At 37.8% G+C, this 939,959-nt stretch overlaps 1 protein-coding gene and 4 pseudogenes across 16 annotated transcripts; 2 read left to right on the top strand and 3 right to left on the bottom strand.

Moving 5' to 3' along the window:
* The first annotated feature begins 57,599 nt into the window (after positions 1 to 57,599).
* On the top strand, positions 57,600 to 751,671 carry Rgk2 (Rad, Gem/Kir family member 2). Of its 16 annotated transcripts, none has more exons than XM_067772880.1 (12): positions 57,600 to 57,721; positions 134,639 to 134,829; positions 244,637 to 244,944; positions 316,584 to 317,436; positions 317,509 to 317,851; positions 317,915 to 318,098; positions 383,624 to 383,740; positions 482,976 to 483,076; positions 514,326 to 514,417; positions 710,973 to 711,165; positions 717,827 to 717,927; positions 750,012 to 751,671. In XM_067772880.1, exons 3-12 carry the CDS (start codon positions 244,727 to 244,729, stop codon positions 750,168 to 750,170), a joined length of 2,361 nt encoding a protein of 786 aa, XP_067628981.1. In that variant the 5' UTR covers positions 57,600 to 57,721; positions 134,639 to 134,829; positions 244,637 to 244,726; the 3' UTR covers positions 750,171 to 751,671. The 16 variants fall into 16 exon arrangements, with proteins under 16 accessions (XP_067628981.1, XP_067628974.1, XP_067628983.1 ...); XM_067772873.1 differs by having other exon boundaries at positions 514,320 to 514,417; XM_067772882.1 differs by lacking the exon at positions 750,012 to 751,671 and adding an exon at positions 744,057 to 744,283 and having other exon boundaries at positions 514,320 to 514,417.
* LOC137247291 (uncharacterized) lies at positions 357,006 to 357,938 on the bottom strand (annotated as a pseudogene).
* LOC137246990 (uncharacterized) lies at positions 379,820 to 380,323 on the bottom strand (annotated as a pseudogene).
* Positions 430,035 to 430,885, bottom strand: LOC137247290 (metaxin-2 pseudogene; annotated as a pseudogene).
* A 50,712-nt stretch (positions 751,672 to 802,383) lies between the features above and the next one.
* Positions 802,384 to 804,090, top strand: LOC137245949 (non-canonical poly(A) RNA polymerase protein Trf4-1-like; annotated as a pseudogene).
* The last annotated feature ends 135,869 nt before the right edge of the window (positions 804,091 to 939,959 follow it).

Genomic DNA, 939,959 nt, shown 5'->3' with positions numbered 1-939,959 from the left:
AATCGGAGAACGACCACGCCCACTTTTAAATTTTTTTTTTTTAAATTCAAATTTTAGAAGAGAAGTTAATATCTTTACAGTATATAAGTAAATTATGTCAACATTCAACTCCAGTAATGATATGTTGCAACAAAATACAAAAATAAAAAAAAATTTCAAAATGGGCGTGGCTCCACCCTTTTTCATTTAATTTGTCTAGGATACTTTTAATGCCATAAGTCGAACAAAAATTTACTAATCCTTGTGAAATTTGGTAGAGGCTTAGATACTAGGACGATAACTGTTTTCTGTGCAAAAGGACGAAATCGATTTGAAGCCACGCCCAGTTTTTATACACAGTCGACCGTCTGCTCTTCCGCTCGGCCGTTAACACGATAACTTGAGCAAAGGTCGATATATCTTTACTAAACTCAGTTCACGTACTTATCTGAACTCACTTTGTATTGGTGTAAAAAATGGCCGAAATCCGACTATGACCACGCCCACTTTTTCGATATCGAAAATCAAGAAAAATGAAAAAAATGCCATAATTATAGACCAAATACGAAAAAAGGGATGAAACATGGTAATTGTATTGGTTTATTGGCGCAAAATATAACTTTAGAAAAAAACTTGGTAAAATGGGTGTGACACCTACCATATTAAGTAGAAGAAAATGAAAAAGTTTTGCAGGGCGAAATCAAATGCCCTTGGAATCTTGGAAGGAATACTGTTCGTGGTATTACATATATAAATAAATTAGCGGTACCCGACAGATGATGTTCTGGATCACCCTGGTCCACATTTTGGTCGATATCTCGAAAACGCCTTCACATATACAACTAAGGGCCACTCCCTTTTAAAACCCTCATTAATACCTTTAATTTGATACCCATATCGTACAAACACATTCTAGAGTCACCCCTGGTCCACGTTTATGGCGATATCTCGAAAAGGCATCCACCTATAGAACTAAGGCCCACTCCCTTTTAAAATACTCATTAACACCTTTCATTTGATACCCATATCGTACAAACAAATTCTAGAGTCACCCCTGGCCCACCTTTATGGCGATATCTCGAAAAGGCATCCACCTATAGAACTAAGGCCCACTCCCTTTTAAAATACTCATTAACACCTTTCATTTGATACCCATATCGTACAAACAAATTCTAGAGTCACCCCTGGTCCACCTTTATGGCGATATCTTGAAAAGGCGTCCACCTATAGAACTAAGGCCCACGCCCTTTTAAAATACTCATTAACACCTTTCATTTGATACCCATATTGTACAAACAAATTCTAGAGTCACCCCTTGGCCACCTTTATGGCGATATCTCGAAAAGGCGTCCACCTATAGAACTAAGGCCCACGCCCTTTTAAAATACTCATTAACACCTTTCATTTGATACCCATATTGTACAAACGCATTCTAGAGTCACCCCTGGTCCACGTTTATGGCGATATCCCGAAAAGGCGTCCACCCATAGAACTAAGGCCCACTCCCTTTTAAAACACTTATTAACACCTTTCGTTTGATACCCATATTGTACAAACGCATTCTAGAGTCAAACCTGGTCCACTTTTATAACGATATACCGAAAAGGCGTCCACCTATAGAACTAAGGCCCACTCCCTTTTAAAATACTCATAATTTCTATTGTATTCTTGTAGCTTTTCTTCATTTGTGGCTGTTTTTTCTCGTATTTCTACATGATTTTTAGATTCTGAATCTGACCCATTTTCCGTTAATTTTTCTTTTAGGGCATCTTCGAAATAGGAACACAAACCTATAAAACTCTGTACTGAATGGGCCTTCGTGGGGATAGGAAAATTTTTTATTGCCTCGAGACCTCTCTCGTCTGCTCGGATACCATTTTCCGTGATGGTATACCCTAAGTATTTCACTTCCGATTGGAGAAACTCACATTTGTCTAACCTTAATTCCAGTTTATTATCTACTAGTCTACGGAAAACTTCTTTCAGAATATCAAAATGTTGATCTAAATCTTCGGTGGCTATCATTATGTCATCTAAGTATATTATAACCCTTTGTCCATGACCATGTCTGCAAAAATTTTATTAACAAAGCGCTGAAATGTGGACGGAGCATTTCTAAGTCCAAACGGCATACGAAGAAATTCAAATTGCCCTAATGGGGTGGCAAACGACGAAAATTTAATTGCATCTGGATGTATAAAGAAGTGAAAGAAGCCATTTTTCAGATCGAGTTTAGTAAAAAATTTCTTTTTAGCTAACCTATCTATTAAATCATCGATTAGGGGAATCGGATAATTATCCTTTGCCGTTACTTTATTAAGGGTCCTGTAATCTACACACATTCTTAATTCGCCTGTCTTCTTTCGTACCAAAACAACCGGAGATACGAATTCCGATTCACTGGGTTGTATATACTTTCTTCCCAAATATTCGTCTAACACCTTTTTCAGCTCGCCCTTTTCAGCATACGACTACCTTCGTGGTGGGCAGTTGAACGGTTTCATACTAAATTTAACTTCATTTCGCATTTCACATTGGGCTCAATGGGACGCTTTGGTTCTAAATAATAACCGTTAAATAATTTATTCAACTTTTGCTTATGAAAATTGCTAAAGCGCCAAATACACGACACGAACATTTCTGCGAACATTCCGCAATCTTGTTCGCAGCTTTGGCCATACACCATACGAACTTTTGGCCGAACATTATTTTATTATTTTATTGTCCATTTTACTTTTCCGCGCACGTCTGTTCCGTTCAGAAATTACTACGATTATGAGCTATTTCGCCATACACGCGCGAACTGGCAAACACCACCATACACGACAGAAAAGGTCGCAGAAACATTACATAACGGGAATGTTCGCGGAAATGTTCGTGTCGTGTATTTGGCGCTTAATATCTTTTCCAATTTTTATCGATAATCTGTCTTTCTCATCATATGGCTCAAGCGATAGCAATTTTTGAACAACTTAGCCATTGTCTATAGCTTGCTTATCATTCACTCTTATTCTATCTTCATTCTCTATGGTGTTTAACTTTTCGCCTATCTGTTGTCCATCACATACATTTATTACTTCAGGTTTTGAATCTACTATTTTATCATTGTACGATTGACCTCCGTATGAAGCTTATTGGGCTGCCGGAATCTATGAGGCATTCTAGGGAAAAATAAAATAAACTTTCGTTCTTAATAGTAAATATACAATACCTTACGTATTCTCCATCGTCAATCAGCTTGACCCGATTCTTACGTTCTGTACACTCTGCAACCCGGTGCGTCATTTTCCCACAAGCGTAGCACGCACCTTTTTCCCTTTTTGCCTTCTTACAATCAGAAGCGTAGTGGCCCAAACAATTGCAGTTGAAACATCTTTTCGTCTGTGTGGTATTTGCGGTAGAAACATTTACTGGGTTTTAAATTAATTTTCGAAAATGCTTGTAGAAGCTGTGCTTTTGACGCATAGCACTGAAAGAACGCCTGCGTCCGGAGCTGTTCATCGCTTATGCCTTCAATAAGGTAGTCCACCATCTCATCGTCTTCGAAGTGTAACAAATTTGACAGGGCGATTTTGTCACCGTAATATTGTAAAAAACTTTCGCCAGCTCTCCATTTCCTGGCTTCGAACTTTCTACGCAATACTAATTTGCTTTCCTTCGTGCTAAACGCTTCCCGCAGTTCAGCCAATAAATTTTGTAGCTCTTCTGTTGCAAAGTTTGGTTTAGAATGCATCCACGATAAAGCCTTTCATAATATAAATAATATAAAGAGGTCCACCGCCTTTTTGGTAGTGCTCTGGGGACATACGAATACAGCCCGTATCGGTTCTGAGAGCGGTGTTTTGACAGGCCTGAATTTCCTTCAGTGAGTAACCTTAGGGGCCAGACAATTGCTTTTTAAGTGGTAATGAGCATCTCCCTATCTTTACCCCAAGTGCTGCCAGCAAGAGGTTTGAGAATTTTGTTACGGCTCTGGATTCTAGATACAATCGCGGATGCATGCTCGCCAAAATATAGATACTGATCGAACGTCACACCCAGTATTTTGGTAGTCGTTAGTGTAATGCCATCGACGTGGACGTCCAATATGGTCAACCTTTGTTTTTTGTATATTGCAACGAATTTTAGGAAATTCCGCTTTATTTGAAGCCTTCTGCTAACGTTCGAATCGCAAAACTGTTGAATAAATCACTCCAATATTCTGTATTGCAAAATGGTCGTTATTAGACTACTTTGGGAATAGTACAATTATACTTCACTTCGCAACTGATAGCGTGTTTAAATCAAACTAATTAGTTATTACTCAGCTTTCGCTGCCTTTATACTCTCGGTTTCCTCGTACACCCATTTCTCCTAAGGTCTAGTAATTTCTCGAACAGTTGTAGCTCATGCTTGGTTAGTTACAAGCTATATTTATTTATTTAATAGTCTACAAATTGAGCAATTTAAACAGACTTAATAGCAAATAGCAGTACATTTAAAAATTGTATGTATTATATAAAACGATTGTGCAGTGTAAAACATTAAGTAAACGATCTTAAGTGTTATAGTTACATATTTGATATTAAGAGGTGACATGTATAATTATATGCGCGGTAATTTAAATAAATAACTTAACTTTAAAAGAGGGTATGAGTTTTGTATACGTATGCCCAGTAAGGGGCAGGCAAAGGCGTTCAGAAGGGAGCTGACGCGAATTGCTCAGAAAGGAGCTGATTGCCCAGTAGGGGGCTAACGAAAAATGCTCAGAAGGGAGCTGACGCGAACCGCACAGAAAGAGCTGCTATATTATGTATACATAGAATGAAGTAACAGTAAGTTATAATTAGTTATTTGAAATATGTATACATATATACTAATTTAACTCAAATAAAATACACCCCTTTATTTAGAAAAGCGAGTCCGACGTATCAAAATTACTATAATGCCTGTTAAAATCCAGGCACAAACAACGAATAGCTTCGTGCATTTCGAAAGTCGACCTACATGTGCTCAAAAAGAGCGGATGGAAATGCCTTGATAGCCTCATGGGAACATTAAATCTGATCTCGCTAAGTAAAAACGGGCTATTCACCGTTCCTCTCAATAATTTCACCATAAACAACACACCAAGCATTTCCCTGGGACTCTCGAGAGAAGGTAGGTTTATAAGCTTTAACCGACTGTTGTAAGAGGGAAGATTTCTTGTTGGATCCCACGCCAAATGACTTTAAGCAAAAAGTAAGAATTGTTTTTGAACCGATTCAAGCTTGTCACGATAGATTTGATACCGCGAGTTCCTAACGATTGATGCATACTCCAACATAGGTCTCACTAAAGCAGTAAAGAGAGATTTTGTAACGTAGGGGTCATTAAATTCCTTAGACCAGAAAAGCAAGAATGTTACACCCAGGTCAATAAATCTAGTGACTTGCTCCAGTCGGTAGTCACCAACCGTGTAATTTTTATTTATTTATTTATTTATTTATTATTTAAAGTCGACGACAAACTATGGTCGACTGCATAATATAAAAGATATATAAATATACAACTCAAAAGATAAAATTTAAGATATATCGAGCTTTCAACAATGTTATATTACAAACAAAGAAATATTAATGAACATTACTATTTAATTTCAGAATATAATAATAATAAGAAATATGAGCAGAAATAAGATCTTATGCCGAAATCTTATACTGGCGGAATGCATCAGATTCCGCTCAGCATGATTTCGGAATGCAGTGGATTCCAATCTCCCTGTTGGAATGCAACAAGATTCCAATCAGCATGTCATGGGAATCCGGCAGTGCTAAGAGTAGTGTAATGAGGATACGCCATCACAAGGCATAAAAAAGTAACATGACCTGTGTTGTTGGAATGCACCGGATTCCAATCAGCTCGATGCCTGACCCATAAGATTATACTGCCGGAATGCATACGATTCCGGTCAGTGACTCATGAAAAAGCATGTTTTTTACGTTGTTGGAATGCACCAGATTCCAATCAACACAGTACTGCCTTGTTCCTTCTTAATGATACATGTTGATAAATGTTCCTCCATCCTTAAGCGAGATAGTTCCTGTTTTTTATCGAAGGAATAAAATGCCGGCAAATTAAATTAGCTTGTATCTCTTAAATTAGACAGGCAAGTATTGCATTACGTATAGTGGCAAAAGTACGTTCAAGACTGATGCAGCTATACAAGTCATTGTAGTGCGCGCACCAGATAAGAAGAGGATTATTTTTAGCAAAGTACACTTGAAATGATTTTCTACCAAAACTCATGAAATTACATTTATTTATGTTGAGGCTCATATCATTAACATTGTAACACTTGATTAAACTATCGAGATCTTCGTGAAGGAGCAATCTGTCTTCGGGAGTGAGTATAGGTTTAAAAAGCTTTACATCATCAACATTCTAGAGTCACCCCTGGTCCACCTTTATGGCGATATCTTGAAAAGGCGTCCACCTATAGAACTAAGGCCCACGCCCTTTTAAAATACTCATTAACACCTTTCATTTGATACCCATATTGTACAAACGCATTCTAGAGTCACCCCTGGTCCACGTTTATGGCGATATCCCGAAAAGGCGTCCACCCATAGAACTAAGGCCCACTCCCTTTTAAAACACTTATTAACACCTTTCGTTTGATACCCATATTGTACAAACGCATTCTAGAGTCAAACCTGGTCCACTTTTATAACGATATACCGAAAAGGCGTCCACCTATAGAACTAAGGCCCACTCCCTTTTAAAATACTCATAATTTCTATTGTATTCTTGTAGCTTTTCTTCATTTGTGGCTGTTTTTTCTCGTATTTCTACATGATTTTTAGATTCTGAATCTGACCCATTTTCCGTTAATTTTTCTTTTAGGGCATCTTCGAAATAGGAACACAAACCTATAAAACTCTGTACTGAATGGGCCTTCGTGGGGATAGGAAAATTTTTTATTGCCTCGAGACCTCTCTCGTCTGCTCGGATACCATTTTCCGTGATGGTATACCCTAAGTATTTCACTTCCGATTGGAGAAACTCACATTTGTCTAACCTTAATTCCAGTTTATTATCTACTAGTCTACGGAAAACTTCTTTAAGAATATCAAAATGTTGATCTAAATCTTCGGTGGCTATCATTATGTCATCTAAGTATATTATAACCCTTTGTCCATGACCATGTCTGCAAAAATTTTATTAACAAAGCGCTGAAATGTGGACGGAGCATTTCTAAGTCCAAACGGCATACGAAGAAATTCAAATTGCCCTAATGGGGTGGCAAACGACGAAAATTTAATTGCATCCGGATGTATAAAGAAGTGAAAGAAGCCATTTTTCAGATCGAGTTTAGTAAAAAATTTCTTTTTAGCTAACCTATCTATTAAATCATCGATTAGGGGAATCGGATAATTATCCTTTGCCGTTACTTTATTAAGGGTCCTGTAATCTACACACATTCTTAATTCGCCTGTCTTCTTTCGTACCAAAACAACCGGAGATACGAATTCCGATTCACTGGGTTGTATATACTTTCTTCCCAAATATTCGTCTAACACCTTTTTCAGCTCGCCCTTTTCAGCATACGACTACCTTCGTGGTGGGCAGTTGAACGGTTTCATACTAAATTTAACTTCATTTCGCATTTCACATTCGGCTCAATGGGACGCTTTGGTTCTAAATAATAACCGTTAAATAATTTATTCAACTTTTGCTTATGAAAATTGCTAAAGCGCCAAATACACGACACGAACATTTCCGCGAACATTCCGCAATCTTGTTCGCAGCTTTGGCCATACACCATACGAACTTTTGGCCGAACATTATTTTATTATTTTATTGTCCATTTTACTTTTCCGCGCACGTATGTTCCGTTCAGAAATTACTACGATTATGAGCTATTTCGCCATACACGCGCGAACTGGCAAACACCACCATACACGACAGAAAAGGTCGCAGAAACATTACATAACGGGAATGTTCGCGGAAATGTTCGTGTCGTGTATTTGGCGCTTAATATCTTTTCCAATTTTTATCGATAATCTGTCTTTCTCATCATATGGCTCAAGCGATAGCAATTTTTGAACAACTTAGCCATTGTCTATAGCTTGCTTATCATTCACTCTTATTCTATCTTCATTCTCTATGGTGTTTAACTTTTCGCCTATCTGTTGTCCATCACATACATTTATTACTTCAGGTTTTGAATCTACTATTTTATCATTTTGCTGATTAACTACTTCGCATTCTTCCTCGCTTATTAATTTATACTTACATAACCGAAGGAAATCTCTTCCCAGAACTGCCTCATAGGTCATTGTTACGTCAGCAACAATAATAAAATTAATTTCAAAATGTTTATAATTTATTATGATTGAACATGGAAATTTTCCGTATATTTTTACTTTTGACTTATTTAAACCAAAATACATTTAATTTTCATTTCATAAGAACATTTTTAAGGAATTTAAAATTAAGTTTGGATTGTACGATTGACCTCCGTATGAAGCTTATTGGGCTGCCGGAATCTATGAGGCATTCTAGGGAAAAATAAAATAAACTTTCGTTCTTAATAGTAAATATAAAATACCTTACGTATTCTCCATCGTCAATCAGCTTGACCCGATTCTTACGTTCTGTACACTCTGCAACCCGGTGCGTCATTTTCCCACAAGCGTAGCACGCACCTTTTTCCCTTTTTGCCTTCTTACAATCAGAAGCGTAGTGGCCCAAACAATTGCAGTTGAAACATCTTTTCGTCTGTGTGGTATTTGCGGTAGAAACATTTACTGGGTTTTAAATTAATTTTCGAAAATGCTTGTAGAAGCTGTGCTTTTGACGCATAGCACTGAAAGAACGCCTGCGTCCGGAGCTGTTCATCGCTTATGCCTTCAATAAGGTAGTCCACCATCTCATCGTCTTCGAAGTGTAACAAATTTGACAGGGCGATTTTGTCACCGTAATATTGTAAAAAACTTTCGCCAGCTCTCCATTTCCTGGCTTCGAACTTTCTACGCAATACTAATTTGCTTTCCTTCGTGCTAAACGCTTCCCGCAGTTCAGCCAATAAATTTTGTAGCTCTTCTGTTGCAAAGTTTGGTTTAGAATGCATCCACGATAAAGCCTTTCATAATATAAATAATATAAAGAGGTCCACCGCCTTTTTGGTAGTGCTCTGGGGACATACGAATACAGCCCGTATCGGTTCTGAGAGCGGTGTTTTGACAGGCCTGAATTTCCTTCAGTGAGTAACCTTAGGGGCCAGACAATTGCTTTTTAAGTGGTAATGAGCGTCTCCCTATCTTTACCCCAAGTGCTGCCAGCAAGAGATTTGAGAATTTTGTTACGGCTCTGGATTCTAGATACAATCGCGGATGCATGCTCGCCAAAATATAGATACTGATCGAACGTCACACCCAGTATTTTGGTAGTCGTTAGTGTAATGCCATCGACGTGGACGTCCAATATGGTCAACCTTTGTTTTTTGTATATTGCAACGAATTTTAGGAAATTCCGCTTTATTTGAAGCCTTCTGCTAACGTTCGAATCGCAAAACTGTTGAAAAAATCACTCCAATATTCTGTATTGCAAAATGGTCGTTATTAGACTACTTTGGGAATAGTACAATTATACTTCACTTCGCAACTGATAGCGTGTTTAAATCAAACTAATTAGTTATTACTCAGCTTTCGCTGCCTTTATACTCTCGGTTTCCTCGTACACCCATTTCTCCTAAGGTCTAGTAATTTCTCGAACAGTTGTAGCTCATGCTTGGTTAGTTACAAGCTATATTTATTTATTTAATAGTCTACAAATTGAGCAATTTAAACAGACTTAATAGCAAATAGCAGTACATTTAAAAATTGTATGTATTATATAAAACGATTGTGCAGTGTAAAACATTAAGTAAACGATCTTAAGTGTTATAGTTACATATTTGATATTAAGAGGTGACATGTATAATTATATGCGCGGTAATTTAAATAAATAACTTAACTTTAAAAGAGGGTATGAGTTTTGTATACGTATGCCCAGTAAGGGGCAGGCAAAGGTGTTCAGAAGGGAGCTGACGCGAATTGCTCAGAAAGGAGCTGATTGCCCAGTAGGGGGCTAACGAAAAATGCTCAGAAGGGAGCTGACGCGAACCGCACAGAAAGAGCTGCTATATTATATATACATAGAATGAAGTAACAGTAAGTTATAATTAGTTATTTGAAATATGTATACATATATACTAATTTAACTCAAATAAAATACACCCCTTTATTTAGAAAAGCGAGTCCGACGTATCAAAATTACTATAATGCCTGTTAAAATCCAGGCACAAACAACGAATAGCTTCGTGCATTTCGAAAGTCGACCTACATGTGCTCAAAAAGAGCGGATGGAAATGCCTTGATAGCTTCATGGGAACATTAAATCTGATCTCGCTAAGTAAAAACGGGCTATTCACCGTTCCTCTCAATAATTTCACCATAAACAACACACCAAGCATTTCCCTGGGACTCTCGAGAGAAGGTAGGTTTATAAGCTTTAACCGACTGTTGTAAGAGGGAAGATTTCTTGTTGGATCCCACGCCAAATGACTTTAAGCAAAAAGTAAGAATTGTTTTTGAACCGATTCAAGCTTGTCACGATAGATTTGATACCGCGGGTTCCTAACGATTGATGCATACTCCAACATAGGTCTCACTAAAGCAGTAAAGAGAGATTTTGTAACGTAGGGGTCATTAAATTCCTTAGACCAGAAAAGCAAGAATGTTACACCCAGGTTAATAAATCTAGTGACTTGCTCCAGTCGGTAGTCACCAACCGTGTAATTTTTATTTATTTATTTATTTATTTATTATTTAAAGTCGACGACAAACTATGGTCGACTGCATAATATAAAAGATATATAAATATACAACTCAAAAGATAAAATTTAAGATATATCGAGCTTTCAACAATGTTATATTACAAACAAAGAAATATTAATGAACATTACTATTTAATTTCAGAATATAATAATAATAAGAAATATGAGCAGAAATAAGATCTTATGCCGAAATCTTATACTGGCGGAATGCATCAGATTCCGCTCAGCATGATTTCGGAATGCAGTGGATTCCAATCTCCCTGTTGGAATGCAACAAGATTCCAATCAGCATGTCATGGGAATCCGGCAGTGCTAAGAGTAGTGTAATGAGGATACGCCATCACAAGGCATAAAAAAGTAACATGACCTGTGTTGTTGGAATGCACCGGATTCCAATCAGCTCGATGGACCCATAAGATTATACTGCCGGAATGCATACGATTCCGGTCAGTGACTCATGAAAAAGCATGTTTTTTACGTTGTTGGAATGCACCAGATTCCAATCAACACAGTACTGCCTTGTTCCTTCTTAATGATACATGTTGATAAATGTTCCTCCATCCTTAAGCGAGATAGTTCCTGTTTTTTATCGAAGGAATAAAATGCCGGCAAATTAAATTAGCTTGTATCTCTTAAATTAGATAGGCAAGTATTGCATTACGTATAGTGGCAAAAGTACGTTCAAGACTGATGCAGCTATACAAGTCATTGTAGTGCGCGCACCAGATAAGAAGAGGATTATTTTTAGCAAAGTACACTTGAAATGATTTTCTACCAAAACTCATGAAATTACATTTATTTATGTTGAGGCTCATATCATTAACATTGTAACACTTGATTAAACTATCGAGATCTTCGTGAAGGAGCAATCTGTCTTCGGGAGTGAGTATAGGTTTAAAAAGCTTTACATCATCAACATACATCAAAATCTTGGAATGCGTTAACGCGCTTGGAAGATCATTAATAAATAGCAAAAATAGCAAAGGACCAAGGTGACTACCTTGCGGTACGCCAGAAGTAACCCTAATGAACTGCGATTCGCTGTTTTTAAATAACACCTTTTGTTTCCTTCCTTTTAAGTAAGAGGAAATCCAACTCAGAAGTTGAGGTGGAAACCCTAAACCATTAAGTTTAAAGGTGAGAATAGTGTGGGAAACCTTATAGAAAGCTTTGCTGATATCCCTGTAAATTACATCGATATGTAGGTTATTTCTAAAGTTTCTGGAGGCATGAGTGGTAAATTCCAACAGGTTCGGCTCAGTTGACTTGCCTTTGCAGAAGCCATGCTTAGCTGGGTTAATGATAGGAGAAACTGAATGAGCTAGTTGTTTAGTTATAATGGATTCGAAAAGTTTAGGTATTTCGCTAAGTTTTGCAATGCCTCTATAGTTTGCAACATATGATTTACTGCCACTTTTCTACAATGGGATAATAAAAGACTTTCCAGAAACAGGGAAATACACCTTGCTTTAGAGAAGCACTAAAAATATTCGTCCAATACAAATATTCTGCGCAACTTTTTAGAACAACAGAATGAATGCTGTCGGGACCACTACCATAAGAAGTTTTTAGGTTTTCTAGGTGTAAAAACACGTTTTTACAGGATATCGAAGGGGATCGTACACCGCAAAGCAGTGGCGAGATAAAAAGAATATTCGGTTGGACGGGCACGCAATTTTGTGCGTAGTTTGATTTAAAGAAATCAGCAAACATATCGACAACTGTGGCATCGTCACTTGAAACCAAGTCTTTAAATTTCATGACGGATGGGAATCCAGCAGTCTTGCGTTTAGTGCTAACAAAATTGAAGAACGACTTGAGACGAATTAGAGGAAAGTTGCAGCTTAATCTTATTAATGTAGTCTTTTTAACACTTTTTGTTCAAAGAATTATATTTATGACGTAGAATAGAATATCTGCTATAGTAATTTGGAAGTCCAGATTTTTTATATCTCTTAAACCAACGCGTTTTTTGATTTTTTAAGCAGTTTAGTTCCTTGGTGCACAAACCAGTATTTACTGAAACTCTAACGCTATTAGTATGGGCGATACAAGCACGGAATATGAGGTGTAAAGTACTAGTAAAATGATGAACGCTTTCGTCAACATCTCCACTATAATCGGACCAAACTATAACGGAAAGCTCATTTCTTAACTTCCTGAAGTCAGTTTTCCTAAATAAAAACCTAGCAGCGGACAAATTATTGTAGGTGTTACGTTGTTTTCGAAGGCTAAAGGTTTCAGCAATTAACTCCAATTCAGGGTGATATACATCTTCAGGCAGTACAAACGGGTCAGTTCGGACTAAAGAGAATCTAGAATTATCACTGACATATATTAGGTCCAAGCATTTATCAAACTTATTAAGAATGCCGTTGACCTGAAAAAGTCCGCTATCTGCAAGGTTAAGACACCACCACCAACTTTACTTTGACGATCTTTTCTAAAAATTTCGTATCTATTACATAGAATTTCAGAGTTGAGCATATGAGGTTTTAGCCAGGTTTCGGTAAATGCTATTACCATAAAAGTAAGGTCATGGCTGCCAAGAAAAAGATCTATTAGTTTAGTGTTCAAGCCACTCACATTCTGGTAATAGAAGTTGATGCCAAAGTCTACAACTAGTTTTTTGAGGCAGGAATAGGTCGTGGAGTGCGAGCGATACTTCGAGACCTAGACGTAAATTCGTGGACTAACGCTCCATCTGACCAGAAAGACTTATCCAAAAGCATCTCAAAACAATCTGCAGACACATCTATCTTGAAAGAAGAGATGCATCTATCATGGTCAAATGTAAATTTTCTTATATCGAGTTCATTCGGCTTTATTTTTGACGATATAAAATAATGATGTCTCTAAACATTTAAAAGATTTAAATGCCGCTTCGTAAGTCTGAAATTTGTGGTTGATTATCTCAAGCTCCTTACCGATTTCAAGAAAACCGTTTCTTGCTGTTTTAAAGAGCCTAAAAAGATCCACCTCAGTAGACCGACACTTTGGACAGGACCAGCGAACCCCTTTAGCCTCATTCAAAGCGTCAGCCACTCTTTTAGTCAAACCGGCACATTTCATATGCCCGAGACTATCACATAACCAACATGCTAGAACTGCAAAAGTATCGATACATCGAGTACAAGGCTCATGGTGCGATTATCGATGTTTTTTCTAAATATCGAGTACTATGTTCCCATTTCTTATTCCTTTTTCTAGCGGCAGAATTACAAGCGTTTAAACTTTTGTGAGACAAATAAAACATGAATAAATAAAATTACATACATTATGTCAGATTTGTGTTTGTTTTAGATAAATACCTAACAAGTTGGTGGCTCTGAATATTGAAAAGTTCAATGTGAAAGGTACGTTATTATTTTTCATATTATATACACATACATATATACATGTATTCGTATATGTAGATATGCACGCAACTGAAGACATCATTGAGTTGGAAAACGAAAATTGTGTTGCCAAAAAGCTACGAAGTACAAAGTCAAGCATTTTGACAAAATCAGTAATACTTTTGAAATATGCCACTATTGCAAAAAATGTTATAAAACTAGTGGTAATACGTCCAATTTGTTTCACCACCTAGAACGATCGCATCCAACTGCAAATTTAGATTCACATAGCTCGCCAAATAAGATTGATTTTTATATGAAAAAAACATATGAATATCCATCATCACGAAAAAGGCTTTTGACAGCATCCTACTAGGGTTTAGTCACCGCAGACGTTCGACCTTTTCACATAGTGGATGACAAAGAGTTATGTAACTTTGTATTCGTTTCGCTGTATAAGCTACCATCGCGGACAACGTTGCAGAATGAGTTTTATGATCGTTTCGAAGTTATGAAGACAATATTACATATATATATACATACATGTACATATTGTATTTACATAAATGTCTGATATATACCTGATATTGCTTTTAAATTGAGTAAGCGCTCTTAAATATCGAAAATATCGAGTAAGCCGAATATCGATACTTTTGCAGCTCTACAACATGCTACAAAACGCTCAGAATCGCTCTTCACATAACAATTTTCAAATACACAAGGAGTTGCCATTATAGTCGTCTTAAAAATTTTAGCAAATAAAATGTAAATATAAACTAGAATATGGTTACTTTTGAAAAGGGTTAAAACAAAAGTAAGAAGTTTGAGAGACACTGATATATCAAAGAAAACTAATATAAGCAATATAGGTAGAGGCACTGGATTATCAGCTTTAAGCAGCAATAGAACAATGACGGTTGAACGCACTGAATGCACGCAAACAGCTGTTCCTAGAACAAAAAATAAAGAAGAAAAGAAAATACACAAAAATTAATGCAGCAAATGAATGTAGATATATGAACGTATGTATGTGTATTCTTGTGGAATACAAATGCAAAAAACAAAAAATTTATAAATTTAAAAGCTCTAAATTAGCAAAATAAGGGAGGATTTTACTTCACCACAATGCACAGAATTATGTAATGAACTATACTTCACAAAATATTTGGTATCACGGCACTCATATGATTTAAAATAAGAATATGAACGTAGACAGCGAGAAAAGCGACCGCACACAGAAAAAGCAACTTAGCAATTATATACATTTATGAATGTAGTTTATGCGTTTCTCGTAGTCATATGCGTGTGTATGTGTTAGCAACCACTTCGGCTGATGACCACATGTGTGTGTGAGAGATCTCTTCGTTGCCTTGTACGTCAGTGTTGCTAGCTTTAATGTGTACATGTATATACGAGTGGCTGCATCATGTTTTTATTATTACGTGCTTATTTACTAACAGCCTAGTGATGTCAACATTCACCACACTGCCCTCCATCTAAGTCTGATCATCCCGATAATAAAAATCGCTCGATCCAACCGCTACTAGCCTCTTCAAATGAACCACACTTCTATTTCGTGGTTTCCCAATTGTTTGTATGCGGTAGATGACATCACTGATCCTCCTCACAACTTTGTGCGGGCCTTCCCAACTGCACCAAAATTTGTATGGAACACCTTTCCGCCGGTGAGGGTTGTATAACATTACCAAATCTCCCTCCAGGAACCCTTCCGAATTGTTGTTCTTGTCGTACCTATGTTTCATCTTACTACTCATTATACTGGTTCGTTCCCTCACACCATGTTGTTTGGTCAATGAACTACTTCGTATGGCTCGATCTTGACGGATTGGCTTAGCATAATTAGTATCGTTTTGACGTTTCACAATAGTGGTCCGCTCTTGCTTCAAACCACCCCTGTATTCTTTCTGGGAAATTCTTTCCTTCGTTCTAGTGCGTCCATTTGGGTTTGCCAACGACAGTGTTCCTCCCGCAGGTACATTCGGTGTTGATTTGTTTGGTCCATTCATTCCATCAACCTTTTCCCAATCTACTGCCTTTGACTTTGGTGGTCTTTATCGAATCTCCTCCACCAGCACTCGCTTACTGCTAAAGCCTTTCTTCAAACTGAAGTTAAGTGGCACATTCTAGTTCTTATAACGCATAATCCTTCTTTGCATGTCGATCCTGATGCCATGGTCGACTAAGAAGTCCACTCCCAATATGACTTCATCAACAATCTCTGCCACAACGAATTTGTGCAGAACCGAGATCTTCGCAATTAAGACTTCACATACCACTTCTCCCTGGACTTGGTTATACTCGCCAGCGACCGTACGCAACCTTGCTCCTGGTAATGGCATTACTCTCCTGTTGACCAAATCAGATCGGATTAAGGAATGAGATGCGCCCGTATCTACAGTTGTAAAAGGTTTGAAATAAAATAAACTGCGTTGTGAGTGATCAAAGCTCAATGCTTAATTGCTCTTTTATTCAAATGTTGTCAGCTTATTTATACAAAATTATTCTAACATATTCTTACATACATATTTACATTTAAGCATACATACTTACATACATATTTACCTTAAGCATACATACTTACATACCTACATACAACTTGATACAAAATATGTACCTACACACCTGTGTTGAGTTGTGACTTCTGTGGGAGATGCAACGTTCGCAAATTTGCTTCAATGCAAATTTGTTTGGTTGTGTGTTGTACACACACCTGTATTAAATCGTGTGAATGGCTATGTCAGCAAGAATTGAAAATGCTTTTTTATGTGTTGATGAACATTTAGACTATTTTTGTTACAGGGTAGCTGATTTAAAATGCTTATGCATTTGGAGAATGCATAAGCAATCTAATATAAATTAATTCTATATTTTGTATTTTATGTTTGTAGGTTGAAAATTTACTTATTATATTAATTTAAGTCTATTTTTGTGAATTATTATTTTCTTATTATTTATGATATTCTCTATGTTACTGGGAAATTTTTGCTTATCCTCATTTCCTATTCTAGATGGGATTAAAGTGTCATTATTTTTACTATTGATATTTTCTACTTTATATGGAATTAGAGTAAAATTATTGTTTCTGTCGATCTTTTCTACTATAAAGGGCCCTTAATATCTATTATCTAACTTATGTCCTGATTCATTTTTTACTAACACTACATCTCCTATATTTATTTCCTTATACTGAATATTTTTATCATAACTAATCTTTTGTTTTTCTTTAGCCTGTTTTACTAATTTATATGCTCTATATTGCCCAATTTGTAACCTATACTTAATTTCTTTGTGGTAAGCCTCATAATTGTATAATGGGCTTACTGTGTTTTCTCTAAAAAATTCGTAAGTCTGGGGTTTTTTGGCAAATACTAATTTGTATGGACAATAATTATGAACCGTAGATGGGGTAGTATTGTAACAATACGCAAAATGTTTAAGATATTCATCCCAATCATTTTTGTCAATGGATATGTAGGAACGTACATATTCATTGAATGTTCTATGACTACGTTCAACTGTGACTAAAGTTTGATGGTGGTAAGGTGTTGACGTTTTATGGTTTATTTTTAGAAGTTTGCATAATTCTTCAAATAAGATATTTTTATATTCGCTTCCCATATCCGTTATAATTGTCTTCATGCAACCATAAACTAGGATAAAATTTTCGAATATCGCTTCGGCTATTGTTTTTGCGTGTTTGCTGGGTATCGGTATTGCAACTAAATACTTAGTTAAGTCACATACTATAGTAACTGCATATTCATTTTCATTTTCCGACCAGGGAAGAGGGCCTATCGTATCTATTTGTACTGTGTCGAACGCTTTTGTGGGCGTTTCGGTTATAAACATAGGTTCTTTCAAGTTTTTTATTATTTTATTTTTATTGCAATGAGTGCATTTTTTGATATATTTTCTGATGTCGTTTTTCATTCCTTTCCAATAGTATTTTTGTTTTATTTTATTTGCCATGCGATTTATTCCTGGGTGGCCACCAAAAACAGGATCGTCATGAAATTTGTGAAGAATTTCTATAATTTTTTCATTATTTGTCACGTGCATAACTTCTGGAGGTAATGCTATAATTAGATTTTTGAGAACTTTGGTACCAATTTCTTTAAATGTGTCTACCCGGGCATAATTATCTTTAAACAATTTGTCTCCTAAGGACAACTGTATTTTTCTAATTTCTAAATTGCCGGCTTCTTTTATAAGACTACCAAAGAATTGACCTAAATCAATCTTCGTCTCAACAATTAGATTTTTTATATTAATTTCGCTACAAATTTTCTTTCCTTTTTTGAAACGTAATTTCGGAGGATCGAAAACGAGCTGGACTAGTCTCTTTACTTCACATTTATTTAGCCCTTCAAATATTATTGGGTTCTTTGTATGATTTTAATAATCGGGGATTGCCCATATTGCTTTTTTAAATGTATGAAAACATTTATTTGAAGCAATTTTTTTAATTTTATAATTTATTTAATCATTTGGGAAAAATTTAAACAACGTGACATCAGGACGGACAAGGCGACAGCTGTTTCGATTATACCTTGTAAATCTCTTCAAAGCCTTTTCTCCCGGGAGTGGGAGTCGAACTCGCACTCCTACAATAGTTGAAATGGTTATAAACGCATTCAGCTAAGTCATGCCTGTCCGTCCTGATGTCACGTTGTTTAAATTTTTCCCAAATGATTAAATAAATTATTGGGTTCTCTTTGTGAATTTTTATTTCTTCATTTTTACTACTGGAATCTTTATTGTTATAATTTTTCTTAGTTTCCGATCTAGTCGTATTTATAATATTTTACACGCTTCTACCGATATTTGTTTTAGGTTGTTGTTGTTGTTGTAGCAATGCTCGCCCCACCTAATAGCCGCGACCGATCGCAAATTGTCATCAATATCCTCTAACGGGAGTCCAAGGAAACCTTGCCGTTTCAACAGAGGTGGACCATAAGGAAAGGGGTGTTAGAGGCGTTGGCTCCACATTACAATTGAAGAGATAGTTGGTGTCATGTGGGGACACATTGCAAGAGGGGCATACATTTTGTATGTCGGGGTTGATTCTGGATAGGTAAGAGTTTAACCTGTTAAAGTATCCAGAACGAAGTTGAGCAAGAGTGACACGCGTTTCCCTGGGGAGTATGCGTTCCTCTTCCGCGAGTTTTGGATAATTTTCGTTAAGTACTGGATTCACCGGGCAATTCCCGGCATAAAGGTCCGACGCCTGTTTATGGAGTTCACCAAGGATCTGCTTGTGTTTTTTCACTTCATACGGCTGGGTTCTCAGGTGCCGTATTTCCTCAAAATGCTTACGGAGATGACTCCTTAAGCCCCTAGGCGGTGCTGGTTCATCAATCAGATGTCTGTTGGGATGCCCAGGTTTCTGGGTATTCAACAGGAACTGTTTGGTCAGCATTTCATTTCTCTCCCTGATGGGGAGTATTCTCGCCTCATTATGCAGATGGTGTTCTGGGGACATAAGAAGACAGCCGGTGGCGATTCTGAGAGCAGTATTTTGGCAGGCCTGTAGTTTCTTCCAGTGGGTGATTTTTAGGCTTGGCGACCATATGGGTGACGCGTAGCACGTAATCGGCTGGCTAATTGCTTTGTATGTAGTCATGAGCGTTTCTTTATCTTTTCCCCAAGTACTGCCAGCGAGGGATTTGAGGATTTTGTTACGGCTCTGAATTCTCGGAACAATTGCGGCTGCGTGCTCACCAAAATGTAGATCCTGATCAAACGTCACACCCAAGATTTTGGGGTGTAGGACAGTCGGTAGCGTAGTGCCATCGACGTGGATGTTCAAAATGGTCGACATTTGGGACGTCCATGTTGTAAATAAGGTCGCGGAAGATTTAGTCGGTGATAATGCCAGGTTTCGCGAGGCGAAAAAACTGGAGAGATCAGGGAGGTAGCCGTTTATTTTATTGCATAGCGCATCGATCTTTGGGCCTGGGCCTGTGGCCATTATTGTGCAGTCATCGGCGTAGGAAACGATTGTGACTTCTTCCGATGGTGAAGGTAGCTTAGATATGTAGAAATTAAACAAAAGTGGGGATAGGACACCACCCTGTGGCACCCCTTCTTTAATTATCCTTGGTTTTGATGTTTCGTTTCTAAATTGCACCGATGCCTGCCGACCACCCAGATAATTTGCGGTCCACCTTTTAAGACATGGGGGAAGGGTAGACCCTTCCAGGTCTTGCAGTAACGAGCCATGGTTGACCGTATAAAAAGCTTTTGATAGGTCTAGCGCTACGAGTACTGTTCTATGGTGGGGGTATTGATTTAAACCGCATTTTATCTGGGTGCTAATGGCATTTAGCGCAGTGGTACTGCTATGGAGTTTTCTGAAGCCATGCTGATGAGGGGCTAGCTAGAGATATCGGACTATACGACTCACCTATGTTAGCTGGTTTCCCAGGCTTTAGTAGCGGGACCACCTTGGCCATTTTCCATTTCTCAGGTATGAAAAAGGTGGAAAGAGACAGGTTGAAGACATGCGCTAAATATTTGAAACCTTCTTTCCCTAGGCTTTTAAGCATCGGCATGGCTATGCCGTCGGGGCCCACTGCTTTGGATGGTTTAGCACGACCAATGGCGTCCTCAACCTCTTTAGCGGTGATGGTGAGTGGTGACGCGCTGAATTAGTTTTTATGTGCGTGTCTATTGGCTCTCCGTATATCTTTGTCGACCGTAGGATGCATTATATATTGTCGGCAGAAAGCGCTCGCGCATTTTTTCGCGTCCGACAGCACTTTGTCGCCAAAGGCGATGGAAACTTTGTCTTTGTGCTTAGTCGGATTCGATAGGGACTTTACGGTGGAACAAAGTTTACCCACACCGATAGATAGGTTACAACCTCTTAGGTGATCCTCCCATTTCGCCCGCTTGTGTTCATCCACAAGCAGTCTGATGCGTTGGTTTATATCCCTTATTTGGGGGTCGCCTGGATGAAGCTGTCTTATAAGGTCACGTTCTCTCGCTAAGGTTGCGGCCTCCGCCGGGAAGTGGGGCCAGATTTCGGGAATTCTCCCGGCGGGAATGAAATGTGCCGAGGCGGATTTAATGACCTTACGGAAGGCACGCTCCCCTTGGCGGGCATCAGTCGGGATAGGGAGGGCAGCAAAGCGGTTGTCTCTCAAGGATTTATATTCTTCCCACTTTCCTTTTTTGAAATTTATGAAAGTGCGTTTTTCAGTGACGATGAAGTCGGCGGTACGCTCAAGCGAAATAAGTATGGGCAGGTGGTCGGATGCCAATGTTACCATCGGCTGCCAGTTGACGCAGTTTACGAGTTCTGCGCTCACGATTGAGATATCTGGCGAGCTGTGACGGCTTCCTACCATACGTGTGGGGGCGTCTCCGTTTATTGTGCAGAACGTCGTTTCTTCTATTTGATCCGCCAACATCTCACCCCTACTGTCCGCCCACAAGTTTGAATGCCATAGATCATGATAGGCATTGAAATCGCCTAAGATAATGCGATTGTTGCCAGTGAGTAAGGCCCTGATATTAGGGCGGTATCCACTGGGGCAACAGGTGGCAGGAGGGGTGTAGATGTTCATGATTTCTAGGTTTGCATCGCCTGACCGGACAGATAGGCCTTGGCGTTCTAAGACATTGTCCCTGCGGCCGATGCCAGGATCAAATATATAATATTGCACAGAGTGGTGTATGATAAACGCGAGACCGCCTCCATTTCCGCTCTCGCGGTCTTTCCTGTGGACATTATACCCAGAGCAGGTCTGCAATGCAGATCTTGCTGTGAGTTTAGTCTCTTGAATCGCAGCAATGCGGATGTTGTTCCGCTTTATTAAATCGACTATCTCCGTAATCTTCCCAGTTAGTCCATTACAGTTTAACTGCAGAATTCTGAAGTGCATAAGGAGAGACGTCGCCGCTCTGGGGGTAAGTGACGGGTGACTACGCCTGGGTTGTGGAAGGCCAGGACGCAATTGCTGTTGTGACCCTGGGACTGGGCGTCCTTGGGCAAGCATTGGGGTACCCGGATGATTTGGGTTTGCGACCTGGCAACATGGCGCGATGAAACCCGTCGGGGGTTGCCGTCGCGGAGACCAGAACATCTAGGAAAGTGACACCACCCAAGGCAGGAGCTGCATTGGGTGGATGTCGCAAACCTATATATTCTGTGCTGGCAGACGGTGCAAACGGAGGTAGGGACTAAGAGTCTGTTTCGCTGACCTGCACGATTGCTGCCGGAAAAGAGGGGGGGAGAAGACGGGGGCAGGGGCTGATGCTCAGCATTGCTACCAACTCTACTACGAAGGTAGTAGTTATGAGTGGTATCAGCTGTTTGAGTTGTTGGCGCTGTGGGGCGCGAGCAGCAGCGGGCACTTGTTGTGGCTTGCTGAGCATAGGGGCTGCTGGAAGGTAGTGGGGGGGGGGGGGGGGGGCGCTTAGGCGTAGACTACGGGACGCCCTTGGGCGTGAACAGCAAGGAGCCACAAAAGATTTATAAAAGTTACGTGGACGTCGGGTTTTGGGATCAAGCCCAGAACAACCTCTCCGATGCAACCATCCCTTGCACGAGACACACTGAACAGAGTATGACCGTCCTAAAAAGATTATTTTCCGGCAGACGCAGCAAAACCATTTCTCAGGACCGGGGTCAGGAGACGGACCCGGATTGGATTCGATGCCTTCCCGTAATAAGAGAATATGGAGCAGTCCTGCTGCAAGGAGCTGCTGGGAGGATGACAATTTGTGGAACAAATTAGATGGGGTCACACTGAAATAACAGTCCTTGGTCGGGAAAAATCTCGAGTTGCTCCGGTACATAGAACCGACTGCCTTGGGATTTGTTTTAGGTCTTTAATATCTATGCGTGATAATGCGTCGGCTACATAATTTTCTTTACCTGCGATATACTCCACCTCGAAATCATATTCTTCCAGATCTAATCTGATTCGAGTTAATTTTGATGACGGATTTTTCATCGAAAATAGGAATGTTAGGGGTCTGTGGTCTGTTTTGACCAAAAATTTTCTACCGTAAATGTATGGTCTAAAGTATGTTATGGCCCTATGAATGGCCGCTAATTCTTTCTCAATTGTTGCTTTATTAATTTCTCCTTTAGTAAATGATCTTGATGCATAGGCAATTGGCAATTGTTTTCCTTCATACTCTTGGCTTAATACTGCTCCGCAAGCCATACCCACTTGCGTCAGTTGTTATACAAAATTGTTTATTGAAATCGGGATACTGTAGGATATTAGGGCTTATTAACGCAGCTTTCAAATATTCAAAGGATTTTTTGCAATCCTCCGTCCAGTCGAAAACTACATTTTTCTTGCAAAGTCTTGTTATTATTCTAAAACATTCTGCAAAATTTGGAATAAATCTTCTGTAATAATTGCAAAATACGACGAATCTTTTCGCCTCATCCGCATTTTTAGGGGTTGGGAAATTTTTAACAATTTCGAATTTATTGTGGTCTGGCAAAATTCCTTTGCTTGTGCATTTATGACCAAGGTAAGTTACTTTTTGGTTGAAAATAAACATTTATCTGGATGTAATTTTAAATTATATTTTCTGCAAGTTGCGAAAACATCTCGTAAGTTTTTAATCATATGAGTTTCGGAGCATCCTAATACGACTAAATCGTCCATGTATAGGAATGCTTGTGAAGGTTTTAAGCCTGCAAATGCTAATGTCATCATTCTCTGGAATGAGCTCGGTGCTACTTTAAGGCCATACGGTAATCTTTTAAAACGATAAGTACCATTATCCGCTGTACAGGATTTGATATCTCTTGACTCTTCGCTGAGTCCAATCTGGTGAAATCCAGACATTAAATCTAAGCATGAAAAATATTTAGCTCTTCCTAATTGATCTAGTATGTCAGCAATTCTTGGTAAAGGGAATTTATCTGCGGTAAATTTTTTATTTACCTGTCTGTAATCTACAACCATTCTCCATCTTTTTCCTTGGTTATTCTGTAGTGATTTTTTCGGTACTAATAAAATTGGACTATTGAATTCTGAAATTGAAGGTTCTATTATGTAATCTTTAACTAATTTGTTTACTTGTTTATTAACTTCACTTTTATGAGCTTCTGGTATTCTATAATTTTTTACGTAGACTGGGTTTTTGTCTTTCATATGAAGTTTTTGTTTGTAGAAATTATTAGTAGTAATTGGTTCTGTTTCCAATGAAAAAGTGTCAATGAATTCTGCACATAATGCATTAAGTGATTTATTTGCAAATTTTGGAAAATTTTGATTTAATCTTTCCAATTTTTCCTTATTGTTAGCCTCATTTTCGAGTTTTTTATTTTCAATTATTGTATAATCATTCAAGTTTTCTCTACGTATATTAAAATCTTGCAGTGTTGTATTTTTATTTGTTGTATTTATAATTCTATCAAATGTTTTTTGTGAATTTGCTAGTGTGTTTGCAATAAAAATACCTTCAGACAATTCTTGTTGTGGGATTAATAAATCTGAATTTTTATTTTCTATGTGAATTTGTCGAACTACTTCTGATCGTGCGGGAATTGAAATACTATTGATTGTTGGTTTGTTAGTCATCTGAATTATTATGTTTTCTGGGTAGTCATATGGTCTCAGTAGTAGAGTGTCACCTTCTGTTTGATAATCCAAAATGCAATTATGTTTTTTAATGAAATCTAATCCTAATATTCCATCACATGGGATTGGGAAAGTGTCTTCTACTACGTGAAATTTATGTCTAATTAATAGGTAATCATCTTTTAAATCTGCTTTAACCGTGCCAATAGTGCTTGTTATTCCTTGACCAATTCCTTTTAGATCTGTTTTTTGAGAATTATTTATCGTGACATTACTGTCAATCTGCCCCTTTTTTATTATTGAAATATCCGCTCCCGTATCGATTAAGAGGGTTGATATGGAATCATTCAGAGTTGTTCTGGAAGATATGTAGCTATTAAGATGTAAATTGAAAATATATAATTTGTTATTTATTGAGGTGGAGTTTGTTGGTTTTCCTGTATTTCCTCGCGATCCGAAATTTCGACCAGGTCTTTGGTTATTTTGTCTGTTATTAGTATTATAATTATTATTATACGTATTGAAAGAACGTCTATAATTTCCTCTATAATTATTGTTTTGGTAACTCCTGCGGAAGTTTCCTCGGAAATTGGAATTTTGTTGGCGAATATGTAGTAGTGAATTTGTATTTCCAGTTACTTCTGTGCAACTGTTAGTAAATTTTCATATGGCTTCGTTCATTGTTGTGAACGATCCAGCTTGCATAATTGTTTTTACTTTATCGTTGGAGCAGTTTTTACTCATAGCTTTCACAGCTGATTGTGTAGCATACTTGGTTGCTAACTCTGGTGTCAGTCCGTCGGATATGTATGCTCCTTCCAACGGTTTTGTGAGCTTTTCAATTTCAGCAGTGTATTGATTTGCAGTTTTACTGCGCTGTTGGATATTCAGGAGTTTTGCTGTCAAAACTTCAACTGATTCACCTATAACGCTGTTTTTGATTTTTGTCTTATTGCTTCGATTGTGCTTTCAGTGTTTATTAGTGTTTTGGCTGTTCCTTTCAGCTTGGTTTTTATCATTGAAACCGATATAGCTTCATGGGTATCCTTAATTTGTTCTAAGATATCTAAAGCGTCCAAGAAGCTATTTAAGTTCTCAGCTTTACCATCGAATTCTGGCAAAACTGATGAAGCAGTCTTTAAAAATTCGACTATTATTTGTGACATTTTGTTGATTTCAGTTTGTGAGTTTGATATCTCTGTTAAAATTTCCTGTTTTTCTTCTTCCACTTTTTGTTCCATTCTGGTTCCTCTTCTAAATCGGAGGCTGACTCCAGAAGGAATGCGCTAAAGTCTATTTCTATTTCCTTCTTGAAACTTGTTGGTACTTTGAATTCTATATCATATCTTGCCAGTGAGGACACCAATTTGTCTCTAACGCTGGAAAAAATTTGATATGCTTGGTCCTTTCGATTGCCGTCTAGTTTACCATTCAACTGTTGAAGTGTTTTTCCTATTTTGTTAAATACCTCAACTATTATTTTCAGATGCTTTACTATTGTTTCTGCCTTTACTTTTGTATTTTTATTAATACATTTGTAAGATTTTTCTTCTATAAGTAGTTTAACGATATCTTCCCATTTGCCCATTGGGGATGGTAGTTAAAATTTAGTTAAACCTTATCTAAACCGTCTGCGCGGTTGGTGTATCGCTTTTTTAGGAATTTATTATGGGTTGAATAGAGTTTCAGAAACAAACTGATGCAACTGACTACGCAGATTATTAGAAGCATGATTTTGATAGTATCTAGTGCCTCAGTATGATCTACTACTTGGACTGAGTTTACGACGTTTGCAGTTGGTTTTTCTATTTTTGATTCTTGCCTTCCCATCGTAAAAAAATATGAAGGAAAAAAAATTTGTTTGTTTTGTTTTTTTTTTCTTTTATTAAAAAAATTTTTCTTTTTTTTTCAATATATTAATCTTTTCTTCCCATAAATTTGACTTCGTACCTATATAATTCTTCGGGTGTTGTTGCTGGTGGGTTTCTTACATTCCATTTTGTTGGTTCCCCAGGCATATCAATAAGTTTCCACCATTTTTTCAACCATACTAGAGTTTTTTCCTCATCTACAATTTTAATTTAATTTTTATGGTCCTCAAATGGGCCTTTTACATAACTTTTAATTTTTCTTGATCTTTCCATAATTTTAAAATCAATAGTTTTACAAAATTGTATTTTTTTTTTCAACACCTTAATATTTACATTGCTGGGTTTGGTTTTTATTTTGATAATTATTTTTCCTTAATTCCTTGATTTCTTGTTTTAGTTTAATTTTTTCTGCCTGATTTGTGCTTAAATTAATTTTTTCATAAATCTTGGCTATTGTTTTTCGAATGGCAAATTGCTTTCCTCCTCTTTTTCTTTTCAATTTTATCGGTTTTGGAACTTTAGGTTCCTCAATTTTTTGAATCTTATTTCTCTGTCTATATTCCTCGATTGTTATTGGCTTAGGGCCTTGCTTGGTTATTTCAGGTGTTTTGTTTTCACTTTCTTGGAACTTCAGATTTAGTTTAACCAATCTTTCAAAAATTTCATCAAAATGACTTTAACTTTGTATGTCCTCTTCTTGGAACATATCTCAAAATTTAGCAAAAAAAAAGGTTTTTACAGCAGAAATTTGAATTTTTGCTTGTCAATAGGCAGCCGTTAGGTTGCCCGAATATTTTTCTTGTTTAGAAATTATGTCTAAAATGTTAAAACTATTTCAAAATTAAGGTAATTAGATTTATTATATTTATACTTATTATGCTCCCAGTCTTGTTGTTTATTCCGAATGTGGTTCTTTTGTTCCTTCCAAGGTAATATCAATATTTTTACTGGCCATATCCACTGCTCCTGCATCATTTCTATTATAAAGCCCGTAAATTATCATAAAAATTGCTAAATGGCGTCATTTTTGAGTGCTCCAAATTGGTCATATCCACTGCTCCTGCATCAGTTCGATTATAAAGCCCGTAAATTATCATAAAAATTGCTAAATGTCGTCGTTTGATCAGCTCCTTTTTGCTTTTCTTCTTCCAGTATAAAATTTAGAGTAAAAAACTCCTTTTATAGCTTCACTCTTTGTTCCTTTTATAAAGCTTAGGCTGTAATCAGCCAGTAAAGTCCTTGCCAGCTATGAAATTAGGCTGAAAAATCAGCCAGAAGAATCATAGGCAGGATCGCCATGTAAAAGGTTTGAAATAAAATAGACTGCGTTGTGAGTGATCAAAGCTCAATACTTAATTGCTGTTTTATTCAAATGTTGTCAGCTTATTTATACAAAATTATTCTAACATACTCCTACATATATATTTACATTTAAGCATACATACTTACATACATATTTACCTTAAGCATACATACTTACATACCTACATACAACTTGATACAAAATATGTACCTACACTTCTGTGGGAAATGCAACGTTCGCAAGTTTGCTTGAATGCAAATATGTTTGGTTGTGTGTTGTACACACACCTGTATTAAATCGTGTGAATGGCTATGTCAGCAAGAATTGAAAATGCTTTTTTATGTGTTGATGAACATTTAGACTATTTTTGTTACAGGGTAGCTGATTTAAATATTTGGCCTTAAATTGTTGGCTGTTTACACTACACATTCAGTACACGCTCCTTGCCATCCACATATCATCCAATGGTAAGACTGCTCAGTTCTCTTCCGATTTGTGATACTGAGATAACTGGACATTCAACAGCTGGAGCTAGCTCTCGATCTTTACATCTGACTCGCTCTTGCCCATCTTCTCCAGCTTTGTGCTTGAGGCCACCCATGCTGTTGGAACCACTAGGATTAAGATCGCAATGACGTGCAATGTGACCTGGCTTCCCACATTTGAAGCATTTGATAAGTCTTTCACTCCGCTTTGGCGATCCTTTCAGTGCCTCCAATATTGTGTCCACCCAGACTGGCCGTTCTACTTCCACACGGCGTGCGTTGAAAGCTGGCTTGCACAGAAGCGATGCTGTTTCCTGAATCAGAGCATGTGATATCGTTTCAGTAAATGTTGGTTTTGGGTTTGCGTATGTCGCTCGCTTCGTTTCAACATCTCGTATTCCACTGATAAAGCACTGAATTTTTACCCTTTCGGTGTATTCCACGAGTGCGTTCGCATTTGCCAAACGAGCCAACCTTTCAACATATGAAGCAAACTCCAGCAGAGTCTCATTAGCTTTTTCGTAACGGTTGTGCAATTCTGTTTGGCGTATTTGCTTCCAGTAGTCGCTTCCGTATCGCCTTTATAGAGCGCCCATCAATGTTTCGTAGTTGTTTCATTCTCCCTCTGGAATGGTCTGTAAGATCTCAGCAGTTGGTCCTTTTAACGCCACGAACAATGCAGGAACTTTATCTTCAATATTCCAGTTGTTCACTGCTGACGTCTTCTCAAACAGAATCTTAAACACCTGGAAAGGAACAGAGCCGTCAATGGATGGTGTTTTTACCTTTGGATTACTCGCTGGAACAGCTGGGCGATTTAGTTGTAACTGCTCCATACGACCTTTCAAATCATCGACTTCTGCCTGAAATTCAGCGATTTTTGCATCCTGCGTTTCCAATTTTTATAATGCCTTGCCTCTTGTTCTGACAGTTGCGAGGATATGCGAGTTGTGCTTTCAACTGCTCAGCCATTTATGTCTTCTATTCTTCTAACCCTGTTTCCATTTCTGTTATGCGTGTTTCCTGGGTTTCCATTTTTGCCGATATCTGTGATAACAAAGTCAATATCGCATTAGTCTCGCCGCTTGCGACTGGACTCGGACTTCCATTATTTTCTTCCAGTTTTGTTAATGTCTCGTCCACATCAGGATGAAAGACATACTCGTCCACATTAATTCCTTCCGACTCCATTACCTCCCGTAGTCGTGCTTGAAGTTCTGTTTTATTACCGGTTGTAGTCGACCCACGGTTTTCCAACTCCTTTTTCAGTTGCTGAATCTTTAATTCACTTAACTTCGCCATGTCCAAGTTGTATTCGAAATCTTCGGAAACAATCCCACTTCTGACACCAATTGTAACAAATTTTGGGAAATTCCACTTATTTGAAACCTTCTAACGTTCGAATCGCTAAACTGTTGAATAAATCACTCCAATATTCTGTATGGAAAAATGGGCTTTATTAGACTATTTTGGGAGTAGTACAATCATACTTCACAATTATACTTCACTTCGCAACTGATAGCGTGTTTAAATCAAACTGATTAGTTATTACTCAGCTTGCGCTGCTTTTATACTCTCGTATGCTTGTAGCTCATGTTTGGTTAGTTACCAGCTATATACATGTAGAATTGTAGTTTATGCGCCATATGCGTGTGTATGTGTGAGCAACTACTTCGGCTGATGACCACGTGTGTGTGTGTGAGATTTCTTCGTTGCCTTGTACGTAAGTGTTGTTAGCTTTAATGTGTTCATGTATATATGAGTGGCTGCTTCATGTTTTTAATATTGTGTGATTATTTACTAACAGCCTAGTGATGTCAACATTCGCCACAATATTATAAATAAGGCCGCCTATTTTCCCTTGACAATGTCAGGTTTCGCGAGGCGAGGGAACTGGAGAAATCAAGGAGATAGTTTTTTATTGTATTACATAGGTCAACGATAGGTGTGCCGGGACCTGCAGCCATTATCGTGCAGTCAGCAGCGTAGGAAAAAGTCCTTAACCCTTTCCGGTGGTTAAGACAGCTTCGATATGTAGAAGTTAAAGAAAAGCAGCGATAGAACACCACCGTGTTTTGTTCTTCTGTGTTTAGATGTTACGTTCCTGAATTACCTCGTTGCCTGCCGACCAGACAGATAACTTGCGGCTTGCGGTCTACCTTTCGAGACTAGGAGGAAGGGAGGACGCTTACAAGTCTTGCACTAACGTGCCGTGGTTGACGGTATCAAAAGCTTTTGATAAGTCTATCTCTTCTGGTAGTATTGTTTCGTACCATATGTGTATTGTAACGAATTTTGGGAAATTCCGCTTATTTGAAACCTTCTGCTAACGTTCGAATCGCTAAACTGTTGAATAAATCACTCCAATATTCAGTATTGCAAACTCGTCTTTATTTAGATTACTTTGGGAGTAGTACTTCACAATTATACTTCACAACCGATAGCCTGTTTAAATCTAAACTGATTAGTCATTCCTCAGCTTGCGCTGCTTTATACTCCCTGTTGCCTCGTCCGCATATTTCTCCAAAGGTCTAGGCGTTTCACCTTCTAGAATTGTTGTATTTTCTGCTTGGTAATTTAGTTATATGCGTGTGTATGTGTGAGTAAGAACTTCGGCTGATGACTACATGTGTGTGTGTGAGATATATCTTCACTTCGAGCTGCTGGTTATGTGTGTGCATGTACTTCTCATCGCCTTCCATGTATGGATGTGTAAACGATGTTAAATTGATGTGTTCATGTCACAAGAGTGTAGAGCTGGATTCGATTTGATCGATTAAATCGAGCTGAAAATAATTGATTGCTGCTCAATTGTTTACCAAGGTTGTACCGCTAACAGAGCTCGCCATTTTCTTTCTCATTTCGTTGACTGAGGCTCTTTGGCAAAATCAAGGAGTACCACAGGGTTATTCAATCACGGAGAAAAATGTTTTACTTAAATCTAGTAAAATATTTTCTTATTCCAAAATTAGTAAAAAATTTAAGATATAATCAATATTGACTTGGTTTTTACTTGAATTAACAAAACGACTATTCCCGAAATAAAAAATTTTGTGTCCAAAAAAGCAAAAACAAAAAAATAAGGAAGGCAAAGTTCGGGTGTAACCGAATATCACATACTCAGCTGAGAGCTTAGCTGCGATGGTTTCGTAGATGGTTTATAAGTGGTTTTTAATTCCATATCACATACATTTGGGAAATATCGACCAAAATGTAGATCAAGGGTGACATTTTTTGGAACGATATTCCTTCATCCTTTGTCAAATAAGGGAAAATCACCATGAAGGAAAATGAACCTAGGGTAACCCTGGCATGTGTTTGTATGACATAGGTATCAAATGAAAGGTACTAAAAAGTATTTTAAAAGGGAGTGGGCCTTAGTTCTATAGGTGGACACCTTTTCGAGATAGCGCCATAAAGGTGAATCAGGGGTGACTCTAGAATGTGTTTGTACGATATGGGTATCAAATGAAAGGTGTTAGTGAGTATTTTAAAAGGGAGTGGGCTTTAGTTCTACAGGTAGACGCCTTTTCGTGATATCGCCATAAAGGTTCACCCCTTGTCCTCTAGAATGTGTTTGTACGATAGATTAGGTTTGGTTCAAGTGGCTTCCGTCCACATCGGAGCGCCACACTTAGGCCTTTATAGGCTCATTGTGAAACCCCACACGGTTCCTACTCTCCTAATCAAACCACTTCGTTGAGTTTGTGAAGATAACTAAGCGTCGTGTATTGACCTCAGCTATATCAGTCAGATCTACGAGAAACATCTTGCCCATAAACGTTGCCTTCTTCTACCGAGCGCTGGACATTCACAGAGTAGATGCCTACCAGTTTCAGGCTCTTCTTCGTTGCCCCAACTTCTACAATAATCATTATGGGGCGCCAATCCTTTCCGCATGCGGTCAAATACAAACATGACCAGTGAGAAGACCTACAACTAAGGAAAGATCCCTCTTACGGAGGGTGAGAAGCTCTCGCGATCTCTTCTCACTCCTTTCCGGCCATGTGATTTTTGCCGTGTGGCATCTATCATGATGCTCCCACCTGGCACCCGCTTCCATCAGTAGAGCCTCCTTTATCTTGAGCTTGCAGGTGGAGAGTGGCATCCCCAACCTCCTCCATGATGGCGAAATAGGAAGGGAGGTACCCTTTCTTGCAAGCTCATTATCTCACTACCTGGTATGCCCTTATGTCCCGGAACCCATACCAGATGCAGAGCAAACTGTTCAGCGATCACGTGAAGTGATCTACGACAGCCTACTACAGTTTCAGAATTACTTGTAGCAGTGTCAAGGGCTTTCAGTGCTGCTTGACTGTCTGAGAAAATATAAATGTGCTTCTGAGATACTGCCTTCTGCCTAAAACATTCCACAGCATCTTGTATGGCCGCAAGCTCGGCCTAAAATACGCTACAGTGATCCGGAAGGCGAAACGATCTTTGTATGTCCAATCATTCCTAATAGACACCCCTCCGACCCTGTTATCCAGTTTAGATCCATCTGTGTAGATCTGAATGCTATCAGTGGGCCAATATGGGTCATTCACCCACTGTTCCCTCTCAGGGATTAATATCTAGTATACCTTATTAAAGTTGGTATGTGGTTTGCAGAAATCTGTCCATTCTGGTATGCAGAATCTGTCAAGAATTTCAGTATGCTTGAAGTGAGACCATGTGGTCAATTTCCTCAGCCTAATAGCTGCACATGCTGCATATTGTATGCCTACTACATCTATGGGTAGTAGGTTCAGTATTACATTCATAGCCTCCGTTGGCGTTGTGCGGATGACTCCGCTTATGCATAGTAGTGCAGATCTTTGCACCTTTTGAAGAGCAAGAACCGTCGAGGATTTATTCAGGGCAGGCCACCATACCGCAACCCGTATAGCAATATTGGCCTAACTAACTATCATAGTGGACATACACCATTTCCGTCCAATTGCCCCTATACATGTGTAGAGGGCAACCGTGGCCTTACGGACACGTTCAGTGATATTTTGTGTCCAGTTCAATTTCTTATCAAGTAGCCCTAGAGAGTTGGCGGACTCACTTAAGTTAAGCACTGTGTTTGCCAGCACTGGAGTTGAGAGAGGAGGTATCTTATACCTCCTCGTAAGGAGCACCAGCTCCGTTTAATTTGGGTTCACGCCCAGACCATTATCAACGGCCCATTCTTCGACCCTCCTCAATTCCACCTGCATTATATAGCAGAGAGTTTGTGGAAATTTCCCACTTATCACCAAGCCAAGGTCATCAGCATATGCTAAAACTTGACAGCCCTTCTTCTTCTCCATCTCCCTTAGCAGTTGATTCACCGCCAAGATCCACAACAGATGGGATAAGACTCCACCTTGGGGAGTTCCCCTACTGACGAACCTGCTCACCGATACCCCTGCAAGTTCTGCCTGTACTACCCTGCATAGCAGCAATTGGTACACAAGACCCACCAGCTGAGATTCGATGCCCGGATCAGTCAGTACCTTAATGATTGAGTCGGGTTTGATGTTATTGAACGCTACTTCTATGTCTAGGAAGGCTGCCAGGCAGAATTCCTTGAAGGAGAGCGATCTCTCTATGCACGATGTAATTTCGTGCAATGCCGTTTCCGTTGATTTACCCTTCATATAGGCGTGTTGTGCCTCAGAGAGTTGGTCATTCACTGCCTCCCTGATATATGTTTACATCAGCCTCTCCATCACCTTTAGCTGAAACGAAGATAGACTGATGGGTCTGAAGTCTTTAGGCTTCGCGTGCCACGCTTTGCCTGCTTTGGGAATAAACACCACTTTAGATATTTTCCATATACGTGGGATGTGGTTTAGTGCCACGACACCTCCTATAATAGCGTATAGTCAGTTAGTGCTGGATTCCAGTGATTGTTGCAGTTGTATAAGAGTTTTGAATGGTTCAAAATATTGGATGGCTCAAGATATTGTAACGAATTTACTGCAATTCCGCTTATTTCAAATCTTGTACTAAGGTTCGAATCACTAAACGTTGAATAAATAACTCCACTATTCAATAATGCAAAATGGCCTTTATTAAAGTACTTCACAATAAATAACTCTACTATTGCTCGCCAGATAGCGTCTTAAATCCAACTGATTGTCGCGCCTCTACTGTTGCTTCTTTTATACTGTGTGATTTCCTCGTTGCATCTTCTAGGCGCTTCCAGAATTTACTTAGTTACTGGTATATAATTATAACTACAGATGCACGTGTGTAGCTCTCATATGCGCGTGTATTTGTGAGCGACACTTCCACAATTATAATTGCATACTTTTGGGAGCATCTCAGATACGATATCTGCATGTGTTTGTGCGTTGCTTCTCTGCTGCGTGTACGTACATATGTGTAGACATAATGATTGAATTATTGATGTGCATACAAGTCACTGCTTAGCATCGGCTTAGAGATGACAGTACCCCTTAGTGTTGCTAATTTTCGTAACACTGCCCTCCACCTAAGCCTGATCATCCCGGTCAGACAAATCTATCGATCTAACCGCTGCTAGCCTCTCCAAATGAACCACCCTTCCATTTCGTGGTTTCCCAATTGCTTGTATGCGGTAAATGACATCACTGATCCTCTTCACAATTATGTACGGGGCTTCCCAACTGCACCGATATTTGGATGGAACACCTTTCCGTCGGTGAGGGTTGTATAGCAGTACCAAATCTCCCTCCCGGAAACCTTCCGAATTATTTTCCTTGTCCTACCTGTGTTTCATCTTACTACTCAATACCCTGGGCCGTTCCTTCACACTCTGTTGTTTGGCCAATGAACTACTTCGTAGAGCTAGCGCTTGACGGATTGGCTTCGCATAATCAGTATCGTTCCCACGTTTCACAACAGCAGTGCGCCCCGGCTTGAAACTACCCTCGCATTCTTTCTGGAAAATTCTTTCCTTTGTTTTAGTGCGTCCGTTCGGGTTTGTCAATGCCAATGTTTCTCTCGCAGGTATCTTTGATTTTGTTTTGTTTGGCCCATCAACTTTTACCTTTGATTTTCGTGATATTTGTCGACTCTTCTCCACCAGTACTCGATTACTGCTGAACCCCTTTTTCAAACTGAAGCTAAGTGGCACATCCTGGTTCTTATAGCGCATAATATTTCTCCGCATATCGATCCTGATGTCATGGTCAACTAAGAAGTCCACTCCCAATATGACTTCATCAACAATCCCCGCCACAATGAATTTGTGTAGAACCATGATCTTTCCAATTAATACCTCACATACCACTTCTCCTTGGACTTCGTTATACTCGCCAGTGATCGTACGCAACCTTGCTCCAGGTAACGGTTTTACTCTCCTCTTGACCAAGTCAGATCGGATTAAGGAATGAGATGCGCCCGTATCTACAGTCAGTACATGCTCCTTGTCATCCACATTTCCTTTGACGGTAAGACTGCTCGAGTTTCTTCCAGTTTGCGACACAGATATCACAGGGCATGCAATACCTGGAGATAACTCTAGATATCCACATCATGTGAAAGGGCTTCCTGCATTTGACCGGGCTTCCCGCATTTGAAGCATTCGATAACTCTCTGACTCTGCTTTTGCGATCTTTTCAGCGTCTCGAATATTGCGTCTACGCACTCTGGTCTGTCTACTTCCACACGGCGTGCTTTGAAAACTGGTTTACACAGGAGCGACGCTGTTTCCTGAATCAGAGCTTGTGAAACCGTTTCTGCGAATATTGGCTTTGGGTTTGCGTATGTAGCTCGCTTTGTTTCGATGTCCCGTATGCCATTTATAAAGCTCTGAATCTTTACCCTTTCAGTGTACTCCACGGGTGTGCCCGCATTCGCTAAATGTGCCAGCCTTTCAACATCCGAAGCAAACTCTTGCGCTTCCAGTTTTGATGATACCTGTTCTACATTTTCTGCCGACATTTCAGATATACGTGCCTCTTGCGCTTCCATTTGAGATACCATATATGTCTTTTGGTTTTCCAGTTGAGATGATACTTGCGACGTCATTTCTGAAACACGTGCCTCCTGTGATTCCAGTTGGGATGCTATATGTTTGTTTTCTTCCAGTTGAATTTCCATCTTGGATGTTATACGTGTCTCCTGTGATTCCAATTGTGATGACATGTTGGTAGATATTTGTGATGACATTTCGGACATTTGTGCCGATATTGCAGCCAATATCATGTTCAGGTCTGCGTTCGCCATTGTCTGCGGTGTTTCATTTTTTTCCTCCAATTTTTTTGTCTCATCGCTATCAAGATGAAAGTCATACTCTTCCACGACAATTGCTTCTAATTCCATTGCCTCTCGTAGTCGTGCCTGAAGTTAAAGTTTAATGCCGGTTGTATTCAATCCACGGCTCTCCAACTCCTTCTTCAGTTGCGGGATCTTCAATTCACTTAACCTTGCCATGCCCAAGTTGTATTCGAAGTCTTCGGAATTTATTCAACAATTCCTCTTCTGATACCAATTGTGTAACGAATTTACTGCAATTCCATTTATTTCAAATCTTCTACTAAGGTTCGAATCACTACAATGTTGAATAAATAACTCCACTATTCAATAATGCAAAATGGCCTTTATTAAAGTACTTCACAATAAATAACTATACTATTGCTCGCCAGATAGCGTCTTAAATCCAACTGGTTGCCGCGCCTCTACTGTTGCTGCTTTTATACTGTGTGATTTCCTCGTTGCATCTTCAAGGCGCTTCCAGAATTTACTTAGTTACTGGTATATAATTAAAAATACAGATGCACGTGTGTAGCTCTCATATGCGCGTGTACTTGTGAGCGACACTTCCACAATTATAATTGCATACTTTTGGGAGCATCTCAGATAAGATATCTGCATGTGTTTGTGCGTTGCTGCGTGTAGGTACATATGTGTAGACATAATGATTGAATTATTGATGTGCATACAAGTCACTGATTAGCATCTGCTTAGAGATGACAGTACCCCTTAGTGTTGCTAATATTCGTAACAATATCATATCCCTTGGCTCATTCCATTTCAAGACACCCGGTCCGCGCAGGACATGATTTTTGATTTCGATGAAATTTTAATATGTTGTTCTATGAGGTGGGTTTTGTCTAAGGCTGGGGTAACGCTCAGTCAATCCAGAGTCGAGTAAAGGTCCCACAAACACCTACTGAATAAATACACGATATTTATGTGTTACGAACACACGCACACACGGCTGGAGATATTAGGCGGACAGCAGCTTGGCGAGGGGGCGGAGCGGCGGCTAACGGTCGTTGGAGTAGAGGAGGTTCGGTAGGGCGGTTGAACGGTCGGGTAACGGACGGACTCGTACGGATGTACGGAAGCAGCGGCGGGATAGAAGCAGCGGCTTAACGGCGGTAGGATGGCAGGCGGCCAGTGGCTAGTGTAGCAGCGGCGTGCCGGATGCAGCAGCTTAACGGCGGTAGGATGGCAGACGGGCAACGGTCGTCGGAGCAGCGGTGTGACGGATGCAGCGGCTTAACGGCGGTAGGATGGCGAACGACCAACGGTTAGTGGAGCAGCGGCGGCACCCGTAAGGCGGGATGGGCACGGCAGTAGTATGGCGGACGGCCAACGGTCGGCGTAGCACCGGCGGGATGGAAGCAGCGGCGGCACCAGAGGGGCGACGATACGACGGCAGCGGCGGTGGGCTACGGAGCGCGTACCAGGGCCGGGGAGAGAGGGGAAGTAGGCTGGCGATGGGGTTTACCTGGACAGCGGCGGTTCGTCCCGGGCGGGGTCGGTTGACGGTATCGGCGGGATCGAATTGATCGGCGGGATCGGATTGATCGGCAGTCTTCGGCAGAATCGATAGTAGACCGGTCGGTCACCTGGGGAAGAGACTGCGAGGACTCGGGTTAGTGCTGGTTTCACCGCTGGACACCCCCGCCTCCCTACTTGCACATATTAGAAGGTGCGTAAGAGGGGTGGGGTTGTACAAGCCGAGACGGCGTGGGTCGACCCGTGGCGGAGGGGAAGTGCACCTTAACGGCACAGCGGTAGCCCCTTGTGCGCACCCATTGGCTCACGGCCGAAACCAGAGCTGCGGAGCGGGATCGTGCGGTCGTTCGGGCGGCAATTCATTCCTTCCAAACTACAAATTATGTTTAATTCCTCTGCCACGCACCAGAATTCTGTTGAATTCCTCTGCCAAACACAAGAATTCTGTTATTCCTCTAGAAAACCATACAAGTTTGAATGGCACTGTTAAACCAGAAAAATCAATCTGCAAATTCTGTTAAATTCCTCTGCCACGCACCAGAATTCTGTTGAATTCCTCCGCCAAATTGAAATTATAAGAAGGTTACGAATTATACGAATATATACGAATTTTTTTGGCGAGTTGAGTCCAGAAGAACAAATTAGTGGAGTTCACCACATGACACACACTATTTTTCGTGTTTGCCAAATTCACCAAATGCCAGCCGCGGCGAGCATATTTTCGCCGCGTAAAATATGAGAAATGTCAAAATACAAATAAAAAGAATGAATAAAAATGATCTTGTCTAGGATCTTGTCTACTTTGTTACTCTTTGGGTAAAATGTATGCCGAAATTGGGGTGCTTTTGGCAAAAAAATATATTCCTTGTTCACTTCCACCAATTGATTTTAACCGCGGCGGCCTTTAAATGCTTATGTGTGAGGCAATTAACAAACTTTCATTCATAATTCACAATGTCCTCGCCCCGCTACGCCAACAACTTTTGATGATTCTTCATGGTTCGAATACCAACATTTTATTTATTTTTATATTTTTTCTTCTTTAAATCATCCAAAATCAAGCAATCAACAACCAAAAAAAATCATCAAAAGTTGTTTTCCAAGGCCACAGAGGAAGCCCGAAAATGTATAAAAGAGCCCAACACACCAGGCCATCAGAAAAATATGCAGTATGTTAGAAAAATATAAGTTAAAATACTCATCCATAAATGAATGCTTCAAAGGAAAAAGTAATATACAAACCGATAATAGAGCTATCTTCTTTGTACAACATATAAATGTGTAGAAGTCAGAAATTACCGTTACTTAGTATGTATGTACCACGCATTCACTCACAACTCACTACACTGAAACTCATGCACCATGCATATAAGTGGCTGTTAGGCTATTAAACTTTATTAGCTAATGTGGCGGAGCTGTATAGGCGGATGATTTTTTGTAGGTTTTTGTGGGTTCGAAGCCCGCTCAAGTTAATTCTTCTTTTTTTTTTAGCTGAAATTTAAAAAAATGCGCCAAAATAGCAAAATTTTGCCGATAAGGCGTTTTCTTACAATATCAAAGCAAATTTTTTGCAAGAATATAAATAAATGAGCTAAAACCATTTGAACAAATCAAAAGTTAGCCAAATTCAAACAATTGTTGAATTACTTTCAATTGTTACAAATTGTTCTCAAAGGAAACAAGTAAGGAAGGCTAAGTTCGGGTGCAACCGAACATTACATACTCAGTTGAGAGCTGTGGAGACAAAGTAAGGGAAAATCACCATGTTGTAAAAAGAACCTAGGGTAACCCTGGAATATGTTTGTATGACATGTGTATCAAATGGAAGGTATTAAAGAGTATTTTAAGAGGAAGTGGGCCATAGTTCTATAGATGGACGCCTTTTCGAGATATCGCCATAAAGGTGGACCAGGGGTGACTCTAGAATTTGTTTGTACGATATGGGTATCAAATTAAAGGTATTAATGAGAGTTTTAAAAGGGAGTGGTGCTAGTTGTATATGTGAAGTCGTTTTCCAGATATCGACCAAAATGTGGACCTGTTGGATACCGCTAATTTATTTATATATGTAATACCTGCCAAGTTTTCAAGGGTGTTTTATTTCGCCCTGCAGAACTTTTTCATTTTCTTCTACTTAATATGGTAGGTGTCACAACCATTTTACAAAGTTTTTTCTAAAGTTATATTTCGCGTCAATAAACCAATCCAACTACCATGTTTCATCCCTTTTTTCGTATTTGGTATAGAATTATGGCATTTTTTTTCATTTTTCGTAATTTTCGATATCGAAAAAGTGGGCGTGGTCATAGTCGGATTTCGGCCATTTTTTACACCAAGGCAAAGTTAGTTCAGATAAGTACGTGAACTGAGTTTAGTAAAGATATATCGATTTTTGCTCAAGTTATCGTGTTAACGGCCGATCGGAAGGACAGACTGTGTATAAAAACTGGGCGTGGCTTCAACCGATTTCGCCCTTTTTCACAGAAAACAGTTATCGTCCCAGAATCTAAGCCTCTACCAAATTTCACAAGGGTTGGTAATTTTTTGTTCGACTTATGGCATTAAAAGTATCCTAGACAAATTAAATGAAAAAGGGCGGAGCCACGCCCATTTTGAAATTTTATTTTATTTTTGTATTTTGTTGCAACATATCATTACTGGAGTTTAATGTTGACATAATTTACTTATATACTGTAAAGATATTAACTTTTCTTTTAAAATTTGAATAAAAAAAAATTCTTTTTAAAAAGTGGGCGTGGTCGTTCTCCGATTTTGCTAATTTTTATTAAGCAGACATATAGTAATAAGAGTAACGTTACTGCCAAATTTCATTATAATATCTTCAACGACTGCCAAATTACAGCTTGCAAAACTTCTAAATTACCTTCTTTTAAAAGTGGGCGGTGCCACGCCCATTGTCCAAATTTTACTAGTTTTCTATTCTGGGTCATAAGTTCAACTCACCTACCAAGTTTCATCGCTTAATCCGTATTTGGTAATGAATTATCGCACTTTTTCGATTTTTCGAAATTTTCGATATCGAAAAAGTGGGCGTGGTTATTGTCCGATATCGTTCATTTTAAATAGCGATCTGAGATGAGTGCCCAGGAACCTACATACCAAATTCCATCAAGATACCTCAAAATTTACTCAAGTTATCGTGTTAACGCACAGACGGACGGACGGAAAAAGGGCATTTCAAGACCATCGAAAGCTGGTATGGTAATAGGCGACCATATAAAATAGCAACATTTTTCCTAACTTCCATACCCGCCTTCTCCTCATTCACAAGCACAAAAATCAAAACCTAAATTTTTATTTTGTGTCGATTCTTATTACCAACACATTCAAACCTTTCCGTCCGGCCTCGTACATTTAGGCCAACTCCTACAACTTTAGATTTTGGCGAGGAAATCTGACATTCTCGCCTACGTCTGATCGGCAGCAATCGATGGCAGAGCAGTCAGAAAAAATTTAAAATTTGATTTTATTTCGATTCTTGTTACTAATACATACACACTTTTCGTCTGGCCACGTACGTATAGGCCAAAACTAACACAATCTTATAACTTAGGCTAGGAAGCCTTCCATTCCCTCCTACTTCTCATCTTAAGCAAATTTCTCTAATTTATTTTGCCAGAGATTTTGTAGAAAAAAAATCCGATCTTATCCATCATCACCCCACCCCATCCATCCATCTTTTAAAATTTTAAGGAAGAAGAATTATTTGTAGAGAAATGTTTACTTCACCAGGCGCTCATAAAAATTAGCACGTGTCCGTCAAAAATATGAAACGAATTTTTTGGTTTTCGTACGGACGCATGTATGCAACTCCTTTTACGCAAAGAATTTTACGCTTGAGGGTGAGTATAGCCATCTCATATTTCGCACTTTAGAAATAGTAGAAAAAATATTTCGTTCCCGCCTTCATCTGATCGACAAACTAATTACATAAATCCATTGATGCAACCAAAACATTTGCTTATTTATATATTTTTGCACAGCTTTCATATGCAACTAATGCAAACAAAGTATAATTCAACACTCGTTTTGGCAATTGTTATTAGTTTTCAAACACCAAAAGAGCTTGTCCTTGTTTTGGTATCTTTGTTTACTTTTTAATTTTCTCCACACTGCTTCACTATATATGTATGTACATACATATGTACACAGTTCATTAGCTTCACCTTTGTCTTGATTTGATGGAAACTCAAATCCCAAATATTTGCTTATTTATATATTGTTGCACAGTTTTCAAATACAACTTATGCAACATAAATATAATATAAACACTTATTTTGGCAACTTTTACCAACTTTAAAACACAAAACTCACACTTTTTCCATGTTTACATATCTTCTTCTTCCATATTTTTGCTTCTTCCAAGCACTTCACAATTTCTTTGTATCACTTTTAAACTACAATTTTAAGTTTTCTATCATTTCCCGCACATTAATTTATTGAAAAATGCTTTAACACGTTAAATTTCATTCAATTATTAAAATTTTTTAGCACTGAAACGAAAACAAAATTACGCGACCGACACTGCTTGACATCAAAACAAAACTTCACGAAAATCACGAAAATTCAATTAGAATTCGTTTTCGCCGCGCGGTGCGAAAGACGAGCCAAGTATGGTGAACTCCACTACCTGCTCTTTCAGAAAATTTTTGTTTTCTCGCTGAATTTTGAAGCAGCGAGTTCAACCTTCTTATAATTTCAATTTCTTTGGCCAAACACAAGAATTCTGTTATTCCTCTGGAAAACCATACAAGTTTGAATGGCACTGTAAAACCAGAAAAATCAAACTGCAAATTCTGTTAAATTCCTCTGCCACGCACCAGAATTCTGTTAAATTCCTCTGCCAAACACAAGAATTCTGTTTTTCCTCTGGAAAACCATACAAATTTGAATGGCACTGTAAAACAATTAATTTGTCGCGGTTTTATAACTACGCCTGAGCCCCCCTGTACTTCTTTTTTATCATAGCCAACAACTCAACTACAGATGGCGGGCGCGGCAACAATGGTGTGTTTCGTCAGCACAATGGTGTGTTTCGACAATGACAATAGTGGTGGTATTTATATATATGGTATAATGTACACATGTTTTTTGTTTTCCAATTGAAAAACTTCTGAATTTTTGATGTCGTTTTGGCCTGCACTTGAACTCAAGACCTTTGTGGATGCGCAGTACGCCCGCATCACACCACGGCGGCCGCTTTTTTTTTTATCAATACGTCGTTTGAGATTTTGTCAGGCACACGGTAAAAAGTTTGAGCCTAAATCTGAAATATTTTGGAATCAAACCAAATTTTACAAAGGCTTGGTCTATATGGGAACCTGCATTTACACATTAATAGCATAATGACGCTCCTTTTTCTTGGACGTTGGGGCAGCGCACTGCCCTTAAGTTGCCCAATGAAATCAAGCTAATCCTGTTCATGTACCTACGCGAAACGCGATTTAGTTGCCACTGCTTTGCATGAGCATTTCTCTGCGCTCCTTTTCGGCATGCATCAACGGCGTCATCACTAGAAACGCCATTTTACTCAAAGCAGTCCAACAATGTATGTATGTCTCTACACATTAGAGGAACTAAATTCCTAATGTTGTGTGTTCTGCGTTTTAAAATTCGGTGGGACAGTGTGAAAAGAAATGATCCTCCCTATCCTACACTTATGTATGTAGATACTCCTTGAAACTTCCGTGCTCACTCAATATCTTCGTGAGATGGTAATTTAGTTCGCCGTGCTTCCGCTCCTACCAATCCGCTATATCCCCAACTTACATGAAGAACCAGCGCCCTTTTCCTCGATTCTTCTCACCGTTCTTGACACCTAACTATTGTTCGTGACCTTGCGCTTTTCTTGGCATCTTCAGATAGGCGGCCGATTCCAAGCAATAAAGATCGGCCATTTCACTTGATAGTATATCTACTGGGATTTTCCGACATAAAACAAAGATCGCGTCGTCGGACACCGTACGATAAACACATGCTATTCTTATAGAAGTTATACGGTAGGCTGTTAATATATCTTTTGGACTTTAGAGCCATGTCATACTGGTGCTGCAAATAATATTACCGAGATAGTAAAATTGGATAACAGCTGATGGGCAGCTTCGCCTGGGCGCCAATGTTGCGAATTATTCGCGTTAGGGATCTACTAATTCTAGAAACATCCTCTCCCACCGACCTGAAGCTCTTCTTCAATGTTAGTTTTGAGTCAATGTTTGCTCTTAATTATTTCAAGAAATACTTTGAAGGACTAACTCATTCACAGTCCGCTGTGAGGTCACCAAAGCGGGTTAGGGTATTAGACCTATTTTTGGCGTTTCCATGAGCGCGGGCAGACGCCTTCTTGGATACAAGCGTTGAAGAGCCCCCAGCGGGTTAGGGGGTTAGAATATACCCGCGATAGGTATACCTGTCGTCAGAGGCGACTAAAATACCAGATTCAAGGGGTTATGTAGCGAAACCTTTTCATGTTGCCAGCGCAATATATAGCTTCTCTAAACCCACTTGCCAACCTCACCTTCGACCGGCGAAACCATTTCACTAACAGACGAGGCTCTGGCGACTCCAAGCTCCTCATGGAACTTAGGGGTAGGGAGGGAGGGATGGCCTGAAGGTTTAATGTGGCCATATAAATCGTTCCCGAGATGGTCGGGCTAGCACCTTAATGGAGATGTGTTACAGGAGCGTATCGGATCTGTATCTGGCAAAGGACCATAACATCGATAACAGTCCCCACTATCTACAGCCCCATGTTCGTCAGTCATTCCTTTATTCTTCCTGCGGCGTCATTACGTACTTGGATCAGATCCGGACTTGTGGCCACTGCTACTACGACAATATCATCTGCATACCCGACAATTTATGCAAGTTTTTGATTCTTGAAAGGACGCTGAAAGAACGTTCTGCCCTAGCTACAGTAACTGGTATAGTGCAAAAGATATGGGGAAAATTGTATACAGGGTTTGAACATAGACGGTATTTAGCAATTCCAATGGTGACAGACCTTTATCAAAATTTGCTTCGTAAATGGGTTTCAAGTGAATTATTTCGCATTCTTAGCTTTGAGAAACGTCCGACTTGTATTTTTCGACAAATTTTGCTGCACTCGCCCGAACCGTAGTTTCATCCATGTCTTCAAATTACCACAAAAAGGAAAAAGTCTCGTTCAAATTTCTCATAGCTGCAAATCGTTCAGTAATGCCAATGATTACCGAATCGACGATCACCAAGAATGTATTGTTTTTAAAATCAGACTCTGGATCATCCGTAATCATCTCATTTCCATTATCTTCAAAACGTCTTTTGGGTTTTCTCTTTCGAATTTCTTATGGCGAGATGTTCAATTGAATAGCAACTGTTTTGCATTCGTTTAAAATTGTTTCCCATTAGTTCCTGATTAACTTCAAATCAGCTAATAAGGCTAGATGTCGGACTTCAACATCTATGGTGGCGTCTCTAGCTTGGAGTACGACGTTCCTTTCATTAATGGTAGTCAGTATTTTGAACCAAATTGAGGGCAGCAAGATATATTCGAACTTGTTGATGTACTTGAGAATGCCCGTACTGAGATGTTACCGCTTGTGCAGTCAAATTTAGCTTAAATAATGCGTTTAGTGCTTATGTTAATCCTGGAACATGGTTTGCGAATGGTCTGATTGCCTCAATTCTAGCAGACCACCTAGTGTCTGAAAAACTGTGAAAAGAGCTCGGTGCATTTTTTTTTTTGAGGATGTCCCATCGTTGTGGACTGCTGCTGAAAATAGTAAAACATTTTTGTACGACTCCGAAGAAAGTAATTGCAGCCGTACAACATTCTGCAGCATCAACACCACACAAATTGAGCTGTGGGAATCAGCATTCGAGTTTTTGTCGAGAATGTGACGTTGTGCTCCGTTGTAAGCTCCTTTCCTATTTGCGCCGTTATCGTACCCTTGTGCATGACAATCTTTTATTGGGATTTCATGTTTACCTAGAATATGGCAAATTAAATCAGCGATTTCCTGATCAGTTTTTTGGTTACAATTCACGAATGCCAAAAACCGTTCTTGATTTGTAAAATTTGTTGCTTTCGAATTGAAATGGAGTTAGCGCAAAATGAACGTAGTCAATGTGACTAGCATCAGGCATAGTATCAACGATAATAGCAAAAATAACTGGGCTTTCATGCTTTGATCTAATATAGGCCGACTCCATGTGCATCTGATAAGGCGGATAACTTTTTGCTGAGAAACATTACATCGAAAAAACACAATGGAAGGGATTGCCAAGCCACCAAATCAATTTGATGTTGATTGTTCGCCCGCTTTCAAAAAGGAAGAAAAAATATACTCCGAGAATTTTATTTTTACTCCGCCGTAGTTGTTACTCAGGTAACAGTTTTAAATACTGCGAACAGTGATAGCGAAATATGAGAGAAATGTAATAAATCAAAAAACTTCAAAAGCGCTACGTCATCAAACTTTTTTTTTTAAATTCGATTACAAACAACATATCCGGAATGCGGGATCTTGGCTCATTTGTTTATGAGCAAACGATTTTCAAGATTGTAAGGCGTTGCCATTTTGAAAATAGGTAATGCACGGCAGCTTCGTGCATAAGGACGTGCTTTTAAAAGGAAATAAATCAAGAAATAATTTATTTTTAGAGGGATGATGCAACTTAAGTGTTAAGTGTTTTCGTTACAGTTCTTTGGTCAAAATAATGAAACACGAATTGAATTCCACAAAATGCAATCGGTATTTTATTCACCTATTTTTTCAACTGTCAATAACTTTGTCAAAACTTAACCGAATCTCATAATTTGTTCTTTGAAATGTTCGTTATTACTTTTAATTTTAGTTAAAAATCTATTATTTTTTTAGTATTTAGTGAACATTTAAGACTTTTTTTCAAAAAGTATTATTTCAAAAAAAAAACGGTTATTGTTTTTTGTTTAAACCTTTTCTATATTGAGAGAGCAGTTTATATTTCAACTTGGGTAAATATTCATTAGCCAAAGCTCGTTGTTTTCGAAATATGAATTTTTGAATATTAAACTTTTTTTTCGCCATATATTGATGCAATACATATCAGCATACAAGGCGATCAATGTCAAATGCTTAAAATTATTTAAAATATCACATGTATTATTGAAAACATTCATTTGTTATTATTTTTCAGATTATGGCAAAATATTTCACTAAACCTCCAATACCGTCACAAGAGTATTATGTAGCTGGCTTTCAGTGGTAAGACAGAGGTGGCGTGCGGCATGGTGGCAAGCCCCTGCTAGCTCGTCGGACGGGGTGGGGTTTTGCGCACCAGCCTTACCAACAACTACACTAACAAAAAAGTCGAGTTCATGCCTGAGTGCTAAAAAGAAAAGGGGAAAGCTGAAAGAGATACAATAAGCGTTAGGGGAACAGAGAGAGAAAGGAGGGGGAACTCATAAATAAAAGGGGAAAATAGGTGGAGGCCTGTCTAGTCAGGTGGAGTCTACCCACCCTCTTCGCGTATCATACGCGAAGCCATGGGCGCCGTGCGGACTCCTCTAATTTTACGACGCCCCCAGACCTGACTCAAGTCTATCTGTCTACAAGTCTATTAGGCCATCACCCCTACGTCCCCTCTTAAGCCCAGAGCAACACCCACACCAAAGATCCTACAATCAGCCCTCCATTGCAGTGATCAACAAAAAGCCCAACTCGTAAAATTCCAAATCGTTATAAGCATACCTTTATTTATAAATTTTAACGTTAAACCTATCTCCTACTAAGAGTGATCCCTCAGGTATTTTCACAAAAAAGAAAATCTATAAAAGCTTAAACTCTAACAATTCCTTAATATAAGGATTCCAAAAATATGAATTATCCAAAAAAAAAACCAAAATGAAAAAAATTAAAAAATTTGAAAATTAGTCGAAACAACAATATGCTAATCAAAAATCCAACGTTAGCTATCGCTTTAACAACCGATATACAAGCAAAACCCGTATATTATCTTAACTTAGTATTTGATACCCGAAAAGACAAGAAAAATATATTTGATCAAAAAGAAGTTAACGAGAACCATAATCTGATGTACGCGAATAGCACCTAATGGTTGCCGTATCTATCTATGTTTTTTAATATCTTTAAAATTGCAAGAAAGAAAAAAACAAGTTTATGTATGTGGCAAAAATTCAAAACGCTAAGCAAAAAGTAGAAGTATGTCCCTGACCCAGGCTAAGGCATTAGGTATATCGGTCATTGACATATATGTAAAGGAATGGAACACCAATAGTATTGTCAATTTTCTCACTCACCTGATCTCAGCACATCAGCATTGTAGGCGCCTTCAAGCTGCGGGGACCTGTGAGGAAGGGAAATTTACATATATATGTCTTTGCCTACTCATAAAAAAATACCTTTCACTGCCTGAGCAAAGGTTCAATGGAGTCTTTAAATGTCACCGCGATCACTCACTCGCAATAGCCAAAATCTAAAGTTGTAGTAGTTTTGGCCTATATGTACGAGGCCGGACGAAAGGTTTGAATGTGTTGGTAATAAGAATCGACACAAAATAAAAATTTAGGATTTGATTTTTGTGCTTGTGAATGAGGAGAAGGCGGGTATGGAAGTTAGGAAAAATGTTTGCATATTTTTAGCAACATTTGCTATTTTATATGGTCGCCTATTACCATACCAGCTTTCGATGGTCTTGAAATGCCCTTTTTATACACTCAGTTGAGCAGAGCAGAGAGTATATATGTTATTATATTATATTGGATAACGGTTGGTTGTACAGGTATAAAGGAATCGAGATAGATATAGACTTCCATATATCAAAATCATCAGTATCGATAAAAAATTCGATTAAGCCTTGTCCGTCCGTCCGTCTGTGCGTTAACACGATAACTTGAGTAAATTTTGAGGTATCTTGATGAAATTTGGTATGTAGGTTCCTGAGCACTCATCTCAGATCGCTGTTTAAAATGAACGATATCGGGCAATAACCACGCCCACTTTTTCGATATCGAAAATTTCGAAAAATCGAAAAAGTGCGATAATTCATTACCAAATACGGATTAAGCGATGAAACTTGGTAGGTGAGTTGAACTTATGACCCAGAATAGAAAACTAGTAAAATTTTGGACAATGGGCGTGGCACCGCCCACTTTTAAAAGAAGGTAATTTAGAAGTTTTGCAAGCTGTAATTTGGCAGTCGTTGAAGATATTATGATGAAATTTGGCAGGAAAGTTACTCTTATTACTATATGTCTGGTTAATAAAAATTAGCAAAATCGGAGAACGACCCCGCCCACTTTTTAAAAAAAAATTTTTTTTAATTCAAATTTTAAAAGAAAAGTTAATATCTTTACAGTATATAAGTAAATTATGTCAACATTAAACTCCAGTTAAATTTTTCCCAAATTATTAAATAAATTATAAAAATTAAAAAATTACTTCAAATAAATGTTTTCATATATTTAAAAAAGCAATATGGGCAATCCCCGATTATTAAAATCATACAAATTAAACTCCAGTAATGATATGTTGCAACAAAATACAAAAATAAAATAAAATTTCAAAATGGGCGTGGCTCCGCCCTTTTTCATTTAATTTGTCTAGGATACTTTTAATGCCATAAGTCGAACAAAAATTTACCAACCCTTGTGAAATTTGGTAGAGGCTTAGATTCTGGGACGATAACTGTTTTCTGTGAAAAAGGGCGAAATCGGTTGAAGCCACGCCCAGTTTTTATACACAGTCGACCGTCTGTCCTTCCGCTCGGCCGTTAACACGATAGCTTTAGCAAAAATCGATATATCTTTACTAAACTCAGTTCACGTATTTATCTGAACTAACTTTGCCTTGGTGTAAAAAATGGCCGAAATCCGACTATGACCACGCCCACTTTTTCGATATCGAAAATTACGAAAAATGAAAAAAATTCCATAATTCTATACCAAATACGAAAAAAGGGATGAAACATGGTAGTTGGATTGCTTTATTGACGCGAAATATAACTTTAGAAAAAACTTAGTAAAATGGTTGTGACACCTACCATATTAAGTAGAAGAAAATGAAAAAGTTCTGCAGGGCGAAATAAAACACCTTTGAAATCTTGGCAGGTATTACATATATAAATAAATTAGCGGTATCCAACAGGTCCACATTTTGGTCGATATCTGGAAAACGACTTCACATATACAACTACCACCACTCCCTTTTAAAACTCTCATGAATACCTTTAATTTGATACCCATATCGTACAAACAAATTCTAGAGTCACCCCTGGTCCACCTTTATGGCGATATCTCGAAAAAGCGTCCATCTATAGAACTATGGCCCACTTCCTCTTAAAATACTCTTTAATACCTTCCATTTGATACACATGTCATACAAACACATTCCAGGGTTACCTTAGGTTCTTTTTACAACATGGTGATTTTCCCTTACTTTGTCTCCACAGCTCTCAACTGAGTATGTAATGTTCGGTTACACCCGAGCTTAGCCTTCCTTACTTGTTTCCTTTGAGAAGAATTTCTAACAATTGAAAGTAATTCAAAAATTGTTTGAATTTGGCTAACTTTTTATTTTTTCTAATGGTTTAGCTCATTTATTTATATTCTTGCAAAAAATTTTGCTTTGATATTGTAAGAAAACGCCTTATCGGCAAAATTTTGTTATTTTGGCGCATTTTTTTAAATTTCAGCTAAAAAAAAAAAGAAGAATTAACTTGAGCGGGCTTCGAACCCACAAAAACCTACAAAAAATCGTCAGCCTATACAGCTGCGCCACATTAGCTAATAAAGTTTAATAGCCTAACAGGCACTTATATGCATGGTGCACGAGTTTCAGTGTAGTGAGTGGTGAGTGAATGCGTGGGACATACATACTAAGTAACGGTAATTTCTGACTTCTAAACACATTTATATGTTGTACAAAGAAGATAGCTCTATTATCGGTTTGTATATTACTTTTTCCTTTGAAGCATTCATTTATGGATGAGTATTTTAACTTATATTTTTCTAACATACTGCAGTAACCCTTCATATTTTTCTGATGGTGTGTTGGACTCTTTTATACATTTTCGGGCTTCCTCTGTGGCCTTGAAAAACAACTTTTGATGATTTTTTTTGGTTGTTGATTGCTTGATTTTGATGGTTTAAAGAAGAAAAAATATAAAAATAAATAAAATGTTGGTATTCGAACCATGAAGAATCATCAAAAGTTGTAGGCGTAGCGGGGCGAGGACATTATGAATTATGAACGAAAGTTTGTGTAATTGCATCACACATAAGCATTTAAAGGCCGCCGCGGTTAAAATCAATTGGTGGAAGTGAACAAGGAATATAATTTTTTGCCAAAAGCACCCCAATTTCGGCATACATTTTACCCAAAGATAAACAAAGTAGACAATATCCCTAGTCAGGCTCATTTTTAATCATTCCATTTATTTGTATTATGACATTTCTCACATTATCAAACATTACGAATGAAAGTTTGTTAATTGCCTCACACCTAAGGATGTAAAAGCCCCCGCGGTTAAAATCAATTGGTAGAAGTAAACAAGGAATATAATTTTTTGCCAAAAGCAATCCAATTTCGGCATACATTTTACCCAAAGAGTAACAAAGTAGACAAGATCCTAGACAAGATCATTTTTATTCATTCTTTTTATTTGTATTTTGACATTTCTGATATTTTACGCGGCGAAAATATGCTCGCCGCGGCTTGCATTTGGTGAATTTGGCAAACACGAAAAATAGTGTGTGGCATGTGGTGAACTCCACTAATTTGTTCTTATGGACTCAACTCGCCAAAAAAACTCGTATACTGGCGTGTTCAACCTTCTTATAATTTCAATTTCTTTGATCACATACAATGCGTCGCCAAGTAAACAAAAAGTGACGCAAAAAAGTTTCTGTGTAATGCTTAGCCAATTTAGAGCAGAGAGCATGTCTCTGATAGGTGCACTGCATTTTTTGAGAATGAATCTCATAGCTCGGTTCTGTTGCTTTTGTAGCTTGTATATCTGACTATCTCGCAATATGAATGTGGTTCGATTATTGATCTATAAATCATTACTTTGTATTTCTTATCTAAATATTTGCAGGTTATCTGTGTAAAATATATCTTTTTAGCTATTTTTCCCACTGTATAATCAACGTGCTCATTGAAATTGAGTTATCGTCTATGTTTATTCCCAAATATTTAATGGTGTTGACTTTTCCATTACTTCGTGGTTAATATTTAAATTTTGCAGGTCACAATTCCGGAAATATCGTCTGGAAATTACCATAAATTTGGTTTTGTTGACATTCAGTTTAAGTCTGGTCACACATAACCAATCATAAACACTATTCAGATCAAGAAGATTTTATTATATATTAGAAGACCCGGCAGACGTTGTCCTGCCCTAAATTTGGCCTATCTCCATACATTTTAATAAGCTTTTTTCGTCTGACTCTGCCCTCCCCCTTCTTCACTTTTTCTTAATTCTTTTATTCACTCTTCCCTCCGTCTTTTTCGCTTCATCTATCTCCATCTTCGTCTCATTCTATCTCTTTCTCAATCTCCTCTCTTTTTTGTTCTCTCAATTCCTTCTCATTCTTCTGCATCCCTTATTGCCTGTACCAGAGGGTGGTATGTATTTTATTCCAGTCTCAGTTCCAGTCCCACTCCGAGTCTCAGTCCCAGTCCTAGTCCTAATCCCAGTCCGTCTCTGACTAATATATTACTCTGTACCAAAGCACTCATCAACAGCTTTCATTTGATATCCATATTGTATAAACACTGTATAGGCATTCACTTGCCCACGTTTTGGCCGATATCTCGAGACCCTGTACCTGTAGTAACCACCGCGTGAGGTTTACGCAACTTGTGTGAAAGTTTGAACAAAATCGACCGACGCATCTCTTCAAACACCGGCGACCAACTAAAACACATTTTAGCCATCCTTTTTATATATATAGATTTTCTTTTCACACTTCGCTATAATATTAAAACGAAATGCAGATTTTCGTTGCTTTTGAAATTCGGCTTAAAAATTGCACATGGAACAACTAAAGACTCTCCTGTATTAAAAAAATGTCATAGTACCTTTAAATCGCGGACCCCCTCAGAACCTCAGAAAAAAGCATGGCCCTATTATCATGCCTCTATAGTGGATATTTCTCAAGGCATGTTGAGAAAAAGTGTACCTCTAAAGTGTGCAGTGAGTGGTAAGTGTACCCCCAGCGGGTTAGGGGGTGAGAATATACCCGCGGTAGGTATGCCTGTCGTAAGAGGCGACTAAAATACCAGATTCAATGGGCTGTGTAGCGCAACCTTTCACGTTGTTAGCGCAATATATAGCTTCTCCAAACCCAATTTTCAACCTCACCTATCCGCGGCGAATCCTGTTTCACTAACAGACGAGGCTCTGGCGACCCTAAGCCCCTCATGGAACAACAACAACAACAATAGTGGTAGGTGTTTAATTTGTTACGTTTGTGGGACGACACATCCATGTCAATGCTAAAAGGGCACAGAATGTGTATAGGCGGGGCTTGCCCCAAGGTGACCCCTGGTACAACGGACAAAATCTCATAACTAGTGGTAACCTGCAGAGCTACAGGGCATGTTTACTTGTAGCTAATTTATCACCATTCAATTTCATAAACATTGCGGTTAAGTATGCTAAACTCTTAAGAAATTGCGGTTCTGGTTTATAATGACCTCCTTTGGGCAATCAATTGACAAACGTGTATGTTTTGTCAACATGTTCTGAGCAAACGTACGGACACTTAAGAAGGCTGTATTCCCTTGCTTTGTATATTTGGACCAATGTTTCTTCAACCAAAGCAATTTTCGGAAGCCCGAAAAACTTGTTAAAAACCTTCTTTTCTAGGCTAATATTTCGTATTAAAATATTTCCAACGCATTCTGTTCATTTTTTCTTTTTTATTTAAAATAACTATGAAAGTAATTTAGTCGTATCCGTTAATATTAAATCCATCAACATTAGAAAAATTCGTAAAATTTTTCAATCTAGTAGCTTGTTTTTGGTGAAATTGTAATTGCCCCCGCAAAAGTCAAGTGCCTAACGTCACACTAAATGCAACTACCTCCATATTTTGTATCATGGTTAATATTATACAGTAAAAATAAGAAGTTTTGTAAAATGAAAATGGAAAATTGTTAAATTTTTTAGTTGAAAGAAAAATTGTATTCTAATTAGTTTGCTTTTGTTCAATAAATTTTAACAAATGAAATATAAAAAATATTTGTTGCATATGCGTGTGTATATATGAGTAACTACTTCGGGTGATGGCTACAACTTTGTGTGTGAGATATCTCTTCGTTGCCTTGTACATAAATGTTGCTAGCTTTAATGTGTACATGTACATAAGAGTGGCTGCTTCATGTTTTTTTGTTGTTGTGATTGTTTACTAACAGCTTAGTGATGCTAATATTCGCCACACTGCCCTCCACCTAAGCCGGTATCATCCCGATCAGACAAATTTTCTGATCTAAACGCTGCCCTCCTTTCCAAATGAACCACTTTCATTTTGGTTCGTGATTTGGTAGTGGCTTGTATGCGGTAAACTACATCATTGATCCGTTTTACACCTTTGTATGGGCCCTGCCAGCTACACTGAAACTTCGTGGACAGAAGCTTTCTTTCGTTGTGGGTTGTATAACAGCACTAAATCTCTTTCGAGAAAACCTTCCGAATTAATTGCTTTATCGTATCTGGCTTTCATCTTGTCCCTCATAATCTGGGTTCATTGTCTTACAAGATCGTGTATTTCCCTCAGCTCCTCCTCCAAGATACCAGTGGATTTCTTGGCATTTCTCTCCGCATCGGCATTTATCCCAAACTTCAAATCAGCTCGCAGTCGAAGGTCATTGCCAAAAATTACTATTGCCTGAGTCTGGCCCGTTGTCTCATGCAGGGCCGATCGGTAAGCCATGAAGAATAATGATATATGTCTATCCTTTATGGAACTTGTCTACTACTTTCCATAAGTGCTCCTCCAAGGTTCTATTTAATCGTTCCACCATACAATTGGACTGAGGATGCAATACAATTTCCCGCATTTTTCGAATACCTAATGTCTTACACATTTTTTTGGAACACAGTTGATTCAAAATTCCTGCCTTGGTCAGAATGTAACTCCATTGGCACACCATACCTTGCAACCCAATTGGTTGTAAACACTTCTGCTACTGCTTCCGCTTCTTCATTTGGGATTGGGTTTACCTCTGGCTACTTGCTGAAATAATCCATAACCACCCGCACATATTATTTTCCGCGGTTGCTAGTGGGAAATGGACCTGGGACATCCATAGCGATCCTTTCAAATGGCGCGCCTGTGTTATATTGCTTCATCTAGCCATGACTTCGGGTTTTAAGCCCTTTCGCTCTGCTGCAAACCTCGCAGTTGGCAATCCACTCAGTGACCGACCGACGGCAACCAACCCAATAGAATCTCTGCTTAATTTTCTCGAGCGTCTTGGTGATTCCCAGATGACCTCCACTTCGACCATTATGTAGCTCGCTGATAACGTCAGGAATCCTTTTCCTGGGAACAACTATCAGTTTCCTCATACATTGACCATCCTCACTCTCCCATACTCGATGCAAGAAACCGGATATCACTTCTAAACTGTTTAGCATCAGCTTTTGAACAGTGTTTCCATTCTAAACTACATTTTCTTCGTGATATTGCATCAGCATTTCCATGGGTACTACCTTTTCGATGCTCAATGGAAAAGTCACAGTCCACCGTGCCAATTTTCCTTCCGAATTACGGAACAGCAGAAGCCATTTCAACGCTGCGTGATCTGTCCTAACTTGTGAAAATTTTTAATGCACTCTACCAATGCCAACAGCTCTCTCCGTGTAAAGCAACAGATCCTCTGTGGTTTTCCAATTGATCGGTTGTAATATGCAACTACCTTCCCCTGTCCATCGACCAGTTGTGATAAAACGCCTCCCATAGCATATCCGCTCGCATCTGTATCTAGAAGAAACGTTGTTCCTGGAATCGGATATGCCAACATTGGGGCAGTGCACAACCGCTCTTTCAATGTTTGGAAAGCCACTTTTTGCTCCTTATTCCATTCAAAAGTTTTATTTTTTCTTGTAAGCTCGTGGAGGCTATGGGCTATGCTGGTAAAGATTGATACAAAGGAGGTAATATGTGCACAGCCCAAACAAACTTCTCAATTCGTGTAGGTTCTGTGCTCTTTGGCCAATCCAGTACAGTTTCTATCTTTTAATTCGCAGTGCAGATGCCCTCAGTCTTTACTTTGTGACCCAAATCACTTACTTCCTCTTTAAACAGAGAACATTTCTTTTTGGAACTAATTTTCAGACCAGCACCATCTATTCTTTGGAAAACCTCCTCCAAGTTCTTCAGATGTTCTTTCCCAATACGATGATGTCGTCTAGGTAAATTATGCATGTTTTCCAATGTAGTCCTTTCATTACCTGATCCATGCGTCTCTCAAAAGTAGCTGATGCATTACATAGTCCACAGGGCATTACTGTAAACTGCCAAAGACCTTCTCCGACACAGAAGGCAGTTTTCTCCTTGTCTTCCTCCTTCACGTCCACCTGCCAGTAGCCGCTTTTTAAGTCTAGTGTGGAAACCTGTTTCGTTCCAGATAGCGAGTCCAGGGTATCGTCATGGGCTATCCTTTTTCGTAACGTCGTTCAACTTGCAGTAGTCCACGCAAAACCTAATTTTTCCATCCTTCTTCTTCACAAGTACCACCGGTAAGCACCATGGACTAGCTGATGGTTCGCTGACGCCGCTGTCGGTCATTTCGCGTATGATTTGACTCACAACTTCTCGCTTGCCAGTGGAACACCACGAGGAGCTTAACGGATCGGCCTCGCATCTCCAGTGTCAATTTGATGTTTCACAACGTTGATGCGGCCTGGTTTGTAACCATCCTGTCAAATATGTTTGCGTACTTTAGGAGCAGTTGGTTTGCCTTACTCTGATAGTCTTACTCTAGTCCCTCCGTCCATGCCATGATGTGAACGACTACAGCGATACGACATACGGTACCAATGTCTCCCGCTTAAATCTTCCAACGTGTGTATCTTAAAGAAAAGTTGTGGAAAGCCCCGATTTAAAGCTGCAGACATTGGTGCTTTATCGGTAACCGTATCGTTAACTTTATAACAGCTGATTCGACCAACCTTCTTATGGGAATCAATGCAATCGATTATTGGAGCCGCTAAGGTCGTAACCGTATCGCAGCCAACCAATTGGTTTTTGGTTTACCGTCGTAACGATAAACAGATTACGTTAGGGATACGACTACAGCGATACCACATACGGCACCAATGACTCCCGCTTAAGCTTACGATACCTAAAAGTATTGAAAGTTTGTATTAAGGCAAAGCTTTCCGCTGTTATTGTCCTGTTAATAATAGAAAGTTACATAAAGCTCAACTATTGCAAGATAATTCCTATTCAATTAGAAGGGAAATCCAATTGAGAAACACAGTTTTACTTTGACAGGAGTAGAAAGCATTTGGTTGGGTGTATGAATTAAACGCGGGCTAATTGTGTGTGTTGTCCTTTAAAATGACAAAATTTATGTGAAATATACCGCATTTATGTATGAAAAAACATAAATGGTAGGTGCAAAAGCTGTAGTAGTAAATTAATTATACATTATTTAAAATGAAAAGTGATTATTTCCAAATACATATGCCCCACACATAACTGGCGTAAAATTTTTATAAAAGCATGAAAGTATGCGCAACAATGTGGACATATATACGTATCTACGTATTAATGCACATACAAACATCGTGTGGTATCTGCCACACGTAAATGTATCTACATGTAGATTCTACATACATAAATACAGCTGAATATTGATTTCAGCTACCGCGCGGTATTCATAAGGTCAGCAATAAACAGGGTTAGAAGTGCCCTAGAGCGAAAACGTAGTAAAACCGGTAGCAAAGATAAGAGTTCCGGTGTATTGACAAAATCAAAGCTAGCTTTTTTATGTAAAGTAAAAGTAAAAATAACTGACCAATTTAAATAATTTCTCTGTAAAATTGTTTCCTCTACATCAAAACTTTATATCCTGTGTGCCACTTTTCCCTCAAGAAATAAGGGAGAATAACACATTTTATAAAAAAGCAGTAGAGGATGCCCACCGAATTGCAAAGACCCGGCAAGACGATTTATAATTATCTCAAACTGGGTAATTTTAAGTTTTTGAATAGTTTTTCAAATTACTGTGCCATCGTTACGAGGTGAAATATACTAATCCAATCGAGAAAAGTTGAAGAAATGCTCGTATTAAATTTGTATAATAACAAGTAAGGAAGGCTAAGTTCGGGTTTAACCGAACATTACATACTCAGCTGAGAGCTTTGGAGACAAAATAAGGGAAAATCACCATGTAGGAAAATGAACCTAGGGTAACCCTGGAGTGTGCTTTTATGCCATGTGTATCAAATGGAAGAAAGAGTATTTTAAAAGGGAATAGACCATAGTTCTATAGGTGGACGCCTTTTCGAGAGAAAGGTGTACCAGGGGTGACTCTAGAATGCGTTTGTACGATATGGGAATCAAATGAAAGGTGGTAATGAGTATTTTAGAAGGGAGTGGGCCTTAGTTCCATAGGTGGACGCCTTTTCGAGATATCGCCATAAAGGTGAACCAGGGATGACTCTATAATGTGTTTGTACGGTATGGGTATCAAATGAAAGGTGTTAATGAGTATTTTAAAAGGGAGTGGGCCTTAGTTCTATAGGTGGACGCCTTTACGAGATATCGCCATAAAGGTGGACCAGGGGTGAATAGAATGTGCTTGTACGATATGGTTATCAAATGAAAGACGTTAATGAGTATTTTAAAAGAGAGCGGGCCTTAGTTCTATAGGTGGACGCCTTTTCGAGATATCGCCATAAAGGTGGACCAGGGGTGACTCTAGAATGCGTTTGTACGATATGGGTATCTAATTAAAGGTATTAATGAGGTTTTTAGAAGGGAGTGGCCACTAGTTGTATATGTGAAGGCGTTTTCGAGATATCGACCAAAATGCGAACCAGGGTGACCCAGAACATCATATGTCGGGTACCGCTAATTTATTTATATATGTAATACCACGAACAGTATTCCTGCCAAGATTCCAAGGGATTTTTGATTTCGCCCTGCAGAAATTTTTCATTTTCTTCTTCTTAGTATGGTAGGTGTCACACCCATTTTACCAAGTTCTTTCTAAAGTTATATTTTGCATCAGTAAACCAATCCAAATAACTATCCCAACTAATCCAAATACCATGTTTCATCCCTTTTTTCATATTTGGTATAGAATTATGGCATTTTTTTCATTTTTCGTAATTTTCGATATCGAAAAAGTGGGCGTGGTCATAGTCGGATTTCAGCCATTTTTTATACCAAGATAAAACTAGTTCAGGTAAGTACGTGAACTAAGTTTAGTAAAGATATATCGATGTTTGCTCAGGTTATCGTGTTAACGGCCGAGCGGAAGGACAGACGGTCGACTGTGTATAAAAACTGTGCGTAGCTTCCACCGATTTCGCCTATTCTCACAGAAAACAGTTATCGTCATAGAGCCTGTGCCCCTACCAAAATTCTCAAGGATTGGTAAATTTTTGTTCGACTTATGGTATTAAAATTATTGTAGACAAATTAAATGAAAAAGGGCGGAGCCACGCCCATTTTGAAATTTTCTTTTATTTTTGTGTTTTGTTGCACCATATCATTACTGGAGTTGAATGTTGACATAATTTACTTATATATTATAAATATATTAAGTATGTTTGTTTAATGGTGTGTTCAGTTTATACTTATATTTAAGAATTCATGAGCTTAACACCGGATTATAATAATTGAATTTCAATTATTATGTTTTCTAAGAGAAACTGAAAAGAAAGAAACATTTACTGGCATATTGCGATGGAACCATTTCGAAAACCGCCAACGTAATCATCATCAGGCAATTTTGTAATGTTATCAAAGGTTTCACCGGTATTCGAACCGTGAATCACATGGTGAAACTGCAGTTGCCTTAACCACTAGGCTATCCTGCTGGTATTTGTTTTCATGCTTAATTCAGTTTTTCTCATTTCTACACTAACAGCACTTCGTAGGTGAGTTGAACTTATGACGCAGAATAGAAAATTAGTAAAATTTTGGACAATGGGTGTGGCACCGCCCACTTTTAAAAGAAGGTAATTTAAAACTTTTGCAAGCTTTAATTTGGCAGTCGTTGAAGATATCATGATGAAATTTGGCAGGAACCTTACTCCTATTACTATATGTATGTTTAATAAAAATTAGGAAAATCGGAGAACGACCACGCCCACTTTTAAAAAAAAATTTTTTTAAGTCAAATTTTAACAACAAATTTAATATCTTTACAGTATATAAGTAAATTATGTCAACATTCAACTCCAGTAATGATATGGTGCAAAAAAATGCAATAATAAAAGAAAATTTCAAAATGGGCGTGGCTCCGCCCTTTTTCATTTAATTTGTCTAGGATAATTTTAATGCCATAAGTCGAACACAAATTTACCAATCCTTGTGAAATTTGGTAGGGGCTTAGATTCTGGAACGATAACTTATTTCTGTGAAAAAGGGCGAAATCGGTTGAAGCCACGCCCAGTTTTTATACACAGTCGACCGTCTGTCCTTCCGCTCGGCCGGTAACACGATAACTTGAGCAAACATCGATATATCTTTACTAAACTCAGTTCACGTACTTATCTGAACTCACTTTGTATTGGTTTAAAAATGGCCGAAATTGGACTATGACCACGCCCACTTTTTCGATATCGAAAATTACGAAAAACGAAAAAATGCCATAATTCTATATCAAATACGAAAAAAGGGATGAAACATGGTATTTGGATTAGTTTATTGACGCAAAATATAACTTTGGAAAAGACTTTGTAAAATGGGTGTGACACCTACCATATTAAGTAGAATGAAATAAAAAAGTTCTGCAGGGCGAAATAAAAAACCCTTGAAATCTTGGCAGGAATACTGTTCGTGGTATTATATATATAAATAAATTCGCGGTATCCAACAGTTGATGTTCTGGGTCACCCTGGTCCACATTTTGGTCGATATCTGGAAAACCGCTTCACATATACAACTACAACCACTCCCTTTTAAAAGCCTCATTAATACCTTTAATTTGATACCCATATCGTACAAACACATTCTAGAGTCACCCCTGGTCCACCTTTATGGCGATATCTCGAAAAGGTGTCCACCTATAGAACTAAGCACTACGCCCTTTTAAAATACTCATTAACACCTTTCATTTGATACCCATATCGTACAAACATATTCTAGAGTCACCCCTGGTCCACCTTTATGGCTATATCTCGAGAAGGCGTCCACCTATAGAACTAAGGTCCACTCCCTTTTAAAATACTCATTAATACCTTTCGTTTGATACCCATATTGTACAAACGCATTCTAGAGTCACCCCTGGTCCACCTTTATGCTGATATCTCGAAAAGCCGACCACCTATACAACTACCACCACTCCCTTTTAAAACCCTCATTAATACCTTTAATTTGATTCCGATATCGTACAAACACATTCTAGAGGCACCCCTGGTCCACCTTTTTGGCGATATCTCGAAAAGGCGTCCACCTATAGAACTAAGGCCCACTCTGTTTTAAAATGCTCATTAACCCTTTTCATTTGATACCCATATCGTACAAACAAATTCTAGGGTCACCCCTGGTCCACCGTTATGGCGATATCTCGAAACGGCGTCCACCTATGGAACTAAGGATCACTCCCTTTTAAAATACTCATTAACACCTTTCATTTGATACCCATATCGTACAAACAAATTCTATGGCGATATCCCTAAATGGCGTCCACCTATAGAACTATGGCCCACTCCCTTTTAAAATAATCTTTAATACCTTTCATTTGATACACATGTCATACAAACACATTCCAGGGTTACCCTCGGTTCATTTTCCTACATGGTTATTTTCCCTTATCTCCACACTATGTAAGCGAGCGCACTCCCTTACAGTGTAAGTCACATCATAGAGCTGCATCACGCTGGAACCCGCTTTGAAAAAATCCAATTTTTTTTTGTGATTTCTATAACTACAAACAATGCAATTGATTGTAGTGAAATTCATTTTTTGTAGTTCTTATAGTTACTCCGAAAATATAATACATTGTGCGGAAACCAAGCAATTTAAGTAAATTTGGTTTTTTTCTTTTTGAAATACGTTTTAAATCGTTTGTAGTTTTTCATACGAAAAAAAAATTTTTTTTGGTCCACAGGTTTCGGAGATATCGCTAACGCATCTCAAAAAAACCAAGAACGCAGCAATTTGGAAGCACTAAAAGTACTTTTCCTATAACTACAAACGATGAAATTGATTGTAGTGAAATTAATTTTTTTGTAGTTTTTATAGTTACTCCGAAAATATAATACATTTTGCGGAAACCAAGCAATTTAAGCAAATTTGGGTTTTTTCTTTTTGAAATACGTTTTAAATCGTTTGTAGTTTTTCATACGAAAAAAAAAATTTTTTTTTGGTCCACAGGTTTCGGAGATATCGCTAACGTATCTCAAAAAACCAAGAACGCAGCAATTTGGAAGCACTAAAAGTACTTTTCCTATAACTACAAACGATGAAATTGATTGTAGTGAAATTAATTTTTTTGTAGTTTTTATAGTTACTCCGAAAATATAATACATTTTGCGGAAACCAAGCAATTTAAGCAAATTTGGGTTTTTTCTTTTTGAAATATGTTTTAAATCGTTTGTAGTTTTTCATACGAAAAAAAAAATTTTTTTTTGGTCCACAGGTTTCGGAGATATCGCTAACGCATCTCAAAAAAACCAAGAACGCAGCAATTTGGAAGCACTAAAAGTACTTTTCCTATAACTACAGATGATGAAATTGATTGTAGTGAAATTCATTTTTTTGTAGTTTTTATAGTTACTCCGAAAATATAATACATTGTGCGGAAACCAAGCAATTTAAGCAAATTTGGGTTTTTTCTTTCTGAAATACGTTTTAAATCGTTTGTAGTTTTTCATAGGAAAAACATTTTTTTTTTTGGTCCACAGGTTTCGGAGATATCGCTAACGCATCTCAAAAAAACCAAGAACGCAGCAATTTGAAGCACTAAAAGTACTTTTCCTATAACTACAAACGATGAAATTGATTATAGTGAAATTAATTTTTTTGTAGTTTTTATAGTTACTCCGAAAATATAATACATTGTGCGGAAACCAAGCAATTTAAGCAAATTTGGGTTTTTTCTTTTTGAAATGCGTTTTAAATCGTTTGTAGTTTTTCATAGGAAAACAAATTTTTTTTTTGGTCCACAGGTTTCGGAGATATCGCTAACGCATCTCAAAAAAACCAAGAACGCAGCAATTTGGAAGCACTAAGAGTACATTTCCTATAACTACAAACTATGAAATTGATTGTAGTGAAATTCATTTTTTTGTAGTTCTTATAGTTACTCCGAAAATATAATACATTGTGCGGAAACCAAGCAATTTAAGTAAATTTGATTTTTTTGTTTTTGAAATACGTTTCAAATCGTTTGTAGTTTTTCATACGAAAAAAAATTTTTTTTTTGGTCCACAGGTTTCGGAGATATCGCTAACGCATCTCAAAAAAACCAAGAACGCAGCAATTTGGAAGCACTAAAACTACTTTTCCTATAACTACAAACGATGAAATTGACTATAGTGAAATTCATTTTTTTGTAGTTTTTATAGTTACTCCGAAAATATAATACATTGTGCGGAAACCAAGCAATTTAAGCAAATTTGGGGTTATTCTTTTTGAAATACGTTTTAAATCGTTTGTAGTTTTTCATAGGAAAACAAATTTTTTTTTTGTTCCACAGGTTTCGGAGATATCGCTAACGCATCTCAAAAAAACCAAGAACACAGCAATTTGGAAGCACTGACAGTACTTTTCCTATAACTACAAACGATGAAATTGATTGTAGTGAAATTAATTTTTTTGTAGTTCTTATAGTTACTCCGAAAATATAATACATTGTGCGGAAACCAAGCAATTTAATTAAATTTGGTTTTTTTCTTTTTGAAGTACGTCTTGAATCGTTTGTAGTTTTTCATACGAAAAAAAATTTTTTTTTTGGTCCACAGGTTTCGGAGATATCGCTAACGCATCTCAAAAAAACCAAGAACGCAGCAATTTGGAAGCACTAAAAGTACTTTTCCTATAACTACAAACGATGAAATTGATTGTAGTGAAATTCATTTTTTTGTAGTTCTTATAGTTACTCCGAAAATATAATACGTTGTGCGGAAACCAAGCAATTTAAGCAAATTTGGGTTTTTTCTTTTTGAAATACGTTTTAAATCGTTTGTAGTTTTTCATACGAAAAAAAAAATTTTTAAGTCCACAGGTTTCGGAGATATCACTAACACATCTCAAAAAAACCAAGAACGCAGCAATTTGGAAGCACTAAAAGTACTTTTCCTATAACTACAAACGATGAAATTGATTGTAGTGAAATTCATTTTTTTGTAGTTCTTATAGTTACTACGAAAATATAATACATTGAAAAATTGGGAAATTCGAATACACCCGGTTGGGTATTCCAAACAATGATTTTTGCACAGCAAATGGGTTCTTTGAATAATTCTCTCGATTTAAATTACAAGCATATTAAAGTTTTTTAATGTGCAAGTAAATATTGTTGCTTACAATTCATATGTTCAAAAATAAAACAACTTCTAACAAAAATTATTCTTACGCTCAAGCAAATGTATGTACATATGTGTATGTATGCTCATATGTAAGTTAAGAAATGTATGAACATGGTAATGTATCTGCTATGACGATCGTAGCGTATAAACAAACTTAGATATATATGCAAACACATACATATATTCTTAAACTAAAGATCAACCAACACCCCACTTCACTCCACTTCACACACTACATTGATACCAATATATCCAAGCATAAGCTAACATATGTATGTTTGTACATTCACATGTTCAAAAAAAAAACAAACTTCTATTCAACCAACCACTTCCAACAAAAATTATTCTTACGCACAAGCATGTGTACATACATACATATGTATGTTCAAATGTAAATCACAAAATCCTGAAAACTAGCTTTCTCTTTTTCATTCATAATGCTTCTTCTTAAGTTGTCCAAATTGGTGATGCAATTTGGCAATATGGCATTTGATAAAATCGTCAAAATGTTTGTGATTTTATAAATACCAACTTCGATGCATATTGAGGGCTTTCATTATAACGCTCATAACTACTTCCATAACTAGGCACTTTTCCTATGAAATAATACCAAACTATTTATATGCCCTAATCGAAGTAATAATATGGTAGTAAAAAATGCAAATAAAGATGCGAGTATATTGCCCAATAAATGCCCAGTAACGTATTAGCAATATAATCTCAAAATTTTCATGCATTGTTCATATACATTTTTGCAAATAATTTTCCAATATGCCGAATTGCCGAGTTGGCAGAGCTTATGGAAATTTTAATTTGCTATTTGAAAAACCTGATCTTATTCTGTCGAAAAATTGTTCGCGCAGTCGAACAACCAAGTTTTCAGCAGCTGTGTTGCAGTTAATACATAAAAGTCGATTTTTACCCGTTTCTGGCCCGAATTCGCACTGTGACGTCATATTGTATATGCTGACTTGTTTATCACATGTCAGTACAAAGTAAGAATTTTACACTATTTTCATAGATAAAAAGTAATAAATGGGAGGGGCGAAATTAATTAAAGTAATTTTGCCAGGTAGGTAGGTTGAACTGGCCGGTCCATGAGGACCTCACATAGACTGATTGAGTCCGTAGTGTTACCAGAAGTTTGTTTTAACGACCAAACTGAAAAACCCTATCAAAAACCAGGACCTATGTTATAAAATAACTCCGTCCTCTTGGCAAATACTAGAAGCTTCCTAGGACTTAAGCCACTTGCTGCTTCTAGATCTGACAGCTGTATCACTCCTAATAGCTGGAGTCTTAGCCTGGCAAGTGCAGGGCACGAGCACAGAACGTGCTCGATCGTTTCCTCCTCCAACCCGCACTTCCTACACCTGCTATCACTGACCAAGCCTAATTTAAAGGCATGCGACGCCAGAAGGCAGTGTCCAGTCAGAATACCCGTCATGAGTCTACAGTCCTCTCTTTTTAATGATAGAAGCAACTGTGTTAGTCTAAGGTTGTAAGACCTACACATAATCTTCGACACTTTACAGCCCCGCGCTTGAACCCACGCCTTTTCTGCTTGGTCGATCATGTGCACCTCTCGCATTCGCTTAATCTCGCCCAATCTAATTGGGACGTCTACGGAGCAAGCTTCAAGGGATGCGCCCTTTTTAGCTAATTCGTCCGCTTTTTCATTCCCATTTATTCCCATATGCCCTGGGACCCAATATAGATGTATGCTTCTCCCTGTCCCGATTCTCTCCAGAGACTGCTTACACTCTAACACGCATTTAGATGCTGTGCTATGCGAGATTATTGCCTTAATTGCTGCTTGACTGTCAATATAAAAGTTAACACGGTTGCAGCTTAAGCTATTCTCTTCCAGGGTTTCTACTGCTTTGGTTACGGCTAATATTTCCGCTTGGAAAACGCTACAGTAATCCGGCAGCCTGTAGGATCTGCTTAATTCCGGATCAGCGCAGTATACCGCAGACCCTACTCCTTCCACTATTTTGGAACCATCGGTGTACACATGTATCGCCTCGTCCGCCATTTGCGCACCCTTGCGCCAACCGTCCACCTCTATTGTGGCCTTAAGATCTCCCTCAAAGTGCAGGTAGGGAATCATGAAGTCTGTTCGTCTTGTGACTGAGGACGCTATACTACTATGGCCATATGGTCGGCGCTCAAGCTGCCCCGAAACATCGAGCCTGGTTGCGGTCGTTAACGCTTTGTTCTTTGCTACCAGGTCTACAGGTGGAATGTGCAGAATGGCATACAGTGCAGCCGTCGGGGTTGTTTTCAGGGCTCCCGTAATGCAAAGCATCGATAGTCTGCATACCCCCTCTAATTTTTTGAGGTATGTTGTTTTTTGTGTGGCTTTCCACCAAACAAGAACTCCATAGTATAGAATAGGGCTTACAATCGCTGTAAAAACCCAATGAGAAAGAGAGGGCGATAGGCCCCACGTACACCCCAGCATTCTTTTACATGCATAGAGTGCCGTTGAGGCCTTCTTGACCCTCTCCTCCAAGTTGAGCTTCCATGACAGCTTACTGTCTAGGATGGTTCCTAGATATTTTGTGCAAGGTTTCTCCTGTAAGGTCACCGCTCCTAACTTAGGCCTGGTCCAATTTGGGACCTTGTACCTCTTTGTAAACAAGACCATATCCGTCTTCTCCGCATTGACTTTCAGCCCGACATTAGATGCCCAGGTATGAATATCCCGAAGCGCCCGATCCATCAAAGAACTAATCGTTGGAAGGCATTTTCCACTTATGACAATTGCAACGTCATCTGCGTAAGCCGTAAGTTTTACGGGTCCCTCATCGAATTGCCTGAGCAGTTGGTTGATGACCAGTGTCCACAGCAGAGGTGATAGCACCCCTCCCTGCGGCGTGCCCCTGTCCACTGATTTCGTGGCCTCGTACAATCCCCATTGTGATGTAATCTTTCTGCAATTTAACATGCAGCCGATCCATCTGATTAAGGCAGGATGTACCTTAATGTAATTAAGACCATCCATAATCGCCCATTTTGCAACATTATTGAAAGCCCCGGCAATGTCCAAGAGGACTCCTAGAGCATACTCCTTATATTCCAGGGATTTCTCTATGCTTATTACCACCCTATGCAATGCGGTGTCTACCGACTTGCCTTTGGTGTACGCATGCTGTGTTGTGGAGAGCAGCTTTTCATCCACGTTGGATTTTATGTACACATCTATCAGCCTCTCAAAGGTTTTGAGCAGAAATGATGTTAAGCTAATGGGTCTATAGTCTTTGGGATACACGTGACCGATCTTCCCCGCCTTTGGTAGAAAAGCTACACGAGAAGTTCTCCAAGAGTGCGGTACATGATTCAGTCTTATGCACCCATCGAATATTATTTTAAGCCATTCCACGACCGCCCTACTTGAGACTTGTAGCATGGCCGGGAATATACCATCTGGGCCCGGCGATTTAAACTTAGAAAACGTCTTCACTGCCCACTCGATCTTGGTATTGGTCACCAAGCCCGGCACCACTAGCTCCGTGATCGAAGTGTGAGTGATGTCTGCTGGTTCTTCTAAACCGTCTCCCGATGGGAAATGTGTATCAAGAAGCACCTCAAGGGATTCCTCACTATCACGTGACCATTCCCCATTCTCTTTCTTTATTAGTCCCTGGACTATGTTTCCCTTTGCTAGGACTTTTTTCAACCGTGCTGTTTCACTGGAGCACTCTATGTCCGTACAGAAACTTTTCCATGAGTTTCTCTTCGCCCTGGTAATTTCACGCTTGTAGATCCTCAGTAGATCCCTGTACTCGTCCCGACACGCTTCGCTTTCCGCGGTCTTTGCGAGTTTAAACATTTCTTTTACCTGTCTTCTTAGAAGACTCAGCTCATTGCTCCACCATGGCGGCTTTGCTTTTCCTCTGAATCTTCTTATAGGGCAAGCTTTGTTATACGCAGTCATAAGCGTCCTTGTTAGGAATTCATTCGACTCCTCCAGTTCCTCTACATTAGCAACCTCTTTGGGTTGTCCCAGTTTCGTTTCTACATGTTTCTGGAATTTAGTCCAATTCGTTGCCCTAGGATTTCTAAAGGTTCCTCCCTTCTCTACCCTCTTTAGTGGGATGCTGAAGCTTATATACGCATGGTCGGAGAAGGATGGTCTATCGAGAACCATCCAATCATACCTTGATATATCACGCTCGGAGCTCAATGTAATATCCAGAACATTGCTGGTTGTTGGACCAATGTATGTAGGAACATTTCCCCTGTTGGCTATCTGCAAATTGGTTTGCAGGATGTAACAAAATAGAGATTCGCCTCTCTCGTTCGTATCTGCTCCTCCCCACGCATTGTGGTGCGCATTTGCATCTGCGCCTATGACCAACCGCCCTTTGCGCCCTTCCTCCTGTACTAGCCTTTTGCACTCCATCGGTGAAATATCCGCAGCATGGGCCATGTAGCAGGACGCCAGGATAAATGCCTGCTTATTCTTTTGCTCAACGGCCACCGCTACGAGATCCTCGGTGGTGTAATTAGGCAGCATATATGAATGCAGCTGTTTCCTTACCATTACTACAGCTCGCACCCGTCCTTCCGTTTGTGCGTAGTAAACGCCAAACCCGCGCGCGCTAAGTCCAGAAACCTTTCCTCCCGATGAGAGCCACGGCTCCTGGATCAGCGCCACGTCAAACGAACCCTCCTCAAGGGTTAGGAGGAGTTCGCTCGACGCCACTTTACTGTGTTGGAGGTTTATCTGTAGGACTCGCAGCACCATTGGGCTGTTTGTCCCCCTCCAGCACCTTCGTCTTGACGTCGTCGTCCTCCTCTTGCCCTTTTGGTTTAGAGTATTCGAGGCCCCCTTCAGCCCCTCGTGAATGTTGTGCCGTGTGTTCCTCTGTGCGAGTCACAGCACCATTTAGCGGTTGGTCCTCTTCTAGCACGTTCGTGGTGACGTCGGGGACCTCCACCTGTCTTTTTTCCCTTAGGCTTCTGAGGTCCTTTTCGACTTCGCCCACTTCCAGCGTGTTAGGATTTTTATCCTCGGGACTTCTTTTCCTGAGTCGCATGTAAATTTTGCCAGTGCCAAAGGACATTTTGCCAAGCTGCGTGTACAAAATATCCTCCGCCTGCTTGTTTATTTGGAAGATGTAGAACTGACCATCCTCGGTAGGCCGAGATACAGTAAGTACCTTCCAATCCTGTGTCGGTATGTTCGGATTCTGATTCTGCAGAAGTCGCAGTGTATCCTCCGACTTCATCACGCATGGTATCCATACCTTAACTTTTGGTACCGTGGGGATTTGCGCTTTATCCACCACCTCAAACCGCGCATTCGTGCCTTGCCTTTGGAGGTTTGGAACGACTTCCTCCAGCCACCGCAAGCTCGCGATGTTGTCGCACGCTATCATCTTCACACCATTATACCATCCCCCCGAATCAAAGGTTGGAAGGGGCTTACTTGGTTGTTCCCGCATCATCTTAATCATTAAGCTAATAAGCTCCCTTTCCACAGATCTCCACCTTTCAGTAGTCATTTGTCCCAACGCACTGCTACGATCAACCAGCGCCACAGTCAGTGACTGCTTTGCCACATCACTCATCTTCTCGGGAAAAGCAGGAGTCTTAGTGTTATCTCCCTTTGGAACCTCCGAGAACACCGGAGTCTTCGCGTTAACTCCCTTTAGCGCCTCCGAGAAAGCCGGAGTCTTAGCGTTATCTCCCTTTGGCTTATCTCCTACTTCCGTAGTTGGAACTTCCCTCTGACTGGCAGCTTTCGAGGTAGTTGCTACCTCGCTATTGGAACCCATCTGTCTTACAACTTTGGGCCTACTTGTCTTGTCTATGCGACTGCCCTGCCTCGCGGCTCTAGGACTGGGTCCTTTCTGCCTCTTGAAAGCAGGCTTGTCGCCTTCTGCCGAACGTTGCCTCTTCATTCTGCCATTCGACGCTTCTTCCTCCTCGTACCGGTTGCAGAACCGAGGGTTTCTCGCAGCAAACCTTTTGAACTGCCTTCGACCTACTTCTACCGCTTCATGGGCCCATTCCAAGCGCTCGATCTCCACTTCTGTTGGGTCGACCACTGCTCCCAAGCGTTGTACAATTCTTAGTGCTGCACGGTACTGCGAGAGAGCTCTTTTACTTCCTCTGCTCCGTACCCTTCTCCACTCTTCTACTCCGTTTTCATTTGTGTGCTTCTCCAACACGGAGTTCATTGAATCAGCACTACTCTCGCTCCCCGAGTCCGACGCATCGCTTAATTCGTATTTGTCGTCCTTGGATTGCGACTCAGTCCTCCTCTTTACATCCTCCTTATTACATTTAGGTAATGAGTTGTTCATCTTGGTCGTACGACCACCTGCCCGACAAGGCGGGCTCAGCGGTCCAGTATTATATACGGGGAAAGAACCGTCCGCCACAGCAGCGCCCCTTACTGCGGTAAGGCCATAACTACTTCCCGAGATGGCCCGGTATCGGGAAGGCTCCGTTCGAATACAGCCGAATTTATCCCCTGGCTGCAAATCGTCCAATAGGCACGGTCCGCATAACACCCTGGATTAGGGGGTTGGCAGTTCTTGGTCACCGACATCCCGCCGCCCTCCTATGAGGCGAAACGGCGTAGATGTCAGTCCTAAACAGCTACGCCTCATAGTCGGGCGCTATGGAGTTCGGCTAAGCCCTCACACCAACGACAAGGTGCCTACCCTAGTGAGGGTATATAATTTTGCCAAGAAAAATAACATTATGTCGCAAAAGAGCAATAAATTCCTTTATTTTAGTATTAATAATAAATTCCCCTTTTAGTTGTCAGTTGATTAAAGCTGCAAACGGCAACACTTTTAACCACCGACGACACATAATTTGACTCGTGCCTATTGTATTTCGTTGGCTAATTGCTACGAGCATTCATATGTATATATATATGTCTGTATACGCGGATTTACATAAAGTCTTTGGTCGCTTTAGAACGTAGCAAGCGGCAAGTTTTTTTCTTCTTATCTCAAGACGCTGCCACAGCATCAAAGCGACCAAAGTATTTATTTATATCTGCCTTTACTTTGGAGTATTATTGAATATGTATGTATGTACATTTCTAATTTGGTTCATATTTTCATATATATATATTCAATAGGGGGACTCATGATAGCATATAAACTTATAAGGTGTAAAATTATATCCATTTACACACGCTGTTATATGAACGCACCTAGTAATACTCTTGATAAACTTGATTGTTTATCAGCTGTATTATTGCCGAACAACATTTTTTGATTGTTTAACAAATTAAAAAATGCCAAGACTAAGTGAAAAATCAAAACTAAAACGCCTTTACTTGCTGATGTTGGAGATTTTTGATGAAAATGCCGTCTGTAATGTCTGCAAGGTTGCATTCCTTTGAGTTTACCGCGTTTACACAATGAAATGTGCGCGTAAATTTATACAAATTGTGTAAATGATTTTTCATACAAAATTTGACAGCTCGTGCGTAAACTAGATAAATTTATACGTTTACACACTTTATAAGGCATTTATAGGGTTACATGAGTCCCCCTAATGATACAATGCTCAAATGCTGATCGACAGGCACAGGCTTCTGTGTACATATGCACATACGTATTTAAGGGTGGAATTGATGCTAGTCAAGTGCTCTTTGACTTGGCTTATCAAACTACAAATGATGAAATTAATTGTAGTGAAATTAATTTTTTTGTAGTTTTTATAGTTACTCCGAAAATATAATACATTGTGCGGAAACCAAGCAATTTAAGCAAATTTGGTTTTTTTCCTTTTTTGAAATACGTTTTAAATCGTTTGTAGTTTTTCATACGAAAAAAAATTTTTTTTTGGTCCACAGGTTTCGGAGATATCGCTAACGCATCTCAAAAAAACCAAGAACGCAGTAATTTGGAAGCACTAAAAGTACATTTCCTATAACTACAAACGATGAAATTGATTGTAGTGAAATTCACTTTTTTGTAGTTTTTATAGTTACTCCCAAAATATAATACATTGTGCGGACACCAAGCAATTTAAGCAAATTTGGGTTTTTTCTTTCTGAAATACGTTTTAAATCGTTTGTAGTTTTTCATAGGAAACAAATTTTTTTTTTGGTCCACAGGTTTCGGAGATATCGCTAACGCATCTCAAAAAAACCAAGAACGCAGCAATTTGGAAGCACTAAAAGTACTTTTCCTATAACTACAAACGATGAAATTGATTGTAGTGAAGTTCTTTTAGTTACTCCGAAAATATAATACATTGTGCGGAAACCAAGCAATTTAAGCAAATTCGGTCTTTTCTTTTTGAAATACGTTTTAAAACGTTTGTAGTTTTTCATACGAAAAAAAAATTTTTTTTTGGTCCACAGGTTTCGGAGATATCGCTAACGCATCTCAAAAAAACCAAGAACGCAGCAATTTGGAAGCACTAAAAGTACTTTTCCTATAACTACAAACGATGAAATTGATTGTAGTGAAATTCATTTTTTTGTAGTTCTTATAGTTACTCCGAAAATATAATACGTTGTGCGGAAACCAAGCAATTTAAGCAAATTTGGGTTTTTTCTTTTTGAAATACGTTTTAAAACGTTTGTAGTTTTTCATACGAAAAAAAATTTTTTTTTTGGTCCACAGGTTTCGGAGATATCGCTAACGCATCTCAAAAAAACCAAGAACACAGCAATTTGGAAGCACTGACAGTACTTTTCCTATAACTACAAACGATGAAATTGATTGTAGTGAAATTAATTTTTTTGTAGTTCTTATAGTTACTCCGAAAATATAATACATTGTGCGGAAACCAAGCAATTTAATTAAATTTGGTTTTTTTCTTTTTGAAGTACGTCTTGAATCGTTTGTAGTTTTTCATACGAAAAAAAATTTTTTTTTTGGTCCACAGGTTTCGGAGATATCGCTAACGCATCTCAAAAAAACCAAGAACGCAGCAATTTGGAAGCACTAAAAGTACTTTTCCTATAACTACAAACGATGAAATTGATTGTAGTGAAATTCATTTTTTTGTAGTTCTTATAGTTACTCCGAAAATATAATACGTTGTGCGGAAACCAAGCAATTTAAGCAAATTTGGGTTTTTTCTTTTTGAAATACGTTTTAAATCGTTTGTAGTTTTTCATACGAAAAAAAAATTTTTTAAGTCCACAGGTTTCGGAGATATCGCTAACGCATCTCAAAAAAACCAAGAACGCAGCAATTTGGAAGCACTAAAAGTACTTTTCCTATAATTACAAACGATGAAATTGATTGTAGTGAAATTCATTTTTTTGTAGTTCTTATAGTTACTACGAAAATATAATACATTGAAAAATTGCAGGCATGCTTAACCAACGAAACGATATCATTTCGTTACGATAATCAACGTTAATAAACGAAACGAAGTCATTTCGTTTCGTTTATTAACGTTAAGATCGTCAAATTAACGAAATGATTTCGCTTCGTTTTCTGCCATATCAAAACGAAATCAAATCGTTTATGTTGATTATTAATTTCAAACTATGCTGGCAAAGCTGATTGATGGCGGAGTCATTAAAGGTGAAAGCATTATCCAAGCTGATTGCAACTTTTCTCATGAATTTTGACAGTACGAACATTTCTCAGAGTATTTTTGACATTACCACCAACGAATTACACAAACAAATTACATAGAGTTTGTGTGTGTATGTGCGCTCGTTGTTGCCACCTTACGGCTTCACCATGGCTATAGCATTGCCAGCACAATTCAAACATAAAGTATCACGTTTTCGTTAACGTTTTTAACGTTAACGAAAGCTTTTCGTTTCGGTTAAAAACGAGATACAATTTATCTTGATAATTTCTTTATCGATAATATTTCGAAGTGTTTCAACGGAAACGGTGGAAATTTTTTGATAAACGATTAGCTTAACGTTAAGGTGCATCCCTGAAAAATTGGGAAATTCGAATACACCCGGTTGGGTATTCCAAACAATGATTTTTGCACAGCAAATGGGTTCTTTGAATAATTCTCTCGATTTAAATTACAAGCATATTAAAGTTTTTGAATGTGCAAGTAAATATTGTTGCTTACAATTCATATGTTCAAAAATAAAACAACTTCTAACAAAAATTATTCTTACGCTCAAGCAAATGTATGTACATATGTGTATGTATGCTCATATGTAAGTTAAATGTATGAACATGGTAATGTATCTGCTATGACGATCGTAGCGTATAAACAAACTTAGATATATATGCAAACACATACATATATTCTTAAACTAAAGATCAACCAACACCCCACTTCACTCCACTTCACACCCACCTCATTGATACCAATATATCCAAGCATAAGCTAACATATGTATGTTTGTACATTCACATGTTCAAAAAAAAAACAAACTTCTATTCAACCAACCACTTCCAACAAAAATTATTCTTACGCACAAGCATGTGTACATACATACATATGTATGTTCAAATGTAAATCACAAAATCCTGAAAACTAGCTTTCTCTTTTTCATTCATAATGCTTCTTCTTAAGTTGTCCAAATTGGTGATGCAATTTGGCAATATGGCATTTGATAAAATCGTCAAAAGAAAAATGTTTGTGATTTTATAAATACCAACTTCGATGCATATTGAGGGCTTTCATTATAACGCGCATAACTACTTCCGTAACTAGGCACTTTTCCTATGAAATAATACCAAACTATTTATATGCCCTAATCGAAGTAATAATATGGTAGTAAAAAATGCAAATAAAGATGCGAGTATATTGCCCAATAAATGCCCAGTAACGTATTAGCAATATAATCTCAAAATTTTCATGCATTGTTCATATACATTTTTGCAAATAATTTTCCAATATGCCGAATTGCCGAGTTGGCAGAGCTTATGGAAATTTTAATTTGCTATTTGAAAAACCTGATCTTATTCTGTCGAAAAATTGTTCGCGCAGTCGAACAACCAAGTTTTCAGCAGCTGTGTTGCAGTTAATACATAAAAGTCGATTTTTACCCGTTTCTGGCCCGAATTCGCACTGTGACGTCATATTGTATATGCTGACTTGTTTATCACATGTCAGTACAAAGTAAGAATTTTACACTATTTTCATAGATAAAAAGTAATAAATGGGAGGGGCGAAATGAATTAAAGTAATTTTGCCAAGAAAAATAACATTATGTCGCAAAAGAGCAATAAATTCCTTTATTTTAGTATTAATAATAAATTCCCCTTTTAGTTGTCAGTTGATTAAAGCTGCAAACGGCAACACTTTTAACCACCGACGACACATAATTTGGCTCGTGCCTATTGTATTTCGTTGGCTAATTGCTACGAGCATTCATATGTATATATATATGTCTGTATACGCGGATTTACATAAAGTCTTTGGTCGCTTTAGAACGTAGCAAGCGGCAAGTTTTTTTCTTCTTATCTCAAGACGCTGCCACAGCATCAAAGCGACCAAAGTTTTTATTTATATCTGCCTTTACTTTGGAGTATTATTGAATATGTATTGTTGAAGACATGATCCAATTTTCGGACTAAGTCCGCCCCCCTCCGTCTGGCAACACCCGGCCAGTGCGGCCAAGCGCAGGCAGTGCAGCTCAGCTGTGGCTTGCCAGCCACCACGGCTCTCACTCTCATTGTTTTCAGTTTGTCATTAACTACCAGCCCGTTCGCTACGCATCGTCAAAAATATTCGTTTGCTATACTACCGCCCGCCCACCGTCGCGCATCTTTTAATATTTAATTAACTTCACATTTATTACTTTGTTTGTAATTGAAAGTTTTGAAGTGTGAATAAAATACATATTTTAGTTTAACTCCGCGCCTTCTTTCTAAATACCCATAGTGCTGTGTTAGTGCAAAAATAAACATGGTCCTTTGTTGTTGAAACGGCCAGCGACCAAAAAAGAGAAAAATAAATAAAAGAATTTAAAAAAAATATATAAAAAAAATATATAAAAAACTATTTTAAATACGGTTCGGCACGAAAATAGAAAACTAAAAAAGTGCTTAACAAAAAAATTTTTTTTTTCTTGCTTTGAAAAAAGTGAACAAAATACAAGTTAACAAATATTAACGAATTTAATCAAAAATACAAAAGAAGGAAATATTAGGGTGGTGAAAAAAAAAAAGCGCAAATTTATACAAAAAGTGCTAACAACAAAAAGTGTTACAAACAAAATTATTTCAAATAAATTGGACAAAACATACATACATACATATATGTGCACAAAAAACAAAAAATTAAGTTGTAAAGAGTAAAATAAATAAATTGAGAGATCAAAAAATTTATTAAGACAAAACAAATAAATAAATTAAAATTTGAAAAAAAAGATACATACAAACAAAACACAATTACAATTTTTAAAAAAAAAAAAAAAAAAAAAAAGAAAAAGGAAATAAAACCACAGAGAAAGTTTAATGCTATTGTGTTTAAATTAAAAAATTAAATAACGTTTTTTACAAAAAATTGAGAGGAAAAATTTATACATTTTAAAACAAAAAAAAAAATTCTTCGTTGAAAAACATAATTGAAAAATAAAAAACATATATACCAAAAAGAAGAAAAAAAAAACAAAGAAAAAAAACATTTTGAAAAATAAAAGACAAATAGTGAAAATTTTTGAAAAAAAAAAAACAAAACAAAAGATAAAAAGCGGAAAAAAGATTGTTATTCAATTTTTAAACGAAAACAACAATCTAAGAGAAAAAAACTGAAATATTTGAAATTTGTAAAACAAAAAATATATATACATATATAGAAATTTGGAAAAAATAAAAGTTGGAAAACATTACAACAAAAACACAAACTCAAAGAATATACAACAACAACATTAACTACACAACATAAAGGAGGTACAACATTACAACACAACATATCAACGAGGAGAACATTACAACAAAAGCTAAAGGACAACACAAAACAAACAAGTCACACACAGTTCACATAAAAATGTCTGAGTAAGTACCCTCGTTACCCAATATATTCCCATATACATATATTCCCTCCGTCTAAAGTACGGACCCCAAATTTAAAATCCCCAAATGTATATACCCCTCCGGTCTAAAGATCGGACCCTGGGTATATAACCCACATCAAAAGCCTAAACGGCAAAATATTTCATTTGCTTACTCACTGTTACCAACAGGTACAGTCCCTTCAAAAAACCCATATAAAGTTTTATACAAATAAATTTGCATTCCCGTATCAACGGAAAATCCTCTGCCCGGTTCTATATACCCAAAAAGTTCGTTGCGCTAAATATCGATTTGATTATAAAAATATATACGTATATATGTAATATATGTATATACCCACTTAGTTCGGTAATATCACCCGAGCTACATATTTTTCCAGCGTGAAATTCACCGCTGCCCAATTTACCCTTATATACATATATTACATAAAGTATATTTTATAAAAAACCCATAGCAACGAACTTTGCGAAATTTTTGTCACTTTTCTCAAAGTTTATTTTACCGGTGCACCCAATATTAATTTTGCATACAAACCTACAATTATATGCACCCATAATACCCACACGCACTGGTATATCTTTTTGCATAAGCCAAAAACCCACCCTCAACAAAGTAATTGCATGAGCATATGTAACAACATAATAGAAGGAATCAACAAAGAAGATCATCGGTTACATATTTTGCATACATTTACTTTGTCAATACAGATCAAGTGCATTGGCACGGCAAACAAAAGGTTGTTGGTACACCACAGTTTGTCGGCAAATATATTTCACCCATATATATAAATACATACATACGTACTATATACCCATATTACTTGTGCTCAGACGCGCTGAGACAAGTACATATAACAAATCAAAAAGCCGGTACACATTAGGCCGGTCTCAAAAAATAAAAAATAATATCCCAGTGAACACAAATATTATAATATTTATATTATTATATACCCACATTACTTGTACTCAGAAGCGCTGAGACAAGCCCGTATAAAGAACCAAGCGTACATTAGGCTGGTTTCAAAAAAAAAAAATTTTTTTTTTGCACTTTTGACAAAATTTTTTTTCGATTTTCACAGCTTAATAAAAGCTCCCATTTCTATTAAGAAACCAAACTAATTATAATGCCGAAATCGTCGGACGAAACCCAAAAATTGACCCCTGCAGATAAATGCCTGCAGAAATTCATATATGACGGTAACCAAGTAGAGGTTTACTGCTCAAGATGGTCACCCTCCCAAGCTACCGATTTATCAGAGTGTATGCTTAAGGTCAAATTAGAAGACCTTGATAAAATATGGGCAAAGGTGCTAGAGTCCCATCGAGAAGTAAGTTTCTCAGATAATTACACAGATGTTAGCGGCTCGGTTGAGCAAAAATTCGCTAAATGCTTGGAAACTTACCAAACATGCAAATCAGGAATTTTAGAAGCCTTACAGCTGTTTAATACTGCTAGCACCAACCAACAACAAATACCCGCCCACCCAATAAACAATTCAGACGCAAACGGTTTTTATTTAAAAGTACCACCATGCGACACCGAAGTATTTCATGGTGGATACGAAGACTGGCCATCCTTTAGAGATATGTTCACGGCAGTCTATAAAAACCACCCTAAATTATCACCCGCTCAAAAATTATACCATCTACGCCTGAAAACAAAAGGACAAGCTGGGCTTATTGTAAAACAATACCCACTGAGCGATAATAATTTCGAGCTTGCCTGGGAAGCGCTCAGATCTAGGTATGAGAACAAAAGGATACTCGTCGACAACCAACTGAAGACGCTGTTCAACCTACCCACAATATTCGCAGAAAGCGGGGAACAAATACAGAAGATGCAGACAACAATCAACAACTGCATGTCAACCCTTAACACCCAAGGAATCCCGACAACGGACTGGGACCCAATCCACGTTTACCTCTGCTCATCCAAGCTGCCAAGTGAAAGCCTTTCACTATGGGAACAATCCCTCAGCTCCCGAAAAGAACTCCCACTTTGGGAGGATATGAATAAATTTTTGACCAGCAGATACGAGGTAGTAGAGAGAATAAGTACCTATCGACCAGGCAAGGCGAAACCCCAATTTTCGAGTTTTGCGCCACGAACGGTGAATCAAAACTCGACCCAATCTAACAATAATAGAACCCATGCATATCACACGGAGTTCAATAAAACGGCTTCGTGTAGATTATGCAATCAATACCACGCAGTCAAATCTTGCGTTAGGTTTAGAAATTTATCGGTATCAGACCGAATCAAATTTGTGAGAGGAAATAGTTACTGCGAAAACTGTTTGTCTACGTCACACCCCAAAAACGAATGTAAAAGTAGTTTCACGTGCGTTTATTGCCAAAAGCGTCATCATTCGCTACTGTATTTGCAGCCCAAACCCCAACAATCACAACCAAACCACAGAGCTCAAAATGCCCAAGCCGGCACCCCTAGGAGAACGGACGACGAGCGAACCTCAACATCGAAAGCCGCCGCAAGAGCCACCTCCTCCCAACAGTCTCAAGACAAAAACCCGGTTTCTACACTCTTCTCGAGTAATCATGGAACCACCCTACTACCAACAGCAGTAGTATCAGTATACTTTGCTGGCGAATTTCATAAAATTCGTGCCCTAATAGACCAAGGTTCACAAAAAACCTTTGTATCATCCCGTATACAAAAGGTTCTTGGTCTGCCCACAAAAGAGTCTCTCCACCAGATATCTGGAATGGGTGGAACGGTTGTGAAAAATGCCAATAAAGTCTGCCAGATAACATTCTGTTCAGCAGACTTAACCCAAATGATAGACGCACAAGCAATAATTTTGCCAAAACTAACGAAGTTCTTGCCCACAGTCAGAGTTTCAAGCATCGACTTCGAAGAACTGTCCCATTTACCGTTAGCCGATCCACAGTATTCGATACCATCGAAAATCGATGTGGTAATCGGCAGCGATATCACCCCGCAAATACTCACCGAGGGGCTCCTACGAAATGTGAGTGGAACATTACTTGCCCAAAACACAATATTCGGATGGATATTAAGCGGCCCTGTAGCTGAAAAGGTATCAACCTTCAGCACTCATGTCACGGAATGCACCGATGACCCCATCAATCAACTTTTGAGACAATTTTGGGAACAGGAAGAAGTTCACCAAACCCAACAACGATCAGCAGATGATGAATACTGCGAAGCACTCTACCGGACAACCACAATTCGTGAGGAAGATGGACGCTACAGAGTAAAACTACCTTTCAAATCGGAATTTCCAGCCAATCTGGCACTCGGTCATTCACGACCCGCAGCACAACAGCAGTATATCAGCATCGAACGAACCCTTGAAAGAAAACCCGAATTAAGAGACAAATATTTTGAAGTCCTTAATGAATATTTAACCATGGATCACATGGAACCCGCCTCCCAACAAGAGATAATTAGAGATGGTAAATATCTATCATTTTATCTACCCCATCATGCTGTCATAAAACCCGACAGCAAAACCACAAAAGTGCGAGTCGTCTTCAATGCATCAAAAATGTCGCATTCTGGCAACTCGTTGAACGACGTGCTTCATACAGGCCCCATTCTACAAAATGACTTAATGCTCGTCATACTCAAATGGCGACTTTATAAGTTTGTTTTCAACGGCGATATTGAGAAAATGTATCGCCAAATACTCATCCACGAAGAAGATAAAGATTTTCACCGAATCGTTTTTCGAAAACACCCAACTCTGCCGATAGAAGATTTTCGACTAAAAACAGTTACCTTTGGTGTAAATTGCGCGCCGTATTTGGCGATTCGAACCCTACACCAACGCGCCCACGATTGTCAAGACGAATATCCGCTCGCTAAAAACATTTTATTAAACGAAACATATGTTGACGATATTTTGTCAGGCGGTCATAATATACAGTCCACTTTGAACTCTATGACTCAAGTTATCGAAGCCTTAAAATCGGCAGGGTTCCCTTTGAGGAAGATGTCGGCAAATCACCCTGAAATTTTAAAACCCGTTCCCGACCCTGATTTGCTAGACGTCGACTTCCTTAAATTCCATGATTCGAGTTCCACAAAAACCCTTGGAATTCAGTGGAACGCGCTAACCGACACCTTCACCTACACGTATGATCCACCATCAGCAGAAAACACGACTACAAAAAGGCAGATTCTATCAGCAGTCGCAAAACTGTTTGACCCCGCAGGATGGCTTTCACCAATAATGATTCTTGCCAAAATGTTGCTGCAACAACTCTGGATGGAAGGGACGGATTGGGACGAGGACGTGAAGCCCGGAGCTCTCGAAAAATGGACCTCAATTTATGAAAATTTACCTCATATCAGAGACATTAAAATCCCTAGGTGGGTACGGTATTCCCCCGATAAACTAATCCAGCTGCATGGATTCTCAGATGCTTCAGAAAAAGCATTTTGTGCCTGTATATATTTACGAGTACAAACCCATGAAAATAGTTTTTCATCCCATTTGCTAGCTGCTAAAAGCAAAGTAGCACCCCTCCAAACCGTGAGTCTTCCACGGTTGGAACTCTGTGGAGCAGTTTTACTCTCCAAGTTAGTGAAACAGCTGCGAAGTGAGCTGAATCTACCCCAACACGAACTCATTCTCTGGTGCGATTCTGCCATCGTACTGGCCTGGTTAGAAAAACCACCCCATACCTGGAAAACGTATGTCGCCAACAGAACCTCTGAAATTCTTCAGAACGTTGACAACGCCACTTGGAGGCATGTTTCCAGTAAGGATAACCCAGCGGATTTGGGCACTCGAGGTTGCAAGCCTCAAGATTTAGTCCAATGTCCGCTATGGTGGGAAGGACCTAATTGGCTAATCAATCCATCAACTTCGTGGCCAAAGGATACACCTCACCACCCAACTCCACCCGAACAACGACATGTGGACGTATTCCACACCCTGCAGGAAGAAAATATAGACATACTCGACCGGTTTTCGTCGTTTTCTCGAGCGCTTAGAGTCGTGGCCTATATGTTGCGGTTTATCAAGAAAGCAAGGAAACTGAAAGTGCCAGCCACGCTCAACCTCACCCACGCCGAAGTGAATGATGCCAAAATCAAAATCATCATTCAAACTCAACGGAATCATTACGGAGACACGATAGAGCTGCTTCAAACGTCAGGACCCTTACCCAAAAAGAACACCCTTCTGACATTAAACCCCATGCTAGATGACTCAGGAATCATGCGAGTTTCTGGAAGATTAGCATATGCCACCTATAGCACCCAATTATCATACCCGAAAACTCTCGATTTTGTTCTATTCTGTTGGACTTCCTCCATTCGAACCTGCTTCATGCCGACAAACAGCTGATGATCCGAATGGTACAGCAACAGTACTACATTCCACGTTTGAAGCAAAAGGTCAAAAAGCTCGTCTTCCACTGCAAAACCTGCACCATCTATAAACAGCAGATGAAAACGCAGATAATGGCAGCCTTGCCACCCGAGAGGTCAACGTATTCCCTACCCTTTCATACAACAGGAGTCGACTTTGCTGGACCATTTATGGTAAAAACGTCTCCCCTTCGCCGAGCTTCGTATGTCAAAGCTTACGTTTGTGTGTTCGTCTGTTTTTCCACAAAGGCTGTTCATTTAGAAGTGTGCTCGGATCTCACCACGAATGCCTTCAACGCAGCCTTTGCCCGATTTACTGGCCGCCGTGGCCTACCCCACCAGATATATTCTGACAACGGAAAGACGTTCGTCGGCGCACAACGCGGATTACAAAGAGAACTCACCACATTCCTCAAGGAAGTCGCTACAGACGTCGCCGAAAAGTATGCAACTCACGGATTCTCGTGGAAATTCATCCCACCATACGCTCCCCACATGGGTGGTCTATGGGAAGCGGCCGTGAAAAGTTTCAAGATACACTTCACGAAGGTAGCAGGAAACCAGAAGTTTTCCTTCGAAGATATCACCACCCTCTTAGTACGCATAGAGGCGGTCCTCAACTCCCGACCGCCCTCCCCTATGTCCGAAGATCCAATGGATCCCCTAGTCCTAACCCCAGGGCATTTCCTACGAGGCGCGCCACTCTTATCACTGCCGGAGCCAACTGCAGAGCATCTCACCCTGGTCAACAAATGGCAGAAACTAAAAACGCTTCACCACCAGTTCAGCACACGATGGAAGAACGAGTACCTCAAGGAGCTGCATAAGCGGTACAAATGGAAATGCCCTCAACGCAATATTCAAGTTGGAGATTTAGTCGTGGTAAAGGATGATTTACTACCCCCGAACGAATGGCGTTTGGGACGGGTAATCACTTTACACCCTGGATCGGATAACCATGTTCGAGTTGTGGAACTCAAAACACAAAACGGACTAATAACCCGAAATATTGCCAAACTGTGCGTGCTACCAACTGCCTAGCAGTTCCAACCCTACCTCTGGTACCCTCTGCTTCATGCCCCTAGCAATCTACATATAAGCTACCCTCCCCAACGTATTTTTCTAACCCATTTTTTGAGAAATACGTATTTTTTCTTTTCTTGTCTTTACAGGACCCACAAATATATGGGGACCCAGAAATGCCGGCTATGTGGGCAGCGACACGCGCTAAGGCAGTGCCGGGCGTTCCTCGCAAAGAAGCCTGAGGAGCGCTACGAGTGCGCGAGGAACCACCGGTACTGCATCAACTGCCTGGCAGTGTCACACTGCACCGGGGCATGTGACTCCCCGTCCAGCTGCCGAAAATGCTCCCTCGGCCATCACACGCTCCTACACAGAGCTCGACGCACGCCCACCAACCAGCGTTGCACTGACAGCGGCCCACAGCGCGCAACAACAGCCCAACATCGCCAACGGGCAACTCAAAGCCGGTCGGCTAGACAGCGCGACGGCAAACTTCGTAAATTAGTAGCCGAGGCACGAGCAGCCTTAGATAGGGTTGATGCCGCCCTGAACCCATCAACGCGTCGGGCGGGGGGGGGATCATGTTGAAGACATGATCCAATTTTCGGACTAAGTCCGCCCCCCTCCGTCTGGCAACACCCGGCCAGTGCGGCCAAGCGGAGGCAGTGCAGCTCAGCTGTGGCTTGCCAGCCACCACGGCTCTCACTCTCATTGTTTTCAGTTTGTCATTAACTACCAGCCCGTTCGCTACGCATCGTCAAAAATATTCGTTTGCTATACTACCGCCCGCCCACCGTCGCGCATCTTTTAATATTTAATTAACTTCACATTTATTACTTTGTTTGTAATTGAAAGTTTTGAAGTGTGAATAAAATACATATTTTAGTTTAACTCCGCGCCTTCTTTCTAAATACCCATAGTGCTGTGTTAGTGCAAAAATAAACATGTATATATGTACATTTCTAATTTGGTTCATATTTTCATATATATATATTCAATAGGGGGACTCATGATAGCATATAAACTTATAAGGTGTAAAATTATATCCATTTACACACGCTGTTATATGAACGCACCTAGTAATACTCTTGATAAACTTGATTGTTTATCAGCTGTATTATTGCCGAACAACATTTTTTGATTGTTATACAAATTTAAAAATGCCAAGACTAAGTGAAAAATCAAAACTAAAACGCCTTTACTTGCTGATGTTGGAGATTTTTGATGAAAATGCCGTCTGTAATGTCTGCAAGGTTGCATTCCTTTGAGTTTACCGCGTTTACACAATGAAATGTCCGCGTAAATTTATACAAATTGTGTAAATGATTTTTCATACAAAATTTGACAGCTCGTGCGTAAACTAGATAAATTTATACGTTTACACACTTTATAAGGCATTTATACGGTTACATGAGTCCCCCTAATGATACAATGCTCAAATGCTGATCGACAGGCACAGGCTTCTGTGTACATATGCACATACGTATTTAAGGGTGGAATTGATGCTAGTCAAGTGCTCTTTGACTTGGCTTATCAAACTACAAATGATGAAATTAATTGTAGTGAAATAAATTTTTTTGTAGTTTTTATAGTTCTCCGAAAATATAATACATTCTGCGGAAACCAAGCAATTTAAGTAAATTTGGTTTTTTTCTTTTTGAAATACGTTTTAAATCGTTTGTAGTTTTTCATACGAAAAAAAATTTTTTTTTTGGAACACAGGTTTCGGAGATATCGCTAACGCATCTCAAAAAAACCAAGAACGCAGCAGTTTGGAAGCACTAAAAGTACTTTTCCTATAACTACAAACAATGAAATTGATTGTAGTGAAATTCATTTTTTTGTAGTTCTTTTAGTTACTCCGAAAATATAATACATTGTGCGGAAACCAAGCAATTTAAGTAAATTTGGTTTTTTGTTTTTGAAATACGTTTTAAATCGTTTGTAGTTTTTCATACGAAAAAAAATTTTTTTTTTGGTCCGCAGGTTTCGCAGATATCGCTAACGCATCTCAAAAAAACCAAGAATGCAGCAATTTGGAAGCACTAAAAGTACTTTTCCTATAACTACAAACGATGAAATTGATTGTAGTGAAATTCACTTTTTTGTAGTTTTTATAGTTACTCCGAAAATATAATACATTGTGCGGAAACCAAGCAATTTAAGCAAATTTGGGTTTTTTCTTTCTGAAATACGTTTTAAATCGTTTATAGTTTTTCATAGGAAACAAATTTTTTTTTTTGGTCCACAGGTTTCGGAGATATCGCTAACGCATCTCAAAAAAACCAAGAACGCAGCAATTTGGAAGCACTAAAAGTACTTTTCCTATAACTACAAACGATGAAATTGATTGTAGTGAAATTCATTTTTTTGTAGTTCTTATAGTTACTTCGAAAATATAATACATTGTGCGGAAACCAAGCAATTTAAGTAAATTTGTTTTTTTTGTTTTTGAAATACGTTTTAAATCGTTTGTAGTTTTTCATACGAAAAAAATTTTTTTTTTGTCCACAGGTTTCGGTGATATCGCTAACGCATCTCAAAAAAACCAAGAACGCAGCAATTTGGAAGCACTAAAAGTACTTTTCCTATAACTACAAACGATGAAATTGATTGTAGTGAAATTCATTTTTTTGTAGTTCTTATAGTTACTCCGAAAATATAATACATTGTGCGGAAACCAAGCAATTTAAGCAAATTTGGGTTTTTTCTTTTTGAAATACGTTTTAAATCGTTTGTAGTTTTTCATACGAAAAAAAAAATTTTTTAAGTCCACAGGTTTCGGAGATATCGCTAACGCATCTCAAAAAAATCAAGAACGCAGCAATTTGGAAGCACTAAAAGTACTTTTCCTATAACTACAAACGATGAAATTGATTGTAGTGAAATTCATTTTTTTGTAGTTCTTATAGTTACTCCGAAAATATAATACATTGTGCGGAAACCAAGCAATTTAAGCAAATTTGGGTTTTTTCTTTTTGAAATACGTTTTAAATCGTTTGTAGTTTTTCATACGAAAAAAAAAATTTTTTAAGTCCACAGGTTTCGGAGATATCGCTAACGCATCTCAAAAAAATCAAGAACGCAGCAATTTGGAAGCACTAAAAGTACTTTTCCTATAACTACAAACGATGAAATTGATTGTAGTGAAATTCATTTTTTTGTAGTTCTTATAGTTACTCCGAAAATATAATACATTGTGCGGAAACCAAGCAATTTAAGCAAATTTGGTTTTTTTCTTTTTGAAATACGTTTTAAATCGTTTGTAGTTTTTCATACGAAAAAAAAAAATTTTTAAGTCCACAGGTTTCGGAAATATCGCTAACGCATCTCAAAAAAATCAAGAACGCAGCAATTTGGAAGCACTAAAAGTACTTTTCCTATAACTACAAACGATGAAATTGATCGTAGTGAAACTCATTTTTTTGTAGTTTTTATAGTTAGTCCGAAAATAAAATACATTGTGCGGAAACCAAGCAATTTAAGCAAATTTGGGTTTTTTCTTTTTGAAATGTGTTTTAAATCGTTTGTAGTTTTTCATACGAAAAAAAATTGTTTTTCTGGTCCACAGGTTTCGGAGATATCGCTAACACATCTCAAAAAAATCAAGAACGCAGCAATTTGGAAGCACTAAAAGTACTTTTCCTATAACTACAAACGATGAAATTGATTGTAGTGAAATTCATTTTTTTGTAGTTCTTATAGTTACTCCGAAAATATAATACATTGTGCGGAAACCAAGCAATTTAAGCAAATTTGGTTTTTTTCTTTTTGAAATACGTTTTAAATCGTTTGTAGTTTTTCATACGAAAAAAAAAATTTTTTTGGTCCACAGGTTTCGGAGATATAGCTAACGCATCTCAAAAAAACCAAGAACGCAGCAATTTGGAAGCACTAAAAGTACTTTTCCTATAACTACAAACGATGAAATTGATCGTAGTGAAACTCATTTTTTTGTAGTTTTTATAGTTACTCCGAAAATATAATACATTGTGCGGAAACCAAGCAATTTAAGCAAATTTGGTTTTTTTCTTTTTGAAATACGTTTTAAATCGTTTGTAGTTTTTCATACGAAAAATTTTTTTTTTCGTCCACAGGTTTCGCAGATATCGCTAACACATATCAAAAAAACCAAGAACGCAGCAATTTGGAAGCACTAAAAGTACTTTTCCTATAACTACAAACGATGTAATTGATTGTAGTGAAATTCATTTTTTTGTAGTTTTTATAGTTATTCCGAAAATATAATACATTTTGCGGAAACCAAGCAATTTAAGCAAATTTGGGTTTTTTCTTTTTGAAATACGTTTTAAATCGTTTGTAGTTTTTCATACGAAAAAAAATTTTTTTTTTGGTCCACAGGTTTCGGAGATATCGCTAACGCATCTCAAAAAAACCAAGAACGCAGCAATTTGGAAGCACTAAAAGTACTTTTCCTATAACTACAAAGGATGAAATTGATTGTAGTGAAATTAATTTTTTTGTAGTTCTTATAGTTACTTCGAAAATATAATACATTGTGCGGAAACCAAGCAATTTAAGCAAATTTGGGTTGATGTATATTGGAACGATTTTCCGTCATCCCTTGTCAAATTTGGTTTTGAGACAAACCGGTTTCGGCGTTGTGCCATCATCAGTGTCGATTTTCGTTCTGATCTGTTGTTGTCATTTGTCCTGTATTTATAGTTCGTAGGTATATGAGCAGGTATTGTCAAATTGATGCTTGTGTATATTTAGTTATGTGTATGTGCTGTGTGTTCGTTCAGAACCGAGGGTGGTTTACTAATCGATTTGTGTGGCTGACTGGGGTAGGTAGAAATCTGTGATTTTAGTCGTTTGACCTTCTTTGTCGGTTTTTTGTTTTGGTGTGTTAATTGTTTTGTATTTATTTGTTGTTGTGCGTTTGTCTGTTGTACCTGTGTGATTAAGTTGTTTCCTGTAAACAAGTTTTAAAGGCTCGAATATTGTGTCAGAAATGGTGTTTATCTGTTCGTTTATTATTCTACCGTCGAATGTTTTCTGTTTGTAGATTTCCATGTTTTCGAGTACGTTGAGACGTCGGCCCTTTTCTTGTATGTGAAGAACCCTAACTGTTTTATTGATGTTTGCTGGGGAACATTCATTCTTGACCATGTGATTCGCGAAGTTAGACTCGGGTATAATGTTTGGATTCCGTATTTTTTTGTTGTAATCTCTAATATGTTCTCTGAACCTCGTTCTTATTTGCCGTCCTGTTTGTCCTATGTAACTATGCTGGCATCCGCAGGTAAGCTTGTATACGCCGTGGCTGCTAAACGGATCCTCTGAGTTAATGTTAGTTCTTAGTTTTCGCCCTAGATTGTTCGATGTTTTGAATGCTGTGTTAATGTTGTATTTTTTAAAGAAATTTGCCAATTTATATGTTGCTTTTCCAGTATATGTCATAGTCGTCCAGCTTTATTTTCTTTTTCATTATTTCTTTTTGGTTCTCCATTTGTCCTTCTGAGCTTATCTACTAGTGCTTTTTTATATCCGTTGTTTGCAGCGATATTATATATGACCTCAAGTTCTCTCTTATATGCCTCTTGTGTAAGAGGTGTTCTTTCAAGTCTATGTACCAAGTGCCTTAATGCTGCATTTTTATGATGTTGAGGGTGATTTGAGGTATTGTGTATTATTGTGTCGGTGGCCGTTGACTTTCTATATATGTCATAGTTAAATCTTTTGGCTTCTTTATCAATATTTATCGTGAGGTCTAGATAGTTGATTCCTCCGTCTTTTTCGGTTTCCATTGTAAATTTTATATTGCCGTGCTGTTTGTTGAGGTACTCCAGTACGAGCTCTTCGTTATTAGTAGTTAAAACGCATATTATGTCATCCACGTATCTAGCATAAAATGACACGCCTAATTTGGACTTCAGCTCCTGTATGTACTTTTCTTCCAGATTTTGCATGAACACTTCCATAAGAATTGCTGATGTGGGGCTTCCCATTCCAAGACCATTTGTTTGTCTATATATTTTATTGTTGAATTTAAAATAGTTTTGACGTAAAGTGGTTCTTAGCGTATTTGTGATTTGCATACTTTTTACTTTGTTTTTTGTGTTATGAACTATTGTTGAGCTAACTATGTCCAAAGTCTCCGATAGTGGTATAGATGGGTATAGATCTTTTATGTCAAAAGATACCAATTTGCTGTTTCTTGTTAGCTCTACGGTCTCGAGTCTCTCTATTAGTTCTGTTGTGTTAGCCATTGCATATTCGTTCCTTAGCTCCAGAGTGTCTATCAATATCGTTTTTAAATATTTGGACAGTTTGTAACATGGTGCCGATTTAAAATTAATGATGGGCCTCATTGGCGTGTCCGGCTTGTGGATTTTTGGTAGCGCAACCAGTGGAGGAGCCGAAGGGTTCATTTGGACCAATTTATGTGCCATGTTAGAATCTACTATATTTGTTGCATTTTTTATAGCAACTTTGATTTGTTTTTGGTATTCATCTGTGGGATCCTCTCTCATTCTACGACATTTCATTTCCTCTATGAGATCCTCGGTTTTGGATATATATTTCTCTTTTTCGATTAGCACAGTGGTGTTTCCTTTGTCCGCTTTCGTTGTGACAATATTGTTTTTCCTTAGTTTATGCCGTAGATTCTTTATTGTTTTCTCCTCTGTATTCGGTTTTTGTCCTTCCTGTGCTTTCACCTCCTTTCTTATGATTTCTCTGCACATGTGTCTTGCGTGCTCCTGTTCTTCCTGTGGTATCAATGATATTGCGATCTCCGCATCTACAATCGCTTGCTCCGTTTTTCTTACTGTATTCTGGTCCATGATATTGTGCTTCAGGCCCTTTTCGAGAAGTTGTGCCTCTTCCTTGGTAATGGCCACTGTTGTGAGGTTAACGAACTTGTCATGAAACTGGTGAGTGTTTTGGTTTTGGTTACCCTCTCGTCGTCCTGCCAGCTTGTCCAATTTTCGGTTCAGCGACCTGTATTTTTGTTGTAGTTCCTGTTTCTTTTGAAATACGTTTTAAATCGTTTGTAGTTTTTCATACGAAAAAAAATTTTTTTTTGGTCCACAGGTTTCGGAGATATCGCTAACGCATCTCAAAAAAACTAGGAACGCAGCAATTTGGAAGCACTAAACGTACTTTTCCTATAACTAAAAACGATGAAATTGATTGTAGTGAAATTCATTTTTTTGTAGTTCTTATAGTTACTCCGAAAATATAATACATTGTGCGGAAACCAAGCAATTTAAGCAAATTTGGTTTTTTTCTTTTTGAAATACGTTTTAAATCGTTTGTAGTTTTTCATACGAAAAAAAAATTTTTTTTGGTCCACAGGTTTCGGAGATATCGCTAACGCGTCTCAAAAAAACCAAGAACGCAGCAATTTGGAAGCACTAAAAGTACTTTTCCTATAACTACAAACGATGTAATTGATTGTAGTGAAATTCATTTTTTTGTAGTTTTTATAGTTATCTTGAAAATATAATACATTGTGCGGAAACCAAGCAATTTATATTAATATTTTATTTTGGTCCACAGGTTTCGGAAATATCGCTAACGCATCTCAAAAAAAACCAAGAACGCAGCAATTTGGAAGCACTTAAAGTACATTTTCTATAACTACAAACGATGAAATTGATTGTAGTGAAATTCATTTTTTTGTAGTTCTTATAGTTACTCCGAAAATATAATACATTGTGCGGAAACCAAGCAATTTAAGCAAATTTAGGTTTTCTCTTTTTGAAATACGTTTTAAATCGTTTGTAGTTTTTCATACGAAAAAAAATTTTTTTTTGGTCCACAGGTTTCGGAGATATCGCTAACGCATCTCAAAAAAACCAAGAACGCAGCAATTTGGAAGCACTAAAAGTACTTTTCCTATAACTACAAACGATGAAATTGATCGTAGTGAAATTCATTTTTTTGTAGTTTTTATAGTTACTCCGAAAATATAATACATTGTGCGGAAACCAAGCAATTTAAGCAAATTTGGGTTTTTTATTTTTGAAATACGTTTTAAATCGTTTGTAGTTTTTCATAGGAAAAAAAATTTTTTTTTTGGTCCACAGGTTTCGGAGATATCGCTAACGCATCTCAAAAAAACCAAGAACGCAGCAATTTGGAAGCACTAAAAGTACATTCCCTATAACTACAAACGATGAAATTGATTGTAGTGAAATTCATTTTTTTGTAGTTCTTATAGTTACACCGAAAATATAATACATTGTGCGGAAACCAAGCAATTTAAGCAAATTTCGGTTTTTTCTTTTTGAAATACGTTTTAAATCGTGTGTAGTTTTTCATACGAAAAAAAAAATTTTTTAAGTCCATAGGTTTCGGAGATATCGCTAACGCATCTAAAAAAACCCAAGAACGCAGCAATTTGGAAGCACTAAAAGTACTTTTCTTATAACTACAAACGATGAAATTGATTGTAGTGAAATTCATTTTTTTGTAGTTCTTATAGTTACTACGAAAATATAATACATTGTGCGGAAACCAAGCAATTTAAGCAAATTTGGGGTTTTTCTTTTTGAAATACGTTTTAAATCGTTTGTAGTTTTTCATACGAAAAAATTTTTTTTTTGGTCCACAGGTTTCGGAGATATTGCTAACGCATCTCAAAAAAACCAAGAACGCAGCAATTTGGAAGCACTAAAAGTACTTTTCCTATAACTACAAACGATGAAATTGATTGTAGTGAAATTCATTTTTAATAGTTCTTATAGTTACTCCGAAAATATAATACATTGTGCGGAAATCAAGGAAGTTAAGCAAATTTGGGTTTTTTCTTTTTGAAATACGTTTTAAATCGTTTGTAGTTTTTCATACGAAAAAAAATTTTTTTTTTGGTCCACAGGTTTCGGAGATATCGCTAACGCATCTCAAAAAAACCAAGAACGCAGCAATTTGGAAGCACTAAAAGTACTTTTCCTATAACTACAAACGATGAAATTGATTGTAGTGAAATTAATTTTTTTGTAGTTCTTATAGTTACTTCGAAAATATAATACATTGTGCGGAAACCAAGCAATTTAAGTAAATTTGGTTTTTTTGCTTTTGAAATACGTTTTAAATCATTTGTAGTTTTTCATACGAAAAAAAAATTTTGTTTGGTCCACAGGTTTCGGAGATATCGCTAACGCATCTCAAAAAAACCAAGAACGCAGCAATTTGGAAGCACTAAAAGTACTTTTCCTATAACTACAAACGATGAAATTGATTGTAGTGAAATTCACTTTTTTGTAGTTTTTATAGTTACTCCGAAAATATAATACATTGTGCGGAAACCAAGCAATTTAAGCAAATTTGGGTTTTTTCTTTCTGAAATACGTTTTAAATCGTTTGTAGATTTTCATAGGAAACAAATTTTTTTTTTGGTCCAGAGGTTTCGGAGATATCGGTAACGCATCTCAAAAAAACCAAGAACGCAGCAATTTGGAAGCACTAAAAGTACTTTTCCTATAACTACAAACGATGAAATTGATTGTAGTGAAATTCATTTTTTTGTAGTTCTTATAGTTACTCCGAAAATATAATACATTGTGCGGAAACCAAGCAATTTAAGTAAATTTGTTTTTTTGTTTTTGAAATACGTTTTAAATCGTTTGTAGTTTTTCATACGAAAAAATTTTTTTTTTGCTCCAAAGGTTTCGGTGATATCGCTAACGCATCTCAAAAAAAACCAAGAACGCAGCAATTTGGAAGCACTAAAAGTACTTTTCCTATAACTACAAACGATGAAATGGATTGTAGTGAAATTCATTTTTTTGTAGCTTTTATAGTTATTCCGAAAATATAATACATTGTGCGGAAACCAAGCAATTTAAGCAAATTTGGGTTTTTTCTTTTTGAAATGTGTTTTTAATCGTTTATAGTTTTTCAGACGAAAAAAATTTTTTTTTTGGTCCACAGGTTTCGGAGATATCGCTAACGCATCTCAAAAAAACCAAGAACGCAGCAATTTGGAAGCACTAAAAGTACTTTTCCTATAACTACAAACGATGAAATTGATCGTAGTGAAATTCATTTTTTTGTAGTTTTTATAGTTACTCCGAAAATATAATACATTGCAATTTAAGTAAATTTGTTTTTTTTGTTTTTGAAACACGTTTTAAATCGTTTGTAGTTTTTCATACGAAAAAAAATTTTTTTTTGGTCCACAGGTTTCGGAGATATCGCTAACGCATCTCAAAAAAACCAAGAATGCAGCAATTTGGAAGCACTAAAAGTACTTTTCCTATAAAAACAAACGATGAAATTGATTGTGGTGAAATTCATTTTTTTGTAGTTCTTATAGTTACTCCGAAAATATAATACATTGTGCGTAAACCAAGCAATTTAAGCAAATTTGGTTTTTTTCTTTTTGAAATACGTTTTAAATCGTTTGTAGTTTTTCATAGGAAAACAATTTTTTTTTTGGTCCACAGGTTTCGGAGATATCGCTAACGCATCTCAAAAAAACCAAGAACGCAGCAATTTGGAAGCACTAAAAGTACATTTCCTATAACTACAAACGATGAAATTGATTGTAGTGAAATTCATTTTTTTGTAGTTCTAATAGTTACTCCGAAAATATAATACATTGTGCGGAAACCAAGCAATTTAAGCAAATTTGGGTTTTTTCTTTTTGAAATACGTTTTAAATCGTTTGTAGTTTTTCATACGAAAAAAAATTTTTATTTTGGTCCACAGGTTTCGTAGTATTTTCGTAGTAACTATAAGAACTACAAAAAAATGAATTTCACTACAATCAATTTCACCGTTTGTAGTTATAGGAAAAGTACTTTTAGTGCTTCCAAATTGCTGCGTTCTTGGTTTTTTTGAGATGCGTTAGCGATATCTCCGAAACCTGTGGACTTAAAAAATTTTTTTTCGTATGAAAAACTACAAACGATTTAAAACGTATTTCAAAAAGAAAAAACCCAAATTTGCTTAAATTGCTTGGTTTCCGCACAACGTATTATATTTTCGGAGTAACTATAAGAACTACAAAAAAATGAATTTCACTACAATCAATTTCATCGTTTGTAGTTATAGGAAAAGTACTTTTAGTGCTTCCAAATTGCTGCGTTCTTGGTTTTTTTGAGATGCGTTAGCGATATCTCCGAAACCTGTGGACCAAAAAAAAATTTTTTTTCGTATGAAAAATTACAAACGATTTAAGACGTACTTCAAAAAGAAAAAAAAAATTTAATTAAATTGCTTGGTTTCCGCACAATGTATTATATTTTCGGAGTAACTATAAGAACTACAAAAAAATTAATTTCACTACAATCAATTTCATCGTTTGTAGTTATAGGAAAAGTACTTTCAGTGCTTCCAAATTGCTGCGTTCTTGGTTTTTTTGAGATGCGTTAGCGATATCTCCGAAACCTGTGGAACAAAAAAAAAAATTTTTTTCCTATGAAAAACTACAAACGATTTAAAACGTATTTCAAAAAGAAAAAACCCAAATTTGCTTAAATTGCTTGGTTTCCGCACAATGTATTATATTTTCGGAGTAACTATAAAAACTACAAAAAAATGAATTTCACTATAGTCAATTTCATCGTTTGTAGTTATAGGAAAAGTAGTTTTAGTGCTTCCAAATTGCTGCGTTCTTGGTTTTTTTGAGATGCGTTAGCGATATCTCCGAAACCTGTGGACCAAAAAAAAAATTTTTTTTTCGTATGAAAAACTACAAACGATTTAAAACGTATTTCAAAAACAAAAAAACCAAATTTACTTAAATTGCTTGGTTTCCGCACAATGTATTATATTTTCGGAGTAACTATAAGAACTACAAAAAAATGAATTTCACTACAATCAATTTCATCGTTTGTAGTTATAGGAAAAGTACTTTTAGTGCTCCAAATTGCTGCATTCTTGGTTTTTTTGAGATGCGTTAGCGATATCTCCGAAACCTGTGGACCAAAAAAAAATTATTTTTCGTATGAAAAACTACAAGCGATTTAAAACGTATTTCAGAAAGAAAAAACCCAAATTTGCTTAAATTGCTTGGTTTCCGCACAATGTATTATATTTTCGGAGTAACTATAAAAACTACAAAAAAATGAATTTCACTACGATCAATTTCATCGTTTGTAGTTATAGGAAAGGTACTTTTAGTGCTTCCAAATTGCTGCGTCCTTGGTTTTTTTGAGATGCGTTAGCGATATCTCCAAAACCTGTGGACCAAAAAAAAAATTTTTTCGTATGAAAAACTACAAACGATTTAAAACGTATTTAAAAAAGAAAAAACCCAAATTTGCTTAAATTGCTTGGTTTCCGCACAATGTATTATATTTTCGGAGTAGCTATAAAAACTACAAAAAAATGAATTTCACTACGTTCAATTTCATCGTTTGTAGTTATAGGAAAAGTACTTTTAGTGCTTCCAAATTGCTGCGTTCTTGGTTTTTTTGAGATGCGTTAGCGATATCTCCGAAACCTGTGGACCAAAAAAAAATTTTTTTTTCGTATGAAAAACTACAAACGTTTTAAAACGTATTTCAAAAAGAAAAGACCGAATTTGCTTAAATTGCTTGGTTTCCGCACAATGTATTATATTTTCGGAGTAACTAAAAGAACTTCACTACAATCAATTTCATCGTTTGTAGTTATAGGAAAAGTACTTTTAGTGCTTCCAAATTGCTGCGTTCTTGGTTTTTTTGAGATGCGTTAGCGATATCTCCGAAACCTGTGGACCAAAAAAAAAATTTGTTTCCTATGAAAAACTACAAACGATTTAAAACGTATTTCAGAAAGAAAAAACCCAAATTTGCTTAAATTGCTTGGTGTCCGCACAATGTATTATATTTTGGGAGTAACTATAAAAACTACAAAAAAGTGAATTTCACTACAATCAATTTCATCGTTTGTAGTTTTAGGAAATGTACTTTTAGTGCTTCCAAATTACTGCGTTCTTGGTTTTTTTGAGATGCGTTAGCGATATCTCCGAAACCTGTGGACCAAAAAAAAATTTTTTTTCGTATGAAAAACTACAAACGATTTAAAACGTATTTCAAAAAAGGAAAAAAACCAAATTTGCTTAAATTGCTTGGTTTCCGCACAATGTATTATATTTTCGGAGTAACTATAAAAACTACAAAAAAATTAATTTCACTACAATTAATTTCATCATTTGTAGTTTGATAAGCCAAGTCAAAGAGCACTTGACTAGCATCAATTCCACCCTTAAATACGTATGTGCATATGTACACAGAAGCCTGTGCCTGTCGATCAGCTTTTGAGCATTGTATCATTGAATATATATGTATGAAAATATGAACCAAATTAGAAATGTACATACATACATATTCAATAATACTCCAAAGTAAAGGCAGATATAAATAAATATTTTGGTCGCTTTGATGCTGTGGCAGCGTCTTGAGATAAGAAGAAAAAAACTTGCCGCTTGCTACGTTCTAAAGCGACCATAGACTTTATGTAAATCCGCGTATACAGACATATATATATACATATGAATGCTCGTAGCAATTAGCCAACGAAATACAATAGGCACGAGCCAAATTATGTGTCGTCGGTGGTTAAAAGTGTTGCCGTTTGCAGCTTTAATCAACTGACAGCTAAAAGGGGAATTTATTATTAATACTAAAATAAAGGAATTTATTGCTCTTTTGCGACATAATGTTATTTTTCTTGGCAAAATTACTTTAATTCATTTCGCCCCTCCCATTTATTACTTTTTATCTATGAAAATGGTGTAAAATTCTTACTTTGTACTGACATGTGATAAACAAGTCAGCATATACAATATGACGTCACAGTGCGAATTCGGGCCAGAAACGGGTAAAACTCGACTTTTATGTATTAACTTCAACACAGCTGCTGAAAACTTGGTTGTTCGACTGCGCGAACAATTTCTCGACAGAATAAGATCAGGTTTTTCAAATAGCAAATTAAAATTTCCATAAGCTATGCCAACTCGGCAATTCGGCATATTGGAAAATTATTTGCAAAAATGTATATGAACAATGCATGAAAATTTTTAGATTATATTGCTAATACGTTACTGGGCATTTATTGGGCAATATACTCGCATCTTTATTTGCATTTTTTACTACCATATTATTACTTCGATTAGGGCATATAAATAGTTTGGTATTATTTCATAGGAAAAGTGCCTACTTATGGAAGTAGTTATGCGCGTTATAATGAAAGCCCTCAATATGCATCGAAGTTGGTATTTATAAAATCACAAACATTTTTCTTTTGACGATTTTATCAAATGACATATTGCCAAATTGCATCACCAATTGGGACAACTTAAGAAGAAGCATTATGAATGAAAAAGAGGAAGCTAGTTTTCAGGATTTTGTGATTTACATTAGAACATACATATGTATGTATGTACACATGCTTGTGCGTAAGAATAATTTTTGTTGGAAGTGGTTGGTTGAATAGAAGTTTGTTTTTTTTTTGAACATGTGAATGTACAAACATACATATGTTAGCTTATGCTTGGATATATTGGTATCAATGAGGTGGGTGTGAAGTGGAGTGAAGTGGGGTGTTGGTTGATCTTTAGTTTAAGAATATATGTATGTTTTGCATATATATCTAAGTTTGTTTATACGCTACGATCGTCATAGCAGATACATTACCATGTTCATACATTTCTTAGCTTACATATGAGCATACATACATATGTATGTACGTACATTTGCTTGAGCGTAAGAATAATTTTTGTTAGAAGGGGTATGCTGAAATGAAGTTTGTTTTATTTTTGAACATATGAATTGTAAGCAACAATATTTACTTGCACATTCAAAAACTTTAATATGCTTGTAATTTAAATCGAGAGAATTATTCAAAGAACCCATTTGCTGTGCAAAAATCATTGTTTGGGATACCCAACCGGGTGTATTCGAATTTCCCAATTTTGCAATGTATTATATTTTCGTAGTAAATATAAGAACTACAAAAAAATGAATTTCGCTACAATCAATTTCATCGTTTGTAGTTATAGGAAAAGTACTTTTAGTGCTTCCAAATTGCAGCGTTCTTGGTTTTTTTGAGATGCGTTAGCGATATCTCCGAAACCTGTGGACTTAAAAATTTTTTTTTTTCGTATGAAAAACTACAAACGATTTAAAACGTATTTCAAAAAGAAAAAACCCAAATTTGCTTAAATTGCTTCGTTTCCGCACAATGTATTATATTTTCGGAGTAACCATAAGAACTACAAAAAAATGAATTTCACTACAATCAATTTCATCGTTTGTAGTTGTAGGAAATATACTTTTAGTGCTTCCAAATTGCTGCGTTCTTGGTTTTTTGGAGATGCGTTAGCGATATCTCCGAAACCTGTGGACCAAGAAAAAAATTGTTTTCCTATGAAAAACTACAAACGATTTAGAACGTATTTCAAAAAGAAAAAACCCAAATTTGCTTAAATTGCTTGGTCTCCGCACAATGTATTATATTTTCGGAGTAACTGTAAGAACTACAAAAAAATTAATTTCACTACAATCAATTTCATCGTTTGTAGTTATAGGAAAAGTACTGTTAGTGCTTCCAAATTGCTGCGTTCTTGGTTTTTTTGAGATGCGTTAGCGATATCTCCGAAACATGTGGACCAAAAAAAAATTTTTTTTTCCTATGAAAAACTACAAACGATTTAAAACGTATTTCAAAAAGAAAAAACCCAAATTTGCTTAAATTGCTTGGTTTCCGCACAATGTATTATATTTTCGGAGTAACTATAAAAACTACAAAAAAATGTATTTCACTACAATCAATTTCATCGTTTGTAGTTATAGGAAATGTACTTTTAGTGCTTCCAAATTGCTGCGTTCTTGGTTTTTTTGAGATGCGTTAGCGATATCTCCGAAACCTGTGGACTTAAAAATTTTTTTTTTCGTATGAAAAACTACAAACGATTTAAAACGTATTTCAAAAAGAAAAAACCCAAATTTGCTTAAATTGCTTCGTTTCCGCACAATGTATTATATTTTCGGAGTAACCATAAGAACTACAAAAAAATGAATTTCACTACAATCAATTTCATCGTTTGTAGTTGTAGGAAATATACTTTTAGTGCTTCCAAATTGCTGCGTTCTTGGTTTTTTTGAGATGCGTTAGCGATATCTCCGAAACCTGTGGACCAAAAAAAAAAATTGTTTTCCTATGAAAAACTACAAACGATTTAGAACGTATTTCAAAAAGAAAAAACCCAAATTTGCTTAAATTGCTTGGTTTCCGCACATTGTATTATATTTTCGGAGTAACTGTAAGAACTACAAAAAAATTAATTTCACTACAATCAATTTCATCGTTTGTAGTTATAGGAAAAGTACTGTTAGTGCTTCCAAATTGCTGCGTTCTTGGTTTTTTTGAGATGCGTTAGCGATATCTCCGAAACATGTGGACCAAAAAAAAAATTTTTTTTCCTATGAAAAACTACAAACGATTTAAAACGTATTTCAAAAAGAAAAAACCCAAATTTGCTTAAATTGCTTGGTTTCCGCACAATGTATTATATTTTCGGAGTAACTATAAAAACTACAAAAAAATGAATTTCACTACAATCAATTTCATCGTTTGTAGTTATAGGAAATGTACTTATAGTGCTTCCAAATTGCTGCGTTCTTGGTTTTTTTGAGATGCGTTAGCGATATCTCCGAAACCTGTGGACCAAAAAAAAAAAATGTTTTTCCTATGAAAAACTACAAATAATTTAAAACGTATTTCAAAAAGAAAAAACCCAAATTTGCTTAAATTGCTTGGTTTCCGCACAATGTATTATATTTTCGGAGTAACTATAAAAACTACAAAAAATTTATTTCACTACAATAAATTTCATCGTTTGTAGTTATAGGAAAAGTACTTTCAGTGCTTCCAAATTGCTGCGTTCTTGGTTTTTTTGAGATGCGTTAGCGATATCTCCGAAACCTGTCGACCAAAAAAAAATTGTTTTTCGTATGAAAAACTGCAAACGATTTAAAACGTATTTCATAAAGAAAAAACCCAAATTTGCTTAAATTGCTTGGTTTCCGCACAATGTATTATATTTTCGGAGTAACTATAAGAACTACGAAAAAATGAATTTCACTACAATCAATTTCATCGTTTGTAGTTATAGGAAATGTACTTTTAGTGCTTCCAAATTGCTGCGTTCTTGGTTTTTTTGAGATGCGTTAGCGATATCTCCGAAACCTGTGGACCAAAAAAAAAAAATTGTTTTTCGTATGAAAAACTACAAACGATTTAAAACGCATTTCAAAAAGAAAAAACCCAAATTTGCTTAAATTGCTTGGTTTCCGCACAATGTATTATATTTTCGGAGTAACTATAAGAACTACGAAAAAATGAATTTCACTACAATTAATTTCATCGTTTGTAGTTATAGGAAATGTACTTTTAGTGCTTCCAAATTGCTGCGTTCTTGGTTTTTTTGAGATGCGTTAGCGATATCTCCGAAACCTGTGGACCAAAAAAAATTTTTTTCCTATGAAAAACTGCAAATGATTTCAAACGTATTTCAAAAAGAAAAAACCAAAATTTGCTTAAATTGCTTGGTTTCCGCACATTGTATTATATTTTCGGAGTAACTATAAAAACTACAAAAAAATGAGTTTCACTACGATCAATTTCATCGTTTCTAGTTATAGGAAAAGTACTTTTAGTGCTTCCAAATTGCTGCGTTCTTGGTTTTTTTGAGATGCGTTAGCGATATCTCCGAAACCTGTGGACCAAAAAAAAATTTTTTTTTCGTATGAAAAACTACAAACGATTTAAAACGTATTTCAAAAAGAAAAAAACCCAAATTTGCTTAAATTGCTTGGTTTCCGCACAATGTATTATATTTTCGGAGTAACTATAAAAACTACAAAAAAATGAGTTTCACTACAATCAATTTCATCGTTTGTAGTTATAGGAAAAGTACTTTTAGTGCTTCCAAATTGCTGCGTTCTTGGTTTTTTGAGATGCGTTAGCGATATCTCCGAAACCTGTGGACCAAAAAAAAAATTTTTTTTCGTATGAAAAACTACGAACGATTTAAAACGTATTTCAAAAAGAAAAAAAAAAAATTTGCTTAAATTGCTTGGTTTCCGCACAATGTATTATATTTTCGGAGTAACTATAAAAACTACAAAAAAATGAATTTCACTACGATCAATTTCATCGTTTGTAGTTATAGGAAAAGTACTTATAGTGCTTCCAAATTGCTGCGTTCTTGGTTTTTTTGAGATGCGTTAGCGATATCTCCGAAACCTGTGGACCAAAAAAAATTTTTTTTAGTATGAAAAACTACAAACGATTTAAAACTCATTTCAAAAAGAAAAAACCCAAATTTGCTTAAATTGCTTGGTTTCCGCACAATGTATTATATTTTCGGAGTAACTATAAAAACTACAAAAAAATGAATTTCACTACAATCAATCTCATCGTTTGTAGTTATAGGAAAAGTACTTTTAGTGCTTCCAAATTGCTGCGTTCTTGGTTTTTTTGAGATGCGTTAGCGATATCACCGAAACCTGTGGACCAAAAAAAAATTTTTTTCGTATGAAAAACTACAAACGATTTAAAACGTATTTCAAAAACAAAAAAACAAATTTACTTAAATTGCTTGGTTTCCGCACAATGTATTATATTTTCGGAGGAACTATAAGAACTACAAAAAAATGAATTTCACTACAATCAATTTCATCGTTTGTAGTTATAGGAAAAGTACTTTTAGTGCTTCCAAATTGCTGCGTTCTTGGTTTTTTTGAGATGTGTTAGCGATATCTCCGAAACCTGTGGACCAAAAAAAAAAAATTTGTTTCCTATGAAAAACTACAAACGATTTAAAACGTATTTTAGAAAGAAAAAACCCAAATTTGCTTAAATTGCTTGGTTTCCGCACAATGTATTATATTTTCGGAGTAACTATAAAAACTACAAAAAAGTGAATTTCACTACAATCAATTTCATCGTTTGTAGTTATAGGAAAAGTACTTTTAGTGATTCCAAATTGCTGCGTTCTTGGTTTTTTTGAGATGCGTTAGCGATATCTCCGAAACCTGTGGACCAAAAAAAAAAATTTTTTTCGTATGAAAAACTACAAACGATTTAAAACGTATTTCAAAAAGAAAAAAACCAAATTTACTTAAATTGCTTGGTTTCCGCAGAATGTATTATATTTTCGGAGTAACTATAAAAACTACAAAAAAATTAATTTCACTACAATTAATTTCATCATTTGTAGTTTGATAAGCCAAGTCAAAGAGCACTTGACTAGCATCAATTCCACCCTTAAATACGTATGTGCATATGTACACAGAAGCCTGTGCCTGTCGAACAGCTTTTGAGCATTGTATCATTGAATGTATATGTATGAAAATATGAACCAAATTAGAAATGAACATACATACATATTCAATAATACTCCAAAGTAAAGGCAGATATAAATAAATACTTTGGTCGCTTTGATGCTGTGGCAGCGTGTTGAGATAAGAAGAAAAAACTTGCCGCTTGCTACGTTCTAAAGCGACCAAAGACTTTATGTAAATCCGCGTATACAGACATATTTATATACATATGAATGCTCGTAGCAATTAGCTAACGAAATACAATAGGCACGAGCCAAATTATGTGTCGTCGGTGGTTAAAAGTGTTGCCGTTTGCAGCTTTAATCAACTGACAGCTAAAAGGGGAATTTATTATTAATACTAAAATAAAGGAATTTATTGCTCTTTTGCGACATAATGGTTTTTTTCTTGGCAAAATTACTTTAATTCATTTCGCCCCTCCCATTTATTACTTTTTATCTATGAAAATAATGTAAAATTCTTACTTTGTACTGACATGTGATAAAGAAGTCAGCATATACAATATGACGTCACAGTGTGAATTCGGGCCAGAAACAGGTAAAACTCGACTTTTATGTATTAACTGCAACACAGCTGCCGAAAACTTGGTTGTTCGACTGCGCGAACAGTTTTTCGACAGAATAAGATCAGGTTTTTCAAATAGCAAATTAAAATTTCCATAAGCTCTGCCAACTCGGCAATTCGGCATATTGGAAAATTATTTGCAAAAATGTATATGAACAATGCATGAAAATTTTTAGAATATATTGCTAATACGTTACTGGGCATTTATTGGGCAATAACTCGCATCTTTATTTGCATTTTTTACTACCATATTATTACTTCGATTAGGGCATATAAATAGTTTTGTATTATTTCATAGGAAAAGTGCCTAGTTATGGAAGTAGTTATGCGCGTTATAATGAAAGCCCTCAATATGCATCGAAGTTGGTATTTATAAAATCACAAACATTTTTCTTTTGTCGATTTTATCAAATGCCATATTGCCAAATTGCATCACCAATTTGGACAACTTAAGAAGAAGCATTATGAATGAAAAAGAGGAAGCTAGTTTTCAGGATTTTGTGATTTACATTAGAACATACATATGTATGTATGTACACATGCTTGTGCGTAAGAATAATTTTTGTTGGAAGTGGTTGGTTGAATAGAAGTTTGTTTTTTTTTTTGAACATGTGAATGTACAAACATACATACATATGTTAGCTTATGCTTGGATATATAGGTATCAATGAGGTGGTTGTGAAGTGGAGTGAAGTGGGGTGTTGGTTGATCTTTAGTTTAAGAATATATGTATGTGTTTGCATATATATCTAAGTTTGTTTATACGCTGCGATCGTCATAGCAGATACATTACCATGTTCATACATTTCTTAGCTTACATATAAGCATACATACATATGTATGTACGTACATTTGCTTGAGCGTAAGAATAATTTTTGTTAGAAGGGGTATGCTGAAATGAAGTTTGTTTTATTTTTGAACATATGAATTGTAAGCAACAATATTTACTTGCACATTCAAAAACTTTAATATGCTTGTAATTTAAATCGAGAGAATTATTCAAAGAACCCATTTGCTGTGCAAAAATCATTGTTTGGAATACCCAACCGGGTGTATTCGAATTTCCCAATTTTGCAATGTAATATATTTTCGTAGTAACTATAAGAACTACAAAAAAATGAATTTCACTACAATCAATTTCATCGTTTGTAGTTATAGGAAATGTACTTTTAGTGCTTCCAAATTGCTGCGTTCTTGGTTTTTTTGAGATGCGTTAGCGATATCTCCGAAACCTGTGGACTTAAAAAATTTTTTTTTTCGTATGAAAAACTACAAACGATGTAAAACGTATTTCAAAAAGAAAAAATCCAAATTTGCTTAAATTGCTTGGTTTCCGCACAATGTATTATATTTTCGGAGTAACTATAAGAACTACAAAAAAATTAATTTCACTACAATCAATTTCATCGTTTGTAGTTATAGGAAATGTACTTTTAGTCCTTCCAAATTGCAGCGTTCTTGGTTTTTTGAGATGCGTTAGCGATATCTCCGAAACCTGTGGACCAAAAAAAAAAAATGTTTTTCCTATGAAAAACTACAAACGATTTAAAACGTATTTCAAAAAGAAAAAACCCAAATTTGCTTAAATTGATTGGAAAACGTATTTCAAAAAGAAAAAACCCAAATTTGCTTAAATTGCTTGGTTTCCGCACAATGTATTATATTTTCGGAGTAACTATAAAAACTACAAAAAAATTAATTGCACTACGATCAATTTCATCGTTTGTAGTTATAGGAAAAGTACTTTTAGTGCTTCCAAATTGCTGCGTTCTTGGGTTTTTTGAGATGCGTTAGCGATATCTCCGAAACCTGTCGACCAAAAAGAAAATTTTTTTTCGTATGAAAAACTACAAACGATTTAAAACGTATTCCAAAAAGAAAAAACCCAAATTTGCTTAAATTTCTTGGTTTCCGCACAATGTATTATATTTTCGGAGTAACTATAAGAACTACGAAAAAATGAATTTCACTACAATTAATTTCATCGTTTGTAGTTATAGGAAATGTACTTTTAGTGCTTCCAAATTGCTGCGTTCTTGGTTTTTTTGAGATGCGTTAGCGATATCTCCGAAACCTGTGGACCAAAAAAAAATTTTTTTCCTATGAAAAACTGCAAATGATTTCAAACGTATTTCAAAAAGAAAAAACCAAAATTTGCTTAAATTGCTTGGTTTCCGCACATTGTATTATATTTTCGGAGTAACTATAAAAACTACAAAAAAATGAATTTCACTACAATCAATTTCATCGTTTTTAGTTATAGGAAAAGTACTTTTAGTGCTTCCAAATTGTTGCGTTCTTGGTTTTTTTGAGATGCGTTAGCGATATCTCCGAAACCTGTGGACCAAAAAAAAAATTTTTTCGTATGAAAAACTACAAACGATTTAAAACGTATTTCAAAAAGAAAAAACCCAAATTTGCTTAAATTGCTTGGTTTCCGCACAATGTATTATATTTTCGGAGTAACTATAAAAACTACAAAAAAATGAGTTTCACTACGATCAATTTCATCGTTTGTAGTTATAGGAAAAGCACTTTTAGTGCTTCCAAATTGCTGCGTTCTTGGTTTTTTTGAGATGCGTTAGCGATATCTCCGAAACCTGTGGACCAAAAAAAAATTTTTTTCCTATGAAAAACTGCAAATGATTTCAAACGTATTTCAAAAAGAAAAAACCCAAATTTGCTTAAATTGCTTGGTTTCCGCACAATGTATTATATTTTCGGAGTAACTATAAAAACTACAAAAAAATGAGTTTCACTACAATCAATTTCATCGTTTGTAGTTATAGGAAAAGTACTTTTAGTGCTTCCAAATTGCTGCGTTCTTGGTTTTTTGAGATGCGTTAGCGATATCTCCGAAACCTGTGGACCAAAAAAAAATTTTTTTTCGTATGAAAAACTACGAACGATTTAAAACGTATTTCAAAAAGAAAAAAACCAAATTTGCTTAAATTGCTTGGTTTCCGCACAATGTATTATATTTTCGGAGTAACTATAAAAACTACAAAAAAATGAATTTCACTACGATCAATTTCATCGTTTGTAGTTATAGGAAAAGTACTTATAGTGCTTCCAAATTGCTGCGTTCTTGGTTTTTTTGAGATGCGTTAGCGATATCTCCGAAACCTGTGGACCAAAAAAAATTTTTTTTAGTATGAAAAACTACAAACGATTTAAAACTCATTTCAAAAAGAAAAAACCCAAATTTGCTTAAATTGCTTGGTTTCCGCACAATGCATTATATTTTCGGAGTAACTATAAAAACTACAAAAAAATGAATTTCACTACAATCAATCTCATCGTTTGTAGTTATAGGAAAAGTACTTTTAGTGCTTCCAAATTGCTGCGTTCTTGGTTTTTTTGAGATGCGTTAGCGATATCACCGAAACCTGTGGACCAAAAAAAAATTTTTTTCGTATGAAAAACTACAAACGATTTAAAACATATTTCAAAAACAAAAAAAACAAATTTACTTAAATTGCTTGGTTTCCGCACAATGTATTATATTTTCGGAGGAACTATAAGAACTACAAAAAAATGAATTTCACTACAATCAATTTCATCGTTTGTAGTTATAGGAAAAGTACTTTTAGTGCTTCCAAATTGCTGCGTTCTTGGTTTTTTTGAGATGTGTTAGCGATATCTCCGAAACCTGTGGACCAAAAAAAAAAAATTTGTTTCCTATGAAAAACTACAAACGATTTAAAACGTATTTTAGAAAGAAAAAACCCAAATTTGCTTAAATTGCTTGGTTTCCGCACAATGTATTATATTTTCGGAGTAACTATAAAAACTACAAAAAAGTGAATTTCACTACAATCAATTTCATCGTTTGTAGTTATAGGAAAAGTACTTTTAGTGATTCCAAATTGCTGCGTTCTTGGTTTTTTTGAGATGCGTTAGCGATATCTCCGAAACCTGTGGACCAAAAAAAAAAATTTTTTTCGTATGAAAAACTACAAACGATTTAAAACGTATTTCAAAAACAAAAAAACCAAATTTACTTAAATTGCTTGGTTTCCGCACAATGTATTATATTTTCGGAGTAACTAAAAGAACTACAAAAAAATTAATTTCACTACAATCAATTTCATCGTTTGTAGTTATAGGAAAAGTACTTTCAGTGCTTCCAAATTGCTGCGTTCTTGGTTTTTTTGAGATGCGTTAGCGATATCTCCGAAACCTGTGGACCAAAAAAAAAATTTTTTTTCGTATGAAAAACTACAAACGATTTAAAACGTATTTCAAAAAGAAAAAAACCAAATTTACTTAAATTGCTTGGTTTCCGCAGAATGTATTATATTTTCGGAGTAACTATAAAAACTACAAAAAAATTAATTTCACTACAATTAATTTCATCATTTGTAGTTTGATAAGCCAAGTCAAAGAGCACTTGACTAGCATCAATTCCACCCTTAAATACGTATGTGCATATGTACACAGAAGCCTGTGCCTGTCGAACAGCTTTTGAGCATTGTATCATTGAATGTATATGTATGAAAATATGAACCAAATTAGAAATGTACATACATACATATTCAATAATACTCCAAAGTAAAGGCAGATATAAATAAATACTTTGGTCGCTTTGATGCTGTGGCAGCGTGTTGAGATAAGAAGAAAAAACTTGCCGCTTGCTACGTTCTAAAGCGACCAAAGACTTTATGTAAATCCGCGTATACAGACATATTTATATACATATGAATGCTCGTAGCAATTAGCTAACGAAATACAATAGGCACGAGCCAAATTATGTGTCGTCGGTGGTTAAAAGTGTTGCCGTTTGCAGCTTTAATCAACTGACAGCTAAAAGGGGAATTTATTATTAATACTAAAATAAAGGAATTTATTGCTCTTTTGCGACATAATGGTTTTTTTCTTGGCAAAATTACTTTAATTCATTTCGCCCCTCCCATTTATTACTTTTTATCTATGAAAATAATGTAAAATTCTTACTTTGTACTGACATGTGATAAAGAAGTCAGCATATACAATATGACGTCACAGTGTGAATTCGGGCCAGAAACAGGTAAAACTCGACTTTTATGTATTAACTGCAACACAGCTGCCGAAAACTTGGTTGTTCGACTGCGCGAACAGTTTTTCGACAGAATAAGATCAGGTTTTTCAAATAGCAAATTAAAATTTCCATAAGCTCTGCCAACTCGGCAATTCGGCATATTGGAAAATTATTTGCAAAAATGTATATGAACAATGCATGAAAATTTTTAGATTATATTGCTAATACGTTACTGGGCATTTATTGGGCAATAACTCGCATCTTTATTTGCATTTTTTACTACCATATTATTACTTCGATTAGGGCATATAAATAGTTTTGTATTATTTCATAGGAAAAGTGCCTAGTTATGGAAGTAGTTATGCGCGTTATAATGAAAGCCCTCAATATGCATCGAAGTTGGTATTTATAAAATCACAAACATTTTTCTTTTGTCGATTTTATCAAATGCCATATTGCCAAATTGCATCACCAATTTGGACAACTTAAGAAGAAGCATTATGAATGAAAAAGAGGAAGCTAGTTTTCAGGATTTTGTGATTTACATTAGAACATACATATGTATGTATGTACACATGCTTGTGCGTAAGAATAATTTTTGTTGGAAGTGGTTGGTTGAATAGAAGTTTGTTTTTTTTTTTGAACATGTGAATGTACAAACATACATACATATGTTAGCTTATGCTTGGATATATTGGTATCAATGAGGTGGTTGTGAAGTGGAGTGAAGTGGGGTGTTGGTTGATCTTTAGTTTAAGAATATATGTATGTGTTTGCATATATATCTAAGTTTGTTTATACGCTGCGATCGTCATAGCAGATACATTACCATGTTCATACATTTCTTAGCTTACATATAAGCATACATACATATGTATGTACGTACATTTGCTTGAGCGTAAGAATAATTTTTGTTAGAAGGGGTATGCTGAAATGAAGTTTGTTTTATTTTTGAACATATGAATTGTAAGCAACAATATTTACTTGCACATTCAAAAACTTTAATATGCTTGTAATTTAAATCGAGAGAATTATTCAAAGAACCCATTTGCTGTGCAAAAATCATTGTTTGGAATACCCAACCGGGTGTATTCGAATTTCCCAATTTTGCAATGTAATATATTTTCGTAGTAACTATAAGAACTACAAAAAAATGAATTTCACTACAATCAATTTCATCGTTTGTAGTTATAGGAAATGTACTTTTAGTGCTTCCAAATTGCTGCGTTCTTGGTTTTTTTGAGATGCGTTAGCGATATCTCCGAAACCTGTTGACTTAAAAATTTTTTTTTTTCGTATGAAAAACTACAAACGATGTAAAACGTACTTCAAAAAGAAAAAATCCAAATTTGCTTAAATTGCTTGGTTTCCGCACAATGTATTATATTTTCGGAGTAACTATAAGAACTACAAAAAAATTAATTTCACTACAATCAATTTCATCGTTTGTAGTTATAGGAAATGTACTTTTAGTCCTTCCAAATTGCAGCGTTCTTGGTTTTTTGAGATGCGTTAGCGATATCTCCGAAACCTGTGGACCAAAAAAAAAAAATGTTTTTCCTATGAAAAACTACAAACGATTTAAAACGTATTTCAAAAAGAAAAACCCAAATTTGCTTAAATTGATTGGAAAACGTATTTCAAAAAGAAAAAACCCAAATTTGCTTAAATTGCTTGGTTTCCGCACAATGTATTATATTTTCGGAGTAACTATAAAAACTACAAAAAAATTAATTGCACTACGATCAATTTCATCGTTTGTAGTTATAGGAAAAGTACTTTTAGTGCTTCCAAATTGCTGCGTTCTTGGGTTTTTTGAGATGCGTTAGCGATATCTCCGAAACCTGTCGACCAAAAAGAAAATTTTTTTTCGTATGAAAAACTACAAACGATTTAAAACGTATTCCAAAAAGAAAAAACCCAAATTTGCTTAAATTTCTTGGTTTCCGCACAATGTATTATATTTTCGGAGTAACTATAAGAACTACAAAAAAATGAATTTCACTACAATCAATTTCATCGTTTGTAGTTATAGGAAATGTACTTTTAGTGCTTCCAAATTGCTGCGTTCTTGGTTTTTTTGAGATGCGTTAGCGATATCTCCGAAACCTGTGGGCAAAAAAAAATTTTTTTCCTATGAAAAACTACAAACGATTTCAAACGTATTTCAAAAAGAAAAAACCCAAATTTGCTTAAATTGCTTGGTTTCCGCACAATGTATTATATTTTCGGAGTAACTATAAAAACTACAAAAAAATGAATTTCACTACAATCAATTTCATCGTTTGTAGTTATAGGAAATGTACTTTTAGTGCTTCCAAATTGCTGCGTTCTTGGTTTTTTTGAGATGCGTTAGCGATATCTCCGAAACCTGTGGACCAAAAAAAAATTGTTTTCCTATGAAAAACTACAAACGATTTAAAACGCATTTCAAAAAGAAAAAACCCAAATTTGCTTAAATTGCTTGGTTTCCGCACAATGTATTATATTTTCGGAGTAACTATAAAAACTACAAAAAAATGAATTTCACTACAATCAATTTCATCGTTTGTCGTTATAGGAAATGTACTTTTAGTGCTTCCATATTGCTGCGTTCTTGGTTTTTTGAGATGCGTTAGCGATATCTCCGAAACCTGTGGACCAAAAAAAAAAATTTTTTTTCGTATGAAAAACTACAAACGATTTAAAACGTATTTCAAAAAGAAAAAACCCAAATTTGCTTAAATTGCTTGGTTTCCGCACAATGTATTATATTTTCGGAGTAACTATAAAAACTACAAAAAAATGAATTGCACTACGATCAATTTCATCGTTTGTAGTTATAGGAAATGTACTTTTAGTGCTTCCAAATTGCTGCGTTCTTGGTTTTTTTGAGATGCGTTAGCGATATCTCCGAAACCTGTGGACCAAAAAAAAATTTTTTTCCTATGAAAAACTACAAACGATTTCAAACGTATTTCAAAAAGAAAAAACCCAAATTTGCTTAAATTGCTTGGTTTCCGCACAATGTATTTTATTTTCGGAGCTACTATAAAAACTACAAAAAAATGAATTTCACTACAATCAATTTCATCGTTTGTAGTTATAGGATAAGTACTTTTAGTGCTTCCAAATTGCTGCGTTCTTGGTTTTTTTGAGATGCGTTAGCGATATCTCCGAAACCTCTGGACCAAAAAAAAATTTTTTTTCGTATGAAAAACTACAAACGATTTAAAACGTATTCCAAAAAGAAAAAACCCAAATTTGCTTAAATTGCTTGGTTTCCGCACAATGTATTATATTTTCGGAGTAACTATAAAAACTACAAAAAAATGAATTTCACTACAATCAATTTCATCGTTTGTAGTTATAGGAAAAGTACTTTTAGTGCTTCCAAATTGCTGCGTTCTTGGTTTTTTTAGATGCGTTAGCGATATCTCCGAAACCTGTGGACCAAAAAAAAATGTTTTTCCTATGAAAAACTACAAACGATTTCAAACGTATTTCAAAAAGAAAAAACCCAAACTTGCTTAAATTGCTTGGTTTCCGCACAATGTATTATATTTTCGGAGTAACTATAAAAACTACAAAAAAATGAATTTCACTACAATCAATTTCATCGTTTGTAGTTATAGGAAAATTACTTTTAGTGCTTCCAAATTGCTGCGTTCTTGGTTTTTTTGAGATGCGTTAGCGATATCTCCGAAACCTGTGGACCAAAAAAAAAATTTTTTTTCGTATGAAAAGCTACAAACGATTTAAAACGTATTTCAAAAAGAAAAAACCCAAATTTGCTTAAATTGCTTGGTTTCCGCACAATGTATTATATTTTCGGAGTAACTATAAAAACTACAAAAAAATGAGTTTCACTACGATCAATTTCATCGTTTGTAGTTATAGGAAAAGTACTTTTAGTGCTTCCAAATTGCTGCGTTCTTGGTTTTTTTGAGATGCGTTAGCGACATCTCCGAAACCTGTGGACCAAAAAAAATTTTTTTTTCGTATGAAAAACTACAAACGATTTAAAACGTATTTCAAAAAGAAAAAAACCAAATTTGCTTAAATTGCTTGGTTTCCGCACAATGTATTATATTTTCGGAGTAACTATAAAAACTACAAAAAAATGAATTTCACTACAATCAATTTCATCGTTTGTAGTTATAGGAAATGTACTTTTAGTGCTTCCAAATTGCTGCGTTCTTGGTTTTTTGAGATGCGTTAGCGATATCTCCGAAACCTGAGGACCAAAAAAAAATTTGTTTTCCTATGAAAAACTACAAACGATTTAAAACGCATTTCAAAAAGAAAAAACCCAAATTTGCTTAAATTGCTTGGTTTCCGCACAATGTATTATATTTTCGGAGTAACTATAAAAACTACAAAAAAATGAATTTCACTACAATCAATTTCATCGTTTGTCGTTATAGGAAATGTACTTTTAGTGCTTCCAAATTGCTGCGTTCTTGGTTTTTTTGAGATGCGTTAGCGATATCTCCGAAACCTGTGGACCAAAAAAAAAATGTTTTTCCTATGAAAAACTACAAACGATTTAAAACGTATTTCAGAAAGAAAAAACCCAAATTTGCTTAAATTGCTTGGTTTCCGCACAATGTATTATATTTTCGGAGTAACTATAAAAACTACAAAAAAATGAATTTCACTACGATCAATTTCATCGTTTGTAGTTATAGGAAAAGTACTTTTAGTGCTTCCAAATTGCTGCGTTCTTGGTTTTTTTGAGATGCGTTAGCGATATCTCCGAAACCTGTGGACCAAAAAAAAATTTTTTTTTCGTATGAAAAACTAAAAACGATTTAAAACGTATTTCAAAAACAAAAAACCCAAATTTGCTTAAATTGCTTGGTTTTCGCACAATGTATTATATTTTCGGAGTAACTATAAAAACTACAAAAAAATGAATTGCACTACGATCAATTTCATCGTTTGTAGTTATAGGAAAAGTACTTTTAGTGCTTCCAAATTGCTGCGTTCTTGGTTTTTTTGAGATGCGTTAGTGATATCTCCGAAACCTGTCGACCAAAAAAAAATTTTTTTTTCGTATGAAAAACTACAAACGATTTAAAACGTATTCCAAAAATAAAAAAACCCAAATTTGCTTAAATTTCTTGGTTTCCGCACAATGTATTATATTTTCGGAGTAACTATAAGAACTACAAAAAAATGAATTTCACTACAATCAATTTCATCGTTTGTAGTTATAGGAAATGTACTTTTAGTGCTTCCAAATTGCTGCGTTCTTGGTTTTTTTGAGATGCGTTAGCGATATCTCCGAAACCTGTGGACCAAAAAAAATTTTTTTCCTATGAAAAACTACAAACGATTTAAACGTATTTCAAAAAGAAAAAACCCAAATTTGCTTAAATTGCTTGCTATTATATTTTCGGAGTAACTATAAGAACTACAAAAAAATGAATTTCACTACAATCAATATCATCGTTTGTAGTTATAGGAAATGTACTTTTAGTGCTTCCAAATTGCTGCGTTCTTCGTTTTTTTGAGATGCGTTAGCGATATCTCCGAAACCTGTGGACCAAAAAAAAATTGTTTTCCTATGAAAAACTACAAACGATTTCAAACGTATTTCAAAAAGAAAAAACCCAAATTTGCTTAAATTGCTTGGTTTCCGCACAATGTATTATATTTTCGGAGTAACTATAAAAACTACAAAAAAATGAATTTCACTACAATCAATTTCATCGTTTGTAGTTATAGGAAAAGTATTTTTAGTGCTTCCAAATTGCTGCGTTCTTGGTTTTTTTGAGATGCGTTAGCGATATCTCCGAAACCTGTGGACCAAAAAAAAAATTTTTTTTCGTATGAAAAGCTACAAACGATTTAAAACGTATTTCAAAAGAAAAAACCCAAATTTGCTTAAATTGCTTGGTTTCCGCACAATGTATTATATTTTCGGAGTAACTATAAAAACCACAAAAAAATGAGTTTCACTACGATCAATTTCATCGTTTGTAGTTATAGGAAAGTACTTTTAGTGCTTCCAAATTGCTGCGTTCTTGGTTTTTTTGAGATGCGTTATCGACATCTCCGAAACCTGTGGACCAAAAAAAAAATTTGTTTGCGTATGAAAAACTACAAACGATTTAAAACGTATTTCAAAAAGAAAAAACCCAAATTTGCTTAAATTGCTTGGTTTCCGCACAATGTATTATATTTTCGGAGTAACTATAAAAACCACAAAAAAATGAGTTTCACTACAATCAATTTCATCGTTTGTAGTTATATGAAATGTACTTTTAGTGCTTCCAAATTGCTGCGTTCTTGGTTTTTTTGAGATGCGTTAGCGATATCTCCGAAACCTGTGGACCAAAAAAAAATTTTTTTTCCTATGAAAAACTAAAAACGATTTAAAACGCATTTCAAAAAGAAAAAACCCAAATTTGCTTAAATTGCTTGGTTTCCGCACAATGTATTATATTTTCGGAGTAACTATAAAAACTACAAAAAAATGAATTTCCCTACAATCAATTTCATCGTTTGTCGTTATAGGAAATGTACTTTTAGTGCTTCCAAATTGCTGCGTTCTTGGTTTTTTTGAGATGCGTTAGCGATATCTCCGAAACCTGTGGACCAAAAAAAAAAATGTTTTTCCTATGAAAAACTACAAACGATTTAAAACGTATTTCAAAAAGAAAAAACCCAAATTTGCTTAAATTGCTTGGTTTCCGCACAATGTATTATATTTTCGGAGTAACTATAAGAACTACAAAAAAATGAATTTCACTACAATCAATTTCATCGTTTGTAGTTATAGGAATTGTACTTTTAGTGCTTCCAAATTGCTGCGTTATTGGTTTTTTTGAGATGCGTTAGCGATATCTCCGAAACCTGTGGACCAAAAAAAAAATGTTTTTTCCTATGAAAAACTACAAACGATTTAAAACGTATTTCAAAAAGAAAAAAACCCAAATTTGCTTAAATTGCTTGGTTTCCGCACAATGTATTAAATTTTCGGAGTAACTATAAAAACTACAAAAAAATGAATTTCACTACAATCAATTTCATCGTTTGTAGTTATAGGAAAAGTACTTTTAGTGCTTCCAAATTGCTGCGTTCTTGGTTTTTTTGAGATGCGTTAGCGATATCTCCGAAACCTGTGGACCAAAAAAAAAATGTTTTTTCCTATGAAAAACTAAAAACGATTTAAAACGTATTTCAAAAAGAAAAAAACCCAAATTTGCTTAAATTGCTTGGTTTTTCGCAAAATGTATTATATTGTCGGAGTAACTATAAAAACTACAAAAAAATTAATTTCACTACAATCAATTTCATCGTTTGTAGTTATAGGAAATGTACTTTTAGTGCTTCCAAATTGCTGCGTTATTGGTTTTTTTGAGATGCGTTAGCGATATCTCCGAAACCTGTGGACCAAAAAAAAAATGTTTTTTCCTATGAAAAACTAAAAACGATTTAAAACGCATTTCAAAAAGAAAAAACCCAAATTTGCTTAAATTGCTTGGTTTCCGCACAATGTATTATATTTTCGGAGTAACTATAAAAACTACAAAAAAATGAATTTCCCTACAATCAATTTCATCGTTTGTCGTTATAGGAAATGTACTTTTAGTGCTTCCAAATTGCTGCGTTCTTGGTTTTTTTGAGATGCGTTAGCGATATCTCCGAAACCTGTGGACCAAAAAAAAAATGTTTTTCCTATGAAAAACTACAAACGATTTAAAACGTATTTCAGAAACAAAAAACCCAAATTTGGTTAAATTGCTTGGTTTCCGCACAATGTATTAAATTTTCGGAGTAACTATAAAAACTACAAAAAAATGAATTTCACTACAATCAATTTCATCGTTTGTAGTTATAGGAAAAGTACTTTTAGTGCTTCCAAATTGCTGCGTTCTTGGTTTTTTTGAGATGCGTTAGCGATATCTCCGAAACCTGTCGACCAAAAAAAAAATTTTTTTCGTATGAAAAACTACAAACGATTTAAAACGTATTCCAAAAAGAAAAAACCCAAATTTGCTTAAATTTCTTGGTTTCCGCACAATGTATTATATTTTCGGAGTAACTATAAGAACTACAAAAAAATGAATTTCACTACAATCAATTTCATCGTTTGTAGTTATAGGAAATGTACTTTTAGTGCTTCCAAATTGCTGCGTTCTTGGTTTTTTTGAGATGCGTCAGCGATATCTCCGAAACCTGTGGACCAAAAAAAAATGTTTTTCCTATGAAAAACTACAAACGATTTCAAACGTATTTCAAAAAGAAATAACCCAAATTTGCTTAAATTGCTTGGTTTCCGCACAATGTATTATATTTTCGGAGTAACTATAAAAACTACAAAAAAATGAATTTCACTACAATCAATTTCATCGTTTGTAGTTATAGGAAAATTACTTTTAGTGCTTCCAAATTGCTGCGTTCTTGGTTTTTTTTTTGAGATGCGTTAGCGATATCTCCGAAACCTGTGGACCAAAAAAAAAATTTTTTTTCGTATGAAAAGCTACAAACGATTTAAAACGTATTTCAAAAAGAAAAAACCCAAATTTGCTTAAATTGCTTGGTTTCCGCACAATGTATTATATTTTCGGAGTAACTATAAAAACTACAAAAAAATGAGTTTCACTACGATCAATTTCATCGTTTGTAGTTATAGGAAAAGTACTTTTAGTGCTTCCAAATTGCTGCGTTCTTGGTTTTTTTGAGATGCGTTAGCGACATCTCCGAAACCTGTGGACCAAAAAAAATTTTTTTTTCGTATGAAAAACTACAAACGATTTAAAACGTATTTCAAAAAGAAAAAAACCAAATTTGCTTAAATTGCTTGGTTTCCGCACAATGTATTATATTTTCGGAGTAACTATAAAAACTACAAAAAAATGAATTTCACTACAATCAATTTCATCGTTTGTAGTTATAGGAAATGTACTTTTAGTGCTTCCAAATTGCTGCGTTCTTGGTTTTTTGAGATGCGTTAGCGATATCTCCGAAACCTGTGGACCAAAAAAAAATTTTTTTTCCTATGAAAAACTACAAACGATTTAAAACGCATTTCAAAAAGAAAAAACCCAAATTTGCTTAAATTGCTTGGTTTCCGCACAATGTATTATATTTTCGGAGTAACTATAAAAACTACAAAAAAATGAATTTCACTACAATCAATTTCATCGTTTGTCGTTATAGGAAATGTACTTTTAGTGCTTCCAAATTGCTGCGTTCTTGGTTTTTTTGAGATGCGTTAGCGATATCTCCGAAACCTGTGGACCAAAAAAAAAATGTTTTTCCTATGAAAAACTACAAACGATTTAAAACGTATTTCAGAAAGAAAAAACCCAAATTTGCTTAAATTGCTTGGTTTCCGCACAATGTATTATATTTTCGGAGTAACTATAAAAACTACAAAAAAATGAATTTCACTACAATCAATTTCATCGTTTGTCGTTATAGGAAATGTACTTTTAGTGCTTCCAAATTGCTGCGTTCTTGGTTTTTTTGAGATGCGTTAGCGATATCTCCGAAACCTGTGGACCAAAAAAAAAATGTTTTTCCTATGAAAAACTACGAACGATTTAAAACGTATTTCAGAAAGAAAAAACCCAAATTTGCTTAAATTGCTTGGTTTCCGCACAATGTATTATATTTTCGGAGTAACTATAAAAAAATTAATTTCACTACGATCAATTTCATCGTTTGTAGTTATAGGAAAAGTACTTTTAGTGCTTCCAAATTGCTGCGTTCTTGGTTTTTTTGAGATGCGTTAGCGATATCTCCGAAACCTGTGGACCAAAAAAAAAATTTTTTTTCGTATGAAAAACTACAAACGATTTAAAACGTATTTCAAAAAGAAAAAACCCAAATTTGCTTAAATTGCTTGGTTTCCGCAAAATGTATTATATTTTCGGAGTAACTATAAAAACTACAAAAAAATGAATTGCACTACGATCAATTTCATCGTTTGTAGTTATAGGAAAAGTACTTTTAGTGCTTCCAAATTGCTGCGTTCTTGGTTTTTTTGAGATGCGTTAGTGATATCTCCGAAACCTGTCGACCAAAAAAAAATTTTTTTTTCGTATGAAAAACTACAAACGGTATAAAACGTATTCCAAAAATAAAAAAACCCAAATTTGCTTAAATTTCTTGGTTTCCGCACAATGCATTATATTTTCGGAGTAACTATAAGAACTACAAAAAATGAATTTCACTACAATCAATTTCATCGTTTGTAGTTATAGGAAATGTACTTTTAGTGCTTCCAAATTGCTGCGTTCTTGGTTTTTTGAGATGCGTTAGCGATATCTCCGAAACCTGTGGACCAAAAAAAAATTTTTTGCCTATGAAAAACTACAAACGATTTAAACGTATTTCAAAAAGAAAAAACCCAAATTTGCTTAAATTGCTTGGTTTCCGCACAATGTATTATATTTTCGGAGTAACTATAAAAACTACAAAAAAATGAATTTCACTACAATCAATTTCATAGTTTGCAGTTATAGGAAAAGTACTTTTAGTGCTTCCAAATTGCTGCGTTCTTGGTTTTTTGAGATGCGTTAGCGATATCTCCGAAACCTGTGGACCAAAAAAAAATTTTTTTTCCTATGAAAAACTACAAACGATTTAAAACGTATTCCAAAAAGAAAAAACCCAAATTTGCTTAAATTTCTTGGTTTCCGCACAATGTATTATATTTTCGGAGTAACTATAAGAACTACAAAAAAATGAATTTCACTACAATCAATTTCATCGTTTGTGGTTATAGGAAATGTACTTTTAGTGCTTCCAAATTGCTGCGTTCTTGGTTTTTTTAAGATGCGTTAGCGATATCCGAAACCTGTGGACCAAAAAAAAATTTTTTTCCTATGAAAAACTATAAACGATTTCAAACGTATTTCAAAAAGAAAAAACCCAAATTTGCTTAAATTGCTTGGTTTCCGCACAATGTATTATATTTTCGGAGTAACTATAAAAACTACAAAAAAATGAATTTCACTACAATCAATTTCATCGTTTGTAGTTATAGGAAAAGTATTTTTAGTGCTTCCAAATTGCTGCGTTCTTGGTTTTTTTGAGATGCGTTAGCGATATCTCCGAAACCTGTGGACCAAAAAAAAAATTTTTTTTCGTATGAAAAGCTACAAACGATTTAAAACGTATTTCAAAAGAAAAAACCCAAATTTGCTTAAATTGCTTGGTTTCCGCACAATGTATTATATTTTCGGAGTAACTATAAAAACCACAAAAAAATGAGTTTCACTACGATCAATTTCATCGTTTGTAGTTATAGGAAAAGTACTTTTAGTGCTTCCAAATTGCTGCGTTCTTGGTTTTTTTGAGATGCGTTAGCGACATCTCCGAAACCTGTGGACCAAAAAAAAAATTTTTTTTGCGTATGAAAAACTACAAACGATTTAAAACGTATTTCAAAAAGAAAAAAACAAATTTGCTTAAATTGCTTGGTTTCCGCACAATGTATTATGTTTTCGGAGTAACCATAAAAACTACAAAAAATGGATTTCACTACAATCAATTTCATCGTTTTTAGTTATAGGAAATGTACTTTTAGTGCTTCCAAATTGCTGCGTTCTTGGTTTTTTTGAGATGCGTTAGCGATATCTCCGAAACCTGTGGACCAAAAAAATAATTTGTTTTCCTATGAAAAACTACAAACGATTTAAAACGCATTTCAAAAAGAAAAAACCCAAATTTGCTTAAATTGCTTGGTTTCCGCACAATGTATTATATTTTCGGAGTAACTATAAAAACGACAAAAAAATGAATTTCACTACAATCAATTTCATCGTTTGTCGTTATAGGAAATGTACTTTTAGTGCTTCCAAATTGCTGCGTTCTTGGTTTTTTTGAGATGCGTTAGCGATATCTCCGAAACCTGTGGACCAAAAAAAAACATGTTTTTCCTATGAAAAACTACAAACGATTTAAAACGTATTTCAGAAAGAAAAAACCCAAATTTGCTTAAATTGCTTGGTTTCCGCACAATGTATTATATTTTCGGAGTAACTATAAAAAAATTAATTTCACTACGATCAATTTCATCGTTTGTAGTTATAGGAAAAGTACTTTTAGTGCTTCCAAATTGCTGCGTTCTTGGTTTTTTTGAGATGCGTTAGCGATATCTCCGAAACCTGTGGACCAAAAAAAAAATTTTTTTTCGTATGAAAAACTACAAACGATTTAAAACGTATTTCAAAAAGAAAAAACCCAAATTTGCTTAAATTGCTTGGTTTCCGCAAAATGTATTATATTTTCGGAGTAACTATAAAAACTACAAAAAAATGAATTGCACTACGATCAATTTCATCGTCTGTTATAGGAAAAGTACTTCTAGTGCTTCCAAATTTCTGCGTTCTTGGTTTTTTTGAGATGCGTTAGCGATATCTCCGAAACCTGTCGACCAAAAAAAATTTTTTTTTCGTATGAAAAACTACAAACGATTTAAAACGTATTCCAAAAAGAAAAAACCCAAATTTGCTTAAATTTCTTGGTTTCCGCACAATGTATTATATTTTCGGAGTAACTATAAGAACTACAAAAAAATAAATTTCACTACAATCAATTTCATCGTTTGTAGTTATAGGAAATGTACATTTAGTGCTTCCAAATTGCTGCGTTCTTGGTTTTTTTGAGATGCGTTAGCGATATCTCCGAAACCTGTGGACCAAAAAAAAATTTTTTTCCTATGAAAAACTACAAACGATTTCAAACGTATTTCAAAAAGAAAAAACCCAAATTTGCTTAAATTGCTTGGTTTCCGCACAATGTATTATATTTTCGGAGTAACTATAAAAACTACAAAAAAACGAATTTCACTACAATCAATTTCATCGTTTGTAGTTATAGGAAAAGTACTTTTAGTGCTTCCAAATTGCTGCGTTCTTGGTTTTTTTGAGATCCGTTAGCGATATCTCCGAAACCTGTGGACCAAAAAAAATTTTTTGTTTCGTATGAAAAGCTACAAACGATTTAAAACGTATTTCAAAAAGAAAAAACCCAAATTTGCTTAAATTGCTTGGTTTCCGCACAATGTATTATATTTTCGGAGTAACTATAAAAACTACAAAAAATGAGTTTCACTACGATCAATTTCATAGTTTGTAGTTATAGGAAAAGTACTTTTAGTGCTTCCAAATTGCTGCGTTCATGGTTTTTTTGAGATGCGTTAGCGATATCTCCGAAACCTGTGGACCAAAAAAAAAATTTGTTTCCTATGAAAAACTACAAACATTTAAAACGTATTTCAGAAAGAAAAAACCCAAATTTGCTTAAATTGCTTGGTTTCCGCACAATGTATTATATTTTCGGAGTAACTATAAAAACTACAAAAAAGTGAATTTCACTACAATCAATTTCATCGTTTGTAGTTATAGGAAAAGTACTTTTACTGCTTCCAAATTGCTGCGTTCTTGGTTTTTTTGAGATGCGTTAGCGATATCACCGAAACCTGTGGACCAAAAAAAAAATTTTTTTTCGTATGAAAAACTACAAACGATTTAAACCGTATTTCAAAAACAAAAAAACAAATTTACTTAAAATGCTTGGTTTCCGCACAATGTATTATATTTTCGGAGTAACTATAAGAACTACAAAAAAATTAATTTCACTACAATCAATTTCATCGTTTGTAGTTATAGGAAATGTACTTTTAGTGCTTCCAAATTGCTGCGTTCTTGGTTTTTTTGAGATGCGTCAGCGATATCTCCGAAACTTGTGGACCAAAAAAAATGTTTTTCCTATGAAAAACTACAAACGATTTCAAACGTATTTCAAAAAGAAAAAACCCAAATTTGCTTAAATTGCTTGGTTTCCGCACAATGTATTATATTTTCGGAGTAACTATAAAAACTACAAAAAAATGAATTTCAGTACAATCAATTTCATCGTTTGTAGTTATAGGAAAATTACTTTTAGTGCTTCCAAATTGCTGCGTTCTTGGTTTTTTTGAGATGCGTTAGCGATATCTCCGAAACCTGTGGACCAAAAAAAAAATTTTTTTTCGTATGAAAAGCTACAAACGATTTAAAACGTATTTCAAAAAGAAAAAACCCAAATTTGCTTAAATTGCTTGGTTTCCGCACAATGTATTATATTTTCGGAGTAACTATAAAAACTACAAAAAAATGAATTTCACTACAATCAATTTCATCGTTTGTAGTTATAGGAAATGTACTTTTAGTGCTTCCAAATTGCTGCGTTCTTGGTTTTTTGAGATGCGTTAGCGATATCTCCCAAACCTGTGGACCAAAAAAAAATTTTTTTTCCTCTGAAAAACTACAAACGATTTAAAACGCATTTCAAAAAGAAAAAACCCAAATTTGCTTAAATTGCTTGGTTTCCGCACAATGCATTATATTTTCGGAGTAACTATAAAAACTACAAAAAAATGAATTTCACTACAATCAATTTCATCGTTTGTCGTTATAGGAAATGTACTTTTAGTGCTTCCAAATTGCTGCGTTCTTGGTTTTTTTGAGATGCGTTAGCGATATCTCCGAAACCTGTGGACCAAAAAAAAAATGTTTTTCCTATGAAAAACTACAAACGATTTAAAACGTATTTCAGAAAGAAAAAACCCAAATTTGCTTAAATTGCTTGGTTTCCGCACAATGTATTATATTTTCGGAGTAACTATAAAAACTACAAAAAAATGAATTTCACTACGATCAATTTCATCGTTTGTAGTTATAGGAAAAGTACTTTTAGTGCTTCCAAATTGCTGCGTTCTTGGTTTTTTTGAGATGCGTTAGCGATATCTCCGAAACCTGTGGACCAAAAAAAAAATTTTTTTTCGTATGAAAAACTACAAACGATTTAAAACGTATTTCAAAAAGAAAAAACCCAAATTTGCTTAAATTGCTTGGTTTCCGCAAAATGTATTATTTTTTCGGAGTAACTATAAAAACTACAAAAAAATTAATTGCACTACGATCAATTTCATCGTTTGTAGTTATAGGAAAAGTACTTTTAGTGCTTCCAAATTGCTGCGTTCTTGGTTTTTTTGAGATGCGTTAGTGATATCTCCGAAACCTGTCTACCAAAAAAAAATTTTTTTTTCGTATGAAAAACTACAAACGATTTAAAACGTATTCCAAAAATAAAAAAACCCAAATTTGCTTAAATTTCTTGGTTTCCGCACAATGTATTATATTTTCGGAGTAACTATAAGAACTACAAAAAAATGAATTTCACTACAATGAATTTCATCGTTTGTAGTTATAGGAAATGTACTTTTAGTGCTTCCAAATTGCTGCGTTCTTGGTTTTTTTGAGATGCGTTAGCGATATCTCCGAAACCTGTGGACCAAAAAAAAATTTTTTTCCTATGAAAAACTACAAACGATTTAAACGTATTTCAAAAAGAAAAAACCCAAATTTGCTTAAATTGCTTGGTTTCCGCACAATGTATTATATTTTCGGAGTAACTATAAAAACTACAAAAAAATGAATTTCACTACAATCAATTTCATCGTTTGCAGTTATAGGAAAAGTACTTTTAGTGCTTCCAAATTGCTGCGTTCTTGGTTTTTTTGAGATGCGTTAGCGATATCTCCGAAACCTGTGGACCAAAAAAAAAAAATTTTTTTCGTATGAAAAACTACAAACGATTTAAAACGTATTCCAAAAAGAAAAAACCCAAATTTGCTTAAATTTCTTGGTTTCCGCACAATGTATTATATTTTCGGAGTAACTATAAGAACTACAAAAAAATGAATTTCACTACAATCAATTTCATCGTTTGTAGTAATAGGAAATGTACTTTTAGTGCTTCCAAATTGCTGCGTTCTTGGTTTTTTTGAGATGCGTTACCGATATCTCCGAAACCTGTGGACCAAAAAAAAATTTTTTTCCTATGAAAAACTACAAACGATTTCAAACGTATTTCAAAAAGAAAAAACCCAAATTTGCTTAAATTGCTTGGTTTCCGCACAATGTATTATATTTTCGGAGTAACTATAAAAACTACAAAAAAATGAATTTCACTACAATCAATTTCATCGTTTGTAGTTATAGGAAAAGTATTTTTAGTGCTTCCAAATTGCTGCGTTCTTGGTTTTTTTGAGATGCGTTAGCGATATCTCCGAAACCTGTGGACCAAAAAAAAATTTTTTTTCGTATGAAAAGCTACAAACGATTTAAAACGTATTTCAAAAGAAAAAACCCAAATTTGCTTAAATTGCTTGGTTTCCGCACAATGTATTATATTTTCGGAGTAACTATAAAAACCACAAAAAAATGAGTTTCACTACGATCAATTTCATCGTTTGTAGTTATAGGAAAAGTACTTTTAGTGCTTCCAAATTGCTGCGTTCTTGGTTTTTTTGAGATGCGTTAGCGACATCTCCGAAACCTGTAGACCAAAAAAAAAATTTTTTTGCGTATGAAAAACTACAAACGTGCTTCCAAATTGTGCGTTCTTGGTTTTTTTGAGATGCGTTAGCGATATCTCCGAAACCTGTGGACCAAAAAAAAATTGTTTTTCCTATGAAAAACTACAAACGATTTAAAACGCATTTCAAAAAGAAAAAACCCAAATTTGCTTAAATTGCTTGGTTTCCGCCCAATGTATTATATTTTCGGAGTAACTATAAAAACGACAAAAAAATGAATTTCACTACAATCAATTTCATCGTTTGTCGTTATAGGAAATGTACTTTTAGTGCTTCCAAATTGCTGCGTTCTTGGTTTTTTTGAGATGCGTTAGCGATATCTCCGAAGCCTGTGGACAAAAAAAAAAAAAATGTTTTTCCTATGAAAAACTACAAACGATTTAAAACGTATTTCAGAAAGAAAAAACCCAAATTTGCTTAAATTGCTTGGTTTCCGCACAATGTATTATATTTTCGGAGTAACTATAAAAACTACAAAAAAATGAATTTCCCTACAATCAATTTCATCGTTTGTAGTTATAGGAAAAGTACTTTTAGTGCTTCCAAATTGCTGCGTTCTTGGTTTTTTGGAGATGCGTTAGCGATATCTCCGAAATCTGTGGACCAAAAAAAATTTTTTTTTCGTATGAAAAACTACAAACAATTTAAAACACATTTCAAAAAGATAAAACCCAAATTTGCTTAAATTGCTTGGTTTCCGCACAATGTATTATATTTTCGGAGTAACTATAAAAACTACAAAAAAATGAATTGCACTACGATCAATTTCATCGTCTGTAGTTATAGGAAAAGTACTTCTAGTGCTTCCAAATTTCTGCGTTCTTGGTTTTTTTGAGATGCGTTAGCGATATCTCCGAAACCTGTCGACCAAAAAAAAATTTTTTTTCGTATGAAAAACTACAAACGATTTAAAAACATTTCAAAAAGATAAAACCCAAATTTGCTTAAATTGCTTGGTTTCCGCACAATGTATTATATTTTCGGAGTAACTATAAGACTAACAAAAAAATGAATTTCACTACAATCAATTTCATCGTTTGTAGTTATAGGAAATGTACTTTTAGTGCTTCCAAATTGCTGCGTTCTTGGTTTTTTTGAGATCCGTTAGCGATATCTCCGAAACCTGTGGACCAAAAAAAAATTTTTTTCCTATGAAAAACTACAAACGATTTCAAACGTATTTCAAAAAGAAAAAACCCAAATTTGCTTAAATTGCTTGGTTTCCGCACAATGTATTATATTTTCGGAGTAACTATAAAAACTACAAAAAAATGAATTTCACTACAATCAATTTCATCGTTTGTAGTTATAGGAAAAGTACTTTTAGTGCTTCCAAATTGCTGCGTTCTTGGTTTTTTTGAGATCCGTTAGCGATATCTCCGAAACCTGGGGACCAAAAAAAAATTTTTTTTTCGTATGAAAAGCTACAAACGATTTAAAACGTATTTCAAAAAGAAAAAACCCAAATTTGCTTAAATTGCTTGGTTTCCGCACAATGTATTATATTTTCGGAGTAACTATAAAAACTACAAAAAAATGAGTTTCACTACGATCAATTTCATCGTGTGTAGTTATAGGAAAAGTACTTTTAGTGCTTCCAAATTGCTGCGTTCTTGGTTTTTTTGAGATGCGTTAGCGACATCTCCGAAACCTGTGGACCAAAAAAAAATTTTTTTTTCGTATGAAAAACTACAAACGATTTAAACCGTATTTCAAAAACAAAAAAACAAATTTACTTAAATTGCTTGGTTTCCGCACAATGTATTATATTTTCGGAGTAACTATAAGAACTACAAAAAAATGAATTTCACTACAATCAATTTCATCGTTTGTAGTTATAGGAAAAGTACTTTTAGTGCTTCCAAATTGCTGCGTTCATGGTTTTTTTGAGATGCGTTAGCGATATCTCCGAAACCTGTGGACCAAAAAAAAAATTTGTTTCCTATGAAAAACTACAAACGATTTAAAACGTATTTCAGAAAGAAAAAACCCAAATTTGCTTAAATTGCTTGGTTTCCGCACAATGTATTTTATTTTCGGAGTAACTATAAAAACTACAAAAAAGTGAATTTAACTACAATCAATTTCATCGTTTGTAGTTATAGGAAAAGTACTTTTAGTGCTTCCAAATTGCTGCGTTCTTGGTTTTTTTGAGATGCGTTAGCGATATCTCCGAAACCTTCCGAAATCTGTGGACCAAAAAAAAATTTTTTTTCGTATGAAAAACTACAAACGATTTAAAACGTATTTCAAAAAGAAAAAACCCAAATTTGCTTAAATTGCTTGGTTTCCGCACAATGTATTATATTTTCGGAGTAACTATAAAAACTACAAAAAAATGAATTGCACTACGATCAATTTCATCGTTTGTAGTTATAGGAAAAGTACTTTTAGTGCTTCCAAATTGCTGCGTTCTTGGTTTTTTTGAGATGCGTTAGTGATATCTCCGAAACCTGTCGACCAAAAAAAAATTTTTTTTTCGTATGAAAAACTACAAACGATTTAAAACCTATTCCAAAAATAAAAAAACCCAAATTTGCTTAAATTTCTTGGTTTCCGCACAATGTATTATATTTTCGGAGTAACTATAAGAACTACAAAAAAATGAATTTCACTACAATGAATTTCATCGTTTGTAGTTATAGGAAATGTACTTTTAGTGCTTCCAAATTGCTGCGTTCTTGGTTTTTTTGAGATGCGTTAGCGATATCTCCGAAACCTGTGGACCAAAAAAATTTTTTTTTCCTATGAAAAACTACAAACGATTTAAACGTATTTCAAAAAGAAAAAACCCAAATTTGCTTAAATTGCTTGGTTTCCGCACAATGTATTATATTTTCGGAGTAACTATAAAAACTACAAAAAAATGAATTTCACTACAATCAATTTCATCGTTTGCAGTTATAGGAAAAGTACTTTTAGTGCTTCCAAATTGCTGCGTTCTTGGTTTTTTTGAGATGCGTTAGCGATATCTCCGAAACCTGTGGACCAAAAAAAAAAATTTTTTTTCGTATGAAAAACTACAAACGATTTAAAACGTATTCCAAAAAGAAAAAACCCAAATTTGCTTAAATTTCTTGGTTTCCGCACAATGTATTATATTTTCGGAGTAACTATAAGAACTACAAAAAAATGAATTTCACTACAATCAATTTCATCGTTTGTAGTAATAGGAAATGTACTTTTAGTGCTTCCAAATTGCTGCGTTCTTGGTTTTTTTGAGATGCGTTACCGATATCTCCGAAACCTGTGGACCAAAAAAAAATTTTTTTCCTATGAAAAACTACAAACGATTTCAAACGTATTTCAAAAAGAAAAAACCCAAATTTGCTTAAATTGCTTGGTTTCCGCACAATGTATTATATTTTCGGAGTAACTATAAAAACTACAAAAAAATGAATTTCACTACAACCAATTCCATCGTTTGTAGTTATAGGAAAAGTATTTTTAGTGCTTCCAAATTGCTGCGTTCTTGGTTTTTTTGAGATGCGTTAGCGATATCTCCGAAACCTGTGGACCAAAAAAAAATTTTTTTTCGTATGAAAAGCTACAAACGATTTAAAACGTATTTCAAAAGAAAAAACCCAAATTTGCTTAAATTGCTTGGTTTCCGCACAATGTATTATATTTTCGGAGTAACTATAAAAACCACAAAAAAATGAGTTTCACTACGATCAATTTCATCGTTTGTAGTTATAGGAAAAGTACTTTTAGTGCTTCCAAATTGCTGCGTTCTTGGTTTTTTTGAGATGCGTTAGCGACATCTCCGAAACCTGTAGACCAAAAAAAAAATTTTTTTGCGTATGAAAAACTACAAACGATTTAAAACGTATTTCAAAAAGAAAAAAACAAATTTGCTTAAATTGCTTGGTTTCCGCACAATGTATTATATTTTCGGAGTAACCATAAAAACTACAAAAAATGGATTTCACTACAATCAATTTCATCGTTTGTAGTTATAGGAAATGTACTTTTAGTGCTTCCAAATTGCTGCGTTCTTGGTTTTTTTGAGATGCGTTAGCGATATCTCCGAAACCTGTGGACCAAAAAAAAATTGTTTTTCCTATGAAAAACTACAAACGATTTAAAACGCATTTCAAAAAGAAAAAACCCAAATTTGCTTAAATTGCTTGGTTTCCGCACAATGTATTATATTTTCGGAGTAACTATAAAAACGACAAAAAAATGAATTTCACTACAATCAATTTCATCGTTTGTCGTTATAGGAAATGTACTTTTAGTGCTTCCAAATTGCTGCGTTCTTGGTTTTTTTGAGATGCGTTAGCGATATCTCCGAAGCCTGTGGACAAAAAAAAAAACAATGTTTTTCCTATGAAAAACTACAAACGATTTAAAACGTATTTCAGAAAGAAAAAACCCAAATTTGCTTAAATTGCTTGGTTTCCGCACAATGTATTATATTTTCGGAGTAACTATAAAAACTACAAAAAAATGAATTTCCCTACAATCAATTTCATCGTTTGTAGTTATAGGAAAAGTACTTTTAGTGCTTCCAAATTGCTGCGTTCTTGGTTTTTTGGAGATGCGTTAGCGATATCTCCGAAATCTGTGGACCAAAAAAAATTTTTTTTTCGTATGAAAAACTACAAACAATTTAAAACACATTTCAAAAAGATAAAACCCAAATTTGCTTAAATTGCTTGGTTTCCGCACAATGTATTATATTTTCGGAGTAACTATAAAAACTACAAAAAAATGAATTGCACTACGATCAATTTCATCGTCTGTAGTTATAGGAAAAGTACTTCTAGTGCTTCCAAATTTCTGCGTTCTTGGTTTTTTTGAGATGCGTTAGCGATATCTCCGAAACCTGTCGACCAAAAAAAAATTTTTTTTCGTATGAAAAACTACAAACGATTTAAAACACATTTCAAAAAGATAAAACCCAAATTTGCTTAAATTGCTTGGTTTCCGCACAATGTATTATATTTTCGGAGTAACTATAAGACTAACAAAAAAATGAATTTCACTACAATCAATTTCATCGTTTGTAGTTATAGGAAATGTACTTTTAGTGCTTCCAAATTGCTGCGTTCTTGGTTTTTTTGAGATCCGTTAGCGATATCTCCGAAACCTGTGGACCAAAAAAAAATTTTTTTCCTATGAAAAACTACAAACGATTTCAAACGTATTTCAAAAAGAAAAAACCCAAATTTGCTTAAATTGCTTGGTTTCCGCACAATGTATTATATTTTCGGAGTAACTATAAAAACTACAAAAAAATGAATTTCACTACAATCAATTTCATCGTTTGTAGTTATAGGAAAAGTACTTTTAGTGCTTCCAAATTGCTGCGTTCTTGGTTTTTTTGAGATGCGTTAGCGATATCTCCGAAACCTGTGGACCAAAAAAAAAATTTTTTTTCGTATGAAAAACTACAAACGATTTAAAACGTATTTCAAAAAGAAAAAAAACAAATTTACTTAAATTGCTTGGTTTCCGCAGAATGTATTATATTTTCGGAGTAACTATGCAAACTATAAAAAAAATTAATTTCACTACAATTAATTTCATCATTTGTAGTTTGATAAGCCAAGTCAAAGAGCACTTGACTAGCATCAATTCCACCCTTAAATACGTATGTGCATATGTACACAGAAGCCTGTGCCTGTCGATCAGCTTTTGAGCATTGTATCATTGAATGTATATGTATGAAAATATGAACCAAATTAGAAATGTACATACATACATATTCAATAATACTCCAAAGTAAAGGCAGATATAAATAAATACTTTGGTCGCTTTGATGCTGTGGCAGCGTCTTGAGATAAGAAGAAAAAAACTTGCCGCTTGCTACGTTCTAAAGCGACCAAAGACTTTATGTAAATCCGCGTATACAGACATATATATATACATATGAATGCTCGTAGCAATTAGCCAACGAAATACAATAGGCACGAGCCAAATTATGTGTCGTCGGTGGTTAAAAGTGTTGCCGTTTGCAGCTTTAATCAAATGACAGCTAAAAGGGGAATTTATTATTAATACTAAAATAAAGGAATTTATTGCTCTTTTGCGACATAATGTTATTTTTCTTGGCAAAATTACTTTAATTCATTTCGCCCCTCCCATTTATTACTTTTTATCTATGAAAATAGTGTAAAATTCTTACTTTGTACTGACATGTGATAAACAAGTCAGCATATACAATATGACGTCACAGTGCGAATTCGGGCCAGAAACGGGTAAAACTCGACTTTTATATATTAACTGCAACACAGCTGCTGAAAACTTGGTTGTTCGACTGCGCGAACAATTTTTCGACAGAATAAGATCAGGTTTTTCAAATAGCAAATTAAAATTTCCATAAGCTCTGCCAGCTCGGCAATTCGGCATATTGGAAAATTATTTGCAAAAATGTATATGAACAATGCATGAAAATTTTTAGATTATATTGCTAATACGTTACTGGGCATTTATTGGGCAATATACTCGCATCTTTATTTGCATTTTTTACTACCATATTATTACTTCGATTAGGGCATATAAATAGTTTGGTATTATTTCATAGGAAAAGTGCCTAGTTACGGAAGTAGTTATGCGCGTTATAATGAAAGCCCTCAATATGCATCGAAGTTGGTATTTATAAAATCACAAACATTTTTCTTTTGACGATTTTATCAAATGCCATATTGCCAAATTGCATCACCAATTTGGACAACTTAAGAAGAAGCATTATGAATGAAAAAGAGGAAGCTAGTTTTCAGGATTTTGTGATTTACATTAGAACATACATATGTATGTATGTACACATGCTTGTGCGTAAGAATAATTTTTGTTGGAAGTGGTTGGTTGAATAGAAGTTTGTTTTTTTTTTTGAACATGTGAATGTACAAACATACATATGTTAGCTTATGCTTGGATATATTGGTATCAATGAGGTGGGTGTGAAGTGGGGTGTTGGTTGATCTTTAGTTTAAGAATATATGTATGTGTTTGCATATATATCTAAGTTTGTTTATACGCTACGATCGTCATAGCAGATACATTACCATGTTCATACATTTCTTAGCTTACATATGAGCATACATACATATGTATGTACGTACATTTGCTTGAGCGTAAGAATAATTTTTGTTAGAAGGGGTATGCTGAAATGAAGTTTGTTTTATTTTTGAACATATGAATTGTAAGCAACAATATTTACTTGCACATTCAAAAACTTTAATATGCTTGTAATTTAAATCGAGAGAATTATTCAAAGAACCCATTTGCTGTGCAAAAATCATTGTTTGGAATACCCAACCGGGTGTATTCGAATTTCCCAATTTTGCAATGTATTATATTTTCGTAGTAACTATAAGAACTACAAAAAAATTAATTTCACTACAATCAATTTCATCGTTTGTAGTTATAGGAAAAGTACTTTTAGTGCTTCCAAATTGCTGCGTTCTTGGTTTTTTTGAGATGCGTTAGCGATATCCCCGAAACCTGTGGACCAAAAAAAAAATTTTTTTTTCCTATGAAAAACCACAAACGATTTAAAATGTATTTCAAAAATAAAAAACCCAAATTTGCTTAAATTGCTTGGTTTCCGCACAATGTATTATATTTTCGGAGTAACTATAAGAACTACAAAAAAATGAATTTCACTACAATCAATTTCATCATTTGTAGTTATAGGAAATGTACTTTTAGTGCTTCCAAATTGCTGCGTTCTTGGTTTTTTTGAGATGCGTTAGCGATATCTCCGAAACCTGTGGACCAAAAAAAAAATTTTTTTTTCCTATGAAAAACTACAAACGATTTAAAACGCATTTCAAAAAGAATAAACCCAAATTTGCTTAAATTGCTTGGTTTCCGCACAATGTACTATATTTTCGGAGTAACTATAAGAACTACAAAAAAATGAATTTCACTACAATCAATTTCATCGTTTGTAGTTATAGGAAAAGTACTTTTAGTGCTTCCAAATTGCTGCGTTCTTGGTTTTTTTGAGATGCGTTAGCGATATCTCCGAAACCTGTGGACCAAAAAAAAAATTTTTTTTCGTATGAAAAACCACAAACGATTTAAAACGTATTTCAAAAAGAAAAAGACCAAATTTACTTAAATTGCTTGGTTTCCGCACAATGTATTATATTTTTGGAGTAACTGTAAGAACTACAAAAAAATTAATTTCACTACAATCAATTTCATCATTTGTAGTTATAGGAAATTTACTTTTAGTGCTTCCAAATTGCTGCGTTCTTGGTTTTTTTGAGATGCGTTAGCGATATCTCCGAAACCTGTGGACCAAAAAAAAAATTTTTTTTTCCTATGAAAAACCACAAACGATTTAAAACGTATTTCAAAAATAAAAAACCCAAATTTGCTTAAATTGCTTGGTTTCCGCACAATGTATTATATTTTCGGAGTAACTATAAGAACTACAAAAAAATGAATTTCACTACAATCAATTTCATCATTTGTAGTTATAGGAAATGTACTTTTAGTGCTTCCAAATTGCTGCGTTCTTGGTTTTTTTGAGATGCGTTAGCGATATCTCCGAAACCTGTGGACCAAAAAAAAATTTTTTTTCGTATGAAAAACCACAAACGATTTAAAACGTATTTCAAAAAGAAAAAGACCAAATTTACTTAAATTGCTTGGTTTCCGCACAATGTATTATATTTTTGGAGTAACTATAAGAACTACAAAAAAATTAATTTCACTACAATCAATTTCATCGTATGTAGTTATAGGAAATGTACTTTTAGTGCTTCCAAATTGCTGCGTTCTTGGTTTTTTTGAGATGCGTTAGCGATATCTCCGAAACCTGTGGACCAAAAAAAAAAATTTTTTTTCCTATGAAAAACTACAAACGATTTAAAACGTATTTCAAAAATAAAAAACCCAAATTTGCTTAAATTGCTTGGTTTCCGCACAATGTATTATATTTTCGGAGTAACTATAAAAACTACAAAAAAAATGAATTTCACTACAATCAATTTCATCGTTTGTAGTTATAGGAAAATTACTTTTAGTGCTTCCAAATTGCTGCGTTCTTGGTTTTTTTGAGATGCGTTAGCGATATCTGCGAAACCTGCGGACCAAAAAAAAAAATTTTTTTCGTATGAAAAACTAAAAACGATTTAAAACGTATTTCAAAAACAAAAAAACCAAATTTACTTAAATTGCTTGGTTTCCGCACAATGTATTATATTTTCGGAGTAACTATAAGAACTACAAAAAAATGAATTTCACTACAATCAATTGCATTGTTTGTAGTTATAGAAATCACAAAAAAAATTTGGATTTTTTCAAAGCGGGTTCCAGCGTGATGCAGCTACATCATAGCCCAAAAACAAAACCAAAGCAAGTAATTTGTCCAACAGATATTCCAACTGCATCAACACCGCTAAAAGGCCTTTCATCGCTGGATTGCATCACCCACATATATACCTATCACAATAAAACATGTAAGTAATATTGTACCAATATCTATGTTGCCTTTGTTATTGTTTAAATTTTTTGCTTTGATTTGCAACCAAGACAAATCGGCATACTAGTGGGCATAATTACCCACCTACTTTACAAACGTATGTACATACATCGGTACACCTGTTGTGCGTACTTATGTATGTAAATTCGTAAAAATCGTTTTGTAGCTAAAAAGGGTCTACATAGCCGAGATGGGCACATTAAGTTAAAAACATGTACGTTCAATCGCTTACATTCCTTTTTCTTTAAAATTTAATTATTTACCATAATTATTTGGTTGGGTTGCGTTAATACAAACCAAACAACCTACTTTATTATGTAAAATGTATAAAAAATCCTAAAAAAAAATCGTTCTTCCGAACCAATTAATTTTTGATTGTAGTATGTTTAGTTAAAGTTCGTAAATTTTGCTACCAAACCTAAAAAAGAAAAAAAAAAAACAAACAAAAAAAAAAGAAGATTTTTTTTAATAATGTAAAATCAACCAAATAATTGTGGCATGCCCCTCTGATGCAAATATACATACATTTCTACATAGCTATGAACCGGCATATAATTTTTCTTGTACAAGTTTAACTAAATAGGAAAACAAAAACTTCATGTAAATACCTAAAGCAAAGAGGGCAACAAAAATTCGTTGCAGAGTGTAGCTTGTTGTTGGCTTATGATGCCCTGGTATGTCCAGTAATTTCAATCGAGTAAATATATATAATTTTGCCATATGATGATTGAGTTACCTTTTGCTCATATTATCTTCCGTCCGTAAGTTTGTTTTATATTCTTTGTCTTTGCTCAAACCGGGTAAATTTAAATATACCTCGTAACAATAGATAATATTGATAAATAGTTATAGAGTACGTTTCTGTTCAACAATTTTCGATAAGTGTTGAAAGTATAAAAGTTTAACACATTTTTAAAACCCATTTTTCGTGGAACTCCCCCTTTCCTATTAGTTTACCTACCTACATACACACTTATGCACGTAAATATAAATTTATTTCCGAATGTAAGTTAAAGAAAAACAAAAAAAAAACTTTTACCCAAAAATATAAGAAAATAAAGTCAGTTAGTAATTTTTATGACGCCCGGGTATTTTCAGTAAACTACCTATCGTCAATAATGCTTTTGCCAATTGATCTGCTGTACTTTAATGATATGAATTTATTTGGATATTAATGTTCTAACGTACATGTTACGTCATTCATTTGGTTAATAGTTTTTGAAAATCATGTTAATTTATTTAAATCAATTTATTACGCTAGAGAATGGAAAGGTTTTCTATTCAATTATGGTTTCGGTCCAAAATTTTTAACCCACATGGAAGTTATAAGCCTTAAGAGAAAAAAAATTAAATTTATTATAAAACAAGTAAGGAAGGCTAAGTTCGGGTGTAACCGAACATTACATACTCAGTTGAGAGCTATGGAGACAAAATAAGGAAAATCACCATGTAGGAAAATGAACCTAGGGTAACCCTGGAATGTGGTTGTATGACATGTGTATCAAATGGAAGGTATTAAAGAGTATTTTAAGAGAGAGTAGGCCATAGTTCTATGGATGGACGCCATTTAGGGATATCGCCATAAAGGTGGACCAGGGCTGACTATAGAATGTGTTTGTACGATATGGGTATCAAATGAAAGGTGATAATGAGTATTTTAAAAGGGAATGGGCTTTAGTTCTATAGGTGAACGCCTTTTCGAGAAATCCCCATAAAGGTGGACCAGGGGTGACTCTAGAATATGTTTGTACGATATGGGTATCAAATGAAAGCTGTTAATGAGTATTTTGAAAAGGAGTGATCCTTAGTTCCCTAGGTGGACGCCGTTTCGAGATATCGCCATAAAGGTGCACCAGGGGTGTCTCTAGTTGTACGATATGGGAATCAAATGAAAGGTGTTACTGAGCGTTTTAAGAGGGAGTGGGCATTAGGTCTATGGTGGACGCCTTTTCGAAATGTCGCCATTAGGGTGGGCCAGGGGTGACTCTAGAATGTGTTTGTACGATATGGGTATCAAACGAAAGGTGTTACTGAGCATTTTAAGAGGGAGTGGGCATTAGGTCCATAGGTGGACGCCTTTTCGAGATATCGCCATTAGGGTGGGCCAGGGGTGACTCTGCAATGTGTTTGTACGATATGGGTATCAAATGAAAGGTGGTAATGAGTATTTTAAAAGGGAGTAATCCTTAGTTCTATAGGTGGACGCCTTTTCGAGATATCGCCATAATGGTGGACCAAGGGTGACTCTAGAATGTTTGTACGATATGGGTATCAAACGAAAGGTGTTACTGAGCATTTTAAGAGGGAGTGGGCACTAGGTCTATAGGTGGGCGCCTTTTCGAGATATCGCCATTAGGGTGGGCCAGGGTGACTCTAGAATGTGTTTGTACGATATGGGTATCAAACGAAAGGTGTTACTGAGCATTTTAAGAGGGAGTGGGCATTAGGTCTATAGGTGGACGCCTTTTCGATATATCGCCATTAGGGTGGGCCAGGGGTGACTCTAGAATGTTTGTACGATATGGGTATCAAACGAAAGGTGTTACTGAGCATTTTAAGAGGGAGTGGGCATTAGGTCTATAGGTGGACGCATTTTCGAGATATCGCCATTAGGGTGGGCCAGGGGTGACTCTAGAATGTTTGTACGATATGGGTATCAAAGGAAAGGTGTTACTGAGCATTTTAAGAGGGAGTGGACATTAGGTCTATAGGTGGACGCCTTTTCGAGATATCGCCATTAGGGTGGGCCAGGGGTGACTCTAGAATGTTTTTACGATATGGGTATCAAACGAAAGGTGTTACTGAGCATTTTAAGAGGGAGTGGGCATTAGGTCTATAGGTGCACGCCTTTTTGAGATATCGCCATTAGGGTGGGCCAGGGTTGACTCTAGAATGTGTTTGTACGATATGGATATCAAATTAAAGGTATTAATGAGGGTTTTAAAAGCGAGTGGCCCTTAGATGTATATGTGAAGGCGTTCTCGCGATATCGACCAAATGTGGATCAGGTGATCCAGAAAATCATCTGTCGGGTACTGCTAATTTATTTATATATTCAATAACACTAACAGTATTCCTGCCAAGATTCCAAGGCCTGTTGATTTCGCCTTGTAGAACTTTTTCATTTTCTTCTACTTAATATGGTAGGTGTCACACCCATTTTACAAAGTTTTTTCCAAAGTTATATTTTGCGTCAATAAACCAATCCAGTTACCATGTTTCATCCCTTTTTTCGTATTTGGTATAGAATTATGGCATTTTTTTAATTTTTCGTAATTTTCGATATCGATAAAGTGGGCGTGGTTATGGTCGGATTTCGGCCATTTTTTATACCAAGATAAAGTGAGTTCAGATAAGTACGTGGGCTAAGTTTAGTAAAGATATATCGGTTTTTGCTCAAGTTATTGTGTTAACGGCCGAGCGGAAGGACAGACGGTGGACTGTGTATAAAAACTGGGCGTGGCTTCCACCGATTTCGACCATTTTCACAGAGAACAGGTAACGTCATAGAACCTATGCTCCTACCAAATTTCAAAAGGATTGGTAAATTTTTGTTCGACTTAGGGCATTAAAAAAATTTTAGACACACTAAATGAAAATGGGCGGAGCCAAGCCCATTTTGAAATTTTCTTTTATTTTTGTATTTTGTTGCATCATATCATTACTGGAGTTGAATTTTGACTTAATTTACTTATATACAGTAAAGATATTAAATTTTTTGTTAAAATTTGAATTAAAAAAAATTTTTTTTTAAAAAGTGGGCGTGTTCTTCATCCAATTTTGCTAATTTTTATTTAGCACATATATAGTAATAGTAGTAACGTTCCTGCCAAATTTCATCATGATATCTTCAACGACTGCCAAATTACAGCTTGCAAAACTTTTAAATTACCTTCTTGTAAAAGTGGGCGGTGCCACGCCCATTGTCCAAAATCTTACTAATTTTATATTCTGCGTCATAACGTCAACCCATCTACCAAGTTTCATCGCTTTAACCGCATTTGGCAATGAATTATCGCATTTTTTCGGTTTTTCGAAATTTTCGATATCGAAAAAGTGGGCGTGGTTATAGTCCGATATCGTTCATTTTAAATAGCGATCTGAGATGAGTGCTCAGGAACCTACATACCAAATTTCATCAAGATACCTCAAAATTTACTCAAGTTATCGTGTTAACGGACGGACGGACGGACGGACGGACGGACGGACGGACGGACATGGCTCAATCAAATTTTTTTTGGATCCTGATTATTTTGATATATGGAAGTCTATATCTATCTCGATTCCTTTATATATGTACAACCAACCGTTATCCAATCAAACTTAATATGCTCTGTGAGCTCTGCTCAACTGAGTATAAAAAAAAAGGAAAAAAAAGAGAGACAATCATCATTATCATGTACAAAAGTACAGTCTATCGTTCTTCCGAACCAATTAATTTTTGACTGTAGTATGTTTAGTTAAAGTTCGTAAATTTTGCTACCAAACCTAAAAAAAGAAAAAAAAAAAACAAACAAAAAAAAAAGATTTTTTTTAATAATGTAAAATCAACCAAATAATTTTGGCATGCCCCTCTGATGCAAATATACATACATTTCTACATAGCTATGAACCGGCATATAATTTTTCTTGTACAAGTTTAACTAAATAGGAAAACAAAAACTTCATGTAAATACCTAAAGCAAAGAGGGCAACAAAAATTCGTTGCAGAGTGTAGCTTGTTGTTGGCTTATGATGCCCTGGTATGTCCAGTAATTTCAATCGAGTAAATATATATAATTTTGCCATATGATGACTGAGTTACCTTTTGCTCATATGAACTTCCGTCCGTAAGTTTGTTTTATATTCTTTGTCTTTGCTCAAACCGGGTAAATTTAAATATACCTCGTAACAATAGATAATATTGATAAATTGTTATAGAGTACGTTTCTGTTCAACAATTTTCTATAAGTGTTGAAAGTATAAAAGTTTAACACATTTTTAAAACCCATTTTTCGTGGAACTCCCCCCTCCTATTAGTTTACCTACCTACATACATACTTATGCACGTAAATATAAATTTATTTCCGAATATAAGTTAAAGAAAAACAAAAAAAAACTTTTACCCAAAAATATAAGAAAATAAAGTCAGTTAGTAATTTTTATGACGCCCAGGTATTTTCAGTAAACTACCTATCGTCAAGAATGCTTTTGCCAATTGATCTGCTGTACTTTAATGATATGAATTTATTTGGATATTAATGTTCTAACGTACATGTTACGTCATTCATTTGGTTAATAGTTTTTGAAAATCATGTTAATTTATTTAAATCAATTTATTACGCTAGAGAATGGAAAGGTTTTCTATTCAATTATGGTTTCGGTCCAAAATTTTTAACCCGCATGGAAGTTATAAGCCTTAAGAGAAAAAAAATTTAATTTATTATAATTGTTGAAAATACCATTTTGTTATGGAATGCCCCCAGCTGATCTTAGTCTATGCACATACACATTTATGTACTTACCTATAAACATATCCTAGTTGTAGTTGAAAAAAAAAAAAAAGAAGAAGGGAAAAATCGAAACAAAAAAAACAGTGGTACCTAAATATGACCCCTAAATATAAGTAAAAATACGTAAGCTAGTGTTTTTTATGATAGCCTGGTATGACTAGCCACCTAAAAGAGAGTTAAATTATAATCAGTATAACTAACAACTTTCTACATAAGCCGCTAATAAGCGTGTAATATTAGGGCTGTCCTAAAAAGTGTATATATTTTAGTGACGAATATTAAGAACTAAGGTTAATCCTAAATATCTTTCCATTAAGGATTGAATTTTTGATTGTAGTCGAGCAATTAAAATAAACGATGAATTGTTATCAACTTGAAAATATGGATCTGTAAGTTTTTGTATGTTCCTGGAGGCAAATGTGTTGATGACATAAAAGGTAGTATACGTTTTTTTTCGGGATCTTCGAATTCCATTCGCATCAAAGATCATGGTAGGGTAGGGTAAAGACAGCGAGTGTCGACTATCAGTTTAGACCTCGCCCCAATATTCACGTAAACAGATGTCCGCTTTCACCTCCTTAGCATTTAAAGTTCGTTGTTTGGTTCTTTTGAGTTGGTTAGTTACCGATCTCGTTTTTTTTGTTTCCTTTCGTACATATGTATCTAGTTTTTGAGTAAAGGGAGTGTAGCTCCTGTATTTAGATTCTGGTTTGGAGTCCTAAAATTAAACTTTATGTAATGTCGGTTGAGACATGGCAAAAACCCACCCCATCCCGAAAGAGCTACGGTCAAGAGGACTCCCCCGCCGTGACCTCTCAACTGCCTGTGTGGTTACCAGAATTCCACCCAAGGGTAACGTGCCTCTTCATATGTGTATGCGTACATGTATGGGGAATCACACACAAATACAAACATTATATAACCCTTCTCTTCGGGGCAGGTTACATAAATTTTTGGCGCCCAACGTGTGTGGCTAGCGAATGTAAGCTTTTGGGTCAGCTAATGCCAGCTGTTGCAAGCTAAGGCTCGCTAAGGCCAGCGATTGCCTTCCCAAATGTTGAGATGCAAACTCTGTTGATTTGAATATGATCGTGTGTAGACGTACACACACATATGTAGATCAATAATTAGCTTTTTATTAGCTGCCGCACACCTTTTGGTTGTGTTAATGTAAATTGTTATTGAATTATTCATATTAAACTAATATCGCATCACACCTGCCGATGTTGTTTAGATGGGTTTCGTCTAACTTCCGCAAGTGGAGATGTGGGAATGGATAGTCTAGTTTGATAAAACTACGATGCTGGTGATGCAGCCTGTATACCATGCCGAGAATTTTATTATTCTTTTCTAGCCTTTCATTAATTCAGTATACTAGTATAGCAAATAACACCCGCTATAAATATTACTGAAACTCACACCACAATTTTGCTCGCTTGTCTTCTTAGGCATTGGAAGCATTATCGGTCTGTTACGTTATTGCTTGGCAATACTGTTTAATACAATTACAAAATACTGAGTATTTGGAGAAAGCTGGATACCAGTACTGATTGGCCCTAAAATATATTTTTCCTTGCTTAGCGGATGGATTGATTCTAACTTTCAATTGTCATAATCTCGAATAGGTTTACATATGGCTTGGATCCTCATTTTGTAATGTTCTAATTGTTGTCTGGAACTTCCCCCTGTGGGTTAGGGGTTAGAATATGCCCACGGTAGGTATACCGGTCGTAAAAGGCGACCATAATACCATGGGTACCCAATCCATGAGTAAGGTGTTTTACTCGAAAGGTAGCAGGGTGGACGCGGTGTATCACCCTGTGAGACCCTAGGCAAGGTCTTTACAAAAACTGCTACCGCGGGAGCAGGAGAAGCTAGTGTGATCTGGTGCACTGCCTCGAACGATGCTTTGTACTCAGGTCTCACCTCCTGTCCTGGGATGGCCCCCTTGTGGGAGCATCGCGGTGGCTGTGGTTTCAAATAGAGTTCACTTATGACACACGCTCTGAGTAGACTTGTTTTCCCTTGGGGCGTGCAAACCCAAGGGAATTCGGTCTCATGCTTGCCACGGCAGTTCCAATTTCATTGAGAAACTGACCCTGAGGGGCAGATGATAGGTTGGTCACATCCCTTAATTTGTGACAAAATGCTGCAAATAAGTTGACGAAAGATGGTGAAAGAACGCATGTCTATCGTCAGCCGAAAAACAATCGATAATTGTACGAGTGGGCCGGTGCTCATCTCGTCTTTTGAGATGTTTGAGGTTGCTTTAGACTGCGTAAGCGAATAAGAGGCGTTCGCTGTGTGGATGGCCACATCCTATATGTGGCAAGATTTGACGTTGTCAAATCACTGCAGTGTGGCGGACTGCAATGCAAAGATGTTGCTGGGGCAGGTACTCGGTACTTACAGGTCTGTGAGCGGAAAAGGTTGGGCACATCCCTTAATTGTGGTAGGAGTTTATTTGGAGGCAAATCGGTGCATAATTGTTGCGTAATTGAGTGGAAATTGGAGCGAAATTAGTAGCAAAAATGGAAGCCAATAGTAGACAATATGGCACACAATGTTTGTCAACGTAGTGTGGCCTCAAGCGATGTCGAGGGGCATTGTTGAGGCGGGCTCTCGGCACTCACAGGTCTGTGTGCGGAAAAGGTTGGTCACATCCCTTGATTTAAATTGTGATGGTGTTTTAAGACGGAGCATAATTGGATGCCAAGCTCACTTTGTTTGTCAACGTAGTGCGGCCCTTTAAGCAATATCTAAGCAAAACCAAGCTCCGTCGTTAACAATGTATTTATAAATTGTTGTAACACTGCAGGACAGAAAAGGTTGGTCACACCCCTAAATTGCGACAAAAACACAATATCTCAATCTGGTTAACTTGTTAATCAGATATCGAGATATCAAAATCAATGAAAGAGGGACTCTGAGGCAAGCACGGAACTCGCGGTGGAGTTGCCGTGCAACCGGGTGCCATTACCCGAAAATGGAAGAGGAGGATGGATAGTCCTCCTCGGCCAAACCAAGGCTGGTTGACTTGAACACCCCAGCTCACCGATTTGGTACCAACTTGTTGGGCCGAAGATCAACGGACATTGATCTGTGTTTTACACCGGAGGTAAGTCTTCACGACAGGGACTCCCGTAATACACGTTCTTTCTGTGTCTGGAACTTGTGAGCATGCAGCCTTGCGTCCACTTGCCGAACAATAATTTAGTATCCTTTCGTTCTTAGATTCAATAACCCAATTAAAATTTCCACGGTCATCCATTTAGTGTGTATTATTGGTCAATAATACTACCTTTTTGTTTTTGTTATCAACACATGTCGTACCCAGGAACAGTATAGTTTTGTTATTTTGAAATAATGCCCTTACACAGAAGTCCACAACAACCCCCGCGGTCAGGACTTGCCCCAGAAAACCAATGTGCTATTTGTAGCCAGGAAATAAACAATACTCACCCTTGTTTTTTGCTACCCTGCAAAAATCTTTTTCATAAACTGTGTTTTGAAAGTTGGTTCGATGAGAATAATGTTTGCTACATTTGCAATAAAGAAATAACTCAGCGACACTTGAAAGTAGTAGTAGGAAACTGCTCACCAGGAGCAATTCCAAAGATATCTTCTGCTTCAGCCGCAGATAGAACAATCATAACCCGAAGTTTGACGAGTGCGTTTAATCAAACTGAGACTTCACAACCTCAAGATGTACAAGAGCAACGTAACGACGAGACTGGCGCAATGCAATCGTCTGCATTAGATAATAGTCATAGCCTGGATAATACTCACGTTCCTCCACCCAGACAATCAAATAGAAGACGGGGTAGACCCAATCGTTCTGGAAATACCCGTCGAAATAATGAGGTAGACTACACCGTAGTTCAAGGAATGATTGAACAATCCATCACCCGTATCATGTCAACGTTAAATGTTAACAATAACCCTAACTCCCAGCCAAGTTCTAGCCCTAGCAATACCCAAGGATTATTACCTGCGATTCGCGAGATTCAGTCGCCAGCGGTAGTTCCTCGAAAGGTTGCAAACACCATGCAAAAGTGGTATCTCCAATTCGATAGATCTTCTGAGGGGTTAGGAGTCGAAGAATTTATTTATCGCGTGAAGTCCCTCACGGATGAAACTTTAGATAGTGATTTTACTTCTATGTGCAAGAACATACATATACTTTTTGTTGGAAAAGCACGAGAGTGGTATTGGCGATACCACAAACAAGTCAATGATTTGGTCGAACATTTGTGTATCCCTTCGCCAACATTACAAATATTATCGTTCTGACTTTATGAGTCGAGAAATGGTTAGGTCCAGGAAGCAAAAGCCTGGTGAATAATTTTCGGCGTATTATGATGCCGTTGCTTCCCTAATTGACAAATATTCGGTCAGAATAAAGGAAGAAGAATTATTAGAGATACTTAAACATAACTTACGCCTAGAAACCCGACAAAACCTGTTGTACCAGCCGGTACACACTATTGGTCATTTGCGGCGTTTGGTCAAAATGGGTGAAAACTTGACACAAGAGCTTAGTGGACCAAACCAAATTTCAATAGACGCCAAGTATGTAGTCTGGATGAAGCAGAGCCAGTTCATTCCGACAATGAAACAACGGAAGTTGAGTTAGCAGCCATTGACAGTAGCCAAGCTAAGTTAAAGTGTTGGAACTGTGATGAGGTTGGCCATATCTGGGAAAACTGTCTAGCTGATCGTCGTATTTTTTGTTATGGGTGTGGTGCTCTTAATGTGTACAAACCCCAATGTCCAACATGCGTTCGGAAGTTTTCGGAAAACCGACGCACGGGTGCATCCAATCCCAGCCGGATGCCCCCGCAAGCATAAATAGTTTACTTTTGCCTTTATTACAAAGGGAGCCTTTAACAAAATTCTCATCCACACATGGGGAAAATATTCCCGAAAATGTAGCAATTCGATTTCGTGCTTGCGAGGAGCGTTTACAAAATTATTTGCAAGTGAGAAATCGAATCTTTAGTGATGTTAAACCCAAGATTTGTAAACGACATTTAAGACTGAAATCATTTTACGAAAATGTAAAAAGAAACCAACAGCTGTTAGTGTCAACAGTCTTTAGCAACCAAAGTGATTTGCGTAGCTACACCGAGGTTTCCTTCCTTACATTTACCGAGCTAGGTTTGTTAGATACTGGTGAAAATATTAGTTGTATTGGCTCATCGCTTGCGTCCGAAGATTTTACGAGGTTTCCTGAATTCAGACGGTTAAAGTCACATGCCACAACCGCTGATGGGGGAAAATAGCATATCATAGGTGTACTGGACGTTATTATGACCTATAAGTCTCTACAGAAGCCAATTAAACTATATGTTATACCATCTATCAAACAAAAACTCATTTTAGGCTATGACTTTTGGAAAGCCTTCGAGCTTGCTCCAAATGTCATATGTTCCCTCGAACAATTCCCTGATTCCATTACATCTGACGAAGTCAACTTTTACCCATTGAGTCAATCACAAAAGCAGCAGCTAGAAGAGTTCAGCATCTGTTTCCCAGTGCTTCGGAAGGTTTAGGTCGCACTACATGGATACAGCATGATATCGATGTAGGAAGTACGAAGCCTATTAAACAGCCTTTTTCCCCAGTAAGTCCAGCGGTGGAAAAGCTTCTTTATCAACAAATTGACCGTATGCTGGAACTTGATGTGATTGAATCTTCTGAAAGCGCGTGGAGTTCTCCAATGAGACTTGTTATTAAAGTTCGACTTTGCTTAGATGCTCGTAAACTTAACGATGCTACAAAAAAGGATGCGTATCCATTACCTAGCATCGATGGTATTTTTTCTATACTGCCTAAGGCAAACATAATTACCAAATTAGATTTAAAGGATGCGTATTGGCAAATAGAGCTCAGTCCCGAGTCTAAACATTTGACAGCCTTTACGGTTCCGGGTCGTCCGCTATACCAATTTAAGGTAATGCCGTTCGGCCTTTGTAACGCGCCGTCGACCATGTGTAGATTGATGGACACAATCATACCGCCAGACCTCCGACATTGTGTGTTTGGATTTTTAGACGATTTATGTATTGTGTCCGAAGACTTTTCATCACATCTGGCTGTTTTAGTTCGCCTCGCTGAGCAGTTTCGTATAGCCAATTTAACGCTCAACGTAGCTAAGAGTCACTTTTGCGTAACAAGTATTAACTATCTAGGATATATCATCGGCAGTGGAGGTATACGTACAGACCCTGAAAAGATAGCTTGCATCTTGAATTGGCCTGCGCCAAGAAATCTGAAACAGGTGCGAGGATTTCTCGGTGTCTGCGGATGGTATCGTCGATTCATCCACAACTTCGCCAAACTTACTTATCCCATAACGGAAGTACTTTCGACAAAGAAGAAGTTTGAATGGACATCCGAGGCGCAGCGAGCCATGGATCAGTTGAAACAAATATTGACCTCTGCCCCGGTCTTAACAAATCCCGATTTCGAGAAAAAGTTTTATTTACACTGTGATGCCAGCGATGTGGGTATCGGAGCTGTCCTAGTACAGTTGTCTGACGACAATGAAGAAAAACCCATCGCTTTCATGTCAAAAAAATTGAGCCGTGCCCAACGCAATTATAGCGTAACGGAGCGCGAATGTCTGGCAGTAATACTTCCCATTGAGAAATTTAGGTGCTACTTAGAACTTCAGGAATTTGAGGTGGTGACGGACCACTCGAGTCTTTTATGGCTGATGCGCCAACAAAACATATCTGGTAGACTCGCACGGTGGATATTCAGGTTGCAACAATTTAAGTTTTCGATTTCCCATAGGAAAGGTAAAGAACATGTTGTTCCGGATGCTTTGTCCCGGCTGGAAGAAGACGAAATAGCCGAATTGGATATGGGACTTGTAATAGACCTCGAATCAAATGCTTTTGACGACGATGCCTATGCAAAGCTTAAAGTTAAATACCAAGAAAACAAAGAGAAGTTTACTGATATCAAAATCGTAGACAAGTCCTTGTATATGCGTACAGAACATGCAATTGGTAATGAAGTTGAGGATAAGTATTCTTGGAAATTATGGGTTCCCGAAAGGCTAAGGAGCGATGTGCTCAAGCAGGCCCATGACAGTTGCACTTCATCTCATGCAGGTGTACAGAAGACCATTGAGAAGTTGCGGCGTTATCTTTTTTGGCCTGGTTTAGCAAAAGATGTACGCGCTTATATAGCTCAGTGCGACAAGTGCAAGGAGAACAAATCCACAAATGTAACTCTTCGTCCACCCATGGGTTCCCATAGTCAGACGTATAGACCGTTTCAACGGTTATATTGACTTGCTTGGCACGTATCCGCGCAGCAAAACCGGCCATATAGGGATTCTAATCGTCTTAGACCATTTCAGCAAGTATCATTGGATACAACCCCTTAAAAAGTTTACGTCTGCGGCCATCCAAGACTTTTTGTTAAAGAATATATTTCATAGTTTGGGTGTGCCCGAAACTATAGTCAGTGATAATGGCACACAGTTTAAGTCTAACGACTTTAACGCCTTCCTGACAGAGCTTGGTATTCATCATTTGTATACTGCGTTGTACTCCCCTCAAAGTAATGCTGCAGAGCGGGTGAATCGTTCACTATTATCCGCTATTAGGTCATACCTGAAGCATGATCAGACTGAGTGGGACATACACCTGACTAGTATTTCATGTTCCTTACGATCATCATTGCATCAATCCCTAGGGTGTTCTCCATATAGAGCTTTATTCGGATTGGACATGATAACGCATGGATCAGATTATAAGTTATTGAAGGAGTTATCGCTGTTAGAAGAGCCAGTAGTGCCGACTGCGCGATCAGATAATTTGGCCTTGCTTAGAAAAGATATTCAAGCAAACATACGAAAAGCTTATGAACGCAATGAAAAACAGTATAACTTGCGCTCAAAGCCGGTATCGTTCAGGGAAGGTCAAGAAGTCTATCGTCGAAATTTTGTCCAAAGTAAATTTACTCAAAATTTTAATGCCAAACTAGGTCCACTGTTTGTCAAATGCAGAGTTCGTAAAAAACTCGGTAACTGCTACTAAAAACTTGAAGATTTTCAAGGTAGAGAGATAGGTACTTATCATGTTAAGGACATTCGTAGTTAGTTCCCCCTAATACTCCGTCTTACGGTGTCGTATTATAGGATTTTATAATGGTCGCTTGGGCTGCAATATGTCTTTTTGCGTGTACCTATCCCCTTTTGAAATAAAATGTCTCGCATGCGAGAAATTGACTTAAGAACTTTATTGCCGCTCTAGGGCATTTAATTGATTACCTCTAGTAAAAAGGACAAATTGTCACCTATTGGCTGAAACGGGAACAATAATCGCTTGGATTTTTCCAAGGTAAATCTGTCCGAAACTTTCAAATGCTGAAATACGCCAGAGTTAGTTAAATATGTCTCGTAGGCTAGAAAAATTGCAAACAGTAGCAAAATCAAATCCTTCACGTCATTCTGTCTTAGTTTTATTACAATGATTGAAAAGACGCATTTAAGTGACATTAAACATTTTCTCAAACGAAGTTTGGAAAGTGTCAAAAACAGAAGCCAAAAGATAGGAAGTCCGAGGGTATAAAAGAGCCTGAACGGCTACAGTTAGCTCTCCTTCCTGTTTTTCATCATACCAGACGGACAGCTCCAGTAAAGATATTCAGACAGTTCCCGTAAACCACATGGGTTTTGTGTTCGCGTAATAAGGTAAGACATTTCCATTTAAATCTCCTTAGATAGGAAATTATTGTAGGGCATTTTTCTTCAATAGGCGTGACTACCATATAGGCAGAAATTCCTACCCACACTCATCGCCTCCTGACAAGTTGGAAGTCACTTTCCCATTGCACATAGGTGAGGGTGTGGAAACTTTTTGGTTACGAACCATTTGTATATATTGGAGCTGAGGAGCATCAAGAATGAGCCTCCACTAATTCCCACGCGACCAACGAAGATTAGGAATCTAGAAGGATCCTGGGTCTTGGTTTTGCCACCCCACCTCATTCAAGCACCATCAGGCGCACATGAAATAGGCAGCATTTTAGTCGCTGTTTGCCATCCACCACCCACTTGCAGAACAAATTAGTGCACAGTGTGACAAAAATTAAAATTGGTCATAGTGAAAAGAAAAAAAAAACATTAATAAAATAACATAAAATAATAAGTTTAGAGCAGTGAATTAAATGGAAAAAGCTAGGAAAAGTATTAAAAATTAGTGTTAAAGAGAAGATTTTGTAGAAAAAAAGAGATAAAGTTAGCTAGAGAAGGTTAAACGAAATTTATAGTAGTTAAAAGTAACTGAAAAGAACGATAGAAAGAAAGGAAAATTAGAAGAAAAAAATAAAAGAGTAAATGTGTTACATCAAAAAAAAAAAAAGTTAATTAAGAATAAGAATAATGATTAATTGAAAGCTACGTAAAAATGATATGTGAAAATATTTGAGTGAATAAGTGTGGCAAGCATACCTAATCCCGTCTTTCCCCGCAAAACAAAAGAAAAAAAATCAATAAAATTATTTAAAAAATTAAAAAGAAAAAAAAATTATAATAATATTTTGGTTAACAAAAATATTCAAATTAAATTTTGCGGCTACCGAACGGTTTTATGTGTCACTGTAAGCGAGCGCACTCCCTTACAGTGTAAGTCACATCATAGCCCAAAAACAAAACCAAAGCAAGAAATTTGTCAAACAGATATTCCAACTGCATCAACACCGCTGAAAGGCCTTTCATCGCTGGATTGCATCACCCACATACATACCTATCACAATAAAACATGTAAGTAATATTGTACCAATATCTTTGTTGCCTTTGTTATTGTTTAAATTTTTTGCTTTGATTTGCAACCAAGAAAAATCGGCATACTAGTGGGCATAATTACCCACATACTTTACAAACGTATGTACATACATCGGTACACCTGTTGTGCGTACTTATGTATGTAAATTCGTAAAAATCGTTTTGTAGCTAAAAAGGGTCTACATACCCGAGATGGGCACATTAAGTTAAAAACATGTACGTTCAATCGCTTACATTCCTTTTTCTTTAAAATTTAATTATTTACCATAATTATTTGGTTGGGTTGCGTTAATACAAACCAAACAACCTACTTTATTATGTAAAATGTATAAAAAATCCTAAAAAAAAAGGGGAAAAAAGAGAGACAATCATCATTATCATGTACAAAAGTACAGTCTATCGTTCTTCCGAACCAATTAATTTTTGATTGTAGTATGTTTAGTTAAAGTTCGTAAATTTTGCTACCAAACCTAAACAAAGAAAAAAAAAAACAAACAAAAAAAAAAAAGATTTTTTTTAATAATGTAAAATCAACCAAATAATTGTGGCATGCCCCTCTGATGCAAATATACATACATTTCTACATAGCTATGAACCGGCATATAATTTTTCTTGTACAAGTTTAACTAAATAGGAAAACAAAAACTTCATGTAAATACCTAAAGCAAAGAGGGCAACAAAAATTCGTTGCAGAGTGTAGCTTGTTGTTGGCTTATGATGCCCTGGTATATCCAGTAATTTCAATCGAGTAAATATATATAATTTTGCCATATGATGATTGAGTTACCTTTTGCTCATATGATCTTCCGCCCGTAAGTTTGTTTTATATTCTTTGTCTTTGCTCAAACCGGGTAAATTTAAATATACCTCGTAACAATAGATAATATTGATAAATTGTTATAGAGTACGTTTCTGTTCAACAATTTTCGATAAGTGTTGAAACTATAAAAGTTTAACACATTTTTAAAACGCATTTTTCGTGGAACTCCCCCCTTCCTATTAGTTTACCTACCTACATACACACTTATGCACGTAAATATGAATTTATTTCCGAATGTAAGTTAAAGAAAAACAAAAAAAAAACTTTTACCCAAAAATATAAGAAAATAAAGTCAGTTAGTAATTTTTATGACGCCCGGGTATTTTCAGTAAACTACCTATCGTCAATAATGCTTTTGCCAATTGATCTGCTGTACTTTAATGATATGAATTTATTTGGATATTAATGTTCTAACGTACATGTTACGTCATTCATTTGGTTAATAGTTTTTGAAAATCATGTTAATTTATTTAAATCAATTTTTTACGCTAGAGAATGGAAAGTTTTTCTATTCAATTATGGTTTCGGTCCAAAATTTTCAACCCGCATGGAAGTTATAAGCCTTAAGAGAAAAAAAAATAAATTTATTATAATTGTTGAAAATACCATTTTGTTATGGAATGCACCCAGCTGATCTTAGTCCATGCACATACACATTTATGTACTTACCTATAAACATATCCTAGTTGTAGTTGAAAAAAAAAAAGAAGAAGGGAAAAATCGAAACAAAAAAAACAGTGTTACCTAAATATGACCCCAAATATAAGTAAAAAAGCGTAAGCTAGTGTTTTTTATGATAGCCTGGTATGACTAGCCACCTAAAAGAGAGTTAAATTATAATCAGTATAACTAACAACTTTCTACATAAGCCGCTAATAAGCGTGTAATATTAGGGCTGTCCTAAAAAGTGTATATATTTTAGTGACGAATATTAAGAACTAAGGTTAATCCTAAATATCTTTCCATTAAGGATTGAATTTTTGATTGTAGTCGAGCAATTAAAATAAACGATGAATTGTTATCAACTTGAAAATATGGATCTGTAAGTTTTTGTATGTTCCTGGAGGCAAATGTGTTGATGACATAAAAGGTAGTATACGTTTTTTTTTCGGGATCTTCGAATTCCATTCGCATCAAAGATCATGGTAGGGTAGGGTAAAGACAGCGAGTGTCGACTATCAGCTTAGACCTCGGCCCAATATTCACGTAAACAGATGTCCGCTTTCACCTCCTTAGCATTTAAAGTTCGTTGTTTGGTTCTTTTGAGTTGGTTAGTTACCGATCTCGTTTTTTTTGTTTCCTTTCGTACATATGTATCTAGTTTTTGAGTAAAGGGAGTGTAGCTCCTGTATTTAGATTCTGGTTTGGAGTCCTAAAATTAAACTTTATGTAATGTCGGTTGAGACATGGCAAAAACCCACCCCATCCCGAAAGAGCTACTGTCAAGAGGACTCCCCCGCCGTGACCTCTCAACTGCCTGTGTGGTTACCAGAATTCCACCCAAGGGTAACGTGCCTCTTCATATGTGTATGCGTACATGTATGGGGAATCACACACACATACAAACATTATATACCCCTTCTCTTCGGGGCAGGTTACAAACTGCTGGTTAAAGCGATAACTTTTCCCATTATTCAATTGGTATAAATGTAAAGGGTAACTTGTAAAATAAACTATGTCAAAGATGTACGTTTTTGGATTTCTTTTACCGATTTTATATGCCTGCATGTGGTTATAGAAACGTTCAACATTTATATTATTACATACAATGTATACAATTCCCTTATGACAAAATAAAAATTGTATCATATACAACTTAAAAACTTCGCCTTTGTGTGCTATATAATAGTCCTTTTTATATAAAACTCCCTTACATTCTATTTTATCAGAAACTAGTAAGTTATCATATTCTATATTATATGATGAATTTGTGTTTTTTAATACTTCCATATCTTGTATTTTTAAATTCGCTTTTTTGAAACGGCGTTGGGATACCTCCTTCGTATATAACTAAAAAGATACAATATTTTAGGGACAATTTAATAGATAAAGAGCGAGATGGATTTACTCTTGACCTAATTGTACTTAAATACTATTTTTCTTCCTTATGTTTTGCTTCAAAACGCATCACCCAAGTATATTTCAAAGGTCCGCATTTTGAAATTGCTGTAGGATAATGAACCATAAAGTGATGCTTAGGTTTTAATGACGGCCCATATAATTTTACGTACAATTTGTGGTGCAATTCTATTTTCTTTTCTAAAGATTTCAAATCTTGTACAGTAAATTTATTTTGAAATAATAAATCTATAATTTCCAAAAGTTTTGTTGGTAAAATCCAGTGTTCATTGCTTTCTGGCACCAAATCAAATATCATTAGTGGCAGAAAGTTAGCAAAACAAAGCATTTCACTAGCGGTCATTTTTAGTTTAAAACTTTTTAGTCTGTGCATATCCAATGGTACCGAGAAATTCCCTACCTCTATTTCATCATATGGACAAAGTTGCTTTCTACTATTAATTGTGACTAAGCTCAAAATTTTACTGTCGATCAAGGCCAAGAGAACTTTGGGAATATCATAGACACAAACGCCTTCCAAAATATCGTGCATCAAGTCAAAATAAAAGTTTTGTGCTACATGAAAATTTGTTAGTTTGTTTAATATACAATTGGTTTTGATGCCGGTTTCTAAAAAGTTTTCGGATTTTAAATCATTTTCATATGTAAATTTATTTCTCAAAAATTTTTTTATTTCAATAAAGTCTGTTTTCATTTCATTATTACTCCGTCGGCAAGATCGGCAAAACCGTTTAGATCTGAATGAACTTACAAAGCCAAGAAATGAATTTAACCCCGAATTGTCTCCTAAAACTAGTCCTGTTACGAAATAAACTTTTTTATTCCGTTAGGCGTATCAATTTCAATGCCGTTTTCCAACTGCTTATGCTCACGCAATATATGGTAAAATACCGTTTCATGATCATGAGATTTTAACAAATTTGATGAAATAAATGCAAATGGAAAAATAAAATCTAGCTTAGACAGCAGGTATTGAGGTATCATTGGAAACAAATAATAAAATGCGCAAATAGACTGCAGATGAATTCCTAGAGTATTGTTCATTTGAAATTCATCTAAATACAGAAAAAATGGTATTACAATGTCATCAGATAGAAACTTTTTTGATTTGTTCGCGAATGTATCAGAATTTATAAAATTTGAGAAAGATTCGTTCTCCAAAAGCGTTTTTTGATTGTCAATTGTCGCGTTAAGTATGTTCGGTAGTTCAAAGAAAGACTGAAACTGGACGTTACTGATGTAAATATCAATCTTTTTTGGAAATAAAGACGAATTACCTCTTACAATTCTTTGTGAAATTTTGCTTGACAAAACATACGATTTCGGATCTTGATATAATTTCATTTCTCTTAAATCTTTTAAAAACCGATACTCAGAATCAATATCCTTGAATGGCTCAGTACAGAAATTAGAAATGCATTTCAAATCTTCATCTATGTCAGGAGCGTCGGGAAGTGAGATAAGTTTAAGTATATTTGAAACTGATGAAAGCAAATTCAAGACCATTCTTTGGATAGCAACGACTTGATTTCTAGGCAAAAACGAATGTGCATGTAGTCGAAGTGTAAAAGTTATAGCTTCTTTTTTAAGATTTTCTATATGTTCTTGTATTTTAACGGTTTAAAATTATCAGCTGAATTTTTTCCATATAATGGCGTTGTACATAAATTTAGATTTGAGTTTTCATAAATAGGGGCTTGTGCGATACTTATAGGATAAATGCCCTTTACGCATGAATGCACTTTACATAAATGTGCTTTGAATGTGTTATATATATTAAATAATTGGTTACAATTATTTACTTTGCATTGTAATGGGCTATTTCGCGATAAAAAATGGTCATATTTTAGATGTCTTATTAATAAATCTACAGTAATCATAGTTTTGTTACATTTGAAGCAGGGATACATCTTGATAAGCAGTTTTTACTTTGTTTCCTAATAGTTTCTATGTATTTATTTTAAACTACGTTTCAGTTTTCATAAAATTCAACAGTGCCGTCAAATTTGAGGATTTTGTATCATATCTAGTGTCGATTTCAAAAAAGAATTTCTGAATAAATAACCATGACAATTCAGATGCGATTGGATACTTTAAATTTAATGTATGGAATATTTTGAAACATGTTACCAAGGATTCAATGAAGGAGTTTAACTTGTATAAATTTTTATCGAAATAAACAAAAAACGACTTCAGATTGTATGAACTAAATCCTTCTACAATTATAAACAGCTGAACTGTTGAATTTTTTGAAACATTTTTTTCAACAATTTCGGCTATTTTCTGTTCGTAGTTGCTGACTGAAGACAAATGTAGAACCAGGCTTTCTTGTGCGTCCAGTATTGTTATTTTCTTTCTTTTCTCCTTCGGGCCACCCTTATACCAGGAAGTGGGGGGTAAAACAAATGGGAACAAGGTTGTTATAAAGAAGTCCGATGAATCTGTTACGTAAAATTTAATTGGAAATGGTTTATTTAAAAACAAATCACTTTATCTGTACTTACCGTGGTTTTCAGCAAGCTGCAATTCAATTAGTAGCTTTTTGCAACTTTCATTGTGCAAATTTTGTCGGTAATAAAGCTCGATTTTTGTTTTAAAAACAACCCACTTGCTAAATAGGATCAGCTCTTTCCCCGGGTATATGATGTTGAAATCGACCTTGAACTTAAATATTCCAATATAAAAAACAAAAATTAACTAGAAACGCAAATATATCTTACCAATTCGATAGCTCTGCTATCGCTTTATTTGGGCCATTCGCTAAGGAACTCCACCGAACCAAGCGAAGTCAAATCTTTCCGGCGCAAATGAAAAGTTTTATGCCATTTGCCAATAACAGCTTCCCAGTCAGAAACGTCTCGTTTAAGCTCTGCCTTTAAAGCACTTTAAATTTTCACATGGAACTCTGGCTCCAGCTCTATATTGGCATCAGGTGTGTTGGGAATCTTTAATCGCTTTGCTCGGCTGTTTGTATATTTCGCGTACAATTTTCCACGTGCATTTTTTTTCCAGTCCGGGGAATAAAGTAAAATTCCTGTTAAGTATAGGAAATAAGGAATTTATAAGGGGTATTCCATACCAAATCGACCACTTTTGAGCCCGACCCCTTTAGATTTGGCTGAAAGTTTTTCTGCTTTTTCTACGTTACGAAAGACGTTTTTCAGAATTTTTTAAAATTGTTTCATCCAACTCAAAAAAAGTTATAAATTTTTGAAGAAATTCGCTCTTTTTTTTTAAATGCTACAACCTTTTCAAAAAATAAAGAAAAATAAAAATTACAAACTTCGAAAAATCAGCGAACTTCGAAAAATTGGTGAGTTTTCTCGAAAAACTGCAAAATTTCATATAAGATGAACTTTGAAAATTGTTTTTGTTATTATTTCCGAAAAGTACATTTAAACACAAAAATTTTGGAAAAAAAGATCCCAAACGGTAAATTTTTGAAAAAGCTCTAGTATTTTGAAAAAAAGATCGCTTTTTTTCAAAAATTCATAACTTTTTTTGAGTTGGATGAAAAAATTTAAAAAAATTCTGAAAAACGTCTTTCGTAACGTAGAAAAGGAACAAACACTTTCAGCCAAATCTAAAGGGGTCGATTTGGTATGGAATACCCCATAAGTATAAAGAAATATTTTGACGCCATACAAAGTCATTTACCTTAGCTTCACGTTCTCCAGGAAATATTGAAATTATTTGGTCCACGATTGCAGGATAGTCGGAAGTTCTAATGGTTATATCTTGCAATTTGCTTCTTCCACTACTATCGTGATTAGTTGCTCCCTTTGAGTATTAGTTAAACCAGAGTGATTCTCGTAGTAACTTAGAATGCTCCTGCCTTTCGAACAGCTTTTTAAAATGGTGCTGATGTCCTGAAATTATAGGAAATTTTAAAAATAAATACGGGTAACAGAAAATAGTGATTTACCAGCAATGAACTTTTGTGTATTTGCGTGCTGGATTCCGATGAATATGAGCTCTGCGATTTTTCCAACCAAGATACGACTCTGGACTCTACCGAAATTGTTTCGTCACCAATATTGAACTAGTAAGGACGAACGTTTTAATGTTATGACAAGATTATTTAGCTACGTGTGTCACCTCGGATTTACGACAAGTACAAAGTTTTTCCCTGAACTCAGCTCTCAATCCAATATTGGAGATAGCATCCTTAATGTCAGACTTTTAAACGTATTTCAAACAGCGCTAAATCACTCCGTTCGCTGGAATAACTTTAATTCAATCAAAGAAATTGAATTCAAAGAATTGAACTTTAGATTTTGGCGAGGAAATCTGACATTCCCGCCTACGTCTGATCGGCAGCCATAAACGGAAGAACAAGAAATCGATGGCAGAGCAGTCAGACAAAATTTAAAATTTGATTTTATTTCGATTCTTGTTACTAATACATACACACTTTTCGTCTGGCCACGTACGTATAGGCCAAAACTAACACAATCTTATAACTTAGGCGAGGAAACCTTCCATTCCCTCCTACTTCTCATCTTAAGCAAATTTCTCTAATTTATTTTGCCAGAGATTTTGTAGAAAAGAAATCCTATCTTATCCATCATCACCCCACCCCATCCATCCATCTTTTAAAGTTTTAAGGAAGAAGAATTATTTGTAGAGAAATGTTTACTTCACCAGGCGCTCATAAAAATTAGCGCGTGTCCGTCAAAAATATGAAACGAATTTTTTGGTGTTCGTACGGACGCATGTATGCAACTCCTTTTACGCAAAGAATTTTACGCTTGAGGGTGAGTATAGCCATCTCATATTTCGCACTTTAGAAATAGTAGAAAAAATCTTTCGTTCCCGCCTTCATCTGATCGACAAACTAATTACAAAAACCCATTGATGCAACCAAAACATTTGCTTATTTATATATTTTTGCACAGCCTTCATATGCAACTAATGCAAACAAAGTATAATTCAACACTTGTTTTGGCAATTGTTATTAGTTTTCAAACACCAAAAGCTTGTCCTTGTTTTGGTATCTTTGTTTACTTTTTAATTTTATCACACACTGCTTCACTATATATGTACATACATATGTACACAGTTCATTAGCTTCACCTTTGTTTTGATTTGATGGAAACCAAAATATTTGCTTATTTATATATTGTTGCACAGCTTTCAAATACAACTTATGCAACATAAATATACTATAAACACTTATTTTGGCAACTTTTAACAACATTAAAACACAAAACTCACACTTTTTCCATGTTTACATATCTTCTTCTTCCATATTTTTGCTTCTTCCAAGCACTTCACAATTTCTTTGTATCACTTTTAAACTACAATTTTAAGTTTTCTATCATTTCCCGCACATTAATTTATTGAAAAATACTTTAACACGTTAAATTTCATTCAATTATTAAACATTTTTTGCACTGAAACGAAAACAAAATTACGAGACCGACACTGCTTGACATCAAAACAAAACTTCACGAAAATCTCGAAAATTCAATTAGAATTCGTTTTCGACGCGCGGTGCGAAAGGCGAGCCAAGGAGTATGGTGAACTCCACTACCCTGCTCTTTCAGAAAATTTTTGTTTTCTCGCTGAATTTTGAAGCAACGAGTTCAACCTTCTTATAATTTCAATTTCTTTGATTCAATAAAGTTGCATTGACAGTTTTCCAGTAATGTTTTACTTACATCTTAAGCATTCAAATAAGCAGTCTAACTGGAATAAATTTAATAGTTCTTGTAATTTTTCGTCATCAGTTCGTTCGCTTTGCACATTAAACATTTTATTTCTGAATGGAATAGAAAGAACTAATAAATATTTCAACGTATAAATCATAAAATGTTCGCGTGAAAAACATCTATCTACCGGCATTCATAAACATTGACATGCAAATTAGGGTAGCATATGGACGTCTGTCCATACATGTTTTTCATGCAAACAAACACTTTTTTAAGAAGATTGATTTCTGATTGAGTATTATTTTCACACTTACCAATATCATTAGGTAATATAATTTGCAATTTAGTTCACAACTCCTATTCACTCCAAGTACACAAAACCTGACCAAAGGTAATCAGAAAGAAAAGCAACATTATTTGAATGTAAATGAATATCTTCTGAAGAAAATATTCGTGTATAAACATGTACATATTGTACCGGCATCCATACACAGTATGCACATACATACTTACATACGTACGTAGAAGAATCAACGAATGTTAAGAAACGCACATAGTTTTAGTTCTCGGCTCGTTTAATTACATCTAATTTATGTATGTGCATATTAAAGTGTATGAATGTCTGCCCATACACGTTTTACACGCAATTTAAGATTATTGTTTTCACATCTTACCAATAATGTACTTTAATTTTTGATATTCGGTCGCACGCCTTATTCACTCAAAGTATACAAAACTTCTCATAATTGACAATTTTGCAGTTATCCACGCCAATGACATCCTATGGTTGCCAATGTTGAAAAACTAAAATCTTTGAGAACCTGGTTCATTTTTGATAACAGCACTACCTTCAAATATAATTTCATAATGCGTGAATATTATACATTCTATGCATATTTTAGGCATTTTTTATTGTAATTACATATCTTAGAAAAATAAAACGATGTTAGAATGCTCACTTTTTAAATATTTCAATATAAAATGAACTAGTGAAATCCCATTTTGAGACTATATGGTATTCACTTACCATTATCACGTCACTAGTCTCTAAAAATAAGTCGCTAATTTGGGATCGGGTTCTGAGCAGACTGAAGAACCGGCTATGGCTGGTGGCTTTGGCTTCGACTTGCACTGTTGTTGCACTGCTATTTGCTTGTTTTGTGGTTGCGTTAATTGGGTTTCGCCGTGCATTAGAGCACTGATTACAGCGGTATTTAACACTTTTGCCTTTCATATACTCAATTTCAGCGGCCGTCATTTGTACACACACCGTAGAAAATGCAATTGCACTCAATGCATACAATTTTGTTTTGGTCAGAGCAGTCGATTTTACCTTTGCACAATACGCAATTCATGTTTATATTTAGTTATTTATAGATTTAGCAGGAAAACTTTATGTATATAGCAATGCTTATGAGAAATTGGCGTTCTTATAAATTGTTTATTTTATACTTTTAACACTGTTGCTGTGTATACTAAGCGCGCACCCCATAGCACAAAGCAAACACGTACGTACTCGGTGACGATCAATTGAACTACTTAATGGAGAACATTGTGAAGAGAACGCAGGAGCGCCTGCAATTCATATATGAGCACTGCCCACGACATTATACATATGTATGTATAAGATGAAATTAAAGACTTCAACGCCAGACTTTTCAGCCTCTATGAATAGGTCTCTTGTATGTATTGAGCCTAATTATCTCTATCGGTGCCCTAGACATGATCTCATCCAGAACCATATTTAAACATAACAAGTAAGGCAGGCTGAGTTCGGGTGGTACAGAACATTACATACTAACTGAGAGCTTTGGAGACAAAATAAGGGAAAATCACCATTTAGGAAAATAAACCTAGGGTAACCCTGGAGTGTGTTTGTATGACATGGATATCAAATGGAAGGTATCAAAGACTATATTAGAAGGAAATGGGCCATAGTTCTATAGGTAGACGCCTTTTCGAGATATAGCCATACAGGTGGACCAGGGGTGACTCTATAATGTGTTTGTACGATATGGGTATCAAATTAAAGGTATTAATGGGGGTTTTAAAAGGGAGAGCCCCCTGGGTTGTATATGTGAAGGCGTGTAATACCACGAACAGTAATCGCTCTCTCACAAGACAGAATGTGTAGAATGGGTTTGTACGATATAGGTATTGTAACGATTTTTAGTGGTATTCCTCTTATTTGCAACATTCTAACGTTCGAATCACTAAACTGTTGAATAAATAACTCCACTATTCAATAATGCAAAATGGACTTAATGGACCTTTTATACTGTTTGGTTTCCTCGTTGACATATTTCTAGGCACTTCTATTTCTAGAATTTACTAGTTAGTTATCAACTATAAATTTCTCAGCTACAGCTACAGATGCACTATTTTATAGCTTCTCAGTATCTCAGATTTATGTATGTGTTTGTGCGTTATTCTCCGCTGCTCGTTCGTACATATGTGTAGACATAATGATTGATTCGTTTATGTAGGTACAAGTGACAACTTGCTTTATTGTTGTTGTGGCTTCATTTGCTTAGCATCAAACTAGTGATGTATCGCTTAGTGTCACTAATATTCGTCACACTGCCCTCCACCTATGTCTGATCGTCCCGATCAGACAAATCTCTCAATCTAACCGCTGCTAGCCTCTCCAAATTAACCACCCTTCTATTCCATGGTTTCCCAATTGTTTGTATGCGGTAGATGACATCACTGATCCTCTTCACAAATCTGTACGGGCCTTCCCAACTGCACCGATATTTGGATGGAACACCTTTCGGTCGGTGAGGGTTGTATAGCAGTACCAAATCTCCCTCGAAGAATCCTTCCGAATTAAAGTTCTTGTCGTACCTGTGTTTCATCTTACTACTCATAACCCTGGGCCGTTCCCTCACACTATGTTCTTTGGCCAATGAAGAACTATTTCGCAGAGCTTAATCTTGAAGTATTGATTTTTCATCATCAGTATCGTCTTGACGTTTCACAATAGTAGTGCGCGCTGGCTTGAATCCAACCTTGCATTCTTTCTGGGAAATTTTTTCAGTCATTTTAGTGCGTCCATTAGGATTTGTCAATGCCAGTATTTTTCCATTCGTTCCATCAACCCTTGCCCGATCTGCTGCCTTTGACTTTTGTGGTTTTTGTCGAATCTCTTTCACCAGCACTCGATTACTGCTGAACCCTTTTTCCAAACTGAAGCTAAGTAGCACATCCTGGTTCTCAAAGCGAATAATTCTTCTCCGCATATCGATACTGATGTCATGGTCAACTAAGAAGTCCACTCCCAATATGACTTCATCAACAATCTCCGCCACAATGAATTTGTGTAGAACCATGACCTTTTAAGACTTCACATATCACTTCTCCCTGGGCTTGGTTATACTCGCCTGTGACCGTACGCAACCTTGCTCCAGGTAACGGTTTTACTCTCCTCTGGACCAAGTCAGATCGGATTAAGGAATGAGATGCGACCGTATCTACAGTCAGTACATGCTGCTTGCCATCCACATTTCCTTTGACGGTAAGACTGCTCGAGTTTCTTCCAATTTGCGAGATAGATATCACAAGACATTCAATATCTGGGGAAAGTTTTCGTTCTTTACATCTGACACGCTCTTGCTCATTTCCTCCAGATTTGCGTTTACGGCCACCCTAATGCTCCTTGTCATCCACATTCCCTTTGACGGTAAGACTGCTAGAGTTTCTTCCAATTTGCGAGATAGATAGCACAAGACATTCAATATCTGGGGAAAGTTTTCATTCTTTACATCTTACACGCTCTTGCTCATTTCCTCCAGATTTGCGTTTACATCCACCCAAGTTGGAAGTACCAGGACCAAGATCGCAATGACGTGCAATGTGACCGGGCTTCCGGCATTTGAAGCATTTGATAACTCTTGCACTCCGCTTTTGCGATCCTTTCAGCGCCTCCAATATTGCGCTTACCCACTCTGGCCTTTCTATTTCCTCACGCCGTGCTTTGAAAACTGGCTTACACAGAAGCGAAGCTGTTTCCTGAATCAGAGCATGTGATACCGTTTCTGTGAATGTAGGTTTTGGGTTTGCGTATGTTGCTCGCTTCCTTTCCACGTATCGTATGCCATTTATAAAGCTCTGGATTTTTACCCTTTCGGTGTATTCTATAGGTGCGGCCGCATTCGCTAAATGTGCCAGCCTTTCAACATCTGACGCAAACTCATGAAATGTTTCACCAGGCCTCTGGATTCGTTTATGTAGATACAAGTGACAACTTGCTTTATTGTTGTTGTGGCTTCATTTGCTTAGCATCAAACTAGTGATGTGAGTATCACTTAGTGTCACTAATATTCGTCACAGTATCAAATGAAAGGTGTTAATGAGTATTTTGAAAGGGAGTTGGCCTTAGTTCTAAAGGTGGAGGGCTTTTCGAGATATCGCCATAAAGGTGAACCAGGGGTGACTCTATAATGTGTTTGTACGATATGGGAATCAAATGAAAGGTGTTAATGAGCATTTTAAAAGGGAGTGGGCTTTAGTTCTATAGGTGGACGCATTTTCGAGATATCGCTATAAAGGTGGACCAGGGGTGACTCTATAATGTGTTTGTACGATATGGGTATCAAATTGAAGGTACTAATAAGGGGTTTAAAAGGGAGCGAACCTTAGTTGTATACGTGAAGGCGTTTTCGAGATATCGGACCAGGGTAACCCAGAACATCATCTGTCGGGTACCGCTAATTTATTTATATATGTAATACCACGAACAGTATTCCTGTCATGATTCCAAGGGCTTTGGATTTGGCCCTGCTTAACTTTTTCATTTTCTTCTACTTAATATGGTAGATGTCACACCCATTTTACAAAGTTTTTTCTAAAGTTATATTTTGCGTCAAAAAAGCAAACCAATCACCATGTTTCATCCCTTTTTCGTATTTGGTATGTAATTATGGCATTTTTTTAATTTTTCGAAATTTTCGATATCGAAAAAGTAGACATGGTCATAGTCGGATTTCACCCATTTCTAATACCAAGATAAAGTGATTTCAGATAAGTACGTGAACTAAGTTTAGTAAAGATATATCGATTTTTGGTCAAGTTATCGTGTTAACGGCCGAGCGGAAGGACAGACGGTCGACTGTGTATAAAAACTGGGCGTGGCTTCAACCGATTTCGCCGATTTTCACAGAAAACAGTTATCATCATAGAAGCTATGCCCTTACCAAATTTCACACGGATTGGTAAATTTTTGTTCGACTTATGGCATTAAAATTATCCTAGACAAATTAAATGAAAAAGGGCGGAGCCACGCCCATTTTGAAATTTTCTTTTATTATTGCATTTTTTTGCACCATATCATTACTGGAGTTGAATGTTGACATAATTTACTTATATACTGTAAAGATATTCAATTTTTTGTTAAAATTTGACTTTTAGAATAATTTTTTTTTTTAAGTGGGCGTGTTCATTATCCAATTTTGCAAATTTTTATTTAGCACGCATATAGTAATAGGAGTAAAGTTCCTACCAGATTTCATCATGATATCTTCAACGACTTCCAAATTACAGCTTGCAAACTTTCGAATTACCTTCTCTTAAAAATTGGGCGTTGCCACCCCCATTGTCCAAGATTTTACTAATTTTCTATTCCGCCTCATAAAGTCAACCCACCTACCAAGTTTCATCGCTTTATCCGTCCTTGGTAATGAATTAACCTCAAAATTTACTCAAGTTATCGTGTTTACGGATGGACGGACATGGCTAAAAGAATTTCTTTTTTCGCCCTGATGATTTTGATATATAGAAGTCTATATCTATCTCGATCAGTTTATGCCGTTACAGGGTACCGTTATGCGAACAAAATTAATATACTCTGTGAGTTCTGCTCAGCTGAGTATAAAAACGTGTCAGCTGACACGACCTATCTTATGAATGTGCAATGTAAACGAAAACTCACCGACGTTCAACGCACGTACGTACGTAGCCCGGAACGTAGAAATCAAAACAATTTTCATTTTTTCCATAATAACGTGTCAGCTTATCGCTCTCTTACTAGACAGAGTTGCCTAGTAAACTTTTTTTACCGTTTGCAGTTTTTATGCAAAATCACCTAATTAAAATTTGAACTATTCTGGAAATGATTCGAAATAATTATGTAAAAGTGTAGATTATAAACATGTAATTTATTTATACTTATTTAATATTAATTCCAGCCTTTTACAACATCAACAATTAAAATAGAAAAAGTCGATGTTCCCATAAGCAATTGAGCGAAATTTATGCCCGTAGTGGCAACGAAGAAATGTGGCGATTGACCTGTTTGAAAGCGTGCTTATGGATACATCAACTTTTTCTATTTTAATTTTTGATGTTGTAAAAGGCTGGAATTAATATTAAATAGGTATAAATAAATTACATGTTTATAATCTACATTTTTAAATAATTATTTCGAATTATGTCCACAATATATCAAACTTTAATTAAGTGTTTTTGCATAAAACTGCAAACGGTCAAAACTTAGCGCGCAAAAGTTTACCAAGCAACTCTGTCCAGTAAGAGAGCGATCAGCTGACACGTTCTTACGGAAAAACTCAAAATTGTTTTGATTTCTATGTTTCGGGCTACGTACGTACGTGCGTTGAACGTCGGTGAGTTTTCGTTTACATTGCACATTCATAAGATAGGTCGTGTCAGCTGATACGTTTTTTGTACGTACGTTCGTGGGTAACTGCAGCTTAAGAATATGTGTCAAGCAAGTCTGGCTAAATTGAGCTATGGCGCGCCGATCACTGCAATACATGTTCACAATAGTATGTGCACTGGATTTTTTTTTTTTGTAAAAATACAAATTAAAATTTTAAATATCTAAAAAGTGTTTCTTTCAAGATAAAAAATGTCGTTTGACATTCGCCCACTAAACTTACTTCTCAAACATTAACCTTTAGCACAATATATTATATTTTCGGAGTAACTATAAAAACTACAAAAAATGAATTTCACGACGATCAATTTCATCGCTTGTAGTTATAGGAAAGGTATTTTCAGTGCTTCCAAATTGCTGCGTTCTTCGTTTTTTTTGAGATGCGTTAGCGATATCTCCGAAACCCGTGGACCAAAAAAAAATTTTTTTTTGTATGAAAAACTACAAACGATTTAAAACGTATTTCAAAAAGAAAAAACCCAAATTTGCTTAATTGCTTGGTTTCCGCAAAATGTATTATATTTTCGGAGTAACTATAAAAACTACAAAAAAATTAATTTCACTACAATCAATTTTATCGTTTGGAGTTATAGGAAAAGTACTTTTAGTGCTTCCGAATCGCCGCGTTCTTGGTTTTTTTGAGATGCGTTAGCGATATCTCCGAAGCCTGTGGACCAAAAAAAAAATTTTTTTTCGTATGAAAAACTAAAAACAATTTAAAACGTATTTCGAAAAGAAAAAAACCAAATTTACTTAAATTGCTTGGTTTGCGTAATGTATTATATTTTCGGAGTAACTATAAAAACTACAAAAAAATTAATTTCACTACAATCAATTTCATCGTTTACAGTTATAGGAAAAGTACTTTTAGTGCATCCGAATCGCCGCGTTCTTGGTTTTTTTAAATGCGTTAGCGACATCTCCGAAGCCTGTAGACCAAAAAAAAAATTTTTTTTTCGTATGAAAAACTAAAAACGATTTAAAACGTATTTCGAAAAGAAAAAACCCTAATTTGCTTAAATTGCTTGGTTTCTGCACAATGTATTATATTTTCGGAGTAACTATAAAAACTACAAAAAAATAAATTTTACTACAATCAATTTCATCGTTTTTAGTTATAGGAAAAGTACTTTTAGTGCATCCGAATCGCCGCGTTCTTGGTTTTTTTGAGAGGCGTTAGCGATATCTCCGAAGCCTGTTGACCAAAAAAAAAAAATTTTTTTTCGTATGAAAAACTAAAAACGATTTAAAACGTATTTCGAAAAGAAAAAAACCCAAATTTGCTTAAATTGCTTGGTTTCTGCATAATGTGTTATATTTTCGGAGTAACTATAAAAACTACAAAAAAATTAATTTCACTACAATCAATTTCATCGTTTGCAGTTATAGGAAAAATACTTATAGTGCTTCCAAATTGCTGCGTTCTTGGTTTTTTTTGAGATGCGTTAGCGATATCGCCGAAACCTGTGGACCAAAAAGAAATTGTTTTTCGTATGAAAAACTACAAACGACAAAAAAATTAATTTCACTACAATCAATTTCATCGTTTACAGTTATAGGAAAAGTACTTTTAGTGCATCCGAATCGCCGCGTTCTTGGTTTTTTTTAAATGCGTTAGCGATATCTCCGAAGCCTGTGGACCAAAAAAAATTTTTTTTTTCGTATGAAAAACTAAAAACGATTTAAAACGTATTTCAAAAAGAAAAAATCCAAATTTGCTTAAATTGCTTGGTTTCCGTAAAATGTATTATATTTTCGGAGTAACTATAAAAACCACAAAAAATGAATTTCACTACAATCAATTTCAACGTTTGTAGTTATAGGAAAAGTACTTTTAGTGCTTCCAAATCGCTGCGTTCTTGGTTTTTTGAGATACGTTAGCGATATCTCCGAAACCTGTGGACCAAAAAAAATGTTTTTTTCGTATGAAAAACTACAAACGATTTAAAACGTAATTCAAAAAGAAAAAACCCAAATTTGCTTAAATTGCTTGGTTTCCGTAGAACGTATTATGTTTTCGGAGTAACTATAAAAACTAAAAAAAACAATGAATTTCACTACAATCAATTTAATCGTTTGTAGTTATAAGAAAAGTACTTTTAGTGCTTCCAAATTGCTGCGTTCTTGGTTTTTTTGAGATGCGTTAGCGATTACATTTTTAATCGTTTGTAGAAAAAACCCAAATTTGCTTGAATTGCTTGGTATCTGCACAATGTATTATATTTTCGGAGTAACTATAAAAAGTACAAAAAAATGAATTTCACTACAATCAATTTCATCGTTTGTAGTTATAGGAAAAGTACTTTTAGTGCTTCTAAATTGATGGGTTCTTGGTTTTTTGAGATGAGTTAGCGATTACGTTTTAAATCGTTTGTAGAAAAAACCCAAATTTGCTTAAATTGCTGTATTATATTTTCGGAGTAACTATAAAAACTACAAAAAAATAAATTTCACTATAATCAATCTCATCGTTTTTAGTTATAGGAAAAGTACTTTTAGTGCTTCTAAATCGCTGCGTTCTTGGTTTTTATACTCAGTTGAGCAGAGCTCACAGAGTATATTAAGTTTGATTGGATAACGGTTGGTTGTACATATATAAAGGAATCGAGATAGATATAGACTTCCATACATCAAAATAATCAGGATCGAAAAAAAATTGATTGACCCATGTCCGTCCGTCCGTCCGTCCGTTAACACGATAACTTGAGTAAATTTTGAGGTATCTTGATGAAATTTGGTGTGTAGGTTCCTGAGCACTCATCTCAGATCGATGTTTAAAATGAACGATATCGGACTATAACCACGCCAAATTTTTCGATATCGAAAATTTCGAAAAACCGAAAAAGTGCGATAATTCATTACCAAAGACGGATAAAGCGATGAAACTTGGTAGGTGAGTTGTATTTATGACGCAGAATAGAAAATTATTAAAATTTTGGACAATGGGTGTGGCACCGCCCACTAATAAAGAAGGTAATTTAAAATTTTGCAAGCTGTAATTTGGCAGTCGTTGAAGATATCATGATGAAGTTTGGCAGGAACGTTACTCCTATTACTATATGTATCCTTAATAAAAATTAGCAAAATCGGATAACGACCACGTCCACTTTAAAAAAAAATTTTTTTAAGTAAAATTTTAGCAAAAAAATGTATATCTTTACAGTATATAAGTAAATTATGTCAACGTTCAACCCCAGTAATAATATGGTGCAACAAAATACAAAAATAAAAGAAAATTTCAAATTGGGCGTGGCTCCGCCCATTTTCATTTAGTTTGTCTAGGACACTTTTAATGCCATAAGTCTAACACAAATTTACCAAACCTTGTGAAATTTGCTAGGGGCTTAGATTCTTAGGACGATAACTTATTTCTGTGAAAAAGGGCGAAATCGGTTGAAGCCACGCCCAGTTTTTATACACAGTCGACCGTCTGTCCTTCCTCTCGGCCATTAACACGATAACTTGAGCAAAAATCGATATATCTTTACTAAACTCAGTTCAGGTACTTATCCGAACTCACTTTGAATTGGTATAAAAAAGGACCGAAATCCGACTATGGCCACGCATACTTTTCGATATAGAAAATTACGAAAAATTAAAAAAATGCCATAATTCTATACCAAATACGAAAAAAGGGATGAAACATGGTAATTGGATTGGTTTATTGACGCAAAATATAACTTCATATAAAAAATTTGTAAGATGGGTGTGACACCTATTATATTAAGTAGAAGAAAATGAAAAAGTTCTGCAGGGCGAAATAAAAAACCCTTGAAATCTTGGCAGGAATACTGTTCGTGGTATTACATATATAAATAGATTAGCGGTATAAAACAGATGATATTCTGGGTCACCCTGGTCCACATTTTGGTCGATATCTGGAAAACGCCTTCACATATACAACTACCACTACTCCCTTTTAAAACCCTCATTAATACCTTTAATTTGATACCCATATCGTACAAACACAATCCAGAGTCGCCCCTGGTCCACCTTTATGGCGATATCTCGAAAAGGCGACCTCCTATAGAACGAAGGCCCACTCCCTTTTAAAAAGACTCATTAACACCTTTCATTTGATACCCATATCGTACAAATAAAGTCTAGAGTCACCCCTGGTCCACCTTTATGACGATATCTCGAAAAGGCGTCCACCTATAGAACGAAGGGCCACTCCCTTTTAAAATACTCATTAGCACCTTTCATTTGATACCCATATCGTACAAACAAAGTCTAGAGTCACCCCTGGTCCACCTTTATTGCGATACCTCGAAAAGGCGTCCACCAATAGAACTAAGGCCCACTCCCTTTTAAAATACGCATTAACTCCTTTCGTTTGATACCCATATTGCACAAACGAATTCTAGAGTCATCCCTGGCCCACCTTTATGGAGATATCTCGAAACGGCGTCCACCTATGGAACTAAGGATTACTCCCTTTTAAAATACTCATTAACACCTTTCTTTTGATACCCATATTGTACAAACTAATTCTGGGGTCACCCCTGGTCCACCTTTATGGCGATATCTCGAAACGGCGTCCACCTATGGAACTAATGATTACTCCCTTTTAGAATACTCATTAACACCTATCATTTGATACCCATATCGTACAAACGCATTCTAGAGTCACCCCTGGTCCACCTTTAAGGCTATATCTCGAAAAGGCGACCACCTATACAACAAATACCACTCCTTTTTAAAACCCTCATTAATACCTTTAATTTGATACCCATATCGTACAAACACATTCTAGAGTCACCCCTGGTCCACCTTTATGGCGATACTTCGAAACGGCATCCACCTATAGAACTAAGGCCCACTCCCTTTTAAAATAATCATTAACACCATTCGTTTGATGTCCATATTGTACAAACAAATTCTAGGGTCACCCCTGGTCCTCCTTTGTGGCAATATCTCGAAACGGCGTCCACCTATGGAACTAAGGATTACTCCCTTTTAAAATACTCATTAACACCTTTCATTTGATACCCATATCGTACAAACGCATTCTAGAGTTAACCCTGATCCACCTTTATGGCTATATCCCTAAATAGCGTCCACCTATAGAACTATGGCCCACTCCCTCATAAAATACTCATTAGTGCCTTTCATTTGATACACTCATATAAACACATTCGAGGGTTTTCCTCGGTTCATTTTGCTACATGGTTTTTTTCCCTTATGTTGTCACCATAGCTCTCAACTGATTATGTAATGTTCGGTTACACCCGAACTTAACCTTCCTTACTTGTTTAAAATACGTTAGCGATATCTTCGAAACCTGTGGAGCCAAAATTTTTTTTTTCGTATTAAAAACTACAAACAATTTAAAACGTATTTCAAAAAAAAAACCCCCCAAATTTGCTTAAATGGCTTGGTTCCGCACAATGTATTATATTTTCAGAGTAACTATAAAAACTACAAAAAAATGAATTTCACGACAATCAATTTCATCGTTTGTAGTTATAGGAAAAGTACTGTTAGTGCTTCCAAATCGCTGCGTTCTTGGTTTTTTTGGGATGCGTTAGCGATATTTCGGAAACCTGTGGAGCACAAAAGACAACTTTTTTCGTATGAAAAACTACAAACGATTTAAAACGTGTTTCAAAAAGAAAAAACCCAAATTTGCTTAAATTGCTTGGTTTCCGCACAATGTATTATATTTTCGGAGTAACTATAAAAACTACAAAAAAATGAATTTCACCACAATCAATTTCATCGTTTATAGTTATAGGAAAAGTAATTTTAGTGCTTCCAAATTGCTGCGTTCTTGGTTTTTTTGAGATGCGTTCGCGATTACGTTTTAAACCGTTTGTAGAACAAACCAAAATTTGCTTAAAGTGCTTGGTTTCCGCACAATGTATTATATTTTCGGAGTAACTATAAAAACTACAAAAAAATTAATTTCACTAAAATCAATTTCATCGTTTGTAGTTATAGGAAAAGTACTTATAGTGCTTCCAAATTGCTGCGTTCTTGGTTTTTTTTGAGATGCGTTAGCGATATCGCCGAAACCTGTAGACCAAAAAACATTTTTTTTCGTATGAAAAACTACAACCGATTTAAAATGTATTTCAAAAAGAAAAAAAATTAGCTTAAATTGCTAGGTTTCCGCACAATGTATTATATTTTCGGAGTAACTATAAAAACTACAAAAAAATGAATTTCAATACAATCAATTTCATCGTTTGTAGTTATAGGAAAAGTTCTTTTAGTGCTTCCAAATTGCTGCGTTCTTGGCTTTTTTGAGATACGTTAGCGGTATCACCGAAAGCTGTGGACCAAAAAACATTTTTTTTTTTCGTGTGAAAAACTAGAAACGATTTAAAACATATTTCAAAGAGAAAACAACTAAATTTGCTTAAATTGCTTGGTTTCCGCACAATGTATAATATTTTCGGAGTAACTATAAAAACTACAAAAAATTAATTTCACTACAATCAATTTCATCATTTCTAGTGTAAGACGATGAGTTGCAACCGTGCCATACTTTGCCATAATCAACCATAGCAACCCTCATAATTGTGGTCGACAACACGAATCAGTTAACGAAGTACATCGGCCTGTTGAATATCGTGGCGAGCGTGAAATCAAATATAATTAAAATGTCATATTTCTAATTAACTTTGTAACTCAATATTACTTTCTATTTTATTAATTAAATATTTAAACTTTAATAACGTGAATAATTCCTGACAACCTAAACAAATTAAACCAGTGAGGAGGGTGAAGTAATGCCCCTTCTTACAGCTCAGAAGTGAGATTGCATAGCACATAGCAATCAGCGCGAGTGTTAAACGTTTCCAAAACGTACAAATGTTTAATTTATATACAATTTAAGTGTATAAAATGTATATGCAAAAACATGGATCAAAAGTATCTTTTTGTGCGAAATAGCAAAAATTATAGTACATGCTCAAGTCGTGTTTCTTCAGGCATATTAGAAGCTTGAATTTGCATCGTGTTGAATCGTGCAAAAGAAAATTCAAATTGTAACGAGCGTCGTAGGTGTAGGTGAAGAATTTCATCTTTACCGAGAAGAAGAGAGAGTCAAAGAGTGTGATTAACCAAAAGAGTTATATGACGAATGGCATATTTCTGTTAGATTCGTTTGTGTTAGAATAACGAATGATAGTTTTGTTGGTGGCTGCATCCACAACTAAAATCAAAATTACTTGCACACAAAAACGAAGTGAATATACATGTAGGTATGTATGTGTATACGTTGACAGTAAGTACGAAAAAAAAACAAAAGTGATAAATGACGTGCAACGACGGCGAGTTACAATTTAATTCTTCTTATAAGAAAATATTAGCAAATTAAAATGCTGAAAATTCATGATCTACGTGTTGATCAATTGAAAACAATTTTACGCGAAAAAGAGCTTGCCACGACCGGTTCACGGGCAGAATTAATACAAAGGTTAATAGAAGCAAACGGTGGTGAAGAAATTGAATGTATAATGGCCGAAACATCGAGTTTACAAGAGCAAATAAATGATTTGCGCGAAATGCTGCAAAATGCAATTACAGTCATGCAAAACGCGGTCCCAGTAGCAAACTCTAACGTGAATAGTCAAAGAGAAATTTTGTCAACGCCAGTTTCTGTTAGCTCGACAGTGCGAAGTAGTTCAGTTAAAGAAATTGCCGAAACTATTCCTGTGTTTGATCCGTCAAATGTAAATCTATTACAGTAGAGCAATTTGTTGACCGGGTAAATGCAGTACGTGTAGCTTATCAGTTTGATGAGAAATGCTTGTTGTTAGCCGTATATAGCCAGTTGAAAGGTGCAGCGCGTATGTGGTTTGACGCGTTGTCAGTTGTACATTCAAATTGGAGCGATTTTGCTAGTGATTTGAAATCAGAATTTGAGTACCATATGGACGAAGCGCGAGTGCATTACATGATGGCAAATTCGTCGAGAAAAAGCAACGACTTAGTAAATGACTATTGTTTTCGAATGAATGCATTAGGCAAAAAGCTAAAACTAAGTGAATCTGCGATAATAAAATATATTCGAGAAGGGCTTAGGCATCGAGAAGTGCAATCAGCTATTGCTGCAATTAGGTCTGAATCTGTCAAACAAATGCGTGAAACATTAAAAGAATATTTTGCAAATTGTGGAAAGAATAGTGACGCAAGAGACAAATTTGATAGTAAACAAACCGCGGAAGAGAAAAAAGTTAAAATCGGCGAGAATTCTAATAAGATTAGTGGTTATAATTGTAGAGAGCGCGGACATATTGCAAACAAATGCTCGAAGCCACAAAAGAGAGAGAAAAACCGATACTAATTCAAAAAGTGAGACTCGAAATAGTGTAAAGCAAAATGCTGATGTGCGACAAAACAATGTATTAGATAACGATCAATTTTTTGTAAAAATTATATCGATAAATGGTACGAAATTTGAAGCCTTCATTGACACTGGCAGCAATGTTCAATGATTAGAGAATCAAATGCACAGTGTATCGATTATAAGCATGAAAGATGTTTATTGCAAATGAAAGGTATTTGCGGTGGTGTAAAAATACTGAACGATAGAATGAAGGTTAAAATGTGTATCAATGACAATATTTTTGAGATATATCTGTATGTTGTTGATGATGATGTTCTAAAAACAGACTTGTTATTGGGACAGGATATATTAACTTACCCGAATGTGAGTGTTGAGATGAAAATTGGTAAACTGCATTTTCAAAGCACTTCTTATGAAAATTTATCTAAGTCAAACGAAAATACTATTGTAGAGTGTAACAGAGAAATAAATGTTAAACCGAATGAATTAATAAGCGAATTAATGCAAGGTATTAGAAATACTGTGGCACAAAAGAAAATTGGTGACATACTAACGAATTTAGTGATTTGTTTTCAAAAGGCTTAATAAACTTAGGTAAAACCAATTCTGTTGAAATGACTATAGAGTTGAACTCGGACAAAGTTGTTGCTCAAGCACCTTATAGAGTGCCAGAGCCCAAAAAGAAAGTCGTCGCCCACATTATTGAAGATTTGTTAAGTGCCAATATAATTGTTAAATCAAAATCAGAGTTTGCTAGTCCCGTGTTGCTAGTAAAAAAGAAAAATGGTGAAGATAGGCTTTGTATTGACTGCAGACGTTTAAATGAACTGACCAAAAAAAAATGTTTTCCTGTACCAAATATTGAAGAGCGGCTTCATGAAGCCAAACAATTTAAATATTTTTGTGTGTTAGAGTTGAACAGTGGGTATTACCAGATGCCAATTGCCGAGAAAAGTCGAAAATAAACTGCTTTTATTACGACTTGTGGACACTATGAGTTCACAAGAATGCCATTTGGTTTGCGTAATGCACCAATCGTATTTCAGCGACTTATGGCCAAAGTTCAAGAAAAGACAAATGGTGACATGATCCACTATATGGACGATATATTAGTGGGTGATAATTCAATTGATGAGTTGGTACCAAAACTCAAACGTGAATTTAGTGTTCTGCGTAGTCTTGGACTTACATTAAACGCTAATAAGTGCGAATTCTTTAAAGAGACTATTAACTTTTTGGGTCACGAGTTGACAGCCGAACTTATTAGTCCAGCTATGATAAAGACAAATGCTATACAAAAGTTTGAAAAACCTAAAACTGTGAGGACATTCGAAAATTTCTTGGTTTGAGTGGCTATTTCCGGAAGTTTATTCACGGGTACGCTCTCATATCAGAACCATTACGGAAGCTGTTGCGAAAAGGTGTGCCATTTGAGTGGACATCTCGTCAAGATCAATCATTTAGTGATTTAAAGTCAAAATTAGCATCGAAACCTTTACTGGCAGCATATCGACCAGACGCTGATCACGAATTGCATACTGATGCAAGTTCAGTAGGGTTAGCTAGTGTACTTTTGCAACGTGATAAGGACAATTTACTACCAATAGCTTATTATAGTCGATCTACGAGTGCATGTGAAAGTAAATTTCATAGTTATGAATTAGAAACGCTTGCAGTAGTTGAATCACTTGAACGCTTTAAGTATTATATATTGGATAAACGCTTAAAAGTGGTAACAGATTGCAATGCAATAAAATCAACGATGAAGGAACGTGAAATGATTCCAAGGGTAGCTAGAAGGTGGCTACGAATACAAGAATTTGACATTGAAGTATTACATCGGTCCGGAACGAGAATGGAGCACGTTTACTGCCTTAGTCGTGCCCCAGTTGAGTTAGCTAAATAAATACAAGAAGCAGATAAGAAAGTTTATAAATCAGCAATCGATGAAGCAGATTGGATACATGCAATGCAAATACAAGATCCGTACATTCAGAGAATTTTACAAGACTTCCGTGATAATCGAAATAATATTCAAAGCGAATACGTCATTGAAAATCACAGGCTATATCGCAGAGTCAACGATAAGCTTTTGTGCCGAAATCATTGCGGTATAGGGTGGTCGATGACCACCATAGCAGAACAGGACACCTAGGTTTAGAGAAAACATTGCAACGCATCCAGACTAAACACGTAAAATGATTTTTCTCCAATTTCCTTTATTGACTACAAAATAAGTTTCTCAAATAAAAAACACACTGATACACTAACAACATATATGTTTTATTTGGCACAACAAATGCATTTCGGACAGACCTGCTGTCCATCATCAGCGACGCGCTACTAAAACAAAGGAGTCAAGGATATAAACAAAATAGAAAATATTAGCAATATTATAGCAATTATAAAACAGCGTACATATGTATGTATTAAACTAAAGAAAAAAGAGGGGAATTTATGTTCCCGTTGTCAGCATTCATGGCAATCTTGGTTTTTGTGATGTAGAGAGATTCGTAAGCGTCTAACTTTCTGTTGTTGTGCACCGCTTTTATTAAATGAAGACTCTCTTCTACAGTGCCGATGCTGTGCTTTGTTGAGCTGTCGTCATTTGTCGTGTGAATATGCGCTGCTACTGCAGACCAATGAATTTGTTTATTGTTGGCGTGCTTTTCGTGTTCTTTGAAACGAACAGAGATTTGCCTTCTAGTTTGTCCAACATATTTTGCATCGCAACCCAGGCAGCCAATTTGGTAAATGCCGCTACGCTCAAGCATTGGGACAGTATCTTTTGTGGATCCCAAAATATTTTTCAATTTGTTGTTGTTTGTATATACGATTTTCATTTCATTCTTTTCAAATATGTTCGTTAAATTATTGGTGATAGCAGGAAAATAACTAAATGGTATGCGTGCTAATTTGTTTGTTTTAATTTCTTTATTTTGAGCGAAGATAGTAGTTAAATTGTTTTTGTAGTGTAAGTTGGAATGTTTTTTTATTAGTTTATCGATGAGTTTCTTGTCAAAGCCATTGGTAGTTGCGAGATCAATAATTTTGTATACTCGTTTTTATAATTAATTACGGAGAGTGGTAAATTCACAAGGCGATAAACCAATGAATGAAATGCAGCTATTTTGGTTTGATAGGGGCAGAAAGACTAAGTTTTGGTTTCCTAGAATGAGATGCTATGTTACCAGCTTCTTTAAGGCGTGCGTAGAATGCGCCTACAACAAGAGACCGGGTGGTAAAAACGAAGGTGAGTACCACTATGACGATATTGATCCTATTCCATACAAAACGCTTCACATAGACCACTTGGGTCCGTTTCCGAGAAGCGCCAAAAGAAATGAATACATTCTGGTAATAGTGGACTCTTTCACTAAGTTCACTAGTATACGAGCTGTGAAAGACACCTCGACGAGGGATATGATCTCAGTGCTGAATGAGATAAGTAGTTATTTCGGTATGCCTCAGCGAATTGTAACTGACCGAGGAAGTGCATTCACTTCTAAAGATTTCCAACGATATTGTAAAGAAAACAACGTGAAAAGTGTTTTGAATGCGGTGCGAACTCCGCGAGCGAATTCGCATGCCGAAAGAACAAATCGTACAATTTTAGCAATGTTGCTACCGATGACATCAAATGATAAACACTGGGATGACCATATCCGAAATATTCAGTGGTCAATTAATACAATGAAAAATAAAACAACGAGTTGTACTCCTTTCCAGTTAGTATATATGGGTTTCAACCGCGCGATATTTTAAGAACCGATTAACTCAGTTATTGCACAATGACGAAACTACAACGACTGAGGAGTTAAATGAACTAAGAGCTGATGCAGCTAAAAACATTGATGCCGAACGAGCCAAAGCGAAGGTCCGATATGACTCCAAGCATGTTAAACCAACACATTACATCGAAGGTGATCTAGTGCTAACTGAAAATGAACCTGCGAGGACTGGTACGTCTAGAAAGTTAGAACCCCGTTATAAATGTCCTTTTATTGTAACGAAACGGTTGAACAACGACAGATACGTAATTGAAGATTTACCTAAATCTCAACGAACAGCCAGACATTATACGTCAGTATTTGCATCCGATAAGTTGAAACGGTGGTCCGCCTGATGATCACGACGAAATCGAATATTCCGACGACAACGAAGATGAACGAGGGCGCCCATCAAGGTCAGAATAGCCGAATGTAAGACGATGAGTTGCAACCGTGCCATACTTTGCCATAATCAACCATAGCAACCCTCATAAGTGTGGTCGACAACACGAATCAGTTAACGAAGTACATCGGCCTGTTGAATATCGTGCCGAACGTGAAATCAAATATAATTAAAATGCAATATTTCTCATTAACTATGTAACTCAATATTACTTTCTATTTTATTAATTAAATATTTAAACGTTAATAACGTGAATAATTCCTGACAACCTAAAAAAACTAAACCAGGGAGAAGGGTGAACGAATGCCCTTTCTTACACTAGTTATAGAAAAATTACTTCTAGTGCTTCCAAATTAATGCGTTCCTGGTTTTTTTGAGATGCGTTAGCGATTACGTGTTAAATCGTTTGTAGAATAAACCCAAATTTGCTCAAATTGCTTGGTTTCCGCACAATGTATTATATTTTCGGAGTAACTATAAAAACTACAAAAAAATGAATTTCACTACAATCAATTTCATCGTTTGTAGTTATAGGAAAAGTAATTTTAGTGCTTCCAAATTGCTGCGATCTTGGTTTTTTTGAGATGCGTTAGCGATTACGTTTTAAACCGTTTGTAGAACAAACCAAAATTTGCTTAAAGTGCTTGGTTTCCGCACAATGTATTATATTTTCGGAGTAACTATAAAAACTACAAAAAAATTAATTTCACTATAATCAATTTCATCGTTTGTAGTTATAGGAAAAGTACTTTTAGTGCTTCTAATTTGCTGCGTTCTTAGTTTTTTGAGATGAGTTAGCGATTACGTTTTAAATCGTTTGTAGAAAAAACCCAAAAATGCTTAAATTGCTGTATTATATTTTCGGCGTAACTATAAAAACTACAAAAAAATTAATTTCACTAAAATCAATTTCATCGTTTGCAGTTATAGGAAAAATACTTATAGTGCTTCCAAATTGCTGCGTTCTTGGTTTTTTTTGAGATGCGTTAGCGATATCGCCGAAACCTGTAGACCAAAAAACATTTTTTTTCGTATGAAAAACTACAACCGATTTAAAATGTATTTCAAAAAGAAAAAAAATTTGCTTAAATTCCTAGGTTTCCACACAATGTATTATATTTGCGGAGCAACTATAAAAACTACAAAAAAACGAATTTCACTACAATCAATTTCATCGTTTGTAGTTATAGGAAAAGTACTTTTAGTGCTTCCAAATTGCTGCGTTCTTGGCTTTTTTGAGATACGTTAGCGGTATCTCCGAAATCTGTGGACAAAAAACATTTTTTTTTTTCGTGTGAAAAACTACAAACGATTTAAAACATATTTCAAAGAGAAAACAACTAAATGTGCTTAAATTTCTTGGTTTCCGCACAATGTATTATATTTTCGGAGTAACTATAAAAACTACAAAAAATTAATTTCACTACAATCACTTTCATCATTTCTAGTGTAAGACGATGAGTTGCAACCGTGCCATACTTTGCCATAATCAACCATAGCAACCCTCATAATTGTGGTCGACTACACGAATCAGTTAACGAAGTACATCGGCCTGTTGAATATCGTGGCGAGCGTGAAATCAAATATAATTAAAATGTCATATTTCTCATTAACTTTGTAACTCAATATTACTTTCTATTTTATTAATTAAATATTTAAACTTTAATAACGTGAATAATTCCTGACAACCTAAAAAAATTAAACCAGTGAGAAGGGTGAAGTAATGCCCCTTCTTACAGCTCAGAAGTGAGATTGCATAGCACATAGCAATCAGCACGAGTGTTAAACGTTTCCAAAACGTACAAATGTTTAATTTATATACAATTTAAGTGTATAAATGTATATGCAAAAACATGGATCAAAAGTATCTTTTTGCGCGAAATAGCAAAAATTATAGTACATGCTCAAGTCGTGTTTCTTCAGGCATATTAGAAGCTTGAATTTGCATCGTATTGAATCGTGCAAAAGAAAATTCAAATTGTAACGAGCGTCGTAGGTGTAGGTGAAGAATTTCATCTTTACCGAGAAGAATAGAGAGTCAAAGAGTGTGATTAAACAAATGAGTTATATGACGAATGGCATATTTCTCTTAGATTTGTTTGTGTTAGAATAACGAATGATAGTTTTGTTGGTGGCTGCATCCAAAACTAAAATCAAAATAACTTGCGCACAAAAACGAAGTGAATATACATGTATGTATGTGTATACGTTGACAGTAAGTACGAAAACAAAACAAAAGTGATAAACGACGTGCAACGACGGCGAGTTACAATTTAATTCTTCTTATAAGAAAATATTAGCAAATTAAAATGCTGAAAATTCATGATATACGTGTTGATCAATTGAAAACAATTTTACGCGAAAAAGAGCTAGCCACGACCGGTTCACGGGCAGAATTAATACAAATGTTAATAGAAGCAAACGGTGGTGAAGAAATTGAATGTATATTTACAAGAGCAAATAAATGATTTGCGCGAAATGCTGCAAAATGCAATTACAGTCATGCAAAACGCGGTCCCAGTAGCAAACTCAAACGTGAATAGTCAAAGAGAAATTGTGTCAACGCCAGTTTCTGTTAGCTCGACAGTGCGAAGTAGTTCAGTTAAAGAAATTGCCGAAACTATTCCTGTGTTTGATCCGTCAAATGTAAATTCTATTACAGTAGAGCAATTTGTTGACCGGGTAAATGCAGTACGTGTAGCTTATCAGTTTGATGAGAAATGCTTGTTGTTAGCCGTATATAGCCAGTTGAAAGGTGCAGCGCGTATGTGGTTTGACGCGTTGTCAGTTGTACATTCAAATTGGAACGATTTTGCTAGTGATTTGAAATCAGAATTTGAGTACCATATGGACGAAGCGCGAGTGCATTACATGATGGCAAATTCGTCGAGAAAAAGCAACGACTTAGTAAATGACTATTGTTTTCGAATGAATGCATTAGGCAAAAAGCTAAAACTAAGTGAATCTGCGATAATAAAATATATTCGAGAAGGGCTTAGGCATCGAGAAGTGCAATCAGCTATTGCTGCAATTAGGTCTGAATCTGTCAAACAAATGCGTGAAACATTAAAAGAATATTTTGCAAATTGTGGAAAGAATAGTGACGCAAGAGACAAATTTGATAGTAAACAAACCGCGGAAGAGAAAAAAGTTAAAATCGGCGAGAATTCTAATAAGATTAGTGGTTATAATTGTAGAGAGCGCGGACATATTGCAAACAAATGCTCGAAGCCACAAAAGAGAGAGAAAAACCGATACTAATTCAAAAAGTGAGACTCGAAATAGTGTAAAGCAAAATGCTGATGTGCGACAAAACAATTTATTAGATAACGATCAATTTTTTGTAAAAATTATATCGATAAATGGTACGAAATTTGAAGCCTTCATTGACACTGGCAGCAATGTTCAATGATTAGAGAATCAAATGCACAGTGTATCGATTATAAGCATGAAAGATGTTTATTGCAAATGAAAGGTATTTGCGGTGGTGTAAAAATACTGAACGATAGAATGAAGGTTAAAATGTGTATCAATGACAATATTTTTGAGATATATCTGTATGTTGTTGATGATGATGTTCTAAAAACAGACTTGTTATTGGGACAGGACTGCATTTCCAAAGCACTTCTTATGAAAATGTATCTAAGTCAAACGAAAATACTATTGTAGAGTGTAACAGAGAAATAAATGTTAAACCGAATGAATTAATAAGCGAATTAATGCAAGGTATTAGAAATACTGTGGCACAAAAGAAAATTGGTGACATACTAAACGAATTTAGTGATTTGTTTTCAAAAGGCTTAATAAACTTAGGTAAAACAAATTCTGTTGAAATGACTATAGAGTTGAACTCGGACAAAGTTGTTGCTCAAGCACCTTATAGAGTGCCAGAGCCCAAAAAGGAAATCATCGCCCACATGATTGAAGATTTGTTAAGTTCCAATATAATTGTTAAATCAAAATCAGAGTTTGCTAGTCCCGTGTTGCTAGTAAAAATGAAAAATGGTGAAGATAGGCTTTGTATTGACTGCAGACATTTAAATGAACTGACCAAAAAAAATTGTTTTCCCGTACCAAATATTGAAGAGCGGCTGCAGTGTTTTGAATGCGGTGCGAACTCCGCGAGCGAATTCGCATGCCGAAAGAACAAATCGTACAATTTTAGCAATGTTGCTACCGATGAATTCAAATGATAAACACTGGGATGACCATATCCGAAATATTCAGTGGTCAATTAATACAATGAAAAATAAAACAACGGGTTGTACTCCTTTCCAGTTAGTATATGGGTTTCAACCGCGCGATATTTTAAAGAACCGATTAACTCAGTTATTGCACAATGACGAAACTACAACGACTGAGGAGTTAAATGATCTAAGAGCTGTTGCAGCTAAAAACATTGATGCCGAACGAGCCAAAGCGAAGGTCCGATATGACTCCAAGCATGTTAAACCAACACATTACTTCGAAGGTGATCTAGTGCTAACCGAAAATGAACCTGCAAGGACTGGTACGTCTAGAAAGTTAGAACCCCGTTATAAATATACTTTTATTGTAACGAAACGGTTGAACAGCGACAGATACGTAATTGAAGATTTACCTAAATCTCAACGAACAGCCATACATTATATGTCAGTATTTACATCCGATAAGTTGAAACGGTGGTGCAAGTTCCCGCCTGATGATCACGACGAAATCGAATATTCCGACGACAACGAACATGGACGAGGGCGCCCATCAAGGTCACAATAGCCGACTGTAAGACGATGAGTTGCAACCGTGCCATACTTTGCCATAATCAACCATAGCAACCTTCATAAGTGTGGTCGACAACACGAATCAGTTAACGAAGTACATCGGCCTGTTGAATATCGTGGCGAGCGTGAAATCAAATATAATTAAAATGTCATATTTCTCATTGACTTTGTAACTCAATATTACTTTCTATTTTATTAGTTAAATATTTAAACTTTAATAAAGTGAATAATTCCTGACAAACTAAAAAAACTAAACCAGTGAGAAGGGTGAACGAATGCCCCTTCTTACACTAGTTATAGAAAAATTACTTCTAGTGCTTCCAAATTAATGCGTTCTTGGTTTTTTTGAAATGCGTTAGCGATTACGTTTTAAATCGTTTGTAGAATAAACCCAAATTTGCTCAAATTGCTTGGTTTCCGCACAATGTATTATATTTTCGGAGTAAATATAGAAAACTACTAAAAAATGAATTTCACTACGATCAATTTCATCGTTTGTTGTTATAGGAAAAGTACTTTCAGTGCTTCCAAATTGCTGCGTTCTTGGTTTTTTTGAGATGCGTTAGCGATATCTCCGAAACTTGTGGACCAAAAAAAAAATTGTTTTCGTATGAAAATTACAAACGATTTAAAACGTATTTCAAAAAGAAAGAACCCAAATTTGTTTAAATTGCTTGGTTTCCGCACAATGTATTATATTTTCGGAGTAACTATAAAAACTACAAAAAAATGAATTTCACTACAATCAATTTCATCGTTTGTAGTTATAGGAAAAGTTCTTCTAATGCTTCCAAATTGCTGCGTTCTTGGTTTTCTTGAGATGCGTTAGCGATTACGTTTTAAAATGTTTGTAGAATAAACCCAATTTGCTTAAATTGCTTGGTTTCCGCACAATGTATTATATTTTCGGAGTAACTATAAAAAATACAAAAAAATGAATTTCACTACGATCAATTTCATCGTTTGTTGTTATAGGAAATGTACTTTCATTGCTTCCAAATCGCTGCGTTCTTGGTTTTTTTGAGATGCGTTAGCGATATCTCCGAAACTTGTGGACCAAAAAAAAAAATTGTTTTCGTATGAAAAATTACAAACGATTTTAAACGTATTTCAAAAAGAAAGAATCCACATTTGTTTAAATTGCTTGGTTTCCGCACAATGTATTATATTTTCGGAGTAACTATAAAAACTACAAAAAAATGAATTTCACTTCAATCAATTTCATCGTTTGTAGTTATAGGAAAAGTTCTTCTAATGCTTCCAAATTGCTGCGTTCTTGGTTTTTTTGAGATGCGTTAGCGATTACGTTTTAAAACGTTTGTAGAATAAACCCAATTTGCTTAAATTGCTTGGTTTCCGCACAATGTATTATATTTTCGGAGTAACTATAAAAACTACAAAAAAATGAATTTCACTACGATCAATTTCATCGTTTGTTGTTATAGGAAAAGTACTTTCAGTGCTTCCAAATTGCTGCGTTCTTGGTTTTTTTGAGATGCGTTAGCGATATCTCCGAAACTTGTGGACCAAAAAAAAAAAAATTGTTTTCGTATGAAAAATTACAAACGATTTAAAACGTATTTCAAAAAGAAAGAACCCAAATTTGTTTAAATTGCTTGGTTTCCGCACAATGTATTATATTTTCGGAGTAACTATAAAAACTACAAAAAAATGAATTTCACTACAATCAATTTCATCGTTTGTAGTTATAGGAAAAGTTCTTCTAATGCTTCCAAATTGCTGCGTTCTTGGTTTTTTTGAGATGCGTTAGCGATTACGTTTTAAAACGTTTGTAGAATAAACCCAATTTGCTTAAATTGCTAGGTTTCCGCACAATGTATTTTATTTTCGGAGTAACTATAAAAACTGCAAAAAATTTTATTTCACTACAATCAATTTCATCATTTTTAGTTTTAGGAAAAGTACTTTTAGTGCTTCCAAATCGCTGCGTTCTTGGTTTTTTGAGATGCGTTAGCGATTACTTTTTAAATCGTTTGTAGGAAAAACCCAAATTTGCTTAAATAGCTTGGTTTCCGCACAATGTATTATATTTTCGGAGCAACTATAAAAACAATAAAAAAAAACTATTTCACTACAATCAATTTCATCGTTTGTAGTTAGAGGAAAAGTACTTTTAGTGCTTCTATATTGCTGCGTTCTTGGTTTTTTTGAGATGCGTTAGCGATTACGTTTTAAATCGTTTGTAGAAAAAACCCAAATTTGCTTAAATTCCTTGGTTTCCGCACAATGTATTATATTTTCGGAGTAACTACAAAAACTACAAAAAATGTAATTTCACTACAATCAATTTCATCGTTTGCAGTTATAGGAAAATTACCTTTAGTGCTTCCGAATCGCCGCGTTCTTGTTTTTTGAGATGCGTTAGCGATTACGTTTTAAATCGTTTGTAGAATAAACCCAAATTTGCTCAAATTGCTTGGTTTCCGCACAATGTATTATATTTTCGGAGTAAATATAGAAAACTACTAAAAAATGAATTTCACTAGGATCAATTTCATCGTTTGTTGTTATAGGAAAAGTACTTTCAGTGCTTCCAAATTGCTGCGTTCTTGGTTTTTTTGAGATGCGTTAGCGATAACTCGGAAACCTGTAGAGCAAAAAAAAATAAATTTTTTCGTATGAAAAACTACAAACGATTTAAAACGTATTTCAAAAAAAAAACCCGAATTTGCTTAAATTGCTTGGTTTCCGCACAATGTATTATATTTTCGGAGCAACTATAAAAACAATAAAAAAAAACTATTTCACTACAATCAATTTCATCGTTTGTAGTTAGAGGAAAAGTACTTTTAGTGCTTCTATATTGCTGCGTTCTTGGTTTTTTTGAGATGCGTTAGCGATTACGTTTTAAATCGTTTGTAGAAAAAACCCAAATTTGCTTAAATTCCTTGGTTTCCGCACAATGTATTATATTTTCGGAGTAACTATAAAAACTACAAAAAAATTAATTTAACTACAATCAATTTCATCGTTTTTAGTTATAGGAAAAGTATTCTTAGTGCTTCTAAATCGCTGCGTTCTTGGTATTTTTAAGATTCGTTAGCGATATCTCCGAAACCTATGGAGCCAAAATTTTCTTTTTCGTATGAAAAACTACAAACGATTTAAAACGTATTTCAAAAAAAAAACCCCAATTTGCTTAAATTGCTAGGTTTTCGCACAATGTATTATATTTTCGGAGTAACTACAAAAACTACAAAAAATGTAATTTCACTACAATCAATTTCATAGTTTGCAGTTATAGGAAAATTACTTTTAGTGCTTCCGAATCGCCGCGTTCTTGTTTTTTGAGATGCGTTAGCGATATCTCCGAAACCTGTGGACCAAAACAAAAATTTTTTTTGGTATGAAAAACTACAAACGATTTAAAACGTATTTCAAAAAGAAAAAAAAAGTTGCTTAATTTTGCATCATTTCTTGCGTTCGTGCCGAACAGACGTGTTTTATCTCGCTCTCTGTTTTTTATTCTTTTTGTCCAGTTTTTATTTATTTATTTTACCTATTACGATATCTGGTGTATTGGATAAGTATTGTGCCAAGTGCGACAAGCATTTTTCGCGTTCGCATACCCTCATTGTGCCTTGTGGTGGCTTTTGCAAGAATGTCTACCATCGTTCTTGCTGTAAAGGCAACTTTTCAGAGTACGACGTGAATTTGCTTACGAAGAACCTAAGTTATATGTGCGCGGATTGCCTAAATGCCTACGGCAAGCTTTGTAACGCCTATGAAGCTGTGTTGGCATCCCATAAAGCTACATTGGAGTCCACAATGCTTGCCTTGGACCTTAAATTTAAGGATTTGTTTGCGGAGATGGCTGATATAAAAAATGTCATCAAAAAACATTTTAAAGATAATGAAGACGACTCTAACAAAAACAATGAAAGGTTTGTGGAGGTGATGGCTGATGGCATAAATAAAATAAAAAATGTTGTCAGCTCTATGAGTAATCCGAACTCGTAGAGTAGTGGTAATATTAGTTGCGCGCTCAAACCTCATACTCTATCGATTTCACCTACACTAATGCAGCCATGTATACATTGCCATTTGCTCGCCCGATCACCTGTTTATGCAAGTCCAATTTCTGCTGATAACAATAGTAAGCCTTTTTGTGTACACTCAGCCACCCTCGCGTGATTTCAATACAGAAATGTCTTATGCGGCAGTTACTCACGAACGTACGTACCAAAAACGTGTCAGATGACACAACCTATCTTATGAGTGTGCAATGTAAACGAAAACTCACCGACGTGCAACGCACGTACGTACGTAGCCCGGAACGTAGAAATCAAAACAATTTTGATTTTTTCGGTAAGAACGTGTCAGCTGATTGCTCTCTCACTAGACAGAGTTGCCTAGTAAACTTTTGTGCGCTAATTTTTGACCGTTTGCAGTTTTATGCAAAAACACCTAATTAAAGTTTGAAAAATTGTGAAAATATTTCGAAATAATTATGTAAAAGTCCAGATTATAAATATGTAATCTATTTATATTTATTTAATATCAATTCCAGCCTTTTACAACATCAAAAATTAAATTGGAAAAAGTTGATGTTTCCATAAGCATGCATGCAAAATGGTCAATGACAACAGTGATTATCTGTAAACAATACACACACAAATATGTTACGTACATGTACACAGACGCACACATTGATTCCTACGGGCTTGAGGGTTCGGTCAAACGTGTTTCGTACGACAAACGTCCGCACGTACGGCACACGTCGGTGGGTAATTGCCGCTTTATGCTAAACGATTGACAGTACCTGTTAATATTGATGATATTACCAATACAACTGTTAACCCCAGTACTGCTGCTAACTTTGCAATGTCTAGTAAGAACAAACTCCAGCTTCGAAAAACAAAGCGAATGCTGTTGGGAACAGCGCTAATTCTGTTAATGCTGATGATTCTGATGCTGTTAATGTTCCTGCTATTCAACCCAATTCTGGTAATGATTCGACTGCTGTAACAACAACCGCACTCGCAGCCCTAATCACAGCCCCTGTTTCTGAATCGGTTGCTTTAGAACCTGGTGCTCCTAGGGAGGTGACTGCTGTTCCCCCCCGTAGGTCGATTTTTGTATCACTGCTCCACACATCGCTGACGGAAGCTGATATATCTAACTACGTATGCTCCAAGCTTGATGTTGAACTTAATTTTAAGTCTGGGAGAGAGATCTCTTCTTTCAGAATCTTAGTTCCTGACAAATTTTTTGATAGGGTACTCGATTCTACTTTCTGGCCGAAACACTCTGTGGTGCATTTGTTTACTAGAAAGTCGAACCGTGACCGCGCTACTTCAAATGCATCAAAAAACTTGCCAGGCAACACTCCAGAAGTGGTACAAACTTAAATTATGTCTTACCAAACGTAAATAATATCTCACTTAGTATATTTTATCAGAACGTTAGGGGGTTGAATACCAAATTAACGGACATTTTTCTACTGAGTCATGAGAGTTCTTATGATGTACTCCTTTTTACTGAGACTTGGCTAAAACCAACAGTTTTTAATGCTGAAGTTTTATCGAGTTCGTTTCAAGTGTTTAGAAAAGACCGACTGGCCAGAGCTGGTGGAGGTTTGTTAATTGCCGTTCACACTAGGTTTTCCGCGGAGGAACTATATTTTCCTGACATTGAGGATGCTGAGCTTCTTTGTGTGAGAGTAAAACTTTCCTCAACCTACAAATATTTTATAGGCAACTACATTCCCCCACAATCTGACATTTCCTTATATTGGAATCATTCCTCAATAGCGAAATCTGTGTGCAGTACCGCCAGGGCCTGTGATTCTTTCACTGTACTTGGCGATTTTAATCTGCCATGTGTGTCATGGAGTCTTATCGACGGCAAGCTGGGTCCCTACTTCTTCTCGCGCTTGCCCTGCCTGAAGATGTGTATCATCCTGCTCTCGCGATGTTTATGGAATCTCATAATTTATCTGAGCGTTCCTCCAACGTAGTGCGAAAGACCCCTCACCGATTTCTGTTTAGAAAAGCCAATTGGTCTAAAGTAATACTCGAAGTATCGAAAATAAATTGGCCTGAGTACGATGGGGATATTGATGACAGTATATCCCATTTTAATAATGTATTTAACGGAATATTTAAAAAATGCATACATACGTCCGAAACCAGTGTTACACTATAAAAATTTTAGTTTACTTTTAATACCAAATTGGCATTTATATATAACAATGCCAGAAAGTATAATATTAAAACCGTGCTGGCTTTACCAAAGAGAGGGAAATTTATTCAAAGATTCACTCTGAAAAACAAACCATGGGACTAATTTCTATATATTTCATGGTTTTAAAATAAAACTAAAATGGGTTTGGATCTATCCGTGTACCCAAATAGATTTAATAATAACTAGAATTAGGGTTAAGCCAATGGAATTGGATATAGTACATTATTGGTACTAAAATAAACCCATAACTGATACTTTAATGCCAGAGAGGCATTGAATCCAAGGCAAAATTGTACAGGATTTAATACTTTTTTGGTATTTAAATAAGCCCATAAATGTTATTTTAATGCTAAAAAGGCATTGAATTTAGTAATTGAATGTAATTGAATTTAGTAAATTGTTGGTATTAAAACCAACCGGGAGTTTTTTAAACGTACAGTGGTCAACAAAATTATAAGCGCATGCATAGTCCTCTTCAAGTAAAATTTAGGCAAAATTCTACTGAAATCTTTGAAATTTGATATTTATTAAAATGAATATTATCTTGAAGAGTGCTGAAAAAAAAACCCAATTTAATTATTTAAATAGAAATGCATGTTTTATTTATATAAATTATATAAGTAATACTAAATTTATATATAAGTATAATTAATTTTATTATATTATTTCACAGTGCATTAACAAAAACATTTTCGAATGTTTATTGTGGACTTCAAATGGTCTTACATTTTTTAGGCTATATAAATCAACTACTTCTAAATATTCTGTTGAAGAAATTTCATAGCACTCTAAGATGGAATTAAATTTCTTACTGACAAAAATTTCTAAACTTAAGTAAATTTCATTGTCGATAAGATATATTTTTTTTATTTGTCCGAATGTAAGAATTCCGTTTTCTTGCCTTAAATTTAACATAAATTCTGGCCTATAAAAATATCCATATTTACATTTAAACTTTTTTATTATTAATACCTGAGGCATTTTATTTTTATCAAATGTCTACGATAAAAACTTCTGGGCACTTTAATCTAATTCTTCAAAACTTAAAATGGATCACAAATAATTTCATTCTCAAATGTCATACTTTCCCATTTAATACTAATTTTTGTTTGATATCTATTAGCAAGGGATTTACATATATTTTTGTAATTATTGATAACTGAAACAACCCTGATAAATTCGCGATGCTTAGCTTCGTATCTCATTGCCCATGTATGAATCAGAGGATCCATTTTTTCTAAAACTGAAGAATAGTGGGTCAAAAAGTGATATTTTGGGAGCAGGGGTTCTTAATAAACTTCTACTATACATTTCAAATGTAACTCTATATCTTCTCTAAGAGATTGTGTATGGTGTTGTTTTAAGATGGGAGACAATGTAAGTTTTATTATTCAAATAAGCGAAGTAACCCCATTCCAGAAATGTGGCATAATATCATAAAAGTTAAAAAGGATGAAAGGCTTGTGCAAAATAAGACATAAGTTTTGAAAGGTTGACAATCCAATGGATGTTCGGCATTTTTTATCAAGAGTGATTTTTGATGGGAGGCATGTACTTTGTAAATATCCAAAATTTAAACTTTTCATTTTATCCTTAATATCTGTTATTGAAAGGTATTTGCTTTCCGCAAGCTTCTGAAAAAAGAGTTTTAAAATGAAAGGTAGAGCGCCTTCCAAAATATGGTGCATTACATTAACATTAAGACTTTCAAAAATTTTGTAGTGAGATAATTTGTAATTATCCCCCCATTGAGTATTTACCCTCTCTGTTTTTGACATTGGTTCAATTTTCTTCGCTGGAATTTCGCTGTTCGTATTTATAGGAATGCAAAGCTTGGAATGACTACTTAACGACCTAAATGTATTAAATACTCTTTTACATGTTTTAGGGGAAGCGCACCTCAACTGTAATCCATGAGACTCGGATAAGAAATGTTCATTTTTTAAATGAAATACAACATTTGCAACAGTTTCAAATTCTTTGTTACATGAAAAGCAAAACTTTGCCATTGTTAGTTAATGCAAAACTTAATTAAATAATTCCTTAAACTTATTCTCGAACTGTGATTTTACTTCTAGTAACCTAGAACTTGGCTTTTTTTTTTTTTGTCGTCTATTTTGTAAATAAATATTGCAACAAATGCCAAAAAGTTCACCAAAGTAGCATCAAATTGTATATTAAATACGTAAAATGCTTTAAAATAAAGATCGAATACTTGTCTATACTTATAAGAGGGGGGAACCTATCGTCTTACCATCAATGGTAATAAAATATTGGTAAATTGTGGCTTTATCTTGTCCAACTGCAATGATGGTGGGCTGACTAGACGGCACTATAAATTCTGTTATTGGGGTGTTGAGCTGCAAAAAAATAAACTTGTTATTTGTGTTGATTAAGAATAAAAACATTGATTGCAAATCTCGTTTTCAAAAGACTCGAAACTATCGACAGATTTTTGGAAGTTTGTTTCTTTTTGGCCACGTCCATTTACAGTAGATGGCAGCAGTTTAAAAAAATTAAATAAGGTAGCACTTCAGAGGACCAATGAGTATGGTTTCCCAAATTAGATCCGCCACTCGCATCAATGAAAATGTTTTCCACACAGGTTTCATACTTTTCACATTTTTCTTAAAAAACCTTTCGAAATCGCTCCAAACTTGCTGTTACTAACCTTATAAACTGGAAAAAGACGTATCACTGATTCAGCTAGTGCAATTTTTTCCTCAAGCTTAGTGTAATTTCCACAATGCTTTCGTAAAAAGTTGGTACACTCGCGCACTAAGGAACGTCGGCAGCTGTCACTTAAATATCTTCGTTTTTTTTGTATTCCTCAAGAATGCACGAGAAATCCCCACATCGGAGGTGGTTTTGCAACTCCTGGTGAATACTCTACCATTAAAATAAACTTTGGCATTTATTCTGTTACTTACCTCGTGATTTAAACTCTTAGCAACTGGAGATCCCTTCTTTGGCAAATTTTCATTTATTTCCAATAAAAACCAGCTACAGTTTTTATATTAGCAAATTATTTCTTGGAAATCGTCCACAAAAATTTCAGCTCCATCGCGATCTCACAATGTTATTGCACAATCGATATTAATGTTTAATTGTTCCACAACTGGCAAGAAATACAATTTACTTTTGCAAAATTCCATTAATTATTTCCATTACTTACTTGATACAATTGCTTCGTTCGTCGAGAACTCAAGACTTTCAGGATTTGTGATTTTAATGAAACGCAATTGTCCCTCGTGTTTAATTTTCAGAAACATCGTGCACATGACGCTTTCCCAATAGTCGGACAAGTGATACTGGTTTTACTTTTAAGCCAATATTACTAATGTGCAGAGTGCAATGAATATAACTCGGAGTAAGAGAATTTCTTAATACTTTTTTGGTTTCGTTTTAAAACCAAAAATACTTAAAATATCGGAGAGAGCATCTTAATGCCTTTCTGATTAAAGTTTTGGAGTGAGAGCACGTCTTAGTATTTTCCTGGTTTTACTTTTAAGCCAGTCGTACTAAGGAGCCGAGTAACATTAATATAATTGAGAGTGAGAGAATTTCTTAATACTGTAACGAACTTACTTGCAATCCTCTTATTTGCCCTTTTTCTAAGTTCGAATCACTAAACTGTTGAATAAATAACTCCAATATGTAGTAATGCAAAATGGCCTTTATTAAAGTACTTCACAATAACACTCAAACTGTGCAATGAATAGCTAGCTACTATTCAAAATAATACTGCTCTACGTCTTAGTCGAAACTGCTTCACCACTCAAATCAAACTGAATTCAAGCGCCTCTACAATTGCCGCCTTTTATACTCTTTGATTTCAACCTTCGCATCTTCTAGGCGCTTCCAGAATCTACTAGTCCAGCAGCTCTCAAACTTCTCAGCTGTAACTACAATTGCACAATTTTATAGTTTTTCTCATTGCATACTTATAGGAGTATCTCAGATATATGCATGTGTTTGTGCATTGACTCTCCGCTGCTCGTATACGTACATGGTACATATGTGTTGACGCAATTATTGTTTCGTTTATGTAGATACATAGTGATTGATCTATGGATGTGGATTCACGTCACTGCTTAGCATCGGCTTAGAGACGATAGCATCGCTCAGTGCTGCTAACATTCGTTACAATACTTTTTTGGTTTTGTTTTTAAACCAATGATACTTAAAATATTAGAGAGCGAAATTTAATATTTTTTTGTTTTAGATTAAAACTGCAAAGTATTAATATTTTTAAAACGCGGCAATCAGCATTGTTTAAAGTTTTGTTTCAAAACCATTTTGAATTAAAATTTATTTCAATAATATTTCATAGTCTTAAAATAAAACTTTTTAGAATTAAAACCCAAATTTAATACCAAAAATGTTTAAGTTCAATAGCAACTGGTATTAAAAGTAAGACTCCACTTTTTACTGTATATATCATCATCGGCTTGGAGCACTAAAGAATTGAAACGCCTGAAAAATCAGAACACGCGTTCATTCAAACGTTACAAACTTTCTGGATCAATGACTGAATATGCCGCCTACAATTTTACGTCACATATATAACGCATTGAACAGAATTTGTTACAAGAACTATATCAGTAGGATTAAAAGCCAAATTTTTGTCAATCCTAAGTCGTTTTACAGCTTCGTTAATTCAAAAAGGAAGATAAAAGGGTTTCCTTCTACAATGAAGCTAAATGATCAGATTTCCAACGATAGCTTCGAAATTGCTAACATGTTTGCAGATTTCTTCGAAAATAATGATTCAAACACCTATGATTACCCGCCATCGAATTATCCGTTCAGATTGTCTCCTCTGGATTCCCAGGCAGTCCCATATATATGTACTGATGATGTTTTAACTCATCTGGAAAATCTAAAAATTTCTTACTCTAGTGGTCCCGATCAAATTCCGTCGGTAGTGCTGAAATCTTGTGCTCGATACTTATATCGACCTCTAGCCTGTTTGTTTAATGCGTCCCTGAAGCAAGGGGTATTCCCCAAGAAGTGGAAAGAATCATTCATTATACCACTGCATAAAAATGGAAGTAGAACGTGTGTTATGAATTATAGAGGAATAGCCAAACTCAACACTATTCCTAAACTATTTGAATTGATTATCACAAAACAGATTGCTTTTAGAGTATCTTCATTAATTGACTTTTCACAACATGGCTTTTGCAAGGGTAAATCAACGGTGTCCAACTTGCTCGAGTTTACAAACTTTGTATCCAACAGTTTTAAGACTAATTGTGAAGTTGATGTTATTTATACTGATTTTAGTAAGGCATTTGATAAAGTTTCTAATTCTATACTTTTATTCAAACTTGATCGGTTAAGATCGGTTAGGAAAGAAAACAAAAAGTTATTTTTAATAATTGTTGGTCTAGGTTCATAAACGTAACTTCTGGTGTTCCTCAAGGCAGCCATCTTGGTCCGGTTTCGTTCCTGTTGTTCATTAATGACCTTCCTAGTGTTTTGAAGAGCTTCAAGCCGTTGATGTACGCTGATGATGTCAAACTTGTAATGCCTATCCGCTCACCCGTGGATAGGGCATGTCTTCAGGCTGATCTGAATAGTCTAGGTGACTGGTGTAATGTAAACGCCATGTCACTAAACCTACCTAAATGTAAATTCATGTGTTTTACAAGGAAGTCCTTCCAATCCCATGATTATGTTATTGGCGACCATGTAATCAAGCAAGTCACTAATTTTATTGATTTTGGCGTTACAATGGACCCAAAAGTCGATTTTAAACTTCATATTGGATCCTGCGTGAATAGCGCTAAAGATACTTTGGCTTTCGTTAAACGTCGGTCTAAAGAATTTAATGACCCATACGTTACAAAAAATTCTTTTTATATCATTGGTCAGACCTAATTTGGAATATGCTTCAATAATTTGGAATCCGTGTTATCAGGTTTATTCTGACAAGCTGGAATCGGTCCAGAAACAATTTTTGCTTTTTGCTTTAAAACACTTACCATGGGCTCCTTCTAAAAATCTCCACCCCCCCCCCCCCCCCCCCCCCCCCTATTGCAGCCGGTTAAAACTAATACAGCTGCCCACATTGCAGAGCCGCCGGGAGATGCTTGGTGTCTTATTTATTGTTAAATTAATAAGAGGGTCAATAAATAGTCCATTTTTGCTTGGTGAAATTAAGTTTAACGTTTCTATTAGGCCATCTAGACATTTTCAATCAATTTTTGTAGCTACATGTAGGTCGAATTATGAAATGAACGAACCAATTCGCTGTTTATGTCGTGATTTTAATAAACACTGTAAAAATTTAGACGTCTGCGACTCGTTTCTTGGTATTAAAAAATACCTTTAAACTACATTAAATTTGTAATTCGAAATGAAGCAAAGAACGATCAACCGTGATATACTGTTCAACCCTCTGTTTCAAATATGAAGTACCAGTTACTTGAAGCTTGTTTGCAAAATTGCGTTGTGATCATTATTTTTATAAATATGCAATCAAATTTACTCTGTATAAATTCTAATCTGTATATATTTTATCTACTATTAATTTGCTTTATTGTCAATTTCATAAATTTTTATTTAATAGCTCCTTCATGAGTACATTTTAACACATTTACAACATTTTAACTTTTGCTTACTTCTAAGTTTTTAATTGAAATTGTCAAGCGTTTAATTAAATTACTTACTTACTTAATTGGCGCTTAACCGTCTAAACGGTTATGGCCATCCAACAAGGCGCGCCAGTCGCTCCTTCGCTCCGCCAACCGGCGCCAATTGGTCACACCAAGGGAGTTTAAATCGTTTTCCACCTGGTCCTTCCAACGGAGTGGGGGCCGCCCTCTACCTTTGCTTCCATAGGCGGGTTCCGATAGAAACACTTTCTTGGCCGCAGCATCATCTTTCATTCGCATAATTTTATACTGTTAAAATATTACTTTAAAATTGATGACTGCTTATGTTGTTTATATCGTGTATTACATCTGAGAATTAAGTGTCGGTATATTTGCTCTGTATAATTGTTTAATTTGTAGACTGATAAATAAATAAATAAAAATAAATAAATAAATTGCTAGGTTTCCGCACAATGTATTATATTTTCGGAGTAACTATAAAAACTCCAAAAAAATGAATATCACTACAATCAATTTCATCGTTTGTAGTTATAGGAAAAGTACTTTTAGTGCTTCCAAATCGCTGCGTTCTTGGTTTTTTTGAGATGCGTTAGCGATATCTCGGAAACCTGTGGAGCAAACAAAAAAAATATTTTTTTCGTATGAAAAACTACAAACGACTTAAAACGTATTTCACAAAGAAAAAACCCAAATTTGCTTAAATTGCTTGGTTTCCGCACAATGTATTATATTTTCGGAGTAACTATAAAAATTACAAAAAAATGAATTTCACTGCAATCAATTTCATCGTTTGTAGTTATAGGAAAAGTACTTTTAGTGCTTCTAAATTGCTGCGTTCTTGGTTTTTTTGAGATGCGTTAGCAATTACTTTTTAAATCGTTTGTAGAAAAACCCCAAATTTGCTTAAATTGCTTGGTTTCCGTACAATGTATTATATTTTCGGAGTAACTATAAAAACTACAAAAAAACGAATTTCACTACAATCAATTTCATCGTTTTTAGTTATAGGAAAAGTACTTTTAGTGCTCCAAATTGCTGCGTTCTTGGTTTTTTTGAGATGCGTTAGCGATATCTCCGAAACTTGTGGACCAACAAAAATTTTTTTTCATCGTTTGTAGTTATAGGAAAAGTACTTTTAGTGCTTCCAAATTGCTGCGTTCTTGTTTTTTTTGAGATACGTTAGCGATTACGTTTTAAATCGTTGTAGAAAAAACCCAAATTTGCTTAAAGTGCTTGGTTTCCGCACAATGTATTATATTTTCGGAGTAACTATAAAAACTACAAAAAAATTAATTTCACTACGATCAATTTCATCCTTTGTAGTTATAGGAAAAGTACTTTTAGTGCATCCAAATCGCTGCGTTCTTGGTTTTTTGAGATGCGCTAACGGGATCTCGGAAACCTGTCTAGCAAAAAAACAATTTTTGAAAAACTACAAACGATTTAAAACGTATTTCAAAAAGAAAAAACCCAAATTTGCTTAAATTGCTTAATTTCCGCACACGTATTATATATTCGGAGTAACTATAAGAACTAAAAAAAAAAAATGAATTTCACTACAATCAATTTCATCGTTTGTAGTTATAGGAAAAGTACTTTTAGTGCTTCCAAATTGCTGCGTTCTTGGTTTTTTTGAGACGCGTTAGCGGTATCTCCGAAACCTGTGTACCAAAAAAATTTTTTTTTTCGTATGAAAAACTACAAACGATTTAAAACGTTTTTCAAAAAGAAAAAAACCAAATTTACTTAAATTGCTTGGTTTCCGCACAATGTATTATATTTTCGGAGAAACTATAAAAACTACAAAAAAATTAATTTCACTACATCAATTTCATCGTTTGGAGGTATAAGAAAAGTACTTTTAGTGTTCCAAATTGCTGCGTTCTTGGTTTTCTTGAGATGCGTTAGCGATATCTCAGAAAACTGTGGACCAAAAAAAAATTTTTTTCCTATGAACATTACAAACGATTTAAAACATATTTCAAAAAGAAAAAACCCAAATTTACTTAAATTGCTTGGTTTCCGCACAATGTATTATATTTTCGGAGTAACTATAAAAACTAAAAAAAAAGGAATTACACTACAGTCAATTTCATCGTTTGTAGTTATAGGAAAAGTACTATTAGTACTTCCAAATTGCTCCGTTCTTGGTTTTTGTGAGATGCGTTAGCGATATCTCGGAAACCTGTCTAGCAAAAAAACAATTTTTTTCCTATGAAAACTACAAACGATTTAAAACGTTTTTCCAAAAAGAAAAAAACCAAATTTACTTAAATTGCTTCGTTTCCGCACAATGTATTATATTTTCGGAGTAACTATAAAAACTACGAAAAAACGAATTTCACTACAATCAATTTCATCGTTTGTAGTTATAGGAAAAGTACTTTTAGTGCTTCCAAATCGCTGTGTTCTTGTTTTTTTGAGATGCGTTAGCGATTACGTTTTAAATCGTTTGTAAAAAAAAACCAAATTTGCTTAAATTGCTTGGTTTCCGCACAATGTATTATATTTTCGGAGTAACTATAAACACTACAAAAAAATGAAATACACTAAAATCAATTTCATCGTTTTTTGTTATAGGAAAAGTACTTTTAGTGCTTCCAAATCGCTGCGTTCTTCGTTTTTTTGAGATGCGTTAGCGATATCTCGGAAACCTGTCTAGCACAAAAAAGCATTTTTTCTTATGAAAACTACAAACGATTTAAAACGTATTTCAAACAATTTCATCGTTTGTAGTTATAGGAAAAGTTCTTTTAATACTTCCACATTGCTGCGTTCTTGGTTTTTTTGAGATGCGTTAGCGATTATGTTTTAAATCGTTTGTAGAAAAACCCCAAATTTGCTTAAATTGCTTGGTTTCTGCACAATGTATTATATTTTCGGAGTAACTATAAAAACTACAAAAAAGTTTATTTCACTACAATCAATTTCATCGTTTGTACTTTTTTGGTACTTGGTTTTTTTGAGATACGTTAGCGATTACGTTTTAAATCGTTCGTAGAAAAAACCCAAATTTGCTTAAAGTGCTTGGTTTCCGCAAAGTGTATTATATTTTCAGAGTAACTATAAAAACTACAAAAAAATGAATTTCACTACGATCAATTTCATCGTTTGTAGTTATAGGAAAAGTACTTTCATTGCTTCCAAATTGCTGCGTTCTTGGTTTTTTTGAGATGCGTTAGCGATATCTCCGAAACCTGTAGACCAAAAAACATTTTTTTTTTCGTATAAAAAACTACAAACGTTTTAAAACGTATTTCAAAAAGAAAAAAATTTGCTTAATTGCTAGGTTTCCGGACAATGTATTATATTTTTGGAGTAACTATAAAAACTACAAAAAAATGAATTTCACTACAATCAATTTCATCGTTTGTAGTTATAGGAAAAGTAATTTTAGTGCTTCAAAATTGCTGCGTTCTTGGTTTTTTTGGTACGCGTTAGCGATATCTCGGAAACCTGTCTAGCACAAAAAAGCACTTTTTTCGTATGAAAAACTACAAACGATTTAAAACGTATTTCAGAAAAAAACTAAATTTGCTTAAAGTGCTTGGTCTCCGCACAATGTATTATATGATGTATATTGGAACGATTTTCCGTCATCCCTTGTCAAATTTGGTTTTGAGACAAACCGGTTTCGGCGTTGTGCCACCATCAGTGTCGATTTTCGTTCTGATCTGTTGTTGTCGTTTGTCCTGTATTTATAGTTCAAACAAAAAACCGACAAAGAAGGTCAAACGACTAAAATCACAGATTTCTACCTTCAGCCACACAAATCGATTAGTAAACCACCCTCGGTTCTGAATGAACACACAGCACATACACATAACTAAATATACACAAAGCATCAATTTGACAATACCTGCTCATATACCTACGAAATATAAATACAGGACAAACGACAACAACAGATCAGAACGAAAATCGACACTGATGATGGCACAACGCCGAAACCGGTTTGTCTCAAAACCAAATTTGACAAGGGATGACGAAAAATCGGTGCAATATACATCATTTATCCACCCTGTCGGAAAATCAACCAAACAGGATACGTCAATGTATTATATCTTCGGAGTAACTATAAAAACTACAAAAAATTAATTTCACTACAATCAATTTCACCATTTCTAGTTATAGAAAAATTATTTCTAGTGTTTCCAAATTAATGCGTTCTTGGTTTTTATACTCAGTTAGGCAGAGCTCACAGAGTATATTAAGTTTGATTGGATAACGGTTGGTTGTACATATATAAAGGAATCGAGATAGATATAGACTTCCATATATCAAAATAATCAGGATCGAAAACAAATTTGATTGAGCCATGTCCGTCCGTCCGTCCGTCCGTCCGTTAACACGATAACTTGAGTAAATTTTGAGGTATCTTGATGAAATTTGGTATGTAGGTTCCTGAGCACTCATCTCAGATCGGTATTTAAAATGAAAGATATCGGACTATAACCACGCCCACTTTTTCGATATAGAAAATTTCGAAAAACCGAAAAAGTGCGATAATTCATTACAAAAGACATATAAAGCGACGAAACTTGGGTTGAACTTATGACGCAGAATAGAAAATTAGCAAAATTTTGGACAATGGGCGGGGCACCGCCCACTTTTAAAAGAAGGTAATTTAAAACTTTTGCAAGCTGTAATTTGGCAGTCGTTGAAGATATCATGATGAAATTTGGCAGGAACGTTACTCCTGTTACTATATGTACGCTTACTAAAAATTTGAAAAATCGGAGAAGGACCACGCCCACTTTTAAAAAAAAATTTTTTTTAAGTAAAATTTTAACAAATAATTTAATATCTTTACAGTATATAAGTAAATTATGTCAACATTCAACTCCAGTAATGATATGGAACAAAAATTAACCAATCCTTTTGAAATTTGGTGGGGGCATAGACTTTATGACGTTATGCCACGCCCAGTTTTTATACACAGTCGTTCGTATGTCCTTCCGCATGGCCGTTAACACGATAATTTGAGCAAAAATCGACATATCTTTAATGAACTTAGTTCACGTGCTTACTTGAACTCACTTTATCTTGGTATGAAAAATGAACGAAATCCGACTATGACCACGCCCACTTTTTCGATATCGAAAATTACGAGAAATGAAAAAATGCCATAATTCTATACCAAATACGAAAAAAGGGGTGAAACATGGTAAGGTAATTGGATTGTTTTATTGACGCGAAATATAACTTTAGAAAAAACTTTATAAAATGGTTGTAACACCTACCATATTAAGTAGAAGAAAATGAAAATTTCTGCAGGGCGAAATAAAAAACCCTTAAAATCTTGGCAGATATTACATATATAAATAAATTAGCGGTATCCAACAGATGATGTTCTGGGTCACCCTGGTCCACATTTTGGTCGATATCTGGAAAACGCCTTCACATATACAACTACCACCACTCCCTTTTAAAACTCTCATTAATACCTTTAATTTGATACCCATATCGTACAAACTCATTTTAGAGTCACCCCTGGTCCACCTTTATGGCGATAACTCGATAAGGCGTCCACCTATAGAACTAAGCCCCACGCCCTTTTAAAATACTCATTAATACCTTTAATTTGATACCCATATCGTACAAACACATTCTAGAGTCACCCCTGGTCCACCTTTATGGCGATATCTCGAAAAGGCGAACACCTATAGAACGAAGGCCCACTCCCTTTTAAAAATACTCATTAGCACCTTTCATTTGATACCCATATCGTACAAACAAAGTCTAGAGTCACCCCTGGTCCACCTTTATTGCGATACCTCGAAAAGGCGTCCACCAATAGATCTAAGGCCCACTCCCTTTTAAAATACTCATTAACTCCTTTCGTTTGATACCCATATTGCACAAACGAATTCTGGAGTCACCCCTGGCGCACCTTTATGGCGATATCTCGAAACGGCGTCCACCTATGGAACTAAGGATTACTCCCTTTTAAAATACTCATTACCACCTTTCTTTTGATACCCATACTGTACAAACAAATTCTAGGGTCACCCCTGGTCCACCTTTATGGCGATATCTCGAAACGGCGTCCACCTATGGAACTAATGATTACTCCCTTTTAGAATACTCATTAACACCTTTCATTTGATACCCATATCGTACAAACGCATTCTAGAGTCACCCCTGGTCCACCTTTATGGCGATATCTCGAAAAGGCGACCACCTATACAACAACCACCACTCCCTTTTAAAACCCTCATTAATACCTTTAATTTGATACCCATATCGTACAAACACATTCTAGAGTCACCCCTGGTCCACCTTTATGGCGATATTTCGAAACGGCATCCACCTATAGAACTAAGGCCCACTCCCTTTTAAAATACTCATTAACACCATTCGTTTGATGCCCATATTGTACAAACAAATTCTAGGGTCACCCCTGGCCCACCTTTGTGGCTATATCCCTAAATGGCATCCACCTATAGAACTATGGCCCTCTCTCTCATAAAATACTCCTTAGTGCCTTTGATTTGATACACATGTCATATAAACACATTCCAGGGTTTCCCTCGGTTCATTTTCCTACATGGTTATTTTCCCTTATGTTGTCACCATAGCTCTCAACTGAGTATGTAATGTTCGGTTACACCCAAACTTAACCTTCCTTACTTGTTTTGAGATGCGTTAGCGATATCTCCGAAACCTGTGGAGCCAAAAAAATGTTTTTTTCGTATGAAAAACTACAAACGATTTAAAACGTTTTTCAAAAAGAAAAAAAACCAAATTTACTTAAATTGCTTGGTTTCCGCAAAATGTATTATATTTTCGGAGAAACTATAAAAACTACAAAAAAATTAATTTCACTACAATCATTTTCATCGTTTGTAGTTATAGCAAAAGTACTTCTAGTACTTCCAAATTGCTGCGTTCTTGGTTTTTTTGAGATGCGTTAGCGGTATCTCCGAAACCTGTGGACCAAAAAAAAATTTTTTTTTCGTATGAAAAAATACAAGCGATTTAAAACGTATTTCAAAGAGAAAAAAACTAAATTTGCTTAAATTGCTTGGTTTCCGCACAATGTATTATATTTTCGGAGTAACTATAAAAACTACAAAAAAATTAATTTCACTACAATCAATTTCATCGTTTGTAGTTATAGGAAAAGTACTTTTAGTGCTTCCAAAATGCTGCGTTCTTGGTTTTTTTTGAGATGAGTTAGCGATATCTCCGAAACTTGTGGAGCACAAAAAATTTTTTTTCGTATGAAAAACTACAAACGATTTAAAACGTATTTCAAAAAGAAAAGCCCCAAGTTTACTTAAATTGCTTGGTTTCCGTAAAATGTATTATATTTTCGGAGTAACTATAAAAACGACAAAAAAATGAATTTCATTACAATCAACTCCATCGTTTGTAGATATAGGAAAAGTACTTTTAGTGCTTCCAAATTGCTGCGTTATTGTTTTTTTTGAGATGCGTTAGCGATATCTCCGAAGCCTGTGGATCAAAAAAAGTCTTTTTTCGTATGAAAAACTACAAACGATTTAAAACGTATTGCAAAAAGAAAAAACACAAATTTACTTAAACTGCTTGTTTTCCGCACAATGTATTATACTTTCGGAGTAATTATAAAAAGTACAAAAAATTAATTTCACTACAATCAATTTCACCGTTTGAGTTATAGGAAAAGTACTTTTAGTGCATCCAAATTGCTGCGTTCTTGGTTTTTGAGATGCGTTAGCGATATCTCCGAAACCTGTGGACCAAAAAAAAATTTTTTTTCGTATGAAAAACTAAAAATGATTTAAAACGTATTTCAAAGAGAAAAAAACTAAATTTGCTTAAATTGCTTGGTTTCCGCGCAATGTATTATATTTTCGGAGTAACTATAAAAACTACAAAAAACTAATTTCACTACAATCAATTTTATCGTTTGTTGTTATAGGAAAAGTACTTTTAGTGCTTCCAAAATGCTGCGTTCTTGGTTTTTTTTGAGATGAGTTAGCGATATCTCCGAAACTTGTGGAGCACAAAAAATTTTTTTTCGTATGAAAAACTACAAACGATTTAAAACGTTTTTCAAAAAGAAAAAAACCAAATTTACTTAAATTGCTTGGTTTCCGCACAATGTATTATATTTTCGGAGAAACTATAAAAACTACAAAAAAATTAATTTCACTACATCAATTTCATCGTTTGTAGTTATAAGAAAAGTACTTCTAGTGTTCCAAATTGCTACGTTCTTGGTTTTCTGGAGATGCGTAAGCGATATCTCCGAAACCTGTGGACCAAAAAAAAATTTTTTTCCTATGAAAACTACAAACGATTTAAAACGTATTTCGAAAAGAAAAAACCCAAATTTACTTAAATTGCTTTGTTTCCGCACAATGTATTATATTTTCGGAGTAACTATAAAAACTACAAAAAAAGGAATTACACTACAATCAATTTCATCGTTTGTAGTTATAGGAAAAGTACTTTTAGTACTTCCAAAGCGGTATCTCGGAAATTTGTCTAGCAAAAAAAAACAATTTTTTTCGTATGAAAAACTACAAACGATTTAAAACGTATTTCAAAAAAAAAAAAACCCAAATTTGCTTAAATTGCTTGGTTTCCGCACACGTATTATATATTCGGAGTAACTATAAGAACTACAAAAAAATGAATTTCACTACAATCAATTTCTTCGTTTGTAGTTATAAGAAAAGTACTTTTAGTGCTTCCAAATTGCTGCGTTCTTGGTTTTTTGAGATGCGTTTGCGATTACGTTATAAATCGTTTGTAGAAAAAACCCAAATTTGCTTAAATTGCTTGGTTTCCGCACAATGTATTATATTTTCGGAGTAACTATAAAAACTACAAAAAAATGTATTTCACTACAATCAATTTCATCGTTTGTAGTTATAGGAAAAGTACTTTTAGTGCTTCCAAATCGCTGTGTTCTTGGTTTTTTTGAGATGCGTTAGCGATATCTCGGAATCCTGTGGAGCACAAATAACATTTTTTTCGTATGAGAAACTACAAACGATTTAAAACGTATTTCAAAAAGAAAAAACCCAAATTTGCTTAAATTGCTTGGTTTCCGCACAATGTATTATATTTTCGGAGTAACTATAAAAACTACAAAAAAATGAATTTCACTACGATCAATTTCATCGTTTGTAGTTATAGGAAAAGTACTTTTAGTGCTTCCAAATTGCTGCGTTCTTGGTTTTTTTGAGACGCGTTAGCGGTATCTCCGAAACCTGTGAACCAAAAAAAATTTTTTTTTTCGTATGAAAAACTACAAACGATTTAAAACGTTTTTCAAAAAGAAAAAAACCAAATTTACTTAAAGTGCTTCGTTTCCGCACAATGTATTATATTTTCGGAGTAACTATAGAAACTACGAAAAAACGAATTTCACTACAATCAATTTCATCGTTTGTAGTTATAGGAAAAGTACTTTTAGTGCTTCCAAATCGCTGTGTTCTTGGTTTTTTTGAGATGCGTTAGCGATGTCTCGGAAACCTGTGGAGCAAAAAAAAATGTTTTTTCGTATGAGAAACTAAAAACGATTTAAAACGTATTTCAAAAAGAAAAAACCCAAATTTGCTTAAATTGCTTGGTTTCCGCACAATGTATTATATTTTCGGAGTAACTATAAAAACTACAAAAAAAAAAAATTAATTTCACTACAATCAACTTCATCGTTTGTAGTTATATCAAAAGTACTTTTAGTACTTCCAAATTGCTGCGTTCTTGGTTTTTTTGGGATGCGTTAGCGATTACGTTTTAAATCGTTTGTAGAAAAAACCCAAATTTGCTTAAATTGCTTGGTTTCCGCACAATGTATTATATTTTCGGAGTAACTATAAAAACTACAAAAAAATGTATTTCACTACAATGAATTTCATCGTTTGTAGTTATAGGAAAAGTACTTTTAGTGCTTCCAAATCGCTGTGTTCTTGGTTTTTTTGAGATGCGTTAGCGATATCTCGGAATCCTGTGGAGCAAAAAAAACATTTTTTTCGTATGAGAAACTACAAACGATTTAAAACGTATTTCAAAAATAAAAAACCCAAATTTGCTTAAATTGCTTGGTTTCCGCACAATGTATTATATTTTCGGAGTAACTATAAAAACTACAAAACAAAAATTAATTTCACTACAATCAATTTCATCGTTTGTAGTTATAGGAAAAGTACTTTTAGTCTTCCAAATTGCTGCGTTCTTGGTTTTTTTGAGATACGTTAACGATTACGTTTTAAATTGTTCGTAGAAAAAACCCAAATTTGCTTAAAGTGCTTGGTTTCCGCACAGTGTATTATATTTTCAGAGTAACTATAAAACCTACAAAAAAATGAATTTCACTACGATCAATTTCATCGTTTGTAGTTATAGGAAAAGTACTTTCATTTCTTCCAAATTGCTGCGTTCTTGGTTTTTTTGAGATGCGTTAGCAATATCTCCGAAACCTGTAGACCAAAAAACATTTTTTTTTTGTATGAAAAATTACAAACGTTTTAAAAAGTATTTCAAAAAGAAAAAAATTTGTTTAAATTGCTAGGTTTCCACACAATGTATTATATGTTTGGAGTAACTATTAAAACTACACAAAAATGAATTTCACTACAATCAATTTCATCGTTTGTAGTTATAGGAAAAGTAATTTTAGTGCTTCCAAATTGCTGCGTTCTTGGTTTTTTTGGGACGGGTTAGCGGTATCTCCGAAACCTGCGAACCAAAAAAATTTTTTTTTCGTATGAAAAACTACAAACGATTTAAAACGTATTTCAAAGAGAAAGAACTAAATTTGCTTAAATTGCTTGGTCTCCGCACAATGTATTATATCTTCGGAGTAACTATAAAAACTATAAAAAAATTAATTTCACTACAATCAATTTCACCATTTCTAGTTATAGAAAAATTACTTCTAGTGCTTCCAAATTAATGCGTTCTTGGTTTTTTTGAGATGCGTTAGCGATATCTCCGAAACCTGTGGAGCCAAAAATTTTTTTTTTTCGTATGAAAAACTACAAACGATTTAAAACGTTTTTCAAAAAGAAAAAAACCAAATTTACTTAAATTGCTTGGTTTCCACACAATGTATTATATTTTGGAGAAACTATAAAAACTACAAAAAAATTAATTTCACTACAATCATTTTCATCGTTTGTAGTTATAGCAAAAGTATTTTTAGTACTTCCAAATTGCTGCGTTCTTGGTTTTTTTGAGATGAGTTAGCGGTATCTCCGAAACCTGTGGACCAAAAAAAAAATTTGTTTTTCGTATGAAAAAATACAAGCGATTTAAAACGTATTTCAAAGAGAAAAAACTAAATTTGCTTAAATTGCTTGGTTTCCGCACAATGTATTATATTTTCGGAGTAACTATAAAAACTACAAAAAAATTAATTTCACTACAATCAATTTCATCGTTTGTAGTTATAGGAAAAGTACTTTTAGTGCTTCCAAAATGCTGCGTTCTTGGTTTTTTTTGAGATGCGTTAGCGATATCTCCGAAACCTGGGGAGCACAAAAAAATTTTTTTCGTATGAAAAACTAAAAACGATTTAAAACGTATTTCAAAAGGAAAACCCCAAGTTTACTTAAATTGCTTGGTTTCCGCACAATGTATTATATTTTCGGAGTAACTATAAAAACTACAAAAAATTAATTTCATTACAATCAATTTCATCGTTTGTAGTTATAGGAAAAGTAATTTTAGTGCTTCCAAATTGCTTCGTTCTTGGTTTTTTTGAGATGCGTTAGCGATATGTCCGAAGCCTGTGGATCAAAAAAAATTTTTTTTCGTATGAAAAACTACAAACGATTTAAAACGTATTGCAAAAATAAAAAACACAAATTTACTTAAATTGCTTGTTTTCCGCACAATGTATTATACTTTCGGAGTAATTATAAAAACTACAAAAAATGAATTTCACTACAATCAATTTCACCGTTTGAGTTATAGGAAAAGTACTTTTAGTGCACCCAAATTGCTGCGTTCTTGGTTTTTTTGAGATGCGTTAGCGATATCTCCGAAGCCTGTGGATCAAAAAAAATTTTTTTTTCGTATGAAAAACTACAAACTATTTAAAACGTATTGCAAAAAGAAAAAACACAAATTTACTTAAATTGCTTGTTTTCCGCACAATGTATTATACTTTCGGAGTAATTATAAAAACTACAAAAAATGAATTTCACTACAATCAATTTCACCGTTTGAGTTATAGGAAAAGTGATTTTAGTGCATCCAAATTGCTGCGTTCTTGTTTTTTTGAGATGCGTTAGCGATTATGTTTTAAATCGTTTGTAGAAAAAACCCAAATTTGCTTAAATTGCTTGGTCTCCGCGCAATGTATTATATTTTCGGAGTAACTATAAAAACTACAAAAAACTAATTTCACTACAATCAATTTTATCGTTTGTAGTTATAAGAAAAGTACTTTCAGTGCTTACAAATTGCTGCGTTCTTGGTTTTTTAAAATACGTTAGCGATATCTCCGAAACCTGTGGAGCAAAAAAAAATTTTTTTTTCCTATGAAAAACTACAAACGATTTAAACGTATATCAAAAAGAAAAACCCAAATTTGCTTAAATTGCTTGGTTTCCGCATAATGTATTATATTTTCGAAGTAACTATAAAAACTACAAACAAATTTTTTTCACTACAATCAATTTCATCCTTTTTCGTTATAGGAAAAGTACTTTTAGTGCTTCCAAATTGCTGCGTTCTTGGTTTTTTTGAGATGAGTTAGCGATATCTGCGAAGACTGTGGACCAAAAAAAATTTTTTTTGTATGAAAAACTATAAACGATTTAAAACGTTTTTCAAAAATAAAAAACCAAATTTACTTAAATTGCTTGGTTTCCGCACAATGTATTATGTTTTCGGAGTAACTATAAAAACTACAAAAAAATGAATTTCACTACAATCAATTTCATCGTTTGTAGTTATAGGAAAAGCACTTTTAGTGCTTCCAAAATGCTGCGTTCTTGGTTTTTTTGAGATGGGTTAGAGATATCTCCGAAACCTGTGGAGCAAAAAAAAATTTTTTTTGTACGAAAAACTACAAACGATTTAAAACGTATTTCAAAAAGAAAAAACCCAAATTTACCTAAAGTGCTTGGTTTTCGCACAATGTATTATATTTTCGGAGTAACTATAAAAACTAAAAAAAAAACGAATTTCACTACAATCAATTTCATCGTTTGTAGTTATAGAAAAAGTACTTCTAGTGCTTCCAAATTGCTGCGTTCTTAGTTTTTTTCAGATGCGTTAGCGGTATCTCCGAAACCTGTGGACCAAAAAAACAAATATTTTTTTCGTATCAAAAACTACAAACGATTTAAAACGTATTTCAAAGAGAAAAAAAACAAATTTGTTTAAATTGCTTGGTTTCCGCACAATGTATTATATTTTCGGTTCTGCTATATGGGGCAGAAGCATGGACCATGACAACAGCAGATGAAGCGGCTTTGGGAGTGTTCGAGAGAAAAGTTCTTCGAAAGATTTATGGACCTCTACGCGTTGGCGATGGCGAGTACCGAAGAAGATTTAATGATGAGCTGTACGAGCTATACGCAGACATCAACATAGTCCAGCGAATTAAAACGCAGCGGCTGCGCTGGCTAGGTCATGTTATGCGAATGAAAGATGATGCTCCGGCCAAGAAAGTGTTTCTATCGGAACCCGCCTATGGAAGCAGAGGTAGAGGGCGGCCCCCACTCCGTTGGAAGGACCAGGTGGAAAACGATTTAAACTCCCTTGGTGTGACCAATTGGCGCCGGTTGGCGGAGCGAAGGAGCGACTGGCGCGCCTTGTTGGACGGCCATAACCGTTAAGACGGTTAAGCGCCAATTAAGTAAGTAAGTAATTTAATTAAACGCTTTACAATTTCAATTAAAAACTTAGAAGTAAGCAAAAGTTAAAATGTTGTAAATGTGTTAAAATGTACTCATGAAGGAGCTATTAAATAAAAATTTATGAAATTGACAATAAAGCAAATTAATAGTAGATAAAATATATACAGATTAGAATTTATACAGAGTAAATTTGATTGCATATTTATAAAAATAATGATCGCAACGCAATTTTGCAAACAAGTTTCAAGTAACTGGTACTTCATATTTGAAACAGAGGGTTGAACAGTATATCACGGTTGATCGTTCTTTGCTTCATTTCGAATTACAAATTTAATGTAGTTAAAAGGTATTTTTTAATACCAAGAAACGAGTCGCAGACGTCTAAATTTTTACAGTGTTTATTAAAATCACGACATAAACAGCGAATTGGTTCGTGCATTTCATAATTCGACCTACATGTAGCTACAAAAATTGATTGAAAATGTCTAGATGGCCTAATAGAAATGTTAAACTTAATTTCACCAAGCAAAAATGGACTATTTATTGACCATCTTATTAATTTTACAATAAATAAGACACCAAGCATCTCCCGGCGGCTCTGCAATATGGGCAGCTGTATTAGTTTTAACCGGCTGCAATAGGGGGGAAGATTTTTAGAAGGAAAAATTTTAAAGCGAAAAGCAAAAATTGTTTCTGGACCGATTCCAGCTTGTCAGAATAAACCTGATAACGCGGATTCAAAATTATTGAAGCATATTCCAAAGTAGGTCTGACCAATGATATAAAAAGAATTTTTTGTAACGTATGGGTCATTAAATTCTTTAGACCGACGTTTAACGAAAGCCAAAGTATCTTTAGCGCTATTCACGCAGGATCCAATATGAAGTTTAAAATCGACTTTTGGGTCCATTGTAACGCCAAAATCAATAAAATTAGTAACTTGCTTGATTACATGGTCGCCAATAACATAATCATGGGATTGGAAGGACTTCCTTGTAAAACACATGAACTTACATTTAGGTAGGTTTAGTGACATGGCGTTTACATTACACCAGTCACCTAGACTATTCATATCAGCCTGAAGACATGCCGTATCCGCGGGTGAGTGGATAGGCATTACAAGTTTGACATCATCAGCGTACATCAACGGCTTGAAGCTCTTCAAAACACTAGGAAGGTCATTAATGAACAACAGGAATGAAACTGGACCAAGATGGCTGCCTTGAGGAACACCAGAAGTTAAGTTTATGAACCTAGACCAACAATTATTAAAAATAACTTTTTGTTTTCTTTCCTTCACATAAGAAGAAACCCAAGATAGAAGCAAAGGAGGAAATCCTAACCGATCAAGTTTGAATAAAAGTATAGAATTAGAAACTTTATCAAATGCCTTACTAAAATCAGTATAAATAACATCAACTTCACAATTAGTCTTAAAACTGTTGGATACAAAGTTTGTAAACTCGAGCAAGTTGGACACCGTTGATTTACCCTTGCAAAAGCCATGTTGTGAAAAGTCAATTAATGAAGATACTCTAAAAGCAATCTGTTTTGTGATAATCAATTCAAATAGTTTAGGAATAGTGTTGAGTTCGGCTATTCCTCTATAATTTATAACACACGTTCTACTTCCATTTTTATGCAGTGGTATAATGAATGATTCTTTCCACTTCTTGGGGAATACCCCTTGTTTCAGGGACGCATTATACAAACAGGCTAGAGGTCGATATAAGTATCGAGCACAAGATTTCAGCACTACCGACGGAATTTGATCGGGACCACTAGAGTAAGAAATTTTTAGATTTTCCAGATGAGTTAAATCATCATCAGTACATATATATGGGACTGCCTGGGAATCCAGAGGAGACAATCTGAACGGATAATTCGATGGCGGGTAATCATAGGTGTTTGAATCATTATTTTCGAAGAAATCTGCAAACATGTTAGCAATTTCGAAGCTATCGTTGGAAATCTGATCATTTAGCTTCATTGTAGAAGGAAACCCTTTTATCTTCCTTTTTGAATTAACGAAGCTGTAAAACGACTTAGGATTGACAAAAATTTGACTTTTAATCCTACTGATATAGTTCTTGTAACAAATTCTGTTCAATGTGTTATATTTGTGACGTAAAATTGTAGGCGGCATAGTCAGTCATTGATCCAGAAAGTTTGTAACGTTTGAATGAACGCGTCTTCTGATTTTTCAGGCGTTTCAATTCTTTAGTGCTCCAAGCCGATGATGATATATACAGTAAAAAGTGGAGTCTTACTTTTAATACTAGTTGCTATTGAACTTAAACATTTTTGGTATTAAATTTGGGTTTTAATTCTAAAAAGTTTTATTTTAAGACTATGAAATATTATTGAAATAAATTTTAATCCAAAATGGTTTTGAAGCAAAACTTTAAACAATGCTGATTGCCGCGTTTTAAAAATATTAATAATTTGCAGTTTTAATCTAAAACAAAAAAATATTAAATTTCGCTCTCTAATATTTTAAGTATCATTGGTTTAAAAACAAAACCAAAAAAGTATTGTAACGAATGTTAGCAGCACTGAGCGATGCTATCGTCTCTAAGCCAATGCTAAGCAGTGACGTGAATCCACATCCATAGATCAATCACTATTTATCTACATAAACGAAACAATAATTGCGTCTACACATATGTACCATGTACGTATACGAGCAGCGGAGAGTCAATGCACAAACACATGCATATATCTGAGATACTCCTATAAGTATGCAATGAGAAAAACTATAAAATTGTGCAATTGTAGTTACAGCTGAGAAGTTTGAGAGCTGCTGGACTAGTAGATTCTGGAAGCGCCTAGAAGATGCGAAGGTTGAAATCAAAGAGTATAAAAGGCCGCAATTGTAGAGGCGCTTGAATTCAGTTTGATTTGAGTTTTCAAGCAGTTTCGACTAAGACGTAGAGCAGTATTATTTTGAATAGTAGAGTTCCATTTGAGCTATCAATCAGTTCGGTTATTAAGCAAGCTATTCGTTGCACAGTTTGAGTGTTATTGTGAAGTACTTTAATAAAGGCCATTTTGCATTATTACATATTGGAGTTATTTATTCAACAGTTTAGTGATTCGAACTTAGAAAAAGGGCAAATAAGAGGATTGCAAGTAAATTCGTTACACTTGGTGTCAGAAGATAAATTGTTGAATAAATTCCAGAGGACAACAAGGACATGGCAAAGTTTAGTGAATTGAAGATCCAGCAACTAAAGAAGGAGTTGGAGAGCCGTGGATTGAATACAAGCGGCGTTAAACTCGAACTTCAGGCACGGCTACGAGAGGCAATGGAAGCAGAAGGAATTGATGTGGACGAGTATGTCTTTCATCTTGATGGCGAGGAGACAACAAAAATTGAAGAGAAAAACGAAACATCGCAGACGGTTACCAGCACAGATTTGAACATTATATTGGCTGCAATATCTGCACAAACATCGACAGTATCATCAATGTCGTCGCAAATGGCATCACAATTGGAATCGCAGGTGACACGCATAACATCGAAGATTGAAGCACAAGAAACACATATTTCAGAAATGTCGACACAGATTACATCCAAGATGGAAACTCAACTGGAAGAACAGAAAACGTATATGTCATCACAGGTGGAATCCCAAGAGACACGAATTACATCAAAGATGGAAACACAACTGAAAGAACAAGAGGCACGCATAACAGTACAATTCGAAGCGCAGGAGGCGCGTATATCATCAAAACTCGAAGCGCGTATGGACGAGAAAATAACGCAGTTTGAGGAAAATATCGAAGCCCAGGTGGATGCTTTGAGAGGTCGTATACAGTTGCAATTACATCGCCCAGCTGTTTCAGCAAGCAATCCAAAGGTAAAAACACCATCCTTTGACGGTTCTGTTCCTTTCCAGGTCTTTAAGCTTCAGTTTGAGAAGACCGCAGCAGTGAACAACTGGAGTGCTGAAGATAAAGTTGCTGCACTATTCGTAGCATTGAAAGGACCAGCTGCCGAAATCTTACAGACTATTCAAGAGTATGAACGGAACAGTTATGACGCATTGATGGCTGCTGTAGAGCGACGACATGGAAGCGAACACAGGAAGCAGATAGACCAAATAGGGTTGCAAAACCGCTACCAAAAAGCTAATGAGACTTTGCAGGAGTTTGCGTCAGATGTCGAAAGGCTTGCACATTTGGTGAATGCCGACGCACCCGTGGAATACACCGAAAGGGTAAAAATTCAGAGCTTTATAAATGGCATACGGGACGTCGAAACGAAGCGAGCCACATACGCAAACCCGAAGCCAACATTTGCAGAAATGGTATCCCATGCGCTGACTCAGGAAACAGCGTCACTTTTGAGTAAGCCCACATAAAAACCTCATCGCGTGGAAGTGGAAAGGCCAGAGTGAGTAGACACAATTTTGGAAGCACTGAAGGGATCTCAACAGAAGAATGCCGGAGTTATTAAATGTTTCAAGTGCGGCAACCCAGGTCACATTGCACGCCATTGCGATCTTGGTCCTAATAGTTCCAACAATGTGGGTGGCCGTAAACGCAAAGCTGGCGGAAATGAGCAAGAGCGTGTCGGATGTAAAGAACGAAAACTTGCCCCGGCTATTGAATGTCCTGTGATATCTGTGTTGCAAATTGGTAGAAAATCGAGCAGTCTTACCGTCAGAGGGAATGTGGATGGTAAAGAACGTGTACTGACTGTAGATACGGGCGCATCTCATTCCTTGATCCGATCTGACTTGGTCAACAGGAGAATAAAACCGTTACCTGGAGCAAGGTTGCGTACGGTCACAGGCGAGTATAACCAAGTTCAGGAAGAAGTGATATGTGAAGTCTTGATTGGAAAGGTCATGGTTCTACACAAATTCGTTGTGGCGGAGATTGCTGATGAAGTTATATTGGGAGTGGATTTCTTGGTTGACCATGAAATCAAGATCGATATGTAGAGAAGGGTGATGCGTTATGAGAACCAGGATTTACCACTTAACTTCAGTTTGCGGAAAGGATTCAGTAGTAATCGAGTACTGGTGGAGAAGACTCGACAAAAACCACGGAAGTCAAAGGCATAGGCTAATAGGTCGAATGAGCCAAATAAAGCAAAACCAAAAGTACCTGCGAGAGAAACACTGGCATTGACAAAACCTAGAAGACGCAGGAAAACGAAGCAACGAATTTCCGAGAAAGAATGCGAGGGTAGTTTCAAGCCGGAGCGCACTACTGTTGTGAAATTTGGGAACGATACTGATTATGCGAAGCCAATCCGTCAAGCGCAAGCTCTACGAAGTAGTTCATTGGCCAAACAACAGAGTGGGAAGGAACGACCCAGGGTAATGAGTAGTAAGATGAAACACTGGCATGACAAGAACTTTAATTCGGAAGGTTTCTTGGCGGGAGATTTGGTACTGTTAAACAACCCTCACCGGCGGAAAGGTGTTCCAGCCAAATTTCGGTGCAGTTGGGAAGGCCCGTACAAGGTTGTGAAGAAGATCAGTGATACCATCTACCGCATACAAAGCATTGAGAAACCACGGAGTAGAAGAGTGGTACATTTGGAGATGCAAGCAACGTTTAGATCGGGAGATTGTCCCGATCAGACTTAGGTGGAGGGCAGTGTAACGAATGTTAGCAGCACTGAGCGATGCTGTCGTCTCTAAGCCGATGCTAACCAGTGACGTGAATCCACATCCATAGATCAATCACTATGTATCTACATAAACGAAACAATAATTGCGTCTACACATATGTACCATGTACGTATACGAGCAGCGGAGAGTCAATGCACAAACACATGCATATATCTGAGATACTCCTATAAGTATGCAATGAGAAAAACTATAAAATTGTGCAATTGTAGTTACAGCTGAGAAGTTTGAGAGCTGCTGGACTAGTAGATTCTGGAAGCGCCTAGAAGATGCGAAGGTTGAAATCAAAGAGTATAAAAGGCGGCAATTGTAGAGACGCTGGAATTCAGTTTGATTTGAGTTGTCAAGCAGTTTCTACTAAGACGCTATCTAGCGAGTAAGAGCAGTATTATTTTGAATAGTAGAGTTCCATTTGAGGTATCAATCAGTTCGGTTATTAAACAAGCTATTCGTTGCACAGTTTGAGTGTTATTGTGAAGTACTTTAATAAAGGCCATTTTGCATTACTACATATTGGAGTTATTTATTCAACAGTTTAGTGATTCGAACTTAGAAAAAGGGCAAATAAGAGGATTGCAAGTAAATTCGTTACAGTATTAAGAAATTCTCTCACTCTCAATTATATTAATGTTACTCGGCTCCTTAGTACGACTGGCTTAAAAGTAAAACCAGGAAAGTACTAAGACGTGCTCTCACTCCAAAACTTTAATACTTTTTAGTTTTAATTTGAGATCAGAAAGGCACTAAGATGCTCTCTCCGATATTTTAAGTATTTTTGGTTTTAAAACGAAACCAAAAAAGTATTAAGAAATTCTCTTACTCCGAGTTATATTCATTGAACTCTGCACATTAGTAATATTGGCTTAAAAGTAAAACCAGTATCACTTGTCCGACTATTGGGAAAGCGTCATGTGCACGATGTTTCTGAAAATTATACATGAGGGACAATTGCGTTTCATTAAAATCACAAATCCTGAAAGTCTTGAGTTCTCGACGAACGAAGCAATTGTATCAAGTAATGTAAATAATTAATAGAATTTTGCAAAAGTAAATTGTATTTCTTGCCAGTTGTAGAACAATTAAACATTAATATCGATTGTGCAATAACATTGAGAGTTCGCGATGGAGCTGAAATTTTTGTGGACGATTTCCAAGAAATTATTTGCTAATATAAAAACTGTAGCTGGTTTTTATTGGAAATAAATGAAAATTTGCCAAAGAAGGGATCTCCAGTTGCTAAGAGTTTAAATCACGAAGTAAGTAACAGAATAAATGCCAAAGTTTATTTTAATGGTAGAGTATTCATCAGGAGTTGCAAAACCACCTCCGATGTGGAGATTTCTCGTGCATTCTTGAGGAATACAAAAAAAAACGAAGAATTTAAGTGACAGCTACCGACGTTCCTTAGTGCGCGAGTGTACCAACTTTTTACGAAAGCATCGGAAATTACCCTAAGCGTGAGGAAAAAATTGCACTAGCTGAATCAGTGATACGTCTTTTTCCAGTTTATAAGGTTAGTAACAGCAAGTTTGGAGCGATTTGATTGCATATTTATAAAAATAATGATCGCAACGCAATTTTGCAAACAAGTTTCAAGTAACTGGTACTTCATATTTGAAACAGAGGGTTGAACAGTATATCACGGTTGATCGTTCTTTGCTTCATTTCGAATTACAAATTTAATGTAGTTAAAAGGTATTTTTTAATACCAAGAAACGAGTCGCAGACGTCTAAATTTTTACAGTGTTTATTAAAATCACGACATAAACAGCGAATTGGTTCGTGCATTTCATAATTCGACCTACATGTAGCTACAAAAATTGATTGAAAATGTCTAGATGGCCTAATAGAAATGTTAAACTTAATTTCACCAAGCAAAAATGGACTATTTATTGACCATCTTATTAATTTAACAATAAATAAGACACCAAGCATCTCCCGGCGGCTCTGCAATATGGGCAGCTGTATTAGTTTTAACCGGCTGCAATAGGGGGGAAGATTTTTAGAAGGAAAAATTTTAAAGCGAAAAGCAAAAATTGTTTCTGGACCGATTCCAGCTTGTCAGAATAAACCTGATAACGCGTATTCCAAGCATATTCCAAAGTAGGTCTGACCAATGATATAAAAAGAATTTTTTGTAACGTATGGGTCATTAAATTCTTTAGACCGACGTTTAACGAAAGCCAAAGTATCTTTAGCGCTATTCACGCAGGATCCAATATGAAGTTTAAAATCGACTTTTGGGTCCATTGTAACGCCAAAATCAATAAAATTAGTAACTTGCTTGATTACATGGTCGCCAATAACATAATCATGGGATTGGAAGGACTTCCTTGTAAAACACATGAACTTACATTTAGGTAGGTTTAGTGACATGGCGTTTACATTACACCAGTCACCTAGACTATTCATATCAGCCTGAAGACATGCCGTATCCGCGGGTGAGTGGATAGGCATTACAAGTTTGACATCATCAGCGTACATCAACGGCTTGAAGCTCTTCAAAACACTAGGAAGGTCATTAATGAACAACAGGAACGAAACTGGACCAAGATGGCTGCCTTGAGGAACACCAGAAGTTAAGTTTATGAACCTAGACCAACAATTATTAAAAATAACTTTTTGTTTTCTTTCCTTCACATAAGAAGAAACCCAAGATAGAAGCAAAGGAGGAAATCCTAACCGATCAAGTTTGAATAAAAGTATAGAATTAGAAACTTTATCAAATGCCTTACTAAAATCAGTATAAATAACATCAACTTCACAATTAGTCTTAAAACTGTTGGATACAAAGTTTGTAAACTCGAGCAAGTTGGACACCGTTGATTTACCCTTGCAAAAGCCATGTTGTGAAAAGTCAATTAATGAAGATACTCTAAAAGCAATCTGTTTTGTGATAATCAATTCAAATAGTTTAGGAATAGTGTTGAGTTCGGCTATTCCTCTATAATTTATAACACACGTTCTACTTCCATTTTTATGCAGTGGTATAATGAATGATTCTTTCCACTTCTTGGGGAATACCCCTTGTTTCAGGGACGCATTATACAAACAGGCTAGAGGTCGATATAAGTATCGAGCACAAGATTTCAGCACTACCGACGGAATTTGATCGGGACCACTAGAGTAAGAAATTTTTAGATTTTCCAGATGAGTTAAATCATCATCAGTACATATATATGGGACTGCCTGGGAATCCAGAGGAGACAATCTGAACGGATAATTCGGGTAATCATAGGTGTTTGAATCATTATTTTCGAAGAAATCTGCAAACATGTTAGCAATTTCGAAGCTATCGTTGGAAATCTGATCATTTAGCTTCATTGTAGAAGGAAACCCTTTTATCTTCCTTTTTGAATTAACGAAGCTGTAAAACGACTTAGGATTGACAAAAATTTGACTTTTAATCCTACTGATATAGTTCTTGTAACAAATTCTGTTCAATGTGTTATATTTGTGACGTAAAATTGTAGGCGGCATAGTCAGTCATTGATCCAGAAAGTTTGTAACGTTTGAATGAACGCGTCTTCTGATTTTTCAGGCGTTTCAATTCTTTAGTGCTCCAAGCCGATGATGATATATACAGTAAAAAGTGGAGTCTTACTTTTAATACTAGTTGCTATTGAACTTAAACATTTTTGGTATTAAATTTGGGTTTTAATTCTAAAAAGTTTTATTTTAAGACTATGAAATATTATTGAAATAAATTTTAATCCAAAATGGTTTTGAAGCAAAACTTTAAACAATGCTGATTGCCGCGTTTTAAAAATATTAATAATTTGCAGTTTTAATCTAAAACAAAAAAATATTAAATTTCGCTCTCTAATATTTTAAGTATCATTGGTTTAAAAACAAAACCAAAAAAGTATTGTAACGAATGTTAGCAGCACTGAGCGATGCTATCGTCTCTAAGCCAATGCTAAGCAGTGACGTGAATCCACATCCATAGATCAATCACTATGTATCTACATAAACGAAACAATAATTGCGTCTACACATATGTACCATGTACGTATACGAGCAGCGGAGAGTCAATGCACAAACACATGCATATATCTGAGATACTCCTATAAGTATGCAATGAGAAAAACTATAAAATTGTGCAATTGTAGTTACAGCTGAGAAGTTTGAGAGCTGCTGGACTAGTAGATTCTGGAAGCGCCTAGAAGATGCGAAGGTTGAAATCAAAGAGTATAAAAGGCCGCAATTGTAGAGGCGCTTGAATTCAGTTTGATTTGAGTTGTCAAGCAGTTTCGACTAAGACGTAGAGCAGTATTATTTTGAATAGTAGAGTTCCATTTGAGCTATCAATCAGTTCGGTTATTAAGCAAGCTATTCGTTGCACAGTTTGAGTGTTATTGTGAAGTACTTTAATAAAGGCCATTTTGCATTATTACATATTGGAGTTATTTATTCAACAGTTTAGTGATTCGAACTTAGAAAAAGGGCAAATAAGAGGATTGCAAGTAAATTCGTTACACTTGGTGTCAGAAGATAAATTGTTGAATAAATTCCAGAGGACAACAAGGACATGGCAAAGTTTAGTGAATTGAAGATCCAGCAACTAAAGAAGGAGTTGGAGAGCCGTGGATTGAATACAAGCGGCGTTAAACTCGAACTTCAGGCACGGCTACGAGAGGCAATGGAAGCAGAAGGAATTGATGTGGACGAGTATGTCTTTCATCTTGATGGCGAGGAGACAACAAAAATTGAAGAGAAAAACGAAACATCGCAGACGGTTACCAGCACAGATTTGAACATTATATTGGCTGCAATATCTGCACAAACATCGACAGTAGCATCAATGTCGTCGCAAATGGCATCACAATTGGAATCGCAGGTGACACGCATAACATCGAAGATTGAAGCACAAGAAACACATATTTCAGAAATGTCGACACAGATTACATCCAAGATGGAAACTCAACTGGAAGAACAGAAAACGTATATGTCATCACAGGTGGAATCCCAAGAGACACGAATTACATCAAAGATGGAAACACAACTGAAAGAACAAGAGGCACGCATAACAGTACAATTCGAAGCGCAGGAGGCGCGTATATCATCAAAACTCGAAGCGCGTATGGACGAGAAAATAACGCAGTTTGAGGAAAATATCGAAGCCCAGGTGGATGCTTTGAGAGGTCGTATACAGTTGCAATTACATCGCCCAGCTGTTTCAGCAAGCAATCCAAAGGTAAAAACACCATCCTTTGACGGTTCTGTTCCTTTCCAGGTCTTTAAGCTTCAGTTTGAGAAGACCGCAGCAGTGAACAACTGGAGTGCTGAAGATAAAGTTGCTGCACTATTCGTAGCATTGAAAGGACCAGCTGCCGAAATCTTACAGACTATTCAAGAGTATGAACGGAACAGTTATGACGCATTGATGGCTGCTGTAGAGCGACGACATGGAAGCGAACACAGGAAGCAGATAGACCAAATAGGGTTGCAAAACCGCTACCAAAAAGCTAATGAGACTTTGCAGGAGTTTGCGTCAGATGTCGAAAGGCTTGCACATTTGGTGAATGCCGACGCACCCGTGGAATACACCGAAAGGGTAAAAATTCAGAGCTTTATAAATGGCATACGGGACGTCGAAACGAAGCGAGCCACATACGCAAACCCGAAGCCAACATTTGCAGAAATGGTATCCCATGCGCTGACTCAGGAAACAGCGTCACTTTTGAGTAAGCCCACATAAAAACCTCATCGCGTGGAAGTGGAAAGGCCAGAGTGAGTAGACACAATTTTGGAAGCACTGAAGGGATCTCAACAGAAGAATGCCGGAGTTATTAAATGTTTCAAGTGCGGCAACCCAGGTCACATTGCACGCCATTGCGATCTTGGTCCTAATAGTTCCAACAATGTGGGTGGCCGTAAACGCAAAGCTGGCGGAAATGAGCAAGAGCGTGTCGGATGTAAAGAACGAAAACTTGCCCCGGCTATTGAATGTCCTGTGATATCTGTGTTGCAAATTGGTAGAAAATCGAGCAGTCTTACCGTCAGAGGGAATGTGGATGGTAAAGAACGTGTACTGACTGTAGATACGGGCGCATCTCATTCCTTGATCCGATCTGACTTGGTCAACAGGAGAATAAAACCGTTACCTGGAGCAAGGTTGCGTACGGTCACAGGCGAGTATAACCAAGTTCAGGAAGAAGTGATATGTGAAGTCTTGATTGGAAAGGTCATGGTTCTACACAAATTCGTTGTGGCGGAGATTGCTGATGAAGTTATATTGGGAGTGGATTTCTTGGTTGACCATGAAATCAAGATCGATATGTAGAGAAGGGTGATGCGTTATGAGAACCAGGATTTACCACTTAACTTCAGTTTGCGGAAAGGATTCAGTAGTAATCGAGTACTGGTGGAGAAGACTCGACAAAAACCACGGAAGTCAAAGGCATAGGCTAATAGGTCGAATGAGCCAAATAAAGCAAAACCAAAAGTACCTGCGAGAGAAACACTGGCATTGACAAAACCTAGAAGACGCAGGAAAACGAAGCAACGAATTTCCGAGAAAGAATGCGAGGGTAGTTTCAAGCCGGAGCGCACTACTGTTGTGAAATTTGGGAACGATACTGATTATGCGAAGCCAATCCGTTAAGCGCAAGCTCTACGAAGTAGTTCATTGGCCAAACAACAGAGTGGGAAGGAACGACCCAGGGTAATGAGTAGTAAGATGAAACACTGGCATGACAAGAACTTTAATTCGGAAGGTTTCTTGGCGGGAGATTTGGTACTGTTAAACAACCCTCACCGGCGGAAAGGTGTTCCAGCCAAATTTCGGTGCAGTTGGGAAGGCCCGTACAAGGTTGTGAAGAAGATCAGTGATACCATCTACCGCATACAAAGCATTGAGAAACCACGGAGTAGAAGAGTGGTACATTTGGAGATGCAAGCAACGTTTAGATCGGGAGATTGTCCCGATCAGACTTAGGTGGAGGGCAGTGTAACGAATGTTAGCAGCACTGAGCGATGCTGTCGTCTCTAAGCCGATGCTAACCAGTGACGTGAATCCACATCCATAGATCAATCACTATGTATCTACATAAACGAAACAATAATTGCGTCTACACATATGTACCATGTACGTATACGAGCAGCGGAGAGTCAATGCACAAACACATGCATATATCTGAGATACTCCTATAAGTATGCAATGAGAAAAACTATAAAATTGTGCAATTGTAGTTACAGCTGAGAAGTTTGAGAGCTGCTGGACTAGTAGATTCTGGAAGCGCCTAGAAGATGCGAAGGTTGAAATCAAAGAGTATAAAAGGCGGCAATTGTAGAGACGCTGGAATTCAGTTTGATTTGAGTTGTCAAGCAGTTTCTACTAAGACGCTATCTAGCGAGTAAGAGCAGTATTATTTTGAATAGTAGAGTTCCATTTGAGGTATCAATCAGTTCGGTTATTAAACAAGCTATTCGTTGCACAGTTTGAGTGTTATTGTGAAGTACTTTAATAAAGGCCATTTTGCATTACTACATATTGGAGTTATTTATTCAACAGTTTAGTGATTCGAACTTAGAAAAAGGGCAAATAAGAGGATTGCAAGTAAATTCGTTACAGTATTAAGAAATTCTCTCACTCTCAATTATATTAATGTTACTCGGCTCCTTAGTACGACTGGCTTAAAAGTAAAACCAGGAAAGTACTAAGACGTGCTCTCACTCCAAAACTTTAATACTTTTTAGTTTTAATTTGAGATCAGAAAGGCACTAAGATGCTCTCTCCGATATTTTAAGTATTTTTGGTTTTAAAACGAAACCAAAAAAGTATTAAGAAATTCTCTTACTCCGAGTTATATTCATTGAACTCTGCACATTAGTAATATTGGCTTAAAAGTAAAACCAGTATCACTTGTCCGACTATTGGGAAAGCGTCATGTGCACGATGTTTCTGAAAATTATACATGAGGGACAATTGCGTTTCATTAAAATCACAAATCCTGAAAGTCTTGAGTTCTCGACGAACGAAGCAATTGTATCAAGTAATGTAAATAATTAATAGAATTTTGCAAAAGTAAATTGTATTTCTTGCCAGTTGTAGAACAATTAAACATTAATATCGATTGTGCAATAACATTGAGAGTTCGCGATGGAGCTGAAATTTTTGTGGACGATTTCCAAGAAATTATTTGCTAATATAAAAACTGTAGCTGGTTTTTATTGGAAATAAATGAAAATTTGCCAAAGAAGGGATCTCCAGTTGCTAAGAGTTTAAATCACGAGGTAAGTAACAGAATAAATGCCAAAGTTTATTTTAATGGTAGAGTATTCATCAGGAGTTGCAAAACCACCTCCGATGTGGAGATTTCTCGTGCATTCTTGAGGAATACAAAAAAAAACGAAGAATTTAAGTGACAGCTACCGACGTTCCTTAGTGCGCGAGTGTACCAACTTTTTACGAAAGCATCGGAAATTACCCTAAGCGTGAGGAAAAAATTGCACTAGCTGAATCAGTGATACGTCTTTTTCCAGTTTATAAGGTTAGTAACAGCAAGTTTGGAGCGATTTCGAAAGGTTTTTTAAGAAAACTGTGAAAAGTATGAAACCTGTGTGGAAAACATTTTCATTGATGCGAGTGGCGGATCTAATTTGGGAAACCATACTCATTGGTCCTCTGAAGTGCTACCTTATTTGATTTTTTTAAACTGCTGCCATCTACTGTAAATGGACGTGGCCAAAAAGAAACAAACTTCCAAAAATCTGTCGATTGTTTCGAGTCTTTTGAAAACTTGATTTGCAATCAATGTTTTTATTCTTAATCAACACAAATAACAAGTTTATTTTTTTGCAGCTCAACACCCCAATAACAGAATTTATAGTGCCGTCTATTCAGCCCACCATCATTGCAGTTGGACAAGATAAAGCCACAATTTACCAATATTTTATTACCATTGATGGTAAGACGATAGGTTCCCCCCTCTTATAAGTATAGACAAGTATTCGATCTTTATTTTAAAGCATTTTACGTATTTAATATACAATTTGATGCTACTTTGGTGAACTTTTTGGCATTTGTTGCAATATTTATTTACAAAATAGACGACAAAAAAAAAAAAAAGCCAAGTTCTAGGTTACTAGAAGTAAAATCACAGTTCGAGAATAAGTTTAAGGAATTATTTAAGTAAGTTTTGCATTAACTAACAATGGCAAAGTTTTGCTTTTCATGTATCAAAGAATTTGAAACTGTTGAAAATGTTGTATTTCATTTAAAAAATGAACATTTCTTATCCGAGTCTCATGGATTAAAGTTGAGGTGCGCTTCCCCTAAAACATGTAAAAGAGTATTTAATACATTTAGCTCGTTAAGTAGTCATTCCAAGCTTTGCATTCCTATAAATATGAACAGCGAAATTCCAGCGAAGAAAATTGAACCAATGTCAAAAACAGAGAGGGTAAATACTCAATGGGGGGATAATTACAAATTACACTGGTCGACGGCCAAAATTTACCAGAGACGCCGTTATGAAATTCGTATGTAAAACCACCCCCTGATTTCGAAAATCGAGTTCATTTTTGATTCTATGGTACCGTTTTTGAGATATTTGCAATTTACCGTTATTCGAAAAAACCAAAAAGATGGCTCCATTTAATTACCTATATCTCACGAACGGGTCAAGCAATTGCAAATAAATTTACAGAATCGGAAAGACGATAAAATTTGCTATAAACGCATCATACATTGTTTTTTGCACAATCAATAGCTTTCGAGATATTAGCTTATCATTTCAGATTTTTGTTTTTTTTTATGAAAAAATATGAAAAAAATTACTCTTTGCGAGGGCAGCATTCCAAAACCACAACTTTTTTTCAGATATTTTTTATTTACATAAAGCTCCGTTTAATTAGAAAAAAGATAAGCTATCACTGAAGAAAATCGATGTAAAACTACGTAAGTTATAAGCGATCAAATAAAAACACCCAGGTTGCGCAACTTCAATGTATGTATACATACATATATAAAAGGTATAAAGTGCAAATGGGATATTATCCGGATAAACGAATAACACCATAGCAATGATAATACTTTTTCTTTAAATAAATCAAATAGTACTTTTAATACTCGAATTGTTTTATAGTAGGTAGAGTGGTTGCATCGAAAGGAAGAGTGGTTGGGTTCGAAACCTGCTGTAGGCATGTAGTTATAAACATGTATTTCCGTCATTTATGGGTAAGTATGCAGGTAGCTTTTCAAAATTATTAGACACAGAAAATTTTTAAAGCCTACATCTAAAGCAGGTAGTATTTTCTTTTCCCGACTTCGTATAAAAAGGAACTTTTCTGTCTAGGTAAGATTTAATTTTTTCAATTTTATTCTTGTTCCGAGTATAAATATGAGTTAATGCGCCTTTAAACTTCATAACATCTGCAAGGCTTGCCGGAGATAGTTCAGTTCATAAGTCAAATTACAAAACCGTGATTTATTAAAAAAAAATAAAATAAAATGAGTAAACGGACGCGAGAATTTGAGTGTAATAACGATCCAGATATTTTCTGTTTCATGTCTGGCCAATATACTATCATAAGGCGACGACGAGTGTTCTCAGATCATATCAAAACTTTATACTCCAAGTATTTTGGCATTGAGCCTAAAAATGCTGAAAAACCATGGACACCGAACACTTTGTGTACATTGTGTCGAGTAGAATTGATTCAGTCGGAATCAGGACAACAAATAAAATTTGATACACCAATGACATGGAGAGAACCTACTTGCCATTCAATAGAGTGTTATATTTGTCAAACAAAAGTACTTGGCGTTGGAAGATCAAGAAGAGTAACCTATGCCAGCGTACCTACAGTGATATTACCAGTACTACATTCAACGGCAGTTGCGGATCCAGTTCCATTGTCAACAGTAATATCTGAGTGCGGGGAATCAAGTTGTACTGAATTTTGCATGGAAAACGAGAGAAACGTTCTGTCACAAGCACAACTTAATGATTGGATAAGAGATTTGGAACTATCCAAGGAAAAGGCCGAGATCCACACTTCTCGTATGCAACAATTTAAATTTGTGTCATCCGATGTTAAGGTGATATATTTTAGAACTCGTCACGAACCATTTTCCAAACACTATACCAAAAAAGACAGTATATGCTACTGCAACGACATTCCTGGTTTATTCAAAGAGTTTGGTCAAATATATGATTCAAAAGAGTGGCGATTGTTCATAGACAGCAATAAACTGAGTTTGAAGGCTGTATTATTGCATATTGGTAACAAAAAGCCTTCTATCCCGATCGCACATGCAGTAAATACAAAGGAATCCTACGAGGAAATGCAAAAACTACTCAAATTTATCAAATATGAAGAGCATGATTGGAAAATATGTTCTGATCTCAAAGTCGTTGCAATGCTATGCGGTCTACAAAGCACTGCTGCTTCCTCTGCAAGTGGGATAGCCGAGCTCGTAAGGACCACTACGTCAGAAAGGATTGGCCGGAAAGAGTCGAGTTTACCGTTGTTGTGGATAACATCAAATACACCCCTCTTGTCAAGAAAGAGAAAATCATACTTCCACCCTTACACATCAAGCTCGGTCTCATTAAAAACTTTGTTAAGGCTTTGGACAAAGAAGGCGAAGCATTCGACTATTTGAAAACAATTTTCCAGATATTTCTCAAGCCAAGATGAAGGAAGGTATTTTTGCGGACCACAAATAAAAAAGTTGATCAACAATAATCAATTCAAAGGACTACTCTCATCAGTTGAGGCAGCAGCGTGGGAATCCTTTGAAAAGGTCGTTGCTTCTTTTCTCGGTAGACACAAAAGCCCCAACTACGAGCAGATAGTGAATGACTTAATCAATAATTATGCGAAAATGGGTAAATATTAAAGGCCTATTAAAATTAATTTCCCAAAATTCTAAACTTGTTTACCTAACTAATATTTTCTTTCCAGGCGTAAATATTTCGATAAAAATTCACTTTCTGCACTCACATTTGAGCTTTTTTCCGGCAAATCTTGGGGACTAAAGTGACGAACATGGCGAAAGGTTTCATCGGCAAATGAAATTAATTGAAAATCGATATCAAGGATTCTGGGACGTCGCAATGATGGGTGATTACTGCTGGTTTCTCATAAGAGAAACTGATCCTAAACTGAATAAGCGTCAAAGTAGAACACATAATTATTTCGACTACATAGTAATATCAAATTAAGATAAAGATTGTTAGAATATAGTATAAACATAAATAAATTTAAAAAAAGTTAAAAATATGGGTAATTTCATCCATAAATTGAACTTTTAACTAAATAGAAACAGAGCATAGCTAGATATTTCACTCTTCTTTATACCATACATACGTTTTGAGGTATACGTTGAAATTGCGCAACCTGGGTATTTTTATTTGATCGCTTATAACTTACGTAGTTTTGCATCGATTTTCTTCGATGATAGCTTATCTTTTTTCTACTTAAACAGAGCTTTACGTAAATAAAAAATATTTGAAAAAAAAGTCGTGGTTTTGGAATGCTGCCCTCGCAAAAAGTAATTTTTTTCATATTTTTTCATAAAAAAAAAACAAATATATGAAATGATAAGCTAATATCTCGAAAACTGTCTGGTTGAGCAAAAACCAATGTATGATGTATTTATAGCAAATTTTATCGTCTTTCCAATTCTTTGTTCCATTTTGCAATTGCTTAACACCTTCGTGAGATATACGTAACTAAAGGGAGCCATCTTTTTGGTTTCTTCGAATAACGGTAAATTGCAAATATCTCAAAAACGGTACCATAGAATCCAAAATGAACTCGATTTTCGAAATCAGGGGGTGGTTTTACAAACGAATTTCATAACGGCGTTTCTGGTAAAGAGAAAAAGTTGAAATTCGTGGTCCAGTGTTATCTCACTACAAAATTTTTTAAAGTCTTAATGTTAATGTAATGCACCATATTTTGGAAGGCGCTCTACCTTTCATTTTAAAACTCTTTTTTCAGAAGCTTGCGGAAAGCAAATACCTTTCAATAACAGATATTAAGGATAAAATGAAAAGTTTAAATTTTGGATATTTACAAAGTACATGCCTCCCATCAAAAATCACTCTTGATAAAAAATGCCGAACATCCATTGGATTGTCAACCTCTCAAAACTTATGTCTTATTTTGCACATGCCTTTCATCCTTTTTAACTTTTATGATATTATGCCACATTTCTGCAATGGGGTTACTTCGCTTATTTGAATAATAAAACTTACATTGTCTCCCATCTTAAAACAACACCATACACAATCTCTTAGAGAAGATATAGAGTTACATTTGAAATGTATAGTAGAAGTTTATGAAGAACCCCTGCTCCCAAAATATCACTTTTTGACCCACTATCCTTCAGTTTTAGAAAAAATGGATCCTCTGATTCATACATGGGCAATGAGATACGAGGCTAAGCATAGCGAATTTATCAGGGATGTTTCAGTTATCAATAATTACAAAAATATATGTAAATCCCTTGCTAATAGATATCAAACAAAAATGAGTATTAAATGGGAAAGTATGACATTTGAGAATGAAATTATTTGTGATCCATTTTAAGTTTTGAAGATTTAGCTTTAAGTGCCCAGAAGTTTTTATCGTAGACATTTGATAAAAATAAAATGCCTCAGGTATTAATAATAAAAAAGTTTAAATGTAAATATGGATATTTTTATAGGCCAGAATTTATGTTAAATTTAAGGCAAGAAAACGGAATTCTTACATTCGGACAAATAAAAAAAATATATCTTATCGACAATGAAATTTACTTAATTGATATTAGAGAAAAATTGTAAGTTTACAAACGGCGATGGTTACTAGGACATGTTTCTGAATTTCACTTCTTCATCAGCTAGCTTTTCGGGAGCTGAGCGTTGAACTCGAATCTCCAACATTCATATCAGTGCAAGCCTTTAGCTGCTACGCCATATGAATGTTCCGTTGTTCGCTGTACAATTGGTCTCCAAGAGTTGCCTTTTTTTATATTCCTTTTGATCACCATGTATGCACATACACTCTGTATGTAGTTTATTCCTAATGGTGTGGATATGATTTTTAGGCGCGCTTTTGAAAGCTTAGTAACAATTGTTCGGATTTTTACAGTATTTGTTTTTAATACTTCCGCTGTTACTATTATATCAACATGATCATATGTATTTAATTAGCGAGCTTTGCTCATATTGCTTTATACAATGGTTTTTGTAATTGATATTAGAGAAAAATTGTAAGTTTACAAACGGCGATGGTTACTAGGACATGTTTCTGAATTTCACTTCTTCATCAGCTAGCTTTTCGGGAGCTGAGCGTTGAACTCGAATCTCCAACATTCATATCAGTGCAAGCCTTTAGCTGCTACGCCATATGAATGTTCCGTTGTTCGCTGTACAATTGGTCTCCAAGAGTTGCCTTTTTTTATATTCCTTTTGATCACCATGTAGGCACATACACTCTGTATGTAGTTTATTCCTAGAAATTTTTGTCAGTAAGAAATTTAATTCCATCTTAGAGTGCTATGAAATTTCTTCAACAGAATATTTAGAAGTAGTTGGTTTATATAGCCTAAAAAATGTAAGACCATTTGAAGTCCACAATAAACATTCGAAAATGTTTTTGTTAATGCACTGTGAAATAATATAATAAAATTAATTATACTTATATATAAATTTAGTATTACTTATATAATTTATATAAATAAAACATGCATTTCAATTCACAATAATTAAATTGGGTTTTTATTTTCAGCACTCTTCAAGATAATATTCATTTTAATAAATATCAAATTTCAAAGATTTCAGTAGAATTTTTTCTAAATTTTACTTGAAGAGGACTATGCATGCGCTTATAATTTTGTTGACCACTGTACGTTTAAAAAAACTCCCGGTTGGTTTTAATACCAAAAATTTACTAAATTCAATTACATTCAATTACTAAATTCAATGCCTTTTTAGCATTAAAATAACATTTATGGGCTTATTTCAATACCAAAAAAGTATTAAATCCTGTACAATTTTGCCTTGGATTCAATGCCTCTCTGGCATTAAAGTATCAGTTATGGGTTTATTTTAGTACCAATAATGTACTACATCCAATTCTATTTTGGCTTAACCCTAATTTTAGTTATTATTAAATCTATTTGGGTACACGGATAGATCCAAACCCATTTTAGTTTTATTTTAAAACCATGAAATATATAGAAATTAGTCCCATGGTTTGTTTTTCAGAGAGAATCTTTGAATAAATTTCCCTCTCTTTGATAAAATCAGCACGGTTTTAATATTATACTTTCTGGCATTGTTATATATAAATGCCAAATTGGTATTAAAAGTTAACTAAAATTTTTATAGTGTAGCAGTGGTTTCGGACGTAGGTATGCATTTTTTAAATATTCCGTTAAATACATTATTAAAATGGGATATACTCTCATCAATATCCCCATCGTACTCAGGCCAATTTATTCTCGATACTTCGAGTATTACTTTAGACCAATTGGCTTTTCTAAACAGAAATCGGTGAGGGGTCTTTCGCACTACGTTGGAGGAACGCTCAGATAAATTATGAGATTCCATAAACATCGCGAGAGCAGGATGATACACATCTTCAGGCAGGGCAAGGGTCGCATCGAATTACAAAACAATTTGAATCGTCTGAGAAAATTAAATCCAAGCATTTACCGAATTTATTCTGAATGTTGTTAACTTGAAAAAGTCCAACATCTGCAAACTCGTTTAGGAAATCATAGTGGATAGCGCGAGAAGAAGTAGGGACCCAACTTGCCGTCGATAAGACTCCATGACACACATGGCAGATTAAAATCGCCAAGTACAGTGAAAGAATCACAGGCCCTGGCGGTACTGCACACAGATTTCGCTATTGAGGAATGATTCAAATATAAGGAAATGTCAGATTGTGGGGGAATGTAGTTGGCTATAAAATATTTGTAGGTTGAGGAAAGTTTTACTCTCACACAAAGAAGCTCAGCATCCTCAATGTCAGGAAAATATAGTTCCTCCGCGGAAAACCTAGTGTGAACGGCAATTAACAAACCTCCACCAGCTCTGGCCAGTCGGTCTTTTCTAAACACTTGAAACGAACTCGATAAAACTTCAGCATTAAAAACTGTTGGCTTTAGCCAAGTCTCAGTAAAAAGGAGTACATCATAAGAACTCTCATGACTCAGTAGAAAAATGTCCGTTAATTTGGTATTCAACCCCCTAACGTTCTGATAAAATATACTAAGTGAGATATTATTTACGTTTGGTAAGACATAATTTAAGTTTGTACCACTTCTGGGGTGTTGCCTGGCAAGTTTTTTGATGCATTTGAAGTAGCGCGGTCACGGTTTGACTTTCTAGTAAACAAATGCACCACAGAGTGTTTCGGCCAGAAAGTAGAATCGAGTACCCTATCAAAAAATTTGTCAGGACTAAGATTCTGAAAGAAGAGATCTCTCTCCCAGACTTAAAATTAAGTTCAACACCAAGCTTGGAGCATACGTAGTTAGATATATCAGCTTCCGTCAGCGATGTGTGGAGCAGTGATACAAAAATCGACCTACGGGGGGGAACAGCAGTCACCTCCCTAGGAGCACCAGGTTCTAAAGCAACCGATTCAGAAACAGGGGCTGTGATTAGGGCTGCGAGTGCGGTTGTTGTTACAGCAGTCGAATCATTACCAGAATTGGGTTGAATAGCAGGAACATTAACAGCATCAGAATCATCAGCATTAACAGAATTAGCGCTGTTCCCAACAGCATTCGCTTTGTTTTTCGAAGTTGGAGTCTTGTTCTTACTAGACATTGCAAAGTTAGCAGCAGTACTGGGGTTAACAGTTGTATTGGGAATATCATCAATATTAACAGGTACTGTCAATCGTTTAGCATAAAGCGGCAATTACCCACCGACGTGTGCCGTACGTGCGGACTTTTGTCGTACGAAACACGTTTGACCGAACCCTCAAGCCCGTAGGAATCAATGTGTGCGTCTGTGTACATGTACGTAACATATTTGTGTGTGTATTGTTTACAGATAATCACTGTTGTCATTGACCATTTTGCATGCATGCTTATGGAAACATCAACTTTTTCCAATTTAATTTTTGATGTTGTAAAAGGCTGGAATTGATATTAAATATATATAAATAGATTACATATTTATAATCTGCACTTTTACATAATTATTTCGAAATATTTTCACAATTTTTCAAACTTTAATTAGGTGTTTTTGCATAAAACTGCAAACGGTCAAAAATTAGCGCACAAAAGTTTACTAGGCAACTCTGTCTAGTGAGAGAGCAATCAGCTGACACGTTCTTACCGAAAAAATCAAAATTGTTTTGATTTCTACGTTCCGGGCTACGTACGTACGTGCGTTGCACGTCGGTGAGTTTTCGTTTACATTGCACACTCATAAGATAGGTTGTGTCATCTGACACGTTTTTGGTACGTACGTTCGTGAGTAACTGCCGCATAAGACATTTCTGTATTGAAATCACGCGAGGGTGGCTGAGTGTACACAAAAAGGCTTACTATTGTTATCAGCAGAAATTGGACTTGCATAAACAGGTGATCGGGCGAGCAAATGGCAATGTATACATGGCTGCATTAGTGTAGGTGAAATCGATAGAGTATGAGGTTTGAGCGCGCAACTAATATTACCACTACTCTACGAGTTCGGATTACTCATAGAGCTGACAACATTTTTTATTTTATTTATGCCATCAGCCATCACCTCCACAAACCTTTCATTGTTTTTGTTAGAGTCGTCTTCATTATCTTTAAAATGTTTTTTGATGACATTTTTTATATCAGCCATCTCCGCAAACAAATCCTTAAATTTAAGGTCCAAGGCAAGCATTGTGGACTCCAATGTAGCTTTATGGGATGCCAACACAGCGTCATAGGCGTTACAAAGCTTGCCGTAGGCATTTAGGCAATCCGCGCACATATAACTTAGGTGGCGGTTCTTCGTAAGCAAATTCACGTCGTACTCTGAAAAGTTGCCTTTACAGCAAGAACGATGGTAGACATTCTTGCAAAAGCCACCACAAGGCACAATGAGGGTATCCGAACGCGAAAAATGCTTGTCGCACTTGGCACAATACGTATCCATTACACCAGATATCGTAATAGGTAAAATAAATAAATAAAAACTGGACAAAAAGAATAAAAAACAGAGAGCGAGATAAAACACGTCTGTTCGGCACGAACGCAAGAAATGATGCAAAATTAAGCAACTTTTTTTTTTCTTTTTGAAATACGTTTTAAATCGTTTGTAGTGTTTCATACGAAACAAAAAATTTTTTTTTGGTCCACAGGTTTCGGAGATATTGCTAACGCATCGCAAAAAAACCAAGAACGCATTAATTTGGAAGCACTAGAAGTAATTTTTCTATAACTAGAAATGATGAAATTGATTGTAGTGAAATTAGTTTTTTTTGTAGTTTTTATAGTTACTCCGCAAATATAATACATAGTGCGGAAACCAAGCAATTTAAGCAAATTTAGTTTTTTTCTCTTTGAAATACGTTTTAAATCATTTGTAGTTTTTCATACGAAAAAAAATTTTTTTTGGTCCACAGGTTTCGGAGATGCAGCGATTTGGAAGCACTATAAGTACTTTTCCTATAACTACAAACGATGAAATTGATTGTAGTGAAATAAATTTTTTTGTAGTTTTTATAGTTACTCGGAAAATATAATACATTGTGCGGAAACCAAGCAATTTAAGCAAATTTGGGGTTTTTTCTTTTTGAAATACGTTTTGAATCGTTTGTAGTTTTTCATACGAAAAAAATGTTTTTTTTGCTCCACAGGATTCCGAGATATCGCTAACGCATCTCAAAAAAACCAAGAACACAGCGATTTGGAAGCACTAAAAGTACTTTTCCTATAACTACAAACGATGAAATTGATTGTAGTGAAATTAATTTTTGTTTTGTAGTTTTTATAGTTACTCCGAAAATATAATACATTGTGCGGAAACCAAGCAATTTAAGCAAATTTGGGTTTTTTCTACAAACGATTTAAAACATAATCGCTAACGCATCTCAAAAAAAACCAAGAACGCAGCAATTTGGAAGCACTAAAAGTACTTTTCCTATAACTACAAACGATGAAATTGTTTGAAATACGTTTTAAATCGTTTGTAGTTTTCATGCGAAAAAAGTGCTTTTTGGTGCTAGACACGTTTCCGAGATATCGCTAACGCATCTCAAAAAATGGGATGCAGAAGAATGAGAAGATATTGAGTGAAGAGAAAAGAGAGAAGAAGGAGATTGAGAAAGAGATAGAATGAGACGAAGATGGAGATAGATGAAGCGAAAAAGACGGAGGGAAGATTGAATAAAAGAATTAAGAAAAAGTGAAGAAGGGGGAGGGCAGAGTCAGACGAAAAAAGCTTATTAAAATGTATGGAGATAGGCCAAATTTAGGGCAGGACAACGTCTGCCGGGTCTTCTAATATATAATAAAATCTTCTTGATCTGAATAGTGTTTATGATTGGTTATGTGTGACCAGACTTAAACTGAATGTCAACAAAACCAAATTTATGGTAATTTCCAGACGATATTTGCGGAATTGTGACCTGCAAAATTTAAATATTAACCACGAAGTAATGGAAAAGTCAACACCATTAAATATTTGGGAATAAACATAGACGATAACTCAATTTCAATGAGCACGTTGATTATACAGTGGGAAAAATAGCTAAAAAGATATATTTTACACAGATAACCTGCAAATATTTAGATAAGAAATACAAAGTAATGATTTATAGATCAAAAATCGAACCACATTCATATTGCGAGATAGTCAGATATACAAGCTACTAAAGCAACAGAACCGAGCTATGAGATTCATTCTCAAAAAATGCAGTGCACCTATCAGAGACATGCTCTCTGCTCTAAATTGGCTAAGCATTACACAGCAACTTTTTTATTTTACTATGAAATTTATTAAGAACATAATAGACGGTAATTTGCCTGCGTACTTAAAGAGTAACATCAAATATGTAAAAGATATGCATTCTGTAAATACTCGAAGCAAAAATAACTTCAACCTACCTGCTTATAAAACTGAAGCAGACAAATGTAACTTGTATTATAATGGATTAAAATGCTATAACGAGCTACCTAATGATATCAAATCATGTAATGCCAATAGGTTAGGTTGAACTGGTCGGCCCATGAGGACCTCACATTAGGCCGGGTCGATTTGTGGGGAGGCAAAAAAATCGCCCATTGCTCTGCGAAAATCATATTCTAGGGATCAAAATAAGAAACTTTGCCGAAGGAACCATACCTCTAAAACGAATTCTGATGTCCCCCCCCTTTGGGTCGTAGGGGCAAATTTTGAAAAATCCCACTTTGAAATGCCTATGTTTTTTCTTTTTGGAGTTTATTTTTCTCTTTAGAAATTTATTTAGTCAGAACATATGTAAATTAAAAAATTAATTTAACTTAGTAATAGAAAATAAATTTAAAAAAATATTAGAAATTAGCATTTTTACAACCCCTTTTAAAACCAAGGCATCACTGTGATGCATTTGCATGTCGTAAACATAGTTGTGCGGATTTTTTATTCAACCGTTTTAAAAAATGAAGGTATCACTGTGACACAATTGCATATCGTAAAATTGCTTGTGTTGTTTTTTTTTAAGCCACCACAAGACACAGCAGGTAGAATTGAAATTGCCCCTACCCAAAAGTTCGACCCAAAGGGGGGGACATCAGAATTCGTTTTAGAGGTATGGTTCCTTCGGCAAAGTTTCTTATTTTGATCCCTAAAATACGATTTTCACAGAGCAATGAGCGATTTTTAAATCGACCCGCCCTTCCTCACATAGAATGAATAAGTCCGTAGTGTTACCAGAAGTTTGTTGCAACGACCAAACTGAAAAACCCTATCAAAAAACAGGACCTATGTTATAAAATAACTCCGTCCTCTTGGCAAATACTAGAAGCTTCCTAGAATTTAAGCCGCTTGCTGCTTTTAGATCTAACAGCTGTATCACTCTAAATAGCTGTAGTCTTAGCATGGCAAGCGCAGGGCAAGAGCACAGAACGGGCTCGATCGTTTCCTCCTCCAGCCCGCACTTCCTACATCTGCTATCACTGACCAAGCCTAATTTAAAAGCATGTGACGCCAGAAAGCGGTGTCCATCAGAATACCCGTCATTACTCTACAGTCCTCTCTTTTTAATGATAGAAGCAACTTTGTTAGTCTATGGTTGTAAGATCTGCACATAATCTTCGACACTTTACAGCCCCGCGCTTGAACCCACGCCTTTCCTGCTTGGTCGATCATGTGCACCTCTTGCCTTCGCTTAATTTCGCCCAGTCTAATTGGGATGTCTACGGAGCAAGCTTCAAGGATGCGCCCATTTTAGCTAATTCATCCGCTTTTTTATTCTCATCTATTCCCATATGCCCTGGGGAAAGCCGGAGTCTTAGTGTTAACTCCCTTTGGCACCTCCGAGAAAGCCGAAGTCTTAGCTTTAACTCCCTTTAGCACCTCCAAGAAAGCCGGAGTCTTAGCGTTATCCCCCTTTGGCTTATCTCCTACTTCCGTAGTTGGAGCTTCCCTCTGACTCGCAGCTTTCGAGGTAGTTGATACCTCGCTATTGGGGCCCATATGTCTTACAGGTTTGGCCTTACTTGTCTTGCCTATGCGACTGCCCTGCCTCGCAGCTCTGGGACTGGGTCCTTTCTGACTCTTGGAAGCAGGCTTGCCGCTTTCCGCCGAACGTTGCCTCTTCGATGCTTCTTCCTCCTTGTATCGGTTGCAGAACCGAGGGTTTCTAGCAGCAACCCTTTTGAACTGCCTTCGACCTATTTCCACCGCCTCATGGGCCCATTCCAAGCACTCGATCTCCACTTCTGTTGCGTCGACCACTGCTCCCAGGCGTTGGAAAATTGTTAGTGCTGCACGGTACTGCGAGAGAGCTCTTTTATTTCCTCTGCTCCGTACTCTTCTCCACTCTTTTACCCGTTTTCATTTGTATGCTTTTCCAACACGGAGTTCAATGAATCAGCACTACTCTCGCTCCCCGAGTCCGACGCGAATACGTCGCCCTTGGGTTGCGACTCAGTTCTCTTCTTATCATCCTCCTTATTACAATTTGACAATGAGTCGCTCATCTTGGTCGTACGACCACCTGCCCGACAAGGCGGGCTCAGCGGTCCAGTATTATATACGGGGAAAGAACCGTCAGCCACAGCAGCGCCCCTTACTTTGGTAAGGCCATCAATACTTCCCGAGGTGGCCCGGTATCGGGACGGCTCCGTTCGAATTCAGCCGAATTTATCCCCTGGCTGCAAATCGTCCAATAGGCACGGTTCGCATAACACCCTGGATTAGGTTGGTTGGCAGTTCTTGGTCACCGACATCCTGCCGCCCTCCTATGAGGCGAAACGGCGTAGATGCCAATCCTAAACAGCTCCGCCTCATATTCGGGCGCTATGGAGATCGGCTAAGCCCTCACACCAACGACAAGGTGCCTACCCTAGTGAGGGACAATAATGCCAATAGATTCCAAAAAAAAATTGTATATTCATTGCAAAATACTACCAATTTGGTACTGTATAGGCAGGCTTCCATAGAATCAATAAAAATGTATGTCTGCTAAGTATCCTGATATGAAGCATTTTACAACCATTTACCTTCCAAGTTCTCGTGCGCATACAATAAAAGTCGCCGAAGCACATATTGCAACGCATCACTCGATCATATCAGTGCATCGCCGTTCGGATGTTAGCTTCGCTCTTTACGAACATGCGTAAAAGTCGCCAACGCACATACTGCAACGCATCTCTCGATCATATCAGTGCTTCGCCGTTCGGATATCGCCTTCGTGCTTATTCGTAAACGGCCTTTATACCAGAGATAATTGGCATCAAAATAATGTTGGCATGATTCGGAGGTCTGACACAGTTCAGCTCCATATGGTAGTTCATAGATATAACTAGGTTAGAATTATATGTTAATCTAGTTAAGATTATTATATACATATATATACATTGTAAATAGATATAAGCTAGGCTTAATTAAGCTGTAATAAATAAATAAATAAATAAAACAATCCATTCAGTAACCAACGAGAGACGTGTTTTACAATCAAAGCGGGTATCCTGACATCAAAGAGCGTCTTCAACAAAACCAAGCGAGAGTTTTGCGAGACCGAAACCGCAATCGCAAACAGCTGAACTACAAAGAAGGAGACGTTGTATATTCAAAGACGCATAGAAGGAACAAAAACGTAAAAAAAGACAACGGTTACACAATAACGACCAATAAAAGAGTAATTATAGGACAATATCAGAGATATGTGTAATAATATTTACCTTAATTTTCTCTATCGTACTTTGCGATAATACAATTGATTTAACCAATACGGAAATACGTACTAGTAGACATACCAAATATTTATAGACCCAAAAGATCACTTAACTTTCTTGGCACCATGTTAAAATTCATCACTGGCACACCGGACCACGATGACCTTGTAGAAATTAAAACTACATTTAATATGCTAATAGAAAGTAATAATAAGCAAAGAACAATTAACAGTTTGAAGGAATACTCGAAGAACTTGTTTCCAAAGCAATAACCGAAAACATTGTTATAGCAGAAGTTTATAATGAGCTTCAATCAATAAGGAACACTACAAATTTTGCAAAAACTAATAATTTTTATTCTGGCAGATTAAATTTCAATGATGTGAACGATTTAATAAAGCACGAAAAGTTGGATCTTCCAATAATTAATATATTCAGAGGGGGCCCGCGATTTAGAGGTACTATGACATTTTTTTTAATTCAGGAGAGTCTTCAGTTGTTCCATGTGCAATTTTTAAGCCGAATTTCAAAAGCAACGAACATCTGCATTACGTTTTAATTTTATAGTGAAGTGTAAAAAATAAATAATATAATGGCATATGCTGATGACATTGATATCATCGGCCTAAACACCCGCGCTGTTAGTTCTGCTAACTCCAAACTAGAAAATGAAGCGGTAAAGATGGGTTTGATGGTGAATGAGGAAAAAACGAAGTACCTGCTGTCATCCAACAAAGAGTCAGCGCATACGCGCCTTGGCAACCACGCTACTGTTGGCAGCCATAATTTCGAAATAGTAAAAGACTTCCTTTATTTGGGAACCAGCATCAACACTAGCAACAACATCAGTACTGAAATCCAGCGAAGAATCAATCTTGCCAATAAATGCTACTTTGGACTAGGTAGGCAATTGAAAAGTAAAGTCCTCTCTCGGCGAACGAAAATCATACTCTACAAGTCACTTATCGTACCCGGCCTGCTATATGGGGCAGAAGCATGGACCATGCCAACAGCAGACGAAGCGGCTTTGAGAGTGTTCGAGAGAAAAGTTCTTCGAAGATTTATGGACCTCTACGCGTTGGCGATGGCGAGTACCGAAGAAGATTTAATGATGAGCTGTACGAGCTATACGCTATACATAATCCAGTGAATTAAAACGCAGCGGCTGCGCTGGCTAGGCCATGTTATGCGAATGAAAGATGATGCTCCGGCCAAGAAAGTGTTTCTATCGGAACCCGCCTATGGAAGCAGAGGCAGAGGGCGGCCCCCACTCCGTTGGAAGGACCAGGTGGAAAACGATTTACACTTCCTTGGTGTGACCAATTGGCGCCGGTTGGCGGAGCGAAGAAGCGACTGGCACGCCTTGTTGGACGGCCATAACCGTCTAGACGGTTCAGCGCCAATTAAGTAAGTAAGTAAGTAAGTACAAAATAAAAATCTATATATATAACAAGTAAGAAAGGCTAAGTTCGGGTGTCACCGAACATTACATACTCAGCTGAGAGCTTTGGAGACAAAATAAGGGAAAATCACCATGCAGGAAAATGAACCTAGGGTAACCATGGAATGTGTTTGTCTGACATGGGTATCAAATGGAAGGTATTGAGGAGTATTTTAAAAGGGAGTGGGCCATAGTTCTATAGGTGGACGCCATTTCGGGATATCGCCATAAAGGTGGACCAAGGGTGACTCTAGGATGTGCTTGTACGATATGGGAATCAAATGAAAGGCGTTATTGAGTATTCTAAAAGGTAGTGGGCCTTAATCCTATAGGTGGACGCCATTTCGGGATATCGCCCTAAAAGTGGACCAGGGGTGACTCTAGGATGTGCTTGTACGATATGGGAATCAAATGAAAGGCGTTAGTATTCTAAAAGGTAGTGGGCCTTAATCCTATAGGTCTACGCCTTTTCGAGATATCGCCATAAAGGTGGACCAGGGGTGACTATAGAATTTGTTTGTACGATATGGGTATCAAATGAAAGGTGTTAATGAGTATTTTTAAAGGGAGTGGGCCTTAGTTCTATAGGTGGACGCACTTTCGAGATATCGCCTTAAACGATGACTCTAGAATTTGTACAATATGGGTATCAAACGAAAGGTGTTAATGAGTATTTTAAATGGGAGTGGGCCTTAGTTCTATAGGTGGACGCCTTTTCGAGATATCGCCATAAAGGTGGACCAGGGGTGACTCTAGAATGTGTTTGTACGATATGGGTATCGAATTAAAGGTATTAATGAGGGTTTTAAAAGGGAGTGGTGGTAGTTGTATATGTGAAGGCGTTTTCGAGATATCGACCAAAATGTGGACCAGGGTGACCCAGAGCATTATCTGTCGGGTACCGCTAATTTATTTATATATTTAAAACCACGAACAGTATTCCTGCCATGATTCCAAGGGCTTTTTATTTCGCCCTGCAGAACTTTTTCATTTTCTTCTACTTAATATGGTAAGTGTCACACCCATTTTACAAAGTTTTTTCTAAAGTTATATTTTGCGTCAATAAACCAATCCAATTACCATGTTTCATCCCTTTTTTCCTATTTGGTATAGAATTATGGCATTTTCTTAATTTTTCGTAATTTTCGAAATCGAAGAAGTGGGCGTGGTCATAGTCGGATATCGGCCTTTTTTTACACCAATACAAAGTGAGTTCAGATAAGTACGTGAACGGCCGAGCGGAATAACAGACGGTCGATTGTGTATAAAAATTGAGCGTGGCTTCAACCGATTTCGCCCTTTTTCACAGAAAACAGTTATCGTCCTAGAATCTAAGCCCCTACCAAATTTCACACTATCAAATTTCGACTTATGGCATTAAAAGTATCCTAGACAAATTAAATGAAAATGGGCGGAGCCACGTCCATTTTGAAATTTTCTTTTATTTTTGTATTTTCTTGCACCATATCGTTACTGGAGTTGAATGTTGACATAATTTACTTATATACTGAAAAGATAATAAACTTTTTGTTAAAATTTGAATTTAAAAAATTTTTTTTTAAAGTGGGCGTGGTCGTTCTCCGATTTTACTAATTTTTATTAAGCATACATATAGTAATAGGAGTAACGTTCCTGCCAAATTTCATCATGATATCTTCAACGACTGCCAAATTACAGCTTGCAAAACTTTTAAATTGCCTTCTTTTAAAAGTGGGCGGTGCCACGCCCATTGTCCAAAATTTTACTACTTTTCTATTCTGCGTCATAAGTTCAACTCACCTACCAAGTTTCATCGCTTTAGCCGTCTTTGGTAATGCATTATCGCACTTTTTGTTTTTTTCGAAATTTTCGATAGATGAGTGCCCAGGAACCTACATACCAAATTTCATCAAGATACCTCAAAATTTACTCAAGTTATCGTGTTAACGGACGGACCGACATGGCTCAATCAAATTTTTTTTCGATACTGATGATTTTGGTATATGGAAGTCTATATCTATCTCGATTCCTTTATACTTGTAAAACCAACCGTTATCCAATCAAAGTTATTATACTATGTGAGCTCTGCTCAACTAAGTATAAAAATCATGACAGCTTACTTTTACGAAGTACTGAAAACGTGGAATAATTCAGTCTCATTCAGGAAAAATTGTAGTAGAAAACTACTTTTAGGAGTACTGATACTAATTTTGTAAATGCCAAAGGTTTTGTGGAAATTATTCATTTTTTACTAAATATTTTGAGAAAATTTGAAAAAATTATCACACTGATCATTTGTTTGAAGAACACCGAACTTCAGAATTGTATTCACAAAAATACACTATCTCAAAATTCGTTTAAATAACTCCCTACCTGAGCATAAATTCAATACATTTCGATATGAGATAGGGAGTTTATGAAAAGCATGGTGTTCTTCAACCTAATTATGATATAGGAAGCTTTTGATAAAAATTCTGGAATGAAGAATTTTTGAAAAACCTTTTGAGATAAGGCGATTTCGAACCGTCAGCAGACATAGGATGCGTCACTCAGCAAAAGCAACGAACTCACAAAATAAAATTGGCTGATTGTCTTAAAATTTATATTTCGCCTTGACAGAAGAATTAACTTATATTTGTTCTGAGAGTTCAAAAAGCTCATTTCATTTAAGTATTCATATAATCGTTCCGGATAAACCGTTAATATGTAATACTAAGAACACGTTCGTTTGATACTATGTCACGAGGTCCGAATGTTCCAAATAAGTATATAAATAATATCTAAATATAAAAAATATTCCATAAATACTTAAATACCGCACTTGCGGATTGAATAACTTTAAACACTCAAAAAGTAAAACATTTCATTATGGCATTTCTAATGTTATTTTTAAATAAAGATATTTTCTTGTCCAGTTTTTGAGGTTCAACCATGAATTTAGGGCTTCATTCTGTGTGGCGAACGATAGACGAATGATTCGCCTCAAAACGATTTTGTCTAGCAATCGCTGTTGGTATTCGACAACGATTTTTAGGCGTTTAGGCCGACTATTTCTCATACGTCTACCTTCTATGATCTAAATGAAATTATAAAGGATCCAGTAGGGCAATAAAGAGCTTTATAGCCATAAAGCTTCAGCAACCCAATTGTCAACCTCACCTACTCAAGGGGAGTTCTGGCTCTGGCGATCCCATGTTCTTTATGTAACTAGGGAGTGGGTAGCGGGATTACCTAGAAGGTTTAATGCGGTAATATCAAATCATTCCGTGATGGTCGGGCTTGTACCTTAATGATGCTTGTTACCGGAACGTACTTGATCTATGTTCGGAAAAGGACCGTAAGCATTGATAACACTCCCGAAAACCACCGGGGAGTGTCTTTATCGCTACAACAACAACAACATGCGCTTGTAAGCTGCGAAATATTATAAGTGTACATGTGCCCTACGGTTCTTGACGTGTTCTTATCGCAATTGATGGTGTTTTATTTTCAAATAAAAGGTATCTTTAACAAATTTAGAATTTAAAAATTTTGAAAAATTTTCTGAGACGGTTAAGGTTTTTTTTCTTTTTGACATTGTAGTCGGTTCTTTATGAGAGAACTGTTATTTTAAATTAAACTGTTATTTTAAGTTAAATTTAATCACATTTTGTTAAATACACTTTGAATATAACTTGCTCCAATTTTCAGTTTACCCCCTTTACCTAGCGCAGCAAGCACGAAGTCTCGCACGCTGTCCGCGCAGTGTAAATGTATACGGATAATGACGCAAAAGGGGAAAAAACCAAGAAAAAGAGGATAAAAACATTTCAAATGTGTGCTTAATATTGACGTTTCAGAACGCAGCGGAAAATGTGTCCTTAACAACAGATATGATGTTTTTTAATTTTGGTTTTGATATTTTAAAAATAGCAATAGCTATGGAAAGCAAAATATAAGGTTCGAGTTCCTTTGTAGTTTAATATCTTCTTTACTGCGAAGATGGATAGACTTCAGGTTAGGATAGTCTTAACTGGCCAGCCGGTTAGGGCCGGATGGATTTTAAGAAATTGTTCACTTGGGATTGGTAATTGCGCTCTACCTTTTAGTTTTATTTCTTATAAACTATTTACAATAGCTATTGTTAAAATATTAAAATTAAAATTCATCAATAATTTTCCCGTGTTTATGCACATATCCCGTGTTTAAAATTGCTTTATCTCCGTTTTATTTGTTTTAAGCTCAGCCAAACCAGTAGTGTAGTTCACGAACATTTTTAACAACATTTGACAGCGGTAAATTAGCTTAGCATTAGTTTTAATAAAATAATAAATCCCGCCGTTATCGTTCTCGATTTTCAAAATTGGCAATTCATCGTGGCCATTGTTTATGTGGTTAAGCTCTCGAGAAAGTTTGTAAAATTTATTTACTGTCTAAAATACCCAAATAAGTATTATTTTGAAAATTAAATTGCAACTTTATTTAAAAAAATGCCATTTAAGCTTTAGGCGTATAATTTGTTTCGGAACGCAACTCTAAATACTGTAGTAATGTTAGACATTGCTGCTGCCCTGCTGGTGACGCCATTATATAAAATATATACAAAATGGCTATAAATTATCATTTAACATTAAAAATACTTCGCTGAATTCTGAACAAAATTTGATTAGTGTTTTTTCTCAATTTCTCTGACCTTTGACCAATATGTGTTGTTAAAACAAATTTCACAAATTACTCTATCGACAATGCAACCAGTAATTGACTACGTAAAAATCTCGATTCCAAAAGCGGGAAAAGTTAGTGATTCGGCATACAGGTATGAATATTATACTCTTTTTAAGCTTAGGGTGGATACACATAACCACTTTAACGGAAGGACTACAACGGTATCTGTGCTATATATTACAATAAGTGTTGCAAAATCAAAATCATTTTAAGCTATCAAAACTCTCATAATGTAAATAATTATTGTTTTGGACAAGTAAATACTTATTGTTCCATTTTACTTCTATAAATTGCAGGTCCACAGCCAGAGAGAAATGTAACTCCTTTTAAAGGATAAGAATAAAAGTGCCAAAATTTTGCAGAACTGAGACCACCGTTCATATACAATGGAACATCAAAACGGTTATCAATATGCACAGCATCACAACAAATATGATAAATCTACCCGCTTATCACATACTCATCAAGCACCACAACACGGAATGGATACGAATAATGATGCAGGTCTATTTTCAAGATCGAAAAAATCGATGGTATTACAAAAATCTCCTATACTGGCTTCTAACTCATGGCTGCCATCACATAACAGTAATAGATCCCCAAGGTGCACTATAAGCATGTTTCGTTTCATATGTATATTAATCCATTTATTATGCATGTTTGTTTTTTAAGCCGGCACCGATCAAAATTGCCCACGTAAAGAGATGACATTTTGTCAGACATTGAATGCACAATATATTAGTCAACCAAATTTAGAGTTTAAACCAAAAAAGATTCCCATATAACTACAATAAGATTAATAATGCGTATTCAATCTTCGATATTTTAAAAATTGACCAAGACTTGCTGTAAGTTTCTGTTTCAGTCTGGTCTAGAGTTCGACCGAATGCTCGATCCGGAATCGTCAAAAAAAAATTTTCCGTATATCAGAACATTTTTAAAACTTACACTACTTAGAGCTTTAAACTTGTTTGCTGTTCGACTCTGAGTCAATCTTCGATAATCTTAACGGCGAAGTTAGGTCTCTTGAAAAAAGTTTTCAGGTGGCGTACAAAGTTGCCTGTAAGTTGTACTGATTGTTCAGGGCTGAAAAGGCAAACGTACTGAATTTAAGTTAACATAATCTGGCAGCCCTAAACATCGGTAAGTGTTCTGGTATGAGACTCACGAGGTAAACACTATATACCAGGCATTTCAGAGAATAAATGAGTCCCATTATAGACTGAGTCTGTCCAGAGTTTTACCAGAATTTGTTTGACGTCCAAACAGAAATCCGCCAATTAGGCACCTGGACGTATGTTCAGATAAAAGACTAGATGGACAACAAATAAAAGCTAAATAAAAATTATTAAGGCTAAAAATTGAAGGCAACTTTTCAAGCGTTTTATTCATTTTTTTCATAAAAAACATATTTGAATAAACATTCCATACATCTGGTAAGAAATTAAAAGTTTTGTTTACTTCAATCTAATAAAAAGTAAATAAAATAGTTTCCAAATGCATTCTGTGCTTTATAAAAATTGTTTAAAGTGACCACTCTTCTACTACTACTACTTCTAATACAACTACAACTATTTCAGTGCTTGCACCACTTTATCTACATAGCTTAGGTTAGCTTAATTCACAAACGCCCTAACCAACATATTTTTCGAAACTGCATTTTTTGCACTACTTGGTATGATATCTTATATACTTTTGCTTCTCCTGTAAAATATTACATTTTTTACGATATGTATATAGGCAAATACCAAATACCGCGAACGGAAAATTAATATGGTCAGACTTTATTTCTATCATATCGTATAAAAAGTTAAATATGTGTAGGATGAAATAAGATGGCTTATTGTTTCTCCTTATCCAGGTCAGAGAAACATGATTTCAAAAATTGCTTTATGGGCTTTGCTCATTTAACTGTTTACTAACAAAATATAACGCCTTTTCTTATATAGTTGCGTTGCTCAACACAGATATATACATATTGTGACGAATACTAGCAACACTAAGGGGTACTATCATCTCTAAGCCGATACTGAGCAGTGACTTGTATGCACATAACCAAATTAATCATTATGTCTACGCATATGTCCATGCAAGCAGCGGAGAGCAACGCAGAAACACATGCATATATCTAAGATACTCCCAAAAGTAGGCCATAATTTGTGCAAGTATCACTCACATATACACGCGCATATGAGAAGCTATACACGTGCATCTGTAGTTAAGGCGGTGACACAATGACATTTTTCGTATAGATGCATTTAACACAAACTTATGCATTCCAATAACATCGCCACAATTAACCAAGATGTTGCGTGTATAAATATGAAGGAACTTCAGACTTGGCAGTTGAAGTTTATTACGCCTTGCCCATTCACATACAAAATTTCGCGAAGCACTGTTGTAAACATTCTCCCTATACAACAAAAATACTTGCTAACATATTTTGTGTCGTATTCGATTGTTACAAAACAACTAGGCAATGCTATACGGAGCCAAAAACGACGAACTCGAACCATTACAAATTGCATCTAATGGGATAACACAGGTCGTGCAGTTAAACTTTTGAGAGAGGAAAACGCGTTTGGGGAAGATCCATTTACCAGTCTTTCCACGTTTGTTTTCAAATTTTTAGTTTTGCTAGAAGAAGAGGGAATTTTTAGTACTATGAATAACGTGATACTGCGCAGCGAAATAACATTCCACTACTGAAAGGGCAAAAGTGTCTTCTTTCTAACGACGTGTAAGTTTTTAATTTGGAAAAATGTTAGAAAATTTACCAACCAGTGGGAAAAATAATTTCACTTGCAAAGTGTGCCAACACCCTTATCCAACGCAAACTCAAACTCTTCTTCTTATGATTTGATTGGAACAAAATTGGGGAGTTGGCTACTTTTCAATATCATATGGCGCTAGTGTCGCTCATTCTACCATTCTCCATAAAAATACATGCAATCTACTCATAATGCATAAGTACGTGTTAAACTCATCTATATGAAAAACTGCTTATGTGTCGGAGCTATTATAATTTTATAGCTGATAACTAAGTAAATTCTGGAAACGCCTAGAAGTATGGAATGAGGAAATCGAAGAGTATAAAAGAGCGCAATCTGAGCAATCAGTTTAATTTAAGCACGCTATCTGTCGAGAAGTAGTAGTGTTATTTTGAAAGTAGTCTAATAAAGACCAATTTGCATTATCGAATATTGGAGTTATTTATTCAACAGTTTAGTGATTGGAACGTTAGCAGAAGGTTGCAAATAAGAGGAATTTCACTAAATCCGTTACAATATATTTGCTCTTATATAAAATTTTATATACTTTTATCTAACATTGAATAAAAAGTAAGAGAAACTTTGGAAAAAGGAGTTTTTATAAATTGCCTTTACCAAGAAACCTGTAACTTTATTTCTGCTTAGTCCACCAACAAAACTTACACGTCGTTAGAAAGAAGACACTTTTGCCCTTTCAGCAGTGGAATTTTATTTCGCTGCGCAGTATCACGTTATTCACAGTACTAAAAATTCCCTATTCTCCTAGCAAAACTAAAAATTTGAAAACAAACGTGGAAAGACTGGTAAATGGATCTTCCCCAAACGCGTTTTCCTCTCTCAAAAGTTTAACTGCACGACCTGTCTTATCCCATTAGATGCAATTTGTAATGGTTCGAGTTCGTCGGTTTTGGCACCATATAGCATTGCCTAGTTGTTTTGTCTGCATGCGATCTTATATAAAATTTTATATACTTGTATCTAACATTGAATAAAAAGTAAGAGAAACTTTGGAAAAGGGAGTTTTTATAAATTGCCTTTACCAAGAAACCTGTAACTTTATTTCTGCTTAGTCCACCAACAAAACTTACACGTCGTTAGAAAGAAGACACTTTTGCCCTTTCAGCAGTGGAATTTTATTTCGCTGCGCAGTATCACGTTATTCATAGTACTAAAAATTCCCTCTTCTCCTAGCAAAACTAAAAATTTGAAAACAAACGTGGAAAGACTGGTAAATGGATATTCCCCAAACGCGTTTTCCTCTCTCAAAAGTTTAACTGCACGACCTGTGTTATCCCATTAGATGCAATTTGTAATGGTTCGAGTTCGTCGTTTTTGGCACCATATAGCATTGCCTAGTTGTTTTGTCTGCATGCGATCTTAGAAAACGAGTTATTAGTTTCTGAAATCAAAAATTCAATTTCGCTCGGAAATAGTTTCGAAGCCGATGAAACAGCCAATTTAACCGAATGGCAAACACCCGGAATAATATTAGCGATACTAACACTGCTTATGTTATACATAGAACAACTTCGTTCTCTTGGCAAATACTAGAATTTTCCTAGGACCTAGCTTAATTGCTGCCTTGAGACAGGACACGAAGACAGAACGTGCTCTACCGTTTCTTCCTGCAGCTCGCATTTCCTACATCTGCTGTTACTGACGAGGCTTTCCTTTTAAGCATGAGACGTCAGACGGCAGTGTCCAGTTAGTATGCCCATCACGTCGCATTATGTTACTCTTCTTAAAATTTTACAGCCCCGCGCTTCTGTCCCTGCCTTTTCCGATTGATGGATCATATACAACTCCTGTCTCCTTGCTGCTATCTTATCGGTATTTTCGTTACCTGCTATCCTTTTATGGCCGGGGACCAAAAATAGATGTATGGTCCGACCTGAGCGAAGTCTCTTCTTGGGTAAGCAAAATCCAGCTGTTATCGTATCTACAAATTATCAAGATAATAAAAAGCCCAACTAAATACCAAAAAAACAATGTTGCCGTACAAAAAAGCCTATCCCAAATGCGGCCTTAAACTGTGACTGAAAAACTGCTCAGTAGTTTAACTGGAGTTTAAAGTTGACTAGAGTTTAAGCAAACTAAGTTTAAGCCTAGCTTAACCAACCACCGACACACCGGGCCTTAAATTGCATCTTTGTATATTTAACATTTTATTTTTCCATTGTTTTTACTTAATATAAGTATTTTTATTTCATAAATCGCCCTTAGCCGATCCAACACCGGCTTCGCGAACCACAGTATTTTTGGACAGAACACTTTTCCTCTAAAAGGTCTAAAACCAGAGGAATTTTTGCAGTGTATTCGAACCAATTGCACCATAGAATAATAATGGGGGCATGGCGCCCAAAACCTTATTACTACTACTGTTAATTTGTGGAAATGAGTATGGTCGGACCGCGCTTTTTCTACTTGGTATTTTTTTAAATGTAGCAGCACAGATTTGTAATGTCATAAATAAAAGATATATATACATATTGTGACGAATACTAGCAACACTAAGGGGTACTATCATCTCTAAGCCGATACTAAGCAGTGACCCGTATGCTCATCAACAAATCAATCATTATGTCTACCCATATGTCCATACGAGCAGCGGAGAAGAGACGCACAACCCCATATATCTTATCTGAGATACTCACAAAAGAAGACAATAATTTGTGCAAATATCACTCACATATACACGCGCATATGTGAAGCTAAAAACGTAGTTATAGCTGGTAATTTTATAGCTGATAACTAACTAGTAAATTCTAGAATAGAAAAGCCTTGAAATATGCAACGAGAAAACCAGACAGTATAAAAGGCAGCAACAGTAGAGGCACGACACTCAGTTTGATTTGAAACGCTATCTGGCGAGCAATAGAAGTGTTATTGTGAAGTACTTTAATAAAGGCCATTTTGCATTATTGAATAGTGGAGTTATTCATTCAACAGTTTAGTGATTCGAACGTTAGCAGAAGGTTGCAAATAAGAGGAATTGCAGTAAATTCGTTACAATATATATTTATATATATATATATATATATATATGTGGGTTCTACTCCATTTGGTAAATAAAACAACACCGGTTAACATGTAATATAATAGTTTTAATTAGCAATAAATTATTTAGTCGCGGTCAAAATTGGTCAAACGTCCGATTCTTAGCTTAGCGGCCGAATTATATTGTCCGTTCCACTTAGTCTTTTTCGTTGTCATTCGTCAGGGTTGTATTGGCAAGTATGTTAGGTGCGATCCTGTACAGTACGTCTGTCCACTACGGGTTGTGCGGTTATCGATTCCCACATTCGGCCATCCTGCGCGTTCATTCGACCCGAATGAAGGGTCCCATTTCTTCATGAATTCCGCGACTGTAGTAGTTCGTCCAGGCCCCTCGTGATCTCCGACTTTCGCAACCTCATATCTGCCATGTTCAAGTTTTTCCAATATTTTATAAGGTCCGAGGTACTTCGGCTTCAATTTTAGACCAGAACCATACTGTGTACGTTTAATCGCTACCAGCTCGTTTACGTTGTACTCTACTTCAGCTTTGCGACGGGCGTTATATGTTCTTCGGTTTTCGTCCTGGATCGTAGCAATATTTTCTCTCGCTTGATGGCGGCTTTGCTCGCGATCCGAATTGATTTCTTCTATGGCAACATCTTCTAAGAGTTCTTGAAGTTCTGGAATACCGTTTACGCGCATATCTAACCCAGTAAGAATTTTGAATGGTGATATTTTTGTACTGCGGGGTGGAGTGTTGTTAATCGTTTGTTGTACTCGATCTAACTGCTTATACCAACTACCAGGACTCTCACTACAGAGTTTAGATACCATAGGAACTACGATTTTGTGCATGCGCTCCACCTGGCCATTCCCTCTCGGTACGCCTGTAGCAATCATTAGATGCTGGATACTTTCGCCTTCACAATATTCTTTGAAGAGATTCGATGTGAAAGCTGCGCCTCTGTCGGTGATGATACGCTTAGGGTTCCCAAATACTGCTGATTGTTTTCTAAGCCTGTCGACGACCGCATCTGTGCCTGTATTTTTAGTCGCGTAGAGCCAAACGAATTTAGAAAAAGCGTCCACGACTACCAATATGTAGTTGTACGCTTTGTTTGTCAGCTCCATGGGCCCGACGTGGTCTATGTGGTATGTACTTAAAGGGCGGTCTTCCTTTTTAATAGGTTTAAGAAACCCTTCCTTTTTCCCCATCTTACTATCCGTTACGATGCACTCAATACAACTTTCGACAACGCGTGCTGCTTTTGACTTTAGCTGTGGAATAAAAAACGATTTCTCAACTAATTCTTGAGTCCTTTTACTGGAAAAATGACCTTGCTTGTGTGCTGTTCGGATTATCTCCTGTTCCATGAGCGATGGGACAACAATCAACTCCTTGACGGGATCCTTGTGTACCACGCCATGCTTCATATAAAAATCTTCGTACTCGTCCTTTTCAAGGATCTTACGCACAGCTCTTACCCAATCGTCTTTTTCTTGGGCTTGCTTTAACCGATGGTGCAATGCGTCTTCCATAAGCAAACAGGAAACTCTGCTCAAGGCGTCTACATGCCTCATCTTGGTGCCACTTCTGTGTTCGATTTCGTAGTCGAAATCTTGTAAGTACATTGCCCAACGAGAAACTCTCATTGGTACGTCTCGTTTTCTCATCGTCATTGCAAAGGCATTGCAGTCCGTAATGATTTTGAACTTGATGCCCATCAAGTACACTCGCCATTTCTTTAGGGCTTCTACGATGGCTAGCGCTTCTAGCTCGTAAGAGTGATAAGTTTCCTCGCTCGGTTTCGTCTTCCTGCTCATAAATTGGACAGGGTGAAACTGTTGATCGTCCGGGTTTCTCTGCAAAAGCACGGCACCATATCCATGCTTGGAAGCGTCTGTGTGCACCTCAGTCACAGCTTTCGGGTCGTACAATGTTAGTACTGGTGCGTTAACTAGAGCGGCTTTGAGCTGCTGGAATGCAGCTAGCTGTTCGTCGCCCAACGCGAACCTTACATCTTGCTTCAGCGTATCTGAAAGTGGCCTTGCTATGTTTGCGTAACCTTCGATGAATCTTCTGAAATAGGACGTCAGGCCGAGAAAACGTTGCATAGACTTGCGATCTCGAGGCAGAGGGAAATGCTTAATGGCGTTCGTTTTTACCTCGGATGGTTTAATCGTATTGTTCTCGATGACGTATCCCAGAAATTCAACTCTACGTAAAAGAAATTGACAATTGTTCCACTGAATTTTCAACCCATTTGCTGCAGCCGTCTTCAACACCAACTCCAACTTTTGAATACCTTCAGTTTCATCCTTGGAGGGAATTACTAAGTCATCCATGTAGGCTATGACTACTCCATCTGTAATTAAATCTCTCAGGACGGCAAATATAAATCTTGAAAATGCAGCCGGCGAATTACAGATGCCGAACGGCGCGTATAAAAACTCAAATTGACCACCCCAAGAGACGAATGCGGTGTATTTGCGGGACTCTGTATTTAAAGGGACATGGAAGAAACCGTTTTTCAGGTCAAGCGTCGTGAAAACCTTGGCTCCCTGCAAGCGTTCGAGGACGTCATCCATAACTGGCATCGGAAAATTATCTCGCACGATTTTGGCATTCAATCTTCTGTAATCGCAACAGAGTCTTTTTTCGCCATTTTTCTTGGGTACGAGGACAATTGGTGAGGCATATTCTGAGGTACTGGGTTTAATGACCCCCTCCTTTAACCACTGAGTTACCTTCTCCTGCACCAAACACTGATCCGCATAAGACATTCGCCTTGGTCGCTCATACACCGGCTCATCGTCCTTCATGATTATTTTCATCTCAACTGGCGCCTTAGCGCCGCGCATTGGCTTGTATGCATCTATTAGTTGTCTGACCTTGCTTGCTTGGTTGCTACTAAGGTGAGATAATTCTGCTACGGATAATTTGCTCGCATCTACCGTCAGGCACATGTCGCCAAACTCCCTTATCAGCTCAGGAATCCTGTTTTTATCTTCTCCCTGATCGCGTGTATTACCATTTTCCTCCGCAACTGCTTCGCCTGCCCCGATATCTTTGTTTGATGACGATGATATCGGTTCGGCCTTCCCGTCGCTAGGACGCTCTGTCACTGTTGACTTAATAAACCTGCGCTCCGCGGCGCTCACGCCGCCCTTCTTCAAATCATATGCTGATACCTGCTTCTGCCCAAGCAGTTCACCAACTTCATTCATACGCGCCATAGCGCTTACGCTGCCCTTCTCTGCAGCAGCTACTGACACACGACTGTGCCCACGCAGTTCACTAACTGTATTCGCGCGCACCCTAGCGCCCACGTTGCCTTTCTTCGCAACACATGCCGGCATCTGGTTGTGTCCACGCAGTTCACCAACTGCATTCGCGAGCTTCAATGTGGTCGGCTGCTGCCCTCCTACTGCCCCTTCGGTCTGCTCTTCGCGTGAGTCGCCCGATGTATGTGCGCATACCTGTGGCTGCGCAACCAATTCCGTCGTTAACTTCTCCTGCTTAGACCCCTTCCTGTGAAACTCAACGCCTTCTTCTGTAACGGTCAAGTCAACTTGTTTAAGAACATCGTTGCCAACCACAATAGCATAACTCAGATCTCGCTCAGTGGCTACGTGGAATGTTATGTGCAAGGGAATATCGTCAATGATCATATGTTGCGTGAAACTACCTATGGTTACTAGCTCGCTGTTGCCTATGCCTACTAATCGCCGCTTTTCTTTAGTTAGATCGACGTCCAACCGTAGCATCACCAACGTATCATGTCGCATTAGACACAAATCCGAACCAGTATCTATTAACGCTGACATAGTTTGGGGCATCATATTCGGCGCCGTGAAAACCAAATCTTTAAAAATCAGACCACCCCTGATACCTGTCATCGTGTTAACACTATCCTTGTCTGACTTCACTTTTACATCTGGTTTGCATTCCGCTGCACGGTGGCCCTCTTCACCGCATTTAAAACATTTTACTTTGCTACGCTTACAATTTCTGGCGATATGCGAATTGTCGCCGCATCGGAAACATTTCCTCTCACCGGAGCTGTAACTCGGTACTGCCTTGTTTGATGACGATGGCTGCACCGAGCTGGGAGCAAAGGGTTGAGGTTTTCCTTGCTGAACTTTTTCGCAAACTTTAATTTGATACTTGAGATCATCTATGGACTTCGCTTGATACAAGTTGATTTTGTTTGATTTCGCATCCGGTATGCCGTCGATAAAATACTGTATTAGGCTGTGGTCATCCAAGCTTATACATTTCCCGATTTCCATCAAGCTATACAAATATTCGCGTAGGTCTTCTCCATGACGCTTACGACGATTTCTCAGGGCCCGGTGTACCTCTATAGATGACACTGCAGTTCCGAACTCTTCTTTCAGCGCTGCCTTGAGTGAGCCCCAATTGCTAACACCTGTCTGGCTTCGTACGAACATTTTCGCAGCCCCCTTTAGTAACTGCTTGGCATAGATGTATTTTTGCAGCTCACTCCATTGTACGGCTATTGCGTTCTCTTCAAAATCCTGGACCCACTGCTCAAAACTAGGGTGCCCTGATCCGCTGAATTGCGTCATAGAGTCTTCAACGTCGCGTAGAGTAAATATTGAACGCTCGGCAATAGGAAAAGGGGCACTGCGTCTACTACCTGCGTCATCGGATTCGACATCATAATCTTCGTTAGCATTCAGGCCGAAGTGTTCCAACAACCTATCCTGTAGTGTAGCCTTCCGTCCAGTAGTCGCCAACCCAAGTTCTTCTAATGTTTCTTTTAGTCCGTCTACGGTCAAGCCTAGTATCTGTTCGCGGTTCATGGTCTTACGATTTGATACAAAAGGTTATTTAAAATATTATGGTATATGAAATATGAATTAATATTATTATATACGCTTATATCTAAACTCAGTGGCGGACACTATTTGATTATCAAACGAAATTAAATAATAATTCAAAATTTTATTATTGTACTTTGACAATGTCTAGCAATATATATTCAAGCAAATTTTTGATTAGCTATTAGTGTATGAAATTGGTTTTTTTTTTTTTTTTTTTAAGTGTCCTTTTTTCGCCGCCACTACTGTGTGCAATTATCAAACTGTTTTAATATTGCAAAAAAAAAAAGCTGAACAAAATGAATACATACAAGACATAAAAACTTAGCTGTGATGTCTTCAACTTCGCTGCTTGCTACTGCTCAGCCGTTTCCGAACTTCGCTGCTGTCACGATAAATAAAATAAAATAATATACTGAAAGCTTGCTTTTCATGCGTGTCGTTGTCGCCTGCGTCGGTTGTGCTGTGTCCTCTGCTCGCGCCACTTGCTTGGCTGTAATGTCGTGCTGGTACGATATGCGTTCGTTTGATGCTGCTCTGTTTCTAAAATGTTGGCGCTCCTATGACTTGCGCTGTTTGATCGCCCAAATGTCGTACTTCTGCCAATGAACTGTTGATACCTCGGCCTCAAAATACCGTTTTTTTCGATTACGGTTTTTTTGTAGATTTATGGCGAAATGCACCTTTTTTAATTTCTACGCCAATTATGCACTTTGTTATTTCGATAACTTATTTCTGCTATTTAATGTTCGAGCAGTTCAAATTTTTTACTTTGATGTTTTTTCGTTTGGCCGATTGCCTTTTAAATTTTTTCAAATGCACGTCTTCGCATGTGTATGGATATGCACGCACTTTTCTTTTGCAAAGTGTTCTTTTTAATGAAATAACTACTGCAAAAATAAATCACTGCGAAGTCACACCGCTTCTGACACCAATTTGTATATATGTATATGTTAGTACAAAAGCGCGATTCATTATAATAATACTTATGTATATTAAGTAAAAACAATGGCAAAATAAATTGTTAAATATATGGATATGTATGTGGATAAAAGTATTAAAAGATGTGCAAATTGTAAGTGCAGGTGGTACAGAAGTTTGCAAAATTTGCAAATTTTAACAATAAATAACTTTTAAACTGTAAGTTTGCGCACTTTAAAATATATATATTTGTTATCGGCAGAACTCCCTCTTTGGCCATACGGACTGCACTCAAGCTGCCCCGATGCTCTGTTAAGCATTGTTGTAGTTGCTAACGCTATATTTTAGGCCATTAGGAAAGGCTGCTGTCGGTGTAGTTTTCAGGGCTCCCGTTAAGGTAGGCGCGATTGCAGCAGCACTTCTAGGGGGCGAACATTTTTTTAAATATATATAGTGATAACGTTAAAAAGAAAGAAAAATTAAAAAGTAGTAAAAATCCGTTTTGTGATAAGAAACTACTATGTAGATTAGTATTACTTATTTCATTACAGTCAATACAAAATACAGTTCCCATCTGTCCATCATCAAACTGGAACCCCATGGCAGTTGCCGTAAATACCCCATGTGAGGGTTTGGGAGATATACCCCACGTGCAACCTAGCTTTCTCTTGCATGCATACAGTGCCCTGGAGGCTTTCTTCGCTCTCCACCACATGGAGTTTCCACGACAGCTTACTATTAGTATAATTCCTAGATATTTTTTGCTGTATTTTCTTGTAGGGTAACTCCTATGTCCTAGTTAATAATACTAGATCGGTTTTCCCGCGTTGGCCGTTAACCCCACTATAGATCCACATGTATGTACATCCCAAAACGATGATGACTAAAACGTCGACTTTCGAGCCGCCTAAGTAATCGATTGATGATCAGCTTCCATAGCATTGGTGACAATACCCCTCGCATAGACCCTATTACGCCGTGATCATTCTGAAGCTTACATGGAGCCAAGCCAATTTGTTAAGGCCGGAAGTACTACCATCGAGCTGAGACTATTGATGATTGCTCATATCGAGACAGTGTTGGAAGCCCCGGCAATGCAGGGAATATCCTATCTGGACTGAGATTTCAACTTGACAAAAGATTTTACTGCCTATTTAGTTTTGGTATTTGTCACCATTCCTGGCACTTCTCGCTCCATATTTGGAGTGTAGACAATTCTTCAGCACAATCTTCTGATGGGAAGTGTGTGCTAGTAGCATAGGACTTTCCTGACTCTAGCCGTTTCGCTAGAGCATATACATTCAGAAATGTTTCCATTAAACCCCCTTTGACCTGCTGATTTCATGTTTATATACCCTCAACAGATCTCTACTTTCATCCTAGCACTCCTCGCTTTCAGCAACTTTTGTCTCTACCTGTCGACGCATCTTTTCTGTATTTCAGGTTTATCTGAAAGACCCGTAGCGCCATTGAGCTGTTCGTCTCTCTCCAAACTTTTCGCAACTGCGCTCACGCAATAAATTTTTACCGCTGGCTTAAGGCTCTGGAGGTCCGTTTCCACCTCCTCTGCTCGTAGCGTCTTATGGTTATTTTAGGTCTCGTAGCATTGTTCAGCTGTGTTTCCAGCATTAGCACCATCGGCTATACCCTCGCCATTTGATGCTACTTACAGGTCCTTCCCAGCTCTCCTTCTTTTGGCATATTTTGCTTATTTTCAAGACAGACAGCACCGTCGATCTGGTTGTTCTCGTCTAACTCCTCCACCCCGGCGCCTATGCCCTAGTCATTCGCCGTTACTTTCAGGTTTTGGCGGTCCTCTTCTTTCTCCCCTGCTTTTAGCGTTTTGGAGTTATTGTCCTCAGGTCGCCTGTTTCTAAGGCGCAAATATCTAGATACTGCCAGCGCCCCAGGATATCAGCCTCATTTTCTTATTAGAAAAAAACGATACCTTTCGCCACTACTGGGAGATTACACCTTCACTCAAGTTATTATACTCACGCCCACTTTAAAAAAAAAAAATTGTTTAAAGTCAAATTTTAACACAAAAATTAATATTTTTACAGTATATAAGTAAATTATCTCAACATTCAACTCCAGTGATGTTATGGTGCAACAAAATGGGTACAAAAATAAAAGAAAATTTCAAAATGGGCGTGGCTCCGCCCTTTTTCTTTTAATTTGTCTAGAATACTTTCAATGCCATAAGTCGGACAAAAATTTATCAATACCTGTGAAATTTGGTAAGGGTATAGCTTCTATGACGATAACTGTTTTCTGTTAAAATGGGCGAAATTGGTTGAAGCTTACTTACAACTTGCAAACAGCTTAATAGAGGACACCATAGTGTCAATAAACAATAAACATATAAAACAAACCACAACAAACACAGACACAGATAACAATAAATTCTTCAGTGTTACATATATACCAAAATTAACAGAGAAATTCAATAGCGACTTAGACAACAAAAAACACAAAATAACTCTCGCATATAAACCAAATTGTACTTTGTCTTCGGTTTTCCCAAAAAAAATGGCCGGTAGAGCTGCAAGAGCAAAACAAAGTAGTATATGAAATAAGATGTAATGGTAGAGAGAACTAACAATGCAACAAAGTTTATATTGGAACAACAAAACGAGCCCTTGGAACAAGTGTCGGCAAAAATGTTGTGTGGATGGATTAGTGAGAGCGCTTTGATCGCACGATCATTCGCTTGTTAGACTGCAACGGCTAAGCACGCAATAAATAATAAATTATTGATGCGCAAAATGGCAAGCGAATATTTTATGTTGAACAACGCCTTTGGGCAAATTCAATGCGTTTTATGCTACAAAACATTTTCAGCGACGTATGTACATAACATCAAACGACATTTTGAAAGTTCGCATAAAAACTTAAATAAGTTGCATGAAACAAAAAAAATTAAACTTTTTGAGGAGAAAAAGCATTTATTTTTAGAAAAAATAAAAGGGTGGTTGCCCAATATGCAATTCTCTGGCAGAGAAAAAAAGGCAAAACGAAATCAAAGACTGAATTATCTTCTTTAATAAGTTTTAAACTGGCGAAGAAGGGTAGACCGTTCACTGACGGTAAATTTATTAAAGACTTATGCCCTGATTCTAGTGTGGTAACAACATTCTTCACCACGGTAACGAAATCATGTGGAAACTTTTACACCCTTTTGGTATTCTATCCGCGAAAGTAGCCGGATAATTTTTTACCCACAAAAGTAGGTGGTTACATCGAAATAACCAAAAAACAGCTGTTGTTTAGAAAAAGGCAAAACTGAAAAATAAAGAATTATAAGCGCAAATAAGTAAAGATAATATTAAAAAAGTGTTGCCCTTGCTATATAATATATATTTGTTTACATTATGTACTTTCACAGAATAAATTACAATATAACTATGTAAAATCTTATGCATGTAAGTACATATATACACATCGTCTCGTTTATTTGTCAACCTCGTATCTACGAGTGACACAATTTCGGTAAAGCCATGGCGGAACCATACAAGGTGGCAGCATTGTGACATACCTACAAACATAAATAAAAATTCCATGTACTTTGTTTTTGTAAATTCGATTGACGAATGTCAAAATCGTACTGCGCCGGAAGTTGATGTATCAAATCAAATAAAATAGTTTATATTCAGCTGTCGCATGCTGGCACTTTGTATCGGTCCGCCATGGATAAAGCGAAGAAAACCAACTTTTAAATTTCACCACAGACATTGGTGAGTTTTTCGGTGATGACAGCGTTGCCACTTTGGCCAGAATCGCGATTAAAAGAACTAGTAACGGTTTTCGGTTACATAATGTTCTGGGTACTATTTTACCGGTAACGCTCAGAATCGGTCCGTTAATGATAAACTAAGTATAAACATAGACTTTGTCAAAGATATTCCTTTGTCTCCAAGAACTTTAGTACGTCGTACTGATGAGCTGGGGATAGCTATTAAATATCAAATTACAAAGCTTTTGGAAGATGCAAATTTTTTTCTATCTGCTTAGATGAAAGTACTGACATTAATGACACTTGCCAACTTGCCATTTGTGTTGGAATGGTAATGGCCGATTTTAAGATTTGCGAAACATTATTTTCCATTGAGAGCTTTTATGGGCACGTAAATGGAAAGTATTTATTTGATGTGTTCAATGAAAACCTCTTCTCTTTGGTAGATATGGGAAATTTGTCTAGAGTTTGTACGGATGGGGCTGGTACTATGAGTGGAAGGAACGAAGGCTTCGTAGGTCAGTTAAGCAAGCATGGTATTAAAGCATCAGCCTTCCACTGCATTATACACCAGGCGGCACTTTCTTCGAAGTTTTTAACAGATCACCCAGTCATGAAAACAGCAGAGGAAATTATAAATAAAATACGTTGTACCAATCACTTTCCAATAGGAAATTCGTTAGCTTTTTGAAAAGCAAAGTAGCCGTCCACAATGACCTAAAAATGTTTACGGAGGTAAGATGGTTAAGCCGTGACGATTGCCTTAATAGGTTGTTTGACCTAAGAGCAGAAGTTCTACAATTTCTGGAAATAGACAAAAAAGAAGTTCGTTTTATATCGTTGCTCAAAGATAAAAATTTTATTTTGAACTTGGCGTTTTTGTCAGACACAACGAAGTTTTTGAACGAATTCAACCTACAACTTCAAGGAAAAGGGTTAAGTTTACTGGATGCCCAGAAAATCTTAAATATATTTAGGACAAAGTTATTTTTACTTCTAAGCGATTTGTAAAGCGGTGATTATTCCAGTTTTTCGAAAACTGCAATGATTCTCTCTGACTTTAGCACGAGTAATACAAATTCGGAGCATACCTTTATTTTTCAAACGCTTTTGGAGAATTTTCATGATAGGTTTAGGGATTTCGAAAATATGAGTCCACTAATAGAACTTTATGAAGATCCTTTTCGGTGCGGTGTAACTAAATATCATGTTTACAAAACAAAAAATACAAACAAGAAAGGACGTGACTGTCTTCGGCTGTGCCGATGACTTCATACCTTTCATGAATGGGGCTGAACAATAATCTTATTCCGTTCGTAATCTCCAAATAATCGGTTGTATAAGATAAGAAATATATAGTGAGCAGATGTACATACCTAACGATTTTTAAGATAAACATAAAATAAACAAGTAAGGAAGGCTAAGTTCGGGTGTAACCGAACATTACATACTCAGGAGAGAGCTATGGAGACAAAATAAGGGAAAATCACCATGTAGGACAATGAACCTAGGGTAACCCTGGAATATTTTTGTATGACATGTGTATCAAATGGAAGTTATTAAAGAGTATTTTAAGAGGGAGTAGGCCATAGTTCTATGGGTGGATGTCATTTAGGGATATCGCCATAAAGGTGTGCCAGGGCTGACTCTAGAATTTGTTTGTACGATGTGGGTATCAAAGGAAGGGTGTTAATGAGTATTTTAAAAGGGCGTGGGCTTAGTTCTATAGGTGGACGCCTTTTCGAGATATCGTCATAAAGGTGGACCAGGGCTGGAATTTGTTTGTACGATATGGGTATCAAATTAAAGGTGTTAATGAATATTTTAAAAGGGCGTGGGCTTAGTTCTATAGGTGGACGCCTTTTCGAGCTATTGCCATAAAAGTGGACCAGGGCTGATTCTAGAATTTGTGTGTACGATATGGGTATCAAATGAAAAGTGTTAATGAGTATTTTAAAAGGGAGTGGGCCTTAGTTCTATAGGTGGACGCCTTTTCGAGATATCGCCATAAAGGTGGACCAGGGCTGACTCTAGAATTTGTTTGTACGATGTGGGTATCAAAGGAAGGGTGTTAATGAGTATTTTAAAAGGGCGTGGGCTTAGTTCTATAGGTGGACGCCTTTTCGAGATATCGCCATAGAGGTGGACCAGGGCTGATTCTAGAATTTGTGTGTACGATATGGGTATCAAATGAAAAGTGTTAATGAGTATTTTAAAAGCGAGTGGGCCTTAGTTCTATAGGTGGACGCCTTTTCGAGATATCGCCATAGAGGTGGACCAGGGCTGATTCTAGAATTTGTGTGTACGATATGGGTATCAAATGAAAAGTGTTAATGAGTATTTTAAAAGCGAGTGGGCCTTAGTTCTATAGGTGGACGCCTTTTCGAGATATCGCCATAAAGGTGGACCAGGGGTGACTCTAGAATTTGTGTGTACGATATGGGTATCAAATGAAAGATGTTAATGAGTATTTTAAAACGGGAGTGGCCTTAGTTCTATAAGTGGACACCTTTTCGAGATATAGCCACAAAGGTGGACCAGGGGTGACTCTAGAATGTGTTTGTACGATATTGGTAGCAAATTAAAGGTATTAATGAGAGTTTTGGGAGTGGTGGTAGTTGTATATGTGAAGGCGTTTTTGAGATATTGACCAAAATGTGGACCAGGGTGACCCAGAACATCATCTTTCGGGTACCGCTAATTTATTTATATATGTAATACCACGAACAGTATTCCTGCCAAGATTCCAAGAGCTTTTGATTTCGCCCTGCAGAACTTTTTCATTTTCTTCTACTTAATATGGTAGGTGTCACACCCATTTTGCAATTTTTCATTTTTCGTAACTTTCGATATCGAAAAAGTGTGATTTCGCCCTTTTTAACAGAAAACAGTTATCGTCCTATAATCTAAGCCTCTACCAAATTTCACAAGGATTGGTAAATTTTTGTTCGATTTATGGCATTAAAAGTATTCTAGACAAATTAAAAGAAAAAGGGCGGAACCACGCCCATTTTGAAATTTTCTTTTATTTTTGCAGTTTTTTGCACCATATCATTACTGTAGTCGAATGTTGACATAATTTACTTATATATTGTAAAGATATTAATTTTTTTGTTAAAATTTGACTTAAACAATTTTTTTTTAAGTGGGCGTGGTCGTTCTTCGATTTTTCTAATTTTTATTAAGCATCTTATAGTGATAGTGGTAACGTTCCTGCCAAATTTCATCATGATATCTTCAACGACTGCCAAATTAAAGCTTGCAAAACTTTTAAATTACCTTCTTTTAAAAGTGGGCGGTGCCACGCCGATTGTCCGAAATTTTACTAATTTTCTAATCTGCGTCATAAGTTCAACCAACAAAATTTTCGATATCGAAAAAGTGGGCGTGCTTATTGTCCGATATCGTTCATTTTGAATAGCGATCTGAGATGAGTGCCCAGGAACCTTCATACCAAATTTCATCAAGATACCTCAAAATTTACTCAAGTTATCGTGTTAACGGACAGACGGACGGACGGACAATCAATCAAATTTTTTTTCGATACTGATGATTTTGATATATGGAAGTCTATATCTGTCTCGATTCCTTTATATCTGTACAACCAACCGTTATCCAATCAAAGTTAATATACTCTCTGAGCTCTGCTCAACTGTGTATACAAATGGCAAAAAACCCCCTTATCTGAACGATCGCTTGTATGGGATATATATTATATATAGCTCCGATCGAAGTGATTTTTACAGGAAATCTTCTATGATATATTAGAATATATATCACCAAGTTTCACGTTTTTATATTCGAAACTAAGGGAGAAATGGCCAAAAATATTTCTATCTGAACGATCGGTTGTATGGGATATAACTATATATAGCTCCGGTCAAAGTGATTTTTTCAGGATATCTTCTATGATATATTAGAATATATATCACCGAGTTTCACGTTTATACTTTCTAAATTGCGGCAGGAATGACCAAACTCGTCTTATCTGAATGGTCGATTGTATGGGAGATATATGTTATAGTGGCCCGATCCTACCGGATCCGACAAATGTCTAATATAATACAAAAATACATCCTCGTTACAAATTTCATTGAGATATCTCAAAATTTGAGGGACTAATTTGCGTTCAAACAGGCAGACGGGCGGACATGGCTATATCAACTCAGTTCGTCGCCCTGATCAATTCGGTATACTTAATGGTGAGTTTATCTTCTATATTTCTCAACGTTACGAACATAGGACCAAAGTTAATATACCATTTCATGTTCATGAAAGGTATAATTAGTATGACAAGTGTACCGAAACCTGCTGGTACTGATACAGACACATATATATGGGATATTCCATCCCATTTCGACCAATTTTGAACCCGACCCCTTTAGAATAGGCTGGATGTTTTTCTTCTTTTTCTAGCTTACGAAAGACGTTTTTCAGAATTTTTTAAAATTTTTTCATCCAACTTAAAAAAAGTTATGAATTTTTAAAAAAACACCGTTTTTGTTTTCAAAATGCTATAACTTTTTCAAAAATTGACCTTTGGGATCTTTTTTTTTAAAGATTTGTTTTTAAATGTACTTTTCGGAAATAATACAAACAAAATTTTTCAAGTCTTTTTTTTTGTAATTTTTCAGTTTTTCGAGATTTTTCAAATTTCGCCATTTTTTTTTTCTCATAAAAAACTTCAATCAACTCTAAAATCATCCCCACTAATCCCGGAGTGGGCCGATATATATTTTTTTTATTTAATTGAAAAAAAAAACTTTAAATTTTTTTTGTATTTTTCCGAAAAGTACATTTAAAAACAATTGAAAAAAAAAAAGATCCCAAACGGTCAATTTTTGAAAAAGTTATAGCATTTTGAAAAAACACCGTTTTTTTCTTAAATTCATAACTTAAATTGAGTTGGACACCGTTTTTGCTTTCAAAATGCTATATCTTTTTCTAAAATTGTCCGTTTGGGATCTTTTTTTTAAATTTGTTTTTAATTGTACTTTTCGGAAAAAATACAAAAAAATTTTTAAAGTTTTTTTTCAATTAGATAAACAAAAATATCGGCCCACTCCAGGATTAGTGGGGATGATTGCAGAATTGATTGAAGTTTTTTATGAGAAAAAAAATGGCGAAGTTCGAAAAATCTCGAAAAACTGAAAAATTACAAAAAAAAAACTTTAAAAATTTTTTTGTATTTTTTCCGAAAAGTACATTTAAAAACAAATTAAAAAAAAAAAAAAGATCCCAAACGGTAAATTTTTGAAAAAGTTATAGCATTTTGAAAACAAAAACGGTGTTTTTTTTAAATTCATAACTTTTTTTGAGTTGGATGAAAAAATTTGAACAAAAACGCCTTTCGTAAGCTAGAAAAAGAAGAAAAACTTTCAGCCAATTCTAAAGGGGTCGGGTTCAAAATTGGTTGAAATGGGATGGAATACCCCATATATACATATGTATATTTAATTTTTATAGAAATTTGTTGCGTTAATTTATGTGAGTGTTTTTTACATTTTTGAATTTGCCTGTGTACAGGGTTGTTAATTTTATACAAAAAAATTTCAGTTTCTTTGGATAAATTCTAATATATAAAATTCTTCTGTCACGGTGTTAGAGGCTTAACTCCTCCGAAACGGCTGTAGCGATTCTCATGACTTTTGTGAGCATATTGGGTAGGTCTGAGAATCGGCCAACGTCTACCTTTTTTTCGCTACGTGCCTAGGATCTTGAGATCAAAACGTGGATCTGAGTACCCCTAGAATGTGTTTATACAATATGGATATCAAATTAAAGCTGTTGATGAGTGCTATAGTACAGGATAATTTTCATACAACTAGGAGGCTAGGGTCTCGAGATATAGCCCAAAACGTGGACCCGGGCACCCTTGGAATGTGTTTATACAATACGGATATAAAATTAAAACTGTTGATGAGTGCTATAGTACAGGATAATTTTCATACAACTGGGAGCTAGGGTCTCGAGATATAGCCCAAAACGTGGACCCGGGTACCCCTAGAATGTGTTTATATAATATGGATACCAAATGAAAACTGTTGATGAGTGCTATAGTACAGGATAATTTTCATACAACTGGGAGGCTAGGGTCTCGAGATATAGCCCAGAACGTGGAACCGGGTACCCCTAGAATGTGTTTATACAATATGGATATCAAATTAAAGCTGTTGGTGAGTGCTATAGTACAGGATAATTTTCATACAATTGGGAGGCTAGGGTCTCGAGATATAGCCCAAAACGTGGACCCGGGTACCCCTAGGATGTGTTTATACAATATGGATATCAAATTAAAGCTGTTGATGAGTGCTATAGTACAGGATAACTTTCATACAACTGGGAGGCTAGGGTCTCGATATATAGCCAAAACGTGGACCCGAGTACCCCTAGAATGTGTTTATACAATATGGATATCAAATTAAAGCTGTTGATGAGTGCTATAGTACAGGATAATTTTCATACAACTAGGAGGCTAGGGTCTCGAGATATAGCCCAAAACGTGGACCCGGGTACCCTTAGGATGTGTTTATACAATACGGATATAAAATTAAAACCGTTGATGAGTGCTATAGTACAGGATAATTTTCATTCAATTGGGAGGCTAGGGTCTCGAGATATAGCCCAAAACGTGGACCCGGGTACCCCTAGAATGTGTTTATACAATATGGATATCAAATGAAAGCTGTTGATGAGTGCTATAGTACAGGATAATTTTCATACCCCTGGGTGACTAGGGTTTCGAGATATAGGCCAAAACGTGGACCCGGGTACCCCTAGAATGTGTTTATACAATATGGATAACAAATGAAAGCTGTTGATGAATGATTTAGTAGAGGATAATTTTCATAGCCCTGGGTGACTAGGGTCTGGAGATATAGGCCAAACGTGGGCCCGTGAACGCCTAGACAATGTTTTTACATTGTGGGTATCAAATTGAAGCTGTTGATGAGTGCTTTAGTGCGGGGTAGTTTTCATACCTATTGGTGGCTAGGGTCTCGAGATATAGGCCAAAACGTGGATCAGGATAACACTAGGATGTGTTTTTACATTATGTGTATCAAATTGAAGCTGTTGATGTGTGCTTTAGTACAGAGTAAGTTTTATGCCGATGGGTGACTAGGGTCTCGAGATGTAGGCCCAAAGGTGGACCCGGATACACCTAGAATGTGTTTTTACATTATGGTTATCAAATTATAGCTGTTGATGTGTGCTTTAGTACAGAGTAAGCCTTACACCGCTGGGTGACTACGGTCTCGAGATATAGGCCAAAACATGGACCCGGATACACCTAGAATGTGTTTTTATATTATGGGTATCAAATTGAAGCTGTTGATGTGTGCTTTAATACAGGGTAAGTTTTACACCGCTGAGTGACTTGGGTCTCGAGATATAGGCCAAAACATGGACCCGGATACCCCTAGAATGTGTGTATTATGGATATCAAATTAGAGCTGTTGCTGAGAGGTCTAAAGTTCATTGTGATATTCGATTTAGTCGCATCAACCTGGCAAAACTGATAAATATGCATGCGAAGCCGAAATAAAGACAAGAATTAATAATACCCATATACCTATTTACATACGTCCTATTCGATTTGCCTGAAATTTCGCTTAAAAATTTGCCTATATTAATATTCACGATGCTTTTTTCCGGGAAGTATACCAGAGATGGACTGGGACTGGGATTAGGACTAGGACTGGGACTGAGAATGAGACTCGGATTGGGACTGGGACTGAGACTCGGATAAGGACTGTAACAAAATACATACCACCCTCTGGGACTGGCAATAACAGATGAAGAAGAAGGAGCAAAACTTGAGAGAAGATAAAAGAGAGAAGGAGACTGAGAAAGAGATAGAATGAGACGAAGATGGAGATGAAGCGAAAAAGACGGAGGAAGGAGTGAATAAAAAGATTAGGAAAAAGTGTAGAGGGGTAGGGCAGAGTTAGACGGAAAAAGCTTATTAAAATGTATGCAGATAGGCCAAATTTAGACCAGCTGGATATAATGCGCTCGGCTCTGACACCCTATCTATGTACGGCTTGTAAAAAATATAAGCCCCAGAAGAAGCTAAGAATCGCTAGCAAAACGTCGGGCATATAGTGAAAAAATTTTCAAAAACCTAGTTTTTTAATTTCACCACATGGATCCATGATAGCCTACATACAAAAAAGTCGGCATTTCTATTTTTAATCTAAATATGGAATAATATGGAATTCTTAGTGAAGAAACTGGCTCGTTTGATGCTTCCCAAGGCAGACGGTAATGTACCGGAGCGACTCGGGATTTCTCCCGACCAAGGGCTGTCATTTCAGTGTAACCACATTTAATTTGTTGTGCGTCTCCCACAAATTGTAATCCTCCAAGCAGATCCTTGCAGCGGGACTTCGCCATACTCTCCTGCTACGGGAAGGTATGATGCGTTTGCCGGAAAAGAATATTTTTAGGACGGTCACACTTTTGTCAGTGTGTCATGTGCAAGGGATGATTGCATCGGACAGGATGTTCTGGGCTAGACCTCAAAACCCGACGTCCTCGTAACTTTTATAAATCTTTTGTGGCTCCTTGCTGTTGATGCCCAAGGTCGTCCCGTATTCTGCGCCTTAGCGCACTCCCCCCCCCCCCCCCCCCCCCACTACCTTCTAGAAGCCCCACTGTTCAGCAAACCACAAAAAGTACCCGCTGCTACTCGCGCCCCAAGGCGCAGCGATCCAAGATGCTCTACAGACCTGCTCTGGACAAAACGTCCACAGAAAAGGTCGCGAGAGCGGAAATGGAGGCGGTCTCGCGTTTATCACCTACTACTCAGTGCAATATAATATATTTAATCCTGACATCGGCATCACGCTATCGACTGTCTTACACACTAAAATCTTGGGTGTGACGTTGATCAGGATCTATATACATTTTGGAGAGCATGCAACCGCAATTGTACCGAAAATCCAGAGCCGTAATAAAATCCTCAAATCTCTTGCCGGCAGCACTTGAGTTAAAGATAAAGAAACGCTCATTACTACTTACAAAGCAATTGACCGGCCGATTGCATGCTACGCGTCCCCGATATGATCGCCAAGACTAAAGGTTACTCACTGGAATAAAATACAGGCCTGCCAAAATACTGCCTTCAGAACCCCTTCTTATGTCCCCAGATTACCACCTACCCCTGAGGCGAGAGTACTCCCCATTAGGGAGAGAAATGAAATGCTAAACAAACAGTTTCTGTTGAATACCCAGAAACCTGGGCATCCCAACAGACATCTGATTGATGAAGCTACCCCTCCCAGGGGCTTAAGGGGTCATCTCCGAAAGCATTATGAGGAAATACGGCAAAAATTGCAAACATTTCCCTACAGCAAAAAGCAAATTTGAAACAGGTTTGAAAGCAGCTATGTGCTATAAAACGGCGAAAATATTTACCACGTCGTAATGTGTTAAAACAGCGATTTTTTCCTTCACATATCGATAACATACTTTCCATAAAATATTTCAAAAATACGATATTTGCAAAGTTTTGCAAATGGACACCAGAAATAAGTTTTTTTTGATCTCCTGAAAAGTTATTCAAAACACATAACTGTTTTTGTGAGCGCAGCGACGATATTTTCTTTGGTTGATTGATGCAGCCATTGACCTAATGTAAATGTCCGCAGAACTTGGAAACAAAGGGTGAATCCACTGGAAATAAGAAAGGTTTGTCAGTAGGCGCAATTAATCAAAATATTTCTATCGAATCACACATAATTGTTTTTTTTTTTTTGAAATTTGATTTCAATGGTAGGGATTCTGAGATCCACATATACCAGGTTATATCCCAAAAGTATTCGTTAAATCGTATTTATAATATTTCAATATATGGCTTGCCGCCATCTTTTTCCCAATTTCTCGACCAACACACAGGTAATACACTAAGGCTAGAATGTGCGTAGGTTTCTGCGTAATTGAGGTTATTATATATTTAGATATATTCTGATTTCATGGTTTACTCCAAGTACGATAATTTTTTTAGTTTTTTAAATGATTTTAATTTAAGTTATTGTCATTTCGATTGCCGCACTATCCGCCATTTTATTCTCTGCCGCATGAATAGCGTCATTTTATAGCACACGGTTGAGTTGTGGGGAAAAACAAACTTGACGCGACGACGTTAAAATGGCACACACGAATAAAATAAATAGTAAAATTGTAAATAGTAAACACGAGAAATGCCAATTTCCAGGAAGCGTTCGGAAAACACCAATGAGAAGTCCGAAAAGCTATGCTTAAAGGTTGCCAGATGGTAGTTAAGGGGGTACTGATAATAAGGAAAGGGAGAATATAGGGCAATAATTGTTGCGATTGAATGTATAGCAGAACTGGTGATAATGCAAAAACGACAAAAGAAAACGGTATCGGTGATCGATTTTGACGATATAAAAGGGGTAACTGTAGGGCAAGGGAATTAAATGTATTAAAGAAGGCTGTGAAGATGGCAGTGCGCGGTCTCTTTAAATTAAAAAAAAAAAATACAAATTTGTGGGTTAGTCGTGAAAAAAAGGTTTCCCTGTGCGCGAAGCCGTCCGTATATATTTGTGGTAATAATGGTATTAAAGGCGAGAGAAGGTAACCAGGAATAGAGTTTGGTGGGACGAGCAGCGGAGGCATCCATCTAATCAGGAACTGTGGGTTTTCCCTTTAATTTAAATATTATTCTGGAGTTTCGAGCGTCTGGCATTTCTATAACGGAACGAGTTTTAAAGGGGCGCATACCGTCTCCAAACAAGCCAAAAGCTTTGGTAGGCGCCAGGGAGGCTTTTTTACAACATTACCAATTTCATCACCAACGTGGATTCCAGAAACAAAGACGGTAACCAATGATACAAATTTTATTGTAGTGCACCCGAAAAGTGCAAAACCGGCAGGGCCTGAACCAAAGCCTCGATTAATCCAGTAGGCGGTTATATTTTTACTAAATATTTGTTGTTGTTTGTTTTGTGTGCTTAATAGCATTACAAGGCTGCGCAATAATACATATACGTATGGTTCCGTTTTTAACTAATTTTTCTTCGAGTTATGGCTCCCGAAACATAGAAAATTGCTTATAGCGTTTTCTTTTCTGCAATAAATTGTTGCCTAAGTAAATGGTAAAGCCTTAATAGAGTTACTCCTACCCCAGAAAATTTTCAACATTTATAATGCATGTAAAGAACATAAATGGCTACCCCGTGTATTAGCTGATTTTCACAAACGCGCTGTCAATGATAATAAAAATTCATTAGCAATTATTTCCTTCATTTAAAATTTCTTCGCTAAATATTTGTTAAGTTACGAAAATAAATTTCCACGATCAGCTGGTTTAGCAGTGTTGCACTGCCACACCGCCATTTTATGTATGGTAAAAGTGTAACGCGTTTACGTTGCGAGCAGGCAACAATTTTCATAAAAGAACGAAATACCCCGTAAAGGCGTTACCTGCTTTTTAGAATAGAACAAAATATATTTACATCCCTTGCGCAGCGTACAAAAAGCTTAACACTTCTGCCAGAAAAGAAAACAATATTAGTCATAAAATGGGCGGTGCCACGCCAATTTTTTAAAATTTGAAAATTTTAATTTTTATTGTTATAAATCCACTTGGGAAATGAAAAACCATTGATATAAAGCTCTTTTTTGCAAATATATAGCTTATTTTATTCGTCCACGACCCTTTTAAAAATCTTTTATATACAAGTGGGCGTGGTCCTTTACCGATTTCGTTAGTTTTTCTTCAAAGCATTCCTTATAGTAAAGGCAACCTCTCTGCCGAATTTTGTTACGATAGGTTTAACGATTTTTATTTATGATTAATAATATTTGTAAAATTGATTTTATCAGAAGTGGGGGGGGGGGGGGGGGGGGTGCCACGCCAATTTTAAAAAATGTTATAAAATTTTTATCAAGAGTCTCAATATCAGTCCACACGTCAAATTTCAACATTCTAGGTTTATTATTTACTAAATAATCAGGTTTTTTGTGTGGTCCAAAATGTAATATATGTTACGTAGTTGATTTTTGGGGTAAGGCGAAGGTGGCGTGTGGAATGTTGCTGGCCCCTGCTAGCTCGTCGAATGGGGTGGGCTTCTGCTCACCAGCCTTACCAACAACTACGACAACAAAATTATGAGAGTCATGCCTGATAAAATTTATTAAGGAGAGACAGGTTCAAGAGGTAGAAGAAGAGGAAGAAGCAGAAGAAGAAGCGTTAAAGAAAGGAAGGCCCGTCCAAAGTCAGGGGGAGCCTACCCACCCTCTTCAGCGTATTGTACGCGAAGCCATGGGCGCTGTGCTGACTCCTCTTATTTTACAGCGCCCCCAAAACCTGACCCAAGTCCGTCCGTCTGAAGGTCCCTCAAGTCATGTCGACAATTTCCCGGTCGTCACCCCTACGTCCCCCCATTACCCAGGTGCAACACCCTCACCAAAGGCCTACGAAAACTTAGCCTTCCATCTTTTCAAATGCAAAAATTTTCAGACACGGAATTCCATCTTTCTAATACGTACAATTTTTATTTATTTATTCAAATTATTAGTATTACCGCTACCCTATTTTTACAAAAATTCAACTGTGATTCTAATCTAACATTTAAATAATCCAATTCCAAATTTGATTCTAACCTAGCATTTAATTCAATTTTCTTAAACTTAAACGTACAACTAACTATTTCCTATCTTTATTAAATTCAATTTCTTAAAAAAAAAAAATAAATGTAAGGCGCGATAACCTCCGAAGAGATCTAAGGCCGAGCTTCTCTTCCAATTTGCGTCGTGCTCCTCTTGATTTTTCCCTACAAATTGGCCGGACGGGACCTACATGTTTTATGCCGACTCCGAACGGCATCTGCAAAGCAGATGAGTTTTCACTGAGAGCTTTTCATGGCAGAAATACAATCGGAGCGCTTGCCAAACACTGCCGAGGGGCGACCCCGCTTAGAAAAATTTTCTTCTAATTGAAAAATCTTATTTCTAAAATTTTGATGTTGCTTTGCCCGGGAGTTGAACCCAGGGCATACGGTGTGATAGGCGGAGCACGCTACCATCACACCACGGTGGCCGCCAATTTCTTAAACAAAATAAAAAGGAAAGGTAATTCAAACGCAAAAAAAAACGTACAGGCAAAAAAAAAAATCATGAACCGAAAGAATGAAAAGAAAAAAAACGTGGCCAGCCAAAATCTGAACACCCTAATATGTGCGATCCTTTTTCCTTCCTTGTTTCCCCCTTTTTTTTAGGCTCTTACCCAAGATACGTCGTTTTAAGATAAATCGCCCACATTCGCATGTATCTTATCGGACAAATAAGAATTCATTTGAAATTCTTCACACCTCTAATCCCTGACCTAGGTTCGTATGTTCTTAATGTGTATATAAATGACAGTGTGCATAGTTACATAAAAAAATGGAACACACAATATCACTCACCTCATCACTTCAGCGTTGTTGGTACCAGCAAGCCGCAGATAATCTGTGGTGGAGAACCAAAAAAATTCGTTCACATACCTACATACTTTGCCCAAGCAGGGTTCAATGGGATTCAGAGTTGAATGCCGGTCTCATTCACTCGTGATAGCGGGCAACGAGTGAATCATCCACGGCAATTAGCAATAAATACAAAAAAAAAATTGCAAAAATAAAAAAAAAAGCGGGAAACTACTTCTGACGGCCGTAGATCAGATAAGCGAGCAAATTATTATTTTTTTTATTTTTCTTATCGCACGCTGCCGCTAGCAGCTAAAGAAATTACTAATTAACCGATGTAAATGAATCAAAAGTAAACGCGAAGGAAAATTAATGAAACAATAAAATTTGGAGACCAAAAGTAGTGCACCAGGTGCTTAACCAGAAAAACGTAAGCAAACAAAAAAAATATATAAAAAAGATAAATAAGACTCTAAATGTGGTTTTTCATGTGAGTGGTCAACCAAAAAACCAAGCTAATGTGGAAATGAATTTCGAAACTCAAAAATTGTGCAATTCGAACCAAAAAAAAGGAAAAGTCAAAGTTTTATTATTTTTTTTTGTGACTCTGGTGGCGGTTAGCGTTGGCCCGCCGCTGAATTGCTGGTTGCGCTGTCAGCGATCCGTCGCTGCTCTGCCGGTGATGTTGACGTTGGCGTAAGCAGCTTTTGTTCAATACGACGTTGCCGTCGTCGCCGCCGCTCCTGCTGCTCTGCCTCTTTTTCTGCGTCCTGCCACTAATAATCTGTAAAGATATACAAAAGAAAAGATACACTTGGTAAATTTTGGGAAATATTCATGTATATGGTGTTCGAAATTAGGTACACACATATATGCTGGTATGCTTTCTTGGCCACGATTATCAACTTTTTTTCTGTTGGGCGTGTATACATTGGCCAATGGATTTGCACACCGGCATGTAAGTGCGTATATATATATGTATATACCTCTGCAATTTATTTTATCGAATTTTTCCTCTAGTTTAACTTGATTTGGATTTTATTGAACTTTATTTTCTCTATACTTTACTTCTTATTTAGCTTAATTTTCATTTAACTAAATTTTTTATTTAATTTTCCTTTCGACCAATTTTACATTTATGCTATTTTATTTTATCTTAGGTTTTTTCTCATTTTTATCTAATTTTATCTGCATTTTACTAGGCGTTTATTTTATTTTCTTTAATTTAATCTGGTTTTCATTTCATTTGGCTTCTATTTAATTTGATTTTGCTTTAATTTAATTTTTATTCAATCTAGTTTTTGTTTTATTTACTTTAATTTTAATTTTAATTTAGTTTTAATTTAATCCACTTTTTATTCAATTTAATTTTTATTTGTCTAAATTTTTATCTAGTTTAAGTTTTATTTAATTTAATTTAATTTTAATTTATCTTAGTTTTTGGTTTAATTTAATTTAATTTAATTTTCATTTATCTTAGTTGTTGGTTTTATTTAATTTAATTTAATTTTCATTTAAGTTAGTTCTTATCCATTTCAATTTTTACTCACTTGAACTTTTAAATAAATTTTATGGGCTTCACCTTTTTTTCACTAATTTCACTTCATCACACATATATATATGTATATGCACTTACCTGTAGCAGGACTTACAGCGGCTTCCTTCCAGTTGTCTGGGCTTTTCAGTACATAAACTGCCCACAACAGTTAAAGAAACTTTTATTAAATTTTTTTCTTTTGTTTCAAAAATAGCGCGCACTTTTTTAATTTAAATTTAGGCGAGACTTAGGTTCACGACCGCACACTTCCACTACTATTACTGCTGTGAATTTTGGATTCTAGTAATATAATGATCGAACCCTGAGTTCGTATCCAAACGGCATTTCCCTACAACTGTCTTACGAATTTACACGTACACAGATGCCTGGCCTCGATTGCGTCCACACCCACAGTCACACCGTGAGTACATGTAGATACCCTTTCACTAATGTTGCGCAACACGAGCGCATACCCGGTTGCGACACATTTTCCCTTGCAGCATAAAGGCTGGCGTAACAGGCTCGCACCCGTCGATAGTGCCTGCACCATGGAACGTGTGCGTAGAAGAAATTCAGACGCTGCCTTTGGCGTATTCTTTGCCCTTTTTGCCCAATGTGTGGCCTCGACCCACGACTCCATGCCGGGCTAATGATCTAGGTCCGGTTAAGTAACGCATGGCTAAGGGATTTGCGTAACTATATCTCCTACGTACGCATTCATCTACGGACTCTGTCACAATGTCTACTTCTACTTTCAAATCCTTCTATTTCATTAAATATCACAGGGTAATTAGAGTAAATAGTCAATGGGTGGAAAAGCCAAATATCATAGGGTTTAGGGTAGCAAAATTTAACAAGGTATAAAAAAAAATGAAAAATATCACAGCAAAATAAGGTATAAGTAAGGAAATAAATTAGTAAAATAAACAAATAAATAATTACATACACAAGTATATGGGATTGTCAAGTGATTGTATTCCTGGTCAAGTGGGTGTATACATATTGAGATTCACTGGGTATTAAACTGTAGAAATAGGTCAATATGTGTATACATAAATAATTAAATCGGTAAATTACAAAATATAAAAAAAATATAACTAAATAAATGAATAAGTGCATAAATAAATTCACTAACACTTAAAAAAAAATAGTCAGAGTTTGCTACAAGCACTAGGTATACATGCCACATTTAGCACAGAACAGATATTTTATTTCGCAAAAATGTCTTTAGTATGGTATACCCCGATCCTTTTTCCCTTTGAGTCCCCAAGTTCGTACATGGCGTTCCCAATCGCTTTCAAGACTATACATTTGACTTGTTTGGGGGCCAACTTGGCATTGTAATTTTCAATCTGCGAACTCTGTTTAAAGTTTCGGCGCTATACCACTTGTCCGATTTGAAACCTTACATCTCTTCTCCTCGTATCATACACTTTTCTACTGCGCTCGTGGGATAACTTCAGCTCCTTTTTAATCTTGGCTCTAAGCAATTGTAACCTGTCACTGCTTGCCTCCACTTCGCAATCAACATCCTTCAGTGAGCCCAACTTCCGGCATAGCTCGTATGATGCTGCATGCAGTATCATAGGCATACCGAAAGTTGCCTGATATGGTGACATGTTGATTGCGGAGTGGACCGCACTTCGAAGAGCGAACGCCGCGTCGCTAATATACCGATCCCAATTCTTTTGATTCTCATTAATAAAATATCTTATAATTTGCAACACCGATCGGTTTACTCTCTCTGCGGCGTTGCCTTGCGGGGAATAGAAAGCTGTTTTGATATGGGTGGTACCATACTTTTCTAAGAACGTGTTGAAAGTTCCTGAAATGAATTGCCTTCCATTGTCCGAGTGGATGTATTCGGGTACCCCGAATATATGGAAGACTTCCCGTTCAAGGAAATTTACTACCTCGGCTGCTGTCGCTTTGCGCATAGGCTTCAAGAACACAAATTTCGTAAAATGATCTAAACATACAAACACATACACATTACCATCACACGTACGAGGATAAGGACCCATAAAATCTACAAACAGACGCTGAAAAGGTCGCTCGGTTATATGCTGTTTCCCCATAAGGGGTCTGTGAAAAACATGTTGTGTCTTGTTAGCCGAACATACTTCACATTCTTTTATAAAAGCATAAACTTCTGACACCATTCCTGGCCAATAATATTTTTCGCGCAACCGAGACAAGGTCTTATGGACACCGCCGTGACCTGCTGATGGAGAGCTGTGAACAGATTGAACAAGTCCCGGTCGTAGTTCCGACGAAACCCAAAGCTTCCAGGCATGGTCCGCTTGAAGTACATCCCCCCGGTCAAACTGCGTCCCTTTGTATACGTATCCGTCTGACACGCATACGTCAGGTAATTTTTCGTTATTATCTATCACTGTTTTTACTAATTCTCTGTATTCTTCAGATTTGAAATATGGCGATTCTAAACATACATCAACCATTCTCTCACTTGGTATCAACTCTTCCATATCCATCCTGGATAAGGTATCGGGTACAACGTTTTGTGACCCTTTCCTGTGTTCGATATTAAAATTGAAGCTTTGTAGTTTGAGGCTCCATCTCGCGAGTCGCCCAGAAAGGTTCTTTTGATTCATGAGCCACTTCAGGCTCCCGTGGTCCGTTATAATGGTGAAGGGCAAACCCTCCACATAAGGTCGAAATCGTTTAACGCTTAGGACTGCCGCGTAACATTCCAGCTCCGTAATGCTATAATTTTTCTGGGCTTTATTGAGTTTTGCTGACATGTATGCTATGTTTCGTTCGTTATTGTCCTCGTCTAGTTGGAAAAGCACCCCGCCCACGCCGTCTGTTGATGATTCACATTGAATGTAAAAGTGTCTGTTAAAGTCCGGGTGTATCAGTACGGGTGCCGATATCAAGCTTTGCTTAAGTTCGTCGAATGACCTTTTGGCATCGTCAGTCATCGAAAATTTCTTTATCTTTTCCTTAGTAAGACAGTCGTGCAGCGGGGCTGCAACAGTCGCGTAATCTTGTATGAAACGTCGGTACCAGCCTGACATGCCTAAGAACCGCCGCAACTGTTTAGGGGTTTAGGGCTCAGGGAAGTCCCTCACTGCCGCTACCTTGTTTGCATCTTTTTGGATACAGCCGTCTCCCACAACATACCCGAGATATCGGACCTCTTTGTAGCAAAATTTACTTTTTTCAACATTTATCGTTAAGTTTGCTTCGCGTAGACACCGAGCGACCTTTTCTAACAAACATATATGGGACGAAAAATCTTCAGAACACACTAGCAAATCATCAAGGTACACAAACACACATTCACGTAACGAAGCGGGTATAACCTTGTCCATTAGCCTACACATTTTCTGTGCCGCGTTGCACAGTCCAAAGGGCATAACTGTAAATTGATAGAGGGGTCTTCCTGGCACAGTGAACGCTGTCTTCTCCCTAGACTTCTTTTCTAACGGAATCTGCCAGAAGGCATCCTTCAAGTCTATGGCTGATATATAGTGTGTGTTTTGCAGCCGGCTGAGTATTCCGTCAATATGAGGAAGTGGGTAGGCGTCTTTGGCAGTTCTCTCGTCTACCTTACGCGCGTCAAGGCAAAGTCGGTTTTTCGTGCCTTTGACTACCAGTGATACTGGTGAATTCCAACTACTGTTAGATTCCTCTATCACACCCATACTCAACATCCTATCTAGCTCAGCATATATGAGTTTTTGTATGGCGGGTGAAATAGGGTAGTGTCGCTGTTTAACAGGGAGATTCTCATCGCTCACTTCTATGATATGTTTTTCTAACCCTGTTATCTCTAATCCCAAGACAGCGAACGACGGAAACTGTGCTTTTACTTGCTCTAATGCCACGGTCTGGTCGGGAGTCAACGTATGTTGTACTGCGTCGAATGACAGATAACCCTCTGCGGGTACGAGCTCTGCTACGGTCGTGTGGGAGGGACGTGTCATGGGACCTCTGCTCACTACGTTCAAGTTGAACACCTTCCAGAAATCTATCCCGAGGTACACCTCCTGCTGCAACCCTGGCACTATTAAAAATTTTAGCTCCCTACACATATCATCCCATTCCACTGGTAATTTTATCACGCCTGTTACTGCCATTTCCCCTCCGTTTGCCGTTCTTATACACTGCTTTTCTATGGGGAGAATCCTTTCTTCCTGCCCTTTCAGGAAATTTTCGCTATTCTTCCCCAGGCAACTCGCTCCTGCGCCTGAGTCCAACAACGCCAAAGCCTCCTTACCTCCTATCCTAGCCTATGCGAAAAACCTATTATCACCCTTTAAAGTGACTATGGTTGATACAATTTTGTTGTGTATTCTTTTATAGTTTTTTCTCCTTTCCCTCATCTTTTAAATTTTTCTAAAATTCCTGCTTCTTCTCCTTTCTGATATTGCCTCGCAAAATAGTCTCCTCCGGGCTTCTTCATATTCTAATTTTCTCATATGCAAGCTCTTTAATTCTCGTTTCTTTCTTAAATCTAAATTAATTTTAGCTAAATCATTATTGTTTTCCCTCTTCAAGATCCTTTTGCACCGTTGCCCGGGTGATCCTTCCCCTGGCTGAGTCCCCCGGTCATCTCTGCCAGATTCCCGTTTCCCTTGGGTGGCTTTAAAACGCAGAAGGAACTATCCCCATCACACGAAAAGCAAACCATGTTGTGGAAACTCGATTTGCATTTTGTTTCCTTATTGGCTTCAGCCGGGTTTTTAATGAAATAATCGACCGGCATCCCACACGAGAAGCACAACATCAAGTGAAAGGGAGAGGGACAGAAAGAGTTGATGGTCAGGGTAAGCCAGCTCACTTATCCCCCCTTTGGACCTACTCCGGGTTTCCTTAATTACTTTCTCTGCCCGCCGACATTCTGTCTTTAGCTCGGCTAGTGTGTCCATTTTCGACAAGAAAGTCAGATTTGCCAAGTATGGTTTCAGGTTACCCTTTATGATTCCCACCAATTCTTTCTCGGGTATTCTTTGTCGAAGCCTAAACGTTAAATTATGCACTTCCCCATAGAAATCATCAAATCCCTCCGTCGCCAACTGTTTCCGTTCCATTATTTGGCGAATCACCTCATAATCGGACTCTCCGGTCTTGAAGTGGGCTAGCAGTTCCGCCTTCAACTCCGGATATCCGAAGTTGGAGTCTTCGGCATTGTCCTCCAGCACCTGCCAGTACCACTTCAAAGCCGCACCCGTCACGAGGCAATGAAAATCCGTAAACAGCTGGTGATGGGAGATTTGATGCTGTACCCTCATCTTCTCGATCCGGAACAAAAAACTTTCTACAGATATTCCCTTATCTGTACCGTCGAATTTGATATGCCACTATTCGAGGGACCATCTTCTTCCAACGTGGTGGCTCTTGGGTGGCATTACCTCTTCCATCTGTATGTGGTTCATCGCCATTGGCACCGATCCTTGTTCCGGTTCCGCTAACTTGACCCCTGTAATTCGGCGTGGATGCCTGTGCGGAGCGATGATCCAGGGGCTGGGCGCGGGATGTTTCAACCTCCGTTAATCGACCACTCAGGCCGTCCACTGTCGTCTTCATTTTATTAAACTCAGTTGTAAACAGGGCCATCATATCGTTTTGCTGAGCTACCATTGCCATTAGGCGGCTCAGCGGTTCAACATTCGAATCAGTGATGGCTATTCCGCTTCCGCAGTTGATCTCGGCCCCGCTGCAGGATCACCGCCCCCACAAGCACCATCTTCATTGTTTTCTGACATGTCCGATATTGCGTCGATTTTATGGCTAAAACTCAAACTGGCTTCGGACTGGTTTACCACAACCTGTGTTCTGAAGGACACACTAGCGTCGCACGCAGTTCCCTCCCCTAATGAACTGAAAATGCGGGCAGCACAGCGATTGAAGTAGTCCGTAGGGACGAAGTCTACCCGGTGCTCAATACCCGTGACAATCTGGTTGAATAGTGAGCCAACCACCTGATTTTTAAGTGCCCGCGCAAAGCCGCGAGTAAGTATCCTATCTCTGGTAAACAAACCCAGACCACCAGCCACTCTTTCTTCCCTATCGTCTTCCTCCGACATGTACCCAGGCTCCTACGACCCAGTCACACCTCTCACTCACACGATGGCAGATTCAAAGTCGGAAAGATCTCAGGTGCTTAGACCGTCAGGGATCCCCAACCAAAATTCCGTTCCAAGACGATTTAAAAAATTAAATATAATAGAAAAAAAATTACAAATAAATGAACAAAGTTTCACGTACTTAAGCCTGAATTCAAATTTCAAAAACTTCCGAAAAATAATTGCAAAATTGAAATTAAAAGAAACGGTTATATAAAAAAATTTCACTAACTCGAATTTCAAACTAGCATTCAGTCAAAAAAATCCAAAAAAGTTATGTTGAATCGAATGATGCAAACCAGTATTGATATTACTGATTTGCGAAACTGAATTTGATTCAATTTGCCAACGCAAAATTTGGATAGATGAAAAAAAAATTAAAAATAATAAAATAATGAAAAGGAGCAATTCAATAAAGTTTTTATTTTTTTGTTTTAGATGGCTAAAAAAAGAAGAGGAAAGAAATACCAAAACTAGAAATTCATGAAATTAAGTTCAACTTCCGATTTCGAAGGGAAAGATGAACATCGATATCAAAAAAAATTTTAATTTACGTGGCTTAAACCTAAACTCAAAACTCGAGTAAACAACTTTTCAACCGCTTTTATAGGATAAAAAAAGAGTAATAATAAAACAATAAGAAAATAATAAAAATGGCATTCGCCAAATCCAATTTCAATCCAAATTTCCACAATAGGATTTACGAAATTTACCTCTATTTCAACTTTCCAATAAAGAACGAAAATTTTCTATATTCGAATTAAATTAATTACTAGTATTAAATATTGAGGAAAAATTCCACTAAATTAACTTTTAATTCAGTTTAAAAACAAGCAATAAAAATTTAATGAAAGGACGCTCCAAAAAAAAATTATGATGTAATGATAATGAGAAAAAATTAATAATTAATTATATTTGTTTTAATTCAAATATGATCAAGACCGAGACAAATTCTCCCGTTTAACCCAACCGAAAATATGCAGATATTTAGTTATATATGTATATTTTTGTGTATAAGTATATATATTTAATGTAAGAGCATGTATATATAGATATGTAGATACAATAAATAGTGGTTTCAAATCTGCTAAATTTATGAAGATAAAAAACCTAAACCTCAGTAAACTATTCTTTCCTCAAACTAACAAAATTATTACTTTATATATGTGTGTATATTGGTTTGCTTTGGTGTATATAGGGTGTTGTACTTGTAGAGGTCATTGTAGGGGTTTTCAGTCCGTGCGTCCTCTGTCCGCCGTTGTGTCATCTAGCTAATTCCCTGATTTATTAATTTTAAAGTGTACACTTCAGGATTCAGTATCCGATACCGAGACCTGGATGTACCACCTTAATCCCCACCCTTTGGAAAATTGCCCCCGTGCAAACGCGTGTTGCAAGCCTCACACACGGCTGTTGCTGGAACGACCATGTGGCAGCTTCAGCATCCGTATTCGCTAATCAGAAAGAAACAAAGTTTGTATTGAACAGTATACGAATTTATCATTGTACCCCTAAGTGCCGCTTATGCAAACTTTGAAGACTGCACAAGGGACCCTAAAGGTGCAGGGATACGACCCCCTCAATTTATCATGGTAGCACATATCACTCGCGACTGGTCGCCCGCGATGTTGCAACCATGAAACCTACTTACCCTAACCTGTCTGACTAGAAGTAATAGCTAAGATGTAACAGTGAATTAAGAGGACTGAAAAGACATAGGTAGAAGTAGAGGTAAATGAGAAAAAAAAACTATTCGGGCCCCACGTTGGGCGCCATTGTTATGTAGTTGATTTTTGGGATAAGGCGAAGGTGGCGTGTGGCATGGTTGCTGGCCCCTGCTAGCTCGTCGAATGGGGTGGGCTTCTGCTCACCAGCCTTACCAACAACTATGACAAAAAAATTATGAGAGTCATGCCTGATAAAATTTATAAAGGAGAGACAAGTTCAAGAGGTAGAAGAAGAGGAAGAAGCAGAAGAAGAAGCGTTAAAGAAAGGAAGGCCCGTCCAAAGTCAGGGGGAGCCTACCCACCCTCTTCAGCGTATTGTACGCGAAGCCATGGGCGCTGTGCTGACTCCTCTTATTTTACAGCGCCCCCAAAACCTGACCCAAGTCCGTCCGTCTGAAGGTCCCTCAAGTCATGTCGACAATTGCCCGGTCGTCACCCCTACGTCCCCTCCATTACCCAGGTGCAACACCCTCACCAAAGGCCTACGAAAACTTAGCCTTCCATCTTTTCAAATGCAAAAATTTTCAGACACGGAATTCCATCTTTCTAATACGTACAATTTTTATTTATTTATTCAAATTATTAGTATTACCGCTACCCTATTTTTACAAAAATTCAACTGTGATTCTAATCTAACATTTAAATAATCCAATTCCAAATTGGATTCTAACATTAATTTAATTCAATTTTCTTAAACTTAAACGTACAACTAACTATTTCCTATCTTTATTAAATTCAATTTCTTAAACAAAATAAAAAGGAAAGGTAATTCAAACGCAAAAAAAAACTTACAGACAAAAATAAAATCATGAACCGAAAGAATGAAAAGAAAAAAAACGTGTCCAGCCATAATCTGAACACCCTAATCCTAATCCTTTTTCCTTCCTTGTTTCCCCCTTTTTTTTAGGCTCTTACCCAAGATACGTCTTTTTAAGATAAATCGCCCACATTCGCATGTATCTTATCGGACAAATAAGAATTCATTTGAAATTCTTCACACCTCTAATCCCTGACCTAGGTTCGTATGTTCTTAATGTGTATATAAATGCCAGTGTGCATAGGTACATAAAAAAATGGAACACACAATATCACTCACCTGATCACTTCAGCGTTGTTGGTACCAGCAAGCCGCAGATAATCTGTGAAAGAGAACCAAAAAAATTCGTTCACATACCTACATACTTTGCCCAAGCAGGGTTCAGTGGGATTCAGAGTTGAATGCCGGTCTCATTCACTCGTGATAGCGGGCAACGAGTGAATCATCCACGGCAATTAGCAATAAATACAAAAAAAAAATAGCAAAAATAAAAAAAAGCGGGAAACTACTTCTGACGGCCGTATATCAGATAAGCGAGCAAATTATTATTTTTTTTTTATTTTTCTTGTCGCACGCTGCCGCTAACAGCTAAAGAAATTACTAATTAACCGATGTAAATGAATCAAAAGTAAACGCGAAGGAAAATTAATGAAACAATAAAATTTGGAGACCAAAAGTAGTGCACCAGGTGCTTAACCAGAAAAACGTAAGCAAACCAAAAAAATATATAAAGAAGGTAAATAAGACTCTAAATGTGGTTTTTCATGTGAGTGGTCAACCAAAAAACCAAGCTAATGTGGAAAGGAATTTCGAAACTCAAAAATTGTGCAATTCGAACCAAAAAAAAAAGGAAAAGTCAAAGTTTTATTATTTTTTTTTGTGACTCCGGTGGCGGTTAGCGTTGGCCCGCCGCTGAATTGCTGAAGTTTATGCTGCTATGTATAGCCACATTTGGAGTTCTTTAAGGTTTAGGCCTTTTTCTGCGTCCTGCCACTAATAATCTGTAAAGATATACAAAAGAAAAGATACACTTGGTAAATTTTGGGAAATATTCATGTATCGGGTGTTCGAAATTAGGTACACACATATATGCTGGTATGCTTTCTTGGCCACGATTATCAACTTTTTTTCTGTTGGGCGTGTATACATTGGCCAATGGATTTGCACACCGGCATGTGAGTGCGTATATACATATATATACCTCTGCAATTTATTTTATCGAATTTTTCCTCTAGTTTAACTTGATTTGGATTTTATTGAACTTTATTTTCTCTATACTTTACTTCTTATTTAGCTTAATTTTCATTTAACTTAATTTTTTATTTAATTTTCCTTTCTACCAATTTTATATTTATGCTATTTAATTTTATCTTAGGTTTTTTTCTCATTTTTATTTAATTTTATCTGCATTTTACTAGGCATTTATTTTATTTTCTTTAATTTAATCTGGTTTTCATTTCATTTGGCTTCTATTTAATTTGATTTTGCTTTAATTTAATTTTTATTCAATCTAGTTTTTGTTTTATTTACTTTAATTTTAATTTTAATTTAATTTTAATTTAATCCACTTTTTATTCAATTTAATTTTTATTTGTCTAAATTTTTATCTAGTTTAAGTTTTATTTAATTTAATTTAATTTAATTTTAATTTATCTTAGTTTTTGGTTTTATTTAATTTAATTTAATTTTCATTTATCTTAGTTTTTGGTTTTATTTAATTTAATTTAATTTTCATTTAAGTTAGTTTTTATTCATTTCAATTTTTACTCACTTGAAGTTTTAAATAAATTTTATGGGCTTCACCTTTTTTTCGCTAATTTCACTTCATCACACATAGGTATATGTATATGCACTCACCTGTATATGCAGGACTTACAGCGGCTTCCTTCCAGTTGTCTGGGCTTTTCAGTACATAAACTGCCCACAACAGTTAAAGAAACTTTTATTAAATTTTTTTTCTTTTGTTTCAAAAATAGCGCGCACTTCTTTAATTTAAATTTAGGCGAGACTTAGGTTCACGACCGCACACTTCCCCTACTATTTCTGCTGTGAATTTCGGATTCTAGTTATATAAAGATCGAACCCTGAGTTCGTATCCAAACGGCATTTCCCTACAACTGTCTTACGAATTTACACGCACACAGATGCCTCTGGCCTCGTTTGCGTCCACACCCACAGTCACACCGTGAGTACATGTAGATACCCTTTCACTAATGTTGCGCAACACGAGCGCATACCCGGTTGCGTCACATTTTCACTTGCAGCATAAAGGCTGGCGTAACATATATATAAAAAGTGGGCGTGGTTATCATCCGATTTCGCTCATTTTCAATACCAACCTATTCTGGGTCCAGATAAGCTCGTGTACCAAATTTGGTGAAGATATCTCAATATTTACTCAAGTTATCGTGTTAACGGACAGACGGACGGACATGGCTCAATCAAATTTTTTTTCGATACTGATGGTTATCATATATGGAAGTCTATATCTATTTCGATTCCTTTATACCTGTACAAGCAATCGTTATCCAATCAAAGTTATAATACCCTGTGTACAAGTACAGCTGGGTCGTTTGGTTTACTTTTGGCGACGTGAGAAAGAAGTTATAAAATTTGGTAATAAGAGTTTCCGTATATAAATATGTATAGAATTCATTTGTTTGTATTATTGACTTTTTGTATAAATTATATAATGTAATATAATGTAAACCACAACAACTTTAAAGAAACGTCAAGAGCTGAAATATGAGAAAATTAGACCGAAACGAAATGAAGTATTCAACAACAACACCAAGCATTAAGAGTGGTTTGTAAACAAAACCAAATTGGAATTCCCGCCAGATATTCAAGCATTGCTAGCAAAGGGGCCGAAGTTCGGACTACCTGTAGATAACAAGAATTTCCCTCTATTTAAATATATAGCAGACGGCGAAGATTTGGTACAAAGCATAAAAAACAAAGATCAACAAGAGGAAGCTCGCATAAAACTCTCTTTGTTAATATCAAATCATGCAACAACAAACATAGTACAATAGACAATGCAATTTTAGATACAGTGGAGCAAACATGAATGAATGAAAATAAAAACATTAGAATTTTAACATCCGACGAAGGGAATAAAACGGTGGCAATGGAAATTGATGAGTATAATAAGAAAATGGAGGATATATTAATGGATCTAAAAACATATAGAGTTCAGAGACAGAATCCAACATCACGGTTACAAAACAAGAATAATGCACTAGTAGACAAACTTTTTAAAATGGAATTAATCACAAAGATGGAGAGAAAGAGAATGATAACAACAACCGCACAGCCACCCAGAATCTACGGCCTCCCGAAGATTCATTAGGAAGGAACTCCATTAAGACCAATATGCTCAGCAATTGGGTCACCTTCTTACACACTGTCCAAATATATGGCAGACATTTTAAAAAACGTAACGGCGAGTTCTACGTACAATATTAAAAACACAATTGAGTTTAAAGAAAGCGTAAACAATACATATTTATACGAAGATGAAAAGCTTATTTTCTTTGATGTAGTTTCGCTTTTCCCTAGCATCCCGATACAATTGGCACTTGAAATAATACAAGAGAAATGGAATACAATTAAAGAATACACAAAGATACCAAAAACGCTGTTCGTGGAAATAATTAAATTCTGCATTCAAGAGAGCAGATATTTCAAATTCAATGATACTATCAATACGCAACTAAAAGGAATGCCGATGGGTGCACCCACATCCCCAATAATAGCGGATATAGTTATGGAAAAATTATTGGATGATACTATGCTGAAGTTTGTATTGTATTGTATTGTATTGTATTGTATTTATCGCGATAATAAAAGAAAATGAAATACAAAACACACTTGACACACTAAACACTTTTGACAAAAATATAAAATCTAGTATAGAACTAGAGAACGACGAGGAATTACCATACCTCGACTCCATAATAAACAGACGAGGAAATCAATTAAAACTAAAGTGGTATCAAAAGCCTACAGCATCAGGACGAATTATAAATTTTAATTCAAAATTTCCGAAAAAAATGATTATGAATACAGCAAAGGGCTGTATACGGAAAATGTTGCAGACCTCAGATGAAGTATACCACAAAGAAGTTAAAAAAGAAATTTTCACATTACTAAGAAATAATGATTTTCCGAAAAAAACCATAAAAACTTTATTAAGAAAAACCAAAAATTCAAATAGACCAAAAACTCCCGATAAACCAATTATTTTCAAGTCGGTGGCTTATGTACCGCAGCTATCAGAACGTTTAGCAAAATCTGACTGCTATGATAAAGAAACTACAAAAATTGCGCATAAACCTACGAATACTTTAAAAAACATATTTAACAAAACAAAATCGAAAATACCAATAATGGAGAAAAATAACGTAGTTTACAAAATACCATGTAAAGGCAATAGCGATGAAACGTGCAATAATATATATATAGGTACTACAAAGTCCAAACTCAAAACGAGAATTTCACAGCATAAGTCTGATTTTAAATTTTGCCATCAAGTTAATAATCAAAAAACAGCACTCATGGCCCACTGTGCAGACAGCGGCCACACACCAAACTTTTATGAGACTAAAATACTGCAACAAGAACAACACTATAACGAACGCTTCACACTAGAAATGTTACACATTATTAATATTCCGACTAACACACGACTGAACTATAAGAGCGACGTAGATCACAGCGCACATATCTACAAACACCTGCTCACTAAAAAACAGTATCATACTCCACGTCAGACAAAGCAGACGTGTTAATAAAAGTATGTATTTATGTGATATGTAAAATGCAAAATTTGTTTATTGTTAATGTTTATTATTTTTGTTAGTTGCTACAATCCTGAAGATGATTGCCATTGAGCAATCGAAATATATCGATTTAAAAGAAAGAATCAAAGGGTGTTTTTAATTTTTCAATTATAAAACACGGACCTAAAGCCAGATATAAATACATATCTAAAGATAAAAGGTCGCCAAAAAATTTATAATTTAATGTAATTTTCGTCCACAGTGAAAAAATTTGCGAACAAAAATGTTCCTTATAACGGTGAATTTATTTTGTAACGCCAAAGAGTTTTATTTTTAAGAGGCGTCACTCGATACTTTGGCAATAACAAAGAACGAATTCATGCCGAATGTTTTCTCAAGGAAGTTTTGGATAGTTTTCTTTAACTGCATCCTATATATTTATGCGGTGAAGTGCCTTTGCATAATTGCGATTTTTGTAAAGAGAATTAATTAATTAATTTAATGCAATCACTAAAATAAACACAAATACGCCACAAGAATGTATAGAAGGCATTTTTGTAAATACATCTGACAAGAAAAAGTTAGCGACTACTTGAGAAAACATCGAGTAATTTGCGAAAATATCGAGTGACGCCTCTTAATAAAAAAAGCTCTTTGGTAATGCGACATTTTGTTTAATCTTCCATAAATGGATTTTTGTTGTACACACTTTTAAATTTTGTTTTATATACATATATGCAAAAATTTTTGGTAAGTGTGTGATGCGATTTGATATTTGCGATATTTGATCCAAGAAAAAGAAAACTTACATTCTGTTTCTTTTTATCTGTAAGACATATGCCCTTTTTTACCCGCGTGCTTTGCACACAGAGTATATTAACTTTCATTGGATAACGGTTGGTTGTAAGGTATAAAGGAGTCGAGATAGATATAGACTTCCATATATCAAAATCATCAGTATCGGAAAAATTTGATTGAGCCATGTTCGTCCGTCCGTCTGCCCTTTAACACGATAACTTGAGTAAATATTGAGATATCTTCACCAAATTTGGTACGCGAGCTTATCTGGACCCAGAATAGGTTGGTATTGAGCGAAATCTGATGATAACCACGCCCAATTTTTATATAAATTACACTAGAAGACCCGGCAGACATTGTTCTGCCCTAAATTTGGCCAATCTGCATACATTTTAATAAGCTTTTACCGTCGGACCCTGCCCTCTCCCCCCTCTTCAATCTTTCCTAATCCTTTTATTCACTCCTCCCTCCGCCTTTTTCACTTCATCTATCTCCATCTTCGCCTCATTCTATCTCTTCCTCAATCTCCTTCTCTCTTTTCTCTTCTTATTCTGTACTAAAGCACTCATCAACAGCGTTAATTTGATATTCATATTGTATAAACACTGTCTGGGCATTCACTGGCCCACGTTTTGGCCTATATCTCGAGACCCTAGTCACCCAGGGGTATGAAAATTACCCTCTGCTAAAGCACTCAACCACAGTTTTCATTTGATATCCATATTCTATAACCACATTCTAGGGGTACCCGGGTCCACGTTTTGGCCTATATCTCGAGACCCTAGTCACCCAGGGGTATGAAAATTACCCTGTTGTTGTTGTTGTTGTTGTAGCAATGCTCGCCCCACCTAATAGACGCGACCGATCACAAATTGTCATCAATATCCTCTAACGGGAGTCCAAGGAAACTTGCCATTTCAACAGGGGTGGACCATAAGGAAAGGGGTGTTAAAGGCGTTGGTTCCACATTACAATTAAAGAGATGGTTGGTGTCATGTGGGGACACATTGCAAGCGGGGCATACATTTTGTATGTCGGGGTTGATTCTGGATAGGTAAGAGTTTAACCTGTTACAGTATCCAGAACGAAGTTGAGCAAGAGTGACACGCGTTTCCCTGGGGAGTATGCGTTCCTCTTCCGCGAGTTCTGGATATTTTTTTTCAAGTACTGGATTCACCGGGCAATTCCCGACATAAAGGTCCGACGCCTGTCTATGGAGTTCACCAAGGACCTGCTTGTGTTTTTTCGCTTCATACGGCTGGGTTCTCAGGTGCCGTATTTCCTCAAAATGCTTACGGAGATGACTCCTTAGACCCCTAGGCGGTGCTGGTTCGTCAATCAGATGTCTGTTGGGATGCCCAGGTTTCTGGGTATTCAACAGAAACTGTTTGGTCAGCATCTCATTTCTCTCCCTGATGGGGAGTATTCTCGCCTCATTATGCAGATGGTGTTCTGGGGACATAAGAAGACAGCCCGTGGCGATTCTGAGAGCAGTATTTTGGTAGGCCTGTAGTTTCGTCCAGTGGGTAGTTTTTAGGCTTGGCGACCATATGGGTGACGCGTAGCACGTAATCGGCTGGCTAATTGCTTTGTATGTGACCATGAGCGTTTCTTTATCTTTTCCCCAGGTACTGCCAGCAAGGGATTTGAGGATTTTATTACGGCTCTGAATTCTCGGAACAATTGCGGTTGCGTGCGCACCAAAATGTAGATCCTGATCAAACGTCACACCCAAGATTTTGGGGTGTAGGACAGTCGGTAGCGTAGTGCCATCGACGTGGATGTTCAATATGGTCGACATTTGGGGCGTCCATGTTGTAAATAAGGTGGCAAAAGATTTAGTCCGTGACAATGCCAGGTTTCGCGAGGCGAAAAAACTGGAGAGATCAGGGAGATAGCCGTTTATTTTATTGCATAGCTCATCGATCTCTGGGCCTGGGCCTGTGGCCATTATTGTGCAGTCATCGGCGTAGGAAACGATTGTGACTCCTTCCGGTGGTGAAGGTAGCTTAGATATGTAGAAATTAAACAAAAGTGGGGATAGGACACCACCCTGTGGCACCCCTTGTTTAATTCTTCTTGGTTTTGATGTTTCGTTTCTGAATTGCACCGATGCCTGCCGATCACCCAGATAATTTGCGGTCCACCTTTTAAGATATGGGGGAAGGGTAGACCCTTCCAGGTCTTGCAGTAATGAGCCATGGTTGACCGTATCAAAGGCTTTTGATAGGTCTAGCGCTACGAGTACTGTTCTATGGTGGGGGTATTGATTCAAACCGCAAATTTATCTGGGTGCTAATGACATTTAGCGCGTAGGTAGTGCTATGGAGTTTTCTGAAGCCATGCTGATGAGGGGCTAGCTGCAAATGTGCTTGGAAATAAGGGAGCAAAATGGCTTCAAGCGTTTTTGCCACTGGCGATAGGAGAGATATCGGACGATATGACTCACCTACGTTAGCTGGTTTCCCAGGCTTTAGTAGCGGGACCACCTTGGCCATTTTCCATTTCTCGGGTATGGCAAAGGTGGAGAGAGACAGGTTGAAGATATGCGCTAAATATTTGAAACCCTCTTTCCCTAGGTTTTTAAGCATCGGCATGGCTATGCCGTCTGGGCCCACTGCTTTGGATGGTTTAGCGCGACCAATGGCGTCCTCAACCTCTCTAGCGGTGATGGTGATTGGTGACGCGCTGAATTTGTATTTATGTGCGTGTCTATTGGCTCTCCGTTTATCTTTGTACAAAATTACCCTCTACTAAAGCACTTATCAACAGCTTTCATTTAAAATCCATATTCTATAAACACACTCTAGGGGTACCCGGGTCCACGTTTTGGCCCCTATCTCGAGACCCTAGTCACCCAGGGGTATGAAAATTACCCTTTACTAAAGCACTCATCAACAGCTTTCATTTGATTCCCATATTCTATAAACATACTCTAGGGGTACCTGGGTCCACGTTTTGGCCTATATCTCGAGACCCTAGTCACCCAGTCACCTATCCTATATTTCAAGTTAGACCAAACTACACACTGAGTGCAAAACAAATTCAAAATCGGTTCAGTAGTTTAGGAGTCCATTGGCCTCAATTGTGTGACACGTGTTTTGTATATATTAAGATTATGGAAAACATAAATAACCTGATTATTTAGTAAATAATACAACTAGAATGTTGAAATTTGACATGTGGACTGATATTGAGACTCCTGATAAAAATTTGAAAACATTTTTTAAAATGGGCGTGGCACCGCCCACTTGTGATAAAATCAATTTTACAAATATTATTAATCATAAATCAAAAATCGTTAAACCTATCGTAACAAAATTCAGCAGAGAGATTGCCTTTACTATAAGGAAGAAAAATTAACGAAATCAAAACGAAAGATTCTTAAAAGGGTCGTAGGCAAAAATAATAAGCTATATCGTAGCGAAAAATAGTTTTGTGCCAATCGTATTTTTATTGTTCTGTTATATCTTTATTTAAAAATAAACAGTAGGGAAATCCCCAGATCTGAAGGAAAACTGCATTATTACCCGCTCAAGGTCATTGGTGTTAGCCTCTGTATCCTTTTTGCTTCTTTTAAATGAAAATTAGTTCAGAATAGAACCATATGTATATGTATTATTGTGCAGCCTTGTAACACTATTAAGCACACAAAACAAACAACAGCAGCATTTCAAGTGTACAGCTGGGTATGTAATGTTCGGTTTCACCCGTGCTTTGACTTCCTTACTTGTTTTGTATAATTTGTTTTTTTTTTTTTTTGAATCTGAGATAATTTTACTTTACCGCTTGGAAATATATACATAAACCTATACATAATTATTAATGATGATATTATATATAATGATGTAATGTATGTGGTGTAGAAATATAAAATTGTTGATAAGCACACTTATGGTAATCCTTGTGTATGCAACGTTCTCTTTGAGAAATTTTTGTAAAATTTAACCTGAATTTTATGAAACCTTTGATTAAATTTTGTTTGTATAGACAGTAAGTTTTTTTATTAAATTCTCATTTTGAACGAAAGAAGAAAGTAAATATGGCGTGCTAATTTAATTGGTTGGGGAGGGGGAGGATGACAACAGGGTAGGTAAAAGGGAGTCACATGGAGCAGAACAAAAGGGGAGCCGCCGAAAGGCGAAATGATCGAGTGTTTCAAGATTGGGTGGGCTTCCTGCGAGGTGTATGCATGTCTACAGGGAATATAGATGATTGTAACATCCGCCCGCATCAAGGTGGACAAGGGTTAAGGGCTCCGACTCCTCACACTGATCTAGCTGGGGGACATTCCACCTTGATAGCGCAAAGGATATCTCAAATGCTTAACAATAAACTTGAAATTGTATTACGGTCTTTAGTTGTCGCACTTTGGATTTTAAGTAGAACTTGGCTCGGGGCCCTCTTGTGCTTATCAAAAATATCAAAGTATTCTTTAATGACGCAGGCCACAGTTGACTGTCCCATTGATGAAATGTTTTCATTACCCACATATTTCTGGTGGCTTCCTGTGGGTGAAAACCTCAAAAAAGTTGCCAGCTTAAGATAAGGTGGCGGGTGGGTGCTCCGAATGATGGAGATATGTGCACTTTTACCTCGTTTATTCTAAAATTCGGCACAAATCTGGAAAAGAGTACTTATTATCATACATATTAATATCTTTATTACTAAATTATAGAGAACTTACTCAGTATCAGGTAGTTCTATTATATTGGTGTGGTCGCGCAATCTTCATATTTCCATTTCTTTAAATTTCTCAGGCAGTATCGCAATAGCAGCATATATTACTTTGCAATATATCTTCATTTCACTGGTGTACAAAAGCGTGGTGGCAGCGGCGTGCACCCACGTAATTGTAAAATTATAGGTTTAGGCAAAAAAGAAGAGAATAAGAACACAAGAAAAGTTTCGTGAATAAATGGAATTACAAATGGCTTTTTTATTAACTGTATAGAAATACAACAAGTGTTAAGAAATGGTTTAACAAATGGTGTGGAAAATGGTATATGATAATAATTTTAAAAATTTACACTTACGTGAACGTGAGATTACGTGTACCTTTGCTGGCTGCTGGATTCAAAGAGGGCGAGCCTCTTTGCGACGTGAGCCAATGAACCCACCATACAGCTCCTTCGTTGGGTTTCCCGGCAACAAAGTTGCCGTACCGCGGGCTCACAGCGGTAAAAATCTAAGATACATACGTACTACCACTCACAGATGCCTGTGTGTATTAGTGATCACAAGCATATGTGGGTGGTAGTAAACGAAGGAAAATAATCTAAAGAAAATTATGATACGAGGGGGGTGGGGATATATTTAGGCCTGTGGCCTAAACATACCGGCCCCCTTGCCGTAAGCAACAAAGAAAAAAATTAACAAAAAGGAATGCCACGTCATCTCACGTCCAGTAAAGCGCTGTATCGAAATAAGGCAGTGCAGATGCGGAATGCAAGCATTGCACCCCAGATGGTTGACCTCACGTTTCGCTCTCCTGTGGAAAAAGAAAAGAAGTTATTAAGTATAAGTACGTGGTTTTGAATTCCGTGCATATTTACTTAAATAAATATTGGATTGCGCACGTGTGAGGCGTGAAGGTCAGATTTTTATTTTTGGCAGGGTCCCGAGACCACCAACCCGAACACGGTCGGTTGTGTTAGGAGACCGCCAACTGTAGAGGCCGGTGTACCGCTCACAATCATTTCGGCGTATATATCAGCGCCGAGTGTAAGCCGAATCGGCGATGAACGGTAGAACTGAGGATCCGCAAAGGCGCGGAAATCTCCGGGTCCACATTACACGGCGGACTCAAGCGATAGTGGCCTTTGACCACTGCGGCTTGAGTGGTGACATGAGTTGATGACCCGAACTTGCCGCGCAGAATAAGGGTGCATTGCCCTGGTCCTTGGCGCTCCAATTGGAGATCGCGTACCATCTCTGCATCGACGATTGTGCTGGTGGCGCAGGGATCAATAATGGCACGAACCAGGTGTAAATGCCCCACGATTCGATGCGCACTATGGCCGTCGGCGCAATGGGCACGAAAGGCCGCATGATCGGCGCTGGAGTAGCTTGGAGGAGTCGACCTGTACGAAAACCTGGTGCGTCGCGCGATAGTGCTCTTATATTTTGGGCGTCCGTACGATATGGCGTTGATTTATTTAGTCGTTGCTGCCTTTCATGAAGGGTGTATGATTTCGTCGGGCCGCGTTGGAGTCCGACGTCACGGTGCCGACGATTGTTTGGTTGATTTCGCATTTGCTTTAGCTTATCAGCGTTTCTCTCATGCTGCAACAGCGGCCGGAAGCTGCGCATCCCATACTTGCTTGTCGACGGTCCCGTCTCCACTTCCGCCTGCTCTTGTTCCGCTCTCGCTCTCTCTTCCTCCATCTCTTCTTCCTCCACCTCCTGAGCCCAGGAATTTGTCGGTCCCGCTAGATTGATGGACAACGTGTCGTCGGACGGGTTGTCGTCGCTAATTATGGGTGTGTCGTCGTGTTTCGACTGCCGCTCATCAAAATGGTGCCCAAAGTGAGTTTGGCGGAATGTTGTATGGGTGGCGTAAACAAAAAATTATATCTAATATAAATTTTAAAATTTTTTTGAAATAAAATTTAATTGAAATAAAGGACTAAAGGCCATAAATCATATTTGTAATACATATGTGCGCAAAGAGACGAAGAAAAACGGATTTAGCACTCATACATGCAATGTGGCTGGTGCTTTAGTGCATCTAGTACATTTTATAATTCGATTTATGTCGATAGATGTCGCCGAATTAGTCCTAAAATTTATTTTAGATTTGTGGAGAACTTTATTTTCACAACAAGTGGCCTGCCACCACACGGAACGGTTCGAAATCTGGCAAAAAAAGGTACGCCAGAATTGCATTTCCACCATTCAACATTATTTTAGACGTGTATTGTCGATAATGTTGAGATTCGTGGAATTAAATATTTTAAATCTCGACCAAATGAATGATTGATAGAGATATGTAATACGCGACATGTGTGGCGTGTAGCAGCGCATAAGGCATAATGTCGCTAACGCAGTGCATTTACAGTCAGAAGTAAAGTGTAGACATTTGACAGTTGGTACGCTTTTTCACTTCCTGAATGAAAAAACAATGTCATTGATTTAACACGCCGTGGTGAGTATAGGCATAGTGAGTGGCGGCTCGTAAATTGTAATAGTTTTTATTAATTAATTTCTCTTCCTATTTTCAGGTATTATTAGTACAATCAACATTCATATCAGAATATTTTAAACAAGCGAATGCACATTCATGAAAATTTGCTGTTCATGCAGAGTTTGCTCGTAATATACCCGGATTTCAGCCAATGACTGAACGCGATATAGCACTATTCTTACCAAAGCCATAGGAACTTCCACAAGTTTCCTTTGGCCTGGACGAATTGGGGTTAATGTATGCCGATTTGGAAAGAAAAATGGAAGCATTCCTAAATATTAGTCAAAGCTATAAGTTTTTAATGGAAGAAAATAAACCTATCGTCTACCGGCATGTCTACAGTGTCAGCGCAAGCCGTAGGAGATGCGCCGACAAGCCTAGCAGTCACTGTGACTGCCGCTGTCGGCGGTGGTAGTGTCTGTGCTGCCGATACCGGTAGTGTTTTCCGACCAAACCAACATTCGCTTTTAAAGACTATTAATAATATTAGTGGCAATAACCATAGCAACAATACAAATAGCAGCATAACTACGACGACGAGCAGCTCCGCCACTGATGTAGAAGCAATTGAATGTGTAACATTGATAAGCGATGATTCGGCCCTGGAGGAAATATCACCAAAGCGTAAACCGCCCACAGTGCTGGTGGCGGCCGTGGAACTCCAAGCAAATTAAAGTTTGACGATGATTGAAATGATGCACAAGGTGGACTGGAGGTTACGTCTGCTCGTCCGCCGTTTGGCACAATCATTTAGGATATCAACCAATATAGGAATAACGCTGCATTTTTTGTTTTTCATTTTAGAAGCCAAAAGTGTATTGAAAGTGAGCACCCACCAACAGGGCACCAATTGGTATTGCACCTGGAAATTAACACGCGATGAAAGAATGCTGATCAATGTACTATTACCGGGGCCGGTATGTTTAGGCCAAAATTAATACTTACGCCGCGGACGTAAACGAGGTTCCCCCAGGATATCATATTTGGTGTAAGTGTAGACTGCTCGCAATGAAAAAATAAGTAATTATGGTATTTTCGACCGTCATCAGGGACTAAAAGGCAGTGATGTTGTAGCAGACGAGGCCCTGGCACTCAGTAAGGCAGAACCTTCAATTGGCGATGTCGAAAACGACCCGGGGCACTTTTTATCAACTACTAACACCTTTACTGGGTAAGTGAGACAAATGAGAACCCCTATTTTCGAGGCGAAAAACGCCAATAGCTTACATGTGTACATATATGAAATTTCATGTATAGTTCTATGAAAGCGTCAAATTCAAAGCTAAAAGGTAACATTTTACATGGTTGTTACACATAATGCTATGGATATAACGCTTTCGTCACAATACATTTATCTCAACTAAGGTAACATGTCCTTGGATCACTCATATTTCTTTAATACTGGAATGTTTTGTGTAATTTTGAATTAAAGAAAGCAATGAAATTTCGTTTATGCACCGCAACGATTTTTTTTGCTTCTCTCATAGAATGATTAGGTGGTAGCAGTGAAATTTGACGGCAATTCGATATAATTTAGTTTTTAATTAAAATTTGTTAAGTTGTTGCAATGTGAATCGAAATAAAAATGTGTGTACAATAAATAACTATTAAAAAACAAATGCGCAACCGTGAAACGACAATTACACTTCCTCAATTCTGGTGCATTTGAGAACTTTTGATGTTGTGACCAAATGGTTGCGAATCTAGTATCTATAGGGAGAGACTGCATAGACCAATATAGACTGTTTTCCAGTCATCTGTGGTGATCCTTCCATGGATATGGAATATATCAACCAAATAGCGAGCAAAAACATAATACGCATGTATATCAATAATTTTTAAGGTAGTTTAAATTGTAGCTGGTAGCGCCAGCTAATGAGACACGTGAGTTAAGATTAGTAACATATCGTCCCGTTTATTTTTTATCTACACTTCAGAAATTGTCGCCTATCGCCTAATCCTTTCCATATTGTAACGATTTGACTTGCAAATCCTCTTATTTGCAATCTTCTTCTAACGTTTGAATCACTAAACTGTTGAATAAATAACTCCAATATTGAATAATGGAAAAATGGCCTTTATTAAAGTACTTCACAATAACACTTATACTTTGCAACTAGCTTGCTTAACAACCAAACTGGTAGATAGCTCAAATGAAACTCTACTTTCAAAATAATACTGCTATGGCTCGCTAGATAGCGTCTTAATCGAAACTGCATGATAGCTCAACTCAAACTGAATTCCAGCGCCTCTACATTTGCTGCCTTTTATACTCTCTGATTTCAACGTTCGCATCTTCTAGGCGCTTCCAGAATCTACTAGTTGCCATCAGTTCTCAAAATTCTCAGCTGTAACTACAATTGCACGATTTTATAGCTTCTCTCATTGCATACTTTCAGGAGTATCTCAGATATATGCATGTGTTTCTGCATTGACTCTCCGCTGCTCGTATACGTACATGGTACATATGTGTAGACGCATTTATTGTTTCGTTTATGTAGATACATAATGATTGATCTATGGATGCGAATTCACGTCACTGCTTAGCATCGGCTTAGAGACAATAGCATCGCTCAGTGCTGCTAACATTCGTTACACTGTCCTCCACCTAAGTCTGATCGTCCAGATCAGACAAATCTCTTGATCTATACGCTGCCAGCCTTTCCAAATGAACCACTCCTCTAATCCGTGGTTTCCCAGTGGTTTGTATGCGACAGATGGTATCACTGATCTTCTTCACAACTTTGTACGGGCCTTCCCAACTGCACCGAATCTTGAAGGGAACACCTTTCCGCCTGTGAGGGTTGTATAACAGTACCAAATCTCCCTTCAAGAAACCTTCCGAATTTTTGTTCTCATTGTACCTGCGTTTCATCTTACTACTCATTAGTTTTGATCGTTCCCTCGCACTCTGTTGTTTGGCCAATGAACTTCTTCGCAGAGCTTGCACTTGACGGATTCACTTTGCATCATCATTATCGTCTGGACGTTTCACAACAGTTGTGCGCGCTGGCTTGAAACCACCCTTGCATTCCATCTGACAAATTCTTTCAGTCATTTTAGTGCGTCCATTAGGTTTTGTCGATGCCGGTATTTTTCTCGCAGGTACTTTTAATTTCGGTTTATTTGGCACATTCGATCCATCAACCTTTTCTTTTGACTTTCGTGGCCTTTGTCGAGTCTTCTCCACCATTACTCGATTACTACTGAACCCTTTCTCCAACTTGAAGTTACGTGGCATATCCTGGTTCTCATAACGCATCACCCTTCTCGGCATATCGATCTTGCTGTCGTGGTCAACCATGAAGTCCACTCCCAATATGACTTCGTCAACGATCTTCGCCACAACGAATTTGTGTAGAACCGTAACCTTTCCAATCAAGACTTCACATATCACTTCTCCCTGAACTTGGTTATACTCGCCAGTGACCGTACGCAACCTTGCTCCAGGTAACGGTTTTATTCACCTGTTGACCAAGTCAGATCGGATCAAGGAATGAGATGCGCCCGTATCTACAGTCAGTAAACGTTCTTTACCATCCACATTCCCTCTGACGGTAAGACTTCTCGATTTTCTACCAATTTGCAACACAGATATCACAGGGCATTCAATAGCTGGATCTAGCTGTCGATCTCTACCTCTTACTCGCTCTTGCTCATCTCCTCCAGCTTTGCGTTTACGGCCACCCACATTGTTGGAACTATTAGGACCAAGATCGCAATGACGTGCAATGTGACCGGACTTCCCGTATTTGAAGCATTTGATAACTTTTTCACCCTGCGTTTGCGATCCTTTCAGCGCCTCCAATATTGCGTCTACCCAATCTGGCCTTTCTACTTCCACACGACGTGCTTTGAAAACTGGCTTACACAGAAGCGACGCTGTTTCCTGAATCAGAGCTTGTGACACCGTTTCTGCGAATGTTGGCTTTGGGTTTGCGTATGTAGCTCGCTTTGTTTCGACGTCCCGTGTGCCATTTATAAAGCTCTGAATCTTTACCCTTTCAGTGTATTCCACGGGCGCGTCCGCATTCGCTAAATGTGCTAGCCTTTCAATATCCGACGCAAACTCTTGCAATGTTTCACCAGGCCTCTGGAAGCGGTTCAGCAACTCCATTTGGTATATCTGTCTCCTGTGTTCGCTTCCGCATCGCCTCTCTAGAGTGCTCATTAATGTTTCGTAGTTGTTCCGCTCTCCCTCGGGAATAGTCTGTAGGATTTCAGCAGCAGATCCTTTCAATGCCACGAATAGTGCAGCAACTTTATCTTCAGCACTCCAGTTGTTCACTGCTGCGGTCTTCTCAAACTGAATCTTAAACACCTGGAAATGAACAGAACCGTCAAAGGATGGTGTTTTTACCTTTGGATTACTCGCTGAAACAGCTGGGCGATGTAATTGCAACTCCTGTATGCGACCTCCCAAAGCATCCACCTCGGCTTCGATTTTTTCCTCAAACTGCGTTATTTTCTCGTCCATACGCGCTTCGAGTTTTGATGATATACGCGCCTTCTGCTCTCCGAGTTGTACTGTTATGCGTGCCTCTTGTTCTTTCAGTTTTGTTTCCATCTTTGATGTTATTCGTGTCTCTTGGGATTCCATCTGTGATGACATATACGTTTTCTGTTCTTCTAGTTGAGATGACATATACGTTTTCTGTTCTTCTAGTTAAGATGCCAGTTGAGATGTTATATCTGTATTTTGCGATTCCAGTTGAGAAGTCACTGTCGATGTTTGAGCGGATATTGCAGCCAAAATCATGTTCAAGTCTGTGCTCGTAACTGTCTGCCTAACTGTCTCTTCCATTTTTGTTGTTTCCTCGCCTTCAAGACGGAAGTAATACTCTTCCACGTCAATTCCTTCTAATTCCATTGCCTCTCGTAGTCGTGCCTGAAGTTCGAGTTTAATGCCGGTTGTATTCAATCCACGGCAGTCCAACTCATTCTTAAGTTGCTGGATCTTCAAATCACTGAACTTTGCCATGTCCTTGTTGTCCTCTGGAATTTATTCAACAATTCCTTTTCTGATACCAATTGTAACGATTTTTCTTGCAAATCCTCTTATTTGCAATCTTCTTCTAACGTTCGAATCACTAAACTGTTGAACAAATTACTCCAATTTTGAATAATGGAAAAATGGCCTTTATTAAAGTACTTCACAATAACAGTTATACTTTGCAACTAGCTTGCTTAACAACCAAACTGATTGATAGCTCAAATGAAACTACTTTCAAAATAATACTGCTATGGTTCGCTATATAGCGTATTAATTGAAACTGCTTGATAGCTCAACTCAAACTGAATTCCAGCGTCTCTACATTTGTTCCCTTTTATACTCTCTGATTTCAGCGTTCGCATCCTCTAGGCGCTTCCAGAATCTACTAGTTGCCATCAGCTCTCAAACTTCTCAGCTGTAACTACAATTGCACGATTTTATAGCTTCTCTCTTTGCATACTTTCAGGAGTATCTCAGATATATGCATGTGTTTGTACATTGACTCTCCGCTGCTCGTATACGTACATGGTACATATGTGTAGACGCAATTATTGTTTCGTTTATGTAGATAAATAATGATTGAATTATTGATGTGAATTCACGTCACTGCTTAGCATCGGCCCAGAGATAGCAGCACCCCTTAGTTTTGCTAATATTCGTAACAATATGTTATGAATGTTATCACATACTCGTAAAAAACCGATTTATTCAAAAAGCGTAGTTATGTGGTTAACGAATATACGGTATGATATATTCTTCACTCCAGCAAAGAAAAATATTAATTTATTAACGAGGGGTTCGGCTTGCTAAATGACTACATAATAATTCGTGTTAGACTATGTGAATGATGGTTCATTTATTTCTATTTGCTGAAAAATTTTTTTAAGTAACATTAATAAAACCACGACTTGAAGTGAAAAATCAGTGATAGCGCAAGAGATACTGAATCGATAAGTTAAAACAACAATATAGATAATATCGGGGCGCAAACAAAGTGAATCAACTGCATGTCCAGTTTACTTCCTATGCTTTCAATGAAAATTGCTAAGTGATTTGCATCTTCCTTGTAGCGCTGTGTAATCACTTATAATAATTTAACAAATTTTACTTTATATAAACATATTTTACGGAAATAGAGTATTTTTAGTATCAAAAAAATGTTATCTTCTTTCTTCTTTAAGAAATTGTTCTATTCACAAGGAAGCGTTTAGTAGTACATAAAGAAAAATCGTGTACAATATTAAACTAAAGTCATTCCATATATTTAAAATAGTTGTGTGAAAGTTTGTAACATAAACTTTTCTCACAAAACTCCCACACACACCTGCTCATAGATATTTTCCATACGTAAATACATATTTAAAAAATTTTAATTCCCAAAAGCCAAAATAAACGTAAAGAAAGTTTTTAAAAGGTTACAGAAATAGACATTAATACTATATCCCCACTTAGAGCTTTAACTTATTTATTTATTTTCCTTCGTTTACTACGCAAGAGCGGTACATTGGTCTTCTACTAAGTCGATGTGAGATATAATCTCTTATGTTTTGTGATTCTGCCTCGTAGCTAAACCCCTATTCACTTCTACAGACACTGCCTCAAGTGGACTAGTTGGACAACGGCTCGTGGTCTTGTTGGTACTGAAGAGAGGATAAAATTAGTGGATTTTAGTTCGCCTCGGGATCAATTGAAAGTTATGTTATCATCCTTTACTTGCACGGAGGGACTCGAACTATTTTACCTGGTCTGCTAGTCATATATGTCTTTACCTCCCGCCGGTTCAGCGGTATTCTTATTCATCGCGTTTACTTGATTCAAGATCCTAAAACATAGTGGAACAGACTAAGTAGCTAAATTTTGTGTTTATGTATGACAATTCATTATTTAAAAGTGCATACGCCTACTTCGCACTTGGTTATGCATGAGACAAAAAATTTATTCGAGGACGCCACTTACTCTAAAGATATGTGTAGCCCTGCGAAAAAGATATATGTGGACTATTTGTGAAAAACATCTTTTGTACGAAAGTAATTATTACATTTATTAAACTTGAAACGTTCATGTTTACAATTTGTGTCTGTTTTCTTTCAACTCCGTGGATCTTCCGACCTTTGTAACTTTTGACGTTAATTATACATATATATATTAACTTATTTATTCATAACGCATTTAAATATACCTACACAAAGCATTACTACATACACTCCCCCATCTATACTTGTTGACACCGAAACGTAAATCTGATATACTTGTATGCCAACGTGGTCTTTATTTAATTATGTTCTGAACGATTGCGTGGTGGCAACGGCGCACACACGTAATTGTTGAAAGAAGTATTCTGTCGCAGATAGTGGATATGCGTTAGGGTGTGTTGGCCTCGTTCGGGATGAACGAGAGCTGGGTTATTTGGGAAACGGGATTTTGGGATATTAAATTTCATCTTCCTTGTCCAAAGTTAGCACCATTGTCGGAGTAAACGTTCTTCGGACAGCCCCGTCTGGATACAAATCTGGCGAAGGCAGCTAGGAAGGACCCGGTACTAAGGTCGTTTGTCGCTTCTAGATGGATGGCTTTCGTCGAAAAGCAGACGAACAGACAAACATATCCTTTTGAAATTCGGCATCTCCTCCCTCGGTAGGATTTTATATCGAATGGTCCCGCGAAAGTTGAATCTGTCCAAAGGGTTACTTTCATGTTCGAAAGTTTCATATCTTCGACCGCAGATTCGATTATTTCTGCTAGTAGAACTACAACGCAGAGTTCGAGTCGAGCCAAGGATATGGTTTTGCCCGGGGCTACTCTCGTTTTGGCCATCAACAAGTTGGTGAAGACTTGATCCTTTGTTTGTACCCTCAGGAAAACAGTGGCGGCATATGTTTTTTCCGAAGCATCGCTGAATCCATGTATTTCGATATTGTCCTTCAATGTGTAGTGAACCCATCGCGGTATGCGTATATCGTTGATCTTTTCGTAGTAAGTCATGAATGATTGCCACCGATGTAGAGTAGTTTCCGACACATCTTCATCCCAGCTTGTCCCTTCCAACCAAATATGTTGCATCATTATCTTGGCTACAATTACGACTGGTTCCAGCCAGCCAAGAGGGTCGAAAAGTTTTGCGATCGCGGACAGTATTGACCTTTTTGTCACAGTAGGGTTATTATCAAAGGGTTTCGCTGTAAAGTAGAAGTAGTCGAAATGGGCGTTGCATCTGATACCGGGTGCTTTTACCGTGCTGGTGTCTTCAAACTCAAGAAAATCGTCGCTTAATAAGTGTTGCTTCGGTATACCCTGTAGACTTTTCTTGCAGTTGCACGTCCATTTTCGCAATGGGAACCCTGCCGATTGTAACGCCGATAATATTTGATCCCTTGCCCTTATCGCAGTTTCGATGCTGTGCCCACCGGCGAGTACGTCATCAACGTACATACAATTTTGCAAGATATCTGCTGCCATAGGATGCGAGGTCACCACGTCATCAGCGAGTTGGTGCAGTGTCCGAATCGCAAGGTATGGAGCACAATTCACTCCAAATTTTACTGTTTTTAATTCATAAAGCTTGATTGTATCCTTGGGCAGTTTTGAAATACGATTCGCTGGTATTTTGTTTGATCTTCATTGACCCATATTTGGCGATAGATCTTCTTGATGTCGCTGTTGAAGACGTATTTGAACAGTATCCAACGAAGTATTAAGATTGTTAGGTCGGATTGAAGTATTGGGCCTGGGTATAGGGCATCATTTAAACTTTTTCCGTTTGTGGTAGGACATGATACGTTAAATACGACTCCGACTTTGGTCGTTGTACTTCTCTCCTTTATAACAGCATGGTGAGGTAGGAAGTAACATTCATTTGAGTCCGGCGAAATATTGTCTATTTGTTTCATGTGCCCTAAGGTTTCATATTCGGATACAACTCTATTGTATTCCGTTTGAAGAACTGGGTTTTTCGCAAGTCATGTCTCGTTGCGATAGAATTGAGAACACGCACTTCTTAATGAGGGGCCTAAGTTAAACTCTTTCCTTAAGGGTAAGAGACCACGTATTTGCCATCGTTGTTCCGAACTGTTGTGGATTTTTATAGCTTCTCGCAGTAAGTGTCATCGTTACTGATGCTCCTCTTCTTTGGAATTTCCTCTATCTCTCAAAATGCCGACAGCTGTTTGTCCAACGTGACCTCGTTGAAATATGATACTAAGGTTTTATTTGTATCAACCGCATCTGTCTGGCCTGTCAGAATCCAGCCGAACACCGTTTCCTGTGCTATTAATGTGTTTAGAACATCTTTCCTAATGCCGCCTAACATAATTTGGGGGTATATGTCTCCGCCCAGAATTAGATCGACTGGCTCATTGACAAAGAATCTTTTCCCAGCCAGTACTAAGTCAGGGAATGCTTGCCTAGTCATTGCGTTTATTTGGCAAGTTGGAAAATTCCCTGTTAATTGTGGTAAAAACAGCATGATCGTATTGATCTCTATTAATGGGTCTGTTGGTGACCGCAGTTGTATGTTGCACGCTTCTTTTACTTGTGCAGAAATTGTGTTATTGAACATTCAGATCCCGAGTCTATTAGGGCTGTCGCCGAATAGTCAACACCATTAAAATGAATATTAACCTGAGCTGTCCCTAGTAATACACCTTTATTTGTATTAGCAAAACATGAGTTCACATTATTAATCGGAGCATTTCAGCATTGCGTCGTATTGGGGCTTCTCGTGACGTAGATGCTCCGATAGTGTCTGAAGTATTTGTTGGTTTTGGCTGATTCGAAATATGAAGCAGCGTATGATGTCTTAAATGACATGTGGCATAGTTCATTTGACTGGTGAACTTTGTTACCGAAAGGCCAGCAGAAAGGCAGTTTATACACCCACGGCTGCTCTTAATTTGTTCAAACCGTTTAGTAGGCGTTAAACGTAAGGACTTTTGCACATCTTACACGTAGGTTTAGCTACACTTGCACTTGCCTGATAGGACCCTAATTTTTTAGCAGATGTATCTGTTGTCGAATGAGATACTTGTGTCTTTGAGGGTTTGTAAACTGTATCCCCTCTAAAATCACTCACGGGGTCTAGGGTTTGGAAACGATTGGATAAGAATTTATCCATATCAGCCCATTTTGAAATTTCTGTTTTGTTTTCGATTGTTTGCTCCCAGAGTGCCAGCGGGTTTTTTTGGCAATTTTTTTGAACAGAGATACGTTATAATTGCATCCCAGTTTGATATGTCTATATGATGACATTGGAGCGCCAAGATGTAATTATTTATTTCACGCTGCAATTTCTTGATAGAGCTACCGCATTCACTCCCAACTGCTTTCAAATTAAACAGAATTTTTAATTGGGCATTTCTTAAAATACGTTTATTTTCGTATCAGTCACATAGATTTTTCCATGCTGTTTCGAAACCGTCTTTTGTTAAAGGACATCGCCCGACTATTTCTTTGGCCTCACCTTGAGTCTTTTGATTTAAATAATATAATTTTTCTACTGCTTCGAGGTTTTTGTTACGTATATATATAGCAGTGAACATGTCTCTAAATGACGGCCAGGAAAGGTAATCTCCTTTGAACACGTCCGTATCACATGTTGGCAGGCGCACCCTATATTCTCTATCTCCTGAGCTTTCTTCTTTCTTTTCAGCTTTCTCAAGTTTTTCCGAAAGTTCAGCCATTGCTCCCTGGCACTTCAGAAAGCTGAAGTATGTAACTTTGTGCTTCTTTTTAATGGCCGACTGCTCTTTTGCCTCGAGTTCTGAGGAGCTCAAGAGTTCTTCATATGTCTACTTCGCCTTCTCCCATAGCGATTTCAACTCCTCCTTTTGGACTAAAAGGGTTTGATTTGTATGGTCTGAAGGGGACATATCATTATAGTCATTATCAAACTCTGTCACTGCCTCTGCTTGGCATATATAGGTATCCATTATGAAAATTTATTGAAATATTAATTAATTAATTGCCTTTGCAGAGAGTATTGAGTGAAAGTGAACTTGAATGAAGGACTGTATTCGAGAGAGATTTCTCGGTGAAGTGGCCTTGAAGCTTGCAAGAAAGCTAGTAGTTTGAAGGAATGTACAAATGCGTTGTGGCAACGATGTGCTATTGAATTGTGTAAGCCAATAAGTAATGGCTAGTGAAAGTGGTGTTAGTGAAGAAAAAAAAATTGCGAAACACTCGCTGTGGACTTTTTGGTAATTTAACCAAGGACTGTGAACTTTTGTATCACAAAAATTGGATCAGTCAAAACTGATTTGTGTGTTGCCGCAAGTGAAAAAAAATAAAAATATTGCAATTTTTTTAAAAATTTGGAAAAGAAATGAGCCTATTGGCCACCCAAACAACAACAGCAATATGTGTGGTTGAACTAAGTGCACTTTGTATTACAGCAACAAAATAAATTGCGATCGTAAATAAGCGCAAGTGATTTTTATGCGGAAAAATTTGTTTAATTGAATGTGCGCGCAAATTAAATAAAAATTTTTTATTTAATAATTTGGGAAAAATTTAAACAACGTGATATCAGGACGGACAAGGCGACAGCTGTTTCGATTATACCTTGTAAATCTCTTCAAAGCCTTTTCTCTCGGGAGTGGTAGTCGAACCCGCACTCCTACGATAGTTGAAATGGTTACAAACGCATTCAGCTACGTCATGCCTTAGTTGTTGTAAAGTTTTTCCCAATTGCCTTCTTTTTGCATATTTTAATCTTTTACACATTGCATACTTCGCATGCAATTATGTGTTGAAGTTATGCTTGGTACGGCGGTTTTCAAAGAAACTTTGATATTTGTTGCTGTTTTTGTTCTATTTATAGAACCACAACGAATTAACCAATTTTGTCTGTTTGTATGATTTAATCGTATTGCTTTTTTAAATGTATGAAAACATTTATTTGAAGCAATTTTTTAATTTTATAATTTATTTAATAATTTGGGAAAAATTTAAACAACGTGACATCATGCAAAGTGTCCGGGATCCGTCGGGGCTCTCGACGGGGTAATTTCGAGACTATTTCGGGATCATTTGGGGTACCTACCGGGATCACATCTAGATGGTTTTTGGTATCCGTCCGGGATCCCGTCGCGATCATTTCGGGGCTTTTTCGGGATCATTTGGGGTCCCTTCCGGCATCATTTCTGGATGGTTTTCGGGATCCGTTGGGGATCCCGCCGGGGTCATTTCGGGACTTTTTCTCGACTAATACGGGATCATTTGGGGACCCTTTCGGCATCATTTCTGGATGGTTTTCGGGATCCTTCCGTGATCCCGTCAGGGTAATTTTGGGACTATTAGGGGATCATTTGAGAACCTTTCCGGCATCCTATATGGATGGTTTTCGGTATCCGTCCGGGATCCCGTCGGGGTCATTTCGGAAATTTTTCGGGATAATTTGGGGTACCTAGCGGCATCATTTCTGGATGGTTTTCGGTATCCGTCCGGGATCCCGTCGGGGTCATTTCGGGACTTTTTCGGGATTTTGGGGCCCCTTCCGGCATCATTTCTGGATGGTTTTCGGGGATTCGTCCGGGATCCCGTCGGGTTCATTTCGGGACTTTTTATAGACTAATACGGGATCATTTGGGGACCCCTTCGGCATTATTTCTGGGTGGTTTACGGTATCCGTCCGGGATCCCGTCGGGGTCATTTCGGGACTTTTTCGGGATTTTTTGGGGTCCCTTACGGCATCATTTCTGGATGGTTTTCGGAGATTCGTCCGGGATCCCATCGGGGTCATTTCGGGACCATTTCGGCATCATTTCTGGATGATTTTAGGGATCCGTTCGGGATCCCGTCGGGGTTATTTCGGGACTTTTCCGGGATTTTTTGGGGTCCTAACGGCATCATTTCTGGATGGTTTTCGGGATCCGTCCGGGATCCCGTCAGGGCCATTTCGGGAATATTAGGGGACCATTTGAGGACATTGCCGGCATCATATCTGGATAGTTTTCGGGATCCGTCCGGGATCCCATCAGGGTTATTTCGCGAAGTTTCGGGACTATTTCGGAATCATTTTGGGACCCCTCCTTGTAAATTGCTGGATGCTTTTCGGGATCTGTCCGGGACTTTTAGAATCATCTTGGGACCCTTCCGGGATCATTTTAGGTCTCTTGGCAACCGGTAGTTCCGCACACATGTCTTTTTAAATTATGAGCTTTTATGGCGTGGATTTGCTGCTAATTATTCGTAATTAAAATTCGGTATGTTTTATCCTCAATCTAACACAGCTTTTTCGTTCTATTTTTGAGTTTTTTAAATGAATCGTGTAACGAACTGTTATAACTATAATTACACTTTTTGTAATATTTTAGCCAACTAAATACCCGAAAAAGCAACACTATTTTCATCTAAAAAATTCTCTTTGGTTTTAGCTAATTGTAGTTTCACTCCTTTGTTCTATGAGTAGTAATTCTTTCACCCCTCTCATATCTGTTAATTTAATTTAAAAAAAAAAATATATATTTTTTTTTTAATTCGAAAAAACTGTGTTGTACTATTCATGAAAGCGTGCATTTCAGCTTATCTTCTCATTTAGTTCTTTTTTTTACTAAATTACAAAAATAAAATACATTAGAAAAAAATTATTTTTAAAACATATAGCTTGATAAGCAGGCTAACGTGAATAGCACATATATTTTATTTCCTCCTTGCGGACGGGCCGCGGGTAAATGCTAGTATATACTATATACGTAAGCAATCGGTAAAATTCGAAGCTTATAGCTGTTAAAATGGGGTAGAAATTGCGAAAAGTTTCTTATCTGAACAACCGGTTGTATGAGATATATACTATATATACAACCGATCTCTATTATTTTTTCAGACAACAATATATGCTATACACGTAAGCATTTGGTGAAATTTGAAGCTTCGATCTGTTAAAATGGGGCTGAAATTGCAAAAAATTATATATATATACTATATATACCATCATATATATATTATATATATCACCGATCTCTCTGATTTTTTTACACAACAATAAGCATTCGGTGAAATTTGAAGCTTCTAGCTGTTAAAATGGGGCTGAAATTGCGAAAATATATATATATATACTATATATACCACCATATATATACTATATATACCACAGATCTTTATGATTTTTTCAGACAACTATATATGCTATATACGTAAGCATTCGTTGAAATTTGAAGCCTCTAGCTCTTAAAATAGGGCAGTAATTACGAAAAGTTTCTTATCTGAACAATCGGTTGTAGGGGATATACATATACTATATATACGACCGATCTCATCAATTTTTTCAGACAACAATATGTGCAATATACGAAAGTATATGGTGAAGTTTGAAGCTTAATCTGTTAAATTTAGGAAGATATGACAAAGTCATCTTTTTCTGAAAAATCGGTCGTATGGAGGATATATGCTATAGTGGTCCGATCCGGCCGGTTCCGACAAATGTCTAATCGGACACCCAAATACACCCGCTCACCAAATTGTATCAAGATACCTCAAAAATTGAGGGACTAATTTGCAAACAAACAGACAGACGGACATATGGACAGACGGTTAAATCAACTCAGCTCTTGATCCTGATTATTTCGGTATACTTAATGGTGGGTCTATCTATTTTCCTTTAAGGACTTACAATTTTGGGTTTTGTGACGAAATTAATATACCATTTCATTTTCATGAAAGGTATAAAAAGTGGCGCTAAGCGGTGTTTAGGTTATGTTAACCTTTTAGAGCAGTGTTGTGCTACCTTGAGCTGTGTCCGGAAAATCTTACCGCGGGTGGGGGATTATTCCGGAAGGCGTGATGTACAAACTTTAAGTAACTGCGTTAAGCGCTTTTTTTCTCTATTTTTGCACGAAATATAAATTTTTCCACTTAACATTCACTTTCACTTTTTGATGGGAAAGAACCAATTTATAATTTTATTTTGAAATATATATTAACAACAAAAAACACTACCTCGCACGGAATAAACCACGTACCTTTTAATTAATTCGTTGATCCGGAGTAATAGAATTTGATTTTTTTTGTGGATGTCGGTGTTGTTGATGTTTGGTGTTGATGTTTAATATTATCTTCCTTGTAATATCGGTATGTATTGCGTTGAACAAATACGTGTTTGGTGTATCTGCTTCCTTGATTATCACGAAATTTTTGAATGCTGCTTCTGACTAATTGCCTAGGGAGTGGAATGGACTTTAGTTATAGGTGAACGGTTCTTTCTACCGGCGTGGTAAGGACCATGTACAAAATCGTGATGGTAGCGGCCTGCACCCACGTAATTGTAAAAAAGTATAGGTTTAGGCAAAAAGGAAGAGTGAATAAATGGAATTACAAATGGCTTTTTTATTAACTGTATAGAAATACAACAAGTGTTAAGAAATGATTTAACAAATGTTGTGGAAAATGGATATGATAATAATTTTGAAAATTTACACTTACATGAACGTGAGATTACGTGTACATTTGCTGGCTGCTGGATTCAAAGAGGGCGAGCCTCTTTGCGACATGAGCCGATGAACCCATGATACAGCTCCTTCGTTGGGTTTCCCAGCAACAAAGTTGCCGTACCGCGGGCTTACAGCGGTAAAAATCTAAGATACATACGTACTACCACTCACAGATGCCTGTGTGTATTAGTGATCACAAGCATATGTGGGTGGTAGTAAACAAAGGAAAATAAACTAAAGAAAATTATGTAACGAGAGGGGGGGAGATATCTTTAGGCCTGTGGCCTAAACAACTGGTTATTATAATGAAATTATCAAGGCACTATCAACCACAACACTTTCAAGTAAATGGGAAATGTAAACAATTCGCAAGGTTCATAATAAAAATCAAAAAATCAAACATATATTTATTTTATGACAACGTAATAAAGCACGAAGTTTCGTTCAAAGTTTAAGGGCTCTGGGTATCGGCAAGTTCCCTAAAACTCGAAAGCAAAACATGGAAGTTCGACGATTTTTTTTAAATTTCAAGATCCCTCGCCCACCGAGCGAAGTATTTATTTCCCGGTGCTGTATTGTTATGGGGTTCTGTAGTTTGTTATAGTTTCAAGAACTTAGCTGTACGTGAAGTTACTGAAATAGCGGTCGCAAGATTCCACATGCTAAAATTGGACATTCTAAATGTTTCTAAGTTTCGTTTAAAGTTTCAGGTAACTAGGTTATACGAAAAATCCTTGAAACTCGAAACTAAAATTTCCAAGCTCGGACAATGTTTTTGAATTTTAACGGCCCTTGGACTAGAGATATACTTCAACGATAATATATTTATATTTTGTACTCATTTGGACAGTCTAAACCGTTTATTGTTCATGTCGAAATTGGTCCGACATGGTCGAAAAGGGTATCAACTGATGCACATCACTGCCAGTTATAAGAATCCAATTGGGAAAATTTACTATTTCTAACCGTTCTAAAGTTATTTAAAAAAAACAGTTATTTAAAAAATGCCAGCTCCACACAGAGCTCAATTTGCATAATTTTTTCGTAAATTAAAAAAGAACAGGGAATTCAAATAAAACGACCCAAGTCAAACATGTTTTCAAATGGTCCTAAAGTTATTGAAAAAGCAAGTTATTCAAAAAAGGTGCAGACTTTTTCAAAAATTCTATATATATGGCGAATGAATAAGGGAAATCGGTGATGCAAAATCCTTCAGTAGGTTTCAGGGATTTAAATACAAGCTTGAAATGATTCTCACTTCATACTTAAGTTGAAGATATATGTACGTATGAGAAGGGTTTGACAAATCACTTGGCCTTATATTCAAACCTCTGTTGTTTATTTGCGAAACTATAAAATAGTGCCTGAAATATCAATTTTGATTTTCACACTTCATCATTCAACACTCAAGCCTTCCGGGTTGACATTTCTTAAAGTTCGCGGCTCTATCCCCAACTACTTCCTTGGATTGAATCACATTGATTATAGCCTACCAACCAAGTTTAAATATCACCTACACGTTACGGCTCCTGTTACAAATGTATATACGTAGACACATATATTTACCAGGTGAGGTTTTGTCCTTCCCAAGAAGACTCAAAGTGGTAAAGCAAAAGCTTTCCCAATACAGTCGAACAAACGGCAGGATGTGCTACTACCCTAACGTAGTGAACAGTCGAAATAGTAATGAACTCTTATATCACAAAGCCGGAAAACAACAGTTTGGGCTGAGCATATAATCTTAAGATATTTCTACTTAAAACCTGTCGAATTTCATTTTAAAATATGGTTTTGGTTAACCGAAGACTATTGAAAACAAATATCTGCAAATTTTGGCCTATATTTCAAAAATGTTATCCAATGAGCCGAGGATTATACGATTTTCACCTATTAGTTACGCAATGATATCCACTTAGACTGCTTATGAGACTGCTTGAGGGCGGCATCCTTGACCGAATAGTTGCTCTCTAACGTTTCAAGGTGCTTCTCTGGTGTAGCTCAGCAGCATAGCGCGACAAAAACGTCCGTCAGAAAGTCTTCAGAGCTAGATTTGGACCTTCTAGTAAAGAGACCTCGCGGAGTCATGAGTCGGAGTCTTATAGCTTCTATGCTGGCATATGGTGTGAGGGCCAGGAGGCGTGGTAGCGACTGGTGGTCGGGATTACTACTGCTCGAACTTCTGAAATTGTGGCGCTTAAAACAGCCGAAAAAACTGGAGGCGCCCTTTGGCGCGATCAGAAATAGGCCAGGATTGATGCTAATCATTACAAACTGTGCCACGAGTCATGACCATTAATAGCGGCCGTAAGTCGCCTTTGTGCGTGACTAGCGAGGAGCCACAAATTATTAAAAGAAATCGTCTCTACGACGAATATTAGCAAAGAACATCTTCTTCGGTGAAGCTATGCTTTGCATAAGACATACAGACAAAAGTGTGACCATTTTGAGTATTTCTATTTTTTTCGGCAGACGCAGCAGTATAAATCCCAAAGACCGGGGTTAGGTTCGAAACCGGCCTGGAGTAAGTGAATGAGGGGCAGCCACTCCGCAAGCAGGTTCTCCTAAAATTTTTTGAACGATCCGCGACAGTTTGAGTTAAAATCGCCGGATCTTTCTCAAATGGCCAAAACGTTGATTTCCTTAAATACATACAAATAAAACCTTTCCTAAATATTCCTTTTTTAATTAGAAAAATCAAAATCGCCGCCACTGCCGAAAAAATTTTCACTCATGCTGCATTGTTATGTGATTCTGAAGTATGTTCTTAGCTTCATTCATGATAAAAACATCTAGCTATAACAATTTCTCACATTATTGACCTTTTTCCGCACTGAAAAATATTTCAAATTTCTCAACTGCACACTTACATAAGTATATTTTCCCTCAAACAGAAACCAATTTGAATATATTACTTTGTTTATTTATTGATTTCCTTTTGTTCTGAGACTGAGTTTCAAATATTATATTACGAAAAAGCTTTAAAAAAATTATAGCCCACCAGAGGACAGAACGGTTATACCTTGCATGCATTTTTATAATGGTTTCCAGAATCTAGCTCTACGGGAAGTTACTCAAATAGCGTTCGCAAGATTCCACATTTTGTAAATGGAGTTTCTAAATATCTTGATCCCTGTCCCATCTACAAAACTCTATTATCCTAAATATTATAACATATAGAGCCCAAATCGTTGTTCAAAGTTTCAGATCCCTGAGTTAACGGGAAGTTCCTTAAAACTCGAAAGCAAAAGCAAAGCTTTTTTTCCACTCAAGTGGAATTGTCATTAGGTTCCTATGTTTGGTCCAAATTTCAAGACTTTAGCTCTCCAGAAAGTTAATCAGAAATGAGCTGCATGATTCGTCAATAATAATAAAAAAAAGTAAAAAGGCATGCGACCAGTTCTTTCTTAGACGTTTGCAAGAGTAAAACGAAACCATATGCGTTCGGCCACCGACAAGTTTGTAAAAATCATTGTAAATCTTAACAAGTAGCGCAGCTGATCGCTCAAAGTTAGCATACTCACAGAAACACAGACACACACACAATATAAGTAAAATATTTAAACAGACATTAACTTTGCTAATTTTAGAATATATAACATTTAGGTCACCTTATTTGCAGTAATTAAAAAAAATGTACAACAACCACAAGCAGTAGAGATATGGCAGTGCAAAGTAAATAAGTTCTATTTGGTGAATCTCTCCGAGGAGATTTAGACCCAGCTTCTCTTCCAATTTACGTCGTGCCACATATTTTATGGTGATTCCAAACGGCATTTGCAAGGCAGATGAATTTTCACTGGGAAGCTTTTCATGGGAGAAATATATTCGGAGTGCTTGCCAAGCCATTGCCGAGAGGCGACCCCGTATACAAAAACTCTTTTCTGACGGACAATTTTTATTGAATGCCATAAGTCGATCAAAACTCTTTTAAATCATTTAATGTTTGCGACGTTCCCCTTTAAATGTATTTTTAAAATATATGTAAGAGCTCATAAATGGGTATATAATGTTCGGTTTCATTCAAACTTCCTTACTGGTTTTCTATTAAATTCAAAACATATGATCTCATTTAAAAAAAGTTCCTTCACTTTTTTTAAAACTTCCGAAGTATTCACTTGGATCGAGTATACTCGATACCTTTTACTGAGTATGAGTACTAGCATCGATACTTTGATCCGAGTATATTATATGCGAACCGCTATCGATACTTTTTCTAAAAGTTCTATCACTAAAATGTACATATTTGCCCCATATAATTTGAGCCATAGTATCTGCTCCCGCCTCATACAGTTTTATTATAAACTCATCTGCCTTGGCAGACGAGCACGACGTATATTGGAAGACAAGCTCGACCCCTTCGGAGGTAATCGCGCTTTGAATTCAATATAAAAATGATATTCAAAGACAGCGGTATAATAAAATCTTGAAATACGAAAATTTTTATTTGCATCTGTTTACAATAAAACGCACGATATGTATGGTATAGTTAACTTTGGCCATGCGTGTTTTCAAAGGCACGCGTTGGTTGTTTACGATTAAAGAGTTGTGCTTGAAAAAAGTTAAAATCTTCCAATTTTTATTGTTATATCGGCCTACTGATTTGTAAGATCGCGGGTTCGAATCGAGCTCAACAATAAACAAGTCCAATTTTCACATCGATTCTGCAACAGATGTCGCAGCGCTGTGTACAGTCAGTGAATTGTATTTTTAAACTACGAAAATAAGGTGAAGTATGCCACTATGAAAACCATTTTAGAGGTCAAGCTCAATATTTTATTGAATGGAAGAATTACTTTCTCACTTCACATTTCGAAATCATCAAAATCCCGTTACTCTAATTCCTTTGTTTCTTTTGGTTTGCTAGATATTAGCAAATTATTAAACGTATTTCAAATGCAGGTTAAAAACTTTGAGACCCCAGTTGAATGGGTTAACATCTTCCAATTGTGCTCAAACTTCGGCAATCTTAAAATCTAACAATATGAAACATTTTAGGGAGGTGTCCCCAAAAATCCGACATCGATTTTTTAAAAACACTCTACTGAACATATTAACACGTTTACTTATTTTCAAAAAACCATTTTATCAATTCATATTTTTAATGCTATCTATTAATGTGCACTTTTTCATCATTCATCACGCTTATTTTATACCTAATCCTGTATTTTATTATCGGCAGATGCTTACCTGTGAAAATAGTTAATTCATCACCACAAAGTCCGTCTATGCGGAGCTCATACAACGGAAGGAGCGGAAATGTTAGTGGCCTTAATGAAAACCCACCACGTAGTCCAAAAATCACAACTACTTACGCTAATGACAGTTTCGACGACACTTCTTCGACGCCGTCGTCTGGTTCTCGCAGCCTAAAAGGCATATCTTCACAAGAAAACTCAATGGATTCGCCTTCTTCTGGAGCTTTTCTAAGCGGCCCAACAACTGCATTTCCACGTCTTAATCCTAATTCACCGAGGAAATTCGTTTTCGAAGCAATAAGCCCTGTTACTGACCCATTTTACCAAAAATTTGAGTATTACGAGCCTATTTCTCCCGATGAGGACATCGCTGGTAAAGGTTATATAGAAAAAAGCAGTAAGCCATATGGAGCTCTTACACAAGAACCTGCATCTCCAAAATCGTGTGAGGCCAAAATAAGGGATTCCAAAAAGCGTTTGCCTTCCACTCCTTTCAATAAAGTATCGTGTTTGTATAGCAATAGTCACGACAGCGATAGAGTAAAACCAATCGAATGGGAAATGTCCCATATTGATGAAAACTGTTTGAACAATGCAAAATATTTCATCAAACGTGATTCGTGCGTCACGGAGAGTACACAACTATCACTCGAATCGAATGATACAACCAATAGCACTGTTGCAACGGAAACTACTTCTTTCAGTTATTCTGAAAACTCAAACACGGATCGGATATTAGGAAATGCTATTGCAAGTAAAACGAATTCAATAGAGCAATACGAAAGAAGCAAGAATCGTCGTGATGCCATTAATATAACTTCCAATCCTTGTTACCAGGTAAGACACCATCATGTGAAATTTAAATAAAAAATATATACATATATTTCAAATTAAACCTTTACAATTAAGGTGATCCACAGTTCACATTCCACGTTAGACCGTACTTATTCAGATAGTACTACATTTTTACGATATCGCAAATCAACCAGCGACTTGTCTAAAGAGTCGGAAGGTGCTCTAAATAAGCCAAACTCTGTGGAAGACTCCTGTTTTGCGAGCTATAAACCAAAGCGGCGAGGTAGTTCCAAAGGAGGGTTGGCTTATTTAGCTAGCCGTCGCAGCTCGCGAGACTCTATGAAAAGCGTATGTTCAAATGCATCAGTTTTCTCAAATGATGATATTAGTCCATTAACTTTCCAATCATCAAATCGTGGTCGACAACGACGAACTTCAAATTTCCTTGAACTGCCAGGTTGTATGGACATTTCTTTCTTCAGTCTCATTGATTAAAAATCTCGTGCGTGTTTATTTACAGTTCCGGATCATGTTAGACCACGGGTTTGCTCCTTACCCGACCGCCCTTATAATCCACGCGCCAGTGATGATCTTTATCGTCTAAGACATTTTTCGATAAGTAAAGGGAATGTTTTAAATTGTGGAGATTCAATTATATCAAGACGTTCACGCAGTAATACTAGTATCAACTCCACGAACAGCAGGTACATCGATATTACTAAACAACAAGGCAACCCAAAATATGCAAAAAAAAAAAAAAACTGATTTTAAGCCCGGTTTTTTAACAAAAGTCAACTAAAGTTTAGCCTGTGTTCAATAACGTAAACATTTGCTGCACATCTCAGCTAAAGCGGCCGAAGTGGCTGGGTTAAACTTTAGTCAACTTTAACTGGAGTTTTAACTCGCAGGTCATTTTGTTTGTGTTATTTTTTTTTTTATGAAAGTATTTTTAAACCTTTAAAAATGAATATACAATATGTTTGACGATAACTTAGTACATCTGATATAAAGCAGCATCTACATTAAATTTGATGTGTTTCGTGACAACTTTATCGTGATCATTCCTTATTATTCGAGTGTGTTGTTAGTTAACAAATATTTTTGACTGAAATATGTTTGTTGGAAAACAGAGAAATTATTGAAAAAATATTAAGATAACCCAAAAAGTACCAACTTCAAATATTCAAAGAGAAATATGGTATACGAAGGTTGCATAATGTGGTATATACAATATCTAGACCTAGGCTCGGTTTTTCAGTACAAGTTCAAGTTTGTCAGTTAAACTAAGCTTAAAATTTTTCAATCTACTATAACTGAAGTTTAAGCTGAGCTTAAGCGTCCGATCTGGCAGGGTTAAACTCTAGTTAAGCTATCAGTTATTTGCATTCGTTCGAATTTTTTATAAAGCAAAAAATGCTATTAACTTGAAAAAATGTAATTCCCAACTTGTGGTTCTCCATACTACAGTATATGTCGGGGCAGGACTTGAAATTCCATTAAAACTTACGTCAGCCGGCATTCCTTGACCCGATTCACCATCTTTGGTTTGAAATAAAAACTACAAATTTTCAATCAATTTGATTGAAAATAACCTTTTTGTTAAAAGAGAACTAAGCGCAGCGAAGAAATGTGCGTTTGTCTGATTTCAAAGCCTTTTTTTTTATTTTAATGAATCACAAGCACTCTTCTATTCAAGTCATTGTGAATTCATATTTTCTTCAGACAAGTTTTATTCACATACTTGTTTCTTTCATACCTTTTCGGCAGTTATAGCTTACATCGTGGCGCACAGTAGCCCGCTCGTTAAAGCATAATGCTTTTACCTCGCTCTTACATTAAAAGAAAGAATGCGATAACAGTTTACTTCGATCACATACAAATTTATTCAACAAGTATTTTATGTGCACAGTAGATCCTGTAACACAATACGCATATACTTTTACAGGGTCATTGATAATTTCGAATGACATTTAAATCATGTATAATAAAATTGTGTGTTTCACCGGCACGGCCTTCCTGACATACACTCGTCTTCGTGTGTTATACTAAAATAACAAAACAGTATATTGTAACGAATGTTAGCAGCACTGAGCGATGCTATCGTCTCTAAGCCGAGGCTAAGCAGTGACGTAAATTCACATCCATAGATCAAACATTATGTATCTACATAAACGAAACAATAATTGCGTCTACACTTATGTACCATGTACGTATACAAGCAGCGGAGAGTCAATGCACAAACACATGCATATATCTGAGATACTCCTAAAAGTATGCAATGAGAAAAACTATAAAATTGTGCAATTGTAGTTACAGCTGAGAAGTTTGAGAGCTGCTGGACTAGTAGATACTGGAAGCGCCTTGAAGATGCGAAGGTTGAAATCAAAGAGTATAAAAGGCGGCAATTGTAGAGGCGCTGGAATTCAGTTTGATTTGAGTTGTCAAGCAGTTTCGACTAAGACGCTATCTAGCGAGCAATATTATTTTGAATAGTAGAGTTTCATTTGAGCTATCAATCAGTTTGGTTACTAAGCAAGCTATTCGTTGCACAGTTTGAGTGTTATTGTGAAGTACTTTAATAAAGGCCATTTTGCATTATTACAAATTGGAGTTATTTATTCAACAGTTTAGTGATTCGAACTTAGCAGAGGATTGCAAATAACAGGATTTGCAAGTAAATTCGTTACAATATTGTTAAAAACTAAACTTAAAGCTAATTTCCTTAAGGTAGCTTTTAGCTTTTATAAGAAAATTTTTATGAGGATTTTGTTTTAGTGACAGAGTTTTTTTAAATAGGAATTAAATTGATTATATCGATTATACCGGAATGAAATCGGTAACGCCGTTCTCGACGTGCTGATGGAGTCTCCGGGTAGTCCGCCGCGAGGTTCTGATGCAGGATGGTACCAGGGCCAAATCAAGGTACTCGCTTGCGAGGACGCAAGGTCTGTTGCGCTGTACAAGGCAGCAGCCGCAAAGCTGGGACAAGTCTATCCCGGGGCGATTATCGAGGTCGTTGACTGGAAGGACATTCCGGCTCGGCCAAGGGCCAGGGCATGGGTTTCAGCTGTTCCACTTGAGAGAATTCTCAGGATGCTGCAACTGATGAACCCGGCTCTCCCAACGCAGGACTGGAGTGTCATCCAAGTCGAGGACGCTGTAGGACCTAGGATACAGGTCGTGTTAGCCCTGAATAAGGAAGCTCTCGAGCCCCTTAGACGAAGCAAAGGAAGAGTGTTTTACGGCCTCGGGGAGGTCGTAATTCACGTATACCGTGGGGACGCACAGCGCGCATCCCTTTCGAGTGCCTCTTTGGACACGGACATTGAGGCACCCGAAGTGGAAGCGGAAATCTCCGACGCCGGAAACCTGGTTTCCGCCACGTCAAATTGCGCAGGGGCTCTGGGCAATTTGTCGATGGAGGATGCTCTGCTGGATAGCGACGGAGAGGATCCCAACATCACGGTGATGGAGGCAGGGGAGTCTGAGCAAGCTCATGCTGAGGTTGCTCCAGATAAACCTGCACAAAAGTAAGACAGCCTCGGCTGCTCTCATCAGTCGCCTTTCTAAAGGCGACGTCGAAGTGGTCCTTATCCAAGAACCCTGGGTGAACAACTCAAGGATTTGCGGATTGGGGGCCATTGGGTTTAAGGTCATCCGAGCTGCAGATGAAGGTTAAGTGAGAACATGCATTTTAGTAAAGTCTGAGCTAAATATCTTTCTCTTGCCTAATTATAGCAATGGTGACGTCACAGCGGCCAGCTTGGCAAGCGGAGGCACCCAATTAACGCTAGCCTCCGTTTATATGCCGTACGACGCAGAGGAACCTCCTCCGCAAAAGACGGTAAAGGATCTGGTGGCCGACTCAAGCAAAGGCCATCTGCTAATTGGGACAGACGCAAACGCCCACCACGTACAGTGGGGTAGTTCCGACATAAACACTCGGGGTGAGTCACTTTTTGAGTACCTTTTAACAACTAACCTTGTAGTTTGCAATGTAGGTAATGAATCAACTTTTATTACTAAAAACCGTAGAGAGGTTATTGACCTCACTATTTGTAGCGAAAGCGTTTATGGGTGGGTAAAAAAATGGCGTGTTCTTGAGGAACATTCCTTCGAAGAGAACTTCATGGAGAAACTTCTGCACTGGAGTCGAAAGTGTCGTGGACACATCCAGGCTACGGTGCGTGCTTTCTAAGACGCAAACAGCTATTAGCTTTCTGCGGAGACCGAATGGTACCTGGACCAGCACAGAAGGGGAAACTCTAGAGCTGCTCCTGGACATACATTTCCCGGGAAATATGACCAACGCACCGGAAGTACCTGCAGCAAACCAAGCTGTGAATATACCCATCACTGAGGAGAGAGTGAGGTGGGCAGTCAAAAGTTTTAAACCTTTTAAGGCTGCTGGACCAGACGGGATTGTACCCGCTCAACTTATCTACTCTTTGTTGGTATCAGCCAACTGGCTGCGGCACATATATACCGCTTGTTTGGCTATGAACTATATTCCGTGTGCATGGAGCAGCGCCACGGTCATATTCATTCCTAAGGCAGGCAAAGCCTCTCATTACGAGCCGAAGGACTATAGACCTATCAGTCTTTCATCCTTCGTACTCAAGACCCTAGAGAGAATAGTTAGCGATTTTCTCACTACAAGCATTGATAGGAATCTCATTTCGGACTATTAACACGCGTACACCAAAGGTAAATCTACGGAGACTGCGCTACACAGCCTAGTCTCTACTATAGAAACATCCTTGTTCGAAAAGGATTATTGTCTTGTTGCCTTCCTAGACATTGAAGGAGCATTCAACAACATAAGTCCAGACGCCGTTAACATTGCTTTAACTGATCTGGATGTAAATAGACCCCTAGTGGGACTAATTGATCAACTGCTCAGGGGAAGGAAAGTGCTTTCCTCACTGGGGAAGGTTGAGATAACACGATTTGTCGCAAGGGGCACGCCCCAGGGTGGTGTCCTTTCCCCCTTACTATGGAACCTAACGGTAAACTCGCTATTAAGAGATACTAGTAGGGGGAGCGGGAAGGTCGTGGCATATGCTGATGACCTAGCGATTATCTACAGAGGCAAGTTCCCTCAAACTTTGTGCGACTTGATGCAGGTAGCATTGCGAGAGGTTTCCTTGTGTGCTTCCCGATGTGGACTCAGCGTCAACTCCGATAAAGTAGAGCTTGTCTTATATACCAAACGATACAAAATACCATCGTTGAACCTACCAGAACTAAATGGGGTGCGCCTAAGCCTGGCAGATAAAGCCAAATTTTTAGGCGTAGTTTTAGACAAAAAGCTGAACTGGAAGGACAACGTTATCCAGCGACAAAAGAAAGCGTACATTGCATTATATACGTGTAAAAGAGCCATTGGCAAAAAATGGGGACTCACCCCCAACATATGCAGATGGATATATACCGCGATTATCAGACCCATACTGCTGTATGGGGTAGTCGAATGGTGGCCAGCCTTGAGCAAGGCGTCAAACCTAAACTTGTTGGGTAAAGTCCACAGATCCAGCATGATAAGCATAAGCGGGGCTCTAAGAACAACGCCTAGCGAAGCTCTTCAGGTCATTCCTGACATCTTTCCACTGGATCTGGATGGTCATCGAGCAGCGGCAACGCCAGCCCTGCGTCTAAGGGAGTTGTCGTGCTGGAACAACAGGACCACAGGACACTCAAGTATACTAAACAAATACAGTTTTTTCCCTCCTAGCACGGATCGCTGTGCGACCACAACAGTTGCGGAAACCAACTTTAAGATAAACATACCCAGCAGGGATGACTGGACGGAGCCGGATAAGTGCCTTGCTATGGGCAACAGCATTTCCATATACACGGACGGCTCCAAGCTAAACGAGAGAGTTGGGGGTGGAGTATACTCAAGGGACCTTGACCTCCAGCTCTCATTCAGACTATCCGACCACTGCAGTGTATTCCAGGCAGAAGTTGCAGCCATAATGGAAGCCGCAGCTAGGATAGGGACATACATTGTCGGCAAAGAAATTTTTATCTTTAGCGACAGCCAAGCTGCCATAAAATCTCTGGGCTCCCACTCGTTCAATTATGAACTAGCACTAAACTGTCGCCGATCTCTTCAAGAGATGGCTCAACAGAACCGTGTACACCTCACATGGGTCCCTGGACATAGGGATATCGAGGGAAACTGCATTGCAGATGAACTCGCTAGGCAGGGTACAACCAAGCAGGTTCTTCCTGGACAAGAACGCTTAGGTATGCCCCTGTCCACATGCAAGCTAATGCTAAAAGAGCACATATACCGTCAAGCCGACGAAAGATGGCTACAAACACCGGGATGTCGAACGTCGAAAGAAACCTGGCCGAAATGGGATCCTAAAAGGTCCCGTCACGTGTACAACCTAAGAAGGGATACAATTTCCACACTTGTGGGGGCACTAACGGGTCATTGCCTCATAGGTAGGCATGCAGAAAGGCTAGGAGCGCCTTATCGTCGTTGCTGTAGGAGTTGTAAAGAAGATGAGGAGGAGGAAACGGTGGTTCACCTCATTTGCAACTGCCCAGCGCTAAGCGGAGCACGGCAGCGCTTTCTGGGAGCTCCATTTCTTGATACTATGAGTCAGGTTGTGAAGCATGACGTCAAGGACCTGGTAGCTTTCATCAGGTCCTCAAAATGGTTCGAAGAGAAGAGGTAACGGTGTTTTTCGTGGTATCACAACGGGCCTATTACTACTGGCCTAAGTGTGCCCTCAGGCAGCCACCCCAACCTAACCTAACCTAACCTATCGATTATAATTACCTCACAATCAGTTAAAAACAGTCTTTTAGTGATTTTACCAACAACAACGCCCTTTTCAATATTTTAATCTTTTACAACATCTATTTCAACATCTTCTTCATCAACATCTATACCGTCATTAACGTCACTTTTAACGTTTTCATTATCATTAACGCCTCTTTCAACGTTTTCATTATAACTAACGTCTCTTTCAACGTTTCTTATTATTAACGTCTCTTTCAACGTTTTCATTATCACTCATGTTCAACTCATTTGCAATTTCTTCTTCAGGAAGTTTTCGCAAGTGTTCATGTGAGTATTTGTACGATATTTTACTGTTTAGTGATTTCAATATGTACCTGTCTCTTTCCAAAACCTCTGCCACCAAAAACGGACCACGGAACTTAGGTTCTAACTTGGTCTGATGCCTTTCTTCATTTTTAAGAAGTACATAATCACCTACTTTATATCTAAAAATTTTTGCTTTACCTTTATCAAACCTTTTCTTATCATAACAAGTATTTTTCTGTATATTTTTAGCTGCTTCAGCTCTTAATAAATCAACATGAACTTTATTTTCTTCTGTAATAATGGGAATCAATCCATATGGCCGTGCCTCCTTTCCTATTAGTAACTCTAATGGACTAGCCTTAGTAACTCAATTGACCGTGGAATTCAGTGCTAATTGAATTTCACCCAGAGCATCTTGCCAGGAGCGTTGGTTTGTTTTAATCGCGGTTAACATATTCTTCAAGGTGCTCATTACTCGTTCTACCTGACCATTCACACGACTCGCACCAGTTGCAATCAGATGTAAATTAATATTTTGAGAAGAAAAAAAATCCCGAAACCCCTTGCTAGCGCAACACCTACCCTGATCAGCAATTATTCGAGTAGGCACGCCAAAAAGTGAAATTGTTGCTTTGAGAGACTGTTGGATCTTAAAGTTGTCTTGAATCTCTTCGTAATGTTAATGGGGTAACTAGGTGCCGATATGGTAGTGTATCATATACGTCGATAAGGTGGGGTTTTTTTCCTCACTACTTTGCATTTTGACGTTTGCTTACTTACTTTTTTTTTGCTATTGTAAAATATATACATATCTTGCTGCTGACACGACCGCCCGTGATTTACTTTACTTGACTTTATTTAATAGTACATTGCATTAAAACTTGTATTTATGTACAACCCACTAAAGTTAACTTAACTAAAGTAAAGTGAACAAAAGCTATTGAGTTTCCTTTGGCTACCTGCAATTTGTGAGTAACAAAACCACCGCATAAAGTCCACTCCCGCTAAGCCGGAGAAGTCCACCCGCACCGCACAAGCGAAGTAATCCGCCACAACAGAGACCTAATGCAGTTTTCTGTGTCAATATTTAAAATGTGGTATAGATGGACAAATTTAGTGAATGCATCAATTTGAAAAATGATATATTCCTTAAGACCATTTTTACCACTTAACTTGCCAGTGATGTCAATATGCACGGTATGCCATGGTACACTAACTTTAGGAATAGGGTGCAATTCTGCCTGTATTTTGTCTGAATTTGACTTGGATAGCTTACATGTTATGCAGTTTTCAACAAATTTTCTAATGTATTTAGACATATTATTGAACCAATAGTATTCGTATACCTTGTCAAGGGTCTTATCTGGACCCAAGTGCATGATGGATTCATGCACATGGTTAATCACAGACCACATAAAAAGTCTTGGTACGACTGGTAAACATTTTGTTTTACCATTTCTTTGTTTTTTCCCATATAGTGTTCCTGCGCGTAGCTCATACGAATTTGCCTCATCTCTGTTGAGTTCATTATTTTTTAACTTACAAACAATGGAACCCACCTCTCTATCTCGTTGTTGCTCGGCAAGAAGCCAGTCTTTTGAAATTTCTGATAAGTTAACATGCTTTTCTGGAATTTTCACAATAGGAGGGTTGTCAGAGGGCAGCGGATTACGAGAAAAGAAGCCTGCATGTGCTACCCGTTTGCCTTCTGCATACTCTATTGCAAAGTCAAAGGATTAAAGATAAGCCCACCAACGATGGACTCTCAGTGTTAAGACGTTTTTGGTACGAGATGCTTTAAGAGAATTACAATCGGTGACTACAACAAATTGGTTTTCTTGCAAATAGTGTCGCAAATGTTTAATCGAATTAACGACGGCTAAGGTTTCTAACTCGTATGAGTGATACCTAGATTCTGCAGGAGAAGTTCGTTTACTAAAATATTCGATAACATGAGGTTTATTGTTAATTTTATGCAGTATAATAGCACCATATCCATCAGCGCTAGCATCTGTATGCAATTCTATTGGATATTACGGATCAAAAATTGTTAAAACTGGTTTATTTGTCAACAATGAAATTATTTTTTGTCGTACATGCTCTGTCTTTCAGATAAAATTGTTTTTGTTAGAGACAAGGAAGTATTACGGCTTCATTATTTGTGAAAATTTAGCTACAAACTGCCGAAAATACGAAGCTAACCCTAAAAACTGTCTTAATTGGTGAACCGACTGCGGTGGTGGTAGAGCTGTAAAAGCTTCAATTTTACGAGGGTTCGGTTGAATTATTCCGGCTTTTATTTCATATCCCAAATATTCAATACTCGATTTTAGAAACAAACATTTGGTGACGTTAAACGAAAACCCAGCTTCTGTCAAGATATCCAACACCATCCCTAGCCTTTCAAAAGCTTCTTCTTTTGTTGATGAGACTATCAAAATGTCATCCATATACCCTATGACATACGAGTGTGCAAGTTCTTCCAATGCTTTCATTACGGCTCTTTGAAATACTGATGGAGCATTTTTGAGTCCAAAAGGCATTGTCAAATACTCATACTGCCCCTCTGGCGTGACAAAAGCGGTGAGTTCAATGGAGTTTGTATGAGCGGGTAATTGGTGAAATCCGCTTGCCATATCCAAACTAGTAAGATAATTTGGTCCACGTAACCTAGCAATTTGGTCAGATATAAGTGGTAATGGATACCTATCAGAAACTGTATTCAAGTACAATTCGCGGTAGTCGACACAAAGCGATCTGACCCGTTTTTCTTCTTTACAAGTATCATCGCACTAGCAAATGGAGAACTACTAGGGCGAATAATTTTGCGTTCTAACAACTCTGATATTCTATTTCTAACAATTTCTTTTTCTTCGCAACTTAACCTATAAGGTCGTCTCTGCACTGTTTTATTTTGATCAGTTAACCTTATCTCTAATTGACCAGTGGTAACTCGAGTTCGCGGAATACCTTCTATGAAAAATTCTGAATATTTACTCAACAATTACATTAACTTAGTTTTTTTATTATCTGCCAGATCGGTATTTAGAGAAAATGAGCTGTTAGAGCACATATTTGCCATCTTTTCTTTAAAAATCTCAAACTTGTTTGTCGTAATAATAACGCTGAAATTCTGAGACAGAATTTCATGGCCAATCATAACATCGTGCTTTAAATATTTATCTAATACAACATGAAACAAAACTTCAAGAGAATAACTGCATATCTTAACATTTGATAAAATTTGTAAATTACTACAAATAGAAGTATTTCCGATACCTCTTAAAAATACAGTATTATTTAAAAGTTTACCTGAAAATGTCTCTGACCATGATCCTTTAAGTAGCGAACATTCAGCCCCAAAATCAAAATAGAATTGATATAACTCACCAGATTGACGAAGTACTCCCTTTGGTTCAATCACTTCATATATCCACTCTCTTCTCAACACCGAATTTGCTGTTGTTTGTGGGCTGATTGTTGCTTCTGGTATACTTTGCTGCGTAATGTCCAGCTTCTCCACACTTGAAAGAAATGAGTGATTTACCAGCTGTGTTACCGGATTGATTTGCTTTGATTGATACTTTGTGGTCTTTCTTTAGTCGACAGTCAGCGATTTTGTGGCCCACTTTTCCACAAAAATGACATTTTAAGTATGGTGATTTTGTGCTTCTTCAGTTCAGGCTGATTTTCAAAAGCAAAATTTCTTTTGCCAAACGAGAATGCTCTAAGCTCTTGTTGAAGTTCATTACGTGTTTTAATGTCTGTTTTAAATAACAAACATTGTAAACTGTTGTCAAAGCGAGCTGAATGTGCAAGAACCACGGCGATAGCTATTTATTCTATAGTCTGAGATTTACATTTATGCATTAGTGAGGTTACTAGCTGAGTTGCATACACCGAAATGCACTCATTGTCATTTGGCCTCCCATTGAGAATATTCATGAGCGTAGCTGCTGAAGTCTCTACACCTTCAAAGCGTTGTACAAATAAATCCCTAAACTGCTGCCAAGTAATAACCGCAAAGCTTCCTTGAGACAACCATTGCGAAGCGCAACCCTCGAACGATTTACTGAGGGCAGTAATAAGCGCACTGCCTTCCAACGGATTGTCTGTCATTATTACGTCCACAGTCGAGCACCAAAATATAGCATCTACACCCATAACATCAGGGTTAAATTTCGGCAAAGCAACATGCTCCCGTTTTGAAGATTTTGGATTCCTTGTTTTAAAAAGTTCAATGAATTGCGATTCTGCATTTCTAGAATCTGGCGCAGCTGCTCATTATTTGCGTTCATTGAGGATAGGGGAGCCCATCCCACTTCTGATGTCGGGACAGGACTTGAAATTCCATTAAAACTTCCGTCAGCCGGTATTCCTTGGCCCGATTCACCATCTTTGGTAGTGCCTTCCATAGTTTTGTAAGGATTGAAATAAAAACTACAAATTTTCAATGAATTTGATTGAAAATAACCTTTTTGGTAAAAAAAAAGCTAAGCGCAGCGAACAAATGTGCGATTTCAAAACCTTTTTTACCTTCATTAATAAATCACAAGCACTCTTCTATTCGAGCCATTGTGAATTCATATTTTCTTCAGACAAGTTTTATTCACATACTTGTCTCGTTTTTACCTTTTCGGCACTTATAGCTTACATCGTGGCGCACAGTAGCCCGCTCGGTAAAGCATTATGCTTTTACCTCGCTCTTACATGAAAAGAAAGAATGTGATAACAGTTTCCTTCGATCACGTACAAATTTATTCAACAAGTATTTTATGTGCACAGTAGATCCTGTAACACAATTTGCATATACTTTTACAGGGTCATTGATCATTTCGAATGACATTTAAATCATTTATAATAAAATCGTGTGTTTCACCGACATATATATAATTTATTTTTGATTACTTACGCTTCATTACTGCTATAAACCAGGTGTTTATTTCTCACAATAAACGGCTGCTGGTTTTGGTGGTACCACCTTCGAGATTTTTTTCATCTCCACCTCAACTCGATATCTAATGTAGGATATCAACTGGAGAACTGTGTTGAATATTCATTTAAGTACTACACATTTCCCAAAATCTCCCAAGGTTGGATAATAATTTGATAATGATAATAACGTTGGAGATCAACTCGAGAACTCCAAATTTTATAAAATTTCCCAAAGGTTGGATAGTGATTGGAGAATGACGTTGGATATCAACTCTAGAACTATCTGGTTCAAGTAGAATTAAATAATGATGTTGGATATCACCTCCGGAACTAGATATACATTTCGCTGGAGAAATATCTTTTCCATTTTTTTGGCTTAACAAAATTAGCTGTTGCCATATCTACAAATTAGGGTGTATGTACCAGTAACCGGACATTTAATTTTTTTTGCTTTTGAACTCTTCTTGGTTACATTTTATAAGTGATATTAAAAAACTTTGTATTTTCGAATGACTATTGCTTAATTCTAAATCTAATAAAATCAGGCACTTAGATAGAAAACTCTCTATTTTTTTGTAAAAATTATTGTTTTGATACAAGTCAGAATTTGCCAGTAACCGGACAGTTTTTTCAGAAACTGGACAGTAAAATTCCAATTACCGGACGCTTATGTTCTAAAATAAAAATAATTGTTTTTTAACGTTATACAACGTTTTATAACGTTATTTTTATTTTCATTTAATATTTAAACCAAATAAATAAAAAAAATACAACAACAAAAAATAAACTTTTGCACATTGTTCATTAATTTCATTGATCTTGCATAGGTACTTAGTATTTAAACATTAAGAAAAACGAAAACATTCTTTCATTTTCAGTTAAAATAACTATAATTAGATAAAAAAGAAACACACTAAACTCCAATAAACAAAAAACTAAATATAAATATTTCATTAATTTCAATACATTTTAGCTGAAAACATACCTACGTAGTAATTAAACAGTATACAAATGCCACAGTCAGAGACTGCTTCGCAACTTTGCTCATCTTCTTCTCGGTGCAAACTGGAGTCTCAGCGTTTGCTCCCTAGTATCATCGATTAAACTGGAGTTTGATTGTTATCTCTCTTTAGCTTATTAAAACACTTCTGCCTTTGCTTCTCAATCCATTAATGTCTTCCTCTTCCTGTATTACAGCTTTTGAGGTACATGGCTTTCCAGTACTTATATTTCCCTCTTCGATCCGATTTGCAGATATTGAGGTTTGGTTCCTGTTATTCTGGCTAATTCGCCTCCTGGTTTTTGGACTGGAGCGTTCTCTCCCCCTTCTGCCTTTTAAAAACAGGCTTGTCAGGTTAGCCGATCGTTTCCTCTTGCCTCTAGGGGCTTCGTCCTCTTCGATGCGGTTGAAAAATGGAGGAAGCTTTTGTCTGTGAATTGTCTTCGACATTCTTCCACTGTCTCACGGGCCTATGCCAAGCGATCGCTGCCATCGTTGGTTGGGTCAACCACTGGGCCCAAGCGCTGCATAATGCAATCCGTTATTTTGAGAGGGTTCTCCTAAGCTCCCTATCTCGTTGTTCCCGTTCTAACCTTAATTCTTTGTTCGGGCTAGTATGCCGCTCCTTTATCGAGCGCACTGACTACACACTATCATTGCTATATGCGTCCGAGTCAACGCTGATAGCGATTTCCTCTTCACCGGCTTGCGACGCCATCGCCTTTTTTCGCATCCTTACTTTCTCTTAAAGTTTTTGAGTTCATATTGGTCGTACGACCACCTGCCCACAAGGCGGACACAGCGGTCTAATGTTAAAAATTGGGATAAAAACCGTCCGCCACAACAGCGCCCCTTGCTGTGCAAAGGCCATCATTACTTCACGGGGCGGCCTGGTATCGGGAACGCTCCGTTCAAATACAGCCGAATATATCCCATGGCTGCAAATCCTCTAATAGGCACGGTCCGCATAACACCCTGGATTACGGATTATCACACATAGGTTAGGTTAGGTTGATCTGGCCGGTCTATGAGGACCTCACATAGACTGAATGAGTCCGTAGTGTTACCAGAAGTTTGTTTTAACGACCAAACTGAAAACCCCTATCTAAAACCAGGACATATGTTATGAAATAGCTCCGTCCTCTTGGCAAATACTAGAAGCTTCCTAGCACTTAAGTCAATTGCTGCTTCTAGATCTGACAGCTGTATCATACCTAATAGCTGGAGTATTAGCCTGGCAAGCGCAGGGCATGAGCACGAGCAAGGGTCGCTTAGCAAAACGAAAGTACGATAATAAAATTTAACATCTTAAAAATAAGGAAAATATTGGAAAAGCTGGGAATACAGACAATAAAAAAACGAATGATGGGAAAAAGTCACCAAATTAGTAAAGATATACTCATAAGAAAAATATGTCCATAATATGGACTTCGTGTTTTAGTTTGTTCTTTTATCCTTTTGACGTTTTTTTCTCAAACGATATTTCATTTTTTTTATTAATTATAAGAAAGAGTATGTACATATCTAGGTTAGGTTTGTGGATGCCACCCTATATGTATGTGTATGCATAATATCTAGTATGAAATTGTAGTTGCTACTTTAGTTTTTTGAAGTTTTTTGATGAAATATTTCACATTTGGTTAATTTCTAAAATAACTAATAAATAATAACTAAAATAAAATGTACTTTGTTGTTACCCTGCCTTTGAATTGTACACTAAGTTGTACAGTGATTCTGTTCCAAGAGCACTTAGCACTTCAGAATTGTGTATAATTCTGTGGGTGCTCTACCTACACTGCCGATTACAATTGCATAAATTTGCACTGCAATGTGTTGACTATACTTTACCACTTCGATTACAAGTACACGAATTGGTATAGTGGCTGTATTATAAGGTTCCTTACCCTTTAGAAAGCGTGCATCGTTATGTGGGTGACCTCTACAATGCCGATAACAATTTCAGTAAGGTGTGCCTTAGAGTAATAAACTTCCGAAGATTGTTCGGAGATCGTTTACTTACTCCATTACCAGTAATGATGTAAGTAATCAGTTCTTTCCACAAAGCGGCCATGCTTATGGAAAAGTAACATTGATTGTAATTGATTCTGGAAGGTAAGCTGCATTCGAAGTATTTGAGAAGTATTGGATTTCGTAATGCACAATTTTGCCGCTGGAAATTGTTACAATTAAATCGATGATGAAGCATTGGAATTTATAAGGTTGCGCGTGCAGAGTTATTGACCGTTGGTAACTTGGTTTTACTTTAGTAAGCTGTTGCATTAACTTATATATCGATTTGGGAAAAATTAAATGGAAAAATATAACTTAAACGGTTTGTTAACATACATGTTTTATTTGTAGCAAAATGTCCTTTTAATAATTAATGTCATATAGACATATGTAACTTGCGTGTTTGATTTTATTGAAATAAGTATGGTCGTCTTTTGAAGTTCCCACATTCTTTTCTCTGTAGTCATAAATAATGATGTCACACAAGGTAAAATGCAAAAAAAAAACAGAAGTTATAAAATGCTACATGCAGCTAATGAGGTTAATTCGTTTGTTCACATTCAACTATCAATCAACTATCAATATTTAAAGGATAAATATTTACAGAGCTGTCAAATGTTGTGACTTGATTTAAATACAAATAAATTGCTGCACCCAAAAAGTCGAGTAAAATATGTTTTCTCCTTTAAGGAGGGGAAGGCTTTGTTCAAATACAGCGCTATTTACGTTTGCAAGCGCCTAAGCCATTCAGCTAAATGGTAGGGCAACTCCCTAATATCAAAAGAAATTGATGTATTTTTGCGGTAAGTTGGAAGCTAACCAGCAGATGCAGTTCTTGGGCAGTAGTTGCGTTCAATACCCGCCTGGAACAGCTCGTTGAACGTAAAAAATAGACCAAAACATTTAAAAGGAATTCCAAACGCTTGCTTTTATCTTCGTTTTGAAGCGAACAAAGCGTTTATGTAAATCAGCCCTTACGCATTTGATTAAACGAAAAATCGTTCAGAAAATTTACCATGTAAAACACCACTAATGCCCCGATTCTAGTGTGGTAACAACATTCTGTTGTTTAGAAAAAGGCAAAACTGAAAAATAAAGAATTGTAAGCTCACCAGGAAGCCACCGTGGTGTAATGGTAGCGTGCTCCGCCTATCACACCGTATGCCCTGGGTTCAACTCCCGGGCAAAGCAACATCAAAATTTTAGAAATAAGGTTTTTCAATTAGAAGACAATTTTTCTAAGCGGGATCGCCCCTCGGCAGTGTTTGGCAAGCGCTCCGGATGTATTTCTGCCATGAAAAGCTCTCAGTGAAAATTCATCTGCCTTGCAGATGCCGTTCGGAGTCGGCATAAAACATGTAGGTCCCGTCTGGCCAATTTTTATGGAAAATCAAGAGGAGCACGACGCAAATTGGAAGAGAAGCTCGGCCTTAGATCTCTTCGGAGGTTATCGCGCCTTACATTTATTTTTTTAATAAGCTCAAGTAAGTAAAGATAATAGTAAAAAACTGTTGCCTCTTGCTATACATATGTATTTGTTTACATTATGTACTTTCACAGAATAAATTACAATATACCTATGTAGAAACTTATCATGCATAAATGCATATACATACACATCGTCCCGTTTATTCGTTAACCTCTACAAGTGAGACATTTTCGGTGAGCGAACACGTTTGCCACACCATTGTTTTCATTTGGGACCAAAATTCATCGAAAAAAAGGACCAAATTTTTGTTTTATTTTATTAGTATAAAATACAAAATTTTAGGATGTTTCTATATAAAATTTTACTAAACATAGTGAAGACTTTCCTTTAATTCAAGCTGAACAAACGAATATATATGCAACCAAAAATGGTACTATATTTTGACATAGGATAAGTCTATGTCTTTCACCAACCAAATGTTGTGAACCTAGTTTTGGTCACAAAGCTCTTGGTTCTAGAATTATGTTGTTGATTGCAATGAAATAAAATATATACGGTTCAGAATTTGCGTTCTGGTCTTGCCGAACTATGTATATGGAAAACTCAGTAAATCATAAATGAAACTAGGCAATTTTGTTAGTGCTTTTTTATAGATGCTTACTTTTTCCCTTAACGTTTAAACTTCATATATGAGCCTAGATTCAGTAAGTGTGAGTTTTGATCCCAGGCCTCAGGGATTCTGCTAGCACCTATGGGAATAATTTTATACAAAACATTTGTTCCGAAATCAAATCTTGTCGGTTATTTCATCAACAATTAACGACAATGTGTTTGCCAACACTTTTATTTTTATAGCCTGGCATAAATTATATCCTAGGTGAAATGTTATTGTTCTGGTACATTTATTGACTGAGCAGGTGAATTTTTGGGCAATATTGTGAAATTTTACCAGAGTGAAAAAGAAAGTAAAGTACCAATCGTGTCTACTGCCTAAAAAGGACCAAATTGAAGAAGAGGGACCAGCGGAACAAATGTGGTTGGAAGGGACCATTTTTGGTCCAAATGGACCAAAGTCGCAACCGTGAAGCGAAGAAAACTACCTTTCCAGTTTCACCACAGACACTGGTGATTTTTGCGTTTTGCGGTGATGACAGCGTTATCACTTGGACCAGAATCGCGGATAAAAGAACTGGTAACGATATTCGGTTACATAATGTTCTGGGTACTATTTTACCGGTAACGCTGAGAATCGGGGCGTAAAAGTCAAATTTATCATGGTGAAAACAAGTTACACGTGCGGTCTATATTTTGTTAAGTTTCTCCTGACGTGTTTGACTCTAATTTAAATCAATGTTTTCGCACTGTTTGAGGACACATATCTATAGTGTACCATACTAAGTGTGAAAACTAAGCGTTAACCCTCCGATGAGTGACAGTTTTGAACTTCACGGCCGTGCGAAAAAGTCCCTACGGATGTTTTTTTTTAATCATGTTTTTTTTTTTCATAAAAGATTTTTTTTTTTTTTTTTTGATTTTTTTGTTTTTATTGTTTATAACTAAATTCTACATACAAAAATAATTTTTTCAATTTTTATGAGGTTATATGGTTGTTCAGGGCACGTTCTTCGATATTTGGTGTGGCCAATTGTTTCGTTAGCAGTAAAAGGAACGACCGCCGTCTGTCACTCCTTTTTATAGGCTTCATTTCGTTGTAAATCGTAAAAGCAGCCAATGCAGCGACGTCCAACATATTATAAAACATGACCAACGGCCATCGTTGTGTTGCTCTTTTGCAGCTGTAAGTGCTTAGCATTTGATTCATGGTATCAACGCCGCATTCGTTGGCGTTGTAATCTAATATGGCATAGGGCTTCCGATTCTCGGTTTGCTCGTCAACGCGGCAGGTGTAGTGCATTGTGGAGAGCACTTTCCCCACTTTATTTTTTTTTTCGGCACGTATGAGCATAACGCTATATCCCCTTCGTTGAACCCAAATAATGTACTATTGATTGTGCGCTTCGGGTTCTTCTTGAACTCCTGTGGAATAAATGTTTTGTTGTAGCGAACTGTACCAACATATGCGGTCTTCCTCCTCATCAAAATACGCGCCAAGTCAAGAGTGGTAAAGGAATTATCCGCGTATATAGTACGGTCAGCATCTAAATATTTTTCCACAAGATCCTGCACTACGTTCTGCCCTTGGTTTATCTTCCGCTGTTGGTTTGGCAGTTTTTTAGAATATATTATTCCCTTCACAGGCTAATAACTCTGTGAGTCGCATAACCACCATACTTTCAAACCACACTTAGCTGGCTTTGACCGAATATATTGTGTGAAGCGGGTGTGGCCTCTGCTCATCAACTGTTAGTGTTTCATGAGGAGTGTAAGCTGCTGCCAAGTTATGTTGCAAAATTTGCCAAATATCGTCAATAGCCGCAGTTTTGCTGTTGAAGACTCGCTGTTGTCGAGTATTTCCATTGTCGAGTCGAATAAATTGCTTTATACACATGAAGCGATCGTACGACAACGCAGCTTTGTATATTGGGCAACGCGTCGCGCCCCATAATTCCATAGCTGGTTCATGGTTTGATCTTGCTACAAAGGCGTCAAACTCTTTCACTGTCACTGGCTTCCACTCCTTTTTCTTCGTGGTATTCGCCAAATTCCATGCAGCTGTAACATCCCTGCCTTTACGATTTGCTTCACGTAGCACTAAGTGTATTATTTCCTGTGTCATGATTGAACGCATTATTGTATAGGGGTCGTGTATATTTTCTGTTGGTCCTGGTTTCTTTCTTGTGAAGTCGACCACGTTATGATTACGAGTGCGTGATGTTGGTGGTGCTTTTTTACCAATATAGTAACTTTCATTCGTTTCCTGTCCATCCTTTTCTTCCTCTTCATCATCGTCGTCATCAGTATCTTCATTTAGCTCGACGTATCCTTCAGTTTCGGCATCTGACTCTTCAGCAGGTTGGTATGTGCGATCTTCATCATCCTCAACTTCATAATTATCAATTGCAGCAATATCAATTTCTTCATTCACGTCTTCGCCCATAAAATCAGCAAATCTACTATCAACTGCTCGCCTTTCATCCGCAGTCATTTGCTGGTAACGTCTACTACGGCGTACAACCATTTCAGCAACGTCCAAATTACTTGCATCTGCGAGTTTTATATTTTTGTTTCTATCACACACGATTTTACTCTTCGCTGTCTAAACTTTGACTGATTTGGTTTACGAAACTACAACTTCTTTTATACTCTTTCGTACGTCTACCTGAACTCAAAGACATTAGGGATGACGATAAAAACAAAAAATTCTAAGAACTGGTTTATTGCTAGTAGTATAAAATTAGAATATTATGCCTTTCCTTGAAAGCAAAAAAGTTCATGTCTTCGAATTTTTCTTAGTATTTTTTGTTTTTATCATCATCCTTAATGTCTTTGAGTTTAGGTCTTTGTGTTCAGAACAAGTAAATTATATGTTGAAACAATAAAAAAATTATAATGATGCCCAAGTAGGAGTAATTTCAGTTTGAAAAGGCAAAAAGGTCCCTAGGGACCTTCTCATTCATCGGAGGGTTAAACGTCAAAATTTCAAGCAACCTCGGTCACCTGATGCAAATCTCAGGTCTAGAGTTGCATTTTTGGCAAGTAAGACTACTTTACGGTGAATTGCATTTGATGGTTAAAAAAAAATTTAGTAGTATTTAAAAACCTACATGTGTAAAAATGTATGTGTTTTATTCGAAAATGTAATTATTTTTTTGTAGCTGAAAACAGTTAAAGCTCTAGATGGAGATATGCTTAAAATTTCCAAACACACAGAACGTGCTTAGCCGTTTCTTCATGCAGCTGATACTTCTTACATCTTCTCTCTTTAGAGGTATGAGCTACTTTGTGAGTCTAACGTTGTAGGATTTGCACATAATATTAGGAATGTTGCAGCCCCGCCGTTCTGTTCACGCCTTTCCTACTTGATGGGTCATATTTAACTCCTGTCTCTTTTGGCTTAGCCTAAACGGATTGGGACGATTACTGTCGATTCATCTACGCATTAAACAGCAGCACCGACCCCTTCCGTTAACGTGGAACCATCGATATACACGTGTATACCGCTCTATTGTCGCTCCAAGATGTTTTTCGAAGCTCAGGCACTGGCCTATGTAGTCCGTTCGCCCTATAATAGATGGCGCTATACTGCTATGGCCATATGGCCTGCACTCAAGCTGCTCCGAGGCATTAAGTCTGGCTGGACTCGCAAACAGCATATTTTTGGTCACTAGGTATGCAATGCTGCTATTCGGAAAGTTTCTAGGGCTAACGTCATGCTAATCATTCAACCACCTCTAGTTTTATGGTACACATTCTTCATTGTGTGACTGCCCACCAAACAAGGACCCCATAGCAAAGTATGGGCTTGACAATTGCAGTAATTACCCAATAAGAGAGATAGGGCGATGGGCCCTATGTGCTTCCCAGCATCCTGAATGCATACTGTCCAACTGAGGCTTTCTTTGCTCTGTCTGCCATATTTACTTTCCACTAAAATTTGCCATCTAGAATAATTCCAAGATATTTTGTGGTGCATTTTTCTTATAGGGTTACCCTATTAAATATTACCTCGTTGGGGGTTAATCCCACTACAGATGCTCAGGCATATACATCGCGAAGCGCCTGATCCATCAGAGAGAGCTCAATGTTGGTAGAAATCTGCTGCCTATGATGACTGAAACGTCATCTGTATACACCGTGAATTTTTGTTTATGAAATTTTCAAGTTTAATTCATTGTGAATTCCTACAGGTCAAAAATCTTCCGATTCCTCCATTGCCATACCTACCTGTCAAATAATATCTCACAGGGAGAGGGAGAACAGCTGTCCCCAATGGCCAGAGAATGGAAGAAAGGTGTGTTTTTTTTCTCTAATAAATTGAAGTGCCATTAATTGCTCATTTCTTTTTAAAACCAAATTTTCTTTTAAATGTGTATATAGAAAATCAAGCTATGTACGTATACATGCTCATTTTTAAAATCTAGTTAATAGAGAAAATATGAGCAGCCAGTTAAGAAAACATTTTAAAATATGTAAATATTGCAATGTACCAGGCGTCTACAAAAATGGTTGGGAAACACTATTGAAAAAATGTTTCAAGTAATCGAACAGCGATTGAACAGGTGATCCATGCTTTACTATTGTGGACGTTTTTTTTCTCTACATGTATGAATTAACAATGGATTTATTATTGTGGCGATTTTTTTTTAAATTGAGAAATAAAATATAAAAATGCGCTGTGTTTCATTTCCTATGGTATTGAATAAAATGAGTAATGAATTAGTGCCATAGCAACACCAACAAAGGAGCAAAACAAGAAGGCTTCGTGATTATACAAATCCGCTGGGATTGGCTTCTTCCAGTCAACAAATCACTTTTTTGGCAGCCGTGTTGTTGTTCTTGTTGTAGCAGTGCTTCGCCCCATCCAATAGGTGTGACCGATCACAAATTGTCATCAATATCCTCTAACGGGAGTCCAAGGACACTTGATGTTTCAACAGGGGTGGACCATAATGAGAGTGGTGTTAGAGGTGTTGGTTCCACATTACAATTAAAGGGCATACATTTTGTATGTCGGGGTTGATGCTGGATAGGTAAGAGTTTAACCTGCTCCTCTTCCGCAAGTTTCGGGTATTGTTCCTTGAGTACTGAATTCACCGGGAAATTCCTGGCATAAAGGTCCGAAGCCTGTTTGTAGAGTTCACTGAGGACCTGCTTGTGTTTTTTGGCTTCATATGGCATTTAGCGAGGTAATGGTGCTATGAAGCTTTCTAAAGCCATGCTGATGACAAGCTAACTGCAAATTTGCTTGAATTAGGGGAGCAAAATGGCTTCAAGCGTCTTGGCTACTGGCAATAGAGATATATCGGGCGATATGACTCTCCTATGTTAGCTGGTTTCCTAGGCTTTCGTAGCGGGACCACCTTGGCCATTTTCCATTTTTCGAGAATGACAAAGGTGGAAAGAGGCAGGTTGAAGACATGTGCTAAATATTTGAAACCCTCTTTCCCTAGGCTTTTAAGCATCGGAATGGCTATGCCGTCTGGGCCCACTGCTTTGGATAGTTTAACATGACCGATGGCATCCTCAACCTCTTTGGCGGTGATGGTAATTGAGGCCGAATTTCGGGAATTCTTCCGGCGGGAATAAAGCGAGCCGAGGCGGATTCAATGACCTTGCGGAATAAGTATAGGCAGGTGGTCGGATGCCAATGTTTCCATCGGCTGCCAGTTGCGCAGTTTACGAGTCCTGCGCTCACGATTGATATATCCGGCGAGTTGTGACAGCTTCCTACCTAGGGTTGCCAGATTTCTTTTTGGGAAATTCAGTACATTCGCCTATTTCAGCTCTAAAAAATCAGGACAATTCAGTACACTTTTGTTAAAAACAAAATATCTATAATTCATAGCGAGTTTTATTGAGCATACATTAAAAAAGAAAATATACATAAATTTTTACATATTTAGATACATACTATTCATGTACGGCGTCCTTGTACGCTCATACTTATTTAGAGATCAATAAGTTCCATTATATTCACGTATGAATATCCACATACTGATTAATTCATACATTGTAACATTTACAACATATATTTATGTATAATAAAATTAAATTATTTTCTACATATTCATACGGATATGCTTTTTCCCTAATACTTGTTTGATTTTTGTGCCATTTTGATTAGTTGTTGGCCGTCATTGTTTTTTAAAAATTTATTAAACTCCTCGCAATTCATTTTAAAATTTACTTTTATTTGAAGTACACTTTCAATTGAATTAACTAAAAGGCGATTTCTTTCTTTACTCTACGCTGCAAACATTAAACTAAAAATTCGCTCAACAGTTGCGTTGGAATGTGGAATTGAGAAAATAACGTTACAAATTTTTTCAAACTGGGGAAAAGAGCGACTATTGAAAAATGGTATCCATTTATTTTCAAAACTTGAACTATTTGTTTCGTTTGTAAGAAAATTTTTAAGGCAATAAATTCATCAAACAGCATATTTAAATCGATGACTCTAATATAAAAATCATTAATTATTTCAGTGAACTGAGAGAAATTCATTTCGTTCCCTAAACGAAATACTTTCAATTTTTCAAATTTATTATCATTGTACTGGAATTTTTTTTCAGATAACTTTTTTTTCCAATGTACTTGCTTTTTGCAAAGCACTTCGCGTATTTCAAAGCGTTTGCAACTCTGTTTACTTTATTTAGTATTTATGTGTATGATCATGATGCAATTACAAGGTGACTGACGTTGGCAGCTTCTCTTTCTAATCCGCCATCTTGAACTTCCACTCTGAAATTCAATTTGCCTCTTTGCAAAACTACTTTTTCGTTCAGAGGAAAAATCGTAGTAAAAATCACACAAATAAATTTTCCTGGAAAAATATACAACTGCATCACCTTTTTTCTCTAATTCTATTTTGTGTTGACTTTTATATGATTCAAAGTTGTGACAATTTTCATAAAATAATTTTGTTTATCTAACAAAATTATAGAAATTTGAACATTTTTTGATAAAAAATTAAGGTATTTTGTTTGAAATAATAATTATAATACACATTAAAATGATTCTCCTAATTTGGGTCAATTGCTTTTTCTTTCCAGGTATTTTTTTCCTGTTTTTGCCGTTCTAAGCCGTCTTCCGAAAGTACTTCTTCAGCCTATAGCAAAATGGTCGGAAGACGAAACAATCGCCTTGCCAATATCTCAGAGGTTGCAAAATTGAATTGCCAATTGGGTGGGATATCATTTTATAGGCTTTATTTTTATTGGGCCAGGTACACCTTTGTGAACCCTCGCGTTAAAGTCGCCAAGTGTGTGGTTTTATATACAAGTAGAAGTGGTGTTATGTACCTAGTGGCAGAGGTAGTGCTTGTATGTGCATTGCAAGCGCTTGTACAATGCAATATTCTTCGTCGGCAGTGCGTAGATTAATGTCATAAAGAACTACCCCGGATCCCACACCATATTGAAGCTTATCTACCTCGGCCTGCGAGCAATAGTGTTAGATTACATATTGTAATGCGGTCCATAAGAAAACCTTCAAATAGCTTATGACTGAATGACCTTGCCTGGTTTTAGCCTTAAACACATTTTATAATGATGGCCAGTTTACCCGTAGGTTATTCGATGGTGAATGACGTTTAGAAAGTTTCATACTTGTGTGCATTTTTTATTAAGGTTCAACATTCTTTAATTTTTATCAGTGAGGCAGTGAGACGTTCGCCGTATGATGTTGCAGTCATACGATTCGATGCTCCGCCCGACATGGCAAACTGCAATGATCGTATTGGAGCCGGCTGCCTGAGTAATTTTGGTAATGCCCTGGTTACCGGGTAATTGGATAGCCGGATATTATCCCAACTTCAAATCAAATACATACCGTTATCTTTATTCAGAAAGCCCAAACAAATTGTCGAAACTACACTGATCACAGATTTTGCGTAATGCTCGGATGTCTGAGTTTTTTGGTACACGATTAATACCCGGGCAGTTGGATCCCGACACCTAAGTACTCGGGTACCTCATTACTCAGGTAAAATTATCAGCCTACACACTGGTATTTTCATCGTCAGCGCCTCGGTATGGAACCTTCTTCCCCCACTTCATCTACAATCATACGTCATCTTGAAAAGGAGCTCTCGCTGCTCTTTCAAACGTCCGAGATAGCGAAAGTTATTTCGGCAAAGTAGCTGCTAATATTTAAATTAACCGGCAGCATTAGGGCAGGACTGTAGTCTTCATTAAGTTGCTCCATACAGTGCGATGTTTATTCTTATAATTGACTAGCAGACCCGGCAGACATTGTTCTGCCTTAAATTTGGTTTATCTGCATACATTTTAATAAGCTTTTTCCGTCTAACTCTGCCCTCCACCCTCTTCACTTTTTCCTAATCCTTTTATTCACTCCTTTCTCCGTCTTTTCGCTTCATCTATCTCTATATTCGTCTCATTTTATCACCTTCTCAGTCTCCTTCTTCTTCTCTAGTTTCTCCCCTCTCTTCTTCCCATTCTTCTTCATCCCTTAATGCCCAGTCCCAGAGGGTGGTATGCATTTTGTCCAGTCCCATTCCGAGTCCCAGTCCCACTCCGAGTCTCAGTGCCAGTCCTGGTCTTAATCCCAGTCCCAGTCTGTCTCTGGTCTACTTCCCGGAAAAAAGGATCGTAAATACTAATATAGGCAAATTTATATACCAAATTTCAAGCAAATCGGATAGGAAGTATGTAAACAGGTATGTTGGTATTATTAATTCATGTCTTTATTTCGGCTTCGCATGCATATTTATCAGTTTTGCCAGGTTGATGCGACTAAATCGAATATCACAATGAAAATTACTTTGAAGCTCTCAGCAACAGCTTTCGTTTGATATCCATATTACACACACATTCTAGGGGTATCCGGGTCCACGTTTTGCCCTACATCTCGAGACCCTTGTCACCCAGCTGTACAAAACTTACTCTGTACTAAAGCACACATCAACAGCTTCAATTCGATACCCGTAAGGTAAAAACACATCCTAGTGTTACCCTCATCTACGTTTTGGCATATATCTCGAGACCCTAGTCACCCAGGAGTATGAAAATTACCCTCTACTAAAGCACTCATCAACAGCTTTCATTTGTTATCCATATTCTATAAACACATTCTAGGGGTACCCGGGTCCTTTTTTTGGCCTATATCTCGAGACCCTAGTCACCAAGGGGTACGAAAAATACACAGTATCAAAATACTCATAAACAGCTTCCATTTGATAACCGTAGTGTACAAACTCATCCCAGGATTACCCAGGTCCACGTTTTGATCTCAAGACCCTAACATTTGTACGTAGATCGCAACTAAACCTATGTAATAACCACCGGGTGAGGTATACGCAACTTATGTGATTGGAGAGGATTTTCATTAATATACCGGCTAGAGCTCTTCGTGCTTCTGAGTTTTTTCATATTGGTGTTCTCAGGGCTCTTTATGCGCGGAATGTTCCAATTACTAGAGCCTTAATTGAGTTCATTGGAATTTCTAAATTTTGTGAGATAGATTTTTCTTGTTCGAAAGATGGCTTTCTGAGTATTTTAAATACTTTTTATAAGTAAGGTAATTTATATTATTATACATTATTAACTACTTTACACTTTTATAATTAGCCTATAAGATTTTTTTTTAATTGGCTTAAATAAATAAATAAATAAATCGACCGACGCATCTCTTCAAATACCGGCGACCAACTAACACACATTTTAGCCTTTCTTTTTATATATATAGATTTTGCCCCTCGGAACACAAACCAAGCGACGCATCTCTGGTTTTGCTATAAAAAGTTGCTGAGCGAGAACTTAGAAGTCCTAGCAGTTACCGATATCCGTTGACACGGATAAAATCCGGACGGCATGGATATCCGGTTAATTTCCGTTTGTGAAACTATACGGATATCCGAATTATGAAGATCCGGTTAAGCACCGTATTTTTTTGGATATATTTTTTCATGGTTTTGCCACCAATTGCTGGCATGAGATTGTAGTTTATTTGTTCTTCGAATAAGTAGCGCTGAAACTCGTCTTCCTCCCTTGTGTCACTGTCTTTATCATTTAGGAGTATATCCATGGCCGTGAGATCACTGTTTTCCGGAGCTTCTTCTTGGGCATTCATATCAGCAGTACCGTTTTATTGCAAATTTTTTCCACATGATTTTTTATTTTGTTACGAAAAGCATCGGTCTTAATGTGCTTCAACTGTTTGAACCTCGGATCAAGACAACTCGCCATATGTGCAATACTGACATTTTCTGGAGATGGATCTTTAATGTCAAAAGAAACCCGTCTTCTCAAGTCTGCAGCTACTTTTCCTTTGAACGTTTTTGCTATCCTCGTATCAGTGTTTTTATACTCAGTTGAGCAGAGCTCACAGAGTATATTAACTTTGATTGGATAACGGTTGGTTGTTCAGGTATTAAGGAATCGAGATAGATATAGACTTCCATATATCAAAATCATCAGTATCGAAAAAAAATTTGATTGAGCCATGACCGTCCGTCCGCCCGTCCGTCTGTCCGTTAACACGATAAGTTGAGTAAATTTTGAGGTATCTTGATGAAATTTGGTATGTAGGTTCCCGGGCACTCATCTCAGATCGCTATTTAAAATGAACGATATCGGACTATAACCACGCCTACTTTTTCGATATCGAAAATTTCGAAAAACCGAAAAATTGCGATAATTCATTGCCAAAGACGGATAAAGCGAAAAAACTTGGTGGATGGGTTGACCTTATGACGCAGAATAGAAAATTAGTCAGATTTTGGACAATGGGCGTGGCACCGCCCACTTTTAAGAGAAGGTAATTTAAAAGTTTTGCAAGCTGTAATTTGGCAGTCGTTGAAGATATGATGATGAAATTTGGCAGAAACGTTACTACTATTACTATATATGCGCTAAATAAAAATTAGCAAAATCGGATGAAGAACACGCCCACTTTTTAAAAAAAAATTGTATATCTTTACTGTGTATAAGTAAATTATGTCAACAGTCAACTCCAGTAATGATATGGTGCAACAAAATACAAAAATAAAAGAAAATTTCAAAATGGGCGTGGCTACGCCCATTTTCATTTAGTTTGTCTAGAATACTTTTAATGCCATAAGTCGAACAAAAATTTACCAATCCTTAAACTTGGTAGAGGCATAGATTCTATGACGATAACTGTTTTCTGTGAAAATGGGCGAAATCGGTTGAAGCCACGCCCAGTTTTTATACACAGTCCACCGTCTGTCCTTCCGCTCGGCCGTTAACACGATAACTTGAGCAAAAACCCATATATATTTACTAAACTTATTCCACGTACTTATCTGAAGTCACTTTATCCTGGTATAAAAAATGGCCGAAATCCGACTATAACCACGCCCACTTTTTCGATATCGAAATTTACGAAAAATGAAAAAAATGCAATAATTCTATACCAAATACGAAAAAAGGGATGAAACATGGTAATTTGATTGGTTTATTGACGCAAAATATAACTTTAGAAAAAACTTTGTAAAATGGGTGTGACACGTACCATATTAAGTAGAAAAAAATGAAAAAGTTTTGCAGGGCGAAATCAACAGCCCTTGGAATCTTGGCAGGAATACTGTTCGTGTTATTGCATATATAAATAAATTAGCAGTACCCGACAGATGATTTTCTGGATCACCCTGGTCCACATTTTGGTCGATATCGCGAAAACGCCTTCACATATACATCTAAGGGCCACTCGCTTTTAAAACTCTCATTTATACCTTTAATTTGATACTCATAGCGTACAAACACATTCTAGAGTCACCCCTGGCCCACCTTAATGGCGAAAAGGCGTCCACCTATAGACCTAAGGTCCACTCCCCCTTAAAATGCTCAGTAAAACCTTTCGTTTGATACCCATATCGTACAAACATTCTAGAGTCACCCTTGGTCCACCTTTATGGCGATATCTCGAAAAGGCCTCCACCTATACCCCGAAGGCCCACTCGCTTTTAAAATACTCATTAACACCTTTCATTTGATTCCCAAATCGTACAAACACATTCTAGAGTCACCCCTGGTCCACCTTTATGGCGATATCTCGAAACGGCGTCCACCTATGTAGGATCACTCCCTTTTAAAATACTCGTTAATATCTTTCATTTGATACCCATATCGTACAAACAGATTCTAAAGTCACCCCTGGTCCACCTTTATGGAGATATCTCGAAAAGCCGTTCACCTATAGAACTAAGGCCCATTCCCTTTTAAAATACTCATTAACACCTTTCATTTGATACCGATATCGTACAAGCACATTGTAGAGTCACCCCTGGCCCACCTTTTTTTGGCGATATCTCGAAAAGGCGTCCACCTATAGAACTAAGGATCACTCCCTTTTAAGATACTCATTACCACCTTTCATTTGATAACCATATCTTACAAACCCATTCTAGGGTCACCCCTGGCCCACCTTAATGGCGATATCTCGAAAAGGCGTCCACTTATAAACCTAAGGCCCACTCCCTCTTAAAATGCTAAGTAACACCTTTCATTTGATACCCATATCGTACAAACACATTTTAGAGTCACCCGTGGTCTACCTTTATGGCGATATCTCGAAAACGCCTTCACATATACAACTAAGGCACACTCCCTTTTAAAATACTCATTAACACCTTTAATTTGATACCCATATCGTACAAACACATTCTAGAGTCAGCCCTGGTCCACCTTTATGGCGATATCCCTAAATGGCATCCATCCATAGAACTATGGCCTACTCTCTCTTAAAATACTCTTTAATACCTTCCATTTGATACACATGTCATACAACCACATTCCAGGGTTACCCTACGTGCATTTTCCTACAAGGCGATTTTCCCTTATTTTGTCTCCATAGCTCTCAACTGAGTATGTAATATTCGGTTACACCCGAACTTAACCTTCCTTAGTTGTTTTTTTTTTTAATTTTAATGAAATCGTTTATTTAATAATATAAAAATTCATTTACAATTGTTCTAAAGGCCGTTTTATCATAAAATTTTAAGAATACATCTGTTAAAAGGACTTTTTACATTAAATTTGTCTTCATCGCACATAAATTTTAAGATAAAACGGTCTTAAAGTTATTAAATAGAAGAAATAATAATTATTTCTAACCACCATTTTTTTTAAGTATTTACTGAACTATAATATTTTTTATATAAGTTAAAAAAGAAATACACATAATATTGAAATAAAATAATTTTGAATAACAGCGTAATATTTGGATTTTTGACATTAAAATGATATTTGTTTATTTATCGAAGTAATTAATACGATAATTGATAAAATATCAAAGCTGATTAGGTCGAGCTTCTAAAAGTGCAATTCCATTAAAAACCAATTAATCGATAAGCTAAATTTTTCAAATCAATTAAAATTAAGGAATATTGTGATAAGTATCTTTTTAATTCTATTATTTAATAAAGGAACTATTAGCTTTTTGATCACTCGATTTAATAAACTTTGATATTTATCAGAGAGCCAGTCAGTTATTTTTAACAAAATGCCACAATGAATGAAAAATACGTGTATAACTTTGCAAACAAATTTTTTACTACAGAGGAGTTTTCCTAAAATATACAAAATTTTGAAGACTTTTTGATTCGATTGACAGTACTATCAAAAGTACAATAATTTAGTTATATTTCTCTTGGTATATACTAATACTATTTTCACACACACAGCTTATTGAATAATAAAGGCAGTTTTCTACATTAAGGCGCTTATTGAGCTCAATCTTCCCTACAAAATTCGAATCTATAATTATTTCATTTGTGACTAATCGAATGCCTAATGAAATCAAAAGCCCAATGCACTCTGTGGGCAGCGTTCAGTTTCTTAGTTTTTGGTGTGTTCAGTGCTTAAAAATGTCATTTGTCAAAGTAAATGTCACATAGCATTGTCATCTTATTCGCTTGACATTTCATCCTTCATACTAATCGCGCAGCTATTTCTGTGTGAAAGCACAAAATTTACGATTTCATTAGAAGGTGAAATGAGATCATTAAGTTTCTGTGTAATAACAGTATTAAACTTGCAAGGAGTAAAAACATACACTTTTCTTACAACTTTACAAAATTTTACCAAGTTTTCCCTAGCTATAATATACATGTATCTCTTATTTTCCAAAAATTTTAAAAAATCGTATATAGATTTAAACGATAGTTGTACCGAATGAAAAGTTATCAAATTACCTTTCTTTTGATATATACTAGCATTTATTATTCGTTTACAATGAGTGAAAAATATTCACTTTCGTTACAACTTTATAAAATGTCTCACCATTTTTACTAGTTACATATATGTGTATCTAAATTGAAAAAAAATTTCAGAAATCGTTCATCAATTTTAACGATAGTAGCATCGAAAGAAAGGTAATCAAATTACCTTTCTTTCGATATATACTAGCATTTATTACTCGTTTACAATGAGTGAAAAATATTAACTTTCGTTACAACTTTATAAAATTTCCTAACATTATTTCTATCTATATAAGTTAAACTAATATGCAAAAAAAATATTTTCTCCGTTCCCAGCAAATCCATATCAGCGTAAGTGGTGGTCATGCTGTTCCTTATGCTCCCAAAGATATATTTGCTACTGAAAAAATAGAAAAAATAAAAGTCAAAATTAGATATAGATTCAATATCACTTCCAGAGACAGGCTTTATTTACCTTTTCTAAAATTCTGCTTACTAAAGCTATGGTTGCATTGTGTGACGAAAGGTTAAAATATTTCATTGCTAACAAAAGAACAAGTAAGGAAGGCTAAGTTTGGGTGTAATCGAACATTACATACTCAGCTGAGAACTTTGGAAACAAAATAAGGGAAAATCACCATTTAGGGAAATGAATCTAGGGTAACCCTGGAATGTGTTTGTATGACATGGGTATCAAATGGAAGGTATTAAAGAGCATTTTAAAAGGGAGTGGGCCATAGTTCTATAGGTGGACGCCATTTCGGGATATCGCCATAAAGGTGGGCCAGGGGTGACTCTAGAATGTGTATGTACGATATGGGTATCAAATGAAAGGTGGTAATGAGTATTTTAAAAGGGAGTTATCCTCAGTTCTATATGTGGACGCCTTTTCGAGATATCGCCATAAAGGTGGACCAGGGCTGACTTTAGAATCTCTTTATACGATATGGGTATCAAATGAAAGGTGTTAATGAGTATTTTAAAAGGGAGTGGGCCTTAGTTCTATAGGTGGACGCCTTTTCGAGATATCGCCATAAAGGTAGACCAGAGGTGACTCTAGAATGTGTTTGTACGTTACTGGTTTCAAATGAAAGGTGTTAATGAGTATTTTGAAAGGGAATGGGCCTTATATCTATAGGTCGACGCCTTTTCGAGATATCGCCATAAAGGTGGAGCAGAGGTGACCCTAGAATGTGTTTGTACGATATGGGTATCAAAGAAAGGTGTTAATCAGTATTTTAAAAGGGAGTAGGCCTTGGTTCTATAGGTGGACGCCTTTGCGAGAAATTGTCATAAAGGTGGACCAGGGGTGACTAGAATGCGTTTGTACGATATGGGTACCAAATGAAAGGTGTTATTGATTATTTAAAACGTAGTGGGCCTTAGTTCTATACGTGGATGCCTTTTCGAGATATCACCATAAAGGTGGACCAGGGGTGACTCTAGAATGTGTTTGTACGTTATGGATATCAAATTAAAGGTATTAATGAGGGTTCTAAAAGGGAGTGGCTCTTAGTTGTATATGTGAATGCGTTTTCGAGATATCGACCAAAATGTGGACCAGGTCTGGGTCACATCATCTGTTGGGTACCGCTAATTTATTTATATATGTAATACTATGAACAGTATTCCTGCCAAGATTCCAAGGGCTTTTGATTTCGCCCTGCATAACTTTTTCATTATCTTCTACTTAATATGGTAGATGTCACACCCATTTTACAAAGTTTTTTCTAAAGTTATAGTTTGCGTCAATAAACCAATCCAATTACCATGTTTCATCCCTTTTTTCATATTTGATATAGAATTATGGCATTTTTTTTATTTTTCGTAATTTTCGATATCGAAAAAGTGGGCGTGGTTATAATCTGATTTCGGCCATTTTTTATACCAACATTAAGTGAGTTCAGATAAGTACGTGAAATAGTTTTAGTAAAGATATATCGATTTTCGCTCAAGTTATCATGTTAACGGCCAAGCGGAAGGACAGGCGGTCGACTGTGTATAAAAAGTGGGCGTGAATTCACCCGATTTCGCCCATTTTCACAGAAAACAGTTATCGTCATAGAATCTATGCCCCTACCAAATTTGACAAGGATTTATAAATTTGTGTTCGACTTATGGCATTAAAAGATTCTAGACGAATTAAATGAAAAAGGGCGGAGCCACGCCCATTTTTTAATTTTCTTTTATTTTTGTATTTTGTTGCACCATATCATTACTGGAGTTGGATGTAAGCATAATTTACTTATATTCTTCATCAAGATACCTCAAATTTTACTCAAGTTATCGTGTTTAGGGACGGACGGACGGACATGGCTAAATGAATTTCTTTTTTCGCCCAGATCATTTTGATATATAGAAGTCTATATTTATCTCCATTAGTTTATGCCGTTACGGATTGCCGTTATGCGAACAAAGTTAATATACTCTGTAAGCTCTTCTCAGCTGAGTATAAAAATAAAATAAAAGACAAAATTAGTTATAGATTCAATATACTTTCAGAGACAGGCTTTATTTAGCTTTTATAAAACTCTGCGTACTAAATTTATGGTTGCATCATGTGAAGAAAGTTTGAGGTATTTCATTGCTAACAAAAGAAAAATAAAATAAAAGTCAAAATTAGTTATAGATTCAATACACTTTCAGAGACAGGATTTATTTACCTTTTATAAAACTCTGCGTACTAAATTTTTGGTTCCATCCTGTGAAGACAGATTGAAGTATTTCATTGCTAACAAAAGAAAAATAAAATAAAAGTCAAAATTAGAAATCAATTCGACAAGATTGTCTAAGTCTGAATCTTCCCTTTTTAGAGCTCGGGTTAACGAAAGACACTAATGCTGAGGGAATATTTGCAATGCTGAAATAAAATTAAAAGCCAAGATTAGGTTTTGATTCAACACAATTTTTTAAAACTTGATATTCTCTTTTTTAGAGCTAGGGTTAAATAATAGCTTCTTAAATTTTGCCAGTCAATTGCTGAGAAAAAAGAAAAAGAAAATTCAAAGTATGTAAAAAAATGCAACACAGTTTTGCAAGACTTCATCTTCCCTTTCTTACAGGTTGATTTCAATCAAAATAGCCAAGTGTTAGTTTGCTTATTCTAAACACTAGAAGCGTAAACCCAGTTTAAAAGTTATAAAAATTAAATATTAAAATATATATAACGTTTTTTTCCTAAAGCTCCAAAACTTTTTCTGCTCGCTTAGAAAAAATTTCGATTGAAAAGCAAAAATAAATTAATCAATTTAGAAAATGTTATTTCCACATTAGAATATACATATTAATAATTTTTCAAATAAATTAGAACTTTTTTAAATAATTATTATATTTTTTTAATTCATATAATATTTTATTAAAAATATATTAAAACTAATTATATATGTGCAATAAATAAATAAATTATAAAAGCAACGTTAATTATGTGAAAAGGTTAATTATGTGAAAAATTAAAAAGGAAACGGAAAGTCTTAAATAAAAAAAAAAAATAAATGTAAGGCGCAATAACCTCCGAAGAGATCTAAGGCCGAGCTTCTCTTCCAATTTGCGTCGTGCTCCTCTTGATTTTCCCTACAAATTGGCCGGACGGGACCTACATGATTTTATGCCGACTCCGAACGGCATCTGCACTGAGAGCTTTTCATGGCAGAAATACACCCGGAGCGCTTGCCAAACGCTGCCGAGGGGCGACCCCGCTTAGAAAAATTGTCTTCTAATTGAAAGACCTTATTTCTCAAATTTTTGATGTTGCTTTGCCCGGGGTTTGAACCCAGGGCATCCGGTGTGGTAGGCGGAGCACGCTACCATAACACCACGGTGGCCGTCACTTAAAGTCTTAAATAGTAATAGAAAATCGTGAAACAACAAACTACTATTTACAACGGAAATCTTAACTATATATACATATTGTAACGAATTTACTGAAATTCCTCCTATTTGCAACCTTCTACTAACGTTCGAATCACTAAATAACTCCACCATTCAATAATGCAAAATGGCCTTTATTCACAATAACACTACTACTTCTCGACAAATAGCGTGATTAATTTTCACACTGATTGGTCGTGCCTCAACTGTTGCTGCTTTTATACTCTTTGTTTTCCTCGTTGGCATATTTCTAGGCGTTTTTATTTCTAGAATTTACTAGATAGTTACCAGCTATAAAATTACCAGCTATAACTATGTTTATAGGTTCTCATATGCGCGTGTATATGTGAGTGATACTTGCACAAATTATTGCCTAATTTTGTGAGCATCTTAGATAGAATATATGCATGTGTTTGTGCGTTTTCTCTCCGCTGCTTGTATCGACATATGCATAGATATAATGATTGATTTATTGATGTGCATACAAGTCAAGTGAGCGGCCACCGTGGTGTGATGGTAGTGTGCTCCGCCTACCACACCGTATGCCCTGGGTTAACACCCCGGGCAAAGCAACATCAAAAAAATTTTAGAAATAAGGTTTTCAATTAGAAGAAAATTTTTCTAAGCGGGTCGCCCCTTGGCAGTTTCTGGCAAGCGCTCCGAGTGTATTTCTGCCATTAAAAGCTCTCAGTGAAAACTCATCTGCCTTGCAGATGCCGTTCGGAGTCGGCATAAAACATGTAGGTCCCGTCCGGCCAATTTGTAGGAAAAATCAAGAGGAGCACGACGCAAATTGGAAGAGAAGCTCGGCCTTAGTTCTCTTCAGAGGTTATCGCGCCTTACATTTTTTTTTATTTATACAAGTCACTGCTTAGTAGGGCTTAGAGATGATAGTATCCCTTAGTGTTTGCTAATATTCGTCACACTACCCTCTACCCAAGTCTGATCGGCACGATCAGACAAATCTCTCGATCTAAACGCTGCCAGCAGCTCCAAATGAACCACTCTTCTATTTCGTGGTTTCCCAATTGTTTGTATGCGGTAGATGATATCACTCATCCTCTTCAAGGCTCTGCACGGACCTTCCCAATTGAACCAAAATTTGGATGGAACACCTTACCGCCAGTGAGGGTTGTATAACTGTTCCAAATCTCCCTCCAAGAAACCTCCCGAATTATTGTTCTCATCGTACCTGCGTTTCATCATACTACTCATTATCCTGGATCGTTCCCTCGCACTCTGTTGTTTGGCCAATGAACTACTTTGTAGAGCTTGCTCTTAACGGATTGGCTTCACATAATCAGTATCGTTCCGACTTTTCCCAACAGTAATGCGCCCTGGTTTGAAACCACCCTTGCATTCTTTCTGGGAAATTCTTTCGTTTGTTTTAGTCCGTCCATTAGGGTTTTTCAATGACAGTCTTTCTCTCGCAGGTACCTTCGGTTTGCATTTGTTTGTCCCATTTGTTCATCAATCTTTGCCCGATCTACTTTCCTTGACTTTTGTGGTCTCTGTCGAATCTGCTCCACCAGCACTCGCTTACTGCTGTACCCTTTCTCCAAACTGAAGTTAAGTGGCACATCCTTGTTTTTATAGCGCATAATCTTTCTCCGCATATCGATCCTGATGTCATGATCATCAACGATCTCCGCCACAACGAATTTGTGTAGAACCATGACCTTCCCAATTAAGACTTCACAGACCGTACGCAACCTTGCTCCAGGTACCGTTTTTACTCTCCTGTTGACCAAGTCAGATCGAATTAAGGAATGAGATGCGCCCGTATCTACAGTCAGTACACGTTCTTTGCCATCCACATTCCCTCTGACGGTAAGACTGCTTGATTTCCTTCCAATTTGCGACAAAGATATCACAGGACATTCAATAGCTGGATATAGCTCTCGATCTCTGCATCTTACTCGCTCTTGCTCATCCCCTCCAGCTTTGCTATTAAGACCACCCATGCTGTTGCAACCACTAGGATCAAGGTCGCAAAAACGTGCAATCTGACCGGGCTTCCCGTATTTGAAGCAATTGATAACTCTTTCACTCCGCTTTTGCGATTCTTTCAGCGCCTCCAATATTGTGTTCACCTAGTCTGGCCTTTCTACCTCCACACGACGTGCTTTGAACGCTGGCTTACACAGAAGCGATGCTGTTTCCTGAATCAGAGCATGTGATACCGTTTCTGTGGATGTAGGTTTTGGGTTTGCGTATCTCGCTCGCTTCGTTTCGATATCCCGTATTCCATTAATAAAGCTCAGGATTTTTACCCTTTCGGTATATTCCACGCGTGCGTCCGCATTCGCTAAATGTGCCAGCCTTTCAACATCCGACGCAAACTCTTGCAATGTTTCACCATTCCTCTGGTTCAGTAACTCAATTTGGTATATCTGTCTCCTATGCTCGCTTCCATGACGTCTCCCGACAGCGGCCATCAATGCTTCATAACTGTTCCGGTTGTACTCTGGAATCGTCTATAAGATTTCCGCTGCAGGCCCTTTCAATGTCACGAACAGTGTAGCAACTTTATCTTCCGCATTCCAGTTGTTCACTGCTGCGGTCTTCCCAAACTGTAGCTTAAAGGCCTGAAAAGGAACAGAACCGTCATAAGATGGAGTTTTTACTTTCGTATTACTCGCTGAAGTAGCCGAGCGATTAAGTTGCAATTCTTGTATACGACCTCTCAAAGCATCCATCTCTGCCCCGAATTTTTCTTCAAACTGCATTAATTTTTCGTCCATGCGCGCTTCGAGTTTTGATGACATACGCGCCTCTTGTGCTTCTAGTTGTACTGTTATCCGTGTCTCTTGTTCTTTGGGTTGAGTTGCGATATATGTCTTTTGTTCTTCCAGATGTGATGGAATTTGTGTTTCCTGTGCTTCAATCTTGGCTGTTATCTGTGTTGACATTTCTGAAATACGCGTTTCTTGTGCTTCACTCTTGGACGTTATGCGTGTCTCCTGCGATTCCAGTTGGGATGACATTTTTCTTTCCTGGGCTTCAATCTTGGATGTTATACGGCTCTCCTGGTATTACAATTGTGATGAAATTTGTGACGACATTTGGTTCAACACTGCTAGTATCGCGTTAGTGTCAACACTTGCCAATGGATTGGGAGTCTCCATCTTCTCCTCCATTTTAGTCGCTGGCTCTTCCACATCAGGATAAAAGACATACTCGTCCACATCAATTCCTTCCAACTCCATTACCTCTCGTAGCCGTGCTTGGAGTTCGATCTTACTGCCGATTGTATTCAATCCACGGCTCTCCAACTCCTTCTTCAGTTGCTGAATCCTCAATTCACTCAACTTTTCCATGCCCAAGTTGTATTCGCAATCTTCGGAATTTATTCAACAATTCCTCTTCTGACACCAATTGTAATGAATTTACTGAAATTCCTCTTATTTGCAACCTTTTTCTAACGTTCGAATCACTAAACTGTTGAATAAATAGATCCACTATTCAATAATGCAAAATGGGGTTTATTCACAATAACACTACTACTTCTCGACAGATAGCGTGCTTAAATCAAACTTATTGGTCGTGACTCAGCTGTTGCTGATTTTATACTGTTTGGTTTCCTTGTTGGCATATTTATAGGCGTTTCTATTTCTAGAATTTACTATTTAGTTACCAGCTATACAATTACCAGCTATAACTACGTTTATAGCTTCCCATATGCACGTGTATATGTGAGTGATACCTGCACAAATTATTGCCTACTTTTGTGAACATCTGAGATAAGATATATGCATGTGTTTGTGCGTTTCTCTCCGCTGCTTGTATGAACATATGTATAGACATAATGATTGATTTATTGATGTGCATACAAGTCACTGCTTAGTATTGGCTTACAAATGATAGTATCCCTTAGTGTTGCTAATATTCGTCACAATATTAAATAAAATGTTATTATAACTAGAAGCCTTAAAGAGATATTTATTTATGTTTTTAGTAATGGTTAATTTAATAGGTACAAAATTTAAAATTATTTACTTTTAATAAGTGCTATTATTTGTTTTTGAAGTATAGTGTAACGTATAAGCAAAACTTCAAAACTTGCAAAAAATTGAAAACTGTTTATTCACATTTATGAAATCAGTTTAACAAAATTTAAGTTTTTGGTTAAAATTTTGTTATATATTACACTATATGTCAAACGCAAATTACTAAAAACAAATAACAAAACTTAACTAAAAAAAGACTTTTCATTTTTATACCTATTAAATTAACCATTATTATATACAAAATGTACTATATACAGGGGCGTTATTGAATCCAATAATCGCCGGAGCCGACATTAAGAAACCGATTCCGATGACCATTGGCTTCCATAACACCTTGATCGACTTAAACCCTACTCCTTACTTTCGCTACGCCTAACATGCTTATATCTATTATGGCTTAAACTAACAAAATGCTTAATAGTTTGTGGGCATGCACACTTACAAATGCAGCTATGATAAATTAATAAAATGTTAGTATATAAATATTAATGTTACATAGTTAAGAAAGATCCATATTTACCTATAACAAGCTCCACTACCTTAAGCGGCGCTAGGGCTTTTTTGGAATACTTGCCCAAGTAGTTGTACTGCCACACCAACTTATCTGCAAATAGGTGTTGCAGAACCTTTTCTATTGGCCCTTTGGTTGCCTTCAGTTTATAAATAATACTTGTCTACAAAATGATAACAATATATGAACGTTTATTAAATGAAGAAAATTAAGTCCTCATCATAGTAACCGCGTACGCCTTGTTTGTAAGGAGCTCCTCCACCTTACGCAGAGTTTCTTCCGACGACATGGGGAGCAAACTTTGCAGCAAATTTTGCTCGTCATCGGGCACGTCGCCTGTTAGCCTCCCCACGCTGCGTTGCGTATTTGCGGAGAGCACCTTACACTCTGTCAGCAATACGCTTTGCGCCTGTACCTCGGTGCGTTCGCGCATCTGAAATTAAAGTAGAGTTTTATTAACTAAAGCTTAAACTGTACGTAGAACTAATACGGACCTTCTCAGCAAGAGATTTCTCAATTGCGATAATTCTACTAAGAATTTCGCCTTGCTGAGCCTCTATCCGGAAAACTGCGGAACTAAGGTTCTGCAACAATTCGGCCAATTCTGTGCCAGAGTTTGCGGCTGGTTATTGGGTGGCAGTACGCTGAGCGAAAGACTGCGTCATCTCGAAACGTCGGGATCATAAAATTGACAAAAGTAAAAATCCTCGATGTAATGTCTACGTAATTCTACAGCGATGTTGATTTTAACATAAGACTATCTATGAATATATAATACGTCTATATTCAGTCAATACGGAAGTACTACATATACGCGTTATCGCCCAAAATAATATATATGTACTTAAAATAAGAAATTACCGTTAGTTTGGCTAGGTCCTGGCTCGTCATCCATTTGAAATGTAAATTCCATGTTTATTTAACCTATGAAAATGTATAAAATAAATTATGTAGTAACGGAATTAAAATAAATCTAGGACCTACAAGTATAGAATAATAGTAAAATCTTCTTTGTTTTTAATGTGTATGTCCTCATCTATAAGTCCAGCTACTAAAATACCTAATCCAGATGAGGACACAAGGGGCTCTATAAAAGCGTTTCCAACTTTTGTTAAAACTTGAACTTTATAGAATTTTATAGAGCCAAATGTACTACTTAAGAAGAAACTATCCTTATCATTCTTAAAATTTATAATAAATTTATCATTTTTAAAATTTTTACTACAATCTGTAAAATTACGTCTTTCTTCTTTTCTTAAAAACAATTGCTGCAGTATAATAGACGGATTGTGAATAAGTTTTTTAATGTATTGCATATAATTCTCAAATTTATATACTGAAAAAGAATATAACGGACCAAATTGTTTTACGCAATCGCTTAAATGCAAAAGGCCGTGGACATTGAAACTAATTAAATTCGCGCCAAAATTATTACTAAATAATTTAAAAAACTCCTTTAACATTTCATTCGCAACATTAGATTCTACTTTACAAGACTTCTCACAGGAGAGAAGTCGAATAGCGCAATGCAACAAAAGAAAGTGATAATAAAGGTTATCCGGTATGCAGTCTTTCAAAACGAAAATGCCAGAATACAATAAAAACTGCCGGTATTTTGTCGATTTCCAGTTGCTTAATTGGTCTAGATCACGGCTTCGTCTAGAAAACTCAGAGAGAACGTAATTATTCAGAAACATCACTTTTTCGTTCATTCTCGTTACGTTCCCTCTTTTAATAAGCAACTGGAGTAGTTTTTTAGTTACTCCTAAGTCCACTTAATGCATGGGTTCTAAGGGAAACTGAGAAACCATTGCAATATTTAGAGATTCTAGCAAAATCTCCCTCTGCTTATGGAATGACAAATCTAGCCTATTTTTAAATGAATCATCTGTTCTTAGCTCGCCCACTTCTTGGGATAGGCACACCCGATCTAAGTATTACCCCATTTGCAAACATTTCGGGCAGCTATTTTTGCTGTATGACCCTTTACCCCAGTTATAAATGCCCGAGTTGGTGAATTACAAGTAAATATCCTAACTCTAAATTCTTTAACAATTGTCTAGATCTCACTCTCACCCCATTCTGAGTTAAAGTGCATATCTCTTCGCAAAATTCTTTTAAAATTATTTACATCTATGGGCTTACTCATCCCTGAATAACAAGCTATCATCAATGGTTCCGAATTGGGGAAATCTACAACGTGGCCCAAAATTGGCCATAATACCCTGTTAGAACTTTTGAAAACTTTAAGCCCATCTATCCCCACATCTATTGAAATTCGTTCTAAACTTTCGAGAAAATCAAATTCTTTAAAGTAAAAATTATATTCAAACCCAAAATACAAAAACTCTCCCTCTGAAAAGGACCTAATATTTACTGGTTCCCTGCTTGTACTCAGAATTGTTCTAGCGTCTACTGGCAATCCCTTAAATCCTGCTCCATCCAAAGAGTGCAAAAGACCAGAAAGACTACTCTCGGATATTTTATTTCTAAATGCTCAACCTTTCAACGCTAAACTTACCCTTGCCGTCATGTCCTTGGTCCGACCTCGTCTACACTCTCATCTAGTTCACCGTCTTCAAATAAATACCTCTCATATTCACTATCGCTATCATATTCACTATCGCTGTCATGACAGAAAGGAGGTTCCCCACCAGCGCACGGTGCATCATTGGCAGATGAAATATGAGACACCACCCCTCTACTTGTTGATGGTACATCATTACTATCTAAAGAAATCACTCCCCCATTCGTTGATGGTACTTCACTTCTATCTAAAGAAATTGCCCCCTGCTAGTTTATGGTAAATTATCGGTATCTTGCCCAGATGATTCAATTAATTTCCTAAATTTTTCTTTTAATCCCTCAAAATATGCCTTTTCCCTGCTCATTAAATTTGACGTTGTTTTCTTATTGATCGTTATAATTAATAGTAATAATAATAATAATAGTAATAGTAGTGATATTAATAGTATTGATAGTAACAGTAGTGATATTAATAATAATAATACAAATTAAATGATTTTTTGTCGGTGTTATCCTGTTTTGTTGCTGCGCTGTTGTGGTGTTCTGCAGTGTGTTCCTCAAAAGCACTGGAAATAAAAAGTTAAATTGTTCTTGCAATTTTTTAGTAAATGGGGATTTCATTGGTTAAACAAATATATATAAATTTAAAGGTATTTTTATAAGCTAATTCGGAGTTGTAATCATGTTAAAATCCGTTAACAAGTTTTGAAAATATTTCAATTTTAAAAAACGATGGTTTGAACTTTTGACGTGAAATTACCCCTAAAGCTTTTATTTGCACCAAAAAAAAAATACCGTTGGAATTACTGGTAAATTCTCCTGAAAGCCCAATTTTGCTCTTTTCTTTATGACAAATGTAACGAATTTATTTGCAAATCCTCTTATTTGCAACCTTCTGCTAAGTTCGAATCAGTAAACTCTATAATAAATAACTCCAATATTTAATAATGCAAAATGGCCTTTATTAAAGTACTTCACAATAAATAACTCTACTATTGCCCGACAGATTGCGTGCTTAATCAAAACTGACTGATAGCTTCAATGAAACTAAACTCTCGCGCCTCTACTGTCGCCTTTTTATACTGTCTGATTTCCTCGTTGCATACTTCTAGGCTTTTCCGTTCCAGAGCTTACTAGTTAGTTATCAACTACAAAATCACCAGCCACAACTATGTTTATTGCTTCTCATATGCGCGCGAGTAATACTTGCACAAATTATTGCCCTCCCTTGTGAGCACCTCAGATAAGACATATGCATGTGTTTGTGCGTTGCTTCTCCCTGCGTGTACTTACATATGTGTAGACATAATTATTGATTCGTTTATGTAGATACATAATGATTGATTTATGGATGTGCATGCAAGTCACTGCTTAGCATCGCTTAGAGATGACAGTACCTCTTAGTGTTGCTAATATTCGTTACACTGCCCTCTACCTAAGTCTGATCGTCCCGATCAGACAAATCTCTCGATCTAACTGCTGCTGGCATCTCCAAATGTACCACTCTTCTATTTCGTGGTTTCCCAATTGCTTGTATGCGGTAAATGATGTCACTGATCCTCTTCGCAACTCTGTACGGACCTTCCCAACTGCACCGAGATTTGGATGGAACACCTTTCCGCCGGTGAGGGTTGTATAGCAGTACCAAATCTCCCTCCAAGAAATCTTCCGAATTAAAGTTCTTGTCATGCCAGTGTTTGATCTTACTACTCATTACCCTAGGCCGTTCCTCCACACTCTGTTGTTTGGCCAATGAACTACTTCGTAGAGCTTGCACTTGACGGATTGGTTTCGCATAATCAGTATCGTTCGCACGTTTCACAAGAGTAGTGCGCTCCGGCTTGAAACTACCCTCGTATTCTTTCTGAGAAATTCGTTGCTTCGTTTTTGTGCGTCCATTAGGTTTAGTCAATGCCAGTGTTTCTCCCGCAGGTACTTTTGATTTTGATTTATTTGGCCCATTCGATCTACCAATCTTTGCCTTTGACTTTCGTGGTCTGTGTCGAGTCTTCTCCACCAGTACTCGATTACTACTGAACCCTTTCTGCAAACTGAAGTTAAGTGATATATCCTGGTTCTTAAAACGCATCACCCTTCTCTGCGTATCGATCTTGATGTCATGGTCAACCAAGAAGTCCACTCCCAATATGACTTCATCAACGATCTCCGCCACAACGAATTTGTGTAGAACTGTGACCTTTCCAATCAAGACTTCATATACCATTTCTCCCTGGACTTGGTTATACTCGCCAGTGACCGTACGCAAACTTGCTCCATGTAACGGTTTTAATCTCCTGTTGACCAAGTCAGATCGAATTAAGGAATGAGATGCGCCCGTATCTACAGTCAGTACACGTTCTTTGCCATCCACATTCCCTCTGACGGTAAGACTGCTTGATTTCCTTCCAATTTGCTACAAAGATATCACAGGACATTCAATAGCTGGAGCTAGCTCTCGATCTCTACATCTTACTCGCTCTTGCTCATCCCCTCCAGCTTTGTTATTAAGACCACCCATGCTGTTGAAACCACCAGGATCAATATCGCAATGACGTGCAATGTGACCAGGCTTCCCGCATTTGAAGCATTTTATAACTTTTTCACTCCGCTTTTGCGATCCTTTCAGCGCCTCAAATATTGCGTCTACCCACTCTGGCCTTTCTACTTCCACACGGCGTGCTTTGAAAACTGGCTTACACAGAAGCGACGCTGTTTCCTGAATCAGAGCATGTTATACCGTTTCTGCGAATGTGGGTTTTGGGTTAGCATATGTCGCTCGCTTCGTTTCTATGTCCCGTATGCCATTTATAAAACTCTGGATTTTTACCCTCTCGGTGTACTCCACGGATGCGTCCGCATTTTCCAAATGAGCCAACCTTTCAACATCCGAAGCAAACTCTTGCAAAGTCTCATTAGCTTTTTGGTAACGGTTTTGCAATTGTATTTGATACATCTGTTTCCTGTGTTCGCTTCCGTACCTTCGTTCTACACCAGCCATCAATGCGTCATAACTGTTCCGTACGTACTCTGGAATAGTCTGTAAGATTTCCGCGGCAGGCCGTTTCAGTGCCACGAACAGAACTGCAACTTTATCTTCAGCATTCCATTTGTTCGCTGCTGCAGTCTTCTCAACCTGAATCTTAAACACCTGGAAAGGAACAGAGCCGTCAAAAGATGGTGTTTTTACCTTTGGATTACTCGTTGAAACTGCTGGGCGATTTAGCTGCAACTGCTCGATACGTAATCTCAAAGCATCCACCTCGGCCTTGATTTTTTCCTCAAACTGTAAAATTTTGGTATCCTGGACCTCTAGCTTCGACGTTACCCTTATCTCCTGTGCCTCTAACTGCGAGGATATGCGGGCCTCCTGTGCTTTCAACTGCTCAGCCAACTGAGATGTCATATATGTCTTTTGCTTTTCCAGTTGGGATGCCATATATGTTTTCTGTTCTTCCAGTTGAGTTTCCATCTTGGATGTAATCTGTGTCGACTGCGATTCCAGCTGACTTGCCACTGTTGATTTTTGACCAGTTATTGCATCCAATATCATGTTCATGTCTGTGCTGGTAACTGTCTGCAATGTTTCCTTTTTCTCTTCAATTTTTGTTGTTGTATCGTCGCCATCAAGATGAAATACTCTTCCACGTTAATTGCTTCTGCTTCCATTGCCTCTCGTAGTCTTGCCTGAAGTTCGAGTTTATTGCCGGTTGTATTCAATCCACGGCTCTCCAACTCCTTCAATTGCTGGATCTTCAATTCACTGAACTTTGCCATGTCCTTGTTGTCCTCTGGAATTTATTCAACAATTCCTCTTCTGACACCAATTGTAACGAATTTACTTGCAACTCCTCTTATTTGCAACCTTTTGCTAAGTTCGAGTCACTAAACTGTTGAAAAAATAACTCCAATATTTAATAATGCAAAATGGCCTTTATTAAAGTACTTCACAATAAATAACTCTACTATTGCCCGACAGATTGCGTGCTTAATCAAAACTGACTGATAGCTTCAATGAAACTAAACTCTCGCGCCTCTACTGTCGCCTTTTCATACTGTCTTAATTTATATATTTGCTAAATAATTATCATTTTTCTTGGGTTCTTTGCAAATTCATCTAAAATTAAATCTTTTATCTCCGCATCGTTTTCCTTAACCAATTTTCTGTACGCACTTAGCATGCATAAACCTTAAAAAAAAAACTTGAATTTACAGTAAATATATTTTTGGAAAAGAAGTTTATTCCCCATTAAGTCTAGATGCCGTCATTGTTGTTCTCAACCACGTTTTAACCCTCTTCAGAGTGCTGAAGGAGCGCTCCATCGTAGCGGTCATTCCAGCAGTATTCCAAAAGCTTTTCTTATTTTTTGATAAAATCCTGTATTCTCGAAGGCACACACGAGTTCTATTGTTTGTTGATTTTGAGGCCATATACCACAATTCCACTTCATTGTCGATGCCATCTAATTCATAAAAAACTTTGGCATCCACAGGTTTGCTGCTAATGTCTTCAATACTCATATTTTTTAAAATATTTGGATGCAACGCAGTCAATGAAAAGGCAGGATTATTTTGCTCCGAGAACCTCTCATTAAGGGAACATACTAGAGAGTCTAGATAAGGTACAAAAACTGCTCGCCGGTAATACTCTAAAATAGATGTAAAAGGAACGTTCGATCTATTTGTTTGGCTTTCCACCACTCTCGGCATGTTCATTTCAACAGAAACACTTTCAGCCAGCTCAGAAGCATCTTTGAATATGTTATATCAGTGGTCGATCTATGCGCTTGCACTACTTCCAAAATTTTAATTATGTGTTCGGCGCATTTTATAATGTCATTTTCCTTCGATTGCATTTTATTCGCTACGGGCTCAATAATAACAAAATATTTGGAAATTATGCAAAGGCATAAAATAAAGACAGATTTACATGACGCGCTGTGCAACTGATACGCGTGCTTTCTAGTGGCCGCATTTCCCTCTATACTTAGTTTTTCAAGAGCCATAACTATTGGAGCAAAGTGCTTTTTAAAACCGCTTATACTGGCATATTTTTCCGACCATCGGGTTTCACAAAGCGAATGGATATTGGGCACGTACTGTCTGCGTATAGGTGATTCTTTAAAGAAAACGATTATGTCTTTAATTGTGCAAATTGTGTTCCTTATTTCGGCAACCTTGTTCAAGTCATTGATTACTAAATTAAGTCTATGGTTTGCACAATGAAAATAAAGGCTTTTCGGAAACGACTTCTTTAAAATTTGTTGGACACCATTGATTTTACCAGCCATAGTAGCACATCCGTCAAAGCCAAGTCCAACGCATTTTAGAGGGTCAAGGTCTAATGCAAAAACAAATTTCCTGATATTATCAGCTATTACTCCTGCCTTCATGGACTTGAGTTCTACAAAGCCCATAAATTCTTCCCGAATAACCATTTGCCTCTGATCAAAAAAACGAATCCCTATAGAAAGTTGCTCTTTTCCTGCCATGCCCGCTGTTTCGTCCGCCCATATACTGTATGCCGTTGCTTCTTTTATATCTTTGCAAATATATGATTTTAACACATTTGCGCAAATTTCTAACAGCTCATTTTGGATTCTTGGAGACGTATATGGTGCATTTTTGTTACCTTCAATCTTTGATTTTAGGCATTCATCTCCAGATTCTATTCTCAGCATCAGTAAACCGTGTAATATGCCTGGAAAAAGGACATCCAGTCTTTCAGTTTTAGATTCACACTTATTTACAAGAACCTGTATCGAGAAATTACCCAGAAACTTCATGAAATACATATCGTTACCTTAATTCACAAAGGCCCTAACTGACACATTTTTCGAAAATGCGTTTTTCACATATTTTAGTATGATATATTTATATACACCCTCACTACAAATTTTAAAGTGTTGCTAGCAAAAATAACGGAGATATATCAAATTTACAAAGCTTTATTTGCATGCGTTCAATGTAAAAAAAATTTGTTTTTTGTTTCTCCCGTAAAATTTTTTTAATGTCAGTTAGGGCCTTTGTGAACTAAGGTAACGATATGTACATATATAAAATTGCCTTCATTGTTTAACTTTCCCCGTAGTGGAAGATCATGTGTACCACAAAAAATTATTGCAGACAAAATAGATTTTAAAAAGGTTCTATTTTCCGCCACAATTTTATCGTGTCCACTTTGCATTTGTACATCAACTGGCTGTTGATTTAGAAATAAGTGTGCTGACTGTGCTGCTTTCTTATGTACATTTGACGCGGCGTGGTTCTTGCTGTATTCATGTATATTCTTATACTTCACGAAAGGTCGAATAACAAAGGAAATTACAATCCCACGTATTTTTTGTAGTTTAAATAAGACACAATACAAACAGAAAGTTCCTTTTAGCTTGCTTGAATATGCCATCCATGGTTTATACATTTCGAGCCAATTATAATTAAACTTTCGTTGTAAATGCTCAGCATCAGCTGAAAAATCATAGTGCGCCGGTAGTACCCAACAGTTTAGAAGGAGCTCCCTTTTTTGGGGAAAGTTATTGAGCTTCGGGCATTGACCCATTCCCCAATATAATTGTGATGATAATTTACAACTCCAATATTGCTTGCCACAGGTGATTCCGCTGGATATTCCACACTCTGATCAGAATTAGTTGGGCTATGTCTTAATTTTGAAGCTGTATTAACAAATAAGGGTTATGGTCTAATAATTAAACCTTAACTAATAAAAAGATACTTACACCCATAGGTGCAAAAAACTCTTATATCCATAGCTTATATTTTATGTTGCACTTGCCAAAAAATTAAAAAGAGTGATCGCAATTGTCAGCTGTTTTAGCTATTTACGTGTAATCGATGGTTATCGATATTGTCAGAGATGTACAGCAATAGGTGCGTTTGTGCACTTTGCTAGTACAATTGAAGGGTCAAATGCATTTGTCATTCGAAGTTATCAAACCAAATCACGATTAATTGAATTTGGCTGATCAACTTATGCAGCTGCATGAAAACATACCAATTATTAATTGGACTTTTAAAAACTAATAAAAACTTCGAGATCTCTGGTATTCTAGGAATTCGGTGTTAAGCTCATGAATTCTTAAATATAAGTATAAACTGAACACACCATTAAACAAACATACGTAACGATTTTCATTTGAGACTGGAAGAGGTCCAACCATATCAATATGAATATGTTCAAAACGACCTGATGATATTTAAACTTTTTGAATAGAAGATTTAGTATGTCTTGAAATTTTTGACTTTTGACAACTAATGCAAGATGAGGTCCAATCATTAATTTATTTACGCATGTCAATGTTTAGTTTGAATTAATCGTCTAGTTGTTATAATAATTGGATGTGAAAGAGAGTGAGTCTATTATAATTCTTCTCATAGAATGTGGAACATATGGTTGTAAAGAAACAATGCACCAGATTTTAAATTAATAACTATAAAAATAATAAGAATATGATTTTCTTTTAAATTATTTTTAGAATTTTGATCAGAAATAATTTCTTGCAAAATCTGTTTTTTATCTGTTTTTTGTTCTTAAACAAGGTTTCTAAATTAAAGTCTTGAGTTGAAATTGTAGTTACTACTGGAATACGGGAAAGTGTATCGGCAACTAAGTTCTCTTTTCCATATATATATTGAATATCATTTTTAAATTGAGCAATATATTAAGATGTCGTCATTGACGAGGAGATCTATCGACTTTAAAATTTAGAACATGAGTTAAAGTTTTGTGATCAGTGTAAATTTTAAATATTATACCTTCAAAAAAATGTTTGAAATGTTTAATTGAATTATAAATTGTCAAAAGTTCGCGATCAAATGTTGAATAATTAGTTTCTGTTGGAGATAACTTTCTCGATAAATATGCTAATGGTTCTAGTATATTATTGCTAGTTTGTTGTAAAACTGCTCCAATAGCAACATCTGATGCGTCACTGCTAACGATAATGTACCACTTTTGTCGAAATGAGTCAGTGGAGTATATTTAGCAATAAGTTTTTTAACATTTTCGAAAGCTAATATGGTTTTGTTTGTCTAATTTAATTGTTTGATTTTGTTTTTAACAGCATGTGTAAGCATTTTATGTAGAGGACTAAGTTCAGTTGTTAAAATTTTAATATATTTATGATAGTAATTTACCATACCTAAAAACTTTTGCAATTTATTAATAGAAATTGGGTTTTCAAAATTTGTTGTGATTTCAATTCGATCTCAGAGAATTTAATGCCTTCAGCTGAAATTTCGTGACTTAAGAAGTCTAAGTTATTTACACTGAAAATATATTTCGAAAGTTTGATCCTTGAGATATATTCTTCAAGTTGTTTGAGAACTGCTTTTAAATGATTAATATGTTGATCTTCATCATAACTGGCAATGAGAACGTCATCAATGTATGTAAATACAAAATCAAAATCAGAAAATACTTTATTAGTAAAGCGTTGGAAAGTTTGAGCGCTGTTTTTTAAACCAAAAGGCATTCTTATGAATTCAAACATTCCAAAAGGAGTGGTTATTGCCGTTTTATATATGTCTTCTTCGGACATTGGATTTGATGATACGCGCACACAAGATCGATTTTGGAAAAAATTTGTTTATTATTCAAATCAATTGTCAGATCATCAATCATGATCTGGTGTAGTAATAAAATTTAATCTTCGGTAATCTCCACAAGGTTTCCAATCATTTGGTATTTCTTTAGGAACGAGATGAAGAGGAGATGCAATGGGAAAATTTGAGAGTTTGCATATACCCGTTCTAACTAAGAATTCAAATTCAGCTTTAGCAGTTTGGCTGGATCAAGGCGTCTGTGTTTTGAAAAAGGTAAAACTCCTCTTGATTCTATCCTGTGAACCTTATGGTGTTTCAATTCATTAGTGTAATCTGGCTCACAGGTAATAGACGGAAATTCATTTAGTAATTTTTAAAACTTATTTTCGACAATAGGAATTTTGAGTGAAAAAATGTCAGAAAATTCAGAAGATCCAGAAACCTTAATTTTTGTTGTAAAATCCATTATTCCTTTATTTTTCATATTAACCATAATTCCAAATTTCTCTAAAAAGTTTGCTCCTAAAATAGGTGTATCAATATTCGCAATAATAAAGGGAAATTCAAAATCTCTTCGTAAACCTAAATCAATTTTAAGAAGTTTTGTAACGAAAGTTTCGATTGAAGAACCGTTAGCTGCAGTTAATAAAAGATCCGAATCTCTTTTGTTAATTTTGAATTTTGAAAAAGAATGACTGATACAACTGCACCGGTATCGTTTGAAAATTAAGTTTATTGTAAAAAATCAATAGGCGGCGAGTTGGTTTAGAAATTGTTCCATTATCCACCACCGTTATAATGGATTGTTTTAGTTTAGATTAAAATTGCGACTTTTTGAAAAATTTCTGGATCTTGAAGAATTTCGTGATTCAGATATGTTTCTTTTATTTTAATGCATTGTTCTTAAATGTTTTTATTTATACTTGAAACTACAGGGGATTTAGAAAATTGAGGTTTGTTAGTTAAATCAAATAGTTTATCTGCTAAAATAATAATTTCATCTTTATTCTGATTATTATTTGTATTTCTTGTGGCAATTTACGAATCCATAATTTAAAAAGTAATTTCTGACTAACAATGGAGTCGGTACCTATAAGTGATTTCATGAATCTAAATAATTCAGATGGTGAACGATCACCAAGTTCTGTTTTTGAAAATAATTGTTCTAACCGCTTCTCTTCACTAAGATAAAATCGTTCACATAAAATCTTTTTAATTGTCTCATATTTGTTAAAAAGGTGAAAAGGGCTAATAACGTCAATAATTTTAGATATAATATCTGGTTGAAGAGTAATTAATACATTTTGAAATTATCATCGTTGATATTGTTAATTTCAAATTGTCCTTCAACAAGTAAAAACCTGGCATCAGGACATTCATGCCATAATTGTGGTAGTTTAATAGATTTAGTAGAAGGAACATATCTAAAGTAATTCTTTATTATAGTATTCGAAAGATTATCGTGTGTGGGACTAGAAATATTATGTTGTGTTGTATTAATGTTTGCATTTTGTGTTGTGTTCTGATTAATTGTGTAATTTGTATTATTATTTTAATTTTCAGAATTTGTAAAATTACCAGCTCGTATTGGTAAAAGTAGAACCATACGAAAATATTTATTTAAGATAATAGAAAAGAAAAAAATATTTTAAAATTTTATGGAAAGGGAGTGAACAAATAAAATAAAATGCCTAGATCATTGTGAATAAAACTAAGTGTGATATCTTCTGCATAGACGTCAAAATTCCAAAGTGATTGGATTACCTGATTTGTAATTGACTATCGCTGTCTGGTTTTGATTTCGAATTCAAAACACATTGCGAGCATTTTTTTATTAGCAATATAGGAGTATTACATACATATATGCTTCTCACAAAATTTAATTATAAATTGTTTTGTTAAAATTACTGTTTGTTCATCTTTTAAATTTTGATTGAAGAAATTATTTTAAATAAGTATGTGTGTCTTTCTTCTTATTGATTCGAAATGGCTTTAAAATATCCAATTATCCTCTTATTTATTCAATTCTCAATAGCTTTAAAATACCCAACAAAGTTGCCAACAAAGTTAGCTGCAGTTAATGAAAGATCCGAATCTCTTTTGTTAATTTTGAATTTTGAAAAAGAATGACTGATACAACTGCACCGGTATCGATTTGAAAATTAAGTTTATTGTCAAAAATCAATAGGCGGCGAGTTGGTTTAGAAATTGTTCCATTATCCACCACCGTTATAATGGATTGTTTTAGTTTAGATTAAAATTGCGACTATTTGAAAAATTTCTGGATCTTGAAGAATTTCGTGATTCAGATATGTTTCTTTTATTTTAATGCATTGTTCTTAAATGTTATTATTTATACTTGAAACTACAGGGGATTTAGAAAATTGAGGTTTGTTAGTTAAATCAAATAGTTTATCTGCTAAAATAATAATTTCATCTTTATTCTGATTATTATTTGTATTTCTTGTGGCAATTTACGAATCCATAATTTAAAAAGTAATTTCTAACTAACAATGGAGTCGGTACCTCTAAGTGATTTCATGAATCTAAATAATTCAGATGGTGAACGATCACCAAGTTCTGTTTTTGAAAATAATTGTTCTAATCGCTTCTCTTCACTAAGAGAAAATCGTTCACATAAAATCTTTTTAATTGTCTCATATTTGTTAAAAAGATGAAAAGGGCTAATAACGTCAAAAATGTTAGATATAATATCTGGTTGAAGAGTAATTAATACATTTTGAAATTATCATCGTTGATATTGTTAATTTCAAATTGTCCTTCAACAAGTAAAAACCTGGCATCAGGACATTCATGCCATAATTGTGGTAGTTTAATAGATTTAGTAGAAGGAACATATCTAAATTAATTCTTTATTGTAGTATTCGAAAGATTATCGTGTGTGGGACTAGAAATATTATGTTGTGTTGTATTAATGTTTGCATTTTGTGTTGTGTTCTGATTAATTGTGTAATTTGTATTATTATTTTAATTTTCAGAATTTGTAAAATTACCAGCTCGTATTGGTGAACGTAGAACCATAAGAAAATATTTATTTAAGATAATAGAAAAGAAAAAAATATTTTAAAATTTTATGGAAAGGGAGTGAACAAATAAAATAAAATGTCTAGATCATTGTGAATAAAACTAAGTGTGATATCTTCTGCATAGACGTCAAAATTCCAAAGTGATTGGATCACCTGATTTGTAATTGACTATCGCTGTCTCATTCTGTATCTCTTTCTATCACCCGCTGAAGATATGCGCCGCCATGTTGAACACCCTGTCAAAACGCTAAAAAGTAGCCATATTGAACATCCTGTCAGGCAGTTGACTGATAAGATATCACACTTAGTTTCATTCACAATGGTCTATATTTGTATAAAAAATGTGTAAATTTAAATAGAAAAATTATAAAATGTTATTGACAAGTTTTGCATCAGGCTTCTATTTGCTGATATACCTTCATTGTAAGTATTCGAAAAAACTACTTGAAATTTTTTGTTCAAAATTGAATGATTCATAAATTTGTTTGTAGATACGTTTAAAATTTTGTTGAAATTGGTTACAATAATATTCAAGGGAAGCACAACGATGCAATTTCTTCTTTTAATTAATATTTCTATATTTTATATTTAGTCTTATTTGGTAATCTATATAGAGATTTTTTTGTACTATCGTATATATTTTAAATTGTAGGAGAAATAAATTGTCTTTTGGTTGATAAATTTTATAACTATAATTGATATTGCTATTGGTTGAATATTGGATTTTGTAATAAGCCATAAAGTATGAAGTCCCTTTAAGAGTTTATACGTTCAAATAAGTATAATTTCATTAAAAATTTTTTTCTGTTTTAATGATAGTTGCCTTTAAAAAGTTTACTAATCACGTACATTATATAACGTTCTAAATTTAATTGATTAATTCAATTCGGTAAAATATTGTATTTTTAAATAGCCTTCTCACCATATATGTAATACTCCTATATTGCTACAAAAGGCTAGGTACATTCCCAAACATCAGACTGCCGATATATTGCTGTTTAAACGTATTTGTTTTTGTATTCAATAATCGAATGTACCTAAATTTGAATTTTTTCTTGTCACTTATGCTGCTACAATCACAAAAAATTTATAGGCTGTCTGGTTTTGATTTCGAATTCAAAACATATTGCGAGCATTTTTTATTAGCAATATAGGAGTATTACATACATATATGCTTCTCACAAAATTTAATTATAAATTGTTTTGTTAAAATTACTGTTTGTTCATCTTTTAAATTTTGATTGAAGAAATTATTTTAAATAAGTATGTGTATCTTTTTCTTCTTATTGATTCGAAATGGCTTTAAAATATCCAATTATCCTCTTATTTATTCAATTCTCAATAGCTTTAAAATACCCAACAAAGTTGCCAACAAAGTTAACTCACAATATTTAAATTTTCTTGAATAAATATTTATTAATAAATTCAAAGTTAGAAATTTATAAATCCAAAATTTTCATTTTGTAAGCTAAAAAAATTTCATTAACTAAAGTTAAGAAGATAAAAATTATTTTAAAAATTTAAAGTATGAAATACAAAGTATATTTTATTACAAATAATAAACACCATAATCCCGTATGTTTAAGGAAAAGGACTGTTTAAATTAGTGATGGAAAGTATCGAATGAATTCAACTACGATAGTTAGTTACTGAATGATTTAAACTATCGAATGAATTTTTTCATTCAATCATTTGATCTGCTCTTTAGCTAGCCCGAGGCCAGTTCATTTACTATACAAAAGAACACTTTCTGGATTGTTTACCCTCCGGGGATCTAAAGAACAAACCTATATAAGGCAAAATGTTGAATGTGACTAAAATGTGGTAAATTTTGCTTCAAGTAAACAATGCAAATATTCAATTTAAATGCATTTGTTACATATTATACAAAGCGCATGCATGATATGCAAAAGGTTTTGGTTCGCAACCCACTGAGTTTTTTGGTCTTACCAATTCATATGGCCAATATGTCAGTACTCCCCCAAACCTTAGTGGAGATTTGATGCCGCCACGACAACAACAACAACAGGCAGAAGATAAGTGAAATTGAATTTGTATCTGTATGCTCAACAACATAATTTGGTTTGAACAGTCCTTCTCAAACATCCACTATTGGAAATGTCTTCGGCAGATGGTCCTTTAAATTTGATGTGTTTCCAGAAGATTAAAATTATTTTTGCATATATGACATTTAATTTCATTGCCATTTTTGGTGAAAAACTCCCAAATGGATGATATCTTCAATCCAGACCGCATTATAAATAGCTCTACACAATTTAAATAGTTAAAGGCACTTCCTCAGTTAAAAAATTGAAATAATTACCACGCTTAAAAGGTTTGTCGATTAGGTTGAAGTATGCTAAGCGTTAAAACTGCGTAGTAGAAATTTAAATAAACGAACGATTCGAAAAAATAGTAATGAACAATCATTCATACCAAAAACTTGTAATTCGGAAAAATTGTAATGAACGAACCATTCATACTAAAAGCTAGTAATTCAAATAACTATCGAATGAATGAAAATTAGTGAACTATCGAATAACTCCATAGTTTTCATTCGATAGTTCCCAACACTAGCTTAAATTATTGTTCACACTTCTCTATAATGTTAAGAAGAAAAATTGTATTCATAACACTTTAAAATATCAAAGTACCGTTAGATGGCTGAATAAACTCGTTGCGAATGTAGGGAAAATGTATTCTTAGTAATTTGACGTAAAATCCCAACCGTTGAATGGATCATATATGCTGCATGGTGCGTTCAGAAAATTATCATTCCACGATTGAACAACACTTGTGTTCGCTGAAAGCGCCCAATGTCTCTAAACAGTCGATCATGGATGGTCTTAACTTCTGGCTTTATGAGGCCACACAATGAGTAAATAGGGAGAAGTCGCAGGGCGGGGTATTAGCACCCAATTTGGTCAGGTGGCTCGAAGATGGATCAGTCAAGCTAACGGCGTACGCATATGACGTTGCAGTGATCATAAGTAAAAAGTGCCTTCCAGCAGATAGCTCTTTGATGGATCGGGAGCTTCTGGATATAGATACGCGTAAAAGACGGATATGGTCTTCTTTACCAAGAAGTATAAGATGCCCAATTGGACCAGGCCTAAGTTAGGAGAGGTGCCCCTGCTACAAAAACTTTGTACAAAATATCTAGGACTCATTATAGGCAGTAAGTTGGAGTGGAAGCTCATAGTCGAGGAGAAAGTGTTGAAGCCCTCGACGCCACTAACTGCATGTTAAATAATGCTGCGGTGTACATTGGGCTTATCACCTTTTCCCTCTCATTGGATATTATTAGTGATTGTGGTGGAAGGCCCCACAAAAAAGAACTTAATTCAAAAAATTAGGGGGAAATGCAGGCTATCTATGCTTAGCATAACGGAGTCCTGAAAGCAACCCCACGGCTGCACTGTATGTCATTTTGCACATTCCACCTGTAGATCTGGTGGCGAAGAACATATCGTTCACAACTGCAATGAAACTTAATGCCTCGCGGCTGCTTGAGCTATGACTATTAGGAGTGGCACAGCTTTCAGATCTAGAAGCAGCAACTAGAACTGGTCTAGAAAGCTCCTAGTATTTGCTTATAGTTATTTTATAATATACCTACTTTATTTAATTGGCGCTTAGCCGTATAACATGGCGCGTCAGTCGCTTCTTCGTGGGGTTAACTGGCGCCAATTGTTCACACGAAAGATATTTAAATCGTTTTACCACCTGTTCGTTCCAGCGGAGGGTGGGCTGCCCTCTTCCCTTGATCCATAGGCGAGCTCTGATTTATAACACGGGTCCTGGAAAAACTAGCAGCGTTTTGGGTTTTAGCAAAGTGTAGCAAACCTTTTTCATGACCAGATGGGTTGAATGACATTTTTGGGGCTATGGCCATTTCTTCCTGAAATATTGCAAAAGTGATCAAGATCAAGGAAACTATAGCCGTGTTCAACCTACATTTACATTACTCCAATCTATAATATCGTCGGAACTTCTCATAAGCTTGGTATTCCTCTTGGATACTTTAGATTTTGCAAAGACGCCAATGTGCCTTATAAACATTACCTCTTACTGGTTGTAGCCAATTACAATCACTTCCGCGTTTAAAGTTGTATTGGGTAAGCCTTTTTTGTAAAACGAAATATTGTCATGTTTCGTAGCAGATTATAATTGATTAATTTTGATTTTGTAAAAAAGCCGGGTCGAATCATTTCCCGATGGGGCATTTTAAAATTAATGAAAAATACGGGATATCACGGCCAATACGAGTGATTTGGTAATGCTAATAAATATATTTAGTTCGAATCTTCTTCGGTACTCGCCATCGCCAACGCGTAGATGTCCATACATTTTTCGAAAAATTTTTCCCTCGAACACTCCCAGAGCCGCTTCATCTGATGCTGTCATGGTCCATGCTTCTGCACCATATAGCAGGACGTGTACGATAAGTGACTTGTAGAGTATGAATTTCGTTTGCCGAGAAAGGACTTTACTTTTCAATTCCCTATCTAGTCCAAAGTAGCATTTATTGGCTAGAATGATCCTTTGCTGGATTTCGGAGCTGATGTTGTTGATAGTGTTGATGCTGGTTCCCAAATAAACGAAGTATTTTACTATTTCGAAATTATGACTGCCAACAGTAGCGTGGTTGCCAAGGCGCATATGCGCTGACTCTTCGCTCGATGACAGCAGGTACTTCGTTTTATGACTGCCAAAAGTAGCGTTGTTGCCAAGGCGGATATGCGCTGACTCTTTGCTCGATGACAGCAGGTACTTCGTTTTGTCCTCATTCACCATCAAACCCATCTTTACCGCTTCTTTTTCCAGTTTTTAGTAAGCAGAACTAACGGCGCCGGTGTTTAGGCCGATGATATCAATGTCATCAGCATATGCCAGTAATTGCACGCTTTTATAGAATATTGTTCCAGAGCGGTGGAGTTCTGCAGCTAGTATAAATTTCTACTGCATCAAATTAACGAAATCGCACGCAAGGGGTTCCCCTGTCTGAAACCTCGTTTAGCTTCAAACGGCTCGGAGAGGTCCTTCCCAATTCTGACTGAGCTGATGGTGTTGCTCAACGTCATTTTGCACAGCCGTATAAGTTTTGCGGGGAACCAACTTCAGACATAGCGGCATATAGGCAGCTCCTTTTCGTGCTGGCGAAGGCGGCTTTAAAATCGACGCAGAGGTGATGTGTGTCGATTCTTTTTTCGCTGCTTTTTTCAAGATTTGGCGCATTGTGAAAATTTGGTCGATGGTAGATTTACCAGGTCTGAAGCCGCGCTGATAAGGTCCAATCAGCCGATTCACGGTGGGCTTCAATCTTTCACACAATACACTTCATAGGACCTTATATGCGATATTAAGAAGGCTGATTCCGCAATAGTAAGCGCAGTTTCAATGTTTGGTTTATTAAATTAATAAAAAAGTAAATTTTTCTTTTACTTGTTTATCTTTAACTTCAACGAGTCATATTATTGAAAAATTAGTGTAAAGATATTTATATTTAGTTTTACAAATTTTTCTTTGGAGTGGTAGTGATCCAGATAACATTTGATCCATATGGATACCATTGTTGTTGCATTTGCATATTAAATTTCTATCCGTATCTGAATGACGCTTCATTGGAACGCAACAAAAGTCGCAAACAAAGTTAATTTAACAATGTGTGATTGAGACAGTTGAATATAATTCTCTTGTAAGGGACTAGTACCTGAGCGACCGAGCTTTTCTCGACAATCTTCGAGTATGCCGCATAACATACTAACATACTTTGTTCTACATGTAATCAGTAGAGTACTATTTCGTCTAACTACCCCAACCCTAATTGGCAACCCTACTCAAAAATGCCCCTATTGTAATGCGATGTGAAATTCCTTTCGTTTGATACCCATATCGGCATATCTCATGCAATTTTTTTTTAATTTCGAACAGGTGGCAACCTTGTGAAACATTCTGAGTGGCAACACCTAGGTGGAAAGTCTCAGAAGGTGATACATTATCTCTGTGCCAAATTTAATTTAAATCGGGTGAGCCGTTCCCGAGATCGTTCGGCTATACAAACATACAAGTATACACATATAAAAAAATTGCTCGTTTAAAGTTATAAGATTATGAATTAAGCCTATGTGATACATGTAGCATTTTATCACTTCTGCTTTTTTCCGACCGTTCAATAAAACCAAATACACAAGTTACATTTGCCTATCTGGCATTATATTAAAAGGGTATTTTGCTAAAAATAAAAATTATCTGTTTACAAACCGTTTAAACCATTTTTTTGTAAGTACACAAGTAAAGGTGTCTAAGTTCAGGTGTAACCGAACATTATATACTCAGCGTGAGCTTCAATTGCACATTTCATTTCAGATCATGATGTAATAAAGCCAGATGTTCTATGTAGTGACAGCTCATTCTGAAGACTCCCACATAATACGAATTATGAGAGGAATGGGAAGAACAGAAGAGGCCGTTTTCTAAAATAGTATTAAATTTGATACTTTTCTGAATAAAAGCACTAAATCCTTGATGGTAACGAAAATTAATTTTTTTTAGTTTTTAAATTAAAATATAACTTACATTAATCTTAAAACTTAAAATTTTTCCTTTTTGTATATTTATATATTCAGTATTACTCTGAATCGCTTCAACCGATTTGGATGAAATTCGGTATATGGATAATGTAATATTTATGTATGTAATACTCCTATATTTCTAGTAAAATATGCTCACGATGAGCTTGAAGGAGACTGATAATTAAATGCTTCATATCCGTAACAAGATTTCAAATATAAAATGGGATATGTTCGAGCGGTTTTCTACATGTATGCCATATCTTCCTATTTACTTTCAAAATCGACATAAGTAACTTGCACGACAATTTTGAATTTTAAAATTAAGACTATGTTCAACTGTGAAGGAGTCATTTCATTCACACTGCACAACAACGCCTAGCGCTTTCAATTTTTTTTTTTCATTGAACTCCCTTGTAAAAAAAATATGGAAAATGCTGGATTTTGTATGCCACGTCGATTTATAGAAAAAATCGAAAAATATCCCTTGTTATTAGCAGGGACGGAAAATAGTTATTATTTTTTTTCGGAGTCGAAAAGTCCGGGTCAAAAAATTGTCCTAGGTGAAAATGTTTGAGTTCTCAGGTATCCCTATAGCAATATCATGTTTATTTTTCGAACTTTTTCCATAAAAGTCCACATATAGAAGTAAAATCTGTATTTTTATTTTTTGAGGCCGATAGAAGTAGTTAAACTCGGCCTTTAAAAATAAAAGTCCGGAAATAAAAGTTAAATCCGAACTTTTATTTTTTAAGGCCAAAATAAAAGTCCGGCTTGATAACAAAGAAACGGCTTATCGGAATTCAAATTTTTTTTTATTTCGGTTAAGCCGTTTCTTTATTATCATGCCGGACTTTTATTTTGACCTTAAAAAATAAAAGTCAGGATTTAACTTTTACTTCCGGACTTTTATTTTGAAAAGTCCAATTTTAGCTAGTTTTATCGGACTCAGGTAATAAAAATCGTTATCTTGATCCAAATATATTAAAGGCCAAAATTAATAGTTTTGCAAGGAATTAGGTATATTATAAAAGGAATAACAGTTTGCGCCCCTGGTTATTAGAGTTTAAACTCTGTCGCCCGGTTTTTCAGTGCGACTTTGAGTTAAATAGGGTTTAGCATTGTCACTTTGGCCCTTTAACTGAAAGGAACAGTAAAATTCTAATTCCTAGGGCCAAAACAGTAAAGTTAGATTGAAAGTAGTTCTCTGCCGAAGCTGCCCAGCCCTGCCTCGACTGTTTTAATAGGAGTTTGTGTGTTATCTACAAAATAGTCTAAGAAGTTCAGTGACTTTTAATTTTTCAACTATTTTAGTTAAAAATTTTCGATTTATATATTTAAGTTGTCCTTTAAAATAACATTTACAATAATAATAAAAACAGATACACAAATACACATTAAGTGATTACATTTCGGTATATGATTTTGTTAGGGTAACATGTCTGTTGTAAACACAGTAAAAGATCCATACGAAGTCATTAGTTGGTCATATACTAAAATTGATTAATTTCCTTTCCTCTCACCACTATAATTTTGCATTCAATTTACGGTAATGGTTTACTTTAGGGTGCAACTGCTAAAACTCTTCCGAAAATATCGGAAGAGGTGTCAAAGGACGCGAATTTATCCCAGGACCACGAATCCGAAAGCGGAAATTAGAAATTTTATTTCTCTTCGGAGATATTTGCAAACAAAATCGAAAATTTTCATGTGGTTGTTGTAATTTTGATGATTTTGTCGTACCCACAAGAAAAACTGTGGGTAAAAGTGTTTTGCGCGGATATAGTTTTGGTCTCCAAACCGGTGTTGGACCCACACAGGGTAATTTTTTATAAGCGCGGCCGAAGGCCACCAATGCAGAAAGGTGTTCTGCGCAAAAATACTATGGATCCCACTTCCGGTTTCGGAGCGCTCCGGAGCCATTTTTCGGTTTTTTAGAAATATCTTTTCATAGAAATAAAATTCTTAATTTCCGCTTTCGGATTTGTGGTCCTGGTATCAAGATGCGTCTTTTGACACCTCTCCTAATATTTTCGGAAGAGTTTTTGTAGTTGTACCCTAAGGTAAACAATTACCCAATTTACGTACGACTAAGCTTCGTCATTTGCTTCGTCGTTAAATTCTGCTGTGATAGTTTCTGGTACCAATATATACTTCATATTCAGATCTGTTCACCTCTGTGGCATTGTTTGGTATATATTTACATTACTCTATGTGAAGGATGTACTTTGCCTAGTAAAATTTTGTCTTTATATGTAGCACGTGAAACGTATGTTTCACCTAATTCCGAATAACCACCAACCACAGCTCCACAGGTACATGTCCATTTAAATCGGCCACCCATTTATCTTTGAAATTATTTAGTAACTCGACGTTTTGACTAAAACATTACTGCTATGTGAAGCGTATGCGACACCTTTTGCCGGTGCATAGGCGGCAGACAATAGACCTTGAAAATAGACACGTGCTGCATATGTTGGATTACCATCTGAATCTGTTCCAGTTTGTATAGCATCAGATGGTTCAGGTGGGGCCATTGGTACATTTCTAGATACATTTAATTCTAATTCGAAAAGTGGTGTCCACATCGGCATATTGGTATACATATCATATATGTAAAGTCTTATCCAACTCTGACCGTTCTCCATAGGGTGCACTCGTTGCGCGTGCATAATCGTCTACATTCTGGACAATATTTTCGATGATTTAATGCCGCGAACAAGCAACGATTGGGAAATAAATGACCACGGGTTATTGAATATATTCGATCGACTTTCTCATAGAACTAAAAAAATGGCAAATTTAAATGTTTTTGTTGAAAAAATAATGATTTTTTGAGAATTGTCACTAGTTTGAGCTATAGAAAAGTCAACACAAAATAGAATTGGAGAAAAAAAGTGATGCTGTTGAATACTTTTCCAGGAAAGTTGATTTGTATGGGTTTTACTACAATTTTTCCTCTGAATGAAAAAGTAGTTTCGCAAAGAGGTTTGAGAGGGGGAGTTCAAGATGGCGGATTAGAAAGAGAAGCTGCCAACGTCAGTCACCTTGTAATTACATCATGATTTCAGATAAATTACTTTTCTACATAACTCGTGGTACCGCCCATTCAAAAAAAATGTCTACCCATTTCCTCTTACAATAAAACGTGATAAGTGAAATATCATTGATTCAAAACTATTTTTTGCTAAGATATAGCTTATTATTCTAATTTAAATTTGTTTTATATCTAAGTTGCTGTGGTCTTTAACCGATCCCGCCCATTTTTACTAGAAATATTTTCTGCTATAAGGAAAATATGTGTACACAATTTCATTACGATATGTTAATTTTTCTTCGAGTTATGGCTCCCGAAACATAGAAAATTGCTTAGTCATAAAAGGGGCGATGCCACGCCCATTTTTTTAAATTTGAAATTTTTCCTATTTATTGTTATAAATCCACTTGGGAAATGAAAAACCATTGATATAAAGCTCTTTTTTGCAAAGATATAGCTTATTTTATTCGTCCACGACCCTGTTTTATTTATTTATATAAAAGTGGGCGTGGTCCTTAACTGATTTCGTTAATTTTTCTTCAAAGCATTCCTTATAGTACGCTGAGCGGGTTGTGCGCTGGGCTTGGGACCCGATACGTAAAACCATACTCCAATGAAATATACCAACAAGCCGCGGATAAATACACTCTCTATTGATGAAGAACATGGCAAACGTTTGAAGGACAATGAACCTGGAACGTCCACTCCCTGAATGGGATTGGTGCCGATGGCCGGCTGGTTGGTGTCCTCGTCAAAGCAAAATCTGGCATCACCGCCATTCAAGAAATGCGTTGAACGAAGCAAGGAGAAATAAGATCAAAAATTGTGACATCTATTGGAGTGGCCATACGAATAAGCGCAGTTCGGCGTCGGATTCGTGGTGGGAGAGAGACTTTGTCGCCAAGTTCTGGCGTTCACGCCTGTGGACGAGCGTCTCGCCGCTATCCGAATAAAAGAAACATTTTTTAATATATCATTCATCTGCGCCCATGCGCAGACAAAGGAGAAAAGCCGATGAGGTGGAAGACACTTTTTATGAACAATTAGAACGCACATCCGAGCGCTGCCCCCGTCATGATATAAAAGTCCTGCTGGGCGACTTTAACGCCAGGGTGGGCAAAGAAGGTGTTTTTGGCCCTACAGTCGGAAAGTTCAGCCTACACAATGAAACTTCTCCTAACGGACTGAGGCTGAGTGACTTTGCCGGTGCTCGAAACATGGTCATATCCAGCACGAGGTTCATGCTAAAAATATACATCAAGCTACATGGCTGTGTCCTGATCGAAATACTCGCAATCAGATCGACCACGTTGTAATAGACGGACGGCATGCCTCCAGTTTTTTAGATGTGCGCACGATCCGAGGACCTAACATCGACTCGGACCATTATCTCGTTGCAGCCAAAATACGCACCCGCCTCAGCGCGGCTAAAACCAAGGAACAAAAAACACAAGGAAAGCTAGACGTCGAAAAGCTTCAATCACAACTGCCTGCCAATGATTTCGCAACTCGAATCTCACACCTGCTCTCTGAGAGCACAACTCAGCCTGAAGGAATACAGGAGCAGTGGGAGCATATCTCCAAAGCACTCCGTACTGCCGCCGAGGAAAAAATTGGTTACCGGCGGCCACGAAAAAACAACTGGTACGATGAAGAATGCCACGTTGCAACCGAAAGAAAAGACGCTGCCTACAGCCCTACGTTAAAAGCGAGCGCAACAAGAGGAGTGTGTGAACGTTGTCGTGAGTTGAAAAGGGAAGCGAGACGCCTTTTCAGGAAGAAAAAAGCAGAAGCAGAAAGCCGTGAGTGCGAGGAGCTTGAGCTGCTAGCCATCAGGAATAACGCCCGAAAATTTTACCAAAAAATATGGCGACAGACGGAAGATTTTAAAACCGGGGTAAACTCCTGTAAGAACGAAACCGGCGACCTTGTAACTGATGTCCAGAGAGTGCTTAGATTATGGAGGGAACACTTCTCCGCTCTCCTAAGTGGAGGCAGCGATTCACCGCGCAGAGATGAAGAACCCGATCCCGCAATCGATGATGATGGAATATATGTCCCCCGCCCGATTATGACGAAGTTAGAATAGCAGTAACCAGATTGAAAAACAACAAGGCCGTGTGCACTGATGGATTGCCTGCGGAGCTATTCAAGTACGGCGGCGAGGAGTTGGTAAGGCGCATGCAGCAGCATCTTCGCAAAATATGGGCGGACGAGTGCATGCCCGACGATTGGAATCTAAGTGTTATTTTCCCAGTCCGCAAGAAGGGGGATATTGCAAAATGCACCAACTATCGTGGAATCAGCCTTTTTAATATCGCATATAAGGTCCTTTCGACTGATTGGACCTTATCAGTGCAGATTAAATTTGAGCAGCCAGCTATGCAAACAGTTTAAAATATCTATGTAAATAGTGCAATATACCAGTCGTCTAGAAAAATGTTTGAAAAACGCTATTGAGCAAATGATTTAAGTAATCGAACAGCGATTGAACATGTGATCGAGGCTGTTCACTATTCACGATACAAGGTGGCAGCACGGTACAACTGATAATAAATTTTTTTTTATTTGATTTGATGCATCAACTTCCGGCGCGATTTTGACATTTGTCCATCGAATTTACAAAAACAAAATACATGGAACTTTTATATATGTTTGTAGGTATGTCACCATGCTGCCATCTTGTGTCGTTCGCCATGGTTTTACCTTCTAATATGAGTGAGCCCTCATTAATTTTGCTCAATATCAATGTTATTAAATGCATGTATAGATTTTAACATCTACGGTATATGGAAGCTCATTTAAAACTAAGTCTAACATATTTTTCGAATTCAATTTTTTATTTTCATACTTGCAGAGCTAATGAACGATCACCTTTCGAAGGATCATGCTGTGGCGGTGGATATGCCAATGTGGATTCCATACCTACTTCACCAAATGACTCGGATAACTCCGACCCTCCACCAGCTCCACGGTGAGTATTAACTACCTTTGCTAACTGATAGCATCTACATATTTACACTCTCTTGTGCTCATACAATTACGCCATCAATTAGAAAAAGGGCATTAAGCAAAATAAAATAACAAGCCTGAACATAATGGCACATAATTATACTAAATTTAGTTCCAGCTTTTTTTTAAAGATAGCTGATTGGAAATTATGTGAAAAAACTACATACACCTATTTCCATTGTGGATAAAACAATTGTGATATCTTATCCGTCAAATGCCTGACAAGATGTTCAATATGGCTGCTGTTAAGCGTTTTGACAGTGTGTTCAATATGGCGGCGCCATGGTTCAATTATGTACAGGTTGGCTCATCAGCTGATTTTATTTATGTCATTGCATGGTCGAAGGGATTGTCAAAAGGAGATGGCAAACTCAAAATGAAACCAACCCATTGGCAACATTTTACTTACACATACAAAAACTGCTAAGTTTTATGTTTCCATTCCATACCATTCGCACCAACACCAATACACAGATTTTGACAATTTGAACAGACATATTTTGTTGCTTTACAGATGAGCCAACCTGTATATAGTTGAACCATGGGCGGCGCATAGGGCCGGCTATCTTCAGCGGGTGATAGAAAGATATACAGAATGAAGCAGCGATGGTCAATAAAAAATCAGGTGATCGATTCTATTTGTAATTTTGACGTTTATGCAAATGTTATCACACTTGTCTTATCCGCAATGCCTATATCCTTTTATGATAAAAATGCTTAGTTTTGCAGAGATGCTTATTGACACGGCTCACATAATTATGTCATCATACTTTGACGCAAGCACATGGGCCTATGCATCTATGACTGCTTTATTTTCAGATTCCTATTTACTCTCAGCAACTGATTCACAATGGGCAAGAAAGAAAGATCACATTGGAATAATCCCCAAAAATTTAAGAAGAAACTGAAAGACGGTAGCGTATATAACAGAAGTATTAGTCTTTTTTTGAAGCATATGTTGTTAGTGTTAAAGGCTGAAGTCAGAAAATTATAAAAAAAAAGTATTTTAATGTAAGAATAATTAAATAGGGAAGTACTTTATATTTTTTCTGTCAAAAGAAAGTACAAAACAATATGTTGTCACTTTCCAGTAGGTACTGGCATGGATCTAAGAGGCAATGCTGTCACCCCCTGTTCAATTTTCTGTCATTACCATAGCGGCTTTGAGTATATCTTACTACTAACATTCCTTTTGCGAGTCTTTCTGTCTAGGTTCTCCCATCGATGCTCGGTGGGTGACCTATTTGCATGGGGAGTGATAGAGGATCCGGTCTTTACAATTTTCGCTGTGTGTTCGGGATCATTGTCCTGCCAATACCCCCATGATTGATCCAAACCCAATTTTTTGGCACTCAAATTTTTCTTTCACATATTCATATAGTCGTGAAAATTCGTGGAACGCCTAAGGCCAAACACTTCCAGAACATCACCTAACCGCTCCATGTTTCACTGTGAATATAACATTGCATTTCGACATGTATATTATTTATTGTTCTCCATATTTTTCTAGCTTTTCCTTCCCTAACACCCCAAGTTTACTTTCGTTGCCAAAAGTACATTGCTAAAAGCATATTCTAAAAAAATATATGTTTTATACTATTTTTTTTAGAAAAGTTTAAATATTTTATTTGGTTGGGTTTAGATATAAGGAGGCTTTTCAGTAGAACTTGGCCATGTTGACCGTTTGCATATATCGCCCAACGCATTGACTGGCACTTACTGCCTTTTTCCGAAGGATTTTTCAAAATACTTTGCGCAACTGACCATATTTAAGCACAATTTAGTCGGTGTGGTCTTGTGATATTTCGAATAATAAAATAGAGGCGCTGAGGTTTAGCGTCAGAATGATATTCATTTTTATTGAAGAAATTCTTTCCTATTTATACAAAAGTTATTAACCTACACATACGTACTTACATTAGTGCTTACATACTACAATGTACATAGATTCATAATAAACTAGTATCGCCTGTGGTCGAAATTCGACCAACGTGTATTTTTTTTTAACTCAGTCTATGCATCAAGTGTTGGAAATATAGCAAACTGGTCTAACTTACTTAACTTTTTCTTTAAAATTTTTAATTTGATCTAAGACTTTGTACTTTTTGATTGTATTTTCTTAAATTTTGTACAAACTTTTCACATGTAATTATAATGTTTTGGTATGGAGCTCCTTGAACAAAAATATAAAAATTGTGTAAAAGCAAATGAAATTGACATAGAATTATGGTGAAATTACTTGAAATTGAATTGAAAAGTATGTTTTTCCACACCACCCGGAAGGTCCCCGTTGGCGCGCTACCGTAGTTAGTTTTGGGAGCTCGGTTCCCCAGTAGGCCTATATCACCCATACACAGGGGCGGATTTACCTCTAGAAGCCCCTGGGCAAACAAATCAAGCCGCGCCCCAATATTTCCAAAAAAAAAAAACCGTACTTGCCTTCGTGTGGTGACATTTCATTACTGATATATTTTACGGATTGAAAAAATTTGATTCGAGTTTTCTTAGAAAGAATATTTATTTCATTTTTATTTATATAATGAAGCGTATCACAAAATATTTTTAGTTTCAAGAAACTTATAGATTGTCAGAAAACTAATAACACAGACATATGGAAAAGATTATTCAAAAACACTTGCGTCTTACTTTTTTGGAGGCAAAATCTGTAATCAAATGTTCAAAATTCAAAGAGAGAAGAATATTAGATTCAATACAAGGCAGTGCTAAACTGTTGAGTCGATCTTCAGTCATTTTGGAGCGAAGGTAATTTTTTATCCTTTTCAAACAAGAAAAAGACCTTTCGGCGCTGCAATTAGTCACTGCCATGGTAGCAAACATGCGATATGCGATGTCAACGTTCGGAAAAATTGTGTTGAAATCATCGGACCGAATAAACTTCATAAAATTCAGCGGATATTTCGTCTTAATATTATTTTCTTTGCAATAAGCAAAAAAATGGACGAATTCGTCATCAGTTGTCGGTTCCAAATCAGACAAGACGCTGATATCAGAGCCTTCGATTCCATTCTGATTTCTTCGTTAGAAGACAATTCGCTAGCCTTGAGGATAATCATAAATTTTTTGTTGATTTTATCGTATGACTTGCGCCTCTCTTCTAATGCCACAGTCAAATTATCTAGAATAACATTGAAGATATTTACTCTGAAATTTTCTCTTCCGCACAGTGTCACTTCTCCACGAACCGATTCATCTTTTCTCAATTTACGTTTCCGTTTTCGTGTCTTACTGGAATGGTACTCTGGATCTTCTGATAACTCGAGGTCTCGTTTCTCGTATTTATCAAATTCATCCCGACAGTCAGAGACAATCTTTTGCAGTCCCTTGTAATGTTCAATGATTTCGGCAATACTGCATTCAACAGCTTGTCATTTTTGACTCACTGCATTGAATCTTGCAAGCAGGAAGTACCACAAAATAGTCAGAAATGAAGTTTCAAGCTTCTCCAATTGAATTCGAATGCCCTTCGCTTCTTGCCGACAAATTGCTTTTTCTGTAAAATCTTCTTCAATCGCTATCAAAACTTCAATAATTTTGACATAATTATCGTTCAGAATTTTAACTGCGTCGTATCGAGCTGACCATCTAGTTGTAGATAATGATTTCAAAGTGATGTGTTTTGAGGCAGCTGATTGCAGATGCTCCCAACGTTTCGTTGATGCAGTCATTGTACAGGTCTACAAGTAGGATATGTAGCAGCATGCACATACACAGCCACGCTCACCTGATAAAATGCTTGTTCTTGTTCGTTTTTTTTTGTGGATGCTATTTGGCACTGTTGTACTTCTTAGGACCAAACAAAGTTTAGTAGCTGCTATCGAAAACTGCTTAAAATTTTTTTTTCTTATATTACAAAGAAATATACTTATTTACTTTCAAACGAGCACTTAATTACATCTCTCTTTAATAACCATATATTTTGGACAATTTTAATTAACAAATTGTGATACTTTTTTACGGGGACGATTGCTAAAACACGACCAAAACCGTCGGCGGAGGTATTAATAGGCGCGTTTCTGCCTCGCTTCCAATAATTCGAATACTTTTTCTCTTCGGACTATTGACAACAGGACAAAACGCGTCTATTCATTTTTCTTTCCGCTTTTTTGGACGGGTTATTGCAGTCGACCTCGGTTTCAAACTGTTTTTCGCGGAGAACTTTTGAACGGGTAGAAAAACTTAACTCCCGTGTTTGTATTCTTAATACTGAAATAACTACGCGTCCTCAGATACCCCAATTGAAGACTTTTTTATAATTTTCTGAAGGACCCACATGGGTGCACTTAAAATTTCCTACTAAATTCGTTAAAAGAAATTTACCATCACAGCAACCCATATCTGATATTCCGATCCCTTTTTTGCTTCCCTGTGTCGCTTTCGACGAAACAACCCCGGTAATTTTGACACTTCGTTCAGTGTTAAAACTCATGTTCCACGCAGGTTCCACTGGGTTCCACGCTAGTTTGACACTGACCGAAGTGTCAAACTGCCGTGTGTTAGAAAGGGAAAGAAATTGTTTCCCTCTCACACATATCATACTTGTAAACCTGTACAATGGATGCAGTAAAAAAGTTGTACAAGCTTTGAATTGTAAAAAAAAAAATGCCGCTGCTTCCGGACAATTCTCCACTGCATGTACACCCACTAAATTCAGCGAATGAGCAGCGCAAGGTACGTGTTCTGCTGCAGGATTTGATGCTTTTATCCGAGCTTGAAGACCATTATAAACTCCAGACATGTTTTTCGCGTTATCGTATGATTGAACGCGACAGTCAGCAATGTCTAGTCCGAGGTCAGTCAGAGTTTTTAAAATAGCATCAGCTAATTCTATCGCTTTGTGCCCCGTGTTCTCCATGAATTTTAGAAATCGTTCAACTGGGACACCATTTTGCTGGATATATCTAAAAACGAACGATAGCCGGTCAACGTGGGATATATAAGGGGTCGAATCTACCACGATAGAAAAATATTTTGCTGCTTTTATCTCCTCTGAAATGGTAGATATCACTTTTTTTGCCATCAAACTTATGAACTCCTCACAAATCGTTTTGGATAAATAACTTGTGCTGCCACTTCCTTTGTTACCAAATTTTGTATGTGTTCAGCCAAGAAGGGGTCATATTCTGCAACAAATTCCAGAAACATCAAATAATTCCCATTATTTAGAGATCCCAGTTTTTCGTCACTGCCCCTGAATGGAATTCTACGGGATGCTAAAGCTTTCGTTACAGAAACAACTCGGTTTAAAACTTTCCTCCATTAATCTATTTCTTCATTCAATTGAATAACGAGCGTTTTATCATTCCTTGATTCCTGATGACTCCTTTGTTTCAGTTTCAATACGTTGTTTTTGTGGCTTGGATAATTTTCATGCTCTTTTACCCTTTGAGTCGAATGTTTCCAATCATTGAATCCTATTTTTCAGTTGAAATAAGAAGCAGGATCGAACAAAAGACATGGTACACAAAACACACTTCCTTTGCTAGCAGAATAAATAAGCCAAGTGCGAAGACTTGTCTCTCCATTTTGAAGATTTCTATGAAAGAGATTTTTTGATAGGGATCTTACGCTTCCATCAAGATAAATTCGTTTGGATAGACTGAAATCAGCTTCAGAATTCTGCTAATATTGCTATATGATCACGAATTGCATCATTAATTGTCCATTTGGCGGGATCATCGCTCAAAATCAATTGATCCAGTCCACTAGGGTCTTGTGGGGAATTCAAATCTTTATTTTCCTGAATAGGTATGTCACAAGTAGAAGGATTTGATGTGACTTCGCCACTTTCGAGACTTTGACCTATAATGTATAAAACATATAATTAAAACTCTTATATAGGTACCACATTTTTTTCCATATTCTAACCTTCAAAATGATCTGATCTTAAACCCTCAATATCATTAAATTGCAGTTCATCATTCGAATCTGAAAAACAATTTTATAGTGAAAATGTTTCGTACTGAAACTAAACTCACAATTTTTGACAGTAGAGTGCCTCCCAGGTAGCGAAATCTGGCTTTCTGACCCAGAATCTACCTGGGCTAACCTAGCTGTCGATCAATTGACTTATACATGTTTACCTTTTTGGTTATGATCAACAACGGAGTCATTTTCTTTTCGAGGAGTTTGAAAAAAACAATCAAGTTTAGGGATTTTCGACAGTAAATCTTTGACTTTCTGCACTTTCTCGGCTGCACGTTTTTTGTTTGCTGCGCCGCTTAACTTTTCATATTTACACTCATTCTTCTATTTTTCACAAAAACATTAATTCACTGACACTTTTTTGATGTTTTTAACTCGGAACGACTTTTAAGATTACATAAAATGTACGCAGCGCATTGTATAGAGGCGCGAACTATTCAAATTAACCAGAAACAGAAAATATTCACATCTTAGTTTCCTTTGAAAAAGTGAGCTCGCGCATTTCCCCGAAAAAATACTTCAATGCCTACTTGATTTTTAAATTTGAAATTTCAATTAAATTTGAACCTTTTAGGGAAAACAGATTCAAGACGACAACGACGGTGCTGCATCTGTCAAGTTATTTTTACACGTGTTCTTATGGGGAGGAATTTTTTGGGCACGACACGACAAAGCCGCAATCAATCATGAATGCCGCTGTTGCTAGATTATATCTATTTCTATTTTGACAGGCGATGGTCGTGGCGTCCTTTTTTCTTTTTGTGAATAAAAATCAAAATAAATGCAAATAGCTATAAACATGTGTTGAAATTTATTAGTTATACATTTTTTTAAGACATGCAATACTTTTTTCTAAATTTTTTGTTGTTGTTTGAGCTAATGCAGAACTGTCGTTGTCGCTTTCAATATAATCAGTCGTCGGTGCTTGGCGGCAAATACCGTCAAGCTTCAGTTTTTCGCCGTTGTCGCTGGCAGTCGTCGTTTTGAATGTGGGCCGGGCTTTTCACGTCATTTACTGCACACAAGCTGATAAAACTTAGTGTTTACATATCGCTCATTTGCTGCAAGACCGGCATAAATCAAAAAACGTGATTGTTGAGTTAATGCTGCAGAATAGTTAGTTACATCACACTTCATGTTGAGTAAAAAATTCTTTATGATTTGTTGAAAACTAAGCGCTTCAGATACAAACCAAATGTTGCATTTACCTGCGCACTATATGGCGGTTAAATCTCAAAATTGCCCTTCCTGAAAAATTGTGTATTTTGAAAAGTGCAAATGCAGCAAATGAGCGAAGGTTAAGAACTGTACCAATGTTCTGAAATGTACTTTGATTAATTTTTTCTCTGTAAAAAATTTAAAAAATCGTTCATTCTTGTTGTAATATTCAAAAAAAATTTTTTTTGATAAATAAAAAAAAAAATTTTCCTTGTCTTAGTTTTGGCGCCCCCATTGAAACGGCGCCCTGGGCAGCTGCCCATGTTGCCCCTATGTAAATCCGCTCCTGCCCATATACATATATCGCCCATTTACTTCAATAGTGTCATAATTCAATAGTTAAAAACGAAGAAATTGGCTAAAGCAATTTAGCCTATTTCACGCCACCCGTTTAATTTTGTATAAATACATATCTAATATGTAAGTGTGTCACAAAACAAAAATTTCGAGTAGAATAGAGGATACCTTCATAAAAAATAAAATAAAAATATAAAAAAATTATGTAATGAGAAAGAAGGCAGAGTTTACTAAAAAAATTAAGTGAAGTGAACAAACAGTTCCATATAAAAACGCTATAAGGGCACTTAGACCTTTTCCGGGTTTTAATGTGATCATTGTGGAAATATGAAGATTCTAATGCTCGGATATTTAATGTTGGGATCCCCATTGAGATCTATGTACGTAATTAATTTGTATTAAATTTGTAAACACTCCATTTCATTAATATATATGACCATATCTGCCATAAAATATCGTCTGTGAACAATATAATACTAAGATATAACAAAGCAGAATAAATTAGAAAAAAAAAAAGAAAAACAAACAAAAACATTGAAATTATTAACGCAAACATATTTACTAAAATAAATTTGAGTTCATAATTTTAAGCTACATAAACAAATTAGGGTTATGGGATCTAAGCATCCGATTAATGGATATATAATCCAACAAAGTTAGCCTAATAATAAATATAGTGGGTAAAGCCTCCATTACTGATACTTAGCATAGACTTGACTTGACTTGAGAACTGTCACTTACAGTTCTGTTAAATGAACATTGCATGTTACTGATTACTCAAAAGTTGGCAACACTTAACTTGACTTAGAAGTCTGTTAATTTTGATTTTCTATGTAAGTTCTAAGTGACGTTTACATTTTGAGATGCCATTTATTTGTTTCCATTTCATTTTGACATTTTGTCATACAAATTGACATTTATTTAAAAATAAATTTCAACGCTGATTATGATGCCAGATTTTATGCGCCAAGTGGAGTATAATCATGGCTAAGTTGCCAAGTCAAGTCAAGTCTATGCTAAGTATCAGTAATGGGGGCTTAATATACTGCCCATGCAATACGGCCGCTATGATGCCGGTTACTACTTTGACCTAAAATCAAAACGTTTTTGGGACGTTTTTTTGTTTCGTAATTAGCACAAAAGGCAATATAAAAAATGCAATGTTATATTTCTGTAACTGTTTTTTTTTGTTCAGTATAATAGTACTTTATCTAAAATGAGGATTAAATCTGCAAATGCAAAAACATTTTCGGGCAAATTGCCATTAATTGTTATAAATAAATTAGATAGTTTCAACAAAAGTTATCTCATTATTAGTGATTTCATGTTTTTTTGAAAACAACTAAAATAAAAAACAAAGAATCTGTTAAATAAAGACTTATGTATTTACATGTAAGTGAAATTTGCCACAAAAAATGGGTAGGTCAAAAATTAATTCTATTTAAGAATTTTTTGTACGCTACAAATTATTTTGGAACAATTTTTTGGGATTTTGGTAGAGGCTATTATAGGTAAGTGGGAACAATGGAAAATTTGTAGGTAGATGAAACATTTGTGCTTTCGAATTTAGCGGAGATACATAAAATTTGAAATTCACATTAGAACATTTAGATAATTGTTCCCAAAGATGGCGCACTTGTGCATAACGGTTTAGGTCTTTGAAATTCGCATTAGAACACTTAGATAATTGTTTCCAAAGATGGCGCGCTTGTGCACGAAAATAAATTTCGATATTTGTATGAATTGTTCGAATTTACAAAAAACTTTTTCTATTAATTATACACAAATAGAGTAATATTTGTTAACAAAAATAGGACTATGCACTGCGGCTTGATTCGATTCGTATGGATCAATCGAATCAATAAAGTTTTATATGATTTTACGTATGCTAAGTATGCGAAACAGCCTGTCAATTGATTGTATGTAAATTTTGTTAGCGTATTAATATATAGATATTAGAGACAAATTGTAAGTTTACAAACGGCGATGGTTACTAGGACATGTTTCTGAATTTCACTTCTTCATCAGCTAGCTTTTCGGGAGCTGAGCGTTGAACTCGAGTCTCCAACATTCATATCAGTGCAAGCCTTTTAGCTGCTACGCCATATGAATGTTCCGTTGTTCGCTGTACAATTGGTCTCTAAGAGTTGCCTTTTTTGTTTATATTCCTTTTGATCACCATGTAGGCACATACACTCTGTATGTAGTTTATTCCTAATGGTGTGGATATGATTTTTAGGCGTGCTTTTGAAAGCTTTGTAACATTTGTTCGGATATTTACAGTATTTGTTTTTAATACTTCCGCTGTTACTATTATATCAATATGATCATATGTATTTAATTAGCGAGCTTTGCTCATATTGCTTTATACAATGGTTTTTGTAATTGATATTAGAGACAAATTGTAAGTTTACAAACGGCGATGGTTACTAGGACATGTTTCTGAATTTCACTTCTTCATCAGCTAGCTTTTCGGGAGCTGAGCGTTGAACTCGAGTCTCCAACATTCATATCAGTGCAAGCCTTTTAGCTGCTACGCCATATGAATGTTCCGTTGTTCGCTGTACAATTGGTCTCTAAGAGTTGCCTTTTTTGTTTATATTCCTTTTGATCACCATGTAGGCACATACACTCTGTATGTAGTTTATTCCTAATGGTGTGGATATGATTTTTAGGCGTGCTTTTGAAAGCTTTGTAACATTTGTTCGGATATTTACAGTATTTGTTTTTAATACTTCCGCTGTTACTATTATATCAATATGATCATATGTATTTAATTAGCGAGCTTTGCTCATATTGCTTTATACAATGGTTTTTGTAATTGATATTAGAGACAAATTGTAAGTTTACAAACGGCGATGGTTACTAGGACATGTTTCTGAATTTCACTTCTTCATCAGCTAGCTTTTCGGGAGCTGAGCGTTGAACTCGAGTCTCCAACATTCATATCAGTGCAAGCCTTTTAGCTGCTACGCCATATGAATGTTCCGTTGTTCGCTGTACAATTGGTCTCTAAGAGTTGCCTTTTTTGTTTATATTCCTTTTGATCACCATGTAGGCACATACACTCTGTATGTAGTTTATTCCTAATGGTGTGGATATGATTTTTAGGCGTGCTTTTGAAAGCTTTGTAACATTTGTTCGGATATTTACAGTATTTGTTTTTAATACTTCCGCTGTTACTATTATATCAATATGATCATATGTATTTAATTAGCGAGCTTTGCTCATATTGCTTTATACAATGGTTTTTGTAATTGATATTAGAGACAAATTGTAAGTTTACAAACGGCGATGGTTACTAGGACATGTTTCTGAATTTCACTTCTTCATCAGCTAGCTTTTCGGGAGCTGAGCGTTGAACTCGAGTCTCCAACATTCATATCAGTGCAAGCCTTTTAGCTGCTACGCCATATGAATGTTCCGTTGTTCGCTGTACAATTGGTCTCTAAGAGTTGCCTTTTTTGTTTATATTCCTTTTGATCACCATGTAGGCACATACACTCTGTATGTAGTTTATTCCTAATGGTGTGGATATGATTTTTAGGCGTGCTTTTGAAAGCTTTGTAACATTTGTTCGGATATTTACAGTATTTGTTTTTAATACTTCCGCTGTTACTATTATATCAATATGATCATATGTATTTAATTAGCGAGCTTTGCTCATATTGCTTTATACAATGGTTTTTGTAATTGATATTAGAGACAAATTGTAAGTTTACAAACGGCGATGGTTACTAGGACATGTTTCTGAATTTCACTTCTTCATCAGCTAGCTTTTCGGGAGCTGAGCGTTGAACTCGAGTCTCCAACATTCATATCAGTGCAAGCCTTTTAGCTGCTACGCCATATGAATGTTCCGTTGTTCGCTGTACAATTGGTCTCTAAGAGTTGCCTTTTTTGTTTATATTCCTTTTGATCACCATGTAGGCACATACACTCTGTATGTAGTTTATTCCTAATGGTGTGGATATGATTTTTAGGCGTGCTTTTGAAAGCTTTGTAACATTTGTTCGGATATTTACAGTATTTGTTTTTAATACTTCCGCTGTTACTATTATATCAATATGATCATATGTATTTAATTAGCGAGCTTTGCTCATATTGCTTTATACAATGGTTTTTGTAATTGATATTAGAGACAAATTGTAAGTTTACAAACGGCGATGGTTACTAGGACATGTTTCTGAATTTCACTTCTTCATCAGCTAGCTTTTCGGGAGCTGAGCGTTGAACTCGAGTCTCCAACATTCATATCAGTGCAAGCCTTTTAGCTGCTACGCCATATGAATGTTCCGTTGTTCGCTGTACAATTGGTCTCTAAGAGTTGCCTTTTTTGTTTATATTCCTTTTGATCACCATGTAGGCACATACACTCTGTATGTAGTTTATTCCTAATGGTGTGGATATGATTTTTAGGCGTGCTTTTGAAAGCTTTGTAACATTTGTTCGGATATTTACAGTATTTGTTTTTAATACTTCCGCTGTTACTATTATATCAATATGATCATATGTATTTAATTAGCGAGCTTTGCTCATATTGCTTTATACAATGGTTTTTGTAATTGATATTAGAGACAAATTGTAAGTTTACAAACGGCGATGGTTACTAGGACATGTTTCTGAATTTCACTTCTTCATCAGCTAGCTTTTCGGGAGCTGAGCGTTGAAAAAAAGCTAGCTGATGAAGAAGTGAAATTCAGAAACATGTCCTAGTAACCATCGCCGTTTGTAAACTTACAATTTGTCTCTAATATCAATTACAAAAACCATTGTATAAAGCAATATGAGCAAAGCTCGCTAATTAAATACATATGATCATATTGATATAATAGTAACAGCGGAAGTATTAAAAACAAATACTGTAAATATCCGAACAAATGTTACAAAGCTTTCAAAAGCACGCCTAAAAATCATATCCACACCATTAGGAATAAACTACATACAGAGTGTATGTGCCTACATGGTGATCAAAAGGAATATAAACAAAAAAGGCAACTCTTAGAGACCAATTGTACAGCGAACAACGGAACATTCATATGGCGTAGCAGCTAAAAGGCTTGCACTGATATGAATGTTGGAGACTCGAGTTCAACGCTCAGCTCCCGAAAAGCTAGCTGATGAAGAAGTGAAATTCAGAAACATGTCCTAGTAACCATCGCCGTTTGTAAACTTACAATTTGTCTCTAATATCAATTACAAAAACCATTGTATAAAGCAATATGAGCAAAGCTCGCTAATTAAATACATATGATCATATTGATATAATAGTAACAGCGGAAGTATTAAAAACAAATACTGTAAATATCCGAACAAATGTTACAAAGCTTTCAAAAGCACGCCTAAAAATCATATCCACACCATTAGGAATAAACTACATACAGAGTGTATGTGCCTACATGGTGATCAAAAGGAATATAAACAAAAAAGGCAACTCTTAGAGACCAATTGTACAGCGAACAACGGAACATTCATATGGCGTAGCAGCTAAAAGGCTTGCACTGATATGAATGTTGGAGACTCGAGTTCAACGCTCAGCTCCCGAAAAGCTAGCTGATGAAGAAGTGAAATTCAGAAACATGTCCTAGTAACCATCGCCGTTTGTAAACTTACAATTTGTCTCTAATATCAATTACAAAAACCATTGTATAAAGCAATATGAGCAAAGCTCGCTAATTAAATACATATGATCATATTGATATAATAGTAACAGCGGAAGTATTAAAAACAAATACTGTAAATATCCGAACAAATGTTACAAAGCTTTCAAAAGCACGCCTAAAAATCATATCCACACCATTAGGAATAAACTACATACAGAGTGTATGTGCCTACATGGTGATCAAAAGGAATATAAACAAAAAAGGCAACTCTTAGAGACCAATTGTACAGCGAACAACGGAACATTCATATGGCGTAGCAGCTAAAAGGCTTGCACTGATATGAATGTTGGAGACTCGAGTTCAACGCTCAGCTCCCGAAAAGCTAGCTGATGAAGAAGTGAAATTCAGAAACATGTCCTAGTAACCATCGCCGTTTGTAAACTTACAATTTGTCTCTAATATCAATTACAAAAACCATTGTATAAAGCAATATGAGCAAAGCTCGCTAATTAAATACATATGATCGTATTAATATATAGATAATGGTTAGTCAGCATAATTTGTAGTGACATACATATCGTTAATGTGATTCATACATAAGTTGGTTGATCGATATATTGAATGGTTTGGTAAATGCAAATGAACTCAAGTGGTTATTTGAGTCAGTAAAAATGCATTGGCGTAGAAGGGCATACTGCATCATGCTACACCATCCACCTTAGGAAAAGAGTCGTATATAATTGAAAGCAATTTTATATTACTCTTGAAGAGACCACTTGAGGTTTGTTTGAGTTTATAAAATTTTAATTGCTTTTTTTCTATTGTAATTTATTGCGATTGAAGAGTTTGTTTACCTAGTCTTATATCTGTTTGCATTTGCTTTACATGTGTGATTTTCTGCTGATATTTTTCAATATAATATGTTGTTGTATTTTTTTTTCTTTTGCTCATGTGCACACTTTTTATATGCTTTCAAGTGAGAAACGTATATAATTTGAGCCCTTAACTACATACGGTCATCCTGTTGTCATAAAAGTGTGCCATGCTACTTCCTTTTACTTTTAATGATTTATAGCGTTTTCTCTTCTGAAATAAATTGTTGCCTATGTAAGTAAATAAATAAATAAAAAAATAAATGTAAGGCGCGATAACCTCCGAAGAGATCTAAGGCCGAGCTTTTCTTCCAATTTGCGTCGTGCTCCTCTTGATTTTTCCCTACAAATTGGCCGGACGGGACCTACATGTTTTATGCCGACTCCGAACGGCATCTGCAAGGCAGATGAGTTTTCACTGAGAGCTTTTCATGGCAGAAATACAATCGGAGCGCTTGCCAGACAATGCCGTGGTGTGATGGTAGCGTGCTCCGCCTATCACACCTTATGCCCTGGGTTCAACTCCCGGGCAAAGCAACATCAAAATTTTAGAAATAAGATTTTTCAATTAGAAGAAAATTTTTCTAAGCGGGGTCGCCCCTCGGCATTGCCTAAGTAAATGGTAAAGCCTTAATAGAGTTACTCCTACCCCAGAAAATATTCAACATTTATAGTGCATACAAAGAACATTTCAATTCACAATATTCACTCATAACATGATGGAATTATAGAAGGTTGCGCATTGCGCATGTAAACATTAGTTCAGCTGTTTTTATGAGCAATTACTACGTCATTTTCCTTTAGCTCTTGTTTTTTTCTCTGTTTCTTTCATTCGCTTAAGTAAGCAACTCTGACGTAGATGCACAGAACGAAGCAATTTGAACTCGTGAATGCGTAATCTATAACAGAGTATGAATATGTGGAACTTAGGAGCGAATTGAGAGTTTCACAGAGTTGCACTGCCACACCGCCATTTTATACAGGGTAAAAGTATAACGCTTGTGCGTTGCGAGCAGGCAACAATTTTCACAAACGAACGAAATATCACGTGAAGGCGTTGCCTGTTTTTTAGAATAGAACAACAACCCTTGCGCGGCGTACAAAAAGTGTAACACTTTAGCCAGAAAAGAAAACGCTATTAGCCAACTTGCTTGGTGTTACCAAATATTACATTCTGTTTTCTTTTTTTTCACATTCAATTGTAATTTATGTCATAGTGATAACTTGATGCTATAAGTAAGGAATTGTTTGCTTATGTGTTATTTGCTTTTATTTGTTCACATTTGCTTTGCGAAGTACACATTTTGCTGATTCTCGTTTTTTTTTGTATGTTTACATATTGAGTTAACATTTCTTTATTGTTTTTTTTTTTGTGTTTGGTGCTTATTGTGAGTAACGTGCAAAGTTTATTGTTTTTATATTTAGAATATTTTTGATTAACGTATTTTGGTTATTATTGAAGGTTTAAATTAGTTCCTTATCTTTATTAGAACCAATAGTTCATTTAGTAAATTGCGCAAAGCTATTTCTATTTCTATGTATATAAGTTAAGATAGAAAATTTCTTTGAAATAGTATTTCTAACAAAGAATATAGGTAAAAAATCGTTTATATTTCCTTTCCTTTTCATTATTATTCTTACTAAACAAATTTTTAATATTTTTTTTGTTTTTCGACGTGCTGAATATGAAATTTGTAACTAACTGCATAGACAATTGAAGAGCTGTAATTGATGGAAGAGCCGTTATTGTTGTAGCAATGTTTCGCCCCACTTAATAGCTGCGACCGATCACAAATTGTCATCAATATCCTCTAACAGGAGTCCAAGGAAACTTGCTGTTTCGACAGGGATGGACCATAATGAAAGGGGTTTTAGAGGCGTTGGTTCCACATTATAATTAAAGAGATGGTTGGTGTCATGTGGAGACACATTGCAAGCCGGGCATACATTTTGTATGTTTGGGTTGATTCTGGATATGTAAGAGTTTAACCTGTTACAGTATCCAGAACGAAGTTGAGCCAGAGTGACTCGCGTTTCCCTGGGGAGTATGCGTTCCTCTTTCGCAAGTTTTGGGTACTGGATTCACCGGGCAATTCCTGGCATAAAAGTCCGACGCCTGTTTGTGGAGTTCACCAAGGACCTGCATGTGTTTTTTTGCTTCATACGGCTGAGTTCTCAGGTGCCGTATTTCCTCAAAATGCTTACGGAGGTGACTCCTTAAGTCCCTAGGCGGTGCTGGCTCATCAATCAGATGTCTGTTGGGATGCCCAGGTTTCTGGGTATTCAACAGGAACTGTTTGGTTAGCATCTCATTTTTCTCCCTGATGGGGAGTATTCTCGCCTCATTGTGTAGATGGTGTTCTGGGGACATAAGAAGATAGCCCGTGGCGGTTATGAGCGCAGTATTTTGGCAGGCCTGTAGCTTCTTCCAGTGGGTAGTTTTTAGGCTAGGCGACCATATAGGGGACGCGTAGCACGCAAACGGCTGGCCAATTGCTTTGCATGTGGTAATGAGCGTTTCTTTGTCTTTTCTCCAAGTACTGTCAGCAAGGGATTTGAGGATTTTATTTCGGCTCTGGATTTTCGGAACAACTGCGGCTGCATGCTCACCAAAATGTAGATCCTGATCAAACGTCACACCCAAGATTTTGTGGTGTAGGACAGTCGGTAGCGTAGTGCCATCGACGTGGATGTTCAAAATGGTCGGAATTTGGGACGTCCAAGTTGTAAATAGGGCCGCGGATGATTTAGTCGGCGATAATGCCAGGTTTCGCGAGGCGAAAAAACTGGAAAGATCAGGGAGGTAGCCGTTAATTCTGTTGCAAAACTCATCGATCTTTGGGCCCGGGCCTGTGGCTAGTGCAGTCATCGGCGTAAGAAACGATAGTAACTCCTTCTGGTGGCGAAGGTAGTTTTGATATGTAAAAATTAAACAAAAGTGGGGATAGGACTCCACCCTGAGGCACCCTTTGTTTAATTCTTCTTGGCTTTGATATTTCGTTTCTGAATTGCACCGATGCCTGCCGACCACCCAGATAATTTTCGGTTCACCTTTGACATGGGGAAAGGGTAGACCCTTCCAAGTCTTGCAGTAACGTGCCATGGTTGACCGTATCAAAAGCTTTTGATAGGTCTAGCGCTACGAGTACTGTTCTATGGTGGGGCTTCTGATTTAAACCACAATTTATCTGGGTGCTAATGGCGTTTAGCGCGGTGGTGGTGCTATGGAGTTTTCTAAAGCCATGCTGATGACAGGCTAGCTGCAAATTTGCTTTGAAGTGGGGAAGCAAAATGGCTTCAAGCGTCTTGGCTACTGGCGATAGGAGAGATATCGGGCGATATGACTCTCCTATGTTAGCTGGTTTCCCAGGCTTTAGTAGCGGGACCACCTTGGCCATTTTCCATTTTTCGGGTATGACAAAGGTGGAAAAAGACAGGTTGAAGACATGTGCTAAATATTTGAAACCCTCTTTCCCTAGGCTTTTTAGCATCGGCATGGCTATTCCGTCTGGGCCCACTGCTTTGAATGGTTTAGCATGACCGATGGCATCCTCAACCTCTTTGGCGGTGATGGTAATTGGTGACGTGCTGAATTTATGTTTACGTGCGTGTCTGTTGGCCCTCCGTCTATTTTTGTCGACCGTAGAATGCATTATGTATTGTCGGCAGTAAGCGCTCGCGCATTTTTTCGCATCCGACAGCACTTTGTCGCCAAAGGCGATGGAAACTTTGTCATTGTGCCTAGACGGATTAGATAGGGACTTTATAGTGGACCAAAGTTTACCTACACCGGCAGAGAGGTTACAACGGCTTAGGTGCTCCTCCCATTTCGCCCGCTTGTGTTCATCCACAAGCAATCTGATAAAAAAAAAAAAATTTAAAAAAAAAATAAATGTAAGGCGCGATAACCTCCGAAGAGATCTAAGGCCGAGCTTCTCTTCCAATTTGCGTCGTGCTCCTCTTGATTTTCCCTACAAATTGGCCGGACGGGACCTACACGTTTTATGCCGACTCCGAACGGCATCTGCAAGGCAGATCAGTTTTCACTAAAGCTTTTCATGGCAGAAATACACCCGGAGCGCTTGCCAAACACTGCCGAGGGGCGACCCCGCTTAGAAAAATTTTCTTCTAATTGAAAAACCTTATTTCTAAAATTTTGATGTTGCTTTGCCCGGGAGTTGAACCCAGGGCATACGGTGTGATAGGCGGAGCACGCTACCATCACACCACGGTGGCCGCCATCTGCAAGCAATCTGATGCATTGGTTTATATCGCTTATTTGGGCGTCGCCGGGATCGAGCTGTCTTATAAGGTCACGTTCTCTCGCTAAACTTGCGGCCTCTGCCGGGAAGTGTGGTCGAATTTCGGGAATTCTACCGGCGAGAATAAAACGAGCCGAGGCGGATTCAATGACCTTGCGGAAAGCACGCTCCCCTTGGCGGGCATCAGTTGGGATAGGGAGGGCAGCAAAGCGGTTGTCTGTATAGGATTTGTATTCGTCCCACTTTCCTCTTTTTAAAGTTAATGAAAGTGCGTTTTTCTGCGACGATGAAGTCGGCAGGACGCTTGAACGAAATAAGTATAGGCAGGTGGTCGGATGCCAATGTTACCATCGGCTGCCAGTTGACGCAGTTTACGAGTTCTGCGCTCACGATTGAAATATCCGGCGAACTGTGACAGCTTCCTATCATACGTGTGGGGGCGTCTCCGTTTATAGTGCAGAACGTAGTTTATTCTATTTTATCCGCTAACATCTCACCCCTACTGTCCACCCGCAAGTTTGAATGCCATAGATCGTGATGGGCATTGAAATAGTCTAAGATAATGCGATTGTTTCCAGTGAGTATGCCGCTGATATCAGGGCGGTATCCACTGGGGCAACAAGTAACAGGAGGGATGTAGATGTTGATGATTTCTAGATTTGCATCGCCCGACCGGACAGATAATCCTTGACGTTCTAAGACACTGTCCCTGCGGTCGATGTCGGAATCAAATATATGATATTGCACAGTGTGGTGTATGATAAACGCGAGGCCGCCTCCATTTCCGCTCTCGCGATCTTTTCTGTGGACATTATACCCAGAACAGGTCTGCAATGCTAAGGCGCAGACTACGGAACGTCCTAGGACGTGAACAGCAAGGCGCCACAAAAGATTTATAGAAGTTACGTGGATGTCTGGTTTTGGGGTCTAGCCCAGAACAACCTGACCGATGCAACCACCCCTTACACGAGACACACTGACAAGAGGATGACCGTCCTAAAAAATTCTTTTCCGGCAGATGCAGCAAAACCATTTCTCAGCCATTTCTCAGGACCGGGGTCAGGAGACCGACCCGGATTGGGTTCGATACCTTCCCGGAGCAAGAGAATATGGAGCAGTCCCGCTGCAAGGAGCTGCTGGGAGGATGACAATTTGTCGGAGGGACGCAACAAATTAAATGGGGTTACATTGAAATAGCAGTCCTTGGTCGGGAAAAATCCCGAGTCACTCCTGTACATAGAACCGACGGCCTTGGGAAGCGATGGAACAGCCGTGTGGTTAAGTATTATTTCAGCTAGTGAGCAGAAGGGAGGTACAGTGGATGCAAACAATTTTCATATCTTTATATTTTTTTGTTTTCTTCGTATTTTCCGGCAATATATTTTTGGTCTTTTTCGTCGTGCGATTTCTGCGGCGGCCACCAAGACAGAATCGTCATGACTTTTAGGATTGCCGGCATTTCTTGTATGCCTGGTCGAATATTGTCCTAAGTCAATAACTTCCTCAACAATCTGGTTGCTTGAAAATTTTTCTATGCTACCATTTTTCTACCCTAAGATGAAAATGAGCGCGACTAGTCTTTTGTTGCAAATTTATATAGCGCTTTAATATATATATATATAGGTTCTCGTTGTGACTTTTTCTTAATTTTTGCTGTTGTTGGTAATATTATTATTTTATTGTTTAATTTTGCATATTTCGACCGACACGGAGTTTCTTTTCAAATATACTTTGAAACAATTTTCATTTTTGGTATAAATTTTCCATCGTGATAGTCTTTGTGGTTGGTATTTCCATGTGAACTACTGTGTATTTTTGCTATTTCTTCCTGATTATTTTTGTCTTTAAATATATCAGAAGCATTCAAAGAAATTATGCAAATTCTTTATTTGCTATTGAATTTAGGCAGGGCTCACGAAGCTGCCTTTGTTGTTGATTACGGCATTTTGAAATTTACTTGAAGTATTTATTGCTCTTCCTCAGCTTTGAGTTTGGAAATTTGAGTAGAAAAAAAAATTTTTAGACGCGCTGTTGCACGTTACTCCATTGCCTATATTTAAATTTCATATAGATTTTAAGTATAGCGGCTATCGCTATGATTAATAGCCCTATCGTGCATATTAAAGCACCTAGCCAAATGTCTGTGGTTTTTGTGTCCACTTGGGCTTGTGGCTCATATTTTATTAATTTTTTGTCAACTTTTACCTCTTCAGAGGTTTCTTTGCCGAATTCATAGCCAGCTCTCGCTATTATTATGCCTTGGGCTATTTTTGTCCACCAAGACATTTCGATTGCAAGAGGAGATTCAAGAGAAAATAAAAATTTATTACTGATTTCTTGGGGAAAAAAATTTTTAATTTAAGCTTTAATTTTGATCTTTATTCAAACATTCCATTTTACTCTTGACCTTCATTAGTTTTAATAAGTTTACCTTATTTATTTAATAGGTATTTTAACAATTTATTTCTAAAATTGTAATTTTTGTTGTAATTTTTCATTTCTAATTAGGATATTTAAAATTTTACCTTAAAAAATTTTCTAATTTTATTTTTTCAAATTAATAGTTAAGTACACTTTTATTTTTTTTTTGTTTAATTAATTTTACAAAATAATTAAAATTTAATTCCTATGCTATTTCCGCTTTTTTTTCTATGCCATTTTGTGCTTAAAAAAATGTTCTGTTTTGGAAAAGCATCAGTTAACGTATCAAAAAAAAAATTTCAAATTTAAAGAGTTCAATGTGGACTACCTACACATTCCGATTTACTAACTTAAAGTTTGAATTTTAATTCTTTACATTTTAGAAACGTAGTTTTTTTTCAATTAACCTAGTCTTTTTTGAAAAAAAAAAAATTCCTAAGCAAAAACTTTCGTTTTTGCTAATGGTTTAGCGTCCATAAAGGTCGCTCAACTGATTCTATACTTAAATATATACTTATGTTATGCCGCTTTCCGCCAATCATGATGCCAGTCTAAATCGTAGTACAAAGTTGTATACCGGCAGTCGAGTTAAAACATTATACCACTTCTTCTATGCGCATCCAACTGCACCCAAATTGGTATGTCGCCAGTTTGGTTGAAATGTTATTCCACTTCTTCTATGCGCAATCAGCTGCGTCCAGTTGATATGTTTTAAAAAATTTAATATCCGTTTATGCTCCTCGTCCAAGTAAAATATTCGCAAGTGTTCCTCATCCAGTTAGTCCTCTTTGGCACTAATGTATGTCCCTTAACTTTTGACTAATATATTTAATTTAATATTTTAATATTTGACTAAAAACTTTGCAGGACCTCTGTTCAGCAAGATCTAACAAATTTTTCTTATGAGCAAATTTTCAGCTAAATGAAGATCAGGCTCGCAGGATCTTCCTCCAGCTAGATCTTTAGCAGTTTTGCCAATTTTGATCTAGACTGGCAGGATCGCCATGTAATATTTCGAATAATAAAATAGAAGCGCTGAGGTTTAGCGTCAGAATGATATTCATTTTTATTGAAGAAATTCTTTCCTATTTATACAAAAGTTATTAACCTACACATACGTACTTACATTAATGCTTACATACTACAATATACATAGTTTTCTAATAAATAATGGTTAGTCAGCATAATGTGTAGTGACCTACATATCGTTAATGTGATTCATACATAAGTTGGTTGATCGATATATTGAATGGTTTGGTAAGAGGGCAACTGCATCATGCTACAGTCTGCCTAATTTGGGAAAATTTCCCAATTTGCCTTGTTTTTCTTTGTCAATAATATTTTTTACTCCTTGCGACTTAAATAAATAAAAAAATAAATGTAAGGCGCGATAACCTCCGAAGAGATCTAAGGCCGAGCTTCTCTTCCAATTTGCGTCGTGCTCCTCTTGATTTTCCCTACAAATTGGCCGGACGGGACCTACATGTTTTATGCCGACTCCGAACGGCATCTGCAAGGCAAATGAGTTTTCACTGAGAGCTTTTCATGGCAGAAATACACTCGGAGCGCATGCCAGTCACTGCCGAGGGGCGACCACGCATAGAAAAATTTTCTTCTAATTGAAAAACCTTATTTCTAAAATATTGATGTTGCTTTGCCCGGGAGTTGAACCCAGCAAGCAATCTGATGCATTGGGTTATATCGCTTATTTGGGCGTCGCCGGGATCGAGCTGTCTTATAAGGTCACGTTCTCTCGCTAAACTTGCGGCCTCTGCCGGGAAGTGGGGTCGAATTTCGGGAATTCTACCGGCGAGAATGAAACGAGCCGAGGCGGATTCAATGACCTTGCGTAAAGCACGCTCCCCTTGGCGGGCATCAGTTGGGATAGGGAGGGTAGCAAAGCGGTTGTCTGTATAGGATTTGTATTCGTCCCACTTTCCTTTTTTTAAAGTTAATGAAAGTGCGTTTTTCTGCGACGACGAAGTCGGCAGGACGCTTGAACGAAATAAGTATAGGCAGGTGGTCGGATGCCAATGTTACCATCGGCTGCCAGTTGACGCAGTTTACGAGTTCTGCGCTCACGATTGAAATATCCGGCGAACTGTGACAGCTTCCTATCATACGTGTGGGGGCGTCTCCGTTTATAGTGCAGAACGTAGTTTATTCTATTTTATCCGCTAACATCTCACCCCTACTGTCCACCCGCAAGTTTGAATGCCATAGATCGTGATGGACATTGAAATAGTCTAAGATAATGCGATTGTTTCCAGTGAGTATGCCGCTGATATCAGGGCGGTATCCACTGGGGCAACAAGTGACAGGAGGGATGTAGATGTTGATGATTTCTAGATTTGCATCGCCCGACCGGACAGATAATCCTTGACGTTCTAAGACACTGTCCCTGCGGTCGATGTCGGAATCAAAAAGACACTGTCCCTGCGGTCGATGTCGGAATCAAATATATGATATTGCACAGTGTGGTGTATAATAAACGCGAGGCCAACTCCATTTCCGCTCTCGCGATCTTTTCTGTGGACTTTATACCCAGAACAGGTCTGCAATGCTAAGGCGCAGACTACGGAACGTCCTAGGACGTGAACAGCAAGGCGCCACAAAAGATTTATAGAAGTTACGTGGATGTCTGGTTTTGGGGTCTAGCCCAGAACAACCTGACCGATGCAACCACCCCTTACACGAGACACACTGACAAGAGGATGACCGTCCTAAAAAATTCTTTTCCGGCAGATGCAGCAAAACCATTTCTCAGGACCGGGGTCAGGAGACCGACCCGGATTGGGTTCGATACCTTCCCGGAGCAAGAGAATATGGAGCAGTCCCGCTGCAAGGAGCTGCTGGGAGGATGACAATTTGTCGGAGGGACGCAACAAATTAAATGGGGTTACATTGAAATAGCAGTCCTTGGTCGGGAAAAATCCCGAGTCACTCCTGTACATAGAACCGACGGCCTTGGGAAGCGATGGAAGAGCCGTGTGGTTAAGTATTATTTCAGCTAGTGAGCAGAAGGGAGGTACAGTGGATGCAAAAAATTTTTATATCTTTATATTTTTTGTTTTCTTCGTATTTTCCAGCAATATATTTTTGGTCTTTTTCGTCGTGCGATTTCTGCGGCGGCCACCAAGACAGAATCGTCATGACTTTTAGGATTGCCGGCATTTCTTGTATGCCTGGTCGAATATTGTCCTAAGTCAATAACTTCCTCAACAATCTGGTTGCTTGAAAATTTTTCTATGCTACCATTTTTCTACCCTAAGATGAAAATGAGCGCGACTAGTCTTTTGTTGCAAATTTATATAGCGCTTTAATATATATATATATAGGTTCTCGTTGTGACTTTTTCTTAATTTTTGCTGTTGTTGGTAATATTATTATTTTATTGTTTAATTTTGCATATTTCGACCGACACGGAGTTTCTTTTCAAATATACTTTGAAACAATTTTCATTTTTGGTATAAATTTTCCATCGTGATAGTCTTTGTGGTTGGTATTTCCATGTGAACTACTGTGTATTTTTGCTATTTCTTCCTGATTATTTTTGTCTTTAAATATATCAGAAGCATTCAAAGAAATTATGCAAATTCTTTATTTGCTATTGAATTTAGGCAGGGCTCACGAAGCTGCCTTTGTTGTTGATTACGGCATTTTGAAATTTACTTGAAGTATTTATTGCTCTTCCTCAGCTTTGAGTTTGGAAATTTGAGTAGAAAAAAAAATTTTTAGACGCGCTGTTGCACGTTACTCCATTGCCTATATTTAAATTTCATATAGATTTTAAGTATAGCGGCTATCGCTATGATTAATAGCCCTATCGTGCATATTAAAGCACCTAGCCAAATGTCTGTGGTTTTTGTGTCCACTTGGGCTTGTGGCTCATATTTTATTAATTTTTTGTCAACTTTTACCTCTTCAGAGGTTTCTTTGCCGAATTCATAGCCAGCTCTCGCTATTATTATGCCTTGGGCTATTTTTGTCCACCAAGACATTTCGATTGCAAGAGGAGATTCAAGAGAAAATAAAAATTTATTACTGATTTCTTGGGGAAAAAAATTTTTAATTTAAGCTTTAATTTTGATCTTTATTCAAACATTCCATTTTACTCTTGACCTTCATTAGTTTTAATAAGTTTACCTTATTTATTTAATAGGTATTTTAACAATTTATTTCTAAAATTGTAATTTTTGTTGTAATTTTTCATTTCTAATTAGGATATTTAAAATTTTACCTTAAAAAATTTTCTAATTTTATTTTTTCAAATTAATAGTTAAGTACACTTTTATTTTTTTTTGTTTAATTAATTTTACAAAATAATTAAAATTTAATTCCTATGCTATTTCCGCTTTTTTTCTATGCCATTTTGTGCTTAAAAAAATGTTCTGTTTTGGAAAAGCATCAGTTAACGTATCAAAAAAAAAATTTCAAATTTAAAGAGTTCAATGTGGACTACCTACACATTCCGATTTACTAACTTAAAGTTTGAATTTTAATTCTTTACATTTTAGAAACGTAGTTTTTTTCAATTAACCTAGTCCTCCTTTTTTGAAAAAAAAAAATTCCTAAGCAAAAACTTTCGTTTTTGCTAATGGTTTAGCGTCCATAAAGGTCGCTCAATTGATTCTATACTTAAATATATACTTATGTTATGCCGCTTTCCGCCAATCATGATGCCAGTCTAAATCGTAGTACAAAGTTGTATATCGGCAGTCGAGTAAAAATATTATACCACTTCTTCTATGCGCATCCAACTGCACCCAAATTGGTATGTCGCCAGTTTGGTTGAAATGTTATTCCACTTCTTCTATGCGCAATCAGCTGCGTCCAGTTGATGTTTTAAAAAATTTAATATCGGTTTATGCTCCTCGTCCAAGTAAAATATTCGCAAGTGTTCCTCATCCAGTATTCGCTAATGCTCTTCAGTAGTCTTAAAAAATATTTTGCTAGGACTTTTTTGTTAGTCCTCTTTGGCACTAATGTATGTCCCTTAACTTTTGACTAATATATTTAATTTAATATTTTTATATTTGACTAAAAACTTGGCAGGACCTCTGTTCAGCAAGATCTAACAAATTTTTCTTATGAGCAAATTTTCAGCTAATTGAAGATCAGGCTCGCAGGATCTTCCTCCAGCTAGATCTTTAGCAGTTTTGCCAATTTTGATCTAGACTGGCAGGAGCGCCATGTAATATTTCGAATAATAAAATAGAAGCGCTGAGGTTTAGCGTCAGAATGATATTCATTTTTATTGAAGAAATTCTTTCCTATTTATACAAAAGTTATTAACCTACACATACGTACTTACATTAATGCTTACATACTACAATGGACATAGTTTTCTAATAAATAATGGTTAGTCAGCATAATGTGTAGTGACCTACATATCGTTAATGTGATTCATACATAAGTTGGTTGATCGATATATTGAATGGTTTGGTAAGAGGGCAACTGCATCATGCTACAGTCTGCCTAATTTGGGAAAATTTCCCAATTTGCCTTGTTTTTCTTTGTCAATAATATTGTTTACTCCTTGCGACTTAAATAAATAAAAAAATAAATGTAAGGCGCGATAACCTCCGAAGAGATCTAAGGCCGAGCTTCTCTTCCAATTTGCGTCGTGCTCCTCTTGATTTTCCCTACAAATTGGCCGGACGGGACCTACACGTTTTATGCCGACTCCGAACGGCATCTGCAAGGCAGATCAGTTTTCACTAAAGCTTTTCATGGCAGAAATACACCCGGAGCGCTTGCCAAACACTGCCGAGGGGCGACCCCGCTTAGAAAAATTTTCTTCTAATTGAAAAACCTTATTTCTAAAATATTGATGTTGCTTTGCCCGGGAGTTGAACCCAGGGCATACGGTGTGATAGGCGGAGCACGCTACCATCACACCACGGTGGCCGCCGTGCGACTTCCATAATGTTAATATCTCCAATTCTGTGCATGTTCCGCGGACTTTGCGAGCTTAAACATTTCTTTTACCTGTCTTCTTAGAAGACTCAGCTCGTTGCTCCACCATGGCGGCTTTGCTTTTCCTCTGAATCTTCTTAGAGGGCAAGCTTTATTATACGCAGTCATAAGCGTCCTTGTTAAGAATTCATTCGACTCCTCCAGTTCCTCCAGATTGGCAACCTCTTTGGGTTGTCCCAGTTTTTTTTCTACCTGCTTATGGAATTTAGTCAAGTTGGTTGACCTAGGGTTTCTAAAGGTTCCTCCCTTCTCTACCCCCTTTAGGGGGATGCTGAAGCTGATCATACCTTGATATATCACGCTCGGAGCTCAATGTAATATCCAAAATATTGCTGGATGTTGGACCAATGTATGTAGGGACATTTCCCCTGTTGGCTATCTGCAAATTGGTTTGCAGGATGTAACAAAATAGAGATTCGCCCCTCTCGTTCGTATCTGCTCCTCCCCACGCATTGTGGTGCGCATTTACATCCGCGCCTATGACCAACCGCCTTGTGCGCCTTCCTCCTGTACTAGCTTTATGCACTCCTTACTTACTTAATGTCTGCTTTTTTGCTCAACGGCCACCACTACGAGGTCCTCAGTAGTGTAATTATGCAGCATATATGAATGCAACTGTTCCCTTACCATTACAATAGCTCGCGCCCGTCCTTCCGTTTGAGCGTAGTAAACGCCAAACCCGCGCGCGCTAAGTCCAGAAAACTTTCCTCTCGATGAGAGCCACGGCTCTTGGATCAGCCCCACGTCAAACCAACCCTCCTCCAGGGTAAGGAGGAGATCGCTCGACGCCACTTTACTGTGTTGGAGGTTTATCTGTAGGACTCGCAGCACCATTGGGCTGTTTTTCCCCCTCTAGCACCTTCGTCATGACGTCGTCGTCCTCCCCTTGCCCTTTTGGTTTAAAGTATTCGAGGTCCCCTTCAGCCTCTCGTAACTGCTGTGCGGGGTGTTCCTCTGTGAGAGTCACAGCACCATTTGGTGGTTGGTCCTCTTCTAACACCTTCGTGGTGACGTCGGGGACCTACCTGTCTTTTTTCCGTTAGGCTTTTGAGGTCCTTTTCGACTTCGCCTACCTCTAGCGTGTTAGGATTTTTATTCTCGGGAGTTCTCTTCCTCAGTCGCATATGTGCCAAAGGACATTTTGCCAAGCTGCGTGTACAAAATATCCTCCGCCTGCTTGTTTATTAGGAATATGTAGAACTAACCTTCCTCGGTGGGCCGAGATAAAGTACCTTCCAATCCTGTGTCGGTATGTTCGCATTCTGTGTCTGACCATAACTTTTGGTACCGTGGGGATTTGCGCTTTATCCACCACCTCAAGCCGCGCGTTCGTTCCTTGCCTTTGGTGGTTTGGAACCACTTACTTCCGAATCAAAGGTTGGAAGGGGCTTACTTGGTTGTTCCCGCATCATCTTAAGCATTAAGCTAATAAGCTCCCTTTCCACAGATCTCCACCTTTCAGTAGTCATTTGTCCGAAAGGGTTGCTACGATCAACCAACGCCACAGTCAGTGACTGCTTTGCCACATCACTCATCTTCTCGGGAAAAGCCGGAGTATTAGTGTTATCTCCCTTTGGTACCTCCGAGAAAGCCGGAGTTGTAGCGTTAACTCCCTTTAGCACCTCCGCGAAAGCCGGATTCTTACCGTTATCCCCCTTTGGCTTTTCTCTTACTTCCGTAGTTGGAACTTCCCTCTGACTCGCAGCTTTCGAGGTAGTTGCTACCTCGCTATTGGGAACCATCTGTCTTACAGCTTTGCTACTTGTCTTGTCTATGCGACTGCCCCGCCTCGCGGCTCTAGGACTGGGTCCTTTCTGCCTCTTGAAAGCAGGCTTATCGCCTTCCGCCGAACGTTGCCTCTTCGTCCTGCCATTCGACGCTTCTTCCTCCTCGTACCAGTTGCAGAACCGAGGGTTTCTCGCAGCAAACCTTTTGAACTGCCTTCGACCTACTTCTACCGCCTCATGGGCCCATTCAAAGCGCTCGATCTCCACTTCTGTTGGGTCGACCACTGCTCCCATGCGATGGACAATTCTTAGTGCTGCACGGAACTGCGATAGAGCTATTTTACTTCCTCTGATCCGTACCCTTCTCCACTCTTCTACTCCGTTTTCATTTGTGTGCTTCTCCAACACGGAGTTCATTGAATCAGCACTACACTCGCTCCCCGAGTCCGACGCATAACTTAATGCGTATTTGTCGTCCTTAGCTTGCGACTCAGTCCTCCTCTTATCATCGTCCTTATTACAATCAGGTAATGAGTCGTTCGGTCAGCGGTCCAGTATTATATACGGGGGAAAAACAGCAGCGCCCTTTACTGTGGTAAGGCCATCAATACTTCCCGAGGTGGCCCGGTATCGGGAAGGCTTCGTTCGAATACCTCCGAATTTATCCCCTGGCTGCAAATCGTCCAATAGGCACGGTCCGCATAACACCCTGGATTAGGGGCTTGTCAGTTCTTGGTCACCGACATCCCGCCGCCCTCGTATGAGGAAAACGGCGTAGATGTCAGTCCTAAACAGCTCCGCCTCATAGTTGGGCGTTATGGAGTTCGGCTAAGCCCTCACACCAACGATAAGGTGCCTACCCTAGTGAGGGCTTTCGATACATTATTGTTGCGCCAATCTCTTTTGAGCGAAAGACGACCCAAACATTTTAACAGAAACTTGCAAAACATATAAAAGCTCTAGCAGCTTCCAAGGTGTGGAGTGCTGAGTGCAGCTGAAAGTCATTAACTGTAGTGAAATCATTGAAATTGTGATATTAAACTGGGACATTACAATAACAACAGCAGCGAGTTGTACAAAAGTAACAAACATCACAATAAACAAAAAGTCAATTGCCAAACGTCACTCAACTGCATTGCCGACAATTTAGCAAACAGTGCTGCCACATATACAAAAATTATTGTGGCGTTTTTATCAAATCCGAACGCTAATTATAATCTCTCGTTTCGTTTCCAACCATGCACGTACGCCAACGTCACAAGCAGCTAAACGCAAGGTGGGTGAGACTTCCCCTGAAATCTCACTACATGCCATTATGTCTGCGATAAAGGGCATTGAGAGCAACGTAAATAATAAAATTAAAGAAAAAATACTTTTTTAAAAATAAGCTTTTATTAAATTTTGATGGTATAATTAAGAACATTTAGGATCTCCTTTTCTTGTTATCACAATGTAACACGCTTTTATTAGAACAATTAGGACTGTGATATAAACTGTAAGATTTAAAAATTTAGGTGTAAAGTTTTAATGTTAAAAATATATAATTATGTACAATATAGAATTTTTTTGTCGCAGACGAAAAAGCCTAATTATAGTTAAGAGTTACAATGAACTTATAAAATGTTATATTTCTAAGAGTCAATTTATTGTTTACTTTTTAGTTAATTTTATTAACCAATAATAAAAGCTTATTTTTAAAAAAGTTTTTTTCTTTAGTTTTATTTTTTACTTTTTAGTTAATTTTATTAACCAGCAATAAAAGCTTAATTTTGAAAAAGTTTTTTTCTTTAATTTTATTGTTCATTTTGTTCCCGCGAGTATAGGGTATAGGACAAAAACGGTCCATCCCCCCAGAGGTTCATTGTAAAGGGATAAGGGCTTCAGTATAAAGCGTTCGCCCTGGTACCCTGAGGCGCAACGTTAGCGATTTGAAATTTTTATACATCCTCATATCATTCAGCCCTCGGCATGTGCTCACCTTGGCATTGGGTCATAAATCTAATATCTAATATCTAATCTAATCTAATAAAAATAAAAAAAAAAAAAATGTAAGGCGCGATAACCTCCGAAGAGATCTAAGGCCGAGCTTCTCTTCCAATTTGCGTCGTGCTCCTCTTGATTTTTCCCTACAAATTGGCCGGACGGGACCTACATGTTTTATGCCGACTCCGAACGGCATCTGCAAGGCAGATGAGTTTTCACTGAGAGCTTTTCATGGCAGAAATACAATCGGAGCGCTTGCCAGACACTGCCGAGGGGCGACCCCGCTTAGAAAAATTTTCTTCTAATTGAAAAATCTTATTTCTAAAATTTTGATGTTGCTTTGCCCGGGAGTTGAACCCAGGGCATACGGTGTGATAGGCGGAGCACGCTACCATCACACCACGGTGGCCGCCAATCTAATCTAATATATATTATAAATGGCAAAGTTTGGATGTGAAGATGTTTGGATGTTTGTCCAGACGTTTGTCTTTGTGACTCAATCACGAACGGCTGGACCGATTTGGATGAAATTTTGCACACATATAGCCAATAGTCTAGAAGGATCTACTAACTATATATTTTTGAAAAGGGGCGTGGTCCCCGCCCCCTAGGAACAGTTATAATTTAATTATTATATTTTTTCGTCTTTGCGACTGAATCACGCCAGAATGGCTACACGGATTTTGATGAAATTTGGGACACAGACAGTAGTATACTAGCGAAATTTTTTTCGAACATGGAAAGAGGGGTGGGGGTCCCACGACCCCTTCGAGAAATTATTTTTCAATAATTTTTACACATTATAACTTTACGTATACTGGCCTTCACCAATATCACAGACTCAAGGGGTCAAATAAGTCGAGGGCTTACAAAGTAAGCAGTGACACCCTCCGCCCGCCCGCCTTCCTTTATCACCCCCTCTGGTGTAAAATCTATAAATTGTTATAACTCAATATAAATTCTCTCCTAAATCAATAGTTTTTGGTATCTGGTACATACAGAACGAGATCTAGACAATTTTGGAGGAACGATCAGTGTTCCTCTCCTCTACTCCCTCCAACCGCCCTCCATCAATTGTTTTTATTAGCACGCTTTTATTAGCTTTACCTGTATGTTTCTATGTAACTTTTTATTCGCTCCAATGCGCCTGCTGCCTTATTAACATGGTTTTATAATTAGCTTCACCTTATTTGTAATCCCGTAAGGGTCATATCGAGACCCTCCGGGATCATTTCTGGATGGTTTTCGGGATCGGTCCGGGATTACGCCGGGGTAATTTCGGGACTTTTTCGGGACTATTTCGGGATCATTTTGGGACCCTTCCGGGATCATTTCTGTATAGTTTTCGGGATCCGTCCGGGATCCCGTCGGGGTTATTTTGGGACATTTTCGGGACTATTCCGGAATCATTTCGGGACTATTTCGCGATCATTTGGGGACCCTTCCGGCATCATTTCTGGATGGTTTTCGGGATCCGTCCGGGATCCCGTCGGGGTACTTTCGGGATCATTTGCGTACCTTCAAGAGATAAATTCTTGATGGTTTCCGGGATCATTACGGGACTTTTTCGGGGTCAGTTTGGGTCCTTTCCGTAATCATTCCTGGATGGTTTTAGGGATCCGTCCGGGATCCCGTCGGGACCATTTCGGGGCTTTTTCGGGACAATTTCGGGATCATTTTGTGAACCTTCCGGTATAATTTCTGTATAGATTTCGGGATCCGTCCGGGATCCCATCGGGTTTATTTTTTTACTTTTTGTGGAAAATGTCATGGTAGTTTCGAGACTGTTCCGGGATAATTTCTGGATGGTTTTCGGGATCCCGTCGGGGTAATTTCGGGACTTTTTCACGACTATTTCGGGGTCAGTTGCCCTAAAAGATCATTTCTGGGTGGTTATCGGGATCCGTCCGGGATCCCGTCAGGGTTATTTCGCGCCTTTTCAGGACTATTTCGGGATCACTTTGGGAGCCTTCTCTATGATTTTCGGGATCCCTTCGTAGTTTTTTCGCGACTTTTTCTGGGATAATTTGCGGACCCTTTAGAGATCAATTCTGAATGGTTTTCGGTATCGGCCGGGATCCCGTCAGGGTCATTTCGGGACTTTTCGGGACTATTTCGGAATCATTATTGGACCCCTCCGGCATAATTTCTTGGTGATTTTCGGGATCTGTCCAGGATCCCGACGGAGTTTTTTCGGGACTTTTTCCGGACTATTTCTTGATTATTTGCGGGCCTTTCGGAGCTCAATTCTGGATGATTTTCGGGATCTGTACGGGATCCCGTCGGAGTTATTTCGGGGTAATTTTGGGACCTTTCCCGGATAATTTCTTCATGATTTTCGGGGTCTGTCTGAGTTTTTTCGTGACTTTTTCCGGGCTATTTCCGGATCATTTGCTAACCCTTCAGAAATCAATTCTGGATGGTTTTCAATATCCCGCCAGGGTCATTTCGGGCTTTTTTCGGGACTATTACGGAATCATTTTGGGACCCCTCCGGGATATTTTCTGGGTGATTTCGGGATCTGTCCGGGATCCCGTCGGAGTTTTTTCGGGTCTTTTTCCGGACTATTTCGGGATCATTTGCGGAACCTTCTGAGATCAATTCTGGACGGTTTGGGGACTTTTCCGGGATCATTTGGGGATCCCTCCAGAGTCATTTCTGGATGGTTTTCGGGATGCCGTCAGGGCCATTTCGGGACTTTTTCGTGACTATTTCGGAATCATTTTGGGGCCCCTCCGGGATAATTTCTGGGTGATTTTCGGGATTTGTCCGGGATCCCGTCGGACTTTTTTCGGGACTTTTTCCGGACTATTTCGGGATCATTTGCGGACCGTTCAGGAATCAATTCTGGATGGTTTTCGGGATCCGTCCGGGATCCCGTCAGGGTCATTTCGGGACTTTTCGTGACTACTTCGGGATTATTTTGGGACCCTTCCGGCATCATTTCTGGATAGTTTTCGGGATTTGTCCGGGATCCCGTCGGCATCATTTCGTGATTATTTTGGTGTCATTTAGGGACCCTTCCCGGATCATTTTAGGTCTCTTCGAAACCGGTAATTCAGCAACCATGGCCGTGGATTTACTGCAAATTATTCGTAATTAAAATTCGATATGTTTTATCTTTAATATCTAACCCAGCTTTTTATACTCAGTTGAGCAGAGCTCACAGAGTATATTAACTTTGATTGGATAACGGTTGGTTGTACAGGTATAAAGGAATCGAGATAGATATAGACTTCCATATATCAAAATCATCAGTATCGAAAAAAAATTCGATTGAGCCATGTCCGTCCGTCTGTCCGTTAACACGATAACTTGAGTAAATTTTGAGGTATCTTGATGAAATTTGGTATGTAGGTTCCTGGGCACTCATCTCAGATCGCTAACTAAAATGAGCGATATCGGACAATAACCACGCCCACTTTTTCGATATCGAAAATTTCGAAAAATCTAAAAAGTGCGATAATTCATTACCAAATATGGATTAAGCGATGAAACTTGGTAGGTGGGTTGATATTATGACGCAGAATAGAAAACTAGTAAAATTTTGGACAATGGGCGTGGCACAGCCCACTTTTAAAAGAAGGTAATTTAGAATTTTTGCAAGCTGTAATTTGGCAGTCGTTAAAGATATCATGATGAAATTTGGCAGGAACATTACTCTTATTACTATATGTCTGCTTAATAAAAATTAGCAAAATCGGAGAACGACCACGCCCACTTTTAAAAAAAAAAATTTTTTAATTCAAATTTTAAAAGAAAAGTTAATATCTTTACAGTAAATGAGTAAATTATGTCAACATTCAACTCCAGTAATGATATGGTGCAAAAAAATACAAAAATAAAAGAAAATTTCAAAATGGGCGTGGCTCCGCCCTTTTTCATTTAATTTGCTTAGGATACTTTTAATGTCGTAAGTCGAACAAAAATTTACCAATCCTTGTGAAATTTGGTAGAGGCTTAGACTCTAGGACGATAACTGTTTTCTGTGAAAAAGGGCGAAATCGGTTGAAGCCACGCCCAGTTTTTATACACAGTCGGCCGTCTGTCCTTCCGCTCGGCCGTTAACACGATAGGTAGGTAGGTTGAACTGGCTGGTCCATGAGGACCTCACATAGACTGATTGAGTCCGTAGTGTTACCAGAAGTTTGTTTTAACGACCAAACTGAAAAACCCTATCAAAAACCAGGACCTATGTTATAAAATAACTCCGTCCTCTTGGCAAATACTAGAAGCTTCCTAGGACTTAAGCCACTTGCTGCTTCTAGATCTGACAGCTGTATCACTCCTAATAGCTGGAGTCTTAGCCTGGCAAGTGCAGGGCACGAGCACAGAACGTGCTCGATCGTTTCCTCCTCCAACCCGCACTTCCTACACCTGCTATCACTGACCAAGCCTAACTTAAAGGCATGTGACGCCAGAAGGCAGTAACCAGTCAGAATACCCGTCATGAGTCTACAGTCCTCTCTTTTTAATGATAGAAGCAACTGTGTTAGTCTAAGGTTGTAAGACCTACACATAATCTTCGACACTTTACAGCCCCGCGCTTGAACCCACGCCTTTTCTGCTTGGTCGATCATGTGCACCTCTCGCATTCGCTTAATCTCGCCCAATCTAATTGGGACGTCTACGGAGCAAGCTTCAAGGGATGGGCCCTTTTTAGCTAATTCGTCCGCTTTTTCATTCCCATCTATTCCCATATGCCCTGGGACCCAATATAGATGTATGCTTCTCCCTGTCCCGATTCTCTCCAGAGACTGCTTACACTCTAACACGCATTTAGATGCTGTGCTATGCGAGATTATTGCCTTAATTGCTGCTTAACTGTCAATATAAAAGTTAACACGGCTGCAGCTTAAGCTATTCTCTTCCAGGGTTTCTACTGCTTTGGTTACGGCTAATATTTCCGCTTGGAAAACGCTACAGTAATCCGGCAGCCTGTAGGATCTGCTGAATTCCGGATCAGCGCAGTATACCGCAGACCCTACTCCTTCCACTATTTTGGAACCATCGGTGTACACATGTATCGCCTCGTCCGCCATTTGCGCACCCTTGCGCTAACCGTCCACCTCTATTGTGGCCTTAAGATCTCCCTCAAAGTGCAGGTAGGGAATCATGTAGTCTGTTCGTCTTGTGACTGAGGACGCTATACTACTATGGCCATATGGTCGGCGCTCAAGCTGCCCCGAAGCATCGAGCCTGGTTGCGGTCCTTAACGCTTTGTTCTTTGCTACAGGTCTACAGGTGGAATGTGCAGAATGGCATACAGTGCAGCCGTCGGGGTTGTTTTCAGGGCTCCCGTAATGCAAAGCATCGATAGTCTGCATACCCCCTCTAATTTTTTGAGGTATGTTGTTTTTTGTGTGGCTTTCCACCAAACAAGAACTCCATAGTATAGAATAGGGCTTACAATCGCTGTAAAAACCCAATGAGAAAGAGAGGGCGATAGGCCCACGTACACCCCAGCATTCTTTTACATGCATAGAGTGCCGTTGAGGCCTTCTTGACCCTCTCCTCCAAGTTGAGCTTCCATGACAGCTTACTGTCTAGGATGATTCCTAGATATTTTGTGCAAGGTTTCTCCTGTAAGGTCACCGCTCCTAACTTAGGCCTGGTCCAATTTGGGACCTTGTACCTCTTTGTAAACAAGACCATATCCGTCTTCTCCGCATTGACTTTCAGCCCGACATTAGATGCCCAGGTATGAATATCCCGAAGCGCCCGATCAAAGAACTAATCGTTGGAAGGCATTTTCCACTTATGACAATTGCAACGTCATCTGCGTTAGCCGTAAGTTTTACGGGTCCCTCATCGAATTGCCTGAGCAGTTGGTTGATGACCAGTGTCCACAGCAGAGGTGATAGCACCCCTCCCTGCGGCGTGCCCCTGTCCACTGATTTCGTGGCCTCGTACAATCCCCATTGTGATGTAATCTTTCTGCAATTTAGCATGCAGCCGATCCATCTGATTAAGGCAGGATGTACTTTAATGTAATTAAGACCATCCATAATCGCCCATTTTGCAACATTATTGAAAGCCCCGGCAATGTCCAAGAAGACTACTAGAGCATACTCCTTATATTCCAGGGATTTCTCTATGCTTATTACCACCCTATGCAATGCGGTGTCTACCGACTTGCCTTTGGTGTACGCATGCTGTGTTGTGGAGAGCAGCTTTTCATCCACGTTGGACTTTATGTACACATCTATCAGCCTCTCAAAGGTTTTGAGCAGAAATGATGTTAAGCTAATGGGTCTATAGTCTTTGGGATACACGTGACCGATCTTCCCCGCCTTTGGTAGAAAAGCTACACGAGCAGTTCTCCAAGAGTGCGGTACATGATTCAGTCTTATGCACCCATCGAGTATTATTTTAAGTCATTCCACGACCGCCCTACTTGAGACTTGTAGCATGGCCGGGAATATACCATCTGGGCCCGGCGATTTAAACTTAGAAAACGTCTTCACTGCCCACTCGATCTTGGTATCGGTCACCAAGCCCGGCACCACTAGCTCCGTGATCGAAGTGTGAGTGATGTCTGCTGGTTCTTCTAAACCGTCTCCCGATGGGAAATGTGTAACGAGAAGCACCTCAAGGGATTCCTCACTATCACGTGACCATTCCCCGTTCTCTTTCTTTATTAGTCCCTGGACTATGTTTCCCTTTGCTACGACTTTTTTCAACCGTGCTGTTTCACTGGAGCACTCTATGTTCGTACAGAAACTTTTCCATGAGTTTCTCTTCGCCCTGGTAATTTCACGCTTGTAGATCCTCAGTAGATCCCTGTACTCGTCCCGACACGCTTCGCTTTCCGCGGTCTTTGCGAGTTTAAACATTTCTTTTACCTGTCTTCTTAGAAGACTCAGCTCATTGCTCCACCATGGCGGCTTTGCTTTTCCTCTGAATCTTCTTATAGGGCAAGCTTTGTTATACGCAGTCATAAGCGTCCTTGTTAGGAATTCATTCGACTCCTCCAGTTCCTCTACATTAGCAACCTCTTTGGGTTGTCCCAGTTTCGTTTCTACATGTTTCTGGAATTTAGTCCAATTCGTTGCCCTAGGGTTTCTAAAGGTTCCTCCCTTCTCTACCCTCTTTAGTGGGATGCTGAAGCTTATATACGCATGGTCGGAGAAGGATGGTCTATCGAGAACCATCCAATCATACCTTGATATATCACGCTCGGAGCTCAATGTAATATCCAGAACATTGCTGGTTGTTGGACCAATGTATGTAGGAACATTTCCCCTGTTGGCTATCTGCAAATTGGTTTGCAGGATGTAACGTGGGGATTTGCGCTTTATCCACCACCTCAAACACGCGTTCGTGCCTTGCCTTTGGAGGTTTGGAACGACTTCCTCCAGCCACCGCAAGCTCGCGATGTTGTCGCACGCTATCATCTTCACACCATTATACCATCCCCCCGAATCAAAGGTTGGAGGGGGCTTACTTGGTTGTTCCCGCATCATCTTAAGCATTAAGCTAATAAGCTCCCTTTCCACAGATCTCCACCTTTCAGTAGTCATTTGTCCGAACGGACTGCTACGATCAACCAGCGCCACAGTCAGTGACTGCTTTGCCACATCACTCATCTTCTCGGGAAAAGCAGAAGTCTTAGTGTTATCTCCCTTTGGAACCTCCGAGAACACCGGAGTCTTCGCGTTAACTCCCTTTAGCGCCTCCGAGAAAGCCGGAGTCTTAGCGTTATCTCCCATTTGCTTATCTCCTACTTCCGTAGTTGGAACTTCCCTCTGACTGGCAGCTTTCGAGGTAGTTGCTACCTCGCTATTGGAACCCATCTGTCTTACAGCTTTGGGCCTACTTGTCTTGTCCATGCGACTGCCCTGCCTCGCGGCTCTAGGACTGGGTCCTTTCTGCCTCTTGAAAGCAGGCTTGTCGCCTTCTGCCGAACGTTGCCTCTTCATTCTGCCATTCGACGCTTCTTCCTCCTCGTACCGGTTGCAGAACCGAGGGTTTCTCGCAGCAAACCTTCTCTCCTCGATCTCCACTTCTGTTTGGTCGACCACTGCTCCCAAGCGTTGTACAATTCTTAGTGCTGCACGGTACTGCGAGAGAGCTCTTTTACTTCCTCTGCTCCGTACCCTTCTCCACTCTTCTACTCCGTTTTCATTTGTGTGCTTCTCCAACACGGAGTTCATTGAATCAGCACTATTCTCGCTCCCCGAGTCCGACGCATCGCTTAATTCGTATTTGTCGTCCTTGGATTGCGACTCAGTCCTCCTCTTTACATCCTCCTTATTACATTCAGGTAATGAGTTGTTCATCTTGGTCGTACGACCACCTGCCCGACAAGGCGGGCTCAGCGGTCCAGTATTATATACGGGGAAAGATCCGTCCGCCACAGCAGCGCCCCTTACTGCGGTAAGGCCATAAATACTTCCCGAGATGGCCCGGTATCGGGAAGGCTCCGTTCGAATACAGCCGAATTTATCCCCTGGCTGCAAATCGTCCAATAGGCACGGTCCGCATAACACCCTGGATTAGGGGGTTGGCAGTTCTTGGTCACCGACATCCCGCCGCCCTCCTATGAGGCGAAACGGCGTAGATGTCAGCCCTAAACAGCTCCGCCTCATAGTCGGGCGCTATGGAGTTCGGCTAAGCCCTCACACCAACGACAAGGTGCCTACCCTAGTGAGGGGTTAACACGATAACTTGTGCAAAAATCGATATATCTTTACTAAACTCAGTTCACGTACTTATCTGAAGTAACTTTGTATTGGTGTAAAAAATGGCCGAAATCCGACTATGACCACGCCCACTTTTTCGATATCGAAAATTACGAAAAATGAAAAAAATGCCATAATTATATACCAAATACGAAAAAAAGGGATGAAACATGGTAATTGTATTGGTCTATTGACGCAAAATATAACTTTAGAAAAAAACTTGGTAAAATGGGTGTGACACCTACCATAATAAGTAGAAGAAAATGAAAAAGTTTTGCAGGGCGAAATCAAAAGCCCTTGGAATCTTGGAAGGAATAATGTTCTTGGTATTACATATATAAATAAATTAGCGGTATCCGACAGATGATGTTCTGGATCACCCTGGTCCACATTTTGGTCGATATCTCGAAAACGCCTTCACATATACAACTAAGGGCAAATCCCTTTTAAAACCCTCATTAATACCTTTAAGTTGATACCCATATCGTACAAACACATTCTAGAGTCACCCTGGTCCACGTTTATGGCGATATCTCGAAAAGACATATAGAACTAAGGCCCACTCCTTTTTAAAATACTCATTAACACCTTCCATTTGATACCCATATCGTACAAAAAAGTTCTAGAGTCACCCCTGACCCACCTTTATGGCGATATTTCGAAAAGGCGTTCACATATAGAACTAAGGCCCACGCCCTGTTAAAATACTCATTAACACCTTTCATTTGATACCCATATAGTACAAACAAATTCTAGAGTCACCCCTGGTCCACGTTTATGGCGATATCTCGAAAAGACGTCCACATATAGAACTACGGCCCACTCCTTTTTAAAATACTCATTAAAACCTTTCATTTGATATCCATATCGTACAAACAAATTCTAGAGTCACCCGTGGTCCACGTTTATGGCGATATCTCGTAAAGGCATCCAACTATAGAACTAAGGCCCACTTCCTTTTAAAATACTCATTAACACCTTTCATTTGATATCCATATAGTACAAACAAATTCTAGAGTCACCCCTGGTCCACGTTTATGGCGATATCTCGAAAAGGCGTCCACACATAAAACTAAGGCCCACTCCTTTTTAAAATACTCATTAGCACCTTTCATTTGATACCCATATCGTACAAACAAATTCTAGAGACGCCCCTGGTCCACCTTTATGGCGATATTTCGAAAAGGCGTCCACCTATAGAACTAAGGCCCACGCCCTTTTAAAATACTCATTAACACCTTTCATTTGATACCCACATTGTACAAACGCATTCTAGAGTCACCCCTGGTCCACTTTTATAACGATATTCCGAAAAGGCATCCACCTATAGAACTAAGGCCCACGCCCTTTTAAAATACTCATTAACACCTTTCATTTGATACCCATATCGTACAAACAAATTCTAGAGTCGCCCCTGGTCCACCTTTATGGCGATATTTCGAAAAGGCGTCCACCTATAGAACTAAGGCCCACGCCCTTTTAAAATACTCATTAACACCTTTCATTTGATACCCATATAGTACAAACAAATTCTAGAGTCACCCCTGGTCCACGTTTATGGCGATATCTCGAAAAGGCGTCCACATATAGAACTACGGCCCACTCCTTTTTAAAATACTCATTAAAACCTTTCATTTGATATCCATATTGTTTAGGCCCGACGCCTAAATTCTCATTAATTTGCGCCACCCTAATAGCACCATATTATCGACGCCTAGTTTGCCCACCTGCATGTATATGTGTACATAGGTAGGGTTATGTTGTCCGTACACATACACATGCATGCCGGTACAACTATGTGGGGAAGCTTCCCCTTAAAACCGGAGACTTTTTCCGCGGTTCAACGGTTGTCCTCGACAAGGCAACCGTCTACTTTTCCAGCGATCGTTGAGCGAACTACAACCAGACGTCCGAGGAGCCCCGCCACATTTGATTACAAAAGGTAAATTATTGTACTAATTTTAATTTTCACTTCAAATAAAATCATCATTATAACGAGAAATATCTCTCGCCTCCTTTTCTTTTCTTTTTAAATTTAACCCAAACGCAATTGTGGTGCCTCCACTCCGTTGCCGAGTTTGCGACACACCACAATTGTTCATGTTTTTTCGAAAAATAATTCGTTGAAATTTGGTATGATTGTCGTTCATCCAAATCTGCCTATACATTTTCTCTATATCACTGTTGAAGACGTAGCGATAAAGTCTCCAACGAATGATAAGAGTCGGGATATCTGCTTGGAGTACCGGGCCTGGGAGCAAAACCTCGTTCAGACTTGTACCATTAGCAGTCGGACTTGAAGCGTTGAAAACGACCCGGACTTTAGTAGTTGTGCTTTCCGCCTTTACCACGGCGTGATGGGGCAGGAAATAATTATCAGGGTCATCTGCTGCGACTGTACCATTAATTTTGTGCATATGTCCGAGCGTCTGGTATTCTGAAAGTACCCTTATGTATTCATTCCCTAACTCCGGATTTTTCGTTAACCACGTTTCATTTCGATAGAATTGCGAGCATGCGCGTTTACGGGACCCTGCTAATTTTCGTTCTTTCGGGTATTCCTGTCTAAATGGGAGTGAAACGACATATCTTCCATCCTCATTTCCCTTTGTGGTTCCTCTACATAATTTTTCACAATATCTGTCATCGTCGCTAGGGCTTTTAATTTTCGGTACATTTTCCAACTCCCAAAAGGCTTTTAGTTGGTTGTCCAACGCGACCTCGTTGTAAAACGACACGATGCTCTTCGTTGGATTCGGTGCTTCAATACGACCGGTTAGTATCCAACCGAACACTGTCTCTTAGGCCAGAAGTGTATTAAGTTCATTCTTTTTTAGACCGCTTAATATAATTTGGGGATATATGTCTCCACCAAGTATGAGGTCTACATCTTCATTGACGTAGAACCTCTTGTCTCCCAAAACTAAGTCTGGGAATGCCTGCATAGTCATTGTTTCGATATGGCAGGATGGCAGATTCCCAGTTAGTTTGGCTAAAATTAGAACAGGAGTAGTCAAGCTAAAGCATGTGTCCACTGGTGAACGTAGCTCGATGGTGGATGCCTCTTTAACTTGAGCAGATACTGCATTGGCGATGCCTGAAACTTGGGCATGCATTTTCCTTGCTGGCAAATTGATTCTGCGATTGAGTCTTTCTGTCATGAAGGAACATTCAGACCCTGAATCAATTAATGCCCGCGCTGAGAAGTCGGTACTATTATGGTGAATGTGTACGCGAGCAGTTCCTAATAGCATGCCTGTGCTGGAAGTAGCATGACAGGAATTTACATTCTGATTCGCAGAAGAATTTAGTTGCCCCGATTCCTGTCTTCTTTGTGCTTGTGCTGAAGTCGACGGAATATTATCCGCGTCATTAAATGGATTGCACCTCGTAGTTCGCTGAACTGTATCCGCATGCAGGAGCGTGTGGTGACGAGAGTGGCATTTGGGGCAGTTTTACGAACTGGCGCACTTCGTCACTGTGTGTCCTGGGGATAAACAGTTCAGGCATCCCCCCGTGGATTTGATGAAGTTGATTCTCTCCACTGGGGTCAGATCACAGAATCGGGGACAATTCCGTAACCTGTGTTCAGCTTTGCACATTTTTCAAAAAACCCTTGATGTTGATTTTGAAGTAGGTTTTGATACCTTCGTTTGGAAGGCACCAAGTCTTTTTATCGGGGTTTCGGTTGTATACCGAGTATTTGATGGCTTTTGTCCCTTTTGGGCGTTAGTGCCAGTGAAGCTAGACACTGTTTCCAGTGTCTGAAACCTATTTGATAGAAATTTGTCCATATCTTCCCACTTAGATATGTCCATTTTATGGTCTATGCTTTGTTCCCTTTCCGGTAACTTTGTCGAACACAAATAGGTTAGTATTGCATCCCAATTGGATATGTCGATTTTGTGACACTTGAGGGACGATAGACAATTTTTTATATCGCTATGTAATTTCTTTAACGCGCTGCCACACTCGCTCTCTACCTTCTTTAAATTAAAAAGAATTTGTAATTGCGTGTTGACTAATATACGCTTGTTTTCATACCTTTCATAGAGGTTTTTCCAGGCCATATCGAACCCATCATTTGTTAGAGGGCATTTTTTGACAATATTTTTGGCCTCGCCCTGTGTCTTGTTGTTCAGATGGAACCCCCCCCCCCCCCCCCCCCCCTGTAGGTCGGAATTATTTACGTATGTGGCCGTAAACAGGTCACGAAAGGTTGGCCATGATAAATAGTCACCTCTGAAAATCTCCGTGTCGCAAGGAGGGAGGCGGATCTTATGCCCGCGAGGTGCGGCTGGGGGTGCTTGCTCCGAGATAGCACTATTTTCTACTTTTTTAAATTTCTCTGCCTCAGCAGATATTGTGGATAACCATCGCATATATATTGCGTAGGTAGACATGTGTTTTTTCCGGATGGCCAACACATCATTTGCGTCGACATCGTCTGCTCCCATCAGTGAGTCAAACACAGACTTAACCTTCTTCCATAAGGAGCGCAACTCTTCTTGCTGTATCGCAAGAGTGTGCTTATTATGACTTTCCTCTGAAATAAGGCTGTACTGCTGTTCAAACTCTGAGATTAACTCAGCTGATCGGATATAATTTTCCATTTTCTCAACAAATTATTCCTACCCAACTAAAAACAAATTAATCCTTTTAACAAAAAATGGAGACAATGTTTTAAAAGATCGCTTTTATTTATTTAGGTAGGTCAGACTTGGCAGACTCGTCTGATTTTTTAGGACAAACAAATTTTTGAAAGATCTACTCGCCACCCAAACGTATATGTATTTATGTGTATTTATACTGACTTTGTGTTAATTACGGTGTCCTAGTAGATTGTGCGCGATTTATGTGGTTTGGGTCAGACTTGGCCGAATCGTCTGAATTTTCCCAGGGAAGAATAAAACACCCGTGTGGCTTACTCTCCACCCGTACGCAAATTTATATATGTATGTATGTATGGTTGTGTGTGTTAATTTATTTTTAAGGGGTTGTGGCTCAGATAAGGAGCAAAGTGCAGAGTTCGCGATATAATAAAACGTCTCGACCTAGTGAAAATTACCAGTGCCAAAATTTGTGAAACTAGATTATTGTGTTCGTCAGTGGATATACGTGCAGAGTCACTGTAGTTGCTTTCAATAAATATTTGATGCTTTTCAAAAAGTGGGGTTATGGTACACTTGTGTATCAAGTTGCCGTGGTCGTGGGATACTCCGGATCGACGCACGGTAGGGGAAAAGCAATTGCACAAAACAAAAATTGAGGCACTATATCGCACAGACTGGTCACTGATAATTTTCACTTTCCACTGTTTAGTGGTTCGGAACACTCGCGGCACTTTTAAAATAAAAAAACTAACCACAAACTAACCAAAAAAAAAAAAAGTGGCAAGAAATATATACACTTACGTACGTAGCTGCGTGAAGTTAGTAGTGATTTGTATTGCACGAGTATACCAATTGTTGTGTATATGTGGAAATAAAAACTGGTATCACCTCTTTCCGCTTAATTTGGAAGGCGCGTATCTCCAAGATTATCCCAAAATATCACCAAAAAATGCGTATTAAGTGTAAAATTTAATGTATGTGGACTGTATCTTTGTATTGGCGTTGGTTCCTTTTTCGGGGAGAAGGACCACATGACAGCCCCACTGATATTTTCAATCCCACTAGCACAGTGCGTGAGTTAACAATTGAACGTATAATTGAAGCTCAGGAAAAAGTGCTCGTTTGCCTGCATGGCGTTCTATAAGCCTTAAGTGTTTTGGATCATCTGTGTTTCTTGTCGTATTATGGGTGACAAGCCCTGAGATCCATTGTTTATGAGGCACTAGATGCCCACTTGGGTTACGCAAGTGTTAATTAAATACCTAAATAGTTTACATACGCACAAATATATATGTCTACATATACACTTACCTGATTACGCCAAGCATTAGTCCGAATCTTATCTTCTAAATGGTGAATGTGATTATAGGGGCTGTTCTGCGCCCCACAGTAGCGACATCCAGTGCAGGTGCCGGTCCAATACAAGGAACTGTGTACCCCAACCCGCCACCGGCAACCATACCCAACGTTAACTTGCTTAACACACATATATAGTTTCATTTGCTACAATGCAATAAACTTAAATGTTCCTATGGATTGATTAAATGTTATACAGAGAGATGTTACATAATAAAAAGGTCAACTTACTTAATATAGTTATCCATGAATTTTTTATGAAATTCACTACGCAGTGAATCGTCAATGAAATTTGACCTCTTTTCACGTTCAGTGCGTGCGCAATTTTTAAAGCCAACATCCTCATCCCAAAGTCGTAAACGCGATGTAAAAACTTTCTACTATCAATTTGCATGCGAATGTGAAGATGAGGAGCTACGCGAGCTTTTGTTGGAGCATCTACAGAAAACGGATCCCAAAAATTATGACGAAGATATTGTGCAACTGCAATTTTACTGGGATTTGCTACAGCAGCTGCCAAATTCCGGTGAACTATTCGCGAAATGCAAGACACAATTGCGGCGTGTTAACATCGAAACCTTGGTGCACTGTGATGACGCATACATGAATCGCTTATTAGCGGATTTATATTTTGTAAATAGAAATCGATTACTGATACAATACTTAAACAAATCCAGTCTGTGGAATTATTTAGTTGAAAATGCAGAGCTGCAATATTTGGTACGTTGGTGCACCTTGGGCCTCCCAAAAAGCAGGCACAGCCGCAGGGGAATTATATTGAATATTTGAGTTATTTATTCCACAGTTTAGATGTTAGAACGTTACCAAAAGCTGCAAATAATCAGGAATTTCACAAAATTCGTTACAATATTTGACTATTGATTGACTTTGTATCTTTTGCGCATTTTCCCTTAGTGTTACCAGTTAATCCAGCGAAGGAGCGACTGTTATAACTTGTTGCAAGACAAAAACCGTGTAATTGGTTAAGCGTCAATTGAGTCAGACACTTCTGGCGTTTACTTTTCTGAAAATATCACTGTGTTGGTTCCTTTAAGCACTCTCGTGAGTTTATGTGTTCCCTTTACAAAAATTGTTTCCACTGAATAGGGGAAGAGGTCTCATAGCTAAAAGTAGATCAACTTCACATAGCGCGGGGTGACTTAGTTAGAATTTAGGCTTGATTGTAAAATTTATCTCAGAAAAGAAAACGTCATTTGTATGTCGCACGCTAATTGGTGTGCTAAGTTTAACACTAAAGAAAATGCAACTGCAATTAATTTACAATAAACACCAACATCTCACATCAGATACCTCGTTTTAAAATATGTTTCATCAATATATTGGCAAAATGCAACCAATTGTTTAAACTTCTGTACTGTATGTGCTAAAGCCATATTTGGTAAATTTGTTGTTAAGATCGCAAAAGGGTGTCCAAAAGCGATAGCATCCAATTAGCACGGCTGATCGTAATAAAAGAATGGTGTTTGTGGTGATTCTTCCAGTTTTAATGTTAATGTTTCACAACATTTCTCCACTTTTTCGATAACTTCATCAATTGTCATATCATTCCATTGATACACTTTCAGCATACGTAATGCATTGCGCCGTTTAGCATAGTTTTGCATTACATTTAATGGCCATGGAAATACGCAACCATTGCGTGGTGCTGTTACTTCCTCGTATACGCTTTTATTTACAAAACTGATATACAACTCAGCCATTGTGAGAATGTTTTCAGCTAATGAAACATATGTACGCATATCAGCTTTGATATCATCATATAGCCATTGTCCAATAGCTGAAATTTATGTTCAACAAATTTTACTATGGGTTCAAAATCAGTCACAGTAAAAGCGTTAGCACGTAGAAATGGTAATTTTGTCATACGTCCACCTGGTGACATAAACTCAGCATTTGCATACGAACGCACCTCAAATGGTAGTTCGCACATTTTTAAATATGCCTTAACTGCTAAGCAGCTCGCTTGTTCTGGCAGAAGTATTTGCTCTGCTTCATATGGCTGGTAGAGTATTAGAGTTACTGTTTTGCAGTTGGATGCTTGAACCTGAAATGAAATAAAAGAATACAAAATTAGAAAAATTTATAAAAGTATAAAAAGGGAACGTACTAGTATACTTACCCAGCACATTTTTCTTCATAAAGAAAATTCATTCAAAAATGTCGGTATACTTATTTCCATGAATGAATGACATTTTTGAATGAACGAATCAAGGTTGCCACTCGATGACATTTGCTTTTGTCTTTTCTTACGCCGTGAACACATTGCGCGCGACCCCATGGGATCACAAAGTGGATCCACGGGATCCAACAAACTAGAGTGTTAGGACCCAAACAACTACTTTTTTTCGACAAATGAGACTTTTGCTTTTTTACTCTAACAATGTGGTGCATAAAAACACAATCGGAATCAGCTTTCTTGTGGAAAAAAAAAGTGAACCACTCGAGACCGAAATGATTTTCGATTTTATTTGCATGGTTTTCTTTGTTGACGGGTTAGTGAAAAATCAAAATGTCAAACATAAACAAAATATGTCCCGCGACACGTTCAGGATAGAAACTGTTTTTGTGTTTTTTTTTTGAAGTTCTGACACAGTTTCGTCAGTCCTTTTAGCCTGGAACCCAAAACAAGTCCTACGCGAACCAGGGAGGTGCCCGACACACCCTATCAACCGCCATGGTTCGGGACACACAAAAATAAAACAAACAACCAGAGAAAAAAAAAGGAAAAAACTTTGTCCATTCACCGTCCAACAATTACCATATATTTGTTCAAAATTATATTCACACACCACCAAAGCCAGAAACCGACTTGATCCCGCTTACTGCGAGCTATGCTTTCGCTGGCGATGCAACCCCAGCGAGGAAGCCGAGGGGTATCGCCTCCCGCAGCTGCACTTATAGGGTGCGAAACCCATGTGGAGGTTGAGGTGGGCCTTCAATGTGGTAAAGCAGCTGAGCGTGGGCCCACACACCCGGCACACAAATTCCTGGCCGCCCGCGGAGTCTGCGCGCACCCAAAGGACCCCCGATAAAAGCGGGTATACCACGAGGGTCCCTCGTCATAATACCGCACCTTCAAGATTATACGGTTGTAGTTCCGTGGCACATTCAAGAATGTGACGCGAAGATTGGGACGAAGTTCGAACGATGCTCTGAAACGAAAAGAAAAGAGAGTTGTATCATTATATTATGGAAGATGATCCCATAACCAACAAAAAAGGGACTACAACCCACATACTCACATGCTTTTTCTCCTTGGGTGAAACTTGCCACTTCGCTTGTCACGCTATAAATGCCGGTTATGTGCACAGACTCAGCGAGTATAACAACACAAATATACGATGCTGCCAGACAAACAACAGCAAATGAGTAACACCAAAAGCGCTGATCACATGAACAGCGGTCGACGACAAGCCGAATTTCACAAAACAAAATACAAAAAAAAAAAAATGATTCAATCTACAAATTTTTCTCTTCGTCCAAAACGTATATTTATTTTTTTTCTTTACATAGCACACAATTTGCTGTTCAAACATTTTTGTGGCGGGCAGAAAAGTTGTCGGTTTTTTAGCACCAACAATACAAATAACAATGACTCGCAAGATCCCACATGATACACTCTCTACCCGGTTCGGTACCAAAATGTGAGTACCAAGCAACTTAAATGTCAATTTTTCTGCAGCACTAGTATGCCTGACTAGCTGAAGCGCTACCGGATGACACAAAATTAAACAGAATAAGGCACTAATGACCCAGGCACATAACGTGCGGGGAAAGAAGCAACGCACATAACGTACGCGAGATGAATATATTCTCGTAGGCTTTTAGACATGTTTTCACCCTACTCACGCGCGAAATTTCAAAAGCGCCGATAATAGAATTGGGGCTTACTCGCCACCGAAAGCGTGACACAGTCATAACAACTCAACGAGTTTCCTTTATTTTCTTCCATACTCTCAATAGAATGACTCGTTACGCTTCGCTAAGAAGGAGGACTGAGCGCCAGGCCGCTCGTTACCCAAAGCCGTGCCACTTATGCGACGCGAAACACCCAATCAGGTCATGCCCGATCTACCGCGCGAAGTCACCGCTGCAACGACTGCGCGAAATTATAAAGGCCAAGTACTGCATAAACTGCCTTTCAATGGTACATCGTGCCAAAGACTGCACTAGCAAAGGAAGGTGCCGAAGATGTGGTAGCAATCATCATACCACGCTGCACCTTTCCATGGAGGACTTGTCGTCCGAGCCAGAGCCGCCGAAGAGCTGATACCAGCTAGTCATGGAAGAAGAGGGAGAAGGTTATAAGCGGATGCCTACGATGGAAGAGGTGGACGACGGGATGATGGATGAGGCGCTGTCTCTCCACGCGTCCGAGTCGGCCTTTGCAGAAGAACCACAACTGCCATCCGGGAGTGGAGCGGGCTCCCATATAGTAAATTCCGACACTAGGGGATCGGACCCACGGCCGTTCCGACCCCTATTATCACACGAACGACGAGGAAAAAGTGGAGCGGAATCACGGCCGTTCCGCCCACCTACGCAACAACGCACGCAAGCACATCGACCAACGCGCGATCGTAGACTGGCCCCTCGGCCGCGCCAGCTACACGAGATACGACACGTGAAGGAAGACCATCGAGACGGTAAACTGGCCACTCGACCGCGCCAGCTACCCCAACACAGTTCCTTCCGGAACGGGGTCATTCCGGCCCGCGCCTCAGCCGGCCCAACTCTTCGGCCCATGGCTGCTCTGGCGCCAACTGCGATCGTGAAGGTGGAAGCCGGAGGGCGTCTGCACCTCATTCGTGCACTCATAGACGCATGTTCCCCCCGCACAACGATCGACCGCAGGCTGGCGCGAGAGTTAGCACTGCCGACAACCAACGCCGACGGCGAAACAGGTTGTTTTATTCGTTTTAGAGGCAAACATGGGCAGAGTAAGACGGTGACGACTCACGCAGTCTGCGTCCAGGAGTTCAGGCGCGTTAGTCCAACTTACAACGTCGACCCCAGCGTCGCGGCTCCTTACGAGCACATCCGTCTTGCGGACCCCCACTTTTATGCGTCCACCCCAATTCGCCTCGTTCTAGGCGGCGACGTCTACGCCGAAATCATGACGTCGGGCACATTGCCACCATCCTTCGGATCGCTGCTCGCGCAAAGCACGATCTTCGGGTGGGTACTCTCGGGGACCCACCCGATCTGATATACCTCAATGGCTATTTAAAGTTAGTTAGCTGATGATATGCTTATACATGTACATTGTACTTTTCTCGAAATAAATGAAGTTTATATAAATGGCAAGAAATATATGTTACGGTTTCCATTAATTTTTTTTCTATCGTCCTAGCTCTAGGTCACGGCGAAGGCAAGGAGGATGCCGTCGCGCCATCCGGCGCGCACCATTTAATTTTAGAATCTAGTTTTAAGACAAACCGTGGTCGGGGACGCTCGGGCGGAGTCTGGGCTGTTGCGTATCGCAAGGGGGCCGGCATGTTTAGGCCCGACGCCTAAATTCTCATTAATTTGCGCCACCCTAATAGCACCATATTATCGACGCCTAGTTTGCCCACCTGCATGTATATGTGTACATAGGTAGGGTTATGTTGTCCGTACACATACACATGCATGCCGGTACAACTATGTGGGGAAGCTTCCCCTTAAAACCGGAGACTTTTTCCGCGGTTCAACGGTTATCCTCGACAAGGCAACCGTCTACTTTTCCAGCGATCGTTGAGCGAACTACAACCAGACGTCCGAGGAGCCCCGCCACATTTGATTACAAAAGGTAAATTATTGTACTAATTTTAATTTTCACTTCAAATAAAATCATCATTATAACGAGAAATATCTCTCGCCTCCTTCCTTTTCTTTTCTTTTTAAATTTAACCCAAACGCAATTGTGGTGCCTCCACTCCGTTGCCGAGTTTGCGACACACCACATGTGCCATGTGGACTGTATCTATAGGTCGCTGGTTCGTATCCGGCTCGAAGGACCATGAACAATTGTGGTGTGTCGCAAACTCGGCAACGGAGTGGAGGCACCACAATTGCGTTTGGGTTAAATTTAAAAAGAAAAGAAAAGGAGGCGAGAGATATTTCTCGTTATAATGATGATTTTATTTGAAGTGAAAATTAAAATTAGTACAATAATTTACCTTTTGTAATCAAATGTGGCGGGGCTCCTCGGACGTCTGGTTGTAGTTCGCTCAACGATCGCTGGAAAAGTAGACGGTTGCCTTGTCGAGGACAACCGTTGAACCGCGGAAAAAGTCTCCGGTTTTAAGGGGAAGCTTCCCCACATAGTTGTACCGGCATGCATGTGTATGTGTACGAACAACATAACCCTACCTATGTACACATATACATGCAGGTGGGCAAACTAGGCGTCGATAATATGGTGCTATTAGGGTGGCGCAAATTAATGAGAATTTAGGCGTGGGGCCTAAACACATATCGTACAAACAAATTCTAGAGTCACGCCTGGTCCACGTTTATGGCGATATCTCGAAAAGGCGTCCACATATAGAACTAAGGCCCACGCCCTTTTAAAATCCTCATTAACACCACTCCTTTTTAAAATACTCATTCACACCTTTCATTTGATACCCATATCGTACAAACAAATTCTAGAGTCACCCCTGGTCTACCTTTATGGCGATATCTCTAAAAGGCGTCCACACATAGAACTAAGGCCCACGCCCTTTTAAAATCCTCATTAACACCTTTCATTTGATACCCATATCGTACAAACAAATTCTAGAGTCACCCCTGGTCCACCTTTATGGCGATATCTCGAAAAGGCGTCCACACATTTGATAACCATATCGTACAAACAAATTCTAGAGTCACCCCTGGTCCACCTTTATGGCGATATCTCGAAAAGGCGTCTACACATAGAACTAAGGCCCACGCCCTTTCAAAATACTCATTAACACCTTTCATTTGATATTCATATCGTACAAATTCTAGAGTCACCCCTGGTCCATCTTTATGGCGATATCTCGAAACGGCATCCATCTATAGAACTTAGGCCTACGCCATTTTAAAATACTCATCAATACCTTTCATTTGATACCCATATCGTACAAAATAAATTCTAGAGTCACCCCTGGTCCACCTTTATGGCGATATCTCGAAAAGGCGTCCACCTATAGAACTTAGGCCCACTCCCTTTTAAAATTATCATTAACACATTTCATTTGATACCCATATCGTACAAACAAATTCCAGAGTCAGGCCTGGTCTACCTTTATGGCGATATCCCTAAATGGCGTCCATCTATAGAACTATGGCCCACTTTCTCTTAAAATACTTTTTAATACCTTCCTTTTGATACACATGTCATACAAACACATTCCAGGGTTACCCTAGGTTCTTTTTACAACATGGTGATTTTCCCTTACTTTGTCTCCACAGCTCTCAACTGAGTATGTAATGTTCGGTTACACCCGAACTTAGCCTTCCTTACTTGTTCGTTCTATTTTTAAATGAATCCTGTAACGAACTGATACAACTATAATTACAATTTTTGTAATATTTTAACCGACTAAATACCCGAAAAAGCAACACTACTTTCATTTAAAAAATTCTTTTTGGTTTTAGCTAATTGTAGTTTCACTCCTTTGTTCTATGAGTAGTAATTCCTTCACCCTCTCATATCAATTAATTTAACTTAAAAACAAACTATTTTTTTTAATTCGAAAAAAGTGTATTGTACTATTCATGTAAGCGTGCCTATCAGCTCATTCCTTTTTTTTTACTGTATTAAAAAATAAAATACATTGACAGAAACAATTTTTAAACAGACAACTTGATAAGCAGGCTAACGTGAATAGCACACATATTTTATTTTCTCCTTGCGGACGGGGCCGCGGGAAAAGGCTAGTACTAATAATAAATCAGAAAAAATCCACATTCATAAACCACAAATTTTCTCTGTGGCAGAGATCGTCATCAGGTACCTTTTTTGATACTCTAACATGAGCCGTTTATTTTGAAAGTGGCATAAGTCATTTCCAACTCATGGTCTTAAATGCATTGTTATTTTTGAACGAATGCATATGTATATAGATGGTTCTACAATTATAAAATAATAATAAGAATTGCATCTTTTGGATATTGGACTCTAACAAACTGGAGGCGAGGAGAGATACAAACAAATTATCACTGAACCTAAACGACATGAAATGACTTATGCCACTTTCAAAATAAACGGCTCATATGTATATCCGCAGCAATTTGAGTATGAGTACGTATAAAACAACCAAGCGCCGCTAGCCTGATCTATTCGTTGATATACAAAAATTATTGTGTAAGTATAAGCTATGATGCATATGGATACAAGCTAAAACGGGCTCTCACGAACTATTCTCGTGTTTGGTTTGTTTTCGTATAAAATTTTTCAGTGAAATACGAAGCAAAAGTTTGCTTCGAAGGGTGAATTTCAAAGCGCAACTGCTAGCTCGGCTAATCAGTTATCAGATAAGTGAAAGAAATTGTGCTTTTGAAACGATACGTTGAACCAACTGTCAACAACCCATCGATAAAAACGTTGAGTGAATGGAGCGGAAAATTTTTATGCTCACTAATTTGCCGTAAAGTTGCAACTGTGCGTTCCAAAAAGTTATCACTAATCAACTTCGCCAGCAGTGTTGCTTTGGGAATGCGCCCTATGCTTTGTTAAACTCATTCAAATGAATTTGTATGTATATATGTGCATACACATGTTCACGTATTCTTGCAACAACAAAACGTTAAACACATACATACATATAAATATACAGATTTTCGAGAAAACATATCGTATGTGTTTGTCAAAAGTAGCTTCACTTCGGATATCAGCATCTTCGGTTGTCAGATCTTTCGTGTTCAACGCTAACGCGGTGTCAGGATGAAAAAAGACTCTCAACCAAATTACTGATACGAATCGCTACGTTTGAATAACCCTGACTGAGTATGAGTACACGATTTTTTATATCATGATCCGAATATATTGGGGCATATTCATAATCGAAATAAAATGTGACTAAGTTGAAGCATTTTTGACAGAGAGCATATATAAAATTGTGTCAAACAGTGTTAACTAACTTAAAATCATATTTTATTGTGACTTTGCCTATGTCGCATTCAGTTTACAATTACTGCTCTGTGGGTTAAATCTGTTTTAAAATAATAGCCGTGTTTTTTTTTTTACACGTAAACGTCTATACGCTTATACTTTATATGGACTGCTAAGCGTCAAACTTTAAATACACCTCTGAACTTGCTGCGCATAAAATGTGTACTACTAAATTTCAATACGCATTATACTCAGATGTAACTGAAATAAGTGTTTTTGTTTCACCCTCTACACTACTTCTATGTATTCTATGTGTGTCCAGAATTCATCGCAACTGATTTAACTATATGTTATACACAGGCATACAACAGAAGGTCGTGTCTCCGCTTTTCGGTACACCCTGTAGCTGTAGCTAGTTGTTTAACCACTGCCGCTAGATGGGTCTCTATCTAAGCGAGGATAGGCGTTTTTTTCCAGCGCAAACGTAAAAGTATACGCGTGTATAAAAAAACGGCTAATATTCCAACTTTCGCTTAGCTAAAATTCCATCGCCAAAAATCTGTAAAACAAAATCAAGTGCGCAGAAAAGTATGCAACACTTACCGATAACAGCCTAGCCGCGTTAGCGTTCGTTGTATTACAGAATTTTTACACTTTGAAATGAAGGTTGCATTCCTTTGAGTCTCCGCTTTCACCATCTGGATTAACAAAGTCATGAGCCTGGGCATTCGCGCAATTTAGTAATGTAAATTGCATGGCGCCAGCGCCAATGCGGTGCCAGCTCAATGGTAGCTCATTGACGAAATGACTCCAAGCGAATTTTTGACGCTACTTAGTAGTGAGTGCGTAGTACATTTCACTTGCGCTATTGAGTGAAAGACTTTTGTGTGTCAGGCACGAGTTTGGTGTTATTGGCGCTACTGGCAATGATGACACTGAGCTGATGACGGTAGCGCTGGTAATTCAGCTTTTTAATCAGGGAAAGAATTGATGACCCGTGTAAATTATTATGGCTTTGGCCTTCTAAATTATTATGGTGTATTTGTATGTATATTTTAGATTTAATGCACAATTAATATATGTGTGTTTGAACGGCCAAATAATAACAGTAGTATTGCTAAAGCTGCTTAGTTGATGGAATGTCGCTAATTTCCTAGCGATGATCAGCAGATTGTCTATATTTCGTTCAACGGATGCGCGAAATTGCCACATCTGCTCAGATTTTCCATTCTTGATTTAACTTAAGCTGTTATGCCAATATTTTTCAGCCAGCTTTTTTCAAATAGGTAATTTTTCCAAAAACAAAATAAATTACAGAAAAGATTATAGAGTTAAACAGCCTTAAAAATTCAGATACAACAGAGGGTTGTGTCTTCGCTTTTCGCAAGCGTGAGATTCACCACGCGTGATACGCGTGATTCACCACGTCTAAATATCACAATCCACGGATAGGTACCGGCGCGTTTGTATGGGACTTAGGCTGTTATGCCAAAGTAAACACAAATCTTTACCGATAACTGTGCTATCGATTAATTTATCGAATTCTAACAAAGTAATATTGCATGTGTGCAAAATTTCAGCTCAATAGGACACCGGGAAGTGTATCAAATTTAACTTGCAAGATTCCATTACATACACCAGCCAAGTGAAGGTAAATAAAAGCTTATAAAAAACTCGATGGTTTAGCTACTAAAGGCGACATCGATGAGCTGAAGCCAACGGTTGGTGTCCAAATTGAGCGCCTTAAAGCTGAAAATGAGGAACTAAGAGCTGAGTTGACTCTGCTTAAACGTGAAAGGGAGTTAGACAGGATGGATTTAAATCGCCTGGTGAACGAGTGTAAGAAGAAAAATGTTATTATAAGAGATGTGCCAGAAGATGCCTCTCCTAAACCAGCGGTACAAAAGCTATGCGGCGAGAAGCTAAATATGCAACATGTTCAAGTCCGAGAGGCGCGCAAATTGTATAGCAGAAGCCAGAAAATGGGCGTGATAGCAGAGTTTGTTTCAGCAAAGATGGCTAGTGATGTCCTCAAAAATGCTAAGAAATTATCTGGGACGTCAATCTTTATAGAAAAAGACCTAACTGAAGAGAAGCAGCAGCATAAAAGTACTGCTCCATTTGAAAAAGGATCTTCTGCGGCTGGACAGCTCGCACAACATTAGAATAAGAAACGATGCTATGTGCATCAATCAAAAACGGATGGCGTTTAACACAGATCGAGTTTTAATGTGCGATGGAAAGCCAGCTGAGGTTTTGCTTCGAAGCCTCTATGGCGGAAACCTTAGCAAAGTAGATATTACCTATGATAGCATCTTGAGTAAGATTACCACAAAAAACTAAGATTTTTATGTAGTAGCTATTTAAGTTTAAATCAGCCCTTGCCTACATGTGTTTTAAATGATGACACTGTATCGAGCCCTAGAGAAGCCCAAAAAAATCTCACCGTTTTATAGTACAATATAGCTAATTTGAATAGCAAATTTAAACTTGGTGATGCATTTACTTATATCCAAAGTTTTGATATATTCTTTTTATTTGAAACGCATGTTTTGGCTGAGGATAGATCGAAGTTCTTTCACCTTTTTAAAGAGTACCATTTGCACTGGATTGATGCAACGAAAGCACATAGGGCTGGTCGTGCTAGCGGTGGTTGCTTGTTTGGCTTTAAAAAATGCATCGAATCGCGATATAGTCTAAAATTTATTACAAAACATGGTTGCACATATTTGTCTGTATGTTTAAGTGACGTCGTCTTTTGTTTTTTACCGCAATATTTGAACTGTACGCGCTGGAATGATTTTGAAGCTCTCCAGCATTTCCTTGACAATTTTACACCGAGCTCATTTTGCATTGTTGGCGATCTCAATGCCCGTATGGGGTCATCTCAAGTAGTGCAAAAAGATACGATATCTACTTTTGCGAGTGTGCGTGACACACGCACATTAACAGATTCGGTAGTGGATTATAAAGGCAGACGAATACTTAGTTTGGATGAATACTTGGGTGGGGTTATTTTAGACGGAAGGGTTGATGGTGATCTGAGTGGTGAATTAACTTTTTGCGGTGGAGTTGGCTGCACAGTGATCGATTCTTTTGATTTGCTTGGTCTAATTGATGGATTTTATGTAAAATCAAAATGCTTCTCCGACCATATGCCGGTTGTTATTAATTTCAAAGACCGTCCATGTAGTGCCGACTCCCGCAACATGTACTTTCTCCCAGACTCTCATGGAAACCACATAACGCGAATAAATTTATGGAGCTCATTGCAAGGTCCTCCAGTAGCGAATATATATACTCTGAGGTCCTTATTGATGAAAAGGTGTCTATAACTACTGATATAATTAAAACGGCGACACACCACTGCAAAGGAAAGTCTCATTTCTCGCCGAAAAATGCGTCGTTTGATAGCCAGTGCTCATACTTGCGCAAGAAGTTAATGAACGCTTTTAATATGCTGAGAAGGAGGAATACAGATTGCGATAGGATTAAGTACATCACTCTTCGTAAAAAATATGTTAAGCTCTGTAATAGGAAGAAATTAGAGTGGCGATGTAAGGAAATTGAACAGCTTAATAGTGTTAGGAATTCAAGTGACTGGTGATGGCTAGCAAACTCACTTAAAAAGGTCCGTTGACTCCTATACCGTAATAATATTGATTCGCGCATGCACTGGGCAATGCCCCAGCTTTCTGACCCCTTTCTTGATGCTCCTTTTGATTGCAGGGAACTCCAATTGGTTATTTATGGTACCAAATGCAAAAAAGCCCCTGGGCAGGATGGCGTATGTTATGAATTTTACAAGTTTGCTCCCCAATGTTTCCTCAATGAACTGCTGGCACTTCTAAACTTTATTTATTTGAGAAAGCAGATTCCTTCCTCTTTCAGTTTCTCCATCTTGATTGCCGTCTTTAAGAAAGGTGACCCTAACGCTACTACAAATTACAGAGGTCTGTCTTTGCTAGACACTATTTATAAAATCTTTTCTGGGCTTATACTTGGTCGCATAAATGCTTGGATCGATTGTAACAATATTTTAAGTGAGCCTCAGTCCGGTTTTCGCAGAGGCTATTCGACGATAGACAATAATTGTGTGCTTTCAAGCATTGCCAAACTCAATTTTTCACGTAATAAAAGAACTTTTGCCTCTTTTGTAGATTTCTCGTGTGCTTTTGATACGATTCCCCGCAACATGCTCTTTTATAAACTAGCCTCCTATGGTCTTTCAACTCATATGATTGAAATTTTAAGATTAGTCTACGCAAATACGTCGTGCAAAAATCTGTTTGATGGCAATCTGTCAGAGCCTTTCCCTGTTAATCACGGTGTCCGCCAAGGCTGCCTCTTAAGCCCGGTTCTATTCTCTGTACTTAAATGACCTAAATTACTATTTGTGCGGGGGTGTCATGGAACTTGGGAGTGCGGAGGGAGGTAATGGCCTGAAGGTTTAATGTGGCCACATAAATCGTTTCCGAGATGGTCGGGCTAGCGCCTTAATGGTGCTATGGTACCGGAGCGTACGAGATCTATATCCGGCAAAGGACCATCACATCGATAACACTCCCCAAAGCCTTCGGGGAGCAACCTTATCGCTACAACAACAACAACAACATAAACCCCCTTTTCAACTATTGTAGTCAATGGGCACTAATTGTCAACTTGAACAAGTCAAAAATCATGGTATTTAGGAAAGGTGGTAGAGCCCCCGGCTCATGAAAATGGATCTACGGTAGCGAAGTTATTGAAGTAGTTAACGAATACAAATACTTAGGTGCACTTCTCACTTGTCAACTACTTTTAATAAACATTTGGACTCAAAGCTAGTGGATGCTAAAAAACGCTATTAACGCAACGTGACTGAGCTATATTAATAACCGTCGGATCTGTTTGTCGCAGAAAATAAAAACCTTCGAGGCTGCTTCCAAGTCCATTATGTTTTACGGCGCGCAGGAATGCGGGGCTAACGAATTTGGCCAAGTTGAGAAACTTCTTAGATTTTTCGTAAAGAAACTGATCCTCCTTCCCTCTAATACGCCAAACTACATGTTGCATCTGGAAACAGGCTTGCAGCCCCTATATTTACATACGCTTCGCTTGTACATGCTCTATATCGCCCGCTGCTTTAGCCTATCAAATGACAGACTCCCGCGTATTCTAGCAGAGGAGACTTCCATCGTGGGGATTTCTTGGATAAAAACTTGGAAAGAATTTGGTAACACCGTCAATCTACCTTTCATTACGCAACTGCCATCAGCTAATATACAGTCCTTTACTTCCTCGCTCCTAAAACGCTTAGCTGAGTATAATACAAATAGGTTCCTCGAAATGACTCGGAAGTCTACTACACACGACCTTGTGCCGTTGGGGAGTATGTATTTCACTGGTTTCCTTGGACACGCGTTAGAGGACATTGATAACAATTTGTGATTGGTCGCACCTATTGGATGGGGCAAAGCACTGCTACAACATAAACAACAACAACCCGAGTCAGCCTGTATCAACTTCGTTCTGGATACTGTAACAGGTTAAATTCTTACTTGTTCAGAATCAACCCCGACATACGCAATGTATGTCCTGCATGCGATGTGTCTCCACATGACACCAACCATCTCTTTAATTATAATGTAGAACCAACCTCTAACACCCCTCTCATTATGGTCCACCCCTGTTGAAACTGCAAGTTTCCTTGGGCTCCCGTTAGAGGACATTGATGACAATTTCTTTGCATTAGGAAGATAGTAAGGTATGGATATAGAAGTATTATATATATGATCACTACATAGTATAAACCAAAGTCGCTTTTTCTGTCCCTATGTCCCTTTGAATGCTTAAACCTTTAAAAATACGCAAGGGATTTTGCTGCGCTTTTTTTAATAGATAAAGACTGATTGAAGAGGAAGGAACGGACGAATATATTTGCCTGAAAATTGGTGGAGGGGTAGCTTAGAACCAGGAGACAGACATAGGATAATTTTTATCCCATTCTGGCTAGGGTCTTGAGATCAAAACGTGGACCTGGGTAATCCTGGTATATGTTTGTACAATATGGGAGCTGTTTCAAATGGAAGCTGTTTATGAGTACTTTGATACGGGGTATTTTTCATACCCGCGGGTAACTAGGGTCTCGAGATATAAGCGAAAACGTGGACGTGGGTACCCCTAGAATGTGTTTATACAATATGGATAACAAATGAAAGCTGGAGATGAGTACTTTAGTACAGGGTAGTTTTCATACCTATTTGTGAAGGGTCTCGAGATATAGGCCAAAACGTGGATCACGGTAACACTAGGATGTGTTTTTACATTATGGTTATCAAATTGAAGCTGTTTATGAGTGCTTTAGTACAGAGTAATTTGTATACCGCTGGGTGACTAGGGTCTCAAGATATAGGCCAAAACCTGGACCCGGATACCCCTAGAATGTGTGTGTAATAGGAATAATTGCTGAGAACTTTAAAGTAATTTTCATTGTGATATTCGATTTAGTCGCATCAACCTTTCAAAACCGATAAATATGCATGCGAAGCCGAAATAAAGACATGAATTAATAATACCCACATAACTATTTACATACGTCTTATTCGATTTGCCTGGCAACAAGGGATGAAGAAGAATGGGAAAAACTTGAGAGAAGAGAAAAGATGGAAGGAGAAGGAGACTGATAAAGAGATAGAGTGAGACGAAGATAGAGATAGATGAAGCGAAAAGACGGAGGGAGGAGTGAATAAAAGGATTAAGAAAAAGTGAAGGGGGGGGGGGGGGGGGGGGGGGCGGCAGAGTTAGACGGAAAAAGCTTATTAAAATTTATGTAGATAGACCAAATTTAGGGCAGAACAACGTCTGACGGGTCTGCTATTATGACATATTTTCATCATTTCAAAATTTGATCGGAGTACGTCACAACTTTAAGGATGGACAAAGCAAGGATGTATATCAAGTAAGAAGCATAAGGTATCTTTCATTTAGATAACGACCCAAATCGGAAAAAAAACTGTATTTGATTTCCCTAAAGAACCAAATAGCAAATAAAAAGTATTTTTTATTTGGACGCCGAGTAAATAAAAAATAAAAAGTATCTTTGGTTGGTCTGAAGAATCAAATAACAAATAAAAAGTATTTTTTATTTGAACGCCGAGTAAATAAAAAGTAAAAAGTATCTTTGATTCGTTTGAAGAATCAAATAACAAAAAAAATATTTTTTATTTGAACGCCGAGTAAATAAAAAATAAAAAGTATCTTTGATTCGCCTGAAGAATCAAATAACAAATAAAAAATATTTTTTATTTGAACGCCGAGTAAATAAAAAATAAAAAGTATCTTTGATTCGCCTGAAGAATCAAATAACAAATAAAAAATATTTTTTATTTGAACGCCGAGTAAATAAATAATAAAAGATAAAAAATAAAAGATTTCGCTTATTTCTTTTGCTTATTTTTTTTGACTTTTTTCCCTTTTTTTACTTTTTAGTTAATAAATAAATAATCTAAATTAAAAATGGGGATTTAAAATTTTGATTTGTAAACATATACAGAAAAAAAGTGTTAAATCCCCGACGATTCGAAGAAGAAGAATCTGAGCATAAATCCAAAAAGCTCCCTTTCTAGAGATACCTGCACCAAAGAGGATAAATATTTACTAGGAAGTATAAGGTCCATTGGACTAAGCCTAAGCGTACAATTTCGGAAGCTATTATATATATGGGGTATTCCATCCCATTTCGACCAATTTTGAACCCGACCCCTTTAGAATTGGCTGAAAGTTTTTCTTCTTTTTCTAGCTTACGAAAGACGTTTTTCAGAACTTTTTAAAATTTTTTCATCCAACTCAAAAAAAGTTATGAATTAAAAAAAAAAAACATCGTTTTTGTTTTCAAAAAGCTATAACTTTTTCAAAAATTGACCGTTTGGGATCTTTTTTTTTAAATATTTGTTTTTAAATGTACTTTTCGAAAAAAATACAAAAAAAAAATTTTAAAGTTTTTTTTTGTAATTTTTCAGTTTTTCGAGATTTTTCGAATTTCGCCATTTTTTTTTCTCGTAAAAAACTTCAATCAATTCTGCAATCATCCCCACTAATCCTGGAGTGGGCCGATATTTTTTTTTTTTTTATTTAATTGAAAAAAAAAACTAAATTTTTTTTTTGTATTTTTTCCGAAAAGTACATTTAAAAACAAATTTCTTATTTCAAAAAAAATAATTCGTAAATATGCCATATATGTAGATACTACTTTATTGCTTGAGTCTAAGGAAAAATTTAAACAAAACAAATTTTAACATTAAACCATGAAAACTTTCTCCGCATGAGCATTTGTTTGCAAAATATCTTTTCGCAAATGCGCAAATAAACAATAGCTTCACCTGATGTTGCTACTCTGCTTGTTAAACGACAACTAAAGCCGAATGAAGACGAAAGAGAACAATAATACTTGTGAAGTGGCGCCAATAATTATTCATTGCTTTAAAGTCACTGATCCTAAATTTGGCATTTTTCACCCTGTGTTTCCAGACAACTTAGCCCGATCTAACAAGCCAACCTAATATAAACGCACGCAGGTCATTTTCTGTCAAAAATGTCTCATGCACATACAACTTGTATGAGAGCAACTCAAATTGAATTTGCTGCGTGAAATCCTAACTCGATTTCCAATTTTTGGTTCTGCGTGACATTTAGATTTGACGTTTGCAGAAATGCTTTACATTGTCGCAACGCATGCTTATTTGGGTTACGGCAAAAAACGCCGGTTGTTTGCGTGCGCTAAAAACGCAGTGCGGTTTTATTATGTTGGCTTGTAACGAGCAATAATTTCTCTATTCACGTGTAGATGCGAAGCGAAATAATTAACCCTATGACCACTTAAGAAGCTATGAGTTAGGTAAGGTTTAACTGGCCGGTCAATAAAGAGCTCACATAGACTGAATGTGTCCATAGTGTTACCAGAATTTGTTTGACGTCCAAACGGAAAACCCCCAATTAGGTAACAACACTTATGTTATAAAATAATTCCGTGCTTTTGAAAAATACTAGAGGTTTTGCAAGACCTAGCTTATTAGCTGCCTCGAGATCTTGCAACTCTGCCGTCCCTAGTCGCTGGAGCCTTAACCTAGTGAGCGCAGTGCACGAACACAGCACGTGCTCAACAGTATCTTCCAGCAGCTCGCACTACCTACATCTGCTGTTACTGACGAGGCCTAACCCATAAGCATGTGATGCCAGAAGGCAGTGTCCTGTTAGTATGCCCATTGTGAGGCTTAAGTTTGCTCTCTTTAGAGATATAAGAAAATTTGTGAGTCTCACATCGTAGGATTTGGACATGATCTTAGTAGTTTTGCAGCCTCGCGCTTATGTCCATGCGTTTCCTGCTTGATGAATCATATGCAACTCCTGTTTTCTTTTGATATCTCCAAAACCGGTTTGGACGTCCTGAAACATTTAAACCAATAGAAAGAATAGTCGAGTTTGAGCGTCTGACAATAATTGAATTTATTGATGAAATTCTTTCTCTTTTTATACTCAGTTGAGCAGAGCTCACAGAGTATATTAACTTTGATTGGATAACGGTTGGTTGTACAGGTATAAAGGAATCGAGATAGATATAGACTTCCATATATCAAAATCATCAGTATCGAAAAAAAATTCGATTGAGCCATGTCCGTCCGTCCGTCCGTCTGTCCGTTAACACGATAACTTGAGTAAATTTTGAGATATCTTGATGAAATTTGGTATGTAGGTTCCTGGGCACTCATCTCAGATCGCTATTTAAAATGAACGATATCGGACTATAACCACGCCCACTTTTTGATATCGAAAATTTTAAAAAATCGAAAAAGTGCGAAAATTCATTACCAAATATGGATTAAGCGATGAAACGTGGTAGGTGAGTTGAACATATGACGCAGAATAGAAAATTAGTAAAATTTTGGACAATGGGCGTGGCACCGCCCACTTTTAAAAGAAGGTAATTTAGAAGTTTTGCAAGCTGTAATTTGGCACTCGTTGAAGATATCATGATGAAATTTGGCAGGAACGTTACTCTTATCACTATATGTATGCTTAATAAAAATTAGCAAAATCGGAGAACGACCACGCCCACTTAAAAAAAAAAAATTAAAGTCAAATTTTAAAAGAAAAGGTAATATCTTTACAGTAATTAAGTAAATTATGTCAACATTTAACTCCAGTAATGATATGGTGCAACAAAATACAAAAATAAAAGAAAATTTCAAAATGAGCGTGGCTCCGCCCTTTTTCATTTAATTTGTCTAGGATACTTTTAATGCCATAAGTCGAACAAAAATATACCAATCCTTGTGAAATTTGGTAGAGGCTTAGATTCTAGGACGATAACTGTTTTCTGTGAAAAAGGGCGAAATCGGTTGAAGCCACGCCCAGTTTTTATACGCAATCGACCGTCTGTCCTTCCGCTCGGCCGTTAACACGATAACTTGAGTTCACGTACTTATCTGAACTCACTTTGTATTGGTGTAAAAAATGGCCGAAATCCGACTATGACCACGCCCAATTTTACGATATCGAAAATTACGAAAAATGAAAAAAATTCCATAATTATATACCAAATACGAAAAAAGGGATGAAAAATGGTAATTGTATTGGTCTATTGACGCAAAATATAACTTTAGAAAAAAACTTTGTAAAATGGGGGTGACACCTACCATATTAAGTAGAAGAAAATGAAAGTTTTGCAAGGCGAAATCAAAAGCCCTTGGAATATTGGAAAGAATACTCTTCGTGGTATTAAATATGTAAATAAATTAGCGGTACCCGACATATGATGTTCTGGATCACCCTGGTCTACATTTTGGTCGATATCTCGAAAACGCCTTCACATATACAACTAGGCGCCACTCCCTTCTAAAACCCTCATTAATACCTTTAATTTGATACCCATATCGTACAAACACATTCTAGAGTCACCGCTGGTCCACGTTTATGGCGATATCTCGAAAAGGTGTCCACTTATAAAACTAAGGCCCACTCCCTTTTAAAATACTCATTAACACTTTTCAGTTGATACCCATATCGTACAAACAAATTCTAGAGTAATCCCTGGTGCACCTTTATGGCGATATCTCGAAAATACGTCCACCTATAGAACTAAGGCCCACGCCCTTTTAAAATACTCATTAACACCTTTCATTTGATACCCATATTGTACAAACGCAATCTAGATTCACCCCTGGTCCACGTTTATGTCGATATCCCAAAAAGGCGCCCACCCATAGAACTAAGGCCCACTCCCTTTTAAAATACTTATTAACACCTTTCATTTGATACCCATATAATACAAACAAATTCTAGAGTCACCCCTGGTCCACCTTTATGGCGATATCTCGAAAAGGCGTACACCTATAGAACTAAGGCCCACGTCCTTTTAAAATACTCATTAACACCTTTCATTTGATACCCATATCGTACAAACAAACCCTAGAGTCACCCCTGGTTCATCTTTATGGCGATATCTCGAAAAGGCGTCCACCTATAGAACTTAGGCCCACGCGCTTTTAAAATACTCATTAACACCTTTCATTTGATACCCATATCGTAAAAACAAATTCTAGAATCACCCCTGGTCCATCTTTATGGCGATATCTCGAAAAGGCGTCCACCTATGGAACATAGGCCCACTCCCTTTTAAAATACTCATTAACACCTTTCATCTGATACCCATATCGTACAAACAAATTCTAGAGTCAGCTCTGGTCCACCTTTATGGCGGAATCCCTAATTGGCGTCCATCTATATAACTATGGCCCACTCCCTCTTAAAATACTCTTTAATACCTTCCATTTGATACATATGTCATACAAATACATTCCAGGGTTACCCTAGGTTCTTTTTACTGCATGGTGATTTTCCCTTATTTTGTCTCCACAGCTCTCAACTGAGTATGTAATGTTCGGATACACCCGAACTTAGCCTTCCTTATTTGTTATACATAATTTCTTAACCTACACATACATAATTATGCTAACACTAACAAACTAAAAATATGTACATTTGTAATGCTGGTATGCAAAGTCAGCAGATTACTTCATTGACCTATTTATGGAAACAATGTAAATAGTTGTGTGTAAATATTTTGGTGGTTCACACTGAAAAACTCACACTGACGATTAGACATTCCGATCAGCACGTGCATTGATTAGTGTGACTAATTGAGCAAAACTATGAAAGTGTGAAATGATATGGGTTTCGTATTTGGCATTCAATTGATGTTGACTTCCCGCTGTGTCGGGTCAATATAATTTATGTGGATCAATATTTTAATATGACTGCACTATGACTGTGTGTGTGGCACGTTCATAAAAAATGCATTGGCATAGAAGTTCATAATGCATAATGCCGCAAATGTATTGCATAGGGGGGAATAATGCATAATGCTACACCATCCGCCTTAGAGAAAAGAGGCGTATATAATTGTGGACAATTGTATATGACTCTTTGTTTAAGTTTTAAATGCTTTTGGCATTCTACGGTGACTTGATATGAAAGTGAAAGAGTTTGTCTACTTTGTTTCTAATATGCTGACTTTGATATTTTTGTTATTTTTACATATTGTCTTTGCTTATTTTTTTATACTCAGTTGAGCAGAGCTCACAGAGTATATTAAGTTTGATTGGATAACGGTTGATTGTACAGGTATAAAGGAATCGAGATAGAAATAGACTTCCATATATCAAAATCATCAGGATCGAAAAAAAAATTGATGGAGCCATGTCCGTCCGTCCGTCCGTCCGTTAACACGATAACTTGAGTAAATTGTGAGGTATCTTGATGAAATTTGGTTTGTATGTTCCTGATCGCTCATCTCATATCGCTATTTAAAATGAACGATATCGGACTATAACCACGCCCACTTTTTCGATATCGAAAATTTCGAAAAACCGAAAAAGTGCGATAATTCATTACCAAAGACAGATAAAGCGATGAAACTTGGTAGGTGGGTTGAACATATGACGCAGAATAAAAAATTGGTAAAATTTTGGACAATGGGCGTGGTTTGCAAGCTGTAATTTGGCAGTCGTTGAAGATATCATGATGAAATTTGGCAGGAACGTTACTCCTATTACTATATGTATGCGTAATAAAAATTAGCAAAATCGGAGAAGAACCACGCCCACTTTTAAAAAAAAATTATTTTTAAAGTAAAATTTTAACAAAAAATTTAATATCTTTACAGTATATAAGTAAATTATGTCAACATTCAACTCCAGTAATGATATGGTGCAACAAAATACAAAAATAAAGGAAAATTTAAAAATGGGCGTGGCTCCGCCCTTTTTCATTTAATTTGTCTAGGATACTTTTAATGCCATAAGTCGAACAAAAATTTACCAATCCTTTTGAAATTTGGTAGGGGCTTAGATTTTATGACGATAACTTATTTCTGTGAAAAAGGGCGAAAACGGTTGAAGCCACGCCCAGTTTTTATACACAGTCGCCCGTCTGTCCTTCCGCATGGGCCTTAACACGATAACTTGAGCAAAAATAGACATATCTTTACTGAACTCAGTTCACGTACTTATCTGAACTCACTTTATCTTGGTATAAAAAATGAACGAAATCCGACTATGACCACGCCCACTTTTTCGATATCGAAAATTACGAAAAATGAAAAAAATGCCATAATAGATGAAACATAAGGGATGAAACATGGTAACTGGATTGGTTTATTTACGCGAAATATATGTAACTATAGAAAAAACTTTGTAAAATGGTTGTGACACCTGCCATATTAAGTAGAAGAAAATGAAAAAGTTCTGCAGTGCGAAATAAAAAACCCTTGAAATCTTGGCAGGTATTACATATATAAATAAATTAGCGGTATCCAACAGATGATGTTCTGGGTCACCCAACAGATGATGTTCTGGGTCACCCTGGTCCACATTTTGGTCGATATCTGGAAAACGCCTTCACATATACAACTACCACCACTCCCAAAACTCTCATTAATACCTTTAATTTGCTACCAATATCGTACAAACACATTCTAGAGTCACCCCTGGTCCACCTTTATGGCGATATTTTGAAAAGGCCTCCACCTATAGAACTAAGGCACACTCCCTTTTAAAATACTCATTAACACCTTTCTTTTGATACCCATATTGTACAAACGCATTCTAGAGTCACTCCTGGTTCACCTTTATGGTGATATTTCAAAAAGGCGACCACCTATACAACTACAACCACTCCCTTTTAAAACCCTCATTAATACCTTTAATTTTATACCCATATCGTACAAACATATTCTAGAGTCACCCCTGGTCCACCTTTATGGTGATATTTCGAAACGGCTTCCACCTATAGAACTAAGGCCAACTCCCTTTTAAAATACTCATTAACACCTTTCGTTTGATACCCATATTGTACAAACGCATTCTAGAGTCACCCCTGGTCCACCTTTATGGCGATATCTCTGAAAAGGCGACCACCTATACAACTAACACCACTCCCTTTTAAAACCCTCATTAATACCTTTAATTTGATACCCATATCGTACAAACAAATTCTAGGGTCACCCCTGGTCCACCTTTATGGCGATATCTCGAAACGGCGTCCACCTATAGAACTAAGGATCACTCCCTTTAAAATACTCATTAACACCTTTCTTTTGATACCCATATTGTACAAACAAATGCTAGGGTCACCCCTGGTCCACCTTTATGGCGATATCTAGAAAGGGCGTCCACCTATGGAACTAAGGATCACTCCCTTTTAAAATACTCATTAACACCGTTCATTTGATACCCATATCGTGCAAACAAATTCTAGAGTCAACCCTGATCCACTTTTATGGCGATATCCCTAAATGGCGTCCACCTATAGAACTATGGCCCACTCCCTCATGAAATACTCTTTAGTGCCTTTCATTTGATAGACATGTCATACAAACACATTCCAGGGTTTCCCTCGGTTCATTTTCCTACATGGTTATTTTCCCTTATGTTGTCACCATAGCTCTCAGCTGAGTATGTAATGTTCGGTTACACCCGAACTTAACCTTCCGTACTTGTTTTTTTTTTTTTTGTATTATTATTATACTTATGAATAATGTTTTGTATTAAGTTCTTATTTAACACTTATTTTACACAGCCGGATTTTAAATGTGTCGACCCACCTAAAATCCGCTTGCCTTTACAAATTATTCATTAACATTTATGTATTTATGATAATTCTTATACCAACATGAAGCTGAGAAAAAAAATTTGTCTTCTTTTTTTCGTTTTCCATTGCTTAAATATCTAATGTGTGATGAGTAAAGTGGAATGCTTATTTTAAGAAATTTGCTTTGTGTTAAATGATTAAAGTTATCAAAAGGTGTTTTAAATTTGTTTGAGCCTATTCTTATGTATTTTTATTTCCTTAATTTTATTGTTCTTATCATTATTTTCTACCCTGTGCGGTATCAAAGTGAAATTGTTATTTTTGTCTATTTTCTTTACCTTATACTGTCCCTTATATCTACTATCTAGCTTATGGCTAGCTTTTTCTCTAACTAAGACTAGATCACCTATACCTATTTCCCTACTGTAGTTACTTCTATCATAGTTGATTTTTTGTTTTTCTTTAGTCTCTTGAACTAGTTTCCTAGCTCGTTGCTGGGCTATTTGTAGTCTGTATTTTATTTCCTTATCATATGCCTCGTGATTATACACTGGGCTTATTTTTTTCCGCTAGAAATTCGTGGGTCGGGGGGTTTTTCGCAAATATCAGCTCAGAAGGGCAATATCTGTGTACGGTCGATGGTGTCGTATTGAAACAGTACGCGAAATACTTGAGGTATTCATCCCAATCATCTTTGTCACTGGATATGTATGAACGTACATATTCGTTAAACGTTCTATGACTACGCTCTACAGTGCCCAAAGTTCGATGATGGTATGGTGGTGAGACTTTATGCCTAATTTTTAGCAGTTTACATAGTTCTTCGAATAACCTATTTTTGTATTCGGCTCCCATGTCTGTTAGGATCGTTTTCATGGAACCATAAACAAAATGAAATGCTCGAATACAGCTTTAGCAACTGTTATCGCAAGTTTGCTGGGGACTGGGATTACTACCAAATATTTGGTGAGATCGCATTTAATGGTACCTAACTGCGTATTCGCTTCCATTTTTCGCTTTCGGTAATGGTCCCACCGTGTCGATCTGTACAATATCAAAAGCCTTCGGAGGTTTCTCCATTATTGTCATTGGTTCCTTTATATGCTTATTAACCTTATTCTTCTTGCAGTGGATGAAGTTATTTACGTATTTCTTCATGTCACCTCGCATATTTTTCCAGCTATAGCTTTGTTTGATTTTCTTTATCACGCGATTTATTCCTGGGTGGCCACCACTAATAGCATCGTCATGATATTTCTGCAGAATTTCTTTAATTTTTCCAGGATTAGTCACGTACATAACGTCTGGGGTTAGTGCAATTGTTAGTTTTTTGCGAACGCTGTTTCCTATTTCAATAAATTTGTAAATGGTAATATAATATAATAAATAAAAAAAATGGTAAATGGATTGGTTTATTGCCGCAAAATATAACTTTAGAAAAAACTTTGTAAAATGGGTGTGACACCTACCATATTAAGTAGAAGAAAATGAAAAAGTTCTCCAGGGCGAAATCAAAAGCCCTTGGAATCTTGGCAGGAATACTGTTCGTGTTATTACATATATAAATAAAATAGCGGTACCCGACAGATGATGTAACAGCCTCACTTTAGAGTAAGCCAGCGTAAAAAGCTCATCGCGTGGAAGTTGAAAGGCAAGACTGGGTCGACGCAATTTTGGAAGCATTGAAGGGTACGCAGCAGACGAATAATGATGCAGTCAAATGATTTAAGTGTGGAAAGCCAGGGCATATTGCGCGTTATTGCAACATCAAGCCTAACAGTTCCAATAATGTGGGTGGTCGTAAACGCCGAGCAGAAGGAGATGAGCAAATCTCCAAGACCACTCAATCGTTAAACTAAATCGAGTCAGCCGCAAGGGGCGACGGCTGGCTCCCGCAATTGAATGCCCCATAATCTCTATCACACAAATTGGAAGAAGATCAAGCAATCTTACTGTTGGAGGACACGTTTAGTGCCTGTAGATACGGGTGCATCCCATTCCATTATTTGAGCGGATTTAGTGAACAAGAAGATAAGACCATTGCATGGAGCAAGATTGCATACAGCCACTGGAGAAGACAGCACAGTTCTAGGAGAAGTATCATGTGAAGTCGCAATTGGGAACGTCACGGTAGTACACAATTTTATAGTGGCAGAGATTGTTGATGAAATCATAATTGGAGTGGACTTCTTAATCGACCAGGGCATCAAGATCGACATGCAAAGCAAGGCGATGCGATATAAGAACATGGATGTACCACTTAATTTCGGCTACGAAAGAGGCTGCAGCAGTAAACGAGTGCTGGTGGAAGAGAGTCAGCAAATACCACCAAAATCCGAAGCAGTCATCTGGAAAAGGTTGATGGAGATTGTGGGACAAACAAATTGTGGATTGTCGAGCAGCAAACAAATCAGCACCGAACATAATTGTAGGAATAACCCTGGCTATGACAAAACAAGATGGACGTATTCCGGTAAGAGTATTCAATGAGTTCAAGCCACCACTCAAACTAACCAAAGGAGCTATTTTGGGAAGATGTCAAGAGGCTGAAGTAATTATTAACTGTGAACCGCTCCATGAACACGTTTCATCTAGTAATACTGATCTTTCAAATGGCATCACGGCATGGACGAAGGGGCTATAGGAAGATTATCAGAGTAAGGCAAAGCAACTGTTCTTAAAGTACGCAAACATATTTGACCAGGATGGTTCCAAACCAGGCCGCACCAATGTTGTGAAACATCAAACCGACACTGGAGACGCGAGGCCGATACGTCAAGCTCCACGTAGTGTTCCACTGGCGAAGCGGGAAGTTGTGAGCCAAATTATAAAAGAAATGAGCGACAGCGGCGTCATCGAACCATCAGCTAGTCTCTGGAGCTCACCGGTAGTACTTGTAAAGAAGAAGGATGGAAAAATGAGGTTTTGCGTGGACTACCGGAAGTTGAATGACGTTACGAAAAAGGATAGCTACCCATTGCCAAGAATTGACGACACTCTGGACTCGCTCTCTGGTACGAAATGGTTTTCCACACTGGACTTGAAAAGCGGCTACTGGCAAGTGGAGGTGAAGGAGGAAGACAAAGAGAAAACAGCCTTCAGCATCGGAGATGGTCTTTGGCAATTTACAGTAATGCCCTTTGGACTATGTAATGCACCAGCTACTTTCGAGAGACTCATGAATCAGGTATTGAAAGGACTACATTGGAAAACATGCTTGGTGTACCTGGACGACATCATCGTGTTAGGCAAGAACTTTGATGAACATCTTAAAAACTTAGATGAAGTTTTCCAGAGAATAGCTGGCGCTGGTCTGAAGTTAAGTCCCAAAAAGGTGTGCGCTGTTTAAAAAGGAAGTATTTGGGTCACAAGGTAACGACAGGAGGTATCCGTACAGCGAATGAAAAGATAGAGGCAGTAAAGGATTGGCCAAGACCACAGAATCTGCATGAATTGAGAAGTTTCCTTGGGCTGTGCACATATTACCGCCGATTTGTACCAAATTTTGCCAGCGTAGCCCATAGTCTCCACGAGCTAACAAGAAAAAATAAAGCTTTTGAATGGAAGAAGGAGCAAGAAGTAGCTTTCCAAACATTGAAAGAGCGTTTGTGCACTGCCCCAATGTTGGCATATCCGATTCCAGGAGCAACGTTTATTCTAGATACAGATGCGAGCGGATATGCTATAGGAGGCATTTTATCACAACTGGTCGATGGACAGGAGAAGGTAGTTGCATGTTACAGCCGTTCGATTGGAAAACCAGAGAGGAACTACTGCGTTACGCGGAGAGAGCTGTTGGCATTGGTAGAGTGCATTAAACATTTTCACAAATACCTCTACGGCCAGCGATTCCGTGTCAGGACAGATTATGCAGCTTTAAAATAGCTTCTGTAGTTCCGTAATCCGGAAGGACAATTGGCACGGTGGATCGAGCGACTACAAAGCTATGACTTTTCCATTGAGCATCGAAAAGGTAGTACCCATGGAAATGCCGATGCAATGTCACGAAGACCATGTAGTTTGGAATGCAAACACTGTTCAAAAGCCGAGGCTAAAGAAGACATTATAGATGTCCGGCTAATGACTATAACATGTACAGATGAATGGGTTAAGGAACAGCTAAGAAAGTGTCAGCTAGAAGATACATATCTGTCACGTGTTATGCAAGGGCTCGAACGAAACAAAAGACCAAGCAGAGAAGAGATGTCAGCAGAGAGTCCCATTGCGAAGTCATATTGGGCACAGTGGAACAGTTTAGAATTGATATCCGGTTGCCTTCATCGAGTATGGGAGAGTGAGGATGGTAAATGCAAGAAGAAACTGATAGTTGTTCCCAGAAAGAGGATTCCTGACGTGCTCAGCGAGCTGCATAATGGTCCAAGCGGAGGTCATCTTGGAATCACGAAGACGCTCGAGAAGATTAAACAGAGATTCTATTGGGTTGGTTGCCGTCAGTCGGTCACTGAGTGGATTGCGAAATGGGAGGTTTGCAGCAGAGCGAAAGGGCCCAGAACCGAAGTCATGGCCATATGAAGCAATATAACTCAGGTGCGCCATTTGAAAGGATCGCTATGGATGTCGCCGGTCCATTTCCTACTAGCAACGGCGGAAACAAATATGTACTGGTAGTTATGGATTATTTCAGCAAATGGCCAGAGGTATACCCAATCCCAAATCAAGAAGCGGAAACGGTAGCAGAAGTGTTTATAAACAATTGGGTTGCAAGGTATGGTGTACCAGTGGAGTTACATTCTGACCAAGGCAGGAATTTTGAATCAGCTGTGTTCCAGGAAATGTGTAAATCATTGGGCATTCGAAAAACATGGACAACTGCATTGCATCCTCAATCCAATGGTATGGTAGAACGATTCAATAGAACATTGGAGGAGCACTTAAGGAAAATAGTAGACAAGTACCATAAAGAGTGGGATACCCACATACCATTATTCTTGATGGCTTACCGATCAGCAGTGCATGAGACAACGGGCCAAACCCCTGCAAAAGTAATTTTTGGCAATGGCCTTAGACTGCCAGCTGATTTGAAGTTTGGGATAGATGCCAATGCGGAGAGAAATGTCAAGAAATCCACTAGTGATTTGGAAGAAGAGCTAAGAGAAATACATGATCTGATAAGGCAACGAACAAAGATTATGAGTGACAAGATGAAAGCCAGATACGATGAAGCAATTAATTCGGAAGGTTTTCACGAAGGAGATTTGGTGCTGTTATACAACCCACAACGTAAAAAAGGTTTGTCCCCGAAATTGCAGTGTAATTGGGAGGCCCATACAAAGTTGTAAAACGGATCAACGATGTAGTGTACCGCATACAAACCATCGGTAAACCACGAACGAAAATGAAAGTGGTCCATTTGGAAAGGCTGGCAACGTTTAGATCGGCAGATTTATCTAAACGGGACGATCAGACTTAGGTGGAGGGCAGTGTTACGAATATTAGCAAAACTAAGGGGTGCTGCTATCTCTAAGCCGATGCTAAACAGTGATATCATGCACATCCATAGATCAATCATTATGTATCTACATAAACGAAACAATAATTGCGTCTACACATATGTACCATGTACGTATACGAGCAGCGGAGAATCAATGCACAAACACATGCATATATCTGAGATACTCCTGAAAGTATGCAATGAGAGAGGCTATAAAATCGTGCAATTGTAGTTACAGCTGAGAAGTTTAAGAGCTGATGGCATCTAGTATATTCTGGAAATGGACGCGCCTAGAAGATGCGAACGTTGAAATCAGAGAGTATAAAAGGCAGCAAATATTGAGGCGCTTGAATTCAGTTTGAGTTGAGCTATCAAGCAGTTATTGATTAAGCACGCAATCTGGCGGGCAATAGTAGAGTTTCATTTGAACTATCAATCAGTTTGGTTGTTAAGCGAGCTAGTATAAGTGTTATTGTGAAGTACTTTAATGAGGCCATTTTTCCATTATTCAATATTGGAGTTATTTATTCAACAGTTTAGTGATTCGAACTTAGCAGAAGAGCAAATAAGAGGATTTGCAAGTAAAATTCGTTACAGGATATTAAGTTTGTCACGAATCTCAAAATTCAATGGCGCATATTCATAGTCGAAATAAAATAGGTTTTAAATTTAGTTGCAGCTTTTTTGACAGATAGCTCATAGAAAATTATGTCAAAAAGCTGCAACTAAATTTAAAACCTATTTTATTTTGACTATGACTATGCGCCAATAAGTATACCAAATTGATCAGGTTGACAATCTGTTTTGATTACGCCATGTCCGTTTGTTTGAACGCAAACTTGAAACTATCTGGATCAAACCTCTATATTATGAGATGTAAGCTTCACAGCCGATTGTTCAGATCAATATCTTATAGAAATGTCTGCCTTATTTAAGCAGCTACAATAAGCATCCAATTTTACCGAATAATTACATACATGACATATATAGTTGGCTGGAAATATCTTTGATATCCGTCTTATATACAACCGATTTTTGAGGTAAGAAGCTTTTCATAATTTCTGCCCCATTTTAACAGCTAGAAGCTTAAAATTTCACCAAATGCCTATGCGTATGCGACATATATTTTTTTAAAAAAAACCATTGTGAAGATCGGTCGTATATATAGAACATATCCCTTAAATATGATTGTTCAGATAAGAAAGCTTTCGAAATTTGTGCCTCCTATTAGACGAGAATATTTGGCTCTGATAAGTATGTTCTCCCGTAAGTTGACAAAAGAGTCTACCGATTCTTTACGGATGAGGTTGAGGTTGAGGGTATGCTTTTGATGCAGATCCGTTCTTGTGATCAAACGACTGAGTGCTGCTGCCGAATATCATCATAGTGCTTCAAAAACTGTCCTCTTACGAGCATTTGTTTTGGGGGCGGTTCTGTATCAAACAGTACTCTGCTATCAGTGCTATGAATATGCTTATCATACAATATGTATGTGTGGTAAGGAGATTCTTATAAAAATTATTCGCTTCGATGCGGACCTTTACATATTACCCCATTTGAATTACACTTAGATATAAATATAACCAAACTTAGAGTTTGGACTAACTTGGGTTCTTCTTCGTATTGTGGTATGCATCACTAAATGTTTCCTACTGCCGAGGGGTGAGCTCCTAAGTACTCATTATCTCAAGTAAATATCACTACAAAATTTAAAAATTAGAGAAAAGGCAAACTTTCTTTTACTTTTTTAATAATTTCTAAATCTGAAAATTTTGTTTTCAAATGGGCTAAATTTATCTTTAAACTGATATTTTAGAACTGTTCGTAAGAAGAAAACTGTCAAATTTATTCATACTTTGTAGAATACACTTTGACAACAACAACAATTTACAAAGATTTGTATGTTTTAATTAGAAAAATAGTGTTCGAAGCACTCTGAGAGTATGTCTTCCATGAAAAGCTTCCAAGTTAAAATTCATTTGTCTTGCAGGCGCCATTTGGAGTCGGCGTAAAACATGAAGGTCCCGTCCCGACAATTTGTAGGCAAAATTAAGAGGAGCACGATGCAGATTGGAAAAGAAGCTCGACCTAAATCTCTTTGGAGGTATATCGCGCGTAGTGTTTATTTTTTATATTGTGGCGAATGTTAACATCACTAGACTGTAGTAAATAATCACGCAACGACAAAAACATGAAGTAGCCACTCTTATATACATGTCCACATTTAAGCTAGCAACAGTTATTCAGCAGCTCGAAGTGAAGAGATATCTCACACACACATCTAGTCATCAGCCGAAGTTCTTACTCACACATACACACGAAAGCAGAAGATACAACAATTATAGAAGGTGAAACGTCTAGACCTTTAGAGAAATATGCGGATGACGCAACAGAGAGTATAAAAGCATCGCAAGATGAGGAATGATCAATCAGTTTTGATTTAAACACGCTATCAGTTTCGAAGTAAAGTTTAATTGTGAAGTATAGTTGTACTACTCCCAAAGTAGCATAATAAAGACCATTTTGTAATACAGAATATTGGAGTGATTTATTCAATAGTTTAGCGTTTCGAACGTTAGCAGAAGGTTTCAAATAAGCAGAATTTCCCAAAATTCGTTACAATTGGTGTCAGAAAAAGAATTGTTGAATAAATTCCAAAGATTTCGAATACCTTTTGGACATGGCAAAGTTAAGTGAATTAAAGATCCAGCAACTGAAAAAGGAGTTGGAGAATCGTAGATTGGACACAATCGGCAATAAGATCGAACTTCAAGCACGGCTACGCGAGGTTATGGAGCCGGAAGGAATTAATGTGGACGAGTATGTCTTTCATCTGTGAAAAAGGGCGAAAACGGTTGAAGCCACGCCCAGTTTTTATACACAGTCGCCCGTCTGTCCTTCCGCATGGGCCTTAACACGATAACTTGAGCAAAAATAGACATATCTTTACTGAACTCAGTTCACGTACTTATCTGAACTCACTTTATCTTGGTATAAAAAATGAACGAAATCCGACTATGACCACGCCCACTTTTTCGATATCGAAAATTACGAAAAATGAAAAAAATGCCATAATAGATGAAACATAAGGGATGAAACATGGTAACTGGATTGGTTTATTTACGCGAAATATATGTAACTATAGAAAAAACTTTGTAAAATGGTTGTGACACCTGCCATATTAAGTAGAAGAAAATGAAAAAGTTCTGCAGTGCGAAATAAAAAACCCTTGAAATCTTGGCAGGTATTACATATATAAATAAATTAGCGGTATCCAACAGATGATGTTCTGGGTCACCCAACAGATGATGTTCTGGGTCACCCTGGTCCACATTTTGGTCGATATCTGGAAAACGCCTTCACATATACAACTACCACCACTCCCAAAACTCTCATTAATACCTTTAATTTGCTACCAATATCGTACAAACACATTCTAGAGTCACCCCTGGTCCACCTTTATGGCGATATTTTGAAAAGGCCTCCACCTATAGAACTAAGGCACACTCCCTTTTAAAATACTCATTAACACCTTTCTTTTGATACCCATATTGTACAAACGCGTTCTAGAGTCACTCCTGGTTCACCTTTATGGTGATATTTCAAAAAGGCGACCACCTATACAACTACAACCACTCCCTTTTAAAACCCTCATTAATACCTTTAATTTTATACCCATATCGTACAAACATATTCTAGAGTCACCCCTGGTCCACCTTTATGGTGATATTTCGAAACGGCTTCCACCTATAGAACTAAGGCCAACTCCCTTTTAAAATACTCATTAACACCTTTCGTTTGATACCCATATTGTACAAACGCATTCTAGAGTCACCCCTGGTCCACCTTTATGGCGATATCTCTGAAAAGGCGACCACCTATACAACTAACACCACTCCCTTTTAAAACCCTCATTAATACCTTTAATTTGATACCCATATCGTACAAACAAATTCTAGGGTCACCCCTGGTCCACCTTTATGGCGATATCTCGAAACGGCGTCCACCTATAGAACTAAGGATCACTCCCTTTAAAATACTCATTAACACCTTTCTTTTGATACCCATATTGTACAAACAAATGCTAGGGTCACCCCTGGTCCACCTTTATGGCGATATCTAGAAAGGGCGTCCACCTATGGAACTAAGGATCACTCCCTTTTAAAATACTCATTAACACCGTTCATTTGATACCCATATCGTGCAAACAAATTCTAGAGTCAACCCTGATCCACTTTTATGGCGATATCCCTAAATGGCGTCCACCTATAGAACTATGGCCCACTCCCTCATGAAATACTCTTTAGTGCCTTTCATTTGATAGACATGTCATACAAACACATTCCAGGGTTTCCCTCGGTTCATTTTCCTACATGGTTATTTTCCCTTATGTTGTCACCATAGCTCTCAGCTGAGTATGTAATGTTCGGTTACACCCGAACTTAACCTTCCGTACTTGTTTTTTTTTTTTTTTGTATTATTATTATACTTATGAATAATGTTTTGTATTAAGTTCTTATTTAACACTTATTTTACACAGCCGGATTTTAAATGTGTCGACCCACCTAAAATCCGCTTGCCTTTACAAATTATTCATTAACATTTATGTATTTATGATAATTCTTATACCAACATGAAGCTGAGAAAAAAAATTTTTCTTCTTTTTTTCGTTTTCCATTGCTTAAATATCTAATGTGTGATGAGTAAAGTGGAATGCTTATTTTAAGAAATTTGCTTTGTGTTAAATGATTAAAGTTATCAAAAGGTGTTTTAAATTTGTTTGAGCCTATTCTTATGTATTTTTATTTCCTTAATTTTATTGTTCTTATCATTATTTTCTACCCTGTGCGGTATCAAAGTGAAATTGTTATTTTTGTCTATTTTCTTTACCTTATACTGTCCCTTATATCTACTATCTAGCTTATGGCTAGCTTTTTCTCTAACTAAGACTAGATCACCTATACCTATTTCCCTACTGTAGTTACTTCTATCATAGTTGATTTTTTGTTTTTCTTTAGTCTCTTGAACTAGTTTCCTAGCTCGTTGCTGGGCTATTTGTAGTCTGTATTTTATTTCCTTATCATATGCCTCGTGATTATACACTGGGCTTATTTTTTTCCGCTAGAAATTCGTGGGTCGGGGGGTTTTTCGCAAATATCAGCTCAGAAGGGCAATATCTGTGTACGGTCGATGGTGTCGTATTGAAACAGTACGCGAAATACTTGAGGTATTCATCCCAATCATCTTTGTCACTGGATATGTATGAACGTACATATTCGTTAAACGTTCTATGACTACGCTCTACAGTGCCCAAAGTTCGATGATGGTATGGTGTTGAGACTTTATGCCTAATTTTTAGCAGTTTACATAGTTCTTCGAATAACCTATTTTTGTATTCGGCTCCCATGTCTGTTAGGATCGTTTTCATGGGACCATAAACAAAATGAAATGCTCGAATACAGCTTTAGCAACTGTTATCGCAAGTTTGCTGGGGACTGGGATTACTACAAAATATTTGGTGAGATCGCATTTAATGGTACCTAACTGCGTATTCGCTTCCATTTTTCGCTTTCGGTAATGGTCCCACCGTGTCGATCTGTACAATATCAAAAGCCTTCGGAGGTTTCTCCATTATTGTCATTGGTTCCTTTATATGCTTATTAACCTTATTCTTCTTGCAGTGGATGAAGTTATTTACGTATTTCTTCATGTCACCTCGCATATTTTTCCAGCTATAGCTTTGTTTGATTTTCTTTATCACGCGATTTATTCCTGGGTGGCCACCACTAATAGCATCGTCATGATATTTCTGCAGAATTTCTTTAATTTTTCCAGGATTAGTCACGTACATAACGTCTGGGGTTAGTGCAATTGTTAGTTTTTTGCGAACGCTGTTTCCTATTTCAATAAATTTGTAAATGGTAATATAATATAATAAATAAAAAAAATGGTAAATGGATTGGTTTATTGCCGCAAAATATAACTTTAGAAAAAACTTTGTAAAATGGGTGTGACACCTACCATATTAAGTAGAAGAAAATGAAAAAGTTCTCCAGGGCGAAATCAAAAGCCCTTGGAATCTTGGCAGGAATACTGTTCGTGTTATTACATATATAAATAAAATAGCGGTACCCGACAGATGATGTAACAGCCTCACTTTAGAGTAAGCCAGCGTAAAAAGCTCATCGCGTGGAAGTTGAAAGGCAAGACTGGGTCGACGCAATTTTGGAAGCATTGAAGGGTACGCAGCAGACGAATAATGATGCAGTCAAATGATTTAAGTGTGGAAAGCCAGGGCATATTGCGCGTTATTGCAACATCAAGCCTAACAGTTCCAATAATGTGGGTGGTCGTAAACGCCGAGCAGAAGGAGATGAGCAAATCTCCAAGACCACTCAATCGTTAAACTAAATCGAGTCAGCCGCAAGGGGCGACGGCTGGCTCCCGCAATTGAATGCCCCATAATCTCTATCACACAAATTGGAAGAAGATCAAGCAATCTTACTGTTGGAGGACACGTTTAGTGCCTGTAGATACGGGTGCATCCCATTCCATTATTTGAGCGGATTTAGTGAACAAGAAGATAAGACCATTGCATGGAGCAAGATTGCATACAGCCACTGGAGAAGACAGCACAGTTCTAGGAGAAGTATCATGTGAAGTCGCAATTGGGAACGTCACGGTAGTACACAATTTTATAGTGGCAGAGATTGTTGATGAAATCATAATTGGAGTGGACTTCTTAATCGACCAGGGCATCAAGATCGACATGCAAAGCAAGGCGATGCGATATAAGAACATGGATGTACCACTTAATTTCGGCTACGAAAGAGGCTGCAGCAGTAAACGAGTGCTGGTGGAAGAGAGTCAGCAAATACCACCAAAATCCGAAGCAGTCATCTGGAAAAGGTTGATGGAGATTGTGGGACAAACAAATTGTGGATTGTCGAGCAGCAAACAAATCAGCACCGAACATAATTGTAGGAATAACCCTGGCTATGACAAAACAAGATGGACGTATTCCGGTAAGAGTATTCAATGAGTTCAAGCCACCACTCAAACTAACCAAAGGAGCTATTTTGGGAAGATGTCAAGAGGCTGAAGTAATTATTAACTGTGAACCGCTCCATGAACACGTTTCATCTAGTAATACTGATCTTTCAAATGGCATCACGGCATGGACGAAGGGGCTATAGGAAGATTATCAGAGTAAGGCAAAGCAACTGTTCTTAAAGTACGCAAACATATTTGACCAGGATGGTTCCAAACCAGGCCGCACCAATGTTGTGAAACATCAAACCGACACTGGAGACGCGAGGCCGATACGTCAAGCTCCACGTAGTGTTCCACTGGCGAAGCGGGAAGTTGTGAGCCAAATTATAAAAGAAATGAGCGACAGCGGCGTCATCGAACCATCAGCTAGTCTCTGGAGCTCACCGGTAGTACTTGTAAAGAAGAAGGATGGAAAAATGAGGTTTTGCGTGGACTACCGGAAGTTGAATGACGTTACGAAAAAGGATAGCTACCCATTGCCAAGAATTGACGACACTCTGGACTCGCTCTCTGGTACGAAATGGTTTTCCACACTGGACTTGAAAAGCGGCTACTGGCAAGTGGAGGTGAAGGAGGAAGACAAAGAGAAAACAGCCTTCAGCATCGGAGATGGTCTTTGGCAATTTACAGTAATGCCCTTTGGACTATGTAATGCACCAGCTACTTTCGAGAGACTCATGAATCAGGTATTGAAAGGACTGCATTGGAAAACATGCTTGGTGTACCTGGACGACATCATCGTGTTAGGCAAGAACTTTGATGAACATCTTAAAAACTTAGATGAAGTTTTCCAGAGAATAGCTGGCGCTGGTCTGAAGTTAAGTCCCAAAAAGGTGTGCGCTGTTTAAAAAGGAAGTATTTGGGTCACAAGGTAACGACAGGAGGTATCCGTACAGCGAATGAAAAGATAGAGGCAGTAAAGGATTGGCCAAGACCACAGAATCTGCATGAATTGAGAAGTTTCCTTGGGCTGTGCACATATTACCGCCGATTTGTACCAAATTTTGCCAGCGTAGCCCATAGTCTCCACGAGCTAACAAGAAAAAATAAAGCTTTTGAATGGAAGAAGGAGCAAGAAGTAGCTTTCCAAACATTGAAAGAGCGTTTGTGCACTGCCCCAATGTTGGCATATCCGATTCCAGGAGCAACGTTTATTCTAGATACAGATGCGAGCGGATATGCTATAGGAGGCATTTTATCACAACTGGTCGATGGACAGGAGAAGGTAGTTGCATGTTACAGCCGTTCGATTGGAAAACCAGAGAGGAACTACTGCGTTACGCGGAGAGAGCTGTTGGCATTGGTAGAGTGCATTAAACATTTTCACAAATACCTCTACGGCCAGCGATTCCGTGTCAGGACAGATTATGCAGCTTTAAAATAGCTTCTGTAGTTCCGTAATCCGGAAGGACAATTGGCACGGTGGATCGAGCGACTACAAAGCTATGACTTTTCCATTGAGCATCGAAAAGGTAGTACCCATGGAAATGCCGATGCAATGTCACGAAGACCATGTAGTTTGGAATGCAAACACTGTTCAAAAGCCGAGGCTAAAGAAGACATTATAGATGTCCGGCTAATGACTATAACATGTACAGATGAATGGGTTAAGGAACAGCTAAGAAAGTGTCAGCTAGAAGATACATATTTGTCACGTGTTATGCAAGGGCTCGAACGAAACAAAAGACCAAGCAGAGAAGAGATGTCAGCAGAGAGTCCCATTGCGAAGTCATATTGGGCACAGTGGAACAGTTTAGAATTGATATCCGGTTGCCTTCATCGAGTATGGGAGAGTGAGGATGGTAAATGCAAGAAGAAACTGATAGTTGTTCCCAGAAAGAGGATTCCTGACGTGCTCAGCGAGCTGCATAATGGTCCAAGCGGAGGTCATCTTGGAATCACGAAGACGCTCGAGAAGATTAAACAGAGATTCTATTGGGTTGGTTGCCGTCAGTCGGTCACTGAGTGGATTGCGAAATGGGAGGTTTGCAGCAGAGCGAAAGGGCCCAGAACCGAAGTCATGGCCATATGAAGCAATATAACTCAGGTGCGCCATTTGAAAGGATCGCTATGGATGTCGCCGGTCCATTTCCTACTAGCAACGGCGGAAACAAATATGTACTGGTAGTTATGGATTATTTCAGCAAATGGCCAGAGGTATACCCAATCCCAAATCAAGAAGCGGAAACGGTAGCAGAAGTGTTTATAAACAATTGGGTTGCAAGGTATGGTGTACCAGTGGAGTTACATTCTGACCAAGGCAGGAATTTTGAATCAGCTGTGTTCCAGGAAATGTGTAAATCATTGGGCATTCGAAAAACATGGACAACTGCATTGCATCCTCAATCCAATGGTATGGTAGAACGATTCAATAGAACATTGGAGGAGCACTTAAGGAAAATAGTAGACAAGTACCATAAAGAGTGGGATACCCACATACCATTATTCTTGATGGCTTACCGATCAGCAGTGCATGAGACAACGGGCCAAACCCCTGCAAAAGTAATTTTTGGCAATGGCCTTAGACTGCCAGCTGATTTGAAGTTTGGGATAGATGCCAATGCGGAGAGAAATGTCAAGAAATCCACTAGTGATTTGGAAGAAGAGCTAAGAGAAATACATGATCTGATAAGGCAACGAACAAAGATTATGAGTGACAAGATGAAAGCCAGATACGATGAAGCAATTAATTCGGAAGGTTTTCACGAAGGAGATTTGGTGCTGTTATACAACCCACAACGTAAAAAAGGTTTGTCCCCGAAATTGCAGTGTAATTGGGAGGCCCATACAAAGTTGTAAAACGGATCAACGATGTAGTGTACCGCATACAAACCATCGGTAAACCACGAACGAAAATGAAAGTGGTCCATTTGGAAAGGCTGGCAACGTTTAGATCGGCAGATTTATCTAAACGGGACGATCAGACTTAGGTGGAGGGCAGTGTTACGAATATTAGCAAAACTAAGGGGTGCTGCTATCTCTAAGCCGATGCTAAACAGTGATATCATGCACATCCATAGATCAATCATTATGTATCTACATAAACGAAACAATAATTGCGTCTACACATATGTACCATGTACGTATACGAGCAGCGGAGAATCAATGCACAAACACATGCATATATCTGAGATACTCCTGAAAGTATGCAATGAGAGAGGCTATAAAATCGTGCAATTGTAGTTACAGCTGAGAAGTTTAAGAGCTGATGGCATCTAGTATATTCTGGAAATGGACGCGCCTAGAAGATGCGAACGTTGAAATCAGAGAGTATAAAAGGCAGCAAATATTGAGGCGCTTGAATTCAGTTTGAGTTGAGCTATCAAGCAGTTATTGATTAAGCACGCAATCTGGCGGGCAATAGTAGAGTTTCATTTGAACTATCAATCAGTTTGGTTGTTAAGCGAGCTAGTATAAGTGTTATTGTGAAGTACTTTAATGAGGCCATTTTTCCATTATTCAATATTGGAGTTATTTATTCAACAGTTTAGTGATTCGAACTTAGCAGAAGAGCAAATAAGAGGATTTGCAAGTAAAATTCGTTACAGGATATTAAGTTTGTCACGAATCTCAAAATTCAATGGCGCATATTCATAGTCGAAATAAAATAGGTTTTAAATTTAGTTGCAGCTTTTTTGACAGATAGCTCATAGAAAATTATGTCAAAAAGCTGCAACTAAATTTAAAACCTATTTTATTTTGACTATGACTATGCGCCAATAAGTATACCAAATTGATCAGGTTGACAATCTGTTTTGATTACGCCATGTCCGTTTGTTTGAACGCAAACTTGAAACTATCTGGATCAAACCTCTATATTATGAGATGTAAGCTTCACAGCCGATTGTTCAGATCAATATCTTATAGAAATGTCTGCCTTATTTAAGCAGCTACAATAAGCATCCAATTTTACCGAATAATTACATACATGACATATATAGTTGGCTGGAAATATCTTTGATATCCGTCTTATATACAACCGATTTTTGAGGTAAGAAGCTTTTCATAATTTCTGCCCCATTTTAACAGCTAGAAGCTTAAAATTTCACCAAATGCCTATGCGTATGCGACATATATTTTTTTAAAAAAAACCATTGTGAAGATCGGTCGTATATATAGAACATATCCCTTAAATATGATTGTTCAGATAAGAAAGCTTTCGAAATTTGTGCCTCCTATTAGACGAGAATATTTGGCTCTGATAAGTATGTTCTCCCGTAAGTTGACAAAAGAGTCTACCGATTCTTTACGGATGAGGTTGAGGTTGAGGGTATGCTTTTGATGCAGATCCGTTCTTGTGATCAAACGACTGAGTGCTGCTGCCGAATATCATCATAGTGCTTCAAAAACTGTCCTCTTACGAGCATTTGTTTTGGGGGCGGTTCTGTATCAAACAGTACTCTGCTATCAGTGCTATGAATATGCTTATCATACAATATGTATGTGTGGTAAGGAGATTCTTATAAAAATTATTCGCTTCGATGCGGACCTTTACATATTACCCCATTTGAATTACACTTAGATATAAATATAACCAAACTTAGAGTTTGGACTAACTTGGGTTCTTCTTCGTATTGTGGTATGCATCACTAAATGTTTCCTACTGCCGAGGGGTGAGCTCCTAAGTACTCATTATCTCAAGTAAATATCACTACAAAATTTAAAAATTAGAGAAAAGGCAAACTTTCTTTTACTTTTTTAATAATTTCTAAATCTGAAAATTTTGTTTTCAAATGGGCTAAATTTATCTTTAAACTGATATTTTAGAACTGTTCGTAAGAAGAAAACTGTCAAATTTATTCATACTTTGTAGAATACACTTTGACAACAACAACAATTTACAAAGATTTGTATGTTTTAATTAGAAAAATAGTGTTCGAAGCACTCTGAGAGTATGTCTTCCATGAAAAGCTTCCAAGTTAAAATTCATTTGTCTTGCAGGCGCCATTTGGAGTCGGCGTAAAACATGAAGGTCCCGTCCCGACAATTTGTAGGCAAAATTAAGAGGAGCACGATGCAGATTGGAAAAGAAGCTCGACCTAAATCTCTTTGGAGGTATATCGCGCGTAGTGTTTATTTTTTATATTGTGGCGAATGTTAACATCACTAGACTGTAGTAAATAATCACGCAACGACAAAAACATGAAGTAGCCACTCTTATATACATGTCCACATTTAAGCTAGCAACAGTTATTCAGCAGCTCGAAGTGAAGAGATATCTCACACACACATCTAGTCATCAGCCGAAGTTCTTACTCACACATACACACGAAAGCAGAAGATACAACAATTATAGAAGGTGAAACGTCTAGACCTTTAGAGAAATATGCGGATGACGCAACAGAGAGTATAAAAGCATCGCAAGATGAGGAATGATCAATCAGTTTTGATTTAAACACGCTATCAGTTTCGAAGTAAAGTTTAATTGTGAAGTATAGTTGTACTACTCCCAAAGTAGCATAATAAAGACCATTTTGTAATACAGAATATTGGAGTGATTTATTCAATAGTTTAGCGTTTCGAACGTTAGCAGAAGGTTTCAAATAAGCAGAATTTCCCAAAATTCGTTACAATTGGTGTCAGAAAAAGAATTGTTGAATAAATTCCAAAGATTTCGAATACCTTTTGGACATGGCAAAGTTAAGTGAATTAAAGATCCAGCAACTGAAAAAGGAGTTGGAGAATCGTAGATTGGACACAATCGGCAATAAGATCGAACTTCAAGCACGGCTACGCGAGGTTATGGAGCCGGAAGGAATTAATGTGGACGAGTATGTCTTTCATCCTGATGGGGACGAGACATTAAGAATGGAAACCCAGCTAGAATCCCAGGAGGCATGCATAACAGCGAAGATTGAAGTACAGGAAACACAAATTTCATCACAGATGGAAGAACAAAAGACATAGATTGATGAAACTAATGGGCCAAACAAATCAAAACCGAAGGTGCCTGCGAGAAAAACACTGACAAACCCTAATGGACGCACTAAAAGGAACGAAAGAATTTCCCAGAAAGGGTGCAAGGGTGGTTTCAAGCCAGGGCGCACTACTGTTGTGAAACGTCAAAATGATACTTATTATGCAAAGCCAATCCGTCAGGCGCAAGCTCTACGAAGTAGTTCATTGGCCAAACAACAGAGTGAGAGGGAACGAACCAGGATAACGAGTAGTAAGACGAAACAACAATTCGGAAGGTTTCTTGGAGGGAGATTTGGTACTGTTATATAACCCTCACCGGCGGAAAGGTGATCCATCCAAATTTTAGTGCGGTTGGGAAGGCCCATACCAAGTTGTGAAGCGAATCAATGATGTCATCTACCGCATACAAACAATTGGGAATCCACGAAATAGAAGGGTGGTTCATTTGGAGAGGCTAGCAACAGTTAGATCGAGATATTTGCTGGATCGGGCGATGAGACTTAGGTGGAGGGCAGTGTGGAAAATATTGACATCACTGGACTGTTAGTAAATAATCACGCAACAACCGAAATGAAGCAGCCACTCTTATATATATGCACACATTAAAGCTAGCAACACTTATGCAGCAGCTCCAAGTGAAGAGGTATCTCACACACACACACACATGTGGTCATCAGCCGAAGTTCTTACTCACACATACACACGCATATAACTAAAATTACCAAGCAGAAGATACAATAATTCCAGAAGGTGAAACGTCTCGACCTTTGGAGAAATATGCGGATAACGCAACAGAGAGTATAAAAGCATCGCAATATGAGGAAGGATTAATCAGTTTTGATTTAAACACGCTATCAGTTGCGAAGTGAAGTATAATTGTGAAGTATAGTTGTACCAATCCCAAGGTAGTCTAATAAAGACCATTTTGCAATACATATACAAGCATTGGAGTGATTTATTCAACAGTTTAGCGATTCAAACGTTAGCAGAAGTTTCAAATAAGCGGAATTTACCAAAATTCGTTACAATGTTTTACTTTTTTATTCTTCCCACTGATAGACTGAAAGCGACCTACCTGAAAAAAGATGCATTTGCGCTGAAAAGCATTTTATTGTTGACATAAAATTGGAGTGTTTGTACTACCCACTAACTTTGCGCTAACTTTTCATATCTGTCGTCGCTCAAAGATCCCCATCGAACAGCAGGTACGGGCATGTAGTGTTTTTAGTCGTTGCAATGGAAAAATATTTTACAAGCTCGTGAAAAAAGGATTTTCCAGGTGAACACTTCTCTCCCGATAACAGAACAACAGCACAATCTATAAAACCTACTGATTACCGTTTGCTATCTACATCTATATATATCTCCAATGTTGGCTTCCTGAACGAACAATTTTATGGGAGCTTTAGAGGACTATGGATGAATGCCAGCATTGTGAGGTTTTAAAGAGCCCATTACTAATACTTAGCATAGACTTCACTTGACTTGAGAACTGTCACTTACAGTTCTGTTAATTGAACATTGCAGGTTACTGATTACTCAAAACTTGGCAACACTTAACTTGACTTAGAAGTCTGTTGAATTTTGATTTTCTATGTAATGCTTGAAACACAAAGCCGAGCGACGACGATATACGCCGCGTCGGGCGGTAACATTTTCAAATTACGCCTAGACACTAGTAACTTCGCTACAGTGCACAGTGTTTCGTGTAGAACAAGCTAGCTGGACAAAAACAAAGTTCTTATTCCAAGAAAAGTGTAATGAGAAATGAAAGAAAACAAACAAAATAACGGGATTTTTGCTTTTTTGATATTTTTGCTCATATGTATTGAGTAATTGAAGTAAGAAGGCAGGAGTGGCCGTAAAACGCATTGATTAATTTGCAAAATTCTTGTTGAATATTAAGCTTCATATTTCTTTTATGTGTACACTTTTATACAATTTTTTTGATGGATTCTAAGCTTGCAATCTAGAAGTCCTAGTGAGTTACTTTATGCGGCAGAAGTATCAACAGAAATGTTGCTAATATTATAAAAAAAAATCACAGGAAACCCCTCAAATATCCGGCAAAAAGATGACATGTGAGCTAGATGCAAGATGCTTGAGCAATGTAGAAGCTTTAGCATACTACGTAGATAGCAAGTCGACGACTCATGGGTACAAAACGACTCGGAAATGGAGCATCAAGGCAGGCCATAAGGTTTATCTATCATTTTATAGTCTAAGAAAAGCTAAGGCAGAATGCTATGCAAATGAAATTGATGTGGGTGAAACACGTGCGGAAATTAAAGTCCAGTCCGTATTAGATAAAACTGTTGAGCGTTTAGTTTTAGCAAATCAAGAAGTCTTTGTTAGTTTATTTCCTACAAACTTGACATATACTTTAATCAGCAAGTGGGGTTGCGATGGAAGCTCTGGCCATAGCACATATAAGCAAAAGTTTACATGCAGTTCTGACACTGATGAGTTTTGGTTTATATTTTCTTTCGTTCCTCTTCAATCCTCAACATTCTTCTACCATGTATTGTCGTCCAATTAAATTTATTTTTTCTAAAGAAACAAAAGATTTTATTGTTTTTGAAACGAACAAAGTTTTAGAGGAAATAAATGCGTTGTTGCCAACAAAGAACATGCTCGAAGAATACGAAGTTTCCGTAAATCACAATATGCTTCTAACAATGATTGACGGAAAAGTTTGCAATGCTTTGACTGAAACTTCTTCCGCTAAAAAGTGTTATATTTGTGGTGCCACTCCAAAATATATGAATAATGAGTTACGGGACTTTACGCCTAACCGAGATAATGTTTTGGTTTGTCTACTCTCCATGCATGGATAAGATGTTTTGAATGCGTGCTTCACATAGGTTATCGCCTCGAAGTAAAAAAAATGGCAGCTTAGGAATGAGGCAGATAAAGAGAGTGTAAAGCTACGTTCCAACGAAATCCAGAATAAATTTAAAAGTGTACTTGGATTGATAGTAGATAAACCAAAACCAGGTTTCAGCAATACCAATAACGGCAACACTGCTCGTAGCTTTTTCGAAAATTCTGAGGCTAGTGCTGAGATTACGGGATTGGATGTAACGCTTATCAAAAAATTCGACACTCTTCGCGCATTAGCATCTGGGTACAATATAAATATCCAAAGATTTGAAAAATTTGCGGTCGAGACTAAAAAGCATTACATAGATCTCTATCCATGATTTAATATGCCTGTTACAGTTCATAAAATCTTAGTGCATAGTACTGTCATTACAAAATCAGCAATTTTACCTATTGGTCAACTTTCTGAGGAAGCACAGGAAGCCCGTAACAAAGATTTGAGACGATTCAGGGATGATAACACACAAAAGCAGTCACGTGTAGAGAGCCACGAATAGAGATCTTATGGATATGTTGCTTATAACATCGGATCCTTTAGTTAACAGTTTTAGGGAGATACCTACGAAAAAATTTAAAAGTCTGACTTCAGAAGTCTTAAATTTACTGTCCCCCGACAGTCAATGTTGAGGAGTCAATGAATACCCCAGTTGTTTCAAGCTTTCACAGTAGTGTTGCTGATGCTCATGACTTTTCCACAAGTGACTCATCGAATGAAAGTGATGATAGCAAATAATAACATAATTATAAAAGATAACCTACCCTATAAATTTTTGTTGGATCAGGTTTTATTTAATTTAAATCTATTGTCTTTTCTATTTTGTATGATACTTTACTTTTAAGTTTTTGTAATAAGTAATTTTCACATAATTATTTTAATTATTTACATTGTTGTTATTATTATTGTAATTCACTTTTACATTCCTGACTGGTACTATAAAATAATTTTGTAAAAATTGTAGTGCCAGGATAAATACTCAAATAAATACAAAATATGTATGTACATATGTACAGTCACTCACATAAATAAATAGACACCCCTTTTTGGACAATTCTTACAATTTTCGCTTTCTCAAATTTATTTTAACTAATTTCCCATACGAGAATTTGTCACGATCTATAACAAAAACTAAATTATATTTAAAAAATGTTTGAAAAATTCGACGAATTTTCATAAAAAATTTTAATTTTTTTCCGAATTTTTAGAATTTTTTTAAAGTATTGAGATTTGTAGTCCATTCAATTTGAGTACAATAAAGTAATATTCTTAAGTCCTTTACATTTTTTTGGATCTATGTCACTTATTCACATGAGTTACTGTATATGAAATAAGCAAATGTATGCATATGAAGTAAAATTTTGGAAAAAACTAAAAAAAAAAGAACGTATGGATGAAAAAATTACGTAGTTGTAATAAATGACTGCATATGAAACGGAAAATCTCATAAAATAATTTTGTCCAGCTAGCTTGTTCTACACGAAACACTGTGCAGTGGTGCTAAGAACAAAATGTTCGCGTCAGATGCTTAACCGACAGCAAGGAAGTAACAGCGTGATCGCTTCAGCGCTAGAAAAAATCTGCTCACAGTTTCACAACAATTTTTTTTTATTAAAATATCGCCTAAAAAATGTTTCCTTGCCTAACTAACTCTGCTTGACAGATTCTGTTTAACGCGGTTTCCGCATTTCTATAATTTATTGCTATTGCATAAAAAATATGAACAAATCAGGACCCACGTGTCTGTTCATAATCTACTCTCGCCATACCTGCCAGGCTTCAGAGCTGGTCACAGCGGCTCGACTGCTCTTATAAAAATCTTGGATGACATACGCGTACTCTTTGACAAAGGCCAACTAACAATCCTGTGTCTACTCGATTTTTCGAAAGCCTTTGACTCAGTCAATCACACACTACTGTGCTATAAGCTACAAAAGTATTTTAGATTCAGTAATAATGCTCGAAAGATGATGGAAAGCTATTTATCAGGCAGGATTCAAATTGTTGTGAATGGAACAATGTGTCAGAGCCGATGGAAATAGTTGCGGGGGTTCCCCAGGGATCTATACTTGGGCCTTTGCTTTTTAGTCTTTTTATTAATGATGTGTTCAATGTATGCAGATTTGTAAATATGCACGCTTATGCTGATGATATTCAGCTGTACTTGGCTGGTGACTTTAGTGAAACTCCTGATCTTTGCCTTAAAATCAATAGCGATTTATCGGCGATATTTGGTTGGGCTAATAACAATGGCTTGTGCCTCAATGCTGGAAAATCGTATTGCTTGCCCATTGCGAAAAAGGATGCTTCGAGGCTTGAAATACCTAAAAATAGGCACCGGGAACGCTGCCATAACAACCGTCAATAAAGCTAAAAACCTTGGAGTTGTGTTGAACTCGAGCTTCACTGCGATCGATCATGTTAACACAGTAGTGGGTAAGGTATATGGGACTCTTCGTAATTTGAGGCAAACTGCGCCATATACCCCTCTTCAAATCAGGAAAAAACTTGCCATCCAACTCATGGTCCCGATCAGTACGTATTCTGAGTTAGTTTACAACAAGCTAGACTCAAGGTCGGCTCATAAAATTGAGGTTGTGTTCAATCAAGTTACGCGTTATGTTTATGGACTGGGCAAGTTCGACAATATATCAGCATGGAGAAATCGAGTTTTAGGATGTAACATATTCGATTACCAGAAGGCTAGGAGCTGCATTTTTCTTTTCCGTCTTATTTCAACAAAGGCCCGCTGTAATTATACGATAAAATAGTCTTTAATAAATCGACAAGAACATGCACCTTAGCTGTCCCTATTTTTAACTACGTAGAGTCTACTAGGTTGTTTTTCGTCAACACTATACGTCTCTGGAATTCTATTCCTACTGCTGTAAGAAACTCTCTGAACCAAAACAACTATAAACAGATTCTTTATAGTTTTTTCTCTAGTGATAGCACTTGAGCTTTTTATCTATTGGCACTTTTGATATCTACATATTTCTCTATACTCATTAACCTTTCTGTTTCTACTTCACTCTCATCTATTTTCTATATTTTGAAACACACCTTAAGATATAGAGCTATATATATTGTAACGAATTTGCTTGCAAATCCTCTTATTTGCAATCCTCTGCTAAGTTCGAATCAGTAAACTGTTGAATAAATAACTCCAATTTGTAATAATGCAAAATGGCTTTTATTAAAGTACTTCACAATAACACTCAAACTGTGCAACGAATAGCTTGCTTAATAACCACGCTGATTGATAGCTCAATGAAACTCTACTATTCAAAATAATACTGCTATTGCTCGCTAGATATCGTCTTAATCGCAACTGCTTGACAACTCAAATCAAACTGAATTACTTCTTACTCGCTTGCGCCACTTTTATAGTTTACGCTGCATATATCTAGGCTCTTCTATTTCCAGAAGTTACTAGTTAGTTTCGGCTACAAAATCGCCAGCCACAACTACGTGCACAAATTATTGCCCTCTCTTGTGACAACTCAGATAAGATATATGCATGTGTTTGTGCATTGCCGCTCCGATGCTCGTATACGTACATATGTGTAGACGCAATTATTTATTCGTTTATGTAGATACATAATGATTGAATTATTGATGTGAATGTTTGTAGTTTACAGTCTCTCGAGTACACATAGGCGTATAAGTAAATGCATCTGTGTGTGACATCTCTTTCGGCTGCCTTATATATGTGTATACATGATTTGATTATTGACGTAAATACTGCTTGGCATGGCCTTAGCATCGCCTTAGTGATGGTATAGCTTAGTGATGCTAATATCCGTGACAATATGTAAGTTAATTAGTATTATTTTTCGCTTTGGTAATATACCTTTCACGCACTTTTATTAACTAAAGTAACATTTTTTAACTAATTACACAAATTTGCATACAAAAAAATGTAAACAAATATCTTGTTCTTCCTTTTTTTCAAGCGTACGTACGCTCAGCGACCAACATTGCTGTACGCTTAGCTACATGAAAATTTCATGCTTTGTCGCTTTCATGCAGCTGACTCCTCGCATGCAGCGGTCCATTCAAATACATATGTTCGGCATCAAAGCGTACAAATATCGCCTGCAGCGTCTATGACGCGTAGCCTCGTGTGCACTTTGCCTTAATGTACTAATAATTAAATTGCCTAAATAAATTGCCTAAATTGCCTAAAGCGACGATACGTGTCATTCCTTTGCTGTCTGCAACACGACCAATGATGACATGATACGAAACATTCATTCTCTCTCAATTCGTTTCCAGGAATGGGTCTTAAATTTCATTCAATTGTAAACATTGATTCATTCGATTGTAAACAAACTTCATTCGTTTCCAAGAATGGGTCTTTAAGATCAGAGTTGCGTAAACCGCGCAAAAAAAATTCCAAGAAAATCGGTGCGTTTTCATTATTTTTCATTTCAAGTGTATTCAACTACATAAGCGGATCAAAAATTTGTAAAAAAGGTACAAGAAATAACAAAATTAAATGAGCTGTTATATTAACGCACGAAAAGAGATAAGTACATTTTATCTTAGCTATCAAAAAATTAAATTTCACGTGTTGTCACGGAAAAATTTTTAACAGGTAAAATAAGCTTTTTTTTGTATTTGTGATCCTGAAAAAATTCGAGTTTTTTGATATCCCATTTGACAATCTTGAGTAAGTTTTCGGTGAAAATCATAAATTAAACCTTTACCATGTAAAATACGCCAAAGTTATTCCAAAATGCCCAAATTTGATTTTGAGGATGATGGCATCTATGGTCAATGTTATAAAAAATGAACATTTTCACGCGCTCTCAGAGAGCGAGAAGTTTCATATCATGTCATCAGTGGTCGTATTCAATGATGACATGATATGAAACTTCTCGCTCTCTGAGAGCGCGTGAAAATGTGCATTTTTTATAACATTGACCATAGATGCCATCATCCTCAAAATCAAATGATATGACATGATATGAAACTTCTCGCTCTCTGAGAGCGCGTGAAAATGTGCATTTTTTATAATATTGGCCATAGATATCATCATGCTCAAAAGCAAGTTTGGGCATTTCAGAATAACTTTGGGGTATTTTACATGGTAAAGGTTTAATTTATAATTTTCACCGAAAACTTACTCAAGATTGTCAAATGGGATATCAAAAAACACGAATTTTTGTCTGGATTACAAATCCGAAGAAAAAATAACTATTTTTCACCCGTGGAAAATTTATCAGTGACAACACCTTTCATTGAAGGGCTGCACACGAAACGGGTTTTGGTAGCAGCTTTCGATTGGTGAAAAAGTCAGCTTCTTATTCTTCGCATTGATGTAAATGGATGCATAAAGGTCAGGTTTTTGTGGAGCGTTGCAACATTCCACTTTTGACAGCTGAGATAAATTGTAAGTATACGTATAGGTTAACGCAACATGTATAATTAACAGCCTTTTGCGGGCGCCAACGCAGATACTTCACCAAGTGATCTAATTTCGTAATTTCTTATAAATTTTTTTTATTGTATGTGGATATACATATGTATGTACATAGCCATTTTGGTCGCATCAAAGTGAAAAAGGGGCTAGCCGTTCATTGTTATCTTATGGCGGTGCCAGCGCAACAAAGCAAAGCACCGCAATCGAAATATATTATTTCATATTTTTTCACTTATCTACCACAAAATATTTCTACAAAACTTTGCCTTTTTTATAAATTTTAATAAGTTTTTATCACCTTACTTGCTGATTTTTTTGAAAATAATGAAACCGAACGGATTTCTTGGAGTTTTTTTTTTGGGTAGTTTAGGCAACTCTATAGCCATCTGATGTTCTTGGAAAGGAATGAACTTTTGTTTACAATCGACTGAACTTCAAGACCCATTCCTGGAAACGAATTGAGAGAGAAAATAAGTTTCGTACCAGGTCATCAGTGAACACGACTGGCATGCAAATTCTCTTCTAACACCACTGTGGCGCAATTGATTTTTCGCTCTCAACAGCAACTGAAATGAAGAGCATAAGAATACGTGTGAAGAGCGTAATACCCAGATGGGGTACCTTTTTTACGCTGTTTATTCAGAGTGGCCATTATTTAGAAATAAAGATGAAAAAAATTAAAACTTTTTTAATTCTCTGCTTTAGCACTTGACTGCTAAAACACGCCCAAAATATTGAGAAATTATCAAAACAAAACAAAAATGTTAAGAAATTAAATTAAAAATTATACGTAAAGAAAAAAAAATTTGTTTTTGGATATTGATTTCTTTTTTTATACTTAAAAAATTGAACAGCAGCAACCCTTGGGAGGTTTTTCGTCATAGCCCGGCGGCGACGATAGAAATAAATCTATCGTCGCAAAATAACGTCGCGTAAATTTCGCTCTTGGCGTTCATTGTGTTCACCTTCATGTAATTATGGGGATTCTATTTTTGACAAGGCGATGTTCGTCGCGTTTATTTCGCGGCGTTGGGCATAGTGTTTCAAGCTTAAGTTCTAAGTGACGTTTACATTTTGAGATGCCATTTGTTTGTTCCATTTCCTATTGACATTTTGTCATACAAACTGACATTTATGTAAAAATAAATTTCAGAGCTGATTATGATCCCAGATTGTATGCTCTAAGTGGAGTATAATCGTGGCTAAGTTGCCAAGTTTACGCCAAGTCAAGTCAAGTCTATGCTAAGTATCAGTAATGGGCCCCTAACTGACCGCCCGGTTCAACGAAAGGACCATTGTGGATAAGACAAGTGCGATATCTTCGGCATAGACGTCAAAATTAGAAATATAATGGATCACCTGATTTTTAAAGTGACTATCGTTGTCTCATCCTGTATCTCTTTCTATCACCCACGGAAGATAGCCCTATGCGCCGCCATATTGGGCATCATTCAAAACGCTAAAAAGTAACCATCTTGAACATCCTGTCAGGCAGTTGACGGATATGGTATCATACTTGTTTTGTCCTCAATGGAAAGGACCTTACCAGTTGAATGTAGATATTTCAAATCGTTTATTCACGAAAATTAATTTTTGTTGTCATTGCAAAAAAACCGCTCAATTAACGTAAATATTTATAGTTTTTGACAGGGAGATTATCTGGCGTTTTTTTTTTTTGATATCTTGTTTAAGTCAACCGAAAAATCGGCCTGAACCAAACAAGAAAAGATTAAATTAGCATTGCTCATCTGGGTCATGATCACATGTTTTTTTGCAATAGCTTTCATTTAAAGAAATGCATTGTAAAGACATTCAGTATACTATGTACTTCTGACTGCGACTAATACTCCTGCTAAATATAGGCGTAATAAGTATGTTATCACGCCCAATTTATTTCAAAATAAAATATAATTCAATACTTAACGCCTACTAAGGCCGCTCAAATCTTTTGAAGCTCTTTCATCGACTTCAAGAACGTTTGAAGATGTTGTTATAAAATGTATTATTATTATTTATTATCCATCTTTCCTTTACAAAATAGAATTGCCCTAGAAAAGATTCACAAAATTGATTGATTACCACGCTCTCTTTCTATATAAAAATGAAAATACACATATAGGACACGCATACAAATTCGAGATCTGTAGCCTCTACCGTTTCTTCCAATGTACATAAGTATGTGGCGATGAACAAATTTATATTGTTCATAAAAATACATTTACACAGCAATTTCTGATATTGATTCATGGAGTGAGGACGGCCGAATTAGTCGTTTCCCGAACTGTCATATCCAGTTCAAAGTCTAAACATTAAAAGATCCATAAAGGTACATATTTTTCACCCATCGAAAAATACGGCACAGAATATAGGAAAAATATAAAATATTACCAAAACTTCGCCGAAAGACAGAAGGTTTCAAGCTCGGGTCAAATTTCTGTCAGAACGAAAAAGGCGTCCTGCTCAATGTTCAGAGAGTGCTTAGTTTCTAGACGGAAGTCTTTCATATACATATATTCCTGTAAAAAAATTCACTCGAAATACACCGCTTGTTTTTCTAAAAAACTAATGTGAAAAATCTTTTTACGGAAAAATTTATGGAACTGTTCTAGATGGCATTGAAATATCTCTTGTTATTTCGATAGCACAAGATGTTAGAAATTTTTTATTATTGAAATCGATGTGCAGATTTTTGCAAAAAATTAGCAATATTTAATTTTTGGCAATGGTTGAGGCCATGAACATTTGTTCTACAAATTTGCAGAAAAAAATACTAAGTACCATAAATGGTGGATCTACCAAAAATTTAAAAGCCTATGCTTCAAGTTGTGTGTTCTACGATTTGTATGAAATATCTTTATCCGTTCACACATTAAATAAGCAATTTTTTGAAAAGTAAGAATTGTTTTTAAAAACAAAGTAAAAGGAAAATGCCAATATTTGACCCTCCATCAAACAAGGTAATTATTTTAGTTATCCAAGTAAAATTGTTTCAGTGGCCCTCTTTAAAAATTTTGTCCCGGGTGCCAATGCGCAAAGAATTAAATAAACACTCAAGGGAACTTCCTAAGAAGATAAAAATAGGAGGGATATTTTGCAACAGGGAGAGAAATTTTTTTCTTAAATTTATTATATGAAATGTGAACCTAGTTTTATACATAACGCGATTTTTTATCACACATTGGAGAACTCCATATTATTGGCCCTTGAAAGAACAGCCGTCAACATTCGCTGATAGAGGCTAGCGAATATAAGCCTATGCCGTCGGCCTCTATACTTATGTATATTTTTTTCTTTCTAGTTATAGAATAGTTATGCTAGGAGACTCTGGAGTTGGAAAAACAGCTTTGGTTAATCAGTTCATGACTTCAGAATATATGCATACCTACGATGCAAGCCTAGGTAAGTTCAAAATCAATTTCGTAGTTTATACTGGTTCGTATTATTGGTTTTATTTTCAAGAAGTTTTAACTTTCGGAATATCGGACTTGTGTTTCATTTGTGTGTTAAACAAATAAGTTTTTGTATACTTATTCCAAAATACCAAACAAGGTTCTGGTAGAATTGCGCATTTCCAAAAGCTATGCTGCTCTGGAGCTTTTTTGCCGTTGCATAGGATTTCTCAGGCTCTGCTATGAGCTACGCCGCGTTTTAGAGCGGAGCAAATGGCATATTAAAAACTATGAACGAAATGATATTTGTAGCGGAGCAATAAAAAAAAAGATGTAATGCTATTTTCTGTGTTGGGAATTGTGATGCAGAACTTTGGCTTGTTTGCGCTCTTACTTATCTTCAACACTTTGCAATGCAACGTGGGAACAGAGTGTTCCGATGTAATAGCAATAACAACAGAAGGAAGAAGCTATAACAAAAACGTAAAGGCTGACAATTAAAACCACTAGAGAAAGGACAAAGTTCTGGATACCAATGCCCAAAAAAGGAAATTGCGATAAATTAATTTTTAAGCTATTGCATAGATTTTATCGCGGGCTTGGCGACTAAATCAAAAAAACCGTAACGGATATTTGTCAAAAAAGATCCGAAAAGGTTCGGTGTTAGCAACAGGCCAAATACATAAAATTGAATCTCTATCATAAACAGCGGTGGGCACCACTACATTTACACGGTTACCAAATTGAGAATGTGTTAGTAAACACGAACGCGTAGTGAGCACGAAAGCAAAATCAATTATTTATTTAGTTTGATTTCAATGCTTGAACGATTAACACGTGTCACACGCACACTTTGGTACTCTGTTTTAAGCGCGCGTGCACACTTCCTCACCGTACGACCATCGAAATCAAACTAAAAGAGCTGTCGTTGATTTTCACGAAGTAGCCATTGTGCTATCGCTTATCGTATACATATATGACCGCTTACAAGCCAACCTAATAAAACCGCACTGCATTTTTTTTAGCGCACGCAAAGAACTGGCGTTCCTTGCCCTAACCCAAATAAGCATGCGTTGCAACAATGTAAAGCATGTGTGCAAACGTCAAATCTAAATGTCACGCAGAACAAAAATTGGAAATCGAGTTAGGTTTTCACGCACAAAATTCAATTTGAGTTGCTCTCATACAAGTTGTATATGCATTAGACATTTTTGACAGAAAATGACTTGCGTGCGTTTATATTAGGTTGGCTTGTTAGCAGGTGCTAAGCTCACGCCCACCCCGGATCATAAAGTTAAGGTTAAGGTTATAGTTAAAATTAAAGTTAAAGTTAAAGTGATTGTTAAAGTTAAAGCGAAAGTTAAAGTTAAAAATAAAGTTAAAGTTAAAGTGAAAGTGAAAGTTAAAGTTAAAGTTAAAGTTAAAGTTAAAGTTAAAGTTAAGGTTAAAGTTAAAGTTGGAGTTAAAGTTAAAGTGAATGTTAAAGTTAAAGCGAAAGTTAAAGTTAAAGTTAAAAATAAAGTTAAAGTTAAAAGGAAAGTTAAAGTTAAAGTCAAAATTAAAGTTCAAGTTAAGGTTAAAGTTAAAGTTAAACTTAAAGTGAATGTTAAAGTTAAAGCGAAAGTTAAAGTTAAAGTTAAAAATAAAGTTAAAGTTAAAGTTAAAATGAAAGTTACAGTTAAAGTTAAAGTTAAGGTTAAAGTTAAGGTTAAAGTTAAAATTAAAGTTAAAGTTAAAGCGAAAGTTAAAGTTAAAAATAAAGTTAAAGTTAAAGTTTAAGTGAAAGTTAAAGTTAAAGTTAAGGTTAAAGTTAAAGCTAAAGTTAAAGTTAAATTTAAAGTTAAAGTTAAAGTTAAAGTGAATGTTAAAGTTAAAGTTAAAAATAAAGTTAAAGTTAAAGTTAAAATGAAAGTTACAGTTAAAGTTAAAGTTAAGGTTAAAGTTAAAATTAAAGTTAAAGTTAAAGGGAAAGTTAAAGTTAAAAATAAAGTTAAAGTTAAAGAGAAAGTTAAAGTTAAAGTTGGAGTTAAAGTTAAAGTTAAAGTGAATGTTAAAGTTAAAGCGAAAGTTAAAGTTAAAGTTAAAAATAAAGTTAAAGTTAAAACGAAAGTTAAAGTTAAAGTCAAAGTTAAAGTTCAAGTTAAGGTTAAAGTTAAAGTTAAAGTTAAAGTTAAAGTGAATGTTATAGTTAAAGCGAAAGTTAAAGTTAAAGTTAAAAATAAAGTTAAAGTTAAAGTTAAAATGAAAGTTACAGTTAAAGTTAAAGTTAAGGTTAAAGTTAAAATTAAAGTTAAAGTTAAAGCGAAAGTTAAAGTTAAAAATAAAGTTAAAGTTAAAGAGAAAGTTAAAGTTAAAGTTAAGGTTAAAGTTAAAACTAAAGTTAAAGTTAAATTTAAAGTTAAAGTTGGAGTTAAAGTTAAAGTAAAAGTTAAAGTTAAAGTGAATGTTAAAGTTAAAGCGAAAATTAAAGTTAAAGTTAAAAATAAAGTTAAAGTTAAAATGAAAGTTAAAGTTAAAGTCAAAGTTCAAGTTAAGGTTAAAGTTAAAGTTAAAGTGAATGTTAAAGTTAAAGCGAAATTTAAAGTTAAAAATAAAGTTAAAGTTAAAGTTAAAATCAAAGTTAAAGTTAAAGTTAAAGTTAAAGTCAAAGTCAAAGTTAAAGTTAAAGTTAAAGTTAAATTTAAAGTTAAAGTTACAGTTAAAGTTAAAGTTAAAGTTAAAATTAAAGTTAAAGTTAACGTTAAAGTTAAAGTTAAAGTGAATGTTAAAGTTAAAGCTAAAGTTAAAGTTAAAAATAAAGTTAAAGTGAAAGTGAAAGTTAAAGTTAAAGTTAAATTTAAAGTTAAGGATAAGTTAAAGTTAAAGTCAAAGTTAAAGTTAAGGTTAAAGTTAAAGTTAAAGTTAAAATTAAAGTTAAAGTTAAGCTTAAAGTTAAAGTTGATGTTAAGTTAAAGTTAAAGTTAAAGAAAAAGTTAAAGTTAAAGTTAAAGCGAAAGTTAAAGTTAAAAATAAAGTTAAAGTTGAAGTTAAAGTTAAAATGAAAGTTAAAGTTAAAGTTAAAGTTAAAGTTAAGGTTAAAGTTAAAGTTAAAGATTGTTTTTTGTTTTTATCGGCCTATTGATAAATCATTCAAGGTTCGAATCGAGCTCAAGGCCAGAACAATAATTTTTTTCTAATGATAATTATTGTTATTTTTTAATTTTTCTAAATTTGACAATAAACAAAAATCCAGCATTATCAGTGATTTGCACCAGATGGCGCAACACTGAATAAATATAGTTGGTATAAAGGAATAGAAGTAGCAAATTTGACAGTCAAACAAACCACCGCTGTATAGCTAAATGGTTAGCGCAGCATGCCTAAAGCGTACTGATGATGAAGGCTTAGTACCCTTCGAAATGGATCTATCTGCGCAGCTATGGCAGGTTGTCTGAAAAATTTTCTACTTACTATTCCAAAAACAAAATACAATTTTTCAAATTTAGAAAAATTAAAAAATAACAATAATTATCATTAGAAAAAAATTATTGTTCTGGCCTTGAGCTCGATTCGAACCTTGAATGGGTTAAAGTTAAAGTTAAAGTTAAAGTTAAAGTTAAAGTAAAAGTTAAAGTTAAAGTTAAGGTTAAAGTTAAAGTTAAAATTAAATTTAAAGTTAAAGTTGAAGTTTAAGTTAAAGTTAAAAAGTAAAAGTTAAAGTTAAAGTTAAAGTGAATGTTAAAGTTAAAGTTAAAAATAAAGTTAAAGTTAAAGTGAATGTTAAAGTTAAAGTGAAAGTTAAAGTTAAAGTTAAAAATAAAGTTAAAGTTAAAGTGAAAGTTAAATATTAACTTCTCATTTATTCAATAAAAGTAAAAAATTTGTTTTCTTATCGGTCACCACGCTTAAAAAGGTTAACTTGAATTAATATCAAAAACAAAACTTGAATTAATATCAAAGAAAACAAAATGTTGCATAAATATTATAATTGCATAAGTTGATAATATGCAATAGCTTCACCGCGGCAGTCACCGAGTGCCACACGTCCTTTTTTTTTGCTATCGCTTCACTACAAATAGCATTTCGTTCCTAGTTTCCATTCTGCTATTTGCTCCGCTCTAAAACACGAAGTTGTTTGTAGCCGAGCCTAACAAGCCAACCTAATAAAACCGCACTGCGTTTTTTAAGGGCACGCAAACAAGCGGCGTTTTTTGCCCAAACCCAAATAAGCATGCCTTGCGACAATGTAAAACATGTGTGCAAACGTCAAATCTAAATGTCACGCAGAACAAAAACTGGAAATCGAGTTGGGTTTTCACGCAGCAAATTCAATTTGGGTTGCTCTCATACAAGTTGTATGTGCGTGCGTTTACATGAGGTTGGCTTGTAAGAAATAATAACACTTTTTTATGCTATGCCTCTGCTCTGTTCATGTTCAAAGCCGGAGCAGTAGCAAAACAAATTTCTGTATGCGGCTACTACTCTGTAGCAGAGTCTACATTAGCACAATTCAACTGCAGAGTATTCGACCCTACGATGCACACTACCAAACATAAAATAATAAAATACTTGGCGAAGCTCTAATTGTTTTTATACTCAGCTGAGCAGGGCTCACAGTACCCCGTAACGGCATAAACTAATCGAGATAGATGTAGATTTCTATATATCAAAATGATTTGGGCGAAAAAAGAAATTCATTTAGCCATGTTCGTCCGTCCGTCTGTCCGTGAACACGATAACTTGAGTAAATTTTGAGGTATAAGTAAATTATGTCAACATTCAACTCCAGTAATAATATGGTGCAAAAAAGTACAAAAATAAAAGAAAATTTCAAAATGGGCGTGGCTCCGCTCTTTTTTATTTAATTTGTCTAGAATACTTTTAATGCCATAAGTCGAACAAAAATTTACCAGTCCTTGTAAAATTTAGTAAGGGCATGGCTTCTATGACGATAACTGTTTTGTGCGCAAATGGGCGAAATTGATTGAAGCCACGCCCAGTTTTTATACACAGTCGGCAGTCTGTCCTTCAGCTCGGCAGTTAACACGATAACTTGAGCAAAAATCGATATATCTTTACTAAACTTAGTTCACGTACTTATCTGTACTCACTTTATCTTGGTATTAAAAATGGGCGAAATCCGACTATGACCACGCCCACTTTTTCGCTATCGAAAATTTCAAGAATTTAAAAAAAAATGCCATAATTCTATACCAAATACGAAAGAAGGTATGAAACTTGGTGATTGGATTGGTTTTTTACGCAAATATATCTTTTCTATACTTAGTTCACGTACTTATCTGAACTCACTTTATCTTGGTATTAAAAATGGGCGAAATCCGACTATGACCACGCCCGCTTTTTCGATATCGAATATTTCGAAAAATTTAAAAAATGCCATAATTCTATACCAAATACGAAAGGAGGGATGAAATATGGTGATTGGATTGATTTTTTGACGTAAAGTATACATAACTTTAGAAAAAACTTTATAAAATGGGTGTGACACCTACCATATTAAGTAGAAGAAAATGAAAATGTTCTGCAGGGCGAAATCAAAAGCCCTTGGAATCATGGCAGGAATACTATTCGTGGTATTGCATATATAAATAAATTAGCGGTACCCGACAGATGATGTTCTGGGTCACCCTGGTCCACATTTTGGTCGATATCTCGAAAACGTCCTCATATATACGACTAGGTGTCACTCCCTTTAAAACCCTCATTAATACCTTGAATTTGATATCCATATCGTACAAACACATTCTAGAGTCACGCCTGGTCCACCTTTATGGCGATATTTCGAAAAGTCGTCCACCTTTAGAACTGAGGCCCACTCCCTTTTAAAATACTCATTAACACCTTTTATTTGATACCCATATGGAACAAACACATTCTAGAGTCACCCCTGGTCCACCTTTATGGCGATATCTCGAAAAGGCGTCCACCTATACAACTAAGGCTTACTTCCTTTTAAAATACTCATAAACACCTTTCATTTGATATCTATATCATACAAACACATTCTAGAGTCACCCCTGGTCCACCTTTATGGCGATATTTCGAAAAGGCGTCCACCTATAGAACTAAGGCCCACTCCCTTTTAAAATACTCTTTAATACCTTTTATTTGATACCCATACCATACGAACACATTCCAGGGTTACCCTAGGTTCATTTTCCTACATGGTGATTTTCCCTTATTTGACAAAAGAGTGGAAGTGGACCAGACACCGAGGTTTCCAAAAAAAACTTATTTATTGAGCGATTTTCTTGAAATATGGTTCATAGGTAGCTTATGGCTTGGGTTAATAATAAAGAAAGATTTTTCCGGGAAGTGGACCAGAGATCGACCTATCCCCAAAAAAGTTATTTATTGAGCGATTTCCTTGAAGTTTGGTACATAAGTAGCTTATGACTTGGGTTAATCACAAGGAAACTTTTTTCCGGGAAGTTGACCTAGACCGACCTATCCCAAAAAAAATTATTTATTGAGCGATTTGCTCAATCAACCAAATCATTGAACAAGTAAGTCTTCGCCATCTAAACTAAAATTCTTGCCCTGAATGCCTACGCAGTAAATCACAAAACTCCTTCGAACTGTGCGTGCATTTATGCTGGCACGCTAAGTTGCCTGTTTTGTGTATTTCAATGCACATTAAGAGTTTTGTGTAATATTGTGCCGCACAAATACAATACACAAAACCAATTCGAGTTTTGCTAATACCTAAATGACACTACTTTATTTTGTCGTGGATTCTAAGCTAAAAATACTGAGGAAAATTTATCGAAACTTCAAAATACAAAAGCAATTTTTACTATGAGAAAGCGAGACCACTATTCCCCCAAAATTGGCGAACTTGACATGTTTTTGTTTATGTTTTATATTTTATTTTTACATTTACATTTTTAATAATAAAAACAATGCAAATAACACGGGAAAATTATTTCGGTCTCTAATGGTTCACTTTTTTCACAACAAAGTTGATTTTAATTGTGCTTTTATGCAAAAAATTTTCAAACTAAAAACAAAATTTTCATTTTTCAGAAAAAATAAAGAAAAAAACGGCCGAATAACAAAAAAAACCTCTCGAAATACAAACTGGCTCGTTTGTTTTTAATGAACTAGGTTGTATTTTTCTTGTGTTTCGTTAGTTTTTTGAAATATAGTTTACGCACTTACACCTGTACTGAAACCGTATTAGGAGGGAGGGCGACAAAAAATATAAGAGAAAATACAAGAAAAATACAGAGAAAATAAAATAGTGTCATATAGTTATAAGTACTTTATTATTTAAAAAAAAAAAAATTAATTTTGTTTTAAAAATGTTTTGCATAAACACTTAATTTGTGACGGACTTATTCCTGCTGAGGTATGCCCAGTCCGTCCAGGGTTCCTATATTTGATGGGAGAACCTATTCCGATGAAAATAAATAGACAAAGAAGTTCTGAAAAACGCTATAAAGTTTATTTAAAAAATTCAATGCCCTTAAGAGCTACTCCTATTCTTTGTCCCTGTCTAAATAAGAGTAGCTGAGGTAGAACCCCTCTGCTAGCTCTCCGTCAGTTGAAGTAGAAACCTCCTACTGAATATAAAATAATTCACGAAATGAAGTAGAAACCTTCAGGTCGTGTTGGTCAGTGGTAGAAGCCCACTGACTCGTATGCCTATCTCCTAGCTTCTGATCTTACAAGCTAATTTGCCGCCCTTATATACGATTTTGTACGCCGGTGGACAGTTATTTCCTAAAAACAATTCATTGTAATAATTCCTCAGTTATAAAATTATATAGGACTGCACGCAGGCAGTCAGTAATTTTACAATAACAATTATAAAAGTTGGAAATGCAAAAATCGAATTCTAGTTTAACGCTACTTTCGCTGTATTGTATTGGTACATACATACGCTTACATGCTAACATGCGTTTTCCCTCTTTCCATTATCATACATATGGTGGTACATCGGTATATATACATATATGCATATTTTCGATCATGTATGACGATCCGCTATCCCGGCATTTCATATCCCAATTTTAGGGAGCCCTAATATACATAGCGAACAATGTGCCAAATTTCGTACGTACACTTGTTGTATGCCTGTCGTGTTTTCCAGTGTTTGCTTTACCTATCGAATTCGATCATTTGTGTTTATGCGTGTGTTCGCTGTCACTTGGTTTTGATGGTGCGTTGGCCTCGTTCGATACTTTCGGCTTCTGCTTAGGGCGTGCGTTGGTGTGTCGTATGCTTGTACGTAAGTATGTAGAGAAAAGTCCCAATTAGTAGCAGCGCTTAGTTTGGCGACTTCTACTGCTGATCTTTGTTTATCCAAATTATTATGTATGTTGTATTTGTGGTTGAGTGCATTGGATGCGCAAAGGGTTGGTTGACCGGCATAATTTTATGTTTTGTGTGTTTCCATTTTCCTTCCAAATGTTTTAGTGTATGTTAGGGTGGCCTATATTTGAACCTTATGTGGACGAAAAATGTAAATATTTTGCTTGCGTGCAAAAGTACGCAAGTCTGGTTTATCCTTCAATTTAGTAAATAATAATTCAATATGCAACCGCATGTATGTGTTTTGACGTGTAATTCATAAAGATATAATTCATGTTATATAAATGTACAAATGTTAAATTCGGATTTAAGTTCAATCATTGTATAACATGTAAAAAATGAGAAAATAGATATATGTTGTGAGAGTACAAAACCCTTGGTTTTGGGGTCCTCACACTCCCCCCTCACCTACCGCAGCGAAGCTTACGGTCACCATGCAGGATCGCGTGATCCGCACGCCGAATTGGTCGCCCATGCTGCCTTCGTCGTCACTGCCGTCGCTGGCCATCAGGCTCAATATATCGCTGTTGTTGTCGTTGAGGCTGCCGTTGACCTCGCTGTCCATACGGCTTAATATTTCGCTGTCGTCGTTCATTGTTGGCGTTTTGCTTCCTTTCCCATCGGTGGTGTGTGATTCCAGTCTATACTGTAAATGAAAAACTGGTGGATTTTCCTTAGGGTGGAAATTTTTTTTTTTTTTTGTAAAAACGTGGTATATCTTGAGCCTAGTTAAGGAGTACATTTATGTGATTATGTAATTGTGGTTAGAGTTTACCGGGCTTTAGTGGTTGATTCGAAGTCAGGGTACTTCTTGCAATGAAGTTTCTTCGTGTATGATTTGATACTGTTGCGGTTGGGCGTGTACGTTACTACCGATTTGATTCGAGTTGCAGTAGAATCTCACGTAATAGTCCGTTATTCCGAAGTTGTCTCTGGGTGTGTGTTCATATAGGGCTGCTATAGCAAACTGCCTTCCTAGGTGTAATCTTGCTCCAGGTATCGATCCTCTGACGACTACCTGGGTTCCTCGAGCGACCTGTACCTGATTTTCTGAAAATGTTCGTACCTGATTCTCCGTATTGTTTTGCACTTGAGCGTCTCTGTATGCTATCAGTTGTTGGCTTATACTTTGGTCCTCCTCATTTTGTCTCTCGGTCTCTTCGCTGACTCGTGTGAGCGTACCACAGTTGGCTACATCGCTGTTCTCTCTCTGTTGTTGTACCTCGGAGATATTGTTTGTTGTTCGATTGGACGATGTTGACGGGATTTGATCTTCACTGTTGACGGGATTTGATCTTCACTAGCGCTCTTCTGTTCATGCCTTTGCTTTCTGGATTCATTGTTGTCGGCGGCGTCGGTTGCGTGGTATGCTTTCAGCTCACTTAAGTGGGCTGTCCTCCTCCTTCCTCTGAAAACTTTGTCTAGCTCTACGATCACTGGTGATACAAAGTCCGTTACCCGGTGGGGTCCACTGTACCTGGGCGCTAGTTTGGCTGCAAAGTTATCCACCGCTTTTGACAGCTGATGCTCCTTTACCAGCACTAGGTCGCCTATAGCCGGTTGCCATTGCCTTCTTCTTAAATTATAATGCTTTGCTTGTCTGCTGATGCTCGCTCTTGCTTCCGTCGTACCATCTCGAATATCTCCCTCATCTTCATCGATTTCTCCGCTGGATTAGCTACTCTCTCACCTGAACCGAATGTGTGCTCGTCGTAAAGGCTATTGGGAATCCTTGGTTCTCTGCCTTGTACTACATATGCTGGACTGTACCCTGTCGATTCGCATACGCTTGTGTTTAATGCGAGTGTTATCTCTGGTATCAGCTCGTCCCATGTTCTCTGCTCATTCCCTGAAAACTGTGCTAGCATCCTCTTGATGTTGCGGTTCGCTCTTTCTGTCGGATTCTCCTGCGGTGTGTATGGTGCTGTCAGCTGGTGTTTTACGCCAAGCTCCTCCAAATACTTCTTAAAACATTTGCTCACGAACTGCGCTCCGTTGTCTGTGATTAATACCTTTGGAATGCCAAATCGTGCCAAAATTCTCTCTCTAAATCCTCGTATTGCGCTCTCTGTTGTTGCCTTTCTAATTGCCATTATCTCCACCCATTTTGAAAATCTGTCAACGAAAACTAATGCCATTGTATTACCATGTTTTGAGCGTGGCATTGGACCAACAAAGTCTGCACACACTGTTGCCCACGGTTCTTCTGGAATTTTAGTTAACATCTTACCCGCGGCCTGTTGTTGACTAGGTTTGTATACCTGACATCCATGACATTGCTGTACGTATTTCCTTACGTCTCTGAACATTCCGGGCCAGTAATATCGTGTCGTCGCTCGTGCAATAGATTTTCGAATGCCCATATGTCCTGCGCTTGGTGTGTCATGAATTTCCGCCAGCACTCTGCGTCGCTGTGAGGTCGGTACACATAGCTTCCACGGTACTGCGTCTTCACCATCAACTTGACTATCTATTCTCCTGTAGAGCTTTCCGTCCTCGATCACATAGTCTGGCAAGTTCTCCGGAGCCTTTGTTACCTCTGTAATCTTCGCTTTTAGCCACTTGCACTCGTCTTTGCCTTGCTCTACTGTCAACGTAGTTAGTTTTTCGTCCATCGGCTGTCTCGAAAGTGCATCTGCCACCACGTTTAGCTTTCCTTTCCGGTACTGTACGTCGAATGAGTATTGTTGTAGTTCTAGTGCCCATCTAGCAATCCGTCCCGTCGGACTGTCTATTGCGTTTAACCATTTTAGAGCTAGGTGGTCTGTGATTACCGTGAACGTGTATCCCTCTAGGTAGGGTCTCACCTTCCTTATCGCCCACACTATTGCCAAACATTCTTTCTCTGTCGGGGGATAATTTGTTTCTGCCTTGTTAAGTCGGCGACTCGCATAAGCAATCACTCGTTCTTCGCTGTCTGATCCTTGGGTGAGCACTGCTCCGAGGCCAAAATCGCTTGCATCCGTCTGTAGGCAAAACTTCTTCGAAAAATCTGGGCAAGCTAGTACAGGTGCTTGGGTGAGTGCGGCTTGTAATGCTTCGAATGCCGACTGCTGCTCTTCCGACCACTTCCACTTCCTTCCTTTCTTTAGCATTGACGTCAACGGGTGTGAAACTTGTGAAAAGTCTGAGACGAATCTCCTGTACCACGATACCACTCCTAGGAATCTCCGTAGTCCGCGTAAATTGTTTGGCGGTGTCAACTCTTTGATGGCTGCTATCTTGTCCGGGTCCGTGTGAATGCCTTCCTCGCTAACGACATGACCTAGATACTTTAAACTTTTCTTAAAAAACTCACATTTTTCCGGGTTTATCTTAAGGTTTGCTCTTCGCAGCCGTTGAAATACTTCCGCCAGGTGTGTTATGTGTTCTTCCAATGTTTTGCTCGTAATGATGATGTCATCTAGATATGCGAATGCGTAAGGTTCCAACTCTGGTCCTATAACGTGATCGAGTGCCCTCTGGAAAGTTGCTGGGGCTAAGTGCAGACCGAACGGCATTACTTTCCATTGATATAGCCCACGTCTGGGTACAGTGAATGCGGTGTATTGTTTGCTGTTTTCTTCCATGGGGATTTGCCAATATCCGTTTTTTAAATCGAGGCTGATGATAAACCGAGCACTTCTCAATCTGTTCAGGATGTGTTGGATACGGGGTAACGGGTATGCGTCTGGTACTGACCTTGCGTTTAGTTGGCGGTAATCTACGCATAATCTCCACTTACCATTTTTCTTCCTTGCCAAAACTATTGGTGCGCTGTGCGGACTTCTAGAAGGTTCGATGCAAGCTTTCTCGATAAGCTCATCGATTTCCTTATTAATAATCTCTTGCATCTTGGGATTCTTCGGGTAATACCTTTGTTTTATGGGGCGGTCGTCCCTCATCACTATCTTGTGCGTGGCCACGTTGGATACACCTGACATCTCTTGGAACATCTGTAATTCTTTGTTGAGAAATTTACTCACCGAATCGTCTGTGTTCGCAACTTTTAGGCTGTTATCTTTGTGACTACTTTCATTTCTACTTTCGACCATTGTTGTACAAGTGACCGCATCCCCCTCCTGATTGTTTGTGTTCAAGGTTAGCGTTTGTTCTCCGCATCTCATCTCCATTTTCACCTTCGCTAGGTAATCCGTTCCAAGCACCACTTCGTCGACTAGTCCTGGTAGGATTAGCATTTCATTTTGCAGCACTTGGTTACTCATTCCCACTTCAACATCTACCGCTTCTATGATCGTCTTCGGTTTGCCATCTCCCAGTATCACTTGTATTTCTATCGCCTTGAATATACCTGTCTTCAGCCTTCTTGCCATTGTTCCACTCACAAAGCTTCGCGTCGCCCCTGTGTCGATTGCTGCTACTACCTCTTCGCCATTCACCGTAATATTTGCCAAGATCCGGCCCTTTGTATGTCTTAACGTGTTTAGTTTTCCCGAGGTTGCGTTTGGGGAGACCCCACTCCTCGGTGCCAATGAGGTCTCTGGCCGTTTCCCTGCGTTCGTCTACAACAATTTCGTCTGAGTGTGCCTACTTTTCCGCATGTCCAGCAGAATTCGATGCGAGCGCTACGGCAACCGTATGCGACATGGCCGCCTCCTCCGCATCGTCTGCACGCCGTGTTTGTATCGATGTATCTTGGTGCCGGGTCTGATTTCTGGGATGGTTGTTTCTCTGTCTGCTGTTCCCGCTCCTCTGCCTGTATAAATTGGTAACGTTCTTCTGGGCGCCTTGGTACAAATGGTCTTGCCGTTGGTCGCATCGGATCTCTGTCAGGGGTAATATTTTCACAATCTTCTACAAAACTTACCAATTCTTCCAGGCTGCTGATCTCGCCTCTTTTAACATACAGCTGGATTTCTCTGTGGGAGTTCCTGTATATGCGGTTTAGCTTTTTGTCTTCGGTGTAGGCGGCATGTCGCATCAGCCCTTGTAGTGCTAGCACATAATCATTGAACTTCTCTCCTGGTCTTTGCATGCGTGCCCGTATCTCGTCGTGCAACTGTTCAAAATATCTGGAGCTGAGGAAAAATTTTAGGAAATCTTTCTTGAATGAGTCCCACTCTTTCCAACTCCGGTTGTTATTTCGGTACCAAACCAACGCTTTGCTTTGAGTAGCTCCGGCAATGCTCTTGGTATCGAGTTGACGTTTATTTCGTATCCTTCTGCCAGTTCTTCAACGCGTTCTATGAACACTAGAGGATCCTTGCCCCCGTCGTATTTCAAACCCCATTTTCTTACCCTGTCCATAGTGGTTGCGTATGTGCCTGGCTGTTGCATCGTATATCGTTGTTTAGACTTTATTTCCGTATGTCGCTGTTACCTTCCTTTGAATATCCTTTATGTAAAGCCTTGTTGATTTCCTTGATCTTTCTTAAGTCTGTTTGGGTGCCATATGTGTTTTTATTTCCAAGTCCCTGCTCGGGCGCCATATGTGACGGACTTATTCCTGCTGAGGTATTCCCAGTCCGTCCAGGGTTCCTATATTTGATGGGAGAACCTATTCCGTTGAAAATAAATAGACAAAGGAGTTCTGAAAAACGTTATAAAGTTTATTTAAAAAATTCAATGCCCTTAAGAGCTACTACTATTCTTTGTCCCTTTCTAAATAAGAGTAGCTGAGGTAGAACCCCTCTGCTAGCTCTCCGTCAGTTGGAGTAGAAACCTCCTACTGAATATAAAATAATTCACGAAATGAAGTAGAAACCTTCAGGTCGTGTTGGTCAGTGGTAGAAGCCCACTGACTCGTATGCCTATCTCCTAGCTTCTGATCTTACAAGCTAATTTGCCGCCCTTATATACGATTTTGTACGCCGGTGGACAGTTATTTCCTAAAAACAATTCATTGTAATAATTCCTCAGTTATAAAATTATGTAGGACTGCACGCAGGCAGTCAGTAATTTTACAATAACAATTATAAAAGTTGGAAATGCAAAAATCGAATTCTAGTTTAACGCTACTTTCGCTGTATTCTATTGGTACATACATACGCTTACATGCTAACACGCGTTTTCCCTCTTTCCATTATCATACATTTGGTGGTACATCGGTATATATACATATATGCATATTTTCGTCATGTATGACGATCCGCTATCCCGGCATTTCATATCCCAATTTTAGGGAGCCCTAATATACATAGCGAATAATATGCCAAATCTCGTACGTACACTTGTTGTATGCCTGCCGTGTTTTCCAGTGTTTGCTTTACCTATCGAATTCGATCATTTGTGTTTATGCGTGTGTTCGCTGTCACTTGGTTTTGATGGTGCGTTGGCCTCTTTTGGATGCTTTCGGCTTCTGCTTAGGGCGTGCGTTGGTGTGTCGTATGCTTGTACGTAAGTATGTAGAGAAAAGTCCCAATTAGTAGCAGCGCTTAGTTTGGCGACTTCTACTGCTGATCTTTGTTTATCCAAATTATTATGTATGTTGTATTTGTGGTTGAGTGCATTGGATGCGCAAAGGGTTGGTTGACCGGCATAATTTTATGTTTTGTGTGTTTCAATTTTCCTTCCAAATGTTTTAGTGTATGTTAGGGTGGCCTATATTTGAACCTTATGTGGGCGAAAAATGTAAATATTTTGCTTGCGTGCAAAAGTACGCAAGTCTGGTTTATCCTTCAATTTAGTAAGTAATAATTCAATATGCAACCGCATGTATGTGTTTTGACGTGTAATTCATAAAGATATAATTCATGTTATATAAATGTACAAATGTTAAATTTGGAGTTAAGTTCAATCATTGTATAACATGTAAAAAATGAGAAAATAGATATATGTTGTGAGAGTACAAAACCCTTGGTTTTGGGGTCCTCACAAATTAAGATCAACGCTTTTTGGAATAAACAAATCAAGAGTAGTTAGCCTACACTTTCCAACAGAGGGTTAATGGAACAGCTAGTTAAGTTTCCCACATTGTAAGGCCCACTTGCAGAGCATCAAAGATTAAATTTATAAAATCAGAGTTAGATAACACAGAGTTAAATTGTTATATTCTGTAGCGGCAGCCTGTGGGTTAATGCGATGGTAAGGATGTTCAAACATTTACGTATGTATCTGTGTGCGTATACCAGCATAGCTACGTTTACATGTGTTAGTAACTGGTAGAAAGCAAACACTTGGATAGCTGTTCGAACATGTATCTGTTAGTATGCGTGAAGTTAGTTCGTGAAAGTTTATGTCCCGCCAAAATAGGATTATATGTATTGGTGTCTTTCGTTCTTGAGTGAAAGTGGTGAGAAAGAAAGGCTTTCGATTTATGGGGTACGACCGCCAAACGATTGCAGAGAATGTCTCAAAAGAAAAGTTGACTTAAGTGAGTGCGGAAGCAAGTTTTAATTATATATTTTTTTTTTTGCGAAAAAAAAAGATTCGCGATTTTTCTTCATAAAACCGTGCTAACGGGTAATTTAGCGGAATCCCAAGGAAGAACCGGGATCCCATACCCTGCTTGACAACAGCCCCAGGTGAGTCCAGTGAAACCCCTTTACCCCAGTCCATGGTGCATGTGGACTAATAGTGAAAATAAATTTTAAAAAAATGTTAAAAGTGAAAATTAATTTGAATAAAATTACATATCTACAATCAATAAAATTGAGTGAAATAAATGAAATTATATACAAAGATAAAATTAAGTAAAAAAAAAAAAATTTCATAAAATAATGAAAGTTAAAAGTAAAATTAAATTAAAATTAATTAAATCAAATTATAAAATAAAATAAAATAAAATATAAAACTAATTAAAATAAAATAGCATACATAGATACATAAAGTCATACATTTGAGTTAAATCTAATACCTAGATAACCTTAAAAATAAAATTAAAAAAAATATAATTAAATAAAAGAAAAAAAAAGACAAATAAATAAATAAAATGACATAACTAGATGACATTCAATAAATATAGTAAGTCCACATGCACCCTAATGTGTCTTTCTCGTCCGCCATGACCCTAGTCCCTAATATTCTTCCCCCTGCACATTTAGATTGCTGCGTAAAAATATGAAGTCGCCACCTTCACGAGCCACAAACGCTAAAACAAGGCGGAGTAGTATTAAAATTAAAGAAACTTGCGACACCAGCCACCAACACAGTCCTAAATACACAAAGCGGGGTAGTATTTCATATAGAGGAAGGGGAAGCATACAGACGGTGCCAGGCTAGACGTCAAGGGAGTAAAGGGGCATCTGAGCGCTCCTGTCCTGGCACCGCAATCATTAAACTTGGGCATAGCCTGGAGGAACACTAATTGGAGGAGAGAGGCCAAGAAGGGAGCAGAGTTATCCGTGCGCCGCTGCTGGAATCTATATTGTTTTTTTTTTATATATTGCATTTGAATTTTGTTGAACTTAGTTGAGATTTTTTATAGTTAGTTTTAATCACGATTTCATTAGTCGAGTTGATTAGTTCGAATTTTAAAATTTAGCTTGTTAAGGTAATTTAACTGGATTCTAAATCTTTTCAATTTCCTTGTGAGTTTTTTTACTTTTATGAATTTATTTTGTTCTTGAAACCTGTGTAATTGTTAATATTTATCCTGTTGCGTTCCGTTTCCCTACTCCTGCGCACCGTCTTTGCTATCTTTTCAACAGTCCACCTGTTACTTATTTACCTATTACTCCTTACCTTACCTTTCTTGCCTATCGTTCCGCATTCAACCTTTTGTTGGTCTTTTTGTTCACCTCAATACCTAATTTCTTTTATTTTGCTTTCTGGCTTATGACTTTTTTTATTTTTTTGTTTCACTTTTTCCCATTATTTTTTTTGCAACGCTTTTTTTATTGCGTTGCATTTAAAGATTGCCATTTGTTTTTTTAACTTTCTAACATCTTTTGCCTTCTGGCCTTGTTGTCGTTTTTATCACGTTTTGTGGTTTTCTTTTTCTTTTTTTGCAACTAGTGCATTTTTCTCTGTTATTTTTTTTATATTTTTCTTCGTTTATTGCTTCCTCTTTCATTTGCGCATTTATTTGTTTTACATGAAACTATCAAAATTACCCATGGTATTAGTTGAGTTTCCAATCAAATTTTAAATTTTTGATATTAAAACTCCGTAATCATTCTGTTTTTATATAATTTTTATCTTTTTTTATATTATTGATTTTTGCGTCGCGCTAACCACTCGTAAAATCTTTGATCCGGGCCGCAACCGCATGCCCGAATAACTTTGTAATCTTCCCTTATCACCTCTTCCTCCGATCGACTTTCCAATATAGCATTTTTCCGTTGGGCATATGTATGTTTATGTATGTAGGTTACGCCTTCTCAACTTTGCAGCCACGCTCTCTCTTCGACGCAGGCGCCTCCGTCGCGGGATTGATCGGTAAGTGCAAGACGTTTAAGCTATTGATAGAACGTAGGTAGACATACTTATAAACATACACATATATCTGTATAAAAGAAAAAAAAAAAGGGCAAACTTGTTGGAAGCCAGCAGAGGGTGATAATCGATCGGGCTACAGTGGCAGCCCGATAATCAGGTACACGACAACATTTAGCAATTTTCAGTTAAACCTTTCATTGGTTTTTTTTGTTTCGCTTAATACTCAAGTTTGTTTACATAAAGTAAATTTCGAGTAAAATTTGATCAACTTTTTATTCTATTCCCATTGCTGTCGATTTCCCCCTCGATTTAAAGTTTTTGCGTTAAACCTTTTTTTTGTCAATAAATTAAAAACTCTCTATAACCTTCCTAAGTTTTTTTACCGTATCCTCTATACATCTGGCTCTGTATGAACGCAACGTAGGGTTCGACACATTAGCATTAGTTAAGTATCTTTTAGTTCTAGTCTCAAGGAAAAATCAATATCATTGAAGTTTTTTTGAATTTTGCTTTTACGCTAGGATAAGTAATTAATAAAACGCCTTTTATAACGTTTTTGTTGTTGAAACTCAAACTCGCATCTTTATTAGGTTTATGGGTTGAGTCTATCTCATAATGATCGGCTAAAGAACGTTAAATTGGTGTGGGTGTTGCACGAGTGCCATATAGGGGTCGTGGATGTGAGGCGACGGTAACAGACTAGACAGACTAGGGACATGGGACATTAACGTACAGACAAATGTCAGGCTAAGGGGGCGTTGCTAAAGTTCCGGAGTCAGTGCAACGCCCGAGGCTGCATCAAGGTTTTACGCAGAAGGGGAGGGATGACTCCACCTGACACGGACAGACCTTTTCTTCCAGCTTTCCTTTTCTTTACATAGATTTCAGGCATGAACCTCTCTCTTGTTTGTATACCTGTAGGTAAGGCAGGTGAGCAAAAACTCACCCCACCCGACGAGCTAGCAGGGGCTTGCCAGCATGCCAAGTGCCACCTCCGTCTTACCCCAACAGTCAGTTATACAACAATGGCGCCCAACGAAATAGCCCAGTTCGTTTTTTTGTTTCATTTCTCCCATTTTTAATCTTAGTTTCAGTTTTTAACGCTTTTGCAATTCCCGTTTCTTTACGTCTTTCATATGCTTTAATTCTCTATTCCATTTAGCGTTTTGGTAATTCTTCCTTATATCATTTCTTTCACACCCTTCTTTATTTCTATGACAGGACAGGCGACCGTTGTAGCAGCAGCATCGCTTGGACAAGCACGGTTTGCACGTGAGGTTTGCAGTGCGCCTGCGCCACGGACATTTCAAGAGATTATGGCAGCCAAGTTTAGGGCCAAGGCCTGTCAACTTGATGTGCCATACTCGACTGACTTGAATTGTAGGAGAGACGTAGTTGAATTGGACTTGGACAAAGTATGGACGGACAGCTCACATTCATTACGACCTTGCCGAGGTGCAACACCAACACACACCAAGCGTATTGATACATAAAAGAAAAAAATATATATAGCAACAACATCAAAAAACAAAAAAAAAAGGAGAATTACACATAAGCACAAAATATCAACACATTACTACTATACACATACATATATATACGTATATAACTTTTTTTTTGCAATTTCATTTTATTATTATTTTTTGATGTTTAACAAATTTCTGAATTCGGATTTACTTTCAAGATTCATATGTTTGTATTTCGGTAATATCAAACTTTGAAATTCTGAATTGTATTCTTTTTGGATCTTTCTACTTAGTTCTTAAGTTACCTTATTGAGAAAATCACCTTTGGCTTACTTCGAAATAGGATTCTAAAAAGGTTTTAATCATTAATTGTTCTTTGGTGTTATCTACTAAACAACTTTATTAGTGAATTTCTATTTTTTTTTTTTTATTATATTCCGAATTATTTTTGAAGTTTTGAAGTCGGAATTGAATTTTTATTATTTTATTTTATTGTATTTTTGAGTTCTATACCTTTTTGAGTTTTTGGAATTTTCGTACCTAAATACGGAGTTCGATCTCTACGTATTCCGTTGTATTTTTTTTATATTACCATAGATTGGGAATATCTTGGGTGTTGAATTTTTAGGTTAACCCACTGAGCTTATTTTCTTTGCTAAATATTTCTGTTTTATATTAAGAAACTTTTATTTTTATTTTTTTGGGTTTTTTTACTTTATTCCCTTTCTTTCTTTTTTGGATACATTTTTTTACTCTTGAGTTTATCAACCCTCAACTGCGTAGCAACAAATTTTTTTGAAATTTCCTTTTTTGAGTTTTGTTTGAATTTTAAATCTAAGGTCCTTTCTTCGGTTTTAACCCCCCGTGGGCTGGTGTAAAGTTTTAGTTTCTAAACCGTTTTCATTTTGGATTCCTTTTTTTAATTCCTTCGATTTTTCCTTTCTCAAGGAAGAACATTATTTTTTTTTTTTTTTTTTGCTAACCACCCTTATTTCCCCAACCTTAACTCGCACACTAGTGGTGACTGTTGGAGTCTTTTTATAGTTAGGCTCTACCAACTCTGTATTTGGGATTTAGTTCTGTTTGGCGAACACATCCCTGTAGGTCAAGAAAGTTTTCCTTTCCTGAGCGATTGTTGTCGTGTATGGAGGAGGAAGACGCACCGGAACGAGTTGCTGGTGGTTTGGGGTTGTTCAACAAGAACCAGAGGGTCACAAGGAGTGTGAGCAGAGCGCTGCAGAACCAGGTGGTCGGATCAATCTTTACGCAGATCGACACGGGCGTACCCCGTCCCGTAGATTTTTTGCCAACGGACTTTTTTAACAGGTGCACTTCGCGGGTTTTTAGGTCTACTAGCCGGGAGCAGGTGATACGTCCGGTTACGATTAGGAGATCAGACAGTTTCTATTTCAGCGAGGAGGAAAAGAGTTCGAGTTTTTCCAAGAAAATAGACCAACTATTTGAGATGACGGATACGGAGGAGCCAGGTGCTGTTGGGGGGGCAGTCCCTAGGAGAATTGAGCCACCAGCAAACGCGGGTGCTGGGGCAGCGGAACCCCGGAGAAGCGGACCTAGTTCCACAGCCGCCAGCATCGAACAATTAAGCCAGATGATGGCGATGATGGCACAGCAAAACCAGGTGATGGCACAATACATGAACGAGGTCCGTCATATGCGGGATAACGTGTCGAACCTCAGCAACCGCGTCGCTGATATGGAGAACTCGGCACAACCGTTAGGGCACCGGGCTGAGCGCGCGTCTACACCCGAGCCTAGGGATGCGAGAAATGACACAGCCAACCAGCGTGTCAGTCCAGGTGCAGCAGGGGGGGGTTTCAGGTAGCGATAGGAACACCCAGGACCCACCGAGATGGAAGAAGTTGGACCTGGATAAGTGGCATGTGAAGTTTGACGAGACGACTAAGGGAATTACGGTGGAGAGCTTCATTTTTAGGATTGAAAAGTTGAGGCAACAACACAACATATCCCACTTTCAGCTCTTCACCGATTTCCATTGCCTCGTAACGGGCTCTGCCTTGAAGTGGTACTGGCAAGTTCTTGAAGATCACGCCGACGAACCCGAGTTCGGGTATTTTGAGCTCAAAGCAGAACTGCTAGCCCATTTCAAGACTGCAGAGTCCGATTACGAGATTATAAGAGAAATTATGGAGCGCAAACAACAGCCACAAGAAGGGTTCGACGACTTCTACGGTGAGGTCCATAACCTGACATTCCGCCTGCGGAAAAAGATCCAGGAGAAGGAGCTAGTGGGGATGATTAGGGGCAACCTGAAACCCTACCTTGCGAACTTAACTTTCGCATCAAAGATTGACACGTTGGCGGAGCTGAAGGCTGAGTGTAGGAGGGCAGAGCGGCTCATAAAGGAGAACCGAACCCGTCCCAAACCGGTCAACGAATTAGAATATCCCGAAGTGACACCTGGGGATGAGGGGATCAATAGGCAACCCGTGGAGGCGATCACGAATCCGGCCAAACCGAGAGGGCCAAACCAACAACCATATCGCCCAGTACCGGGAGCTACGAACCAACACAAACCTTTGAGCAACTCCAAACCCACCACCAATTCGTTTTGTGCGTCCCCCTTTCACCTCATGTTATGTTTTTCGTGTGGAATGCCTGTAGATTTTTTTGTCAAGAATCCGTCCGAATTGAAGAGAGATAATCGTTGTAAATCGTCCATTCACGATATGGTATGTTTTGCGTGTGGGGGTGATATGTCTTTTTGTGTTTACAAAGCGGGTAAGGGAAACTCCCAACTGGCGGAGATTGCCGGGAAATCTCGCCAGGGAACAGACTACCCGGAGACCAACCCAGCTTCAGAATTTTAGAAAGGGCGGACGACAATGCGTGTAGAGTCAAGTTATGTGTAGGGAAAGCCGAGCCAAAAAGTCTACATCAAAGGAAGCTGGAGTACGAAGCAGCTAGACAAAGAATTTTTTGCGAAGAGTTTCTTGCTAAGAAAAGAAATAGAAATTTTAAAAAGATAATGAAGATGCGATCAAAGAAAAAAAATATGAGAAGACTTATTAATAAAATAGTAGCGACAATTGTCACCATGAAAGGCGACAACCGTTTCTTTGCGCAGACAAAGATCGGGGATAGGGATGTCGTAGCCTTGCTGGATTCAGGTGCTGGCGCGAGTTGTCTAGGTAAAAATTATGAGAAGCTGATAGAAGGCAGGGAGGATGGCATCATCCCACTGGCCAATCAAAACATACGCACAGCGAACGGTGGCGAAACGCCAGTGGTTGGTGCTATCACTCTGTCTGTCTTCTGGGATGGAATATATAAGGACCTAGAGTTTCTCATCGTGCCAGGCCTCCAGCAAGAGGTGTATTTAGGGGTAGACTTTTGGCAGGCTTTCGATCTGCAGGTTGTTAGTCGTGGGGTTCTACCCCATCCAACTCACACTGGCGTTGCAGATCTTGTACCCGCCGAGGGCGACTTATCATTTGAAGCGGTACAGCATGTTCTGACAAGAGAGCAAAGTGTGGCGTTGGAGAAGGTCAAGGCGCAGTTTCCCTCATTTGCGGTCCTAGGTTTAGGGAAAACGAATGTGGAGGAACACGTGATAGAAGTCACAAATGAAAACCTCCCAGTCAAGCAAAGGCATTACCCTATATCACCAGCGATCCAAAAGCTAGTTTTTGAAGAGCTCGATAGGATGCTTGGTTTAGGCGTGATATAGGAGAGCAATAGTAGCTGGAGCTCCCCTGTGTCGCTGGTGATAAAGGGAGAAAAGAAGCGTCTGTGCCTCGACGCACGAAAAATTAATGAACGCACCATCAAAGATGCATATCCACTGCCAAATATCGACGGGATCATTAGCCGACTGCAGAACACTAGGTTCATTTCGGCCATTGATTTGAAAGATGCCTTTTGGCAGATCCCGCTCGAAAAGAAATCTAGGGAAAAGACAGCATTTACAGTGCCAGGGCGTCCCCTATACCAATACACAGTCATGCCGTTTGGACTGTGTAACGCAGCGCAAAGAATGTGTAGACTTATGGACAAGGTTATACCCGTTTCTTTACGTGATTCCGTGTTTGTGTATTTAGATGATTTGTTGGTATGTTCCGTAGATTTTTCGTCTCATTTATGGTTGTTGGAAAAGGTCGCTAGATGTTTACGTGAGGCTAACCTTACCATTAACGTGGAAAAGAGTAAATTTTGTTTTAAAGAAGTTAGGTACTTAGGTTATGTAGTGGGCGATGGATGCATCCGTACCAATGCGAACAAAGTTGCTGCTGTGAGGGATTTCCCCGAGCCGAAAACACCAAAGCAGCTCCGACGGTTTCTAGGGATGTCAGGCTGGTACCGTCGTTTTATTCAAGACTACGCAACCATTGCAGCTCCGCTGCACGACTGTCTCACTAAAGACAAAATAAAAAGGTTTACGATGACTGATGAGGCTAGAGATTCGTTTGAGCGACTAAAACAAAGCCTAATTTCGGCTCCCGTACTGGTACACCCCGACTTTGACAGACGATTTTATATCCAGTGCGATGCTTCGACAGACGGTGTGGGCGGGGTACTCTTCCAGTTGGACGACGAGAACAACGAACGACCGATAGCTTACGTTTCCGCCAGACTAAATAAAGCACAGCGAAACTACAGCATAACCGAGCTGGAGTGCTACGCGGCAGTGATAAGCGTGAAGAGATTCAGGCCGTACGTCGAAGGGTTGCCGTTCACAATCATCACCGATCACGCGAGTCTCAAATGGTTGATGAACCAGGAAGATCTTTCTGGGAGACTCGCGCGATGGAGTTTGAAATTGCAGGTATACGATTTTGAAATAGAGCATCGGAAAGGAGCACTTAACGTCGTTCCAGATACACTGTCGCGAGCACACATGGACGAAATTAAGCTATCTGACAGACTAATGGACATCGACTTGGACTCACCATACTTTAAAACGGAAGAGTATGACGAACTTAAGAAAACTGTGACAGGGAATCAAGATAGACTACCAGAGTTGTGCGTATCAGACGGGTATGTCTATAGACGGACGCAGTTTAACCGGGGGGACGATCTTCAGCAGGACCAAGCCTGGAAACTCTGGGTGCCGTCGGAATTGCGTGCAGGATTGGTGGAAGCCTCCCACGGCTCACCTTCTGCTGGGTACGGAGGCATCCATAAAACGTTAGCCCGAATACGCGAAAAATACTACTGGCCTGGTATGGTAACAGAGGTTCAAAATTATGTTAGGGAATGCGAAGTCTGTAAGGGAAATAAAACCCAAAACTCTTTTCACAAACCACTCATGGGAAAGCGACACGTAACTGAGAGACCTTTCCAACGATTGTTTATAGACTTTATGGGCCCTTATCCACGTACGAGTGATGGTAATGTGTATGTGTTTGTTTGTCTTGACCATTTTTCCAAGTTTGTCTTTTTGAAACCTATGCGTAAAGCCACGTCTGTAGATGTTATTAAGTTTTTAGAGAAAGAGGTTTTTCACATCTTTGGAGTCCCAGAATACATCCACTCAGATAATGGCAAACAGTTTGTATCCGATGTTTTTGCAAAATTTTTAGAAAAGTATGGCACAAGACATATCCGGACTGCATTCTACTCTCCACAAGGGAATGCAGCGGAGAGGGTGAATCGCTCAGTACTACAGATAGTAAGATCCTTCATTAAAGAGAATCAAAAGAGTTGGGATAGGTGCATCAGTGATGCGACCTTTGCCCTTCGTAGCGCGATACACACATCAATAAACTGCTCGCCATATTATGCCACTTTTGGCTTACCGATGATGCAACATGGCACGACTTATGAAGTATGCCGCAAATTAGGCACCGTGAAAGATACTGATCTACAGATAGAGGCGCGAGCAGATAGGTTGCAAGGAATTAGGGACTCGATAATGAAGGAGCTGAAGTTAGCACATGAGCGAAGCCAAAAGATTTACAATACTCGGAGCAAAGATGTGAAATTCCAAATCGGACAAGTGGTATATCGCCGAAATTTCAAACAGAGTTCACAAATAAACAACTATAATGCTAAGCTTGCCCCAAAGCAAGTAAAGTGTGTCGTTCTTAAAGCAATCGACAACTCGATGTATGAACTCGGCGATACCAGTGGCAAGAAAGTCGGCGTATACCACGCTAAGGATATATTTGTTGCTTAATCATATGTTGAATGTTAGTCTTGGTGACCTATGTTAAATGTAGATGTGTGCAACGTTTTCTAGCTTTAGTTTTAGCTTGACCATTAGAGTAATTATTTATGCAATTATTTATTTCTTTGACCATGTTTATAGTTGACCTTATTTATTCATTTATTTATTGTTTTTTATTATTTATTTTTTTTATTTTTTATTATTATTTTTATAGATTCTGTGATATTTTATTACTAACATACTAAAAACTGTGACATAGATTTAGGTAGATAGATATCTGTGATATAGGCTCAAATACTTACCAGTGATATAACTTTAGATTTAACCCGCATGCCATTCTAGTCATTAATATAAGTATGATATTAGGTTAGTAGTAGAAACACTTTTTTTATTCCGCGTGCTGCCCTTATACGAGTTAACATAAACCCTACATAATCGGAAGAATAGGCAATACCCCGGCTTTAGGTCGTGGGTCGAGGCCAAACGTTAGGCGTTTGAAGGTAGCTTTAGGACAGACTGCGCATTGAATTTTTTTTTACGCCCACGCTCCATGTTGCATGCAACATCGGCGGTTGCGAGCTTTTAGCGGCAGCCTGTGGGTTAATGCGATGGTAAGGATGTTCAAACATTTACGTATGTATCTGTGTGCGTATACCAGCATAGCTACGTTTACATGTGTTAGTAACTGGTAGAAAGCAAACACTTGGATAGCTGTTCTGTTAGTATGCGTGAAGTTAGTTCGTGAAAGTTTATGTCCCGCCAAAATAGGATTATATGTATTGGTGTCTTTCGTTCTTGAGTGAAAGTGGTGAGAAAGAAAGGCTTTCGATTTATGGGGTACGACCGCCAAACGATTGCAGAGAATGTCTCAAAAGAAAAGGTGACTTAAGTGAGTGCGGAAGCAAGTTTAATTATATATATTTTTTTTTGCGAAAAAAAAGGTTCGCGATTTTTCTTCATAAAACCGTGCTAACGGGTAATTTAGCGGAATCCCAAGGAAGAACCGGGATCCCATACCCTGCTTGACAACAGCCCCAGGTGAGTCCAGTGAAACCCCTTTACCCCAGTCCATGGTGCATGTGAACTAATAGTGAAAATAAATTTTAAAAAAATGTTAAAAGTGAAAATTAATTTGAATAAAATTACATACCTACAATCAATAAAATTTAGTGAAATAAATGAAATTATATACAAAGATAAAATTAAGTAAAAAAAAAAAAAATTTCATAAAATAATGAAAGTTAAAAGTAAAATTAAATTAAAATAAATTAACTAAAATTATAAAATAAAATAAAATAAAATAAAATATAAAACTAATTAAAATAAAATAGCATACATAGATACATAAAGTCATACATTTGAGTTAAATCTAATACCTAGATAACCTTAAAAATAAAATAAAAAAAATAAAATTAAATAAAATAAAAGAAAAAAAAGACAAATAAATAAATAAAATGACATCACTAGATGACATTCAATAAATATAGTAAGTCCACATGCACCCTAAAGTGTCTTTCTCGTCCGCCATGACCCTAGTCCCTAATATTCTTCCCTCTGCACATTTAGATTGCTGCGTAAAAATTTGAAGTTGCCACCATCACGAGCCACAAACGCTAAAACAAGGCGGGGTAGTATTAAAATTAAAGAAACTTGCGACACCAGCCACCAACACAGTCCTAAATACACAAAGCGGGGTAGTATTTCATATAGAGGAAGGGGAAGCATACAGGCGGTGCCAGGCTAGACGTCAAGGGAGTAAAGGGGCATCTGAGCGCTCCTGTCCTGGCACCGCAATCATTAAACTTGGGCATAGCCTGGAGGAACACTAATTGGAGAAGAGAGGCCAAGAAGGGAGCAGAGTTATCCGTGCGCCGCTGCTGGAATCTATATTGTTTTTTTTTTATATATTGCATTTGAATTTTGTTGAACTTAGTTGAGATTTTTTTTAGTTAGTTTTAATCACGATTTCATTAGTCGAGTTGATTAGTTCGAATTTTAAAATTTAGCTTGTTAAGGTAATTTAACTGGATTCTAAATCTTTTCAATTTCCTTGTGAGTTTTTTTACTTTTATGAATTTATTTTGTTCTTGAAGCCTGTGTAATTGTTAATATTTCTCCTGTTGCGTTCCGTTTCCCTACTCCTGCGCACCGTCTTTGCTATCTTTTCAACAGTCCACCTGTTACTTATTTACCTATTACTCCTTACCTTACCTTTCTTGCCTATCGTTCCGCATTCAACCTTTTCTTGGTCTTTTTGTTCACCTCAATACCTAATTTATTTTATTTTGCTTTCTGGCTTATGACTTTTTTTATTTTTTTGTTTCACTTTTTCCCATTATTTTTTTTGCAACGCTTTTTTTATTGCGTTGCATTTAAAGATTGCCATTAGTTTTTTTAACTTTCTAACATCTTTTGCCTTCTGGTCTTGTTGTCGTTTTTATCACGTTTTGTGGTTTTCTTTTTCTTTTTTTGCAACTAGTGCATTTTTCTCTGTTATTTTTTTTTTATATTTTTCTTCGTTTGTTGCTTCCTTCTTTCATTTGCGCATTTATTTGTTTTACATGAAACTATCAAAATTACCCATGGTATTAGTTGAGTTTCCAATCAATTTTTAAATTTTTGTTATTAAAACTCCGTAATCATTCTTTTTTTTATATAATTTTTATATTTTTTTATATTATTGATTTTTGCGTCGCGCTAACCACTCGTAAAATCTTTGATCCGGGCCGCAACCGCATGCCCGAATAACTTTGTAATCTTTCCTTATCACCTCTTCCACCGATCGACTTTCCAATATAGCATTTTTCCCTTGGGCATATGTATGTTTATGTATGTAGGTTACGCCTTCTCAACTTTGCAGCCACGCTCTCTCTGCGACGCAGGGGCCTCCGTCACGGGATTGATCGGTAAGTGCTAGACGTTTAAGCTATTGATAGAACGTAGGTAGACACACTTATAAACATACACATATATCTGTATAAAAGAAAAAAAAAAAGGACAAACTTGTTGGAAGCCAGGAGAGGGTGATAATCGATCGGGCTACAGTGGCAGCCAGATAATCAGGTACACGACGACATTTAGCAATTTTCAGTTAAACCTTTCATTAGTTTTTTTTGTTTCGGTTAATACTCAAGTTTGTTTACATAAAGTAAATTTCGAGTAAAATTTGATCAACTTTTTATTCTATTCCCATTACTGTCGATTTCCCCCTCGATTTAAAGTTTTTGCGTTAAACCTTTTTTTTGTCAATAAATTAAAAGCTCTCTATAACCTTCCTAAGTTTTTTTACCGTATCCTCTATACATCTGGCTCTGTATGAACGCAACGTAGGGTTCGACACATTAGCATTAGTTAAGTATCTTTTAGTTCTAGTCTCAAGGAAAAATCAATATCATTGAAGTTTTTTTGAATTTTGCTTTTACGCTAGGATAAGTAATTAATAAAACGCCTTTTATAACGTTTTTGTTGTTGAAACACAAACTCGCATCTTTATTAGGTTTATGGGTTGAGTCTATCTCATAATGATCGGCTAAAGAACGTTCAATTGGTGTGGGTGTTGCACGAGTGCCATATAGGGGTCGTGGATGTGAGGCGACGGTAACAGACTAGACAGACTAGGGACATGGAACATTAACGTACAGACAAATGTCAGGCAAGGGGACGTTGCTAAAGTTCCGGAGTCAGTGCAACGCCCAAGGCTGCGTCAAGGTTTTACGCAGAAGGGGAGGGATGACTCCACCTGACACGGACAGACCTTTTCTTCCAGCTGTCCTTTTCTTTACATAGATTTCAGGCATGAACCTCTCTCTTGTTTGTATACCTGTAAGTAAGGCGGGTGAGCAAAAACTCACCCCACCCGACGAGCTAGCAGGGGCTTGCCAGCATGCCAAGTGCCACCTCCGCCTTACCCCAACAGTCAGTTATACAACAATTCTTAACCCAGGCAATGCTTGCAAAAAAGAAAATTTTCACTGGGTTAACTAACCTTGGCCTTTTTATATTTTGTATACAATACTCACTTGTTTTCTAATGCAAAATGCAATTATGGTATTTTAAAAAGAAGTTTTCGCCAAGAAGAGACTACTATTAAGCAAAAGTATTGAGGCGCTGGAATTCAATGGTTTGTTAAGTGTAATAGAAAGCGCTGATCCAACCCTATTATGAACACGGGTCCCGGGCTTGTATCGTGTTATACGATCCATGATCGAAATCCATTTTTTAGGCCACATTAGCTCCGAATTCATGGAGCGGATGAATTACATATGCTAACTTGTGACTATACGCTCTTACGAGATCTATAATTTATTATAATTTTTATAAACAGTTTTGAAATATTGCTATTTATCATTTGAACGAAATTAGTTTTTCATCCGAGATCCAATCATTCAAACGATAAATATTAATCTGTTAAGCTTTTCGTAAAAATTATAATAAATTATGAATCTAATAAGACCTTCTAGCCACTATAACACGTAATTCCTAAATCCCAAACACCATTTTGGCACTATTGCGATTTAAAAAATTTTATTCGGGCCTTGCTTTTTGCATGTTTGAACTATATGGTTGGCTCATCTGTACAACAACAAAATATGTCTGTTCAAATTGTCAAATTCTGTGTATTGGTGTTGGTGCGAATGGTACGGAATGGAAACATAAAACTTACAAGTTTTTGTATGTGTAAGAAAATGTTGCCAATGTGTTGGTTTCATTTTGAGTTTGCCATCTCCTTTTGGCAATCCCATCGACCATGCAATGAAATAAACAAAATCAGCTGATGAGATGAGCCTACCATATAATTGAACCAAGGCTTTTTGTTAGATCCATTGTGAATGCATACAAGTGCCGAATGTTTGACAAAAACGTTCACAATAGTAAACAACCTCGATCACCTTTTCAATCGCTGCTCGATTACTTAAATAATTTGCCAATACCGTTTTTCAATCATTTTTGTAAACGACGGGCGTGTTGAATCATTTTCAAATGTTTGCTTAACTGGCTGCTCATATTTTCTCTAATAACTAGATTTTAGAAATGGATATTAATATGTAGTCTGATTTTCTGTATACACACTTAAAAGAAATGCTGATTTGAAACACAAATGGGCGATTCTTGGCATTTCAATTTAATAACTGCTAGCAAAAAGCAAACCTTTCTTCCATTCTCTTGCCATTCGCGACAGCCCTTCTCCCTGTCAACTATTGTTTGACAGGTAGGTGTGGCAATGGATGAATAGAAAGATTTTTCACTTGTATGAATTCACAATGGTTAGATCAAAGAAAAAGTTGTAAGCTGTCAAAAAAAAAAATGTATTTCTTAACTCATAAAAAAAATGAAATCAAATATAAAATTTAAAAGTAAACAATTTATTGAAGGAAGTGTTTTCGTAATTAAGTGCATATTTTGGCCAAATCTAATTTCCAATTAGGCTCGAATTGGTTGTTTTAAAAACTTTTCCTGAATAGTGTTTCATAAGATGTTTGGTCTGGGTTACAGAAGCTTGCTCTATTTGCTTTTGGCAACTGCTCTACTCTGCGCTTATTTTGGGTTCGATAAACAGACCTAATATTTCAAACTTAATTGATTTGTGCATATTATTATTTTCGCTCTTGCAAATGGATTCGTTGATTTTATGACTGGCATGCTTAGCCAACGAAACGATATCATTTCGTTACGATAATCAACGTTAATAAACGAAACAAAGTCGTTTCGTTTATTAACGTTGATTATCGTAACGAAATTTGACGTTCTTAACGTTAATGAACGAAGCGAAATGACTTTGTTTCGTTTATTAACGTTGATTATCGTACCGAAATGATATCGTTTCGTTGGTTAAGCATGCCTGTTTTATGATTTGATTTTCCGATATTTTCGTCAGTATATTACATGGAATACAAGCAAAACTAAACTAGTATTATATAAGTACATATGTATATGTAAAAAACCACAAAGTTAACAAAAAATATAATATCGCCTTTATGCTTTAAATATTTTATTTTTCATTTGAGTTGTAGATGATGAGTTCGGAGAAAAGACCGTTAGCGTTCTGCTGGACGATGAAGAGTCTGAGTTAGTTTTCATCGACCATCCAAGCGTGGAAATGAGTGTAAGTATTATTTAAAAAATGTTTTGTTTTCAATTGTATTAAAAAATTTAAGTTCGACTAAAAAGGCGGCACCAGAAAAATTGTGCAATACGAAAACTAACACTTTCACAATTTCGTACCAAAAAATTTTCATTTTGTTTGTGACGAATAGTAGAAATTTCGGTTTGTGACTGACAACTAGCAATTTACTTAGTGGTTGACGAAAAGCAGCAATTTGGTTCGGCACTGACGAAAATTACCAAATATTTTATGTTTCCCTGCTTATTAAAAAGGCCTAGAGTTGTAACGGAACTCTGAGTAATGAAAATTTATCATTGTCATTTAAGGCCTCACTATTAATCATAATAATTTAGGTACTGACCGCCCAGATGATTTTAGCCTTAAGACACCAGTTTCGTGATAACTGGAGCCAACTGGGGACACCAAGGGAGATCAAGTCTTACACCACCTGGCCCACTCAAGGGGAGGGGGTTCCCCTTCTTCTTCAGCGAAATTCGGGTGACGACAAAACTTCTTTCTGGTACGGAGCGGCTTCATCCATTCGTAACCCATGACCAACGCAACTTTTGAGCTTTTATTCGTTGCGTAACGCCGTATTTGGGTAAACCTCATCATTAAACCTCCTTCTGTACATTTCATTTCATTTCATTTATTTATTGACGATATATTAGTACAATAAAATTTAAGATCTTTTATAGTACAACCAAGATGAATAACTCTTATAATAATAAAATAAGTCGAACTAATCTATGTCAAACTTAATAACAAACTCAAATTTTTAAATAAAAATACAATATTGACAATTTTTGTTGTTATATCGGCCTACAGATTTGTAAGATCGCGAGTTTGAATCGAGCTCAAGGCCTAACAATTGAAAATTAAGAAAAAATATATTATAACAATAATAATGATAAAATAATTATTGTTAGGCCTTGAGCTCGATTCAAACTCGCGATCTTAAAAATACAATAGAAAAATTTTATTTAAAACTAGCATCTATAGTTAATATATATATAAATAAATTATTACACTTTGAGAATAAAATAGTGGGAAGGCTCCTTTACATTGACTAGTAATTGTAGATAGCCAAAACTCAGATATACATATTTACGTTAACTGAAATAAGTATAAATAATATTTTTAAAGTTGCTTTTATTAAGATTACTTCGAATAGGTGCTGGAATAGAGTTCCATGTACGAATAGCATTGACAAAAAATAGCCGGGCTGAAGTTAAATAGTTCTAAGTTGGCACTATTAAATCGTTGATTCGGGCAGATCTGGGGAAAACTAACTTATCATATAAGTAGCTTGGCTCTTTATAACTAATAAGTCGATAGAGAAAAATACAGTTTCTGGCTTTCAGGTAATTAGAAATTTCACAGCCCAACAAATGCGATCTCCAACCAGATATATGGTCAAACTTACTTAATCCGAGCACATGACGGGTGAGATGGTTGAATGCTACATGCAATTTATACTAAACCATAAAACAGGTTTATAATTTTGCAACTGAATAAACAATTGAAAAACGGGTTAACCTCCGAAGAGATTTTAGGTTGAACTTCTCTTCGAACTTGGGGCGTGCTCTTTTTAATTTTTCCTACAAAGTGGCGGGACGAGACCTTTATGTTTTATGCCGACTCCTAACCGCGTTTGCAAGACAGATGAATTTTCACTGAGATGCTTTTCATAAACGAAATACACTCGGTGTGTTTGCCAACTCACTGCTGAGGGGCGACCCTGATTAGAAAAACATATTTTTAAATTGAAAAAACTTTTTTCTAAATGTTTGATGTTACTTCGCCAGGGAGTTGGACTCAGGTTCTTCGGTGGGGTAGGCGGAGTACGCTACCACCACACCACGGCGGCCGCCGAAATAAAAACACATCTATAAGCTTAACTCGCATTAGCAGCTCCCATTTGAAGCTCATGTTTGCGAGATGTATTTTGTGGCCCGGGGTGGGCGTGAGCTTAGCACCTGCTAAGCGACCATATATATATGTATATGATAAGCGAGAGCACAATGGCAACTTCGTCAAAATCAACGACAGCTCTTTTAGTTTGATTTCGATGGTCGTACAGTTAGGAAGTGTCGCACGCGCGATTAAAAAAGAGTACCAAAGAGTGCGTGTGACATGTGTTCGCCGTTCAAGCATTGAAATCAAACTAAATAAATATTTGATTTTGATTTCTTGCTCGCTACGCGTTCGTGTTTACTAACACATTCTCAATTTGGTAACTGTGTAAAGCTGCCGGGCAACGCACAAAATTTGCTTGATGGTTACCTAGCAACGTATAGTTGTGTGCGTTTCGGGTGATTGTCGCTTGTCCGGCCACCACACAACCAGAAAGCATCAAGTGCCATTTGTATAGAAAATTCGTAGCTTGCAGACGTAAACATGTCATCGGATGACGATTTTTTATTGCTTGTAAATTTTGCGAATTTTCATAAAAATTTTTCAACTTTCTTCTAAGAATTTTTTCGAGTATGCAGTTTTGTAGCTTATTCAATTTTTTTATTAAGATGCTAATCTTAAGCCACTAAGAAAATTACCTGATTTTTGGCAATTTTTCTTTCCATCCGACCTTTGCATTCGTAGGTTTCAATAAACCGCAACGTAAAATCTTTTTCTTCCGCGATCTTGCTCATTGCACGTTCTCACAAAACTAACACATTAATGCTTGTCAACCACGTCGGCACTATCAAATATACCAGCTGTCAAGCCAAAAAATTTTAAAATGTTGATTTTCATCAAGGCGAAGCCGACAACAAATACGCGTGAGCACGACATCGCCCGATACGCACACAACTACACGTTGTAAGGTAACCATCAAGCAAATTTTGTGCGTTGCCCGGCAGCTTAAATGTAGTGGTGCCCACCGCTGCTAATGTCTCTCAAACTGGTTGAGATATCGCTGTTACCGCCATAATTAACACTTAATGTTAACACGATATTAGTTGAATTCATTTGTAATATTAAACCTTGTACTTATTTAATGCAGGCTTGTAAACCCTAAAAATCTATCTTCTCTCAGGCAACTATGAACGAATATCATATTCGGGCAAGAGTTGGTAATTGTCATCGTCACTTGATAAAAAGAGAGAAGAGAGGGAAGATAGATTAAAATTTTTAAAGCCTTCTGCGCTATTAATTATATTGTAAATTAATAAATAATAACGTGAAATTTAGCTTGCTTGAAAACAATATTCTTTCTCTTAATCCGTAAACAATTCTTTAAAAATTTTAATTGCGATTGGAGATTATTACTTGGATTAGCTAGACTTCGGTAACGCACGTGTCGCCAAAACTTTGACAGAAAAATCGTCAACGACGAAGGCATTCGCAAGAATAAAATCCATTAAAAACAACAGCATCCGCATTTAAAAGCGTACATTTTTGTTTGCGAATCGATCCATTTGCGATTTAACGCTTTGTAAACGCGTGTTCGTATTTTAGGAGTCTCAACTTAATATATTTCATCATCAAGCATGTGCATTTGCAATTTCTGCGGAAAAAAGGCAGATGCTAGTGGTACTGAGGATTGGGTGCAGTGCGACGACTGCGAACTATGGTTCCATTTCGAATGTGCTAGAGTAGACGCTAGCGTGCAAGATCGCGACTGGAGTTGTGCTTCCTGTACTCGGGCACATAGTGTGGGCGCACCACACACTTCTGCAAACGCAATTCAGCCAGCAACTACAACAATAAAACACAACATCGGCTGCTACACCAGCACCAGCGACCACATCGATTAATGCCAACCTCGAAAATCAGAGCGATACTAGCTCACTAAAATTAGACGCAGTACCACGCAATGCTATGAACGAACCTGGTGATCAACAAAGGCTCATTCCGGTCATGCTCGAAGAGCGAAGAGCCGCCGAGGAACAAAAATATAACATACTTTCACAGATCAACAACGCTGGTTTCTCAATGTCGAATTTTTTATCATCGATGCAACATGCATCAAACAATGGGTCATCAAGTGCTCAAATAGCTGCAAGGCAAGCCATCCCCGAAGATTTACCAACGTTCAGTAGTGACCGGGAAGAGTGGCCGATGTTTATAAGTAAATTCGACCACAGCACATCCGTCGCTGGGTTTTCAGATGTCGAAAAAATGCTCCGGCTACAAAGGTGTCTAAAAGGGCGGCACGTGAGTTGGTGAAAGATAAACTTCTCTTGCCGGCGATTGTTCCGGATGTCATAAACACATTAAAAATGTTTTTTGGTAGGCCAGAACATATCTTGGAGAGGATGATCGACAAGGTACGATAGCTTCCTTATCCAAAAGATAAACTTGAGCCATTTATAGAATTTGCACTCGCGGTGCGTAACATTTGCGCGACAATGAAGACGTGCAAACTTGAAGCACATCTAAACAACCCAATGCTGGTAAAAGAACTTCTCGACAAATTGCCAAATCACCATAAGCTCAACTGGGCGATGTATCCTCGCGACAATGTTTCACCATCTATCAAGGTATTCAGCGATTGGTTGTATGGTATAGCCGAAGCGGCATCAACAGTTGTGTCGCCGGCGTTTATGTACAAAGCGGGCTCAATAAACACGCACAGTAGCAACGACAGCTGCGGATCAAAGTCTCAGTCTAAATAGGTTCAAAGCAACGTTATCGAGTCTCAACCAAAGCAGGCCATTAAATGTATTGCGTGTGGCGCATCGGACCATTCCACTGCGCACTGTACACAATTTCAAAACGCATCGGAAAAAGAAAGGTGGAACATGGTGAAGGCCAATAAGGCTTGTTATAGGTGTCTCAAAAGTCATCGCAAAAGTTATTTTTTCAAAAAAGAAAGGCGGCGTAAATGGTTGTATGTTAAAACATCACCAGTTGCTTCACAGCGATCGTACACAAAAATCCGAAAACAAGACGAATGATCAAGCAGTTGTAAGTACGCATCAGAGCGGCAAGCATAGTACACAATACTTTCGTATTATGCGAGTAAACCTACATTCAGCTGGAAAGACTGTCGAAGTGTTTGCATTTTTGGACGAAGGGTCTTCCGTAACGCATATAGACGAGTCGATGTTTCGAGAGCTCGGCTTTAAACAGGTTCCAGTACCGATATATCTGCAATGGACCAGCAATACTACGCGTAATAAAAATAATTCAGTGCGATCGTCGATTCAAATTTCCGCACTAAATAGTAGTAAGCTGTATTGGCTCAATGATGTGCATACGGTTGAAAGCATCGCTTTGTCCAAGCAATCCATGAACGCAGAAGAGCTTCAATCTAAGTATTCGCACCTAAGAGGTATTCCTCTGCCGTCATATTCGGACATTCGACCGATGTTGCTCATCGGCACCGATAACTGGAAAATTGCTGTTCCGCGTAAAATACGCGAAGGCAAGCGAAGCGAACATATCGCTCCAAAATGTTTGTTGGAATGGTGCGTTCAAAGCACTTCGAATGCAGCGAGCTACGTGACGATGCATCACTGTGATTGTGGGTGGCACGAGCTCAACGACGTCGTTAAAGATAGTTTTAATCTAAACGCAGTAAAACCATACAATCTGCAGTCTAATGATGATAAGAACGCTTTGGAAATTCTAGGTCGAACTTGCACAAAAACAGATGGACGTATTGAAATTGGCCTTTTGTGGCGCAACGAAAACGAGTCGCTGCCCGAAAGCTACACGAACGCAATAAACAGTCTTACATGTTTAAAAAACAAAATCAGTCGAGAGCCAGAAATGTATGATAAAATCAACGATCAAATAGACAATCTAATTCGAAAGGGATATGCGCTACAACTATCAGAAAACGAAATGGCAATTAAGCCTGATCGCACTTGGTATTTACCAATATTTATAGCTCTTAATCCCAATAAACCAAATAAGGTGCGACTTGTGTGGGACGCTGCCGCAAAGTCTCATGGCAAATCATTAAATGATTTTTTGCTAACCGGGCCGGATTTACTAAAACCACTTGTCGAGGTACTTCTAGCATTCAGAGTTGGTCAGGTGGCCGTGTGCGGTGACATCGCGGAGATGTTTCACAGAATCAACATCCGCGATGAAGACATGCACGCCCACCGTTTCATGTGGTACGATAAGTCCAACGACCAAACAAAGGTCTGCGTTATGCGCGCAATGACTTTCGGCATAAGTTGCGGGCCCTGAATCGCCCATTATGTCCGAAATAAAAATGCAGCGGAGTATCGCCACATATATCTACGAGCATATAAAGCCATCAACAATGCGCATTATTTCGACGATTACATTGACACGGCAGACAACGGCGAGGCAGCCTTCGATGTAGCGGACCAATTCCGTAAAGTCTATCTAGCCGGCGAGTTCGAAATACGTAATTGGGCATCAAATTCAGCAGTTGTTCTAGCTAAGCTACTTGGCGGCAACCCAGGTGTGAAAACATCAGTCCAGTTTGGAGATACCGAAAAAATACTAGGTATGTATTGAGAACCACACTCTGATGTTTTTAAATTTATTCTCAGGTTCACCCGACTGCGTCGAGATCTGTTCACGCAGGATGTAGTTCCGACTAAAAGGGAAGTACTCCAAGTACTGATGTCGGTTTTCGATCCCTTGCGGCTGCTATCATGCTATACAGTGGGGCTAAAAATATTGATCCAACGAGTCTGGCGAACAAATATTGGGTGGGATAAAGAACTTTCCGAGACACTATACGAAGACTGGTTAAAATGGAGGCAGCTTTTACCACTGATTGAAGCGGTGGAAGTTCCGAGATGCTACTCACGTAATCTGAAATTCGCTACCGACGTCGGCATTCATACGATTGTTGATGCAAGCGAACTTGCCTATGCTGCAGTTTGCTATGTGAGGGCACGCCAAGGAAACGACGTCGACGTGTCATTGATAGCGGCAAAAAGTAAAGCCGCTCTATTAAAACCAATCTCCATTCCTCGTTTGGAACTGCAAGCCGCCGTAGTGGACGTACGCTTGACGCAAAAGGTAATAAAAAAACGTGGGCTTGAACACCGAAACACCACGTGAAGCAGTTGCGACCTTCATCTTGTACATATTCAGGTTAAAATCCAGACGAGTAAGGCGCATCATGCCAAAAGTAGTTACACCAGATATGATTGAGATCGCCGAAGATATTCTCTTCAAACAAGCACAAGCTGAAATATACTCATCGGAAATAAATGCACTATATGCGGGTCACACGCTAAGCAAGCAAAGCAAATTATATCCGCTTAACGCTTATCTCGACGCTTCCCAAGGCAGTCGGTTCTATGTAACGGAGCGACTCGGGATTTTTCCCGACCAAGGACTGTCATTTCAGTGTGACCCCATCTAATTTGTTTCGTCCCTCCCACAAATTGTCATCCTCCCAGCAGCTCCTTGCAGCAGGACTGCTACATATTCTCTTACTCCGGGAAGGCATCGAATCCAATCCGGGTCCGTCTCCTGACCCCGGTCCTGAGAAATGATTTTGCTGCATCTGCCGGAAAAGAATCTTTTTAGGACGGTCATACTCTGTTCAGTGTGTCTCGTGCAAGGGATGGTTGCATCGGACAGGTTGTTCTGGGCTTGATCCCAAAACCCGACGTCCACGTAACTTTTATAAACTTTCGTGGCTCCTTGCTGTTCACGCCCAAGGGCGTCCCGTAGTCTACGCCTAAGCGCCCCCCCCCCCCCCCCTAACTTCCAGCAGCCCCGCTGCTCAGCAAGCCACAACAAGTACCCGCTGCTGCTCGCGCCCCACGGCGCCAACAACTCAAACAGCTGATAACACTCATAACTACTACCTTCGTAGTAGAGTTGGTAGCAATGCTGAGCATCAGCCCTTGCCCCCGTCTTCTCCCCCCTCTTTTCCGGCAGCAATCGTGCAGGTCAGGGAAACATACTCTTAGTCCCTACCTCCGTTTGCACCGTCTGCCAGCACAGAATATATAGGTTTGCGACATCCGCCAATGCAGCTCCTGCATTGGGTGGTGCCACTTTCCTAGATGTTCTGGTCTCCGCGACGGCAACCCCCCCGACGAGTTTCATCGCGCCATGTTGCCAGGTCGCAAACCCAAATCATCCGGGTACCCCAATGCTTGCCCAAGGACGCCCAGTCCCAGGGCCACAACAGCAATTGCGTCCTGGCCTTCCACAACCCAGGCGTAGTCACCCGTCACTTACCCCCAGAGTGGCGACGTCTCCCCTTATGCACTTCAGATTTCTGCAGTTAAACTGTAATGGACTAACTGGGAAGTTTACGGAGATAGTCGATTTCATGAAGCGGCACAACATCCGCATTGCTGCGATTCAAGAGACTAAACTCACAGCAAGATCTGCATTGCAGACCTGCTCTGGGTATAATGTCCACAGGAAAGACCGCGAGAGCGGAAATGGAGGCGGTCTCGCGTTTATCATACACCACTCTTTGCAATATTATATATTTGATCCTGGCATCGACCGCAGGGACAACGTCTTAGAACGTCAAGGCCTATCTGTCCGGTCAGGCGATGCAAACCTAGAAATCATGAACATCTGCATCCCTCCTGCCACCTGTTGCCCCAGTGGACACCGCCCTAATATCAGGGCCTTACTCACTGGCAACAATCGCATTATCTTAGGCGATTTCCATGCCCATCATGATCTATGGCATTCAAACTTGCGGGCGGACAGTAGGGGTAAGATGTTGGCGGATCAAATAGAAGAAACGACGTTCTGCACAATAAACGGAGACGCCCCCACACGTATGGTAGGATGGTGTCACAGCTCGCCAGGTATCTCAATCGTGAGCGCAGAACTCGTAAACTGCGTCAACTGGCAGCCGATGGTAACATTGGCATCCGACCACTTGCCCATACTTATTTCGCTTGAGCGTACCGCCGACTTCATCGTCACTGAAAAACGCACTTTCATAAACTTCAAAAAAGGAAAGTGGGAAGAATATAAATCCTTTACAGACAACCGCTTTGCTGCCCTCCCTTTCCCGACTGATGCCCGCCAAGGGGAGCGTGCCTTCCGTAAGGTCATTAAATCCGCCTCGGCACATTTCATTCCCGCCGGGAGAATTCCCGAAATCCGGCCCCACTTCCCGGCGGAGGCCGCAAACTTTGCGAGAGAACGTGACCTTATAAGACAGCTTGATCCAGGCGACCACAAAATAAGGGATATAAACCAACGCATCAGATTGCTTGTGGATGAACACAAGCGGGCGAAATGGGAGGAGCACCTAAGAGGTTGTAACCTCTCTACCGGTGTGGGTAAACTTTGGTCCACCGTAAAGTCCCTATCGAATCCGACTAAGCACAAAGACAAAGTTTCCATCGCCTTTGGCGACAAAGTGCTGTCGGACGCGAAGAAATGCGCGAGCGCTTTCTGCCGACAATATATAATGCATCCTACGGTCGACAAAGATAAACGTACAGCCAATAGACAAGCACATAAACACAAATTCAGCGCGTCACCAATCACTATCACCGCTAAAGAGGTCGAGGACGCCATTGGTCGTGCTAAACCATCCAAAGCAGTGGGCCCAGACGGCATAGCCATGCCGATGCTTAAAAGCCTAGGGAAAGAGGGTTTCAAATATTTAGCGCATGTCTTCAACCTGTCTCTTTCCACCTTTGTCATACCTGAGAAATGGAAAATGGCCAAGGTGGTCCCGCTACTAAAGCCTGGGAAACCAGCTAACATAGGTGAGTCGTATCGTCCGATATCTCTCCTATCGCCAATGGCAAAGACGCTTGAAGCCATTTTGCTCCCGTATTTCCAAGCAAATTTGCAGCTAGCCCCTCATCAGCATGGCTTCAGAAAACTCCATAGCACTACCACCGCGCTAAATGCCATTAGCACCCAGAAAAATTGCGGTTTAAATCAATACCCCCACCATAGAACAGTACTCGTAGCGCTAGACCTATCAAAAGCTTTTGATACGGTCAACCATGGCTCGTTACTGCAAGACCTGGAAGGGTCTACCCTTCCCCCATGTCTTAAAAGGTTGACCGCAAATTATCAGGGTGGTCGGCAGGCATCGGTGCAATTTAGAAACGAAACATCAAAACCAAGGAGAATTAAACAAGGGGTGCCACAGGGTGGTGTCCTATCTCCACTTTTGTTTAATTTGTACATATCTAAGCTACCTTCACCACCGGAAGGAGTCACAATCGTTTCCTACCGCAATTGTTCCGAGAATTCAGAGCCGTAACAAAATCCTCAAATCCCTCGCTGGCAGTACTTGGGGAAAAGATAAAGAAACGCTCATGACTACATACAAAGCAATTAGCCAGCCGAGAATCCAGCCGTATGAAGTGAAAAAACACAAGCAGGTCCTTGGTGAACTCCATAAACAGGCGTCGCCTGTATGAATACTAACGTTACTGTCTCTAAGAGATGTTGAAAATTTGGGATGAGGTTGTATATAAAATGCTGAGTTAATAGTATGTTCATGAAATAGTACTGATTTATTTTAAAATTTCATGTATTTTGTAAAGTAAAAATTAAGTGTAAATAAGTAAATTTAGTAACCTAATGAAGATACATATATACATAATAACGTTTAACTTTGGAAACTTGTCGTGCCGGTATTTGAGGTGCAGATTTCTTTGAAGGATATGTACTCCATGTCTTTAGATGTAATCTTTTTTAATTAAAAAAAAGCACGAGTGTGTTGAAAATAAGTCGCTATGCCACAGAACTTTCGGGTTCAGCGCCATTGCATGGTTGTTTTGATCCAATTTTTCTTTTGGCTCCTCTGTTCGGAACCGATTTTGCTTTCGGTTTAATTTTTGGATACTAGTTCGATTGTAGTACTGACTTCAATTACGGTTCCGGGTTTTCCTTCTGGCTCTAGCCAGGAGGCTTTTGTAGCAATTTCGGCTTTAGGTTGGATCTGGTATCGGTACCTGCTACGGTAAAAGTTCGGCTTGGAATATTTCCGTTTTCAACTCCAGTATCGGTTATACTCCAGTTTTTTTCTTGTCATCATATGGATGATATAAATAATCCAAAAGTAAATCTATAGCATGTAAAACATAATTGTCTAGCAATATTTTCCCTTCGCAAATTGTTTGTGGCCCTGATAAGGGTCGCTTTTCGTAGGTATAATTGTTTAGCATTTGTTTTTTCTCTTTGTTGACTAGTGGTGGCCCTGATAAGGGCCGTTTTGCGTATACTTTTATAGTATATTTTCGCTCTTTGTAAACTAATGGTGGCCCTGAAATTAGGGGAGGTTACAGCGTCTGGGTTTCACGACTTATTCGTGGTACATCATGCATATCCGTTTGTGTGCTGCAGCTGTTCTGTGAGAAGTATTGACACTTAAAAAAGTAGTGTCACTTAAAAAAAAGCGAACATCTAGAAGGGACTTTATTATTTATCATTCGTCCTTCCTCCACATTGTAGCGGCGAAAGTATTGTCCGCTATTTTGGTAAATAACTGTAGGAAATGACCGTTGGGGACGATGAGACAACTTCCGTTTTGTACAAACTCTTGATTAGCACTGCTAAGTCATACATAACATTATATTATATTTTTTATCTTACAACATTCGGGAAACAATATTTACATCAAAGACGGTAAATATAGCGATGGAGTGGAGTTGGGCATCAAATTTACTCTCTGAGCTCCCACAATAAGGTCACAGGCCTGAAAATGGAGCGAAAAAATTAAGCCATTTTAGGGAAGCTAACGCCACAGGCTTTTTCCCAATTTTTTCTCTTCCTTGATCTTGCGCGGTAATTCTTTACTTTAGCTAACAACTGCAAAAACTCGTGCAAAAATATCGGGAGAGGTGTCAAAAAAATGCGTTTTGGACTCAGGATGACGAATCCGAAAGCGAAAAATAAAAATTTTATTTCTGTCAAAAAATATTCCCAAAACTGAAAAATGGCGGGTACCTCCGACACGAGGGGGGGGGGGGGGGGTGAGATCCATGGTATTTTTGCGCAGAACACCTTTCTGCGTTGGCGGCCTTCGGCCGCGCTTATAAAAAATTACCATGGGAGACCAAATCTATATCCGCGCAAAACACTTTTACCCACAGTTTTTTTTTGTGGGTACTCGACACCATCAAAATTACAACAGCCACATGAAAATTTTCAACTTTGTAAATATATCGGGAAAGAAATAAAATTTTCAATTTCCGTGTTCGGATTCGTGGTCCTGGGTCCAAAGCGCGTCTTTTGACACCTCTCCCGATATTTTTGGACGAGTTTTAGTAGTTGTGAGCTAAAGTAAAGAATTACCTAATAAATTTTCACATCAAAAGTAAATAAACAAAAAATGTAAACATAAACAAAGTTTGACATTTTATGACCACCTTCGAATGAAAAAACATGTAAAATGCAACTCTGATGCTTTTACCTGGTTTTTGTACCACGGTTTTTGTTCTTAAAAATAGAAATAAAATTTGTAAATGTTCAAAAAGCTCAAAAGTTGTAATATACATACACATGAAGCAATTACAAGGTGACTGACGTTGGCAGCTTCTCTTTCTCATGATGAAATGATATTCAGGTGTTCTCATCGCGTTGACGTTTACCCTTATTCTGACAAGCTTGGCCTGCATAATTTAGAGGGTTGCCTGTCATATAGAACTGCTTTTGCATTATACTACGATCGTAGTAGATTTTACTATACGTTTAGAAATATTATAACTATATAAGACGTTAATTGTTCAGCCAAAAAGATTAACGTAACTTTGTATTCCCTAACAGAATATAGACAAAAATTTGAAGAATTCGTACGAAAAATTAAACAATTCAAATTTATTACTTTGAAATACAAGTAAATACTGGCATTTAGAGCTGCCGAAAAAGTGAGGTTATGTTGTTGACATCACCTTTATTATTACATCATGCTCTTTCTAATCCGCCATCTAGAACTTCCACTCTGAAACTCGATTGCCTCTTTGCGAAACTACTTTTTCATACAGAGGAAAAATTGTAGTAAAAACCATACAAATTTATTTTCCTGGAAAAGTATGAATCGGCATCACTTTTTTTCTCAAACTCTATTTTGTGTTGACTTTTCTATCGTTCAAACTAGTGACATTTCTAAATAAATGTATTGTTTATTCAACAAAGTTATTTAAATTTGCCAAATTGTTGGCGTTAAATGATGGTAAGATGTTTTATAATTTATATGTGACACGGTCTATAAAAGGTGGCTTATGACTCAAAAAAATTTTGTCCACTTTTTTTCTGGTGTCGATAGTTTTTGAGACGCTCTATCACGTGGTGAAAACTAGAAAGTTCTAACTTGCTTAGAAGTGTACTAAAAATGTAGAGAAAGAAGAGGAATCCTTTGGTTCCTTCGATGCCACTTTGGTGGCTGGTGAAGTATCCTCAGATTTTTTTGATAGCATTTTTTTCGATGGCAATGGAGCCAAAATATCGGTCAGAAACTGGTTTGTGCTTTGCCTTTTGGGCATGACTGTTGTGAGGACCCCAAAGCTGAGGGCTTTGTATCCTCACAACATACACATATCTATCTATTTTTGTAAACAACATACATTATGAAATAACTTGGAGTTTATATTTGAATTTACCACTTATACATTTTATATGAAATATACATATTATGTATACCTTTATGAATTATGCCCTAAATACATATATTCTGTTGTACATTGAATTTATAATTATTAAATTGAAGAGCAAATTACACTTGCGCACTTTTGCACGCAAGCCAAATATTTACATTTTCGCAAAAATAAACTTTGAATATAGGATCACCCTAACATGCATTAAATATTTGGAAAGTAGATACGCACAAAACATAAAAATGCAGCGGTCGATCAACCCTTTGCACACTCAAAATCCAATGTACCCAGTTACAAATACAACATGCATAATAACTTAAGTGAACGGAGATCAGCAGCAAGTCGTCAAAATAAGCGCCGCTACTAATTGAAATTTCGTTATACATATTTACGCACTAGCATACAACACACCAACGCACGCCATACAACAGAAGGCAGAAGCATTGGGCAAAGCAAAACACAACATTAGAATCAGGTGACCACAAGCAAATATACAAACACACAATATATAAACCAAAGCCTGGAAAGCACAGTATGAGCAAGTACAAAGGCATTGTATTCAATAAGGAGCATTATGGTGCATTGAAATTCATGGGAAGGAAATATCTTCCGGATTAACAGTTGTTTTATATTGTTAATACCATTAGTTCAAAGTTGTTATTATAAAATAACCGTTTGCCTGCGTGCAAAAATTAGTATATAAGGGCGACGAGTTCGCATTGAAATTCAGAGATTAGGAGACAGGCATACGAGTCGGTAGACTTTATCACTACCGACCAAGAGTACACCCGAAGGCCTTTTCACTTCATTTGTACTTAGAGTATACTCGTCTGGAGGCTTTATCACTCCATTCGACCGCAGAGGTTGGCCGTGGGCTTTATCACCTCCGTCACCTCTTATAGAGCAAGGAAATCAGCCTAGGAGTAGAAAAGTAGAATTTTATCAAATAAATAATTTTTTATAACGTTTTGTATCGAACAAAACAGAGTTATTCTTTCAGAAGGACCGTTAGGAATTTCTACTTCCAGGAACCCTGGACGGACTGAGACCAACCCCGGCAAAGTCAAGGAAAAGTCCGTCACATTTTGGCGCCCGAGCAGGTTAAATAGAGCAAATTTTACGATAAACTTTCAAAGAATCAGAAACGAAGAGGGAAACAAGGTTCACACACTTCTGAGTTAATACGACGAGGATATAAAGCATAACAATGGTAAAGGTATCGTGGGTATACTATCTCACTCAAGAGGATCTGGTAGCCTACAGCACGGAATTTGGGCTAGAGGATGGCGGAACGGTTGACGAACTAAGAAAACGATTGGCGACATTCATCCAAGAGGAGAAGGATAACGAGAACTTACGGGATCGATTCACAGAGTTGGCGATTCGGCATGCGCGGCTAACAAATCCACAAGCGTCAAAGACAAGCAACGAACTAAATTCACCAAGAAATGATAAACAGGCAAATGGTGCACCCAATCAATTGGAGGTCGGACAACCGCCGGTACATTTTATTCAGCAGCCTGGTATGTACGCAACGACAAATTATATCCAACATCCTGGCACATATGCAACGACCATGGACAGAGTAAGGAAGTGGGGATTAAAGTACGACGGAGGCAAAGATCCCCTAGGATTCATCGAAAGAGTGGAGGAGCTAGCAGATGGGTATGAAATCAACCGCAACACAATTCCGAAAGCGCTGCTGGAGTTGTTGAAGGACAAAGCGTTGGTATGGTATAGGAACAAGAACCGGCACTGGCAAGAGTGGGACGCCTTCAAGAAGGACTTTCTGAAGTTCCTCCTAAGCTCCCGATACTTAGAGCAATTGGAAGATGAAATTCGTATGCGCGTACAACGACAAGGTGAGATATTTAAAGATTATGTCTTGGCACTACAAGGAATCATGCGTCACGCGGGCTACACCGAGGAGCAGAAATCAACCCGCATCCACAGAAACTCGCGCAGAGAGTACCAACTATATATAAAGCGAAGCGAGGTCAGCAATCTTGAGGAGCTGGTAAGTTTAGCTCAAGACTATGAAAATATTATTCCTGACAGGGAACCAATGCGACCAACCACAAGCCCATTCATACCACGGCGGCAAGAAGGTCAGTACCAGTGTCTCCAGGCAGAACAAAGACAGGAAGAGCGAGTAGAAATCCAACAACAGCAGAGGTCAGAGCCACAACAAGAATATGTAGATACAAAAACGGCCTGCAGACGATGCGGAGGAGGTGGTCACTTCTCATACGGGTGCCGAGGCATAAGAAGAGAATTTTGCTCGATTTTTGTGGTAAGATAGGCGTGCTCACTCGTGATTGTTGTAGGAAGCCACAGGGAAACGACCAGAGACCATATTGGAACCGGGGGATGGGGTCTTCGGAAGTGCAGCCTCGGAGAAATTAAGCATGTTCAAATACACAAACGGCCGCATATTGGTAACAGCCTATGTGAACGGAGAAGAAGCAGTAGCAGCGATTGACACGGGAGCGACGAGGAGCTTTATAAGTGATGCTATGGCGAGAAGATTAAAAACTGGCAAATTCAAGGAAGTAAAGACGCGAGTAAGAATGGGCGATGGCAGAGCAATAATAGTCAAAGAAGCGGTAGATGCAGAATTAAGAATGGGTGATAAAGTACAGAGGAACGAGATGCTAATCTTACCGGGACTGGGCGATGAGGTGGTAATTGGCATGGACTATCTGGCGAAGGTGAACTTTGAGATGAGATGTGGTGGTCAAGAAATAACGTTGAGAGTAGACGAAGGGAAGCAAGAGGTAGTGACATGTACAACTATGGTCGAAACGAATAGCGAAGATTTCAGGGAACACGACCCAATGGCGGCGATAGCAACTAGCAAGACAGAGGATTCGGTGGGTAAATTTCTGAGCCAAGAATTACAGGTGTTCGCAAACATGTCAGGAGTATCCAACGTGGCCACACACAAAATAGTTATGAGGGACGACCGTCCAATTAAGCAAAGGTACTATCCGAAGAATCCGAAAATGCAAGAAATTATCAACAAGGAAGTCGACGAGCTGATCGAAAAAGGTTGCATCGAACCATCGAATAGCCCGCACAGCGCACCCATAGTTTTGGCAAAGAAGAAGAATGGCAAATGGAGACTCTGCGTAGACTACCGTCAACTAAACGCAAGATCAGTACCAGACGCATACCCTTTACCACGTATACAACATATCTTGGACAAATTAAGAAGCGCGAGATTTATTAGTAGCCTCGACTTGAAAAATGGATATTGGCAAATACCTATGGAAGCAAGCAGCAAGCAATACACCGCATTCACAGTAACTGGGCGTGGACTATACCAATGGAGGGTGATGCCATTTGGCTTGCACTCAGCCCCAGCAACTTTTCAGAGAGCACTTGATCGTGTCATAGGACCAGAACTGGAGCCATACGCGTTTGCATACCTCGACGATATTATCATTACAAGCAAAACATTGGAAGAGCACATTGCACATTTAACAGAAGTATTTCGAAGGCTGCATAGAGCGAACCTGAGGATAAACCCGGAAAAATGTGAGTTTTTTAAGAAAAGGTTAAAATATCTAGGTCATGTCGTTAGCGAGGAAGGCATCCATACCGACCCAGACAAGATAGCAGCCATCAAAGAACTGCAACCATCGAAGAATATACGAGAGTTACGACGTTTTCTAGGAGTTGTGTCATGGTATAGAAGATTCGTGCCGGATTTTTCACAAGTATCACACCCGTTAACATCTATGCTTAAGAAAGGTAGTAAGTGGAGGTGGTATGAAGAACAGCAATCAGCATTCGAAGCACTTAAGGCAGCAGTGACGCAGGCACCGGTACTCGCTTGTCCAGATTTCTCAAGGAAGTTTAGTTTACAGAGGGATGCAAGTGATTTTGGTCTTGGTGCAGTACTTACGCAAGGGTCAGGCGACGAAGAACGAGTAATAGCATACGCAAGCCGCAGGTTAAACAAGGCAGAGATGAACTACTCACCGACAGAAAAGGAGTGTTTGGCAATAGTCTGGGCAATACGAAAGATGAGGCCATACGTAGAAGGATACACGTTTACAGTAATAACAGATCACCTAGCGTTGAAATGGTTGAATGCGATAGAGAGTCCGACTGGTCGGATTGCGAGATGGGCGGTGGAACTACAGCAATACTCATTTGACGTACAGTATCGAAAAGGACAGTTGAAGTTGTGGCAGATGCATTATCAAGGCAACCGATGGACGAGCAGTTGGGTACGTTGGCGATGGATGACGGAAAAGCCGAGTGCAAGTGGCTTAAAGCAAAGATGGAAGATGTAAGAAAGACCCCGGAGAAATTCCCAGAGTACGTTATCGAGGATGGAAAATTGTACAGACGCATAGGAAGTCAGGTGGATGGCGAAGATGCAGTGCCATGGGAGCTATGTGTCCCGACTTCACAGCGACGCAGAGTGCTAGAGGAGATTCACGACACACCGAGCGCAGGGCATATGGGCATCCGAAAATCGATAGCAAGAGCAACAACACGTTACTATTGGCCAGGAATGTTCAGGGATGTAAGAAAGTACGTACAGCAGTGTCACACATGTCAAATTTACAAACCGAGTCAACAGCCAGCCGCAGGTAAGATGCTAACGAAGATTGCAGAGGAGCCTTGGGCAACAGTCTGTGCAGACTTTGTTGGTCCAATGCCACGATCGAAGCATGGAAACACAATGGCACTAGTATTCTTAGACAAATTTTCAAAATGGGTAGAAGTATTACCAATCAGAAAGGCAACGACAGAATGTTTAATAAGAGGATTTCGAGAGAGGATTTTGGCACGGTTCGGCGTCCCAAAAGTATTTATTACGGAAAACGGAGCACAGTTTATCAGCAGACGTTTTAAGAGATTTTTAGAGGAACTCGGCGTGAAACACAAATTAACGGCACCGTACACACCGCAGGAGAACCCGACAGAGAGGGCAAACAGGAACATCAAGAGGATGATAGCACAATTTACGGGAAAAGAGCAGAAGACATGGGATGAGTTGTTACCAGAGACAACGCTGGCATTGAATACAAGTGTATGTGAATCGACAGGTTAAAGTCCAGCATACATACTACAAGGGAGGGAACCGAGAATCCCCAACAGCCTTTACGATGAGCAGACATTTGGTACAGGTGAGAAATTAGCGAACCCAGAAGAGAAGTCAAGGATGAAAGAAATATTCGAGATGGTACGACGGAAGCAAGAGAGAGCATCCATGGAGCAAGCGAAATATTACAATTTAAGAAGAAGGCAGTGGCGACCGGCGATAGGCGACCTAGTGCTGGTAAAGGAACATCAGCTGTCAAAAGCGGCAGATAACTTTGCAGCCAAACTAGCGCCCAGGTACAGTGGACCTCACCGGGTAACGAACTTTGTGTCACCAGTGATCGTAGAGCTAGACAAAGTCTTCAGGGGAAGGAGGAGGACAGCCCACCTAAGTGAGCTGAAAGCATACCACGCAACCGACGCCGCCGACAACAACGAATCCAGTAAGCAAAGTCATAAAGAGAGATACAAAAAGGACGCTAGTGAAGATCAAACCGCGTCAACATCGTCCAATCGAACAGCAAACAACAAGCCCGAGGTACAACAACAGAAAAATAACGGCGAGGTAGCCATTTGCGGTACGCTCACACGAGTCAGCGAAGAGACCGGGAGACAACACGGAGAGAACCAAGGTACAAGTCAACAGCTGATAGCCTACAGAGACGGTCAAGTACAAAACATTGCGGAGAATCAGGTACGAATATTTCCAGAAAATAAATTACAGATCGCCAGAGAACCGGCGCATGGATCAAGATTGCACCTGGGAAGGCAGTTCGCTATGGCAGCCTTAAACGAACACACACCCCGAGACAACTGCGGAATTACAGACTATTTTGTAAGATTCTACTTCAATCCGGATGAAATCGGTAGTAACGGACATGCCCAACCGAGACAGTGTCAAATTATACACGAAGAAATTTCATATCAAGAAGTACCCGGAAGTCGGATCAACCAATAAAAACTCGGTAAACTCTAACCACAATTACATAAATATCCCGTAAACATACTCTTTAACTATGCGCATGATATACCACTTTTTTTTTTAAAATCCACCATACACGGTGGGAACACCCTAAGGAAAATCCACCAGTTTTTCATTTATTTTATAGACTGGCATAACACATACCGCCGACGGGAACGGCAGCCTCAACCAAAACGACGACAGCAGAATATTAAGCCGTAAGGCCAGCGGGGTCAACGGCAGCCTCAACGACAAAAACAGCGACATATTGAGCCTGATGGCCAGCGACGGCAGCGACGACGAAGCAGCATGGGCGAACACCACTTCCGCGTACGGATCACGCGCACCGACCTGGTGACGGTGGGTCTCATTGCGGCAGGTGAGGGGGGAGTGTGAGGACCCCAAAGCTGGGGGCTTTGTATCCTCACAACATACACATATCTATCTATTTTTGTAAACAACATACATTATGAAATAACTTGGAGTTTATATTTGAATTTACCACTTATACATTTTATATGAAATATACATATTATGTATACCTTTATGAATTATGCCCTAAATACATATATTCTGTTGTACATTGAATTTATAATTATTAAATTGAAGAGCAAATTACACTTGCGCACTTTTGCACGCAAGCCAAATATTTACATTTTCGCAAACATAAACTTTGAATATAGGATCACCCTAACATGCATTAAATATTTGGAAAGTAGATACGCACAAAACATAAAAATGCAGCGGTCGATCAGCCCTTTGCACACTCAAAATCCAATGTACCCAGTTACAAATACAACATGCATAATAACTTAAGTGAACGGAGATCAGCAGCAAGTCGTCAAAATAAGCGCCGCTACTAATTGAAATTTCGTTATACATATTTACGCACTAGCATACAACACACCAACGCACGCCATACAACAGAAGGCAGAAGCATTGGGCAAAGCAAAACACAACATTAGAATCAGGTGACCACAAGCAAATATACAAACACACAATATATAAACCAAAGCCTGGAAAGCACAGTATGAGCAAGTACAAAGCAGGCATGCTTAACGAACGAAACGATATCATTTCGTTACGATAATCAACGCTAATAAACGAAACGAAGTCACTTTCGTTTATTAGCGTTGATTATCGTAACGAAATGATATCGTTTCGTTCGTTAAGCATGCCTGGTACAAAGGCAGGCATGCTTAACGAACGAAACGATATCATTTCGTTACGATAATCAACGCTAATAAACGAAACGAAGTCACTTCGTTTCGTTTATTAACGTTAAGATCGTCAAATTAACGTTAATTTGACGTTCTTAACGTTAATAAACGAAACGAAATGACTTCGTTTCGTTTATTAACGTTGATTATCGTAACGAAATGATATCGTTTCGTTCGTTAAGCATGCCTGTACAAAGGCATTGTATTCAATAAGGAGCATTATGGTGCATGGAAATTCATGGGAAGGAAATATCTACCGGATTAGTAGTTGTTTTATATTGTTAATACCATTAGTTCAAAGTTGTTATTATAAAATAACCGTTTGCCTGCGTGCAAAAATTAGTATATAAGGGCGACGAGTTCGCATTGAAATTCAGAGATTAGGAGACAGGCATACGAGTCGGCAGGCTTTATCACTACCGACCAAGAGTACACCCGAAGGCTTTTTCACTTCATTTGTACTTAGAGTATACTCGTCTGGAGGCTTTATCACTCCATTCGACCGCAGAGGTTGGCCGAGGGCTTTATCACCTCCGTCACCTCTTATAGAGCAGGGAAATCAGCCTAGGAGTAGAAAAGTAGAATTTTATCAAATAAATAATTTTTTATAACGTTTTGTATCGAACAAAACAGAGTTATTCTTTCAGAAGGACCGTTAGGAATTTCTACTTCCAGGAACCCTGGACGGACTGAGACCAACCCCGGCAAAGTCAAGGAAAAGTCCGTCACACTGTTCATAATGCAAAAGAAAACCTACTTGGAAACTGAAGAAATGCATTTAACAGCTGTTTCTCGCAATTTCTTTTTTGAGTCATAAGCCACCTTTTCATAGACCGGGTCACATATAATACTGATAGATATTATTTTAAATAAGTTCTTATAACTTTATTTATAGGTTTTGTTGGCGGCGATGCAAGAAACCAGACGCAAAGCTGAATGCAGCTGATTTGATTGCCGCCGATCCAAAAGAGGCTTTCCAAAGAGGTAAAGAGCTGTGGGATTACATAAGTAAGGATGAGCCAGAAAAGCAAGCACGCCCTGTGAGTTTGGAACAACTTATAGTCATCTTAATGGTCGAATCGAAGCGAAAATAGTTACAGTCTCTAGCACCCCGTCCATTACTTCATCGTCAACGACACAACGACGAAGACGTGAATCGCAGGACAGTAATGTTCCTGCTCCACATATAAATGGTGTCTAATGAGAAATATAATTCCTATGTAATAACTATCGAGTTTTATTTTTGCGTTATGCAATGCATATGCACGTTCTTTATATATTTGGAAAGGTTGCTAACCACTTGCAAAGGAGCTATGTTTTTTTTGTCCCAAAGTTAAGTAAAATTAATTATACTATTTGTAAACCGACGGGCACATAAATGCAAACATGACGTGCGGCCCATTACCAGACGGTATAGCCATGCCAATTCTGATGCACCTTGGAGATGAGGGGGTAAGCTATCCGACGCACATTTTCAATTTATCTTTGAAGTCCATCCTCATTCCCGAAAAATGGAAAACGGCAAGGATACTTCCACTTTTAAAGCCTGGGAAACCAGGTAACGAAGGTGAGTTGTATCGACCGAAATCACTCCTTTCGCTAGTAGGGGAACATAAATTAGGGACTGAGCCAGGAAAACCCCAATAATAGGACGGTGCTCGTGGCTCTCGACCTGCCGAAAATTTGGCACGCTACTCCAAGACATAGAAGGTGCACCCCTTCCTCCTTGTCTACAAAGATGGACCTCAAATTATCTGAATGGTCGGCAAGCATCGGTTCAATTTAGGAACGAAACTTCAAAGTCTAGTATAATTAAACAGGGGGTGCCACTGGGTGGTTTCCATCCACGATTCTGTTTTACTGATTTCTACATATCAAAGCTCCATTCGACACCAAAAGGAGTTACCATTATTTCCTACGCCGGCGACTGCGCGATAATGACAACAGGACCTGGCCCTCCAAAAAACGAGTTAGTTTATAGAATAAATCGCTATCTCCCCTGAATTTCTGGTTTCTTCGCCTCGGGCGACCTGGCACTTTCACCGACCATATCCAGGGCCACTCTGTCTAGGACGTGGAAGGAACAGATGACGCAAATATTGGACTTCACGTCGATGGTGTTACGTTATCGAATGTCAGTCACATAAAGATCTTAGGGGTAAGTTCGATAACAAAATCACCTCCAAGTCACATGTAACCCGAAATTGTATCCAAAGTACAATGCCGCAACGTTGCTAGACACTTGCAAAGCAATTGGCCGGCCGCTCATCTGCTATGCGGCATCAGTTTGGTTGCCTAGTCTTAAAAGCACACACTGGAAAAGGCTGCAGGCCTGCTAAAATTCTGCACTCAGAACTGTCACGGGATGTCTTCTTATGACCCCTGACAGAATTATATAGAAAGGCAAAAGATCTCAAAATTAAAGAGCATAACGAAATGCTGAAGGGACAGTTTTTGCTTAGTCACAAACCAGGAAACTCCAGCAAACAACTGCTTCATCTCCTCCAAGAGGGTTAAGGAAACATCTCCATAAGATGAGATCAGGCACCTACATACCAAGGAGCCCTAAGTAAAATCCATACAGAATTAGTAAATGCTTTTGTTAAGTCGCGGCCGCTGGACCATGTTATCAATATACACTATCTTATCCTTACAGAAGAAGTAAGCATACCACCAAGGGAGACCCGAAGCTCTCTTTGGCTTTGGACCTCTGCCCACAGTTGGGCTATAAGCATATTGGTTGGAGGATAAGCATTTTGATACCCCTTCTCGAAACAAAATTTGGCATAATCAAAAGTTGGCGGGACCTATATTTTATTATTATTATTTTTTTTTTTTGGGAATATTTTTTTGACAGAAATACACTCGAATCGCTTATCAAACCATTGTCGAGGGACTACGCCGTTAAGTAAAAATACTAAACATTTGTTTCTAAAGTACTTTGAACTGGATACCAAAAATTACCTATTTACCGCGGCAGTCGCAAATTACAAAATATTAGTTTTGTGCTTTGCTATAAAAAGTACTAGATTTAATACTATTTCACAAAAGGGTCCATTCTTTTCTTCCCCTTTCTCTCATCCTTCGTTTAATATGGAAGTTTTCAAAATGGGCTGTCACTACATATACCACCTTGTCGTTATTACATCATGATACATACATATCTATTCCATTTTGTCAATCGCTATATCATCACAATACTCCAGAGCAATTAAACGTAATCCAAAAATCGAGCACAACTTCATACACATCGGTTAGTGATATTTATTTCAATTGTTATTGTCATTAAAAAGGCATTCGGATCAAAAACACCAATTTTTTTTAAAAATGTGAACTATTACCAGAGTAACAGCCTTGGAATTGTGGTGTAAGACTGAGTATAACAAGTAAGGAAGGCTAAGTTCGGGTGTAACCGAACATTACATACTCAGTTGAGAGCTGTGGAGACAAAGTAAGGGAAAATCACCATGTTGTAAAAAGAACCTACGGTAACCCTGGAATGTGTTTGTATGACGTGTGTATCAAATGGAAGGTATTAAAGAGTATTTTAAGATGAAGTGGGCCATAGTTCTATAGATGGACGCCATTTAGGGATATCGCCATAAAGGTGGACCAGGCCTGACTCTAGAATTTGTTTGTACGATATGGGTATCAAATGAAATGTGTTAATGATAATTTTAAAAGGGAGTGGGCTTAAGTTCTATAGGTGGACGCCTTTTCGAGATATCGCCATAAAGGTGGACCAGGGGTGACTCTAGAATTTATTTTGTACGATATGGGTATCAAATGAAAGGTATTAATGAGTATTTTAAAAGGGCATGGGCCTAAGTTCTATAGATGGACGCCTTTTAGAGATATCGCCATAAAGATGGACCAGGGGTGACTCTAGAATTTGTTTGTACGATATGAGTATCAAATGAAATGTGCTAATAAGTGTTTTAAAAGAGAGTGGGCCTTAGTTCTATAGGTGGACGTCTTTTCGGAATATCGTTATAAAAGTGGACCAGGGTTGACTCTAGAATGCGTTTGTACAATATGGGTATCAAACGAAAGGTGTTTATAAGTGTTTTAAAAGGGTGTCGGCTTTAGTTGTATGGGTGAACCCCTTTTCGGGATATCGCCATAAACGTGGACCAGGGGTGACTCTAGAATGCGTTTGTACAATATGGGTATCAAATGAAAGGTGTTAATGAGTATTTTAAAAGGGTGTGGGCCTTAGTTCTATAGGTGGACGCCTTTTCGAGATATTGCCATAAAGGTGGACCAGGGGTGACTCTAGAATTTGATTGTACGCTATGGGTATCAAATGAAAGGTGTTAATGAGTATTTTAAAAGGGCGTGGGCCTTAGTTCTATAGATGGACGCCTTTTCAAGATATCGCCATAAAGGTGGACCAGGGGTGACTCTAGAATTTGTTTGTACGATATCGGTATCAAATGAAAGGTGTTAATGAGTATTTTAAAAGGGAGTGGGCCTTAGTTCTATAGGTGGATGCCTTTTCGAGATATCGCAATAAAGGTGGGCCAGGGGTGACTCTAGAATTTTTTTGTACGATATGGGTATCAAATTAGAGGTATTAATGAGGGTTTTAAAAGGGAGTGGCCCTTAGTTGTATATGTGAAGGCGTTTTCGAGATATCGACCAAAATGTGGTCCAGGGTGATTCAGAACATCATCTGTCGGGTACCGCTAATTTATTTATATATGTAATACCACGAACAGTATTCCTTCCAAGATTCCAAGGGCTTTTGATTTCGCCCTGCAAAACTTTTTCATTTTCTTCTACTTAATATGGTAGGTGTCACACCCATTTTACCAAGTTTTTTTCTAAAGTTATATTTTGCGTCAATAAACCAATCAAATTACCATGTTTCATCCCTTTTTTTGTATTTGGTATATAATTATGGCATTTTTTTCATTTTTCGTAATTTTTGATATCGAAAAAGTGGGCGTGGTCATAGTCGGATTTCGGTCATTTTTTACACCAATACAAAGTGAGTTCAGATAAGTACGTGAACTGAGTTTAGTAAAGATATATCGATTTTTGCTCAAGTTATTGTGTTAACGGCCGAGCGGAAGGACAGACGGTCGACTGTGTATAAAAACTGGGCGTAGCTTCGACCGATTTCGCCCTTTTTCACAGAAAACAGTTATCGTCCTAGAATCCAAGCCTCTACCAAATTTCACAAGGATTGGTAAATGTTTGTTCGACTTATGGCATTAAAAGTATCCTAGACAAATTAAATGAAAAAGGGCGGAGCCACGCCCATTTTGAAATTTTCTTTAATTTTTGTATTTTGTTGCAACATATCATTACTGGAGTTGAATGTTGACATAATTTACTTATATACTGTAAAGATATTAACTTTTCTTTTAAAATTTGAATTAAAAAAAATTTTTTTTTAAAAAGTGGGCGTGGTCGTTCTCCGATTTTGCTAATTTTTATTAAGCAGACATATAGTAATAAGAGTAACGTTCCTGCCAAATTTCATCACGATATCTTCAACGACTGCCAAATTACAGCTTGCAAAACTTTGAAATTACCTTCTTTTAAAAGTGGGCGGTGCCACGCCAATTGTCCAAAATTTTACTAATTTTCTATTCTGCGTCATAAATTCAACCCACCTACCAAGTTTCGTCGCTTTGGCCGTCTTTGGTAATGAATTATCGAACTTTTTCGGTTTTTCTAAATTTTCGATATCGAAAAAGTGGGCGTGGTTATGGTCCGATTTCGTTCGTTTTAAATAGCGATCTGAGATGAGTGCCCAGGAACCTACATACCAAATTTCATCAAGATACCTGAAAATTTACTCAAGTTATCGTGTTAACGGACAGAGGGACGGACGGACATGGCTCAATCGAATTTTTTTTCGATACTGATGATTTTGATATATGGAAGTCTATATCTATCTCGCTTCCTTTATACCTGTACAACCAACCGTTATCCAATCAAAGTTAATATACTCTGTGAGCTCTGCTCAACTGAGTATAAAAAGGGCGGAGCTACGCCCATTTCTTAAAATTTTGAATCAATGTTGCTAGCGACCAAAATGTTAGTCCAAATACAATATTTGAACAAGCTCGCTTCTTTAATATCTAATCTAGGTCGATGCAAAGTTTCAGCAACTGCTCGAGTCTTAACTTGAAAACGGTTGTGACCACGAAAACAGTACTTCAGGCTGAACCAGAATGTTCAACTTCGAAATGGGCGCTAAGCTTGAGCAAGACATATGGAGTGAGATGTTTACGAAGTACTAAATCAAGCGGACCCGGCTGTCGAACATCTCAAGATGCGCACATGCGACTTATCATGACCATTAACATAATTTCAAAATAAAGCCGTATGCAAGTTTCCAAGTCTTTTTTCAAATTCCTAGGTCATAGTAAAGGTTTACAAGTATGATATGTATGAGAAGGAAACAATTCCTTTCTCTTTCCAAGTCTTTTTTCAAATTCCTAGGTCATAGTAAAGGTTTACAAGTATGATATGTATGAGAAGGAAACAATTCCTTTCTCTTTCTAACACACTGCCGTTTGACACTTCGGTCAGTGTCAAACTATTGTGGAACTCAGTGGAACCTGCGTGGAACATGCGGTTGACACTGAACGAAGTGTCAAAATTACCGTGGTTGCTGTCGTGGAAGGCGACGCAGGGGAAAAAAGGGAGCGAAATATCAGATATGGATTGCTGTGATGGTAAATTTTTTTGAACGAATTTAGTATGAAAATATAGTGCACCTATATGGGTCCTACAGAAAATTATACAAAAGTCTTGAATTCGGGTATTTGAGGACGTGTAGTTATTCCAGTAATAAGAATACAAACACGGGTGCTAAGTTTTTCTAACCGTTCAAAAGTTCTCCGCGAAAAATAGTTTGAAAACGAGATCGACTGCAATAACCCGTCCAAAATATGGAAAGAGAAATGAAAAGACGCGTTTTGTCCTGTTATCAATAGTCCAAAGGCGGAAAAGTATTCGAATTATTGGAAGCGAGGCAAAACGCGTCTATATTAATACCTCTCCCGACGGTTTTGGTAGTGTTTTAGCAATCGTCCCCGGTAATAAAGTATCACAATTTGTTAATTAAAATTGTCCAAGACATATGGATTTTACAGAAAGATGTAAGTAAGTGCTCGTTTGAAAGTAAATAAGGATATTTCTTTGTAATTTTACAATAAAAATTTTACGCAGTTTTCGTTAGCAGCTGCTACACTTTTCTTGGACCTAAGAAGTACAACAGTGCCAAATAACATCCACAAAAAAAAACGAACAGCACAAGCATTTTATCAGGTGAGCGAAGATGTGCATGTGAGTGCTGCTACATATCCTATTTGTAGATCTTTACAATGTCCAAGGTCAAACGCTTAAATGGCTGCAGTAATTTTATTTTTTTTAATGAATCAATTTGAATACAAATTTTTTTCAGTGCCATAATATTTTTGAATAATTTTAAGTTGTTAATTTGTTAGTGTAAATCTGTTTTTTATACTTTACCTAAGAGTTTTTATTTGTTAAGAGCCGTCACTTGATACTTTGGCAATTTACTCGATGTTTTCTCAAGGTTGTCGCTGGTTTTTTTTATACTCAGCTGAACAGAGCTCACAGAGTAAATAAATTTTGTTCGCATAATGGTATCCCGTAACGGCATAAACTAATCGAGATAGATATAAACTTCTATATATCAAAATGATCCGGGCGAAAAAAGAAATCCATTTAGCCATGTCCGTCTGTCCGTCCATCCGTCCGTCTGTCTGCCCGTGAACACGATAACTTGAGTAAATTTTGAGGTATCTTGATGAAATTTGGTTTGTAGGTTCCTGGGCACTCATCTCAGATCGCTATTTTGAATGAACGAAATTGGATTATAAACACGCCCACTTTTTCGATATCGAAAATTTCGAAAAACCGAAAAAGTGCGACAATTCATTACCAAAGACGGATAGAGCGATGAAACTTGGTAGGTGAGTTGATCTTATGACGCAGAATGGAAAATTAGTAAAATTTTGGACAATGGGCGTGGCACCGCCACTTTTAAAAAAAGGTAATTTAAAAGTTTTGCAAGCTGTAATTTAGCAGTCGTTAAAGATATCATAATGAAATTTAGCAGGAACGTTACCCCTATTACACTTAAAAAAAATTTTGTTTAAGTCAAATTTTAACCAAAAATTTAATATCTTTACAGTATATAAGCAAATTATGTCAAAATTCAACTCCAGTAAAGATATGGTGTAACAAAATACAAAAATAAAAGAAAATTTCAAAATGGGCGTGGCTCCGCCCTTTTTCATTTAATTTGTCTAGGATACTTTTAATACCACAACTCGAACAAAAATTAACCAATCCATGTGAAATTTGGTAATGGCATTGCTTCTATAATGATAACTGTTTTCTGTGAAAACGGCCGAAATCGGTTGAAGCCACGCCCAGTTTTTATACACAGTCGACCGTCTGTCCTTTCGCTCGGCCGTTAACACGATAACTTGAGCAAACATCGATATATCTTTACTAAACTTAGTTCACGTACTTATCTGTACTCACTTTATCTTGGTATTAAAAATGGGCGAAATCCGACTATGACCACGCTCACTTTTTCGCTATCGAAAATTTCAAGAACTTAAAAAAAATGCCATAATTCTATACCAAATACGAAAGAAGGGATGAAACTTGGTGATTGGATTGGTTTTTTACGCAAATATATCTTTTCTATACTTAGTTCACGTACTTATCTGAACTCACTTTATCTTGGTATTAAAAATGGGCGAAATCCGGCTATGACCACGCCCGCTTTTTCGACATCGAATATTTCGAAAAATTAAAAAAATGCCATAATTCTATACCAAATATGAAAGGAGGGATGAAATATGGTGATTGGATTGATTTTTTGACGTAAAGTATACATAACACTAGAAAAAACTTTATAAAACTTCTACCATATTAAGTAGAAGAAAATGAAAATGTTCTGCAGGGCGAAATCAAAAGCCCTTGGAATCATGGCAGGAATACTATTCGTGGTATTGCATATATAAATAAATTAGCGGTACCCGACAGATGATGTTCTGGGTCACCCTGGTCCACATTTTGGTCGATATCTCGAAAACGTCCTCATATATACGACTAGGTGTCACTCCCTTTAAAACCCTCATTAATACCTTGAATTTGATATCCATATCGTACAAACACATTCTAGAGTCACGCCTGGTCCACCTTTATGGCGATATTTCGAAAAGTCGTCCACCTTTAGAACTGAGGCCCACTCCCTTTTAAAATACTCATTAACACCTTTTATTTGATACCCATATGGAACAAACACATTCTAGAGTCACCCCTGGTCCACCTTTATGGCGATATCTCGAAAAGGCGTTCACCTATACAACTAAGGCTTACTTCCTTTTAAAATACTCATAAACACCTTTCATTTGATATCTATATCATACAAACACATTCTAGAGTCACCCCTGGTCCACCTTTATGGCGATATTTCGAAAAGGCGTCCACCTGTAGAAATAAAGCCCACTCCCTTTTAAAATACTCATTAACACCTTTCAGTTTATTCCCATATCGTACAAACACATTCTAGAGTCACCCCTGGTCCACCTTTATGACGATATCTCGAAAAGGCGTCCACCTATAGAACTAAGGCCCACTCCCTTTTAAAATACTCATTAAGACCTTTCAATTGATACCCATATCGTACAAACACATTCTAGAGTAACCCCAGGTACATTTTCCTACATGGCGATTTTCCCTTATTTTGTCTCCAAAGCTCTCGGCTGAGTATGCTCTCGGCTGAGTGTTCGGTTACACCCGAACTTAGCCTTCCTTACTTGTTTTCAGATATGTTTATAAAATACCTTCTCTACATTTTCGTGGCGTATTTATGTTTATTTTATTGATTGTATTAAATTAACTAATTAATTCTCTTTCTAAAAATCGTTATTAATTCTGAGTGGAACACCTTTTCATAATATTGTGGCAAATGTTGACATCACTAGGCTGTTAGTAAATAATCACGCAACAACAAAAACATGAAGCAGCCACTGTTATATACATGTAGTCAGCCGAAGTAGTTACTCGCACATACACACGCATATGGCTATAAACTACAAATATAGGCGTATATAGCTCGTAACCAAGCATGAGCTATAAGAGTTCTAGACGGTGAAACGTCTAGACCTTTGGAGAAATATGCAAATGAGGCAAGAGAGAGTATAAAAGCAGCGCAATTTGAGTAATAACTAATCAGTTTGATTTAAACACGCTATCAGTTGCGAAATGAAGTATAATTGTGAAGTATTATTGTACTACTCCCAAATTAGTCTAATAAAGACCATTTTGCAATACAGAATATTGGTGTGATTTATTCAACAGTTTAGCGATTCGATCGTTAGCAGAAGGTTTCAAATAAGCGGGATTTCCCTAAACTCGTTACAATATGGAAGTGCTTTTGCCTTGCACTTAGACCAAAGAGGATAAATATAATAAGAGACGTCACTCGTTACTTTGTAGCCATTTGCTCGATATTTTCTATGAGGTAGTCACTGGTTTTTTTGGTCGAGATGTTCATAAATGTCCTCTATACATTTTCGTGGGGTATTTGTGTTTATTTTTCCGACTGTATTCAATTAACTAATTAATTCTCTTTCCAAAAATCACATTTGCATAAGGTGCCTACACCGCAGGCATAAATGGGAGACAATTCAAAAAGTGTCCTCATAGAAAACATTCGGCAAAAATTTTTTGATTTCTAGGCTCTTAAAGTATATTTATCCTCTTTGCTTATGCATATATGTATGAAAATCAAAAACTTCCATATGAATGTTATTTATATGTGAGGGCCATGGTGGAATAATTGCCTCGCTATCTAACAATTTTTCACCAATGTTGTTCGCGGAAAAGTGTTGTTTTTTGGCATTTTTCAAGATCAAAATATGCAACTTTTGAGACTTTTTTTACATCAACAATTATTATCTTCGTTGGTTCCATAAGTAAGGTCGTGCTAAACTATTTCGTCCATATTGTTGATGTTTCCATTGTATTTCATTTCCGAAAAAAATTTAATTTGTTAAAACAATCTATTTGTATTCAAGTCATATCCAACCAAGGATATTCTCCTGTGCAGCGCTAATGAAGACTTTAGAGGAATGCATTTGTCATTCCTACAACAAGAACGCCAAAATTGTTGTATTATACCTTATTTCTGTAAAAACGCTACTAAAATAAGAGTATTCTAAATAAAGTTCCAAAAAATGTTAGCTCACTGTTGTTGTTTTACCCTAAAAATAAGACCACTAAGATTAGAGGAATGTTACAGTTATGGATTGTAATTTAGAATATCTGAATCCGGCTCCTTTGGATCAGCATCTTCTGGCTCTAGACCGACTGCCGCGGGGCTTGTCTATCCTCTGACATGTTTAAGTAAATAATAACTTGGTAACATTAGTAACACATCATGAATTCAACTGTGAAGAGTTTTTGGGGGATCTTCTGATCAAGTTTGTATTATAAATTAGAAGGGCAAATGTTTTACTTCCGACTCTCACCGACAAATCAACAGAGCAGATGGAAATCACAATGAATTTTTAGTGTGACTGTAAAACTTTTCATCGAGGCCGAAACCCATTTAATTGCCGCGAAAGGCAGTAAAGTTCAACTAAATAATGGATAACACCTCCCCCTTCCATGCCCGGTTTTTCAATGAAAGTTTAAACTGCAGTTGAAGTTGATGTCAGTTTACTTTGGCCGCACCAATTGAATTTTACTGTTCATCACAGTTTAATTGGCCAAATGAATTTTTTTTTTTTTTTTTTTTTTTAAAGTAATGGAAACTCGCACTGTTCCTGTGTATCCTCTTTTACATTAGCGTTAGGTGGCACTGATATGCTGAAAAACAGTTCCTTTAATGGCTTTCGTAGCAAGGTATTTATTTTTCTACTCCTATTTTGTCAAAGTGGATAAACATTTTACCATCTCCTGACCGTTGAATAAACATCCCTATCCATATGGATAGCGTACATCTTCTGCCTTTTTTAAACGGTTTTTATTTACTTCACCTGGTGATTCCACAATTTTTTTATATTTGAAGTGTACATTTGTATCTGTGTCTATGATGCAGGGCAAAACAAAAGCAAACGTGCTATAAGTGTACAGGGCATTGTGTGATATCTTATCCGTCAACTGCTTGACAGGATGTTCAAGAAGGCTACTTTTTAGCGTATTGGCATCCTTTTGACAGGATGTTCAATATGCCGGCGTATAGGCCCGGCTATCTTCAGCGGGTGATATAAAAAATATACAAAATGAGACCACGATATTCAATTAAAAGTCAGGTGATCGTTTCTATTTGTAATTTTGACGTCTATGCAGAAGTTTTCACACTTGCTTTATCCACAATCGCATAGGGGTTGAGCAGCTCTGCACATGATCTACGTATATCTACACCGAGAAAAAAAAACTGTAGATCCAACAATTTATACGTATTTTCAACAACTTTTATTGGTTAAAATGTGCCCAACAACTACCAACTACACGCATTTTATGCAAGAACGAAAATACTCTTGATTTTTTAACAAAATTTGTTCTTAACACAATAACTTTCGCATTTAGATTAAAAGTGTATACCCTGTTGCTTCAAATACTTTTCATTTGAGCTAACAGTGGACGTCGTTGCTACAAAAATGTGAAACTGTTGAATTAAATACTTAGTTTTCGTGGTCTCAATAACGAACACCTTTGACGGAAAGAAGTTACGTATTTGATTCAAATACTTAATTTGTTGCGAGAAAAGTGAAAATTGTTAGAAATAAGGCGCAACATTTCTGGTCTACAGTGAGAAAAATTTTAATGTAAACTCAATTGTTTATTTTTCGGTTAAAATGGCTTTTTATTAAAACGTTTTGAATGTGAATATAAATATGCATACAATGTTGCAAATTAAATAATAGACGCTTATTTTTTAATAGGAAACTTAAAAATAATTATTACAAAAATTCATTAATTTCGTGTTTTGTTTTGATACATTCAATAGTTACTACGAATGGTTTCATAGAAAATGAAAACAGTTCAATGTTTTCCAAATAATAGCATTGGCAAGTATCGGAAATTATATATGACTGAAACTCTTCTGAAAATATCGCATTCATTTCTTGCCCAATTTCGTCAACTGATCGGTAAATTTTAAGGATTATTATTATTATGTTATTTAATTTCACGTAACAATTTTTCTTATACAAAAAGCCTCTGTAAAATAAACTCATCACTTCATATTTCCAAATATGTAGATAGACTTAAATTTATTCCAAAGATGTACATATGTAGACTTAAATTTATACAAATTTTGGAAGTATTTGTTACATTTCTTATATTTACATAAGTACTGATAAGTTATTGGAGTTTTATGTTCCTCATTGAGATGAAAAATTAAATTTTTTTGACCACGTGAAAGAATTATTACAAATGGAGCATTCATGAGCGTTGGTGAATTTTTCTATTAAGAATTTATAACTGGACATTATTTAGTTTAGAAAAAATATTTTGCAATATCGAAATGTTCTCTTTAGAAGGAATTTCAAATATAAATTCTTGTAAAAAACCCACATATATTTGCTCTTTGCTGGATATTTTAAATTAAAAATGAAACGTATTGTAACGAATATTAGCAGCACTAAGGCGATACTATCAACTCTAAAGGCTCCATTACTGATACTTAGCATAGACTTGACTTGGCTTGCGAACTGTCACTTACAGTTCTGTTAAATGAACATTGCATGTTACTGATTACTCAAAACTTAACTTGACTTAGAAGTCTGATGAATTTTGATTTTCTGTGTAAGTTCTAAGTGACGTTTACATTTTGAGATGCCATTTGTTTGTTTCCATTTCATTTTGACATTTTGTCAAACAAATTGACATTTATTTAAAAAAAAATTTCAACGCTGATTATGATGCCAGATTTTATGCGCCAAGTGGAGTATAATCGTGGCTAAGTTGCCAAGTTTACGCCAAGTCAAGTCAAGTCTATGCTAAGTATCAGTAATGGGGGCTTAAGCCGATGCTAAGTAGTGACTTGATGCACATCAATAATTCAATCATTATGTCTACACATATGTACATACACGCAGCAGAGAAGCAACGCACAAACACATGCATATATCTTATCTGAGTTGCTCACAAGAGAGGGCATTAATTTGTGCAAGTATTACTCACGTAGTTGTGGCTGGTGATTTTGTAGCTGATAACTAGTAAGTTCTGGAGTGGAAAAGCCTAGAAGTATGCAACGAGAAATCAAAAAGTATAAAAGGCGCGACAATAGAGGCGCAAAAAGTCAGTTTCATTTAAGCTATCAATCACTTTGATTTAAGCAATCTATTAGCTGCGGAGTATAAGTGTTACTGTGAAGTACTTTAATAAAGGCCATTTTGCATTATTAAATAGTGGAGTTATTTATTCAACAGTTTAGTGATTCGAACGTTAGCAGAGGGGCAAATAAGAGGATTTGCAGTAAATTCGTTACAATTGGTGTCAGAACAGGAATTGTTGAATAAATTCCGAATATTTCGAATACAACAAGGATATGGCAAAGTTGAGTGAGTTGAGGATCCAGCAACTGAAGAAGGAGTTGGAGAGCCGTGGATTGAATCCAACCGGCAATAAGATCGAACTTCAAGCACGGCTACGAGAGGTAATGGAGTCGCAAGGAATTGATGTGGACGAGTATGTCTTTTATCCTGATGGGGAAGAGACAACAAAAAAAATTGAAGAGAAGAACGGAAGTCCGAGTCCAGTCGCAAGCGGCGAGAATAATGCGATATTGGCTTTTTTATCACAGATATCGGCAAAAATGGAAACCCAGGAAACACGCATAACAGAAATATCATCACAAATATCCACAAATATGGCATCTCAACTGGCAGAACAGAAGACATATATGGTATCACAGATGGAATCCCAAGAGACACGAATAACATCAAAGATGGAAACACAACTGAAGAACAAGAGGCACGCATAACAGTACAACTGGATGCGCAAGAGGCGCGTATATCATCAAAACTCGAAGCGCGTATGGACGAGAAAATAACGCAGTTTGAGGAAAAAATCGAAGGAGGTGGATGCTTTGAGAGATCGTATACAAAAGTTGCAATTAAATCGCCCAGATGTTTCAGCAAGCAATCCAAAGGTAAAAACACCATCCTTTGACGGTTCGGTTCCTGTCAAAGTCTTTAAGCTACAGTTTGAGAAGACCGCAGCAGTGAACAATTGGAATGCTGCAGATAAAGTTGCAGCTCTATTCGTAGGGTTGAAGGGGCCAGCAGCCGAAATCCTACAGACGATTCCCGAAGGAGAGCGGAACAACTATGAAACATTGATGGCCGCTGTCGAGAGACGTTATGGAAACGAGCGTAGAAAACAGATATCCAAATTGAGTTGCAAAACCGTCACCAAAGAGCGAATGAGACTTTGCAGGAGTTTGCCTCGGATGTTGAAAGATTGGCTCATCTCGCAAATGCGGGCGCACCCGTGGAATACACCGAGAGGGTAAAAATCCAGAGTTTTATAAATGGCATACGGGACGTGGAAACGAAGCGAGCTACATACGCAAACCCAAAGCTGACATTTGCTGAAACGGTATCACATGCGTTGACTCAGGAAACTGCCTCCCTATTGAGTAAACCAGCATATAAGGCTCATCGTGTTGAAGTAGAAAAACCAGATTGCGTAGACACAATTTTGGAAGCATTGAAGGGTACGCAGCCAAGCCCGGCAGAACGCTTTCACCCCGAGTGGGCAGTTGTCATTAGATGACGAACCAATGTTACTTCTACAAAAAACAAAAAAAAAAAAGGTCGTCAGAAAAAAGGTCAACAGTTTGTCACCCTGGCAATTGCAACTCGTCGGGAAAGAGCCAGAGTATCAACAATAGTTGTTTTTTCAACTTAATGTGGAAAATATGGAAAAGGTATATTGAAACAATTATTTTGGCGTTGAGTGCTTTTCACCAGCTTACTATGACTACACTCATTTATATGAATTTGTTTACATAGACAAAATTGAGCAACGCGAAAATGAAAGCAAAGTAGAAATATGTGCATCTCTCATCTTTTTGAGTGCGTTGTTAATCAGCTGATGTGAATAAGCGTATCTAATTGAAAATACTTACGTATTATAATTTTAATAACTCCGTCAGACAACATAATAATATAAAAAAAAAAAAATTCTCAACAAAAACAAATGATTTCCACGCTCATTGTAGCAAGCACACTTTTCATTTGCGATTTGTCGAAACTCACTTAACGACAAAGCAAACGCGAAATACTCCGGAATAAGCCTTTTAGTCCATTCGAATTTTTTCGAGAAATTTACAACTTCTCTCAAATTATTCGCCTATTCCTTTTGCCTTTTCAGAAGTTGTGAAAACTAGTCTCTGTCGCTCAGTAAACTTCCTTTGTCAAAATCGTCTTTATAAAATTTTACAATACTATCAATATCTGCAGACTGACCCACTGCGAATTGTTCCAGCAATTTGAAAAATCGCGCTGAATCATTTTCGAATCTAATTTTCAGTGACGCAATCAATTGATCGAAAACTTCAAAGAATGATTTTCTAAAAACATCTTCTGGTGTTTTGACTTGCGAGACTTCAGCTGTACCTTGCTCAAAACGATTTGAAATTTTTCGTTGCCGTGGATCTTGAAGTTCGTTCAGTTCTAGGTCAGCAATTATTTCAACGCTTTTTTTTTCAAATATCTTCAAATCTAGAATCACGAGAATCGTCAAGAACATCTGACACTGCTTCAATCTTTTCGTATGATTCAATGACGCAGGGACTCGACTTTTGCAATTCCTTTTTCAAAATTACCACGCGATCGAAAATTTCAATCATCATAATTAAATAAAATGCACGCTCTAATGAATCAATGTAGTTGTAAAACCCTGACGCTTTCGCTGATACGGCGCTGTCGATTTCCTTATCTACATATCGGTCGTAGAAAAATTGCATCAACTCTGCATAGTTTGCCTTTACGACCTTCAGACTTTTTTTCTTACCACCCATCTGTAAAGTTAAAAAAAATATATATATATATATACCTCAATCATGATAAGATAAAATTTTTAATTTATTTTCTAAACCTAGTCGGACAATAGTCTGCAAGCGGGGGTAAATCTTTGTGGCTCCTTTCCTCCGCGCCATTCTGCAACTCCATGAACTGTGCAACGCGTTTTGGCGAGTCTCTGAAACAATTTATCAGTTCTTTCATTGTCCCTATACATTTTCGAGTAGAATTTTCTCGATTGTGTATTGAACAACTAGATTCAAGTTATGTACATTGCAATGCACGAATAAGGCTCGTGGTTCTGCTTAAAGAATCTGTTTTTGCAATCCTGAAATCCTGCTTGAAACATTCGATGCCCCATCGTAACACTGACCCTGACTTTGGAAAGCAGTAGTTGGTTTTTTTTCGAGGTTGAATGAAGCTGTTGCCTTAGTGTCAGGAGTTGAAAAAAATCAAATACAATTTTCACTTGCTGTTAGATTTTCTGAAACGGTTGTAAGGCAAACGGAGACTTGTTCAATTCGAGATACATCGGAAATTGCATCTAAAGAAATCGAAAAATATTCGGTGTGTTTCGTTTCGTCCATGATTTCCGCTAATACAGTAGTGGCCATAAGTTGGAGAATTTTATTTTGACTTTCATGATGAAGCCATTTGTGACCATCCCGCTTCAGCCAGGATTTCAATTCCACCACGTCTTCTGCCCGTCATGAAATTAGAGTTTTCGTCATTATTATCTCCTCTCATAAGCAAGCCCTGTTTCGCTTATGATTTTAATGTGCTGAATACTTTTAATAATGCTGTCCGGTTTTCCGTCCTTTGTTTTGAGTGCGTTGTTGATATTTGTTGCACCACGTTAACTTTTGCAACGTTTCTTAATGCATCAGCGCAATTAAGATGTAGGGTACTAGTCGAATGAACTTTCAGCCGCTTTGATCCGTGCTTCCAATTTAAAAATCCCTCGTCGACCCAAGCTTACTTCGATTACATGGAACGAGTGTCAAAACTGATTTGCGAGTTGGGTTCGCATGCTTCTGTGCAGATAGTGCAGATTCTTTTAATTATTGTGTTGAGTTGAAGCCATGGGTACAGCTCCTGCCAACGTTTGAAGATTGCAGAAACCGACGAAATTCCCACATTCAGCTCTGATAAAAAGAAAACCATTCAAAACTGCTGCTGAATTTCTATATATTTTATCATAAATGTTTGATTTTATAATATTTTTCCTATATTTGTTATTCCTTTATTTTGTCGTTATATCATACTTATTTATCACAATTATTGTTATTATAAGCTTTTATTTACTTTCACTTGGCTGTCGTTTGTAATCAAATCTTGCAAGTTAAATTTGATACACTTCCCGGTGTCCGATTCAGCTGAAATTTTGCACACATGTATAACTCCGATGACAATTCAATATTGCTTTGCGAGAATTCGATAAATTAATCGATAACAGAGTTATCGGTAAAGATTTGTGTTCACAAGGGAATAAAAGCCGTTGTTTAGAGGGATGGTGAATAACCTACAGCGGCTCAAGAACGAGGTAACTTCGCTTTGTTTGTGTATACAACGAACGTAGAAGTTAGGCTGTTATCGCTCAATGTTGCATACTGTTGAAGACATGATCCAGTTTTATTTATTTATTTATTTATTTATTTATTTATTTAAGCCAATTAAAAAAGAATCTTATAGGCTAATTATAAAAGTGTAAAGTAGTTAATAATGTATAATAATATAAATTACCTTACTTATAAAAAGTATTTAAAATACTCAGAAAGCCATCTTTCGAACAAGAAAAATCTATCTCACAAAATTTAGAAATTCTATTGAACTCAATTAAGGCTCTAGTAATTGGAGCATTCCGCGCATAAAGAGCCCTGAGAACACCAATATGAAAAAACTCAGAAGCACGAAGAGCTCTAGCCGGTATATTAATGAAAATCCTCTCCAAGAGCACAGGGCAATCAACAACCCCACGTAACAAATCGAAAACGAACGACAACGATAAAATTGTCCTCCTGTCCTGCAATGATTTTAAGTTGATCAATAAGCAACGAGCTTTATAAGTCGGGACAGGATCCGAGAAGCGCAGACTGCGTAATGCAAAGCGTACGAATACTTTTTGGATTCGTTCAATTCTTGCAACATGGCAGGAATAATACGGAGACCAGATGAAACAAGCGTATTCAAGTTTGGATCGCACAAACGCAGAATATAAAAGCTTTAGCGTATACGGGTCACTGAAATCCAAGCTATGACGCCTAACAAAAGCTAGCATGGCATACGACTTAGCAATGCACACATTAATATGACTTGAAAACGAAAACTTCGTGTCAAATATTACACCCAAGTCCTTAATTTCACTAACCCGCAACAGGGGCGAGTTTGATATTTGATACACGGTATCAATCAAGTTGACACGCTTCGAAAAAGTTATTTGAAAGCACTTTTTTAGGTTAAGTGATAACCGATTATTATTACACCAGTTACTAAGTTTATCCAAAGCTTCTTGCAACAATACCGCATCATGAAGGCTATGAATAGGCAAGTATATCTTCAGGTCATCTGCATACAGCAAGAATCTTACTTTAGAGAAGCAAGAGCGAATATCATTAATAAACATGACAAAAAACAGTGGACCCAGGATACTACCTTGTGGAACACCAGAGGAAGCAACGAATGGACGAGACCTAACACCATCAACTACAACCATGCAGCGACGCTTAAATAAGTAGGATTCAATCCAACTCAAAAATACTGAGTGAAAGCCCAAACAGGCTAACTTTTTTATCAAAATAACATGGGAAACCCGATCGAATGCCTTGGAAAAGTCAGTATACACAGCGTCAACCTGATATCCTGCCTGAAAAGCTGCAAGGCAGTCATCCGAGAAAATAGTCAGATTAGACACAGTTGAACGTCCTGGAAAAAATCCATGCTGCTCAGGACACACAAAATTCTTTACACAGAAACGTAATTTATCTTGGATGATACATTCAAAGAGCTTCGCAATGGTGGACAGTTTTGAAATAGGCCTATAATTAGTAATATCATTTTTATTGCCGCTCTTGAAAATAGGTGTAATGAATGCTACTTTCCACGCATCAATAAAAGTACCTGTAGATAACGAATTATTAAAAATTAACAACAGTGGATAGACTAGGGAATCACATTGTTTAAACAGAATTGCAGAGAACCCATCGATATCGGTAATAATCGACGTCTTAAGCCGAATAAGCCCATTAAGAACATCTTCCTTAGACAATACTACATTACCGAAGTCAATCGAAGCCTGAATATTAAAAGTAATGTTATCATTATTGACAGAGTCAGAAGTGAAATTGTTCATAAAGTATTCAGCAAAAAGATTTGCAGCATCCTCCGGAGTATCGACAGCTTCTTCAGCAAGAAAAAGAGAGGACGGAATATTCGAAACTGATTTCTTCGAGTTGACAAAGTTCCAAAATGATTTTGGGTTAGATTTAAGATTTTCCTCAAAATTTAAAATATAATTTCTGTGTAAGAATTTATCCAGACACGCGAATTTCTTATCATACTCTTTATACAAGTTGAAAAACGTTGGATTTTGAGTTCTTTTAAATTTACGGAAAAATTTATTTTTCAAATTCCGGAGTTTCATCAAGGCTCTATTATGCCAGGGCACCTTGTACTTCTTTTTGGAAGCCAAGGGAATGACATTTCTACAAATTTGCAGAACAGTAGACTTAAATATCTCAAACCTTTTAGTGGTATCAAGACTGCAAAACAAATTATCCCAATTTATTTCCAGCAAAAGATTGTTCAAGTTCGAAAAATCACATCTCTTAAAATTAAAAGAAAAATTAGAGCTGGTAGTACTCGCTTCGGCAAATTTATAAAACTCAAGATCAAGAACTAATGGAACATGATGCAAATCGGATTTTTTAATAGGAGAAATACATTCAAAAAGTGAAAAGTTTAGATTATTAGATAAAAATATCAAATCCAAAGTACGACCTAGTCTGTTTGAAAAACGATTAATTTGTTTAATATCAATACTTAAAAAACTATCTATTAAATATATTTCACTGGAGCCAATAATGACCTCACATGCTATTAAAGCCGAGTTTGATAGAGTCTGTGACCATTTAACATTACCCAGATTAAAATCACCCAGCACGCAGAGATGATCACCACCAACTTTGTTCAATGCCAGTGACGTAATATTATCGACATGTGCAGTGTATAAGTCGTAGCTACTATTAGGCGGTATATACGAAGTACAAACAAAAACAGTGTCTGATGAGCCTCGAATGCATACACATAGCTGGTCAAGTAGCGCACTGTTATTTTCCAGTATGATTTCAGAAGCATGATGTTTGGAATGTACCGCAATGAGAACTCCACCACCTCGTGCACAACCAGTAAAGTTTGAATTTCTGTCTTTGCGAAAAACATTGTATAACATAGGATCAAAATATTCCTCGCTGAAAAAGTTTTCATTTAGCCACGTCTCAATGAAGACAAAAACATCATATTCTTCATGGCAGCTAAATAGCCGCACCAGCTGGGATTTTGTTCTAACACCAGCCATATTCTGCATATATAATCTTAGGTGATTATTTCTTCCATCTAACCCAACCGATTGCCGTCGGACATCGGTTGGTTTTCGTCGTTTTTTGGCTTGAATTTAAATGGGCGCACAACAATATTTGCAGGCCATAGTTCAGGCTGCAACAGCATCGCATATGAGTTGGCATTAACGCCTAACTTGAAATTAAGGTGTCTCAAAGAGCTCGGATCCACACCTTTCTTGCTAAGACTACTGCAAATAATGGAGTTTTCTTCCATACCAGTATGTCTAGCAATATATTTTTTTACCTGGTCAGCTGTTGCTGAAGTAGAAAAGGGAGATATATGGAGCCATTTTCTTCTGACAACAGCTCGTAACTCATTACTGGAGCTCGACCCAATAAATAAGGGTTTAATTAATTTCCGAGCGTTTGCATTTTTTGGGTGGCTAGCGTTGATATTTGCCCTGGAATCAGCATTGTTACCAGAACCTTGCAACTGATTTGAATTTAAATCGCTTTGGGAAGAATTCGCTGTACTAGAACCAGAGGACTTATTTTTGCTTTTATTAGACCTCTTTTTTTTACGCACAGTGTTCCAATCACTTAGGTTATCAGCACCTGCAGATGGTTCATCTAAATTAGTTGCACTCATATTGGCTGGAAACACTGGCGCCGCAGTCGGAGTACCAGTAGCGGGAGTAGCAACATGAGGGGACGGCAGCATTTTCTCTTGGCCAGTAGAAGCAGAAGAAGAGGTATAAGAAGAGGAAGTATTAGTAACTACACTAGTTGACAAAGCAGCAACGAAGGCGTATGGCATATTTGTTGTTGGAACAGAAGTATTGACTGCACTGAGTACACCATTATCATCAGACACAATTATTTCCTTTCCACTAACCTTCTCTTTGGCCAAAGGGCCACTAACAATACCACGCACTTCACTGAATTCAGATAGCAAGTGCGACACAATCGATTTATTTTCAGCAAGCATAGAGCGCAATTCAATGATTTCAGTTTGAAGAGTCTCAACTTTATTGCGAAGGCATTCATTATCTTCTCTCACAGCATTAACCACACACAGAATATTAGAATTAAGAGCTTTAACTTCAGCGAGCTCATCGATCAACAACGCAAGAGATTGATTGTCAATGTTTTGGTTGCATTGGCGCTCATTACTTGCTGTATTATTTTTAAGCGGAGACCGAAGAGAACAACGGCGCACAGCTTTACACTCATCGCACAGAAATTGGGTATTTGAACTCAAAAGGTACTCTAAGTCAGTCTGTTGCATACCAACGCAATGTAGGTGGAAAAGCTTATTACAATTAGAGCACTGCACTTTGGCCTGAGCACGTTCCACTTTCGTCCCACAACGGCAAGTCATATTTAATTAAATAAATAGACAAATCCATGCACAACTGAATAGATATAATTACAAAATTGTTTGTTTTTATTTTTTTCTATACACTCTGCGATCACAACGAACTATTCACATTATAAGAGTCAATATCTCAAACAGTATATTATGCACCATGCATAAAAACATTGCAAAATTATTAGTTATTAAGACATAATTAGGGCGCGATTAAAAAACACGTCCTCTCCGAACAGACGACAGATCAACAGCGAACTAAAGCCCCCATTACTGATACTTAGCATAGACTTGACTTGACTTGGCGTAAACATGGTAACTTAGCCGCGATTATACTCCACTTGGCGCATAAAATCTGGCATCATAATCAGCGTTGAAATTTATTTTTAAATAAATGTCAATTTGTATGACAAAATGTCAAAATGAAATGGAAACAAACAAATGGTATCTCAAAATGTAAACGTCACTTAGAAAACCAAAATTCAACAGACTTCTAATCGAAGTTAAGTGTTGTTAAGTTTTGAGTAATCAGTAACATGCAATGTTCATTTAATAGAACTGTAAGTGACAGTTCTCACGCCAAGTCAAGTCTAAGCTAAGTATCAGTAATGGGCCCTTAAGTCCTCCCCCTCCGTCTGGTAACACCCGGCCAGTGCGGCCCAGCACAAGTGCAGCTCAGCTGTGCTTGCCGACCACCACCGCGCTCACGCTCAGTTTAGTTCATAGTGTACCTAGACAAGTGTGCCAACTAAGCGATAAACTTCAAAACTACAAACAGCCTCGCTCACCTGATGCAAATCTCAGGTCTAGAGTTGCATTTTTGGTACGTAAGAGTACTTCAAGCTGAGTTGCATTTGATAGTTTAATAAAACTTTGTAGTATTTACAGATGAAATAGTTGCATATATTTCCGCGGATATAAGAATACTGGAAGATTTGTAGCCTGCAATAATGCGGAAACACACGGAAAGCAATATTTATTTAAATTAGAGTCAAAATATAAAGCGCCACACGTGTAACATGGAAAAATTTCCCTTCTAAGGCTGTTTACACAAATGCATAACATGCTAACCTAATATAGACACACGCAAGTCATTTTCTGTCAAAAATTTCTCATGCACATAAAACTTGTATGAGAGCAACCCAAATTGAATTTGCTGCGTGAAAACCTAACTCGATTTCCAATTTTTGTTCTGCGTGACATTTAGATTTGACTTTTACACACATGCTTTACATTGTCGCAACGCATGCTTATTTGAAATTTTTCTGGTAACCTTGCCGTGCGCGGACGTGTTTTTGATCGCTCTTCTAATTGTTATTCTTTTTACTTTGTAAACAAGTTTTATCTTTTATAAATATTTATTCATATAATAGAAAACAGTTTATAAGTTTAATTTCGTATTAAATCTTTACACAGTGCAATATAAATAGTGGCTTTTTGTGCAATTTAAACATTCAGTCTGTGTGTTTATATATCATAGATTTTCACAAAAATTTGTGATAACTGCATACCTTTTTGTTGGTAGCTGCTATTAGCAAGTCATTGTGTGCCTTTTTTGCTTTGTGTTGTGTTCGCTGCTAGCTATACGCTGTCTTGCGATTTGCATCCAGTGCTCCAAAATAACTCTCGCCCATAATTTTTGAACAGCTGTTCAATTTATCCTATACTTATAGTTTCTTTTGCCTATTTTTCTTTGGGTTTGTTTAACTTTGCAATTATGTTGAATTGCTGTGTCAAGAAGTGCACCAATCAAAAGAAGATTTCCCGTGGTGATACTTATGTTTGTTGTTGGCTCTGTGATAATATGGCTCATGTTATCTGTGCCGGTTTCTCTCACATAGGTGGTCGGGTGGTAGACCTAATATCCAGCAAAATTGGACTCAACTGGACATGTCATGATTGTCGTTCCGTAAAAAATGACATGCGAGCTTTTATGAGGCAAACTCAAAAAGAGTTCAACAACATTTTTATTGGGTTTCGTGACCTTAACGAAAGATTCAAAACGATGGAGGCTCACTTTAAAAAATTGAAAGTGATGTCTAAATCCCCAAAACGTAAGAAATGTATGCCCAACAATGTCTCCAACTTGTCTTCGAGTCAGGGGCAAATCTGTCCTCCTACGAATGTCCCTTCAACCGCGTTGACTGATACGAACAGGCTAACCAAAGACGTTATGAACAATGCAGCTCAGGAATCTCCACAAGGTTGTGTCGAGACTTCCAGTGAGACGATCTCTGGAAAATTAAACGATGCACGAACTAATAGTGGTACCTTTGCGGCTATTTGTTCTACGTCACCAATGTTGATTTCGCTGGACTCTCCAATTCATCCTACACCTCCACCGGTATCTTTAGCTCCAACAATAACAGTTACCGATACTTGCTAGCGATACAAGTGTACCTGAAAAAATAGTACGGGCTCGATAACCAACGCTATAACGGCCGCACCTTCCCAGCTCTCTGGTGCGCTATCCGCTACTCCTTTGCAGGTGACTGCCGTGTCACCTCGTAGGGCTGTATTTGTGTCACGATTACACGCCTCGCTTACCGAAAATGACATTGCTCATTACGTTTGCTCTAAACTTGGTGTTGCACCCACTAGTAACATCAATGTGTATAAATTTAACTTTAAATATGAGAGAGACATCTCCTCATTTAAAATATCCCTTTCAGATGAATATTTCGATAAGGTACTTGATTCCTCTTTTTGGCCCAAGCATACTGTGGTTCACTTGTTCACGAGAAAGGCGAGGGCCAAACCTGTTTTATTACAGCCAAAAAACGGTATGACGAACACAGTAATATCAAATGTTCGTGGTTTACGATCAAAACTTGTTCCATTCTTCCTTAATTCTTTCAACTTTTCTGCACAAGTTGTAGCTTTTACGGAGACCTGGCTAAAGCCTGATAATTACAATTCTGAGGTTTTTTCAAATAAATATGCTGTTTATCGGCGTGATCGCATCTCTAGAGCGGGAGGTGTCCTTATTGCTGTTGAATCTAACCTATCGTCTGAGTTGATTTCGCTGGACAATATCTCTCATATCGAATTCATAGCAGTTAGGCTTTCATTCGGTAGCTATAGCGTAATTGTTTGCTGTTCGTATATACCACCTCGTTCGGATATGGATGTTTATGCTAGTCATAGCTCGGCCATCTGTGATTTGCATTGGCAGTGATTCAAACTTTTTAACTCCCACTGCTCAACATGAGTTTCTCAATTGCTTGTTAGACTCATCTCTTTTACAGATTAACAATGTTCCAAATAGTGGAAATAAAATGCTGGATTTAGTATTTGTGGATGGCTCGGTGGGTACTGCCCTTACGCAAATACCACCTTTATCCCTTCCAGAAGACCCTCTTCACCCTACGCTAGAGATATCACTTGATATCAGCCTACCCCGTAGGATTCAAGCACAGTCTCGTCCCCGATCTAGATGCTTCTACAAAGCGAATTTCATTATGCTCATTGATCTGTTGGCTTCCCATGATTGGTCGGATCTCTATGCTTGCACTGATGTCGATTCGGCTATCTCTATATTTTACAGTACGCTTGATAGCTTCTTTGATACCTGCATTCCTACTCGCTATACCCTATGTTCGAATAAGCCCCCTTGGTTTTCAAGGCAACTTATCAGACTTAATAACATTAAATCTAGGCTTTATAAGAGGTTCAAGAAATCTGGAGCATCTGCAGACCTCTCTAAATATCTAATAGCTCGTTCTAAATTTCACCGTCTTAATCAGCTTTGTTATAAAAATTACTTGAGTTGTTGTAAAGCCCAATTTTTTAGATATCCAAAAAAGTTTTACAGTTTCGTAAATTCAAAGCGGAAAACTTCTGGGTATCCTTCCTCATTAACCTTTGGAGGTAAAAAAGCTTGCACTGATGACGACGTTGCTGAACTATTTTCTGAGTTCTTTAAGTCCACGTATTCAACCAGTGGTTTTCATTTGGGTCAATATCCCTATCGCTAAAATAACTCGAATTCCATTAGGAATCCTGCTATTGATGGTAATATTGTTCTTCAGAGTCTTCAATCTTTGAAGGCCCCCTTTTTTCCGGGACCGGACGGTGTTCCTAGTTGCGTGCTTAGGTACTGCGCCGAAAACATGTATGAGCCTATTTTAAAATTATTTGAACTATCTCTGGGATCTGCGTCATTCCCGGCACTTTGGAAACAGTCTTTTCTTATACCCCTGCATAAAAAAAGGTAGCAGGTCAAAAGTTGAAAACTGCAGGGGTATTGCTAAACTTTCCAACATTCCTAAAGTCTGTGAACAGATTGTTACCAGTCAACTCCAATATCAGTGTTCTAGTCTTTTATCTCCATGCCAACACGGTTTCATTCGTCAAAGGTCAACCACTACAAATTTGCTTGTATTCACCTCTATAGTTATGGAAGGATTTTTAGCGAACAAGCAAACGGATGTCATCTACACGGACTTCAGCAAAGCATTTGATACCGTCAACCATGAGTTACTTATTCATAAGCTTGATGTACTGGGCCCGTTTCACCTATTAAGGTGGCTGAAAAGCTATCTTTCTAACCGGACCCAAAAAGTCCTGTTCAAATGCAATCTGTCGGAATCGTTCGGAGTTTCCTCCGGCGTACCCCAGGGAAGTCATCTAGGCCCTTTGCTCTTTGTCCTTTTCATTAATGACTTGCCACAGACAATATTATATTCCCATACTATAATGTATGCGGATGATGTAAAACTTTGCTACCCTTACTGTCCTACCGATTTGAGTTCCTTAGATCTTCTTCAAGCCGACTTGGACTCGTTCCAATGTTGGTGCACAACAAATTTACTGGCTTTAAATTACTCTAAACGTAAGCATATGACATTTCACCGAGTGAAGCCAGCATTGAAACCTTATGTTATAGATGGTACGCCTTTGTAGCGTATATCTATTGCAAATGATCTAGGTGTCCTTTTTGATCCGAAATTGAATTTTAACATGCATATTTCATCAATTGCCAACAAAGCGTTGGGTTTACTTGGATTTGTTAAAAGATGGGCTAAAGAGTTCGATGATCCGCACCTCACTAAGGTTCTATACACATCGCTGGTTCGTCCAATACTCGATTACTATTGCTCATGCTTTTGGTCCCCTGTTTCTCAAAAGCATATAAAGCGTCTTGAGTCAGTTCAAAAGCAATTTTTGATACTTGCATTGCGCAGCCTTAATTGGGACTCAAGTCTCCACCTTCCTCCATACAGAAGTATACTTCTTCTTATTAAATTACCGTCTCTGGAAAATCAGAGAATATTACTGGGGGTATTGTTCATCCATAAGCTCATTATTGGAGAAATTGATTCTGCGTACCTTCTCAGGCGCTTGTTTTTTGCGGTTCCCCCTAGAGTATCCAGACACTACGTTCCTTTCTATTTACCCCTTTGTCGACGAAACTTTGCTAAAAATAATCCTCTTCTGATCTGGTGCGCGCACTACAATGACTTGAATAGCTGTATCAGTCTTGAATGTACTTTTGCCACTATACGTAATGCAATAGTTGCCTATCTAATTTAAGAGATACAAGCAAATTTAATTTGCCGGCATTTTATTTCTTCCATAAAAAACAGGAACTATCTCGTTTAAGGATGGAGGAACATTTATCAACATGTATCATTAAGAAGGAACAAGACAGTACTGTGTTGATTGAAATCTGGTGCATTCCAACAACGTAAAAACATGCTTTTTCACGAGTCACTGACCGGAATCGTATGCATTCCGGCAGTATAATCTTATGGGTTATGCATCGAGCTGATTGGAATCCGGTGCATTCCAACAACACAGGTCATGTTACTTTTTTGTGCCTTGTGATGGCGTATCCTCATTACACTACTCTTAGCATTGCCGGATTCCCATGACATGCTGATTGGAATCATGTTGCATTCCAGCAGGAAGATTGGAATCCACTGCATTCCGAAATCATGCTGAGCGGAATCTGATGCATTCCGCCAGTATAAGATTTCGGTATAAGATCTTATTTCTGCTCATATTTCTTATTATTATTATATTTTGAAATTAAAGAGTAATGTTCATTAATATATCTTTGTTTGTAATAGAACATTGTTGAAATCTCGATATATCTTAAATTTTATCTTTTGAGTTGTATATTTATATATCTTTTATATTATGCAGTCGACCATAGTTTGTCTTCGACTATAAATAATAAATAAATAAATAAATAAATATCGTACAGACGCATTCTAGAGTCACCCCTGGTCCACGTTTATGGTGATATCTCGAAAAGGCGTCCACCTCTATAACTAAGGCCCACTCCCTTTTAAAATACTCATTAACATTTCATTTGATATCCATATCGTACAAACAAATTCTAGAGTCACCCCTGGTCCACCTTTATGGCGATATCTCGAAAAGGCGTCCACCGATAGAACTAAGGCAAACGGCCTTTTAAAATACTCATTAACACCTTTCATTTGATACCCATATCGTACAAACAAATTCTAGAGTCGCCCCTGGTTACCCTTTATGGCGATATCTCGAAAAGGCGTCCACCTAAAGAACTAAGACCCACTCCCTTTTAAAATACTCATTAACTCCTTTCATTTGATACCCATATCGTACAAACAAATTCTAGATTCATCACTGATCCACCTTTATGGCGATATCTCGAAAAGGCATCCACCTATAGAACTAAGGCCCACTCCCTTTTAAGATACTCATTAACACCTTTCATTTGATACCCATATCGTACAAACAAATTCTAGAGTCACCCCTGGTCCACCTTTATGGCGATATCTCGAAAAGGCGTCCACCTGGAGAACTAAGCCCACGCCCTTTTAAAATACTCACTAACACCCTTCATTTGATACCCATATCATACAAACAAATTCTAGAGTCGCCCCTAGTCCACCTAATCCACCTGACGCGTGCATCTGAGCTTAGGCGACAAAAAAAGTTATCGGCGGCGTTTTCCAATCGAGGCATAGTATTTGTTCGGCTCAAGAGCCCAAATAGGTTGGCAGCATCGCCGAGGTGGATGCTGTTGTTGGTACTTGAGCGCACTTACAATATGAAACAAATAATTTTTAGAATGTTTATGTATATGTATATGTTAAACTTAAGCTCTGCCTTTCAATGTAATCTATGTTGTGAACTTTTCTCTTTATGCTCAATTCTTTTAACTTATCTATTTTTGCGTTCTTATTTTATTTCTAGCTTTAATTTCAGTCATACTAATTTTTTTTCTGCTCATTTTCTCTTTGTGCTTTTTATTTTTTGCAGTCACATATCTTTGCATCACTGCTGTAGTTTTTATGTGTATCATACTTTTTGTAGTCGTTCGTTCACCTTCTAATGGACTTAGACCCCTATAGGAAAACTGCCTTCAGCATTAGTGATAGCAACAAGGCATTAATAGATAGATATCTTGTGTCAGCAATCTGATGGACTTAATATAGTGCACTTCAACGCCCCCAGTTTAAATAATGATAAGCTGGACTTTGTTAGGGATGTATTTTCTGATTCTAATGTTAATCTTATTTGTTAATTTAAATGTTAATTTTATAATTATTAATCTTTATATCAGATTTAAAACCTGGTTCACTAGTGATATTCCTGACGTTTATTACAGCATCCCTAACTATAATCTGACACGTGTCGACAGAAAAGGAAAGAGGTGGGGGGGGGGGGGGGGGGGGAGTTGCTATCTACTGGACGGTGTTCCTAGTTGCGTCCTTAGATACTGCGCCGAAAACATGTATGTTTAGGCAGAATGCCTAACTTTTCCGCATCTGATTGCTATACAACCGGTCTCTTTGATTTCAACAGCCACCGAGTTAATATCTGCCGCCAAGGATCTCCGCCGTGTTCCAACATATTCAGGTAATCTTATACCCACGCTATTTTACTTGTACCTAATAAAGTTCACCCATTATAACGAATCCTCCCGTGTTCTTCTTTATTTCCTTTTGAGTGAATCATCCCTTGAGCGAGATCGACCCTTGTGCGCCTACCCACTGCCGGTTTACGACGCACTCAGGCCGAATATTTGGTCCTTCTCACCAGGAATTAGAACAGAGCGCCTATATACAGTCCACATCCACACAAAATCTTCTATATACACTCTTGGTGGTATACTTTGGTGGTAAAATTCTGTTGAGAAGCTGAAATACACGCTTGGTGGTACACTTTGGTGGTAAAATTCTTTTGGTGATATTAAACAGGAGCTGATAAACACGCTTGGTGATTACCTACAATTGGCTAACAACATCTGGGTAAAACACTGCCAGCTAAAGCAATTTTAACATCGCAAGCCAACTTGCCACATCATCACCAGAACAGCAAATCACAAAAAAGGTCACAGTAAGTGCAATATTTCTTGCCACAATTTTTTTTTGGTTATAAAAAAAAAAAATAAATAAAACCGAGTAAAAAAGAAAATAAAGATTCTCAGTGCCACACGCATAGTGATTTGTTATTAACCGCGAAAAGTGTAAAAAACTTAGTGCCGAACAGAAAAATAAGTGCAAACGCGTTGCATTAACTTCGTTTAAGATTCCTTGTGACTATCTGGTCTGTCCCCCCACCAGCGGTAAGGCTCTCCGGACACAGCACAAGGAAGAGGTGCACATAACCTCACATTCATATTAAAATCTAACGCCACACGGCTGTGGCAATTTTCATTTTCTTTTCAAGCACTTTAATTCTCACTAGTTCAATCGACACAGTTTTTTACAACAGTTTTCATTGAGTTTTTACACTTTTCGTCGAGTTTATATCAACGCGCGCACTTATTTCTTATAATAAAATTGAAGGTTGAAGTGGCGAGTGGCCCCCCTTTGCTTCACACAGTACACATTGGTGTTGCTCCCCTCTGCTCTCTGTCTTACGCCACAAAAATAATCTGCAAATTTATTTACACACACACCTATACATACATACATATATATACGTGCGGGTGGCGAGTAGGTTACACCATTACCTATCTTCACTTTTGAAAAAATATCAGACGAGTCGGCCAAATCTGAAATAAACAAATAAGTAAAAGCGACCGTTCAAGCATTGTTTCCATTTTTTTGTTCAAAGAATTAATTTGTTTTTAGTTGGGTAGGAATAATCTGTTGAGAAAATGGAAACATATATCCGATCAGCTGAGTTAATCTCAGAGTTTGAACAGCAGTACAGCCTTATTCCAGAGGAAAGTCATAATAAGCACACTTTTGCGATACAGCAAGAAGAGTTGCGCTCCTTATGGAAGAAGGTTAAGTCTGTGTTTGACTCACTGATGGGATCAGAAGATGTCGACGCAAATGATGTGTTGGCCATCCGGAAAAAACAGATCTCTACCTACGCAATATATATGCGATGCTTATCCACAATATCTGCCGAGGCAGAGAAATTTAAAAAAGTAGAGAATAGTGCTATCTCTGAGCAAGCACCTCCAGCTGCACCTCGGGGGCATAAGATCCGCCTCCCTCCTTGCGACACGGAGATTTTCAAAGGTGACTATTTATCATGGCCAACCTTTCGTGACCTGTTTACTGCTATATACATAAATAATTCCGACCTACAGGGGGTGGAAAAACTATTCCATCTGAACAATAAGACACAGGGCGAGGCCAAAGATATTGTAAAAAAATGCCCTCTAACAAATGATGGGTTCGACATGGCCTGGAAAAACCTGTGCGAAAGGTATGAAAACAAGCGTATATTAGTCAACACGCAATTGCAAATTCTTTTTAATTTAAAGAAGGTAGAGAGTGAGTGTGGGAGCGCGTTAAAGAAATTACATAGCGATATAAACAATTGTCTATCGTCCCTCAAGTGTCACAAGATCGACACATCCAATTGGGATGCCATACTAACTTATTTGTGTTCGACAAAGTTACCGGAAAGTACCCTGGCTCTATGGGAACAAAGCATAGACCATAAAATGGACATATCTAAATGGGAAGATATGGACAAATTTCTATCAAATAGGTTTCAGACACTGGAAACAGTGTCTAGCTTCACTGGCACTAACGCCCAAAAGGGCCTAAAGCCATCAAATACTCGGCATCCAACCGAAACCCCCATAAAAAGACTTGGTGCCTTCCAAACGAAGGTAGCAAAAGCTACCTCAAAATCAACATCAAGGGTTTTTTGCAAAATGTGCAAAGCTGAACACAGGTTACGGAATTGTCCCCGATTCTGTGATCTGACCCCAGTGGAGAGAATCAACTTCATCAAATCCACGGGGGGATGCCTGAACTGTTTATCCCCAGGACACACAGTGACGAGGTGCACCAGTTCGTACAACTGCGCCAAATGCCACTCTCGTCACCACACGCTCCTGCATGCGGATACAGTTCAGCAAACTACGAGACGCAATCCATTTAAAGACGCGGATAATATCCCGTCAACTTCAGCACAAGCACAAAGGAGACAGGAATCGGGGCAACCAAATACTTCTGCGAACCAGAATATAAATTCCTGTCATGCTCATTCCAGCACAGGCGTGCTATTAGGAACTGCTCGCGTACACATTCATCATAATGGTACCGACTTCTCCGCGCGGGCACTAATTGATTCAGGGTCTGAATGCTCTTTCATGACAGAAAGACTAAAACGCAGAATCAATTTGCCGGCAAGGAAAATGCATGCCCAAGTTTCAGGCATCACCAACGCAGTATCAGCTCAAGTTAAAGAGGCATCCACCATCGAGCTACGTTCACCAGTGGACCCATGCTTTAGCTTGACTACTCCTGTTCTAATTTTTGCCAAACTAACTGGGAATCTGCCATCCTGCCATATCGAAACAATGACTATGCAGGCATTCCCAGACTTAGTTTTGGCAGACAAGAGGTTCTACGTCAATGAAGATGTAGACCTCATACTTGGTGGAGACATATATCCCCAAATTATACTAAGCGGTCTAAAAAAGAATGTACTAAATACACTTCTGGCCCAAGAGACAGATACTAACCGGTCGTATTGAAGCACCGAATCCAACAAAGAACATAGTGTCGTTTTACAACGAAGTCGCGCTGGACAACCAACTAAAAGCATTCTGGGAGTTAGAAAATTTGCCAAAAGGCAAAAGCATTAATGCAGATGACGCATATTGCGAACAGCTGTATAAAGAAACAACAAGAAGAAACGAAGATGGGAGGTATATAGTATCCCTCCCATTCAAGCAAGGCTACTCAGAAGAGCTGAGTTTAGGAGGATCCCTTAAGCGCGCATTCTCACAATATTACCGAAACGAGTCCCGGTTAATAAAAAATCCGGACTTAGGGAAAGAATATATTAGGGTACTCTCAGAATACGAGACTCTTGGACATATGGAAAAAATCAGCAGTGTCGTCGCAGCAGATGAAACAAATAATTACTTTCTGCCACACCACGCCGTTGTCAAAGCAGAAAGTATAACGACGAAAGTCCGAGTCGTTTTCAATGCCTCAAGCCCGACGGCTAATGGCAGCAGTCTAAACGACATTCTCCTACCTGGTCCAATACTACAAGCAGATCTCCCAATTCTTATTCTGCGTTGGAGACTCTATCGATATGTCTTCAATAGCGATATAGAAAAAATGTATAGGCAAATTTGGATGGATGCCAACCATACCAAATTTCAGAGGATTGTTTTCCGAAAAGACATTAGGGAACCAATAGGCCTCTACGAGTTAAAGACTGTGACGTTCGGAGTTAACTGCGCTCCATACCTGGCCATCAGAACGCTTCTACAGCTAGCGGACGATGTGGAAAATTCCCATCCAACAGCATCGAGCATCCTGCGAGAATGCATGTATGTAGACGACGTATTAGCGGGAGGACACACCATCGCATCGACCATTAAGGCAAGGGATGAAATACGACAGGCACTACAGTCAGCTGGTTTTCCACTTCGGAAATGGACATCAAACTCGGAGGCAGTTCTAAAAGACATCCCGAAAACTGATCGACTAAGCGAAGACTTTCTGGCGTTCGAAGACACCATCACCGTGAAGGCATTGGGCATAAGATGGAATGCGCACTCCGATCTCTTTTATTTTAAAGCAGGACCACTGGAGGATCCAGAAAAACTAACTAAGCGAGAAATATTGTCAGCCATCGCCAAGCTGTTCGACCCATTAGGGTGGCTCGCCCCAATGGTCATAGTGGCGAAAATATTAATGCAGAATATTTGGTTAGAAGGCACCGGATGGGATGAGCCTGTCTCACCAAATATATTAGAACGGTGGAAAACCGTCACCCAACACTATGGCGAAATAGATAACATACGGATACCGCGGTGGGTAAATTTTTCCCCGGAAGGCGAAATAGAAATCCACGGTTTCTGTGACGCTTCCGAGAAAGCATATGCTGCAGCGATATATATGCGCGTAAAAAGAGACGATCAGGTTTTCATACACTTACTCTTAGCAAAAACCAGTGTAGCTCCAATGAAAACCATCTCGCTACCACGTTTAGAACTCTGCGGCGCCGTGTTTCTCGCAGAAATGATGGAATCAATATTCCGAAATATTCATTTGGGACCAGTGAAAGTTCACCTCTGGACGGATTCAACCATCGTACTCGCATGGATACGCAAGCCGCCCTGTACTTGGTCAACCTTCGTCACACATCGAATCACCAAGATCTTCGATATGGTCGGTAACAAGGACTGGCTTCACGTTGACTCGGAATCTAACCCAGCGGATTTATGGAGCAGAGGACAACTAGCGTCAGATTTGGTCAACAATTCGTTGTGGTGGCAGGGTCCTTCTTGGCTACAAGAAGACAATTCTCACTGGCCAGCACAATATGCCGATTACAACACGTCCGTTGAGGAAAAGAGGGCACAATCGTATGCCACGACAAGGGTAGATCATACAGATATTCTTGAACGATTTTCAGATTTGCCACGAGCTTTGAGAGTCTTATCTTATGTTAGGAGATTCTATAAAAGAACGCATCCTAAAACCAAAGCAGTCTTCCAAGAAAAGTCGTGCATAATCTCAGCCGATGAGATTAAGGCAACGACTCAAGCATTAATACGAGTCTGCCAGAAACAATTTTACGGTACCGAATATTTAAAATTAAAGAATAGGGAACCTATTGATCGGAAGAGTGAAATCCTGTCACTCAACCCATACATCGACGAAGATGATATTATCAGAACAGGGGGGCGTCTAGGGGCCTCAAAAGACATGTCTTACCACGAGCGTCATCCGATCATCTTGCCTTACAATTGCAGGCTGTCTCGCCTTGCAGTCATGATGATTCATCATGATTCCCTTCATGGCGAGAACCGACTTATGCTCCGCCTTATTCGAACCCAATATTGGATTCCGAATGTCAAGACAATGATCAGAGCCATCATCCACAATTGCAAAACCTGCATTATTCACAGGAAGCAGGCGCAGTCCCAAATTATGGGTACCCTTCCCTGCGAACGTATTACTTTTACTCGCGCGTTCACCAATACCGGGGTAGATTTCGCGGGGCCTTTCGACATAAAAAGCTACCGCGGTAGGGGATGTCGACTGTCCAAAGACTACGTATGCCTATTTGTTTGTTTCTCCACTAAGGCCATCCACCTAGAAGCCACTAGTGACCTAACCACCCCTGCTTCCTCGCAGCATTCTCGCGTTTTATCGCGAGAAGAGGATGTCCGAAAAACATCTACTCCGACAATGGTACGAACTTTGTCGGAGCTTCCAGATCTCTAAGATCGGAATTCAAAGCCTTCCTGGCAGAAAGCCGAGACAAAACAGTCTCCAGGTATAGCCATCAAGCATTAACTTGGCATTTTATTCCCGCCGGCGCTCCACATATGGGCGGCCTGTGGGAAGCGGGAGTGAAGAGCTTCAAAAGCCACTTCAAAAAGGTCGCTTTTCTCCATAAATATACCATGGAGGAGTTCCAAACCCTGTTGTGCCGGATCGAGGCATGCCTAAATTCACGGCCTCTCAGCCCGGCGTCCAATGACCCAACGGATCTGGAGCCACTAACCCCAGGACATTTCCTAACTGGCAGCCATCTTCTGGCGCCACCAGAACCGGATGCGAACGAAAGTCCTGCCTCCATGATAAATAGATGGCAGAAGCTCAAGGCCCTCCATCAAACCTTCTGCCGGCGATGGAAAACCGAATATTTATCTGAACTTCAAAAGCGTGTGAAGTGGAAACACCCCAAACCAAATATACAAGTGGGAGATCTCGTTGTCCTTAAAGAGGACAACTTATCTCCCAACGAATGGAGGTTAGGTAGAGTCGTCAACGTATACCCCGGCGAAGATAACCGAGTACGTGTTGTCGACCTCAGAACCGAGAAGGGTCAAGTCAGACGTCCTTTGGTCAAACTGATCCTTCTTCCCACGGAGACAGACTGTGAGAGGAACACGAGCTCCTCTTAACAATCCCTCCGTTCCTCCACATACCTCCTTTCAAAAAAAAAAAAAAAAAAAAAAAAAAATCAAAACAAAAATCAAAAAATCAACTCCAGCCCTCGTTCACCCGGAACGAGGCCAACCAATAACCTAAAGCAGACCCGCTATCTGCCAAAGCACATAAAGGCCTTCGCCCTATTTTATTTACAATTTTCAAACCAACCCCCGGCCAAAATTATATTTCCCCCGCCCACCTACAATTAGAGGCCCACGGTTAGTGATAGCATCGAAAGCATATTAAGGAACCCACGTCTTCGGGTCTCTCTATCCCCAAGCTTGTGTTTCTCCCGAGCCATATATTATCATCAACCCCCCGGTCTCGTGAGGGTGCGAGTCTACCGGAGGGGAAACCTAAGGCGTACTACGCGATGGCAATGGGGAAAGGGAGCGCGGGACATAAAGACGCGTTCAACCACGCGCCGTAATGCCCCGCTATCCCTAAGCTTGCGTCGCTCCCGAGGCCCTAATTATAATCAACCACCCCGGTCTCGTACCGAGTCTGCAGGAGGGGGAATCCTACACCTAGCTACTTGTGGGCAATGTGGAAAGGGAGCTAGAGACACGAGGACGCATGGGAGCTTACCAAAAGCTCGCAAAACAAAAAGCAAAACTGAGGCTTCATAATAATACTAACCGGAGGCCCCTTGCAAAAAACCACCCCAAATTCACTCGCTCACTCAGAGCGAGGACACCAGAAAACACCCAATTTCACCCGCTCCCCAGAGCGAGGACACCAGAAAATCCCCGAATTCACTCTCTCGCCCCGAGCGAGGACACCAGAAACCATCCCATTCACTCGTTATCCCATAACGAGGACATCATAAAAATCTACAACAGAAGGGCGAACCGATCTGCCACGGAACCTAAAGGCGTTCAGCCCATTATCTTTCTTAACCCAGCTCTCGTTCACCCCGAACGAGGCCAACAACCCGCTTAACCCAGCTCTCGTTCACCCCGAGCGAGGCCAACAACCCGTATAACCCTGCATCGTTCCCCCGAACGAGGCCAACATAACCTAACGCAGATTCGTTATCTGCCACAGTATCTGCAATTAAGTTTGCATTTTACGCCCCCAAAGAAATTTATTCATATCGTCACCAGAATATCCAGCGATTCCAAAAATATTCAAATAGAAATAAAGTCGAAAATTAAGATACTGAAGATGTGCCATAACATCTCTTATTGGATTTCTAATAAATAATTTAAAAATGGCTCCAAACTTAATTTGGAAGTAGTTGGACAATATGTACTGCAATGCATATACACAAAATAGGCGTCCTCAACGTTGGTGATATTGCATAAGCCGATTCAAAAGTTTGCTAAAAGTTGTATGTGTGACTACGTCACTTTAAGTATCATAGGGAAATCCATTAAAATCACAAGAAGTTTGCTCGGCTGACACAGTTCTTACGACAAAATGCATTGCACTCATGCTCCTATTGGGAGGTTTGGCAACAAATTTGAGATAGTGCATTTTTGAATAAAATTCTGACGTGCGGCATTTTCTAAACAATGTCTGAAAGAGTGACCAACCCAACATGACCTTATCAATCACGAAATGTTCAGTAGAAACCGAATCATTTCCCCCACAACATATTGGCACTTGCAAAACCATTATCACTACTACTAGACTACTAGATTCTTCCCGCTTACTGGATTACGAATGGGAATTTCAAAAACCCCAATCAAGAAAGAATCGTTTCGTAATTTCACATAAGTCAAAAAAAAAAAAAAATTTTTTTTGGAAGTTGGAAAAAGTTCCCAAACCTTGAGCAGTATCCAGTACCCCTTACCACTGGTGGGGGGAAGTACCAGACTTACAAAAGGTCGTTGAAAGCGGGAGTGCATCCCACCGGGTGGATACTTCCCTTACCTCGAACAGTATCTGATACCCCTTACCACTGGTGGGGGGAAGTGCCAGACTTGAACGAGATTTTAACAAAAAAAAACAGACTAATGTCATTTTTACAACTTTACGCAGTATCTGCTGCCCCTTACCACTGGTGGGGGAAGTAGCGGACTGACGCAAAGCTTCCCAGTTATTTTTCGAGAAAATGGGATGCGTTGTTGATCACAAAAGAAAAAAGAGAATATACGCTTTTTACATTTGTACAAGTCTGATATCCCGGTGCTATTCCTAAATGGACAATTTCTTTGCTCATAAGCTCAATGTAAACTTGTTGGGACGCAAACTGAAAGAGCTGCGTTTCAAGAGTACAAATTACTCAAAAAACCAACATTCAAAATTAACTAGGTTTTAATATACCCTGGTTCCCATACCGGGAATCGAACCCGGGCCTTCTGGGTGAAAGCCAGATAAAAATAATTTTGCTGTCCTAATCAAATAATTAGATTTAACGAGAACAAATAATTGTAAAAACTTAATCAATCAGTTAACTCGATAAAAAAAAAAAAAAGGTATCGCAAATTATGTACATATTTTGAAAAATATAAATTGTAAAGTTGTATATTGGAACGATTTTCCGTCATCCCTTGTCAAATTTGGTTTTGAGACAAACCGGTTTCGGCGTTGTGCCATCATCAGTGTCGATTTTCGTTCTGATCTGTTGTTGTCATTTGTCCTGTATTTATAGTTCGTAGGTATATGAGCAGGTATTGTCAAATTGATGCTTGTGTATATTTAGTTATGTGTATGTGCTGTGTGTTCGTTCAGAACCGAGGGTGGTTTACTAATCGATTTGTGTGGCTGACTGGGGTAGGTAGAAATCTGTGATTTTAGTCGTTTGACCTTCTTTGTCAGTTTTTTGTTTTGGTGTGTTAATTGTTTTGTGTTTATTTGTTGTTGTGCGTTTGTCTGTTGTACCTGTGTGATTAAGTTGTTTCCTGTAAACAAGTTTTAAAGGCTCGAATATTGTGTCAGAAATGGTGTTTATCTGTTCGTTTATTATTCTACCGTCGAATGTTTTCTGTTTGTAGATTTCCATGTTTTCGAGTACGTTGAGACGTCGGCCTTTTTCTTGTATGTGAAGAACCCTAACTGTTTTATTGATGTTTGCTGGGGAACATTCATTCTCGACCATGTGATTCGCGAAGTTAGACTCGGGTATAATGTTTGGATTCCGTATTTTTTTGTTGTAATCTCTAATATGTTCTCTGAACCTCGTTCTTATTTGCCGTCCTGTTTGTCCTATGTAACTATGCTGGCATCCGCAGGTAAGCTTGTATACGCCGTGGCTGCTAAACGGATCCTCTGAGTTAATGTTAGTTCTTAGTTTTCGCCCTAGATTGTTCGATGTTTTGAATGCTGTGTTAATGTTGTATTTTTTAAAGAAATTTGCCAATTTATATGTTGCTTTTCCAGTATATGTCATAGTCGTCCAGCTATTATTTTCTTTTTCATTATTTCTTTTTGGTTCTCCATTTGTCCTTCTGAGCTTATCTACTAGTGCTTTTTTATATCCGTTGTTTGCAGCGATATTATATATGACCTCAAGTTCTCTCTTATATGCCTCTTGTGTAAGAGGTGTTCTTTCAAGTCTATGTACCAAGTGCCTTAATGCTGCATTTTTATGATGTTGAGGGTGATTTGAGGTATTGTGTATTATTGTGTCGGTGGCCGTTGACTTTCTATATATGTCATAGTTAAATCTTTTGGCTTCTTTATCAATATTTATCGTGAGGTCTAGATAGTTGATTCCTCCGTCTTTTTCGGTTTCCATTGTAAATTTTATATTGCCGTGCTGTTTGTTGAGGTACTCCAGTACGAGCTCTTCGTTATTAGTAGTTAAAACGCATATTATGTCATCCACGTATCTAGCATAAAATGACACGCCTAATTTGGACTTCAGCTCCTGTATGTACTTTTCTTCCAGATTTTGCATGAATACTTCCATAAGAATTGCTGATGTGGGGCTTCCCATTCCAAGACCGTTTGTTTGTCTATATATTTTATTGTTGAATTTAAAATAGTTTTGACGTAAAGTGGTTCTTAGCGTATTTGTGATTTGCACACTTTTTACTTTGTTTTTTGTGTTATGACCTATTGTTGAGCTAACTATGTCCAAAGTCTCCGATAGTGGTATAGATGGGTATAGATCTTTTATGTCAAAAGATACCAATTTGCTGTTTCTTGTTAGCTCTACGGTCTCGAGTCTCTCTATTAGTTCTGTTGTGTTAGCTATTGCATATTCGTTCCTTAGCTCCAGAGTGTCTATCAATATCGTTTTTAAATATTTGGACAGTTTGTAACATGGTGCCGATTTAAAATTAATGATGGGCCTCATTGGCGTGTCCGGCTTGTGGATTTTTGGTAGCGCAACCAGTGGAGGAGCCGAAGGGTTCATTTGGACCAATCTATGTGCCATGTTAGAATCTACTATATTTGTTGCATTTTTTATAGCAACTTTGATTTGTTTTTGGTATTCATCTGTGGGATCCTCTCTCATTCTACGACATTTCATTTCCTCTATGAGATCCTCGGTTTTGGATATATATTTCTCTTTTTCGATTAGCACAGTGGTGTTTCCTTTGTCCGCTTTCGTTGTGACAATTTTGTTTTTCCTTAGTTTATGCCGTAGATTCTTTATTGTTTTCTCCTCTGTATTCGGTTTTTGTCCTTCCTGTGATTTCACCTCCTTTCTTATGATTTCTCTGCACATGTGTCTTGCGTGCTCCTGTTCTTCCTGTGGTATCAATGATATTGCGATCTCCGCATCTACAATCGCTTGCTCCGTTTTTCTTACTGTATTCTGGTCCATGATATGGTGCTTCAGGCCCTTTTCGAGAAGTTGTGCCTCTTCCTTGGTAATGGCCACTGTTGTGAGGTTAACGAACTTGTCATGAAACTGGTGAGTGTTTTGGTTTTGGTTACCCTCTCGTCGTCCTGCCAGCTTGTCCAATTTTCGGTTCAGCGACCTGTATTTTTGTTGTAGTTCCTGATCGACCTCTGTCTTAATGCGGTCGAAGCATTCCATTAATACAGTCGTAGGTAGTTGTTCTGCCAATCTTAAATGGATAGATAATAACTCGGCATTTATCTCATCCTTCTTCGAGTATAAGCTTTCCAACTCATATTTTAAAAAATCCTTTTCCGCTTTTCTAACTGTTTTCCTGCTAGATTTGGTATTTGCCTTTATTGTTATTTTTGCGAATTTCGGAGTAACATTCAATTCCAGGCATTGTTTGTTGAACCAAATGCTCGCCTTTGTAAAGTTGTTGAAGTAAAAAAAAAAAAAAACTTACTGTGTTGAGTATCCAGATCACGAAATATATCCTCAGCATGCTTGGATAACCACGATAACCGCCGACTAATATTTGTTAACGCAGAATTTGTGACTGTTTCCAACTCAGCGAGCTGAAGGTCATACTGTTGGTAACTGATCTTTACACATTAAAAAGCTCGAGAGAGTGCCTCGGCAGAGCCATGTTTCATCTTCGGGATAAACTCTGAAGCAAAATAACGAAAATTCAATAGTGAAATCATCGGATAACAACAAAAACGAAATTTGTGTGGATGAAGGTGAAGAAGCTGATGAATCTGTACTTGTTATCGTTGAGGAAGATTTTGAAGGCAAACATAGAAAAAGAACCTCTTCCGAAACAAGTTTTGTATCCGATGGCCAGACTTCCAAATTTGTATCACCTGCTAAAAGTATCAAACATAAATTTAATAGTACTGAAGTATTTCCGCTTTATTGAATAACACGTTAGTCGATAATGATTTATTGGGCAGCACATATGCGCAACAACCAGATGAAGTTGATAAAGAAATAGATAGCAGTACACCTTCACGCAAGCGTGGTCGTAAACGAAAAGCCGAATTAACAAATGTTACATTTTCTAAGCTTTGCGCACACAGGCGTGGAAAACAAGTAAATGATTCGGATTACAGTAGCGATGAAAGTTTATCGCCACCATCAAAAAAAAATCTCAGTAAAGACAGCAATAACTTAGCTGTAGAAACCGTTAAGTCAACTTTCATCAACTGTGGTACAAATGATGATAAAAATAGTTTAGCAGCTTCACCTTTAAAAAATAATACGCATTTGAATACTTTACATGCTTCACAAACTAGCATGGAGCCCATAGAGCACATCCCTCCTAGTAATATATTGAATGCTGTCTTCGCGTTCAGAACTGAATGAACCAACTTCTAAAATTTGTGCCAGAGACTTTCAATCACCTGCCTTGCTGCCAAACACTACACAAAATTACCTTGAATCGCCTTCCTCGCCACCACCCCTTGAAACTGATATTTCCAATACATTTCAAAGGCAAATAATTCCATTGGAGTTAAAAGGGAGCTACTACTCCAAAAATTATCACTCACATATTAATCACAAGGACTATGAATCACGCTCTTCGCCGCCAAATATTGAACAAAACAACTGTGAGAACTCTACGTCGGACCATCATTCAACTAACATAGCTAATAACATTGACCACACTCTTCCATTAGAATTAAATATAGGATACTATCCCACAAAACGTAGAAGTATTTTACATCACATAATCAACAATTACTCTGCAGATATTTATGCCATAGTAACGGGTAAAACTAAGAAGCTGGCATTGAATTGTAAAATTGCACTAAAATTAGAAAACTTTCTCAAAACTACCAGAGATCGCGTGGATCTGACGGCTTCAACAGTCGCCTTTGCATTGCATGAAGAAATCGATGATACGGGAGTGATCGCAGACCTTATAGTTGACCAGTTGATGAATGCGCCACGTTCCGAAATAGAACTAAACTGTGACTTGGCATGCGTTCCACCCTAATACATTGGTACACACTTGCGTCTTATATCAATTATGTTGCGTCACCTGCAATATAAACGATCAGATGTTGCAGGCGTGCTTTTAGCTAAAATCGAGAATAAACTTTTCAATTATCAAAATAATGAAAATATTAAAATGGAAGCTGCTCTGAATCTAACACAACTTTATCTACTAGTAATACCAATGCACAAAGCAGCGCAGCATAATCCTGCACGTATTTTTATCGCTAAATCTCTATATTACTACAATGTTTTGGCGCATCCGATTATATATGAAGTGCTCCTTTGGTATCCCACGTCATTGCCGAGTCGTGAAGAAACGCATTATGATCGTTCAGATGCACTTATCACCGTAATTCAACATTTTTTAATGTGTACAACCTACAACATGGATGCAAAAGATTTGCGCCATAAGGAACTTCTATCACTATTACGTTTCGAATATCATTTTGAACCTTTCAAACCTAAAGCACTCGAAGTATTAACTAACTTGGTATCAAAACTAAAAGCAGGCAACTTGTCGAACCCAGTGAGCTCAATGGTCTTTGACTTGACCATAGGAGCTTGTGGATAAACTAAATCGTACATAAGCGTATCAATCCTATTCTTTTGATTATAACCGATTACACCTATCGCTTGTTTACCCATAGCACATTGATAAGTGTTACGTGGACTTTGATTGTGATGTAGATAAGGCACAAGCCCAGCGCATACGCCCAACAATGTAAATGGCTCTATTTCTAAATGTGTTGTGGTATCTGCTATGATATCAGCTTCATTCCAAGCAATAAATGAATCATTTTCTTCGTTCACGTCAAGATATTCTACTAAACCATCATGCAGAAAATCCTCAAATTTACGTATGCCAACGCTGAGTGTGAGAAGTGTGTATGGAAACAAATGGGCCAAGTCGGCCTTTGCGGCGCATCATGCGAAAAACTTGTACGAGTCGCTTACAACTTATTGTTAGTCCTAGTATGTTGCCATTTAAAGAAGTACTTATCTGAAATGAAACAGAAGGAAAAAAAATCCATTAATAAGTGCACAAATGGACATCGCAAAAGTGTGACAACTGCGGCGCGGCCGACGCCGCAGTTGGAGCACCCCTTTGCGGTGCCGGTAACCTAGAAAACGAAAGAAAAAAAAGGGAAAACGACACATCAAACCCATCTGCTCCATCTCCTGTATCCCCATCACCAGTCACCTGAAAATAAACAAAAAATGAATTAAAAATCTGAAATAACATAAGAAATATTTATTTCAGTAAAATTATTGCAAAATATTTTACCACTTACCTTTTTGTCCAGCAACGCGTAAATTTCATATGAATTGAAGCAAAAACGGTAAAAAAAATCTTTCGATTTTTTTGCTTCATTCTCTATACTGGAATGTTCAAACAAGTATGTATATATGTATGATACATACAAGAAAACGAGAAACGACAGAGTTGCCATGTTACCCAACTCGACCACCCAAAGGTGCGTTTCTTGTTTGCGTCTGTCTAAGAGTAGAGAAGACAACACAAGGTTAAATCACAAGAGCTTCCCCCCCAACCTAACTAATCAGGCCGAAATAATATGAAGGATAATATAAATCTATTTATTCTTTTTTTTTTCTTTCCAACAAATATTAAATTAAATTACTTCACAGCCGTAACTGAGTGGCACAGAAACCCACTTCAGTGGCGAAGACGGCGATGCACGGAGAGCGCTGCGGACTACGCATACCGCTTGGGGCAACTCCAACACCTATACGGGTAAAATTGCATATGCCCATTTAGATGGGCAATCAAGCCTCCAAACGACCGAAGATGACGTTGGCACACACGACATCGATACCCCCCCTGAGGCGTTGGACCCTGTGCTGGCTGCGGCTCCCACAACACGTTCTCGTGCGCCTTATGGAACTTGGCGTACCAGGCGGTGGTGCTCCCGCGTAGCTTAACCACCAGAGGCGTCTGCAGGGCCCGGAGCACACAGGGCCTAACTTGCTGCAACACCTCCTCCACCGCCTGCTGCACCAACTCGTCCGGCGCGTGGCAGATATAGGAGCCCCTGCGCCGCTCCGGGTATTGGACATCCGCCACCACCTGGATTGGCTCCTCTTCCCCAGTCTCCAAACACACTAGAAGCAGTTGCATCGGTTCCATCTGAAACGAAAAGAAAAAAATCCATTATAGAAAAAATTATCAAAAAATCCGTTAGGAATTTGTCATACTTACGTTTTACCAGCTTGAAAATCCTTTTCCAAATAACAATGTGGTGAGGGTAATTTATCCACCACAATCCTACATTAATGTATCCTGGAAAATTCCTGTTACGGGAAAACAACTGGATGGCAACCCGCAACATACCAACGGCAGCCTCATTAGTGCTGTCATATTAAGAAAGAAAAAAAACGGATACCGATAACTACACCAAAGCAGTACCGAAAACCGCAAAACATCAGAATCGGTACTGACGTGTTTTTGCCGAATATAGGCAAGCAGTCATACACAACAAAGGAACTCAAAAAAAAGGGAGGACAAAACAAAGAAAACAACCTTTCCTCGCAAAAAATTCACATTTTTTTTACAAAGAAATTTTTTTGTTGTTTTTTTTACCCTTTCAGTTTTTTTGGGCACTGTTTTCTGGCGGGGGGGCAGGACTTGTTGTTTTTCAACAACAAACATCACAAACAGTCATTATAAGGGCTCGGTACAAAACAATCCGAGTCCCGAAATAAAACAAACCCGACACGACAAAATCCCGAAATGGGAAAAGTCAACTGTTTCTACCGGCCTAGTGTGCTACTGCCCCAGTGACCTAGTTTTTTTTCAAGGGCAAGCAAATACATATATGTATATATATATACTCGCACACCACAAATTCACCATACCAGCTGTCAGCTAACCAAGAAATACACGACAGGGTTGCATGCAATCTCAGAATGGTACGTGCAGATAGAACGCGTCGCGGAGAACGCATCGCCAATCCGGATGCAAGCACCGGCAGTTGGTACACTTTCGAGTTTAATTACGATTTTCGCTATTCATCAGGAGCTGTCGCACAAAATTAAATCCATACCTTCGTGAGCCTCTCCGCTTCGATTTAAACTCGGTTTATTCACCTATTTTAACGTACGTTTGTTAATAAAACAACACGCGTATCACGAAAACAAGTAATTTTGCGCGGGTGGCTTGGAATCACGTCCGCTCCAACCTCCCACACACCGCAATCTGGCTGGTTTTGTTGAAATATATAAGCTGCTCGAAATCACAGCACTAACTACTTTGCAAAAACGCTCTCGTCACTCCACGTCATTTGACTAGTCATTTTACGGGGACAGGTTATATTCGTAGTCACATTTGCATGGGCGTGGGTAGGTTTTGTGACCAGGTGTTTTGTAGGGTAATAATATAATACACAACTGACGAAATACATGCGCTGCAGCGAAAACGCGCACCACCCAACCAACCTCACGGCCACGCGCCCTGGCACATCCATAAAAATGCCACAGTCGCCCCTAGAGCGACACGATACAATAGACGCTGGAACGGAGACCTCGGCCTCTTCGTCCAGCCCAGAATAAACCCAAACAAAAATAATGCGAGTCTGGAACGGAGACCTCGGCCTCTTCGTTAGGTTAGGTTAGGTTGGGTGGTAGCTTCCCTGATGAGAGGAAGCTCACTTGGACAACATGACGGTCCGTTGTGATACCACATATAATAAACCAAACTAACGGTGACGTAGATATAACTACTTAGAGAATCGTTGGGTAGCAACGATAAAGTTCCGAATGATCCCGATCTCAACCTTGGATAGCTCCTCGGGAGATCCAAGTGAGTCACGACCAAAATACTTTCGCCTAGTTCTGGCAAAAGCTGGGCAGTCAAGCATAAAGTGATTTGGTGATTCCACCTCATCATCCTCCATACAGCTGCAGCAGGATGGAGTTTCCAATATATTGAGACGTACCGCATGGATACCCATGGGACAGTGCCCTGTCAAAACCCCAATGACCATTGACAGGTGAGCCTTAGCGAACCCAATTATTTCAGCAGACCTCCTGCCATCCACTTTCGGCCAGAAAGATCTTGATATCCTACAAGACGTAGTGTCCGCCCAACGTTTGCTGAGCTGACTCGAGGCCCAGCTATGGAAGAGCAATCCACAGGTGGCTAGCGGAATCCCGAAATCCCTACAGCCATATTCATCCGGTTCAGTTGTACCAATTCGGGCTAAGAGATCCGCTTGACAGTTACCCGGAATATCACTATGGCCCGGGACCCAGATAATCTTAATTGTAAAATAATTCGATGCAATCGCAAGTGTGGTCAGGCACTCCCAGACCACCCTCGATCGCACTGTAGTTGAGCTCAAGGCCTTTATAGCCGCTTGGCTATCAGAGTAGATGTTAAATTCCCTAACCGTAGTAGCGCTGGATAGCATTTCATCCACCGCATCCTTAATCGCAGCAACTTCCGCTTGGAATACACTGCAGTGATCAGCCAACTTAAACTTGCGGCTTACATTTAGTTCTTGACAAAAGACCTCCCGCCAACCTTTTCGTCCAACTTCGACCCATCCGTGAACAAGTTAACCGGTCCCATGCCCCAGATAATTCCTCTTCTCCACTCCTCCCTCGGGGAAATGACTGGGGTGAAGGTTGTATAGGAAGCGGCCACCGGCATGCAATAGTCCGTCCTGTCCGGGATAAAGTCGAAACTAGTAAGAAGGCTAGAGTGTCCGAAATCAGAAAGCGTATAACCCATATCACGAAGCCTGACCAACGACCGGGCCGCGGCTGCCTTTCCCGCAATATCTACTGGATTTATATTCAGCATGACATTCAGTGCCAAGGTAGGTGTTGTTCTCATAGCGCCACTGATGCCGATAAGCGCCGTCCGTTGCACTGACATTAGCATTTTGGAGGTGCTCGCCGTGTCCAGTGCTTTCCACCAGACCAGCACCCCATATAGCCATATCCACCAGACCAGCACCCCACCATCTCATAAAGCCAGTGTACTACTCCTGGCGAGAGCCCCCATCTCTTTCCGATAGCCCCCCTGCAGCAGTACAAGGCAACCGCGGCCTTCCTGGCCCTATCTTCCACATTGGGCCTCCAGGACAGCTTCTTGTCCAGAACAATTCCCAAATATTTAACCCTGTCAGTAAGTACCAACGGTACCCCTCCAATCGAAGGAGTTCTGAAGTCGGGTATCTTATATCTCCTTGTAAAAAGAACCAATTCTGTTTTTCCCGGGTTGACCGCCGCTCCACATGATTCAGCCCACCTAGCCACAGTATCCAGGTATCCCTGCAGAACATCGCGCAGGGTGCCCAGAAATTTGCCCCTGACTAGGATAGCGAGGTCATCTGCATAGGCAACCACCCGACAGCCATTGGCTTCCAGCTCCACAAGAAGCTCGTTGACTACCACAACCCAGAGCAGAGGAGATAGGACACCTCCCTGTGGCGTGCCCCTGCACACCTTCCTCCTTATTATGGCTCCTCCCCACTCCGCTGCGACAATTCTGCCGCATAGAAGTTTGCTAATAAATTCAACCAGAGCCGCTTCGACTCCTAAACCCACCAGAGCTCTTTCGAATGCCCCCGGTAGAACATTGTTAAAAGCCCCCTCGATGTCTAGAAAGGCACCCAGAGCATACTCTTTATGTTCTAGAGACCCCTCTATTTGCTTTACAATCGAATGGAGAGCCGTTTCCGTCGATCTGCCTTTGCAGTACGCATGCTGTGAAGCCGACAGTAACCCCCCAGGTATCCTTTCTCGTAGGTACAGGTCAATCAGCCGCTCAAGCGTCTTAAGAAGAAACGACGAGAGACTGATTGGCCTGAAATCCTTAGGTGACACATGAGAGCCCCTGCCGGCCTTCGGAATGAAGATGACCCTAACCGTGTGCCACGACTTAGGGATATAGTTAAGCCTGAGGCAGTTAGTGTAGATGATGGCCAACCAGCGGCAGGAAATCCCTAAAGACCTTTGAAGTTGCGCAGGAATGATGCCATCCGGACCGGGTGACTTATAGGGCTTGAACGAATTTATAGCCCAGGATATTTGACTTTCCCGTAGTGGGATGGCAGGCATTTCTGCATGGCCAGCAACCGCCGACCACGCAAGCGAAGATCCCTGCGCAACTGGGACATCGGGAAAATGATTGTCCAATAAAAGTCTCAGGGACTCCTCGCTACTCATCGACCAGTCCCCACCATCATCTCTCAGATACCCCCGAGGGGCGGGATTCCTAGAGAGTATTTTTCTAAGCCTCGCGGATTCATTGCAGCCCTCTACGTTTTCGCAGAAGCTTCGCCATGAATCCCGCTTGGCTAACCTTATTTCATATTTATAAATCCCCAGACTCACCTTATAGAGCTCCCAGTCCGAGGGTAGTTTACTCCTCCTGGCTCTATTAAAGAGCCGGCTACTGGACGCTCTTAGGTCGTCAAAGGAATCAGACCACCAGGGCGGCTTTCCCTTCCCCCTGTAAGTTTTCAGTGGGCAGGACTGTTGAAAGGCGCTATTGCTTGCCAAGGTGAAGTTTTCCACCAGATCGTCTATTTCAGATTCGGACAGGTCCGAACCTACGATAGGCGCCTCAGGCAATAGCTCTCCCAACTTCCTACAATACAAGTCCCAGTTGGTACTTTTAGGGTTCCTAAAAGATATTTTACCGGGACGTTCTTCATTCACCGAGAACTGAATACATCGGTGATCAGAGAAAGAGTGCTCGTTGAGAACCCTCCATCCAGATATCCGATCTTCCAGTTCTCTGCTAACCAGGGTGAGGTCCAAGACCTCCTCCCTTACCGCAGTAATAAAAGTCGGGTCATTCCCCCTATTACATATACAAAGTCCCTCATCTACAATAAAAGTAAATAAAGACTCACCTCTGGTGTTCGTATCCGAGCTCCCCCATACGCTATGGTGTGCATTAGCATCGGCACCTATGATTACGCCAACATCTCTCCGCCTTGCTTCAGCGGTGATTTCGCCCAGTATCACAGGCGGTGGTCCCGTTACGTCCCCATGGGGCATATACGCTGAGACCACCCACAATTCGCTACTGCCTCGCTCGAGGCAGACCGTGGTTACGTCAGCATTGCTGAAATTAGAGAGAATAAAAGCTTTAAATTCCTTTTTAATAAGCACACAGGATCTAGGCCTACCTGCCTCCCCATGCACCAAGGTGTTGAATTTTCCCGTCCTTAATCCAGAAATTTTTCCGCCGTTACTACTCAGCCACGGCTCCTGGACAAGGACAATATCCACTCCGCCTTTCTCAAGACAGAGCAACAAGTTTGCGGAAGCCGCCTTAGAATGCTGAAGATTGATTTGACGGATTTCCATCAACACCACTCTTCTTCTTCTGCACCCCATCCTTGGCGGCTTCGCCCTCGGACACTAGGAGATCCTCCTCCTCCCCCAACAGACGACTTACACTGATGACGGATCCCGCCATCGATGATTCGCCCTCGGAGGCCAGGAGCTCCTCCTCGGCCCTATCAGCCAGACGACTAGCACTGATGACAGATCCCGCTATTGACGGGACGTCAACAGTGCTTTCGCTGTCCAAATTAGCGGAGTCAGCATCCACAACCATGGGTACTGGCTCCCCTGCGGACGCCTCCACCTCCCGAACAGTCTCTGTGGGAGAGGAACCATCCCCCCTGGAATCGGCGTGGTAGATTTTGAGAACCACACGCTCGAGGCCATAGGAGATAACCCCCCTCGTGTCAGAGAGAGGACCGGTGGACTCTGCGTTTAGCAGAATCAGTACTTGCCGACGTGGCCCAACAGCCTCCTCTACTCTGAGGACCCTCCAGTTATGCGTCGGAAGGTTCGGGTTGCAGTAACGCATTAATTCGAGTATTTTCTCCGGCTGAGATGGCCCGGCAGGCAACCACACCCGAGCCCTCGGTCGAAGGGGGAGATCACTCCGTTCCACGGCCTCGAGTCTGGCCCCCTCCAGACCTCCCCTACCAAAGAAATTATTTTCTTAAAGATACAGGCCGACCGCTCGTCAGCACAAGTAATCAGTCTAAAACCATGATACCACCCCAAGTATTCGAAGCATGGCCGCGTACCTGGGCTCTCCATAACAGCATATAGGCCGCTGATATGGCGCTGGCGACCCACGGCCACTCCTCTCGGGAGATGGCACCATCCTCCCTACTCCTATCCAGGACCCCGAGGGTGATGGAGCCTGCACGTTTAGCGATTTCGCTAAACGAAATTGCGTCCCCACCTCCTCGGGCCCTTTTTGTCGTTGAGGCATTCCGCTCATCCGACCTTTGCCGCTTCATAGCCCCCAAACCCTGCTGCTCACCCGCATCGTTCGACACCGGTGTGTGGTCGTCGCAAGCTACGACGCTCCTGGCCCACTCCAGCGTCCGGGAATGCTTCTCAGACATCTGAGCTGCATCCCTTCCGCCGTAGCGCTCCAAGATCTTCTCAGCTAGGCGCCGATCACCCAGAGCGTTCCTACGCGGCGTCGATCGCCTACCTTTCCCGGCAGGCTTCGACCCCAGGGCTCCCGTTGGGAAAGCTCCTCGCGACAGGGCTTCCTTACTAGTACTGGGCTGGTCCGTCGCATTCGCCGGACCTCTGCCTTTCCCTGTCACAGCCCCATATGGGCCTACATTGGGTGTCGGTTTCGACACCACTCCACTACCCGAACTACCCGTACCTACGGGGTTTGAAACCAAACCCCTGCGCTGATCCGTCTGATCAGCCCTTTTGACCCGCCGGGAGCTTTCCCGGCTGGCGGCGACCTGCTTTGGAGCACTCTCCGCACCTGTCGCGTCCCTCGCACCATGACGACTTGCGCCGTCACTCCTACCCTCCTTTTTATTCGTCTTCGTGTCCATTCTAAGAAGTCCCCCCTCAAGGCCGCTATCCGGAGCCGATTGTGTAGTCGCCCTTCAACGGTCCCGTGGTTATCTATGCTGCGCAGGGAGGCCACGCGAGGGTTGACGCATTACCTTATGAGTAATGCGTTCAGAGCCAGAACCGGACGCAAAGCGGGAAAATCTTCAACCGCACCTACACCACCAACTTAACGGCGACGGAGCCGGAACGTACCTTGAGGCCCGCCACTGTTTTAACGGGACGTGGGCAGGTGCAGCATACGCCTACCAGCCATTTCGATAGGGTTTCACCCCGACCTACTAAGGTGGCAGAATACTGCACCTACCAGCCCAAAGTCATCAATTCCTATCCATAGTCAAAATCAAGTCCCTAACAATCCGGTTCGTCACCGTTGAGTACCGATCTTGACCCTTAACCGGGTCCTCCCTCCCCTGAGCTCGGCACAATGACTCAGGGGTGCGGGTTTCCGCCATTATCAGTAGAAGCAGGGGCACCTCGTGCAGGACGTGACAACCAATCACGTGTGACAATTCGTCACTATGGCCGGTCTAAGACTGATACCAGTCCCTGATCCAGAGCCTGGAACCACGTATGATTTCCAAGCCAAGTATCTTAACCCCCCGGCCTCTTCGTCCGCCGAGGCCGAGGTCTCCATTCCAGATTTGCGGTTTTTTTTTTTTTTAACGAAGAGGCCGTCCAACCAACAAAAAAAGAAAAAACCGCAAATCTGGAATGGAGACCTCGGCCTCTCCATCCGAAACGACAAAAACCAAAGAATAACAAAAAATGGTGCCACTCTGGAACGGAGACCTCGGCCTCTTCGTTCAGACTTACTGGCCATCGACTATAGATATATTACGTTCTGAATTTCAATATTTAAGAATTATGTATAATTCAATGGCAAGAAATATTCACTTCACTGTTCATAACCGCTAATTCTTTCATCTTAGCTCAGGTGGCATGCTAAGCAAGTCGGAAAGGATTCCCGGCCATTTTGCGTCGCAAACGAACTCTTCATTTAGATTAATTTTAGTGTGTAAGTCTTATATTAATTTTTTCTCGTTTCAGCGGAGGTCATTGGCGGAAAACGATGTTGCGTATCGCAAAGGGGGGCCGGCATGTTTAGGCAGGATGCCTAACTTTTCCGCATCTGATTGCGACCCCCCCCCCCCCCCCCCCCCCCCCCCCCCCCCCCCCCCCCCCCCCCCCAATGCAACTCTGCCAATCGATACTCGATACTCGAATTCATTTATAACCACCCACACCATCGCCCCCATGCATGTGCATGCATGTACATGCACGTGTATGTGTGTTTTTTGTCAGCACTCATGCATATGCATGTCGGGGTTGATGTGTGGGTGCCTTTCCCCTCCAAAACGGAGGATTTTGCGGGTCAACGGTTGTAGCTTGCTATACAACCGGTCTCTTTGATTTCAACAGCCAACAAGTTAACATCTGCCGCCAAGGATCTCCGCCGTGTTCCAACATATTCAGGTAATCTTATACCCACGCTATTTTACTTGTACCTAATAAAGTTCACCCATTATAACGAGGAAAATCCTCCCGTGTTCTTCTTTATTTCCTTTTGAGTGAATCATCCCTTGAGCGAGATCGACCCTTGTGCGCCTACCCACTGCCGGTTTACGACGCACTCAGGCCGAATAATGTATGAGCCTATTTTAAAATTATTTGAGCTATCTCTGGGATCTGCGTCATTCCCGGGACTTTGGAAACAGTATTTTATTATACCCATGCATAAAAAAGGTAGTAGTTCAAAAGCTGAAAACTACAGGGGTATTGTTAACTTTCAGTCATTCCTAAAGTCTTTGAACAGATTGTACCAGTCAACTGCAATATCAGTGTTCTAGTCTTTTATCTCCATGCCAACACGGTTTTATTCGTCAAAGGTCAACCACTACAAATTTGCTTGTATTCACCTCTATAGTTATGGAAGGATTTTTAGCGAACAAGCAAACGGATGTCATCTACACGGACTTCAGCAAAGCATTTGATACCGTCAACCATGAGTTGCTTATTCATAAGCTTGATTTACTGGGCTTTCCGTTTCACCTATTAATGTGGCTGAAAAGCTATCTTTCTAACCGGACCCAAAAAGTCCTGTTCAAGTGCAATCTGTCGGAATCGTTCGGAGTTTCCTCCGGCGTACCCCAGGGAAGTCATCTAGGCCCTTTGCTCTTTGCCCTTTTCATTAATGACTTGCCACAGACAATATTATATTCCCATACTATAATGTATGCGGATGATGTAAAACTTTGCTACACTTACTGTCCTACCGATTTGAGTTCCTTGGATCTTCTTCAGGCCGACTTGGACTCGTTCCAATGTTAGTGCACAACAAATTTATTAGCTTTAAATTGCTCTAAATGTCAGCATATGACTATTCACCGAGTGAAGCCAGCATTGAAATCTTATGTAATAGCGTATATCTATTGCAAATGATCTAGGTGTCCTTTTTGATCCGAAATTGAATTTTAACATGCATATTTCATCTATAGCCAACAAAGCGTTGGGTTTACTTGGATTTGTTAAAAGATGGGCTAAAGAGTTCGATGATCCGTACCTCACTAAGGTTCTTTACACATCGCTGGTTCGTCCAATACTCGAGTATTGCTCATGCGTTTGGTCCCCTGTTTCTCAAAAGCATATAAAGCGTCTTGAGTCAGTTCAAAAGCAATTTTTGATATTTGCATTGCGCGGCCTTTATTGGGACTCAAGCCTCCACCTTCCTCCATACAGAAGTAGACTTCTTCTTATTAACTTACCCACTCTGGAAAATCGGAGAATATTACTGGGGGTATTGTTCATCCATAAGCTCACTATTGGAGAAATTGATTCCGCGGACCTCCTCAGCCGCTTGTTTTTTGCGGTTCCCCCTAGAGTATCCAGACACTACGTTCCTTTCTATTTACCCCTTTGTCGACGAAACTTTGCTAAAAATAATCCTCTTCTTATCTGGTGCGCGCACAACAATGACTTGTACAACTGCATCAGTCTTGAATGTACTTTTGCCACTATACGTAATGCAATACTTGCCTATCTAATTTAAGAGATACAATCTAATTTAATTTGCCGGCATTTTATTCCTTCGATAAAAAACAGGAACTATCTCGCTTAAGGATTGAGGAACAATTATCAACATGTATCATTAAGAAGGAACAAGACAGTACTGTGTTGATTGGAATCTGGTGCATTCCAACAACGTAAAAAACATGCTTTTTCATGAGACACTGACCGGAATCGTATGCATTCCGGCAGTATAATCTTATGGGTCAGGCCTCGAGCTGATTCGAATGCGGTGCATTCCAACAACACAGGTCATGTTACTTTTTTATGCCTTGTGATGGCGTATCCTCATTACACTACTCTTAGCACTGCCGGACTCCCATGACATGCTGATTGGAATCTTGTTGCATTCCAACAGGGAGATTGGAATCCACTGCATTCCGAAATCATGCTGAGCGGAATCTGATGCATTCCGTCAGTATAAGATCTCGGTATAAGATCTTATTTCTGCTCATATTTCTTATTATTATTATATTCTGAAATTAAATAGTAATGTTCATTAATATTTCTTTGCTTTTAATATAACATTGTTGTAATCTCGATATATCTTAAATTTTATCTTTTGAGTTGTATATTTATATATCTTTTATATTATGCAGTCGACCATAGTTTGTCGTCGACTTTAAATAATAAATAAATAAATAAATTTGGGTTAGTGCAAAAAACGCCGGTTGTATGCGTGCGCTAAAAAACGCAGTGCGGTTTTATTAGGTTGGCATGTGAGGGTAAAACTATATAAACGCTTTGGTCGCTTTAAAGCAAAGATAACGTACAGCGTTTCATTGTTTTTCGTATGGCGTTGTCAAAACGTAAGTACGCAACCAAAGCATTTATGTAAATTTTTCGATACTTCGCCCGACAGATGAATTAATGAATGCAACACAACCAAAGCGTCTGTGTATATCCGCCTTAATTTTTATAGCTGTGAAAGTCCCCTGCAAATAAAATGGTGCTGCAAGTGCAAACAAATCAAACTCGTATATGACACTACTTTATTTTCTATGTGTTTTTCCTGTATTTTCTCTTATATTTTCTGTCGAGGGAGCCAATAAGGTTTCAGTACCGGTGTAAGTGTGTGAACTATATTTAAAAAAACTAACGAAATACAAGAAAAATACAAATTAGTTCATTAAAAACAAACAAGCCAGTTTGTATTTCGATAGGGTTTTTTGACAATAGGCCGTTTTTTCGTTATTTTTTCTGACAAATGAAAATTTTGTTTTCAGTTTCAAAATTTTGTGCATAAAAACACAACTAAATTCAAAGTGTAAATTGTGTGTGCAAATGAGTTTTCAATAAGTGTAGATTTTTCAGTTTTTCATAGTTAAGGAATTGACCTTCAGATTCTTGTGTTACACAAATATAGTGAACTTGGGTACAGAAATTCAAATTAAAAAGTTTTTCACAATAATTTGAAAAACTCTAAGTTTTCTCTGCTTTTTGTAGTTAAAGGAGTAACCCTCCGTAATAAATTAAACTTTTAATAAAAATCAATAACTCTGAACTGAACACTTTTCGCCATGATATAAAATTAAAACGCTGTGGAACAGGAGCAACACTTTTGTGACTACATAAACCCTGTTTCAATCTTTTACGTCTCTGCATAGAACCCTAATTGACCGTTTTCAACCGAAATAACAATGGCAACCCAGATTTCCCCGTTATGCTCTCTTAAGCGAGTGTCTGTCAGAAAGAAGTCAACACACTTGTACTTGTACACTATGGTTTAGTTTTATCTTAACTACCAACCCGCAAACATAGTACATGTCTACAAGTAGGATATGTAGCATCGCGCACATACACCTGATAAAATGCTTGTTCTTGTTCGTTTTTTGTGTGGATACTATTTGGCACTGTTGTACTTCTTAGGTCCAAGAAAAGTGTAGTAGCTGCTAAAGAAAACTGTGTAACATTTTTATTGCAAAATTACAAAGAAATATCCTTATTTACTTTCGAATGAGCACTTAATTACATCTCTCTTTAAAATCCATATGTTTTGGACAATTTTAATTAACAAATTGTGATACTTTATTACCGGGCACGATTGCTAAGACACGACCAAAACCGTCGAGGGGGTATTAATAGACGCGTTTTTGCCTCGCTTCCAATAATTCGAATACTTTTTCGCCTTTGAACTATAGATAACAGGACAACAGGCGTCTTTTTATTTCTGTCTCCACACTTTTGGACGGGTTATTGCAGTCGACCTCGGTTTCAAAATGTTTTTCGCGGAGAACGTTTGAACGGGTAGAAAAACTTAGCACTCGCGTTTCTATTCTTAATGCTGCTATAACTACGCGTCCTCAGATACCCCAATTCAAGACTTCTGTATAATTTTCTGTAGGACGCATATTGGTGAAATACATTTTCAAACTAAATTCGTAAAAAAAAATTTACCATCACGGCAACCCATATCTGATATTCCGCTCCTTTTTTTTGTTTCCCTCCGTCGCTTTCCACGACAGCAACCCCGGTAATTTTGACACTTCGCTCAGTGTCAAACGCATGTTCCACGCAGGTTCTACTGAGTTCCACACTAGTTTGACACTGACCGAAGTGTCAAACGGCAGTGTGTTAGAAAGAGAAAGGAATTGTTTCCTTCTCATACATATCATACTTGTAAACCTGTACTATGCCCGCAAACACGCATCGATCGAGCCCGCTCGCTCGCTAATCCATTTTTGAATACCGCCCGCCCGCCGTCGCGCAATTATTATTAGTTCTTTTCAATTTAAATTAAATTAAAATAATAATTGGATTGATTTAAATATTTGTAAGTGCTTTTTTCTTACGTGAACTAAAGTAATAAAAATAATAGTTAAAACTTAAAACTAACGCCTTTTTACTTTGAGAGTAATTAGTGACCCAAAAATAAACACATACTTTTCTGCGCACTTGATTTTATTTTACAGATTTTAAGGCCGCGGTACAATGAAATTTTTCATATAGATGCGTTTAACCTCAAACCAGCAAACTTTAAATAATGATCGGAAACGGTTGGGAATTTTTTTCTATCTTAATTAGGACATAACAAACTTAATTCCGTCAACAAAAAGTCAATATGTCGTTTAGTTTGTCTGCCAGGTGAGAAATAAGGAACAGTGCCTCCAGGCACTCTTTTCGGTTAGAGCAAACAAATTAGCACTTACAATTTTTAGTAGGGAACAATGTTTTTACTGAAATAAATTTTAATAAACAATGAATAATAACACAAATAGATTATTTCTTTGTATGATATTCCCCGAAACAATTTTTCGTGACGGAGCAGCATAAATGTAAATTACATACTTCGCAGACACATTGAGTTTGGGAGTTTTTACAAAGTTTACACCATTTTTACCACCTTTTTCCTCAAGCCATTTCGGAAGATGGGTATTACCGTTGAAGCGAACATCACCAACAGGATATGCAGCTTTTCTGCCTACACTCAGAGAATCAGGTAAAGTAGTTGGTTGGCTTGTTGAAGATGGACGACCCGCCGAACGCTTTTGATTGCACCTCACAAGAGCAGCAGCGATTTGTTCTTGTTCTGAATTCAGGCAGCTGTAAAATCTTTTCTCCTTCGTCAGAAATATTACTGGAGTCATTTATCTTCTCTATATTTATTGACTTATAAAGAAGGTAAGCGTTCGTTGCAGCCATATCAATAAAATGATAAAAATGTCTCGTCATTACATCACGTGTCTTTACTCTCACGTGATAGCGTCCCATCAAACCATCCATTAAGTCGACGCCTCCCATATGGCTGTTGTATTCCCTAATTATTTGTGGGCAATCGACTTCAACGTTTTGTTTCTTCTTCCTGTCATATCGTTTGCTCATTCGGATTACTTCGATCGAATGGCTCAACTCCTACATAAGTCGAAGCCAGCCTGACCGCTTTATTGTCCTTCCACAGAACAGTACTAATGTCGATTCGATATGCAGAGCCCACGTACTCTGTTGAAACCCCACGCTCTTCCTTTGCTATATCACTGTCCGGTGGCAATTTGCAATTTGGGATGCGATTCACCCGAATTGTGCCAAGACCAAATATGCCACGAGTATGCAAATTAACCAACAGAGGTAACGACGTATAGAAATTGTCGAAGTAAATTATATGGTACATGAAGTCATTCACAGTTTGGGATAACCGAACTACAACATTTGCTGAGCTGCCTAGATCGGGACAATTTGGTAGAATAATATTGTCTCCTGTGCTATTGTAGATTTCAAACCGATATGCGTAACCATACGAATCGCATAATACGAACAATTTGACACCCCACTTGTGGGGCTTGTTTGGAATATATTGTCTTAGATGGTGTTTCATTTTCGTTGAGCACATTTGCTCATCGACATTAATCAAGAAAAGAAATAAAACCTGATAATTTCTGCGAGTTGACAAATAGCAGAAGCTTACCAAAGTCGACCATGTTTTGGGATTGAGTCGAAGCGTTCGTTGAGAAGATCCGAGAAATTACGTATCCGAAATAACGGGTCATAACTTGGTTGCCCTTTTTTACCCTTTCTTCCTCATCTAGGAAGGAAAAGAATATGTTTATAGCTTCAAATCAATTAAATGGCATTGTTTTGCGAATGGGTTCGAAAGGGTTTTTTCCCCAATTGCTTTCTAAATTCGGGTATCGATATATTGACATATATAAATGAATTCCGATGTATTGACATATTTCATCGGCATTCACATTGAATTTTGAGTTCATGTCCCCACTAAGAGCACACCGGTTAGTCTCCTGAACAATCATATCGATTATTTCTTTAGAAAAAAAAGAGAAATAATTGGCAGGGAGTTGAAAGCTCTTTTATGTTGTCAGGTAAACGTGTGCATCCACGGAATGCGACCTCATTTAGATGAAATTTAAGAGCTGTATTGCGCCACATCAACCTGCTAAACTCAGCGGAATCTTTGGAAATTGATTTAATGTCTGATAGAATAAATATAAAGCAAGATCGTCATGAGCAAAGATGGGGGAGATATACGTACTTCCAACAAAACCACCATTGGTTGGCACTACAGCTGGACCGGTGCCTTCGGGTCTTGGTAACGGCGAACGAGCTCTCTTTCTTTGAATTGGAGTTGACGTCAATGCCATGTAGGTTGCTGTAATCGCATCTGTTTATGGAATGTCACCTTCATCGGCAGTAGCAGTATCTCTGACTGTAGATGTAGTAAGTGAGTAATTGGCTGCCTTGTTGAAAAAATTTGCACTCGTATCCATACCTCGAAGGCATTGGATATCAAGTGTTCGTCTTCTGGACTTATTTCCTCTGGCTCGTGGTTCAGAGAACCAGAGTCTATTCCGCTGTTTGAATCTTCTTCATCACTTGTCACTACCGATTCCATGATTTCATGGATTTCTTCGTCCGATAACTTCGAAAATTTCACACGCGACATCGTACAGCGGTTTAAAAACAGTATATTTGTATTAACTTTATGAAAACAAGTTATGAAATAAAAGTAAAACCGACTATATAGAGTACTTTTTAATAAAATCAATGTGTAGAAAAGTTCGCGCTGAACGACAACAGTGCCCTGAGGCACTCCGCGTATTTCTCAAAAATAAAAAGTTTTGATATTGAAAACAATAAATTTCTTTATCCAAAAAAACGACCGTTTTCTCCACCTGTTCGCACAAAACTGAGTATAGAAGACAAACCGTCCACCCGATTTTATTTTAATTTTAGAAAGAAATTTCACTACAAATATGGGCGAGAGAGTTAAATTCATTTTCTTAAGAAAAAATATTTTTTTCACACGGAAATCTTGATATTTGTGAAGTATTCCCTGAGGCAATCTTACTGGTTAGAGGGTTAACACAAGCTTATGTATTACAATAACATCGCCACAATCAACCAAGATGTTGCGTTTGTAAATATGAAAGAACTTCAGATTTGGCAATTGAAGTTTATTACGCCTTGCCCATCCACATACAAAATTTCGCGAAGCACTGTTGTAAACATTCTCCCTATACACCAAAAATACTTGCTAACATATTTTGTGTCGCATACGATTCTTATATTGCAGTTTTTAATTGTGAAAAATGTTAGAAAATTTACCAACCAGTAGGAAAAATAATTTAACTTGGAAGGTGTGCCAACACCCTTACCCAAAGCAAATGTCAAATTCTTCTTCTTATGATTTCTTTGGAACAAAATTGGGGGGTTGGCTACTTTTCAATATCAGATGGCTCATTCTACCATTCTCCATAAAAACACGTGCAATCTACTCATAATGCATAAGCTTGTGTTAAAATCATCGATATGAAAAACTGCTTCTGTGTCGCAGCTATAACCCACAGGACAGAGGTCTATCTGCAACCAGTAGTTGTAAACTGAGCGCGACATAGGCAAAGTCACAATAAAATATAATTTTAAGTTAGTTAGCACTGTTTGGCACAATTTTATATGTGCTCTCTGTCAAAAATGCTTCAACTAACTTAGTCACATTTTATTTCGATTATGAATATGCCCCAATATATCCGCATCATGATATAAAAAATCGTGTACTCAGTCAGCGTTATTTAAACGTAGCGATTCGTATCAGTAATTTGGTTGAGAGTCTTTTTATTATTATAAGCTTTTATTTAGTTTCACTTTTGTTGTATGTAATGGAATCTTGCAAGTTAAATTTGATACACTTCCCGGTGTCCGATTGAGCTGAAATTTTGCACACATGTATAACTCCGATGACAATGCAATATTACTTTAGCGCCAAATACACGACACGAACATTTCCGGGAACATTCCCGTTATGTCATGTTTCTGCGACCTTTTCTGTCGTGTATGGTGGTGTTTGCCAGTTCGCGCAAATGTTCGCCAAAAATCAAAATATTATAATTTTTGGCGAACATTTGCGCGAACTGTTCGTGCGTGTATGGCGAAATGGCTCATAATCGTAGTAATTTTTGAACGGAACAGACGTGCGCGGAAAAGTAAAATGGACAATAAAAAATTTCTGAGTGAATTTATTGAAATCTATAAATCTTTGCCATCATAGTGGCAAGTAAAAAGCAAAGATTATTGTAATAGAATTAAAAAGAATAATGATTATGCGACTTTAATCGAAAAATTAAAATTATATATAATTATATAAAAATTATGAGTGGCAACATTTTTTGTAAAAGTTGGTCAAATGTTGCCTTGCTCATACGAACGTAATTTTTAAAATCATTTTGTGACGTGAATTCCAGTTCTTTAATAAGCTCACTTTGTCCAAGAACTGCTCGTTTTTTAAACCATTCTTTGCACCAGATTCTTTTTTTTCGATCTTCTCTCTTTTTTTTACGCTTAATTGCCACAGCGAGCAATATTGCTGCAGCACAATTGTTGTCCGTATTCATCGCTGTCTGAAAGAGAACTAATGTTCGGCCAAAAGTTCGTATGTTGTATGGCCAAAGCTGCGAACAAGATTGCGGAATGTTCGTGTCGTGTATTTGGCGCTTTTTTTGCGAAAATTCGATAAATTAATCGATAACACAGTTATCGGTAAAGATTTGTGTTTACTTTGGCATAACAGCCTAAGTCCCATACAAACCCGCCGGTACCTAAGTGCGGTTTTATTAGGTTGGCATGTGAGGGTAAAACTATATAAACGCTTTGGTCGCTTTAAAGCAAAGATAACGTACAGCGTTTCATTGTTTTTCGTATGGCGTTGTCAAAACGTAAGTACGCAACCAAAGCATTTATGTAAATTTTTCGATACTTCGCCCGACAGATGAATTAATGAATGCAACACAACCAAAGCGTCTGTGTATATCCGCCTTAATTTTTATAGCTGTGAAAGTCCCCTGCAAATAAAATGGTGCTGCAAGTGCAAACAAATCAAACTCGTATATGACACTACTTTATTTTCTATGTGTTTTTCCTGTATTTTCTCTTATATTTTCTGTCGAGGGAGCCAATAAGGTTTCAGTACCGGTGTAAGTGTGTGAACTATATTTAAAAAAACTAACGAAATACAAGAAAAATACAAATTAGTTCATTAAAAACAAACAAGCCAGTTTGTATTTCGATAGGGTTTTTTGACAATAGGCCGTTTTTTCGTTATTTTTTCTGACAAATGAAAATTTTGTTTTCAGTTTCAAAATTTTGTGCATAAAAACACAACTAAATTCAAAGTGTAAATTGTGTGTGCAAATGAGTTTTCAATAAGTGTAGATTTTTCAGTTTTTCATAGTTAAGGAATTGACCTTCAGATTCTTGTGTTACACAAATATAGTGAACTTGGGTACAGAAATTCAAATTAAAAAGTTTTTCACAATAATTTGAAAAACTCTAAGTTTTCTCTGCTTTTTGTAGTTAAAGGAGTAACCCTCCGTAATAAATTAAACTTTTAATAAAAATCAATAACTCTGAACTGAACACTTTTCGCCATGATATAAAATTAAAACGCTGTGGAACAGGAGCAACACTTTTGTGACTACATAAACCCTGTTTCAATCTTTTACGTCTCTGCATAGAACCCTAATTGACCGTTTTCAACCGAAATAACAATGGCAACCCAGATTTCCCCGTTATGCTCTCTTAAGCGAGTGTCTGTCAGAAAGAAGTCAACACACTTGTACTTGTACACTATGGTTTAGTTTTATCTTAACTACCAACCCGCAAACATAGTACATGTCTACAAGTAGGATATGTAGCATCGCGCACATACACCTGATAAAATGCTTGTTCTTGTTCGTTTTTTGTGTGGATACTATTTGGCACTGTTGTACTTCTTAGGTCCAAGAAAAGTGTAGTAGCTGCTAAAGAAAACTGTGTAACATTTTTATTGCAAAATTACAAAGAAATATCCTTATTTACTTTCGAATGAGCACTTAATTACATCTCTCTTTAAAATCCATATGTTTTGGACAATTTTAATTAACAAATTGTGATACTTTATTACCGGGCACGATTGCTAAGACACGACCAAAACCGTCGAGGGGTATTAATAGACGCGTTTTTGCCTCGCTTCCAATAATTCGAATACTTTTTCGCCTTTGAACTATAGATAACAGGACAACAGGCGTCTTTTTATTTCTGTCTCCACACTTTTGGACGGGTTATTGCAGTCGACCTCGGTTTCAAAATGTTTTTCGCGGAGAACGTTTGAACGGGTAGAAAAACTTAGCACTCGCGTTTCTATTCTTAATGCTGCTATAACTACGCGTCCTCAGATACCCCAATTCAAGACTTCTGTATAATTTTCTGTAGGACGCATATTGGTGAAATACATTTTCAAACTAAATTCGTAAAAAAAAATTTACCATCACGGCAACCCATATCTGATATTCCGCTCCTTTTTTTTGTTTCCCTCCGTCGCTTTCCACGACAGCAACCCCGGTAATTTTGACACTTCGCTCAGTGTCAAACGCATGTTCCACGCAGGTTCTACTGAGTTCCACACTAGTTTGACACTGACCGAAGTGTCAAACGGCAGTGTGTTAGAAAGAGAAAGGAATTGTTTCCTTCTCATACATATCATACTTGTAAACCTGTACTATGCCCGCAAACACGCATCGATCGAGCCCGCTCGCTCGCTAATCCATTTTTGAATACCGCCCGCCCGCCGTCGCGCAATTATTATTAGTTCTTTTCAATTTAAATTAAATTAAAATAATAATTGGATTGATTTAAATATTTGTAAGTGCTTTTTTCTTACGTGAACTAAAGTAATAAAAATAATAGTTAAAACTTAAAACTAACGCCTTTTTACTTTGAGAGTAATTAGTGACCCAAAAATAAACACATACTTTTCTGCGCACTTGATTTTATTTTACAGATTTTAAGGCCGCGGTACAATGAAATTTTTCATATAGATGCGTTTAACCTCAAACCAGCAAACTTTAAATAATGATCGGAAACGGTTGGGAATTTTTTTCTATCTTAATTAGGACATAACAAACTTAATTCCGTCAACAAAAAGTCAATATGTCGTTTAGTTTGTCTGCCAGGTGAGAAATAAGGAACAGTGCCTCCAGGCACTCTTTTCGGTTAGAGCAAACAAATTAGCACTTACAATTTTTAGTAGGGAACAATGTTTTTACTGAAATAAATTTTAATAAACAATGAATAATAACACAAATAGATTATTTCTTTGTATGATATTCCCCGAAACAATTTTTCGTGACGGAGCAGCATAAATGTAAATTACATACTTCGCAGACACATTGAGTTTGGGAGTTTTTACAAAGTTTACACCATTTTTACCACCTTTTTCCTCAAGCCATTTCGGAAGATGGGTATTACCGTTGAAGCGAACATCACCAACAGGATATGCAGCTTTTCTGCCTACACTCAGAGAATCAGGTAAAGTAGTTGGTTGGCTTGTTGAAGATGGACGACCCGCCGAACGCTTTTGATTGCACCTCACAAGAGCAGCAGCGATTTGTTCTTGTTCTGAATTCAGGCAGCTGTAAAATCTTTTCTCCTTCGTCAGAAATATTACTGGAGTCATTTATCTTCTCTATATTTATTGACTTATAAAGAAGGTAAGCGTTCGTTGCAGCCATATCAATAAAATGATAAAAATGTCTCGTCATTACATCACGTGTCTTTACTCTCACGTGATAGCGTCCCATCAAACCATCCATTAAGTCGACGCCTCCCATATGGCTGTTGTATTCCCTAATTATTTGTGGGCAATCGACTTCAACGTTTTGTTTCTTCTTCCTGTCATATCGTTTGCTCATTCGGATTACTTCGATCGAATGGCTCAACTCCTACATAAGTCGAAGCCAGCCTGACCGCTTTATTGTCCTTCCACAGAACAGTACTAATGTCGATTCGATATGCAGAGCCCACGTACTCTGTTGAAACCCCACGCTCTTCCTTTGCTATATCACTGTCCGGTGGCAATTTGCAATTTGGGATGCGATTCACCCGAATTGTGCCAAGACCAAATATGCCACGAGTATGCAAATTAACCAACAGAGGTAACGACGTATAGAAATTGTCGAAGTAAATTATATGGTACATGAAGTCATTCACAGTTTGGGATAACCGAACTACAACATTTGCTGAGCTGCCTAGATCGGGACAATTTGGTAGAATAATATTGTCTCCTGTGCTATTGTAGATTTCAAACCGATATGCGTAACCATACGAATCGCATAATACGAACAATTTGACACCCCACTTGTGGGGCTTGTTTGGAATATATTGTCTTAGATGGTGTTTCATTTTCGTTGAGCACATTTGCTCATCGACATTAATCAAGAAAAGAAATAAAACCTGATAATTTCTGCGAGTTGACAAATAGCAGAAGCTTACCAAAGTCGACCATGTTTTGGGATTGAGTCGAAGCGTTCGTTGAGAAGATCCGAGAAATTACGTATCCGAAATAACGGGTCATAACTTGGTTGCCCTTTTTTACCCTTTCTTCCTCATCTAGGAAGGAAAAGAATATGTTTATAGCTTCAAATCAATTAAATGGCATTGTTTTGCGAATGGGTTCGAAAGGGTTTTTTCCCCAATTGCTTTCTAAATTCGGGTATCGATATATTGACATATATAAATGAATTCCGATGTATTGACATATTTCATCGGCATTCACATTGAATTTTGAGTTCATGTCCCCACTAAGAGCACACCGGTTAGTCTCCTGAACAATCATATCGATTATTTCTTTAGAAAAAAAAGAGAAATAATTGGCAGGGAGTTGAAAGCTCTTTTATGTTGTCAGGTAAACGTGTGCATCCACGGAATGCGACCTCATTTAGATGAAATTTAAGAGCTGTATTGCGCCACATCAACCTGCTAAACTCAGCGGAATCTTTGGAAATTGATTTAATGTCTGATAGAATAAATATAAAGCAAGATCGTCATGAGCAAAGATGGGGGAGATATACGTACTTCCAACAAAACCACCATTGGTTGGCACTACAGCTGGACCGGTGCCTTCGGGTCTTGGTAACGGCGAACGAGCTCTCTTTCTTTGAATTGGAGTTGACGTCAATGCCATGTAGGTTGCTGTAATCGCATCTGTTTATGGAATGTCACCTTCATCGGCAGTAGCAGTATCTCTGACTGTAGATGTAGTAAGTGAGTAATTGGCTGCCTTGTTGAAAAAATTTGCACTCGTATCCATACCTCGAAGGCATTGGATATCAAGTGTTCGTCTTCTGGACTTATTTCCTCTGGCTCGTGGTTCAGAGAACCAGAGTCTATTCCGCTGTTTGAATCTTCTTCATCACTTGTCACTACCGATTCCATGATTTCATGGATTTCTTCGTCCGATAACTTCGAAAATTTCACACGCGACATCGTACAGCGGTTTAAAAACAGTATATTTGTATTAACTTTATGAAAACAAGTTATGAAATAAAAGTAAAACCGACTATATAGAGTACTTTTTAATAAAATCAATGTGTAGAAAAGTTCGCGCTGAACGACAACAGTGCCCTGAGGCACTCCGCGTATTTCTCAAAAATAAAAAGTTTTGATATTGAAAACAATAAATTTCTTTATCCAAAAAAACGACCGTTTTCTCCACCTGTTCGCACAAAACTGAGTATAGAAGACAAACCGTCCACCCGATTTTATTTTAATTTTAGAAAGAAATTTCACTACAAATATGGGCGAGAGAGTTAAATTCATTTTCTTAAGAAAAAATATTTTTTTCACACGGAAATCTTGATATTTGTGAAGTATTCCCTGAGGCAATCTTACTGGTTAGAGGGTTAACACAAGCTTATGTATTACAATAACATCGCCACAATCAACCAAGATGTTGCGTTTGTAAATATGAAAGAACTTCAGATTTGGCAATTGAAGTTTATTACGCCTTGCCCATCCACATACAAAATTTCGCGAAGCACTGTTGTAAACATTCTCCCTATACACCAAAAATACTTGCTAACATATTTTGTGTCGCATACGATTCTTATATTGCAGTTTTTAATTGTGAAAAATGTTAGAAAATTTACCAACCAGTAGGAAAAATAATTTAACTTGGAAGGTGTGCCAACACCCTTACCCAAAGCAAATGTCAAATTCTTCTTCTTATGATTTCTTTGGAACAAAATTGGGGGGTTGGCTACTTTTCAATATCAGATGGCTCATTCTACCATTCTCCATAAAAACACGTGCAATCTACTCATAATGCATAAGCTTGTGTTAAAATCATCGATATGAAAAACTGCTTCTGTGTCGCAGCTATAACCCACAGGACAGAGGTCTATCTGCAACCAGTAGTTGTAAACTGAGCGCGACATAGGCAAAGTCACAATAAAATATAATTTTAAGTTAGTTAGCACTGTTTGGCACAATTTTATATGTGCTCTCTGTCAAAAATGCTTCAACTAACTTAGTCACATTTTATTTCGATTATGAATATGCCCCAATATATCCGCATCATGATATAAAAAATCGTGTACTCAGTCAGCGTTATTTAAACGTAGCGATTCGTATCAGTAATTTGGTTGAGAGTCTTTTTATTATTATAAGCTTTTATTTAGTTTCACTTTTGTTGTATGTAATGGAATCTTGCAAGTTAAATTTGATACACTTCCCGGTGTCCGATTGAGCTGAAATTTTGCACACATGTATAACTCCGATGACAATGCAATATTACTTTAGCGCCAAATACACGACACGAACATTTCCGGGAACATTCCCGTTATGTCATGTTTCTGCGACCTTTTCTGTCGTGTATGGTGGTGTTTGCCAGTTCGCGCAAATGTTCGCCAAAAATCAAAATATTATAATTTTTGGCGAACATTTGCGCGAACTGTTCGTGCGTGTATGGCGAAATGGCTCATAATCGTAGTAATTTTTGAACGGAACAGACGTGCGCGGAAAAGTAAAATGGACAATAAAAAATTTCTGAGTGAATTTATTGAAATCTATAAATCTTTGCCATCATAGTGGCAAGTAAAAAGCAAAGATTATTGTAATAGAATTAAAAAGAATAATGATTATGCGACTTTAATCGAAAAATTAAAATTATATATAATTATATAAAAATTATGAGTGGCAACATTTTTTGTAAAAGTTGGTCAAATGTTGCCTTGCTCATACGAACGTAATTTTTAAAATCATTTTGTGACGTGAATTCCAGTTCTTTAATAAGCTCACTTTGTCCAAGAACTGCTCGTTTTTTAAACCATTCTTTGCACCAGATTCTTTTTTTTCGATCTTCTCTCTTTTTTTTACGCTTAATTGCCACAGCGAGCAATATTGCTGCAGCACAATTGTTGTCCGTATTCATCGCTGTCTGAAAGAGAACTAATGTTCGGCCAAAAGTTCGTATGTTGTATGGCCAAAGCTGCGAACAAGATTGCGGAATGTTCGTGTCGTGTATTTGGCGCTTTTTTTGCGAAAATTCGATAAATTAATCGATAACACAGTTATCGGTAAAGATTTGTGTTTACTTTGGCATAACAGCCTAAGTCCCATACAAACCCGCCGGTACCTAACCGTGGATTTTCAGACTTAGACGTTGTGAATCACGCGTCACGCGTGGTGAATCTCACGTTTGCGAAAAGCCGAGACACAACCCTCTGTTGTATTTCTTTGTATAACCAACATAGCTGAATTTTTAAGGCTGTTTAACTCTGTAATCTTAATTATTAATTAAATTTGAGCAGATGTGGCAATTTCGCTCGTCCGTTGAACGAAATATTGACAATATATTGATAGGAAATTAGCGACATTCCATAAACTTAGCAGCACTTTAGCAATACTACTGTTATTATTTGGCCGCTCAAACACACCCATATTAATTGTGCATTAAATCTAAAATATACAACTCAAAAATGACTCCGCAGCCATAATAATTTTCACGGGTCATCAATTCTTTCTCTGATTAAAAAGCTGAATTACCAGCGCTACCGTCATCAGCTCAGTGTCATCATTGCCAGTAGCGCCAATAACACCAAACTCGTGCCTGACACACAAAAGTCTTTCACTCAATAGCGCAAGTGAAATGTACTACGCACTCACTACTAAGTAGCGTCAAAAATTCGCTTGGAGTCATTTCGTCAATGAGCTACCATTGAGCTGGCACCGCATTGGCGCTGGCGCCATGAAATTTACATTACTAAATTGCGCGAATGCCCATGCTCATGACTTTGTTAATCCAGATGGTGAAAGCGAAGACTCAAAGGAATGCAACCTTGCAAACAGCAGCCGTCATTTTCAAGGTGTAAAAATTCTGTAATACAACGAACGCTAACGCGGTTAGGCTGTTATCGGTAAGTGTTGCATACTTTTCTGCGCACTTGATTTTGTTTTACAGATTTTTGGCGATGGAATTTTAGCTAAGCGAAAGTTGGAGTATTAGCCTTTTTTTATACACGCGTTTGCGCTGGAAAAAAACGCCTATCCTCGCTTAGATAGAGACCCATCTAGCGGCAGTGGTTAAACAACTAGCTACAGCTACAGGGTGTACCGAAAAGCGGAGACACGACCTTCTGTTGTATGCCTGTGTATAACATATAGTTCAATCAGTTGCGATGAATTCTGGACACACATAGAATACATAGAAGTAGCGTAGAGGGTGAAACAAAAACACTTATTTCAGTTACATCTGAGTATAATGCGTATTGAAATTTAGTAGTACACATTTTATGCGCAGCAACTTCAGAGGTGTATTTAAAGTTTGACGCTTAGCAGTCCATATAAAGTATAAGCGTATAGACGTTTATGTGTAAAAAAAAACACGGCTATTATTTTAAAACAGATTTAACCCACAGAGCAGAGATCTGCAATTAGTAGTTGTAAACTGAATGCGACATAGGCAAAGTCACAATAAAATATGATTTTAAGTTAGTTAACACTGTTTGACACAATTTTGCTCTCTGTCAAAAATGTTTCAACTAACTTAGTCACATTTTATTTCGATTATGAATATGCCCCAATATATTCGGTCATGATATAAAAAATCGTGTACTCATACTCAGTCAGGGTTATTCAAACGTAGCGATTCGTATCAGTAATTTGGTTGAGAGTCTTTTTTCATCCTGACACCGCGTTACCGTTGAACGCGAAAGATCTGACAAGCCAACCTAATAAAACCGCACTGCGTTTTTTTAGCGCACGCAAACAACCGGCGTTTTTTGCCCTAACACAAATAAGCATGCGTTGCGACAATTTAAAGCATGTGTGCAAACGTCAAATCTAAATGTCACGCAGAAAAAAAATTAGAAATCGAGTTAGGTTTTCACGCAGCAAATTCAATTTGGGTTGCTCTCACACAAGTTGTATGTGCATGAGACATTTTTGACAGAAAATGACTTGCGTACGTTTATATTAGGTTGGCTTGTGACAACCGAAGATGCTGATATCTGAAGTGAAGCTACTTTTGACAAACACATACGATATGTTTTCTCGAAAATCTGTATATTCATATGTATGTATGTATGTATTTAACGTTTTGTTGTTGCAAGAACACGTGAGCATGTGTATGCACATATATACAAATTCATTTGAATGAGTTTAAAGCGGAAATACACGACACGAACATTTCCGCGAACATTCCCGTTATGTCATGTTTCTGCGACCTTTTCTGTTGTTGTTGTTGTTGTAGTAATGCTCGCCCCACCTAATAGCCGCGACCGATCACAAATTGTCATCAATATCCTCTAACGGGAGTCCAAGGAAACTTGCCGTTTCAACAGGGGTGGACCATAAGGAAAGGGGTGTTAGAGGCGTTGGTTCCACATTACAATTAAAGAGATGGTTGGTGTCATGTGGGGACACATTGCAAGCAGGGCATACATTTTGTATGTCGGGGTTGATTCTGGATAGGTAAGAGTTTAACCTGTTACAGTATCCAGAACGAAGTTGAGCAAGAGTGACACGCGTTTCCCTGGGGAGTATGCGTTCCTCTTCTGCGAGTTCTGGATATTTTTCTTCAAGTACTGGATTCACCGGGCAATTCCCGACATAAAGGTCCGACGCCTGTCTATGGAGTTCACCAAGGACCTGCTTGTGTTTTTCCGCTTCATACGGCTGGGTTCTCAGGTGCCGTATTTCCTCAAAATGCTTACGGAGATGACTCCTTAGGCCCCTAGGCGGTGCTGGTTCGTCAATCAGATGTCTGTTGGGATGCCCAGGTTTCTGGGTATTCAACAGAAACTGTTTGGTCAGCATCTCATTTCTCTCCCTGATGGGGAGTATTCTCGCCTCATTATGCAGATGGTGTTCTGGGGACATAAGAAGACAGCCCGTGGCGATTCTGAGAGCAGTATTTTGGCAGGCCTGTAGTTTCTTCCAGTGGGTGGTTTTTAGGCTTGGCGACCATATGGGTGACGCGTAGCACGTAATCGGCTGGCTAATTGCTTTGTATGTGGTCAAGAGCGTTTCTTTATCTTTTCCCCAGGTACTGCCGGCAAGGGATTTGAGGATTTTATTACGGCTCTGAATTCTTGGAACAATTGCGGTTGCGTACGCACCAAAATGTAGATACTGATCAAACGTCACACCCAAGATTTTGGGGTGTAGGACAGTCGGTAGCGTAGTGCCATCGACATTTGGGGCGTCCATGTTGTAAATAAGGTCGCGGAAGATTTAGTCCGTGACAATGCCAGGTTTCGCGAGGCGAAAAAACTGGAGAGATCAGGGAGATAGCCGTTTATTTTATTGCATAGCTCATCGATCTTTGGGCCTGGGCCTGTGGCCATTATTGTGCAGTCATCGGCGTAGGAAACGATTGTGACTCCTTCCGGTGGTGAAGGTAGCTTAGATATGTAGAAATTAAACAAAAGCGGGGATAGGACACCACCCTGTGGCACCCCTTGTTTAATTCTCCTTTGTTTTGATGTTTCGTTTCTGAATTGCACCGATGCCTCCCGACCACCCAGATAATTTGCGGTCCACCTTTTAAGACATGGGGGATGTGTAGACCCTTCCAGGTCTTGCAGTAACGAGCCATGGTTGACCGTATCAAAAGCTTTTGATAGGTCTAGCGCTACGAGTACTGTTCTATGGTGGGGATATTGATTCAAACCGCAATTTATCTGGGTGCTAATGACATTTAGCGCGGAGGTAGTGCTATGGAGTTTTCTGAAGCCATGCTGATGAGGGGCTAGCTGCAAATGTGCTTGGAAATAAGGGAGCAAAATGGCTTCAAGCGTCTTTGCCACTGGCGATAGGAGAGATATCGGACGATATGACTCACCTACGTTAGCTGGTTTCCCAGGCTTTAGTAGCGGGACCACCTTGGCCATTTTCCATTTCTCGGGTATGACAAAGGTGGAAAGAGACAGGTTGAAGACATGCGCTAAATATTTGAAACCCTCTTTCCCTAGGTTTTTAAGCATCGGCATGGCTATGCCGTCTGGGCCCACTGCTTTGGATGGTTTAGCGCGACCAATGGCGTCCTCAACCTCTCTAGCGGTGATGGCAATTGGTGACGCGCTGAGTTTGTGTTTATGTGCGTGTCTATTGACTCTCTGTCTATCTTTGTTGACCGTAGGATGCATTATATATTGTCGGCGCTTCCCAAGGCAGTCGGTTCTATGTACCGGAGCGGCTCGGGATTTTTCCCGATCAAGGACTGTCATTTCAGTGTGACCCCATTTAATTTGTTTCGTACCTCCCACAAATTGTCATCCTCCCAGCAGCTCCTTGCAGCAGGACTGCTACATATTCTCTTACTCCGGGAAGGTATCGAACCCAATCCGGGTCCGTCTCCTGACCCCGGTCCTGAGAAATGGTTTTGCTGCATTTGCCAGAAAAGAATCTTTTTAGGACGGTCATACTCTGTTCAGTGTGTCTCGTGCAAGGGATGGTTGCATCGGACAGGTTGTTCTAGGCTTGATCCCAAAACCCGACGTCCACGTAACTTTTATAAATCTTTTGTGGCTCCTTGCTGCTCACGCCCAAGGACGTCCCGTAGTCTAAGCCTAAGCGTATCCCCACTACCTTCCAGCAGCTTCGCTGCTCAGCAAGCCACAACAAGTACCCGCTGCTGCTCGCGCCCCACGGCGCCAACAGCTCAAACAGCTGATACCACTCATAACTACTACCTTCGTAGTAGAGCTGGTAGCAATGCTGAGCATCAGCCCCTGCCCCCGTCTTCTTCTCCGCCCCTCTTTTCTGGCAGCAATCGTGCAGGTCAGGGAAACAGACTCTTAGTCCCTGCCTCCGTTTGCACCGTCTGCCAGCACAGAATATATAGGTTTGCGACATCCGCTCAATGCAGCTCCTGCCTTGGGTGGTGCCACTTTCCTAGATGTTCTGGTCTCCGCGACGGCAACCCCTCGACGGGTTTCATCGCGCCATGTTGCCAGGTCGCAAACCCAAATCATCCGGGTACCCCAATGCTTGCCCAAGGGCGCCCAGTCCCAAGGCCACAACAGCAATTGCGTCCTGGCCTTCCACAACCTAGGCGTAGTCACCCCTCACTTACCCCTAGAGTGGCGGCGTCACCCCTCATGCACTTCAGAATTCTGCAGTTCAACTGTAATGGACTAACTGGGAAGATTACGGAGATAGTCGATTTCATGAAGCGGCACAACATCCGCATTGCTGCGATTCAAGAGACTAAACTCACAGCAAGATCTGCATTGCAGACCTGCTCTGGTTATAATGTCCACAGGAAAGACCGCGAGAGCGGAAATGGAGGCGGCCTCGCGTTTATTATACACCACTCTGTGCAATATCATATATTTGATCCTGGCATCGACCGCAGTGACAATGTCTTAGAACGTCAAGGCCTATCTGTCCGGTCAGGCGATGCAAATCTAGAAATCATCAACATCTACATCCCTCCTGTCACTTGTTGCCCCTTACTCACTGGCAACAATCGCATTATCTTAAGCGATTTCAATGCCCATCACGACCTATGGCATTCAAACTTGCGGGCGGACAGTAGGGGTGAGATGTTGGCGGATCAAATAGACGAAACGACGTTCTGCACAATAAACGGAGACACCCCCACACGTATGGTAGGAAGCTGTCATAGCTCGCCAGATATCTCAATCGTGAGCGCAGAACTCGTAAACTGCGTCAACTGGCAGCCAATGGTAACATTGGCATCCGACCACCTGCCCATACTTATTTCGTTCGAGCGTACCGCCGACTTCATCGTCACCGAAAAACGCACTTTCATAAACTTCAAAAAAGGAAAGTGGGAAGAATATAAATCTGCAACAGACAGCAGCTTTGCTGCCCTCCCTATCCCGACTGATGCCCGCCAAGGGGAGCGTGCCTTCCGTAAGGTCATTGAATCCGCCTCGGCACATTTCATTCCCGCCGGGAGAATTCCCGAAATCCGGCCCACTTCCCGGCGGAGGCCGCGAGCTTAGCGAGGGAACGCGACCTTATAAGACAGCTTGATCCAGGCGACCTCCAAATAAGGGATATAAACCAACGCATCAGATTGCTTGTGGACGAACACAAGCGGGCGAAATGGGAAGAGCACCTAAGAGGTTGTAACCTCTCTACCGGTGTAGGTAAACTTTGGTCCACCGTAAAGTCCCTATCGAATCCGACTAAGCACAAAGACAAAGTTTCCATCGCCTTTGGCGATAAGGTGCTGTCGGATGCGAAAAAATGCAACCTTTTCTGTCGTGTATGGTGGTGTTTGCCAGTTCGTGCAAATGTTCGCCAAAAATCAAAATATTTTAATTTTTGGCGAACATTTGCGCGAACTGTTCGTGCGTGTATGGCGAAATAGCTCATAATCGTAGTAATTTCTGAACGGAACAGACGTGCGCGGAAAAGTAAAATGGACAATAGTGTGAATTTATTGAAATGTATAAATCTTTGCCATCATTGTGGCAAGTAAAAAGCAAAGATTATTGTATTAGAATTAAAAAGAATAATGATTATGGCAAAATTTTTTGTAAAAGTTGGTCAAATGTTGCCTTGCTCATACGAACATTAAACCATTCTTTGCACCAAATTCTTTTTTTGCGATCTTCTCTCTTTTTTTTACGCTTAATTGCCACAGCGAGCAATATTGCTGCAGCACAATTGTTGTCCGTATTCATCGCTGTCTGAAAGAGAACTAATGTTCGGCCAAAAGTTCGTATGGTGTATGGCCAAACTGCGAACAAGATTGCGGAATGTTCGCGGAAATGTTCGTGTCGTGTATTTGGCGCTTAACAAAGCATAGGGCGCATTCCAAAAGCAACACTGCTGGCGAAGTTGATTAGTGATAACTTCTTGGAACGCAGAGTTGCAACTTTACGGCAAATCAGTGAGCATACAAATTTTCCGCTCCATTCACTCAACGTTTTTAAGGATGGGTTGTTGACAGTTGGCTGAACGTATCGTTTCAAAAGCACAATTTCTTTCACTCAGCTGATAGCTGAGCTAGCAGTTGCGTTTTGAAATTCACCCTTCGAAGCAAACTTTTGCTTCGTATATCAATTAAAATTTCATACGAAAACAAACCAAACACGAGAACAGTTCGTGAGAGACCGTTGTAGCTTGTATCCATATGCATCATAGCTTATACTTACACAATAATTTTTGTATGTAAACGAATAGATCAGGCTAGCTGCGCTTGGTTGTTTTATACCTACTCATGCTCAAATTGCTGCGGATATATTAGAGCAGAGCCGGCCACACAAATACTAAAACAATTGCATCAGTGTGTGTAAAAATTGAGTGAAAATTCCCCACAGTGTGCTAAAAGAAAATGTGGACTGTGAAGTTCGAAATTAAACTGGTAATTTGATTTCAAGCTAATTCTAACAATATTTACTTATATTCATATAACTAAGAACGCGGAGGTCGAGCTAGCCAGATAAAACTTTTTTATAAAAGAAGGTATGGTGTTTCTTCAATGCGAAATTTACTAAAAAATCACATTTTCATTAAGAAAGAACTATCAAACAAAGTAAATGTAAAGATAGAAATATATATTTTCAAAACATAAAGTTATTCAATAAAAAAAAATGTATAAAAATTAATAAAACTAGGTAGAACGTATAAAAAATTACTTATATTAAATTGTCAATATTTATTAATAATTAATTAATTATTATTAATTATTAATATTTAAATTGTCAATATTAAAATGTATGTTCAAAGGAACTTAATAATACTAACTAAAACGTATTAAAAGTCACTTTAACCTTGCAGCATATTGTTTTTATTATGTGCCCAAAAAGTAGAATGGACTTTTCCTTTTGCATTCACTGTTGATTTTAGTGAGTGACAAGCGAAAGCAAACGATCGTCATCGCACATCGTTAGGGTCTGTGTGAAAATACGAACTCAAATTGCACAATGTGCAACTTTTGGCCGGCTCTGTATTAGAGTATCAAAAAAGTTACCTGATGCCGATCGCTGCCACAGAGAAAATTTGTTGGTTATGAATGTGGATTTTTCTGATTTATTATTAGTATTTATGACCCAATGCCAAGGTAAGCACGTGCCGAGGGCTGAATGATATGAAGGTGTATAAAAATTTCATATCGCTAACGTTGCGCCTCAGGGTACCAGGGCGAACCCTGTTGTACTGAAGCCCTTATCCCTTTACAATGGACCTCTGGGGGGGATGGACGGTTTTTGTCCTATACTCGTGGGAACAAAATGAACAATAAAATTAAAGAAAAAAAAAAACTTTTTTAAAATTAAGCTTTTATTATTTGTTAATAAAATCAACTAAAAAGTAAAAAATAAAATTAAAGAACAAAAAACTTTTTTAAAAATAAGCTTTTATTATTGGTTAATAAAATTAACTAAAAAGTAAACAATAAATTGACTCTAAGGAAATATAACACTTTATAAGTTCATTGTAACCTTTAACGATAATTAAGCTTTTTCTTCTGCGACAAAAAAATTCTATATTGTACATTTTTAACATTAAAACATTACACTTAAATTATTAAATCTTACAGTTTATATCACAGTCCTAATTGTTCTAATAAAAGCGTGTTACATTGCGATAGCAAGAAAAGGAGATCCTAAATGTTCTTAATTATACCATCAAAATTTAACACGTTTTTTATTAGAACAATTAGGACTGTGATATAAACTCTAATTTTTAATAATTTAGGTGTAAAGTTTTAATGTTAAAAATATATAATTATGTACAATATAGAATTTTTTTTCAATATTCTGGAAAAAGCCGATCCAGCACCGGCTGCGACATGCACAGTAATTCTGCGTAGAACACCTTTCTGCATAGGCGGCCTTCGGCCGCGCTTATAAAAGATAAACCTGGGCTATGCCATGCCAACTCCGGCTGTGTGGTATAACCGTGGCTACCGCCACGGTGATGTCCTGCTGCGTAGTACACCCTTCTGCGTAAGTGGCCTTCTTAAAAAAATAACCCTTAGCCGATCCAACACCGGCTACGCCATGCCATGATTCCCGAATTTTGTCGACCCAGAATTTTGATTCCATAATTTTGACTTCAGAATTTTAATTTTAGAATTTTGACCGTTTCCTGTTTTTATCGATTGGTTGTTGAGAGTTGCCTCAACGTATCGTTTCAAAAGCACAATTTCTTTCACTCAGCTGATAACTGATTATTAGCAAGATCAATTAATTGATGGAACAAACACCAATGATCAGATTGATGTTAATAATATAATACACTCAGACGTTAACCAAATAGGAGCTCTTCCAAAAGAACTAGAAATATTTGTTGGTGCTAAAGTTATGTTGAGATCTAACGTTGACGTTGCTAAGGGACTTGTAAATGGAGCAATAGGTCAAATCACTGAAATTATATGGCCATATTACAGATGTGCTCAACTATACCATAACGATATACCATCGGTTCGCATAGACTTTGGTAGCGATGGCGTTCACATAATACAGCCTAAACCAGTTCAATTTCCTTCTAAATTTTATCACGGCACAGCTGAAAGAAGAATGCTCCCGATTGTCTTGTCGTGGGCTTCAGCTGTGCACAAAATGCAGGGAACTACTGTAGATCATGCTGTTATTTATCTAGGCTGCAAATTATTTGCTGCTGGTCAAGCTTATGTGGTTTTAAGCCGAGTTAGGTCTTTAGCAGGTCTTCGAATCGAAGAACTTATCTGTTCAAAGTTGACTCCGAAGAAACCTTGTAATGTTGATGCATTAAAAGAAATTGATAGGATGAGAAACGTTACAAATAACTAAGTAAAGATTAAATAACTAATTTAAATAATATTTTACCCTACTAAAAATTTAAAAAAAATTATAATTTTTTATTAGAACAATTAGGACTGTGATATAAACTGTAAGATTTAATGTTTAAAAATATATAATTATGTACAATATGGAATTTTTTGTCGCAGACGAAGCAGCCTAATTATCGTTAAAGGTTACAATGAAATTATAAAGTGTTATATTTCTTTAAAGTCAATTTATTTTTTACTTTTTAGTTAATTTTATTAACCAATAATAAAAGCTTATTTTTAAAAAAGTTTTTTTTCTTTCATTTTATTTTTATTACATTTATATTTATTTCTCCCACGTAGTGTAAGGAAAAAATTGTTTATTCTTTGTTTTGTTTGAAAGAAGAAATCAAGGCGAATTAAGCCAGGTGGTTGCAAGTCGACATACGTACAAACTTCATATATTTTGTTATTGATTGGCGGCTCGAGTTTTCAAAATGAAAGCGAAATCATTTGTCATAGTAATTTAGGATGAATTTAGGGAACTAAGGAAATTCACAGAACTAAAAAAATTCACTGTTTCATGATAAAAATGAAATATTTTGCAAATAATAAAATGTGCTTTGTCGAACGTTATTACCCAAAGCCTCCACGAAACCTTTATTTTAAAAAGATGCTATATACCGTTGCAATTTTATTATTTTTCAAACATTTGACAATTATGGCATTCCCCAAACCTATGACATTGTGATGAAAAGTTACGGAGATTTATACCTTTGTCGCGAAACGGGGTTATAAAAACAAGTTAATGGAATAAATTTTAATTTTAATGAAAAGTCATAACAGAACAGTCCGGTTTCGGCGCATTTTATTATTGCATGAAAATAGTTTTATAGTCCTCTTCTGTTTTTTCTTTGCTGCCAAAATATTTTGTCGGCTCTCTTCGTATACAAATTTTTTGTCCAATCTTCCTGAAGAATTCAAACTTCATTTAAATAATGCTTTTTAAGTTTTGGTGGAGATTCCAATTCTGATTGAAAAACAGCAAGATATTTTATATACATTTAATAGTTGTGTCCATTAGCAAAAAATGTTAAAAGTTATTTCTCTTTATAATTTTATGTGAAAAAGATTTGAATTTGCAAAATTTTTTTTTGTTAATAAACAAAGCTAAGAAAAATCATAAAGCTTATACGAAATTTTTCATTTGTATTCTTTTCAAAACGGTAAAAAAAAAGTAATGGTTGCTCGATCAGATTTATTCAACAAGAAGATAAGACCATTGCTTGGAGCAAGATTACGTACAGCCACGGGAGAGGACACCCAGGTAATTGGAGAAGTAGCATGTGAAGTAGCAATTGGGAACGTCACGGTACTACACAATTTTATCGTGACAGAGATTGTTGATAAAATCAAAATTGGACTGGACTTCTTAATCGACCAAGGCATCAAGATTGATATGCAAAGCAAGACGATGCGATATAAGAACATGGATGTGCCACCTAATTTCGGCTACGAGAGAGGCTACAGCAGTAAGCGAGTGCTGGTGGAAGAGAGTCAGCAAATACCACCAAAATCTGAAGCAGTCATCTGGGCCAGGCATGCTTAACCAACGAACCGATCTCATTTTCGTTACGATAATTAACGTTAATAAACGAAACGAAATGACTTTGTCAAATTAACGAAATGATTTTGTTTCGTTTTCTGCCATATCAAAACGAAATCAAACCGTTTATGTTGATTATGATTTTATTTAAAAAAAAAAACTATGCTGGCAAAGCTGAGTGATGGCGGAGTCATTAAAGGTGAAAGCATTAGCCAAGCTTTTCTCATGAATTTTGACAGTACGAACATTTCTCAGAGTATTTTTGACATTACCACCAACGAATTACACAAACAAATTACATGGAGTTTGTGTGTGTGTTCGCTCGCTGTTAGCACCTTACGGCTTCACCATGGCTATAGCATTGCCAGCACAATTCAAACATAAAGTATCACGTTTTTGTTAACGTTTTTAACGTTAACGAAAGCTTTTCGTTTCGGTTAAAAACGAGATACAATTTATCTTGATAATTTCTTTATCGATAATATTTCGAAGTGTTTCAACGGAAACGGTGGAAATTTTTTGGTAAACGATTAGCTTAACGTTAAGGTGCATCCCTGATCTGGGCAAAGGTTGATGAATATTGTGGGACAAACAAATTGTGGGTTGTCGAAGCAGCAAAGAAATCAGCACTGAACATACTTGTAGGAAAAACCCTGGCTATGACAAAACAAGATGGACGTATTCTTATAAGAGTGCTCAATAAGTTCAAGTCACCACTCAAACTGACCAAAGGAGCTATTTTGGGAAGATGCCAAGAGGCTGAAGTGGTTATTAACTGTGAACAGCTCCAGGAACACGTTTCATCTAGTAATACTGACCTTTCAAATGACATCGCGGCATGGACGCAGCGGCTAGAGGAAGCCTATCAGAGTAAGGCAAAACAACTTCTCCTAAAATACGCGAACATATTTGACCAGGATGGTTCTAAACCAGGCCGCACCAACGTTGTGAAACATCAAATTGACACTGGAGACGCGAGGCCGATACGTCAAGCTCCTCGTAGTGTTCCACTGGCGAAACGGGAAGTAGTGAGTCAAATCGTAAAAGAAATGAGCGACAGCGGCGTCATCGAACCATCAGCTAGTCCATGGAGCTCGCCGGTGGTACTTGTGAAGAAGAAGGATGGGAAAATGAGGTTTTGTGTGGACTATCGCAAGTTGAACGACGCTACGAAAAAGGATAGCTACCCATTGCCGAGAATTGACGACACTCTGGACTCGCTCTCTGGTACGAAATGGTTTTCCACACTGGACTTGAAAAGCGGCTACTGGCAAGTTGAAGTGAAGGAGGAAGACAAATAGAAAACAGCCTTCAGTGTCGGCGATGGTCTTTGGCAATTTACAGTGATGCTTTTTGGACTTTGCAATGCACCAGCTACTTTTGAGAGACTCATGGACCAGGTTCTGAAAGGACTACATTGGAAAACATGCTTGGTGTACCTGGACGACATCATCGCATTGGGCAAGAACTTTGATGAACATCTTAAGAACTTGGACGAAGTTTTCCAGAGAATAGCTGGCGCTGGTCTGAAACTAAGTCCCAAAAAGTGTGCGCTGTTTAAAAAACAAGTAAATTATTTGGGTCACAAGGTAACGACAGAGGGCATCTGCACTGCGAATGAAAAGATAGAGGCTGTAAAGGATTGGCCAAGACCACATAACCTACATGAATTGAGTAGTTTCCTTGGACTGTGCACATATACCGCCGATTTGTACCAAATTTTTCCAGCGTAGCCCATAGCCTCCATGAGCTTACAAGAAAAAAAGCTTTTGAATGGAAGAAGGAGCAAGAAGTGGCTTTCCAAACATTGAAGGAGCGCTTGTGCACTGCCCCAATGTTAGCATATCCGATTCCAGGAACAACATTTATTCTAGATACAGATGCGAGTGGATATGCTATAGGAGGCGTTTTGTCACAACTGGTCGATGGACAGGAGTAGGTAGTTGCTTATTACAGCCGTTCAATTGGAAAACCAGAAAGGAACTACTGCGTTACACGGAGAGAGCTGTTGGCATTAAACATTTTCACAAATACCTCTACGGCCGCCGATTCCGCGTCAAGACAGATCACGCAGCGTATGGCTTCTGCAGTTCCGTAATCCAGAAGGGCACGGTGGATCGAGCGGCTAAAATTAAAATGCTATGACTTTTCCATTGAGCATCGGAAAGGTAGTACCCATGGGACTGCCGATGCAATGTCACGAAGACCATGTAGTTTGGAATGCAAGCACTGTTCAAAGGCCGAGGCTAAAGAAGACATTATAGATGTCCTGCTAATGACTATAACGTATGCGGATGAATGGGACAAGGAACAACTAAGGAAGTGTCAGCTAGAAGATACAGATCTGTCGCATGTTATGCAAGGGCTCGAAACGAAAGGCCAAATAGAGAGGAGATATCATCAGAGACTCCCATTTCGAAGTCATATTGGGCACAGTGGAACAGTTTAGAATTGATATCCGGTTGCTTGCATTGAGTATGGGAGAGTGAGGATGGTCAATGCAAGAAGAAACTGATAGTTGTTCCCAGAAAGAGGATTCCTGGCGTGCTCAGGGAGCTGCACAATGGTTCAAGTGGAGGTCATCTTGGAATCACGAAGACGTTCGAGAAAATTAAGCAGAGATTCTATTGGGTTGGTTGCCGTCAGTCGGTCACCAAGTGGATTGCCAACTGCGAGGTATGCAACAGAGCGAAAGGGCCCAAAACCCGAAGTCATGGCCAGATGAAGCAGTATATTTCAGGTGCACCATTTGAAAGGATCGCCATGGATGTCGCAGGTCCATTTCCTACTAGCAACCGCGGAAACAAATACGTACTGGTGGTTATGGATTATTTCAGTAAATGGCCAGAGGTATGCCCAATCCCAAATCAAGAAGCAGAAACAGTAGCAGAAGTGGTTAAAAACGAATGGGTTGCAAGGTATGGTGTACCAATGGAGTTACATTCTGACCAAGGCAGGAATTTTGAATCAGCTGTGTTCCAAGAAATGTGCAAGAAGTTGGGCATTCGAAAAACACGGACAACTGCATTGCATCCTTAGTCCGATGGTACGGTGGAACCTTTCAATAGAACATTGGAAGAGCATTTAAGGAAAGTAGTAGACAAGTACCATAAGGAGTGGGATACCCGCATACCATTATTCTTGATGGCTTACCGATCAGCAGTGCATGAAACAACGGGCCAAACCCCTGCAAAAGTAATTTTTGGCAATGACCTTGGCCAGCTGATTTGAGGTTTGGGATAGATGCCGATGCGGAGAGAAATGTCAAGAAACCCACTGGTGTCTTGGAAGAAGAGCTGAGAGAGATACATGATCTTGTAAGGCAACGAGCAAAGATTATGAGTGGCAAGATGAAAGCGAATAAAGCAATTAATTCAGAAGGGTTTCAGGAAGGAGATTTGGTGCTGTTATACAACCCACAACGGAAAAAAGGTTTGTTCCCGAAATTGCAGTGTAATTGGGAAGACCCATACAAAGTTGTAAAACGGATCAACGATGTAGTTTATCGCATACACACCATTGGCAAACCACGAACCAAATTGAAGGTGGTTCCTTTGGAAAGGCTGGCAGCGTTTAGGTCGAGAGATTTGTCTGATCGGGACGATCAGACTTAGGTGGAGTGCAGTGTAACGAATATTAGCAGCACTAAGGCGATACTATCATCTCTAAGACGATGCTAAGCAGTGACTTGATGCACATCAATAATTCAATCATTATGTCTACACATATATACATACACGCAGCAGAGAAGCAACGCACAAACACATGCATATATCTTATCTGAGTTGCTCACAAGAGAGGGCAATAATTTGTGCAAGTATTACTCACGTAGTTGTGGCTGGTGATTTTGTAGCTGATAACTAACTAGTAAGTTCTGGAATAGAAAAACCTAGAAGTATGCAACGAGAAATCAAAAAGTATAAAAGCCGCGACAATAGAAGCCCAAAAAGTCAGTTTCATTTAAGCTATCAATCAGTTTGATTTAAGCAATCTATTAGCTGCGGAGTATAAGTGTTACTGTGAAGTACTTTAATAAAGGCCATTTTGCATTATTAAATTTATTCAACAGTTTAGTGATTCGAACGTTAGCAGTTACTGCAAATAAGAGGATTTGCAGTAAATTCGTTACAATATTTTTATTACCAGGTCCAGGGCGCGAAGTAAGGACGGTACCTTGTAGCGTAATCCGTTCAAATAGACATAGAACTCTGACAGATTTTCGACTGAATCACCAATTACAAAAACTTTTGGCTGTATTTTTAACTTTTCTTGGATCGCACAGTCTTTCATTTCGTCTTCCTTTTATTTTAAATTATTTAAATTTACTAAATATACTATCATATCGTTTTGAGCATCAGATATTGATGTTTTGGATATCTTACTAATTCGCGGAGGTAGTATTATTGAGTGTAGTAAATTGAACAAATAAAAGTGCTTTGAATCTAGAAAATGATATGGTGTAAAATTTGTAAGGACAAGTAATATAAAGAACACTTACTTATATTGATATCTTTTGGCTGCATTTTTTGATAGTAGGTACATTAAATTAAGTTTATCTTTTATGAAGGATGGGAAAAACACTGCAGTTAATTTTTGTTCCATTTCTTCGACTTTTTCAAATAACAAATTGCTTTTCCAGGATGAAGTGTCTCAAAATCAATATCAATTAATTCGTACAATCTGCGTCTTTGTACTTGGGCCAAGCGTCTAGAGTTTCCTCAAGTGAGTTTTAATTTTCTTGCATTCGTAAAACTGAGTTCTCCCTCCACGGTGTTATTTTGTCGCTAGGTATGTTGTGCGCTAGCCATTTTCTTGTTGCAACAAATTCAGAATTATTTTGAGAAACATCGGCAATAGGGTTAATATTTTTCTCGCAAGGCTTAATTTTTTTTGATGAAGTGGCAGAATTTTTAAATCATTTTCGTTTGCAAAGTGTATTGAAATACCGATCATATATTTTTCCGGAAGGATTTCGTTTACTGTTTCTCGGTATATAGTATGTTGATGCACTTTCCGTTGGAAATAGCTCAAATATTGCTTCAGACAGTTTTGCCATAATTTTAGGATCCATTTTTATTTCATTAAACGAAAAGTGATCCACGACGATTCGCACTAAAGCCGTCTGATCGGATTCATCCAATATGTTCCTCAGTTTATACTTCGAGAGAATTTCTTTTCCAGCTACCGTTTTCGAAAGGACTGCTCCGATATTTAAATTTTCGTGTCCTGTTCTTTGCTGCAGCGGAGACGAAGATGACGAAAACAATCCGTTACAGTGTTTGACAATGTTCTGTCACCTCCACAGCACGATAAAAGTTCATACTAAAAATGCGTACTAATTTTTATTAGAGATTCATTAAATATTATGGAATATAACCTCCAAGAACACATTTCTCATGAAGATTTTGGGCACAATTCTCAAACAAAAATGTTTATTGTTATGTCAATGGAGGTTATGTTATACCGGTGATTGAAAATAGGAAAATGATATGTACTTACGCTATTTTTCTGGCGCCACTTTTGAAGCACGTATCTAAATCTAATTTTTTCCGGCGATGACGGCTCTGCCGTTAAAAACAGCACCAATATCATGAGTGTGCATCATTTTTAATATATCCATGGATTTGATTGAACACTCAGACAAAATCTGTATGGCGTTTCTAGATAATCCCCATTCCAAGTATAAATTTAACACATCACTTTCAAGTTTTACATAAGAAATGCCAGATATTGGAATTTGCTGATTTTGACATAAATTTTCACAAATTTTATCAGACGCATTTATAACATTGGATTCCATAATTTAAAGGAGCGTTCGTTTCATAAAACAATTGCTAAAGCACTGATGCGTATTTATTTTAATCAACATTTTCTGCAGTAATTTCAATTACGAATGCAGTTGTCTTAACAATTTTGCTTTCAAAAGTACCGTTACTTCTCGTTAAATACGTTGTTGGCACAAAGATTTACTTTTAAATGAACAGCGTGGCCTTTGAAACTAAAATTCAACAGTAAAAATGTTTCACCCAAAAACTTTACATTTGTTGCCAACAGTTTCACTTTTGTTTATTTTTAATTGCGTATCAACTGTTATGCGAAGATCGAAACTGTTAGCTCAATAACGAAAAAGTCGTTGAAATAAACGCGATATTCTTACTTTAAAGATTTTTTTTTGTGGCAAATACTTTTCCCTCACAATTTTACAAAAGCTGAAAGTATTTGGTTTAAATGCGTTTTTTTCTCCCAGTGTACAGGAAATGCGAAATCTAAATAAACCTAATTTTTTTTTTTTTTGTAAAAAACAAGAAACTCAGTTTAATTAAATGATCCGGGTAGAAAAATAAATCATTTAGCTATGTCCATCCGTCCGTCCGTCTGTGAACACGATAACTCAAGTTAATTTTGAAATAGGTTATTAAAATTTTGCAACTTAGTTCCTTGGCACTCATCTCCCATCGCTATTAAATATTAGCGAAACAGAATGCTCGATTCGAACCCATGGCCTACTGATAAAACAACAAAAAAATGTTAATACATTTCCATAGCACGGGGAAAAAGAGTCAATAAATATGACACTATGGTAACATTGCCATAAGCCAAATCCAATGTTCACATCGTTTCTGCAAAAGATGTCGCAGCGCTGTGGATATCAATTGGCAAGAAACAGGATAGAAGTGGTAATAATGAAGACAAACAAACAAGGGGCTGTGATAGCTGAATGTTTATAGCAACGGCGCCTAAACGTTGCCGATGAAGAAATTTAGCAGTTCCCGAAATGGATCTATGCATTGAGCTTTGGCAGTTGTCTAAAATTTTTTCTTAATTTTATGCTACTTTAAACATTTTTTCAATTAAGAAAAAATTCATCATTATAATAATAATGATACAAAAAATTATTTTTAGACCTTGTGCTCGATTCGCACCCGCGATGTTAGTTTGTTACTTGAAAGCAGCGCCACTCGGGGGCTTGAGCTAGTGGCATAGATTAACTTACCATCTGTACTATTTGGACCAGAAATGCCCAGTGACTATACATACGTGCTCAATCTGTTTTTGTAAAACTCGTGGGCGTTGAAATTGAGGGGTTGCGTGCAAAAAGGGGTCTTCTTTGAAAATTAAGTTTTGAAATTTTCGTGTTTAAACATTTCAGGTGATAAAGTATTTTCGTTCTTGCAGTTTTTGTAACCTTTTCTTAACATTTAGTATCAGGCAGGTTCTGAAATTCACTTCCGATTGAAAATCTATTAAATTCACTGTGAATCCGAATCACCCTGTTCTAAGTTTCACTTTCACACTTTCTTTTTCACATATTTTTTCTTAAATGAACTTCGAGTGAATATGAGTGTTCCAGAAAACGAATTCACTAGAAAATATTCGGTTAGCATTCACAAATATGTAAGTCAATTAAATTGCTGTAAGAATATACAAAATTAATTATTTTACCATAAAACCAAATGATACAAGTTATTTTCTAATATTTTTAGGGGTAAACATAAAAATGTACGCCAAGAGACAGTTCTCATTCAATTTATGGAAAATCATCCAGAAATTGCAGACGGCTTCATAAAAGGTGATAAGGTGAAAGTGGATGCATTGTGGGCGGAGGTTGTGGCAGAATTAAATAAACATGGTCCACCACATAAAGACATTTCTGGCTGGAAGAAGGTGCAAAATAAAATTTTCTGTTATGGTGTGTTATTTTTACATATATCTGTGTGTACAATTTTCCAGGTTTGGTTGGATTGGAGAGCTGTTGTTAGGAAAAAAGTTGCCCATAATAATAAAGAGGCTGGGGCAACAGGAGGCGGCCCTTTTAATAAGCATTTAATTGACTCCAACCGAAGATGCAATTGCTCGGCTATGCAAAATACACACTATCGTAAGAGGTGTTCCAAAATCAAAAGACTGTGGAGCAACAGATGATGAGACACCTTCAGAGACCTCCAGCGAAGATGCGATTATCATCTTCAACAAGTGGTGCTGCTGCGTCATCCCGCTCCCGAAGATCCGAGCCCCCTGTTACTGATTGCCTTAAATCGAACATCGCCGAGCAAACAATGCATATGAAAAAACCTTGTTAATGGCTTTAAGGGAAATATAGAGGCGACAATATATGTAAGCGGCGCGGTTGAAAGTCTCTGTGAAGCAGTGACAGCATTGGCAACTGCTACAAAGGAGGGCAACGCTGAGGATAAAAGACACCATCTTCACATGGAGAGGCTACGGCAGACAGAGAACGAGCTGAAGCTTAAAGAAAACGAATTGGCGGAGTTAAAAATGAACCTGAAATACAACTCGAAAAGAAATAAAAGCGATAAAAACTACAATTAAATTTTCTTGAATCCTAAACGCAACTGATGCTGATTTAGTTTTATGACATGTTATCAAATGTTTTTTTTTTTAACAGTGCATTAATAAAATATCAATATTTGAACTTTTTAGTAATACTTGTGTGTATTTAAATTACTTTTGTATTTCATTAAATTTTCAAGAATTTTTGTGAAGTCGGGAGGCAATATTTTCCCTGATTATTATAGCTTCGCGGTTAAGCGTAGTATCGTTGGATACTTCTTCAGCAATAGCTGATACATCTTCCACATTTTCTACGTTAATTACAACTGTATCCTGCACATTGTAGTGTTTGCAAACGTTGTGTAAGGCACAACAAACATTTTTTATTTGTATCACCTTTTGTGGTTGGTGTTGAAGAGTGCGGGCTAAGCATCGAAATCGACTTTTTAAAACATCAATAGTTCTCTCAATTATATTACGTCCGGAAGAATGTTTTTGTTTAAATGTATGCTCTGCTGTGCCAAGTTGTGGACTCCTAAATGGTGTTAGCAAAAATGGCTGAATAGGATATCCCGCGTCACCCAGAAGCCAAGAGCCGCGCTCTCCACTGTCGTAGCGGTCGTTGAAAATGGTCATTTTCTCTGCTCACACTCCATATCATTGCGTCATGACATGATACGGGGTGGCGAGCGTCAACAGCTCTAATAACCATTTTTTAATCACATATCTACAAGCAAAAATTTGTGTTATAATTATTTTTAAGGAATATTTTAATTTTTGATATTACTACTTACAATCAGTGCATTCATGCTAGAATATCCTTTGCGATTATAGAAGACGCTGTGGTCTATATGTGGTTTGGTTATTGGAATATGCGTTCCATCAATGCAGCCAATGGCTCCAGGAATCCCAAAGTTTTGCTGAAAATGTTGTTTGGATTGCGTCACCTCATTTTCCGTCATTCGTAATTTAATCCACCTGGGACACAAGTATTTTTCCAAAATTCGCAACACTTGCTTCAGTACTTTTGCTATAGTACTTCGGCCCATCGCGATGTAGCTATCCTTGCCCACAACTTTTTGGAAACCTCCTTCGGATAGAAATCGCAGTGTTGCAGTCATTTGCAATGCAGTTGGAATGGATGTGCCTTTTATATGAGGTTCAATAACAGCATTATAAATGCATATTTGTTAACACGATAGCTGGACACGAAACTGTAAAGAACATTGCTATATAAAGCAGAATATAACGCAAGCACTATAAACTTACACAGCTTCAGGCACTTCTAAAGGATTTGAGTGATCCTGCAAAATCTTTCTATTAAGAGCTTCTTCAACACGCGCACGCAATGAATGAAACATTCGTTTTTCAGAACACCAAATCTAAATTCACTCGTTTTAAGATTCATTTTCATATTCACTTTCACTCGAATTTCGGAACCTGCCTGTATATTTCATATTGTAGGGTTATCTACTTATAATAAATATACCTTGTTAAATTTAAAAGTTTATTATTTTAAGATTGTTTATGGTTAATTATCAAAAATTTAAAATATTTTCAATCATCAAAAATATCTTTTAAAAAATAAAGTTTAAATAAACTATTCAAAATTATATAGAAAATTATTATTTTCTATATCTGGGGATCCTACCAACAATCCTTCTGACCTATATATATATTTCTCGATTTACGCGATAACAAAATTACGAAAATCCCGGATGAAATTTCGCTGTTAAAAAATCTAATAAAACTTCATTTTACAAATAATTCAATAACTAATCTACCATTGTCAATGACACTTTAGTTAACTTGGCACACTTAGTTAATCGACGGCAATCCTATTAAATACATACTGCGCGTATTCTATGAACATTACGTGAACGTGCGTGTGCCTCTATCGAAAAACAAGAACATCTTTATTAAAGTGATACAAATTGTTTATCATCGACATTATCGGCAATTTCATTTATACCAAATAGTTCACATAACATGAATGCAGATGGTTTGAATAGCCCACGTCGTCCACTTGACGACTGTAATGAGAATGCAATATTTCCCGATAAATACAAAATGAGAAATACACAAACAGTTAATGGGACAATGCAATATCTTTCAACAATGCTTGATGAGGTATTCCAAACGGCATCAGAGTAGCATATTAGCTTCGTACGTTAATTTATCTAAAAATCTTCTCGAAACATTGCCTGAATCGCTTAAATTTTTCAAAAGCTATACTAAGCTTGGTATGCTGAGTACGTTACGGGAGTTGAACATATGCAATAATCGTTTTGATCACCTACAAAACTGTCTTTATAAAACAAAATTTTGAAATCCTATTAACCAGTGATAATGGTATCAATCATATATAGATACTTAAATCAAAAACTAAGTATATATATATATATACATATATATGTTTAACATTACGATTTATTTTATAATTGACACTAATAATCTACTTAACTAGTCATATAACGTAAAACAATTCATTTTTGAAAATTCAACTTTTTTAAAATTTAAAAATATTAAAATAAATGTAACTCATAAATTAGTAGTACCAGTGATCTTACCATTTAGTGAGCTATATTATTCAAAATTTTTGCATTTTTCGACAACTAATACTCATATTTTATTTTAAAAAGTTTGTTTCTTCAATCAAATTTAATCTAAACAAAATAATTTAATTTAGAATACTAATGTTACATTGTTTAAAAATTTATATTAATTGATTTAAAACAATAGTCAATTTATTATTTATATTAATTATACGCACTTCTTCTCCAGTTTATATTCAAGAATATATATCACCTACACATATAAAATATTTTACAACAACAGACATACAAACACCGCAATGAAAATTAATTCATATTCAAATCGAAAATAACACAATACACTACAAAAAAAGAAATAACTTTGATTTTTAAAAATCAAAAAAAATTTCTACAATTTTAAAAAATCTCTTAAAGATTTTTGAAAATAAATTTTAACGAAATATTTTCCTAAATATCAATATTTCACATTGAAATGTAAATCATATTTAAAACTCAATTTATACTCATTAACATAACATAAATCAATGACAATTTCACCCTCAAACAATTAAAAGAATCAACTTTTCATTCCTTATCAACAACTTGGACATACATTATGCAGAGTACAATGATATATTGAACATAAATTCTGCATAATACAAGTTTTTAATTTTTTAATGATTATGCACACAAAGTTGCAATTTACTATCATTCAACCTCATCCTAGGTTCTTCAATCGCATTATTATAAATAACAATATATATATATATATAAATTATTATTTTCTATACATATATAATCTTTCTAATGTATATGTTGACAAGCTCCATTTTTCACAATTTTCGCCAAAAATGGCAAAAGAAATTGGGGATAAATGTTACCTTTTTGCATATAACATAGGAGCAACAGTGGTACGTAAGTGAAATTTTCGTATGTCCCACTACCTGGGTAAAAAAGGTCAAATATGAAATTTCAGCGAAATCTGGAGACGTTTACAAAGCTTGTACTTGGAGGAACCCTGTATGGGAGTGTGCGTAACTTAAGTTTTTTTTATGAACAAAGCAAAAAACTAGCTTAACTTTTTGCGATGTCACGAAGGCAGTTTCAGAGATATATAAAATATGGTGTGGGTATAAAACTGGACTTATTCTTCCTATTGAGCTGTTTTACGGAAAAAGGGATCTTCAACCCTTGAACCCTTTCTGCGCTCAACTCGTCAATTTGAAATTTATCACTCAGTTGTTCATAAGAAACCATAACAAACTATTTGATATAGACGAGTATACGCGAGTAAAGGAAAATAAATTTGTATACCTACCTGAAACATCAATTGGAATACAAAAACAAATTTTCAGTGCTGCTAAGAAATATTTGTATAGAAGTGCAATAACTAACACAAATACAAGAAGTGCACTGAGAAAAACTTAAAAGTTTTTTAACAAGGACTTATTATTTTTAAATAATATCGTAATATAGTTCAGTATTTTTATATACATACATATAATAATACAACAAACATAAAATAGGTATTAAGTTAAATGGATTAAACGCCAGTAAGAAGTTCACAATATGTATAATTAATATTCTAACGAATTTTGGGAAATCTTGGTTATTATGCACCTTCTGCTAACGTTCGTATCGCTGAACTGTCGAATAAATAACTCCAATATTCAGTATTGCAATATGGTCCAGTAATTTCGCGAATAGTTGTATCTCATTCTTGGTTATCAGCTATATATGTACATATATATTTGTAGTTTGTGCTTGGCTATTAGCCATATGCGAGTTTATGTGTGAGTAACTACTTCGGCTGATGACTACATGTGTGTGTGTGAGATATCGCTTCATTGCCTTGTACATAAGTGTCGCTACTTGCTGTGTTTTGTTGTTGCGATTACTTACTAACAGCCTACTGATGTCAACATTCGCCACAATATAATAATGCCTGCCACTACTCATCTTCAGTGGCTATTGCTTCACTTTTTGTCGATAATTCTATAATGGCTTCGAATTGGTTTTGGGGAAAAAAGTTTCTTAGATTCGGTTTGATTAATTTATGGCTGGAAAATACTTTCTCACATATATACGTATTACTATACATAGTAGGGTTGCCAGTTTTTTATTTCGGGTTCCCGGGACAAACCACAAATTTGAGCCAAATTCCCGGGATTTTTAAAATTTCCCAGGACATTTGAAAAATAAGAAACACCTATATATTTGTATGGGTTGCTCATTCGGCGAAACAATTTTTAGATAGAATTAAACTTTTTATACGCATTTATGTATATCTAATATTTTTATGAAACAGGCTAACAATTAATACGTTTACTGTGTTTAATGCGAATTCAATATTCTATGGATTCATTTTGCAAACGTTATTTTAAGACACAGCACTTGACATGGAAAATGAATGTGCGAAATTTCAAACATTGACAATATTCAGAACCACAGTAGGGATGAATTTTTCTTCTTTACAGAGTTGCATGCAATATGCTAATGAATAACCTGAATACAATCTGTTTCGTAGCAGATTATAATTTATTAATTTTGAAATTGTGAAAATGCCGGGCCATAGCATTTCCCGGCGGGACACTTTAAAATTTGTGAAAAATACCGGATGTCCCGGCCAATACGAGGCATTTGGCAACGCTAAACATAGATAAATAATTTCTTTCTTAATATCAGATACTTCTCTTTGCTCGTACTTTTCCAAAACTCAATGCCTTGTAATCTTGTTTCCCAACGGTTTTACCCTCCAAAGCCCGCCAAACCTCTACCAGGGGCGCATCCACATGACGAATGGATTTTTTGCCGAGTTGTTTAAAAGCAGGTGTTTAAGCCGCCTCCTTCAGTATTTAGACGGCGGCGAAATTCTTATGCGCAGCCGTGAGCGGCGAGTTGAAAGGCGCCAACACGCATGCACTACCATCGTCATTAAAAATATATGGCAAACAATAGTCTAGCATCATTAGCCGGCAACCGCGCTCCTTTGCATTTATTTTGAATACTATTTAATTTTGAGTAATTTTAATTAAGTTTGTGAAGAGTGAATAATTAAAGAAGAAATTAAAAAGTGAAACAATTATAACGTTTTTGAAAAAAAACTAAACAAAAACCTTGTATATTTAAGAAAGAAGTAGTGTAGTGTAGCGAAGAGAGGCCAATGATTATTCAGCAGGGATTTGTTAAGCGTCGAGGTCTAAAACTGCTTAGCTTCAGAGAATTGTTAAACTCATCAGCTAAGTAAAACAATAGTAATTTAGGTTAACTACTACTGTCATATAAATAGAAAAGAATAATAATAATGTTAGTAGGATAAGTAAATTGCTAATTATTAAAAAAAGGAAAAAAAACAAGTAAGGAAGGTTAAGTTCGGGTGTAACCGAACATTACATACTCAGTTGAGAGCTATGGTGACAACATAAGGGAAAATAACCATGTAGGAAAATGAACCGAGGGAAACCCTGGAATGTGTTTGTATGACATGTGTATAAAATGAAAGGCATTAAAAAGTATTTTATGAGGGAGTGGGCCATATTTCTATAGGTGGACGCCATTTAGGGATATAGCCATAAAGGTGGATCAGGGTTGACTCTAGAATGCGTTTGTACGATATGGGTATCAAATGAAAGGTATTAATGAGTATTTTAAAAGGGCGTGGACCTAAGTTCTATAGATGGACACCTTTTCGAGATATCGCCGCAAAGATGGACCAGGGGTGACTCTAGAATGCGTTTGTACGATATGGGTATCAAATGAAAGGTGTTAATGAGCATTTTAAAAGGGAGTAATCCTTAGTTCCATAGGTGGATGCCGTTTCGAGATATCGCCATAAAGGTGGACCAGGGGTGACCCTAGAATTTGTTTGCACAATATGGGCATCAAACGAAAGGTGTTAATGAGTATTTTAAAAGGGAGTGGGCCTTAGTTCTATAGGTGGACGCCGTTTCGATATATCGCCATAAAGGTGGGCCAGGGGTGACTCTAGAATTCGTTTGTGCAATATGGGTATCAAACGAAAGGAGTTAATGAGTATTTTAAGAGGGAGTGGGCCTTAGTTCTATAGGTGGACGCATTTTCGAGGTATCGCAATAAAGGTGGACCAGGGGTGACTCTAGACTTTGTTTGTACGATATGGGTATCAAAGGAAAGGTGTTAATGAGTATTTTTAAAAGGGAGTGGGCCTTCGTTTTATAGGTGTTCGCCTTTTCGAGATATCGCCATAAAGGTGGACCAGTGGTGACTTTAGAATTTGTTTGTATGATATGGGTATCAAATGAATGGTGTTAATGATTATTTTAAAAGGGCGTGGGGCTTAGTTCTATAGGTGGACCCCTTTTCGAGATATCGCCATAAAGGTGGACCAGGGGTGACTCTAGAATTCGTTTGTGCAATATGGGTATCAAACGAAAGGAGTTAATGAGTATTTTATATCGATTTTTGCTCAAGTTATCGTGTTAACGGCCATGCGGAAGGACAGACGGACGATTCTGTATAAAAACTGGGCGTGGCATCAACCGATTTCGCCCATTTTCACAGAAAACAGTTAACGCCAAAAAATCTATGCCCCTGCCAAATTTCAAAAGGATTGGTTAATTTTTGTTCGACTTATGGCGTTAAAAGTATCCTAGACAAATTAAATGAAAAAGGGCGGAGCCACGCCCATTTTTAAATTTTCTTTTATTTTTGTATTTGGTTGCAACATATCATTACTGGAGTTGAATCTTGACATAATTTACTTATATACTGTAAAGATATTAAATTTTTTGTTAAAATTTTACTTTAAAAAAAATTTTTTTTTTAAAAGTGGGCGTGGTCCTTCTCCGATTTTGCTAATTTTTATTAAGCGAACATATAGTAATAAGAGTAACGTTCCTGCCAAATTGCATCATGATATCTTCAACGACTGCCAAATTACAGCTTGCAAAAAATTTTAAATTACCTTCTTTTAAAAGTGGGCGGTGCCACGCCCATTGTCCAAAATTTTAATAATTTTCTATTTTGCCTTATAAGTTCAACTCATCTACCAAGTTTCGTCGCTTTATCGGTCTTTTGTAATGAATTATCGCACTTTTTCGGTTTTTCGAAATTTTCGATATCGAAAAAGTGGGCGTGGTTATAGTCCGATATCGTTCATTTTAAATAGCGATCTGAGATGAGTACTCAGGAAACTACATACCAAATTTCATTAAGATACCTCAAAATTTACTCAAGTTATCGTGTTAACGGACGGACGGACTGACGGACGGACATGGCTCAATCAAATTTTTTTCGATCCTGATTATTTTGATATATGGAAGTCTATATCTATATCGATTCCTTTATATATGTACAACCAACCGTTATCCAATCAAACTTAATATACTCTATGAGCTCTGCTCAACTGAAATTGGGGATAAATGTTACCTTTTTGCATATAACATAGAAGCAACAGTGGTACGTAAGTGAAATTTTCGTATGTCCCACTACCTGGATAAAAAAGGTCAAATATGAAATTTCAGCGAAATCTGGAGACGTTTACATAGCTTTTACTTGGAGGAACCCTGTATGGGAGTGTGCGTAACTTAAGTTTTTTTATGAACAAAGCAAAAAACTAGCTTAACTTTTTGCGATGTCACGAAGGCAGTTTCAGAGATATATAAAATATGGTGTGGGTATAAAACTGGACTTATTCTTCCTATTGAGCTGTTTTACGGAAAAAGGGATCTTCAACCCTTGAACCCTTTCTGCGCTCAACTCGTCAATTTGAAATTTATCACTCAGTTGTTCATAAGAAACCATAACAAACTATTTGATATAGACGAGTATACGCGAGTAAAGGAAAATAAATTTGTATACCTACCTGAAACATCAATTGGAATACAAAAACAAATTTTCAGTGCTGCTAAGAAATATTTGTATAGAAGTGCAATAACTAACACAAATACAAGAAGTGCACTGAGAAAAACTTAAAAGTTTTTTAACAAGGACTTATTATTTTTAAATAATATCGTAATATAGTTCAGTATTTTTATATACATACATATAATAATACAACAAACATAAAATAGGTATTAAGTTAAATGGATTAAACGCCAGTAAGAAGTTCACAATATGTATAATTAATATTCTAACGAATTTTGGGAAATCTTGGTTATTATGCACCTTCTGCTAACGTTCGTATCGCTGAACTGTCGAACAAATAACTCCAATATTCAGTATTGCAATATGGTCCAGTAATTTCGCGAATAGTTGTATCTCATTCTTGGTTATCAGCTATATATGTACATATATATTTGTAGTTTGTGCTTGGCTATTAGCCATATGCGAGTTTATGTGTGAGTAACTACTTCGGCTGATGACTACATGTGTGTGTGTGAGATATCGCTTCATTGCCTTGTACATAAGTGTCGCTACTTGCTGTGTTTTGTTGTTGCGATTACTTACTAACAGCCTACTGATGTCAACATTCGCCACAATATAATAATGCCTGCCACTACTCATCTTCAGTGGCTATTGCTTCACTTTTTGTCGATAATTCTATAATGGCTTCGAATTGGTTTTGGGGAAAAAAGTTTCTTAGATTCGGTTTGATTAATTTATGGCTGGAAAATACTTTCTCACATATATACGTATTACTATACATAGTAGGGTTGCCAGTTTTTTATTTCGGGTTCCCGGGACAAACCACAAATTTGAGCCAAATTCCCGGGATTTTTAAAAATTTCCCAGGACATTTGAAAAATAAGAAACACCTATATATTTGTATGGGTTGCTCATTCGGCGAAACAATTTTTAGATAGAATTAAACTTTTTATACGCATTTATGTATATCTAATATTTTTATGAAACAGGCTAACAATTAATACGTTTACTGTGTTTAATGCGAATTCAATATTCTATGGATTCATTTTGCAAACGTTATTTTAAGACACAGCACTTGACATGGAAAATGAATGTGCGAAATTTCAAACATTGACAATATTCAGAACCACAGTAGGGATGAATTTTTCTTCTTTACAGAGTTGCATGCAATATGCTAATGAATAACCTGAATACAATCTGTTTCGTAGCAGATTATAATTTATTAATTTTGAAATTGTGAAAATGCCGGGCCATAGCATTTCCCGGCGGGACACTTTAAAATTTGTGAAAAATACCGGATGTCCCGGCCAATACGAGGCATTTGGCAACGCTAAACATAGATAAATAATTTCTTTCTTAATATCAGATACTTCTCTTTGCTCGTACTTTTCCAAAACTCAATGCCTTGTAATCTTGTTTCCCAACGGTTTTACCCTCCAAAGCCCGCCAAACCTCTACCAGGGGCGCATCCACATGACGAATGGATTTTTTGCCGAGTTGTTTAAAAGCAGGTGTTTAAGCCGCCTCCTTCAGTATTTAGACGGCGGCGAAATTCTTATGCGCAGCCGTGAGCGGCGAGTTGAAAGGCGCCAACACGCATGCACTACCATCGTCATTAAAAATATATGGCAAACAATAGTCTAGCATCATTAGCCGGCAACCGCGCTCCTTTGCATTTATTTTGAATACTATTTAATTTTGAGTAATTTTAATTAAGTTTGTGAAGAGTGAATAATTAAAGAAGAAATTAAAAAGTGAAACAATTATAACGTTTTTGAAAAAAAACTAAACAAAAACCTTGTATATTTAAGAAAGAAGTAGTGTAGTGTAGCGAAGAGAGGCCAATGATTATTCAGCAGGGATTTGTTAAGCGTCGAGGTCTAAAACTGCTTAGCTTCAGAGAATTGTTAAACTCATCAGCTAAGTAAAACAATAGTAATTTAGGTTAACTACTACTGTCATATAAATAGAAAAGAATAATAATAATGTTAGTAGGATAAGTAAATTGCTAATTATTAAAAAAAGGAAAAAAAAACAAGTAAGGAAGGTTAAGTTCGGGTGTAACCGAACATTACATACTCAGTTGAGAGCTATGGTGACAACATAAGGGAAAATAACCATGTAGGAAAATGAACCGAGGGAAACCCTGGAATGTGTTTGTATGACATGTGTATAAAATGAAAGGCATTAAAAAGTATTTTATGAGGGAGTGGGCCATATTTCTATAGGTGGACGCCATTTAGGGATATAGCCATAAAGGTGGATCAGGGTTGACTCTAGAATGCGTTTGTACGATATGGGTATCAAATGAAAGGTATTAATGAGTATTTTAAAAGGGCGTGGACCTAAGTTCTATAGATGGACACCTTTTCGAGATATCGCCGCAAAGATGGACCAGGGGTGACTCTAGAATGCGTTTGTACGATATGGGTATCAAATGAAAGGTGTTAATGAGCATTTTAAAAGGGAGTAATCCTTAGTTCCATAGGTGGATGCCGTTTCGAGATATCGCCATAAAGGTGGACCAGGGGTGACCCTAGAATTTGTTTGCACAATATGGGCATCAAACGAAAGGTGTTAATGAGTATTTTAAAAGGGAGTGGGCCTTAGTTCTATAGGTGGACGCCGTTTCGATATATCGCCATAAAGGTGGGCCAGGGGTGACTCTAGAATTCGTTTGTGCAATATGGGTATCAAACGAAAGGAGTTAATGAGTATTTTAAGAGGGAGTGGGCCTTAGTTCTATAGGTGGACGCATTTTCGAGGTATCGCAATAAAGGTGGACCAGGGGTGACTCTAGACTTTGTTTGTACGATATGGGTATCAAAGGAAAGGTGTTAATGAGTATTTTTAAAAGGGAGTGGGCCTTCGTTTTATAGGTGTTCGCCTTTTCGAGATATCGCCATAAAGGTGGACCAGTGGTGACTTTAGAATTTGTTTGTATGATATGGGTATCAAATGAATGGTGTTAATGATTATTTTAAAAGGGCGTGGGGCTTAGTTCTATAGGTGGACCCCTTTTCGAGATATCGCCATAAAGGTGGACCAGGGGTGACTCTAGAATTCGTTTGTGCAATATGGGTATCAAACGAAAGGAGTTAATGAGTATTTTATATCGATTTTTGCTCAAGTTATCGTGTTAACGGCCATGCGGAAGGACAGACGGACGATTCTGTATAAAAACTGGGCGTGGCATCAACCGATTTCGCCCATTTTCACAGAAAACAGTTAACGCCAAAAAATCTATGCCCCTGCCAAATTTCAAAAGGATTGGTTAATTTTTGTTCGACTTATGGCGTTAAAAGTATCCTAGACAAATTAAATGAAAAAGGGCGGAGCCACGCCCATTTTTAAATTTTCTTTTATTTTTGTATTTGGTTGCAACATATCATTACTGGAGTTGAATCTTGACATAATTTACTTATATACTGTAAAGATATTAAATTTTTTGTTAAAATTTTACTTTAAAAAAAAATTTTTTTTTTAAAAGTGGGCGTGGTCCTTCTCCGATTTTGCTAATTTTTATTAAGCGAACATATAGTAATAAGAGTAACGTTCCTGCCAAATTGCATCATGATATCTTCAACGACTGCCAAATTACAGCTTGCAAAAAATTTTAAATTACCTTCTTTTAAAAGTGGGCGGTGCCACGCCCATTGTCCAAAATTTTAATAATTTTCTATTTTGCCTTATAAGTTCAACTCATCTACCAAGTTTCGTCGCTTTATCGGTCTTTTGTAATGAATTATCGCACTTTTTCGGTTTTTCGAAATTTTCGATATCGAAAAAGTGGGCGTGGTTATAGTCCGATATCGTTCATTTTAAATAGCGATCTGAGATGAGTACTCAGGAAACTACATACCAAATTTCATTAAGATACCTCAAAATTTACTCAAGTTATCGTGTTAACGGACGGACGGACTGACGGACGGACATGGCTCAATCAAATTTTTTTTCGATCCTGATTATTTTGATATATGGAAGTCTATATCTATATCGATTCCTTTATATATGTACAACCAACCGTTATCCAATCAAACTTAATATACTCTATGAGCTCTGCTCAACTGAAATTGGGGATAAATGTTACCTTTTTGCATATAACATAGAAGCAACAGTGGTACGTAAGTGAAATTTTCGTATGTCCCACTACCTGGATAAAAAAGGTCAAATATGAAATTTCAGCGAAATCTGGAGACGTTTACATAGCTTTTACTTGGAGGAACCCTGTATGGGAGTGTGCGTAACTTAAGTTTTTTTATGAACAAAGCAAAAAACTAGCTTAACTTTTTGCGATGTCACGAAGGCAGTTTCAGAGATATATAAAATATGGTGTGGGTATAAAACTGGACTTATTCTTCCTATTGAGCTGTTTTACGGAAAAAGGGATCTTCAACCCTTGAACCCTTTCTGCGCTCAACTCGTCAATTTGAAATTTATCACTCAGTTGTTCATAAGAAACCATAACAAACTATTTGATATAGACGAGTATACGCGAGTAAAGGAAAATAAATTTGTATACCTACCTGAAACATCAATTGGAATACAAAAACAAATTTTCAGTGCTGCTAAGAAATATTTGTATAGAAGTGCAATAACTAACACAAATACAAGAAGTGCACTGAGAAAAACTTAAAAGTTTTTTTAACAAGGACTTATTATTTTTAAATAATATCGTAATATAGTTCAGTATTTTTATATACATACATATAATAATACAACAAAAATAAAATAGGTATTAAGTTAAATGGATTAAACGCCAGTAAGAAGTTCACAATATGTATAATTAATATTCTAACGAATTTTGGGAAATCTTGGTTATTATGCACCTTCTGCTAACGTTCGTATCGCTGAACTGTCGAATAAATAACTCCAATATTCAGTATTGCAATATGGTCCAGTAATTTCGCGAATAGTTGTATCTCATTCTTGGTTATCAGCTATATATGTACATATATATTTGTAGTTTGTGCTTGGCTATTAGCCATATGCGAGTGTATGTGTGAGTAACTACTTCGGCTGATGACTACATGTGTGTGTGTGAGATATCGCTTCATTGCCTTGTACAAATTATTGTATCCTTTGTTAAGGTTACTAAAAAAATAATTTGTTTGGGTCTCAAGTCCTTTATTATTATTTATTCACTAAATTAATTATTGGTCGTAAGACCTTACTTTCTTACTCACTAATTAAAACTAAACGTTTACAACTAACTGCTTACAACTGACTGACTTAAAAACGGTAAATTAGTTCTAAATATAACTTAATTCTACCTGTGCCAGCATTATTTCGTTCGGCGAATGGCGGATGTTGTTCCCAATTCAATTCCGGATGTCGTTCACAATATTTGTGTTTTTGCTGATCAGGCGTCTGGGCCTTTTCCTGTTTGCTTCAAAATTATTATTAAGTATGTTGAGCCATCAACTTGCGTATTGCTGACTAAGCTCTTTACATTAGCGTCATCTCGAATGTTGACTTAGTTGGTGCTAACTCCTCCACCCCAAAAAGGAACGTCCTCGTTTGTTAAGGTAGGTATTTCGGATGCTACAGTTTCCTTGTTATCGTTTACCTGGATGCTTACTTTGTAGCTTGATAGCTCTTCTGGTTCCTTTGTAAAATGTCTTCTTATTACTGGTGCGAATATGAGTCCTCCTAGGCAGATTATTATCATGATTGTTAGAGAAAAATTTGTGATTATGGCTGCTTTGTGTTTTGTGCGCAATGAATTTATACGATTTGTGTTATTTATATGGAGTTCCTTGATCATTTCCAAACTTAGGATTTCTTCTTCTTGCTTTGATGGGACATTTGACTGGAGAATTGCAGGTAGTGGTTTGCTGGTTAGTAGTTCGTTAAAAGAATATATCTGTTTATTGATACGAACTGTGGAATTATGGTACTGTATTGCGTATGACCCTGTCAGGTTTACTTTTTGGTTGTCGATATCTATGGTGCCGTTGTATTGATTTAGTAGTAGGATGCCAGGAGTGATGCTTTCTACGGTTGGGATGTGCTGGTTATTAACAAAAACGCATTCAGCTGGCTTGCTTCTCAGTAGAGGTGGGACACAGGTAGTGTTGCTAATGTCTACTATAGCCTTACGGTTACATATTCTTTTATTATTATTTTCTTTACATTTAGATTCAATTCCATATACTACGTTATTATTACATGTTACAATGTCCTCGTAAGGGACTTTATTAATACATTTTCCTATCTTTATAGGTTTTATCAAAATTGACTCACAAATGTCTTCATTTGTTATTGGTAATCCTATTATGTAAAATAACATTTTATCGTTTGCTGCAATTTTTACGCTTGCGATTTCTAGTGATTCTTCTATACTACTTATGGCCGTTTTCACACTGGCGAGTTAACTCAAGTTTTACTTTAACTCAGTTGCAAGAGTTAACCTACACTTAAATAAACTTCAATTTCACAGTAAAGAGTTAACTTTCCAATGAAGTCAAATAAAATCAGCTGATTTTAGTAATAAAGTATGGCAACATTATTTATTAGTGAGAAAGAAGAATAATAATCAAAACAAAATAGCAAAATGTCTGACCAGAAGCGCGCATCAAATTTTTTATCAGCAGAAATTGACAAATTATTATTAATTGTCGAAACAAAGAAAAGCATTATAGAATGCAAAAAATATCTTGAGAGTGCTATCACAAAGGGTTTGAACATTGAAAGAAAACCACCCTTTTCGATTCCGATAAAGTTCAGCCTCATCTCCTCCTGTAATAATACATTTCCAATAACTAATGAAGGAAACAATTTTCGAGTTAGTTTACCAGGTGAACTAATTTTTATATGAGTACAGTCCATAGCAGCTATAACCCGGTGGAATTTAGCTATCATATAAAACTGCTTTTGAATACTTCGAAGTTCTTCATCAGAGGGAAAACAGATGATTTCTTTGGCAAGTAGCGCTAAGTTGTGGGAGACAACTGTAACTACGCGCGAAGTTGTTGTTGTAGATACTCCACATAGATCGCCTACTGTTTGCAGAAAACTTCCAGTTGCATAAAAGCGAAGAGTAACTAGCAGCATTGTTTCAGCGGTTAAGGCACTATTCCTACGATTTAGAAAAATTACAGTGATTTCTGCAATGCTACCAAAGTAGCTGCTTACCATTTCGTTTTGTGTTCCAGTTTATCCTTAATTTTAACTAATACAGCCCAAGCTACTTCTTTAGTCAATCTAAACCGATCACGAAAATCCTTCTCATCATAGTTTGAGAACACAGTTCTAGCAACACTATGATCTTCTGCATCGTTCATATCCTGCAATTCCTGATAGTCAAAACGGTCCATTTTATTCCGGGCAACGTAAAATAAAATTTGCATTTAAAATTTCTATTTCAAAGTCGACGTCAAATTAATAAATAAATAAATATGTATTTCAAAGTCAATCAGCTGATTTCTAACTAGAGTTTAACTCGCCAACATTGGGCAGTAAAATTTTAGTTAACTCGCTACAGTGAAATTGAGAATCAATAGTTAACTGTAGAATGTAAGTTAACTCGCCACTGTGAAAATAACCCTTAGGGTAAAATTGTTTTTTTCATATATTGATTTAATTAACATAATTTCTTCATTTGAAAATATATAGGAGTTGACTATGCCGGCCTTAGCCCAATGTATCGCATAGTCTATATTAATTATTTCTTCTTTGATAATTTTTAACTTATATTTCATTTCAATAGCAAAATTATGTTGAGTGTGTTCATCCGTTTGTATGGATTTCGCGATTTTATTAGAAATTGCTGTAATTTCATTTATTTTATCAAAAATTATTTTATTAATTACCACTTGCTGGTTATTATTTTCAACTATATTATTTATTTCATTTTCTAAGATGACTTGGTCGTCGTGGTCGGGATTTCCTGCGATCCACTTCCAGATGGTTCCTAGTTCATTAATTGCTCTTTTAAATTTCCTTGGTTTAAGTCTATTCAAATAATCTTGTATTGATCTTAATTCATTATTGAGAATGGGCAAGAGGGGGTTTCCTTCATTGATTTGTGTCCTAATGGTATGGCTAAGTTCATTTAGTGTCTTTTGGCATACGTCCAGACCTATTTTATGTATAATTTTGTAAGTTCCTGTTTGAATTTTGGTTTGTCCCGTATTAAATGTTGTAAGTTGAGAGTTGGAGTAATATATTATTTTAAAGTCCGCGTACACTAGGTGCACGAGAAGTCTGTAAGAGAGAATTTGAAGGGGGAGTTTCTTATTTTACTAAAATCATATTAAGTCTTAATGTTACTCTTATGTACTATTCTTCCTTTTTCGGTAATTACTACACTAGATTTATCTTCTTTCACGATTTCCTTCCTATATCTAGCAGTGAGATTTGATCCCATTCTTTTATTAATCCTAACATAAATTATGTCACCAGGAGTGTATGTCTTAATGGGTTTCCGTGTTTTATTATGGATTTCTAAATCCTTTTCTTGTCTTTTCCGAAGGGTTTCTATGTTTTCTCGCCGTGAATTCTCGTATTGTTCTGGGTCTATCGATACTCGTCTACCGAAAAATGTTTCTATAGGTCGTTTTCCTGTTGCTGAGTGTATGGAGTAATTATATTCATATGTGCATCTATCTAATAGTTCTTGAAATGAACGATGGGTGCATTCTGTTTGGAGGCAGCGCATAATTTCCGATAAGGTGGAATGAAACCTTTCCACTTGACCATTAACTGTGCTTGCGTATGGGGGTGTTTTAAAGATTTTAATTCCAAGTTGATCTTCTACCATGAATTGTATGGATAGTGAGTTTAGGGACTTTTCATTGTCGATAACTATTGTCTTACGTACACCAAATGCGAAGAGTATTTGTCGCAAAGGTTCTCTGATATCTTCTGTTGCCTTTGACTGTATTATTCTTACCTGGGCATATTTAGAAAATTTATCTACTGCTGTTAGTACCAGGCGTTTCTCCGTATTATAGATATCTATGTGAACTATTTCACCAGGGTACTGTGGAATTGGAGTTTTAAGTAGATGTGGTTTATTAGGGTGACGGTCATATTTATTTTCTTTACAAACTTTGCACTGTTTAATTATATTTTCTATTCTTGCTGTCATTTTTGGGAAGTAATATTTTTGTATTAGTTGTTTGTTGTTTTCATCCCTGTTTCTATGTGCTCGTGTGTGTTCTTTTAATATTTCCTCATTTTGAACATCCTCGTTTACTAAATCTTGTACTTTTGTTTGGGTATAGCGAATTTTGTAATTGGAAAAATGAAGGGGATAGATTTCCTGAATTTTTCCAATTATTTCTTTAGAAGTAAATAAGCCGTTTATCACTGAAGGATTTAGATAACGTTTTAGTAGTGCAGTTAAATCGTCGGTTGAAAGGTGGGGTTTACAAATTAAGTGTCTATGATAGGTTGGGAATGGTATTTTAAACTGATAGCTGTCTTCATCTCCTAGCGAGATCCAAATTTGGTTTTTGAAGGCATTTATGGGTCCTTCTACTGCTGGGATTAGGTTGTGCGATGAACTGTCGTCTGAGTGCGTCGCGACTGATAAAGAATTAACCTCAAATGGCCTTGATAATGTATCTGCAACTACATTGGCCTTTCCTGGTTTATATTGTATTTCGTAGTTATATTCCTCTAGTATTGCTTTCCATCGTTTCAATTTAGAGTTAGTGTTCTTATTGCTTAAGGCATAGGTGAGTGGCTGATGGTCAGTGTGTATAATAACTTTCGCTGTGCCGTATAGGTAATTTCTGAAGGAATTTAAAGCCCAAATTATTGCAAGCATTTCCTTTTCATTTACTGCATAATTTTCTTCAGCTTTGTTTAATGTTCTTGAAATAAATGTGATCGGTTTGCCATTCTGTTCCAAAACTGCGCCTATGGCATATTGTGAGGCATCTGTAGTTAAGTCGAAACCTTTACTGTAATCGGGGTATTGTAGGATAACATCTTTGGATGTGAGGGTGGCTTTACTTTTATTGAATGCTTCTTTTGCTTTTTCATTCAAATTTATTAGAATTTTCCTTGAACTGCTTTTAGACATTCTTCCTTCCTCTCCTCGAAGTATGGGATGTCAGTGGTTTTGCTAGTTTCGCATAATCTTGGATGAATCTTCTATAATATCCGGATAAACCCAAGAATGAGCGTAAGTCTTTAATTGTTTTGGGGTAGGGGAAGTCTGTTATTGATTGTACTTTGGCTGGGTTTGTAGAGATTCCGTCAGAAGAGACGACAAATCCCAGGAATTCGACTTTCTTTTTGAAAAAGTCGCATTTGTTAATCTGGACTTTCATGTTTGCCTTATTCAGAGTTTCGAAAATTGTGTCGATATGTTCAGCGTGCGTTTTTTCGTCCTCGCTAAATATAATTATATCGTCTATGTACACATAGCAAATTCTACCTATGTGTTCCCTAAGTATGTCGTCCAGTGTCCGTTGAAAGATGGCAGGGGCGTTCTTTAAGCCAAAAGGAAGTCTCGTGAACTCGTATTTTCCGTTGTTCACTGAAAAAGCTGTTTTTTCCACGTCAGATTCCTTAAGAGGAATTTGATGGAAACCGCTTTTTAAGTCAATCACTGAGAAAATTCGATTCTTTCCTAATTGGGAAAGTACCTCGTTTATCTCGGGTATTGGGTACCTATCTGCGATTGTTACTTGATTAAGTTTCCTGTAATCAATGACCATTCGAAATTTTTTTTCCCCTGACGCATCGTCCTTTTTAGGCACGACCCAGACGGGTGAGTTGTATGGAGATCTTGATTTGCGTATTATTCCGTCCACTAGCAGTTTGTTTACCTGAGTTTCAACTTCCTGCTTAAGGCTCATGGGATATGGGTATGATTTTGAGTATATTGGTGTGTCAGAATTTGTGCGAATTTCGGCAACTACTTTTGTTGTATAAGTTAATTTTTCGTTTGGCTCTGAAAATAAATTACGGTGTTTCTGTGCTAATTGTCTAATTTCGTTTTTTTCTTCCGTGGTCATGTGTTGGTCCCGAATTTGTATTGTGTTAACATTTTGTACACTGTATTGTCTTAAAAAGATTTTTTTTAGCAATAAGAATTTAAGCTTGTAGTTTTCTAAGTTGAAGAGGTTGAGATATGTGTGGTGGGTAATTTTGATTTTTCCTCCGACAGAATTTGCAAAAAAGGGGTTGTCGTTTTCTATTGATTTTGTTACTAAGCTGGACTGGATATAATTTTTGTTAGATCCAGTGTCCACTAAAATGTTTAAAATTTCGCCGCTCTTCGTCCTGCATCTAAAGTAGGGTAACGAAGAGCTGTTCAATCTAAAAAATGTACATCACTCAGATCCTGCGGTTCTTCCTTTTCGTTGTTAAAGGTTGTGTTCTGATTGTGGTCGTTTGGATCTTCGTAGTATTGGTCTTGGTAGTATTGGGCATGGTAGTCTTGGTTATGGTAGTGTTGGCTATCCGTCGCTCCGTCGGTGTTTATGGGAAAGTTCCTTTGAACTTTGATAGGGGGATGGTTTATCATTGATGTATTAGGTGGCCGTTTGCCCATTTCTTGAGCTTTAGGGCGGTTCATATAATTTACCGCTCTTGTCCTGACGCTTTCGTCTACGTCCATGGGTTGAGGTGGTTTAGGTGGTCTTGGAGGAGCGTGGTGTTGTTGGTTAAACGGGTTTTGTGGTTGGTATCTATTTACCTGGTTTGGGTTTTGGTTGGCGTATAGCTGATAGTTGGGAGGATTCAAATTTTGTTGATGATAGTTTTGTGGAATGGGATTTGATATGGGTCGAGGTAGGTGTGCTAGTTCGGGATAAAACCTTGATTGTGGTTGGAGTTGTTGGTAAGATTGCGGCTGGGGGTATTTTACCGTTAAGGGCTGTTGTCGTGGATTCGGAGAATTAAAGCTTTGTTGACGGGAGTTAGACATCTGGTTGTTCGCGTGGTATGCCCTGAAGTTTTGGTTTTCGAGCTTCAGGCAAAGGTGTAAGGCTTCTGGCAAACTCTTTGGTTCCTTTATGCCAAGTAACCTGGGGAGATCACCCGAAAGTCCTCTGACGAAGGTGTCGAGGGCCTTAGCTCGGTAATTCTCAGTTAACAGGTCTATTGCTTCTTCACCTATCTCCATACAGCCTATTTTATTTAAAAGTAGTGATAGGTGTCCGTATACCTTCTGGTAGAACTCATTAATGGACATTCGTCCTTGTATGAGACATGTCATTTGGTACTCTAAAGTGCCTATGTTTCGTTTGTCGGCGTAGTGGGTAGTTAGACAGCGGGAAATTGCTGTCCAATCTAAAGGGGTGTTGTACGATTCTAAAGCTATGTCTGACTTTCCAATTATCTTATTCCTAATAACATTCTAAATGCCGAAATATCTAGGTGTGCCCTTTGAGGGTTCATAAATTCTCAAAATTCTTTCAACACTCTTTTTCCAGGAGCTAAACTCTGAGGCATTTCCTGAGAATTCTCTTAATGAACGTACAACATCTGGAATCTTATCCATTTCACTCATATTATTTTGGAATTGGGCGTCTATAGTTTAATCAGTTATGATAGGATTTGTTGTGTTGTTAAGGACACTCTGTACTATATTAGGCACGCTTGCCTCTATGGCTAGGGATATCATGCTTTTTATCATATTGGCCAAGTCTGGTGAAATTTGGTTATTAGCGCTTGGCGGTGCTGGTGGTGCAGCAGGAGGGTTAGCTCCAAGCATTGAGGGTCTAATCAAATTGTTTGGGTTTGACATTGTAAGGAATTTTTAATTTTTTTCTTTCGGTAAGGGATTTGATTTTCTGGACTTCTTAAATCACAAAAAAAAAAATTACGAATTACGATTGTCTTGAAAAGGATTTCCCTAAATTTTTTCTTTATTTCCGCACTTTCACTTTTAAAATGAAATATCTAAGTTATTAAATTCTAAATTATTTAAATTTTTGAGTGACTTCCACAATAAGTATTCGAATTTCGTAATTGTAATTTTTATGTAGTAATTTACTTCTCTTATTTTTTATAATTTTTAATTCCTATAAATCTTTTTGAAAGTTACTTATTTTTCAATATTTTTCTTTTTCCTTAAAAAAAAATTTTTTTCGCTCATTACTTTCTAAATTTTTCAAATATGCGTTTTTAAGATGAAATTTCAAAATTTAGTAGATTTGAATTTTTTTGTTTTAAATATTTTTCTTAAATATATAAATATTTTTCTTAAATATATAAATATTTTCTTACATTAATTTCAGCTCCATCTCGATAAGTGTGTATTCTTCCCTTTTCCTGGCGGTACTCGTGGTACACTGGCTTATACCTTGTTGCTGGGGGTGGCTCCTTGGCTGGTATCGTTGGGGCGTCCGGGAAGTTTGTAAGTTTTCACTACCCCTTTCACGCCTCTTCTTATAGGTATCGTTTAGTAATACAAATTGGAATAGTTTTTCTTTCGTAGCACTTTATTATTTGTGGTACTTATTGAAAGTTTTTTTCTACCGGTTTTCTTTCTATTGTGGCACTTTTTGTATTGTGGCACTTTTTTGAAAGTTAATGCTATACTGGTGGCACTTTTGGAATTTTTTGATAACAGTTTCCTTCGCGGCACTTTATTAAGCTTAATACCGATTTTCCAACACTATAAGTTTACCAAGCCAAGCCTTTTAGCTCGGGCGCCAATTATTGTATCCTTTGTTAAGGTTACTAAAAAAATAATTTTTTTGGGTCTCAAGACCTTTATTATTATTTATTCACTAAATTAATTATTGGTCGTAAGACCTTACTTTCTTACTCACTAATTAAAACTAAACGTTTACTACTAACTGCTTACAACTGACTGCTTACAACTGACTGACTTAAAAACGGTAAATTAGTTCTAAATATAACTTAATTCTACCTGTGCCAGCATTATTTCGTTCGGTGCATGGCGGATGTTGTTCCCAATTCAATTCCGGATGTCGTTCACAATATTTGTGTTTTTGCTGATCAGGCGTCTGGGCCTTTTCCTGTTTGCTTCAAAATTATTATTAAGTATGTTGAGCCATCAACTTGCGTATTGCTGACTAAGCTCTTTACATTAGCGTCAGCTCGAATGTTGACTTAGTTGGTGCTAACTTACATAAGTGTCGCTACTTGCTGTGTTTTGTTATTGCGATTACTTACTAACAGCCTACTGATGTCAACATTCGCCACAATATAATAATGCCTGCCACTACTCATCTTCAGTGGCTATTGCTTCACTTTTTGTCGATAATTCTAGAATGGCTTCGAATTGGTTTTGGGGAAAAAAGTTTCTTAGATTCGGTTTGATTAATTTATGGCTGGAAAATACTTTCTCACATATATACGTATTACTATACATAGTAGGGTTGCCAGTTTTTTATTTCGGGTTCCCGGGACAAACCACAAATTTGAGCCAAATTCCCGGGATTTTTAAAAATTTCCCAGGACATTTGAAAAATAAGAAACACCTATATATTTGTATGGGTTGCTCATTCGGCGAAACAATTTTTAGATAGATTTAAACTTTTTATACGCATTTATGTATAACAAATATTTTTATGAAACAGGCTAACAATTAATACGTTTACTGTGTTTAATGCGAATTCAATATTCTATGGATTCATTTTGCAAACTTTATTTTAAGACACAGCACTTGACATGGAAAATGAATGTGCGAAATTTCAAACATTGACAATATTCAGAACCACAGTAGGGATGAATTTTTCTTCTTTACAGAGTTGCATGCAATATGCTAATGAATAACCTGAATACAATCTGTTTCGTAGCAGATTATAATTTATTAATTTTGAAATTGTGAAAATGCCGGGCCATAGCATTTCTCGGCGGGACACTTTAAAATTTGTGAAAAATACCGGATGTCCCGGCCAATACGAGGCATTTGGCAACGCTAAACATAGATAAATAATTTCTTTCTTAAAATCAGATACTTCTCTTTGCTCGTACTTTTCCAAAACTCAATGCCTTGTAATCTTGTTTCCCAACGGTTTTACCCTCCAAAGCCCGCCAAACCGCTACCAGGGGCGCATCCACATGACGAATGGATTTTTTGCCGAGTTGTTTAAAAGCAGGTGTTTAAGCCGCCTCCTTCAGTATTTAGACGGCGGGGAAATTCTTATGCGCAGCCGTGAGCGGCGAGTTGAAAGGCGCCAACACGCATGCACTACCATCGTCATTAAAAATATATGGCAAACAATAGTCTAGCATCATTAGCCGGCAACCGCGCTCCTTTGCATTTATTTTGAATACTATTTAATTTTGAGTAATTTTAATTAAGTTTGTGAAGAGTGAATAATTAAAGAAGAAATTAAAAAGTGAAACAATTATAACGTTTTTGAAAAAAAACTAAACAAAAGCCTTGTATATTTAAGAAAGAAGTAGTGTAGTGTAGCGAAGAGAGGCCAATGATTATTCAGCAGGGATTTGTTAAGCGTCGAGGTCTAAAACTGCTTAGCTTCAGAGAATTGTTAAACTCATCAGCTAAGTAAAACAATAGTAATTTAGGTTAACTACTACTGTCATATAAATAGAAAAGAATAATAATAATGTTAGTAGGATAAGTAAATTGCTAATTATTAAAAAAGAAAAAAAACAAGTAAGGAAGGTTAAGTTCGGGTGTAACCGAACATTACATACTCAGTTGAGAGCTATGGTGACAACATAAGGGAAAATAACCATGTAGGAAAATGAACCGAGGGAAACCCTGGAATGTGTTTGTATGACATGTGTATCAAATGAAAGGCATTAAAGAGTATTTTATGAGGGAATGGGCCATAGTTCTATAGGTGGACGCCATTTAGGGATATAGCCATAAAGGTGGATCAGGGTTGACTCTAGAATTTGTTTGCACAATATGGGCATCAAACGAAAGGTGTTAATGAGTATTTTAAAAGGGAGTAATCCTTAGTTCCATAGGTGGATGCCATTTCGAGATATCGCCATAAAGGTGGACCAGGGGTGACCCTAGAATTTGTTTGCACAATATGGGCATCAAACGAAAGGTGTTAATGAGTATTTTAAAAGGGAGTGGGCCTTAGTTCTATAGGTGGACGCCGTTTCGATATATCGCCATAAAGGTGGGCCAGGGGTGACTCTAGAATTCGTTTGTGCAATATGGGTATCAAACGAAAGGAGTTAATGCGTATTTTAAGAGGGAGTGGGCCTTAGTTCTATAGGTGGACGCATTTTCGAGGTATCGCAATAAAGGTGGACCAGGGGTGACTCTAGACTTTGTTTGTACGATATGGGTATCAAATGAAAGGTGTTAATGAGTATTTTTAAAAGGGAGTGGGCCTTCGTTTTATAGGTGTTCGCCTTTTCGAGATATCGCCATAAAGGTGGACCAGGGGTGACTTTAGAATTTGTTTGTATGATATGGGTATCAAATGAATGGTGTTAATGATTATTTTAAAAGGGCGTGGGGCTTAGTTCTATAGGTGGACCCCTTTTCGAGATATCGCCATAAAGGTGGACCAGGGGTGACTCTAGAATTCGTTTGTGCAATATGGGTATCAAACGAAAGGAGTTAATGAGTATTTTATATCGATTTTTGCTCAAGTTATCGTGTTAACGGCCATGCGGAAGGACAGACGGACGACTGTGTATAAAAACTGGGCGTGGCATCAACCGATTTCGCCCATTTTCACAGAAAACAGTTAACGCCATAAAATCTATGCCCCTACCAAATTTCAAAAGGATTGGTTAATTTTTGTTCGACTTATGGCGTTAAAAGTATCCTAGACAAATTAAATGAAAAAGGGCGGAGCCACGCCCATTTTTAAATTTTCTTTTATTTTTGTATTTGGTTGCAACATATCATTACTGGAGTTGAATCTTGACATAATTTACTTATATACTGTAAAGATATTAAATTTTTTGTTAAAATTTTACTTAAAAAAAATTTTTTTTTTTAAAAGTGGGCGAGGTCCTTCTCCGATTTTGCTAATTTTTATTAAGCGAACATATAGTAATAAGAGTAACGTTCCTGCCAAATTGCATCATGATATCTTCAACGACTGCCAAATTACAGCTTACAAAAGTTTTAAATTACCTTCTTTTAAAAGTGGGCGGTGTCACGCCCATTGTCCAAAATTTTACTAATTTTCTATTTTGCCTTATAAGTTCAACTCATCTACCAAATTTCGTTGCTTTATCGGTCTTTTGTAATGAATTATCGCACTTTTTCGGTTTTTCGAAATTTTCGATATCGAAAAAGTGGCCGTGGTTATAGTCCGATATCGTTCATTTTAAATAGCGATCTGAGATGAGTGCTCAGGAACCTACATACCAAATTTCATTAAGATACCTCAAAATTTACTCAAGTTATCGTGTTAACGGACGGACGGACGGACGGACGGACATGGCTCAATAAATTTTTTTTTCGATCCTGATTATTTTGATATATGGAAGTCTATATCTATCTCGATTCCTTTATATATGTACAACCAACCGTTATCCAATCAAACTTAATATACTCTGTGAGCTCTGCTCAACTGAGTATAAAAACAGATTAAACTGCGACCGTGTTAACTTTTATATTGACAGTGAAACAGCAATTAAGGCAATAATCCCGCATAGCACAGCATCTAAATCCGTAGACGTCCCAATTAGATTGGGCGACATTAAGAGAAGGCGAGAGGTGCACATGATCGACCAATTAAGCTTGGTCAGTGATAGCAGATGTAGGCAGTGCGGTTTGGAGGAGGAAGCGATCGAGCACGTTCTGTGCTCGTGCCCTTTGCTTGTCAGGCTAAGAATCCAGCTATTAGGAGTGATACAGTTGTCAGATCTAGAAGCATCAAGTGACTTAAGTCCTAGAAAGCTTCTGGTGTTTGCCAAGGGGACGGATTTATTTTATAACATAGGACCTCGTTTTTGATAGGGTTTTCAGTTTGGTCGTTAAAATAAACTTCTGGTAACACTACTGTAAAGAGTAGTGTGCGTTGAGCATTCGTCAGGAGCAGACGTGCGAGCCCCATACATAGTATTCAGTAATTCAAACATCACTTTTCATATTAACCTCTTATTTCTTTAAATTCAAATAAATACATTAGTACATATGTGTATATGAATCATTTACTTGTAACTCACCCTTCAAAAAACGCGAGTACTCTATAAATAATGTAAGGAATACTCCTTTGGGAGTATAGGACTGCTCCAAATCTAATCTGTATTCATACAAAAAATGTACTCCAACTAACATTGCGATGTGCTAGGTGATGTGATAGGTGATCCCACTCTCGCTTTGTTTGTGAGTATTCCATAGAGTACATACGTGAGAGTACTTTCCAAAGTACTTTCACTGTAGTACTCCATGGAGCACCCACAGAGGATCATATGCCAAAGTACTAAAGAGGAATTGTGTCGGAAAGAATTATCGAAGTGAACTTAATTTAAAATGAAAGTAAATGAAGGGGGCAGTACAACTTTTATATTTTATACTACGAATATTCTTATGTTATTTAGCATTTGCGTGAATAAAGAAACTAATATAATACGCATACGCATACGTGAATAAAGAAACTAATATAATATGTATACATAAAACCAGTGCGCTGTTGCATTTTATCAGAGTTGCCAAAGTAAAATTTTATTATTAGTTATTTGCAAGCATAATTTTACTTTTGGCAACTCTGTTCGATATCGTCGTGTCGTGATCACCGTCGTTAAAAAACGAGCAATGATCGGCTGATGGTGGATTCGCAAACGCATTGCAAAGGAGTATTGTTAGAGTACTCCAACATGAAGAAAATGGAACATGTAATCCAACAATTTTTGCAGGGCAGTCGTCTTTGACAACATCAGAAGTAGGAATTTTGATCACGCAACGAAACTTTTTAAACGAAAGTATATACACAAAGCCAAATCATGTGGCATAGCGAAACCATCGGTAGCAAACATAGCAGAGTCAGTGGATACAGTACCACCACCAGTAACCAAAAATGTAAAAGTATTTGGGCAAGATATTTCAGCATTTATTGATACGGGCAGCGATGTGTCAATGGTCAAGGAGTATATGGTTCCTATCAGTTTACAACGTGAGGCCGCCAATAAGAAACTTGAAGGTTTTGGAGGCGGTATAGTCGAAACAGAGCACAAGGTAAATGTCGTCATGCAGCTGGATGGTAGAGAAATGCAAGTTTGGTTAATCATAGTGGCAGACGAGTTTATGCCATATGAGTTACTCATCGGCCCTGATGTGCTATATAGTGGAGACGCAAAATTTGTCATCGATTCAGGAGTGTTGAGGATAGAAGAGCCAGGGCCACAGATGAAGGTAAACATCGTGAATGGGGGTTAATCCAAGCAGTTGAGCACCTTGTTAGATCAGTACGAAGATTGCTTTTCAGAAGTGTTGTTAGCCTTAGGAAGATGCAACATGACTGAAATGGAGATTCAAGTCACCACTGATAAGCCAATTGTGGGAAAGTGCTATCAATTGCCATTTTCGCAACGTCCGGTGTTGTCAACGATTGTGGGAAATCTATTGGATCACAATATCATTCGTCCAAGTACGCCGCCACATGCAGCTCCAGTGGCCTTAGTTAAGAAGTCCAATGGTGAAGACAGAATGTGTGTCGACTTCCGCGCACTCAATGCTGTGATTGTTAAGGAACCATTTCCAATGCCTATAGTAGAGGAACAGCTAGCGATATACATACTTAAGCAGAATGCGCATGTTTACATTTATAGACTTACAAATCGCTAAATTTTTTCTTACATTCTCTGACCATGCGCTATTCAATTTGTTGACAGACAAGACGGATAAATAAAAATATTTAGTACTACTACGTTTTCTTAATCGCATTACATTAATTTCGCGTGTCAATTCAACTTCATAAACTTCGATAAGATTGCTTGCCTCTCAACAGCCAAGTCAGCCACTAATCACACAACTCGCAGTGTTCGCGGCAAATGACACACAGCTGATATCGTAATTTAAACAATTTAATATGATTGCAGATACCTACATACATATGTACATATTGTATTTATGCTTGTAAAACAACTTTGTTTTAAACTTTTTTTTTTACATTTCAAAATGTTTGCCATACATATATTTTATTCGATATTTGCATTTGTAGAAACAAGCGTTTGTGTTTCGTACATTTGTTATTCATACTTAATTAGTTTTGTACAAATTAATAAAACAAATAAATACAAATTCAGGTCGTATGCATTTTATGTAATGAAAACTGATTTAATAAAGTTACAAAAAATATAGTTAAGTATAATGTCATTCTCAAAATCCGTTAAATCAACTTCAACGCTAAATTCATAATATGTATTTACCCTATATATAATATAAGTATATACCCTAGTTCCGAACTAGTGCAGAACTACCTCTCTAAAAGACGGCATTACACCTTTTTTAAGTACACTTCAGAAACGCTAAGTTGGACTTCAGAATAGTCAAATAGTCGAAAACTGTACTTTAGAGTAGTCAACCATGGAATGTTGTTTAGAAACGGTAAAATGTAGTTTAGAATAATCATATCTAATTCAAAAACGATCAAGTGGACTTCAGAATAGTCAAATGTACTTTAGAAGTCAAAAATTGTACTTCAGGGAACAACCGATTCTATACCACATTGGATATGACCGCGGGATATTATCAAATCCCAATGAAGGAAGAGAGCAAACAATTCACTGCGTTTATTACCCCGGATGGGCTGTTTGAGCACAATGTTATGCCCTTCGGGTTGGTGAACGCACCTATGGTATTCCAGGAGATGGTGTTGAATATTATTCAGAAGCTCAAGCAAAGGGACAAGATTGTGAGTTATGTCGATGAAGTCATCATTGCTTCAGCAACAAAGGGCGAGGGTATTCACTTATTGGCAGAGTTTTTAGCAAAAGTACGCGAAGCAGGCTTGACACCCCGACCATCGAAATATGTTTTTTTGGCGGAGACAATTACTTTTCTGGGGCATATAATTGGTCAAAATGGTATTCAGGCAGGCCAAGGGAGAGTGCAAAGCGTCAAAGATTTCCCTCTACCAACTTCAGCGACACAGGTACGTCAGTTTTTGGGACTAACAGGTTTTTTCCGTAGGTTCATCCCACATTATGGTGTCATTACAAAGCCCCTCACTCAATTGCTCAGAAAGGGCGAACGTTTCGAATGGACGAAAGCACAAGATGAAGACTTCGATGCATTGAAGTTAGCACTTACATCTGAACCGGTTCTAGCACTGTTCGATCCTTCAAAGCCACATGAGGTGCACACAGATGCCAGCGCTCTAGGTATTTCAGGTATATTATTACAAAAGGAAGACGAAGGTCTGCAGCCAGTACAATACTACAGTCGACAGTGCAGTGCAGCTGAAAGTAGGTACGCAAGCCACGAACTAGAGGTGCTTGCAATCGTATAAACACTAGAAAGATTTAGAGTGTACATGTTGGGTACGCATTTTCTTGTGGTAACAGACTGCAACGCCATAGCAACTATAAAGGCAACAACGTTACTTCAACCTCGAGTGGCTAGATGGTGGCTTAAGCTTCAGGTTCGAATGGATACATCGACCTGTTGAACGAATGGCACATGCAGACAGTCTTAGTAGAGCTCCAGTCTAACCACCGAGCACGACAACGACAGCAGCCGAAAAGGTGATGAGAGTACGTGACCCGACAGCTATCAAAGATGATTGGATTTACGCTATGCAAATGCAAGATAACCATTTAAGGGGGATCGTTCACATTTTAAAAAACGATACTTCCACACCTGACCTAGACCAAAAGCAAATACGTATTGATTACCACATGCAGCAAGGTCGGTTATATCGTAACGTCGAAGGGCAACCAAAGCTGGTTATTCCGAAACCAGTACGATGGCGAATAACAAAAGCATGTCATGATGATATGGGTCACTTTGCCGTAGAGAAGACAGTGGAACGCATTGGGAAGCGCTTCTGGTTTCCAAGAATAAGGAGCTATGTAAAATCGTACATTAACTCATGCGAAGGGTGTTGTCTTTTCAAGGTGAAAGGAGGGAAATCTGAGAGTCAGCTTCATGTTATCGAAGTATTACCGATACCATTCCGAACGGTGAATATTGATCACCTGTGACCGTTTCAAGGAGCAAAAGGGGTAATGCATACATCTTGGCCATTGTATGTCGATTCAACAAGTATGTACTAATGAAGGCATTGCGGAATACAAAAACCCAACCTGTCACGAAAACATTGGAAGAGATGATGTCCATATTTGGCCAGCCAGTCCGTCTCATATCTGACCGCGGTACAGCCTTCACATCTAAAGCTTTCCAGGACTTTATGCAAAAGAATGGTATACAACACGTCAAAACAGCTGTCAGGACTCCTCGAGCTAACGGTCAGGTTGAGCGGGTCAATAAAACTATTCTCAGTTGCATTAAGTGCAGTACCAAAGAAGCGAAAAATTGGGATTGCTTCCTACCAAGCATTCAATGGGCGTTAAACTCATAACAAAACAGCGTTACGAAATTCACTCCAAATGAGCTGGTGTTTCATTTCATTCCAAGAGACGTACCTACTAATCGAATCATCCAAGCATTGCATGACCAATATGAAGATGGAGACATCGAAACAAAGCGTAAAGAAGCAGCCACAAATATCTTAACTGAACGCCAAAAGTGGAAGGAGAGGTATGATAAAAAGCATTTACAACCAGTATGAAGTCGGCGAATTTGTATTTGTCGATTACGCACCATTGGCTACGGGTGAATCACACAAGCTTGATCCAGCCTATAGGGGTCCATACTTTGTATCTAAGGTACTGAGTCATTACAGGTATCTAATCGAAGATTTTCCGGGATCACTCAACGACGATATAGTAATGTAGTTAATGTAGATCACATTAAACTTTGGGGCGCACTTAACCCAGAGTTGGATACAACCGATGATGACGATAGCGAATCGACCGGGTCGGTCGAAGAGTCAGGAGAGGCCGAATGTAAAGAGTAGTGTGCGTTGAGCATTCGTCAGGAGCAGACGTGCCAGTCCCATACATAGTATTCAGTAATTCAAACATCACTTTTCATATTAAACTCTTATTTCTTTAAATTCAAATAAATACATATGTACATATGTGTTTACGAATCATTTACTTATAACTCAGTCGTCTTTGACACTACGGACGCATTCAGTCTATGTGAGGTCCTCATGGACCGGCCATTTCAACCTAACCTAACCTATTGGTGAAAACGTTGCTATAGCAAATATAATCTACGGATCGTGAGCAACTTTTTTCATTTAATAATTTTCCTTTGCACTTTTTGCTTTATTTTGACAGTTAAAAATTTGCTATTCAATATTGGAAAAAATAAAGTACGAGTTTTGATGTTGCGTTTTTACACTGACGTAGCAAATGCATAACCGTGTATTTTGTTAACTTCGCTAAGTAAAAAAGGAATAGAAACAAATCCCATTCACTAATTTGATCATAGAAATTACTCCAAGCATTTCTCTACGACTTGCAACGGTAGGAAGATTAATAAAATTGAGCCAATTGGTATAAGGTGGTATATTATACAAGGAATCCCATTAAAAATCCCCTAAAGCAAAAAGTAAAAACCGTTTTTGAATTGATTCTAAACTATCTGCATGAACTGGGTAACGCGGATTCCAGACTATCGATCCATGTTCTATTATTGTTCTAACCAATATTTTGAAAAGGGTTTTCCTAACATAAAAATCACTAAATTCCTTTCACCAACGCTGTACGAATGATAACACACCTTTAGCCTTATTGACGGGTGCATTAGTATGAAGCTTGAACCTAATCTTGCTATCCATCGCAACCCCTAAGTCAACAAACTCATACACTTGCTCAAGGTTAATTGCTAATTGTATAGGAAGTTGGCTGCGACTTTAAATCAGACCAAGTAACTAGGAAGTTTAGATCTGATTGTAACAATTTAATATCTTCTTCCCTTCGTTATGAGTCAGTTTGAAATTTGCACAATTCCATCTTAATCTGTGAACTGTGCGATAATATCTAAGAAGTCATGGGACCGTAAAAAACGGGTAAAATTTGTTCAATTCCGTCGAAATCTTTGGACTAAAATCAAAGTCTATATTTTAAAATTATTTTTTATAGGTCGGCCAAAAATATGTCAATTTTATATACAAAGCCACTAATAAAATCAGCCATCTCGAATACAGTTTTATTTTTCCTTGTAACGATAAATTTGGAATATTTAAGTGGTTGGTAGTGTCAGCCAAAAATGCTTAATCAAACTTAAAATTTTCTGAAGATATTTGTATATTCTATTAAGTCCGGGTCTTTTAAATGTAATATAGCGAAATCTAGTATTTAATTTTTTATTTCAAAAAATCTTTTTAAACATTTTCCTCTGCTCAGCCACCTAACTTGTGTAAATGTTAACAAATCACCATTTTGCCATATGTCTAAAATTTCTTAAACTTTCTAAGAGTAAGATCGTTTTGGTCTCTCTTATATTATTTAAAATTTGCACTACTACATCCATAGTTCTAGTGGCATGCTTTGTATTATGCGCATAGGTTTTCTTTGTGGATTATGCAGTGATATGCGCTTCTATTATCCTTTTGGTTAACTGACGAACAATACCATTATTCATACCAACCATGGCTGGCGCAGTATATAAAGAAAATAGTTTAGTCAAAGCAACATTCTCATTGACCTTTTTATTATTTTCCAAAAGTGTCATGATAAATAAATAAAAAAGTGCTGTGTTTATATTATTTCGGTACTCGAGTTTTGTTCGAAGTTATAGTACTTTTGATTTTCCTGAGCAAGTTAAACTTTGTGCTCGAGTGCTTTTTATTTCAAAAGCTGAAATTCCATAGAAAACAGTTGGGCTTTATAAAAAAATGGAAGTAAATTTTGCCTGTGAAAAAGTTTTCATATATTTAATTTTGATAGTAACTCACTATTAAAGAGGTAAAAAACACAAAACTACCAAAATTGTATAGGGGCAAGGAGAAATAAGTCAAAAAGGAACAAAGTCGGCCACCGTCATAACAAGTTATGAAGAAAAGTTTAGATAACTTGTTCAAGAAAACCAAAAACTTCTATTACTTCGAAAAAAATATATTTTTGCAAAAATATTTACACAGTATTTTTTTATTCATACACACTTCAGAAATTTCACCAGGCTATGAAGAACTTTTAGTTTTTTTCCAGCTGATGACACATTTTAAGCAATTAAATAATCTCTTAAATAAAAAAATAATAAAAGAAAGAACTTGTTTGGCAAAACCTCTAATCGTAGATATTACGTTTTTTGACATGAACTTCAAACAGTCCAATTCCTACTTATCGTAACGAGTTTTTGGGAAATTCTTGATTTCTTTACAGCTAATATTATCGTTCGAGTCTCTGAACTGTCGAATAAATAACGCATATATTCAGTATAGCATAATGTTCTTTATTTACACTACTTTGGTAGTAGTACTTCACAATTGGATTATACGCGTACTTCAATTATAGTGTGTTAAAATCAAACTGATTGACCATCGCTTGGCCTGCGCTGCTTTTATAATCTCAGTTCGCTTCTTTCACCTATTTCCATGGCGGAACCATACAAGGTGGCAGCACGGTGGCATACCTGTACTTTGTTTTTGTAAATCGATGGACTAATGCCTAAATCGTCCTGATCCGGAAGTTGAAGTGTCAAATGATATTAAAAAAGTACCGATCAGCTGATTTACGGCGGTCACCTGTTACTGGTTCCTCCAGCAGTCTCGAATAGCTGTTTATATATATTCGTTTATATATCTCTTTTTAGCTTTGGATAAATACATGTATGTATATCTGATGTGTCTGTTTCTCTTTTTTCTTCTCCGTATATATTATCCATGTATATTAGGGTGGGCCGATTTGTATGGGCGAAAGTTAACCTATATCGCGAAATCGATTTTTCGATAGGATTTGGGCTCAGGAAAAAAGTTCCACTACGCATACCCAAAAAAATAATTTTCGAGCCTGCGAAATTTCATTTTTTTGACTTTTTTGACTTTGATTTTTAAGTTTTTTTTCATGACCTACTAAAAAATGTTCATATGTATACCCTGTCCGACCCAAAAACGTCCGCTAAAAACGTTGGCTCAAGGTTAGATTCGAGCTCAAGGCCAGAACAATATTTTTTTTCTAATGATAATTATTATTATTTTTTAACTTTTCTATAATTGAAAAATTGTATTTTGTTTTTGGAATAGTAAGTAGAAAAATTTGCAGACAACCTGACATAGCTGCGCAGATAGATCCATTTCGAAGGGTGCTAAGCCTTCATCATCAGTACGCTTTAGGGACGCTACGCTAACCATTTGGCTATACAGCGGTGGTTTGTTTGACTGATAAATTGCTACTTCTATTCCTTCTACCAGCTATATTTATTCAGCGTTGCGCCATCTATTGCAAATCACTGATAATGCTGGATTTGTTTATTGTCAATTACTTTGTTTGACATTACCAAGTGCTCCTGGTTATTAACTGATGATGATTACGTTGACGGTTTTCGAAATGGTACCAAATCAATATGCCAGTAAAATTTTCTTTCTTTCTTTTCAGCTTCTCTTAGAAAAACATAATAATTGAATATTCAATTATTATAAGCCGGTGTTATACTGTTTTCCCACAGACAGTTATTGAATAATAAAGGCAGTTTTCTACATTAAGACGCTTATTGAGCTCAATCTTCCCTACAAAATTCGAATCTATAATTATTTCATTAGTAGTTAATCGAATGCTTAATGAAGTCAAAAGCACAATGCAACTCTGTTGGCAGTGTTCCGCTTATTAGTTTTTGGTGTGTTCAGTGCTTAAAAATGTCATTTGTCAAAGTAAATGTCATTGTATGCATGGCGGAACGATACAAGGTGGCCGCATCGAGCAGCTGATTATAACCTTTTTTTATTTGATTTGATACATCAACTTCCGGCGCAGTACGATTTTGACATTTGTCCATCGAATTTACAAAAACAAAGTACATGGAATTCTTATTTATGTATGTAGGTATGTCACCATGCTGCCACCTTGTATCGTTCCGCCATGATTGTCTGTCATATAGCATTGTCATTTTATCCGCTTGACATTTCATCCTTCATACTAATCGAGCAGTTACTTCTGTGTGAAAGCACAAAATATACGATTTCATTGCAGCCACCGTGGTGTGATGGTAGCGTGCTCCCCCTATCACACCGTATGCCCTGGGTTCAACTCCCGGGCAAAGCAACATCAAAAAAAAAATTTTAGAAATAAGATTTTTCAATTAGAAGAAAATTTTTCTAAGCGGGGTCGCCCCTCGGCAGTGTCTGGCAAGCGCTCCGATTGTATTTCTGCCATGAAAAGCTCTCAGTGAAAACTCATCTGCCTTGCAGATGCCGTTCGGAGTCGGCATAAAACATGTAGGTCCCGTCCGGCCAATTTGTAGGGAAAAATCAAGAGGAGCACGACGCAAATTGGAAGAGAAGCTCGGCCTTAGATCTCTTCGGAGGTTATCGCGCCTTACATTTATTTTATTATTTTAGAAGGTGAAATGAGATCATTAAGTTTCTGTGTGAAAACAGTATTAAGCTCATGAATTCTTAATAATAAGTACAAATTGAACATACCAGTAAACATACAAACATAAATATGTAAAACTGAGCACGAGTTTACAAAGAAGAAACTTCACAAAAACAAATCTACATAACACACAAACTAATACAGCCAGAATGTCTCAATTGTGTTGTTAGTGCAGAAATGAGAAAAACTGAAATAAGAATGCAAACAAATAACAGCAGGATAGCCCAGTGGTTAAGGCAACTGCAGGTTCACTGTACGATTCGCGGTTCGAATCTTGGCAAAACCTTTGATAACATTACGAAATTGGCCGATGATGATTACGTTGGCGGTTTTCGAAATGGTACCATCGCAATATGCCAGTAAATGTTTCTTTCTTTCTTTTCAGTTTCTCTTAGAAAAATATAATAATTGAATATTCAATTATTATAAGCCGGTGTTAAGCTCATGAATTCTTAATAATAAGTACAAATTGAACACACCGTCCACACAAAACCTCATTTTTCCAGCCTTCGTTTCTACAAGTACTACCGGTGAACTCTAGCTGAACTAGCGGATGGTTCGATTACGCCGCTGTCGCCCATTTCTCGTATGATTTGAATAACAACTTCCCGATTTGTCAGCGCAACACTACGAGGAGCTTGTCGGATTGGCCTCGCATCTCCAGTGTCAATTTGATGTTTCAAATCGTTGGTGCGGCCAGGTGTGGAACCATCCCCGTCAAATATGTTTTCGTACTTTAGAAGAAGTGGTGACTACTCTTACCGTAATACGTCCATCTTGTTTAGTCATAGCCAATGTTTTCCTACAAGTAAGTCCGGTGTTGATTTGTTTGCTGCCTCGTCAACCCACAATTTGCTTGTCCCAAAATCTCCTTCAACCTTTGCCCAGATGACTGCCTCCGATTTTGGTGTTATTTGCTGATTCTCCACCGCATCGTCTTGCTTTGCATGTCGATCTTGATGCCTTGGTCGATCAAGAAGTCCACTCAAATTATGATTTCATCAAAAATCTCTGACACTATAAAATTGTGTAGTACCTTGACGTTCCCAATTGCGACATCACAATGCTATTTCTCCCATTACCTGGGTGTCCTCTCCAGTGGCTGTACGCAATCTTGCTCCAAGCAATGGTTTTATATTTTTGTTGAATAAATCCACTCTACAGTGAGTAAACGTTCCTTTCCATCCGCAAGTCCTCCGACAGTAAGATTGTTCGACCTTCTTTTAATTTGCCAGATATGAGATTATGGGGCATTCAATTGCGGGAGCCAGCTGTCGCCCCTTGCGGCTGACTCGCTTTAGTTTAGCGATTTAGTGGACTTGGAGATTTGCTCATCTCATTCAGCTCTACGTTTACGACCACCCACATTGTTGGAACTATTAGGGTTGGTGCTGCAATAACGTACAATGTGTCTGGCTTTCACACTTAAAGCATTTGACTGCATCATTATTCTTCGGCTGTGTTCCCTTAAATGCTTCCAAAATTGTGTCTATCCACACGATGGACTTTGTATGCTAGTTTACTCAAAAGTGAAGCAGTTTCCTAAGTCAGTGCATGGGATACTGTTTTAGCAAATGTTGGCTTTGTGTTTGTGTATGTAGCTCGCTTCGTTTCGACGTGCCGTATGCTATTCAAAAAACTCTGAATTTTTACTCTCTCGGTGTATTCTACGGGTGCGTCCGCATTTGACAAGTGGGCCAGGCTTTCGACATCCGACATAATTTCCTGTAAGATCTCATTCGCTATTTGTAGCAGTTTTGCAACACAATTTAGCACATCAGTTCCTATGGCCGTTCCTTAACGTCTCCTGACAGCGGCCATCAATGCTTCATAACTGTTCCGTTCGGCTCTTTTAATGCCACGAGCAGTGCAGCAATTTTATCTTCAGTATTACAGTTGTTCACTGTTGACATCTTCTCAAATTGAAGGTTAAATACCTGGAAAGGAACAGATCCGTCAAAAGATGGAGTTTTTAATTTCGGAATGCTCACTGGAATAGCTGGGCGATTCAGTGCCATCTCGTGAATTGGTCCTTTTAGTGGCATAAATTTGGCCTCGAGTTGTAAAATTTTTGTATCTTGTGCCTCGAGCTTTGATGATACCCTTGATTCCTGTGCTTCTAATTGTGAGGATATGCGAGCCTCTTGTGCTTTCAACTGAACGGTCAACTGAGATGCCATATATGTCTTCTGTTCTTCTAGTTGTGTTTCCATCTTGCTTTTATACGAGTCTCTTGGGATTCTAGTTGGGATGCTGTGATGACATGTACGTTTTCTGTCCTCCAATTTTTTTCGATATCTGTGTTAACAAAGCCAATATTGCATTAGTCTCCCACATGCGACTGGAATCGTTCTTTCCATTTTCGTTAATGTCTCGTCGCTATCAAGATGAAAGCCATACCCCTCCGCATTAATTCCTTCCGTCGTCTCGTAGGTTGAAGTTCGGACTTATTTCCGGTTGTATTCATTTATTTCAATAAGTCAATGGACTTCAATCTTTACAGACTATGATACAAACTGAAATTAAGAAATACCTATTTGAAAAACAATACAGGATACTTAGAAAGCAGAGTTTAAAATATTCACAGTTTGTACAGTTTCGCTTTTGGAGCAGAAAAGTCTAGAGTTACAACAGTACTGATAAAGTTAAACTCACGGAGAGAATGAGCGATCGGAATCACTGGAATAGTGGGTTTTAAAATTGTCACAATAAAATGGTTAAAAACTACGAAGACACCTCCGAGGAATATTAAATCGAATCCTACCCAATAAATATGGACAGTCAGCGGCCCATTAATAAAATTGTGGCGAATGTTCACATCACTATGCTGTTAGTAAATAATCACAACAACAAAAACAGCAAGCAGCCGCACATATGTATGTACAAGGCAACGAAGAATATTCCACATACATAACCAACAGCTTAACGTAAAGAAATTATCTGTCATACACATATGTAGTCACCAGTTAAGAGACGAAGTTATTACTCACATATACACACGCATATAGCTGAATAACTATTCCATCTACGTGAAAAGTCTAAACCTTAGGAGAAATATGCGAGCGAGGAAACAGAGAGTATAAAAGCAGCGCAAGCTGAGGAATAACTAATCATAGTGAAGTATAATTATAATACTCCTAAATTAGTCTCAATAAAGACCATTTTGCAATACTGAATATTGGAGTTATTTATTCGACAGTGCAGCGATTCGAACGAAGCATAATTATCAGAAATACCCAGAGTTCATTACAATTGGTGTCAGAAGAGGAATTGTTGAATAAATTCCATAGGACAACAAGGACATGGCCAAGTTGAGTGAATTGAAGATTAAGGAACTGAAAAAAGAGTTGGAAGCCCGTGGATTGAATACTACTGACAATAAATCCGAGTTACAATCACGACTAAGGCAAGCTATGGAATCGGAAGGAATCGACGTTGATGAACACACTTTTCATCCTGATGTGGAAGAGTGGGCGACTAAAATGGAGGAGAAGATAGAGACTCAGAATCCATTGGTAAGTGTAGATACTTAATGCAATACTAGCAGTGCTGAATCAAATGTCGTCCCAAATATCAGCCGATATGCCATCACAGCTGGAAGTACAGAAGACTCGTTTAACACCCAAGATGGAAGCACAGGAAGCACACATTTCATCACAGCTGGAAAGACATATATGGCATCTCAACTGAAAAACAAGAGACCCGCATAACATTACAACTTGAAAAACAAGAGGCGCGTATATTATCAAAACTCGAAGCGCGCATGGACGAAAAAATAATGCAGTTTGAGGAAAAAATCGAGGTGGAGGTGGATGCTTTGAGAGTCATATACAGGAGCTGCAACCAAATCGCCCAGCTGTTTCAGCAAGCAATACAAAGGTAAAACCCCATCTTTTGCGGCTCTGTTCCTTTCCAGGTATTTAAGCTTAATTTGAAAAGGCGTCAGCTGTGAATAACTGGAGTGCTAAAGATAAAGCTGCTGCACTGTTCGTGGATTTGAAAGGGCCAGCAGCTGAAGTCTTACAGACTATTCCAGAGTACGAGTGGAACAATTATGAAGTATTGATGGACGCTCTAGAGAGGCGATACGGAACTTAGCATAGGAGACAGATATACCAAATGGAGTTACTGAACCGCTTTGCGTCGGATGTGGAAAGGCTGGCACATTTAGCGAATGCGGACGCACCCGTGGAATACACCGAAAGGGTAAAAATTCTGAGCTTTATTAATGGAATACGGCATGTCGAAACGAAGCGAGCGACATACGCAAACACAAAACCTACATTCGCAGAAACGGTATGACATGCTCTGATTCAGGAGACAGCATCGCTTCTGTGTAAGCCAGCTTTCAAAGCACGCCGTGTGGAAGAGAGAGAAAGGCCAGACTGGGTGAACACAATATTGGAGGCACTGAAAGGATCGCAAAATTGGAGTGAAAGAGTTATCAAATCCAGGAAGCCAGGTCACATTGCGGGTCATTGCGGTCTTGATCTTAGTGGTTCCAACAGCATGGGTGGACTTAAGCTGAAGGAGATGAGCTAAAGCGAGCCAGATGCAAGGAGCAAGAACTTGGTTCATCTATTGAACGTCCTGTGATATCTGTATCACAAATCGGACGAAAATCGGGCAGTCTTACCATCAGAGGAAATGTGAATGACAAGGAGCATCTACTGACTGTAGAGACGGGTGCATCTCATTCCTTAATCCGATTTGATTTGGTCAACAGGAGAGTAAAGCCATTACTCGGAGCAAGATTGCGTACGGTCACTGGCGAGTTCAACCATGTACACGGAGAAGTGACATATGAGGTCGTAATTGGGAAGGCCCCGGTTCTGCACAAATTCGTTGTGGCAGAGATTGTTGATGAAGTCATATTGAGAATGGACTTCTTAGTTGACCATAGTATCAAAGGATTATGCGATATAAAAACAAAGATGTACCACTTAACTTCAACTTTGAGAAGGGGTTCAGCAGTAAGCGGGTGTTGGTGGAGAAGATTCGACAAGGACCACAAAAGTCGAAGGCAGCAGATCGGGCAACGATTGATGGAACGAATGGGAGAAAGAAATCAAAACCGAAGGTACCTGCGAGAAAAACACTGGCATTGAAAACCCAAATGGTCGCGCTAAAACGAAAGAAAGAACCACCCAGAAAGAATGCATGGGTGGTGTTTCGTGCATACTTACGTGTACACACGCATGCACTCACACACGCTAAATAACCAACGAGGAAAGACAACGCAATTAAGGAAAAAAGGCCAAAGGCCAGAAAAATCCCTTTTTATTGATTTAACAATATTCTAGCTCACTTACATTCACTTAGCACCATACAACAAATTTTATTACATTAATATTTAGCCCGCATGCACGCACTTCTGGCACCGTGTCTTATCCTCGACTGACTGACTGATTTGCTCAACTTAAATCTTTTCTTTATTCTAATTCGCAATAATTTCGATCATAGCAAGCCATGACATGTTGCACTCAAAAACCGTAAATTTATTCGGGCAGGCGCATTCTCCCCTGCGCGATATTTATGACGCACAGTGGGAAAATGCCCCTGTACGAAATACTTCATCTTTTACCGCAGCTCCACTGTGTCTGGCTCCACCGGTAGTATGCATATCTTTTGTACTGGTCTCGTTACATTGCTCGTTTGTCCTTACTAAGGATCAGTTCGGTCACTCGCCCCAATGCCCACTGGGCTGGTGGAAAATTCTCTTTTTAGATTATGACTATTTGTTCCACCTAAAGATTTTCTCACTCCTTGCGCCATTTCTTTCGTTCCTGCAAACTGTTTGAATAATCAACTTGCCATCGGTTCCAAAAATGTTGTATCATAACTTGTCTTTGCGCCCAAAGTCTCGTACCTACGTTACAAGCTGGTCTTGTGCCAGCGTTTTCTGGCCCACAATTCTTGTTAAATGGAATTTCATAGATTTCACTGCTGCCGCATAAATGCCTCCACTCAGTTCCGTTAATTGCGAGATATTCTAATGCCTCCTGCTACCTCCAGTGGTCGATTGCTCTCTTCATCATTTTACTAGCCCCAACAAATGTCGTCGCATTATCGCTAAATAGCCTTGCGCATCGACCACGTCTTCCTATGAATCTTTAATAACATGCAATGAAGGATTGCGTCCTTAGATTAGCACCATGTCGATATGTACTGCCCGAGTTTTCAAGCATACAAATACAACAACCCAATATTTCGCTCTATCTACGCACTCTTATACGAACGTTAAATGGTCCTGCATAATCTAGCCCACAATACAGGAATGGCTTGCCCACATACACGCTTTCAGTTAACAAATCTGCCATCAGTTGCTGCTCTAGCTTATAGTTATACCGCACACATACTACACATTTATGTAAAAATCTACTGAGCTCATTCCTTAACCGTGGAATCCAATATTCTTATCTGAAGTATCGAGTCATTACTGCACCGCTCCATGCTTAGTCTCTCTATCACAATTAGCTATCAGCTGAGCTAACCTGGAACCATTAGTGACAATCGCCTGGTGCCTTGCTTCGTACTCTAGCCCCGCTTTATCTAAACGTCCTCCAACTCTCAAAATACCATTCTTGTCAACTATTGGATGTAGTGATTCCATTTTAATATGCTCCGGTAGTCTGTTCTCATCCTTCAGCAGTGCTTTTGATATGAATCTTTTAAAAAGTATTCCATTGCCCACAATATTTCGTGCCTCGTTGGCAAGCCTGGTTTTCATTTCATGCCCCTTATTTGCTCTTCTGCTCCCATCACGAGCTGCCCACCTTTCTTTGATCATATCAATAAATCGCTTTATGTATCCTAATACGTTCAAAATGCCCTCCAACTTACTTTTGTATTGGGTAAGAGGAATGATCTCACCCCTCTCCCCAATTTTTGGCACAAAAATCTCTAACTTTCCATGATATGTATTTACGACATTCACTTTGACTTCTGCTTGTGTATATTTGCAATCTTTTATCTTGGCTTTTTCGAACTTATCTGTTGGCCATCGTGCTTGAGGCAGCGAGAACCACTCTGGATTGTTCAACCACAGCCCATTACCTACTAGATCACCAGGTCTTAGCCTTCTGCTTAATAAATCAACTGGATTGCCATTCGACTTCGATTGTCATTCCTCTCTATTCCCGCGCCAAAAGATTCTTTGCAGATCCCCTTGATTCCTTGCAATCTTAACTTGTCGGAACATCATTTTAATGTCTGCATTAAATGCAATCCTATGCCTTCTAAACAGCATTATTGTCTCGCTAAAATCTCTCTGTAACTTCCCCCCTAATAGTTGCACCTCATATAGGGAGACCCCTTTGTTGGTGCGACAACTTGCGTCAAAAACAACATGAAACTTTTTTGACCACACAATGATGTGGGATATAATACGTCAACTCGCTCTGCCCCGAATATTTATCTATGATTTTCATATGCCCCAGCTCCTCATATGCTCTCATAAATTCTATATATCTCGCTCTCATCCCTGGCTCCTTTTCTAACCGTTTCTCTAAGTATAGAAATCTTCACAGCGCAATTTCTCTTGAACTTCCTATGTCCCTGACGTCTTTCAGGGGTATAGTAACTTCAAACCGGCCCTCTTCATCTCTATAATGAGTATCCAGTAAAATCTTCTCTACTATCTCTCTTTCATCGGTTTGCATCAAGCACTCACGCATCTGCTCCAAAACTTTGTAATTAACTTGTCTAGCTCTCTATTATCGTTGTAGCTCACCATTAACACAAGCTCACCTGTCTGTTCGTTCAGACTTTGCGCACATTCACCAAAAATTACTATGCGCACTGTTGTCTCCATCAAAGCTATATCATCAAAGCTATTCCGTATTACTTTAATAACTAAGCCAGCCCCAAATACCATATGCACACTTTAAAAAAAAATAAATGTAAGGCGCGATAACCTCCGAAGAGATCTAAGGCCGAGCTTCTCTTCCAATTTGCGTCGTGCTCCTCTTGATTTTTCCCTACAAATTGGCCGGACGGGACCTACATGTTTTATGCCGACTCCGAACGGCATCTGCAAGGCAGATGAGTTTTCACTGAGAGCTTTTCATGGCAGAAATACAATCGGAGCGCTTGCCAGACACTGCCGAGGGGCGACCCCGCTTAGAAAAATTTTCTTCTAATTGAAAAAACTTATTTCTAAAATTTTGATGTTGCTTTGCCCGGGAGTTGAACCCAGGGCATACGGTGTGATAGGCGGAGCATGCTACCATCACACCACGGTGGCACACTTTATGGTACCCAATATTTCGGGTCAGCTAACTCACCTTCTATAGAATGATGTATCGGACCTACCATTGTACCTGGTGCAGGAAGCACCGGAGACCACTGGCTCTCTTTGTGCAGGATCCAACATTCTGCATTGATCTGCACACTCGATGAATACCAAGGCTTTAGCACCAACATAGTCCTCTTGCTCACTTGCAGTGGATTGCCCTCAATACCAACCATCTTCTCCTCGATCGGTTCTGTACTTATACCATATCTTTGCTGCAATGTAAAGGTTATCATATTAACCTATGCCCCCGTGTCTAGCAACGCTCTAACAGGCCCCAATTCACAGCCGTTCTCGCTCTCACCATTGCCCGCTTTGGTCCCTTATTAAAGTTCACTGAATACTTTTCCTTAGTACGATTAAATTTATTTTTTTTCATTATAGCTTCAGTTTTCATTATTTTGCTTTTTGGCTCTTCTATCTCTGAGGTGTCTAATATTTTATGATCATCTCGCCCCTTCTTGTCCTCTTCTTGCACCGCATTTGTTTATCTCCTGGCCCCCTTTAATTGTCAATCCAATTTTCTCGTTGGTCTCGAATTGTTGTGCTGGGTTTGCACCTGCACAGTATTTACCTGTTTCTTCGGTTCCCGATTCGGGCATAGCACACTATTATGCTTTGGCCTACCAGGACACTTCCAACATTCCGCCTGGTAGCAGTTTTCATAATTTTAAAATAATTTGGGTACCCTTTTTTCCCAATGAACTCTTTTCTGTCCCTCAAGCATAGTGCCATGAATTCTGGACAATTATATAGCATATGATTCTCGCCACATGCATCACAGACCATCGGCATGGCTCTTGCAGCTAATTATGATACCCTGTTCTTGCCCCTGATGATGACGGTTCTGCTCTAGCCCCAGTTTGCTGTTCTGCTCTAGCCTCTTGTTGCCTTGCTCCACTCTGTTGCCTTGGATTACGCTCCGGTATGGCAACTGCCGATTCTACGCGCCAACGGTTATCAGATATATTTGCTAGCGCCAATGTTTGCCTATCCAAAAAGGATAGCATGTCATCTACCTTCGGAGTATCGGTTTTCCTTGCTAGCTCCCACTGCTTGGCTGCTTCAGTGTCTATGCGCTCGTGCAGCATGTGCACCATGAAAAAATTCCAGTGTTCCACCGGGATCCCTTGCGCCTGTAGGTGACGTCGCACCTCATGCGTCACTTTTGACATGCGCTTCAAGTAATTTTCTCGCACCAGACCTTTCAATTCTGGCAGCCGAATAAAATTCCTCAAATGCTCTCGCCCAATCAAGTAGCTTTGATCATACATTTGATTTAGTCGTTGCCATGCTTGCATATAATTGTTAGCCGAGAATTTTGATTGCCCAAAAGTTAACTTTGCACGCCCCACAAGAGAATTTGTCAGATATAGAAATTTGAATGAATGATCTATTTTATCGTTATCATGTACGGCTGTGCGGAATTGATCACGAAAGCATGTCCATTAATAACCGTGCCATCGAACTCGCCCCATGTATTTTTTAGGTTATTCTGTTGGACCGGCATTTGCAGCTGTACATTAATCGGTTGCTTATTATTATCTGGCCCCTCGATCAGTTCCTCTTTTTCTAATCTACTCTGCATTTTCGCATGCGTCTCAAAAAAGACTGCCTCGACTGCAGCTATATTCTGCTCACAAAACTGGCCTAGCTCCTCTTCGCTCACATCTTCAATCACCGCTGCGTACTCTTCATTGTACGATAGCCAGGCTAACTTTATTGAGGTTAACCTTACTTTAATCTCGCCCCCTGATGCTTGTTCAAAACCATCGCTCCTACAAAAATCTACCTCCCGTTGAATCATGGCTGCATATTTTTTTTCTACGATGCCATTTCTGCAATGAAATAATCCACACAAACTAAGAATTTATATAAACGTTAGTTTCGCCTTCTAGCTCCTTCTTCTTTTCTCCAATCAAATTCTATAAACAAGCTCGCCACCAGTGTTGCCAGGTTAGCCTTTTCGAGGCTAGATTTAGCCTTTTTTTTTTGCTTTTAGCCTCGAAATTTTGTGTTTAGCTTCGTGACTTTTTTCTATCCTTTTTTACTCCGAATGTATTTTTAAAAATTTCTAAAATAAAATAATTTCAATAGTTCCTGTGAACACCTAATACCTAATAATATGAGTTCTCTACAAAAGATTAATTCTTTTTCTGCTGAAAGTTCGTTGAAAATTTCAAAGCCAGATGTATTTTCTTACTTTGAAAAAGAGAAGTATAGTTATTCTTCAAGTCAAATAGCATTAATAGAGTTGCAGTGGCGAAAACTTATAACTATACAATGGAAAAATGTACACTCTGCCATGGAATTTTGGTCGGAAGTCCGAGAACATAAAAATGCATTAAACGAACCTCCTTTTTTAGAACTTGTCGAATTCATATTTAGTTTTTTAGTATTACCACTCAGTAACGCTGAGGTTGAAAGAGTTTTTAGTGGCATGAAAATTCTGAAAACTAAATTAAGGAACAAACTAAAAATCAAAATGCTTAATGCGCTGCTTAATATTAGTTGCTCGTTAAAAGGCTTATCTAAATGTTGTAATGACTTTAAAATTACCTATGATCTCATATCTATGGTAAATATCGAAACTTTACCTATACTCAGACATAAGCTCTTCTGATTCTTCAGATGGGGAATATTTTATATAAATAATTAGTTTGTAATATTTTTTTATGTATGTACACATATGCAATCATTTAACGTAATTCCATGCGCTAGTCAAAGAAAATGTGCCTGATATGTTCTGAAACAGGAAGTTATGCTTACGTTATGTTTATAAGTTTTTATTTACAAATGTGTAAACTAAAATATAAAAAAAATTTAATGAATTAACCAAAAAATTTCTTTTTTTAGCTTCTTTTTTTCTAAATTTAGCCTTTTCTAACCTTTTTTTTTTGCCAATCTAGCATCTTTTTTTTGCATCACCTGGCAACATTGCTCGCCACAACTCAATATGGAAGCTTTAATTATATTTCTCGCATCAGCTTGTGTGTTTTTTTTTTTTTTTTAATATACTTTTAAATGTCTGGCCCACATAAACCGTGCGCCACATAACTAGCACCAATCAAATTTTTTGAATGTCTGGCCCACATAAACCGTGCACCACATAACTAGCACCAAATTCTGGCACCATTATGTATATTTTTTGCTCGCATGTGATTTTGATTTCTGGCCCACTTAATCGGTGCCCCTCACAAACTAGCACCCAATCAAACATGCGATGCCCACTATGTATATTTTTGGCTTGCATGTACGTTTGATCTCTGGCCCAGCTAGTCCGTGCCCCTCATAACTAGCCCACAATCAAACATGCAATTGCCAACATCTGCGCACCGTTGCATAAATTTACATGATGCGTAATATCTACTCAGACAAATCGTTTTCCCAGATGCCCCTCTATACATACATATATACGTTTTGTTCTACTCGCACCACATACGTATACTTCAATACATTAACCACTCGCCTCGTATATATGTATCCCAATGCACCAACTACTCGCGCACGCAAAACAACCACGACATGGCTGTACAAGCACCATGTTATCGCTATACATATATTTTAACCGATGCGCAATATATTATTCTCAATTCTCACAATATGCAAAGACCAATTCCTTTTTTTTATTTTACTCGCGCACTTAAAACAAATTGTAATCTTTTTATCCAAGCGCCCCGTCATAGCTTTGCATATATCTTTCGATGCGCACAATATATTTTTCTCAATGCTCACCATATATGTAAAAACCATTGCATTATTTACTCGCACACGTAAAACAAATCGCAATATCTTTTTCCAAGCGCCCCCTTATAGTTTTGCCTATACATTTTAGACCGATGCACACAACATATTTCTCTCAGTGCTCACAATATATATACAGCTCAATACATTATTTACTCGCTCACGTAAAACCATGGCGGAACGATACAAGGTGGCAGCATGAAACAGCTGATTATAAGCTTTTTTATTTGATTTGATACAACAACATCCGGCGCAGTACGATTTTGACATTTGTCCATCGAATTTACAAAAACAAAGCACATGGGATTTTTATTTATGTTTGTAGATATGTCACCATGCTGCCACCTTGTATCGTTCCGCCATGCGTAAAACAAATCGCAATATCGTTTTCCAAGCGCTCCCTTATAGTTTTGCTTATACATTTTAGACCGATGCACACAACATATTTCTCTCAGTGCTCACAATATATGTACAGCGCAATATATTACTTACTCGCTCACGTAAAACAAATCGCAATATCTTTTTCCAAGCACCCCTTATAGTTTTGCTTATACATTTTAGACCGAAGCACACAACATATTTCTCTCAGTGCTCACAATATATGCAAAAACCAATGCTCTCCTTTTTTTTTACTCGCGCACTTAAAACAAATCGCAATATCTTTTTCCAAGCGCCCCCCGTTATAGTTATACATATCTACATTCCAAACCGTCGCACACAATATGTATCATTCTCCAATGCTCAAATATATATATTTTTCTTGCACACTCGAACAAATCTCAACATGCTTTACGTATGCCCAATATTAGGGTTACCAGATGCCCGAGATATGAATCGGGGACACTTCCAACAAAAAAGCTAATCAAATTACAATAGTAACAAGTAAGGACGAGACTGTCTTCGGCTGTGCCGAAGGCTTCATACCTTTCATGAAATAATCGGATGTATAAGATAAGAAATATATAGTGAACAGATGTACATACCTAAGCGATTTTTAAGATAAATAAAAAATAGGTAGGTACTTTGTGTGAGGATGCAAAGTTTCAGGTTTTTTGTAGTCTGCGTGTAAAAACTATGACTACGAATCACGTATTTCAACAATATATGACGTAAACGTAATTAAAAAAAAAAGAAATAAATGTAAGGCGCGGTAACCTACAAATTGGCCGGACGGGACCTACATGTTTTATGCCGACTCCGAACGGCATCTGCAAGGCAGATGAGTTTTCACTGAGAGCTTTTCATGGCAGAAATACACCCGGAGCGCTTGCCAAACACTGCCGAGGGGCGACCCCGCTTGCAAAAATAATAAATTGAAGATCCAACAACTAAAGAAGGAGTTGGAGAGCCGTGGATTGAATACAAGCGGCGTTAAGCTCGAACTTCAGGCACGGCTACGAGAAGCAATGGAAGCAGAAGGAATTGATGTGGAAGAGTATGTCTTTCATCTTGATGGCGAGGAGACAATTAAAATTGAAGAGAAAAACGAAACATCGCAGACGGTTAGCAGCACAGACTTGAATATGATATTGGCTGCAATATCTGCACAAACATCGACAGTAGCATCAATGTCGTCGCAATTGGCATCCCAACTGGAATCGCAAAAGACAGAAATAACGTCTCAACTGGCATCTCAATTGGAATCTCAAGAGACACGTATAACATCAAAGATTGAAGCACAAGAAACGCGTATGTCAGAAATGTCGCACAGATTACATAGAAGATGGATGCACAAGAAACGCGTATATCCGAAATGTCGAATCGCAGGAGAACCGTATAACAGCGAAGATTGAAGCACAAGAGGCACGGATATCCGAAGTTTCGGCTCAAATTTCAGCACAGATATCATCGCAGATCTCTGCTCAACTGGAAGAGCAAGGAGGACGTATTTCCTCGAAGTTGGAGGCGCAAGATACAAAAATTTTACAGTTTGAAGAAAAAATCGAGGCCGATGTGGATGCTTTGAGAGGACGTATCGAGCAGTTGCAACTAAATCGCCCTGCAGTTTCAACGAGTAATCCAAAGGTAAAAACTCCATCTTTTGACGGTTCTGTTCATTTCCAGGTCTTCAAGCTACAGTTTGAGAAGACCGCAGCAGTGAACAACTGGAATGCGGAAGATAAAGTTGCTGCAGAGTACGAGCGGAACAACTACGAAACATTGATGAGCGCTTTAGAGAGACGTTACGGAACTGAGCATAGGAGACAGATATACCAAATGGAGTTGCTGAACCGCTTCCAGAGGCCTGGTGAAACATTGCAAGAGTTTGCGTCGGATATTGAAAGGCTAGCACATTTGGCGAATGCCGACGCACCCGTGGAATACACCGAAAGAGTAAAAATTCAGAGCTTTATAAATGGCATACGGGACATCGAAACGAAGCGAGCCACATACGCAAACCCAAAGCCAACATTTGCAGAAACGGTATCGCATGCACTGACTCAGGAAACAGCCTCACTTTTGTGTAAGCCAGTTTTCAAAGCACGCCGTGTGGAAGTAGAAAGGCCAGAGTGGGTAGACACAATTTTGGAAGCACTGAAGGGATCTCAACAAAAGAATGCCGGAGTTATTAAATGTTTTAAGTGCGGCAACCCAGGTCACATTGCACGTCATTGCGATCTTTGTCCTAATAGTTCCAACAATGTGGGTGGCCGTAAACGCAAAGCTGGCGGAAGTGAGCAAGAGCGAGTCGAATGTAAAGAACGAAAACTTGCCCCGGTTATTGAATGTCCTGTGATATCTGTGTCGCAAATTGGAAGGAAATCAAGCAGTCTTACCGTCAGAGGGAATGTGGATGGTAAATAACGTGTACTGACGTTAGATACGGGCGCATCTCATTCCTTGATCCGATCTGACTTGGTCAACAGGAGAATAAAACCGTTACCTGGTGCAAGGTTGCGTACGGTCACAGACGAGTATAACCAAGTCCAGGGAGAAGTGATATGTGAAGTCCTAATTGGGAAGGTCATGGTTTTACACAAATTCGTTGTGGCGGAGATCGTTGATGAAGTCATATTGGGAGTGGAGTTCTTGGTTGACCATGACATCAAGATCGATATGCAGAGTAGGGTGATGCGTTATAAGAACCAGGATATACCACTTAACTTCAGTTTGGAGAAAGGGTTCAGCAGTAATAGGGTAATGGTGGAAAAGACTCGACATAGACCACGAAAGTCAAAGGTAAAGGTTGATAGATCGAATGGGCCAAATAAAGCGAAATCAAAGGTACTTGCGAGAAAAACACTGGCATTGACAAAACCTAATAGACGCTTTAAAACGACTGAAAGAATTTTCCAGAAAGAATGCAAGGGTGGTTTCAAGCCAGCGCGCACTTCTGTTGGGAAACGTCGGAACGATACTGAGTATGTGGAGCCAATCCGTCAAGAACAAGCTCTACGAAGTATTTCTTCATTGGCCAAGCAACAGAGTGCGAGAGAACGATCCAGAATAATGAGTAGTAAGATGGAACACAGGTACGACAAGGAAAATAATTCGGAAGGTTTCCGGGAGGGAGATTTGGTACTGCTATACAACCCTCACCGGCGGGAAGGTGTTCCATCCAAATATCGGTGCAGTTGGGAAGGCCCGTAAAGAATTGTGAAGACGATCAGTGATGTCATCTACCGCATACAAGCAATTGGGAAATCACGAAATAGAAGAGTGGTACATTTGGCGATGCTAGCAGCGTTTAGATCGAGAGATTTGTCTGATCGAGACGATCAGACTTAGGTGGAGGGCAGTGTTACGAATATTAGCAAAACTAAGGAGTGCTGCCGATGCTAAGCAGTGACGTGAATGCACATCAATAATTCAATCATTATGTATCTACATAAACGAAACAATAACTGCGTCTACATATATGTACCATGTACGTATACGAGCAGCGGAGAGTCAATGCACTAACACATGCATATATTTGAGTTACTCCTATAAGTATGCAATGAGAAAAACTATAAAATTTTTTAATTTTAGTTATAGCTGAGAAGTTTGAGAGCTCATGGACAATGCTAGTAGATTCTAGAAAATGCGAACAAGGAAACCGAAGAGTATAAAAGGCGACAGACGTAGAGGCGCTGTAATTCAGTTTGATTTGAGTTGTCAAGCAGTTTCGATTAAGACGATATCTAGCGAGAAATGGCAGTATTATTTTGAATAGTACAGTTTCATTTGAGCTATCAATCAGTTTGGTTATTAAGCAAGCTATTCGTTGCAAAGTTTGTGTTATTGTGAAGTAATTTAATGAAGGCCATTTTGCATTATTAAATATTGGAGTTATTTATTCAACAGTTTAGTGATTCGAACTTAGCAGAGGGTTGCAAATAAGAGGATTTTCTAGTAAATTCGTTACAATATTATATATATATACCATATATACCACCGATCTTCATGATTTTTTCAGACAACAATATGTGCTATATACGTCAGCATTCGGTGAAATTTGAAGCCTCTAGCTCTTTAAATAGGACAGTAATTACGAAAAGTTTCTTATCTGAACTCATCAATTTTTTCAGACAACAATATGTGCAATATACGAAAGTATATGATGAAGTTTGAAGCTTCAATCTGTTAAATAAATATGCTATAGTAGTCTGATTTGGCCGGTTCCGACAAATGTCTAATCGGACACCCAAATACACCCGCCCACCAAATTTTATCAAGATATCTCAAAAATTGAGGGACTAGTTTGCATACAAACAGACAGACGGAAAGACGGGCGGCCGGACGATCGGACATGGCTAAATCAACTCAGCTCTTCATCCTGATTATTTCGGTATACTCAATGGGGGGGTCTATCTATTTTCCTTTAAGGACTTACAATTTTGGGTTTCGTGACGAAATTAATATAAAAATAAATAAATAAATAAATATAAGGTGCGATAACCTCCGAAGAGATCTAAGGCCGAGCTTCTCTTCCAATTTGCGTCGTGCTCCTCTTGATTTTCCCTAAAAATTGGCCGGACGGGACCTACATGTTTTATGCCGACTCCGAACGGCATCTGCAAGGCAGATGAGTTTTCACTGAGAGCTTTTCATGGCAGAAATATACCCGGAGCGCTTGCCAAACACTGCCGAGGGGCGACCCCGCTTAGAAAAATTGTCTTCTAATTGAAAAACCTTATTTCTAAAATTTTGATGTTGCTTTGCTCGGGGTGCGAACCCAGGGCATACGGTGTGATAGGCGGAGAACGCTACCATCACACCACGGTGGCCTTTTCATGAAAGGCATTTTCATGAAAGGTATACAAATTTGACCAAGTTTAACCTTCTAAACGCAGTCGAAGACGGCAATTGCACCCAGACAACTGCAAAAAAATTTATAAAGGGTATATTGTAAATAATTTAATATTTCGCACAAACATGTTGTTTATTACAGATAAATATTTATACATTCTTTTTTCTTACTTCTAATTTCAAGAATCTGGTGCTCTTTTTCTGTTAGTACTTCCCGACATATTTCTGGGAATTGCTGATTTTTTCAAAAGTTCTGCATTTTCAGGAAGGGTTAAAATTTTTTGGAATTCGAGACATGTAAAATCTGAAAAATTAAACTTCACTCGAAGGATTGTGCCCAACATTTTCAACAGTCAAACGATTTCTTTCTTTTGTCCATTGCGACCTTATTAAGGATAAAACTCTTTCGCAGTTCGCATTGTGACATGGTATCGAAAAGAAAAATTGAGCAATTTTGGGGACTTCCGAATATCCTTCGATATCTTTATTAGCTGAACAAAACGCAGCAATTTTGGCGCTTGCAGATTTTTGTGCAAAAAAATCCTGCTCATCGGCCTTGGATTCCAAAAATTTTCTCAAATTTACTATTTGATCATGTAACAAAGAATCATTGATGGTCACTTTTTTTCAAGCAAATAAAAGAGGCTTGGTTCTACTTCACTATATTGCAAGTTTTGATCTGTTTTGAAATCCAACCATTTGAAAACTCTTAATTCCGAAAATCCTGACGTCCAAAGTTTCAGATATTCTAATGTTTCACAATAAAAAATATCGATTTTTGCCAAAAATTCGTCGCATGCATGGTCCTTCCCATCTCTTCTTAATTGTGCCAAATTCGCCCTTACAGCTAATGAAATAAAATTCGAGTTTTGGCGTTCATCCACTGTTGATAGGAGATCATCGTTAACTGAAATTATATCTAAAATGCTATTGTTTTTTTATTTCAACAGAAGCGATTTTTGAATGGAACAAAGCCATAAATGAATGGACAAATAATAGATAACTTTCGCTGAGGTCATTATTAAAAAAACGATGTATATTGGAACGATTTTCCGTCATCCCTTGTCAAATTTGGTTTTGAGACAAAAAAATACGGAATCCAAACATTATACCCGAGTCTAACTTCGCGAATCACATGGTCGAGAATGAATGTTCCCCAGCAAACATCAATAAAACAGTTAGGGTTCTTCACATACAAGAAAGGGGCCGACGTCTCAACGTACTCGAAAACATGGAAATCTACAAACAGAAAACATTCGACGGTAGAATAATAAACGAACAGATAAACACCATTTCTGACACAATATTCGAGCCTTTAAAACTTGTTTACAGGAAACAACTTAATCACACAGGTACAACAGACAAACGCACAACAACAAATAAATACAAAACAATTAACACACCAAAACAAAAAACCGACAAAGAAGGTCAAACGACTAAAATCACAGATTTCTACCGACCCCAGTCAGCCACACAAATCGATTAGTAAACCACCCTCGGTTCTGAACGAACACACAGCACATACACATAACTAAATATACACAGGCATCAATTTGACAATACCTGCTCATATACCTACGAACTATAAATACAGGACAAATGACAACAACAGATCAGAACGAAAATCGACACTGATGATGGCACAACGCCGAAACCGGTTTGTCTCAAAACCAAATTTGACAAGGGATGACGGAAAATCGTTCCAATATACATCATTTATCCACCCTGTCGGAAAATCAACCAAACAAGATAAGTCAGTTAAAAAAACGCTCAATCATTGCAGGTGGTTTGTTTTGAGATAAAAAATAAGATTTCAAGGCCTCAAACATTTTCAAAATCCTCTCGACTGCAGGGAAAAGGCTTAACCAGCGCGTTTTACAATGATTGAGCAGATTTTTATAATCTGTCTCAACGAATTCGCAAAAGGATTTCAATTCCGTTGTTCGAACAGTGTAAATAGAGAAGTATTCGTACAATTTGTACACAATACAATTGATATCAAATAGAACAAACTGCTCCACTCCATGATGGGCCGAATTGTGTATAATATGTGCGGGACATCCGATCCCAATCAATTCACCATTTAGATTTTTTAGTCTGTGAAAAATGTTATTTTTTCCATTGCGATTGACTCCACGAAAATCTAACATTCGAACTTGTAATTCTTTCTGAGCATGGAAATGTTGTATAGTTATGGGGAAAAGTTTGATGTTGCCATAGTTACTTCCATCGGTCCACAAACCTATGTATGGAATTTCGCTGACCTCTTTACGAATCATTTCAATTGAATGAGGTGAAAATACATTATTGATAATTGCTGATGGTTTTGTGCACCCACATGAAATCATTGCAGCTGTTTCCGAGTCCTTGAAAATAGTACAGTCCATTTGGGAGTATGAAAAATGATGCATGGCTGTATGGAAAGAAAGCACTCCCTCTGCCACAGCAATCTTTCAACCGTAAGATCTTTTTTCGCAAAAAATGTATCAAGCGATTTTGACGATAACGCATCTTGGATATTCGATTTGTGTTTATCATAACCGAGATGATCAATGAATGCTTTTTGACCTTGAAAAATTTTAACTTATTTTAATATGAACGTAAGAAAATTTTTGATATTACTGAAAAACCGTATTTGGAAAAGTAGCATATAATTCGTGTAAGTATCATGCTGAGTGCATTTTCACGCCATGGAATAACCTCAAACACCAAGCTATCAAACACAATCCTGAATACACCACACTTTTGACAAATACAATTGTCCACAAAAAAAAAATTTTTATTTGACAATTACATATTTTTGTTTATAAGAAACTCACATACCATTATTTGCTACAGAAATCTTGGAAACGCATACTTTACAAATTGCATCTGTTTTTTTCTCACCCTGTTTAAAGCAGGTGTATTTTTTTTTGAAGAGCTTCTGTAAAAGTGCATTTGCGTTTGGTCGGTTTAGACATATTGGTTCCAGTCGAAAATACCTAGCATAGAATAGGATTTTTGAACACTACATAAAAAAAAACTCCTTTAAGCCACTATTTCTCACAATTGCAGTCAAAAAACTATTGATTGACCGGGAATGCACTTTATCTTATTTACTGTCACTTTCACTTTGATTGAAAAATAAGGCGAGTACCAAACATTTGAATTGCAACTGCTTATTACCTATTTACCAATATGCAAGAGCTTGACAAAAGCCGTCTTATCTTTACTTTGGGCGCATTTCAAAAGTAGATGTCGTTCATGTGCGATGGCTCAGACAGCTAAAGCCCCGTTTACATAGAATATCAGCAATTTCATATCATCATATCAATGCGCAAAGCCTTTAAAAAAGCTTGTCGAGTTGAGGTTTCTGTCAGAAGGCTCCGATATTGATGTCATATGTGTTTCAGAAACATGGTTTTCTTCGTTTCATAAAAATGATATGGTGAAGATAAATGGATGCCAACTTTTCAGAGTTGATAGAAGTGGTCATGGTGGTGGTGTTGCGATATATGTAAAAAGTAGTATGTCCTGTAAATTGTGTTGTTGTTCTAGTCCAGGTGATCCTGTGGAATATGTGTTTGTTCATATGTTTTCTGAGAATAATAGTAGGCTTCTTATCGGCTGTGCATACAGACCGAATCGACTAGTAGATTTTTCCGCGTTTATTGATTTTCTTCAATCGTTACTAATACACTATGACAATATTATCATCGCTGGAGATTTTAATAGTAACCTACAGGTGGATGCCACTTTAAAACAAAGCATGGAATCTTTGGGACCTTTTCCCACAAATGCTTTAAAACAGCTCGGCTTACTGCAAACAAAGACATAAGGCTGGCCAAGGCAAATTATTTTAAGTATAAGTTTAGTTCTGCTTTGAATACAAAAGAAAAATGGAACAAAATCAAACAAATAGGAATTGGTAAGCCCAAGAGTGACCTGTCTTATCCCCCTGATGTCGACATCAACGAAATAAATAATACTTTTGTAAGACTACCAAACTCAGCCGACAATGTGTGTATTGATAACTACTCCGTGCGTGTTAATGTTGACACTAGCCCTTTCGAGTTTGTTTGTGTCGATAATTGTGATGTTGTCCAAGCCATACTTTCTGTGAAGTCTAACGCAATGGGGCTTGATGGTATATGTTCAAAGTTTTTAAAAGTCATTCTTCCCAAAATCCTTCCCCACTTTACTTTCTTGGTCAAATCAAGTTTGACGACCGGTGTCTTCCCAATATACTGGAAAGCTGCAAAAGTTATTCCAATCCGTAAACAAAATAATGAGTATCGACCAATAGCCATACTCCCTTTCCTCTCTAAGGTCGTTGAACGTATTCTACATGGGCAAATCGTATCATATGTACATGAATACAAGCTCCTGTCAGACAGTCAGTGCGGTTTCAAAGCGGAGCTGTACAACGGCACTATTATCGGTGACAGAAGAAATTCGTGAGCGAGTGGATGAAAGTTACATTGCCTTCTTAACACTTCTGGACCACTCTAAAGCTTTTGATTCTGTAGACCACACTCTGCTCTGTAGGAAGCTGGTAAACTTATTTAACTTCTCTGGTCATGCAGTTGCCCTTATAAGATCATATCTTGGCGATAGGACTCAAGCAGTATGTATAGATGGTGAAAAGTCTGACTTCCTACATGTCTTAAGAGGTGTCCCTCAAGGCTCTATCCTGGGTCCTCTGTTATTTGTTCTGTATATCAATGACTTACCCGATGTCCTTAAGTATTGTAATGTTCATATCTACGCTGATGATGTGCAGTTGTTTACGTGTTGTCCTCGTGATCAAACTAGCTTGTGCATAAGTAACTTAAACCACGATTTGAATCAAATATTTTCATAGGCTACTATGAATGGCTTATGTATAAACCCGAATAAGTCAAAATGTATTGTTATTCATAGAAGGTCTTTGCCCGCTAATGATTTAGAGAATGTAGTGTTCGACAATTCCGTTATAGAATACGTAGATACGGCGAAAAACTTAGGTGTAATTTTTAACAAAACATTGACATGTAAAGACCATATTTTTAGAACGGTGGGAAAAGTGTATAGAATGCTTCGTACACTATGGTTAACACAGTATTTCACGCCTTTGCACATAAGACTACTTCTGGCTTAAGCGTACTTAATACCTACGCTACTCCATGGTTGTGTGATATACTCAAACTGTGACTATCTGTGCAAGAACAAACTAAATGTTGTTGACGACAACATTGCTAGATATGTTTATGGGTTGAAAAGACTTGACCACGTATCACAACATGCTGAAAGGTTGCTAAACATTTCTTTCGAAAATCTTTTAAAAGTCAAAACACTGTCCTTCCTCCATAAATTGATACACACGAAGGAACCTGACTATCTATATCGTAAGCTTATTTTTCTGCAATCATCAAGATCGGTGCTTCTTCTTAAGCACATTAGATACCGCACGCTAACCTCTGAGCGCCAATTCTTTGTTACTGCAATACGTCTTTGGAACTCCCTACTTACAAGTCTTGGACCCTTAAGTAATGCTCTGCATTTCAAAAAAGAGCTAACATTATTTTTTAACGACTCTTAAACTGGATCTCAAATTGTTGTTGTTAAAATGTTCTTTTCTAAGCCCTTTTCCTTTCTCTTTGTCTTCTTTCTTTATTTGTTAACTACTATTCGATCTATAACCAGCCAACGGTTATCATCAGTACTGCTGTCTTTTAATATTTATTAATTACTTTTCTTTAGTTTTAAGATTTACATACATAACTATTTCACTATTATCCGTTATATTTAATTTAATTTGATTAATCAAATTTATTATTATTATAAATGTTCAATTTTTATAGCTCATGCTATTCATGACTAGCACTGTTAAATAATTTGTCAAAATTGTTGTGCTAGGAACAAATTTTCAAATAAATACATACATACATACATCATTTGAATGCAGTGGTCGGTGTCATCAGGTGGAAACATATTTTATATACAAACTGAACTACAAAATTTATTTCTTCTTTCTTTATTTTTCTGGCAGTGTAATGTACGTTTTTTTAAAGAGATATATGCTCATAATTTATACGTGAACGATGCTTTATGAACGCGTAATCCGAACGCGAAGAGCGGCATCTGCCAGTGACAACTCACATAGCCAATTATACGAAAAAGCAGCGGAGACATCTGCTACTGAAATCCGATTATGAGCCAGAGCTTTCCCGTGAGAATTGAGTTCAAAAGAAATGTAGTATGTATATATGCAAAGCTACACATACGTACGTGTATATAAACATGTACCCTACAAGGCAGATGAGCATGACCTTAGTGCTGGTAAATCGCAAAAGCGTGACATTTAGAGTATAAGCGGGGACAACTCGTCGAAATCGGGGACAAATCCCCGAAAGTAGGGACGTCTGGCAACCCTATCCAATATATATATTTTTCTTGCGCACTCGAACAAATCTCAACATGTTTTTCCATACGCCCCGTTATAGCTTTACATATATATTGTTACGAATATTAGCAAAACTAAGGGGTGCTGCTATATCTAAGCCGATGCTAAGCAGTGACGTAAATTCACATCAAAAATTCAATCATTACGTATCTACCTAAACGAAACAATAATTGCGTCTACACATATGTACCATGTACGTATACGAGCAGCGGAGAGTCAATGCACAAACACATGCATATATCTGAGATACTCCTAAAAGTATGCAATGAGAAGCTATAAAATCGTGCAATTTTAGTTACACTGAGAAGTTTGAGAGCTGATGGACTAGAAGATTCTGGAAATGGAAGCGCCTAGAAGATGCAACGTTGAAATCAGAGAGTATAAAAGGCAGTAAATGTAGAGGCGCTGGGATTCAGTTTGAGTTGAGCTATCAAGCGGTTATTGATTAAACACGCAATCTGGCGGCCAATGGTAGAGTTTCATTTGAGCTATCAATCAGTTTGGTTATTAAGCAAGCTATTCGTTGCACAGTTTGAGTGTTATTGTGAAGTACTTTAATAAAGGCCTTTTTGCATTATTACATATTGGAGTTATTTATTCAACAGTTTAGTGATTTGAACTTAGCAAAAGGGCAAATAAGAGGATAGCAAGTAAATTCGTTACAATTGGTGTCAGAAGAGGAATTGTTGAATAAATTCCAGAGGACAACAAGGACATGGCAAAGTTCAGTGAATTGAAGATCCAACAACTAAAGAAGGAGTTGGAGAGCCGTGGATTGAATACAAGCGGCGTTAAACTTGAACTTCAGGCACGGCTACGAGAGGCAATGGAAGCAGAAGGAATTGATGTGGAAGAGTATGTCTTTCATCTTGATAGCGAGGAGACAACAAAAATTGAAGAGAAAAACGAAACATCGCAGACGGTTACCAGCACAGACTTGAACATGATTTTAGCTGCAATATCTGCTCAAACATCGACAGTGTCATCTCAACTGGAAGAGCAGAAGACATATATGGCATCACAACTAGAATCGCACAAGACAGATATAACATCCAAGATTGAAGCACAAGAAACGCGTATGGCAGAAATGTCGACACAGATTACATCAAAGATGGAGACACAACTGAAAGAACAAGGGGCACGCATAACAGTACAACTCGAAGCGCAAGAGGCGCGTATATCATCAAAACTCGAAGCACGTATGGACGAGAAAATAACGCAGTTTGAGGAAAAAATCGAAGCCGAGGTGGATGCTTTGAGAGGTCGTATACAAGAGTTGCAATTAAACCGCCCAGCTGTTTCAGCAAGCAATACAAAGGTAAAAACACCATCCTTTGACGGTTCTGTTCCTTTCCAGGTCTTTAAGCTACAGTTTGAGAAGACCGCAGCAGTGAACCAATGGAATGCTGAAGATAAAGTTGCAGCTCTGTTCGTGGCACTGAAAGGGCCTGCCGCGGAAATCTTACAGACCATCCCAGAGTATGAGCGGAACCACTACGAAACATTGATTAGCGCTTTAGAGAGACGTTACGGAAGCGAGCATAGGAAACAGATATTCCAAATTGAATTGCAAAACCGCTACCAAAAAGCAAATGAGACATTGCAGGAGTTTGCTTCAGATATTGAAAGATTGGCTCATCTTGCAAATGCAGACGCACCCGTGGAATACACTGAAAGGGTAAAGATTCAGAGCTTTATAAATGGCATACGAGATGTGGAAACGAAGCGGGCTACATATGCGAATCCAAAACTAACATTTGCTGAAACGGTATCGCATGCTCTGATTCAGGAAACAGCGTCGCTTCTGTGTAAGCCAGTTTTCGAAGCACGCCGTGTGGAAGTAGAAAGGCCAGATTGGGTAGACACAATTTTGGAAGCACTGAAGGGATCTCAACAGAAGAATGCCGGAGTTATTAAATGTTTCAAGTGCGGCAACCCAGGTTGCACGCATTTGCACGTCATTGCGATCTTGGTCCTAATAGTTCCAACAATGTGGGTGGCTGTAAACGCAAAGCTGGCGGAAATGAGCAAGAGCGTGTCAAATGTAAAGAACGGAAACTTGCCCCGGCTGGTGAATGTCCTGTGATATCTGTGTCGCAGATTGGAAGGAAATCAAGCAGTCTTACCATCAGAGGGAATGTGGATGGTAAAGAGCGTGTACTGACTGTAGATACGGGGGCATCTCATTCCTTGATTCGATCTGATTTGGTCTACAGGAGAGTAAAGTCATTACCTGGAGCAAGGTTGCGTACGGTAACAGGCGAGTATAACCAAGTTCAAGGCGAAGTGGTATGTGAGGTATTAATTGGAAAAGTCATGGTTCTACACAAATTCGTTGTGGCGGAGATCGTTGATGAAGTCATATTGGGAGTGGACTTCTTGGTTGACCATGACGTCAGGATCGATATGCGGAGAAAAATTATGCGCTATAAGAACCAGGACATACCACTTAACTTTAGTTTGGAAAAAGGGTTCAGCAGTAATCGGGTACTGGTGGAAAAGACTCGACAAAGACCACAAAAGTCAAAGGCAAAGGTTGATAGATCGAATGGGCCAAATAAATTAAAATCAAAAGTACCTGCGAGAGAAACACTGGCATTGACAAAATCTAAAAGACGCAGGAAAACAAAGCAACGAATTTCCGAGAAAGAATGCGAGGGTAGTTTCAAGCCGGAGCGCACTACTGTTGTGAAATGTGGGAACGATACCGATTATGCAAAGCAAATCCGTCCAGCGCAAGCTCTACGAAGTGGTTCATTGACCAAACAACAGAGTGTGAAGGAACGGCCCAGGGTAACGAGCAGTAAGATGAAACACTGGCATGACAAGAACTTTAATTCGGAAGGTTTCTTGGCGGGAGATTTGGTACTGTTAAACAACCCTCACCGGCGGAAAGGTGTTCCAGCCAAATTACGGTGCAGTTGGGAAGGCCCGTACAAAGTTGTGAAGAAGATCAGTGATACCATCTACCGCATACAAACCACTGGGAAACCACGGATTAGAAGGGTGGTACATTCGGAGATGCTAGCGGCGTTTAGATTGGGAGATTTGTCTGATCGGGACGATCAGACTTAGGTGGAGGGCAGTGTTACGAATATTAGCAAAACTGAGGAGTGCTGCCATCTCCAGGCCGATGCTAAGCAGTGACGTGAATTCACATCAATAATTCAATCATTATGTATCTACATAAACGAATCAATAATTGCGTCTACACATTCCGACGAGCAACATTTACATACAAGGTAGCGAGAGATGAGATGTCACACACCGATGAATTTACTTATACGCTTATGTGTGTGCGGGAGACTGTAAACTACAAAGACATGCATATATCTTATCTGAGTTGTCACAAGAGAGAGCAATAATTTGTGCACGTAGTTGTGGCTGGCGATTTTGTAGCCGAAACAACTAGTAAGTTCTGGAAATCGAAGAGCCTAGAAGTATGCAGCGTAAACTATAAAAGCGGGACAAGCGAGTAAGAAGTAATTCAGTTTGATTTGAATTGTCAAGCAGTTACGAGTAAGACGATATCTAGCGAGCAATAGCACTATTATTTTGAAAGTCAGTTTTGGTTATTAAGCTATTCGTTGCACAGTTTGAGTGTTATTGTGAAGTATTTTAATAAAGGCCATTTTTCCATTATTCAATATTGGAGTTATTTATTCAACAGTTTAGCGATACGATCCTAGCAAAAGGGCAAATAAGAGGATTTGCAGGAAATTCGTTACAATATGTTAGGGCATACGGGAGTGCTTTGAAAATTTGTTTAACTTAACGCCTAAGTTGCATTATATAGTACTCTACAAGCATCATACGGCTGCCGCTGTGGTATGGTGATAATGTGCCGCTAGCCACGCGATCATCGTTCTGTGTAAAGTGCATTATACCAATCCCGAGCCATAAAGAAGTGCAGCCGACCACGTGTGATATCTGGAGGAGGGGCACAAGCGCCATCACGAATTAACCACCCAGTCTACCGAATCAAACCACAACAATTGCAGCAAGGTAATCAAAGTAAATCCAGCGAGGCCTATAAGGTATAAGCAAGAAATTAATATCACTCGAATCCACGGGAGGACACGCAAATCGCATCACAACATACACCTGAGACCTGAGTAAGTTATTTGTTAAAACCAAATTGTGCACGCATATTTTTGCTGGTGGAATAGGATTCCCACCACGTTATAGCTGATGTGATATCGACAACCATTATGCAGCAAATTATGAACGAGTTAAGGCATTAACCATAATACAACAAGGCCGGCCCGATATTTGAGGGCGTAGTTTCATTATTAAATGTACCAATTGCATGAGTATATATTAAAAAAGCATAATTTAAATTTTGTGGTTACTGCACAGATGTAGGGTAGGGAAGAAACATATTTAAGAACACTGTAACGATTTATAGTTGATGATTAGCTAGGGGATTACGAAAAGATATCAAGATACTCAGAAGGAAAAGAATTTTGTTTTATTTGTATTTTTAATGTATAACCCGTTTGTAAGCTCATGGGCCTCTCCTTCCAACCCAACTAGCCGCGAGCCCATTAATTGATACAATCGGCAAGAAACACCGAGCGTAGGTTCCCAGACCAAACTTAAAGAGCTCTTTCAGGTAGGATACAGGTACCCTAGAAGTTTTGTTTTGTGAGGCAGATTGCCAAACGAAGGGCTTGGGGTTTCTATTTCTTTGGTGAGGGAGCTCCAGGAGCAACCAAAAAGAAAAAAAAACTATGAATGTATAGAAGTACACTAAATTGAGAAATTGTCTGTCTTTGTTTTAAACATGAACGAAATGTTGATATAAGTTGAATATTTCTTGAGGGAAAGGGAAGGATAAGTAAAACGTCCAGGATTGGAATGAAACCAAGGGGATCGAGCTTAGAACTACCATGTAACGTGCGCCCGGTCCCAGTATGTACTTTGGGTTAAAAACCCCGACCCGTAATGCGGAGCACACATATTTTACACATGCACATTACATAACAAAAAGAAGCTTGGCCTTAAATTTTTTGCGGAAGTTATTGCGCCTCGCATTGAGTTTTTTTTTGGTGTATGTGATTTACTCATCCATAAAAAATCTGTGGGCATCATTGGTTTAGACCTTTTACGGCACCATGTAGAATCAAAGGCTCTTGTATGAAGGCCATCCTTAGACTTTCTTCACTGAATGTCTTGCATAGGATGTCTGACGCTGCCTTGACGTGGTAAAGATTGGACTGGAGGCGTTTACGATGCCTTGATTTTTGTGCGTATATTGGGTGGCGAGACACTACTTACGGCCTTTGCGGCCACAAGCACCCGATTTCCTTGCATTGCTGTCGGTCAACATAACGGCTTCTGCAACTATCCGTCCCTGACTTTTTCCTTTCCCTTGGTGGGCTTTATAGCACCATCGTTACCTCCGAAGGCCACGCCGTAACTGGATAGTCAGGCGAGATTATGCCCAACTTAACCCCACTGAGGACATCCCTAAAAGAGTCCGACTGATCAGCTGTTTCATAGGGAGGCATTGGTACCGCGATTTTGCCAATATTATGCAAGGTGCACACAAAGCTACGCTTCATAGACGCGCATTAGACGCTGCAGGCGAAATCTGTACGCTTTGATGTCGAAAACATGTACTTGAATGGAGAGCTGCTTCGTCAGCTGCATGAAAGCGACAAAGCATGACAGTTTCATGTAGCTAGGCGTACAGCAATGTTGGTCGATAGGCGTAAATACGCCTTGAAAAGAGCAATAAAAAGATGTTTGTTTTCTTTTGCAAACTTGTGTGCTGTGCTTCTGTTGCTATAAATATATGTGACCCGATCTATGAAAAGGTGGCTTAACACTCAAAAAAGAAATTACCGGGTCACATATATTGAATTTATTTCATATAAAAAATATAAAATGGTCGACGCTACTAAATTCGTTCAATTGGTTGAGAATTATCCTTGCTTATACAGAAAAAATTTAGCAAAATATTCGAAGAAAGATGTTACAGCAAGAGCCTGGGCAGCAATTGGTGTAGAAAAGAATTGGTCAGGTGTGTGGATTTTGGATTTATTTTTGTAAATAAAAACAAAGAATATGTGTAAATAGATCTAAATTTATTACACATTTCCTTGCAGTGCCTTGCCTTGCAAAGACAAGTGGAAGAACTTACGAAATGGGTTTGTAAGAAGTCTCAAGCCATCTCCTAGTGAATCTTCTGCTAAAGCGAAGAGGCCTTACTATTTGCACTACATTATGAGATTCGTTCTTCCATATGGAAAATCATTCTCAGAATACCAGCAACATAATATCAGAAACAGAAGAACAATATTTGGAATAAATTGAAAATGGATCAATTGCGGACGACAACTACAGCGTTGGTGCCCCACGAAGACCGGGTCTTTGATCTAGAATCACAACCAGCCAAAGAAAGCAACATTTAGAACAAAGAAGAGAAGGAAAACAGCTCGAGACGAAGTCGATGTGGCGGTGATAAATTTGAATTTGAATAAGCTTACTTCCCGACTTAAGAAGTCTTTCTAACGAAAATTTGCCAAATTTAAAATAGTTTTTATAAAAAATAATTCCACTGCCAGGGAAAAGAAACATTTGGTAATAAAAAATAATTGCTTAAATAGTGTCGTAAGTTTTGTGGGGAAGAATTTTTTACATTATGTTTACATTATCAAACTCTGGCATAAAACTTGGGTTCCGCTGAACTCGCTCCTGGTTTCCGATATTGGGAAGGAAGGCTGTGTATGATATGCCATCTTTTTTCCTTATAAAATTATGTAGGACGCAAGTACTTTGTATAATTGAAATGATTGTTCCGTACTTTTGGTTTCGTATAGGTGTTGAGAAAACTCCAAATTTCTTTACCATCATCCCGAAAATGCACTCTATGTTCTTCCCACCGCGACTTAGTCTATAATTAATTATGCGCATCTTGTTGGCAATGTTTCTTTCCGGATAAGGCCGCATAACATTTTTCCTTACAGAAAGGCGCTATCTGCTACGAAATAACATGGAAACTTATTTCCACTCTCATCATGCGGCAGTTTCTTTGGTGGTGGTAAATTATTGTAGCTTTCTAACCAACGTGCAAACGTCGAATTCTAAAAACTCCCACGTCACTATTTCGTCCTGCAAATCCGCATTCTATTGATGTAAATATCCCGTCGGCATCGCAGCAGGCAACTAATATTACTGAATGGTAGCTTTTGTAACTGAAATTAGCTGAACCCGAATTTGGATATTTTTGAATTCGCACATGCTTTCCGTCGATAGCTCCTAAGCAATTTGGCAGCTGCCAACCGTCCCGTAATACTTTCCAACGCTCCTCATTTGACAACGTCATATAACAGTCTTTTAATGAATTCCATATAGCTTTTGTTGTTTCTTCAACAATTATTTCGATTGTACCTTCTCTTTGAAAATATAAAGCGAGCTCATTGAACGTGCATCCTGTAGCCAGATACCTAGACATAAAGTTCTAAAGAATTTAGACCACGCACTTAAACCAGGTTCGCCACCAACTTAGTACTGGCCTCAATTCAAAGATAATCAGTTGTAGAATATATCTTCTAATGAAAAGTTCCGACTCAGGAAGTATTCCTATAACTAATCGAGTTTTTCAGCAGAACAGGGTTGTTGTTGTTGCAGCAACACCTAATACTAGGAGTTTCAACAGAGTTGGACGACAAAGAAATTCCTGTTAGAGTTGTTGGTTCCACATTACAGTTGACTCGGTGGTGTATGTCATGCGGGCACATACCGCATGCAAAATATATATGATGCATGCCGGGTGATTCTGGATAAGTAAGAATTTACCCTGATCTAGACCGAGGCTGAACAAGTGACAAGGTGACTCACTGGGAAGTGTTTAATTACCCCAGGTCCCGGAAGGTTTTGGAGGGACTAAGCACTATTGAAAGTACTTTAACCTGATTATGAAAGGTGAGGTGTTCTCGGGCCATGGAAGTGTGCGTGCTTTACTGCAATGTATGGAAATTCGGTTTAAGCCAACTGTGTTTGGAAACCTTTGCGGGCCACCACGTATTTATCTGGATAAAACGGGTTTCGGTCGGGAAATCCCGGTTTAGAAAATTTCAGCAGCAGCATGTTTAGCATATCATTGCAATCTTCAACAAGGAGGAGTTCGTGTTATTTAGATGTCGTAACCAGACATTCCATAGCAGTTATGAGTGTAGAATTATGGTAGGCCTGCAACTTTATCCTGTGTTATGTAGATCGGAAGCCCATATTGGTGACTCACAAAAAAAAGACCGGTCGGTCAGTTGCGTCCTACATCATCAAAGGTGTTTCTTTATACTTTCCCCCCAGTGCTGCAAGCGATTTTGTGTCGCAACTCTACGCAGCATCTTAAATGACCTAGGCGATTATGTGCTATTTACTGATAGTAACGGCCCAGAGCTTTCACCGCGATCAAGTCCAATCGCTCGCTCAACAGTTGGATTCTGCATACCGTTACTGAACCTTTTCCGAAAATGAGGCCCTACACAACTGAATCCCGTACATTGAGGCCGGGTTTCCAGTACAAGTTTAAACTCCAGTTAAATTCTTTTAGAGTTTAACCCTACCACTTCGGCCGCTTAAGCTGAGATGAGCAGCAAAATTGCATGTTATCGAACAAAGTCCTCTTTCGGGGGACACTTTCACGCATATTGGTGTTTTGTTTCTGTATGGAAGCACCAACGAGCATAACCAAATCCTTTAATGTAGCTTTTGACATGCGATAAAATGCTCGGAACTTTGTATCATCCTGATACAACTCATTTGCGCATACAAACAATCTACAATTAAAATTTTTATGAATATATGGATGTGCCAAATATTTTCTCTTTGCTTTCTTTTCCTTTCTGCGACGAAGGAAATTTAACAATACTAATTCTTCGTCGCTGGACATGTTTATGTTCACCGGTACAATCACAAATTGTTGTTGAAAACCGTTTTGAATTGAAATTTCTTTTTTTCAGTTATGCGCGGTGGTGAAAACCACTGATGATCAGTGGTGAAAACTTTCCTCTTTAATTTTATGCACAACCAACTTTTGTTAGCAACAGGCCAAATACATAATATTGGATCTCTATCATAATCAGCGGTGGACAGGTTACCAAATAGAGAATGTGTTAGTAAACACGAACGCGTAGCGAGCACGAAAGCAAAATCAATTATTTATTTGGTTTGATTTCAATGCTTGAATGGTGAACATGTGTCACACGCACTCTTTGGTACTCTGTTTTAAGCGCGCGTGCGACACTTCTTCACCGTACGACCATCGAAATCAAACTAAAAGAGCTGTCGTTGATTTTCACGAAGTAGCCATTGTGCTATCGCTTATCGTATACATATATGGTCGCTTACAAGCCAACCTAATAAAACCGCACTGCGCTTTTTTAGCGCACGCAAACAACCGGCGTTTTTTTGCCCTAACCCAAATAAGCATGCGTTGCGACAATGTAAAGCATGTGTGCAAACGTCAAATCTAAATGTCACGCAGAACAAAAATTGGAAATCGAGTTAGGTTTTCACGCAGCAAATTCAATTTGAGTTGCTCTCATACAAGTTGTATGTGCATGAGTCATTTTTGACAGAAAATGACTTGCGTGCGTTTATATTAGGTTGGCTTGTTAGCAGGTGCTAAGCTCACGCCCACCCCGGATCATAAAGTTAAAGTTAAAGTGAATGTTTAATTTAAAGCGAAAGTTAAAGTTAAAAATAAAGTTAAAGTTAAATTTAAGGTTAAAGTTAAAGTTAAAGCTATATTTAAAGTTAAAGTTAAAGTGAATGTTAAAGTTAAAGCGAAAGTTAATGTTAAAGTTAAAAATAAAGTTAAAGTTAAAATGAAAGTTAAAGTTAAAGTTAAGGTTAAAGTTAAAGTTAAAGTTAAAAATAAAGTTAAAGTTAAAGTTAAAGTGGAAGTTAAAGTTAAAGTTGAAGTTAAAGTTAAAGTTAAAGTCAAAGTTAAAGTTAAAGTTAAGGTTAAAGTTGAAGTTGAAGTTGAAGTTAAAGTTAAAGTTAAAGTTTTTTTTTTTTTTTTTTGTGTTTTTTTTGTGTTTCGTGGAAGGAGGAAATGCTTTATGCACTGACCGGGATATTTAAGCCTTGCGAGACTCTCCGAGTGTAGGACTCCCTTCTTCCATGAAGGCCTACCCACTAAAACCTAACCTCCCACGGCCCGCGCAAATCCCCGTACCTGGGACCGCGTTTAGCATTACTTCGGGTACGGGTGCGCGCTACGTGAGCTCTATGGCTACTCTCACGCTAATGGGCTAGGCATCCGTCTTCTCGTTTACTGGTAAGTATATGCCTCACATATGTGCTGACCGTATCCCATCTGTCTCTTCGACAGGTCATGTTATTAATGACACTGCCCGGGGATAGGTCGCCAAGTTAAAGTTAAAGTTAAATTTAAAGTTAAAGTTAAAGTTAAAGTTAAAGTCAAAGTGAATGTTAAAGTTAAAGCGAAGGTTAAAGTTAAAGTAAAAGTTAAAGTTAAAGTTTAGGTTAAAGTTAAAGTTAAAGATAAAGTTAAAGTTAAAGTTAAAGTTAAAGATAAAGTTAAAGTTAAAGTTGAAGTTAAAGTTAAAGTTAAAGTTAAAGTTAAAGTTAAAGTTAAAGTAAAAGTTAAAGTTAAAGTTAAAGTTTAGGTTAAAGTTAAAGTTAAAGTTAAAGTTAAAGATAAAGTTAAAGTTAAAGTTAAAGTTAAAGTTAAAGTTAAAGTTAAAGTTAAAGTTAAAGTGAATGTTAAAGTTAAAGAGAAAGCTAAAGTTAAAGTTAAAGATAAAGTTAAAGTTAAAGTTAAAATGAAAGTTAAAGTTAAAGTCAAAGTTAAAGTTAAAGTTAAAGTTGAAGTTAAAGTTAAGGTTAAAGTTAAAGTTAAAGTCAAAGTCAAAGTTAAAGTTCAAGTTAAAGTTAAGGTTAAAGTTAAAGTTAAATTTAAAGTTAAAGTTACAGTTAATGTTAGAGTTAAAGTTAAAGTTATAGTTAAAGTTAAAGTTACAGTTAAAGTTAAAGTTAAAGTGAATGTTAAAGTTGAAGTTAAAGTTAAAGTTAAAGTTAAAAATAAAGTTAAAGTTAAAGTGAATGTTAAAGTTAAATTGAAAGTTAAAGTTAAAAATAAAGTTAAAGTTAAAGTGAAAGTTAAATATTAACTTCTCATTTATTCAATTAAAGTAAAAAAATTTGTTTTCTTATCGGTCACCACGCTTAAAAAGGTTAACTTGAATTATTATCAAAGACAAAGCTTGAATTAATATCAAAGAAAACAAAATGTTGCATAAATATTATAATTGCATAAGTTGATAATATGCAATAGCTTTACCGCGGCAGTCCCCGAGTGCCACACGTCCTTTTTTCTTTTTGTAGAGACGCTTGCATGGCGGAACGATACAAGGTGGCAGCACGGGACAGCTGATTATGAGCTTATGAGCAGAGCTCACAGAGTAAATTGATTTTGTTCGCATAACGGTACCCCGTAACGGCATAAACGAATCGAGATAGATATAAACTTCTATATATCAAAATGATCTAAGCGAAAAAAGAAATTTATTTAGCCATGTCCCTCCGTTCGTCCGTCTGTCTGTCCGTGAACACGATAACTTGAGTAAATGTTGAGGTATATTAATGAAATCGGCCACCGTGGTGTGATGGTAGCGTGCTCCGCCTATCACACAGTATGCCCTGGGTTCTCACCCCGGGCAAAGCAACATCAAAATTTTAGAAATAAGGTTTTTCAATTAGAAGAAAATTTTTCTAAGCGGGGTCGCCCCTCGGCAGTGTTTGGCAAGCGCTCCGGGTGTATTTCTGCCATGAAAAGCCCTCAGTTAAAACTCATCTGCCTTGCAGATGCGTTCGGAGTCGGCATAAAACATGTAGGTTCCGTCCGGCCAATTTGTAGGGAAAATCAAGAGGAGCACGACGCAAATTGGAAGAGTAGCTCGGCCTTAGATCTCTTCGGAGATTATCGCGCCTCACATTTATTTTTTTTTTTAATGAAATCTGGTGTGCAAGTTCCTGGAAACTTATCTCAGATCGCTTTTTAAAATGAACGAAATCGGACTATAACCACGCCCACTTTTTCGATATCGAAAATTTCGAAGAACCGAAAAAGTGCGATAACTCATTACCAAAGGCGGATAAAGCGATAAAACTTGGTAGGTGGGTTGGCTTTATGACGCAGAATAGAGAATTAGTAAAATTTTCGACAACAGCGTGGCACCGCCCACTTTTAAAAGAAGGTAATTTAAAAGTTTTGCAAGCTGAAATTTGGCAGTCGTTGAAGATATCATGATGAAATTTGGAGGGAAGGTTACTCCTATTACTATATGTGTTCTAAATAAAAATTAGCAAAATCGGATGACGGCGTGTTTTTTAAGTCAAATTTTAACAAAAAATTGAATATATTTACAGTATATTAGTAAATTATATTAACACTCAACTCCAGTAATGATATGGCGCAACAAAATAAAAAATTAAAGAAAATTTCAAAATGGGAGTGGCTCCGCCCTTTTTTCGTTTAATTTATCTAGAATACTTTCAAAGTATAAATCGAACAAAAATTTACCAATCCCTGTGTGTGGTAAGGGCATGGCTTCTATGGCGATAACGGTTTTCTGTGAAAATGGGCGAAATTGGTTTGAAGCCACGCCCAGTTTTTATACACAGTCGACCGTCTGTCCTTCCACTCGGCCGTTAACACGATAACTTGAGAAAACATCGATATATCTTAACTAAACTTAGTTCACGTACTTATCTGTACTCACTTTATCTTGGTATTAAAAATGGGCGAAATCCGACTATAACCACGCCCACTTTTTCGCTATCGAAAATTTTAAGAATTAAAAAAAAAAATGCCATAATTCTATACCAAATACGAAAGAAGGGATGAAACTTGGTGATTGGATTGGTTTTTTACGCAAAGTATTGGAAATTGAATTTGAAATTGAAAGTATAACTTTAGAAAAAACTTTGTAAAATGGGTGTGACCAGTACCATATTAAGTAGAAGAAAATGAAAACGTTCTGCAGGGCGAAATCGAAAGCCCTTGGAATCATGGCAGGAATACTGTTCGTGGTATTACATATATAAATAAAATAGCGGTACCCGACAGATGATGTTCTGGGTCACCATGGTCCACATTTTGGTCGATATCTCGAAAACGCCTTCACATATACAACTAAGGGCCACTCCCTTCTAAAACCCTCATTAATACCTTTAATTTGATACCCATATCGTACAAACGCATTCTAGAGTCACCCTTGGTCCACCTTTATGGTGATATCTCGAAAAGGCGTCCACCTATAGAACTAAGGCCCGCTCCCTTTAAAATACTCATTAACACCTTTCATTTGATAACCAGATCGAACAAGCACATTCTAGAGTCATCCCTGGTCCACCTTTATGGCGATATCTCGAAAAGGCGTCCACCAGGCCCACTCCTTTTAAAATACTCTTTAATACCTTTCTTTTCATACCTTTCATTTATTTTACAAAGGATGAAGGAAAATCGTTATAAAAAACGTCATCCCTGGTCTACAATTTCTGACTCTTATCGGACTCATAATTAAGAGCGCTTCGAAAATATTTCAATTGTGATTTAAAAAAAAAAAATATAAAGAAATGCGTTCAAATTTAGCCAAATTTTCATATTTAAAAAAAAAATATTCAAATAAAACGAATTGATAGCTGAAGAAAGATAGCAAAGGCAAGTTGCTCCACTTTTTAGTACTACCACACTCAGAGAAAAACGCCGTTCTAAAATCCAGCACCACCGGACTCAATTTAAACTTCTCATGTTCTTACTTTTTTTTCTTGAAAAACGAACGACCTGTTCTTAAAACAACAACCTTGTTCTTGAACTAACACCGTTTTCTTGAAAAGAGAACGGCTGGTCTTAAAATATGAATAAAAGTTCTATTAATGAGAACGATGTTCTTAAATTAAGCCCAAGAAAAAAGAAACGGTACAATTCGTGCGCGCTACAATGTTAAATACAACATTTGGCACAAGCCACCAAACATTCGTAGTGGCCCAGCGGTTTTGATGTTGCGTTTGCGATTGTGTGGCGCGTGTTCGAACACCGTCAAACTCTGAAGTTTTTTAAAGCGATTTTTTTATGTTATTTTTTTAACTCATATTTTTCGTTCAGTTCCATTCACATATGCACGGGTAATTCTTATGCGGCAGTTACTCACGAACGTACGTACCAAAAATGTGTCAGCTGACACGACCTATCTTATGAGTGTGCAATGTAAACGAAAACTCACCGACGTGCAACGCCCGTACGTACGTAGCCCGGAACGTATAAATCAAAACAATTTTGATTTTTTCCGTAAGAACGTGTCAGCTGATCGCCCTCTCACTAGACAGAGTTGCCTAGTAAACTTGTGTGCGCTAATTTTTGACCGTTTGCAATTTTATGCAAAAACACCTAATTAAAGTTTGAAAAATTGTGAAAATAGTTCGAAATAATTATGTAAAAGTGCTGATTATAAATATGTAATCTATTTATACTTATTTAATATGTATTCCGGCCGTTTACAATATCAAAAATTAAATTGGAAAAAGTTGATGTTTCCATAAGCATACATGCAAAATGGTCAATGGCAACAGTGCTTATCTGTAAATAATACACACACAAATATGTTATGTACATGTACACAGACTCAGACATTGATTCCTACGGGCTTGAGAGTTCGGTCAGACGTGCTTCGTACGACAAACGTTCGTACGTACGGCACACGTCAGTGGGCAACTGCCGCTTTAAACTTGTTATGACATGTTTTAAGTATATATTCAGATTACATCAATAAAAAGAAGAATTCCTCAATAAGAGAAAGCCATAAAAAATGCATATTATGCGTTTTTTATACTCAGTTGAGCAGAGCTCACAGAGTATATTAAGTTTGATTGGATAACGGTTGGTTGTACATATATAAAGGAATCGAGATAGATATAGACTTCCATATATCAAAATAATCAGGATCGAAAAAAAATTTGATTGAGCCATGTCCGTCCGTCCGTCCGTCCGTCCGTCCGTCCGTTAACACGATAACTTGAGTAAATTTTGAGGTATCTTGATGAAATTTGGTATGTAGGTTCCTGAGCACTCATCTCAGATCGATATTTAAAATGAACGATATCGGACTATAACCACGCCCACTTTTTCGATATCGAAAATTTCGAAAAACCGAAAAAGTGCGATAATTCATTACAAAAGACCGATAAAGCGACGAAACTTGGTAGATGAGTTGAACTTATGACGCAGAATAGAAAATTAGTAAAATTTTGGACAATGGGCGTGGCACCGCCCACTTTTAAAAGAAGGTAATTTAAAACTTCTGCAAGGTGTAATTTGGCAGTCGTTGAAGATATCATGATGAAATTTGTCAGGAACGTTACTACTATTACTATATGTACGCTTAATAAAAATTAGCAAAATCGGGGAAGGACCACGCCCACTTTTAAAAAAAATTTTTTTTTAAAGTAAAATTTTTACAAAAAATTTAATATCTTTACAGTATATAAGTAAATTCTGTCAACATTCAACTCCAGTAATGATATGGTGCAACAAAATACAAAAATAAAAGAAAATTTCAAAATGGGCGTGGCTCCGCCCTTTTTCATTTAATTTGTCTAGGATACTTTTAACGCCATAAGTCGAACAAAAATTAACCGATCCTTTTGAAATTTGGTAGGGGAGTAGATTTTACGACATTAACTGTTTTCTGTGAAAATAGGCGAAATCGGTTGATGACACGCCCAGTTTTTATACACAGTCGTCCGTCCGTCCGTCCGTCTGCCCGTTAACACGATAACTTGAGTAAATTTTGAGGTATCTTCATGAAATTTGGTATATATGTTCCTGGGCACTCATCTCAGATCGTTTTTTAAAATGAACATTATCGGACAATAACCACGCCCAATTTTTCGATATCGAAAATTTCGAAAAATCAAAAAAGTGCGATAATTCATTACCAAATACGCATTAAGCGATGAAACTTGGTAGGTGAGTTGAGCTTATGACGCAAAATAGAAAACTAGTAAAATTTTGGCCATTGGGCGTGGCACCGCCCACTTTTAAATGAAGGTAATTTAGAAGTTTTGCAAGCTGTAATCTGGCAGTCGTTAAAGATATCATGATGGAATTTGGCAGGAACATTACCCTTATTACTTTATGTCTGCTTAATAAAAATTAGCAAAATCGGAGAACGACCACGCCCACTTTTTAAACAAAAATTTTTTTAAATTAAAATTTTAAAAGAAGAGTTAATATCTTTACAGCATATAAGTAAATTATGCCAACATTCAACTCCAGTAATGATGTGGTGCAACAAATTACAAAAATAAAAGAAAATTTCAAAATGGGCGTGGCTCCACCCTTTTTCATTTAATTTGTCTAGGATGCTTTTAATGCCATAAGTCGAACAAAAATTAACCAATCCTTGTGAAATTTGGTAGAGGCTTGGCTCCTAGGACGATAACTGTTTTCTGTGAAAAAGGGCGAAATCGGTTGAAGCCACGCCCAGTTTTTATACACAGTCCACCGTCTGTCCTTCCGCTCGGCCGTTAACACAATAACTTGAGCAAAAATCGATATATCTTTACTAAACTTAGCACACGTACTTATCTGAACTCACTTTATCTCGATATAAAAAATGGCCGAAATCCGACCATAACCACGCCCACTTTATCGATATCGAAAATTACGAAAAATAAAAAAATGCCATAATTCTATACCAAATACGAAAAAAGGGATGAAACATTGTAACTGGATTGGTTTATTGACGCAAAATATAACTTTGGAAAAAACTTTGTAAAATGGGTGTGACACCTACCATATTAAGTAGAAGAAAATGAAAAAGTTCTACAAGGCGAAATCAACAGCCCTTGGAATCTTGGCAGGAATACTGTTAGTGGTATTCCATATATAAATAAATTAGCAGTACCCGACAGATGATTTTCTGGATCACCTGGTCCACATTTTGGTCGATATTCCGAGAACGCCTTCACATATACATCTAAGGGCCACTCGCTTTTAAACCCCTCATTAATACCTTTAATTGGATATCCATATCGTACAAACACATTCTAGAGTCACCCCTGGCCCACCCTAATGGCGATATCTCGAATAGGCGTCCACCTATAGACCTAATGCCCACTCCCTATTAAAATGCTCAGTAACACCTTTCGTTTGATACCCATATCGTACAAACATTCTAGAGTCACCCCTGGCCCACCCTAATAGCGATATCTCGAAAAGGCGTCCACCTATAGACCTAATGCCCACTCCCTATTAAAATGCTCAGTAACACCTTTCGTTTGATACCCATATCGTACAAACATTCTAGAGTCACCCCTGGCCCACCCTAATGGCGGTATCTCGAAAAGGCGTCCACCTATAGACCTAATGTTCACTCCCTCTTAAAATGCTCAGAAACACCTTTCGTTTGTTACCCATATCGTACAAACATTCTAGAGTCACCCCTGGCCCACCCTAATGGCGATATCTCGAAAAGGCGTCCACCTATAGACCTAATGTCCACTCCCTCTTAAAATGCTCAGTAACACCTTTCGTTTCATACCCATATCGTTCAAACATTCTAGAGTCACCCCTGGCCCACCCTAATGGCGATATCTCGAAAAGGCGTCCACCTATAGACCTAATGCCCACTCTCTCTTGAAATGCTCAGTAACACCTTTCGTTTGATACCCATATCGTACAAACATTCTAGAGTCACCCTTGGTCCACCTTTATGGCGATATCTCGAAAAGGCGTCCACCTATTGAACTAAGGATTACTCCCTTTTAAAATACTCATTACCACCTTTCATTTGATACCCATATCGTACAAACACATTCTAGAGTCACCTCTGGCCCACCCTAATGGCGATATCTCGAAAAGGCGTCCACCTATAGACCTAATGCCCACTCCCTCTTAAAATGCTCAGTAACACCTTTCGTTTGATACCCATATCGTACAAACATTCTAGAGTCACCCCTGGCCCACCCTAATGGCGATTTCTCGAAAAGGCGTCCACCTATAGACCTAATGCCCACTCCCTCTTAAAATGCTCAGTAACACCTTTCGTTTGATACCCATATCGTACAAACACATTCTAGAGTCACCCCTGCCCACCCTAATGACGATATCTCGAAAAGGCGTCCACCTATAGACCTCATGCCCACTCCCTCTTAAAATGCTCAGTAACACCTTTCGTTTGATATGGCGATATCTCGAAACGGCGTCGACCTATGGAACTAAGGATCACCCATTTTCAAAATACTCATTAACAGCTTTCATTCGATACCCATATCGTACAAACATATTCTAGAGTCACCCCTGGTCCACCTTTATGGCGATTTCTCGAAAAGGCGTTCACCTATAGAACTAAAGCCCATTCCCTTTTAAAATAATCATTACCACCTTTCATTTGATACCCATATCGTACAAACACATTCTAGAGTCACCCCTAGTCCACCTTAATGGCGATATCTCGAAAAGGCGTCCACCGATAGACCTAAGGCCCACTCCCTCTTAAAATGCTCAGTAACACCTTTCATTTGATACCCATATCGTACAAACAAATTCTAGAGTCAGCCCTGGTCCACCTTTATGGCGATATCCCTAAATGGCGTCCATCAATAGAACTATGGCCTACTCTCTCTTAAAATACTCTTTAATACCTTCCATTTGATACACATGTCATACAACCACATTCCAGGGTTACCCTAGGTCCATTTTCCTACATGGTGATTTCCCTTATTTTGTCTCCATAGCTCTCAACTGAGTATGTAATGTTCGGTTACACCCGAACTTAGCCTTCCTTACTTGTTAATTTTTGGACTTTAATAATAGGGGGACTCATGTAACCGTATAAATGCCTTATAAAGTGTGTAAACGTATAAATTTATCTAGTTTACGCACGAGCTGTCAAATTTTGTATGAAAAATCATTTACACAATTTGTATAAATTTACGCGCACATTTCATTGTGTAAACGCGGTAAACTCAAAGGAATGCAACCTTGCAGACATTACAGACGGCATTTTCATCAAAAATATCCAACATCAGCAAGTAAAGGCGTTTTAGTTTTGATTTTTCACTTAATCTTGGTATTTTTTAATGTGTATAACAATCAAAAAAATTTTTTTGGAAATAATACAGCTGAAAAACAATCAAGTTTATCAAGAGTATTACTAGGTGCGTTCATATAACCGCGTGTGTAAATGGATATAATTTTACACCTTATAAGTTTATATGCTATCATGAGTCCCCCTAATATTTTTTTGTTATTAACATTTTTATTAATGACAAAAAAATTATTATTAATAAAAAAAATAATTAAATGGGTACTAATTGGAAAAATTTGCCCTCCCCCTCGCCACCCACAAAGATAAAGCACAAACCGTTCTTGAATTGAGACCGAAAAATGTTAAACCAACCACAAATCGTTCTCAAAGCGTGAGAACGAAAGATCTTAAATCAAGCCCAAGTAGTGCTTGAAATGAGCACAGAAGGTTCACACAATAATACCAAACTGGTCATAAAATACGAACGGTGTGCTTGGAAAACCTTTCTAAAAACAAGCCCATCGGTCACGAGTTACGAAAAGACGTACTTAACAGACTTTTGTCAACGAATGTTCTTAATTTTGAACTTGTTTCGTTCGTTTTAGAACGATTTTTTCTCTGAGTGCATTTGTATGTGTCCATGAAAGGCAATTTTGTCGCCAAAGCTCTCAGCTGAGTATGTAATGTTCGGTTACCCTCGAACTTAGACTTCCTTACTTGTTTTATTTGATTTAATATATCAACTTCCGGCGCAGTACGATTTTGACATTTGTCCATCGAATTTACAAGAGCAAAGTACATGGAACTTTTATTCATGTTTGTAGGTATGTCCCCATGCTGCCACCTTGTATCGTTCCGGATGGACGCTTGGAAGTAGCTATGTACGTATGCAAATCTTGAAGCGTATAGGAATTGTATCTACATGAAATATCTTGTACGCGTCTATGACGCGTAGTCTCGTGTGCATCTTGCCTTAGTTTATTTCCAGCTGTGCACAGTGACATATTTTTGGGCTCTCTTTCTGGTGCCGTTGTTGTATCAGAGCGGCCTTCTTGATTTCGGCCATCTCTATGCGCTAATCTCCAAGGTTGCTTGGCAAGCTCTCTGGTTTCATCATACGAGAGGTGCCACTTAGCCGATCATGCTACACAGCTTGCCTACCATTATAAGGCCTCACTGGAGAGGCGAGAAGCCTCTGTTAATCCTCAAGCAAGATTTCTGAACGAGATTGCACCGAAAATTCATGTTGTTTGAAGAGGTCGCTATAATGTGGCAGATTAACTTAGTGCCAATAATCCCATGAGCACGGTTCTAATAGCACTCGGAGCTACGGGTTTTAGCTAGTTGTACTCCCTATGTCCGCCACATTCGATGAAAAGAAAGCTTAGGGCACCTTACGTAGGGTGTGACTTTTCGTCATGTACATATGCTCGGTTTTGGGCTTGGCTCTGAATTAAAAAGAAAGGACTACCGATGGAACTAAGAGAAGAAGGAAAATCAGGTCATAGGAGGAAAACATCGCCCCTCGAATTCGCCGCTGAAGGAAGCTTCACCCCAACATGAGGGGAAGCATCTACGAGTCGACGTTTTAAAAAGACGCCGGTGTATTCAAGGCTAAGCATCCCTATCAAAGACACACACAAAATAGCAAAATTAGCGGCAAACTAAACTGTTTCAGATAAGCTGAGCACTGACACAGGTCGAGGAAAGCTAAAGGGGGTCAGACTGCTGAGTAGCGGGATATCCGCGGACAGCACCTCCATAGGCCAAGACGAAGTATAGAAAATTGGAAAAAGTGTGTCTTGCTCTTTGTTTTCTCACTAAGTTGCGTTCTAGTAATAGAAAGTGTGTTTAGAGACTTTCTGCACATACTTTCAAATGCTAAACTGCAATTCAACGCTGATTGAAGGCTCCTTTACAAAAAATTTTACAATTTTCATGTCTCCCTTTGGACTATAAAGAGGCCGCGCATTTTCCACCAATTCACCTTCTGACAGTTCTCGTTTAATGTTATATTTCCTCGGCCTGTGCAAATGCTCAGCTTTTTGAAAATAAATTTTATGAGATCACTAAACTTGACAACTTAGCGTCATCTCAACGCGACTTGTCGCGGTACCGAGTCTATAAACACTTTTTATATTACATACTGGAATACAACCTATTACGAAAGAAAGAGATTTTAAAGAAACTGTTTCACATTTCCATATGGCCTCTTGGGCTATAAAGAGATGATGGCCGCAAGTGTCCAGCTATTCAGCATTCTGGCCGTGAAATTCTTCCTTTATATTTGGTGCATTTCCTACGATAACAATTGCCAACTTTAATTTCTGAACATGATACGATTTTCAGATATTTATTCGAATTAATTATCTAACAAAAAGCAGCACACTCCGCAAAATTTTTCAACTAATTTATTTCCTTAATTAAAACAAAGCGCATTAATTTCAAAAATAAAAAACGTCGCAGGTGAAACTGGAAACTAAAAATCGCACGATTTCTTATTCCAAATTTTCGCTTGCTGAGCTGCGAAAGATGTCGTCTTAGTGACCAAAGTAAGGACCCAGGTATTCAGTGCTTACAAAATTGGGCAAGCTCAAAATATACTTTATAGCCATGCTGCGTGGGATTTTTTTATGATTTTGTGTAGGATTCAAATTCTTAGGCCAGGATCAGCTACTTCAGTTCGGTATACTCCTTCAGAGTACTCCATGGAAGACCTACGGATGAAAACTTTCCGAAGAATCCCAAAAAATTACTTTATGAACCACTCACAAGCAAAACTGGAGATGGGCCTTGCACCTTATATAGAAGTACTAACATGTAAAAGATGGTACATATGACCCAACTATTTTTCCAGGGTATCTGAAATAATGGCACCAGACCTTTTACTCTATAAATAGCCTATACTCTGCACACCAAAGTGCTCAAAACTTCAAAACTTCCAAACCGAAACGCAATACAGTAGACGCTCACAAATTAGAACCACTTTGTTTTTAGGGTGATTCCAATTTCTGACCTGGACGTTTTTTTATTTCCATAAAACCTTAAAAATTAAGTCAATTTGCATTAAAAATCTAAAATGAAATTTTGTCTTATTCAATTTTATTCATAAAAACGAGAAAAAATAAGGTAACAATCCAGTACAATACATATCATATTTTTTTTTTTTTATTATACTCAGTTGAGCAGAGCTCACAGAGTATATTAAGTTTGATTGGATAACGGTTGGTTGTACATATATAAAGGAATCGAGATAGATATAGACTTCCATATATCAAAATAATCAGGATCGAAAAAAAATTTGATTGAGCCTTGTCCGTCCGTCCGTCCGTCCGTCCGTTAACACGATAACTTGAGTAAATTTTGAGGTATCTTGATGAAATTTGGTATGTAGGTTCCTGAGCACTCATCTCAGATCGCTATTTAAAATGAACGATATCGGACTATAACCACGCCCACTTTTTCGATATCGAAAATTTCGAAAAACCGAAAAAGTGCCATAATTCATTACCAAACACAGATAAAGCGACGAAACTTGGTAAATGAGTTGAACTTATGACGCAGAATAGAAAATTAGTAAAATTTTGGACAATGGGCGTGGCACCGCACACTTTTAAAAGAAGGTAATTTAAAACTTTTGCAAGCTGTAATTTGTCAGTCGTTGAAGATATCATGATGAAATTTGGCAGAAACGTTACTCCTATTACTATGTGTACGCCTAATACAAATTAGCAAAATCGGAGAAGGACCACGCCCACTTTAAAAAAAATTTTTTTTTAAGTAAAATTTTAACAAAAAATTTAATATCTTTACAGTATATAAGTAAATTATGTCAACATTCAACTCCAGTAATGATATGGTACAACATAATACAAAAATAAAAGAAAATTTCAAAATGGGCGTGGCTCCACCCTTTTTCATTTAATTTGTCTAGGATACTTTTAACGCCATAAGTCGAACAAAAATTAACCAATCCTTTTGAAATTTGGTAGGGGCATAGATTTTATGATGTTAACTATTTTCTGTGAAAACGGGCGAAATCGGTTGATGCCACGCCCAGTTTTTATACACAGTCGTTCGTCTGCCCTTCCGCATGGCCGTTAACACGATAACTTGAGCAAAAATCGACATATCTTTAATGAACTTAGTTCACGTACTTACTTGAACTCACTTTATCTTGGTACGAAAAATGAACGAAATCCGACAATGACGACGCCCACTTTTTCGATATCGAAAATTACGAAAAATGAAAAAAATGCCATAATTCTATACCAAATATGAAAAAAGGGATGAAACATGGTGAGGTAATTGGATTGGTTTATTGACGCGAAATATAACTTTAGAAAAAACTTTATAAAATGTGTGTGACACCTACCATATTAAGTAAAAGAAAATGAAAAAGTTCTGTAGGGCGAAATAAAAACCCCTTAAAATCTTGACAGGTATTAAATATATAAATAAATTAGCGGTATCCAACAGATGATGTTCTGGGTCACCCTGGTCCACATTTTGGTCGATATCTGGAAAACGCCTTTACATATACAACTACCACCACTCCCTTTTAAAACTCTCATTAAACTCTCATTCCAATATACATCTCATTAATAGCTTTAATTTGATACCCATATCGTACAAACACATTCTAGAGTCACCCCTGGTCCACCTTTATGGCGATATCTCGAAAAGGCGTCCACCTATAGAACTAAGCCCCACGCCCTTTTAAAATACTCATTAACACCTTTCATTTGATACCCATATCGTACAAACATATTCTAAAGTCACCCCTGGGCCACCTTTATGGCGATATCTCGAAAAGGCGAACACCTATAGAACGAACGCCCACTCCCTTTTAAAAATACTCATTAACACCTTTCATTTGATACCCATATCGTACAAACAAAGTCTAGAGTCACCCCTGGTCCACCTTTATTGCGATACCTCGAAAAAGCGTCCACCTATAGAACTAAGGCCCCCTTCCTTTTAAAATACTCATTAACACCTTTCGTTTGATACCCATATTGCACAAACGAATTCTAGAGTCACCCCTGGTCCACCTTTATGGCGGTATCTTGAAACGGCGTCCACCTATGGAACTAAGGATTACTCCCTTTTAAAATACTCATTAACACCTTTCTTTTGATACCCATATTGTACAAACAAATTCTAGGGTCACCCCTGCTCCACCTTTATAGCGATATCTCGAAACGGCGTCCACCTATGGAACTAAGGATTACTCCCTTTTAAAATACTCATTAACATTTTTCTTTTGATACTCATATTGTACAAACAAATTCTAGGGTCACCCCTGGTCCACCTTTATGGCGATATCTCGAAAATGCGACCACCTATACAACAACCACCACTCCCTTTTAAAACCCTAATTAATACCTTTAATTTGATACCCATATCATACAAACTCATTCTAGAGTCACCCCTGGTCCACCTTTATGGCGATATTTCGAAACGGCGGACACCTATAGAACTAAGGCCCACTCCCTTTTAAAATACTCATTAACACCTTTCGTTTGATGCCCATATTGTACAAACAAATTCTAGGGTCACCCTGGTCCACCTTTATGGCGATGTTTCGAAACGGCGTCCACATATGGAACTAAGGATTACTCCCTTTTAAAATACTCATTAACACCTTTCTTTTGATACCCATATTGTACAAACAAATTCTAGGGCCACCCCTGGTTCACCTTTATGCCGATATCTCGAAACGGCGTCCACCTATGGAACTAAGGATTACTCGCTTTTAAAATACTCATTAACACCTTTCATTTGATACCCATATCGTACAAACGCATTCTAGAGTCACCACTGGTCCACCTTTATGGCGATATATCAAAAAGGCGACCACCTATACAACAACCACCACTCCCTTTTAAAACCCTCATTAATACCTTTAATTTGATACCCATATCGTACAAACACATTCTAGAGTCACCCCTGGTCCACCTTTATGGCGATATTTCGAAACGGCGTCCACCTATAGAACTAAGGCCCACTCCCTTTTAAAATACTCATTAACACCATTCGTTTGATGCCCATATTGTACAGACAAATTCTAGGGTCACCCCTGGTCCACCTTTGTGGCGATATCTCGAAACGGCGTCCACCTATGGAACTAAGGATTACTCCCTTTTAAAATACTCATTAACACCTTTCATTTGATACCCATATCGTACAAACGCATTCTAGAGTCAACCCTGATCCACCTTTATGGCTATATCCCTAAATGGCGTCCACCTATAGAACTATGGCCCACTCCCTCATAAAATACTCTTTAATGACTTTCATTTGATACACATGTAATACAAACACATTCCACGGTTTTCCTCGGTTCATTTTCCTACATGGTTATTTTCCCTTATGTTGCCACCATAGCTCTCAACTGAGTATGTAATGTTCGGTTACACCCGAACTTAACCTTCCTTACTTCTTAAAGATACATATATGTATATATACGCTAAATCAAAAAAATCCAAAAAACAAAAACCACTACCCGCTTCCCTTGAACACCTTTGTCAAGCTTTTCCAAGATCTGAACCTTGGTTTCCAAGGACAAAGTATTTTTCTTACGTTTATTTGGCATTTCAGCGAATTACATTTACTTTTACACAACCAATGCCGAAACACGCGCACGCGTATCGAATTTCACACAAAAACTAACAAAGACTGTACAGACCCGCGACGAAAATCCAACGACTACCGAGCGTAACATGAATAAATAGGGGATTCCCTTATTTATATCTATTTTGCAACAAAAAAAAAAAAAACAAAAATGCTTAGAAATTAGAATTTTCGATTCTAATCTCAGAGCGTGTAATGAATATATTGAAAAAGTTGATTCTAATTTCTGGACATTCTAATTACTGAAGGTTTTAATTTGTGAGCGACTACTGTAACTTTAAAAGATTTGAAACCAAAACGCAATAAATAAATTTTTTTCAGAACAAAACGCAATGATAACAAACAACTATCTGTCTTTACTTCAAATCGTGTTGTCCTATGAATGCGATTTTTGGCCTGTATGTGTGTTCTCTCATAACTGCTATATTATCATTAAGTATCATTTGAAAATGTGGCTCCATTTAAGACTTGGCACATTTTCTCATTTATCTAGAAGTGTTATGAGTCATTTATTGCGATTTGGTTTGGAACTCCTCAACTATGTATATATAGGTTAATTTTGTTATTGTATATTATATTTCATGCTTTAACAATAAATATGTTTTTGAATTAGGTGGAAAATTGTTTGTCGACATATGATCCACACGGATGTGTTGTCGTCTTCTCTGTGGTAGAAAAAGCATCTTTCCGCGTTGCGGAGGAGATAATAAAATACTTGTGGCAGGAGAATTACATAAAAGATAAAGCAGTTATCCTGGTGGGGAACAAGGCGGATCTGGCCCGGGCACGTGTCGTAGCATCACACGGTAATATTTTACTTATTTACTATGTATTTAGTTATGTATATTATACTTGCATTTTGAAATCGAGTTCCTATTTAATTTAAAACTGAAATCGGACTGAAAGATATATTTCGGTATTTTGAAGTCGCAACATCAGTTAAATTTTAGCTTTAACTGCCAAAGTTGCAGGGTACAGTAGAGTATAACTTGCGCAAGTTGTTTAAACAAATTTTAATTGAAATTTTTTTCTAAGCGATCTGAAAGAATTTTGATGCTTTAGAAAAAAAAGGTCCATTTTATTGTTCAGGAAGAATTCTCAGCTAATTCTGGTTTGAATGAGGTATAAATCTCAAAGTTCCGTTTAGGTTTACATTTTTATTTTTTTCAAGGATTTCATACAAAACACACAATAAAAAAGTAGTGCAAATATCCACTTCGCCTTTTATACTTAGCTGAGCAGAGCTTGCAGAGTATATTAATTTTACTGGCATCAAGTTAATCCGTAATATAGACTTCCACAAAACAAGGTGATGAGGGTGAAAAAAGGAGTTCATTAAGTCATGTCCGTTCGTCCTTCCGTGAGCACGATAACTTGAGTAAGTTTTGAGCTATCTTATTGAAATTTGGTATGTAGGTTCTGTATCTCTCAAAACACAAAACCATTCCCCGAAGGTTTAGGAGAGAGTTGTGGATGTACGCTCCGTTACTAGTACCTTTTGGTACTAGCCTACACTCAGAGAAAAATCGCATTTTAAAATCAAATATTAAATTTTTATTCTTCCCATGCACGTTTTAAACGAGGCCATATCTTAAAAATGAAAATTTTCAAAACACAGCAAAACATCTTTAAATTAAAAGTGGAATTTTTAAAATAAAAATGCATTTTGCATTTAAAATATTTTATATTTGATTTAAAAATGCTGCATTTTCAATTTCAATATGCTCGTATTTATTTTAAAAATGTCTTGGGCTTACAACTTTTCATACTTAAATCAAAAATGAAAACTTTGCTTCAAATATAAACATTTTTATTTTAAACTTCCCATGCTTAAATCAAAAACGAAATTTTGCTTCAAATATAAACATTTTTATTTTAGACATGCTCGTAGTTAAATTAGTGGCAACGCTCATACATGTGCAAGAAGAAGAAGTTGGTTCATTATATTCACCCCTATTCTGCATTTCGATTACGTTCCCGTTCTCCGCTCCGCTTTAATCGAAGTTTGGTATTCTGCATTACGACGGAATCGTAAAGAGAAGAGGAAGAGCAAATGATGTTTCGAAATCATCTGTTGGTACGGAATGTGTGAACATTGGAACAAAATAAATTAAAGCAAATTTGTAAAAAACACTGAAAAACGTTTATATTTTATTATCCACGCCATTTTGTACCAAAAAAAGCAATAGAATATATTGCCGCAGTGTTATATTTTTTTGAGTGAAGTGCTTTCATAATTGTAAGTGTGTTTTTGTCGTTCTTTTGGCCAATTCCCTGCCGTGGCCACCAAGTTTTGTTAAAACGGATTCCTGCACGAATATAGTTGACATTTTCTGAATTTTAAGGATGCCAATTTCATTGCACTGGCCTAAAATACTTTATAAAGGTTTATTTATTCCTTCCGCAAGGATTGTTTACGTTTTCGCTTCACCTTCCTCTACGCCGGCAGCTTGCTTTGGCATATAACTGGACCCAACGAACAGACACAAATTATAGCTGTCTATTATAATGGAATCAATAGCCGCGGCATATTTGTGGAGTTGGAAAGCAACGCATACAAAAATGGCCAGACGAGAATGGAAAGGCAAATATTGCGACATTTGTGTAATCCATTTGAGATGAGTGACGAATTGTAAGAAATTGAACTTAAAAGTGGTAAAGTTTAAAGACTTATTCTCTTATTTAGGTTCAAAAAAAACTTTCGACTTAACAAGGATGCTTTCAAGTATGTGTTAGATACTTTTGCGGGGCAAATACGTCCAAGGACTTCGACATCGACATGTTATTTTTGACCTGGAAACATATAAAAAACAATCATCATCAAGCCTTCTACATTTCTTAACAAGTTTTACTTACATTTTTGTTAAAATTCTGTTATAAATTAATAAAAAAATAAAAAGAAAATATTTTTCCGCCAACTAATTTGCAACTTAGAAAAACGGAACTACGATCGAAATGCAGAATACAAAAAATCGAACGATTCGATGTTGGATCGAAAGAGATTGGAACACAGAATACCAAAATTGCCAAATCGAAAAAATTCCAATCCAGGTCGAAATGCAGAATAGGGCTGATTATTGTTGTTTGCTGTCAATTCTGATCAAAAAGTAAATTTCGCGTACTTTCTTTAATATTTTGTGAACAAAATGAATAATTCTTTGCAAATTGGCGATTGTCTTTTTAATTTCGATAATGTTGAATTTAGAAGGTGGGATTGTTAATACTACAGAAGTGGTTGAAAATGACGATGAGGAAAAGCTATTAGCGCTGCTAAAAGAGTTTGAGTTGGAGAATGTCTTGCCATTCCTAAAAGGTGAGAAACGATTTTATAAATAATATTTTAATCAAGTTAATTAATTTCTATCATTATATTCCACCACGAGATGCAGCTTCGCAGATAACATTTAGAAGCCTTGAATTTCTCAGAGCTGTTGACCTTCAGGAAGCTACTCCGCCGATGGGCCTACGTGTTGAGTTTAGAGAGCAATTATTCATTTGGAGGAAAAAAGAGGCATGTATATATATATATATATAGTATTTAAAACCCTGTTTTCGTTTTCATAGTTCATTTTGTTTATAGTATGAGAATAGATGATGAAACCATGTCGATGACAAGCAAAGTAACTGAATGGTTGCAAAGTTATAATTTAATGTCATCAAGTCAAGCATCTTCTTCGCCCATTTGTGTCAGTAAAGTAATTTAAAAGAATTTCTTTTTGATCTAAATTCTTTTATAATAATGACAATATTACTTGTACTAGGATCTAACGAGTTTACTTCAAGAAACTTGCAAGGGGAAACTAATCTTTCCTGATTAATAGGAACCGTGGCGACCTATAAGCATTGTTGTTGACGAAGTTATTGTAAATGAGATTATACTAAAACCCAATGACTTTCAGATTTTGATGGAGCAGATCATAAATCTCTTTGCAAACGAAAAGGACACCGGGTAATAAATATTTTTATTACGAAAATGGTAAAAATATATTTAAATGTACTACCGGTTTTTATTTATCTAGGAATACTATTATATTCCTCGCAAGGGTAAAAAATACCCTAGTGGAAAATTGTACGAAAAATACGTAAACCAACGCACTAAAAAAAAGGAAGACAATATACCTTGAGCAAAGCACACCATCTCCTGGTAGTGGTAATAATAATGATTCAACCAAAATTTACGAAGTTCCGGAAATTGATGTCACGATTTGTAGAGTATTAAAAGAACCTCTCAGCAGAAGCACTGCAGATTGGAATAAAGTCAAAGATAAATGGCAAAAAATAGGCAACTTGCGACAGAATTACCTAAAAGAAATGACCAACATTAATTTTCTCCAAGCGTAGCCCAAGTATTCTGACTCGCGGGCTCCTGAATTGGTAACAATGATATTACATATTTGGTGTACAGATTCTAAAAATACATTTACACATTACAGATACAACTTAATTTTAAGATCATGTACTCTGACAAAGAAGATTGTTTGTATTCGAAATGGGAAATGTTTACCAACAAAATTCAACGATTTTATGAAACTAATCTCCACAACGATTCCTGCCAAAGCTTCAACGAACAAAGGTAAATAAAAATGAAATGTAACAAACCAACAACAGAAAACTACTAAATCAATCTATTTTCATTAAATCTTTAAAGATACGCAAGACTACATTCTGACATTGCTGCTAAGTGGAGTTCTTCCTCCTTCGTCATGGTTTCAAAGTTCCTGCGGAAAGCTAAGGAAAAATGCTACAATAGCAGGCTCGCAAGAAAGCTTTGTTTTGAGATTAACTTCAATCAACGATTACATAAGAAATACAAGTAAGGACGGGACTGTCTTCGGCTATGCCGAAGACTTCATACATTTCATGAATGGGGCTGAACAATAATCTTATCCCGTTCATAATCTCCAGATAGTCGGATGTATACGATAAGAAATATATAGTGAACAGATGTACATACCTAAACGATTTTTAAGATAAATATAAAATAAAAAATAGGTAGGCACTTCGTGTGAGGATGCAAAGTTTCAGGTTTTTTGTGGTCTGCGTGTAAAAACTATCACTACGAATCACGTACTTCAAAAATATATGACGTAAACGTAACTATTTGATGAAATTTGATGAATTTTGAAGCTTCTAGCCGTAAAAAAGGGGCAAAAATGACAGCTTATATGGGGTATATAACATATATACCACCGATCTCTATGATTTTTTCAGACAACAATATATGCTATATACGTAAGAATTTGTTGAAATTTGAAGCTTCTAGCTGTTAAAACGGGACAGAAATTGCGCAAAGTTTCTTATCTGAACAATCGGTTGTATGAGATATATATTATGTATAACACCGATCGCAATGATTTTTTCAGACATCAATATATGCTATACACGCAAAGATTATCGAAAAGTAAAGATGTTGCAGGGACGAAAAATCATGTGAAACAAGCTTCACAAAACTTCTAGTAGGTCACATTCACCACTTACCACAGCAGAATTTGTTAACTACCACTGTCTGTATTTGTTATTTAATAATTATTTGTACACTTTTTATTCAGGTAATGTGTTCAGAATTTAACTTTTTCTCTCTAAAACTCCAATCAGTGTATTTCTGTTCTTAAATTATGTTAAAAATTGAGTTAAAGCTTTTGGTGTGGTGAAAGTGACCTACTAGAAATTTGTTACGCTCCGCTGCTTTCCACCGAAGTTTGCGCCTGCATCATCTTTACTTATCGATAACTTTGATAAACGTAAGCATTTGATGAAATTTGAAGCTTCTAGATGTTAAAATGGGGCTGAAAATATATATATATACTATATATACCACCATATATATACTATATATACCACCAGCTTTATGGTTTTTTCAGACAACAATACATGCTATATACGTAAGCATTCGTTGAAATTTGAAGCCTCTATCTCTTAAAATAGGGCAGTTATTACGAAAGTTATCTGAACAATCGGTTGTGGGGGATATATACTATATATACAACCGATCTCATAAATTTTTTTAGACAACAATATGTGCAATATACGAAAGTATATGGTGAAGTTTGTAGCTTCAAACTGTTAAATTGAGGATGATATGACAAAAATCCTCTTTTTCTGAAAAATCGGTTGATGGAGGATATATGCTATAGTGGTCCGATCCGATTTTTTATATACTTTGATTAAACATTGTATACATTTCAATCCTTTCTTGAGTGCTTAGATAGCTACTTCAGCATGTTTCAAACCCTTTTCTAAAATATCCCCAGGCATGCGAAAATTCTTGGGTTTTTTTGCAACACTTTTTTTATGGAATATACACAGAATATGTAATACTTTTAACCGTAAAGCTGTAATACTTTTACCCGAAATACATTATAAATGAACTTATAAAAGCAATTGTTATCTATGTTCTGCTAATAATCTTGAGTTGTTTAAAATTAAATAATTTTTGCATCAAAATAATAATATTTATATTATATGCTATCCTATATGTGTTAAAAGCTTTATTATTTCTAAGTTTAACTTTATTCATAATTTAGTTTCTTATTTCTAAGTTGTACTTTCTTCATAAATTAGTTAATTTTTATGCTATAACTTATATTATAACAAAAGCCCTAAAAATGTTTGTTTACACAGCTTAAAAAAGGCGAATATATGAATAATGGTGAATAAAAAAAATAAAATGTTTCATTATTAAAACAAAAAACGCATTTTTATTTCAACAATGTAGGTATTTAATTTCATATCAATCATATTTGAATTAAATATGAAAATTTTTATTTCAAACACGTTTGTTATTTAAATTAACTAAAAGTATGCTTGAATCAAAAATTAAAATTGTTAAATTAAAAATTAAAGCTTTTGAATGAAAAGTGTACAGTGTTTAAAATAACAATGGAAAATTTTTAAATCAAATATGTTTTTACTTGATTTTACAATGTTACAATGCACATTTTTAAAATAAAAATTTGCATGTTTACATCACTTTTAAATACATACGTTTTTGGTTGATTAAGCACATTTTCATTGATTTTGCAATGTTTTTTCCCTGAGTGTACTTCGGAAACGACTTTTTTACTCTTGGAACTTTTGGGTCTGTGGATTTTAGTCACCTCTTACGCTGGGGACTCAAATAAAATAGCGATACTGTCTGTTGTATGTCGATAATTTTGCAGCTTTCCCCAAGACAGACCCTCAAATTGTTTCACAGTGCAAAATTCCTCTTTTATTTGGCACATCACTTCTGTATAAAAATGAAAGCAGATACAATTACAAGAGTTTTGTTGCTTAACTTCTAAGTGACTTACGATTAAAAAGGGGCTTCCATTGTAAACCAAAATTTTTGCTATAAATGAACAACTTTATACTATTATTATGAAACAGTTTTAAAAATACATATATGTAAGTATACTTTCAATGTCGGTGCTATTGTTAACATTTAACTCTTCTTTCCGTTTCGTATTACTACGCATATATATGTAGATGGCAAAGCTCTGGCTGGTTCTCACGATGCTAAATTTATTGAAACGTCAAGTGGAATTCAACATAATGTTGACGAATTATTGGTGGGAATACTTAAACAGGTAAACACTCCAATAAGAGAAGATTGTTCTAAAACTTCTCGTAGGTACAGTCCTGATCAAAACTTTAATACAGGTCTTAGATTTTTTTTGTTCCGACGAAAATTACAAAGATTAAATTTTTGCGAAAGTACATAGAGAGAACAACAAAAATTACCACTAATGCTTAAAGCTGCCGGGCAACGCACAAAATTTGCTTGATGGTTACCATAGCAACGTGTAGTTGCGTGCGTTTGGGGTGATTGTCGCTTGCCCGGCCACCACACAAGCAGAAAGCATCAAGCGCCATTTTTATTGAAAATTCGTAGCGTGCAGGCGTAAACATGTCATCGGATGACGATTTTTTATTGCTTGTAAATTTTGCGAATTTTCATAAAAATTTTTCAACTTTCTTCTAAGAATTTTTTCGATATGCAGTTGTGAAGCTTATTCAATTTTAATATAATAAGATGCTAATCTTAAGCCACTAAGAAAATTACCTGATTTTTGGCAATTTTTTTTTCCATCCGACCTTTGCATTCGTAGGTTTCAATAAACTGCAACGTAAAAGATTTTTCTTCCGCGAAGTTGCTCATTGCACGTTCTCACAAAACTAGCACATTAATGCTTGTCAACGACGTCGGCCACGATCAAATAGACCAGCTGTCAAGCGAAAAAATCTAAAAATTTTGATTTTCATCAACGCGAAGCCGACAACAAATACGTGTGAGCACGACATTGCCCGGCAGTTTAACGTCGAAGAATGCCGTACGTTTTTTCTTTCTTGCTTAATAAATTACTTGGTTGCGCACATGGCTCAATTATATGGGTGGCTCATCTCATCAGCTGATTTAATTTTTTTCATTTCACTGGCTTAGGGATTGTCAAAAGGAGAAGGCAAACGCAAAATTTAAGCAACACATTAACAATTATTTACTGCCGTGTTGGTAAATTTTTTAAGTTATTTTTTAGTAAGTGCACTTAATTCAGCGCATTATTTTCCCACAACACACAAGAATTGCAAAGTTCTATGTTTTCTCTGCATTCCATTCGCCCAATACCAACACGCAAATTTTGACAATCTTAACAAAGGTATGTTTTTTGTTGTAGAGATGAGCCAACCATATAGTTGAGCCATGGTTGCGCTTTTATAAAAAGACAAATTTTGAAAAGTGCAGATTTGTTGTCCGTATATTTCAGTTTAATAAACTTATGCTCGGGTGTCATTAGGCAAAAATGACTGACATCAAAAATGGCGTCAAGCTAACCCGCTGGTCAGTTGGGATCAGAAGCGTTTCTATTATATCACTGACTCGAAGTTGATAAAGCAGTGCGTGGCCCAAGCCCTTGTTAAAATTTTGTATTCATTTATATCGCAACCCATTCCATTACTTCCCGCTGTTTCACACGCTTTGGCATTATTTATTAGTGGGACGTCTGTTGGAAAACGAAAGTAAATTGCCAACATTTAGCAAATAAAATTTGGGCAATATCCGTTTTCGCACGCATTTTACTGTGAAATTGATTATTCTGTTAATACTCTTAAATTTGATTATAGGAAATTTTATTTCGAGTAAATTATTTATGGAAATTATTTCACCTTCTACTAATGCAATATAAAATCTTTATTATTAAAAATTATTTTTTAATTTTTATTTCGGTTAGCTATAAAAGCGTGGGTTTTAATTTTTTTTAACTATTATTTAATTAAAATCTTTTAGTTTGATGTATTTCGTTTGTTTGCTTGTACGTGAAGGACTTTGACAAATTGAAGTTTTCGTCTAAAGAAAGTTTGGAATAAAAAAATTCACGCTAATTTTCTTATATTCTTATTTGAATCCAGAGGGAAATCGAGTAAAAAGGTATTGAAATTAACATAAAATTGATCCCGTTTGTTTGCTTCTGTGTTCGTCTCACTTCAGTAAAAGTATGGTAATGGTCATTTTCTCAAAATGAACATGGTCAAATGGAAGTGTCATAAATGGTCACTACATCAAATTTTGAAGGGCCCTTAAGACAATTAGCCATATGGCCAGTTTAAGTGGCCAATTGACTTTATGACCATTCAAATGGCCATAAGGTAAATTGGCCTTATCACCCCTTTGAAGTGGTCATCCGGTTAACTGACGTTATATCCGTTGATCTTATGTCAACTCACCAATAAATTATTTCATTGTCGTCAGTCCTTGAAACGTTAAACTCATGACCATTTGAAGTGCTCATAAGGTCAATTGACTTAATGCCCCTTCAGCTTATGCCACCCCACGATAAAATTATTGCATTGTCATCGGTCCCTTAATACGTGCGAAGTTTCAAATTAATCAAACTTCTGAAAGTTCGTGAAAATTATGCTCAAAGATTCCGTTACTTACATACATACGATTGAGGCATCACTGCTTCTCTCACAGAAAGAATCCTCTCACCTATCCTTCGGTAATGTAGATAATCCTTGAAACCGCCGTGCCCGCTAAATGTCTGCGTGAGGTGGTAGCCGGATCTCGTCATAGTGCTTATGGAGATGTTCTCTTAACCGCCGCACCTTCACGGGGCTAGATCAAGAAGTTGTTTGCTAGGATGTCCTGGTTTTTGACAGTTTAGCAAATACTGCCTCTTCAGCTTTTCGTCGTGCTTTTTAGTGTTGAGCTCCTTGGTCCAACTATGTAGGTAGTGTTCGGGGGTCATAAGGAGTCATCCCGTGGCAGTTTTGATTGCAGCATTTTGACAGGCTTGCAACTTTTTCCAGTATGAGTTTTCGTATAGTAGTAATACGGTAGGCTGCTAGTATCTCTTTTTGGTGGGTCATTTTAGGTCCGTGCCATACTGGGGCTGTATTTAATATTATCGAGCTAGTGATGGCGGGTAATAGCTGACGGGTAGCTTGTTGTTGTTTTTGTTGTTGTTGCAGCGATAAGGACACTCCCCGAAGGTCTTGGTGGTCCTTTGCCGAATGCAGATCCGGTACGTTCCGGTAACAAGCACCATAAAGGTAATAGCCCGACCATCTCGGGAGCGATTTGGTATGACCTCATGTAAACTTCTAGGCCATACCAACCCCCCCCCCCCCCCCCCACCCTCTAGATACATCAGGAGTTCGGGGTCGCCACAGCCTCGGCTGTTAATTAAACAGGATTCACCACGGGTAGGTGATGTTGACAATTGGGTTGAAGAAGCTATATATTGCGCTGGCAACCCTTTGAGAGGGTTGCGCCACACAACCACTTGAATACATTTGGTATTTAATCGCCTCTTACGACAGGCATACCTACCGCGGATATATTCTAAGCCCCGTAACCCGCAGGGGCACGGATAGCTTTGCCTGGGCCTCTGATGTTGGGTATCATTCGCGTAAGGGCTCCACTAACTATAAAGACTTTACCTCCCGCCGCGGTGAAATGCTCCCTAAAAGTATGTTTTGAATCAATGTTTACTTCTAAATATTTCAACAAACGCTTTGACTTTATTTAACAATCTCCTTTGGTTAGGACTAACTCATCCACAGTCCGCTTTGAGGTCACCAAAACCATTTCTGTGTTATTGTTAGCCACATCCAGTCCCATGCGCGTCAGTCATTCCTTTATTTTTCTCACGGCGTCATTACATAACGCTGGGAGCAGATATATTTTCTTAGCCAATATTACAACGAGAGTATCATCTGCATAGCTAACAATTTGTGTGTCTCCGTAAGGTCGATTTGTAGCACACCGTCATAAATCGCATTCCATAGCGTTGGCCCTAGAACAGATGCCTGGGGACACCGCCAGAGGAGTTCTGAGCTGGTCATTATCTTCGTCCAGTTAGCGGTGTTAAAAGTATTCCGAATATCCAAAGTAGTCCGTGCACACAGCTTCCTTTTATTTTGACCTCCGGTTACGGCTTCACGGGATACATTGTCAACTGTTTGTATTGCATTTATCGTGGATCTTCATTTTCGAAATCCAAACTGACTGTTTGACAATCCAACTGCTCAATTTCACAATTCATTCTGCTCTGTTATTCGTGGGATTTCACCACCTTCGAGGTCCTCGCTTTGGTAGGACCAGTAGTCTTGTCTCGGAAAAAGTGTTTCGAAGAGTCCTCTCACTAGTATTGGTTATTGGATTTCTGCCCTTTAATTTCAGCTATCACCGTTCTGTAAGCCAATCCCCAAGGAGCAACGCCGGCACTCTCCTTTAGTTCCTTGAAGTACGCTTTCTTGATCTTTTTTATAGCATTTTTTAGCGCTGTTCTTTGGGCTTTATAGATACAGTGTAGCTCATCTGTGCCTTTCGCAGTTCCCTTCGCCATACATACATAAAACCCAAGCTAATAAAAGCTAGGTAAAAATTACAAAGCGTGCAGGGGGCATTGTTGTTGTTGTTGTTGTACCAATGTTTCGCCCCACCTAATGGCTGCGACCGATCACAGATTGTCATCAATATCCTATAACGGGAGTCCAAGGAAACTTGCTGTTTCGACAGGGGTGGACCATATTGAAAGGGGTGTTAGAGGCGTTGGTTCCACATTACAATTAAAAGATGGTTTGTGTCATGTGGGGACACATTGCAAGCGGGGCATACATTTTGTATGTCGGGGTTGATTCTGGATATGTAAGAGCTTAACCTGTTACAGTATCCAGAACGAAGTTGAGCCAGAGTGACTCGCGTTTCCCTGGTGAGTATGCGTTCCTCTTCCGCAAGTTTTGGGCACTGTTCCCTGAGTACTGGATTCACCGGGCGATTCCCGGCATAAAGGTTCGACGCATGTTTGTGGAGTTCACCAAGGACCTGCTTGTGTTTTTTGCTTCAAACGGCTGAGTTCTCAGGTGCCGTATTTCCTCAAAATGCTTACGAAGATGACTCCTTAAGCCCCTAGGCGGTGTTGGCTCATCAATCAGATGTCTGTTGGGATGCCCAGGTTTCTGGATATTCAACAGGAACTGTTTGGTTAGCATCTCATTTCTCTCCCTGATGGGGAGTATTCTCGCCTCATTATGTAGATGGTGTTCTGGGGACATAAGACAGCCCGTGGCGGTTATGAGCGCAGTATTTTGGCAGGCCTGTAGCTTCTTTCAGTGGGTGGGTTTTTAGGCTTGGATACCATATAGGGGACGCGTAGCACGTAAACGGCTGGCCAATTGCTTTGTATGTGGTAATGAGCGTTTCTTTGTCTTTTCCCCAAGTACTGCCAGCAAGGGATTTGAGAATTTTATTATGGCTCTGGACTTTCGGAATAATTGCGGCTGCGTGCTCACCAAAATGTAGATCCTGATAAAACGTCACACCCAAGATTTTGGGGTGTAGGACAGTCGGTAGCGTAGTGCCATCGACGTGGATGTTCAAAATGGTCGACATTTGGGACGTCGAAGTTGTAAATAAGATCGCGGATGATTTAGTCGGTGATAATGCCTGGTTTCGCGAGGCGAAAAAAAGTGGAGAGATCAGGGAGGTAGCCGCTTATTTTGTTGCAAAGCTCATCGATCTGTGGGCCCGGGCCTATGGCCATTATTGTGCAGTCATCGGCGTAAGAAACGATAGTAACTCCTTCCGGTGGCGAAGGTAGTTTTGATATGAAAAAATTAAACAACAGTGGGGAAGGACACCACCCTGTTGCACCCCTTGTTTAATTCTTCTTGGCTTTGATGTTTCGTTTCTGAATTGCACCGATGCCTGCCACCACCCACATGGGGGCAGGGTAGACCCTTCAAGTCTTGCACTAACGTGCCATGGTTGACCGTATCAAAAGCTTTTGATAGGTCTAGCGCTACGAGTACTGTTCTATGGTGGGGCTTCTGATTTAAACCACAATTTATTTGGGTGCTAATGGCATTCAGCGCGGTGGTGGTGCTATGGAGTGTTCTAAAGCCATGCTGATGACAGGCTAGCTGCAAATTTGCTTTGAAGTAAGGGAGCAAAATGGCTTCAAGCGTTTTGGCTACTGGCGATAGGAGAGGTATCGGGCGATATGACTCTCCTATGTTAGCTGGTTTCCCAGGCTTTAGTAGCGGGACCCCCTTTTCCAATTTCCATTTTTCGGGTATGACAAAGGTGGAAAGAGATAGGTTGAAGACATGTGCTAAATATTTTAAACCCTCGTTCCCTAGGCTTTTAAGCATCGGCATGGCTATGCCGTCTGGGAAGGTTTAGCATGACCGATGGCATCCCCAACCTCTTTGGCGGTGATGGTAATTGGTGACGCGCTGAACTTATGTTTATGTGCGTGTCTGTTGGCCCTCCGTCTATTTTTGTCGACCGTAGGATGCATTATATATTGTCGGCAGAAAGCGCTCGCGCATTTTTTCGCATCCGACAGCACTTTGCCGCCAAAGGCGATGGAAACTTTGTCATTGTGCCTAGTCGCATTCGATAGGGACTTTACAGTGGACCAAAGTTTACCTACACCGGCAGAGAGGTTACAACCGCTTAGGTGCTCCTCTCATTTCGCCCTCTTGTGTTCATCCACAAGCAATCTGATACGTTGGTTTATATCCCTTATTTGGGGGTCGCCGGGATCGAGCTGTCTTATAAGGTCAGGTTCTCTCGCTAAACTTGCGGCCTCTGCCGGGAAGTGGGGCCGAATTTCGGGAATCCTACCGGCGGAAATGAAACGAGCCGAGGCGGATTCAATGGCCTTGCGGAAAGCACGCTCCCCTTGGCGGGCATCAGTTGGCATAGGGAGGGCATCAAAGCGGTCGTCTGTAAAGAATTTGTATTCGTCCCACTTTCCTTTTTTAAAGTTATTGAAAGTGTGTTTTTCTGCGACGATGAAGTCGGCGGAACGCTCGAGCGAAATAAGTATAGGCAGGTGGTCGGATGCCAATGTTACCATCGGTTGCCAGTTGACGCAGTTTACGAGTTCTGCGCTCACTATTGAAATATCCGGCGAACTGTGACAGCTTCCTACCATACGTGTGGGGGGGCGTCTCCGTTTATTGTTCAGAACGTCGTTTCTTCTATTTATTCCGCTAACATCTCACCCTTACTGTCCACCCGCAAGTTTGAATGCCATAGATTGTGATGGGCATTGAAATCCCCTAAGATAATGCGATTGTTTCCAGTGAGTACGCCGTTGATATCAGGGCGGTATCCACTGGGGCAACATGTGACAGGAGGGATGTAGATGTTGATGATTTCTAGGTTTGCATCGCCCTAACGGAAAGATAATCCTTGACGTTCTAAGACACTGTCCCTGCGGTAGATGTCGGGATCAAATATATGATATTGCACAATGTGGTGTATGATAAACGCGATCTTTTCTGTGGACATTATACCCAGAACAGGTCTGCAATACATATCTTGCTGTGATTTTAGTCTCTTAAATCGCAGCAATGCGGATGTTGTGCCGCTTCATGAAATCGACTATCTCCGTTATCTTTCCAGTTAATCCATAACAGTTTAACTGCAGAATTCTGAAGTGCATAGGGGGAGACGTCGTCACTCTGCGAGTAAGTAACGTTTGCGATATATTCTGTGCTGGGAAACGGTGCAAAGGGAGGTAGGGACTAAGAGGGCTAAGGCGCAAACTACGGGACGCCCTAGGGCGTGAACAGCAAAGAGCCACAAAAGATTTATAGAAGTTACGTGGACGTCTGGTTTTGGGGTCTAGCCCAGAACAACCTCTCCGATGCAACCATAACTTACACGAGACACACTGACAAGAGTATGACCGTCCTAAAAATATTCTTTTCCGGCAGATGCAGCAAAACAATTTCTCAGGACCGGGGTCAGGAGACGGGCCCGGATTGGGTTCGATACCTTTCCGGAACAAGGGAATATGGAGTAGTCCCGCTGCAAGGAGCTGCTGGAAGGATGACAATTTGTGGGAGGTACGCAACAAATTAAATGGGGTTACACCGTGCAGGGGGCATTCATATCGCTGAGTGGATAGAGGCCTTTACACCAGTACGAATGCAGGAAATTTCCAGTTCAAACCTAAGCTCCCAAAAAGATAGATAATGTAGAAATTCAGAAACATGTCCTAGTAACCATCATGGTGTGCAAGCTCTGTAATTTTTTTCTAATATCAATAACAGTTTCACGTTTATTTTTCCTCTCAGTGCATTCAAAAATCAAGGTGTGTTTTTGTGTAAAAGTGTGTTTTTATGGTTTTTTTTTTTTTTTTTTATTAATAATAATTTTTTTGCCATAAATAAAAAATATTTATAACAAAAAAATGTTTATTACAGTGCAAAAATTTAAGAAAAAATGCATAATATGCATTTTTCTTATGTTTCTCTTATTATTATTATTACCAACAAATTAATCATACGGAACAAGTTGGCAGTTAGTTCTCAAGAAAAACAATTAAACAAAAATAAAAATTCATAACTTGCTAATTTTTCAAGGCTTTGCTAGTCGGTAAAATCAACATACCAATTTAGGAGGTACTGTGAGCAGCCGTGAAAAGGTTTCAAGGTTTTTATTTAAGAATGACGTATTTATACTAAGGAAATGTACATATATATGCTCAGACACCGAGCTTAGATTTTGACTTAAGATCATATTTATGCATGAAACCCTTTGTTGAAAGCCAATATCCAGGAAAACACTTAGTGCATTTTCCTATTATCTCGGGTCTTCTCTATGTTATTGACCACCGCATGCAACGCAATATCGGGTAGCTTGCTTTTGATGTAAGCATCCCTGGCTGAAGAGAATAATGTTTCGATAACAATAAAATTGTGTTCAATGTAATCGATTTAACCCTACCACTGCACTGACAGTCGCTTGCGACAGCATCTTGCGCAGGAAAAACGCATGTTTGGCTATATTTCATAACCTGTGAGCGCGAGAAATATACGATAACACTTAAATAAAATAAATTTTGATTGCATTACACCTACATTAGCATTACACTATATTGGAAAATTTTTAGGTGCGCACAATTTTTTGATCACTATAGTGATAGCGCTGCCTTCTCCACTACATTTAAAAACATTTATTGCAGTAAAACATTCTTCAGCGCCACTACCTCTAGAGCTGAATGAAGCTGATATTTTTTACGTTACCACTAGTGTGAAGCTGGTGCATTAATGCACTAACCCCATCTCTGGCGTTGGGTCAAGGAGACGCCTACGTGAGAAGAAAAGAACATGATCTATTTCCAGAATCAATGTTTTCGGTAGTACTTAATCAATCAACACTGTCAATTTGGATTGTGAATGGGTTAGTAAAAAAATCAGCGTTTCTTGTTTAAAAGTTCAGCTAGTAGACGGTCACCGCGGTGTGATGGTAGCGTGCTCCGCATACCAAGCGGGTTTGCCCCTCGGCAGTGTTTGGTAAGCTTTCCGAGTGTATTTCTGCTATGAAAAGCGCTCTCAGTGAAAAGTCATCTGCCTTGCAAATGCCGTTTGAAGTCTGCATAAAACAAGTAGGTCCCGTCCCGCCAAATTGTAGGAGACATTAAAAAGGAGCACGACGCAAATTGGAAGAGAAGCTCAGCCTAAAATCTCTTCGGAGGTTATCGCGCCTTACATTTATTTATTTTTAGTAGAAAAATATTCTGTCGCTAACTTTGAGATGTTCTCCTAAATTTAATAGGGACGGAACTTACAGAAGTTAATTTTCACATGCCAACTACATAAAGGGACAAAAATAACAGTGATAGCATTTATGTATCGCAAAATTAAAATTTTTTTTTTTTGGAAAACTCATACGCGGTAGGCACATTGTCGTTGGTGTGAGGGCTTAGAACATCCATAGCGCCCGACTATGTACTGTCTATTGTACGATTTGCAGCCAGGGAATATATTCTGCTGTATTTCAAAGGAGCATTTCCGTTACCGGGCCACCTCGGAAGGTATTGATGGCCTTAGCACAGTAAGGGTGCTGCTGTTGCGGACGATTTTTTCCCTGTTTTTAATACTGGACCGCTGAGCCTGCCTTGTCGGGCAGGTCGTACAAACAAGATGAACTACTCAATACCTAATTTTAATACGGGCGATGATAAGGGTAGTTCTGAGTTGCAAGCCAAGGACGACAAAAACGCATTAAGCGTCGGACTCGGGTAGCGAGGGTAGTGGAGAGTCAATGAACTCCGTTTTGGGTAAGCATGGAAATGCATACTGAGTAGTAGAGTGGAAGGGTACGAAGCAGAGGAAGTAAGAGAGCTCTCTCGCAGTACCGTGCAGCACTAAGAATTGTCCAACGCCTGGGAGTAGTGGTCGACCCAACAGTAGGGGAGATCGAGCGCTTGGAATAGGCTCATGAGGCGGAAGAAGTAGGTCGAAGGCAGTTCAAAAGGTTTGCTTCGAGAAACCCCCGGAACTAAAACGGGTACGAGGAAGAAGAAGCGTCGAATGGCAGAATGAAGAGGCAAAGTTCGGCGGAAGGCGACAAGCCTGCTTTCAAGATGCAGAAAGAATACAGTCCCAGAGCGGCAAGACAAGGCAGTCGCATAGATAGGACGAGTAGGCCTAAAGCTGCAGGACAGATGGGCCCCAATAGCGAGGTAGCAGCTTCCTCGAAGGCAACCACTTCGAAAGCTGCAAGTCAGATAGAGGGCGTTAAAAGTGGCGATGTGACAACCATGGAAGTACTCCGGCTTTCTCGGAGGTGCCAAAAGAAGATAAGACTCTTCGCGGCTCTTCCCGCGAAGATGAGTGATGTGACAAAGTAGTCACTAACTGTGACGCTGGCTGATCATAGCAATCCTTTCGGACATATGACTCTGAAAGTTGGAGATCTGTAGAAGGAGACCCTATTAGATGTATATTGGAACGATTTTCCGTCATCGGTTTCGAGACAAGCCGGTTTTCTGCGTTGTGCCATTATCAGTGTCGATTTTCGTTCTGATCTGTTGTTTTAGTTTGTCCTGTATTTATATTTCGTAGGCTCATGAACAGGTATTGCCAAAATTGATGCTTGTGTATGTTTAGTAATGTGTATGTGCTGTGTGCTCATTCAGAGCCGAGGGTGGGTTTTACTGATCGATGTGTATGGCTGACTGAGGCAGGTAAAAGTCCGTAATTTAGGCGCTTGACCTTCTTTCATGAGTTTGTTGTTTTGGTGCGTTAATTGTCTTGTGTTTATTTGTTGTTGTGTGTTTGTCTGTTTTACCTGCGTGATTACTTTGTTTCTTGTAAACAAGTTTTAAAGGCTCGAATATTGTGTCAGTAATTGTATTTATATGTTCGGTTATTATTCTACCATCGAATGTTTTCTATTTGAAGATTTCCATGTTTTCGAGTACGTTGAGACGTCGGTTTTTTTTTTTTTTGGTGTAATCTCTAATATTCCCTCTGAACCTCGTTCTTATTTGCCGTCCTGTTTATCCTATGTAACTATGTTGATATCCGCAGGTAAGCTTGTATACGCCGTGGCAGCTAAACGGTTCCTCTGGATGTATCCGGTGTATTTTTTAAAGAAGTTTACCAATTTACATTTTGGCGAATGTTGACATCACTAGGCTGTTAGTAAATAATCACGCAACAACAAAACATGAAGCAAGCCACATGAATATATCAGTCATCGTTTACACACATACATACAAAGCAACGAAGGAGTATTTAACACACACACACATGTGGTCATCAACCGAAGTAATTACTCACACATACACACGCACATGATTACGTGAGAGGCATGGACGACAGATATACATGTATATAGCTGTTAACCAAGCAGAAGATACAATTGTCCTTGAACACATTTTCGCGAAATCACTAGAGCTAAGGTGAAATGGATGAACGAGAAAACCGAGAGTATAAAAGTAGCGCAAGCTGAGTAATAACGAATCAGTTTGATTTAAACACGCCATCAGTCGCGAAGTGAAGTATAATTGTACACCCCAAAGTAATCTAAAGAAAGACCAGTTTGCAATACTGAATATTGGAGTGATTTATTCAACTGTTTAGCGATTCGAACGTTAGCAGAAGGTTTCAAATAAGTGGAGTTTCCCTAATTCGTCACAATTGGTGTCAGAAGAGGAATTGTTGAATAAATTCCAGAGGACAACTTGGACTTGGGAAAGTTAAGTGAATTAAAAATCCAGCAACTGAAAAAGGTGTTGGAGAACCGTGGATTGAATACAACCGGCAATACGATCGAACTTCAAGTACGGCTACGAGAGGTTACGAAGTCGGAAGGAATTAATGTGGACGAGTATGTCTTTCATCCTGATGGGGACCACACATTAACAAAAATGGAGGAAAAAACGAAACAACGCAGACAATGGCGAACATAGACTTGAACATGATATTGGCGGCAATATCGGCACAAATGTCCGATATGTCATCAAAAATATCCACCAACATGTCATCGCAACTGGAATCACAGGAGACACATATACCATCCAAGATTGAAACACAACTAGAATTCCAGGAGACACGCATAACAGCCAAGATTGAAGCACAGGAAACACAAATTTCATCACAGCTGGAAGAAGAAAAGACATATATGGCAACTCAAATGAAAGAACAAGAGACACGTATAACAGTACAACAAGAAGCACAAGAGCTGCGTATATCATCAAAACTCGAAGCGCGCATGGACGAACAAATAATGCAGTTTGCAGAAAAATTCGAGGCAGAGGTGGATGCTTTGAGAGGTCGTGACAGGAATTGCAACTCAATCGCCCGGCTGCTTCAGCGAGTAATACGAAGGTAAAAACTCCATCTTTTGGCGGTTCTGTTCCTTTCCAGGTCTTTAAAATACAGCAGTGAACAACTAGAATGCTGAAGATAAAGCTGCAGCTCTATTCGTAGCATTGAAGGGGCCAGCAGCCGAAATCCTACAGACGATTCCCGAAGGAGAGCGGAACAATTATGAAGCATTGATGGCTGCTGTAGAACGACGTTACGGAAGCGAACACAGGAAACAAATCTACCAAATAGAATTGCAAAACCGCTACCAAAAATCTAACGAGACTTGGCAGGAGTTTGCTTCAGACATTGAAAGATTGGCTCATCTTGCAAATGCGTACGCACCCGTGGAATACACTGAAAGGGTAAAGATTAAGCGTTTTATAAATGGCATACGGGATGTCGAAACGAAGCGAGCTACATACGCAAACCCAAAGCAAAAATTTGCTGAAACAGTATCCCATGCACTCAGGAAACTGCCTCATTTTGAGTAAACCAGCATACAAAGCCCATCGTGTGGAAGTGGAAAGATCAGAGTGGGTATACGCAATTTTGGAAGCATTGAATGGAACGCAGCAGAAGGATAATGCTGCAGCCAATGCTTTAAGTGTGGATAGCCAGGGCACATTGCACGTTATTTCAGCACCAACCCTAATAGTTCCAACATGTGGCTAGTCGTAAACGCAGAGCTGAAGGAGATGAGCAAATCTCCAAGTCCACTCAATCGTTACACTAAAGCGAGTCAGCCTCAAGGGGCGACAACTGGCTCCCTCAATTGAATGCCAAATAATATCCATCTCGCAAATTGGAAGAAAGTCAAGCAATATTACTGTCGAAAGACATGTGGATGGAAAGAAACGTTTACTGACTGTAGATACTGGCGGTTAGTGCAGACGGGGTAGCGTTAGATACGTTGTTGGCCAAAGGCGCACTGGTTGCGCTATTACTTGCAGGGTTAGTATTGTGCAGCAATGTGTGATGGCGTTGACGGCACACCCTACATCGGACGTGCTTTTGCATTTCGCCTTGTAATGGCCGGAGCTGAGGAAATTTGTGCACAGGCGGGATTCTAATACGAATTTAGATTTGGCCTTTACATCCAGATCACGAAACCTGTCACAGCTATATATTTTATGCGTGCCATTACAATAGGAGCAAGTGGAACTGTTTTGATCTTGCACGGCGTGAAACACGTTCGTTGATTTGCTAACTGTATTGGCTTTACCTTTGTTTGATACGGACGTAGCTGTTGAGGGAAGCATCGACAGAGAGCGACATCTGACTTCCAAAAACGATACCAATTGCTCGAATGTTGGAGGCTCATCACTGACGAGTGACAACTCCCACTGTTTTCGCGTTTCGAAAGCTAGCTTATTACTACCTCGTATACAAGCCAATCATCCCAGAAGTCGACTGGGCGCCCTAAACCCTCAAGTTCGCGTATGTGTTGTTGAAATGTGTCAATCACCCCCTCTATTGATTCAGCGGAGTCACAAGCTACATTTTTTACGTTGGACATAGCTCTGAAATGGCCTTCCATTATTACACGCACTACCTTATAACGCGATTTAAGAGCTCCCAAGCTTCTTCATAATTTGCATCACATACTTGAAAGCCGTTTATTATTTTTAACGCTTCACCTTTCAAACAACTGCGGAGATAGTAAAGTTTTTGTCCAGCTGACAATGCGGTATTGCGATCAATCAACGAAGAAAATGCGTCGAAAAACCCAATCCATTAATTAGCGTTGCCGGAAAATATAGGAAGCTCCATCTTTGGTAGGCGTATTGCAGCAGACACTGGCGTTGCCGAAGGCGTTGATTTCAACTCCTCACAACATATCTTAATGCGATTAAGACGGGATAAGGCAGTTGTATACCATGCCTCAGCTTGTATTCTCGTGTTTCCTCTACCTCCATGTTTTCGGTTCCGCACGAGATTTCAACCGCATCCTGTGCAGTATTAAAACGGACCCACTGCTCACTTAGTAACTGAAGATAACTATTTACATTTTCGGCATCCATTACATGTGTTTCATCGGTAGTCTTGGTCATATACCGCTTGATGGCATTGAGTGTAGAATCGAGAGTTTTGACGGAATTGGACATTTTACTCTTAAATATCGTACGATACTTGCAAGGGCAAATGAAGGACGACGCGGTTGTCTCGAAATTTGAAAATATTATATAAATGTTATAATTTTTGTAAATTTTGTCTATATAAATGTACGAATGTTCGTATATGTAAAGGATATCTATGCTAATATTTGTTTTGTTGCTACTGCAGAGGGCAATTCAAAGTTAATATGTGTTACGAAAAAACATACGAGCCGACGTGTGTGAGGGATCGTAGATAGCAAATGAATGTTACGGATTTTTCCGGTGCGAAATATATTACGGCACTTTTTCTATGTCTTGAATTTATTGTAATATATTTGTATATACAAGTTGTAATTATAAAAATGTATGGATAATTTATTGTATCTTCAATTTTATACTTGCACTAGCGAATTTCGAATTTGCAAATTGAATCCGGCTCAAAGGACCAAATAATGGTGATGCGCGTTGCGTGTTGGTAACAGCTGCGGGTTGATTTAGTGGACTGTATGCGGATGCGGAGATACCTTTCCAATGCAAATCATAAAATGCCGTATTTCGATTAAATTCGCCTAAATTATAACAATACACTTTATTGTAATATAAGTGATAAAATATTCACAATTAGTTAATTGTGGCGGTATGTAGTGCACCGCAAAAAAAAATAAGTAGTTAAGTAGTAAGTTCAAAGGCGAATGGCAAAATATAAGAACATGAGAATAAGGCAAATCTCAAACATGACGGATGATGCTTGTGCATTAACCCTTTCAGTGCTATTATGAAAACTTTAAGATTATGTTAATTCGAACTCAACAGTTAGTTTTAAATGTATAAAGGTATCGATATAGATATAGACTTCCATATATCAAAACCCTCAGTATCGAAACAAAATTTGATTAGACCAGGTCCGTCCGTCAGACCGTCCGCTAACACGGTAACTTGGGCAAATATTGAAGTATCTTCACCAAATTCGGTATATGGGCTTATCGGGACCCAGAATATATTGGTATTGAATATGAGCGAAGTCGGATGATAAACCATGTCCATTTTTTCGATATCAAAAATTTAGAAAAATTAAAAAATGAGACAATTCAAAAACGAATACAGCCAAACTAATTTAGCAGAAGACAATTTGGAAGTTAAACAAGTGGTAAATAAAAAGCCGCTAAAGATGCTACATTGAAATTTTGCAGGGACACTATCCTTGCCAAATTATATAGACTGAGTGAATATAATCAAAATCGGGTAAAGACCACACCCACTTTCCCTAAGGTTCTAACCTTAGAAAAGTTTGCAATAACTCTATGGTAATTAACTACATTTGACTGATAATCTGTAGTGGTGTGGTTGAGCTAAGAACAAAACTTAAACAAATTTTGAAAACGGACGTAACCCGCCTCATCTTTTGTTTTCCAAAAAACTTTTAATGCCATAAGTCGAACAAAAAGCTCCCAATTCGAACGAAACTTGGCATAAACATTTTCTTCATAGCTACACCTGTTTGCTCCGAAAATGGGAAAAATCGCATGAAGCCACCCTACTTTTTTATAATAGCTCTAAAAATGTGTCTGTAAAATACGAAAAGCTATATTTCGCTAACAAAAAAGCTATATATATAAGAGTTTTCACGAATATTAAGCCATCAAAACAAAATTCACTTACACAAATAGATTAAATATATTTTTTTATTTTGCCGCCCAATTAGGGGTACACATATGTTGTCTCTAGAGGACAACTGCTTCCAAGTTCAACAATAGCTGTGTTTTTTTACATCTATATACGCTTGGGCTTAAACTTTATATGAACTGCTACGCATTAAACTTTATCTACTCTTCTGAAATTGCTGCTCAGAAAATTAGTACTGCTAAATTTCAATAAGAATTATACTCAGATGCAACTGAAATATGAGTATACTAGCCGGACCCGTGCGCTTCTTGCGCAACAAATATAGAAGTCTCATATCAAATATCAACAGAAATCAGCTGTTCTATCAATCAATTATCTATCAATAAAAACTTACTGCCGGTTATGCAGTGTTAGCTCTAACCAAATATTCTTAATAGTGACATAGTACAAACAGATTTCTTTGTGTGCTCACAATCGTTTATTTTTAACAAATTATTTTAATAAAATATATCTAAACAAAAGCACAACGACCAATAATGCCCAAAGCTCGCTAATAGCACGAATCTCCATCTTTACAACCAAAACTTTATTTATAATATAAGAGCGAAAAAGGGTCCTGCACATAAAAACAGCAATGAGAAATAATTTATAAGATGTTTCACCTCTATGTATTACCTCAACAAATGTTGTGTGCCCACTATTCAGCTATAGGTTATACAGTATGGCCAACGGAGGTTTGTGTCTCCGCTTTATTACAACATGTTCTGTAGCTGGTTGCCGCTAAATTTGTCTCCTAAGCATTATCTAAATGAGGGTAATAGTTTTTTTACGCGCAAACGTAGACGTATATACGTGTAAAAAAACATGACTAATATGGTTACCTACAATGTTTAAAGGCAGAAAGCCCAATTCCACAGTTAACAAAAGCCTAAATAATTTACTATCTGATACTATGTAATACACAGTATCATTTCAGCGATGTGTTTTTGGTTATTGCATAGCTAGGTAAAACAAGTAAGGAAGGCTAAGTTCGGGTGTAACCGAACATTACATACTCAGTTGAGAGCTATGGGGACAAAAAAGGGAAAATCACCATGTAGGAAAGTGAACCTAGGGTAACCCTGGAATATGTTTGTATGACATGGGTATCAAATGGAAGATATTAAAGTGTATTTTAAAAGTGAGTGGGCCATAATTCTATAGGTGGACGCCATTTCGGGATATCGCCACAAAGGTGGACCAGGCGTTACTCTAGAATGTGTTTATACGATATGGGTATCAAATGAAAGGTGGTAATGTGTATTTTAAAAGGGAGGGATCCTTAGTTTTATAGGTGGGCGCCTTTTCGAGGTATCGCCATAAAGGTGGACCAGGGATGACTGTAGAATGCGTTTGTACGATATGGGTATCAAATAAAATGGGTTAATAATTATTTAAAAGGGAGTGGGCCTTAGTTCTAAAGGTGGACGCCTTTTCGAGATATCGCCATAAAGGTGGACCAAGGGTGACTCTAGAATGCGTTTGTACGATATGGGTATCAAATGAAAGGTGTTAATGAGTATTTTAACAGGGAGTGGTCCTTCGTTCTATAGGTGGACGCCTTTTCTAGATATCGCCACAAAGGCGGACCAGGGGTGACTGCAGAATGTGTTTGTACGATATTGGTATCAAAAGAAAGGTGTTAATGAGTATTTTAAAAGGGAGTGGGTCTTAGTTCTATAGGTGGACGCCTTTTCGAGATATCGCCATAAAGGTGGACCAGGGGTGACTCTAGAATGTGTTTGTACGATATGGGTATCAAATGAAAGGTGTTAATGAGTATTTTAAATGGGAGTGGGTCTTAGTTCTATAGGTGGACGCCTTTTCGAGATATCGCCATAAAGGTGGACCAGGGGTGACTCTATAATATATTTGTACGATATGGGTAGCAAATGAAAGGTGTTAATGAGTATTTTAAAAAAGAGTGGGCCTTAGTTCTATAGGTGGACGCCTTTTCGAGATATCGCCATAGAGGTGGACCAGGGGTGACTCCAGAATGCTTTTGTACGATATGGGTATCAAATGAAAGGTATTAATGGGTCTTTTAAAAGGGAGTGGGCCATAGTTCTATAGGTGTACGCCTTTTCGAGATATCGCCATAGAGGTGGACCAGGGGTGACTCCAGAATGTGTTTTTACGATATGGGTATCAAGTAAAAGTTGTTAATGAGCATTTTAACAGGGAGGAGTCCTTATTTCTATAGGTGGACGTCTTTTCTAGATATTGCCATAAAGGTGGACCAGGGGTGACTCTAGAATGTGTTTGTACGATATGGGTATCAAATGAAAGGTGTTAATGAGTATTTTAAATGGGAGTGGGTCTTAGTTCTATAGGTGGACGCCTTTTCGAGTTATCGCCATAAAGGTGGACCAGGGGTGACTCTAGAATTTGTTTGTACGATATGGGTATCAAATGAAAGGTGTTAATGAGGGTTTTAAAAGGGAATGGCCCTTAAGTTTATATGTGAAGGCGTTTTCGAGAGTGACCCAGAACAGCATCTGTCGGGTACCGCTAATTTATTTATATATGTAATACCGCGAACAGTATTCCTACCAAGATTCCAAAGGCTTTTGAGTTCGCCCTGCAGAACTTTTTCATTTTCTTATACTTAATATGGTAGGTGTCACACCCATTTTACAAAGTTTTTCTAAAGTTATATTTTGCGTCAATAAACCAATCCAATTACCATGTTTCATCCCTTTTTTCATATTTGGTGGAGAATTATGGCATTTTTTTCATTTTTCGTAATTTTTCAATTCGAAAAATTGGGCGTGGTCATAGTCGGATTTCGGCCATTTTTTATACCAAGATAAAGCGAGTTCAGATAAGTACGTGTGCTAAGCTTAGTAAAGATATATCGATTTTTGCTCAAGTTATCGTGTCAATGGCCGAGCCTAAGGGCAGACGGTCGACTGTGTATAAAAACTGGGCGAGGCTTAAACCGATTTCGCCCATTTTCGCAGAAAACAGTTATCGTCATAGAACCTATGCCCCCACCAAATTTCAGAAGGATTGGTAAATTTTGTTCGACTTATGGCATTAAAAGTATTCTAGACAAATTAAATGAAAAAGGACGGAGCCACGCCCATTTTGAAATTTTCTTTTATATTTTTATTTTGTTGAACCATATCATTACTGGAGTTGAATGTTCACATAATTTACTTATATACTGTAAAGATATTAAATTTTTTGTTAAAATTTGACTTTTAAAAATTTTTTTTTTTAAAAGTGGGCGTGTTTGTACACCGATTTTGCTAATTTTTATTTAGTACACATACAGTAATAGGAGTAACGATCCTGCCAAATTTCTTCATGATATCTTCAACGACTGCCAAATTACAGCTAGCAAAACTTTGAAATTACCTTCTTTTAAAAGTGTGCGGTGCCACGCCCATTGTCCAAAATTTTACTAATTTTCTATTCTGCGTCATAAATTCAACCCACCTACCAAGTTTCGTCGCTTTGTCCGTCTTTGGTAATGAATTATCGCACTTTTTCGGTTTTTCGAAATTTTCGATATCGAAAAAGTGGGCGTGGTTATGGTCCGATTTCGTTCATTTTAAATGGCGATCTGAGATGAGTGCCCCGGAACCAACATACCAAATTTCATCAATATACCTCAAAATTTACTCAAGTTATCGTGTTAACGGGCAGACGGACGGACGGACGGACGGACATGGCTCAATCAAATTTTTTTTTCGATACTGATGATTTTGATATATGGAAGTCTATATCTATCTCGATTCCTTTATACCTGTACAACCAACCGTTATCCAATCAAAGTTAATATACTCTGTGAGCTCTGCTCAACTGAGTATAAAAAAATAACCCTTAACGGGCAATAACACTTTTTAGAACAATGAAACTTGTTTTAATGTTTGTTGCTCTGTTATATCTTTATTTTAAAATAAACAGTTTTTGTAGGGAAATCCCCATATCTGAAGGAAAACTGCATTGTTATCCGCTAAAGTTCATTATTAGGAATACGGCGCTTCCCAAGGCCGTCGGTTCTATGTACCGGAGCGACTCGGGATTTTTCCCGACCAAGGACTGCCATTTCAATGTAACCCCATTTAATTTGTTGTGTCCCTCCCACAAATTGTCATTTTCCCAGCAGCTCCTTGCAGCGGGACTGCTCCATATTCTCTTGCTCCGGGAATGTATCAAACCCAATCCGGGTCCGTCTCCTGACCCCGGTCCTGAGAAATGGTTTTGCTGCATCTGCCGGAAAAGAATCTTTTTAGGACGGTCATACTCTTGTCAGTGTGTCTCGTGTAAGGAATGGTTGCATCGGACAAGTTCTTCTGAGCTAGACCCCAAAACCAGACGTCCACGTAACTTCTATAAATCTTTTGTGGCTCTTTGCTGTTCACGCCCTAGGGCGTCCCGTAGTTTGCGCCTTAGCCCTCTTAGTCCCTACCTCCATTTGCACCGTTTCCCAGCACAGAATATATCGCAAACGTTACTTACTCGCAGAGTGACGACGTCTCCCCCTATGCACTTCAGAATTCTGCAGTTAAACTGTAATGGATTAACTGGGAAGATCACAGAGATAGTCGACTTCATGAAGCGGCACAACATCCGCATTGCTGCGATTCAAGAGACTAAACTCACAGCAAGATCTGCATTGCAGACCAGTTCTAGGTATAATGTCCACAGAAAAGATCGCGAGAGCGGAAATGGAGGCGGCCTTGCGTTTATCATACACCACACTGTGCAATATCATATATCTGATCCCGACATCGACCGCAGGGACAGTGTCTTAGAACGTAAAGGATTATCTGTCCGGTCGGGCGATGCAAACCTAGAAATCATCAACATCTACGTCCCTCTTCTCACCTGTTGCCCCAGTGGATACCGCCCTGATATCAGCGCCGTACTCACTGAAAACAATCGCACTATCTTAGGCGATTTCAATGCCCATCACGATCTATGGCATCCAAACTTGCGGGTGGACAGTAGGGGTGAAATGTTAGCGGATCAAATAGAAGAAACGACGTTCTGCACAATAAACGGAGACGCCCCCACACGTATGGTAGGAAGCTGTCACAGTTCGCCGATATTTCAATCGTGAGCGCAGAACTCTTAAACTGCGTCAACTGGCAGCCGATGGTAACATTGTCATCCGACCACCTGCCTATAGTTATTTCGCTCGAGATTTCCGCCGACTTCATCGTCGCAGAAAAACGCACTTTCGTTAACTTTAAAAAAGGAAAGTGGGACGAACACAAATCCTTTACAGAAAACCGTTTGCTGCCCTCCCTATCCCAACTGATGCCCGCCAAGGGGAGCGTGCTTTCCGCAAGGTCATTGAATCCGCCTCGGCTCGGTTCATTCCCGCCGGTAGAATTCCCGAAATTCGGCCCCACTTCTCGGCATAAGACAGCTCGATCCCGGTGACCCCCAAATAAGGGCTATAAACCAACGCATCAGATTGCTTGTGGATGAAACCAAGCGGGCGAAATGGGAGGAGCACCTAAGCGGTTGTAACATCTCTGCCGGTGTAGGTAAACCTTGGTCCACTGTAAAGTCCCTATCGAATCCGTCTAGGCAAAATGATAAAGATTCCATCGCCTTTGGCGACAAAGTGCTGTCGGATGCAAAAAAGTGCGCGAGCGTTTTCTGCCGATAATATATAATGCATTCTACGGTCGACAAAAATAGAGGGAGGGCCAACAGACACGCACATAAACATAAGTTCAGCGCGTCACCAACTACCATCACCGCCAAAGAGGTTGAGGATGCCATCGGTCATGCTAAACCATCCAAAGCAGTGGGCCCAGACGGCATAGCCATGCCGATGCTTCAAAGTCTAGGGAAAGAGGGTTTCAAATATTCAGCTCATGTTTTCAACCTGTCTCTTTCCACCTTTGTCATACCCGAAAAATGGAAAGTGGCCAAGGTGGTCCCGCTACTGAAGCCTGGGAAACCAGCTAACATAGGAGTCATATCGCCCGATATCTCTCCTATCGCCAGTAGCCAAGACGCTTGAAGCCATTTTGCTCCCCTACTTCAAAGCAAATTCGCAGCTAACCTGCCATCAGCATGGCTTCAGAAAACTCCATAGCACCACCACTGCGCTAAATGCCATCAGCGCCCAAATAAATTGCGGTTTAAATCAAAACCCCCACCATAGAACAGTACTCTTAGCGCTAGACCTAACAAAAGCTTTCGATATGGTCAACCATGGCACGTTACTGCAAGACCTGGGAGGGTCTACCCTTCCCACATGTCTTAAAAGGTGGACCGCAAATTATCTGGGTGGTACACAGGCAGCGGTGCAGTTTAGAAATGAAACATCAAAACCAAGAAGAGTTAAACAGGGGGTACCACAGGGTGGTGTCCTATCCCCACTTTTGTTTAATTTCTACATATTTAGGCTACCTTCGCCACCAGAAGGAGTTACTATCGTTTCCTACGCCGATGACTGCACAATAATGGCCACAGGCCCAGGCCCAGGGATGGATGAGGTTTGCAGCAGAATAAACGGCTACATCCCTGATCTCTCCAGTTTTTTCACCTCGCGAAACATGGCATCATCACCGACTAAATCCTCCGCGACCTTATTTACAACATGGACGTCCCAAATGTTGACCATTTTGAACATCCACGTCGATGGCACTACGCTACCGACTGTCCTACACCCCAAAATCTTGGGTGTGACGTTTGATTAGGATCTACGTTGGCAGCCGCAATTGTTCCGAACATCCAGAGCCGTAATAATATCCTCAAATCCCTTGCTGGCAGTACTTGGGGAAAATACACAGAAACGCTCATTACCACATACAAAGCAATTGGCCAGCCGTTTGCGTGCTAAGGCCCCCTATATGGTCGCCAAGCCTAAAAACTACCCACTGGAAGAAGCTACAGACCCGCCAGAATACTGCGCTCAGAACCGCCACGGGCTGCCTTCTTATGCCCCCAGAACACCATCTACATAATGAGGCGAGAATACTCCCCATCAGGGAGAGAAATCAGATGCTAACCAAAAAGTTCCTGTTGAATACCCAGAAACCTGGGCATCCCAACAGACATCTGATTGATGAGCCAACACCGCTTATGGACTTAAGGAGTCATCTCCGTAAGCATTTTGAGGAAATACGGCACCTGAGAACTCATCTGTATGAAGCAAAAATACACAAGCAGGTCCTTGGTGAACTCCACAAACAGGCATCGGACCTTTATGTCGGGAATTGCCCGGTGAATGCAGTACTCAGGGAACAGTACCCAAAACTTGCGAAAGAGGAACGCATACTCCCCAGGGAAATGCGAGTCACTCTGGCTCAACTTCGTTCTGGATAATGTAACAGGTTAAACTCTTACATATCCAGAATAAACCCCGACATGCAAAATGTATTCCCGGCTTGCAATGTGTCCCCAAATGACACCAACCATCTCTTTAATTGTAATGTGGAACCAACGCCTCTAACACCCCTTTCATTATGGTCCACCCCTGTCGAAACAGCAAGTTTCCTTGGACTCCCGTTAGAGGATATTGACGACAATTTGTGATCGGTCGCAGCTATTAGGTGGGGCGAAACATTGCTACAACAACAACAACAAGGAAATACGGCACCTGAGAACTCAGCCGTATGAAGCTACAAAATACAAGCAGGTCCTCAGTAAACTCCACAAACAGGCGTCGGACCGTTATGCCAGGAATTGTCCGGTGAATCCAGTACTCAAAGAACAATACCCAAAACTTGCGGAAGAGGAACGCATTCTCCAAAGGGAAACGCAAGTCACTCTAGCTCAACTTCGATCTGGATAATGTAACAGGTTAACCTCTTACCTGTACAACCCCGACATACAAAATGTATGCCCTGCTTGCAATGCGTCCCCACATGACACCAACCATCTCTTTAATAGTAATGTGGAACCAACGCTTCTAACACCTCTCTCATTATGGTCCACCCCCGTTGAAACACCAAGTTTCCTTGGACTCTCGTTAGAGGATACTGATGACAATTTGTGATCGGTCGCACCTATTGGATAAGGCGAAGCACTGCTACAACAACAACAACAACAGTGGAAGCCGCTATATCCTTTTTGGTTCTTTTGAACGAAAATGAGTTCATAATAGAAGCATATACCTACATATGTACTATGTATTATTGCTCAGCCTTATAACACTATTAACCACACAAAGCATATAAAAATAGCGTATCAAGTGCAGAGCTGGGTATGTAATGTTGGATTTTACCCGAACTTATACTTTTTTACTTGTTTCATATAGTTTCACTAGCTGTGTTATTTTATATCTATAGACGTTTACGCTTAAACTTTATATGGACTGCTAAGCGTCAAACTTTATCTACTATTGTGAAATTGCCGCGCATAAAATTAGTATGTACTACTAAATTTCAATACGTATTACACGTAGATTCAACTAAAATATGTGTCTATGTTTCACCTCTACAATAATTCTCTGTAGCACCTATTAAAATGGTGCGTGTCCACAATTCATCGCAACTGATTCAGCTTTATGTTATACACATCCATACAACAGAGGTTTGTGTCTCCGCTTTTCGGTAGAACATGTTGTGTAGCTACCCTACAAGAAACGCTGATAGTTTTCTAATACACTCACACTTGTAATTAACAATGCTGATCCTGCGATGACGTAAACATTGATACTCAAATTTATGTATGTTCCTTTGTTCGCTCACGCATGTCCGCATGTTCCCAACGACAGCCTATAATCATGAAAAAGGACTCAAACTGGGAAGGCTTCGGACACCTGGTACAGAACAAAAGAACATACAGCAGATACCATAATGCATGTGAGACAGATACATAATTCTCAACGGAATTTTATGTATGCGAGAACAGATTATCCGATTTAATCATGTTGTCACTACTGACTGTCATATGACAATCAAATGATTATCACGGTTATTTTGTTATTTTTTAAATTCCGCCATTTTCAAACGACGAAAACCATATAAAAAATAAGTTTAAAAATGAAAAAGAGAGCATTTCAAAGCTCCATGCTAAAAGAAAAAAAATCGAAAATAATATTAAAAAATACCAAAAGCTGTCGGAATGTATGGGGCGCACTCAAAAAATTGATACGCGTGGTTATTAGTGATTCATTTTTAAATGTGTTTCCGCATGAGGAAAGCGCTCTTCTGTTGTTTTGTTATTTTCTAAATTTAAATTGAACATTTTGAACTCGAATTCTTATAAAACTATTTATTTTAAACAAATAAGAAACACGTATGCTTTTATCACGTACAAAATTAATAACATAATGGAATAAAGTAAATAAAAAGCAAAAAGCATTGTTTCATTTTTGGCGGAATATAACAATGGTCATTTATGATAGTATAACAGTCAAAAGTGATATCTACAGTAAACTATTATTTATGATACTTTTTGATAGTTAGAGTGTCAGCACTGATCCAGGAAAAGGAATGAGAGTGAGCAGTACGGCTATATACTTAATCAGTAGGCCATGTTAGTGTATAAGAAGGAGACAAAAACTCACGCATACACAGTTGTTTACATCACATTTGCGCAAGTCCCCTTAAGTTTGTGATAGAAAGTTTGTATGAGGCGCTGATCGTTAGGTTGACATTGCTGACAATCAGATGATAGTCATATGATAGTCAGTGTTCTTGTAGGGTAGTTGGGTCTCCTAAGCATTATCTGTGGCAGCCCTGCCAGCCACCTATCAACGACTAGCACGGAGTGGTAAACGAACAACCACAAAAATACATTTTTGACATTTCATTGTATCTTGTTATGTTATTATTCTTCTTATACTTTCTTAGCGACTAGACGTGTCGAGTAGCTTTAAATTGAATTAAATTAATATTTGTAATTATTAATAGGTGCTATTGAATAAATTGAATGAAACAACAAAGTGGTGACCCCGACGTGATCTTCAACAAGAAGATATTTCAGTTTTCGACACGTTTACAAAGCGTTTTACCGTGGTGTAAAATCACGGAAAATTTCCAACACGAAATTCAACGAATTCGCGAGGAAGCATATAGCGTCACAGAATATTTTTAAAAGCAACAAATTAGCGAGAAGCGAATGAATACATTCAACGTAGGGAGAGCATTTTGAACATATATGTAATATTCCTATATTGCTACAAAAAGCTAATTACATTCCCAAACATCAGAGTGCCGATATATTTCTGTTTAAACGTTTTTGTTTTCTTACGACACTACACGACAGTGTGATGGCGGAATTGAGCGATGAAGTATAGCAGCAATTGCAACAGGTTCAAACTGGTTACTGCGAAACACTTACATGTCTTCGTCGACAAGAGTAAACTGGCAAAGTATGCACGTACTAATTTCAGTAAGTAGAATCCGCAGTTATGGTTCGCACAACTAGAGCGATCATTTCATTTGAGCGACATTACATCGGACGCCGATAAGTTTGACTGGGTAACTATACACTATAATTATAGTTTTGCTAGCAGTAGAAGATCTTGTTACTCAACCCTCAAATGAAAATAAATACACCACTCTAAAAGATGGGTTACTAGCGAAATTTTCTGAATCTTCAGAGAGTAAACTACGGCGATTGTTGCGAGGCGGTAGCACTGTGGGTATGAAGCCGTCTGAGATTTTATCGTAAATGAAGCGCCTCGCACCGGACCCGATCTCGGCAAATTAGCGCTTATTGCTGACAAGATGTTAGAAGCAGTCAGCTCTAACTCTCTTAATATGATAGCGGTACAGGGAAACGTATCAAGTGTTGCTACACCTTCGGTTAACGCGTTGTCGAGCGACGGCAAGTCCTTGGGGGAAATTGTCAATACACTTAAGTCACTATCTGAGTCGGTCAAGAAACTGCAGATCGACATCAATAAAAGTAAGAATAATCCGACAAAACGTTCAAATTCCCGGGCTCGCTCCTCCAGTAGGTAACTAGTAATGATGGAGGGAAACATCTGTGTTATTTTCATACCAAATTTGGCGATAAAGCACGCAAATGTCGTCCAAATTGCACGTACACTAATTCGTCAAACTAGAGCCGCTGCTGCCAGTCACGCTGGTGGGTAGCAGCGATAACAGAACCAGCAACAGAACTAACCCGATTGATGATTCACTTCATGAAACACGACTACATATATACGATCGTCACAATTGCTTCCAGTTGCTCGTAGACTCGCGTTCGATTATTTCCGTCATACCACGTAAATTCACTAATTTAAAAGTAAAACGAAATGAGCTTCAGCTGTATGCTGCTAACCAAACAGTCATCCAGACATACGGAAACCATATCCTCAAACTAGATTTAGGGTTAAGACGAGCGTTCAACTGAACAATTACCATTGCCGGTACTCATATAGCGATTATTCGGGCAGATTTTCTGACTCACTATAATTTATTAATTGACTTAAATCAACAACGTCTAATTGACAATACCACTGGTCTTACCACAAACGGAAAATTAGTCGACACTGCCGAGTTTGATATTTCTACAGTTAACAGCGCTAACGATTTTGCAGGACTTTTAATACGTTTTGTAGAGATTACAAAACCCTCACGTAAATTCAACAATAATAGTAGCAGTAACAACGTAAGACACCATATAGAAACAAAGGGAAATCCAATTCCGATCCGCGACGTTTAGCTGGGGATAAGCTTTCTAGTGCAAAGAATGAAATAAATTTTCTTATCGAAGTGGGTATTTGCCGACCCTCAAAAAGTCCATTGGCAAGCCCACTCCACATGGTCGAAAAAAAAAGTCGGGAGGTTGGCGAGCTTGTGGGGACTATCGTAAATTATATGCGATCACCATTCCAGATCGATACCCAATTTCCCACATCCATGACCTATCAGAGAAATTATACGGAAAACTAATTTTTTCTACAATTGACTTGGTGCGCGCATATTATCAAATATGGATATGGAAAAAACTGAGGTATGCACTCGCTTCGGGCTTTATGAATTTCTCTACATGCCGTTTGGGCTTAAGAACGCTACTCAAACCTTTCAAAGGTTTATGGATGGTATTTTTACAGACATCGATTTCACGTACGTATATATAAATGATATTCTGGTAATGTCCACGTCAGTACGAGAGCATGAAGATCACCTTCACACAATTTTTTCATTATTACAGCGGCATGGTTTGACAATTAATGTGAATAAGTGTCAACTTGAAAAACCTGAAGTAATTTTTTGGGGTATATCATCAACGGCGATGGCGTACGTCCACCCGACGAGCGAGTAGGAGTCATAAAGAATTACAAACCACCTGACACATTTTTCGAACTTAGCCGATTCCTCGGTATCATCAACTACTATCGGCGGTGTATTCCAAAGGCATCACAACTACAGTCGCAACTGAGTGAGTTCACACGCAACATGCGAAAGAACCACAAACGTAAAATCAACTGGACTAGCGAAACTTTCAAAGCTTTTGATGATTGCAAGCGTAGTTTAGCAGAAGCTACGATCTTGGCATACCCAGCTCCAGATGCAAAGCTTGCAGTGGTAAGTGATGCTTCAGAGATAGCGATCAGTGCGGCGTTAGAAAAACTTTGCGATGGCATTTGGCAGCCTCTAGGGTTTTTTTCAAGAAAACTTATTAGTACTGAAAGGAATTACAGTACTAACGATTGAGAGCTTCTGGCCGTCTGTGAAGCCATACGGTATTTTAAACATATGTTGGAAGCACGCGTGTTCGTCATCAAGACAGATTATAAGCCACTTATTCATGTCTTTAAGCAGAAACCGGAGAAAGCGTCGCCGCGACAGTTAAGACAGTTGGACTACATTTCGCAATTCTCTACGATGATTATGCACGTATCCGGTGACTCTAATATAATAGCTGACACCCTGCCATGTCTGAATGCTATTTCAATGCCAACCAGCGTAAATTATTCGGAGCTTGCGGGGGCACAGGCCAAAGATATTGAGCTACCTCTACTTCTACAGGGAAGCACTTCGCTAAAGTTACAAACCATGTATTTCGAGGGCAACAGCGTTTACTGCGACATTTCTAGTGGAAATATAAGGTTATACGTACCTAATGAGTTGCGAAACAAAGTATTTGCATCGGTACATGGACTTTCACACCCGGGTGGTAAGGCAACCCTAAAAAAACTACGAAAAAAGTATGTTTGGCCTTCGATGTGCAAATACGTGGTGCTATGGGCAAAGGCTTGTTTACCTTGTCAACGGGCAAAGATTCATAGACGCAACTCTATTTTACCGGATAAAACCGACATGTCGCACAACAGGTTTGATCACGTGCACATTGACATCGTTGTAATGCCCCAGGTAAACGATTATCGTTACTGTTTGACTATGATCGATCGATCTTCACGGTGGCCTGAAGCCGTTCCCCTGCAAGACATATCTCCGATGACTATAGTAAACGTTTTTTAGACTCATTGGATCGCTAGTTTGGCTGTACAAAGACCATCACGACTGACCAGAGCACACAATTTGAGTCAGCACTTTTTAGAGCTCTCACGAACATGATCGCATGTCAACGCATCCACACCACAGCCTATCATCGCCAATCTAATGAGATGATAGAGCGATGGCATCGATCCTTCAAAACAGCGCTCATGTGCGACCCAGCGACTCCATGGCCAGATCTACTACCGACCGTGTTACTCGAATTACGAACATATCATAAGGAGGATCTTCGAGCTTCCACTGCACAAATGTTATATGGTGGTCCAATCAGATTACCCAGTGAGTTTTTTGAAAACCTAGGCAAAACTATCGATCCACAAAATTTTCTGGACAAGCACCGCGAATATATGCGCAATACTCGGCCTATTCCAGCTGCTCATCATAGCTCGAAGACAAGGTTTTTTTGCTCAAAAACTTATATGACTGTTCGCACGTACTGGTGAGAACAGATGCAGTTCGAGAGCCCTTAGAAGCTCCTTACACCGGCCCCTACGAGGTTATAGACCGTCCCACTGATATAGTTATTAACGTGAAGATGCACAACAAGAAAGTTGCTTTATCGGTTGACAGATTAAAGCCAGCTTTCATTATACGTGAAGATACAGACACCAGTTCCGATGAGTCACCTACGAAACCGATCCCTCGAACATACAAGAAGTCAAGGCGCGTATGATTCCTGGGGGCCTACTCTGTATTGCGATGCGAAAGAAAAAATACGCGAAATCGCAAAATCGGTACTCTGTATCTTGACATTCGCATGTATATTTTGACTTTCGCATTCACATTTTGCCCATTCGCAATTTTTCTCCCTTTTCGCATTGCCGGCACTCTGTAAAGCGAAAGCGAATGTCAAACAGCATTCATTTTCGCATTTTTCTTGCTAAAAGTAATAGGCATTCGCATTGTTCAAATATGTAAGTATTAATTGATGATTTTATACATTGATATCTTTATATTCATTTAAAAATATATAGGACAACTCAAAAAACAAAACAAACACAAAAGCAACAATTTGTAATCCTAGTGGACTTAAAATACATAAATAAATAACACTTAAATCGAAACCACTTTTTTATAAAGCATTTCTATTGGAAATCATGTCATTTTTTATTTGTTCTCTGATACAACTAGCAATATTTCCCATTCTATGATTTTCCACGTTTTCTGTATTTATCACGTTCACTTCTTCCAGTTCAATTTCTGAACTGGGAGGATTTCTTCATTTAAATCAATCCTTTCTTCATTTAAATCGTTCCATAATGCTACAGAATCCTTTTTTTAATTTGTTCAACAAAAATTAATCGTTTGCCGAAATTGTACTCGCCTTGTTTATTTTGTTCTCTTTCTTTGAGTTTGGTCAGTGATGCATACTCAAGCAAAAAATTAGCGAAAAATAAAAAAGCGACATTGTTAGCGATGCGATAGCGCTACAGAGTTCCAATTACCTTTCGCATCGCAATTTATTTTCGCATCGCACTGCCTTTCGCATCGCAATACAGAGTAGGCCCCCAGAACCAACAGTGACTCCGTCATTAAAAGGGGATTACTGTGACAGCCCTGCCAGCCACCTATCAACGACTAGCGCGGGGTAGTAAACGAACAACCACGACAATACATTTTTGACATTTCATTCTATCTTGCTATGTTATTATTCTTCTTATACTTTCTTAGCGACCATACGTGTCGAGTAACTTTAAATTGAATTAAATTAATCTTTGTAATTATTAATAGGTGTTATTGAATAAATTGAATGAAACACCAAATATCTAAGCGCGGATAAGCGTTTTATTTACGCGCAAACGTCGTGTAAAAAAAAACACCGCTATTATTAAAAGAAGATTCGAAGACATTTGAGCCGTTTATTTTGAAAGTGGCACAAGTCATTTCATGTTGTTTAGGTTCAGTGGTAATTTGTTTATATCTCTCCTCGCCTCCAGTTTTTTAGAGTCCAATATCCAAAAGATGCAATTCTTATTATTATTTTGTAATTGTAGAACCATCTATATATGCATTCGTTCAAAAATTACAATGCATTTAAGACCATGAGTTGGAAATGACTTATGCCACTTTCAAAATAAACGGCTCATTTATCGGGGTTATTTTTGTCCCTTTAAGACCCGGTTTTTCAGTGCAAGTTTAAACTCCAGTTAAAGTAGACTAGAGTTTAACCCTGCCACTTCGGCCGCTTAAGCTGAGATGAGCAGCAAAATTTGTTGTTATCGAACAAAGTGGCAAGGTTAAAGTCTAGTAAACTTTAACTTAAGTCTAAACTCGCACTGAAAAATCCAGCCTAAAACTATTTGTTGCATCTGTTAACAATAAAACGTGCGATAAGTGTTTGTATTACCTATCAACTTACATACATACATATCCCTCCTATTTATTCTATAGATGCGTTTAAAGGAAATACGTGGGAAGAAAGCTATCTCATCGAAGCTGAAAACCTCTCGAACACACCTATCTCTTCATATGGCTAAGGAAATTCTACAAAAAATTTGCCTCAGCGATATTTCCAAATCTAAAAGCTGTGAGAATTTACATGTCTTATAAGGATAATATTACAGATGGTTAAGTAATAAATATACTTTTATAAAACACTTATATACATACGTATGTACAAAAACAAAACTCGTAGCATAATACAAGTGTATTGGGTATTTTGAGTAACATTTTATATTGTATTTAGCCATCCTTAGCAACAAGGCAGCAAACCCTATTAAATTCTGAGCTTTTTATTTAGTCATAAACTAAATAAATAATCATTAAAAACTCACATTTAAAGGCTAGCCAAGGTTTTAAATTTCACTTTAAAGTCAATTTCATATCGCCGCTGAAAATCAAGTTTTAAAGTCTATTGTTTCCGAAAAATAAATACATTTTTATACCTTTCATGAACATGAAATGGTATATTAACTTTGGTCCGATGTTTGTAACATTGAAAATTATAGAAGATAGACTCGCCATTATGTATACCGAATTGATCAGGGCGACGAACTGAGTTGATATAGCTATGTCCGTCTGTCTGTCCGTCAGTCTGTCTGTTTGAACGCAAACTAGTCCATCAAATTTTGAGATATCTCAATGAAATTTGGCACAAGGATGTATTTTTGCATTATATTAGACATTTGTCGGATCCGGTAGGATCGGACCACTATAACATATATCTCCCATACAACCGATCGTTCAGATAAGACGATTTTGGTCATAATGCCGTAATTTAGAAAGTATAAACGTGAAACTCGGTGATATATATTCTAATATATCATAGAAGATATCCTGAAAAAATCACTTTGATCGGAGCTATATATAGTTATATCCCATACAACCGATCGTTCAGATAGAAAGATTTTTGGCCATTTCTCCCTTAATTTAGAAAGTATAAACGGGAAACTTAGTGATTTATATTTTAATATATCATAGAAGATTTCCTGAAAAAAGTTACTTTGATCGGAGCTATATGTATATAGTATATACCTATCCCATACAACCGATCGTTCAGACAGAAAAATTTTTGGTCATTTCTCGCTTAGTTTCCAATATAAAAACTTGAAACTTGGTGATATATATTCTAATATATCATAGAAGATTTCCTGTAAAAATCATTTCGATCTAGATATCCCATACAACCGATCGTTCAGATAAGGGGTTTTTTTCCATTTTTTATTTTATATTTATCTTAAAAATCGTTTAGGTATGTACATCTGTTCACTATTTATTTCTTATCTTATACATCCGATTATTTGGAGATTACGAACGAAGGTATGAAGCCTTCGGCACAGCCGAGGACAGTCCCGTCCTTACTTGTTTCACATTGTTTTTGTATAGACTGTAAAAAGAGTGAGCTCTTGAGCTTAGTACTCGATATTTGCATATTACGTAGAGCAGAGCCGGCCAAAAGTTGCACATTGTGCAATTTGAGTTCGTATTTTCACACAGACACTAACGATGTGCGATCACGATCGTTTGTCGTTCGCTTGTCACTCACTAAAATCAACAGTGAATGCAAAAGGAAAAGTCCATGCTACTTTTTGGGCACATAATAAAAACAATATGCTGCAATGTTAAAGTGACTTTTAATACGTTTTAGTTAGTATTATTAAGCTACTTTGAACATATATATTAATATTGACAATATAAATATTAATAATTAATAATAATTAATTAATTATTAATAAATATTGACAATTTAATATATGTTACTTTTTATACGTTCTACTTAGTTTTATTAATTTTTATACATTTGTTTTATTGAATAACTTTATGTTTTAAAAATATATATTTCTATCTTTACATTTGCTTTGTTTTATGGTTCTTTTTTAATGAAAAAGTGATTTTTTTAAGTAAATTTTGCATTGAAGAAACACCATACCTTCTTTTATAAAAAATTTGTATCTGGCTAGCTCGACCTCCACGTTCTTAGTTATATGAATATAAGTAAATATTGTTAGGATTAGCTTGAAATCAAATAACCAGAGTCCTTTTTAATTTCGAACTTCACAGTCCACATTTTCTTTTAGCACACTGTGGGGAGTTGTCACTCAATTTTTACACACACTTATGCAATTGTTTTAGTATTTGTGTGGCCGGCTCTGACGTAGAGCAGAGCCGGCCAAAAGTTGCACATTGTGCAATTTGAGTTCTTATTTTCACACAGACACTAACGATGTGCGATCACGATCGTTTCCTTTCGCTTGTCACTCACTAAAATCAACAGTGAATGCAAAAGGAAAAGTCCATGCTACTTTTTGGGCACATAATAAAAACAATATGCTGCAATGTTAAAGTGACTTTTAATTTAATTTTTTTTTTTTAATTAAGTTCCTTTGAACATACATATTAACATTGACAATTTAAATATTAATTAATTTTTAATAATTATTAATAAATATTGACAATTTAATATAAGTAACTTTTTATACGTTCTACACAGTTTTATTTATTTTTATACATTTTTTTATATTGATTAACTTTATGTTTTGAAAATATATATTTCTATCTTTACATTTACTTTGTTTTATAGTTCTTTCTTAATGAAAAAGTGATTTTTTAAAGTAAATTTTGCATTAAAAAACACCATACCTTCTTTTATAAAAAAGTTTTATCTGACTAGCTCTACCTCCGCGTTCGTAGTTATATGAATATAACTAAATATTGTTAGGAGTAGCTTGAAATCAAATAACCAGAGTCCTTTTTAATTTCGAAATTCACAGTCCACATTTTCTTTTAGCACACTGTGGGGAGTTGTCACCTAATTTTTACACACACTTATGCAATTGTTTTAGTATTTGTGTGGCCGGCTCTGACGTAGAGCATTCAATTGTTAACTCAGTGAGCCCTTTTACTCAAAATCGAGAAAAATGCACATTCACTCGCCTGGCAAGATGACGCCGATATTATATCAAGAAAACTAAAAAAGGCAGCAATTTAAATTGGACTTTTTGAGAAATAAGTTCTTCAAAAGTGCTGTATGTGTTCATTTTTTGTCTACAGCAATAAAGTTATTAATTTCGTTGAAACAGTTCAAAACTCAATTTTCAGTTTTCTCAGATTTCACTTTTTAGCCTTTACTGCTTTTTTGCTAAGGACGCCCATGTCGTATACTTGTAGAACCAATATAGACTTTAAAATTTAATGAACTATTAAATATAAGTTTTAGCAAAATGTTGACTGCAATGCAAATCTGTTACCTGTGCTTTCAATTCTAAATTGGAATATTATATGTCTAAGATCTTCTATTTATAGTATATGTAAGAATTTGTAATCGTTTGCAATAAATCGAAAGGAAATCTACAAATTTCTAGCCGACTGGGCAGATGTTGCCCTGCCAACACCTTTCTATTTTAAAGGACTAAAAAGTTTCTATTGCTGTGTCTTCCTCTCCCATCTAATCCTTGTCTCCCTCTCCGGCTACTCGTTCCTCTTTCCTTTTTGCCACTTTCTCTTTTGCCCATACATATATCTCTCTTTCTCCACTTACCTTAAGAAACTCTCACCATTCATACGATTTTTTGAAGAATGATATTCTATGTATTAACCTGAGCAAAAGTTTACCTATGTATATATCACTCGTTTTATTGTAAAATGATGTAATTAATGCAAGTTTTTGATTTTTCGGGATATTATGATATATTTCAATAACTGACTGACGACATTATGTTCAGTCGATTTAAAACTCAATGAGATCAAAATAGCGGAAATATATGTATTTGCATCTTTATTTTATAAATTTTGGTCACTGAAAATGATTTGATTTTTGAATTTAAAGTGAACGAGTAAGACGAAATAAATCTGTATTCCACCATAAAAAGTTTATTTTTTTCGATTTTTTATACTACGATTCATATCAGAAATGCTCCGTTTGAATTTATCTTGAAAGTTGTGTTTGGCTGAATATTTTTTTTATAGTAAAGCAACAAGTTTTAAATGAAAAGCGCAAAATAAAAAAAAAGCGAGTTCTCCAAATTAATATCAATGTATTTTTTAACAATATATTAACCTAAAAATTTAAGTAAATTTTAAATATTTAATGAGCTCGAGGCCATATACATATATATTCAGATTAAAACCAGGATATATTTTATATATATGTATATATATTAAATTTTATTTAGTCGATATTTCGACCTCAATCTGAGGTCATTCTCAAGAACTCTTGGGTGAAGCTTGTCGACATTTATAAATCTAAGGCCGAAAATAATCAGAAGATAACTAAAAATTGAAGTTTATCCTAGAACCTTTCAAATTGGTGTAACTCTTCCAGTGCCCCAGAAATTAGCCGCAGAATTAAACTATCTAAAATGACAAAACTATAATTGCGTTTCCCCCAAATGTAAAATGTTGCGCTATATATCTTTACAAAAAAACGTGCGAGGTGTGCATGGGTGTATGCAGTTTGAAGTGCTATTCAGGGTTTGAATTACATCTACTAAAAAAATTAATGAAGTTTACTGTAGATGCTCGTATTCGTTAATTTCAAATCAAAACAATGCTTAATTCCCTTTTTTTTTTTGTAACACTCATAAAAGTAATTCAAATTAATCGAGAGAGTTAACCGATGTATTGATTGAGCTCAATTATGTTTTTGTATATACATACATATGTATATATCTAGTTATGTATTTATATGCTTATACCATGATTCAATTACACGAGGTTTCGCATGTATCTTTTTTAAAAATGTGACACTCCGCACTCATGGTTGTTTCTAAGAAGAAGTGGAGAAGGGGAAAATTAAATCCCCTTTTTCAAAAACGCACAAATTCAACAATTTTGAGACATGTCGATTGATAAAGCTTTAGCCAGGGGCTTTGCTAGAGAATGTGGCCGTAATAAACAACCTGTTAGTCACATTTGACACTAAGGGAAAATGATGGTGTGCATAACGCGTCATAGATAAACCCTAAGATGGATATATGGACTACGGTTTAGGAGCTGAAAGCTTCTCGGCTTGTATCTTCCAAGCAGAAGCACTGGGGTGTTATCCTGTAACAATGTATATTAGAAGAAAAATGCGTTTCAAAAGTTTTCAAAGCAAACAATTTTTTTTTTATCCGAAAAAAACTTCTTTCGAATAGAGTTGCATAATAACACTTACTCCTGCTGCGCTCATGATGCTTAAGTCCCCCATCACTTCGTCTAACATCGTCAGCAGCTGAAAGAGGTCGATTTAGGCTGCAGCTAACTACGCAACAGGCACCGATGGATGCAGCATAGGTGGTCGAGTTGCATCATATAAGAAAACGAATCTTTAGGATCATTGCCACAATCACTGACCACTGGCCTGCATGAAGAAAGAACGGATATCCCTTTTTACTGCATTGGTATGAGTTGCGTCGAGGAGAGCTGCAAAGAAACTGGCACGCACTGCCTTTAGCTATGCCCAGCTTGGGGACACGCTAGGTTTCAAGCTATTGGCAGTTACACACAGCCGGAACTTCCGGAAGTTGACTAATACTCCGTAAACGAGATCTGGGAGCTCAAACAGCCGAGCCAAATGTTTTGAAAAGAGCGCCGAACAACCTTCTGACCAGCAGCAAGAAAGTGCATCAAAACAGCACCTCGTTCTTTACTTGCGGGTGTTTAGCATACGGGCAGCACAGCAAGCAGGATTTGCGCTTATTGTGGCATCTGCAAAATAATTACAAAGTTCAAGTACTCAACATTGTTACAAAATTGTGTTTTTATTTGTAATTTACCCAAAATTTACAGCAAAATTATTAAATTTCTTTTAAAGTTTTGTTCATTATTAAGAAAGGAGTTTGAAAAGAAACAACACTTTTCATTTTTTGGAGCGACTTGGGTGTTTAGAATGTGAAAAGCACATGGTGGTTGAACAAAGTTCGATTACTCACTTGGTCTCTCTTCACTACACTCAAATCCGAAATTAAGAGAGTTATGATTTTTCTTTAAACGTTATAATTGTTTTAATTTAATAATTATTGAAATTAACTTTAAACTTTAAAGATAAACTATGTACATTCATATAAAAATATGTGTTGTATATGTAGATATATAAGATTATGACACGTTACAATAGAATCGCGTCCGCGGTTGCCGGTTGATAGTGCAAGACTAGCGAATGCAATCTTGTTCCTGTGCGATGGAAGTGGTGGGTGTTCGTTCGCCATTCCATTCGCCGCGCACGGCTGCGCATAGTAATTGCCGCCGTCTAATGGGATGGGGCGGCTTAAACATCCTGCTCGCCCTGCAGGGAGGTGCTAGTAAGCACCTTCTGTAGCTTTTGAAAGGCGCGGGGTATCTAAGGCGCAACTGGCCTTGTTGCGCCGTTTGCGGACTTGGTTGGGTGCGCGTGATCATGCGCTTGGCCGTTCGTTCGGGCTTAGGGATTGCCGCTGGTTTCTTCTCTTGTTCGATCCGCTGCGCGTGGTAGCAGTGGCAGAGCCGACACTGAACGCAGCTGTCGATCTCTGCCGTGGGAGCCAGATGGGTCTCGTCCTGGAAGTATAAGAGCAGACAGAGGAACGAGAAGTAGTTGGAAATAGCGGATGATAAACGGAAAGTTAATACTGAAAGTTAATTATACAAGGAAAATGTATATAAGTTAGAGCGCTGTGCTCGAAGAGTGCTTCATTGGAAGGAAGCAGAGTATAACTAAGGGGCGCATGACAAGCCCATTTTGGTTTCGAACCTCTACAACCCGAATATGATTGTCAGGGCTGGGGCGAACGTTCTCGATTCGTCCCAGACGCCACTCGGTGGGTGGGAGCGAATCTTCTTTAATTACGACGAGGTCGCCTGGTCGAGGATTTCGCTGTGGCGTTTGCCATTTATAGCGCTTCTGAAGGTCCTTCAGATAATCCTCTTTCCAGCATCGACTGAATTGGTGATGAAGCGCTTTGAGTTTTTCCCATCGATTTATCCAGGAGAGGTCTTCCGCGTTTGGCTCAGGAATGGCTAATAGCGGTGCACCTCGAAGGAACTGACCCGGAGTGAGCGCTGTGAAGTCAGCTGGATCCTGGGATAGTGAGGTTAGAGGCCTCGAATTGAGAACTGCTTCAATACGCACCAACAGCGTCGTGAATTCTTCGAATGTAAAATTGAGGGATGCAGCGGTCTTTTTGAACTGGGTTTTAAAACTTTTTACTGCGGATTCCCACAAGCCGTCTATATGAGGGGCATTGGGTGGAATATACTGCCAGTTTATTCCCTGGGGGCATATTTCTGGACAATGTCCGCAGAGCATTCGTTAAGAAATTTAACGAAGTCGTGTTCGAGTGCGCGCTGAGCGCCAATGAACGTTTTACCATTGTCGCTCATCTGTCTGCCAACGATTCGGGCGAATGCTGCTCGAATGGCTTCGGTGGTAAGGTCCGAGCATGCCTCGAGGTGTACTGCCTTTGTGGAAAAACAGACGAATACAGCCACGTACCCTTTTATGATAGTGGTCGACCTCAGAATCGATGCTTTTATTTGGAATGGACCTGCGAAGTCTACTCCGGTTGTGGAAAAGGGGCGAATGCTGCTCGAAAGGCTTCGGTGGTAAGGTCCGAGCATGCCTCGAGGTGTACTGCCTTTGTGGAAAAACATACGAATACAGCCACGTACACTTTTATGATAGTGGTCGACCTTGGAATCGATGCTTTTATTTGGAATGGACCTGCAAAGTCTACTCCGGTTGTGGAAAAGGGGAGTGAGAAATTGCAGCGCGCAGGTGGTGGCGCTGCCATTATTTGGGTGCGCGTTTTCTGTTTGAAAAGCGTGCACGATTTGCATTGGAAAATGCATTTTTAAGAAGAGGCTTTAGTTTTGGTACGTAGTACTCTTGCCTCACCATGTGGAGCATCAACCGTATTTCTGCACGAAGAAGCAGGCGGTGTAAAAACTCCAGATACAGCTAGCATAGCCTTGAATCCGGAGGAAGGATTACTGGATGCTTCTCGTTGTATGGTAATGAAAAATGTTCCAATCGGCCACCGATACGTAGGAGGTCGTCTCCATCGAGAAAGGGATTAAGAGCCAGAAGGGAACTCTTCTTGCTAATTGGCATTTTCTTTTGTAGGGCGCTCTTTTCCGCCCCGAAATGGCGAGATTATGCCATTCCCGCAAGCCGCGTTTTTGCATGTTGCAACTGTTTGTGGGTCAGATGGGGATTATGTGTTGTTGCCACCGATTTGAATTTGTTGCAGGCATTGCTCGCAAAGCGGAACACGTATGCAATCACACGGAGGGCTCGGGAATATGAGGAGAAACGTTGAAGAATATCGTCCTCTTCTTCGAGTGTGTGATATGCTTCGACCTTGCATTTCTCGGGTGGAGAAGCGCTACCTGTTTTCGGCTTTGGCTATGCCGAAATGTGGCAAGAAAGCCATTGTGGTCCGTGCCACTGAAACTGTTCTAATATGGCCGGGTGATTAGCCGTTAATTTCTTTAGTATAAAACCATCTGATTTTAGGGCTTTAATCACTTGAACGAGTGATTCAGTGGCGTTATCGATGGTGTGACTTCCTGATAGGATGTGGTCGACATACGCCTGCGTCTTGAGAATTGTTGAAGCCAACGGGAATGTCGCTTTCGTGTCATCGGATAGTTGATGCAACGTACGAATAGCGAGATATGGTGTACAATTGACGCGGAATATAACGGTTTTTAGATTGAAATCGCTAACATTGGAGTTGGCCGATTTCCGAAATAGGATTCGCTGAAAATCTTTGTCGTCCTCGTGTATGAGGATCTGACCGTACATTTTTTCAATGTCTCCATAGAACACATACTTATGCATACGCCACTGTATAATTAGTAGCATGAGATCTGGTTGGAGAGTTGGACCAGTGTATAGCACGTCATTCAGGGATTTGCCTGACCCAGATTTTTTTGAGGCGTTGAACACCACACGAGCATTGCTGGTGACCTTATATGGTTTGACTACCGCATGATGTGGCAAGTAAAATGAGAAGACCTTGCCATTCGAACTTATTTCGCATGGTTCGGTAGATTCCATGTGATCAAGGTCGAGATATTCTTGTAACACATTGTTGTACATTGTACCTAACTCCCCCTTTTTCTGAAGCGATCGCTCCATGCTTAAAAACTGCTGCAGAGCTACCGGGCGGGATTTGCCGAGGTAGAGTTTTTCAGGAAACTCTTCCTTGAATGGAAGTCGCACAATATATCGACCGTTTGGTGCACTTGTCGTGGTTGTTGCATATATCTTCTCACACGCTTGATTCTCGGGGGATATCTGTGGAGGTTGTGGAATTTCCTCCTCTTCGCCAAATTTTCTCAGTTGAGAACTGAGTGTCTCGTTTGACGCTTGGACTTGTGTCGAGAATGACACAACATTTTCAGTTATTGGACCACTGAGAATCCAACCAAAAATGGTTTGTTGCGCAAGTATGTTACCGCACACCTTTTATATACCTTCCAGCAGAATTTGTGGAAGTATGTCGCTGCCAATGACCATGTCAGTCTGACCTGGTATATGGCAACTGGGATCAGCGATCTCAAGGAGTTGGTAATGCTGCCAGATTTTGCGACTAATGGTGGATGTTGGCAGATTCTTTGTCAGTTGCGGCAACACAATGGCATGAGCCTTTATCCTTTTCATGGCCTTGGATGCAACCCGTTTCAAAGGACAAAGCTTGGAGGACCTTTGTACGACTTGTCCACCCATGCCAGAGATTTCGAACTTTGAATGTTTGAATGGAACTTTCAACCGTTTTTGAAATGAAAGTTCTTTCCGAGACCTGATCGATAAGGGCCTTAGTTGAAATAGTTTCCCTTCGTGTTCGACTGCGACCATAGCAGGAAGGAAGGAGACTTTGATTATCATTGGCTGCATGCAATGATTGAACCGGTGCGTGTTTTGAACAACACGGTAGCTCCCTAGAATCGGAGCTATTCTGCGTTTGTCGAACGGGAGATGTTGACTCAGCAGTTGTGTGCTGCACGTTTGGTGCATTCGTTCGCGGGGTGGAACATGGAGCTTGGGGGCTCGCATGCAACAGCGTGTGACGCCGTTGATGACATGTCGAAGATGACCACTTGCTCGTGTACTCATTGATGATATGAGTGCTGCTAAGGCGGTTTGTACATAGCTTAGCTTGTTTTACGAATTGTGTCCGGTTTTGCACAGACATTCGTTTGAATCGTGGACAGAATCTAATAAGGTGCGGGGAGTTGCAACATTGGCATGTTTCCTTTTTAGATTCTGCCACAAGGGTTTGCGTCCTGTTGAAGGACCTGTTTTGTGCAGAATTTTGATGAGCGACTGGTTTTTGTTTGCTTGGTTGAAGACTATTGACCCCTTCAACGACTTCATATCTCGAGGTGAGAAAGTCATTCATTTGTGACCATGAGGGTAGATCTCTTCGAGAAGAGAGGGATTGTTCGCAAAGTGACAGGGTTGTTTCGGGAATCTTCGATGAACAAATGTACACCAGAATCGGATCCCAAATGTCTGTCGTAACTCCTTGGGAGTGAAGGACGGATAGGCAGTTGTTTATTGTATTTTGCAATCTGTGAAGTTGCTCACTGTTTTCGGATTGAATAGAGGCAAGAGTCAGTAAGGATTTGATCTGGTTGTCAACCAAGATACGCTTGTTTTCATATCGTGACCGTAAAGCTTACCAGGCAAGGTCAAAGTTATCATTGCTCAACGCATATTGCTTGACGATGGAGCCGGCTTTGCCTTGCGTTTTGTACCGGAGATGGTACAATTTCTGAGCACGGGAGAGCCTTGGGTGGTTAATGTACACCGCTGTGAACATATCACGAAAAGCGGGCCATTCTTCATAGCCACCATAAAAGGTCTCCGTGTCGCATGCTGGGACTTTGAGGTAAATATTTGCCTCCGCCGAGGGTTGTTCCACGCGGAGTGGTGGACTCGGCGTTGCCATCGTTTTGATCAACGAGAGTTGATCGGCAATCTTTGCTTTTGTCACTTCATACGTATGAAGACAGGCGCATTGTTTGCCTTGTACTGAACTCTTGAAGTCTTCAGGGAAACTTTCGTCTGGTTTCGAAAATACTAGATCGCAAACCGATTGAAGCCGTGCCTAATAAGCATCTAGTGATTTGTCCTTTATCATGAGATACGATTCGGTGTGATCTAGAATCGGTGCTTCGTTAAATTTTGCACAGTTGATGTTGACCTTTCCTTGGCCGTTTCTTCCTTTGGGTCACCTTTTGGTTTTGTCCCGGTTTCGGATGTTTTTTAGGGACTGAGATGCATTTCACGCAAACTTTTTGGTTTTTACCAAAAAAAACCGAATAAATATTTGTTGGCTCAGAGAACGTTTGCAAAATTCGAAGAAAAATTGCTCTTCGTGCCACAGAAATTTAAAAAGGGAATTTAAATTGGTGTTGTTGGCGGTGTTTGTGTTTTTTTTTTTTTGAAAAAATATAGTCAAGCTGCAAGTATGCACCGACGCACAGTGGCGCCTTTTGAGTTTTTTCTTTGCAAAAATCATAACTTTTGAACCAATGAAGATATTTCAAAAATTTAAAATGCAACTGAAAGCTAGTTATTTGAAGTTTTAATGGGTGAAAGCTCAGAATGTCACAGCTACTTCAAAAAAATTCGTCAAAGTCGAAAATTTTTAGAAAAATGCAAAAACAAAATGTTTTTAGTAAAAAATAAAAAAAATAAAATGAGATTTGTGTTATAATGACGTATTTAAGCATTAAATTAAAATTATTCCCAATGTTTTCACAATATCTCTATCAACTCCTGTTATGCGAGCAGTCACTTCATCGTTTTCAAAAAATCTTCTTGAGGAGTTACCATCATTTGAGGAGTTACCATCATTGTACTTTGGACAGTCAACTCTAAGGCCAATCTCTTTATGGAATGCATCCTGAATTATTTTTTTTCTCCTGTTTTGTTTCTCCTTACATGTTGTATTGTCGTCGAAAACTTATCCTTGTTGTGGTAGTATATAAGCCTGCTTCAAAACAAATTCCATACATATTATCCTAGCATGCAAAGGAGATATTCAATTCTCATAATTTAGTTCGTCAGTTATTGCATCATCAAGTTTTTCAAAGTCCTTTTGGCTCTTGACATTTCATTGTAGATATCGTATTTGTTATTAAGTTCAAAAATTTTCCATCGACCATTGTCAGAAGAAAAGCATGCTCTATTGTAATGACATTCCCCTGTTCAATTTCAATTATTGTTGGTTCTAATTTGGCAATTTGATTTATTATATCACTCACTGTAGCTTTTATGAGTTCCGAAGACTCCTTCTCGTATTTAAATAATATCGGGCGGCACAATATAGTTGATGACGGACTTGGATTTTTCCAATATTCTGAAGCTTCATCTTTTAGTCGTAATGGAACAATAGAAGCCATAAACATATTACTATCTGTAATTGTTTCATCGTCTAGATTTATTCTTTGTTTACATGCGCTTTGTCCTTATGATCCATCACAGCCCCACTTAGTTATCAATGCTAGCTCCTTTGGCAGTGACTTCAACTTTTATTCAGTAAAACTTTGAAGGAGTCGTGTAGACGTATGATCCATTAGGTTTTGTAGCTCAATTTCAGCTGATACTTCGGTTATTTTGGGACTTAGAGGAACTGCTTCTTTCTTGGCTTGAGTAATTTTTTTGTATCCAGGTAAAATATCGGCACTGCGTTGCAATAATGACTTACGCAATATAATATATTTTTTCTTCGTTAAACCGAGATCTATAAAGAGCGCCAAAGCTTCGTCGGGAGTGTATTTCCTAGGTAGCGCATTTGGTGGTGTGGGAATGCTGTTTTTGATCCTCATCAGTCGCACTGGACTTACTACCGTAACTGCTTCTGTTATATGAGACTTCACGTTTTCTTCGTCTTTTTTATATTTAATAGCCAGGGCTTCTGAAGGATGAGTCATGGCCATAGCCTTTGTGGTATCAGACAGCTTCCTTTTCCTTGTATAGGAAGAACACTCTTCTATGGGTTTTGTTGGTCTCCCTCTAGTTGGATTGGTTGACGTGCTAGGCGTTTCTTCGTCCAAAAAAGTTTTGTCAGCTAGCCACTTTTCATACTTACTTAGAAATTTTGAATTGTTGCGATAGACGTCCTTCCATTTTCTTTCTATCATAATGTATTGTAAACCAATTTTTTCTTCCAGGCCTTCCTTTCCTTTCATGCTTGTTTCACTCGTTAATTCTCTCATAATAGCCTCAACGAAGTCCCGTCTTGACTTTGTAGATTTAAACACCGCAAATAGTTTCGAGTTTTCTAGATACATATTAGAATTGGCTTCGAGTGTATCTGACTAAATATTAAACTGTGAATTATATTTAAAAATACTATTCACTTTATTTAAGTAAACAGAATACTTAGTTCCTTAATTTCCAAAAGACGTATGATAATGTGCATTGTGTGATGAATAGCTTTATATACCTACTCAAATTATTAAGATGAATTTCAGGTATACAATACGTAACTAAAAAAATGTATGTTGTTAACAAGTTCCAATAACAAAGACGACCTTACGGCCGTACTGAATTATATATACCTGCTCAGGCGCGTATTTATGCCCAAGATTGTTTAACTTTATTTGATGTAAAAAGTGAAGTTGCAGCTGGACGCAGGTAGACTTTATGAATTTAGGTAACTGAATATTTCACAAATAACTACTGTTAATTTGACGGAGCACATATTTTAACATTTTTTTTCCATCAAAGTTTTAAAAAGGGCCTAAAAATAGGCATTTCGAAAAACAGGTATATCCGCCAACTTTTAACAAAAAAAAAATAATGTTTTTTTGTTTCAATCCTAAATTAAATTATCTTTAATTGCTTTACAAGAAAACGACAACCGGCCGCCTTATTTATTCACAAAACAATTTTAAATACAAAGAAAAAGAAGAAAAATTTCAAATTTTTCCCAATGTTGAAAATTGGTCAACTTTGAGCGGCCCTACCCGGTAAACTATAATTTTCTGTCAAAAAAAAGTTGTATTCTTGATCCCTGGAAAATTCTCTATTAGAAACATGTGTTAGATTAAGCGAACGCTTTCATGATTTTTTTGATTTTTGCCATGCTTTAACGGCAGAGGCGCCACTGTGCAACGTGTGTCGTACGTACGGACGTTTGTCGTAAGAAACACGTTTGACCGAACCCTCAAGCCCGTAGGAATGAATGTGTGCGCCTGTGTACATTTACATAACATATTTGAGTGTGTATTGTTTACAGATAAGCACTGTTGGTATTGACCATTTTGCATGCATACTTATGGAAACATCAACTTTTTCCAATTTAATTCTTATACTCAGTTGAGCAGAGCTCACAGAGTATATTAACTTTGATTGGATAACGGTTGGTTGTACAGGTATAAAGGAATCGAGGTAGATATAGACTTCCATATATCAAAATCATCAGTATCGAAAAAAAAAATTTGATTGAGCCATGTCCGTCCGTCCGTCTGCCCGTTAACACGATAACTTGAGTAAATTGTGAGATATCGTGATGAAATTTGGTATGTAGGTTCCTGGGCACTCATCTCAGATCGCTATTTAAAACGAACGAAATCGGACCATAACCACGCCCACTTTTTCGATATCGAAAATTTCGAAAAACCGAAAAAGTTCGATAATTCATTACCAAAGACGGCTAAAGCGACGAAACTTGGTAGGTGGGTTGAATTTATGACGCAGAATAGAAAATTAGTAAAATTTTGGACAATGGGCGTGGCACCGCCCGCTTTTAAAAGAAGGTAATTTCAAAGTTTTGCAAGCTGTAATTTGGCAGTCGTTGAAAATATCATGAAGAAATTTGGCAGGAACGTTACTCCTCTTACTGTATGTGTACTAAATAAAAATTATCAAAATCGGTTACGAACACGCCCACTTTTAAAAAAATTTGTTTAAAAGTCAAGTTTTAACAAAAAATTTAATATATTTACAGTATATAAGTTAATTATGTCAACATTCAACTCCAGTTATGATATGGTTCAACAAAATAAGAATATAAAAGAAAATTTCAAAATGGGCGTGGCTCCGTCCTTTTTCATTTAATTTGTCTAGAATACTTTTAATGCCATAAGTCGAACAAAAATTTACCAATCCTTCTGAAATTTGGTAGGGGCATAGATTCTATGACGATAACTGTTTTCTGCGAAAATGGGCGAAATCGGTTTAAGCCACGCCCAGTTTTTATACACAGTCGACCGTCTGTCCTTAGGCTCGGCCATTGACACGATAACTTGAGCAAAAATCGATATATCTTTACTAAGCTTAGTACACGCACTTATCTGAACTCGCTTTATCTTGGTATAAAAAATGGCCGAAATCCGACTGTGACCACGCCCAATTTTTCGATATGCAAAATTACGAAAAATGAAAAAAATGCCATAATTCTCTACCTAATATGATAAAAGGGATGAAACATGGTAATTGGATTGGTTTATTGACGCAAAATATAACTTTAGAAAAAACTTTGTAAAATGGGTGTGACACCTACCATATTAAATAGAAGAAAATGAAAAAGTTCTGCAGGGCGAAATCAAAAGCCCTTGGAATTTTGGTAGGAATGCTGTTCGCGGTATTACATATATAAATAAATTACCGGTACCCGACAGATGCTGTTCTGGGTCACTCTGGTCCACATTTCCGTCGATATCTCGAAAACGCCTTCACATATAAACTTAAGGGGCATTCCCTTTTAAAACCCTCATTAACACCTTTTATTTGATAGCCATATCGTACTAACACATTCTGGAGTCACCGCTGGTCCACCTCTATGGCGATACCTCGAAAAGGCGTCACCTATGGAACTAAGGCCCACTCCCTTTTAAAAGACTCATTAACACCTTTCATTTGATACCCATATCGTACAAACGCATTCTACAGTCATCCCTGGTCCACTTTTATGGCGATATCTTGAAAAGGCGTCCACCTATAGAACTTTGGATCCCTCCCTTTTAAAATACACATTACCACCTTTCATTTGATACCCATATCGTATAAACACATTCTAGAGTCACGCCTGGTCCACCTTTGTGGCGATATCCCGAAATGGCGTCCACATATAGAATTATGGCCCACTCACTTTTAAAATACTCTTTAATACCTTCCATTTGATACCCATGTCATACAAACATATTCAAGGGTTACCCTAGGTTCACTTTCCTACATGGTGATTTCCCCTTTTTTGTCTCCATAGCTCTCAACTGAGTATGTAATGTTCGGTGACATGCGAACTTAGCCTTCCTTGCTTGTTGATGTTGTAAAAGGCTGGAATTAATATTAAATAAATATAAATAGATTACATATTTATAATCTGCACTTTTACATAATTATTTCCAATTATTTTCACAATTTTTCAAACTTTAATTAGGTGTTTTTGCAAAAAACTGCACACGGTCAAAAATTAGCGCACACAAGTTTACTAGGCAACTCTGTCTAGTGAGAGAGCGATCAAATGACCCGTTCTTACGGAAAAATCAAATTTGTTTTGATTCGCTTCTTTGTCGCTTCAATATCGCATTTCTTTTGTGAAGCCGAGTGCGCTTGATTGCACTGTTGGGAGAGTGCAGCAAAGAAAGATGAAAAAACTGCTATGGTGAGAGTGGTTGAGAAATTTGATCAGCAGTAACAACTCTCGTTGCTAATGTAGCTATTTGTGCTGGGAGAATGTCGCTGGTAGAGCGACTTGCACGTGTGAGTAAGCACGTATGATATTCTCAGAGTGGAGAAATAAGAATGCTGGAAAAGCAACTTGAAATTATTTGTATGTATGCACGTATGAATATTATGATTTTTATATATGCTGCCAAGCAAGAAAAAATTATTTGGAATAAGTTGAACTGTATCGCCAAGTTCAACGATCTGTGCGAACAATGGGCTAAATTCAGCTGTTGAAGAAATTTTTGCTGATGTTGTTCTTGCTCAGTGGGTTTGAGTAGGCAAGTAAACTGCAATTTTTGTTGGTTACATACCACTAGAAATATCTACACATATATATGTACATATATAATTGGCGGATTTTGCCTATTGGTATAGCGGAATATTTTCTACCAATTTTTCGTTGCAAAAAGTTTGCAGGAAAATGAACGGTAAGAAAATTTCCGCAATATTCATAGATATGTATATGTGGATATATATATATATATAGATATATGTTTTGCAGTTTACAAAAATGATATAACTTTTGTCTTTTTTATGAAAAATAAAAAAACTGACTACTTACCGATTCCTGTATTATTATGCTCCTTAAGGTGTTGTTGTGTCCTGGTCGCTTGTTGTTGCTCTCTTGGTGATGATGCTGCTTAGCTGGTTGTTGGGTAGAGTTGATTTTTGATGATTTATAGATGATTTTTTGAATGATTTGTATTGTATTGTCTTCAATTTTCGCAAATCTTTTTTTGAATATATGTGAGTATTTGTATTAATATATGTACATATATCGGCACTTATGTATAATGCCCCCACAATTATCAAAAAAAAATTTTCCTAAATTTGTTTTTTTTTTTTTTATTAGGAAAAATTAAAAATGTTTTCGCAATTTCTTGAATTTATATTTTTTTGTCACTTGGTTGTTTTTTTTGGAAATCAACTCAACTTTGGTTTTGTATATTTCGGTTTTGTGAGCTCAGTTTTTTACTTATTTTCCAAGCACTTTCAAACTTTATCAGATTTTTTTATTTAAATATGTATATTTTTTTTTGTAGGCACTTCCTTCACTCCTCAGTTTTAATTTGTTTTACATTTATATGTTTTGTTTTAATATATGTATGCAAATATGTTTTTTTTTTTTTTGTTTAACACCAACTGACTGTTTTACACTTTTGTGTAGGTTTGTTTAAAATTTTTTTCTCTTTTATTTACTAACGAAGATTCGATTAATAAAAAATTGTTTGTAATAATTTTTAGGGCGGGCCAAAGATAGCTGCGACGGGCCGTGAACAAAGTTTGATTACTCACTTGGTCTCTCTGCGCTACACTCAAATCCGAAATTAAAAGAGTTATGATTTTTCTTTAAAGGTTATAATTGTTTTAATTTAATAATTATTGAAATAAACTTTAAACTTTAAAGATAAACTTTGTATATTCATATAAAAATATGTGTTGTATATGTAGATATATAAGATTATGACAGGTTACAATAGGATCGCGCCCGCGGTTGCCGGTTGATAGTGCAAGACTAGTGAATGGAATCTTGTTCATGCGCGATGGCAGTGGTGGGTGTTCTTTCGCCTTTCCATTCGCCGCGCACGGCTGCGAATAGGAATTGCCGCCGTCTAATGGGGATGGAGGCGGCTTAAACAGTGGTCTAAGGCTACATGGGTAAACTTTAATAATTAAATCATGACTAAATTTTTTAAATTTTGTACTTATGTAACTACACTCCCTTTTGCGATTCAGGATATTGGCCAAATTTTGAAAAAAAAACTCCATCATTCCTTCATTATACTTCATTCGACTGCCTTCTTTTACTACCTTCCAACTGACCGATCCATGAGGCCTCGCATATACTAAATGAGTACGTAGTGTTACCAGAAGTTTGTTTTAACGACCAAACTGAAAAACCCTACCAAAAACCAGGACCTATGTTATAAAAGTCCTCTTAGCAAATACTGGAAATTTCCTAGGATTTAAGCCACGTGCTGCTTCTAGATCTGACAGCTGTATCACTCCTAATAGCTGGAATCTTAGCCTGGCAAACGCAGGGCACGAGCACAGAACGTTGCTCGAACGTTTCCTCCTCCTGCCCGCACTTCCTACATGTGCTATCACTGGCCAAGCCTAATTTAAAGGCATTTGACGCCAGAAGGCAGTGTCCAGTCAGAATACTCGACATGAGTGTACAGTCCTCTCTTTTTAATCATAGAAGGAACTATTTTAGTTTAAGGTTGTAAGACCTACACATAGTCTTCGACACTTTACAGCCCCGCGCTTGAACCCACGCCTTTCCCGCTCTCCAGAGACTGCTTACACTCTAACATGCATTTAGATGCTGTGCTATGCGAGATTATTGCCTTAATTGCTGCTTCACTGTCAACATAAAAGTTAACACGATTGCAGCTTAAGCTATTCCCTTCCAGTGTTTCAACTGCTTTGGTTACGGCTAATATTACTGCTTGGAAAACGCTACAGTAATCTGGCAGCCTGTAGGATCTGTTTACTTCCTTATCAGCACAATATACCGCAGACCCTACTCCTTTCACTACTTTGGAACGATCAGTGTACACATGTATCGTCTCGTCCGCCATTTGAGCACCCTTGCGGCAGCCGTCCACCTCTATTGTGGCCTTAAGATATCCCTCGAAGCGCAGATAGGGAAACAGGTAGTCTGTTTGTCTTGTGATTGATGACGCTATACTACTATGGCCGTATGGTCGGCGCTCAGTTGTTCTTTGCTACCAGGTCTACAGGCGGAATGTGCAGAATGGCATACAGTGCAGCCCTCGGGGTTGTTTTCAGGGCTCCCGCAACGCTAAGCATTGATAGTCTGCATTCCCTCTCTTATTTTTTGAGGTAGGTTTTTTTTTGTGTGGCTTTCCGCCAAACAAGAACTCCATAGTATAGAAGAGGCTGTAGAAGCCACACATACACCCCAGCATTGTTTTACATGCATAAAGTGCCGTTGGGGTATTCTTTACCCTCTTCTTCACGTTGAGCTTCCGTGACAGCTTACTGTCTAGGATGATTCCTAGATATTATGTGCAAGGTTTCTCCTGTAGGGTCTTCCCTCCTAACTTCGGCCTGGTCCAATTTGGGACCTTGTACCTCCTTGTAAACAAGGCCACATCCGTCTTCTCCGCGTGAGCAATTCCACGTCGCTCTCCTTGAAACTTGTAGCATAGCATGGCCGGGAATATATCATCTGGGCCCGGCGATTTAAACTTAGAAAACGTTTTCACCGTCCATTCTATCATGGTATTGGTCACCACGCCCAGCCCTACCCGCTCCGTGATCGAAGTGTGAGTGCTGTCTGCTGGCTCTTCTAAACCATCTCCCAATGGGAAGTGTGTATCAAAAAGCACCTCAAGGGATTCCACACTATTACGTGACCATTCCCCGTTCTCTTTCTTTATTAGTCCCTGGACTATGTTGCCCCTTGCTAGGACTTTTTTCAACCGTACTGTTTCGCTGGAGCATTATAAGTCCGTACAGGAACTTTTACATGAGGTTCTCTTCGCCCTGGAAATTTCACGCTTTTAGATCCTCAGTAGATTACTGTACTCGTCCCGACACGCTTCGCTTTCAGCGATCTTTGCTAGCTTAAACATTTATTTTACCTGTCTTTTTAGAAGACTCAGCTCATTGCTCCACAATAGCGGCTTTGCTTTTAATCTGAATCTTCTTAGAGGGCAAGCTTTGTTATATGCAGTCATAAGCGTCCTTGTTAGGAATGTATTAGACTCCTCCAGTTCCTCCACAGTTCTGTTTCTACCTGTTTCTGTAATTTAGTTCAGTTCGTTGACCTAGGGTTTCTAAAGGTTCCTCCCTTCTCTACCCTCTTTCGGGGGATGCTGAAGCTGACATACGCATGGTCGGAGAAGGATGGTCTATCAAGAACCATCCAATCATACCTTGATATATCACGTTCGGAGCTCAATATAATATCAAGAACATTACTGGATGTTGGACCAATGTATGTAGGGACACTTCCCCTGTTGGCTATCTGCAAATTGGTTTGCAGGATGTAACAAAATAGAGATTCGCCTCTATCGTTCGTATCTCCTCCTCCCCACGCATTGTGCTGACCATTTGCATCCGCGCCTATGACCCACCGCCCTTTTCGCCCTTCATCCTCTACTAGCTTTTTGCACTCCATCGGTGGCACCTCCGCAGAATGGGCCATGTAACAGGATGCCAGAATAAATGCCTGCTTATTCTTTTGCTCAACGACCACCACTACGAGGTCCTCAGTAGTGTAATTAGGCAGCATATATGAATGCAGCTGTTTCCTTACCATGACTACAGCTCGCACCCGTCCTTCCGTTTGCGCTTAGTAAACGCCAAATCCGCGCGCGCTAAGCTCAGAAACCTTTTCTCCCGATGACAGCCACGTCTCCTGGGGCAGCGCCGCGTCAAACGAATCCTACTCAAGGGTTAGGATGAGTTCGCTCGACGGCACTTTGCTGTGTTAGAGATTTATCTGTAATCTGTACAACACCTTCGTCGTGACTTCGTCGTCCTCCCCTTGCGCTTTTGGTTTAGAGTATTCGCGGCCGCCTTCAGCCTCTCGTAAATGCTGTGGCGGGTGTTCCTTTGTGCGGCTCGCAGCACCATTTGGCTGTTGGCCCTCTTCTAACAATTTCGTGGTGACGTCGGCTACCTCCACCTGTCCTTTTTCTCTTAGGCTTTTGAGGTCCTTTCCGACTTCGCCCACCTTTAGCGTGTTAGGAGTTTTATCCTCGGGACTTCTTTTCCTAAGTAGCATGTTAATTTTGCCTATACCAAAGAACATTTTGTTAAGCTGTGTGTACAATATATCCCCCGCCTGCTTGTTTATTTGGAAGATGTAGAAATAACCTTCCTCTGTAGCTGAGATACAGTAAGTACCCTCCAGTCCTGGGTGGGTATGTTCGGATTCTGATTCTGCAGAAGTCGCAGTATATCCTCTGACTTCATCACGCATGGTATCCATACATTAACTTTTGGTACCGTGGAGATTTGCGCTTTATCCGCTACCTCAAACCGCGCGTTCGTGCCTTGCCTTTGGAGGTTTGGAACCACTTCCTCCAGTCACCGCAAGCTCGCGATGATGTCGCACGCTATCATCTTCACACCATTATGCTAGTCCTAAACAGCTCCGCCTCATAGTCGGGCGCTATGGAGTTCGGCTAAGCCCTGACACCAACGAAAAAGTGCCTACCCTAGTGAGGGGCACACCTATGTAGATCTCAAAAAAAAGACGATCTATGTATATATAACTGAAGGCGTCATCCAATAGTTAATTATTTATTTCCTCAAGGACTACCAAAACTTATTATAATCTGATACATATACATACATACATATGTATATCTGAGGCCTCCCGGCATAACCGAAAAAGTAAACTTTTTCTCAAAATTGATTTGGTGCGCGATTAGATATCTGTAAATGTTAGTCTTTCCAGAAAATATTAATTTACACAGTTATATCCAACATTCAGTTCATAATATCGACATATCTCTACCAAGCAACTGCAACGTTTGTTGGGTTTTGGAGCTTTTTGGCCGATAAATAACATAGTACCTAAGGCAAATTTTTTTACATTTTCCTTTATCCTCCTACGCGTTTCGACGCTACCGCGCCTTCCTCAGGGAGATCTGTTTTATTATTTTTAAGATTATAATAAATAAATATCAATAAACAATTGCACAATTACACATCAACTCACATTTATATAAACATCTTTTTTATAACTAATTTCATCTCAATCAAAATGGTTCACATTTTATCGGCCAAAAAGCTCCAAAACCCAACAAAATTACAAATTCATAAATTCGCCCAAATGAAAAACAAAAATCTACAAATCGGTGAGCAAAACAACCGGCCCTTTTCTGAAATTATAACACATATGTACATCTACATAACAAAAAACATGAAGCACTTTTATCGACATATAAAACTAAAATATGATGAGCGTACGCACTACATGATAAAGCAGGTCAATAAATCGTATAAAAAATTAGTCAAACAACAACAACGGCTGAAGTTTCTACTACAGTGCAAAGACTATGGCGTTGTACCACACACTTAAAAGGGAAGGTAAATAATTTGTCATACGGTTTTCAATTAGATAATACCCGCGAACAGCTGGAAAAAATAGTTAAAGAATTTATATTAAAAGTACACAATCTTGAAATAAAAGAGACCAACATAAACATTAATATATTGAAAAATAATCTAAAACATAATAAAGAAGCGTTAAGAAGAAGGTTACAAGAAGAAGTCTACGAAAATATTATTAAATACTAAAACACTTTTATACGATACATGACTACCACAACAGAAGAAAAACATCAAAGAAAACTTAAGAACCTTATAAAAGAGCAACGAATTAAATTTGAACTTACGTTTAACGAAGAGTGGTTCGTTAATGAAACGGACATCACGGTGCCAGAAGAGTGTTCCTGGTTACTGTCGCTGGGTAGAAAATTTTCCTTGCCCGTATCTAGGAAAACATTCCCCCCTATTCATATAATTGCCGACCTAGAACAAGGTATACAAGAAATCGAGGATGAGAGAGAGAAGAACATCACACGCAGACAGGTCACGGTGAAAATAAATAACTACCGTAACAAACTAAAAAACAACGAAAATGAAAAGTTCTTTATGAGAGCTTATGGAAATACCAAGACCTTTCTTAATCGGCATAAAGACCGAGTGATAATTACATATGCCGACAAAGGAAATAAGACGGTTATGATGTATAAGAGTGACTATGAGACCAAAATGAGGGGGTTGCTTAGCGACAAAACTGTCTATAAAGAAATGAGGAACGATCCGACACAACAGCTTATTCGGTATTGTAAACAATCTGTTAAAGCAAGGAAAGATTGAAAACAGACAGAAGTACCAGTTAATTTGTTCAGCAGCTAACACGCCCAGACTTTACGGCTTACCAAAGATCGACAAGCCAAATACTCCTCTGAGGCCTATTTCATCTTCAACTAATATACCTTGCTATAAGTTATCCAAATTTATTGGAAACATATTAAAGCATATAATATCGGAAGACTATAATATAAAAAATTCATTTAAAATAAAAGAAACGCTTAAACCTATACTTTGGAAGAAGACGAAATATTGGTATCTTTTGATGTTATCTCGCTATTTACTAATATTCCAATTCACTTAGCGATACAAACCAAATTGAAAAAATGGAAAGAACTGGAACCGCATACCAAGATCGGGAAAAAACAAATCCAATTAATTCTTGAATTCTGTTTAAGAGAAAATAATTACCTAAAATACGATGATAAAATTTACCAACAGGTTTACGGCATGCCAATGGGCAGCCCGTTGTCGCCCACAATAGCGGACATTGTATTGTATAAAATTATTGACGACAGCATAGCTGAATTAAAAACAAATGGCATATTTATAAAATACATAGCGAAATATGTAGACGATATATTTGCTATAGTGAAAACAAAGGACGTGGAAGACATACTTAAAGTTCTAAATGCGCAACATACAAAAATTCAATTTACGGTAGAAAAAGAAAGCAAAAGCAAAATAGCCTTCCTAGATTTGGAAACACATAAAGGCCGCTCTACCTGTCATTTGGGTGGTATGCCAAATAAGTGGCATCTGGCAGAATAATAAATTACCATTCGAACCACCCTTGGTATCAAAAAAATAACACCGCGACTAGTCCCATCAAGAAGATATTTTTGCTAAGTGACGAAATTTTTGAAGAAACTAATAAAACGAAAATAAAAACCATACTTATGAAAAACAGCTATCCAGTTCCAGTAATAAATAGATTAATTAATACAACGATACTTAAATTGCAGTCTACTGGACCTACACAACATCGAGACAGCACGGAGAAAAGATACATCGGTATAAGATATATTCCAGGCCTAACCAACAACCAGGCGCTCAGCAAAGTGATAAAAAATGAAAAAATAAAATACGCGCACAAACCACACTACACTTTAAATAAAGTGTTTACAAAAACAAAGGACACAATAGCCAAAGAACAACAAAGTAACGTGGTGTAAGAAATAAAGTGCAATGGAAATAAAAACAAAAATTGCAACCAACGCTATATAGGAACAACAAAGCGCGCATTGGAGATACGACTTAGCGAACATATGGCAGACGCGAAAAATAATAAGACAACAAGTAAGGAAGGTTAAGTTCGGCTGTAACCGAAGATTACATACTCAGTTGAGAGCTATGGTGACAACATAAGGGAAAATAACCATGTAGGAAAATGAACCGAGGGAAACCCTGGAATGTGTTTGTATGACATGTGTATCAAATGAAAGGCATTAAAGAGTATTTTATGAGGGAGTGGGCAATAGTTCTATCGGTGCACGCCATGAAAGGTGTTAATGAGTATTTTAAAAGGGAGTAATCCTTAGTTCCATAGGTGGACGCCGTTTCGAGATATCGCCATAAAGGTGGAAGAGGGGTGACCCTAGAATTTGTTTGTACAATATGGGTATCAAAAGAAAGGTATTAATGAGGGTTTTAAAAGGGAGTGGTGGTAGTTGTATAGGTGGTCGCCTTTTCGAGATATCGCCATAAAGGTGGACCAGGGGTAACTCTAGAATGCGTTTGTACAATATGGGTATCAAACGAAAGGTGTTAATGAGTATTTTAAAAGGGAGTGGGCCTTAGTTCTATAGGTGGAAGCCGTTTCGAAATATCGCCATAAAGGTGGACCAGGGGTGACTCTAGAATGTGTTTGTTTGATATGGGTATCAAATGAAAGGCATTAATGAGGGTTTTAAAAGAGAGTGGTGGTAGTTGTTTAGGTGGTGGCATTTTCTAGATATCGCCATAAAAGTGGACCAGGGGTGACTTTAGAATGCGTTTGTACAATGTGGGTATCAAACGAAAGGTGTTAATGAGTATTTTAAAAGGGAGTGGGCCTTAGTTCTATAGGTGGACGCCTTTTCGAGGTATCGCAGTAAAGGTGGACCAGGGGTGACTCTAGACTTAGTTTGTACGATATGGGTATCAAATGAAAGGTGTTAATGAGTATTTTTAAAAGGGAGTGGACCTTCGTTCTATAGGTGGTCGCTTTTTCGAGATATCGCCATAAAGGTGGACCAGGGATGACTCTAGAATATGTTTGTACGATATGGGTAGCAAATGAAAGTTTTTAATGAGTATTTTAAAAGGGCGTGGGGCTTAGTTCTATAGGTGGACGCCTTTTCGAGATATCGCCATAACGGTGGACCAGGGGTGACTCTAGAAGGTGTTTGTACAATATTGGTATCAAATTAAAGGTATTAATGAGAGTTTTTAAAGGGAGTGGTGGTAGTTGTATATGTGAAGGCGTTTTCCAGATATCGACCAAAATTGGACCAGGGTGACCCAGAACATCATCTGTTGGATACCGCTAATTTATTTATATATGTAATACCTTCCAAGATTTCAAGGGTTTTCGCCCTGCAGAACTTTTTCATTTTATTCTACTTAATATGGTAGGTGTCACAACCATTTCACAAAGATTTTTCTAAAGTTATATTTGACTATGCGCCTTTGTGTATAAACAGTGTCTAAAAGGCTTGAAAAGTTGCCCTAAATTTTTACCACCTTAGACCTAGTTTACGTGTAACGAGATTATATTTTTATACTTAATTCCTAATCCAAATGTTTTCTTCGATACTCGGTAGTTATGAAAACATCATGGATAAGCCGATTATTTTTCATAGACAAGGAACTACCTCTAGAGTATCATCTCCAAATGAAAATACAAAATAAAAAGAAACGTGAAAGTTTGAAAGCTACTTCCTAGGGCTGGAGTAGATTAAATGTTGTGGATTAATTGTAGATTAATTCATGTGTAAACGTGGTCTCATTCATAAAAAAAGAGTGAAGACCCCTGGATTGTGGGTAACTTTTGGAGAATGCTATGTTGTAGGGAACTTTAGGGAATTTAATTTTAAAAATTACATATAAACAATAGCAGTTTCATGCAGAGACCGAATTTGAATATTATTTAAAATTTTTAAATTGAAAACATTGCCCGAATCCAAAAATGTAACAAAAAATTTGCTTTTTAATAGTTTTCAAACGAAAATACAAATATTTTTTTCTTAAAATAGTTATAATCCGACGTTGATTTTTTACTTTGCCTAATACTTATTATGAACGAATATTTTTTTTCGTTGGCAATAGAAAAATAATTTGAACTTTTTTTTTGTTCATAATATCTAGTATTGCCAGATAAAAGTGTTATGGGCATCAATCTTTTGCAAGATCAACATTACTATTTATATTTTTTTATAGTTAGGCGGTACGTTCCATCCTATGGAATTGGGCAATCGATCTCATCATTCCCCTTGCTGCTAAGCAGTAAGATATGGTGTTAACTCTATAACTTAAGTACACTTTCGCGTCAATAAACCAATCCAATTACCATGTTTCATCCCTTTTTTCGTATTTGGTATAGAATTATGGCATTTTTTTCATTTTTAGTAATTTTCGATATCGAAAAAGTGGGCGTGGTCATAGTCGTATTTCGTTCATTTTTTATACCAAGATAAAGTGATTTCAGATAAGTACGTGAACTAAGTTCAGTAAAGATAAGTCGATTTTTGCAGTAGTTATCGTGTTAACGGCCATTCGGAAGGACAGACGGACGACTGTGTATAAAAACTGGGCGTGGCTTCAACCGATTTCGCTCATTTTCACAGAAAAGAGTTAGCGTCATAAAATCTATGCCCCTACCAAATTTCAAAAGGTTTGGGAAATTTTTCTTCGACTTATGGCATTAAAAGTATCCTAGACAAATTAAATGAAAAAGGGCGGAGCCACGCCCATTTTGATATTTTATTTTATTTTTGTATTTTGTTGCACCATATCATTACTGGAGTTGAATTTTGACATAATTTACTTATATACTGTAAAGATATTAAATTTTTGTTAAAATTTTACTCTAAAAAAAAATTTTTTTTAAGTGGGCATGGTCCTTCTCCGATTTTGCTAATTTTTATTAAGCGTACATATAGTAATAGGAGTAACGTTCCTGCCAAATTTCATCATGATATCTTCAACGACTGCTAAATTACAGCTTGAAAAATTTTTAAATTACCTTCTTTTAAAAGTGGGCGGTGCCACGCCCATTGTCCAAAATTTCACTAATTTTCTATTTTGCGTCATAAATTCAACTCACATACCAAGTTTCATCGCTTTTTCTGTCTTTGGTAATGAATTATCGCACTTTTTCGGGTTTTCGATATCGAAAAAGTGGGCGTGGTTATAGTCCGATATCGTTTATTTTAAATAGCGGTTTGAGATGAGTGCTCAGGAACCCACATACCAAATTTCATCAAGATACGTAAAAATTTACTCAAGTTATCGTTTTAACGGACGGACGGACGGACGGACATGGCTCAATCAAATTTTTTTTCGATCCTGATGATTTTGATATATGGAAGTCTATATTTATCTCGATTCCTTTATACCTGTACAACCAACCGTTATCCAATCAAACTTAATATACTCCGTGAGCTCTGCTCAACTGAGTATAACAACAGCGCTAGCACACCATCTAACCAACAAAAAAACACGAAGCAGATTTTTCAAACACCACAATATTAGACATCGAGAATAGAGGAAATGCGAGAATGACACTTGAAAGCCTACGAATACAACAACAACTACACAACGTTATGAACTTCAAGGAAGACTTGGACAAAATAAGCTGCGCTTATACAGCAGTATTACAGTAGGGAAGACGTAGATTAGGTATCTAAAATTGCCTGTGATTGTTCCAACCAAAAAAATTGTGAACCATTTTGATTGAGATGAAATTATTTATAAAAAAATTGTTTATCTAAATGTGAGTTGATGTGTAATTTTGCAATTGTTTATTGTTTTTTATTTATTATAATCTTGAAAATAATAAAACAGATCTCCCTGAGGAAGGCGCGGTAGCGTCGAAACGCGTAGGAGGATAAAGGAAAATGTAAAAAATTGTGCCTTAGATATTATGTTATTTATCGGCCAAAAAGCTCCAAAACCCAACAAAATTACAAATTCATAAATTGGCCGAAATGAAAAACAACTGCAACGTTTATTATACTCAGTTGAGCAAAGCTCACAGAGTATATTAAGTTTGATTGCATAACGGTTGGTTGTATAGGTATAAAGGAATCGAGATAGATATAGACTTCCATATATCAAAATCATCAGGATCGAAAAAAAATTTGATTGAGCCATGTCCGTCCGTCCGTCCGCCCGTCAACACGATAACTTGAGTAAATTTTGAGGTATCTTAATATAATTTGGTATGTAGGTTCCTGAGCACTCATCTCAGATCGCTATTTAAAATTAACGATATCGGACTATAACCACGCCCACTTTTTTGATATCGAAAATTTCGAAAAACCGAAAAAGTGCAATAATTCATTACCAAAGACAGATAAAGCGATGAAATTTGGTAGGTGAGTTGAACTTATGACACAGAATTGAAAATTAGTAAAATTTTGGACAATGGGCGTGGCACCGCCCACTTTTAAAAGAAGGTAATTTAAAAATTTTGCAAGCTGTAATTTGGCAGTCGTTGAAGATATCATGATGAAATTTGGCAGGAACGTTACTCCTATTACTATATGTACGCTTAATAAAAATTAGCAAAATCGGAGAAGGACCACGCCCACTTTTAAAAAAAATTTTTTAAAGTAAAATTTTAACAAAAAATTTAATATCTTTACAGTATATAAGTAAATTATGTCAACATTCAACTCCAGTAATGATATGGTGCAACAAAATACAAAAATAAAAGAAAATTTCAAAATGGGCGTGGCTCCGCCCTCTTTCATTTAATTTGTCTAGGATACTTTTAATGCCATAAGTCGAATAAAAATTTATCAATCCTTTTGAAATTTTGTAAGGGCATAGATTTTATGACGTTAACTGTTTTCTGTAAAAATGGGCGAAATCGGTTGAAGCCACGCCCAATTTTTATACACGGAGTCCGTCTGTCCTTCCGCATGGCCGCTAACACGATAACTACAGCAAAAATCGACATATCTTTACTGAACTTAGTTCACGTACTTATCTGAACGCACTTTATCTTGGTATAAAAAATGAACGAAATCCGACTATGACCACGCCTACTTTTTCGATATCGAAAATTACGAAAAATGAAAAAAATGCCATAATTCTATACCAAATACGAAAAAGGGATGAAACATAGTAATTGGATTGGTTTATTGACGCGAAATATAACTTTGGAAAAAACTTTGTAAAATGGTTGTGACACCTACTATATTAAGTAGAAGAAAATGAAAAAGTTCTGCAGGGCGAAATAAAAAACCCTTGAAATCTTTGCAAGTATTACATATATAAATAAATTAGCGGTATACAACAGATGATGTTCTGTGTCACCCTGGTCCACATTTTGGTCGATATCTGGGAAACGCCTTCACATATACAACTACCACCACTCCCTTTTAAAACTCTCATTAATACCTTTAATTTGATACCAATATCGTACAAACACATTCTAGGGTCACTCCTGGTCCACCTTTATGGCTATATCTCAAAACGGCGTCCACCTATGGAACTAAGGATCACTCCCTTTTAAAATATTCATTAGCACATTTTTTTTGATACCCATATCGTACAAACAAATTCTAGAGTCAACCCTGATCCACCTTTATGGCGATATCCCTAAATGGCGTCCACCTATAGAACTATGGTCCACTCCCTCATAAAATACTCTTTAATGCCTTTCATTTGTTGTTGTTAAATCTCATCTTGGCAACCATAATATCGAAATGTTAAAGGACCTTATCTGGGAACTGAGCTAAGTAAGCAATTTAAAAGAAATTTCCTTCTCCGCAAAATCAAGCTCTACAAGTAACTGATTAAAGTAAGATGAGAGACTCCTATGGTATTCGAGAGAATAGCTCCATGAAAGATGTCTGGTCCCCTACGCGTTGGCAGCGGTAAGTACCGACGAAGATTTAGTTATGAGCTTTATTCAGTATTATTATACAGTAAATGGGCGAGGTCATAAGACAGTTTTCGTGTTTTTTGTGGAGCGGTTCTCCTTTCAAGAGGAAAGATGCACACAAAATTTCATCACCAGAGCTTCAACCGTTCTCGTGATATCGCTACCGAAAGTCGCTTCTAAGCTTTTTTAAAACGTTTGAGCTGCCAAAATAAGCTTTGCAATGCCCATTTTTGAATTTGCTAAATACGTATTTAAAGTCGTCCTCACGACATAGTTCATCAAAAATTTTAAAAACTCGTTGTTAGAACAAGTCGTAACCATTTCATTACGACGCCCTTATTTAAATGAATATTATTGAAAACATACATGCGAGGATGACTCTTAGGACGGATAGTCTGATGGATCATCCTGAGGGTATCAGGTGGAAAATTCAGTTCCCACGATTTAGTACTTCCCAATTTGAAGAGGTTAACTGCCTTCATCGCGCCTAGAGGTTATCAGTATTATCAGGTAGCAGATCGGAAAAACACACCATACTACTCGGCTATCTCCTGATCAGAAAGTCCAGAACCAAATCCGCCTGGAAACTTATACCGACTAGGACCATCATCTTGAACTCAAAAACCATTTATCCACATAAGCATGATTTGGTGGCTGGCCGGAATAATGGACGAAAATTCACAAAATTCGCTGAATGCCGGAAGGTTCGAAGACCGACGTGCAAAGTGTACTTAAGTTATGGAATTAACACCATATCTTATTGCTTAGCAGCAAGGGGAATGATGTGATCGATTCTCCAATTCCATAGGATGGAACGTACCGCCTAACTATAAAAAAATATAAATAGTAATGTTGATCTTGCAAAAGATTGATGCCCATAACACTTTTATCTGGCAATACTAGATATTATGAACAAAAAAAATATTCAAATTATTTTTCTATTGCCAACGAAAAAAATATTCGTTCATAATAATTATTAGGCAAAGTAAAAAATCAACGTTTGATTATAATTATAAGAAAAAAATATTTGTATTTTCGTTTGAAAACTATTAAAAAGCAAATTTTTTTGATACATTTTTGGATTCGGGCAATGTTTTCAATTTAAAAATTTTAAATAATATTCAAATTCGGTCTCTGCACGAAACTGCTATTGTTTATATGTAATTTTTTAAATTAAATTCCCTAAAATTCCCTACAACATAGCATTCTCCAAAAGTTACCCACAAACCAGGGGTCTTCATTCTTTTTTTATGAATGAGACGACGTTTACACATGAATTAATCTACAATTAATCCACAATAGTTAATCTACTCCAGCCCTAGGAAGTAGCTTTCAAACTTTCACGTTTCTTTTTTATTTTGTGCTTTCATTGGAGATGATACTCTAGAGGTAGTTCCTTGTCTATGAAAAATAATCGGCTTATCCATGATGTTTTCATAACTACCGAGTATCGAAGAAAACATTTGGATTAGGAATTAAGTATAAAAATATAATCTCGTTACACGTAAACTGGTAAAAGTTTAGGGCAACTTTTCAAGCCTTTTAGACGCTGTTTATACACAAAGGCGCATAGTCATAGACAAAATAAAATAGGTTTTAAATTTAGTGACAGCTTTTTGACATAATTTTCTATTATTTATCTGTCAAAAAAGCTGCAACTAAATTTAAAACCTATTTTATTTTGACTATGACTATGCGCCAAATAATTTTGTTGCTTATTATCGAATATTTCTCTTTTGGAGTTGCGGATTCTTTCTACGCATAGCAACTCTATTCATGCAACTATCTGAAATTTCGTTTATATACATTTCTATAAAATTTTTTTATTCACTAAAAATTTCAGAACTAAACGTGGAACAGTCAATATTTCAAAATTCGAATTAAATTTATTCAAATACAAGAAAGGTGCGCCATTAAAAAGAAATATTGAAACTTCACGAAGTTTTGAAAAGAATAAAGACAGAGAAAGGCGAGTTGCCGATCACAAGCGACTCGGTACCTGTCCCCTTTCTTCGTCACCCCGCCTTCTTCAAGTAACGAGTTCTAGCAACAAAACTATTTGTGTGTAAACAGCGACATTTCTCAAGGTACTTTTTATGGGGTACATTTTTATACACTAACCCTGTGAACACTACAGTGAGTTGTATTGTATATTCAAATCATCCGTAAGAAGAGCTATAATAAAGAGCATAAACAAATTTAAATTTATGCAACCGCAAACCCCTTTTTTCATTTTTTTGTTTTTTGTTTTTATTTTTTAGTAAAAAAATTTTTTTTTTTAAATAACTTAGCACACCCAATATACATAGACAGCTAAATTGTATTATATTACAAAAATTTTATATGAGAAACAACAACAACTCACACATGACAGGTTTGTAAAATTAACTCAAATTTATTTAGCACATATATTTTGAACCCTTGGAACGCTTTATTCGCTAATAACAATTCATTATATGCTTTTAATTCGAACATGTCCCACCAGTGACAATTACATTTTACATTATAGCAATAAAACCATGGTAAAAATATACGACGTAAATTCGTCACTCATTGACGCAAGCAGCCATCTTCATTGACCTCACTAGAATGATGACATTTCATGCTACCAGAGTGAATATCAACATAATAATAATGGTAGGTAAATTGACGGTCGTGGTAGTACAAAATAATTATTATAAAACAAGTAAGGAAGGTTAAGTTCGGGTGTAACCGAACATTACATACTCAGTTGAGAGCTATGGTGACAACATAAGGGAAAATAACCATGTAGGAAAATGAACCGAGGGAAACCCTGGAATGTGTTTGTATGACATGTGTATCAAATGAAAGTCATTAAAGAGTATTTTATGAGGGAGTGGGCCATAGTTCTATAGGTGGACGCCATTTAGGAATATAGCCATAAAGGTGGATCAGGGTTGACTGTAGAATGCGTTTGTAAGATATGCGTATCAAATGAAAGGTGTTAATGAGTATTTTAAAAGGGAGTAATCCTTAGTTCCATAGGTGGACGCCGTTTTGAGATATCGCCATAAAGGTGGACCAGGGGTGACCCTAGAATTTGTTTGTACAATATGGGCATCAAAAGAAAGGTGTTAATGAGTTATTTAAAAGGGAGTAATCCTTAGTTCCATAGGTGGACGCCGTTTCGAGATATCACCACAAAGGTGGACCAGGGGTGACCCTAGAATTTGTCTGTGCAATATGGGCATCAAACGAATGGTGTTAATGAGTATTTTAAAAGGGAGTGGCCCTTAGTTCTATAGGTGGACGCCGTTTCGAAATATCGCCATAAAGGTGGACTAGGGGTGACTCTAGAATGTGTTTGTCCGATATGGGTATCAAATTAAAGGTATTAATGAGGGTTTTAAAAGGGAGTGGTGGTTGTTGTATAGGTGGTCGCCTTTTCAAGATATCGCCATAAAGGTGGACCAGGGGTGACTCTAGAATGCGTTTGTATGATATGGGTATCAAATTAAAGGTATTAATTGGGGTTTTAAAAGGGAGTGGTGGTTGTTGTATAGGTGGTCGCATTTTTGAGATATCGCCATAAACGTGGTCCAGGGGTGACCCTAGAATTTGTTTGTACAATATGGGCATCAAAAGAATGGTGTTAATGAGTATTTTAAAAGGGAGTGGGCCTTAGTTCTATAGGTGGACGCCGTTTCGAAATATCTCCATAAAGGTGGACCAGGGGTGACTCTAGAATGTGTTTGTATGATATGGGTATCAAATTAAAGGTATTAATTGGGGTTTTAAAAGGGAGTGGTGGTTGTTGTATAGGTGGTCGCATTTTTGAGATATCGCCATAAACGTGGTCCAGGGGTGACCCTAGAATTTGTTTATACAATATGGGCATCAAAAGAAAGGTGTTAATGAGTATTTTAAAAGGGAGTAATCCTTAGTTCCATAGGTGGACGCCGTTTCGAAATATCGCCATAAAGGTGAAGCAGGGGTGACTCTAGAATTCGTTTGTGCAATATGGGTATCAAACGAAAGGTGTTAATGTGTATTTTAAAAGGGAGTGGGCCTTAGTTCTATAGGTGGACTCCTTTTCGAGGTATCGCAATAAAGGTGGACCAGGGGTGACTGTAGACTTTGTACGATATTGGTATCAAATGAAAGGTGTTAATGAGTATTTTTAAAAGGGAGTGGGCCTTCGTTCTATAGGTGGACGCCTTTTCGAGATATCGCCATAAAGGTGGACCAGGGGTGACTTTAGAATATGTTTGTACGCTATGGGTATCAAATGAAAGGTGTTAATGAGTATTTTAAAAGGGCGTGGGGCTTAGTTCTATAGGTGGACGCCTTTTCGAGATATCGCCATAAAGGTGGACCAGGGGTGACTCTAGAATGTGTTTGTACGATATGGGTATCAAATTAAAGGTATTAATGAGAGTTTTAAAAGGGAGTGGTGGTAGTTGTGTATGTGAAGGCGTTTTCCAGATATCGACCAAAATGTGGACCAGGGTGACCCAGAACATCATCTGTTGGATACCGCTAATTTATTTATATATGTAATACCTGTCAAGATTTTAAGGGTTTTTTTATTTCGCCCTGCAGAACTTTTTCATTTTCTTCTACCATTTTATAAAGTTTTTTCTAAAGTTATATTTCGCGTCAATAAACCAATCCAATTACCTCACCATGTTTCATCCCTTTTTTCGTATTTGGTATAGAATTATGGCATTTTTTTAATTTTTCGTAATTTTCGATATCGAAAAAGTGGGCGTGGTCATTGTCGGATTTCGTTCATTTTTCATACCAAGATAAAGTGAGTTCAAGTAAGTACGTGAACTAAGTTCATTAAAGATATGTCCATTTTTGCTCAAGTTATCGTGTTAACGGCCATGCGGAAGGACAGACGAATTACTGTGTATAAAAACTGGGCGTGGCATCAAGCGATTTCGCCCGTTTTCACAGAAAACAGTTAGCATCATAAAATCTACGTCCCTACCAAATTTCAAAAGGATTGGTTAATTTTGGTTCGACTTATGGCGTTAAAAGTATCCTAGACAAATTAAATGAAAAAGGGCGGAGCCACGCCCATTTTGAAATTTTCTTTTATTTTTGTATTTTGTTGCATCATATCATTACTGGAGTTGAATGTTGACATAATTTACTTATATACTGTAAAGATATTAAATTTTTTGTTAAAATTTTACTTTAAAAAAAAATTTTTTATAAAAGTGGGCGTGGTCCTTCTCCGATTTTACTAATTTTTATTCGGCGTATATATAGTAATAGGAGTAACGTCCCTGCCAAATTTCATCATGATATCTTCAACGACTGACAAATTACAGCCTGCAAAAATTTTAAATTACCTTCTTTTAAAAGTGGGCGGTGCCACGCCCATTGTCCAAAATTTTACTAATTTTTTATTCTGCGTCATAAATTCAACTCACTTACCAAGTTTCGTCGCATTATCTGTATTTGGTAATGAATTATCGCACTTTTTCGGTTTTTCGAAATTTTCGATATCGAAAAAGTGGGCGTGGTTATAGTCAGATATCTTTCATTTTAAATAGCGATCTAAGATGAGTACTCAGGAACCTATATACCAAATTTCATCAAGATACCTCAAAATTTACTCAAGTTATCGTGTTAACGGGCGGACGGACGGACGGACGGACATGGCTCAATCAAATTTGTTTTCGATCCTGATTATTTTGATATATGGAAGTCTATATCTATCTCGATTCCTTTATATATGTACAACCAACCGTTATCCAATCAAAGTTAATATACTCTGTGAGCTCTGCTCAACTCATTCAAAAAAATTTGTATGATGACATATTATTAAGAAATGAGCTGCGTTTTCAACAGGTGCAAAGAATGTACTTTTCAAAAAGCTTTTCATGGTATGAACAAATATCTGCATATGCAGGAGATGATTTCTTTAGCTGCGCTATTCGCCAAGAGCATGGTTTGGCTTCATCCGGGTTTCCCGCCAAATACTTCTCAACTTTCGGTTCAGCTACGTTTTTAACCCTTTCATTTACTATATCGTTGGGTGTTAGAGGCTCCACATTGCAATTGAAAAGATTTTGGAGACTCACTACGTGCAGGACATATATTGCGTAGATTCTAAATAACTAAGAATTTAATCTATTACAGTATCTAGATCGAAGTTGTGCATAAATGGGAAGTATTCTTTCCTCTACTGTGTGTTTCGCATATAGGTGTTCGGGGAACATTTATCGGCATACGATTGTTCCGACTGAGGCTGAGGGCCTTTTTGTACTCTTCTAGTTTAAACGGCTGAATTCCTTTTTTTCCAGATCTCTACCTAGTGATTGTGGAGATGTTTTAGGATCCTAAACTTCCTTGAAATTTAAGAGAAATTGACTGTGCGACATTTATTTTCTCCTTCGCAATATTTTTCTTAAGCTTGACGACAGAATCGGGAACGCGTGGCACACACGCGGCTGGCCAATTGATTTCTAAGTAGCTATTAGCGTTTCTTCGTCTTTGTCCCAAGTCCTGCCTGCAAGGGACTTGAAGATTTTGTTACGGATTTAAACAATTGTTGCTGCATTTTCATTCAAATTCAGGTCATTGTCGAACGTCACACACAGTATTTTTTTTTTCCGGACAGTTGGCAGCGTAATGCCATCGACGTGGATGTCCAATATTTCTTACACTTGCAACAACCATGTCAAAAATAAGTTCGCCTAGGGCTTGTTCGCCTATGGAAGGGCCAGAACATGTGCTCGTTATCAGTCATCGGGGTAGGAAATAGTGGTGACTCATTCCGGTGGGGAAGAGAGCTCCGAGATGTAAAAATTAAACAAAAGTGAGGAAAGGACACCTCCCTGAGGTAACCCCTTGTTTAATTTTCCTTGGTTTGGATGTTGCGCTTCTAAACTGTAGCGATGATTTTCGATACTTCAACTATGGGGAAAGATAGCCCCCTTCTACTCTTGCAGCAAAGCGTAACTGGCCGTATCAAAAGCTTTGACAGGTCAAGCGCCGCAAGCAGCGTTCTATGGTAGACTTCTGGTACAATCCGAAATTTATTTCAGTATTAATGGCATATAGCGCGGTGACAGTGCTATTTAATTTTCGAAAGCCATGCTGTTGGTTAGCAAGCCGCATGTAGAAGAGCACGATAGCTTTGTTTTATTGCTTTTCTTCCAACGGAAAAGTATCACTAGCTTAAAAATATTTTTAAAATCCTGTTTTTCAATTGATTCCATATGGCAAGGTTAGTCGTAATTTATACAAACAATAAGACTTCAAATAATATCGGTTTACGTCAAGAATTTCGAAATGAATTTACCTTAAAACTCTTATATCATGAATGAAACCATTTAAGCAAAATTTATTATCTTTACGACATTTGATCTCTCAAATTTCCCATATCTAAAGTTAATTTAACAAAGTGTGATTGCTGTTGAATATAACTCTCTTTTAAGGGACTATTATGCCAAACAAATGAATTAACCCTATGTGGTGCACGTGGGATTTTATCACTTCGGTTTTTTTTTGTTTTTATTTTTGCTTTTTACCTTGTGCGACAGCATTATTTATGACTACAAAGAAAAGAATATGAGAACTTCTATAGCCGACTATTCTTATTTCTATTAAGCTAAACACACAAATAAAAAATATCTATCTACGAACCGTTTAAGCCATTTGTTTTTATTTAATTACCTAAGATTTATTCTTTTTCGCATTCATTATCTTCCCACTTCCAGAACTACTCGAGCCTTACTACCATTTTTCATATTTTCTCCTTTCGATTAATGGTTTTGAAAGGGCTCTCTGTTTGAGTTTCCAAGTCGGAAACATGTCTGGTATTTTGCTTAATAACGCCAAACCTAAAGGACTCGGTTCACTTGGAATGGGAACAGCTCCTGGATACAACCGAGTGCGTTTGCAAATACTCAATTCTGACGGACAGCTGATAAAATCAGTTTTCTTAAAATTATTTTCAGGAAGGCGAGATAAATTTGTTAATACAACCCCATAGATTTCTGCCCATCGCTTCCGGTTTTGTTCGCAAGCTGGCGTTTTGAAAAAAAAAAACACGGACTACTTTTCTGCCCTATTGTAAGACGATTCAAGGGGTGATAAGCACAATAAAAACCTTTATAGCATTACAGCTTCCGCAACCCAATTGTCTACCTCACGTACCTGAGGGGAATCCTGTTAAAAACGTCACATACACAAATATGAAAGTATCATACAATTATTTAGCTGGCGCGGCTCTGGCTACCCCAAGTTCCTCATGGAACTAGGGGTGGGTGGCGGGATTGCTCCGAAGGTTCAACGTGGTCTTGTTAAATCGTTCCAGGTTAGTCAGGATTGTACCTTAATGGTGCTTGTAACCGGACCGTACGGGATCTATGTTGGGAAAAGGACCATGAACATCGATAAGACTCCACAAAAGCTTCAGGGGGTATCTTTATCGCTACAACAAGAACAACGTAGGATTATAAGCTTCGAAATATTATAAGTGTACATGTATTCTACTGTTTTTGGCGTGTTCTTATCGCAAATGATGGCGCTTTATTTAAAAATAAAAGCTATTTTTCACAAATTTTAAATATAAAACTCTTTTTTTTCTGAAAAGGTTAGGCCTTTTTTCTTTTTTAGAGTATAGTCCGGTTCCTTGTGAGAAAATTGTCAAAATCAATCTCACTTTGTTAAATACACTTTGCGTATACCTAAAAGTACCTAAACAAATCAAACTTATTTCATACATTCGCACATATTTTATAATGTGTAACTGCACTAATGGATATCGTCTATTTTTTGTCCCACACGAACGAAAATTCACAAAATTCGCTGAATGCCGGAAGGTTCGAAGACCGACGTGCAAAGTGTACTTAAGTTATGGAATTAACACCATATCTTATTGCTTAGCAGCAAGGGGAATGATGTGATCGATTCTCCAATTCCATAGGATGGAACGTACCGCCTAACTATAAAAAAATATAAATAGTAATGTTGATCTTGCAAAAGATTGATGCCCATAACACTTTTATCTGGCAATACTAGATATTATGAACAAAAAAAATATTCAAATTATTTTTCTATTGCCAACGAAAAAAATATTCGTTCATAATAATTATTAGGCAAAGTAAAAAATCAACGTTTGATTATAATTATAAGAAAAAAATATTTGTATTTTCGTTTGAAAACTATTAAAAAGCAAATTTTTTGATACATTTTTGGATTCGGGCAATGTTTTCAATTTAAAAATTTTAAATAATATTCAAATTCGGTCTCTGCATGAAACTGCTATTGTTTATATGTAATTTTTTAAATTAAATTCCCTAAAATTCCCTACAACATAGCATTCTCCAAAAGTTACCCACAAACCAGGGGTCTTCATTCTTTTTTTATGAATGAGACGACGTTTACACATGAATTAATCTACAATTAATCCACAATAGTTAATCTACTCCAGCCCTAGGAAGTAGCTTTCAAACTTTCACGTTTCTTTTTTATTTTGTGCTTTCATTGGAGATGATACTCTAGAGGTAGTTCCTTGTCTATGAAAAATAATCGGCTTATCCATGATGTTTTCATAACTACCGAGTATCGAAGAAAACATTTGGATTAGGAATTAAGTATAAAAATATAATCTCGTTACACGTAAACTGGTAAAAGTTTAGGGCAACTTTTCAAGCCTTTTAGACGCTGTTTATACACAAAGGCGCATAGTCATAGACAAAATAAAATAGGTTTTAAATTTAGTGACAGCTTTTTGACATAATTTTCTATTATTTATCTGTCAAAAAAGCTGCAACTAAATTTAAAACCTATTTTATTTTGACTATGACTATGCGCCAAATAATTTTGTTGCTTATTATCGAATATTTCTCTTTTGGAGTTGCGGATTCTTTCTACGCATAGCAACTCTATTCATGCAACTATCTGAAATTTCGTTTATATACATTTCTATAAAATTTTTTTATTCACTAAAAATTTCAGAACTAAACGTGGAACAGTCAATATTTCAAAATTCGAATTAAATTTATTCAAATACAAGAAAGGTGCGCCATTAAAAAGAAATATTGAAACTTCACGAAGTTTTGAAAAGAATAAAGACAGAGAAAGGCGAGTTGCCGATCACAAGCGACTCGGTACCTGTCCCCTTTCTTCGTCACCCCGCCTTCTTCAAGTAACGAGTTCTAGCAACAAAACTATTTGTGTGTAAACAGCGACATTTCTCAAGGTACTTTTTATGGGGTACATTTTTATACACTAACCCTGTGAACACTACAGTGAGTTGTATTGTATATTCAAATCATCCGTAAGAAGAGCTATAATAAAGAGCATAAACAAATTTAAATTTATGCAACCGCAAACCCCTTTTTTCATTTTTTTGTTTTTTGTTTTTATTTTTTAGTAAAAAAATTTTTTTTTTTAAATAACTTAGCACACCCAATATACATAGACAGCTAAATTGTATTATTTTACAAAAATTTTATATGAGAAACAACAACAACTCACACATGACAGGTTTGTAAAATTAACTCAAATTTATTTAGCCCATATATTTTGAACCCTTGGAACGCTTTATTCGCTAATAACAATTCATTATATGCTTTTAATTCGAACATGTCCCACCAGTGACAATTACATTTTACATTATAGCAATAAAACCATGGTAAAAATATACGACGTAAATTCGTCACTCATTGACGCAAGCAGCCATCTTCATTGACCTCACTAGAATGATGACATTTCATGCTACCAGAGTGAATATCAACATAATAATAATGGTAGGTAAATTGACGGTCGTGGTAGTACAAAATAATTATTATAAAACAAGTAAGGAAGGTTAAGTTCGGGTGTAACCGAACATTACATACTCAGTTGAGAGCTATGGTGACAACATAAGGGAAAATAACCATGTAGGAAAATGAACCGAGGGAAACCCTGGAATGTGTTTGTATGACATGTGTATCAAATGAAAGTCATTAAAGAGTATTTTATGAGGGAGTGGGCCATAGTTCTATAGGTGGACGCCATTTAGGAATATAGCCATAAAGGTGGATCAGGGTTGACTGTAGAATGCGTTTGTAAGATATGCGTATCAAATGAAAGGTGTTAATGAGTATTTTAAAAGGGAGTAATCCTTAGTTCCATAGGTGGACGCCGTTTTGAGATATCGCCATAAAGGTGGACCAGGGGTGACCCTAGAATTTGTTTGTACAATATGGGCATCAAAAGAAAGGTGTTAATGAGTTATTTAAAAGGGAGTAATCCTTAGTTCCATAGGTGGACGCCGTTTCGAGATATCACCACAAAGGTGGACCAGGGGTGACCCTAGAATTTGTCTGTGCAATATGGGCATCAAACGAATGGTGTTAATGAGTATTTTAAAAGGGAGTGGCCCTTAGTTCTATAGGTGGACGCCGTTTCGAAATATCGCCATAAAGGTGGACTAGGGGTGACTCTAGAATGTGTTTGTCCGATATGGGTATCAAATTAAAGGTATTAATGAGGGTTTTAAAAGGGAGTGGTGGTTGTTGTATAGGTGGTCGCCTTTTCAAGATATCGCCATAAAGGTGGACCAGGGGTGACTCTAGAATGCGTTTGTATGATATGGGTATCAAATTAAAGGTATTAATTGGGGTTTTAAAAGGGAGTGGTGGTTGTTGTATAGGTGGTCGCATTTTTGAGATATCGCCATAAACGTGGTCCAGGGGTGACCCTAGAATTTGTTCGTACAATATGGGCATCAAAAGAATGGTGTTAATGAGTATTTTAAAAGGGAGTGGGCCTTAGTTCTACAGGTGGACGCCGTTTCGAAATATCTCCATAAAGGTGGACCAGGGGTGACTCTAGAATGTGTTTGTATGATATGGGTATCAAATTAAAGGTATTAATTGGGGTTTTAAAAGGGAGTGGTGGTTGTTGTATAGGTGGTCGCATTTTTGAGATATCGCCATAAACGTGGTCCAGGGGTGACCCTAGAATTTGTTTATACAATATGGGCATCAAAAGAAAGGTGTTAATGAGTATTTTAAAAGGGAGTAATCCTTAGTTCCATAGGTGGACGCCGTTTCGAAATATCGCCATAAAGGTGAAGCAGGGGTGACTCTAGAATTCGTTTGTGCAATATGGGTATCAAACGAAAGGTGTTAATGTGTATTTTAAAAGGGAGTGGGCCTTAGTTCTATAGGTGGACTCCTTTTCGAGGTATCGCAATAAAGGTGGACCAGGGGTGACTGTAGACTTTGTACGATATTGGTATCAAATGAAAGGTGTTAATGAGTATTTTTAAAAGGGAGTGGGCCTTCGTTCTATAGGTGGACGCCTTTTCGAGATATCGCCATAAAGGTGGACCAGGGGTGACTTTAGAATATGTTTGTACGCTATGGGTATCAAATGAAAGGTGTTAATGAGTATTTTAAAAGGGCGTGGGGCTTAGTTCTATAGGTGGACGCCTTTTCGAGATATCGCCATAAAGGTGGACCAGGGGTGACTCTAGAATGTGTTTGTACGATATGGGTATCAAATTAAAGGTATTAATGAGAGTTTTAAAAGGGAGTGGTGGTAGTTGTGTATGTGAAGGCGTTTTCCAGATATCGACCAAAATGTGGACCAGGGTGACCCAGAACATCATCTGTTGGATACCGCTAATTTATTTATATATGTAATACCTGTCAAGATTTTAAGGGTTTTTTTATTTCGCCCTGCAGAACTTTTTCATTTTCTTCTACCATTTTATAAAGTTTTTTCTAAAGTTATATTTCGCGTCAATAAACCAATCCAATTACCTCACCATGTTTCATCCCTTTTTTCGTATTTGGTATAGAATTATGGCATTTTTTTAATTTTTCGTAATTTTCGATATCGAAAAAGTGGGCGTGGTCATTGTCGGATTTCGTTCATTTTTCATACCAAGATAAAGTGAGTTCAAGTAAGTACGTGAACTAAGTTCATTAAAGATATGTCCATTTTTGCTCAAGTTATCGTGTTAACGGCCATGCGGAAGGACAGACGAATTACTGTGTATAAAAACTGGGCGTGGCATCAAGCGATTTCGCCCGTTTTCACAGAAAACAGTTAGCATCATAAAATCTACGTCCCTACCAAATTTCAAAAGGATTGGTTAATTTTGGTTCGACTTATGGCGTTAAAAGTATCCTAGACAAATTAAATGAAAAAGGGCGGAGCCACGCCCATTTTGAAATTTTCTTTTATTTTTGTATTTTGTTGCATCATATCATTACTGGAGTTGAATGTTGACATAATTTACTTATATACTGTAAAGATATTAAATTTTTTGTTAAAATTTTACTTTAAAAAAAAATTTTTTATAAAAGTGGGCGTGGTCCTTCTCCGATTTTACTAATTTTTATTCGGCGTATATATAGTAATAGGAGTAACGTCCCTGCCAAATTTCATCATGATATCTTCAACGACTGACAAATTACAGCCTGCAAAAATTTTAAATTACCTTCTTTTAAAAGTGGGCGGTGCCACGCCCATTGTCCAAAATTTTACTAATTTTTTATTCTGCGTCATAAATTCAACTCACTTACCAAGTTTCGTCGCATTATCTGTATTTGGTAATGAATTATCGCACTTTTTCGGTTTTTCGAAATTTTCGATATCGAAAAAGTGGGCGTGGTTATAGTCAGATATCTTTCATTTTAAATAGCGATCTAAGATGAGTACTCAGGAACCTATATACCAAATTTCATCAAGATACCTCAAAATTTACTCAAGTTATCGTGTTAACGGGCGGACGGACGGACGGACGGACATGGCTCAATCAAATTTGTTTTCGATCCTGATTATTTTGATATATGGAAGTCTATATCTATCTCGATTCCTTTATATATGTACAACCAACCGTTATCCAATCAAAGTTAATATACTCTGTGAGCTCTGCTCAACTCATTCAAAAAAATTTGTATGATGACATATTATTAAGAAATGAGCTGCGTTTTCAACAGGTGCAAAGAATGTACTTTTCAAAAAGCTTTTCATGGTATGAACAAATATCTGCATATGCAGGAGATGATTTCTTTAGCTGCGCTATTCGCCAAGAGCATGGTTTGGCTTCATCCGGGTTTCCCGCCAAATACTTCTCAACTTTCGGTTCAGCTACGTTTTTAACCCTTTCATTTACTATATCGTTGGGTGTTAGAGGCTCCACATTGCAATTGAAAAGATTTTGGAGACTCACTACGTGCAGGACATATATTGCGTAGATTCTAAATAACTAAGAATTTAATCTATTACAGTATCTAGATCGAAGTTGTGCATAAATGGGAAGTATTCTTTCCTCTACTGTGTGTTTCGCATATAGGTGTTCGGGGAACATTTATCGGCATACGATTGTTCCGACTGAGGCTGAGGGCCTTTTTGTACTCTTCTAGTTTAAACGGCTGAATTCCTTTTTTTCCAGATCTCTACCTAGTGATTGTGGAGATGTTTTAGGATCCTAAACTTCCTTGAAATTTAAGAGAAATTGACTGTGCGACATTTATTTTCTCCTTCGCAATATTTTTCTTAAGCTTGACGACAGAATCGGGAACGCGTGGCAAACACGCGGCTGGCCAATTGATTTCTAAGTAGCTATTAGCGTTTCTTCGTCTTTGTCCCAAGTCCTGCCTGCAAGGGACTTGAAGATTTTGTTACGGATTTAAACAATTGTTGCTGCATTTTCATTCAAATTCAGGTCATTGTGGAACGTCACACACAGTATTTTTTTTTTCCGGACAGTTGGCAGCGTAATGCCATCGACGTGGATGTCCAATATTTCTTACACTTGCAACAACCATGTCAAAAATAAGTTCGCCTAGGGCTTGTTCGCCTATGGAAGGGCCAGAACATGTGCTCGTTATCAGTCATCGGGGTAGGAAATAGTGGTGACTCATTCCGGTGGGGAAGAGAGCTCCGAGATGTAAAAATTAAACAAAAGTGAGGAAAGGACACCTCCCTGAGGTAACCCCTTGTTTAATTTTCCTTGGTTTGGATGTTGCGCTTCTAAACTGTAGCGATGATTTTCGATACTTCAACTATGGGGAAAGATATCCCCCTTCTACTCTTGCAGCAAAGCGTAACTGGCCGTATCAAAAGCTTTGACAGGTCAAGCGCCGCAAGCAGCGTTCTATGGTAGACTTCTGGTACAATCCGAAATTTATTTCAGTATTAATGGCATATAGCGCGGTGACAGTGCTATTTAATTTTCGAAAGCCATGCTGTTGGTTAGCAAGCCGCATGTAGAAGAGCACGATAGCTTTGTTTTATTGCTTTTCTTCCAACGGAAAAGTATCACTAGCTTAAAAATATTTTTAAAATCCTGTTTTTCAATTGATTCCATATGGCAAGGTTAGTCGTAATTTATACAAACAATAAGACTTCAAATAATATCGGTTTACGTCAAGAATTTCGAAATGAATTTACCTTAAAACTCTTATATCATGAATGAAACCATTTAAGCAAAATTTATTATCTTTACGACATTTGATCTCTCAAATTTCCCATATCTAAAGTTAATTTAACAAAGTGTGATTGCTGTTGAATATAACTCTCTTTTAAGGGACTATTATGCCAAACAAATGAATTAACCCTATGTGGTGCACGTGGGATTTTATCACTTCGGTTTTTTTTTGTTTTTATTTTTGCTTTTTACCTTGTGCGACAGCATTATTTATGACTACAAAGAAAAGAATATGAGAACTTCTGTAGCCGACTATTCTTATTTCTATTAAGCTAAACACACAAATAAAAAATATCTATCTACGAACCGTTTAAGCCATTTGTTTTTATTTAATTACCTAAGATTTATTCTTTTTCGCATTCATTATCTTCCCACTTCCAGAACTACTCGAGCCTTACTACCATTTTTCATATTTTCTCCTTTCGATTAATGGTTTTGAAAGGGCTCTCTGTTTGAGTTTCCAAGTCGGAAACATGTCTGGTATTTTGCTTAATAACGCCAAACCTAAAGGACTCGGTTCACTTGGAATGGGAACAGCTCCTGGATACAACCGAGTGCGTTTGCAAATACTCAATTCTGACGGACAGCTGATAAAATCAGTTTCCTTAAAATTATTTTCAGGAAGGCGAGATAAATTTGTTAATACAACCCCATAGATTTCTGCCCATCGCTTCCGGTTTTGTTCGCAAGCTGGCGTTTTGAAAAAAAAAAAAACACGGACTACTTTTCTGCCCTATTGTAAGACGATTCAAGGGGTGATAAGCACAATAAAAACCTTTATAGCATTACAGCTTCCGCAACCCAATTGTCTACCTCACGTACCTGAGGGGAATCCTGTTAAAAACGTCACATACACAAATATGAAAGTATCATACAATTATTTAGCTGGCGCGGCTCTGGCTACCCCAAGTTCCTCATGGAACTAGGGGTGGGTGGCGGGATTGCTCCGAAGGTTCAACGTGGTCTTGTTAAATCGTTCCAGGTTAGTCAGGATTGTACCTTAATGGTGCTTGTAACCGGACCGTACGGGATCTATGTTGGGAAAAGGACCATGAACATCGATAAGACTCCACAAAAGCTTCAGGGGGTATCTTTATCGCTACAACAAGAACAACGTAGGATTATAAGCTTCGAAATATTATAAGTGTACATGTATTCTACTGTTTTTGGCGTGTTCTTATCGCAAATGATGGCGCTTTATTTAAAAATAAAAGCTATTTTTCACAAATTTTAAATATAAAACTCTTTTTTTTCTGAAAAGGTTAGGCCTTTTTTCTTTTTTAGAGTATAGTCCGGTTCCTTGTGAGAAAATTGTCAAAATCAATCTCACTTTGTTAAATACACTTTGCGTATACCTAAAAGTACCTAAACAAATCAAACTTATTTCATACATTCGCACATATTTTATAATGTGTAACTGCACTAATGGATATCGTCTATTTTTTGTCCCACACTTGCACTTAACATTCTCTTATTACTGCAGTAGTAGCAGTTAAGTGCCCCAATTTATCATTAACACCAAAAACTCTTCTGGTTTTATCAGAATGTTTCAACAAAGAGGAAATATTGCGTGCAATTGTTAATAATCAATACCACAGTTTCTTCGTCACCTGAGGTGTTAGAATCTGAACAATTGTGGTGTGTCGCAAACTCGGCAACGGAGTGGAGGCACCACAATTGCGTTTGGGTTAAATTTAAAAAGAAAAGAAAAGGAGGCGAGAGAGATTTCTCGTTATAATAATGATTTTATTTGAAGTGAAAATTAAAATTAGTACAATAATTTACCTTTGTAATAAAATGTGGCGGGGCTCCTCGGACAGTGTTAGCTCTGGTTCGCTCAACGATCGCTGGAAAAGTAGACGGTTGCCTTGTCGAGGACAACCGTTGAACCGCGGAAAAAGTCTCCGGTTTTAAGGGGAAGCTTCCCCACATAGTTGTACCGGCATGCATGTATATGTGTACGGACAACATAACCCTACCTATGTACACATATACATGCAGGTGGGCGAACTAGGCGTCGATAATATGGTGCTATTAGGGTGGCGCAAATTAATGAGAATTTAGGCGTCGGGCCTAAACATGCCGGCCCCCTTGCGATACGCAACAGCCCAGACTCCGCCCGAGCGTCCCCGGCCACGATTTGTCTTAAAACTAGATTCTAAAATTAAATGGTGCGCGCCGGATGGCGCGACGGCATCCTCCTTGCCTTCGCCGTGACCTAGAGCTAGGACGATAGAACAAAAATTAATGGAAACCGTAACATATATTTCTTGCCATTTATATAAAACTTCATTTATTTCGGGAAAATACAATATACATGTATAAGCTTATCATCAGCTAACTAACTCTAAATAGCCATTGAGAAATATCAGATCGGGTGGGTCCCGGAGAGTACCCACCCGAAGATCGTGCTTTGCGCGAGCAGCGATCCGAAGGATGGTGGCAATGTGCCCGACGTCATGATTTCGGCGTAGACGTCGCCGCCTAGGACGAGGCGAATTGGGGTGGACGCATAAAAGTGGGGGTCCGCAAGACGGATGTGCTCGTAAGGAGCCGCGACGCTGGGGTCGACGTTGTACGTTGGACTGACGCGCCTGAACTCGTGGACGCAGACTGCGTGAGTCGTCACCGTCTTACTCTGCCCATGTTTACCTCTAAAACGAATAAAACAGCCGGTTTCGCCGTCGGCGTTGGTTGTCGGCAGTGCTAACTCTCGCGCCAGCCTGCGGTCGATCGTTGTGCGGGGGGAGCATGCGTCTATGAGTGCACGAATGAGGTGCAGACGCCCTCCGGATTCCACCTTCACGATCGCAGTCGGCGCCAGAGCAGCCATGGGCCGAAGAGTTCGGCCGGCTGAGGCGCGGGCTGGAATGACCCCGTTCCGGAAGGAACTGTGTTGGGGTAGCTGGCGCGGCCGAGTGGCCAGTCTACCGTCTCGATGGTCTTCCTTCACGTGTCGTATCTCGTGTAGCTGGCGCGGCCGAGGGGCCAGTCTACGATCGCGCGTTGGTCGATGTGCTTGCGTTCGTTGTTGCGTAGGTGGGCGGAACGGCCGTGATTCCGCTCCACTTTTTCCTCGTCGCTCGTGTGCTAATAGGGGTCGGAACGGCCGTGGGTCCGATCCCCTAGTGTCGGAATTTACTATATGGGAGCCCGCTCCACTCCCGGATGGCAGTTGTGGTTCTTCTGCAAAGGCCGACTCGGACGCGTGGAGAGACAGCGCCTCATCCATCATCCCGTCGTCCACCTCTTCCATCGTAGGCATCCGCTCATATCCTTCTCCCTCTTCTTCCATGACTAGCTGGTACCAGCTCTTCGGTGGCTCTGGCTCGGACGACAAGTCCTCCATGGAAAGGTGCAGCGTGGTATGATGATTGCTACCACATCTTCGGCACCTTCCTTTGCTAGTGCAGTCTTTGGCACGATGTACCATTGAAAGGCAGTTTTGGCAGTACTTGGCCTTTATAATTTCGCGCAGTCGTTGCAGCGGCGACTTCGCGCGGTAAATCGGGCATGACCTGATGGGGTGTTTCGCGTCGCATAAGTGGCACGGCTTTGGGTAACGAGCGGCCTGGCGCTCAGTCCTCCTTCTTAGCGAAGCGTAACGAGTCATTCTATTGAGAGTATGGAAGAAAATAAAGGAAACTCGTTGAGTTGTTATGACTGTGTCACGCTTTCGGTGGCGAGTAAGCCCCAATTCTATTATCGGCGCTTTTGAAATTTCGCGCGTGAGTAGGGTGAAAACATGTCTAAAGGCCTACGAGAATATATTCATCTCGCGTACGTTATGTGCGTTGCTTCTTTCCCCGCACGTTATGTGCCTGGGTCATTAGTGCCTTATTCTGTTTAATTTTGTGTCATCCGGTAGCGCTTCAGCTAGTCAGGCATACTAGTGCTGCAGAAAAATTGACATTTAAGTTGCTTGGTACTCACATTTTGGTACCGAACCGGGTAGAGAGTGTTTGATGTGGGATCTTTCGAGTCGTTGTTATTTGTGTTGTTGGTGCTAAAAAAACCGACAACTTTTCTGCCCGCCACAAAAAAAATGTTTAAACAGCAAATTGTGTGATATGTAAAGAAAAAATAAAGAAATAAATCTTCGTTTTGGACGAAGAGAAAAATTTGTAGAAGGAATCATTTTTTTTTTTTTGGTATTTTGTTTTGTGAAATTCGGCTTGTCGTCGACCGCTGTTCATGTGATCAGCGCTTTTGATGTTACTCATTTGCTGCTGTTTGTCTGGCAGCATCGTATATTTGTGTTGTTATACTCACTGAGTCTGTGCACATAACCGGCATTTATAGCGTGACAAGCGAAGTGGCAAGTTTCACCCAAGGAGAAAAAGCATGTGAGTATGTGGGTTGTAGTCCCTTTTTTTTTTGGTTATGGGATCGTCTTCCATAATATAATTATACCACTCTCTTTCCTTTTCGTTTCAGGGCATCGTTCGAAATTCGTCCCAATCTTCGCGTCACATTCTTGAATGTGCCACGAAACTACAACCGTATAATCTTGAAGGTGCGGTATTATGACGAGGGACCCTCGTGGTACACCCGCTTTTATCGGGGTTATGAGGGGGTCCTTTGGGTGCGCGCAGACTCCGCGGGCGGCCAGGAATTTGTGTGCCGGGTGTGTGGGCACACGCTCAGCTGCTTTACGACATTGAAGGCCCACCTCAACCTCCACATGGGTTTCGCACCCTATAAGTGCAGCTGCGGGAGGCGATACCCCTCGGCTTCCTCGCTGGGGTTGCATCGCCAGCGAAAGCATAGCTCGCAGTAAGCGGGATCAAGTCGGTTTCTGGCTTTGGTGGTGTGTGAATGTAATTTTGAACAAATAAATGGTAATTGTTGGACGGTGAATGGACAATGTTTTTTTTTTTCTTTTTTTTTTTTGTTTGGGTTTTGTTTTTTTTTGTGTGTCCCGAACCATGGCGGTTGGTACGGTGTGTCGGGCACCTCCCTGGTCCGCGTAGGACTTTTTGGGTTCCAGGCTAAAAGGACTGACGAAACTGTGTCAGAACTTCAAAAAAAAACACAAAAACAGTTTCTATCCTGAACATGTCTCGGGACATATTTTGTTTATGCTTGACATTTTTATTCTTCACTAACCCGTCAACAAAGAAAACCATGCAAATAAAGTCGAAAATCATTTCGGTCTCGAGTGGTTGTTCGGGTCCTAACACTCTAGTTGTTGGATCCCGCGGATCCGCTTTGTGATCCCATGGGGTCGCGCGCAATGTGTTCACGGCGTAAGGAAAGACACAAGCAAATGTCATCGAGTGGCAACCTTGATTCGTTCATTCAAAAATGTCATTCATTCATGGAAATGAGTATACCGACATTTTTAATGAATTTTCTTTATGAAGAAAAAATGTGCTGGGTAAGTATACTAGTATCGTTCCCTTTTTATATTTTTATAAATTTTCCTAATTTTGTATTCTTTTATTTCATTTCAGGTTCACAGCTACAACTCCCACTACAATGGAATTCATTACAGTTGGACAAAGCGTTAAAATTAAACGCACAGATGGTCGGGTGCACGCCGCTGTAGTCTCTAAAATTAATGAAACTGGCAAATCGATCACTGTCGAATGGTATGAACGTGGCGGAACTAACGGCAAAGAAGTTGAATTGGATGCCATACTCGCGTTAAATCCGGAGATACTGCAAGATCCTGAACCTGAACAAAATGCTGCACCCGAACCGAAAAAACAAGCGACAGCGCCAAACAATCTATCGCGTAATGCAACACAGGGTGCCATCGGGCATCGTACCAATCGTGCTACCATCAATGCCACAAGTTTACTTTCTTCATCCGCTGTATAAGAACATTCCGAGAATATGCCACCACCACCAACAACGGGTATAGTACGTTCACGTACTACTAACAATGCAACGCGTTTAGCATCAGCTGCTGGTAGTGGAGGTGGTAGCAGTGCTGTTGGCGGTGGCATTACCATGAGCACTAGCGCAGGCAATTCATCATCCATAGCGTCTAGTTCAGTGGCGGCAAATGTGGGTGCACGTCGTTCCTATGTTGTCAAAGAAGTTGAACGCTTGAAGGAGAATCGTGAAAAGCGCCGCGCACGTCAAGCGGAAATTAAGGATGGGTGGTTCACTGGCAAACTGCGATGATACGACAATTTCATTACGCAGAATGGTACTCACACATCTACTAATAAAATAATAGGTGTTTTTCACGCGCAATCTTTCGCAAGTGGACGACGACGCGAAATCTTTGGTTGGATTGCGGGCCAATACGATTTCTGTTCTGTGAGAAGGAAGACTGTTTTGAATGGATCCTTTTGTTGGCTGGTTTCAAGAGGAACAGGAGGGTCCAGCATTACGCACATGGTGTAAAATTTGGGAGACCACAGCGCATGATATGAGCCAATTGTTAGAACAACAAAGTCAACAATTACAACAATTACATAGTGGTGGTAATAGTAAATTAAACGGCGCATCTTTAAGTGCACGGGATCGGGATTCTCTACACTTACTTCTACAGCAGGTTGGTAACGTAGGATTGCGAAATTCAATATACAATAATAATAATAATAATAATAACTGTAGCAGTGGCACAAATAGTAGTGGTAATACACCCAGCAACAACTCAATTGATTCAACACCAAACAACGACTATATTACAACAGCTGCAACAACACCAGTTGGTGGTGGTGGTGTAGGTGATACAACAATCAATACAAAAATGCCATCTCACGATCGGCCAAGCTATTATAATCCATCACGTAGGAAAATTGGACGTATGGTAGATATTAAGGTAAGCACATTTAACCTCAGCAGATATATGGATAAATTAGTAGTAAAGTACAAAGGTTGCCCCTGGCGAGTGCCAAGTTTTGAATATGGACGCGGAATTGTTGGTTTACATCAGGAAATCGAACAATTTTATAATTATGTATTGCCCACGCCCACCGAGCATGCTATACGCAATGAAGTGGTACAGCACCTAGAAGCGGTGGTACACTCAATCTGGCCGAAAGCGGTTGTGGAAATATTTGGCTCATTTCGTACGGGCCTATTTCTGCCCACATCGGATATTGATTTAGTTGTGTTAGGACTATGGGAAAAGGCCCCACTGCGAACTCTCGAAACAGCACTGATTGCGCGCGGAATTGCCGAACCACATTCAGTGCGCGTACTTGACAAAGCGTCTGTGCCCATCATAAAGCTCACAGATCGTGAATCGCAAGTAAGAGTAGATATATCCTTTAATATGCAATCGGGTGTACACTCGGCCGAACTAGTTAAGAAATTTAAACAAGATTATCCAGTGTTAGCGAAACTGGTGCTCGTGCTGAAGCAATTTTTGTTACAGCGTGATCTCAATGAAGTTCCTACCGGTGGCATTTCCTCTTACTCATTAATATTAATGTGTATAAGTTTCCTACAATTACATCCGCATAAAATAGACCATGATAAGGCCAATTTAGGTGTACTGTTGTTGGAGTTTTTTTTTTTTTTTGAATTTTATGGGCGTAAGTTCAATTATATGAAAATTGGCATTTCGATAAAGAATGGCGGACGTTATTTACCAAAAGAAGACCTGCAACGTGAAATGATTGACGGACATCGTCCATCATTATTATGTATGGAAGATCCACTGACGCCGGGTAATGATATTGGACGTAGCTCCTATGGTGCATGACAGGTAAAACAAGCATTTGAATATGCATATATGTTGTTGGCGAATGCTGTGAGTCCACTCAACGAATACGGTAGTAATTGCGCTGAGCGTACCATCCTAGGACGAATAATACGGGTAACCGATGATGTAATTGACTACCGTGAGTGGATACGTGAACATTTTGAGCACCTTATTGTACCGAGTACGCCCAGAAATACCAGTGCCGTTAAGTTCATTCCGTCTATACTACCACCTGGCGTTATCACACCCCCATTGCAACAGCATCAGCATATGCATCCAGCATTACAACAGCAACAGCATCAACAGAAGAAATTGGTATTTTGTTCTGTGTGAGATTTAGTACGCGCGAATGTGCGTAGTGCTTTCACTTGCGATACATTGTTCCATTTATTGTGACAGCTGAATGCTCATCAACACATGAAGGCCGTCAATTAGAACGGACAATGCTTGCAATTAATGTCGATACGCTATTTCGCATGATTTTTTTTCAAAATCGATATTCTTTTTGGAATTTCATGCAGCGCGGAAAACTGAAAATATGTTTTTCAACGATTGGTTAACCAATAATGAAGGCAAGAAGACACGTACTATTTATTTAACTGTGCAATTATTGGCTTCCGTGGGACAGGTGACTGAAAACCAAGAGATGCGTGAAACGGGTGAATTGTATTCCATAGGTGTAACTAGTGTTAATGCTGGCATTCCATATGCCGATAGTTTCAATGTCTAAATGCACTATTGCCTTGTAAGAACTGTTGATGATCATACAATGCTGTCAGTGCATGATCAAGTCAAAGGTAAAAAGTCGATATGGGGTGTTGTTAAAGGTTTTATTGAAAGGAATACATGGGCTGGTTTAGAAGAATACTGAAGACTTTTTTTTGACGTTGAGATTACGTCAGGTAGGGAAAACGTTGCGTCAGTCTGCTACTTCCCCCCACCAGTGGTAAGGGGTGGCAGATACTGCGTGATGTGTTTGGTTTTGTTAGTTAAGGCCTCGCTCAAGTCTGACACTTCCCCCCACCAGAGGTAAGGGGTAGCAGATACTGCTCGAGGTAAGGGGAGCATCCACCCGGTGGGATGCCCTCCCGCTTTCAACGACCTTTTGTAAGTCCGGCACTTCCCCCCACCAGTGGTAAGGGGTGCCGGATACTGCTCAAGGTTAGGGAACCTTTTCCCACTTCCAAATTTTTTTTTTTTTTATGTGAAATTACGAAACGATTCCGTTTTTGATTGGGGTTTTGAAATTCCCATTCGTAATCCAGTAAGCGGGAAGAATCTAGTAGTCTAGTAGTAGTGATAATGGTTTTGCCAGTGCCAATATGTTGCGGGGAAATGATTCGGTTTCTACTGAACATTTCGTGATTGATAAGGTCATGTTGGGTTGGTCACTCTTTCAGAAATTGTTTAGAAAATGCCGCGCGTTGGACTTTTATTCAAAAAATGCAGTATGTTGCCAATTCGTCTTAGAACTTTAGATTCCAAGCTTTTGTGCTGTCCTGCTACACAGGGAGTATTCACCCTTTTAGTCTGAAATTTCGGAGAGTTCTTGTCCGTCAAGTATTCATGGAAGCGTTCGAGAGGTGAATGTTCCGGCTCGAGAATGTGCAAACCCACATGACTCTTTATCGATTCACAAAACATTGACCAGAAATTTAAGACTCTCTTCCTAAACCTGTTGGCATTTATAAGTTTATTATTGTTATCATTTTTTGTAAAGGGATATGAATACATATTTAAATATGGCTGTCCCTACCCCTTGGACAAAAACTTTTGTTGGCCTCATGCCTTTGGCTGAGTGCATCTGCTTTCTGGGGTAGACCGTGGGTCTGTATTAGGGTTCTGGTATCCTCGCTGGGGGAAGCGAGTGACTGTGGGAAATTTAAATCTACAAAAGGCCGAAAGCCCTTAGATTCTGTGGCAGATCGGTTCGCCCTTCTGCGGTAGGCTTTTATGATGTCCTCGTTATGGGATAACGAGTGAATGGGGTGGTTTTTTGCAAGGGGCCCCCGGTTAGTATTATTATGAAGCCTCAGTTTTGCTTTTTGTTTTGCGAGCTTTTGGTAAGCTCCCATGCGTCCTCGTGTCTCTAGCTCCCTTTCCCCATTGCCCACAAGTAGCTAGGCGTAGGATTCCCCCTCCGGCAGACTCGGTACGAGACCGGGGGTGGGAAAAAAAAGAAAAAATAAGATGTAGGATCGCCCTCCGGTAGACTCGCACCCTCACGAGACCGGGGTGGTTGATTATAATTAGGGCCTCGGGAGCGACGCAAGCTTAGGGATAGCGGGGCATCACGGCGCGTGGTTGAACGCGTCTTTATGTCCCGCGCTCCCTTTCCCCATTGCCATCGCGTAGTACGCTTTAGGTTTCCCCTCCGGTAGACTCGCACCCTCACGAGACCGGGGGTTGATGATAATATATGGCTCGGGAGAAACACAAGCTTAGGGATAGAGAGACACGAAGACGTGGGTTCCTTAATATACTTTCGATGCGATCACTAACCGTGGGCCTCTAATTGTAGGTAGTCGGGGGAAATAGTGTTGTGGTTTTCTGGGGTTTGCTTTGTAAGCTTAAGAATAGAATGGGCTGAGTCCCTTTAGGTTCTATGTGGCGGATATCGGATCTGCGTTAGGTTGTTGGTTGGCCTCGTTTCGGGAAAACGAGGGCTGGGGTTGATTTTTGGAAAATGTAAAGACGAGGTTGATTTTTATTGATTTTTTTTTTTTTTAAAGGAGGTATGTGGAAGAACGGAGGGATTGTTAAGAGGAGCTCGTAGCCCTCTCACAGTCTGTCTCCATGGGAAGAAGGATCAGTTTGACCAAAGGTCGTCTGACTTGACCCTTCTCGGTTATGAGGTCGACTACACGTACTCGGTTATCTTCGCCGGGGTGTACGTTGACGACTCTACCTAACCTCCATTCGTTGGGAGATAAATTGTCCTCTTTGAGGACAGCGAGATCTCCCACTTTTATATTTTCCTTGGGACGCTTCCACTTCACTCGTTTTTGGAGTTCGGATAAATATTCGGTTTTCCATCGCCGGCAGAAGGTTTGATGGAGGGCCTTGAGCTTCTGCCATCTATTTAGCATGGAGGCAGGGCTTTCGTTCGCATCCGGTTCTGGCGGCGCCAGAAGATGGTTGCCGGTGAGGAAATGTCCTGGGGTTAGTGGCTCCAGGTCCGTTGGGTCATTGGACGCCGGGCTGAGAGGCCGTGAATTTAGGCATGCCTCGATCCGGCACAGAAGGGTTTGGAACTCCTCCATGGTATATTTATGGAGAGAAGCGACCTTTTTGAAGTGGCTTTTGAAGCTCTTCACTCCCGCTTCCCACAGGCCGCCCATATGCGGAGCGCCGGCGGGAATAAAATGCCAAGTTAATGCTTGATGGCTATACTTGGAGACTGTTTTGTCTCGGCTTTCTGCCAGGAAGGCTTTGAATTCCGATCGTAGAGATCGGGAAGCTCCGACAAAGTTCGTACCATTGTCGGAGTAGATGTTTTTTGGACATCCTCTTCTCGCGATAAAACGCGAAAAGGCTGCGAGGAAGCATGGGGTGCTCAGGTCACTAGTGGCCTCTAGGTGGATGGCCTTAGTGGAGAAACAAACAAATAGGCATACGTAGCCTTTGGACAGTCGACATCCCCTACCGCGGTAGCTTTTTATGTCGAAAGGCCCCGCGAAATCTACCCCGGTATTGGTGAACGCGCGAGTAAAAGTAGTACGTTCGCAGGGAAGGGTACCCATAAGTTGGGACTGCGCCTGCTTCCTGTGAATAATGCAGGTTTTGCAATTGTGGATGATGGCTCTGATCATTGTCTTGACATTCGGAATCCAATACTGGGTTCGAATAAGGCGGAGCATGAGCTGGTTCTCGCCATGAAGGGAATCATGATGAATCATCATGACTGCAAGGTGAGACAGCCTGCAATTGTAAGGCAAGATGATCGGATGCCGCTCGTTGAATGACATGTCTTTTGAAGCCCCTAGACGCCCTCCTGTTCTGATAATGTCGTCTTTGTCGATGTATGGGTTGAGTGACAGGATTTCACTCTTCCGATCAATAGGTTCCCTATTCTTTAATTTTAAATATTCGGTACCGTAAACTTGTTTCTGGCAGACTCGTATTAATGCTTGAGTCGTTGCCTTAATCTCATCGGCTGAGATTATGCACGACTTTTCTTGGAACACTGCTTTGGTTTTAGGATGCGTTCTTTTATAGAACCTCCTAACATAAGATAAGAATTTCAAAGCTCGTGGAAAATCTGAAAATCGTTCAAGAATATCTGTATGATCTACCCTTGTCGTGGCATATGATTGTGCCCTCTTTTCCTCAACGGACGTGTTGTAATCGGCATCTTGTGCTGGCCAGTGAGAATTGTCTTCTTGTAGCCAAGAAGGACCCTGCCACCACAACGAATTGTTGACCAAATCTGACGCTAGTAGTCCTCTGCTCCCTAAGTCCGCTGGGTTAGATTCCGAGTCAACGTGAAGCCAGTCCTTATTACCGACCATATCGAGGATCTTGGTAATTCGATGTGCGACGAAGGTTGACCAAGTACAGGGCGGCTTGCGTATCCATGCGAGTACGATGGTTGAATCCGTCCAGAGGTGAACTTTTACTGGTCCCAAATGAATATTTCGGAATATTGATTCCATCATTTCTGCGAGAAGCACGGCGCCGCAGAGTTCTAAACGTGGTAGCGAGATGGTTTTCACTGGAGCTACTCTGGTTTTTGCTAAGAGTAAGTGTATGAAAACCTGATCGTCTCTTTTTACGCGCATATATATCGCTGCAGCATATGCTTTCTCGGAAGCGTCACAGAAACCGTGGATTTCTATTTCGCCTTCCGGGGAAAAATTTACCCACCGCGGTATCCGTATGTTATCGATTTCGCCATAGTGTTGGGTGAAGGTTTTCCACCGTTCTAATGTATTTGGTGAGACAGGCTCATCCCATCCGGTGCCTTCTAACCAAATATTCTGCATTAATATTTTCGCCACTATGACCATTGGGGCGAGCCACCCTAATGGGTCGAACAGCTTGGCGATGGCTGACAATATTTCTCGCTTAGTTAGTTTTTCTGGATCCTCCAGTGGTCCTGCTTTAAAATAAAAGAGATCGGAGTGGGCATTCCATCTTATGCCCAATGCCTTCACGGTGCTGGTGTCTTCGAACGCCAGAAAGTCTTCGCTTAGTCGATCAGTTTTCGGGATGTCTTTTAGAACTGCCTCCGAGTTTGATGTCCATTTCCTAAGTGGAAAACCAGCTGACTGTAGTGCCTGTCGTATTTCATCCCTTGCCTTAATGGTCGATGCGATGGTGTGTCCTCCCGCTAATACGTCGTCTACGTACATGCATTCTCGCAGGATGCTCGATGCTGTTGGATGGGAATTTTCCACATCGTCCGCTAGCTGTAGGAGCGTTCTGATGGCCAGGTATGGAGCGCAGTTAACTCCGAACGTCACAGTCTTTAACTCGTAGAGGCCTATTGGTTCACTAATGTCTTTTCGGAAAACAATCCTCTGAAATTTGGTATGGTTGGCATCCATCCAAATTTGCCTATACATTTTTTCTATATCGCTATTGAAGACATATCGATAGAGTCTCCAACGCAGAATAAGAATTGGGAGATCTGCTTGTAGTATTGGACCAGGTAGGAGAATGTCGTTTAGACTGGTGCCATTAGCCGTCGGGCTTGAGGCATTGAAAACGACTCGGACTTTCGTCGTTATACTTTCTGCTTTGACAACGGCGTGGTGTGGCAGAAAGTAATTATTTGTTTCATCTGCTGCGACGACACTGCTGATTTTTTCCATATGTCCAAGAGTCTCGTATTCTGAGAGTACCCTAATATATTCGTTCCCTAAGTCCGGATTTTTTATTAACCGGGACTCGTTTCGATAATATTGTGAGAATGCGCGCTTAAGGGATCCTCCTAAACTCAGCTCTTCTGAGTAGCCTTGCTTGAATGGGAGGGATACTATATACCTCCCATCTTCGTTTCTTCTTGTTGTTTCTTTATACAGCTGTTCGCAATATGCGTCATCTGCATTAATGCTTTTGCCTTTTGGCAAATTTTCTGACTCGCAGAAAGCTTTTAGTTGGTTGTCCAGCGCGACTTCGTTGTAAAACGACACTATGTTCTTTGTTGGATTCGGTGCTTCAATACGACCGGTTAGTATCCAACCGAACACTGTCTCTTGGGCCAGAAGTGTATTTAGTACATTCTTTTTTAGACCGCTTAGTATAATTTGGGGATATATGTCTCCACCAAGTATGAGGTCTACATCTTCATTGACGTAGAACCTCTTGTCTGCCAAAACTAAGTCTGGGAACGCCTGCATCGTCATTGTTTCGATATGGCAGGATGGCAGATTCCCAGTTAGTTTGGCTAAAATTAGAACAGGAGTAGTCAAGCTAAAGCATGGGTCCACTGGTGAACGTAGCTCTATGGTGGATGCCTCTTTCACTTGAGCAGATACTGCGTTGGTGATGCCTGAGACTTGGGCATGCATTTTCCTTGCCGGCAAATTGATTCTGCGTTTTAGTCGTTCTGTCATGAAAGAGCATTCAGACCCTGAATCAACTAGGGCCCGCGCGGAGAAGTCGGTACCATTATAATGAATGTGTACGCGAGCAGTTCCTAATAGCACGCCTGTGCTGGAATGAGCATGACAGGAATTTACATTCTGGTTCGCAGAAGTATTTGGTTGCCCCGATTCCTGTCTCCTTTGTACTTGTGCTGAAGTTGACGGGATATTATCCGCGTCTTTAAATGGATTGCGCCTCGTAGTTTGCTGAACTGTGTCCGCATGCAGGAGCGTGTGGTGACGAGAGTGGCATTTGGCGCAGTTGTACGAACTGGTGCACCTCGTCACTGTGTGTCCTGGGGATAAACAGTTCAGGCATCCCCCCATGGATTTGATGAAGTTGATTCTCTCCACTGGGGTCAGATCACAGAATCGGGGACAATTCCGTAACCTGTGTTCAGCTTTGCACATTTTGCAAAAAACCCTGGAAGTTGGTTTTGAGGTAGGTTTTGATACCTTCGTTTGGAAGGTACCAAGTCTTTTTATGGGGGTTTCGGTTGTATGCCGAGTATTTGATGGCTTTTGTCCCTTTTGGGCGTTAGTGCCAGTGAAGCTAGACACTGTTTCCAGTGTCTGAAACCTATTTGATAGAAATCTGTCCATATCTTCCCATTTAGATATGTCCATTTTGTGGTCTATGCTTTGTTCCCATAGAGCCAGTGTACTTTCCGGTAACTTTGTCGAACACAAATATGTTAGTATTGCATCCCAATTGGATGTGTCGATTTTGTGACACTTGAGGGACGATAGACAATTGTTTATATCGCTATGTAATTTCTTTAACGCGCTCCCACACTCACTCTCTACCTTCTTCAAATTAAAAAGAATTTGTAATTGCGTGTTGACTAATATACGCTTGTTTTCATATCTTTCGCAGAGGTTTTTCCAGGCCATATCGAACCCATCATTTGTTAGAGGGCATTTTTTTACAATATCTTTGGCCTCGCCCTGTGTCTTGTTGTTCAGATGGAACAATTTCTCCACCCCCTGTAGGTCGGAATTATTTATGTATATGGCCGTAAACAGGTCACGAAAGGTTGGCCATGATAAATAGTCACCTTTGAAAATCTCCGTGTCGCAGGGAGGGAGGCGGATCTTATGCCCACGAGGTGCGGCTGGGGGTGCTTGCTCAGAGATAGCGCTGTTTTCTACTTTTTTAAATTTCTCTGCCTCAGCAGATATTGTGGATAAGCATCGCATATATATTGCGTAGGTAGACATATGTTTTTTCCGGATGGCCAACACATCATTTGCGTCGACATCTTCTGATCCCATCAGTGAGTCAAACACAGACTTAACCTTCTTCCATAAGGCACGCAACTCTTCTTGCTGTATCGCAAGAGTGTGCTTATTATGACTTTCCTCTGGAATAAGGCTGTACTGCTGTTCAAACTCTGAGATTAACTCAGCTGATCGGATATAATTTTCCATTTTCTCAACAAATTATCCCTACCAAACTAAAAACAAATTAATCCTTTTAACAAAAAATGGAGACAATGTTTTAAAAGATCGCTTTTATTTAGTTATTTCAGACTTGGCCGACTCGTCTGATATTTTTTTTTTTTCAAGGGAAGAATAGGCAATGGTGTAACCTACTCGCCAACCGCACGCAAATTATATATATATGTATATATTGATCTGGCTATTAAATTATAACGGTCAGACTTGGCCGATTCGTCTGGTTTTCCCACGATAAAAGTAAAACACAACAATGTGGCTTACTCGCCACCCGCACGTAAAATTATATGTATGTATGTATCGGTGTGTGTATTAATTTATTTGCAGATTATTTTGTGCCGTAAGACAGGGAGCAGGGGGAGCAACTCCAATGCGTATTGTGCGAAGCAAAGGGGGGCCACTCGCCACTTGAGCGTTCAATTTTATTATAAAAATACGTGCGCGCGTTGATATAAAAACTCGACGAAAAGTGTAAAAAATTTTATAAAAACTCTTGTGCGAAAAGCGACTGTGTGACAAAAATTTATCGAATTAGTGCAAATTAAAGTGAAACAAAGGACGAATGTAAAATTGCCACAATCGAAATGGCGTGAGAATTTTTTATATGGAGGTGAGGTTATGTGTACCTCTTCCCTGTGCTGTGTCTGGAGAGCCTTACCGCTGGTGGGGGGACAGACCAGATAGTCACAAGGAATTTAAGACAACGTTAATGAGCCGCGTTTGCACTCAATTTTATTTTTCGACACTAATAAATTGTTCACACTTTTCGCGGTTAATCACAGTCACTACGCGTTTGGCACTTGGAATATATATTTTTTGATGGTTTTTAACCAAAAAAAATGTGGCAAGAAATATATAAACTTACGTTGCTGCTGCGTGAAGTAGTGTCTGTTGTGGTGTTGCTGCGGTAAATTGCCACCAAGCGTGTATATCACCAATAAAAATGTTGAGTATTACCACGAAAGAAAAAACTGGTATCACCTCTGCAGTGTATGAATGTTCGCTTAATTTGGCGTGTATTACCAAGATGATCCAAAAATATCACCAAGAAATGCGTATGAAGAGTTAAATTTATTGGACGTGGACTGTATCAGTGTATTGGCGTTGGTTCCTTTTTCGGGGAGAAGGACCATGAACAATTGTGGTGTGTCGCAAACTCGGCAACGGAGTGGAGGCACCACAATTGCGTTTGGGTTAAATTTAAAAAGAAAAGAAAAGGAGGCGAGAGAGATTTCTCGTTATAATAATGATTTTATTTGAAGTGAAAATTAAAATTAGTACAATAATTTACCTTTGTAATAAAATGTGGCGGGGCTCCTCGGACAGTGTTAGCTCTGGTTCGCTCAACGATCGCTGGAAAAGTAGACGGTTGCCTTGTCGAGGACAACCGTTGAACCGCGGAAAAAGTCTCCGGTTTTAAGGGGAAGCTTCCCCACATAGTTGTACCGGCATGCATGTATATGTGTACGGACAACATAACCCTACCTATGTACACATATACATGCAGGTGGGCGAACTAGGCGTCGATAATATGGTGCTATTAGGGTGGCGCAAATTAATGAGAATTTAGGCGTCGGGCCTAAACAGAATCAATATTTGAATGTTTTATTAGTTGAATAAAGTCCTGGCGGTACTTCATTTCTTTTCTCAGTCTGTGTCTTACATACGAAATGGAATTAAACATTTTTAAATGAACTATACTGCTTTGTTTTAACAATATTCATTGCATTATAAACTCGTTAGATTACTAAGGAGCAAAACTTAATATTTATAAACAAAACTGGAAATACTAGCAAAAGGATTTTCCCAAAACGCATTTTTATACTCTCGAACTTGTACCCAAAACTCAACTGTCAAGCCTACATTATCCATCTTATTTAGATGCAATTTATCCATTGCATATCTACATATATTATTAGCTTCATCATTATTTGGTTTTACAGCACCAAGTGCTTTTTCAATAGAAATAATAGGGGGACTCATTAAAGCATATACATTTATAAGGTGTAAAATTATATCAATTTACACACGCTGTTATATGAACGCACCAAGTAATATTTTTGATAAACTTAATTGTCGATCAGCTGTATTCTTGCCAAACAAAAATTTTGATTGTTATACAATATAAAAAATGCCAAGATTAAGTGGAAAATCAAAACTAAAACGTCTTTACTAAGATATTCTTGTAAATAACTTGTGGATGTTGGAGATTACTGCTGAAAATGACGGCTGTTGTTTGCAAGGTTGCATTCCTTTGAGTTTTCCGGGTTTACACCATGAAATGTGCTCGTAGATTTATACAAATTGTGTAAATGATTTTTCATATAAAATTTGACAGTTCGTTTACGCACTAGATAAATTTATACGTTTACACACTTTATAAAGGTATTTATAAGGTTAAATGAGTCACCCAAATAAGTTCTTTTATTATAAAAACCAACCAATTCAATTACACGCAGCATGTCTTTATCACCTGAGGATTACCGGTGCGTATACGTAACATTTTCATTTTACTATTTGTTATGATTTTTCTATACATAAAAAGATACAAGTGAAACTAATATAAGCTCTCTTGCAGAAAGTTATTTTTTTAGCTCAGTTATTTTAAAAAATTTGTCGAAAATGTATGATGCCAGGTTAGATTTGGGTTCAAAAGATAACTTGCCTTTCTGCAAATTGGCTTAAAGAGTACTTAAAAATGTATGGCCCTTAGTCATAGTCGAATTAAAATATAGTTTTATTGGTTTAAACTGGTTCTAAATTAAGCACAATTTTAAGTATGTTGTGGTCAGCTTACTCTATTTTATCTCTAAAAAAGTATTTTAAATTTAAAATGTCGTGAGCGCTAATTCAATTCTGTAAAATAGGTTTTACGTTGGCCGCCTGCTTTCAAAAACTGAGAGAAATTTGACAATTTGCTATTTAAGCGCGAAAAACTTTGATGGAAGTGAATAGGCATTCCCTACCAGCAAATATACATCAGGAACTAATTTATTATCCTTAGAACGCATATTATGTATTTGTGACGAAAGTTACAAGTTACGCAATGTAAAGTTTACAGCGTTCATAGTATACAACGCAACAGCAACGTCAAAGCAAATTTCAAAAAAAAATCTGATAATTTCTATTTTATTCAATTTGAAAAAAAATTTTTCCTTTCGAGCTATAAGTGTTTAGTTTTACATTAATGTAAAAGGTAACTAATTATTACGTTCATTTTAGCAACCACTCTTTGAATGTGCGTCTTGTTTACACGTCAATTTTAAGACACCGCAAAAATTGATGGCTTTGGCACAATGAAGTTTTTCATATATGTAGATGTGTTCAACGCAATCTTATGCATTCCAGTAACATCGCCACAATCAACCAAGATGTTGCGTTTGTAAAAATTGTGACGAATATTATGATCACTAAGCGATACTACCATCACTAAGCCGATACTAAGCAGCAACTCGTATGTACGTAAACAAATTGTAAAGGTTACCCTACTGGGTAGCTTAGAAAACTCGTCTGAAATTCATACACCTTCTCCGTGTTACCCCACCGTGTGCACCTTGCTCGATGTCCAGCCCGGAGTTTCAGCCATTGTCGTGGGAGAAGAAAAAAAAAATGGAGTAAAACTGGTAGTTCTATACCAGCAGGCCATACAAAAAAAATTATGTGCACACTAATCCACTCACTTACAAAGTCAATAAAGAAAAACAACTTGTAACCAGACTACCAAATATACAACAAATCACGTTCAGTAAAAGCAAAACTACTGATCCTTACCAATATAAATTCTGGCAGTTAAAGATGGTGAAACTGCCCCTTGCCCTCCCTATCCATGGCTTCCATTAAAGTTGGTGAGATTTCCAACATAGGTAAAAAAAATACAACCAAAGAAAAATGATAATTATTTCAAACCTTACAGATGTAATATTTTGGGCATATAACCACACTGATTTTACAATCGTTTTCCCTACCGGCACATATGTATGTGTATGTATTTTGTTGTTGCACTACCAATTTACAAATTTTTATATTAATATTTTTTTATTCTCAATATGGAAGAAGTGAAACTATATCGCAAAGCGAAAGCAAATGTGTAAACACAATTTTCGGAGTTAGAGAGATAGTAAACTCTCCCAGTAAAAAAATTTTCTTTCCTACCTTTTGACTAATCTACGGCACGCTCTAGCTCACGCTATACTCTATAGCGGTCAAAATATATTTAGCTACACGCGTAGGCACATATAGAAGTACATATGGTATTGTAGGGTAGACAAAAAAAATGTATGAACAACAAAAAAAAATTTGTCGATTTAATCTTAACGAAAAGAACAACTTGTTAATGTGCATCATTTGGGTATAATTACATAAATAGGCCGACTTGTGCCGCTATTGAATTTATGTATGCAGACCCATGTAAACCTATGTGCAGCGATATATATATATGTATATATATGGGGTATTCCATCCCATTTCGACCAATTTTGAACCCGACCCCTTTAGAATTGGCTGAAAGTTTTTCTTCTTTGTCTAGCTTACGAAAGACGTTTTTCAGAAGTTTTTCAAATTTTTTCATCCAACTCAAAAAAAGTTATGAATTTAAAAAAAAAACAGCGTTTTTGTTTTCAAAATGCTATAAATTTTTCAAAAATTGACCGTTTGGGATCTTTTTTTTTTCTAAAAAATTTGTTTTTAAATGTACTTTTCGGAAAAAATAAAAAAAATTTTTAAAGTTTTTTTTTGTAATTTTTCAGTTTTTCTAGATTTTTCGAATTTCGCCCTTGACGTGGACCTAGAATATGTTTATAGAATATGGATAACAAATGAAAGCTGTTGATGAGTGCTATAGTAGAGGGTAGTTTTCATACTCCTGGGTGACTAGGGTCTCGAGATATAGGCCAAAACGTGGGCCCGTGAATGCCTAGACAGTGTTTATACAATATGTATATCAAATGAAAGCTGTTGATGAGTGCTTTAGTACAGAGTAATATATTGTAACGAATTTACAGCAATTCCCCTTATTTGCAATCTTCTGCTAACGTTCGTATCGCCAAACTGTTGAATAAATAACTCCAATATTGAATAATGGAAAAATGGCCTTTATTAAAGTACTTCACAATAACACTTATACTATGCAACTAGCTTGCTTAACAACCAAACTGATTGATAGTTAAAATGAAACTCACTCCTCGCCTCTACTGTCCCGCCTTTTATACTTTTTGATTTCTCATTGCATACTTCCAGGCTTTTCTATTCCAGAACTTACTAGTTAGTTTCAGCTACAAAATCGCCAGCCACAACTACGTTTATAACTTCTCATTTGAGTAATACTTGCACAAATTATTGCCCTCTCTTGTGAGCAATTCAGATAAGATATATGCATGTGTTTGTGCATTGCTTCTCAGCTGCTCGTATACGTACATGGTAGATAAATGTAGACGCAATTATTGTTTCGTTTATGTAGATAGGATAATGATTGATCTATGGATGTGCATGATATCACTGTTTAGCATCGGCTTATAGATGGCAGCACCCCTTAGTTTTGCTAATATTCGCAACACTGACCTCCACCTAAGTCTAGTCGTCCCGATTAGACAAATCTCCCGATCTAAACCCCGCTAGCATCTCCAAATGTACCACTCTTCTAATCCGTGGTTTCCCAGTGGTTTGTATGCGGTGGATGGTATCACTGATCTTCTTCACAACTTTGTACGGGCCTTCCCAACTGCACCGAAATTGGGCTGGACACCTTTCCGCCGGTGAGGGTTGTTTAACAGTACCAAATCTCCCTCCAAGAAACCTTCCGAATTTTTGTTCTCATTGTACCTGCGTTTCATCTTACTACTCATTAATCTTGATCGTTCCCTCGCACTCTGTTGTTTGGCCAATGAACTTCTTCGCAGAGCTTGCACTTGACGGATTGAATTTGCATCATCATTATCGTCTGGACGTTTCACAACAGTAGTGCGCGCTGGCTTGAAACCACCCTTGCATTCTTTCTGAAAAATTCTTTCAGTCGTTTTAGTGCGTCCATTAGAGTTTGACGATGCCGGTCTTTTTCTCGCAGGTACTTTTAATTTCGCTTTATTTGGCCCATTCGATCCATCAACCTTTTCTTTTGACTTTCGTGGCCTTTGTCGAGTCTTCTTCACCATTACTCGATTACTACTACTGAATCCTTTCTCCAACTTGAAGTTAAGTGGTATATCCTGGTTCTCATAACGCATCACCCTTCTCTGCATATCGATCTTGATGTCATGGTCAACCAAGAAGTGCACTCCCAATATGACTTCCTCAACGATCTTCGCCACAACGAATTTGTGTAGAACCGTGACCTTTCCAATCAAGACTTCACATATTACTTCTCCCTGGGCTTGGTTATACTCGCCAGTGACCGTACGCAACCTTGTTCCAGGTAACGGTTTTACTCTCCTGTTGACCAAGTCAGATCGGATCAAGGAATGAGATGCGCCTGTATCTACAGTCAGTACACGCTCCACATTCCCTCTGACGGTAAGACTGCTTTATTTCCTTCCAATTTGCGACACAGATATCACAGGACATTCAATAGCTTGAGATAGCTCTCGATCTCTACATCTTACTCGCTCTTGCTCATCCCCTCCAGCTTTGTTATTAGAACCACTCATGCTGTTGCAACCACTAGGATCAAGATCGCAATGACGTTCAATGTGACCGGGCTTCCCACATTTGAAGCATTTAATAACTCCGGCATTCTTCTGTTGTGATCCCTTCAGTGCTTCCAAAATTGTGTCTACCCAATCTGGTCTTTCCACTTCCACACGATGAACTTTGTATGCTGGTTTACTCAATAGTGAGCCAGTTTCCTGAGTCAATGCATGTGATACCGTTTCTGCAAATGTTGGCTTTGGGTTTGCGTATGTGGCTCGCTTCGTTTCGACGTCCCGTATGCCATTTATAAAGCTCTGAATTTTTACCCTTTCGGTGTACTCCACGGGTGCGTCGGCATTCGCCAAATGTACAAGCCTTTCGACATCTGACGCAAACTCCTGCAAAGTCTCATTAGCTTTTTGGTAGCGGGTTTGCAACTCTATTTGGTGTATCTGCTTCCTGTGTTCGCTTCCGTATCGCCTCTCTAGAGCGCTCATCAATGTTTCGTAGTTGTTCCGCACTCCCTCGGGAATAGTCTGTAGGATTTCAGCAGCAGATCCTTTCAATGCCACGAATAGTGAACCAACTTTATGTTCAGCACTCCAGTTGTTCACTGCTGCGGTCTTCTCAAACTGAAGCTTAAACACCTGGAAAGAAACAGAACCGTCAAAAGATGGGGTTTTTACCTTTGGATTACTAGCTGAAACAGCCGGGCGATTAAGTTGCAATTCCTGTATACGACCTCTCAAAGCATCCACCTCTGCCTCGAATTTTTCTTAAAATTTCATTATTTTTGTATCTTGTGCCTCCAGCTTCGATGATACCCTTATCTCCTGCGCCTCCAGTTGCGAGGATATGCGAGCCTCTATTGCTTTCAACTGTTCAGCGAACTGAGATATCATATATGTCTTCTGTTCTTCCAGTTGAGTTTCCATCTTTGATGTTATGCGTGTCTCCTGCGACTCCAGTTGCGATGTTATATTTCTCTTTTGTACTTCGAGCTGTGCTGACATATTTGTGATCACATTTCTGACATTTGTGCCGATACTGCAGCCAATATCATGTTCAGGTCCGTGTTCGCCATTGTCTGCGGTGTTTCATTTTTCTCCTCCAATTTTGTTGTCTCATCGCCATCAAGAGGAAAGACATACTCTTCCACGTCAATTCCTTCTAATTCCATTGCCTCACGCAGTCGTGCCTGAAGTTCGAGCTTGTTGCCGATTGTATTCAATCCACGGCTCTCCAACTCCTTCTTCAGTTGCTGGATCTTCAGTTCACTCCACTTTTCCATGTCCTTGTTGTGCCCAAAATTTTACGGAATTTATTCAACAATATTATGGTCAGAAGAAGTAGTGTGTTGAGTTTCATTACAATACATTTCTTTAAGTGAAAGTTATTACAAAAAAAAGGTGTGATGATGACGCTTCGGACAAATAGGCTGACGGATAAAGATGGCAGCACCCCTTAGTTTTGCTACTATTCGTAACAATATTATACCGCTGGGTGACTAGGGTCTCGAGATATAGGCCAAAACGTGGACCCCGATACCCCTAGAATGTGTGGGTAATGTGGATATCAAATGAAAGCTGTTGATGAGTACTTTAGTTAAGAGTAATATATTATACCGCTGGGTGACTAGGGTCTCGAGATATAGGCCAAAACGTGGACCCCGATACCCCTAGGATGCGTGGGTAATATGGATATCTAATGAAAGCTGTTGATGAGCGCTTTAGTTAAGAGTAATATATTATACCGCTGGGTGACTAAGGTCTCGAGATATAGGCCAAAACGTGGACCCCGATACCCCTAGGATGTGTGGGTAATATGGATATCAAATGAAAGCTGTTGCTGAGAGCTCTAAAGTAATTTTCATTGTGATATTCTGTTTAGTCGCATCAACCTGGCAAAACTGATAGATATGCATGCGAAGCCGAAACAGAGACATGAATTAGTAATACCCACATACCTATTTACATACGTCCTATTCGATTTGCCTGAAATTTGGTATATACATTTGCCTATATTAGTGTTTATGATCCTTTTTTCCGACCAGAGACGGACTGGGACTGGGATTAGGACTAGGACTGGGACTGAGACTCGGAGTGGGGCTGGGACTGGGACTGGAACAAAAGAGATAGACTGAGAGGGAGGTAGAATGAGACGAAGATGGAGATAGATGAAACGAAAAGGACGGAGGGAGGACTGAATTAAAGGATTAAGAAAAAGTGAAGAGGGGGAGGGCAGAGTTAGACGGAAAAAGCTGTTTAAAATGTATGCAGGTAGGCTAAATTTAGGGCAGAACAACACCTGCCGGGTCTGCTAGTATTATATATATATTTATCTGTGTATATTTATATACACACCACACATTATGCCCGCACAAGAATACAACAAAAATTTACCGCGTGGTGGTATTCATATGCGCATCTTTCGCTTATTATGTATCATACCCATTTAGCAAATTATTTACAATTATTATTAACTTCCTTTTTTTTCTTAGTAGTCGCAAAATATTTCATTTCTTTCTCAAATTTCTGTTGATGAGTGCTTTAGTAGAGGGTAGTTTTCTTACTCCTGGGTGACTAGGGTCTCGAGATATAGGCCAAAACGTGGGCCCGTGAATGCCTAGACAGTGTTTATACAATATGTATATCAAATGAAAGCTGTTGATGAGTGCTTTAGTACAGAGTAATATATTGTAACGAATTTACAGCAATTCCCCTTATTTGCAATCTTCTGCTAACGTTCGTATCGCCAAACTGTTGAATAAATAACTCCAATATTGAATAATGGAAAAATGGCCTTTATTAAAGTACTTCACAATAACACTTATACTATGCAACTAGCTTGCTTAACAACCAAACTGATTGATAGTTAAAATGAAACTCACTCCTCGCCTCTACTGTCCCGCCTTTTATACTTTTTGATTTCTCATTGCATACTTCCAGGCTTTTCTATTCCAGAACTTACTAGTTAGTTTCAGCTACAAAATCGCCAGCCAAAACTACGTTTATAACTTCTCATTTGAGTAATACTTGCACAAATTATTGCCCTCTCTTGTGAGCAATTCAGATAAGATATATGCATGTGTTTGTGCATTGCTTCTCAGCTGCTCGTATACGTACATGGTAGATAAATGTAGACGCAATTATTGTTTCGTTTATGTAGATAGGATAATGATTGATCTATGGATGTGCATGATATCACTGTTTAGCATCGGCTTATAGATGGCAGCACCCCTTAGTTTTGCTAATATTCGCAACACTGACCTCCACCTAAGTCTAGTCGTCCCGATTAGACAAATCTCCCGATCTAAACCCCGCTAGCATCTCCAAATGTACCACTCTTCTAATCCGTGGTTTCCCAGTGGTTTGTATGCGGTGGATGGTATCACTGATCTTCTTCACAACTTTGTACGGGCCTTCCCAACTGCACCGAAATTGGGCTGGCCACCTTTCCGCCGGTGAGGGTTGTTTAACAGTACCAAATCTCCCTCCAAGAAACCTTCCGAATTTTTGCTCTCATTGTACCTGCGTTTCATCTTACTACTCATTAATCTTGATCGTTCCCTCGCACTCTGTTGTTTGGCCAATGAACTTCTTCGCAAAGCTTGCACTTGACGGATTGAATTTGCATCATCATTATCGTCTGGACGTTTCACAACAGTAGTGCGCGCTGGCTTGAAACCACCCTTGCATTCTTTCTGAAAAATTCTTTCAGTCGTTTTAGTGCGTCCATTAGAGTTTGACGATGCCGGTCTTTTTCTCGCAGGTACTTTTAATTTCGCTTTATTTGGCCCATTCGATCCATCAACCTTTTCTTTTGACTTTCGTGGCCTTTGTCGAGTCTTCTTCACCATTACTCGATTACTACTACTGAATCCTTTCTCCAACTTGAAGTTAAGTGGTATATCCTGGTTCTCATAACGCATCACCCTTCTCTGCATATCGATCTTGATGTCATGGTCAACCAAGAAGTGCACTCCCAATATGACTTCCTCAACGATCTTCGCCACAACGAATTTGTGTAGAACCGTGACCTTTCCAATCAAGACTTCACATATTACTTCTCCCTGGGCTTGGTTATACTCGCCAGTGACCGTACGCAACCTTGTTCCAGGTAACGGTTTTACTCTCCTGTTGACCAAGTCAGATCGGATCAAGGAATGAGATGCGCCTGTATCTACAGTCAGTACACGCTCCACATTCCCTCTGACGGTACGACTGCTTGATTTCCTTCCAATTTGCGACACAGACATCACAGGACATTCAATAGCTGGAGATAGCTCTCGATCTCTACATCTTACTCGCTCTTGCTTATCCCCTCCAGCTTTGTTATTAGAACCACTCATGCTGTTGCAACCACTAGGATCAAGATCGCAATGACGTTCAATGTGACCGGGCTTCCCACATTTGAAGCATTTTATAAATCCGGCATTCTTCTGTTGTGATCCCTTCAGTGCTTCCAAAATTGTGTCTACCCAATCTGGTCTTTCCACTTCCACACGATGAACTTTGTATGCTGGTTTACTCAATAGTGAGCCAGTTTCCTGAGTCAATGCATGTGATACCGTTTCTGCAAATGTTGGCTTTGGGTTTGCGTATGTGGCTCGCTTCGTTTCCACGTCCCGTATGCCATTTATAAAGCTCTGAATTTTTACCCTTTCGGTGTACTCCACGGGTGCGTCGGCATTCGCCAAATGTACAAGCCTTTCGACATCTGACGCAAACTCCTGCAAAGTCTCATTAGCTTTTTGGTAGCGGGTTTGCAACTCTATTTGGTGTATCTGCTTCCTGTGTTCGCTTCCGTATCGCCTCTCTAGAGCGCTCATCAATGTTTCGTAGTTGTTCCGCACTCCCTCGGGAATAGTCTGTAGGATTTCAGCAGCAGATCCTTTCAATGCCACGAATAGTGAACCAACTTTATGTTCAGCACTCCAGTTGTTCACTGCTGCGGTCTTCTCAAACTGAAGCTTAAACACCTGGAAAGAAACAGAACCGTCAAAAGATGGGGTTTTTACCTTTGGATTACTAGCTGAAACAGCCGGGCGATTAAGTTGCAATTCCTGTATACGACCTCTCAAAGCATCCACCTCTGCCTCGAATTTTTCTTAAAATTTCATTATTTTTGTATCTTGTGCCTCCAGCTTCGATGATACCCTTATCTCCTGCGCCTCCAGTTGCGAGGATATGCGAGCCTCTATTGCTTTCAACTGTTCAGCGAACTGAGATATCATATATGTCTTCTGTTCTTCCAGTTGAGTTTCCATCTTTGATGTTATGCGTGTCTCCTGCGACTCCAGTTGCGATGTTATATTTGTCTTTTGTACTTCGAGCTGTGCTGACATATTTGTGATCACATTTCTGACATTTGTGCCGATACTGCAGCCAATATCATGTTCAGGTCCGTGTTCGCCATTGTCTGCGGTGTTTCATTTTTCTCCTCCCATTTTGTTGTCTCATCGCCATCAAGAGGAAAGACATACTCTTCCACGTCAATTCCTTCTAATTCCATTGCCTCACGCAGTCGTGCCTGAAGTTCGAGCTTGTTGCCGATTGTATTCAATCCACGGCTCTCCAACTCCTTCTTCAGTTGCTGGATCTTCAGTTCACTCCACTTTTCCATGTCCTTGTTGTGCCCAAAATTTTACGGAATTTATTCAACAATATTATGGTCAGAAGAAGTAGTGTGTTGAGTTTCATTACAATACATTTCTTTAAGTGAAAGTTATTACAAAAAAAAGGTGTGGTGATGACGCTTCGGACAAATAGGCTGACGGATAAAGATGGCAGCACCCCTTAGTTTTGCTACTATTCGTAACAATATTATACCGCTGGGTGACTAGGGTCTCGAGATATAGGCCAAAACGTGGACCCCGATACCCCTAGAATGTGTGGGTAATGTGGATATCAAATGAAAGCTGTTGATGAGTACTTTAGTTAAGAGTAATATATTATACCGCTGGGTGACTAGGGTCTCGAGATATAGGCCAAAACGTGGACCCCGATACCCCTAGGATGCGTGGGTAATATGGATATCTAATGAAAGCTGTTGATGAGCGCTTTAGTTAAGAGTAATATATTATACCGCTGGGTGACTAAGGTCTCGAGATATAGGCCAAAACGTGGACCCCGATACCCCTAGGATGTGTGGGTAATATGGATATCAAATGAAAGCTGTTGCTGAGAGCTCTAAAGTAATTTTCATTGTGATATTCTATTTAGTCGCATCAACCTGGCAAAACTGATAGATATGCATGCGAAGCCGAAACAGAGACATGAATTAGTAATACCCACATACCTATTTACATACGTCCTATTCGATTTGCCTGAAATTTGGTATATACATTTGCCTATATTAGTGTTTATGATCCTTTTTTCCGACCAGAGACGGACTGGGACTGGGATTAGGACTAGGACTGGGACTGAGACTCGGAGTGGGGCTGGGACTGGGACTGGAACAAAAGAGATAGACTGAGAGGGAGGTAGAATGAGACGAAGATGGAGATAGATGAATGCAGGTAGGCTAAATTTAGGGCAGAACAACGCCTGCCGGGTCTGCTAGTATTATATATATATTTATCTGTGTATATTTATATACACACCACACATTATGCCCGCACAAGAATACAACAAAAATTTACCGCGTGGTGGTATTCATATGCGCATCTTTCGCTTATTATGTATCATACCCATTTAGCAAATTATTTACAATTATTATTAACTTCCTTTTTTTTCTTAGTAGTCGCAAAATATTTCATTTCTTTCTCAAATTTCTAGTATTTTAATTATTAACAATCTTTTTTTTCTGTTTTACAATAAGTGTCATCGTTACAGAATTATCACGTTGACTAATTTTAGCTACTGCTTCTAAGCTCGACTTAGTGTCTCACTTGGGCATAACTGTACCTTTTCTCTAATACAAGCACTTAACTCCGTGACAGCAAAGTTGAGGCCTTTTTGTTTCAAATAAAAAAATTTCTCGCAAAGCTATTCGTTTCTCTTGCATGTCTTTTTTTAGTTTTATATAAATTTATTTTACGATGTATGTACGTGCCTCCGAATACATATTACCTATGGTATAAAAATACCGTCTTAAAATGTTTCCTTCACCAAAACTTCACGCGGATTAACTTCCTGCTCCTCGATTTTGTTATTATTCATAATATGCTCCTTCCAGTGGCGGTCTTAATCCTTCTTGCGATGATAGATCCAAGGTTTGTAGTAATAAATGGTTACACAGCGCTACAAAAAAAAAAGTAAATACGCTCATCAAGTGACCTAGCTAAGATTATTTATCTAGTCAAGTGTAACACGAAACGGTATTTGAAAAATCCGCTATAACCTCAAATTTTTTTTTATTGTTAAAAAACCGTTATTCAATGCTTGTCGGCACATACAAGTTCCTAGAGGGGCTATTTTTAGACCGATTTCAATTTTTCCAACGGTTTCGGAAAGTTAAATAATGGTGTTCTTAATACACAAACAGCAGTTTGTTAGTTTATAAGGTATAAGAAGAAATTTTTCCACTTAAATCTGAAATTTTCGTAAATTTTTTTCGTTTTTTTCGAGTTTGAGGCCATTTTTTTTGGTATAATTCGAAAAACACGCTTTAATTACAACAAATATTATTGTTCTACTATTAATTCTGAGTAAAACTAGACCTTATATATTGACGAAGTTACAACACTTTTTCGAAAACAAGAATTTCAACCTTTTTACCACCCACTGCATAGCAACGTATGGATGACATGCTTGGTCGACCGGTCGACCGGCCAGCGGTAAAACTGCATGATATCACCTCATGATAGCAACCTTTTCAGCACAACAACAGCAACAAGTGATTCCATTGAAGCCAAAGGTATCATTGTCCTAAAAAGAACTTTAAAGGTTACTTCTTTTTCGGATGTTAAGCAGATACAAAGTCAATTCTTAAGTTTAAAGTTTAAATAAATTAAGTTTTTAAGTAAAACAAAGAGTAAGTACATAATAAGGTAAGATGTGTGATAAACGCAACAACTTTTGTTATGCTTGCGGTTTATTTGTCGATAGACAACATCGCGTAGAGCTGAGAAAAAATAAGGCAATGATTGAAGCGTTCAACCTTTTTTTCAAATGCTCCTACGTGGAAAGTGCTTGGTTTGAACCCGAGGTTGTATGTTTGACGTGCTCTATGCACCTCAAAAAATGGAAATCCGGTAAACATAATGACCTGGGTTTACCATTTGTGGCTCCTATGGCTTGGCATTATCAAACATATCACAAGCCCAATGATTGCTACTTCTGCCAAACAAATATCGATGGTTACCGCTATAAATCTCGTCACTGCATAAAATATGCTGATGTACTGTCTGTTTCAAAACCAATCCTGAGAGAAAAAGCGGATGAGGCGACTGTGGACAGAAAACCAGAAAGTGTTTCTGAATCCAGCCCTCAATTTTCTAACGAGCGAATTGACCAACCGTATATTCCAACTGGGACAAGAGGAACGGAACATCATTTTGTGACCTATCAGGACTTTTGTGATCTTGTGCGGGATTTGGAATTGTCTACAAGGCAAACAGAGAAGTTGGCCTCTCGATTGAAGCAGTGGAATTTGGTAGAAAATGACTTCAAAGTTACACTTGGCCGGGATAAATACCTAACATCGTTTGAACGAGTTTTCAATACTGATGATACCGACAATAATCTGGTGTATTGCGTTGCTGTGGATAAATTGTTCGCCGCACTCGATCACGAGCATTGTCCGCAAGATTGACGATTGTTTCTTTACGATTCTTGCAATAGTGAGAATCTATTATTTTGTGTATATGAGAGAACAAAAATCAAGTAAGTATTGTTCGAAAATTAATTCCCAATTCACTAATATCGTAGGCTTGAAAGCAGTATTGTTGCACAACAACAATCAGCTACCATCTGTTCCCGTAGCATACGTACCAACGTTCCACTAGTAAAGGCTGACGACATCATTTTACCGCCACTGCATTTGAAACTGGGCTATATGAAACAATTTGTCAAAAGACTTCACAAAGACAGTGAGGCCTTCCTACATCTGAAATTAGTTTTCCCTAAATTGAGCGATGCCAAGATTAAAGAAGGTACTTATAAAGATTCTCCTCCCTTTACTATTTCAAAAAAAGTATTATCCAAATATATTTATTACGATAATGAATTGCAGGCATTTTCGTTGGACCACAAATTCGTAAGCTTATGGTAGATGAAGTTTTCGTTGAAAAATTGAACCAAGTGGAGACAAGGGCATGGCTTAGTTTTATTTCTTTATGTAAAAACTTTCTTGGAAACGTAAGAAGTGCTAACTATGTTGAGGTGGTCCATGAATTTTTGGAAGCGTATGGAGAAATGGGATGCAACATGTCTATAAAAGTTCATTTTTTGCACTCCCATTTGGAATTTTTCCCAGAAAATCTCGGTCAATTTAGCGACGAACAAGGAGAACGTTTTCATCAAGAGATATTGACGATTGAAAAACGGTTTGCAGGAAAGAACCAAGGATGTTAGCTAATTACTGCTGGTCACATATACGTGAAACTGATGATTCGTCATTTAAACGAAAAAGATCAAGCAAACATTTCTAACTCGAATCTGTTTTGAAAAAGTAAAATTTTTCTTAATTTTTGATTTTTGATGGCCTTGTTTATTTAAAAAATGTAGGGTTTTGTGAGCTCGAGTCCTTGCTTTAAATAAAACACTGTGTTAGTATTCACACATTTATTTGGTCGATATTCGATTTCAATCTGAAGTCATTTTCAAGACTTTTTTAAAAACACAACATGAAAAGAAAATAACAAAAATATATAATTTATATCACATACATATATACATTTATAACACTAGATCGACTTACTGATCGACTAATCAGGTGTTCTAACAAAATAATAGGAAGAAGGTGGAAAAAGGAAAGTAAACAATTAGAGTACCACAAGTATAAACAAATCTTAGGGAACCGTATAAGTAAACAAAATTGCACAACAACAATCATACACAAAGAATTTTTAAGAAAAACAAGACAAAATGCAACAAAGCAAAATGTGCATAATATCCTTCCCCCAGCCCCCCCCCCCCCCCCCCCCCCCTTATTAGTTGTTGTCCCCAATCTCGTTCGCAGCGGGATATTTGCTGGGCTGTGGCGCTCTCGATGTACCTTTTGTGAAATTCCGATATGCGTAGGCACATTGGTCTACGTCCGACTTGTAATTCATTCTATTAGGGGTGTTCATAATATGGATCATCTCCAAAATATATCGTTTATTGTAGTGTTTTTCTTTATCGAGAATTCTAACATTTTCGAAATCGGGGTAATGTCCAGTGTCAGCACAATGAGATGACAAGGCAGTCTTGTTGTCCGACGAATTGTTTCTTAGCTTGATATTGGACCTGTGACCGGAAACCCTTGTCTTCAGTTTTTGTTTTGTTGTCCCCACATATACCTTTCCGCATACGTGGGACCCGTCGCCGTTACATGGAATTTCATATATTAAATTAGATTTCTCTAACTTTGGAATTGGGTCCTTCATATTGTTAAATACTTGTCGGAGTGAATTGTTGTATGTGAATGCTATTGTGTATTTTTCTCTGTTAAATAGGTTCGAACTTTTCATTCTTTCTGCCAATCCGGGAATATACGATACTGGCTTATATAATTTATTGCCTTTTTCACATAAGTATTAATGTTTGGCTCCTGCGTAAAAGTTGTGAATAAGTTTATTAATCAATTCTCTGGGGAATTCGTTCTGTTCTAACGTCTTCTTTATTATGGCAATATTCTCTTTGTGAAATATTTTCTCACTAATCGTGAGAACTCTACTTATAAAATTCTTCGCGGTGTTTCTAATAATTTTGGTTTCATGTTTAGAATTGTAGGTAATTAATCTACCCGATGAGGTTGGTTTCATATACCAATCAATCCACAATCTGTTGTTTTTATTTATTACCAAAGTGTCAAGATAGGGTAGCTCTCCATCTTTCTCTACCTCTACTTTAAATTTGATAGGGCTGTGGTATCCATTTAGCAATTTTAACATGCTTTCTACTTCTGTAGTTTTTACAACCGCAAAAATATCATCAACATATTTTGTCAACAATCGGGGTTTGTTCTTCGCGTCTGTTTCAAACTTCATAAGCAACTCTTCCATAACGATGTCAGCTAGTACTGGGGAAGCTGGAGAACCCATGGGCATTCCTGTACGTTGCTCGTAAATCTTGTTGTTGTATTTGAAGTAACGGTTATCCTTGATGCAGAATTTAACCATGTTAAGAAATATTTCCTTTGTCAGTGATGTGTGTTCTTTTATGTCATTCCATCTAGAAGATATGATTTCAATGGCCACATCCACAGGGATGCTAGGGAACAAGGAGACCACATCAAACGACACTACACTTTCATCATCATAAATATATGTGCCTTTAATCTTATCTTTGAATGCGGACGAATCTTTGACATTATATTTGGACGATGTATTTAAATTTTTGAGGATTTGGACTACATATTTGCATAAGTTGTAAGACGGAGCATCAATGGACGAACAAATGGGTCGGAGCGGTATGCCATCTTTATGTATTTTCGGCAGACCATATATTCTAGGAGGGTTTGCGTTTTTGCATGTAAGGAAATTCTTTTCTTTCAAATCGATAGAACCAATATTAAACATCTTTTGGACTATTTCGTTGTTCCTTTCTTGTAATTTATTCGTTGGATCTCGTTTCAGTACCCTGTAAGTTGAAATGTCGTTAACTAACATTTGCATCTTTTGGTCGTATTCTGGTTTGTCCATGACCACTGTGACATTTCCCTTATCGGCGTTAAGCACGAGCAGATGCTTATAGTTTTTAAGGAACCTTTTTGTTTTCAGTGCGGTCTCATGTATGAACCTGTCTGTCGCTGAGACTTTGTTTTTGCTAATATGGTCCTGTATTAAGGTCGTAAAATTATTTCTTTCTATTTCTTGATTTTCTTTATCTTTCAAAGTTTGTATGATATTCTCGCCGTCGCTATGATTTCAAAGAGGGGGAATTTCTTATTATCAGTTGGTAATGAGTATTTTGGACCTTGGGACAATAGCCACTTTATATCATGTGGAATTTCTGTATTTGTTAAATTTCGGAACCATTCCGGTACCACCCTAATGTTCATTTTGGCATTTTCTTTCCGTCTGAGATTGTCGTACTTTTTCGTTTGTGTCCTCTTAATGTTTTTGGTGGCTTTGTTCGCCAGCAACTCTTCGCTCTCGAAAAATGCAATTGAATGAGATGTGTCCAAGGCTAATGTAATTTGTGATCTCAATCTATTTGTCTCTCTTTTGTATTGTCTTAAGAGTTCATGTTTCATGCATATTATAATGTTCAACAGTTTCGTTTGCACTTTATCAATATAAGAGGAAATTATATTGGTGAACTTACGTGTTGATTTGCTTTTACTTATGTTGTTGTTTATGGTGTACCTGATGTTCTTTGTTGCGTTTATGATGAAGTTCGGTTTCAAGCCATCTTTTACATCTTTCTAAAAACTTGGTCGACTCAGCTAATCTTGTGATTTGTTGTGTCGTATGTTGATAGCGTTTGATAAATCTGTTGGTTTGTTTATCATACTTGTGCTTGATGGTTTGATACACTGTGTGAATACTAACACAGTGTTTTATTTAAAGCAAGGCCTCGAGCTCACAAAACCCTACATTTTGTAAAATTTTTCTGTATACAAAGAACAATGGAATCAATAACAAGTAAGGAAGGTTAAGCTCGGGTGTAACCGAACATTACATACTCAGTTGAGAGCTATGGTGACAACATAAGGGAAAATAACCATGTAGGAAAATGAACCGAGGGAAACCCTGGAATGAGTTTGTATGACATGTGTATCAAATGAAAGGCATTAAAGAGCATTTTATGAGCGAGTGGGCCATAGTTCTATAGGAGGACGCCATTTAGGGATATCGCCATAAAGGTGGATCAGGGTTGACTCTAGCATTAGTTTGCAGGATATGGGTATCAAATGAAAGGTGTTAATGAGTATTTTAAAATGAAGTAATCCTTAGTTCCATAGGTGGTCGCCTTTTCGAGATATCGCCATAAAGGTGGACCAGGGGTGACTCTAGAATGCGTTTGTACAATATGGGTCTCAAACGAAAGGTGTTAATGAGTATTTTAAAAGGGAGTGGGCCTTAGTTCTATAAGGGGAAGCCGTTTCAAAATATCGCCATAAAGGTGGACCAGGGGTGACTCTAGAATGCGTTTGTACAATATGGGTATCAGACGAAAGGTGTTAATGAGTATTTTAAAAGGGAGTAATCCTTAGTTCCATAGGTGGACGCCGTTTCGAGATATCGCCATAAAGGTGGGCCAGGGGTGACTCTAGAATTCATTTGTGCAATATGGGTATCAAACGAAAGGAGTTAATGAGTATTTTAAAAGGGAGTGGGCCTTAGTTCTATAGGTGGACGCCTTTTCGAGGTATCGCAATAAAGGTGGACCAGGGGTGACTCTAGAATGTGTTTGTACGATATGGGTAGCAAATGAAAGGTGTTAATGAGTACTTTAAAAGGGAGTAATCCTTAGTTCCATAGGAGGACGCCGTTCCGAGATATCGCCATAAAGGTGGACCAGGGGTGATCTTAGAATTTGTTTGTACAATATGGGTATCAAAAAGAAGGTATTAATGAGGGTTTTAAAAGAGAGTGGTGGTAGTTGTATAGGTGGTCGCCTTTTCGAGATATCGCCATAAAGGTGGACCAGGGGTGACTCTAGAATGCGTTTGTACAATATGGGTATCAAATTAAAGGTATTAATGAGGGGTTTAAAAGGGAGTGGTGGTAGTTGTATAGGTGGTCGACTTTTCGAGATATCGCCATTCCGAGATATCGCCACAAAGGTGGACCAGGGGTGACCCTAGAATTTGTTTGTACAATATGGGCATCAAACGAAAGGCGTTAATGAGTATTTTAAAAGGGAGTGGGCCTTAGTTCTATAGGTGGACCCCGTTTCGAAATATCGCCATAAAGGTGGACCAGGGGTGACTCTAAAATGTGTTTGTACGATATGGGTATAAAATTAAAGGTATTACTGAAGGTTTTAAAAGGAAGTGGTGGTTGTTGAATAGGTGGTCGCATTTTCGAGATATCGCCATAAAGGTGGACCAGGGGTGACACTAGAATTTGTTTGTACAATATGGGCATCAAAAGAAAGGTGTTAATGAGTATTTTAAAAGGGAGTAATCCTTAGTTCCATAGGTGGACGCCGTTTCGGGATATCGCCATAAAGGTGGGCCAGGGGTGACTTTAGAATTCGTTTGTGTAATATGGGTATCAAACGAAAGGAGTTAATGAGTATTTTAAGAGGGAGTGGGCCTTAGTTCTATAGGTGGACGCCTTTTCGAGGTATCGCAATAAAGGTGGACCAGGGGTGACTCTAGACTTTGTTTGTACGATATGGGTATCAAATGAAAGGTGTTAATGAGTATTTTTAAAAGGGAGTGGGCCTTCGTTCTATAGGTGTTCGCCTTTTCGAGATATCGCCATAAAGGTGGACCAGGGGTGCCTTTAGAATATGTTTGTACGATATGGGTATCAAATGAAAGGTGTTAATGAGTATTTTAAAAGGGCGTGGGGATTAGTTCTATCGGCGGACGCCTTTTCGAGATATCGCCATAAAGGTAGACAAGGGGTGACTCTAAAATGAGTTTGTACGATATGGGTATCAAATTAAAGGTATTAATGAGAGTTTTAAAAGGGAGTGGTGGTAGTTGTATATGTGAAGGCGTTTTCCAGATATCGACCAAAATGTGGACCAGGGTGACCCAGAACGTCATCTGTTGGATACCGCTAATTTATTTATATATGTAATACCTGCCAAGATTTTAAGGGTTTTTTATTTCGCCCTGCAGAACTTTTTCATTTTCTTCTACTTTATAGGGTAGGTGTCACAACCATTTTATAAAGTTTTTTCTAAAGTTATATTTCGCGTCAATAAAACAATTCAATTACTTTACCATGTTTCATCCCTTTTTTCGTGTTTGGTATAGAATTATGGCATTTTTTCATTTTTCGTAATTTTCGATATCGGAAAAGTGGGCGTGGTCATAGTCGGATTTCGTTCATTTTTCATACCAAAATAAAGTGAGTTCAAGTAAGCACGTGAACATTAAAGTTATGTAGATTTTTGCTCAAGTTATCGTGTTAACGGCCATGCGGAAGGACAGACGGACGACTGTGTATAAAAACTGGGCGTGGCATTAACCGATTTCGCCCATTTTCACAAAAAACAGTTAGCGTCATAGAATCTATGCCCCTACCAAATTTCAAAAGGATTGGTTAATTTTTGTTCGACTTATGGCGTTAAAAGTATCCCAGACAAATTGAATGAAAAAGGGTGGAGCCACGCCCATTTTGAAATTTTCTTTTTTTTTGTATTTTGTTGCACCATATCATTACTGGAGTTGAATATTGACATAATTTACTTATATACTGTAAAGACATTAAATTTTTTGTTAAAATTTTACTTTAAAAAAAAATTTGTTTTAAAGTGGGCGTGGTCCTTCTCCGATTTTGCTAATTTTTATTAAGCGTACATATAGTGATAGGAGTAACGTTCCTGCCAAATTTCATCATGATATCTTCAACGACTGCCAAATTACAGCTTGCAAAAATTTTAAATTACCTTCTTTTAAAAGTGGGCGGTGCCACGCCCATTGTCCAAAACTTTACTAATTTTCTATTCTGCGTCATAAGTTCAACTCATCTACCAAGTTTCGTCGCTTTACCTGTCTTTTGTAATGAATTATCGCACTTTTTCTGTTTTTCGAAATTTTCGATATCGAAAAAGTGGACGTGGTTATAGTCCGATATCGTTCATTTTAAATAGCGATCTGAGATGAGTGCTCAGGAACCTACATACCAAATTTCATCAAGATACCTCAAAATTTACTCAAGTTATCGTGTTAACGGACGGACGGACGGACATGGCTCAATCAAATTTTTTTTCGATCCTGATTATTTTGATATATGGAAGTCTATATCTATCTCGATTCCTTTATATATGTACAACCAACCGTTATCCAATCAAACTTAATATACTCTGTGAGCTCTGCTCAACCTAGTATAATAATATAATGAGGTGATATCATGCAGTTTTACCGCTGGCCGGTCGACCGGTCGACCAAGCACGTCAACCATACGTTGCTATGTTGCTTGTTTTCGAAAAAGCGTTGTAACTTCGTCAATTTTTAACATGTTTCAATAAGTAAGGTCTGGTTTTACTCAGAATTACTATTAGAACAATAATATTTGTTGTAATTAAAGCATGTTTATCGAATTGTACCAAAAAAATGGCGTCAAACTCGAAAAAACGAAAAAATTTTAGGAAAATTTCAGATTTAAGTGGAAAAATTTCTTCTTATACCTTATAAACTAACAGACTGCTGTTTATATATTAAGAATAAAATTATTTTACTTTCCGAAACCGTTGGAAAAATTGAAATCGGTTCAAAATAGCCCCTCTAGGAACTTTTATGTGCCGACAAGCATGGAATAACGGTTTTTTAACAATAAAAAAAATTTGAGGGTATAGCGGATTTTTCAAATACCGTTTCGTGTTACACTTGACCAAATAAACAATCTTAGCTAGGTCACTTGATGAGTGTATTTTCACTGAAGCATAGTGTTATCAGACGAATGTCACTTTTAGATGTTGAACGCAAATTGTTAACGCGCGTTGATATTACGAAAGTTTTTAACTTGCTTAATATGTTACGTACAAAAAGAACTTTAAGCACGAAAAAAAAACTCAACACGTTCTCACTTCTAGCTGCTATCCCAGGAAAAAGAGGAGGTTTTCAGCTGAAAATCCTGTATATATAGCCTTGATTTGGCCGGAAGCGACTATCTTATTTCCTTTCTATCTATTTTCTTTATTGCATTCTACTCATGTTTGACAATTCGTAAATTTCAGTAGTAGAATATTGACAATCAAACAATGATTGATACTATTCACAATGAAGTTATACGCATTTAACTTAGTGAATTAATTTATTTGCAAAAGGGTGTGGACATAAGTTAGGTTGGTGCATTGGTTTCTGTAAAATAAAGAATTGAGTTTTGGGAGAAAAAAATGATAGCTTCGCCGGTATGGAACCCAGTACAAAACAAACATTGCTGCACTGTTGCAATGTTTTGAAAAGGGTTAAAATTAGGAAACTCCTTTCATTATATCCTTCTTGTGGTAAAACTGTCTTCTTTTTGTGTCTAGATTTTCAATTTGGTAGATATTCTTTCCTTTCATACCTACAACTTTAATTTTAATAAATTTTGGTGCAAATTTTGAACAAAACTTTTCCAAGGAATCGCTGAGTACGCAATTCCTACGATAAACTTCATCTCCAATGCTAAAAGTAGTGGATGTACCGCGAGTTATACCTTTTTGCTGAATTTTCAAAAGCTTTTGTAATGATATGGGCGATAGAATCCCTAATGAGTTTTAATTTTTCATTTCTATTAATTAGTGCACCCTCAAATGTCATTAATTTCCTAATAAGAGAATAATCTTTTGTATTGGTGATCATTTGCTGTTCAAAAAGCGCTAAGTGAGCCGCTCAGTGCACACATCGATTAACTCCACTTTTTGAAAAATCTTAAATTTAAGTGTCAAAGCCCTTGTTATAGTCATAACTTTTTATATTTATAATAACTTTCCCGAATAATAAAGATTAGCACCGTTAAATGGCAAATTTTTTTGGCCATTGAATAATAAGTAAATTATTTCAGAAGCCATTTCGATTAACTCCATACTCTAATGTAAATCGGTTCAGTAACGCTGTATATGTTCTGGCCGTGCAAATTAACGCCACCATCCACCCATAACACTTACCCGCTAAGTAAACAAATATAGTTTCATTGAACCACTTAGGCATATGATTCAAATATGTCTTTGCTACACTGGCAATTAGTAACCACATATTTTAATTCTAAACAGGAAGAGCTAAAGTGGATAATATCTCAAATATCCTAAGCTCTGAATTTTTAATATAAACAGAAAAAGCTAAAGTAAATAATAACTCAAATATTCAGTTGGCTATTTTTATTGATTTTTCAAGGGCAAGCCATTTCAAGGCTATACCTATTTCATCGAATGATGAAATTGGTTTTAAGTAAACATTTAAGCTTCACATTGTTTAGAACTCAAGCACAAAGCAATTGTATGTAGTGGTAAGTAAATAAGTTATAAATAAGAGAAGATCAATAAAGATTTTTCAGATTTGATTTGAACCACCAAGCAAGACGGTTTATTTTTTAAAAACCTTTCGCGCTTCGTGTAAAAGTTAAGTGGCGATCCTGCCAGGAGCAATTTTTAAAAAAAAATTTCCTAAGGTAACAATAAAAAGAGACATAAATCTCTAGTTACCAAATCAAAATAAAAACAAGTATCATATAAAATATGAGAAAAGTAAAACAAAACCAGGAGCTGTTTTAAACCTCCTAAAACAACAATTAAAAGAGGCAAAAATCCCTAGTTACGAAAACAAAATACAAACAAGTATCGTATAAAATACGAGAAAAGTTAAACAAAATCAAGAGACTTGTTAACTCTATAAGTTTCGATTACGAAACAAAGTGAAACAAAACTATGAGACAAAGTGAAAACGAACATCTAATCGGCACTAACAAAATAAAATAAGAGAGTAATAAAACAAATATCAAACAAAAACCACGAAATTACATACGTAAAAGAGGGCATCAGTAGCAGCAACAAGAACACCAGTAGCAGCAACAAAGGATCAAACTGATAGCGTAGTAGAAGACAACTACAGTGAGTCGCTGTTTGTTTATAAGTTATGTATTTACATTAAAACTAGTAGGTAGGTTGAACTGGCCGGTCCATGAGGACCTCACATAGACTGATTGAGTCCGTAGTGTTACCAGAAGTTTGTTTTAACGACCAAACTGAAAAACCCTATCAAAAAACCAGGACCTATGTTATAAAATAACTCCGTCCTCTTGGCAAATACTAGAAGCTTCCTAGGACTTAAGCCACTTGCTGCTTCTAGATCTGACAGCTGTATCACTCCTAATAGCTGGAGTCTTAGCCTGGCAAGTGCAGGGCACGAGCACAGAACGTGCTCGATCGTTTCCTCCTCCAACCCGCACTTCCTACACCTGCTATCATTGACCAAGCCTAATTTAAAGGCATGTGACGCCAGAAGGCAGTGTCCAGTCAGAATACCCGTCATGAGTCTACAGTCCTCTCTTTTTAATGATAGAAGCAACTGTGTTAGTCTAAGGTTGTAAGACCTACACATAATCTTCGACACTTTACAGCCCCGCGCTTGAACCCACGCCTTTTCTGCTTGGTCGATCATGTGCACCTCTCGCCTTCGCTTAATCTCGCCCAATCTAATTGGGACGTCTACGGAGCAAGCTTCAAGGGATGCGCCCTTTTTAGCTAATTCGTCCGCTTTTTCATTCCCATCTATTCCCATATGCCCTGGGACACAATATAGATGTATGCTTCTCCCTGTCCCGATTCTCTACAGAGACTGCTTACACTCTAACACGCATTTAGATGCTGTGCTATGCGAGATTATTGCCTTAATTGCTGCTTGACTGTCAATATAAAAGTTAACACGGTTGCAGCTTAAGCTATTCTCTTCCAGGGTTTCTACTGCTTTGGTTACGGCTAATATTTCCGCTTGGAAAACGCTACAGTAATCCGGCAGCCTGTAGGATCTGCTTAATTCCGGATCAGCGCAGTATACCGCAGACCCTACTCCTTCCACTATTTTGGAACCATCGGTGTACACATGTATCGCCTCGTCCGCCATTTGCGCACCCTTGCGCCAACCGTCCACCTCTATTGTGGCCTTAAGATCTCCCTCAAAGTGCAGGTAGGGAATCATGTAGTGTGTTCGTCTTGTGACTGAGGACGCTATACTACTATGGCCATATGGTCGGCGCTCAAGCTGCCCCGAAGCATCGAGCCTGGTTGCGGTCGTTAACGCTTTGTTCTTTGCTACCAGGTCTACAGGTGGAATGTGCAGAATGGCATACAGTGCAGCCGTCGGGGTTGTTTTCAGGGCTCCCGTAATGCAAAGCATCGATAGTCTGCATACCCCCTCTAATTTTTTGAGGTATGTTGTTTTTTGTGTGGCTTTCCACCAAACAAGAACTCCATAGTATAGAATAGGGCTTACAATCGCTGTAAAAACCCAATGAGAAAGAGAGGGCGATAGGCCCCACGTACACCCCAGCATTCTTTTACATGCATAGAGTGCCGTTGAGGCCTTCTTGACCCTCTCCTCCACGTTGAGCTTCCATGACAGCTTACTGTCTAGGATGATTCCTAGATATTTTGTGCAAGGTTTCTCCTGTAAGGTCACCGCTCCTAACTTAGGCCTGGTCCAATTTGGGACCTTGTACCTCTTTGTAAACAAGACCATATCCGTCTTCTCCGCATTGACTTTCAGCCCGACATTAGATGCCCAGGTATGAATATCCCGAAGCGCCCGATCCATCAAAGAACTAGTCGTTGGAAGGCATTTTCCACTTATGACAATTGCAACGTCATCTGCGTAAGCCGTAAGTTTTACGGGTCCCTCATCGAATTGCCTGAGCAGTTGGTTGATGACCAGTGTCCACAGCAGAGGTGATAGCACCCCTCCCTGCGGCATGCCCCTGTCCACTGATTTCGTGGCCTCGTACAATCCCCATTGTGATGTAATCTTTCTGCAATTTAACATGCAGCCGATCCATCTGATTAAGGCAGGATGTAATTTAATGTAATTAAGACCATCCATAATCGCCCATTTTGCAACATTATTGAAAGCCCCGGCAATGTCCAAGAAGACTCCTAGAGCATACTCCTTATATTCCAGGGATTTCTCTATGCTTATTACCACCCTATGCAATGCGGTGTCTACCGACTTGCCTTTGGTGTACGCATGCTGTGTTGTGGAGAGCAGCTTTTCATCCACGTTGGACTTTATGTAAACATCTATCAGCCTCTCAAAAGTTTTGAGCAGAAATGATGTTAAGCTAATGGGTCTATAGTCTTTGGGATACACGTGACAGATCTTCCCCGCCTTTGGTAGAAAAGCTGCACGAGCAGTTCTCCAAGAGTGCGGTACATGATGCAGTCTTATGCACCCATCGAATATTATTTTAAGCCATTCCACGACCGCCCTACTTGAGACTTGTAGCATGGCCGGGAATATACCATCTGGGCCCGGCGATTTAAACTTAGAAAACGTCTTCACTGCCCACTCGATCTTGGTATCGGTCACCAAGCCCGGCACCACTAGCTCCGTGATCGAAGTGTGAGTGATGTCTGCTGGTTCTTCTAAACCGTCTCCCGATGGGAAATGTGTATCGAGAAGCACCTCAAGGGATTCCTCACTATCACGTGACCATTCCCCGTTCTCTTTCTTTATTAGTCCCTGGACTATGTTTCCCTTTGCTAGGACTTTTTTCAACCGTGCTGTTTCACTGGAGCACTCTATGTCCGTACAGAAACTTTTCCATGAGCTTCTCTTCGCCCTGGTAATTTCACGCTTGTGGGATCCTCAGTAGATCCCTGTACTCGTCCCGACACGCTTCGCTTTCCGCGGTCTTTGCGAGTTTAAACATTTCTTTTACCTGTCTTCTTAGAAAACTCAGCTCATTGCTCCACCATGGCGGCTTTGCTTTTCCTCTGAATCTTCTTAGAGGGCAAGCTTTGTTATACGCAGTCATAAGCGTCCTTGTTAGGAATTCATTCGACTCCTCCGTTCCTCTACATTAGCAACCTCTTTGGGTTGTCCCAGTTTCGTTTCTACATGTTTCTCGAATTTAGTCCAATTCGTTGCCCTAGGGTTTCTAAAGGTTCCTCCCTTCTCTACCCTCTTTAGTGGGATGCTGAAGCTTATATACGCATGGTCGGAGCAGGATGGTCTATCGAGAACCATCCAATCATACCTTGATATATCACGCTCGGAGCTCAATGTAATATCCAGAACATTGCTGGATGTTGGACCAATGTATGTAGGAACATTTTCCCTGTTGGCTATCTGCAAATTGGTTTGCAGGATGTAACAAAATAGAGATTCGCCTCTCTCGTTCATATCTGCTCCTCCCCACGCATTGTGGTGCGCATTTGCATCTACGCCTATGACCAACCGCCCTTTGCGCCCTTACTCCTGTACTAGCCTTTTGCACTCCATCGGTGGAACCTCCGCAGCATGGGCCATGTTGCAGGACGCCAGGATAAATGCCTGCTTATTCTTTTGCTCAACGGCCACCGCTACGAAATCCTCGGTGGTGTAATTAGGCAGCATATATGAATGCAGCTGTTTCCTTACCATTACTACAGCTCGCACCCGTCCTTCCGTTTGTGCGTAGTAAACGCCAAACCCGCGCGCGCTAAGTCCAGAAACCTTTCCTCCCGATGAGAGCCACGGCTCCTGGATCAGCGCCACGTCAAACGAACCCTCCTCAAGGGTTAGGAGGAGTTCGCTCGACGCCACTTTACTGTGTTGGAGGTTTATCTGTAGGACTCGCAGCACCATTGGGCTGTTTGTCCCCATCCAGCACCTTCGTCTTGACGTCGTCGTCCTCCTCTTGCCCTTTTGGTTTAGAGTATTCGAGGCCCCCTTCAGCCCCTCGTGAATGTTGTGCCGTGTGTTCCTCTGTGCGAGTCACAGCACCATTTAGCGGTTGGTCCTCTTCTAGCACGTTCGTGGTGACGTCGGGGACCTCCACCTGTCTTTTTTTCCTTGGGCTTCTGAGGTCCTTTTCGACTTCGCCCACTTCCAGCGTGTTAGGATTTTTATCCTCGGGACTTCTTTTCCTGAGTCGCATGTAAATTTTGCCAGGGCCAAAGGACATTTTGCCAAGCTGCGTGTACAAAATATCCTCCGCCTGCTTGTTTATTTGGAAGATGTAGAACTGACCATCCTCGGTAGGCCGAGATACAGTAAGTACCTTCCAATCCTGTGTCGGTATGTTCGGATTCTGATTCTGCAGAATTCGCAGTGTATCCTCCGACTTCATCACGCATGGTATCCATACCTTAACTTTTGGTACCGTGGGGATTTGGGCTTTATCCACCACCTCAAACCGCGCGTTCGTGCCTTGCCTTTGGAGGTTTGGAACGACTTCCTCCAGCCACCGCAAGCTCGCGATGTTGTCGCACGCTATCATCTTCACACCATTATACCATCCCCCCGAATCAAAGGTTGGAAGGGGCTTACTTGGTTGTTCCCGCATCATCTTAAGCATTAAGCTAATAAGCTCTCTTTCCACAGATCTCCACCTTTCAGTAGTCATTTGTCCGAACGGACTGCTACGATCAACCAGCGCCACAGTCAGTGACTGCTTTGCCACATCACTCATCTTCTCGGGAAAAGCAGGAGTCTTAGTGTTATCTCCCTTTGGAACCTCCGAGAACACCGGAGTCTTCGCGTTAACTCCCTTTAGCGCCTCCGAGAAAGCCGGAGTCTTAGCGTTATCTCCCTTTGGCTTATCTCCTACTTCCGTAGTTGGAACTTCCCTCTGACTGGCAGCTTTCGAGGTAGTTGCTACCTCGCTATTGGAACCCATCTGTCTTACAGCTTTGGGCCTACTTGTCTTGTCTATGCGACTGCCCTGCCTCGCGGCTCTAGGACTGGGTCCTTTCTGCCTCTTGAAAGCAGGCTTGTCGCCTTCTGCCGAACGTTGCCTCTTCATTCTGCCATTCGACGCTTCTTCCTCCTCGTACCGGTTGCAGAACCGAGGGTTTCTCGCAGCAAACCTTTTGAACTGCCTTCGACCTACTTCTACCGCTTCATGGGCCCATTCCAAGCGCTCGATCTCCACTTCTGTTGGGTCGACCACTGCTCCCAAGCGTTGTACAATTCTTAGTGCTGCACGGTACTGCGAGAGAGCTCTTTTATTTCCTCTGCTCCGTACCCTTCTCCACTCTTCTACTCCGTTTTCATTTGTGTGTTTCTCCAACACGGAGTTCATTGAATCAGCACTACTCTCGCTCCCCGAGTCCGACGCATCGCTTAATTCGTATTTGTCGTCCTTGGATTGCGACTCAGTCCTCCTCTTTACATCCTCCTTATTACATTCAGGTAATGAGTTGTTAATCTTGGTCGTACGACCACCTGCCCGACAAGGCGGGCTCAGCGGTCCAGTATTATATACGGGGAAAGAACCGTCCGCCACAGCAGCGCCCCTTACTGCGGTAAGGCCATAAATACTTCCCGAGATGGCCCGGTATCGGGAAGGCTCCGTTCGAATACAGCCGAATTTATCCCCTGGCTGCAAATCGTCCAATAGGCACGGTCCGCATAACACCCTGGATTAGGGGGTTGGCAGTTCTTGGTCACCGACATCCCGCCGCCCTCCTATGAGGCGAAACGGCGTAGATGTCAGTCCTAAACAGCTCCGCCTCATAGTCGGGCGCTATGGAGTTCGGCTAAGCCCTCACACCAACGACAAGGTGCCTACCCTAGTGAGGGATTAAAACTAGTAATTATAACTAAGAATATTTTCATAAAATTTTAAAACATATTAAACGTTTGTATGAGCAATAAACCAAGTCTGCCCCGTTACGAGAGACTTTACTATTGCAATTATTGTGGTAATAACCATGAAATAAAAAAGTGTCGTATTTAAAGATTAAACAAAGACTGAAGAGAAAGCTATTTTATTAATTTGAATTAAATTAAGGAGGAAATAATTTAATTGTTTTGTGCGACATTCTGGACAGTTTGATAGAGAGTTTTTCTAAGATGGCAGTAAATGGAGATAATGAGGCAATTATAGCCAGATTAATAACAGCTACCAATGCTTCTCGGATTTGAAAAGACAAATCGAGAACCTTACAAGGACAGCAACAGTGACGGATTATAGGACAGAAGAAATAGATCCCCAGATTCATTGCGATGAATCTTTGGATGTCATAAAATCTTTAACGGAATTTAGTGGTAAACCAACCAAGTATGTTAGCTGGAGGGAGTCAGCTAACAATACAATGAGCTTGTACATTAGGGGTAGCCGTAAGTATTTCGCTGCCTTGACAATATTGAGGAACAAGGTAACTAATGAAGCAAATGATATACTTTCAAATCACGGCACAGTATTGAAGTTTGACGCCATATTGACAAGAGACCTGCTCATATTATTGAGCAGGAGATGAGTATATTGCGTCAGGGCAATAACACTATCATTGAATATTATAATAAAGTGAATGAGAAGTTAACCTTACTTATAAATAAAACTATAATGAAGTACGGATCAGATAGTGCGGTGACCAAAGAATTAAATTCTAAGAATAGGCGCGATGCGTTACGAATATTTATTACGGGATTAAATGGCAATTTGTCCCAAGTATTGTTTTCATTTTCGCCAAGTGATTTGCCAAATGCTTTTGCGAAAGCTCAAGAGCTTGAATCAAATAATATGCGAGCGAATTTCGCATTACAGTTTGGAAAAACACCAACTTTTTCGGACATAGTTAAGGGTAGGCAACAAAATAATTTTAACAACAATTTTAATAATAATTTACGATTTGCACAAAGCCAACCTCGAAGAAATAACTTTGGCAATAACTTACGGTTGGGACAAAGCCAACCACAAATTGATTACAACCAAAGGACGGTTCAAGAGCATGATCAACCTCGACCGACACCTATGGATGTCGATCGGAGTATCCAGATTCAAAACCGACCACAACAAATGCCAAATAATATTCAAAGTAATTATCGAAATAATTACTTTACAAATAATCAGAGCAATGTGGCTGATAAAAGACCACATGCTAGTGCACAGTTAAGTGTTCAACCACCAAACAAAGCACAACGAGTTAATAATATTGATGAGGACCATTTTTTAGATCAAAGCTAAGCTTGCCATATATCCTGCAATATGACAAAGCTATATGTAAAAATTTTAAAATTTTAATTGATACTGGAGCAACAAGTTGCTACATAAAAGCAGGAATTTATAAAAATAAAAATGAGCTTGCCATATATAAAAGAGTAAAAACCATTAATGGTTATACCATAATAAAATATTACCATCTAATACATTTGTTTGGTATAAAACAGATGTTTTATGAGATTGATAATTTGGAATCGGATCTCTTAATTGGATTCAATTTTTTAAGGAAAATTAATGCGGTGGTGGATTTTGAAAGTAAAAAATTAATAATAAACAAGTAAGGAAGGTTAAGTTCGGGTGCAACCGAACATTACATACTCAGTTGAGAGCTATGGTGACAACATAAGGGAAAATAACCATATAGGAAAATGAACCGAGGGAAACCCTGGAATGTGTCTGTATGACATGTGTATCAAATAAAAGGCACTAAAGAGTATTTTATGAGGGAGTGGGCCATAGTTCTATAGGTGGACGCCATTTAGGGATATCGCCATAAAGGTGGATCAGGGTTGACTCTAGAATTTGTTTATACGATATGGGTATCAAATGAAAGGTGTTAATGAGTATTTTAAAAGGGAGTAATCCTAAGTTCCATAGGTGGACGCCGTTTCGAGATATCGCCATAAAGGTGGACCAGGGGTGACCCTAGAATTTGTTTGTACAATATAGGTATCAAAAGAAAGGTGTTAATGAGTATTTTAAAAGGGAGTAATCCTTAGTTCCATAGGTGGATGCCGTTTCCAGATATCGCCATAAAGGTGGACCAGGGGTGACCCTAGAATTTGTTTGTACAATATGGGTATCAAACGAAAGGGTTAATGAGTATTTTAAAAGGGAGTAATCCTAAGTTCCATAGGTGGACGCCGTTTCGAAATATCGCCATAAAGGTGGACCAGGGGTGACTCTAGACTGTGTACGATACGGGTATCAAATTAAAGGTATTAATGAGGGTTTTAAAAGGGAGTGGTGGTTGTTGTATAGGTGGTCGCATTTTCGAGATATCGCCATGAAGGTGGACCAAGGGTGACCCTAGAATTTGTTTGTACAATATGGGTATCAAAAGAAAGGTGTCAATGAGTATTTTAAAAGGGAGTAATCCTTAGTTCCATAGGTGGACGCCGTTTCGAGATATCGCTATAAGGGTGGGCCAGGGGTGACTCTAGAACTCGTTTGTGCAATATGGGTATCAAACGAAAGAAGCTAATGAGTATTTTAAAAGGGAGTGGGCCTTAGTTCTATAGGTGTTCGCCTTTTCGAGATATCGCAATAAAGGTGGACCAGGAGTGACTCTAGACTTTGTTTGTACTATATGGGTATCAAATGAAGGGTGTTAATGAGTATTTTTAAAAGAGAGTGGGCCTTCGTTCTATAGGCGTTCGCCTTTTCGAGATATCGCCATAAAGGTGGACCAGGGGTGACTTTAAAATATGTTTGTACGATATGGGTATTAAATGAAAGGTGTTGATGAGTATTTTAAAATGGCGTTGGCCTTAGTTCTATAGGTATTCGCCCTTTCGAGGTATCGCAATAAAGGTGGACCAGGGGTGACTCTAGACTTTGTTTGTACGATATGGGTATCAAATGAAAGGTTTTAATGAGTATTTTTAAAAAGGAGTGGGCCTTCGTTCTATAGGTGTTCGCCTTTTCGAGATATCGCCATAAAGGTGGACCAGGGGTGACTTTAGAATATGTTTGTACGATATGGGTATCAAATGAAAGATGTTGATGAGTATTTTAAAAGGGCGTGGGGCTTAGTTCTATAGGTGGACGCCTTTTCGAGATATCGCCATAAAGGTGGGCCAGGGGTGACTCTAGAATGAGTTTGTATGATATGGGTATCAAATTAAAGTTATTAATGAGAGTTTTAAAAGGGAGTGGTGGTAGTTGTATATGTGAAGGCGTTTTCCAGATATCGACCAAAATGTGGACCAGGGTGACCCAGAACATCATTTGTTGGATACCGCTAATTTATTTATATATGTAATACCTGCCAAGATTTTAAGGGTTTTTTATTTCGCCCTGCAGAACTTTTTCATTTTCTTCTACTTAATAATGGTAGGTGTCACAACCATTTTATAAAGTTTTTTCTAAAGTTATATTTCGCGTCAATAAAACAATCCAATTACCTTACCATGTTTCATCCCTTTTTTCGTATTTGGTATAGAATTATGGCATTTTTTTTTCATTTTTCGTAATTTTCGATATACAAAAAGTGGGCGTGGTCATAGTCGGATTTTGTTCATTTTTCATACCAAGGTAAAGTGAGTTCAAGTAAGCACGTGAACTAAGTTCATTAAAGATATGTCGATTTTTGCTCAAGTTATCGTGTTAACGGCCATGCGGAAGGACAGACTGACGACTGTGTATAAAAACTGGGCGTGGCATCAACCGATTTTGCCCATTTTCACAGAAAACAGTTAACGTGATAAAATCTATGCCCCTAATTTCAAAAGGATTGGTTAATTTTTGTTCGACTTATGGCGTTAAAAGTATCCTAGACAAATTAAATGAAAAAGGCCGGAGCCACGCCCATTTTGAAATTTTCTTTTATTTTTGTATTTGGTTGCACCATATCATTACTGGAGTTGAATGTTGACATAATTTACTTATATACTGTAAAGATATTAAATTTTTAGTTAAAATTTACCTTAAAAAAAAATTTTTTTAAAAGTGGGCGTGGTCCTTCTCCGATTTATCTAATTTTTATTAAGCGTACATATAGTAATAGGAGTAACGTTCCTGCCGAATTTCATCATGATATCTTCAACGACTGCCAAATTACAGCTTGCAAAATTTTAAATTACCTTCTTTTAAAAGTGGGCGGTGCCACGCCCATTGTCCAAAATTTTACAAATTTTCTATTCTGCGTCATTAGTTCAACTCATCTACCAAGTTTTGTCGCTTTATCTGTCTTTTGTAATGAATTATCGCACTTTTTCTGTTTTTCGAAATTTTCGATATCGAAAAAGTGGGCGTCGTTATGGTCCGATATCGTTCATTTTAAATAGCAGTCTGAAATGAGTGCTCAGGAACCTACATACCAAATTTCATCAAGATACCTCAAAATTTACTCAAGTTATCGTGTTAACGGACGGAAGGACGGACATGGCTCAATCAAATTTTTTTTCGATCCTGATTATTTTGATATATGGAAGTCTATATCTATCTCGATTCCTTTATATATGTACAACCAACCGTTATCCAATCAAACTTAATGTACTCTGTGAGCTCTGCTCAACTGAGTATAATAATAATAGAGAAGAAACCATAATTATTTCGGATATTGAATCTGAAATGGCAGACAGTGAAAATGCTGGCAACAATAATGCAATTTTAAACCCCTTGGGCACAGTAATCCTAAGGCTCCCGCCGAAGCTTTTACCGGCAAAATCGAAAAAATTAAAGCAAAAAAAGTTAAAGATACAAAGAAAACTGTTAAGAGTAAGCATTTAAACCCCTTGGGATATAAAAGTCCTAAGGCGCCCGCCGATGTAACTACCGGCAACAAAAGAGAAAATATGAAAAGAAAAGTAAAAAATTTGAGAATTTAAACCCCTTGGGATACAAAAATCCTAAGGCTCCCGCCGAAGATTTTACCGGCAATTTAGTATTAAAAAAATATTTTTCTTCCTTGAAACAGGAAGGTACTAAAGCGCCTGCCAAAGGTGATACTGGCAATATGGGAAACAAATATCCCACAAACACTATTTCAGAAGATATAATTTTGAAGGCACCAGCCGAAATAAATCCAAATAAATCCAAAATAAAGAGCGTTGAATTAAAAAACAAACATGGAAGAGTTGGAAAAATTTTTTTGAAATCCGGAAACATACTGAATAATCTGTGTTTAGAGGCTTCGGGGTTGTCTATCGAAGAAAATAGAGACGAGGTTGTTAGAGAAGAGGTAGCTTCAATAAAAAATTTGCAGGAAAAAATAAGAAAAGAAGTTAGCACAGCACATAGAGAGTATTTGCCAGAAAGCTCGTCTCAAATCTAGTGAAGATACTCGGCTTTCGGCAATCGACTTAATATTCCGTCGATATGCGGTAAAAGGTACGCATCTTTCACTGTTACGCTGTTTACTTTTCTAGCATCAAGACACAATCTAACTTTCATTGGATTGTGTACTAACATTATGGGACTTGCCCAAGGACTATTTGGTGCTTATTCAATTACCCCTAGCTTTAGCATCTCATCGATCCCTTTGCGTACCAGTTTTTCTATGGCTAGGGATATAGGAAAGTACCTTTGTTTCGTTCTTTTATCGTTTGCTTCAATTTCTATTGTGTGCTCGATTAGATAAGTTTTTCCTAGCCCTTCCTTTTCGTAAGAAGGAAAAGTATTTATAACATTTTTCAACTTCGTGGCTTGCTGTTCGGTGCAGTGTTTATTGGCACTTTCAGGCTCTTCTGTTTTATCATCTACGTCTATTTGCGCGACAAGGTGTGGTGATATACTAAATTCTTTCCAAAAATCTACGCTAAGTATTAAATCTTGAGCTATGCTTCGCACAACATAAAATTTAATGCTTTTTATTTGACCTTTGAACGTTACCGGAAGTAAAATCGTGCCATATACTATTTGATTTCGAGCATCTATCGTAGCAGCGTGAGTGGACAATTTGTGCTGATCACAGATTTCTTTAGCTAAGTTATTGCCTAAACAAGGCACATGCGCTCCACTGTCTAACATCACAGATATTTCCGATCTTCAAAAACTACTTCTGCATATGGCCTAAGGTCATTTTCTTTGTTAGTAATTGAATAGACTAGGTTACTAACAGAGTATATTAAGTTTGATTGGATAACGGTTGGTTGTACATATATAAAGGAATCGAGATAGATATAAACTTCCATATATCAAAATAATCAGGATCGAAAAAAAATTTGATTGAGCCATGTCCGTCCGTCCGTTAACACGATAACTTGAGTAAATTTTGAGGTATCTTGATGAAATTTGGTATGTAGGTTCCTGAGCACTCATCCCAGATTGCTATTTAAAATGAACGATATCGGACTATAACCACACCCACTTTTTCGATATCGAAAATTTCGAAAAACCGAAAAAGTGCGATAATTCATTACCAAATACAGATAAAGCGACGAAACTTGGTAAATGAGTTGAATTTATGACGCAGAATAGAAAATTAGTAAAATTTTGGACAATGGGCGTGGCACCGCCCACTTTTAAAAGAAGGTAATTTAAAACTTTGCAGGCTGTAATTTGTCAGTCGTTGAAGATATCATGATGAAATTTGGCAGGGACGTTACTCCTATTACTATATATACGCCTAATGAAAATTAGCAAAATCGGAAGAGGACCACGCCCACTTTTAAAAAATTTTTTTTTAAAGTAAAATTTTAACAAAAAATTTAATATCTTTACAGTATATAAGTAAATTATGTCAACATTCAACTCCAGTAATGATATGATGCAACAAAATACAAAAATAAAAGAAAATTTCAAAATGGGCGTGGCTCCGCCCTTTTTCATTTAATTTGTCTAGGATACTTTTAACGCCATAAGTCGAACAAAAATTAACCAATCCTTTTGAAATTTGGTAGGGGCATAGATTTTATGATGCTAACTGTTTTCTGTGAAAACGGGCGAAATCGGTTGATGCCATGCCCAGTTTTTATACACAGTCGTTCGTCTGTCCTTCCGCATGGCCGTTAAAACGATAAATTGAGCAAAAATAGACATATCTTTAATCAACTTAGTTCACGTGCTTACTTGAACTCACTTTATCTTGGTATGAAAAATTAACGAAATCCGACAATGACCACGCCCACTTTTTCGATATCGAAAATTACGAAAAATGAAAAAAATGCCATAATTCTATACCAAATACGAAAAAAGGGATGAAACATGGTGAGGTAATTGGATGGGTTTATTGACGCGAAATATAACTTTAGAAAAAACTTTATAAAATGGTAGAAGAAAACGAAAAAGTTCTGCAGGGCGAAATAAAAAACCCTTAAAATCTTGACAGGTATTACATATATAAATAAATTAGCGGTATCCAACAGATGATGTTCTGGGTCACCCTGGTTCACATTTTGGTCGATATCTGGAAAACGCCTTCTCATACACAACTACCACCACTCCCTTTTAAAACTCTCATTAATACCTTTAATTTGATACCCATATCGTACAAACACATTCTAGAGTCACCCCTGGTCCACCTTTATGGCGATATCACGAAAAGGCGTCCACCTATAGAACTAAGCCCCACGCCCTTTTAAAATACTCATTAACACCTTTCATTTGATACCCATATCGTACAAACATATTCTAAAGTCACCCCTGGTCCACCTTTATGGCGATATCTCGAAAAGGCGTCCACCTATAGAACGAAGGCCCACTCCCTTTTAAAAATACTCATTAACACCTTTCATTTGATACCAATATCGTACAAACAAAGTCTAGAGTCACCCCTGGTCCACCTTTATTGCGATACCTCGAAAAGGAGTCCACCTATAGAACTAAGGCCCCCTCCCTTTTAAAATACTCATTAACACCTTTCTTTTGATACCCATATTGCACAAACGAATTCTAGAGTCACCCCTGGTCCACCTTTATGGCGGTATCTCGAAACGGCGTCCACCTATGGAACTAAGGATTACTCCCTTTTAAAATACTCATTAACACCTTTCTTTTGATACCCATATTGTACAAACAAATTCTAGGGTCACCCCTGCTCCACCTTTATGGCGATATTTCGAAACGGCGTCCACCTATGGAACTAAGGATTACTCCCTTTTAAAATACTCATTAACACCTTTCTTTTGATACCCATATTGTACAAACAAATTCTAGGGTCACCCCTGGTCCACCTTTATGGAGATATTTCGAAACGGCGTCCACCTATAGAACTAAGGCCCACTCCCTTTTAAAATACTCATTAACACCTTTCGTTTGATGCCCATATTGTACAAACAAATTCTAGGGTCACCCCTGGTCCACCTTTATGGCGATGTCTCGAAACGGCGTCCACCTATGGAACTAAGGATTACTCCCTTTTAAAATACTCATTAACACCTTTCTTTTAATACCCATATTGTACAAACAAATTATAGGGTCACCCCTGGTCCACCTTTATGCCGATATCTCGAAACGGCGTCCACCTATGGAACTAAGGATTACTCGCTTTTAAAATACTCATTAACACCTTTCATTTGATACCCATATCGTACAAACGCATTCTAGAGTCACCCCTGGTCCACCTTTATGGCGATATCTTGAAAAGGCGACCACCTATACAACAACCACCACTCCCTTTTAAAACCCTCATTAATACCTTTAATTTGATACCCATATCGTACAAACACATTCTAGAGTCACCCCTGGTCCACCTTTATGGCGATATTTCGAAACGGCGTCCACCTATAGAACTAAGGCCTTATTTGTTTTTAAACAGCCGAAGATGCTCTCTCCCTCTCAATAATATTCGTAAAAAAATCGGATCGGTCAACCCATAATAAGAAGCACAATGCAAACGGTAATCAGTTATAGGGTTATCTACTTTATTCAAATACACTATATTTTTATACACAGTGTGCTTTGCACACAGAGTATATTAACTTTGATTGGATAACGGTTGGTTGTACAGATATAAAGGAATCGAGATAGATATAGAGTTGCATATATCAAAATCATCAGTATCGAAAACAAATTTGATTGACCCATGTCAGTCCGTCTGTCCGTTAACACGATAACTTGAGTAAATATTGAGATATCTTCACCAAATTTGGTACACGAGCTTATCTGGACCCAGAATAGATTGGTATTGAAAATGAGCGAAATCGGATGATAACCACGCCCACTTCTTATATATATAACATTTTGGAAAACACAGAAAACCTGATAATTAAGTAAATAATACACCTAGAATGTTGAAGTTTGACGTGTGGACTGATATTGAGACTCTTGATAAAAATTTGAAAAAAAAAAAATTTCAAAATGGGCGTGGCACCGCCCATTTGTGATAAAATCAATTTTACAAATATTATTAATCATAAATCAAAAATCGTTAAACCTATCATAACAAAATTAGGCAGAGAGGTTGCCTTTACTATAAGGAATGCTTTGAAGAAAAATTAACGAAATCGGTTAACGACCACGCCCACTTTTATACAAAAGATTTCTAAAAGGGTCGTGGACGAATAAAATAAGCTACATCTTAGCAAAAAAAGAGTTGTATATCAATTGTATTTCATTTCCCAAGTGGATTTATAACAATAAATAGGAAAAACTTCAAATTTTAAAAAATGGGCGTGGCACCGCTCCTATGACTAAGCAATTTTCTATGTTTTTGGGAGCTATAACTCGAAGAAAAATTTACATACCGTAACAAAATTGGGTACACATATTTTTCTTATAGCAGGAAATATTTCTAGAAAAAATGGACGAATGAAATCGTGTACACATATTTTCTTTACAGCAGAAAATATTTCTCGTAAAAATGGACGGGATAGATTAGAGACCATGGCAACTTAGATATAAAACAAATTTAAAAGGGTCGTAGACTAGAATAATAAGTTATAACTTAGCAAAAAATAGTTTTGAATCAATGATATTTCACTTATCAAGTTTTACTGTAAGAGGAAATGGGGGGGGCATTTTTCTTTTAAACGGGCGGTGCCACGTGTTATGTAGAAAAGTAATTTATCTGAAATGAAATGTACAATTGAAGCTCACGCTGAGTATATAATGTTCGGTTACACCCGAACTTGGACACCTTTACTTGTTTTATATACCGTTAGATGAAAGCTATATCTGCAATTATGCATTCTACATTATATATTTGAATTCATATTATCAGAGGAATTTTTAAAAACAATATACATCATCGCGTTTCTCAACTTTTCGTTTTATGGAGTTAATCGATCTGTGCACTGAGCGGCTCAAGTATGGGTCTGGTGGTACAAGCTTCGTAATGATTCCGAAATTTCTGGTATATATCTATCCCAGTTAGTTTGTTCATTTGAAATATAGGTACGAATGGCAGTGATTTCGTTTTCTGGTAAATAGAGCAACTGGCTCTAAATCTTTTAACATCTATTATCATATCTGGCCAATACAAATTTAGTTGTAAACTAGCTAGTTTTTGCAATACCACCGTGAGATTTTTTTGGAGGATTATGTGCACTTTTAATTGCCTTAACAGTCAATACTTTTGGTACCCATAATTTCTAGTTAAACTTTTCCCGTTCCTCATTTCTATCTGGGTGTTCAGTTCGTGTGTATATTTTTCCTTCCCTAATTTGCACATCAGGTAGGCGAAATTAGTTTTCTTGTACGTAAGTTCTTAGTTTTTGATAATCTTCGTACTCGAACTCATCTGACTCCATATCAATAATTGGATAACAACTGACCTCAAAGATTTCTTCAAAGTTCTGCTTCGATAAGCAGTCGGGAACAACGTTTTGGGTTCCGCGTGTGTGTACAATTTCAAATTTGTAACCCTGTAATTTTAATGACCACCTCGCCAATCTGCCACTTAGGTCGGTCTGTCGCATAAGCCATTTGAGACTTGCGTGATCGGTGATCACGGTGAATTCATGACCTTCTACGTAAGGATGAAATTTCTTAATTGCCAAAATTGCAGCTAAGCACTGAAGCTCTGTAACACTATAATTCGACTGGGCTTTATTTAGTTTTTTCGAAAAATACGAGATAGGCATTTCTTCACCTTAGTCATTCACTTGGGCTAGTAAAGCACCTACACCTTGGATACTGGCATCACATTGAATTAAAAAGGGCTTATGGTAGTCCGGATTGGCTAAAACTGGTGCACTTACAAGCTTTTCCTTCAGTTTTTCAAAAGCAGCTTGCGCTTCTTCATTCCAGTGGAATACACGGCCTTTTTTTAAGAAGGTTTGTTAGTGGTGTAGTCGCCGATACCATCCTACCATACCAAGAAATCTTCTAAGCTGTCTTACCGTCTTTGGCGCTGGGAAATTTATCATGGATGAAACCTTTTCTGGGTCCGTGCAAAGAGTACCATTTCCCATAATGAAACCTAAGTATTTTACTTCGCGAGTACAAAATTTACTTTTCTGTACATTGATAATGAGACACTGATAGTGAGCTCGAAGTTGATATGCAATAATACAGATATATGTTTTTCAAAACTGTTTGAAATATTAAGGAGGTCATCCAAGTAAACAAAAACTTCATCTTTCAGGTTTGCTGGTATCACGTGATCCATTAGACGGCAAAGGGCTTGTGGTGCCTTACACAGGCCAAAGGGCATCATATCTGAATAATGGTCTATTCGGAACAGTCAAATCACGAGATTTTTCCGACAAGAGTATTTGCCAGAAAGCTCGTCTCAAATCAAGTGAAGATATGAACTCGGCTTTCGGCAATCGACTTAATATTCCGTCGATATGCGGTAAAAGGTACGCATCTTTCACTGTTACGCTGTTTACTTTTCTAGCATCAAGACACAATCTAACTTTCATTGGATTGTGTACTAACACTATGGGACTTGCCCAAGGACTATTTGGTGCTTATTCAATTACCCCTAGCTTTAACATCTCATCGATCCCTTTGCGTACCAGTTTTTCTATGGCTAGGGATATAGGAAAGTACCTTTGTTTCGTTCTTTTATCGTTTGCTTCAATTTCTATTGTGTGCTCGATTAGATAAGTTTTTCCTAGCCCTTCCTTTTCGTAAGAAGGAAAAGTATTTATAACATTTTTCAACTTCGTGGCTTGCTGTTCGGTGCAGTGTTTATTGGCACTTTCAGGCTCTTCTGTTTTATCATCTACGTCTATTTGCGCGACAAGGTGTGGTGATATACTAAATTCTTTCCAAAAATCTACGCTAAGTATTAAATCTTGAGCTATGCTTCGCACAACATAAAATTTAATGCTTTTTATTTGACCTTTGAACGTTACCGGAAGTAAAATCGTGCCATATACTATTTGATTTCGAGCATCTATCGTAGCACCGTGAGTGGACAATTTGTGCTGATCACAGATTTCTTTAGCTAAGTTATTGCCTAAACATGCGCTCCACTGTCTAACATCACAGATATTTCCGATCTTCAAAAACTACTTCTGCATATGGCCTAAGGTCATTTTCTTTGTTAGTAATTGAATAGACTAGGTTACTAACAGAGTATATTAAGTTTGATTGGATAACGGTTGGTTGTACATATATAAAGGAATCGAGATAGATATAAACTTCCATATATCAAAATAATCAGGATCGAAAAAAAATTTGATTGAGCCATGTCCGTCCGTCCGTTAACACGATAACTTGAGTAAATTTTGAGGTATCTTGATGAAATTTGGTATGTAGGTTCCTGAGCACTCATCCCAGATTGCTATTTAAAATGAACGATATCGGACTATAACCACACCCACTTTTTCGATATCGAAAATTTCGAAAAACCGAAAAAGTGCGATAATTCATTACCAAATACAGATAAAGCGACGAAACTTGGTAAATGAGTTGAATTTATGACGCAGAATAGAAAATTAGTAAAATTTTGGACAATGGGCGTGGCACCGCCCACTTTTAAAAGAAGGTAATTTAAAACTTTGCAGGCTGTAATTTGTCAGTCGTTGAAGATATCATGATGAAATTTGGCAGGGACGTTACTCCTATTACTATATATACGCCTAATGAAAATTAGCAAAATCGGAAGAGGACCACGCCCACTTTTAAAAAATTTTTTTTTAAAGTAAAATTTTAACAAAAAATTTAATATCTTTACAGTATATAAGTAAATTATGTCAACATTCAACTCCAGTAATGATATGATGCAACAAAATACAAAAATAAAAGAAAATTTCAAAATGGGCGTGGCTCCGCCCTTTTTCATTTAATTTGTCTAGGATACTTTTAACGCCATAAGTCGAACAAAAATTAACCAATCCTTTTGAAATTTGGTAGGGGCATAGATTTTATGATGCTAACTGTTTTCTGTGAAAACGGGCGAAATCGGTTGATGCCATGCCCAGTTTTTATACACAGTCGTTCGTCTGTCCTTCCGCATGGCCGTTAAAACGATAAATTGAGCAAAAATAGACATATCTTTAATCAACTTAGTTCACGTGCTTACTTGAACTCACTTTATCTTGGTATGAAAAATTAACGAAATCCGACAATGACCACGCCCACTTTTTCGATATCGAAAATTACGAAAAATGAAAAAAATGCCATAATTCTATACCAAATACGAAAAAAGGGATGAAACATGGTGAGGTAATTGGATGGGTTTATTGACGCGAAATATAACTTTAGAAAAAACTTTATAAAATGGTAGAAGAAAACGAAAAAGTTCTGCAGGGCGAAATAAAAAACCCTTAAAATCTTGACAGGTATTACATATATAAATAAATTAGCGGTATCCAACAGATGATGTTCTGGGTCACCCTGGTTCACATTTTGGTCGATATCTGGAAAACGCCTTCTCATACACAACTACCACCACTCCCTTTTAAAACTCTCATTAATACCTTTAATTTGATACCCATATCGTACAAACACATTCTAGAGTCACCCCTGGTCCACCTTTATGGCGATATCACGAAAAGGCGTCCACCTATAGAACTAAGCCCCACGCCCTTTTAAAATACTCATTAACACCTTTCATTTGATACCCATATCGTACAAACATATTCTAAAGTCACCCCTGGTCCACCTTTATGGCGATATCTCGAAAAGGCGTCCACCTATAGAACGAAGGCCCACTCCCTTTTAAAATACTCATTAACACCTTTCATTTGATACCCATATCGTACAAACATATTCTAAAGTCACCCCTGGTCCACCTTTATGGCGATATCTCGAAAAGGCGTCCACCTATAGAACGAAGGCCCACTCCCTTTTAAAAATACTCATTAACACCTTTCATTTGATACCAATATCGTACAAACAAAGTCTAGAGTCACCCCTGGTCCACCTTTATTGCGATACCTCGAAAAGGAGTCCACCTATAGAACTAAGGCCCCCTCCCTTTTAAAATACTCATTAACACCTTTCTTTTGATACCCATATTGCACAAACGAATTCTAGAGTCACCCCTGGTCCACCTTTATGGCGGTATCTCGAAACGGCGTCCACCTATGGAACTAAGGATTACTCCCTTTTAAAATACTCATTAACACCTTTCTTTTGATACCCATATTGTACAAACAAATTCTAGGGTCACCCCTGCTCCACCTTTATGGCGATATTTCGAAACGGCGTCCACCTATGGAACTAAGGATTACTCCCTTTTAAAATACTCATTAACACCTTTCTTTTGATACCCATATTGTACAAACAAATTCTAGGGTCACCCCTGGACCACCTTTATGGCGATATCTCAAAAATGCGACCACCTATACAACAACCACCACTCCCTCTTAAAACCCCAATTAATACCTTTAATTTGATACCCATATCATACAAACACATTCTAGAGTCACCCCTGGTCCACCTTTATGGAGATATTTCGAAACGGCGTCCACCTATAGAACTAAGGCCCACTCCCTTTTAAAATACTCATTAACACCTTTCGTTTGATGCCCATATTGTACAAACAAATTCTAGGGTCACCCCTGGTCCATCTTTATGGCGATGTCTCGAAACGGCGTCCACCTATGGAACTAAGGATTACTCCCTTTTAAAATACTCATTAACACCTTTCTTTTAATACCCATATTGTACAAACAAATTCTAGGGTCACCCCTGGCCCACCTTTATGCCGATATCTCGAAACGGCGTCCACCTATGGAACTAAGGATTACTCGCTTTTAAAATACTCATTAACACCTTTCATTTGATACCCATATCGTACAAACGCATTCTAGAGTCACCCCTGGTCCACCTTTATGGCGATATCTTGAAAAGGCGACCACCTATACAACAACCACCACTCCCTTTTAAAACCCTCATTAATACCTTTAATTTGATACCCATATCGTACAAACACATTCTAGAGTCACCCCTGGTCCACCTTTATGGCGATATTTCGAAACGGCGTCCACCTATAGAACTAAGGCCCACTCCCTTTTAAAATACTCATTAACACCATTCGTTTGATGCCCATATTGTACAGACAAATTCTAGGGTCACCCCTGGTCCACCTTTGTGGAGATATCTCGAAACGGCTTCCACCTATGGAACTAAGGATTACTACCTTTTAAAATACTCATTAACACCTTTCTTTTGATGCCCTTATTGTACAAACAAATTCTAGGGTCACCCCTGGTCCACCTTTATGGCGATATCTCAAAACGGCGTCCACGTATGGAACTAAGGATTACTACCTTTTAAAATACTCATTAAAACCTTTCATTTGATACCCATATCGTACAAACGCATTCTAGAGTCAACCCTGATCCACCTTTATGGCTATATCCCTAAATGGCGTCCACCTATAGAACTATGGCCCACTCCCTCATAAAATACTCTTTAATGACTTTCATTTGATACACATGTCATACAAACACATTCCAGGGTTTCCCTCGGTTCATTTTCCTACATGGTTATTTTCTCTTATGTTGTCACCATAGCTCTCAACTGAGTATGTAATGTACGGTTACGCCCGAACTTAACCTTCCTTACTTGTTACGATTGATTTTAACCTTCCGCCAAAAATCACTCATGCGTATTGTAGATCGTTTTTTATCACTCCTATCCTTACTCCCTAAATCGCATTTCGTTTTTCTTTATAAATTCTAAGACGTTCATTATAAGGTATTATTTTAAATATTTTTTGGGTAGACTCCTTTCCAGTCACGTTTAGTTTCTCCCTATTTTTACTATCTTCATTCAGATACATTTTTATATGTCCCTGCGATGGTTCGTCATCGAGCTTTCGCTCACATTCGAGCTTTCGGACTACACACTTTACAATTTGGTCTGTAAACTCCAACAAGTCCGTAGCAAAATATGGTACGTTTTGGAATCTGTTTTTCTTACAGCTGCCAATGCGTTAGCATCTGCAGCAGGAGGTATCGTATCATTATCATCCAAGTCAGGCCCTCTCATTAGATGATGAACCAATGTTACATCTCCAAAACCAAAAAAAAAATTGTCGTCAGAAAAAAGTCAACAGTTTGTCACCCTGGCAATTGCAACTCGTTGGGAAAGAGCCAGAGTAGCCAAAATAGTTTTTTTTCAACTTAATGTGGAAAATATGGAAAACTGTATTAAAACAATTATTTTGGCGTTGAGTGCTTTTCACCAGCTTACTATGACTACACTCATTTAAATGAATTTGTTCACATAAACAAAATTGAGCAACGCGTAAGTGAAACCAAAGTAGAAATATGTGCAACTCTCATCTTTTTGAGCGCGTTGTTATATAATCAGCTGATGTGAATAAACGTATCTAATTGAAAATACTTACTGTTATAATTTTAAAAACTTCGTCAATATAGTTTTCAATAATTCTCAACAAGAACAAATGATTTCCACGCTGATTGTACACTTTTCATTTGCGAAGTTGTATGTATGTAAATGGGCTATTAAAAATACTACAGTAGCAATTATTTTCGTCGGAACATTTTATTATTTTTTCGATGCTGAAAATACACCCTTGAAAAATATTAAATTATACTTGGATATTAGGAAGATTCAGTACTTTCAAAAAATGTTACTTACGCAATGCAAATACAATGCAAAATAAGATCGTTTGGAATTTTACGAAATAAACTTCTCCAACAATGTTTCCAAATCCAGTCCTGTCGTGGTAAACATGTAGGATAGCGATATTATTAAGTCTATTCTGCAACATTGTTGATCGCAAATATGTTTTGGGTCGACGAAGAACAGAAAAGCTCCGTTCATTTGAACAAGATGGCCCTGGTATTGTCAGGAGCAAACGAACGAAACGCACATACTCCGGAATAAGCCCTCTAGTCCATTCGAATTTTTGCAAGAAATTTACAACTTCTCGCAAATTATTCGCCTTTTCATTTTGCCTTTTCAGAATTTGTAAAACATGTGTCTGTCGCTCAGTAAACTTTCTTTGTCAAAATCGTCTTTATAAAATTTTTAAATACTATCAATATCCGCAGACTGCCCCATTGCGAATTGTTCCAGCAATTTGAAAAATCTCGCTGAATCATTTTCGAATCTACTTTTGAGCGACGCAATCAATTGATCGAAAACTTCAAAGTATGATTTTCTAAAAAATCTTCTGGTGTTTTGAATTGCAGGACTTCAGCAGTACCTTGCTCAGGACGCTTTTGAATTTTTCGTTGCCGTGGAATTTGAGGTTCGTTCAGTTCGAGGTCAGCAACTATTTGAACACTTTTTTTCCAAATATCTTCAAATTTAGAATCACGAGGAGCATCAAGAACATCTGGCACTGCTTCAATCATTTCGTATGATTCAATACGCAGAGATTCGACTTTTGCAATTCCTTGTTCAAAATTTCCACGCGATCGAAAATTTCAATCATCATTATTAAATAAAATGCACACTCAAATGAATTCATGTAGTCGTAAAACCCTGACGCTTTCGCTGATATGGCGCTATCGATTTCCTTATCTACAGATCGGTCATAGAAAAATTGCATCAACTCTGCATAGTTTGCCTTTACGACCTTCAGAGACTTTATTCTTACCACCCATCTGTAAAATTTAAAAAATATATATATGTATATAAATACCTCAATCATGATAAGATACAATTTTTAATTTCTTTTCTATACCTATATAATTTTAATAGGCTGCAGGTGCTGGTAAATCTTTGTGGCTCCTTTTCTGCGCGCCAAGCTGTAACTCCTTGAACTGCGCAACGCGTTTTGGAGATTATCTGACAAAATTTATCAGTTCTTTTATTGTCGCAATAAATTTTCCTGCGAGTAGAATTTTCTCGATTGCGTCTTGAACAACTAGATTCAAGCTATGTGCATTGCAATGCACGAATAAGGCTCATGGTTCTGCTTCACGAATCTGTTTTTGCAACCCTGAAATCCTGCCTGAAGCATTCGATGCCCCATCGTAACACTGATCCCTGAGTTTGGAAAGCGATAGTTGGCATTTGTCGAAATTTTCACTGATGAGGTTGAATAAAGTTGTTGCCTTAGTGTCAGGAGTTGCAAAAAATCCAATAAAATATTCACTTGCTGTTAAATTTTCTGAAACGGTTCTAAGGCAAACGGGCACTTATTTAATTCGAGATACATCGGAAGTTTCATCTAAAGAAATCGAAAAATATTCGGTGTGTTTCGTTTCGTCCATGATTTCCGATAATACAATAGTGGCTATAAGTTGGAGAATTTTATTTTGACTTTCATGGTGAAGTCATTTGTGACCATCCTTCTGCAGCCAGGATTTCAATTCCACCACGGTTCTGCGCGAGACTTCAAAAACGTCATGAAATTGGAGTTTTCGTCATTATTGTCTCCTCTCATAGGCAAGCCCTGTTTCGCTAGTGATTTTAACGTGATGAATACTTTTAATAATGCTGTCCGATTCTCCGTTATTTTTTTTTTTTTTGAGGGCGTTGTTGATATTTCTTGCAACACGTTAACTTTTGCAACATTTCTTAATGCGTCAGCGCAATTAAGATGTAGGGGACTAGAAGCGCAAGCACTAGCAAAATCAAATAAAGTGGCAGAAATTGCAGTTTTTTGAACACTGGTTACATGTAGTAGAATACATGTGTGCGTAGCAGAGAAAATAAACAAACTTCGAAGTTTGCTCATGCCGAGCGCATACACAGGGTGCTCTTTCACGTGGAAAAATTTCAAAAATTTTGTCAAATGCCGGGTGGTTAAAATACCCACCCGAAAATTTCCGAGTAGGTAGTACTACCCACCATACCCACATTATCTGCCGGGCCTGATCCAAGTCTTCTTCGAATTCTACTTCGGTTATTTGTTTTTTGCTATAATTTGGTTTAGGAATAGTTGGGGTTTGATTAGACGATTTATTTTTGAAAATTTCCTGCAAAAGCGTTTCTCCTTTTAAGCATAACATTCGTAGTTGTTCAACTGAGTTAACAGTCACATACAAAAGATGTTGCCTGACTCTAGGACGCAATCCTCTTTGTAACATTTCCACAAATGCCAGTTCACTTATTTGGTTCTTTGGGGTTTTAGCTATCTTTAATACAGCGGTTTTGTACTCGTGAAAACTTTCTGTATTACCTTTTGTCGCCTAGCTCTCATCGCTTCTTTGATATCACGATCGGTTCTATGTTCCTCGAAATTTAATCTTAGTACCTCACACAAACCTGGCCAAGTAACTCTTTGGACTGATCTGCGATAGCGCCAATACCAGTCCTTCGCTTCCTTCGTAAAGAGAATCTGTGCATGTTCACACAGTACGTTAAAATTTCCCGCTATATCGTCTACAACTTGATATACTATTCTGTAAATAAAATTTTCTACGGTCAATTTTTTTGATCCGTCAAATTTGATGTCCCAGCTGGAAATTAGTTGGGATATTTTGCCAACGTGAGTCAAACTAGACATATTACTTAGTCTGAAATTATCGTTCCTCGGAAGTGGAACGGGCTCATTTAAGAAACTGGGTATATCCTGCGCCTAATTGACATTATCGAGTTGCTGGGCCGGAATGCTAGCATCATTGTTGTTTGGGTTATCTATATGAAACCTACTAAGAACGCTAGCTAACGAGCTTTGAATTCTATCTTCAATAAGTTGAGATACCCTACTTTCGAGCTCTTCTAATGCTGAATATTGCCCAGCAGATACAACAGCGGTAACTATGCTTCGAATATGGCTTTCGTTAAGGTCAGTATTTGATGGGGGTGCATTTGCAGTTGCTGCATTGTCAGTAGCTGAGAGATTACCGGTATTCTATTCCGGAGATGATTGCTGCTGCAGAGTTACATCTCCTTTTGCTGCTGTTGTTGTTGCTGATGCCCATCGGTTTGTCGTACCGTTGCCTGGGTTGCATTAGTAGCCATTCCACTTTGAGGCATAGCTTTCGATCGGGTATTCCTTCCGGAGGTACTCGGGTTTGAACATTGCTTAGAGCTGCAATTCGCTCTGCACTGTGGGCAAGTTTGGGTGTTTTTAAAACAATTTAGTAGACACGCACGTTGAAATGAGTGACTACAAGCAGTTTGCAAAATTTCTTGATTTTTCCTAAAATATTCCTGGCAGAGTATCAGTTCCGTATACCGGAATTTCTAGGCAAGTTTTCGTTACTGTAGCGTACAGACATTTTGACGATTCTATCTTCACTAACTTAAAAAAATTATATATATATATTTTTTTTTTTTCAGTTTAATATCCACAAAAGATATAACAAGATATTTCTATTCTGTTCAAAGGTTTTGTAAAGTTGTAAGAAAGCATAAATATTGTAAAGGTAAGGATAGCGTGTGAAAGAAAAATTAAATGTAAAAAAAATTTGAGTGGTCATATTCTGACACATCGAACTTTGGTTCGAAGTTTAAAAATACTGAACTATTCACCTGTATTGTATCGGTTAGTAAAACGCAATAAGTGTATATTTTAACTGCATTCCAATATACAATAAGGCAAAATGTAAGTCTCTGAAGGTATAACGAGCATCACTATATTTTCAAGGGCAATTGTAATTGCACTAAATAACTAAAAAAGCATTCCGTGAAAATGGTATAAGTGAATAAAAAAAAAAAAATTTGACATAAATATCAAGAAAAACTTCGGAGCTCCCACGTTCAGTGAGCCCCACATTGGGCGCCATTTTTGTAATGGTTACCATACTGGGTAGCTTAGAAAGCTCCTCTGAAATGCATACACCTTCCCCGTGTTACCCCACCATGTGCACCTTGCTCGATGTCCAGCCCGGAGTTTCAACCATTGTCGTGGGAAAAAAATGGAGTAACACCGGTAGTTCTACACCAGCAGGCCATACAAAAAAAATATGTGCACACTAATCCACTCACTTACAAAGTCAACAAAGAAAAACAACTTGTAACCAGACTACCAAATATACAAAAAATCACGTTCAGTGAAAACAAACACTACTTGTCCTTACCAATATCAATTCTGGCAATTAAAGATGGTGAAACTGCCCCTTGCCCTCCCTATCCATGGCTTCCATTAAAGTTGGTGAAATTTCCAACATGGGTGAAGCCCCGCTTTCCTGCAACCTACTCTAACTTTGGTTTCAGACAGGCATGGAAATAATTGTCTAAATGATCATTTTCTTCTCATCAATAATGCAGTACATTTATATTTAAACCAAAAAAAATACAACCAAAAAAAAAAGATAATTATTTCAAACCTTACAGATGTAATATTTTGGGCATATAACCATACTGATTTTGCAATCGTTTTCCCCACCGGTACATATGTGTATGTATGTATTTTGGTGTTGCATATAAACTACCAATTTATAAATTTTTATATTATAATTTTTTATTTTTTTCTCAATATGGAAGAAATGAAATTATATCGCAAAGCAAAAGCAAATGTGTAAACACAATTTTCGGAGTTAGAGAGATAGTAAACTCTCACAGTAAAATAATTTTCTTTCCTACCTTTTGACTACTCTACGGCAGTGATGATAATCATGGTACATTCGTACTTTTTTTGGTACATTTCGCTTCCCGAAAGTACGTTGGTACCACATTGACATATTTGGTACATATTTGTAAAATACAGCACTATACTTCAAGTCATTTGCAAAGCAGCTCTAAATGTACAAACAAATTTAAAATTTTTCGAAGAAAATATATAGTTAAGTTGTTTTGTTGCCGAGCACAATTTGCCATTTGCAATTATGGATCATTTAAATATGTTTATGAAAAATAGCATAACTGATTCTAAAATTGTGAACAAATTTTGCATGAACAGAATTAAAGCACAGAAAATAATAACTCAAATAACAGGGCCAGAAAATTATAAATCCATAGCTGTATTTTGTCAGAAGAATTATTACTCTCTAATAATAGATGAAATTACTGATATATGTATACATTAGGGCGGGTCGATTTAAAAATCGCTCATTGCTCTGTGAAAATCGTATTCTAGGGATCAAAATAAGAAACTTTACCGAAGGAACCATACCTCTAAAACGAATTCTGATGCCCCCCCCCCCCCCCCCTTTGGGTCGAACTTTTGGGTAGGGGCAATTTCAATTCTACCTGCTGTGCCTTGTGGTGGCTTAAACAAAACAACACAAACAATTTTACGATCTGCAATTGTGTCACAGTGATAACTTCATTTTTTAAAACGGTTGAATAAAAAACCCACACAACTATGTTTACGACATGCAAATGCATCACAGTGATGCCTTGGTTTTAAAAGAGGGTTGTAAAAACGCTAATTTCTAATATTTTTTTTAATTTCTTTTCTATTACTAAGTTAAATTTATAAAGAGAAAAATAAACTCAAAAAAGAAAAAACATAGGCATTTCAAAGTGGGATTTTCAAAATTTGCCCCTAGGACCCAAAGGGGGGCGGGGGGCATCAGAATTCGTTTTAGAGGTATGGTTCCTTCGGCAAAGTTTCTTATTTTGATCCCTAGAATATGATTTTCACAGAGCAATGGGCGATTTTTTTGCCTCCCCACAAATCGACCCGGCCTAGTATACATATATGTAATAATCCTATATTGCTAATAGAAAATGCTCGCAATGTATTTTGAGTTCGAAATGAAAACAAGACAGCCTATAAAATTTTTGTGATTGTAGCAGCATATGTGTGACAAGAAAAAATTTAAATTTAGGTACCATGGCGGAACGATACAAGGTGGCAGCAAGGTGGCATACCTACAAACATAAATAAAAATTCCATGTACTTTGTTTTTGTAAATTCGATGGATAAAATCGTACTGCGCCGGAAGTGGATGTATCAAATCAAATACAAAAAGGTTATAATCAGCTGTCCGATGCTGCCACCTTGTATCGTTCCGCCATGTTAGGTACATTCGATTATTGAATACAGTTATTGTAGCAAGGAGTATTAAATATATGTGTGTATATCAAAAAATTTGGCAGTTTCGATTCGAATTTTATAAAAAGTGCATTGATAGAATTTTAGATTTGATACCTAGGACCGATAGAAGCACGAAGGGTATTTTTAATGCCATTATAAAATCTTTTAAAGACCATTCAATACCACTTGAAAAAATTATTGGTTTCACTGCCGACAATTGCTCGGTTATGATGCGAGAAGCAAAAAGCGGAGTGGAAGCAAAGCTGAAGCAAGTTGTTCGAAATATGTATGTTAATGGATGTGTTTGTCACATTTAGCCGCTTGTGATGTATTTCCCCACAAAATTGATAAATTTTTAAAAGACTTAAACTATAATTTTTGTTTTTTAAGGAGGCTTTCAGAGTTTTCAAGAACATTTCAGTGCAGAAATGCATGTTATACTAAAGTACGCCCCCACAAGGTCGCTTGCTAGACAATCAGTCATAGATAGAATTCTTGTGCAATCGGATGCCCTCAAGTATTATTTAAATCTTTACGTATTTGAAAATAAAAGCAGTAATCAAAATAATAATCTTATATCTCAAATTTTCCAAAGTCCTATTTATAAAGTATTGTAACGATTTTACTACAATTCCCCTTATTTGCAATCTTCTGCCAACGTTCGTATCGCTAAACTGTTGAATAAATAACTCCAATATTGAATAATGGAAAAATGGCCGTTATTAAAGTACTTCACAATAACACTTATACTTTGCAACGAATAGCTTGCTTAGTAACCAAACTGATTGATAGCTCAAACGAAACTCACTCCTCGCCTCTACTGTCGCACCTTTTATACTTTTTGATTTCTCAGTGCATACTTCTAGGCTTTTCCATTCCAGAACTTTCTAGTTAGTTTCAGCTACAAAATCGCCAGCCACAACTACGTTTATATTTGAGTAATACTTGCACAAATTATTGCCCTCTCTTGTGAGCAATTCAGATAAGATATATGCATGTGTTTGTGCATTGCTTCTCCGCTCCTCGTATACGTACATGGTACATATGTGTAGACGCAATTATTGTTTCGTTTATGTAGATACATAATGATTGATCTATGGATGTGCATGATATCAATGTTTAGCATCGGCTTAGAGATGGCAGTACCCCTTAGTGTTGCTAATATTGTAACACTGCCCTCCACTTAAGTCTGATCGTCCCGATCAGACAAATCGCTCGATCTAAACGCTGCTAGCCTCTCCAAATGAACCACTTTCATTTTGGTTCGTGGTTTGCCAATGGTTTGTATGCGGTACACTACATCATTGATCCGTTTTACAACTTTGTATGGGCCTTCCCAGTTACACTGCAATTTCAGGGACAAACCTTTTTTTCGTTGTGGGTTATATAGCAGCACCAAATCTCCTTCCTGAAACCCTTCCGAATTAATTGCTTTATCGTACCTCGCTTTCATCTTGTCACTCATATTCTTTGCTCGTTGCCTTACCAGATCGCGTATCTCTCTCAGCTCTTCTTCCAAGACACCAGTGGATTTCTTGACATTCCCCTCCGCATCGGCATCTATCCCATACTTCAAATCAGCTGGCAGTCGAAGGTCATTGCCAAAAATTACCTTTGCGGGAGTTTGGCCCGTTGTCTCATGTACTGCCGATCGGTAGGCCATCAAGAATAATGATATGTGTGTATCCCAGTCCTTATGGTACTTGTCTACTACTTTCCTTAAATGCTCCTCCAATGTTCTATTGAAACGTTCCACCATACCATCGGACTGAGGATGCAATGCAGTTGTCCGTGTTTTTCGAATGCCCAACTTCTTGCAAATTTCTTGGAACACAGCTGATTCAAAATTCCTGCCTTGGTCATAATGTATCTCCATTGGTACACCATACCTTGCAACCCATTCGTTTGCAACCACTTCTGCTACGGTTTCTGCTTCTTGGTTTGGGATTGGGTATACCTCTGGCCATTTACTGAAAAAATCCATAACCACCAGTACGTATTTGTTTCCATAGTTGCTAGTAGGAAATGGGCCTGCGACATCCATGGCGATCGTGTCAAATGGTGCACCTGAAATATACTGCTTCATCTGGCCATGACATCGTGTTTTGGGCCCTTTCGCTCTGTTGCAAACCTCGTAGTTGGCAATTCACTCGGTGACCGACTGACGGCAACCAACCCAATAGAATCTTCGTGATTCCAAGATGACCTCCACTTGGACAATTATGCAGCTCGTTGAGCACGCCAGGAATCCTCTTTCTGGGAACAACTATCAGTTTCTTCTTGCATTTACCATCCTCACTTTCCCATACTCGATGAAGGCAACCGGATATCAATTCTAAACTGTTCCACCGTGCCCATATGATTTCGCAATGGGACTCTCTGCTGACATCTCCTCTCTGCTTGGTCTTTCGTTTCGTTCGAGCCCTTGCATAACATGTAACAGATCTGTATCTTCTAGCTGACACTTTCTTAGTTGTTCCTTGTCCCATTCATCTGTACGTGTTATAGTCGTTAGCCGGACATCTATAATGTCTTCTTTAGCCTCGGCCTTTGAACAGTGCTTGCATTCCAACCTACATGGTCTTCGTGACATTGCATCAGCATTTCCATGGGTACTACCTTTTCGATGCTCAATGGAAAATTCATAGCTTTGTAGTCGCTCGATCCACCGTGCCAATTGTCCTTTCAGATTACGGAACTGCAGAAGCCATTTCAACGCTGCGTGATCTGTTCTGACGCGGAATCGCTGGCCGTAGAGGTATTTGTGGAAATTTTTAATGCATTCTACCAATGCCAACAGATCTCTCCGTGTAACGCAATAGTTCCTCTCTGGTTTTCCAAATGAACGGCTGTAATATGCAACTACCTTCTCCTGTACATCGACCAGTTGTGATAAAACACCTCCTATAGCATATCCGCTCGCATCTGTATCTTGAATAAACGTGGCTCTTGGAATCGGATATGCCAACATTGGGGCAGTGCACAAACGCTCTTTCAATGTTTGGAAAGCTACTTCTTGCTCCTTCTTCCATTCAAAAGCTTTATTTTTTCTTGTTAGCTCGTGGAGACTATGGGTACAAATCGGCGGTAATATGTGCACAGCCCAAGAAAACTTCTCAATTCATGCAGATTCTGTGGTTTTGGCCAATCCTTTACTGCCTCTATCTTTTCATTCGCTGTACGGATGCCTTCTGTCGTTACCTTGTGACCCAAATAATGTACTTCCTTTTTAAACAGCGTACACTTTTTGGGACTTAACTTCAGACCAGCGCCAGCTATTCTCTGGAAAACTTCCTCCAAATTCTTAAGATGTTCATCAAAGTTCTTCCCCAATACGATAATGTCGTCCAGGTACACCAAGCATGTTTTCCAATGTAGTCCTTTCAGTACCTGGTCCATGAATCTCTCAAAAGTAGCTGGCGCATTACAAAGTCCAAAAGGCATAACTGTAAATTGCCAAAGACCATCACCGACACTGAAGGCTGTTTTCTCTTTATCTTCCTCCTTCACCTCCACTTGCCAGTAGCCGCTTTTCAAGTCCAGCGTGGAAAACCATTTCGTACCAGATAGCGAGTCCAGAGTGTGGTCAATTCTTGGCAATGGGTAGCTATCCTTTTTCGTAACGTCATTCAACTTCCGGTAGTCTACGTAGAACCTCATTTTTCCATCCTTCTTCTTTACAAGTACCACCGGTGAGCTCCAGGGACTAGCTCATGGTTCGATTACGCCGCTGTCGCTCATTTCTTGTATAATTTGACTCACAACTTCCCGCTTCGCCAGTGGAACACTACGTGGAGCTTGACGTATCGGCCTCGCGTCTCCAGTGTCAATTTGATGTTTCACAACATTGGTGCGGCCTGGTTTGGAACCGTCCTGTTCAAATATGTTTCCGTACTTTAGGAGCAGTTGCTTTGCCTTACTCTGATAATCTTCCTCTAGCCCCTCCGTCCATGCCGTGATGTCATTTGAAAGGTCAGTATTACTAGATGAAACGTGTTCCTGGAGCTGTTCACAGCTAATAATTACTTCAGCCTCTTGGCATCTTCCCAAAATAGCTCCTTTGGTCAGTTTGAGTGGTGACTTGAACTCATTGAGTACTCTTACCGGAATACGTCCATCTTGTTTTGTCATAGCCAGGGTATTCCTACAAGTATGTTCGGTGCTGATTTGTTTGCTGCTTCGACAACCCACAATTTGTTTGTCCCACAATCTCCATCAACCTTTGCCCAGATGACTGCTTCGGATTTTGGTGGTATTTGCTGACTCTGTTCCATCAGTACTCGTTTACTGCTTTAGCCTCTCTCGTAGCCGAAATTAAGTGGTACATCCATGTTCTTATATCGCATCGTCTTGCTTTGCATGTCGATCTTGATGCCATGGTCGATTAAGAAGTCCACTCCAATTACGATTTCATCAACAATTTCTGCCACTATAAAATTGTGTACTACCGTGACGTTCCCAATTGCGACTTCACGTGATACTTCTCCTAGAATCGTGCTGTCTTCTCCAGTAGCTGTACGCAATCTTGCTCCATGCAATGGTCTTATCTTCTTGTTGACTAAATCCGCTCGAATAATGGAATGGAATGCACCGGTATCTACAGTAAGTAAACGTTCCTTTCCATCCACATGTCCTCCAACAGTAAGATTGCTTGACCTTCTTCCAATTTGTGAGATAGAGATTATGGGTCATGTAACGACAGCCCTTGTACAAACTACGCCACTGTGCTTCCTGTAACGACAGCCCTTGTACAAACTACGCCCCTGTGCTTCCATGATCACTCAAAGTTATTCTCACAAGTAAACATAACTACAAATAGCAAACAGCCTCTACATTACGTGCATATGTGTGTGTGGGTATCTTACCTAACATTGTGGTCGACAGCTTGGAAGCCTTCGATGGTCTTCGAGTGATTTTTTTTTACGAAAATAATTCCACCGCAAAGCCAAAACGGTAGTGGCAACAGGACAAAGAAAATAAGGAAAGTCCATAAAAGGGCCACCATTCCATTCCTGACGGTCACAAATCGTAAGGCAAAGTGTCGAGCGGACGTCTTATTTCGCGAAGTGAAAGTGAAGAAAAATAAATAAAGTGGTGTTGTATTTTATTTTTTTTGTGTGGCGAACTCACAACTGTGCAGTTTAAACTGCCAAATAAAATTTATTAAAACCTTTGGGCCCCAACCTAACCAGGTTACGATACCTGCCGCTACCATTTTCATCACCACTATCAACGGTAAGTCACCCATGTCCACTCCAAAGCCACTCAACCCACATCCGTTGATTTAATTCCAAGTTCCTACAACATTCCTAAATTCTATCTAAAGTTTGTATTTTTTTTTTGTTTCTTTCAACGCACCATAGGTGCGAGGCACCAAAAACCGCTGACCGTCACCACACCCATCCACAAATATACAGAGAGACAATACACTACGCCGAACACAAGGGCAACTCATATTCCATCTCATAAAACACCACAACCAGACTCCAAATAAAGGGATCCACCAAGTCCCGAACAACACCACAACGTCGTACACACATTCACCTCCACACGCAGTTACGGCCAGCCACCTAAGCCCAGATTATAACCAAAACCCGTAAGTCCATAGCCAACCACACCGATATATGCGAAGAAAGTTATCAACAGCACACACATAATACACGTCCACGCACGTACGCATACACAACAACAATCACGCAGATAAGTATCAACACCACAAAATCACAGACACCGCAACCAGCCACCTAAATACAGAGACGCCACTCATTCAAATCCATTCACGAACCAAATTCGCGGCAACCAATACCGCCACCCACAACAGGCACCCCAGCAATAGCCCCGCAACCTCTACAAACAGAAACGTCGTTAACGATACACATAAGAACACACACCATCGACATCCCTCACACCACCAGACAGTACTTCACATCACATCGCATGACCATACATCACATCACGTCGGCATTTATCATATGTCATCGCATCACATTACTCAGTCACGTCATATAAAACAAGTCGCCACGGTAAGTTATAGCCATCCAATCCCTAGTGTGGATTGGTGTGTCACAAGGCGAAATCAACAGGCGAAGTCGGGAGCAGACTGTTAAAAAAAAAAAAAAAAAAAAAAAAGAGAGCGTGCTCGCCACCACTAAGAAATCGCCGCAACAACACTAGTATCAGTGCCAACCTAAAGGAAGTAAAGCACGGCGGCGACCGATAAGAGTTCTAAACATTTTTGTATTTAAGCTTAAATAATTTTTTTTCACTAACTTTGATGATTGTCTTAATTTTTCTCGAATACGTATGTACGCATTTTCGTGGTTGAAATTTATACAAAGTATCTTTATCCCCAGATTCCTTGTTATACGTACATAATAGTTTTCATCACCACTTACCCAATAATCTTCACACGTGCTACACTTAGACACACCACTTTATTTTGGCAAGGCACTTTCGCCTACAAAATTTTAATTTACGCAATTGCCTTATTTCTCACAGAAATTTTCTGTTTTCATAATTTACAACTTTTTCTTTATTTCGCAAAACTTTCCCTATATTTAAACACTTCTTACTTTCTTAATCCGTTTTTTTTATCACGTGAAAACCAGCTTTTCTTTCCTTTGGTCGTTGTTGCTATTCCTCACCAAAAAAAAAAGGAGAAGGGGTACACGTTTCTTGAAAACGTTTGTTGTTACGCATACCTTCTTCCCTTTTTAGGTGGCTGATATATTATGATACACGTTCACTATTCACTATAAATTTTCACTTTTTTATTATTTCTGATTTTTCAAAAAAAAAAAAAAACAACACGATCACTGCGAGAAAAGGTGCGCACGTATTTTCATTCATTCAGACCGGAACTGAGGGTTCCATGTGGTCAGTCAAAGAGAACACTAAGAACATTGGAAACGAATAGGAATTTTTCTCCTTCATTTCTTTTCAGCTCGCATCACTTCAGCCTTGGTACCTGGACTGCAGATGAGCGCGGTGCGTCAAAGTAAAAATCGGTAACATACACAACACATTTATTTGATGTTCTCTCTTTAACATTTATAAACATTTGTGTCTTTAAAACTCATGCACATTGAGGGTTCTACAAATCAATTTGCCTGAGGTAGAGATTTAGGCATTTTGTGGAAAGGGTGTTCCCTTAGAGAGTCTTGTTTTTTTTTACATTTTTCTGAATTGAAGTAAGGATTTTGTCCTCTTGATATTATTTGATTAGAAGTTTCACTGTATTTTCATCTATTCACAATTCCTAATTTTTCTTTGAATTACTTGTGTAGGTGATATCTTGAGGGAAAAAGGTGATCGTACGATGAGTTATAGTGAGCTAATTTTAGTTTGGATAAACTATTCCTCTCTTCCGTTATATAATCTGAATTTTTTTATTTGAATTCCAATTTTTTTTGATTAAGGCCAAGTTTATTTGATTAGTCGTAGCATTGTTACTAATGAAGATTCCTAGTACATAAGGAAATACCAGAATTGTAAAAATAATTTAGTTAATTCCCTTTTCTGTATCATTTTCTTGATTTTATAAAACAAAAATTAGAGTCTAAGATACCTCTTCATGTAATTTGATTCTTCTCTTGAATTTTGAATTTTTATCTTTCTCTTGACTTTGTAAAACAAAAACTAGAGCCTAAGCTACCATTTCATTCAATTTGAATTATTTTGAATCTCCATAATAAAACCTGTTTTCGTACCTACATATGGAATGTGAAAAAAAAAAAAAAAATGAGTTGCTAACTTGATTAGATTGGTGTGGATGTTGCACTAGTGCAACGAGAAGGGAAGTAGGTTGCACGGACCTTTGACTATATCGACATGGACTAGACTAGGACTCTTTCAGACGGACTAGTGTCAGGTTTTGGGGGCACTGTAAGTAGATAGGAGTCAGCACAGTGCCCATGGTTCAGCGCAAGCGGCGCTGAAGAGGGAGGGTAGACTCCACCTGACAGGACAGGCCTTCATCTTTTTCCCCCTCTTAACTTAGCCCCTCACGTTTATTTCTATCTTTTTCAGCTTTTTCTCTCCTTTCTATACGCATGCAGGTATGAACCCTCTTTTTGTTCAAGTGGCTGCGGGTGAGGTCGGTGGTGCAATACCCCGTCCAAGACGACGAGCTAGCCTGGGCCCGCAAGCATACCTGCTTGCCGCCGCTCCTCGCCATCCAAACAGTCAGCCACGTAACAATGGCGCCCAACGTAAATAGCCCGATCGTTATTTAGTTTTCCACTCTATTTCTATTCCCTATGTACTATCTCTTCAGCTATTTTCTTTTCTTTCGGACAGTTTAGGAGTTTTTAGCTAACAGCTTTTTGTATTAATATGAGGAGTTTTGTGGCTAATTAATAACTGTGGGTGGGTGCTGGTCAAGACTTCAGAGTTCCTCCTGAGAGGTTTAACGCTTCTAGAAGTGGTATCCGTAGTCCGGATCAGCACAGTACAAGGTATGGTAAATATTGCATTTTTGGTTTCAGGTGACAACAAGCTGTTCAAGCTGCCACATGTGCGGTCCGGCACTGCCCAATGTGTGAGGCTTATAGCATGTTGCCACAAAGGGGATAATTTTGCAGTCACTGAGAATGGTGGTAGCCACGTGCTAAGCCAAGGTACAGGTCGTGATGTACCACAATCCTTAGTGAGTAAGAGACTAGATGACTTAGACCATGGACGGCGGACGAACAGACACTCGACAGCGTACCTACGATGACCTCGCGGAAGTGCAACACCACGAACACACCGATCAAAAAAAAAAAAAACAAAAAAAAACAACAAAAAAAAAAAAAAATTTTTTTTTGTACAGAAAAGTACATTTCATTGTTGAGGGTAGCCTTATTCCTATTAGTTTTACATATTGAATTCTAACACTTTGAATACTTGTTAAAGCCATTTTTTTTTTTTCTGAATTTACACCTTAGTAAGTAAGTACTCTATACAAATTTAAATATTTTTGAATTGTACCTATATTCCTTCTAATCTTTAGTTACCACGTATGTACATACATAGTTATATATAATACCGAATTCACTAAAAAACAAAGTTAAACATTTTCGTATTGTCAATTTAATTTTTTTTTATTGTCGATTTCCGATTTTGAATTTCCTTTCTTTTTTTTCTTGATTTTTACGGGTTAATGCTTTTGGGTTTATAATATCCCCTGGGAAGTCTTGTCAATTGTTGCAGGCTAGTCGTTGGTGGCTTATCTGCGTTATTGGTGGGTGTGCGTATGGAAAACCGTGATAGCACGGAACGAGTTGTTGGTGGACTGGGACTTTTTGCTACAAATAGGCGGATTACGCGTGCAGCGGCACGTGCTTTGGAAAACCAAGTAGTAGGCTCTATTCTTACCCAGATTGATACCGGGGTCCCGCATACCGTCGACTTTGTGCCAACCGACCTTTTTAATAGGTGTACGTCCCGAATATTCAGCTCGCTAAGGGAAGAGACAACACATCAACCGGGAGTGGTAGTTAGCGAGCAACTGTCCATTCACCAGTCAAACACAACTTTAAGCTTTTATAGGAAGGTGGACCAGCTAGAGATGTCAGAGCTTGATCAACAAGGTGCTGCAGCAGACGATGACCCCGCGCTGAATGAGCGACCCGTCGGCTCTGGTTCGGAGCAACCAAAGACCCAGGAAAGGGCGCGAACTTCCACTGCGAGCAGCGTTGACCGACTGACAGAGCTAATGGCTACGATAGCACAACAAAATGATATGATGGCGCAATGCATGATCGAGGTGCACAACATGGGAACCAACATCGCGAGCCTTAGCAACAGGGTCGCGGAGATAGAAACCTCTGCTCAAGCATTGAATCATCGTCCCGCTGTATCATCGACCCCAGATGCTGGGAATCAACGAGGAGACGCTGGCATTACCCATTCTAATACCCATTCTAATACCCCTTCTAATAACACCCAAGCTAGGGATCGAACGCAACCAAATGAGCCACCAAAGCGCAAGAAAGTTGACTTAGAAAAGTGGCATATAAAATTCGACGGCACGAGCAAAGGTATGACGGTGGAGACTTTCATTTTCAGGATAAAGAAGATGAGAGAACAGTACGAGATCTCCCACTATCAGCTGTTTACGGATTTCCATTGTCTCGTATCGGGCTCCGCGTTGAAATGGTACTGGCAAGTACTCGAAGACCACTCGGATGACCCAGACTTTGGATACTCCGGGTTGAGAGCCGAGCTGCTGTGCCATTTCAAAACTGCGGAGTCCGATTATGAGATAATGCGGGAAATAATGGAACGAAAGCAGCTACCGCAGGAAGGGTTTGATGAATTTTACGGAGAGGTCCATAACCTCACGTTTCGTTTACAAAAGAAGATTCCAGAGAAAGAATTAGTGGGAATACTTAAAGGAAACTTGAAACCTTACCTGGCAAATTTGACATTCGCGTCGAGGATGGATACCTTGGCAGAATTGAAGACGGAATGTAAGCGTGCAGAACGGGTCATGAAAGAAAATCGTAACAGAGCGAAAACCGTGAATGAATTGGCATTCCCAGAAATCCCACTAGTAGACAAAGCATTAAATCCAAAGCCAATAGAAGCAATCGGTAACCCTGTTAGGAACAAACCCTCATATCAGCCACAGATGAGCATGCCTAGCTCAAAAGGCGCATCCCCAGTCCATGCCTCCACGTCACAGAACGGCCCAAAATCCACCATCAGCGCGTTTTGTCCGTCACCATTCCATTTGATGCTGTGTTTTTCTTGTGGGATGCCTGTGGATTATTTCGTCAAAAACCCCTCCGAAGCGAAGAAGGAACCGCGTTGCAAGTCATATTTCCACAACATGGTGTGTTTCGCATGCGGGGGTGACATGTCCTTTTGCGTCTTCAAACCTGAAAAGGGAAACTGTGCTCTGGCGGAGATAGCCGGGAACTCCTGCCAGGGCAAGGAGCCCCCGGTCAACAACAACCATACCAATTGCTGAAAAGGGAAAGAAATAAAAATGATTTTTGTGGTAGGAATGATAAGAAATGCGATGAGACCAAACGGGAAATGAAAAGTTTACATCAGCGAAAACTTGAATATGAGGCAGCTAGGAAAAGAATATTTTGCGAGTCCCTAGAAGGGAGGAAGGGTAGGAATTTTAGGAAAATTCAGAAAATGAGAGGGAAGAGGAAAGCTTATAAGAGAATTCTTAATAAAATAATTTCAACTATAGTGACAGTAAAAGGCGATAATAGATTCTTTGCACAGACAAAAATAGGCGGCAAAGATACTTTAGCATTATTAGACTCGGGAGCAGGCGCTAGCTGCTTAGGCAAGAACGCAAATACATTTTTGGTAGGGAAAGAAAAGCAGGTGATACAGATATCAGGTCAGAACATTAGAACGGCGAATGGGAACGAAACCCCAGTAATAGGAGTGATTACATTGCCGGTCGAATGGGATGATATGACAAAAGAGCTAGAGTTTTCAATAGTACCAGGGCTGCAACAGGAAGTCTACTTAGGCATCGACTTTAGGAAGACTTTCAACCTTAACCTAGTCAATCGGGGATCGATAAAGCCCTCAATGGATAGTGCCCTCGCAGAGCTCGTACCCGCCGAGGGCGACCTATCGTTCGACGCGGTTCAACACGATCTCTCACCCACAGAAACCCAGGCCTTAGACAAAGTGAAAGCGCAGTTTCCGTCGTTCGCTGTACTGGGTCTAGGCAAAACCGATTTGGAAGAACACGTAATTGAAGTCGTAAATGAAAATCTCCCAGTGAAACAGCGTCATTACCCCATATCTCCTGCAATACAAAAGTTAGTTTACCAAGAGCTCGACAGAATGCTGAGTATGGGGGTAATCGAAGAAAGTAATAGCAGTTGGAACTCACCTGTTTCACTGGTAATTAAGGGAACCAAGAATCGGCTATGCTTGGACGCTAGGAAAGTGAACGAACGGACTGTGAAAGATGCATATCCGCTCCCGCATATCGATGGGATCTTGAGTCGTCTCCAGAATACGCGATACATCTCAGCCATCGATTTGAAAGATGCCTTCTGGCAAATCCCTTTGGAGAGGAAATCCAGAGAAAAGACAGCCTTTACGGTGCCTGGTAGGCCGTTATACCATTTTACGGTAATGCCGTTTGGTCTGTGTAATGCGGCACAGAGGATGTGTAGGCTTATGGATAAAGTCATACCCGCTACGTTACGTGAGTCCGTCTTTGTGTATTTAGATGACCTCTTAGTGTGTTCAGAAAGTTTTTCGTCTCATTTGTGTTTACTTGAAAAGGTCGCTCGTTGCTTAAGGGAAGCGAAGCTAACAATCAATGTGGAAAAAAGTAAATTTTGTTACAAAGAGGTCCGCTACCTTGGTTATGTAGTGGGCGACGGTTGCATAAGAACGGATGCAAATAAGGTGGCAGCTATTAGGGATTTCCCGGAACCAAAAACCCCCAAGCAACTCCGACGGTTCCTGGGTATGTCAGGCTGGTACCGACGATTTATCCAGGATTACGCGACGATAGCAGCTCCGCTGCACGACTGCCTCACCAAGGACAAGATCAAGAAATTTAACATGACAGACGAAGCGAGAAAGTCCTTCGACAGACTAAAACAGAGCCTCATATCGGCACCCGTACTGACGCACCCGGACTTTGACCGACGATTCTACATTCAATGTGATGCATCTACGCATGGCATCGGTGGAGTCTTGTTCCAGCTGGATGACGAAAGAAATGAACGTCCCATAGCATACGTGTCCGCGAAACTAAATAAGGCCCAAAGGAATTATAGCATCACGGAGCTTGAATGTTATGCTGCCGTAGTAAGTGTGAAGAGGTTTAGGCCCTACGTCGAGGGTCTGCCATTCACTGTCATTACTGATCACGCAAGCCTTAAATGGCTAATGAATCAAAAGGATCTGTCTGGCAGACTCGCGAGGTGGAGCCTAAAGTTGCAAGCATTCGACTTTGAAATACAGCATCGCAAAGGAGCACAAAATATTGTTCCAGATACCCTTTCGAGAATACACATGGATGAACTTGACTGCAACGACAGATGTTTAGACGTATCATTAGATGCACCAGGCTTCACGTCAGAAGAATATACAGAACTCATAAAGACGGTTACAGAAAACAAGGACAGATTACCTGACATCTGTGTGTCGGACGGATACGTCTATAAACGAACGCAATTTGACAGGGAGGGGGGCTTCAGCAGGACCAGCTCTGGAAACTCTGGGTACCGTCGGAAATGCGGCAGGGGTTGGTGGCAGCATCGCATAGCTCGCCTTCTGCAGGTCACGCTGGCATCCACAAAACGCTAACGCGTATACGAGAAAAATATTACTGGCCAGGGATGGTTGCCGACGTGCAATCCTATTTGAAAGGGTGCGAAATATGTAAGGGAAATAAGACGCAGAATGTTTTCCACCGACCAACGATGGGAAAACAGCATATAACCGAGCGACCGTTTCAACGTCTGTTTATTGATTTCATGGGACCCTACCCGCGTACTTGTGATGGAAATGTCTTTGTGTTTGTGGGTCTTGACCATTTTTCGAAATTTGTGTTCCTACAGCCCATGAGAAATGCGACATCAGCCGCAGTTGTAAAGTTCCTAGAAAAACAGGTATTCCACATTTTCGGCGTACCAGAGTTCATCCATTCAGATAATGGCAAGCAGTTCATCTCTGAAGTTTTCAACACTTTCCTTCATAGATATGGAGTAAAGCAAGTCAAAACTGCGTTCTACTCCCCACAAGGAAATGCCGCTGAACGTGTTAACCGTTCAGTGCTCCAAATTGTCCGCTCTTATATAAACGACAACCACAAAAATTGGGACAAACACATAAGTGATGCCGCGTTCGCATTACGTAGCGGAGTGCATTCTGCAATAGATTGTTCACCTTACTTTGCCACATTTGGCATACCAATGGTGCAACACGGGACATCGTACGAGATATATAGGAAGCTTGGAACAATAAAGTATGCCGATTACTCGATTGATTCAAAAGAGCACAGAATGCAATTGTTGCGGAATAAAATTATGCAAGAACTAAAACTTGCCCATGAGAAGAGTGCAAAAGCTTACAACACAAGGAGTCGAGATGTCAAGTTCCAGGTAGGACAGCTAGTATACAGAAGAAACTTCAAGCAAAGCTCGCAACCGGACAACTACAACGCAAAACTAGCTCAAAAACAAATTAGGTGCATCATCCTCAAAGTCATAGGCAACTCGATGTATGAACTGGGCGACACAAACGGGAAAAAGATAGGGATTTATCACGCCAAAGATATCTTTGCGGCGTAAATGGTCAGATGCTGTGCTTGTCACATGTTACTGTGCCTCGTCCTGTTAATGTTCGTACATGTTCGTACATGGTCCTCCTGTGGCGTAGTGATGTATCCTACCTTGACTACCATGATTAGGTTAGGTAAATACTAAAATTCTTTTTGACTTGACCATAGTTAATGATTATTTACGTACGTTTTTTTACTTGACTATAGCGGTAGGCACCCCTCTGTGATAGTTTTTGTTATTAATATTCAACTACTAACAATAACTGTGATATAGCTTTTTAAGACATCCATCGGTGATATTTATACTCAAGTTTATTGACTGGAGACAGTATTCGGGACTGTAAAGAACGCGTGAAGACAGTAAACTGTGATATAGATGTATAGATGTAGCAGAAAAATGTAATACCATAAGTATTGTACATCGTAAGGTCCTTGTGAAAAGTTTAGTGTAGACATGTCCCTATGTAAATAGAATGTAATCCAAAAGATATAAGCCCGGCATCTGATCGTGGGTCGAGGCCACACGTTGAGCGAAACATTGGGAAGAGAACAGGCCGCGTTATTGAATTTCTTTACGTACACGCTCCATATTGCAGGCAACATCGGCGGATACGAGCCTGTAACGACAGCCCTTGTACAAACTACGCCACTGTGCTTCCTGTAACGACAGCCCTTGTACAAACTACGCCCCTGTGCTTCCATGATCACTCAAAGTTATTCTCACAAGTAAACATAACTACAAATAGCAAACAGCCTCTACATTACGTGCATATGTGTGTGTGGGTACCTTACCTAACATTGTGGTCGACAGCTTGGAAGCCTTCGATGGTCTTCGAGTGATTTTTTTTTTACGAAAATAATTCCACCGCAAAGCCAAAACGGTAGTGGCAACAGGACAAAGAAAATAAGGAAAGTCCATAAAAGGGCCACCATTCCATTCCTGACGGTCACAAATCGTAAGGCAAAGTGTCGAGCGGACGTCTTATTTCGCGAAGTGAAAGTGAAGAAAAATAAATAAAGTGGTGTTGTATTTTATTTTTTTGTGTGGCGAACTCACAACTGTGCAGTTTAAACTGCCAAATAAAATTTATTAAAACCTTTGGGCCCCAACCTAACCAGGTTACGATACCTGCCGCTACCATTTTCATCACCACTATCAACGGTAAGTCACCCATGTCCACTCCAAAGCCACTCAACCCACATCCGTTGATTTAATTCCAAGTTCCTACAACATTCCTAAATTCTATCTAAAGTTTGTATTTTTTTTGTTTCTTTCAACGCACCATAGGTGCGAGGCACCAAAAACCGCTGACCGTCACCACACCCATCCACAAATATACAGAGAGACAATACGCTACGCCGAACACAAGGGCAACTCATATTCCATCTCATAAAACACCACAACCAGACTCCAAATAAAGGGATCCACCAAGTCCCGAACAACACCACAACGTCGTACACACATTCACCTCCACACGCAGTTACGGCCAGCCACCTAAGCCCAGATTATAACCAAAACCCGTAAGTCCATAGCCAACCACACCGATATATGCGAAGAAAGTTATCAACAGCACACACATAATACACGTCCACGCACGTACGCATACACAACAACAATCACGCAGATAAGTATCAACACCACAAAATCACAGACACCGCAACCAGCCACCTAAATACAGAGACGCCACTCATTCAAATCCATTCACGAACCAAATTCGCGGCAACCAATACCGCCACCCACAACAGGCACCCCAGCAATAGCCCCGCATCCTCTACAAACAGAAACGTCGTTAACGATACACATAAGAACACACACCATCGACATCCCTCACACCACCAGACAGTACTTCACATCACATCGCATGACCATACATCACATCACGTCGGCATTTATCATATGTCATCGCATCACATTACTCAGTCACGTCATATAAAACAAGTCGCCACGGTAAGTTATAGCCATCCAATCCCTAGTGTGGATTGGTGTGTCACAAGGCGAAATCAACAGGCGAAGTCGGGAGCAGACTGTTAAAAAAAAAAAAAAAAAAAAAGAGAGCGTGCTCGCCACCACTAAGAAATCGCCGCAACAACACTAGTATCAGTGCCAACCTAAAGGAAGTAAAGCACGGCGGCGACCGATAAGAGTTCTAAACATTTTTGTATTTAAGCTTAAATAATTTTTTTTCACTAACTTTGATCATTGTCTTAATTTTTCTCGAATACGTATGTACGCATTTTCGTGGTTGAAATTTATACAAAGTATCTTTATCCCCTGATTCCTTGTTATACGTACATAATAGTTTTCATCACCACTTACCCAATAATCTTCACACGTGCTACACTTAGACACACCACTTTATTTTGGCAAGGCACTTTCGCCTACAAAATTTTAATTTACGCAATTGCCTTATTTCTCACAGAAATTTTCTGTTTTCATAATTTACAACTTTTTCTTTTTCTTTATTTCGCAAAACTTTCCCTATATTTAAACACTTCTTACTTTCTTAATCCGTTTTTTTTTATCACGTGAAAACCAGCTTTTCTTTCCTTTGGTCGTTGTTGCTATTCCTCACCAAAAAAAAAAAGGAGAAGGGGTACACGTTTCTTGAAAACGTTTGTTGTTACGCATACCTTCTTCCCTTTTTAGGTGGCTGATATATTATGATGCACGTTCACTATTCACTATAAATTTTCACTTTTTTATTATTTCTGATTTTTCAAAAACAAAAAAAAAACAACACGATCACTGCGAGAAAAGGTGCGCACGTATTTTCATTCATTCAGACCGGAACTGAGGGTTCCATGTGGTCAGTCAAAGAGAACACTAAGAACATTGGAAACGAATAGGAATTTTTCTCCTTCATTTCTTTTCAGCCCGCATCACTTCAGCCTTGGTACCTGGACTGCAGATGAGCGCGGTGCGTCAAAGTAAAAATCGGTAACATACACAACACATTTATTTGATGTTCTCTCTTTAACATTTATAAACATTTGTGTCTTTAAAACTCATGCACATTGAGGGTTCTACAAATCAATTTGCCTGAGGTAGAGATTTAGGCATTTTGTGGAAAGGGTGTTCCCTTAGAGAGTCTTGTTTTTTTTTACATTTTTCTGAATTGAAGTAAGGATTTTGTCCTCTTGATATTATTTGATTAGAAGTTTCACTGTATTTTCATCTATTCACAATTCCTAATTTTTCTTTGAATTACTTGTGTAGGTGATATCTTGAGGGAAAAAGGTGATCGTACGATAAGTTATAGTGAGCTAATTTTAGTTTGGATAAACTATTCCTCTCTTCCGTTATATAATCTGAATTTTTTTATTTGAATTCCAATTTTTTTTGATTAAGGCCAAGTTTATTTGATTAGTCGTAGCATTGTTACTAATGAAGATTCCTAGTACATAAGGAAATACCAGAATTGTAAAAATAATTTAGTTAATTCCCTTTTCTGTATCATTTTCTTGATTTTATAAAACAAAAATTAGAGTCTAAGATACCTCTTCATGTAATTTGATTCTTCTCTTGAATTTTGAATTTTTATCTTTCTCTTGACTTTGTAAAACAAAAACTAGAGCCTAAGCTACCTTTTCATTCAATTTGAATTATTTTGAATCTCCATAATAAAACCTGTTTTCGTACCTACATATGGAATGTGAAAAAAAAAAAAAAATGAGTTGCTAACTTGATTAGATTGGTGTGGATGTTGCACTAGTGCAACGAGAGGGGAAGTAGGTTGCACGGACCTTTGACTATATCGACATGGACTAGACTAGGACTCTTTCAGACGGACTAGTGTCAGGTTTTGGGGGCACTGTAAGTAGATAGGAGTCAGCACAGTGCCCATGGTTCAGCGCAAGCGGCGCTGAAGAGGGAGGGTAGACTCCACCTGACAGGACAGGCCTTCATCTTTTTCCCCCTCTTAACTTAGCCCCTCACGTTTATTTCTATCTTTTTCAGCTTTTTCTCTCCTTTCTATACGCATGCAGGTATGAACCCTCTTTTTGTTCAAGTGGCTGCGGGTGAGGTCGGTGGTGCAATACCCCGTCCAAGACGACGAGCTAGCCTGGGCCCGCAAGCATACCTGCTTGCCGCCGCTCCTCGCCATCCAAACAGTCAGCGCCCCTTGCGACTGACTCGCTTTAGTTTAACGATTGATTGGTCTTGGAGATCTGCTCACCTCCTTCAGATCTGCGCTTACGACCACTCACATTGTTGGAACTGTTAGGGTTGGTGTTGCAATAACGCGCAATGTGCCCTGGCTTTGCACACTTAAAGCATTTGACTGTATCATTATTCTTCTGCTGCGTACCCTTAAATGTTTCCAAAATTGTGTCTACCCAGTCTGGCCTTTCCACTTCCACGCGATGAGCTTTGTATGCGGGCTTACTCAAAAGCGACGCTGTTTTTTGAGTCAGTGCATAGGATACCGTTTCTGCGAATGTGGGCTTTGGGTTTGCATATGTCGCTCGCTTAGTTTCTACGTCCCGTATGCCATTTATAAAACTCTGGATTTTTACCCTCTCGGTGTACTCCACGGGTGCGTCCGCATTTGCCAAATGTGCCAACCTTTCAACATCCGAGCCAAACTCCTGCAAAGTCTCATTCGCTCTTTGGTGGCGGTTTTGCAACTCAATTTGGAATATCTGTTTTCTATTCTCGCTTCCATAACGTCTCTCGACAGCGGCCATCAATGCTTTATAGCTGTTCCGTTCGTACTCTGGAATAGTCTGTAAGATTTCGGCAGCTGGTCCTTTCAATGCTACGAAGAGTGCAGCAACTTTATCTTCAGCATTCCAGTTGTTCACTGTTGCGGTCTTCTCAAACTGTAGCTTAAAGACCTGGAAAGCAACAGACCCGTCAAAGGATGGTGTTTTGTCTTTGAATTACTCGCTGAAACAGCTGGGCGATTTAATAGTAACTGCTCCATACGACCCTTAAAATCATCGACTTCTGCCTGAAATTGAACGATTTTTGCATACTGCGCTTCCAGCTTTGATGGTACCCTTGTTTCCTGTACTTCTAACTGTGAATACATTTGTGCCACCTGCAATGATAAGCGCTCTCCTTGTTCTTCCATCCTGCGATTCCAATTGGGATGCCATATTGGATGTAATCTGTGTCGACATTTCTGACATACGCGTTTCTTGTGCTTCAATCTTCGATGTTATTTCTGACGAAATTTCTGAAATATGTGCCTCCTGTGATTCCATCTTGGATGTTATCTGTGTCGATATTTCTGACATACACGTTTGTTGTGCTTCAATCTTCGATGTTATTCGTGTCTCTTGGGATTCCATATGTGATGACATATATGTTTTCTGTTCTTCCAGTTGAGATGACGCTGTCGATGTTTGAGCAGATATTGCAGCCAAAATTATGTTCAAGTCTGTGCTCGTAACTGTCTGCGATGTTTCGTTTTTCTCTTCAATTTTTGTTGTTGTCTCGTCTCCATCAGGATAAAAGACATACTCGTCCACATCAATTCCTTCTGCTTCCATTGCCTCTCGTTGCCGTGCCTGAAGTTCGAGTTTAACGCCGCTTGTATTCAATCCACGGCTCTCCAACTCCTTCTTCAGTTGCTGGATTTTCAATTCACACTTTGCCATGTCCTCGTTGTGCTCTGCAACTTTGCAATTTATTCAACAATTCCTCTTCTGACACCAATTGTAACGATTTTATTGCAATTTCCCTTATTTGCAATCTTCTGCCAACGTTCGTATCGCTAAACTGTTGAATAAATAACTCCAATATTGAATAATGGAAAAATGGCCTTTATTAAAGTACTTCACAATAACAGTTATACTTTGCAACGAATAGCTTGCTTAATAACCAATCTGATTGATAGCTCAAATGAAACTCACCCCTCGCCTCTACTGTCGCGCCTTTTATACTTTTTAATTTCTCATTACATACTTCTAGGCTTTTCCATTCCAGAACTTACTAGTTAGTTTCAGCTACAAAATCGCCAGCCACAACTACGTTTATAACTTCTCATTTGAGTAATACTTGCACAAATTATTGCCCTCTTTTGTGAGCAATTCAGATAAGATATATGCATGTGTTTGTGCATTGCTTCTCCGCTGCTCGTATACGTACATGGTACATATGTGTAGACGCACTTATTGTTTCGTTTATGTAGATACATAATGACGGTCCTATTAAGGTGGCAGACACATTATAGCAAACAACAATATTATATATTAAATAATTTATACCTCATTTATTGGCAATTTAATACCGCAAAAAAAATTTAAAGCTGCGTCCGGTTCCGAGAAACGGGAGTGTCTGCTAGCTTAAGACTCAAGCCAGCAGACACTTCGTGAAAACACGACCTACAGTTTCCGAATGACTTGGATAAGTGATATTACATTTATTGGCAATTTAATACCACAAAAAAAATTTAAAGCTGCGTCCGCTTCCGAGAAACGGGAGTGTCTGCTAGCTTAAGACAAAAGCCAGCAGACACTTCGTGAAAACACGACCTACGACTTCCGAACGACTTGGATAATTGATATTACATTTATTGGCAATTTAATACAACAAAAAAAAATTTAAAGCTGCGTCCGGTTCCGAGAAACGGGAGTGTCTGCTAGCTTAAGACTCAAGCCAGCAGACACTTCGTGAAAACACGACCTACAGCTTCCGAACGACTTGGATAATTGATATTACATTTATTGGCAATTTAATACCGCAAAAAAAATTTAAAGCTGCGTCCGGTTCCGAGAAAAGGGAGTGTCTGCTAGCTTAAGACTCAAGCCAGCAGACAATTCGTTAAAACACGACCTACAGCTTCCGAACGACTTGGATAATTCATACTACATTTATTGGCAATTTAATACCGCAAAAACAAGTTTAAAGCTGCGTCCGGTTCCGAGAAACGGGAGTGTCTGCTAGCTTAAGACTCAAGCCAGCAGACACTTCGTGAAAACACGACCAACAGCTTCCGAACGACTTGGATAATTGATATTACATTTATTGGCAATTTAATACCGCAAAAAAAAATTTACAGCTGGGTCCGGTTCCGACAAATGGGAGTGTCTTCTAGCTTAAGACTCAAGCCAGCAGACACTTCGTTAAAACACGACCTACGACTTCCGAACGACTTGGATAATTGATATTACATTTATTGGCAATCTAATACCGCAAAAAAAAATTAAAGCTGCGTCCGGTTCCGAGAAACGGGAGTGTCTGCTAGCTTAAGACCCAAGCCAGCAGACACTTCGTGAAAACACGACCTATAGCTTCCGAATGACTTGGCTAATTAATATTACATTTATTGGCAATTTAATACCGCAAAAAAAATTGAAGCTGCGTCCGGTTCCGAGAAACGGGAGTGTCTGCTAGCTTAAGACTCAAGCCAGCAGACACTTCGTGAAAACACGACCTACAGCTTCCGAATGACTTGGATAATTGATATTACATTTATTGGCAATTTAATCCACAAAAAAAATTTAAAGCTGCGTCCGCTTCCGAGAAACGGGAGTGTCTGCTAGCTTAAGACTCAAGCCAGCAGACACTTCATTAAATCACGACCTACGACTTCCGAACGACTTGGATAATTGATATTACATTTATTAGCAATTTAATACCGCAAAAAAAATTTAAGCTGCGTCCGGTTCCGAGAAACGGGAGTGTCTGCTAGCTTAAGACTCAAGCCAGAAAACACTTCGTGAAAATACGACCTACAACTTCCGAACGACTTGGATAATTGATACTACATTTATTGGCAATTTAATACCACAAAAAAAATTTAAAGCTGCGTCCGCTTCCGAGAAACGGGAGTGTCTGCTAGCTTAAGACTCAAGCCAGCAGACACTTCGTGAAAACACGACCTACAGCTTCCAAATGACTTGGATAATTGATATTACATTTATTGGCAATTTAATCCACAAAAAAAAATTTAAAGCTGCGTCCGCTTCCGAGAAACGGGAGTGTCTGCTAGCTTAAGACTCAAGCCAGCAGACACTTCGTGAAAACACGACCTACGACTTCCGAACGACTTGGATAATTGATATTACATTTACTGGCAATTTATTACCACAAAAAAAAATTTAAAGCTGCGTCCGGTTCCGAGAAACGGGAGTGTCTGCTAGCTTAAGAATCAAGCCAGCAGACACTTCGTGAAAACACGACCTACAGCTTCCGAACGACTTGGATAATTGATATTACATTTATTGGAAATTTAATCCACAAAACAAATTTAAAGCTGCGTCCGCTTCCGAGAAACGGGAGTGTCTGCTAGCTTAAGACTCAAGCCAGCCGACACTTCGTTAAAACACGACCTACGACTTCCGAACGACTTGGATAATTGATATTACATTTATTGGCAATTTAATACCGCAAAAAAAATTTAAAGCTGCGTCCGGTTCCGAGAAACGGGAGTGTCTTCTAGCTTAAGACCCAAGACAGCAGACACTTCGTGTAAACACGACCTACAGCTTCCGAATGACTTGGCTAATTGATATTACATTTATTGGCAATTTAATACCACAAAAAAAATTTAAAGCTGCGTCCGCTTCCGAGAAACGGGAGTGTCTGCTAGCTTAAGACTCAAGCCAGCAGACACTTCGTGAAAACACGACCTACGACTTCCGATCGACTTGGATAATTGATATTACATTTATTGGCAATTTAATACTGCAAAAAAAATTTAAAGCTGCGTCCGGTTCCGAGAAACGGGAGTGTCTGCTAGCTTAAGACTCAAGCCAGCAGACACTTCGTGAAAACACGACCTACGACTTCCGAGCGACTTGGATAATTGATATTACATTTATTGGCAATTTAATACCGCAAAAAAAATTTAAAGCTGCGTCCGGTTCCGATAAACGGGAGTGTCTGCTAGCTTAAGACTCAAGCCAGCAGACACTTCGTGAAAACACGACCTACGACTTCCGAGCGACTTGGATAATTGATATTACATTTATTGGCAATTTAATACCGTAAAAAAAAATTTAAGCTGCGTCCGGTTCCGAGAAACGGGAGTGTCTGCTAGCTTAAGACTCAAGCCAACAGACACTTCGTGAAAACACGACCTACGACTTCCGAACGACTTGGATAATTGATACTACATTTATTGGCAATTTAATACCGCAAACAAAAATTAAAGCTGCGTCCGGTTCCGAGAAATGGGAGTGTCTGCTAGCTTAAGACTCAAGCCAGCAGACACTTCGTGAAAACACGACCTACGACTTCCAAACGACTTGGATAATTGATATTACATTTATTGGCAATTTAATACCACAAAAAAAAATTTAAAGCTGCGTCCGGTTCCGAGAAACGGGAGTGTCTGCTAGCTTAAGACTCAAGCCAGCAGACACTTCGTGAAAACACGACCAACAGCTTCCGAACGACTTGGATAATTGATATTACATTTATTGGCAATTTAATACCGCAAAAAAAAATTTAAAGCTGCGTCCGGTTCCGAGAAACGGGAGTGTCTGCTAGCTTAAGACTCAAGCCAGCAGACACTTCGTGAAAAGACGACCTACAGCTTCCGAACGACTTGGATAATTGATATTACATTTATTGGCAATTTAATACCCAAAAAAAAATTTAAAGCTGCGTCCGGTTCCGAGAAACGTGAGTGTCTGCTAGCTTAAGACTCAAGCCAGCAGACACTTCGTTAAAACACGACCTACGACTTCCGAACGACTTGGATAATTGATATTACATTTATTGGCAATTTAATCCACAAAAAAAAATTTAAAGCTGCGTCCGGTTCCGAGAAACGGGAGTGTCTGCTAGCTTAAGACTCAAGCCAGCAAACACTTCGTGAAAACACGACCTACACCTTCCGAACGACTTGGATAATTGGTATTACATTTATTGGCAATTTAATACCGCAAAAAAAAATTTAAAGCTGCGTCCGGTTCCGAGAAACGGGAGTGTCTGCTAGCTTAAGACTCAAGCCAGCAGACACTTCGTTAAAACACGACCTACAGCTTCCGAACGACTTGGATAATTCATACTACATTTATTGGCAATTTAATACCGCAAAAACAAGTTTAAAGCTGCGTCCGGTTCCGAGAAACGGGAGAGTCTGCTAGCTTAAGACTCAAGCCAGCAGACACTTCGTGAAAACACGACCAACAGCTTCCGAACGACTTGGATAATTGATATTACATTTATTGGCAATTTAATACCGCAAAAAAAAAAACAAAACTGCGTCCGGTTCCGAGAAACGTTAACATGGGAAAAATTATTTTTTGTCCTAACTTGAATTTACTCAACTTTTTACGAAAATCTTTTATGTGCCGTTTTGCCTAGTTTTGAGGTCTTGTACAGGTTACAAAAAGTTTTTATGATTTTTTTCTAATCATATCATTTGAAAACACTCTTAAGATATTGAGACCTTAATTACGAATTTATGTTATTATTATGTTGTTTTAGTTATGGCTATGTGAATTTATGCTTTATCATTTCAATACACTTTTTAAGTGCGAAATAACTGTTTACACAATTTCGTCAAAGAACACGACTTCAAATGGCCATGACTTTTGGAAAAAAATCGTAATTAAGATCTCAATATATTAAAGAGTGTTTATAAATGATATGATTAGAGAAAAAAATCATAAAAATTGTTTGTAGCCTGTACAAGACCTTAAAACTAGGCGGGAAATCCGTTTTTCGGGTACCACTTAGGGTGGAGTAATAGGACCAAACTTTGGTGAGGGTTTTATTTTTACATCAAATAGAAACATTTCAGAGGATAGAATTTTGACAACATTTTTTTTCGAACCACCCTAATATGCACTTTTTCATATGTACCCGTTAGCGCAGAAATCCTGTGCGCATGCCATTTGAAACATATCAAAATACAAAATTTTCTCTGCTTTTCGAAAAATAGTAGAGCGAGATTTATTTTAAAAACCGTTATAGTAGCAAACATATCAGTTTGTGCTAACACATACACAATCAACATATTCATGCAACTAAATTTACTCATTACTCAAATCATTTGTAGTAAGTATGCTCGCTACCTTGAATGTATGTTCCAGCGTTGCCACTCGCGCAATTTTTTTGTTCCAAAAGTGTATCATTCCTGAAAAAAATGTATCAATTCGTTTTAATAGATTGATACATATTTTTTGAGTCATTTCGTCTGAATTTTATATAATGTGTGAAACAAAATTCTGAAATTAATAATATTTAAAACAAAACATCACCGCACTATTTTGGCTAAACGGATCACACAACTGAATTTTATAAAATTTTACCAACGCTCAGTTTTAAATAAATGTCGCTGTTATAAAGGTTTTTCTACTTAACATATCGAAACGCGTTTATTTAAATGGAATTATTGTTTATACGTTTTTTAACAAACACTACTTATTTTAAACAAAACTAATACCAACAAAATAATTATGTAGAAGAAATACGGTTATCTATATATATAATATAGATATAAAGGAAAAAATAAATATCATTCTAAAATTTGATTTATTGTAAAACTGGATATTCAAACATTTTTTAGAAATCTTACTGAAAATTTGTAGTTCCCATGACAGGGACAGAGCTTCAATCTTCCAAAATAAAATGTATACATTTTAGATTTTTTGTATCTTTGTATCCACTCATTAAAAATGTATTCAAATGTATACAATTGTATCCAAACCGCAAACCCTGGCATGCACATTGTACATATCTGTTTACATATGTACGCACTAGGGTAGATCTCCTGCGCGAATGCTATTAGAAAATATTGTTTAGGACAACGAAAAATTTAACCTGTCAAAATTGCAGGTTTTAATTTTAATGTTAAGAGGTGCATCATGCGAATCTAGTTTTCTCTTACAAATTACTTGGGAATTTTTATTCGATGTGTACCTACGCTTTAATAACGTTTACTTAATGATCCGGTCTTATAGCGTTTCCTTTTCTGGCAAAAGTGTTATGATTTTTGTACGCGGCGCAAGAGTTGTAAATATATTTTGTTCTATTATAAAAAGCAGGTAACGCCTTTACGGGGTATTTCGTTCTTTTGTGTAATTGTTGGCTGCTCGCAACGCAAAAGCGTTACACTTTTACCCTGCAAAAAATGGCGGTGTGGCAGTACAACCCTGCTAAACCAGCTGATCGTGGCAATTTATTTTCATAACTTCACAAATTTTTAGCGACGAAAATTAAATGAAGGAAATAATTCTGTGTGGGTTTTTGAAAATCAGCTAATACACGGGGTAGCCATTTATGTTCTGTGCATGCACTATAAATGTTGAAAATTTTCTGGGGTAGGAGTAACTCTATTAAGGCTTTACCATTTACTTAGGAAAACATTTATTTCAGAAAATAAAACTCTATTATTCTCCTGGAATATATAGCAAAAGTGCGTAAGTTAGTCCTAAAATTTTTTTTTGTTTTAAATCAACACGGCTTCTCAGCTGCTTGAAACTCAACACTTTGTCTTACTCAAATTTAATTGGCTTCAACACTGCATAACCAGAATTCTTCTTAAGAGCATACATAAGTCAATGGTTCAAAGCTTAGGTAAAATATGCAGATCTTTGCATTTGGGGTTGACATTCAACCCAGAATATCTTACAAAGGATTCGTCTTAGTGAAAAATCTCTTTAGATCTTTTTTGGTGATCGTCCAATTTTTTATACGAATGGGTATTGCTCATCATTTAAGACCCAGTCGTTAAAGCGCAGGTACTCTTCAAATAAAAAATCAAAACCTTCCCATATAATTTTGTATAGAGAAACTAAAATCGCGATGAGGCACTTCTTAACATAAAAATTAAAAGCTGCAATTTTTAAGGACCATCTTTTTCGTTGTTCTCAACAATATTTTTACTATACCAAAAGAAAAAATTTTACTTTTCATATCTGGCCCATCCTAAAGAACATAAATTATGAAATACGTCTTGCTCTTCTTTACTCTTCATATACATCTACATTTGTGGTTAAAAAAAAACGCTTACATAATGTTTAGGAGGTCCGTCTAGCGGCAATTATTGAAGACTCGCAGCAGTGGTAAATAACTTGCTACAAAACGGGCTGTTCTGAATAGTGGATGCACGCACCTCTGTTGGTCATAGTGTATAACCTATAGCTGAATCGGTTACAATTAATAGTGGACACAACACACCCTTTTTCGGTCATAGAAGTGGAGAATGACGCAGAGATAAAACGGAGAGACACATTTCAGTTGCAACTGAGTATAATGCATACCACAATTTAGCAGTACTAATTTTAGGCGCAAAAATTTCATAATAGATAAAATTACACCTTAAGCAGTCCATATAATGTTTGAGTGCATATGTATGTATAAAACACAGCTATAATGTGAAAATCATACCATTTAGAATTTCACTGCTATTTTCGTGTTCACAACTGTACATACATACTTGTTAGCGCGCATACTTGCTGCTGTTGCCAATTTGGCCCCTTCCAACCCCATTTGGTCCGTTGGGTCCTTTTTTTTTTCAATTTTGGTTCTTTTTGGGAAGTAGCCACGATTTTGGTACTTTTCTTTCCTTTTCACTGAGGGAAAAATTCAAAATACTGCTCACGAAATTTGCCACATACTCGTTAACTCACATATAATTTTCAATTTACTTCAATGGAATTCTTAACATAAAAATTGGTCAGTCAACAAAATGTAACAGAACAATGACATTTCACTACCGATATAATTTAGGCGAGGCATTAAAAAGAGATGTGTTGGATCCATGGGCAAACACATTGTCATTAACTTTGGTGAAAGCCATAGGCTTATCCTAGAAATGTGGAAATGTTATACCTAAATAATTAACGTAGTATTTGTATACTTTTAATATTTCTTTCTATTTATTAATTTAAACTCAGCTGATGGTATCTATTTTTTGTAGGAAACCAAGGTAAAATCCTAAATTTTTTACATTTTACAACGAAACGACACTCTAGTAAATTGCCGAATTGTTTGTATAACAATAAAGTAAACGAAAAATTGGCCCTTTTTTGAGATTTGGTCCTTTTTTCGATGAATTTTGGTCCCAAATGAGTGATGTGGCAACCGTGCTTTCTACAAATGATTTAAGTAATGCGTAAATTTAGTTGCATGAATATGTTGATTGTATATACCTATGTTAACACAAAAGGAAACGTTTGCTACTATAACGGTTTATAAAATGCATCTCGCTCTTCTTTCTTTCGAAAATCAGAGAAAAGTTTGTATTTCGATAAGCTTCAAATGGCATGCGCGCAGGACTCCTGCGCTAACGTATACGCGTGTAAAAAAAAACACGGCTAAAGAGCCAAATACACGACACGAGCATTTCCGCAAACATTCCGCAATCTTGTTCGCAGCTTTGGCCATACACCATACGAACTTTTGGCCGAACATTAGTTCTCTTTCAGACAGCGATGAATACGGACAACAATTGTGCTGCAGCAATATTGCTCGCTGTGGCAATTAAGCGTAAAAAAAAGAGAAGATCGCAAAAAAAGAATTTGGTGCAAAGAATGGTTTAAAAAACGAGCAGTTCTTGGACAAAGTGAGCTTAGTAAAGAACTGGAATTCACGTCACAAAATGATTTTAAAAATTACGTACGTCTTGCTCATACGTACGTAATTTTTAAAATCATTTTGTGACGTGAATTCCAGTTCTTTACTAAGCTCACTTTGTCCAAGAACTGCTCGTTTTTTAAACCATTCTTTGACCAACTTTTACAAAAAATTTTGCCATAATCAATATTCTTTTTAGTTCTATTACAATAATCTTTGCTTTTTACTTGCCACAATGATGGCAAAGATTTATACATTTCAATAAATTCACTCAGAAATTTTGTATTGTCCATTTTACTTTTCCGCGCACGTCTGTTCCGTTCAGAAATTACTACGATTATGAGCTATTTCGCCATACACGCACGAACAGTTCGCGCAAATGTTCGCCAAAAATTTAAATATTTTGATTTTTGGCGAACATTTGCGTGAACTGGCAAACACCACCATACACGACAGAAAAGGTCGCAGAAATATGACATAACGGGAATGTTCGCGGAAATGTTCGTGTCGTGTATTTGGCGCTTAAAATACACAAACGCATGTATGTATACCTACATATGCAGCTACACTGAAACAATAGCCGTGTTTTTTTATTTTATACACGCGTATACGTTTCGTTTGCGCGTAAAAAAAACGCCTATCTTCTCTTAGATAATGCTTAGGAGACCCATCTAGCGGCAGTGGTTAAATAACTAACATAACATCACAGGGCGTACCGAAAAGCAGAGACACAACCCTCTGATGGCCATAGGGTATAACATAAAGCTGAATCGGTTGCGATGAATTGTGGACACACATAGAATACATAGAATTAGTGTAGAGGGTGAAACAAAGACACATATTTCAGTTACATCTGAATATAATGCGTATTGAAATTTAATAGGACAAATTTTATGCGCAGCAATTTCAGAGGTGTATTTAAAGTTTGTCGCTTAGCAGTCCATATAAAGCTTAAGCGTAAACGTATATAGAACTAAAAAAAACACAGCTATTAATTATGTGGGTACACACATGTCTGTTTCTATTATGAGTTCATACTCTAATATTGAAATGTCAATGCGACAGTTATGTACATTAAAAAAGACTCAAGCCAGCAGACACTTCGTGAAAACACGACCTACAGCTCCCTAACGACTACAATAATTTATACCTTATTGATTGCCTAAATGTTTCGTTGTCCTGAAAAATATTTTCACTATACCAAAATATATATATACTTTTAGTATTTCTTTTCTATTTATTAATTTAAACTCAGCTGATGGGATCTATTTTTTGTAGGAAACCAAGGTAAAATCCTAAATTTTTTTACATTTTACAACGAAACGACACTCTAGTAAATTGCCGAATTGTTTGTATAACAATAAACTAAAAGAAAAATTTGGCCCTTTTTTGAAATTTGGTCCTTTTTTCGATGAATTTTGGTCCCAAATGAAAACATGATGTGGCAACCGTGCTTACTACAAATGATTTAAGTAATGCGTAAATTTAGTTGCATGAATATATTGATTGTATATACCTATGTTAACACAAAAGGAAACGTTTGCTACTAAAACGGTTTATAAAATGCATCTTGCTCTTCTTTCTTTCGAAAATCGGAGAAAATTGGTATTTCGATAAGCTTCAATTGGCATGCGCACAGGACTCCTGCGCTAACGGGTACGCGTGGGGTATGAACATATTGTAACGAATTTACTTGCAAATCCTCTTATTTGCAATCCTCTGCTAAGTTCGAATCACTAAACTGTTGAATAAATAACTCCAATATTGATTGATGGAAAAATGGCCTTTATTAAGTACTTCACAATAACACTTATACTTTGCTACTCGCTGGCTTAATAACCAAACTGATTAATAACTCAAATGAAACTCTACTATTGGCCGCCAGATCGCGTGCTTAATCAAACTGATTGATAGCTCAACTCAAACTGAATTACTTCTTACTCTCCTGCCCCGCTTTTATAGTTTACGCTGCATACTTCTAGGCTCTTCGATTTCCAGAAGTTACTAGTTAGTTCGGTTACAAAATCGCCAGCCACAACTACGTGCACAAATTATTGCTCTCTCTTGTGACAACTCAAATAAGATATATGCATGTGTTTGTGCATTGCCGCTCCGCTGCTCGTATACGTACATATGTGTAGACGCAATTATTTATTCGTTTATGTAGATACATAATGATTGAATTATTGATGTGCATTCACGTCACTGGTTAGCATCGGCTTAGAGACGATAGCATCGCTCAGTGCTGCTAACATTCGTTACACTGCCCTCCACCTAAGTCTGATCGTCCCGATCAGACAAATCTCTCGATCTAAACGCCTCTAGCATCTCCAAATGAACCACCTTTCTATTTCGTGGTTTCCCAATGGTTTGTATGCGGTAGATGGAATTACTGATCTTCTTCACAACCTTGTACGGGCCTTCCCAAATGCACCGAATTTTGGCTGGAACACCTTTCCGCCGGTGAGGGTTGTTTAACAGTACCAAATCTCCCTCCAAGAACCCTTCCGAATTATTGTTCTCATTGTACCTGCGTTTGATCTTACTACTCATTATCCTTAGTCGTTTCCTCGCACTCTGTTGCTCGGTCAATGAAGAACTACTTCGCAGAGCTTGCGCTGGACGGATTTGCTTTGCATAATCAGTATCGTTCCGACGCTTCACAACAGTAGTGTGCCTTGGCTTGAAACCACCCTTGCATTCTTTCTTCGTTTTAGTACGTCCGTTAGGGCTTTTCAATGCCAGTGTTTCTCTCACAGGTACCTTCGGTTTTGATTTGTTTGGCCCATTTGTTCCATCAACCTTTATCTTTGAATTTCGTGGCCTTCGTCGAGTCTTCTCCACCAGTACCCGACTACTGCTGAACCCTTTTTCCAAACTAAAGTTAAGTGGCACATCTTGGTTCTCATAACGCATCACCCTTCTCTGCATATCGATCTTGATGTCATGGTCAACCAAGAAATCCACTCCCAATATAACTTCATCAACAATCTCCGCCACAACAAATTTGTGTAGAACCATGACCTTCCCAATGAATACTTCACATATCACTTCTCCCTGAACTTGGTTATACTCGCCAGTGACCGTACGCAACTTTGCTCCAGGTAACGGTTTTACTCTCCTGTTGACCAAGTCAGATCGGATCAAGGAATGGGATGCGCCCGTATCTACAGTCAGTACACGTTCTTTACCATCCACATTCCCTCTGACGGTAAGACTGCTTGATTTCCTTCCAATTCGCGACACAGATATCACAGGACATTCAATAGCCGGATCTAGCTCTCGATCTCTACCTCTTTCTCGCTCTTGCTCATCTCCTCCAGCTTTGCGTTTACGGCCACCCACATTGTTGGAACTATTAGAACCAAGATCGCACTGACGTGCAATGTGACCGGACTTCCCGCATTTGAAGCATTTCATAACTTTTTCACTCCGCTTTTGCGATCCTTTCAGCGCCTCCAATATTGCGTCTACCCACTCTGGCCTTTCTACTTCCACACGGCGTGCTTTGAAAACTGGCTTACACAGAAGCGACGCTGTTTCCTGAATCAGAGCTTGTGACACCGTTTCTGCGAATGATGGCTTTGGGTTTGCGTATGTAGCCCGCTTCGTTTCCACATCTCGTATGCCATTTATGAAGCTCTGGATTTTTATCCTTTCAGTGTATTCCACGGGTGCGTCCGCATTCGCTAAATGTGCTAGCCTTTCAATATCCGACGCAAACTCTTGCAATGTTTCATCAGGCCTCTGGAAGCGGTTCAGCAACTCCATTTGGTATATCTGCCTCCTATGCTCAGTTCCGTATCGTCTCTATAGAGCGCCCATCAATGCTTCATAACAGTTCCGTTCGCCCTCTGGAATGGTTTGTAAAATCTCAGCTGCAGGCCCTTTCAACGCCATGAATAGTGCAGCACCTTTATCTTCCGCATTCCAGTTGTTCACTGCTGCGGTCTTCTCAAACTGTAGCTTGAAGACCTGGAATGGAACAGAACCATCAAACGTTGGGGATTTTACCTTCAGAGTAGACATTGAAGTGATTGGACGGTTGAATTGTAACTCCTGAATCCGATCCTTCAAAGCATCTATTTCGGCCTCCATTTTATCTTGTCGCCCACTGAACCCTTCCTGAAACTGCGTTAGTTTCTCTTCCATACGCGATTCTAGTTGTGCAGAGATCTGCGATGATACCTGTGCTGAAATTTGTGTCGACATTTCTGATATACGTGCCTCTTGTGCTTCAATTTTAGATGTTATTTCTGACGACATTTCTGAGATACGTGTCTCCTGTGATTGAATCTTCGCTGTTATACGTGTCTCTTGGGATTCCATCTGTGATGACATATACGTTTTCTGTTCTTCCAGTTGTGATGACATGTTGGTGAATATTTGTGATGACATTTCTGTTATACGTGCCTCTTGTGCTTCCAGTTGAGATGACACTGTCGATGTTTGAGCAGATATTGCAGGTAAAATCATGTTCAAGTCTGTACTGGTAACCGTCTGCGATGTTTCGTTTTTCTCTTCAATTTTTGTTGTCTCCTCGCCATCAAGATGAAAGACATACTCTTCCACATCAATTCCTTCTGCTTCCATTGCCTCTCGTAGCCGTGCCTGAAGTTCGAGTTTAACGCCCCTTGTATTCAATCCACGGCTCTCCAACTCCTTTTTCAGTTGCGGGATCTTCAATTCACTTAACTTTGCCATGTCCAAGTTTATTCGAAGTCTTCGGAATTTATTCAACAATTCCTCTTCTGACACCAATTGTAACGAATTTACTTGCAAATCCTCTTATTTGCAATCCTCTGCTAAGTTCGAATCACTAAACTGTTGAATAAATAACTCCAATATTGAATGATGGAAAAATGGCCTTTATTAAGTACTTCACAATAACACTTATACTTTGCTACTCGCTGGCTTAATAACCAAACTGATTAATAACTCAAACGAAACTCTACTATTGGCCGCCAGATCGCGTGCTTAATCAAACTGATTGATAGCTCAACTCAAACTGAATTACTTCTTACTCGCCTGCCCCGCTTTTATAGTTTACGCTGCATACTTCTAGGCTCTTCGATTTCCAGAAGTTACTAGTTAGTTCGGCTACAAAATCGCCAGCCACAACTACGTGCACAAATTATTGCTCTCTCTTGTGACAACTCAAATAAGATATATGCATGTGTTTGTGCATTGCCGCTCCGCTGCTCGTATACGTACATATGTGTAGACGCAATTATTTATTCGTTTATGTAGATACATAATGATTGAATTATTGATGTGCATTCACGTCACTGGTTAGCATCGGCTTAGAGACGATAGCATCGCTCAGTGCTGCTAACATTCGTTACAATATGAATGTTTTTGTATGTAATTATCATTTAGTACAATTTTTTGATGGTTTCAGCTTCTTCGTTGCCGAATTCGATGTTTTATTTTTTCGCGATTTGTTAACTAAAGAGGTTGCTCTGAGGAATTTCTTCAGTTGCAAATAAGAAATAGACTCAAAAAGTTGTGCGTTCTAAATAAATGTGATAAAATATTATTTATTAATAGAGTGAATTTTGTGTTATTTTTATACGAATTTAGTCGACATTTCTTTAAATCGCGAGTGTGAAAAAGTGTATCAAGAGGTAAGTATTTTTTAATTCATATCGCAACATTTAATTAGAGCACAATGCACTAAAATTTTGTTTTCATCAACATTTTATGTTGGGTGGAGTGGTAATAATTTCCAATTTTACAAAAATTGATTGAAAACTATGAAAAAGATTGTTATCTTCCTTCCACTTACATACATACTCCTTGCTTGAGGTATAACTAGGAATTTTTCACACCCTGCATGTTGTCGTAGGTCAGGAACACTTGCAAATGCATTTACTTTAAATTCAATCATTACCTTACAATTTAATAATGTACATAACTGTCGCATTGACATTTCAATATTAGAGTATGAACTCATAATAGAAACAGACATGTGTGTACCCACATAATTAATAGCTGTGTTTTTTTTAGTTCTATATACGTTTACGCTTAAGCTTTATATGGACTGCTAAGCGACAAACTTTAAATACACCTCTGAAATTGCTGCGCATAAAATTTGTCCTATTAAATTTCAATACGCATTATATTCAGATGTAACTGAAATATGTGTCTTTGTTTCACCCTCTACACTAATTCTATGTATTCTATGTGTGTCCACAATTCATCGCAACCGATTCAGCTTTATGTTATACCCTATGGCCATCAGAGGGTTGTGTCTCTGCTTTTCGGTACGCCCTGTGATGTCATGTTAGTTATTTAACCACTGCCGCTAGATGGGTCTCCTAAGCATTATCTAAGAGAAGATAGGCGTTTTTTTTACGCGCAAACGAAACGTATACGCGTGTATAAAAAAACACGGCTATTGTTTCAGTGTAGCTGCATATGTAGGTATACATGCGTTTGTGTATATTAAGCGCCAAATACACGACACGAACATTTCCGCGAACATTCCCGTTATGTCATGTTTCTGTGACCTTTTCTGTCGTGTAGTGGTGTTTGCCAGTTCGCGCAAATGTTGGCCAAAAATCAAAATATTTTAATTTTTGGCGAACATTTGCGCGAACTGTTCGTGCGTGTATGGCGAAATAGCTCATAATCGTAGTAATTTCTGAACGGAACAGACGTGCGCGGAAAAGTAAAATGGACAATACAAAATTTCTGAGTGAATTTATTGAAATGTATAAATCTTTGCCATCATTGTGGCAAGTAAGAAGCAAAGATTATTGTAATAGAACTAAAAAGAATAATGATTATGGCAAAATTTTTTGTAAAAGTTGGTCAAATGTTGCCTTGCTCATACGTACGTAATTTTTAAAATCATTTTGTGACGTGAATTCCAGTTCTTTAATAAGCTCACTTTGTCCAAGAACTGCTCGTTTTTTAAACCATTCTTTGCACAAAATTCTTTTTTTGCGATCTTCTCTTTATACTCAGTTGAGCAGAGCTCACAGAGTATATTAAGTTTGATTGGATAACGGTTGGTTGTACATATATAAAGGAATCGAGATAGATATAGACTTCTATATATCAAAAAATCAGGATCGAAAAAAAATTTGATTGAGCCATGTCCGTCCGTCCGTCCGTCCGTTAACACGATAACTTGAGTAAATTTTGAGGTATCTTGATGAAATTTGGTATGTAGGTTCCTGAGCACTCATCTCAGACCGCTATTTAAAATGAATGATAGCGGACTATAACCACGCCCACTTTTTCGATATCGAAAATTTCGAAAAACCGAAAAAGTGCGATAATTCATTACAAAATACAGCTAAAGCGACGAAAGTTGGTAGATAAGTTGAACTTATGACGCAGAATAGAAAATTAGTAAAATTTTTGACAACGGGCGTGGCACCACCCACTTTTAAAAGAAGGTAATTTAAAAGTTTTGCAAGCTGTAATTTGTCAGTCGTTGAAGATATCATGATGAAATTTGGCAGGAACGTTACTCCTATTATTATATGTACGCTTAATAAAAATTAGCAAAATCGGAGAAGGATCACGCCCACTTTTAAAAAAAATGTTTTTTTAAATAAAATTTTTACAAAAAATTTAATATCTTTACAGTATATAAGTAAATTATGTCAACATTCAATTCCAGTAATGATATGGTGCAACAAAATACAAAAATAAAAGAAAATTTCAAAATGGGTGTGGCTCCGCCCTTTTTCATTTAATTTGTCTAGGATACTTTTAACGCCATAAGTCGAACAAAAATTAACTAATCATTTTGAAATTTGGTAGGGGCATAGATTTTATGACGTTAACTGTTTTCTGTGAAAATGGGGGAAATCGGTTGATGCCACGCCCAGTTTTTATACACAGTCGTCCGTCTGTCCTTCCGCATGGCCGTTAACACGATAACTTGAGCAAAAATCGACATATCTTTAATGAACTTAGTTCACGTGCTTACTTGAACTCACTTTATCTTGGAATGAAAAATGAACGAAATCCGACTATGACACGCCCACTTTTTCGATATCGAAAATTACGAAAAAAGAAAAATTGTTTTTTTGACGCGAAATATAACTTAAGAAAAAACTTTATAAAATGGTTGTGACACCTACCATATTAAGTAGAAGAAAATGAAAAAGTTCTGCAGGGCGAAATAAAAAACCCTTAAAATCTTGGCAGGTATTACATATATAAATAAATTAGCGGTATCCAACAGATGATGTTCTGGGTCACCCTGGTATACATTTTGGTCGATATCTGGAAAACTCCTTCACACCACTCCCTTTTAAAACTCTCATTAATACATTTAATTTGATACCTATATCGTACAAACTCATTCTAGAGTCACCCCTGGTCCACCTTTATGGCGATATCTCGAAAAGGCGAACACCTATAGAACGAAGGCCCACTCCCTTTTAAAAATACTCATTAGCACCTTTCATTTGATACCCATATCGTACAAACAAAGTCTAGAGTCCCCCTGGTCCACCTTTATTACGATACCTCGAAAAGGCGTCCACCTATAGAACTAAGGCGCACTCCCTTTTAAAATACTCATTAACTCCTTTCGTTTGATACCCATATTGCACAAACGAATTCTAGAGTCACCCCTGGCCCACCTTTATGGCGATATCTCGAAACGGCGTCCACATATGGAACTAAGGATTACTCCCTTTTAAAATACTCATTAACACCTTTATTTTGATACTCATATTGTACAAACAAATTCTAGGGCCACCCCTGCTCCACCTTTATGGCGATATCTCGAAACGGCGTTCACCTATGGAACTAAGGATTACTCCCTTTTAAAATACTCATTAACACCTTTCTTTTGATACCCATATTGTACAAACAAATTCTAGGGTCACCCCTGGTCCACCTTTATGGCGGTATCTCGAAAATACGACCACCTATACAACAACCACCACTCCCTTTTAAAACTCTCATTAATACCTTTAATTTGATACCCATATCGTACAAACACATTCTAGAGTCACCCCTGGTCCACCTTTATGGCGATATTTCGAAACGGCGTCCACCTATAGATCTAAGGCCCACTCCCTTTTAAAATACTCATTAACACCTTTCGTTTGATGCCCATATTGTACAAACAAATTCTAGGGTCACCCCTGGTCCACCTTTATGGCGATATCTCGAAACGGCGTCCGCCTATGGCACTAAGGATTACTCACTTTTAAAATACTCATTAACACCTTTCTTTTGATATCAATATTTATTTATTTATTTATTTTTATTTATTTATTTATTTTATTTATTTATTTATAAATTCCAAACACAACAACCATAAGTTTTATTTACAGTGTTTGGTGTTAAAGTAACATAATATTAAATGTGTTTATGTAAAAATTGTAGAGAGAAAAATATAAGATTTAAGATTTGAAAGGAGAGAAAAGTATTTCAACATGCTAAGCAAGATGACTCAATAGTTTCCTTTTGAAGTGCATTATGTTAGAAATGCTTCTGATCTCCAAAGGCAAAACATTCCAGAGACGTACTGTTATAACAAAAAATTGACGCTCAGAAATTCGTGAGCCAAATCTTGTGTGCAGTAGTTGAGATGATCGCACGGACCGTGCTAGCTGAAGTCTTTCGTATAGATAGGCAGGCTCCTTAAACAACACTATTCTATGAAGGAGTGAAATGCATCTAAATTTAAGCAGATTGTCGAATGTTATATTGTATATCTTATGAGCATATTCGGAAATATGTTCATAAGGACGTATACCATAAATATAGCGGGCTATGTTATTGTAAATTACATTAAGTTTTTTAATGCACTCACTGTCACAATAGGCAAAAACTTCGCAGCCATACAGCAATGATGGTATCAAGTAAGACTTTGCCAGAAGCAATCTGATTTTAATTGGTGTGAAGTGCTGTGTGGTCCATAGTGTTCGTAACCTGCCATACACTTTGCCTATTGTAGGAAGGATATGATTATTCCAAGTTAATGTTCTGTTAAAAATGACACCAAGATTTTTTGCCGTGTCGACAAAGTTTATCGGAGCATTGTTAAGTGTTATTTTGGGGCACTGATCTATGTTAATAGTTTTTTTATAAATAGCGATGCATTTAGACTTACTTGGGTTTAAGACTAGCCCGTTATCACTAGCCCATTTATTTATGAGACATAAATCGGAATTTAAATTTCGTACGCAGTTATTAATGGAAGCTGAAGGCCCGCCTAAATATACTTGAACGTCATCTGCATAAACGTGCACTTTACTATATTTAAGAATTTCTGGCAGGTCATTTATATATAGAACGAATAACAAGGGTCCAAGTATAGATCCTTGGGGGACTCCCTTGGCTACACTTAGAAAGTTTGACATGGAGCTACCGACGCTTACTGCTTGATATCTCTCAAGAAGATACGTATTTACTAGCTCCAAGGCTGGAGCTGAGAAGTTGAAAAGCGTTTTAAGTTTTAAGCATAGTAAAGTATGGTCAACTGAGTCAAATGCCTTCGAGTGGTCCAAAAGTGTGAGAAACGTTACTTGGTCCATATCCATATTTCTTCTAATGTCATCTGAGACGCTTAATAGCGTTGTGATACAGCTCCTGCTTGTTCTGAATCCCGACTGATGTGGGCTTATCAGGGAGTTGTTATGGACAAAAATATTTATCTGTCGATGCATCACGCGTTCGAAAACCTTAGAAAGAAAAGGCAGAACAGCAATAGGTCGAAAGTCACCATTTGGTTTCTGGACAGGAATAATTTTAGCTTTTTTCCAGCATTTAGGATAAACTGATGTAGTAAAAATGGAGTTGAATGCGTAAACGATATTTGAAAGAATTTTTGGCAGGATGCATTTTACGAGCTTAGGATGGACACCATCAAGGCCAACGGCGCTTGACTTGATTGAGAGAATGGACTCGACCACATCGCATTCATCGACGCATTTAAAGGCAAAACCGGGTAAGGTAACACTTGGACCAGAACTATAACGATTATAGTTGATATTATGCAGAGAAGGTGGGGAATTTGCAAAGGTTGCGTTTAACTCATCTACATTAACCGATTCGGAAATATGTGTAGTTTTTTTCCCAATGCCAATGCCAATTCCGCGGATCTGCTTCCACGTCTTCTGTGAGCCAATGGCTGTACTGAACTGATATTCATAATATTTTCTTTTTTGCCTCTTGATTGTTTTAGTCACGTCTCTTCTCAGTTTCTTGTAACCATTATAAGCTCTATCTGATCGATTTTGTTTCCAACTCAGATAAGCTTTGTTGCGTTTTCCTATTAGCTGCTTTATAAAATTGTTAAACCATGGATGCCTCTTGGTCTCAGCTGACCTTGTTACAAGCGGAACAAATTGGTCAAAGAGGGTACTTATGTTCTTTTGAATAAAACTTATCTGATCATCGGCAGAAGTCATACTATGTATTGAGCTCCAATTTACAGCATTAACACCTGCACAGAGTTTACCGTAGTCTATACGATTGAAATCGCGATATGAAAAACTTGAGGTATCAGAAACAAAATGAAAATCATACGCTATAAAAATTAAATCGTGTTTGGAGAAGTTGGGAGAAAGTAGTTGGTCATATAATAGTACTTTCGATTTATCGCTTACAAGAAAGATATCTAATAGGGTGCTCGAAGTACGTGTAAAGTGCGTTGGTGCGGTGTAATTGACAAGGGAAAGGCCTAGATTTCCCACAAGTAGTGGAAATCTTACGTCATTAAGTATATTACAGTTGAAGTCCCCGTCTATAATTATATTGTTATAATCTATCATTAAATTTTCAAGGAAATCAACAAATTCCATGTATTCGATTTGTTTGTGCGGCCTGTAAACGCAGCCAATGAGTAGCCTGTCAAACCTGGTAAATATCTCTAGAAAAATGTACTCAATCGAACTTGATGGCGATGACACACAGTTGAGCTTGCATGACAGCCCACTCCTAACATAAATTGCCACACCCCCACCATACCCCATTCTATCCAAACGAAAAAGTTTATACCCGCTTGCGTTGAATAATTCATCATTGCTTTCAGCATAGAACCAAGTCTCCGATACACATATTATGTCTACGTTAGAGTCTTCGAAAAGATATCTGAATTCGTCGATTTTATTACGGAGGCTTTGCGCATTAATATGGCAAACTTTAAGCCCTTGTCTTTGTTTGCTTAAAATACGAATCATGTTATATGAGTTATCTTTGGAACAAGAAGCATTCTTACAATTTAAACGATTTAAATGCATTATTAAAAAACTTCAAAAATATCAAAAAGACCCTTACAAAGCACTTCATGGAAACTAACTTGAGTTTGAAATATATATCCACCGAATATGGACATGCTAATAGTGTCGAATGTGTGATAGAATTTATAATGTAGAAAAGATTTGCTTACAGTGTAAGTTTTCATACATTATGAGATGAAGTTTAAATAAATATGATCAATTTAAGTTTAAATGTGTAAATTTGTACGTAACAAAATTCATATGCTCAGAATAGTAAATGTATATGTGTAAATATGTATGTAACGAAAATTCATATGCTGAGGAAAGTCGCTACTTGTTCTACACCTGTTCACTGTTGTTAGCTGCTGCTATTTTTTGGACATCACTTATACTGGATACCTTTATTGCTTTGCTATTGGGGTTTACTCGAACATATATCTGGCTTCGCATGGAGAAAACAGATGTTATTTGTTTATTCCTCTTAAGCTTTGATGCAAATTGAAAGACCTCACGGCTGTGCTTAGTGAGGCTCTCATAAATTCCCACTGTACCATCTACATTAATACCGATTTCTCTTAGAGATATTGCTCTTTTTTCTCTTTTGCAGAATCGCGATATTGTTCTCATCACTAACGTGCGGTCGTTCGACGAGCACAGTTTGAAAACAATCAACGCAGCTCCATTTTTCTTGTTTACTTTGTGCGATATTCTGAAGGCAACACGTACTGGTGGAGCATTTATGCCAACAACGCTACATAGGCCAGAGAAAATTTCAGTTAAATTCTCACCGCTTGCTTCTGGAATGCCACTCACAACAATATCGGCAGATATAAGAGTTTTTTCACAATTTTCTAGATTAACGCGCAGAGATTTCATATCAGATGTTAATTGTTGTATTATTTCGTTCTCTGACGGCACATGCAATTCGAGTTTAGCTTTCATTGTTTCAATATCATCGCGTAGATGTTCAACCTGCACACATTCAGACTCAGCTTTAGCTACGCGGGCTTCTATGTTTTTTAGTGATAGCTTTAAGTTAGAGACGTCGGTCGTTAGTTCACTGAACCGCTGCATGACTCGCTCTTCCGATATTCGCATACGCTCAGATAACTCAGCAATGATGCTCTCTTTTTGCATTTCCAACCTCTCCTCAATCTGTGTTATCCATCCATTTGGCGGTGAACTCTCACCAAGATATTTATTTTTCTGTGTATTTGGCGAAAAATTAGCAATGCGCGCCGTTTTTGCTCTTGTACCCGGGCGCCCTTCCATTTTCAACTTTTAGTTTTTTATAAATTCTTAGAATTTTGATTAAGAACTCAATATTATGCTTTAGATTTGCACTAACCGACTTAGTATTAACACTTTGATTGGCTTTAGTCTTATTTAAAAACTTTTAAAACGGTGGGCAAAGCAATTTTTTAATAACAAAGCAGCACTCGACAAAAACACGTCTACTCAATAAGCATTCTCGTTAGTGTACAAACAATTTCTAGGGTCACCCCTGGTCCACCTTTATGGCGATATCTCGAAATGGCGTCCACCTATACAACAACCACCACTCCCTTTCAAAACCCTCATTAATACCTTTAATTTGATACCCATATCGTACAAACACATTCTAGAGTCACCACTTGTCTACCTTTATGGCGATATTTCGAAACGGCGTCCACCTATAGAACTAAGGCCCACTCTCTTTTAAAATACTCATTAACACCTTTCGTTTGATACCCATATTGTACAAACAAATTCTAGGGTCACCCCTGGTCCACCTTTATGGCGATATCTCGAAAATACGACCACCTATACAACAACCACCACTCCCTTTTAAAACTCTCATTAACACCTTTCGTTTGACGCCCATATTGTACAAACAAATTCTAGGGTCACCCCTGGCCCACCTTTATGGCGATATCTCGAAACGGCGTCCACCTATGGAACTAAGGATTGCTCCCTTTTAAAATACTCATTAACACATTTCATTTGATACCCATATCGTACAAACGCATTCTAGAGTCACCCCTGGCCCACCTTTATGGCGATATCTCGAAAAGGCGACCACCTATACAACAACCACCACTCCCTTTCAAAACCCTCATTAATACCTTTAATTTGATACCCATATCGTACAAACACATTCTAGAGTCACCACTGGTCCACCTTTATGGCGATATTTCGAAACGGCATCCACCTATAGAACTAAGGCCCACTCCCTTTTAAAATACTCATTAACACCATTCGTTTGATGCCCATATTGTACAAACAAATTCTAGGGTCACCCCTGGTCCACCTTTGTGGCGATATCTTGAAACGGCGTCCACCTATGGAACTAAGGATTACTCCCTTTTAAAATACTCATTACCACCTTTCATTTGATACCCATAACGTACAAACGCATTCTAGAGTCAACCCTGATCCACCTTTATGGCTATATCCCTAAATGGCGTCCACCTATAGAACTATGGCCCATTCCCTCATAAAATAATCTTTAATGCCTTTTATTTGATACACATGTCATACAAACACATTCCAGGGTTACCCTCGGTTCATTTTCCTACATGGTTATTTTCCCATATGTTGCCACCATAGATCTCAACTGAGTATGTAATGTTCGGTTACACCCGAACTTAACCTTCCTTACTTGTTTTTTTTTACGCTTAATTGCCACAGCGAGCAATATTGCTGTAGCACAATTGTTGTCCGTATTCATCGCTGTCTGAAAGAGAACTAATGTTCGGCCAAAAGTTCGTGTGGTGTATGGCCAAAGCTGCGAACAAGATTGCGGAATGTTCGCGGAAATGTTCGTGTCGTGTATTTGGCGCTTTAGCCGTGTTTTTTTTTTACACGTATACGTTAGCGCAGGAGTCCTGCGCGCATGCCATTTGAAGCTTATCGAAATACAAACTTTTCTCTGATTTTCGAAAGAAAGAAGAGCGAGATGTATTTTATAAACCGTTATAGTAGCAAACGTTTCCTTTTGTGTTAACATAGGTATATACAATCAACATATTCATGCAACTAAATTTACGCATTACTTAAATCATTTGTAGTAAGCACGGTTGCCACATCACTCATTTGGGACCAAAATTCATCGAAAAAAGGACCAAAAAAAAAAGGGCCAATTCTTCGTTTAGTTTATTGTTATACAAACAATTCGGCAATTTACTAGAGTGTCGTTTCGTTGTAAAATGTAAAAAATTTAGGATTTTACCTTGGTTTCCTAAAAAAATAGATACCATCAGCTGAGTTTAAATTAATAAATAGAAAGAAATATTAAAAGTATACAAATACTACGTTAATTATTTAGGTATAACATTTCCACATTTCTAGGATAAGCCTATCAGCCCAATTCTAAACGAAAATTCCGTGCGAGTTTTCTCCCTTCTCCCATTCCTCGTATTCTAAATAAAAATTCTTTATGAGTTTTTTCACTTCTCCCTTTCCTCCTATTCTGAACAATGTTCGAAAAAACGGAAACCGGTTATGGGAGAAAAGTAGGTATTATGAATGTGAGGGAGAGGGAGATTTCTCTGCCATTTCATAGGAGTTTTTTCACTTGTTAAATTAAAGGGAATGCATCAAAATAGTTAAAGGAAATTGGTTATTTTAACAAAGAACACTTATTTGTACAAATTTGTGCTAAAATATGTATTTACATTCTACCACAATATTTCCACTGTTAATACAACAACAACAACAACCACTATATTCATTATTTTAAGTCGAAAAGTATATCATAAGCAACGGAAGAGCTCTTTGTATATTTGATGCAGCCATCCAGAAATTGCGCAAGTATTTTTAATAAGTCTTAAATAGATTTTGGCATATGATGGAGGGCGAATTCAAGTTAACTTGGCCGCCAGAAAATTGCTTTGCTGAATGAAAGCAGGCAACTCCGGCAGATTTGTGTTATGCGGCCGTCTTCTTCTTATGTTCCGCTGTTGATGTTGTTGTGGCACCAATTCATTACTCATTTCAGTGAATACCACATGAAATGCAATAAATACTGTGCAATGTTTATATTTTATTTCTTAATTTCCAACAAATTTGCAACAATAATTAAACTTTTCAATTTTTTAAACAAAATAAATATGCAACGAAATTTCAATTAACAAAACAGCTGACTTCGAAAATTCGAAATTCCTATTCCCCAATTATTCTTCTCCCTAGGAGAAAAGAATTGGAGGAATTTTTCCGCGGGAATAAAAAAATCCGCGAGAACAAAATTCCGCGAGAATATTTAGAATTGGTCTGTATGTCTTTCACCAAATTTAATGACAATGTGTTTGCCGGGATTCAAGGGGTTGTGTAGCGCAATATATAGCTTCTCCAACCCAATTGTCAACCTCACCTTCGAGCGGCGAATTCCTTTTCACTAACAGACGAGGCTCTGGCGACCCCAAGCTCCTCATGGAACCTGGGGGTGGGGAGGGAGGGATGGCCTGAAGGTTTAATATGGCCATATAATACTTATGGCCATATATACTTCCATTGAAGTAAATTGAAAATTATATGTGAGTTAACGAGTATGTGGCAAATTTCGTGAGCAGTATTTTGAATTTTTCCCTCAGTGAAAAGGAAAGAAAAGTACCAAAATCGTGGCTACTTCCCAAAAAGGACCAAAATTGAAAAAAAGGACCCAACGGACCAAATGGGGTTGGAAGGGGCCAAATTGGCAACAGTAGCAAGTATGCGCGCTAACAAGTATGTATGTACAGTTGTGAACACGAAAATAGCAGTGAAATTCTAAATGGTATGATTTTCACATTATAGCTGTGTTTTATACATACATATGCACTCAAACATTATATGGACTGCTTAAGGTGTAATTTTATCTATTATGAAATTTTTGCGCCTAAAATTAGTACTGCAAAATTGTGGTATGCATTATACTCAGTTGCAACTGAAATGTGTCTCTCCGTTTTATCTCTGCCTCATTCTCCACTTCTATGACCGAAAAAGGGTGTGTTGTGTCCACTATTAATTGTAACCGATTCAGCTATAGGTTATACACTATGACCAACAGAGGTGCGTGCATCCACTATTCAGAACAACCCGTTTTGTAGCAAGTTATTTACCACTGCTGCGAGTCTTCAATAATTGCCGCTAGACGGACCTCCTAAACATTATGTAAGCGTTTTTTAACCACAAATGTAGATGTATATGAAGAGTAAAAAAGAGCAAGACGTATTTCATAACTTATGTTCTTTAGGATGGGCCAGATATGAAAAGTAAAATTTTTTCTTTTGGTATAGTAAAAATATTGTTGAGAACAACGAAAAAGATGGTCCTTAAAAATTGCAGCTTTTAATTTTTATGTTAAGAAGTGCCTCATCGCGATTTTAGTTTCTCCATACAAAATTATATGGGAAGGTTTTGATTTTTTATTTGAAGAGTACCTGCGCTTTAACGACTGGGTCGATCACCAAAAAAGATCTAAAGAGATTTTTCACTAAGACGAATCCTTTGTAAGATATTCTGGGTTGAATGTCAACCCCAAATGCAAAGATCTGCATATTTTACCTAAAGTTTGAACCATTCACTTATGCTCTTAAGAATAATTCTGGTTATGCAGTGTTGAAGCCAATTAAATTTGAGTAAGACAAAGTGTGAGTTTCAAGCAGCTGAGAAGCCGTGTTGATTTAAAAAAAAAAATTTTAGGACTAACTTACGCACTTTTGCTACATATTCCAGGAGAATAATAGAGTTTTCTTTTCTGAAATAAATGCTTTCCTAAGTAAATGGTAAAGCCTTAATAGAGTTACTCCTACCCCAGAAAATTTTCAACATTTATAGTGCATGCAAAGAACATAAATGGCTACCCCGTGTATTAGCTGATTTTCAAAAACGCACACAGAATTATTTCCTTCATTTCAATTTTCGTCGCTAAAAATTTGTGAAGTTATGAAAATAAATTGCAACGATCAGCTGGTTTAGCAGGGTTGTACTGCCACACCGCCATTTTTTGCAGGGTAAAAGTGTAACGCTTTTGCGTTGCGAGCAGGCAACAATTACACAAAAGAACGAAATACCCCGTAAAGGCGTTACCTGCTTTTTATAATAGAACAAAATATATTTACAACTCTTGCGCCGCGTACAAAAATCATAACACTTTTGCCAGAAAAGGAAACGCTATAAGACCCGCTATGGTCCCTCATTTGGGACCAAAATTCATCGAAAAAAGGACCAAATCTCAAAAAAGGGCCAATTCTTCGTTTAGTTTATTGTTATACAAACAATTCGGCAATTTACTAGAGTGTCGTTTCGTTGTAAAATGTAAAAAATTTAAGATTTTACCTTGGTTTCCTAAAAAAATAGATAACATCAGCTGAGTTTAAATTAATAAATAGAAAGAAATATTAAAAGTATACAAATACTACGTTAATTATTTAGGTATAACATTTCCACATTTCTAGGATAAGCCTATCAGCCCAATTCTAAACGAAAATTCCGTGCGAGTTTTCTCCCTTCTCCCATTCCTCGTATTCTAAATAAAAATTCCTTGTGAGTTTTTTCACTTCTCCCTTTCCTCCTATTCTGAACAATGTTCGAAAAAACGGAAACCGGTTATGGGAGAAAAGTAGGTATTATTAATGTGAGGGAGATGGAGATTTCTCTGCCATTTCATAGGAGTTTTTTCACTTGTTAAATTAAAGGGAATGCATCAAAATAGTTAAAGGAAATTGGTTATTTTAACAAAGAACACTTATTTGTACAAATTTGTGCTAAAATATGTATTTACATTCTACCACAATATTTCCACTGTTAATACAACAACAACAACAACCACTATATTCATTATTTTAAGTCGAAAAGTATATCATAAGCAACGGAAGAGCTCTTTGTATATTTGATGCAGCCATCCAGAAATTGCGCAAGGATTTTTTAATAAGTCTTAAATAGATTTTGGCATATGATGGAGGACGAATTCAAGTCAATTTGGCCGCCAGAAAATTGCTTTGCTGAATGAAAGCAGGCAACTCCGGCAGATTTGTGTTATGCGGCCGTCTTCTTCTTATGTTCCGCTGTTGATGTTGCTGTGGCACCAATTCATTACTCATTTCAGTGAATACCACATGAAATGCAATAAATACTGTGCAATGTTTATATTTTATTTCTTAATTTCCAACAAATTTGCAACAATAATTAAACTTTTCAATTTTTTAAACAAAATAAATATGCAACGAAATTTCAATTAACAAAACAGTGGACTTCGAAAATTCGAAATTCCTATTCCCCAATTATTCTTCTCCCTAGGAGAAAAGAATTGGAGGAATTTTTCCGCGGGAATAAAAAAATCCGCGAGAACAAAATTTCGCGAGAATATTTAGAATTGGTCTGTATGTCTTCACCAAAGTTAATGACAATGTGTTTGCCGGGATTCAAGGGGTTGTGCAGCGCAATATATAGCTCCTCCAACCCAATTGTCAACCTCACCTTCGAGCGGCGAATCCCGTTTCACTAACAGACGAGGCTCTGGCGACCCCAAGCTCCTCATGGAACTTGGGGGTGGGGAGGGAGGGATGGCCTGAAGGTTTAATATGGCCATATAAATCGTTCCCGAGATGGTCGGGCCAGCACCTTAATGGTGCTGTGTTACCGGAGCGTATCGGATCTGTATCCGACAAAGGACCAGCACATCGATAAAACTCCCCAAAGCCTTCGGGGAATAACTAATCGCTACAACAACAACAACAACAATGTGTTTGCCCATGGATCCAACACATCTCTTTTTAATGCCTCGCCTAAATTATCTCGTTGGTGAAATGTCATTGTTCTGTTACATTTTGTTGACTGACCAATTTTTATGTTAAGAATTCCATTGAAGTAAATTGAAAATTATATGTGAGTTAACGAGTATGTGGCACATTTCGTGAGCAGTATTTTGAATTTTTCCCTCAGTGAAAAGGAAAGAAAAGTACCAAAATCGTGGCTACTTCCCAAAAAGGACCAAAATTGAAAAAAAAGGACCCAACGGACCAAATGGGGTTGGAAGGGGCCAAATTGGCAACAGCAGCAAGTATGCGCGCTAACAAGTATGTATGTATAGTTGTGAACACGAAAATAGCAGTGAAATTCTAAATGGTATGATTTTCACATTATAGCTGTGTTTTATACATACATATGCACTCAAACATTATATGGACTGCTTAAGGTGTAATTTTATCTATTATGAAATTTTTGCGCCTAAAATTAGTACTGCTAAATTGTGGTATGCATTATACTCAGTTGCAACTGAAATGTGTCTCTCCGTTTTATCTCTGCGTCATTCTCCACTTCTATGACCGAAAAAGGGTGTGTTGTGTCCACTATTAATTGTAACCGATTCAGCTATAGGTTATACACTATGACCAACAGAGGTGCGTGCATCCACTATTCAGAACAACCCGTTTTGTAGCAAGTTATTTACCACTGCTGCGAGTCTTCAATAATTGCCGCTAGACGGACCTCCTAAACATTATGTAAGCGTTTTTTAACCACAAATGTAGATGTATATGAAGAGTAAAGAAGAGCAAGACGTATTTCATAACTTATGTTCTTTAGGATGGGCCAGATATGAAAAGTAAAATTTTTTCTTTTGGTATAGTAAAAATATTGTTGAGAACAACGAAAAAGATGGTCCTTAAAAATTGCAGCTTTTAATTTTTATGTTAAGAAGTGCCTCATCGCGATTTTAGTTTCTCCATACAAAATTATATGGGAGGGTTTTGATTTTTTATTTGAAGAGTACCTGCGCTTTAACGACTGGGTCTTAAATGATGAGCAATACCCATTCGTATAAAAAATTGGACGATCACCAAAAAAGATCTAAAGAGATTTTTCACTAAGACGAATCCTTTGTAAGATATTCTGGGTTGAATGTCAACCCCAAATGCAAAGATCTGCATATTTTACCTAAAGTTTGAACCATTCACTTATGCTCTTAAGAAGAATTCTGGTTATGCAGTGTTGAAGCCAATTAAATTTGAGTAAGACAAAGTGTGAGTTTCAAGCAGCTGAGAAGCCGTGTTGATTTAAAAAAAAAAATTTTAGGACTAACTTACGCACTTTTGCTACATATTCCAGGAGAATAATAGAGTTTTCTTTTCTGAAATAAATGCTTTCCTAAGTAAATGGTAAAGCCTTAATAGAGTTACTCCTACCCCAGAAAATTTTCAACATTTATAGTGCATGCAAAGAACATAAATGGCTACCCCGTGTATTAGCTGATTTTCAAAAACGCACACAGAATTATTTCCTTCATTTCAATTTTCGTCGCTAAAAATTTGTGAAGTTATGAAAATAAATTGCAACGATCAGCTGGTTTAGCAGGGTTGTACTGCCACACCGCCATTTTTTGCAGGGTAAAAGTGTAACGCTTTTGCGTTGCGAGCAGGCAACAATTACACAAAAGAACGAAATACCCCGTAAAGGCGTTACCTGCTTTTTATAATAGAACAAAATATATTTACAACTCTTGCGCCGCGTACAAAAATCATAACACTTTTGCCAGAAAAGGAAACGCTATAAGACCCGATCATTAAGTAAACGTCATTAAAGCGTAGGTACACATCGAATAAAAATTCCCCATGTAATTTGTAAGAGAAAACTAAATTCGCATGATGCACCTCTTAACGTTAAAATTAAAACCTGCAATTTTGACAGGTTAAATTTTTCATTGTCCTAAACAATCACCCCTATTCTGCATTTCGATTACGTTCCCTTTCTACGCTCCGCTTTAATCGAAGTTTGGTATTCTGCATTACGACGGAATCGTAAAGAGAAGAGGAAGAGCAAATGATTTTTCGAAATCAGCTGTTGGTACGGAATGTGTGAACAATGGAACAAAATAAATTAATGAAAATTTGTAAAAAACACTGAAAAACGTTTATATTTTATTATCCACGCCATTTTGTACAAAAAAAAGCAATAGAATATATTGCCGCAGTGTTATATTTTTTTGAGTGAAGTGCTTTCATAATTGTAAGTGCGTTTTTGTCGTTCTTGTGGCCAATTCCCTACCGTGGCCACCAAGTTTTGTTAAAACGGATTCCTGCACGAATATACTTGCCATTTTTGAATTTTAAGGATGCTAATTTCATTGCACTGGCCTAAAATACTTTATAAAGGTTTATTTATTCTTTCCGCAAGGATTGTTTACGTTTTCGCTTCACCTTCCTCTACGCCGGCAGCTTGCTTTGGCTTATAATTGGACTCAACGAACAGACACAGATTATAGCTGTCTATTATAATGGAATCAATAGCGGCGGCATTATTTTTGGAGTTGGAAAGCAACGCATACGAAAATTGCCAGGCGAGAATGGAAAGGCAAATATTGCGAAATTTGTGTAATCCATTTGAGATGAGTGACGAATTGTAAGAAATTGAACTTAAAAGTGGTAAAATTTAATGACTTATTTTCTTATTTAGGTTCAAAAAAAACTTTCGACTTAACAAGGATGCTTTCAAGTATGTGATAGATACTTTTGCGGGGCAAATACGTCCAAGGATTTCGACATCGACATGTTGTTTTTGACCTGGAAACATATAAAAAACAATCATCATCAAGCCTTCTACGTTTCTTAACAAGTTTTACTTACATTTTTGTTAAAATTCTGTTATAAATTAATAAAAAAATAAAAAGAAAATATTTTTCCGCCAACTAATTTGCAACTTTGAAAAACGGAACTACGATCGAAATGCAGAATACAAAAAATCGAACGATTCGAAGTTGGATCGAAAGAGATTGGAACACAGAATACCAAAATTGCCAAATCGAAAAAATTCCAATCCAAGTCGAAATGCAGAATAGGGCTGAATATTTTCTAATAGCATTCGCGCAGGAGATCTACCCTAGTGCGTACTTATGTAAACAGATATGTACAATGTGCATGCCAGGGTTTGCGGTTTGGATACAATTGTATACATTTGAATACATTTTTAATGAGTGGATACAAAGATACAAAAAATCTAAAATGTATACATTTTATTTTGGAAGATTGAAGCTCTGTCCCTGTCATGGGAACTACACATTTTCAGTAAGATTTCTAAAAAATGTATGAATATGCAGTTTTACAGTAAATCAAATTTTAGAATGATTTAGAATTATTTTGTTGGTATTAGTTTTGTTTAAAATAAGTAGTGTTTATTAAAAAACGTATAAACAATAATTCCATTTAAATAAACGCGTTTCGATATGTTAAATAGAAAAACCTTTATAACAGCGATATTTATTTAAAACTGAGCGTTGGTAAAATTTTATAAAATTCACTTGTGTGATCCGTTTAGCCAAAATAGTGCGGTGATGTTTTGTTTTAAATATTATTAATTTCAGAATTTTGTTTCACATATTATATAAAATTCAGACGAAATGACTCAAAAACTATGTATCAATCTATTAAAACGAATTGATACATTTTTTTCAGGAATGATACACTTTTGAAACAAAAAAATTGCGCGAGTGGCAACGCTGGAACATACATTCAAGGTAGCGAGCATACTTACTACAAATGATTTGAGTAATTAGTAAATTTAGTTGCATGAATATGTTGATTGTGTATGTGTTAGCACAAACTGATATGTTTGCTACTATAACGGTTTTTAAAATACATCTCGCTCTACTATTTTTTGAAAAGCAGAGAAAATTTTGTATTTTGATATGTTTCAAATGGCATGCGCGCAGGATTTCTGTGCTAACGGGTACATATGAAAAAGTGCATATTAGAGTGGTTCGAAAAAAAATTTTGTCCAAATTCTATCCTCTGAAATGTTTCTATTTGATGTAAAAATAAAACCCTCACCAAAGTTTGGTCCTATTACTCCACCCTAAGTGGTACCCGAAAAACGGATTTCCCGCCTAGTTTTAAGGTCTTTTACAGGCTACAAACAATTTTTATGATTTTTTTCTCTAATCATATCATTTATAAACACTCTTTAATATATTGAGATCTTAATTACGATTTTTTTCCAAAAGTCATGGCCATTTGAAGTTGTGTTCTTTGACGAAATTGTGTAAACAGTTATTTCACACTTAAAAAGTGTATTGAAATGATAAAGCATAAATTCACATAGCCATAACTAAAACAATATAATAATAACATAAATTCGTAATTAAGGTCTCAATATCTTAAGAGTGTTTTCAAATGATATGATTAGAAAAAAATCATAAAAACTTTTTGTAACCTGTACAAGACCTCAAAACTAGGCAAAATGGCACATAAAAGATTTTCGTAAAAAGTTGAGTAAATTCAAGTTAGGACAAAAAATAATTTTCCCCATGTTAACGAAATGGGAAAATAAAATAAGAATATCGTACCCCGTAGAGTGGAGTTATAGGACCCATCTTTGGTGAGGGTTTTTTTGTTTAGTAAAATAGATACATTTGAGAGGATAGAAATTGAAAACTTGTTTTTCTCGGCACACCCTAAAGCACATATGTACATACATATGTACGCGTTATCAGAAATCCTGCGCGCAAGCGGGAAAATACGAATATGAAATATGCACAAACTTTTCTCTGATTTTCGAAAGAAAGAAGACCGACATGGATTTTATAAACCGTTATAGTTGCAAACATCATCAACACAAAAACATCAACATATTGATGCAACTAAATTTACGCATTACTTAAATCATTGTATGCGCGCTAACATGTACATTGTACATGTGTACATATGTATGTATGTATGTTCATACGTGTTTTCGCGAAGCGTCTCCTGGCTTCAGACTTAAGGGCTCATTACTGATAGTCAGCATAGACTTGACTTGACTTGGCGTAAACTTGGCAATTTAGCACCGATTATACTCCACTTAGCGCATACACTCTGGCATCATAATCAATAAATGTCAATTTGTATGTCAAAATGAAATGGAAACAAACAAATGGCATCTCAAAATGAAAACGTCACTTCGAACTTACATAGAAAATCAAAATTCAAGTTAAGGGATGCTAAGTTTTGAGTAATCAGTAGCATGCAACTCACTGATTTTCGAAAGTTATAATTTATGTTTATTAGGGTTGGCAAAATATAAAATTTAATTTTTCCTTTTGGAATAGTGAAAATATTTTTCAGGACAACGAAACATTTAGGCAATCAATAAGGTATAAATTATTGTAGTCGTTAGGGAGCTGTACGTCGTGTTTTCACGAAATCTCTGCTGGCTTGAGTCTTAAGCTGCAGACATTGGTGCTTTATCGGTAACCGTATCGGTAACCTTATAACAGCTGATTCAACCAACCTTATGAGAATCAATGCAATCGATTATTGGTGCCGCTAAGGTCGTAACCGTATCGTAGCCAACCAATTGGTTTTTGGTTTACCGTCGAACGATAAACAGCTGATTACGGTAGGGATACGACTACAGCGATACGACATACGGCACCAATGACTCCCGCTTTAAGCTAGAAGACACTCCCGTTTCTGGGAACCGGACGCAGCTTTAAATTTTTTTTTGGAGTATTAAATCGCCAATAAATGTAATATCAATTATCCAAGTCGTTCGTAAGTCGTAGCTCGTGTTTTCACGAAGTGTCTGCTGGCTTGAGCCTTAAGCTAGCAGACACTCCTGTTTCTCGGAACCGGACGTAGCTTAAAATTTTTTTTGCGGTATTAAATTGCCAATAAATGTAATATCAATTACCCAAGTCGTTCGGAAGCTGTAAGTCGTGTTTTCACGAAGTGTCTGCTGGCTTGAGTCTTAAGCTAGCAGACACTCCTGTTTCTTGGAACCGGACGCAGCTTAAAATTTTTTTTGCGGTATAGAATTGCCAATAAATGTAATATCAATTACCCAAGTCGTTCGGAAGCTGTAGGTCGTGTTTTCACGAAGTGTCTGCTGGCTTGAGTCTTAAGCTAGCAGACACTCCCATTTCTCGGAACCGGACGCAGCTTTAAAATTTTTTTTGCGGTATTAAATTGCCAATAAATATAATATCAATTATCCAAGTCGTTCGGAAGCTGTAGGTCGTGTTTTCACGAAGTGTCTGCTGGTTTGAGTCTTAAGCTAGCAGACACTCCCGTTTCTCGGAACCGGACGCAGCTTAAAATTTTTTTGCGGTATTAAATTGCCAATAAATGTAATATCAATTACCCACGACGTCGGAAGCTGTAGGTCGTGTTTTCACGAAGTGTCTGCTGGCTTGAGTCTTAAGCTAGCAGACACTCCCGTTTCTCGGAACCGGACGCAGCTTAAAATTTTTTTTGCGGTATTAAATTGACAATAAATGTAATATCAATTATCCAAGTCGTTCGGAAGCTGTAGGTCGTGTTTTCACGAAGTGTCTGCTGGTTTGAGTCTTAAGCTAGCAGACACTCCCGTTTCTCGGAACCGGACGCAGCTTAAAATTTTTTTTGCGGTATTAAATTGCCAGTAAATGTAATATCAATTACCCACGACGTCGGAAGCTGAAGTCGTGTTTTCACGACGTCTCTGCTGGCTTGAGTCTTAAGCTAGCAGACACTCCCGTTTCTCGGAAGCGGACGCAGCTTTAAATTTTTTTGTGGTATTAAATTGCCAATAAATGTAATATCAATTAGCCAAGTCATTCGGAAGCTGTAGGTCGTGTTTTCACGAAGTGTCTGCTGGCTTGGGTCTTAAGCTAGCAGACACTCCCGTTTCTCGGAACCGGACCTAGCTTTAAATTTTTTTGCGGTATTAGATTGCCAATAAATGTAATATCAATTATCCAAGTCGTTCGGAAGTCGTAGGTCGTGTTTTAACGAAGTGTTTGCTGGCTTGAGTCTTAAGCTAGCAGACACTCCCATTTTTCGGAACCGGACCCAGCTGTAATTTTTTTTTGCGGTATTAAATTGCCAATAAATGTAATATCAATTACCCAAGTCGTTCGGAAGTCGTAGGTCGTGTTTTCACGAAGTGTCTGCTGAGTTGAGTCTTAAGCTAGCAGACACTCCCATTTCTCGGAACCGGACGAAGCTTTAAAATTTTTTTTGCGGTATTAAATTGCCAATAAATGTAATATCAATTACCCAAGTCGTCGGAAGCTGTAGGTAGTGTTTTCACGAAGTGTCTGCTGGCTTGAGTCTTAAGCTAGCAGACACTCCCATTTCTCGGAACCGGACGCAGCTTTAAATTTTATTTTGCGGTATTAAATTGCCAATAAATGTAATATCAATTATCCAAGTCGTTCGGAAGCTGTAGGTCGTGTTTTCACGAAGTGTCTGCTGGCTTGAGTCTTAAGCTAGCAGAAACTTCCATTTCTCGGAACCGGACGCAGCTTTAAAATTTTTTTTGCGGTATTAAATTGCCAATAAATATAATATCAATTATCCAAGTCGTTCGGAAGCTGTAGGCCGTGTTTTCACGAAGTGTCTGCTGGCTTGAGTCTTAAGCCAGCAGACACTCCCGTTTCTCGGAACCGGACGCAGCTTTAAATTTTTTTTGCGGTATTAAATTGCCAATAAATGTAATATCAATTATCCAAGTCGTTCGGAAGCTGTAGGTCGTGTTTTCACGAAGTGTCGGCTGGCTTGAGTCTTAAGCCAGCAGACACTCCCGTTTCTCGGAACCGGACGCAGCTTTAAATTTTTTTTGCGGTATTAAATTGCCAATAAATGTAATATCAATTATCCAAGTCGTTCGGAAGCTGTAGGTCGTGTTTTCACGAAGTGTCTGCTGGCTTGAATCTGAAGCTAGCAGACTCTCCCCTTTCTCGGAACCGGACGAAGCTTTAAATTTTATTTTGCGGTATTAAATTGCCAATAAATGTAATATCAATTATCCAAGTCGTTCGGAAGTCGTAGGTCGTGTTTTCACGAAGTGTCTGCTGGCTTGAGTCTTAAGCTAGCAGACACTCCCGTTTCCCGGAACCGGATGCAGCTTTAAATTTTTTTTTGTTGTATTAAATTGCCAATAAATGTAATATCAATTATCCAAGTCGTTCGGAAGTCGTAGGTCGTGTTTTCACGAAGTGTCTGCTGGCTTGAGTCTTAAGCTTGCAGACACTCCCGTTTCTCGGAACCGGACGCAGCTTTAAATTTTTTTTTGCGGTATTAAATTGCCAATAAATGTAATATCAATTATCCAAGTCGTTCGGAAGTCGTAGGTCGAGTTTTCACGAAGTGTCTGCTGGCTTGAGTCTTAAGCTAGCAGACACTCCCGTTTCCCGGAACCGGATGCAGCTTTAAATTTTTGTTTGCGGTATTAAATTGCCAATAAATGTAATATCAATTATCTAAGTCGTTCGGAAGTTGTAGGTCGTGTTTTCACGAAGTGTCTGCTGGCTTGAGTCTTAAGCTAGCAGACACTCCCGTTTCTCGGAACCGGACGCAGATTTATATTTTTTTTGCGGTATTAAATTGCCAATAATTGTAATATCAATTATCTAAGTCGTTCGGAAGTTGTAGGTCGTGTTTTCACGAAGTGTCTGCTGGATTGAATCTTAAGCTAGCAAACACTCCCGTTTCTCGGAACCGGACGCAGATTTATATTTTTTTTGCGGTATTAAATTGCCAATAATTGTAATATGAATTATCCAAGTCGTTCGGAAGTCGTAGGTCGTGTTTTCACGAAGTGTCTGCTGGCTTGAGTCTTAAGCTAGCAGACACTCCCGTTTCCCGGAACCGGATGCAGCTTTAAATTTTTGTTTGCGGTATTAAATTGCCAATAAATGTAATATCAATTATCTAAGTCGTTCGGAAGTTGTAGGTCGTGTTTTCACGAAGTGTCTGCTGGCTTGAGTCTTAAGCTAGCAGACACTCCCGTTTCTCGGAACCGGACGCAGCTTTAAATTTTTTTTTGTTGTATTAAATTGCCAATAAATGTAATATCAATTATCCAAGTCGTTCGGAAGTCGTAGGTCGTGTTTTCACGAAGTGTCTGCTGGCTTGAGTCTTAAGCTTGCAGACACTCCCGTTTCTCGGAACCGGACGCAGCTTTAAATTTTTTTTTGCGGTATTAAATTGCCAATAAATGTAATATCAATTATCCAAGTCGTTCGGAAGTCGTAGGTCGAGTTTTCACGAAGTGTCTGCTGGCTTGAGTCTTAAGCTAGCAGACACTCCCGTTTCTCGGAACCGGATGCAGCTTTAAATTTTTTTTGCGGTATTAAATTGCCAATAAATGTAATATCAATTATCCAAGTTGTTCGGAAGTCGTAGGTCGTGTTTTCACGAAGTGTCTGCTGGCTTGAGTCTTAAGCTAGCAGACACTCCCGTTTCTCGGAACCGGACGCAGCTTTAAATTTTTTTTTGCGGTATTAAATTGCCAATAAATGTAATATCAATTATCCAAGTCGTTCGGAAGTCGTGTTTTCACGAAGTGTCTGTTGGCTTGAGTCTTAAGCTAGCAGACACTCCCGTTTCTCGGAACCGGACGCAGCTTGAAATTTTTTTTTGCGGTATTAAATTGCTAATAAATGTAATATCAATTATCCAAGTCGTTCGGAAGACGTGTTTTCACGAAGTGTCTGCTGGCTTGAGTCTTAAGCTAGCAGACACTCCCGTTTCTCGGAACCGGACGCAGCTTTAAATTTTTTTTTGCGGTATTAAATTGCCAATAAATGAGGTATAAATTATTTAATATATAATATTGTTGTTTGCTATAGTGTGTCTGCCACCTTAATAGGACCCATAATGACTGTTCTATGGATGTGCATGATATCACTGTTTAGCATCGGCTTAGAGATGGCAGTACCCCTTAGTGTTGCTAATATTGTAAAAGCATATTTTACATTTCTTTCTTATATTTTAAATGAAATAAATAATGTGAATATAGAAATGCAGTCTGAAGATATTCGCATACATTTACTTATTACCAAATTTAAAATTATACAAAAAAATCTTATTTAGAATCCAGTCCTATTTGGATGTTAAATATTGATTCAGATGAAAATCACTTAACCCCAGATGAAGTTTACTCCGGTTTTAATGTGGATTTTATTCTATCAAACAACCTTTTCGAAAAAGATGACGTACACATATTTAAGAGCTGTACCAAACAATTTTATATATAATTTTGTAGTACTTTATTAAATAAAGTAAATTTAAATGATAAAACTTTGTTATGGGCTGCAAAGCTTTCACCAAAAAGTATTTTAAGTGGAGAAACAAATAGTATTGTGCCTTTAGTTATGGACCTGTTTCCGGAATCTGAATTTGATAAAATAGAGAAAATTTATTCTGAATTTAAACATTTAGCAGACAATGAGAGCCTTAAAAAATTCAAGAATTTAAATATATAATGCTTTTGGGAAAAATTAAGATCAGTTAAAAATGAATTAAATGCGGAAATGTTTTCCAATATTTATAGAATAGTTAAAGGCATATTGTCGATTTCACATTAATCCACAAACGTAGAAAGGATATTTTCTATACAAAATTTAATTAACACTAAGTGTAGAAATAGACTTCAAATAAACATAGTTTCGAATTTAATAAAAAGTAAAGACTTGATGAAATCAGCTAACAGTAGTTGTCATAATATAGATACAAAAAAACTTTTTGTCAACTGAGGCATTTAAAGAACTCAAAGAAGAAGAACTGTTAATGTAGTGATTGAAACATGAGTTATTAGTATACATATAGGCGACAATTTGTCAACTTTTATACCTGAATGTAAATATTTTGTACCTAAAATGTTTTTACGAAATATTTTTGCATTGAATGCAATTGTTATTTTTTTTTTTTTTGAAATATTAATTTTATGTTCCTTACTCAGCAAAGAAATATTTTTATATATGCACATAATCGTACGCTTCAATCGATAAACTTCTTTTATTATTTTTACTGGAAAAGTATTTCCCTGTTATACTACCTTTAATTTGCGTTAGAAAGTTTCCGGACTAAAAACAATTTTTGGATAAAGAAGCAGAATATAACTCTAGGTTGGTTCAAATTCGCATCCGAGGACTTTTGGTAAATTTTTGGATGATTTGGTACATTTTCTTTCCTCGTTTGGTACAAAATGAAAAACTCCATTTATCATCCCTGCTCTACGGTACGCTCTAGCCCACGTTATACTCTATAGCGGTCAAAATATATTTAGCTACACGCGTAGGCACATATAGAAGTACATATGGTATAGTAGGGTAGATAAAAAAATGTATGAACAACAAAAAAAATGTTGTCGATTTAATCTTAACGAAAAGAACGACTTGCTAATGTACATCATTTGGGTATAATTACATAAATAGGCAGACTTGTACCGCTACTGAATTTATCTATGCAGACCGATGTACACCTATATATGTGCAGCTATGTATATATATATGTATATATATATATTAATATATATATATATTTTTTTTTTATTTTTTTAACTGAAAAAAAAAATTTAGGTATCAAAAATGGGACAATAATAATATATTTAGAAAAATACTCACGTTTTTTACGTATTGGTTCCGAAGTGAAGCGCTTCCCTCGTTGCAGTAGTGACGAAAGTTGTCGGGCTGTATATATAAGTATATAGTTACGTGGGTCCTCTAATATCATACATATATATCAAAATGTATTAACTACTATTATATATAATTTTTTTCTTCCTTTTGTTTTTTTTTTTTATCAATTACTTTTATATATATTTATCTGTGTATATTTATATACACACCACACACTATGCCCGCACTGGTCTTTTGAAGAATACAAAAGAAGTTTACCGCGTGGTGGTATTCATATGCGCATCTTTCGCTTATTATGTATTATACCCTAGCCCATTTCTTCCATACTTCACACAAATTAGTTTTCTTTTAATTAATTTAGCAAATTATTTACAATTATTATTAACTTCCTATATTGTAACGAATTTGGGGAAATTCCGCTTATTTGAATCCTGCTGCTAACTTTCGAATCGCTAAACTGTTGAATAAATCACTCCAATATTCAGTATTGCAACTGGTCTTTATTTAGATTACTTTGGGAGTAGTACTTCACAACCAATAGCATGTTTAAATCAAAACTGATTACTCAGCTTGCGCTGGTTTTATACTCGCCGTTGCTTCGTTCGCTTAATTCTGCTAAGGTTTAGACGTTTCACCTTCTAGAACTTTTGTATCTCCTGCATGGTTACCATCTATACACAGGTATATTTTTAGTGTAACGAATGTTAGCAGCACTGAGCGATGCTTTCGTCTCTAAGCCGATGCTAAGCAGTGACGTGAATTCACATCCATAGATCAATCATTATGTATCTACATAAACGAAACAGTAATTGCGTCTACACATATGTACATGTACGTATACGAGCAGCGGAGAGTCAATGCACAAACACATGCATATATCTGAGATACTCCTATAAGTATGAAATGAGAAAAACTATAAAACTGTGCAATTGTAGTTACAGCTGAGAAGTTTGAGAGCTGCTGGACTAGTAGATTCTGTAAGCGCCTAGAAGATGCCAAGGTTGAAATCAAAGGGTATAAAAGGCGGCAATTGTAGAGGCGCTGGAATTCAGTTTGATTTGAGATTTCGATTAAGACGCTATCTAGCGAGCAAGAGCAATATTGTTTTGAATAGTAGAGTTTCATTTGAGCTATCACTCAGTTTGGTTATTAAGCAAGCTATTCGTTGCACAGTTTGAGTGTAATTGTGAAGTAATTTAATAAAGGCCATTTTGCATTATTACATATTGGAGTTATTTATTCAACAGTTTAGTGATTCGAACTTAGCAGAGGGTTGCAAATAAAAGGATTGCAAGTAAATTCGTTACAGTAGTTTATGTTTTTCTTATAGCCATATGCGGGTGTATGTGTGAGTAACTACTTCGGCTGATGATTACATGTGTTTGTGAGATACCTCTCCCGTTGCCTTGTATGTATGTATGTAAATGATGATTGATTTGTTCATGTACACAAGAGTGGCAGCCTGCTTTATTATTGTTGTGCCTTAGTGATGCTAAAATTCGCCACACTGCACACACACTCCTAAGTCGGATCGTCCCGATCAGACAAATTTTTTGATCTAAACGCTCCCAGCATTTCCAAATGAACTACTTTCATTTTGTTTCGAGGTTTGCCAATGGTTTGTATGCGGTAAGCTACATCGTTGATCCATTTTACAACTTTGTATGAGCCTTCCCAAATACACGGCAAACCGTTTTTTCGTTGTGGGTTGTATAACAGCACCAAATCTCCCTCATTTTGTCACTCATAATCTTTGTTCGTTGCCTTACAAGATCGTGTATGTCTCTCATCTCTTATTCCAAGACACCAGTGGATTTCTTGGCATTTCTCTCCGCATCCGTCATTGCCAAAAATTACCTTTGCGGGAGTTTGGCCCGTTGTGTCATGCACTGCCGATCGGTAAGCCATCAAGAATAATGATATGTGTGTATCCCACTCTTTATGGAACTTCTCTACTACTTTCCTTAAGTGCTCCTCCGAGGTTCTATTTAATCGTTCCACCATAACATCACACTGAGGATGCAATGCAGTTGTCCGTGTTTTTCGAATGTCTTAAAAATTCCTTGGAACACAGCTGACTAAAATTTCTCCCTTGGTCAGAATGTAGCTCCATGGGTACACCGTACCTTGCAACCCAATTATTGTAATCACTTCTGCTACTATTTCCGCTTCTTGATTTGGAATGGGATATAATACCTCTGTCCATTTGCTGAAATAATCCATAACCACCAGCAAGGTTCAGTCATTTTGAAATGAAACAAATCAAAATAAAAAATTAAAAATTATTCATCATTTTAAATTTTCTAATTGATGAATAAAAAGTTATTTTTTATTCAAGCATTTCTTGAATAATGAAAAACATTTTCTCGTTATTATACTCAGCCGAGCGAGCAGAGCTCACAGAGTATATTAACTTTGTTCGCAAAACGGTAATCCGTAACGGCATAAACTAATCGAGATAGATATAGACTTCTATATATCAAAATGATCTGGGTGAGAAAAGAAATTCATTTAGCCATGCCCGTCCGTCCGTCCCTCCGTCTGTAAACACGATAACTTGAGTAAATTTTGAGATATCTTGATGAAATTTGGTATGTACGTTCCTAGGCGCTCATCTCAGATCGCTATTTAAAATGAACGAAATCGGACTACAACCACGCCCACTTTTTCGATATCGAAAATTTCGAAAAACAGAAAAAGTGCGCTAATTCATTACCAAAGAAGGACAAAACGATGAAACTTGGTAGGTGCGTTGACCTTATGACGCAAAATAGAAAATTAGAAAAATTTTGGACAATGGGGGTGGCACCGCCCACTTTTAAAAGAAGGTAATTTAAAAGTTTTGCAAGCTGTAATTTGGCAGTCGTTGAAGATATCATGATGAAATTTGGTAGACACGTTCCTCCTATTACTCCATGTGTGCTTAATAAAAATTAGCCAAATCGGATTACGAACACGCCCACTTTAAAAAAAATTTTTTTTTAAAGTCAAATTTTAACAAAAAATTTAATATCTTTACAGTATAAAAGTAAATTATGTCAACATTCGACTCCAGTAATGATATGGTGCAACAAAATACAAAGATAAAAAAAATTTCAAAATGGGCGTAACGCCGCCCTTTTTCATTTAATTCGTCTAGAATACTTTTAATGCCATAAGTCGAACAAAAATTTACCAATCCATGTGAAATTTGGTAGGGACATAGATTCTATGACGATAACTTTTTTCTGTGAAAATGGGCGAAATCGGTTGAAGCCACTCCCAGTTTTTATACACAGTCGACCGTCTGTCCTTCCGCTCGGCCGTTAACACGATAATGTGGTTGTATGACATGTCTATCAAATGGAAGGTATTAAAGAGTATTTTAAGAGAGAGTATGCCATAGTTCTATGGATGGACGCCATTTAAGGATATCGCCATAAAGGTGGACCAGGGCTGACTCTAGAATTTGTTTGTACGATATAGGTATCAAATGAAAGGTGTTAATGAGTATTTTAAAAGGGAACGGGCCTTAGTTCTATAGGTGAACGCATTTTAGAGATATCGCCATAAAGGTAGAACAGGGGTGACTCTAGAATGTGTTTGTACGATATGGGCATCAAATGAAAGGTGTTAATGAGTATTTTAAAAGGGAGTGTGCCTCAGTTCTATAGGTGAACGCCTTTTAGAGATATCGCCATAAAGGTGGAACAGGGGTGACTCTAGAATGTGTTTGTACGATATGGGCATCAAATGAAATGTGTTAATGAGTATTTTAAAAGGGAATGTGCTTTAGTTCTATACGTGAACGCCTTTTCGAGACATCGCCATAAAGGTGGACCAGGGGTGACTCTAGAATATGTTTGTACGATATGGGTATCAAATGAAAGGTTGTAATGCGTATTTTAAAAGGGAGTGATCCATATTTCTATAGGTGAACGCCTTTTCGAGATATCGCTATAAAGGTGGGCCAGGTGTGACTCTAGAATGTGTTTGTACGATATGGGTATCAAATTAAAGGTATTAATGAGGGTTTTAAAAGCGATTGGCCCTTAGATGTATATGTGAAGGCATTTTCGCGATATCGACCAAAATGTGGATCAGGGTGATCCAGAAAATCATCTGTCGGGTACTGATAATTTATTTATATGTATATGCAATACCACGAACAGTATTCTTGTCAAGATTCCGAAGGCTGTTGATTTCGCCCTGCCGAACTTTTTCATTTTCTTCTACTTAACATGGTATGTGCCACACCCATTTTACAAAGTTTTTTCTAAAGCTATATTTTGTGTCAATAAACCAATCAAATTACCATGTTTCATCCCTTTTTTCGTATTTGGTATAGAGTTATGGCATTTTTTTAATTTTTCGTAATTTTCGATATCGAAAAAGTGGGCGGGGTTATAGTCGGATTTCATCCATTTTTTATACGAAGATAAAGTGGGTTCAGATAAGTACGTGGACTAAGTTTAGTAAAGATATATCGTTTTTTGCTCAAGTTATCGTCTTAACGGGATAGCGGAAGGACAGACGGTGGACTGTGTATAAAAACTGGGCGTGGCTTCAACAGATTTCGCCCATTTTCACAGAAACCAGTTACCGTCATAGAATCTATACCCCTACCAAATTTCAGAAGGATTGGTAAATTTTTGTTCGACTTATGGCATTAAAAGTATTCTAGACAAACTAAATGAAAATGGGCGGAGCCACGCCCATTTTGAAATTTTCTTTTATTTTTGTATTTTGTTGCACCATATCATTACTGGAATTGATTGTTGACATAATTTACTTATATACTGTAAAGATATTAAATTTTGTGTTAAAATTTGACTTTTAAAAAAATTTTTTTTAAAAAGTGGGCGTGTTCTTCATCCGATTTTGCTAATTTTTATTTAGCAAATGTATAGTAGTAGTAGTAACGTTCCTGCCAAATTTCATCATATCTTCAACGACTGCCAAATTACAGCTTGCAAAACTTTTCAATTACCTTATTTTAAAAGTGGGCGGTGCCACGCCCGTTGTCCAAAATCTTACTAATTTTCTATTCTGCGTCATAAGTTCAACCCGCCTACCAAGTTTAATCGCTTTATCCGTCTTTGGCAATGAATTATCGCATTTTTTCGGTTTTTCGAAATTTTCGATATCGAAAAAGTGGGCGTGGTTATAGTCCGATATTGTTCATTTTAAATAGCAATCTGACTTGAGCGCGCAGGAACCTATATACCAAATTTCATCAAGATACCTCAAAATTTACTCAAGTTATCGTGTTAACGGACAGACGGACGGACGGACATGGCTCAATCAAATTTTTTTTCGATACTGATGATTTTGATATATGGAAGTCTATATTTATCTCGATTCCTTTATAACTGTACAACTAACCGTTATCCAATCAAATTTAATATACTCTGTGAGCTCTGCTCGACTGAGTATAAAGATACCATGTTATTCATCACTCAAGTTTTCTTGAATAATGAATAAAAATTTATTTTTTATTTTTTCGTCAATGGTTATTCAAATTTGTTGATAACGCCCATCCCTGACCACCAGTATTTTTTTTCCGCGGTTGCTAGTAGGCTAGTAGTAATAACCTGCTACATCGATGGCGATCCTTTCAAATGGTGCTCCTGAAATATACTGCATCATCCGGCCATTACTTCGTGTTTTGGGCCTTTTCGCTCTGCTGCAAACCTGGCAGTTGGCAATCCACTCAGTGGCCGACTGACGGCAACCAACCCAATAGAATTTCTGCTTAATTTTCTCGAGCGTTTCCGTGATCCACAGATGACCTCCACTTGGACCATTACGTAGCTCGTTAAGAATGTCAGGAATCCTTTTCCTGGGAACACTATCAGTTTCATCTTACTTTGGCCATCCTCACTCTCCCATACTCCATGAAAGCAACCGGATATCAATTTTAACTGTTCCACTGTGCCCAGTATGATTTCGCAATAGGACTCTCCGCTGACGGCGCTATCGTTTTTCTGCTTCGTTCCTCTTAATGCTTCCGAAATTGTGTCTACCCAGTCTGGCCTTTCCACTTCCACGCGATGAGCTTTGTATGTGGGCTTACTCAAAAGTGACGCTGTTTTCTGAGTCAGTGCATGGGATACAGTTTCAGAGAATGTTGGTTTTGGATTCGCATATGTAGCTCGTTGTGTTTCGTATCCCGTATCCCGTATTCCATTTATAAAGCACTGAATTTTAAAACTCTCGCTCTATCCCACGGTTGCGTCCGCATTTGAAAGATGAGCCAATCTTTCAACATCCGAAGCAAACTCCTGCAAAGTCTCATTAGCTAGTTTCGTAGCGGGTTTGCAACTATATTTGGTATATCTGTTTCCTGTGTTCGCTTCCGTGTCGCCTCTCTAGAGCACTCATCAATGTTTCATAGCTGTTCCGTTCGTAGTCTCGAATTGTCAGCAAGATTGCAACTGTAGGCCCTTTCAATGCCACGAACAGTGCAGCAACTTTATCTTCAGCATTCCAGTTAAGATGCCATATATGTCTTCTGCTCTTCCAGTGGAGATGTTATACGTGTAGCCGTGCTTGAGGTTCCGTCTTAGTACCGGTTGTATTCAATTATTCATTTCCTTTTTTAGTTGCTGAATCTTCAATTCACTTAAATTCGCCATGTCCAAGTTGTATACGAAATCTTCGGAATTTATTCAACAATTCCTCGTCTGACACCAATTGTAACGAATTTAGAGAAATTCTGCTTATTTGAAACCTTATGCTACCGTTCGAATCGCTAAACTGTTGAATAAATCACTCCAATATTCAGTATTGCAAACTGAACATTATTTAGATTACTTTGGGAGTAGTACTTCACAATTATACTTCACAACTAATAGCGTGTTTAAATCAAAACTGATTACTGACTACTCAACTTGCGCTGCTTCTATACTCGCCGTTGCTTCGTTCGCATATTTCTCCTAAGGTCTAGATGTTTCACCGTCTAGAACTTTTGTATCTCCTGCAAGGTTACCATCTATATACATGCATATTTGTAGTTTATGTTTTTCTTATAGCCATATGCGGGTGTATTTGTGAGTAACTACTTCGGCTGATGATTACATGTGTTTGTGAGATACCTCTCCGTTGCCTTGTATGTATGTGTGTAAATGATGATTGATTTGTTCATGTACACAAGAGTGGCTGCTTGCTTTATTGTTGTTGTGCCTTTATTTACTAACAACATTGTGATGCTAAAATTCGCCACAATATTAAGGAACCTGACAAATTAAGTTTATTACGCATTGCCCATTAACACACAAAATTTCGCGAAGCACTGTTATAAACATTCTTGGATACGCTTTGAGTATATGGGGTGGGTTTCCCTCTTCACCTTTAAAATCAAACACACCACACTTCCTTTCAAATTCACAAACGGCTTTATTTATTGATGTAACTCATATAACTAATATAAACTAATCTCTTTGATTTCTCTATATCTGTTCAAGTTTTTGGCTATGAAAAATTTTAGAAAAGTACCAACAAGTGAAAAAATTAATTTCACTTGCAAAGTGCAAAAGCATTCTTAGTCAAATCAAATGTCAAATGCTTCTTGTTATGCTTTTCTTGCAATAAAAGTTGGAAAGTGGCGACTTTTTTATGTCGATGACGGTGGTGTAGCTCGATCTGCCGTTCTCCATAAAAATTCGTGCAATCTACTCATAATGCATACAATTGTGTTGAACGCATCTATATGAAAAACTGCTTATGTGACGGGGTATTTAATTTAAATTGGCTTTGTGCCTTCATTTTAAAGAATCTATGATATTGATCGAGCACGTTTTGTGCTCATGCCAGGCTAAGACTCCAACTATTAGGAGTGATACAGCTTTCAGATCTTCAAGCAGCCAAGAGGACGGAGTTATTTTTGCGAAATAAGGCCTGGTTTTTAATAGGGTTTTTTAGTTTGGTCGTTAAATAAATTTCTAGTAACACTACGGTCTCATTCAGTATATGTGAGGTCCTCATGGTCCGGCCAGTTCAACCTAACCTAAGAGTGTATGAGTGAGTCGCGTTGTTGCTTTTTTCGCTTTAAGGCGACCAAATCCGCTTTTAACTACTTTTTCAGTTAAGTTGCGAAATTCAAATAATTTCTTAAGAACGAAATAGGGTAAATTTTCTATAAATATGAATAAAAGTTTAATTATTTCCTTAAACAACCTCTCAATAGAATTTAATAATAATTATTCGCCACCATATTATGATTCCTGAGATCAAAACATGTTTTCAGGTACTTCTTTGACTACTTTGGAGGTTGTCAACAGTTCTTGTGAAGTTAAGAATTAAATTTTTTTCGCGGAGTTAAGTGATCGTGGTTGTAATAAACAGGGTGAACTTTTAAAACTTTTGAAATTTCTTCATAGCGCTAATCAATGCCTTTTTATGCGGAGCCCTCTCCATGCTTATTTAACTGAAAACTGTGTTTAATAAGTCTATGACAGACGAACATTTTAAATGTCATTTTTATTTTAGGCAAGATTTTAACTAAACAGTATTTTAGTCAGCGACTATGATTACGGGCCTATATCTTTTAAAGTGCTTTGAAAAAAAGCGAAAATGGCAAGACTGCCCTTTACCAAATTGCAAGCAATTCACACCAGAGCCTATTTTTAAGCTATTACATAGATTTTATCGCGGGCTTGGCGACTAAATCAAAAAAAACCGTAACGGATATTTGTCAAAAAAGATCCGAAAAGGCTCGAAAAGGTTCGTAAAGATTCGGTGTTAGCAACAGGCCAAATACATAAAATTGGATCTCTATCATAATCAGCGGTGGTCAGGTTACCAAATTGAGAATGTGTTAGTAAACTCGAACGCGTAGCGAGCACGAAAGCAAAATCAATTATTTATTTAGTTCACTGATGACCTGATACGAAACTTTCATTCTCTCTAAATTTGTTTCCAGGAAAGGGGCTTGAAATCAGCTGTCTGTTCATTCAATTGTAAACAAAAGTTCATTCGTTTCCAAGAATGGGGCTTGAAATCAGATGGCTATAGAGTTGCCTAAAATATGCAAAAAAAATTCTCCAAGAAATCCGTTCGGTTTCATTATTTTCAAATAAATCAGCAAGTAAACTGATAAAAACTTATTAAAATTTATAAAAAAGGTAAAGTTTTGTAGAAATATTTTGTGGTAGATAAGTGACAAAATATGAAATAATATATTTCAATTGCGTTGCTTTGCTTTGTTGCCCTGGCACCGCCATAAGATAACAATAAGGGGCTAGCCCCTTTTTTCACTTTGATGCGACCAAAACGTTTATGTACATACATATGTATATCCATATACAATAAAAAACGCAAAAAATTTATAAGAAATTACGAAATTATATCACTTGGTGAAGTATCTGCGTTGTCATCCGCAAAAAGCCATTAATTAAACATGTTGCGTTAACCTATACGTATACCTACAATTTATATCAGCTGTCAAAAATGGAATGTCGCAACGCTCCACAAAAACATGGCCTTTATGCATCCATTTACATCAATGCGAAGACTAAGAAGCTGACTTTTATATCAATCAGAAGTTGCTACCAAAACCCGTTTCGTGTGCAGCCCTTCAATGAAAGGTGTTGTCACTGATAAATTTTCCACGGGTGAAAAGGAGTTATTTTTTTCTTCGGATTTGTAATTCTGACAAAAAAGCGAGTTTTTTGATATCCCATTTGACAATCTTGGGTAAATTTTCGGTGAAAATCATAAATTAAACCTTTACCATGGAAAATACCCCAAAATTATTCTGAAATGCCCAAATTTGATTTTGAGCATAATGGCATCTATGGCCAATGTTATAAAAAATGCACATTTTCACGCGCTCTCAGAGAGCGAGAAGTTTCATATCAGGTCATTAGTGATGGACGATATGGCGGTTTTGAGCTATCAGTGAAAATAGATATGGCTATTTTTAAATCGCAGCTATTTTTATAGCTATAGCGATCGCTTTATTTTAACAAGCGATTCTATACAGAAGATATGATGGACGATACAGCGATTTTGGGCTATCAGTGAATATGGATATGGCTATTTTTTACAGCTATGGCGATCGCTTTATCTCTAATAAGCGAAACTGCTATTATTTGTATACTTGGATATAAAAAATTAATGTTTAAATTTGTTTACCGGAGTAGATTGGATGCTATACATTAATTTAATTTAGTATACAGAATATATGAGCCAAAATTGGAATAAAAAGAAAAAATATATACCTTTTATTGTAAATTGATGTAATGTGAAATTCCAATTTTCTGAGATGTTATGATACAATATTATTAACTGGCTTACGACAATATATTCAGACTCGTATTACACTCAATGAGATGAAACTAGAGGAAATAGATATTTATGCATCTTTGTTTTATAAATTTTGCTAATTGAAAATGCTTTGATTTTTAAAGGTAAGATGAATCAACCCGAAATAAATCTGTATATGTAACACCATAAAATCATGAGTTATTTACTATATTATACTACACCGATGTTTTCAGAAATACTCCGTATGAATTTATTCTGAAAGTTTTATTTGGCTGCATAATATTTGTATAGTAAAGTGAATCAATTTTTAATGAAATATACAGAGGAAAAATATAGCAAATTCTTCAAACTATTATAAAAATATTCTTTAGCAGAAAATTAGCTACCCACTTCAGTTCCCTAGAAATTAGCCGGAGAATTCAACCATATGACAAAGCTTGAATTGCATTTTCCCAAAAAACTTAAATTTTGAGTGAATCTGTTTCAATAAGACGAGTGATATATGCTTCTATAATTCTTTTATTTTTCCACCAAAAACACAAATTTTATTAAACTGCTAACGGCTAGAGCCTAGAAGTATTAACTTATGAATAACACATGCATTAGTTTCGGTAACGTTTTACCAGGCGGTGCGCCACCTAATTTTTATCGAAATTTATCAAAGGTCGTATCAAAAGACGCGTCTCGACCTCCGTTTGAAGAATCTGAGAGCGAAAATAAAATTTTTATTTCTGTCAAAAGATATAGGCAAAAAATCGGTTCAAATTTCCATGTGGTTGTTGTTTTTTGCCACATTTGATGTACACACACACACTAATGCAAAAAAGAGTTCTGTGCGCACTTTTTTTTTTTTTTATCCCCAAACCGGTGTCGGATCGACCCAGGGTAATTTTTTATACGCCAGAAAGGTGTTCTATGCAAAAAAATTGTTGTGTTTTTGTAAATATCTTTTGACTGAAACAAAATTTTAGATTTTCGCTTTGGGATTCTTAAAACGCAGGTCTAGACGCGTCTTTTGAAAGCACTTTTGAAAAATTTATCAGTTTTATTTTTCTTTGAGCTTAAGGCCTATTTTTATAAATAAAACACTTGATTTTGTGTTTAATTATTTAATTTATTCGATATTTCGACCTTAGTCTAAGGTCATCATCAGGACTGCAAGAAACAATACAAAAACACTAATAAATTTATCAAATATAAACATTTTTGACATAAGTCATTTTCACATTTAAACAGCATATAAACAACATATAAAAAATATAGATATATTTAACATAAATCATCACCACAACTTACGTTTTAAGCAATGCTTTAAAGACTAAAATGCGAAAACAAAATAAATTAAGGAATAGCGACTATTCAAACGAAGAGTGTGCATAAACAAATGAAGTCCCGTAATTGTAAACAAAAATTTTATTAAAAAAAAAAAAAAATGGTTCAGTATCTATACCCGGCTTCTTTAAATCCTGAACAGCCTGTGCTGGAATGAATCCTAATATAAATACATTACGTACGCCCCACGAGTAACATTTTAGTACTGTTGCTCCAAGTGGACCTTCAGAATGTAGGGTGACTTCCCTATGTTTAGCCCTCACCGAATGATTAACAATTTGGGATCCCGATGTTCTTCCACGCCCATTACAAAACCATTTTTTGCAATTATTGCACATCACTTCGTCGTCGAAATTGTTGTTGCACAAGTTTGCTTTGTTCCGTTCGCCGTTTTCTTAATTTCTCTGCACAAAAATCAGCCCTTATTTACCACTATCTGTTGACTAGAAATTTTTTTCGTTGTGCAGTTTTTAAGACAACTATCCCGATTTTTCCATAATAACTGGCAAACTTTTGTAAAAGTATATTTTTTTCAATTTTCGAGAAAATTATTCCTTTTTGTATCCAAAAAACTTTTTTACTCAGTCGGAAAGTAAAGCACATATGAATAGTGATAAACGATATTTCACTATCGATGATTGCATCGCCGCTTTCACTATTAGTGTTATGTTTGCTAATTTTAAATACACGAGTTGATTTCTATTAACATAACTTTATTAAATATAATTTATATACAAAAACGTGGAGGGTAAAATGCTATACGTATCTTTTTCTTTCGGCGGTCAAATCGAGAAGAAGCAAAAAAGGTTGTCTTTTTTTTAGCTGTCATTGACAGTTCTTACTGTCAGTGCTGTAAAGTATTAAAATACATGTTAATTTGTTTAGATACATATCACACCTCCGCCTTTAATTTACAATATTAAAAGTTTTATGTGGATCTAAAATCTGGAGCCGTGAAACGGTTCAACTGTTTTCGGGAACGGCTGCTTTTGCGAATTGGCATACCTGCGATTGGCGTTTTTGGCTGCTCGACTAATGAGCTAGGAATAGTTCGCGGTGATTATTTCTGTGAATTGCTTGACTGAGAAACTGGCTGTTCTTTACTGGCTGAACTATTTTCGGTGTCTTCCAAATTCCTTTCTGAGCTAGCTTGGTGTTTGTTGTGGGGTAACCCTAATTCAGGTGTATTTACCAACGGCGGAGGTAAGTTGAAACCGGGTGCCTGATCAGAATCCGTTTTCGATCTTGGTTTGAGTTGGTTAATATGACGCTTGATTTTGCCTGTTTTGGTGTTTACCATAAACATCATTCTACCTATCGGATGAATAATGGTGCTTTTGATCCATTTGTCCCCTTTTGCATAATTTCTGGCATATACTAGTTGATTTGGCTCAAATCTGTGTGCGTTGGTGCTTGCACGTTTTTTCTGATCTGATGTCTCAAATAATTGAGTTAACATTGTTCTAACCGATCTCCCATGCAGGAATTCTGCAGGCGTTTTCCCCTTAGCATTTGGGGTAAAACGATAAGTTGCCAGATATTTTACTACGGCGGTTTTGATTGTTAGGCCGGCATTTATATTTTTTCGGACAGCTACCTTAAAGCTTTGCACAAAACGTTCAGCAAGCCCATTGGACGCAGGATGAAATGGTGCTGTCGTTATGTGAGTGACACCATGTTCTTTGCAAAATTGTTCAAAGCTGTCGGACGTCAGCTGTGGTCCATTGTCGCTAACAATAGTCACCGCGAAACCTTCAATAGCAAAAATAGCTGTTAGTGCAAGTATGGTATTATCCGTTGTAGTCGACGGTAATTGTGTTACATATGGAAATTGCGAATAAGCATCTACACAGATAAGCCACATTGAACTAAATATTGGGCCGGCGAAATCAATGTGGACTCTTTCC

Source organism: Eurosta solidaginis, chromosome 3 (assembly GCF_040869045.1).
Source record: "Eurosta solidaginis isolate ZX-2024a chromosome 3, ASM4086904v1, whole genome shotgun sequence".
Classification (NCBI taxonomy): domain Eukaryota; kingdom Metazoa; phylum Arthropoda; class Insecta; order Diptera; family Tephritidae; genus Eurosta; species Eurosta solidaginis.
Note: the sequence above shows the minus strand (reverse complement) of the source record. Positions and strands in the feature narration are given on the sequence as shown.

Excerpts from the sequence above, each read along its gene's own strand:
- Rgk2 (XM_067772873.1), top strand. The coding sequence starts at position 244,727 with ATGGAACATCAAAACGGTTATCAATATGCACAGCATCACAACAAATAT. Across the intron at positions 317,852-317,914 it reads AAATTTCCTTGAACTGCCAG|TTCCGGATCATGTTAGACCA; the intron begins GTTGTATGGACA and ends GTTTATTTACAG. Across the intron at positions 483,077-514,319 it reads TACCTACGATGCAAGCCTAG|TTGTAGATGATGAGTTCGGA; the intron begins GTAAGTTCAAAA and ends TTTTCATTTGAG.